The sequence below is a fragment of the Schistocerca serialis genome, chromosome 11 (assembly GCF_023864345.2).
Source record: "Schistocerca serialis cubense isolate TAMUIC-IGC-003099 chromosome 11, iqSchSeri2.2, whole genome shotgun sequence".
In the NCBI taxonomy this organism is placed as follows: Eukaryota; Metazoa; Arthropoda; class Insecta; order Orthoptera; family Acrididae; genus Schistocerca; species Schistocerca serialis.
In genome coordinates this window covers 128,256,000-129,409,432 of record NC_064648.1, presented here as the reverse complement: position 1 = coordinate 129,409,432, position 1,153,433 = coordinate 128,256,000, and the positions used below count along the sequence as shown (strand labels likewise).

Genomic DNA, 1,153,433 nt, shown 5'->3' with positions numbered 1-1,153,433 from the left:
AACTGTGCCAATACTTTTTGGTGCGATTGTATGACGGTGTGCAGACTTCTTCACCTACGTCAGTTACAACACACTTCAAAATTATTTAAATTCTTTTTCAATTGTCTCTGAATGGTTCTTGAACGAAACTGTAAAACATAATCATTTGAGTCGTATGCGCAGAATTACGTCACTCAGTCCTATTGGTTTGCGTAAACTTTTTCAATTTAGATGTCGTTTTGTTTCTTCTCAGAAATTATATTAATGCAAGTTATCTGCTTTAATAAATATTAGAACCACATTGAATAAACTTTCAAGACTCAAACTCGCGATGAACGTTGTCAAAATTAATAATCCTGTCAAATATATTATTAATTCATTAACATAATTCTTCATAAATAAATTCTCGGAACACGTATTTAAACTTTAGTAGCATCCACTAGTTTATTATCTTCCTACATACAGACGTGAACCAGAGCCTTGACAAGATAGGACTGAACATTTACAACATGATTAAACTTGCTATGACATCATTGTTGTAGAAACATTACAAATTCTTATTTTTTCAGTTTTTAGAAGCACGACGCAACAACTCGGTTTCAGCATCTTGTGTTGCTCTTCGGCTGTCGACCCGCGACGTATAGTGGGCAGCAGTTTTCCCTCTGGTCCCGGCAGTGAAGACGCTGTCTCCGTTCGTTGCGCCGCCCTCTCCGTACATGAAACATAAAAAATAAATACAAAACTTTAGACAATTCACAACCATTACAAATATTACAAAAATACATAAACACAACACTAAATTAAACTTATATTCACCTCCAAACTGGGCTGACACTGGTGGATGGGTGACGCTTCAATCTCGCGTCCCACTACAGAACACCGTCTCGGCTTGTTTCCGAAATGAAGTCATGTGTGTTCTCACTCACCACAGTATTATAGTGTTTTCGTCTTTCCATTTATTTTCGTGTACTTCTAAGTATTACACGACTGTGAAACTACACGAAAACAAATGTTCAGACATAAACACTGTAGTACATCGCTGAGTGAGAACACACATAACTTCAGTACGAATCCCAAAAGCGAGGTGAAGTGCGAATAACTATGTAGCGTAAGAAAAACCGCAGAAAGGCAAAACCTGCCAAGTGTGTATGTGAAATGCAATCTGTTGACACCACCGTCGCTAGAAAAGGAGGAAGAAGCAGTGGTGTGGAGAATATATTAAGAATGAACTCCGTTACTAAACTGCAACAAGATTTACAAAAAAATGCTGTTTTTAATCTACGAGTAAATCAACCAAAAGCTACAAACATATATATTCAATTTGCAGACTGGCGGCAGAAGATGCTTTATAAATAAAAGCGAGACGTGTCTGGTCTAAAAAGTCTCTATAATTATTAATTAACTATTATTATAAATTAATAATATAAGTGTAGACCAGATGTGGCTTAAATTCAAAGAAATAGTCTAGGCAGCAATTGAGAGATTTAAATCAAACAAATTAACAAACGACGGAGTTGATCCTCCTTGGCGCACAAAACGGGTTAGAACACTGTTGCAGAAACGACGAAACAAACATACCAAATTTAATCAGACGCAAAATCCCCAAGATTAGCGATATTTTACGGAAGCTTGAAATTTAGCGAGGACTTCAATGCGAGTTGCCTATAACAGTTTCTACAACGAAACTTTGTCTCGAAACCTGGCAGAAAATCCAAAGAGAATCTGGTCATATGTGAGGTATGTTTGCGGCAAGAAACAATCAATGCCTTCTCTGAGCGATAGCAATGGAGATGCTATCGAAGACAGTGCTGCCAAAGCAGAGTTACTAAACACAGCCTTCCGAAATGCCTTCATAAAAGAAGACGAAGTAAATATTCCAGAATCCCAATCGAGAACAGCTGCCAACATGAGTAACGTAGAAGGAAATATCCTCGGAGGATTGAAGTAACTTAAATCACTTAATAAAAACAAGTCTTCTGGGCCAGACTGTATAACAATTAGGTTCCTTTCAGAGTATGCTGATGCATTAGCTCCATACTTAACAATCATGTACAACCGTTCGCTCGACGAAAGATCCGTACCCAAAGACTGGAAAATTCCACAGATCACATCAGTATTCAAGAAAGGTAGTAGGACTAATCCACTAAATGACAGGCCCATATCGTTAACGTCGATTAGCAGCAGGATTTTGGAACATATATTGTGTTCGAACGTAATGCATTACCTTGAAGGAAACGGTCTATTGACACACAGTCAACACGGATTTTGAAAACACCGTTCTTGTGAAACACAACTAGCTCTTTATTCACATGAAGTGTTGAGTCCTATTGACAAAGGATCACAGATCGATTCCGTGTTTCTGGATTTGTGGAAGGCTTTTGACACTGTACCACACAAGCGGCTCGTAGTGAAATTGCGTCCTTACGGAATATCGTCTCAGTAATGTGACTGGATTTGTGATTTCCTGTCAGATAGGTCACAGCTGGTGGTAACTGAGGGAAAGTCATAGAGTAAAACAGAAGTGATTTCTGGCGTTCCCCAAGGTAGTGTTATAGGTCCTTTGCTGTTCTTTATCTATATAAACGATTTTGGAGACAATCTGAGCAACCGTCTTAAATTGTTTAGAGATGATGCTGTCGTTTATTGACTAATAAAGTCATCAGAAGATCAAAACAAACTGCAAAACGATTTAGATGAAATATTGGAATGGTGCGAAAAGTGGCAGTTGACCTTAAATAACGAAAAGTGTGAGGTTATCCACATGAGTGCTAAAAGGAGCGCGTTAAACTTCTGTTACACGATAAATCAGTCTAATCTAAAAGCCGTAAATTCAACTAAATACCTAGGTATTATAATTACGAACAACTTAAATTGGAAGAAACACATAGAAAATGTTGTGGAGAAGGCTAACCAAAGACTGCATTTTACTGGCAGGTGACCTAAGGAGGCTGCCTAGACTATGCTTGTCCGTCCTCTTTTAGAATACTGCTGTGCGGTGTGGGATCCTTACCAGATAGCACTGACGGAGTACATCGGAAAAGTTCAAAGAAGGGCAGCACGTTTTGTACTATCGCGAAATGTTGGAGAGAGTGTCACAGAAATGATACACGATTTGGGCTGGAAATCATTAAAAGAAAGGAGTTTTTCGTTGCGACGGAATCTTCTCACGAAATTCCGATCACCAACTTTCTCCTCCGAAAGCGAAAATATTTTGTTGACACCGACCTACGTAGGGAGGAATGATCACCACGATAAAATAAGGGAAAACAGAGCTCGTACGGAAAGAAATAGGTGTTCATTCTTTCAACGCGCTATTCGAGATTGGAATAATAGAGAATAGTGATTCGATGAACCCTCTGGCAGGCACTTGAATGTGATTTGGAGAGTATCCATGCAGAAGTAGATGTAGATGTAGAATTAGACTGCAGTAAAGCCGTCTGCACACGGGACACGTGATTTAACGTTGACGTGACGCTGTACGTGTTTTGTGACGTCACTTCCAGCTATTTCTCGTTGAGAAGCCATTTCGTCACGTGAAACACAAAATAAGTTTTGCGATATTGCGGCAATGTCCCACTTAAAGTAGAGCCAATAGGAAGGAAGAACGTTCCCTACGTCACAAGCAGAAAACAAGACGCCATACTGTATTTGCCTTGTTCATCAGACGCCCATATTAGATGGGTTTCACGTTTACGTTACACCCTATGCATGTGGGCTGCTTCTAAGCACCAGCACGTTGAATGTCTCGAGAATGAATCGTACGATTTGTTGTCGTAAAATGACGGGTAACATCGTATTGGTGGTTAAAGAATTTTCGATTTTAGTTATTTTCGTCTTATCAGTCGTTTGTTTCGTGAGTAAGTTGTTTTAAGGCAACGACCCATTTAGGATTCACGGAGGCGTGTCGTTCAAATGGTTCAAATGGCTCTGAGCACTATGGGACTTAGCTTCTGAGGTCATGAGTCCCCTAGAACTTAGAATTACTTAAGCCTAACTAACCTAAGGACATCACACACATCTATGCCCGAGGCAGGATTCGAAACTGCGATCGTAGCGGTCACGCGGTTCCAGACTGTAGCGCCTAGAACCGCTCGGCCACTCCGGCCGGCAGACGTGTGGTCCTTGTTACTATTTTTAATGGAAAAAAATGAAATGAAAAAAAAAGAAATTGGCGATGTAAGTGTATATAAGGAGGCGTAGCGGAGTTGATTTAGGCCCGCGAATAATCTGGATGAGAGTTCGCGTCCCGCCGTGTCCAAATTTTTTTTGCACCTTCGCGTTTTCCAAAAGTTCGTAAGAGTTGTAAGTAGGCTGTTTATGTTTTGTTATTGGCAACGTTACGTAGCGCTCTGTATGAAAATCACTGGCTGTGCTGTGTGCAGTCTGTGGCTAGTTTGCATTGTTGTCTGCCATTGTAGTGTTGGGCAGCGGCAGCTGGATGTTAACAGCGCGTAGCGTTGCGCATTTGGAGGTGAGCCTATGTAAGTAGGCTGTTTATGTTTTCTTATTGGCAACGTTACGTAGCGCTCTGTATGAAAATCACTGGCTGTGCTGTGTGATTCTGTGTTGGAGAAATATGGTACGGATGTGTAAAGTTGTATAAGCAAATACGATATTAGCTAGGGATCCTTGTGCTTGCCACAATGGCTGACAACAATGCAAACTAGCCACCGACTGCACACAGCACAGCCAGTGATTTTCATACAGAGCGCTACGTAACGTTGCCAATAAGAAAACATAAACACCCTACTTACATAGCCCCCATGCTCCCCACAAAAAATTTTACAAATTGTTTTGGGCAGTGGCCAATAATGATTTGATAAAATTTTTCATAATTACAATAACAAAGATATCAAATGCACACACTTATTGATACAATGTTGGTCAAAAGCTAAAATTTTCTCACAGTCCATAAAGACAGTCCTGATCGTTCATCACAGTAAAATTGCTGCGTTTTTCTCAAAGTCTGAGCAGTAAAAGAAAATGCACACGGAGGTAGTGGGTTCCCATGCAGTCTTGAAGAAGTAGTGTTATCCTTCCAACGGAAAGACAGTGCTGACTCTAGACATGCTGACAGGTAATGGGCCACAACAGAGCAAACCCACAGCGGAGTCAGTCGAAGTTTTGAAGACTGGATGTTAACAGCGCGTAGCGTTGCGCAGTTGGAGGTGAGCCGCCAGCAGTGATGGATGTGGGGAGAGAGATGGCGGAGTTTTGAAATTTGTAAGACTGTCATGAACTGCTATATATAATATGACTATTAAGGTAAATACAGTGTTTGTTCTCTATTAAAATCTTTCATTTGGTAACTATGCCTATCAGTAGTTAGTGCCTTCCTTAGTTTGAATCTTTTATTTAGCTGGCAGTAGTGGCGCTCGCTGTATTGCAGTAGTTCGAGTAACAAAGATTTTTGTGAGGTAAGTGATTTGTGAAACGTATAGGTTAATATTAGACAGGGCCATTCTTTTGTAGGGATTATTGAAAGTCAGATTGCGTTGCGCTAAAAAATATTGTGTGTCAGTTAAAGCACAGTCTTGTATAATTCTTCAAAAAGGGGCGTTTCAGAGTTTCGTACAAAATTAATAAAAATAATTTCTGTAATAATTGGTGTTCGTAACTCTGTGAGGAGTGAGTTTGATTTGGTGACTCTCACAAGCATATCCTGTCAACGTTAGCTGCCTCGTCACTGTGCCGAAGCTTAAGACGGAGAAACTACTAACTGGTTTTAACAGCTGCTGCGTAAGATGCCCATGCAAACAAAGATAATTTGATATCAATTTGAGATCCGCTGCCGATAGCATTAATTCCTGCATGTGAATAAGGAGCTAGTTGTGTTTCACAAGGACTATTTCCTCAGTCTGTGCTATTTGTCGGTACACTTTTTTTTGTTAGACCAAAATGGTAGAGGTGCCTGCTGGTGCGTCCACGGCTCGGGTTGAGGTAGGGCCGGTCGCTGACAGCTGTGCAGCTGCGCAGCTGCCGCGGCAGCTGGCGCCCTGCCGCTGAAGGGGTTCTGATCCCTGCCGGCTCCTCCCCCTCCCCCCCCCCCCCTGACCCGCCCTGACCTCGCGCAACCGCCGGCGCGGCAACCCAGAGGGTAGCGACGAGCCATCTCTCTGTCTGACTCAGTGGGCACAAAAAAAAAAAAGAAAATAAGAAAAAAATACAATGGTAAGGGAAGCGAAGGGCGCACAAAGAGAACGGGATCTGAGGGCCTGCCCCGTTATGGCGAGCAGGGCGCGCCGCGTCCCGGGCGAAAATGGCGACCGTGACAGGATGCGAGCAGGCGGAACGCTTTATGTCTGACACCGTGCAGTATGTGCAATTATTAAACCACTTCGTGAGAAAGGTCACATAACAGACTTAAACAGTTATCGTCCAATTTACTTACTGACATCTCTTTCTGAAATATTCGAAAAAGTAAGGTACTCGAGAGCAGTCGCACACTTTAGGAAATTATTTACTTGGCATATCACAATTTTGATTCGAAATGGGTTATTCGACCGAGTATGTTATTTACACATTCGCTAGTCAAATAGCACACTTCTTAAATAATAATCTATCGCCTGTTGGTATTTTTGATGATTTCTCCAAGTTCTTGTAGTGTCTAGATCATGATATTCTCTAAGGAAAACTCAAGTTTTATGGAACTGAAGGCTTTACACACAGCCAGTTTGAATCACACTTGAAAAACAAAATGCAAAAGGTTGTGCTGAATAATTCAGGCAAAGATAGAAAATTTTAGTGACTGGGGTAAAATCAAGGAAGTCCCCCAGACTTCAATTTTGGTTGTGTGTGTGTGTGTGTGTGTGTGTGTGTGTGTGTGTGTGTGTGTGTGTGCGAATGACCTTCCACTTCACATTCAGTAATCAGAATTGCTACTTTTGCAGATGATACTAGTGTTATAATAAGCCCCATTAGAAAGAAAGCAACAAAAGAGATGGTAAATGATGTTTCCCAAAGAATTATTAAGTGGTCCTCTGAAATTAAAGTTCGAAAAGTGCACAACATTCAGGTCTGTACAACAAATAGTCCCATACCAACAACTGACGTAGCACATGAGCAGCAGTCAGTAAATATGGTAGAATGCTCCAAATTTTTGGGTGTACATATCGACGAGAAGTTGAACTGAAAGAAACCTATTACTGAACCTCTCATACGATTAAGTTCAGATACATCTCCTCTTCGTATAATTGCTAATCTTGAAAACCTATGTATCAACCTCCTGACATATTTTTCATATTTCCACTCAATAATGTCTTATGCAATAATTTTCTGGGGGAACTCATCACTGAGAAAGAAAGTATTGTTTGCATAAACCATGGACCTTGCCGTTGGTGGGGAGGCTTGCGTGCCTCAGCGATACAGATAGCCGTACCGTAGGTGCAACCACAACGGAGGGGTATCTGTTGAGAGGCCAGACAAACGTGTGGTTCCTGAAGAGGGGCAGCAGCCTTTTCAGTAGTTGCAAGGGCAACAGTCTGGATGATTGACTGATCTGGCCTTGTAACAATAACCAAAACGGCCTTGCTGTGCTGGTACTGCGAACGGCTGAAAGCAAGGGGAAACTACAGCCGTAATTTTTCCCGAGGGCATGCAGCTTTACTGTATGATTACATGATGATCGCGTCCTCTTGGGTAAAATATTCCGGAGGTAAAATAGTCCCCCATTCGGATCTCCGGGCGGGGACTACTCAAGAGGATGTCGTTATCAGGAGAAAGAAAACTGGCGTTCTACGGATCGGAGCGTGGAATGTCAGATCCCTTAATCGGGCAGGTAGGTTAGAAAATTTAAAAAGGGAAATGGATAGGTTGAAGTTAGATATAGTGGGAATTAGTGAAGTTCGGTGGCAGGAGGAACAAGACTTCTGGTCAGGTGATTACAGGGTTATAAACACAAAATCAAATAGGGGTAATGCAGGAGTAGGTTTAATAATGAATAGGAAAATAGGAATGCGGGTAAGCTATTACAAACAGCATAGTGAACGCATTATTGTGGCCAAGATAGATACGAAGCCCACACCTACTACAGTAGTACAAGTTTATATGCCAACTAGCTCTGCAGATGACGAAGAAATTGAAGAAATGTATGATGAAATAAAAGAAATTATTCAGATTGTGAAGGGAGACGAAAATTTAATTGTCATGGGTGACTGGAATTCGAGTGTAGGAAAAGGGAGAGAAGGAAACATAGTAGGTGAATATGGATTGGGGGACAGAAATGAAAGAGGAAGCCGCCTGGTAGAATTTTGCACAGAGCACAACATAATCATAACTAACACTTGGTTTAAGAATCATGAAAGAAGGTTGTATATATGGAAGAACCCTGGAGATACTAAAAGGTATCAGATAGATTATATAATGGTAAGACAGAGATTTAGGAACCAGGTTTTAAATTGTAAGACATTTCCAGGGGCAGATGTGGACTCTGACCACAATCTATTGGTTATGACCTGTAGATTAAAACTGAAGAAACTGCAAAAAGGTGGGAATTTAAGGAGATGGGACCTGGATAAACTAAAAGAACCAGAGGTTGTACAGAGATTCAGGGAGAGCATAAGGGAGCAATTGACAGGAATGGGGGAAATAAATACAGTAGAAGAAGAATGGGTAGCTTTGAGGGATGAAGTAGTGAAGGCAGCAGTGGATCAAGTAGGTAAAAAAACGAGGGCTAGTAGAAATTCTTGGGTAACAGAAGAAATATGGAATTTAATTGATGAAAGGAGAAAATATAAAAATGCAGTAAGTGAAACAGGCAAAAAGGAATACAAACGTCTCAAAAATGAGATCGACAGGAAGTGCAAAATGGCTAAGCAGGGACGGCTAGAGGACAAATGTAAGGATGTAGAGGCCTATCTCACTAGGGGTAAGATAGATACCGCCTACAGGAAAATTAAAGAGACCTTTGGAGATAAGAGAACGACTTGTATGAATATCAAGAGCTCAGATGGAAATCCAGTTCTAAGCAAAGAAGGGAAAGCAGAAAGGTGGAAGGAGTATATAGAGGGTCTATACAAGGGCGATGTACTTGAGGACAATATTATGGAAATGGAAGAGGATGTACATGAAGATGAAATGGGAGATATGATACTGCGTGAAGAGTTTGACAGAGCACTGAAAGACCTGAGTCGAAACAAGGCCCCCGGAGTAGACAATATTCCATTGGAACTACTGACGGCCGTGGGAGAGTCAGTCCTGACAAAACTCTACCATCTGGTGAGCAAGATGTATGAAACAGGCGAAATACCCACAGACTTCAGGAAGAATATAATAATTCCAATCCCAAAGAAAGCAGGTGTTGACAGATGTGAAAATTACCGAACTATCAGCGTAATAAGTCACAGCTGCAAAATACTAACACGAGTTCTTTACAGACGAATGGAAAAACTAGTAGAAGCCAACCTCGGGGAAGATCAGTTTGGATTCCGTAGAAACACTGGAACACGTGAGGCAATACTGACCTTACGACTTATCTTAGAAGAAAGATTAAGGAAAGGCAAACCTACGTTTCTAGCATTTGTAGACTTAGAGAAAGCTTTTGACAATGTTGACTGGTATACTCTCTTTCAAATTCTAAAGGTGGCAGGGGTAAAATACAGGGAGCGAAAGGCTATTTACATTTTGTACAGAAACCAGATGGCAGTTATAAGAGTCGAGGGACATGAAAGGGAAGCAGTGGTGGGTAAGGGATGAAGACAGGGTTGTAGCCTCTCCCCGATGTTGTTCAATCTGTATATTGAGCAAGCAGTAAAGGAAACAAAAGAAAAGTTCGGAGTAGGTATTAAAATTCATGGAGTAGAAATAAAAACTTTGAGGTTCGCCGATGACATTGTAATTCTGTCAGAGACAGCAAAGGACTTGGAAGAGCAGTTGAATGGAATGGACAGTGTCTTGAAAGGAGGATATAAGATGGACATCAACAAAAGCAAAACAAGGATAATGGAATGTAGTCTAATTAAGTCGGGTGATGCTGAGGGAATTAGATTAGGAAATGAGGCACTTAAAGTAGTATAGGAGTTTTGCTATTTGGGGAGCAAAATAACTGATGATGGTCGAAGTAGAGAGGATATAAAATGTAGGCTGGCAATGGCAAGGAAAGCGTTTCTGAAGAAGAGAAATTTGTTAACATCCAGTATTGATTTAAGTGTCAGGAAGTCATTTCGGAAAGTATTCGTATGGAGTCTAGCCATGTATGGAAGTGAAACATGGACGATAAATAGTTTGGACAAGAAGAGAATAGAAGCTTTCGAAATGTGGTGCTACAGAAGAATGCTGAAGATTAGATGGGTAGATCACATAACTAATGAGGAAGTATTGAATAGGATTGGGGAGAAGAGAAGTTTGTGGCACAACTTGACCAGAAGAAGGGATCGGTTGGTAAGACATGTTCTGAGGCATCAAGGGATCACCAATTTAGTATTGGAGGGGAGCGTGGAGGGTAAAAATCGTAGTGGGAGACCAAGAGATGAATACACTAAGCAGATTCAGAAGGATGTAGGTTGCAGTAGGTACTGGGAGATGAAAAAGCTTGCACAGGATAGAGTAGCATGGAGAGCTGCATCAAACCAGTCTCAGGACTGAAGACCACAACAACAACAACAAAAGCGAGCAGTAAGAATAATATGTGGGGTTCCCACAGACGTCATGTAAAAACGTTCTAGACATCTGTCAAGAATGAAAGTACGTTCGGAAACTCAATATTCTCAACAAAGAAGAGAAAAATCCCCAAATTTGAGACCAGGAGATCCAACCATCTCTCACGGTAAAACTGGAGACAAAGCAGTCAGACAACTGGCAACTACTCAAAAGCAAATTTATAAAAACAGCACAAACACCAATTCTTGAGCAGAAAAGGACAAAGCACCCCTGGAGGAATGTGGAATGTGAGTATGCAATTCAGTCTCCTCTGCATACAAGCAACAACAGCAACACCGATGACACAGAAGATAACTACAGTAGTTTCTTGAAAGTGAGGAAACGGGCTCCGAAATTATTCAGGAAATGCGAAGAAGAATCACCTAGCTGAAATCGAACTCAATATCAGAAATACGTCCCTGCAGTGTTTTCCTTTCCGAAAGCCAAATGATAGTCTATGGGTGGTTAGTTAGTTACATGTTCTTCCACAGATAATTTTAACAGCTCTTCTATCGAAATGATGTGGAACAGATCAGTTTTCAGAATATGGATGCGCGATTTGTGTTAATATTAATGAACACAATATCATTTTATTCCTACTTCAATATTTATTTCATTTTTTCTTAAATGGGTTTCAGATTGTAAGCACAGATTCGTTAATGGAATAGAAGGACTTGTCCAGGAGAAATTATTTAAAATCATATTTAAATATTATTTCGCTACCCATCAGACATTTTATATTATCAAGCAAATGATCAAAATTTTTATTTCTGCGTACTGAACTCCTCTCTGAGCCACTGACAGCCTGTAAGAAGGATAATTAAGATAATTTTTCCCTCTAGTGCTGCACATATATACATCATTGTTCTTCTCGAATTGTGATGGTTTATTTATGACGAATTTCACTAGTGAAAATGTGTACTGTGACACCGCAGTAGCGGGCCTTGGTGGACGAGCGGTTCTAGGCGCTTCAGTCTGGATCCGCACGACCGCTACGGTCGCAGGTTCGAATCCTGCCTCGGGCATGGATGCGTGTCATGTCCTTAGGTTAGTCAGGTTTAAGTAGTTCTAAGTTCTAGGGGACTTATGACATCAGATGTTAAGTCCCATAGTGCTCAGAGCCATTTTTGAACACCGCAGTAAAAATGCCTCGATTCGGATCAAGAACAGGTAACTACATGAGTAACTTGGAAGAAGAGATCGTCGGGGTAGTGAAGAAATCTAAATCACTTAATAAATGCAAGTCTTTTGGTCCAGACTGCACAACCGCTCGCTCGCCCAAGGATGCGCACCCAAAGTCTGGAAAATTGTACAGGTCACGCAAATATTCAAGAAACGCAATAGGAGTAATATTGTGTTCGAACATTTTGAATAACTTGAACAGAACAATTGACACATAGTCAACACTGATTTAGAAAACACCATTCGTGTGAAACACAACTAGCTCTTTACTCACACGAAGTGTTCTGTGATGTCGACAAAGAATTTCAAATTGATTCCGTACTTCTAGATTTCTACCAGAAGGCTTTTGACAACGCACCTCACAAGAGGTTTGTAATGAAATTGCGTTCTTACAAAATATCGCCTCTGTTATGGGACTGGATCCGTGATTTCCTGTCAGAGAGATAACAGTTCGTAGTAACTGACGGAAAGTCATTGAGTAAAACAGAAGTGATTTCTGGCGTTCCCCAAGGTAGTGTCGTAGCGCCTCTGCTGTTCCTTATCTATATAAACGATTTAGGAGATAATCTGAATAGAAAAGATTTAGATATCTGCATGACGCGAATACTGGCAATTGACCATGTATAATAAAAAGTGTGAGATCATCCACTCGATAAACCGCACGAATATGAAGGTAATAAGTTCAACTAAATACCTAGGAAATTCAAAAATGGCTCTGAGCACTATTGGACTTAACTACTGTGGTCATCAGTCCCCTAGAACTTAGAACTACTTAAACCTAACTAACCTAAGGACATCACACACATCCATGCCCGAGGCAGGATTCGAACCTGCGACCGTAGAAGTCGCGCGGTTCCGGACTGCGCGCCGAGAACCGCTGGACCACCGCGGCCGGCACCTAGGAAATATAATTGCGAACAACTTAATTTGGAAAGAACGCATAGAAAATGTGCGGCAGGCGTTTTATTAGCAGAACACTTGGAAGATGCAACCGATCCACTAAGGAGACTGGCTGCATTATGCTTGTCTGTCCTTTTTTGGAATACTGCCACGCGCTGTGGGATCCTTACCAGATAGGATTAACGTAGTACATCGAGAACAGAATGAGATTTTCACTCTGCAGCGGAGTGTGTGCTGATATGAAACTTCTTGGCAGATTAAAACTATGTGCCGGACCGAGACTCAAACTCGGGACCTTTGCCTTTCGCGGGCAAGAGTTCTACCAACTGACAAGGGGAGGCCGCCAATTGTGAAATTCAGATTCGATTCATACTGCGCATGATAAAAGCTCATGGCCAGAGGTGTAATGTGGCAAAGCACCAAGATGCACTTCTCAGCCGTTGTCGAGAAAATCGACAGTTAAAATAAACCGTTGCCGTGAAATACTCTCTGCGATTAATATTTGTCGACAGCGGCGTAGCGCAGCGGTAAGCGCTCGGGTTCGTAATGCGAAGGTCGATGGATCGAATCTTACGCCATGCAATTTTTTTTTTTTTAGTATTTGTTTTTTGTTATTCAAATGTGTCTACACACACACACACACACACACACACACACACACATAATTCCCGGCAATCAGTTGCAACAATTATGCATATAATAAGTTGTTGAAGGTCGTTTGTCGTGGAAAAACTGGCGACTTCGAACATCATTATGTTTTCCGCAAACAAAGTTGTATTTCACAAATGTTATTAATTGTCTTCACAATGTTAACCACGTATAGTTAACGGAAGACGTAGAAACGATATTCCGAAACGAATACGTATAGCGTAAGTCAAACGTTCGAATTAGAATAGAGACCCCACGAACACAAATTTGCTGTGGCAGGTATGAAATATAAGCTCCGTTACTCGCTCGTTACACTTGAAGGACAGATGTTGAATGGGCCGAAACGAGCCGCCGCATAAAAGCGTAGTTGCCTGCTAACTTCGAAAGAAGGTAGATGCGGTCCCTAGCGCAACTTATAACATCGTCGAAAATCAGTGCGGACGTGAGAGCTTTGGTACACCCTGTTAAACAAACGGAAAAATGGAGGCGGTACAATTGGAGAGCGATCCGCCTTCACCAAAATGCATAAGCAATTCATATATATATATATATATATATATATATATATATATATATATATATATATATATATTTGAATTACGAATAATAAAATTACTAATAATAAAAAAAATGTCGCATGCCACGAGATTCGATCCGGCGACTTTCCGATTACAAACCCTAACGCTTACCGCTGCGCCACGACGCTGTATAAAACTAATAACCTTAGAGGGCATTTCACCGCAACGGTTTATTTTAACTGTCGATTTTCTCGACAACGGCTGAGAAGTGCATCTTGGTGCTTTGCCACATAACTCCTCTGGCCATGAGCTTTTATTATGCGCAGTATGAATCGAATCTGAATTTCACAATTGGCGGCCTCCCCTTGTGAGATACCCAAGCACGATTCACAACCTACCCTCACAGCCTCAATTCTGGCAGGACCTCGTCTCCTACCTTCCAAACTTCACAGAAGCTCTCCTGCGAACCTACAGAACTAGCACTGCTGGAAGAAAGGATATTGTCGAGACACGGCTTCTGGCTCAGATGATACAGCTCTTGCCCGCGAAAGGCAAAGGTGCCAAGTTCGAGTCTCGGTCCGGCACACAGTTTTAAATTGACAGGAAGTTTTGCATCGAGAAGGATCAAAGATGGGCAGCACGTTTTCGTTATCGGGAAATAGCGGAGAGAGTGTCACGGACATGATACATGATCTGGGGTGGGCATCGTTAAAAGAAAGGCGTTTCTCGTAGCGGCGGGATCTTCTCACGCTGTTTTGTTGACGCCGACCTACATAGGGAGAAACGATCTCCATAACAAAATAAGGATAAACAGAACTCGCACGAAATGATACAGGTGTTCTTTTTTTCTACACGCTGATCGAGAGTGGAATAATAGTGTAAAGGTGTTTCGATGAACCCTCTGCCAGACGCGTAAGTGAGGTTTGCAGAGTGTCCATGTAGACGTATGTTGAAAGGTGGCTACACTGAGCCACTGCGCCAGAGATAGCGCCAAAGAGTATTATTAAGCCGCCTACACAGTGCTTGGGGAGAACTCGTAGAAGTCAGTGCTTGGGGAGAGCTCGTAGTAGAGTGCCTGTTAAGAACTCGTAGCAGTCAGTACTTGTTAAGAACTCGTAGCAGAGAGTGTTTGTAGGCAGTGCTTGCTGAGATGTGATATTGGAGAGTTCTGGTTGAGATGTGGTAGTAGCGAGTCGGTGTGGAGGGATTGTAATGTCTAGAGTGCTTTTCATCAATATAAATTAAGGTAACAAAAAAAAAGTAGTTTGTTACCTTAATTTATATTGATGAAAAGCACTCTAGACATTACAATCCCTCCACACCGACTCGCTACTACCACATCTCAACCAGAACTCTCCAATATCACATCTCAGCAAGCACTGCCTACAAACACTCTCTGCTACGAGTTCTTAACAAGTACTGACTGCTACGAGTTCTTAACAGGCACTCTACTACGAGCTCTCCCCAAGCACTGACTTCTACGAGTTCTCCCCAAGCACTGTGTAGGCGGCTTAATAATACTCTTTGGCGCTATCTCTGGCGCAGTGGCTCAGTGTAGCCACCTTTCATTGTGTAGATGAACCTGGATCCCAATTTGGCTGACGCTTTCAGATTTTCGGTAGGAAACCAGAAGTCGGAATAGGAAGAGTTCAGAAAGCTTTTGAGGTCCAAGGCTAGAGCAGTATACACCGGCGAACCAAAACATTATGAGGCGCGCGGAGTGGCCGCGCGGTTTGAGGCGTGGCCCCTCCCGCCAGAAGTTCGAGACCTCCCTCGGGCATGAGTGTGTGTCTTGTTGTTAGCATAAGTGCAGTTTGATCCCTTAGGAGTTCACACAGAGCCGGCAAGTGTAGCCGAGCGGTTCTAGGCGCTTCAGTTTGGAACCGCGCGACCGCTACGGTCGCAGGTTCGAATTCTGCCTCGGGCATGGATGTGTGTGATGTCCTCAGGTTAGTTAGGTTTAAGTAGTTCTGAGTTCTAGGGGACTGATGACCTCAGATGTTAAGTCCCATAGTGCTCAGAGCCATTTGATTTTGAGCTAATTCACACAGATTTGAACAAAACATGATGACCAACTGCTTAATAACACAGGTCTGCGACATAAAAAGTGTTTCAAATTTATTAAGTGATTTTTGTAGTGTTTTCAGCGCTGATTTCGGGAAAAATAGTGAAAAAATTCCATCACGTACAGTTTTTTCACAAACTGCTTGTCTAGTTTTAGTTTTTTTCGATATTTCAGGACTCTAGTGAGTATGAATTTTGGGTTTTAGGATCGCCATAAACTGTTATTTAGCCGTTTTTATACTATATATACGTTAAATGAGAAACAAGCAGTATTTTCACGTCAGTGCCTGTCTGTCGCGCTGGCCCTTCCCCCGCCATCACCAAGCAGTGAGCTTCTGCTGCTGTCCTTCGGTTCACAGTACCTCTTCCCTCTGTGCCGTTCACGTGTTGTTGGTGCTGGTGCTTTAAAGTAGTGACTGTTTTCTTGTGTTGTGAAGTTGTTTTATGCACAGTGGACAATGGCTACCAGAGGGTGTATAAACTCGCCAGATTGCTTCTGCTACATTTGTAGTAACTATACCGTTAAAAAGCAACGAAGAAACACTTTCGATTTTGTTGAAAAAGTATATTTCACCTATTTTGCTATAAAGTTAGGCGATCAAGATAAGCCTTGGGCCCCACACAACGTTTGTTCAGTGTGTGTTGAAGAACTGAGGCAATGGTTTCAACGTCCTTACGTCTTCGAATAGCAATGGTTGGGAGGGAGCCCAAAAATCATAGTGATGAGTGCTATTTTTGTTCTTGCAACGTACGAGATTTCAATTTAAAAAACAAAAAGGATATTTTTTACCCTGACATTCAATCAGCCATTCGGCCTGTTCCTCACGGACGTGGAGCAGCAGTACCCTCTCCTCCAGATTCTTTGGATCCTATAGATGATCGCGACCCACTGGCTCAGCAAGGTGATGGTTGCTACGATACTGGCACAACCGATCGCATTCCGTTCTCACAATCTGAACTGAACGATTTAGTTAGAGAGTAGGCCTTTCGAAAGAATTGGCAGAGGTTTTAGGATCTAGATGCAAAGATAAATACAGGGTTATTACAAATGATTGAAGCGATTTCACAGCTCTACAATAACTTTATTATTTGAAATATTTTCACAATGCTTTGCACACACATATAAAAACTCAAAAAGTTTTTTTAGGCATTCACAAATGTTCGATATGTGCCCCTTTAGTGATTCGGCAGACATCAAGCCGATAATCAAGTTCCTCCCACACTCGGCGCAGCATGTCCCCATCAGTGAGTTCGAAACCATCGTTGATGGGAGCTCACAGTTCTGGCACGTTTCTTGGTAGAGGCGGTTTAAACACTGAATCTTTCACATAACCCCACAGAAAGAAATCGCATGGGGTTAAGTCGGCATAGCGTGGAGGCCATGACACGAATTGCTGATCGTGATCTCCACCACGACCGATCCATCGGTTTTCCGATCTCCTGTTTAAGAAATGCGGAACATCATGATGGAAGTGAGGTGGAGCACCATCCTGTTGAAAGATGAAGTCGGCGCTGTCGGTCTCCAGTTGTGGCACGAGCCAATTTTCCAGCATGTCCAGATACACGTGTCCTGTAACGCTTTTTTCGCAGAAGAAAAAGGGGCCGTAAACTTTAAACCGTGAGATTGCACAAAACGCGTTAACTTTTGGTGAATTGCGAATTTGCTGCACGAATGCGTGAGGATTCTCTACCGCCCAGATTCGCACATTGTGTCTGTTCACTTCACCATTAAGAAAAAATGTTGCTTCATCACTGAAAACAAATTTCGCACTGAACGCATCCTCTTCCATGAGCTGTTGCAACCGCGCCGAAAATTCAAAGCGTTTGGCTTTGTCATCGGGTGTCAGGGCTTGTAGCAATTGTAAACGGTAAGGCTTCTGCTTTAGCCTTTTCCGTAAGATTTTCCAAACCGTCGGCTGTGGTACGTTTAGCTCCCTGCTTGCTTTATTCGTCGACTTCCGCGGGCTACGCGTGAAACTTGCCGCACGCGTTGAACCGTTTCTTCGCTCACTGCAGGCCGACCCGTTGATTTCCCCTTACAGAGGCATCCAGAAGCTTTAAACTGCGCATACCATCGCCGAATGGAGTTAGCAGTTGGTGCATCTTTGTTGAACTTCGTCCTGAAGTGTCGTTGCACTGTTATGACTGACTGATGTGAGTGCATTTCAAGCACGACATACGCTTTCTCGGCTCCTGTCGCCATTTTGTCTCACTGCGCTCTCGAGCGCAGAAACCTGAAGTGCGGCTTCAGCCGAACAAAACTTTATGAGTTTTTCTACGTATCTGTAGTGTGTCGTGACCACATGTCAATGAATGGAGCTACAGTGAATTTATGAAATCGCTTCAATCATTTGTAATAGCCCTGTATATGTTGGCTCCGGGTACATCCTTTTCTTGGTGTCGATCGAGGGAAAAGTTTGTATTTCTTTTCTCAAGAAGGTGACCTGGTGTTTTGCACTGATGTTCCTGGGCTTATGGCACGTTTCAAAATAGAATATGTTCCTGATCAGTAGAGACTTTTTATTGATTCTTCAAAAAGAAGCCTTAAAGCAGTACGTCTGCACAATGGCAATAAGTATGCTTGTCTACCAGTTGGACACTCGGTTTACTTACAAGAATGTTACGAAAACCTTGAACTGGTTTTAAGCAAGCTCTGCTATTCAGACCACAAATGGACACTATGTGGGGATTTAAAAGTGATTTCAATGCTGCTTCGTCAAAAAAGTGGCTGTATAAAGTTCCCTTGCTTTCTCTGTGAATGAGACAGGAGAGACAGAAAGCAACACTACATAAAAAAAAGCTTGGCCTTTGAGAAAAACCTTACAGGTAGGGGTTAGAAATGTTGGGAGGAAAAGCCTTGTGTATCCCAAAAAGGTGTTACTTCCACCACTTCACATTAAGTTGGGGCTGATGAAAGAATTTGTTAAGGTATAGCCAAAAGAAGGGGAGTGTTTCAGATATCTTTGTGCACAGTTTCCTGGTTTGCGCGAGGCAAAGGTAAAGGAAGGAATCTAGAAAACTAACGACAGATCCCAACTTTGTGGACAAAATGGAAACAAAGGAAAAGGCAGCATGGACATCTTTTAAATTAGTTGTTACCGGTTTTCTAGGAAACAAAAGAGATCCGAACTACAAGACAATCGTTGCAGACATGCTCGACAACTTTAAGAAGCTGGGCTGTAGCATGAGCATTAAAGTCATTTTCTCCACTCACATCTTGACTACTTCCCTGCAAACGTTGGTGATGTAAGTGAAGAGCAGGGCGAAAGATTCCACCAAGACATCAAAGAAATGGAAAGAAGATAACAACGAAGATGGAACGTCAACATGATAGCGGACTATGGCTGGATGATAAAAAGAAATGCTCCTCAACGGGTCCACAGCCGGAAAAGCAAAAAAAAGAATGTTCAAATGTGTGTGAATGCCCAAGGGACCAAACTGCTGAGGTAATCGGTCCCTAGACATACACACTACTTAAACTAACTTATGCTAAGAACAACACACACACCCATGTCCGTGGGAGGACTCGAACTCCCGTGGTGGGGGGAGGGGGGGGGGGGGGGTCAGCGCAGTCAAAAATGACGCCTCAAACCACGCCGCCACTGCGCGCGGCTCCGGAAAAGCAATAAAAGAAGCTTCGACAGAAAGCGAAAGTGTTGATATAAGGACTTACGAGCTTCAAGAGAAATGGAAGTGTACTGGAAATGTAGTTTAGAACATGATTTATAAATAAAATAAAGTTTTATAAGGTAGGAAAAATGTGATAAATTGTTTAAATTTTGTTATTATACCCAAAACTACTCTCTTTTCTGCCATAAAACCTGACGTGATAGAAAAAAATGGATTGCATTTTTGAAATCAGCGCTGAAAAGTACATAAAAGTCAGATATCAAATTTCAAAGAACTTTCAAAAAATATTTTTTTGTAGATCTGTGTAATTGTTCGTCCGTCTTTGGAGCAAAATACATCACTGATTCAGCGTATGAGGGATCCAACAGTTTGTTGGTAGGTTTGTGGAGGTTTGTGGCATTATATGCCTACGCACAGGTCATGTGATACGCGTAAACAACGGGCAGCTGATTTGTGTACGCGGTGATGCCGCCAGATAGCGACCCAGATGAGTTTCATACGATTTACATCAGGTGAATCTGAAGGCAGAGGCATCAACGTCAGTTCACTATAATGCTCCTCAAACCAATGTAGCACGATTCTGGCTCCGAGACAAGGACAGTTGTACTGGTAACGGAAGACATCAAACATGAAGGGGTGCAGGTGGTTCAGAGTTGAAACTTCCTGGCAGTTTAAAACTGTGTGCCGGACCGAGACTTGAACTCGGGACCTTTGCCTTTCGCGGGCAAGTGCTCTACCGGCTCGAGTCGTGCTTCGGTAGCTCAGATGGTAGAGCACTTGCCCGCGAAAGGCAAAGGTCCCGAGTTCGAGTCTTGGTCCGGCACACAGTTTTAATCTGCCAGGAAGTTTCATATCAGCGCACACTCCGCTGCAGAGTGAAAATCTCATTCTGGTTCACAGCTGTCTGCTTGTCTTCGATTACTACCACGGGTCCAATGCAAGCACAGGAGAAGTCTCCCACAGCATAATACTGTTTCCCCCAGCCTGCATACGTGGCGCGTTGCACGTTCCGAGCCGCCGTTCCATTCGATGACGGCGTTTGTGGAGACGATCATCGACCTAGTGTAGCAAAAACGTGATACACCCGAAGAGCCGACACGTTTCCACTAATACACTCCTGGAAATGGAAAAAAGAACACATTGACACCGGTGTGTCAGACCCACCATACTTGCTCCGGACACTGCGAGAGGGCTGTACAAGCAATGATCACACGCACGGCACAGCGGACACACCAGGAACCGCGGTGTTGGCCGTCGAATGGCGCTAGCTGCGCAGCATTTGTTCACCGCCGCCGTCAGTGTCAGCCAGTTTGCCGTGGCATACGGAGCTCCATCGCAGTCTTTAACACTGGTAGCATGCCGCGACAGCGTGGACGTGAACCGTATGTGCAGTTGACGGACTTTGAGCGAGGGCGTATAGTGGGCATGCGGGAGGCCGGGTGGACGTACCGCCGAATTGCTCAACACGTGGGGCGTGAGGTCTCCACAGTACATCGATGTTGTCGCCAGTGGTCGGCGGAAGGTGCACGTGCCCGTCGACCTGGGACCGGACCGCAGCGACGCACGGATGCACGCCAAGACCGTAGGATCCTACGCAGTGCCGTAGGGGACCGCACCGCCACTTCCCATCAAATTAGGGACACTGTTGCTCCTGGGGTATCGGCGAGGACCATTCGCAACCGTCTCCATGAAGCTGGGCTACGGTCCCGCACACCGTTAGGACGTCTTCCGCTCACGCCCCAACATCGTGCAGCCCGCCTCCAGTGGTGTCGCGACAGGCGTGAATGGAGGGACGAATGGAGACGTGTCGTCTTCAGCGATGAGAGTCGCTTCTGCCTTGGTGCCAATGATGGTCGTATGCGTGTTTGGCGCCGTGCAGGTGAGCGCCACAATCAGGACTGCATACGACCGAGGCACACAGGGCCAACACCCGGCATCATGGTGTGGGGAGCGATCTCCTACACTGGCCGTACACCACTGGTGATCGTCGAGGGGACACTGAATAGTGCACGGTACATCCAAACCGTCATCGAACCCATCGTTCTACCATTCCTAGACCGGCAAGAGAACTTGCTGTTCCAACAGGACAATGCACGTCCGCATGTATCCCGTGCCACCCAACGTGCTCTAGAAGGTGTAAGTCAACTACCCTGGTCAGCAAGATCTCCGGATCTGTCCCCCATTGAGCATGTTTGGGACTGGATGAAGCGTCGTCTCACGCGGTCTGCTCGTCCAGCACGAACGCTGGTCCAACTGAGGCGCCAGGTGGAAATGGCATGGCAAGCCGTTCCACAGGACTACATCCAGCATCTCTACGATCGTCTCCATGGGAGAATAGCAGCCTGCATTGCTGCGAAAGGTGGATATACACTGTGCTAGTGCCGACATTGTGCATGCTCTGTTGCCTGTGTCTATGTGCCTGTGGTTGTGTCAGTGTGATCATGTGATGTATCTGACCCCAGGAATGTGTCAATAAAGTTTCCCCTTCCTGGGACAATGAATTCACGGTGTTCTTATTTCAATTTCCAGGAGTGTAGACTGTCGAATCCTGATAGTCCCGTGCCCACTGCAATCGTAATAAACGACGTCGTTGGGCCAACATGTGAACACGTAGGGGTGGTCTGATGCGGAGTTCCATGTTCGACAATGTACGATAAACGGGGTGCTCCGAATTACATGTGCGCGTACCAGCATTGTGTTCTTTCAGCAGAGATGCCACTTCACACAACAAACAAGTCTCTGAACCACACGTTGTGAAGAGTGGTGGACGTCCAACCATTCAGCCGCTCTCCTTCTACCTCTTGCCGTAGATGCTCACGGCAGTGCGGAACAAGCAGTGAATTGGTCAGTGTATCTGGACGTGTTAGAGCAGTTTGTGTACCCTCAGATACAAGACTTGCAACCCAACTTTATTTTTCATCAAGATGGAGCTCCGCCGCATTGGTCAACGGCTGTTCGCAAGTTCCTCGATAGGAAATTTCCCAATCGTTGGATCGGACGCGGAGGATCCACTGTCTGGCCTCCACGTTCACCCGACATTACACCGCTTGATCTCTTCATATGGGAATTCTTGAAGGACCGCGTGTATGCGATCAAAGTGGGCGACATCGTATCACTAAAGCGACCACAACAATAACAGAGGAAATGTTACAAAGAACTTGGCAAGAAATTGAATATACACACGATATTCTTCGTGCAGGGAGACCAAGAGATGAATACACTAAGCAGATTCAGAAGGATGTGGGTTGCAGTAGGTACTGGGAGATGAAAAGGCTTGCACAGGATAGAGTAGCATGGAGGGCTGCATCAAACCAGTCTCAGGACTGAAGACCACAACAACAACAACATTCTTCGTGCTACAAATGGTTCACATGTACAGGTGTATTGATGATAAATAAATAAATTCTTTGAAGTGCTCTACAATTGTGGTGCATTTTTCACTGTCATATCTACTCTGTTTTTTTTCCTGAGTCTTTGAAATCGGTGAGGTTTGAGTGGGACACCCTGTATTTTTGTATGGGATGTAGAGCATGGCCGGCCGCTGTGGTCGAGCAGTTGTAGGCGCTTCAGTCCGGAACCGCGCTGCTGCTACGGTCGCACATACGGATCCTGCCTCGGGCATGGATGTGTGTGATGTCCTTAGGTTTGTTACGTTTCAGTAGTTCTAGGGGAGTGATGACCTCAGATGTTAAGCCCCTTAGTGCTCAGAGCCATTTGAACCATTTTTGTACAGCATATATTATTACCACCAACTTTCAAATCGCACAATGATCATCATTCAAAGATAAGGGAAATTAGAGCTCGTACTGAGGCGTTAAGACAGTCGTTTTTCCCTCGCGCGATCCGCGAGTGGAACAGAAAAGGGTGGGGGGGGGGGGGCGGGGAAATATGACTTTGGTGTTAACTGTGCCGTCCGCCACACACCGCTTGGTGGCTAGTGGAGTATATATGTAGATGTAGATGGACGCGTCACGCATCCAACGTCGCATTGAGCAGTGGTCGTAATGTTTTCAGATTACTTAAAGCCGTATTCGCGACTTTCATTGCAGATCTTTTTCAGCTCTTTCGCGCTTCTCATGTGGTTACTTATTACTGTGAGTCTTGGGTTTACTATGTATTGCTCGATAACTTGACAAGTTCACGTTATATAGTCCGATTAAAGTTACTTGATAGTTGATACTTCACGCACTGGATGTGGTTTCGTCCACTCAGAGCGCTCAATGACCCGCCATAACTGTTCGCCGTTTCCAAACTGCCACAACAATTGGTCAATTTACTTTCAAGTCCTTATCTGGCACCGGCCGAAGTGTCCGAACGGTTCTAGGCGCTACAGTCTGGAACCGCGCGACCGCCACGGTCGCAGGTTCGAATCCTGCCTCGGGCATGGATGCGTGTGACGTCCTTAGGTTAGTTAGGTATAAGTAGTTCTAACTACTAGGGGACTGATGACCTCAGCAGTTAAGTCCCATAGTGCTCAGAGCCATTTGAACCATTTGAATCTTATCTGGCGTTCTTTCTGTATATATCTCGAATCACAGGTCTGGCAGTTTTAATCGAATTTCCTCATACATGATAATCACACCACATACAACACACACACACACACACACACACACACAAATAACTATTCTAATGAATTACACACCTTTCATACACAGCACTAAGCAAACACAACGGGATACTTTCGCCCAGGGCGCGATCCAGTGTCCTGTATGTGGTTCTTATACTCACAAGGACCGGCTAACATTAGATAAGCTTTTCACGACGTTCTGTGAAAACGAGTTTTGAAAGGCTACAGTTCATGGTTTTGACTGAGTCACCGCAGTAATACATATAATAAATCGGCTCACTGTTGTACTTCAGCACAATGTTTAGCGTTTAACATGTCATGTCGAATCCCTCTCAGGGGACACCGCCTTATAGCAGGCACCTTCAGTGCCGGGCGGGAGGGTTTGCGTGCTTCGTTGAAGTCGAGAGCTATTCCGGCGGTAGCATAGCTACTGGCAAGGCCACCCAAGCCGGATTGGTCTCGACAGAGGAGCCAGACAAAGTTTGCCCCACAACATAGTGCAGGGAGGGCTCTAGAGGCGTAGTGAAGCCAGCTTCCATAGAGGAGTAAGCCTCATACAAATCCTGGTCCGCCAGGTTGGGGATTGGGCATGGGTCCAATAACCCCATACTGTAAAAACAAAAGAATATTACGGAAATTCAACAGAAGCCTCGAAAACTGGATGGTAAGCATGTATCAAGACCCCGGCAAAGGAAACGGATAAAGGATCTAACAGTAGCATCGTGGAATGTGAGGACAATGCTTCAGCCTGGAAAAATGAAAGAAATAGCCAATGAAAAGGGAGACCTAGAAGAAGATGGATCGACGAGGTAATAATGGATATCACCAATATGGGAGTCCGGGGGTGGAAAAGAGCAGCAAATGACCGACAAGTGTGGAGGAAGATTGTTGAAGAAGCCAAGGCTCACCAAGGGCTGTAGCGCTATTGTCGAATCTTGTCAAATGTCATAAGATTTTTAATTTCTGAATGTAATAATTTTTATGCAGCTAGTTATTTGAAATGTAATTTCTTTATTTCTAATTCTCTGCCAAGTCATTTTCATTATCATATTGACTTTTTTATTTGCCGTTATTTTTTTACCTATTTTTTCCCCTTTTCGCCCACCCGCCAGGTTAGCTGAGAGTGCTTATGTGCTGCTTCTTGGACTCAGGTAGGCGCGCCGGCCCCGGATCCGTCCTGCGGATTAACGAGGGCCGGTGCGCCGGCCAGCCTGGATGTCGTTTTCAGGTGGTTTTCCACATCTCACTAGGTGAATACCGGGCTGGCCCCACGTCCCGCCTCAGTTACACGACTTGCAGACATCTGAAACACGTTCACACTATTTCATGATTTACACTAGATGGAGACAGCTTGGGTGCATTGATTCCATCCTGGGGGGTATGGGGTGGCGGCTGGAAGAGCATCTGTCCACCCCTTCTAATTAACCATGCCAAATCCGATTGTAACAATGCCGACCCTGCGAAAAATGCGGGGCACAAGCAAAAGAATTCTTTTTTCGTCTGTAATCTGTCTGTGTCGTCTATAATCTGCTACCATGTGCCAACGAGGACTGTACGTGGGTTAGTAATGCGGCAGCAGGTGTAGCCAGGGAGAGGATAGTTTTAGGTGAGCTATAATAGCGAGAAATTACAGTTTTCTTTTAGCGCTGAGACTGATTTTTTTCTTTCCTGAGTTTGCTCACAGAGCTTAGCCTTAACCGCCGGAGGTTGTGGTTAGTTTGGGACATGAGTTTAAATTAGGCGCTACAAAGTGCGTCCCCATCTGCAGTTCAGTCACAGATAGCTAAAGATCGGAAATCGACAGCGCATCTCGAATTTCCGTCACACCTGACTGCCACTTCCGACATTTTTCTGCGTTACGCATTAACGGCGCGTGTGAAGAGACCTGGCTGGTGAAAGCTCCACGAAGACCCGCGTTGACTTCCGAAGGACTCTTAAAACCGGTGTACTGTAACGACGTGTATGACTCAGCGATTTTTGTTTGAAATATGACCATGAGCAGACTTCGTCACCTACGTCGTTTACAAAACACTTCAAAAAAAATTATTTAAATTCTTTTAAAGTTCTCTACAAAAGATTCTTGGACGAAACTGTAATTAAAACACCTACAGTTGTTTATGCAAAATTACGTCACTCAGTCCAACTGGTTTGCGCAATACTTTTGAAATTTAGATGTCGTTTGTTACTTCGTGGAAATTATACACTCCTGGAAATGGAAAAAAGAACACATTGACACCGGTGTGTCAGACCCACCATACTTGCTCCGGACACTGCGAGAGGGCTGTACAAGCAATGATCACACGCACGGCACAGCGGACACACCAGGAACCGCGGTGTTGGCCGTCGAATGGCGCTAGCTGCGCAGCATTTGTGCACCGCCGCCGTCAGTGTCAGCCAGTTTGCCGTGGCATACGGAGCTCCATCGCAGTCTTTAACACTGGTAGCATGCCGCGACAGCGTGGACGTGAACCGTATGTGCAGTTGACGGACTTTGAGCGAGGGCGTATAGTGGGCATGCGGGAGGCCGGGTGGACGTACCGCCGAATTGCTCAACACGTGGGGCGTGAGGTCTCCACAGTACATCGATGTTGTCGCCAGTGGTCGGCGGAAGGTGCACGTGCCCGTCGACCTGGGACCGGACCGCAGCGACGCACGGATGCACGCCAAGACCGTAGGATCCTACGCAGTGCCGTAGGGGACCGCACCGCCACTTCCCAGCAAATTAGGGACACTGTTGCTCCTGGGGTATCGGCGAGGACCATTCGCAACCGTCTCCATGAAGCTGGGCTACGGTCCCGCACACCGTTAGGCCGTCTTCCGCTCACGCCCCAACATCGTGCAGCCCGCCCCCAGTGGAGTCGCGACAGGCGTGAATGGAGGGACTAATGGAGACGTGTCGTCTTCAGCGATGAGAGTCGCTTCTGCCTTGGTGCCAATGATGGTCGTATGCGTGTTTGGCGCCGTGCAGGTGAGCGCCACAATCAGGACTGCATACGACCGAGGCACACAGGGCCAACACCCGGCATCATGGTGTGGGGAGCGATCTCCTACACTGGCCGTACACCACTGGTGATCGTCGAGGGGACACTGAATAGTGCACGGTACATCCAAACCGTCATCGAACCCATCGTTCTACCATTCCTAGACCGGCAAGGGAGCTTGCTGTTCCAACAGGACAATGCACGTCCGCATGTATCCCGTGCCACCCAACGTGCTCTAGAAGGTGTAAGTCAACTACCCTGGCCAGCAAGATCTCCGGATCTGTCCCCCATTGAGCATGTTTGGGACTGGATGAAGCGTCGTCTCACGCGGTCTGCACGTCCAGCACGAACGCTGGTCCAACAGAGGCGCCAGGTGGAAATGGCATGGCAAGCCGTTCCACAGGACTACATCCAGCATCTCTACGATCGTCTCCATGGGAGAATAGCAGCCTGCATTGCTGCGAAAGGTGGATATACACTGTACTAGTGCCGACATTGTGCATGCTCTGTTGCCTGTGTCTATGTGCCTGTGGTTCTGTCAGTGTGATCATGTGATGTATCTGACCCCAGGAATGTGTCAATAAAGTTTCCCCTTCCTGGGACAATGAATTCACGGTGTTCTTATTTCAATTTCCAGGAGTGTATTCTTGCTAGTTATCTTATTTTTCCCGTATTAAAATCAGACTGTAAAACCTTTAAGATACAAAAATCGAAATCAAACTCTTCTGAAAATTAATATCTTGGAAAAATTCAGTAGTAATTCTTCCTCAATATAACTCTTCATAAATAATTCTCGAACACGTATTTAAGCTTTAGAGCATACACTGTGTTATTGTCTTGGTATATGCTACATACAGATGTGAACATCAGACCCGACGAAACAGAACTGAACAAAATACATCATGAACTAAACATTTTGTGACGTCATTACAATGGAAAATTACAAATTTTCATTTATTTGAATGTTGGAGGTTCGACGCAACAACCCGGTCACAGGGTCTTCTGCTGCCCTTTGGCCGTTGACTCGCGACGTCTGGTGGCCAGCAACTTTCTTTCTGGTTCCGGCAGTGAAGATGCTGTTTCCCCGAGTTGCGCTGCTCTCTCCAAACATGAAACATACAAAACATAAATACAAAACTTTAAATATTTTACAAACATAACAAAATATTAGAAATACATAAACAAAACACTAAATTAAACTTATATTTACCTGCAAACTGAGCTGATCCTTGTGGATGGGAGACGCTTTAATTTCGCGTCCCATTACATGCATACCCCACCCACAAGCTCAGTTAGGCAGGAATTAATCGAAAATAAAACTTCTCGTATATACAATATTAACTGTTAAGGTGATAAAAGTTTCAAACATTTTTGTTACATTTTACAAAGTCTAATGTCTTTGCTTTTAGATAGATTTATCCTTTTATGAATGTTTGTGACTACTTGTCATTTACTTTTTAGTCGTTGTTGTTGTTGTTGTGGTCTTCAGTCCTGAGACTGGTTTGATGCAGGTCTCCATGCTACTCTATCCTGTGCAAGCATCTTCATCTCCCAGTACCTACTGCAACCTACATCCTTCTGAATCTGCTTAGTGTATTCATCTCTTGGTCTCCCTCTACCATTTTTACCCTCCACGCTGCCCTCCAATGCTAAATTTGTGATCCATCGATTCCTTAAAACATGTCCTACCAACCGATCCCTTCTTCTAGTCAAGTTGTGCCACAAACTCCTCTTCTCCACAGTTCTTTTCAATACCTCCTCATTAGTCATGTGATCTACCCATCTAATCTTCAGTATTCTTCTGTAGCACCACATTTCGAAAGCTTCTATTCTCTTCTTGTCCAAACTATTTATCGTCCATGTTTCACTTCCATACATGGCTACACTCCATACAAATACTTTCAGAAATGACTTCCTGACACTTAAATCTACACTCGATGTTAACAAATTTCTCTTCTTCAGAAACGATTTTCTTGCCATTGGCAGTCTACATTTTATATCCTCTCTACTTCCACCGTCATCAGTTATTTTGCTCCCCAAATAGCAAAACTCCTTTATTACTTTAAGTGCCTCATTTCCTAATCTAATACCCTCAGCATCACCCGATTTAATTCGACTACATTCCATTATCCTCGTTTTGCTTTTGTTGATGTTCATCTTAAATCCTCCTTTCAAGACACTGTCCATTCCGTTCAGCTGCTCTTCCAAGTCCTTTGCTGTCTCCGACAGAATTACAATGTGATCGGCGAACCTCAAAGTTTTTATTTCTTCTCCACGGATTTTAATACCTACTCCGAACTTTTCTTTTGTTTACTTTACTGCTTGCTCAATATAGAGATTGAATAGCATCGGGGAGAGACTACAACCCTGTCTCACTCCCTTCCCAACCACTGCTTCCCTTTCATGCCCCTCGACTCTTATAACTGCCATCTGGTTTCTGTACAAATTGTAAATAGCCTTCCGCTCCCTGTATTTTACCCCTGCTACCTTCAGAGTATTCCAGTCAACATTGTCAAAAGCTTTCTCTAAGTCTACAAATGCTAGAAACGTAGGTTTGCCTTTCCTTAATCTTTCTTCTAAGATAAGTCGTAGGGTCAGTATTGCCTCACGTGTTCCAATATTTCTACGGAATCCAAACTGATCTTCCCCGAGGTCGGCTTCTATCAGTTTTTTTCATTCGTCTGTAAAGAATTCTCGTTAGTATTTTGCAGCTATGACTTATTAAACTGATAGTTCGGTAATTTTCACATGTCAACACCTGCTTCCTTTGGGATTGGAATTATTATATTCTTCTTGAAGTCTGAGGGTATTTCGCCTGTCTCGTACATCTTGCTCACCAGATGGTAGAGTTTTGTCAGGACTGGCTCTCCCAAGGGCGTCAGTAGTTCTAATGGAATGTTGTCTACTCCCGGGGCCTTGTTTCGACTCAGGTCTTTCAGTGCTCTGTCAGACTCTTCACGCAGTATTATATCTCCCATTTCATCTTCATCTACATCCTCTTCCATTTCCATAATATTGTCCTCAAGTACATCGCCCTTGTATAGACTCTCTATATACTCCTTCCACCTTTCTGCTTTCCCTTCTTTGCTTAGGACTGGGTTCCCATCTGAGCTCTTGATATTCATGCAAGTGGTTCTCTTTTCTCCAAAGGTCTCTTTAATTTTCCTGTAGGCAGTATCTATCTTACCCCTAGTGAGATAGGCCTGTACATCCTTACATTTGTCCTCTAGCCATCCCTGCTTAGCCATTTTGCACTTCCTGTCGATCTCACTTTTGAGACGTTTGTTATTGTTATTATTCGTAGCTGAATATACGGAGATTACTCCTTTCCACTTAATAGTTGCTAGTAAATAATGACTTAGCACGTTCCTTAACGTTATTACATTAGGATAGAGCGTTCAAATTGTTATTGGTGTGTGTGTGTGTGTGTGTGTGTGTCAGCTGTAATGGAGCGGTAACCGGCGCCGAAGTGGCAACACCGTAGCGGCAACTGACAGATTTCAGCAGTCAAGTAATTTTAATCGGACTATACTTGCTGTGCATGTCTGAATACCAACTCTTCTTGCATCATGATTAACGCAATTATTTCCTCCACATCTCTTAAAGTCGATTTTGTCTCTATCTCTGGAAGTAACACCTCAGTACGTTTCCCAGGACCTTGCAGGGGGACTATGTGTGTTTTACGTGTAACTGAGACAGCTTAATGCTTCGTGCGCATTTTCTTAGTTTTGGACGAAGACGCCCGCTATGTTCGACAGTAAGTAACCTCTGTCACTCTTTGATTATGGATTAATCAGGACCATCAGAAGTACCTATATACGAAGGAGGTGTTTGCTTGACAGTTCCGTTGTGCAGCCCAGCAAGATCCCCCATTAGTAGATTACGTCTGAAGGAATCTGTCCTCTCAGGTGAGTAGTCAGAACGACTCAGCGCCATGTGGAGGACCCAGGTTCGATTTTCAGTACTGCTGCCGATTTTCCTTTGGGGAGAGGGTCCCTTGTACCAAAATACACGGAACATATACCTGAAACACCTCACGATCTTTGTCGGTCGATTTGTTGTTCACCCTGTATATTCAATATAACCTGTCCCATGGGCCAGCTGATATGAAAGGCGATTTTTATTCACGTCTGAAAACCCTGGAGCGACGTAGATGACGCTGATAAGCAGGGCCATGACGTTGGGATCACAGATCAGATTTTGCACACATTTAGCAGGCCATTAAAACAGGTAATGTGCAAGTAGTAAGGTGCAGTACTCTGGCAGTTCCGATGAAATCAAGAGTAGTTTCACGCGTGTATTATGTACCTGACGTATGCATGCGTAGGTGCTGGACGTTGGAGTTCGTGGTGGTCAAGTGGTTAGCGTTCGAGTGTTGGCACAGACACTTGCTATTTCGCCATCCATGGCCCTCCGCGTGCTAGCGGCATTGGGTTCGTTTGTTTGCCACAGCTCGCTGTTCAAGATACGGTCAGAAACCCTGACTCTCCCGCGGTGCAGGGGCTGTTTAGGTCTGCGTCATGTGCCTGACAGATCGGTAGCCCTTATCATTGATTCCCACATGACGTTGTGGCGCCATAGTCTTACTGCTGGAGGCCTTTGCATTACTCTGTCTCAGCACCTCTCCAACTTTCGCAAGTCCCACCGCCCTTCTTTTACTTCCGACACTTTTTCCTCCAACTGGGCTACGTCCATACCGTTACGAGGTGTGGCTAGAAAAAAACCGGACTAGTACTGGTGAAACAATAAAACGAATGCAATAAGGCTGAAAGTCGCGTGGCCTGTCACGTGACTCTCGCTCTGCCTACTGCTCGAGTTTCATCTGCCTCCTGCACTCAGTCTGCCCGTGGCGTCTGTTTTAAGTAGTTCACGTTTTGTCTGTGCGTCGGAAAATGTTGAGTGTACAGAAAGAACAGCGTGTTAACATCAAATTTTGTTTCAAACTAGGAAAATCTGCAAGTGAAACGTTTGTAATGTTACAACAAGTGTACGGCGATGATTGTTTATCGCGAACACAAGTGTTTGAGTGGTTTAAACGATTTAAAGATGGCCGCGAAGACACCAGTGATGACACTCGCACTGGCAGACCATTGTCAGCAAAAAGTGATGCAAACATTGAAAAAATCGGTAAACTTGTTCGACAAGATCGCCGTTTAACAATCAGAGCAGTGTCTGAGTTAACAGGAGTTGACTCGTTATCTTGTCGAACAAGTTATATATATATATATATATATATATATATATATATATATATATATATATATATATATATAGTATTGATAGTGACCGGGCCAAATAGCTCACGAAATAAGCACCAAACGAAAAAACTACAAAGAACGAAACTCATCTAGCTTGAAGGTGGAAACCAGATGGCGCGTTTCTTTTAAATATGATCTCCCATTTTTTATTACATATTCGTGTAGTACGCAAAGAAATATGAATGTTTTAGTTGGACCATTTTTTTCGCTTTGTCACAGATGGCGCTGTAATAGTCACAAACGTATAAGTACGTGGTATCACGTAACATTCAGCCAGTGCGGACGGTATTTGCTTCGTGATAACATTACCCGTGTTAAAATGGACCAATTGCGGAAAAGGTCGATATCGTGTTGATGTATGGCTATTGTCATCAAAATGCCCAACGGGAGTGTGCTATGTATGCTGCTCGGTATCCTGGACGACATCATCCAAGTGTCCGGACCGTTCGCCGGATAGTTACGTTATTTAAGGGGCTCCGGAACGCCCTATACTTGCAATGTTAAAATAACGCTTATAAATTACATCTTTCCTCACAAAGTATTTGAGGTAGGAAGTTGAACTTTTTACAGATTATTTATTGGAATATGGGCTACAACTTAACACAGGGATTTTACAAAATTTTAGTTCAGTTATTAAAGATGATTTTTTTTCAATTGTAATGAAAATTCACAACATTTTTTTTGCAATTTTTTATTTATATATTCAAAAATATACAGTTTTTTGGAAAAAGGCTGTGTTAAATTATGCAGAAGGTACTGTGTAACATTTACCGAAAGTTTGAAACAAATATGTTTGGAAGATCCTTAGAAAACGTGTAATTAGTATGAGAAAATAAAAGTTTTGGGAATCGAGCGACAAAGATTGGATTAACTTTTTAGTGCATTCCAGGTCCATAGGATGGATTATCTTCATCCTCTGCAAACTCCCCCTCCAGCTTCCTCTTGTTCCTCCTCCTGTTTACTCTTGCTTGTATTTCTAGACTCTTTACAGCCCTGTCTGCAGCCCGAAGGCGTTCCTTGTCTAAAGCAAGCATCGCTCGTTGTTGTGTTCGTAGATTTTGCTACCATGTTCTTCAGTTGCAGTTACTGCAACACTGTTCCAAAAGGTGGTCATGTATGAACACTTATCACATTTCAGTTGTATTTCACTAGCAAGTCCTACGTGCTTTATTATGGAGAGTTCCAGACCAACTTCACTACAATGAATACATCTTACACAGTTTGAAAAAATTCCTTTGAGAACCGACATATCAAATATTTCATTCACATCCGATTCGCCCATAAAACATTCAAAGTTTTCACTCATTGAACCAAGCTTCTTCTGTGAAGTATTTTCTTTCCCACTTTGACTGCTATGGGCAGGTGTACTTGAGAGGTTAGGTTCACTCACTTGGTTATCGTCTTTATTGTTTACAGTAATAACACATACCTTTGGCTTTCCAACATTTCTCCTTTTCTTAAAAGCCTTCAGAGGATTTCTAATAACTTTACTTTTACTCATTATTATACTTCAACAAAACAGAGACTCAAGAAACAGAATTAATTACGAATATTTTCGAGATAACGACAGAGAAAAAAAACATGAAACAATCGACAATCACACCAGCGATATATATTGAACCATCACAGGTTAGCCACAATACATACTTTATCTCACATCACTAAAATGTACCTGATGAACACGGACGTTAATAATAACACCATTTGACAGCAGTTTAACAGCGCCACAGTGGATCACGCCCATGTAGAACACATTTCAAAAAAAAATTTAAAAATAGTTGTAGTCTTGGGAATTGAATAAATTATATATCTATTAAAAGGTAATAGTCTGTAGATTCAGAAAACGCAAAAAAGTAAAAATTGAACTTTTCATGATTTTGAGCCTTTCCGGAGCCCCTTAAGGAAACAGGAAGTGTTCAGCCACATGTGAAACGTCAACCACGAACTGCAACAAATGATGATGCCCAAGTAGGTGTTTTAGCTGCTGTCGCGGCTAATCCGCACATCAGTAGCAGACAAATTGCGCGAGAATCAGGAAACTGAAAAACGTCGGTGTCGAGAATGCTACATCAACATCGACTGCACCCGTACCGTATTTCTATACACCAGGAATTGCATGGCGACGACTTTGAACGTCGTGTACAGTTCTGCCACTGGGCACAAGAGGAATTACGGGACGATGACAGATTTTTTGCACGCGTTGTATTTAGCGACTAAGCGTCATTCACCAACAGCGGTAACGTAAACCGGCAAAATATGCACTATTGGGAAATGGAAAATCTATGCACGTTCACCGGATCTGACGTCCTCGGATTTCTTTCTGTGGGGAAAGTTAAAGGATATTTGCTATCGTCATCCACCGACAACGCCTGACAACATGCGTTAGCGCATTGTCAATGCATGTGCGAACATTACGGAAGGCGAACTACTCGCTGTTGAGAGGAATGTCGTTACACGTATTGCCAAATGCATTGAGGTTGACGGACATCATTTTGAGCATTTATTGCATTAATGTGGTATTTATGGGTAATCACGCTGTAACAGCTTGCGTTCTCAGAAATGATAATTTCACAAAGGTACATGTATCACACTGGAACAACCGAAATAAAATGTTCAAACGCACCTACGTTCTGTATTTTAATTTTAAAAACCTACCTGTTACCAACTGTTCGTCTGAAATTGTGACTATTACAGCGCCATCTATCAGAAGTATTTGCATGAAGTTTTAGCGAATTTCATGTTGACTACTCACTATTTTTAATTAAATTTAACTATTAGAACAAACATATTTATGGCTATCGTCAAGTAAACGAAGTAAAGCATCAAGATTTATACGATGACATCTTTACCGATGATACATGTCTTCCAACTGAAAGAGTTAGTCATACCCCAAAAATGTACGCCGATTCGCCAACCATGCGACTTGTATTTCTAGCGGCAAGTAAAAAACTTTATCAAGGGCCTTCAAAATTGTTCATTTCTGATTGTCAACGATCAAGAAATTGCTTCTCGTGAAGATGCTATTAAAATCCTTTCCATCGTGCATCACCGGTTTTCGGCACGTATAAATGCCAAAATGTTACGTTACGCATGGCTTCCATCCAAATTATCGGAAAAAAGAGAAATTTCTCAAAATGTCAACGAGTTGAGTTTTCCCTTAGAAACTCTGAAGATTGCCTGTAAAAGCGAGAAAACTGCATTCATTCGATGTAATAGATGCCGTTTCAGTTTATGTTTTCCATGTCTGTATGGCAAATACCATCCTGCAACGTGTGATGTCGAGAGCACATCCGACGAGTAACTGTGCATCACTCTTATGGTCTGGCTCACTGTGACTTACTTTGTTATTGAATACCGTCATTCGCATTGTTATTTACCGGGGTTTGATTTGGCCGCTCCTAACCTATCCCTCGTCCTTGACAATTTAATCAAAAATCTTAAATAGTCAAATAACATACGAAATTTACAGCTCCATGAAAATGCACGTGTTTTTTTTCTTTATATTACCTTTCAAATGTCATATGAATTAAATAATATGACCAGTGACGAAAAAATATAGATTAATAGATTATATGTAAGCGGGATTCGAGCCACCGCCTCGTCTACGATCCTTATTCACTCCGTTCCCTTCTAATGCAAGCATGTAATCGATTTGTCGTCCTTCTCACCTTTCTGACCTTTCTGACGTGCATCTCTTCGATACGTGACGTACCCATGTTAGCTACATTCTTCTGTCAGTTTCTCCGGACCTCTTCTAACGTAGCATATACAAGCTGTACATAAAATTTGGGAACACTTTCAATTATTTACTGCACAAGAAGTAATCATCATACAGATGTCATACATATTGCATTTTGAAGAGAAACTCTGAAAGTTTTTTTAGAAACATTCGATATGCGAACCATGAGTGACCCGGCAGACGTCAATACGGTAATCGAACTCCTGCCACACCCATCCCAGCACGGCATCGTCGACTGTGGCAGTCGCTTCCCGTATTCTCTCCGGGAGCTCTGCTACGTCACGTGGTAGAGTCGGTACATACACCAGATCTGTAACGTGTCCCCACAGAAAAAAAGTCACACGGAGTGAGATCTGGTGATCGGGGAGGCCATTTCGTGAAACAGCTGCCCCCTCCTGCAGCATGGCTGATCCATCGATGCGGCAGCTCCGTGTTCAGGTACCCACGAACTTCACAATGAGAATGGGGTGGAGCCCCATCCTGATGAAATATGAACGGAGAGTCCGATTGCATTTGAGGCATCAGCCATTGCTGTAACATCTCCGAGTAGGAATATCCAGCGACCGTGCTCTCGGCGAAAAACAAAGGCCCGTACAGCTTTCGACGTGACAAGGCCCAAAAAATATTTACCGTCGTAACGCATTAGTTGTGCCAGTGGTAAATGGCCTTCTTTGTTGGTGGCTTCCTACCGTACTTGGCTCTAAACATCCACTGAACAGTTGCAGCACACTTGTTTTTGTCATACATACCATAAAAAGCTTAACAACCAATGAAATTCAGTTTAAGAGAAGCCTAAAGGATTTATTGGTGGCCAACTCCTTCTACTCCATTGATGAATTTCTTAGTAAAACCAACTGATTTGTATATAAGTACAACATAACTTCTGCACAATTTCAGTGCAGTAATGTATTCATTGAAAATTTGTGTGTGTGTGTGTGTGTGTGTGTGTGTGTGTGTGTGTGTGTGTGTGTGTGTGTGTTAGTATAATCTAACTTCTGCACCATTTCAGTGCAGTAATGTGTTCATTGTAAATAAGTATTACAGTAGTTGAATTACCTTATAAATAAATAAAAAACTTTTTTATTTTAAATTCAGTGCATTAGTATTTGTAAAATGACTCTTAGTGTTCATTAAAAATTGACTATCATTCCACTTGGGACCTGTGGAATGGTACATTAGCTTATTTGTTTTAGTTGTAAATATTTGTCATGTATTGTTGTTTTTCTGACATGTTCCACATCCTGGAGTACCTCCTCACTACGGATCAATTGGAATGAAAGTAAATCTAATCTAATCTAATCTAATATTCCAACACACAGAAAGCTCGCTCCGAACCTGAACTCGCCATGTTTGCGACTAGCGCTCTCTATCGGCAAATCACCAAACTACGCTGTGGCGGTATACATGAAAAAAAGCTTTCAGGGTTTCTCTTCAAAATGACGTATGTGTGATATCTGTATAACGTTTGGTTCTTGGGCAATAAATAATTGAAAGTTTTCCCGCACTTAATGTTGTTGTTGTTGTTGTTGTTGTGGTCTTCAGTCCTGAGACTGGTTTGATGCAGCTCTCCATGCTACTCTGTCCTGTGCAAGCTTCTTCATCTCCCAGTACCTACTGCAACCTACATCCTTCTGAATCTGCTTAGTGCATTCATCTCTTGGTCTCCCTCTACGATTTTTACCCTCCACGCTGCCCTCCAATACTAAATTGGTGATCCCTTGATGCCTCAGAACATGTCCTACCAACCGATCCCTTCTTCTGGTCAAGTTGTGCCACAAACTTCTCTTCTCGCCAATCCTATTCAATACCTCCTCATTAGTTATGTGATCTACCCATCTAATCTTCAGCATTCTTATGTAGCACCACATTTCAAAAGCTTCTATTCTCTTCTTGTCCAAACTATTTACCGTCCATGTTTCACTTCCATACATGGCTACACTCCATACGAATACTTTCAGAAATAACTTCCTGACACTTAAATCTATACTCGATGTTAACAAATTTCTCTTCTTCAGAAACGCTTTCCTTGCCATTGCCAGTCTACATTTTATATCCTCTCTACTTCGTCCATCATCAGTTATTTTGCTCCCCAAATAGCAAAACTCCTTTACTACTTTAAGTGTCTCATTTCCTAATCTAATACCCTCAGCATCACCCGACTTAACTCGACTACATTCCATTATCCTCGTTTTGCTTTTGTTGATGTTCATCTTATATCCTCCCTTCAAGACACCATCCATTCCGTTCAACTGCTCTTCCAAGTCCTTTGCTGTCTCTGACAGAATTAGAATATCATCGGCGAACCTCAAAGTTTTTATTTCTTCTCCATGGATTTTAATACCTACTCCAAATTTTTCTTTTGTTTCCTTTACTGCTTGCTCAATATAGAGCCTGTGTTATTGCGAGTTGTTCTCGCACTGAAAAAATGAAATGTCGTGTGACGAGGGCCTCCCGTCGGGTAGACCGTTCGCCTGGTGCAAGTCTTTCGATTTGACGCCACTTCGGCGACCTGCGCGTCGATGGGGATGAAATGATGATGAGTAGGACAACACAGCACCCAGTCCCTGAGCGGAGAAAAATTTCCGACCCAGTCGGGAATAGAACCCGGGCCCTTTGGATTGACAAGCTGTCGCGCTGACCAAATTTTTTTTTTCTTAGCTACTGAAGGCGTAGCTTCCCGTGCATTTTCTCACGCTGACACAGCTGACGCTGGCTATTGGACCGAGCGAGCAGTGTACAGTACTTCACTAAAGCTGCACGCAGTACGTTACACACACACTCAATAAATATGAAGAACTGGCTATTAAATATTCTTCGTACTTAGTGTACCAAATTCTGTGGATAATACAACCATACTGTCCAAATTTCAAAACAGTAACTTCACTATTTTCGGAGACACAATAATGGTTGAAATGGCTCTGACAAGGGGAGGCCGCCAATTGTGAAATTCAGATTCGATTCATACCGCGCATAATGAAAGTTCGTGGCCAGAGGTGTAATGTGGCAAAGCACCAAGATGCACTTCTCAGCCTTTGTGGAGAAAACCGACCGTTAAAAGAAACCGTTGCGCTGAAATACTCTCTACGATTAATAGTTTTCAACAGCGTCGTGGCGCAGCGGTAAGCGCTCTGGTTCGTAATCCGAAGGTCGCGGGATCGAATCTCGCGCCACGCCATTTTTTTTATTGTTAGTTTTTTGTAATTCAAATATATATATATATATATATATATATATATATATATATATCTCAATTATAAAAAACAAATACTAAAAAAAAGTAGCACGACGCGGGAATCGATCCGGCGACCTTCGAATCACGAACCTGAGCGCTTACCGCTGCGCCACGAGACCGTAGAGAATTATTAATCGTAGAGAATATTTCACCGCAACGGTTTCTTTTAACTGTCGATTTTCTCGACAACGGCTGAGAAGTGCATCTTGGTGCTTTGCCACATTAGACCTCTGGCCATGAGCTTTTATTATGCGCAGTATGAATCGAATCTGAATTTCACAATTGGCGGCCTCCCCTTGTGAGCACTATGGGACTTGACATCTGAGGTCATCAGTCCCCTAGAACTACTTAAACCTAACTAACCTTAAGACATCACAAACATCCATGCCAGAGGCAGGATTCGAACCTGCGACCGTAGCGGTTGCGCGGTTCCAGACTGAAGTGCCTAGAACCGCTCGGCCACAGCGGCTCACTCTGAGATACAAAGTTTTATCTGAAACACATGATGACCACGCTGGCATGTGGAATTTGAGTTAGGAACTATAACATGTTCATCGATAGTATGAATTAAAACTACAACCAAGAGGATAGGTTCACATAATCTACTTTTCTGGAATTTTCTTTAGTTTCATTAATACAGATTTGTGACGTCATTAAAAGTACTTTGCAAAATTATTATTTGATCGTGTTTTGGTTCTGTGAGTGTTTTGGAGCGACAGAGAGTGAATGCAGGACATACGTAAACTGAGAATGTGATTTTTTAGAAAACTATGTAAATATACATATGAGAAAGTTCTTGTGCAGTAGAGGAATTTGTGACGTACATCCGAGAGAGTTTGATTTGTAAAATGCGGGCAGAAGGGGCGTGGAGTACAAAATTTATTAGCAATTTATTTTGTGGGAAGAAATCGTATTTTAATTTCATTAAATTATATTTAGTTTCGGAATTACGAGATTTCTAGTCTAAATTACTTGTGGTAATCCGATCTGCTGACATTAGAAGTACCTCGAGTATAGAAGTTCCCAAGATGATCTGATTGGCTTCTTAACATACTAGACATTAGGAACCAAGCATTTCCCGAGGGTCTGAGTACGGCTTTGTGCCTCAAATCTTTGAGTCGCGATAGTCGCTCGGGATGCGTATCCTGGAAAACACTTACTGTATGTTAAACCACGCACACCAAATTTGTACCTAAATAAAGAAATTCGCGCGTTTTATCAGTTCTCGTGTCGTTGACGAAAAGCGATTACTATTGTTGAGTATTTTGTGTAAGTTTGAGCGTTGTGACATGTTTATTTTAGGAGACATTATTTCCGTGTGAATATTTCATGCGAGGCGTGTTGCGTGCAGTTAACTTGACCTTTTTTTTTTTTTTTTCTCAGGCTGTCTACTGAACGGCTGAGTGTGTCAATCGTGGGTCAGTGACTGTTGAGGACGTCCAAAATATCGAGTCGGACTAAATACCTCCTGGCTGCTTTTGGGTGTGAGCTTGTAACAAAGACAGTCAGTAACACTGCTTAATTGGTGTTGGAATATTAAATACGGACTTGATAGCCATTTTCCGTGTTTTAAAGACAACATTTTTTCAACTAGTCATGCAAAAATCCCGAATCCTCGACAGTTTAACTAACTTTCTGCTACTACGGATGGATTTGAATTAGGTGAGCTCTGCGTGGTAGGTATGTAGTCGAATTTTCGTCAACGCTGCTTTTGTCGGGGAAGCAGTATCTACCATCACAGAGTGAAGGGGCAGACAGCCTGAAACCTGTCCAGGTACATGGACTGATTGATGGTTAGTGAGAGGCCACCTCATTCACCGTCGCTCACGAGAGTCGTGCTAACCAGAAGAAAAGCAGATAAGACAGCAGAGTAAGCTTTCTGGACCGCCAACTCCGAAGCGGCGGGTACGCGAACTTCTTTTGACGCTTCGCTGAAAGACCGACAGCCAGGGGAACTCGGGCCAACACAGGCGAATGGGAACCAAATTCGGCCGAATGCCGTTTGCTCACGCGTGCTCAGGTGTTTCCACCTCAGTGAATTCTCGTTCGCTTTTCCGTGTCCGCTCACGTTCGCTTCGTTCTCCCCGCACATTCGCAACTGGAACACGAAAAGGGGAGGAACTGCGAGTGTTGGACGAGGTACCCTCCGCCACACACCTTGAGGTGGTTTGCGGAGAACAGATGTGAACGTACGTGTCTCGCGGATGGGATTTTAACGTGGAACGTCAGGGGCGCGCTACCGCCACCCCTCGCGAAGCTGCGGCGTGCAGAATGTAGGGGTGGTCGCCCTCTCGGATGCGGCTTCCCCCACCTCTCTCTCTTTCTCTTTCCCCTGCCCCCCTCCCCCCCCCCCCCCCCCGCGGAACACAGTCACCCTCCGATCGCCACCAATGGGCTCCGCGGATCCGCACCGGGGTGCGAACCCCTGACTTCGCCCCAGCGTGACGACTTCCATTGGCCGAACACGTCGGGGTGACTACAGCTGCATACAATAAAATAGCATCAGCTTCAAGCACTGGTGTTGTTATGTCTGCTCCATCCTGAAGCACGCCATATACAGGGTGAGTCACTAACTATTGCCACCTAGGATAACTCCGAAAGTATGATGAAGTTTGTGGAACAAATGTTGCGTGGGACAACGCAAGTGTTGCATGGGACAACGGAGGCCATAATAGGACGTTGGTTTTTTGTTCCTAGGTGGGGTCGCCTCAAAGATGTGAAGGTCAACTCTTTTTTTTATTTTTTTTTTTTACTGGGATGCTGCAGTTTGGTACATATTTTCTTATAGTGGCTGTCGAGGCGAATCCAATGATGTGTAACAGTAAGGTCTTTGAAGTTCAACGAAGGTCACAAAGGTGGCATGAACGTCCATTTATAGAAGGTGTTTGAAGTGATGAACATTGCTGTCAATGCAGTGCTGCAAACATTTTGTCATGGATTGAGTGGTATTCCTTATCACATCAGCACTTATCGAAGCACATGCTCTGACAATTCTCTTGTGCAAATAGTAAATATTGGCCGATTACGGCGTATCCATTTAACGTGCCATTAACATGTAAACACCATTTGACGGTTTCGCAACACAACACTAATAGGAGCGGCAAAACTAGTATCGTCGAATTAAGTAAATGTGAATGATGTATTCCTTCGAAGGACAAGTCGATATGCTTCTCATTTACAGAGAATGCCAACAAAATTCAGTGAGAGCTAGACTTATACGCTGAAAGATATCCTCAACGTACTCACCTTACACGTCGTAGATTTAAATATGTGTATGATAAATTGAGAACAACTGGATCTTTAACGCATCAGAAACATATCCGGCAAAGGAAATTGGTGCTCTTGCGACTGTGGTTCGAGATCCGTGTGTTAGTTCGCGTCAAATCGCAAGGGAATCTGGCATGAGCCAGAGTAGTGTTGTTTGTGTTCTGCATCGCCATAAATATCATCCTCACCGTATCAGTCTCCACCAAGAATTAACTGGTACGGATTACATGCGTCGCATTGAATTCTGCCGAAGGGCTCAACTTCATATTCAGAGGGATGACACATTTATTAATTTGGTTTTATTAACAGACGAGGCTACATTGACAAATCACGGAAATCTTAATTTGCATAACGTGCAAAATTGGGCAACTGAAAATCTATGTTGGCTGTGGCAAGTTGCACACCAAAAACCATGGTCGGTGAATATATGGTGTGGGATTCTGGAGGACAGAATTGTAGGCCGCTATTTCATCGAAGGAAATCTTAATGCTAGCAAGTGCACCACATTCCTGCACGACACATTAGGTCTGTTATTGGAAGAAATACCTTTAGGAACAAGGAACAGAATGTGGTATCAACATGATGGGTGTCCGGCACATTTTTCGCTGATGGCTAGAAATGAGTTGCAGCGACAATTCCCAAATCGTTGGATTGGACGCGGAGAAGATATGTCGTGGTCGGCTCGTTCGTCAGACTTGACACCTCTGGATTTTTTCTTGTGGGGATTCGTAAAAGACATTGTTCATAAAGATGTTCCTACTACACTGGAAGATATAAAAAGCACTCCGTCTTCAGGCCACGAGTGGCCTACCGGGACCATCCGACCGCCGTGTCATCCTCAGTGGAGGATGCGGATAGGAGGAGCGTGTGGTCAGCACACCGCTCTCCCGGTCGTTATGATGGTATTCATGACCGGAGCCGCTACTATTCGGTCGAGTAGCTCCTCAATTGGCATCATGAGGCTGAGTGCACCCCGAAAAATGGCAACAGCGCATGGCAGTCTGGATGGTCACCCATCCAAGTGCCGACCACTCCCGACAGCGCTTAACTTCGATGATCTCCCGGGAACCGTTGTAGCCACTGTTGCCACACCGGAAGATATGCAAGAGAGAATTGTTAGAGCATGTGCTTCGATAAGTGGCGAAGTGATAAGGAATAACATTCAATCCATGATAAGAAGATTGCAGCACTGCACTGAAAACAATGCCACCTTTGTGACCTTCGTTGGCCTTCAAAGACCTTACTGTTACACATCATTGGATTCGTCTCGATAGCCGCTATCAGAAAATAAGTACCAAACTATAGCATCCCAATTGAAAAAACAAAGTTGACATTCATATCTCCGACGCGACTCCACCTAGCAACAAAAAAGCAACGTCATATTATGGCCCCCGTTGTCCCATGCAACTTTTGTCCCACATACTTTTCAGCTACTATCATACTTTCGGATATATTCCTGGTGACAATAGTTACTGACTCACCCTGTACAAAGACATTCCTCCCCCCACTTTCCTTCTTTACATTCAAGTCATCACTAAAATGAAATTGAATGACAATTCTTCATCATCAACGTTCTGTCCTAGGGCAGGTCTTCACATGCCGCTGTCCATGCAGTCTTCTCATTTGCTACCCTCTTCATTTCCTTACAATTGCTTTCTGTCGTTATACTCTCCACCATCTGGTATCTTCTGTTCGCCTTCTTCCTGTGACATTCACCGGTTCCCCAGTAGCATCCATCAGTAATCAATTTCTTCTCATTCATTGTCCAACCCAGTTGTCTTACCTCTTGCTGATAACCTTTAAAATTTTTCTATCTCCTCCACTCTTCTCAGCGCTTCCTCGTTTCTCACTTTGTCTACCCATTTTATCCCTTAGATCAAATCCACATCTCGGATGCCTCTATTCTTCATTCTTCCTTTTTCCTCAGCACACATGTCTCAGTTCCGCATAACGCCACGTTCCGTATGAAGTACCCTGCCGTCTCTCAAGTCCCTGACCATACAGCCACATAGAAGCCTCCTCTTCGTATTAAATGCCTTTGTAGCAATCGCTATAAGTGTTTTCGCCTCTCATCTCGTCCGTAATTATGCTTCCCAGATATCTTAAGCCACTAACTTGTTCTCTATCTTCCTTTTGGGGTTGTTTTGTGGGAGGAGATCAAACAGCGAGGTCATCAGTCTTATGACCGGTATTACACTATCAAATTTCCTTGTCCAATATCTTTGTCAAATACCTTTGTCAAAGAAATTTGATGGTGAAATAGGGAACTTTTTCAAATGTCGTCAAATATTTGATCAAATCTAGGGCTTCGCTGCAGCGTTCTGTCATCTGTAGTGTTTTTATAAACATTGCCGGTAAATACAGTTGGTGTGTACCGAGAACTACAAAATTAATAGAGATGTCTGAAGCTGATGAGGCGCTTTACAACGTGGGGCACCCTGAATACAAAAATAGATTAAGAAGATTGGAGGCCTAACCTGACTCTCTCCTGTAGCAAGGAATAGGAGTGTTACAGTGAGTCTGTCTTCTGCAGATATAGCAGTTCTTAAGTGGATATTGTGGTTAGTGATATGTGGATACACTTCACTGAGCACATACAGAAATGTATGCTCATCCATTCCTAAGTAATTGATGTAGGACTTGACGTCGTCCACTATAAGCTCACGTAACAAGTTTTGTTGAATGCTTTTATCGTCTCGTTGTAAAACCCACGGCTTCACCCAGGTACGTTTCCTTTTTTTTCCCCGCTTCTCTTTCGCATGTGCGCACTGTGCAATTGTGGTACATGCAACTGCTGCGGTTAATAACAAGTTGTGTTGTGCCATCTTGTGCCATCTTGAACTTAGTCCCACGTCAAACATCTTTGTCAAATATATTTGACGAATATTGGATCACATCTTTGATCAAATGTTTGGCAAAGAAATTTGATAGTGTAAGCCGGCGCATCGGATTAGGGAAGATCGGCCGTGCCCTTCCAAAGGAACCATCCCGGCATTTGCCAGGAGCGATTTAGGGACACCACGGAAAACCTAAATCAGGATTACCGGACGCGGGATTGAACCGTCGTCCTCCCGAATGCGAGTCCAGTGTGCTAACCACTTCGCCACCTCACTTGGTATATGCTCCTATCCTTACTATACAGTCGTTCTTACTCTATTTGCACCGAACACCATACACTGACCAGTCAGAACATTATGATCTTGTATCCACCCATGGCTCCGCGTTGTGGCATACAACTAATAATGTCATGGTAGATGGCTGGAGGGAGCTGGAATCACATTCACACTCACAAGTCACCTAATTTCCGTAAATTCCGGGGGCGGGGAAAGGGGGGGGGGTGATGAGCTCTGACGCCACATTCAAATCACAGATGAGTTCGATCGGGTTCAGATCTGGCAAGGTTGGGGGCTAGTACATAAACTGGAACTCACAAATGTGTTCCTCCAACCACTCCATCACACTCCTGGCTGTTTGATATGGTCATTATCTTGCTGGAAAATGCCACTGCTGTCACAAAACACTATCGTCATCAAGAGATGTACAGGTCTGCAACCAGTGGGCGGTTCTCCTTGCCCGCCGTGGTGCCTTTCGCGAGCTCCACTGGACCCAAGGATGTGCACGTAAGTGTTTCCCGAGCGTAACCGAGCCGCCGCCAGCTTGTCTCCGTCCCGCAGCACAGGTCCGAGGAGCTATTCCCCCGGAAGACGACGAATTCCTGCCCTCCATCGGCACGATAAACAAGGTGTCGGGATTCATCAGCTCGTACAATGCTCTGTCACTGCGTCCAGGTCCAGAGCCGAAGATCACGTACCGCTTTCAGTCGCAGATTGTAACGGGCGAATTGTGGCGCCCAGAAAATATTCTGGCATTAAAATTGCTCCACGAAGATGTGCTACAGGCGCGAAATTTAACCCACGGGAAGAAGATGCTGTGATATGCAAATGATTAGCTTTTCAGAGCATTCACACAAGGTTGGCGCCGGTGGCGACACCTACAACGTGCTCACATGAGGAAAGTTTCCAACCGATTTCTCATACACAAACAGCAGTTGACCGGCGTTGCCTGGTGAAACGTTGTTGTGATGCCTCGTGTAAGGAGGAGAAATACGTACCATCACGTTTCCGGCTTTGATAAAGGTCGGATTGTAGCCCATCGCGATTGGGTTTATCGTATCGCGACATTGCTGCTCGTGTTGGTCGAGATCCAATGACTGTTAGCAGAATATGGAATCGGTGGGTTCAGGAGGGTAATACGGAACGCCGTGCTGGATCCCAACGGCCTCGTATCACTAGCAGTCGAGATGACAGGCATCCGCACGGCTGTAACGGATCGTGCAGCCACGTCTCGACCCCTGAGTCAACAGATGGGGACGTTTGCAAGACGACAACCATCTGCACGAACAGTTCGACGACGTTTGCAGCAGCGCGGACTATCAGCTCGGAGCCCGTGGCTGCGGTTACCCTTGACGCTGCATCACAGACAGGAGCACCTCTGATGGTGTACTCGACGACGAACCTGGGTGCACGAATGGCAAAACGTCGTTTTTTCGGATGAATTCAGGTTTTGTTTACTGCATCACCATGGTCGCATCCGTGTTTGGCGACATCGCGGTGAACGCACATTGGAAGCGTGTATTCGTCATCGCCATACTGGCGCATCATCTGGCGTGATGGTATGGGGTGCCATTGGTTACACGTCTCCATCGCCACTTGATCGCATTGACGGCACTTTGAACAGTGGATGTTACATTTCAGATATGTTACGACCCGTGGCTCTACCCTTCATTCGATCCCTGCGAAACCCTACATTTCAGCAGGATAATGCACGACCGCATGTTGCAGGTCCTGTACGGGCCTTTCTGGATACAGAAAATGTTCGACTGCTGCCCTGACCAGCACATTCTCCAGATCTCTCACCAGCTGAAAACGTCTGGTCAATGGTGGCCGAGCAACTGGCTCGTCACAATACGCCAGTCACTACTCTCGATGAACTGTGGTAACGTGTTTAAGCTGCATGGGCAGCTGTACCTGTGCACGCCATCCGAGCTCTGTTTGACTCAATGCCCAGGCGTATCGAGGCCGTTATTACGGCCAGAGATGGTTATTCTGGGTACTGATTTCTCAGGATCCATGCACCCAAATTGCGTGAAAATGTAATCACATGTCAGTTCTAGTATAATATACACTCCTGGAAATGGAAAAAAGAACACTTTGACACCGGTGTGTCAGACCCACCATACTTGCTCCGGACACTGCGAGAGGGCTGTACAAGCAATGATCACACGCACGGCACAGCGGACACACCAGGAACCGCGGTGTTGGCCGTCGAATGGCGCTAGCTGCGCAGCATTTGTGCACCGCCGCCGTCAGTGTCAGCCAGTTTGCCGTGGCATACGGAGCTCCATCGCAGTCTTCAACACTGGTAGCATGCCGCGACAGCGTGGACGTGAACCGTATGTGCAGTTGACGGACTTTGAGCGAGGGCGTATAGTGGGCATGCGGGAGGCCGGGTGGACGTACCGCCGAATTGCTCAACACGTGGGGCGTGAGGTCTCCACAGTACAGCGATGTTGTCGCTAGTGGTCGGCGGAAGGTGCACGTGCCCGTCGACCTGGGACCGGACCGCAGCGACGCGCGGATGCACGCCAAGACCGTAGGATCCTACACAGTGCCGTAGGGGACCGCACCGCCACTTCCCAGCAAATTAGGGACACTGTTGCTCCTGGGGTATCGGCGAGGACCATTCGCAACCGTCTCCATGAAGCTGGGCTACGGTCCCGCACACCGTTAGGCCGTCTTCCGCTCACGCCCCAACATCGTACAGCCCGCCTCCAGTGGTGTCGCGACAGGCGTGAATGGAGGGACGAATGGAGACGTGTCGTCTTCAGCGATGAGAGTCGCTTCTGCCTTGGTGCCAATGATGGTCGTATGCGTGTTTGGCGCCGTGCAGGTGAGCGCCACAATCAGGACTGCATACGACCGAGGCACAAAGGGCCAACACCCGGCATCATGGTGTGGGGAGCGATCTCCTACACTGGCCGTACACCACTGGTGATCGTCGAGGGGACACTGAATAGTGCACGGTACATCCAAACCGTCATCGAACCCATCGTTCTACCATTCCTAGACCGGCACGGGAACTTGATGTTCCAACAGGACAATGCACGTCCGCATGTATCCCGTGCCACCCAACGTGCTCTAGAAGGTGTAAGTCAACTACCCTGGCCAGCAAGATCTCCGGATCTGTCCCCCATTGAGCATGTTTGGGACTGGATGAAGCGTCGTCTCACGCGGTCTGCACGTCCAGCACGAACGCTGGTCCAACTGAGGCGCCAGGTGGAAATGGCATGGCAAGCCGTTCCACAGGACTACATCCAGCATCTCTACGATCGTCTCCATGGGAGAATAGCAGCCTGCATTGCTGCGAAAGGTGGATATACACTGTACTAGTGCCGACATTGTGCATGCTCTGTTGCCTATGTCTATGTGCCTGTGGTTCTGTCAGTGTGATCATGTGATGTATCTGACCCCAGGAATGTGTCAATAAAGTTTCCCCTTCCTAGGACAATGAATTCACGGTGTTCTTATTTCAATTTCCATGAGTGTATTTGTCCAATGAATACCCGTTTATCATCTGCATTTCTTCTTGGTGTAGCAATTTTAATGGCCAGTAGTGTAGTTCAATAATTGTCACCTTTTACGTTGCCATTGCACGAGCCATGTCTGTGATTAACTCTACGTAGTAGACAGTGTGCTGGCAACGGTCGTACTGATCAGTGGAGCAGTTGATGTTACTTATAAACAAGCAATAACGTACGTTGCGTGACAACAGCGACGTCGGCGGTGCACATCGTAACTAGACGTCACCCAGAGTGCATGCTCCCCGTGATTCTTGTGTGTTCCCCGTGATTAATGAGTAGCAGAAAATGACTTGTAAAATGGAAACAAAGCGTTTCCAGACCAATGTTCACATACTGAAACGCCAAAAACTAGTATAGATATGTGTATTCAAATACAGAGATGCGTAAGGAGGCATAATACGGCACTGCCATTGGCAGTTATAGAAGACAACAAGTGTCGGGCGCAGTTGTTAGGGCGGTTACTGTTGCAACAATAGCAGGTTATCAAGACTTATGTGAGTTTGAACTTGGTGCACAGTCGGCGCACGAGCGATGGGTCACATCCGAGGTAGTGATGAAGTGGGGATTTTCCCGTACGACCATTTCACGAGTGTACCGCGAATATCAGGAATCCGGTAAGACATCAAAATTCCAACACCGCTGCGGCCGGAAAAAGGTAATGCAAGAACGGACCAACGACGACTGAAGAGAATCGTTAAAACCTGAGTGCAGCGCTTCCGCAGATGCTGCAGATTTCAATGCTGGGCCGTCAACAAGTGTCAGCGTGCGAACCATTCAACGAAACATCATCGATATGGGCTTTCGGAGCCGAAGACGCACTCGTGTACCCTTGACGACTGCACGACACAAAGCCTTACGCTTCGCCTGGGCCCGTCAACACCGACACTGCACTGTTGATGACTGCAAACATGTTGCCTGGTCAGACGAGTATCGAGCGGAGGGTCGTGTAAGGGTATCGAGACCACCCCATGAATCCATGGATCCTGCATGTCAGCAAAGGACTATTGAATATGGTTGAGGCTTTGTAATGCTGTGGGGCGTGTGCGGTTGGAGTGATATGGGACCCTTGATACGTCTAGATACGACTCTGACAGCTGACACGTACGTAAGCATCCTGTCTGATCACCTGCGTCCATTCATCTCCACTGTGCATTCCGACGGACTTGGACAATTCCAGCAGGAGATATGGTTCACATGGCTCTGAGCACTATGGGACTTAACTACTGTGGTCATCAGTCCCCTAGAACTTACAACTACTTAAACCTAACTAACCTAAGGACATTACACACATCCATGCCCGAGGCAGGATTCGAACCTGCGATCGTAGCAGTCGCGCGGTTCCGGACTGCGCGCCTGGAACCGCTAGACCACCGCGGCCGGCCCAGCAGGAGAATGCGACACCCCACACGTCCAGAATTGCAACAGAGTGTCTCCAGAAACACTTCCGCTGGCCACTAAACTCCCCAGACATGAACATTATGGAGCATATCTGGGATGCCTTGCAACGTACTCTTAACAGATTTATGGACAGCTCTGCAGAATTCATGGTGTCAATTCCCTCTAGGACTGCTTTAAGCATTAGTCATGTCACGTCGTTTTGCGGCACTTCTGCATGCTCGCAGGCGCCCTACACGATATTAAGCAGGTGCGCCAGTTTCTTTGGCTCTTGAATGTAACTGCCCTCTGCATTCTGTACAAGCTGTAAATAGCCTTTCCCAACCTGTATATTGCCCCAGTTACCTTCAGAATTTCAAAGATAATAGCCTAGCCAACATTGTCAAACGCTTCCTCTAAATCTACATGTGCTATAGACGCAGGTCTGCCTTTCCTGACCACACTTTTTAAGATAAATCGCAAGGTGAGTATTGCATCGCGCGCTCCTATATTTATGCGTAACCCAAACTGATGCTCCCCGATGTCGGCTTCTGCCAGTTTTTCCATTTTTCTGTAAAGAAATCGTGTTAGTATTTTGCAACCATGATTTATTAAACCCACAGTTTGGTGATATTCACACCTGTCCGTTCATGTGTTCTTTGGAATTGGAGTTATTATACTCTTCTTGAATTGTGAGGGTATTTCGTTTGTTTCATACATTTGCGTACCGGATGGAGGAATTTTGTCATGACTGACTCTTCCAAGGGCATCAGCAGTTCCAGCGCAATGTCGTGTGCTCCCGGGGCCTTGTTTCGATACAGGTCTATCAGTTATCTATCAAACTGTCGCAGTATTATATCTCCCATCATATCTTTATCTACGTTCCCCCCCTTTGTATCATTTTGCCTTCAAGTTCACCTTCACTGTGTGGACTGTCTAAATACTCATCCGTCTTTCAACCTTCCCTTCTTTGCGTAGGATTGGTTTTCCATCTGAGATTCTGATATTCACACAGCTGCTTCTCTTTTCTCCAAAAGTCACTTTAATTTTCCTGTAGGCGTTATCTTTCCCCTAGAGATATATGCTTCTTACATTTGTCCTCTAGCCATTCCTGCTAAGCCATTTTGCACTTCTTGTCAATGTAATTTTTTATCCTTTTGTAATCCATTTCGCCTACTTCAATTGCTGCATTTTTAATCTCCTTTCAACGATTAAATTCAATATTTCCTGTGTTATCCGAGGACTTCCATACTGGATCTGTAATTTATCCATTCCAATGCGACTGGAAGATGTTTTCAATGCCAACGGGTTTCCTACGGCGTATTAGGCACGGTAATGTTCTGTGTTTTTGGTGTTTGCGTATTTTTGTTCCCCCTGCATAACTCAAGCTGACAATGCAATGTTTATGGCCTGCCTTCGTACTGCAGTCGAGCTACTACTGGCTTGTTGCGCTTTAACTACTCAATATCTGAATAAATTTCTTCTTGAACGAAACAATCAAAAATATTTTGTGGCGAGTAGTGAAGGTTTATGGAGTGCGTAAGTTCAAATCTGAGATTATGTTATACCTGTCAGGTACAATAGTGGGCCATGTGGCATACCTACGATATCAGACACTTGAGTAACTTTACAACACTTCATTTAGTGAAAGATTTTTATTTAATGTTTTCGTGACACGTTGATAGGGTTTGTTTTGTTGTTGTTTGTTATGGTCTTCAGTCCTGAGACTGGTTTGATGCAGCTCTCCATGCTACTCTATCCTGTGCAAGCTTCTTCATCTCCCAGTACCTACTGCAACCTACATCCTTCTGAATCTGTTTAGTGTATTCATCTCTTGGTCTCCCTCTACGATTTTTACCCTCCACGCTGCCCTCCAATGCTAAATTTGTGATCCCTTGATGCCTCAAAACATGTCCTACCAACTGATCCCTTCTTCTAGTCAAGTTGTGCCACAAACTTCTCTTCTCCCCAATCCTATTCAATACCTCCTCATTAGTTACGTGATTTACCCACCTTATCTTCAGCATTCTTCTGTAGCACCACATTTCGAAAGCTTCTATTTTCTTCTTGTCCAAACTGGTTATCTTCCATGTTTCACTTCCATACATGGCTACACTCCATACAAATACTTTCAGAAACGACTTCCTGACACTTAAACCTATACTAGATGTTAACAAATTTCTCTTCTTCAGAAACGATTTCCTTGCCATTGGCAGTCTACATTTTATATCCTCTCTACTTCGACCATCATCAGTTATTTTGCTCCCCAAATAGCAAAACTCCTTTACTACAGTAAGTGTCTCATTTCCTAATCTAATCCCCTCAGCATCAGCCGATTTAATTTGACTACATTCCATTATCCTCGTTTTGCTTTTGTTGATGTTCATCTTATATCCTCCTTTCGAGCCACTGTCCATTCCGTTCAACTGCTCTTCCAAGTCCTTTGCTGTCTCTGACAGAATTACAATGTCATCGGCGAACCTCAAAGTTTTTACTTCTTCTCCACGAATTTTAATACCTACTCCGAATTTTTCTTTTGTTTCCTTTACTGCTTGCTCAATATACAGATTGAATAACATCGGGGAGAGGCTACAACCCTGTCTCACTCCTTTCCCAACCACTGCTTCCCTTTCATGCCCCTTGACTCTTATAACTGCCATCTGGTTTCTATACAAATTGTAAATAGCCTTTCACTCCCTGTATTTTACCCCTGCCACCTTTAGAATTTGTATGATAGAATTTGTATGATAGGGTTTATTTATTATGGTGATTATTTAAAATGTAAATCACCATGTTTTTTTTTTAATCCTGTAAACCCTGATAGGGTTATTTAAAATGTAAATCACCATGTTTTTTTTTAATCATGTAAACCGTGATAGGGTTTACATGATTAAAAATAAAAAAAACATGGTGATTTACATTTTAAATAATTATATATAATACGACATAGCATTATCCGTGAAATTCTCGGAAACAGTCTCTTGTTTGGACATACTTACTGCACGTGAATACTGTCCGGTATTTTACACCTTTGCCTTGGGACAGTGACCTACTGTACAGTATCAGTTGAGGCAGACTTAGGTGGAACTGGTTTCGTTTGACCCTGATGCTTCTTGCACAGTACTTCTGCCTCTATCCTGGCTGAAGGTTATCACTGTTTTTATTTGTCTGTCGCCTTTTCATTGCTAGCAGTGTGGTTCAGCTATTCTGGCACTGAGAGATAGGGCCATTTTCTTTATTACAGCGACTTTTGAAAGTGTCACAGACAGCTGAACGAAGTCTTCGCAACAGCACTGATATGTCAAACATTCCCGGTTTTCTTGCCGCGTCAGTTCGGGATAAAATGTTGAGGTTTCGACGATAGCCTCCATCGTCATCGTTATTTGCTCCTGACGACGACGATGGAGGGTATCGTCGAAACCTCAACATTTTATCCCGAACTGAAAGGCAAGAAAACGGAGAATGTTTTACACAGTGTCACAGACACTTTCCACAGGTGGTATACGAGCAGTGAAATCTCCATTTGCATTTCGTGGAACATGAAGCCTTGTATTTCCACTGCTAATAAAATGAAAGCTTCAGAGTATGAAAGGTGGCTACACTGAGCCACAGCGCCAGAGATTGCGCCAAAGAGTTTTATTCCGCCGCCTCCACTGGCAGTTCTTGCCGAGAAGTCGTGGTGGAGTGTGCTTATCGAGATGTGGTAGTAGAGAGTCGGTGTTGATATGTTGTAGTAGGGAGTGCTTGTTCCATGTTTTATGCAGTTGTTTGATGGGCTAGACAGCAGATGTTGTTCGAATGGAGATATTGTAATGATCAGAGTGCTTTTCGTCAATATATATGAAGGTAAAAAAATTCCCTATTCTTTTTATTATTTCAATGTCTTAAATAATGCGTCATTACAGGTTCAGTCAACAAAGAATCTGGCTTGTGTTCTTGTATTAGAGTGTAATTCTGGTTTCCTTACGCAATTATAGTATTTCTATTTTTTTAAATTACTTCAGTATAAATGGTATTTAAAATTTCTTGTCTTATTGAAGAAGAACCGTTCCAGATGTGTACGTTGAATCACACTTCCACACACAGAACAGTTACACTTGTGCTTTGGTTTCGTACGTTTTATAGTTGCTGGGGACTTAATTAATTAATTGTGTTAACGGAAATTTTCTTTCATTCTTTGTTGTTGTTCTATGCTGTCAGATTGCGTACAAATACTAATCAGGGCCAACCGTTTACGAGACGGCGTAACCGAACATACAGCTACGAAAAATAAAAATTATTTTCATTAATATAATTAAGCCCCCATGCAAGTATTCATTAGAATTTCCACATCACAACAAAAGTGATACATGTAATCAGTCATAACTGTGTAGAGGCTGGATGTTAACATGAATTATTGGAAATTTGTAATAAATTTCATGTACAGGGTGAACATTAACGAAACAGAGTGTTTGCAGGGAACATTAAGCCTTGTGTTTCCATTGCTAATAAAATGGAATGCTAATACCTGACTGAATGGATGAAAAAAGTTCCTACGGACATGTATCAGGAAATGGATGATGTGCGTGCAACGAGAACAAATCGTCCCGGCTGCACCGCATCCACATCACCGTCATACGGTGCGATGCACGCGTTCACACGTCGCGCCGTGATTGCCGGGCTATTTCGCACGTTCTGGCCTCTCTTCGAGTAGCGCCACATATGTCGCGAACACTGTTGAAAGGTCTACACATCAGGAATCGGTGAAGCATACATAGCGCCTTTCAGATGCCCCCAGAGGTACAAATCCAGGGATATGTCTGTTGATCTAGCAGGCCACGGTACCGGACCTCCCTGTACAACGTCCAGGGACGATGCTGTTGACTCTTGGTAAAATGCAATGTAGGATAGGGGTGGTGCTCCACCATGTATAAACCACATAACCTGTCATCTTTAGCCGGCCGCGGTGGTCTAGCGGTTCTAGGCGCTCAATCCGGAACCGCGCGACTGCTACGGTCGCAGGTTCGAATCCTGCCTGGGGCATGGATGTGTGTGATGTCCTTAGGTTAGTTAGGTTTAAGTAGTTCTAAGTTCTAGGCGACTGATGACCTCAGAAGTTAAGTCCCATAGTGCTCAGAGCCATTCTCTGGTGACTTTCTGTAGCCCACAGATGACGTTGTAACATTCTTTCTTTATAAATATTTGTGTCACTTATTGGATATAGAATGCGTAATGTTTGTCTTATGGAAATTTACTGCATAATGTGTTGTTAAGAAAATGGTGTGCTTAATCAGTTTTACTGTAGCCCAAAAACGTTTAAACAACTGGAAAGCCAGTATGTAATTCCTATAATGAAGCCAATGCCTCTGAAATTCACTTAGTCTCATGAGCACCGAGTTCTATGGCCTTGTGCAATAAACTGACAAAATTCCCACTGCAAATAAACAATTAAAAGCTTTTCCTTAGTTCTTGAGTCGCAACGGACGTAGTCTTGCTAGTTTTCTCTCTCCTCAGTAGCACTCACTATGTCATCAGGCCACAAGTGGCCCATCAGGACCATCCGACCGCCGTGTCATCCTCAGGTGACGGCGCGGATAGGATGGGCGTGTGGGCAGCACACCGCTCTCCCGGTCGTTTTGATGGTTGCCTTTGACCGGAGGGGCTGCTATTCGGTCGAGTAGCTCCTGAATTGGCATCACGAGGCTGAGTGCACCCTGAAAAATGGCTACAGCGCGTGGCGGTCTGGACGGTCACCCATCCAAGTTCCGGCCACGCCCGACAGCGCTGAACTTCGGTGATCTGACGGGAACCGGCGTATCCACTGCAGCATGGCCGTTGCCCTGTCCTCAATAGGCATACAAAATTTCAATCTTAGGTCAGCGAAGCGCAATGCCGCCCGTAAGACAGCTTCATACAAATAATGTCAGTAGATTCGCTGAAATGTTCAGTGAAAATACTGCTTATTGGTTCAGCGCTGTACAATGCTGCCCGAATTGAAACTGTTACAAACCTTAATAATTATCTGATTCTGGCACATTAATATTTTTCTGATTCTGATTGAAAAATCATTTCTTTTTAAAAAAATATTCATTGGATTTAAACAAACACCTTGTGGGAGAGGATGAGGTACTGATAAGGCTATTTGCTAAGACCGAATGGTTTAGTTTGAAAATTGTATTCAAAATGAAATTTGTCCTTCGCAAAACATGATACGAAACATTTTAAATTTGTAAGTTGGCTGTTTAGGTTTTTATGTTGGTAACACCACGTAGCGCTGTATATGAAAATCACTGACAGTGCTGTGTGCAGTCTGTGGCTGGTTTGCATTGTTGGAATAGTCGCTATGGTAGTGTTGGGCAGTTGGATGTGAACAGCGCGTAGCGTTGCGCAGTTGGAGGTGAGCCGCCAGCAGTGGTGGATGTGGGGAGAGAGATGGCGGAGTTTTGAGAGCAGACGATCTGGACGTGTGTCCATCCGAAAGAGTAAATTTGTAATACTGGATACCATGAACTGATATATATATATATATATATATATATATATATATATATATATATATGATAACTTTTGAATATTATTTCTTCTCTTTCAAAATGTTTCATTTGCTATCTACGCCTATCAGTAGTTAGTGCCTTCAGTAGTTAGTATCTTTTATTTAGCTGGCAATATTGGCGCTCGCTGTATTGCAGTAGTTCGAGTAACGAAGATTTTTGTGACATAAGTGATTCATGAAAGGTGTAGGTTATTGTTAGTCAGGGTCATTCTTTTGTAGGGATTATTGAAAGTCAGATTGCGTTGCGCTAAAAAAAAAAAAAAAAAAAAAAAAAAAATTATTGTGTGTCGGTTTAGGGATGATCAGAATAAGTAAAGAGAGAAGTGTTTGAGTACGTTTAGTTTTGCTCAGCTGTTTGAAAATCAAATAACTAAAAATCCTCTTGCTGGCGGCTCACCTGCAACTGCGCAATGCTACGCGCTGTTCACATCCAACTGCCCAACACTACAATAGCGAATATTTCAACAATGCAAACCAGCCATAGACATCACACAGCACTGTCAGTGATTTTCATATACAGCGCTACGTGATGTTACCAACATAAAAACCTAAACACCCTACTTACAAATTAACTTCAAAATCAGTTAACTCCTCAATTCACACTTACTGTCGTAATTAAAAACACTTGGATTGTTACATGACAAAAAGCCTGACATCGTTTGACAAAACAGAATCCAAAATTTAACTTGTCTGTATCAGGATCACACAACACACAAAATATTACAAATCGGGTATACCCAATCAACCGAAGCATTAAATCTGATAGAAAACACTTGCTTCCTACACTGGAGGGTCGGTACTGATAGAATTAGCAAAATCAACATTGTGTTGCTCCGTACATAGAACTAAATATACAAAATTTATTACCTTACAAAACTGTATTAAGCTCCTTCCATAGGCCAGCAGTTAAATTCTCACAAGTGGTGTCAAAGATACAATCTCTTCTACATGTGATAACCATTTCGTGTCGTTTTTCATGAAATATGATTCAAATGGCTCTGAACACTAACTTAACATCTGAGGTCATCAGTCCCCTAACTATATTACAAAAATGGCTCTGAGCACTATGGGACTTAACATCTGAGGTCATCAGTCCCCTAGAACTTAGAACTACTTAAACCTACCTATCCTAAGCACATCACACACATCCATGCCCGAGGCAGGATTCGAGCCTGCGACCGTAGCGGTCGCGCGGTTCCAGACTGAAGCGCCTAGAACCGCGCGGCCAAACCGGACGGCAATATAATACAAAATCGGGCTCCACGTACAAGTGGACCCCTCGCAACGGCTATGCAGATTGACGATGCCAGTTCTGGTAAAAGTTGCTTCATTGGTAAACAGGACTGCTGACAGAAATCCCACAATTTTGATGGTCTGGTGCAAAAATCTTCAACAAAATCCTTCACGTAGAGGGCAACCCGCTTCTGATCATCGTTGCAGGTGATAGTAGCGCTTGTCTCACAGGATACACATAACCGTACTTTGGCGGGCCACTTGCCTGGAGTTTGTACTGGGGTTCTTCTCAATATCCTGCAGAACCCGGCCCTCCAAATCTGGCGTATGCACTGTCCGCTCCCTCCCTGCACGTTCGTCTGTCTGAAACCACCAATGTCCACACAAACGGCCAGAAACGGCTCGAAATGTTGTGGTTAGTGTCTGTGATGGTACTTCTTTTGGTATAGCCGTGCTGCCTCTCGACCATTTCCATCTGCTTGGTCGTACACAAACACCATCTCGGCCTGTTCGCGGCACGAATATGGGACCATTCTGCCGCTTACAGTACGCTGCGTCAATCACACAGCCTGCGACATACGAGCTGCATTCGAGTTCTAAGGCCTCCGATTTTTTTTTCTGATTAACTACTCACCCGAAATCGATGAAACTGGCGTTACTTCTCGACGTAATCGCCCTGCAGACGTACACATTTTTCACAACGCTGACGCTATGATTCCATGGCAGCAGCGAAGGCTTCTTTAGGAGTCTGTTTTGACCACTGGAGAGTCGCTGAGGCAATAGCAGCACGGCTGGTGAATGTGCGGCCACAGAGAGTGTCTTTCGTTGTTGGAAAAAGCCAAAAGTCACTAGGAGCCAGGTCAGGTGAGTAGGGAGCACGAGGAATCACTTCAAAGTTGTTATCACGAAGAAACTGTTGCGTAACGTTAGCTCGATGTGCGGGTGAGTTGCCTCGGTGAAACAGCACACGCGCAGCCCTTCCCGGACGTTTTTGTTGCAGTGCAGGAAGGAATTTGTTCTTCAAAACATTTTCGTAGGATGCACCTGTTACCGTAGTGCCCTTTGGAACGCAATGGGTAAGGATTACGCCCTCGCTGTCCCAGAACATGGACACCATCATTTTTTCAGCACTGACGGTTACCCGAAATTTTTTTGGTGGTGGTGAATCTGTGTGCTTCCATTGAGCTGACTGGTGCTTTGTTTCTGGATTGAAAAATGGCATCCACGTCTCATCCATTGTCACAACCGAAGAAAAGAAAGTCCCATTCGTGCTGTAGTTGCGCGTCAACATTGCTCGGCAACATGCCACACGGGCAGCCGTGTGGTCGTCCGTCAGCATTCGTGGCACCCACCTGGATGACACTTTTCGCATTTTCAGGTCGTCGTGCAGGATTGTGTGCACAGAACCCACAGAAATGCCAACTCTGGAGGCGATCTGTTCGACAGTCATTCGGCGATCCCCCAAACCAATTGTCTCCACTTTCTCGATCGTGTCGTCAGACCGGCTCGTGCGAGCCCGAGGTTGTTTCGGTTTGTTGTCACACGATGTTCTGCCTTCATTAAACTGTCGCACCCATGAATGCACTTTCGACACATCCATAACTCTGTCACCACAAGTCTCCTTCAACTGTCGATGAATTTCAATTAGTTTCACACCACGCAAATTCAGAAAACGAATGATTGCACGCTGTTCAAGTAAGGAAAACGTCGCCATTTTAAGTATTTAAAACAGTTCTCATTCTCGCCGCTGGCGGTAAAATTCCATCTGCCGTACGGTACTGCCATCTCTGGGACGTATTGACAATCAACACGGCCTCATTTTGAAACAATGCGCATGTTTATATCTCTTTCCAGTCCGGAGAAAAAAAATCGGAGGTCTTAGAACTTTAATGCACCTTGTACAGGGAACACAAAGCACGCTGTCAGAGGAGCAGTCATTCGTCAGCGCCATCTACCCCGGCAACAACAAATATGCATACGACCTTTTTCCTTCCATTTCCGATTGGGTATCCGTCCCTACAGTTGGTCGCTTTTATTAATGTTGACCCTGTAAATAATTAACACATCTACATCTACATCTACATTGATACTCCGCAAGCCACCCAACGGTGTGTGGCGGAGGGCACTTTACGTGCCACTGTCATTACCTCCCTTTCCTGTTCCAGTCGCGTATGGTTCGCGGGAAGAACGACTGTCTGAAAGCCTCCGTGGGCGCTCTAATCTCTCTAATTTTACATTCGTGATCTCCTCGGGAAGTATAAGTAGGGGGAAGCAATATATTCGATACCTCATCCAGAAACGCACCCTCTCGAAACCTGGCGAGCAAGCTACACCGCGATGCAGAGCGCCTCTCTTGCAGAGTCTGCCACTTGAGTTTATTAAACATCTCCGTAACGCTATCACGGTTACCAAATAACCCTGTGACGAAACGCGCCGCTCTTCTTTGGATCTTCTCTATCTCCTCCGTCAACCCGACCTGGTACGGATCCCACACTGATGAGCAATACTCAAGTATAGGTCGAACGAGTGTTTTGTAAGCCACCTCCTTTGTTGATGGACTACATTTTCTAAGGACTCTCCCAATGAATCTCAACCTGGTACCCGCCTTACCAACAATTAGTTTTATATGATCATTCCACTTCAAATCGTTCCGTACGCATACTCCCAGATATTTTACAGAAGTAACTGCTACCAGTGTTTGTTCCGCTATCATATAATCATACAATAAAGGATCCTTCTTTCTATGTATTCGCAATACATTACATTTGCCTATGTTAAGGGTCAGTTGCCACTCCCTGCACCAAGTGCCTATCCGCTGCAGATCTTCCTGTATTTCGCTACAATTTTCTAATGCAGCAACTTCTCTGTATACTACAGCATCATCCGCGAAAAGCCGCATGGAACTTCCGACACTATCTACTAAGTCATTTATATATATTGTGAAAAGCAATGGTCCCATAACACTCCCCTGTGGCACGCCAGAGGTTACTTTAACGTCTGTAGACGTCTCTCCATTGATAACAACATGCTGTGTTCTGTTTGCTAAAAACTCTTCAATCCAGCCACACAGCTGGTCTGATATTCCGTAGGCTCTTACTTTGTTTATCAGGCGACAGTGCGGAACTGTATCGAACGCCTTCCGGAAGTCAAGAAAAATAGCATCTACCTGGGAGCCTGTATCTAATATTTTCTGGGTCTCATGAACAAATAAGGCGAGTTGGGTCTCACACGATCGCTGTTTCCGGAATCCATGTTGATTCCTACATAGTAGATTCTGGGTTTCCAGAAATGACATGATACGCGAGCAAAAAACATGTTCTAAAATTCTACAAGAGATCGACGTAAGAGATATAGGTCTATAGTTTTGCGCATCTGCTCGACGACCCTTCTTGAAGACTGGGACTATCTGTGCTCTTTTCCAATCATTTGGAACCCTCCGTTCCTCTAGAGACTTGCGGTACACGGCTGTTAGAAGGGGGGCAAGTTCTTTCGCGTACTCTGTGTAGAATCGAATTGGTATCCCGTCAGGTCCAGTGGACTTTCCTCTATTGAGTGATTCCAGTTGCTTTTCTATTCCTTGGACACTTATTTCGATGTCAGCCATTTTTTCGTTTGTGCGAGGATTTAGAGAAGGAACTGCAGTGTGGTCTTCCTCTGTGAAACAGCTTTGGAAAAAGGTGTTTAGTATTTCAGCTTTACGCGTGTCATCCTCTGTTTCAATGCCATCATCATCCCGTAGTGTCTGGATATGCTGTTTCGAGCCACTTACTGATTTAGCGTAAGACCAGAACTTCCTAGGATTTTCTGTCAAGTCGGTACATAGAATTTTACTTTCGAATTCAATGAACGCTTCACGCATAGCCCTCCTTACGCTAACTTTGACATCGTTTAGCTTCAGTTTGTCTGAGAGGTTTTGTCTGCGTTTAAACTTGGAGTGGAGCTCTCTTTGCTTTCGCAGTAGTTTCCTAACTTTGTTGTTGTACCACGGTGGGTTTTTCCCGTCCCTCACAGTTTTACTCGGCACGTACCTGTCTAAAACGCATTTTACGATTGCCTTGAACTTTTTCCATAAACACTCAACATTGTCAGTGTCGGAACAGAAATTTTCGTTTTGATCTGTTAGGTAGTCTGAAATCTGCCTTCTATTACTCTTGCTAAACAGATAAACCTTCCTCCCTTTTTTTATATTCCTATTAACTTCCATATTCAGGGATGCTGCAACGGCCTTATGATCACTGATTCCCTGTTCTGTACATACAGATTCGAAAAGTTCGGGTCTGTTTGTTATCAGTAGGTCCAAGATGTTATCTCCATGAGTCGGTTCTCTGTTTAATTGCTCGAGGTAATTTTTGGATAGTGCACTCAGTATAATGTCACTCGATGCTCTGTCCCTACCACCCGTCCTAAACATCTGAGTGTCCCAGTCTATATCTGGTAAATTGAAATCTCCACCTAAGACTATAACATGCTGAGAAAATTTATGTGAAATGTATTCCAAATTTTCTCTCAGTTGTTCTGCCACTAATGCTGCTGAGTCGGGAGGTCGGTAAAAGGAGCCAATTATTAACCTAGTTCGGTTGTTTAGTGTAACCTCCACCCATAATAATTCACAGGAACTATCCACTTCTACTTCACTACAGGATAAACTACTACTAACAGCGATGAACACTCCACCACCGGTTGCATGCAATCTATCCTTTCTAAACACCGTGTGTACCTTTGTAAAAATTTCGGCAGAATTTATCTCTGGCTTAAGCCAGCTTTCTGTACCTATAACGATTTCAGCTTCGGTGCTTTCTATCAGCGCTTGAAGTTCCGGTACTTTACCAACGCAGCTTCGACAGTTGACAATTACAATACCGATTGCTGCTTGGTCCCCGCATGTCCTGACTTTGCCCCGCACCCGTTGAGGCTGTTGCCCTTTCTGTACTTGCCCAAGGCCATCTAACCTAAAAAACCGCCCAGCCCACGCCACACAACCCCTGCTACCCGTGTAGCCGCTTGTTGCGTGTAGTGGACTCCTGACCTATCCAGCGGAACCCGAAACCCCACCACCCTATGGCGCAAGTCGAGGAATCTGCAGCCCACACGGTCGCAGAACCGTCTCAGCCTCTGATTCAGACCCTCCACTCGGCTCTGTACCAAAGGTCCGCAGTCAGTCCTGTCGACGATGCTGCAGATGGTGAGCTCTGCTTTCATCCCGCTAGCGAGACTGGCAGTCTTCACCAAATCAGATAGCCGCCGGAAGCCAGAGAGGATTTCCTCCGATCCATAGCGACACACATCATTGGTGCCGACATGAGCGACCACCTGCAGATGGGTGCACCCTGTACCCTTCATGGCATCCGGAATGACCCTTTCCACATCTGGAATGACTCCCCCCGGTATGCACACGGAGTGCACATTGGTTTTCTTCCCCTCTCTTGCTGCCATTTCCCTAAGGGGCCCCATTACGCGCCTGACGTTGGAGCTCCCAACTACCAGTAAGCCCACCCTCTGCGACTGCCCGGATCTTGCAGACTGAGGGGCAACCTCTGGAACAGGACAAGCAGCCATGTCAGGCCGAAGATCAGTATCAGCCTGAGACAGAGCCTGAAACCGGTTCGTCAGACAAACTGGAGAGGCTTTCCGTTCAGCCCTCCGGAATGTCTTTCGCCCCCTGCCACACCTTGAAACGACCTCCCACTCTACCACAGGTGAGGGATCAGCCTCAATGCGGGCAGTATCCCGGGCAACCACAGTCGTAGTCCGATCAGGGGATGCGTGGGACGAGCTGGCCGTCCCCGACAAACCCCCATCCCGACCCCCACAGTGATGCCCATTGGCAACAGCCTCAAGCTGTGTGACCGAAGCCAACACTGCCTGAAGCTGGGAGCGAAGGGATGCCAACTCAGCCTGCATCCGAACACAGCAGTTGCAGTCCCTATCCATGCTAAAAACTGTTTTGCTAAGAACGTCTGAACTAATCTACAGAGAGCGCAAACAAATCGACAAAATTTAAACGGTTATTAAAATACAAGATTGCCTAGTAAATGCAGTAATGCTGCTACTTGCGCACTGCTGACACTGCACACAGTGGGTCACTGAAGTATTTTCGGTACTACAAATCAACGGAAATGTTTGCTTGTCCTTCGCTTGGTTTCATCTCCTCCATGCAAGCACTGAAGTATACAAATGCCTAATGAGGCTTATCCTATCAAATAGTACGTTTCGAATGCAGTTGCACGTGCAGCTACTTTATTACACCAATAGGAGATTTACTTCACTGCACAGATATTATAGCTCAAACAATTTTCAGACTAATTCCGTATTTCTAGATTTCCAGGAGGCTTTTGACACCACACCTCACAAACAGCTTGTGATCAAATTGTGTACTTGTGGAAAATCGTCTCAGTTATGTTTAATAAGTCACGGCTGCAAAATACTAACGCGAATTCTTTCCAGACGAATGGAAAAACTGGTAGAAGCCGACCTCAGGGAAGATCAGTTTGGATTCCGTAGAAATATTGGAACATGTGAGGCAATACTGACCCTACGACTTATCTCTAGATTAAGAAAAGGCAAATCTACGTTTCTAGCATTTGTAGACTTAGGGAAAGCTTTCGACAATGTTGACTGGAACACTCTCTGAACGTGGCAGGGGTAAAATATAGGGAGCGAAAGGGTATTTAAAATTTGTACAGAAACCAGATGGCAGTTATAAGAGTCGAGTGGCATGAAAGGGAAGCAGTGTTTGGGAAGGGAGTGAGACAGGGTTGTAGCCTCTCCCCAAAAATGGTTCAAATGGCTCTGAGCACTACGGGACTTAACATCCATGGTCATCAGTCCCCTAGAACTAAGAACTACTTAAACCTAACTAACCTAAGGACAGCACATAACACCCAGCCATCACGAGGCATAGAGAATCCCTGACCCCACCGGGAATCGAACCCGGGAACCCGGGCGTGGGAAGCGAGAACGCTACCGCACGAGGCCTCTCCCCGATGTTATTCAATCTGTATATTGAGCAAGCAGTAAAGGAAACAAAAGAAAAATTCGTAAAAGGAATTAAAAACCATGAAGAAGAAATAAAAACTTTGAGGTTCGCCGATGACATTGTAACTCTGTCACAGACAGAAAAGGGCATGGAATGGAATGGACAGTGTCTTGAAGGGAGGATACAAGATGAACATCAACATAAGCAAAATGAGGATAATGGAACGTAGTCGAATTAAATCGGGTGATGCTCAGGGAATTAGATTAGGAAATGAGACACTGAAACTGGTAGATGAGTTTTGGTATTTGGGGACCAAAATAACATGATGATCGAAGTAGAGAGGATATAAACTGTAGACTGGCAATGGCAAGGAAAGCGTTTCTGAAGAAGAGAAATTTGTTAAGATCGAGTATAGATTTAAGTGTCAGGAAGTCGTTTCTGAAAGTATTTGTATGGAGTGTAGCCACTGTGGAAGTGAAACATGGACATGAAGAGGGTAGAAGCTTTAGAAATGTGGTGCTACAGAAGAATACTGAAGATTAGATGGGTAGATCACATAACTAATGAGGAGGTATTGAATAGAATTGGGGAGAAGAGGAGTTTGTGGCACAACTTGACTAGAAGAAGGGATCGGTTAATAGGACATGTTCTGAGGCATCAAGGGATCACCAATTTAGTATTGGAGGGCAGCGTGGAGGGTAAAAATCGTAGAAGGAGACCAAGAGATGAATACACTAAGCAGGTTCAGAAGGATGTAGGCTGCAGTAAGTACTGGGAGATGAAGAGGCTTGCACAGCATAGAGAAGCATGGAGAGCTGCATCAAACCAGTCTCAGGACTGAAGACCACAACAACAAAATGAGACTGGATTCATGATTTCGTGTCAGAGAGGTCACAGTTCGTGGTAATTCACGGAAAGTCGTCGAGCAAAACAGAAGTGATTTCTGCGTTCTCCGAGTTAGTGTTATAGGCCCTCTGTTGTTCCTTATCTATATAAACGATTTAGAAGACAATCTGAGCTGCCATCTTAGGTTGTTTACAGATGATGCTGTCGCTTATCGTCTAGTAAATTCTTCTGAAGGTCAAAACAAATTGCAAAACGATTTAGAAAAGATATCTGCAATGGCGCGAAAATTGAAAATTGATCCTAGATAATGGAAAGTATGAGTTCATCCACATGAGCGCTAAAAGTAATCCGTTAAATTTCGGTTACACGATACAACGGTCTAATCTAACAGCCCTAAATTCAACTAAATACCTAGGAGTTACAATTAGGAACAATTTCAATTGTGAAGAACACACGGAAAACGTTGTGGGGAAGGCAAACCAAAGACTGCATTTTATTGGCAGGACACTTAGAAAATGTAACAGAGCTAAAGAGACCGGCTACCCTACGCTTGTTCGTCCCCTTGTGGAGTACTGCTGCGCGGTGTGGGATCCTTACCAGACAGGCTTAACGGAGTACACTCGGAAAGTTCAAAGAAGGGCAGCTCGTTTTGTGTAATAGAGAAATAGGGCACAGAGATGATACAGGATTTGTGGTGGACATCATTGAAAGAAAGGCGTTTCGCGTTGCAGCGGAACCTTATCACAAAATTTCAATCACGAACTTTCTGCTCCAAGCGTGAAAATATTTTGTTGACGCCGACCTACATAGGGAGGAACGATAATCATAATACAAAAAAGTAAAATCAGAGCTCGCACGGAAAGATATAAGGGTTTTTTCCGTGCGCATTTCGAAAGTGGAATCACAGAGAAATATTGTTAAGGTGGTTCTATGAACCTTCAGCCAGGCACTTGAGTGTGATTTGCAGAGTAGCCATGCAGATGTACAGGGTGATCAAAAAGTCAGTATAAATTTTAAAACAATAAACTACGGAATAATGTAGATAGAGAGGCAAAAATTGACACACGTGGTTGGAATGACATGGGGTTTTATTAGAACCAAAATAAAAAAAACACACACACACACAAAATGTCCGACAGATGGACTGGACAGCAAAGCTGCTACCGTGACGGGTGAGAGGTATGCCGATATGTTACAGAATCACATCACCCCGGCCTCGCTGATAAACACCTGCTGGAACGTGCGATGTTTATGCAGGATGGCGCTCCACCCCATATTCCCAGACGCGTGAAAGACCTCTTGCGCGCGTCGTTTGGTGACGATCGTGTGCTCAGCCGCCACTTTCGTCATGCTTGGCCTCCCAGGTCCCCAGACCTCAGTCCGTGCGATTATTGGCTTCGGGGTTACCTGAAGTCGCAAGTGTATCGTGGTCGACCGACATCTCTAGGGATGCTGAAAGACAACATCCGATGCCAATGCCTCACCATAACTCCGGACATGCTTTACAGTGCTGTTCACAACATTATTCCTCGACTACAGCTATTGTTGAGGAATGATGGTGGACATATTGAGCATTTCCCGTAAAGAACATCACCTTTGCTTTGTCTTACTTTGTTGTGCTAATTATTGCTATTCTGATCAGTTGAAGCGCCATCTGTCGGACATTTTTTGAACGTTTGTATTTTTTTGGTTCTAATAAAACCCCATGTCATTCCAAGCATGTGTGTCAATTTGTACCTCTCTATCTGCATTATTCCGTGATTTATTCGGTTTTCAAATTTATACTGACTTTTTGATCATCCGGTAGATGTAGACTGCATCTAGCTGTAATTTTCCAGAGAAGTGTGTCGTGTACAGAGGAGCAAGTCTGTCGAGAAAGATCCAAAACAACCAGGTGACGGAGTCAGGTGTGAGAGGCGATGGTAGCGTCATGTAGATATCGCAAGTATTGTCGCTGGCGCTCATGTACTCGCGTTGCTTAGGTATGAGGCGAGTTCGCGGCGCACGGCTTTTGGGGGTTGAGCCCTGGGTCGGCGTGGGAGGGCGCTTTGCGTAGCCGTGAGCAGGGGCGGCCGCCCCCGCCGCTGCGCGCATGACCGGCCCGCGCCGCCAATGACGCGCGCCGGGCTGCGATCCCGCGACCCCCGGGCCAGGGGGAGCCGCCATTGGCCGCGGCAGCCGTCCGCGATTGGTCAGTTGCACGTCCGGCTGCCAGGGGTTGCCGTGCTGCCCCAGTCGCTCCTCGCCGGCTGCTGGCGCGGCGGTCTCCTGTTCGATTGCCGGCTTCGGTTTGACACGCGCGCGACGGTCGGTTTCAAGTCGTCCGCAGACACCAGCGCTCAGCTGCGGGGCCCCTGCCAAATTACACTCCGTCTCTCTCCGAAGAGTCGCCGTCACATTTTCCCTGGTGTTTCGGCAGAAAATCAAACGGTTCAAATGGCGCTAAGCACTATGGGACTTAACATCTGAGGTCATCAGTGCCCTAGACTTACAGGGGGAGGCTGCCAATTGTGAAATTCAGATTCGATTCATACCGCGCATAATAAAAGCTCATGGCCAGAGGTGTAATGTGGCAAAGCACCAAGATGCACTTCTCAGCCGTTGTCGAGAAAATCGACAGTTAAAAGAAACCGTTGCGGTGAAATACTCTCTACGCTTAATAATTTTCTAGAGCGTCGTGGCGCAGCGGTAAGCGCTCGGGTTCGTAATCCGAAGGTCACCGGATCGAATCTCGCGCTTTGCAACTTTTTTTTTTTAGTATTTGTTTTTTATAATTCAAATATATATATATAATTCCCGGCAATCAGTTGCAACAATTATGCATATAATAAGTTGTTGAAAGTCGTTTGTCGTGGAAAAACTGGCGACATCATTATGTTTTCCGCAAACAAAGTTGTATTTCACAAATGTTATTAATTGTTTTCATAATGTTAACCACGTATAGTTAACGGAAGACGTAGAAACGATATTCCGAAACGAATACGTATAGCGTAAGTCAAACGTTCGAATTAGAATAGAGACCCCACGAACACAAATTTGCTGTGGCAGATATGAAATATAAACTCCGTTGCTCGCTCGTTACACTTGAATGACAGATGTTGAATGGGCCGAAACGAGCCGCCGCATAACAGCGTAGTTGCCTCCTAACTTCGAAAGAAGGTAGATGCGGTCCCTAGCGCAAGTTATAACATTGTCGAAAATCAGTGCGGACGGGAGAGCTTTGGTACACCCTGTTAAAAAAAAAAACGGAAAAATGGAGGCGGTACAATTGGAGAGCGATCCGCCTTCACCAACATGCATAAGCAATTCATTTACAAAAAACTAATAATAAAAAAAATTTCATGGCGTGAGATTCGATCCGGCGACCTTCGGATTACGAACCCGAGCGCTTACCGCTGCGCCACGACGCTGTAGAAAATAATTAATCGTAGAGAGTATTTCACCGCAACGGTTTCTTTTAACTGTCGATTTTCTCGACAACGGCTGAGAAGTGCACCTTGGTGCTTTGCCACATTACACCTCTGGCCATGAGCTTTTATTATGCGCAGTATGAGTCGAATCTGAATTTCACAATTGGCGGCCTCCCCTTGTTAGTACTTAAAGCTAAGGACATCACACACATTCATGCCCGAGGCAGGATTCGAACCTGCGACCGTAGCAGCAGCGCCTAGAACTGCTCGGCCACAGCGGCCGGCGATTCGGCAGATATTTGCAGTTTCGTTTCTACAACGTGTAGCTGGAGTAACAAATACCGCTCATCATGTCTTTCACGAGATGCCCAGTGTCGACGAAAAGCGTCGGTTTGTTCCTTGTTAAGGGAAAAAAAAAAGGATTTTCAAAGCGGTATTTTAAGCGGACTTTCGATAGAGCGGTGTCAAATTAATCTAGTGAGGTATTTGGTATATCGAAATGTATTAACAGGGCCAGTAAAACAAGCAGAATAAACAGCAGGAGAAAGTAGGGAAAGATTATGCTCTTACTGTTCAACCGTTCATATCTTACAAGGGGAGGACACGACGCTTGGAACGCGGACTTACTACAAATTTCGTAGACTCGTAGTACTCGATTAGGACAACAGAATATGTCAGCAGTAGCGCGTCCGTACTTCTCAAGTGTTATTGACAAAATCCAAAGATAATTTCGGTCGTGAAATATATACCTGTTGTGCATGGCCATTCTCAGCATGAAGCAGCGGCAGCCGAGAGATGGCGTTTCTTACTCGCCAGACACCGGCTCAGATCGACGTCCACATGCTTTTGCACCCCGATAAGACTTTCTACCCCTCCGCCAAAACTCACTCTGTGAATTGGATCTGTGGCCACACGATCCGCTATCTTTTTACTTCTGGCGACAAGTCTACGTTAGGATATTGGACTTATCTCAACGAACGATACTGCGTCCTGATACGCAACCCACGCTATAAACAATATTTTTCCAATTTCTTACGGAGCACTTTCGATGACCCACATAGCAGCTGGAACGTCCAAGCCCTGAGAAGCTGAAACCTGTACAAACCGAACCGAACTGAATAGATCTACTACCCAGAACCCACGCCTACGCCATGAGAAGACACGTTTGGACGAGCTGGCATGCTGTAGGCGGATACACTTCAGGAGCTCCTGTCAGAACTGGACTTTAACTACAAGTCGCACGACGACTTTAATTAAAAAAAAAAAAATCACTTTTCCTTATTTATTCCTCATAATTTGTTCTTAAAGGAAAAAGAAATTTGATTTTGGCTTTGAGAAACTTTTTTTCTTTTTTTGTTCAAAAAACAAAAAAAAAGGTAGGGAAAAAGTTGTAATCGTCGTAAAAAAAATGTGGTTAACGTTCAAGCCCCGTCATCGCTGGATCGAATCCCGTTCGTCTGTTTCTTTTTTTTTCATTATTATTGTTTCTAACACACTCATTTTCTTTACTGTTCATATTACAGTTGATATAATGGGAAAAATACGTGTAATCGGATGAAGTTTTATTAAATTTTCAATGTTATTTGGCAGTCTACCAATTTGTCCGTGATCGCTTTCACATTACAAGTTGCAGGATAGTATTTTTCGTGAAAAACATGTAAAACATTAAACGGCATCACGTGCATTGAATAAATGCTATGTTTCCGCATACGCAAGGTCTTTTGAGGTTTTTGGTGCAAAAACAAACACCGTTAACATTTTCAAAAATCTCTCTTTCAGCCGGTAATTTGGAAGGAAATCATGCATAACGCAGCATTTTCTTAAATAGTATAATTGACCATGCAGTATCCAGTGTATTTTAATAGCGTCTTCACGAGAAGCAATTCATCGATCTCTTTTGATTAAATGCGAACAATTTTGAAGACACAGACAAGCATACATTTTCAGTATCACTTTATGCTTTTGGTCGTTTACTAGTCGATAGTTACGAATATTATATTATTTGTGATAATAAAAATTTGTAGACTGCCAAATAATATTGTAAATTTAATAAAAGTTGATCCGATTACACGTATTTTTATCATTACATCAATTTTACCGAGCGAGGTGGCGCAGTGGCTAGCACACTGGACTCGCATTCGGGAGGACGACGGTTCAATCCCGCGTCCGGCCATCCTGATTTAGGTTTTCCGTGATTTCTCCAAATCGCTGCTGGCAAATGCCGGGATGGTTCCTTTGAAAAGGCACGGCCGACTTCGTTCCCCGTCCTTCCTTAATCCGATGAGACCGATGACCTCGCTGTCTGGTCTCCTTCTCCAAAACAACCCAACCCCATTACATCAATTGTAATATACATAGTAAAGAAAATGACTGTCTTATAAATAAAAAAAAATAAAAAAAACTGACGCACGGGGCTCCATCCAGCAATCCAGCGATTACGGGGCTTGAAAGATAACCACATTTTTTTTAAAAATTCTTGTCGTTTTGTTCGTTGCATTTGTTCGGTGCGGATGTCCCATGACACCCGTTCAAGTTCAGTGTTGAGCCGTTGCCTCACTTTTTTATTACAGAGGCAGCTAACCATCTGACCGAACACACTGAGCTACCGTGCCAGCAGCCAGTGAGTTGCTGCCGCTTCATGGTAAAAATGCCCACGCACAGGTTTATATTTGACGGCCGAAATTATCTTTCGATTTTCTCAGTAACGCTTGAGAAGTACGCGCTACTGCTTACACATTTTGTTCTCCTCGTGGAGTACTACGAGTGTGCGAAGTTTGCAGTAAATCCGCGTTCCAAACGTCGTTGTCTCCCCTTGTTAGATGAGGAGGCTAAAACAAGCTTTTCTTACAGGAAATTATCGCAGGTTTATTTAGGAATAATTTATGTCAATATATTTCCCCATTTACAGCCCATATCTTCGCTAGCGTGATCCCCCATCCGTGTCTGCGCCGCTTACATGCTTTCGTCAAAGCGTCACGCGCTCGCAACGCCAACAGGGGGCATCCAACGTCGCGTTGGGCAGCGGTCAGAATCTCCAGAATGAGATTTTCACTCTGCAGCGCAGTGTGCGCTGATATGAAACTTGCTGGAAGATTAAAACTGTGTGCCAGACCGAGACTCGAACTCGGGACCTTTGCCTATCGCGGGCAAGTGCTCTACCAACTTTTTTTTTTTTCCTCTATGTAAGTGCTCTACTAAGTGTTTTTTTTAAGAAAACAAATAAAAACCTCTTGTTGGGTATGAAAATAAAAAACGACGTTCTTCATAAATAACACAATATCCTGTGAAAACGTAAAACATAAAAGGTAGCTATATTTCCGCAACGGCCTTCTTTTGTATTTGTATGTTTTTTGTTAACATAAATGAGTATACAGTCTTCTCACCATCAGCAGCATTTTTTTTTTTTTTTTTTGGGAGCACAAGAGAAAGAAAACAAATAGGGTGCAGATAGAGAGCTATGTGTGAAAAGGATAAACATGTGTAAGAAGAGAAAAAAAAACTTAGAAGAGGAGGAGAAAAGAGAACTGAAATAAAATAAGAATACTTTCCGCGCCATGCTCCACTTTGGCGCGCCAACAGAACAAAATGCATTCTATCATTGACCATTGAAGGGGAACGTGGGATTGTCCAGCCTTGGCTGGCACGGTTCGTTGAGATTCCAGCTTTGAGGCGGGTTGGTGAAAATGCTCTGTAAATAGTTCGCGAAAGTGGCCCGATAGTGTCGATGCCGGCGAAGGGTGTGGTGATGTACTTGGAGGCGTGTCCAAAAGTCCGCCGGATCGACGATGTCGTCCCGGAAGAGGTAGTGGACGGCCATGCCACTGATCCATGTGATGGCGTGCCACTTAGCCGATAGAAAGTAGGTCGTGTCGGGATATATCATCATAGTGGGAGAAACGTGATGTGGTGGTACTCGGAGGTAGAAAGCCACAACCTTCTGTACGAGGGTCCAGACAGCTGCTGCTGGCCCACACTCAAAACGATGTAACTCTGTATCTTCGACATTGGACTTGGGGCACAGGGGTGAGCCCACCAGTGCGATGCGATGCAGTTTCTGTCTTGTAGTATACTTGCCGTTGACGAGAAGGTACCACATAGAGGTGGTGTCAGTGGTGTGATATGGTTGGTGGATCGTTTTCCAAACTGTAGGCCATGAAACCTGGGGGTGACGTGTTTCGACGGGGTTGCGGGGTGGAGACTTTCGGAGAAGGCGGTAGATGTCGCGGGTGGTCGTCTTCCTGGTCCTGGGGAGCTCGGTGCATATGTAGCTGTACTCCAAAAAGAAACGGCCGATATGTGACATCGGAGGTGGGATGTGTGCCAAAGACGTCGGTGGGCGTCTCGAAACAGGCGCGAGCTCGGTGGTCAACATTCCAGTAAAACTAGCATTTTGGTTTTTCCATAACCGGAGCATAGTATTGGTGTAAAGTGCCGTTGTCCTGGCTCTCACATTAACGAGATCGAGGCCACCATCCCGCTTCGGTAAGGTGAGAGCTTCATACTGGACTTTGAAGATGTGTCCAGAACAAATGAAATATCAGAATGCACCAACTGAGCTACCGAAGCACGACCCACGCCCCGTCCTCACAGAGCACTTGCCCGCGAAAGACAAAGGTTCCGAGTTCGAGTCTCGGTCCGGCAAACAGTTTTATTCTGCCAGGAAGTTTCAGTGGTCGCAATGTTTTGGCTCATCAGTGTAAACTGCGTTAGTACAAGTAACCGTGGAATTGTGGACCTTAAGGGCGGCAGGACGTCAAATGGGCCGACTTGGAGCTGGAGAGGCACCACAGGGCATTTTAATTTCCTCTGTCTATACTTTTACAAATAAAGTCATAAAGCTTTGTCAGCATCACCAGGAAGGATTCAGAATTTACGCTCTTAGCAGTGGAAGTTGTAAAACATAACGAAATAATTTTTTTTACATGTTAAATTTCATCATTTTTTTCACTTACTAATGGCAGCATTTGTTGCTATAGGTACACTTTTCTTCATAAATAAGAGAGATTCTTCGATGAATTTTGCACAGCATGCAAACCATACTTAAAGGTGTGTGAAACTCTAGAATTTTCCAAATCTATTAAAAACCGTGGTAAAAATTGAGGTAATTAACTACAAAATTTGTGTTTTTTCTAAACATGAAGTTTAAAATACAACAGCTAATTCGTTTTTTTTATAAATTAAATAAATTCTAGAGTTCCATGCACCTGTAAGTGTGGTATGTATGCTGTGCAAAATTCATCGAAGAATCTCTCTAACAGCGATGGGTGGGTCTACTTGCTATTGAGGAAACTATGCTGACGCGCTGCCCGACGCCCAGTGAATCCAGCAGACAAAATGACTGTTTGACCGGGGTAATATGCGAGCGGATCAAGAAGCGGAAACAGAAATCTGCAAGTAAGCTGCAGCAAAGTAGATGAATACACAGGCAACAGATTCTGTACGGCTTATTGTAGTATAGTAGCTTGGTAACTGGTTAAGAGGTTTATTGTACTTTTATAGTAGTAGAAGTAGTTGTAGTATTTGAAAAGATAATTATAAGAAATAAATAGTTAATATACAGATATATTACTAACTAAGGAAGTTTGTATGGCCTCTTTTAGCTTTTCAGATGACAGGCTGTAGCGATGAGGAATAACGAAATTTTAAGCGGACATTCGATAGAGCGGTGTCAAACTAATCTAGTGAGATATTTGCTATACCGATATGCATTAACAGGAACAGCAAAACAAGCAGAATAAACAGCAGGGGAAAGTTGGGAAAGATTAATAAATAACGAGTACTCCAGCAGTGGCAGTACTCCAGCCACAGCCATGCAGCAGCGCTGCTCAATCGATGCTGGGGTACTCACTATTCTTCATGTTTTACTGACCCTCCTAATACATATCAACGCAACGAATATCGCCCGAGATTGATCTGGAGCCGGTGTATCGTAACATTCTGCTTTTAAAATCATTTTCTTCTCAGTGGGTAACAAACATATACCGTCCGTCAACACTGGACGTGCCATGAAAAACTTGACGGCCACTGGGCGGACTCCAGCCACACATCGCGAAAGCGAAAGTGCAAATATCTGCCGAAATACCAGACTGCGACTGACAACTCTTCAGAGAGACACCCAGTATACAGGGTGTTCGGAAATTTCCCATACAAACTTCCAGGTGTTGTAATGCGAGTGAGTAGGTAATAATTTTAATTGGAACGTACAATTTCCGTGCTACAACTGTGGTGTCACTGCCAGACACCACACTTGCTAGGTGGTAGTTTTAAATCGGCCGCGGTCCATTAGTACATGTCGGACCCGCGTGTCGCCACTATGTGATCGCAGACCGAGCGCCACCACAAGGCAGGTCTCGAGATACGGACGAGCACTCGCCCCAGTTGTACGGACGACGTAGCTAGCGACTACACTGCCGAAGCCTCGCTCATTTGCAGAGCAGATAGTTAGAATAGCCTTCAGCCAAGTCAATGGCTACTACCTAGCAAGGCGCCATTAGTAACATTGCATGTATCTAAAGAGTCTCACTTGTATCGCCACAATCTCCAGATGTACCAAAAGGATGGATTAAAGTTAAGTATTCCAGAAGCTACGTACTTTTCTTTATAGCATTCATTACGTATCCTGTTTCAGACCTCACGCCATCCTGCTTTAACTTAGCGCGTGCCTTTCGGCTTCCTCTCATTGTGTCTAGGCTGTCTTGTCTAGACACAACAACAACCATTTGAAAACATGTCGGTAAGGCGACCGCTTTTACAAGTAACTGATTAGTCCTGACCCAGAACATCACTTGTTTCACAGTTTGTAACGGGACATCCTCCTCTAGCGGTACTTTTCGTCTACAGTAGTTGTCAAATGGCGCAATTGGCTCTGAGCACTATGGGACTTAATTTCTAAGGTCATCAGTCCCCTATACTTAGAACTACTTAAACCTAACTAACCTAAGGACATCACACACATCCATGCCCGAGGCAGGATTCGAACCTGCGACCGTAGCGGTCGCGCGGTTCCAGACTGTAGCGCCTAGAACCGCACGGTCACACCGGCCGGCTACAGTAGTTGTCGATACGAGTATTATCTTTCGAATTTTGGACGCGTCAGTATTATCTCACTTGCTCTTCTGAAAACTTTCATATAATTTTATACACAGTATGTTATACTTCAAACTAAAATTTATGAAAAGAACTTACTTTAGAAAATATTTTAGTTTCTGAATGTACAGTTAAAATTTTTTTAGAAACATTTGAAATTACGAAATACTGGCACACTTAAAATTTCTATTATTAATTACGCAATCCTGTACTGTTTACTATGTTTACTTCAGAGGTTGTACAGAGTTTCAGTGAGAGCATAAGGGAACAATTGACAAGAATGGGAGAAAGAAATACAGTAGAAGAAGAATGGGTAGCTTTGAGGGATGAAGTAGTGAAGGCAGCAGAGGATCAAGTAGGTAAAAAGACGAGGGCCAGTAGAAATCCTTGGGTAGCAGAAGAAATATTGAATTTAATTGATGAAAGGAGAAAATATAAAAATGCAGTAAATGAAGCAGGCAAAAATGAATACAAACGTCTCAAAAATGAGATCGACAGGAAGTGCAAAATGGCTAAGCAGGGATGGCTAGAGCACAATTGTAAGGAAGTAGAGGCTTATCTCTCTAGGGGTAATATAGATACTGCCTACAGGAAAATTAAAGAGACCTTTGGAGAAAAGAGAGCCACTTGTATGAATATCAAGAGCTCAGATGGAAACCCAGTTCTAAGCAAAGAAGGGAAAGCAGAAAGGTGGAAGAAGTATATAGAGGGTCTATACAAGGGCGAAGTACTTGAGGACAATATTATGGAAATGGAAGAGGTTGTAGATGAAGATGAAATGGGAGATATGATACTGCGTGAAGAGTTTGACAGAGCACAGAAAGACCTGAGTCGAAACAAGGCCCCAGGAGCAGACAACATTCCATTAGAACTACTGACAGCCTTGGGAGAGCCAGTCCTGACAAAACTCTACCATCTGGTGAGCAAGATGTATGAGACAGGCGAAATACCCTCAGACTTCAAGAACAATATAACAATTCCAATCCCAAAGAAAGCAGGTGTTGACAGATGTGAAAATTACCGAACTATCAGTTTAATAAGTCACGGCTGCAAAATACTAACGCGAATTCTTTACAGACGGATGGAAAAACTACGAGTAGTAGAAGCCAACCTCGGGGAAGATCAGTTTGGATTCCGTAGAAATATCGGAACACGTGACGCAATACTGACCCCACGACTTATCTTAGAAGCTAGATTAAGGAAAGGCAAACCTACGTTTCTAGCATTTGTAGACTTAGAGAAAGGTTTTGACAATGTTGACTGGAACACTCTCTTTCAAATTCTGAAGGTGGCAGGGGTAAAATACAGGGAGCGAAGGGCTATTTACAATTTGTACAGAAATCAGATGGCAGTTATAAGAGTCGAGGGGCATGAAAGGGAAGCAGTGGTTGGGAAGGGAGTGAGACAGGGTTGTAGCCTCTTCCCAATGTTATTCAATCTGCATATTGAACAAGCAGTGAAGGAAGCAAAAGCAAAATTCGGAGTAGGTATTAAAATGAATGGGGAAGAAATAAAAACTTTGAGGTTCGCCGATGACATTGTAATTCTGTCAGAGACAGCAAAGGACTTAAAAGAGCAGTTGAACGGAATGGACAGTGTCTTGAAAGAAGGATGTAAGATAAACATCAACAAAAGCAATTCGAGGATATTCGAATGTAGTCGAATTAAATCGGGTAATGCTCAGGGTATTAGATTAGGAAATGAGACGCTTAAAGTAGTAAATGAGTTTTGCTATTTGGGGAGGAAAATAAGTCATGATGGTCGAAGTAGAGAGGATTTAAAATGTAGACTGGCAATGGCAAGGAAAGCGTTTCTGAAGAAGAGAAATTTGTTAACATCAAGTATTGATTTAAGTGTCAGGAAGTCGTTTCTGAAAGTATTTGTATGGAGTGTAGCCATGTATGGAAGTGAAACATGGACGATAAGTAGTTTGGACAAGAAGAGAATAGAAGCTTTCGAAATGTGGTGCTACAGAAGAATGCTGAAGATTAGATGGGTAGATCACGTAACTAATGAGGAGGTATTGATTAGGATTGTAGAGAAGAGAAGTTGTAAGTAGGCTGTTTAGGTTTTCTTATTGGTAACGCCACGTAGCGCTCTGTATGAAAATCACTGGCTGTGCTGTGTGCAGTCTGTGGCTGGTTTGCATTGTTGTCTGCCATTGTAGTGTTGGGCAGCTGGATGTTAACAGCGCATAGCGTTGTACAGTTGGAGGTGAGCCGCCAGCAGTGGTGGATGTGGGGAGAGAAATGGCGGAGTTTTGAAATTTGTATGGCTGGATGTCATGAACTGCTATGTATATTATGATTTTTCAACACTATTAAGGTAAATACATTGTTTGTTCTCTATTAAAATCTTTCATTTGCTAAGTATGCCTATCAGTAGCTAGTGCCTTCAGTAGTTAGAGTCTTTTATTTAGCTGGCAGTAGTGGCGCTCGCTGTTTTGCAGTAGTTCGAGTAACGAAGATTTTTTCTGAGGTAAGTGATTTGTGAAAGGTATAGGTTATTGTTAATCAGGGCCATTCTTTTGTAGGGATTTTTGAAAGTCAGATTGCGTTGCGCTAAAAATATTGTGTGTCAGTTTAAGCACAGTCATCTATAATTGTTCTAAGGGGACATTTCAAAGTTTGTGGTACAACTTGACTAGAAGAAGGGATCGGTTGGTGGGACATGTTCTGAGGCATCAAGGGATCACCATTTTAGTATTGGAGGGCAGCGTTGAGGGTAAAAGTCGTAGAGGGAGACGAAGAGATGAATACGCTAAACAGATACAGAAGGATGTAGGTTGCAGTAGGTACTGGGAGATGAAGAAGCTTGCACAGGATAGAGTAGCATGGAGAGCTACATCAAACCAGTCTCAAGACTGAAGACCACAACAACAAAAACAACAACAATGGAAATTAAAACTAGCAGAAATTCATTTGTTAAGAAAAATTGTAAAGCCTTTCGAATATTTGTTTTTCCGCAGAGTGTGAGAGTCGTAAGCAAGCCTCTGATGTGATCTGACGTATTTTTGTACGAACAACGTAATTTCGGGTTTGTTAATGTGAAAAATCAGAATATTGTATGATATACTAAAGTGTGAGAAAATATATTTACGCAAAAAGAAATGCTCCAACAACAACCTTCAGACTTATTTAGTTCAAACCAACCGTGAGGAATGACAGCCCTAGGCAAGAAGAAGTGGAGTCAACTCGACATTACAAGCTAACTAAACTTGAAAGTTTTTTTGTAATCTTCGCTCCTCTGAAATCTTCATAAAAAAGTTTACTTATTAATTATTTGGACTGGCCACTGTTTAATGTGGACAATAGATGGAAGTAGGAAGGACGGGGAGATTACAAGTTCCACTCATTAACAGGCAGAGAAACTACTCGTGTTCTCGGTGACGGGTTCTCTTCAGTGTGATGCAGTATGGCCTCTTACAGTTCGGGTGTGCGGCGTCTCCTTGGAGCAGCGTGGTGAAGGTGGCCTTTCTCTAGGCCGTTGGGTAATTGTGGCGAAAAGAGTGTGCGATGGAGTTGGACCCTGTGGAGGACGATATCGATAAAGGCGACGAGCCGCTCTTCCATTACCGTGAGCTTCCCCATTCAGAAGGATCATGTCGGTGTGTTCTGCAGACGTGCGCTCATCTGTGTTGCTCTAACACTCACAGGCTCGTGAATGAGGCTCGAACCAAGCCAGGGAGGTAGGAAAGATATCAAGTGACATCAGCGAATCCGACGTAACCACCCCCCACCATGACTACCGTTTTGCAAACCTACTTAGCAAACATACTTTCAATCAGGGTCTACTCTCTCCCCTCTACTAGAAGATTGTATCGCGAAATTCCGAACACACTGTACGCAGGGTGCGCTGGCGTAAGCTTGTAGCCAGCACACAGGTCGGAAAAGAGACTGCAAGTATCAAGCGCGGCTATGGTGTGTCTGTAAACTGAAGAGCGAGCGAGCGAGTCCCCACTCTGCCAACCATGGAGGTAAGAATAAGGGGAGATGGCGCTACGTATCCCAGCCGTACTACGTTTTGAAGCCATGGGGGCGTGGCTCGCTGCCATGACACACTGACCAAAACATTGCCAGTGTGTGCTATAGCGCTGCGTGTATTACAGTCGCTAATTGCACCATATGCGCATGTAACGTCATCAGATTGGTTGTTTCAAAGTTTTTGTTTAAAATAAAATCTCGTAAAGGCGAAATTCCGCATTTCTTCTGATTAAAAATAGTTTTTAATGTAATATTACGAATAGCTAGCCTTCAATGTAAACGATACAATTTTGTTAATTCAGTAATAGACGTGTATCACAAACTAAATAATAGAAACTGAAAACTAAGTTAGCTATACCCTCCCTCCAAAGCCCCATAAATACATCTTGTTTGTAATACGTACTGGGACATTTCAGTTACGTTACACTACTGGGAAACACTGTTCATTACCACCAATATTTACTGAAATACGGTACATAGAATGGCAAATCTACACAGTGTCCTGTTTAGGCCTATACTTTACGCCAGTTAATGTAGTGCTAGCTTTTAATTTGGTACATGATGAAGGCAAAGTGAGTTACTCAACACTTCGATTATCGGCGATACGTACGTATTATACTGAAACGTGTTGAAAACTAAGAATTTAATTCTTTGAATTAACATACCTTTTGCAAATGTTTTGGGTGTGTAGGGAAAACTGATGGTACAACATTTTCTCGGAGCCTTACTGTTGAAAGGGAAGTTCGGTCTGTCCTCTTCTCGGAAATGCTGAGAACATATAGTGCTCCATTTAGACGCACGCCAATTCTTCCTCCTCACGGCATTCTCCTACAGAGCTTTCCGACTTTCATTTTTAGGAAATCTAAAATCATACAGGAGAAAAACACGCTATAGTACAAGTACCGATGTAGCACACGTTCATTCACAATGAAATTGTATAATCACACTTAACGAGACAACTTACACATGCAATGTTATTCCCTTCGATTTCGCATCACAATCAGAACGATTCGTACATCCTAACACCACACAAGTCACCATAATAGCGCAAAATCCTTCCAAAAGCGAGCGACAAGCCTATGCACACAACCTTACAGCAGCAATGTTTTGGTCGGATTGAGATGGCTACCCTCGGCTTCACATAGCTTCACGACGTCTCCCTCTATTCTTACCTCCATGCTGCGAACCCAGCTACGTCACAAGTAGCTTCTACAGGCTGTTTCACAACGCAGTACCGGTCCTGCCGCGGCGCGCGCTTTAAATCTGTGGCGACGCCGTGTACAGAAACGTCTCGGCTGCGTTTATTTTTAGACAAATGCATTCAGACCATAAGGAATACAAAAGACGATAGCTTCTTCCGAAACACAACAATAGAGTAAATAATATTAACATAAGAACGGAAGTCAGGATTATACTACAAACATAGAACCGAATGCCTGTTCATGTGAATATGCTATATGTTCCTCTACTACTATTCGTAAAACGAACCGCACATAATTCAATCAATCTGTAGAATTTAAGGCTTGTTCTTACTTTGTGTTTCTACTGAAAGGTAGAAGTTTTTTGTGAAGGACTGTATTGAAACTTAACAATTCTTGCAACATGAAGAGTGTTTAGAAAGTAAGCAGAAATTTATAATTTTGTGTGTTAGCCCGATTTGCACTACTTTTTTGTCACTGTCTTCGTGAACATGTCTCTAAAGTATGTGTACAATGTTATGCATATTGGCTATTTACTCTGTTGTCATTTGTCAAAAAGATTACATATGTTTTGGTAGCATCAACGATTGTTTGTTTTGTATAAAATAGATTAGAGAATCTGTATCAAATTTTGTTGTAAGAATGGAATAAAATGTATGAAATTTTTATAAATGTTCAATATTCCAGAATGAGATTTTCACTCTGCAGCGGAGTGTGCGCTGATATGAAACTTCCTGGCAGATTAAAAGTGTGTGCCCGACCGAGACTCGAACTTGGGACCTCTGCCTTTTGCGGGCAAGTGCTCTACCATCTGAGCTACCGAAGCACGACTCACGGCTGGTACTCACATCTTTACTTCTGCCAGTATCTCGACTCCTACAGAGTGAAAATCACATTCTGGAAACATCCCCCAGGCTGTGGCTAAGCCATGTCTCTGCAATATCCTTTCTTTCAGGGGTGCTAGTTCTGCAAGGTTCGCAGGAGAGCTTCTGTAAAGTTTGGAAGGTAGGAGACGAGATACTGGCAGAAGTAAAGCTGTGAGTACCGGTCGTGAGTCGTGCTTCGGTAGCTCAGATGGTAGAGCACTTGCCCGCGAAAGGCAAAGGTCCCGAGTTCGAGTCTCGGTCGGGCACACAGTTTTAATCTGCCAGGAAGTTTCAATGTTCAATATTGCTTTTGGTGAACTTGTTATGAGTAAACCAAGGGCACACAAGTGGTATAAACATTTCAAAGTCGGTCTTAAAGGGCAGCAGTTTTACAAGAATGGATGAGATTAAAAATGTGCAGTTAGAAGACCTATAAACTATCCCGAAGAAACAGTTCCTAAAGTGTTTCGGGAATTAGAGAAAGCACTGGCATAAGTGTGTAGTATGTAATGGGGGATATTTTGAAGAGTATAACATTGCTATAGACTAACAAATAAAGTTCTTACCAAAAATTAAAGGTTAATATGTAAGCGCACCACGTATGTCAAGCTTTCTGCTTGGAAGACTAGAATCGGGGTATGTGTTTCGAAGGAAATTTCAGCATTGTTAACAATAGCTATTGCGCACATGTTTTAAGCAATATGTCTTAGAATCGGGTGAATAGTGACTGAGACAGAGATTTAGTGTTCCATCAGCATCAAAGATTTTACGTGATTTTGAAACTGTCTATAACGATGGGTTTCCTCACAAAATTATTAATTTCCTTCGTGGCGATTCCAATAAACCATGCGGCTTATTTCCGCGTTTCTTCTTTATGCATCCTATTGGACGCGGCTGAAGTTTGCCTGAATTGCAGCCGTTTGGTTGGGAGTAGTAATATTAGCCAACAGTTCTTTTTGCGTCGCCTCTTTAACATACGCTGTACTAACATTAGAGACGATCGAACGCTTGTTACTCTGCAAATACCTCCTCTTCTTCGTATTCTGCACATTTTTTTACGGTGCTAGGCAATTACCCATCACTTCCGGATATCGAAGTATATCAGTAAGTATACAAAGTTAACTGACACTGGCAACTAAAATCCCACGAACAGAAAGGACGTATATCACTGCACGCTGCTCTACACTACTACACAGGTAACGGGCAACAGATTTTGGGTGGCCCTGTAGTCCAGTGGCAGAGTTATTCCGGGAACTTCCCCCACCAAAAGCGCTGCTGGCTCTTCAGTTTACAGACAGACTATATCAGGCCAAAGACAGACTCGCTAGCAACGTGCCGCCAACGCTTTCTCCACCACATGGATTTAGACCGCCACCCCGGACTGGAGGGCCCAGTCAGTCATAGACAGTCAGCCCTGAGTCACACTCTGTCGCAGTCACAGAGTCAGTCACTCTGCTAGTTGGTGTCTGTCAGTTTACATCACCAGCTGCAAGAGTGTGGTTTTATAGTGGGACTTGTACTTCACCAGCAGTGAGGTTAGCATGGACGATTGCGGAAGTGTTTGTACCACAACAACTTGCTTAAAGATAAGTAGCTTCTCGTTCTTATAAAAAAAGAACCCTGTTAATACATGTGTGCAATTGTGTTGTAGAAAGAGGATATTGGCCACGAAACAACATCCTCACCTTGCTTCCCAGGGTACAAGACTCTAAAGTGTCAATGACGACACAAAACAGGGTATCCCAGAAGGAATGACCAGTATTCATGTGGTGTGCGTACTGTAAGACCTTCGGTACACACACCATTAGATTATTTGACTTGTCGCTCTAACGAAGTAGGCGAGTGTCAGCAATATGTCTCGTGGTCTTATCGTGGCGTGTTTATCTTCTGCCGTTAGGTCAGACGATATAAATGCCACTTTCACGCTTAGAGTAGCCGATTGCCGGTGACCAACTTTAAACAGAACTTGATTAATTTTCACACACATTTGTTAAAATAATAACCAGCATAAAAATTACTTAACTTGGTTCTCGATGCTATTTACAATTGATAATCTGAAGTTCCTTTGGTCTTGGTACGTTAATCTTATTCTCACATATCTCTGATGCTTGACAAAGTGTCTATACATTTATCTTCATGGCTATGTACAGGAATATGATAATCTTATTAGGCCCAGACTGAAACTTGACTACAGACTAATGCAGACTGGTGCAGACTGACTAATCGGAGGTCTGTACACTCGTTATAATACCTCGCGCATTCAGGTATCACTGCGTGATTGTGATCTGTGAGGAGAAGAGGTTCTACGTGAGCAGCAATCTCATTGGCTGCATTACATATTAATGTAATGGATCGGCGGAAGCAGAATTTGGTCCGTCTCTATGGCAGCGCCATCTCGTAGTGCGGAGACGGACGAGCACTGCGCCTGCGCTGTTGTGCTTAGCGGGGCGCGCTCTATTGGGAAAGTTGTGTACACACTGACTAAGCAGAACTATGTACACAACAATTCAATAATATGACGCTAGTACTCATCTGAAGCAAGAAATTTGATATGGACCTATTCCATATTCGGAATGGTTTACGAGATAGAGCTCATTTAATATACATTTGTTTCTGGGCTAGTGGTGCGCATGTATGATGCGTATTACCCACCGAACATCTTTGACGTTTTATTCTAGCCAGATCTCGTTGATTTCACCCTCTTAGCTCAGGATGTCTGTCTCCCATTAAACTAGCTTTTTGAACGCGCAATTGGCCATGTTTTCTTGTGAATGAAGTGCCCTGAGGAACTGAGTGTATCACCGGTTAAGTGACCAAAATGCTAGAATGTGACCCATGTACACACGGATTGGTGTGTGCTTACAGCTTCTGTGATGGCAGAGCTCCTGCTCAAGTCGAACAATACCATCGGCACTTTCCGTCGTGTCGAATTCCTTCCTAGTCCAGGGTGTTTACCGTTTCAGCACATTGCGTGAAAGAATCCAAGTTCGGATTTTTCATCCTAAGGTGCAGCTAAATGACCTTTGCAGGAACAGAAATGGTGCACTGCAGTCCCATTGCCAGCACAGGGTGTCTTCCTCCACGTAGCAGTGTTTTGCGCACACATGTGTGTCTATCTTTACACTTGGAGAACTGGTACCCATTTCACATTGTGAGGTAATGGGCGAGTTGTGGCGCCCTGGAAATATTTTCAGTTCGTTAGCAACCGCATGATGCCGCACAACGGCCGGACCACGTGGTCCAGCCGATCGCGTGGCTGGGAATTCCATGGTGACGCTGTGTCGACGAAGGAGACATGGTGGGAGTGCTGTAAGTAGGCTGTTTACGTTTTTATGTTGGTAACGTCACCTAGAGGATGTAGATGAAGATGAAATGGGAGATAAGATACTGCGTGAAGAGTTTGACAGAGCACTGAAAGACCTGAGTCGAAACAAGGCCCCGGGAGTAGACAACATTCCATTAGAACTACTGATAGAATTGGGAGAGCCAGTCATGACAAAACTCTACCATCTGGTGAGCAAGATGTATGAGACAGGCGAAATACTCACAGACTTCAAGAAGAATATAATAATTATAATCCCAAAGAAAGCAGGTGTTGACAGATGTGAAAATTACCGAACTACCAGTTTAATAAGTCACAGCTGCAAAATACTAACGCGAATTCTTTACAGACGAATGGAAAAACTGGTAGAAGCGGTCCTCGGGGAAGATCAGTTTGGATTCCGTAGAAATGTTGGAACACGTGAGGCAATACTAACCTTACGACTTATCTTAGAAGAAAGATTAAGAAAAGGCAAACCTACGTTTCTAGCATTTGTAGACTCAGAGAAAGCTTTTGACAACGTTAACTGGAATACTCTCTTTCAAATTCTGAAGGTGGCAGGGGTAAAATACAGGGAGCGAAAGGCTATTTACAATTTGTACAGAAACCAGATGGCAGTTATAAGAGTCGAGGGGCATGAAAGGGAAGCAGTGGTTGGGAAAGGAGTGAGACAGGGTTGTAGCCTCTCCCCGATGTTATTCAATCTGTATATTGAGCAAGCAGTAAAGGAAACAAAAGAAAAATTCGGAGTAGGTATTAAAATTCATGGACAAGAAGTAAAAACTTTGAGGTTCGCCGATGACATTGTAATTCTGTCAGAGACAGCAAAGGACTTGGAAGAGCAGTTGAACGGAATGGACAGTGTCTTGAAAGGAGGATATAAGATGAACATCAACAAAAGCAAAACGAGGATAATGGAATGTAGTCAAATTAAATCGGGTGATGCTGAGGGGATTAGATTAGGAAATGAGACACTTAAAGTAGTAAAGGAGTTTTGCTATTTAGGGAGTAAAATAACTGATGATGGTCGAAGTAGAGAGGATATAAAATGTAGACTGGCAATGGCAAGGAAATCGTTTCTGAGGAAGAGAAATTTGTTAACATCGAGTATAGATTTAAGTGTCAGGAAGTCGTTTCTGAAAGTATTTGTATGGAGTGTAGCCATGTATGGAAGTGAAACATGGACGATAACCAGTTTGGACAAGAAGAGAATAGAATCTTTCGAAATGTGGTGCTACAGAAGAATGCTGAAGATAAGGTGGGTGGATCACGTAACTAATGAGGAGGTATTGAATAGGATTGGGGAGAAGAGAAGTTTGTGGCACAACTTGACTAGAAGAAGGGATCGGTTGGTAGGACATGTTTTGAGGCATCAAGGGATCACAAATTTAGTATTGGAGGGCAGCGTGGAGGGTAAAAATCGCAGAGGCAGACCAAGAGATCAATACACTAAGCAGATTCAGAAGGATGTAGGTTGCAGTAGGTACTGGGAGATGAAAAAGCTTGCACAGGATAGAGTAGCATGGAGAGCTGCATCAAACCAGTCTCAGGACTGAAGACCACAACAACAACAACGTCACCTAGCGCTCTGAATGAAAATCACTGACTGTGCTGTGTGCAGTCTGTGGCTGGTTTGCATTGTTGGAATATTTGCTATTGTAGTGTTGGACAGTTGGATGTGAACAGCGCGTAGCGTTGCGCGGTTGGAGGTGAGCCGCCAGCAGTGGTGGATGTGGGGAGAGAGATGGCGGAGTTTTGAGAGCGGACGATCTGGACGTTTGTCCGCCAGAAAAAGGAAATTTGTAAGACTGGATGTCAATAACTGATATACATATGACTTTTGAACACTATTATGGTAAATACATTGTTTGTTCTCTATCAAAATCTTTCATTTGCTAAGTATGCCTATCAGTAGTTAGTGCCTTCAGTAGTTAGTGGCGCTCGCTGTATTGCAGTACTTGAGAGTAACGAAGATTTTTGTGAGGTAAGTGATTTGTGAAAGGTATAGGTTATTGTGAGTCAGGGCCATTCTTTTGTAAGGATTATTGAAAGTCAGATTGCGTTGCGCTAAAAATATTGTGTGTCAGTTTAAGCACAGTCGTTTATAATTTTTCTAAGGGGACGTTTCAGTGCCAAAGATGGCGGACTTTGTGGAACCTTAATGGCAGACATTTCATGTTGTGACTTAGCAAGACAGCCAAGTCACAACGAGAGGAAGCCGAAAGGCACGCGTTAAGCTCACGCAGATTGGCGTGAGGTCTGGAACAGTTAAAAGGAAATGAGAACTTAGAAAATGGACGCAGTTGCTGTAATACTTAACTTTAATCCACATTTGTAGAACATCGCTCTTGATGATACATGCTTCACAACATTAATTATCAAAGCTATGGCGCCTTGCTAGGTCGTAGCCAATGACTTAGCTGAAGGCTATGCTAACTATCGTCTCGGCAAATGAGAGCGTATTTGTCAGTGTGGCTTCGCTAGCAAAGTCTGCTGTACAACTGGGGAGAGTGCCAGTACGTCTCTCTAGACCTGCCGTGTGGCGGCGCTCGGTCTGCGATCACTGTCAGTGGCGACACGCGGGTCCGGCGTATACTAATGGCCGATTTAAAGGCTACCACCTAGCAAGTGTGGTGTCTGGCGGTGACACCAAATTTCACAGTTCGTATAGAAATTAATAACGACCAGATGAATCATGATACCTCAAAAAGAAACATGTACATTACCATTATTTGCACGACGATTCTGATGGTGTAGTCAGATTTTCAATATCTTTATTAGTTTAAAGTTTTGTATCTCATGGTAAATTATACAAGTAACACCCAGCAACGAATTTTCAAAATCTGAACGGTTCATCTGATTTTGTCGATCTTAGTGTCTTTAGAAAGCTATTAGCGTAAACCTAAATTGGTATAAATTACAGGCACGTAACTTGAATAGTACATGAGTCATTGGAGGTCAAAGTGGCCGATTACTATCGATTGCGTCAAGCCATAAGTACTCCACAGTTACACAAAAAAACGGTAGGAGCATGCTTATAAATATATTTATTGATCTATGTCTTTATTTGTATCTGATATATACTGTTCATCAAGAAATTGATCAATTATTTACTGTGTTTTACAAAGCACAGAGACATTAGGCTACTGGCTTACTTCTGTTCTATTCCTTTGATATATGTTTATTTAATTTGTTTATGTATTTAATTGTGTTAGAGCTTGTTTATGGTCCAGCCGTAGGAATATTTATTTAATTTCAAGTTATTTAAATGTAAATCCAATATTTCTAATGTGTTTCATTATATTTGTGAGTGTGTGTTGGCTTGGAGACAGAGCAGGAGCGCTCTAGCCAGTCACAGCGATCGTTCCAGAAAGGACACGTGGAGAGTGTATGGAGGTGGGGGAGGAGCATCGTTTCGAGAGAGGACAGGGGAGTTCTAGAGAGGACACGGGAGAGTCCTGGACGGTATGGCAGGACGGACGCAGAGTCGCGGGAAAGATTTGTACAGTTGAGCAGTTTGTCCGTGGTCGCGGGAGATAGAAATATTTCGTAATGCCTACTTGTGCACTTGTGAGATTTCCGTGGCTTCTACAGTGGAGACGTAGTATACGTTTAGAAGTGAGTATCTCGCGAGCTATGTTGTTGTTCATAACTAATTACGTTAAGTAGGAATCTATTGTTTCCCTGTTATTCAACTTATATTTTATTTAACTGCTGGACTATCGACACCAATAAGTGTTTTACAGTAATAAAGGGCATTCTGAAAGGTACTTCTGCTATCGTTAAAATAGTACCTGGACAATTTAAATAATAGCAATCTTTCATTTATAAGTGTCTACGTTGCGTTCGAAATTCGCAATTGCCGAGTGATAGGAACTTTCAACCATTCGATTCACGTGTGTATTATTCTATACTGTAGACTCAGCAGTATTTGGCTTGTGAAGCGGCAACTACGTATGCCAGCCCCTAGACAACGAAACCAGCCAAAACTTTTTATATTTCCACTCTGAGGGTACGTACTTGAGGCCCTCACATTTTTACTCACATTTTTATTTAAAGCCCGCAGCATACAGGGTGTCCACAATCTTGTCATTGGTGACAAATCCACATGACTTGAATTTTGTCACGTGTTAAATAAGAATCGTCATTCGCTTCCATTAATTTATTCACCGATGAAACCAGATTTTTACGAAATGTGATCAACCAAACACGTAGTAATCACCGATTGTCGCAGGAAAATCGTCACGTTACAATGGATACCAATTTCTAAGTTCGTTTTTCGATCGGTGTTTGGTGCGGCATGATCCGAAACATGTTGGTAGATCCAGTCATTGTAGAAGAGCGTTTGACAGGACAGAATAACTGGCATTTTGTTGTTGTTGTTGTTGGGAAATTCGTTTATTGAACACCGTGAGGACATTCCTTCGGCCATGCTGTAAGAGGTCCGAGCAGATGTAATTTCGATGTATTGCTCACGCGCTGCCTGCGATATGTAAGGTATAAGAGAATCTCTGACCAGAGAGCAGTGTTGACTGCAGTAGGAACTGTGTAGCTGTAGCAGTAAGTTGTTGCTAGTCTGGAGTCTGATCTAGTGTATCGTGTTGGCTGGACCGTTCGCGGTGCAGCGATGCCGGAGCCTGAGTATTATTGTATAAGGTAAAAAGCAGCCTCGAGCATATGTAGTATTGTTATCTCAAGTCCCATGTAAATGTTTTAAGAATGTCCTAATAATAATCTTTCTCATAAAAAAATAACTTTTAACAACCATTCATTTCAATTTAAAGAATTTACTAATTTCTCCAATCCATGATCATCCCGATTATTGCAAAAGAAAAATCAGTTGTTTACTTTCATAAATGACAAACCTATTGGCCAGCATTGCACAGGGCTGTGCCAGAAAAATTTATTGTAAGAGCAGATATATATGCGTTATCCGGCGACTTCATTGAGGTAAGAATTTTCCTTTTTTTATTGAGAATGATCTTTCAGGGCCATGACGCAGGACTGCTGACGTCCAAAATTCACCAGGTTAAATTCACAGTCAATTATTGAAAAGTTATAAGTGAGCGACAGTTCAATTGAGAAGTTAGTTACATTGTATTATCACCAGGTTACTGAATTTATTTTTTTGTTGGGACGTTACACTGAATGTGAACGACACAATTATATTTTTACTGTTGAGAGGTTTAGGAATTTTTCTGTTTTGAGGTTACACTAAATGAGAATGATTTTTGTGGGGAGGTTACACTTGTCGACAACCGCCAGGATCGTATTTTCTTTGTGAATTTCTGTGAAGTAGTCATATATCTGCTCTTATTTACTTAATATTAAATGTAGTCTGCATCTGGCGCAACGCATTTACTAATTTGTCACTCTTTCTTTCACAGATCACCGGCAAGTCATTGCTCTTTGTTGTAATTGTATTTTTTCCATTTTTGCTTTGACTTTGATTGATTTTGTGCTTAATTTTGATCTGTGAAAATGCCGCGAAAAACTGTTAACAGTGCATCGCGATGTGCAATGAGTGAAATAGCCGACTCGAATAATTTGACCGACAATACTAGCGACACTCAGTGTAACAGTGATAATCCTCTAATTACAGATAATCAGCGCGTGCCGATCAATAGTATTGATTTTGATTCTAATGATGAGCAAACAAATGCAATTATGTCCAGAGTAAATGTAACAGTTGATGACGCGGCGCGTTCCGTTACAATGAACGCTTTCCAGTTAGACACGCATGATTTGCAAAATATACGTAGCGAACAGATAATTGTTTCTAACGAAGGTGAACAATATACTCAAAATATGTCAGATTTATTTGATTCCGGTGTAGTGACTAACAGTGCACATCCAATTGGTGAACCTTTTCAAGAATCAGAGAATGACCAAATGGTTACGCAAAACGTGACAAATGTAGATATACCAACACACAGCATAGAAAATAGAGTCGCTACTTTTGGATGGATCAAGTTATGGCAGTATTGCTACAACTTAATGAAAATCTCAAACAGTCTAAGAAAGAACAAGACGACAATTTCAAACGACTTAATGAATCGAACAAACAACTTAATGAAAAACAAGACAACCTTAATGAAAATTTCAAACAACTTAATGAACAGAACAAACAACTTAGTGAACAAATTACAGCCGTCGCCGTGCAATGTCATGATACCAAAGAACAGTTACGTGAGGAAATTAAGGCTTGTGCTAGGAACAGTAGTGAAGAAATTAGATCTGTGGCACAAGAATTAAGTAATACACATGCAGCCACAACTAAATTACTTAGAGATGAAATTAGTGCAGTCGCTAAACAATGTTCTGAAAACGCAGCACAGTTACGCGACGAGTTTAAATTAGTGTCAGCAGAACTTTCACGCACACTGGATGCGAAAGTAGACACGAAATTTGACCAACAGAACAGACAAATTGACGAACGTTTTAATCACCACCTACAAAACAGTGAAACGCGTTACCGTAAATTTATACAGGAACAGAATAAAGTAAAGAAACAAGTCATGGAAACAATTACGGCACAGAGACAGGAAGACAAGAGTAAGTTATTTACGAAAGCAAAAACATACGTAGACAACAATATTGCTACAGTATCAGACAAAATCAAACATCTGAACACCGAATTGCATGATGAAATCTCCGATCTTAAAACAAAAACAGACACACACACACATTAGACTTTTAGACAATGACCAACAGACTTGAAAAGTTGGAACTAATACCGGATTCCGATGCCGTCAAAGCTGACGTTAAAAAATTGAACAAAACCACACGTAAAATACAAAAACAAATTAATGCTTGTGATAATAAAAACGATGATCAGGTAAAAGCACTGACTGAAAAATATGATGAAATGGCCAGTCGTATTGACGTTATCAAAAATAACAATGATACCAAATCAGGCGATACGTCACCAATTTCTTTCAATCAAACACCCGAATTCCAAAATTTACAGCAGACGATCAGTGAGATAGGTTCGTCCAATAATACATTACGTAGAAAATTGTCATCTTTACAGTACGAATTGACGGAAATGAAAAATGTTTCAGCCTCTAACACGGCACAGCATACGCCACATTCCGAACATTTCTCACACTCACACAGCCTGTACAATTTAGGTAATTTACAGAGAGAACGTGACTTAGATTCCGAACAGTCACAGACAAACAGATTATCATTCAATTCTGAACCTGTTCAGACATACAGAGACGATAATTTTGATTACAAGCACTTTCTATCCATTAGGAAATTTAAGGTATTTAAAAAAGACAGATCACAACTACACCCTTTGGACTGGATACGACAATTTGCTTTTGTATTTTCACCAGCTTGGCCTGTAATGCAGAAACTAGAATTGGACTGGATACAACAATTTGTTTTTGAATTTTCACCGGCATTGCCTGTAACGCAGAAACTACAATTTATTTGCAGCGCGTAAGAGACCTCAGGGGATTCATTGCACTTTGATGAATATGTGCCGCAGCGTGCACAGGGCCCCGAGCCGTAGTAGTGCTGTTTCATCTTTAGTTTTCTGCACTGCTGCCTTCTCTTCTACTATCCTTTATATCTATCAAAACAGCTCTTCAACTATCGATCTATCTAGAATTAAGAATGAGTAAAGAAAACCAGATATACAAGTTTTACAGAAAGTGGCAATTTTCACTAGACACTCCTGAAATGACAAGAAATACTAGCATAATTTTAATAACAGACAAAATTTTAATCATCAGTGTGTACAAAATTTTAGCAACAGTAAACATATTTTGGCAACAATAGAGGTTTTTCCCCCACAACAAGAACAAAACCAGCCGGTTAGCATACCTAACCAACAATGTGGTTTGCAAGGTCAACCAAGCTTTAATGTTTCGCCGCCTACACGTATAGCGTCGGCTCCACCAAATAGTCACGCACAGCAACAAGGAAATCACTACGTACAGAAAACACATCATTTCAATTCCTATCGCAACGCGCCGTACAGCAATGACTATCATGACAGACGTAAAAGTAAAGAGCACAGATTTCAGCGTACATTTAATAACAGTAGGTCTTCCCAGCAGCAGAATCATCCGCAACAACAAATTATCATGAACGAACCGGACAGTCGATATCATCCCGAACCTAATACGTCAGGAAGAAATAACAGAACAGTACAAATAGTCGAAATGCCACAGCATCCTCCCGCAAATAACAGCTCGTCATATAGAATTTGACTAGATACAGTACAGGTTGCATCTTCCAGCAGCGCAAGCAATACTTTTGACACAGAGAATCTTGTTCACGAAAATGTTATTACTTTTGACGACATCCGAGACACACTTTTGCATGAAAAACCAGGTATTCAAAAACCCATTTCGCACCCTGTCATTGAAGTAAAGATTGGATCATCCAAATTTTCAGCAGTAATCGATTCTGGATCACCTATGTCAGTTATAAGTGAAGAAACTTTCAACGAATGTAACAAAGAGAATACCTATCCTACGTTACCATTAGGCAAAACTAAAGTAAAAGGAGCAGTATCTGGTAAAGGAGTAGATGTAAAGTTACAGACACACTTATCATTTTGTATTGCAGGTCATACGTTTCACTCAAATTTTTGGATTGTGCCTTTATTGACAACAGACGTTATTTTAGGTACGAATTTTCTGGTACAACACGACGCAATTATTGACTTTCAGAATTCTTATTTAATGTTAAAGGATGAAAATGTACAACTGGCATTAGAATTTCAGCACTCTTTACCTGCAGAAGAACAAATAATTAATCGAACAGAGGTCATTTTTACATCGCGTTACATAGACTGTCATTTGACATTGTTAACAGATACGTACGTACACAACTATAATACTCCAGACGAAGTCGACTATTACGTTATGCAAATGATTTCTGATAAAGTAAAACAAAGCAGTGCAAATACAGACGTCGAACGTACTCAACTACGCAAAATTCTTTTACAGCAAGCTCCAGTTTTTGACAACGTCCCTGGTACTATGTCCGGTTTTATGTATGAATTTCAAGTTAAAATGCACGACACATTTAAAGCCAAACATTATCCCATTCCGTATATTCAGAACATCCACGGCCGAGGCAGGATTCGAACCTGCGACCGTAGCGGTCGCGCGGTTCCAGACTGAAGCGCCTAGAACCCCACGGCCACGTCGGCCGGCACGTTTTCTTCCTTCTCCGATAATATTCCGTTGCAATTTGACGTTATTCTAACCAGTGGTGTTATTTCTATAGCGGTTTAAAAGTTTAATTAATCACCCTGAGCCGGCCGCTGGTGGCCGAGCGGTTCTGGCGCTACAGTCTGGAACCGCGCGACCGCTACGGTCGCAGGTTCGAACCCTGCCTCGGGCATGGATGTGTGTGTTGTCCTTAGGTTAGTTAGGTTTAAGTAGTTCTAAGTTCTAGGGGACTTATGACCTCAGCAGTTGAGTCCCATAGTGCTCAGAGCCATTTGAACCAATCACCCTGTGTATTAAAGAATATAGGACGATCTGGTTTTTTTCTTAAGACAGAACGCCCTGTCTCTGAAAGTAAGCGACTTGACCAGCTCCGTAGCAAGGGCTCGTGCGACCGGTTTTGCGGCAGCAGGGGTGAATGCGTGGAGCCAATGGTGGCGCTCCCCAGGGCACGAAGCCCGGACTGTGGCGCGAACCGAGCCTCATTGGCGATTACCACCCCCTAAGGTCAGGGAGGGGCTCCGCTCTAGGCGCGCAGTTGGCTAGCAGGGGTGTCGTATGAAACAGCCGGCTCCAAACTGTTTTCTGCGCAGCCGTTGCTTTCCGTGCAGATCAAGAGAGTGTTCAGAGAGACTCAGGAGCGCTTTTTCGCACTGTTCACTCAACTTCAAAAATTTCTTAAAGACTGAACAACATCGGAAAATAAAGGGAATAGGATACCGCAAATCTATAATAGCATCATTTAATGAGATAGCATCATTTAATGAGTTCAAAAAGAAAAAAAAACTGATTTGGTAGAGAGAGAAACAATAGACAAAATCATTAGAGAATTTGGTGTTAAAGCAAAATTGTTGTTGTTGTTGTTGTTTTGGTCTTCAGTCTTGAGACTGGTTTGATGCAGCTCTCCATGCTACTCTATCCTGTGCAAGCTTCTTCATCTCCCAGTACCTACTACAACCTACATCCTTCTGAATCTCCTTAGTGTATTCATCTCTTGGTCTCCCTCTACGATTTTTACCCTCCACGCTGCCCTCCAATACTAAACTGGTTATCCCTTGATGCCTCAGAACATGTCCTACCAAACGATCCCTTCTTCTGATCAAGTTGTGCCACAAACTTCTCTTCTCCCCAATCCTATTCAGTACTTCCTCATTCGTTATGTGATCTACCCATCTAATCTTCAGCATTCTTCTGTAGCACCACATTTCGAAAGCTTCTATTCTCTTCTTGTCCAAACTATTTATCGTCCATGTTTCACTTCCATACGTGGCTACACTCTATACAAATATTTTCAGAAATGACTTCCTGACACTTGAATCTATACTCGATGTTAACAAATTTCTCTTCTTCAGAAACGCTTTCCTTGCCATTTTATATCCTCTCTACTTCGACCATCATCAGTTACTTTGCTCCCCAAACAGCAAAACTCCTTTATTGCTAAGTGCCTCATTTCCTAATCTAATTCCCTCAGCATCACCCGATTTAATTTGACTACATTCCATTATCCTCGTTTTGCTTTTGTTGATGTTCATCTTATATCCTGCTTTCAAGACGCTATCCATTCCATTCAACTGCTCTGCCAAGTCCTTTGCTGTCTCTGACAGAATTACAATGTCATGGGCGAACCTCAAAGTTTTTATTTCTTCTTCATGGATTTTAATACCTACTCCGAATTTTTCTTTTGTTTCCTTTACTGCTTGCTCAATATACAGATTGAATAACATCGGGGAGAGGCTACAACCCTGTCTTACTCCCTTCCCAACAACTGCTTCCCTTTCGTGTCCCTCGACTCTTATAACTGCCATCTGGTTTCTATACAAATTGTAAATAGCCTTTCACTCCCTGTATTTTACCCCTGCCACCTTTAGAATTTGAAAGAGAGTATTCCAGTCAACATTGTCAAAAGCTTTCTGTAAGTCTACAAATGCTAGAAACGTAGGTTTGCCTTTCCTTAATCTATCTTCTAAGATAAGTCGTAAGGTCAGTATTCCCTCACTTGTTCCAGTATTTCTACGGAATCCAAACTGATCTTTCCCGGGGTCGGCTTCTACTAGTTTTTCCATTCGTCTGTAAAGAATTCGTGTTAGTATTTTGCAGCTGTGGCTTATTAAACTGATTGTTCGGTAATTTTCACATCTGTCAACACCTGCTTTCTTTGGGATTGGAATTATTATATTCTTCTTGAAGTCTGTGGGTATTTCACCTGTCTCATACATCTTGCTCACCAGAAGGTAGAGTTTTGTCAGGACTGGCTCTCTCAAGGCCGTCAGTAGTTCCAATGAAATGTTGTCTACTCCGGGGGCCTTGTTTCGACTCAGGTCTTTCAGCGCTCTGTCAAACTCTTCACGCAGTATCGTATCTCCCATTTCATCTTCATCTACATCCTCTTCCATTTCCATAAAATTGTCCTCAAGTACATCGCCCTTGTATAGACCCTCTATATACTCCTTCCACCTTTCTGCTTTCCCTTCTTTGCTCAGAACTGGGTTTCCATCTGAGCTCTTGATGTTCATACAAGTGGCTCTCTTTTCTCCAAAGGACTCTTTAATTTTCCTGTAGGCAGTATCTATCTTGCCCCTAGTGAGATAAGCCTTTACATCCTTACATTTGTCCTCTAGCCATCCCTGCTTAGCCATTTTGCACTTCCTGTCGATCTCATTTTTGAGACGTTTGTATTCCTTTTTGCCTGCTTCATTTACTTCATTTTTATATTTTCTCCTTTCATCAATTAAACTCAATATTTCTTCTGTTACCCAAGGATTTCTACTAGCCCTCGTCTTTTTACCTACTTGATCCTCTGCTGCCTTCACTACTTCATCCCTCAGAGCTACCCATTCTTCTTCTACTGTATTTCTTTCCCCCATTCCTGTCAATTGTTCCCTTATGCTCTCCCTGAAACTCTGTACAACCTCTGGTTCTTTCAGTTTATTCAGGTCCCATCTCCTTAAATTCCCGCCTTTTTGAAGTTTCTTCAGTTTCAATCTGCAGTTCATAACCAATAGATCGTGGTCAGAATCGACATCTGCCCCTGGAAATGTCTTACAATTTAAAACCTGGTTCCTAAATCTCTGTCTTACCATTATGTAATCTATCTGATACCTTTTAGTATCTCCAGGATTCTTCCAGGTATACAACCTTCTTTCATGATTCTTGAACCAAGTGTTAGCTATGATTAAGTTATGCTCTGTGCAAAATTCTACCAGACGGCTTCCTCTTTCATTTCTTAGCCCCAATCCATATTCACCTACTATGTTTCCTTTTCTCCCTTTTCCTACTATCGAGTTCCAGTCACCCATGACTATTAAATTTTCGTCACCCTTCACTATCTGAATAATTTCTTTTATTTCATCATACATTTCTTCAATTTCTTCGTCATCTGAAGAGCTAGTTGGCATATAAACTTGTACTATTGTAGTAGGTGTGGGCTTCGTGTCTATCTTGGCCACAATAATACGTTCACTATGTTGTTTGTAGTAGCTTACCCGCATTCCTATTTTCCTATTCATTATTAAACCTACTCCTGCATTACCCCTATTCGATTTTGTGTTTATAACCCTGTAGTCACCTGACCAGAAGTCTTGTTCCTCCTGCCACCGAACTTCACTAATTCCCACTATATCTAACTTTAACCTATCCATTTCCCTTTTTAAATTTTCTAACCTACCTGCCCGATTAAGGGATCTGACATTCCACGCTCCGATCCGTAGAACGCCAGTTTCCTTCTCCTGATAACGACGTCCTCTTGAGTAGTCCCCACCCGGACATCCGAATGGGGGACTATTTTACCTCCGGAATATTTTACCCAAGAAGACGACATCATCATTAACCATACAGTAGAGCTGCATGCCCTCGGGAAAAATTACGGCCGTAGTTTCCCCTTGCTTTCAGCCGTTCGCAGTACCAGCACAGCAAGGCCGTTTTGGTTAGTGTTCCAAGGCCAGATCAGTCAATCAGTCAAAGCAAAATTAGCAAACGTATTTCGTGAAATTCTTCAAATATAATATCTAAAGTTAAAGTTATGGAAGAAGTATTTCAGCGATTTCAAATAAAATCTAGTGTTAAGGAATGGTTTATCACTTTTACTATTTAACTGCATTCTAGAAAGAATTGTAAGGATCAGGGAGTTGGAGCTTAAGAGTCACATAATTCAACCAATAATTCTAGGAAGGAAAACAAATGGAAAACTACCTGGATTTTGCAGACGAATTCGCAATACTTGAAACGCGTACGTTTCAACCAGCGATGGCGAGGCATGACAGAATTTCTGACCAGAGAGTTGTTTATCGTTGCTAGTCTGCGCTTGACTGCGCGAGAGAGGCAGTTGCGAGAAAGTAGTTGTACGTAGCGAGTCGCGAGAGCACGTAGTTGCAGCTGCGTGTTGGACTCCGTTGCGAGTCGGAGTTGTGTGTGAGGAGTCGGCGGGCGTCGACATGGGTCTCTGGTCAAGGTTCGGGACGAGGTATATTGTTAAATAAGGTAATGAAGCAGCATGGCGCACATCTGATAATGTAATGTATGTTAATTGTAATTAATTTGTTCAAGAAATGCTCCAATAATAATTTTGATATCAGAGCAATCCTTTTTAAGAAAAGAATCATTCCAATTGAAACAATATTTCCTATGCTTTTCCTCCCAGAATCAATTTATCAGTTTAATTACCGCACAGGGCCCATGGTCAGCGATGCTGCCCTATTATTGTGGGTTTAAGGATTAATCTTCATTTCTTAATTTTTGTGTCGAGTTTACATTTGGGCCATTATTTTTCAATATTGTTGTAGCGAAGGCACAGTTGCCATTATTTCAATTTAACGATGTTTTGTGGGAGCTCAACAACATTTGGCTCTATTCCCATTAACATTCAATTATAGTCATTTACATTATTTGCGGGGAGATAATTATAGTCATTTAAATTTTCACGGGGAGGTTACATACTTTCAGAAAATTTGACACGCGCCATTAGGTAAATAAATATTCTGGAAGAAACAGCAAACAGAACTGATCTCATAAATTCATCTGAAAAAGCAAAGCTCATGAGAAACAAAACATGCACCAAAATTCATAGAAACACAAATAGGTAAAACAGAACGAGTTCAGTAAATTCAGCCTGCATGGCTAGCCGCGCGGTCTAACGCGCTGATTCCCGAGCGGGAATGTGTTCGTTCCCCGGCACGAAGCCGCCAAGCGGATTAGTGTCGAGGTCCGTCGTGCCTGCCAGCCTGAGGATGGTTTGTAAGGTGGTTTTCCATCTGCCTCGGCGAATGCGGGCTGGTTCCCCTTATTCCGCCTCACAGTATGTCGGCATTTGCTGCGCAAACACTGTTTTCATGTACGCGTACACCATAATTACTCTACCACGCCAACGTTTGGGGTTACAGTCGTCTGGTATGAGGCGTTCCTGGGGGGGTGGGGGGGGGGTTGACTGGGGGCCGAACCGCACAATGAGCCTGGGTTCGGTGTGGGGTGGCGGTGGGGTGGGTGGACTGCTGTGGCCTTTGGTGGGGTTGTGAACCACTGAGGGCTACAGCGGGACGAAGCCTCTCCGTCGTTACTAGGTCCCCGGTTTAATACACAATACAATACACCAGTAAATTCAAATATTTTGGAGAAACTATCCAACTTACAAAATTCGCAGTGGATATAAAAGATAACAAAATCGAGAAAGCATATGGCTTGGAAAAGAATACTTTCAGCAAGAAAAGCATACCTAGAACAAGAAAACTAAAACACTGCAACACAGTGGTAGGGCCATAATGTTTATATGGATTTGAATGGCTAACAATGAACTATATGCTGGACAGAATAGAGGTACTTGAAGGCCAGATAAAAATCCATAATTGAAACGGACGCCTTGGGACGACAGCTAGTATAATATGTGTTAAACAATGACGAGTTCCCCCAGCGGTATTAAGGTGTTCGTTTTAGTGGCAACTAGTTTCGATGTTGTTACATCATCAAATGGCTCTGAGCACTATGGGACTTAACATCTGAGGTCATTAGTCCCCTAGAACTACTTAAACCTAACTAACCTAAGGACATCACACATCCAGACTGAAGCGCCTAGAACCGCTCGGCCACCCCGGCCGGCACAACATCATCTTCAGGCCCTAAATACAACATACCATACATAAACAACCAATGCAACAACAGTAATTTATGAGTTATTATGCAAAACAATTCTATTATAACCATATTACATAATGGATAATTTTAATGAAACTAATTATATTTTTGGTCATTTCCGTTCAAATGCCATCACTATGGACATTAGCCATTTAAGTGGTATCACTAAATACAAATGAAGCTGTATGTGCACAATCGTTTTATTATAGGTTAATATCAGGTATTAAAAATGAGAGTATATAAAAGCTTAAGCAACAAGCCGTTATTCTAATGGATAATACTATAGGCGTGGAACATTGTAATTTTTTAAAAAACAGTGAACTGTAAAAAGGAGGACATACGCATCGCCTATCAGACATATGTTAGGTAAACTTCATTGTCATGGGGACTCACTCATTTTACTTATGTTTATAATTCAGTTGTTGTATAGAATTGGTAGTTAAAGCATATCGGGTACCCACTGATTTACGAGAAACGAGCATGAAAGTTGGAAGCACAATTATTTTGTGTATAAGACCAATTTACTGATCAAGATAAACTGACTCTATAATATCCGCCTAAGGAGGGAAAGTTACTCATCGAAGTGACAACATATTGAACTCTGTAGTAGGTATAAGCGGATATAAACTCGTGAACTACTATCTGATAATGCACGCGGGGGAAACAGATAAAGTATCGTCAAGCAAGTTGACATTAAATCTACAAGGAAGCTAAGTCATTCTAAAAGTGATGTAACAGTAACACGCGGTAAGCGGACGGAAAAACGCTCGTGCTTCGTTATTATGACGTGTAGGACGTCTAAGTAGACAACATTTTACAAGTAACTCACCATACTTGTGGACAGCGATCATACGTGGCTAACACTGGTAGTCTGTGGTGAGATGGGCGTGTTCCATGCGGAAGGCACGTAGTGACTAGTGTGAAATCAAAACTAGTGGTTCACACATCGTAATCACGATTGTCCATATACAGCTTCATTTGTATTTGGTGATACCATGTAAATGGCTAATGTCCATAGTGAAAACATTTTAACGGAAATGGCCAAAAATATTTATTTATTTATTGATTTAACCTGATAAGATTAGGGCCATCAGGCCCTCTCTTACATCGGACCAGTGTTCCACACATGCAGCATTTCACACATCAGAGTTACATCATGACAATAATTGAAACGAGAAAATTAGATTACTCTAATCACAATACGAATAAAGAGTAATGACTAAGACCTAATAAAGTAAGTACTGGCGGTATTTTTACAACAGGTGCTATACATACAAATTACACTCCTGGAAATGGAAAAAAGAACACATTGACACCGGTGTGTCAGACCCACCATACTTGCTCCGGACACTGCGAGAGGGCTTTACAAGCAATGATCACATGCACGGCACAGCGGACACACCAGGAACCGCGGTGTTGGCCGTCGAATGGCGCTAGCTGCGCAGCATTTGTGCACCGCCGCCGTCAGTGTCAGCCAGTTTGCCGTGGCATACGGAGCTCCATCGCAGTCTTTAACACTGGTAGCATGCCGCGACAGCGTGGACGTGAACCGTATGTCCAGTTGACGGACTTTGAGCGAGGGCGTATAGTGGGCATGCGGGAGGCCGGGTGGACGTACCGCCGAATTGCTCAACACGTGGGGCGTGAGGTCTCCACAGTACATCGATGTTGTCGCCAGTGGTCGGCGGAAGGTGCACGTGCCCGTCGACCTGGGACCGGACCGCAGCGACGCACGGATGCACGCCAAGACCGTAGGATCCTACGCAGTGCCGTAGGGGACCGCACCGCCACTTCCCAGCAAATTAGGGACACTGTTGCTCCTGGGGTATCGGCGAGGACCATTCGCAACTGTCTCCATGAAGCTGGGCTACGGTCCCGCACACCGTTAGGCCGTCTTCCGCTCACGCCCCAACATCGTGCAGCCCGCCTCCAGTGGTGTCGCGACAGGCGTGAATGGAGGGACGAATGGAGACGTGTCGTCTTCGGCGATGAGAGTCGCTTCTGCCTTGGTGCCAATGATGGTCGTATGCGTGTTTGGCGCCGTGCAGGTGAGCGCCACAATCAGGACTGCATACGACCGAGGCACACAGGGCCAACACCCGGCATCATGGTGTGGGGAGTGATCTCCTACACTGGCCGTACACCACTAATGATCGTCGAGGGGACACTGAATAGTGCACGGTACATCCAAACCGTCATCGAACCCATCGTTCTACCATTCCTAGACCGGCAAGGGAACTTGCTGTTCCAACAGGACATTGCACGTCCGCATGTATCCCGTGCCACCCAACGTGCTCTAGAAGGTGTAAGTCAACTACCCTGGCCAGCAAGATCTCCGGATCTGTCCCCCATTGAGCATGTTTGGGACTGGATGAAGCGTCGTCTCACGCGGTCTGCACGTCCAGCACGAATACTGGTCCAACTGAGGCGCCAGGTGGAAATGACATGGCAAGCCGTTCCACAGGACTACATCCAGCATCTCTACGATCGTCTCCATGGGAGAATAGAAGCCTGCATTGCTGCGAAAGGTGGATATACACTGTACTAGTGCCGACATTGTGCATGCTCTGTTGCCTGTGTCTATGTGCCTGTGGTTCTGTCAGTGTGATCATGTGATGAATCTGACCCCAGGAATGTGTCAATAAAGTTTCCCCTTCCTGGGACAATGAATTCACGGTGTTCTTATTTCAATTTCCAGGAGTGTATGATAAAAGCAATAATAGTAACAGTAAAAAAAACAAATAATAATGATAAACATGAGAAAAATTGGCAATAGTAATGAAGATTTGTGCAGATGTGTACTAATATCTTGGTGTGTAAAGTAGATGTTTACTAGTATAGCGAGTTTTGGGGAAGAGAGATTTAACGTGGGGGGAAAGAGGGAAGTAATGAGGTGAAGTGAATTCGTGTACAGAGGAAGGCATTACTGTTGCTTAAGTAGACACGTCATTAACTGTTTTTGAAGCCGGACATAACGAGGGAGCTTATTCCAGAGTTTCATTAAAATTATCCATTACGTAATATGGTTCTAATAGTTTTGCATAATAACTCATAAATTACTGTTGTTGCATTGGTTGTTTATATATGGTATGTTGTAATTAGGGCCTGAAGATGATGTTGTAACATCATCTAAACTAGTTGCCAATAATACCAACATCTTAACACAGCTGGAGGAATCTCGTCATTTTTTAACATAGAAAAATAACGGGCGCCATAAAAACTACAGATGGCTGGAAAATGAGAAATAATGAGATCTACAAACGCATAAAAAGTAGTGGCTAGAAGATGATTAATATTTTTTGGACACCTGCATCGAATGAATGAGAACAGGCTCACGAAACAAATATTTCTGTATTTCTAGAAGAAGAAACCGACAATAGCGTGGATTGCAGAAATAAGGAAGGAGCTAGAAAGAAAGATCGTCAAAGGATCGGAAGTACTACACAGAAATCTTTTTTAGAATAAATTAATAAATGTAGAATGCTTTCAACGGAGAATAAATGAGAAATCATGGACGGAGGAAAGGAAAAGGCAACATGGAGAGAAGATGAACGAGTACCGGAAAAATAAAAAACAACAAGCAATGAAGAGGAACTGAAGTTGTTCCGTGATCGTAATCTGTCAATACGAAAATTAAGAAAATGTATATGTTGTTGTTGTTGTTGTTGTGATCTTCAGTCCTGAGACTGGTTTGATGCAGCTCTCCATGCTACTCTATCCTGTGCAAGCTTCTTCATCTCCCAGTAGCCGGCCGCGGTGGTCTAGCGGTTCTAGGCGTTCAGTCCGGAGCTGCGCGACCGCTACGGTCGCAAGTTCGAATCCTGCCTCGGGCATGGATGTGTGTGCAGTCCGTAGTTAGGATTAAGTAGTTCTAAGGTCTAGGGGACTGATGACCATAGATGTTAAGTCCCATAGTGCTCAGAGCCATTTCATCTCCCAGTACCTACTGCAACCTGCACCCTTCTGAATCTGCTTGGTGTATTCATCTCTTGGCCCCCCTCTACGATTTTTACCCTCCACGCTGCCCTCCAATACTAATTAGTGATCCCTTGATGCCTCAGAACATGTCCTACCAACCGATCCCTTCTTCTAGTCAAGTTGTGCCACAAACTTCTCTTCTCCCCAATCCTATTCAACACCTCCTCATTAGTTATGTGATCTACCCATCTAATCTTCAGCATTCTTCTGTAGCACCACATTTCGAAAGCTTCTATTCTCTCCTTGTCTAAACTATTTATCGTCCATGTTTCACTTCCATACATGGCTACACTCCATACAAATACTTTCAGAAACGACTTCCTGACACATCTATACTCGATGTTAACAAATTTCTCTTCTTCAGAAACGCTTTCCTTCCCATTGCCAGTCTACATTTTATATCCTCTCTACTTCGACCATGATCAGTTATTTTGCTCCCCAAATAGCAAAACTCCTTTACTACTTTAAGTGTCTCATTTCCTAATCTAATACCCTCAGCATCACAAGACTTAATTCGACTACATTCCATTATCCTCGTTTTGCCTTTGTTGAAGTTCATCTTATATTCTCCTTTCAAGGCACTGTCCATTCCGTTCAACTGCTCTTCCAAGTCCTTTGATGTCTCTGACAGAATTACAATGCCATCGGCGAACCTCAAAGTTTTTATTTCTTCTCCATGGATTTTAATACCTACTCCGAATTTTTCCTTTGTTTCCTTCACTGCTTGCTCAATATACAGATTGTATAACATCGGGGAGAGGCTACAACTCTCACTCGCTTCCCAACCACTGATTCCCTTTCATGCCCCTCAACTCTTTTAACTGCCACTTGGTTTCTATACAAATTGTAATGTATATGTATACAGGGGAATTCAAAATAAAATTGAGCGTCTATTAGGTGATGATCAATTTGATGTTTAAAAAAAGGTAAAGGCACCAGAGAAGCAGCTCTGATGTTGCGTTTCATAATGGATCATGGTTTAAGAAAAAACGATACACATTAGCAGGATATGTCGGCTTAGAAAAAGCGTTCGTTAATATAAAATGGTGCATAATATTCGATATTTTGACAAAAGCAGGGGGAAGTATAGGCGTTGGTATTTCAAGAGGCACCATGTCGAAGTTTCTATCACATACAGTAAAAGTAGAAGAAACATCATCCGCTAAGTCACAATGTGGACGGAAGTGTGGGATGAGTGGTCGCGAGAGACGGTCATTGAAAAGGACTGTGATGAAAATTAGGTAGAAGACCGCTGCAGAAGTCACTGCAGAATTGAATTTCGCACTTGCGTACCATGCCACCAACAAAACAACGCGAAGGAAGTTCGAGAAGTATGGAGTTACAGGGCTAACTGGAATTCCAAAACCATTCGTCAGCGATGCAAATACCCTTGGCCACCAAGATCATGAGATCTTTCGCAACTGGTAACGTACGGGACGTGATGAAGTTGGAACTTACTCGTTTCCAGGGTCTGAAAGAACCGATGTCGAATTTCAACAATAGGTGGAAGATGCTTGGGACAGTCTATTGCAGAAAGCCATTCGGCACCTTTATAACCGTTTCCTTGCGAGAATATAAGGCTGCGTTGCCACCAGAGGGGGATACTCTATGTACTGATGCGGCTGTTTGGAACCCTTTACTGCAACTTGCGTGTTTCATTTGGTATGAATTTAGTATCATACAATCCTTCAATGAAGAACTTGCTGTCACCTCAGTTGTCAGTAAAATGACCTTGACACTGTGAGTGTTGCATTTCAAGCAGCGTATGTGGTATGATGCTACATAACGTCTGCCACGCACCTGACGGACGTTTGGAAGCTTGTATACAGGGTGGTCCATTGATAGTGACCGGGCCAAATATCCCACGAAATAAGCACCAAACGAAAAAACTACAAAGAACGAAACTCGTCTATCTTGAAGGGGAAAACCAGATGGCGCTATGGTTGGTCCGCTAGATGACGCTGCCATAGGCCAAACGGATATCAACTGCGTTTTTTTAAGTAGGACCCCCCGTTTTTTATTACATATTCGTGTAGTGCGTAAAGAAATATGAATGTTTTAGTTGGACCACTTTTATCGCTTTGTGATAGATGGCGCAGTAATGGTCACAAAAGCATAAGTACGTGGTATCACGTAACATTCCGCCAGTACGGACGGTATTTGCCTCTTGATACATTACCCGTGTTAAAATGGACCGTTTACCAATTGCGGAAAAGGTCGATATTGTGTTGATGTATGACTATTGTGATCAAAATGCCCAACGGGAGTGTGTTATGTATGCTGCTCGGTATCCTGGACGACATCATCCAAGTGTCCGGACCGTTCACCGGATAATTACGTTATTTAAGGGAACAGTTAAGTGTTCAGCCACGTGTGAAACGTCAACCACGATTTGCAACAAATGATGATGCCCAAGTGGGTGTTTTAGCTGCTGTCGCGGCTAATCCGCACATCAGTAGCAGACAAATTGCGCGAGAATCGGGAAACTCAAAAGCGTCGGTGTTGAGAATGCTACATCAACATCGATGCACCAGGAATTTCATGGCGGCGACTTTGAACGTCGTGTACAGTTCTGCCACTGGGCACAAGAGAAATTACGGGACGATGACAGATCTTTTGCACGCGTTCTATTTAGCGACGAAGCGTCATTCACCAACAGCGGTAACGTAAACCGGCATAATATGCACTATTGGGCAACGGAAAATCCATGATGGCTGCGACAAGTGGAACATCGGTGACCTTGTCAGGTTAATGTATGGTGCGGCATTATGGGAGGAAGGATAATTGGACCCCATTTTATTGATGCCAATTTGAATGGTGCAATGTATGATGATTTCCTACGTAATGTTCTACCCATTTTACTACAAGATGTTTCACTGCGTGACAGAATGGTGATGTACTTCCAACATGATGAATGCCCAGCACATAGCTCGCGTGCGGTTGAAGTGGTATTGAATAGTATATCTGACGTCCCCGGATTTCTTTCTGTGGGGAAAGTTGAAGGATATTTGCTATCGTGATCCACCGACAACGCCTGACAACATGCGTCATCGCATTGTCAATGCGTGTGCGAACATTACGGAAGGCGAACTACTCGCTGTTGACAGGAATGTCGTTACACGTATCGTCAAATGCGTTGAGGTTGACGGACATCATTTTGGGGATTTATTGCATTAATGTGGTATTTACAGGGAATATTGTACATAGTGTTTGTACCTAGTATTTGTACCTACTAGATGTAAAAAACAACAGAGAAATTTAATTCCTTTTCTGTCAACTACAAGATTGAGATACATAAGTAATCGGTCAACGCTAGGTAACATTATTTTTCCAGCGCTCCATCTGTAAATGGAAAGGAAAGAAATCTTAATGTGTGCTACGAGTTGAAATACTCTCTGTTTCATATTTTATTAAGATCCACAGTGTATACAAATCGTTAACGTAGTCTTTCCAGTTAATTTAAAGTACGTCACAGGAAAGCATCACGTAATGTGATTTTTTAAAAATCTTGATAGTTGATCTCTGTAGTTTTCGTATCTTTGGATAAGAAATATGATGAGCAATGAAGGTGTGCGCATCTGTAACGCACAGTTTCTCCGTTAGATAAAATGAAAGCGTAGTAATTGAATCGTTGTCCAATAAGTAAAAATTGAATTCGCTGATCCGGTCGGAGGAAAAAACAGTACGCAATTATCATAAGCTCGTTGATTGGAAGTGCGCGCTAGATGTGATTCGACGCAGTATCTTTGAACAAAGATGGATGAAATCTCAGAAATTTGAACTAAGCAATGGTTTTATACTCGCAAATTAGGAAATTAATGCTTCCCGTAGTGGAGGAGAGATTTCAAAACTAACAGTTAGTAAGACCCGTAGGTCGTGGTTGGACTTGGGTGATATGCTTGTGGCTACAATACGATTCCGCTGTCAATAATGCGTCGTCTTCCTCTTAACAGTGAATCCCATTGTTGCGTAGGAGCGGATTCAGTTGTATCTCTGGATATGCGGCGTCGGTCTGCATCTCCTTTTAATCGCGAAAAATTCGGAAATTCCGCGAACGAATTAGTGCGTACCGGTTAGAATCGTGTCTTCCTTCGCTGCCTGGAAAAGCGGGACGCGGTTGCCACAGGTAAATTTCACACAACATCTTTCTTGCTTGCTTCCGCCATCATGCAGCTTATGAGGTCCTTCTTCCTCGCGTCTGTCGTAGAACTAACGTCTCATCTCCTTGCTGACAAACTGTGTAATAATTCATGTTGGCTACAAGCGTAATGTTTTTAACATCGCTCACTCCATGTTTCCAGCATTGACGGCTATTGTTGCTGATGTTGATGTTGTTGTTAACGGATACAAGGAAAAAATATGTGTTCTTTGTACGTAATTTTGATAACAGTTGGTATTTCCACGTAATTATTTACTCCGAGCAGCTATAGAGTTTCCAATAATCTTTTCGCTTTTACTTACGCATGGAATGCAATTTGTTTGTAGGATAACAATAGCGCGAATTTCCAGTGTTTTGTTATGGCGATTCGCATAGTTATGAATGGTTTCGCGAGTTGCATTAAAATCGTGGCATGCTGATGCATATCGTAAATCGGTATTTATCGGCTATCGGATTAATAGTAGGGATGTAGTTTTTAAAACTGTGCTCGAAGAACGCAAAAAAATATTGCGATACTATTTGCGGAAGACCTAACGTGTACTAATCCCCGATTTATAACGATTTTATCCAACGCTCATTATGAAAATAAAGATGTTGCTTGTTTTAGAAGCAGGTTACTTTACTCATGTTGTTGCTTAGTACAGATTGATTGTAGACAGGTGACGATCAAAAGACGATCTGAAAAAGTACGTGATTTTCGCGTTATAGAAATGCTCGTGACTGAATTCAAAATGGCCCTTGGCATTGGAGACTAATAATGCCCGTTACCTTACGAATGTTATAGCTTGTGCTGGAAACGTATCACAAAATTAAATTAATGTTTTTTTCTGAATAAATTTATAGTTTTCTTTGTGTTATCCGCATGAATCAACCTCAACAGCAATCTTCGCATAATGGCTACGATAATACTAGGTAGATTAATGACTTAATAGAAATGCTCTTACGCTCTGTGCTGCAAATCTGTGAAACGTGACTGCAGATTAAAATCTAGTTTCGTCGTCTTTCAGAATTACCATTTTAATAACAAGAATGCATTCTGCAAATATTTTCGTCAAATAAAGCCAAGAAATCAATGAAAATTTTTAGTCCTATTGTCGAACGAACATGTGTTTGCTAATTATCGGTTTCTAACACTTTCATCGCATGGTTATTTTAAAAAGGAAGTAGTTTTTTTTGCATGTCGCTACTACAGACTTATTGTAGGCAGATGATCAAAAGACGATTTCAAAACGAAGACGCCATTAGGACTTGAAGTGTATTTTTATTTGGCAGTTTATCACTGTTTTATCCTCGTGGAACAATTTCCGTACTATCATTCGCATAATAAATGCGCCTCATAGTAGTCAAATTAAACAAACTAATAAAGACGTTCTACGTTTTTCTGGTGCAGCATTGTGAAACATGACTACAGATCTGCTATTTTATAGCAATTACTGTGGTCGACGACGGTCAGAAAAAAATCTCACACTGCTATTTGTGAACTATCATTTGCTTGGTAATTACCGATTTTTGAGGTTTTTATCATTTATACTCGAAATGAAGTGCTTTTTTCCGCATGACGCAGCTGAATTATTGTAGACAGATGACGATCAAAACACAATTTCAAAACGAGGAAGTAATTTACTCGATACAGTAAATGATATTAGTAACAGAAATTAAAATAGTTCTTGACGTTAAAAATTGAAGACGCTAGTTGCCTCTTGTGTATTTTCATTTTAGCTGAAAACGTAACACGCACTATAATTTGTGATTTTATCTGAATAGTTCTGTTGTTATCACTATTTTACCGTGATGGAACAACTTCCACACCAGTGTTCGTATAATTATTGCTTCGCTTAGTGGGCAAATTAAACGAATGAATAAATATGTTCATGCTCTTTCGGGTGCAAAATCGTGGGATGCGATTCCAGATTGTTAGCCAGTATTTAGCCTACCGTCTATCAAAGTCACTCGGTTTAATAGCAAGGACATAGCAAATACAGTGAACTAAGAATGCCTAGAAATAAAAAAAGAAAAAGGTGGCAATGCTATTCCCAAACAAACGTTTGTATGCTAATTCTTGATTTTTGACGTTGTAATCACTCGCTTACTTCCTAAGTAAGACTTCTCATACTTTTTTCCGTGCTGTTGCTGAATAAGCCGACCGGGATGGCCGAGCGGTTCTAGGCGCTACAGTTTGGAACCGCGCGACCGCTACGGTCGCAGGTTCGAATCCTGCCTCGGGCATGGATGGGTGTGATGTCCTTAGACTGATGACCTCGAAAGTTAAGTCCCATAGTGCTGAGAGTTTTTTTTTTTTTTTTTAATATAGATTGATTGCAGAGAGGTGAAGAGCAAAAGATGATTTTAAAACGAAGGTGCCATTCACACGTTATAAGAAGTGGTATTCGTGGCTTAATTCAAAGTGACTCTTGACATTAAAAATTGAATACACGCTTTACTTTAAGTGTATTTTCATTTTCGCTGTACGTGTAGCACAGACTTAAAGAACCAAATTATCAGAATATTATGCATTTTTTTCTGTTTTATCCGTTTGCCTTCAACTGCAGAGTTCGCATAATAACTGAGTCACATAGCATGCAAATTCAACGAATACATAATCTTGTTCTTACGCTTTTCTGGGGTAAAATCATTAAAAAACCACAGCAGATTGGAAAAACAGTATTTATGGTGTCAGAATTAAACAGTTTAATAGCAAGAACTTGGCAAGGAGAGAAGAAAAAACTGCAATGCTATATGCGAATGTTTATTTGTAATTCTCGATTTCTGAAGTTTTACCACTTGCTTCACATCATAATAAAGTAAGACTATTTTTCGGAAACCATTTACTACGCCATATCGCTACTGAATCTAGATTTCTTGTAGACCAGTGAAGACACGATTGAGGCTGCATAAGGAATTATATTCGTGGCGGAAATCTAAATAGCTCTTGAAATTATAAAACTGAAGATACGAATTAAACCGAGTGTCTTTCCGTTGTAGCTGGAAATGCAACGCACACTTAAATTCGTCACTCCATTTTCAACCACTGCTTCCCTTTCATACCCCTCGAATCATAACTGCAGACTATTTTCTGCTCAAGTTGAAGGCAACCTTCTGCTGGAAAATTTTTATACCTGTTACTTTCAGAATTTCAGAGTTCATGCCAGCCAACATTGTCAAAAGCTCTCTCTAAATCTAATAATGTAGGTCTGCCTTTGTTTATCCTACCTTCTCTATCATTATTATTGCCTCTTGTGTTCTTACACCAGTTTTTCCATTCGTCCGTAAATAATTCGTATCAGTATTTGGTAACCATGACTTATGAAGTTAATGTTTCGATGATACATTTTTCAGCACCTGCCTACTTTCTAATTGGAGTTATTACGTAGTCTTGAAGTTTTCGGGTATTTTGTCTTTCTCAAGTTTCTTACATATGAAGTAGACTAGTTTTGTCGTGGTTGGCTGTCCCAGTGATCTCACAAGGGAACTTCCACATCGCACCCCCCTCAGATTTAGTTATAAGTTGACACAGTGGATAGGCCTTGAAAAACTGAACACAGGTCAATCGAGAAAACAGGAAGAAGTTGTGTGGAACTATGAAAAAAATAAGCAAAATATACAAACTGAGTAGTCCATGCGCAAGATAGGCAACATCAAGGATAATGTGAGCTCAGGAGCGCCGTGGTCCCGTGGTTAGCGTGAGCAGCTACGGAACGAAAGGCCTTTGGTTCTAGTCTTCAAAAAAATGGCTCTGAGCACTATGGGACTTAACTTCTAAGGTCGTCAGTCCCCTAGAACTTAGAACTACTTAAACCTAACTAACCTAAGGACATCACACACATCCATGCCCCAGGCAGGGTTCGAACCTGCGACCGCAGCGGTCACGCGGTTCCAGACTGTAGCGCCTAGAACCGCACGGCCACCCTGGCCGGCAGTTCAAGTCTTCCCTCGAGTGAAAAGTTTACTTTCTTTATTTTCGCAAAGTTATGATCAGTCCGTTCGTTCATTGGCGTCTCTATTCACTGTAATAAGTTTAGTGTCTGTGTTTTGCGACCGCACCGCAAAACCGTGCGATTAGTAGGCGAAAGGACGTGCCTCTCCAATGGGAACCGAAAACATTTGATCGCAAGGTCATAGGTCAACCGATTCCTCCACAGGAAAACACGTCTGATATATTCTATAAGACACTTGTGACGGCATGTGCGTCACGTGACAGGAATATGTTGTCGACCCACCTAACTTGTACACTTGGCGAATGGGTAAAAAGATTCTTCTACCTTGCCCGATTTAGGTTTTCTTGTGGATGTTTCATGCTTGTTTAGGCGTAGCGTCCCCATACTACGACGCAGTTTCCTCGCATCAGACGGACGGACGGACAGATAATAATTTTCTGAAAATAAAAAATTAAACTCTTCACTCGAGGGCAGACTTGAACCAAGGACCTCTCCGCAGCTGCTCACGCTAGCCACGGGACCACGACGCTCCTGAGCTCAGACTATCCTTGATGTTGCTTATCTTGCGCATGGACTACTCAGTTTGTATATTTTGCTTATTTTTTTCATAGTTCCACACAACTTCTTCCTGTTTTCTCGATTGATCTGTGTTCAGTTTTTCAAGGCCTATCAAAAAAACTGTTCAAATGGCTCTGAGCACTATGGGACTTAACATCTATGGTCATCAGTCCCCTAGAACTTAGAACTACTTAAACCTAACTAACCTAAGGACAGCACACAACACCCAGCCATCACGAGGCAGAGAAAATCCTTGACCCCGCCGGGAATCGAACCCGGGCGTGGGAAGCGAGAACGCTACGACCACGAGACGCGGGCGTCAAGGCCTATCCACTGTGCCAACTTATAACTAAATCTGAGGGGGGGGTGCGATGGGGAGATTCCCTTGTCAGTAAGGGAGTTTTATGGCTGCTATTGAATTAAGAGAGAGCCACAGATGTTTTAAAAGTCTTTTGTTTCTATTTCCCTACCAGTTTTGAGCAAGTAAGCTAATTTTCACATTTAATTTTAATACAAAAAAAGCAGACGCATTCCGTGACGCTTTGTCTGGCGTTGTGGGAAGTAGGATATAACTCCTGACATTAACGCTAGTATGTATGAAGCAGATATGCCATACGATGATTAAAAACGTAAGTGTAGCGTAACATTGCTTCATGGACTATGAACAGTGTAGACAAGAAGAATACAAGCATTTGAAATGCGTTGTTAAAAAAGAATGCTGAAGATTATGTGGGTGGATCACGTAACTAATGAGGAGGTACGGGATGGAATTGCGGAGACAAGACATCTGGGGCACATTTTGACTAAAAGAAGGAATTGATTGATAGGACACGTCCTGAAACATCAAGGGATCGCTAAATTAGTACTGGAGGAAAGTGTGTGGGGGGGGGGGGGGGGGATAAATTGTTGAGGGAGACCAAGAGATGAATACATTGTGCAGATTGAGAATGAGGTTCGCAGGAGAGCTTCTGTAAAGTTTGGAAGGTAGGAGACGAGGTACTGGCAGAAGTAAAGCTGTGAGTACCGGGCGTGAGTCGTGCTTCGGTAGCTCAGTTGGTAGAGCACTTGCCCGCGAAAGGCAAAGGTCCCGAGTTCGAGTCTCGGTCGGCACACAGTTTTAATCTGCCAGGAAGTTTCATATCAGCGCACACTCCGCTGCAGAGTGAAAATCTCATTCTGGAAACATCCCCTAGGCTGTGGCTAAGCCATGTCTCCCCATATCCTTTCTTTCAGGAGTGCTAGTTCTGCAAGGTTCGCAGGAGAGCTTCTGTAAAGTTTGGAAGGTAGGAGACGAGGTACTGGCGGAAGTATAGCTGTGAGTACCGGGCGTGAGTCGTGCTTCGGTAGCTCAGTTGGTAGAGCACTTGCCCGCGAAAGGCAAAGGTCCCGAGTTCGAGTCTCGGTCGGCGCACAGTTTTAATCTGCCAGGAAGTTTCATATCAGCGCACACTCCGCTGCAGAGTGAAAATCTCATTTTCGAGAATGAGGTAGGTTGCAATAGTTATTTGGAGATGAAGAGGCTTGCATAGGATAGAGTAGCATGGAGAGCTACCTCAAACCAGCATAAACTAAACAAAACATTTTTTTAAATGACATTCATGACACGCAGCTTCCTGTAGGTTCTTTATATCTACTACGCCCGGGGAAAGGGTGTTTGTGTTGTCATCATTTCATCATCATCATTCGTAACAGTGGCTAATAGATTGGAATGTGTAAAAAATTGGACTCTGAGAAAAATTCGGAGTATCGACGGGAGCTGATGACCGTGGAGTTGAGCGCCGCGCAAACCAAACGTCATTATCATCATCTTCTACTACCGGTTGCGGTCAATAACGACCATCACAGCATAGAAGTTTGACCCGAATGAAGTAACATCAACTGTAGTAATCGTTTAACATGTGCGTCATATACCAGGCGAACTGGACAGATTAATAAAGACTAGAACAGCATGTGGTCAAATTTCGACCAACCGTGTTTACAAATAACATGTCAAATTTTGTTTATAATATTGTCTTGAGTTTATTCGTATGCATGTTCTTAGTTCTTACCTGAATACTAAGCTCTAACTGTATGGCGACATCACCCATATTGTAATTTCATGTCTAACCTGTCTCGCGGTGGACGTTCTTGGTGCATTGTGAAACAAATTAACATGCCACCCAGTATCTCCATTAGGAAGTAATAACGGATATGTTAATGGATCCAGCAACGAATCTAAAACCGAGATGTTTTTGACAGTATCAGAGTTTCTAAAAATACATCATATTTCTTTCGAATAGTGTCTCACTTTCAGCTGTTGTAAAAATAGAGATCACATCAGTTTCAGTTACTAGACGTATAAATTTATATTAAACGAAAAACCGCACAAATTTCTCTATTTTCATTTTGGACTCTTGCACAGTAATCTTTCATCGCAGTGAAATAACACGCAAAACCATTAGCGCGTTCTTGTTCAATATCAGTTTCATACGGTACTTGCTATTATTATTGTACGACTGACCTGATTGTTCATTCAGTCTGTAGCGAACAACGGTGTCAAAAATGGCTCTGAGCACTATGGGACTTAACATCTGAGGTCATCATGCCCCTAGAACTTAGAAATACTTAAATCTAACTAACCTAAGGACATCACACATATCCATGCCCGAGGCAGGATTCGAACCTGCGACCGTAGCGGCCGCTCGGTTCCAGACTGAAGCGCCTAGAAACGCTCGCCCACAACGGCCGGCGAACAACAGTGTCGGTATCATAAAAATATAATACAGCAACGACCATATGTAGAAGTCATTTGATCTGACCAATGATAAAAAATGTTGTGTGTGTTACATTCCACATAAAATTATGTCTGAAATTTTGGCGTCAGAAATAACCACAGGAAATGTTGTTTGTAGCTACAAATATTATTGAATTAATTCTTTAATTTCTCTTGAATTCTTGGATAAAATTCTGTGTTAACAGTGGCAATTAACTCCCTTATGACATCCCAATGTGAATGCCATTGTATCATGTACAGCAAGTTCTGATGCGAAATGTTTGCGTTACAAAATCTGCAATGTCAATCGATCAAACCGCAGTTGTAACTGTCAACATTATGTACAGTTACCTTCAGTGCACTTCTAAATGCAATATTATATAAAAGAGTTGCATTTCCATGTGAATGTCCACATTCCTATCAATTACTTTCTCCTGGCAAAAATTTTGGTCTTGCTCTGCATCTTTCACTCCGACCCGTTTACGTTCTCCTTCTAGGCACAGCCTAAAACAAATTTATTTCCGTATAATAAGGGAAAATGACCACGGAGCTACTTTTAAACGTTGTTACTCGTGTGTCATTTCTACCATAGCATCTGATCGGTATGAAGGGCAGAAGTTGGCAGTACTTCAGCTTTCGACGTTCGCCTATTGGAGATATTAACGCGCGGTAGAGTAGGTGTTATTACAGTTATGAATATGAAAGCATCTACTTATATTTACCTATTGGAGATACTAATGTGTGATAGAGAAGCTATTATCACAGTTATGAATATGAAAGCATCTTTTTATTTTTACTACTGCTGCGCGCACAAATGATTTTTTCTCTGAGCACCTCTGTAGCAAAGTACCTTTCGAATTATATAAGTTTCATTGGCCTCCTTGTGTAATTAATATGAGAAGTCGGTACTTCAACTTTCGTTTTCACGCATTAATATTATTATGTTTTACAGCTTTTATTTTTTCTTAGCAGTCTTCTCTTTTTTTTTTTTTTTTTTTTTTCTCTCAACATGTAGCGCAACTAGCAGGTCTTGAAACTCCAGCATCTTAATGTGTGTTTACAAGGACCATATTTTACGGCAGCGTGTGGCCGCAATAGTGTTATCAACATTACTGCAGTGTGACTGCAATACACGAAAATATTGCGCCACGACCGGGCAATATTGCTGTGGAGCAAGTTCTTGCAGGCTCTGGCTCTATGGGACTTAACATCTGTGGTCATCAGTCCCCTAGAACTTAGAACTACTTAAACCTAACTAACCTAAGGACATCACACAACACCCAGTCATCACGAGGCAGAGAAAATCCCTGACCCCGCCGGGAGTCGAACCCGGGAACCCGGGCGCGGGAAGCGAGAACGCTACCGCACGACCACGAGCTGCGGATAATCTTTGTCTCTGTCCTTGTCTGTAAATGTTTCTCTCTTACTCTCAGCGTTGCTTTCTCTTCCTCAAGCCGATGGCGATGCAGCGCCAAGCCCAAAATTTGACCAGTGAAACATTAATTACTATTAACTTTATGTTAGGTAGATGCAGCATTTCTCGATTTCCGAAAAGCATTTGACTCACAAGAAGAGCACATGGTAATCTGACATTTGAATTTTTTTATATTTATGGCACGTAAAGTTAAGAGCTCGAGTATCAACATGCCGAAGTAGGGCGACGCAGACCTCAGAATTTCTTGAGAAAAGCGACTTTGAAGTTTTCTGGCCGTCTTTAATATGCTAACAAGGAGTGTAATACTGTGGAAGAGTACTCGCCTGCCTCGGTTAGTTTGCTTTTCCCACTACATTTAGTTGACTTTACAGCCTCCAGATTTCTGTGACTTATTGTGTAACCGAAATTTTGCGGATTCTTTTTAGTGTTCATGTGGATGACTTCACACTTTTCTTGATTTAGAGTCAACTGCCACTTTTTACACCATACCGATACCGTGTCTAAATCATTTTGCAATTCGTTTTGATCATCTGGTGACTTCACGTGACGGTAAATGTCAGCATCATCTGCAAACATTCTCAGAGGGCTGCTGATATTGATTCCTAAATCGTTTATTTAGATTAGAGACAGTAGAGAGCTTATAACACTTCCTTGGAGAACACCAGATATTACTTCTGTTTCACCCGATTACCTTCCTTCAGTTATTGCGAACTGTGACCTTTCTGACAGGAAATCACGAATCTGGCCACACAACAGAGGCGATCTGCACGAGATTCCTTTACAAGCAGCTTGCGAGGAACTGTTTCAAAAGCCTTCTGGAAATCTAAAAATATGGAATCAATTTGTTGTCCCCTGTCGAAAGTACTCATTACTTCGTGAGAATAAAGAGCAAGCTGTTTTTCACAAGAACGCAAATTTCTTAATCCATGTTGGCTAATTGCCAACAAATAGTTTCTTCGAGGTGATTCCTAATTTTCCAGCACAGTATATGTTCCAAAAGCCTACTGCAAAGCGACTTTAGTGATATGGATCTGTAATCCAGCGGATTGCTCCTGTTTCCATTCTTGGGTATTGGTGTGACTTTTGCAACTTTCCAGTCTTTGTGTATGGATCTCACTACGAGCGAGTTGTTATACAGGGTGGTCCATTGATCGTGACCGGGGCAAATAACTCACGAAATAAGCGTCAAACAAAAAGACTATAAAGAGCGAAACTTGTCTAACTTTAAGGGGGAAACCAGATGCCGCTATGTTTGGCCCACTAGATGACGCAGCCATAGGTCAAACGGATATCAACTGCGTTTTTTAAAATGGGAACCCCCATTTTTTATACATATTCGTGTAGTACGTTTTAGTTGGACCACTTTCTTTGCTTTGTGGTAGATGGCGCAGTAATAGTCACAAATATATGGCTCACAATTTTAGACGAACAGTTGGTAACAGGTAGTATTTTAAATTATAATACAGAACGTAGGTACGTTTGAACATTTTATTTCGGTTGTTCCAATGGGATACATGTACCTTTGTGAACTTATCATTTCTGAGAACGCATGCTGTTACAGCATGATTACTTGTAAATACCACATTAATGCAATAAATGCTCAAAATGCTGTCCGTCAACCTCAATGCATTTGACGATACGTGTAACGGCATTCCTCTCAACAGCGAGTAGTTCGCCTTCCGTAATGTTCGCACATGCATTGACAATGCGCTGACGCATGTTATCAGGCGTTGTCGGTGGATCACGTTAGCAAATATCCTTCAACTTTCCCCACAGAAAGAAATCCGGGGACGTCAGATCCGGTGAACGTGCGGGCCACGGTATGGTGCTTCGACGACCAATCCACCCGTCATGAAATAGGCTATTCAAGACCGCTTCAACCGCACGCGAGCTATGTGCCGGACATCCATCATGATGGAAGTACATCGCCATTCTGTCTTGCAGTGAAATATCTTGTAGTAATATCGGTAGAACATTACGTAGGAAATCAGCATACATTGCACCATTTAGATTGCCAACGATAAAATGGCGGGCAATTATCCTTCCTCCCATAATGCCGCACCATACATTAACCCGCCAAGGTCGTTGATGTTCCGCTTGTCGCAGCCATCGTGGATTTTCCGTCTCCCAATAGTGCATATTATGCCGTTTTACGTTACCGCTGTTGGTGAATGACGCTTCGTAGCTAAAATCTGTCATCGTCCTGTAATTTCTCATGTGCCCAGTGGCAGAACTGTACACGATGTTCAAAGTCGCCGGCATGCAGTTCCTGGTGCATAGATAGATGGTACAGGTGCAATCGATGTTGATGTAACATTCTCAGCACCGACGTTTTTGAGATTCCCGATTCTAGCGCAGTTTGTCTGCTACTGATGTGCGGATTAGCCGCGACAGCAGCTAAAACACCTGCTTGGGCATCATCATTTGTTGTAGGTCGTGGTTGACGTTTCACATATGGCTGAACACTTCCTGTTTCCTTAAATAACGTAACTATCCGGCGAACGGTCCGGACACTTGAATGATGTCCGGGATACCGAGCAGCATACATAGCACACGCCCGTTGGGCATTTTGATCACAATAGCCATACATCAACACGATGTGGACCTTTTCCGCAGTTGGTAAACGGTCCATTTTAACACGGGTAATGTATCACGAAGCAAATACCGTCCGCACTGGCGGAATGTTACGTGATACCACGTACTTAAACAGTTGTGACTATTACAGCGCCACCTATCACAAAACGAAAAATTGGTCGAACTGAAACATTCATATCTCTTTACGTACTACACGAATATGTAATAAAAAATGGGGGTTCTCATTTTAAAAAACGCAGTTGATATCCGTTTGACCTATGGCTGCGCCATTTAGCGGGCCAACCATAGCGCCATCTGGTTTCCCCCTTCAAGCTAGACGAGTTTCGTTCTTTGTAATTGTTTCGTTTGATGCTTATTTCGTGAGATATTTGGCCCGGTCACTATCAATGGGCCACCCTGTATATGACTGCTACGTACGGAGCTATTCTAGCAGCATACACTGAAAGGAACCTGATTAGTATATAATGTGAACCGGAAGCCTTATCTTTCCTAAGTGCTTTAAGCTGCTTCGCTACGCCAAGGATATCTACTTCTGAGTTACTGATGTTGGCAGTTGTTCTTCATTCGAATTCTGGAATATTTACTTCCTATTTTGTGGTGAATGAACTTCGGGTCAAAAAAATGGTTCAAATGGCTCTGAGCACTATGGGACTTAACTTCTGAGGCCATCAGTCCCCTAGAACTTAGAACTACTTAAACCTAACTAACCTAAGGACATCACACACATCCATGCCCGAGGCAGGATTCGAACCTGCGACCGTAGCGGTCGCGCGGTTCCAGACTGAAGCGCCTAGAATGAACTTCGGAAAATCGTGTTTATTAGCTGTGCTTTTGTGGCATTGTTATATTTTATGAGGACACGCCGAACCACATGAAAGTATACAAGGTGTTCGGAAATTCCCGTTACAAACTCCCCGGACTTGTAGAGGGAAGTGAGTACATAATATTTTGAAATGGAATCAGTGTCCGGAGATGTACCGCTTACGTGCTACAACAATTTGGAATTATCTTGGTAACGCTACTATATTTACAAGTAATTAGTAATTTACTGTGGGTGACAAAGTACATCTGTTGTTTTACAACACCACTGCCGGCCGCTGTGGCCGAGCGGTTCCAGGCGCTTCAGTCCGGAACCACGCTGCTGCTACGGTCGCAGGTTCGAATCCTGCCTCGGGCATGGATGTGTGTGATGTCCTTAGGTTAGTTAGCTTTAAGTAGTTCTAAGTCTAGGGGACTGATGACCTCAGATGTTAAGTCCCAAAGTGCTTAGAGCCAACTGAACCATACAACATCACTCTTTAAGAGTTAGAAATTGCTGGTGTATTCATTGAACAGATCTCTCCAACGTGATGCAGTACGCCTTCTTCTAATTCGTGAAATGCATGGAATGACGACACTGAAAATTTGTGTGGGATCGGGACTCGAACCCGGATTTCCCGCTTATAGCGAGCGGTCGCCTTACTACGAGGGTCACTCCAAAAGAAATGCACACTATTTTTTAAAAAAATACATCTTTTATTCTACATGTTTGAAAGTCTTACAGTATGCAGATACATCCTTCAGGAACAATATTTTCAATTCTCCACATAATTTCTATCCCTCTCAACTGCCTTACACCATTTTGAATCCAGCGCGTGTATACCCGCACGGTAAAATTCTGGACCAACCTGCTGGAGCCACTGTTTGGCAGCGTGCACAAGGGAGTCATCATCTTCAAACCTTGTTCCACGAAGAGAGTCTTTCAGTTTCCCAAAGAGATGGAGCCAGGTCAGGACTGTAAGGCGGCTGTTTCAGTGTTGTCCATCCGAGTTTTGTGATAGCTTCCACGGTTTTTTGACTGACACGTGGCTGTATATTGTCGTGTAACAGGAAAACATCCTGAATTTGCCGATGTGGTCGAACACGACTCAGTCGAGCTCGAAGTTTCTTCAGTGTCGTCAAATATGCATTAGAATTTATGGTGGTTCCACTTGGCACAATGTCCACAAGCAAGAGTCCTTCGGAATCGAAAAACACTGTAGCCATAACTTTTCAAGCAGAAGGTGTGGTTTTGAATTTTTTTTTCTTGGGTGAATTTGCGTGATGCCACTCCATCGATTACCTCTTCGTCTCTGGTGAAAAATGATGGAGCCATGTTTCATCACCTGTCACAATTCTCCCGAGAAATTCATCTCCACCATTCTCGTACTGTCCCAAAAGTTCGCTGCATACCGTTTTTCTCGTTTCTTTGTGAGTCACTGTCAACATCCTGGGAACCCACCTGGCACAAACCTCTTTTAACGCCAACACTTTCAGTATTCTGCAAACACTTCCCTCCCCTATCCCGACGTAGCGTGACAATTCGTTCACTGTGATGCGTCTGTCAGCAGTCACCAATTCGTTAACTCTCTGCACATTGTCTGGAGTGTGGGCAGTACGAGGCCGGCCGCTGCGAGGACAATCCTCAATATTGCCGTGCCCGCTTTCATCGCGTAACCTGCTTGTGCACCGACTAACTGTACTGTGATCGACAGCAGCATCTCCGTACACCTTTTTCAACCTCTCGTGGATGTTTCCCACTGTCTCGATTTCACAGCACGGGACTTCTATAACAGCACGTTGCTTCTGACGAACGTCAAGTGTAGCAGCCATCTTGAAGACATGCTGTGACGGCACCACTCACGGGAACAGGTTGAACTAAGTTTGAAAACAAGCCGGAAGGATGTATCTACACACTGGAAAACTTTCACACATGCAGAATGAAAACTGGATTTTTATAAAAATAGTGCGCATTTCTTTTGGAGTGATCCTCGTATTTGGCTTTTCGAGCATGACTCTCGGCCACACCAAAACTTCCATATCTCGTCAACCAAGTGTTTACATCCTGTATTCGTATGTTCATTACGCATATTCCCGTTAGGGGAGACATTTTACTCGAAAGTCGCTTCCATGGTGTCGGCGGACAAATTCTATATTGCGGTGCCTGTGTCATTCCAAATTACAATTCAGTGTTCCTTCGGACAGTCTGACGACGTATTTTTCAATCTTTGTTCGATTTCTACGTTTATTACAAGAAATAATAGGAATAAAAAACCGAAAATCAATTATTTCAGAAAGCGGTCATTTTGAGCGGCCACTCAGGTTAAATCGGCGTTGAAAAAACCGGGTGTTGCGATAATCACAATCCCTTGTGCGGAGTCAGCGGCTATTGCTTTGTACGCGTGTATTGGCAGTTCGTTGATATTGGTCGTAATCGGTGTCATACGAGACGTGTTTTTTAATTAAGTACCTTTCTGAAATTAAAAAAAAAAGACGTGCTGGCGTGTTTTTTAAGTAAATAACGTTTTGAAATTAAAAACAGACGTGCTAAGATATCTCAATAATTTTATGTTTACATGAAACCCTGTACCTTAATCTACTTTTCAACACAATTTCCGTCAATATTGAGGCGCTTGTCATAACGTTGTAGCAGTTTTTGGATACCGTCCTCATAGAAGTCTGCCGCCTGACTTGTTAACCACTGCATCACCACTGTTTTGACTTCGTCATCGTCTTGAAGACGCTGACCGCCCAGGTGTTTCTTCAAGTGCAGAAGCAGATGGTAGTCACTGGGCGCAAGATCGGGGCTGTACGGAGGATGATCTAGAGTTTCCCATCGAAAAGATGTGATAAGATCTTTGGTCCGATTCGCTACATGCGGACGGGCATTGTCTTGCAGAAAAACGATGCCCTTGCTCAACTTCCGTGGACTGTTGCTTTGATTCTGGCGTGACATAGGCCACCCATGTTTCATCGCCCGTAACAATTTGGCTTAAGAAATCACACCGTCGTTGTGGTACCGCTCAAGGAAAGTCAATGCACTGTATAAACGTTTGGTTTTGTGCACATCCGTCAAAACTTCTGGTACCCAACGTGCGCACAATTTTCGGTAATTCAAGTTCAAAAATGGGTCTGAGCACTATGGGACGTAACATCTGAGGTCATCAGTCCCCTAAAACTTAGAACTACTTAAACATAACTAACCTAAGGACATCACACATCCATGCCCGAGGCAGGATTCGAACCTGCGACCGTAGCGGTCTCGCGGTTCCAGACTGAAGCAACTAGAACCTGTCGGCCACATTGGCCGGCAGTAATTCAAGTGCTCGGTCACAATGCCATACCAAACACTACGAGGAACATTAGGAAAGTCATCCCGCAAGGAGGAAATCGTAAAGCGTATGTTTCCTCTCACCTTATTGTCCACTTCCTGCACCAAACTTTCATTAACGACCGAAGGACGCCCACTCCGTTGCACATTTGTGCGGCCATCTTTAAATGCTCTCACCCACTTTCTTACCATTCCATCACTCATAATGTTTTCTCCGTAAGCTGCTCAGATCTCACGATGAATATCGATCGCTTTTAGGACTAAAGCACTAAGAAATATAATAATAGCCCGTACTTCACAGTCGGCGGGACTCACGATTATCGGAGGCATCTTAAACACTCAGTACATAACGTAAACAAGTAAGAATCAGACAGTAATGGCGTCAGTGCGTAGATCAAAGTACAGGATTTCATGTAAAAATAAAATTATTGAGATATCTTAGCACCTCTTTTTTTAATTTCAAAACGGTAGGTACTTAAAAAACACGCCTCGTAGTATACGGTAACAGAATCGCTGAATCTAACAATCTCTTTCGGCAAAAGATACGAATTAATTACATTTGCTTTCACTACGGTGAGCGTTAGAATGAATATTATTAATTTGAAGGTTGCGTACTCATTTTTGTATTGCCTTGGTTACTGGAGAAACCATAATGTGCTGATAGACTGACCTGTAGCGAGAAGCATCAAGGTTAGGGTAGCATGCGACACTTAGGTTGTGACTTGGCGAAGCCAACGAATGCCAAAGCAAGAAACCTGATTGTTGTGATAGTGTGATCTGTAACTCAGCCTGAGGTCTAGATTTTGTTGGGATATGCTGATTAGCTTGGGAGCTGCTACTCAACGAATCTCACACGAAAATAAGATTGCCGTAATAGAATGATGACTATCGTAGCCCGAGATACACTATGTGATCGAAAGTATCCAGACACCTGGCTGAAAATGACTTTCAAGTTCATGGCGCCCTCCCTAGGTAATGCTGGAGTTCAATATGGTGCTGGCCCACCGTTAGCCTTGATGACAGCATTCACTCTCGCAGGCATACGTTCAGTCAGGTGCTGGAAGGTTTCTTACGGAATGGCAGCCCACTCTTCACGGAGTGCTGCACTGAGGAGAGGTATCGATGTCGGTCGGTGAGGCCTGGCACGAAGTCGGCCTACCAAAACATCCCAAAGGTGTTCTGTAGTATTCAGGCCAGGACTCTGTGCAGGCCAGTCCATTATAGGGATGTTATTGTCGTGTAACCACTCCGTCACAGACCGTGCATTATGATCAGGTGCTCGATCTTATTGCAAGATGCAATCGCCATCCCCGAATTGATCTTCAACTGTGGGAAGCAAGAAGGTGCTTAAAACAACAAGGGGTTCAAGCCCCCTCCATGAAAAACACGACCACACCATAACCCCACGACCACCAAATTTTACTGTTGGCACTACACACGCTGGCAGATGACATTCACCAAGCATTCGCCGAAACCACACCCTGCCATCGTATCGCCACATTGTGTACCGTGATTCGTACCTCCACACAACGTTTTTCCACTGTTCAATCGTCCAACATTTATGCTCCTTACACCAAGCGAGGCTACGTTTGGCATTTACCGGCGTGATGTGCGTGTCCGGATACTTTTGATCACATAGTGTACCAGTTTGAAATTCCCTGTCGTTAGCACTCATTACTTCGAGGGAACGAAGCGCTAGTTGTGTTTTACGAGAACGATAACTTCTGAATGTGTGCTGCGTGTGTCTCAATAGATCATTTTTTTTGAGGTAATTGAAATGCTGGAACACTTTATATGTTCGAAAATCTTACTGGAAGTCGACGTCAGTGATATGGCTCTGTGATTCAGCGAATTTCTCCTACCTCATTTCTTGAGTGCTGGTGTTATCTGTGCAACTTTCGTGTGTTTAGGTACGGATCTTTCGTCGAGCGAGCGGTTGTATCTGAGTTCAGGTATGAAGCTATTATATCAGCACACTCTGAAAGAAATGTAAGTAGTATACATTCTGGCTCCGCAGACTCGGTTTTGACAGGTCATTTGAATTGTTTCGCCATACCGAAGATATCTTATTATCATAGTAACAAAGGTAATAATAAAGAAGATTAAAATCCGTTTGGGAATAAACGAATAGCAATTGCTGAACATGGAAGCAATGTTTCTTTTCTTTTGTTTATTTACTCACAGACATTCATATTTTACAATTTAGCCATTAGATAGTGGTGTGTTAGCACGTAAGTGGGTAGGTCTACTTTTTTACACATACGAAGTTTGTTAAAAAATAACGGGGTTTTTAAAGCAATTTATTCTTCGTCTACGTCAGTGTTATCCGCTTCATAATAGTCCCCACTAGGTATTACACACTTATGCCGGTGCTTTTTCCAGTCTCCGAAACACTTCTATATATCGATCTTCGGAGCAGCTTTTAGCTCGCTAAGCCATGCGTTTTTAATCTCGTCTATGCTTGTAAAACGACGACCTTTACGGCTCTTTTTATTTTAGTGGAAAAAAGAAACATGGAGGCATATCCGGCGAATAAGGTGGCTGAGGCATGATTAGAGATTTATTTTTGGCCAAAAATTCAAGAACAAACAACTAAGCGTGGGGAAGTGTATTATCGTGGTGCAAAAGCATGAATTATTCCGCCATAAATCCGGGCGCTATTTTCGGACTGCTTCACGCAAAGGGCTTTGAACTTGTAAGCAGAACTCCTTATTGATCGTTCCACCTCGTGGCGAGAACCCCTGGTACACTATGACGTTAAAATGTGCAATTGTCGAGTTTTTTTTTTTTTCGATATAGGCGAGCCAGAATGCTTTCCACTGGGACGACGGAACCATGGTTTCGGCGTCTTATGCGTGAATCAAAGTTTCGTCACCTTCGAAAACACGGTTCAGTAGTTCTGCATTGTTGTTGACTTTGTGGTAGTCTGCTGAAATACAGATTAATTCACATCTACATCTACGTGATTATTCTCAATAAAGTGCCTGGCAGACGGTTCTATGAACCACCTTCAAGCTGTCTCTCTACCGTTCCACTCTCTTCCGGCACGCGGGAAAAACGAGCACTTAAATTTTTCTGTGCGAGCCCTGATTTCTCTTATTTTATAGTGATGATCATTTCTCGCTATGTAGGTGGGTGCCAACAGAATGTTTTCGCAATCGGAGGAGAAAACTGGTGATTGAAATTTCATGAGAAGGTCCCGTCGCAACGAAAATCGCCTTTGTTTTAATGATTGCCACTCCAGTTCATGTATCATGTCTGTGCTATCTCCCCTATTTTGCGATAACACAAAACGAGCTGCCTTCTTTATACTTTTTCGATATCATCCGTCAGTCCCAGCTGATGCGGATCCCACACCGCACAGCAATACTCCAGAATAGGACGGACAAGCGTAGTGTAAGCTGTCTCTTTGGTAGACCTGTTGCACCTTCTAAGTGTTCTGCCAATGAATCGCAGTTTTTGGTTTGCTCTACCCACAATATTATCTATGTGATCGTTCCAATTTAGGTTATTTGTAATTGTAATCCCTAACTATTTAGTTGAATTTACAGTCCTCAGATTTGTGAGATTTATCGCGTAATTAAAGTTTAACTGATTTCTTTTAGTACTCATGTGAAGAACTTCACACTTTTGTTTATTCACGGTCAATTGCCACTTTTCGCACCTTACAGATGTTGTTGTTGTTGTTGTGGTCTTCAGTCCTGAGACTGGTTTGATGCAGCTCTCCATGCTACTCTATCCTGTGCAAGCTTTTTCATCTCCCAGTACCTACTGCAACCTACATCCTTCTGAATCTGCTTAGTGTATTCATCTCTTGGTCTCCCTCTACGATTTTTACCCTCCACGCTGCCCTCCAATACTAAATTGGTGATCCCTTGATGCCTCAGAACATGTCCTACCAACCGATCCCTTCTTCTGGTCAAGTTGTGCCACAAACTTCTCTTCTCCCCAATCCTATTCAATACTTCCTCATTAGTTATGTGATCTACCCATCTAATCTTTAGCATTCTTCTGTAGCACCACATTTCGAAAGCTTCTATTCTCTTCTTGTCCAAACTATTTATCGTCCATGTTTCACTTCCATACATGGCTACACTCCATACGAATACTTTCAGAAATGACTTCCTGACACTTAAATCAATACTGGATGTTAACAAATTTCTCTTCTTCAGAAACGCTTTCCTTGCCATTGCCAGCCTAAATTTTGTATCCTCTCTACTTCGACCATCATCAGTTATTTTGCTCCCCAAATAGAAAAACTCCTTTACTACTTTAAGTGCCTCATTTCCTAATCTAATTCCCTCAGCATCACCTGACTTAATTAGACTACATTCCATTATCCTTGTTTTGCTTTTGTTGATGTTCATCTTATATCCTCCTTTCAAGACACTGTCCATTCCATTCAACTGCTCTTCCAAGTCCTTTGCTGTCTCTGACAGAATTACAATGTCATCAGCGAACCTCAAAGTTTTTATTTCTTCTCCATGAATTTTAATACCTACTCCGAATTTTTCTTTTGTTTCCTTTACTGCTTGCTCAATATACAGATTGAACAACGTCGGGGAGAGGCTACAACCCTGTCTTACTCCCTTCCCAACCACTGCTTCCCTTTCATGCCCCTCGACTCTTATAACTGCCATCTGGTTTCTGTACAAATTGTAAATAGCCTTTCGCTCCCTGTATTTTACCCCTGCCACCTTTAGAATTTGAAAGAGAGTATTCCAGTCAACATTGTCAAAAGCTTTCTGTAAGTCTACAAATGCTAGAAACGTAGGTTTGCCTTTCCTTAATCTTTCTTCTAAGATAAGTCGTAAGGTCAGTATTGCCTCACGTGTTCCAGTGTTTCTACGGAAACCAAACTGATCTTCCCCGAGGTTGGCTTCTACTAGTTTTTCCATTCGTCTGTAAAGAATTCGTGTTAGTATTTTGCAGCTTACAGATACCTTATCTAAATCCATTTGCAAGTCGTTCTGATCATCTGATGACTTTACAAGACATTAAATGACAGCATCGTCTGCAAACAATCTAACAGGGCTACTCAGATTGTCTCCTATGTCGTTAATATAGATCAGGAACAATAGAGGGCCTATAACACTTCCTCGGGGGACGCCGGATATTACTTCTGTTTTACTCGATGACTTTCCGTCTATTACTACGAACTGTGACCTTTCTGACAGGAAATCACGAATCCAATCGCACAACTGAGGCGATACTCCGTAGGAACGCAGTTTGGTTAGAAGACGCTTGCAAGGAACGGCGTCGAAAGCCTTCTGGAATCAATTTGACGTCTCCTGTTGATAGCACTTATTACTTCATGAGTATAAAGAGCTAGTTGTGTTTCACAAGAACGATATTTTCTGAATCTGTGCTGACTATATGTCAATAAATCGTTTTCTTCGAGGTACTTCATAACGTTCGAATACAGTATATGTTCTAAAACCCTACATATTAATACATATTCCACATGTATTAATTACAGGGTGCGTGCTATTCGTAGTGCTACTTACCTTCGTCAGTAAGAAGCAAAAGAGTAATCAGAGAAAAGAGCAACGTCAGATAAGACAAGCAGAAAAGTAGATACACAGAATATTTATGTGCTTAGACTGTGTGCGTGTGTTCACACGTGTAGCACGAGTCACAACTTCTTACTGGGACTCTTGAACAACTTGCATTTCAAATTTAAAACATTTCGCAACAAATTTTGCTGTCGCACGTTTCATACCCAGAACATCTGCAAAATGTTCCTGGCATGCGCCAACTGATATGTCAATATGACTTTATGCCAACATGACTTCTCTGATTGTGATTCGTCGATCGTTCAAAAGAAATTCTTAATTTTTTTTCCACGATTTTATTTCATTCTGGGGTCTCCAAAATGCCCATCTTCTTCACTGCCTACACTACCTTCTTCTTTCACTGCAGATAGCGATGTCTTCAGCTAATCTTATCACTGAAATTCTGCCTTGAATTTTACTTCCGCCCTTGAACCTTTCTTTTAATTTCATCATTTCTTCTTTGCTGTGAGGATTGAAAATTAGGGGCGAAAGGCTACATCCCTATCTTAACACCCTTTTTAGTCAGGTCACCTCGTTCTTTGTCGTCCACTCTTGTTGTTCCTTCTTGGCTCTTGTACGTATTGTATATTACCCGTCTTTCCCTATAACTTACTCCCGTTTTTCTCAGAATTTCGAAAATCTTGCACCAGTTGACATCGACGAACGCTTTTACCAGGTCGGCAGATTCTATGAACGTCTCTTTTCTTTAGTCTTGCTTTCATTATCAACCGCAACGTCTGAATTGCCTCTGTGGGTCTTTACCTTTCCTAAAGACAGCCGGCCGGTGTGGCCGAGCGGTTCTAGGCGCTGCAGTCTGGAACCGCGCGACCGCTACGGTCGCAGGTTCGAATCCTGCCTCGGGCATGGATGTGTGTGATGTCCTTAGGTTAGTTAGGTTTAAGTAGTTCTAAGTTCTAGGGGACTGATGACTTCAGAAGTTAAGTCCCATAGTGCTCAGAGCCATTTGCCAACCTAAAGACAAACTGATCGTCATCTAACACGTTCTCAATATTTTTCTCTATTCTTCTATATATTATTCTTGTGACCAACTTGGATGCATGAGCTATTAAGCTGATTGTGGGATAGTTCTCGCACTTGCCGGCTCTTGCAATCTTGGGAATTTTGTGCATTATGTTTTCCCGAAAGTCAGATGGTATACTGACAGACTTATACATTCTATCCAGTAACGTTAATAGATGTCTTGTTGCCACTTCCCCCAATAATTTTAAAAATTCTGGTTGAATATTGTCTATCCCTTCTGCTTTATTTTATTTTAAGTCTTCCAACGCTCTTTTAAATTCTGATTCTAATACTGGACCCCTTATGTCGTCTCTATCGGCCCTGTTTCAAAGCCGCCTTCAGTGTACTCTTTACACCCATCCGCCTTCTCCTCTGCATTTAACACTGGAATTCCTATTGCACTTACAATGTTGCCCCCTCGCTTTTAATATCGCCGAAGATTGTTTTGACTTTTCTATGAGCTGAATCTGTCCTTCCGACAATCATTTCTTTTTCGATTTCTTCACACTTTGGTGCAGCCATTTTGCCTCAGCTTTCCTGCCCTTCTTACTTATTTCATTCCTAAGTGATTGGTAATACTCTATCCCAGAATTTGCTAGAGTATTTTTGTATTTCCTTCTTTCATCGATCAACTGAAGTATTTCTTGAGTTAACCATGGTTTCTCCGCGGTTACTTCCCTTGTAGCTATGTTTTCTTTCCATTTTAGAGATGCCGATTCCTTTTCAATTGACTGCCTACTGCGCTATTCCTTATCGAAGTATCTATCGGACTACAGAAGACGTTAACACCACTCAGTGCAGTTGAAGAGGAATGGGCTTCTCTATAAAGTGCATCATAGAAGTTGGAAAGAAAAACATAGGCGCAAAAGAGGTAACACAAGAAATACACCGAGCGAGGTGGCGCAGTGGTTTGCACACTGGACTCGCATTCGGGAGGACGACGGTTCTATCCCGCGTCCGGCCATCCTGATTTAGGTTTTCCGCGATTTCCCTAAATCGCTTCAGGCAAATACCGGGATGGTTCCTTTGAAGGCCACGGCCAACTTCCTTCCCCGTCCTTCCCTAATCCGATGAGATCGATGACCTCGCTGTTTGGTCTCTTCCCCCAAACAACCTAACATGAAATGCTTCAGGTGATCGGTGAAAGAAGGAAGTACAAAAATATTCACGAAAATTTAGGAAACAGAAATACAAGTCCCTTAGAATCGAAATAAATAGAAAGTGCAGGGAAGCTAACGCTTCATGGTTGCATTAAATATGAAGAAGACGAAAACGAAATTACTGTCGGAAAGATTGACTCACCATATGCGAAAGCCAAAACAGACTTCTCTGAAAGTAAAAGCACGGGCGGTAATATTAACAAGTCAATGAGAATTCCACAGTTAAACGCAAAGGAGAGAGCGGATAGGTGGAAAGAATACATTGAAGGTCTCTATATAACGTGATAGAAGAAGTAACAGCAGTCGATGTAGAAGACTGGGGATCCGATATTAGAATCAGAATTTAAAAGAGCTTTGGAGGACCTAAGATGAAATAAAGCAGAAGGGATACTTAACATTCCATCAGAATTTCTAAAGTCATTGGGGCCAGTGGCCACAAAACGATTATCCATGTTGATGTGTAGAATGTATTCGTCTGGCGATACCCCATCTGACCTTGGGGAAAAACACCATCCACCCAATTCTGATGATTAGAAGAACCGACAAGTGCAAGAATTATCCTACTATCAGCTTAACAGCTCATGCACGCAAGTTTCTAACAAGAATGATATACAGAAGAGTGGAAAAGACAATTGAGACTGTGTTAGATGACGATCAGTTTGGCTTTATGAAAGGTAAAGGCATCAGAGAGGCAATTCTGACGTTGCGTTTGATAATGGAAGCAAGTCTAAAGAAAAATCAAGACAAGTTCATGGACTTTCTCGATCGGGAAAAAACAGTTCGACAATTTAAAATGATGCAAGCTGTTCGAAATTCTGCAAGCTATGTGGAGAGACAGGTAATATACAACATGTACAAGAACCAAGAGGGAACAGTAACAGAGGAAGACCAAGACAAAGTGCTCCGAATAAGAAAGGTGTGAGACAGGGAAGCAATCTCAACCTCGTACTGTTCAATCTATACGTCGAAGAAGCAATTACAGGAACAAAATAAAGGTTCAAGAGTGGAATTAAAATTCAAGCTGAAAGGATTTCGGTGATGAGATTGCTATCCTCAGTGGAAGGATATCAGGTGAAGGGATATCAGTGACGAAACACATCTACATCTATACTCCGCGAGCCATCTTACGGTGTGTGGCGGAGGGTACTTATTGTACCACTATCTGATCCCCCCTTCCCTGTTCCATTCACGAATTGTGCGTGGGAAGAACGACTGCTTGTAAGTCTCCGTATTTGCTCTAATTTCTCGGATCTTTTCGTTGTGATCATTACGCGAGATATATGTGGGCGGTAGTAATATGTTGCCCATCTCTTCCCGGAATGTGCTCTCTCGTAATTTCGATAATAAACCTCTCCGTATTGCGTAACGCCTTTCTTGAAGTGTCCGCCACTGGAGCTTGTTCAGCATCTTCGTAACGCTCTCGCGCTGACTAAATGTCCCCATGACGAATCGCGCTGCTTTTCGCTGGATCATGTCTATCTCTTCTATTAATCCAACCTGGTAAGGGCCCCATACTGATAAGCAATACTCAAGAATCGGACGAACAAGCGTTTTGTAAGCTACTTCTTTCGTCGATGAGTCACATTTTCTTAGAATTCTTCCTATGAATCTCAACCTGGCGCCTGCTTTTCCCACTATTTGTTTTATGTGATCATTCCACTTCAGATCGCTCCGGATAGTAACTCCTAAGTATTTTACGGTCGTTACCGCTTCCAATGATTTACCACCTATGGCATAATCGTACTGGAATGGATTTCTGCCCCTATGTATGCGCATTATATTACATTTATCTACGTTTAGGGAAAGCTGCCAGCTGTCGCACCATGCATTAATCCTCTGCAGGTCCTCCTGGAGTACGTACGAGTCTTCTGATGTTGCTACTTGCTTGTAGACAACCGTGTCATCTGCAAATAGCCTCACGGAGCTACCGATGTTGTCAACTAAGTCATTTATGTATATTGTAAACAATAAAGGTCCTATCACGCTTCCCTGCGGTACTCCCGAAATTACCTCTACATCTGCAGATTTTGAACCGTTAAGAATGACATGTTGTGTTCTTTCTTCTAGGAAATCCTGAATCCAATCACAAACCTGGTCCGATATTCCGTAAGCTCGTATTTTTTTCACTAAACGTAAGTGCGGAACCGTATCAAATGCCTTCCTGAAGTCCAGGAATACGGCATCAATCTGCTCGCCAGTGTCTACGGCACTGTGAATTTCTTGGGCAAATAGGGCGAGCTGAGTTTCACATGATCTCTGTTTGCGGAATCCATGTTGGTTATGATGAAGGAGATTTGTATTATCTAAGAACGTCATAATACGAGAACACAAAACATGTTCCATTATTCTACAACAGATTGACGTAAGCGAAATAGGCCTATAATTATTCGCATCTGATTTATGACCCTTCTTGAAAATGGGAACGACCTGCGCTTTCTTCCAGTCGCTAGGTACTTTACGTTCTTCCAGCGATCTACGATAAATTGCTGGTAGAAAGGGGGCAAGTTCTTTAGCATAATCACTGTAGAATCTTAAGGGTATCTCGTCTGGTCCGGATGCTTTTCCGCTACTAAGTGATAGCAGTTGTTTTTCAATTCCGATATCGTTTATTTCAATATTTTCCATTTTGGCGTCCGTGCGAGGGCTGAAGTCAGGGACCGTGTTACGATTTTCCGCAGTGAAACAGTTTCGGAACACTGAATTCAGTATTTCTGCCTTTCTTCGGTCGTCCTCTGTTTCGGTGCCATCGTGGTCAACGAGTGACTGAATAGGGGATTTAGATCCGCTTACCGATTTTACATATGACCAAAACTTTTTAGGGTTCTTGTTTAGATTGTTTGCCAATGTTTTATGTTCGAATTCGTTGAATGCTTCTCTCATTGCTCTCTTTACGCTCTTTTTCGCTTCGTTCAGCTTTTCCTTATCAGCTATGATTCGACTACTCTTAAACCTATGATGAAGCTTTCTTTGTTTCCGTAGTACCTTTCGTACATGATTGTTATACCACGGTGGATCTTTCCCCTCGCTTTGGACCTTAGTCGGTACGAACTTATCTAAGGCGTACTGGACGATGTTTCTGAATTTTTTCCATTTTTGTTCCACATCCTCTTCCTCAGAAATGAACGTTTGATGGTGGTCACTCAGATATTCTGCGATTTGTGCCCTATCACTCTTGTTAAGCAAATATATTTTCCTTCCTTTCTTGGCATTTCTTATTACACTTGTAGTCATTGATGCAACCACTGACTTATGATCACTGATACCCTCTTCTACATTCACGGAGTCGAAAAGTTCCGGTCTATTTGTTGCTATGAGGTCTAAAACGTTAGCTTCACGAGTTGGTTCTCTAACTATCTGCTCGAAGTAATTCTCGGACAAGGCAGTCAGGATAATGTCACAAGAGTCTCTGTCCCTGGCTCCAGTTCTGATTGTGTGACTATCCCATTCTATACCTGGTAGATTGAAGTCTCCCCCCATTACAATAGTATGATCACGAAACTTCTTCACGACGTTCTGCAGGTTCTCTCTGAGGCGCTCAACTACTACGGTTGCTGATGCAGGTGGTCTATAGAAGCATCCGACTATCATATCTGACCCACCTTTGATACTTAACTTAACCCAGATTATTTCACATTCGCATTCGCTAATAACTTCACTGGATATTATTGAATTCTTTACTGCTATAAATACTCCTCCACCATTGGCGTTTATCCTATCCTTGCGGTATATATTCCATTCTGTGTCTAGGATTTCGTTACTGTTCACTTCCGGTTTTAACCAACTTTCCGTTCCTAATACTATATGCGCACTATTTCCTTCAATAAGAGATACTAATTCAGGAACCTTGCCCTGGATACTCCTGCAGTTTACCAATATTACGTTGACTTTTCCTGTTTTTGGTCTCTGAGGACGGACGTTCTTTATCAACGATGATAATGTCCTCTCTGGTAAGCCGTCAGGTATTTTATCGTTTCGCCCAAGGGGGGGGTCCCTCTAACCTAAAAAACCCCCGTGTGCACGCCACACGTACTCTGCTACCCTAGTAGCTGCTTCCGGTGTGTAGTGCACGCCTGACCTGTCTAGGGGGGCCCTACAGTTCTCCACCCAATAACGGAGGTCGATGAATTTGCAACCATTATAGTCGCAGAGTCGTCTGAGCCTCTGGTTTAGACCCTCCACACGGCTCCAAACCAGAGGACCGCGATCGACTCTGGGCACTATGCTGCAGATATTAAGCTCAGCTTGCACTCCGCGTGCGATGCTGGTTGTCTTCACCAAATCAGCCAGCCGCCGGAAGGAACCAAGGATGGCCTCAGAACCCAAGCGGCAGGCGTCATTCGTTCCGACATGTGCTACTATCTGCAGCCGGTCACACCCAGTGCGTTCAATAGCTGCCGGAAGGGCCTCCTCCACATTACGGACGAGACCCCCCGGCAAGCACACCGAGTGCACACTGGCATTCTTCCCCGACCTACCCGCTATTTTCCTAAGGGGCTCCATAACCCGCCTAACGTTGGAGCTCCCTATAACTAATAGGCCCGCCCTCTGTGACTGTCGGGACCTTGCCGGAGAATCGGCCACTGGCCCAACAGGCGAGGCATCCTGCGGTGGCTCGGAAACGATGTCATCACCACTAGGAAGCACCCCGTACCTGTTGGAAAGGGGTAAGGCAGCTGCCACGCGGCCAGATCCCACCTTCGCCTTTCGGCCAGGCACGCGCGAGCCCACCACTGTCCGCCATTCACCCTGGAGTGATGGCTGACCGGTAAGATGCTCACTGCCGGAAGACGCAGCGACATCAGGGGTTCCAAGCGATTCCAAGGCCACCGAAGTAGGCATAGGTCTCACCACAGTTGCCCCAACGCCACTACGAGCCGACGCCTGCGCCTCGAGCTCGATGAGCCTAACAGACAAAGCCTCCACCTGCCCCCGAAGAGTGGCCAATTCTCCTTGCGTCCGCTCACAACAACCACAGTCCCTACACATGACTATGTTTACCCTACAAGCGAACGGTGTACTCGCCTTATTAGCAGCAGGAAATCGAAGTGCTCTCTGACTGACGGTCTAACCGACACTGAGCTGTTCTAACCAAACAAACAAAAGCCTGTACGATACGAGGGTCGATAGCAACGGCGATACTGTACACTACACTGTTATTAAAATAAACGGTTGTGTCTAGTAGGCACTCAAACACGCAAGAAATTACAAAAATAAAATAGTAACTACCCAGATAACTGAAAATAAGTTGTACCTGTTTGAAGCTCGTAAAAATGTGTAACAAGCGAACGGTGTACTCGCCTTATTAGCAGCAGGAAATCGAAGTGCTCTCTCACTGACGGTCTAACACGTTGATGACATTGCTATCCTCAATGAAAGTGAGGGAGAAATAACGCGTCTGCTGAATGGAATGAACAGACTTATGAGAACAAAATATGGAATTGAAAGTAAATCGAAGAAAAACGAAACTAATGAGAAATAGAACGACAACAGTGCGAAACTAACGATCAGGATTGGTGATCACGAAGCAGATGAAATTAAGGAACTCTGCTATCTAGGCAGAAAAATAACCCATGACAGACGGAGGAAGGAGGATAGACTAGACTAGCTCCGATAAAAAGGATATTTCTGGCCAAGAGAGGTCTACTAGCATCAGACATAGGCCTTAATCTGAGGAAGAAATTTCTGAGTATGTACGTTAGAGACACAGCGCTGTACGGTTGTGAAACATGGACTGTAGGAAAACCGGAAATGAAGAGGATCAAAGCATTTGAGATGTGGTCCTACAGAAGAATGTTGGAAATTTGATTGTAACTCGGGTCCTTTCGCACCGAATGCAACGACGCAAACGATATTTATTATTATTATTATTCGTTTGCAGAGGAGGTCTGACGTAATCTGTTTCATTGTAATGATGAGAACGTTCACAGGTGCTTTTCTACAACACATACAGCATCAAATATTTGCAAACTTGCATCGAGAGGGAAAGCATGAAGCATTATTTACTGAAGAGCCGACGAAACTGGCGCACCTGCCTTATATCGTGTAGGTTCCCCGTGAAAACTCAGGAGTGCTGCGACATGACGTGGCATGGACTGAACTAACGTCTGAAGTTGTGCTGGAGGGAACTGACACCATGAATCCTGCAGGGTTCTCCATAAATCCTTAAGAGTACCAGGGGGTGGGGATCTCTTCTGAATAGCGCGTTGCAAGGCATCCCACATATGCTCAATAATGTTCCTCTACAGAGAGTTTGGTGGCCAGAGGAAGTTTTTGAAGAGTATTCTTGGAGTTACTCTGTAGGAATTGTGCACGTGTGGGATAACGCATTGTCCTGCTGGAATTGTCCAAGTCTGTCGGAACGCACAATGGACATGATTGGATGCAGGTGATCAGACAGGACGTTTACGTACGTGTCACCTGCCAGAGTCGTATCTAGACGTGTCAGGGATCCCATATCACTCTAACTGCACACGCCTCACACCATTACAGAGTCTCCACCAGCTTGAACAGTTCTCTGCTGACATGCAGGGTCCACGGATTCATGAGGTTGTCTCCATACCCGTACACGTCCATCCGCTCTATACAGTTTGAAACGAGACTCGTCCGACCAAGCAACATGTTTCCAGTCATCAACAGTCCAATGTCGGTGTTGATGGGCCCAGGCGAGGCGTAAAACTTGGTGTCGTGCAGTCATCAGGGGTACACGAGTGGGCATTCGGTTCCGAAAATCCATATCGATGATGTTTCGTTGAACAGCTTTCACGCTGGCTCTTGTTGATGGCACAGCATTGAATTTTGCATCAATTTGCGGAAAGAGTGCACATCTGTCACATTGAAGGGTTCTCTTAAGTCTTCGTTGATCCCGTTCTTGCAGGATCTTTTACGGCCGCAGCGATGTCGGAGATTTGATGTTACCGACTTCCTGATATTCACGGTACACTCGTGAAATGGTCGTACGGCGGGAAAATCCTCAGTTCATCGCTATCTCGGAGATGCTGTGTCCCATTGCTCGTGCGCGACTATAACACCACGTTCAAACTCACTTAAATTTTGATAACCTGCCACTTTTGCAGCGGTGACCGATCAAAAAAGTGCGCCAGACAGCTGTTGTCTTAAGTTGCCGACCACAGCACCGTATTCTGCCTGTTTCCGTATCTCTGTATTTGAAAACGCATGCCTGTACCAGTTTCTTTGGCGCTTCACTGTATATTCTCGTTCACTATTTACAATGGACCGGCAACGCTGGGGTATCTTTATGATTTCACTTTTGTAGAAATCATGTGGTTTTGAGGCGAAGAACTCGTGGAACCATGTTCGCAGCGCATTTTCACCAGCAAAGAGAGTTCCTTGAAGGTTGTTCGATAGAGAGCGGAAACGCTGAAAATTTGAGGGCGCAAGATCAGGTGAATAAGGTGAGTGCGGAATGACTTCACAACCCAATTCCTATACGACTGTGCTGGTCAGCCTAGCAGAATGCGGCTGGAAGCTGTCGTGGAGAATCATCCGTTCGTGCAGTCTTACTCGTCGTTGTTCTTGGACTGTGTCTGCCAGATGTCCCACAAGGAGGGGTCTACATCTACATCTACATTTATACTCCGCAAGCCACCCAACGGTGTGTGGCGGAGGGCACTTTACGTGCCACTGTCATTACCTCCCTTTCCTGTTCCAGTCGCGTATGGTTCGCGGAAAGAACGACTGCCGGAAAGCCTCCGTGCGCGCTCCAATCTCTCTGATTTTTCACTCGTGATCTCCTCGGGAGATATAAGTAGGGGGAAGCAATATATTCGATACCTCATCCAGAAACGCACCCTCTCGAAACCTGGCGAGCAAGCTACACCGCGATGCAGAGCGCCTCTCTTGCAGAGTCTGCCACTCGAGTTTATTAAACATCTCCGTAACGCTATCACGCTTACCAAATAACCCTGTGACGAAACGCGCCGCTCTTCTTCGGATCTTCTCTATCTCCTCCGTCAACCCGACCTGGTACGGATCCCACACTGATGAGCAATACTCAAGTATAGGTCGAACGAGTGTTTTGTAAGCCACCTCCTTTGTTGATGGACTACATTTTCTATGGACTCTTCCAATGAATCTCAACCTGGCACCCGCCTTATCGACAATTAATTTTATATGATCATTCCACTTCACATCGTTCCGTACGCATACTCCCAGATATTTTACAGAAGTAACTGCTACCAGTGTTTGTTCCGCTATCATATAATCGTACAATGAAGGATCCTTCTTTCTATATATTCGCAATACATTACATTTGTCTATGTTAAGGGTCAGTTGCCACTCCCTGCACCAAGTGCCTATCCGCTGCAGATCTTCCTGCATTTCGCTGCAATTTTCTAATGCTGCAACTTCTCTGAATACAACAGCATCATCTGCGAAAAGCCGCACCGAATTTCCGACACTATCTACTACGTCATTTATATACCGGGTGATCAAAAACTCAGTATAAATTTGAAAACTGAATAAATCACGGAATAATGTAGATAGAGAGGTACAAATTGACGCACATTCTTGGAATGACATGGGTTTTTATTAGAACCAAAAAAACACAAAAGTTCAAAAAATGTCCGACAGATGACGCTTCATCTGATCAGAGTAGCAATAATTAGCATAACAAAGTAAGACAAAGCAAAGATGATGATCTTTACAGGAAATGCTCAATATGTCCACCATCATTCCTCAACAATAGCTGTAGTCGAGGAATAATGTTGTGAACAGCACTGTAAAGCACCTCCGGAGTTATGGTGAGTCATTGGCGTCGGATGTTCTCTTTCAGCATCCCTAGAGATGTCGGTCGATCACGATACACTTGCGACTTCGGGTAACCCCAAAGTCAATAATCGCACGGACTGAGGTCTGGGGACCTGGGAGGCCAAGCATGACGAAAGTGGCGGCTGAGCACACGATCATCACCAAACGACGCGTGCAAGAGATCTTTCAAGCGTCTAGTAATATGGTTTTTTTTTTTTGTTCTAATAAAACCCCATGTCATTCCAAGCATGTGTGTCAATTTTTACCTCTCTATCTACATTATTCCGTGGTTTATTAAGTTTTCAAATTTATACTGAGTTTTTGATCACCCGGTATATTGTGAAAAGCAATGGTCCCATAGCACTCCCCTGTGGCACGCCAGAGGTTACTTTAACGTCTGTAGACGTCTCTCCATTGAGAACAACATGCTGTGTTTTGTTTGCTAAAAACTCTTCAATCCAGCCACACAGCTGGTCTGATATTCCGTAGGCTCTTACTTTGTTTATCAGGCGACGGTGCAGAACTGTATCGAACGCCCTCCGGAAGACGAGGAAAATGGCATCTACCTGGGAGCCTGTATCTAATATGTTCTGGGTCTCGTGAACAAATAAAGTGAGTTGGGTCTCACACGATCGCTGTTTCCGGAATCCGTGTTGATTCCTACAGAGTATATTCTGGATTTCCAGAAACGACATGGTACGCGAACAAAAAAACATGTTCTAAAATTCTACAACAGATCGACGTCAGAGATATAGGTCTATAGTTTTGCGCATCTGCTCGACGACCCTTCTTGAAGACTGGGACTACCTGTGCTCTTTTCCAATCATTTGGAACCTTCCGTTCTTCCAGAGACTTGCGGTACACTTCCGTTAGGAGGGGGGCAAGTTCTTTCGCGTACCCTGTGTAGAATCGAATTGGAATCTCGTCAGGTCCAGTGGACTTTCCTCTGTTGAGTGATTTCAGTTGCTTTTCTATTCCTTGGACACTTATTTCGATGTCAGTCATTTTTTCGTTCGTGCGAGGATTTAGAGAAGGAACTGCAGTGCGGTCTTCCTCTGTGAAACAGCCGGCCGCGGTGGTCTCGCGGTTCTAGGCGCGCAGTCCGGAACCGTGCGACTGCTACGGTCGCAGGTTCGAATCCTGCCTCGGGCATGGATGTGTGTGATGTCCTTAGGTTAGTTAGGTTTAAGTAGTTCTAAGTTCTAGGGGACTGATGACCAGAACTGTTAAGTCCCATAGTGCTCAGAGCCATTTGAACCATTTTGAACCTCTGTGAAACAGCTTTGGAAAAAGGTGTTTTGTACTACAGCTTTATGCGGGTCATCCTCTGTTTCAATACCATTATCATCCCAGAGTGTCTGGATATGCTGTTTCGATCCACTTACTGATTTAACGTAAGACCAGAACTTCCTATTGGTGCGGTCGACTTTTAGAAGCTATCTATACGATGCTGTAGATTAAAATCCCAGGTATCACACACTGGAGTCACCCTGGTGTGCCCTCGTTTGCGATTAACTGACAAAAGTTCGTAATTTTGTGTGACACTCAATAGCGGTAAAAAAGTCTTAGGCTGTAGACCAGTTGCGTGGTATAACGGATAGGCTAACACCTTCAGATGTGGTTTCGAATCGTGTCATGTGCAAAAGTTTTTTTTTTTAAATCTTTATAGAAATGACTTTGATCATGTCTTACTTCGATTAACTGATGTAAATGTAGCCTTTAGATTCAATTCCTCTATCACATTACTTTAATCATAATACCAACTTCTTCATTCGGACTCATTTTTCTTCCTGTCATTCTTTCTCCACTTGAAATCTTTGTTCATGTGTTTTTTATTAATTTTACATGTATTAATTTCGATTTAATATCTTTTGTTTTATCAGCCCGTTTTTTCGTCCGCGTTATTGCGTTCATTATAGCTACTTGTCATTTTGCTTGAATATCGTTTTACTTATAAACCCGTCTTTCATTTTAATTTTCACCTGCATTAATTTCTCCATAGTGCTATAGGTACTTAGGTTATGTTTTAAATCGTATGACGAATACCGCGCAAAAATATAGCAGATCTGCTAACAAAAATACATTTTTCACACCACTGCACAGCCGGCCACTGTGGCGCTTCAGTCCGGAACCGCGCTGCTGCTACGGTCGCAGGTTCGAATCCTGCCTCGGGCATGGATGTGTGTGATGTCCTTAGGTTAGTTAGGTTTAAGTGCTTCTAAGTTCTAGGGGACTGATTACCTCATATGTTAAGTCCCATAGTGCTTAGAGCCATCTGAACCACTGCACAAATATAAACCAATTATTTCCTCTTTTCTTTCTAACTGACAGAGCGCAATTTTCAAATAATCAAAATTATGAGACATAAGTATAATTAAATTAATATTCACAAGAAATTCGTTTGAAAAAAAATTGTATGAGAAAAAATGAAAAAGATCATACGGTGATTAAAATGATGAGACAAAGTTATAGAAATGAGGATTACATTTGCGCCAGTTAATTCAATAAAAATAATGATCGAAGTAATTTCGACGAAGACTTTAAAAAAATTTAAGCAACAGAGGAGGAGATCCAAACCCACAACATCATGCGCGTAAAGATTGTATCCGATCCACAATACCCCATAACCACGCTACCTTATGCAACTTTCTTAGCACTTTTGTCACAAAAAATTCCAAATATTTCTTTCGCCAATATTATTGGCCAACTAGGGCCCACCAGGGTTAATGACTCCAGTGTGTGATACCTGTGATCTTAACCTATAACACCGTATAGGTACACTATGTGATCAAAAGTATCCGGACACCTGGCTGAAAATGACTTACAAGTTCGTGGTTCGTGGCGCCCTCCATCGGTAATGCTGGAATTCAGTATGGCGTTGCCCCACACTTAGCCTTGATGACAGCTTCCACTCTCGCAGGCATACGTTCAGTGAGGTGCTGGAAGGTTTCTTGGCGAATGGCAGCCCATTCTTCACGGAGTGCTGCACTGAGGAGAGGTATCGATGTCGGTCGGTGAGGCGTGGCACGAAGTCGGCACCGAGCGAGGTGGCGCAGTGGTTAGCACACTGGACTCGCATTCGGGAGGACGACGGTTCAATCCCGTCTCCGGCCATCCTGATTTAGGTTTTCCGTGATTTCCCTAAATCGTTTCAGGCAAATGCCGGGATGGTTCCTTTGAAAGGGCACGGCCGATTTCCTTCCCCACCCTTCCCTCATCCGAGCTTGCGCTCCGTCTCTAATGACCTCGTTGTCGACGGGACGTTAAACACTAACCACCACCACCACCACCACGAAGTCGGCGTTCCAAAACATCCCAAAGCTGTTCTATAGGATTCATGTCAGGACTCTGTGCAGGCCAGTCCATTACAGTGATGTTACTGTAACCACTCCGCCACACCCTGTGCGTTATGACTGGTGCATGATCGTGTTGAAAGATGCAATCACTATTCCCGAATTGCTCCTCGACAATGAGAAGCAAGAAGGTGCTTAAAAATCAATGTAGGCCTGTGCTGTGATAGTGCCACGCAAAACAACAAGGGGTGCAAGCCGCCCCCATGAAAACCACGACCACACCGTAACAACACCACCGCCTCCGAATTTTACTGTTGGCACTACACACGCTGGCAGATGACGTTCACCGGGCATTCGCCATCCCCACACACTGCCATCGGATCGCCAATTTGTGTACCATCGTGATTCGTCACTCCACACAACGTTTTTGCACTGTTCAGTCGTCCAATGTTTGCGCTCCTTACACCAAGTGAGGCGTCGTGTGGTATTTACTGGAGTGATGTGTGGCTTACGAGCAGCCACTCGGCTATGAAATCAAAGTTTTGTCACATCCCGCCTGTCATAGTACTTGCAATGGATCCTATTGCAATTTGGAATTCCTGTGTGACGGTCTGGATAGATGTCAGCCTATTACACATTACGACCCTATTCAACTGTCGGCCGTCTCTGTCAGTCAACAGACGAGGTCGGCCTGTGCGCTTTTGTGCTGTACGTGCCCCTTCACGTTTCCACTTCACTATCACATCAGAAACAGTAGACCTAGGGATGTTTAGGAGTGTGGAAATCTCACGTACAGACGTATGAGACAAGTGAGACTCAATCACCTGACCACGTTCGAAGTCCGTGAATTCCTCAGAACGCCCCATTCTGCTCTCTCACGATGTCTAATGACTACTGAAGTCGCTGATATGGAGTACCTGGCAGCAGAATGCACCTAATATGAAAGACGTACGTTTTTGGGGGTGTCCGGATACTTTTGGTCACATAGTGTATGTCTTCTGCAAAATCTAAGCAGTCTTTCCTAATACTGGTTATTCCTCATTTAATTGGTTCGTCATCTTTAAGCTCTGATTTTAGTTTTAGGCACTCTTTATTTACCCACACAGCTGAAAGGTAATGGAGACAGTCGATCATGTCACTACGGTTCTAACTTCAAAATGTTCCGAAATTTTCCCCCTGAACTTTGCCTTCCATTTGTACCATTTAGTGTTTCACTAATAATTGCAGTAGTTTTGACGTACAGATCTTGTTCTCTCAGAATCTGGAAATGAAACTTACGCTGCACTAAGTCATAAATTTTTAAAAATATTTACAGTTGTAAAAACTAATTTTTAATTATTTGGTTTGTGAGAATTAGTCTCAGAACTAAAATTTTGTCTGAAATCTGCTTGATATTATCCAGTTTTGCATAAACATGTTGTTCCCGGTGCAGAAGACGTTTAGATAGAATTTTCTACGCGACACGAAACCGGGCAATACTTCTATAGTTGTTATGAATTTGGAGCTGATTTGCTCCTCTTTTAAGTATAATCTCTCGTGTATACAAAAAAAAAAAAAAAAAAAAAAAACGTGCCCAGCAGCTGGAAGAAAGCTTGCGGATAATATTATCTTAGTCATAGCGGAATTTTTGCAGATGATGCAGTTATCTATGGTGAAGTACTGTCTGAAAGAAGCTGAATAAATATTCAGTCAGAACTTGATAAGAGTTCAAAGTGATGCACAGACAGGCAACTTGCTTTAAATGTTCAGAAATGAATACCTGTGCACTTCACGAACGAAAAATGTAGTATCCTATGACTGCAGGGTGGTCCATTGATAGTGACCGGGCCAAATATCTCACGAAATAAGCATCAAACGAATAAACTACTAAGAACGAAACTCGTCTAGCTTGGAGGGAGAAACCAGATGGCGCTATGGTTGGCCCGCTGGATGGCGCTGCCATAGGTCAAACGGATGTCACTGCGTTTTTTACAAATAGGAACCCCCATTTTTATTACATACTCGTGTAGTACGTAAAGAAATATTAATGTTTTAGTTGGGCCACTTTCTTCGCTTTGTGATACATGGCGCTGTAATAGTCACAAACGTATAAGTACGCCGGCCGAAGTGGCCGTGCGGTTAAAGGCGCTGCAGTCTGGAACCGCGCGACCGCTACGGTCGCAGGTTCGAATCCTGCCTCGGGCATGGATGTTTGTGATGTCCTTAGGTTAGTTAGGTTTAACTAGTTCTAAGTCCTAGGGGACTAATGACCTCAGCAGTTGAGTCCCATAGTGCTCAGAGCCATTTGAACCGTATAAGTATGTGGTATCACGTAACATTCCGCCAGTGGGGACGGTATTTGCTTCGTGATACATTACCCGTGTTAAAATGGACCGTTTACCAATTGCGGAAAAGGTCGATATCGTGTTGATGTATGGCTATTGTGATCAAAATGCCCAACGGGCGTGTGCTATGTATGCTGCTCGGTATCCTGGACGACATCATCCAAGTGTCCGGACCATTCGCCAGATAGTTACGTTATTTAAGGAAACAGGAAGTGTTCAGCCACGTGTGAAACGTCAACTCAGACCTGCAACAAATGATGATGCCCAAGTAGGTGTTTTACCTTCTGCCGCGGCTAATCCGCACATCAGTAGCAGACAAACTGCGCGAGAATCGGGAATCTCAAAAACGTCGGTGTTGAGAATGCTACATCAACATCGACTGCACCCGTACCATATTTCTATGCACCAGGAATTGCATGGCGACGACTTTGAACGTCGTGTACAGTTCTGCCACTGGGCACAAGAGAAATTACGGGACGATGACAGATTTTTTGCACGCGTTCTATTTGGCTTCGAAGCGTCATTCCCCAACAGCGGTAACGTAAACCGGCATAATATGCACTATTGGGCAACGGAAAATCCACGATGGCTGCGACAAGTGGAACATCAACGACCTTGGCGGGTTAATGTATGGTGCGGCATTATGGGAGGAAGGATAATTGCCCGCTATTTTATCGTTGGCAATCTAAATGGTGCAATGTATGCTGATTTCCTACGTAATGTTCTACCGATATTACTACAAGATATTTCACTGCAAGACAGAATGGCGATGTACTTCCATCATGATGGATGTCCGGCACATAGCTCGCGTCCGGTTGAAGCGGTCTTGAATAGCATATTTCATGACAGGTGGATTGGTCGTCGAAGCACCATACCGTGGCCCGCACGTTCACCGGATCTGACGTCCCCGGATTTCTTTCTGTGGGGAAAGTTGAAGGATATTTGCTAACGTGATCCACCGACAACGCCTGATAACATGCGTCAGCGCATTGTCAATGCATGTGCGAACATTACGGAAGGCGAACTACTCGCTGTTGAGAGGAATGCCGTTACACGTATCGTCAAATGGATTGAGGTTGACGGACAGCATTTTGAGCATTTATTGCATTAATGTGGCATTTACAAGTAATCATGCTGTAACAGCATGCGTTCTCAGAAATGATAAGTTCACAAAGGTACATGTTTCCCATTGGAACAACCGAAATAAAATGTTCAAACGTACCTACGTTCTGTATTATACTTTAAAATACTGCCTGTTACGAACTGTTCGTCTAAAATTGTGAGCCATGTGTTTGTGACAATTACAGCGCCATCTAACACAAAGCGAAGTAAGTGGCCCAACTAAAACATTCATATTTCCTTACGTACTACACGAAATGTAATAAAAAATGGGGGTTTCTATTTAAAAAAAAAACGCAGTTGATATCCGTTTGCCCTATGGCAGCGCCATCTTGCGGGCCAACCATAGCGCCATGTGGTTTCCCCCTTCAAGCTAGACGAGTTTCGTTCTTTGTAGTTTTTTCGATTGACGCTTATTTCTTGAGATATTTGGCCCGGTCATGATCAATGGACCACCCTGTATAGATGCAAACTCTGTCCTGCCTTCCTTTTTACATAATGGATTTGTCAATGTAGTTGTCCACACATCTGGAATTTTCGTATTTCGCTAAATATTTTGCGTGAGCAGTGTAATTACCTTTAAGTTTTTTAAGTCAGCGGATGTTAGTTTTGCAACAGTAATGCCTTGACCATACGGTTTGTTATTCTTTAGCCTTTTGTTTTGTCCAGCGTCGTTCTCTTCATTTGCTGCTTATGAGTCTGATAGAAACCCGCCTGTGGGCTCGGAGCAATTTAGAAGTTTCTTGAAATATTTGCAAAATTCTCTGTAATTTAATTTGTCATTAGGTGCCAATCGTATCTTTTTGTATAATTTTCAGTACTTGTAATAATTTTCAGTTCTGGTAACATTCTTCCCCCTCCTTTTTTGTTTTTTACTTAGCAATCTGTTTCGTGTTCGAAACAGCAAAACAGATATATAAACATGCAGTTAGTAATACACGCTGAGGAAGGCGTCTTGCGACAGTTGCCGAAGCGTCGGAATTTTATAGTTAACAATGGGGCCTGAAACCCAGAAGAATTTTATTGACAGCAAAACAGATAAGTCCTAAGTCTTATAACTTCTCCTAAACTAGTTATCGGATTTTGAAGAATCAAACGCCGTTGATTTCGTCTCTTTCAGAGCTTCGATATTAAGAGAATAATTCAGCATAGATCTATTTGAAACAGCAAAGTTGACAGGTTGATACCTCTGTAAGTAATGCAGCTGCGAAAAGACGGGATACGTCAGCTAGTGAGGATTTAATCTGGATGAGGACAGAATTACGATATCCGAATGGCGCAGGAAATACTTGAGGTGAACTGTTCCTCTGAATCACGATCATATGACGAAGTTAGCGCTAGATTTCAGACGTAAATGAGAACAGCTATATCTGTCACCTGCGGCAATCTGCCTTATCCAACGCGTCGCATTGACTTTAATGTCGGTTTCAACGTTGAAGAGCGCAGACATACGAGATATAGTATACGGGTGGAGCCTGTGACACGTCGTTCAGCGATCCCTACGGTTCCACACTGTACTACACTGGTGTCAAAAATTAAAGCAACAACCCGCCATTTCCCCCTCCTGTGTGTAAGTCACGATATAAGCATACAAACTGTCAAGAAAGATGTCCGTATTATCGTGTTCTGCACGGAAGGTGGCATTCCAGTCAACGGAAAACCACGCCAGCGATGACGTCATGGCAGCTGTCAAACGGGGTAGTGCTTGCTGGCTAGTCCCACATGCGCAATCGCTGTGTACACAGTCACAGACGGTTGCTGTATGGTACAGAGACGGTGCCTCCGAGACTCTCTGTGGTGGAGAGCCATAGGAAGAATGAAAGCAAGACAGTCGCAAACTGATATGGCCCAATGGCTTAAAGTGAATCGATCTGTTTTTTCTCGGATGTGGCGACAGTTTATTGCGACCGAAACCGTATTCCGAAGACGTTTGGCGTCAGGAAGGGAGGGCCGTTATTTGGCTGTAATAAGGTGACCATATTTTCTAGACTCAAATTCGGGACATTAACATATTTCCTTGGCCCCAATCTGGGACACATAAAAAATTTTGCAAAATAGGCTATATTTATTTATTTATTTACTTATTATATGAGGTTCAATTAAATGTAATAAATACAAAATATCAATTAAATTTGTTACAAAGAAAAGCACATTTATATTTTATTAATACCTTCTAAGATGAATGAGTGTGATCAGGGCAACCGTATTTATCAGTGCTGTGAATTTTCTTTACCAAGTCTGTATTTTTCAACAACATATGAAAAAACTCGACACAAGTTTCAGCATAATTTACTCTACTTACTGACATATTGTTCATGTGGGAAAATACCCTTTTAATAGCAGCATTAGTGCACAGTAGAAACAGTTTGATAACGGTTTCGACAATTTGTCGTACCCTCTTGTCAAACAATTTCCCACCATAACTAAAACTAATAATAAAATATACCGATACAGGTGAAATGAATGTCTAATTCGGGACAAATTGGGTCATGATTGTTAATTTCGGGACAAACAGGTGTCCCGAATTACCTTTGAAAAAATTCGGAACACACACACAAAAATCGGGACTATCCCGAAAAAAACGGGACGGATGGTCACCTTAGCTGTAAGTGCGCGACTGTACCGCCCTAGTACTGCACGGCAACTGGCGTCGGACCTCGTACCATCCACTGGACGAGATGTATCGAGGCAAATGGTGTACTGCAGGTTTCGGCAGAGTGGCCTTCACTGTCGGAAACAAGCTGTATGTGTACCTGCGACGCGTCTTCACAGAAGGGAGTAGAGTCATCAACATGGCATCTCGAAACAGTCGAACCGTAGGCCAATGTTATTTTGATAGATGAGTCCCGATTTTGTTTGGGGAGTCATTCTCGACGCTTTCGCATCTGTAGGGAACGTGGGACACAATTTCGGGACGCAAGCACCATGGAAAAAGACGGATATCGAGGACCATCCTTTATGGTATGGGCAGGGATTATGTTGGCCACTCGAACACCTCTTCGTGTAATTGAGCAGGTGACTCGGCAAGGTTCAACTGCTGTTGGGTGTCGTGACGGGAGCTTGATACCTCATGTGCGGTTGTTGCGAGGTGCCGTTGGCCCAGACTTCGCATTGATGGACTTTAATGCTCAATCTCATGTAGCACGGCTGATTGATGTTTTCTTGGAAATGGAAGACAATGCACGCGAGGTTGGCCTGTTCACTCTTCCGATTTGAATCCCAAAGAGCATTTCGGGGATGCGGTATGGAGAGGGGTTGCTTCACATAAGCATCCGCCAATCACTCTCCAAGACTTACGAGCACCTCTGCAGGAAGAATTGGTTTGCCTCAACAGACTTATGACCTCATTCACAGCATGCCCTGTCGTTGTCAGGCCTGTGTTGATGCCAGAGGTGGTCACACCCGCACTGAGAAAATTAACCAGTTATCGGAAAAAGTGAGTGCAAATCCGTTAAGTTGGAAGAAAATGAAGAACATTTTTGTCTACCTTCATGGATATTGCAATTGTTTACGTTCTGTACTCTTTACATCGTTTCTAGTTTACTGTCACCTGTTTGTACTGTTCTGTGGCAAGATAACGCAACCTTGCAAGATATACTTTACTAGAGCTCGCCCCGCTAAGCACAACAGCGCAGGCGCAGCGCTCGTCCGTCTCCGCACTACGAGATGGCGCTGCCATAGAGACGGACCAAATTCTTCTTCCGCCGATCCGCGTATTAATATGTAACACAGCCAATGAGATTGCTACTAACGTAGAACCTTTTCTCCTCGCGGATGACACTCGCGCAGTGATACATGAACGCGCGAGGTATTACAACGAGTGTACAGACCTCCGATTAGTCAGTCTGCATGTGTCTGTACCAGTCTGTACCAGTCTGCATTTGTCTGTACCACTCTATAGTCAAGTTTCACTCTGCGTCTAATAAGATTACCATATTCCTATACATAGCCATGAAGATAAATGTATAGACACTTTTGTCAAGTATCGGAGATATATGTGAGAATAAGATTAACGTACCTATACCAAAGGAACTTCAGATTTTCAATTGCAAATAGCATCCAGAACCAAGTTAAGTAATTTTTATGCTTGTTATTATTTTAATAAATGTGTGTGAAAATTAATCAAGTTTTGTTTAAAGTTGGTGATTGTCAAGCTGCTACTCTAAGCGCCCAAGTGTCATTTCTATCGTCTGACCTAATGGCAGAAGATAAACACGCCACGATAAGACCACGAGACACATTGCTGACACTCGCCTACTTCGTTAGAGCGACAAGTCAAATAATCTGATGGTGCGTGTACTGAAGGTCTTACAGTACGCACACCACAGTTGCTTTAATTTTTGGCGCCAGTGTGTTATCCACCATGCTTTTGGAAGTCACTGTATACGAGTGACTAGAATGAGGAAGTACTGGCGCTTGCAGTTGGCGTTCGGAAATCTGTCACATGGCGTGAATTGCTTGCTGTGTGGTGTGATGTTTGCCGTGACCGCCAAATGTAAGAAAGCGTTGTGAAGGATCCGATGGCAGTTAGACATTTGTGGCAAACAACACTATACAGACAATTGCTTCTCGTTTCATTCTCAGCAGGTCAACCTGCGCTCTTACGTTCCTACCTATTCACACTCTCGTAAATTTCAACATATTCTGAAATAAACAGCCAAGTGTTTGTGTCATGCAAGAATATAAATGTCACTGCTGTTCATTTCACTCGTAGAAATTAGATTCGTGCCCAACCACACCCTTTTGAAATCGCAAAATATTCTTTAAAAATGGTCAAATATTTGTCACAGAAGAGAATATAGATGTCATTCCTGGTAGTTTCATTCACAGCAGCGCCATCTTTTGATAGAGCACGCTCTTATACGCAGATAACGTCGAACGTTGCAGAATACAATTCTGTTACATGAATAATAGAGTCCCAGAGTGTTTACAAACGCGAAGGCGAAGAAGAAAGACATGGACTAGGGCGCGATTTCCCTATTGCACGTCTCTAAAAGTATTACCACAGCGATCGGTTATAGTTCCGAAAATTGTTACCGTTTGTTCTAGAATCTCCTAAAGACTTTAACAGTTGATGTGTACTTAACTGGCATGTACATTACTGGCCATTAAAATTGCTACACCACGAAGATGACGTGAGACAGACGCGAAATTTAACCCACGGGAAGAAGATGCTGTGATATGCAAATGATTAGCTTTTCAGAGCACTCACACAAGGTTGGCGCCGGTGGCGACACCTACAACGTGCTGACATGAGGAAAGTTTCCAACCGATTTCTCATACACAAACAGCAGTTTACAGGCGTTGCCTGGTGAAACGTTGTTGTGATGCCTCGTGTAAAGAGGAGAAATGCGTACCGTCACGTTTCCGACTTTGATGAAGGTCGGATTGTAGCCTGTCGTGATTGCGGTTTGTCGTATCGCGACATTGCTGCTCGCGTTGGTCAAGATCCAATGACTGTTAGCAGAATATGGAATCGGTGGGTTCAGGAGGGTAATACGGAACGCCGTGCTGGATCCCAATGGCCTCGTATCACTATCAGTCGAGATGACAGGCATCTTATCCGCATGGCTTTAACGGGTTGTGCAGCCACGTCTCGATCCCTGAGTCAACAGATGGGGACGTTTGCAGGACAACAACCATCTGCACGAACAGTTGGACGACGTTTGCAGCAGCACGGACTATCAACACGGAGACTACGGCTGCGGTTACCCTTGACGCTGCGTGACAGGAGCGACTGCGATGGTGTACTCGACGACGAACCTGGGTGCACGAATGGCAAAACGTCATTTTTTCGGATGAATGCAGGTTCTGTTTACAGCATCACGATGGTCGCATCCGTGTTTGGCGACATCGCGGTGAACGCACATTGGAAGCGTGTATTCGTCATCGCCATACTGGCGTATCACCCAGCGTGATGGTACGGGGTGCCATCGGTTACACGTCTCGGTCACCTCTTGTTCGCATTGATGGCACTTTGAACAGTGGACGTTACATTTCAGATGTGTTACGACCCGTGGCTCTACCCTTCATTCGATCCCTGCGAAACCCTACATTTCAGCAGGATAATGCACGACCGCATGTTGCAGGTGCTGTACCGGCCTTTCTGGATACAGAAAATGTTCGACTGCTGCCCTGTCCAGCACATTATCCAGATCTCTCACCAACTGAAAACGTCTGGTTAATGGTGGCCGAGCAACTGGCTCGTCACAATACGCCAGTCACTACTCTTGATGACCTTTGGTATCGTGTTGAAGCTGCATGGGCAGCTGTACCTGTACACGCAATCCGAGCTCTGTTTGACTCAATGCCCAGGCGTATCAAGGCCATTATTACGGCCAGAGTTGGTTGGTTGTTCTGGGTACTGTTTTCTCAGGATCTATGCACCCAAATTGCGTGAAAATGTAATCACATGTCAGTTCTAGTATATTTGTCCAATGAATACCCGTTTATCATCTGAATTTCTTCTTGGTGTAGCAATTTTAATGGTCAGTACTGAAATTATAACAAATGGTGCCTGCAATGAAGTATTTGTGACAGAACTTCAATGTGCCATGCCCGAAACAGCGTACTGTCATAAGACGCAAGTTACAATACGGAAAGAACAAAATAAGATAAATCCTCTCAAAATTAACGAGCGTGGGACGCCACATGACCAATTTCAGACGAACGACAGTCGAAAGCAGTTGTGGCTTCGCCATTTTAGTCACTAGTCATTCTGTGGTTGTTTTAAAAGCGAGATGGTACCTGTGCGAGCTTGTAAGATACGTAGTTGACGAATTTCTTTTCAATATCATGCCTAAAGTTTGTGCAGTGTGTAAATGCACGTCGAAAAGCAGTAGAACTACTAACATGTCTCATTTCTTGGGCGTACCGTTTGAAGATATTATCTGTTGGTGGTTTTCTTCATCTGTGCTATACCACAAAGAATTTTCATGTGCTTAGCTTTAGTTGAATTTATTATTTTAGGCTAGGTTTCGTCATTTCCTTTTGCACTATCATGTACCGTGGCCCTTTGTTTTGACTTCCAAAATCATGCTGAAGAGTTGTTCAATTTGCTCCACCCTGATCGCGGTGTTGCCTCTCTATGGTATTCAGTCTCTTTAGTCTGTACAAACGTTTTTTCTGTGGGTGTCTTATTTGTGTTCTTTGGAAACAACATAGCAACCGCTCTTGACAATTTGCGTTGCATTCGTTTGTTCGCAATTTGACAGCCACACGTTAAACCTGCTTTGCCGTACCATATTAAAGGTAACACGCGTTCTCACAGTACCGAAATTATCTCTTGTAGTCACTTCGTTTTCTGGCTGACATCATCAGCTACTATTATTTCTGGCCTTTGTGTATATTGTATTTGCTATAGCCTATCACAAATAATGGTAGTGTGTTTTGCCTTAAATAACCAGGCAACCGAAGTGATGAGATATGTGTGATTTTCTGTACCAAGTTGATTCTCAAAAATGCCGTGCAGTAACTTTTTCTGGCCTTCTATTTTTGCTTTGTTCAATACGAAATATGTTAGATCGCCAGGTGTCACGTTTTGACAAACAACAAAGATTTTTGGTGCGTTATGAAAGATACCAGGTTTGATCACTAGCACAAACAGTGTTTTACCACTGACACAAGCAATGTGACGTCACCGATGTGTCTCGACGCTCGTGTTCAAGGGCTGCGACGTTTCATAAACAATGCTTTTGATAGTAATATACCTCCCCATAATATGTTGCACGTACTGTTTATGTTTGGAACGAAGTAATTGTAAATCATGTCTTGTCAATAAGTACCGGTTACTATAGCCCGTAAATGAATCTGTATGTAAGTTTTTAGTAGAAGTAACCGTAGCAGCAGTATTTTATTGTCATTGGCTCTGTGAAAAAGTTATTCGCCTTTTGATTATAGTTATTTTATCTTGACAGTGTGACGACAGCAATTATGTTGTAAAGCGTAGATATGTTGACAAAGTAAGCTTGCAGTTTTCTTATGTACAGAGTGAAGAAAAATTCGCGCACTCGACTTCGCAGCGCGGTCCCGCATGTACGGGCAATAAAAAAGTGCCTTTCACAAAATTTCGTCCTGCACATATTTCGGGCAGCAAATGGACGTTAAGGATAGGAAATCTGGCAACACTGTGATCAGAACGAGATTTTTACTCAGCAGCGGAGCGCGCGCTGATATGAAACTTCCTGGCAGATTAAAACTGTGTGCCAGACCGAGACTCGAACTCGGGATCTTTGCCTTTCGCGACCAAGTGCTGTACCATTTGAACTACCCAAGCACGACTCACGCCCCGTCCTCACAGCTTTATTTCTGCCAGTACTTCATCTCCTACCTTTCAAACTTTACAGAAGCTCTCCAGCGAACCTTGCAGAACTAGCACTCCTGAAAGAAAGCAGGAGAGCTTCTGTAAAGTTTGGAAGGTAGGAGGCGAGGTACTGGCAGAAGTAAAGCTGTGAGGACGGGGCGTGAGTCGTGCTTGGGTAGCTCAGATGGTAGAGCACTTGCCCGCGAAAGGCAAAGGTCCTTAGTTCGAGTCTCGGTGTGGCACACAGTTTTAATCTGCCAGGAAGTTTCAATACTGTGATCACATTTAAAGTAACTATCTCTGTCATTAAACAGAGCTGTGGTGTGCCCTTGGTGCAGTGGATAGCGTTTTCGGTTAGCTTGCAGGGGGTAAGGCTGGCTCTGAGCACTATGCGACTTAACTTCTGAGGTCATCAGTCGCCTAGAACTTAGAACTAATTAAACCTAACTAACCTAAGGACACCACACACATCCATGCCCGAGGCAGGATTCGAACCTGCGACCGTTGCGGTCGCTCGGTTCCAGACTGTAGCGCCCAGAACCGCACGGCCACTCCGGCCGGCGCAGGGGGTAAGGGTTCGATTCTAGGTTGAGCCTTATTTGTTTTTATTTGCTAAAAGTAGTCTGGGTGGCACGGTATTTGGCGTCTTAATCGTCATGTGGTGATTACAATGGCTCTTCTACAAAGCGTTTTCAATTACGTACTTTGAACAGAGAAATGGAAATACGGTAGTTTTCATTGGTCAGCTTTTAAAGAAGCCTTTTGGACGCCGTGGACGCGAATTGTTGCGCGCCACTCCATCTACTAGATTGCAAGCCTGTTTTCTGGGCACCCTCCCCCAATGGCCCCATCGAAATTACTTGCAAAGCGCGTTGCTCGCCCTACTGTAGACTTGAGGCTCTAACAAAATGTAATGGACATGAACTTGGCAGTAATAATAGGTGGTATTAAACGATGGGGCCACAGAGGGAGGGTGCACACAAAACGTGTTTGAAATCTAGTAGATGCAGCGGTGTGAAACAAAAGGTTTCTTTAAACGCTGACCAATGAAAACGATTGTATTTCCGTTTTGGTGCTTCTAGTACGTAAGTGCAAATGCTTTGTAGAAGACCCACTGTAACCGCTGTATGAAGAGTGCTTTTAGCAAATAATAACAAGTAAGCCTCTACCGTGAACCGAACCTTCGACCTCTTGCGTGCTAACCCAAGACACTCTTCAAGCCATCAACTGCACAGCATTTCTGCTACATCCTGATAGAGTTAGTTAGCGTTCACGTGACTACAGTGTAGCCAGATTTACAATCTTTAGCGCCTTTTACTGCCCGAAATATGGGATAAATTCTACTGTCCGATTCCACTCGCCGGCTTTCAGCAATGACGTCATCCCAAAGCTAAAGACGCTACGTATAGGCTGTCTATGAAAGTAACGGATCATATTCGTAAAGAAACGAATGTAGCATACGATAAAATTACAACCACATTCACACTGTTATTTACTTAGCCATGAGTTATATCGAAACGAACTGAAGATAACGAAAATAATTAAGAACTAGAATTAAAAACAAATTTTCGTGTCTGGTAAGAAGTATTCTCGTAATTTAAGCGATTAGAAAAGCACAGACAACCTTTAAATTGAATTGCAGTAAAGCACATGGTGAAATCATATTCTTATAAAATGGCGTTAATTTTGTAATAATTATTGAAACTAACGGGATAAGCGCAGGAAAGTGGGGTTTTGGGGTGGGGAGAAACTAAATTGTATCAGAAAAACGTAAAAATTAAATGATTGACAACAAATACGAAACAGCAGCGTAAAAAGTGGAGAAACCAACACACTAAATTCTAAAAGAAAAGCCAGTACATGACAAACGAATATCTACAAAAAATAAAGAATTAACCTATGTAAATTCATAGATTCAAATGGTTCAGATGGCTCTGAGCACTATGGGACTCAACTGCTGAGGTCATTAGTCCCCTAGAACTTAGAACTAGTTAAACCTAACTAACCTAAGGACATCACAAACATCCATGCCCGAGGCAGGATTCGAACCTGCGACCGTAGCAGTCTTGCGGTTCCAGACTGCAGCGCCTTTAACCGCACGGCCACTTCGGCCGGCTTCATAGATTCCAACCGCTCCATGATGCATATGTAATTACTGTTGCAGTTGTATGCACTGAAACGTCATACCATTTCTATATTTGTAATGTCCGCCCCCGGTAGCTGAGTGGTCAGCGCGACAGAATGTCAATCCTAAGGGCCCGGCTTCGATCCCCGGCTGGGCCGGAGATCTCCGCTGAGGGACTGGGTGTTGTGTTGTCCTAATCATCATCATTTCCTCCCCATCGACGCGCAAGTCGCCGGTGGCGTCAAATCGAAAGACTTGCACCCGGCGAACGGTCTACCCGAAGGGAGTCCCTAGTCACACGACATTTATTACATTTGTAATTGCTCTTTAAAACTACTGCGGTTTATAACAAAACTTGGAATCTGTAACTAGAACTGACCTTCTATATAGGTCAATTCTGGTTACCGATTCCAATATAGTAGTAACATGTTTACAATAGTGCAGAGAGCGATTACAAATGCAGAAATCATGTTAGGCTACATTTTAGTGCACGCATGTACTAAAAAACGATCTAATTCATGAATCGCCGAGTGCTGATTTTGTGAGAGATAATTTTGTGTTGTTTGTATGTGAGTAATCGCGCGCAAAACTTACAAGGGGAGGCCGTCAATTGTGAAATTCAGATTCGATTCATACTGCGCATAATAAAAGCTCATGGCCAGAGGTGTAATGTGGCAAAGCATCAAGATGCACTTCTCAGCCGTTGTCGAGAAAATCGACAGTTAAAAGAAACCGTTGCGGTGAAATACTCTCTACGATTAATAATTTTCTACACCATCGTGGCGCAGCGGTAAGCGCTCGGGTTCGTAATCCGAAAGTCACCGGATCGAATCTCGCGACATGCAATTTTTTTTTAGTATTTGTTTTTTTAAATTCAAATGTATATATATATATATATATATATATATATATATAATTCCCGGCAATGAGTTTCAACAATGATGCATGTAATAAGTTGTTGAAAGTCGTTTGTCGTGGAAAAACTGGCGACTTCGAACATCATTATTATGTTTTCCGCAAACAAAGTTGTATGTCACAAATGTTATTAATTTTCTTCATAATGTTAACCACGTATAGTTAACGGAAGACGTAGAAACGATATTCCGAAACGAATACGTATAGCGTAAGTCAAACGTTCGAATTAGAATAGAGACCCCACGAACACAAATTTGCTGCGGCATGTATGAAATATAAACTCCGTTACTCGCTCGTTACACTTGAAGGACGGATGTTGAATGGGCCGAAACGGGCCGCCGCATAACAGCGTAGTTGCCTGCTAACTTCGAAAGAAGGTAGATGCGGTCACTAGCGCAACTTATAAAATCGTCGAAAATCAGTGCGGGCGGGAGAGCTTTGGTACACCCTGTTAAAAAAACGGAAAAATGGAGGCGGTACAATTGGAGAGCGATCCGCTTTCACCAACGTGCATAAGCAATTCATTAATAGTTTATTAAAAAAAATTGCATGGCGCGAGATTCGATCCGGTGACCTTCGGATTACAAACCCGAGCGCTTACCGCTGCGCCACGATGCTGTAGAAAACTATTAATCGTAGAGAGTATTTCACCGCAACGGTTTCTTTTAACTGTCGATTTTCTCGACAACGGCTGAGAAGTGCATCTTGGTGCTTTGCCACATTACACCTCTGGCCATGAACTTTTCTTATGCGCAGTATGAATCGAATCTGAATTTCACAATTGGCGGCCTCCCCTTGTTAGTTTTGGTGCGGGCAGTGGCGGGTTAGACCTAAGCTGTTTTAGCTTCCGTGTTAAAATCAAATCGCGCTGCGAAGTAGGAGTGCGCGAATTTTTCTTCACACTGTATAGGACGGCTCTCCGAAGAGCCGCCTGACACATTTTCTGTGATATTTCAGCAGATATCTGCAATTTCGTTTTCCAGTTTGTAGATCGAATAAGCCCAAACAATTACTACTGATCACGTTTACAAACAAAATTATTTTTAAAGCGGCACTTCATATATTCATTCGATGGATCGGTCCCAAATTAGTCTAGCGCGATATTTGTCTTACCGATGTGTATTAACATGGACAGTAAAACAGGAAGAGTAACGTACACTCGAGCAACCCTGGCCCGCTCTGACTGCTTCCCCTATGCAGCTATGGGTAATTTCCAAGAATGTTTGCCTATCGAAGCCACCGTCTGCAAACGGTATATATCGAACGTGCGATTCTAAATCGACCACGCGACTGTGGTGGCGTTATGATAAATTATTTGTCAGTTGCTAGGAAAACCCAAACGATTTACGTCGGTAGTGAGTGGGATGTCTGGTATTGTAGACGTTTCTTCACGTCGAACAATCTAATTCCGTGCTTATGCAATGTAGAAAATTGTTTGAATTTTTGTCGGAAATATGGACTAACTGATGACGAAAGGAGGGACTGTGTAGACTGCGGTGGGACGAAGTCAATAAAAGTTCGTAAGAAGAGTTCTGACAGTGAAATACCTTTATAATTTCATTGCGCAAACTGTGGTAAACGAACGACTATCAGGAAGAATACATGGTGTGACGATTCCAAATTATCGATCCAGAACAGCATAATTCTTGTATCTTGCTGGATTAGGGACTACACCCTGCAAGCGACAGAATCGGGAACTACCTACCAATAGCAATATCGCGGGTTTTGCTGAGAAGTGTGTTATGTAATAGCGACGAACGACAGTGTACCGATCGGTGGACGAAGTAAAGTTGCTGAAGTGGACAAATCGCACATAGCAACAAGAAAAAACCAGGGAAGACGACCTTTAAAGAATGAAATCAAACATATTTGGGTATTCGGTGCTTTAGAACGAGAACCCCGGAAGTGCTTTGTGGTAAGGGTTGTGGACTGACAAGACAGCCAGTCCACAATGACGGGTAACCGAAAGGCACGCGTTTAAACTCACGCAGGCTGGCGTGAGGTCTGAAACAGGATACGTAATGAATGCTATAAAGAAAAGTACGTAGCTTCTGGAATACTAATCCACATTTGTAGAACATCGCTCTTGATGATACATGTTGTAACAACAATATACACTCCTGGAAATGGAAAAAAGAACACATTGACACCGGTGTGTCAGACCCACCATACTTGCTCCGGACACTGCGAGAGGGCTGTACAAGCAATGATCACACGCACGGCACAGCGGACACACCAGGAACCGCGGTGTTGGCCGTCGAATGGCGCTAGCTGCGCAGCATTTGTGCACCGCCGCCGTCAGTGTCAGCCAGTTTGCCGTGGCATACGGAGCTCCATCGCAGTCTTTAACACTGGTAGCATGCCGCGACAGCGTGGACGTGAACCGTATGTGCAGTCGACGGACTTTGAGCGAGGGCGTATAGTGGGCATGCGGGAGGCCGGGTGGACGTACCGCCGAATTGCTCAACACGTGGGGCGTGAGGTCTCCACAGTACATCGATGTTGTCGCCAGTGGTCGGCGGAAGGTGCACGTGCCCGTCGACCTGGGACCGGACCGCAGCGACGCACGGATGCACGCCAAGACCGTAGGATCCTACGCAGTGCCGTAGGGGACCGCACCGCCACTTCCCAGCAAATTAGGGACACTGTTGCTCCTGGGGTATCGGCGAGGACCATTCGCAACCGTCTCCATGAAGCTGGGCTGCGGTCCCGCACACCGTTAGGCCTTTTCCGCTCACGCCCCAACATCGTGCAGCCCGCCTCCAGTGGTGTCGCGACAGGCGTGAATGGAGGGACGAATGGAGACGTGTCGTCTTCAGCGATGAGAGTCGCTTCTGCCTTGGTGCCAATGATGGTCGTATGCGTGTTTGGCGCCGTGCAGGTGAGCGCCACAATCAGGACTGCATACGACCGAGGCACACAGGGCCAACACCCGGCATCATGGTGTGGGGAGCGATCTCCTACACTGGCCGCACACCACTGGTGATCGTCGAGGGCACACTGAATAGTGCACGGTACATCCAAACCGTCATCGAACCCATCGTTCTACCATTCCTAGACCGGCAAGGGAACTTGCTGTTCCAACAGGACAATGCACGTCCGCATGTATCCTGTGCCACCCAACGTGCTGTAGAAGGTGTAAGTCAACTACCCTGGCCAGCAAGATCTCCGGATCTGTCCCCCATTGAGCATGTTTGGTACTGGATGAAGCGTCGTCTCACGCGGTCTGCACGTCCAGCACGAACGTTGGTCCAACTGAGGCGCCAGGTGGAAATGGCATGGCAAGCCGTTCCACAGGACTGCATCCAGCATCTCTACGATCGTCTTCATGGGAGAATAGCAGCTTGCATTGCTGCGAAAGGTGGATATACACTGTACTAGTGCCGACATTGTGCATGCTCTGTTGCCTGTGTCTATGTGCCTGTGGTTCTGTCAGTGTGATCATGTGATGTATCTGACCCCAGGAATGTGTCAATAAAGTTTCCCCTTCCTGGGACAATGAATTCACGGTGTTCTTATTTCAATTTCCAGGAGTGTATATAGCAAAGGATTATGGCGCCTTGCTAGGCTGTAGCAATTGTAGCTGAAGGCTATGCTAACTATCGTCTCGGCAAATGAGAGCGTAGTTGTCAGTGAACTGTAGCTATGAACGTCGGCTGTACAACTGGGGCGAGTGCTAGTACGTCTCTCTAGATCTGCCGTGTGGCGGCGCTCGGTCTGCTATCACTGATAGTGGCGACATGCGGGTCCGTCGTATACTAGCGGACCGCGGCCGATTTAAAAGGCTACCACCTAGCAAGTGTGGTGTCTGGTGGTGACACCACAGTAAGAGTGTTCTCCAGAGACAAGTCTGAGCGTGTGGGGTTTATCTGTTATTCTGTGCAACGGATTAATCTGAGATGTACCCTTTACCCTGTGACTCCTACAAGTTGCAATTTCCACCCCCACACTACTACAGAAATCAGACAGACGCTCCTAACGTTCTAAAGAGAAATGCCTGAAAAACTTTAAGCAATAAATATTTTCTGGAGTCGTCCGCTGTAAGGAAGTGACACAAAAATTCACAAAATTTCTTACGTTACTAGTGGGATACTTGGGTACTGGAGCAGTGCTAGTTAGTGTAAGAAAAACATGAAACTAACGGAAGTTATTATTTATTTTGCAAAAATTCTGAGAAATCACAATGACACTTTTAGTTATGAATTGAACAAGTTATATCCTGGTTCTTTTCGGAATGTGAAGTTACCTCTCAAGGATAGGATTTGCTAATGAAATTTCTACACAAAGTTTAAGATGCTTGTTGCCTTGACAGGATGACTGAGAGGCGCGCCTACTCAACTTGAATAATTATCCTTTAGAATGTTGTTAGGTATGGTCGAGGCTGTCATGTGTGAAATGCAGTGAAGTGTACTGTTGTGAAAGAAATATGGGGCTCGCAATAGCTGTAGCACACAATACCGTAAGCTGCGATGACTGCTGTCTGCGCCGCTCGCTGCTGACAAATAAGATACCTCTCGTTCTATCTGGATTGACCTTCGCCAATCAAACTCTCCCTACGCCTTGATGAAGTCAAGGGTTCCTATTCGCCCCTAGTCTAACTATTGGCGTGGTACACCGGTCAGATAACCAGTCCACCGCAATGCCACTCAAAATTCGCTCGCAGGCGTTTAACTATAACTCTGTCCATTCACACCGCACAATAAGTGTGTCGGCCAACACAGTGAACAACGCTTAACCGCAAGGACTCAATATAGAGTCGCCCTTTGATTCGCTCTCGACAGAGGTGCTCTCCCAGTGAAGTACTGAGGAGAGACTTGTTCCTCACTCTTTGAGTACACGTACGAGCGCGCACGCTCTCGTTACGTGTTCTCGCTCCGAGAGCGACAACAGAACCTCGCGTCTCCACACCAGACGTGAAGGGGTATATCTTTCGGTCTCTTCCATTACTCCTTCAGCTCAAGGCATCAGGAATATAGTCTGCCAATCAGCATTGCTCTTCTAAAACGGGAGAATGACGTTGGTTTAAGGCGACCAATCCGGAAGCTTGGCCGGCCGAAGTGGCCGTGCGGTTAAAGGCGCTGCAGTCTGGAACAGCAAGACCGCTACGGTCGCAGGTTCGAATCCTGCCTCGGGCATGGATGTTTGTGATGTCCTTAGGTTAGTTAGGTTTAACTAGTTCTAAGTTCTAGGGGACTAATGACCTCAGAAGTTGAGTCCCATAGTGCTCAGAGCCATTTTTCATTTTGAACCGGAAGCTTGTAGCTTTGGCGTTTGGCGTTTGCTGTCTCCCTGTGAAAATCTCTGAAACTGCGTGCTATGTGTAAAGGATGCGTAGGCTGGCCGCTCCCACACAATGTAGCGGAATTTGCTTTTAAGCCGAACACGGGGTCGTTCCCCCTTTTCACTCAGGCCCACGCTGTTCGCTACGGGCGGTCACCGGCCGACATGGGCTGGGTCATCCTCTGAAGGGCCTGGCGTCCCGGTGTGTGGCCCCTCTCCCGAACTGTGACCGTCATGTCTGGAATGTATGTGTGCACGTCAGCCTCGAGTATTTCAACCACGGTGCACTCACTTGTCAATTGCATATCGTTTACATGAATTCATACAACATTGACTTTGTCTTATCGAGTTTTGGTTCGACTGAAGCGTCTTGATGTACGAAATATGATTGTGAGGGCGGAACATGTATGCAATGAAGGTCAGGAGACTGCGACGTCTTACAGAAGGTGACTTTAGTCGGTTTGGTAAAGCACTTTTTACTGCCCGGTAGCAAAGTGATTACAGACAGCTTTGCCCGCATCTCGTGGTCGTGCGGTAGCGTTCTCGCTTCCCACGCCCGGGTTCCTGGGTTCGATTCCCGGCGGGGTCAGGGATTTTCTCTGCCTCGTGACGGCTGGGTGTTGTGTGCTGTCCTTAGGTTAGTTAGGTTTAAGTAGTTCTAAGTTCTAGGGGACTTATGACCACAGCAGTTGAGTCCCATAGTGCTCAGAGCCATTTGAACAGACAGCTTTCAGTCCTACAAGACACTGAAACAAGAAGGATTCAACCACGAGTTTGTCAACCATTCTGTAGAGTTCGTGTCTTCCGACGACCCCACTGTGTACATGCAGAACATGGAGCGGCCGTGGGCATGACTGAAATCTTCCAAGAAAGAGACCAACTCTACTTGTTTCAGTATCTGTATATCCATAACATAGGGTTGCAAGAAAAAGTTGACGCATGTGATACTCTAGCCATATTTTTGCGTGACATTGGCAGATTCTAGCCAGGTTACGGCTAAAAGGGAATGCTTCCCGTAGCATACACAGCAAATGGACTTTCTCTTGACGGCGACATCGACGACGAGTGAGGTAAGACGTTTCCTTTGTAATTAGAAATACTTCAGTAACTCTCTTCTTTTGTCGCTGCTGTGCTGACCACTATAAACATGCTCATAACGCCCGCCACCGCAGTCGCGTAATCGATTTACAATCGCACGTTCCATATCTGCCTTTTGGAGCCCGCGGTTTCGATAGGCAAACATTCTTGGAAATTACCCAACAGTGTTGCTCAGCTGCTGCTGGAGTACTCGTTAGTTTTCCTGTTGTATTGTCCCTACCAATAGATATCGATGAAACAACTATCGCAGGCCGGCCGGTGTGGCCGTGCGGTTCTAAGCGCGTCAGTTTGGAACCGCGTGACCGCTACGGTCGCAGGTTCGAATCCTGCCTCGGGCGTGGATGTGTGTGATGTCCTTAGGTTAGTTAGGTTTAAGTAGTTCTAAGTTCTAGGGGACTGATGACCTCAGTAGTTAAGTCCCATAGTGCTCAGAGCCAGCCAACTATCGCACTTGACTAATTTGGGGCAGGTCCATCGAATGTGCGCGTGAAATGCCGCTTTAAAAATCATTTTGTTTGTAACAGGAAACATAACGACGCTTTCCGTTGACAAAATGGCGTCGCAGAAAGACGTTATGAGCAGTATTTTTTTTGACTGATTCCAGCTGCACATTACAAAAAGGAATTGCTAATATCTACCGAAACATCAGAGGCAATACGCCTGACGAATCTTAACAGGTATATGTGTATTGGCGAGTTATTTACACCTCTTTAGGCTCATTCTCGCATATCTTCGCCCCGTCTCTCTCTTTTTTTTTTTTTTTTTTTTTTTTTTAAGTACGCAGGATCTTCTGCATTTTCTCTTGTATGGAAGTTGCCAACACGTGCTCCACGTGTTGGTCTCACCGCAGACATCTAGACTGAGCCACACACAACTGATTTCATCAAAGTGTACGGGCCTGAAGATGGCGTTGACGCAACGTCGAAACTGGTAGCGACGTAAATATAAGATCTTAAGTACAGCTGGAGGAATTTTATTTTTAATAAAAATTATACCAGCTGTGTCCCACCTTCATCCAGTTTAAATATGGCTGTACGAAGATTATTTATTTCTGCTCGAGAATTCATCTGTGGTATAGAAGGAGTCGTCAAGGAGATATGATTTCATCTGGCAATTTATCGAAAATTTTTACAGCAGTATATTTTACCCCTTTCTGTGCCAAAGATAGGTTAAGTACAGGATATTGTATGTCTTTCTTCCTTCTGGTATTATAATCACGAATGTCACTGTTGTTTCTAAGCTGGTCCATGTTGTTGAGAACAAATTTCATTACTGAGTAAATGTAATGTGAGGCTGTTGTAAGAAATCCTAATCCTAATCTTTTAAACCGATGCCTACAGACACGCGACTGTGAGCCCCACACAGTATTCTAACAACTTTCTTTTGAGCAGTGAATACTTTTTACCGAAGTGTCGAGTTACCCCAAAACACCATTCCGTACGACATCAGAGAGGGATTCGTACGACATCAGAGAGGGAAAGTATGCAAATTATGATACTAAAATGTAGACTTTCACGGCCGGAAATGTCATGTCCATTATAATTATCCGGGCTGTTATACAGTGGTCGGTTTATGAATTCTGTGTCAATTCCCAACGTTTCGTCCCCGTCTGCGGAGGGCATCTTCAAGGGGGTCCGTAGCTCAATGGAAGGTCTAACACACCCACTGGCTCGCTACTGACTGCCGCCAAATTCCGTGTCCGCGCGCTCTCAAATGGTTCAAATGGCTCTGAGCACTGTGGGACTTAACATCTATGGTCATCAGTTCCCTAGAACTTAGAACTACTTAAACCTAACTAACCTACGGACATCACACACACCCATGCCCGAGGCAGGATTCGAACCTGCTACCGTAGCGGTCGCGCGGTTCCAGACTGAAGCGCCTGAACCGCTCGGCCACTCCGGCCGGCCGCGCGCTCTCGCGCGGCGGCGTGACGTCACATGTTTTGAAAACGTCAGTGCAATTGGCCGCTGTCCGCTGCCATCACCCAGTGGTGGACGGGTGGTACACATCTTCTTCAACACCGGCATCCATATACCGTTTAATTTCACGCCCTCCTCCTTTCGATTGAAATTATTAGGGTGTTTGGCGATTTCGATTGCCACCCTGTAGAGCCTTTCGTAATATCCGCTTGTGGCCGTTAGTACTCGCGTCTCCTCTAAACGAATATGGTGGTTCACTGGCTGGAAAGCATGCTCCGCAACAGCTGATCGTTCCGTTTCTCCTCTTCTACAATTGCCCTTGTGCTCTTCCAAACGTTTTGAAACAGTTCTTTTAGTGGTACCCACATAAACATCTCCACAGCTGCATGGAATCCTGTACACTCCAGCTTTTTCCAATGGTTTGCGAGCGTCCTTGGCAGGCTTAAGGTATTCCTATATCTTCCTGGTGGGCTTGTAAATTACGGTAATATTCCGCTTCGTCAAAGTCCCCCCTATTCTTTCCGTTACATTTTTAACAAACGGCAGGAAAACCTTAGATTTTGCAGTAGCCTGTACGTCACTATGATTTCTGCGTGGCTGTCTCAACGCACGTTTTATTTTGGCGGACGAGTATCCGTTCTTCATTAGTGCATTGTGGAGATGTTCCATCTCAGCGTCGAGCAACTCAGGTTCACAAATATTTCTAGCTCTGAAAACGTCTTGATAACACACCGCTTCTGTTGTGGGTGGTGGTTCGAATCCCAGTGCAAATAACGGTACGTGTGCGTAGGTTTACGGTATACTGAGTGGCCCAAACTACGATTTTCGTTTCTAAAAACAAGCACATCGAGGAAATGTAATTTGCCGTCTTCTTCCTCCTCCTTTGTAAACTGAATTCTCGAGTTTATACTACTCAGATGCTCGTGGAAACGGCTTAGTTCCTCCATACCATGTCTCCACAGCACAAACGTGTCATCCACGTATCGGAACCATACATTTGGTTTTTTGCTGGCAGTACCTAAGGCCTGCTCTTCGAATTTCTCCATAAAGAAGCTTGCAATACGGGACTTAGGAAGCTTCCCATAGCCATGCCATCTGTTTGTTCATAAAACTGTTCATTCCGTTGAAGTATGTAGTCGTCAAACAACACTTCCTGCCCATATTTGAGAACTGTTTAAGTGTTGTCGTCAAACAAGATGCCTTCCGCAGACGGGGACGAAACGTTAGGAATTGACGCAGAATTCATCAACCGACCACGGCATAACAGCCCGGATAATTATAATGGACATATGCAAAGTATATTAGGTTGCTAATTTCCGTACCCTCAAAATTAGCATTTGTTCTTATTGCTAAAGTTTCTGAACCTAGTTTATAAACATCTGGAGCCTTGGATCCCCACAAATACAAAATCATTATAAAATAATCACTCACCAACGCATTTAAAACGCTGCAAAATCCTCACAATCATCATCCAAGGAAGCAGCTCCTAAGGTACATCCTCATTTTCGTTGTTGAGAAGCTCGTCATACGGGTCCCACTGCGTACCTTGTGAACGATTTCCGCTTCGTTATAAGTAGCCCATATCAATCGTCCTCAGTGCCGTCCATAGCTCTGGAAATCCCACCGTTCTTCAGGGATTTTATCACTGCTTCCACTTTCCGTTTTTCCAATGATTTAATCACGATCTCACACAAAACATCAAAACATCCACCTTTCGTATACGATTTTTACTCAATCATCAAAAAATGGTTCAAATGGCTCTGAGCACTGTGGGACTTAACATCTGAGCTCATCAGTCCCCTAGAACTTAGAACTACTTAAACCTAACTAACCTATGGACGTCACATCCACCCATGCCCGAGGCAGGACAAGAACCTGCGACCGTAGCGGTCGCGTGGTTCCAGACTGAAGTGCCTAGAACCGCTCAGCCACAGCGGCCGGCACTCAATCATCATCCAGTTGTTCCATTGTTCACGCATGTGGTCTTTGAATGGTTTATTCAGAGAGACTTCTAAATGTTGTAACATCGAAGCGAAACCACCAGGTATAACAGCAATCTTAAGTATTGCTTCGACCGTGATTTTCGGTGTTCTCAGTTAATGTGACTGCGAAACATAACCCACACCAACGAACTTGGTTGATTTCGTAGAGCATCTGGTCACCCCTGCCACACATTTTCCAACCACACGTTCACACCATTCTCGTCTATCCATCCCTTTTCGTGAAAATACACGAAAATTCCAGCTGTAAGTTTTATTTTAGGAATGGTTTTCCGCTTGAAAATGACCATAGGTTTAAACTTCGTTCCAACTGCCGTGCATATTACTGTAAAGGGGGTCTTTTCATGGCCTATACTTCTGACTTGAACGGTTTTTACGCCTTTTGTTTCCACAGTTCTATTGTTTATCATATCGAAGTTCATCGATGTTTCATCCATATTTGCAATATGCAATACGGAAAGTTGTATTTTTGCCTCATACGAATAACAAACTTGAGAAAGCTCGTAACTTTATAGTCAAGATCTTTCGGTAATTTCTGCGCAATTTTTTTCTGCCGCATTACCACATTTCTTTCTGTTCATGAAACGACTGAATCAACCTCCTGTTGCTTTAAATTCTTTGTTGTGCTCTGGATTGGCTCGCGGATTCACTACTCCACTGACAAAACAGGTCGCTTCGTCGGAAAAGGCAATTCGTCTGAAATAACCATCATCGTCCTCATTGAGTGATAGCATTTCGACCGCAAAGTCGTATCGACATGTACTGTCATTGGGCAAAAAGGCCTGAACGATTTGCACTTTGTATGCACGAGAGAATAAACCTTTGTGAAAAATGTCGCGGAGAGAGCTTTTTGGCATCTGTAATTCACGTGTGGCCCTGCGCACCGGTTTCTTCGGACTTCGCAGAAAAGACTGCCTTACAGCTTCCACCCTGTCTGATGAGGTTCTCGGTCGACCAGACCTCGGAAGGTCAGCAACCGATCCTGTGTTCTTGAACTTCTCAAACCAGGCTTTAATGCTCTTGACATCAGGTGGATTCCTTCCAAATGTTGCCTGGAAGTGTCTCTGCACAGTGGTTGGTGATCGTGTCTCATTGTACCACAGGACACACTGTACCTCCTGATTGGTTAACATGGCTTCTTGGGCACTGCACCTCATACACTACTTACGTACTGCGAACCTAAAACAGAAAAAAAACTTTGATAGTTGTAAACAATTCGACACAAGTTATTTGTATCGTACTTCTAGCCTGAGTTATCAATTTATGTAATCAGGAAAAGTCTTTTCGGACACCCTGTATTTCTTGTAACAACATAGCAGTTCTGCCTCTGTTCTTGCGCCCATTCTGCAATTCTACATTCTAAATTTGGTGAGCAAGCTATTCCTCTCCTCATAGAACACTTTTTCATTGGCATTTTTTAAATAGCGTCTTCATTCTTTCGCCGCTCTCTTACAATAATCTCTGTTACGCCGCAAGCACTGTTATTCGACTCTTTAGCTTATTTTATGACCTTTAACTTGAATCTTGTTTCGTATTTCCTTCTATTTGTTGTTCCGTAATTGCGCACACACATAACAAATCTAACGCCGATTACACTTTCGGCGCAAACTGTTCAAACACAGAACACAACCTACAACAATGCTTGTTAGCTGTGCTTATGAGTTCTGTATTCCACACGTGTTTCTACGGGTAAAACCGTAGCAGTTCTGATGATGTAGGCTTCGTGTGTTATTTAGTGGTACAGAGCGGGCATGTCCGCAAAACTGAATAACCAGTACGACGCTTTTTGAAATACTCAAGGTCGTTACCTGAATCAGTGTATTATTATCCAGATGGTCACTGTTCTCAACAAAATTTACCGACCATAATAGTTTGAGGATGGTCTTAAACACTCCTGGAAATTGAAATAAGAACACCGTGAATTCATTGTCCCAGGAAGGGGAAACTTTATTGACACATTCCTGGGGTCAGATACATCACATGATCACACTGACAGAACCACACATAGACACAGGCAACAGAGCATGCACAATGTCGGCACTAGTACAGTGTATATCCACCTTTCGCAGCAATGCAGGCTGCTATTCTCCCATGGAGACGATCGCAGAGATGCTGGATGTAGTCCTGTGGAACGGCTTGCCATGCCATTTCCACCTGGCGCCTCAGTTGGACCAGCGTTCGTGCTGGACGTGCAGACCGCGTGAGACGACGCTTCATCCAGTCCCAAACATGCTCAATGGGGGACAGATCCGGAGATCTTGCTGGCCAGGGTAGTTGACTTACACCTTCTAGAGCACGTTGGGTGGCACGGGATACATGCGGACGTGCATTGTCCTGTTGGAACAGCAAGTTCCCTTGCCGGTCTAGGAATGGTAGAACGATGGGTTCGATGACGGTTTGGATGTACCGTGCACTATTCAGTGTCCCCTCGACGATCACCAGTGGTGTACGGCCAGCGTAGGAGATCGCTCCCCACACCATGATGCCGGGTGTTGGCCCTGTGTGCCTCGGTCGTATGCAGTCGTGATTGTGGCGCTCACCTGCACGGCGCCAAACACGCATACGACCATCATTGGCACCAAGGCAGAAGCGACTCTCATCGCTGAAGACGACACGTCTCCATTCGTCCCTCCATTCACGCCTGTCGCGACACCACTGGAGGCGGGCTGCACGATGTTGGGGCGTGAGCGGAAGACGGCCTAACGGTGTGCGGGACCGTAGCCCAGCTTCATGGAGACGGTTGCGAATGGTCCTCGCCGATACCCCAGGAGCAACAGTGTCCCTAATTTGCTGGGAAGTGGCGGTGCGGTCCCCTACGGCACTGCGTAGGATCCTACGGTCTTGGCGTGCATCCGTGCGTCGCTGCGGTCCGGTCCCAGGTCGACGGGCACGTGCACCTTCCGCCGACCACTGGCGACAACATCGATGTACTGTGGATACCTCACGCCCCACGTGTTGAGCAATTCGGCGGTACGTCCACCCGGCCTCCCGCATGCCCACTATACGCCCTCGCTCAAAGTCCGTCAACTGCACATACGGTTCACGTCCACGCTGTCGCGGCATGCTACCAGTGTTAAAGACTGCGATGGAGCTCCGTATGCCACGGCAAACTGGCTGACACTGACGGCGGCGGTGCACAAATGCTGCGCAGCTAGCGCCATTCGACGGCCAACACCGCGGTTCCTGGTGTGTCCGCTGTGCCGTGCGTGTGATCATTGCTTGTACAGCCCTCTCGCAGTGTCCGGAGCAAGTATGGTGGGTCTGACACACCGGTGTCAATGTGTTCTTTTTTCCATTTCCAGGAGTGTAGTTTGAGGATGGTCTTATAGAACCGGCGTACGGCAAAACTACATACTCTGACGAAAACGTATACCTCGTCTTATCTGAAGGTCGTCTTATCCGCCAAAATGTACTGTACGCAGTGTTATTATTATTGTTGTTGTTGGTAGCAGTAATCAGACACAAAGCAGTGGCAGCTTGAAATAATCCAATATTCAATAGTTTAGAAGTAAGGAATCCAGAAATCGAGTGATTTACAAACAATAGGCCAAAGTACGAGGGTGGTTTGAAAAGTTCTCGAAACGCAATAGAAAAAAAGTACTTACATCACTGCAACTTTTTTATTTTTTAATGTAGTCTCCTTGTAGATTAATGCACTTGATCTAACGATGTTCCAGTGCCTTGATCCCATCTCGAAAATGAGTTTCCTTCACGTCTGCAAAATAGTTGTCAACTCCGGCTATCAATTCTTCATTTGAAGTGAATTTTCATCCACCATCAACAATTTTCAGTTTTGGGAAGAGATGGAAGTCTGACGGAGCCATATCAGGTGAATGAGGCGGGTGTGGCAACAATTCATGCCTTACCTCGTGTAGTTTTGCCATGGCGACGGCACATGTTTTTAATCCAGCGTCAAGAGTCGCGGCACCCAGCTTGCAGATAATATTTTCATTTCTAATTCTTCAGTTAAAATGTGATAAACCCTTTCAAATGGTTCAAATGGCTCTGAGCACTATGCGACTTAACTTCTGAGGTCATCAGTCGCCTAGAACTTAGAACTAATTAAACCTAACTAACCTAAGGACATCACACACATCCATGCCCGAGGCAGGATTCGAACCTGCGACCGCAGCGGTCACGCGGTTCCAGACTGAAGCACCTTTAACCGCACGGCCACACCGGCCGGCGATAAACCCTTTCAGATGACATCTCGCAAACGTGATCAATTTCATGCATTTTCAGTTGGCGATCCTCCATGACCATTTTGTACATTTTTGCAATGATTTCTGGAATAGTGACCCATCTCGGCCCAGCACTGCGCGGATCATCATCTAAGCTCTCCCGACCACATTTAAATTAATTTGTCCACTTGGCAACCAGATGAATATGAAGGAGCAGAGTCCCCCAGTGTATTCCGGAAATCGACATGCATGTCCTTTGCTTTCATACCTTCCTTTGCGAAGTACTTAATCACTGCTCGAATCTCGATTTCTTCCATCTTTGCAAATCATTACTCTGGAGCAACAACAGAGCCACGTCACCACCACAGCTCTCTTTCAAGAGCACAGACGTGCCACGTGTTTACAGGCAACTGTCCAATGAATATCACGTGAGCAACTCGTTGCGCTAGCGCTGACCTCTCATGGTCATTCCGAAAACTTTTCAACCCACCCTCGTAAATTGTAAAAATTTCAGTTGGTTTGATTTTAAATGGTGGTGCAGGGTATAGGTGAAGCTAGTGCCGCTAGGGGAGGGTGGGTGAGGAGGAAGCTTGTTCTGTAGCAGATGTCTAACCTCAAAATGGAGAGTTAGCTTTCATTTCTGAGGAGGAGTTGTAGGTAGCACTCGTGATGCACTTGAGAACTGCTTCATTTAGACAAATAAAAATCGAGGTGTATCAACAACACCTGTCGGCAGCTGAGGGTTTCAATCAATTATCATTTAAATAAAAATCAGTTGCCACACGTATGAAAGATCATCACCCGAGAACGGCTTGACCGATTTGCTTGATTTTTTGTTTTTGTGTACCGTATTGTTAGGACAAAGTTTGTATGATAGAAATTTTTTGGAAAATCCGTCAGAAAAGTCAGAAACGAACATCAGTTGCCGCAGGTATATCATCAGTTATGAACGGCTGGACAGATCTGGTTGATTTTTGTCTTTGTTGTGTTCACAGTTCTCAGGACAACCTTTGTACGAAAGAAATTTTTTGGAAAATCCACCGGAGAGGTCGGAAATTGAAACCAGTTGTGAAAGATCATAACTTGAGGATGGCTCGACCGATTTGGCGGATTTTGCCTGTGTGTTCGAAATTGTGGATGGTAATGGTATTTTTAGTATGAAAAGGAAAATAAAAAGCTGTGTTCAGTTTGACAGTTCAGCAGTCACATGTCTCCATAACAAAAAAATCACTTTGAGGATTAAATACAGGGTGATTAAAAAAGAATACCACAACTTTAGGAATTTAAAACTCTGCAACGACAAAAGGCAGAGCTAAGCACTATCTGTCGGCGAATTAAGGGAGCTATAAAGTTTCATTTAGTTGTACATTTGTTCGCTTGAGGCGCTGTTGACTAGGCGTCAGCGTCAGTTGATGCTAAGATGGCGACCGCTCAACAGAAAGCTTTTTGTGTTGTTGAGTACGGCAGATGTGAATCGACGACAGTTGTTCAGCGTGCATTTCGAACGAAGTATGGTGTTAAACCTCCTGATAGGTGGTGTATTAAACGTTGGTACAGAGAATGGGTGTTTGTGCAAAGGGAAAAGTTCTGGACGGCCGAGAACGAGTGACGAAAATGTAGCACGCATCCAGCAAGCATTTGTTCGCAGCCCAGGAAAATCGACTCGCAGAGCTAGCAGAGAGCTGCAAATTCCACAATCAACTGTATGGAGAGTCCTACGAAAAAGGTTAGTTATGAAACCTGAACGTCAACTACCCGAGGCGATGGATCGGCCGCCAGGCAGCCCGTGACAGAGCACTTCATCACTGGCCTCCAAGAAGCCCTGATCTTACCCCTGCGATTTTTTCTTATGGGGGTATGTTAAGGATATGGTGTTTCGGCCACCTCTCCCAGCCACCATTGATGATTTGAAACGAGAAATAACAGCAGCTATCCAAACTGTTACGCCTGATATGCTACAGAGAGTGTGGAACGAGTTGGAGTATCGGGTTGATATTGCTCGAGTGTCTGGAGGGGGCCATATTGAACATCTCTGAACTTGTTTTTGAGTGAAAAAAAACCTTTTTAAATACTCTTTGTAATGATGTATAACAGAAGGTTATATTATGTTTCTTTCACTAAATACATATTTTTAAAGTTTTGGTATTCTTTTTGAATCACCCTGTATACAAATATACATGTAATATATAAATGGGAAACGCTGTTACCGAAAATCTCGAAAAAATCTTGACCGATTTACTACAAATTTTCACACGACGCTCTAATGAACATTCTGACAGTTATAGGCTACATATGTATATAATATATACATATACAGCATGATTCACGAAGATATGCAAATATTTTAATATGTTATTCTACAGCCGGCCGAAGTGGCCGTGCGGTTAAAGGCGCTGCAGTCTGGAACCGCAAGACCGCTACGGTCGCAGGTTCGAATCCTGCCTCGGACATGGATGTTTGTGATGTCCTTAGGTTAGTTAGGTTTAACTAGTTCTAAGTTCTTGGGGACTAATGACCTCAGCAGTTGAGTCCCATAGTGCTCAGAGCCATTTGAACCATTTTGTTATCCTACAAGTTAAACGAAAGAAAAAAGTTCATGTAAACATAGGTCCACAAATGTTCAGTTGCGGAATTACGGCTAATAAAAGATTTTGTCTGAAATTTAGCAACCTCGCTAATACGAAGCCATCGCAAAGCTGTATGAGGTTAAGGTAAAGCACGATTTCCATTTATTTTGTTGTTATTGGCCTGGTGTATCTAATAAAACATGTCCCTGCCATGTATCTGCTGTAGTTTTCCAGAACATCCAGAGAACCAAATATTATTATACAAGCATTTTTATTTTACTTTCGATTAAGAATGTAGAAACGTTTATGTCATTGTTGGAAACCGTTAGTGAGTTGTTTCAGTCGTTTCCTAACCTTTGAAACGAGTTAGTTTTCTGTGTTGTTCAGTGAAAGACCATAATAACAACAGTGTATTTAAGGAAAACCACATAGTAACTGTTATAGTTTGTAAATTAGTGTAGATTATCTGACACATTCATACAGTTTTAGTTAACGTTATTACCATCGTTATTCCAAAATTACATTCTCTGCAACTTCAGTTGAAAACTTTGAGCAGCTGCCTGGAATTTGAAAAACAAATTGGGCCAAATAATTAATAAATTAAAAATTTTACGAAATCACTTCTTTGCCTCTCTGGATGTTCCGGGAGATGCATTATTAGATTCACCAGATGAATAACAACAATGGAAATCGTGCTTTACTCTAACCTCATACAGTTTTGCGATGGCTTCATGTTAGCGGAGTTGTTGAATTTCAGGCAAAAATCTTTTATTAGACGTTAACTCCGTAACGAAACATTTGTGGACCTCTGTTTATAAGAACTTTTTTCTGTAGTTTACTTGTAGAATAACATATTAAAATATTTGCGTATCTTCGTGAATCACCTTGTATATGTAATATATAAAGAGGAAGCGTAGTTACAACAAATCTCTAAAAGTTCTTGACCAATTTACTTCAAATTTATAAACGATACTCGAATGAATATCCGGACTGACAACTGCTATATATTTTTGTAATATTATTATGAAAAGGAAAGCTGCAACTCCTGTTGCAAATACCCACGTAAGCTCAACTCGTACAGACGACTACAGTCTCAGGCAACTGAAACCACACTGCAATCCCATACACCGGCAGTGTGGTTTCAGTTGCCTGAGGCTGCAGTCGTGTGTGAGAGTTGCGTTTTCATGAGTGTGTGTGTGTGTGTGTGTGTGTGTGTGTGTGTGTGTGTGTGTGTGTATGTATGTCTCTCCGTCGTCTATTTTTGAAGAGGGTCTTACTGGCCGAAAGCTTTATTTGTGACAGACTTTTTGTTGTGCCTGTCTGCGACTCAGCATCTCCGCTATATTGTGGGTAGCAACTTTCTTTTCATAATATTGTTACATTTCATCCTGGATTTTCCATTGTTTTATTTTTGTAATATATTGTATAGATAAATATATATGTAATAATGAATGGGAAAGTTGTTACCAAAAATCTCGAAAAGATCTTGACGGGCTTACTTCACATTTTTACGCGATGATCTACTGAACATTCAGACGGAAACAGATGTAGGGAGGGGTGAGGAGGAGATGGATACAGAAGGGGGAGGGGAAGAGTAGGAGGGAGAGATGGGGCGAGAGGAGTTGTACGGAGAGAGGGGAGGAATGAGAAGGGGGCCAGAGAGAGGGGGCAAGGACTTTAGGATGCGTATGCAAATCCCATACATATCTAGAGATGGCGAAGCATTGCTGCGTCCGCTAGTCATGGTATAAAAAAAGGCTGTTAGAAACAGGCAGTACCGATTCTCTGGTAGATTCATTAGTCATTTAATAAAACAGATAGAAAAGATCAAATATTTCATTAGTCATTTAATAAAACAGATAGAAAAGATCAAATATTATCTTTACAATGAAATTTTACAAAGAAACTTATCCTTCACTCTGATGTTTAGTTAGGCGTTCATGATGATGAGGGATGGGGGGTAACGGTTAATACACTATGTGATCAAAAATATCCGGACACCTGGCTCACAATGACGCCTTCCATCGGTAATGCTGGAGTTCAATGTGGTGCTGGCCCATCCTTATTCTTGATGACAGCTTCCACAGCTGCTACTCGCATGCATACGTTCAATCAAGTGTGGGAAGATTTCTTGGGGAATGCCAGGAGAGGTATCGATGTCGGTCGGTGAGGCCTGGCACGAAGTCGGCGTTCCAAAACATCCCAAAGGTGTTCTATAGCATTCAGGTCAGGACTCTGTGCAGGCCAGTTCATTACAGAGATGTTATTGTCGTGTAAGCAGTCCGCCACAGGTCGTGCATTATGAACAGGTGTTCAATCGTGTTGAAATATGCAATCGCCATAGCCGAATATCCTCTTCAACGGTGGGAAGCAATAAGGTGCTTAAATCATCAGTGTAGGCCTGTGCTGTGATAGTGCCACGCAAAACAACTAGGGGTGCAAGTTCCCTCCATGTTAAACTCGACCACACCATAACACCACCGCCTCCGACTTTTACTGTTGACTTTACGCACGCTGGCAGATGACGTTCAGGGCATTCGCCATACCCACACCCTGCCATCGGATCGCCACGTTGTGTACCATGATTCGTCACTTCACACAGCGTTTTTATATTGTTCAATCGTCCAATGTTTACGCTCCTTGCACCAAGCGAGGCGTCATTTGGCATTTACCGGCGTGATGTGTGGCTTATGAGCAGCCGCTCGACCACGAAATCCAAGTTTTCTCACCTCCCGCGTAACTTTCATAGTACTTCCAGTGGATCCTGGTGCAGTTTGAAATTCCTATGTGATGGTCTGGATAGATGTCTGCCTGTTACACATTATGGCCCTCTTCAACTGTCGGCGGTCTAAAAAATGGTTCAAATGGCTCTGAGCACTGCGGGACTTAACTTCTCAGGTCATCAGTCCCCTAGAACTTAGAACTACTTAAACCTAACTAACCTAAGGACATCACACAACACCCAGTCATCACGAGGCAGAGAAAATCCCTGACGCCGCCGGGAATCGAACCCGGGAACCCGGGCGCGGGAAGCGAGAACGCTACCGCACGACCACGAGCTGCGGACATCGGCGGTCTCTGTCAGTCAACAGACGAGGCCGGCCTGTACGCTTTTGTGCTGGACGTGTACCTTCACGTCTCCAATTCACAGTCACATCGGAAACAGTGGACCTAGGGATGTTCAGGAGTGTGGAAATCTCGCGTACAGACGTATGACAAAAGTGCCATCGAATCACTCGACCACGTTCGAAGTCCGTGAGTTCCGCGGAGCGCCCCATTCTGCTCTCTCACGATCTCTAATCATTACTGAGGTCGCTGATATTTGAATACCTGGCAGTAGGTGACAGCACAATGCACTTAATATGAAAAAACGTATGTTTTTTGGGGTGCCCGGATACTTTTGATCACACAGTGTATTTGACTAATGACTACTGAGGTCGGTGATATGGAGTACATGGTTCAAAAATGGTTCAAATGGCTCTGAGCACTATGGGACTTAACATCTGAGGTCATCAGTCCCCTAGAACAGAGCTACTTAAACTTAACTAACCTAAGGACACCACACACATCCATGCCCGAGGCAGGATTCTAACCTGCGACCGTAGCGGTCGCGCGGTTACAGACTGAAGCGCCTAGAACCGCTCGGCCACGCCGGCCGGCCCCTGTACAAGTCCTGGAAGTTTGTGACGGGAATTTCCGAACGCCCAGTATAACTATATGTTTTGATTCATGCTTGTATCTTATTTTTATGTATTCTTTTATGTTTTTAGCACTCATGACAGCCACATAGTGGTGGAATTCTAGATCTTCAATAAAGAGATTATTACACTGAAGAGCCAAAGAAACTGGTTCATCTGCCTATTATCGTGTAGGGCTCCCGCGAGGCCGCACAAGTGCCGCAACACGATGTGGCATGGACTCCATTAATTTCACAAGCTGCGACATCATCGCGAAAACATGACTTTTGCATGTGATGTGATTTGTATGTATTTGACGATGCTGGTGCTGATTCCGCATTTAATAGTTGACCATGCCACTATGACTGCAGTGCATTAGGACTTTGATTTTATGAGACAGATCTGATGATGGTCATTAAAGACCGAAACCGGTAATCTGTTAAACAGAAAAAAGTTGTGACCATAGACGGTAATTAAAGGAGACTCCATTAATGTCTGAAGTAGGGCTGGAGAGAATTCACACCATGAATTCCGCGAGGCTGTCCATAAATCGGCAAGAGAACGAGCGGGTGGAGATCTCTCCTGCACTGCACGTTGCAAGGCATCCCAGATATGCTCAATAATGTTTATGTCTGGCGAGTTTGCTGGGCAGCGGAAATTTTTACACTCAGAAGAGTGTTCCTGGAGCTACTCTGTACCAATTCCGGACGTTTGGGGTATCGCATTGTCGTGCTGAAATTGCACAATGTACACGAATGGATGCAGGTGATCATATAGGATGCTTACGTACGTGTCACGTGTCACTGTCGTATCTAGACGTATCAGAGGCCCCATATCACTCCGGCTGCATTACAGAGCCTTCACCATCTTGAACAGTCCCCTGCTGACATGCAGGATCCACGGATTCATGTCGTCTGCATACCCGTACACGTCCATCCGCTCGATACAATTTGAAACGAGACTTGTCCGACCAAGCAACATGTTTCCAGTCATCGACAGTCCAATGTCGGTGTTGATGGGCCAGCGAGGCGTCTTATATAAGCGTTGCCGACCGCAGCGCCGTATTCTGTCAGTTTACATAGCTCATTACATACATTCACAGACAAACATCTAGTCTTTGTATACATTCAATGGATTTTTGGATGCCGTGAGAAATTCTTCTGATCGCTCTGGCACTGCTTTCTTCTCTGATGTGTTGGGTGATCTGCTTAGTTGCGCCGCAATCACAGGCTGGCGAAGATAGCAGTCCCCATTTGAAGAGTGAGTCAGCAAGTCTTCCATGCCCAATTCTTAGTTGGTTCAGAGTTGACCAGATCTTGCGGGGCTGCTCAAATCAGGGTGAACCGTGGATTTACTTTCAAAATCTTTTCTTAAAGAATTTACTTTATTTACTAGCTATTCATCAAGAACATTAACGGGTCAATCCATTTAAAATCACCCAATATGAATAAAATTTGTTGCTCAACATTTTTGATTTTCTTGATTTTTTTTATCATGAGTTCCCTATAGGCAGGCATTCACTTTTAAATTTTTTTAGAAGTCATAGTTTTTTTCTGGCAGCAATTTTTACAGTGGCTGTTGGGCAAATTTTAGTGGAAGTCGACGTTTGCGGAAAGTTTAATTGCCATGTTATTTTAAAAGATATCAGAATAATTCAAAAACCAGTGTGCTCAGCATGAAATGAACTTCACGCTCAATTTTTTTTAATTTTTCTATCATGCAAGAGAGTCATTCAAACTCTTTCTGTAAAGACTCTGAAAAAATTTATCAATCTTCACTTTTTAAGGCCTTCAATTTTCATGAAGGAAGAGAGACTCACTAATAATATGTTATCTGTGTGTTTTGTACTTACATAACTACCTGCAGTAAAAGCTGAAGTCCTGAGAATGCACTCCTCTTTTTTCTAGAGCTTTTCAAAAATGGCCAAAACTCTTCTAACGTCAGTTTTCGCAGGTCAATATCTAAAAAAGGAACTTCATGAAAACAAGTGAACACTTTACAGAATGTTCTTTATTCTCATGGGAATATCTCACAAAAAAATTATGACTGAGACTCAACTACATTGAGAGCAATAGAGCAGCAAATTTCAGTAAAAACGCTACCCCTCTACATGCTCATGCAGTGCCAAGTTACAAACAAGGGCTTGAAATTATTACAGTTGACATTGGTCAGATGATGTTTAAATCATTGCATACAATAAATGATCAAATATTTCTACTTTTAAATAACAATGGGCAGAGATAACAATTGGTAAGAGTTTAATTCTTAAAATTAACGGTACATTTGTTGTACTACACTTGCGTACAGTATACACATAATAATGTTTCTCCATGTATACAGATTTAAAATTTCAGTTGTAACTACTTGCCAGCTGCAATTTTCATTAGGGAGTTAAACAAACTCGATATTTCATTGCATAGTTTATCAGTTATGTTGTGTGTTCTACCAGACACTGTTGTGAGTTCCAGTGGAGTCAGCTTTCGTACTATTTTATTTGCAGGCACCCAGGCAGTGTCATTTTTGGAAAGTTGAAAGGCAGTTCTTGGACCAGAAGGGTGAAAGAAATGCACTAAAACATCATTGTTATCTTCACTTTTCTCCTCAATTTTTCCAAGCCACCACTTCTCATCATACATACAAACAACAAAATCGTTATTTGTAAAAGATGATACATTTGTAAAAAGTATTGAAGTTTGATTATCATCAAAGTTGGAGCCTTTGGAAGTAACAAAACATCTTATTTCTTTGTCACTTATGGGAACATATCTGTGATAGCTTCTTGTTCCTTTCAATGGTAAACAACAATCAAATCTCTCAGACAGCTTTGTTTTGATTTGTTCAATTTCAGTTGAAGAAACAAATATACATCTAATTGCAGTAATATTCTGTTGACAGTATTTGAACAAATCGTGTGGAGTCAGGATCTGTTCTGTGTAAGGTATTTTAAGGGAAGCTCGTGTAACTTCTCCTTTTGTTGTTCTGCCTATCCCATCGCAAGAATTCTTTCCGTGTGATGAGGCAAAGAAATTCCACTCTGCTGGTAAACCATTTGTGTTGGCAGATATTAATGAAGTTTCTCTCTTTTTTTATTTTTGTACTGGCTACTTGCGCCATCACTAAAGTAGATTATCTTTTCGACATTACGTATGATATTCTTAATTTCTCTAATGAGGTGATGTTGAAATGCATACACAGTCGTGGTATTATGTTCTAGGTGGTCACTAATTACACAAATAGATTTGCAACACACGTTGTCTTCTTTTTTAAAGTAGATGACAAACGGATGCAGTGTCGCTTGTGCATTAGTCCAGTGATAACTTTGAATTTCATCCTGTGCCGTAAATGTATAGTTTTCTGCAAAATCACCAATCACTAAACAGTGAGTTTCTTTCAGGTTTTCTTTCGTTTCCTTAAAATATTGAGCTTGAGCTTTTGAGATAAAGTGATGGGATTTTAAAAGCATCAGCTTATCGACAAGATACTGTAAAAATTCCTCACTGGGCATTACCTATGTAATAAGCTCAACTCTATCAGTTTGTACTCATTGTTTGAAAACTACTTCATCAGGTAAGACGTCAAGTTTATTTTTTAAGATATCAAGTAGGGTATCTGGCCCAGGACATCCTGCACATATGACAAGCATACATTTTTCATTATCAATATCACATACCATGAAAGCTATCAGGTCTTTATAATTTGCATTAAGCTTTGCTCCTTCGATCATAAGCTTTGTGTTTTGATGATGCTTGCAAACGCATACAGTATGAGTTCCTGATGAACCCGGAAGAACACACTGCTTTGGTCGTAGAACACAAAACACAGAGCGGCCAATTTTGTTATCTGGGTATTTTTGTTTATAGAGGGTGTAGAGCTCATTCAGCGAGAGAAGAATTAACCTTTTCTGCTTCTGCACCTTAACATTGTCAATCACAGTTGAAACACATTCTTTTTTACCAGGACATGTGCGACTATTTTCATCATCCTCGTAAAATTCTTTAACACTATTAATAACAACTTCACTTATTTTGTTGGCACCTTGTCTTTTCGAAAGATGTGGTAAGATACCTTGATCCATAACTAGCTGCCTAGTTAACTTCACCATGTATTCAGATGCACCAAATTCCTCAATTATTTGTTTCTTTGATCATAATCTTGGCCAGAGGCTAATTATCTTAATTTTGTCATCTTTACTGGAAACTTAGAATTTTTCTTTCATTTTGGTAATACGTATATCATACTCACTTTGTAAATTTTCTGTACTATTTCCATTCTGAGCATCTAAGTCATTATGGAAAGATTCTTCCAATTTTCGCTTGACAGCACTTGTAGTTTTATCAGTTTTCCTTTGTAAAGCTGATAGTCGCTGGTCTTTGTTGAGCTTTGTTATTTTACGTAAAGGAGATAATTCCAAAGTTTCACAGATTGATTGTGCGTGATGCAAAGGATCATCCTCAACCAATTCAAAAGGCCCAGGAAGAAATTCAGGATCATTCTCAACACTAATTGCCACTATTTCAGCTAGTTTATTTACAAATATTCTTGATGCGCTAGTTGGGCATAGAGCTTGTCCAGGAATTAGGTTAATATCCACATTTTTTTGTTTAGGTGTTCAAATAGTATTTTACGCAAACCATTTTTAACTGGCTTTTTGTGAGTACCAAATAGGTCACAACACTTTTTACCAAAAATGTGGTTGTATTTGTCTAAATATTTATCTGTGTGGTAATAACAAATATTAGAAATTTCTTTCGAAATTCTTAATTTTAAAAAACATTGTTCTTCAGCTGGCAAGTCACTCACTCTTATTAATTCTTGATACACTTTCTTCTTGTAGTGTTGTTTATGGCACTGTTCACTTATTAGTTCACCCACAAAACAACTTATTTCAATACTTGAAAAATCTACTATTCTTGAAAACAGTTGAAGATGGGAGACTTCAGATCTACACTTACAAATCTCTTATTCACTTGTTTATTGTCTTGGGTCCTGCAAAGAAAGTAATATGAAAAGTAACTCCAATGGAATTCACAAAGTGTCTGGTAGAACACACAACATAACTGATAAACTATGCAATGAAATATCAGGTTTGTTTAACTCCCTAATGAAAATTGCAGCTGGCAAGTAGTACAACTGTAATTTTAAATCTGTATACATGGAGAAACATTATTATGTGTATACTGGACGCAAGTGTAGTACAACAAATGTACTGTTAATTTTAAGAATTAAACTCTTACCAATTGTTATCTCTGCTCATTGTTATTTAAAAGTAGAAACATTTGATCATTTATTGTATGCAATGATTTAAACATCATCTGACCAATGTCAACTGTAATAATTTCAAGCCCTTGTTTGCTGACTTTGCACTGCATGAGCATGTAGAGGGGTAGCGTTTTTACTGAAATTTGCTGCTCTATTACTCTCAATGTAGTTGAGTCTCAGTCATAATTTTTTTGTGAGATATTCCCATGAGAATGAAGAACATGCTGTAAAATTTTCACTTGTTTTCATGCAGTTCCTTTTTAGATATTGACCTGTGAAAACTGACGTTAGAAGAGTTTTGGCCATTTTTGAAAAGCTCTAGAAAAAAGAGGAGTGCATTCTCAGGACTGCAACTTTTACTGCAGGTAGTTATGTAAGTACAAAACACAGAAATAACATATTATTAGTGAGTCTCTCTTCCTTCATGAAAATTGAAGGCCTTAAAAAGTGAAGATTGATAAATTTTTTCAGAGTCTTTACAGAAAGAGTTTGAGTGACCCTCTTGCATGATAGAAAAATTTAAAAAAATTGAGCGTGAAGTTCATTTCATGCTGAGCACACTGGTTTTTGAATTATTCTGATATCTTTTAAAATAACAAAGCAATTAAACTTTCCGCAAACGTCGATTTCCACTAAAATTTGCCCCACCGCCATTGTAAAAACGGCTGCCAGAATAAACTATGACTTACAAAATTTTTTTAAACAGTGTTTTGTGAATGTCTGTCTATAGGGAAGCCATGATAGAAAATCAAGAAAATCAAAAATGTTGAGCAACATCGCCTGGGTGATTTGAAATGGATTGACCCTAACACATTTAATCACTCTATGTGAGTGTGGAAGTAGTTGCTAGGAAATTACTGATGAAAACAAATTTTTTTCAACAAATGGAAATTTTATTCCTAAAAACCCTTTCTTTTTTTTTAAAAAAAAAGCAGATTTAAAAATTATAGTCAGAAAGTACCCTCTAAATATCTAAAATTTATTCAGAGGCAGAAATAACAATTTTTTTATATTTATTTATTTTTTTAAATTTTTTTTTGACAGTATGAGCTTTCGGGCTGAGAACCTTGTAACTCCCTTTTAACACAGCCGTAGTCACGACCGCTCACAACAACCTCTGAAAGGCTGGGTGCAAATCTGCAACACACCAGATTACTTTAAACTAAAAATTTTAACAACTCACACAAACACATAAACTACGCACCCCGTAGGAGGGATGGAAATGGTACAAAACACTCACATTAAAAAATTACTTGCCACCGAAAGTGCAACTTGTTCTTAAAAAAAAACTCTTATGGTGGAAGGGTGGCAACTTTATATACTAAAATGACCATTTAAATAAAAACATACGAAAAGCAGTCTTACATAAAATGTACAAACATGCTCTACATTACACATATACTGCCTCTCAAGATGATAGGCAAGATAAAAACATATTTCAGGAATTCGGCCTTTACACCTTAAGCAATAAATTCGTTAACACCGAATCCGACAAACATGACAGAGGCAACTATTAACGTACGGCAGACCGACAGACAGAAAATAACTGCCTAACAAATGCGGACGAGAGAGAAACGAGCAAGCTGGGGACGAGAGACTGACCAAGAAAACTAGAATTTAGCGAGTAGATGAAACAACATATCTCCAATCACTTAACTTCTAAAAAACTTCGATTTCTGGTGAAGACCTGGCGCAGCACCCCCAAAACGCTCTCCCGAACCGTCCACTGCCAGCCGCTTCAACGGACGCAGGAAGACGCGCCGATCTCCCGTCTCACGGCGTCGCAGCTCGCGCCGGCCAGACCGATGTCGTGGGTTGACTCCTGTTGCTCTCGTGTTGAGTGCGAAGCCACTACCCCTCGCTATACGGCGCGGCCCACTGGACTCACGTGGCGACCTCACGTGCGCCGACGCTCGAGGCGGACAAGTCATCTCGTGTCTCAGTGCGCGACCGACCAACCGATCGATCCGACGGCGAATGGCCATTGCCTGAACAAACTCTAGCAGACTGGCGGCGTAACACATACTTGCACTCCGGACGACAGACAGACACCGACTGCCCCACACTGACCCGGCTGACCAACTGGCCAGACTCCCCCTTAGCGAGCTCATAGCGCCCCTTAAATGCACGTGAACAGCCTACCTTCCCCCTTCCCCACCAGAGAGAGACACCAAAGCTGCGACTGGCACAGCGGCGCCACCGCCAAAAACGGAGGGCGACTGCTTCACACTACGCGCTGCGGCGCGCCCTTCAAAACAGCAATGTTTTACCACGGCTCACAGGTACTGCCTCAGTAACACAAGAAATTAGGTGGCAAGTTGTTGGCGCATTTTCGAGCCATTCTCTTCTCCAAGAGTTGATGTCAGCCTCATTGAGGCTGTCGAGAGCAAGAGGAGGATCTCTTGAACGAAGCCTCTTGATACTCAGATCAGGTATATAGATGTGTCTGCTACGGTCGCAGGTTCGAATCCTGCCTCGGGCATGGATGTGTGTGATGTCCTTAGGTTAGTTAGGTTTAAGTAGTTCTAAGTTCTAGGGGACTGATGACCACAGATGTTAAGTCCCATAGTGCTCAGAGCCATACAGATGTGTACCGTAATTCTGGGTTTGCTTCGATCTTGTTGTATTCCCTGACCAAGGCTGCTTCTCGTCGCATTTTTGGGGGTGATATATGGCTCAGGACAGGCAGCCATATGTTAGGTGTAGACCTGACGGTTCCTGAAATAATGCGCACGGTGTCGTTAAGTTCAACATCGATGCTGTTCGCATGGCTACTGTTTTGCGATACTGGTCCACAGTATTCCGCCGCAGAGTTCAGGAGACACGAGGTGATTAACTTTGAAATGTGTGGAAAACGGGCGTTTACTTAGAAAGGACCGCAAATTACCAAGTTTATACTCATCGAGTGTTTGGTGTTCCTTAAGGAACACCAAATATTACTTCTGCTTTACTCGATGACTGTTCGTTAATTATCACGAACTGGGAGTGTTTAGCGACATCAAACAAACTTTAAACATAATTTCAGTCCTTTTCTAACTTTTTCCCGTTATATGCTTAACGTGAAATATTGTTCACATTAACTCATACGTAAAGTAATGAGACGTCTGAAGCTTTTTATACCTGGATGTTCGATTCTTTAAAGAATCAGGATTTTTTGTGGGGCGGGGGGTTAAATAAAATAAAAGAGTTCTAGCCAACAGATGTCTGTTGCTGACACTGATTATGTTACAACAATGTGATTGGTTCACACATCTGCCACCCACGCGGCACGCCCATGCTGAACAACGGATTTCTAGTGCCTACTTCACTACATTAGTGTAGTACGTCGGAGACAACTATTAGTGATTAAGGAGGAGAAAATAAACTCTCCTCTTCCTTCTAAATTGTACTAAAACTAGTGTAGTGTTGCTGCTATATCCAGTAACACACAGATTTGGTCAATATTTTTATGGAAGTCCTGTGGAACGGCTTGCCATGCTATTTCCACCTGGCGCCTCAGTTGGACCAGCGTTCGTGCTGGACGTGCAGACCGCGTGAGACGACGCTTCATCCAGTCCCAAACATGCTCAATGGGGGGCAGATCCGGAGATCTTGCTGGCCAGGGTAGTTGACTTACACCTTCTAGAGCACTTTGGGTGGCACGGGATACATGCGGACGTGCATTGTCCTGTTGGAACAGCAAGTTCCCTTGCCGGTCTAGGAATGGTAGAACGATGGGTTCGACGACGGTTTGGATGTACCGTGCACTATTCAGTGTCCCCTCGACGATCACCAGTGGTGTACGGCCAGTGTAGGAGATCGCTCCCCACACCATGATGCCGGGTGTTGGCCCTGTGTGCCTCGGTCGTATGCAGTCCTGATTGTGGCGCTCACCTGCACGGCGCCAAACACGCATACGACCATCATTGGCACCAAGGCAGAAGCGACTCTCATCGCTGAAGACGACACGTCTCCATTCGTCCCTCCATTCACGCCTGTCGCGACACCACTGGAGGCGGGCTGCACGATGTTGGAGCGTGAGCGGAAGACGGCCTAACGGTGTGCGGGACCGTAGCCCAGCTTCATGGAGACGGTTGCGAATGGTCCTCGCCGATACCCCAGGAGCAACAGTGTCCCTAATTTGCTGGGAAGTGGCGGTGCGGTCCCCTACGGCACTGCGTAGGATCCTACGGTCTTGGCGTGCATCCGTGCGTCGCTGCGGTCCGGTCCCAGGTCGACGGGCACGTGCACCTTCCGCCGACCACTGGCGACAACATCGATGTACTGTGGAGACCTCACGCCCCACGTGTTGAGCAATTCGGCGGTACGTCCACCCGGCCTCCCGCATGCCCACTATACGCCCTCGCTCAAAGTCCGTCAACTGCACATACGGTTCACGTCCACGCTGTCGCGGGATGCTACCAGTGTTAAAGACTGCGATGGAGCTCCGTATGCCACGGCAAACTGGCTGACACTGACGGCGGCGGTGCACAAATGCTGCGCAGCTAGCGCCATTCGACGGCCAACACCGCGGTTCCTCGTGTGTCCGCTGTGCCGTGCGTGTGATCATTGCTTGTACAGCCCTCTCGCAGTGTCCGGAGCAAGTATGGTGGGTCTGACACACCGGTGTCAATGTGTTCTTTTTTCCATTTCCAGGAGTGTAGTTCCGTTAAGAAATATTTTCCAATAATGTTTCATTTTTATCCAGACTAAATACAAAATAATATAATTGGTTGCTAAAAAATTGCTGAAAGATATTTTTAATTTCGCAGCGCCACCTCGGTATCGGCATATACATCTACATAATTAGTCTGTAGTTCACAATTAAGTGCCTGGCAGAGGTTTTATCGAACCACCTTTAAACTGTTTCTCTACCGTCCCGCTCTCGAAGAGCGAGCTGGGAAAACGAACATTTAAATTTTTCCGTGCGAGCTCAGATTTCTCTCATTTCGTTATGATGATCATTCGCCCTATGTAGGTGGATGCCAACAACAATTTCCACACTCTAAGGAGAAAGTTGGTGACTGAAATTTCATCAGGACGTTTTGCTGTAGCGAGAAACGCCTTCATGTTATTTACTGCCACTCGAATTCGTGTATCAGTTTTGAAACTTATGGTAAGTTTCTATGACACAAAACTCCTGAGGTCATCGGTCCCTAGGCTTACACACTAATGACTGTAACTTACACTAACTTACGCTAAGGACAACACACAAACCCATGCCCGAGGGCGGACTCGAACCTCCGACGGGGGAGAGCCGCGCGAACCGTGACAAGGCGCCCGAGACCGCGCGGCTACCCCGCGCGGCTTCGTGTATCAGATCCGTGGCACGATCTCCCTTATTTTGCGATACTGTAAAACGGCCTCCATTCGATGTCTTCTGTCAATTCTTTCTGGTGCGCATTCCACATCTGACAACAGTAATCGAGAAGAGGGCGGATAAGCGCAGTCTCTTTAGTAGACGTGTTGCATTTAGTAAGTGTTCTGCCGATAAATCGCTGTATTTCTTTGGTTTGGTTTCCCCTCAGCAATATCCATATGTTAGTTCCAATTTAAGTTTGGTTTGGCTCTGAGCACTACGGGACTTAACATCTATGGTCATCAGTCCCCTAGAACTTAGAACTACTTAAACCTAACTAACCTAAGGACATCACACAACACCCAGTCATCACGAGGCAGAGAAAAATCCATGACCCCGGCGGGAATTGAACCCGGGAACCCGGGCGCGGGAAGCGAGGACGCTACCGCACGACCACGAGCTGCGGACTCCAATTTAAGTAATTCGTAATAGTAATCCCTAAGTATTTAGTTGAGTTTACTGGATTTAGACTTGTGTGATTTATCGAGTAACTGGAATTTAGCGCACTCTTTTTAGTGCTCGTGTGGATGACATCATACTTTTCATGATTTAGAGTCCACTGCCACTTTTTGCACAAGACAGATATTGTCTAAATTATTCTGCAATTCGTCTTGATCATCTGATATCTTTACACGATAGTAAATGACAGCATTATTTGCAAACAGTCTAAGTGGGCTTCTCAGATTATCTGCTGAATCGTTTGTGTAGATCAGGAACAACAGAGGGCTTCCTTAAGGAACACCAAATATTACTTCTGCTTTACTCGATGACTGTTCGTTAATTATCACGAACTGGGATCTTTCTGACAATCACGAATCTAGGGAAACATATGGGACGATACTCTAGAGGCACGCAATTCAATCAGAAGTTGCGAGTCAGGAGCGGTGACGGAAGCCTTCTGGAAATCTGAAATCATCACCACCATCATCACAGGTCATTATGCTCACTGCTGGGCGTCGTGATCCCATGAACCGTACCAGGCTGCACAGTTACCAGCTTCTCTTAGAGGCTGCTGAAGAGATATACCAGAGATCTTCTTAATTTGGTCTATACATCTGTTCGCTGCTCTTCACCTCGGTCTCTTGTCCTCGATCTTCTCTTCCACGATCATTTTCTGTAAGATTTCTCCATCTCAAACAATTGGAGAATTTTCTGGTTGACACGAAAGATGCGTGGACATAATGAGTTGCTCAATAATGGTCACATTTGTTCTTCTATCAGTCCATTTTATGCGCAGCGTCCTGCGTCAGCACCAAAGCATCGTTGGTTTGGCTTTAAGGCTTTAAAGATCCATGTCCAAAGACTGGAAGGTTGCACGGGTCACACCAATACTCCAAAAAGGCGACAGGAGTAATCCAATAAATTATAGGCCCATATCATTAACGTCGATATGCAGCAGGGTTCTGAAGCATATATTGTGTTCTAACATTACGAATTACATCGAAGAGAGCGGTCTATTGACACACAGTCAACACGGATTTAGAAAGCATCTTTCTTGTGAATCACAACCAGCTGTTTACTCACACGAAGTGTTGTGTGCTATCGACAAGAGATCTCAAATTGATTCCTTATTTCTAGATTTCCAGAAGGCTTTTGACGCCGTACCTCACAAGCAGCTTGCTATGAAATGGCGAGCTTATGGAATATTGCCTCAGTTATGCGACTGGGTTCGTGATTTCCTCTCAGAAATATCACAGACAAATTGACGGAAAGTCGTCGAGTAAAACAGGATTGATTTCTAGCGTTCCCCAAAGTAGTGTTAAAGGGCCTCTGATGTTCCTTGTCTTTATAAACGATTTACGAGACAATCTGAACAGCCCTCGTGGGTTGTTTGCAGATGATGCTGTCTCTTATTGCCTAGTAAAGTCATTAGAAGATCAAATCCAATTGCAAAACGATTTAGATAAGATACCTATACGGTGCGAAAGTTGGCAAGTGACCCTAAATAATGAAAAATGTGAGGTCATCCGTATGAGTGCTAAAAGGAATCCGTTAAACTTTGGTTACATGATATGGTTCAAATGACTCTGAGCACTATGGGACTTAACAGCTGAGGTCATCAGTCCCCTAGAACTTAGAACTACTTAAACCTAACTAACCTAAGGACATCATACACATCCATGCCCGAGGCAGGATTCGAACCTGCGACCGTAGCGGTCAGGCGGTTCCAGACTGACGCGCCTGGAACCGCACGGCCACACCGGTCGGCTGGTTACATGATAAATCAGTCAAATCCAAATGCCGTAAATTCAACTAAATACTTAGGAATGACAATTAGGAACAATGTAAATAGGAAAGAACAAATAGAAAATGTTGTGGGGAACCAAAGATGGCGTTTTGTTGGCGGAACACTTAGATGCAACAGATCTACTAGAGAGACTGCATACACTATGCTTGTCCACCCTCTTTTGGGGTACTGCTGCGCGTTATAGAATCCTTACCAGATAGGATTAACAGAGTACATCGAGAAAGTTCAAAGAAGGGCAGGACGTTTTGTATTATCTAGAAACAGGGGTGAGAGATTCATGGGCATGGTACAGGAGTTGGAATCATTAAAACGAAGACGTTTTTTCTTGTGGCGAGATCTTCTCACGATATCTCAGTCATCGACTTTCTCCTCCGAATGATAAAATCTTCTTTTGGCACCGACATACAAAGGGAGAAACGATCATCACAATAAAACAAGGGAAATCAGAGCTCTCACGGATAGATACGAGGGGCGTTCAGAAAGTAAGCTCCGATCGGTCGCGAAATGGAAACGACTATGAAAATCCGATAAAGCTTTGCACAGATGTGTTGGGTAGTGTCTCTAGTATAACCCCAGTTAGCATCACGTCGCTCTTCTCATTTCTGAGCTCGCAGTGAGTGCGTAAAGAGGTCTAGAAAATAGTGTCTGCCGCCAAGTACGAGGGCCTGGTGAGAAATTTCGCCTGAAGCTATGCAGCTAACATTACATAACTGTCGTGCTGTTTCTTCTTAAAGACAATTCTCAGCCGCATTCCGCAGGGGCAATGAAGATGCTCCTGCATCGTATCCAAATGGAAATGTTAGATTACCCACAATACAGTCCGCAGTTGTCTCCCCCTGAGTTTCATCTCTGGTCACATGAACCGCTGTCTTTGAAGACAACATTTTGACACAGACAACGAGGTGTAGGCCAGCGTGGAGAATTGGCGGAAAGCACTGGCGGCTGCCTTCTATGACGAGGCTATTGAAAAGTTGGTACAACGCTATGACAAAAGTCTAAGTCAGAACGGCGACTACGTAGAGAAGTAGCTGAAAGGTGTAGCTAATTGTTAGAAGTAAAACATTTCTGATGTTCACTGTGGTTTCAATTTGGCAATCAATCGGAGCTTACTTTCTGAACAGGCCTCGTATAAGCGTTCTTTTTTCCGCGCGCTGTTCGAGAGTTGAATAATAGAGAATTAGCGTGAAGGCGATTCGACGAATCGTCTACCAGGCACTAAGTATGATGTGCAGAGTAGCCATGAATAAGTAGATGTCTCGGAACCATAAAGAAGACGGAAAACATGAGTGTTTCACAAGCTTGACTTTTGCAGCGATCGTAAGAGGTCTTTTCTGACAGATCTTGGTGAGCTTCTTCGTAGCCACTTGCCATAGCGTGATTAGTCTTCTTATCTTCACAGCTTCCAGTCTCACGGATGCTTGATCCAAAACAGACGAAAGAATGCACAACTTCTAGTTTCTTTAATCGACCTGTGAAATGAACCTGTACTCCTCGATCAGTTATCATGAGTTTGGACTAGCTGAGGTTGAGGTCCAATCCATGTCTTTTAACTTTATTAGTAGCTCAGAAAGTTCATCTTCGAAGCTGGCTAAAAGTACGGTGCCATCAGTAAATCGGAGGTTATTAATTGAGATGTCTTGAGTCCAACCATCAAGAGCATTCCTAATTATTTGTTCTGCATAGATGTTGTTCAATTGGAAGGATAGAACATCTTCTTGTGACAACTTTTGATACACTGAAAAAAATCACACGTACCAGCACTTGCCTTCACAGCTGCGAGGTAATTTTTGTATAGACTTCTCATGAGTGCTGTTAAGTGTGTGGGATACCGATTTCTACAAGCAACTGCCACAGCTTTCCTAGACAACACACTCAAAGGCGTTCCCATACTCAAGGAAGCAGATGAAGACAGGAACATAGAACTCCCGCAATTTCTCGATTATTTGTCGTATGTTGACAATCTGTTCACGAGTTTCTTTTCCTCCGACAAAACCTGCTTGTTATGTGGATAGCCGGCCGGAGTGGCCAAGCGGTTCTAGGCGCTTCAGTCTGGAACCGTGCGACCGCTACGGTCGCAGGTTCGAATCCTGCCTCGAGCATGGATGTGTGTAATGTCCTTAGGCTAGTTAGGTTTAAGTAGTTCTAAGTTCTAGGGGACTGATGACGTCAGCTGTTAAGTCCCATAGTGCTCAGAGCCATTTGAACCATTTTTGTTATGTGGATATAATGTCTAAGACCCTATTTCGCTGCTTAAGATTGTAGGTTCCAGTGCAAGTTACTCAACTGCTTGACTTCCCGTACTGTTGTTAATCTCAGAATACAACTTTTCACTGCACTGTTTGCACCTCGCAATAGCTTCTTCCTTGTCTTCGATAGAGTGTCATTTCATCCTCTACCACCCACACACGGAGATTTAATTCACCGGTGATGCTTTTGAGTTTCTTGAAGGGATCGGGTACTTAATTGTGATTATAATGTTATTCTATCCCATCACAGGTACCGTTAATGAAGTGTGACCTGTCCGTTATCCTGGGTAGTGTGGACATCAGTTTCTTCAGATTGCTTCTCGCCTCCATCAGTTGTAGTGTGAACTGTGATATCCAGTGATGATTTGCACTTTGTCGTCGTTCTCATGTCGGACGAGGAAATGACCTTCACTTGGTCCCATGTTTGTGATGCCGGTGCATCTTTATCAAGACTGATGTTGTGGAGCTTTGGTCTTACAAGCTCACCAAATATCCGAAAAGATTCCTTGTTTACGAGTTTTAATTGCCTTTGTCTTCTGATCTTGGTGGATTTGAGCTTAATGCGCATTTTCATGGACAACAGATTGTGATCTCTTCCATAGTCAGCTCCAGCAAAGGTTTCACAGTCCAAGACCGAAGTCTTCCAACATCTTCACAATAGGAGGATGTGAGTCTAGTTTCTAAATCTGTCACCAGGTGTTATCCAAGTGTACAGTCGTCTTGGGTGATGATGAAACGTAATATTACAGGCAGTGAAGCCGTTACTCACGCAGAAATCTAATAAGTACCTGCCGCGGTCATTTCCGTCATTTAGACCACCAGACCCAACCACAGATTTTAAGCGTGTGTCTTCGGTAGTGTCTCCAATTTGAGTATTGAAGACTCCTTGAATTATTGTCCGTTCTTTGTTAGGGATCTTGTTGAGTGGTCGTACCAGTTGCTCATAGACCTCCTCTATCTCTTCATCCGATGCTGCAGCGCTAGGGGCGTAGAGATTGACGACACGATTTTACAAGGAGAATCATTCAATTTGCTAGAGATGATACTGTCATTAATGGGTTCATAACCGAGAACAAAGTTGTTCAGATTTCTAGAAACCACTATTGCTCAACACCATTCTCGCTCTGGTCGCTACTCCCTAAAAAGTACAGTGTTCCTTCTTTGAATCATGAAATGGCCATTTCGTCTCCAGTCAATATCACTAACGCCGCCCCGGGGTGGCCAAGCGGTTATAGACGCTACAGTCTGGAACCGCGCGAACACTACGGTCGCAGGTTCGAATCCTGCCTCGGGCATGGATGTGTGTGATGTCCTTAGGTTAGTTAGGTTTAACTAGTTCTAAGTTCTAGGAGACTGATGACCTCAGAAGTTAAGTCCCATAGTGCTCAGAGCCATTTGAAACTTTTTTTTTCCAAATCATTTGTGCCACTCATCCGAAAATATTGCTCAAGTATGTGTAAAGAAGATAGCCATTGTGTACAGAGAAGGGCAGCACGAATGGTCACAGGTTTGTCTGACTGTGCGAGAATCTGACAGAGATGCTAAAGAAACTGAAGAGGCCGGCACTAGATCATAGACGCAATCCCGAGAAAACCTTCAGTAACCAGCTTTATTTGATTAACCTACGAAAATACTTCAACTCCCTACGTATCGCTCCTGCTGGGATTGAGAAGGACAAGATACGACTAACAACGGCGTGCACGGAGGTGCTTCAAAGTTTGTTTTTCCGGCGCTCCCTAACTGAACGGATTCAGAACAAGCGCTAATGGCTGGTATAGTGGGAACTACCCTTTACCATGCACTTCAGATTGGTATGTAGAGCATGGGTGTACATGAGTCATACAAGGGGAGGCCACGACGTTTGGATCACGGATTTAGTCCAAACTTTGTACATCTTTAGTAAGCCATTAAAAACAACATAATGTACAAGTAAGAGCTGCAAAATACTAACGCGAATTCTTTACAAACGAATGGAAAAACTGGTAGAAACTGACCTCGGGGAAGATCAGTTTGGATTCCGTAGAAATGTTGGAACACGTGAGGCAATACTGACCTTACGACTTATCGTAGAAGAAAGATTAAGGAAAGGCAAACCTACTTTTCTAGCATTTGTATAAGTCTACAACAGAAAGCTTTTGACAATGTTGACTGGAATACTCTCTTTCAAATTCTAAAGGTGTCAGGGTAAAATACAGGGAGCGAAAGGCTATTTACAATTTGCACAGAAACCAGATGGCAGTTATAAGAGTCGAGGTGCATGAAAGGGAAGCAGTGGTTGGGAAAAGAGTGAGACAGGGTTGTAGCCTCTCCCCGATGTTATTCAATCTGTATATTGAGCAAGCAGTAAAGGACACAAAAGAAAAATTCGAAATAGGTATTAAAATCCATGGAGAAGAAGTAAAAACTTTGAGGTTCGCCGATGACAGTGTAATTCTGTCAGAGACAGCAAAGGACTTGGAAGAGCAGTTGAACGGAATGGGCAGTGTCTTGGAAGGAGGGTATAAGATTAACATCAACAAAAGCAAAACGAGGATAATGGAATGTAGTCGAATTAAGTCGGATGATACTGAGGGAATTAGATTAGGAAATGAGACACTTAAAATAGTAAAGTAGTTTTGCTATTTGGGGAGCAAAATAACTGATGATGATCGAAGTAGAGAGGATATAAAATGTAGACTGGCAATGGCAAGGAAGGCGTTTGTGAAGAACAGAAATTTGTTAACATCGAGTATTGATTTAAGTGTCAGGAAGTCGTTCCTAGAAGTATTAGTATGGAGTGTAGCCATGTATGGAAGTGAAACATGGACGATAAATAGTTTGGACAAGAAGAGAATAGAAGCTTTCTAAATGTGGTGCTGCAGAATAATGCCGAAGATTAGGTAGGTACATTACATAACTAATGAGGAGGTATTGAATAGAATTTGGGAAATGAGGAGTTTGTGGCACAACCTGACAGGAAGAAGAGACCGGTTCGTAGGACATGTTCTGAGGCATCAAGGGATCACAAATTTAGTTGGAGGGCAACGTGGAGGGTGAAAATCGTAGAGGGAGACCAAGAGATGACTACACTAAACATATTCAGAACGACGTAGGTTGCAGTAGGTGCTGGGAGATGAAGAAGCTTGCACAGGATAGAGTAGCATGGAGAGCTGCATCAAACCAGTCTCAGAATTGAAGACCACAACAACAACAACAACAACAACAACAACAATGTGCAAGTCACATGGTGCACCAGTTTTACATGTTTATTACATAACTAACGTTCTATGCGTAGGTACGTTAGAATTCATGGTGATCAAGTAGGTAGCGTTCGAGCTTCATAAAACGCACTTATATCAGGCATCGGTTCGACTCCCGCTCAGACCTTTATTTTTGTAGTACAAGTGCAAATTCTGTGATATTCAAAAAATTTGCACCTGAGCTATTTGTTCTTGCTACATTAGCAACGTCTCACCGCTACGACTGTGAACTGGCAAATGAGGCTGTGGCTGGAGCTCGAAGCGTCGAGGTGCAAAGTAGTTCCGTGTACCATACCAGGTGGCATGTATAAGGGATTTCGCAAATCATGACAGGCATACATTTTTAGGAAAACGCTATGCATTTCTTCATTTACTGATCGATAGCTATAAACTGAGTAAGCAATAAAGGAAACAAAAGAAAAAAATGTAATTCTTGTAGAGAAATCAAAGAACCTGGAAGAGCAATTGAACGGAATGGACAGTGTCTTGAAAGAAGGATATAAGATGAACATCGACAAGAGCAAAACGAGGGTAACGGAATGTAGTCGAATTAAATCTGGTGATGCTGTGGGAATTGGATTAGGAAATGAGACACTTAAAGTAGTAGATGAGTTTTGCTATTTTGGGAGTAAGATAATTGATGATGGTCCAAGAGGAGAGGATATAAAATATAGACTGGCAATGGCGAGGAAAGCGTTTCTGAAAAGAAATTTGTTAACGTCGAGTATAGATTTGAGTGTCATGAGGTCTTTTCTGAAAGTATGTATGGAAGTGAAACATGGAAAATAACTAGTTTAGAGAAGAAGAGAACAGAAGCAGTCGAAATGTGGAGCTACAGAACAATGCTGAAGATTAGATGAGTAATCACGTAACTAATGAGGAAGTACTGAATAGAATTGGAGGGAAGAGAAATTTGTGGCACAACTTGACTACAAGAAAGGATCGATGATAGGACATGTTCTGAGGCAGCAAGTGATCACCAATTTAGCATTCGAGGGCAGCGTGGAGGGTAAAAATCGAATAGGGAGACCAAGAGATAAATACACTAAGCAAATTAAGACGGATGTAGGTTGCAGCAGGTACTGGGAGATGAAGCAGCTTGCACAGGATAGAGTAGCATGGAGAGCTGCATCAAACCAGTCTCAGGACTGAAGACCACAACAACAAACAACAGTTATAAATATTTTTATTCTAGCAATTAAATTTAATTAAATTAGTAAGTAGTCAAATAACATAAAATTCGCTAAAACGTCATGCAAATATACGTTGTTTTTTAATTATATTACTTCTCAAATGTCATATAAATTAAATAATATGACCAGTGATGAAAAAAATGTAGATTAAAAATTAAGTTTGAGCAGGAGTCGAACCGTCGCCTCATATATGTTCATCTTAAGAGCTTTGAACGCTATCCACTTTTTTTATCTCATTTTGTTCGTTAATGTTCATTGCGTATGTTCAGTGCGGAGGTCGGATGATACCCATTCAAGTTCACCATTGACTCGTTCACTCAGTTCTTTTTATTACAAAGGGCAACTAACCCTCTGACCGAACACGCTAAGCTACCTTGCCGGCATACATAGTGGTAAGGACAGCACAACACCCAGTCCACGAGTGAAGAAAATCTCCCGCAAGGCCGGGAATCGAACCTGGGTCCGTTGCATGGTAGGCAAGCACGTTGCCACTCAATTAAGCAGGCAGACTTTCACTTGGCTACCACGAGCTCTACCGTCCAATCCCTACGCACAGTACATCAGTTACATAATAGACTCGTAAAAGTTCTCTTGCGATTTTCTCGCAATTGCCAGAGTAGTGCCCCCTACTACTTGCACATTATTATGTTTTAATGGCCTACTAAAGGTGTATAAAGTTTGAAGTAAATCTGTGATTCAACGCCTCGGGCTCCCCCTGTTAAATTGTCAATACAGACTACACGACTATAGGATATAAGCATCCGCTTTGCGTTTGAGAGTAGGGTACATCTGTTCGTTGTGCCCAGCACGAATTTCATTTTGTTCGTTAATTCGTAAAGTAACCTCTGGCTGGCTATTAAAACGAGAAAAAATAGGTAAAAAAGTTATGTAGAATCAATACTTATTTCTCCAGAGAGTGGTCAGCCAACTTTGAACATTTTCCCTCAAACCAAACCCCTCGAAGATACAAGTCAGCGCTTTCCACCTTCGCTCAAAACAGCGAAACAGAAAGGTGAAAGTCACCTAGAATTTCAGCATCCTGGAGCATACGGAGTAACCAACATACCTGGGTGCTCTGCTGGACAGATCACTGACACACATATGATATGCGAGAAGAACCGCCAGAAGGTTGCTGCCAGTAAAAACTTCTTTAGACAACTAGCGAACAGCAAATTTGGAGGCAGACAAACTGTGTCAAGAACAAATGTCCAACACTTTGCTTTTCGGCGGCGAAATGGGCCAGATTTCCGGGCGAGAAGGAGCGCCGGTCGCCGGCACGAATCCGCCCGGCGGATTTGTGTCAAGGTCCGGTGAGCCGGCCAGTCTCTGGATGTTTTTTAGGCGGTTTTCCATCTGCCTCGGCGAATGCAGGCTGGTTCCCTTTATTCCGCCTCAGCTACACTATGTCGGGGATTGCTGCGCAAACAAGTTCTCCACGTACGCGTACACCACCGTAACACTACCACGCAAACATAGGGGTCTCACTCGTCTCGTCTGGTGTGAGACGTTCCCTGAGGGGTCCACCGGGGGCCGAACCACAGAGTAACCCTGGGTTCGGTGTGGGGCGGCGGAGGGGTGAAGTGGACTGCGGTAGTCGTCGTGGGGTTTGTGGACCACTGCGGCTGCGGCGGGGACGGACCCTCTCCGTCGTTTCTAGGCCCCCGGTTAACATAACATAACATGGGCTGGATCCTCGTATGCTGGAAAAGTCAACTCAAATCAAAATCACACATGCAGGTTAATAAGAAGATGCATAAAACCCACGCCACTTGGGAACGATGTAAAACGCCCAGACTCTCATATCTTGAATCCCGAAGAACTGCACATGAACTTACAGTAAAATTTAGACAGACTTTTGATGAGCACCATCCTCTACACAGTGCTCCTTGCGAACCTGGCAGACTTAGATCGCACAAGCGATTCCTTGGTACCAAGCTAAATGAACTCCCGGAGGACTATCTTACCTCGCAAGAAATGCCTATTGACAATGCACCAATACATCAAGTTGGAAGACTTGGAGAACACTGAATCGCATCAGAACGAGTGTAGCGCCAGCCGTAACAAATGTAATCAAACGGGACCTCAAAATCTATGCAGTGCACAGATTCAACTGTGTCAAGTCCAGGACATGAAACATCACCTACAATGTCCCAGCTGCTCCCGCAGGATGTATCCTTGACGACTTATGGCTTGACTAGAAAGGAACACTGCACGTAGCCCATCGGCGGACATGTCTGAAAGAACAGAAACCACATATATAATTACGGCGATTGCGCCCAAGGATCCCTACAGAGCAGTTGCACACCAAGCTCGAACTCTTATGGAAATCTCTAAGTCCATTTTAATACAGATGATTGCACGACCACAGCTGTTTAACATAAAATGTCGAATCAAAACCACTTCAGGCGTCTAAATTTTCAGTTGTTATTTTGTTTAAGCAACCAGTTTCAGCGCTATATTGCGCCATCTTCAGCCCCTGACCGACGTGTAAGCAGAATCCAATCTCTGGTCCAGTCAAAACAGAGGTCAGGATTCAGTGACTGGTGTCCGTAGATCCCGTCTTGACACAACGATCCCTTCGAACATTTTCTACAGGACTCAAGTTATTCGCTAGATGTATTCCAGCCTCTGTCTTCCTCTGCAGTTTTTACCCTCTACAGCTCCCTATAGTACCACGGCAGTTATTTCCTAACGTCTTAACAGATGTCCTATCAATCTTGTTCCTGTCAGTGTTTTGTATATATTCTGCGGAGAACCTCCCCACTTCTTCCTGATCGTTTCACCTAATTTTCAGCTTTCTCCGTAGCAGCAGACCTCAGATGTTTCGATTTTCTTTTGTTCCGGTTTTTCCATAGTCCATGTTTCACTACCATACTCCATGCTCCAAACGCACATTCTCAGAAATTTCTTCCTCAAATTAAGACCTAAGTTTTATACTAGTAGATTTCTCTTAGCCAGAAATGCCCTTTTTGCCAGTGCTCGTCTGCTTTTGATGCCCTCGTTGCTCCGTCCATCATGGGTTATTTTGCTGCCTACATAACAAAATTTCTTCACTTCATGTATTTCATGATGTCAAATCCTGATGTTACGTTTCTCGCTGTTCGCTTTTCTGCTACTTCTCATTGCTTTCGTCTTTCTTCGATTTACTCTCGATCCATATTTTGTACTCATTAGACTGTTAATTCCATTCAACAGATCCTCTCATTTTTCTTCACTTTCACTAATCATAGCGATGTCATCAGCGAATGGTATCGTTGATATCCTTTTATCCAGAATTTTAATCCCATTTTTGAACCTTTCTTTAATTTCCGTCGTTCATTCTTCAGTCCATAAATTGAACAGTAAGGGCGAAAGACTACACGCCTGTCTTACAACCTTTTTAATTAGAACACTTCATTATTGGTCTTCCACTCTTGTTGTTTTCTCTTGGTTCTTTTATATATTACCGGTATTTTCCTGTAGCTTACACCTATTTTTCCCATAATTTCAAACATTTTGCACTATTTTCATTGTCGTACGCTTTTTGTAGACCGACAAATCCTATGAACGCGTCTAGATTTTTCTTTTTTTTTAGTCTTGCTTCCGATATTAAGCTTAAGGTGGGGACTATCTCTCCAGTGCCTTTACCTTTCTTAAAGCCAAACTGATCGTCATCTAACAGATCGTCAATCTTCTTTTCCATTCTTTTGCGCGTATGTAGTGGATTCCACGTCATCATAATCCGTTGCATGTATTATATTACTGGTCGTCCATGGCGATTTCTTCCCTCAGCAGCTCTTTCTACTATTGTTCCAATGATATTTTTGGGACTTAAATGTGTCGTACGAGTTTGACTCTTCTTGTTTAGGTGGTTATCCATGGATACCTGGTTCCCTGTACTCTTCTCAGCATCGCTTGTCTCTTCAACTGATCTTCGTCATCTTTCTGAAGCTACAAGTCTTCAAGGGCTTGCACCCATTTCCTGTCTTGTTTTCCAAGCTTCACACTCGTATAGGGCCACACATCTGAGCAAACAAATTTCTTGATCCGTTTCCTTATTTCCAGACTGATGTTCTTTCTTCTGAGTGATTTCTTCCTCAAAGTGGATGCAGTTTTGGCCTGCTGTTTTCTACACACAGTTTCCGTCTTGCTTCTGCCGCCCCCTGTGATCCTGCTTCCGAAATAGGTAAATTCCGTTATCACTTGTAACTTCTCTATTACAATTCCTAGTTTTAGAGGTTCATATTCTTCTTCAGTACTGCATATTACAAATTTAGTATTTCGATTGTTTATTCTCGTACCACACTGATTACAGAGAATGCTTTCTATTGTGCTGACAAGGGAACCTCCCCATCGCACCCCCCTCAGATTTAGTTATAAGTTGGCACAGTGGTTAGGCACTGAAAAACTGAATACAGATCAGTCGAGAAAACAAGAAGAAGTTGTGTGGAACTATGTAAAAAATAAGCAAAATATACAAACTGAGTAGTCCATGCGGAAGATATACAACATCAAGGAGAGCGTGAGCTCAGGATCGCTGTGGTCCCGTGGTTAGCGTGAGCAGCTGCGGAATGAGAGGTCCTTGGTTCAAGACTTCCCTCGACTGAAAAGTGTAACTTTTTATTTTCAGACAATTATTATCTGTCCGTCCGTCCGTCCGATGCGAGGTAACTGCGCCGTAGTATGGGGACGCTACACCTAAACAAACATCGAAACACACGACGTCAGTCGACTACAGCGCACGGAAGAGAGAGCATTCCTGCTAACGAGGCTCCCTGGCTGGCAGTTGACTGTTCGCTACTTTGGACGGACAGATAATTATTGTCTGAAAATAAAAAATTAAACTTTTCACTCGAGGGAAGACTTGAACCAAGGACCTATCGTTCCGCAGCTGCCCACGCTAACCACGGGACCACAGCGGACCTGAGCTCACGCTTTCCTTGATGTTGTGTATCTTCCGCATGGACTACTCAGTTTGTATATTTTGCTTATTTTTTTCATAGTTCCACACAACTTCTTCCTGTTTTCTCGATTGATCTGTGTTCAGTTTTTCAAAGCCTATCCACTGTGCCAACTTATAACTAAATCTGAGGGGGGTGCGATGGGGAGGTTCCCTTGTGAGTACCTTCTGTAGATCTTCTTTCGTCTCCGTGACCACAGCTATATCATCTCTGTAACGCACCATGTCTATATTCTGCCCATTAATTTTGATCCCAGTAGCTTCGCCAACTTGGTCTATAGCCTCCTGGATGTAAGCACTGAAAATAAAAGAAAAAAGCGCACATCCTTACCTCACGCTTTTTCTAATTTTTGCCCTTTGTTCTTGATGAAAAGTCCTTACTACACCCACTTAGATCTTACAGGCGCTGAGTATCACCCTCATGTCTTTTTATTTTAGACCTGCTTTCTTCAGCATTCTGAACATCTCTTGCCAAATAACATTACAGTACAGATCTAGACAGACAACAGAAGTTGGTTTATTATACTTTATTTGCTTCTCGATAAGAAGCCTCAGTGTCAGAATCGCCTCTCTTGTTCCTAATTCTCTCCTCAATTCGAATCGATCTTCAGTCAATGTTGCTACTACACAAAAATCTTCCCCCGTGCAAACAACTCCATCCTTGGGTTCAAATGGCTCTGAGCACTATGGGACTTAACATATGAGGTCATCAGTCACCTAGACTTAGAACTACTTAAACCTAAGAACATCACACACATCCATGCCCGAGGCAGGATTCGAACTTGCGACCGTAGCAGGCGCGCGGTTCCAAACCGAAGCGCCTAGAACCGCTCGGCCACAACGGCCGGCCTCCATCCTTGGGCACATGAGCAAATGTTCAAATGTCTGTATTTCTCCACATTCACGTGGGTCATCTTCAAAGTGGCCCGTGCTTACTTTACATTTTGCAATTCCTGTTCTTTACATGTTCAGTGCTTTCCACGTACTATACTGTATATGAAGAGGGTTGCGAGATGCCGGGCCTAGCAGTGTATTTAACACTAAGTTCTAGAATCTACACATGTAAATGATGCTCTAAGCCCTCCCTATTCTAACTCCGACTTTTGCTGTTGCACAAGGATTAAAAAATATACGCGAACTGACTGTAATCAACCCTGCAAGTGGAGCAGAAAAGAGTTTGGCACCTGCAATAATTTAATTTGATAAATAAGTTAAATAAAGGAAGGTTTCATTAACGTAGTGAGAAATGATGGGTTGCTCTACCGATTAACAGAATGAAAGTTCTGTCCAAAATAACAATATGATTTATTAAGACTAAACACAAAATAATAAACAAAAACACATGAAACATTTATAATACATCAAATTGGCTCAAATTGGATACACAAACAAACGCTGTGAAGGTGAAGTTGTCCCTAAACTAGATTGTGAGGTTTATGACGAAGTGGTATGTGGAGCCAATTCCTTGCCACTCAAATCTTAAGAGAGACACACAGCTAACCCAACATTAATTGCTGCTACTCAAGACAGAACAAAGTTAGAAAAAGACGAACAGGCGCACTCTGCTGAGCTCTGATTATCACCTAGGAAAATCCCTATCTGCCGGTGCTGCGGACATACATTACCAAACTGTCTTCTTAACTGCCAGAACACGATCTGACGTACCGGAGGCGATGGCTGGTTGCTTCGACGTCCTCGACCGAAAGGCGAGAGCCGACTACCTAGAGCACCCGTACAGGCCGAACACACAACATTCCCGCCCCCACGACAGTGGCCGTGGTTAAACGTTCCAATCAGCAACTCGAAACCCGGCGGAAAATTCCACTCCATTGCCGGAGCACTACCATTCCACCAATGGAGATTCTTGGCGACAATTTCTGCGCTGATTTTGCTATGTCACGGAGCTATGCCCTGAGCCAGCCAATCACAGTTACTATTTTGCAGAAAGCGCGGGAATTTTCCCGCCACAACTGCCTGGGTACACAAGTCATTCCCACGCCTCGCTGGTAGCCTGCCAGAAAGTGTTTTCGCTAAGATTCTGCGAAGTAACGGAACCTCTAGCCCAGCCGCTACTTCAGACCCCTCCGGGCGTGTCTTTTGACAATGTCGGCGTCTGGAAAGCATTCACTCGACACCCTCACACCCGTCGGCTTAACCCTTTCCAGATCAGGAGTGCCCGCCTGTCACCGGACCACCCGGGTGACGAGAGACGCTGCGTGGGAAGTCCGCGTGTGAAGGAATAGCAACTTTCCACCGCATGCAATTAGAGACGAAAATCGTAAGATAGAAATATGAGAGGGGGCTCATGCCACCTCTCAGGGTATCTGTCCGAAAGAATAGATACCATTGGTGATCTTGCAGCTCTCGAAGAATGAAATTACAATATCCAGACCATTAGCTGCTTAGAGGCGTTGATAAATGTCAAGGGGGACAGTGGAAAGTGTTTGCCCCGACCAGGACTCGAAACCGGGATCTCCAGCTTGCATGGCAGACGCTCTATCCGACTGAGCCATCGAGGACAGAGGATAGTGCGACTGCAGGGACTTATCTCTGGCACGCTCTCCCTCAGACCCACATTACCAACTTACTGTCCACACACTACATTTGTAGTGCCCCTGCCAACTATACTCATTACTCGCGGTAGTCAATCTACCGAGTCCCGTAAGAGTTTGAGCAACGTGAGTGTATCCGCACTGAAGATCATTGGCCGGTAAGCCTTATCTATATGAAGATGGTATCTGTTCTTTTGGACATGTCCGAGGGAGCAGATCTGATATCTGTTCTTTCGGATGTGTCCGAGACAATTCTTTTCTTTTTGTTTGCTTGTTTTGCGCATATTTAAGATTGCATATTACAAGTAAAGAAAATTAGCTAAGCGTGTAACTTCTGCGCTTTTATGAACCAAAACAATTACTTTTGAGCCGCCCGGAATTAGCCGAGCGGTCTAGGGCGCTGCAGTCATGGACTGTGAGGCTGGTCCCGGCGGAGGTTCGAGTCCTCCCTCGGGCATGGGTGTGGCTGTTTGTCCTTAGGATAATTTAGGTTAAGTAGTGTGTAAGCTTAGGGACTGATGACCTTAGCAGTTAAGTCCCATAAGATTTCACACACATTTGAACATTTGAATTACTTTTGATGCAAGTACAGCTTACATGCATGAACACAGACAGGCTGTATAATTATTGTTGTTAGTTTGTACTCAACGTTCTTCAGCATGATGAGAGGCAAGAGTTTCCTGTTGTAACTGGTAACTAGGTTAGGTTAGGTTAGTGTTTTTTAACGTCCCGTCGACAACGAGGTCATTAGAGACGGAGCGCAAGCTCGGGTTAGGGATGGATGGGGAAGGAAATCGGCCGTGCCCTTTCAAAGGAACCATCCCAGCATTTGCCTGAAACGATTTAGGGAAATCACGGAAAACCTAAATCAGGATGGCTGGAGACGGGATTGAACCGTCGTCCTCCCGAATGCGAGAACTGGTAACTGTGAAAGCTGTTTTCTAATAACAGAAACATATTTTACATAACCATGATGAAGTATTGTAGCAGGATATGTTTTTGTTTTGCATATTTTCTGATTTTAATTGTTTTAGGGAATTGCGTTTTCTAGCACTGTATGATAAATCTTTTTTTTAATTTTTACTGCAACATCCCTCTATTTCACGTTACAAAAAAACAATTTTCAAATAAAATCTGAACTAAACAATGACAATTTCAATTTTGCTAAAAACACTGTTTGTTTTGAAGTAACAAACGAGAGGATAATTATGTGTCTCACAAGCGTTCTGTGGGTTATGTGGCTCTTTATATATGCACACTCAGTTTCTACACTGTTCATCGCTTCCGCTTTCTAGGGTAATCTAATAAGACGCTGATCGCGTGCAAAGCGATCGAAATGAGGTAACACGCGATAGGTATTGAACACATCTGACGTTGAGGTAGCGCGGTTACGATCTTACTGACCAAAGCTACTAGAGAAACCTACTTAGGATCTTTGTGTTTTGCCTTACGACAGGTCTTGTCATGGGGGAAACCTCGTCAGAGAGGTCCACCGCATGAGCATCTAGGGAAGTGATTGCAGTGGAAATTTCCCCTTGCCTTCCACTGATGATGATGATGATGAAATAATAATGAGGACAACACAACACCCAGTCCCTGAGCGGAGAAAATCTCCGACCCTGCCGGGAATCGAACCCGGGCCCATTGCGTGACAGACCGCCGCGCTGATCACTCAGCCATCGGGGCGTACCTACTTAGGAGAGTACACAGTAATTTTACATATCTACATGTAAAAAAAATTTAACGGATTCGATTTAGTATTCATGTGGATGACTTCACATTTTCCATTGTTTAGCGTCAACTGCCACTTTTCGCACCGTACGAATATTTTTGCAGTATTGGCATTGAGCTTGTGATGACTTTAAGAGACAATAAACCACAGCATCATCAGCAAACAATGTAAGAGGGCTGCTCAGATTGTCTCCTGAATCGTTTAGATACAGGGTGATCCCAAAAAAAAAAAAAAAAAAAAAAAAAAAAAAAAAAAAAAAAAAAAAAAAAAAGTTTACAAATCGGCTTGGCACATCAGGCATACGACAAGGATCGGTAATCACGTTGGAATCGGGGGTCGCGTGGGCCATCCGGGACTACTAAATGGCTTTGTAGTTATTTGGTCACATACGACAAATGGTCGCCCACTACAGGAGATGCTGAAAGTTCTGTCCAGATGCATCGAGACACACCTGGCATCAATGCTGCATTGAACAGTGCACCCTCACAAAGACAGCTGATGGATCTCAAAGCAGTGTTCGATTTGTGCTTTTACCAGTGGGGGGGGGGGGGGGGGATGTCTTTAGGGGGTTAGTATAATTATATATGTTACTAGCTTGGACTGTGGCGTTACCCATGGTTAAACAGTTATTTATAAATAGATGTTAATGACGATACTCACTATTCACGCGCAAGCACTATCAGAAAAGCCATCCCTTGTTATATCTTTAAAAGTACATTATAGGTAAAGCTTATTTACAAAATCATCTACATACAGATATACGAGGGGAATTCAAAAAGTAAAGGCACATTTGTGAAAAGCTGTACTTATTCTGATGATAGAAAACTGAAACATGCGTTATTTTTCTACATAACCTCCACGGACTTCAATGCAGTTTTCCCGACGTTTTATGAGTTTTTTTTACTTCATCAGAAAATACGTTTATCGGTTGCATCTGTGACTAATTTTGCACCGCAGCAATGACGTCTTCATCACTTTCAAATCTTCTTCCCTGTAATTCTTCCGTTAAGGGTCCAAACATGTGAAAATCGCTTGGAGCCAGGTCTGGACTGTATGGTGGGTGTTCCAGCACCTCGAATCTCAACTCCTTTATTGCGTCGGCTGTCCGTTTGGCAGGATGTGGGCGAGCGTTATCTTGCTGCAGGATGACACCTCTTCACAGTTTTCCACGACGTTTGGATCTGATTGCAGGTTTTAGTTTCGTACGCAACACATCACATCCACCATACAATACAGACTTGGCTCTAAAGCCTCGTTTACGCTGGGGCAACGTCTTGCTACATTGTGGCATGCTACGGAAATGTGGCGTGGGTCGTCTTGTCATTTAGTTCTAAATGTTTTGAATTGCTTACCTACTACATAACACTTTTTCAAAACTAATAAGCATACATATTAATAGTAAGACTGTATTAAAAACTTTCAGTGTTCGGCTCAACAAATTTAAATTATATGTAAAGTTTTACTCCAGTGCGTGGGAAATAAACATCCCAGGTTGGGATGCATAAGCTAAAACCAGAGGAGGTGATGATCTGATGCAGAGGGGGGAAATCCCCCCATCCCCCCCTGCAAATCGCACACTGTCCCAAAGACATCTTGCTACCGCAGCAATACTGCCGACCAGGTCCTCAGCCGATGTAACATGTATTTCATCCCTACAGATACCCCCACATGAAAAAAATCTATTGCACACATCAGGTGATCGTGATGGCCATGCAGCTGGCCCATCTCGACCGATCCAGCGACCGGGAAAGGTTACCTGCAGATGTGCCGAATACGTGATACGTGCGACATCCAAGTCGGCCCATTTAAACTGTCTCCGACGGTGCCAGCGCACACGCGACTATAGCGCTCTGTTGTGGCGCTTGCGACCCCCGGTTCGTGTGAGATCACTGATCATTGTTGTATGCCCGATTCGTCATGTCAGTTTTTCTGAATCACCCTGTAGATTAGGAACAACAGAGGTCTTATAACACTTCCTTGCGTACGGCCAGATACGACTGCCCACCACCAGACAATGTAAGGTAGCTTGCGCATTACAGATGCCGGTGTAGGCGACGCCGTGTTCCGACTCACTGCTTTGCCGTTGCGGACGGTCCGGTCTTCCGCTTCTTCCTCTCGCGCGTGTTTTTGTCGTACGCGTCCTCGCGCACCCGCATAAACGTATGCGTGCACTCCCGAATATTAATCGGCCGCTACCCAATGGGCCCGGTAGGCGGGAATCGCCGGCCGTCACGTGACCCGCAGGCCGACCAATGGCGAGGCGCGAGCCGCTGTTTCAACGCGGAGCGCTGCCTCGGGCCGCTGCCATAGTAGCGAGCGAGGCAAGGACAGCGGATGTACACGCCGCGCCCGGCAAACGTTTTCGCAGTGCCCGATGACATTGCGCAGTTGTTGCGCGTCCACTTGGCATTTTTTTTAGTCGTAGCTCCGCCGAGGTGTTCCCCTTCGGCGCTACTGCTACCACGGAACAAAATTTTTTTACGGACACTTTTCTTTTATACCTTAGTGTGAGAATGTCATTTTGTAGCGACCGCTGATGTGCAGTTACAGTGTGCGGTTTCGTCGTTTTTTTGTAGTACTTTTGTACGGAACGACTTTGTAGCGCAATATAGAGGATATCTTTCGGAACAGAAACAACGATTAGTGCTCCACTGCAGTGTGTTCTTGTGACAGTGCCTAGCTGAGCGGCGAAATTTTTTTTTTGTTTGTTTACTTGTGACGTAGCTGGTCTCTTTCACCTCCTCCGGTGTCTCCTGTTTGTTTCTGGTGCCGCTGCCACACCTGCCAGAAGAGAGTAAACGCAGAGGAAGAGTAGGCGAAGATGAGCAAGCTTTACGTGGGCAACTTGCCTGCCGATGCGTCCGAGGCGACCTTGAGGCAGCTGTTCCAGGACCATAACCTCACGTGCTCCACCATCCTGGTCAAACGGGGCGGCTACGCTTTCGTCGAGTGTCCGGACCAGTCAGTGGCGGACCGCGCCATAGACAAGCTCAACGGTGAGTATTCCTTGCCTCTGTCTGCGCCCCTTTTTGTGCTTACGCTTGACCATGAATATATATACCGCACACGTACAGAAAGGCGTGATTAACATACCTTTCAAGTTATCGACTTCTACTGCATCTCATAATGTTATTTTTCTGATGAACGAATAAGTAAACCACGTCTATTTATTTTATTGAATCCTTTAGAGCTACTGTCCCTGTGCATATAATATGACGTGTTTTTAACACTTTTTTACCGAGCGAGGTGGCGCAGTGGTTCGCACACTGTTTCCATTCGGGAAGACGACGGTTCAAACCCGCGTCCGGCCATCCTGAGTTAAGTTTTCCGTGATTTCCCTAAATCGCTTCAGGCAAATGCCGGGATAGTTTCTATGAAAGGGTACGGCCGACTTTCTTCCCTTCCTTCCCTAATCCCCCAAAGCAACCAACAAAAAATTGTTTCATGTTTTGATTGATTACAGAGCTATACCTCAGCATATTAATAGCAACAATAATACTGCTTACATTAATAATAATAATAATAATAATAATAATAATAATAATAATATATAGTGTGAACGTGTTATGTGTCACACAACTGTGAATAAAGGCGAATAAATCTGCCTGGTCAGTGTCCAGAACATATTATGTTTCTAACGACACAGTCGCAATAGCCGTGTTTTTGCGGTAGTTCTGAAACTTGATTTTATTGATTTCCAGAAATACACGTGCTAAAGGACGTGGCTAGCATAGGACCTAAATTATCCATTTCCACTGCATCTCACGACGTTGTTTTGCATGATAATGGAATGTACGACTAAAGCACATTTGCTTATTTTATTGCTTCCTTTAGACCTACTCTTTATAAAATAGGTCGTGTTTTTAACATTTTTAAAAAAATATTGTAACATGTCTTGATTGATTACGGAATTTTACCTGATCATAGCAATAATAATAATAACAAAAATAAGTAATAGTAAAAACAATATATGTGAACATGTTATGTATCACACAACTGAGAATAAAGTGATAATAATAATAATAATAATTGTTATTAATGGTAAAAGTTGTGAACATGTTATGTATTGCAAAGCAGAGAATAAAGGCGAATCAGTTTTCTAATCAGCTGGTCAATGTCCAAATCTCACTACTTTAAAACGATACAGCAGAAGTATTCCCTTTTTTATTCCCGTTTTCTGCACTAGTTTCGAAGAAGCTCGTTTTATGCTTTCTAATAGGATGATGTGGTTGCAAAATCGGGAAAGACCATGAATACATACAGAGTGTCCCAAGAAGGATAGTAAACATTCAGAGATATGACAGGAGCGATCATACGAACCAAAAAATATCTGGCAAACATGGGCTCTAAAACGCGTACTTTAAGAGCTGTGAGCTGTTGTTCAGCAGAAGAGATATTTTCCACACTAGCGGATGTGAATAAATGCTCGTAGCTTTTAAAATATAAATTTTAAACCCATGTTTACTTGCAATATTTGTCTTGTTTTGATCCATACTACCACGTTTCGAAATATCGAAAGCGAGGAACTTGCAGTAGAAGAGATTTGTTTCACAGTATTGAAGATGACGAAGCACTCGTAGCGTTTAAAGCAAGCATTTTAGGGCTCATCTTGACTAGATTTTAGAAAGTGTCTCGCTCCTATCTCTGCCATGTTAAACGCTTGAAACCAAAATAAAGTCACGTGACGGAGGGCAAACAGTCAACAGCCTGTCATTGCGCCGTATATGAAGGGGAGCCGACAGTCAACATTTTTTTTCATTTATATCTGAAATCAAGCACAGATTTTAATGGTTGAGCGACTTGAAGCTTAAATATTACACATGTAGTTCTAAAAATTAACCTAAATTCTTCAAAATTTCCTAATATTAATGCTATGCATATTCTCATATTGGACACCACCTCAAGAAATTTGTCAAAAGACTGGGGCATTTTGTACTTCAGATGCATTTATTTTATTCGTATACGACTAATGTCTGTCGTTTAGGGTATTTTCAAACGATTTTCTGCAGTTGAAAATGACTGCCTTTACATTTCCGCGTTGTATTTGTTTTGGTACACACATATGCTGTCCTGGTGGTTCTACAGATTGACATTTTAATAAGGCGCGAAATTTATTAATTTATTAAAATGTCGAACTGTGACACCAACAAGACAACATATGTGCGAACCGAAACAAATAGAACACATAAATTTAAATACAATATTATGTTAATGCATGTGGCACGTTTTCCTATTGCAGAAACTCGCTAGAAAATGGACTAAAAGGAGGAAAATAGTGTTGCGCAGAATAAAACAAATACAGAAGATTCGAAAAGTACGATAATCTTTTATTAATGCGGCAGTAATAACAATAATTTCGTGTGGCTCAGTAGCCTCGTGCAGGTCTTTCTATTGGACGCTACCTTTATGACTGTATATCCATAACCTACCGCAGTTATCCAACCAGAGAAAGGGGATGTTTTTCCATTTGTCCAGGAGGAAAGGTAACAAACAGTTTGAAATATTGTACTGACAGCCCTTTCTTTCGAATAATTTTGTTCACTGTTTCCACAGAAAAATAGAGAATATTAGTTTGCCAGGAAGCATTTCTCAGCAATACATGTGAAAAGTTTTATGGTAAAAGTTGCGTAGTAGACCTCCCTTGTATTTTCCGTAGTTTGTGTGCGATATATGTTCATAATATGCATCAAAATACTCGTTGGAAAATTATCCATTATCTAATATACGTTTTCTGAATTAACGTTGCAGTTTCAGTTTTTATTATGAGAAGGGCTTTGAATATGGACTGAATGTAAACATTAGGCTATGTTACAGGTTTGTTACGCAACGTTCGTTTCGAATTAACGATCGCTGGCTTCGTCAACTCGATACCAAATTATCACCTTTCAACATAACCTTTACATCGGGATGCATTACATATCAGCCTTGTCACCAAAACCAAGAATTCAGAAGAGAGATCCAGTATCACACTGTAGCACTCATTTCTCCTAAATTCTCAGTGTTAATGCAATGGTTACCGCTTATACATTTGGCCAGATGCAATAGTAACGAACAGTTCGAAACACTGTATTGATAGTTCTTCCTTTTTGCAAACTGCAGAATCACAGTTCTTCAGTGTATATAGTTCACTGATTCCACAAGAGTATACGACAAAATACCGGTGTAGCAGGAAGCATTTAGATTTCTCGGCCATGTGAAATGTTTTGTTATGTTTTTGTAAGAAATAGCATCCATTTCTGTCAATAATTGTTAATGTTTTACGACTTTTTTAAATCCAGTACAGATACCGAAACAGTATCAAGATAAAAAGCATAATATATTAGAAAACGATGGTTACAGAGAAATCTCGTATAGTCAATTAGATATTAACATGGTGTCGTCTCGAAAGTCGTAGTCATTTATTGAGTTTTAGAGATGAGGACCAACCTTTTTCTTTTACGAGCTACATATATAATGATCATTATCATCCAGTTATTAATATTTAGACACAAGTGAATACTCTCAAATAGAAAGCCGTACGCCTCTGTTTGGTAACCTTGGCTTCAACCTCTGAATTCGCTGATTTACTCTCGAAAAATATGTCCGCCAATTTTTTTGTGTTTTTAAAAAAACTTTAGCTGTGTAACGGAGTATACTTCCTTTCACATAACCTTTCGTTGCATCCAAACGCTGAACAAGACTTCATCGCTGTAATAAAGAAACCTTCACCAAAAATACTATAGTTAAGACAAAAGTAAATTGAGCAGTATCCCTGAAGTTGTCTGTAAAGGTATGTCACTACCAGTCAATTGACTGTCATGTTGGTTTCAATATAATGACATCATGTGAGGTCTGTGTCATCTGTGATCTAAGATTCCGTGCGTGCTCTTGAGGTGTTTACACTGCTCAGCGAAAGCGTTCCTCGCACATGATGTTGTGAAGAGACTGCGCATGCACAGTATTTATTGACAACACTAGTTTGTCGAAGCTTCAATATAGTGAAGCGCCCCCCCCCCCCCTCCTCATCCTCCTCCTCCTCTCCCCCCCCCCCCCCCCCCACACACACAATCAATAATATTGCCAATATTTGTGGAATTCCAAAACTTGCGTTATTAAAAGAATTCGCAGTTGTATTCAGTTCTATTATTTCCTTGTTTTTCTGTCCCACCACTCAGTTTCACTCACAATTTAGGTTACAGCCACCAGTTTCGAACAAAAAAAAATGGCTCTGCGCACTATGGGACTTAACATCTATGGTCATCAGTCTCCTAGAACTTAGAACTACTTAAACCTAACTAACCTAAGGACACCACAGACATCCATGCCCGAGGCAGGATTCGAACCTGCGACCGTCGCGGTCGCGCGGTTCCAGACTGTAGCGCCTAGAAGCGCTCGGCCACTCCGGCCGGCTGTGTTTCGAACAACTCCGTTAAATATCGAATTCCTATCTGAGTGGTTCCTACACGATTAATAATGACATTCGTACATTTTGAGATACTCATAACCAACATGAAACATTCTGTGCCTTGATGTAAGGGCCTACATCACACATGTAGGCGTCTACATCACAGTAAGTCAACCGTTAGCTTAATGTGGCAGAAGGCGCATCTCAAGTACTTCTGCCACAATCCTCTTAGTGTCAAGTAAGCACTTAAATTAAGATGCAGAATGTGTGACGTTGGTTATGAGTAGTTTAACGTGCACAAATGTTATTATTAATCATATCAGAACGAATCAGGTAACGGTTCGACAATGAACGGGAAGGGTTGAAGCTAGAACCTACTCACCCAAATTGTCAGTGTTAACTGAGACTGAAAAATAAAGAAATAATACAATTACCAGTGTTATCAGTTGGCAGCGCGATTTCACAGGTTTAAGTTTTTGAACACCCAGAAGAAGTCGTGTGCCTCAGTTATACTAGCGGTTCCTGGCAAAGAATAGAAAACTACAAGAAAGAGTAAATGGGCCCGAGAATGGCTGAAAAAAGAGACAGGCCCGTCGCATGTTAATTTTCTGATTGAAATCAGTACCACGGACTCTAAAGATTTCATAAACTGTTTTCGGGTGAGTCCTGCTTGGTACGACTTCTTATTAATAGTCATACGACGTAAAACAAATAAGCAAAATACGGTAATCAGAGACCCAGTCGCAATCTATGATCGCTTAGGAGTACCTTTGAGGTTTATGGCGACAGGTAGGTCATTTGTATGCAGGAATTTTAGTGGGGAAGTCAGCAAATGCAATTAGCATAATCGTTGCTGCAGCATGTGAAGCAATTATATTTGCCCTGCATGGATACATCTGTGTTATTAATATAAATTTTTTTACGCTTGGTGATCGTCTGGTGAAATTGACATCACTTTAGCAGACCTCTTACTAGTCGTTATATATATACTCGTATAATGCATAATTTTCTAAGTAGAAGCGTCTTTCCACAGTGCTGAGTAATTTAACAAGCTAATTCAGTTTTTGAAAATTAATTCAGAAAATAACGGCATACTGAATCTTCCAATGACCGTCCTAAAGTGGTAAATGCAATGACTACTCATGCATAGCCCTATTCAAACTATCTTGTGTTAAAAGACTTCTTGAAAAATTGAATCTAAGGTATGATAAGCACAAAGGCGAACATAAACAGAGACGCTAATGGCTGGCGCATGAAGCTCCGTCAAGACATCTATACGGAGGATGTTGTCATACTGTCAGCGCTGGATCTCACACGCTCAATACGCATCAACAATACTTACATTATTTTTGGGGTCACAGTACTGGTCGTTAATATTCTAGTACTGACAACAAGCGCCTTCAGATGACCAACATGTCGACGGTTTTACAATATGATTCAACATGTGTGAACCTATAACTTGACAGATATATTACAAAAGCTACGACCACACCCTTGCTTGTAAACTCGATATCATCAAAACTAAAACAAGAGTAACGTATAATCTAATTGGATTCAATCAGGTGATGCTGTGCGAATTAAATTACGGAATGAGTTGCCAGGAATTGTAGACGAGTTTTGCTATGTGGGCAACCAAATAACGGACGACGGGAGAAGTAAACAGGTGTTATCAGTACGAATAGGAAGTTTTCTCAGAAATGAAGTTTCCAACATCGAATATAAATTTAAGCGCTAGGAAGTCTTTTCTGGAATCGGACGTGTGGGGTGTAGGCTTTTATGCAAGTGAAACGTGGATGATAAACAAACAAAGAGAAGGAGAGAAGAGAAGCTTTTGAGATGTGGGGCTACAGAAAAATATTGAAGATTGGATCTGATAACTATTAAGAGATACTGACTCGAACTGGAGAAAAGAGATCTTTGCGGCACAATTTGACTAGAAAAAGGGATCGACTTATAAGGGCACTTTCTGCGACATAAAAGAATCATGAATTTAATATTGGAGAGAAGTGTGAACGGTATAAATTGTGGGGGGCAACCAAAAGATGAATACAGGAAGCAGGTTCAAATAAAGGTATCGTGCAGAAGTTTCCAGAGATGAAGGGGCTTGCACTGGACAGAGTATTGTGGAAAATTTGATCATACCACCGATCGGTTTTAGCGCCACAAGAATATCGAAGTATTCCACTGCACTTTTAAAGAAATTATACAATGTCCATCACGAAAGATCTCTAATAAAGTTCTTTTACAGTGTAATACATACCTGTAATAACCATGAATAGGTGTTGATAACGACTTTCAGTATTCATACCATTGATTACACCAGAAAAACTGCTCCTAGTAGATAACTAGCATGGATGTGACAGATCGAAAGCCCCACGTATTTTGCATGCGGTGTATTCCTCTAGTACAGAAGCAATATCGGATGTGGCCCAAGCAGGTGTGATGTTTACGGTTTCTGCTTATATGCTCTGACCGAGAAAATTGCAACACCAAAAAATAATTAATGTGTGGTAATGAAATTTAGGGAATACATTTGTGTAGTTGACACACGGACATGCTTAACATTGCAAGATCACAGGTTGTACAAGCGCGAGATAAGCCATTGCAAATGTATAATGCTGGTACATTAATAATCGGTGTATCCGCCAGAACGTGCATGCATTCTGTTGTGTACGATACCAGAATGAGATTTTCACTCTGCAGCGGAGTGTGCGCTGATATGAAACTTCCTACCAGATTAAAACTGTGTGCCCGACCGAGACTCGAACTCGGGACCTTTGCCTTTCGCGGGCAAGTGCTCTACCAACTGAGCTACCGAAGCACGACTCACGCCCGGTACTCACAGCTTTACTTCTGCCAGTACCTCGTCTCCTACCTACAAACTTTACAGAAGCTCTCCTGTGAACCTTGCAGAACTAGCACTCCTGAAAGAAAGGATATTGCGGAGACATGGCTTAGCCACAGCCTGGGGGATGTTTCCAGAATGAGATTTTCCTGCAGCGGAGTGTGCGCTGATATGAAACTTCCTGGCAGATTAAAACTGTGTGCCCGACCGAGACTCGAACTCGGGACCTTTGCCTTTCGCGGGCAAGTGCTCTACCAACTGAGCAGAGGAGACGAGGTACTGGCAGAAGTAAAGCTGTGAGTACCGGGCGTGAGTCGTGCTTCGGTAGCTCAGTTGGTAGAGCACTTGCCCGCGAAAGGCAAAGGTCCCGAGTTGGAGTCTCGGTCGGGCACACAGTTTTAATCTGCCAGGAAGTTTCGTATACGATACCAGTTTGTGGAATGAATATCCATGCCCGTTGCATTCGGGTTGGTCAAGGAATGGTTAATGCTGTTTGTGGATGAACCTGGAGTTGTCGTGCGATGATGTTCAAAATGGTTCAAATGGCTCTAAGCACAATGGGACTTAACATCTGAGGTTCAAAATGGTTCAAATGGCTCTAAGCACAATGGGACTGAACATCTGAGGTCATCAGTCCCCTAGACTTAGAACTACCTAAACCTAACTAACCTAAGGACAACACACACGTCCATGCCCGAGGCAGGATTCGAACCTGCGACCGTAGCAGCAGCGCGGTTCGGGACTGAAGCGCCTAGAACCGCTCGGCCATCCGATGACGTCTGATACGTGCTCGATTGGAGAATGACCTGGCTTTCGAGTAGGGGAAGGCTACATGTCGACATGCTGTAGAGCACATGAAATGTATTCGCTGTATGGACAACCATGATGGAATGGTGACAATGAAAATTTGTGCCGGACTTGAACTCGAAGCCGGATTTCCCGCTCATCGCGAGCGGTCGCCGTACCATTTGGCTATCCGAGCACCATTCAAGGCCAGACCTAAACTTCTATATGTTGTGAACCACGCGTCTGCAACTTGTACTCACCCATCCATTATGTATATTCCCCTACAGGGGAAAAATTTTACTTGACAGTCGCTTGTCCGGCGTCGGCGGATAAACACAATATTGCAATGCCTGTATTATTCCGAATTCCTTCGGACATGCATGCATGTCTCTCCTGTATCGGCATATACATAATGGATGTATGAGTACAGGTTGTAGACACATAGTTGACGACATATGGAAGTTTAGGTGTTTTAGTGAGTTGTGCTCGGATAGCCAAATGGTAGCCGGCACGGTAGCTCAGCGTGCTTGGTCAGAGAGTTGGGTGCTCTCTGTAATAATAATAATAATAATAATAATAAAAACTGAGTGAAGAGATAAACAACGAACTTCAACGGATGTCACGTGACGTCCGCTACGACCAAATAGAACGAACAAAACAAAGGGGTAAGGGGAAAACTCGCTATAAGCGGGAAATCCGGATTCATGTCCCGATCCAGCACACATTTTCATTGTTGTCATTCCATTATACAGCTGATGGCTGTCCATATTCGCAACTGCGACTATATTTCATGTATATACGAAGACAGTAACGTGTTCTCTAAAGAACAGTTACTGTTGATGACCGTGCAGCTTTTCCCTGGAATAAACGATGTCTAACTGAAAACATCAGCTGCTGACAGGTGTTGTTGAAATACCTCGATGTGGACAGCTGAGGTTTTCAGTTAGTCATCATTTATCCAGGCAAAAGCTGCACGGTCATCAACAGTAACTGTTCTTTCGAGAACAAGTTACCGTCTTCGTATATATAGTTAAAGGCTACCCAGCCACAGGTTGTCCAAACTCTTACGGGAATCGCCAAAGCGTGCGCGAGTAATGAGTGGGTGGGCAAATGTCTATAAGGTACAATACATATGTAGAATTGTGGACAGTTGGGAATGTGAGTCTCACGGGAAGCTTGCAAGGGATAAGTCCCTGCAGTCGCTCTATTCATCTGTGTTCCGGTGGCTCAGATGGATAGAGCGTCTGCCATGTAAGCAGGAGATCCCGGGTTCGAGTCCCGGTCGGGGCACACATGTTCAGCTGTCCACATCGTGGTATATCAACAACACCTGTCAGCAGCTGAGGTTTTCAGTTAGTCATCATTTATATTTCATGTGTCTTATAACGGGTGTAGTCGCCGCAGTGCCTGTTCCTTTGGACATGCATGCTTGTTCGAAGGAACATTACATCATAATTCGGAATAACACAGGCAATGCAATATCGTATACTCTGTGGAGTATGCTAGATTACAACAGTGGTATGTGGGAGAGAGCTACTGTGTTGGGAAAGACCCCCTGGAATGCTATTGATGAATTGCAGCACTAACAGGTCGAATCATCATATTGGCGTACAAATCTGTAGTCAAGATGCTTGGGATTACCACGAGAGGGCTCCTGCTGTCATACGAAATCGGACCCCAGACAATAACTCCAGGTGTGCGTCCAGTGTACCTAGCGCGCAGACAGTTTTGTTGCAGGCTCCCAACTGGCCCCTTCCTAACCAACACACGGCCATCACCGGCACCGAGGCAGAACCAGCTTTCATCAGAAAACACAGCAGACCTCCACCCTGTCCTCCAATGAGCTCTCGCTTGACACCACTAAAGTCTCAAATGGCGGTGCTTTTGGGCCAGCGGAAAGCGCGCTACAGGGCCTCTGGCTCGGAGATGTCCTTGCAGTAACCGTTTTGTAACAGTTCGTTGTGTTACTGTGGTGCCAACTGCTCAGATTGCTGTTGCAGATGCAGTACGATGTGCCGGTGCCATATGCCGAACACTATAGTCTTCCCTGTCGGTAGTGCTACGTGATCGTCAGGAGCCCTGTCTTCTTGCGACCGTACATTCTCGTCGCCTTTGCTGCCAGGAGTCTACATCTACAATTTTACTCCGCAAGCCAGCCAACGGTGTGTGGCGCAGGGCACTTTACGTGCCACTGTCGTTACCTCCCTTTTCTGTTCCAGTCGTGTATGGTTCGCGGGAAGAACGACTGTCTGAAAGCCTCCGTGTGCGCTCGAATCTCTCTAATTTTACATTCGTGATCTCCTCGGGAGGTATAAGTAGGGGGAAGCAATATATTCGATACCTCATCCAGAAACGCACCGTCTCGAAACCTGGCGAGCAAGCTACACCGCGATGCAGAGCGCCTCTCTTGCAGAGTCTGCCACTTGAGTAACGCTATCACGGTTACCAAATAACCCTGTGACGAAACGCGCCGCTCTTCTTTGGATCTTCTCTATCTCCTCCGTCAACCCGACCTGCTACGGATCCCACACTGATGAGCAATACTCGAGTATAGGTCGAGCGAGTGTTTTGTAAGCCACCTCCTTTGTCGATGGACTACATTTTCTAAGAACTCTCCCAATGAATCTCAACCTGGTACCCCCCTTTCCGACAATTAATTTTATATGATCATTCCACTTCAAATCGTTCCGCACGCATACTCCCAGATATTTTACAGAAGTAACTGCTACCAGTGTTTGTTCCGCTATCATATAATCATACAATAAAGGCTCCTTCTTTCTATGTATTCGCAATACATTACATTTGTCTATGTTAAGGGTCAGTTGCCACTCCCTGCACCAAATGCCTATCCGCTGCAGATCTTCCTGCATGTCGCTACAATTTTCAGATGCTACAACTTCTCTGTATACTACAGCATCATCCGCGAAAAGCCGCATGGAAATTCCGACACTATCTACTAGGTCATTTATATATATTGTGAAAAGCAATGGTCCCATAACACTCCCCTGTGGCACGCCAGAGGTTACTTTAACGTCTGTAGACGTCTCTCCATTGAGAACAACATGCTGTGTTCTGTTTGCTAAAAACTCTTCAATCCAGCCACACAGCTGGTCTGATATTCCGTAGTCAAGTACAGTGGCTACATCCCTGCCAAGTCTTTCTACAGTATCGCAGAACTAACATCCAGCTTTTTGTAGCCCTGTTACAAGACCTCGTTCAAACTCAGTAATGTGTTGATAATGGCATCTTTGTCGCCTTAAAGGCATTCTTGAGTAACATCAGCTCACCACGTCCAATCTCGGACGCTCTCGACCTTTACGACGTCTATTTAAAGAAACCAGATTTGTATCCTCTTAGTCGCGCTACTACCTCCACTCTTATGCTACTGGCTTGATTTTTGAGTTGACATCATCTTTCATAAGTAGAAACACGTCTCCCACCTTTCGATTCTGTCGTACAACTCCTTCAGAATATTATAGACGAAGGGATTTTATAGTCTGCAATCCTGGACATTTTGCAGACGACACAATTATTAGGGAGTGCCAGTTGGTAAAATAAATATTTATGCCTTAGCTCATCTTGAGAAAAATCTGACTAGGCAATGAGCTATTAATGTTTATCACTGTCCAAACGTGTACTTTACTAAACGTAAATATGTTGCAGCCTTTGACTGTAGTGTCAGGGAGCCAAAAGTTTTAAAAGTAGGTGGTAGAAATAATTTGTAGAAATATAAAGTGCGATGATCAACTAAGGTGAGCAGGAAGAGACTTCAGGAAATTGGTAGCATGTTAGTGGATTGTGATTTTAAAGAGATTCCTCACAAAACACAACACTACTCAAGTGTGTTGGACCCTTAACACGTTGGCCATAGCGAGTTTCGTTTGTAAACAAATATCAGCATAAACTGGACAGATCTGTTCGCTTTACAGGTTCATGTAAGCAATATCATCTGGTAGACACTTGGAAGACACATGCGATAAGCAGATCAGATAATTCCATGTACCTGTTTTCTTTTAATGATCGACGACTATGTTTTAGCGTGTGTCAGCGTAACTCCAGCACAACGTGTAAGTAACATTCTGTTAAGACACAGAGGAATTAAAGTGATTAACTGGCAGCGGGAATTTATTTATATCAATGAGGCAAGTTGAAAATTTGTACCAGGCTGGTGCTCGATCCTGGATCTCCTTGTTATTAGGTTGATGCACTGACCACTACGCCATCTGGACAGAGGGGTCAGCACAGCTGCATGAACAACCCTAGCACGCTTCCTGTCAGACCCAAGTTCTCAACTTATACCACAAACTACTGATGTAGTGCCCCTATTCATTAGCCTCATTACCCTGTCGTCATCGCCTAATAATGTATGTGGCGATTGTTCTTTCGGACATGTTAGCAAGGACAGACACAGTCGATGACGGCCAATGATCCCTTCAGTCCAGATGCATACCAAGCTCGAACTCTACGGGAGTCGGCAAGATGCCATGAACTATGAGGCTAATGAGCAGGGGCACTACATGTGTGGTATAAGTTGAGAATTTGGGTTTGATGGGAGGCGGTTCTAGGCGCTTCAGTCCGGAACCAAGCGGCTGCTACTGTCGCAGGTTCGAATCCTGCCTCGGGCATGGATGTGTGTGATGTCCTCAGGTTAGTTAGGTTTACGTAGTTTTAAGTCTAGGGGACTGATGACCTCAGATGTCAAGTCCCATAGTGCTCAGAGCCATTTGAACCATTTTTTTTTTTTACTTCGATCCATAATGTAGCCTGCATTTCATATTATGAAACATCTCTTCGTTGTCGCCACCTTTATAATGCCCTACGCAGCCCAAAGTATGATTCTTTACCGGAAATAGGACTTCAGATTAAGATAATTAGCTTAGTCGATACGTTAAGTTGTAACTCTCTAGTTTATTTTTGCTTTTACAGTGATCTGATGTTGACTGTACTACGCTATTACCTATACAGGGTGGTCAAGTTCAGTCTGAAAAGGTTGTAATAGTGTTGCAGCGTAGACTGTGTTGAGAAATAATTGTTAAGAAAAAAGTTCTATGCATTGCCACTTTACGAATTAATTAACCTTAAAGTTAGCCAGTCAGGTTGTTGCGCCATCGAATTCATGGGGCCCGCCAAAGACGGTGTCGCCAAACGTGTTCTTCGTTTGGTTTCCTAAAACCGAACAAGAAAGTAATACAAAAATTGTGCCGGCCGGGGTGGCCGAGCGGTTCTAGGCGCTTCAGTCTGGAACCGCGTGACGGCTACGGTCGCCGGTTCGAACCCTGCGTCGGGCATGGAGGTGTGTGATGTCCTTAGGTTGGTTAGGTTTAAGTAGTTGTAAGTCCCATAGTGCTCAGAGCCATTTGAACCATTTTGATGGGAGGCGTGCTAGGGGAGTCAGCAAATTCGTGCTGACCACTGTGTCCAGATGGGGTAGGTGCCAGCGCGTCTGCCTAACAAGTAGAAGGTCCGAGTTCGAATCCTGGTCTGGCAGAAATTTTCAGCTTGCCCCTTGATATAAACCAATGCCCAGTGGCAGCTAATGTCTGTATTTCCTTTGTGTCTTGATTCAAAGTGGCTGCAAAATCAAAACGGTGTCTATTCTTTTCAGACATGTTTCCAAAAGAAGAGACACCGCAGACATAAAATTCTATTAACAACCCACTCGTACAGAAGCAAACACGTCACTGTACCCACGCTTTGCACATAAATGGAACTGGAAGAAAGTTATTAGTGTGCGCAATGACGAAAAGTACCATCTGTCACCTATTTTATAATGGTTCTGCAGAAAGTGTATGCGGTGGAGGGAAACTGCTTTGCTTTGTGGCTGGGAAATTTATTACAAAATAGAATAGTTTTGAAACAGGTGCCTAAATAATGAACAAGTATGTGCAGTCTCGAAATAATGAAATAATGGCGTCTACTAAGGCTTACAGAAAGTGTTATTATTTCACTGATAAGTTGTTTTCTCCTTTTGACGACTATACTAGGAGATAAATCGAAGAACTGCACTGCATTCTACTAATGTTGTTAAAACTTTTGAAAATCGTCATTTCTTTTACTGATTGGCTACCTCGGAGATGTTTTAATTTAACTGCATGTGTGGGAGTTTTTAGGAGGCTGCAGAAAAAAATGAATGGGGTTCAGTATAAACTTGTTAACACCATGTACGTTTGTGAAGGTTTCGTACGGTGTTTGCGGAGATCAGTAGATGTACATTTATTATCTGTTCATGTGACAACTCCTACTTGGTTTGAAATATTTGGAAAACTAGTAATTTAGACGGACGTTGCCAACTTCGATATCATGTATGCAAAGATGCTTGACTTGTATCTACCGGTACTGTAGCTTATTAAAAGAAAATCTTTCGTTTTATCTAATTAATTTTGTTGAACTTGACATTCGTGTAAGAACAGACAGTATTTCTCTTCCGAAGTTCTTTTGAAATCACTTCCTCCCACACACTTTTGCATAATTGTAACGTTATTTTTTTATTAATTTAGCACTTTGACTATACCTCGTTGACACATCATTATTTTCGAATGAAATCCTCTCAAATGTGATATTACTATTTTTTCTGAAATTGACAGCATGCTTTTCAATTGCGCTTGGTATTCAGTGAACGAGGAATATATTCATTTCAATTAAATCTGTGAAATTTGCAGAACGTGTGCCAAAATTAAATAGCGGGAGTGGAACTATTAAGGATGTATAAAACAGAGTAAGCAGTTGCTTTCTGTACTTGGAAAGCCATTAGTCTTTTATCATGGTCACAATTAAGCTTCTACCAGTTCTATTCTTTGTGGAAGTATGTGATTAAACAGTTTTGGCACTTGCAGCAACAGAATATTAAAAAAAAGTGAGGGTAGGGGTTGCCGGAAGTGGCGTTTCAGGGTAAAAATTATTTTGGGTGGTGGTAGTACAGACTAATATTAATAGAATATTCAATATAACGTGATCAATCTTTATTTACTTCTTGTAACGCGAGTCCTCAACTTCTGTTCAAATGTTTTATCGTTCGATTGAGCTCTTTCACGTGTAAGTCACAGAGCTGCATCGTTTTTATTGGCTACAGACATACAGATGTTAGAATGTAACCTAAACAAGTATAGAAGCTGTCAGGGAAAGGCAAATGATTAAGTTCAAATTGCGTTTTCATAAGTCCTTCCTCCGACTTCGCTGCCGGTGCGAATTTTCTTGACGATACCAGGTGTAGCATTTACGAGGTCGCCTTGGCGTTCTTTCATGATAGCAACTCTATTCATAATCCGAACGCTCACTTCGCCTTTTGTGTCACCTTTTCCTTTGTAGACTAAGCCTTTCAGCCATACCCACAAGCAGAAATCTGAAAGGGTACGGTGCGGGGACCTTGGTGGACAAGAAACATGACCGTTTTTGCCTATCTATTTTCAATGGAATGTTAGGTTTAGATGATGTGTCATCCGACGACTAAAATATTCAGGGGCCTGCTCAAGCTGGAAGAACATACCCATTCTTGTAGCCAAAGTAACCTCTTCCTATAATGCTGGAAGCTCATTTTCATGAGAGAGTAAATTGTGACGAAGTAAGATGATGGGGTAGCACAACAGTCCCAATCAACTAATCGTCAGTCATAGGACACCAAGCATTTACAGCGAAGCATTCTTGAAAAAGTGTATTAACTCGGAGATGGAATTTATTAAAATCAAATTTGAACTTAATCATTTTGTTTTGCATAATACGTTCTATGAGCATTTATTTGGGTTACATTCTTGCAGCAGTATCAATGTAAACAATAAAAATTGGGCACTTGCTATACGCGAATTTTTTATTCGAATTAGCTGCACAATCGCCTCCCAAACTATTTACTATATTTGAGTAATTGATGTTGTTGTTGTGGCCTTCAGTTCGAAGACTGGTTTGATGCAGCTCTCCATGCTACTCTATCCTATGCAAATCTCTTCGTCTCAAATAACTTCTGCAACCTGCTTCCTTTTGGATCTTTCTGTTGGATCTGCTTACTGTATTCGTCTCTTGGTCTCCCTCCACAATTTTTACTCCGAGGCCTTGTTGCTACTTAGATCTTTCAGTGCTCTGTCCTCATTTACGTCCTCTTACCTTTATATAGTATAGCTTTCAAGTGCATCTTCCTTGTATAGACACTCTCTATACTCCTTCCACATTTTAGCTTTCCCTTGTTTGGTTAGGACCGGATTTACATCTGAGCTCTTCATGTTCACACAGCTTCTTCTCTTTTCTCCAAAGACCTCTTTATTTTTCCTGGAGTTGGTTTCTATCTTTACCCTAGTGAAATATGCTTCTAAGTCCTTACTTTTGTCCTGTATTTGGGTAATTATGACTTGACATTTCTCTCTCTTCCTCCCCATCACTGGCAAGGCGATTAGATTGTTTGTTTCTGTAAACTGCTGCAGCTTCATGTGGCTTTCCATAGTGGGGAATTAGCATCGCCAGAAAGTGGTAATTGCATATGAGGATTTGGACAGTGTAGCCTCATCAATAGTCGTACGCTGTAACTGACTCTGTTTTTCTCCTTACAGTAGGCGCGCGTTTTAGTGTCGCGGCGTTATTCACAACAGTGCTTGCATTACGATAGGGAGACGGGTGTGTAAAACAACTACTCTTGCTACTGTTCATCTAGCATGTGCAAGTAATAGCTTATTTTCAAATAAATAGCGATGCCTCCGTGTTCATCTACTACTGCCAGGGGAGAATTCCTACACGAATCTTTCTGTGCTGGGGCATTTTTGGAGCAAGCGTTCCGCTTGCCCCATTTGAGCCTGTCCCATTCGATCGCGCGCGACTGTAGCCGAAAGAACGCCGCATACAAGTATGGCGGCTGGTTTTGTGTATGTCAGTGTGTGTGTGTGTGTGTGTGTGTGTCACAATTTGCCGCTTGTGGCGAACTCAAGTTCGCACACCGCCTCCACTCTACACCATGTTCAATATTGGTCATCCAGTGACTAAGAAGTGAGCACATCAATTATCAGTTGTTGCCTTAGCTATCTGCATTCTGTGCTCATTTCCGTTATTACTTCGGCAGCACGAATCCTCTATGCTCTTGCGCGTTAGTCGCGTATTAGCACAGCAGTGTGCACTATACGCGTTAATTACTGTAATTCTTGTTTGAATTTCAGGTCTGTCCTTTTAGGCGAGAAACGAAGCTTTAGTTCCAGAGCACATACGGGAAAACTGTAATCTCAGGCTTTGACTGCAAGAGACGATATGAGCTGTACTCATTTTTTCATATGTTTCTTTCGAAGATCACATTTATGGTTGTTACCTAGTCTTTTTTTGCCGTCTTACGCTGCCAAAATACGATGATGAGTGTACCTTGCAATTTCTTGCGTTCTTATGCCTATTTGAGACAAGTTCTGTACATGGCTGCTGGGCTTCCAAGAGTTTCTGCGACTTCTTTATGTATAATTCATGTTGTTAATAGGTTATATAGCTTTTCTGTTTTTTTTTTCAGACGCTTATTCTTAACCTAGTTTGAGCCGATTATCTTAAACTGCTTTGTTAACCTATTGCTGTTCATATTGTTTGTTTGTTCGTATAATTACAAGCGTTCCTTGTGCATGATATCAATGAATGTGTTGGTCAAGCTTCAGAAATTTTGATACATTTTTGCTCCAAATATTGTTTTTGTGTAGGGACCGATTAATTTACTGACAATTAATACTTTTCTATTTCTGCAACTTAACTCCAATAGATATTATTTCGTGTGCATATATAACTTCGGAGAAAACAGTTTTTTTTTGTAATTTCGGGAGTTGGAGCGCATTTTTTGTCAGTAATTTTACATTAGCATTTTTTGATGTACTGTATACACCAACGATAATCGCATTCTTACTATAGACCTCCCCCCTTCTCTCCTCTTTTTACCTTTCATTCCCTATCTGTTTGTTTTCTTCCATTTTTTTCCATTGTGTTGATCTCTCATTTTTTATTAGTAAATTTTTTTTATTCTTAAGACTATTAGTTCCTATTACTGAATATCATTTATTTCACTTCCGAAACAATGCCTCACATTTATTTTTCTTTCACCCATATATGTTTCAGGAAATTAACGTGCAATATTCAGTGGTTTTGCAATTAGTTTTTCACACAAGACGCTAGTTACTGTGATTAGACGAATAAATTGCAAACCCACTGCAACATAGCACCTAATGTGTTAAAATGGCTGTGTGTGAAGCAAAAATAAAACAAATAGGTATAGTATAAGATTGAATTTCAAGAGGAATTTCTCCTATTTTTCGTTCCATGTGCGATAATCAATAGCTACACTATTGTAGATCTCTTTACGATTTGTAAGCATTTGCTTTTTTCCATTTCCCAAAAAATGTATTTTCATCTGTTTTTCTCACTTAGTTTGTAAGAATTTCAAATAAAATAATTACTTTCACCTTCCCTTTATGTCGATATTTTATAAATATTTCAGTAAATTTCCTCTTTGTTTCTCTCACCTTTTATCTGTATTTCTCGTCCTTTATATGTATTTCTTACAGTTTTCCTTCTAATTATTGATTGTATGTTGCAACTGGAAACAGTATGTTTTTGACTTCAGGAAACCTTTCTTTAAACCGATGTAACGCTAATACGTGACTTGAAGATGTTCGTTTCAACAGAATTAGTTGTGTGTGAATTAAAATACATCACAGCAGTCTTTGGTGATTCTGTGACGCCATCCTCTCTTTCTAGGAACTTTAGTCTATGCGGTTTACTTTCCCTTCTGAAGCAGTCACAAGTATACAGGCATTGTGAACTAACTACAGCAGTGTTGAGCTTTAGTTTTGTAGTTCTGAAGATGTATTACTTATTAAAAGCTGTTTTTTGCTAGGCCATGTGCTCTGTGCATTCTGCTGGTTGTTTGTTTTGTTGTATCTGTTTATGATCTGTACTCCTCTATGATTCCTCAGAGATATTTAAACCATCTTGCTTAATCTGTCTAACTTATTTCCATGCGAATTTATCGTCGTGGTTTATGACACATATTTTTTTCAGCTCAAGTTCTTACCGTAGATCTGTTTGCTATCCTTTCTAAAAGCTGTGTTTCAGTAATTAGTTCTGGAAGATTTTCAGAAAGAAATGTGAAATGACCTTTTTAACATAATCAGCTTGATTTGATTCCATTCGATTTTCGTCTCAGAATGGCTAGTTTAACTTTATATTTTCGGATACTGAATTCCATAACTTAAATTTACTTACAACTTATACAGTTAAAGAGAAAAAATATGAAGCCGTCATCTGTAGTACCTGATTATATATTTTTAATTTTGAATGGCTGTGGTATTCTTAGACATGTTTGCTCAGAGTTTCTTTGTCTTTTGTTTTGTATAAAATTAACCAATCAGAAACATGTAACAACCTTACTTGTTTTTATTTTCTTTCTTCTGTCCATCTTGCTCCAATTTTTTGCGTTTTGTTTCCTGCTTTGTTTCCTGCTTTGTGGTCTTCAGTCAGAGAACTGGTTTGATGCTGGTCTCCATGCTACTCTATCCTGTGAAAGCTTCTTCCTCTCCTAAAAACTATTGCAACCTACATCCTTCTGAATCTGCTTACTGAATTCATCTCTTTGTCTCCCTCTACAATTTTTACCCCCCACCCCCGCCCCACACACACAGCCTTCCGTTACCCCGAGATAACAATTCATTGAATGTTTTCTGATAGCCTGTTCTCTTTCATTGGTAGAGATTCCCAAAGAAGAAAACCTCGATTTTGCCACTATATTCAATACTTTATGCGCATTTTGTTTGATTTCTTCATTGTTTCTCGTCTTCTTCCAAACGTCATCAAGTTCTGTTGGATTCTGTATTTAATTTTAACGATGGATATTTCTAGTATCTCTGTTGCATCGAACCTGAAGTTCAGTGTTAACTGCTTGTACACATGTAAACATTCCAACCTCACCACTATAGTATAGTGATTGTCTCATTACAATTTTTTTTCACCATGTCTTTACTCTTTCTCAGACTTCTTCACATTTCTTTTGTCACTGTTTCTGCCTTGGAATCCTTCTAAACGTAACAGTTACCTTCTGGAAACATATCTTTCTGCTACTTTTTCTGTTTTATGTTGTGTATTTCTAATTTTTTTTTTTTTTTTTTTTTTTTTTTTTTTTTTTTTTTTTTTTTTTTTTTTGGAACCACCTGGTTTTCGCAAAGCTAACTTGGTCTAATTTGTCAGGCCATAGGAGTCCATCCATTATAAATGTCCCAAATATCTGTCGTCTTTTTGTTATAGTTCCTGTTATTTTTTATGTTTTGATTTATCTCATCGTTGCTTCTTCATTTCCAGGCTTCTTTTGTTGTTATTAGACCTAAAACTTTTCAAGTGAACTTTCTCTCTAACATTTCTAGTTTGTCGACTTTGAAATTCATACATTTGATTACGAAGAGTCATTCTTGTTTCAATACTGTGTTGTAAAGTGTTATTTTATGTATTTCTTCAGATGCATTTTTACTGTAAATATTTTCTGGTATTCCGTATGACCTTTCCATTTTGTGAATCCTCTCGTTTATAGTAGATTATTCTAGCCCATTTTCTTGAATTATCTCGCCTAGATGCTTGACATTTTGGCCGTTTCTGTTTGATGATACATACGACTATTATTTCTTTGTATAGTTTATTCTCTATTGAAGTGTACAGTGAACACCATTCTAAAGTTTTCATCCATCTTTTTTCCCCTCCTATATTTATTTGTCCTAGGTAGAAAGAAAGTAAGACAAGTGTTTTACACAAAGAACACTTTCTAAAGATCTCGAGTAGAGTTGGAGGTAATCCAATATTTGAACAACACTTACATTGTCAGCAACATTTAAAGGTTCTGAGTCTTGGATGATTAACATTTTAGTGTTCAGCTTCCAATTTTTGCAGACTTCTATTAGAAATAAATCTGTAACCTTATGTTCAATACTGCTCTTCGCAATTTCTTGCTGTTAGATGTTCATAAACTGTTTATGTCGGTTTTTCTTTTCGTTGTAATTTTAGGGCCTTCCTTTCATTAAAGTTAACGATTCTTCTCTAAATGTTGAAAATTTTTGGTTTTCATGCTTGACATCAACTTTATGCACACTCTAGGCCTCCACTGTATTTGTGCACCTCGTTATTGTTGTTGTCTTGAGCCTGCTGACTTGTTTGAGACAGCTCTCTATGCTAGTCTACCCTGTGCAGCCATCTCTTCATAACTGCTGGAATCTAGATCAACTCGGACCTGCTTACAGTACTCATGCTTTGGTCTCCCTTTACAATTTTTACCCCCGACCCCCACACACACACTTACCTGCATTACCATCCTGAGGACTCCTTGATGCCCATAGGAGTGTCTTACTAACTTATCCCTTCCTTTGGTCAAGTTGTCCCATAAATATTCAGTACCTTTGTTGGTTGTCTGATGTAACCATTTAACTGTCAACATTCCCCTGTAGCACCATATATGGAAAGCTTTATTATCTGTGATGATAATGATGCATGTTTCACTTCTGTACAACGCTACGTTCCAGACAAATACCTTCAGAAAGGACATCCTAACACTTAAAGTTATATTCGACGTTGACATGTGCCTCTTTTTAATTAACGATTTTCTTGATATTACCAGTCATTTGTATCTTTTATACTTCAGCCATTATTAATTATTTTCTGTCCAAATAGCAGAACTCATTTACTACCTTTATTAGTGTCTCATTTCATAATCTATTTCCCTCAGCATCGCCTGATTTCATTCGACTAGATCACAGTGCCCATCTTTTACTTTTGTTGATATTCATATTACAATTTCTTTTCAAGACATTTTCCATTCCATTCAAATCCTATTCCAAGTCTTTTGAAGTATCTCACAAAATTACAATATCATCGGCAAACAGCAAAGTTTTTATTTGGTTTCAAATGGTTCAAATGGCTCTGAGCTCTATGGGACTTAACTTCTGAGGTCATCAGTCCCCTAGAACTTAGGACTACTTAAACCTAAGGACATCACATACATCCATGCCCGAGGCAGGATTCGAACCTGCGACCGTAGCGGTCGCGCGGTTCCAGACTGTAGCGCCTGGAACCGCTCGGCCACCCAGGGGGGCTTTATTTGGTTTCCCTGAAATTTAATTCTAATAGCAAATTATTCCTTGGTTTCGTTTACTGCTTACTCGGTATAGAGATTGAATAACATCGGGCAGAGGCTACAATCCTGTCTCACTCTGGTCTCATCTACTATATTTTCGATTCCTATAACTGCAATTTCGTTTCCACACAAGTTGTGGATGTCTTTTCACTCCCCTATTGTATTTACTGTAACCTAAGAAGTCTGAAGAGACAATTCGAGTGAACATCGCCGAAATCTTCTCCTTTTATAAATGCTACCACTGTCGTTTTTGTCGCGTAGCACGCACGAGGATTGTACACTCTTGCTCCATACACTAAAAGTTATTTAGTGCTGTGGGAGTGATAGTGAGTAACGGAAAGAAGTCCTGTAAGGCACCTGAAATTATTAACCACCGAATTCAATTCGCAGGGGCGTAAATTCAGTAGTGTTGACTCTATGGCCTGGTGGAGCGACTTTAGATTCCTGTCACATCTTTCGTTCGCTGCATGCATTGTTTAACTTCTGCCAGAGACCCAGCTCCCAGGTAGATGTCGTGTTGCTTGACTTCCGGAGGGCATTCGATATAGATGGGACTAAAGAGTTTCTAACAAAGAGAACGCAGCATATGACTCTGAACGAAGTCTTCAGACGTAAAAATAACTTCGGACATGCCCCAAGAGCGTGTTGTAGGACCATTACTTCACAACATATGTTAATGTTCATCCTGTGTATACCCTATGTGATCAAAAGTATCCAGACACCCCCAAAAACATACGTTTTTCGTATTAGGTGCATTTTGCTACCACCTACTGCCAGGTATTCTATATCAGCGACCTTAGCTGGCATTAGACATCCTGAGAGAGCAGAATGGGGCGCTCCGCGCAACTCACGGATTTCGAACATGCTCAGGTGATTGGGTGTCACTTGTCTGTACACAAGATTTACACACTCCTAAACATCCCTAGCTCCACTGTTTCCGATGTGATAGTCAAGTGGGAACTTGAAGGGGCATGTACAGCACAAAAACGCTCAGGCCGATCTCGTCTGTTGACTGACAGAGATCGCCGACAGTTGAAGAGGATCGTAATGTGTGATAGGATCCAGATCATCACACAGGAATTCCAATCTGCATCGGGATCCACTGCAAGTACTATGACAGTTAGGCGGGAGGTGAGAAAACTTGGATTTCATGGTCGAGCGGCTGCTCATAAGCCGCACATCACGCCTCGCTTCGTGTAAGGAGCGTTAACATCGGACGTTTGAACAGTGGAAAAACATTGTGTGGAGTAACGAATCACGGTACACAATGTGGGTATTCGATGACAGGGTGTGGGTATGGCGAATGCTCGGTGAACATCATCTGCCAGCGGTGGTGTTATGGTGTGGTCATGTTTTTCATGGAGGGGGCTTGCACCGCTTGTTGTTTTGCGTGGCACTGTCAGAGCACAGACCTACATTGATGTTTTAGGCCCTTCTTGGTTCCCACTGTTGAGGAGCAATTCGGGGATGGCGATTGCATCTTTCAACACGATCGAGCACCTATTCACAATACACGTCCTGTGGCGGAGTGGTTACACGACAATAACACCCCTGTTACGGACTGGCCTGCACAGTGTCCTTACCTGAATCCTATAGAACACGTTTGGGATGTTTTGGAACGCCGACTTCGTGCCAGGCCTCACCGACCGACGTCGATACCTCTCTTCAGTGCAGCATTCCCCAAGAAACCTTCCAGTACCTGATTGAACGTATGTCTGCGAGAGTGGCATCTGTCACCAAGGCTAAGGATGGGCCAACACCATATTGAATTCCAGCATCTCTGATTCCTCGTCATCAGTTTGCTCGTGAACAACACTGATCATTCCTATCATGTACCGCTTGTAGTGAAGATAATTGGTGTCTTTATGCCAACGTAGGGAAAAGAAGGGAATAGTTGAGCGCAAAGAAAGCAGAAATCCGCTTTCATCCAAAAATGATAGGGCTATTCATCTGGTAGAACAGCGACGATATGGTTTACTAGGAATTGCTACTCCGAGTTGTAACCATCACTGCCAACATTGTGTCAGCAACTGACACGTCTTCTAGACACAGGCCGAGAACAACGACCAGGAAGACTGCGTGAAGTGATTCTGCTTGACTGACAAGAAACACTAGCAGGAGTTTGGGAAGTCGTTCAGCACCCATCTTATTTATCTGATCTTGCGTATCTTTCTTTCCGGATGAAAATGCACGCCGAACGTGACTCACCGAGTTCTTCCCCTAAAATCCAAATGTTTCTACAGTCGTGGAACCGAAACGTTACGCCGGCATTCGCAGGTTGTTTTAAAGAGCGAAGGAGAATGTATTATTGATGACTGAAGTCTATGTTATGTGTAACTGCTGCGATGGAAAAACCTACGCAGAGCCCAGTAGAATTTCTCTCTTGTTGTGTTGTGGTCTTCAGTCCTGAGGCTGGTTTGATACAGCTCTCCATGCTATTCTATCCTGTGCAAGCCTCTTCATCTCCGAGTAACTACTGCAACCTACATACTTCTGAATCTGCTTAGTGAATTCATCTCTTGGTCTCCCTCTACGATTTTTACCCTCCACGCTGCCCTCCGATACTAAACTGGTGATCCCTTGATGCCTCAGAACATGTCCTACCAACTGTTTCCTTCTTCTAGTCACGTTGTGCCACAAATTCCTCTCCTCCCCAACTCCATTCAGCATCTCCTCATTAGTTAAGTGATCTCCCCACCTAATCTTCAGCATTCTTCTGTAGCTCCACATTTCAAAATCTTGTACTCTCTTCTTGTCTAAGGTGTTTATCGTCCATGTTTCACTTCCATATATGGCTACACTCTATACAAATACTTTCAGAAAATACTTCCTAACTCTTAAATCTAAACTCTTCTTCAGAAACCCTTTCTTTGCCTTTGCTAGTCTACATTTTATATCCTCTCTACTTCGACCATCATTAGTTATTTTGCTCCCCAAATAGCAAAACTCCTTTACTACTTGAAGTGTCCCAATTCCTAATCTAATTCCCTCAGCATCACCTCATATAATTCGACTACATTCCATTATCGCTGTTTTAATTTTGTTGAAGTTTATCTTATATTCTCCTTTCAAGACCCTGTCCATTCCGTTCAACTGTTCTTCCAACCCCTGACAGAACTACAGTGTCATCGGCATGCCTTAAGGTTTTTATTTCTTCTCCCGTGATTTCTTTCTTATTGTGCTGTAATTTTTGCATTCTAGACATTGTGTGTAACAGACGAGGATGGTTTGAACTTAATATTCAAGCCGAATACGCGGACTAGATATCGCGAAGTACAAACGCGTTTAAAAGTGGGATTCTTTCGTCAGTCTTGCTGTCGGCTGAGTGGCGCAGCATCCGGACGTCTACGCCGCACGCAGCGGAAACGCGGGCCGCCGAGATAAGACTTACCGGATCTGTTGTGTGTTACCGAGAGCAGCGGAGTAACACTTACTGGAGGCCTACAGGAAATAATTTGCACGACGTTCACCACAAAATAACCACCTTGCTGAACCCACAAGCAGTACTCCAAAATTGCTGCTCAAACCTTTCACCTTCTGATCACAATACTTGGACACCGTACTTAATGTATATTTCACCAAGAGATGACACGATAGGCGGATCCGTCATTATAAAAAGAAGCTGGGATTATTGTGTTGTCGGCAGAGAAGTATAACAGCTGAGGGGGTCGGTCATGAAGGCTCTGTGACTTCGAACGTGGACTAGTCACTGGATGTCACGCACATTACAAATCCGTCGGGGGCATTTACACCCTTATAATGCTGCTCAGGTAAGCTGTTGGTGATGTTACTGAGAGGTGGAAGCGGGAAGAACCAACCATAGTTAAACCAAGACTCTTGTTATTGCTATAGTCCTTAGACCGAAGACTGGTTTGATGCAGCTCTCCATGCTACTCTATCCTGTGCAAGTCTCTTCATCTCTGAGTAAGTACTGCAACCTACATCCTTCCGGATCTACTTACTGTATTCATCTCTTGCTCTCCCTGTCCCATTTTTAAACCCCATGCTTCCCTCCAATACTAAATTGGTGATCCGTCGATGTCTCAGAATGTGACCTACCAACTGTTCTCTCCTCCTGGTCAGGTTGTGCCACAAATTTCTTTTCTCCCCAGTTCTGTTGTGTACCTACTCATTATTTACACGTCACCTACCCATTTAATCGCCAGCACTGTTCTGTAGCACCACATTTCAAAAGCTATTCTCTTCTTGTCTCAACTGTTTATCGTCCATGTTTCACTTCCATACAAATACTTTCAGAAAGCATTTCCTGACACTTGAACCTATACTCGATGTTAACAAATTTCTCTTCCTCAGAAACGATTCTCTTGCGATTGCCAGTCGGTATTTTGTGTCCTTTCTAATTCGACCATCGTCAGTTATAATGCTGCCCAAGCAAAGTGTCTCATTTCCTAATCTAACTCCCGCAGCATCACTTGAATTAATTCGACTCCCTCAGCATCACTTGATTTAATTCGACTACATTCCATTAGCCGGCCTGTGTGGCCGAGCGGTTCTTGGCGCTTCACTCTGGAACCGCGTAACCTCTACGGTCACAGGTTCGAATCCTGCCTCGGCCATGGATATGTGTGATGTCCTTAGGTTAATTAGGTTTAAGTAGTTCTAAGTTCTAGGGGACTGATGACCTCAGCAGTTAAGTCCCATAGTGCTCAGAGCCACTTGAACCATTTGAACATTCCATTATCCTCGTTTTACTTTTGTTGATGTTCATCTTACATCCTCCGTTCAACTGCTCTTCCAAGTCCTTTGCTGTCTCCGGCAGACTTAACAATATCATCTGCAAACCTCAAACTTTTTATTTTTTCTTCCTGGACTTAAATTGCTACCCCAAATTTTTCTTTTGTTTCCTTTACCGCTTGCTGAATGTACAGATTCAAGCACAGTATACAACCCCGACTCACTCCCTTCTCAACCACTGCTTCCCTTTCATGCCCCTCCACTCTTAAAACTGTCATCTGGTTTCTGTACAAATTGTAAATAGCCTTTCGCTCCCTGTATTTTTACCCCTGCCACCATTAGAATTTGAAAGAGAGTATTCCAGTCAACATTGTCAAAAGCATTTTTCTATGTCTACAAATGCTGCAATAGAAGGTTTGCCTTTCCTTAACCTATCTTCTATGACAAGTCGTAGGATCAGTAATGCCTGACATGTTCCTACATTTCTCCGTAAACCAAATTGATCTTCCCTGAGGTGGCTTTCACCAGTTTTTCCATTATTCTGTAAAGAATTCGTATTAGTACTTTGCAGTCATGACTTATTAAACTGATAGTTCAGTAATTTTATACGTGTCAGCACTTGCTTTCTTTGGGATAGGAATTATTATATTATTCTCGAAGTCTGATAGTATTACGTCTGTCTGATGCATCTTACTCAACAGACGGAAGAGGTCTGTCATAACTGACTCTCCCAAGGCTATCAGTAGTTCTAACGGAATGTCGTCTACTCTGGAAGCCTCGTTTCGACGTAGGTCTTTCAGTGCTGTGTCAAATTCTCCGCCGAGTATCGTATTTCCCATTTCTTCTCTTTCTACATCCTCTTGCATTTACATAATATTGTCCACAAGTAAATTTCCCTTGTACAGACCCTCTGTTGATTCTTTCCACCTTTCTGCTTTCCCTTTTTTGCTTAGAACTGGATTTCCATCTGAGCTCTTGATATTCATACAAGTGGTTCTCTTTTCTACAAAGGTCTCTTTAATTTTCCTGTAGGCAGTATCTATCTTACCCTAGTGATATACGCCTCTACATCCTTACATTTTGCACTTCCTGTCGTTCTCATTTTTGAGACGTTTGTATTCCATTCTGCCTGCTTCATTTACTGTAATTTTATATTTTTTCCTTTGATCAGTTAGCTTCAATATGTGTTGTGTTACACAAGGACTTCTACTAGCCCTCGTCTTTTTACCGACATGATCCTGTGCTGCCTTCTCCATTTCATCTCTCAAAGCTACCCATTCTTCTTCTACGGTATTCATTTCCCCTGTTGTCAATCGTTCCCTAACGCTTCTTCTAAAACTGTGTACAACCTCTGATTCTTTCAGTTTATCCAGGTCCCATCTCCTTAAAATCATGTCTTTTTGCAGTTTCTTCCGTTTTAATATATATTTCATAACCAATAAATTGTTGTCAGAGTCTACATTTGCCTCTGGAAATGTCTTACAGTTTAAAATCTGGTTCCGAAATCTGTGTCTTACCGTCATACAATCAATCTGAATCCTTCCGGCGTCTCCAGGTCTCTTCCACGTGTGCAACTTTCCTTCATGATTCTTAAACCAAGTTTTAGCTACGATTAAGTTATGCTCTGTGCAAAATTTACCACGCGGCTTCTTCTTTCATTCCTCAGCCGTAGTAAGTACTGACTCTTTCATTCCTTAACCCCATTCCATATTCACCTACTACTTTTCCTTCTCGTACTATCGAGTTCCAATCCCCCACGACTATTAAATTTTCGCCTCCCTTAAGTGGCTAATTTCTTTTATCTTATCATGTATTTCTTCAATCTCTTCATCATCTGCGGAGCTAGTTGGCATATAAACTTTTGGTACTGTGGTAGGCGTTGGCTTAGTGTTTACCTTCGCTACTGAAAAATGGTTCAAATGGCTCTGAGCACTATGGGACTTAACATCTTAGGTCATCAGTCCCCTAGACTTAGAACTACTTAACCCTAACTAACCTAAGGACATCACACACATCCATGCCCGAGGCAGGATTCGAACCTGCGACCGTAGCAGTCCCGCCCGCGGTTCCAGACTGCAGCGCCTAGAACCGCACGACCACCGCGGCCGGTACCTTCGCTACTACAACGCGTTCACTATGCTGTTCGTTGTAGCTTATCCGCGTTCCTATTTTTTTTTTATTCATAATTAAAACTACTCCTGCGTTACTGCTATTTGATTTTGTGTTTATAGCCCTGTATTCACCTAATCAGAAGTCCTGTTCCTCCTTCCACCGAACTTCACTAATTCCCACTATATCTAACTTTAACCTATCCATCCCCCTTTTTAAAGTTTCTAGCCTACCTGCCCGCTTAAGAGATCTGACATTACAAGTTCCGACCTCTAGAACACCAGTTTTGTTTCTACTGACGACGACATCCTGCTGAGTAGTCCCCGCCCAGGGGTCCGAATGGGTGACTATTTTACCTCCGGGATACTTTGCCCAAGAGGATGGCATGACCATTTAAACATACAGTAGGGCTGGATGCCCTCGGGAAAAATTAAGGCTGTACTTTCTCTTTGCTTTCAGCCATTCGCAGTACCAGCACAGCAAGGTCTGTTTGGTTGATGATACAAGGCCAGATCCAGGCTGTTGCCCCTGCAGCTACTGAAAAGGCTGCTGCCCCTGTCCAGGAACCACATGTTTGTCTGATCTCTCAACAGATACACCTCCGTTGTGGCTGCTCCTACGGTACAGCTGTATCGCTGAGGCTTGGAAGCGTCCCCACCAATGGCAAGGTCCATAATTCATGGCCACCCCATATTGTAGAGGGCAGGACCCGCGGCGGGTAGATGAAAATCGCATGAAATCGGCGGAATGGATCTCTCGTGAGGTCCAAAGTTATACATGCAGCCTAGCTAGCACAATTATTGTGCACAGAGAGTTAAAAAGAAAAGGGTACAACAGTCGAGTAATTCCTCATACGCTACACTTCCTGTAGTTTGTGGAAAACGACGCTTCAGGTGTTACAAAGAAGGATGGTAATGGACAGTGGATGACTGGAAACGGTAATTTGGAGTCATGAATCACGCAGTACCCTGCGGCAATCCGATGGGTTCAGCTAATACGTGGAGAAACTTACTTGCCGTTATGTATAATGCAAACAGTGAAGTACATAGGAAGTGGTGTTAAGGTTTGTGGTTAGAGACTGGTCTCCTTACTGAGTTTTAGAAAGTGCGAAGTGTGGAAAGATAGGAACACAGTTTTCAGCGCTCTGTACAGCGTACAGTAGAAGAGCATTTTGGAGACGATGGTTGTAACACCTTGTCATAAAGGAGCATCAGAGAGGCAACGATTTGTGGACAGTAACATTCCTGAAACGGACCGGGTTCACCAGAGTCCCAATATGAACCGAAAGGAACACCTTTGGCTTGAGTTACAACATCGAATTGGCTCCACACCACAGCGTCCGACATCATTAGCTTCTCTGGTTTCTTTTTAAGAAGAATGGGCTGCTCGACAGACATTCAGACGCCACATTCAAAGTGTCCCCATCAGTGCTAACTGATGCTGTGAACACGAAGGACGCTTCTTTTGTCTATCCTAAAGTGTTTTGCATTTTTGCAGCTTTTGCAAGAACTGCCGCATACTCTACATGATAACAGCCCTGCTGGACTCCCTACAGTCAGATGACATCCTTTACCCATAATAAAACAGGCTATCGATTCATTAGCTGTCCGGCCTACCCATGTAACCTTCAGCATTCTCTTGCAGCTTCACGTTTCTCTTCGTGTTGCTGATCATTCACATTTTTCACCTGTACTGCTACACACGAGACAAATACCTCCAACAAAAGTTGCTATGCTACACACGAGACAAATACCTCCAACAAAAGTTGCTAACATTTAAATTTATATTTGATATCAACAAATGTGTCTCTTTCTGGAACGCTTTTCTTGATTCGACCAGGTTTCTTTGTATGTATATCCTCTATACTTCAACCATCGTCGTTTATTTCGGTGCCGAAAAACCAAAACTCATCTACTACTTTTAGTGCCTCATTCCTTAGTCTTAATTCCCTCAGTATAGTCCAATTTAATTCGGCTGCATCCATTACCCTTATTTTACTTTTTTTTATATTAATCTTATAACGTTATCCATTCCGTTTAGCTGATCTTCCAAATCCTTTGCCGTCTCTGGCAGAATTAAAATGTCATCAACACAATTCACAGTTTTATTTAGTGTTTTTGAACACTACTTTCCTTTCCAAATTTCTCCTTAGTTTCTTTTCTCAAAGTGCTGATTCAAAAATTCTCTTAGCCACTGCTTCCGTTTTACGCCCTTTGGCAGATAACTGCAAAAAAAAAAAAAAAAAAAAAAAGTCATCATAGTCATCAGTCCCCTAGAACTTAGAACTACTTAAACTTAAGTAACCTAAGGACAGCACACAACACCCACTCATCACAAGGCAGAGAAAATCCCTGACCCCGCTGGGAATCGAACCCGGGCGCGGGAACGCTACCGCACGACCACGAGCTGCGGACAGAGCAGTCTGGTTCCTGTACGAGTTGTACATACACCTGTAATATCATTCCTTTTATATTATCCTTGTTGCATCCAGAATTTCAAAAAAGTGTGTTCCACGTAAACATTGCCACAAGCTTATTCTAAGTCTACAAATGTTATAAATGTAGGTTAGCCTGTCTTCTATGTTAATTCGTTGGGTCTGTACTGCCTAACGTGTTTCTACGTTTCACGGAACCTAAGATGGCCTCCCTCAAGATCGACTGCTACCAATTTTTCCTTTTTTCTGTAAATAATTCGAGTCAGTATTTTTCAACAATGACCTATTAAACTGATGGCTCGGTAGTATTCACGCCTGTCAGCAGATGCCGTGCGCGGAACACAAATTATTATATTCTTCTGAGGATATTTCTTCTCTCTTACAAAAGACGAATCACTTAAAACTTGCACCGCAAATATTGCGAAAACGAAATATGATGTTGGTGCGCAGTTTGCACAGAATGGATTGGTAGTCCAGCGCTGGCATTGTTAGCCAGTCAGCAGAGTTTAGTAATACTTGCAAAGTATTTTTTGTGTAAACATACACTTTTTTAAATATAACAATGTCTATTGACATCAACAGGCTGAAAGTAGGGTAAATTAGAATGTTAGTGGCGTTTGTTGCAGGATTCCAGTGCGAGTCGTTCACGAGATATCGTATTTTGAAAAGTTTCCACACCTGTGGGTTCCTACCAGTAACGAGACAGTTGAACATTATGGGTTGTGTTCTAAATGTGCTACCGGCAGCGCCAATACACGCTTCGAGTCTGGTACGGAACGACTGCTGCACGTGCTAAGATTTCAGCGGTGATGTTCGAGTAGGCTGCAGTAATACTTCGTTACTTATCATCGGGTGTAGCTGGTATGTTCTTGTAGACAGCGTCTTTCAGCTTTCGCCACAGAAAAATAGTATACGGGCGTCATGTCAGGGGAACGTGCCGGCCTAGGTACAGGTCCTCCAGAGTTCAAATGGCTCTGAGCACTACGGGACTTAACATCTGAGGTCATCAGTCCCCGAGAACTTAGAACTACTTAAACCTAACTAACCTAAGGATATCACACACACCCATACCCGAGGCAGGATTCGAACCTGCTACCGTAGCGGTCGCGCGGTTCCAGACTGAAGCGCCTAGAACCGCTCGGCCACAGCGGCCGGCCCTCTGTAGTACTTCGTGCACTATAGACTGGACAGCCATCATGTTGATACAAGGTGTACAACTTTGCATCCGCCGTTTTTTCCCCAACATTTGAGGCTTTAATGAAACAAACTGGTTATATATGTATCATTCAGAGTATTCTGCATCGCTGGCCACTACTTTCTCCCATCTTTCGGGCAATGTACGAATCCCGCATCGAAAAAATGGTTCATCTTTTGAAGCGATCCACGAATCGATCCAATTTGTGACTTCTTCGTGAGATCAGAAGTGTTGGTCAGCCAGGCCATGCACCATTGATCTAAACAGGTGATAGCAATGTCTGGTTTTGCAACGTGGGGTCGAGCATTGTCGTGATGAAAATCACTTTATCGTGCCTCTCGCCGTATTGCGGCCGTTTGTCTTTTAATGCTCTGCTCAAACACATTAATTGCATTCGATAATGAGCACCTGTGATTGTTTCACTTGGTTTTAACACCTCATAGCACACGAGGCTGAGCTGGTCCCACCAAATGCAGAGCGTGATCTTGGAGCTGTGTATATTCAGTTAGGCCGTCAATGTGGAAGCATGGCCGAGATATCCCCATGATTTTTTGTGTTTAGGGTTATCGTAGTGAACCCATTTTTTTGTCCCGGTCACAATGCAACGCAGAAATCCCTTCCGTTTTTACCTCTGAAACAACTGTTCACAAACGCCATTCAACGTCTCTTGGTTTCAGCTCACACGGGACCCAAGTTCCTTCTTTCTGAATCGTGCCCATAGCCTTCAAACGTTTTCAAATGGCTTGCTGTGTCACTTCCACTAGTCGTACCACTTCTTCTTGAGTTTAGTTCAAATGGCTCTGAGCACTATGGGACTTAACATCTGAGGTCATTAGTCCCCTAGAACTTAGAACTAGTTAAACCTAACCAACCTAAGGACGTCACAAGCATCCATGCCCGAGGCAGGATTCGAACCTGCGACCGTAGCGGTCGCGCAGTTTCAGACTGTAGCGCCTAGAACCGCTTGGCCACTACGGCCGGCCGCAGGCGCTCCTGTCTGTGATGCAGCGTCGAGGGTAACCGCAGCTACGGTCTCCGAGCTGATAGTCCATGCTGCTGCAAACGTCGCCGAACTGTTGGTGCAGATGGTTGCTGTCTTGCAAACGTCCCCGTCTGTTGACTTAGGGATCGAGACGTGGCTGCACGATCGGTTACAGCCATGCGGATAAGGTGCCTGTCATCTCGACTGCTAGTGATAAGAGGCCGTTGGGATGCAGCACGGCGTTCCGTATTACCCTCCTGAACCCACCGATTTCATATTCTGCTAACAGTCATTGGATCTCGACCAACGCGAGCAGCAGTGTCGCGATACGATAAACCGCAATCGCGATAGGCTACAATCCGACCTTTATCAAACTCGGAAACGTGATAGTACGCATTTCTCCTCCTTACACGAGGCACCACAACAACGTTTCACCAGGCAACGCCGGTCAACTGCTGTTTGTGTTTGAGAAATCGGTTGTAAACTTTCCTCATGTCAGCACGTTGTAGGTGTCGCCACCGGCGCCAACCTTGTGTGAACGCTCTGAGAAGCTAATCATTTGCAGATCAGAGCACCTTCTTCCTGTCGGTTAAATTTCGCGTCTGTAGCACATCATCTTCGTGGTGTAGCAATTTTAATGGCCAGTAGTGTATATATGGTGATGGTATCTGTCCCTTCGAACATGTCCGAAAGAGCAGTTACCATCTCCATAAAATGGTTCAAATGGCTCTGAGCACTATGGGACTCAACTGCTGTGGTCATAAGTCCCCTAGAACTTAGAACTACTTAAACCTAACTAACCTAAGGACATCACACACATCCATGCCCGAGGCAGGATTCGAACCTGCGACCGTAGCGGTCGTGCGGTTCCAGACTGTAGCGCCTTTAACCACTCGGCCACTCCGGCCGGCTACCATCTCCATATATCCATATAATGTTTGAATGAGATTATGTTGATCGAGGTCCAAGCTAACTGCCTGACGTCTGCTATCTGTTTCTCTTGAGCGCTACTTACCGTTGTCGCCACATGACGGCAAACTGCGGAAGCAAAGTTGTACAATTTGTACTACAGGAACGTCTTGTGGAAGATGCTCCACTTGGAGGCTCCGATACTTGTACGCGTTCACAGTTCCGTCTACGAAATGCGGGCCTATGAGCTGATAGTTGACTATCCCACACCACACGTTTACACTCCCTGGGCGCTGACGTTCCGCCTGACGAAGCCGACGGGGTTGTCAAAAGTGCATGATACGGCGGTTTACCAGGCACTCCGGTTTAATCTACTTACTTATCCCGCTCGATCGGGATCTGATAGCAGCCCAAATAGATATTAATTAATGTGACCGTGTACTTAATGGGGCTGGCAATCGGATTGGACTGCTACGGAGTTGTTACATTCCATTTTGTCCTTCTCAAATGCTGTAATAATGATATGTCTGGTGCCAAGAAGAACGACAACACAGCTTCATTAATCAATGACATATATTTATCACCAAAAACACAAAGTAAGGAGACAGCCACTGCCTTCGTCGTACAAAATTAATAACGGCTAATCTCAGCACAGGCCTCTTTGTTATTCATTATCGTCACACGCAAATTTTAATCACTGTATCCAACACTGCAATCCAACACTGCAATCCAAATAATGCCGGCGCGGTAGACGCGAAAATACAAATATCGGCACTGAATCACACTAGTAATTGTACTTGTTCACTTTCCCGTATATTTCTAACACAAAAGGGGTTAAACCGCGGCGATGGCCACCCCCTTTGTCGGTACGGCCTTGCATTACGGCCACCGGCCCGCAGCGCGTACCACACTACTGTCTCAACACTCGCCCTCGCTCTCGCCACCCGACGCACACTATCGATTGTCTGTCCTGTCGACCTGTGCTGTCGCAAAACTTATAGTAAGGGCCTACGGACCCCTTACACCATGATCGGCAAATGTGGCTTGATCACTAAAGAAGATACGTGGTATGTTCGGAATACCCTGTCTTAATGCCTGTGTACAGATTCTCATAATCGTATCTGTGCTGCTCTTGATGGAGAGAGATGTGATAGGAATGGAACCTTTGTCGACAGAGAATGCGCAGGACGCGTGCGTGAGTCATGCCATTCCCTCGTGCGATTACTCGGGAGCTAACGCGCAGATCAACATCAACATCAGCAAGAACATTAATTTCCCCCTCTTCTGTCGTCACTTCTTTCCCTTTGTTACGTTGTCTAGGTGTTACACTAACACTTTCACGTAACTGGCTGAAGAGGTTGGTAAATAATTGCCGAGATAGTTGACGTCTATTGAGATATCTTGCGCAGATACCGTTCTGCATTCTTGCTACGCTCTCCATAAACCACGAGCATGTCGGCTTTTTCTGCACTGGCAATTCTATCGCCCACTCGAGCTACTGCTTGGACTGCCACACACTAACAGACTAGCAAGTCGCAATGCACTCAAGGAACACATAAGCACACTGCAAGCCAACATAGAACCTAGCAACTACGCAGGTTTAATAGCACAAAACAGGTTCGGTGTGGAAACTTTTCTAAATACGATATCTCGTAAACGACTCGGACTAGAATCCTGAAACGAAACCACATTCTAATTTACACTACTTTTAGTTTGTTAATGTCAATAGGCATTGTGCCATTTTTTAAAAATATAATTGCAATACAGTACGAGCCGCTGACTACGAATCCATTCTGTGAAAACCGCACAGCAATAACACTTTGGGAGTTCCGCAATAGCCAGCCGCTATGGCCGAGAGGTTGTAGGCGCTTCAGTCCGGAACCGCACTGCTGTTACGGTCGCAGGTTCGAATCCTGCCTCGGGCATGGATGTGTGTGATGTCCTTAGGTTAGTTAGGTTTAAGGAGTTCTAAGTCTAGGGGACTAATGACCTCAGATGTTTAGTCCCATAATGCTTAGAGCCATTTGAACCATTTGAGGGCCGGCCGCTGTGGCCGAGCAATCTACGCGCTTCAGTCGGGAACCGCGCTGCTGCTACGGTCGCAGGTTCGAGGGGACTGATGACCTCAGATGTTAAGTCCCATAGTGCTTAGAGTCATTTGAACTATTTTAGTTCCGCAATATTTGCGGTGGAAACTTTTGTGGTTCAACCCTATATCTTGCACGGTAGGTGGAACAGTCGTGTCAGGGTTCGCTCTCTCAAAGATAACAATAATTCTAAGAGAGCATCGTCCACTACAGGGACTATGATTCGACTTAGATCTTTCTCTGCTCAGTCATTCCGTGTATAGGGTGTCCCACTCAAACCTTCCTAATTTCAAAGACCAGAAAAAAACACAGTAGATACGACAATGAAAAATGCACCACATTGTAGAGCATCTCAAAGAGTTCATTTATTTATCATCAATACACCTCTACATGTGAAACATTTGTAGCACGAAAAATATCGAGTGTATCTTCAGTTTCGTGCCAAGTTCTTTGTAACATTTCCTGTGTTATTGTTGCAGTCGCAATAGTGATACGATGTCGCAACGTAGGAATATCGTCCACTTCGGTCGCATACACGCGGTCCTTCACGAATCCGCACATGAAGAAATCAAGCGCCGTAATGTCGGGTGAACGTGGTGGCCAGACAGTGGGTCCTCCGCGTCCGATCTAACGATTGGAAAATTTCCTGTCCAGAAACTTGCGAACAGCCGCTGACCAATGCGGCGGAGCTCCAGCTTGTTGAAAAATGATGTTGGGTTGCAAGTCGTGTATCTGAGGGTACACAAACTGCTCCAACATGTCCGGATACAATGACCCATTCACTGTTTGTTCCGCAAAGGCTCTGAGCACTATGGGACTTAATATCTGTGGTCATCAGTCCCCTAGAACTTAGAGCTACTTAAACCTAACTAACCTATGGACATCACACACATCCATGCCCGAGGCAGGATTCGAACCTGCGACCGTAGCGGTCACGCGGTTCCAGACTGAAGCGCCTAGAACCGCACGGCCACACCGGCCGGCGTTCCGCAAAGAAGAACGGTTCAATACTCCTGTCGTGCATTAGCCGGCACCAGACGTTTAGTTTAGGGCTGTCACGAACACGTTCAATGACAACGTGCGGATTTTGCGAACGCCAAATCCGAACACTATGCCTATTACCCTTCCTGCCTCACCTGAGAATAAACATCTTTCCAGGAAGCTGACATCCATATCAATAAGCTGCAGCATATCCGCAGCAAACTGTTGTCGCGTGGTTTGTCGTTTGGCGTCAGATGTTGCAGTATCTGCACTTTGTAAGCACACGTACAAAGACGCTGGTATCCTACACGATGCAATGTTGATCGAGCTACGTCACGGACCTAGACACTTGACGAATTGACTTACGTGGTCTTCTGAGAAACGTTTGTCTCATGTCCTCCAATGTCTCTTCTGAAGCTACGTAACGTGGATCGCCAGAATGTTTCAGAGCACTTCCTGTTGCCAGAAACTTCCTATACAATTCCTTACTTGTTTTCACATCAGGTTGATCACATTCAGACACACGACGATAATTTCTTGGCACAGTAATCGGCGATTTTCTGCAAAGCATACTACTGCTTGCACGCGCTGCTGTGGAGTCGTCATTTTCACTTCATGCAACCATGCAACACTCTGGCGACGATAGTTGGCTCTTCTGACACGGGAATATAAATTCTTTGAGATGCTCTACAATGTGCTAAATTTTTCATTGTCGTATCTTCTGTGGTTTTTCTCTCCTGGGTCCTTGAAATCAGGGAGTGGGACACCATATATATATATATATATATATATATATATATATATATATATATATATATATATACTCCTGGAAATTGAAATAAGAACACCGTGAATTCATTGTCCCAGGAAGGGGAAACTTTATTGACACATTCCTGGGGTCAGATACATCACATGATCACACTGACAGAACCACAGGCACATAGACACAGGCAACAGAGCATGCACAATGTCGGCACTAGTACAGTGTATATCCACCTTTCGCAGCAATGCAGGCTGCTATTCTCCCATGGAGACGATCGTAGAGATGCTGGATGTAGTCCTGTGGAACGGCTTGCCATGCCATTTCCACCTGGCGCCTCAGTTGGACCAGCGTTCGTGCTGGACGTGCAGACCGCGTGAGACGACGCCTCATCCAGTCCCAAACATGCTCAATGGGGGACAGATCCGGAGATCTTGCTGGCCAGGGTAGTTGACTTACACCTTCTAGAGCACGTTGGGTGGCACGGGATACATGCGGACGTGCATTGTCCTGTTGGAACAGCAAGTTCCCTTGCCGGTCTAGGAATGGTAGAACGATGGGTTCGATGACGGTTTGGATGTACCGGGCACTATTCAGTGTCCCCTCGACGATCACCAGTGGTGTACGGCCAGTGTAGGAGATCGCTCCCCACACCATGATGCCGGGTGTTGGCCCTGTGTGCCTCGGTCGTATGCAGTCCTGATTGTGGCGCTCACCTGCACGGCGCCAAACACGCGTACGATCATCATTGGCACCAAGGCAGAAGCGACTCTCATCGCTGAAGACGACACGTCTCCATTCGTCCCTCCATTCACGCCTGTCGCGACACCACTGGAGGCGGGCTGCACGATGTTGGGGCGTGAGCGGAAGACGGCCTAACGGTGTGCGGGACCGTAGCCCAGCTTCATGGAGACGGTTGCGAATGGTCCTCGCCGATACCCCAGGAGCAACAGTGTCCCTAATTTGCTGGGAAGTGGCGGTGCGGTCCCCTACGGCACTGCGTAGGATCCTACGGTCTTGGCGTGCATCCGTGCGTCGCTGCGGTCCGGTCCCAGGTCGACGGGCACGTGCACCTTCCGCCGACCACTGGCGACAACATCGATGTACTGTGGAGACCTCACGCCCCACGTGTTGAGCAATTCGGCGGTACGTCCACCCGGCGTCCCGCATGCCCACTATAAGCCCTCGCTCAAAGTCCGTCAACTGCACATACGGTTCACGTCCACGCTGTCGCGACATGCTACCAGTGTTAAAGACTGCGATGGAGTTCCGTATGCCACGGCAAACTGGCTGACACTGACGGCGGCGGTGCACAAATGCTGCGCAGCTAGCGCCATTCGACGGCCAACACCGCGGTTCCTGGTGTGTCCGCTGTGCCGTGCGTGTGATCATTGCTTGTACAGCCCTCTCGCAGTGTCCGGAGCAAGTATGGTGGGTCTGACACACCGGTGTCAATGTGTTCTTTTTTCCATTTCCAGGAGTGTAGTTTCATGAGTTCCGATACTTCGCGGCACTACATGTAGCGTTTAAAATGACGTCTGCAACGGAGCTGCGTTCCAAGCAGAGAGTTGCAACTGAGTTTCTTTGGCGGAAAACCAGAGCATCGCAGAGATTTATTGGCGCTTGGAGAATGACTGCGTAGACCTAGCAGTGAACAAAAGCGCAGTGAATCGTTGGGCAAGGCGTCAGTCATCATCGCAACAAGGCCGCGCAATCCTGTCCGATCTCCCGCTCGCCGGTCGGTCGCACACGGCTTCTGACTCCTGCAATGTACGAACGTGCGGACACTCTCATTCGAGGTGATCGACGAATCACAATCAACCACCTCGTTGCACAACTGGATGTCTGCGTTGGTAGTGCTGACGCACTCGTCCACCAGTTGTGAGGCTCCAAGCTGGTTCCTCGCCACCTAACAGAGGATCATCAGGAGCAACGAAGGACCTCCGTGCAGAATTACTTGCGCGTTAAGAAGCTGATCGGGAAAACTTTTTGCCGAACACCGTCACAGGCAAGGAAACATGGGTTAATCACTTCGAACAGGAAACAAAACGGCAATCCATTAAGTCGCACCGTACCACCTCTCCTCCGCAGAAAAAGTTCAAAGCCACACCTTGAAGAGGTAAAGTCATGGCGACAGTCTTGCGGAGCTCCTGCCTCATGATGCAACGATCAGCTGTGAAGTGTATTCTGCTACCCTCAGGAAACTGAAGAAACGCCTTGAATGTGGTCTTCGCCTCAAAAACGCAAACGAACTTCTCCGTACAACGCAAGACCTCATATAAGTGTGCCCAGCCGAGAGGAGCTCACTGTTCTGCCTCATCCACCCTACAGCTCGGATCTCGCAACTTTCGACTGCCGTCTGTTTGGCTTAATGAAGGATGCACTCCGCGGGGAGCGGTAAACAGACAATGTAAATGTTATTGATGTAGCAAACCGTTGGCTCCGACATAATGCAAGCTGGACTGCTAGCAGCACTTTCGCACACACGAGTTATTCCTTCCGCTGATTTCGAGCTATTTATTTACAAGCTACCTCCTCAATAGCCGACGGTTCCTATCCGTCAGTGTATGAGGTCTACCTAGTCTTGGTTTAGTTGTGGTTGCTCCTTTATGTTTCCACTTCACAATTACATCACCAACAATGAACATGGGCAGATTTAGAGGGGTCGAAATTTTCCTGAGAGCTCCTAACCAATCCATTCTCCTGTTACTTCTCCTCTACTGACACTATAAAACTCCCTGCCTCCTTTTGTACTCGCAGATCTACCTCTTGTGACATGTAGTGGTCAGTTCCGCATTACAAAGATATGTCCAGATACTTTTGATCAAATGGTATACACTGATACGACGGTAAGCATCACATCCCCCCACCACCCACAATCACGCAGATTTTAGGACAATGTGATCAAAAGTATCCGGACCCCGGGTTGAAAATAACTTACAAGTTCGTGGCGCCCTACATCGGTAATGCTGGAATTCAATATGGTGTTGGCCCACCCTCAGCCTTGATGAGACCTTCCACCCTCGCAGGCATACGTTCAGTCAGGTGCTGAAAGGTTCCTTGGGGAATGGCAGCCCATTCTTCACGGAGTGCTGCACTGAGGAGAGGTATCGATGTCGGTCGGTGAGGCGTGGCAAGAAGTCGGCGTTCCAAAACATCCCAAAGCTGTTCTATAGGATTCATGTCAGGACTCTGTGCAGGCCAGTCCATTACAGTGATGTTACTGTAACCACTCCGCCACACCCTGTGCGGTATGACTGGTGCATGATCGTGTTGAAAGATGCAATCGCTATTCCCGAATTGCTCCTCGACAATGAGAAGCAAGAAGGTGCTTAAAAATCAATGTAGGCCTGTGCCTACACCACCGCCTCCGAATTTTACTGTTGGCACCACACACGCTGGCAGATGACGTTCACCGGGCATTCGCCATACCCTCACCCTGCCATCGGATCGCCACATTGTGTACTGTGATTCGTCACTCCACACAACGTTTTTCCACTGATCAACCGTCCAGTGTATACGCTCCTCACACGAAGCGAGGCGTCGTTTGGCATTTACCGGCGTGATGTGTGGCTTATGAGCAGCCGCTCGACCATGAAAGCCAAGTTTTCTCACTTCCCGCCTAATTGTCACAGTACTTGCAGCATAACTTATTGGGCGCCCCTCGTATTTTTGCTTCGCTTTCTGTTTCTACTACAGACATTAAACTTAAAAATGTTCGTCTCCTTTAATCATCTGAATAATTTATTCTGTCAGTCTCTTCGTTATATCCAGGGCTAGTAGGCATCTGGAATCGAACAACTGTGGTGATTTCGTGTCTATCTTGGGTGCGGTAATGCCCTCAGTTTGCTATTCGTAGTAGCTCACCCGCACCATTATGGAATGGATAGTGCATTCAAGAGAAATTATAAAATGAACATCAAGAAAAGTGTAACAAGGGTAATGAGGTGTAAATAATTAAATCAGGCGATGCAGATGGAATTAGATTAGGGTATGGGAGACTAAAAGTAGTAAACGAGTTTTACTCTTTGGGCAATAAAATAACCATTCATAGCTGTGGTAGAGAGAATATAAATTGCAGATGGCCAATAGCAAATAAAAAAACCATTTCCGAATAAGAGGAGATTGTTAACATGTAATATAAAGAGTGTATGGAAGTCGTTTCTGGATTTGTTTACGTGGAGTGTAGTCTTGCACGGAAGTGAAACGTGAAAGATAATTGTTCACACAACAAGAGCTTTTCAAATGTGGTGCTGCAGAAGAACCCTATAGTCAAGGGAAAGAGAAGCTTCGAGAGAAAGTCGCCTAAGAGATGTGAAAATCTCTACACAGCTTGGCCCGAAAGTCCTGTCACCCCCTCTTTTTTGGTCATTTATTTATTTCAGGCAAGTCACAGCAGATGTGTGACAAACGCTGATACTTTACTTTCTAACTCGTTCAGTGATCCAGAACATCAATAATGGCACCATCATTGTCGCGGCACTCGATGGATGCGGCGCCACGTACTGTGTGAAATTTTCGGAGGCACGGGCAGTGTGATTTCCGCGAATGCCTCCCTAACAGCTCGTTTCAATTCGGTAATTGTCTGGTATCGTTGTTACGCGACATGCTGCTTAATTATTCCCCACGGGGAGTAACCGCATGATGTCAGATCTGGGTTCTGGATTCACAGGCCTCAGCGCTGGAGATGTGCTGATCCTCTCCCTGTCCACCTCTGGATAACACTTCGTCCAAGATTTCTCGAAAACCGAACGCGTAGTGGGCAAGAGCTCCATCTTGTTGAAGTCAACTGTCACCAACAATGTTTAGTCTCTGGAGTCCTGGAAACCATTCACGCGACATTTGCATGTAAGACCATCAATTCACTGCACCATCTTACAAACACATAGGGTAATCTTGTGCGAACTTCATGTCTTCGCCGCACGTCTTCCTCTCTCAACTCGTTTACGAATGTTGGCCTAAAAGATTTTCACTGCAGATTTTTTTTCATGTGTGTCAGGACAGTCGTTTTTGGAATTCCAAAATGTTCAGATGTGTGTGAAATCTTATGGGACTTAACTGCTAAGGTCATCAGTCCCTAAGCTTACACACTACTTAACCTAAATTATCCTAGGGACAAACACACACACACACACCCATGCCCGAGAGAGGACTCGAACCTTCGCCGGGACCAGCCGTACAGTCCATGACTGCAGCGCCTTAGACCGCTCGGCTAATGGAATTCCAAGTTGAGCAGATATTTGCGCAGTGATTTTATGGTCACAGAGTCTGCCACGGCTGCACATGTTTGTTGTCGAGTTGATGGTAGACCTATTCTCTTTCCATCCAAAATGCATCCCATTTCTCTTGCCATCGCAGTATCGTTTGTTCTAGTGCAGCTTCTTTATGCAATCCTGCTGCAAAATCTCGTTGCGCCTCTGTTATTGTTTTCTTGGTGTGTGCACGTTCATTAGCCCGTACATTTGCCAGAACACGTTGTTAAACGCTCTAGGTGCTTGTGCCAGCCGTCTGAAAACAAAAGACACACATCATGACCAAAAAAGAGGTGAGTGACAGGACTTTTGGATCTTCCTCTATAATGTATCAGGATAGAGAGCCAAGTTAGTCAGTATCATGAGTTGGAGGAGTCATTACCGGGAAGTTCTCGGGAGCAGCTGCACTGCCAAGCCTCAGTGTCACACTTGGATGCTCCAGTGAAACTTTGAGACCTTGGCGTACACATTTAAGGGAGGACAACTGTGTTTACGATAAGTTGTCTCCAGAAACTGTAATTACCTTGAGTTTTCTGTCTGTCAGAAGAGAGCAAGCAATGTAGCGTGTATCTGGAGTAGCACAAGTACTGTTTGACATTTTCATTTGTCAGTATATAAAGAGGAGCACATGCTGTCCCGCCCTTTTCCTCTGTTGTAAGGCAATCGATTGCATATAACGCAGTAACAGTTGATGTTCTGTGTTTGTCAGAATAGAAAGAGGAGAAAGCGCTGTCTAGCACTTCTCTCCCATTGTGAATAAACTATCTGACTGCATGTAGCCACAACGCTTGATAGTTGATTTTTACTGTTTTTCAGAATACAAAAGGGAACGAGTGTTCTCTTGCACTTGCCTCCAATTGTGATTAAGATATTTGATTGTGTACTCTCGGAACGAGCTGCAAGCAGAGTGCTTGTCTCTGATAGTGAAAGGAAGAACTCAAACTGGAAGTTCGTGGTAAGGCCCAATATACACTGTGGTGAGGTGTGCTCATTGATTTGCAAAAATATACAGCCACTGTTGATCAACTCTCACAATACGGTCGAACTCCGTTAGTAGACCTCTGCACATATTGTCGTCATTGCGCTGATTGGGCTACGCAGACCATATCTTCACCCGAGCTGGCGATACGGCCTGTCCTGGGCCTTGACAGATGTGGCTGTATTTAATACACTCCAAATATATTGAATAACTTCTCCAGTCTCAAATATTTGTGTTTTATTATCCTACCCTATGTATCTTTAGATACACTACGTGAACAAAAGTATCCGGACAACCACAAAAGCCGGCCCTTGTAGCCGAGCGGTCCTAGGCGCTTCAGTCTGGAGCCGCGCGACCGCTACAGTCGCACGTTCGAATCCCGCCTCGGGCATGGATGTGTGTGATGTCCTTAGGTTAGTTAGGTTTAAGTAGTTCTAAGTTCTAGGGACTGATGACCACAGATCTTAAGTCCCATAGGGCTCAGAACCATTTGAACCATTGACAACCCCAAAAACATACTTTTTCATATTAGGTGCATAGTGCTGCCGCCTGTTGCCAGGTACTCCATATCAGCGACCTCAGTAGTCATCCGACATCGTGAGAGAGTAGAATGGGGTGCTCCTCGGAACTCACAGACTTCGAACGTGGTCAGGCGATTGGGTGTCACTTGTGTCATACGTCTGTACGCGAGATTTTCACACTCCTAAACACCCCTAGCTCCACTGTTTCCGATGTGATAGTGAAGTGGAAATGTGAAGGGACACGTACAGCACAAAAGCGTACAGGCCTACCTCGTCTTTTGACTGACAGACACCGCTGACAGTTGAACAGGGTCGTATTGTGTAATAGGCAGACGTCTATACAGACCATCACACAGGAATTCCTACTGCATCAGGACCCGCTGCAAGTACTGTGACAATTAGGCGAGAAGTGAGAAAACTTGGATTTCGTGGTCGAGCGGCTGCTCTTAAGCCACACATCACGCCGGTAAATGCCAAACGACGCCTCGCTTCGTGTGAGGAGCGTATACATTGGACGGTTGATCAGTGGAAAAACGTTGTGTGGAGTGACGAATCACGGTACACAATGTGGCGGTCAGATGGCAGGTTGAGGGTATGGCGGATGCCCGGTGAACGTCATCTGCCAGCGTGTGTAGCGCCTACAGTAAAATTCGCGGGTGGTAGTGTTTTGGTGTGGTCGTGTGTTTCATGGAGGGGCTTGCACCCCTTGTTGTTTTGCATGGTGCTATCACAGCACAGGCCTACATTGATGTTTTCAGCGTCTTTTTGCTTTCCACAGTTGAAGAGCAATTCGGGGATGGCGATTGCATCTTTCAACAGGACGGAGCACCTCTTCGTAATGCTCGGCCTGTGGCAGACAATAAGGTCCCTGTAATGGACTGTTCTGCACAGAGTCCTGACCTGAATCCTGTAGAACACCTTCGGGATGTTTTGGAAAGCCGACTTCGTGCCAGACCTCACCGAGCGACATCGATACCTCTCCTCAGTGCAGCACTCCGTGAAGAATGGGCTGCCATTCCCCAAGAAACCTTCCAGCACCTGACTGAACGTATGCCTGCGAGGGTGGAAGGTCTCATCAAGGCTGAGGGTGGGCCAACATCATATTGAATTCCAGCGTTACCGATGGAGGGCGCCCCGAACTTGTAAGTTATTTTCAACCAGGTGTCCGGATACTTTTGATCACATTGTCCTAAAATCTGCGTGATTGTGGGTGGTGGGGGGATGTGATGCTTACCGTCGTATCAGTGTATACCATTTGATCAAAAGTATCTGGACATATCTTTGTAATGCGGAACTGACAACTACATGTCACAAGCCGGCCGCGGTGGTCTAGCGGTTCTAGGCGCTCAGTCCGGAACCGCGGGACTGCTACGGTCGCAGGTTCGAATCCTGCCTCGGGCATGGATGTGTGTGATGTCCTTAGGTTAGTTAGGTTTAATTAGTTCTAAGTTCTAGGGGACTGATGACCACAGATGTTAAGTCCCATAGTGCTCAGAGCCATTTGAACCATTTTTACATGTCACAAGAGGTAGATCTGCGAGTACAAAAGGAGGCAGGGAGTTTTATAGTGTCAGTAGAGGAGAAGTAACAGGAGTATGGATTGGTTAGGAGCTCTCAGGGAAATTTCGACCCCTCTAAATCTGCCCATGTTCATTGTTGGTGATGTAATTGTGAAGTGGAAACATAAAGGAGCAACCACAACTAAACCAAGACTAGGTAGACCTCATACACTGACGGATAGGAACCGTCGGCTATTGAGGAGGTAGCTTGTAAATAAATAGCTCGAAATCAGCGGAAGGAATAACTCGTGTGTGCGAAAGTGCTACTAGCAGTCCAGCTTGCATTATGTTAAAAATACTGGAGTACTATAGTCGAGTAGCTCCGCATAAGCCACATATTTCTGTAGGCGGTGCCAAGTGATGCTTGATGTGGCATAAAGAGTGACGCCCCTGGTCAATGGATGACTGGAAACGAGTGATTTGGGCTGATGAATCCTGCTATACAGTGTGGCAATCTGATGGGAAGGTTCGAGTGTGGTGAAAGCCTGGAAAACATCATCTGCCATCATGTGTGGTGTGAACAGTGAAATACGGACGAGGTGATGTTACAGTATGGGTACGCGTTTCGCGGTTAAGTTGTGGTCCCCTCATTAGATTTAAGAAAACACCAACTGCTGGAAGATATGAACACATTTCACAGCATTACGTACTGCGTACATTAGAGGAATAGTTCAGAGACGTTGACTGATCGTAACAGTGTGACAGGGAAATTTTGGAAATGTGTGGTAAGATTCTATGGGACCGGGGAGCAAGGAAGATGCCTCCACGTGTGCATTTTACTTACATGCTACATAGAAGAAAGTAAAATGCCGGCGCTCCCCGGAAACGTTGCCCAATCGGGCAACGGCCAAACCTTCCACCACCGGAAATCAATGATTGTAGTTTCCGGACACGAAAAAGTAAAGTAAGTCTATGGGACCAAACTGCTGAGGTCATTGGTCCCTAAGTTTACACAAAACTTAATCTAACTAAAGGACAATACACATGCCCATGCCCGAGGGAAGAATCGAATCTCCGACGGGGCGGGGGGAACCATGACAAAGCGCCCGAGACCGCGCGGTTACCCCGCGCGGCGTTGTGTGATAGGGAAGCCTGTCATAAAGCAGCGCCTATAGCGCAATGAATTGTGGACAATAACGTTCCTAAACTGAACTTACCTGTCCAGAGCCCCTATTTGAATCCGATGCAACACCTTTGCGATGAGTTAGAACTTTGATTTATCTCCAGACACGAGCATCCAACGTCACTACTTTTTCTGATTTCGACTCTTGAGCAGAGGGGCTGTCATTCGGCTACAGATATTCAGACACCTAATTTGCAGTCTCCCAGTATAGTTCAAGGTGAAGGGTTGACACACACCATGTTAACGTCAACTAACAGTTGTTCGGGTACATTTGATAAAATAGTGCAGTCACTCCCTGGAGACTTACCGATAACCCGTGTAAAATCGGCTCTAGTCTTGATATTGGTATCAATTCAGGGAAGAAGAGGGTCCACAAGTTTCTTCAGATATACTATACCCAGTTTAAGCTAGTCATTAATGATTAGATCCCACAGAGCTATCAAACTTCGTGGATGTTGGTTGGTACGTTTCCCGCATTCGCGATGGCTCGCTTATTTCTTAAGTTACCTCTTTGTCTTTTCAGCTCGGAGTAGTCTGCGAACCGCCACCTTGTTTTATCAGTAGAATTACTTAATTTTTACTAAAAACCAGGACTTGGCAACTCCGGTCTTTTAAAGCTTTTATTGCGGCATTAAATACAAAACATATTTGAGGATAAATATCTGGTTACAGGAGATCTTCTGGGTAACGATAACAAACATTTTTTCAGTACATACATATATACATTATTAATATAAACTTCTTGTCACTGATATACCTTGACGGCCTACAAGACTCTTTGCCACTGTTGATTATTTTCCCCGTCAAGACTCTTAAGTACGTCTTCAACACTCTTGGACCGGACGGAGACCAGACAGAATACCTCATGCAAGTAATAAAATTTGCAAAACAGCACTTGTCCCCAAATGAATCTTCTTACATAATAATTAAAACTTTACATTCTGAACGATTATTCCGGATAACAAAAATGCATATAATTGTACTAATAAAGCTCGTTCATTTGTATTCAAAATTAGTACGAGATTTCACTTCCACTCAACGAAATTATTTTTTTCCAAACTTTTGCTACAAAATATCTGGAAAAACTCGTACCCTCACACATTCCAAATAACAAAAAAAAATGGCTCTGAGCACTATGGGAGTTAATATCTGAGGTCATCAGTCCCCTAGAACTTAGAACTACTTAAACCTAGCTAACCTAAGGACATCACACACATCCATGCCCGAGGCAGGATTCGAACCTGCGACCGTAGCGGTCGCGCGGTTCCAGACTGAGGCGCCTAGAACCGCTCGGCCACAACGGCCGGCTCCAAATAACACAGACGTTTTCTAGAGGATTGGGAGAGGTCTATTTAGCGGGTCAGGCGAGGTCAGATAGGGTGCGGAGTGTTTACAGAAGGAGGTACTCTGTGAACACCATTTCTGCCATATTGCAAAACGAGGATATCTGCAGCATACTCATCCCAAAAAAGTAGAAGAAATGGCAACAGAGGATGCTGAATTAGCGTAGTTCATGTTCCGGATAACCTGGAGTGGCTGGGCCCAAGCTATAGTCAGGAGAACACACCCAAAACATCACTGAACCACATCCTGCCGGAAGTACACATCATAATCAAAAGTATCCAGACACCTATTAGTGGATTTTAATATGGGGTGTGTTCACCCTTCACTTTTACAACGCCCTCGGCTCTGCAGGGGACTCCTTTGAGCGAGGTGTCTGAACTCCTGTGGCGGAATGGCAGCACATTCTTTTTTTCGGGAGCCAAACCTAGGGAAGTTAGTGACGTTGGTTACTGGTATGAGGAGCGAAGTCCATCTTCTAACTCAACCCATATATATTCGATTGGCTCCAGATCTGAACTCTGGGTTTGTTGTTGTTGTTGTGGTCTTCAGTCCTGAGACTGGTTTGATGCAGCTCTCCATGCTACTCTATCCTGTGCAAGCTTTTTCATCTCCCAGTACCTACTGCAACCTACATCCTTCTGAATCTGCTTAGTGTATTCATCTCTTGGTCTCCCTCTACGATTTTTACCCTCCACGCTGCCCTCCAATACTAAATTGGTGATCCCTTGATGCCTCAGAACATGTCCCACCAACCGATCCCTTCTTCTGGTCAAGTTGTGCCACAAACTTCTCTTCTCTCCAATCCTATTCAATACTTCCTCATTAGTTATGTGATCTACCCATCTAATCTTCAGCATTCTTCTGTAGCACCACATTTCGAAAGCTTCTATTCTCTTCTTGTCCAAACTATTTATCGTCCATGTTTCACTTCCATACATGGCTACACTCCATCAGTTATTTTGCTCCCCAAATAGCAAAACTCCTTTACTACTTTAAGTGCCTCATTTCCTAATCTAATTCCCTCAGCATCACCCGACTTAATTAGACTACATTCCATTATCCTTGTTTTGCTTTTGTTGATGTTCATCGTGTATCCTCCTTTCAAGACACTGTCCATTCCATTCAACTGCTCTTCCAAGTCGTTTGCTGTCTCTGACAGAATTACAATGTCATCGGCGAACCTCAAAGTTTTTATTTCTTCTCCATGAATTTTAATACCTACTCCGAATTTTTCTTTTGTTTCCTTTACTGCTTGCTCAATATACAGATTGAACAACATCGGGGAGAGGCTACAACCCTGTCTTACTCCCTTCCCAACCACTGCCTCCCTTTCATGTCCCTCGACTCTCACAACTGCCATCTGGCTTCTGTACAAATTGTAAATAGCCTTTCGCTCCATGTATTTTACCCCTGCCACCTTTAGAATTTGAAAGAGAGTATTCCAGTCAACATTGTCAAAAGCTTTCTCTAAGTCTACAAATGCTAGAAACGTAGGTTTGCCTTTCCTTAATCTTTCTTCTAAGATAAGTCGTAAGGTCAGTATTGCTTCACGTGTTCCAGTGTTTTTACGGAATCCAAACTGATCTTCCCCGAGGTTGGCTTCTACTAGTTTTTCCATTCGTCTGTAAAGAATTCGTGTTAGTATTTTGCAGCTGTGACTTATTAAGCTGATAGTTCGGTAATTCTCACATCTGTCAACACCTGCTTTCTTTGGGATTGGAATTATTATATTCTTCTTAAAGTCTGAGGGTATTTCGCGTGTTTCATACATCTTGCTCACCAGAACTCTGGGTAGTCCGGTCCATCTCAGGAATAGTACTGTCCACAAACTATAGCCCCACAAATTTTGGTTTACGACAGGATACATTGTTATGTTGATACAAACAATTTCCGTCTCTGAATTTTCCTCACCTCCACGCAGTACACAATGCTGTAAAATTCTGTCATATCTTCCGTATTTAAATCTTTCTTAAATGGTATAAGGGACTTCAGCCTAACGACTAAAAACACGCTCTTGTCGTAACACCACTTTTTGCCTACTTCACTGTTGGCATTACACATGATGGTAGGACAGTCTCCACGCATTCGCTAAACCCAAATCTTCCCTTCGGATTGTCAAAGGATATAGCGTGATTCCTACATCTACATCTACATCTACATACATACTCTGTAATCCACCACACGGTGCGTAGCGGAGGGTACCTCGTACCACAACTAGCATGTTCTCTCCCAAACAGAACGAGGGAAAAATGACTGCCTATATGCCTCTGTACGAGCTCTAATCTCTCTTATCTTATCTTTGTGGTCTTTCCGCGAAATGTAAGTTGGCGGCAGTATAATTGTACTGCAGTCAGCTTCAAATGCTGGTTCTCTAAATTTCCTCCGTAGCGATTCACGAAAAGAACGCCTCCTTTCCTCCAGAGACTCCCCCACCTGAGTTCCTGAAGCATTTCCGTAACACTCGCGTAATGATCAAACCTACCAGTAACAAATCTAGCTGCCCGACTCTGAATTGCTTCTATGTCCTCCCTCAATCCGACCTGATAGGGATCCCAAACGCTCCAGCAGTACTCAAGAATAGGTCGTATTAGTGTTTTATAGGCGATCTCCTTTACAGATGAACCACATCTTCCCAAAATTCTATCAATGAACCGAAGGCGATTATCCGCCTTCCCCAAAACTGCCATTACATGCTTGTCCCACTTCATATCGCTCTGCAATGTTACGCCCAAATATTTAATCGACGTGACTGTGTCAAGCGCTACACTACTAATGGAGTATTCAAACATTACGAGATTCTTTTTCCTATTCATCTGCATTAATTTACATTTATCTTTATGTAGATTTAGCTGCCATTCGTTACACCAATCACAAATCCTGTCCAAGTCATCTTGTATCCTCCTACAGTCACTCAACGACGACTCCTTCCAGTACACCACAGCATCATCAGCAAACAGCCGCACATTGCTATCCACCCTATGCAAAAGACCACTTATGTAGATAGAAAACAACAGCAGACCTACCACACTTCCCTGGGGCACTCCAGATGATATCCTCACCTCCGATGAACACTCACCATCGAGGACAACGTACTGGGTTCTATTACTTAAGAAGTCTTCGAGCCACTCACATATTTGGGAACCAATCCCATATGCTCGTACCTTAGGGGTCTGCAGTGGGGCACCGAGTCAAGGAATATGGCATTCGTCTGATACCCTTCATCCACGGTTCGCAAGATATCGTGTGAAAAGAGGGCGAGTTGCATTTCGCAGGAGCGATGCTTTCTAAAGCCGTGCTGATGCATGGACAGCAACTTCTCCGTCTCAAGGAAATTCCTTATATTCGAACTGAGAATATGTTCGAGAATCCTGCAACAAACCGATGTTAAGGATATTGGTCTGTAGTTTTGAGGATCCGTCCCTCTACCCTTCTTACATACAGGCGTCACCTGCGCTTTTTTCCAGTCGCTCGGGACTTTACGTTGGGCAAGAGATTCGCGATTCATTCCAAATCGCTTCCAGTTACGCACTGACCAGTGGTGCCTGTATTTACACCTCCTAAAGCATCACTTAACATTGGCTACAGAAATGAGTGGCTTATGAGGAGCTCTCGACCATTGTACCCCATTCCTTTTTACTTCCTACGTACAGGCATTGTGCTATGTGGTCTGCTGATAGCACTTTGGAACTTACGAGTGATTCCTTCCACGGATTTCATGCGATTTCTTATAGCCACCCTGCACAATTCTCGGCATTCCCTCTCCATTAGTAGGAGAGGTCTACCTGGTCCCTGTTTAGCTGTGGTTGTTCCTTGCCGGCCGGAGTGGCCGAGCGGTTCTAGGCGCTACAGTCTGGAACTGCGCGAGCGCTACGGTCGCAGGTTCGAATCCTGCCTCGGGCATGGATGTGTGTGATGTCCTTAGGTTAGTTGGGTTTAAGTAGTTCTAAGTTCTAGGGGACTGATGACTTCAGCAGTTAAGTCCCATAGTGCTCAGAGCCATTTGAACCATTTTTTGTTCCTTAGTGGTTCCACTGTCCGCCCCCGGTAGCTGAGTGGTCGGTGCGACAGACTGTCAATCCAAAGATTTACTCCGCTCAGGGATTGGGTGTTGTGTTGTCCTAATCATCATCATTTCATCCCGCTCAAGTCGCCGAAATGGCGTCAAATCGAAAGACTTGCACCAGGCGAACGATCTACCCGACGGGAGGCCCTCGTCACACGATATATATATATATATATATATATATATATATATATATATATATATATATATAGTGGTTCCACTTCACCACACCACCATACCACCAATAGCCAACTTACCAGCTTCAGAAGGGATGAACTGTCCTTAATAGAGCCACGGCTGGGACTCGAACCCGGGTCTCCTTGTTTACTAGGCAGAAATGCTAACCGGTACACTACCGCAGCACTATCGTCAACATTGCTGCACGAACTACCCAGGTCGAGTGCCTTCCCCGACACAAACTTCAGCATACTTCGGCATACTTTCCCCCTTACATTGTCACTATTGCTAGGGCTCTCCAGCAAAGGAATAACACCCCAGCGTTGGACGTAATGGGGAAGTCTTGTACGATAGTGACAATGTAAGGAGGAAAATAAGGGGAAGATACGAACTGAAATATGTGATGGGGAGGGCACTCGGCTTGGGTAGTTCGTGCAGCCATGTTCACTGTAGTGCTGCAGTGCTGTAACGGTTTACCATTTTTGCTTAGTAAACAAGAAGACCTAGGTTCGAGTGCCGAACGTGGCACAAATTGTAATTGGTTTCCTCTGTTCCCATCACTATCGTAGATAAAGATGAGGCTTAAATGTCACGGGGAAAATTTAATTATAAGATCACCTATCGTACGGGACTTCCACATTACATCCAACGCTGGGGTGCTATTCCAATGCCGGAGAGCCCTGGCAGTAGTGACAATGTAAGGGAGGAAGAATGCTGAAGATATGAAGTAAAGTTTGTGTTGGGGAGGACACTCGACTTGGGTTGTCCTTGACAGATTTGTTGCTCGTGTGATATCGAATGTCTACCCTTTGAGACACTGAGATCTCCTGACCGACCAATTTTCCATTTACTGCTTCCCTGGTGATAGCACAATCTTCCCAACATCCTTTTATCCTGGTGTATGCGTCTCTCACGTTATTAGAGGTTAGTTCTGCATTATATAGTGGTATCCGGATACTTTGGTCAGAGAGTGTGCTCTCTCCACACATTGTGGGTTAATACGAATCACTGGATCTTCGGCGCAGTCGACTCTTTGCATCATATGAAAACAAGCAAAATCGCGAGCTGTGTTAGCCACTGATGACAAGCATCTTTATTTGCTGCTGTGAACAATGCCCGATTTCCCCTATGCCATATTTCCATTTCATGCAGTCCTCTTCGTAGTGTTTCGCCCCTCAAATTGTTTAATATAGATCTCCATTCACTGACAGCATCAACTTCTGTCGGGACTGAAACCAACTGCTATTGACAATGCGTAATACACTCCTGGAAATGGAAAAAAGAACACATTGACACCGGTGTGTCAGACCCACCATATTTGCTCCGGACACTGCGAGAGGGCTGTACAAGCAATGATCACACGCACGGCACAGCGGACACACCAGGAACCGCGGTGTTGGCCGTCGAATGGCGCTAGCTGCGCAGCATTTGTGCACCGCCGCCGTCAGTGTCAGCCAGTTTGCCGTGGCATACGGAGCTCCATCGCAGTCTTTAACACTGGTAGCATGCCGCGACAGCGTGGACGTGAACCGTATGTGCAGTTGACGGACTTTGAGCGAGGGCGTATAGTGGGCATGCGGGAGGCCGGGTGGACGTACCGCCGAATTGCTCAACACGTGGGGCGTGAGGTCTCCACAGTACATCGATGTTGTCGCCAGTGGTCGGCGGAAGGTGCACGTGCCCGTCAACCTGGGACCGGACCGCAGCGACGCACGGATGCACGCCAAGACCGTAGGATCCTACGCAGTGCCGTAGGGGACCGCACCGCCACTTCCCAGCAAATTAGGGACACTGTTGCTCCTGGGGTATCGGCGAGGACCATTCGCAACCGTCTCCATGAAGCTGGGCTACGGTCCCGCACACCGTTAGGCCGTCTTCCGCTCACGCCCCAACATCGTGCAGCCCGCCTCCAGTGGTGTCGCGACAGGCGTGAATGGAGGGACGAATGGAGACGTGTCGTCTTCAGCGATGAGAGTCGCTTCTGCCTTGGTGCCAATGATGGTCGTATGCGTGTTTGGCGCCGTGCAGGTGAGCTCCACAATCAGGACTGCATACGACCGAGGCACACAGGGCCAACACCCGGCATCATGGTGTGGGGAGCGATCTCCTACACTGGCCGTACACCACTGGTGATCGTCGAGGGGACACTGAATAGTGCACGGTACATCCAAACCGTCATCGAACCCATCGTTCTACCATTCCTAGACCGGCAAGGGAACTTGCTGTTCCAACAGGACAATGCACGTCCGCATGTATCCCGTGCCACCCAACGTGCTCTAGAAGGTGTAAGTCAACTACCCTGGCCAGCAAGATCTCCGGATCTGTCCCCCATTGAGCATGTTTGGGACTGGATGAAGCGTCGTCTCACGCGGTCTGCACGTCCAGCACGAACGCTGGTCCAACTGAGGCGCCAGGTGGAAATGGCATGGCAAGCCGTTCCACAGGACTACATCCAGCATCTCTACGATCGTCTCCATGGGAGAATAGCAGCCTGCATTGCTGCGAAAGGTGGATATACACTGTACTAGTGCCGACATTGTGCATGCTCTGTTGCCTGTGTCTATGTGCCTGTGGTTCTGTCAGTGTGATCATGTGATGTATCTGACCCCAGGAATGTGTCAATAAAGTTTCCCCTTCCTGGGACGATGAATTCACGGTGTTCTTATTTCAATTTCCAGGAGTGTATTCTTCTCTGGTGCCTACAAGTTCGGATTTTTTTACGACTAGTTTTCTTACGCCTGAGTGGTGCCATCTTTCCACGTAGACACGTTTGATAGTCAACACAGGTACACCAAAAAACTTCATTCATAGTTGTTCACGCACACGTTCAAAGGCGATAGCTCCTTCCTGGAATCCTGTCATAGCTTCATGTCGACCCATCTTATTGCACTAGTTCTGTACAACCGACTGTTCCATACACACCACTTCACTGTCGTGATTTGCGTGATCATCTGGTACCGATCGTCTGCTCTCCAAAGAGACCAGTGAGTTAAGGAGATGGTAGTATTTTCCTTGGTTAGTTTGAAGTGTAATGATGTTCGAGAGAGCTATTAATACAATCATTAGTATCCTGAAGTCGTGGCTCCCGTTTTGGCCGAAAAAGAAATATTCTCCAATTGAAAAATGTCTTGTATTTATGGCAGGCCAATGTCTGTGTGTAGCCTGCAGTGCTGAACAATTCGCCCGTTAGACACTAGGACAAGGCATTTTTTTTTTAAATTCCGTGTCTCTTACACTGTGAGCCAGATCGTTATGAGTACCTGTTTAACAGCGTCTTGGCTCAACTATAGAATAAAATGCAGCAGTGATTCTGCGTGGCAGGGATGGGACAAGTCTTGTAAGTTTCTGGAGGTATTTGGCTCCAGATGTCTACGCTCACATTATGTAGTTCCCTGAAATTGCGAGCCATTGGTTTGTGGATCCATAGCTGGTGTCAGAAAGTGTTCCAGATGTCCTACATCGTGTTCAGACCAGTCAGATTTGGTGACCGAGACATCACCATACGTTTGCTTTCACTTTCCTCAAAGAAGTGATACAGACATCTATTCTGGTGGACGATGCATTGTACTCGGAGAAGACATTGAGCATGAAAGCATGCTGGCGGTTCATAGTAATGACGCTACGGTCGCAGGCTCGAATTCTGCCTCGAGCATGGATGTGTGTGATGCCCTTAGGTTAGTTAGGTTTAATTAGTTCTAAGTTCTAGGCGACTGATGACCTCAGAAGTTAAGTCGCATAGTGCTCAGAGCCATTTGAACCATTTCAGCCATAGTAATGATCACATACTCCACTGTTGTCGTGGTGCATTCGATTAGTGCCACAGGACTCATGGAAGCCCAGGTGAATGTCTCCCACAACATACTGCTTTCTCTGTCAGCTGAGTTCCTCTAGAACAGGTATTTGGGTGGATAACGACGTTTCCTACATGAGTACCGACCTGGTGTTACAATAAAAGTGAGCCAAAGATCAGGCAACATGTTTCCATTGATCGACGTTCCAATCTCAATTATTTCATGCCTACTGCAATCATAATTGACGAGGTCTTTGGGTCATCACTTAGATAGGGCTCGTCTGCTGCAGAGCATCATGTTCAATAACATGCATTAATCGGCGTGGTTCGAAACGCTTGTGCTTACATCAACATTGTACACTGCCATTAAATCTGCCCCAGATCGCCGCCTATCTTTCCTTACAGAGTGTGAAAGCCTCCGACTATCGCATTCTGTGATGAGGCATCGACGTCCGACACCTTGTCGCCTACTCGTGGTTCATTGCCCATCAAGTTTCCACAGATTCTGTAGTCAGTAGAATGCGAACAGCCTAGTAGGTTGTTCGTTTCCGAGATTCTCTTTCCCACAGTCCTTTGTCTTTCGTGTCTGTTATTTTCCCTATTTGTGGCCTGTGTCGTCGCTATAATCTTCTTTCTTTTCTGTTTCTTCTTCTATATCCTCCTCGCCGACGTCTTCCTCGCCGCCTTTACTGTTTCTATACGGAGTCAGCATTATTATATGGGTTTCGGCAATGTTAGTGACGGTTGGTCACTGGATGCCCTTCCGCTCCCAGTGGGACAGTGTCTGTGTATCTTGTCTCTCTACTCTCAAGTTCCAGTATGAGAGCGTCTTGTGTCTGCGGCGGGAAGTGGGTATCAGCCCGGTATTCACCTAGTTAAATGAGGGGAACTACCTGAAGACCTCATCCAGGCAGGACAGCTCACCAGCACTTGTGTTCAGTCCATGAGGTGGGTTCGATTCAGGGCAGGCCCTAATCCCCGAATCCTGGAACCGGCGCGTTAGCGTGTTCGTGTTATACGTGCGTGTCTCTATCATCGTTAGGTTGATGCCAGTTAAATGGGGCTCGTTGCTGAATGACGCCAGTCAAGTAGGTGACGTCACTAGAACGATGTCAGTCAAATGTGACACGTCGCTAGAACAACGAGAATCGAATGGGACACGTCGCTAGAACGATTTCAGTCAAATGCGACATATCGTTAGAATGACGCCAGTCGGATGGGACACCGCTAGTGTTGCCTGTCAAATGGGACAGATAGCTGTACACTTCGGCGCGGTCTGTGCGACACGGCTCCGAGAACGAAGGCGCGGTTTGTTTTGCTCGACAGCGGCGGCGTCGGGTGGCGTCGCGGCGACCGGTGAATCGATCGAAGCGGTGGCGGCACAGCGCAGCGCCGCGCACGTCCGCTTTAAGCTCTACTCGCCTCGCCTCCACGCCGCTTTTTCCTTTTTCTTTTTTCGCACCTCTGACGCGCTCACGCGGGAACGCCATTGTCTCGCGGTACAACTTTCCTTTACACACGTACACTCACTGCACTGCTCTCAAGTGCGCAGTTGCTGCATTTCTCCTCACACAGACAAACGCACACCACACACACACGCTCCGGCGTTTGCAGCTCACGCGGTGTGGTATGGGGCAGACAGCCGTTGGAATTGGCTTGCACTGCTTCAGTAGCTAGCGCTCCCTAATTGACAAGAGCAAGTAACAAAATGCGCGTCAAAATGATCCGTTTTGAGACTATCGGTGTTTCCTTCTTGGCAGCTACTTGTCCATTGGTACACGACCTCTCATTATCCATGAATGTGATCAGATACAACAAAGTTCAGCACCTTACTAAAAAAAAAGTTTTGATTATCACCTCGAAAAAATCAAGCTGCGAGTATGAGACTTGGTGACTGTGCCAGTACTTCGCTATATATTAACACTTAAGTGCGACACTATTTTCCCAAAGGTGGCTGACTCAGCTGAGACCTTGCTTGCAAAAATCTGCATTTTGACAAAATTTGTTTCTTTATCCTTCTTTTTCTACCCGGAAATATTTCGCTGAAATTTATAGCATCGTCAGTGGGCTTTTTTTTCTTTCTCTTAAACAACAGCAAAAATTACTTGTTTCTGTCTGTACAAATAGAACTTCAGTTTTTAAGTAAAGTGTTCATGAATTTGAAATGTTAACACATGCTGCAGTTTCTGTGGTGTATTTGGTCAGGCTAAAAAGCAATAAATAAATGAATATTTTCTTTTTGTTACAGCTATTTTTCTTTAACGGTTTATTTGCATTTGTTTGCAGATACAAGAAACTTTATACAGAGATATTTTTAATCGGAAATTTGTGTGGAAATGTTAGTGTGTTGCAGTTAAACTTATTTTACTTTACATGAAAGTGTGTGTGTGTGTGTGTGTGTGTGTGTGTGTGTATGTGTGCGTCCATACAATATGCTTAGACTTAGTTCTAAAGGTTTCCTCACTGTCTTATCTGTGAAACTACACTTTTAGCTTGCACTGTGTCCCTGTTTGCAAAGTATTAAAGCAAGATGGCGAACACATGAATGAGTTTTCCTGGCGGATGTTTTGAATCTTGGTTTGACATTAGGCTTTAAGAGGTGCATCTATGGGCGCTAGCGTGTGTGTGTGTGTGTGTGTGTGTGTGTGTGTGTGTGTGTGAGAGAGAGAGAGAGAGAGACACTTTTCAAAGTCTAAGGCGAAAACAAGATTCCAAATTGCCGTTCAGAACACATTTGACTGTTTGTCAGCTTGGTTTCACGCATAAACTTTCATGCAGAATAAAATACGTTTAATTGCAACACACTGACATTCTATTTTGTCTAAAACTGACATGGTGAGACCATGGCTGTGTACAATTTATATGTAGGCGGATTCTTACAAAGAAGAAGACAGCAGATAGCCACTATTAATAATGCTATTCATTTAAGATAATAGCGCCGTAACCGCTTTCGAACTGACATGTTCTTCATCAGACGTCTATTCACAAGATGCACTTCACATAATCGTCAGTTTTCGATTTTGAGCATTTATTGCATTAATGTGGTATTTATAGGTTATCACACAGTAACAGTATGCGTTAAAAGACCTACCTGTTACCAACTGTTCGTCACACACCGCCGAGCTTGAATTAGCGCGCGGCAGCGTCGCTACAGGTCCATTTTAACACGGGTACTGTATCACGAAGCAAATACCGTCCGCACTGGTGGAATGTTACGTGATATCTCGTACTTATACGTTTGTGACTATTACAGCGCCATCTATCACAAAGTGAAAAAAGTGGTCCAACTAAAACATTCATATTTCTTTACGTACTACACGAATATGTAATAAAAAATGGGAGTTCCTATTTAAAAAACGCCGTTGATATCCGTTTGACCTATGGCAGCGCCATCTAGCGAGCGAACCATAGCGCCATCTGGTTTCCCCTTCAAGCTAGACAAGTTTCGTTCTTTGTTGTTTTTCCGTTTGGCGCTTATTTCGTGAGATATTTGACCCGGTCACGATCAATGGACCACCCAGTATATACACTGAAGCGCCAAAGAAACGTATAGGCATGCGTATTCAAATACAGACAGGCAGAATATCGTGCCGCGGTCGACAACGACTATAGATGACAACAAGTGTCTGCCGAAGTTGTTAGATCGGTTACTGCTGCTACAACGACAGGTTATCGAGATTTAAGCGAGTTTGAACGTGGTGCTACAGTCAGCTCATGAGCCATGGGAAACAGCATCTACGAGGTAGCGATGAAGTGGGCATTTTCTCGTACGACCATTTCACGAATGTGCCGTGAATATTATGAATCTGTTAAAACATCAAATCTCCGACATCGCTGTGGCCGGAAAAAGATCCTGCAAGAACGGGACCAACGACGGCTGAAGAGAATCGTTCAACGTGACAAAGTGCAACCCTACCGCAAATCGCTGCAGTTTTCAGTGCTGGGCCATCAACAAGTGTCAGCATGTGAACCGTTCAACGAAACATCATCGATATGAGCTTCTGGAGCCAAAGGCTCACTCGTGTACCTTTGATGACTTCACGATACAAAGCTCTACGCCTCTTCTGGGCCCGTCAAGACCGACATTGGAATGTTGATGACCGGAAGCATATTGTCTGGTCGGACGAGTCTCGTTAAAATTGTATCGAGCGGATGGAGGTGTACGGGTATGGAAACAAACTCATGAATCCATGAGCCCTACATTTAAGCAGGGAGCTGTTCAAGCCAGTGGAGGCTTTGTAATGGGTTGGGGCACGTGCAGTTGGAGTGATATGGGACCCCTGATACGTCTAGATACGACTCTGACAGGTGACACGTGCGTAAGCACCCTCTCTGATCACCTGCATCTATTCATATCCATTGTGTATTCCGAAGGACTTGGGAAATTCCAGCAGGACAGTGCGACACCTCACACGTTCAGAATTGCTACAGAATGGCTCCAGGAACACTCTTCTGACTTTAAAAACTTCCGCTTCCAACCAAACTTCACAGACATGAACATTATTGATCGTATCTGGGATGTCTTGCATTGTGCTGTGTGGAAGACATCACGTTCCCTGCGTACTCGTACGGATTTATGGACAGCCGTGCAGAATTCATGCTGTCAGTTCTGTCCAGCACTACTTCAGACAGTCGAGTCCATGCCACGTCGTGTTGCGACACTTCTGCGTGTAAGTATTCATCAAAAAATCTCTCTAACTTGAAGAAAAGTGTACCTGTAGCAACAAGTGCAGCCAGTAGTAAGTCAAAAACGATGAAATTTCACATGTAAAAAATGTCATGCTGATAGCTTTATGAATTTCGTTGTAAAAGTATAGGCAGTGGAAATTAAATTGTTCTGTGGTGGCTCTCCTGCGCCAAGTCGGACCGTTTGACGACCTACCCCCGTTGAAGAGAACTCTAAATGCGGAAAGACATCAACACATTTTACAGTATTGTGTCGGCCGATGTGGCCGAGAGGTTCCAAGCGCTTCAGTCCAGAACCGCGCCGCTACTACGGTCGCAGGTTCGAATCATGCCTCGAGCTTGGATGTGTGTGACGTCCTTAGATTAGTTAGGTTTAAGTAGTTCTAAGTCTAAGGGACTGATGACGTCAGATGTTAAGTCCCATAGTGCTTAGAGCCATTTGAACCATTTGAACAGTATTGTGCACTGCGTGCAGTAGAGGAACTGTTTAGAGACAGTGGTTGTTTGTATCAGTATGACAATGCACCCTGTCATACAGCAACATTTGTGAGGCAATGGTTTGTTGTCAATAACATTTCTGAAATGGGCTGGCCTGCCTCGAGCCCCAACCTGAACCCAAAAGGACGCCTGTGGGATGAATCAGAACGTCGGCTTCGCTCCAAACCCAGGCGTCCAGCATCACAACTGTCTCTGGTTTCGGCTCTTCAGAATGCCATTCCTCCACAGACATTCAGATCCCTCATCGAAATTGCCCTCAACACAGCTTAGGCCGTCATAAAGGTGCATGGTAGGCGCACCCCATATATCCACTGATAGGTGCCCAGATCACCTTTCCCTACTCTTCACTTCTTTACGTTTTTATTACTTTGTTATTGAAAATGCTGAGATTAAGATCAGGGTGAAACGATATCGATGATAAGATTGGTTGATGACATTGCGAATCTAAGTGATAGTGAAAGAAGAATTACAGGACGTTTTGAATGGGATAACGAGAATACGGAATTAGGGTAAACCCAAGACAGACAGAAGTAATGAAGAGCAGCAGAAATGAGAGTAGAGATAGCTTAACATCAAAACTGGTGACAACGAAGTAAATGAAATGAAGGAATTCTGTTACTTTGGAAGCAAAATAAACACATGACAGAAGTAGTAAGGAGGACGTAAGAAGCAGACTACCACTGACAAAGAGGGAATTCCTGGCCTAAAGAAGTCTACTAGAATGAAGCATAGGCCTCAATTTGAGGGAGAAATTTATAAGATCGTACGTTTGGAGCAAAGCATTTTATGTGAGTGAGTCATGACTGTGGGAAAACTGGAAAAGAAGGGAACAGAATAATTTGAGATGTGGTACTTCAGAAGGATGAAACTTCCTGTCACACTAAAACTGTGTGCCGGACCGAGACTCGAACTCGGGACCTTTGACTTTCACGAAAGGCAAAGGTCCCGAGTTCGAGTCTCGGTCCAGCACACAGTTTTAATCTGCCAGGAAGTTTCATATCAGCGCACAATCCGATGCAGAGTGAAAATCTCATTCTGGAAACATCCACCAGGCTGTGACTAAGCCAAGTCTCCGCAATATCCTTTCTTCCAGGAGTGCTAGTTCTGCAAGGTTCGCAGAAGACCTTCTGTGAAGTTTGGTAGGCAGGAGACGAGGTACTGACAAAATTGAAGCTGTGAGAACGGCTCGTGGGTCGTGCTTGCGTAGCTCAGATGGTAGAACACTTGCCCGCGAAAGGCAAAGGTTCCGAGTTCGAGTCTCGGAGCGGCACACGGTTTTAATCTGCCAGGAAGTTTCATATCAGCGCACACTCCGCTGCAGAGTGAAAGTCTCATTCTACAGAGGGATGTTGAAAATCACGTAGACTGATAAGGAATGTGGGCAGGGAATAACTTTCGTGGCAGTAGAGGGATCTGTCGAGGGTAAAAACTGTACAGGAAGACAGCGATTGGGTTACATCCAGGAAATACTGAGGACTTAGGTTGCAAGTGCTATTCTGAGATGAAGAGGTTAGCGCAGGAGAGGCCGCATGGAACCAGTCAGAAGACTGACTCTGCCGTAGCGTCCCCCCTCCCTCCCTCTAAAGAAAGGGAAAAATGCACTTGTTGCCCTATGTGTGAGAGATGTGCTAATCTTCGTCAAGCAGTTATCAAACGATACCTAGATGTTAGATATTTCTAACAGTACTTGTTACTAATAGGTCGTATGGAACCGCATTGTCCTACTTTCAAATTGCAAGACCTTTGATATTGTATTGATTTTTTCCTGGTTCTTCGCACTGATTTACTTGTCTAACACCTTGTGGGATCCTGCCCACTCGTGTAATATAGGGTGCCTAGGAAGTTGTTTTCTCGGATAGCTAGACAACATACAAGCAAATTATATAAATGGTTCAAATGGCTCTGAGCACTATGGGACTTAACATATGTGGTCATCAGTCCCCTAGAACTTAGAACTACTTAAACCTAACTAACCTAAGGACATCACACACATCCATGTCCGAGGCAGGATTCGAACCTGCGACCGTAGCAGTCGCGCGGTTCCGGACTGAAACGTCTAGAACCGCTTAGCCACCGCGGGCGGCAAGCAAATTATATTAATGGAGTTTATTACAGTAACTGAATTGGCAATACTTAACTTGTGTATGTAGAAGGTGCTGTCGCAAGCAGTTGGCGACTTGCAAATAATCAGTGTCCTTCGAAATATACAATTTCCATGCAAGTAACTGAAATGGATCACAAGTCACGTCTCTTCTTGTGCGGCCGCGGCTTGGCGACGCGTCGCTTTTATTCTGTTCGTGTAAATGCCGCTCCTGTCGTGGTGACGTCGTAGTCAGCGTGCTATTGGCTGACGTCGTCTCGCAGCCCACTCTGCTGTATCGCCCTTGATCTTCGTGCCTGCGCTTGTTGCTCCGGAACATACCTACTGCTTCCTATTACATTACTAATCTTAAAGGCTAACCAAGTTCTAGGATTCAACCTCCTTTTTAAGACCAAATGCTGTACATCTCGTTAGAGTTCTTACTCGTAGAAGTTTTGTTTATAAATCTTAAAGACGCTAACGAATCGTTACACTGGGTGTTAAAATAAAAAGTTTACAAACTGACATGGTACATCGGCATTGCAATAAGGAATCGTGGTTCGCAACCGTCACGAGAGCGCGCTACGGTCACGTGTAGGGTGGCAGGGTCAGAGATAGTTTAATTGGGCCGAGTGACAGCGTCAGAGAGAGTTTAATTGGGCCGTGCATTCTCCCGTGCCGACTTGATGGTCACACCTGTCTCGTATTCTGGCGGACTTGCTGAATAATGTTCCCATGCCTATTCGTCGCCGCACTTGATTTCAGCACGACGGAGCCTCCGCGCATTTCAGCAGAAAAGTGAGCACACATGTGCAGGCAGCCTTTCCCGGGTGCTGGAGCAGTCTCGAAGGGCCAGTCGCACAGCCATTACGATCGCCAGACCTGTCCCCAATCGATTTTTTCCTGTGGGGGGGGGGGGGGGGGGTCTCTGAAGGGCCTCGTGTATGAAACACCTGTTACGTCGCCGGAGGACCTAGTAAGCAGAATTGTTGCGACAGCAAGATGTCTTAGCGATACACCAGTTATCTTTGAGAGGGTGCGCCGTTAACTGCAGGGTCGATGTCAGGCGTGTCTCGATGCATCTGGAAAAAACTGCGAGCCTTTCCTGCGGCGGGCATCCATTTGTAGCACGCGACTAAATAACTGCAGTGCCATTTAGTAGCCTCAGCTAGACGATTACTGGTCCTTGTTGCACGCCCGATGTGCCATGTCATTTTGTAAATGTTTTCTTGAACCTCCCTTATAAGTGCATAGACGGTGGCGTGCCTCGCAGACCGACGCGTTACGTTTAGTAACTAGCTCTGCCTTCAAAGGGTCACAAAACATGTTTCTGTATCCGGTCACCGTAGCGTGGTGGGCCCAACAGTTTGCAGATGTTCTCATCATTGTTGCACTTGCTCCTCATATCCAAACACCGGGTATCACTGAGCTTCACACTGTTAAAATTGTTTGTTTGTGTAGAAACATACAATGTGGATATAATTTTAAATCCTGCCTAGTCGTCGAATGTGGGGTGTCTAGGAAGCCTGGCCGGCCAGAGTGGCAGAGCGGTTCTAAGCGCTACAGTCTGGAACTGCGAGACCGCTACGGTCGCCGGTTCAAATCCTACCTCGGGCATGGATGTGTGTGATGTCCTTAGGTTAGATAGGTTTAGGTAGTTCTAAGTTCTAGGGGACTGATGACCTCAGAAGTTGAGTCCCACAGTGCTCAGAGCCATTTGAACCATTTAGGAAACCTGCTCTCTCGGATCGCTAGACAATATTCAAACAAATTTTATTAATGAGTTTTATTACAAAATGAGCAATTACAATACTTGGTGTTACACAGACGTATCGCAAGCAAAGGGCGACATGCAAAATAAGCAATGTTCTTCAGTATAAACAGTCCTACTACAAGCGAAGTAATACAGTTGACGCTTCTGTTCAGGTCGCTAGCCTCGAAGCTTCTATTCGGCTGGGCCGCGACCAATCGGACGCGGGGCTTATGTTCTCTTTACATAGAGACCGCTGCTGTCGCGTTGTCGTCCTGGAGAGGGTTCGGTCAGCGTGCAATTGGCTGACGTCTTCTCAGAGCCCTGTCTGCTCTCTCGTTCCAGACTGGCTTGCCGGCGCTTGACTTCACGCCGTAACGTATAATTAGCCTTCGCTACTTAAGAGGGCCCCCAAAGCTAATGGGAGATCGTAAACTTTGTGGAAACATTTGTAAGGACTCGAGGAAGAGAAATAACAGCATTTGTTAATTGCGTACCGTGTTTACGCTCCAGGCTACAAACGTAGCTCAATGTGAGGACCATCTGTATGTGAAGTTTGTACTGATACCATTTGACAATTGTCCGCAGCACGTTTCGAGGGGTGGACCATGGAATGTTCAGCTGTTGTGGCACAGATCGTGCGCTGTTTGAAGATCACAAGTTGCGTCCGGCACTCTCAGCCGTGGCAACAGTAACTACTTCAACAATTTATGTAGCACCCAGAACAATTCCCAAATCGCTACTTAATTCGAACTTCCGAATCGTCTTCTTCAACCCTGGTGCGGAAAGAGGACCTCTCCCTATTCCTATAATGCCTCGATACACGCGAAGAGCAGCAGTACTATTACTGTTGTTTTGGTAAAACACCTTTAGGAGTAAAGCCCTGCTCAGCTTGTGCAGACCCACGTTGTTTGTCTGCAACTGTAATGCATGCCGATGCTTGTGTTTGAATCCTACGTCGGCGTACCAGTACCGGCACCTAACGGCAAGTCATGACACTAACACTACTAACAACGCAAATACTGCAGTGTACTGTCTAAACATCATTCCTATTGTGCATTGTAGGATCCCTGCCAGATAGGATTAATGGAGTTCATCGAGAAAGTTCATAAAAGGGCAGCACGTTTTGCATTATTGAGAAATAGGGGAGAGAGTTTAACGAGCGTGAAAATCATCAAGACGAGGGCATTTCTCGTTGCGGCGGAATCTTCTCTCGAAATTTTAATCACTAACTTTCTCCTGCGAGTGTTCAAATTCAAATGGCTCTGAGCACTTTGGGACTTCTGAGGTCATCAGTCCCCTAGAACTTAGAACTACTTAAACCTAACTAACCTAAGGACATCACACACATCCATGCCCGAGGCAGGATTCGAACCTGCGACCGTAGCGGTTGCGCGGTTCCAGACTGTAGCGCCTAGAACCGCTCGGCCACCCCGGCTGGCTCCTGCGAGTGTGAAAATATTTTGTTGACGCCGTCATCCATGGGAAGAAACGATGATGATAATAAAATAAGGGAAGTCAGAGCTCGCACGGAAAGATATAGGTGTTCGTTTTCATCCGCTCGCTTTTCGAAAATCGAATAATGCAGAATTATTGTGAAGATGGTTCGATGAACCCTCTGCCAGGCACTTAAATGTGTATAACCATGAAGATGTAGATGTTGAGTTTTAATTAGGCGAGGTGATTGGAATTGTTTTATACGTAGTAGACCGATTCTTTAAAGTATCCGGAGAGGGGGCTGGTGGTTGGGGGGGGGGGAGGGAGGACACGATTCCCCCCGCCCCCCCGAACCGCCCGCCCCCCCCCCCCCGCCCCAGCCCGCTACCACCACCACGACCTTCGACCCGCGTCGGTTCCCCGTCCATACTAATGTTTGCATAGCATAAAGGAAGGCACTGAAAGGCGTCGCCACCCCTGCCCAAAATCTGCCCTCGGACCCTGTGTTACACGGGACATGCTGGGGTCTGCGAATTTGGGGGTGCAGCATCCGTTCCCCCTCACCCCGGGACAATGTATCTATTATGTTAAGTGAGGGGGGGGGGCAGATGTCACGCAGCGACCACGAAGCTCTGCCAACTGCAGATCCCGCACGCACGAGGAACACTCTTATTGTTCCAAGACGGCCGTTTCAGCAGTTTTATGCTGCCGTCATCTGATTTCCTGGAACTTGTTATAAATTTTCCATGTTACATTACATGCAGTCAAAGCATAAAAGTTACGCCCCACGTACACGTCTTGCAAAAAATCCGAGCGAAAAAATGTACGCACTTGATAAAATCCTCGTATCGCCTACGCATGTTGGTGACGAACACGATTCTCACAAGTTTTGCGCACAGCACTACGCTGCCAGCTAACGCCCGTTTTGCGGTGGTGTTCGACTGCCGGTTCGAATCCTGGTGGTGGCAAAAATTTTCACTGCCAGCGTTTGCCCGGCAAGGGGAGGAGAGGTGATGGCGTAAAGCTCCTGATCACCAGACTTGGCAACAACTTTCTGTTTTAAATACCAAACCTCTTCGCAATGTCTCTTCAAGTAAGAGCATCTCTGTTGATGTTGATTCGTCTGTCAAATGGGGCGGTCCCCATGCTGCCGTTTGCGAGGAGTAGGCTATATGCCAGCACCGGATTTCAGCCCTTCCCTTGTCTCATCATCATCATACGACACAGGCGTTAAACTATTCACGCAAACACACACAGACACACACACACACAAAATACATACAGTTAGTATTACAAATAGTGTGTAATGGAGAATGCTGTAAATAAGAAAGTAAACAAACTACGCTGCTGGCGGAGTGTCGTTAACACTCCGCCGGCAGCGTGATATTGTGAGGCAAGCTTGTGAGCATCATGTTCGGCAGCAACATGCATGAACGACACGATTTTACCAACTGTGTCCGTTTTGTCATCTGTGTCCATGTTATCATCTGTGCGCGTGTTACCAACTGGATTTTTATCAAGGCATGTACACGCAGGGAGTAAGTATCTTTTATGCTTTGATTTCATGTAATGTAACATGGTTATTTTATAACATGTTCCGTAAGATCAGATGATGGCAGCGTAAGACTATTGAAACCGGTCATCTTGGAACAATAAAAGTAGAATGAAAAACCAGTCCACAGTTGCAAATTTTACTTTTTTTATTCACTCGATGACTAGTTTCGGGCCGAGACGCATTTTCAAATCATCGTAACGTAGTCGAAAGTGGCATTTCCGGAGATGTGAAAACCATCTCAAATAAGTGCAAGGAACAGTTACAGCGTATACAGATAACTCGTACGGTTATGACCGAGATTGGAATGTTAAAATGTAAATGTCGTGTAACTAGGGCCTCCCGTCGGGTGTAAGTCTTTCAATTTGACGCCACTTCGTCGACTTGCGCGTTTTCTTCCGCCGTAAACACTTTTTTTATATTAGCAAATAAAAAAAAGTGCCCCTCAACCCAGGATCGAACCCTCGGCCTCCTGCATGTAAACCCAAAACTCCATCTACTGCATTTTTTTGTTCCCACACAGGAAACACACCGATATATATACTCAAATGGTAGCGTATTCCTTCAAAAAAAAAAAAAAAAATCTCCACTCACTTTTTTTCAAAGCACTTATTGAAGGTAATCAATTAAAACAAAACAAAAGAAGTCATTTCGACGAAAACAAAAGGGTTAAATCAGATAAACGTATGTGAAGGAATGGGGCTTTAATTTTAACGTGCCCACACCTTCTTTCCTCCGTCACTTCTACATCGTGGAGCATCTAAATCCAAACAAGAGTGTCCACAAGAAAAGGGGGGGATGTCAACTCATCCAGATCCTTGTCGATAAAAAACAAGATGCAGCATATTAGAAAAAAAGCTCTCGATAGCGTGGCATCCTGAGCCACGTCCAATCGGCTGTGGCCATATATTGGGAAAAAGCACATGGATCTTCATCATATCCACTCATCATCACGTAGTGGACACAATGTCCAACAAGCCACATGATGGCATTGTTGTTTGATCGGGGAAGGAAGGCTGAATTGGGATGCACGGGATATCCCCCGAGATAGCTGCCTCCGACGTCCTGAGGAGGAAAGCCAGTTGTCGGCGAAACTATCTCAATGGTCATGACCGCAGGAGATCAACTGATTATATAATGTATCAGTTTCATGGCAACGATGGCAATGATCCGTCCATTGAGACCAATACGAAAAAGTCGCACGTTGGTAGGTACAGTATCATGAACAACTTGTTACCACGAGGACGCTACTTCCATCGGCAAAATCGGGAGGCTGGTGTTAGACCAAACAATCTTCCAATTCGTTTCTGACGACAGGGCTTCCACGGAATACCATGAGGAATTGACCAGCGGCTTAACAGCATTTTTAGGGAGAGATTCTCTTGGGAAAAGATATTTACTCCTAAGTAACTGATCTCAAGAAAAAATTTCTTAATGTGCCGTAGTTTATACCAATCTGAAGTGACTGGGGGAGGGGGGGGGGGGGGGGCGTTGACATGTTAAAACGGTGCGACGGATGAATAAGGCAGAAGCCTTAACCCGAATGTCAGGGAGGTCCAAACCTCCCAGCAGACTGGGGCGCGCCATGCCCCCTTAACGTACGCGAAATATAGAGTTGCACCAGATAAACCTGCCAGTTAAACGTTGCAACGTGCGGTGCATCGTCGCAGGAAGTGGAAAGGTTTGTGCAATAAAACAAGCCTTACTTAACACATACGTTTCCATGGCCCGAGGAAGTGAGAGGGAGCGACGCTCGTGTTCAATGATTGCTCCCTGAATCTTATCCGTGACAGACTTCCAGTTTATCGTAGCCATCTTTAGCGGACAGCTGTCAATTATTACACCCAACGATCGATATCGGGTGACCTTCAAAGCCCATGGAATTTCAACAGCGTCAAATCCTCGCAAACTGAGTAAGCGACATTTCTGGTCATTAACCTGTGCTCCCGTAAGACGACAAAAGGCATCCAAAACTTGCTTCAGCAGTGGTATATCATCATGGGTACGGAGAAGAACCATAACGTCATCAGCATATGCACGGACGGTAAACCTTTCTCCCAACAACGACCAGCCTCCCAAACGAGCAGCTGTAATTCGCAGTAAGGGTTCCAGAAACAGCACGTAGAGCGACATTGATAGACTCCCTTGAAGGACGCCCTGACACACCTCAAAGCGGGAAGTAAGACTGCCATTTACGTCAATGGACGCCCGAATACCAGTGCTTTGAGAGCTAAACAGCCGTCGTACAAAAACCAACAGTCGTCAATATTCGCATAAGGAATCCATGATTAACGCCGTCGAACGCTTGGTGAAAATCAATAAAAAGCAAAGCGCTTGGCACGGGAATGGTGGAAGCAATCGAAATTATATCACGACATTCAGCAACGGGAGTCAGGAGAGTACGACCTGGAAGACAACTTTCATGGCTCGCGATAATGGTAGCCAACAATACAGTTAGTCGGCTGTTTACACCTCGCGCCACTATGTTATAATCATAGTTGAAGAGGGTTGGCGGGCGGACCTGATCCACACGCAAACGTCACGGCTTTTTGGGGCTCAGGACAATTTTAGCAACCTTAAAGCTGGGCGGGAGAAGGCCTCCGTGGAATACTTCATTCACCATGGAAGTTATCGTATCTCCTATCAGGGGCCAAAATCGAAAATAAAGTTCTTTGGGAAGGCCATCGGGGTCAGGCGATTTGTGGGAGGGAGAACGAGCCACAATATGAAATATATCATCGCGATGGAATTCAGAGAAAAACTCTTCCTGGAGAGCTGGCGCAACAACACTATCGAGGAGGGAGGTCCACCGCCCTTTGTGGACGAGCGGTTCTAGGCGCTTCAGTCCGGAACCGCGCTGCTTCTACGGTCGCAGGTTCGAATCCTGCCTCGGGCATGGATGTGTGTGATGTCCTTTGGTTAGTTAGGTTTAAGTAGTTCTAAGTTCTAGGGGACTGATGACCTCAGACGTTAAGTCCCATAGTGCTTAGAGCCATTTGAACCATTTTGAGGGAGGTGAAATTAACAGACGGTGGACCGTCTCAATCCACTTCAGTATAAAGTTCGGAGTAGTACTGGTAAAGTTCACGCATGATATCAGATTTGGAGGACCACTCACGCCCATCTAGAGAACGAATGGTAGAAAAACACGTCCTTCGAGATCGCTCGTGAAGCCTGAGAAAATGATAGAGAGTGGTCAACTCATCCTGTACGAGTGAACGAGGCTGGGAACGCAATCTGACATCATCCATTTGCCTACGTTTGTGTTGTAGAAGTTTCGCCTTCACACGGTGGACGTCGGCGACCCTCAAGGGGGCATCACGAGCATTATCGTAAGGATCGCGAAGGACAGCATAATAAAATTCTGTAGTGCGCCTTATTTCAGGCGCTTTTTCAGCGCTAAAATGCTTGAGTGTTCCACACGGCCGTCTGGCTGACCATGTACTGGCGGGCCAACTGCCTGATACCGACACGGCAGTCGCCTTTGACAGTATTAGTCACGTGCTTTGAGACGTGGTAATACTCACCGAAACAGGGAAAATAAGGCGAATAAACATGGGTCCGGAAATGCATACTTTCTGACATAAACACATGTTTATTGGAAGTGTTCGACGTGGCGTCCATTCATGACAATGCACCCCTCTGCCCTCCGGCGTAAGGAATGACGCGCCCTTTGAAGTGCACCCGGTTGTTGTTATACCTGCTGGAAAACATTGAAGACGTGACCCTGCAGTGCCCACACATCGTTGATTGGCGAGGTGTAGACCAATTCCTTCAAGTGTCCCCTTAACCAAAAGTCTAGGGGACTGAGATCTGGCGAACGAGCAGGCCGAGGTGTTATCTCAGTGTTGTCTCTCTCTCTCTCTCTCTCCCCCCCCCCCCCCCCTGCCAATCCAGCAGCCCTGCAATGTCTGCGTCAGATTTCGCGCACATTGTGACGAAAGTGTGCTGGTGGGCCATAATGCATGAACCACATTTTTATTCGTTGCTGCAGTGGCACGGACTCCAGCGAGGTAGGCAATACATTAATGAAAAATTCCTGATAATGCGCCCCAGTTAACCTTTGCGGTAGCACGTATGACCCTATTAATCTATCACCAAGTTCAAATGGGTCTGAGCACTATGGGACTTAACTTCTGAGGTCATCAGTCCCCTAGAACTTAGAACTACTTAAACCTAACTAACCTAAGGACATCACACACATGCATGCCCGAGGTAGGATTCAAACCTGCGACCGTAGCGGTCGCGCGGTTGCTGACTGTAGCGCCTAGAACCGCTCGGTCACCCCGGCCAGCTGACACCAAGTACGCGTGACCATACATTACGATCGATTAAGAATCGGTGCTGATGCCCTCTTTCCTAAATTACTTGGGGATTTACATCTGCCCATACATACTGGTTATGGAAATTCACAACACCATCTCTTGTGAACCCTGCCTCATCGTGGGTTGAGCAATGGATCCGCGGCACACTTCTGCAACAGCCATTGACAGAACCGCCGTCTGACATGATGATCATGTGGCCTTAGAGCCTGAACACGCTGTAGATGATATGGGTACAGCAATTTGTTCATGAAGTACCCCCGGATAAGAGAGTGAGACACGCCTTCTGCTGCTGCTAATCGTCGCACACTGGTCCAGTGGTTTCTTACCCTGAACGTAGCGCACGCTCCTCCATGTCAGTCGTGCGGGCTGTGCGGGGTCTTCCACTGTCAGTCTTCCGAGGTGCAAGAGTACCTGTCTTCCTCAGACGCCGGAAAAGTGTGCCGAACAGTTTATTAGAGGGCACTTTGCACTGTGGATATTTTTCAGCGTAGAGGGCTCGGGCTCGCAGACTACGTCCATTTGGCAGAATATCATATCAGCCATTTCACTTGTCGAGCAACAACAGTTGCTAACAACATGTGGAAGAGAAAAATTCCAAATGTTGTACACCATTTGTACGCACAATAGCGCAATAACAGTAAAGTGAATCCGCGTTTCGAAGAAGGTAAAACAACATGATACATACCCAAGGTTGGCAGTACTGTACAATAAGGCACACAAACACGACGAGAACTGACGTAGCCTACAACGCGACTCCAACCACACAACTGCCTGCAGACCGCCTAATGGTAGACAGAGTACAATAAGGCATCGTAATACCCAGCCGAGCCGGCCGGAGTGGCCGAGCGGTTTCAGGCGCTACAGTCTGGAGCCGCGCGACCGCTACGTTCGCAGGTTTGAATCCTGCCTCGGGCACGGATGTGTGTGGTGTCCTTAGGTTAGTTAGGTTTAAGTAGTTCTAAGTTCTAGGGGACTGACGACCTCAGATGATAAGTCCCATAGTGCTCGGAGCCATTTGAACCAATACCCAGCAGAAGCATTTGAAGCAGCGCCAGTGCAACGAATCCGCAATAAACGGTCGCACAATCCGTCCTATGAACACTTGTCTCGGAAAGTATGCGTTGCTGGACCCATGTTTGTTGGACTTAACTTTTCTTGTTTCGATTATTACTACCACCTCTCAAAATACCCTGTATAGAGAATAAGAGGGGTCGCACTCATGTCGGAATCCTTGTCTCTTATGAGCACCCTCCGTCGAGGACAATGTACTGGACTTCTATTATTCAAGAAGTTCAAAATGGTTCAAATGGCTCTGAGGACTATGGGACTTAACATCTGAAGTCATCTGTCCCCTAGAACTTAGAACTAGTTAAACCTAACTAACCTAAGCACATCACACACATCCATTCCCGAGGCAGGATTCGAACCTGCGACCGTAGCGGTTGCGCGGTTCCAGATTAAAGCGCCTAGAACCGCTCGGCCACCAGGGCTGGCTTCAAGAAGTCGCCAGGCCACTCACCCTGTTCCGTATGCTTGAATGGTCGTTAACAGTCTGCAGTGTTACACTCCGTCGAACGCTTTCCTAAAATCCAGGAATATGGAATCTGCCTAATAAAATTGGTACATTTGGAATAGTAAATGAAACGTAGCAATCAACATTGATGACTCTACGGGACCTAATAACCAATGAGGGGCTGGAGCTATGGCATACCTGCAGAAATATGTGGGCTCGCTTTCTCACAGAATTGAGAGAACTGTCAAGGCTGGAAGTACTGTTATACGGTATCAGCGAGAAGGTTGTTGTTCAAATGGCTCTGAGCACTATGGAACTTAACTTCTGAGGTCATCAGTCCCCTACAACTTAGAACTACTTGAACCAGACTAACCTAAGAACATCACACACATCCATGCCCGAGGCACGATTCGAACCTGCGACCGTAGCGGTCGCGCGGATCGAGACTGTAGCGCCTAGAACCGCTCGGCCACCCCGGCCGGCGAAGGTTCTTGTGAGGGTGACTCGTCAATTTTTGTGCTGTGCATTTTCACATTATTTCAAAAAGCAGTGTTCGCTGTCATCAACAGAGGTCTGGATACTGAGAAATAAACTGTATTACGACTCAGAGCTGCTTCGTTTGAGGCAGGCATAAGAATGAACGACCGGTTGGACAAGGGGGTAGTCGAGTCGGCACTCACATAGGGAGAGGCCGCTCATAGCGCAGACTCACTGCGGCAGGATACGTGGTGGTGCTGGTGGGGGGGGGGGGGGGAGGGGCGGGCAACTCCTCCCTTGTAGCAGCCAATCAGCTTGGATGCTGCTGCTTCGCGCTCTGCCATTGGCTCGTGACTGGGGTGCACAGGGCTACGAACCCTTGCTCCCGGACTGCTTGCGACCTCACTGTGGCTACGGCTCACGGCTCTACTACACTGTGGCGCCACGGCGGATCTGCCGGCAGCGCTCAGGTTTGGCAGTACGAGACGCCAGCACATATGCGAGAGAAACGCCTTACGTCTCCGCTCAGTAGAAGAGCTACAAGCTTTGCGTGCAAGTTAGAAATGGAAAGGGATCGCAGGAAACGAGTTCTGGGTACATCTTTTCGTCGCTGTTCGTGACATTAATGGGTTATTAGACACAATTTACAAAAGTTTAATAAATATCTACTAGATTTTCCAGTAACCTGAGGATGTCATTCTGTTCAATTGAAGAAGTAGCGGAGATCTCCCGAGATTGACTGAGGAAAAATCTCACTGTTTTAAGGAAAGTAAATCACCAGAGGAAAATATTTTCGTCACCTGTGGACTCGTAGCTAATTAATGGCTCTGAGCGCTATGGGACTTAACATCTGTGGTCATCAGTCCCCTAGAACTTAGAGCTACTTAAACCTAACTAACCTAAAGACATCACACACATCCATGCCTGAGGCAGGATTCGAACCTGCGACCGTAGCAGTCACGCGGTTCCGGACTGAGCGCCTAGAACCGCTAGGCCACTGCGTCCGGCGGTAGCTAATTATTTGTTGTCTGCAGTGATATTTACAGTTTTGGTTGTTACTGTAAAGTATACATAGCAGTGCCCATCAGTTTTTATTTGAAAAATACGTCATTACACTGAAGAGCCAAAGAAACTGGCAATATCGTGTTGGGCCCCCGCGAACACTCAGAAGTGCCGCAACACTACGTGGCATGGACTGGACTAATGTCTGCAGTGCTCGAGGGAACTGACACCATGAATCCTGCAGGGATGTAAATAACTATGTGAGAGTACGAGGGTGTGGGGATCTCTACTGAAAGCACGTTGCAAGGCATCCCAGATCTCTCCAAACTGTTCATGTCTGGGGAGTTTTGTGGCGAGCGGAAGTTTTTAAACTCAAAAGTGTGTTCCTGGAGCTACTCTGTAGTAATTCTGGACATGTGGGTGTCGCATTGTCCTGTTGAAACTGACCTGGTCCGTCAGAATGCACAATGGACGTGAATGGATGGAGGTGATCAGACAGAATGCTTACGTACGTGTCACCTGTCAGAGTCGTATCTAGGCGTGTCTGAGGTCCCATATCACTCCAACTGCAAAACGCTCCACACCATTAAAGGGCCTCCACCAGCTTGAACAGTCCCTGCTTACATGCAGGCTCCATGGATTGATGAGGTTGTCTCCATACCCGTACACGTCCATCCGCTCGATACAATTCGAAACGAGACTCGTCCAACCAGACAACATGTCTCCAGTGTTCAACAGTCCAATGTCCGTGTTGACGGGCCCAGACGAGGTGTAAGGGTTTGTGTCTCTCAGTCTTCGAGGAAACACGAGTAGTCCTTGGGCTCGGTGATGTTTCGTTGAATGGTTCGCACGCTGACACTTGTTGATGGCCCTGCATTGAAATGTGCAGCAATTTGCGGAAGGGTTGCACTTGTGTCACACTGAACGATTCTCGTACGAGAAAATCCCCACTTCATCGCTACCTCGGAGATGCTGTGTCCCACCGCTCGTGCGCCAAATACAACACCACGTTCAAACTCGCTTAAATCTTGATAACCTGCCATTGTAGCAGCAGTGATCTAACAACTGCGCCAGACACTTGTCTTATATAGGCGTTGCCGACCGCAGCGCCGTATTCTGCCTGTTTACATGTTTCTGTATTTGAATACGGATGCCTATACCAGTTTGTTTAGCGCTTCAGTGTATAAACTGAAATTAAATTTGCAAATGTTTATATGTCCTTTTTCTTAGAATAATTATAGCGTGTCTGATGTATCTGACCTATTAGCATCACTTGCTGTGCTATTTCAGACTGGAAGTGGGTTTCGAGAAGAACTTACATAGCCCCTATAGTAAACGTGCCTTTTCTGTGGTATAGAGCTCTTGTGGTTGTAGCGGAGCATCATGAACGGGCTGTGAGGAAATTGAGGATCGATAATTTCCACTATATCCAGCCAGCCAGATTCGAGAAAGTGCGCTATTGTAAGCAGTTTGAACGTGATTGTTATCTGGAGAGGCTTATTCTTCGAACCGAGCTTCGTTTATGAGCCTCGTAATTCCCAAGACTTTTTTTTCCAATTCTGCTTTTGAATAGTTGTGAGATGTAGTGTCTCAAGATGTTGATCTCATCTGAATCTCGCAGATATAAGATTCCGGGTCAAAAGGCGTTCTGGTGCGGGAGCGTCCATAAACCGTCGTGTGTTCCACTGGCAGTACCACGAGGCTGACATAAAGTTCTGCATAAAGGGAAGTATGGCCAATCCTTTTCCCCTGCGTTTGCCGCTGTCCGCAGTTCAGGATTGGCTGAAACCGCGTCACGTGACATTAGGAGCCGTTGTGGGCCCAAGCGTTTCATGTGAAGCATAGGAAGTGTTGTGTATCTCCGGAGTTTTAAGTAGAATAATGCCTTAGTGCTGTGGCGGAGCAGGAGATTAGTGTTTAACGTCCCGTCGACAACGAAGTCATTAGAGACGGAGTACAAGCTCGTTTTAGGGAAGGATGGGGAAGGAAATCGGCCGTGCCATTTCACAGGAACCATCCCGGAATGTGGCTGAAGCGGTTTAGGGAAATCACGAAGAACCTAAATCAGGATGGTCGGACGCGGGTTTGAACCGTCGTCCTCCCGAATGCGAGTCCAGTGTCTAACCACTGCGCCACCTCGCTCGGTCCTCAGTGCTGTGCTTATGGCTGTTCGTTTGGAGGGGAAAAGGAAGACTGTACATAATTCCTTCCGAAGGGAGAGTTTCTATGGGAAAGGTTGCAGAAACTTGACTTTACATTTCTGACTGCCACTTGCTCCTGTAAGAAAGGAGTTCTGCAAGGTTCACAGGAGAGCTTCTGTAAAGTTTGGAAGGTAGGAGACGAGGTACTCCAGAAGTAAAGCTGCGAGGACGGGGCGTGAGTCGTGCTTGGATAGCTCAGTTGGTAGAGCACTTGCCCGCGAAAGGCAAAGGTCCCGAGTTCGAGTCTCGGTCCGGCACACAGTTTTAATCTGTCAGGAAAGTTTCATATCAGCGCACACTCCGCTGTAGAGTGAAAATCTCATTCTAGATTCACTAATGTCAAAACTATCCTCCGTAAAATGAAAAAAAAAAAAAACATTTTCTTATCGCACTGTGTCCAATGACATTAGCCCTATAGACAGCGCAAATGTTTCTCAATTATTCGAAAACAGTCTTAATCGCATTTATTGTTATTATACCCCCAACCGGTGTCAACCCGACGTAGGGGTCATCTTCTGGGCGTTTACATCATTGGTCGACTGCTGGTGGTGTCACTCCTGTCTACATAACGGCGACCAATGGTGTAAACGCCCAGATGACCCCTACGTCGGGTTGACACCGGTTGGAGGTATAATAACAATAAATGCGATTAAGACTGTTTTTGAATAACTGATTAATCACAGTCATCAAATGCTCAAGTTCTTGGGTTAAGCTGTCTGCGTCTGGTACGGAGAGCAGATGCCATTTCCGACGCAGACAGCTTAACCCAAGAACTTGAGCATTTGATGACTGTTTTTAAGGAAAATGGATACACCGAGAAACAGATTCGTCGGGCTATGGAATTTGGACCGTCTCCGGAGGTGTTCGAAGAGGAACATGGATCTGTGGCCTTTCTTCCTTATGCTGGAGGCTTATCGTTTAAGATTGGACGAATTTTAAGGAGTTTTAACATTAAGAGTGTGTTCCGTCCACCCTCTAAGATGATTTGGGACTTAGGAAACCCGGGGTGTACAAAATCCCGTGTCAATGTGGGAAAGCTTACGTTGGCCGTTCTATTCGCACAGTGAATGACAGGTGTGTGGAACATCGCCGTCACACGAGGCTACAACAGCCGGAAAAATCGGCCGTAGCAGAACACTGCCTAAATGAGGGACACAAAATGGAATTTGAGGAAACTGTTGTAATTGCCAACATTTCCGGTTTTTGGAATAGTGTGTATAAAGAGGCGATTGAAATTAGGTTGGCTGATAATTTAATCAACAGGGACAATGGATTTCCTCTTAGCAAAACGTGGAATCCTGTATTATCTCGCATCAAAACTGAACGTTCTTCGATGCAGCCTTGATTGCGATATATCGTTGCCAGCAGTGTTTCACTAAGGGCGGCGCCACCTCCCTGTTTTGGAAGCCAGAAACCGTGATGGACAGCGCATGCTCCGTGTACTGAACGGTGGCCTATATAGGACGTCGAATTGCAATCTTGCGTCAGTTCTCAGCGGGACTCATCAGCAGAAGCAGCATTTCCTGAAGATGGCGAACAATCAAGTTGATTTTAGGATCCGGCAGCAAACCCGAAGAGACTTTCAAGACTTATTACGCCGGGAAAGCCTACGTAGTCACAGTTTTGGGATTGATGATGCACAATGTGGAAAATATACAATAAGATACCTACATGAACTAGCAGAACTGCATTTATATAAAACAATTACACTTTCTATTCATTACAATACACATATTTTGAGAAAATAACACAAATTCTGTTTCCATTTTCTCTGTTCATTATGAAACTTGATGAAGCAATTTCTCTCCTTATTCAAGCACAGTGTCGCACTGCACTTCATACACGCTGTATAGGATTTTCCCTTGCATTCTCGATACTTGCAACGACCACGATTTTCCAGCCAGATAGGCATGTGATGTATCCCATCCAGTCGCACCTGACGCTGTGGAAGATCTGCTGTAGGGCCTCTCTTCTTCTTGCAGTCAAGCTGTTTTTGTATTTCATTGCTTGGCCTACCACGTTTCTTGGATAAGGATTTCCCAGTTTTACAGAGGGCCTCTGCGACTGCGACCTTGAAATCAACAAGGGGCATGTAGTCCGTATTTCTTCTTCTCCATAACAGCCAGCTGTTCACACAAGCCAAGTCAACTAGATGAAAGAATATCTTCAAGTACCATTTCTTTGATCTGATTTGAATTCTGTAATATCCTAGCATAGAATCTAATAGATCGCACCCCCCATGTAGTCATTGTAGATCATCACAGAGCGTGGACAAGGTACCATTTTGTATTCTTTTTCCTTCCCGAAAAGCCTCTTGATCTCGCCTTCTGGTTTGCATCCAATGTAAGTTGACAAAGTGTTGACTACTTTATTATCAAACCAGGAGACTACTGACAGTTGCACACCGTTTACTGTTGCTATCTTTTCCTCCATGCTGCCTCGACCATTCTTCTTCATTGCTGCCTCCTTAGGTAAAATGCAACCACGTACTCGATTGGACCGGACTGTCCCTAGTGATTGTACACCTCCCTTGTGCAAATACACTTCCAAGGGTAACTTGTGATTCACATGTCGTGGGACTGTTTGTGTAAGACGCACAACAACATTGCTGCTAGCTTCTAGATCCATAGCACCAGGTATTATGATATAGCCTGAGCTCCATCAAAAATTTCATAATCATAGCTGAAGCCTGACACTCCACTGAGGACAAAAGCTTTGAAGCCCCATTTATGTGGTTTACTGGGGTTGTATTGCTTTAGTGAAGATCTGCATTTTGTTGGAATAATCTGTTCATCCACAGCTAAGAATTCCTCTTTTGGTACTCGCAACAGTCTTTCACGCAGTTGGTCTAGCAGTGGGCGAATTTTGAAAAGTTTGTCATGGTTGGGTTCACCAGCGGGAACTAGATTACTGTTAATCACAGAAGTGTATGAAACGCTTTATTTCTTCCCATCGATTACAACTAATTATGTCACCCACAGCAGGGTGGCCAAGATATTTGCACCAATAATGTCTTCTTGCTGGGAGTTGAATGACTGACATAAACAAGGCAGTACCAATAAGTTGTTCAATTTCTCCAACACTAACATTTACACATTTATTGGGTCGGCACTGTATCGAATACAGATCGGATTGTTCGACTATGTACTGCACTATGTCTTTAGTGAAGAAATACTGGAAATATTCCACTGGAGTATCAAGTTCCAATACTTCCTGAGGAAGAGCAGTATTTCCGGCGAATTTCGTCTCATCATCCCTTCTAATCAAATGTCCTAGTTTCCAATGTATGGTAGGTTTCCCCACCTTAGTTGAAGGTTTTGAATCTCGTTGCATTGCTGTCATCCTGTCTGCAAGAGGGCCGGCCGCGGTGGTCTAGCGGTTCTAGGCGCGCAGTCCGGAACCGCGCGACTGCTACGGCCGCAGGTTCGAATCCTGCCTCGGGCATGGATGTGTGTGATGTGATTAGGTTAGTTAGGTTTAAGTAGTTCTAAGTTCTAGGGGACTGATGACCACAGATGTTAAGTCCCATAGTGCTCAGAGCCATTTGAACCATTTTTGAACCAAACTTGGATGTAAACAGCTAGCAACACAAAGCAAAGATTCATAACACGTAATTCCTTGCTCTCCCAACAGATGGCATACACTGCTTGCACAGCTGCTCTTGACTGTATGCCATATCTGTCCCAACATGCAGTTTGAGAATATATTCTCAGATATGAAATTGACAAAGAGAAAAGTGGTATGTGGCATATCTGGGACAGTATGCGGTAAGGGGTTAAATTTTTCTGTGCGAGCCCTGATTTCTCTTATTATTTTATCGTGATCATCATTTCTCCCTACGTAGGAGGGTGCCAACAGAATGTTTTCGCAATAGGAGGAGAAAACTGGTGATTGAAATTTCATTAGATGATCCCGTCGCAACAAAAAACGCCTTTGTTTTAATGATTGTCACTCCAATTCACGTTTCATGTCTGTGGCACTATGCCCCATATTTCGCTGCCCTTCTTTGAAGTTTTCCAATATCATCCGTCAGTCTCACCTGATACGGATCCCACACCGCACAGCAATACTCCAGAATAGGGCGGACAAGCGAGGTGTAAGCAGTCTCTTTAGTAGACCTGTTGCATCTTCTACGTGTTCTGCCACGGAATCGCAGTCTTTCGTTGGCTCTACCCACAACATTATCTATGTGATCGTTCCAGTTTAGGTTATTTGTAATTGTAATCCCTAAGTATTTAGTTAAATTTACAGCCTTCAGATTTGTGTGACTTATCGCGTAATCGAAATTTAGCGGATTTCTTTTAGTTCTCATGTGAATAACTTCACACTTTTCTTTATTCAGGGTCAATTGTCACTTCTCGCACCACACAGATATCTTATCTAAATCATTTTGCAATTCGTTTTCGTCATCTGATGACTGTACAAGACGTTAAATGAAAGCATCAATTGCAAACTATCTAAGGGGGCTACTCAGATTGTCTCCTGTGTCGTTAATATAGATCAGGAACAATAGAAGGCCTATAACACTTCCTTGGGGAACTATAAACACAATAAGATTACTTTCCGAAATCAAGCGTCTCCATCAAATCACTAGGACTAGTAAAACGTAAATGGAACGATGAACTGATGTTCGACTGTTACCTACACTCGCTTAGCAGCGGGATGATCAACTTGGAAAGCAGTGATCAAAGAATGAAGGCAAGGAAAGTCTACTGTACTCGGATTGCTGAATGGATAACAGACAGACAAAGGGCGTGTCGTTGTTTAGAAAATGTTGTCTCTTCCGTATGAATATGCACCAGGCATAGGAAAACCGTACATATTGTCGTTCACGAATAACTGGAGTATAACGTAACACAAAAAAATTCGTTATTTCGAGTTATTTTTGCTGGTTCCCTTGAACTCCCAACATCGATATTTCTTAAAGTGCTTGTAGATGGACCATATTTTATGGCAATATTTGACCGCAATAACGTTGCCATCAACACTGCTGCAATGTGGTTGCAATAGGCGGTAATTATGCGGTGTGGCTGGGCAGTATCGGTGACGTTACAGGTCGATGCAGATAGCTGGCAACGTATTACTGAAAAGTTGCCGATGCTGTCTACCAAGAGTGGAGAATGTTTCGTATTGCGAGGCCACATTTATCTCTGTCCTTGTCTGTATATGCTTCCCTCTCTCTCTCACTTTTGTTTGCTACTTCTCCCACCGACAGTGCTGCAGTCAGCTGTCGGAGCAAAGCAATGTCGTCTCGCTTTTGTTCGAAAGTTTACACGCGAACATATAGCCATATGTTTTGCAGTTGTTTGCTGTCGTGAGTTTGTTGAATGCAGTGACGGAAAAGCAGGCAAAGGAAATAACTATTAATCTTTCAGAGCAATGCATACGAAAATTGCAGCCTGAAAAAACACAGTTGTCAAGCTGTAGCCGATGATCCCGGAATCACGCTTGATGAAGCTTGCAAAACATTCCGATATCTTCGAACATAAGCCAAAAGCGAGGCAACGAAATTGCATAGGAGGCATGGAAGCGCAGGTGGTACTTCATCCACATGATTTGCGTTTAATGCAACGAGTTTCGTACTACCTCGAGACGTACCTGAAGCAGAAATTGATACATAACCATTGATGTGTGCCGATGAGCAAAAATAAAATTTGTATTCTTATTTCACACTTCCCTTATTGAAATCTTTTCAGTCTTTTAAAAGCATTGCATAGTTCGCGTTCCCTGAGGGTTATTGATTCATAGTGAATTTTAAAGTTATACGAATCACCAGTAGCTAAAAACCGAAGGGCGTTCAATCATCGGGTTGTAACTACTATACACACTCGTATTTGTATAGGTTTTAACAATTCTTGGATCAACTGCTTGTACGAGATATTCGAAATCTTGTTTCGACATTTTGGCAAAATTGTGAATCAGCATCGATTCACTAGTTAAATATTCTGAAGCACTCCGTATACTAAAAAAAGAACACACCTCCAAAGCCCGATTTCTCTTCTTCTTTGTAACTTGATACCTTATGTGGTGTGCCGGCCGGTGTGGGCGAGCGGTTCTAGGCACTTCAGTCCGGAACCGCGCTGCTGCCACGGTCGCAGGTTCGAACCCTGCCTCGGGCATGGATGTGTGTGATGTCCTTAGGTTAGTTAGGTTTAACTAGTTCTAAGTCTAGGGGACTGATGACCTCAGATGTCAAGTCCCATAGTACTCAGAGCAATTTGAACCTTATGTGGTGTAAAAACAGAGAGCCGCACTAACTTCCACCAGCTGGCGTTCATCCAGTTTGTGCTAACAGTGTGATCCCGTGTAAACACTTCTGGCGTCCGCAGCTCGTGGCCTTGCGGTAGCGTTCTCCCTTCCCGCGCACGGGGTCCCGCTTTCGATTCCCAGCGGGGTCAGGGATTTTCTCTGCCTCGTGATGACTGGGTGTTGTGTGTTCTTCATCATCATTTCATCATCATTGACGCACGCAAGACGCCGAAGTGGCGTCAACTAAAAAAAAGAAATTGCAATACTGCGGGCGAACTTCCCCCGCATGGGGCCTCCCGGTCAACAATACCATACGATAATTTCATTTGAACATTTCTGGCCCGGAACGTACTGCCGCAAACATTGCCCGGCAATAGTGGCCAGTTATGGTGAACTACAAGTGGCTGCCATTCGTATGACCATAATTTTGCAGGACAACACTGTCTCGACTTGTTTCCGGCAGTATGCATTTTTTATGGCTCATATAAACGTACCTGGAAAGGTGCAGGCATAATCGAAGGTATGTGTTGTGCACGTTGCCTGGAGTGCAGGAGTTACGTAAGACGCGGCGCAGTCAGATGGGGCAAGCACGCAGTTGGCGCTGCAGTCAGATGGGGCCGCACGCAGTTGCTTGGCCACGTGTGCCGCGGCGTCGACGACCTACTTAGAGCCACGTGCGGTGACCCTGCGCGTGGTGGGGGCACAAGGAGACAGCACCGCACTGCGTGTACGCACTGCAGAGGAAAGCGCACGTGTCCCGAGCTGCCACCACTCAAGGGGTGTGAGGCGAGGGGCGGTCTTCCGCACTATGCCACCGCTACACTGCTTCGCGAATAATGTACCGACATCAGGCTGAATACGTTAGTGGGACATGAAAAATGGAACGAGGTCTCCACGCAAATGAAAGCGGACGGTGGCAACAGAGGTGTTTTATGAATGGGCATAACTGAGGTAGTAAATAACTGAGACGTTATTACTGATATCATGAGATGACAGGTGCTTTTCATTTATTTAGTGGCTTCAAGGTCTCTGGCCATTTACATACAATTTGTAATTTTTAGTACTTAATTTTTACAATTTCTTAACATCCTCTTAACTGGAGATATACAGGGTGTTACAAAAAGGTATGGCCAAATTTTCAGCAAACATTCCTCACACAAAAATAAAGAAAAGATGTTATGTGGACATGTGTCCGGAAACGCTTAATTTCCATGTTAGAGCTCATTTTAGTTTCGTCAGTATGTACTTCCACCTACGCTCAAAGGAGCACGTTATCATGATTTCATACGGGATACTCTACCTGTGCTGCTAGAACATGTGCCTTTACAAGTACGACACAACATGTGGTTCATGCACGATGGAGCTCCTGCACATTTCAGTCGATGTGTTCGTACACTTCTCAACAACAGATTCGGTGACCGATGGATTGGTAGACGCGGAACAATTCCACGGTCTCCACGCTCTCCTGACCTCAACCCTCTTGCCTTTCATTTAAGGGGGCATTTGAAAGCTCTTGTCTACGCAACCCCGGTACCAAATGTAGAGACTCTTCGTGCTCGTATTGTGGACGGCTGTGATACAATACGTCATTCTCCAGGGCTGCATCAGCGCATCAGGGATTACGTGCGACGGATGGTGGATGCACGTATCCTCGCTAACGGAGGACATTTTGAACATTTCCTGTAACAAAGTGTTTGAAGTCACGCTGGTACGTTCTGTTGCTGTGTGTTTCCATTCCATGATTCATGTGATTTGAAGAGAAGTAATAAAATGAGCTCTAACATGGAAAGTAAGCGTTTCCGGACATATGTCCACATAACGTATTTTCTGCCTTTGTGTGTGAGGAATGTTTCCTGAAAGTTTGGCCGTACCTTTTTGTAACACCCTGTATAAGTAGTTACAACAAATGTTCAGAATTAATATAGTTTCCGGTTTTGCGTTAAGTAATTTGAACCAAAATAGCAAGCTAAAACCATGAAGGAAAGTACACACTACAGGCGTCCGCAAGGGGAGCAGGGCATGAAAAGGGGGCACTTCTCCCAGCCTAGAATCTTGGTGCAACCATTTTATTCAGTAAAAAATTCGCTCGAATTTCCAGCAGTCATTGTATGCAGCACCACTAAGCTGCAAATTTAGCACTGCCGAACACGACGAGAAATACTACAGGCTTAGCGGTTACTGCAGCTTTGTTCACGGGAAATTATGCTGATTCATTGGTACGGCTGCGGCTTCGGCGTTGATATGCAGTCAAGATGGGTACGAACCTTTACAGAGCCCTACCGAAACAGTGTCTTCAGACTTTTCTGTCAATTTCTTGTTAAACTCTTGCCTAGCTGCTAAAAGAATACGGTCTAATACGGATTCCGTCATTGATTCCGAGTCCAATTGTACACTTGCCAGTCATTCATCTCAAATTCGCAGCCGCGCGGGATAGCGGCGCTATCTAGGGCGTCTTGACACGGTCTGCGCCGCTCCCCCCGTCAGAGGTTCGAATCCTCCGTCGGGTATGTGTGTGTGTGTGTGTGTGTGTTGTCCATAGCGTCAGTTAGTTTAAGTTAGATTAAGTAGTGTGTAAGCTTAGGGACCGATGACATAAGCAGTTTGCTCCCATAAGATCTTACCACAAATTTACATTTTTTTTTTTTTTTTTTTCAAATTCGCTTCCCTTGAAGCACAACGGAAACAAACAGCAGTTTACCATTTTTCGTTCGAAAAAGAAAACCGATGGTGGCTTCATGGCTTCCTGATTCTAAATTAAGTTTTACACGTCAGAGGCATTGTAGTATACTCGGGAAGAGCATAGCCACGCTTTACTGTAGGTGTATATATCTGAGCTTAATCCTAGCTATACTATTTATTTTCCATAATGCGTATGCTACGTGTTTTTTCTTTATGCCCGCCACAAAAAATACATAAAAGGGATTTCGTTACTTGTTGTTAACTTTTATTAACAACGTTTTTTTAGATAGGTACTGACATATAAGTATACTACAGAACCTGAAAATATCTTTCAGCGCAACCTTAGCAGTACTACCACACTTTCCGTAATGTGTACACTGAGAGGAGAAGTACTACACGAGCACTACAAAAATTTAAGAAAATATAAATTTCGTTAATTTTGTCCCGATTTTGCAGTACACTGTTATGTGCTTCTTTTAAGTACTGAAGTAAGAATAAAGTCACGATAACTGAAATAAGAAATATATTAATCGACGCTCAAAGATGTCTGAATGTAAGGAAGATTGCCAGCTTTAGTGGCGTGCAGACTAAGATGGATTTGAACAAATTAAACAATAATAACCCTGGCCAAGAAATAATTAATTTGATTTCGAAATTTGAGGAAGAAACAATGGCTTTCTGTATAATAGCTCTTGATTACTTACAGACATGGCAATGGCCTTGCCGCAGTGGATACACCGGTTCCCGTCAGATCACCGAAGTTAAGCGCTGTCGGGCGTGGCCGGCACTTGGATGGGTGACCATCCGGGCCGCCATGTGCTGTTGCCATTTTTCGGGTTGCACTCAGCCTCGTGATTCCAACTGAGGAGCTACTCGACCGAATAGTAGCGGCTCCGGTCAAAGAAAACCATCGTAACGACCGGGAGAGCGGTGTACTGACCACACGCCTCTCCTATCCGCATCCTCAACTGAGGATGACACGGCGGTCGGATGGTCCCGATGGGCCACTTTACTTACAGACATGGGCTACTTCTTTTCATAAATAACACGTATTTGACTGGATGGCGCTATCTGAAACGCCGAATTGGAAGATGACTGAAAACACTATTGTACACCTGATTAAAAATGGTGTGATGGGTTCAGGCAAGAGTTGTTTTCAGGAACATGTGTATCTGAAGAGCATTTTAGAAACTAAGCGTGACACAGAAGAATGGAAGTCTAAAAACTCTGTGGTAGAAAGATGGATTTACTTTCTTGAGGAAATGGAAAATTCTGAACGCAAATGCCAACTGCTAAAATTATGCAGTATTTGTTTTCTATTCCCGCACACACCACCGTGGAAAGACTATTTTCGCGGATGTCGGCGAAGTGGTCTGATGAATGAAATCGACTGATGCCAGGGACTGTGGAATCAATCTTAACTGCCTGTTTAACTACAAGATGTCTTACATGGAAGTTTATAAATACGAAAAAGAGGAAAAAGACTTGCTGAAAATGTGAAATCTTCCAAAAAATATTGTGTACCAAGCACTTCTGCCGCACCAGGTTCCATGTAATTGCGTTTTAAATAAAAAATAATTATATTAAATTTTTTACTTCATTTCTACACCTCTATCTCAGAGTGTCCCGAGGAGGTCCGAACTAGTTATGGCAATGAATCCATCTGTATAAATAATGGATGTTCGAATGGTTCAAATGGCTCTGAGCACTATGAAACTTAACATCGAAGGTCATTAGTCCCCTAGAACTTAGAACTACTTATACCTAACTAACCTAAGGACATCACACACGTCCATGCCCGAGGCAGGATTCGAACCTGCGACCGTAGCGGTCGAGCGGTTTCAGACTGAAGCACCTAGAACCGCTCGGCCAGACCGACTGGCTCGTCCATAATTGCGAAAGTGTTTCCGGTGCAGGATTTTGCACACGAATTGACCTCTCGAATATGCCCCATACATGTTCAGCGGGATTCACGTTGGGCGATATGTGTGGCAAAACTATTCGCTCGAATTGTCCAGAATCTCTGGGTGTTCTGGAAAACTGCTGCACATACCCGTCTCGGACATGTTTTATTAGATTCAGCAGACCAATAACAACAAAATGGAAATCGTGCTTTACTTTAACATCGGACGGTTGTGCGATGGTTTCATAGTAGCGAAGTTGCTAAATTTCAGGCAAAATATTTTATTAGCCGTAACTCCGTAACTAAACGTTTGCGGACCTATGTTTATTATGAACTTTTTACTTTTACTTGTGAAATAACATATTAAAATATTTACATATCTTCGTGAATCACTCTGCATATTGATTCACTGGTAGGATACTCGAAAATAGTCACTCTACAGATAACATTGCTAACAAAACGCTTGTGTCACTAGTCCCGCAATATCCCTTAAGTGCGTGCGACCCAACGAAATAGGATTAACAGGAATAATGAACGTATACAGAGATTAGGCTTTGACGCGTGGGAGTCTTCCAGGAAGATGCTGAAAAACTTGAGCTGACAGATAAATTATAGCGTAAAGCTTAATTGCAAAATTTCAAGAACCAGTATCATGTGGCAATCTAGAGATATTCCTCCGCCGACTACGTACTGCTACAGCAGGAACTGCGAAGATAACATCTGAATAATTATAGAGCACGCAGAGGCCTTTAAGCAGTATCTATCGCTCCATACGGGAAGAAGCCCTAAATAACTGGTACAGTGCGAAGTGCTCTCTACCACGCTCACACAGTGTTTTGCTGAGTGTGTACTCGGTTGGTGCTAAGTTAGTAGCGTTTTTTCATAAGAAACACGACAGATGCACATAATAAGAGACTTTAGTGGTCAATAATTCTATCCGGAAAGGAAGTTCCTCGGAGGTTGTTCGACAGAGCGCAGAGAAGGTTAAAATCTGATCGCGCAAGATCAGGTGAATAAGGCGGCTGTCGAATGACTTCCCAAGCTAACTCCAGTATAGCGTTCAAATGGTTCAAATGCCTCTGACAAGGGAACCTCCCCATCGCACCCCCCTCACATTTAGTTATAAGTTGGCACAGTGGATAGGCCTTGATAAACTGAACACAGATCAATTGAGAAAACAGGAAGAAGTTGTGTGGAACTGTGAAAAAATAAGCAAAATATACAAACTGAGTAGTCAATGGGCCACATAAGCACCATAATGGACTACGAGAGATTAGGAGCGCCGTGGTCCCGTGGTAGCGTGAGCAGCTGGAAAACGAGAGGTTCAAGTCTTCCCTCGACTGAAAATTTTACTTTCTTTATTTTTGCATAGTTATTATCTGTCCGTTCGTTCACTGACATCTCTGTTCACTGTAATAAGTTTAGTGTCTGTGTTTTGCGACCGCACCGCAAAACCGTGCGATTAGTAGACGAAAGGACGTGCCTCTCCAATGGGAACAGAAAACATTTGTCGCAAGGTCATAGGTCAACCGATTCCTCAACAGGAAAACACATCTGATATATTCTATACGACACTGGTGACAGCATGTGCGTCACATGACAGGAATATATTGTCGACCCACCTAACTTGTACACTTGGCGAATGGGTAAAAAGATTCTTCTACCTTGCCCGATTTAGGTTTTCTTGTGGATGTGATAATCACTCCCAAAAAAGTGATGAAAACATAAGAGTTTGTCACATAAACTGAAAATAAAAAATTAAACTTTTCACTCGATAAAAGATTTGAACCTAGGACCTTTCGTTCCGCAGCTGCTCACATTAAGACCACGGCGCTCCTGCGTTCCTATCGTCCTTAATGTTGCCTATCTTCCCTTGAACTACTCAGTTTGTATATTTTGCTTATTTTTTCACAGTTCCACACAACTTCTTCCTGTTTTCTCAATTGATCTGTGTTCAGTTTTTCAAGGCCTATCCACTGTGCCAACTTATAACTAAATCTGATGTGGGTGCGATGGGGAGGTTCCCTTGTGAGTACTATTGGACTTAACATCTGACGTCATCAGTCCCCTAGACTTAGAACTATTTAGACCTAACTAACCTAAGAACATCGCACACATCCATGCCCGAGGCAGGACTCGAACCTGCGGCCGTAGCAGCAGCGCGGTTCTGGACTGAAGTGCCTAGAACCGCTCGGCCACAGCGGCCGGCTAATAATGGATGTAGTATGATGTTAGCGCTAGAGCCAACGATACACCCGGTTTTAAGATGACAGGTACTTGGTCTCCACGTGAGGTAGAGGGCGCTCTAGTGAATGTAGCCCGCTCCTGCGCATTCGGTACGGTAGGGGAGGGCCCAGTGGTAGTGGTGGGGGCATCGTAGTGCTGGGCCGCGGCGCGGTAGGGGAAGTGTAGTTTGGGGCGGCGGTTATCACTGAAACAACCACTTTTCGGTTATATCGGTCTTTTTCGACGCCAGTTTTATCTGACTGTTAAAACAGCTCCAAAAAAACCGGTTTCTGAAATAACCGATTATCGGTTTTCTGTTTCTGTTATTTCCTGTAACGAACGTAGAAATCGAACAAAGAAAAATCGTTAAGTGGCTGAATACAGTACTACTCGTATTGATTCCAATTATTTAAAACTTTGCTCAAAACTCGCGTTGTAATAAGGGATAATAGCAGTATTTGCGCTTTATGAATAGTCGGTGCTAAAGGGTGAAAACTGATGTTGAAGAAATCCGCTTTTCATGTTAATTTGTCCGTTTTCAAGGGTATAAACAGATAAAGGCATGTTATGTGGACACTGGCAGCAGATCAGAGACTTCCCATGTTTAATTTTGCATTATAAATGAGTAACTGTTTAGTATTTAATTTATTACTTTTATTATAACCTCGTTCCACATTTATTATATCAAAGGAATGGCAGAAAAGTTGGAAACTTGAAATTTGTGGTAAGGTCTTATGGGAACAAACTGCCGAGGTCATCGGTCCCTAAGGCTACACACTGCTTAGTCTAACTTGAACTAACTTATGCTATGGACAACACACACCCATGCCCGAGGAAGGATTCGAACCTCCGACGCGGACCGTGACAGGGCGCCCCTGACCTAGCGGCTAACCGGCGCAGCGGCAGAAAAGTCTTTAATCTTTTAAGGTAAATGAAGCATTGTGCTTCAGTGCCATGTCACATCGTAAAAATATCTCCAGACCACAGTTGGCATCACTGTGCAACACAACGGATGTTCGGTGATGAGCCGACCGGGGTGGCCGAGCGGTTCTAGGCGCTACAGTCTGGAACTGAGCGACGGTCGCAGGTTCGAATCCTGGGGAGAAACTACCACATAAAGTAGGAGGTAGCACATACACGCACGGCTTAAGACATGACACACGGCTAATAGGGACATATTCTCTCAGCAGTCTTGCACCAAATGAAACGGGTGTGTGGCATTGTTGGCCGGGAGGCCCCATTCGGGGAAGTTCGTTCCGGCGCTTGTGGCTACGCCAGAACAGAGGCAGTGTTATGTATGGTATGTGGCTGTTTATCGGGCTAGCATGCGATCCTCTTATTGTGTCTACGCAAACGCTAAGTGCGGAGGATATCAGCACAGTTAATCGCATTGTGTGCAATGTTCAGAAGAGTAACCGTTGGGAGGCGATGATAGTTTCAGCATGACAATGCACTCCGTCGTAAAACATGAGGTAACTGTCTCGAGGACAGTAATGTTCCTGAAATGGACTGGCCTACCTAGAGTGCCGACCTGAAACCAACAGCACACCTGTGGGGTGAGCTAGAATGTCGTCTTGGCTCCAGACTCCAGCGTCCATCTCTACCTTCTCTGGCTCCAGCTCTTGAGGAAGAATGGGCTGCCATTCCTCCACAGACACTCGGACACATCTCAGTTAGTGTCCACAGCGGAATTCAAGCTGTCACAAATGCGAAGGGTGGACACGCCCAAATTAATGTCCACTAACAGGTGTTCAAATGGTTCAAATGGCTCTGAGCACTATGGGACTAAACATCTGTGGTCATCAGTCCCCTAGAACTTAGAACTACTTAAACCTAACTAACCTAAGGACATCACACACATCCATGCCCGAGGCTGGATTCGAACCTGCGACCGTAGCAGTCGCGCGGTTCCTGACTGAGCGCCTAGAACCGCTAGACCACCGCGGCCGGCACTAACAGATGTCCGGTTACTTTTGATCAGATAGTAGTGTCTCTGTTCAAGAATGAAGGGCTCGATACTGGCAATCAGGAACAGGAATGCAGCAAATTATCGATTCAAGACAACTGCATGACACTTACGAAGCAGCAGAGAGTAAGATTCTTTCATCACTCTCAAAGATTTTCACCTTTGAGTTCTCGTTTAATGCTTCTGACCGGACACATATACTGCGTCTGTCTTGGACACTTATTTTTCACTGTCTTTAACTAATTTTTACGTTGTTGTTGTTGTTGCTGTTGTTGTTCTAGTCTTCAGTCCGAAGACTGATTTGATGCAGCTCTGCACGCTACTCTCCGGTGCGAGCCTCTTCATATCCGAATAACTGCTGCAATCCAAACCTTTCTGTATCTGCTTAATGTATTCATCTTGGTCCCACTTTACGATTTTTACCACGTACATTTCCCTCCATACTAAATTGGTTATTCCTTGACGTCTCAGAATGTGTCGTGTCAACTGATTCCTTCTTTTGATCAAGTTGTGCCACAAATTACTTCTCCCCCCAATTCTGTTCAGTACCTCGTCATTAGTTACCTGATCGACTCATCCAGTCTTCAGCATTATTCTGTAGCGCCCCATTTCGAAAGCTTCTATTCTCTTCTTGTCCAAACCATTTATTTTCTCTGCCTCGTGATGACTGGGTGTCGTGTTATGTCCTTAGGTTAGTTAGGTTTAAGTAGTTCTAAGTTCTAGGGGACTCATGTTAAGTCCCATAGTGCTCAGAGCCATTTGAACCAAACTATTTATCGTTCATGTTTCATTTCCGTACGTGGCTACAACCCGCAGCTCGTGGTCCAGTGGCTAGTGTTGCTGCCTCTGGATCACGGAGTCCCGGGTTCGGTCCCGGCCGGATTGGGGATTTTCTGCCGGGGGAATGGTTGTTTGTGTCGTCCTCATGACTTCATCTTCTTCTTCTTAAGTTGCCAATCCTAAGATTGATTTGCAGCAGCTCTCCATTCAGTGCGACAGTCGGCCAGCCTCTTCAATTCCGTGAAACTTCCGCATCCTAGGTCCTGCATTATCTGGCTTATGTACTTTCTTCTAGGTCTGCCTCTTGCCCTTTTGCCCTCCACAAGGCCTTCCGTTATAGTGTGGAGAAGACTTTCATGTCTCAGAATGTGTCCCATCCATATAAAAGAACTGGAACTTCCTCCGCTCTCTGCAGGACTTCTTCATTTGTCATCCTGGCCGTCCATGGAATTTTTAACATCCTTCGCAGACACCACATTTCGAATCCTTCAATCCTTCTTCTTTCGTCCTCTCCAAGTGTCCAGGTTTCGCTGCCGTAGAGAAGCACACTCCCAACAAAGGTCTTTATTAACCGCTTCCTTAACGACAGACTTATCATATTTGATGTGAGGAGTCCTTTCCTTTTATAGAATGCAATCTTTGCCTGATTTATTCTACTTATTACATCTTTCCTACTACGACCATCTGATGTTATTCTGCTTCCCAAGTAGACAAAGTCTTGTATTTATTTCAGCTTCTCTCCATTCAGCCTTATATTCGTAATTGCTTGATTATTTTGTTTGCTTGCAACTAAGATTTTTGTTTTTGACTTATTAATTTTCATGTTGTACCGTGTAGCAAGAGTGTTTTCCATTTCCTCCAACACTACTTGTAATTCTTCCTCATTTTCCACTAGGACAGTAATGTCATCCGCAAAATCATCATCATTCGTGAAAGTGGCGAGAGTGGGCTGTGTAAAGAAAGATTAGGAATTTGTATGGGCGCTGACAACCGCGCAATTGAGCGCCCTACAAGCCAAACATGGTCACCATCATCGTACAATATGGCTGCACCCTAGATAGACAAACGCCTTCAGAAAAAACTTCCTAACACTTATATCTATATTCGGTGTTAACAAATTTCTCTTCTTCAGAAACGCTTTCCTTGCCATTGTCAGCCCATATTTTATTTCCTCTCTACTTCGGCCTTCATCGGTTATTTTTTGCTGCCCAAATAGCAACTTTTAAGTGTCTCCCTTCCTAATCTAATACTTTTAGGATCACCTGCTTTAATTCAGCTACATTCCATTATCCTCGTTTTTCTTTTGTTGATGTTCATTTTATACTCTCTTTTCAAGACACTGTGCAATCCGTTCAACTGCTCTTCCAAGTCCTTTGCTGTCTCTGACAGATTTACAATGTCATCGGCAAGCCTTACAGTTTTTATTTCTTCTTCCTGAACTCTAATCCCTACTCCATATTTTTCTTTTGTTATCCTTACTGCTTGTTCAATGTACATATCAAATAATATCGGGGGTGGGCTACAGTTCTGCCTCACTCCCTTTTTAACCACTGCTTCCCTTTCATACCCCTCGACTCATAACTACCGTATTCTTTCTGTAAAGTTGTAAATAGCATTTCGCTCTCTGTTTTTTTACCACCGCTACCTTCAGAATTTCAGGTAGAATATTCCAGCCAACACTGTCAAAAGCTTTTTCGAAGTCCACAAATGCTATAAATCTACGTTTGCATGTCCTTAATCTGCCTTCTGAGATAGGTCGCATGGTCAGTATCGCTTCGCGTGTTCCTACATTCCTCTGGAATCCAAACTGATCTTGCACAATAATTTACCTACCATCCTTTACACCATTTTATCGCAGTTTTCTTCAACTTTCTTGGGCTTCATGGAAATGAATATTGTGATCTCCAACATAACGTGAACTAGGCCTTTCAAACTGCACTCGTTTCGAACAACCTAAGCTTTATTTCTCGGCTTCCGTGGTTTCCTATCCCGAGTACCATGAAAAAGATGTGAGTATACCATCATACATACTAAAGAGATGATTTTCACGATATTGTTCGATTCTCAGGATACTGTTCCTTTTTTTATAATAAACTGTCCATCACGTTAGTCTAGCCACCTGTCAAAAGCCTGAATAACCACCTTTTGCAGCGCAAATCTTGAGAGAAGAGAATCAGTGAGGTTCTGGAAAGTATGGACAGGGATGAGGAGCCATGCGGATTCCAGTGCTGTGGCTGGCTGTTCTGGGTTTCTGATTTGGGAAACTCCTCGTCGATTTAATGGTGAAGTAGCCCACTGGATAGCCCGTCAGAAACTGGACACAGATCAAGACTGAAAACAGGAAGAAATTGCACTAAATTGTGAAAAAAGAAGCTCAATAGAAACAGTGAACTACAAGATCGAAAGACTGGCAGGCATGACTACGTCATGATCAGTGTTCAAATCTCCCTCATGTCCCTTCTTTTTTTACACAATTATGAACTTTCTGTTCGCTCACAGACCTGTATGTTCTCCTACTGTAGTCTTGGCAACTGTAATACTGTACATTGGTTATAGAAAATGAGTCATGTCCTAAGAATGTGTTACCTTCGCAAGTAAATGTGATGAACAGTGACAGAAAGCGAGAAGCCGCATAGACGTCTCATAGAAATGAAAACAAACGGATGTGAACTAGGTTACAACAAAAGAACTGAAGGCTATAAACTTGCACAACGGAATGCAAGAGTCATAACACACGGAACTTGAGTAGAACAAGGTACACTATGTGATCAAAAGTATCCGGACACCCCCTAAAACATTAATTTTTTATATTATGTGCATTTTGCTGCCACCTACTGCAAGGTACTCCATATCAACGCCCTCAGTAGTCATTAGACACCGGCCGGAGTGGCCGAGCGGTTCTAGGCGCTACAGTCGGGAACCGCGCGACCGCTACGGTCGCAGGTTCGAATCCTGCCTCGGGCATGGATGTGTGTCATGTCCTTAGGTTAGTTAGGTTTAATTAGTTCTAGGGGACTGATGACCTCAGCAGTCCCATAGTGCTCAGAGCCATTTGAACCATTTTTGAAGTCATCAGACATCGCGAGAGAGCAGAATGGGGCGCTCCGCGGAACTCACGGACTTAAAACGTGATCAGGTGATTGGGTGTCACTTGTGTTTACGTCTGTGCGCGAGATTTCGACTATCCTAAACATCCCCAGGCCCACTGTTTCCGATGTGGTAGTGAAGTGGAAACGTGAAGGGACACATACAGCACAAAAGCGTGCAGGCCGACCTCGACTGTTGACTGACAGACACCGTCGACAGTTAAAGAGGGTCGTAATGTGTAATGTGCAGACACACCATCACAGAGGAATTACAAACTGCAACAGGATCCACTGCAAGTATTATGACAGTTAGGCGACGCCTCGCTTGGTGTAAGGAGCGTAAACATTTGGCGATTGAACAGTGGAAAAACGCTGTGTGGAGTGACGAATCACGGTACACTATGTGGCGATCCGATGGCAGGGGGTGGGTATGGCGAATGCCCGGTGAGGGTCATCTGGAAGCGTGTGTAGTGCCAAAAGTAAAATATGGAGGCGGTGGTGTAACGGTGTGATCCCGTTTTTCATGGAGGGGCTTGCACCCCTTGTTGTTTTGTGTGGCACTATCACAGCACAGGCCTGCACTGATGTTTGAAGTACTTTCTTGCTTCCATCTGTTGAAGAGAAATTCGGGGGTGGCGATTGCATCTTTCAAGACGATCGAGCTCCTGTTCATACTGCACGGCCTGTGGTAGAGTGGTAATACGACAATAACATTCCTGTAATGCACTGGCCTGCACAGTCCTGACCTGAATCCTACAGAACACCTTTGGGATGTTTTGGAACGCTGACTTCGTGCCAGGCCTCACCGACCGACATCGATACCTCTCCTCAGTGCAACACTCCGTGAAGAATGAGCTGCCATTCCCCAAGAAACCTTCCAGCACCTGAATGAACGTATGCCTGCGAGAGTGGAAGCTGTCATCAAGGCTAAGGGTGAGCCAACACCATATTGAATTCCAGCATTACCGACTTGTAAGTCATTTTCAGCCAGGTGTCCAGATACTTTTCGTCACATAGTGTACGTACGTCTGGAGTTCCCTTGTCTACACTTCACTGTTGCAAACAGACGTTACACCACGACAGAGACGTAAATTTAAATACAGCGAACAGAAACGTCAATGATCAAACGGACAGTTCATAAATGTGAGGAAAAGAAAATGGGCACAATGGAGATTTGAACAGCGATCTCTCTCTTCGCAGTCCAACGCCGTAACCACATTACCACGACACCACCGCTATTTAAATGCTCTCGATGTTGCAATTTTTGCGCTTGGACCGTTCACTATTTTGATTTTGTTTCTTTTTTCACAGTTCAGTACTACTTCTTCCTGTTTTGAAGCCTGACCCGTGACGGCTATCGACTGTGTAATCTTATCACAAAATCTGGTGTGTGGTGGGGAGGGGGGGATACGATGGGGAGTTTCTCACGTGAATAGAGGATTCGTAGCGCGAACAGCCCGGTCGAGGTGATCTCACAGATTCTTGATTGGGTCGATTCTCGATTGGCTTTAAATACAACGAGTTCGGTGGCCAGGGAAGTATGGTGAATTCATCCTGGAGCTCTTCGAACCACGCTCTAATTTACCTTATTTTAACGTGGTAACCGTTTGTCCCTATGCAGGTCGGTGTCAACCAAATATTTTCGCATTCGGAGGAGAAATATGGTGATTTGGAATTTCGTGAGAAGATTCCGTCGCAGGTCTTCAGAAAGTGGACGTTTTGCTATAAATTTGTCCGCCGATTTTTAATTCAAGTTTCGAATGCCACTACAACCATCTTCACCTGGTGAAATATATTGGTGGTTCTTTTTTGTAACGGGAGCCTGCCATGAGTTGAGCACCAAGTTAAGAACTTGGTGTATGAACTTAGTTGTCAACGTTTTTAACTCTTAATGGTGTATTCGCTGTGCTCATACTTTCAGGGTTGCCGTGTTCATTTTGGCAGATATGATTTGGGACTACGCTCAAGAAACCTTAGCAAATATTTTTAACAAGAAGTGACCATTTGATTTAAGCGATATAGTTTGTCTTCTTCTGCAGAGCTCCGTCTTCACAAATTGTCTGTCCGTCTCTTCTTAGGTGTTCCAGTATCTCTTCTTCCCTAGTTTGGGAAGCCTCTACTGTCCATTCTTTGTAGAAGTTCACACCAGGTGTTAAGTTATTTGGTTATTCTGCTTTCAGTTGGTTCTGCTTTTAGTTCTTACAGCACTGTTTCGTTTATTGTGTAGTCTGTTCGTGAGTAGCCTTTTGTTCTTGGAAATTTAATTTCTGCAGTTCGTATTTTAGTAGGTACACAGCATTCACTCCCATGAAGTAGTCCTGAAAGAGCTACATTCTATAAAAGTTTACTCTCTTTTCTCTTGTGGTCTAGTTTTTAAATATATTAAGAGTAATGCCATAAATATATCCAAATCTAGTCAACTTTGCATCAACGTCTTTCCTACTGTCTACGCCAATTTGTCATCCCAAATAAGTGAAGAACGACACTTGTTTTAAAATCACACCATTCAGAATGATTATGGGTGCGACTGGGTCTTTGATCCAGAAAAACATGACTTTAGTCTTGATTTTAGAAATTTTAGTATCGTATTTTTACAAAGATAAGTCATGTGGTATAGTACATGTATCAAGAGATCAAGTAAAACATTTAAAATGTTGTCTTTTATATTTTAATACCTTTCTGCATATATTGACTCCAGTTTAGGATAATGTCATTTATGACATATTTAATGGAGCGGATGTTATTGGGCACCCTTGTGCTCCTTTATTTATTAAGATTCTTCTGTTCTTATTTCACGAGTATTTATTGTAATTTTTTTATTGTTTGTGTAGACTATTGTTTGTATTAGCCTTGCTAATTTACTGGAATATCCAATGCTTTCCTTCATAGTCCAGATTTTGTTTCTGTTGACATTGTCAAATATTTTAACCAATCTATAAATTTTATGTTAAGTTTATTGTGTATCGTCATGTTTCTATTACCTGTTGCAGAATAAATACATCGTTATTGATCTTCCTTTACTAAATCTCTTCTGTTCCGAAACTGCTTTAAGTGTGCTGTTTATTATTCTTGCATATACCTATTAGCAATGTAAACAGCAGTGATATAAGACGAGCTCAGAGTTTACTTTAAGGGGCTCCGGAACGCCCTATTCTTGCAATGTTAAAATAACGCTTATAAATTACATCTTTCCTCACAAAGTATTTGAGGTAGGAAGTTGAACTTTTTACAGATTATTTATTGGAATATGGGCTACAACTTAACACAGGGATTTTACAAAATTTTAGTTCAGTTATTAAAGATCATTTTTTTTCAATTGTAATGAAAATTCACAACATTTTTTTGCAATTTTTTATGTATATATTCAAAAATATACAGTTTTTTGGAAAAAGGCTGTGTTCAATTATGCAGAAGGTACTGTGTAACATTTACTGAAAGTTTGAAACAAATATGTTTGGAAGATCCTTAGAAAACATGTAATTAGTATGAGAAAATAAAAGTTTTGGGAATCGAGCGACAAAGATTGGATTAACTTTTTAGTGCATTCCAGGTCCATAGGATGGATTATCTTCATCCTCTGCAAACTCCTCCTCCAGCTTCCTCTTGTTCCTCCTCCTGTTTACTCTTGCTTGTATTTCTAGACTCTTTACAGCCCTGTCGGCAGCCCGAAGGCGTTCCTTGTCTAAAGCAAGCATCGCTCGTACCATGTTAGAACCTATTTTCATTCCCATATTTCTAAATACCTTGCACCTTACAATGTTGCCATCATTGAAAGTCGCAACAGCATCATACACACCAAAGTGAAGTGTTTCTATTCCAACAAATACAGTCTTGGGGATTCTCGACCATATAACACTATTTACACTTTCATTGGGGTTTTGAGTTTTTCCGTGAATACACTTTTTCAACAGTTCAGGTGCTGCTAAGTCTCTGAAAATAGGTTTTATCACCTCCATTATTGCATGAGGCAGACTATGCTTATGAGTGTACACTTCACCAGTTAGCAATCCTTTGTTATATTTACACCAACTGTCTTCTTCTTTGGGACACAAGCTATGTTGGGGATTTTCATCGGTTGGAGAAGTATGAAAAAAAAAGAGCCCAAACAGCCTTCTTCATTTCGTCGACACTTTGTGTATTTTGCCCAATAGCCATTCCATAATAGTTCTGTATTTTGTCAATTACACTGTCAGTTAACCTTCCCTTCCCATCTAACCCTTTACCATCACTGAGTTTTTGTTTTTTGTACGAAGCTTTCAGTCGCCGAAGTCTTGTTCCCATTCGCTTCTGTACGTGTCCAATACACTCAAATTTCTGCACTACAACATCATCACCATAGGGCTTCAGTCCTTGAACATGTTTGAAACTTTTAGAATCACCGTCACCAAGGTAATTAACATATCGCACTTAATCACACGCCTCAGAACGCTGGAATATACTGGCAACACCAGCCACTTCCATTCTTCCACTACTGCCACTATAGTTAGCTTTGCAGTTATTTTCATGTGTACCTTTATATTTTTGTGGACATCTACAATACTTTGATATTACTGCTACATCTAAAACTTTCCCTGTATACATACTGGTGGCAGATACTACACCAAGAAGAGATGTGTGTCCCCGTTTATGCCAGGTACCATCGAACGCTGCAGTCAAATCTCTGTTACCATTATTTTCCATTACTGCCTCTTCCACAGCGTTCTTCATAGATTCTATACAGACATCTTCTACTTTAGACCCTATTAATTTATTATAGATCGTAAACTTGGTTGGGGGATTTGGAAGATTCATGATGCCACAGAAAATTGCACCTGCAGTAGCACCCTTACCAACTGAACGCAAGGAATAAACAAATCTAATGTTGTGTTCGTAGATTTTGCTACCATTTTCTTCAGTTGCAGTTACTGCAACACTGTTCCAAAAGGTGGTCATGTATGAACACTTATCACATTTCAGTTGTATTTCACTAGCAAGTCCTATGTGCTTTATTATGGAGAGTTCCAGACCAACTTCACTACAATGAATACATCTTACACAGTTTGAAAAAATTCCTTTGAGAACCGACATATCAAATATTTCATTCACATCCGATTCGCCCATAAAACATTCATAGTTTTCACTCATTGAACCAAGCTTCTTCTGTGAAGTATTTTCTTTCCCACTTTGACTGCTATGGGCAGGTGTACTTGCGAGGTTAGGTTCACTCACTTGGTTATCGTCTTTATTGTTTACAGTAATAACACATATCTTTGGCTTTCCAACATTTCTCCTTTTCTTAAAAGCCTTCAGAGGATTTCTAATAACTTTACTTTTACTCATTATTATACTTCAACAAAACAGAGACTCAAGAAACAGAATTAATTACGAATATTTTCGAGATAACGACAGAGTAAATAAACATGAAACAATCGACAATCACACCAGTGATATATATTGAACCATCACAGGTTAGCCACAACACATACTTTATCTCACATCACTAAAATGTACCTGATGAACACGGACGTTAATAATAACACCATTTGACAGCAGTTTAACAGCGCCACAGTGGGTCACGCCCATGTAGAACACATTTCAAAAAAAAATTTATAAATAGTTGTAGTCTTCGGAATTGAATGAATTATATATCTATTAATTCAGAAAACGCAAAAAAGTAAAAATTGAACTTTTCATGATTTTGAGCCTTTCCGGAGCCCCTTAACCCAAGTGATGGTACTTTCGTTACACGTTTGGCTTCCATAGATCGATGGCGGAAGTAAGGCAACAAACGACGTCGTTCTTAAGTGATAGGCAGGGGAGGACTTGGTTAGGTGGGGCAGTGCCTCTGCAGGGAGTGGTATGGGGCACTGCAGAGGCTTCGATCGGCGCGGGTCGGCCACGTGCGGCGCCGTGACCTTGACGGGCGCCACGTGCGGGCCACGTGTCCCTACCGCAGCTTCCGGCGCGCGCTCAGAATGCGGAAGAGCCGCATAGCGCCCAGTTCCTTGCTCCCTTCACAAATACCTCCAGCCGTAAACAGGCGCTGTTGTCGCTTTCGTTACTCGTCACTCAGCACTCTTACGCTACTGTTTGTGGCTGGGCTACTTCTGATTGGCGATGTCCAGTCATCATCGACACTGACAAAACTTCGATGTCGATAGTTCAGACATCGATGTTTCAGTATCATAGCGAAGTCTTTGAATATGGTAACATCGATGTTAAAGACAACATATCTTCCTACGACGTTGGCAAGAGAACAGTCTACTTGTTACCGCTGCCAATAATTGTTTCGTCATTTTAACCAATCCATTTCTCCGTGGAATTGTAGCGTAAAAGTGGGCATCTTTCTGTCACTTCAGGCACATTTATAACCAAAGCCTTATGCAAATATGAACTGCGACATTTAATTTCAACATATATGGAACTTTATGACTGAAATCGTTTAATTTTGATGCCAATGATGTTTTTGTGCGCAATGAGGTATTCAGAATATCGATTGCTAATTGCCGCAAAGTTACCTCCGGCTCAGGTCAACATTGTGACATGATGTCTAAGTCAGGCAAAGTAGAGTGAGAATCCATCCTTTAAAAGCTGCGGTGACGTAATGTTTCTTTACGCCACATTGTTACAACTTTCGTTATAAATTTGCTCAGTTTTACGAGTTTTGTATTACCAATACACAGAAAAACTTTTATCATAAAGTTTGCCAACTTACTGAGAATTTTTTCTCTAGTTTTCTTAAAATGCAAATAATAAAGGCCTGTCCTCATTGAAACAAAATAAGAATGAAAAAAAACAACTAAACTGCATTAAGAAAAGGATGAATTAAAATTTGTACCACACCCAGGACAATATTTTATTTAAATTAAATTTTTTCTTAATTTTGAGTTCAATGCTAAGAAAAAATTTCCGTTTCATGGACAGGACTTGAATCTAGGTTTCCTGCTTATTATGCAGACGAAATAACCACTATATCACCATAGAATTTTGGCTACCATAGCTGTATGGACAACAACTCCAATGCCCTCCCTAACACAAAGTTCATTTCATATCTTCAGGCCATTTTCTCTATTGCCAAGGCTCTCTGACACTGGACAGCTTTGTACATAATGAGTAATCCTGCCTGTTTCTCAGGTGCAGGTGATGATCTGTAGCAAAAACATTTACCGTGGAGACATATGAGTCTCAGCTTTATCTTCTATTTAAGGAGAAAAAAAGTGGGCTGAACGTGTGAATTGAAGTGTTGTTAAGAAGGGCATTCGACTAGGGTAACCTGTGCACAGGTGGTTCCAGCAATACTCCAGTGACGTACATCAATTAAATATAATATCACCGAGCGGGGTGGCGCAGTGGTTAGACACTGGACTCGCATTTGGGAGGACGACGGTTCAATCCCGCGTCCGGCCATCCTGATTTAGGTTTTCCGTGATTTCCCTAAATCACTCCAGGCAAATGCCGGGATGTTTCCTCTGAAAGGGCACGGCCGACTTCCTTCCCCATCCATCCCTAATCCGATGAGACCGATGACCACGCTGTCTGGTCTCCTTCCCCAAACCAACCAACCAACCAAATATAATATCGGTAAAAATTTTTGGAGAGCTTGGGTTAGTTAATCGTAGATCAAGCGTGCCGGGACGGTAGCTCAGCGTGTTTGCTCACAGGGCTGCGTACTCTCTTTAATAAAAAAAGACTGAGTGAGACCCATGCTAACAAGTCCAGTATTATGAGAAAAAACAGTCATGAGACAGTTAAGACAACATTCTTAGCAACTGTATGTTATATTTAGAAATAGTTATAATGCGAAATAAAAGCTTGTCTTTTTTACTAAACCATTCACAAATGACCTTAGTTTGACTAATAAGATTTGTTTTCTACAACTTCAAATGTCGCACTTGTTGCTGCAGGTATGTGCTCTGTCACCAATTACCCCTATAAGCTACAGAAACAGCTGTTTTCGATTTTCAATGACTGAAGAAAATTTTTGTAATATTTATCTCTTATACAGAAAGGTCTGCACATACAACCTTTTTTATATCAAATTACATTCTACTGATTTATCGGCATTAACAGAAAGTTTTCAAAAATCTACAAACACGTTTTTCCATCTGTAAACAAAATGGCCTTGTGACCAGCATTGTGATGCGTGCACTTGTAGGCTCAGCCACTAATGGCATCACTATGCAACAACACATTGCAACACAACTATATGTTGAACGATGATCCGATTTAACAGTATTAAGAATAAAAATTCCAACGCGCTGTTGCCAAAAAGCAATACTGACGCACGAAGTTGCCCACTTTTATTGTAACTGTTGTTTAGTCGACGAGAGCATATCCCTGACAAATGCAGAGGACTCGACGCGGTTTCTTCGCAGATCTATCTCAACGTATCACATAAAGCAATTTTCTATGCATCTTTACCACGGCGTTTACAAAGGGCAAAACCAGATTTCGTTTTTTGCTTTCACGTAAACATATAATTGTTTTTAAAACGTCCTTGGATTGTCAGGTTACGTCTTGTTTTTAAAATTTTCCACCTAATCTGGGCCAAGTGACTTTTGGTGTAGTGAAGCAGAGGAATAAAGATTACACTGAGAGCGAAGCTGTCTTGCTGAAATATTTAAGTCCACAGCTCGTGGTCGTGCGGTAGCGTTCTCGCTTCCCGCGCCCGGGTTCCCGGGTTCGATTCCCGGCGGGGTCTGGGATTTTCTCTGCCTCGTGATGACTGGGTGTTCTGTGATGTCCTTAGGTTAGTTAGGTTTAAGTAGTTGTAAGTTCTAGGGGACTGATGACCATAGCTGTTAAGCCCCATAGTGCTCAGAGCCGTTTGAACCGTTTTGAAATATTTAACTGAAGAGAAGCAGATATTGGGCTGACTAAATAAGAAACTGGAACAGCTGATTTCCAGACGCCGCTTGTGTAGGCTAAAACAGCTGACGAGTAGAGAATCGATACGTGACTGGTATAGCAAAATCCCTTCAAACCTAAACATTTAAACAGCACTACACTCCAGAAAAAATGGTTCAAATGGCTCTGAGCACTATGGGACTTAACTTCTGAGGTCATCTGTCGCCTAGAACTTAGAACTACTTAAACCTAACTAACCTAAGGACATCACACACATCCATGCCCGAGGCAGGATTCGAACCTGCGACCGTAGCCGTCACGCGGTTCCAGACTGAAGCGCCTAGAACCGCTCGGCCACACCGGCCGGCACACTCCAGAAACTGAGCAGGCCGCTGTGGAATGGAAACTTTCTGGTACCCCAGTACGAAAAAAATAGAGTGACTCAAGCTGCTAGGAAGGTGCTTCAGACAGTATTCTGCGATATACATGGTGTGTTACTGATGGACTTTGCTGAACACGGGACCACTGTGAATGCTGCAACCTACGTTAAAACTTTGGTTAAGTTGCGTCGTGCACGTCGTGAGAAACGCCACAACATTCATGCTGACGGTGTCAAACTTCTTTGTGGCAATGGTAGACCCCATGTTACTGCTGCTTTTCATGAGAAAATCGTCAGATTTCGGTGGGAGATGCTCCAACATCCACCGTACAGTCCGGAACATGCACTGACGCCATGAAGAAATTCCTTGCGGGCCACCTTATTGCGACCGTCCGAAGATGGCTATACTCCAACCAAACCGATTTCTTCGAACTGGGCATATTGATACTCGGATGGTTCAAATGGTTCTGAGCACTATGGGACTCAACTTCTGAGGTCATTAGTCCCCTAGAACTTAGAACTAGTTAAACCCAACTAACCTAAGGACAGCACACACATCCAAACCCGAGGCAGGATTCGAACCTGCGACCACAGCGGTCTTGCGTTTCCAGGCTGCAGCGCCTAGAACCGCACGGCCACTACGGCCGGCACAGTCGGATGGGAGAAATGTGTTACGGACAGTGGTGACCATGTATAAAAGTAGATAAAAGGTGTAAGTTCATTTATTTTTTTCCCTATTAAACTTCATCATATTAAAATTATTGTGCGTTACTTTCTTAGTTTCCCTCGTAGATAATTATAAGGTTTCTGCAAGGGGCCGCTCGGCGCTCCAAGCTGAAATGCTACGTTTGTGTACAGTGTGTTTCTCAATCAGTAGCGAAAGCTGACACACGTGTAAGTCATTGAAGGAAAATGTAGAGAGAAGGGGGAGGGGAGAGGGATGCCAAATGATAATTCGCTTGTGTGGAATAATGTTCTCGAACCGCCCTGTCTATGTAGATAAATGATTTAACAGATAGGATGAGCGGTAATCTGAAGCTGTTTGCTGATCACGCTGTAATCCACGAGAAATTGTCGTTGAGCGACTGGCGGACGATAGGGGATGACTTGGATGGAATTTCTATTTCGTGTGATAAATGGCACCTAGCTTTAAATATGTAGAAATGTAAATTAACACAGATGTGTAGGGAAAACACCATGTATTCTTCGAATACAGGATCTGTGGTTTCCTACTTGATACAGTCACGTCGATTAAATATCAAGGCGTAAGTAGCAATGCGATATGACACGGAACGAATCCGTAAGGTCGAATGTACGGAAGATGTATGGTCGACTGCGGTTTATTGGGAGAATTCTAAGAAAGTTTTTTTCCAAAGCTGTTTCACAGAGGAAGACTGCACTGTAGTTCCTTCTCTAGATTGTCGCACAGATGACAAAATGGTAGATATCGAAATAGACGACAGAGGGATAGAGAAATAATTAAAATCGATCAAAAGAGGAAACGCCGCTGGACCTGATGGGATACCAGTTCGATTTTACACAGAGTACGCGAAGGAACTTGCCCCCCTTCTTGCAGTGGTGTACCGTAGGTCTCTAGAAGAGCGTAGCGTTCCAAAGGATTGGAAAAGGGCACAGGTCATCCCCGTTTTCAAGAAGGGACGTCGAACAGATGTGCAGAACTATAGACCTATATCTCTAGCGTCGATCAGTTGTAGAATTTTGGAACACGTATTATGTTCGAGTATAATGACTTTTCTGGAGACTAGATATCTACTCTGTAGGAATCAGCATGGGTTTCGAAAAAGACGGTCGTGTGAAACCCAGCTCGCGCTATTCGTCCACGAGACTCAGAGGGCCATAGACACGGGTTCCCAGGTAGATGCCGTGTTTCTTCACTTAGGCGTTCGATACAGTTCCCCATAGTCGTTTAATGAACAAAGTAAGAGCATATGGACTATCAGACCAATTGTGTGATTGGATTGAGGAGTTCCTAGATAACAGAACGCAGCATGTCATTCTCAATGAGAAGTCTTCCGAAGTGAGAGTGATTTCAGGTGTGCCACAGGGGAGTGTCATGGGACCGTTGCTGTTCACAATATACATAAATGACCTCGTGGATGACATCGGAAGTTCACTGAGGCTTTTTGCAGATGATGCTGTGGTGTATCGAGAGGTTGTAACAATGGAAAATTGTACTGAAATGCAGGACGATTTGCAGCGAATTGACGCATGGTGCAGGGAATTGCAATTGAATCTCAATCTAGACATGTGTAATGTGCTGCGAATACATAGAAAGATAGATCCCTTATCATTTAGCTACAATATAGCAGGTCAGCAACTGGAAGCAGTTAATTCCATAAATTATCTGGGAGTACGCATTAGGAGTGATTTAAAATGGAATGATCATATAAAGTTGATCATCGGTAAAGCAGATGCCAGACTGAGATTCATTGGAAGAATCCTAAGGAAATGCAATCCGAAAACAAAGGAAGTAGGTTACAGTACGCTTGTTCGCCCACTGCTTGAATACTGCTCAGCGGTGTGGGATCCGTACCAGATAGGGTTGATAGAAGAGATTAGAGCCCACACAGAAGCATACAGACAATCCTGCTTTCCACGAACAATACGAGACTGGAATAGAAGGGAGAACCGATAGAGGTACTCAGGGTACCCTCCGGCACACACCGTCAGGTGGCTTGCGGAGTATGGATGTAGATGTAGATGTAGGTGTAATCTACAGGGTGATTCATAATTCTTGTTACACACTTCTAGAGGTTGTAGAGGGGACTTGGTAGATCAAGCCTTTCATAGCAACATATGTCCGGAAACGTCATACGAGGGCTCTACAGGGCGTCAAAGTTATAGGCGCTAGCCCCTGTAAATGAATGTATATGTACAGGGGGATTCCGCGATGACGTTGACGTTGCGAACTTTCTAGGATGGCAGAGAAGGGTAAATGTAACGATCTGATATAAGGGTCGCTGTACCGGAAACGAACGAGTCGAATGTTATAACTGAAAACCTTTCTGATAACTCTGGCACTGTTATATCTAAGATTGTAGGGTAGGCAACTTTCAGAGGTGGTGGAATGGACCAAGAGAATAAAAAATGTCGAGTAAATATGGGCTCTACAATGCATAACTTAAGAGCTGTGAGCACTTGTTTAACACAGGAGATGTGTTTCACATTATCGAAGATAAACAAGTGCTCATAGCTCCTCCGGGATACATTTCGGAGCCCATGTTTACGAGACATTTTTTATTCTCTTGGACATACTGCCGCCTCTAAAAGTTTCCTACCGTACAATCTCGGCGACAACAGTACCGGTACATGTATTCCAATGTCAGAAGTATCAGAATGATTTATCTTGTAGCTTTCGACTCGTCCTATAACGTAGACGCTTTGCAGCATCATTGGCTGACGTTTGCGGACATGGCTTCCTATGTAAAACTTGATCTACTAAGTCCTCTCCACCAACTCTAGAAATATGCAACATGAATTGTGAAACATCCTGAGTAAAGGATTCCGCGGACAGAACGATTGCGCGGCCCATTCTTGAGTACTGCTCGAGTGTTTGGGATCCCCACAAGGAAGACATCGAAGTAATTGGAGTACTGCTAGATTTGTTACCGGTAGGTCCGATCAACAAGCGAATGTTAAGGTAAATGTTCCGTGAACTCAAATGGGAATTCTCGGAATGAAGAAGAGTTTTTTTCGCAAAACGCTACTGAGATAATTTAGGAACCGGCATTTGCATCACACTGGAGAACGATTGTACCGCTGCTAGTTGCGCATGAGACCGGGAAGACAGGGTAAGAGAAATGAGGCCTCTTACGCAAGCATATAGATAGTCTTTTTTCACTAGCTCCATTGGTGAGTGGAACAGACTGAGATTCATTGGAAGAATCCTAAGGAAATGCAGTCCGAAAACAAAGGAAGTAGGTTACAGGACACTTGTTCGCCCACTGCTTGAATACTGCTCACCATTGTGGGATCCGTACCAGATGGGGTTGATGGAAGGGATAGAGAAGAGCCAACGGAGAGCAGCGCGCTTCGTTACAGGATCATTTAGTAATCGCGAAAGCGTTACGGAGATGGAAGACTCTGCAGGAGAGACGCTCAGTAGCTCGGTACGGGCTTTTGTTGGAGTTTCGAGAATGTACCTTCACCGAGGAGTCAAACAGTATATCGCTCCCTCCTACGTGTATCTTGCGAAGAGACAATGAGGATAAAATCAGAGATTAGAGCCCACACAGAGGCATACCGACAATCTTTCCTTCCACGAACAATACGAGACTGCAGTAGAAGGGAGAACCGATAGAGGTACTCAAGGTACCCTCCGCCACACACCGTCAGGTGGCTTGCGGAATATGGATGTAGATATAGGTGAACAGGAACTAGCTGTGGTACAAGGTAACCTTCGCCACGCACGTGTTGCGGAGTATATATTTAGATTCAGGTGTAGCGAGTCAAATGCTCAAGATTTCCGTACGCCCCATCTAACGCTGCCTCCTTTACCCCTCACCTCACCCCCCTGACATCAAGACACTGCCTACAAAATGTCCTGCGCCTCTCGCTTTCACATAGCAATGAGGCGAACTGGGAACTCTCACATTCAATCCGGTAGGCAATGCAAAATTGATGGACGGATGGAGGGGCTGAAAGGGAAGGGCAGGGAGAGATTGTGGAGATGAGAAGTTGCAGCATGAATAGCAGCCGCATCGATTCCTCGGAATATTGCGTCGCTGGCGACTGTTGTTCTCTAGCCAGGTGTGCGCTCCGAGTATCGTATGAAAAAACTGCCGAACAGCAGCTGCAAGAAAGGGAGAGCTGCTATGTATCTGTCCGCCCCTCGTAAATTGACGAGAAACGCGCTCAACACTGTTTCCAGTGTGGCATTTAAAAATAATCATATAAGGTTCCATCTCGATACGTAAAGAAAGAAAGAAAGAAAGAATCACACAGAAACTTAAGCGGAGCGAAAAATTATTTATAACACATGAACATGTGTTCGCCAAATGCCACTTTTACGTGAGATCCACATGTGTTTCAGTAGCACTTTACTTACTTCACAAGCAGAACCAGTAAAAATATTGTTGCCTTTTTTAAGGTTTTATATAAGTTTTATTATTTTTTGTACCGTTTCAAGGTAGCTATTGTGCACGAAATCGGTTGTGATTGTGTCATAAAAAAGTGACTGGTCAAGAAATAAACAAAATTTTAGTAATAAATCAATCACCGACTTCTTAAACGATATGTTGTTTTTTTTTTCGAAAAAGGTTGCGCCAAACAAAATTATTTTTAATTCTGTACATGTCCAATTACGTGGGGTAGTCACAAAGATTTCATTATCACCTCGAAAAAATAAAGCTACGGCTATCAACTTGGCGAAGATGTCAGGCCTTCTCCTGATATTTGTCTTTCCAGTATGACACATTTTTCCTCAACAGTGTATCTACATACATATTCCGCAAGCCACCAGATGGTGCGTGGCAGGGGGTACCTTGTACCACTACGAATCATGTCCTTTCCTGATCGACTCGCAAATAAAGCAAGGGAACATGACTGTCTTATTTGCCTCCGTTCGAGCCCTACTTTCTTTTATCTTGTCTTCGCGGTCATCCAGTTTCAAATATTCCCTTCTGAAGAAAACATTTTTATAAATGTTGAAACCGTGATAAAGGGGTCTTAATAAATCTTCCATTTTGCAGCTGATTGGCAGTTTGCCATTTATACACGAAAATAAAATGATATTTATAATAGGATAATATGAAACTGGAGTTCCTTATTCGTAATTAATACACTTTGGTGCCAAAGTCATGGGATACATCCTAATATTGTTTCGGGCCTCCATTTGTCCGTGGTAGGGCACCAAATCGACGTGCCATGGACTCAAAAAGTCGTTGGAAGTCCCCTGCAGAAGTATTGAGCCATGCTGCGTCTATAGCCGATCATAATTGCCGGTGCAGGAATTTGTGCACCACCTGACCTCTCGATTACGCCTCAGATGTTCGATAGGATTCATGTCGGGTGATGTGGGTGGCCAAATAATTCGTTAGAATTATCCAGAATGTTCTTCAAATCAATTGTGAACAATTGTGGCTTGGTGGCGTGGCATATTGACATCCATAAACATTCCATCGTTGTTTAGGACAAGCCGGCTGGTGTGGCCGAGCGGTTCTAGGCGCTTCAGTTTGGAACCGCGCGACCGCTACGGTCGCAGGTTCGAATCCTGCCTCGGGCATGGATGTGTGTGATGTCCTTAGGTTAGTTAGGTTTAAGTAGTCCTAAGTTCTAGGGGACTGATGACCTCAGATATTGTCCCATAGTGCTCAGAGCCATTTGAACCATTTGTTTGGGACATGAAATCCATGAATGACTGCCAGTGACCTCCAAGTAGCTGAATATAACCATTTCCAGTCAATGACAAGTTCACTTGCACCAGAGGACCCAGTCCATTCCGTGTAAACGCAGCCCATAGCATTACGGAACCATCACCAGCTTGCAGTGCGTTGTTGAGAACTTAGGTCCATGGCTACCCTACCATTAGCACTTAAGGGTTGAAATCGGAATTCATCTGACCAGCGGACGGTTTTCCAGTGGTCGAGGGTCCAACCGGGTAACGAGCCCTCCAGCTGCTGCTGGCGATGTTGTGGTGTTAGCAAAGGCACTCGCGTCGCTCGTCTACTGCCACAGCCCATTAAACCCAAATGTTGCCGCACTATCCTAACGGATGCGGTCGACATACGTCCCGCATTAATTTCTGCGGTAATTTCGCCCAGTGTTGCTTGTCTCGTAGCACCGACAACTCAACGCAACCGCCGATGCTCTCGGTCGTTAAGTGAAGGCGGTCGGCCACTGCGTTCTCCGTGATGAGAGGCAATTCCTGAAATTTGATATTCTCGGCATACTCTTGACACTGTGGATCTCAGAACATTGAATTCCCGAACGATTTCCGAAATGGAATGTCTCCTGCGTCTAGCCCCAACTACCATTCGGCGTACAAAATCTGTTAATTCCCTTCGTACGGCCTTAACCACGTCGGAATCGTGCATCAATCGCCTGAGTGCAAATGACAGCACCACCAATGCACTGTCTTTTATGCACTATGTGATCAAAAGTATCCTCACACCACCAAAAACATACGTTTTTCATATTCGGTGCATCGTGCTCGCACCTATTTCCAGGTACTCCATATTAGCGATCTTACAAGGGAACCTCCCCATCGCACCCCCCTCAGATTTAGTTATAAGTTGGCACAGTGGATAGGCCTTGAAAAACTGAACACAGATCAATCGAGAAAACAGGAAGAAGTTGTGTGGAACTATGAAAAAAATAAGCAAAGTACACAAACTGAGTAGTTCATGCTGAAGATACGCAACATCAAGGATAGTCTGAGCTCAGGAGCGCAGTAGTCTCGTGGTTAGCGTGAGCAGCTGCGGAACGAGAGGTCCTTGGTTCAAGTCTTCATTCGAGTTGTAAGTTTAATTTTTTATTTTCAGACAATTATCAAAGTTCAGGTACTCACACATAATCAATTTCGCTCTCCAAAATCCCAGGACATGTTCAGATTTGCTTGGACGTATGCTGGATTTGACGGTCTACACACGGAAAAATTTGAAAACGTTAAAAACATATGTTTTGACAGAGCACAGGGAAAACTGTGCGACTGTGAAACTGTTGCGTTCATTTGTTGCAGTTTATGTGACAAATTCTTATGTTTTCATCGTTATTTTTTGGAGTGATTATCACTTCCACAAGGAAACCTAAATCGGGCAAGGTAGAAGAATCTTTTTACCCATTTGCTAAGTGTACAAGTTAGGTGGGTCGACAACAAATTCCTGTCATGTGACACACATGCCGTCACCAGTGTCGTATAGAATATATCAGACGTGTTTTCCTGTGGAGGAATCGGTTGACCTATGACCTTGCGATCAAATGTTTTCGGTTCCCATAGGACAGGCACGTCCTTTCGTCTACTAATCGCTCGGTTTTGCGGTGCGGTCGCAAAACACAGACACTAAACTTATTACAGTGAACAGTGACGTCAATGAACGAACGGACAGATCATAACTGCGAAAATAAAGAAATTAAAATTTTCACTCGAGGGAGCCTTGAACCGAGGACCTCCCGTTCCACAGCTGCTCCCGCTAACCACGGGACGAAGGCGCTCCTGATCTCATAGTGTCTTTGTGTTGCCTATGTTTCACATAGACTTCTCAATTTGTATATTTTGCTAATTTTTTTCATTGTTCCACACAACTTCTTCCTGTTTTCTTGATTGATCTGTGTTCAGTTTTTCAAGGCCTATCCACTGTGCCAACTTATAACTAAATCTGAGGGGGGTGCGATGGGGAGGTTCCCTTGTCAGTAGTGTGTATTGTCCTTAGCGTAAGTTAGATTAAGTAGTGTGTAAGCACAGGGACCGATGACCTCAGCAGTTTGGTCCTATAGGAACTTCCACCACCACCTATTCACGGAATGGTGATGGCAAGAGAAGAGGAGGGTGTTACTTCTGCCGAGCGTATTATGAAATCTTCTTCGAGTGCACGTTGTTATCACGAAAAGGGTACCTAAGATGTCAACGTAAAGCACATATTCTGACCACCCAGAAAATTGTGACCACCGATGTACTGTCGACATAACTCCTTCAACGCAACTTGTTATCAATCACTTCCAGTGTGTGGGGTTGGGTTGGGTTGTTTGGGGAAGGAGACCTGACAGCGAGGTCATCGGTCTCATTGGATTAGGGAAGGACGGGGAAGGAAGTCGGCCGTGCCCTTTCAAAGGAACCATCGCGGCATTTGCCTGGAGCGATTCAGGGAAATCACGGGAAACCTAAATCAGGATGGCCGGACGCTGGATTGAACCGTCGTCCTCCCGAATGCGAATCCAGTGTCCAGTGTGTGTCTGAACACACCTTGCGCCAAACACTCTTAACGATGGGCCTCCGCAGTCGATGACCCATGCGTGTGCCAATGTTACCACTACGGCATCCGCGACGACGACTGAAATGGGCACGTGACCATCGGGCCTGGACGCTCGGGGAGTGGCCGAGCGTTGCATGGAGATAACCGCGTTACCTGGCGAGGAATGACTGCTGGTCAAACGCGTGCATGGTGCATCTACTGTAATATCACTGAGTGTGCTGTCCCTGTGTAGAACGGGCAAGGCACACGCTCTGAGTCTGACAGAGAGCAAATTGTGATGGCCACGAGCATTTCCGGAACTTCTCGACTTTTCAGGTGTTCGAGGAACGCTTTGGTGGCTGTCTTCAACACATGGCAAAATCGAGTGAAACCACGTCCAGACCTCGTCGGGTGGGCTGGGCAGACTGGTAAAACAGGACAGGCGCCGAACTACGGAGGGACTAACATCAGATTTTAACGCCGGGCAGAGCACAAGTGTGTCTGAACATACACTCCTGGAAATTGAAATAAGAACACCGTGAATTCATTGTCCCAGGAAGGGGAAACTTTATTGACACATTCCTGGGGTCAGATACATCACATGATCACACTGACAGAACCACAGGCACATAGGCACAGGCAACACAGCATGCACAATGTCGGCACTAGTACAGTGTATATCCACCTTTCGCAGCAATGCAGGCTGCTATTCTCCCATGGAGACGATCGTAGAGATGCTGGATGTAGTCCTGTGGAACGGCTTGCCATGCCATTTCCACCTGGCGCCTCAGTTGGACCAGCGTTCGTGCTGGACGTGCAGACCGCGTGAGACGACGCTTCATCCAGTCCCAAACATGCTCAATGGGGGACAGATCCGGAGATCTTGCTGGCCAGGATAGTTGACTTACACCTTCTAGAGCACGTTGGGTGGCACGGGATACATGCGGACGTGCATTGTCCTGTTGGAACAGCAAGTTCCCTTGCCGGTCTAGGAATGGTAGAACGATGGGTTCGATGACGGTTTGGATGTACCGTGCACTATTCAGTGTCCCCTCGACGATCACCAGTGGTGTACGGCCAGTGTAGGAGATCGCTCCCCACACCATGATCCCGGGTGTTGGCGCTGTGTGCCTCGGTCGCTGAAGACGACACGTCTCCATTCGTCCCTCCATTCACGCCTGTCGCGGCACCACTGGAGGCGGGCTGCACGATGTTGGGGCGTGAGCGGAAGACGGCCTAACGGTGTGCGGGACCGTAGCCCAGCTTCATGGAGACGGTTGCGAATGGTCCTCGCCGATACCCCAGGAGCAACAGTGTCCCTAATTTGCTGGGAAGTGGCGGTGCGGTCCCCTACGGCACTGCGTAGGATCCTACGGTCTTGGCGTGCATCCGTGCGTCGCTGCGGTCCGGTCCCAGGTCGACGGGCACGTGCACCTTCCGCCGACCACTGGCGACAACATCGATGTACTGTGGAGACCTCACGCCCCACGTGTTGAGCAATTCGGCGGTAGGTCCACCCGGCCTCCCGCATGCCCACTATACGCCCTCGCTCAAAGTCCGTCAACTGCACATACGGTTCACGTCCACGCTGTCGCGGCATGCTACCAGTGTTAAAGACTGCGATGGAGCTCCGTATGCCACGGCAAACTGGCTGACACTGACGGCGGCGGTGCACAAATGCTGCGCAGCTAGCGCCATTCGACGGCCAACACCGCGGTTCCTGGTGTGTCCGCTGTGCGTGCGTGTGATCATTGCTTGTACAGCCCTCTCGCAGTGTCCGGAGCAAGTATGGTGGGTCTGACACACCGGTGTCAATGTGTTCTTTTTTCCATTTCCAGGAGTGTATATTGCACCAAACATTCCTAACAATGGGCCTCCGCAGCCGACCACTCGTTCATGTGCCAATGTTAACAACACGACATCGGCAACTACGACTGAAATTGGCACATAACCATCGGCCGTGGACTCTGGGGCAGTGGCGAAGCGTTGCACGATCTGATGAATCCCTATAACTTCTTCATCGTGCCGATAGGATGGCACGAATTCGTCGTCCGGGAGGGCACGAATCCGTTCTCTTCCAGGGCAACGGTTCCACGACAGCTATACTGCGCGACGGAAACAAGTTGGCGGCGACTCCACTATCTTCAGAGGTACGAGGGCAGTTCAATAAGTAATGCAACACTTTTTTTTCTGAAACAGAGGTTGTTTTATTCAGCATTGAAATACACCAGGTTATCCCCCAATCTTTTAGCTACACAACACTATTTTTCAACGTAATCTCCATTCAATGCTACGGCCTTACGCCACCTTGAAATGAGGGCCTGTATGCCTGCACGGTACCATTCCAATGGTCGATGTCGGAGCCAACGTCGTACTGCATCAATAACTTCTTCATCACCCGCGTAGTGCCTCCCACGCATTGCGTCCTTCATTGGGCCAAACATATGGAAATCCGACGGTGCGAGATCGGGGCTGTAGGGTGCATGAGGAAGAACAGTCCACTGAAGTTTTGTCAGCTCCTCTCGGGTGCGAAGACTTGTGTGAGGTCTTGCGTTGTCATGAAGAAGGAGAAGTTCGTTCAGATTTTTGTGCCTACGAACACGCTGAAGTCGTTTCTTCAATTTCTGAAGAGTAGCACAATACACTTCAGAGTTGATCGTTTGACCATGGGGAAGGACATCGAACAGAATAACCCCTTCAGCGTCCCCGAAGACTGTAACCATGACTTTACCGGCTGAGGGTATGGCTTTAAACTTTTTCTTGGTAGGGGAGTGGGTGTGGCGCCACCCCAGTGATTGCCGTTTTGTTTCAGGTTCGAAGTGATGAACCCATGTTTCATCGCCTGTAACAATCTTTGACAAGTAATTGTCACCCTCAGCCACATGACGAGCAAGCAATTCCGCACAGATGGTTCTCCTTTGCTCTTTATGGTGTTCGGTTAGACAACGAGGGACCCAGCGGGAACAAACCTTTGAATATCCCAACTGGTGAACAATTGTGACAGCACTACCAACAGAGATGTCAAGTTGAGCACTGAGTTGTTTGATGGTGATCCGTCGATCATCTCGAACGAGTGTGTTCGCACGCTCCGCCATTGCAGGAGTCACAGCTGTGCACGGCCGGCCCGCACGCGGGAGATCAGACAGTCTTGCTTGACCTTGCGGCGATGATGACACACGCTTTGCCCAACGACTCACCGTGCTTTTGTCCACTGCCAGATCACCGTAGACATTCTGCAAGCGCCTATGAATATCTGAGATGCCCTGGTTTTCCGCCAAAAGAAACTCGAACACTGCCCGTTGTTTGCAACGCACATCCGTTACAGACGCCATTTTAACAGCTCCGTACAGCGCTGCCACCTGTCGGAAGTCAATGAAACTATACGAGATGAAGCGCGAATGTTTGAAAATATTCCACAAGAAATTTCCGGTTTTTTCAACCAAAATTGGCCGAGAAAAAAAATGTGTTGCATTACTTATTGAATTGCCCTCGTACATTCACGTGGGCATCCATAGGTCCAGAGGAGCTGGTGCAAGACACCATGACGGCCGAAGGGTATCGTGCACTCGTTACAGACCACGTACACACCTTCATGACGATCGTGTTACCCCACGGCATTAATGTTTTTCAACAAGGTAATGCGCCATGTCACAAGGTCAGGAGTGTGATGGAGTGGCCACAGGTGCCGATGGTCACTTGCCCATTTCAGTCGTAGTTGCCGATGTTGTGGTGTTAACATTTTCACATGGTCGTCGGCTGCGGAGGCCCTTCGCTAGGAGCGTTCGGTGCACTGTATGCTCTGCCCAGCATTAAAGTCTGATGTTAGTCCCACCACAGTTCTCCGCCTGTCCAGTTTTATCGGTGTGCCAAGCCTACGACGTCCAACATCTGTAATGACGGGAGGCCGTCCACACCCACGACGTCTCGACTTAGTTTCACCTTGGTTTCGCCACTTCAACACTCCTGGAATGTCCGACAAGTTGTGCAGTTTCTGGTCGTGAAGATCCTCCGGGCCATCACAATCTGCCCGCGGCCAAACACAGATAGACGTCGCGCCTTCCCCATTCTACATACGGACAGCACGCTCACTGATAGTATATACACCGTGCGTGTGTCTGACCAGCAGTCATTCCATGGCAGGTGATGCTGGTATCGCTTGGAAGGGTTTATATCGATAGTGAGTCGGTGGTCATAATGTCCTGGATAACCAGTGTACAAAACCTGTACATTCAGAAGATCGTAGCTGCGTGTTTTCAGAATTATAGACTAAATTTTTGCACGAGGTCGATTGTTGGGCTCATGTCTTGGAAGTATGCTTTTTTCTTCTTAATGTGTGATGCTTCCTTGTAAGCGTGGCAGAATATCAGAATGTGAGTTTTCTAAGCTATCAAACACGCAAGGGTCTTGAGTCGCTTCGGAAACTAGAGGCTGTTTTCCATACACAAGGAGCGCGCGCGATCTGACAGAAACGAGTTGTTGCAATCTGCACCTCTTCATCTATATCTTACCTGACAGCGATGGCATCTTCCAGCAGGACAACAATCTGTGTGACAAGGTCAGAATCGAGCTACAGTGGTTTGAGGAGCATGATAAGTAAACTCAAGGCGATGTGTGGGCACCAAATTCGACCGTCATGTACGCAATGGAATACATCTGGAATTATGTGAACTGTGCATAGACATCTGATACCACATACCCCCGAAATCAACCAACGACTTGTGGAATGTATGCTATGCGGAATCGCTATTATACTGCGTCCCAGATAGGGGGCATCATGGTATTATCAGGTGGTGAGGAGGAAACTTCCTGGCAGATTAAAACTGTGTGCCGGACCGAGACTCGAACTCGGAACTTGAAGCTCAGAGGAGAACTTGAAGCTCAGAGGACGAGTCGCGAGTCGTATTTGGGTAACTCAGTAGAGCACATGCCTGCCATAGGCAAAGGTCCCGAGATCGGGTCTCGGTCCGGCGCACAGTTTTAATCTGCCAGGAAGTTTCATATCAGCGCACACTCCGCTGCAGAGTGAAAATCTCATTATGGAGGTGGTGAAGATGTTTCAGCTCGTCAGTGTAGCTCTCCGCTGTTGTTCCTCTGAGCTAGGGCGACCTCATTCGGCATCCTTGATGAATCTGATCTCTTATTTCGTCTGTTGGTTGGTTGGTTGGTTTGGGGAAGGAGACCAGACAGCGAGGTCATCGGTCTCATCGGATTAGGGAAGGACGGGGAAGGATGTCGGCCATGCCCTTTGAAAGGAACCATCCCGGCATTTGCCTGGAGCGATTTAGGGAAATCACGGAAAACCTAAATCAGGATGGCCGGACGCGGGATTGAACCGCCGTCCACCCGAATGCGAGTCCAGAGTCTAACCACTGCGCCACCTCGCTCGGTATTTCGTCTGTAATGCCCTGACCGCTGACGACGTGTTCGCCTCTGATCTACGTTGTTTCGTGGCGAGAACAGAGCGATTATTTGTTTCAGTGTGGCGCATGGACAGGGAAGCCAGATGCTGGTGTGAGGCTGGTACGCGGGTCGGAGTGTGCTTTAATTACCGGCTCTAATGAAGCGGAGTGGCAGTGCTTTTCTTAGAACGAGCGACTTTTTCTGCGCGGCGCCAGTGTTTACCACGTGGGCTGCCCCACTTAACCGCCACGTGCCGCGGCGCAAACAACGCCCCGCTCCCGACTTTTTACCCTTACACGTGGCCTTCGAGCAAGAATACAACTTGTTGAAACAAACACGCTAAGCACATACAGCTCCATTTTGAGCAAGGTGCAATGTAATTCTGTTGAATTCGCAGCTATTTTTACCAAAGTGAGATCGAATGCTATCTGCCGATCAAAGTATCGCAGTTTTGAAGCGACCTCATGCTTCATATTTATTGCGCAATAATAATGAGCGTCTGAGATCGGTATTGATAGTTTTCGCAACATATATAGGCTGTTTCACAATTCATTTTACAGACTTCTAGAGGGTGTAGAGGGAACTTAGTAGATCAAGTTTTACATAGGAAACCATGTCCGGAAATGTCATCCAACGACGCTAAGGGCGTTATAGGCTCCGGCGCCTGTAAATGTACGTATACACAGGTGGATTCAGTGATGATGGTTCAAATGGCTCTGAGCACTATGGGACTTTACATCTATGGTCATCAGTCCCCTAGAACTTAGAACTACTTAAACCTAACTAACCTAAGGACATCACACAACACCCAGCCATCACGAGGCAGAGAAAATCCCTGACCCCGCCGGGAATCGAACCCGGGAACCCGGGCGTGGGAAGCGAGAACGCTACCGCACGACCACGAGATGCGGGCTCCGTGATGATGATACAAACTTTCAACGATGATGGAGAATGATAAATGTATCAATTTGAGGTAATGGTTCGTCTACCGCAAATGAAAGAATCGAAAGTTATAAGCGAAAACCGTTCTTGTATCTGAGACAATAGCATACATGTTCCGGTACTGATGTTGCTGCCAATTTAGGGTGTGCAACTTTCAGAGGTGCTTGCATGGACCAAAAGAATAAAAAATTTGTCGTATAAATGGGATCTAAAATGCATACCAGAGGAGCTATGAGCATTTGTTTATGTTCGCTAGCGTGAAACACATTTCCTCTATTCAACAAGAGCTCATCGCACATAAGTTACGCATTGTAGAGCCCGTGTTTACTGGAGATTTTTTATTCTCTTGGTCCATACGACCACGTCTGAAAGTTGCCTACCCTACAATCTTAGCAACAGCAATACCAGTCCATGTTTTCCACGTCAGAAGTACCAGGATGGTCATTGCGTATAGCTATCGTCTCGTTGGTTTCCGATGCAGGAACACTTACCTCCAATTGATACGAATATCCTTCTCCATTATCCTCGAAAGTTTGTAACATCACGACGGACTTCCCCTGTGTATACACACATTTAGAGGCGTCGGAGCCTCTTACTTTGACGCTCTGTGGCATCGTTGGGTGACGTTTCCGTACATGGGTTCCCATGTAAAACTTGATCCACTATGTCCCTTCTACAACCTCTATAAGCATGTAATATGAATTGTGAACACACTGTATATTACTAAACGTCTAGCCCGGGGCACGGTTCAAGTTGAAAGTTGTCTATCTAATGGCTGTCAGCGATGACAAAAACTTGATTTTCGATATTTCATACAATTACAGACGGAATTTAAAAAATTAAAATGCTGTCACATATTGTACTCGTTTGTATAGTCTTTCTCAAAGGTTTATCTCAATAAGACAAGTGTTGACGTTAGAAACTGCATATACGTCTTCAGACTATGTAACTTACAGCGCATAAACTACCCAAGCTATGTTTTTATTGTGGTCTTCAGCCCGAAGACTGGTCTGATGCAGTTCTCCATGTTACTCTATCGTGTGCAAGCCTTTTCACCTTCGAATAACTACTGCAACCTACATTCTTCTGAATTTGCTTCCTGTATTCATCTCTTGGTCTACCTAAATAGTATTTACCCCCACACTTCGTTCCAAAACTGTTTTGATGATCTCTTGATGTCTCAGAATGTGTCCTACCAACCGATTTCTTCTGTTAGTCAAGCTGTGCCACAAACTTATTTTTTCCCCAACTCTCTTCATTACCACCTCCTCATTAACCACGTGATCTACCCATCTAATTTTCAGCATTTTTCTGCAGCACCACATTTCAAAAGCTTCTATTGCCTGAACTGTTTATCGTCCACGTTTCGTTTACATAAGTACACTCCTTACGAATACCTGCTGAAAACTTTTCCTAGGCGCTTCAGTCTGGAACCGCGCGACCGCTACGGTCGCTGGTTTGAATCTTGCCTCGGGCATGGACGTGTGTGATGTCCTTAGGTTTAAGTAGTTCTAAGGGACTGCTGACCTCAGATGTTAAATCCAATAGTGCCCATAGCCATTTGAACCATTTTTGTTCGAAACATACACTGCGCCACGGGTTTAAAGGTATAAATTCGGAAACTGGGAGAAAACATCGCACAGCGACTGAACCGAAACAAAGTTGCCAACAGTGAGAGCTCTCACTTCCGAAGAGCTAGACCAGTCAAAACCGTACATAAGCCAGAAACGTCAATACCGCACTTAATAACAAGAGAGCGAATCGAGAAAGAGGCATGCCTAAGCAAGCAGGCGCGTAACAAGGAAGCATCACCAACTCGACCTCATATTTTAAGGAGATAACAGCACACTTGCAAGATGTCATCCCCAGCAAAAATTTGAGCAGTATGCAGTTATGACATTATAAGTACACAAGTTTTAAATTTTGCGCGCACCAATGGTCATTCGCCCGCCCCTCTACAGCCGCTGAATGACGCACCCCGAAGTACTGTGTGTGTGTGTGTGTGTGTGTGTGTGTGTGTGTGTTTGTGTTTGGAGGTTACGGGCGCTCAACGTCGATGTTATCAGCACCCTTACACTGATTAAAAGAAACGAATGTGCCCAGAGCCATTTTTTTAACTTTACCTAGCACTTAAAATCTATGACGCACCCCGAAGTACTGTGTGTGTGTGTGTGTGTGTGTGTGTGTGTGTTTGTGTTTGGAGGTTACGGGCGCTCAACGTCGATGTTATCAGCACCCTTACACTGATTAAAAGAAACGAATGTGCCCAGAGCCATTTTTTTAACTTTACCTAGCACTTAAAATCTATGACGCACCCCGAAGTACTGTGTGTGTGTGTGTGTGTGTGTGTGTGTGTGTGTGTTTGTGTTTGGAGGTTACGGGCGCTCAACGTCGATGTTATCAGCACCCTTACACTGATTAAAAGAAACGAATGTGCCCAGAGCCATTTTTTTAACTTTACCTAGCACTTAAAATCTATGACGCACCCCGAAGTACTGTGTGTGTGTGTGTGTGTGTGTGTGTGTGTGTGTGTTTGTGTTTGGAGGTTACGGGCGCTCAACGTCGATGTTATCAGCACCCTTACACTGATTAAAAGAAACGAATGTGCCCAGAGCCATTTTTTTAACTTTACCTAGCACTTAAAATCTATGACGCACCCCGAAGTACTGTGTGTGTGTGTGTGTGTGTGTGTGTGTGTGTGTGTTTGTGTTTGGAGGTTACGGGCGCTCAACGTCGATGTTATCAGCACCCTTACACTGATTAAAAGAAACGAATGTGCCCAGAGCCATTTTTTTAACTTTACCTAGCACTTAAAATCTATGACGCACCCCGAAGTACTGTGTGTGTGTGTGTGTGTGTGTGTGTGTGTGTGTGTGTTTGTGTTTGGAGGTTACGGGCGCTCAACGTCGATGTTATCAGCACCCTTACACTGATTAAAAGAAACGAATGTGCCCAGAGCCATTTTTTTAACTTTACCTAGCACTTAAAATCTATGACGCACCCCGAAGTACTGTGTGTGTGTGTGTGTGTGTGTGTGTGTGTTTGTGTTTGGAGGTTACGGGCGCTCAACGTCGATGTTATCAGCACCCTTACACTGATTAAAAGAAACGAATGTGCTCAGAGCCATTTTTTTAACTTTACCTAGCACTTAAAATCTATATTCGAAGTCAACAAATTTCCGTTCCTCAGAAATGCTTTTCTTACTATTGCCAGCCAATATTGTATATCCTGTCTATTGCGACCCTCAACAGTTATTTTATTGCCCGAAAAGCAAAACTCGTTCGCTACTTTAAATGTCTCATTTCCGAATCTAATTCCCATAGCACTGCCTGATTTAATTCGACTACATTCCTTTATCCTCGGTTTACTTCTGTTGATGTTCATCTTATATCCTCAAGATACTGTCCATTCCGGTCAAGTGCTCTTCGAAGTCCTTTGCTGTTCAAATGGCTCCAAGCACTATGGGACTTAACATCTGCGGTCATCAGTCCCCTAGACTTAGAACTACTTAAACCTAACTAACCTAAGAACAGCACACATACCCATGCCCGAGGCAGGATTCGAACCTACGGCCGTAGCAGCAGCGCGGTTCCGGACTGAAGCGCCTAGAGCCGCTCGGTCACAAAGACCGGCTTTTTGCTGTCTCTGCCAGAATTACAATATCATCAGCAAAGCTCAAAGTTTTTATTTCTTCTTCCTCGACTTTGATTCTTACTCCAAATTTTACTTTTGTTTCAATTACTATTTGCTCAGTATACATATTGAATAACATCGAGGGTAGGCTACAACCGTGTCTCACTCTTCTCTCAATCAGTGCTCACGTTAACATTAGCCTTGTTTTGCTCTCTCTCTCTATCTATCTGCATCCCCCTTCAGAACACTGTCTATTCCATTCACTTGCTCTTCCAAGTCGTTTGCTGTTTTTCGCAAAATTACAATATCATCGGCAAACGTCAAAGTTTTTATTTCTTCTTCCAGAAATTTAATTCCGTATCAAACGTTTTCTTTGTTTTTCATTACTGCTTGGTCGATGTGCAGATTGAATAACATCAGGGATAGGCTACAATCCTGTTTCACTCAATTTCTCAACCACTGCTCCCCTTTCATGCCGTCGCTTCCTAATAACTGCCATCTGGTTTATACAGGGAGGTTAATTGATCGTGACAGGGCCAAATATCTCACGAAATAAGCATCAAACGAAAAAACTGCAAAGAACGAAGCTTGTGTAGCTTGACGGGGGAAACCAGATGGCGCTATGGTTGGCCCGCTAGATGGCGCTGCCACAGGTCAAACGGATATCAACTGCGTTTTTTAAAAATAGGAACTCCCATTTTTTATTACTCAGCATACAGGAAAGTCAAAACAACCTTTGGTGACATTAAAAGCAACGGTGGTAACATTAAGAGTGCAACGGGAATTCCACTGTTAAATGCAGAGGAGAGAGCAGATAGGTGGAAAGAATACATTGGAAGCCTCTATGAGGGTGAAGATTTGTCTGATGTGATAGAAGAAGAAACAGGAGTCGATTTAGAAGAGATAGGGGATCCAGTATTAGAATCGAAATTTAAAAGAGCTTTGGAGGACTTACGGTCAAATAAGGCAGAAGGGATAGATAACATTCCATCAGAATTTCTAAAATCATTGGGGGAAGTGGCAACAATACGACTATTCACGTTGGTGTGTAGAATATATGAGTCTGGAGACATACCATATGACTTTCGGAAAAGCATCATCCACACAATTCCGAAGACGGCAAGAGCTGACAAGTGCGAGAATTATCGCACAATCAGCTTAACAGCTCATGCATCGGAGCTGCTGACAAGAATAATATACAGAAGAATGGAAAAGAAAATTGAGAATGCGCTAGATGACGATCAGTTTGGCTTTAGGAAAAGTAAAGGGACGAGAGAGGCAATTCTGACGTTACGGCTAATAATGGAAGCAAGACTAAAGAAAAATCAGGACACTTTCATAGGATTAGTCGACCTGGAAAAAGCGTTCGACGATATAAAATGGTGCAAGCTGTTCGAGATTCTGAAAAAAGTAGGGGTAAGCTATAGGGAGAGACGGGTCATATACAATATGTACAACAACCAAGAGGGAATAATAAGAGTGGACGATCAAGAACGAAGTGCTCGTATTAAGAAGGGTGTAAGACAAGGCTGTAGCCTTTCGCCCCTACTCTTCAATCTGTTCATCGAGGAAGCAATGATGGAAATAAAAGAAAGGTTCAGGAGTGGAATTAAAATACAAGGTGAAAGGATATCAATGATACGATTCGCTGATGACATTGCTATCCTGAGGTAAAGTGAAGAAGAATTAAATGATCTGCTGAACGGAATGAACAGTCTAATGAGTACATATATGGTTTGAGAGTAAATCGGAGAAAGACGAAGGTAATGAGAAGTAGTAGAAATGAGAACAGCGAGAAACTTAACATCAGGATTGATGGTCACGAAGTCAATGAAGTTAAGGGTTCTGCTGCCTAGGCAGTAAAATAACCAATGACGGACGGAGCAAGGAGGACATCAAAAGCAGACTCGCTATGGCAAAAAAGGCATTTCTGGCCAAGAGAAGTCTACTAATATCAAACACTGGCCTTAATTTGAGGAAGAAATTTCTGAGGATGTACGTCTGGAGTACAGCATTGTAATGGTAGTGAAACATGGACTGTGGGAAAACCGGAACAGAAGAGAATCGAAGCATTTGAGATGTGGTGCTATAGACGAATGTTGGAAATTAGGTGGACTGATAAGGTAAGGAATGAGGAGGTTCTACGCAGAATCGGAGAGGAAAGGAATATATGGAAAACACTGATAAGGAGAAGGCACAGGATGATAGGACATCTGCTAAGACATGAGGGAATGACTTCTATGGTACTAGAGGGAGCTGTAGAGGGCAAAAACTGTAGAGGAAGACAGAGGTTGGAATACGTCAAGCAAATAATTGAGGACGTAGGTTGCAAGTACTACTTGAGATGAAGAGGTTAGCACAGGAAAGGAATTCGTGGCGGGCCGCATCGCGCTGTAATAGTTGCAAACGTATAAGTACGTGGTATCACGTAACATTGCTCTAGTGGGGACACTATTTGCTTCGTGATACATTACCCGTGTTAAAATGGACCGTTTACAGAAAATGCCAGAACCCGTGATTTCGTTGCCGTCACATGTCCGCGCGTTTGCATCTCCCACATGCTATGTCCCGAATGCTTAGCCGTGTCATTACCTTTGAATAAGTGTGAGAAGCACAGGTGTTTAATGAGAGGTGAATGTAATACAAAATAGTGCTCACGATAAAACAGTGCGCGTTCGTTGGCGAGTGTAATTTTTCTTCTTTTCCTTTTGCCATTGTCCCGCATCGGCGCAGGGCCTACACCTGCATCAGAACTTCGTAAGTCACCTGACGGCGTGTGGCGGAGAATACTTGTGATGCCATTAACCGATCAATCCTTCCCTGTTCCATTCGCGGATCGTGGCTGGGTAGAATGATTGTAGGTAAGCCTCCCTATTAGCTCTTTTCTCGAGACGTATATGGGAGGGAGTAATACGATGTCCGACTCTTCCCGGAAGTACTCTCTCGAAGTTTCTATACTAAACCTCTCCGTGATGCACAACACCTCTCTTTCAGCTTCTGCCACTGGGGCATGTTGAACATCTCTGTCACGCTCTCGCGTCCACTAAACGATCCTGTGTCGAAACGCCCCGCTCTTCGTTGGATCTTGTCTAACTCTTCTGTGTCCTACGTGGTAAAAGTCCCATATGGATGAGCATTACTGAAGAATCGATGGAATCGGCGCCTTGAAAGCGCCTGATCTTGATATAGCTATGCTTGTTTCTTCACGTTTCCAATTCACAATCACATCACCGACGGTCGAATTGGGCAGCTTTAGAAGGATTGGAATGTCCCTCGTGGGTGTGTTATTCAGCTGATATCCAGTACAATATCTACCAAATAATGCATTTTGGTTGGCGGTAAATTCAGCACGTATCTCACTCAAAGCAATAGGTGACTCACAGTACTCTGGTTTTTGACACACACGTTTAATATGTTTGCTTTAGATTTAGCGGTCATGTGCGAACCAAGGTGCTGCTTAAGATCGTCAATATGTATACTATTCACACGTAGAGAGTTTACAACATCACTGTATTCGGCCACTATGCTAGGCAGCCAACGATTCAGTCACCTAATTTCAAGCATAAGGAGCAGTCATCATAAACTGTAGTAATAGAAAGTGTCGCATCAGTAAGACGAATGTCTGGGGGAGAATGAGTTGGACAATATTCGGTTGTCATTTGCTGGATGATGTAGCTCTCTGCACCACACATCTCATCCCAGTCGAACTCAGAAATTGGCACTTTAACACATTTGTAAACATTTTCAATCTCCATTCTGGCTTGGATCCCCCAGACATGATGCAGCTCTATAGCAGTGTTCACTTGTTTGGATGAACTGGAGATTAAATTGTTTGTGGTGGTGAAAAGCGTGGCTGTACGCGACATATTCTTTTTCTCTACAGTATCTAAATTCTGTTGGTGCACTATCACAGGAATGTTCGACTGGGATGAGTCGTATGTTGGCACCCAGTACTGACCTCCATCTTGCTCTTGTTTAATACCGCCAGCAGTAGCATTCGATGTGTCGTGTGCAGGTCGCGTGTCCTCATCTCTCAAGTTTCTGAGCGGGACAGAGAGCAGCAACTCCTTTTCCTGCTCCAACAAGTGAGCTGTGTGGGCTACAGGATCCCATGTGGCCTCTACTGGGTCACACGACGCATATTCCACTGCTGTAGGTCTCGATGAGATGGCTGGCGAGGCTTTGAAAAATAGGTTAACCAGCGAGATAGAATAATGTATATTACTTACATCTGCATTTAATACTATTCTGCATGACTGCACTGCTGCTGCTGGCACTTCATAGCTCTTCTTCTTCTTCTCCTGATCGATAGATTCAGCTATTACTGTAGTTCTAGTGACAACATAATACTCCCCGATCCCTTTTATAGTCTCGTGACATACCGTCGTCAATTCCGCTTCATGTTGAGGTGTCCGGATACTTCTGAGCAGATAGTGTGTGAGTTGAGTACAGGCTTTCTGGACTCGAAACAGACTGTGAACTATTGTTGGTCTCCAGCCGCTTCTTACAGTGAGATGTCCTCCTAATATTGCCATTTTGTCCGGCGCAGTACAGCAATTCGAAGTGACGTGGACTCAAAAGGTGGTTTGAAGTCCCCTCTGGAAAAACTGAGCAATGCTGTCTCAACAGCCGTCCGTAACTGCGAAAGTGTCGGCGGTGCAGCATTTTGTGCACGAACTGACCTCTCGATTACGTCCTATAAATTATCTGAATACCCAAGTCATTCGCTCGAATCGTCCAGATTGTTCTTCACACCAATTGCGAACAACTGTGGCTCGGTGCCATGCCACATTGTCATCCATACAAATTTCACGGTTATTTAGGAATATCAAGACCATGAATGGCTGGAAATGGTCTCTAAGTAACCTAACATGACCATTTGCAGTCAATAATCGGGTCAGTTGGACCGAAGATCACAGCCCATTCCAAGTAAACATAGTCCACACCATTATGGAGACACCAGTGCCTTGTTGACAAGTTGGATCCATGGTTTGGTGGGGTCTGCCTCTTACCAACTGAAAATCGGGACTCACGTGATGAGGTTACAGTTTGCCAGTCGTTTAGAATCCAACCGATATGGTCACGAGCCTAGGAGAGGGGCTGCAGGCGATGTTGTGCTGTCAGCAATGGCCCTCCCGTCGGCAGTCTGCTTCCATAGCCCATGAAAGCCAGTCTCCTAACGGATACGTTTGTCGTACGTCCCGCATTGATTTCTATGGTGATTTCACACACCGTTGCTTGGCTGTTAACACTGACAATTCTACGTAAACGCCGCTGCTTTCGGTCGTCAAGTGAAGGCTGTCGGCCACAGCGTTGCCCGTAGTAAGAGGTAATACCTGAAATTTGTTATTCTCGGCAAGCTCTTGATACTGTGGATTTCGGAATAATGAATTCCCTAATGACTTTCGAGATAGAACATACCATGTGTCTAGCTCCACCAGAATTCCGCGTTCATAGTCTATTATTTCACCTCGTGCGGCGGTGATAACGTCGGAAACCGTTTCATATAAATTACCCGAGTACAAATGACAGCTCCGTCAAAGCACTGCCCTTTTATACCTCGTGTACGCGATACTACCGCCATCTGTATATATGCATATCGCTATATATATGCATATCGCTATTCCGTAACTTTTGTCGCCTCAGTGTAGAGCTGAGTTCGATGAAGAAGACGAGTAGGTCGCCGCGCGGGATTAGCCGTGTGGTCTCAGGCGCTTCAGTCATGGACTGTGCGGCTGGTCCCGGCGGAGGTTCGAGTCCTCCCTCGGGCATGGGTGTGTGTGTTTGTCCTTAGGATAATTTAGGTTAAGTAGTGTGTAAGCTTATGGACTGATGACCTTAGCAATTAAGTCCCATAAGATTTCACACACATTTGAACATTTTTTTTTTTAACTAGTAGGTCAATCGTCGAAACACTGTGCGCAGATGGAGCAGAACACCCGGAAGAACGCCATTATCAAACACACCAAGAAAAGCTGAGAGATCATGTGCTTGTAGATGCCCACTAATAAGCCAAAACAATGTGACCACTGCCCATCGATACGTTGGATTCGACTGGTGGCGTTGCGGATACACGGCGCGGTAACAAAAGCATGTAAGTGGAGCATGCACGGACCTGGAATCACCGTAGCGAAGATACGGGCTGCAAATGGGGAAACCCACTGAAATCAGCGACTTTTCCAAAGGGCGGATTATTGCTACGCAGAGTCTATGGAGGCGTATCCCAAAAACAGCGACGGTGGTTGAATGTTCACGTGCTACTGCCGTGAGCATCTGTGGAACGAGGTAGAAGAACAGACTATCACCAGGCGCTGAATGGTTGGACGTCCACGACTCTTCACAGAACGTGGGCTTCAGAGACTCGTCTGTGCTTTAATGTAGGATAGATGGTGATCTGTGGCATCTCTGCCGAAAGAGCACAATTCTGGTAGACGCACAAGTGTTTCGGAGCACACCGTTCATCGTACGTTGTTGGACTTGTAGCTCCGCAGTAGGCCACCCCTATGTGTTCACCTGTTGACTCAACGATATCGACAATTAAGATAGTCGTGGGCACGAGACCATTTAGATACGACCGTCAATCGATGGAAACGTGTCAGCTCTTCTGGTGAATCAAATTTATGCTACGCTAGTGTGCTGGTCGTCTCCACAAACGAGCGAGGTGGCGCAGTGGTTAGACACTGGACTCGCATTCGGGAGGACGACGGTTCAATCCCGCGTCCGACCATCCTGATTTAGGTTTTCCGTGATTTCCCTAAATCGCTTCAGCCAAATTCCGGGATGGTTCCTTTCAAAGGGCACGGCCGACTTCCTTCCCCGTCCTTCCCTAATCCGATGAGACCGATGACCTCGCTGTCTGGTCTCCTTCCCCAAAACAACCAACCGTCTCCACAAACGCCATTATCGAGGTGACTGGTGGATCGAAACGTACAGTGCGCCACGGATGCAGGCTGGTGGGAGCAGTATTATGGTATTGGTGTCATTCTGCTGCGCTTGCGTGGGACCCGTGGTAGTAATCGAAGACACGCTGACGGCTGCGAACCACCTGCATCCCTTCATGCTCGATGTCTTCCCCAATGGCGGTGTCATCTTTCAGCAGTACAATTGTCTGTGTCTCGGAGCCAGAACCGTGCTACATTGGTTTGAGGAGCATTATAGTCAACTCACGTTGATGTCTCTGCCGCCAGATTCACCGAACGCAAATCGTATGAAACTTATCTGGGTCGCTATCGGGCGCCATCACCGCGTACTCAGATCAGCTGCCCGTTATTTACGCGAATTACATAGCCGTGTGTAGACATCTAATGCCACATACTTCCACGAACCTAGTAAGAAACTTTCGGATCCCTGATACGTTGTTGTTGTTGTGGTCTTCAGTCCAGAGACTGGTTTGATGCAGCTCTCCATGCTACTCTATCCTGTGCAAGCTTCTTCATCTCCCAGTACCTACTGCGACCTACATCCTTCTGAATCTGCTTAGTGAATTCATCTCTTGGTCTCCCTCTACGATTTTTAACCTCCACGCTGCCCTCCAATGCTAAATTTGTGGTCCCTTGATGCCTCAAAACATGTCCTACCAACTGGTCCCTTCTTCTTGTCAAGTTATGCCACAAACTCCTCCCCAATTCTATTCAATACCTCCTCATTAGTTATGTGATCTACCCATGTAATCTTCAGCATTCTTCTGTAGCACCGCATTTCGAAAGCTTCTATTCTCTTCTTGTCCAAAATATTTATCGTCCTTGGTTCACTTCCATACATGGCTACACTCCATACAAATACTTTCATAAACGACTTAATGTCACTTAAATCTATACTCGATGTTAACAAATTTCTCTTCTTCAGAAATGACTTCCTTGCCATTGCCAGTCTACATTTTATATCCTCTCTACTTCGACCATCATTAGTTATTTTACTCCCTAAATAGCAAAACTCCTTTACTACTTTAAGTGTCTCATTTCCTAATCTAATTCCCTGAGCATCACCCGAATTACTTTGACTACATTCCATTATCCTCGTTTTGCTTTTGTTGATGTTCATCTTATATCCTTCTTTCAAGACACTGTCCATTCCGTTCAACTGCTCTTCCAAGTCCTTTGCCGTCTCTGACAGAATTACAATGTCATCGGCGAACCTCAAAGTTTTTATTTCTTCTCCATGAAGTTTAATACCTACTCCAAATTTTTCTTTTGTTTCCTTTACTGCTTGCTCAATATACAGATTGAATAACATCGGGGAGAGGCTACAACCCTGTCTCACTCCCTTCCCAACCACTGCTTCCCTTTCATGCCCCTCGACTCTTATAACTGCCATCTGGTTTCTGCACAAATTGTAAATAGCCTTACGCTCCCTGTATTTTACCCCTGCCACCTTCAGAATTTGAAAGAGAGTATTCCAGTTAACATTGTCAAAAGCTTCCTCTAAGTCTACAAATGCTAGAAAAGTAGGTTTGCCTTTTCTTAATTTTTCTTCTAAGATAAGTCGTAAGGTTAGTATTGCCTCACGTGTTCCAACATTTCTACGGAATCCAAACTGATCTTCCCCGAGGTCCGCTTCTACCAGTTGTTCCATTCGTCTGTAAAGAACTCGCGTTAGTATAATCAGTGATGTATTTCGTTCCAAAGACAGACGAACAAGCTACTAAGCAGGCGGTCATAATGTTTCGGCGCATCAGTGTTTACACACTCGTTGCAGCTGGGTCAGAACTGTGACGCCGCACTGGTGTGGCGGGCTTTTTAAGATTCGGGCCTCGTTTACGCCGCTTACGAGGCGGTAAATTCGTCGCCAGTTTCGTACGGTTGTCTGACAGAGCCGAACGAATAGGCGTTGCGCGTATAATGGCAGACAGTCAGATGGAAGCGTGGAATATCGTCTGTGCTGGCGGCGTGGCGAGGCAATGGGAACAAGTTTCCCTGCTTCGCCCGAATAACGTGGCTTTCGCAACACAGCAGCGCGCTTTGTTGCCGTCCGTGCAGCTTTCTGGAGGGAGCTTGGAGCACCAAACAAGTCGCAAATGTGAAAAATCGCGGGATGCCTACCGTGAAACTGTAACAGAATGCCCCCAGGCAGTTCGTGGACGATGTTGGTCTCTGCGGGAAAAGCTGCTACGCCAGGAAAGTGTAACGAAATACCTGCATTGTCTAGCAGTTAACCGTCAACGATGAAAAAAAGAGGCGGTAGACCACACAGATTTGGAATACACTGTACAGAGCGGCTATAATTAACTTTCGCTACTTGAGAGGGCCACCATGAAAAAGGAGTGATCGTAAGACGATGAAGCTTTCTGGAAACATGCGGAAGAGTAATAATGAACAAACATTCGAAAGAAACGCATTTTAATTTATAACTAAATAATAAAAGACATTGGACTGACCTAAAAAGAAGCAATGGGAGCACGAATAAACAAAATGAACTTAGCATATAAACTATCAACACCTACAGTAAGAAGAACACAGGGAGTTGGGTTACGCATTTAAACCATTAATGGCTGAAAACAAAAAAGCCTTACTATTATGTTTTTATTAGTTATTGGTTATTCGCACATATACTAATGAAAAAAATGAAAATTTTATATATTGTTTGAAAGTTTGTTGGGTGTAGGTATTGTTGTTGTTGTGGTCTTCAGTCCTGAGACTGGTTTGATGCAGCTCTCCATGCTACTCTATCCTGTGCAAGCTTTTTCATCTCCCAGTACCTACTGCAACCTACATCCTTCTGAATCTGCTTAGTGTATCCATCTCTTGGTCTCCCTCTACGATTTTTACCCTCCACGCTGCCCTCCAATACTAAATTGGTGATCCCTCGATGCCTCAGAACATGTCCTACCAACCGATCCCTTCTTCTGGTTAAGTTGTGCCACAAACTTCTCTTCTCCCCAATCCTATTCAATACTTCCTCATTAGTTATGTGATCTACCCATCTAGGTAGGTAAGTGCTCTTAATAATCAAGCACTGGATAAGGATAGTCTGTGTCACTAGCGCCCCGTTTCCAGCAAAAACTAGTTTTTCGTACATCTCAATGTTCATAACGTCATATCTCCTGAATTATGAGTCCCACAATGACACAATTTTAGAGGTGCGTTGAGTCGTATATGTGGATACTGTCTGCAAAATATACTGCTGGTAGAGGTAGCAGTAAAGAGGAGATAAAACTTTGTGTATTGGACTGAAATTTTACTGCACGAACACCGAAAGTGAAGTAAGCGATAAACTGTTTTCCCTTTAACCATTTTGTGGGCATGTCAGTGAGGAAAGGTTGCAAAAAGGATTGAAATTGTGTCTGAAGTTTGTTGGATGTTGCTAACTGCTCTCATTCTCAACTACTGGATGAATATAGTCTGGGTAATTTGCGCGCCATGAGTTCCGCTGCCCCCAAACATAGGCACGGTTTACAACTGTAATATGTGGCTTATTGCGTTGAGCCTCTAACATAAGATAATATCCGCTAATGAATAAATAATGAAAGCACTTAAAATTTTTAAATTCGGTGGAAAATTTGGTTGTTTTATTGTTTGTTTTATTCGCTATTTTCTTTTGGGTTGCAATCTATATAGAAGAACAGACCGGATGTTGTGGCCGAGCGGTTCTAGGCGCTTCGGTCTGAAACCGCGCGACCGCTACGGTCGGAGGTTCGAATCCTACCTCGGGCATGGATGTGTGTGATGTCTTTACGTTAGTTAGGTTTAAGTAGTTCTAAGTTCTAGGGGACTGATGACTCCACCAGTTAAGTCCCATAGTGCTCAGAGCCATTTGGACCGGATGTTGTACACGATTTCGGATAAGTATAGCACATAACGTTTTAAAATTATTTCAGATGTGTTAGAAGTAACTATTCATTATGCTGTTTAAGAGAAGAAAAAGTCTACATAGAATGTCTACGTAAAAGAAAAATAATAACAAAACAAGTCTGTATAGGCTACTAACATTTGGCAATTTGGCGCACAAATGTCTGTTCATCCGGGATCCAGAATACACACGCTGATGCTCTAATGCACTGTCCTCGACTACACTGCTATACAACACTACACTAAACGCCACTATACTACACTACATTACAATACTGTAACTAAGCGAGGTGGCGCAGTGTTTAGCACAGTAGACTCGCATTCGGGGGGAAGACGGTTCAAACCCACGTCCGGGTATCCTGATTATGTTTCCCGTCATTTCCCTAAATCATCGCTTCAGACAAATGTTGGCATGGTTCCTATGAAAGGGCGCGGCCGACTTCCTTCCCCATCTTTCCCAAATCCGACGGTACCGATGACCTCGCTGTTTGATCCCCTCTCCCAAATCAGTCAACCAACTAATGTTACCGTGCTTGATACCAGAACAAAGCTGAGTCTGTTATTTGTCTGGATAGTTAGCCCCCGACGTGCAGTGGTGCGACTCACAATGGAACCTCCCCATCGCACTCCCCTCAGATTTAGTTATTAGTTTGCACAGTTGATAGGCCTTGAAAAACTGAATGCAGATCAATCGAGAAAACAGGAAGAAGTTGTGTGGAATCATGAAAAAAATAAGCAAAATATACAATGTGAGTAGTCCATGTGCAAGATATGCAACATCAAGGACACATGTGAGCTCAGGAGCGCCGTGGTCCCGTGGTTAGCGTCAGGAGTTGCGGAGTGAGAGGTTCTTGGTTCAAGCCTTCCGTCGAGCAACAAGTTTGATTTTTTTTTATTTTCAGACAATTATCAAAGTTCAGGCACTCACACATAATCAACTTCGGTCTCCAAAATTCCAGGACATGTTCAGATTTGCTTGGACATATGCAGGATTTCACGGTCTACACAAGGAAAAATTAGAAAACGTTAGAAACCGTTAAAAACATATGCTTTGACAGAGCACAGGGAAAACTATGCGACTGTGAAACTGTTGCATTCATTTGTTGCAGTCTATGTGACACACACTTATGTTTTCATCCCTTTTTTGGGAGTGATTATCACATCCACAAGAAAACCTAAACCGGGCAAGGTAAAATCCATTCGCCAAGTGTACAAGTTAGGTGAGTCGACAACATATTCCTGTCATTTGACGCACATGCCGTCACCAGTGTCGTATAGAATATATCAGACGTGTTTTCCTGTGGAGGAATCGGTTGACCTATGACCTTGCGATCAAATGTTTTGGATTCCCATTGGAGAGGCACGTCCTTTCGTCTACTAATCGCACGGTTTTGCGGTGCGGTCGCAATTTCACGCTAACCACGTGACCACGGCGCTCCTGAGCTAATAGTATCCTTAATGTTGCATATCTTGCGCATGGACTACTCAGTTTGTATATTTTGCTTATTTTTTTGATAGTTCCACACAACTTCTTCCTGTTTTCTCGATTGATCTGTGTTCAGTTTTTCAAGGCCTATCCACTGTGCCAACTTATAACTAAATCTGAGGGGGGTGCGATGGGGAGGTTCCCTTGTCAGAACGCACAGGGGCTGCGTAAATCCTTCCCGGTGCTCCCCGAGCGTCATCTCCTCGCTGCTTCCAGGAGGTTGTTGCAGATGGATGTTGCGTCGTGGCGCGTCTCGTTATCATTATGTGCGGTCTCTCCGTCATGTTGTCTTGCAGTTCAGAGGTTGATACACTGAATAGCCAAAGAAACCTGTACACCTGCCTAATATCGTGTATGCGCCCGCGAACACGCAGAAGTGACGCAACACGATGACGCATGGACCGACGGGGTGGAGGTCTCTTCAGAACAGCACGTTGCAAGGCATCCCAGATGTGCTCAATAATGTTCATATCTGGTGAGTCTCGTGACCAGAAGAAGTGTTAAAACTGAGGAGAGTGTTCCTGGAGCCAATCTGTAGCAATTCTGGACGTGTGGGGTGTCGCATTGTCCTGCTGGAATTGCCCAAGTCCGTCGGAATGGTGATCAGACAGGAAGCTTACGTACATGTCGCCTGTCAGAGTCGTACCTAGACGTATCAGGGGTCCCATATCACTCCAACCGCACAGGCTCCACACCACTACAGGGCGTGAACAGGCCCCTGCTCACATGCAGGGTCCATGGATTCATGACGTTATCTCCATACCCATACTCATCAATCCGCTCGATACAATTTGGAACGAGACTCGTCCGACCAGGTAACATATTTCCGGTCATCAACAGTCCAATGTCGCTGTTGACGGACCCAGGCGAGGCGTAAAGCTTTGTGTCGTTCAGTCATCGACGGTACACGAGTGGGCCTTCGGCTCCGAAAGCGCATATCGGTGATGTTTCGTTGAATGGTTCGCACGCTGACACTTGTTGAAGGCCCAGCATTAAAATCTGCAGTAATTTGCGGAGTGGTTGCACTTCTGTCACGTTGAACGACTTTCTTCAGTCGTCGTTAGTCCCGTTCTTGCAGGATCTTTTTCCGACCGCAGCGATGTCGCAGATAGGATTCCTGATACTCACAAATGGTCGTACGGGAAAATCCCCACTTCATCGCTCCTTCGGAGCTACTGTGTCCCATTGCTCGTGCGCCGACTAACACCACGTTCCAACTCACTTAAATCTTGATAACCTGCCATTGTAGCAGCAGTAACCGATCTAACAACTGCGCCATACACTTGTCTTATATAGGCGTTGCCGACCGCAGCGCCGTATTCTGCCTGTTTATATACCTCTGTATTTGAATACGAATGGCTATACCAGTTTCTTTGGCGCTTCGGTGTACATTAGATGTCACCGAGTTTAGCTTATGCCACAGTCGTCATTCCTAATTATATTGCAGACTGTTGCATTTCCAAATGCGTTCCGGCCTTGCTCCGTAACATTTCGTCTACAGGCACATTCCAAGGCGATCTGATCTGGAGTGCCGATTGCTCAACATCCACACGTGTCTGTGGTGCGCTGACGTATTCTTAATAAGTAGCTGGGATAAGGCCGACTTCCCGACAGGTAGTGTATAGCTCCCTTGACAGGATGAAAGTATGTCATTCTTGTTCTTTCTTTGACGTTAGAACTGATAGATTCTCTCAACTGTTTCTGCCCTCTCCCAGATTTCTTGCTCTTCTCTATATCAATGCATTTCTTAACTCGATATGGCTCCTGTAACTTACCATATTCTCGCCTTTTGAGCCAGTACGGATGATTGAACATCAAATTTTACATTCCCTACACAAAGGATTCAATTCATTTTATCTCTAGAGCTGCCTATTTCAGTGTTGCGGGGATCGAAAAACCGCAGAATATTAATAATTGTGTCTTAATGGTATAAAATATTGAATGAAGTGTATTAACAAAAATTTTAAATGCGTATACCACGTGTAAGTGACGATGATGAATTCTTCTCGGGTTATCAGCCGAGTGGTGTCGTCGTCTTGTCGCAACGTTTCGATGAGTTTCGTACCCATCATCTTCTGGCGCAGATCATCATCTGGCCAGAAGATGATGGCTACGAAACTCATCGAAACGTTGCGACAAGACGACGACACCACTCGGCTGATAACCCGAGAAGAATTCATCATTGGAATACGCCGGGAAATACTGCAAACGTGTAAGTGACGTCTCGTATTGAGGCACAAACTGTGATCTGCGAGGGTGGATGGAGCAGGGGTGAACGGTAGAAACGCGAGGGATATTAGGACGCCGGATTGTGCCTCCTTCTTACAAGGGAACCTCCCCATCGCACCCCCCTCAGATTTAGTTATAAGTTGCCACAGTGGATACACCCTGAAAAACTGGACACAGATCAATCGAGAAAACAGAAAGAAGTTGTGTGCAACTATGAAAAAATAAGCAAAATTACAAACTGATTAGTCCATGTGTAAGATATGCTCCATCAAGGAGAGACAGAACTCAGGAGCGCCGTGTTCCCGTGGTTAGCGTGAGCAGCTATGGAACGGGAGGTCCTTGGTTCAACGCTTCCTTCGAGCGACACTTTTGTTCAGGCACTCACACATAAATCAACTTCGCTCTCCAAAATTCCAGGGCATGTTCAGATTTGCTTGGACATATGCAGGATTTGGCGGTCTACAAACGGAAAAATTTGAAAAAGTTAAAAAGATATGTTTTGACAGAGCACAGGGAAAAGTGTGCGACTGTGAGACTTTTGGATTCATTTGTTGCAGTTTATGTGACAAACTCTGATGTTTTCATCACTTTTTGGGAGTAATTATCACCTCCACAAGAAACCCTAAATCGGGCAACGTAGATGAATCTTTTTACCCATTCGCCAAGTGTACAAGTTAGGTGGGTCGACAACATATTCCTGTCACGTGACGCACATGCCGTCACAAGTGTCTTATAGAATATATCAGACGTGTTTTCCTGTGGAGGAATCGGTTGACCTATGACCTTGCGATCAAATGTTTTCGGTTCCCATTGGAGACGCGCATCCTTTCGTCTACTAATCGCACGGTTTTGCGATGCGGTCGCAAAACACATACACTAAACTTATTACAGTGAACAGAGACGTCAATGAACGAACGGACAGATCACAACTTTACAAAGAAAAATTTTTCGCTCGAGGGGAGACTTGAACCAAGGACCTCACGTTCCGTAGCTGCTCACGCTAACCACGGGACCACCGTCTTCCTCAATAGTGTCTCTCCTTGATGGAGTATATCTTGCACATGGACTAATCAGTTTGTATATTTTGCTTATTTTTTTTATAGTTCCACACAACTTCTTCCTGTTTTCTCGATTGATCTGTGTTCAGTTTTTCAAGGCCTATCCACTGTGCCAACTTATAACTAAATCTGAGGGGGGTGCGATGGGGAGGTTCCCTTGTTAGGTCTGCAACCTGAAGAGCGACAACGTTCGCATCGTCATAACTGCAGTTTGACTTTCTGTTGTTGAGATGGCTGTATGGGCACGTCGCGAAAGCCAATAAAAAAAAAAGACTAAAGAGCGATTAGGTGGTTCCCGATCTATCTACCCCACTACGTCATAAGGAGCACCTTCAAGGTGTTTTGTGAATTTATACCGATCCCCTGCTGCATGCCTTGCGAGCCACTGGCAGCCCTGGATCTACAATATTTCCGAACTGGGGCAATAACTTGGTAGTGCCCTCCCTCCTTGCCCTCGAACATTTCAGATAGAGCATCCAAAATTTTAAAAAACTATCAATTTGTAAAAAATATGTTCATTTTATAGCGCACCTCTTTCTGAAGATTTTGCTACATGAAATATATACACACATCAAAAAAAGTTTTGCATCACCTCGATCCGAGAGTTCCGGAACCTGTACAGAAAATTGGAATAGAGATGAACATAAACATCATTTCCGTCCTTTTTACTGCTCATGAAAACCACACATTGCATGTTGTACCACCATACAGCGAGACCTTCAGAGGTGGTGGTCCAGATTGCTGTACACATCGGTACCTCTAATACCCAGTAGCACGTCCTGTTGCATTGATGCATGCCTGTATTCGTCGTGGCATACTATCCGCTTCATCAAGGCACTGTTGGTCCAGATTGTCCCACTTCTCAACGGCGATTCGGCGTAGATCCCTCATAGTTGGTGGGTCACGTCCATAAACAGCCCTTTTCAATCTATCCCAGGCATGTTCGATGGCATTCATGCCTGGAGAACATGCTGGCCACTCTAGTCGAGCGATGTCGTTATCCTGAAGGATAAGATGTGCACGATGGGGACGCGAAATATTGTCCATGAAGACGAATGCCTCGCCGATATGCTGCCGATATGGTTGCACTATCGGTCAGAGGATGACATTCACGTATCGTACAGCCGTTAGGCGCTTTCCGTGACCACCAGCGGCGTACGTCGGCTCCACATACTGCCATCCCAAAACAGCTGGGAACCTCCGCCTTGCTGTACTCGCTGGACAGTGTCTAAGGCGTTGAGCCTGACCGGGTTGCCTCCAAACATGTCCCCAACGAATGTCTGGTTAAAGGCATATGCGACAAATTCTCTGTGAAGAGAACATGAGCGGTCCATTCGGCATGTCGTTGGGCCCATCTGTACCGCGCTGCATGTTGTCCTGGTTGCAAACATGGAGCTCGCCATGGACTTCGGGAGTGAAATTGTACGTCATGCAGCCTATAGCTCACAGTTTGAGTCGTAACACGACGTCCTGTGGCTGCACGAAAAACATTATTCAACATAACAAGATGGCGTTGCTGTCAGGGTTCCTCCGAGCCATAATCCGCAGGTAGCGGACCCCACTGCAGTAGTAGCCCTTGGCTGGCCTGAGCGACGCATGTCATCAACAGTCCCTGTCTCTCTGTATCTCCTCCACGTCCGAACGACATCGCTTTGGTATCCTCCGAGACGCCTGGACACTTCCCTTGTTGGAGCCCTTCCTGGCACAAAGTAACAATGCGGACGCAATCGAACCGCGGTATTGACCGTGTTAGCATGGTTGAACTACAGGCAACACGAGCCGTGTACCTCCTTCGTGGTGGAATGACTGAAACTGATCGGCTGTCGGCATGGTTGTTTACACGTTTGGGCGGATTTAGTGACATCTCTGAACAGTCAAAGAGACTGTCTCTGTCATACAGTATCCACTGTCAACGTCCATCTTCAGGAGTTCTGGCAACCGGGGTGAAACTTTTTTGATGTGTGTATGTTTAAGGAAATGTAAGACATGTTATCTGGTCTTAACGTGTGCCAAAGTGCAGTGCCACGCCTCTTTACACAGCATTATTTTGTCACACCTTACTGTATTTCGCTCTGTCGCATTCAAACGTGTATGTTTTGTAATGGAAGCCATCAAACCTATATTAAGGACAATGGAAATTAAAATGTCCTGTGGTGCCTCTCCTGCTCCCAGTCGGCCAGTTTTACATACCAATCCCCTTAAATAAAACTCACAATTAATTCTGAGTTGGGTTATTTGTGACCGGGAGCATAAGAGCACTTCAGAAAATTTGCTTTCTTTATTGCGTATTAGCTAATAACTTTTCATTTGTGTGACAAACTAAATATAGGAAACACGAAAGCAATAAAGAAAAGAGAGAAGCAAGACAGCACACATTTCTTCAATCCTTAGGTCCCAGCACTTCTTCTCCCTAATCTTACTACAGCTTTACATGGCGTGCTTTCCTTTCGGCGAAAGAGTCTATTACTTAATCAAAGTTCCACAAGCGTTTTGATACATGGAAAATCAAAATGTCGTTTTCTAAAACTGAAAAAGCCGTTGTTAATAAGTATAGTACCCAAGACTGGTTTCTCGATTAAATTACGTCTGTTTTGTCACTGTTTGCCAGATAAAACGAAATAAGCCTTTCTAATATTGTAGCAGTTGTAAGACACGCCATATAAGCATAACATAAATAACAAGACAGAATATAGTTCACGAAGTAGCAATGTGAAATCCCTATTAGGCCTACTACAAGCAAAAAGTTTTATGTTGCGAAATAGTTTCACATTTCATTCATATGGTCCAGTTTCTCAAGTATGAGATCGAAAGGCAGTAGGCGTAGGAAATTTTTATATAAATTTGGAATTCTTCTTTATAAATCGTGTTATGTCTCTGTTTCTTCTTCTTCCTTTTTCGAACGAACAAACGTGTCATTCTGTAACTATTCCTGCCATTGTCAAAACTTATTCTCCGGTTAACGTCTCTAACCCTTCCAGAATCACCGGTTTAGTTATCCCGCGTTTATTCTCAAAATGGTTCAAATGACTCTGAGCTCTATGGGACTTAACATCTGAGGTCATCAGTCCCCTAGAACTTAGAACTACTTAAACCGAACTAACCTAAGGACATCACACACATCCATGCCCGAGGCAGGATTCGAATCTGCGACCGTAGTGGTCGCGCGGTTCCAGACTGAAGCGTCTAGAACCGCTCGGCCACATCGGCCGGCGTTTATTGCCAGGTTAGGCGTAATTACATGTTCGTACAATGCATTTTCCGTTTTATTCCGAGAATAGAACTTAAGCGGCAGCTAACCGGGGTCTCTACAACTGGCCCTTGGTAGTGTAGCGATATGGCAAAAATTTTCTGTCAAAATTTCATATTCTTGTTCACATCGAGAAGATAATACGTGATCTTTCTTAGTTGTTGCTCCTATTAGTTGTTTATTCCCACTCTGGTAGTCTTAATCTATGGATTTCGCCAATAATTATAACGACACTTATCTTTCGCACACTCAATCTACCACATAAACAAATAGCGATTGCCATTTACCCGTTCGGGTTTATTCGGCTCAGCTTGCATAGCCCCGTCCCCGTCCCGTTTTGAATGCGGGAAAGTTTGTTACTTCTAGATGCGACGGGGATTCCCCTGGCAGACACATCACGTGCACTATGCATGCATTCAAAAATCAACTTATGATTCGTTCAGAAATCAACCTATAATGTGTTCAAAAATGTTTAAAAACCACCAGGGATGCGTTTCAAAATCATATGAACAGTCGATAGATTAACGTGCGCTGGATTGTAGGCTTTTTGTGAAAGTTTTTTTTTTCTTCAAGAATATGAATTTGGCGCCCAATGAAATTGCCGCCCGTGGAAGATACCCCGGTTTGCCCCTCCCTAGATCCGAGCCTTGTCACTAGTAATGTAGTTTGCTGACATGCCCGTGAGATGGTTATCTTCCACAAAATGCTTTAAAACTACATGTAATACAGATACAAGTTAGTTAGAATAAGAAGTACTTATACGAGGGCAGTTCAATAAGTGATGCAACACATTTTTTTTCTGAAACAGAGGTTGTTTTATTCAGCATTGAAATACACCAGGTTATTCCCCAATCTTTTAGCTACACAACACTATTTTTCAACGTAATCTCCATTCAATGCTACGGCCTTACGCCACCTTGAAATGAGGGCCTGTATGCCTGCACGGTACCATTCCACTGGTCGATGTCGGAGCCTACGTCGTACTGCATCAATAACTTCTTTATCATCCGCGTAGTGCCTCCCACGGATTGCGTCCTTCATTGGGCCAAACATATGGAAATCCGACGGTGCGAGATCGGGGCTGCAGGGTGCATGAGGAAGAACAGTTCACTGAAGTTTTGTGAGCTCCTCTCGGGTGCGAAGACTTGTGTGAGGTCTTGCATTGTCATGAAGAAGGAGAAGTTCGTTCAGATTTTTGTGCCTACAAACACGCTGAAGTCGTTTCTTCAATTTCTCAAGAGTAGCACAATACACTTCAGAGTTGATCGTTTGACCACATCGAACAGAATAACCCCTTCAGCGTCCCAGAAGACTGTAACCATGACTTTACCGGCTGAGGGTATGGCTTTAAACTTTTTCTTGGTAGGGGAGTGGGTGTGGCGCCACTCCATTGATTGCCGTTTTGTTTCAGGTTCGAAGTGATGAACCCATGTTTCATCGCCTGTAACAATCTTTGACAAGAAATTGTCACCCTCAGCCACATGACGAGCAAGCAATTCCGCACAGATGGTTCTTCTTTGCTCTTTATGGTGTTCGGTTAGACAACGAGGGACCCAGCGGGAACAAACCTTTGAATATCCCAACTGGTGAACAATTTTGACAGCACTACCAACAGAGATGTCAAGTTGAGCGCTGAGTTGTTTGATGGTGATCCGTCGATCATCTCGAACGAGTGTGTTCGCACGCTCCGCCATTGCAGGAGTCACAGCTGTGCACGGCCGGCCTGCACGCGGGAGATCAGACAGTCTTGCTTGACCTTGCGGCGATGATGACACACGCTTTGCCCAACGACTCACCGTGCTTTTGTCCACTGCCAGATCACCGTAGACATTCTGCAAGCGCCTATGAATATCTGAGATGCCCTGGTTTTCCGCCAAAAGAAACTCGATCACTGCCCGTTGTTTGCAACGCACATCCGTTACAGACGCCATTTTAACAGCTCCGTACAGCGCTGCCACCTGTCGGAAGTCAATGAAACTATACGAGACGAAGCGGGAATGTTTGAAAATATTCCACAAGAAATTTCCGTTTTCTTCAACCAAAATTGGCCGAGAAAAAAAATGTGTTGCATTACTTATTGAACTGCCCTCGTATTACAGACAAATCTAAAGAATCTACGTAAACTTCTTTACACTGTTAGAGAGGAAATTGAGTCTTACCCATCCTTACGACAGCTGTAGCATTTTGCCTGGAAAGGCATTTGCTTCTTGTGACGCAGTGAGGTAGGCAGAGTAGGGAATCACTTCCACGCTCTTCAGTTTGCAGACCTATGAAGAAGGGAAGTGCGTGATCACAATGCGGCGTTCTGCCTTCCCTCACGCTTCTGAAATCCACTCTCGCCTTTCCGGCATGTTATATCCCCAGAACACAATTTATCCCTTCATACGGCCCTGCTGAACTTACGTGTGGCACATACATTTAATATTTATGCTTAAACCTCTTCATTTAGCAATACGAGCGGTTCTAGGCGCTTCAGTCTGGAACCGCACGACCGCTACGGTCGCAGGTTCGAATCCTGCCTCGGGCATGGATGTGTGTGATGTCCTTAGGTTAGTTAGGGTTAAGTAGTTCTAAGTTCTAGGGGACTGATGACCTCAGATGTTTAGTCCCATAGTCGTCAGAGCCATTTTTGAACCATTTAACAATAAACATAACTTTTATACCATTAAAACACTATTTTTAATAATCTGCGGTTTTTCCATTCCTTGCCACGTGGAAACTATTAGCGCTGTAGAAAACAATGAATAAGACTTTTTGTATTATATTTTACGTATTTTAATGATGTAGTGGGAATTATTTTCGCTAGCAGCCACGACTTTCGAGTTTTTCAAGAAAAACACTTGGGCAATTCCAGAAGGACAATGCGTCACCCCACACGTCCAGAATTGCTACAGAGTGGCCCGAGGAACTCTCTTCTGAGTTTAAACACTTCCGCTGGCCACTAAACTTCCCAGACATGACCATTATTGAGCATATCTGGGATTCCCTGCAACGTGCTGTTCGAAAGAGATCTCCATCGTCTCGTACTCTTACGGATTTATGGACAGCCCTGCGGGATTCAACAGTACTTCAGATGTTAGTTGAGTCCACGCCACGTCGTGCTGCGGCATTTCTGCTTGCTCGCTGGGCCCGTACACGATATAGGGCAGGTGCACCAGTTTTTTTGATACTTCCATGTAGAATTTTGCAGGAAAATGGAATCAACAACTGCCCTCAAAAGCCGAATGCTCGCCGATAATTAGTTATGTAAAAGAAAAGCTTTAGGATCACAATTACAACGGTTGATACGTACAGCGAACTCGCGAATCCGCCACTAATGTTCAGTAGCTATGAAACCGGTCTTGACACGCTTCCTGCAAACGAGGGAGAACTTCGCTACCGAAGAAATCAGATTTGACTCGAGCGGGGCGGCGAGCCGAGGAGAATACGCCTTTGGAGGTCTGTCGAGGGTGTTGTTATTTATGTCGCTGGGAAACGGCAGAAAATTTCTCGTGGAGAATTAGCAATCTGTCTTCTAGTGGGCAAATTAGGCGACTGCAGGGAAAGGAACTGAGCGGGTGTGACCACCGAACAACGGACGTCAGTCCACATGCAAAATTCTAAAAGTTTGCGAGTCTAAGACAATAAGAGAATGAAGAATGTCTGTAAATAATTTAACCATTAGTAGAGAGCAGTGGAGTCAATGGACCTGTAAAGGGGAACTAAGAAATGCCTTCGGTGAAAGCAAACTGAAGAATCAGGTATCATGAAGCATACTAGTTTTGTGCCGGCCGCGGTGGCCGAGCGGTTCTGGGCGCTTCAGTCCGGAACCGCGCTACTGCTACGATCGCAGGTTCGAATCCTGTCTCCGGCATGGATGTGTGTGATGTCCTTAGGTTAAAGTAGTTCTAAGTCCTAGGGGACTGATGACCTCAGCAGTTAAGTCCCATAGTGCTCAGAGGCATTTCAACCATTTGATACTAGTTTCGTTCAAACAGGAACGAGATTTTCGTGTTGAATTACACTGATTCGCTCGATTTTTTCTTTGTTGTGTTGGCAAACACGCCTGAAAAGTATATGCACAGTATATCCATATCGAATATTTAATCTGTTTTCAGATATCAAAAAGGGTTCACGTGTTCTGGTAGTTTCGGCGATTATTTATGTTGTACAAAAAAGGTTGTACAGTTTAACAGAATGAATAGGGTCTTGAAAAGAGATTTGTAAGGTGAACATCAACAGTAGCAAAACGAAGATAATGAAATGTAGTCCAGTTAAATCAGGCGATGGCGAGGGAATTAGATTAGGAAACGAGAAACTAAAACTCTACAAAATAACTGACGATGGCCAATGTAGAAGGGATAAAAAAAGGCTGACTGGCAATTGCAACAAAAGCATTTCTGTAATAGAGAAATGTGTCGACATCTAACACAAATTTAATTGTTGAGAAGTCTGTTCTGAAGGCATTTGTCTAGAGTGTGGCATTGTGCGACGTGAAACGTGGACAGTACGGAGTTCCGACAAGAGGAAAATAGAAACTTTCGAAATGTGGCGCTGTCGAAAAATGCTAATGATTGGATGGCTAGATCGAATAATAAATGAGGAAGCTCTGAAACGGACTGAGAACAACATTTATGACACTATTCGAGCGCTTCATACAGAACTTGCATAATATTGTTAATAATTTTCTTGATCGTGCCGTTGTAATACGGGGCTACTTCGACTTGCCAGATATAGATTGGGAGTGTCGTGCTGACAAAACGAGTGACAAGAGACAGGGATTCGTGTGACATTGTTTTGGATGTCTTGTCCGAAAATTATTTTGAACAGATAGTTATAGAACTAGCTCGTGAGGGTCTTAGACCTCTTGGCAACAGACCTGAACTTATCGGGTCATTAACGTAGACGAAGGTATCAGGATCTATGACAACTGGTATGACAAAGAATTTTAAGAAAGTTAGGAAGATATTTTTGCTTAGCAAGAGTAATAGGATACAAATTTCAGAGTATCTGAGCACGCAGGATCAAATATTCGGACGATGGTGTCGAAAGCGAATGGAAAAAATTCAAAGGGACCGTGCAATATGCCCTAGACAGGGATGTTCGGAGTAACCTCTTAAGTGATGGGAAAGATTCACCATATTTAAATATCCATGTTAGAAAGCTGCTTCCTAAAGAAAAGAGAACTTCATCTCAGATTCAAGACAAGTAAAAACCTAGCTGACAGCTGGCTAAGTGGCCGTGCGGTTAAAGGCGCTGCAGTCGGGAACCGCAAGACCGCTACGGTCGCAGGTTCGAATCCTGCCTCGGGCATGGATGTTTGTCATGTCCTTAGGTTAGTTAGGTTTAACTAGTTCTAAGTTCTAGGGGACTAATGACCTCAGCAGTTGAGTCCCATAGTGCTCAGAGCCATTTGAACCATTTTTTGAACCTAGCTGACAAACAAGAGCTAAACGAAGCAAATATGAGCGTAAGGAGAGCAATGAGAGAAGCATTCAATGATTTTGAAAGTAAAACTTTGTCAACCGATCTGAGTAAAAACCCTAAGAGGCTTTGGTCATGTTTAAAATCAGTAGATGGGTCAAAATCATCTGTTCACTCACTCATCGGCCATACTGGCACCGAAATCCAAGATAACACAGGAGGCCGAAATACTGAATTCGGTCTTCGAAATTGTTTCACCTCACAAGACTGTAAGACGGTCCCTCCTTTCAGTCGTCGTACGAACGTAGAAATGGCGGACATTGAGATAACCGATCGCGGAATAAAAAAACAGCTACATCGCTTAGTAGTGGAAAGACGTCAGGACAAGATAAGATACCTATAGGATTCTACAAAGATTATGCGAAAGAACTTGCTTCCCTTTTACCAGTAATTTATCGTAGATCGATTGAGCAACGAAGGGTATCTAGCGACTAGAAGAAAGCGTAGCTCATTCCCGTTTTTAAGAAGAACCGTAGGACACATGCGCACGGTTATAGACCAATATCGTTGAATTCAGTCTGGCTTAGAATTATAGAACATGTTTTATGCGCAAGAATTAAAACGTTTTTGGAGAATGAAAATCTCCTTTGTAAAGTCAACATGGATTCCCCAAACAGAGATCGTGCGAAACTGAGCTGCTCGTACGGTATACTGATAATTTTTATTTTGGACCGCCTAACTACAACTGAATGAAACACGACGTGGCATACGCGTTCCGCTTCTATTCTCTGAAAGGCATCTTCAGTGGCAGGTTGCGTGGACGATTTTCCACATGTTATGATTTTGTTCCATTTTTGGTGCTGTTCCGCTTCTTATAATTGCCGCTTGGGGTTTTTGTTTTCCACATTTCACAGCACCAGGAGCTGAACACTTGTTTTTATGTAATGTTTTGGTTTGCACTGACAACACTATAACATGGTTATGACTCTGAGACATCTACAATTACACTCCTGGAAATTGAAATAAGAACACCGTGAATTCATTGTCCCAGGAAGGGGAGACTTTATTGACACATTCCTGGGGTCAGATACATCACATGATCACACTGACAGAACCACAGGCACAGAGACACAGGCAACAGAGCATGCACAATGTCGGCACTAGTACAGTGTATATCCACCTTTCGCAGCAATGCAGGCTGCTATTCTCCCATGGAGACGATCGTAGAGATGCTGGATGTAGTCCTGTGGAACGGCTTGCCATGCCATTTCCACCTGGCGCCTCAGTTGGACCAGCGTTCGTGCTGGACGTGCAGACCGCGTGAGACGACGCTTCATCCAGTCCCAAACATGCTCAATGGGGGACAGATCCGGAGATCTTGCTGGCCAGGGTAGTTGACTTACACCTTCTAGAGCACGTTGGGTGGCACGGGATACATGTGGACGTGCATTGTCCTGTTGGAACAGCAAGTTCCCTTGCCGGTCTAGGAATGGTAGAACGATGGGTTCGATGACGGTTTGGATGTACCGTGCACTATTCAGTGTCCCCTCGACGATCACCAGTGGTGTACGGCCAGTGTAGGAGATCGCTTCCCACACCATGATGCCGGGTGTTGGCCCTTTGTGCCTCGGTCGTATGCAGTCCTGATTGTGGCGCTCACCTGCACGGCGCCAAACACGCATACGACCATCATTGGCACCAAGGCAGAAGCGACTCTCATCGCTGAAGACGACACGTCTCCATTCGTCCCTCCATTCACGCCTGTCGCGACACCATTGGAGGCGGGCTGCACGATGTTGGGGAGTGAGCGGAAGACGGCCTAACGGTGTGCGGGACCGTAGCCCAGCTTCATGGAGACGGTTGCGAATGGTCCTCGCCGATACCCCAGGAGCAACAGTGTCCCTAATTTGCTGGGAAGTGGCGGTGCGGTCCCCTACGGCACTGCGTAGGATCCTACGGTCTTGGCGTGCATCCGTGCGTCGCTGCGGTCCGGTCCCAGGTCGACGGGCACGTGCACCTTCCGCCGACCACTGGCGACAACATCGATGTACTGTGGAGACCTCACGCCCCACGTGTTGAGCAATTCGGCGGTACGTCCACCCGGCCTCCCGCATGCCCACTATACGCCCTCACTCAAGTCCGTCAACTGCACATACGGTTCACGTCCACGCTGTCGCGGCATGCTACCAGTGTTAAAGACTGCGATGGAGCTCCGTATGCCACGGCAAACTGGCTGACACTGACGGCGGCGGTGCACAAATGCTGCGCAGCTAGCGCCATTCGACGGCCAACACCGCGGTTCCTGGTGTGTCCGCTGTGCCGTGCGTGTGATCATTGCTTGTACAGCCCTCTCGCAGTGTCCGGAGCAAGTATGGTGGGTCTGACACACCGGTGTCAATGTGTTCTTTTTTCCATTTCCAGGAGTGTATATTGCTTAAAGATGACATCACCGTCGGGGAAGACATCAACCATGAAACAGATTGTTCGCAGCTGTCAGCGTGTCTTCGATTACTACTACAGGTCCCATACAAGCGCAGCAACATGTCCCCCATAGCAATAATACTGCTCACATCAGTTTGCGTCCGTGGTGCATTGCACGTTTCGAGACACCATTCTGCTCAAAAAAATGTGTGTGGAATCTTATGGGACTTAAGTGCTAAGGTCATCAGTCCCTAAGCTTACACACTACTTAACCTAAATTATCGTAAGGACAAGCACACACACCCATGCCTGAGGGAGGACTCGAACCTCCGCCGGGACCAGCCGCACAGTCCATGACTGCAACGCCCAAGACCGCTCGGCTAATCCCGCGCGGCTGCATTCACCTTGATGACGGCGGTTGTGAAGACCACCAGCGACCTAGTGTAGCAAAAATGTGATTTACCCGAAGAGCAGACACGTTTCCATTATTGACGGTCGAATGCCGATGGTCCCGTTCCCACTGCAATCGTAAGTGACGATGTCATTGGATCAACAAGTGGACACATGGGGGTGGTCAGCTGCGGAACTCCGTGTTCAACAATGTACGATGGACGATTTACTCCGAAACATTTGTGGGTGCACCACCACTGTGCTCTTTCGGCACAGATGCCACAGTTCACCATTTATCCTACATCACAGAGCAGACAAACCTCCGAAACCCATGTTCTGTGGATGTCGAATCATAGTGCTTATTACTGCCCTTCTATCTCTTTCCGTAGATGTTTACGACAGTAGCACGTGAACATTCAACCAGCTTCGCTGTTTTTGAGATACTCGTTCACAGGCAGTGCGTAACAATAATCTGTCAAAGTCGCTTATCACAGTGGATTTTCCCTTTTGCAGCCCATTTCTTTGCTAGGGTGATCCCCCTCCGTATCTGCTCCGCTTACGTACTTTTATTACGACGTCACGTGCCCGTAACGCCACCACGCGGAACCCAACGTCGCGGTGGCAGTGATCATAATGTTTTCGCCCATCAGCGTAGTTATAAAGAATGCAAAGCTCCATATTTTGATATCAGAAACGAAGCACTTGTAAGAACAATTCTTTATTGTTCTTCAATCGCCGGCCGCGGTGACCGAGCGGTTCTAGGCGTTTCAATCCGGAATCGCGCGACTGCAACGGTCGCAGGTTCGAATCCTGCCTCGGGCATGGATGTGTGTGATGTCCTTCGGTTAGTTTGGTTGAAGAAGTTCTAAGTCCTAGGGGACTGATGACCTCAGATATTAAGTCCCATAGTGCTCAGAGCCATTTGAACCATCAGTCTGGGATTCTTACAAGGGAACCTCACCATCGCACCCCCCTCAGATTTAGTTATAAGTTGGCACAGTGGATAGGCCTTGAAAAACTGAACACAGATCAATCGAGAAAACAGGAAGAAGTTGTGTGGAACTATGAAAAAATAAGTAAAATATACAAACTGAATAGTCCATGCGCAAGGTAGGCAACATCAAGGATGGTGTGAACTCACGAGCGCCGTGGTCCCGTGGTTGGCGTGAGCAGCTGCGAAACGAGAGGTCCTTGGTTCAAGTCTTCCCTCGAGTGAAAAGTTTACTTTCTTTACTTTCGCAAAGTTATGATCTGTCCGTTCGTTCATTGGCGTCTCTGTTCACTGTAATAAGTTTAATGTCTGTGTTTGGCGACCGCACCGCAAGATCGTGCGATTAGTAGACGAAAGGACGTGCCTCTCCAATGGGAACCGAAAACATTTGATCGCAAGGTCATAGATCAGCCGATTCCTCCACAGGAAAACACGTCTGATATATTCTATACGACACTGGTGACGGCATGTGCTTCACATGACAGGAATATATTGTCGACCCACCTAACTTGTACACTTGGCGAATGGGTAAAAAGATTCTTCTACTTTGCCCGATTTAGGTTTCCTTGTGGATGTGATAATCACTCCCAAAAAAGTGATGAAAACATAAGGGTTTCTCACATAAACTGCAACAAATGAATCCAACAGTTTCACAGTCGCACAATTTTCTCTGTGCTCTGTCAAAACATATGTTTCGTTTCGATGTTTGTTTAGGTGTAGCGTCCCCATACTACGGCGCAGTTACCTCGCATCGCACGGACGGACGGACAGATAATAATGGTACGAAAATAAAAAAATGTACTTTTCACTCGAGGGAAGACTTGAACCAAGGACCTCTCGTTCCGCAGCTGCTCACGCTGACCACGGGACCACGGCGCTCCTGAGCTCACATTATCCTTGATGTTGCCTATCTAGCTTATGGACTACTCAGTTTGTATATTTTGCTTATTTCTTTCATGGTTCCACACAACTTCTTCCTGTTTTCTCGATTGATCTGTGTTCAGTTTTTCAAGGCCTATCCACTGAGCCAACTTATAACTAAATGTGAGGGGGGTGCGATGGGCAGGTTCCCTTGTTAGTAGGCCGCAAAAGGTGGAGCTCCACGTTGAGGCCCTGAGGGGCAATCGCGACCTCCCGACCGCCATGTCGCCCTCTGCCAGTAGCTTCACTGGATGCGGCTCGGAGGGGCGTGAAACCAGCACACCACTCTCTCAACCGTTGGCTTTTTCACCTTGGACTGAAGGAGCTGCTAAGTTGGCTTCAGAAATGCATCCCACTAAAGTCTTCCCATTAAGGAAAAATACGTGGCAGTGCCTGGTTCTCTGACTGCTGATCTGTGGTGGCGGACTAATGAAAACATGTAGACAGGATCCAACAAAGAACGCCAAGTTACGTCACGAGATCGTTTAGTAAGTGCGAAATAGTGGCGGAAACGTCCGACAAAATCGAGTGGCAGAAGCTGTCCTCTCGGGCGCTACTCGCGTAAGCCTCCTGAGATCCTTCGAATAAAAAGAATTTTCTTTGAATACAATACATTTTACTGTGACCTAGAAGCTTATGTTCACGAATCAGCAAGGTTTTAGAAACCATTGCTCATACGAAGTTTGCCCTTTTCTCACATACGTCGGTTACCACCCTTTCTGGTCGCTTGATTTAAAACGAAGCGGGTTTCAGAATTTTCTTTTAGCCTTCTCTGTGCCCTTGCTGGTTACATTCGCGCATAATGCGCTCTTTTCCTATTCTTCCGACCTACAAATTCCGATCTTCTAGTTTTCCTGGCTCTTGTGTTTCCTTTTTCCAGATCTTCTTTTACTGCTGCGACTTATTTTACTGCCTCATCCTAGCTTTACAGAGAATTTCGTAGAAAGCCACATACATGTACAGGGTATTCCAAGAGGAATGCTCAACATTCAGCGATATGACAATCATAAAGGTCTGTTAACATGGGAGCTAAAATACATACCTTTATAGTCATGGCCACTTATTCGGCTTCGATACTGTCAAACAAATGTCTTCTGCTGCAAGTTCTACGCTTTCCACATTTTGAGAGGAGGCAGACAAGACAAAAAGTCCAGTAATACTATGGTTTCTGAAGTGCGTGTATGTATGAGCCCATGTCTAGTACACAATTTTTTCTTGTTTTGGCCCATACTGCCTCTTTTCAAGATATGAAAAGCAAAATGCTTGCAGCGGGAGTGATTTGTTTCACAGTATTGAAGATAAATGCTCACGACTCTTAAGGCATGTATTTTAGTTCCTGAATCTTGATCATTCCTTATATAGGGTGTTTCCGTAAGAGCGCTTAAAAATGTACAGAACATACAGAATGCTCCACTGAACAATTTGAAGCAGGGAACCTGGGGCCTTTGAAGCCAGCTTAAGGAGCTATGGAAGTAAACTTGTCTACCGCTTTGTCTAATATTACTATTTCCCAGCTTATTTACAACTAACATGCGTACAAGTTTAGAAATATTTGGCTGTTTATTTACGTATACGTTCTTTATTTCTTGCGAGGAAACAAGGAGGACGCGCTGATTACTAGAAAATCATGATGCAGGTTTTGTTAACTTTATTTCTCCATAAGGTGGCTCTGTTCATCGTGTTAACATTGTCACATGACAGAGCGTGCAATGAATCAACGACAGACCCATTCATTACTCAGTGCTACTCACAAGGGAACCTCCCCATCGCACCTACCTCAGATTTAGTTATAAGTTGGCACAGTGGATAGGCCTTGAGAAACTGAACACAGATCAATCGAGAAAACAGGAAGAAGTTGTGTGGAAATATGAAAAAAATAAGCGAAATGTACAAACCGAGTAGTCCATGCGCAAGATAATCAACATCAAGGATAATGTGAACTCGGGAACGCCGTGGTCGCGTGGTTAGCGTGAGCAGCTGCGGAACGAGAGGTCCTTGGTTCAAGTCTTCCCTCGAGTGAGTCGTTTAATTTTTTATTTTCAGACAATCGTCACCACACGTACTGTTTACCAACAAATGTAGGAAATAATCATACAAATGTTCGACAATCGTTCGATCCCTTAAGGAACTTTCCGATGCCTTACAATTCGGAAAATATTCATTGACATTGTTATTGAACTCGCGAGCTATATTTGCTGGACTCATATTGCCCACGGAATACATCTCACGTATTTAATGCACTCTCGTCCAAAGTAGTGAGCAGTCAACTGCCTGCCAGGGAGCCTCGTTGGCAGGAATATTCTCTCTTCCGTTCGCTGTAGTCGACTAACGCCATGTGTTTCGATGTTTGTTTAGGTGTAGCGTCCCCATACGTCGGCGCAGTTACCTCGCACGGACGGATAATAACTGAAAATAAAAAAATTAAACTTTTCACTCGAGGGAAGACTTGAACCAAGGACCTCTCGTTCCGCAGCTGCTCACGCTAACCACGGGACCACGCTATCTTTGATGTTGCCTATCTTGCGCATGGACTACTTAGTTTCTATATTTTGCTTATTTTTTTCATAGTTCCACACAACTTCTTCCTGTTTTCTAGATTGATTTGTGTTCAGTTTTTCAAGGCCTAGCCACTGTGCCAACTTATAACTAAATCTGAGGGGGGTGCGATGGGGAGGTTCCCTTGTCAGAGACGTGCAGAACAGTACGATGGAGCAGTACCGGTGCTGTTTCGCAGAACTCACTGACGTGCACCTTGTGTATGGGGAAGTACGTTGCAGTGCTTTCACTGCTGAAAGGGAATGACTTCCTAACAGGCATCATCCTTCACGAGGAATGTTTATTTCTCTCGGTCGACGAATGCAGGAGACTGGTTTATTCAGTGCGAATGTGCGCAACCATCTCAATGCTGTATTTCCTGGTCCTATTCCGTGGGCTGCGAGGTCACGAAACCTGAATCCCCTGAATTATTTCCTATGGAGATGGCCAAAGTTACTTGTGTATGAGACCTCAGTCGACAGGGGGATGGAATTAGCTGCCAGAATTGTAGCTGCATGCGAAATGTTTCGAAACACACCAGGGATATTTGTCAGGTTGCGTCAGAATGTTTTTCGCCGATGTCATGTTGCATTGAGATTGATGGCAGTCAGTTTCAGCACTTTTTCTAATATACAGTACAAATGGCACGTTAAATGTGTCAGTGATGATATTTGCACTTAACTGTAACCAATGTAAGCAAAGTACACAGTAATGTGATTTTATTCCTATTATCTCCTAAAGCTGACTTCTTCGACGCCAGGTTCCCTACCTCAGATTGTTCAGTGGAGCATTTCGTGAGCGTTTTTAGATATCGATGCGAGGTTTTCGACAAAAGACAGCATGCTCCGGGGCACGTACTTTCGTATGTAATAAAGAATCTTAACTCTTGTATCGGTCGAGACGTTGGAGGAAGTATGATTTTTCTTTTCCTAATTGAATGATAGATTTTCTTTAACGTTACGCGAAAGCGGTTGAAAAGACGAGTACAGTGATATAGTGCTTTTTAATTTTGAGGTTGAAACTCTTCGCAAAAGAATTCGAGAAATATTCAAAGATTGTCGGCGGAAATAAGTTGCTGCGTTGCAAGCACTCTCGTGCCATGCTCCGTCGTTGTATCAAGCCTTTCGACTTTTTACTTGTTTGCACTGCATAACTAGCAGGAACTGCGTGTTTATCGGCAGGTGTTTTACGCTTCAACACTTCTTGCGGGTATACACGTACACCAATGAGGAGACGTTAGACATGTTACCTTTATACTGCGAAATGGTAGTAGGAAACTGCCTGACGAAACAGTACTTGTTCCACAATACCCTGCATTTGAAACAGTTTTCTTAAGCTAGCAAATTTCGTAGTTCTGTTTAAAAAATGATAGCTGATAGCTGACCTTGTATCTAGGTCTTGTAGGAAATGAGATTTTATGTTAGTAGTGTACACCTGTCTTGGGTATATATAACGACGGACCCTGATATGGATACTCTGCATAGCGGTGTTTACACCCATTGCTTTCCAATTTTAGTGCATTTCTCTGATTCTTTTGGGAAAAGTTTCAACGTCAAAACCAACAACTGCAGCAGTTGTTGTGGTCTTCAGTCCAGAGACTGGTTTGATGCTGCTCTATCCTGTGCAAACCTCTACATCTCCGAGTAACTGCTGCAACCTACAACCCTCTGAAGCTGCTAGCTATTTACATCTCTTGGTCTCCCTCTATGATTTTTACCCCCCACGTTTCCCTCCAGCGGTGATTCCTTGATGTCTCAGAATGTGTCCTATCAGCCGATCCCTTCTTCTAGTCACGTTGTGCCGCAAATTTTTCTTCTCCCCGATTCTATTCAGTACCTCCTCATTAGTTACGTGATCCACCCATCTAATCTTCAGCAGTACCACATTTCAAAAGCTTCTATTCTCTTCTTGTCTAAACTGTTTATCCATTTTCACTTCCATACATGGCTACAGTCCATACAAATACTTTCAGAAAATACTTCCTGACACTTAAATCTATACTCGATGTTAACAAATTTCTTCTGCACAAACGCTTTTCTTGCCATTGTGAGTCTACATTATATATTTTCTCTACTTCGATCATCATCAGTTATTTTGCTTCCCAAATAGCGAAACTCATCTACTACTTTAAGTGTCTCGCTTCCTAATATAATTCCCTCAGCACCACCCGATTTAATTCGACTACATTCCATAATCGTCGTTTTGCTTTTGTTGATCTTCATCTTATATCCTCTTTTCAAGATCTCTTATCCGTTCAACTGTTCAACTGCTCCTCCAAGTCCTTTGCTGTCCCTGGCATTATTGTCATCGGCATGAAGGGAATACGATTTCGTAAAAAAAAAAGCCATATTTGTTTCAAAATCTCGATTGGTACCAGAGTTTAAAACATGATCGGTTCAAAACATTACGTGTCCCTTAGTTTATTACCAGTTGCAGAAATCTCGTTTCGACATGTTGAACCGTCCATGAAATAAAACGGGTGTTACGTCTTATGTGACTCATACTTTTTTTTATGTAGTCTCCGTCTTCCGTTGCTCAACTTCCATAGTTCCCTACCTGTCCCTTCTTCTTCCTGAATTCGCCGCATATTCAACATCTTGCATCCATCTTGTAAGTGATTAATGATTTACAACCCCAACATCAATTAAATTCATCTATGCTGAAGACACCGCACTGGTAGAACAGAGCAGTAACTTCGAAGATGGTGAACGAATTCTTTTACGGAGGATCAACTTTCTTTAGGACCTGGAGTTTGGTCCCAAGCACATCAAAAACTGAAGTCTCTTGTTCCCATCTAGTCAATCGTGCTGCGGAGTACAAACCAAGAGTTCTGCTCCATGGACAAACGTTGAGGTACAATCCTTCCCCAAAATATCTCGTAATCACTCTAGATAGAACCCTGAGCTACAAAGAGCACATCACCAAGCCTTCTTACTAAGTTGCTGCAAGGAACAGCATACTACGAGGGCAGTTCAATAAGTAATGCAACACATTTTTTTCTGAAACAGGGGTTGTTTCATTCAGCATTGAAATACACCAGGTTATTCCCCAATCTTTTAGCTACACAACACTATTTTTCAACGTAATCTCCATTCAATGCTACGACCTTACGCCACCTTGAAATGAGGGCCTGTATGCCTGCACGGTACCATTCCACTGGTCGATGTCGGAGCCAACGTCGTACTGCATCAATAACTTCTCCATCATCCGCGTAGTGCCTCCCACGGATTGCGTCCTTCATTGGGCCAAACATATGGAAATCCGACGGTGCGAGATCGGGGCTGCAGGGTGCATGAGGAAGAACAGTCCACTGAAGTTTTGTGAGCTCCTCTCGGGTGCGAAGACTTGTGTGAGGTCTTGCGTTGTCATGAAGAAGGAAAAGTTCGTTCAGATTTTTGTGCCTACGAACACGCTGAAGTCGTTTCTTCAATTTATGAAGAGTAGCATAATACACTTCAGAGTTGATCGTTTGACCGTGGGGAAGGTCATCGAACAGAATAACCCCTTCAGCGTCCCAGAAGACTGTAACCATGACTTTACCGGCTGAGGGTATGGCTTTAAACTTTTTCTTGGTAGGGGAGTGGGTGTGGCGCCACTCCATTGATTGCCGTTTTGTTTCAGGTTCGAAGTGATGAACCCATGTTTCATCGCCTGTAACAATCTTTGACAAGAAATTGTCACCCTCAGCCACATGACGAGCAAGCAATTCTGCGCAGATGGTTCTCCTTTGCTCTTTATGGTGTTCGGTTAGACAACGAGGGACCCAGCGGGAACAAACCTTTGAATATCCCAACTGATGAACAATTGTGACAGCACTACCAACAGAGATGTCAAGTTGAGCACTGAGTTGTTTGATGGTGATCCGTCGTTCATCTCGAACGAGTGTGTTCGCACGCTCCGCCATTGCAGGAGTCACAGCTGTGCACGGCCGGCCCGCACGCGGGAGATCAGACAGTCTTGCTTGACCTTGCGGCGATGATGACACACGCTTTGCCCAACGACTCACCGTGCTTTTGTCCACTGCCAGATCACCGTAGACATTCTGCAAGCGCCTATGAATATCTGAGATGCCCTGGTTTTCCGCCAAAAGAAACTCGATCACTGCCCGTTGTTTGCAACGCACATCCGTTACAGACGCCATTTTAACAGCTCCGTACAGCGCTGCCACCTGTCGGAAGTCAATGAAACTATACGAGACGAAGCGGGAATGTTTGAAAATATTCCACAAGAAATTTCCGGTTTTTTCAACCAAAATTGGCCGAGAAAAAAAATGTGTTGCATTACTTATTGAACTGCCCTCGTACATAAGCTCAGTGGTACAACCTGGGGAACCTCTGCTGACTGAGTTTAACTGGCATCAGCCTTGTGTACTCTGCTGCCGAGTACTGTGAACCTGTCTGATTGGATAGTGTACATGTCAAGAAGGTAGACACAAAACTTAAGGACACAATGCGGCGCATTACTGGTTCCATCAAATCAACCTCATACCACTGGTTACATCCCTCCACCTCACTGAAGGCGGAAACAAGCTCTACTGAGGGAGCCCAAGAAAATCTTTCCATTACCCTCTCTGCCACTGCACCAAGAATTCTGTCATCCGCCACAGCAACGATCGCGATCAAGAACACCAGCAAGTGTTACTGCAGGACAACTCACCGCGGATGGTTTTGACCTAAATGAAAGCTGGAAGCATGAATGGTCAACAAAAACATTGGCAACAAGAGGCCATCACCTTGATCCCACAAACAATCGCAAAGGTTTTGACCTACCGAGGAACCTCTGGTGCCGCCTCAACAGGTTAAGGACTGGATATTGTTGTTGTAGCTGCTTCAGGTACAAATGGGGCTGGATCAGTTCACCAATGTGTGAATGTAATTAAGAAGAGCAGACAATTGAACATCTAGTCCAACACTGTCCACTTCATTCATACCCTGGAATTCCCGACGACTTGTTCACCCTCACACCCAGCTTAAGTAATTGGTTGAAAAACACGGAGTTTTAGGTTTAATCTTGTCTTATATCATATGTATATTCTATAAAATCACTTGTCTTATATCAACTGTCTTCTCCTTCTTCTGCAGTGGTCAATCCAAGGATTGGTTTGCAACAGCTACAATGGCAACTTGTCTCCATTCTGTGCGTCTTTCAGCTTTTCTATTCATTTCTTTATAGGTGTTACATCCCACATCTTTCACGATTTGATCCATGTACCTCAGTCGTGGTCTTCCTCTTGTCTTTTTCCCTCGACTTATCCCTCTATGATTGTGTTCAGGAGTCCTTTATGTCGTAATAGATGGCCTGTAAATTGCACTCTTCTTTTAACAATGAAACTCCAGAAGCTTCTCTTCTCGCCTGCTCTTTCCAGAACCACTTCGTTTGTGACCTTGTCGATACATTTTATTTTGAGCATGCGTCTATAGCACCACATTTCAAAAGAATTTAGCTTCTGGTCTTCCTCTGTCCCGAGAGTCCATGTTTCACACCCGTAGCATGCCACACTCCACACATATGATTTCAAAAATCTTTTCCTGATTTCAAGGCTGATGCTCTTAGATGTTAATATGTTTTTTTCTTGTTAAAAGCAGCTGTATATTGTATGAAATCACCATACGTTTTATCCGCTCTGGTCTCCAGTCATAGGTTCTTTTTTGCCAATGGCTCTTATCCATTCATTGAAGGTGGCCATCCCTGAGTAATATTTTGCTATCTATGGCATCGAGAATATTCTATTTCTCTCGTATAATTTCTCTTATTCTATCATTTCCGATGTGTTATAATCAGGTGATGCGCGACATTCTATGCGCTATTGGTAAATAAAGTCGTTCGTGCTTCCTGTAACAGAGTTCTCGGCAAAGAAAAATGGACCATACAACTTTTCCCGTGAAACTACAAAAAACACATTAAATTTTGGAGAGTCCCCTCTCATGTCGTACAACGTCATGTGGTTTTTCGCCAATAATCCGTCATAAGGGACATCAGTTTATTTGTTTCGTTTTTGGTTAGCTGCCATATTTCAGCGCCATATATGGTGATACTCTCAACGAGTGACTTGTACGTCAAGACCTGTGTGCTCTTTATAATTTTGCCACTCCATAGCAAGGAATGAACTTGGAACAATCAATTTTTTCTTGCACAATTTTATTTATTTATATTGTGACACAGGGTGTATCAAAAAGAATCATCCGACTTGGCACGTCTATATTTCTGAAACTATTAAAACATATACAATGAATTTTGTTTTTTGATGAACGGGAAACTCGAAAAAGTTTTTTTTCATACCTTTTCCTAGGTGTTCATTATGCCTCCTTGAGATGCGCTTCATATATCAACGCGGTGTTCAAATTGTGCCCACACTGCAGCCAGCATGTCTCGAGTTACAGCCGCGCGTGGTTCCCGCACGGTCTGGGGAGCCCTGCCGTGGCTCCCCCCGTCGGAGGCTCGAGTCCTCCCTTGGGCATGGGTCTGTCTGTTGTCCTTAGCGTAAGTTACACTAAGTAGTGTGTAAGCCTAGGGATCGATGACCTCAGCAGTTTGGTACCATCGAAACTGAACACAAATTTCTAAATTTTTCGTGAGTTCCAGCTTCCACAACTGTTGGTAATGGAGGCACACGAACACAGTCTTATATAAACCCCCACAAGAAATAATCACATACAGTTCGGTCCGGTGATCTTGGAGGCCAGTAATGTAAGGCTGAATCGTTTGGTCCAGTGCGACCTATACATCGTTCAGTAATCCTTTGATTTAAAAATTCCTGTTCTTCCAGGTGCCAGTGTGGCGGTGCCCCGTCCTGTTGGTAAATAAAGTCGTTCGTGCTTCCTGTAACAGAGTTCTCGGCAAAGAAAAATGTACCATACACCTTTTTCCGTGAAACAGCAAAAAAAAAAAAAAAAAAAAAAATGGTTCAAATGGCTCTGAGCACTATGGGACTTAACATCTGAGGTCATCAGTCCCCTAGAACTTAGAACTACTTAAACCTACCTAACCTAAGGACATCACACACATCCATGCCCGAGGCAGGATTCGAACCTGCGACCGTTGCAGTCGCGCGGTTCCGGACTGAAGCGCCTAGAACCGCTAGGAATCGTTAGCGCCAGGATTTCACCCGGAACAAGTCCCGCCCACTCACCCCCGGGTTTCCCGGTCTTCGTTCGGCGCCTGGGCATCGTTTCAGTTGACCCACGTGGCTTACCGCGTTCGGCTGCACTTGGAGTGAATGTTAAATTAACATCTTACTAGGTCTTAAATTTTGCCAGGTAGTTAGGAGACACATTACAAGAAACGTGCACAATTGGCCTCAGCTGTGCCAGGTACTCCCACAGCAAACATAACAGAAAACAATGGAGCACTGAATTCTTTAAATACGAGATCTCAGTTTCCAGATGAATAGCCTATGAAGAAACATACTTCTATGTGAGGAAAAGCACCCAAAGCTAAAACAGGATAAACCTACCCTCGAAGAATAATTTGTTTGGAGAAAGAGGAACCACAGTATACTTGACACTTAAGTTTCAGAACTCAGACAGTATATGTGAAACAAGCACCAATGTTCACTATACTTCCAGAGGGCATCAAAATTACTTTGTTGTTGCTAGATCGATCCAAGCTGATTTCGCGTGCTATTCACTGAATAGTTTTGCTGAAAAATTTTAGGGGTGAAAGAAGTACTAGCACAGCATGAAGGACGTTTTACAGCCATGAAACACCGCAGCATGTATTTCCTCCATAACTGCTCTGTGACAAACATAAACATCACATTATTATTTTTTTTAAATGGTTTGAATGACATTTACGAAATTAATAAATCTTTTGGTTAAAAACAGACAGGACAAAGAATAACGACACATTATTTTCCTGAGACGTTTGCAACAGCATATAGGTCACTAATCACACAGAAACAGCTACAATTCTTTGTAACCTCGTTTATAATGCGCATGTATGGTATTGGAAGAATTTACAAGTTAAAATTCACCCACTACCCATGCAAATACTAACGAAATTTGTCATACATGCAAATATCTTACTGCTTTCATTAGGCATTTCTACTTTGACATTCTTATATTCTTTAATTTTCGTGAGCTACTATGAGGGCCTACATAAACAAAACATCCAACGGTGATTTTAGACAACAGAGTTATTCGAGTGCATCCGTGGCTTTACTGCCGACATGACAGATTCAAGACCATTGTTTTCGCATTGTATGTTTGCTCTGCTGTTTCCCTCAAATAAACGTATTATAGTAAGTGCATTAGTTAATGAAAATTTCTCCTTATTGCCCTTAAATAACATCACGTTATTTTTTGTTTTCTATTGCTGGCGATGCTTTCAATTCTCTATAAATATTTTTATCTCTTTAATAATGCAGATTCATATTACATTACTATCCAGAAAAGCTTAAATTTCTTATCGTTACTGAATTTCATCACAGTATAACACGTGTTGGACTGCGACGATAACAACTTTGTTGTAGCTCCCAGTTTGCGGAACTGGCGGCCGTTTAGGGGAGGGCCTTACACTATGGATAGGCGTGGAGGGGGGTGAATGGGCGGGACTTGTTCCGGGTGAAATCCTAGCGCTAAGGGCACGTAGAACCGCTCGGCCACCGCGGCCGCCCCGTCACTAAAGACTAAGCGTGGAAGAAAACTGTCATCCTCCATCTTGCCAAGAACGAAATTGCAGAACTCCACAGGTTGTTGCTTGCCACCTTCACGAAGAGCTTGCAGTAGCTGAATTTTGTATGGTTCTATGTGTTAACGTCGACGCAACACACGCCAGACGGACATCGGGGGCATGTTGAGCTGTCGAGCTGCAGACGCGTTCGACGTATGTGTCAGACACTCGGGGACGGCCAGGCGATTTGCCTTTACACAAGTAACCTGTTTCTCGGAATTGCTCATGCCACCATGTAATGCTCTGTGCTGTAGGAGAATCCACATCACACCTAGTACCAAAGTCACGATAAACAGTTTTTAATGACCCGCCCTGCGCAAAATGCAGAACAGAAAACGCTTTCTGTGGGCGCACACTGCTGCTACCTACCGTGATCCATGTAAAACTTGAGAGTTTGCTCTTTCCAACAGTACGTTTTTCACGCACATATCTCAAATAACATAATAGTTATGATTTTTTTAAATCGAATGATTCTTTTGTTACACCCTCTACTTTGGAGTTTCCTCGTTTGCTCTTTCTCTGGATATTCCTTCCGCAGTTCATTGTGGGCCTGATTCACGGCTGTAAAGACATCCTGGTGTGATGAGCATACTGTATTGTCTCAGTTTCGAGTTTATTTTCTTACAAAGTTTCGTTATAAATGCCTTCTGTATATCTCTAGACTGTTACCATTTTTTGGCAACGAATTTTATAACAAATATTTTCCAAATAATTTTTACTTAATTATTATTTATAAATGGTATTTGTCGTCTAGATGATAACAAATACCATTCACCTCTTTACCAATAAAAAAATCGGTTGCAAAAAACGTTATTTGTTCTTATCAACATAATAAACGTAATTAGAATAGTAAGTGAGAACTAACAGCTGCAAATATTAAGTGTATATTATGTATGAACTTTAAATTTTTTCCGCTCAACACTATCTATTCAGATGTATCTGACGTACGAAATACGAGAGCAATCTCCCCCCCCCCCCCCCCCCCCCGCGTTGTCACTTGTCACACACACACACACACACACACGTTGTTGTTGTCTTCAGTGCGAAGACTGACTGGATGCAGCTCTCTGTACTACTCTATCCTGTGCAAATGTCTTCATCACCAAATAACTACTGCAGTCTACATCCACTTCCGGCATTTTGCTCTGTTCATCTCTTGGTCTCCCTCTACACTTTTTACGCCACACACTTCCGTCCAGTTCGCTTGATGTATCAGAATATGTCCTATCAGCCCATCCCGTCTTTTAGTGAAGTTGTCCCACAAATTTCTTTTCTTCCCAATTGCATTCACTACTTCTCAATAATTAGGAGATCTAGCCATTTAATCTTCATCATTTTTCTTTAGCACTGCTTATTGTCCATGTTTTACTTCTGTACAAGGCTACGCTCCACGCAAACACCATCGTAAGGGACTGCCTAGCACTTCAGTTGATATTCGATGTAAACACATTTCTCTTCTAGAGAAACGGTTTTCTTGCCATTGCAAGTCCAAGTATGTTAGCGAAAACGAGGAGAGAGAGAGAGAGAGAGAAAGAGAGAGAAATGAAGCTGTTAGGTAGGAGATTGGGATAGAAAGACTGAAAGACAAAATTGAGAAAAGTAGGTTGAAATTTTTTGAAAGTGTAAAGAGAATCGAAGATGTAAGAACGCCCAAACGAATGATGGAGGCGAAATTTGAGGGCAACATTGGTTGACTCGATTAACAGCAGTGTAAGAAGACTGAATGTGGAGTGGAACGAAATGGATACTAGAAGAAGAATGGCAGAAATCGAAAGTACCATAAATGTCCCAACCCGGGCTGATGCTAGATAGAAGGATAAACGCAAACGATAACTGGTGCTTACAATAATAATAAGCTCTCTTTTTGTCTGCGTTTGCTTCCTAATACATAATATGGAAATGTGCTTCTGTAACAGAAAAATATTTAACAGGAAAAATATATACGTTAGCATTACATGTTGACGTTGAAATACCTGTGTGGCGTTTGCAGTACAATTACTGTTTTTCTCGAGTTAGTCGTCTGCAACTAATCGGGGTTTATTCTGTTTTATTTTACATAATTTTCCCAACGTGTTGAAATGGAATGATCGTTCTTTCGTTTTTTCCTAATGTTATGTTATAGAAGAGAAAAGTGTTGCACGATGGACCACTTTACAGACCTTTGCTTCTGGAGGTTTAGTACATTTTATTAATGAGTTTTTAAACGATGGCGTTAACTTTTTGTTGTGTGCTAAGGTCATTTTCTGAAGTTACAAAAATTACTCCGGAAAATTAAATTTTTTCCAAATGAGAAAAAATATTGCAAGCAAGGTACATAGTCACGTATGTACCTGGAAGCAAATGCTCTGTTAACATTTATAAACGTTGCAATCTACAAAATCTTGTCCATACTATATTTAGTTGTCTATATGTTACATTATTGCTCTACTACGCACCAACAGTTAGTCAGTGAAATCAAATTCAGCAGAAGTTACCAAAATCAGTTGAAAGTTAAATACATCTTCAAACTGAAGCTTTTGGAAAGTAACACAAATTTCCATTTTCAAGACAGGTAAAATTGTTAAGCCATAAACAAAACTGTTTTAATTTGCAGATATCCCATGTCTCGCGGTAAAAGACTTTCTGTTTCGAGGTGCAAGATAGTACACTTCCGACAAAGAGTGGTTCAACTGCCAGCATATTATTACAACTAGTTTTAAAAATATGTAGAATTTTAATTGGCATAACATTCTGTAATTGAAGAATAAACAATATATTCCAAATGGTTCTATTATATCGGCGAGCATTTAAATATGTAGTATTCGAAATAAATACCTCAACCTCATGTGTAGCAGCAATAAAAGCTGTAGTAAAGGAAACTGCTTATGGCGATCTCTAGTGCGCATTCCTCTAGGTAATTATAAATTCAGACTGAAGTACCGACCAAAAAACATGTGTTCCTGTAGAACACACAAACGCGCTACTGTCACTATACTACGTTCTGCCTTCAATAAAGATTCGCTGTTTTATTCTTTCATATCGTTTTTTCGGGTTAAAGTGGTAGCTTTCGAAAATGTGCTGGAGTTATTACGATGAAGAATGGGTTTTGTAAATTGGTGAGTTGGGGCAGGCAGGGGGGGGGGGGGTGTATGTAAATACTCGAGTGTACATACTTTTCGTAAACTTCGATATCTGATACTAAGTTACAGATTTTTCTGTTAATACTATTCATCAGATACAACAATCTCAATAAAATATTATATATTATGATGCAAAAAGTACTGTATATGTTATTTAACAGAGAATAAAATGAACCCACTCAAGTGGGAGAAACTTCTGCGAAATGTATTTGTGTATAAGATAAGAAGAAATGTATTTGTTTAAAACAGAATCACATTTCCGTATTAATAATAGTAGAAAAATGAAGAAGAAGGTTACGCATCGTTATATAGTGCGTCATGAAGAGCAAAATGCGTGTAACGTAGTGCGATAGTGGGTGTTGTAGTCTGCTGGAAATATCGCGGGCGACCTTGTTTGTCGGCGGGGACCGTTGTTCACTTCTTTACAACTGGCAACGTCGCACGTAGCGTACGCTAGCGCCCCTCGTGGCAGGCGCCGACGGCGTTCCCCCCTCTCCCCCCTCGCTCTCATCAATGGTAGGCGCGGCCAGCCAATGGGGAGGCGGCGCCACCCCGCCACACGCCGCCATTGGCTGGCGCCCGCAGACATGCTCTACCGCAACTCCCGCCAAGCGTGCACTGCCCCGCGCGCTGTAAACAAACGAAAAAAAAAGAAAGCTCTCGCAGGCTTTGCGGCGCAAAAGAAGCCGACGCTAAATAAAACGAGAGAGAGAAAGGACTGGTCGGGTGCGAGCTGCGAGGGGAGATTAAAAATTCCCCGCACGGAAGGAGGCGGATGACGAATCGCCCGGGGAGATACACCCCTCCGTGACCAGCCCTCGGAAACCTTGGTTGTGGCGCAGGCGGGCGGCTGTGACGAGTACCGAGCCGCGTTCACTCTGTCCGCAGCTGCGCAAGTGACCACCCACTTCTGCAGACAGGGCCGCACCACGGAAATCTATGTAAATAAAAATCAACTGCCGCTTATATGAAAGATAATCACTTGAGAACGGATCGACCGACTTGCTTAACTTTTTTTGTGTTCGTAATTGTGAGGACATGGTTTGTATGAAAGAAAATTTTTGAAAAATCCACCTGAAAAGTCGGAAATGTGGATTGTATTTTCGTATGAAAATCTCAATAAAAGAAATGCAACGGTCGGTTTGCAGCTTTCCTATCAAATGTTTTCGTAACAACAACGAATTCTGCATTAAATGTTGATATTTTGCGAAAAAGGATACAATTGAAAGCAATATTTCAGTACATTATCAGTGGTGATCATATCTTTGGTGTGTTGCAAGTCTGATTACGATGCAAAGTCCCTTTGGACATACATGCACGCATGTCCAAAGAAACAGGCACTGTCGCGAATACAGCCGCTATGAAATATATTAAATGTATTCACAATTGCGAATAATGACAACCAGCAGTTGTTGAATGGAATGACGACAGTGAAAATTTGTGCCGGAGCAGGACTCGAATCCCGATTTCCCGCGTATCGTGAGCGGTCGCCTTACTTTTATCTTTGATCTCATTTTGTTCCACATTGTTCGGTGAATTTGTTCAGGGCGGACGTCCAGTGATAACCGTTCAGGTTCTTCGTTGATCCGTTTACTGAGTTTCTTTATTACAGAGGGCAGCTAACACACAGACCTAACACGCTGAGCCGGCAACTTCCATTTGGCTATCCGTCCACGCGTCACAACCATAAGGCCGGTATTACACTATCAAATTTCTTTGTCAAAGATTTGATCAAAGATGTGATCAAATATTCCGTCAAATTTATTTGACAAAGATCTTTGACGTAGCGCTTACACTGTCATATTTTTCGTCAAAGTTCAAGATGGCTGACAACACAACTTGTTATTAACCGCAGCAGTTGCATGTACCACAACTGCACTTTGTGCACATGCGTAAGAGAAGCGGGGGGAAAAAAAGGAAACGTACCTGGGTGAAGCCGTGGGTTTTACGACGACACGTTAAAAGCATTCAACAAAAACTTGTTACGTGAGCTTATAGTGGAGGACGTCACGTCGTACATAAATTACTTAAGAATGGATGAGCATACATTTCTGTATGTGTTCAGTGAAGTGTATGGCTCACTGTAACACTCCGATTCCTTGCTACAGGAGAGGGTTAGGTTAGGTTAGGTCTCCAATCATCTTAATCTATTTTTGTATTCAGGGTGCCTCACGTTGTAAAGCGCCTCATCAACTTTTATACATCTCTATTAATTTTGTAGTTGTCGGTACACTCCAATTGTATTTACTGGCAATTTTGATGAAAAACACTACAGATGGCAGAACGCTGCAGCGATGCTAGCGCTCCATGTGGTAACATGTCACATTGAAGTGAACAGAAGACTAGCGACTTCTTTGATCAAATCTACAGCGAGGCCCTAGATTGATCAAATATTTGACGAAGTTCCCTATTACACCATCAAATTTCTTTGAGAAAGATATTGGACAAAGAAATTCGATAGTGTAATACCGGCCTAATCAAACTTCCATATGTCGTCAGCCATGCGTCTGGTCGTGTGTCGTGCACGTATAGCCAAATGGTATGACGACCGTTCGCGATAAGCGGGAGATCCGGGTTCGAGTTTAGGTGCGGTAGGAATTTTCACTGTCATCATTGCATTCTACAACTGTGGTTGTTGTTATTCGCAATTGCGAATACATTTAATGAACTGATGTAAGTTCGCAGTAACTTACTGTGCTGCAAACGTTCAGCTGATTTCAGTTCGTGGTTTATTTCTTTGGAAAAAATGCGACTAGTCTGGCGGCGTATGCGTAACGCAGGCCATTTACATTATCGTCGACAGTGAGACTGACAAAGAGCGTAGACAGCGTTTCGAGACAAATAAATAAGAATTTCTTAAGCGCGAACCATTACGGCGGATGCAGTGGAGTTCGACTGGCTCTGTTGGCGCTTTCGCAGAAAATAATTTAGAAGGTCGGAAAAACAGACCGCAAAATCGGTGGTTGTCATATCTTTGGTGTGTTGCTAAGACTGAACTGATGTCAGTTCGTGGTAATTCTGTGTTACAAACTTTCAGATGATTTCAGTTCGTGGTTTATTAATTAAGAAATAATTCCACCAGTGAGGCGTCGAAATATCGGTCGGCGTACGCGCAACGGAACGCAACTACAGAAAACAGGGAAGATGCGTTTATGGCGAACTTTATAATCCTACTTTTTCGTAGTTTGAAATCATGCGAAATACTGTCATGAAAGCTACTGCCCTCACAGCCCCGCACCTGGAACGTTTTCTCTCATACGCCGTGTACTAATGATTCCGATCGATTTATCCTTTCATTTTGACTACTATTCCCAGTCAAGGTTTCGTTTGCAGAAACAATAAATGAGATCAGAGAGATGTCGGAGGAGGAGATGAATAGAGAAATGAGAAGGAAATGGATGTGTAGGAGGGGAAAGAGGATATGGGCAGAGAGATGGGGCAGGAGTGGTGAATGGAGAGTGTGGGATAAGAGATGTACACTATACTGACGTTTCATCTTCGCTAGTGTGAAACACATCTCTCTTGAATAAGCGCTCATATCTCTTAAGGTATGCAATTTAGAGCCATGTTTACTAGCATTTTTGCTTCATACCACCACCTCCGACAATTGCCTACGCGACAATCTTAGGAACGACAGTACCGGTACATGTATTCCACTGTCAGAGCATCACAACTGTTTACGCTTATAATATTCGACTCGTTCGTTTCCGGCACATGGACGCTTACCTCAAAATGATATATCTATAATTCTCCATCATCCTTGAAAGTTTGTGTCATCACCGCGGAACCAACCCGTACATACATGGTGGCGCACCTAAACGTTTCAGGCAGGGGTAAAATACAGGGAGCGAAAGGCACGAAAGGGAAGCAGTAGTTGGGAAGGGAGTGAGACAGGGTTGTAGCCTATCCCGATGTTATTCAATGTGTTTATTGAGGAAGCAGTAAAGGAAACAAAAGAAAATTTAGGAGTAGGAATTAAAATCCATGGAGAAGAAATAAAAGCTTTGAGGTTCGCCGATGACATTGTAATTCTGTCAGAGACAGCAAAGGACTCGGAAGAGCAGTTGAATGGAATGGACAGTGTCTTGAAAGGAGGATATAAGATGAACATCAACCAAAGCAAAACGAGGATAATGGAATGTAGTCGAATTAAGTCGGGTGATGCTGCGGGAATTAGATTAGGAAATGAGACACTTAAAGTAGTAAAGGAGTTTTGCTATTTGGGGAGCAAAATAACTGATGATGGTCGAAGTAGAGATGATATAAAATGTAGACTGGCAATGGCAAGGAAAGCGTTTCTCAAGAAGAGAAATTTGTTAACATCGAGTGTAGATTTAAGTGTCAGGAAGTCGTTTCTGAAAGTATTTGTATGGAGTGTAGTCATGTATAGTAGTGAAACGTGGACGATAAATAGTTTGGACAAGAAGAGAATAGAAGCTTTCGAAATGTGGTGCTACAGAAGAATGCTGAAAATTAGGTGGGTAGATCACATAACTAATGAGGAGGTACTGAACAGAACTGGGGAGAAGAGAAATTTGTGGCACAACTTGACTAGAAGAAGGGATCGGTTGGTAGGACATATTGTGCGGCATCAAGGGATCACAAATTTAGTATTGGAGGGCTGGGTGGAGGGTAAAAATCGTAGAGGGAGACCAAGAGATGAATACACTAAGCAGATTCAGAAGGATGTAGGTTGCAGTAAGTACTGGGAGATGCAAAAGCTTGCACAGGATAGAGTAGCACGGAGAGCTGCATCAAACCAGTCTCAGGACTGAAGACAACAACAACAACAATTGGAAAACGTCTTTCACTAGTATGAGTGTAAGCAAGGGGTTATAAAAGTAAATACTATGAGAGATTTTAAAATGTAAGCAAATATAGGTTTCAAAACAAACTTACGTTTTTTTAAAAAAAAATTGTTTAACGGACACCCCATATTATTTCTTACACAATCAATAACACGAAAAATCACAAAAAGGTTGGTTGCATCGCAATTCGTCAATTACATCGCGAGAAATTGAAAAGCGGAGTCGATGTTTGAAATATAAGAAAACCGTCGCTATTGCATATCCCGAGATGCAAGCGTGATCTCTACATAGCAGTGTTTGCAGCAGGAAACACTATCAATAGTTTCGGCCCTCGTGACAGCAGTGACATTAAGATTACGTACGTGAATCACATCGCGATTATGAGCAACGTGGGTTTCGTGCTTGCGTACGGAGACGTGCAATAGCGACGCGTTTCATTTGTTTCGAGCGTCAACTTTGCTTTGCAATTTCCCGGGACGTACTTGACGTATTGCGATGCAACCAACGCCAAGTGATTTTTCATGTTATTGACAGCATAAGAAATATGACATCATGTCCATTTAAAAAAAGGGATGATGTTTTGTTTCCAGGCTGTAGCTGAGCTATGTCTCCGCATTGTCCTTTCTTTCAAGAGTGCTAGTTCTGCAAGGTTTGCAGGAGAGCTTCTGTAAAGTTTGGAAGGTAGGAGACGAGGTACTGGCAGAAGTGAAGCTGTGAGGGCGGGGCGTGAGTCCTGCTTGGATAGCTCAGTTGGTAGAGCACTTGCCCGCGAAAGGCAAAGGTTTCGAGTTCGAGTCTCGGTCCGGCACACAGTTTTAATCTGCCAGGAAGTTTCAAGATGTTTTGTGTTGAAACTAATATTTGCGTACGTTCTAGAATGTTTCATAGTATTTATTTTCATGAGGCTCTGTTGTTGTTGTTGTTGTTGTGGTCTTCAGTCGTGAGACTGGTTTGATGCAGCTCTCCATGCTACTCTATCCTGTGCAAGCTTTTTCATCTCCCAGTACCTACTGCAACCTACATCCTTCTGAATCTGCTTAGTGTATTCATCTCTTGGTCTCCCTCTACGATTTTTACCCTCCACGCTGCCCTCCAATACTAAATTGGTGATCCCTTGATGCCTCAGAACATGTCCTACCAACCGATCCCTTCTTCTGGTCAAGTTGTGCCACAAACTTCTCTTCTCCCCAATCCTATTCAATACTTCCTCATTAGTTATGTGATCTACCCATCTAATCTTCAGCATTCTTCTGTAGCACCACATTTCGAAAGCTTCTATTCTCTTCTTGTCCAAACTATTTATCGTCCATGTTTCACTTCCATACATGGCTACACTCCATACGAATACTTTCAGAAATGACTTCCTGACACTTAAATCAATACTGGATGTTAACAAATTTCTCTTCTTCAGAAACGCTTTCCTTGCCATTGCCAGCCTACATTTTATATCCTCTCTACTTCGACCATCATCAGTTATTTTGCTCCCCAAATAGCAAAACTCCTTTATTACTTTAAGTGCCTCATTTCCTAATCTAATTCCCTCAGCATCACCCGACTTAATTAGACTACATTCCATTATCCTTGTTTTGCTTTTGTTGATGTTCATCTTATATCCTCCTTTCAAGACACTGTCCATTCCATTCAACTGCTCTTCCAAGTCCTTTGCTGTCTCTGACAGAATTACAATGTCATCGGCGAACCTCAAAGTTTTTATTTCTTCTCCATGAATTTTAATACCTACTCCGAATTTTTCTTTTGTTTCCTTTACTGCTTGCTCAATATACAGATTGAACAACATCGGGGAGAGGCTACAACCCTGTCTTACTCCCTTCCCAACCACTGCTTCCCTTTCATGTCCCTCGACTCTTATAACTGCCATCTGGTTTCTGTACAAATTGTAAATAGCCTTTCGCTCCCTGTATTTTACCCCTGCCACCTTTAGAATTTGAAAGAGAGTATTCCAGTCAACATTGTCAAAAGCTTTCTCTAAGTCTACAAATGCTAGAAACGTAGGTTTGCCTTTCCTTAATCTTTCTTCTAAGATAAGTCGTAAGGTCAGTATTGCCTCACGTGTTCCAGTGTTTCTACGGAATCCAAACTGATGTTCCCCGAGGTTGGCTTCCACTAGTTTTCCATTCGTCTGTAAAGAATTCGTGTTAGTATTTTGCAGCTGTGACTTATCAAGCTGATAGTTCGGTAATTTTCACATCTGTCAACACCTGCTTTCTTTGGGATTGGAATTATTACATTCTTCTTGAAGTCTTAGGGTATTTTGCCTGTTTCATACATCTTGCTCACCAGATGGTAGAGTTTTGTCAGGACTGGCTCTCCCACGGCCGTCAGTAGTTCCAATGGAATATTGTCTACTCCGGGGGCCTTGTTTCGACTCAGGTCTTTCAGTGCTCTGTCAAACTCTTCACGCAGTATCATATCTCCCATTTCATCTTCATCTACATCCTCTTCCATTTCCATAATATTGTCCTGAAGTACATCGCCCTTGTATAGACCCTCTATATACTCCTTCCACCTTTCTGCTTTCCCTTCTTTGCTTAGAACTGGGTTTCCATCTGCGCTCTTGATATTCATACAAGTCGTTCTCTTATCTCCAAAGGTCTCTTTAATTTTCCTGTAGGCGGTATCTATCTTACCCCTGGTGAGATAGGCCTCTACATCCTTACATTTGTCCTCTAGCCATCCCTGCTTAGCCATTTTGCACTTCCTGTCGATCTCATTTTTGAGACGTCTGTATTCCTTTTTGCCTGTTTCACTTACTGCATTTTTATATTTTCTCCTTTCATCAATTAAATTCAATATTTCTTCTGTTACCCAAGGATTTCTATTACTTTCATACCAGCGAAAGTCGTTTTTCAATATCTATTTTTATTCGAGAGATACTTGCGCTGAAACGTTTTTAAGTGGGCCACCCTGTACATGTCATTACAGGCGGCGGCAACTGTAACTTCGACGTTATGTCGCGTCGTTGGATGACGTTTTCGGATATGAATTCCTCTACAAAAGTTGATCTGCTAAGTCCTCTCTACAACATCTATAAGTGTGTAAGATGAATTGTGATAGATTGTGTATATGATACAACGAAAAGCCAAAGAAACTGGTACACCTGCCTTATATCGTGTAGTACCACGGGAGCACGCAGACGTGCCACAACACGACGTGGCATCGACTCGACTAATGTCTGAAGTAGTGCTGGAGGGAATGTTGCAGGGCTGTCCATAAATCCGTAAGAATACGAGGGGGTGTAGATTTCTTCTTGCATGGCATCCCAGATATGCTTAATAATGTTCAGTCTGGGGAGTTTGGTGGCTATCGACAGTGTTTAGACTCAGAAGAGTGTTCCTGGAGCTACCCTGTCTGGACATTTAGGGCGTCGCATTGTCCTGCTGGAATTGCCCAAGCTGTCGGAATGCACAACGAACGTGAATGGATGCTGGTGATCATACAGGTTGCTTACGTACGTGTCACCTGGCAGAAAACCCAAAGAGATTCTGGTCATACATACAGCACACCAGTGGGAAGACGCAATCAATATCTTCACTACGCGATAGCAACGCTGAAGTCACCCCTTGACAGTGCCACTACAGCAGAGTTATTAAACACGGTTTTCCGAAACTCCTTCACCAAAGAAGACGAAGTAATTGTCCCTGAATTCCAATGAAGAACAACTGCCAAGATGAGAAACATAGAAGTAAATGTCCTCGGTGTAGCAAAGCAGCTTAAATGACGTAATAAAAGCAAGGCCTCAGGTCTAGATTGTATACCAGTCAGGTTCCTCTCAGAGTATGCTGATAAAATTGGTCCATATTTAGCAATTATCTACAACCGCTCTCTCACAGAAATATCCGTGCCTAAAGACGGGAAAATTGCTCAAGTCACACCAATACCCAAAAAGGAAAGACGAGTAATCCGCTGAATTACAGACCCATTATCACTAACGTGCATTTGCAGTAGGTTTTTGGACCATATACTTTGTTCGAATATTATGAATTACCTCGAAGAAAACGCTTTATTGACACGTAGTCAGCACATATTCATAAAATATCGTTCTTGTGAAACACAACTAGCTCTTTATACTCATGACAGGGGATGTCAAATCGATTACACATTTTTAGATTTCCAGAAGGCTTTCGACACTGTTCCTCACAAGCGTCTCCTAACCAAACTACGTGCCTATGGAGTATCGCCTCATATGTGCGAGTGGATTCGTGATTTCCTGTCGGAAAGGTCGCAGTTCGTAGTTATAGACGGAAAATCATCGAGTAAAACAGAAGTAATATCCAGCGTTCCCCAGGGAAGTGTTACAGGCCCTCTATTGTTCCTGTTCTATTTTAACGACATGGGAGACAATTTGGATAGCCCTCTTAGATTGTTTGCAGATAATGCTGTCATTTACCGTCTTTGAAAGTCATAAGATGACCAAAACGAATTGCAAAATGACTTAGATATGATACCTAAATGGTGCGGAAAGTGGAAATTGACCCTGAATAATGAAAAGTGCGAAGTTATTCACAAGAGTACTAAAAGAAATCCGCTAAATTTTGATTACGCGGTAAGTCACACAAATTTGAAGGCTGTAAATTCAGCTAAATACTCAGGGATTACAATTACAAGTAACCTAAACTGGAACTGTCACATTGATAATGCTGTGGATAAAGCAAATGAAAGACTGCGATTCACTGGCAGAACACTTAGAAGGTGCAACAGGTCTACTAAGAGACTGCTTACACTACGCTTGTCCGCCCTATTCTGGAGTTTTGCTGTGCGGTGTGGGATCCGCATCAGGTGGGACTGACGGATGACATCGAAAAAGTACAAAGAAGGGCAGCTCGTTTTGTATTATCGAGAAACAGGAGAGATAGTGCCACAGACATGATACGTGAATTGGAATGGCAGTCATTAAAAGAAAGGCGTTTTTCGTTGCGGCAGGATCTTCTCCTTAAATTTCAGTCGCCAGTTATCTCCTCCGATTGCGAAAACATTGTGTTGGCACCCATCTACATAGGGAGAAATGATCATTACGATAAAGTACAGAGATCATGGCTCGTACAGAAAAATTTAAGTGTTTGTTTTTCCCGGGCGCCGTTCGAGAGTGGAACGGTAGAGAGACAGCTTGAAGATGGTTCATAGAGCTCTCTAACAGGCACTTTATTGTGAATAGCAGAGTAATCACGTAGATGTAGAGTCGTATCTAGACCTATCAGAGGTCCCACATCACTCGACGTGCACACGCACAACCCCAATATAGAGCCTCCACCAGCTTGAAGAGTCGCCTGCTGACATGCAGGGTCCACGGATTCATGAGGATGTCTCCATACACGTCCATCCGCTCGATACAATTTGAAACGAGACGGGCCCAGGCGTGGCGTAGAGCTTTTGTACCGTGGAGTCATCAGGGGTACACGAGTTGGCTTTCGGCTCCGAAAACTCATATCGATGATGTTTCGTTGAATGGTTCGCACGCTGACACCTGTTGATGGCCCAGCATTGAAATCTGCAGCAATTTGCGGAAGGGTTGCAGTTTTGTCGATCGATTCTCTTCAGTCGTCGTTGGGCCCGTTCTTGCAGGATCTTTTTCCGGCTGCAGCTATGTCGGAGATCTGATGTTTTATCGGATTCCTGATATTCATGGTACAGTCGTGAAATGGGCGTACGGGAAAATCCCCACTTCATCACTACCTCGGATGTGCTGTGCCCCATCGCTCGTGCGCCGACCACAACACCGTGCTTGAAACTCACTTAAATCTTGATTACCTACCATTGTAGCAGCAGTAACAGATCTAACAACTGCGCCAGACACTTATTATCTTATACATGGTGGCCCATTGATCGTGACCGGGCCAAATATTTCAGGAAATAAGCGTTAAACGAAAAAACTACAAAGTACGAAACTTGTCTAGCTTTAAGGGGTAAACCAGATGGCGCTATGGTTGGCCCGCTAGATGGCGCTGCCATAGGTCAAACGAATATCAACCGCGTTTTTTTAAAATAGGAACCTCCTTTTTTATTACATATTCGTGTAGTACGTAAAGAAATATGAATGTTTTAATTGGACCACTTTTTTCGCTTTGTGACAGATGGCGCTGTAATAGTCACAAACATGTGGCTCAAAATTTTAGACGAACAGTTGGTAACAGGGAGGTTTTCTAATTAAAATACAGAACATAGGTACGTCTGAACATTTTATTTCGGTTGTTCCAATGTGATACATGTACCGTGGTGAACTTATTTCTGAGAACGCATGCTGTTACAGCGTGATTACCTGTAAGTACCACATTAATGCAATAAACGCTCAAAATGATGTCCGTCAACCTCAGTGCAGTAGGTGTAACGATATTCCTCTCAACAGTGAGTAGTTCGCCTTCCGTAATGTTCGCACATGCATTGACAATGCGCTGACGCATGTTGTCAGGCGTTGTCGGTGGATCACGATAGCAAATATCCTTCAACTTACCCCACAGAAAGAAATCCGGGGACGTCAGATCCGGTGAACGTGTGGGCCACGGTATGGTGCTTCGACGACCAATCCACCTGTCATGAAATATGCTATTCAGTACAGCTTCAACCGCACGCGAGCTATGTGCCGGACATCCATCAAGTTTCAAGTACATCGCCATTCTGTCATGCAGTGAAACATCTTGTAGTAACATCGGTAGAACACTACGCAGGAAATCAGTATACATTGCATTATTTAGATTGCCATCGATAAAATGGGGGCCAATTATCCTTCCTCCCATAATGCCGCACCATACATTAACCCGCCAAGGTCACTGATGTTACACTTGTCGCAGCCATGGTGGGGTTTTCCGTTGCCCAATAGTGTATATTATGCCGGTTTACGTTACCGCTGCTGGTGAATGACGCTTCGTCGCTAAATAGAACGCGTGGAAAAAAGTCTGTCATCGTCCCGTCATTTCTCTTGTGCCCAGTGACAGAACTGTACACGACGTTCAAAGTCGTCGCCATGCAATTCCTGGTGCATAGAAATATGGTACGGGTGCAGTCGATGTTGATGTAGCATTCTCAACACCGACGTTTTTGAGATTCCCGATTCTCGCGCAGTTTGTCTGCTACTGATGTGCGGATTAGCCGCGACGGCAGCTATAACACCTACTCGGGCATCATCATTTGTTGCAGGTCGCGGTCGACGTTTCACATGTGGCTGAACACTTCCTGTTTCGTTAAATAACGTAACTATCCGGCGAACGGTCCGGACACTTGGATGATGTCGTCCAGGATACCGAGCAGCATACATAGCGCACGGCCGTTGGGCATTTTGATCACAATAGCCATACATCAACACGATATCGACCTTTTCCGCAATTGGTAAACGGTCTGTCGGGCTCAGCTAAACTGATGGCTGTCCGACCTTTGATTAACGTGATTCAGAAGAATAAAAACCTTCAGTTCGGCAACAATAACTTTATTGCGAGCGCGTATATGACGACGCCCGGCATGCATGGACTGATCGGTGTTACAAAGTTTGCTTCCGGTCACTACAGAAGGATCCTTAATCCTGGGAAAACTTCAGTAGTTATTGGAGGGAAAACAGTACTTGTCCACACAAGCCAGGAGGCACGGAACTACTAACTCAAAAAACAAGGAATAATAATAATAAACAGAACGTATATAAAAGCTAGAAAACACAGCGCCTCTAGAGGTTGGGCGCGGAACTACACAAACGTCGTGTACAGTAATTACCACCGCACAGCACTGCACTGACACACACACACACACACACACACACACACACACACACACACACACACACGTACACACACACACACACCGGCGAGCTTGAATTAGCGCGCGGCAGCGTCGCTACAGGTCCATTTTAACACGGGTGCTGTATCACGAAGCAAATACCGTCCGCACTGGCGGAATGTTACGTGATACCACGTACTTATACGTTTGTGACTATTAAAGCGCCATCTGTCACAAAGTGAAAAAAGTGGTCCAACTAAAACATTCATATTTCTTTACGTACTACACGCATATGTAATAAAAAATGGGGGTTCCTATTTAAAAAATGCAGTTGCTATCCGTTTGGCCTATAGCAGCGCCATCTAGCGGGCCAACCGTAGCGCCATCTGGTTTCCCCCTTCAAGCTAGACGAGTTTCGTTCTTTGTAGTTTTTTCGTTTGTCGCTTATTTCGTGAGATATTTGGCCCGGTCACGATCAATGGACCACCCTGTATAGGCATTGCCGACTGCAGTGCCGTATTGTACCAGTTTTCGTATCCCTGTATTTGAATACTCATGCCTGTAGCAATTTGTTTGGCGCTTCAGTGTGAATGTAGTGTTAGTGACGGACGTGTGTGGTGTGGTGTGTTGCAGGCTACAACTTCCAGGGGTCGTCGCTGGTGGTGGAGCCTTCGGTGGCCGGCGGCGCCAAGAAGAGGTGAGCGGCGGCGAACGCATCTCCTTCTGTTCTCGTTGTTCACTCCTTGCTGTTAATAAACTTCCTTCCTGCATGCCTTCTGGACAATAAAGACTGCTCGTTCTTTTGTCTTCATTGTTGTGCTTGTCTGCGGACGTTTTCTCTTTATTTTTTGTTATTTGTGTGTTTAAAGGAGGCTACACACGTAACTGCGTGCTTGACAAGCACACACGGTCAGGCGTTTTGCTCAACCGTGCTAGAGTGTGTGCAGTACGAGTAATGTACAAACTGCTCGATGCTCGATCGGATTTCAGTTATGTAAGCTTGCGCGAGCATACAGGGTACGCACGATTGAGCGTGTGTACTAATGCTGGGAAGTCATCTGTAGTGATCTGAAACATAACAGCCGCGAATCGCTGCAAGATTTCATTCCGATTTACGGAAGACAGCGTTTCCTGTGGAATATCAAATCAAAGCTGTATCACGATAAAAACAAATAGGGCTGATGCGTATGGTCTTCTTGCTAAATATAAACCAATTTACGACGGTCACTCCAAAAGAAATGTACACTATTTTTTTTTAAATCCATCTTTTATTCTACATGAAACTTCCTGGCAGATTTAAACTGTGTGCCGGACCGAGACTCGAACTCGGGACCTTTGCCTTTCGTGGGCAAGTGCTGTGCCAACTGAGCTACCCAAGCACGACGCACGCCCTGTCCTCACTACAAAGTTCGCAGGAGAGCTTCTGTAAAGTTTGGAAGGTAGGAGACGAGGTACTGGCAGAAGTAAAGCCGCGAGGACGGGGTGTGAGACGTGTGTGGGTATCTCAGTTGACAGAGTACTTTCCCGCGAAAGGCAAAGGTCCCGAGTTCGAGTCTCGGGCCGGCACACAGTTTTAATCCGCCAGGAAGTTTCATATCACCGCACACTCCGCTACAGAGTGAAAATCTCATTCTTTTATTCTACATGTTTGAAAGTTACAGTGTGTATATACATCCATTAGGAACAATATTTCTCCACATAATTTCCATCCCTCTCAACTGCCTTACGCCATCTTGGAACCAGCGCCTGTTTACCTGCAAGGTAAAATTCTGGACCAACCTGTTGGAGCCACTGTTTGCCAGCGTGCACAAGGGAGTCATCATCTTCAAACCTTGTTCCACGAAGACAGTCTCTCAGTTTCCCAAAGAAATGGTAGTCACATGGAGCCAGGTCAGGACTCTAAGGCGGGTGTTTCAGTGTTGTCCATCCGAGTTTTGTGATCGCTTCCACGGTTTTTTGACTGACATGTGGCCGTGCATTGTCGTCCAACAGTAAAACATCTTGCTTCTGCCGCTGTGGTCGAACACGACTCAATCGAGCTCGAAGTTTCTTCAGTGTCGTCACATATGCATCAGAATTTATGGTGGTTCCACTTGGCACGATGCCCACAATCAAGAGTCCTTCGGAATCGAAAAACACCGTAGCCATAACTTTTCCAGCAGAAGGTGTGGTTTTGAATATTTTTTTTTCTTGGGTGAATTTGGATGATGCCACTCCACTGATTGCCTCTTCGTCTCTGGTGAAAAATGATGGAGCCACGTTTCATCACCTGTCACAATTCTTCCCAGAAATTCATCTCCACTATTCTCGCACTGTTCCAAAAGTTCGCTGCATACCGTTTTTCTTGTTTCTTTGTGAGCCACTGTAAACATTCTGGGAACCCACCTGACACAAACCTTTTTTAACGCCTACACTTTCAGTATTCTGCAAACACTTCCTTCCCCTATCCCAACGTAGCGTGACAATTCGTTCACTGTGATGCGTCTGTCAGCAGTCACCAATTCGTTAACTCTCTGCACATTGTCTGGAGTGTGTGCAGTACGAGGCCGGCCGCTGCGAGGACAATCCTCAATATTGCCGTGCCCGCTTTCATCACGTAACCTCCTTGCCCACCGATTGACTGTACTGCGATCGAAAGCAGCATATCCGTACACCTTCTTCAACCTCTTGTGGATGTTTCCCACTGTCTCGTTTTCACAGCACAGGAATTCTATGACAGCACGTTGCTTCTGCGAATGTCAAGTGTAGCAGCAATCTTGAAGACGTGTTGTATCGGCGCCACTGACGGGAGCAGGTTGAACTAAGTTTGAAAACAAGTGGGAAGGATGTATCTACACACTGTAAAACTTTCACACATGCAGAATAAAAACTGTATTTTTTACAAAAATAGTGTGCATTTCTTTTGGAGTGACCCTCGTATCCTGCAGCAAAGGAAGATGTAGTAATAAAACAAGATCAGTTTACCGAGGTCAAAATACTATGTTCTTGCTGCTGTTGTGGTCTTCACCCCTGAGACTGATTTCATGCAGCTCTCCGTGCCACTCTATCCTGTGCAAGCCTCTTTATCTTCGAGTAACTACTGCACCCTACATCCTTCTGAATCTATTATCTATTGGTCTTCCTCTACGATTTTTACCCTCCACGCTTCCTTCCAGTACTAAATTAGTAATCGCTTTGTGCCCCAAACGTGTCCTACCAACTGATCCCTTCTTCTCGCCAAGTTGTGCCAAAAATTCCCCTTCTTCCCAATTATATTAAAATACCTCCTCATCAATTGCGTCATCTACCCAATCTTCAGCATTCTTCTGTAGCACCACATTTCAAAAGCTTCTGTTCTCTTCTTGTCAACTATTTACCCTTCATGTTTCACTTACATACATGGGTACACTCCGTACAAATACTTTCAGAAAAGACTTTCTGACCCTTAAACTTATACGTGATGTTAAAAAAAAAATTATCTTCTTCAGAAACGCTTTCCTTGTCATAGCCATACATTTGTATTCTCTCTACTTCGACCATCATCAGTTATTTTGCTTCCCAAATAGCAAAAGTCGTCTACTACTTTAAGTGTCTCATTTCCTAATCTAATTCCCTCCGCGTCACCCAATTTAATTCGACTACATTCCATTATCCTCGTTTTCGTTTATCTTATGTCCTCCTTTCAAGATACTATCCACTCCTTTCAACTGCTTTTCCAGGTCCGTCGCTGTCTCTGACAAAATAGCAATGTCATCGGCAAACCTGAAGGTGCCGGCCGCGGTGGCCGTGCGGTTCTGGCGCTGCAGTCCGGAACCGCGAGGCTGCTACGGTCGCAGGTTCGAATCCTGCCTCGGGCATGGGTGTGTGTGATGTCCTTAGGTTAGTTAGGTTTAAGTAGTTCTAAGTTCTAGGGGACTTATGACCTAAGATGTTGAGTCCCATAGTGCTCAGAGCCATTTGAACCCAAACCTGAAGGTTCTTATTTCTTCTCCATGGATTTCAATTCCTACTACAAATTTTTCTTTTGTTTCTTTTGCTGCTGGCTCAGTACACAGACCGAACAACATCGGGGATAGGCTACACCTTGTTTCACTCCCTTCCCAACCACTGCTTCCCTTTCATGCCCCTCGACTCTTGTAACTGTCATCTGGTTTCTGCACAAATTATAAATAGCCTTTCGTTCCCTGTATTTTGTCCCTGCCATCATCAGAATTTGAAAGTATTCCAGTCACCATTGTCAAAAGCTTTCCCTAAGTGTACAAATACCAGAAATTTAGGTTTGCCTTTCCTTAACCCATCTTCTAAGATAAGTCGTAGTATCAGTATTGCCCCGCGTGTTCCAACATTTCTACGGTATCCAAACTGATCTTCCCCGTGGTCGGCTTCTGCCAGTTTTTCCATTCGTCTGTAAAGAATTCGTGTTAGTATTTTGCAACTGTGCCTTATTAAACTGATAGTTCGGTGATATTCACACCTATTAGCACTCGCTTTGATTGGAATTGGAAGTACATATTATATTCTTCTAGAAGTCTGAGGGTATTTCGCTTGTCTCCTATACGAGTATCTTTGCTCACCGAAACAGTTTTGTCACGGCTGGCTCAAATTCTGTACGGAAAAGAAAAAAAGAATGATGTAAGGATATCAGTCCTGAAAGTAAAAGCATAAAAAAAATAGCCTTCGTTCCGAAGAACACTTCTGCGCGATATTCTGCCATTTGGCGTCTGCTGTGGCAAGTAGAACGTTACTGTATGTTTGCAGTTAGAATCAAATGAGTCAGTCGCAGCCAAAGGAACTTTCTTCCCATGTTTTCTATTAACGTAGTTAGCACAATGCGAAAAATCCGACCTCTCTGCAAAATCATTCGCTATCATGACCAATCATGCAAGGACATCGTCCTTCGACTTGACATATTTCGTGTAAGAAATGGTGCTTGTACATGCATCCTTAAACCGTATGGAGTCATGAGCGATTTGTGCATGCTTGTGCAAAACGCATGATCAGACATGCAGTTACGTGTGTAGACACCTTAGTGTTAAAATGTTGATGCTTGTTCGCAGTGAAATAGTGCCACCCATTACTACACTGTACTGCCGTAAGTCACGGGAAATGATTTTTTTTCCTTTATTGGCATTTGGCCATCGCCTCACGGCCATCCATAACGTTTAGGGAAAGGTTGTTATCGATGGTTCACCTACAGAAAATGTGTCATAAAATCCTAGGATATTGCGATAAATATTTTATGTTCAATGTACCTTGAACATCATCTTTTACATTTGACTATAGCGGAAACGGAAGTCATAAATATGCACTGTTAATGAAGTATTTGAAAAGTATTAACATGTGTCATCGGTCCAATCTGGTAGCCTGGTTTCCTTCATTGGAACAGGAAGTTCCCGTGAATGGGCTATAGTGTGATGGCTACACTCATCTAAATAACTATCAATGCATTTCATCCTTTTTTTTTTGTATCTAAAAGTGTTTTTGTCGGCATCTGAAACCGAATAATATGTGTTCATAACCAAGGAGGCTAAAAGTAGAAATGCCCCCTTCGAAGATAAAAACAGGAGTCACGTTTGACTATCAAAATGAAAAGCATTACTTAAATTTTGTTCATAGTGGCCTACTTAGCCTGAGATTACACAAAATTCGTGGTGGATCTTTCGAAGGAACTGCATCGCTGAATAATACTAGTCTGCGTCCAAAGGCACGTAACTTTATATTGCGAATACGACAAAATGACGTGAACTGCTTGTACTTTTCAGTGACGGCTCCAGAAATTTAATCGCCATTACCGTGTCACTATGACGTTTCAATCATGAGTACTAGTCAATTACAAGAACTTAATGCAAATCTTAACTTTTCATACTTGCTTTGTGTCGCATTGGAACAACTATCCACTATGATAGCGAATCTCTGGAAACATTGGGTACACGAAGTAGCTGCTAGTGTGCGTCTGTTTACGGTATTCTCTGAGAAATCGAGCCGGCCCAACGCTAGCAACCTTTACTTCGTTAATTGCTATTTACAATAAATTAGGATTTGAATATGTGTTTGATACATGGCACCATTGTGAACAACTCATGAAGTAATTATACTATAACAATACAAAAGAACATAGCATATTAAGAAATATCTCCGTATCATCTACACATCGTATCTACACTGAAGGGCCAAAGAAACTGGTACACCTGCCTAATATCGTATAGGGCCCCAGCGAGCACGCAGAAGTGCCGCAACCTGACGTGGCATGGACTCGAGTAATGAGTGAAGCAGTGCTGGAAGGGATTGACACCATGAATCTTGCACGGGTGCCTACAAATCCGTAAGAGTGCGAGGGGGTGGAGATCTCTTCTGAACAGAACGTTTCAAGGCGTCCTGGATATGCTCAATAATGTTCATGTTTGGGGAGTTAGGTGGCCAGCGTAAGTGTTTAAACTCAGAAGAGTGTTCCTGGAGGCAGTCTGTAGAAATTCTGGACGTGTGGGGTGTCGAATTGTCCTGCTGGAATTGCCCAAGTCCGCCGGAATGCACAACGGACACGAATGGATGGAGGTGATCTGGCAGGATGCTTACGTACATGTCACCTGTCAGAGTCGTATCTAGACGTATCAGGGGCCCCATATCACTCCAACTGCACAAGCCCCAGAACATTACAGAGCCTCCACCAGCTTGAACGTTCCCCTGCTGACATGCAGAGTCCATAGATTCATGAGGTTTCCTCTATACCGGTACACATCCATCCGGTCGATACAATTCGAACCGTGGCTCGTTCGACCAGGCAACGTGTTTCCAGTCATCAACAGTCCAATGTCAATGTTGACAGGCCCAGACGAGGCGTAAAGCTTTCTGTCGTGCAGTCATCAAGTGTACACGAGTGGGTCTTTGGCTCCGAAAGCCCATATCGATGATGTTTCATTGATTGATTCGCACGCTGACCCTTGTTGATGGCCCAGCACTGAAATCTGCAGCAATTTGCGGAAGGGTTGCACTTCCGTCATATTGAACGATTCTCTTCAGTCGTCATTGGTCCCGTTCTTGCAGGATGTTTTTTTCCGGCCGCATCGATGTCGGAGATGTGATGTTTTACCGGATTCCTTATATTCACAGTGCACTCGTGAAATGATCGTGCGGGAAAATCCCCAATTCGTCCCTACCTCGGAGATGCTGTGTCCCATCACTCGTGCGCCGATTATAACACCACGTTCAGACTCACTTAAATTTTGATAACCTGCCATTGTAGCAGCTGTAACCGATCTAACAACTGCGCCATACACTTGTCTTAATATATGCGTCGCCGACCGTAGCACCATATTTTGCCTGTTTACATGTCTCTGTATTTGAATACGCATGCCTATACCAGTTTCTTTGGCGCTTCAGTGTATAAAGAATTGCTACTAAAAATAGCCGTACGAAGAAAAGCTACAAAGAGAAATGCATGAAACTTCCACGGACAACATCAACCATGCACGAAATATCAGCTCGTGTCGTAAGTAATTCACTGTGATTCTCGTGCCATCTAATGAAACTCAAAGTCAACAATTAATTGGTTAGTTGAGAGTACTGCCGCCCGTGGGCGGTAAACAGAAAAATGTGTGGTTGGCCAGTGTGACCACCGCCCTTTCAAAGCATTTACATATGTTGTGGGTTACAATGATTCCCGCTCTTCAAAGAGTTAATGGCAGCTTCCAGTTTTTTTTTTTTCACTGCAAAAAGATGTCAGTAAAGACTCCATTTTGTTTTCCATATCGTGCACATTTCTTTCTAACGACTCACTCATTTCCCGCCAAGCGTCTAATCTTTTCAAATTGGTTTTTTAATTGGAGTTTGTAGGAGCCCACAAACATACCCATTTACGATAAAACTCTTATCAGCTTTAATACCCTTTCTACATTCCACTCCATACGTCGATATTTTCAAACAAAAAGTAGACACCCGTAGCGAGAGCAGGCATTACCTGCAGGAGCAACAGCGACTGTGCAAATTATTTCAGGACAGCCGTAAGTTCGAACTCACAAGGAGAGGTCCCTTGGGTAGGGCTCGAATTTTTGTAACGATCTGTGTAGTAGTGTTCACTTGAGCCATTAAACGAAACGACCAAACAAAATTTAGTCTGCTAATCTAGAGCATTATAATGAACACCACTCTTAAGATTGCTGTCGTAGCGTAATGGATAGCATACTACCCGCGTAAACAGAAGGTGGTAAAAAAATGGTTCAAATGGCTCTGAACACTATGGGACTTGACTTCTGAGGTCATCAGTCGCCTAGAACTTACAACTACTTACATCTAACTAACCTAAGGACATCACACACATCCATGCCCGAGGCAGGATATGAACCTGCGACCGTAGCGGTCGCTCGGCTCAAGACTGTAGCGCGTAGAACCGCACGGCCACTCCGGCCGGCAGAAGGTGGTAGGCCCAAATTATTGACATTACTGTAAGTCTTTTCCACCATTATTACTCTTTTGTTATTTGGTTCAAATTTAATGTTTTTGAACCTTCTGATTCTTTGCCACGTCATTTTAACAATCGTATTAACCTTCTTATTTGTTGTATTGTCTTCCTGTCATTCGTTTTTTCATTTGGAATCGTTGTCCATCTGGTTTTAAGTATTTTTTATTTATAAATTGTAATATTTAACAGTTTAAAAATAGGGATTAAGCGACTGGGCATCAAGAACGAAATCGTGGTATCCATATTCGTTGTGCGACAATCACAGAAATTTCTGTTTCATTCCGAGATGCACATTTTTTGGTGTAACCGTCATACAAACATCTACAATACAAAGTGTTTTCGCTCCATGGACAAAATATAAATGCCACCTTTCTACATTAACATTGTTTCTCCATCAAGTTCGAAAAATTATTGACGTTACGAAGTACTGTCTTTTAATCAGCCAACTTGGATCCATACCAGGCATACCTCAACATGTTTCGAAAGGCTGGTGCACAGAGGATCCAGTGAAAATTTACAAGTATTTTGACTACGTCTTCACCTTAAGCAATTTCGCCTTTATCTTGAAGTAATTCCGGTGCGCTCTGAAGCTTGTTTAAAGAAATATGTCACCTGACAATAAAAATATACGTCACGTGGCTACCACAGAGAGAATACTTTGGACCAATAATTTTCACAGTACATGCAGCTTTTAAAGCGCTGTTCACAAAGATGTCGCCGTATAATGTAACTACTCCATAAATCAACAAGTAAATAAATAAATAAATATATTTTTTTTTCTTTGACGCGTGGTTTCATTACAGATTGCACATATAGTCTGTACAGTTCTTTCGTTAATTTTCCTAATTTTGAGCAGGTGACGACCACATTCTGTATTCTAACTCCAAACGTTCAATTTCTTTAGAAACCCTAGGTTCGAATTTATTTCCGACTTCCTGCCTACATAGGAACACGCATGGTAGCGATTCACCAGTGAATGTCGAAGAATTTTGTGCTGCATGTGAATGTGTTGCTTTCGCCAAAGTTTTCTTTTGCACATATACCGTCTTTGATCCCTGAAACTCCAGTGATCGATGATATGTTAATTTGTAATTGCAACCCATTTGATCCGTATCAGTGACAAGGTCTGGACTGTAATTCTAATGTTTCTTCATGTGTTGTGACGTCATTTTCACTAGCGAATTCAGTCACTTTTCTCTAACTTATTCCCTGTTTTATTTCAAAATTGTTTGCCCTTTCCCACTTGAAAAGAATTAAAAGTTTTCCGATAGGTGCGGAACGGCGATAGCCATCGCCCATTGTTGAAGTGTACACATTGTCACTTGTTCGTGTCACATCCAAGTATCCTTAAATTTTTCAAATGTTTCCGTATCAATTAGACACAGCGTACGGAATTTAGTTCCTCTACGTTTGACATCATGTTTCCATTTCCTCAAGTAATCTTTTCTGCGCAAACTAGAGAAACTACTTTGTTGGATACTTTTCAGTGAGTAATTGGGATAGGCTTCGGCGAAGGCAACCTTTTTTGTTTTGTATTTTAATGGAATGGATGTCGGTGTTCATCGTCGAGCAAACATTGCAAAGAACAAATTTTTCATGTTAATAGCGGACGAAAAAAATCGAAAATTAACAGATAGTAGCATGGAAAGGGTTACCTCATCATAAAATCCTTCTTCATGAGCGTCTCTGTTTAAAATGAGGTCCTCGTCCTGAACAATAATCGCTTCCTCTGCGATTCGTTCGCCTATCGCTATGGCGTTTGCATTTATAAGATCAGGGTTTTCAGAAAGAAGAAATCGCTCCTCGTAAATAAATAATGCATAGAGTAAGGCATTCGTGAAATTTCTCCTCATTTCTTCGTCAAATACCACCTTTGCTTCATCGTGACATTTGCTGGCTGATGAAATTGCGTTGTCGCACATTTTAAATGCCGCACACACACACACACACACACACACACACACACACACACACACAGAACAAACGAAAGAGGAAAACGCAAAACAAGAAATAAAAAAGGAACCAATTTGTGATGGGCAACAACAAATCCACCAATGATTTTGAACCCAATTGAGCAATGAAAACAAATGAAAAAGTTAATACGGTGGTTAAAATGACGTAGCAAAGGATTAGAAATTTTAAGAACATCACATATGAACCAAATAACGGAAGAAAACCAATAATGGGTGTCATGTCGATAAAAATTTAAAAAGAACTTGAAGAAATGTAGCAGGACTCGAACCCACTACCAGTCGTTTACAAGTCTAATATGCTATCCATTACGCTACAACAAGAAGCGGAAAAATGGCGTTCATTATAATGCTCTAGAGTAGCAGGCTAAGTTTTATTTTTCGTCCTGTGCTCGTAAACGAGGACCCACCAGGCTGAATGGCTTCAGGACGTGTTACCTGGGATGCTGACTTACATCACCATCGGTGATTGCAAAAATTCGATCCTATCACTGGGGACCTCTCTTTGTCAGTATTTTTTATTAACCAGTTTTCGTCTGTAACAGCCAACTACTGTACTTTAAACTTTACATTCCAGAGGCTCTGACGATGCTCTTGTTAAATTAAAGAGCGAAACCGGTCAATAGGACATACTAAGTGTGCCTTGTGGCTGTGCTGAGAAACCTACAGACACACTCGTTCTAGAGATCCAGCAAATCACTACTGAAGCAACCAACATTCGTCCCGGCTTCGAGGGCCCCAAGGCCAACACCGCCAACGCTTTGATGTTACCACCAGCAGGCCGAACCACAACCCAGGCCAACAGCTTCTCTGGCTGCGATTTGCCGCACGTACACACTAAGCAAATATAGGCGCAAGACGTGGTTTGCTGTCGTTCGTTGTCTTAGTATGCACGCGGCTTAAGGAACTGGTTCGTGAACACGAGGGAAAATCTTAGACAAATTTGCGAGTTTTCTTAAAAGCGCAGCTCAAAGAGTTGTAAACCCATATCTTTTAGAGATCTTTTGGAAGCAATGTAGTGGACGAACCACAGTTTTCGGTCTCACATATTTTTTCGGAATTGTGTTTTGTGTTGCAAGTGAAAAAAAGCATGTTAATTATTTATCTGCAGCATAGGCACATATCTCTCGAAATAAAAATAAAGTAGTAGCGAGTTTTTTCTCGAAGTTCTTTACAATATTTCTTTAAATCAAGTTTTTTAAAAAAATATCGCTGCCATTAGTTATTGCACAAACTTTTTAAAAATAATGATTATCAAAAATTTCGGTAATCAACCCATAGTTTTTACTTTAAAAATCTTTAATTTTCAAAATTACGTCATAAGAATAGTCTGTTTTTTTTTAGTGAAATATGTTTTAGGACAGTACAGAAAATGTAAGGCCTCTTGTCTCTAACAGTTTTTCATCATAGTGTACCAGAACAGCAAAAATTGAACTTCTGGGAAGTTCCAGTTAAAGTTAAACCTTGTTTTTCAACGTACCCTGCATTCACTAATGCATTCCAGATTCATATTTATCTTGTTTATGGTGTTGTTCTCCCTCTCTTTTCTTTTTCAGAATACTTCTTCTTGTTCTTCCTTCTTTGGTGGCTTCCAAAACCGATTTCTCTCCTTGGAAGAATCTCCTGCGGTCAATGGCAATTAAAGTTCTTTGGATGTTTAGTCACAAGGCATTCCTATCAATTCCTGTAGACTTAAACCTTGACAGTGCACCAGCGATGAAACATAGCAGAAAATCCAGCACACCTATTTTCAAAGTGTTTAGTCCTACCGCATCAGGTTTTGGAACCCGTTCCCGTGTGCAGTTGTAAAAACTCTCATTTGCATTTTGACTCCTACCATGTTCTTCCATAATAAACTTGTGTTACTGAGACATTAGAGACTAAAAAGTCATAAAGACAAACAAGTGAGAGAACAAAATTCTAGCCGGCCGGTGTGGCTCAGCAGTTCTAGGCGCTTCAGTCTGGAACCGCGAGACCGCTACGGTCGCAGGTTGGAATCCTGCCTCGGGCATGGACGTGTGTGATGTCCTTAGGTTAGTTAGGTTTAAGTAGTTCTACGTTCTAGGGGACTGATGACCTCAGATGTTAAGCCCCATAGTGCTCAGCGCCATTCGAACCATTTTTGAACAAAATTCTGATTTTTAACAGAGCTATCTGCTTCATTTGGAGACGACGTCATATATGCAGCCACTTTTAAATTCCTCTAAAATTCCTCTAATTTAGGGCTCTCTTTCCTCGAAGTAAACTTTTGGTGTTCACAAAACTACGGAGAATTTCTTAAGATACACACATCAAAAGAAGTTTTGCATCACCTCGGTTCCGAGAGTTAAGGAATCTATACAGAAAATTGGAATACAGAGACCATATACATCATTTCCGCCCTTTTCATTGCTCACGAAAACCACACATTGCATGTTGTACCACCATACAGCGAGACCTTCAGAGGTGGTGGTCCAGATTGCTGTACACACCGGTACCTCTAATATTCAGTAGCACGTCCTCTTGCATTGATGCATGCCTGTATTTGTCGTGTCATACTATCCACAAGTTCACCAAGGCACTGTTGCTCCGGATTGTGCCACTCCACAACGGCGATTCGGCGTAAATCCCTCTGAGAGGTTGGTGGGCCACGTCGTCCATAAACAGCCCTTTTCAACCTATCCCAGGCATGTTCAATAAGGTTCACGTCTGGAGAACATGCTGGCCACTGTAGTCGAGCGATGTCGTTATCCTCAAGGAGGTCATTCACAAGATGCGAACGATGGGGGCGCGAATTGTCATCCATGAAGACGCATGCCTCGCCAATATGCTGCCGATATGGTTTCACTTTCGGTCGGAGGATGGCATTCACGTGTCGTACAGCCGTTACGGCGCCTTCCGTGACCACCAGCGGCGTTCGTCGGCCCCGCATAATGCCACCCCAAAACAGTAGGGAACTTCCACCTTGCTGCACTCGCTGGACCGTGTGTCTAAGGTGTTCAGCCTGACCAGGTTGCCTCCAAACACGTCTCCGACGATTGTCTGGTTGAAGGCATATGCGACACTCATCGGTGAAGAGAACGTGACGCAAATCCTGAGCGATCCATTCGGTATGTTGTTGGGCCCATCTGTACCGCGCTGCACGGTGTCGTGGTTGCAAAGATGGACTTCGCCATGAACGTCGGGAGTGAAGTTGTGCGCATCGTGCAGCCTATTGCGCACAGTTAGAGTCGTAACACGACGTCCTGTGGCTGCACGAAAAGCATTATTCAACATTGTGGCGTTGCTGCCAGGTTTCCTCCGAGCCATAATCCGTAGGTAGCGGTCATCCATTGCAGTAGTAGCCCTCGGGCGGCCTGAGCGAGGCATGTCATCGACAGTTCCTGTCTCTCTGTATCTCCTCCATGTCCGAACAATATCGCTTTGGTTCACTCCGAGACGCCTGGACACTTCCCTTATTGAGAGCCCTTCCTGGCACAAAGGAACAATGCGGATGCGATCGAACCGCAGTATTGACCGTCTAGGCATGGTCGAAGTACAGACAACACGATCCGTGTACCACCTCCGTGTTGGAACGACTGGGACTGATCGGCTCTCGGACCCCCTCCGTCTAATAGGTGCTGCTCATTGATTTACTCTATCTACAGGGTCAGTCAATAAACTATTCTCCCAACCAATTTCAATAACAAGCGACAGACAATCAGCTAAAGGTAATGATAAGGGAAAGGATTAATTCGCCCCAACGCTTCACTGTGGATTTTGCACACACCCTTCAGTGCAAGCCCGCATCTCGTGGTCGTGCGGTAGCGTTCTCGCTTCCCACGCCCGGGTTCCCGGGTTCGATTCCCGGCGGGGTCAGGGATTTTCTCTGTCTCGTGATGGCTGGGTGTTGTGTGCTGTCTTTAGGTTAGTTAGGTTTAAGTAGTTCTAAGTTCTAGGGGACTTATGACCACAACAGTTGAGTCCCATAGTGCTCAGAGCCATTTGAACCGTTTTGAACCTTCAGTGCAAACCACATAACACGCAAGTGTAACAATGAGAGAATATTTGCACTCGTAATATTTGGTATATAACTTAAGAATTACTTAATAAACAATAGGAATCTATGATTACTCCTTCAAACAAACATATATTTAAGACCATAAACGATAACGATCAACGGTTAATAAAGTCTCATAGAACTAGAGCAAGAATCACCCTTTCAGTCTCTGAATGAAGTCGGTAGGTAACATATGGGTCAATCAGACGTACTTTAAGTGTTACACCGTTAAGGACGATCAATCATTAAGAATTGTAACCACAGATTGAAGAAAATTCATCTAAAGCAATTAACATCAATAGCAAATAATTAAGTCGAGTCTCAGCAAATACATCAAAACCAATAACAAATAATTAAGTCACGTCTCAGCAAATACATCAAAACCAAGTCTTTCAGTTCTATAACAATGTTGGATCGTCGAATGCGCCGGACTACCGACACAGAAGGCTAAATTTTACCAAACAGTGGCCGTGCGGTTCTAGGCGCTTCAGTCTGGAACCGCGTGACCACTACGGTCGCAGGTTCGAATCCTGCCTCGGGCATTGATGTGTGTGATGTCCATAGGTTAGTTGGGTTTAAGTAGTTCTAAGTTCTAGGGTACTGATGACCACAGATGTTAAGTCCGATAGTGCTCAGAGCCATTTGAACCATTTTTCTTTTTTAACAAACAACAATTTCACCAAACGTAAAACTATCTTAATAGTGTACAGTCCTTAGGTTATCCAGAACTACTCTAATTCGCCTTTCTTGGGCATTACGGTGGAGTAGATAATTAACCTCTTATTTCATTCTCCTGGAACATTGAGCGGCAATAGGCGCTCGGGCAACTGTTACCCCAGCGTGGCTCGGAAAAGAGGATGGCTCCGCCAGGAGGAGGAAACATTTACCCGAACTGGAAAGGGAACACGTCTAACACGAGCCACAAAGTTGGACGAAGACCAGCTGGCGATTTTTTAATTATTACCCAAAGCTTGCTGCCCAGCTTCATTTGTGCTGACAAGAATTGATAACTTCTGCAAATGAGATTACAGCAGAAGTACCCCCGTAGTATCAATACGGGAATTCGAGACTGAAGAGAGCAAGTCAACAACGGTCTCTACCCAATAGGCCCAACATTTCAGACAGTCCGAGCAACCGACATCAGTCGTGGCTAGGAGGGTTACCAAATAGAAACCCTAACACTACCTTAAATATAACTAAATAGAGCACTTAAATGCCACGGGGACCAAACTCCTTAACACAAGAATATGTACACAATGACAGTGACTAAAGTTAAATGTGCCTACGTACTAAAACACAGCAGATATTAGCGAATATTAACATAATCTCGCGTTTCAGACATCCATAAAATTAACTGGCTACAGTTCACTCTTTCTCTCCGCCAGACAGTACAAGGTTATTTTAACGTTTTACAACGTGCTTATCCAAACAGTGACCTACGCCGTCCATGGGTAAACAACGGCTTGCATTGCAGAAGGTCCAAAAAAAAAAAAAAAAAATTGTTGTCTTTTCTTTACGACGCGCGCCTTAAGTAGGTCAGCACGGCGTTCAAATGCACGATCATGCAAGGGGGCAGAAATACACACGCAAGACAATTTCCGATCACAAACTCAAAACAGAGAAACGTTGCCACACAGTTATTAATAGCTCCCACAACACCGGGAGATTGACCCCGCCAGACGACTACCGTTGCACTAACTAGATGAAAAATCTTACTTTCAGTGACGACACCGCCTTCTGGAGGTTATTGGCAGCTGCAGACGGACTTCATTGCTTCCCCAGCCCATGAACTGAAACCAAACGTTGTCCACAGATTGACGGCCTCTTGTGTCTTCACGCCCCGGGTTTTGGGCCCATCCAGACTTAGCACAGAGGGACCGAGCGTCCCGCAGCAGAACGGTCGTCCAGGACCAAACACTCGTCTCAACTCCTCGTCCGCCCTGGGCACGGCACACAGCGCCTCCTTCCATCCGGCGCGATAGCAGCTCCGTAACGCCCTCTGGGAAAGCGCGGAAACTCCAAACAGGAGTAAACCGAGGGAAAAACAGGAACCGTGGCAAACGACGTGGTTCACTCATGCATGGTTGTTTACATCTTTGGGCGGGTTTAGTGACATCTCTGAACAGTCAAAGGGACTGTGTCTGTGATAAAATATGCACAGTCAATACCTGTCTTCAGGAGTTCTGGGAACCAGGGTGATACAGAACTTTTGTGATGCGTGTAAAAAAAAAAAAATGACAGTCATTCACATATTATAGTTGAAGTTGCGAACGATGGCGATCGAGTTTAGGCTTGTCATGCGTACCTACGTCACGCGTAACCGGCCGAAGTGGCCGTGCGGTTAAAGGCGCTGCAGTCTGAAACCGCAAGACCGCTACGGTCGCAGGTTCGAATCCTGCCTCGGGCATGGATGTTTGTGATGTCCTTAGGTTAGTTAGGTTTAACTAGTTCTAAGTTCTAGGGGACTAATGACCTCAGCAGTTGAGTCCCATAGTGCTCAGAGCCATTTGAACCCTTTGAACGTTACGCGTTCTCTGAAAGCCACTGAGATTTTTTTTTTTTTTTTTTTCTTTATTGAATTTCGATTCCCCCCGAAGAGGGCGGACTGGCAGCAGCTTATTACACTGCTCTGCAGCCTACAGACTCTTTAAAACGTAAGAAGAAGTTAAGAAACAATAAAAGCAGGCGATAAAACGGTGACTTAAATTATAAAACGGCGGAATATTTTGGAAAGTTAAAACATAAAGCAAAGGGTTGCCAAAGCGAATAAAATACACAGGAAACAGACAGGTAACATAGTAGACAGACAATTAAAAAACATGGCGACAGTCTGGTTTCTGTTCGCAAGAGATATGAAATCACACCCAGCGACAGTATGATGTCCGTTCGCAGCACTTCGGAAAAGACACACAACACTGAACACTCACTGTAAACACTGCACTAAAATATCGGCACTAAGAGGACACACCATAGCCTAGGGCAGATTGGTGGGGTGGGGGAGGGGGGGGACCTGGACAGATGAGGGGGAAAAACAAGGAGGGAGGAGAGGAAAAACGAAAGGGGGGGGGGGGAACCAAAGGAGGGAAAGGACTCATAAGGGGGGAAGGGGCAGGGCAGACACGAGAGGGAATGGGAAAAGGCAGAGGAGGGAAATACAAAAGGACTCAGGGGAGAGAAGGGGGGCAGAGAGAGGGTAGGTGAGGAAAAAAGAGGATGGAAGGGGAGGAGAGGGAGCCCAGGAAAAGGACGGATAAAAGCAGGGGGGTGAGGATCAGAGTTGATAGGAGGGATAAATGGAGGGAGAGAGGGCATCATCCGGGAGGGGGAGTTGATGGAAGCCACCTTGGGAAAGGAGATGAAGGGTGTAGAGATGGAGGGTGGGGGACACAACAGTGAAGGCGTGGCAGAAGGTGGGAAGCAACCAGGGGGTGAGGAGAATCAAGGTGGCGGGAGGTGTAGAGTATGTGGATATGTTCGAGGAATAGGAGCAGATGGGGGAAAGGAATCAGGTCATAGAGGATCCGCGTGGAGGACGGGAGGCGTATACGGAAAGCGAGGCGGAGTGCATGACGCTCGAGGATCTGGAGGGACTTATAGAATTTAGGGGGTGCAGATATCCAGGCGGGACTGGCATAACAGAGGATGGGATGGATTAAGGATTTGTAGGTGTGGAGGATGGTAGAGGGGTGCAACCCCCATGTCCGGCCAGAGAGGAGTTTGAGGAGTCGGAGGCGGTTGTGGGCTTTGGATTGGATGGAGCGGAGATGAGGGATCCAGGTGAGGTGAGGGTCAATGGTGAGGCCAAGTTAGGCGAGGGTGGGGGTGCCACTGAGCGTTCAGTAACGGTGTCAGCTATCTGCTGTTAATGCCATAGCTGATGCGAGCATTAAACGTGATCGTAGCGAGCTGTTTAGTGAATATCTATTCCATTTGTCGCGATTTGTCATCGCTGGTGGTGGCGGTAAAGCCGTCGGCACACGGACCGTGCTGTCGAACATCAACGTTGAGCGTGCTGAGTTCAACGTGCAGCTGAACGCTCAGGAACGATGCGACTTGTGCATACGGTACGTGGGCCCCGACGTGGTATACGCTATCACAACGCACTCCGGCGGCATTTGCGGGGTGTTTCTAATTCATAAATCACGCTGTTTATTAAACGGACGCGCGTAAAATTCCCACATTATCTCTATCAAAACGTATATTTCCACCATTGCCCAAACGCTAGTCGCGTTGTTCTATATGTAATATACACAAATAAACACATTAATATCCATGTACATGTTTTAAGACGAAAAGGATTGTACCATGTCCAATAAGTAAGGACACAGGCTTATAACAGTTCTATTACAAACAGTGCGATACAAATTTGCAATATTTCTCCACATAAGATAAGTATTATTTCACCATTCACACGTTTTATTAAAACTCTAAGGTCATTCTTACTTGATCACTGTTCCTACCCAGTAGCATAATTTTTGCAACATGTGAATTACGAAACTTTAAAGAAAAAGGAGCCAAATATCGTTGTACAAGTAGCTCATATTGTCCCTTACATTAAGCCAATCGAACAAACTCACTTCTCAAAGAAAGGTGAACTTATATTTACATAACATCAAATACGATAGTATATACTTATATTAAACTAATAACAAAGCATCGCCTATTACGCGAATGTTAGGGAAAAAAAATTAGACGTCGCGAGACGCGAACCATCGGCACGACATAAACTGACAACAAACATCGCTCAGCCAATCCCACTATTTTGCCACTTACTAAAAGCCTTAAACGTAGCTATGTTACTAATTGAAATTGAATTATAACAAATTGTACCAAGAGCAATGCGTTTAGTTGCCTTCAAATGGTATACTCTCATAACACGCAAGTTGTGATAATAATTTTGCCACGAATTTTATTGCAACGAATCACACAGTTAACAACGGGTTTTCGAGTGATTCTCAATTTGCTGTTGCCCAGAAACGGCATATATACGTATAGGCTTGAAATGAATGGCGCCTCACAACTCTGTACTGGAGGGAGATGGCGTGCATCGGAAAGACTCCCATAGCTATTCCACGCTATGACGTCAGAAACTCGGCACGCTCAACGTTCAACGTTCGGATGGACGGTTCGTGTGCCGACGGCTCAAGTGATAAATTCTGCAGAAGGAAGCGTGAGACGTAATTTGCAGGATATACGCTTTCTTCAAGCGGAAAACGCGCTCGCGCGCGTACCGCAACTGTCGTTTGGAATCGTCAACAACGCAATCCCCGTCTGTGCCTCGACATGCGCGAACCGCCATCGTTCGTGGATCGGACTATAGTCCCCAACCGCACTGGGTTGCGGTGGAGGCTCCGGCACCTGGAATGTATCATGTGGTAGCACTGCCACGAGGTTCTGCCTGCCAGCGTAAAGCCCGTCTCACACGGAGCAAGGTTCGCAGCAAGTTTGCGAGATGGCGTGCTTGCCTGCCGGCTTGCAGGGAAAGGAGCCGGCTATCTTCCATGCCGAAGCTCTCCCACGGTGCAAGATCGGCAGCTAGTTGTGTGTGTTGTGATCGGCTGCATGTTCTATCGAACGAAGATGGCTGCTTCAGGTACAGATGTTCAGAGCAAACTGGCGTTATTAGCTGTTTTGGTGCTAAACGATGCGGAACTGCATGCTAATCAGAGAAGAAGAAAGAAAGAATGGACGAAAAACTGGATTAAGAGGAGAAACGCTGGAAAAGGTGTGCTCTCCATGCTTCATAAAGAGTTGAGGTTAGCTCGCATAACACCTACTTTTGTTTGAAAAGTATCACCATTTCATTACTGTTTGACTTTATAAATATACCAATAATGAGTGTTATATACGACTTCATTTTATAGGATAGAAGATCGTACATCCTTTGTAAATTTTATACGAATGGATGTATTGGTATTTGAAGAACTGCTTTGTATGGTTGCGCCTCTGATTCAGAAGAAAGACACAGTGATGCGTCAGGCAATTACGGCGTACACCACTTTAAATGGAGTACTTAAATTGTGCATTTTGCTACAGCACTCCTTGTTCGTCGTATATGGTCGAACAAGACACACGGCACTTGCAACTCTTTCGAGTGCTTCTGCACGCAAATGTTTATTATAATAGTTTGTGCTTTTCACGACGTACAGACACTGTTCTTCCCTGTAACTACATATCAATGCTTCAATCGCTTCCTTGGACCACTGCGGTGCCATTATTTAATAATTATAAGAACTTGCCGGCCGGTGTGGCCGTGCGGTTCTAGGCACTTCAGTCTGAAACCGCGTGACCGCTACGGTCGCAGGTTCGTATCCTGCCTCGGGCATGGATGTGTGTGATGTCCTTAGGTTAGTTCGGTTTAAGTAGTTCTAAGTTCTAGGGGACTGATGACCTCAGGAGTTAAGTCCCATAGTGCTCAGAGCCATTTGGCATTGCTTCATTCCAGTGGTTCAAAATGGTTGAAATGGCTCTGAGCTCTATGGGAGTTAACATCTGAGGTCATCAATCTCCTAGAACTTAGAACTACTTAAACCTAACTAACCTAAGCACATCACACACATCCATGCCGGAGGCAGGATTCGAACCTGCAACCTGTAACAGCAGCGTGGTTCCGGACTGAAGCGCCTAGAACCGCTCGGTCACAGCGGCCGGCATGAAGAGTTTCCTACCAGCATATTTCGTTGAAACATTTCACTACATTTATTGATGGAGCGTGTCTTTATGCAACACTTCAGAATACGAGTTCGCTGTTCTAATGCAAACTGCCCCCTTTCTATACCAACTCAACAATACGAGCTGCTCACAACAACTGACTCACAAACGCACGACTGCACTCAACTTCTTCACAAGCAATTCCACCAACTATGGTTAACCTGTGAGTGACACGTACCACCTACCTGCCTGCCAACAATAATCGCAATCCGTCTTGCACGTCTGGGCTCAGCTGTTTTTATTACGACGAATATAATTTGTTATGACCCTGAAAGGCCGGCCGCGGTGGTCTAGCGGTTCTAGGCGCTCAGTCAGGAACCGCGCGACTGCTACGGTCGCAGGTTCGAATCCTGCCTCGGGCATGGATGTGTGTGATGTCCTTAGGTTAGTTCGGTTTAAGTAGTTCTAACAAGGGGAGGCCGCCAATTGTGAAATTCTGATCCGATTCATACTGCGCATAATAAAAGCTCATGGCCAGAGGTGTAATGTGGCAAAGCACCAAGATGCACTTCTCAGCCGTTGTCGAGAAAATCGACAGTTAAAAGAAACCGTTGCCGTGAAATACTCTCAACGCTTAACAATTTTTCTGCAGCGTTGTGGCGCAGCGGTAAGCGCTCGGATTCGTAATCCGAAGGTCACTGGATCAAATCCCGCGGCATGCAACCTTTTTTTTTATTATTTTATATATATATATATATATATATATATATATATATATATATATATATATATATATATATATTTGAATTATAAAAAACTAATAATAAAAAAAAGTTGCATGCCGCGAATTAATGAATTGCTTATGCAAGTTGGTGAAGGCGGATCGCTCTCCAATTGTACCGCCTCCATTTTTCCGTTTGTTTAAGAGGGTGTACCAAAGCTCTCACGCCCGCACTGATTTTCGACGATGTTATAAGTTGCGCTAGGGACCGCATCTACCTTCTTTCGAAGTTAGCAGGCAACTACGCTGTTATGCGGCGGCTCGTTTCGGCCCATTCAACATCTGTCTATCAAGTGTAACGAGCGAGTAACGGAGTTCATATTTCATACCTGCCACAGCAAATTTGTGTTCGTGGGGTCTCTATTCTAATTCGAACGTTTGACTTACGCTATACGTATTCGTTTCGGAATATCGTTTCTACGTCTTCCGTTAACTATGCGTGGTTAACATTATGAAGACAATTAATAACATTTGTGAAGTACAACTTTGTTTGCGGAAAACATAATGATGTTCGAAGTCGCCAGTTTTTCCACGACAAACGACTTTCAACAACATATTATATGCATAATTGTTGCAACTGATTGCCGGGAATTATATATATGTGCGTGTGTATATATTTAAATTACATTTACATTACATTACATTTAAATTACAAAAAACAAATACTAAAAAAAAATTTGCATGGCGCGAGATTCGATCCGGCGACTTTCGGATTACGAACCCGAGCGTTTACCGCTGCGCCACAACGCTGTGGAGAATTGTAAATCGTAGAGAGTATTTCACAGCAACGGTTTCTTTTTAACTGTCGGTTTTCTCGACAACGGCTGAGAAGTGCATGTTGGTGCTTTGCCACATTACACCTCTGGCCATGAGCTTTTATTATGCGCAGTATGAATCGAATCTGAATTTCACAATTGGCGGCCTCCCCTTGTAAGTTCTAGGGGACTTATGACCACAGATGTTGAGTCCCATAGTCCTCAGAGCCATTTGAATCATTTGACCCTGAAAGGGCGGGGCTTAGTCACTATGCAGCCTGTATAGACCGTTTGGGGAGCCCATAATGAACTCATCTGCGCCGTATGATAGGGGGTTGATCTAGCAAAATTGAAGTACCTGATTCACTTCTAAAATACCATTTTCCGCTTAGAGACACTCATTTTTTAAGACTTTGCTTGTTGGAAGTCACTATCGATTTATTGGAGTAGGTGACACACGTAGGGGAAACATTCCTAAGAGAGCGTATGTAAGGAATAACCGTAAAGATCTACGTTTTTATTATTAGGAAACCAACGGCTTTGCCACCGTGGTAACACCGCTTCTCATCCGATCACAGAAGTTAGCGCTGTCGGACTGGGCTAGCACTTGGATGGATGACCATCCGATCTGCCGAGCGCTGTTTGCAAGTGGGCTACACTCAGCCCTTGTGAGGCAAACTGAGGGAGCTTCTTGATTGAGAAGCAGCGGTCGGGAGAGCGGTGTGCTGACCACATGCCCCTCCATATGCGCATCCAGTGATGCTGGTCGGTTGAGGATGACACGGCGGCCGGTTGGAAGCGTTGGGCCTTCGTGGCCAGTTTAGGTTAGGTTAGTTTCTTTATTATCACCAGGAAAACAAAATCATTTTAGTTTAATATTAACACAAATTCTACACGTCCAGAAGACTACAGCAGCAGAGAGGTAATACCTTTATTGTACTTTGCAAAAATGCGCACTGTTTCGTTCACCTGCGCTTAAGAGTGCGCAAAACATGTCAAAAGGAGTATGCATTTAGTAAATGTCACAAATGAACGCAGCCCTCAAATGGGCCCGCATCTCGTGGTCGTGCGGTAGCGTTCTCGCTTCCCACGCCCGGGTTCCCGGGTTCGATTCCCGGCGGAGTCAGGGATTTTCTCTGCCTCGTGATGGCTGGGTGTTGTGTGATGTCCTTAGGTTAGTTCGGTTTAAGTAGTTCTAAGTTCTAGGGGACTGATGACCATAGACGTTAAGTCCCATAGTGCTCAGAGCCATTTGAACCCTCAAAGGAAGAGCACTCTTTCTGCCACCATCGCCCACACTTAATGCTCTGGATCCAGCCTCTGGAAATGCCAAAATCTACGTTCCGTACTCACAGCTTTCAGTCATTTCCTTAAAGCAAACTCCTTCGTACCAACAGCAGCGGCAACCTTTTTTCTTTTTTCTTTCCACATTTTAATTCGTCGTCTAGACTCATTGAGCTTCCTGTTCGACTTTCATATTTGAAATCATCCTGAAACAAAACCTGTCCTTCGGTCACCATAACGCACTCAAGACGTTCACATTCGCTGTTGTGTCCTATAGGGAAGCCGAACTGGGTGACGCATTCGGGAGGATGAACGTTCAAATCCGCGTCCAGCCATCCTGATTTATCGCCCCCTGATTTCCCTAAATCGCTTCAGGCAAATTCCGGGATGGTTCTGTGAAACGGCACGGGCGGCTTCCATCCTCATCCTTCGGCAATCCGATTGGACCGACGACCTCGCTGTTGTCCCCTCATCCAAATCAACCAACGCAAGAGACAACGCACGCTCTCTTTGGGGACACTATATGCGCGTTCTTTCGTACGAAGTCAACAGAAGGCAGCATACGTCACATTTACAAAACACGTGGATGCGGTATGGTGGATTGCAAGCCAGCTTTTCAAAATGACTATTGCTCGTTCAAACGGCTCTGAGCACTATGGGACTTAACTTCTGAGGTCATCAGTCCCCTAGAACTTACAAGGGAACCTCCCCATCGCACCCGCTCAGATTTAGTTATAGGTTGACACAGTAGATAAGCCTTGAAAAACTGATCACAGATCAATCGAGAAAACAGGAAGAAGTTGTGTGCAACTATGAAAAAAATAAGCAAAATATACAAACTGAGTAGTCCATGTGCAAGATAGGAAACATCAATGATGATCTAAACTCAGGAGCGCCGTGGTTCCGTGGTTAGCGTGAGCAGCTGCGGAACGGAAGGTCCTTGGTGCAAGTCTTCCCTGGTGTAAAAATTTTAATTTTTTATTTTCAGACAATTATTATCTGTCCGTCCGTCCGTCCGTCCGATGCCAGGTAACTGCGCCGTAGTATGGGGACGCTACACCTAAACAAACATCGAAACTAAACATATGTTTTGACACGTCACAGGGAAAACGGTGCGACTTTGAAACTGTTGCATTCATTTGTTGCAGTTTATGTGACAAACTCTTATGTTTTCATCACTTTTTTGGGAGTGATTATCACATCCACAAGAGAACCTAAATCGGGCAAGGTAGAAGAATCTTTTTACCCATTCGCCAAGTGTACAGGTTAGGTGGGTCGACAACATATTCCTGTCATGTGACGCACATGCCGTCACCAGTGTCGTATAGAATATATCAGACGTGTTTTCCTGTGGAGGAATAGGTTGACCTATGATCTTGCGTCATATGTTTTCGGTTCCCATTGGAGAGACACTTCCTTTCGTCTACTAATCGCACGGTTTTGCGGTGCGGTCGCAAAACACAGACACTAAACTTATAACAGTGAACAGAGACGTCAATGAACGAATCGACAGATCATAACTTTGCGAAAATAAAGGAAGTAAAATTTTCACTCGAGGGAAGACTTGAACCAAGGACCTCTCGTTCCGCAGCTGCTCACGCTAACCACGGGACCACGACTCTCCTGAACTTACATTCTCATTGATGTTGCCTATCTTGCGCATGGACTACTCAGTTTGTATATTTTGCTTATGTTTTTCATAGTTCCATACAACCTCTTGCTGTTTTCTCGATTGGTCTGTGTTCAGTTTTTCAAGGCCTATCCACTGTGCCAACATATAACTAAATCTGAGGGGGGTGCGACGGGGAGGTTCCCTTGTTAGAACTACTCAAACCTAACTAATCTAAGGACATCACACACTTCCATGCCCGAGGCAGGATTCGAACCTGCGGCCGTAGCAGTCTCGCGGTTCCAGACTGAGGCGCCTAGAACCGCTCGGCCACACCGGCCGGCTATTGCTCGTGTGTTCTCTGTATGGCTTACGCAACAGAGTTTGAAAACTACATCAAGAAGGATGAAAAGTGATTCTTACACTCGCACAACTTCTGTGAGGTGTTTCTGATACCACTCTGAACACAATTACGTCATTGGCGAGCTGATCAGATCAGTCAAATGTCAGGAACACAAGCTGCGCTCTCTTTGGGACTGCGCATTCTTTGGTACATTTACCCCAGTTAGTAGACCCTGCTATTTGGGTGCAACAATATCGTTGTTCCGGGAGCGTCGAATGCTAAAGGCCGCCTAGCGTACGCGGAAAGTGCCAGCCAACATTTTGTCTCTTAACTAAAGTCGTCCGCTTGGCGTGATCTATCGCTTCTGGCATTTTATGAAAACATTTTGAAGTACCCCTTATATAAATGACCTGGTGGATAACGACGGTGGCCGAGCGGTTCTAGGCACTACAGTCTGGAACCGCGCGACCGCTACGGTCGCAGGTTCGAATCCTGCCTCGGGAATGGATGTGTGTGATGTCCTTAGGTTAGTTAGGTTTAAGTAGTTTTACGTTCTAGGGGACTGATGACCTTAGGTTAAGTCCCATAGTGCTCAAAGCCATTTGAACCATTTTTAATAACGACGGAAGTTCTGTGATCCTTTTGCAGATTATGTGGTTGTCTACAGAGAAATCGCAACACTACAAAACTGTAGCGAAATGCAGGATGACTTGCACAGAATCGGTATAAACAAACGTAACCTATTGCGCAAAACAGGTAGAAAGACTCTTTATCTTCTGATACACGATTGCGGAAAAATGACAGGAAGTTGTCATATGTGTAAAATGTCTAAGACTACGCGTACGCCACGCGGGATTAGCCGAGCGGTCTCAGGCGCTACAGTCATGGACTGTGCGACTGGTCCCGGCGGAGGTTCAAGTCCTCCCTCGGGCATGGGTGTGTGTGTGTTTGTCCTTAGGATAATTTAGGTTAAGTAGTGTGTAAGCTTAGCGACTGATGACCTTAGCAGTTAAGTCCCATAAGATCTCACACACATTTGAACATTTTTGAACTACGCGTACGGAGTTATTTAAAATGGAACGATGATACCGGGTGTCCAGACAGTCAGGACGAATCTAAATTTTGCGCTATTTTATCATATGACACTTGGCAGCCGTGGCTTTTTCATGTTTTCGACCTATCCCATCAGAAGCCTGGTGGCTTTTGTGTGGTGAGCATTGTTGTTTGATGTTTATTTTCCTCACGGAGCAGATGACAACTGAGCAAACGTATCCAAGTGATAAAAAGTAATTACAAAAAGAGTGAAACTCCCATGGCAGCCGTTCGCAACGCGGCTCCCCCTGTCGGAGGTTCGAGTCCTCCCTCGGGCATGGGCGTGTGTGTCGTCCTTAGCGTAAGTTGGTTTAAGTTAGATTAAATAGTGACAAAGCTTAGGGACCGATAACCTCAGCAGTTTGGTCCGATAAGACCTTACCACAAATTTCCAAAATTTTTTGCGTTCGTTAATTTCCTGTGACATTCGGACGCAATGCTGCTCCAACCGAATCATCAGTTCGGAAGTTGATCCGGAAGTTTGAGACCACGGTTTGTGTTTCAAACGTTAAGAAAACAGGACGACCGCATTCTTTTCGAGCACAAGAAAACATTGCTGTCGTGCTTGACAATGTGGCCGTAAACTCCAAAAAATTTGTCACCAAGTTCGCTGCGTGAGATCGTTTTAAAAGATCTGAAAATGCACGCGTACAAGATTCAACTTACACAAGAGTTGCAGCCTGCAGATCATGGACGACACGTCGACTTACGCAGTGGGTATTGACTCGACAAGCGTAGAACCAGAACTTCTCAAAAAGAATAATTTTCTGATACGAGGCGCACTTCCACCTCAGTGGGTACTTCAATGAGCAGAGCTGCAGAAATTGGGGTAACGAAAATCCGCGAGTGATTGTGGAAGATGAGATGCGTCCACAATGGACGACTGTGTGGTGTGGGTACTGGAAAGAGGAGTGATTGTCCCTTACTTTTTTGAATATGTTGATGAACGCCGACCGTTACCGAAACATGCTTTCTAATTCGTTTTTTCCTCTTATTGATGAAAATGATGATTTTTGATTTCTAGAAGATGGTGCGACTTTCCACGCATCCCGTGAAACGACTGCTCTGCTAAATGAAAAGTTTCTTCAAAAAATTACCTTTCTGCGTGGCAACCAAGAATGGCCAGTCGGATCATGCGAACTTACGCCTTGTGAATTTTTTATCAAGTCAAAAGTGTACGTGAACAAACCATAGACAATATCACAACTGAAGGATTAAATCAATAGGGTTATTAACGGCATCCCACCAGGTGTTTGTGAATGCGTCATCGAGAACTTCAGTGAACGCAATGCTCGCGGCCTTCTGGGGTCATATGGAGGATAAAATTTTTCGTACATAAATGGGAGAAGCAACTTAATGTGTTTGTAAAAAACATTACATTTTCAATAAATTATGTATGCCCTACAACACGTTAACATTCGTCCCTACTTCCCAGACACCCTCAATGAAACCAATTGAGTACCAGACGACTGACTGTAATTAATATCTTCGGTGGCTTCAGTATTCAACAGTACGGTGGAATCCCTGCAGTATGCTTTTGAATTACACACAACTCGGTCAGAAAAATTACCCCATGTTTTAATTAAAAATTTTCATCACTCTTGTTTGTAATTGGAATACTTTGCCACGTGAGAGCGAGTACGTTTCATGCTTTCCATCTGGTTACCTAACAAGGGAACCTCCCCATCGCACCTCGCTCAGATTTAGTTATAAGTTGGCACAGCGGATAGGCCTTGAAAAACTGAACACAGATCAATCGAGAAAACAGGAAGTTGTGTGGAACTACGAAAAAAATAAGCAAAATATATAAACTGTATAGTCCATGCGCAAGATATGCAACATCAAGGAGAGTGTAAGCTCAGGAGCACCGTGGTCCCTTGGTTAGCGTGTGCAGCTGCGGAACGAGAGGTCCTTGGTTCAAGTTTTCCCTCGATTGAGAACTTTAATTTTTTATATAATCAACTTCGCTCTCCAAAATTCCAGGACATGTTCAGATTTGCTTGGACATATGCAGGATTTGACGGCTTCACACGGAAAAAATTTGAAAACGTTAAAAACATATTTTTGACAGAGCACAAGGAAAATTGTGCGACTGTGAAACTGTTGCATTTATTTGTTGCAGTTTATGTGACAAACTCTTATGTTTTCATCACTTTTTTGGGAGTGATTATCACATCCACAAGAAAACTTAAATCGGGCAAGGTAGAAGAATCTTTGTACACATTCGCCAAGTGTTCAAGTTAGGTGGGTCGACAACATATTCCTGTCATGTGACGCACATGCCGTCACCAGTGTCGTATAGAATATATCAGACGTGTTTTCCTGTGGAGGAATCGGTTGACCTATGACCTTGCGACCAAATGTTTTCGGTTTCCATTGGAGAGGCACGTCCTTTCGTCTACTAATCGCACGGTTTTGCGGTGCGGTCGCAAAACACAGAAACTAAACTTATTACAGTGAACAGAGACGTCAATGAACGAACGGACAGATCATAACTTTGCGAAAATAAAGGAGGTAAACTTTTCACTCGCGCGAAGACTTGAACCAAGGACCTCTCGCAGCTGCCTACGCGAACCACGGGACCACGGCGCTCCTGAGCTTTCACGCGCCTTGATGTTACCTATCTTGCGAATAGACTACTCAGTTTGCATATTTTGCTTATTTTTTTCATAGTTCCACACAACTTCTTCCTGTTTTCTCGATTGGTCTGTGTTCAGTTTTTCAAGGCCAATCCACTGTGCCAACTTATAACTAAATCTGAGTGGGGTGCGATGGGGAGGTTCCGTTGTAAGAAGCGCGCCGTAGTGCCGAAGTTTCTCCGAATATTATTTCATTCTCTTTAAAAATTAAATGACATTCAAAGCTATATTATTTCTTTGCCCGTCTCTTTTTACGTCTGAACTGCTACTGCTCGCAGCATTGCAGGTTGGTTGGACAGCTGGCCGGCCAGTGCTGTCCAAGTTTAATGCGTTGGTAGAGCTGTTGTCCCGCATTATCGCTCAGTCTATGTGCGTGTAACACAGCTGAAACCCATCCTTATGATTGTACTGGTTACAGCTTTGCTCACACTCCACGTGAAAAGAAATCCAATGAGATTCAAGCAAACGCGGAAGAATACATGGCGTATGTTTACATCAGGTTTATTCTTATAATGAACAAACTATGCGTTCGGGAGGACGACGGTTCAATCCCGCGTCCGGCCATCCTGATTTAGGTTTTCCGTGATTTCCCTAAATCGCTCCAGGCAAATGCCGGGATGGTTCCTCTCAAAGGTCACGGCCGACTTCCTTCCCCGTCCTTCCCTAATCCGATAAGACCGATGACATCGCTGTCTGGTCTCCTTCCCCCAAAAAAAGCCCAACCCAACCAAGTATAGGCAAACGAACTTTTTTCCATGGTATTTTTCACGTATCACAATTTTCTAAAGCACAGAACAACACAAGCACACGGTAGAAACCAACCACAATGCACGTTGTTTATGTACACTTAAAACAAAGCCGCAAAGCGGGAACTTTGAGGCCACGACGGGAAGCGATTACCGCTCTGGGATTGCTTCGTGCCGCACGCGTTGTGCTTCTCATTCTTGACGCGGCCCGTGGGCTGCAGTTTGACGATCACTGCTCAAGTAAAATTTGCTTGTGACATAACGTGATAGATAGTGTCGGAAGTTCCATGCGGCTTTTCGCGGATGATGCTGTCGTATACAGAGAAGTTGCAGCATTAGAAAATTGCAGCGAAATGCAGGAAGATCTGCAGCGGATAGGCACTTGGTGCAGGGAGTGGCAACTGATCCTTAACATAGACAGATGTAATGTTTTGAGAATACATAGCAAGAAGGATCCTTTATTGTATGATTAAATGATAGCGGAACAAACACTGGTAGCAGTCGTTGTTGTTGTTGTTGTTGTTGTGGTCTTCAGTCCAGAGACTGGTTTGATGCAGCTCTCCATGCTACTCTATCCTGTGCAAGCTTCTTCATCTCCCAGTACCAACTGCAGCTTACGTCCTTCTGAATCTGCTTAGCGTATTCATCTCTTGGTCTCCCTCTACGACTTTTTTCCCAGTATGCTGCCCTCCAATACTAAATTGGTGATCCCTCGATGCCTCAGAACATGTCCTACCAACCGATCCCTTCTTCTAGTCAAGTTATGACACAAACTCCTCTTCTCCCCAATTCTACTCAATAGCTCCTCATTAGTTATGTGATCTACCCATCTAATCTTCAGCATTCTTCTGTAGCCCCACATTTCGAAAGCTTCTATTCTCTTCTTGTCCAAACTATTTATCGTCCACGTTTCACTCCCATACATGGCTACACTCCATACAAATACTTTCAGAAACGACTTCCTGATACTTCAATCTATACTCGATATTAAAAAATTTCTCTTCTTCAGAAACGCTTTCCTTGCCATTGCCAATCTACATTTTATATCGTCTCTACTTCGACCGTCATCATTTATTTTGCTCCCCAAATAGCAAAACTCCTTTACTACTTTAAGTGTCTCATTTCCTAATCTAATTGCCTCAGCTTCACCCGACTTAATTCGTCTACATTCCATTATCCTCGTTGTGCTATTGTTGATGTTCATCTTATACCCTCCTTTCAAGACACTGTCCATTCCGTTCAACTGCTCTTCCAAGTCCTTTGCTGTCTCTAACAGAATTACAATGTCATAGGCGAACCTCAACGTTTTTATTTCTTCTCCATGGATTTTAATACCTACTCCGAATCGGGGACTGGCTACAACCCTGTCTCACTCCCTTCCCAACCGCTGCTTCCCTTTCATGCCCCTCGACTCTTATAACTGCCATCTGTTTTCTGTACAAATTGTAAATAGCCTTTCGCTCCCTGTGTTTTACCCCTGCCACCTTTAGAATTAGAAAGAATTCTAGTCAATATTGTCGGAAGCTTTCTCTAAGTCTACAAATGCTAGAAATGTAGGTTTGCCTTTCCTTAATCTATTTTCTAAGATAAGTCGTAAGGTCAGTATTGCCTCACGTGTTCCAACATTTCTACGGAATCCAAACTGATCTTCCCCGAGGTCGGCTTCTACCAGTTTTTCCATTCGTCTGTAAAGAATTCGCGTTAATATTTTGCAGCTGTGACTTATTAAACTGATAGTTCAGTAATTTTCACATGTGCCAACACCTGCTTTCTTTGGGTTTGGAATTATTATATTCTTCTTAAAGTCTGAGGGTGTTTCGCCTGTCTCATACATCTTGCTCACCAGATGGTACAGTTTTGTCAGGACTGGCTCTCCCAAGGCCGTCAGTAGTTCCAGTGGAATGTTGTCTACTCCCGGGCCTTGTTTCGACTCAGGTCTTTCAGTGCTCTGTCAAATTCTTCACGCAGTATCGTATCTCCCATTTCATGTTCATCTACATCCCCTTCCATTTCCGTAATATTGCCCTTGCGTAGACCCTTGGTAGCAGTTACTTCTGCAAAATATTTGGGAGTATGCGTGCGGAACGATTTGAAGCGGAATGATCATATAAAATTAATTGTTGGTAAAGCGGGTACCAGGTTGAGATTCATTGGAAGAGTCGTTAGAAAATGTAGTCCATCAACAAAGGAGGTGGCTTACAAAACACTCGTTCGACCTATACTCGGGTATTGCTCGCCAGTGTGGGATCCGTACCAGGTACGGTTGACGGAGGAGATAGAGAAGATCCGAAGAAGAGCGGCGCGTTTCGTCACAGGGTTATTTGGTAACCGTGATAGCGTTACGGAGATGTTTAGCAAACTCAAGTGGCAGACTCTGCATCGCGGTGTAGCTTGCTGTCCAGGTTTCGAGAGGGTGCGTTTCTGGATGAGGTATCGAATATATTGCTTTCGCCTACTTATACCTCCCGAGGAGATCACGAGTGAAAAATTAGATTCGAGCGCGCACGGAGGCTTTTCGGCAGTCGTTCTTCCCGCGAACCTTACGCGACTGGAACGGGAAAGGGAGGTAATGGCAGTGGCAGGTAAAGTGCCCTCCGCCACACACCATTGCGTGACTTGCGGAGTATAAATGTAGATGTAGATGAACGCAACAGCTGAACTACTGAGATTGTAAGAAAGACCTCTGTTTTGCTGCGGTCCCGAGAAGAACTAAGTGGCCAATACTCCTCATCGGCCCACACTAACCGCTAGGGGTGGGCAAGAAATCGCGTATGCGTTACAAATCACAGTAATCATCACTAGGAGCCGCAAGTAGCCCTTAACGTTCAAGAACGTGTGCCATCTGTTTGCCGAATTTTGTACTTCTTCCTGTGAAGGTACTGTCGAGCTGCGATTTCAGTGACAAGTCGCAAATAGCAACTAAAAACTGCAATTAACATTGAACGCCGCGTGCCATTGACGGCCTAAGTTCGTATTACTGTTTTCCTTTGTGACATCCTGTCGAGTCTAACTGTGATTTCCGTGACAAGTAGCAGCTAGAAGTAGCAAGCGGCAACAAGAACGCGCAGTTAACATTAGATGCCATATGCCATCTGTTGTTCTACGTCCGTATTTCGTTTTGAGAACCTTGTGTTTCACGATATGCATGTATTACATGCTTACGGTCGAAGAAATGATCCAAGAAGCTAAGGTGTTCTGAGAAAAAACTCTGTTCAGAATTGGTGCAGCCGAGGAATGTGAAGGCCAAATAACGGTTTGCCAGTAGACAGACCGTAACGTAACCTGGAATTTTTGTGACATATTTAAACACACTCTTCCTCATAAAAGCTAAAACTACAGGGTAATTTCAGAAACAGATAATGGATCTCCGATGAGTATTACACACATAGACTACCAAAAATGCTATGTGGTGTTTACTATGTAACATTTTAACAAATGTTTAACAGCTGTATTCACAAGACGGATATTTTTTTCCGACAGTACAATACCGAACCATCAGTTTAATAAGCCACAGCTGCAAAGTACTAACACGAATTCTTTACAGACGAATGGAAAAACTAGTAGAAGCCGACCTCGGGGAAGATCAGTTTGGATTCCGTAGAAATACTGGAACACGTGAGGCAATACTGACCTTACGACTTATCTTAGAAGAAAGATTAAGGAAAGGCAAACCTACGTTTCTAGCATTTGTAGACTTAGAGAAAGCTTTTGACAATGTTGACTGGAATACTCTCTTTCAAATTCTAAAGGTGGCAGGGGTAAAATTCAGGGAGCGAAAGGCTATTTACAACTTGTAGAGAAACCAGATGGCAGTTATAAGAGTTGAGGGACATGAAAGGGAAGCAGTGGTTGGGAAGGGAGTAAGACAGGGTTGTAGCCTCTCCCCGATGTTATTCAATCTCTATATTGAGCAAGCAGTAAAGGAAACAAAAGAAAAATACGGAGTAGGTATTAAAATCCATGGAGAAGAAATAAAAACTTTGAGGTTCGCCGATGACATTGTAATTCTGTCAGAGACAGCAAAGGACTTGGAAGAGCAGTTGAACGGAATGGATGGTGTCTTGAAGGGAGGATATAAGATGAACATCAACAAAAGCAAAACGAGGATAATGGAATGTAGTCGAGTTAAGTCGGGTGATGCTGAGGGTATTAGATTAGGAAATGAGACACTTAAAGTAGTAAAGGAGTTTTGCTATTTGGGGAGCAAAATAACTGATGATGGACGAAGTAGAGAGGATATAAAATGTAGACTGGCAATGGCAAGGAAAGCGTTTCTGAAGAAGAGAAATTTGTTAACATCGAGTATAGATTTAAGTGTCAGGAAGTTATTTCTGAAAGTATTTGTATGGAGTGTAGCCATGTATGGAAGTGAAACATGGACGGTAAATACTTTGGACAAGAAGAGAATAGAAGCTTTTGAAATGTGGTGCTACAGAAGAATGCTGAAGATTAGATGGGTAGATCACATAACTAATGAGGAAGTATTGAATAGGATTGGGGAGAAGAGAAATTTGTGGCACAACTTGACCAGAAGAAGGGATCGGTTGGTAGGACATGTTCTGAGGCATCAAGGGATCACCAATTTAGTATTGGAGGGCAGCGTGGAGGGTAAAAATCATAGGGGGAGACCAAGAGATGAATACACTAAGCAGATTCAGAAGGATGTAGGTTGCAGTAGGTACTGGGAGATGAAGAAGCTTGCACAGGATAGAGTAGCATGGAGAGCTGCATCAAACCAGTCTCAGGACTGAAGGCCACAACAACAACAACAATACGCTGTTATACTTTTGTCTGTATTTTTAAACATTGCATTAGTACTATTCGCAATGTCAACTTATAACTGTAAGATCAGAGCTTTCCACTGTTTTCATTTGCACATCATCAGCATTAAAACACGCAACATCCCAACCTAACCTAGACCTTAGGCTACGCTACAGGTCAGTCTGTCATCGCAACCAACATTCAAGGCGGGAGGAATAGTCCCATCAGTATCACACTCTAGGAAGTCTTTATCATTAAATACATGGCAGTGAATTTTCGGATATGGGATGAGAATTGAATTTTCATTATTCACTCACAATATGGTTCGTATTTACACTCCTGGAAATGATAACGTGCCTACCATTTCGCTAATGGTAATAGTTATTGTGATATTTGGCATACGAGGGATCTTCAAAAAGTAAGGTGACTTTATATATTTTTATGAAAATACACTCCTGGAAATGGAAAAAAGAACACATTGACACCGGTGTGTCAGACCCACCACACTTGCTCGGGACACTGCGAGAGGGCTGTACAAGCAATGATCACACGCACGGCACAGCGGACACACCAGGAACCGCGGTGTTGGCCGTCGAATGGCGCTAGCTGCGCAGCATTTGTGCACCGCCGCCGTCAGTGTCAGCCAGTTTGCCGTGGCATACGGAGCTCCATCGCAGTCTTTAACACTGGTAGCATGCCGCGACAGCGTGGACGTGAACCGTATGTGCAGTTGACGGACTTTGAGCGAGGGCGTATAGTGGGCATGCGGGAGGCCGGGTGGACGTACCGCCGAATTGCTCAACACGTGGGGCGTGAGGTCTCCACAGTACATCGATGTTGTCGCCAGTGGTCGGCGGAAGGTGCACGTGCCCGTCGACCTGGGACCGGACCGCAGCGACGCACGGATGCACGCCAAGACCGTAGGATCCTACGCAGTGCCGTAGGGGACCGCACCGCCACTTCCCAGCAAATTAGGGACACTGTTGTTCCTGGGGTATCGGCGAGGACCATTCGCAACCGTCTCCATGAAGCTGGGCTACGGTCCCGCACACTGTTAGGCCGTCTTCCGCCCACGCCCCAACATCGTGCAGCCCGCCTCCAGTGGTGTCGCGACAGGCGTGAATGGAGGGACGAATGGAGACGTGACGTCTTCAGCGATGAGAGTCGCTTCTGCCTTGGTGCCAATGATGGTCGTATGCGTGTTTGGCGCCGTGCAGGTGAGCGCCACAATCAGGACTGCATACGACCGAGGCACACAGGGCCAACACCCGGCATCATGGTGTGGGGAGCGATCTCCTACACTGGCCGTACACCACTGGTGATCGTCGAGGGGACACTGAATAGTGCACGGTACATCCAAACCGTCATCGAACCCATCGTTCTACCATTCCTACACCGGCAAGGGAACTTGCTGTTCCAACAGGACAATGCACCTCCGCATGTATCCCGTGCCACCCAACGTGCTCTAGAAGGTGTAAGTCAACTACCCTGGCCAGCAAGATCTCCGGATCTGTCCCCCATTGAGCATGTTTGGGACTGGATGAAGCGTCGTCTCACGCGGTCTGCACGTCCAGCACGAACGCTGGTCCAACTGAGGCGCCAGGTGGAAATGGCATGGCAAGCCGTTCCACAGGACTACATCCAGCATCTCTACGATCGTCTCCATGGGAGAATAGCAGCCTGCATTGCTGCGAAAGGTGGATATACACTGTACTAGTGCCGACATTGTGCATGCTCTGTTGCCTGTGTCTATGTGCCTTTGGCTCTGTCAGTGTGATCATGTGATGTATCTGACCCCAGGAATGTGTCAATAAAGTTTCCCCTTCCTGGGACAATGAATTCACGGTGTTCTTATTTCAATTTCCAGGAGTGTATTTATCATCCCTTTCACATAAAGATTACAATGACATACTTACCAGTACTCATTTTTCACACCAATGTTATCAATTATGGCTGTTTTGCGCTGAGAATTCTTCAAGAGTCGTTTTGAATCTTCACGATTATCTCTTCCAGATGCGGAGGAGTACATAGAGCGGCCAGTAATCGAAATCGGAACTGCGTCTGGAAAATCACGAGGATTATTAAACTTTTGTATTGCTACTAATTACTAGCAACATAATTCACGTTATATAACTGCTAATACATCTGGTAATGAAAGCACTTGAGTGGGGGGAGGTTTCACACTTTTCACAAACGATGCCCCTACTTCGATTCAAAAACTTAGAAACTAACCTTACCTCTGACGAAGACAGTGTAAAGACGCTCTGACAACTTTTCCAGTTCTGCTGTCACTGATATTCTGAATTATCGCTATATCGAGTGACTGCTAATGTGGCTCAGACAATTGTGAATGTAACAACGTGGTTAGAATCCGTATTCTAAACATGAACTTTTGTGGTACTGTGTGGTAATTTGTGTTACGATTCTCAAAGTGGACACTATCACTACTTTCACTTTTGTTCCATTAATTTAAGCTAAAGGCAAAGGAACAACAGAGGTAAAAACTACTTAATACTGATTTTGTTGTTGAGATGACATTTTCTCTGTGGGCAAGAGTTTCCTATGGGCAAGAGTTTCTTTCGTATACCATTTCAGGTAACTTTTCGTCAGTTTAATTTGTGAAACACTACATTAGGCCCTCACAAATAATTGCCTATACAGGCGAGAAAATACACTACTAGCCATTAAAATTGCTACACCACGAAGATGACGTGCTACAGACGCGAAATTTAACCGACAGGAAGAAGGTGCTGTAATATGGAAATGATTAGCTTTTCAGAGCATTCACACAAGTTTGGCGCCGGTGGCGACTCCTACAATGTGTTGACATCAGGAAAGTTTCCAACCGATTTCTCGTACACAAACAGCAGGTAACCGGTGTTGCCTGGTGAAACGTTGTTGTGATGCCTCGTGTAAGGACGAGAAATGCGTACCATCACATTGCCGACTTTGATAAACGTCGGATTGTAGCCTATCGCGACTGCAGTTTATCGTATAGCGATATTGCGTCTCGCGTTGGTCGAGATCCAATGACTGTTAGCAGAATATGGAATCGGTGGGTACAGGAGGGTAATACGGAACGCCGTGCTGGATCCCAAAGGCCTCGTATCACTAGCAGTCGAGATGACAGGCATTTTATCCGCACGGCTGTAACGGATCGTGCAGCCACGTCTCGATCCCTGAGTCAACAGATGGGGACGTTGGGACAACAACCATCTGCACGAACAGTTCGACGACGTTTGCGGCAGCATGGACTATCAGCTCGGAACCATGGCTGCGGTTACCATTGACGCTGCATCACAGACAGGAGCGCCTGCGATGGTGTACTCGACGACGAACCTGGGTGCACAAATGGCAAAACGTCATTTTTTCGAATGAATCTAGGTTCTGTTTACAGCATCACGATGGTCGCATCCGTGTTTGGCGACATCGCGGTGAACGCACATTGGAAGCGTGTATTCGTCATCGCCGTACTGGCGTATCACCCGGCGTGATGGTATGGGGTGCAATCGGTTACACGTCTTGGTCACCTCTTGTTCGCATTGACGGCACTTTGAACAGTGGACGCTACATTTCAGATGTGTTACGACCCGTGGCTCTACCCTTTATTCGATCCCTGCAAAACCCTACATTTCATCAGGACAATGCACGACCGCATGTTGCAGGTCCTGTACGGGCCTTTCTTGATACAGAAAATGTTCGACTACTGCCCTGACCAGCACATTCTCCAGATCTCTCACCAGTGGAAACGTCTGGCCAATGGTGGCCGAGCAACTGGCTCGTCGCAATATGCCAGTCACTACTCTTGATGAACTGTGGTATCGTGTTGAAGCATCATGGGCAGCTGTACCTCTACACGCCACCCGAGCTCTGTTTGACTCAATGCCCAGGCGTATCAAGGCCGTTATTACGGGCAGAGGTGGTTGTTCTGGGTACTTATTTCTCGGGATCTATGTATCCAAATTGCGTGAAAATGTAATCAGATGTGAGTTCTAGTATAATATATTTGTGCAATGAGTACCCGTTTATCATCTACATTTCTTCTTGGTGTAGCAATTTTAATGGCCAGTAGTGTATTTCTAGGTTGCACTGACACAGTTCACTTCTTATTTGCAATGAATGAAATGGCAGAAATCGCATAAGCCGCAGAAATCGCAAGAGTAGTAGAAGTCGGAGAAATAGCGGAGGGATGTTGTTGTTGTGGTCTTCAGTCCTCAGACTGGTTTGATGCAGCTCTCCATGCTACTCTATCCTGTGCAAGCTTCTTCATCTCCCAGTACCTACCGCAACCATCCTTCTGAATCTGCTTAGTGTATTCAGCTCTTGGTCTCCCTCTACGATTTTTACCCTCCACGCAGCCCTCAAATACTAAATTGGTGATCCCTCGATGTCTCAGAACATGTCCTACCAACCGATCCCTTCTTCTAGTCAAGTTGTGCCACATGTTCCTCTTCTCGCCAGTTCTATTCAATACCTCCTCATTAGTTATGTGATCTACCCATCTAATCTTCAGCATTCTTCTGTAGTACCACATTACGAAAGCTTCTAGTCTCTTCTTGTCTAAACTACACTTATGGAAATTGAAATAAGAACACCGTGAATTCATTGTCCCAGGAAGGGGAAACTTTATTGACACATTCCGGGGGTCAGATACATCACATGATCACACTGACCGAACCACAGGCACATAGACACAGGAAACAGAGCATGCACAATGTCGGCACTAGTACAGTGTATATCCACCTTTCGCAGCAATGCAGGCTGCTATTCTCCCATGGAGACGATCGTAGAGATGCTGGATGTAGTCCTGTGGAACGGCTTGCCATGCCATTTCCACCTGGCGCCTCAGTTGGACCAGCGTTCGTGCTGGACGTGCAGACCGCGTGAGACGACGCTTCATCCAGTCCCAAACATGCTCAATGGGGGACAGATCCGGAGATCTTGCTGGCCAGGGTAGTTGACTTACACCTTCTAGAGCACGTTGGGTGGCACGGGATACATGCGGACGTGCACTGTCCTGTTGGAACAGCAAGTTCCCTTGCCGGTCTAGGAATGGTAGAACGATGGGTTCGATGACGGTTTGGATGTACCGTGCACTATTCAGTGTCCCCTCGACGATCACCAGTGGTGTACGGCCAGTGTAGGAGATCGCTCCCCACACCATGATGCAGGGTGTTGGCCATGTGTGCCTCGGTCGTATTCAGTCCTGATTGTGGCGCTCACCTGCACGGCGCCAAACACGCATACGACCATCATTGGCACCAAGGCAGAAGCGACTCTCATCGCTGAAGACGACACGTCTCCATTCGTCCCTCCATTCACGCCTGTCGCGACACCACTGGAGGCGGGCTGCACGATGTTGGGGCGTGAGCGGAAGACGGCCTAACGGTGTGCGGGACCGTAGCCCAGCTTCATGGAGACGGTTGCGAATGGTCCTCGCCGATACCCCAGGAGCAACAGTGTCCCTAATTTGCTGGGAAGTGGCGGTGCGGTCCCCTACGGCACTGCGTAGGATCCTACGGTCTTGGCGTGCATCCGTGCGTCGCTGCGGTCCGGTCCCAGGTCGACGGGCACGTGCACCTTCCGCCGACCACTGGCGACAACATCGATGTACTGTGGAGACCTCACGCCCCACGTGTTGAGCAATTCGGCGGTACGTCCACCCGGCCTCCCGCGTGCCCATTATACGCCCTCGCTCAAAGTCCGTCAACTGCACATACGGTTCACGTCCACGCTGTCGCGGCATGCTACCAGTGTTAAAGACTGCGATGGAGCTCCGTATGCCACGGCAAACTGGCTGACACTGATGGCGGCGGTGCACAAACGCTGCGCAGCTAGCGCCATTCGACGGCCAACACCGCGGTTCCTGGTGTGTCCGCCGTGCCGTGCGTGTGATCATTGCTTGTACAGCCCTCTCGCAGTGTCCGGAGCAAGTATGGTGGGTCTGACACACCGGTGTCAATGTGTTCTTTTTTCCATTTCCAGGAGTGTATTTATCGTCCACGTTTCAGTTCCATACATGCCTACACTCCATACAAATACTTTCAGAAACGACTTCCTGACACTTAAATCTATACTCGATGTTAACAAATTTCTCTTCTTCAGAGACGATTTCCTTGCCATTGCCAGTCTACATTTTATATCCTCTCTACTTCGACCATCATCAGTTATTTTGCTCCCCAAATAGGAAAACTCCTTTACTACCTTAAGTGTCTCATTTCCTAATCTAATTCCCTCAGCAGCACCCGATTTAATTCGACTACGTTCCATTATCCTCGTTTTGCTTTTGTTGATGTTCATCCCATATCCTCATTTCAAGACACTGTCCATTCCATTCAATTGCTCTTCCAAGTCCTTTGCTGTCTCTGACAGAATTACAATGTCATCGGCGAACCTCAAAGTTTTTATTTCTTCTCCCTGGATTTTAATACCTACTCCAAATTTTTCTTTTGTTTCCTTAATGCTTGCTCAATATACAGATTGAATAACATCGGGGAGAGGCTACAACCCCGTGTGTCTCCCTTCCCAACCACTGCTTCCCTTTCATGCCCCTTGGCTCTTATAACTGCCATCTGGTTTCTGTGCAAATTGTAAATAGCCTTTCGCTCCCTGTATTTTACCCCTGCCACCTTTAGAATTTGAAAGAGAGTATACCAGTCAACATTATCGAAAGCGGAGGGATACAAGTTGTGTATTCGTTAACTGTGATCCTTAACTGCGATTTGTCGCAGCTAAGAATCGCAGTTACCGAAAAGTAGCATTCGCAGAAATCACTGATATCGGAAAATCGCAGTTTAGTCCGTCCCTTCTCACCGCCGTTCCGCTGCTGTTACTTCCAATCCAGCTTTCTAAAGTACTGTTAGTCGTCCCGTTTTGCGCGTTGGGCACCCCTTGGCACAGCATCCTCCGCGGGCTTCCCGGTCTGGGGAAGGTCAGCGTGGCTTTGAATGGGGCGCACACCCTCCGCAGCCGCCCTTTTTTTTTGTGCACGCCCCCGCTCGTCAATAAGAAACTGCCCCTCGAGTCCCCTTCTCCGCAGTGCTGGGTTCCAGCGCACAGCCCCACACTTGTACCAGCTTTGTGAATCGATCTCTATTCACATCAGCGACGGCGCCTGCGTAACAGAATACGAGTCTGTAGAGCCACAGATCGCAGTGATTTCAACCCGTGTTACGGATGCCCGTATGTCATGACGGCCTGCTGTGGGCATCGTCTCGGTTATGCGATTAGATTCGTGATTTCCTGTCAGAAAAGTCACAAACACAGTTCGTAGTGATTGACGAAAAGTAATCGAACAAAACAGAAGTGATATCTGGCATCTACATCTACATGGCTACTCTGCAAATCACATTTAAGCGCCTGGCAGTGGGTTCATCGAACCGCCTTCACAATTCCCTATTATTCCAATCTCGTATAGTGCACGGAAAGAACGAACAGCTATATCTTTCCGTACGAGCTCTGATTTCCCTTATTTTATCTTCGTGATCGTTTCTCCCTATGTAAGTCGGTGTCAACAAAATATTTTCTCATTCGGAGGAGAAAGTTGGTGATTGGAAATTCGTGAGAAGATTCCGTCGCAACGAAAAACCCCTTTCTTTTAATGATGTCCAGCCCAAATCCTGTATCATTTATGTGACATTCTCTCCCATATTTCGTGATAATACAAAACGTTCTGCCTCTCTTTGAATTTTTTCGATGTACTCCGTCAGTATTTCCTGGTAAGGACCCCACACCGCGCAGCAGTATTCTAAAAGAGGACGGACAAGCATAGTGTAGGCAGTCTCCTTAGTAGGTCTGTTACATTTTCTAAGTGTCCTGCCAATAAAACGCAGCCTTTGGTTAGCCTTCCCCACAACTTTTTCTATGTGTTCTTTCCAATTTAAGTCGTTCCTTGTTCTCCAATGAAATCTGATAAACCCTCTGCTTTTCCTAATGTTAATGTACGAGGGTCATTCAATAATTAAAGAGACAAATTGCCTGGAGAAAAAGGCGTGTATTTTTACAAAACAATACTTTTCCTACTTTTCAGCATAATCCCCTTGAAAATTTATACACATTTTCCAACGGGCTACAAGCAGTTTTATTCCAACTACAAAGAACTCTTTATCTTGATGTTTGAACCAATTTCCCACAAACATTTTCACGTCCACGTTGTCCTGGAAGCTCTTCCCACGTAATGCTCCTTCAGTGCCCAAACAAATGGAAATCATTAGGTGCTAAATCAGGACTGTAATGGGGATGAGGCAGTACTTCCCAGCCCATTTTGTCGATGGTTTCACGGGTTAGTTGAGCAGTATGAGAACGTGCGTTGTCTTGCGAGAATCACACCTCTCCTCTGGGATACATGACGTCTCTCTCTCGTGGCTGGCTTCACCTTGTTTAAAAGCAAATTCGAATAGTACTGGCAGTTAATTGTACGCTGCTCTTCGAGATAATCACAAAAACCCGGACCTTCAGCATCCCAAAACACCGTTAACATGACTTTTCCTGCTGACGCTTGGGTTTTGAGTTTTTTTCCTGACAGGTAAGTTGGTATGCTTCCACTCCATGATTTGTCTTTTTCATTCTGGCTCATAATAGTGAAGCCAAGTTTCATCACAAGTTAAAATTTTGCTGAGGAAGTGCTTACCTTCTCTTTCATAACGTTCGTTTAGCTCTGTACACACTCTCAACCTTGGTTTCCTTGTGTACTCCTTTGGGACCCATCTTGCACATGTTTTGCGGTACTTCAGCCTCCTACAGATAATGTTATCAGCTGCACCAGTACTAACTTGAACCTTATCAACTATCATTTCCACGGAGGTCGGCACGAATAATGTCATCAATTCGACTTTCAAGTGAGGGAGTTGAAACTGCAACTGGTCGGCCAGAACGGTGTTCGTCAGTCACTGAGTCGCGACCATTTTTGAACTGCTCTACCCACTTGCAAAAATTTGCACGATTCGTGCAACCTTCACTATAAACTTTAGACATTCTACATTGTATATTCACTGGTTTCTCGCCTTCAGCAAGTAAAAAACGAATAACAGAAAACGTTTCAAGCGGACTCGCCATTTTGAAATACATTTTTGAGGTTATAAGCAAAACAATGTTGACACATTAGCTGATCGGGGCTCATCCCAGTGATGCCAACTTAAAGCCATAAAAGTGCCAAAATTGTCCTACTAACAGTTTTTTGCCCAGATCAATTTGTCTCTTTAATTATTGAGTGACCCTCGTATATAAACGATTTACTAGATAATCTGAGTAGCCTTCGCAGATAGTTTTGCAGATGATGCTGTCATTTACCTCCTCGTAAAGTCATCCCAACATCAAAACTAATTGCAAAATGATTTAGACGAGATATCTGCATATGTGGAAAGCGGTGATTGACCTTGCGGCGTTCCACATGAACAGTTAGGAAATTTCGTTAAGTTTCTGTTACACAGTGAATTACATATATTCGAAGGTGGTCGATTCAAATGAAACCCTATGATTACGAGCGATGTCCAGTAAGTAGTGCCACATTCTTCTCTGGTTGGCCATATTATTCCCCACCTTTTTGTCTTAGACTTGTACTTTAACTTTAATTACACAATGGTTTTGCAATCTCGATGTTTCTTTTGAAAATTTTATCTGTAGCAGCACGCTGTCTTTAATAAATTTTTATATAAATGGCTTTTAAAGGGCCAAATGCGTGTAGTCGTTTCATAAGGTCAAAATTGCTATAGGGAGCCCAGAATATCCTGACTGTTATTACTAACTTCCCATGAATTCCTGTATCCACAGCACAAGCATTAAAATCCTAATCGCTCAAAACTCTGAGGGTGCAAGTGTTTTTACATTTCTATTCCCTCAGAATACGTCCCAACTGCTGCCTCAACGTCAGTTTTCACAATGGTTCACGCTACAGATTGTAACATAAAGTTCTTATTCAACATGAGCAAGGTGAAATGAAACAAAACTACAAAACCACGTTTAGTATCTAGACAAGCGAGCCACAGGCTGGTAGCCATACTGCCAGACGTTTCCAGCCGGGCAGCCATGCTGCATGCACGAATCTGTGATCCACCAGATTGCCTGGCATTTTCATGCAATCACCGATCAGCAACCCATCGCAGCGGTTTGAGGAAGGCAAGTCAGTATTCAAATCACGAATTCCACCCATTTCAACCAACTTCACATTCAGCTTTAAAAACATCCATTTTTCAGTAAGGTACGATGCATTGCGCCTATCAACAAAGCAAAGGGGCAAACTTTACGTCTACATCTACATCTACATCTACATTGATACTCCGCAAGCCACCCAACGGTGTGTGGCGGAGGGCACTTTACGTGCCACTGTCATTACCTCCCTTTCCTGTTCCAGTCGCGTATGGTTCGCGGGAAGAACGACTATCTGAAAGCCTCCGTGCGCTCTCTAATCTCTCTAATTTTACATTCGTGATCTCCTCGGGAGGTATAAGTAGGGGGAAGCAATATATTCGATACCTCATCCAGAAACGCACCCTCTCGAAACCTGGCGAGCAAGCTACACCGCGATGCAGAGCGCCTCTCTTGCAGAGTCTGCCACTTGAGTTTGTTAAACATCTCCGTAACGCTATCACGGTTACCAAATAACCCTGTGACGAAACGCGCCGCTCTTCTTTGGATCTTCTCTATCTCCTCCGTCAACCCGATCTGGTACGGATCCCACACTGATGAGCAATACTCAAGTATAGGCCGAACGAGTGCTTTGTAAGCCATCTCATTTGTTGATGGACTACATTTTCTAAGGACTCTCCCAATGAATCTCAATCTGGTACCCGCCTTACCAACAATTAATTTTATATGATCATTCCACTTCAAATCGTTCCGCACGCATACTCCCAGATATTTTACAGAAGTAACTGCTACCAGTGTTTGTTCCGCTATCATATAATCATACAATAAAGGATCCTTCTTTCTATGTATTCGCAATACATTACATTTGTCTATGTTAAGGGTCAGTTGCCACTCCCTGCACCAAGTGCCTATCCGCTGCAGATCTTCCTGCATTTCGCTACAATTTTCTAATGCTGCAACTTCTCTGTATACTACAGCATCAACCGTGAAAAGCCGCATGGAACTTCCGACACTATCTACTAAGTCATTTATATATATTGTGAAAAGCAATGGTCCCATAACACTCCCCTGTGGCACGCCAGAGGTTACTTTAACGTCTGTAGACGTCTCTCCATTGATAACAACATGCTGTGTTCTGTTTGCTAAAAACTCTTCAATCCAGCCACACAGCTGGTCTGATATTCCGTAGGCTCTTACTTTGTTTATCAGGCGACAGTGCGGAACTGTATCAAACGCCTTCCGGAAGTCAAGAAAGATAGCATCTACCTGGAAGCCTGTATCTAATATTTTCTGGGTCTCATGAACAAATAAGGCGAGCTGGGTCTCACACGATCGCTGTTTCCGGAATCCATGTTGATTCCTACATAGTAGATTCTGGGTTTCCAGAAATGACATGATACGCGAGCAAAAAACATGTTCTAAAATTCTACAAGAGATCGACGTAAGAGATACAGGGCGTTTCAAAAAGAAAGAGCAGATTTCAAACATTTATTTCTCAAAAACTACAAATGATAGAAACACAATTCAAACGTTTCTTGTCAGAGAAAGGTTCAAAGTTTTTCAATGGTCCGCGCAGAAGTTCCATGCAAATCCGCAGTGGCGCTGGCGTTTGTTTGTAGGAAAATGGCGACGACACCACAGGAACGATGATTTTGTGTGCTGCAATTTGCAAAGTTAGAGTCCATTGTTGGTGTGCAACGTGCATTCCGCCGTCAATTCAACAAACAGCCGCCTCGTCATAAGCAAATTTATGAGTGGCATCACAGATTCGTAGAAGATGGTTGCATCTGCAAGCGAAAAAGCACGGGTCGTCCACGCACATCGGATGAAAATGTCGAGCGTGTCCGTGCAGCTTACGAAAGGAGCCCTAGAAAATCCACGACACGGGCAAGTCACGAACTAAACATGTCTAAAACAACGGTATGGCGCGTTCTGAGTAAGCGTCTGCACATGAAGCCGTACAAACTGCAGTTATTGCAAGCATTGCGTCCTGACGACCACAACAAAAGGTTCGAATTTTCAACTGCAATTCTACAGGACATGGAAGAGGACAATTTTGCCGAACGATTAATTTTTTCAGATGAATCAACGTTTCACATTTCTGGTAAAGTTAATCGGCATAACGTACGAATTTGGGCGAGTGAAACTCCGAGGGACGTTATTCAACATGAAAGAGACTCACCAAAGGTTAACGTCTTTTGTGCAATTTCGGCAAACAAAGTTTATGGACCTTTCTTTTTCATGGAGAAAACTATCACAGGAACCATTTACCTGGACATGTTAGAAAACTGGCTATTTCCTCAACTTCAGGAAGATTCAAATCACTTCATCTTCATGCAAGATGGCGCCCCACCACACTTCTCTGAACCTGTACGACGGTGGATTGGAAGAGCAGGAGCACAAGATCAATGTCATCGTCTGTGGCCTCCCAGGTCACCAGACCTTACTCCCTGCGATTTTTATTTGTGGGGGTACATAAAGGACTGTGTTTATGTCCCACCTATGCCCGCTACTCTTCAAGAGGTACGACATCGAATTGTTGCGGCCGTGAATTCGGTAACTAAAGACCAGTTGCGTCGTGTGTGGCAAGAAATGAGATACCGGTTTGATATTTGTCGTGTAACAAATGGTGCTCATATTGAGGTACAGTTTTGATATTTGTTGTGTAACATTTGGTACTCATATTGAGTGAAGGACCGTTGGAATTGTGTTTCTATCATTTGTAGTTTTTGAGAAATAAATGTTTGAAATCTGCTCTTTCTTTTTGAAACGCCCTGTATAGGTCTATAGTTTTGCGCATCTGCTCGATGACCCTTCTTGAAGACTGGGACTACCTGTGCTCTTTTCCAATCATTTGGAACCCTCCGTTCCTCTAGAGACTTGCGGTACACGGCTGTTAGAAGGGGGACAAGTTCTTTCGCGTACTCTGTGTAGAATCGAATTGGTATCCCGTCAGGTCCAGTGGACTTTCCTCTATTGAGTGATTCCAGTTGCTTTTCTATTCCTTGGACACTTATTTCGATGTCAGCCATTTTTTCGTTTGTGCGAGGATTTAGAGAAGGAACTGCAGTGCGGTCTTCCTCTGTGAAACAGCTTTGGAAAAAGATGTTTAGTATTTCAGCTTTACGCGTGTCATCCTCTGTTTCAATGCCATCATCATCCCGTAGTGTCTGGATATGCTGTTTCGAGCCACTTACTGATTTAACGTAAGACCAGAACTTCCTAGGATTTTCTGTCAAGTCGGTACATAGAATTTCACTTTCGAATTCAATGAACGCTTCACGCATAGCCCTCCTTACGCTAACTTTGACATCGTTTAGCTTCTGTTTGTCTGAGAGGTTTTGGCTGCGTTTAAACTTGGAGTGGAGCTCTCTTTGCTTTCGCAGTAGTTTCCTAACTTTGTTGTTGTACCACGGTGGGTTTTTCCCGTCCCTCACAGTTTTACTCGGCACGTACCTGTCTAAAACGCATTTTACGATTGCCTTGAACTTTTTCTATAAACACTCAACATTGTCAGTGTCGGAACAGAAATTTTCGTTTTGATATGTTAGGTAGTCTGAAATCTGCCTTCTATTACTCTTGCTAAACAGATAAACCTTTCTCCCTTTTTTTTTTATATTCCTATTAACTTCCATATTCAGGGATGCTGCAACGGCCTTATGATCACTGATTCCCTGTTCTGCACATACAGAGTCGAAAAGTTCGGGTCTGTTTGTTATCAGTAGGTCCAAGATGTTATCTCCACGAGTCGGTTCTCTGTTAAATTGCTCGAGGTAATTTTCGGATAGTGCACTCAGTATAATGTCACTCGATGCTCTGTCCCTACCACCCGTCCTAAACATCTGAGTGTCCCAGTCTATATCTGGTAAATTGAAATCTCCACCTAAGACTATAACATGCTGAGAAAATTAATGTGAAATGTATTCCAAATTTTCTCTCAGTTGTTCTGCCACTAATGCTGCTGAGTCGGGAGGTCGATAAAAGGAGCCAATTATTAACCTAGTTCGGTTGTTTAGTGTAACCTCCACCCATAATAATTCACAGGAACTATCCACTTCTACTTCACTACAGGATAAACTACTACTAACAGCGACGAACACTCCACCACCGGTTGCATGCAATCTATCCTTTCTAAACACCGTCTGTACCTTTGTAAAAATTTCGGCAGAATTTATCTCTGGCTTAAGCCAGCTTTCTGTACCTATAACGATTTCAGCTTCGGTGCTTTCTATCAGCGCTTGAAGTTCCGGTACTTTACCAACGCAGCTTCGACAGTTGACAATTACAATACCGATTGCTGCTTGGTCCCCGCATGACCTGACTTTGCCCCGCACACAAGTGCGGAGTGCGTTAAAATGAACTGTTTTTCTCATACAGACTACTAAATGTAGCGTCTTAGTGTGTGTAACAGTCGAAAAAAGTATTCGTTTTTGCAGCCGATAGCAAAACACAAAATGTAACTACAAGAACGTACTTTGAAAAAGTTAGTTGTTATTGTGGTCTTTAGTCCGAAGACTGGTTTGATGCAGCTCTCCATGCTACTCTATCCTGCACGAGCCTCTGCGTCTCCGGATAACTATTGCACCTACATCGTTCTGAATCTACTTACTGTATTCCCCCTCTACGATTTTTATCCCCCATACCTCCCTCCAAAATTACACTGTTGATCCCTCGACGTCTGAGAATGTGTTCCATCAACCGATTCCTTCTTTTGGTCAAGTTGTGCCACAAATTTCTTATCTCCCCTGTTCGGTTCAGTACCTCCTCATTAGTTGCGTGATCTACCCGCCTAATCTCCAACGTTCATCTGTAGCACCACATTTAGAATGAGATTCTATTCTCTTTTTGCCTAAACTGTTTATCGTCTATGTTTCGCTTTCATACAGGGCTACACCCGAGACAAATATTTTCGCAAAGTGACTTCCTAACACTTAAATTGAGATTCTGTGTTGACAAACTTCTCTTCTTCAGAAATTATTTCCTTTCCATCGCCAGCCTGCGTTTCATATTCACTCTACTTCGGCTGTCATCAGTTATTTTGCTGCCCAAATAGCAAAACTCATCTACTGCTTTAAATGTCTAATTTTTTAATCTTAATTCCCTTATCATGGCCTGATTTAATTCGACTACATTCCATTATCCCTGTTTTGCTTCTGTGAATTTTCATCTTTCATCCTCCTTTCAAGACACTGTCCACTCCCTTCAACTCATCTTCCAAGTCCTTTGCGGTGTCTGACAGAATTACAATATCATTTGAAAACCTCGAAGTTTTAATTTCTTTTCGCTGCACATTAATTCCTACTCCAAATTTGCCTTTGGTTTCCTGTACTTCTTGTTCAATGTACAGATTGAATAACATCGGGTATAGGCTACTACCCTTAGTCACTCACTCCCTTCTCAACCACTGCTTCCCTTTCATGCCCCGCGACTCCTACATCTGCCGCCTGGTTTCTGTAAGTTAGTTACTGTACAAATCAAATGATTAATTGTACATTTATTTCCTCATGGTTTTCAGTTAATAATAATAACAATAATTTAATAATAATAATAATAACAAATATTAATTGCACCAGATAGGTATTATAAATGAAAGAAACAATCTGTGCTCATTTTGGTCAAGCAACGAATAAAATTTCGTTTCTTCCCTGACTTGTCTTCGTGCTTCAGCGACTCTGAATGTTACTCCGAGAGCTGAATTAATCTGAAATGGAGTCTTAGAGTAGGGAAAAAGTTATCGATAACTAAAGAGCCAAAGTTCGAAGGTTTAAACTTAAAAAAGACATGTTGGGTTCGGGTCAGCTTGAGCCTTCGATACCGCTCCTCGGTTTTGACTCGTGACGTATTACTGTTGTGGAGAGTGACGTCATTCCAATTAATCAGCACGGAAGTAAAAAAAGAAGGGACATGGCGCTATAGACTCACACTGTACGTTGTTTTGAAGCCAGACTGAGCGGGGCCTGCCGCCATCTTAAATAGACCAAAATATTAGCAGACGACTATTTACTATTGCTTCTTGTTCGTTATTTCTCTCATGCGCACGCAGCAATTTGTTTTAAATACTAAAAAGTTACAGTGCTTACATAAATAACAATGTGTCAGAAAGGCAATTTCGAACTTTTATTATGTTTTTGAATGTGTATTTTCTCTAGTCATACGACACATTTGGTCTCGCTAATGTAATTGGTTTTTTGCTGACATATTTCGGATAACCAAGAGAAAGAAGTGCTGTGAAAAGGATGCTTTCGCACTCCATTTAATTCCAGTTTCACTGTATTTGTGCAGACGGCAAATGAAGCTGGATCTCAGAAATCGGTGCTAATTTGCTTACTGGTGCTGCTGCTTTTTCACCTTTCAGGTCGTACTGACAACATTTTTAATGAGAATGAGATTTTCACTCTACAGCGGAGTGTGCGCTGATATGAAACTTTCTGGCAGATCAAAACTGTGTGCCGGACCGAGACATGAACTCGGGACTTTTGCCTTTCGCGGGCAAGTGCTCTACCACTGAGCTACCCAAGCACGACTCACGCTCCGTCCTCACAGCTTTACCTTTTTTACATAACCGCAGTCTTGTTGCAACCCTTGTCCACAGTACGAGCAGCCCTTAGCGGCTCGCCATCTCACAACTGTTCATGACGTCGCCTTTCCGGCTTAGATCCTTTTTAGTACGTGACTTGTAAATACCGCATCTTTTCCAGTCAGTACAAACTTTAATTTTATTAATGTATTATATACCTAATATGTCCCCCCCCCCCCCCATGAACCATGGACCTTGCCGTTGGTGGGGAGGCTTGCGTGCCTCAGCGATACAGATGGCCGTACCGTAGGTGCAACCACAACGGAGGGGTATCTGTTGAGAGGCCAGACAAACGTGTGGTTCCTGAAGAGGGGCAGCAGCCTTTTCAGTAGTTGCAGGGGAAACAGTCTGGATGATTGACTGATCTGGCCTTCTAACATTAACCAAAACGGCCTTGCTGTGCTGGTACTGCGAACGGCTGAAAGCAAGGGGAAACTGCAGCTGTAATTTTTCCCGAGGACATGCAGCTTTACTGTATGATTAAATGATGATGGCATCCTCTTGGGTAAAATATTCCGGAGGTAAAATAGTCCCCCATTCGGATCTCCGGGCGGGGACTACTCAAGAGGACGTCGTTATCAGGAGAAAGAAAACTGGCGTTCTACGGATCGGAGCGTGGAATGTCAGATCCCTTAATCGGGCAGGTAGGTTAGAAAATTTAAAAAGGGAAATGGATAGGTTAAAGTTAGATATAGTGGGAATTAGTGAAGTTCGGTGGCAGGAGGAACAAGACTTTTGGTCAGGTGAGTACAGGGTTATAAATACAAAATCAAATAGGGGTAATGCAGGAGTAGGTTTAATAATGAATAAAAAAATAGGAGTGCGGGTTAGCTACTACAAACAGCATATTGAACGCATTATTGTGGCCAAGATAGACACAAAGCCCATGCCTACTACAGTAGTACAAGTTTATATGCCAACTAGCTCTACAGATGATGAAGAAATAGATGAAATGTATGACGAGATAAAAGAAATTATTCAGGTAGTGAAGGGAGACGAGAATTTAATAGTCGTGGGTGACTGGAATTCGTCAGTAGGAAGAGGGAGAGAAGGAAACATAGTAGGTGAATATGGATTGAGGGGAAGAAATGAAAGAGGAAGCCGCCTTGTAGAATTTTGCACAGAGCATAACTTAATCATAGCTAACACTTGGTTCAAGAATCATAAAAGAAGGTTGTATACCTGGAAGAATCCTGGAGATACTAAAAGGTATCAGATAGACTATATAATGGTAAGACAGAGATTAAGGACCCAGGTTTTAAATTGTAAGACATTTCTAGGGGCAGATGTGGATTCTGACCACAATCTATTGGTTATGAACTGCAGATTGAAACTGAAGAAACTGCAAAAAGGTGGGAATCTGAGAAGATGGGACCTGGATAAACTGAAAGAATCAGAGGTTGTAGAGAGTTTTAGGGAGAGCATAAGGGAACAATTGACAGGAATGGGGGAAAGAAATACAGTAGAAGAAGAATGGGTAGCTCTGAGAGATGAAGTAGTGAAGGCAGCAGACGATCAAGTAGGTAAAAAGGCGAGGGCTGATAGAAATCTTTGGGTAACAGAAGAAATATTGAATTTAATTGATGAAAGGAGAAAATATAAAAATGCAGTAAATGAAGCAAGCAAAAAGGAATACAAACATCTCAAAAATGAGATCGACAGGAAGTGCAAAATGGCTAAGCAGGGATGGCTAGAGGACAAATGTAAGGATGTAGAGGCTTGTCTCACTAGGGGTAAGATAGATACTGCCTACAGGAAAATTAAAGAGACCTTTGGAGAGAAGAGAACCACTTGTATGAATATCAAGAGCTCAGATGGCAACCCAGTTCTAAGCAAAGAAGGGAAGGCAGAAAGGTGGAAGGAGTATATAGAGGGTTTATACAAGGGCGATGTACTTGAAGTCAATCTTATGGAAATGGAAGAGGATGTAGATGAAGACGAAATGGGAGATAAGATACTGCGTGAAGAGTTTGACAGAGCACTGAAAGACCTGAGTCGAAACAAGGCCCCGGGAGCAGACAACATTCCATTAGAACTACTGAAGGCCTTGGGAGAGCCAGTCATGACAAAACTCTACCATCTGGTGAGCAAGATGTATGAGACAGGCGAAATACCCACAGACTTCAAGAAGAATGTAATAATTCCAATCCCAAAGAAAACAGGTGTTGACAGATGTGAAAATTACCGAACTATCAGTTTAATAAGTCACAGCTGCAAAATACTAACGCGAATTCTTTACAGACGAATGGAAAAACTGGTAGAAGCCGACCTCGGGGAAGATCAGTTTGGATTCCGTAGAAATGTTGGAACACGTGAGGCAATACTAACCTTACGACTTATCGTAGGAGAAAGATTAAGGAAAGGCAAACCTACGTTTCTAGCATTTGTAGACTTAGAGAAAGCTTTTGACAATGTTAACTGGAATACTCTCTTTCAAATTCTGAAGGTGGCAGGTATAAAATACAGGGAGCGAAAGGCTATTTACAATTTGTACAGAAATCAGATGGCAGTTATAAGAGTCGAGGGGCATGAAAGGGAAGCAGTGGTTGGGAAAGGAGTGAGACAGGGTTGTAGCCTCTCCCCGATGTTATTCAATCTGTATATTGAGCAAGCAGTAAAGGAAACAAAAGAAAAATTCGGAGTAGGTATTAAAATTCATGGAGAAGAAGTAAAAACTTTGAGGTTCGCCGATGACATTGTAATTCTGTCAGAGACAGCAAAGGACTTGGAAGAGCAGTTGAACGGAATGGACAGTGTCTTGAAAGGAGGATATAAGATGAACATCAGCAAAAGCAAAACGAGGATAATGGAATGTAGTCAAATTAAATCGGGTGATGCTGAGGGAATTAGATTAGGAAATGAGACACTTAAAGTAGTAAAGGAGTTTTGCTATTTAGGTAGTAAAATAACTGATGATGGTCGAAGTAGAGAGGATATAAAATGTAGACTGGCAATGGCAAGGAAATCGTTTCTGAAGAAGAGAAATTTGTTAACATCGAGTATAGATTTAAGTATCAGGAAGTCGTTTCTGAAAGTATTTGTATGGAGTGTAGCCATGTATGGAAGTGAAACATGGACGATAAATAGTTTGGACAAGAAGAGAATAGAAGCTTTCGAAATGTGATGCTACAGAAGAATGTTGAAGATAAGGTGGGTAGATCACGTAACTAATGAGGAGGTATTGAACAGGATTGGGGAGAAGAGAAGTTTGTGGCACAACTTGACTAGAAGTAGGGATCGGTTGGTAGGACATGTTTTGAGGCATCAAGGGATCACAAATTCAGCATTGGAGGGCAGCATGGAGGGTAAAAATCGTAGAGGGAGACCAAGAGATGAATACACTAAGCAGATTCAGAAGGATGTAGGTTGCAGTAGGTACTGGGAGATGAAGAAGCTTGCACAGGATAGAGTAGCATGGAGAGCTGCATCAAACCAGTCTCAGGACTGAAGACCACAACAACAACAACAATATGTTTTAGAACAGTTAGTCTAATTCTGAAGACGACAGTCATAGTAGCGTCGAAACCTGGTCAATTTTGACTTAATATTTGTGACCGAGGGCTTATTTGTTCTAATATAATCCTGTATAATGTCAAATCATTTGTCTGAAGCCTGCACTCGTACATCGATTATATGTATTTCCGTATAGATGAGACATTTCAACTGAAAGTCGCTTACCTGGTGTCCGCGGATAAATACGATAGGCCCATTGTAGTACTTGTGGTGTTCAGAAGTACGATGCAATGGTCATGCACAGGCACTGCAATATCGTAGAAAATTCTTACCTGGAGTGCTACCTGCTTTGAGAGATCTTGGCTCATATCAGTGATGTTGACTTACTAATCCTTTGGTATATTTTGATACCGGATTTCGTTAATGGCAGCGGTTTTGTAGCTACGTGTATTAGTATCGATTTCTATACTGCTCTCGGTTTTGACTTTTTATATTGGTATCGGCGTTATAGTTCAAGTGATGACTCGATATCGCGTTTCATTACTGGCTGTTGGGTTTTGGCTATCTGTGTGGGTATGGCTTTTTAGGTTTCCTGTATCTTCTCGCGTCGGTCGGCCGTGGTAATTTAATATATTATTATTTTGATTGTTGCCGACTTATGTGGTGGGCCTTAATCAAAGTATTTCATTCAATTTTGATTTACAATCAAATGCTTTCGTGAAGTTCTCCTTTTTAACAATATTAATCTTAAATTATTTGTTACGTTAGTGAATGTTAAATTCGCTAAATCTTAAAACATGAGCATGTAAGTTGAACAATGGAATAAACTTTGCATATTAATTTCCTCGGCTAGTCAATTCACTTTAAAGCAAAAAATCTTTAGTTATTAATTACAATTACGGCCCACACACGCGCGAGAGTATTTTTCTTACCTCCGTTAACCATTGCATTGTAGTCGGAGTCCTGGCTCTGGCTCTCGGCTGTTGTACTGAAAAGAAGAATCTTAAAACTACGTATTTTCTGCAACGTCGGGCGGCTGTGGAGAAAAATATATATTATGTTAATAGCAGGCGAGTTTTTCGCTTCCGCTAATTTTATTATTATTATTTTGAGCTTTTCCTCATTACAGAGGCTTATCTCCAACATAATAATTTACCTGGAAATGACAATACAAACAATAAACGTTCTTAAACTATACTCTCAAAATATTTCTCCATGTGTTTCGATCTTGCGTGTCCTCTTCCTCTGCGCCCATTCTCCTCATTGTGTGCTGTACATTTTGGAGCCAGGTGGTCACAGGTCGTCCTCTTCTTCTTCTCCCCTCCGGTTCCCACTCCAGTATCAATTTTGGTATTCTGGCTTCCTCCATTCGTCGTACATGCCCGTACCACTGTAATTTCTTCCTATCCATTACGTCATATATTCTTTCTTTTATTTCCATTCTCCTTATTACTTCGGTGTTCCTTATCTTTTCTTTCCTGGAGATTCTTGCTGATCTTCTCCAAAAGTCCATCTCTAGAGCTTGTAATTTTTTAATGTGCTTCATGTTAATTGTCCAGGTCTCCGTTCCATACAGAACCACACTCTCTAATATGGATTTGTATATTAATTTTTTTGTTCTGCTCATTACATTCCTGCTCCATAAGACTGAGTTAAGCATCCCAATGACCCTCCGTCCGCTACTAATTCTTTTATTGATTTCTGACTCTGATTTTCCCTCGATTTCTAAAATGGATCCCAAATAACAGAAAGTGTTTATCTTTTTGATTTTCTTTCCTTCAATGTATAGCTCATCTGAATCATTAGTCAAGTATTCTGTTTTTTTGTAATTAATCTTCAAACCCCAAGTTTTGTATGCTACTGCTAGTTGATTGCACATATAGTTAGCATCCTCCCCATCTTGTGCTACGACTACTTGATCATCAGCAAATAATAAATGATGTAGGTAAACTCCATCTCTTATTTCTAATCCCATACTATTACATTTACGAGACCATGTTCTAAGGCTAATATCTATATAGATTTTAAATAATGATGGTGACATGGGACAGCCCTGTAAAAGGCCTTTGCTTGTTCTAAATTTCTGTGAAAGTTTATTACCAACTTTCACTTGGCAAATGTTATCTTTATACATCTGTTGTATTATTTTAATCAAGGAAGGGTTTATGTTTGCCATATGTAGCGCTCTCCAAAGTAATTTTCTTGGAACAGTATCATACGCTTTTTCTAGATCTATGAAAATTAATCCTATACTTTTTGATTTTTCCCTATGTTTCTCCAAAATCTGTCGTAATGTGAAAATATGGTCTACACATGATCTCCCAGCCGTGAATCCACATTGTTCTTCTTGGGTTCTAAAATTTTTTTCCAGTTTGTTTTTAATTACTTTCGCAAAAATTCTCATTAATGTGTTTGTAACACAAATTCCTCGATAGTTTGAACAAATTTTGCGATCCCCTTTCTTAAATATTGTATTAATGTAACCTAGCTTCATTTCGTTGGGTATTGAATCTCCATGTATCATTTTGTTGAAGAGCTGTGTTATCAGTTTCACAATTTTGTCACCACCATATTTCAGACACTCCAGATTGATATTGCCTGGTCCCGGTGATTTACCATTCTTTCCTGTTCTCAATGCCTGAAGTACTTCACTTTCTAAAATATGGATCTCATCATCTTCATGTCCTTTATCTTCCCCTGTTCCTTCTTCTAGATATTCTTCTCTGTCCTCATTTAATAATTTTTGGAAATACTCTTCCCATTCCTTTTGTGTTATCAGTTGGAGATTAGTTTTGCTTTTTGTATCCTGTCGAAGCCCTTTCAATACTGACCATGCTTCTTTTGCTCTCCCAAATCCTAATTTGCTATTCACCTTGGCACATGTTCTTTCCCATGCTTCATTTTTTGCCATCCTTATTTTTTTCGTCACTTCATTCTTCTTTTCCTTGTATATTGACCTTGTTTCTTCTGATTTATCATTCAACCACTGAAGGAACGCATTTCGTTTTTCTCTAATGAGGACCTCTAGTTCCTCTGACCACCACTCTGCTGCACGGTTGTGGTTGCTATCTTTTTTACCCAACACCTCTGTTGCTATGATTTTCACATTAGCTTTTATATAGTCGTATATTTCCTCTGTACTTCCTTCAAATGATTCAACCAGTTTCCTTTCCATCCTGGGCGCAAAGAGTGTTCTGATACTTTCGTCTTGTAGGCTGTCAATATTAAAAGGTAAATTTTCATCTTTCTCAGTCTGGTTCGTTTTATTTATGTTACTTGTATCACTCCTTGCATTCTTCCATGGCCAGAAAGACTTCATTTTAACTAGATAGTGGTCTGATCCACACTGGGCTCCTCTATAAGATCTGACGTCTACTGCCTTGAAACTACTTGTTTGCCTAATGATAATATAATCTATTATAGAACGAAGTTCTTTGGTGTTCTGTTGCCAAGTATGTTTATGAATGTCCTTATGTTTGAAAAATGTGTTGGTAATTTTTAGATCAAATTGTTCACAAATTTCAATCAATCGTTCTCCATTGTCATTATATTCGTCCTCTCCATGTTTTCCTACTATTCTACAAGATTCTCTTATTCCTACCCTTCCATTCAGATCTCCCATGATAATCAGTTCCTTTCTTCTTGGGATTTTTTCAATAGTCTCCCTGAGGGTGTCCCAAAATGTATCTTTCTCCTTATCTTTTGTGTCGTTCGTGGGTGCATATACGCCAATAATCACAACTTCCCTAGCAAATAATGTCATTTCAACAGTTATTATACGTTGATTGATGAATGTCCAATTTGTGATTCTTTCTTTCCATGATTTTTTTATCATAATGGAGACTCCTGCTTTGGCTCTTACTGCTTTTGATACCCCACTCCAGATATGTACATAATTATCCAATTCTTCTTCTCCTTGGCCTTTCTTCTTTGTTTCAGAGAGTACGACAACATCCATGTTGAACATGTCAAGTTCTGTGGGGAGTAAATTTATTTTAGTGGAAATACCTTGCACATTCCAGCATCCAAACATAATTTTCCGTTTCTCATTGCCAGTTCGTCGTCCAAAGTTCCAATTTTTCCGAGGCATATTATTAGGTTTTTTAGCATTTTTATGTTTTTATGTGAGTGAGGAGCTGGCCCACTGCACAACCCCCAACCTGGAGGACCAGGTAATTTTTACTCAAGGTTTTCTTCCTTTAGCCTTTGATAAGCCAATATCATACTACAAGGCAGCAGTTGCTAGTTTTGGTCCACCCCGGGTATTTTATTTCCCCGGTACCCACCATATCTGGTGAGCATTCCCCTATCCGCCACCTGGGGAGGCGCCCGATGGGAGACCAGCAAACTCCGCTAATTTTTTAAAAGTTAATATCGCCACGTAATGGCGTCGTTGGCTGCATCGGCGGCTGCGATTGTTGAACTGTAAATTACTCGAATTCAGGTTAACTCAAGGAAGGCGGACATGAAATCGGGATCACCTCTTACGAATTAAAAGTGAACAATGATATTAAATCAATATATTATCTGCTTAATTAGTACAAAGATGCTTACATTTGCCAGCACTCGCAAGATGTCCGTCTACACGCAACCAAGACAAGAGAAGAAGTGAAGACGACTAAAAAATTAACAAAAGAGAGTATCTTGTCGTCTCTTTAGATCATTTTCTTATATTTCTTTGCACTCGAAACTTACACAGAGAAATTATTATGTTACGGGTACATGATGTAAAATATATATTTTTCAATTTTTAAATGTCTCTTCTTTATAAATACTTTTTTAAAGTCTTTTCGTATTATTTCACTGGGGACGCTATAATCTCTGTCAGTTTTGTCTTTCGGTATTAAAACGAGCTATACAAGATTTCCCAGGAGGATTGATTCATATTCATGGATACGACAGGAACGATCATTCGAAGCAAAAGAGTCTAGTATACTTGGGCTCTAAAACGCATACTTCAAGAGCTATGAGCATTTCATCATGTTCGAATGCTGTGAAACAGATTTCTTCTACAGCAAGCTCTTTGATTTCCATATTTTTGGAGGAGGTAATATGGACCAAAACAAGACAAATTAATTTAGTAAACATGGGCTCTAAAATGGATACGTTAACAGCTTGTTCAGTAGAAGATATGTGTTTGACATTGGCGAAGATGAACAAATGCTCAAAGCTGTTATAGTATGCACTTTCGAGCGAATAATTGATACACTGTTTTGCTTCGAATAAACATTCCTGTCGCATCCTTTAATACTGACCATTTCTCCTGTTGTTGTTGTTGTGGTCTTCAGTCCTGAGACTGGTTTGATGCAGCTCTCCATGCTACTCTATCCTGTGCAAGCTGCTTCATCTCCCAGTACCTACTGCAACCTACATCCTTCTGAATCTCCTTAGTGTATTGATCTCTTGGTCTCCCTCTACGATTTTTACCCTCCACGCTGCCCTCCAATACTAAATTGGTGATCCCTTGATGCCTCAGAACATGTCCTACCAACCGATCCCGTCTTCTGGTCAAGTTGTGCCACAAACTTCTCTTCTCCCCAATCCTATTCAATACTTCCTCATTAGTTATGTGATCTACCCATCTAATCTTCAGCATTCTTCTGTGACACCACATTTCGAAAGCTTCTATTCTCTTCTTGTCCAAACTATTTATCGTCCATGTTTCACTTCCATAAATGGCTACACTCCATACAAATACTTTCAGAAATGACCTCCTGACACTTAAATCAATACTGGATGTTAACAAATTTCTCTTCTTCAGAAACGCTTTCCTTGCCATTGCCAGTATACATTTTATATCCTCTCTACTTCGACCATCATCAGTTATTTTGCTCCCCAAATAGCAAAACTCATTTACTACTTTAAGTGTCTCACTTCCTAATCTAATTCCCTCAGCATCACCCGACTTAATTCGACTACATTCCATTATCCTCGTTTTGCTTTGGTTGATGTTCATCTGATATCCTCCTTTCAAGACACTGTCCATTCCATTCAACTGCTCTTCCAAGTCCTTTGCTGTCTCTGACAGAATTACAATGTCATCGGCGAACCTCAAAGTTTTTATTTCTTCTCCATGGATTTTAATACCTACTCCGTATTTTTCTTCTGTTTCCTTTACTGCTTGCTCAGTATACAGATTGAACAACATCGGGGAGAGGCTACAACCCTGTCTTACTCCCTTCCCAACCACTGCTTCCCTTTGATGTCCCTCGACTCTTATAACTGCCATCTGGTTTCTGTACAAATTGTAAATAGCCTTTCGCTCCCTGTATTTTACCCCTGCCACCTTTAGAATTTGAAAGAGAGTATTCCAGCCAACATTGTCAAAAGCTTTCTCTAAGTCTACAAATGCTAGAAACGTAGGTTTGCCTTTCCTTAATCTTTCTTCTAAGATAAGTCGTAAAGTCAGTATTGCAGACACCCTATATGCGTCAAATCTTCTGGACACTGCGTTTCGTTAGCTGTCACGATTTTTGCCTGTGTGTATTCGTATAGCCTATTGGCCCTTTTGTGTTGCTGTCGATTTTTGGCTTTTTCTGTTGGTATCGGCGATTTACGTTGAAATGTATAGGTGAAGTGATGTTTTCAACACCAGTTGAAGTTGTCGTGCGCTTAATGTATATTTTTGGCCTCTGGAACCTTCCACTGTATCGTGTTACTCAGGCTGTTTCGTTTGCTCTTATCGTCGTTTTGCAGTTGTGTTTTAGATTTTACTTTCTCGCCACCCGAAACTCACAAATTTTTCGCGGTTGTCTCGTTAGTTACGGTATTTATTATAAAGAATTAGTACGGCTCTGTATTTGACGTTTATATGAGCACCGCGGGAACAGATAATATCACTGGTCGCCATTTTGAAACGAAGCCTTTGGTGCATTTTGGATCTTGTTATGACGAGGACGACGACATTGGTCAAAGTCAACAGATGGTATCCAAGGCTCTGGTTTGTCCGCGTCGTGTATAAGTCACTATTTAGAATGATTGGCTGCTGTTTTCTATCGCTGGGCGATTTTGGTTACTGCATCACGGAGCACACGTCTCTTTGCTCTTGAGTGCGTTAGTGTGTGTGTGTATGTGTGTGTGTGTGTGTGTGTGTGACCCCTGTGTGTCATCCGGTGATCGTAGGTCCGGACGCTGATAGCTACTTCCGGGTCACACCCGCACTTACATCTGAGTCTGCATATACAGGGTGAATGTCGGGACGTAAACAATGGTTGAATGATTCGTACATTAGATGCAAATGGAACATTTATATTTTTTATCTACGTTTATTTGCATGCAGGACGACGAATCTATTATGGATCTCATATCTTAATAAAACCGACAAACTGCGTGGACGGACTTCTGATTGGAAATGGAGGAAAAAAGGACCGATGAGCATGCGGCCGGAAATGCATCGTTGTCGCGGTAGATGGCGCTGACGAAGTTCTGACCATATGCCTTGTGTTCCTCGTGTGTTGCAAATGGTTCAAATGGCTCTGAGCACTATGGGACTTAACATCTATGGTCATCAGTCCCCTAGAACTTAGAACTACTTAAACCTAACTAACCTAAGGACATCACACAACACCCAGCCATCACGAGGGAGAGAAAATCCCTGACCCCGCCGGGAATCGAACCCGGGAACCCGGGCGTGGGAAACGAGAACGCTACCGCACGACCACGAGATGCGGGCACGTGTGTTGCAGGCTCTGTGATTAACGCAGCGTACTGTAATTAGCAGATGGTTCTGTATTCTTGGTGGGAACAAGCCGAGATTGTATTAGTGTACGACCAAGCTGATGGAAACGGTCGAGAGGCAGCACAGCTATACCAAACCAACCAACCGACCAAATCACATAATATTTCAACCCTTTCTTGGGCGTTTGTGTGATCATTGTTCCTTTCAGACAGACGAAAGTGCAGGGAGGCAACGGACTGTGCGTACACCAAATTTTGGAGGACTAAGTTCTATACGTTACTGAGACGAACGCTAGTACAAGCTCCGGGCAAGTGGGCCGCCATCATGGTGTAAGCCAAAGTTCGATTATGTGTAATCTCCATGACAAGCGCTATATCCCTATCACCTGCAACGAGTGCAAGGATTATCAGCAGCGGATTTGCCTATACGGGAAGGATTTTGTCGTTTTTTTGCATCAGACCATCACAATTAAGGGGTTTCTCTCATCAGTCCTCTTTACCGACGACGTATCTAACTGGTGTCATCAATCTGGATAAACGTCATCTGTGGACTACAGACAATCCTCAGGTAATTATTGAGGCATTTCATCAACATCGGTTCAGCATCAATGTGTGGGCAGAGACTGTTGGCGACTACATACTTGGAACGGTTATTATTCCATAACGCCTCGATGGAGGAACGTACCTAGGTTTCCTGCGGAGTACTTAACCTGGGCTGCTTGAGAATGTGCCTTTGGCGGTACGGCAGGTTACGTGGTCTCTACATAACGGAGCACCACTCCACTTCCATATTACAGTTCGCCGCCACTTCAACATCATTGTCACCGGACGTAGGATAGGACGTGGAGGCCCTGTAGAATGGTCTGCTACAGTCTGGAACCGAGCGACCGCTACGGTCGCAGGTTCGAATCCTGCCTCGGGCATGGATGTGTGTGATGTCCTTAGGTTACTTACAAGGGAACCTCCCCATCGCACCCCCCTCAGATTTAGTTATAAGTGGGCACAGTGGATAGGCCTTGAAAAACTGAACACAGATCAATCGAGGAAACAGGAAGAAGTTGTGTGGAACTGTGAAAAAAATAAGCAAAATATAGAAACTGAGTAGTCCATGCAGACGATAGGCAACAACAAGGATGTTGTGACTTGAGGAGCACCGTGGTCTCTTGGTTAGCGTGAGCACCTGTGGACCGAGAGGTCCTCGGTTCAACTCTACCCTCGAGTGAAAAGTTTAATTTTATGTTTTCAGACAATTATCAAAGTTCAGGCACTCACACATCAATTTGAAAACGTTAAAAACATATGTTTTGACAGAGCACAGGGAAAACTGTACGTCTGTGAAACTGTTGCATTCATTTGTTGCAGTTTGTGTGACAAACTCATGTTTTCATCACTTTTTTGGGAGTGATTATCACATCCACAAGAAAACCGAAATCGGGCAAGGTAGAGGAATCTTTTTACCCATTCGCCAAGTGTGTATGTTAGGTGGGTCGACAACATATTCCTGTCATGTGACGCACATGCCGTCACCAGTGTCGTATAGAATATATCAGACATGTTTTCCTGTGGAGGAATCGGTTGACCTATGACCTTGCGATCAAATGTTTTCGGTTCCTATTGGAGAGGCACGTCCTTTCGTCTACTAATCGCACGGTTTTGCGGTGCGGTCGCAAAACACAGACACTAAACTTATTACAGTGAACAGAAACGTCAATGAACGAACGGACAGATCATAACTTTGCGAAAATAAAGAAATTAAAATTTTCACTCGAGGGAAGATCTGAACCACGGACCTCTTGTTCCGCAGCTGCTCACACTGACCACTGGACCACAGCACTCCTGAGCTAAATCTGTCCTTGATGTTACCTATCATGCGCATGGACTACTCAGTTTGTATATTTTGCTTTTCTTTCATAGTTCCACACAAGTTCTTCCTGTTTTCTCGATTGATCTGTGTTCAGTTTTTCAAGGCCTATCTACTGTGCCAACTTATAACTAAATCTGAGGGGGGTGCGATGGGGAGGTTCCCTTGTTAGGTTTAAGTAGTTATAAGTTCTAGGCGACTGATGACCTCAGAAGTTAAGTCGCATAGTGCTCAGAGCCATTTGAACCATTTCAACCATGGTCTGCTAGGTCACTGGAGTTACACCTCCTGGATTTTTACGTCTACGGGCATCGGAAGAGCGTAATGTATGCTGAACCAGTTCCCGATGTGCAGACCCTTCAACAGCATGTTCACGACGTCTGTGACGCTCTTCGGAGAGAGGCCGCAATTGCGAAGGAGTGCGGCAATCCAGGATGTGTGCCCTGCATCCCACTGAGACCACTTTGAACATCTCTTGTGACGTGGATGTCATGCAGCTCTGTACTGTGTTCCGACTTCCGGGACGATTTGCTGACGTTTCACGCACACCGTCCGTTACCGGACACATGTTGATAGGACCTCTTTTCCTCTATTTCCAGTCAGCTATCCGTTCCTGTATTTTATAGGTTTTATTAATGTTTACCCACTAGAGGGTGTATTATAATTAATAGCAAAACTGACGCGGGCGATGCTCTGCGATAATAGAAGGAAAAACGTTGCAGTTGGGTCCGTTAACGAGCCATTGGCGAGATAATTGTGTACATGTGGTTACGTAGTTTATTATGAAATTAGGTGCCAGCTAGACCAAAAAAATACTGATTCCTCATTTGTTGTAAGCAGTGTCTTTATTGTGGCGGGAATAGAAATGCCGGTTATCGCTGAAAACAACCTGTTTTCTATTATATCGGTTTTTTCCACGCCAGTTAACCTGACTGTTCAAACCGTTCTAAACAACCGATTTATGAAATAACCGATGTTAGGATCTCAAGATGCATAGAGTCAAAATATTACATTAAATGGGAAAATAAAAGAAGTCTTAGGCCATCCAACTTTCGCTGCTTCTCTCGAAAAGTAATAAGTCGTTGAATACTTCAAAAAATTACGTGTTCTGCTATTGAGTCTAATTTTTTGAGACTCTGCCTAAAAATCTTGTTGTTTCGAGGATCATACCACTATGTGGGGGGTTATGAATAGTCAGAGATAAAGGATGAACACTGACGTTGAAGAACTCTATTTTTCCTGTTAATTTGTCCGTTTTTAAGGGCTAGAAACAAATGAATACGCAGGCAGCAGATCAGCTATTTCTATTTTTAGTGTGTACTGTGAATGAATTGTTAAGTTTTTTTTAACTATTACTGTTACCATAATTCCCTTCTTATTTTATTATTTCATGGAAATGTCAGATAAATCTTTAATGCCGGCCGGTGTGGCCGAGCGGTTCTAGGCGCTGCAGTGTGGAACCGCGCGACCGCTACGGTCGCAGGTTCGAATCCTGCCTCGGGCATGGATGTGTGTGATGTCCTTAGGTTAGTTAGGTTTAATTAGTTCTAAGTTCTAGGGGACTGATGACCTCAGAAGTTAAGTCCCATAGTGCTCAGAGCTATTTGAACCAATTTTTGAAATCTTTAATCTTTTAATGCAAACGGAGCATTGTACTTTATTGCGACGTCACTTCGTGTAAGCATTTGCAGACCACGGTTTGTGTCACTCTGTAATACAGTGCTCGGCGACGACAGAGAGATGCTACCATACAGACCAGGTGGGGGTAAGTGTTCCACATTGCGTGTACCCGCGCACCTTAAGCCACGACACACTGCCAACAGGCACATATTGCCTGTACCAACTCTTCTGCCACGTGTTTGTTGCTCATTCTGTCGGCATTGTTATTAACAGAGCACCGACCGCTTCTCCCATTTTCTATAATAACGCTGTACTTCGAACCAATGCAAATTATTCCGTTTTAAAAAAGTTACATTTAAACACGAAAAATTTTAGCACTGCTGGTAGGGCTGGTTCATACGAGGTCCGGCTAGAAAAAAACCGGACTGATGCTGGAAAAAACATTTATTTACAATTATTTACAATTTCATGTTATCTCCTTCAATGTACTCTCCTCCTCGGTCTCTACACCGCTCCATACGAATTTTCCACTGTTCATAGCAATGGTGCAGATCATTTTCGGTAAGTCCATACATTACTTCCGTCGCTTTTTCTTTTACTGCTTCAACAGTCTCAAATCTAGTTCCTTTCAAAGCTGACTTGACTTTAGGGAAAAGAAAAAAGTCACAGGGGGCCAAATCAGGTGAGTAGGGTGGATGATCTAAGATGGGAATGTTGTGTTTTGACAAAAACGTCTTCACTGACAACGCACTGTGAGCTGGGGCATTGTCTTGGTGAAGGATCCATGACTTTTTTCTCCACAAATCGTTCCGTTTTCTCCGTACTCGCTCACGTAGGGTAGCCAGGACGCTAATGTAGTAATGCTGATTCACTGTTTGTCCCTCTGGTACCCAATCAATGTGCACAATCCCTTTGATGTCAAAAAAAAACAATCATCATTGCCTTGAATTTCGATTTTGACATTCGTGCTTCTTTTTTGTCGTGGAGAACCAGGAGTTTTCCAATGCATCGATTGGCGTTTAGTTTCGGGATCGTAAGTAAAAAACCACGATTCATCGCAAGTAATAACATTTTGTAAGAAGGTGGGATCACTTTCAATGTTTTCCAGGATGTCAGAACAAATCATTCTTCGGCGTTCCTTCTGTTCAATTGTGAGACACTTTGGAACCATTTTTGAACACACTTTGTTCATGTTGAAACTTTCATGAAGAATCTGCCTAACACTTTCCTTGTCAACTCCTGTTAACTCAGACACTGCTCTGATTGTTAAACGGCGATCTTGTCGAACAAATTTACCGATTTTTTCAATGTTTGCATCAGTTTTTGCTGACAATGGTCTGCCAGTGCGAGTGTCATCACTGGTGTCTTCGCGGCCATCTTTAAATCGTTTAAACCACTCAAACACTTGTGTTCGCGATAAACAATCATCGCCGTACACTTGTTGTAACATTACAAACGTTTCACTTGCAGATTTTCCTAGTTTGAAACAAAATTTGATGTTAACACGCTGTTCTTTCTGTACACTCAACATTTTCCGACGCACAGACAAAACGTCAACTACTTAAAACAGACGCCACGGGCAGACTGAGTGCAGGAGGCAGATGAAACTCGAGCAGTAGGCGGAGCGAGAGTCACGTGACAGGCCACGCGACTTTCAGCCTTATTGCATTCGTTTTATTGTTTCACCAGTACTAGTCCGGTTTTTTTCTAGCCACACCTCGTATTTATACTTTTTACTTGGTTATTAGAAAAAAATTTAAAAAAACCACTTGTTATAGCCAAGGCCAAATATACACAGAAAATACCGGTTATTTTGAACTAAAATACCAGTATCAGTTTTAACCGGTCGGTTTTTCCGATCTCTAGGCTGGAAGTTGTCCTCGAAGCACAAACCACTATAGTAAACTGGTTGTCGCTTGGCTTCCGCAGAGGGCAGCCGAAGATGATGTGGTCGATGTCCTCATACGCTCCACAGTCACGTAGGGGTGAGTCAATGACTTGTAGCCGATAAAGGTGCGGTTGGAACCGTCAATGTTTAAAGCGGTGGTGGAACTATGTGACCATGAATTTCTTGTACTACATACAGAGGGGAGTACCAGTGTCGTGCAGAGATTCTTGGTACTATAGCTGCATAATGTCTTCTCCTGCGTTGGTACGACAGGAACCACTTATTGTTGAACAAGCTACAGATCTGCCGCCGAAGGTCTGGGTGAGGTATATGTCCGTATGTCTTTGTCCTATGGTGGATGGTACTCTTCGCGGCAACGTCTACGATTCCACTGCCTGTGATACCATGGGCCGCTTTCTCTATATCATTATGATTTTCTTGCTATGGCGGTATAGTTCTGCAGTACGTTCTACACTCCTGGAAATTGAAATAAGAACACCGTGAATTCATTGTCCCAGGAAGGGGAAACTTTATTGACACATTCCTGGGGTCAGATACATCACATGATCACACTGACAGAACCACAGGCACATAGACACAGGCAACAGAGCATGCACAATGTCGGCACTAGTACAGTGTATATCCACCTTTCGCAGCAATGCAGGCTGCTATTCTCCCATGGAGACGATCGTAGAGATGCTGGATGTAGTCCTGTGGAACGGCTTGCCATGCCATTTCCACCTGGCGCCTCAGTTGGACCAGCGTTCGTGCTGGACGTGCAGACCGCGTGAGACGACGCTTCATCCAGTCCCAAACATGCTCAATGGGGGACAGATCCGGAGATCTTGCTGGCCAGGGTAGTTGACTTACACCTTCTAGAGCACGTTGGGTGGCACGGGATACATGCGGACGTGCATTGTCCTGTTGCAACAGCAAGTTCGCTTGCCTGTCTAGGAAGGGTAGAACGATGGGTTCGATGACGGTTTGCATGTACCGTGCACTATTCAGTGTCCCCTCGACGATCACCAGTGGTGTACGGCCAGTGTAGGAGATCGCTCCCCACACCATGATGCCGGGTGTTGGCCCTGTGTGCCTCGGTCGTATGCAGTCCTGATTGTGGCGCTCACCTGCACGGCGCCAAACACGCATACGACCATCATTGGCACCAAGGCAGAAGCGACTCTCATCGCTGAAGACGACACGTCTCCATTCGTCCCTCCATTCACGCCTGTCGCGACACCACTGGAGGCGGGCTGCACGATGTTGGGGCGTGAGCGGAAGACGGCCTAACGGTGTGCGGGACCGTAGCCCAGCTTCATGGAGACGGTTGCGAATGGTCCTCGCCGATACCCCAGGAGCAACAGTGTCCCTAATTTGCTGGGAAGTGGCGGTGCGGTCCCCTACGGCACTGCGTAGGATCCTACGGTCTTGGCGTGCATCCGTGCGTCGCTGCGGTCCGGTCCCAGGTCGACGGGCACGTGCACCTTCCGCCGACCACTGGCGACAACATCGATGTACTGTGGAGACCTCACGCCCCACGTGTTGAGCAATTCGGCGGTACGTCCACCCGGCCTCCCGCATGCCCACTATACGCCCTCGCTCAATGTCCGTCAACTGCACATACGGTTCACGTCCACGCTGTCGCGGCATGCTACCAGTGTTAAAGACTGCGATGGAGCTCCGTATGTCACGGCAAACTGGCTGACACTGACGGCGGCGGTGCACAAATGCTGCGCAGCTAGCGCCATTCGACGGCCAACACCGCGGTTCCTGGTGTGTCCGCTGTGCCATGCGTGTGATCATTGCTTGTACAGCCCTCTCGCAGTGTCCGGAGCAAGTATGGTGGGTCTGACACACCGGTGTCAATGTGTTCTTTTTTCCATTTCCAGGAGTGTACATAGAGGTATGGCACTTAGGTTGAGCCGGTGGAGATGTTTGTTGAACTTCGAATGATAAATTTCACCCGTGCTCTAATTGACGTGAAGCTCGTTGATATTCGTCCCTTATTATACCACGATACTCTTGGAATCGTGGGATGAATTAGTGCGTAGTGACTGCCTTAAATTTTAGACGTCCGCGACTAGTGCTCTTGCCAACCCGATGACAACCGCTTTCTGAGCGTAGGTATTAAATCTGTGAGATTGAGTTTACTATATTTAAATGAAACAACAAGTTTACTGTTACCAGTCACCGTTTATCACCCAGAGTTTTCGTGCGATCTCCAGTGTTTTCTTCGGAGTTGTTGTGTTTGTTTTGATGTCAATCTTGACATAATTTGGGATGACGTTATTCTTGAGACAATTCCTATTGAAGTGTATGTGTTGTGTCGTCATTGCGACCTTTTCTGCACTGTTCTTGTACTCGAAAATAGGTGACTGGTAACAGTAAACTTGTTGTTTCATTTAAAGTCAGTAACAGTCACGGTAAAGCCTAACCTAAAAATGTTCGCATTTAAAGTTAATCTGCCCAGTCAGGCAATCAAGGCTATTTTCGAGTACAAGAACAGTGCAGAAAAGGTCGCAATGACGACACAACACATACACTTCAATAGGAATTGTCTCAAGAATAACGTCATCCCAAATTATGTCAAGATTGACATCAAAACAAACACAACAACTGCGAAGAAAACACTGGAGATCGCACGAAAACTCTGGGTGAAAACGGTGACTGGAGTAATCTTGTTGTTTCATTTAATGTCAGTAACAGTCACGGTAAAGCCTAACCTAAAAATGTTCGCATTTAAAGTTACCATATTTAATAGTCCCGTATAGAGGTGCTTCCTTTGCTAGGGCGTCTACGTGTTCTTTTCCAGGTATCGCAGAGTGGCCTTTCATCCATACCATCATGATGTTGCGACAGTTGCTCTGCAACCGAAACACAACGTCGACATTTGTTGCAACTATGGGGTTGGTACATCTGTTATCATGGTTTCTAATCAGTTGTAGGGCTGACATACTATCAGAGAGTTCACGAGGTGCGGTCGAAAAGTTTCTAGCCCGAGATAGTTGCCATAATTTCTCGCACAAACAACACCACCTACTTTCATGGTGGCTCTTTGTGGGTATGCAAGTCAAATTTCACGGCTCGAGCTTCGTTAGTTTTGCCGCTAGGGTGCGCTGTATACCGTAGTGTAAGCAAAATGGCGAATGTCGATAAACTCAAAAACCGTGCTGTCATGGAATATCTTCATTTGAAGGGAATGACGCTCAAGGAAATTGCGGAGGACGTGTGGAATACACTTAAGGACAGTGCTCTGTCTTATTCAACAGTGAAAAACTGGGTGTCCGATTTCAAACGTGTAAGAACGAAGGTGGAAGATGCGCCAAGGAGCGGAAGGCCTGTCACAGTTGCCGCAAATGAAACAGTGGCTGCAATTCACGATACGATTTTGCAGGACCGTCGAACAACGTTGCAGCACATTGAAACCACATTTGGAATCTCCCACGGGCGTGTTCATGACATTTTTGTGGATGTTTTGGGAATGCGGAAAGTTTCATCTCGGTGGGTCGCTAAAGACCTAAATGCAGGTCAGAGACGGGAGCATATGCGGTGTTGTGAAGAAATCGTCCGCCAATTTGAAGCGGATGAAGAAGGGTTTCTTGCAAGGTATGCTACAACGGACGAAACTTGGGTTCACCACTTTCATCCTGAGACAAAAGAACAGCCACAACAATAGAAACATCCTTCATCCCCTACCCCTAAAAAATTCTCGGTGCAAAAATAAGCCGGTAAGGTGATGGCATCAGTCTTCTAGGATGCAGCAGTGGTAATTATGGTGGAATACTTGCAAAAGGATTTAACAATCAGTGCATCATACTATTGCATCCTCCTGCGCCGTTTGAGAGAAGAGATAAAGCAAAGGCGCGGAAAATTGGCGTACAGTTCTTTAGCATCAGGACAACGCACCCTCGCAACACTGGAAGCTCTGCGTGACTGCGGGTTCGAATTGTTACGTCATCTGCCATGTTCTCCAGGTTTCGCTCCATCAGACATTTTTCTTTTCTCAAACCTAAAAAGTACCTCAAAGGACGACGATTTGACAATGATGATGCAGTGATTGATGGTGTGAACGCTTGGTTGGACTGGAAGTCGGTAATCTTTTATTTGAATGGTTTGCAGAAGTTATCTGAACGTGCCTGCAAGTGTATTAGTGTACAGGGGTATTATATTGAAAAATAAATTGGTATTATTAAAATTTCTGTCATTCTTTTCTGTCAGGCTAGAAACTTTTCGAGCCCCCCCCCCCCTCGTACTGTGGACGTCTGTACGAATAGTAGGGCTTGTAAAATGGCAATCATTTCCGCTGCCACAACAGTGGAGTGTGAATCCAGATTGTATAGGCCTTGTTTGTTTCGGGTACCCAATAAGCACTCCCAACGCCTTCCCTAGACTTACACCGAGCGAGGTGGCGCAGTGGTTAGCACACGGGACTCGTATTCGGGAGGACGACGGTTCAATCCCGTCTCCAGCCATCCTGATTTAGGTTTTCCGTGATTTCCCTAAATCGTTTCAGGCAAATGCCGGGATGGTTCCTTTGAAAGGGTACGGCCGATTTCCTTCCCCATCCTTCCCTAACCCGAGCTTGCGCTCCGTCTCTAATGACCTCGTCGTCGACGGGACGTTAAACACTAACCTCCTCCTCCTCCAACCGAGCGAGGTGGCGCAGTGGTTAGACACTGGACTTGCAATCGGGAGGACGACGGTTCAATCCCGCGTCCGGCCATCCTGATTTAGGTTTTCCGTGATTTCCCTAAATCGCTCCAGGCAAATGCCGGGATGGTTCCTTTCAAAGAGCACGGCCGACTTCCTTCCCCGTCCTTCCCTAATCCGATGAGACCGATGACCTCACTGTCTGGTCTCCTTCCCCGAAACAACCAACCAACCTCCTCCTCCTTCCCTAGACTTGGTTGCATCTGTATACAACACGTACGCATCGTGATAGTCAGACAGAAATTCAATTGCTGTTGCGTTAGTTGAATACCGGTTTTGACACCTTAAACTGGTCCTGGCTTCAAAGTAGAAGTTTCATATGGCCTGTTGGGGTGCGTAGAAAACAACTTTGCCATTTTTGGTGCCTTAATGTCTGCATCTTCATATATTCTACCGATGGAAGTTGCTTATTTATCCAGTATCTGCCGCACACACAGTGGGGTGTTGTCAAGGGCCTCATATCTGTCTAAATAGAGTCGCAGGAAGAATTGATTGCAGAGGAATATTCGTCGCAGCTTTAATGGTGGTTCATTCGCTCCACCCATTAATGGTGGTTCATTCGCTCCACCCAGTAAAGCGTTGGTTGAAGTTGACATGAGCGCCCCTGTAAGTATACGCAAGGCTTTGCTCTGCATAGTATCGAGTCTCGAGCGCACTGTCTCATCCCGGTCTGTAGCGTAAGTGCCCGTAATCAAAGTGTGTCCTTAGTAGGGTTCGGTGTAAAGACATCGCTATCCTGTGATCAGACTCCAGTCCTAGCTGTAATGTGATTGCAGGCCTTTTCACATCTGGTAATGATATGTCGGATGTGAGGAGCACATCTTAGCTTATCATCAATACATATCTCAAGATATTTAGCTTTAGGTATGTTGTCCCATCTGCATTGTTTGGCGAGGTGGAATCCTCTGGCGAGTAAAGATTATAAGAGTGGACTTGCTGTCAATGATTTCGAAGCCACTTTCTGTCCACCGCTCATGTAGACGTATGAGCGCGGTGTGCGTTTTCAGATGACAGGACTGAAGAATACTGGCTTAAAAATATATGCGTGCGTCGTTTGCGTATTGTAATGCTTGGATGTCACTGGAAAAGAAGTCATTAACGTCTGCAATACAGAGATCGAACAATAAGGGAGCCAAGACTGAACCCCTGTGTATTTCCGTGTAGTAAAATGATTGTCCTCCTGTTGCTCAGAAATCTTACAACGTTACGCACGAGGGGTTTTAAAATCTGGAGTTTCTTAAATTTTTTCCGTAAAACTAACAAGCATGCTTTAATCAGGTCTATGAAAGCAACTATCATATAATTATTCCGAGAGAAATTTAGATGTATGTCAGCAACGAACCGTAAAAAGATTTCAGTTATCCCTTTTCCTTTTACGATGGTTGCCGAGAAAGTAATGCACAGCATTTATTTCTCCAACAGTTCTTTATTGAACTTAATGAAAATTACACACACGAAAGAATGGTGTTTTATCTACGTAACGTATTCTTCTACGTATGCTCCATCCCGTTCTATGGCCTTTTCTCCAACGCGAAACGAGGGCGTGTATGTCCTGTCGGTACCAGGAGCCAGTGCTTCACTCTGTGAATCACTTCCTCATAATCCTCAAAATGTCTTCCACGAATGGCATCCTTTAAGGGGAGCCGGAGGTGCCTATGCTGCCCATGTTAAAATCACTAAGTTTGAGGAACATTTATGAACAAACTACCAAATAGAAAAATTTGAATTTTTTTTATATGTAGAGTGGTTTAGTATTGCAGTTATAACAGAGGGATTTTGGAGTATGTTTTCTAGTTTCCTTCCAATTATTTTTTTTATTAATGACCCAATTTTTTTTACAAATAATTGCTTTATAATTAAACTGAAATGAAACTACTGAACATATTGCCAAATGCCTGTGTTACAATGTAAGTTTGACCACTAGGAGTGCTGTATAAAAATTTCGTCTCTCTAGCTTGAGTGAATTTTGAGAAAATGTTCCTTATATTCGAAAAATTCTAATTTACGGTAAATGGCTATCAAAGTTTCTCAATACATTCCTGCACTATAGGATGGATTATCAGGGTCTTCTTCTTCATCCTTCAAAAGCTTCCTCTTCTGTCTTCTTTTCTGGCCTGTTGTTCCATCATACTTCATATGCCTTTCTCTTCTTTCTGCTCCTCTTATCCTTTCTCTGTCAATATTTCTTAGTGCTCGTACAGTGTTCACCCCAGCTGTAAATCCTAATGCCTTCAGAACTTCACACTGTTCCCTTGGTTTTAGGTTGCTATTGCATCATAAATGCCAAAGTGCAGTGTTTTTATGCTTACAAACACCCTTTTAGAAATCACTTTCCAAATCAAATTGTTTACGCTCTCATTAGGATTCTGCGTCTTTCCGTGTAGACATTTGTGTAACAATTCTGGCTGTGCTAAGTCATGAAAAATTGGTTTTATTGTTCCCTCCTGATTCTTGTACGTACTGCATATTACCCGCTTTACGCAAGAAGTATAATACTACCAACAACAGGCGCAACACTGAACTAATTCGAAACGGTAAACAGCAAAGAGACGATGTTCCGCGCTCTTATTCATTGTAGTATCGCAACTTGGTATTAGTGTTAATTTTCTTTTTCCTACGTTCTTCCTCTTCTTATATACACGGTTACTAAAACGTGGCATCGTAACCAGAACAAAAGTGTACGACAATATTAAATGGAGCAAGATGTTAGAAATTCTGAGGAAAATAGGAGTAAGCTGTAAGGAAACACGGGTAATATTTGTCACAGAAAAAAATGTAGCCAACCCTTGCACACTCGCTGTATGCGTAACATAAGGCGCTGTGTGCGTAACATAAGGCGCTGTATGCGTAACAGGGCGAGAAAATCCCAAGCAGTTCCCCAGGAAGTCACGAGAGGGTATTAGATGCATTCAGCGGCCGCCCATTTCCTCTGCAGGCGTGGGGGAAAATGGTAATAACTCCCCTTCTACGGCGAGTAGAACAATAATTCAAAGTTTACATTAAAGAGGAATGTTCCAATTAATTTTCGGTAGCAAAAAAAATCGTAATTTTTTGGATTTGACCACCTCCGGCTCCCCTTAAAGGTCGAGCCCGAGGGGGCTAGGTCAGGTGTGGATGGTCGCTCCGACCGCTGCAAATCGTGGAGCTCAGCCGAACCGCCTTCAGATGACTTCACCCTCCGTGCCCAGCGACTAACTGTACTTCTGTCGACAGCAGATGCTCCGTAGACTTTGCACAAGCGTTTGTGAATATTCTGCAATGAGAAATTCAATGAAAGAAAAGTAACAGCGGCCATCACCTTACCAGCTGACAAACTAGTCTTTGCCTTTTCGGTGCACTATCCATTGTTTTGACTGCCGTTTTGACTCTGGTGTGTAATGACGATCAGGTTTCATCAACAGTCACAAATTGGTGCAAATAGTCTTGCGGATTGTGATTAAACATCACCAGACATTGTGTCGAAATATTGTGCCGAATGCACTTTTGATCGGGTGTGAGCAATCGCAGCTCCTTATTAAGTAATGTTCCGTGCATGATATTATGCTGTCACTCATTTGAGATAACTACAGTCTCGGCGTTCTTGCATCTCGACATCACGGATTTTGTCAATGGTTTCCTTTGTGGTGATATAAGGCACAAGAAATCACTGACACAGACCAGGAAGAAATGAATAAACTTAAAATGGTCGCTGAATCTGTCGTTCATTATTCCCTGTGGAACGAGAGCACTGGTGTTCTATTGGATGATTAATAAATTTGGTACGGCGCCAAATACAATCTTATCCAAAAAGTGACGAATTTGTCCCAGTTTACGGTACTTGATTTGATTCAAAGATTCTGTCTGATGATTTCTGTTACTATGCCGACCAAGGATCACTCTTAACGCAAACATCAGCAAGTGCAATTATCTCTGCGTAGCGTGTTATTAATTCTCAAAGAAAAAAAAAGTGAATTATTTTCTCCGTAATTTTTGATCACTTTAGTCACTTCCTGAATAAGAAAATTAACATCTTTTCATTGATATATTCAGTCAGGTCGTATGTTTTAACAATATTTCGGTATTCGCAGTTTATATGCCTAGTCAGGGAATAAACAGAATTTTCCTTTGACTTCGTAATAGATCTTAAAATTTTCGTTCAGAAGAAAATCTTCAAACACATATCTCGGAAGTAAATTGGATTCAGCCTCTACTAACATAATTAATTCCATAAACACTGTTAACTTCTTTTCTGAAGACACAATCCATTTTATTTTAGGAGGCTATGTACTTATTACTGCCAAATAAATCAAGTGTCAGCAAAGGTGACTATCTCAGAACTGAACGTAATCATCGTAATACGCGTTTTGAAACAGTTTTACATTGTTTTTCTTCTTAAATAGAGCATACCATCTAATAGAAGGTTCCGGCGACGTCATTTCGTAGAGGGTTGAGGATCTCTTCGGCTGCCACTTAGCTGCTGTGATCCTCATGAGATTAACAAACAAACAAATACATACGTTTGTAGTTTTACAAAACCTATATGTACGGTAAACATTGCATTTGTTTCGTAATATTTTCAAATAATAAGCTTTTGTGGCTGCTGACAATATGTCGTTACTACGTAAACAGATGCAGGAAAATGCCTTTTATCGTCACACTTGTGTGGCATAGTGATAAATTTACGTAGATTTCTTAGTAATGCACAGAGGACAACTGAATATCATGACTTTCGTACACTGAGATGACAAAAGTCATGGGATAGCGACATGCACAACAAGAAGAAATGGAGATGATAAACGGGTATTCATTGGACAAATATATTATACTACAACTGACATGTGGTTACATTTTCACGCAATTTCGGTGCATAGATCCTGAGAAATCAGTACCCGGAACAACCACGTCTGGCCTTGATACGCCTGGGCATTGAGTCAAAAAGAGCTCGGATGGCGTGTACAGGTACAGCTGCCCATGCAGCTTCAACACGATACCACAGTTCATCAAGAGTAGTGACTGGCGTATTGTGACGAGCCAGTTGCTCGGCCACCATTGACCAGACGTTTTCATTTGGTGAGAGATCTGGAGAATGTGCTGGCCAGGGCAGCAGTCGAACATTTTCTGTATCCAGAAAGGCCCGTGCATGACCTGCAACATGTGGTCGAGCATTATCCTGCTGAAGTGTAGGGTTTCGCAGGGATCGAGTGAAGGGTAGAGCCACGGGTCGTAACACATCTGAAATGTAACGTCAATGCGAACAAGAGGTGACCGAGACGTTTAAACAATGGCACCCCATACCATCACGCCGGATGATACGCCAGTATGGGAAAAAATGACGTTATGTCATTCGTGCACCCAGGTTCGTCGTTGAGTACACGATCGCAGGCGCTCCTGTCTGTGATGCGGCGTTAAGGGTAACCGCAGCCACGGTCTCCGAGCTGATAGTCCGTGCTGCTGCAAACGTCGTCGAACTGTTCGTGCAGATGGTTGTCGTGTTGAAAACGTCCCCATCTGTTGACTCAGGGATCGAGACGTGGCTGCACGATCCGTTACAGCCATGCGCATAAGATGCTTGTTATCTCTAGTGCTAGTGATACGAGGCCGTTGGGATCCAGCACGGCGTTCCGTATTTCCCTCCTGAACCCACCGATTCCATATTCTGCTAACAGTCATTGGATCTCGACCAATGCGAGCAGCAATGTCGCGATATGATAAACCGCAATCGCGATAGGCTACAATCCTACCTTTATCAAAGTCAGAAACGTGATGGTACGCATTTCTCCTCCTTACACGAGGCATCACAACAACGTTTCACCAGGCAACGCCGGTCAACTGCTGTTTGTGTATGAGAAATCGGTTGGAAACTTTCCTGATGTGAGCTCGTTGTAGGTGTCGCCACCGGCGCCAACCTTGTGTGAATGCTCTGAAAAGCTAATCATTTGCATATCACAGCATCTTCTTCCTGTCGGTTAAATTTCGCGTCTGTAGCACGTGATCTTCGTAGTGTAGCAGTTTTAATATCCAGTAGTGTACATATGGCGGTAGAAACTCGTACACAAGGTAGAAAACGGCAGCGCATTGACAGAACTGTTATTTGTACTCGGGTGATTGATGTGAAATGGTTTTCGAGGTGATTATGGCCGCACGACGGGAACGAGGAATCGTATAGGAGCCCGACGCACGGAACGTTCCAGTTCGTAAATTGTTAACGAATGCAGTATTACGAGATACAAGGTGTGAAGAGTGGGCCAAGAGCACCAGATGTCAGTCATTACTTCCTACCACGGACAACCCAGTGGCCGACGGCCTTCACTTAACGACCGAGGGCAGCGACGTTTGTATACAGTTGTCGGTCCTAACAGATAAGCAACATTACGTCGAATAACCACAGAAATCAAAAGGGACGTAAGGCGAATGCATCCGTTAGGACAGGGTAACGAAATCTAGGGTTAATGGGCTATGGCAGCAGACGAGCGACGCGAGTACCTTTGCTAGCAGCACGATATCGCCTGCTGCGCCTCTGCTGGGCTCGTGACCATGTAGGTTGGACCACCAGACTACTGGAAAGTTGTGTCCTGCTTAGATGAGTCGCTATTTCAGTTGGTAAGAGCTCACGGTAAGATTCGAGTGTAGCGCAGGCGACGAAGCCATGGACGCAAGTTGTCATCAAGGCACTGTGCAAGGTGGCGTGGCGCCACAGTGGTGTGGGCTGTGTTTAGAATTGACTGAGTCCGCTGGTCCACTTGCGCCGACCATTGACTGGAAATGGTTATGATCGGCTACTTGGCGACCATTTACATTCGTGGACTTCATGTTCCCAACCAACGATGGAATTTTTATCGATGATAGTACGTCATGTCAGTAGGCCACAGTTGTTCGCGATTGATTTGAAGAACATTCTGGACATATGAAGACAGTAACTGTTCCGAAAGAACAGATACCAGTAATGACCATGCAGCTTCTCTAGAAAGAAATGATAATTAATCGAAACCCTCAGCTGCCGACAGGTGTTGTTGATATACCTCAATGGGGACAGTTGAAAATGTGTGCCCCGACCGGAACTCGAACCCGGGATCGCCTGCTTACATGGCAGACACTCTATCCATCTGAGCCACCGAGGGCACAGAAGATAGCGCGACTGCAGCGACTTATCCCTTGCACGCTTCCCCTGAAACCAACATTCCCAACTGTCCAAAACCTACATTCGTAATGTTCCTAAAGGATATTTGCCCATTCACTCATTACTCGCGCCACCTAATGTGACGACTCCCGTAATGTTCCTAAAGGATATTTGCCCATTCACTCATTACTCGCGCCACCTAATGTGACGACTCCCGTAATGTTCCTAAAGGATATTTGCCCATTCACTCATTACTCGCGCCACCTAATGTGACGACTCCCGTAATGTTCCTAAAGGATATTTGCCCATTCACTCATTACTCGCGCCACCTAATGTGACGACTCCCGTAATGTTCCTAAAGGATATTTGCCCATTCACTCATTACTCGCGCCACCTAATGTGACGACTCCCGTAATGTTCCTAAAGGATATTTGCCCATTCACTCATTACTCGCGCCACCTAATGTGACGACTCCCGTAATGTTCCTAAAGGATATTTGCCCATTCACTCATTACTCGCGGCACCTAATGTGACGACTCCCGTAATGTTCCTAAAGGATATTTGCCCATTCACTCATTACTCGCGGCACCTAATGTGACGACTCCCGTAATGTTCCTAAAGGATATTTGCCCATTCACTCATTACCCGCGCCACCTAATGTGACGACTCCCGTAATGTTCCTAAAGGATATTTGCCCATTCACTCATTACCCGCGCCACCTAATGTGACGACTCCCGTAATGTTCCTAAAGGATATTTGCCCATTCACTCATTACCCGCGCCACCTAATGTGACGACTCCCGTAATGTTCCTAAAGGATATTTGCCCATTCACTCATTACCCGCGCCACCTAATGTGACGACTCCCGTAATGTTCCTAAAGGATATTTGCCCATTCACTCATTACTCGCGCCACCTAATGTGACGACTCCCGTAATGTTCCTAAAGGATATTTGCCCATTCACTCATTACTCGCGCCACCTAATGTGACGACTCCCGTAATGTTCCTAAAGGATATTTGCCCATTCACTCATTACTCGCGCCACCTAATGTGACGACTCCCGTAATGTTCCTAAAGGATATTTGCCCATTCACTCATTACCCGCGCCACCTAATGTGACGACTCCCGTAATGTTCCTAAAGGATATTTGCCCATTCACTCATTACCCGCGCCACCTAATGTGACGACTCCCGTAATGTTCCTAAAGGATATTTGCCCATTCACTCATTACCCGCGCCACCTAATGTGACGACTCCCGTAATGTTCCTAAAGGATATTTGCCCATTCACTCATTACCCGCGCCACCTAATGTGACGACTCCCGTAATGTTCCTAAAGGATATTTGCCCATTCACTCATTACCCGCGCCACCTAATGTGACGACTCCCGTAATGTTCCTAAAGGATATTTGCCCATTCACTCATTACCCGCGCCACCTAATGTGACGACTCCCGTAATGTTCCTAAAGGATATTTGCCCATTCACTCATTACTCGCGCCACCTAATGTGACGACTCCCGTAATGTTCCTAAAGGATATTTGCCCATTCACTCATTACTCGCGCCACCTAATGTGACAACTCCCGTAATGTTCCTAAAGGATATTTGCCCATTCACTCATTACTCGCGCCACCTAATGTGACGACTCCCGTAATGTTCCTAAAGGATATTTGCCCATTCACTCATTACTCGCGCCACCTAATGTGACGACTCCCGTAATGTTCCTAAAGGATATTTGCCCATTCACTCATTACTCGCGCCACCTAATGTGACAACTCCCGTAATGTTCCTAAAGGATATTTGCCCATTCACTGATTACTCGCGCCACCTAATGTGACGACTCCCGTAATGTTCCTAAAGGATATTTGCCCATTCACTCATTACTCGCGCCACCTAATGTGACGATTCCCGTAAGAGTTCGGGGAATGTGTGCGTATTCGCACAGAAGGAGGTCAATGGCCTGGTAGCCTTTAACAATATGAAGATAATAAGATTTCCCGAACTCTTACGGGAATCGTCACCTTAGTTGGCGCTAGTAATGAGTGAATGGGCAAATATCCTTTAGGAACATTACGAATGTGGTTTGTGGACAGTTGGGAATGTGGGCCTCACGAGAAACGTGCAAGGGATAAGTACCTGCAATTGCGCTATCTTCTGTGCCCTCGGTGGCTTAGATGGATAGAACGTCTGCCATGTAAGCAGGCGATCCTGGGTTCGTGTCCCGGGCGGGGCACACATTTTCAGCTGTCCCCATTGAGGTATATCAACAATACCTGTTGGCAGCTGAGGGTTTCGATTAATTATCATTACATTCTGGACAATTCGAGGTAATTATTTGACCACCCGGATCGCCCCAGATGAATCCTATCGAACATTTGTGGAACATAATTGACAGATCAGTTCACGCACAAAATCCTACACCGGGAACTTTCGCTATTACGGGCGGCTGAGGAGGCAGCGTGGCTCAATATTTCTGCTGTGGGCTTCTAATGACTTGTCGAGTTCATGCCGTGTCGAGTTTCTGTACTTCACCGGGAAAAAAAGATGATTGAACACGATATTAAGATGTTTCCCATGACTTCTGTCACTTCAGTGTATATATAAACATTGCATTTATTGCGTAATACTAACAATTAACAAGCTAGATACTTACGATATGTCGTTGCTGCGATAAGTGATATAAGAAAAAAACCTTCATCACCACACTTGTGCGGCGTAGTGTAACGGGCCACTGCGTAGAGTTGTTATTAACGTTCAGGGGACAACGTTAGGAAACTGAAGAATATCACTTTCATATAGCTGACTTATGCAACGAGTAACAGGAGACAAGTATGTTGTGTATTCCATATTTAATTGGCCTTCAGAAAGACATCATGTGGCAATGATGGAAGCTGCGAGCTAGCACACCGCCCGATCCGTCGAGAAACAGCGTATCTTGTAGTGTAAAGCATACCAAAGTGCCTACCGTTATTCAGAAAAACGCGGCGGTATACTTTTATTTACGGGCTCTGTAGAAGAAGGTATGTATAGGTGTTTAGACTGTGGTAGTAATGGTTTTGTTTGGCTCGGTGCCCTCAGCAGCTTCAAAAAATTTTCCAACAATTTTGGGCGCGTGAAGACATACTCGCATTTTTATTCTAAGGGAGAAGAAGACAGTGGCAAAGAGATGGAAAAGTAATAAATACTGGAAGATGTACATAGTGGCTGAGGGACAGAAAGAGTGAAGGAGGCAAAGAGAGGGACACAGTGGCAGTGGATCTTACAAGATGTCCCAAAAAGAATGACCCGGTTTTAACTTGTCATAATATTGTGGCAAATGTCACTAGGTAACAGAAACAGCACTGGATGTGATCGGCAGGGTCTAGAGTTTCAGAAAAAAATCCGCTAGATGTCGCTACGGGCGCTGACCCGGAGCGTGTAGCCAGTCTCGCGCTATACGGCACCCGCGCAATTTAGTCGTACTCAAACAGTGATCGCAGTTCAGCGATCACCAAAGAACATTCGACGGTGGTATAAACAGTTTGAGGAAACAGGGTGTCTCTGTAAAGGCAAAAGTCCTGGCCGGCCACGTGTTCCTGAACAAACAGGGAACAAATCCGACGAGCATTTGAGCGGAGCTCCCGCAAGTCTACGAGTCGTGCTAGCCGAGAACTTGCGTTACCGCGCATGACAGTGTGGCGTGAGTTAGGCGTATTTAGCCCTCAAGCCATAGGGCGTACAGGACCGCGAGACCAGGCTTCACACTCTTAGCCTCCTAGGTCCCCTGACTTAACTCCATGTGATTTCTTCCTGTGGGGATATGGTAAACAATGTGTTTACCTTCCTCCCTTACCTCGTGACACTGATGAACTAAAAACCAGAATATCAGCTGCTGTAGCTTCAGTGACAGAAGGCACCTTTTTATGCAATTTATTGGTGTTAAGCCCTTCTTCCTAATAAACAATGCTATTTAAAATCGGGTCATTCTTTTTGGGACACCCTATAGTTGAAAGTGACAGAACGGTGTTAGGAATAGAGTGAAGGAGACAGTGCTAAGGGAGGAGGGTAGGAATGAAGAGAAAGTTGAAGTGGGTGAGAACTAATAACAGTGACAGACAGAATATGTGACAATGAGAATGACCACGACAATGGGGAAAAGAGATACAGCAACAATGTGAAGAGACAGCAGCAGTAGGAAGAAAGGAATGAGATACTGGCAGTGCGAGAGAGCAAGAGGGAGACAGTGGCAGTGAAAGAACCTAATAGTGTCCGGAAAAGACAGATTACAAATGGTTCAAATGGCTCTGAGCACTATTGGGCTTAACTTCTGAGGTCATCAGGCCCCTAGAACTTAGAACTACTTAAATATAACTAACCTAAGGACATCACATACATCCATGCCCGAGGCAGGATTCGAACCTGCGACCGTAGCGGTCGCGCGGTTCCAGACTGTAGCGCCTAGAACCGCTCGGCCACTTCGGCCGGCCGACAGATTACAGTCGGTGGTGCAGTGTTTATTGCTGTCAGAAGTAGTTTACCTTGAAATTGAAGTAGATAGTTCCTGAGAGTTAATACGGGTTAAAGCAATAATTGGTTCGTTTTACCGACCCCCTGATTCATATGTTGCAGTTGCTGAACAGTTCAAAGAAAACGTGAGTCTCATTTCAAGTAGGTACCCAACTCATACAATTTCAGTTGGTGGTGACTTCAATCTTCCCTCGACATGTTGGGGAAAACACATGTTTATAACCGGCGATAGGCATAAAAGGTCGTACGAAATTGTACTGAATCTTTTCTCAGAAAATTATTTCGAACAATTTGTGCAGGAGACCATTCGACGTGTAAATGGTTGCGAAAACATACTTGACCTATTAGCAGCATGACGGATACAGGGATTAGCGAACACAAGGCAGTTGTAGCGAGTGAATACCGTAACATCCGAACCCACCAAAAATAAACGCAAAGTCCATCTATTTAAAAAAGCAGATAAAAAGCCGCGCGGGGGTAGTCGCGAGGTCTAAGGGCGTCTTGCCACGGTTCACGCGGCTCCCCCCACCGGAGGTTCGAGTCCTCCCTCGGGCGTGGGTGTGTGTGTGTTGTCCTTAGCGTAAGTTAGATTAAGTAGTGTGTCAGCCTAAGGACCGATGACTTCAGCAGTTTGGTCCCATAGGATCTTACCACCTCCACCACCGCAGATAAAAATTCACTAGAAACCCATCTAAGAGACAGTCTCCACTCCTGATACGACTACGTAAGCGTAGACCAAATGTGGTTTGAGTTTAAATAAATTGTGTCTATGGCAATTGAGAGTAATATACCACATAAATTAATAAGTGATGGTACTGATCACTGAGCTCTCTCCCCTCCCCCCCCCCCCCCCCCCAAGTACACTAAACGGGTCAGAACACACTTGCAGAAGCAACTAATAAAGCGTGCCAAATTTAAAACGACGCAGAATCCACAAGATACGCGAAATTTTACAGAAACTCGTAATTTAGAGGGAACTTCAATTCGAAATGTATTTAATAGTTTCCACAACGAAATTCTGCCGCGAAATCTGGCAAAAAGACCAAAGTTTTCTGGTTGTATGTAAAGTACACCAGCGGGAAGACGGAATCAATACCTTCACTGCGCGATAACAACGGATATGACAATGATGTCAGTGTCACTAAAGCAGAGTTACTAAACACGGTTTTCCGAAACTCGTTTACCAAAGACTACGAAGTAAATATTCCTGAACTCGAATCTAGAACAACTGCCAACATGAGTAACTTAGAAGTAGATATCCTCGGTGTAGTGAAGCAGCTTAAATCACTTAATAAAGGCAAGGCTTCCGATCCAGATTGCATACCCGCCAGGTTCCTTTCAGAGCAAGCAGATACAATAGCCTCATATCTAACAACGATATACAATCGCTAGCTCATTGAATGATACGCAAACAGGAGTAATCCTCTGAATTATATACCCATATCACTAACGTCGATTTGCAGTAGGGTAATGGAACATATTCTGTGATTGAACATAATGAATTATCTCGAAGAAAACGGTTTATTGACTAATAGCGCGGATTCAGGAAAAATCGTTCTTGTGAAACACAAGTAGCTCTTTATTCTCACGACGTAATGAGTGCTATCGACAGGGGTTGTCAAATTGATTACGTATTTTTAAATTTCCAGAAGGCTTTCGACACCGTTACTCAAAAACCACTTCTAATCATGTTGCGTGCCTATGGATTATCGTCTGAGTTGTGCGATTGGATTCGTGGGTTTCAGTCAGCTAGGTCACAGTTCGTAGTAACTGACGGAAAGTGATCGAGTAAAATAAAAGTAATATCTGGCGTTCCCCAAGGAAGTGTTATAGGGCCTCTGCTGCTCCTGATATACATAAGGATATAGGAGACAATCTGAGCAGACCTCTTAGACTCTTTACAGCTGATGCTGTCATTTACCGTTTTGGCCGGCCGGTGTGGCCGTGCGGTTAAAGGCGCTTCAGTCTGGAACCGCGTGACCGCTACGGTCGCAGGTTCGAATCCTGCCTCGGGCATGGATGTGTGTGATGTCCTTAGGTTAGTTAGGTTTAATTAGTTCTAAGTTCTAGGCGACTGATGACCTCAGAAGTTAAGTCGCATAGTGCTCAGAGCCATTTGAACCATTTACCGTTTTGTAAAGTCATCAGGTAATCAAAACCAACTGCAAAATGATTTAGGCAAGATATCTGTATGTTGCAAGAAGTAGCAGTTGACTCCACGTAATGAAAAGTATGAAGTTACCCACATTTTTGGTAAAACACATAGAAAATACAACAGACTGCAGAGACTGCGTACACCAAGCTTGTCCGTCCTCTTCTGGAATTGCTGTGCCGTGTGAGATTTCGGGTGGAACTGACGGAGTACATCGAAAAAAGTTGAAAGAAAGGCAGCTCGTTTTGTATTATAGCGAAATAGGGGAGAGGACATAATGTTTGGATGAGGGTGGCAGTCATTAAAACAATGGCATTTTTCGTCGCAGCAGTCTTGTCGTGATATTTCAATCAGCAACTTTGTCCTCCTAATGGGAAAATATACTATTGGCTCCAACCTACATAACAAAAAATGATCATCATGATAAAAAAAAAATCAGAGCTCGTTTTTCCCGCGCGCTGTTAGAAAGTGGAACTGTAGAGAAATAGCTTGAAGATGTTCTACGAACCCTTTGTCACGCTCTTAGTTGTAAATTGCAGAGTGATAATGTAGACGTAGATGTAGATGCAGCATGACAGAACGAAGAAGATTGCCGCTGTGACACAGGAGGTAGTGACAGAGAGACACAAAGAGATAATGACAATGAGTTGGGCTGAAAGAGTGAGTTAGAAAGGGCAAAGGGGAGTGAATGGATATGAGCGACCCACAGCGATATACTAGCGAATGTCAGTGGGTTACAATCAGAGGAGCCTATGGGAGTCGTAAGTGAGTTGCATGTTAAAAAAAAAAAGCACGAATATGTTCACATGTCAAAACTGAAAAAGTGTTTAAAGGTGCTGAAGAATGTATAATGAGACAGCTGGTACCTCACTTTTCAATCAAATGGTTTTAACAAAGAGGAACATATTCCAATTTTTTGTTCTCCGATGGAGCATTTCTCTGCTGGTCCTGTATCAGAGGAAGTTTCAGTGTCAACTTGGCAGTTACTCAGGAAGCTGGTTATAGCGTTGCGGGTTGCACGCATGCCGGGCGAAGCTGGTGGCTACCCATATAAGCCTACGTCGTGCGTAGGTATAGCGCTTATCGCTGAGAGAACCGTTTTCGGTTATATCGTTTGCTTTCCATACCAGTTAACCTGACTGTTGACTCGTTAACCTGACTTGTCCGCCTCCGTAGCGTAGCGGTAGCGTTTCCGCCTACCTCGCGGGGGGCACGGGTTCGATTCCCGGCAGGGGATTGGGTGTTGTCTGTCCTTCTTCATCACTGACCCGCATGGACTTGCAATACGGCGGCCGAACTCTCCGGCATGGGGCCTCCCGGCCAACAATGCCAAACGATCATTTCCATTTCCAACCTGACTGTTACAACCGCTCTAAACAACAGGTTTCTGAAATAACTGATTTTCGTTTGTTTTTTATTTCTGTTATTTCATGTTAACTGAATCTTCCTTGCGTTCTTTGTAGAACAACATTATAATAAATGAAAAGCACTAGTTTGCTTTTGTTCTACAATACGAGGGTGAGTCAAATGAAAACCTTAAATATTTTTTAAAATATTATTTATTGTGCAGAAGTGGTACAAAGCTGTATCACTTTCCAACATAATCTCCCCCACGCTCAACGCAAGTCCTCCAGCGCTTACAAAGTGCATAAATTACTTTAGAAATAAGTTCGTTTGGTAGTCCGCGTAACCACTCATGCACCGCGTGGCGTACCTCTTCATCAGAACGGAACTTCTTTCCTCCCATTGCGCCTCTGTGTGGTCAAAATATATGGAAATCACTTGGGCCAAGGTCTACTGAGTATGGTGGATGAGGAAGACACTCAAAATGCACGTCTGTGATTGTTGCAACTGTTATACGGGCAGTGTGGGGCCTTGCATTGTCATCTTGCAAAAGGACACCTGCTGACAGCTATCCACGTCGCTTTGATTTGATTGCAGGCCGCCGATGATTTTTTAGGAGATCTGTGTATGATGTACTGGAGACAGTGGTCCATCTAGGCATGCAATGCTCCAGAATGACGTCTTTTTCGTCCCAACAGAGCATAACCTTCTGCTGATTTCTGTTCGAAACTTCTTTGGTTTTGGAGATGAGGAATGGCGCCATTCCCTGCTCGCTCTCTTCGGTTCCGGTTGGTGAAAGTGAACCCAGGTTTCGTCCCCAGTAACGATTCTTGCAAGGAAGCCATCGCCTTCTCGGTCAAAGCGCCGAAGAAGTTCTTCACGAGCATCGACACGTCGTTCTCTCATTTCAGGAGTCAGCTGCCGTGGCACCCATCTTGCAGACACTTTGTGAAACTGGAGCACATCATACACAATGTGGTGTGCTGACCCATGACTAATCTGTAAACATGCTGCAATGTCATTCAGTGTCACTCGGCGGTTTTCCTTCACTATGACTTCAACTGCTGCAATGTTCTGTGAAGTCACAACACGTTGTGCCTGACCCGGACGAGGAGCATCTTCCACCGAAGTCACACCATTTGCAAACTTCCTACTCCATTCGTAGACTTGCTGCTGTGACAAACATGCATCACCGTACTGACCCTTCATTCGTCGATGAATTTCAACAGGTTTCACACCTTCACTACGCAAAAACCGAATAACAGAACGCTGTTCTTCCCTGGTACAAGTCGCAAGTGGGGCGGCCATCTTTATACTGATACTGCGACGATATGTGTGCATCTGTACTATGCTGCCACCTACAGGCCATTCTGCACGCTGTTTGTAGAACGCTTACCAGCTTACAGGATAACGGCGCGAAATTTCGATTTGTTATTACAAATTTAAGGTTTTCATTTGACTCACCCTCGTATTACTTTTATTGTGTTAACGCTTACAAGGCCATCTTCAGACATTTACTGAGTGTTGTCACCAAAAATGTTACAATGTTTGTACACAACATTGGAAGAGAAGTTACACGTCTACATTGAAGCAGAAACATACAGTAAGTTCAAATGGTTCAAATGGCTCTGAGCACTATGGGACTTAACTTCTGAGGTCATCAGTCCCCTAGAACTTAGAACTACTTAAACCTAACTAACCTAAGGACATCACACACGTACATGCCCATGGCAGGATTCAAACCTGTGACCGTAGAGTTCGCGCGGTTCCAGACTGTAGCGCCTAGAAGCGCTCGGCCACCCTGGCCGGCCATACAGTAAGTAACATCTTTGACAGTGTGGTGGTAATGCAATGTAAAAATTAAAAAATCGTAACAGTAAATAAATTTTAAAAAATAGAAATAAAAACAGTGTAGTCAGGAAAAACTTTGACAAACGGGAGCCCACGTAAAAGTTTCTATTAATAATAATGATAAAAAAAACTTCGTGTTCTGCCGTACGTCAGGTCTTGTCATGGGGGAAACCTCGTCAGAGAGGTCCACCGCAAGAGCGTCTAGGGAAGTGATTCCAGTGGTGGCTTCCCGTTGCCTTCCATTGATGATGAAATGATAATAAGGAGAACACAACACCCAGTCCCTGAGCGGAAAAATTCTCCGACCCAGCCAGGAATCGAACCCGGGTCCCTTGGCGTGACAGACAGCTGCGCTGACCACTTTTTAAATGAAGAAAAATATATGCACCGCACAAGGTGTTTTTTTTTTTTTTTTTTTTTTTTTTTGCGGAGAACCTAAATCTGCGTGATTGGAAAGGAAATGATTTTCTGTTTAATGTAGAAAATACCTGCGTCGAAACTTAACGGGTGGTTATAAATAAAGTGCGGTCTTTCAATGTGACGCCACTTTTCTTTTTTTTAGAACCGCTTTTTTTTATACAAATACATAAATAAGATTTACATTCCAAGCGGATTTTTTTATCTTGTTTTTGGGAGCAGGAAGGCAGGGTAAACAAACAATCTTTATTCGTACAATTGTACTATCTTAGGGATAAGAAAAGGATCGAGACAGCAAAAACAAAGCAAAAACAATTTGGAAACCAGAAAATCAACGTAAAGGCCGCCCTTTTTTTTGTGTAACATGAATAAAGTAAATGACAATCCTAGTCACGGGCGGGAGTGAAAATGAAGTTATCATCTGCATCACAATCCCTGCAGCACACACGCCACTCAGCTATCGGGGCGGTCTCTATTAATAAACAAAACTAATAAAATAAAATAAAAATTAGCACCTGACAGGTCTACTTCAGGAAGTATAAAACATGGAGAGTGATGCGCAAACCAATTAAAAGAAGAAAGAATTATCAATATAACTCAAGAATATATAAGGAACTTAAGCAATATCGATAAGATTAACGGAAATGAATAAATGCAGGAAAATGGAGGCGGAACATACTGTAAAGGCAATGTTTGAGAGAGTGGTGGTACTGCGTTTTAAAAGGTAAAAAAGGATGAACAATACACAAATACAAAAGGAGCAAGCAGGAAAAACATTAACATTATACTCAAAACTGTGACTGTGTAACAGTTTGTATTAAATAAATGAGCCAAATAAAATAAAAACAATATTTGATGAGAAAACTACAAGAGGTATTAAACATGGAAAGTAATACAGGTATCAGTTAGGAGTAAGCCTCAACAATTGAAACTACAGTTTATACGGATGACATAGACAATTCTAATAAAATAAAAGAACTTAATGAACACAGGAAAATGAGAATGTGTAGGAACAGACTGTGTGGGAAGTAATGAAAAACTGATATGATTATATGAAGTTTAGTACAGGGGAAGTGTTGAGCTATGTCTGGTCATTTAGGAGTAGACCGGGAATGTGAACTAGATGTTTGTTAATTTCCAGGGCTTCCAGCAGGTTGAGTTTAAGGGCTTTGTTTGCTAAGTGAAGGACATGGGACACTGGCTGGTAGTTGTGACCCTCACTCACTATTTATTTCCTGTAATAAACGCAGAAATTAAAAAAGATTGAATAATTTTCACTCATTCACTTTCAAGATGCGAAGACTCAAAATGTTAAAGTAAATAGGCAAATAAATGAAAACTTAGCCCGTTCACCTATCGCTGCTCTTCTCGAAAAGTGATAAGCAGTTCAAAAAATGGCTCTCAGGACTATGGGACTCAACGTCTGAGGTCATCAGTCCCCTAGACTTAGAACTACTTAAACCTAACTAGCATAAGGACATCACACACATCCATGCCGGAGGCAGGATTCGAACCTACGACCGTAGCAGTAGCGCGGTTCCAGACTTAAGCGCCTAGAACCGCTCGGCCACAACAACCGGCTGATAAGTAGTTGAATGCTACAAAAAATCACCAGTGTTCTCCTGTTGATACTAATTCTTAGAAACTGTGTTATACTCAGGGATCATACGACTATCTGGCCGTTATGAATAGTGGTAAATGGTGAAAACCGAGGTTAAAACTCTCTATTTTTCATATTAATTTGTCCGTTTTCAAGGGTTACAAGCAGGCATATTACGTAAACACAGGCAGCAGATAAGCTGCTTTCTGTTTTCATTGTATACTGTGACTAAATTGATAAGTTTTTAATTTACTACTGTTACTATAACTTCCTCCTTCTTGTATTATTTCATGGAAATAGCAGTCAAATTTTTAATCTTTCAAAAGAAATGAAGCATTGTGATTCATTACAATGGTACTTCGTAAAAATATTTGGAAACCGCGGTTGGTGCCACGCTGCAATACAATGGATCCTGGCTAGGACAGTGAAAAATTAGCACAAAGATCGGCTGGAGCACGTGAAGGCACGACACGTGGCCAACAGGGACATATTGTCTCGGCAGTGCTGTATCACTTTTGATGCCGAGTGTTTGTTACTCGTTTCTGTCTACATTGTTATTAACAAAGCACCGATCGCTTTTCCCATTGTCTGTAACAACTCAACATTTCATTCCAGTGCAAATCTATACAGGGTGGTCCATTGATCGTGACCGGGCCAAATATCTCACGAAATAAGAGTCAAAACGAAAAAACTACAAAGAACGAAACTCGTCTAGCTTGAAGAGGGAAACCAGATGGCGCTATGGTTGGCCAGCTAGATGATGCTGCCATGGGTCAAACGGATATCAACTGCGTTTTTTTAAAATACGAACCCCCATTTTTTATTACATATTCGTGTAGTACGTAAAGAAATATGAATGTTTTAGTTGGACCACTTTCTTCCTTTATGATAGATGGCGCTGTAATAGTTACAAGCATATGGCTCACAATTTTAGACCAACAGTTGGTAACAAGTAGGTTTTTAAAATTAAAATACAGAACGTAGGTACGTTTGAACATTTTATTTCCGTTGTTCCAATGTGATACGTGTACCTTTGTGAACTTATCATTTCTCATTTCTGAGAAAGCATGTTGTTACAGCGTACCTGTAAATACCACATTAATGCACTAAATGCTCAAAATGATGTCAGTCAACTTCAATGCATTTGGCAATACGCGGAACGACATTCCTCTTAACAGCGAGTAGTTTGCCTTCCGTAATGTTCGCACATGCATTGACAATGCGCTGACGCATGTTGTCAGGCGTTGTCGGTGGATGACGATAGCAAATGTCCTTCAACTTTCCCCACAGAAAGAAATCCGGGGACGTCAGATCTGGTGAACATGTGGGCCATGGTATGATGACCAATCCACTAGTCATGAAATATGCTATTCAATACCGCTTCAACCGCACGCGAGCATCGATAGCTGACTCTGAGCACTGTGGGACTTAACATCTTATAGTCATCAGTCCCCTAGAACTTAGAACTACTTAAGCCTAACTAACCTAAGGACAGCACACAACACCCAGCCATCACGACGAGCATCGATAAAATGGGGGACAATTATCCTTCCTCCCATAATGACGTACCATACATTAACCCGCCAAGGTCGCTGATGTTCCACTTGTTGCAGCCATCGTGGATTTTCCGTTGCCCAATAGTGCGTATTATGTCGGTTTACGTTACCGCTGTTGGTCAATCTTCGTCGCTAAATGGAACGCGTGCAAAAAATCTGTCATCGTCCCGTAATTTCTCTTGTGCCCAGTGGCAGAACTGTATACGACGTTCAAAGTCGTCGCCATGCAATTCCTGGTGCATAGAAATATGGTACGGGTGCAATCGATGTTGATGTAACATTCTCAACACCGACGTTTTTGAGATTCCCGATTCACGCGCAGTTTGTCTGCTACTGATGTGCGGATTAGCCGCGACAGCAGCTAAAACACATACTTGGGCATCATCGTTTGTTGCAGGTCGTGGTTGACGTTTCACATGTGACTGAACAGTTCCTGTTTCCTTAAATAACGTAACTATCCGGTGAACGGTCCGGACACTTAGATTATGTCGTCCAGGATACCGAGCAGCATACATAGCACACGCCCGTTGGGCATTTTGATCACAATAGCCATACATCAACACGATAGCGACCTTTTCCGCAATTGGTAAACGGTCCATTTTAACACGGGTAATGTATCACGAAGCAAATACCGTTCGCACCGGCGGAATGTCTCGTGATACCACGTACTTATACTTTTGTGACTATTACAGCGCCATCTATCACAAAGCGAAAAAAGTGGTCCAACTAAAACATTCATATTACTTTACGTAGTGCACGAATATGTAATAAAAAATGGGGGTTTCTATTTTAAAAAACGCAGTCGATAAACGTTTGACCTATGGCAGCGCCATCTGGCGGGCCTACCATAGCGCCATATGGTTTCCCCCTTCAAGCTAGACGAGTTTCGTTCTTTGTAGTTTTTATCGTTTTTTGCTTATTTCGTGAGATATTTGGCCCGGTCTCTATCGATGAACCACCCTGTATAAATAAAAATCAACTGCAGCGTGTATGAAAGATCATCACTCGAACGTCTCTAGAGATTTAGGTGATTTGTTTTTTGCTGTGTTCGTAATTGTCAAGAACAAGCTTTATATGAAAGAAATTTTGTGGAAAATCCATCTAAAAGTGTGAAATTTTGATGGCAGTTTTCTAATGAAAAACTCAATTAAAAAATTGCGACGGTCGGTTTGACCCTTCTGCTGTCACGTGTTTTCATAAGAAAACAAATTCCACATGGAATATTGATATTTTTCGAAAAGAATACAATTGAAAATGACGTTTCAGTGTATTATCGGAGCTGATCATATCTTTGGTGTGCCGGCAACATTCATTTGCTGTCAGTGGTTAATTTTTTTGCCACCAGTGAGGAGTCGAAATATAGGTCGTACGCGCAACGCAGGCCAACTACATGACTGTCGCGTCAGTCAGACTGACGAAAAGTGTAGAGAGCGCTTGGAGGCAAATCGTTTAAGAATTTCTCAAGCGCAGTCCATTATGGCGGATACAGTCAAGATGTTTTGCTCAGTTGGAGGTTACGCACAAAATCATTCGGAACGTCGACAAAACGTACGGCAAAATGTGTCATAAATTTAGACAATATTTTTCACAGAGTACGGCGACCTGGTGCTATATTTAGTGTACAATCAACAGTCGACGTCGCAATAATATTTGTTTATTTACCGATTTCGGCTTATGTTAAAGCCATCTTCAGAATTTTTTCCCCCTATGGCTAGCGCCTGCGGCTTCTCGGTTTTCCCGTAATGCCACGATCGTACACAGGTAACCAGAAACCGGCAAATAAATATTATTACGATCTCGACTGTTGATTTCAACACAGGCAAAATGCGTGTTACCGGTGCTGATCATATCTTTGGTGTGTTGCAAAGACTTAACTAAGTCAGTTCGTTGTAATTTGGCATGTTGCAGACATTCGGTTGATTTCAGTTCGTGGTTTATTTCTTTGGAAATAAAATTCATCCTGTGAGGCATCGAACTAACGGCCGGGGTACGCACAACACACGATTTTCGAGTCAGTGAGAATGACAAAGAGTGTAGGCAGCGTTTGGAGACGAATGAAAGAGTATCTGAGGGTTGGGTTGTTTGGGGAAGGAGACCAGACAGCTAGGTCATCGGTCTCATCGGATTAGGGAAGGATTGGGAAGGAAGTCGGCCGTGCCCTTTCAGAGGAACCATCCCGGCATTTGCCTGGAGCGATTTAGGGAAATCACGGAAAACCTAAATCAGGATGGCCGGACGCGGGATTGAACCGTCGTCCTCCCGAATGCGAGTCCAGTGTCTAACCACTGCTCCACCTCGCTCGGTAAGAGTATCTGAAGCGCTGTCTATTATGACTACGAAACAACGAATACAGCCCGAGTTCGACTCGGTCAGTTGGAGCTTACGCACAAATTAATTTGGAAAATCGACAAAACAGACGGCCGAACTGAACGGTTGTCATTCAGACATGATCTAACAGTCGATTACGCCGTGGATGTATTCGTCGACTTCGGAACAATGGACAAGGCATGTCAACATTGCTGTGCTTCGAGGCTTCGAGGAACCGCCAAGATTATGTTGTGCAAGCGGAAAGGTCAAATTACCACAATTGACACCGTCACCTGACGCACTGGCGTCACTGCTTCCTGGCCGAGAACCTCTATCGACGCGTTTCTTGCGGGATATACAACGTACAACAGCCTAGCTGAAAATTTTTTGTTTCAGTTCACACAAATTCAAGAAAAGATTCGGTAGGACAAATCCCTTATCGACGAACTGAGTGACTAACAGAAAACGCACAGCCTAACCGACTGGAGATATACAATAAACACTTCCTGTTAAACCGGCTGCCAGAAAGAACATGCTAAGCTGTGTTGTGAAATTGTGTGGTTTTGTTTTCCTTTTCGCAGTAATTTTCAACAGAAGACAGGAATGTTGTCTTTATGGCTGACTTTATAATCCTACCTGTTTGTAGATTAAAACATGCGAAACGATGAAATTGAAGGTAAAATCCTCATAGATCCAGAAGTTGGAACGATCTCTCTTATACCCTATGTACTAATGATAATAACCGATTTACCCATATATTTCGACTTCTATTCCTAATCTAAGTTCTGTAGGTAATAACAATAAATAAATTCAGTGTGAGGGCGGAGCAGGAGACGGACTGGGAAGAGGTGAGGGGGGGGGGGGGGGGTGAATGGATATAAAGAAGGGGAAAGAGGATCTGGACAGAGATGAGGAAGGAGGAGATGAGAGAGTGAGATAAGAGATATACAGGGTGGGGAGGAATGTGGTGTGATAGGGAGGAGGAGGGGGATAGAGAGAGGGGGAAGAAGGCGATTAGTATATATATCCAGTTCTTACATATATTTATAATCGCGAAGAATTGCCGGGTTCGCTAGTTACGAATGAAAATTATTCCATTTTTGACAAAGGTTCACTTAAAAACGAAAAATTTTAGCATTGCTGCTAAGGCTAATTGATATTTCGGTTTTTTGCTCGCAGATAGCGTCCCAGATGTGCCCCCCTCGGGTTCCGATCAGGTGAATTTGATGCCGAGGCATTAACGTCAGTTGATTACCATACTCCTCAAGCTACAGTACCACTGTTTTGGCCTTTTGGCACGAACAGTTTTCTTGCTGCAAGGTGCCATAGACGTCGGAGAGGGCATCGAGCATGAAGGGATGCACGTCGGCCGCAGTAGTCTTCACGTCATCCACATAACTCGTGTTAATTGTTAAAACTGTATTTTGACACAGACGGCCGCTGTGGCCGAGCGGTCCTAGGCGCGTCAGTCCGGAACCGCGCTGCTGCTACGGTCGCAGGTTCGAATCCTGCCACGGGCATGTATGTGTGTGATGTCCTTAGGTTAGGTTTAAGTAGTTCTAAGTTCTAGGGCACGGATGACCTCAGATGTAAAGTCCCATAGTGCTCAGAGCCACTTTTGAACCGAATTTGGGAAAAGAATGACATCGAATTTGGCAAAATAACGACACCGTATTTCCCCAAAAAGTTACACCCTAATTTGGCAAACCCGCCCTTGCAAAAAAATAACGTCGAATGCGGCATAAAAAGAACCGAATGTATCGAAATGATAACATCAATTTTAGCTAATATTAACGAATTTGGCTGAAGTGACAACTAATTTGGCAGTAATAACAATGAATCTGGCAAAACGTAACACCGACTTTTGTAAAAGATAACACCGAACTGGACAAAAGCAACAGCGAATTTGGCAGTGAAATACCCATTGTTCGCTGTCCGTACCCACAGCATAATATTCTCCCACCGGCCTGCGTCCTTGGCGCGGTGCCCGTTCCGAGCAGCAGTGGGCCGGAAAACGACTGTCGACATGGCGTTACAAGAAACCTGACGGTTCCATTCACCCACGCTCCACTCTCAAACCTGAGTCCACTGCAATCGTCAATGACGATGTCTCTGTATCAACACGGCTCACGTAGGGGTCGCATGTTGCTGAGCCCCATTTTTCAGAATGGATTAGCCGAGCGGCCTAGGGCGCTGCAGTCATGGATTGTGCGGCTGTTCCCGGCGGAGGTTCGAGTCCTCCCTCGGGCATGGCTGTGTGTGTTTGTCCTTAGGATAATTTAGGTTAAGCATTCTGTAAGCTTAGGCACTGATGACCTTAGCAGTTAAGTCCCACAAGATTTCACACACATTTGAATATTTTGTACATGTACTTACATTGAATGTATTCTGGCGCCCGAACTGCCACAAATCGCTGTCTATCATGTCTTACATAGCGGGCAAGCCTCCGATCTCTGCATTCTGTCTGGTGGACTGACTACCAACAGTGCGCAGTGTTTAGCACACTGGACTCGCATTCGGAAGGACGACGGTTCAAACTCGTGTCCGGCCATCCTGATTGATGTTTTCCGTGATTTCCCTAAATCGCTTCGGACAAATACCGGGATGGTTCGTTTCAAAGGGCACGACCGAGTTCCCTCCCCTTCCTTCTGCGTTTTTTTAAAATAGGAACCCCCATTTTTTATTACATATTCGTGTGGTACGTAAAGAAATATGAATGTTTTAGTTGGACCACTTTTTTCGCTTTGTGATAGATGGCGCTGTAATAGTCATAAACGTATAAGTATGTGGAATCACGTAACATTCTGCCAGTGCGGACGGTATTTGCTTCGTGATACATCACCCGTGTTAAAATGGACCGTTTACCAATAGCGGAAAAGGTTAATATCTTGTTGATGTATGGCTATTGTGATCAAAATGCCCAACGGGCGTGTGCTATGTATGCTGCTCGGTATCCTGGACGACATCATCCAAGTGTCCGGACCGTTCGCTGGATAGGTACGTTATTTAAGGAAACTGGAAGTGTTCAGCCACATGTGAAACGTCAACCACGACCTGCAACAAATGATGATGCCCAAGCTGCTGTCGCTGTTAATCCGCACATCAGTAGCATACAAATTGAGCGAGAACCGGGAACCTCAGAAACGTCGGTGTCGAGAATGCTACAGCAACATCGATTGCACCCCTACCATATTTGTATGCACCAGGAATTGCATGGCGACGACTTTGAACGTCGTGTACAGTTCTGCCACTGGGCACAAGAGAAATTACGGGATGATGACAGATCTTTTTAACGCGTTCTATTTAGCGAGGAAGCGTTATTCAGCAACAGCGGTAACATAAACCGACATAATATGCACTATTGGGCAACGGAAAATCCACGATGGCTGCGACAAGTGGAACATCAACGACCTTGGCGGGTTAATGTATGGTGCGGCATTATGGGAGGAAGGATAATTAGTCCCCATTTTATCGATGGAAATCTAAATGGTGCAATGTATGCTGGTTTCCTACGTAATGTTCTACCGATGTTACTACAAGATGTTTCAGTGCATGACAGAATGGCGATGTACTTCCAACATCATGGATGTCCGGCACATAACTCGCGTGTGGTTGAAGCGATATTGAATAGCATATTTCATGACGGGTGGATTGGTCGTCGAAGCACCATACCGTGGCCCGCACGTTCACCGGATCTGACGTCCCCGGATTTCTTTCTGTGGGGAAAGTTGAAGGATGTTTGCAATCGTGATCCACCGACAACGCCTGACAACATGCGTCAGTGCATTGTCAGTGCATGTGCGAACATTACGGAAGGCGAACTACTCGCTTTTGAGAGGAATGTCGTTACACGTATTGCCAAATGCATTGAGGTTGACGGACATTATTTTGAGCATTTATTGCATTAATGTGGTATTTCCAGGTAATCACGCTGTAACAGCATGCGTTCTCAGAAATGATAAGTTGACAAAGGTACACGTATCACATTGGAACCACGGAAATAAAATGTTCAAACGTACCTACGTTCTTTATCTTAATTTTAAAAACCTACTTGTTACCAACTGTTGGTCTAAAATTGTGAGCCATATGCTTGTAACTATTACAGCGCCATCTATCATAAAGCGAAGAAAGTGGTCAAACTAAAACATTCATATTTCTTTGCGGACTACACGAATATGTAACATAAATGGGGGTTCCTATTTTAAAAAAAAACGCAGTTGATATCCGTTTGACCTATGGCAGCGCCATCTAGGAGACCAACCATAGCGGCAACTGGTTTTCCCCTTCGAGCTAGACAAGTTTAGTTCTTTGTAGTTTTTTCGTTTGACGCTTATTTCGTGAGATATTTGGCCCGGTCACGATCAATGGATCACCCTGTAGTACCTAGTGTTTCACATGAATGAGACTACTATGCTTACATACCGTTAGATATAGAGCCTAATTGTGCCAGATTACGTAGTAGACCCCCTTACATTTTTCGTAGTTTATTTATGATATATGTATATAATTACATCACGCCATTTGGATGATTGCCCATTGTCCAATATACGTTTTCTGAATTTACTTCAAATGGTTCAAATGGCTCTGAGCACTATAGGTCTTAACATCTGAGGTCATCAGTCCCCTAGAACTTAGAACTACTTAAACTTAACTAACCTAAGGACATCACACACATCCATGCCCGAGACAGGATTCCAACCTGCGACCGTAGCGGTCGCGCGGTTCCAGACTGAAGCGCTTAGAACCGCTCGGCCACACCGGCTGGCCTGAATTTACTCCGAGGTTTTAGCTTTTATGCGTTAAATATATTAAAATGCGATTAAATAAGGTGCAAGCCTAAACATTAGGCTTTGCTACAGTTGAATCTCACCACAACCAAGATATCAGATGTGGTGTGGTGGCGGGAGGGTGGAGGGGGAGGGATTTCCAATATCGCACTTTAGCGCCGTGACTGCCCTTCTATATTTGATTTCTAAGATTCAGTACCAGATTAATTTACACTTCGCACATTATCCTTATCTACGCGTTTATCGGATGCTATAATTTAAAATATTTAAGTACCTGTTGTAGATCCAGACTTTGGAAAATAACTGTCTACATATAAAATTATATGAAAATTGATGCACAGAGTAATTTGTACCTTATACTTTACATATATTGGGCTCCTCTCACAGTTTATAATTTAAAACAAATATCTATCTCTTCATAGGGAACAACAGACCTTTCCGCCTGTAGTTCTTACTTTGTTATGCGAGAACATACTTCATTTAGTTGCCAGAAAATAACAAGAACAGTTGTTAAAGTAATGCGTGTTTCAACTGATAACAGTCAGACCCCGGTAGCTGAGTGGTCAGCGCGACACCGGCAGGGTCGGAGATTTTCTCCGCTCAGGGTGTTGTGTTGTCCTCCTCATCATCATTTCAACCCCATCGACGCGCCAGTCGCCGAAGTGGCGTCAAATCGAAAGACTTGCAGCCGGCGAACGATCTACCCGACGGGAGGCGCTAGTCATATGACATTAATTAAATCCCCACGCTGGTACGAGCTACGTGGTACCAGATTGTGAACGGGAAAGTTGTAACACGACAAAGGCTGCATGCTATTGGGATGACGGATTCCCCCCTTTGCCCACGTTGCCACCTCGTGGGTACTGACGAACACCGTTTCACATGTGGATCGGCGTTAGAGGTGTGACTGCTAGTGCAGAAGATCCTCACCTGCTACCTACCTCGCACACTCGAGCCACGGCTCCTCCTGTGTCCGGATAATACATATTTCCCTTGTCGTAACTGAAAGACGCCTTTATCCTAATAATAATAACAGAAAAAAACGAAACAAAACAAAAAAAATAAAGGTAAAAGGTTCACTTCCAGTTGCTTTCAGTTTTTTTTCACTCGTTTTCTAGAAGATTATGGGCCTTTCTTATTCATCTAATAAAAGTATTATCTCAAAAAAAGAGGTTAACGTAAAAAAATGTGGTTAGCACACTGTACTCGCATTCAGGAGGCCGAGCGGTCTCAGGCGCTGCAGTCATGGACTGTACGGCTGGTCCCGGCGGAGGTTCGAGTCCTCCCTCGGGCATGGGTGTGTGTGTTTGTCCTTAGGATAATTTAGGATAAGTAGTTTGTAAGCTTAGGGACTGATGACCTTAGCAGGTAAGTCCCATAAAATTTCACACGCGTTTGAACATTTTTGTACATTCGGGAGGACGATGGTTCAAATCCCCTTCCGACCCTCCAGATTTAGTTGCTTGAGATTTTCCTAAATCGCGTAAGGCAAATGACGAGATCGTTCCTTTGAAAACGTCACGGCCGATTTCCTTCCCCATCTTTCAACAATTCGAGCACGTTTTCCATATCCTTTTTCCTTCATTCTCCAAGGTGGATGGAAGAAGGTATTTCTTATTGTAACATGAATCAGTCTTTTCCCGTGCCAGTCTTGTATGAAACTGTTTAAATGCCTCTGTGGGCGTTGTAAGTAATGTAATTTTGGTTTTCTTTTTTGTGGTACATACAGTAAAGAAAAAAAAATAATAAAAAAAGAAGTGGTCAGCGCGACAGAATGTCAATCCTAAGGACCCGGGTTCGATTCCCGGCTGGGTCGGAGATTTTCACCGCTCAGGGACTGAGTGTTGTGTTGTCCTCAAAATAACGATTTCATCCCGATCGATGCGCAAGTCACCGAAGTGGCGTCAAATCGAAAGACTTGCACCCGGCGAACGGTCTACCCGACGGGAGGTCATTTATTTTAACTGACAAAAACTATATCATACAAAAAAGACATAATCGACCGTTCCTTGCAACCAGCAACTAAATTTTCAGTCACTTGAGCCTCACTTCTTTCCCTAACCGTCCGCATCATTAACGTCTGTCTGTACGTCACAGTCTGCCCCGATAGCTGAGTGGTCAGCGTGACGGATTGCCGTCCTACGGGCCCGGGTTCGATTCTCGGCTGCTTCGGAGATTTTCACAGTTCAAGGACTGGGTGTTGTGTCGTCTTCATCATCATTTCATCCCCATCTGGCGCGTGTTAAAATGGACCGTTTACCAATTGCGGAAAAGGTCGATATCATGTTGATGTATCGCTATTGTGATCAAAAAATGCCCAACGGGCGTGTGCTATGTATGCTGCTCGGTATCCTGGACGACATCATTCAAGTGTGCGGACCTTTCGCCGGATAGTTACGTTATTTAAGGAAACAGGAACTGTTCAGTCACATGTGAAACTTAAACCACGACCTGCAACAAATGATGATGCCCAAGCAGGTGTTTTAGCTGCTGTCGCGGCTAATCTGCACATCAGCAACATACAAATTGAGCGAGAACCGGGAACCTCAAAAACGTCGGTGTTTAGAATGTTACATCAACATCGATTGCACCCGTACCATATTTCTATGCACCAGGAATTGCATGCCGACGACTTTTAACGTCGTGTACAGTTCTGCCACTGGGCACAAGAGAAATTACGGGACGATAACAGATCTTTTGCAGGCGTTCTATTTAGCGAGGAAGCGTCATTCACCAACAGCGGTAACGTAAACCGACATAATATGCACTACTGGGCAACGGAAAATCCACGATGGCTGCGACAAGTGGAACATCAGTGACCTTGGCGGGTTAATGTACGGTGCGGCATTATGGGAGGAAGGATAATTGGCCCCCATTTTATCGATGGCGTTTTAAATGGTTCAAATGGCTCTGAGCACTATGGGACTCAACTTCTGTGGTCATCAGTCCCCTAGAACTTAGAACTACCTAAACCTAACTAACCTAAGGACATCACACACATCCATGCCCGAGGCAGGATTCGAACCTGCGACCGCAGCAGTCGCGCGGTTCCGGACTGAGCGCCTTAACCGCGAGACCACCGCTGCCGGCTCTAAATGGTGCAATGTATGCTGATTTCCTACGTAACGTTCTACCGATGTTACTACAAGAAGTTTCACTTCATGACAGAATGGCGATGTACTTCAAACTTGATGGATGTCCGGCACATAGCTCGCGTGCGGTAGAAGCGGTATTGAATAGCATATTTCATGACAGGTGGATTGGTCGTCGAAGAACCATACTGTGGCCCGCACGTTCACCGCATCTGACGTCCCCGGATTTCTTTCTGTGGGAAAGTTGAAGGATATTTGCTATCGTGATCCACCAACAACGCCTGACAACCTGCGTCAGCGCGTTGTCAATGCATGTGCGAAGATTACAGAAGGCGAACTACTCGCTGTTAAGAGGAATGTCGTTACAAGTATTGCCAAATGCATTGAGGTCGACGGACATCATTTTGAGCATTTATTGCATTAATGTGGTATTTCCAGTTAATCACGCTGTAACAGCATGCGTTCTCAGAAATGATAAGTTCACAAAGGTACACGTATCACATTGGAACAAGGGAAATAAAATGTTCAAACGTACCTACGTTCTGTATTTTAATTATAAAAACCTACTTGTTACCAACTGTTCGTCTAAAATTGTGAGCCATATGTTTGTGACTATTACAGCGCCATCTATCACAAAGCGAAAAATGTCCAACGAAAAACTTCATATTTCTTTACGTACTACACGAATATGTAATGAAAAATGGGGGTTCCTACTTAAAAAAAAAACCCAGTTGATATCCGTTTGACCTATGGCAGCGCCACCTAGCGGGCCAACCATAGCGCCATCTGGTTTCCCCCTTCGAACTAGACAAGTTTCGTTCTTTGTCGTTTTTTCGTTTGACGCTTATTTCGAGAGTTATTTGGCCCGTTCCCGATCACTGGACCACCCTGTATATACAGGATGACGTGAACTACTTCGTGAGTGGTCTTATGGAATTTACGACACTCCTGTATAGACAAAGGCAAATCTGCTGGCACGAGTTCTGACAGCCGCAGTGGAAACTGAAGAGAAACTAGGTGGGACGGACAGTAAGTACCAGAACGTCCTTCGTAGGCACAGTGTCTGTAACAACGTTCGTGGCCGCCGCATCGAGCCACTGTTGTAATGCATCAGCACTGTACTGTAGGTACCGGTAGCTTTTTTTTTTTTTTTTTTTTTGAACAATGTAAACACACACATAATGTGTACGTGTTAATATAAATGTACTTAAGTGATGGATGTTTCGTTATGTTTCCTTTCGGCTTGTTACCTAATGATTGTACTGCGTCACGCCTAATTTAATTCCTCAAGCAGAAGTGGATGAGTTAAACATCTGGATAGAAACCGTCGTAGAACGGAGGCGGTTCATTTGCAGACATGGATCCCTATTCATATTATTATTTAATCACTCGCCTGTACCAGTCCTAGAAGTTTGTAACGGGAGCTTAATTCTTGGCAATTCAGCAGAATGTCGTGTTAGTATTTATTGTATACAATTTAATTTTTTCTTTTCGGCCTTTAAATTAATTTCGTCGCTTATCGAATACGTAACGATGAAGCATAGCGCCTAATACGACCAGCATCTTCAAAACTAATGCCCTTGTTGAAACTTCCTGGCAGATTAAAACTGTGTGTCGGACCGAGACTTGAACTCGGGATCTTTGCCTTCGCGAGCAAGTGATCTACCAGCGGTTTTTTTTTTTTTTTTTTTTTTTTTTTTTTTTTTTTTTTTTTTTTCTCCTTTGCGTTTGGTCGTTGCGGACGTCGCAAGACATCCTGATCCTGTTCAAGTTCGGTGGTTTATCCTTCCACTCAGTTTTTTTATTACAGAGGCCAACCGGCGAACACGCTGAGCTACCGTGCCGGCTGTAACCACGACTCACGCCCCGTCCTCACAGCTTTAATTCGGCCAGTACCTCGTCTCCTACCTTCCAAACTTAACAGAAGTTCTCCTGCGAAATGTGCAGGACTAGCACTACCGGAAGAAAGAATATTGCGGAGGAAAGGCTTAGCCACAGCCTTGGGGATGGTTCGAGAATGAAATTTTCACTCTGCACCGGAGTGTGCGCTGATTTTGAAACTTCCTGGCACATTAAAACTGTGTGCCGAACCGAGACTCGAACTCGGCACACAGTTTTAATCTGCCAGGAAGTTCCAAAATCAGCGCACACTTCGCTGCAGAGTGAAAATTCCATTCTAATACTCTTGTTACTTAAGTAAAGCTGGGACACGTTAAGTAATGCATGATGCCTTAAAACATAGGGTGGTGTCGATTCAACGAGTTTTCCGAGGTTTTAACAGCATTCACTTAATACACGTGGCAAAATTTAGAAATTTTAATATGTATAACACAAGTGCACGACGAATACGTCTCACAGCATCTTACACCACTACAGCTGTCGTCATATTTCTCGTTTTATTAACGTTCATTTCTTGTATATTTCGGCGAAGTAAAAAAAAAAAAAAAAGATATCTCGTCAGTTTACCAAGCTTCGAATAAAAACTTTTTTGTTTATCCTATTGCACAAAACTAATGAAGACTGTGAAACGAGGATCCCGCAGCAAAGCAAGTAAATCTGTAAGAGCCATCTGAAACTGCGTTTATGGGAAATCCGAAACCTTTAATGGTATGATTCAAATAAACTTTTTTAAACCGTACGTGTGGCTGTTTTAGATTACACTAGCCAACAATGAAAATGTATCAAAAATAATTAATTATTATGTGTCTCCATCAACTGAGTTGAAAAACACCGTAAAAATGACACATTAGCTCTTGCATTGGAGATAAAGTGACATATCATTTTTATAGTCAACATTTTCAGTTTGGGGAGAATTTTGTTTTCGGAGCTGGCACACCTGTCCAATAATAAAACACAGATGCTCTTAAGCTGTTGTTTCACATAGTTTCTGCAGTAATTAATGCAGAATTTCTGGTTTTAGAGTGCTTTTGTAGTGCAAAATACATAAAAATGCCACGAAAATGTGTAAATAAGGTAATTTTTGTTACATTTGTGGTGAAATAGAATTCTCCTCACAGAAACGCAGTCTGCCGCCTTTTTTGAAGAATGCCTATCAACATTATTTCAGTATGAAAGTAGGGGCCAGGGTAAGCCTTTGGCTTCACATGTATGTTGCAACGCATGTTTAGTTATATTTTGAGAATGGCTGAAAAATAAGAAACGATCTATGGCTTTTGCTGTGCCTGTGGTTTGGTGGTAACCTACAAACCATGCAAATGACTGTTATTTCTACTACCTATAAAGACAGGGTTGCCTATGAAGAAAAGAAGAACAGTTCAGTATCCGAATTTTCGATCTGCTAATCGACACACTCCGCATTCAGATAGTTTACCAGATCCTAGTCCACCCGAAAATTGTGTGTTTGAAGTAGAACATGAAGACAGTGCGGAACAAGAAGAAGAAAAAGAACCAAACAAGCCTTCCACATCCCGTGACCCTGATTTTGAGGGGAAAGATGATAAACTACACAGATTGAGTCAAGCGGAATTGAGTGATCTCATTAGAGACATTGACCTGAAAAGGAGAAGGCAGAAATTCTTGGGTCTCGACTTCAACAAAAGAATGTTCTCGAAAGTGATGTCACAGCCTCACAGTACAGAAAACGTCACATGGACCTGCTTTCCTTTGTGGAGAAGAAAAACAATCTTGTTGTTTGCCGCGACATTAATCTTTCAATCTGAATCATTATTCTTAGATGCTATTCAAAGACTCCTCCAAGCTTTATTATTTTCGGCCATAATGGGTATGTTTGTGAACTGTGACTGTGTGGGATAATTATTTATTTGTAATTTCTCCTACCAGTCACTTTTTTATTTTACAGAGAAATTCTCTGTATGTATAAACTTCTGATGATGAACAGAACATGTTCTGAACGCGTCGTATACGCTAGATTAAACATAAAACAAAAAATAAAAAAGTGACTAGTAGCAGAAATTACAAACAAATAATAATCCTCCAAGCTTAGTTTGAAAGCTGTGTTACTTCACAATGGCAACCATTTTTCTTCTGTTCGAAAATGGTTCAAATGGCTCTGAGCACTATGGGACTCAGCTGCTGTGGTCATCAGTCCCCTAGAACTTAGAACTACTTAAACCTAACTAACCTAAGGACATCACACACATCCATGCCCGAGGCAGGATTCGAACCTGCGACCGTAGAAGTCGCACGGTTCCGGACTGCGCGCCTAGAACCGCGAGACCACCGCGGCCGGATTTCTTCTGTTCCTGTTGGTCTTGCAGTTCACATGAAGGATACATATACACATATGACAGCCCTCTTGGACTCAATCAAATATCATGAACACAAAAGGAAAGTCTGTTATTATCCAAAAGCCATTACCATACTCTTAGGAATGGAACTGGGATAAACAAACCATTTCTGCCTCTTATGTTTGTGGGGCAGTAGGGATAGGAAATCGCAATATATTAAAGCAGTCTGGCCCTCAATAATTCTTAACCAGAGCGACAAAAATGTCGTTGCCCAGCCTCTCGTGGACCCAAAAGATGTTCTTCCTCCAGCCCTGCATATCAAGCTAGGTTTGATGAAAAATTTTTTCAAAGGTATGAACCAAGAAGGACGGACCTTTAAGTAAATAAGAGAGAAATTTCCGAAATTAAGTGATACAACAGTTAAGGAAGGTACTTTTATCGGGCCACATATTCGAGAATTTGTAAAGGATCATCATTTGACAAAATTTTGGAAGGGAAAGAAAAAGAAGCTCGGGAAGCCTTCAAGGGAGTTGTTCGTGCATTTTTAGGTAACAAGAGATATGATAACTACACTCAGTAGGTGACAGTGTTCCTACAAAAATACCATAACCTTGGATGCAACATGTTCTCTAAAGTCCATTTTCTCCATTCCCATTTAGACTTTTTCCCTCCTAGTTGTGGAGCAGTCAGTGATGAACACGGAGAAAGATTCCATCAGGACATTTCTGTTATGGAACAAAGATATTAGGGCCATTGGAATGAAGCAGTGCATGCGAATTACGGTTGGTCTATGTGTAGGAATGCTCCGGAACTCCGTTACGGGAAGCAAGCTAAAAGACGACGATCTCACGTAGCCACCATATGATTCTCTACAGACCCAAACACTTGCGAGGAATTTCGGAAATTTAGAACTCTTAAAGTGTAATTACCATCTAAAAAAATTCAAATGCGCATTCAGTGTTGTTAGCATATGTAATTAAAATGTATCTTTTTCTTTTAATCCGTTAATGTAAAATACTTCCACCTAGTGTGAATCACAGAAACTAGAGCTAAGGAAAATTTTTCATTCTCATATTCATTTTCCTCGACCCAACATTAGTAAGAATTGATTCATGAAGAGCAGGAAACATTCAAAAAAAATTTTTTTTTTGGTTGGTCAGTGTTATCAACCTTATAATAAAGATGCATGTGTCACTAAATAGTGTGAGTGACTGGGTGTTGTGTGTGTTACAGGGGATCTGCAGGTGCCGGAGAGTCTACAGTGGAGCAGATCGGAAATGGATGGAGGTGAGTCGTCAGCTTTCTTTTATACAAGAAAAAATGATATGGTACGAAGTGCCAATGCGGTAGTGTACAAGTAAATTTCTTTTATCCTGTGTTATATATTCATGTTGTGGAACTATTGCACTGGGATTTTGTATCATACCTTTGTTTTATAATCAATGTACACGGAAAAAATTTTTATCGTGTGGTACGTACACTGCGCAACAAAATGAAAGGATCACTTTTTAATAACGCCGTAACTGTCTCCCATAGCGACGCATATTTGGCTCAAAGGTGGCAGCAACCTTCCTCTGTAGTGCTGCTAAAGGCTACAGGCTGACGCGTTGCGATCATAACCTTCGCCTCAACGATGCTTCGAACAGAAAGGTGTCGGCGTACGCAAAAAAAAAAAAAAAAAAAAAAAAAAAAAAAAAAAAAAAAAAAAAAAAAAAAAAAAAAGAAGGAAGCTCAGAATTTCCTGTGAACTTTAAGGTGGGTTCATGTCACATTCACACCAAATTTCACAATCCTGCGTAAAGACACCGTGAGCGTGTCATACCATGAACAGACCGTCACATCCCTCCTACCCACAATTCACTCCTGCTTTTGTCACTTCTGTGAAATCACACGGTTTACTTGTGGGTAGCCGAGGGAAACATTTCAGACACACGGCCGCTCGGAATCGACATGAAAAGGCTTCGGTGGGTAGCGTTGAGGGCGTCAATGAAAGCACACCTTATCTTTCGGCGTGCATTTATACACATTTCGCGGTTTGCAGTGCGGTATGGTGTGGTGTGCGAGAGAATGACGTTCTTCGCAACGTCTGACACGGTTGCCACCCCGTGGCCGATTCAACCGTACACTCAAGGCAACGTGGGGCTACAAACACACTGAACGTGATATGACCACTTTGGAGGACATGTTTTTTGCTCGAGTATCATGTCGTTTTTGGAAACCCAGAATCTACTATGTAGGAATCAACATGGATTCGTGAAACAGCGATCGTGTGAGACCCAACTCGCTTTATTTGTTCATGAGACCCAGAAAATATTAGATACAGGCTCCCAGGTAGATGCTATTTTTCTTGACTTCCGGAAGGCGTTCGATACAGTTCCGCACTGTCGCCTGATAAACAAAGTAAGAGCCTACGGAATATCAGACTAGCTGTGTGGCTGGATTGAAGAGTTTTTAGCAAACAGAACACAGCATGTTGTTCTCAATGGAGAGACGTCTACAGACGTTAAAGTAACCTCTGGCGTGCCACAGGGGAGTGTTATGGGACCATTGCTTTTCACAATATATATAAATGACCTAGTAGATAGTGTCGGAAGTTCCATGCGGCTTTTCGCGGATGATGCTGTATATACAGAGAAGTTGCAGCATTAGAAAATTGTAGCGAAATGCAGGAAGATCTGCAGCGAATAGGCACTTGGTGCAGGGAGTGGCAACTGTCCCTTAACATAGACAAATGTAATGTATTGCGAATACATAGAAAGAAGTATCCTTTATTATATGATTATATGATAGCGGAACAAACAGTGGTAGCAGTTACTTCTGTAAAATATCTGGGAGTATGCGTGCGGAACGATTTGAAGTGGAATGATCATATAAAATTAATTGTTGGTAAGGCGGGTACCAGGTTGAGATTCATTGGGAGAGTGCTTAGAAAATGTAGTCCATCAAGAAAGGAGGTGGCTTACAAAACACTCGTTCGACCTATACTTGAGCATTGCTCATCAGTGTGGGATCCGTACCAGATCGGTTTGACGGAGGAGATAGAGAAGATCCAAAGAAGAGCGGCGCGTTTCGTCACAGGGTTATTTGGTAACCGTGATAGCGTTACGGAGGTGTTTAATAAACTCAAGTGGCAGACTCTGCAAGAGAGGCGCTCTGCATCGCGGTGTAGATTGCTCGCCAGGTTTCGAGAGGGTGCGTTTCTGGATGAGGTATCGAATATATTGCTTCCCCCTACTTATACCTCCCGAGGAGATCACGAATGTAAAATTAGAGAGATTAGAGCGCGCACGGAGGCTTTCAGACAGTCGTTCTTCCCGCGAACCATACACGACTGGAACAGGAAAGGGAGGTAATGACAGTAGCACGTAAAGTGCCCTCCGCCACACACCGTTGGGTGGCTTGCAGAGTATAAATGTAGATGTAGATGTAGAGAGTAGTGCGACATCAATTTCTGCTCTGGTAGACAGGGTGCAACCAGTAGGGACCGTTCAGAAGCATTCGACGAAATTTGTATCCGAAGTAGCAAGTAGATTTTATACTTTTCCATCGCTTCTGTTTCGCGCCCCTCTGTCGCATGTTCACCGGGGGCTGCAACGTTATCATGTGCGTGTATAAAGTGGCAGAAGGTCCATCTAAGTGTGCCAGTTCAGTAGCACCATCTGTGCCACCACACACGTTTGTTTAGCATTTAAAAAATTTACCTGTCGGTAGCGATGACACTTAACTCTATACGATCAAAAGTATCCGGACACCGCCGAAAACATACGTTTTTCATATTAGGTGCATTGTGCTGCCACCTACTGCCAGGTGCTCCATATCAGCGACCTCACGAGGGAACCTCCCCATCGCACCCCCCTCAGATTTAGTTATAAGTTGGCACAGTCGATAGGCCTTGAAAAACTGAACACAGACCAATCGAGAAAACAGGAAGAGGTTGTATGGAACTATGAAAAACATAAGCAAAATATACAAACTGAGTAGTGCATGCGCAACATATGCAACATCAAGGAGACTGTAGCATAAGGAGCGCCGTGGTCCCGTGGTTAGCGTGAGTAGCTGTGGAACGAGAGGTCCTTGGTTCAAGTCTTCCCTCGAGTAAAAAGTTGATTTTCGCAAAGTTATGATCTGTCCGTAACAAGTTTAGTGTCTGTGTTTTGCGACCGCACCGCAAAACGTGCGATTGTTATTGCAGTCGCGAGCTATATTTGCTGGACTCATATTGCCCACGGAATACATCTAACGTATTTAATGCACTCTCGTCCAAAGTAGCGAACAGTCAACTGCCAGCCAGGCAGCCTCGTTAGCAGGAATACTCTCTCTTCCATGCGCTGTAGTCGACTGACGTCGTCTGTTTCGATGTTTGTTTAGGTGTAGCGTCCCCATACTACGGCGCAGTTACCTCGCATCGGACGGACGGACGGACAGATAATAATTGTCCGAATATAAAAAATTAAACTTTCCACTCGAAGGAAGATTTGAACCGACGACCTCTCGTTCCGCAGCTGCTCACGCTAACCACGGGACCACGGCGCTCCTGAGCGCCAGCTCTCCTTGATGTTGCCTATCTTGCCCATGGACTACTCAGTTTGTATATTTTGCTTATTTTTTTCATAGTTCCACACAACTTCTTCCTGTTTTCTCGATTGATCCGTGTGCAGTTTTTCAAGTCCTATCCACTGTGCCAACTTACAACTAAATCTGAGGCGGGTGCGATGGGGAGGTTCCCTTGTCAGTAGTCATTAGACATCTTGAGAGAGCAGAATGGGGCGCTCAGCGGAACTCACGAACTTCCAAGGTGGTCAGGAGATTGGGTGTCACTTGTGTCATACGTCAGTACGCGAGGTTTCCACACTCCTAAACATCCCTAGGTCCACTGTTTCCAATGTGATGGTGAAGTGGAAACGTGAAGGGACACGTACAGCACAAAAGCGTACAGGCCGACCTCGTCTGTTGACTGACAGAGACCGCCGACAGTTTAAGAGGGTCGTAATGTGTAATAGGCAGACATATATCCAGACTATCGCACAGGAATTCCAAATTGCATCAGGGTTCACTGCAACTACTATGACAGTCAGGTGGGAGGTGAGGAAACTAGGATTTCACGGTCGAGCGGCTGCTCATAGGTCACACATCACGCCGGTAAATGCCAAACCACGCCTCGCTTGGTGTAAGGAGCGTAATCATTGAACGATTGAACAATGTAAAAGCGTTATATGGGGTGACGAATGACGGTACACAATGTGGCGATCCGATGGCAGGGTGTGGGTATGACAAATACACGTGAACGTCATCTGCCAGCGTGAGTAGTGCCAACAGTAAAATTCGGAGGCGGTGGTGTTACGGTTTTTTTCATGGAGTGGGCTAGCACCCCTTGTTGTTTTGCTTGGCACTATCGTAGCACAGGCCTAAATTGATGTTTTAAGTATCTTCTTGCTTCCCACTGTTGAAGAGTAATTCGGGGTTGGCGATTGCATCTTTCAGCACGCTCGAGCACCTGTTCATAATGCACGGCCTATGGCGGACAATAACATCCCTGTAATGGACTGTCCTGCACAGAGTCCTGTAGAACACCTTTGGGATGTTTTGGAACGCCGACTTCGTGCCAGGCCTTACCGACCGACATCGATACCTCTTCTCACTGCAGCACTCCGTTAAGAATGGGCTGCCATTCCCGAAGGAACCATCTAGCATCTGATTACACGTATGCCTGCGAGAGTGGAAGCCGTCATCAAGGCTAAAGGTGGGCCAACACCATACAGAATGCTAGTATTACCGATGGAGGGGGCCACGAACTTGTAAGTCATTTTCAGCCAGGTGTCCGGATACTTTTGAACACGTAGTGTAGTCTCCTGGCTGCTCTAAGACCTGTGTATTTAGGTAAGGCCTTCGAAATCCCCTAGGTGGGGTTTGCCTACCTTCATGTGCTAGAGAAGGTCGCGAAACTGTTGCTGAAGTTTCGGACAGCGACACTTTTAAAGTGCTCAACAAAGGTGCGAGGGTGGCACCCAGAGTATTGCCGAGTTGGGGATCTTAAGGGACCCTTTGCCATTTTATTCACGCACATATATATCTAGCATAACATAACACCACCACCCCCCCCCCCCCTCCTGTTATGTCGCCACAGGAGAGCTCTAAGCGCTCGTGTTGAAAAAACATAAAACCACTATGATGCTTCAGATCACGTTCAAATTTCGTCGAATAGTTTTGAACGGTCGCTAGTGGTTCCATCTTGTATACCACAGCAAAAACTGCTGTCGCACTGCGCTCCAAAGGAGACACATTATGTACATTGAGGTCGCAGGCCGACTGTGTCCTTAGAGTAAGGATGAATCGTCCAGTGGATGTCTGCAGTGTCGAGAGTTGTCAACAACGTCGTCCAGTTGCTTATGCACTGGAAATATCGTTTTCTACAGTAAACTTTGTGGGAATCAACGTCCCAAGGGAAAGGGCGGTTTCATTGATGCACTTCGTGCCACCCCCTGAGGCCTTTTCTTGCCGATTCTGAGCGGCTGCGTGTCTGATACAGGGTGTTTCAAAAATGACCGGTATATTTGAAACGGCAATAAAAACTAAACGAGCAGCGATAGAAATACACCGTTTGTTGCAATATGCTTGGGACAACAGTACATTTTCAGGCGGACAAACTTTCGAAATTACAGTAGTTACAATTTTCAACAACAGATGGCGCTGCAAGTGATGTGAAAGATATAGAAGACAATGCAGTCTGTGGGTGCGCCATTCTGTACGTCGTCTTTCTGCTGTAAGCGTGTGCTGTTCACAACGTGCAAGTGTGCTGTAGACAACATGGTTTGTTCCTTAGAACAGAGGATTTTTCTGGTGTTGGAATTCCACCGCCTAGAACACAGTGTTGTTGCAACAAGACGAAGTTTTCAACGGAGGTTTAATGTAACCAAAGGACCGAAAAGCGATACAATGAAGGATCTGTTTGAAAAATTTCAACGGACTGGGAACGTGACGGATGAACGTGCTGGAAAGGTAGGGCGACCGCGTACGGCAACCACAGAGGGCAACGCACAGCTAGTGCAGCAGGTGATCCGACAGCGGCCTCGGGTTTCCGTTTGCCGTGTTGCAGCTGCGGTCCAAATGACGCCAACGTCCACGTATCGTCTCGTGCGCCAGAGTTTACACCTCTATCCGTACAAAATTCAAACGCGGCAACCCCTCAGCGCTGCTACCATTGCTGCACGAGAGACATTTGCTAACGATATAGTGCACAGGACTGATGACGGCGATATGCATGTGGGCAGCATTTGGTTCACTGACGAAGCTTATTATTACCTGGACGGCTTCGTCAATAAACAGAACTGGCGCATATGGGGAACCGAAAAGCCCCATGTTGCAGTTCCATCGTCCCTGCATCCTCAAAAAGTACTGGTCTGGGCCGCCATTTCTTCCAAAGGAATCATTGGCCCATTTTTCAGATCCGAAACGATTACTGCATCACGCTATCTGGACATTCTTCGTGAATTTGTGGCGGTACAAACTACCTTAGACGACACTGCGAACACCTCGTGGTTTATGCAAGATGGTGGCCGGCCACATCGCACGGCCGACGTCTTTAATTTCCTGAATGAATATTTCGATGATCGTGTGATTGCTTTGGGCTATCCGAAACATACAGGAGGCGGCGTGGATTGGCCTCCCTATTCGCCAGACATGAACCCCTGTGACTTCTTTCTGTGGGGACACTTGAAAGACCAGGTGTACCGCCAGAATCCAGAAACAATTGAACAGCTGAAGCAGTACATCTCATCTGCATGTGAAGCCATTCCGCCAGACACGTTGTCAAAAGTTTCGGGTAATTTCATTCAGAGACTACGCCATATTATTGATACGCATGGTGGATATGTGGAAAATATCGTACTACAGAGTTTCCCAGACCGCAGCGTCATCTGTTGTTGAAAATTGCAACTACTGTAATTTCGAAAGTTTGTCTGCCTGAAAATGTACTGTTGTCCCAAGCATATTGCAACAAACGGAGTAGTTCTATCGCTGCTCGTTTAGTTTTTATTGCCGTTTCAAATATACCGGTCATTTTTGAAACACCCTGTATATTTCCCGCGTAATTTCAAAGCTGGGTGTCGTTTTTCTGACCTCCATCGTAGAGGCGGCAAAAGAGGGAATGAGTTGTGCGTAAGAGGACGATCGTGTGACACGTCCATTCGGTGCCAATGTGACATCATAACCCACCTTACATGAACTTTTCAGCTGTGACCTTTTTTCGCGTGGGTCGACAGGTTGCTACTTGAAGCGTCTCTGATCCCTAGGATGGCGTGGCAGGCGCCACGCTTAAACCTTTGAAGAGAAAGGTTGTAGGAACCTTTGTACCAAATTTCAAACTTATACGTCGCTATGGGGGACAATTAACGAGTTTCTAAAAAGTGATCCTTTAATTTCATTGCGCAGCGTATTTACGTTGAAGAACTAGTGTGTTGGGACTTTGTATCATACGATACACTAGAGAGCCAAAGAAACTGGTACACCTGCCTAATATCGTGTAGGGCCCCCGCGAGCACGTGGAAGTGCCACAACACGGCAGGACATGGACTCAACTTATGTTTGAAGTACTGCTGGAGGGAACTGACACCGTGAATCCTGCAGGGCTGTCCATAAATCCGTAACACTACGAGGGGTGGAGATCTCTTTTGAGCAGGTTGCAAGGCATCCCACATATGCTCAATTATGTTGACATCTGGGGAGTTTGATGGCCAGCGGAAGTGTTTCAAATCTGAAGAGTTTTCCTGGAGCGACTATGTAGCAATGCTGGGCGTGTGGAGTGTCGCATTGTCCTGCTGGAATTGCCCAAGTCCGTCGTAATGCACATCGGGCATGGATGGATGCAGGTGAACATACAGAATGCTTACGTACGTGTCACCTGTCAGAGTCGTATCTAGATGTATCAGGGGTGCCATATCACTGCAACTACACACACCCCTCACAGTTACAATGCCTCCACCAGCTTGAAAACTCCCCAGCTGACATACAGGGTCCATGGATTCCTGAGGTTGTCTCCATACCCGTACACCATCCGCTCGATACAATTTGAAACGAGGTAACATTTTTCCAGTCATTAATAGTCCGGTGTTGCTATTGACGGGCCCAGGCGAGGGAAAAGCTTTGTGTCGTGCAGTCATGAAGGGTACACGTGTGGGACTTCGCTCCGAAGTGCATATCTGTGATGTTTCGTTAAAGGTTCGCACGCTGACACTTGTTGATGGCCCAGCATTGAAATCTGCAGCAATTTCCGGAAGGACTAGACTTCTGTCACGTTGAACGATTCTCTACAGTGGTCGTTGGTACCGTTCATGCAAGATCCTTTTCCGGGCGCACCGATGTCGGACATTTTATGTTTTACCCGATTCCTGATATTCACGGTGCACTCCTGAAATGTTCGTACGGGAAAATGCCCACTTTATCGTTACCTCAGAGATACCGTTCCCCATCGCTCGTGCGTCAACTATAACACCGCGTTCAATTTCACTTAAATCTTGGTAATCTGCCACTGTAGCAGCAGTAACCGATGTAACAACTGCGCCACACACTTGTTGTCTTATATAGGAGTTGCCGACCGCAGAGCCGTATACTGTCTGTTTACACATCTCTGTTTTTGAATAAGCATGCCTATACCAGTTTTTTTGGCGCTTTAGTGTATTTCCTTACTTGAAATTTTCGTTGTAATTACAGGTCTGAAGATGGGTGACAACTTTAGCGGGAAGTATCGTAGCAATCAATAAAATTAATAAATTGCAATCGTGACCAGTGAAGGATATTTTCTGAATCCAATAAACGTGGAAAAAATCTGTAAATGCCATAAACTTACGTTCTACTTTTTTGTAATCTGTTCTCTTTTATTCCCACATTCTCTGAAATCCGAACTGATTTTCTCCTGAATGAGATTTTCACTCTGCAGCGGAGTGTGCGCTGATATGAAACTTCCTGGCAGATTAAAACTGTGTGCCCGACCGAGACTCGAACTCGGGACCTTTGCCTTTCGCGGGCAAGTGCTCTACCAACTGAGCTACCGAAGCACGACTCACGCCCGGTACTCACAGCTGTACTTCTGCCAGTACCTCGTCTCCTACCTTCCAAACTTTACAGAAGCTCTCCTCGCAGCTCAGTTGGTAGAGCACTTGCCCGCGAAAGGCAAAGGTCCCGAGTGATTTTCTCCTAGTTCGGTTTCTGCCCGCGTTTCCATTCTTCTGTATTTACTTAGTGTCAGCCCCAACCTTCTTTGGAAGCGCAATCATTACATTCTTCTAGGTATTCCACAGCAACGTATTATGTTCGGGAGTTGCCCTGTCGGACAATGAGCTGACAGGATGTGAAGCTGCTCCCTTAACGGCCCAACTAGTCGGTTTTGTTAGGAGGCCAGGTGGGCCACAATTTGGTAATTCGTTGAGCTGCGTGCGGCGCGGACCAGTTTTCGGGGGTCCTGTGCAGGCGGTCTGCGCTTTGTTTCCCGTGCGCTCTGCAACAGGACATTGCCCAATTCCGTTACGCTGCACCGCTTCACGGTTGCTGGGCCCCTGCAGACTACTCTCCACCCTGTCACCGCGTAAACTTTCCCGTCGTATTAACTGATGATCAGTCAACGCGAAGAGAACAAATCCTGCTCGTCAGGAAACCCACAAATTACACACATGAAAAAAAGTTTTGTATCACCCCGACTCCCAGAACTCCTGAAGATAGACGTTGACTGTGGATATTGTACCACAGACACAGTCCCTCTGTTCAGAAATGTCACTAAACCCGCCATAGCCGACCGGGATGGCCGAGCGGTTGTAGGCGCGTGAGCCTGGAACCGCGCAACCGCTACGGTCGCAGGTTCGAATCCTGCCACGGGCATGGATGTGTGTGATGTCCTTAGGTTAGTTAGGTTTAAGTAGTTCTAAGTTCTAGGGGGCTGATGACCTCAGAAGTTAAGTCCCATAGTGCTCAGAGCCATTTGAGCCAAACCCGCCATAAGATGTAAACAACCATGCATGAGCAGTGCCTATTAGACGGAGGTGGTCCGATAGCCGATCAGTTCTAGTCGTTCCACCACGAAGGAGGTACACGGCTCGTGTTCTCACCTGTTAGCAACTTCTTTCTTTGGAATTGGAATCCTACATTGTTATTTTGTTTCAGGAAGGGCTCTCAATAAGGGAAGCGTCCAGGCGTCTTGAGTGAACGAAGGCAACGTTGTTCGGATATGGAGGAGATACAGAGCGACGGGAACTGTCGATGATATGCCTCGCTCAGGCCGCCCGAGGGCTACTACTGCAGTGGATGACCGCTGTCTACGGATTATGGCTGGGAGGAACCCTGACCGCAACGCCACCATTTCGAATAAAGCTTTTCGTGGAGCCACAGGACGTCGTGTTACGACTCAAACTGTGCGCAATAGGCTGCATGATGTGCAACTTCAATCCCGGACGTCCACTGCGAGGTCCATCTTTGCAACTACGAAACCGTGCAGCGTGGTACAAATGGGCCCAAGAACACGGCGAATGGACCGCTCAGGATTGGTATCACGTTCTCTCTACCGATGAGTGTCGCATATGCCTTCAACCAGACGATCGTCGGAGTCGTGTTTGGAGGCAACCCGGCTAGGCTGAACGCCTTAGACACACTGTCCAGCGAGTGCTGCAAGGTGATGGTTCCCTGATGTTTTGGGGTGGCATTATGTGGGGCCGACGTACGCCGCTGGTGGTCACGGAAGGCGCCGTAACGACTGTAGGATACGCGAACGTCATCCTCTGACCGATAGTGCAACCATATCGGCAGCATATTGGCGAAGCATTCGTCTTCGTTTACGACAATTCGCGCCCCATCGTGCCCATCTTGTGAATGACTTCCCTCAGGATAACGACATCGCTCGACTAGAGTGGAACCCTATCGAACATGCCTGGGATAGATTGAAAAGTGCTGTATATGGATGACGTGATCCACCAACCACTCTGATGGATCTACGCCGAATCACCATTGAGGAGTGGGACAATCTGGACCAACAGCGCCTTGATGAACTTGTCGATAGTATGCCACGACGAATACAGGCATGGTATTAGAGGTTCCGGTGTGTACAGCAGTCTGGACCACTACCTTTGAAGGTCTCGCTGTATGGTGGGATAACATGCAATGTGTGGTTTCCGTGAGCAATAGAAAGGGCGGAAATGATGTCTATTTTCTGTACAGGTTTCGGAACTCTCGGAGCCGAGGTGATGCAAATCTTTGTTTGATGTGTGTACGTGGGCACGATCCAGCAGGCCCAAGGCTGAGGTCATAACAAGACCTCTCAATATTGCATGCAAGGAATAAGTTAAGGATTCCTCTGCGTGAGAAAAGCTGTGCCTCGTTTCTCTCTCTCTAGGAACCCTCACACCTGTCGTTAACGAAATTGGACGGTGTAGAGGTCATTCTAAAGGAGACTGAATCGGATTTTTGTAATATTTTCATATTTATGGTACGCGAACTTCAGGACTTAAATATCAGTTTCCAAAGCAGTTAGATGGGACTCTCAAAAATGCTCGAGAAAACCGACTTTGAAGCTTATCGATCGTGTTTACACTGAAGTGACGAAAGTCATGGAGCATCTCCTAATACCGTGTCGGCCCTTTTTTGCCTCGCGTAGTACGGTAACTCGATATGGCATGAACTCAACAAAGCGTTGGAAATCCACTGCAGAAATATTGAGCCATGCTGCCTATACAGCTCCTCGTAACTGCGAAAATGTTGACAGTGCAGGATTTTGTGCACAGACTAATCTCTCGATTATATCCCATAAATGTTCGAAGGGATACGTGTCCGGCGTTCTAGGTGGCCAAATCATTCGCTCGAATTGTCCAGAATGTTCTTGAAACAATCGCGAACAATCGTGGCCCGGTGACATGGGGCATTATCATCCATAAAAATTCCGTCGCTGTTTACGAACATGAAGTCCATGAATAGCTGTAAACGGTCTGCAAGTAGCCGCACATAACACTTCCAGTCAATGATGGGTTCACGTGGACTAGAGGACCCTGTCCATTACATGTTAACACAGCCCACCCCATTATGGAAGCCACTACCAGCTAGCATAGTGTTGACAACCTGGGTCTATGGCTTCGTGGGGTCTGCGCCACCCTCGAACCCATCCAGCTGAAATCGGGATTCATCTGACCAGGCCACCATTGTTCAGTTGTGTAGGGTGCAACCGATACGAGCCCAAGAGAGGCACTGCAGGCTATGTCGTGCTGTTAGCAAAGGCACTCGCGACGGTCGCCTGCTGCCCATTAGCACAAAATTACGTCCCACTGTGCTAAAGGATCCGTTCCTCGTAAGTTCCACATTCATTTCTACCGTCATTTCAAGCAGTGTTGCTTGTCTATTAGCACTGACACAAGCACCGCTGCTCTCGGTCGTTAAGTGAAGGCTGTCGGCCACTGCGTTATCCGTGATGATAGGTAATGCCTGAAATTTGGTGCTCTCAGCACATTCTTGACACCTTGAATCTCGGAATACTGAATTCCCTAACGATTTCCGTTATGGAATGTCCCCTTCGTCTGGCTGTAAGTACCGTTCCTCGTTCAAAGTGTACTGAGTTTCGCTGTGCGGCTATAATGACGTGGGCAACGTTCCCACTTGAATCACCTGAGTACAAATGACAGGTCCGCCAATGCACTCCCGTTTTATACCTTGCATAGGCGATGCTACCGCTATCTATACCATGGCAGTTAGTCACCTCCGTGTAAAACACTGAAGTAAAGTCGGTTGGCTTTGTGATAGAATTCTCGCAGGCCATGATGAGAGCGTAGGTTCGATTTCTGACTGATGTAGGTTTAAAACAGAAGCATTTATTTTATTAGCATTTCCATGATGCGTAAGATGCAAAATGATGCATGAAAAGCAGCAGCGTCCGAATCTTGTATCGCCAATCCGAGTCTGATTTTGTTCATAATTGCTTTTATTCATTTAGTTCGAATTCACACATCATGTAAATACAACATTCATGAAATGTGTGCTAAATAACACATACGTACGTGGCATATTTATGAAAACTGCACGTCTAATTACATGTTATACACAAAAATGCAGTTTCCATTGCAAATACAAATTCGTAATTATCGATCTTTTATAAAATATAGTTTAAATTAGAAAAAAAAATACATTTTTTTTATCTTTATGTACCTTATACTTCACAGAAAAGTTAGATAAGACACCTATGTTTAAAAATTTACCGCATTCAGAGAGTGAACCTGGACTGCCCATATGGCAGGGACACATTTTACCACACAGCCGTCTGGACCATCGAATAAATGACCTTGATTTTGGGTATTAAAGACGCTCGAAAAACTTCAGAATCTATTTTCCAGAGAATTTTCCAGAGTTGCATAGAACTACTTTGATAAATTGTCCGCCCCTGGTAGGTGAGGGTGAGGGGTCAGCGCGACGGAATGTCATACTTAACGGCCCGGGTTCGTTTACCGGCTGGGTCGGAGATTTTCTCCGCTCTGGGTGTTGTGTTGTCCTAATCATCATCATTTCATCCCCATCGACACGTAAGTCGCCGAAGTGGCTGCAACTCGAAAGACTTGCACCGACGGGAGGCCCTAGCCACACGGCCTTTTTGGTTTGATAAGTTGATTAGTTCTGAGGAGGAGGAGGAGGAGATTAGTGTTTTACGTCCCGTCAACAACGAGGTCATTAGAGACGGAGCGCAAGCTCGGGTGAGGGAAGGATGGGGAAGGAAATCGGCCGTGCCCTTTAAAAGGAACCATCCCGGCATTTGCCTGAAGCGATTTAGGGAAATCACGGAAAACCTAAATCAGGATGGCCGGAGACGGGATTGAACCGTCGTCCTCCCGAATGCGAGTCCAGTGTCTAACCACTGCGCCACCTCGCTCGGTGATTAGTTCTGAACTTCACGAATTGCTGTTGTGGTCTTCAGTCCGAAGGCTGTTTTGATGCAGCTCTCCATGCTACTCTACCCTGTGCAAGCCCCTTCATCTCCCAATAACAACTGCAACCTACGTCCTTCATCTTTTGGTCTCCCTCTACGATTTTTACCCCCCGCCCCTACACAAACACACAAACACACACACACACACACACACACGCCTCCCCCCAATAGTAAACTGGTGATCCCTTGATGTCTCACGATGTGTCCAACCGACCAAGCCCTTCTTGTGGTCAAGTTGTGCCACAAATTTCTTGCCCCCCCGCCAATTCTATTCAGTATCTCCTCATTCGTTATGTGATCTACCCATGTAATCTTAAGCATTCTTCTGTAGCACCACATTTCAAATGCTTCTTTTCTTCTCTTGTCTAAACTGTTTGGCATCCATGTTTCACTTCCGTACATGGCTACACTCCATACAAATACTTCCAGGAAAGACTTCGTAACACTCTTTTCTTCAAAAACGCACTTCTTGTCAATACCAGGTTATATTTTATGTACTCTCTACTTCGGCCGTCATCAGTTATTTTGCTGCCCAAATAGTAAAACTCATCGACTTCTTAAAATCTCTCGTTTCCTAAACTAATTCCGTCAGCATCAACTGATGTAATTCGACGATATTCCTGTATCCTTGTTTTGCTTTTGTTGATGTTTATTTTATACGCACCTTTCAAGACATCTACATCTACATCTACATCCATGCTCCGCAAGCCACCTGACAGTGTGTGGCGGAGGGTACCTTGAGTACCTCTATCGGTTCTCCCTTCTATTCCAGTCTCGTATTGTTCGTGGAAAGGATTGTCGGTATGCTTCTGTGTGGGCTATAATCTCTCTGATTTTACCGTCATGGTCTCTTGCGAGATTTACGTAGGAGGGAGCAATATACTGCTTGACTCCTCGGTGAACGTATGTTCTCGAAACTTCAACAAAAGCCCGTACCGAGCTACTGAGCGTCTCTCCTGCAGAGTCTTCCACTGAAGTTTATCTATCATCTCCGTAACGCTTTCGCGATTACTAAATGATCCTGTAACGGAGCGCGCTGCTCCCCTTTGGATCTTCTCTATCTCTTTATCAACCCTATCTGGTACGGTCCCACACTGCTGAGCAGTATTCAAGGAGTGGGCGAACAAGCGTACTGTAACCTACTTCCTTTTTTTTCGAATTGCATTTCCTTAGGATTCTTCCAATGAATCTCAGCCTGGCATCTGCTTTACCAACGATCAACTTTATATGATCATTCCATTTTAAATCACTCCTAATGCGTACTCCCAGATAATTTATGGAATTAACGGCTTCCAGTTGCTGACCTGCTATTTTGTAGCTAAATGATAAGGGATCTGTCTTTCTATGTATTCGCAGCACATTACACTTGTCTACATTGAGATTCAATTGCCATTCCCTGCACCATGCGTCAATTCGTTGCAGATCCTCCTGCATTTCCGTACAATTTTCCACTGTTACAACCTCTCGATATACCACAGCATCATCCGCAAAAAGCCGCAGTGAACTTCCGATGTCATCCACAAGGTCGTTTATGTATATTGTGAATAGTAACGGTCCTACGACACTCCCCTGCGGCACAACTGAAATCACTCTTACTTCGGAAGACTTCTCTCCATTGAGAATGACATGCTGCGTTCTGTTATCTAGGAACTCTTCAATCCAATCACACAATTGGTCTGACAGTCCATATGCTCTTACTTTGTTCATTAAACGACTGTGGGGAACTGTATCGAACGCCTTGCGGAAGTCAATTAACACGGAATCTACCTGTGAACCTGAGTCTCGTGGACGAATAGCGCGAGCTGGGTTTCACACGACCGTCTTTTTCGAAACCCATGCTGATTCCTACAGAGTAGATTTCTAGTCTCCAGAAAAGTCATTGTACTCGAACATAATACGTGTTCCAAAATTCTACAACTGATCGACGTTAGAGATATAGGTCTATAGTTCTGCACATCTGTTCGACGTCCCTTCTTGATAACGGGGATGACCTGTGCCCTTTTCCAATCCTTTGGAACGTTACGCTCTTCTAGAGACCTACGGTACACCGCTGCAAGAAGGGGGGCAAGTTAATTCGCGTACTCTGTGTAAAATCGAACTGGTATCCCACCAGGTCCAGCGGCCTTTCCTCTTTTGAGAGATTTTAATTGTTTCTCTATCCCTCTGTCGTCTATTTCGATATCTACCATTTTGCCATCTGTGCGACAATCTAGAGAAGGAACTACAGTGCAGTCTTCCTCTGTGAAACAGCTTTGGAAAAAGACATTTGGTATTTCGGACTTTAGTCTGTTATCCTCTGTTTCAGTACCATTTTGGTCACAGAGTGTCTGGACATTTTGTTTTGATCCACCTACCCCGTTGACATAAGACCAAAATCTCTTAGCATTTTCTGCCAAGTCATTACATAGAACTTTACTTTCGAATTCATTGAACGCCTCTCGCATAGCCCTCCTCACACTACATTTCGCTTCGCGTAATTTTTGTTTGTCTGCAAGGCTTTGGCTATGTTTATGTTTGCTGTGAAGTTCCCTTTGCTTCCGCAGCAGTTTTCTAACTCGGCTGTTATACCACGGTGGCTCTTTTCCATCTCTTACGATCTTGCTTGCCACATACCCATCTAACGCATATTGTACGATGGTTTTGAACCTTGTCCACTGATCCTCAACACTATTTGTACTTGAGAGAAAACTTTCGTGTTGAGCAGTGAAGTACTCTGAAATCTGTTTTTTGTCACTTTTGCTAAACAGAAAAATCTTCCTCCCTTTTTTAATATTCCTATTTACGGCTGAAATCATCGATGCAGTAACCGCTTTATCACACTGTCCATTCCACTCAACTGCTCATACGAAGTCCTTTGCTGCCTCTGACAGAATTACAATGTTATCAGCAAACCTCAAAGCTTTTATTACTTCTCTTTGAACTTTAATTTCTACTCCATATTGTTCTTTGTTTCCTGTACTGTTTGGTCCATATACAGACTAACACCGGGGATAGGCTACAACCCTCTCTCTCTCCCCTCTCAGGTGCTGTTTTCCTGCCATGCTCCTCGACTCTTATAACCGCAGTCTGGTTTCTGTACAAGTAGTAAATAGAGTTTCGCTCCCTTTATTTTATCCTTGCTACCTTTAGAATTTGAAAGAGAGCATTCCAGTTAAAATTGTTAAAATCTCTCTCAAAGTCAACAGATGCTACAAACGAAGCATCTTGTCTTCTAAGCCGTAGAGTCAGTATTGCCTCGGGTGTGCCGACATTTCTCCGGAATCCAAACTGATCTTCTCTGAAGTTGGCTTCAAGTAGTATTGCCACTCTCGTATAAAGAATTCATGTAAAACTGATAGTTCGCTAACATTCACACCGCCGGCCGCTGGGAACGAGCGGTTCTAGGCGTTTCAGTCGGGAACCGCGCTGCTGCTACGGTCGCAGGTTCGAATCCTGTCTCGGCATGGATGTGTGTGATGTCCTTAGGTTAGATAGGTTTAAGTAGTTCTAAGTCTAGAGGACTGATGACCTCAAATGTTCAGCCCCATAGTGCTTAGAGCCATGTGAACCATTTGAACATTCTCACCTGTCAGCAACTGCTTTCTTTGGAACTCGAATTCTGCATTCTTCTTGAAGTCTGAGAGTATTTTGGCTGTCTCATATACTTTCAAGCGCCAAAGAAACAGGTGTACGCATGAGTATTCAAATAGATATAGGTAAACAGGCAGACATTTGTTGATGACCCTGTAGCAATATGCGAAAGGGTTGCACTTCACGCTGAATGATTCTCTTCAGTCGTCGTTTGTCCCGTTCTTCCAGGATCTTTTTCCGGCAGCGATAGCGGAGATTTGATGTTTTACCGGACTCCTGACATTTACGGTAGACTCCTGTAATGGTCGTACAGGGAAAACCCACATCATCGCTACCTCTGAGATGCTGTGTCCCATCCCTCGTGCGGCGAATATAACACCACGTTGAAACTCACTTAAATCTGGATAACCTGCCATTGTAACAGCAGTAACCGATCTAAAGGTGCGTTTACACTGCCATTTGCATCGGCACATGTATGAGATACATGTATATGCGACTTTGCGACATGTTTCGCGACTTGTATGAGTTGACAAATATCAACCTCATACATGTATGAGCGTGCGTTTACACTGGTTGATATGTATCACTGTGCGATAGCTTTCGACGACGATTTGGAAGATTTCACATTTTTATATGCTGGTACACTTGCTCTTTTGGAAGATGATAGGAAGAAAAGGCGGAGGAAGCGTAGATGGTGGCAGAGAGAGTTTCTCGCGAATTAACGCTAAAGGATGGCGCATATTTTAGAAATTATGTTAGGATGAGTATGGAGAATTTCCGCGGTTTGTTATCACTTGTGGCTCCTCTTGCGTCCAAAACCAACACAAACTTTCAGGAAGCGATTCCACCAGAGGATCCGTTTTTTGGCCACTGGGGATTCCTCTTGGAACGAAGATTTCATTACAAAACATTTGCATTGTCGCGCGATTGCTAATGCCAACGTCTCACACACGATTGTCGGCATCCGTTGTCAACATTATCACGCGAGGTCGCCGGAATAATAGCAAAAAATTGATATACGTGGCAGATGCATGAAAAAATTATAGAATGTATTACATACTCTGATATATATAAAACTTTTACCTTCACTTCTTGGCATAAAACTTGCACAATAGCCTCGCAAACACGAAGAATAATGTTGCATATGGCAACATTTGATGTTCTATGCAGATACATTAACGTCGAAACGATAGTCGGCACCTCTAAAACTCAAACAGCCGCCAAAGAGCCTGGTACTACGCATGCGCTAATCGTAAAAGTAAGCGGCAGGCGACAAGACGACAGGAAATGATAGTACTGCGCATGCGCGAGTTCTTCAAATGTCGCTCATACATGTCGCGTATATGGCCAAAAAGCGATATACAAAATGTATACGCGACATGTATGAGCTCGAGGGTCCGCATACAAGTTCCGTGAATTTTTGTATGAGGTGATGTATCGCGACATGTCAAATTGACATGTCGCTCATACATGTCGCGATACATTTATCCCAGTGTAAATGTACCTTAACATCTGCGTCAGACACTTGTTGTCTTACATAGGCGTTGCCGACCGCAGCGCCGTGTTCTCCCTGTTTAAATGTCTCTGTATTTGATTACGCATGTTTACACCAGTTTCTTTGGCGCTTCAGTGTAGTTCTCACCGTTCACGACAGATGTGTTGACCGTCATTGCCACACACGACTACTACAACGTGCGAATTATGTGTTGGTGGAGCACTAACCGAGGGACACGGAATTATGTATGAGACACAGACAGTCGCTATTGGGTCTGTGTCAGAAATGATTCGATTGAAAATAGATTCGCATATAGTATCGTAAGGCCATCCTTCAGTGAACTTTGGCATCATGGACTCTGCGGCTGGTTCAAATGGCTCTGAGCACTATGGGACTTAACATCTATGGTCATCAGTCCCCTAGAACTTAGAACTACTTAAACCTAACTAACCTAGGGACAGCACACAACACCCAGCCATCACGAGGTAGAGAAAATCCCCGACCCCGCCGGGAATTGAACCCGGACGTGGGAAGCGAGAACACTACCGCACGACCACGAGATGCGGGCAAAGTCTGCGGCTGGTCCCGGCGGAGGTTCGAGTCCTCCCTCGGGCATGGGTGTGTGTGTTTGTCCTTAGGATAATTTAGGTTAAGTAGTGTGTAAGCTTAGGGACTGAGGACCTTAGCAGTTAAGTCCCATAAGATTTAACACACATTTGAACATTTTTGAACTTTGGTATCGCCTCTTACGTGGAATGAAGAAAAACAAAAATTGGTCAAGTGTAAGTAGGATTCGCGCTTTGAGGCTTCCGCACAAACATTTACTGTCCAGCGACCCCCGCCGATGTCCGACGACAACGTGCAGTAACCACTCACAGACGGCAGGTGGGAGCACTAGCAGTGGAGGGGTATATAAAGGATGTTCTACATCTACATCTACATTTATACTCCGCAAGCCACCCAACGGTGTGTGGCGGAGGGCACTTTACGTGCCACTGTCATTACCTCCCTTTCCTGTTCCAGTCGCGTATGGTTCGCGGGAAGAACGACTGTCCGAAAGCCTCCGTGCGCGCTCTAATCTCTCTAATTTTACATTCGTGATCTCCTCGGGAGGTATAAGTAGGGGGAAGCAATATATTCGATGCCTCATCCAGAAACGCACCCTCTCGAAACCTGGCGTGCAAGCTACACCGCGATGCAGAGTGCCTCTCTTGCAGAGTCTGCCACTTGAGTTTTTTAAACATCTCCGTAACGCTATCACGGTTTCCAAATAACCCTGTGACGAAACGCGCCGCTCTTCTTTGGATCTTCTCTATCTCCTCCGTCAAACCGATCTGGTACGGATCCCACACTGATGAGCAATACTCAAGTATAGGTCGAACGAGTGTTTTGTAAGCCACCTCCTTTGTTGATGGACTACATTTTCTAAGGACTCTCCCAATGAATCTCAACCTGGTACCCGCCTTACCAACAATCAATTTTATATGATCGTTCCACTCCAAATCGTTCCGCACGCATACTCCCAGATATTTTACAGAAGTAACTGCTACCAGTGTTTGTTCCGCTATCTTATAATCATACAATAAAGGATCCTTCTTTTATGTATACATTACATTTGTCTATGTTAAGGGTCAGTTGCCACTCCCTGCACCAAGTGCCTATCCGCTGCAGATCTTCCTGCATTTCGCTACAATTTTCTAATGCTGCAACTTCTCTGTATACTACAGCATCATCCGCGAAAAGCCGCATGGGACTTCCGACACTATCTACTAGGTCATTTATATATATTGTGAAAAGCAATGATCCCATAACACTCCCTGTGGCACGCCAGAGTTTACCTTAACGTCTGTAGACGTCTCTCCATTGAGAACAACATGCTGTGTTCTATTTGCTAAAAACTCTTCAATTCCAGCCACACAGCTGGTCTGATATTCCGTAGGCTCTTACTTTGTTTATCAGGCGACAGTGCGGAACTGTATCGAACGCCTTCCGGAAGTCAAGGAAAATAGCATCTACCTGGGAGCCTAGTAGAATCTGGGTTTCCAAAAACGACATGATACTCGAGCAAAAGACATGTTCTAAGATTCTACAACAATTCGACGTCAGAGTTATAGGTCTATAGTTTTGCGCATCTGCTCGACGACCCTTCTTGAAGACTGGGACTACCTGTGCTCTTTTCCAATCATTTGGAACCTTCCGTTCCTCTAGAGACTTGCGGTACACGGCTGTCAGAAGGGGGGCAAGTTCTTTCGCGTACTCGGTGTAGAATCGAATTGGTATCCCGTCAGGTCCAGTGGACTTTCCCCTGTTGAGTTAGGGGGACGCGGAAAACAGTGCTGTCATTGTCGCATTGTGGAAAGGGAACGATTTATCTGACGTCCAAAGGGAGAAATCATTGGCTGTTGGACCTAGGTGGAAGCATTTCCGGAACGACTAAGTCTGTAAACTGTTCGCGTGCTGGCGTTGTTGAAGTATACCGCACATGGAGATTGTGGTGCGCCAAGGCCATAGATGACAGGGGAGAGCGGCGTCTGCGAAGATGTGTACGGGTGAATAGATGTACAACCGTAGAGCAGCTGACGGCCCAGATGTACCAAGGGTCTGCCAGAAGTGTCTTCTCAACGACTGTCCAGAGAACGCTGCTCTTACTAATGCACCCAAGCTGATTGCTGTTCGTCGGCGTCGAAGGCTGGAGTTTGCATCCAATACCTCAAGTGCTTAGAGCCATTTGAACCATCTTTTTTGTCATGGATGGCAGCTAGCTCTAAATGTAAAGAAATGTCAGTTAATGCGGATGAATAGGAAAAACAAACCCGTAATGTTCGGATACAGCTGCAGTAGCGTCCTGCTTGACGCAGTAACGTCGTCGAAATATCTGGGCGTAATGCTGCAAAGCGATATGAAATAGAACGAGCATGTGGCCATCGTGGAAGGAAGGCGAATGTTTGACTTCGGTTAGTTGGGAGAGTTCTATGAAAGGTTGGTTCGTCTGCAAAGGAGACCGCATATAGGACGGTAGTGCGATGTATTCTTGAGTATTGTTCGGGTGTTTGGGATCCGTACCAGGTTGGATTAAAAGAAGACAACGATGGAATTCAGAGGCGGGCTGCTAGATTTGTTAACGGTAGCTTCGAACAACTGGCAAGTGTTATGTACGAGGGCAGTTCAATAAGTAATGCAACACATTTTTTTTCTGAAACAGGGGTTGTTTTATTCAGCATTGAAATACACCAGGTTATTCCCCAATCTTTTAGCTACACAACACAATTTTTCAACGTAATCTCCATTCAGTGCTACGGCCTTACGCCACCTTGAAATGAGGGCCTGTATGCCTGCACGGTACCATTCCACTGGTCGATGTAGGAGCCAACGTCATACTGCATCAATAACTTCTTCATCATCCGCGTAGTGCCTCCCACGGATTGCGTCCTTCATTGGGCCAAACATATGGAAATCCGACGGTGCGAGATCGGGGCTGCAGGGTGCATGAGGAAGAACAGTCCACTGAAGTTTTGTGAGCTCCTCTCGGGTGCGAAGACTTGTGTGAGGTCTTGCGTTGTCATGAAGAAGGAGAAGTTCGTTCAGATTTTTGTGCCTACGAACACGCTGAAGTCGTTTCTTCAATTTCTGAAGAGTAGCACAATACACTTCAGAGTTGATCGTTTGACCGTGGGGAAGGACATCGAACAGAATAACCCCTTCAGCGTCCCAGAAGACTGTAACCATGACTTTACCGGCTGAGGGTATAGCTTTAAACTTTTTCTAGGGGAGTGGGTGTGGCGCCACTCCATTGATTGCCGTTTTGTTTCAGGTTCGAAGTGATGAACCCATGTTTCATCGCCTGTAACAATCTTTGACAAGAAATTGTCACCCTCAGCCACATGACGAGCAAGCAATTCCACACAGATGGTTCTCCTTTGCTCTTTATGGTGTTCGGTTAGACAACGGGGGACCCAGCGGGAACAAACCTTTGAATATTCCAACTGGTGAACAATTGTGACAGCACTACCAACAGAGATGTTAAGTTGAGCACTGAGTTGTTTGATGGTGATCCGTCGATCATCTCGAGCGAGTGTGTTCGCACGCTCCGCCATTGCAGGAGTCACAGCTGTGCACGGCCGGCCCGCACGCGGGAGATCAGACAGTCTTGCTTGACCTTGCGGCGATGATGACACACGCTTTGCCCAACGACTCACCGTGCTTTTGTCCACTGCCAGATCACCGTAGACATTCTGCAAGCGCCTATGAATATCTGAGATGCCCTGGTTTTCCGCCAAAAGAAACTCGATCACTGCCCGTTGTTTGCAATGCACATGCGTTACAGACGCCATTTTAACAGCTCCGTACAGCGCTGCCACCTGTCGGAAGCCAATGAAACTATACGAGACGAAGCGGGAATGTTTGAAAATATTCCACAAGAAATTTCCGGTTTTCTTAACCAAAATTGGCCGAGAAAAAAAATGTGTTGCATTACTTATTGAACTGCCCTCGTAGATGTTTCGGGAACGCAAATGCGAATCGCTGTAGGGATTGAGAAAATTTAGAGAACTGGCATTTGCAACTGACTGCAGAACGGTTCTGTTACCTGGAACGTAAACTGCGCGTAAGGACCACGAAAATAAAGAAACGAGAAATTAGGACTCAAACGGTGGCTTATAGACAGTCGTCTTTCCCTCGTTCTATTTTACAGTAGAACAGGAAAGGAAATGACTAGGTGTGGTACGGGGTACCCTTCACCACATGCCGTAGGTTGGATTGCGGACTATCGATGTAGATGTAGATGCAGAAGTAGATCATTCATTTCTGTGTCCGGTCAGCATAAAAAAAAAGCAGCTGCGATAGCTTTCTCATTTCCTTAGTAAACATCTTGTATTGTGCTCGAGTTGTCTGGGATGGGGTATACAAGTAGGTGGCTTGGGTCTTCTTCAGCCTCGCAGTCGCAAGAGGTGTCTGCGCTCGCTGGAACGATTCCCCATTTCTTCAGGTCGGTCGCGCATCGGGGGACGCCCACTCTTAGGTTGAAGACCTCCATACAGGGCATTGTAGGTTTGCGCCAGGAGCTAGTTCTTTTGGTGAGACGCCTACGGGCAGTGAGCTCTTCCACCTTGCAAGACGAACTGTCTGTGGTGCTCCCTCCAGTGGCGCAGTCCTAGCAAGGAAACTCTTGCGGGATTTAAGGCGGGATCTTGCCGCCTAATGACCGTACAGAGGGTGTCGACGGTCATTCTCCTGCCTTTTTCTCATCCGGATATTTGGTGGGGCTACTCCAACAATCGGATACAATTCCTGTTCTGGTGTTGGCCTCAAGATGATCCTTGCGATATCGTTGATCGCATTATCGACTTTCTTAGCACGAGCTGAAGCGTTCCACACAGGAGTAGCTGATACACAAAGCGCAAGTGCAGAAGTCCTTAGGAGGTTCAGGTTGGCTCCCCAGCTGCTGCCAATCAGCTTCTTAAGTATCCCACTGCGAGCAATGACTTTCTGTTTTACTTTTAGTCATTGCTGCCTGTAGGTTAGAGCCCTGTCCAGAGTGACACCTAGGTAGACTGGTGTCCTCGTGAATGAAGACCGGTTGTGAAAGGATATGCCGTCAGCGCGCTTCGCGCGTCTTCTGACATTGCCAAGGGTACATCCGATTGCTACCCATTTCTTGTCCTTCTCCTATTGCAATCTTCGTGGAAGTACCTTTCATGTCCCCCAAAATGTAGACGTAGTGGGATAAATGTACGCACAGTCGTGACGATTACTTTTCAAATTATAATCAGTTTATTTATTTCTTTTTTTCATCTGTCTCGTTTTCATTTGATTGCCCCTTACATTACGTGCACGGTTAACTATCCAGTTTTGTCACAAACGGATGGAATGCTGCGCCGTGTTTACTGAAACGTTTCTGCTTCTATTGTCGTCCGCCTTCGGGTGCTAACTACGATCCGCCCTGCAGGGAGACGGCTGCAGACCAGCTTCCTGAGGAAGTTGCTATTCCGGGCAGACTCGCAGGCTCCCCTCTGAGCTATTCCTGGGACGGCGCCCAAGGCTATCAAACCCGCTGTCCTTCCGCTTTCGCCTTTTTATATTTGGCAATCACAGAGCGGTCTGCTGGATACGTCTGGTGTTCATCTACATCTACATCTACGTACATAATCCGCAAACCGCCATATGATTTATGGTACCTTGCACCAATACTAGGTACACTACTGGCCATTAAAATTGCTACACCACGAAGATGACGTGCTACAGACGCGAAATTTAACCGATAGGAAGAAGACGCTGTGATATGCAAATGATTAGCTTTTCAGAGCATTCACACAAGGTTGGCGCCGATGGCGACACCTACAACGCGCTGACATGACGAAAGTTATCAACCGATTTCTCATACACAAACAGCAGTTGACCGGCGTTGCCTGGTGAAACGTTGTTGTGATGCCTCGTGTAAGGAGGAGAAATGCGTACCATCACGTTTCCGACTTTGATAAAGGTCGGATTGTAGCCTATCGCGTTTGCGGTTTATCGTATCGCGACATTGCTGGTCACGTTCGTCGAGATCCAATGACTGTTACCAGAATATGGAATCGGCGGGTTCAGGAGGGTAATACGGATCGCCGTGCTGGCTCCCAACGGCCTCGTATCACTAGCAGTCGAGAAGACAGTCATCTTATCCACAAGGCTGTAACGGATCTTGCAGCCACGTCTCGATCCCCGAGTCAACAGATGGGGACCTGGGTGCACGAATGGCAAAACGTCATTGTTTCGGATGAATCCAGGTTCTGTTTACAGTATCATGATGGTCGCATCCGTGTTTGGCGACATCGCGGTGAACACACATTGGACGCGTGTATTCGTCATCGCCATACTGGCGTATCACGCGGCGTGACGGTATGGGATGCCATTGGTTACAGGTCTCGGTCACCTCTTGTTCACATTGACGGCACTTTGAACAGTGTACGTTACATTTCAGATGTGTTACGACCCGTGGCTCTACCCTTCATTCGATCGCTGCGAAACCTTACATTTCAGCAAGATAATGCACGACCGCATGTTGCAGGTCCTGTACGGGCCTTTCTGGATACAGAAAATGTTCGACTGCTGCCCTGGCCAGACATTCTCCAGATCTCTCCCCAATTGAAAACGTCTGGTCAATGGTGACCGAGCAACTGGCTCGTCTCAATACGCCAGTCACTACTCTTGATGAACTGTGGTATCGTGTTGAAGCTGCATGCGCAGCCGTACCTGTACACGCCATCAAAGCTCTGTTTGACTCAATGCCTAGGCGTATCGAGGCCGTTATTACAGCCATAGGTGGTTGTTCTGGGCACTGATTTCTCAGGATCTATGCACCCAAATTGCGTGAAAATGTAATCACATGTCAGTTCTAGTATAATATATTTGTCCAATGAATACCCGTTTATCATCTGCATTTCTTCTTGGTGTATCAATTTTAATAGGCAGTAGTGTATTTCCTTTTCTTTAATTTCTTCATATGCGGATCCATAGCCTCAATGTATCATCGAAATGATAAAACCATTTTAACCACCATAGGCTGTCAATTTTATTACCTTAATGCTCCATGCATATAAATCACATTTTAGACCTATTGATGATGTGAGTGTTACATTTAATGACGCTTGTTTCATACTATCCGGCGCAAGGCACTTGATCCCACATATTCATACAAGGTGACAATTACTCAACTATATGAAAAACATAAATTTGTTACAAACTACTGCGTGGATACATTTTATTCAACATGTAAAGGTCACTACAGATATTCGGATTTAGGTTATGACATGTTCGACAAGCCTGCCATCATTGGCGATGATGTGCCGCAGGCGAATAGCGAAATTCTTCATGACCTGCTGAAGTGTTGGAACATCTACTAAGGAGACTGCCTACACTACGCTTGTCCGTCCTCTTTGAGAATACTGCTGCGCAGTGTGGGATCCTTACAAGATTGGACTGACGGAGTACATCGAAAAAGTTCAAAGAAGGGCAGCACGCTTTGTATTATCGCGAAATATGGGAGAGAGTGTCACAGAAATGATACAGGATTTGGGCTGAACATCGTTAAAAGAAAGGCGTTTTTCGTTACGACGGAATCTTCTCACGAAATTCCAATCACCAACTTTCTCTTCCGAATGCGAAAATATTTTGTTGACACCAACCTACATAGGGACAAAAGATTGCCACGATAAAATAAGGGAAATTAGAGCTCGTATGGAAAGATATCTGCTCGTTCTTTCCACGCGATATACGAGATTGGAATAATAGAAAATTGTGAAGACGGTTCGACGAACCCTCTTCCAGGCACTTGAATGTGATTTGCAGAGTATCCATGTAGATGTAGATGCTGTCGATGACCTCCTGAATGGCTGTTTTCAGCTCAGCAATGGTTTGCGGTTATTGCTGTACACCTTGTCTTTAATATAGCCCCACACAATGGCATCGCATGTGTTCACATCTGGAGAATATGGCGGCCAATCGAGGTCCACGCAAATGGCCTCTGGGTACCACAGAGCCAGAATGCGGTCCCCATAGTGCTCCTCCTGCTTTCTTGTCAAAATCAAGTTTGATTTGGATAATAGGGATGAAATCATCTTCCAAAACCTTCGCGTACCGTTCGGTAGTCGCCCTGCCATCAAGGAATATCTCACCGATTATTCCGTGACTGTATATTGCACACCACACAGTCACCAGCTGAGGGTGAAGAAACTTTTCGATCGAGAAATGTGGATTCTCAGTCCCCCAAATGCGCCAGTTTTGCTTATTGACGAACCCATCCAGATGAAGGTGGGCTTCGCCGCTAAACAAAACCATAATGCACATACTAATTCCGATCGTGCTCCACGGCCAACAGTGCAGTTTGAACTTACTAACGCAAACGTTTCAGGAGTTATGACGTATTTATTTCATGTTGTTGTTGTTGTGGTCTTCAGTCCTGAGACTGGTTTGATGCAGCTCTCCATGCTACTGTATCCTGTGCAAGCTTCTTCATCTCCCAGTACCGACTGCAACCTACATCCTTCTGTATCTGTTTAGTGTATTCATCTCTTGGTCTCCCTCTACGATTTTTACCCTCCACGCTGCCCTCGAATACTAAATTGGTGATCCCTTGATGCCTCAGAACATGTCCTACCAACCGATCCTTTCTTCTGGTCAAGTTGTGCCACAACCTTCTCTTCTACCCAATCCTGTTCAATACTTCCTCATTAGTTATGTGATCTACCCACCTAATCTTCAGCATTCTTCTATAGCACCACATTTCGAAAGCTTCTATTCTCTTCTTGTCCAAACTATTTATCGTCCATGTTTCACTTCCATACAAATACTCTCAGAAACGACTTCCTGATACTTAAATCTATACTCGATGTTAACAAATTTCTCTTCTTCAGAAACGCTTTCCTTGCCATTGCCAGTCTACATTTTATATCCTTTCTACTTCGACCATCATCAGTTATTTTGCTCCCCAAGTAGCAAAAGTCCTTGATTACTTTAAGCGTCTCATTTCCTAATCTAATTCCCTCAGCATCACCCGACTTGATTAGACTACATTCCATTATCCTCGTTTTGCTTTTGTTGATGTTCATCTTATATCCTCCTTTCAAGTCACTATCCATTCCATTCAACTGCTCTTCCAAGTCCTTTGCTGTCTCTGACAGAATTACAATGTCATCGGCGAACCTCAAAGTTTTTACTTCTTCTCCGTGAATTTTAATACCTACTCCGAATTTTTCTTTAGTTTCCTTTACTGCTTGCTCAATATACAGATTGAACAACATCGGGGAGAGGCTACAACCCTGTCTCACTCCCTTCCCAACCACTGCTTCCCTTTGATATCCCTCGAGTCTTATAACTGCCATCTGGTTTCTGTACAAATTGTAAATAGCTTTTCGCTCCCTGTATTTTACCCCTGCCACCTTCAGAATTTGAAAGAGAGTATTCCAGTCAACATTGTCAAAAGCTTTCCCTAAGTCTACAAATGCTAGGAACGTACGTTTGTCTTTCCTTAATCTAGCTTCTAAGATAAGTCGTAGGGTCAGTATTGCCTCACGTGTTCCAATATTTCTACGGAATCCAAACTGATCTTCCCCAAGGTAGTTCAATAATTATCACCCGGTATGTCGAATATTACAAATTTAGTCTTGCACGTACCAATAAGCTTACAAGCACAGCTTTCGTAACACGTCATGTAGGCGAAAACCTTGCGGACAGCTTGCTTACTACACTCCTGGAAATGGAAAAAAGAACACATTGACACCGGTGTGTCAGACCCACCATACTTGCTCCGGACACTGCGAGAGGGCTGTACAAGCAATGATCACACGCACGGCACAGCGGACACACCAGGAACCGCGGTGTTGGCCGTCGAATGGCGCTAGCTGCGCAGCATTTGTGCACCGCCGCCGTCAGTGTCAGCCAGTTTGCCGTGGCATACGGAGCTCCATCGCAGTCTTTAACACTGGTAGCATGCCGCGACAGCGTGGACGTGAACCGTATGTGCAGTTGACGGACTTTGAGCGAGGGCGTACAGTGGGCATGCGGGAGGCCGGGTGGACGTACCGCCGAATTGCTCAACACGTGGGGCGTGAGGTCTCCACAGTACATCGATGTTGTCGCCAGTGGTCGGCGGAAGGTGCACGTGCCCGTCGACCTGGGACCGGACCGCAGCGACGCACCGATGCACGCCAAGACCGTAGGATCCTACGCAGTGCCGTAGGGGACCGCACCGCCACTTCCCAGCAAATTAGGGACACTGTTGCTCCTGGGGTATCGGCGAGGACCATTCGCAACCGTCTCCATGAAGCTGGGCTACGGTCCCGCACACCGTTAGGCCGTCTTCCGCTCACGCCCCAACATCGTGCAGCCCGCCTCCAGTGGTGTCGCGACAGGCGTGAATGGAGGGACGAATGGAGACGTGTCGTCTTCAGGGATGAGAGTCGCTTCTGCCTTGGTGCCAATGATGGTCATATGCGTGTTTGGCACCGTGCAGGTGAGCGCCACAATCAGGACTGCATACGACCGAGGCACACAGGGCCAACACCCGGCATCATGGTGTGGGGAGCGATCTCCTACACTGGCCGTACACCACTGGTGATCGTCGAGGGGACACTGAATAGTGCACGGTACATCCAAACCGTCATCGAACCCATCGTTCTACCATTCCTAGACCGGCAAGGGAACTTGCTGTTCCAACAGGACAATGCACGTCCGCACGTATCCCGTGCCACCCAACGTGCTCTAGAAGGTGTAAGTCAACTACCCTGGCCAGCAAGATCTCCGGATCTGTCCCCCATTGAGCATGTTTGGGACTGGATGAAGCGTCGTCTCACGCGGTCTGCACGTCCAGCACGAACGCTGGTCCAACTGAGGCGGCAGGTGGAAATGGCATGGCAAGCCGTTCCACAGGACTACATCCAGCATCTCTACGATCGTCTCCATGGGAGAATAGCAGCCTGCATTGCTGCGAAAGGTGGATATACACTGTACAAGTGCCGACATTGTGCATGCTCTGTTGCCTGTGTCTATGTGCCTGTGGTTCTGTCAGTGTGATCATGTGATGTATCTGACCCCAGGAATGTGTCAATAAAGTTTCCCCTTCCTGGGACAATGAATTCACGGTGTTCTTATTTCAATTTCCAGGAGTGTAGTTGTCGCATATTCGTTTAACTACATACCGTATAATCTTATGCAGTGATACAGAACGAAACTGTTGCAGAACGCGGGAAACATGGCAAAACTGACCAGTAATGTAATTTATTAGGATGGTGCAATAAAGAAATAAATCTGGCAGCCTACGGTTGTTAAAATGGTTCCATCATTCAGGAAGTGTCCTTTCCAGATCAACCAGGAAATGGAACGAGCGAAAAGCCACTGTCTAAATGCCTCCGAAGGAGCCCTAATTTCTCTTGTCTTGTCCTCGCGATCCTTACAGGGAATATAAATTGGCGGCAGTAGAATCGGTTTGTAGTCGGCTGCAAATGCCTGTTCCTCAAACTTTCTCAACAGTATTTCACGTAAAGAACGCCCAGGGACTCCCTTTTGAGTTCACGAAGCATGTCTGTATCATCTACGTGTTGATGGAAGCTACCGGTAACAAATTTAGCAGCATGCTTCTGATTGGCTTCGATATCTTTCTTTAATCCGACGTAGTGTAGAATCCCAGACACTCCATCAGTACTCAAGAACGGGTCGCGCTAGTGTCCTATACGCGGTCTCATTTACGGATGAACCACACTCCCCCGCCGGCCGCGGTCGTCTAGCGGTTCTAGGCGCTCAGTCCGGAACCGCGCGACTGCTACGGTCGCAGGTTCGAATCCTGCCTCGGGCATGGATGTGTGTGATGTCCTTGGGTTAGTTAGGTTTAAGTAGTTCTAAGTTCTAGGGGACTGATGACCACAGATGTTAAGTCCCATAGTGCTCAGAGCCATTTGAACCATTTGAACCACACTTCCCCAAAATTCTCCCAATACACCGATGTCGTCCATTCGCCTTCCCTACTACCATCCTTAGGTGCTCGTTCCATTTGACACCGCTTTGCGGGGTTACACGTAGATATTAAATCAGCCCGACTGTGTCTTGCAGCACACTGCTAATACTGTATTAGAACACTACAGGGTTGTTTTTCCCACTCGTGTGCTACAACGTAACGTTTTTCTACGAATAGAGCAAGTATCCATTCATCACACCAAGTAGAAATTCTGTCTAAGTCACCCTTCTACAGTCACCCAACGGCTATACTTTGCTTACACTACAGCTTCATCAGCAAACAGCCGGAGACTATTGCTCGACCTGTCCGTCAGATCATTTATGTATATGGAAAATAACAGCGGTCCTATCACGCTTCCCTGGGGCTCTCCTGACGATACCCTTGTCTCTGAACAACATTCGCTGTCGACGGCAACTTAATCAGTTGTATCACTTCAGAACTCTTTCAGTTACATTTCTGGAACCTATTCCGTATGCTGGTACCTCTGTAAACAATGTGCAGTGGGGCACCGTGTCAACTGCCCAGAAATCTGGGAATATGAAATCTGACTGTAGCCTATCGTCTGTGGTTCACAGAAAAGGGCAAGCTGACAAGAATACCACCCGGCAATACGATTTTTGTAGTTTTTTATATTTATGGATGTGAATTTCGGAAATTAAATAACAATCCCACCAACGCACTTGAATGCAACATTCAAAAATTCTCGAGAGAATCTATACTGAAATTTTGCGAGTAACGTTAATTCACTAAAACTGTGCCGTGTCGGTAGCACTGGAGAATAGTAAGTGAGTGATAAATGGACAGATGGCTCGAATCTCGCCATGGTCTTTTTTCGTTTTATTTTTTTAATCAGTTCAAATACCTACATAATTTAAATATAAAATTTATCAAATATATCGGAATTAACACTTATCTAATCATAATTTTTTATTAAAAACCACGTAGTGATATGTCTAACGTTGTATACTGTGTGCAAAATTCCAGTTTCCATTGGGAATATAAGTTCTTAATTATTGTTATTTTATTAAAGATTGTTAAGGGGGGGAATTATGCGAAGTTGCAATACTTTAAACCGGCTCTTATAAAGTCCGAAGTTTTCAAGGAAATGTAACTAAATTTGGCACAATTGTTAAGGAATGTTATATGGATACGTTTTCATGCTTATTGAAGTTGTACGTCTTTAACTATACACTATTCAAATTTTTTCAAGGTGAGAGAAATGTTATTTTTTGAAAAATCTGTCGGAACAAATTGAATGTATTTGTGCGCAAAGTGACATATCATTATTACAAATATTTGTGGAACAGAATATTAATATCTTTTTTTTGTTAGATTTGAACAATTGTCCAGAGTTCTATGAAAAAATGCCAAATGGTAGGGCTTTTCTCTTACATCAATACCTTACTATTGTGGTAAATGAAAATTCCTTCCACAGAATGTGTCACTATAGTATTGACTAGTTGCATGCCAGATTTAAGTACTATAATGTCAGTTGTACGTGAGGAAAATATACATAACATTTGCTAAAAATGAATTACTAGTGGGAACCATATGCATTCTCCTCTTCATCCTCAAACTGTCTTTTCCCTGCTTGTCCTCTTAGGTTAACCTGATTTTCAAATTAAGTAACAATAATGTCAGCTGCATTGTTGCCCTGTTATCGATTTCCTTCGATATCGACAGTGTGAAAGCTCCTGGATGAAATCCTAGCCTCTGTAGAGTTCGTAGTCTTTCAAGATTAGCACTATAAAACTCAACAAGCATCATACGCTGCAACTTTATCAGCAGTTGTGGAAACAAAAGCTGTCTCCGGGCGGGATTTTCGTATCAGAGAGTCGTAACTTTCATTAGAATTTTGAATTTTTCCATTCTCACACAACTGTAGACGTTCTCGATCTGCTAAACACCGAAATAGTCCCCATATTCTGATTGCATAAAACTGGAAGAAAACACAGCAGGAGTAAATAATATGAGGAAATACAGAAGAACATAGGGGCGTGGCCCCGTGCAAGTTTTTGTTAATTATTATTTTTGTCACACTTAGGAATGGAATTGGAACGAAATATTCAGGAACTGTAATTTCGATACCACGTAGTAAATGAAGATCTAATAAAAAATTTTCACAATTTTTGTTGCTTTCATGTACGTACCCCCTTAATAATTTTGTTATACGCTTTTTAATTTAAACAACCTTTGTAGCCAGGAAGAGACGTCCCGCTTTCTACAGACATATCACAAGGATGGACCAAACAAGACTGACCAGCCGACTTTTCACCTACTGGAAGAGCAGCAAGGCCGTGATACCGTGGCTGATAGAAGTCCAGAAAGACATCCAGGAACTGAACATAACTGAAAGTGACATTAGAAACCCAGCACTTCTCAGAAGGATACTAAAAGCAAAGAGGTTTCAGGACAGATCACCCCGTAAACAGACCGGCGCCCTTTGGACAACAGAGAGAAAGGAGAAACATAGCCAGAGAGCCGGCCGAAGTGGCCGTGCGGTTAAAGGCGCTGCAGTCTGGAACCGCAAGACCGCTACGGTCGCAGGTTCGAATCCTGCCTCGGGCATGGATGTTTGTGATGTCCTTAGGTTAGTTAGGTTTAACTAGTTCTAAGTTCTAGGGGACTAATGACCTCAGCAGTTGAGTCCCATAGTGCTCAGAGCCATTTGAACCATAGCCAGAGAATGCGTGATTACTGGGCAAACATCAAGTCCCTCTCCAGGGTGAAAAGTTGAATATCGTGGTCCTTAGCTGGCTCATTCGAAAGAAGAAGAAGAAACAATCTTAGTTCCGAATCTTTTATAAAATATCGATAATTAAGAATTTATATTTGCAATGTGTGCAGAATGTAATGATGATATATATATATATATATATATATATATATATATATATATATATATATATATATATATTACGGGCCATTAAAATTGCTACACCAAGAAGATGACGTGCTACAGACGCGAAATTTAACCGACAGGAAGAAGATGCTGTGATATGCAAATGGTTAGCTTTTCAGAGCATTCACACAAGATTGGCGCCGGTGGCGACACCTACAACGTGCTGACATGAGGAAAGTTTCCAACCGATTTCTCATACACAAACAGCAGTTGACCGGCGTTGCCTGGTGAAACGTTGTTGCGATGCCTCGTGTATGGAGGAGAAATGCGTAGCATCACGTTTCCGACTTTGATAAAGGTCGTAACGCGACACCGCTGCTTGCGTTGGTCGAGATCCAATGACTGCTAGCAAAATATGGAATCGGTGGGTTCAGGAGGGTAATACGGAACGCTATGCTGGATCCCAACGGCCTCGTATCACTAGCAGTCGAGATGACAGGCATCTTATCCGCACGGCTGTAACGGATTGTGCAGCCACGTCTCGATCCCTGAGTCAACAGATGGGGACGTTTGCAAGACAACAACCACCTGCACGAGCAGTTCGACGACGTTTGCAGCAGCACGGACTATCAGCTTGGAGACCGTGGCTGCGGTTACCCTTGACGCTGCATCACAGACAGGAGCGCCTACGATGGTGTACTCGACGACGAACCTGGGTGCACGAATGGCAAAACGTCATTTTTTCGGATGAATCCAGGTTCTGTTTACAGCATCATGGTGGTCGCATCCGTGTTTGGCGACATCGCGGTGAACGCACATTGGAAGCGTGTATTCATCATCGCCGTACTGGCGCATCACCCGGCGTGATGGTATGGGGTGCTATCGGTTACACGTCTCGGTCACCTCTTGTTCGCATTGACGGGACTTGGAACAGTGGACGTTACATTTCATATGTGTTACGACCCGTGGCTCTACCCCTCATTCGTTCCCTGCGAAACCCTACATTTCAGCACGACCGCATGTTGCAAGTCCTGTAGGGGCCTTTCTGGATACAGAAAATGTTCGACTGCTGCCTGTCCAGCACATTCTCCAGATCTCTCACCAATTGAAAACGTCTGGTCATTGGTGGCCGAGCAACTGGCTCGTCTCAATACGCCAATCACTACTCTTGATGAACTGTGCTACCGTGTTGAAGCTGAATGGGCAGCTGTACCTGTACACGCCATCCAATCTCTGTTTGTTTCAATGCCCATGCGTATCAAGGCCGTTTTTACGGCCCGAGGTGGTTGTTCTGGGTACTGATTTCTCACGATCTATGCACCCAAATTGCGCGAAAATGTAATCACATGTCAGTTCTAGTATAATATATTTGTCCAATGAATACCCGTTTATCATCTGCATTTCTTCTTGGTGCAGCAATTTTAATGGCCAGTAGTGTAGTTGAGGGAATTTTATTTCTGAATGATGTATGTATTCGAAGCGAACGAAATGAAAGAAAAAAAAGACGTAGGTAGATTCGAACGCGCGACGCATTGATTATTCAGTTATGACTCTCCAACACTACCGAGTAAGCGGCTGGTCCCGGCCTAGGTTCGAGTCCTCCCTCGGGCATGGGTGTGTGTGTTTGTCCTTAGGATTGATTGGTTGTTTGGGGAAGGAGACCAGACAGCGTGGTCATCGGTCTCATCGGATTAGGGGAGGAAGTCGGCCGTGCCCTTTCAGAGGAACCATCCCGGCATTTGCCTGGAGTGATTTAGGGAAATCACGGAAAATCTAAATCAGGATGGCCGGACGCGGGATTGAACCGTCGTCCTCCCGAATGCGAGTCCAGTGTCTAACCACTGCGCCACCTCGCTCGGTGTCCTTAGGATAATTTAGGTTAAGTAGTGTGTAAGCTTAGTGACTGATAACCTTAGCAGTTAAGTCCCATAAGATTTCACACACATTTGAACATTTGAGTAAGCTGCGCGGCAGTTGGTGAAGATCGTTTTATCTTTAGTGAATCTAAAGTTCCTCGGAAATCTTCAATGGCCATTTTCTCGAGAGTTTTTGAGAGTTGCATCGAATACTTTGCAGTATCGATATTTGAGTTCTGAACTTCACGTTACGTTAATATAAAAGATTACAAAAAGCCGACTGTCAGGTGGTGTCTCTGTGTGAGTCACCCACGAGTGATGCTTTCCAAATCCGCGCCGGTTCGCAAACTGTGATTTTAAGCGGTGACACATCCCAGCTAAAAATAGCAGTTACCGAAAAGTGGCATCCACGGAAACCACCGATGTCGCAAAGTCACAGTCTAGGCCGTCTTTGGGTAGTGATGGTGGTAAGTTCCTATGAGACCAAACTGCCGAGGTCATCAGTCCCTAGGCGTACACACTACTTAATCTAACCTACACTAAGGACAACACACACACACACACACACACACACACACACACACACACACACACACACACACACACACACACACACATGCCCGAGGGAGGACTCGAACCTCCGACGGGAGGGCTGCGCGAACCGTGGCAAGGCGCCTGAGACCGCGCGGCTACACCGCCGGTCTGTCTAGGTGGTAGAAGCGCAGCGTGATTCTTTGGGGAGCGGTTCGAGGAATGGAGTAGTTGGCGAGCAGGGTCGTAAGGATGCGCACAATGGCAGTGGTGGCAGAGGGGCGTGCGCTTTGTGCCGGCAATGAGGAAGAGCCGGCGAAACCGGCCGGGTCGGTGTCTGCACAACCTAGCGCAACCTCTAACGGAAAATTGGCGCGGCCTCCGCACAATACGGCGACCTGCGCGCTAACCAGCCCCAACCCGCCGAGCGTAGTCCACCAGACCGGCTCCGGCCACACCTGCTCTCTTCCTCGGTTCCCACTACTCTGCCCAGACCTGCTCCCACGTATTCTGTCTCATCACCTGCTGTACAATGCCGCCGGCACGCTGACCGCGCATCCCATCGTCAACGTTGAGCGTGCCGATTCCAACGTGCTCCTCAAATGGACCTTCAGAAACGCAGTGTTGCCAATTCCTAGGACCCATTCGAAATTTCCCTTCGAACCCAATAAAACTGCGAATAGGCATCTGTGTTTGATAGAAACATCGAACTATTCGAACTATCAGTTTAATAAGTCACAGCTGCAAAATACTAACGCGAATTCTTTACAGACGAATGGAAAAACTGGTAGAAGCGGACGTCGGGGAAGATCAGTTTGGATTCCGTAGAAATGTTGGAACACGTGAGGCAATACTAACCTTACGACTTATCTTAGAAGAAAGATTAAGAAAAGGCAAACCTACGTTTCTAGCATTTGTAGACTTAGAGAAAGCTTTTGACAATGTTAACTGGAATACTCTCTTTCAAATTCTGAAGGTGGCAGGTATAAAATACAGGGAGCGAAAGGCTATTTACAATTTGTACAGAAATCAGATGGCAGTTATAAGAGTCGAGGGGCATGAAAGGGAAGCAGTGGTTGGGAAAGGAGTGAGACAGGGTTGTAGCCTCTCCCCGATGTTATTCAATCTGTATATTGAGCAAGCAGTAAAGGAAACAAAAGAAAAATTCGGAGTAGGTATTAAAATTCATGGGGAAGAAGTAAAAACTTTGAGGTTCGCCGATGACATTGTAATTCTGTCAGAGACAGCAAAGGACTTGGAAGAGCAGTTGAACGGAATGGACATTGTCTTGAAAGGAGGATATAAGCAAAACCAGGATAATGGAATGTAGTCTAATTAAATCGGGTGATGCTGAGGGAATTAGATTAGGAAATAAGACACTTAAAGTAGTAAAGGAGTTTTGCTATATAGGGAGTAAAATAACTGATGATGGTCGAAGTAGAGAGGATATAAAATGTAGACTGGCAATGGCAAGCAAAGCGTTTCTGAAGAAGAGAAATTTGTTAACATCGAGTATAGATTTAAGTGTCAGGAAGTCGTTTCTGAAAGTATTTGTATGGAGTGTAGCCATGTATGGAAGTGAAACATGGACGATAACTAGTTTCGACAAGAAGAGAATAGAAGCTTTCGAAATGTGGTGCTACAGAAGAATGCTGAAGATAAGGTGGGTAGATCACGTAACTAATGAGGAGGGATTGAATAGGATTGGGGAGAAGAGAAGTTTGTGGCACAACTTGACTAGAAGAAGGGATCGGTTGGTAGGACATGTTCTGAGGCATCAAGGGATCACCAATTTAGTATTGTAGGGCAGTGTGGAGGGTAAAAATCGTAGAGGGAGACCGAGAGATGAATACACTAAACAGATGCAGAAGGATGTAGGTTGCAGTAGGTACTGGGAGATGAAGAAGCTTGCACAGGATAGAGTAGCATGGAGAGCTGCATCAAACCAGTCTCAGGACTGAAGACCACAACAACAACAACAACAACAACGTCGAACTATTAAAAAAACATTCGGGTAGGAAGAAATGATGATTTTATTTACATACTTGTATTTTATATAATGCAACTTATAATCTAAGTACCTTATTATGATAAACAGACAGTGGCGAATTTTTTCGACTAATTCTTAAGCGATGTGATTGTGGTGTCACCGCCAGACACCACACTTGCTAGGTGGTAGCCTTTAAATCGGCCGCGGTCCATTAGTATACGTCGGACCCGCGTGTCGCCACTATCAGTGATTGCAGTCCGAGCGCTGCCACACGGCAGGTCTAGAGAGACTTCCTAGCACTCGCCCCAGTTGTACAGCCGACTTAGCTAGGAAAGGTTCACTGACAAATGCGCTCTCATTTGCCGGGACGATAGTTAGCATAGCCTTCAGCTACGTCATTTGCTACGACCTAGCAAGGCGCCATATTCAGTTACTATGTCTTCTAAACAGATAATATTGTGACTCATGTACCGTCAAGAGCGACGTTCATCAATAATGGATTAAAGTTAAGTATCAAACGAATTACGTCCGCTTTCTGAATTCTAATTCCTTGTCATGTTCCAGACCTCACGTCGGTATAGTCCTTCCCTCCTCACGCCAGCCTGCGTGAGCTAAAACGCGTGCATTTCGGCCTCCTCTAGTAACACGGTGTTGGCTCTTCTGCCAACACAACAGTGATGATGTAAGGATTTTTAATTTATTTGAAAAACTTAATAATGTTGTTTGTTAACTAGGTTCAAGGTTAGTAATTCTGAAAGACAATAATGATAATGGAAAAAAATAACGCACAGTACGAATTCTGCTAATTCGACATGAAAGAAAAATATTTCGGGAATGATAACAATGTGCTCCGATTTCGACTTACAAAACGCCGAATATTTCGTCCAAGGCTTGAGTAACATGTTGTGTTTTACTACTGCCTGCGCATTTGTTATCATACATATTGACGTTGAATATTTCATTTTTAAACAGAGCGGTGACTGAATTGTGTTTGCCGGCCACTGTGGCCGAACTGTTCTAGGCGCTTCAGTCCAGAACCGCGCGACTGCTACGGACGCAGGTTCGAATCCTGCCTCGGGCATGGATGTGTGTGATGCCCTTAGGTTAGTTAGGTTTAAGTAGTTATAGGGGACCGATGACCTCAGATGTTAAGTCCATAGTGCTCAGAGCCAATTGAACCATTTGAATTGTGTTTTCTAACCATGACACTCGCACCATCGACGCCAATCCCGACCATATTTTCATCCTCATACCATTGAACTTTAATAGCACGATACGAAGCTCTTTCCCGTTGCCTTGGAGACTAGAGTAAACCACTCCCATCATAGTCCCGTCTACATATATACAGGCTGGTCCATTGATAGTGACCGGGCCAAATATCTCACGAAATAAGCATCAAACGAAAAAACCACAAACAACGAAACTCGGCTAGCTTGAAGGGGGAAACCACATGGCGCTATGGTTGGTCCGCTAGATGGCGCTGCCATAGGTCAAACAGATATCAATTGCGTTTTTTAAATAGGAACCCCCACTTTTTATTACATATTCGTGTAGTACGTAAAGAAATATGAATGTTTTAGTTGGACCACTTTTTTCGCTTTGTGATAGATGGCGCTGTAATGGTCACAAACGTATAAGTACGTGGTATCACGTAACATTCCGCCAGTGCGGACGGTATTTGCTTCGTGATACATTACCCGTGTTAAAATGGACCGTTTATCAACTGCGGAAAAGGTCGATATCGAGTTGATGTATGGCTATTGTGATCAAAATGCCTAACGGGCGTGTGCTATGTATGCTGCTCGGTATCCTGGACGACATAATCCAAGTGTCCGGACCGTTCACCGGATAGTTACGTTATTTAAGGAAACAGGAACTGTTCAGTCACATGTGAAACGTCAACCACGACCTGCAACAAACGATGATGCCCAAGTATGTGTTTTAGGTACTGTCGCGGCTAATCCGCACATCAGTAGCAGACAAATTGAATCTCAAAAACGTCGGTGTTGAGAATGCTACATCAACATCGATTGCACCCGTACCATATTTCTATGCACCAGGAATTGCATGGCGACGACTTTGAACGTCGTGTACAGTTCTGCCACTGGGCAAAAGAGAAATTACGGGACGATGACAGATTTTTTGCACACGTTCTATTTAGCGACGAAGCGTCATTCACCAAGAACGGTAATGTAAACCGGCATAATATGAACTGTTAGGCAACGGAAAGTCCACGATGGCTGCGACAAGTGGAACAACAGAGACCTTGGCGGGTTAATGTATGGTGCGGCATTATGGGAGGAAGGATAATTGGCCACCATTTTATCGATGGCAATCTAAATGGTGCAATGTATGCTGATTTCCTACTTAATGTTCTACCGATGTTACTACAAAATGTTTCACTGCATGACAGAATGGCGATGTTCTTCCAACATGGTGGATGTCCGGTTCATAGCTCGCGTGCGGTTGAAGCGATATTGAATAGCATATTTCATGACAGGTGGATTGGTCGTCGAAGCACCATACCATGGCCCGCACATTCACCGGATCTGACGTCCCCGGATTTCTTTCTGTGGGGAAAGTTGAAGGATATTTGCTGTCGTGATCCACCGACAACGCCTGATAACATGCGTCAGTGCATTGTCAATGCATGTGCGAAGATTACAGAAGGCGAACTACTCGCTGTTGAGAGGAATGGCGTTACACGTATTGCGAAATGCATTGAGGTTGACGGACATCATTTTGAGCATTTATTGCATTAATGTGGTATTTACAGATAATCACGCTGTAACAGCATGGGTTTTCAGAAATGATAAGTTCACGACGGTACATGTATGACATTGGAAGAACCAAAATAAAATGTCCAAACGTACCTACGTTCTGTATTTTAATTTAAAAACCTACCTGTTACCAACTGTTCGTCTAAAACTGAGAGCCATATATTTGTGGTTATTACAGCACCATCTATCACAAAGCGAAAAAAGTGGTCCAAATAAAACATTCATATTTCTTTACGTACTACACGAATATGTAATAAAAAATGGGGGTTCCTATTTTAAAAAACGTAATTGATATCCGTTTTACCTATGGCAGCGCCATCTAGCGGGCCAACCATAGCGCTATCTGGTTTGCCCCTTCAAGCTGACGAGTTTCGTTATTTGTAGTTTTGTCGTTCGACGCATATTTCGTGAGATATTTGGCGCAGTCACGATCAATGGACCACCCGGTATATACGTGTTAGATGTTGCCGGCCTTAGCGCCGCCACATGATTTCAAACACTGTCGTTTGCGCGCGCTTTTTGTTTTTCTCCCCGTAAAAACGAATCTCCTACATAAACCCCTTTCCATTTATCTTCCCCCTAAATTTGGGGGGGGGGGGCTAAGTTGGTGACACTGCAGAAGCTACGCGTCTTGTGTACAAGGTACGCGTGTCTCGCGATGACAGTGCGCTCCCGCGGCAGTTGTCTGTATCTGGGTCGCTGATCGTACGGCTCCTGTGCGAAATGGACGGGCGTAAATTTCCTACCTCAGTTCTGTTTAAAAGGCACATTTCCCTCCCCTGTTCTTACACTGAGGTGACGAAACTTGTAGGATAGCGATCAGTACATATACGGATGGCGCTCGTATCGCGTACACGTAGTACAAAAGGACAGTGCATTGGCGAAGCTATCGTTTACGATTGTGCTTCTGACCAAAAAGCGATTCTGGTAGCTGGAGCCTAAAGTTTTTGTTAAACATGCCTTTTGTGTTGTGGAGATATTCATATACCAACTTTATCCCCTAAAATTTCTTTATATCTAACCGAGAAGTGAAATACCAATTTTCATAAATTTGTCAAGTTTGTTTGCGTGGCTATCCTCCGCAGCAAGCATAGAAATACTTGTTTTGTAAATAAAACCGCGTTTTCTTGCTGCTGCCTTTCTTTGTTCTAAGACTTCATCAGTGGGATCTATAAAGATACAGTTTTTTTTTTATTTTTAGATTATCAAACAGTTCACGTCGCGATTTTTATGTAAAAAAAGTAATTAGTTACGATTTGCTGATCTGCGTTTCCTGGAGGTCATGCTGTCAAAAAAACGACGAAAAAAAGCACACAAAAAACCGGTGTATACTAATGCAGTTCATTTAGCGATGTAATTTTAAGTGATCGTCTAAACAAAACAAAGAAAATTGCACATATTGTAATTCTTAGGCCTACAACAGTTAAATTATTGTAAACTTGATATTGTACTTTACACAAAATAAAAATTTGACCCACAGAGGATGACGCATAGGTGTCGGAACATGTCTGGGCAAATACAAAACTGAACAAATTGTGTTTGCATAAGGCTGATTTTCAAAACCACCCAATCCTACAGTATAAGATCCACACCTTCTCCAAACTTCAAGTTTCTGTCCTTCATAGCTTGGGCTGGCCGATGATGAGTCAGTGAATCAGTCTAACCGTATTTCACCCCCGTACGGGCTGAATTTCCGATAGCAGTGAAACATCTAATTTTTTCATCTGTAGCCGAGAAACCATACACCAGCTTCCAAAGATTTAGCATTAAAAATGCTTTCGGAATGAAATATTTTCATAAAACGTTTCACCACTATTTGATCCCCTTAGAGGTTGACTTTTGAACAGTGATATGCGTATGTTTTCTTTCTAAAATAGAAGCTGAATACAAATTTTAATAGATTTAGATTCAAAAATGCTTGCGCAGTGAAATATTTCCATAAAATCTTTTATCCCTCGTTTCACCGCCACTGGCGTTGAATTTCCAAAAGAGTGAAACACGTCTTCTTTTTATTTCTAATCGAGCAGCCAAATTGAAATTTTTATAGATTTAACTATAAAAATGCTTTCATAATAAAATTTTTTCATTAAATCTCTTATCCTCCATTTCACCCCCATAGTGGTTCAGTTTACAAAACACGGAAATATATATATATATATATATATATATTTTTTTATTTCAACCGAGAAGTCAAATACCAGTGTTCAAAGATGTTGCTTCAGAAATACTTTACTAGTTGTTTAATAATGACATGTTTTTAAAAAAAGCTTTTACCAGGTATTTCACTCCCATAGGCTTAAATTTCCAAAAGTTCTGAAACATGTTTTTTTTTTTTTTAATTTCTGACCGAGAATGCAAATGCCAATATTCATAGGTCTAGCTTCAAAATTGCCTTAATAGCGATATTTTTTTAAAAAAAAACTTATATCCCGTATTTCACCCGCTTAGGGTTGGAATTTAAAAAAATCCCTTGTTAAATGACGGCTACACTATGAGATCTATGTGAAGACTGACTTGGTACATCCCCTCACGCTAAATCTGTGCGGTGTAAGCTCTTAATCACTGAGTAACTACTGGAGCCTACATCCTCTTGGACCTGCTTACTGTGTTCCCGTCTTGGTGCCCCTCGCTCCCTCTACAATCCACTCTCCAGTACCAAACTCACTATTTCTTGAAGCCTCAGGGTGTGTCCCTTTAAACCAGCCACTTATTTTAGCCAGTTTGTGTCATTCATTCTTTCCCTCAGATTTGATTCAGCTCCTCTTCATATGCTATATGGCCAACGGCCTTGCCTCAGTGGGAACAATGGTTCCCGTCATATCACCCAAGTTAAGCGCTGTCGAGCTGGGCTAGCAGTTGGATGGGTGACCATCCGGTCTGCCGAGCGCTGTTGCCAAGCGGGGTGCACTCAACTCTTGTGAGGCAAACTGAGGAGCTACTTGACTGAGAAGTAGCGGCTCCGGTCTCGTAAACTGACATACGGCCGGGAGAGAGGTGTGCTGAGCACGTGCCCCTCCATATCCGCATCCAGGGACGCCTGTGGGCTGACGATGACACGGCGGCCGGTCGGTACCATTAGGTCTTCCAAGGCCTGTTCGGACGGAGTTTAGTTTAGTTCATATGTTATCTCAGCTTCAGCATTCTCTGTTATTCCACATTTGTAAAGCTCCATGCGTAAATGTTTCACTTCCGTATCTGGCTACATTCCAAACAAGTACTGTGAGAAAACACTTCCTAACATTGCAGTTTCCGTTTACTGTTAAGAAATCTATAGCTTTCAGAAAAACTTTCCTTGCTATTGCCCGTGTGCATTTTACATCCTCTTAACTTTTGTCGTCGTCAGTTACGAGGGCATGGTGAAAAGTAATGCCTCCGAATTTTTTATGTGAAAACTCTTAAAGCTTTTTAAACAAGACGAACTTTATCAACATTCTGCATCTTTATACTTCGTGTCTACATATTTATTTCTCAGCATAGTCACCGTGGCCAATCAACACATTTCTGCCAACCAGAGATCAGTTTGTTGATACCGCCTCTGTAGAATGTTTGGCTTTGTTGACGGAGCCACACACTCACCTGTGCTTCCACCGCTTCATCGCTATCAAGCTGAAGTCCTCGAAGGAAGTTTTGGAAAATGATGAAAATCGAATGGGGCCAAGTCGGGACTGGTTGGAGGATGATCGGTGGCAGTGGATCCATGGCGCCGGAATGTTGCAGATGTCCTACCGCTTGTGTATGGTTCAAAAATGGTTGAAATGGTTCTGAGACAAAACTTCTGAGCTCATCAGTCCCCTAGAACTACTTAAACCTGACTAACCTAAGGACATCACACACATCCATGCCAGATCCAGGATTCGAACCTGCGACCGTAGCAGCAGCGTGGTTCCTGACTGAAGCGCCTAGAACTGCTCGGCCACTCCGGCTGGCCTCGTGTGTGGTCAGGCATTCTCATGCTGAAGGAGGGGTGCTCAACGTGTGAACCAACTCTTCGAATGCGTGCTTCCAGTTTCCTGAGAGTCTCACAGCACCAGCAGAGTCTATGTTGGTGCCCTTTGGCATGAGTTTCAAATGCACCACATGGAGAACACCACAGAACATTGTGAGCACGACTGATGGCATGGGCTTGAACTTTTTGGGCGTCGGTGATCCTTTGTAGCGGAACTCCATTGATGCTCTCTCATCTTGTGGGTCAAAATTGTGTCACAGTGATGTTAAGGGGCTCCGGAACGGCCTATTCTTGCAATGTTAAAATAACGCTTATAAATTACATCTTTCCTCACAAAGTATTTGAGGTAGGAAGTTGAACTTTTTACAGATTATTTATTGGAATATGGGCTACAACTTAACACAGGGATTTTACAAAATTTTAGTTTAGTTATTAAAGATGATTTTTTTCAATTGTAATGAAAATTCACAACATTTTTTTGCAATTTTTTATTCATATATTCAAAAATATACAGTTTTTTGGAAAAAGGCTGTGTTAAATTATGCAGAAGGTACTGTGTAACATTTACTGAAAGTTTGAAACAAATATGTTTGGAAGATCCTTAGAAAACGTGTAATTTGTATGAGAAAATAAAAGTTTTGGGAATCGAGCGACAAAGATTGGATTAACTTTTTAGTGCATTCCAGGTCCATCGGATGGAGTATCTTCATCCTCTGCAAACTCCTCCTCCAGCTTCCTCTTGTTCCTCCTCCTGTTTACTCTTGCTTGTATTTCTAGACTCTTTACAGCCGTGTCTGCAGCCCGAAGGCGTTCCTTGTCTAAAGCAAGCATCGCTCGTTGTTGTGTTCGTAGATTTTGCTACCATTTTCTTCAGTTGCAGTTACTGCAACACTGTTCCAAAAGGTGGTCGTGTATGAACACTTATCACATTTCAGTTGTATTTCACTAGCAAGTCCTACGTGCTTTATTATGGAGAGTTCCAGACCAATTTCACTACAATGAATACATCTTACACAGTTTGAAAAAATTCCTTTGAGAACCGACATATCAAATATTTCATTCACATCCAATTCGCCCATAAAACATTCATAGTTTTCACTCATTGAACCAAGCTTCTTCTGTGAAGTATTTTCTTTCCCACTTTGACTGCTATGGGCAGGTGTACTTGAGAGGTTAGGTTCACTCACTTGGTTATCGTCTTTATTGTTTACAGTAATAACACATACCTTTGGCTTTCCAACATTTCTCCTTTTCTTAAAAGCCTTCAGAGGATTTCTAATACCTTTACTTTTACTCATTATTATACTTCAACAAAACAGAGACTCAAGAAACAGAATTAATTACGAATATTTTCGAAATAACGACAGAGTAAATAAACATGAAACAATCGACAATCACACCAGCGATATATATTGAACCATCACAGGTTAGCCACAACACATACTTTATCTCACATCACTAAAATGTACCTGATGAACACGGACGTTAATAATAGCACCATTTGACAGCAGTTTAACAGCGCCACAGTGGGTCACGCCCATGTAGAACACATTTCAAAAAAATTTAAAAATAGTTGTAGTCTTCGGAATTGAATAAATTATATATCTATAAAAAGGTAATAGTCTGCAGATTCAGAAAACGTAAAAAAGTAAAAATTGAACTTTTCATGATTTTGAGCCTTTCCGGAGCCCCTTAAGGAACCTATCATCCCCACGCCAAAACCCAGAAGTCCCCTCTATCCGTGTCAGGAATGAGCATTCGAGGAGGCATCCAGTTTTCTGTTTTCAAAAAAAAAAAAAAAGGCTCTGAGCACTATGGGACTTAACATGAGTCCCCTAGAACTTAGAACTACTTAAACCTAACTAACCTAAGGACATCACACACGTCCATGCCCGAGGTAGGATTCGAAACTGCGACCGTAGCAGTCCCGCGGTTCCGAACTGCAGCGCCTAGAACCGCACGGCCACTGCGGCCGGCTATTCTGTTTTCTGTACCGCAGTTCTTCAGTGATGGCCTGTACACGTTCTCGTGATAATGCACACTTACCTGAGAACAGTTATCTGACAATTTTCTCTGATGAGTTCATCACCCGAATTCCGATGACTCACGTTAGTTGCAATGCTCGGCCGTCCACTCCGTCACACACGTTAACGTCAGCACCACCGTTCCTTTCATTACGAGCAGGAACAACCCACTGACGCCCAGTGATGATGTCGATGGAATCATTATAGTACACAACATTCTTCTACGGATTTCAATTGGGAGCAAGTTTTCTGCGGTTAGAAACTCGATTACAGCACGCTGTTTCCCACGCACCGACAGAGTTTACGTTAAACACCGCAGTGTTAAACGTTACAATCCGGAGCCCTCTAGCGGCAGACTGTTCCAGTTTGAGTTAGCGGAGCGGGAAAGTGGACCTAGTAATATGCATGACATGTAATACCTCAACCGATGTTGAGAACAGAATAAAACATTCAGAGGCGAAACCTTTCAACACGCCCTAGTCATTTACTCGTGAAATAGTAGGACTCGGCTACTAGTTTTAGTGTCTTGTTTCCTACCCTAACTCATCATTTATTTATTTATTTACACGTAAAGTTCAAAATGGCTCTGAGCACTATGGAACTTCTGAGGTCATCAGTCCCCTAGAACTTAGAACTACTTAAACCTAACCAACCTAAGGACATCACACATATCCATACCCGAGGCAGGATTCGAACCTGCGACCGTAGCGATCGCGCAGTTCCAGACTGTAGGGCCTAGAACCGCTCGGCCACTTCGGCCGGCCTACACGTCAAGTTCTGCATGACCAAATTGAGGAGCAAATCTCTAAGGTCATGGAACCTGTCAATACATGAAATTACAACATAAAAGTAATAACAGATAAAAATAAAATATTTATGAATCCATAAAAAAAGTCAAGCCGTAAGTTTCAGCAAACGCAGTCAACAATATAAGAGTCAGCTTAATTTTTCAAGGAACTCCTCAACGGAATAGAAGGAGTGACCCATGTGGAAACTCTTCAGTTTCGATTTGAAAGCGCGTGGATTGCTGCTTAGATTTCTGAATTCTTGCGGTAGCTTATTGAAAATGGGTGCAGCAGTATACTGCACGCCTTTTTGCACAAGAGTTCAGGAAGTCTGATCCAAGTGCAGGTTGGATTTCTGCCGAGTATTAACTGAGTGAAAGATGCTTATTCTTGGGAATAAGCTGATATTGTTAACGAGTGACGACAGAATTGTCAAAATACCAAGACTAGTGAAAAGGATCGACAAGTACTTACACCTGTTATTGCCCGAACTGCCCGTTTCTGAGCCGTAAATATCCTTTTAGAACTGGAAGAGTTACCCCAAAATATAATACCATACGACATAAGTGAATGAAAATAAGCAAAGTAGACCAATTTTCGTGTCGAACGATCACCTACTTCAGATACCGTTCGAATAGTAAAAATTAATTAAGTCTTTGAACATTTCCTGAACGTTGGCTTTCCACGATAGTTTTCTATCCATCTGAACACCTAGAAATTTGAACAGTTCAGTTTCACTAATCATACGCCCATTCTGTGAAATTAAAAAGTCGGATTTTGTTGAGTTATGTGTTAGAAACTGTAAAAACTGAGTCTTACTGTGATTTAGCACCTGCTTTAATTCGACTACGTGTCGTCACCCTGGTTTTACCGTTATTTTTAATCATCTTTAGAATCTATTTTCAACTGATCTTTCAAGTTATTTGGCGTCGCTGCCAGAATAACAATGCCTTTAGAAACCTTACAGTTTTTTTCTTCTCCCAAAATTGTAATCCTTCACAAAATCATTAACTGGCATTAAAATTACGTGGTTCTTGATCGTGTTCTAAGTCACGGTTTCCCTCTCGTACCTCTGGGAAAATTTAGAAACGGCTTTTGTTGACGTTAAATGGGAAACACTCTTTGAAATTGTGACGTTTTCAAGGAAGTGATACAGTTGTAGCCTATCCTCGATGTTATTCGATATGTGTGTTGAGCAAGCTGTAAAGGACACCAAGGACGTATTGGAAAGGAAAACAAAGCCCAGGCAGAAGAAACAACGATTTAACGTTTGCTGATGGCACTGTAATTCTGTCTGAGAACCAAAGATCTTGGAAGAGGATTGAACGGAATGGATAAAGTCCTGACAACAGTGTAGGAGATGAACATCAGGAAAAGTAAAGCAAGGATAATGGAATGTTGTCGATTGATTAGGAAGAAATTTTTGAAGTAAATTAGTTAGTTGCGTGTTCCATGGATCAAAATCATATCAAAATGATATGGAATGAGTCAGTTTACTGGATATGTATACGTGATTAGAGTTAACAAGAATGAATAGATCATTCTTTTCATTCCTCCTCGCGCAACTACACTTAGTTTTTTTACTTGCTAACAGCTTTTAGGCCTAAATTCGTCATTCCAACGGAAGGAGTTATCTGGGGGAACTGATTTTAAATTAGATTTAAAACTCGCTTCGCGACCTATCAGGCATTTTTTGTTACCGAGCGGTTCTAGGTGCTTCTGTCTGGAACCGCGCTGCTGCTGCAGTCACAGGTTCGAATCCTGCCTCGGGCATGGATGTGTGTGATGTCCTTAGGTTAGTTAGGTTTAAGAAGTTATAAGTCTAGGGGACTGATGACCTCAGATGTTAAGTTCCATAGTGCTTAGAACCATTAAATGATCAAAAACTTTGTTACTGTATATTGAACTCCTTTCTGAGCCATTGACAGTTTTAACAGTCAGTAATAAGTATCACAATTCCCACTAATGTTGTAGGTATGGAAGTCACTGTTCGTCTCAAAATGTGATGGATTATTTTAGACGAATTTCATGAGAGAATATGTATATTCTGACGGCACAGTTAAAATGCCTAAGTCTTTGAAGACGTACCTACATTACGTCCGTGTGTAAACACCACATATTATTCGTGTTGCTCGCTTTTGTGGAGTCAATACTTGCTTTCTAAGTGACGAGTTACCCCAGCAAATTATTCCATACAACATTATTGAGTGTAAATATGTGAGAAGGTTGGCACGTTTGTTTCCAAGATGAGCAGTTGTACGAAGAGCAAAAGTAGATAAACTTCATTGCTTGAGAAGCTCAGTAATATTCTTCTTCTATTCCAAGTTTTCGTCAGTATATACATCCATAAATTTGGAACATTCCTACCCTATTTACTGACTCCTGGTCATTTCGTACATCAGTGGTTGCTATGACTGTTTCTTGTACAAAAACTGAACCTAGTGTGTTTTCTCAAAATTTAGGATGAGTCCATTTCCAGAAAACCACTTAATAATTCTTTGGAAAATATCATTTACGAACTCCTCTGTTGCTTTCTCTGTAATGAGATTTGTTATAACACTAGCATCGTCAGCTCAAAGAATCAGTTTTACTTGTTGACTGTTAAGTGGAAGTTGATACACATATATGAGGATTAGGAGTGGACCTGCGAGAGTCGGTTTGTGATTTTTTTTTTCCTCAGGCACTAAAATTTTCTACCTCGAACGATTGCCGACACACATCTGGGCAACGAATAAGAAGTACTGAATGGAACAGAGGAGAAAACTAATTTATATGCACAATCTGAGTAAAAAAGGGAATTATTCATAAGAAAGATCCTGAACCATCAAGGAATAATCTATTTCAGTGCTTCCAAACCTGGGGGTAATCACCCACTCAGGGGTAAAATTAAATTTTCTGAGGGATAAAAGCAAAAGGATGTAGTTGTGTTTCAGTCACGATAATAAATTATTTTTAAAAGATCATTACTATTATCACTAATTCGTAAGACTGTAATATTGCTCGCATGAGTTGTCAGTAATTACATCTTTTTTCCAACATTAAAACCTGACACAGTTATGGTGTGGGTTACAGCTCATGAAACAAATGTGTGAACATCATCTTTCTCACATAGTCCACCCACTACTCACTTACTACGTACTTCATACCATGCATTTATGATACTATAATTGAGACGAATACATCCTTCAATACTTCATGAAAATGCTTCCCCGAGTTGTAGTTAGGTCCCGAAATGGGCTAGAAATTGCATCATTTTGCAACAATAAATGACCTAACTGATAGTTCAATACGACAATAACTATGTAATGGCTACTACACTGCTGTGCTTACGCATTATTATTATTATTGCTAGTTGCAGTGGTGAGACGTAAAGCATTGGCAACCTGAAGTCTTCCAATTTCTGCCAGTTCAGAAATAAGGCCTCCAGCAGTCAACTGATTTACCAATAGTAAACATAGTGAAAACATTTTAACTTGGTTGATTTTAAACGTGGGTGCAGCGAGTATGAAGAAAGTGTCGCTAGGGAGAGGAGCGGTGCAGGGGAATGGTGTTTTGTAGCAAGTGTCTATCATCTATGTGGATAGTTAGCTATCTTTTCTGAGAAGGACTTGTAGAAACCACTCGCGATGCACTGACAATTGCTTCACCATTAAAAAGAGTGTTAAATAAACTGTACCAGTGGTGTCATGGACTCATTCATTAGTTAAAAAAAAACCTACAAAAACTAAACCAAGTTTACTTCGATGCTAATGTTATTGATGAGAGCGAACAGGATGTTTATGTATCTATGGGCCGAGGGGGGAGGGTTCTAGCACATATGTGATTGCAGTCGGGGGTAATGGTCTCAGAAATGGTTGAGAACCACTGGTCTATTTGATAATGAAGGGAATTGTGCGAAGGGGATGGGGGGGGGGGGGGCGTGATGTAAAATTTGTAGAGGGAAAGTTAGCCATGAATGCACTAAGTAGGTTCAGATGGATATAGGCTGCAGAGACGAAGAAGCTTATACAAGCTAGAATAGCGTGGAGAAGTGCGTCATACCAGCCTTTGGACTGAAGCCGCAACGCATCGTCCTGAAATTGTGTGTGCGCGTAGGTGAGGGCGTTAGGAATGGCGGGGAAAGTTGGCTGTCCGTTAGCGGAGCTTTCTGCCGTTGCTGACGCAGACGCTTTCATATTTATAGCGAGCTCTGTACGCCTCTGCTCTAGTATTTCGCCCCAGCCGCGCCCAACCCACAAAGCAACGTGGAGGCGGGCTCTATAAATTACTACTTTTCCCATTTTTTTAGACCTGTCGCAGGCTGTTGTGAACACGTCTGACATCCATTACTGTAAGGGGGTGTTCCATTTATCGTGACAACAAACGAAAAAACAAGTTCATGAAACTGTGTGCCGCACCAGTACTCGAACCTGGAAGCTTTTGCCTTTTGGCGGGCGTATGCAATACCAACTGAGCAACCCGAGCATGACTCACGACACGTCCTAACCAGGTCCCGGGTTTGAGTCCCGGTCGGGCAAGCAGTTTTGATCTGCCGCTGGGCGAAAAATTCCTTCTAGAAACATGCTCATTGTTAGCAGTCATTTTTTACTTATTCCCACGAACGAGCTTCGCAGGTCGCATCTATCATCAGGTGACCTTATATTGACAGTGGGATACATGTGTTGTCTAACGTCTTTGGTCTAACCTGTGACATTGTCTAGCCCAAAAAAAAAAAAAAAAAAAAAAAAAAAAAAAAAAAAAAAAAAAAATATTTAAGCACATGGCGCATAGTTTTCTGGAGGTCTTTGACGGGAAATATGAAATATAAATGTGAAAGTACAAATAAAGTACCTCCAATGCTCACAGGCTCCATTTCTTGTTGTATTACATCATATTTTGTTGACAATGAAGGGAAAAATAACGGCGTCTAGAATCTAATTAGTCCAAGGGACACACAGCTCAGAAAAACTATTTTCAAGCAAGTGTCAAGGCATTGTGAGGAATTATGGTTTCATGGCTATAGAAACATGAATCGAAATATATTCAGTGGCCACACGTTCTTCTCCATCACTATCACATAACATAATATTTTGAGAACTTTTAGGCGGTTTGTAGTTTTATTATGTTGCGAAGAAGGCGTGGTTATCCGCGCCGAAACCTAGGTCAACATCCGGTTTCCTTTTGCAGTCGAGGCGGATTCATTATAATCATTACATAATATTTTGTACCCTTTTAAGTAATCAAGACGACACCCTAGAAACGTTAAGACTAATAATTACGCTGCAAAATTTAGCATGCATATAAATATTCAGGTTATCTCACGAGGAATTATCTGTATTCGGGGATATGGCAGGAACGATCGTTCGAAGCAAAAAAGTCCAGCAAACATGGGCTCTAAAATGCATACCTTAACAGGTACACTGAAGAACCAAAGAAACTGGTACACCATGAATCCTGCAAGGCTGTCCATAAATTCGTAAGAGGACTAGACGATGGAGATCTCTTCAGAACAGCACGTTGCAAGGCATTCCGGACATGCTGTCTGGGGAGTTATTTGTAAAGTATTCAGATGTCTGAAGCTGTTTGTATGCATGTGAGTACAATTGTTTAAATAATCGGGGTCTTACTGGTAAATAATGAATGTGACTGGTTACAAGAGTTTGTGATTTCAATGGACGGTTATAGCGGTCACTGTCAATCTAGCGACAATGTTCCTATTTAACGACGACTAGGGTGTGCTGCATCATACGACACGTCGTGTGTATATGTTCAGTATTACCTCGTCTAAAGCTCAGTTGTCTCTCAAAGCCGACAGCTTTTATCGTATTTATTTTTGGGGAATTAGTCCCACATGTGGCACGCATGACTTTATACGTTGCTTCCTTTTTTAGCTTTTCCTCTGCGGAAAAAAACTCCACGTTGACGATCTGCGGCAGGGGCAGTTAGCTGTTTGTTTTACCTGTCGCATTCGTTACAGGCTGAACAGTTTCCTGTCGAGTTTCCTCATTTTCGTCGTATTGTATTTGCGGCGACTATTTGCACAGTTAATGTTGTTGTTTCACAATTATGCGCGCAACAGCACACGGTTAGTTCTGTGCACACAGAGGCGTCCCTGCTTTTGTACTGTAACTTATCGTCGTTGTTTATCGCACACTGCCGACAAAAATTCCGGCGAAAACGGAATAAAATTGGCGCTTTTATCTGCTCAACTATTGGCCTAGCTGGAAGGAAGGACGCCGATACGGTCATTAGAAACAGAACACAATTTAGAATATACAAAGCAGGCTTTCATCATCAATATTTGAGTCCTTGCTGATTTTTGTGCTATGGGCATTAGGCCGCGGTCCAAGGCATAATTATTTGTCTAATGTTTCGTCTTCCAGTGTGGACGCATCATAGAAGACTACACTGGGGTGAATAAAGCTATGGAGTAGTAACAGGCAGACATACAGATGAGGAAAGGATTGCGTACACAACGAATAAGAGGGCAGTGCTCTGGTGGAGCTGTCATTTGTACTCAACTGATTCATGTGAGAAGTTTTCCTACGTGACTATGGCCGCATTACTGTGTAACAGACACTGACCACTGAATGATACAGGGTGTTTCAAAAATGACCGGTATATTTGAAACGGCAATAAAAACTAACCGAGCAGCGATAGAAATACACCGTTTGTTGCAATATGCTTGGGACAACAGTACATTTTCAGGCGGACAAACTTTCGAAATTACAGTAGTTACAATTTTCAGCAACAGATGGCGCTGCAAGTGATGTGAAAGATATAGAAGACAACGCAGTCTGTGGGTGCGCCATTCTGTACGTCGTCTTTCTGCTGTAAGCGTGTGCTGTTCACAACGTGCAAGTGTGCTGTATTCCTTAGAACAGAGGATTTTTCTGGTGTTGGAATTCCACCGCCTAGAACACAGCGTTCTTGCAACAAGACGAAGTTTTCAACGGAGGTTTAATGTAACCAAAGCACCGAAAAGCGATACAATAAAGGATCTGTTTGAAAAATTTCAACAGACTGGGAACGTGACGGATGAACATGCTGGAAAGGTAGGGCGACCGCGTACGGCAACCACAGAGGGCAACGCGCAGCTAGTGCAGCAGGTGATCCGACAGCGGCCTCGGGTTTCTGTTCGCCGTGTTGCAGCTGCGGTCCAAATGACGCCAACGTCCACGTATCGTCTCATGCGCCAGAGTTTACACCTCTATCCATACAAAATTCAAACGCGGCAACCCCTCAGCGCCGCTACCATTGCTGCACGAGAGACATTCGCTAACGATATAGTGCACAGGATTGATGACGGCGATATGCATGTGGGCAGCATTTGGTTTACTGACGAAGCTTATTTTTACCTGGACGGCTTCGTCAATAAACAGAACTGGCGCATATGGGGAACCGAAAAGCCCCATGTTGCAGTCCCATCGTCCCTGCATCCTCAAAAAGTACTGGTCTGGGCCGCCATTTCTTCCAAAGGAATCATTGGCCCAATTTTCAGATCCGAAACGATTACTGCATCACGCTATCTGGACATTCTTCGTGAATTTGTGGCGGTACAAACTGCCTTAGACGACACTGCGAACACCTCGTGGTTTATGCAAGATGGTGCCCGGCCACATCGCACGGCCGACGTTTTTAATTTCCTGAATGAATATTTCGATGATCGTGTGATTGCTTTGGGCTATCCGAAACATACAGGAGGCGGCGTGGATTGGCCTCCCTATTCGCCAGACATGAACCCCTGTGACTTCTTTCTGTGGGGCCACTTGAAAGACCAGGTGTACCGCCAGAATCCAGAAACAATTGAACAGCTGAGGCAGTACATCTCATCTGCATGTGAAGCCATTCCGCCAGACACGCTGTCAAAGGTTTCGGGTAATTTCATTCAGAGACTACGCCATATTAGTGCTATGCATGGTGGATATGTGGAAAATATCGTACTATAGAGTTTCCCAGACCGCAGCGCCATCTGTTGTTGCAAATTGTAACTACTGTAATTTCGAAAGTTTGTCTGCCTGAAAATGTACTGTTGTCCCAAGCATATTGCAACAAACGGTGTATTTCTATCGCTGCTCGTTTAGTTTTTATTGCCGTTTCAAATATACCGGTCATTTTTGAAACACCCTGTAGTTGGAGCTAGACGCATAGGACATTCCATTGAGGAAATCATTAGGGAAATCAATGTTTCGAGATCCGCAGTGTCAAGAGTGTGCCGAGAATACCAAACTTCAGGCATCACCTCTCACCATGGACAACGTAGTGGCTGACAGCCTTCACTTAACGACCGAGAGCAGCGGCGTTTGCATAGATTTGTCAGTGCTAACAGACAAGCAACAGTGCGTGAAATTACCACAGAAACCAATGTGGGACGTACGACGAACGTATCCGTTAGGGCACTGCGGTGGAATTTGGCGTTAGTGGACTATGACAGCAGACGATCGACGCGAGTGCCTTAGCTAACAGCACAACATCGCTTGTAGCGCCTTTCCTGGGCTCCTGATCATATCGTTTGATCCCAAGAAGACTGGAAAACCGTGGCCTGGTCACATGAGTCCCGATTTACTTTGGTAAGAATTGATGGTAGGATTCAAGCGTGGCACAGACTTCGCGAAGCCATTGTCCAAGTGGCAATTTCCGAGAATGATTGCCTATCGAGTCGCTGGGTCCAAATGATGCCTATCGAACGTGCGATCGTAAATCGATCATGCAACTCTGGTGGCGGGCGTCGTGAGTATGTTTACGTTGGTCACTACAGCAACGACAGAAGAAGGGTGTTACAAAAATACTTGTAATTGCAAAGCAGATGACTTACCTTACTCGTTGTCGGTGTTGTCGTCATGTGGAAGTCCATTACGGTGGTCTGGATGGATAATTTGGAAAAGGTGAACCATCTATTCTTCCTGATACTCGTTCGTTTTCCCCACTGTCCGCAATGAATTTATAACGGTATTTCAGCAACGAAACTGTTGTTACGAAGTTTCACATACGTCGCATCATCACATTCACAGTCCCTTCTTACCTCGTCCGGTTGTTGTTGTTGTTGTTGTGGTCTTCAGTCCTGAGACTGGTTTGATGCAGCTCTCCATGCTACTCTATCCTGCGCAAGCTTTTTCATCTCCCAGTACCTACTGCAACCTACATCCTTCTGAATCTGCTTAGTGTATTCATCTCTTGGTCTCCCTCTACGATTTTTACCCTCCACGCTGCCCTCCAATACTAAATTGGTGATCCCTTGATGCCTCAGAACATGTCCTACCAACCGATCCCTTCTTCTGGTCAAGTTGTGCCACAAACTTCTGTTCTCCCCAATCCTATTCAATACCTCCTCATTAGTTATGTGATCTACCAATCTAATCTTCAGCATTCTTCTGTAGCGCCACATTTCGAAAGCTTCTATTCTCTTCTTGTCCAAACTATTTATCGTCCATGTTTCACTTCCATACATGGCTACACTCCATACAAATACTTTCAGAAATGACTTCCTGACACTTAAATCTATACTCGATGTTAACAAATTTCTCTTCTTCAGAAACGCTTTCCTTGCCATTGCCAGTCTACATTTTATATCCTCTCTACTTCGACCATCATCAGTTATTTTGCTCCCCAAATAGCAAAACTCCTTTACTACTTTAAGTGCCTCATTTCCTAATGTAATTCCCTCAGCATCACCCGACTTAATTAGATTACATTCCATTATCCTTGTTTTGCTTTTGCTGATGTTCATCTTATATCCTCCTTTCAAGACACTGTCCGGTAGTACTCCATATTTGCGACAAAAAGTCGAACAATTTTCTACGCTGAATAAACATGGAATTAGATTCTTCCATGTGAGAGAATCCGTCGAAGAAACGTCAAGAACACCAGACATCCCACTCGCTAACGACATAAAGTGCCTGGGTTTCCCTAGCAACTCACAAATAATTCGCGGAGGTATGTAATTTAGAGCAAGTAAGAGAATGACGGAAAACAGATGAAAATGATCACAAGTAATTGATCACAACGCCCGCCACCAGAGTCGCATAATCGATTTACGATCGCACGTTCGATATGTATCGTTTGGACACTCAGGGACTTCGATAGGCAATCATTCTTGGAAATTACCGTCCAAGTTGTCAACAAGGTACTGTGCAAGCTGGTGGTGACTCCATAATGGTGTGAGCTGTGTTAACACGTAATTGACTGGGTCCTCCGGTCCAACTGAATCTGTTATTGGCTGGAAATGGTCATGCTCGGCTCCTTGGGGACCATTTGCAGCCATTCGACGATGGAATTTTTGTGACTGACAATGTTTCATGTGATCGGGCCATAACTGTTGACGATTGGTTTGACGAACACTCTGGATAGTTCGACCAAAAGATTTGGCTACTTAGATCGCGCGAGATGATTCCCATCGAACATTATTGGACATAATGGAGAGGTCAGTTCCTGCACAAAATCCTGTATCGGCAACACTTTTCCATTTTTGGACGGTTACAGAGGCAGCGTGGCCCAAAATTTCTACAGGGGATATCCAACGAATTGCCACGTCGAGTTGCTGTACTGTGCGGGGCAAAAGGGGGTCCGATACGATATTAGAAGGTATCCCTGACTTTTGTTACCTCAATGTATTACGACTCTGGAGACAATGCCAGAATTAAACAAGCAGGGTAAAAACATAATTATACAATGAACGTGATTTGATTGCGTAACAGATCTGTAGATAAAGACTGGAAAGTTGCACAGGTCACACCAACACTCAACAAAGGAGATAGGAGTGATTTGTTGAATTACGGGCCCGTGTCACTAACGTCGGTTTGAAGTAGGATATGGAATATATACTGCGTTGGAACATTTTGAATTAACTCGAAGATACAATTTATTGTTAGGTGTTTGTAATTCAAATATATACTTACTTACTTACTTATCGCGAATGGACCCAGAAGGATCACGCAAAGCTTTCTGACGTCGTTTCTTCCATACTTCTTTCATTCGTTCTCCACGTTTTCTTTTTCTTTCTTCTGTCCATTTTGTTCCTGGTCTCTTTAGTGCTTCCTTCTCCGACAATACAATCCACTTTTCCACCTTATTTCTAAAAGTTTTTCTATCTTTGACATCTTTAAGTTCAATATTTGCTTTTTGTAAATCTAATTTTACTTGGCTAATCCATGGTGTTGTTGATTTGACTTTTTCTATGTAAGTGAGAATTCTGTTGGTGAGTCGTGTGGGGGGAAGTCTAGTGACATGTCCATAAAATTTTAATCTTCGCCTTCTTATGTCTGCTGCCAGGTTTGATATAGTTTCTGTGGTTCTTCTTGATTGTATCCGGTATCCTTCTTCTGTTAATTTTGGACCTAAAATCTTTCTCATAATTTTGCGTTCTTCTTTTAGTATTTTTTCTAAATCACATTTTGTGTGGAGTGTGAGCGTTTCACTAGCATATAGTGCTGCTGGCTTAATTACTGCGCAGTAGTGTCTGATTTTTGTGTTCGAGGAGATGCATTTTTTATTGTATATTTCATGTGTCATACCATATGCTCTCTTCATTTTCTGTTGTCTGATCTTCTGTGCAACTTTCTCTCCTCCGGTTGGCTCCAAAATTTCACCTAGGTATTTAAAATGTTTTACTCTATTTATTTTTCCATATTTTGTGTTCAAACTGTGTATATGGAATTTCGTACAGAAAAATTCTGTCTTTTGAAACGAAATTTGTAAACCTACTTTATCCGCGCATTCCTTAAGGATCTCTATTTGTTTGGTGGCGATTTCTTCATCATCTGCAAGTATGGCCAAGTCGTCCGCGAATGCTAAACAAGATATCTCCACGTTGTCTTTGGTTCTACCAAGATGGATTGGTTTCCAGTAGGATTGATTTTTTAATTCTTTTTCCCATTCCTTAATGACTTTATGCAGGACTATATTAAACAGAAGTGGAGATAGCCCGTCACCTTGACGTACTCCAGTTTTTATGAGAAAAGGTTCAGAGATTTCTCCCCTGAATTTAACTTTAGATACAGTGTCTGTCAGTGATTCTTTGATAAGCCTTAGTGTTTTGGAGTCAAGTCCAAGTTCCTCTAAAATGTTAAACAAAGATTGCCGGTCAATTGAGTCATAGGCTTTCTTAAAATCTACAAATGTACAAATTATGGGGGCATTTCTAATTGCTTTGTGTTTTAATATTGTCTTTAAATTAAATATTTGTTCTATGCATGAGCGACCGGGGCGGAAGCCTGCTTGATAATCACCAATTTGGCGTTCCAGCTACTCTTGTGTTCTTTTCAGCAGGCATGTTGAGAGAATTTTGTAGGTGACTTGTAAAAGTGAGATTCCCCTGTAGTTATTGACATTTGTTCTGTCTCCTTTTTTATGTAGCGGGTGAATAAGGGCACATTTCCAATCCTCTGGTAATTTTTCTGTTTCCCATATTTTTGTTATTATTTTTGTGAGCTCTTGCAACGTCTTTGGTCCTAGGTTTTTTAATAGCTCTGCAACAATGCCATCTTCGCCAGATGTTCTATTATTTTTTAAGTTTTTAATGTGACATTTGATTTCTTCCTGTGTTGGTGGTAATGAATCCGGTTGAGCGTTGGCACTGATTTCTTTGGGAAATCTTAAACTAGGTTCTGGGCAATTTAGTAGGTTAGAAAAATATTGAGCCAATACTTGACAGTTTTCCTGGTTTGTTAGGGCTAATTTACCATCAGGTTTTCTGAAACATAAATTTTGAGGGATATATCCTCGTATTTTATCTGCGAAAGTTCTGTAGAAGTTTCTTGTATTATAGTTTTGGAAATTTTCTTCTATGGCATCCAGTTGTGCCTTTGTGTACTTCCTTTTTGCTTGCCTAATGGATTTTGAAACCTGTTTTCTAACCTCGTTAAATAAATGTAGACTTTCTTGTGATTTTTTACTGTTATATTCTTGAAATGCCTTTTTTCTCCTTTCCAATGCATTTTCACAGTCTGAATCCCACCAAGGGTGTTTGAATATCTTTTTCAAGGGAATAGTTTCCTTAGCTATTCGCGTGATTTTAGAATGAAATTCTTCCCATGTGTTTGCCTTTTCCTTCTCCCATTCTTCTTTTACTTTAGATTCTTTAATCTTCTTGGTGTCATATTTCTGTATTTCTGTTTTCTTCTGATGACTTCTTCGTGCTGTAAACTTGATTTTAATTCTAGTTAGGTAATGGTCTGAATCAATGTTTGCTCCTCTGCGTACTTGGACGTCGTAAATTTCTTTTTGTACTGGGTACGAAATCGCCACATGATCTATTTGAAACTCGCCAATTTGTTGTATAGGAGATCTCCATGTCTTTTGTTTTCTTGGACATTTTCTTAGAGATGTTGACATTATCTTCAGGTTATTCTGCTTACATAGTTCGACGAGCCTTGTACCATTTTTATTGGTAAATTTATGTGCAGGATATTTGCCTACGGTTTTTTGGTGGATTTTCTCTCTACCAATTTGGGCATTAAAATCGCCGAGTAGAACTTTTGTATCATCTTTTGGAATCTTGGCCATTATATTCTCCAAATTTTCCCAGAACTTTTCTGTTTCTATGGGGTTTTTCTTGTTGTCTCCGTTTGTGGGAGCATGAACATTAACCATTGTGTATGTTTTGTTGGCACATTGTTAGCGCATCGTCATTATCCTATTATTTACGGGAGTAACTTCCTTGATGGAGCTGAGCACGCTCTTGTGTATGATAAACGCCATCCCGAGATGGGGGGCTCCTCTTCCGATTCGTTTATCCGTCTTGCTCTTAAAGATGCGATAGTTGCCATAATCTGATGTTTCTTCATCTGTAAAACGTGTCTCCTGTAAAGCTAGTATTACTATCTTTTGCTTTTCAAGTTCTGTTGTAAGGTTTAGAAGTTTTCCTGGTTGGATTAATGTATTTATGTTAAAGGTTCCAATGTATGTAGGTGTTTTAAGTGGAAGTTTGCCAGAGAGCTCCGACTTTCTCTGGTGTAATCGTGTAAGTCCAGGTTCCCCAGAATCCGAATTCCTGGTTGCCATCTGTTGATGGGTGGATTGGTTACCACCTGGGGTAATGTTGCTATTACTTGCACGAGTCATACTTGCTTGTAATCAAGTTGGTCCAGTGTTTCCACTGGGTGTTTAGAACCAGGGATTGTTAGTTCCTGGCGCATTATGACCAGCCGCACATTGTGTGAACAGACGCTGACCAGGATGCCGATGGTTCCCACTTCAGACGCGTCCTGGATTTGGGTGTTGACAGTGCTTATTGTAATGGCGGCACTTACTCGCCACGACACAGCAACGTCTTCGGGTTCTGTGGTTTTTGAATGAGTGTGACCCTTGCCAAAAGTCACCCTCCCACACCCTCGTGATGCTGCCGCCTCGGTCCGGGACTGCTTATTTGGGTTTCCCCTTATTCGCAGCTGTCCACCATATCTGATGGATCGTTCGCTATCCGCCACCTGCGACCCGCCCTGTACCTGAGGCTCGGCTAGGGATTCAAATATATATATATATATATATATATATATATATATATATATATATATATATATATAAACTATTAATGAATTGCTTATGCATTTTGGTGAAGGCGGATCGCTCTCCAATTGTACCGCCTCCATTTTTCCGTTTGTTTAACAGAGTGTACCAAAGCTCTCACGTCCGCACTGATTTTCGACGATGTTATAAGTTGCGCTAGGGACCGCATCTACCTTCTTTCGAAGTTAGCAGGCAACTACGCTTTTATGCGGCGGCTCGTTTCGGCCCATTCAACATCTGTCCTTCAAGTGTAACGAGCGAGTAACGGAGCTTATATTTCATACCTGCCACAGCAAATTTGTGTTCGTGGGGTCTCTATTCTAATTCGAACGTTTGACTTACGCTATACGTATTCGTTTCGGAATATCGTATCTACGTCTTCCGTTAACTATACGTGGTTAACATTGTGAAGACAATCAATAACATTTGTGAAATACAACTTTGTTTTTGGAAAATATAATGATGTTCGAAGTCGCCAGTTTTTCCACGACAAACGACCTTCAACAACTTATTATATGCATAATTGTTGCAACTGATTGCCGGGAATTATATATATATATATATATATATATATATATATATATATATATATATATATATATATTTGTATATATATATATATATGTATGTATGTATATATATATATATATAATTCCCGGCAATTTTTTTAGTATTTGTTTTTTGTTATTCAAATGTGTCTATACACACACACACACACCTATATATATATATATATATATATATATATATATATATATATATATATAAAGCACCAAGATGCACTTCTCAGCCGTTGTCGAGAAAATCGACAGTTAAAATAAACCGTTGCGGTGAAATACAACATCTGCTGCTGATAAGAAGAAGAATACTATAAAATCTGTCGCTGCACATTCACTACTAGATGGACCCAATGTCTTCTGTGGATGTAGACTGAACTTCAGTATTGATCTGAATGATACATTTTCTCACGGCAACGGCTGGCTAACTGTTGCAATTATATATATATATATATATATATATATATATATATATATATATGGGTGTGTGTGTGTGTGTATAGACACATTTGAATAACAAAAAACAAATACTAAAATAAAAAAAAATATTGCATGGCGCGAGGTTCGATCCGGCGACCTTCGGATTACGAACCCAAGCGCTTACCGCTGCGCTACAACGCTGTCGATAAAGATAAATCGTTGAGAGTATTTCACCGCAACGGTTTATTTTAACTGTCGATTTACTCGACAACGGCTGAGAAGTGAATCTTGGTGCTTTGCCACATTACACCTCTGGCCATGAGCTTTTATCATGCGCAGTATGAATTCAATCTGAATTTCACAATTGGCGGCCTCCCCTTGTAAGTAATCTGTACTATGGGCGGGTGAAGTGAAATTGATTCAATTTTTTAGGTTTCGTGAAGGCTTTTCACACCATTCCTCACAAGCGACTTATGACCAAATCAAGTCAAATCGTTTCTGTCGTGCCACTAGATTCGTGATTTCCTGTCCGAAGGGCCACAGTTCGCAGTAATTGACAGAAAGTTGTCGACTGAAACAGAAGCCGTATCTGGGGTTCGCAAGGAAGTATTACAGGTTCTCATATGTTCCTAATCTGTATAAAAGATTTAGGAGACAATCTGTGAAGCCCTGTTAGATTGTTTGCAGGTGATACTGTGATTTACCGTGTCGTAAAGTCATCAGAAGATCAAAACCAATTGCGCAATCCTTTAGTCAAGATATCTACAGGGTGTTACAAAAAGGTACGGCCAAACTTTCAGGAAACATTCCTCACACACAAATAAAGAAAAGATGTTATGTGGACATGTGTCCGGAAACGCTTAATTTCCATTTTAGAGCTCATTTTAGTTTCGTCCACCTACGCTCAATGGAGCACGTTATCATGATTTAATACGGGATACTCTACCTGTGCTGCTAGAACATGTGCCTTTACAAGTACGACACAACATGTGGTTCATGCGCGATAGAGCTCCTGCACATTTCAGTCGAAGTGTTCGTACGCCTCTCAACAAGAGATTCGGTGACCGATGGATTGGTAGAGGCGGACCAATTCCATGGCCTCCACGCTCTCCTGACCTCAACCCTCTTGACTTTCATTTATGGGGGCATTTGAAAGCTCTTGTCTACGCAACCCCAGTACCAAATGTAGAGACTCTTCGTGCTCGTATTGTGGACGGCTGTGATACAATACGCCATTCTCCAGGGCTGCATCAGCGCATCAGGGATTCCATGCGACGGAGGGTGGATGCATGTATCCTCGCTAACGGAGGACATTTTGAACATTTCCTGTAACAAAGTGTTTCAAGTCACGCTGGTACGTTCTGTTGCTGTGTGTTTCCATTCCATGATTAATGTGATTGGAAGAGAAGTAATAAAATGAGCTTTAACACGGAAAGTAAGCGTTTCCGGACACATGTCCACATAACATATTTTCTTTCTTTGTGTGTGAGGAACGTTTCCTGAAAGTTTGGCCGTATCTTTTTGTAACACCCTGTATACGGTGCAAAAAAGTGAGAATTGACTCTAAATAATGAAAAGTGTGAAGTCATCCACATGAGGACTAAAAGGAATCCGCTAGATTTCGGTTACCCGATCATTCGCAAAAATCGGAAGACTGTGAATTTAACTAAATACTTAGGGATTACGATTACGAATAACTTATGTTGGAACAATCACATACATAAAATTGTCGGAAAATCGAATCAGAGATTATGTTTCCTGGTAGAACACCTAGAAGTTGCAACAGGTTTACTAAACAGACCGCTTACACTATGCGTATCCGTCCTCTGCTACAGTACTGCGGCGAAATCTCCGCATGAGACAGAGTTGACGGAAGACATCGAAAATGTTTAAGTAATATCAATTCGTTTTTTACTATCGGAAAATAGGGGAAAGTGTGTCACGGATATGATACACGAGTTGAGTTGGCAACAATTAAAACAAATTCGTTTTTCTTTGCGGCACGATCTCTTCACGAAATTTCACTCAACTACCTCCTCCGAATGCGAAAATATTTTGTTGACGCCCACTTACATTGGGAGAAATGAGCTTCGTAATAAGATAACTTAGAGCTCGCACGCAAATATTTAAATGTTTGTTTTTTCCCGCGCTGTTGGAGAGTGGAACAGTAGAGAAATACCTTGAATGTAGTGCGATGAAATTTCTGCCAGGCGCTTAATTGTGAATTGTAGAGTAGTTATGTAGATGGAGATGGAAAACCGAAATGGTTGTAAACGTATCCATGGAACGGCTGATTTGTGACGCCACTACATCTGCATGGATACTCTGCAAATCTCATTTAAGTGCCGAACCACCTTCGTAATTCTCTATTATTCTAGTCTCGTAAAGCGCGCGGAAAGGATGAACACCTATATCTTTCCGTACGAGCTCTGATTTCCCTTATTTTATCGTGGTGATAGTTCCTCCCTATGTAGGTCGGTGTTAACAAAATATTTTAGCACTGGGAGGAGAAGGTGATTGGAATTTCGTGAGAAGATTCCGTCGCAACGGAAAGCGCCTTTCTTTTGCTGATATCCAGCCCAAATCCTGTATTATTTGTGTGGCACTCTCTCCCGTATTTCGCGATGATAAAAAACGTGCTGCCTTTCTTTGAACTTTTTCGATGTACTCCGTCAGTCTTATCTGGTAAGGATCCCACACCGCACAGAAGTATTGTAAAAGAGGACGGACAAGCGTAGTGTAGGCGGTCTTCTTTGTAGGTCTGTTAAATTTTCTATATCTCCTGCCAATAAAACGCAGTCTTTGGTTAGCCTTCCCCACATCATTTTCTATGTGTTCCTTCCAATTTAAGTTGTTCGTAACTGTAATACCTAGGTATTTAGTTGAATTTACGGCTTTTAGATTAGACTGATTTATCGTGTAACCGAAGTTTAACGAGTTCCTTTTAGCACTCCTTATTTACGGTCAACTGCCACTTTTCGAACCATTCAGATATCTTTTCTAAATCGTTTTGCAGTTTGTTTTGGTCTTCTGATGACTTTATTAGTCTATAAACGACAGCGTCATCTGCAAATAACCAAAGACGGCTGCTGAGATTCTTTCCCAAATCGTTTACATGGATAAGGAACAGCAAAGGGCCTATAACACTACGTTGAGGAACGCCAGAAATCACTTCTGTTTTACTCGATGACTTTCCGTCAATTACAACGAACTGTGACCTCTCTGACAGGGAATCACAAATCCAGTCACATAACTGAGACGATATTCCATAAGCACGCAATTTCGCTATGAGCCACTTGTGTGGTACCGTATCAAAAGCCTTCCGGAAATCCAGAAATACGGAATCGATCTGAAATCCCTTTTCAGTAGCACTCAACACTTCACGTGAATAAAGAGCTAGTCGTGTTTCACAGGAACGATGTTTTCTAAACCCATGTTGACTGTGTGTCAATAGACTGTTCTCTTCGAGGTAATTCATAATGTTCGAACACAATATGTGTTCCAAAGTCCCGCTGCATATCGACGTTAATGATGTGGGCCTGTAATTTAGTGGGTTACTGCTACTACCTTTCTTGAATATTGGTGTGACCCGTGAAACTTTCCAATCCTTGGGTACGGATCTTTCGTCTAGCGAATGCATCAGCATACTCCGAAAGGAGTATTCTAGCGAATAACGTAGGAAGCTCCATGTGGTCTTCGAAAACCTTCACGCACCGTTCGGTAGTGACCGTGCCATCGAGGAATATCGCACCGATTATTCCGTCACTGGACACTGCACAGCACACAGTCAGCCGTTGAGGGTGAAGAGACTTCTCGATCGCGAAATGCGGATTCTCAGTCCCTCAAATGCGCTAATTCTTCTTATTGACGAACCCATCCAAATGAAAATGGGCTTCGTCGCTAAACCGAACCATGCATGTGCGTACTAATTCCTATCGTGCCCCGCGGCCAACCGTGCAGTTTGAACGTCCTAACGCAAACCGTTCAGAAGTTGTGACGATTTTATTTCATATAGTTCAGTAATTGTCTACCTTTACTTGCGCCCGAGTTATGACTTAGCAGATAATGTTTTTCCTCGTTCCCTGTATGCGGTATAAATTATCTTTAGGGTGGCTCTTGAAACACGGCTATCTTCGCTAGAGAAGCACCCACCTTAGAAGCACCAACGATTTGCCAACGTTCGAATTCACTTGTTGTTGTTGATGTGGTCTTCTGTCCGAAGACTGGTTTGATGCAGCTCTCCATGCCACTCTTTCCTGTGCGAGCCTCTTCATCCCCTTATTACTACCTACAGCCTTCTGTATCTGCTTACTGTATTCATCTTTTGGTCTCCCTCTACGATTTATCCCCTGCTCACATCTCCCTCCGGTACTAAACTGGTGATCCCTTGATGTCTCAGAATGTGTCCTATCAACAAAGCCATTCTTCTGATCAAGTTCTGCCACAAATTTCTTGTCTCCCCAATTCTGTTCAATACCTCATCATGTGTTGCATGATTGACCCATCTTATCTTCAACATTCTTCTATAGCCCTACATTTCGAAAGCTTCTATCCTGTTTTTGTGTAAACTGTTTATTGTCAATGTTTCACTTCCATACATGGCTGTACTGCAGACAAATTCTTTCAGAAAAGAATTCCTAATACTTACTCTTAATTCGATGTTAACTGACTTCTCTTCTTCAGCTTTTCTGGCCGTTGCGAATCTACGTTTTATATCCTCTCTAATTAAGACATCATCAGTTATTTTGCTGCCCAAATGGCAAAACTCATCCAGTACTTCGAGTGTCTCGTTTCCCAATCTCATTACCATAGCATCATCAGATTTAATTCGATTGCATTCCACTATCCTTGTTTTGCTTTTCTTTGTTTTCATCTTATACCAGCCTCTCAAAACACCGTTCTTTCCATTGAACTGCTCCTCAAAGTCCTTTGCTGTCTCTGACAGGATTACACGTTATCGGTAAACTTCGAAGTTTTTATTTCTTGTTCCTGAACTTTACTTCATACTCCAAATTTGTCTTTGGTTTCCTTTACTGCTCGCTCAATATACAAGACAAGATAGAACCCTGTCTCACTCCCCTCTTAACCACTGCTTGCCTTCCATGCCCTTGGGCTCTTATACCTGCCGTCTGGTTACCGTACAAGTTATAAAAAACCTTTCCCTCCTTGTATTTTTCGCCTGCTGGCTTCAGAATTTCAAAGAGAGTATTCCAGTCAACATTATCAAAAGCTTTGTCCAAGCCTACAAATGCTGTAATTGTAGATCAGCCTCTCCTTAACCTGTCTTCTAAGATAAGTCGTAGGGTCAATTTTCCCTCACGTGTTCCTAAATTTCTCTGGAATCCAAACTGATCTCCCCCAGTTTTTTCATTTTTCTTTAAGGCGAGAAGGACGTCAAACGGCCGACTTGGAGCAGGAGAGGCACCACAGGACTTTTTAATTTCCACTGTCTATACTTTTACAAATAAATTCATCGAACTTTGTCAGCATGACCAGGAAGGATTCAGAATTGACACTCATAGCAGTGGAAGTTTAAAAACGTAACAGAATAATTTTTTTTACATTTGAAATTTCATCATTTTTTTCACTTGTTATTGGCTGCATTTTTTGCTGTAGGTACACTTGTCTTCATAAGTAAGAGAGATTCTTCGATGAATTTCGCACGGCATACAAACCGTACTTACAGGTGTATGAAACTCTAGAATTTATTTAACTTACGTGAAAAGGAATGAGCTGCTACATTTCAAACTTCATTTTTATAAAAAACTCAAATTCTACAGTTAATTATCTCAATTTTTACCACAGTTCTTACATTTACATTTACATTTGGAAAATTTTTTAAAACAAAATGAAACCACAATTATGTACATACCCCTTTAATTACTATTTTTGTATCCAATGCTGCATTACATTCACATTTTAAGAAAATGAATATATAACTACCTAATATAATTACTGAGTTTTGCACATGTCAATATGCAAATGTAATGCGTAAAGGTGAGGACATACATGAGGAAACAGTATGCAGACTTTTTACAACTCTACCGTCCCCTGTAAGTGAAATTCACTGTCAGAAATTCATGTTTTTTAACCTCCAAAGTGGTTTTTCTAAATAAGCAATTTTTATTATTAGCAAAAGGCGCAAAATAACCTACAATGGCCTTGGTCTGCGACTGTGAAAAGATGTCTATACTCTTCACCAACTTCAGTAATGTAAATAAACAATTCTTCACCTGAAGTTGATGGTGTGAACCATCGAAACGCGTTGTGGCGAAATAAAACAAGTGACTGACGCAGAAACTGTTTTATTTGCAAAATATTTCTGTCTCCCTCAGTGATCACGAGGGGAAAATCGGTGCAATTAGAGCTAATACGATGGTTCATCGATACTCGTTCAATTCACGCACCATTCGTGAATCGAGCAGGGAATGTGCCGGAAGTATCATTCGCCTCACAACTTGAGGCGCATGTCACACTCGCCCGGCATCGTGTACACTGCCCTGGTGTGAACAGCCATATGGCGGCTATCATATCAGTGCGGCACAGTCCGGTCCCGTCCAAAGTCCAAACGGAAGACGACAGCCGTTCTAGGCCACGTATCTGTTACAATCCACAGCCGAAGTTTTCGCAATAACAACTTCACCAGTATCTGGCTGTGATTTCAATCTGACAAGGGGAAGGCCTCAGACATGGCTAACCGATTCGGCACAAATTTGGCAGGTCGCTTGTGTACAGCCTAAAACGAAGGAATCTAAGATATTTGGATAAACACCTCCGCAATTTTGAGAAAGTCGCCCCTAAAAGTTATGACGAGCAATCGACTCAAAATTGAAGGGATCGATAGATAATTGTAAATAGAGCATTTTTCATCATCAGGTATGGGGCCTGCAAACGCAAACCTTTCCAGAAATCGAGGACAGAAACTTTTACAACTGCCGCTTCTGTATCCACATGGTAAACGTTTTTGCCGACAGTGCCGATAGCGCGGCGGCCAAGGTAACTGGCCGGGAATCGGAAAACCCGGGTTGGAATCTCGAAGAAACCTAGCGGATGTTCTTCTTTTCGTTTGTATTTTTCCATATCTCAGTTGGTAGGGGTAGGAGGCTTAATAAGGTAAGTAAATCAGTAAGGAATGATAATAAGAAGGTAGGCAAATTAATTTACCAAACGCCGCGAGTTAGTAAAGTATTAAAGTTTTAAGCCTTGTCACATGGAAACAACTCCGAGTAAGAGTGCTGCGAATTCCTCACGAGGGATCACAGATAGCCAACCGCGCGACGCTTGTTTACACCAAGGCACGGGACAGAATGCACGCGGGGAGAGTTACGTTGTCCCGGTTGCCTCTTCGTCATATCATAGTTGTGCACCTGGAGGAGTGAAGTCGTCCAGCAGGAGCCTAATAGAGGTCAATCGGGAAGAATTGTTTTCCGTCATTAGGCTGCCGCGAACCTCGTGGATGCATGTAGTGATTTTTCCATCGTTAATGCGCCGAATGAAATACGTTTTGTGAATGAATACAGCGTTCTTCCGTAAGTAACATGACGAATACTGTATGTAGTTTGTAGTAATTAGCTCGTATGTTTATGCCGTAGTTATTGTTTGTTGTGTCATATCTTTCAGGTGCATAATCTGAATAATGGAGGATGTACACCCTTCGACTAGCGCTGTAATATATAGTTGGGAGCCTGTCACAGACGATGGCAAGCGGGAAGTTACCGACGCTGTGTTTTGGTTCAAATGGCTCTGAGCACTATGGGACTTAACATGTGTTTTGGTTTATAAAAGGGTTGCAAGACAGATGCATTATCAACATACTACCGGAAGCAGGCAGTTCTGTTTCTCGGCGTTTGAGAAATTTATTTGCCTACCTTAATATTATCATTCCTTATTGATTTACTTATCTTATTAACCCTCCTATCCCTATCAATTGAGATATGGAAAAATACGAATGAAAAGAAGAACATCCGCTAGGTTTCTTCGAGGCTCAAACCCGGGTTCTCCGAATCCCAGACAGTTACCTTGGCCGTTGCGTTATTTTTTTTTTTTTTCTTGTTTTGTTCGAATCACTTGATCGGTGCGGATGTCCCATGACACCCGTACCGTGCCGGCGACTATCGCAGCTGTCGGCGAAAAGCGTTTACCATGAGGGTACAGAAGCGGCAGTTGTAAAAGTTTCTTTCCTCGATTTCTGGAAAAGTTTGCGTTTGAGGACCCCATACCTGATGATGAAAATGCTCTATTTACAATTATCTATCGATCCCGCCAATTTTGAGTCAATTGCTCGTCATAACCTTTAGTGGAGATTTTCTCAAAAACGCGGGGGTATTGACCCAAAATATCTTAGTTTCCTTCGTTTTAGGTTGTACACAAGCGATCTGCCAAATCTGAGCCGAATCGGTTGGCCGTGTCTGAGGCCTTCCCCTTGTGAGTAGGACGCAAGACTCAAAACCGGTCCGCAGCTCGTGGTCGTGCGGTAGCGTTCTCGCTTTCCGCGCCCGGGTTCCCGGGTTCGATTCCCGGCGCGGTCAGAGATTTTCTCTGCTTCGTGATGACTGGGTGTTGTGTGATGTCCTTAGGTTAGTTAGGTTTAAGTAGTTCTAAGTTCTAGGGGACTGCTGTTATGTCCCATAGTGCTCACAAGGGAACCTCCCCATCGCACCCCCCTCAGATTTAGTTATAAGTTGGCACAGTGGATAGGCCTTGATAAACTGAACACAGATCAATTGAGAAAACAGGAAGAAGTTCTGTGGAACTGTGAAAAAATAAGCAAAATATACAAACTGAGTAGTCCATGTGCCATATAGGCAATAACAAGGAGAACGTGAGCTCAGGAGCGCCGTGGTCCCGTGGTAGCGTGAGCAGCTGCAGAAGGAGAGGTTCTTGGTTCAAGTCTTGCCACGAGTGAAAATTTTACTTTCTTTATTTTTGCATAGTTATTATCTGTCCGTTCGTTCATTGACGTCTCTGTTCACTGTAATAAGTTTAGTGTCTGTGATTTGCGACCGCATCGCAAAACCGTGCGATTAGTAGACGAAAGGACGTGCCTCTCCAATCGGAACCGAAAACATTTGATCGCAAGGTCATAGGTCAACCGATTCCTCCACAGGAAAACACATCTGATCTGTTCTATACGACACTGGTGACGGCATGTGTGTCACATGACAGGAATATGTTGTCGACCCACCTAACTTGTACACTTTGCGAATGGGTAAAAAGATTCTTCTACCTTGCCCGATTTAGGTTTTCTTGTGGATGTGACAATCACTCCCAAAAAAGTGATGAAAACATAAGAGTTTGTCACGTAAACTGATAATAAAAAATTAAAGTTCTCACTCGATGGAAGATTTGAACCAAGGACCTTTCGTTCCGCAGCTGCTCACGTTACCACGAGACCACAGCGCTCCTGCGATGTCAGTGTCCTTGATGTTGCCTATCTTCCCATGAACTACTCAGTTTGTATATTTTGCTTATTTTTTCACAGTTCCACACAACTTCTTCCTGTTTTCTCAATTGATCTGTGTTCAGTTTTTCAAGGCCTATCCACTGTGCCAACTTATAACTAAATCTGAGGGGGGTGCGATGGGGAGGTTCCCTTGTCAGAGCCATTTTTGAACTCAACACCATGTGCCATCTCTTCGCCTATTCTCGCACTTTGGTTTACGAACCTCTTGTCTCACGCTATGGATATGTAACGTACATGTGGTCGAAGAAATGAACGAAGTGGCTAATATGCTCTCAGAAAAATTTTACACATTTTTGTTTACCCGGCAGCGGCAGTAGCGTGTTCGTCTAGAGTGTGAGATTGGACCCCTACACCCGCCTCTTCTCCCCCTGAAATATTGGCTGCGAAAGTAGCCCGAGGTCTAAGTTAGACTGAAAGGTGATGATGTGGTTCAGAATTGGTAGAGCCAACAAATATAAATGACAGATAAAGACAGTGTTAACATATGAATCTATAGCGTAGCGTTGCCTCTATGTTTCCGCCGTGTTTAATCGCACTCATTCACTTTTCATTACAAACACTAAAACGGAAAGGTAAATTCAGAAAACGTAGATAGCTAATCGAGAAGGCTCCGATGAGTAATTCCATGTTGTTGTTGTTGTCGTCTTCAGTCCTGAGACTGGTTTGATGCAGCTCTCCATGCTACTCTATCCTGTGCAAGCTTCTTCATCTCCCAGTACCTACTGCAGCCTACATCCTTCCGAATCTGCTTGGTGTATTCATCTCTTGGTCTCCCTCTACGATTTTTACCCTCCACGCTGCCCTCCAATGCTAAATTTGTGATCCCTTGATGCGTCAAAACGTGTCCTACCAACCGATCCCCTCTTCTAGTCAAGTTGTGCCACAAACTTCTCTTCTCCTCAATCCTCCTCATTAGTTACGTGATCTACCCACCTTATCTTCAGCATTCTTCTGTAGCACCACATTTCGAAAACTTCTATTCTCTTCTTGTCCAAACTATTTATCGTCCATGTTTCACTTCCATACATGGCTACACTCCATACAAATACTTTCAGAAACGACTTCCTGACACTTAAATCTATACTCTATGTTAACAAATTTCTCTTCCTCAGAAACGATTTCCTTGCCATTGCCAGTCTACATTTTATATCCTCTCTACTTCGACCATCATCAGTTATTTTACTCCCTAAATAGCAAAACTCCTTTACTACTTTAAGTGTCTCATATCCTAATCTAATTCCCTCAGCATCACCCGATTTAATTTGACTACATTCCATTATCCTCGTTTTTTTTTGTTGATGTTCATCTTATATCCTCCTTTCAAGACACTGTCCATTCCGTTCAACTGCGCTTCCAAGTCCTTTGCTGCCTCTGTCAGAATTACAATGTCATCGGCGAACCTCAAAGTTTTTATTTCTTCGCCATGGATTTTAATACCTACTACGAATTTTTCTTTTGTTTCCTTTACTGCTTGCTCAATATACAGATTCAATAACATCGGGGAGAGGCTACAACCCTGTCTCACTCCTTTCCCAACCACTGCTTCCCTTTCATGCCCCTCGACTCTTATAACTGCCATCCATATTATACACATATACTAAAGCGCCGATAAAACTGGTGTAGGCATGACTATTCAAATACAGAGATACGTAAACAGGCAGATAACGGCGCTGGGGCCGGCAATGCCTATACGAGAAAAGGGTCTGGGGCAGTTGTTAGATCGCTTACTGCTGCGACAATGGCAGGTTATCAAGGTTTAAGTGAGTTTGAACGAGGTGCTGCAGACGGCGCACGAGCGATGGGACGCGGCATCTCCGATGTAGCGATGAAGTGCGGATTTTCCCGTACGACCATTTCTCGATTGCAGCGTGAATATCAGTAATCCGGTAAAACATCAAATCTCCGACATCGCTGCGGCCGGAAAAAGATCCTACAAGGACGAGATCAACGATGACTGAAGAGAATCGTTCAGCGTGACGGAAGTGCAACCCTTCCACAAACTGCTGCAGATTTCAATGCTGGGCCATCAACAAGTGTCTGCGTGCCAACCATTCAACGAAACATCATCGGTATGGGCTTTTGGAGCCGATGGCCCACTCGTGTACGCTTGATGAGTGCATGACACAAAGCTTTACGTCTCGCCTGCGCCGATCATTTGACTTTTGATGACAGGAATCATATTGCCTGGTCGGACGAATCTTGTTTCAAATTGTATCGAGCGGATGGACGTGTACGGGTATGGAGACAACTTCACGAATCCATGGACCCTGCATATCAGCAGTTGACTATTCAAGTTAGTGCAGGCTCTGTTGTGGTGTGGGGCGCGTGCAGTTGGAGTGATAAGGGACCCCTGATACGTCTAGATACGACTCAGGCAGGTTACACGTCTGTCTGATCGTCTGCATCCATTCATGTCCATTGAGCGCTCCGAAGGATTTGGGCAATTCCAGCACGACAATGCGACAGCCCACACATCCAGAATTGCTCCAGGAACACTGTTCTGACTTTAAACACTTCCGCTGGCCACCAAACTCCCCAGACATGAACATTATTGAGCATATCTGGGATGTCTTGCAACGTGCTGTTCAGAAGAGATCTCCATCCCCTCGTACTCTTACGGATTTACGGACAGCTTATTTTTTCACAGTTCCACACAACTTCTTCCTGTTTTCTCAATTGATCTGTGTTGAGTTTATCAAGGCCTATCCACTGTGCCAACTTATAACTAAATCTGAGGGGGGTGCGATGGGGAGGTTCCCTTGTTAGTTTACTAATGTTGGCTTTTTTTTTAATGACTATAAACTAAAGCCAATGTGAAACTGCCGTGGTGGCATGCCGTTTAGACGGCTGCCGTCAAATGTCAAATGGGCCTGAGCTGGCTTGTGGGGAAGCAGTGCGGCCTCTAGAGGTTTTATCCTGCAGCCTGTATCAAATGAACGACGACGGATGTAGCCACTGCCTCAGAATCGCGCAATAAAATGCGTGAAGTTGGGAGTCAAATGCAGACGAGGGTGGAGCATGCAGCTGCTACGCGCCGCACCTGCCGCGGCGCCGAGCTCTGGGAAACACGTACGTGAGGCTGGGTCGCGGGCAGGTAGGCGGGCCGCAGTCTGATGGGGCGAGCCGTTAGATGCGCTCCTCCCCGCCCAGCATAACCTACCCCAAGCGGCCGCCCCAAGGGCTAGGGGCGCACCTGGCCCGCGGCGTTGCCGGGCGACCGCGCTGCTGCGTTGCCACGTCTCCCCACCCCTGCCGCTACGGGAACCAACGCCGCGAATCGAAGGCTCCCCTTTCTGCTGTCTTCCATCTCTCTCGTCTCGTTTGATGTAGCGCGTGTCCACGTGCGCCACAGTTCCAGTCTTTGCCCTTTACAATTACTCCCTTCCATTCTCCTTGCGCTACTAAATTAATTTCTTCATTTGCGTGGCCGTATTGTCCGTCGTTGCTTTACAATTCCTAAGGGTATTTTTGTCCCGTCGTTATAATTAAAAGAAAATGCGTTTTTTTCTCACCAGACGCGTTTCGTTGAATTGAAGTAAAACATCGTCAGTGATCCGTAGTTAAAAATATTTACAATTTGATTTGTTTTTAACACCGAGCAACATTTTGTTAGTAAATTGTTGGTCTTTACTCGCTGTAATTTCTGTTTGGTTTCTCGCCTACATCAGGAAACGCCGTCTGCTGCCCCAGTTTCATTTCATTTCTTGCTACTCACCTTTTCTCCCAGCTCACTCTCTACCTCACTACTATGGACTTACGTCCACTCATCTCTGGTTGTCCCTCCCCCACCTATTCACCACAAAAAACTCCATCACTATTACTTCATTACTTTTACACAGTACATAAATACCACAGCAGCAAAATTAAATAGAGTAACACACATTTAATAAACTACATGAGGAAAAAAAAGTGTAGGTCAAAGACAAATTAGTGCAACGTTGGGAACACTACAAAAAATAAAACAATCTTAGAAGTGTAGAAATGAACAGTAAAGAGTCGTGTGCGAAAAGTGTGCTGCATAAAAGTGAAATATGCAAAGTTCTGCAAAGCCGTGAACAGTTAGACTACTATCATCAGTGTTTGATGAAAAAAGAAACCTAGGACATGCTAGCAGACGGAACTTCCTGATGTAGGCGAGATACCAAGCAGAAATTACAGCAAGTAAAAACCAACAAATTGTTAACGAACTGTCTCTCGATCTTAAAAACAAAATAGACTGTAAATATTTTTAATTACAGATCACTGATCATGCTTTACTTCAATAAAGCGAAACGCGTCTGACGAGGAAAATACATATTCTCTTGTAGCTGTAACGACGGAACTAAAATATCCTCATAAATTAATTAATTCGCAGTGCTTCGTGCTGTCGTTCTCTGTTACATTTCTGTTGAGCACACTCTCTGTTCGAACGCGTAGTCGATTCACTCGCAATAAGGAGTCTTCCATATATACACTTTTGAAAAACACTTTGGGCGAGCACTCTTTTTACGCTGACCGTAAACTGTTCACTAATTTCAGTCCGTCTTCATCTGTGCTAGTGGTAGAAACAAACGAATAAAATTAATCAGTCGGTTGTTGGAAAACAACTCCTTTGGTTGTTTCATGTGTTAGTTGAGTTATTCTTCACACACACCCTTTTGAGTGTACCAGCCTGTGGGAGCAACAGAATGAAACCAATAGATACAGTCCATTGTAATTTTGCCCTTTGAGTAGATTATTCATTCCTCCTTTTCAGGTGAAACCGTGGTGCAGTCTTTCTGTCGGTTTTACCGCCAGCCTTCAGTGCGGTTTTTAGGCTGTTCCCCACACTAGTGTAGCTGTATGCCAGGTTGGTTAATTGTTCAAAGAAAGTTCACAAACGATGACAAATATTTTTCAGAAAAAAATTGTCAGTATATACATACCAAAAGCAAGTGAAAACAAGGGGTTAAGTCGCCAAAGAATTTAAAAAATTGCATCTGTATTCTTTCTTCTTAAGTCATCTCAGAGTACTGAAATGGTATAATGGTGATGGATGCAAAACAGTGGGGAGAGACAGACAGACTTACAGTACATTTTTATAGAGAAAGAATCGTTCATTTATTTAAAGATAAATTTATAATGTAGAAACCCTGAAGTATAAAAATTCCTATATTTTAGGTATATACATACATAAATTTGGGAAAGTACTTCATTTATGTCTACTAATAATTAATCTGTAAAACATTAATGTCTATTTCAGAGCACTGCTCCAAAACTACTAGACGAATTTTCATTGCGTTTTCGCAGGCAACTTCACCATAGTTTGGGGCACCTTACAGGCTTCATTTCATCAAAGTCGGATCATGAAAATTAAAAAAGAAAGATATCTTGGTTTAAGGTTTTTTCTAAATCGTATCGCAGAAGAAAAATCGTAACTGAAAGTTTTACCTATACCAATATTATAAATACCGAAGTAACTCTGTCTGTTACGTTTTGACGACTAACCCGCTGAATCGATTTAAATGAAATTTGATATGGAGACTGCTTGAAAACTCGAGTAAGAACGTAGGATATTTTAGAAAGTGTGTAGTAAAAGTTAATTGCTGATTTGAAGAATATTATGCGAATCACTGAAAAATATTTACTCTTTGAATAAGCTATTTACTCTTTGACTTTTGATCTTTATTATAGCTATCAAAATGCTTATAGTAGTTGATATATGCTACATGATACGATTTGAAGTAATGAATACATTGCTTATACAGTCTTAAGTGTGTTTAATCCATACTGCTACACTATTTCTTACATAATATGCACAATGTATGGTGTATAGTTAGTTCAGTAGCACAATTCATAGATGCACGCTCAGACTCATGATCCTGTATATGCACTGCTCGGGGCGATGCTGCACGTGCCACGCACTGTGTGTTGGTACATCTTGGGAAGGAGGAAAGCAGGGTGCATGTCACGAACTTTGGTTACCCAAATAGCTAGACACATAGCTAATGTTATTGCATATACAGTATCTCACTTAATCACTCATAACAAAACTACGTATACGTGAGGGCAGTCGCAGGTAACAACCAGTTTGTGGAAATCACTTTTTATACACCTCCCCTTGAAATAAGGTACGTTTTTCGTCGCTAAGAAAGTTGAAAATCCTAGTTGTGGTTCATGTATAACGAAAAAGGCTGAGAAAGTATTTAAATGAAATAACTCATACCCAGAAGCGAGTAAAACATTCACGCAACTGCCCTGACTGTCAGATATTTGTCAGTCACGTGTCTCACGACTAAGATATGGAGAGTGAGTGGAACATCTATATAGCTGACATGGGTGCAGAGAATAGTTCATTTGATTGAAAAAAAATCGACTCAACAAAAAAATAAACGACTTGTCAACCAGTTGTTAAAACCAGCCAGATGGCCCATCACAACCAGCTGCTTCAGAAAAGAACGCCCCATATCGATGGTCACCCTTTCCGCTGTCTTCCATTTCTCTCTCTCTACTCATTCTCTGTTGCTGTCGCACCTCAACGTGCGTAATATTTCCAGTCTTAAGCTTCTAAAATACAGGGTGATTCAAAAAGAATACCACAACTTTAAAAATGTGTATTTAATGAAAGAAACATAATATAACCTTCTGTTATACATCATTACAAAGAGTATTTAAAAAGGTTTTTTTTTCACTCAAAAACAAGTTCAGAGATGTTCAATATGGCCCCCTCCAGACACTCGAGCAATATCAACCCGATACTCCAACTCGTTCCACACTCTCTGTAGCATATCAGGCATAACAGTTTGGATAGCTGCTGTTATTTCTCGTTTCAAATCATCAATGGTGGCTGGGAGAGGTGGCCGAAACACCATATCCTTAACATACCCCCATATGAAAAAATCGCAGGGTGTAAGATCAGGGCTTCTTGGAGGCCAGTGATGAAGTGCTCTGTCACGGGCTGCCTGGCGGCCGATCCATCGCCTCGGGTAGTTGACGTCCAGGTAGTTAAGGACAGATAAGTGCCAATGTGGTGGCGCTCCATCCTGCTGAAATATGAATTGTTGTGCTTCTTGTTCGAGCTGAGGGAACAGCCAATTCTCTAACATCTCCAGATACTGTAGTCCAGTTACAGTAGCACCTTCGAAGAAAAAGGGACCAAAAACTTTATTGGCTGAAATGGCGAACAAATGTACAACTAAATGAAACTTTATAGCTCCCTTAATTCGCCGACAGATAGTGCTTAGCTCTGCCTTTTGTCGTTGCAGAGTTTTAAATTCCTAAAGTTGTGGTATTCTTTTTGAATCACCCTGTATTTCTCCCTCCCATTCTCCTTGCGCTACTAAATTAATTAATTCGCACCGCCGTACCACTATTACATTTTCGTAGTAAACATAGTAACCACGACCTCACAAAAACCGTTATTAATCCACCACTTCCTGTAAGCGACACTTTTCATAGGAGCACTTTCGAAAAATAATGGGATGGACTGATTCATGTTACATCGGCATTAACTGCCTAAATTTACTTCTGTACTCCGTACTTAGGTAAAAGTGTTGTATCTAATCTACTTAAACCAGTCAAAAACATTCAAAATATTGAAAGAATTGAGTACCTATAATCCTAATATCTATGTAAACGGCCATACCAACAGACTCACAAAACAAGTAGTCGAATTTATTATCTAATAAATAATATTAATAAATAAAAATACTTATGTACGCTTCGGACCATTGTGAATTTTTTGTTTGTATTTATTTTGACATCTAGCTGGACAACCATTTAGCCAGTTTGCTTCGTCATTTATTATTATTTGCGAATTCACTTATCAGGAGTACGCATATTGCTTAGACGTGGGCATTTGTCTTCCTCTGGATCCATTTTTTAAAATTCTCTTCCTTCTTGTTTCCCTCCTCTTTTCGACCTCGTTGCTCCAGTTGTCTTGGGTTTTTCCTCCTGGTGTGCTTGCCACTTGTGAATTTTTTACCTTAATATTTCGCAGTTTGGACAGTACCTGGTGCAATTCCTGCCAGTCTCAGATCAGTTTTAATCTCAAAAATCCGTTTAATCATGTCCGTTTGGGCCTTACCCCCGCTGTCATTGAATTCGACTAGTTGTTTTGTGAGCCTGTCTGGACTCACACTTCTAGGGTGTCCATAAAATCTTAACTTACATTTTCTAATGCCACTATGTAATTTCCTGTTTACCTCTGAGTTGGTATTGTTTGTCTACAGGTTGTATGCATAGGATTTGTCTTGCGGATTTGTGTTTCTTTTTCTCGACTTTTCAAACTGTTTCCTGTTCAGAATTACTTTCTGATCCACAGAGGCATTCTGGTTTGATTGCTACATTGTAATGCCTTGGTTTTGTGTGCTTGGAGATAAATTTCTCGTAGATATTTTGGGTAATTTTCCATATTTTGGCGTCTAATTTCATTTGCTTCTGTTTCGATTCCAGGTTCCAGAATGGTTTCACTGGATTATTTAAATTGTGGAATTCGTTCAATTTTGCCATATTCCGTCCCAATTGCTATTTAATATATTTATAGATACATATTTATTCGTTAGCATTGATTTTCCGACACATCTCACTACTTCAGGTCTTCAGAAACAGCTGCAACTAGTTATCGTTTCTGATGGTTCAGTTTTTTATAACAGGCCGGTTTCAAGTCGCTTAGCAATCGTTACCAGATGATACACCCTTTTAATGGTTGATTGTAGCATTGTGAGGGTCGCTGTGTAGCAATTTTACTTTAAGCCAAAGATTGATACATCATTAAGAAGTTGAGATGACTGTCTTTGCCGTATCACCGTGTTTATTTATGCACTATCATCTTTGGAATCAGTAATGTGCTTGAAAATGAACTTATAACCCTAAACATAGGTTGTGCAATAGCCATAACAAAATTTGTGAAACAAGGCAGAAAATAATCTTCCTGTACTTAATTTACAATGTTTCACCAAGAACCCACAGTTAATTGAATTAAAAAGTATTAGGAAGTTCAACTTCAAGGCATTACTTACAGTTATTGGCATCCATGAGTGTAAGTAATGTCGACCTTCCGATATCAATGATTCCTCATACCTTGCCATATTCATTACGTATTTTTCATTGATTCTGTTTTGTCAATGTTACACAATGACCCCCACAGTACTAGAAATCACCATTAAAAGTGTGTCCATCTGCTAACGAGTCGCTAGATGACTTGAAACCGGTCGTGGAATAATAAAAATCGAGCCATGAACCACCACAAAGGGCGACTGGTAACAGTTGCTTATGAAAATCTATATTCCTCTCAGTCGCATTAATCCACATCCACCATCGATGAGAGTTTTATTTTTCGTTTCGCTGTTTCTTAGTTGCATATATTCACCACAAAAACATGAACATATAAACTTCTTATGTTGAGATTGTAAACAATTGGCAATCTTATTTCGCTCGAGTCAGTTTTATGGGACTTATTACTGGAAATCTGTATTGTTAAAACGCTATTCCGGAACGCGGTACTAGTTGCAGTTTTCAATATTTCACGTAATTATTCCCGAATTAAAAAATTTAAAATGCTATCATAATATACTCAGTAAAATGTATGATGTTATGTTAAGAGTTTAACAGTAAGATAATATTATAATTAGAAAGTGTGTATTTGTCTTCGGGCAGTGTAAATAATGGTGCGCTTATAGCCAGACTGTATTCATCTAGAATTTGAGAATGAGACCATTCTGCGACTTCCAGCAAACTTTATACATAATTTCAAGCCTTGCCTAAGCCTTTTCTCGTTTGCATGCTTAAAAGGAAATATTTAAGACATTAACTCATTTGCCAAATAGCAACATAGCCAGCTCCGGGAAAGCCACGATGACTTTTTTCGTTGACTTGAAGGGCTTGCTGTTCATTGACTTTCTGGAGGAGTGAGCCACAATCAACGCACAGCGGTACGTGGACACGTTGTGAAAGTTGAATGAATTCATCAAGTGCAAACGGCCAGGAATGTTGACGGACCGCTTGATTCTGACGCACGATAATGCCCACTCACATGTTGCCAAGGTTATTTCGCTGGGAAGCCCTTACACGTCCTCCACACAGTCCCGATCTCTCCTTATGCGATTTCCATGTTTTTGGAGCCCTGAAAAAAGACATTCGTGGTCTTCGATGTGCTTCGAACGAAGAGGTGCAAGCCGGGGGACATTCAAGGCTCTGTAGCCAACCGCAAAGAGATTTCCATGAAAGCATTGATTATTTTGCCTCACAGTGGGACGAATGTACTAACAGTTATAGCTATTACTTTGCAAACGATAACAGTTTACTTACTTTTTTCCCAACTGTCTCGTTTTAATTTGACAGCCCCTTTTATGTAGATACTGTACGCGAAATGTGTTGCGAATACAGTTAGTTGTAAAGAAGTAATAAATTAAAACATCATGCCTGCTGTTAAAGTTTTACTGCGCGCCATTTTAAGCAAAAGCTAGTTCTTCACACACCTAAATGTTTATGACGTCATATCTCCTGAAATGTATGTTCTACAATAACTTATATGTGCATACTGTCTGCGAACTGTATTGCGAATAAAGTGGGTAGTGAAGAAGTAATAAATAAAAACATCATGTCTGATACTGAAGTTTTATTGCTTGAACAGCGAAAAAGTAGTCCGCAATCAACTTTTTTCCTTTTATCATTTTGTGAGAGGTGTCGGCGAGAAAATGTTTTGTAAAGGTTTGAAATTCTGTGAAAAGTTTGTTGGAAGTCGGTAAGTGCCCTCATTCTGGTATTGTGGAGGAATGAATTGGGTGTACTGTATTTGTTAGCTATTGGTTACGCTGCCTCAAGATAAACACACGTGTAATACTTGTCTTGTTGTGTCAAACCTTTAAAGTAAGACTAGCGAACCTGGAAACGCTTACCAATTGCTAAATATGTAAGGGTACAGCATTCCACCTCCTCCTCCATCCCATATTTCTGCCCATCACCTACCCCCCACTCCATGTGCATCTCGTATCTGCCCATATCCTCCCTCATCTCTCTGTCCATATCTTCCTTCCCCTCCGTTACATGCATTTCCTTCCCCCCTTCTCTTCACATCTCCTCCTCTACTCTCTCTCTCTCTATTTATTCTTAAAGGGAGATAAAGACGTCAAAAAGGTAAAGAAATTGGATTTTTCAAAAATATGCCTATTTTGTAGCGCACATCTTCCTGAATAGTTTGATGTCATGTATTTGAGAGATTATAAGGAACGTTATTTGGTCTTAAGTGTGCCGAGATGCAGCGCCACACGCCTTTGCACAGAATTCTTCTGACGTACGTAAATGAAGAATATCATCATAGGAATTCTCTACCAACTGCTGTAATGCAAGCCATCAAACCTATATTCAGGGACCTTACAAATGATAACTTATTGAAGGAATTTCGTTATGGCAGTACCCAAAACCCAAATGAAAGTTGTAAGCAGTGTGTATGGGAAAGATTGACAAAAACAATTTTTTGGGGAAGAAATGCGCTTGCTATCGGTGTTCATTATGCAGTTTCATATTTTAATGATGCTGTGCAAAGCAGGAAATATTGGAATTAAGCCTGGTGTGAACTGCATCAAAGCTTTGTATGCGATAGACACAGAGCGTGTAGTGAAAGCAGATAAATCATTTTTGGAAGTGATAAAATCAAGAAGAGTGCATCATAGGACTATGAAAAGGAAGAAACCTGATGTAGAAAATGAAAAAGAACCTGCTTATGGTGCTGGACAGTTCTAAAAGAATGCCAAATACAAGCGGAAACTTTAACGGCCATTTTCTGCATAACATAAATTTCTGTTCTTGGGTACATGTAACATCCAAAATAAATATCCTATAACTTGCAAACTTGACACGCTTATTAAACACAAACTCCTTAATGCAAAACTCTAAAAGTTTCCAAATTTATAAAAAAACTGTGGTAAAAATTGAGATAATTCACTATAAATTTTAAGTTTTTTTCTAAACATGAAGTTTAAAATGTAACATCTCATTCATTTTTTCATAAATTAAATAAATTCTGGAGTTTAATACACCTGTACGTATGGTTTGTATGTTGTACAAAATTCATCGAAGAATCTCTCTTACTTATAAAGAAAAGTGTGCCTATTGCAACAAATGCAGGGAATAGTAAGTGAAAAAAATGATGAAATTTCAAATGTAAAAAAATGTTATTTTTTTTTGTACTTCCACTACTATAAGTGTAAAATTTGAATGCTTTCTGGTCATGCTAACAAAGTTTTATGAATTTATTTGTAAAAAAATTGACAGTGGAAATTAAAATGTCATGTAGTACCTCTGCTGCTCCAAGTCGCCCCGTTAATGCAAACCCCCTTAATGCAAACGTAACCTTGATTGGCAATAGAAGTCAAAATGAATGGGTAAATCTGTTGAAATCGTTAGTACACGGGATGCGAGAGAGACCTTTCCAGCTGCTGGATCTGCAGGGATAGTAGCTTTAATGACAGCATTTCGCATGGTTTTAATTTACGAATAGGTATGATTATGAAGCTAGCCATAAAAAGATCTTTCCTGTTTTCTGTTAAAAATGACTGCAAAAAGGAGAACAAAACCACACATTTTCTCAGCACAGCTTAGCGTTTCCCGCAGCCAGGTTAACAGAAAGGATTTACTGTATAATTCTTATTCGACTTGCCTCCTGTGTCCTTCGCCAGTCCCAGTGACTCGACGATCATATAGTTGGCTTGCGTTGCGCGTACTCCAACCGTTATTTCGACATCTGACTGGTGGAATTTATTCCAAAAAAAAAAAAAACCACGAACTGGAATCAGTTAAATTTTTGCAGCACATGAAATCAGCATGAACTGCCAGCAACTCAACCTTTGCAACATATGAAAGATATGAGTACGATCGTATCGCTTTCAGTTGTTAACTTTTTCGCGAAATATCGATATTCAGTACGGAATTTGTTGTTGTTATGAAAACATGCGGCAGTAGAACTGCCAAATTAAACGTCACATTCTTTATGGAAACATGTGGCAGCAGAACGGACCATCACATTTCCTTTATTGATATTTTTTGTACAAAAATACAACCCAAAATTTCCAGTCTTTCCGGTGGATTCTCCAAAAATTTGTTGTTGTCTTGAACAAAAAAATAGATTATTCTTCCTAGCGAATAGATTATGACAGAGTTCTTGTGATTAGGCGAAATATTGAAAATCGAATTTTGTTGCCCCTGCGCTGTATCTGATGCCGCGTTCAGGATAGTGTCGTAGTAATATTTAATGTAGATAGCTGTACCTTTGTAAAGTCTTGTCGGGGTCCCCCTCCCTCCCCCCCCCCCCCCCCCCACCCGCAAAAAAAGAAAAAACTGCTGCGAAGTTGATGTCAGACGGTACTTCCCGTTGTATCAGTTATTGGGACTTCTCCCATTCGATGGATACACGCTTGCTTAAACGCCTCTGAGCCGGCGGTAACGAGTCTAATGCCAATGGGAGTAATACGTAAGGAATTTTAGTATATTTCCAGATTCATAATTTAAAGCCGTTTCTTGACGCTTTGTAGGTAGGCTTTCTGGGGCTAGTTTCCGTATACCTTCAAGCGCCAGCCAGGTAAGGTTCTTCAGCATCTCTGCGACACTCTGCCGTGGGTTGAAGAAACCTGTGGCAATTTGTGCTGCCCTTTTCTGTATACATTCAATATCCGCTGTTAGTGCTGTTTGGTACAAGCTCCATATTACTGAGTAGTATTCTAGGATGGGGCGAAGGAGTAGTTTGTAAGCAGTCTCCTTTGCAGACATGGCATTTCCCCAGTATTCTGCCAATGAACTGAAATCTGCCACGTGCTGTACCCACGGCTGATCGTTCCGTTCCATATCCCTACAAGCTTCTACACCTACGTATTTGTGTCACTGGACCGACTTCAATTATGTCACATCGATATTGCAATTACTAAATACATTTGGTTTTCGTCTCGTGAAGTGTACTGTTTTACATTTCTGAACTTTTAAAGCAAGCTGCCAACCCATTTTGGACCAATTTGAAATATTATCCACTTATGGCTGAATATTAGTGCAGGCTTTTTCAGATATAGACAATTGCATAATCTGTGAAAACTTAAGTCTGCCAGGTCATTAATGTACAACATGCACACATGATCATCATTTTGGAAAGAACATGTCGATTGTGATGGAGTCATCTGTTAAAATAACCCTCGTCGTTTTTGTACGTTTTGATTCCTGGCGATTCGTCGCTTTCTCGTAACCGCTGCCGATCAGCACATCATTTTCTTTTGTTTTGTTGTCCATGTTGAGTCTTGTGAACTCCGCCGCCGTTAATCATAGTTGGTGGATGACGCAACCAGCCACAAATACTTTTTCAATGTTTTATTTTAGTACCATAAACGTCTTCATGCCCGTCTCCAGATGGCTAATATTTTTTCGTTACACGTATGTTTTGACAACAGCATGTCGTCTGCTTCCACACTGCACAAGAATATTTGAGTATGTAGCGGCACTTTATAAGTTGTTTCATTAATAGAAATACGCTGAAGTGCTTGCATTTATGTAAATGTGATGCAAGATAATTATGTTCACTTACATAAGTTCCAGTAGATGACTATTTGCTTTGTTGTGGTTCATGTGGTTTTCCAGTTCGATGTATATGTTGTTGACTTCCACACAGCACATTCATTGCAAATAAATTACTGTGGCAAACTTCATAGTATAGTATTCTTAATGTCAGTGTTGAGCATCACACGTGTACTATGGACTCGGTGTTTTTGTTTACAATGCAAAGATTATCACTGAGAAAGATACAAAGATATGATTCATTAAATGCTGACCGAGGATGTGGAAAGAGCAAAGATCATGTGTGAGATGTGTAAAATTTAATATGTTAATGACAGAAAAATGTTTGGACTTTAAGAATAAACCTATAGCTAAAAGACAGTAGAATATTTTTAGGGTTTTTTATTGTCACTGGAAATTATTGACGAGATACTTTAAAGCCAATTGTTATACAATAGATATATACACGATTTTTTTATTATTTTCGATATTCCCTTTTAAGAGAGCGATTGACCTTGAGTAGTCATGATTTCTTCTTCTTTCTTCGTTCTTCCCACCTGGAACCGCGCAACTTCTACGGTCGCACGTTCGAGTCATGCCTCGGGCATGGATGTGTGTGATGTCCTTAGGTTAGTTATGTTTAAGCAGTTCTAAGTTCTAGGTGATTGATGACCTCAGATATTAAGTCCCATAAGGCTCTGAGCCATTCGTTCTTCCCAAATTCTCTTCATACGTTCACTGTGTTCTCTCTTGCGTTTTACCGACCATCTATTCCCCGTTCTGTTCTCCGGATGTTCTTGTTTAAGAGTGTGTTTCTTTATGATGTTTCTAAACTGTTCTCTATTGTTTATGTTGTCTTGTGTGATCCCCAGTTCTTTAATGTCTTCTTCTGTTTCAGTGATACACTTTGTCTTGTTTTTGCTCTTGTTTACTATCTCAAAGATTTGCCTTGTCAGCCTGCTTTTATTCATCCTGCTGGTATCTCCATAAAATTTCATCCTTCTCTTTCTAATGGCGTCTGTCATTGTTTCTATGTCTTTGTAAATCTCTCTAGTTGGCCTCTTCATCCAAATTCCTTCCCGAAACACTGATTCATATATTTTCCTCAGAATTGTTCTTTCCTGCTTTTCAATCTCTCTGAGCTTCGCATGACCATGAATCACTGTAGTTACTGCAGCATAAAGTACTTCTGGTAGGAGTACTGTGTTGTGATGCCTTAGTTTCGCATTGACAGAAATAGATTTCTTATTATAGTGATTCCAAGTGAACTTTATGTTTTTTGTGATCTGGAGATTCCATCTTTATTGGGTATTGAGTTCAGTCCCAGATATCTGAAGTGGGCAACTTGTGCCACTTTCCCGTATTGAGTACTAATGGGGAGTTTACCTACAGGTTTGTTTTCCATATACTGTGTTTTGTCGTAAGAAATTTGTAGCCCAGTTTTCTGTGAGATTTCGTGTAGTTTTTCCTATGCAAGTTTGGCTTCCTCTCTATTGTTCATTAGAATTGCAAGATCGTCCGCGAAAGCCAGACACTTCACCCTGATTCTCTGCTCTCTTTTAATCGCAGGCTGAATTTCTTTTATTTCCTTTTCCCATGTCCTCACAATTTTTTACAGAACCATGTTAAATAGAAGGGGGGACATTCCATCTCCTTGGCCAACTCCAGTATGGATATGAAATGCTTAAGATGTTTCTCCTATGACTTTAACTTTGGGGGTTGTATCTGTTAATGCCTGTTGAATAACTGACCTTGTTTTCCTGTCACTTTTGAATAATTTTTGCCTATCTATTGAATTGTAAGCCTTTTTAAAATCGACAAACGTTGCCACAATATTTCTACATCTTCTCATTTGCAAAATTGTTTTGAAGTTCCATATCTGTTCGATGCAAGATCGACCTTCGCGAAACCCTGCTTGATACTCCCCTATTAACTGGTCCGCTTGTCCTTCTAGTCTGTTATCAGGGCCTGTGTCAGAATTTTGTATATTACAGGGAGCAGTGAAGTTGCCCTGTAATTATTTGGATCGGTTTTTGCATCTTTTTGTGGAGAGGGTGAATTAATGCACATTTCTACGCTGCAGGTATTTGTTCAGTTTCCCAAATATTTCATATAATTCTGTGGGTTGCTTGTGTGAGATTGTTGTCATTTAATTTCCATACTTCTGCTATGATTCCGTCTTACCCTGGAGACTTGTTGTTCTTCAAAGAATTGATTATTTCCATTTTCTCTTTAAGTGATGGTGGATTTGAATCGGGATTGGATGTGGGATTTTCAAAATCTAGTTGTTCTGTCGGAGGCTCGCAGTTGAGAAGTGAGTGAAAATACCTAGCTTAAGTTTGACAGTTCTTTTTAGGGTTGGTTTCCAGTGACTCATCGGGCCGGCGAAAGCACGCATTTATATACACAGAAATTTGATTATCATAATAGTTTATAAGTTAGCCATAGGAAATACAAAATTAAAAAGTTGGAGCGTGCGATGACAGCAACACATTCATTCGCCATGGTAGTTTATATTTGCGCAATTATATACTGATATCTTAAACTACAGTTGTGTGACTGTTATAAGTGCAGTTTGCTGATGATTTCTGTGGACAGCCGAAGTAAATTATTTAGAAAATCTTTATTGGCTAGCTCCAGCTGCTCATATAAAATATATTTTGAGCGGTAGGTGTGAATATATGTTTCTAGTTCCTCTAAGAGATCCATTTTCTTGCCTGTGTTAGTGGTACGTAATGTCTGTAAGTTGTCATGAATGTTAGAAATAGAGTGTCCGTTCTGATTCATGTGAGTGGCTATTGCAGATTTATTTAAAATTTTTAGTCTAAAGCCATATGTGTGTTCATGATATCTTATACTAAAATTTCTGTCGGTCTGTCGAAGATTAACGATGGGGCAATTATCACAAATAATCTTGTAAATTCCTGATTTTTCTAATCTTGAACTTTTGGTTTTGGTGCTGTGAATAATGTTACATTGCGCAGTGTTACTGGTGTGCAAACGTATTTGAACTCCTGTCCTTCAGAAAAGGTTGGCTATTTGGTATGAGGTTGTGCCTAAGAAGGGAATGTATCCAAATAGTTCCTTTTCTGCTGCTGGTTATGAATTATTGCAGGTGACTTACTATCTTTACTTTTATTGTAGTGGCAGTCAATTATTCGTGACGCACAGCCATTATTTTTAGCTACTGTTTTGATAATATTGATTTCTTTCTCTTCGGCAGTGTCTAAGTAAACAAAACTATTTTGCGTCCCATGTAAATAAATGCAAGCATTTAGTGTATTTTTATTATTGAAGCATATTAAAAAGTGACACCAAATACTTGAATATTCTTGCGCAGTGTGGAAGCAGACGACATACTGTTGGTCGAAACATCTGTGCAATGAAACAATATCAGACGCCTGAACTTGGATTTGATAGCCAGAAACCGCTGATGGCACTAAAATAAAACATTTAAAAAGTAATTGTGGCTGGTTACGCCATTCAACATCATGCTTTACCTAAAACCTCCTCCTTCCTTTCCATGTAGCCTCCTTCTTTCTTAATATATGTCCTATTGAGTTCCGTTTCCGTCTTTTTATTACACTCAATAATTGTGTATGCTCTCCCCATCCTAACTATTCCTACATTTCAAAAGCCTCCTGCCGTCTCTGTCTTTCACCGTGATTCTACACATTCCAGCGTGCGTAGGGGGACACTCGATATTAAACCCATTATCGACGTTTTACACAAATCTGTTTTTGACAACAAACTATACGTAAATATAAGTGTAAAAATAAAACAACTAAAATAGATTATTTTCATTGGTCGCAGGCTCTTCTCTGTCGTAGTACATCACATACATACTGTTACATTTTGCAAACGAAGGTAGTGTCTGGAAACTATTAGGAGAAAAGATCATGTAGCAAGAACAGAAATATTATTTCAAAGTGCAAAGAACATATAGGAAACAAGACTCTTATTTCAGAGTGAGTTTTAGAGCGTTGTCGAGATTGTATTAATGAATACATATATTGGAGTAAATATTTCAGGTGGTATCTAAGTCCTTTTCTGCAAGTTTATACAGCTTACCTTCTGTACTGATTTATGTAATAAAGTGTTGTGTTACAAATATTAAGTGGAATAATTATGTTGCCAACAGTGGTCAAATTATATATAAATAATCATTTCGGCTGGGATTGAGAGATTGAGGATGGAAGAATTGCGAGAAAGGGACGGTAGACCTAAGTATTTGACATAAATTTCAAGTTGATATCTCCTATCCGTAGCCGGCCGGTGTGGCCGTGCGGTTAAAGGCGCTTCAGTCTGTAACCGCGTGATCGCTACGGTCGCAGGTTCGAATCCTGCCTCGGGCATGGATGTGTGTGATGTCCTTAGGTTAGTTAGGTTTAATTAGTTCTAAGTTCTAGGCGACTGATGACCTCAGCAGTTGAGTCGCATAGTGCTCAGAGCCATTTTCCTATCCGTTCCTGAGAAAGAGGGGTCTTAATAGACGGACAAGGTGATACTATAAGGTTCCGTTTTTACCGACGGAGATAGAGGACCCTACAAAATAACTTGGGTAAAGTTTTCATCGATAGACTATGAGTTGTCATGTGATGTCCGCACGGAACCAGTCTCCCCGAAGAAGAAAGACGACGACGACGAAGAAGAAGGGGAAAAAAAAAAACGGTGGTAGAACACATTCCCGCGAAATGAGAAGATACCAGTTTTCTAAATTCTATGTGTACATGTAAATATATAGGCAATTAACGCTATCGCTGTTCACGACTGCGAAGACAAAATTTCCGTACAGTTCACCCTGTCAACCTGTGTGGGCAGTGTTCCATACATTGTGTGCCCGTATTTAGTGAATAATTTTCTTCCGCTGCGAATAAACTGCTGCAGATATTCATCTGTAAGAAAATGTACGCGCAAGAAAAGAAGTGTGGGCAGATACATTATCGTAATGCAGAAACCATGAATTTTTTTTTTTTTTGCCATAAATCTGCCCATTTTCTAGTTCAAGCAGACTGTGTTGAACTTGAAAGAAATACTTATTACTGATTGTTCGATCTCGTGGTCCATTGCGCCGTCAGAATCGAATACAGCAAACATAATCTTCTCATTTGACCGCACTTGTCCAACTTTTCTAGGTCTTGGCGATCAGAATGCTTGCAGTGGAACGATTGTGCCTCATTCTCGACGTCATATTTGTAAACTCACGTTCTTCACTTGTTATGACACGTTTCAGCCGTTCGTTGTTGACTTCATCTAGCGACTCCTGAACGACCAGCATTCATCACTATTTTTGTTCGAAATCCAAGAATTTCTGCAAGTTGTGCTGTAACACTTTCACGCCCAGAACACAGGAGAAACGAACTAAATTTATGTCAACACTATCAGTGATGTATCTGATTATGATTCGCCGGACGTTCATGATAACTTCTCTCTTTTTCCACAGTGTTATCGGTTGATGATGTGATGGGAAGTCGAGTCGCTTGTCACCGTCAATGCCTTCACGGCCTTCTCCGAAACGCTTATAGCAATCGTAAATATTTGTTGTTTTATTCATGACAGACTCACCAAAAGCAGCATGTAATATTTCTAAAGCTTTGCTGACCTTTATTCCGTTCTTGGTATACAAAATGTAATAGAATTCCCTGATCTATTTTTAACAAAATAAAGAACCTCCGATACTACCAGAATATATGTAACTTTTTTGATAGCTGGCAACAGACTAAATGTTCGATATGGGTAACATTAGGGAGTTATTGAAATGACGTGGCAGGAAGAACAGGACTTCTGGTCACGTCAGTACGGGTTTGTAAATACCAAAACAAATAGGATTAGTCGGTAGGAGGTATGATAATGAAAAAGAAAGCGATTGATAATGAAAAAGAAAGTGAGTGAGATTCTATGAACAGCAAAGGAAACATTCTATCGAAACCAGCGTAGACACAAGCCAAGTAGTATAAGTTTATATGCCATCTGGCTCCGCAGATGGTGAAAAGATTGAAAGAATTTTTGATGAGATAAAAGAAATTATTCAGACAGTTTACCTAACTTGCGATGGGGGACTGTAATTTGATAGTAGGTAAAGAAAGAGAAGGAAAAATATTAGGCGAACGAAGCCTGAGGGAAAAAATGAGAGAGGAAGGCGCTTGGTAGAATACTTTACAGATCATAATTTATACATGGCTAATAATTGGTTTAAAAATCACGAAAGATAGTTATGTAGGTGAAAGAGATCGGGAGATACCAAAAGATTTCAAAAAAATTACATAATGGTAAGACAAAGATTCTGAAAACAGATTTTGAAGTGAAAGCCATTTTATAAGGGAGCATATGATTATAATTAATTAGCTATGAACTGTAGATTAAAGCTGAAGTGCAGAAGGTTGCCAAATTAAGAAGAAGGGACGTAGATAAATTGGAAAAAAAGAAAGAGAAGTTGTTGAGAGTTTCAGAGGGAGCAATAATCTTGAGTTTGAAGCTGTTCTGTCAGTGTTTGCTTCCTAATAGATTTGTTTTAGCGGATGGTCTGCCTTAAGAAAAACACAATTTTTATTTTATTTTTTCAAATTCCCCGACATGTGTCGCTGAAGTTTCAGCATCGTCAGTTGGTCTTTTATTATCTTCTTGTTGCCACCTGTTGTGGCTTTCCTGGATTTTGCCGGCCGGTGTGGCCAAGCGGTTCTAGACCCTATAGTCAGGAACCGCGCGACCGCTACGGACGCAGGTTTGAATCCTGCCTCGGACATGGATTTGTGTGATGTCCTTAGGTTAGTTAGGTTTAAGTAGTTCTACGTTCTAGGGGACTGATGACCTTAGAAGTTAAGTCCCATAGTGCTCAGAGCCATTTGAACCATTTTTTTCCCTGGATTTTATGTTATGTAAAGTAGCTGTTTTGTTTCACAGTTCGTCATTTTTACTGCTTTCCCCATTGAAAGTTACTTACTGCAGGTCTTCACAGTGAAGATAATGGGGAAACCAGAAAAATGACAAACTGTGAAAATAGGAGAACTGCGTTAAATAATATAAAATTCAGCGTATCCACAGCATGTGACAACATGAAGATAATAAAAAAAACCATTGATGATGCTGAAACTTCAGAGAAACATATCTGTGGAATAAAAATAGCCGGGCGCGGTGGCCGAGCGGTTCTAGGCGCTTCAGTACGGAACCGCGCGGCTGCTACGGTCGCAGGTTCGAATCCTGCCTCGGGCGGGGATGTGTGTGATGTCCTTAGGCTAATTAGGTTTAAGTAGTTCTAAGTTCTAGGGGACTGATGACCGCAGATGTTAAGTCCCATAGTGCTCATAGCCATTTGAACCATTTGTATAAAAATAAAAATATAAACTGTGTTTTGGTCGAGGCGGGACCCTGTCCAAAAACAAATCTTCAGAGCGAGGATTAGACAACACTTGACTGAAACTGGGGAAAGGGCTACAATAAAACATGAATAGCTATGATATATGAAGTAGTGAAGACAGCCGAGGGTCACATATATAAAAAGCCGAGAGATAGTACAAATCTTTGAATAGCTCACGAAAAGAGAAAATATAAAACTGCAGCAACTTCGAAGCAGGCAAAGGAGTATACGGACGTTTAACAAATGAATTGACGGGAAGTACAGAATGGAAAACAGGAACAGCTAGACGAGAACTGTAAAGATGTAGTAAGAGGGGAAAGATTGCCGCCGGCAATGGGAAATAAAAGAGGCCTTTGGAGAAAAGTAACTGTGTGAAAATCAGGAACTCAGATGTAAGGCAGTACCAAGCTAAGAACGGAAAGCTGAAAGATGAAAGGAATATATAGAGGGCTATACAAGAGAAATGAACTTCAAGGTATATTACAGATAGGAAAGAGGAAGTACATGAAGATGAACCGGGAGATACGATACTGCGAGAAGAATTTGACAGACCGCTGGAAGAGCAAATTCGGTAACAAGGTCCCTGGAGCAGAAGACATTCCCTCGCAGTTTGTGAGATCTTCGTGAGAGCAAGCCGTGACAACACTATTCCATCTTCTGCGCAGAACATATGAGACAGGCGAAATGGGTTCAGAGTTCGTAAAAAGTGTAATAATTCCAATTTCAAAGAAGGGTGATGCTAGCAGGTGTGAATATTACTTCAATTTAATAAGTGATGGTTGCAAATACTGACTCTAATTATTTTCAGAAAAACTGAAAAACTGGTAGAAGCCGACCTCGGAAAGATCAGTTTGGATTCCAGAAAAATGTAGGAACACGCGAGGCAGTACTGACCCTGCGACTCTTCTTACGTGATAGGTTGAAGAAAGCCAAACCTACATTTATAGCAGTTGTAGATTTAAAGAAAGCTTTGGACAATGTTGACTGGAGTACTTCCCTTGATATTCTAAAAGTAATAGAGCTAAAACACAGGGAGCGAAATGTTACGTTACAACTTGTGCACAAACCAGACTGCACTTATTAGTTACATTGAACAATGAGAAGTAGTGGTTGAGGTGAAGTGATGGAGATATTGTTGTACTCTGAATAAATTCTTCATGGATCTCTTGCAGCGTTAGAGCTGCCATCGCGAGCTTTCGACGACTTCCTTCGTCATTAGATTTCAATTGGCTCTATTTGCTTTCTGTTTTTGAGACGGGGTGGTATGGACCAAAACAAGAACCAATGGATTCTAAAATGCAAATCTTGTTCAGTAGAAGAGATGAGGGTCAGAGTATCGAAGATGGGCAAGTGCTCATAGCTCTTAAGGTATGCGTTTGTAAAGCCCATGTTAATTAGGCTTTCATGGTTCGAATGAAGGTTCCTGTCATGTCCTGAATGTTGACCATTCCTCCTGGTACACCCCATACGTAGTCAGAAGTAAAATTTAGGTTGACCCTTCCACGAACGTATACTTTTGAAATTATTTGAACGGTAAACCACATCCTTATATGCATAACTCTATTTTGTCGCGTTTTCCACTGGAATGAGATGAGAATCTATACGAGGCTTTTACACTTTTCAAACGAAACCGAGACGAAACGCGCTGTTTTTTTTTTAATCTTCTTAACTTTCTATATCAGTCGAACCACACTAGGGCCCCATAGAAGTCAGCAATACTCAAGAATGAGTTGAACGAACTAAATATCAAAGCAGAGGTTCTTGGTTTATTCGTAGTGCATCAATATGTCGTGTGTATCAGGTACTAAAATCGAAGACTTATACCGTAAACACTTCTGAAACCGAAGGTGTTTTTGATATGCTGTTTTTACAGAAATGAATTGTTACCAAGGGCCCATAATCGTAGCCCACGCATAGATTTTAACTACAGCTAGAATGTATCTTTATCTTAGAACGTCACATTTTTTTATAAGCTGGAACAGTGCACAGTGACATTACCAAAATGAAACTAGTGTAAATTAGAATGTCTATAGTGGGTTTCTGCTTCTGGATTCTAGTACGAGTAGTCCTCGAGCAGTTGCAGTTAAAAACTGTAAATACTGGTAGTTACCTCCTGGCACTTAAGGAAAAAAAGTGAATAAATAAATACTTTGGATTTTAAGGAACCGATAAAGTTGGCCTTCAGAGAAGGTGTATAAAAAGGCGACTTCCAGTTTCAAAACCCAAGATAAGATGAAAGCTCTATCTTTTATCATCGGCATAGTTTGCCTCTTGTTACATTCCAGCTCTTTCTCTTCTGGCCAACATGTTGCCGATACCTGTTTCTGATTGTAAACTTATCCCTTTCGATTTATCTCCCCTCTCCCCCCCCCCCCCCTCTCACCCCCCTGCTTCACAATCTCACCTGCTAATCTCACACTGTTAGTTTTCGCTCTTCCTCCGACCCACACTGTTCTCGACATTAATTCCTTTTGTACTGCTGACACACATTTCTGTTAGATGCTTTTAGTCGCATCTGCATACATAAACATATATACATAAACTGAATTTTCCGTCGGTTGCCGCGCGGGTAGCCGTGGCTCCCCCTGTCGGAGGTTCAAAAATGGTTCAAATGGCTCTGAGCACTATGGGACTTAACTGCTGTGGTCATCAGTCCCCTAGAACTTAGAACTACTTAAACCTAACTAACCTAAGGACATCACACACATCCATGCCCGAGGCAGGATTCGAACCTGCGACCGTAGCGGTCACGCGGTTCCAGACTGAAGCGCCTTTAACCGCACGGTCGGAGGTTCGACTCTTTCCTCGGGCATGGGTGTGTGTGTTGTCCTTAGCGTAAGTTAGTTCGATTAAGTAATGTGTAAGCCTAGGGACCGATGACCTCAACAGTTTGTTCCCATAGGAACTAATCACAAGTTTCCAAATTTCCTTCGGTGCTTGGCAGAATATGATAATACTGAATAGGAAACTCTTCTTAATGTTCTGCAGAATTTTATTTATTTGGTCATAAATCGGCTTTCGGATTCTTAGACCACCGTCAGGTCATTATACAGGATGTTAAAAAAAGTTTCCATAGTTTGAGAGAAGATAGTATCGACGAAAAGAAGGGATAAAAATCTCCAGTAAATATGGCCACTTGATGATCTTCGCAGCTCTGAAACGCATATATTCTACTGCAATCTCCGTAACGGCAGTAGACAAATGGGAAAACATTATTCTGTTACTGTGAAACAGGAGAGACCTTCTTATGTAATATGATTGCTACCACTTAAGACCTGACCTACACTTGCGAACAATCACTAAAGGAAGTGCTCATTATGATGTCCATTCAGAGTAACGCATGCTTCTGTTCTGTCCTACGTCTTAAGGAATCATGCACTCCATGAAAAACTCCATGGCGGTCGCGGATGTACTGATGGGCATTGATGATGCAGTTCTGTAGTGTAGTACATCATTAATAGGGCTTCTGTAACCCAAAGATTTTTGAAGTATCCCCACGGCCAAAAATCCAAGTGATTAAGTTCGCGAGAACGAGCTCACCGACCCATCCATAGCCCTTTAAGTGCCTGTATGAGGTGTTCTTGCCCATTTCAGAGATACTGGGATGGAGCTCCCATCACGCACGACCATCAGCGTTGTTGGAATGATAGCTCTTTTAATGTGCTGTACCCGTGTACAATGTCAGATAAAAGCTGTGCTTATTTGTTTACTGCATTTTGTAGGTCGTTCGTAACAGCAGGGACGATTATTATTACGTAGATCCTGTAAACTAGTATCTCGAAATCGGAGAAGCTGGTAGAATGTTCACGTGCTACTGTCGTGAGCATCTATGGAAAGAGGTAGAAGCACAGTAAAACTAGGTTTACAGTCGTCTCCAAAAACGCCGTCATCGAGATGAATGGGTGATGCGAGCAATATTACGCTAAGGGAGACATTCTCCTGTGCTTGCATGGAACCTGTGGTAGTAATCGAAGACACGCTGACAGCTGTGAACCACCTGCATCCTTTCACACTCGATGAGTGGTTTATTTGGTTCCAAAGACGGACATATTAGCTATTAACCAGGTGGTCATAATGTTTGGCTCATCAATGTATATCTACTGAACATTTATTTGTTTTTTTTTTTGGTCCATACTACCACATCATAAAATACAGCATACTTTTAACACACAGTATCATGTGGCTGCAAATGTGTGAGCAGCAACGCGGTGGGCCCAAAATGGCGGCCTCCTCTAGCCTGTACAGAGCTTTGGCTGCTACCTGCGTGCAGCGCTCACCTGGCGCCGTGGTGGCCGCAGTGTGTATTTCGGGTGCAGCGCGCGATTTGGAAGCAAACCCAGACACAACAGAGCGGCTATTCCTGACGCGTCGCGACGCCGACGCCACGTGGGCAGCGCCGCTGCTGTCTGGCCGACTGGCGCCTCTGCGCTCCTCGCTTTCTCGCCGCTGTCCCTCTGTCGTCTGCTCCAGTTGAGCCATCGCGACGGGTACACAGGCAAAGCAAATTCCACGGTAAAGCTGCCCCATTCGACGCTTGCAAATGCACTCCACTGCCCCATTCTACACTTACGAATGTACTCCAGTGTCCCATTCGACGTTTGCGAATGCGCTCCACTGTCCCAGTTGCCTGTTTACAGCTGGGGAAGGCACCCTTGTCGGTATTCACTGATTTGTTTGTTGAACTATATCATCTTCTGTTGCCAATCCTGCTCATTCTTTCAAGAATTCTTTGACTGCATAGTTTCTGTCTGTAAGCAGATACACTTCTGCGATGAGTTGCTCCTCTGTCTTCACTACAGTTCACAACTAATTGGTTAATTTTGCCTGTGTGTGGTCTAATTCGATGCGTGTCGTTTCCAAGTTTTTCTCTAGAACATTCAAGAATATTCTGCAACATTCGAAAACAATTGTTTACGAAAATATTCGTAAATGCTAGTTCTTTGAGATGATTATTATAGATTTATAACTTTCATTGTCTGTATAGTTCTGTGTTTCTCTTTGCTATTGTAATTTTTGTACTTTTTTTCGTAATATGTGCATACCAAGGCAACATAGTAAATTTAGTCAGTTTTTCTGCACAAATTCAGTGACACAGTAATATCGAATTAATAATGGAGGTGAACTGCTTTGAAACTAATAATCTTTTTCTTATTTTTCAGGTAAGTTTCGACACATGTGATTTCGTTTGTGGTAAGTAGAGTATTTTTTGCATTTTATTTGAGTATGTGTTTTTTAGTGTCTTAGCTGCCTGAGCATCACCAACATGTTTATGTTAAATGTTGCAAGATTTTGATCTTCGCTGTGGTTCTTCTGGAAATCGTCTAATCCCAGCATTGGCTGCAAATAAATATGTTTTCACACTGGCTGAGATACACCAGCTTCTGTTCCCCTCTTCTCATTTGTTTTTCAGTCGGGAAAAGTGCAGTTAATCATTTCATTTGCATAGCATCTAACTTACTCAAAGTATATTCTTATAACTTTATTTGGTGTTTTGCTTTCAGATGCAAAGATGAATAAGTTTGTAAGTGTCCAGTACACAAACACGTTATATAGTTGTTTGTGCGAGGAGCACGGTTCTTTCAAATGCAGACAGTCATTGTGCTTTATGTTAGCCATACTATATGCCAATCTTACTGGAAACTTACAACCTCCTAACAGAAAAAATAATTATAATATTCACATTTAGTGTAACCTCCCAACAGAAAAATTTCGCTTAAGTTCCCAATAGAAAAACTTCTTTCCAATAATAAAATTTCAAGTATTAATGTGACCTTTCATTAACATATCGAGATTAATAAGTTTTGACGTCAGCAGCGCTGCGTCATGGCCCTGTGAAATTATCCTGAATAAACTGAAAGATTCTTACCTCACAATAATGTCGCCGAATAACGCTATATATCTGCCCCTATAAGAAATTTTTGGCATAGCGCAGTGCAATGCTGGCCGCTAAATTTTCATTTGCAGGAAAACAACTGATTTTCTTTTGCTTAATCAACATGAGTGTGCACAAGAAAAATTCGTAAAATCTTTAAACTCAGATAAATGACTGGCAAAAGTTTTCTTCAGAACAAAAGTTATTATCGAAACATTCAGAAATGTTTCAAATGGCTCTGAGCACTATGGGACTTAACTGCTAAGGTCATCAGTCCCCTAGAACTTAGAACTACTTAAACCTAACTAACCTAAGGACATCACACACATCCATGCCCGAGGCAGGATTCGAACCTGCGGCCGTAGAGGCCGCGCGGTTCCAGACTGTAGCGCCTTTAACCGCTTGGCCACCACGGCCGGCTTGAAACATTCCTGCAAGGAATTACATGGGACTTTAACATTACAATTGTGGTTAAATCAGTTGTTGTAATTAACATATGCGCGCGGCATCAAAGAACAATTTTTTTTCCCATATACTAAATCGCTCAGGCACCGCCATCGCTCTGCACGACCGGCCCAACACAAGTCAACTGCTGCACTGCCCTGCCCGAACTTCCATAACTCAAGTGTTCTGTGCAAGTTACAAAACACGACTGCTCTCTGCGAGCTGCTAAACTCGACTTACTGCCAACACTGCTCTGACCTGCGATTCTAGTGTAGCACTGATATTCCATATCGCCGGCAGCGCGTGAGCAATCCATCGAAATTACATCTGCTCAAGTGCGCTAGCGAATAGTAATTAACCCCTAATGAACCCCTTACAAACTGAAACCTTTCAAAGCTGAATGATAAGTTAGTTTGAACGAGTGTTATGACTTGTCTTTTTCATTTGCGGTTAATGCACCTGCTTGTATGTTGTTGTTATACACCTTTTTGAGAGGGCATACCGAATTCAGGAATTCTTGTGAGACTACACGCCTTCGTCTTGGTTCAGAATTTGATCAATAAATTTAAGAATTTTCTTGCCCTGGTAACATATTCTGTATTCGCTGACTTGTTTATTCAACTACGTCACTTTTTAATGCTCAAACTGTTCGCTCCCAAGACCATTCTTTGTATACGTAGTTTCCATAAGTGGATACACTTTTTCAGTAAGTTGTTGCTCTGTCTTTACTTCATTTCGCAAACCATCGGATTAGATGATTTTGTCTGAGTGTGGACCAATTATATACATACCGTTTCCAAGTTGCGTTCTAGTGCATTCGAAAATATTCTACAACATTTTTAATGAGAATGATCCTAGAAGCTCGAGAACATTATGGAACAACCAAGAATTTTTTCCTCGGTGAATACGTTGGTCTGAAAGGGACAGATGTTCTGTTGACCACCAAGATGTGGCGATGACCACTTCAAACACAGAAATCCACACAAAGTACAACTCCACTGCACAACCACTATAGCACGTAACGGTATAAGCAAGGCTAGCATACAAAACACAAGAATGGTTCAAAAATGGTTCAACGGCGAGTAGTGTCGTAAACTCCAACTAAAAGCAATATACAGAGTGTTTCACAATTCATGTTACACATTTCTGGAGGTTGTAGATGGTACTTGGTAGGTCAAGGTTTGCAAAGGAACCCATGTCCGGTAAACGTCACCCAACGACTTTACAGAGCGTCGAAGTTATAGGAGCCGGCGCCTGCAAGTGTATGTGTATACATATGATGATGTTTCGGACTTTCGAGGATTAAGGAGACGATTAAATGTATCAATTTGAAGTAGGGGTCCTTGGTCCGAAAACGAACGAGTCGAAAGTTATAAGCGAAAACCATTCTGATACCTCTGACCGTGGAATACATGTATTAGTACTGTTGTTGCTAAGAATGTAGAGTAAGCAACTATCAGAGGCGCTGGTATGGACCAAGACAAGAAGAAATGTCTAGTAATCATGGGCTCTAATATGCGTACCTGAGGAGCTTTGATGACTTGTTCACCTTCGCTAGTGTGAAACACGTTTCTTCCACTGAGCAAGTGCTCATAGTTTTTAAAGTATGCATTTTAGATCTCAGTCTTAGCAACAACAGTACCTATACTTTTATTCCACTGTCAGAGGTATCAAAACGGGTACGGTCGCAGGTTCGAATCCTGCCGCGGGCATGGATGTGTGTGATGTCCTCAGGTTAGTTAGGTTTAAGTAGTTCTAAGTTCTAGGGGACTGATGACCACAGATGTTAAGTCCCATAGCGCTCAGAGCCATTTGAACGATCAAAACGGTTTTCGCTTATAACTTTCCACTCGTTCGTTTCCGGTACACATATCCTTACCTCAAATTGATACAGTCATCCTTCTCCATCATCTTTGTAACATCCTCACAGATTCATCTAGTATATACGAGGACAGTTCAATAAGTAATGCAACTTTTTTTTTTCTCTGCCAATTCTGGTTGAAAAAGCCGGAAATTGCTTGTGGAATATTTTCAAACATTCCCGCTTCGTCTCGTATAGTTTCATTGACTTCCGACAGGTGGCAGTGCTGTACGGAGCTGTTAAAATGGCGTCTGTAACGGATGTGCGTTGCAAACAATGGGCAGTGATCGAGTTTCTTTTGGCGGAAAACCAGGGCATCTCAGATATTCATAGGCGCTTGCAGAATGTCTACGGTGATCTGGCAGTGGACAAAAGCACGGTGAGTCGTTGGGCAAAGCGTGTGTCATCATCGCCGCAAGGTCAAGCAAGACTGTCTGATCTCCCGCGTGCGGGCCGGCCGTGCACAGCTGTGACTCCTGCAATGGCGGAGCGTGCGAACACACTCGTTCGAGATGATCGACGGATCACCATCAAACAACTCAGTGCTCAACTTGACATCTCTGTTGGTAGTGCTGTCACAATTGTTCACCAGTTGGGATATTCAAAGGTTTGTTCCCGCTGGGTCCCTCGTTGTCTAACCGAACACCATAAAGAGCAAAGGAGAACCATCTGTGCGGAATTCCTTGCTCGTCATGTGGCTGAGCGTGACAATTTCTTGTCAAAGATTGTTACAGGCGATGAAACATGAGTTCATCATTTCGAACCTGAAACAAAACGGAAATCAATGGAGTGGCGCCACACCCACTCCCCTACCAAGAAAAAGTTTAAAGACATACCCTCAGCCAGTAAAGTCATGGTTACAGTCTTCTGGGACGCTGATGGGGTTATTCTGTTCGATGTCCTTCCCCATGGTCAAACGATCAACTCTGAAGTGTATTGTGCTACTCTTCAGAAATTGAAGAGTGTTCGTAGGCACAAAAACCTGAACGAACTTCTCCTTCTTCATGACAACGCAAGACCTCACACAAGTCTTCGCACCCGAGAGGAGCTCACAAAACTTCAGTGGACTGTTCTTCCTCATGCACCCTACAGCCCCGATCTCGCACCGTCGGATTTCCATGTGTTTGGCCCAATGAAGGACGCAATCCGTGGGAGGCACTACGCGGATGATGAAGAAGTTATTGATGCAGTACGACGTTGGCTCTGACATCGACCAGTGGAATGGTTCCGTGCAGGCATACAGGCCCTCATTTCAAGGTGGCGTAAGGCCGGAGCATTGAATGGAGATTACGTTGAAAAATAGTGTTGTGTAGCTAAAAGATTGGGGAATAACCTGGTGTATTTCAATGCTGCATAAAACAACCCCTGTTTCAGAAAAGAAATGTGTTGCATTACTTATTGAACTGCCCTCGTACGTACATTTGCAGGCGCCGGTGCCTGTAACTTTGAGCCGAGCGGCGTCGTTGGAAGACGTTTCCGGGCATGGGTTCCTATGTAAAACGTGGTCTACTAAGTCCTGTCCACAACCTCTCGAAGTGTCTCACGTGGGTTGTGAAACACCCTGTATACTTCGTTATGCATCACAGTGTGGTTTAGTGTTCAAATTCGAAATCCGTGATCGTCAGTCAGGTCTGGTAGGCTACTGGTAAAGCGGGTGCCGGGAACCCGTGAGGTCGTGGGCTCGATTCCCAGTTGCACCGCGGAATATTGCAGTCTCCCTTTAACCCAACCTTCACTTCAAATGCATTGAAGACTTGCCAGGAACTACATGCTGTCTGGGTTCCACGTTACTTTGCAAGTCCCCTTCCTACAATTACGTCTACTTACGTAATGTGTAAACGAACGTAAGGGGCATGGCGTAGGGTATTTTACACCATTGCCAGTCAGTGCCTTACCTGTTTTTTTTTAATATTTTTTAATTATTTTATTTTACACGTATAGTTTCGTAGGACCAAACTGAGGATGAAATCTCCTAGGTCATGGAACGTGTCAGTACGTGAAATTACAACATAAAAGTAATAACAGATAGAAATAAAATGCTTATAAACCCAAGAAAAGACAAGTCATAAGTTTAAGTAAACTCAATTAACACTATAGTATATGAAACAGCTTAATTTTTCAAGAAACTCCTCCACAGAATAGGAGTTACACATGAGGAAATTCTTCAGTTTAGATTTGAAAGTGCGTGGATTACTGCTAGAGTTTTTAATTCTTCTGGTGTCTTTTTGAAAATGGATGCAGCAGTATGCTGAACAAGAGTCAAGAAAGTGCGATCCAAATGCAGATTGAATTTCTGCCTAGTATTAACTGCTACTTCTTGGGAATAAGCTGCCATTGTTAACAAGAAACGACAGTATATATATATATATATATATATATATATATATATATATATAGAGAGAGAGAGAGAGAGAGAGAGAGAGAGAGAGAGAGGGGCCAATGTCAGAATACCCAGACTAGTGAACGGGTCCGACAAGAGGTTCGCGAACGTACACCACTTATTACTCGAACTGCCCGTTTCGGAGCCAAAGCTATCCTTTGAGAATGGGCAGAGTTACCCAAAATATAATACCTCGCAGACAAAGCGCTATGAGCTTATTTGGGAACCCTGATTTCACTTACCGTGCCTTGGCGGCTCTTACGGGCGATGCACGTTCATTGCAGTGGATTCGTTCTTACAGTACATCAGTAATGTTCTCAGTAGCATCTCATAAACTTCGTCTTTCCCACGGGAATTCTGATTTGAGTTCACGCCACAATTCCGTGTTGGTAAGACATACCAGTAACAAATCTAGTGGCGCACTTGTAAGTTGCTTCTCTTTTCCTTTAATGCTACATGGTGGGTATCCCAAAAACTCAAGCATTGCTCGAGAGTGGTACGCGCTACCATCGTGTACATTCTCCCCGTTATAGATGAGCTCCAGTTTTCTAAAATCCTCCCAACAAAGCCAAGAAAGGCAGCAGGAGTAATCTACTAACTCACAGGCGTATATCATCTATTATTTTGGAACATATATTGTGTTCGAATATTATGACTTGCCTTGAAGGGAATGGTCTATTACGTTTCACAAGAACGATGTTTTTTAAACCCATGTTTAGAATACGTCATTCTGGTGAAACACAACTAACTCTTCACCCACACGAAATGTTGAGTGCTGTCGACAAGGGATTTCAAGTTGATTCCGTATTTATAGATTTCCAGAAGACTGTTGATACCGTGCCTCACAAGTGGCTTGTAATCAAGTTGCGTGCTTATGGAATATCGTCTCAGATATGCGAGTGGATTCCTGATTTCCTGTCAGACGGGTCACACCTCGCAAACACTGAGTAAAACAGAAATAATTTGTGGCGTTCATCATGGTAGTGTTATAGGCCCTCTGCTGTCCCTGTCGATGGTGCTGTCGTGTATCGTCTAGTAAAGACATCAAAAGTTGAAAACGAATTGCAGAACGATTTAGATAACATGCTACTCTATCCTGTGCAAGCTTCTTCATTTCCAAGTAACTACTGCACCCTACATCCTTATGAATCTGCTTAGTGTATTCATCTCTTGGTCTCCCTCTTCGATTTTTACCCCCCACACTGCCCTCCAATACTAAATTGGTGATCCCATGATGCTTCGGAACATGTTCTTCTGGACAAGTTGTGCCACAAATTCCTCTTCTCCCCAATTCTCTTCTTGTCGAAACTATATATCGTCCACGTTTCACATCCATACATGGATGTACTCCATACAAATACTTTGAGAAAAGACTTCCTGACTCTTAAATCTATACTCGATGTTAACAAATTTCCCTTCTTCAGAAACGCTTTCCTTGCCATTGCCAGTCTACTGTACATTTTATATCCTCGCTACTTCGACCATCATCAGTTATTTTGCTCCCCAAATAGAAAAACTCATCTACTATTTTCTTATTTCCTAATCTAATAACCTCAGCATCACCTGATTTAATTAGACTACATTCCATTATCATCGTTTTGCTTTTATTGGTGTTCATTTTATGGCCTCCTTTCAAGACACTGTCCATTCCGTTCAACTGCAATTCCAGGTCCTTTGCTGTCTCTGACAGAATTACAATGTCATCGGCAGATCTCAAAGTTTTTATTTGTTCTCCATGGATTTTAATTCCTACTCCACATTTTTCTTTTGTTTCCTTTAGTGCTAGCTCAATGTATTAATTGAATAACATTGGGGAGAGGCTACAACCCTGTCTCACTCCGTTCCCAACCACTGCTTCCCTTTTACGCACCTCGACTTTTATAACTGCCATCTGGTTTCTGTACAAATTGTAAATAGCCTTTCGCTCCATGTATTTAGCCCCTGACACCTTCAGAATTTGAAAGAGAGCATTCCAGTCAACATTGTCAAATGCTTTCTCTAAGTCTACAAATGCTAGAAACATAGATTCGTATTTCCTTAATCTATCTTCTAACATAAGTCGTAGGGTTAGTATTGCCTCACATTTGTAGGGAACCCCAACTGATCTTCCCCAATGTCGGCATCTATCAGTTTTTCCATTCGTCTGTAAATAATTCGTGTCAGTATTTTGCAGCCGTCACTTATCAAACATAGTTCGGTAATTTTCACATCTGTCAACATCTGCTTCCTTTAGGATTGGAATTACTATATAGCTCTTGAAGCCTGACGGAATTTTGCCTGTCTCATACATGTTGGTCACCAGATGGTAGAGTTTTGTCAGGGCTGGCTCTCCCAAGGCTATCAGTAGTTCGAATGCTGTCTACTTCAGGGGCCTTATTTCGACAACATGGTGCTAATATTGGCAATTGACCCCAACTAATGTAAAGTGTGAGTTCACCCACAAGCGTGGTAAAAGTGTTGGTTAAACATCAGTTGCACGATAAATCAACCAAATTTAAAGGCAGTAAATTCAATTAAATACCTACGAATTACAATTGCGAACAGAAAAGAAAAAAAACCACATAGAGAATGTCATGGGAAAGCCGAATCAAAGACAAATACAAAGATCTACTAGAGAGACTGCCTGTATTACGCTTGCCCATTGTCTTTTAGAGTACTTTGGCCTTCGACTGTTTCCGTCTGGTGCCAAGACCTCTTTTTGTCAGGAACAGCTTTAAGTATGAAGTTGGCTAATGGTTGAAATGGCTCTGAGCACTATGGGACTTAACATCTGAGGTCATCAGCCCCCTAGAAGTTAGAGTTACTTAAACCTAATTAATCTAAGGACATCACACACATCCATGCCCCAGGCAGGATTCGAACCTGCGACCGTACCCATTTTGATACCTCTGACAGTGGAATAAAAGTATAGGTACTGTTGTTGCTGAAGCGCCTAGAACCGCTCGGCCAATGCGGCCGGCTAAGTATGAAGTTGACATCTATTCATACCCTTAGTTCTAGAGCCCCTTGGCGATGTAAAAAATGTAAGCTTCTAAGTCAATGCAGTCAAAAGACAAGGGCATTTGCGTCACATATTTTGATACTGACCCGTCAACTATCCATGAACATAATTAAGTTTGTACGGAATCCTCAGAGCGTGAGTCCTCCTTGCACTTCTTCAGATTTTTTCGCATTCTTCTTAAAATTGCCGACTTTTTTTCTATTCTGGAAAGAGGTATACCTGCGGGCGACCTTGGTGGTGACTCATAAGGACAAGGGCAAGAATGTCGAACACAAGCCGGCTGCTGAGTGCCGACACAAACAGAACGCAGTGGGGGAGGCAGGCGCATACCTGGCAGTTCCAAGAGAGCGAAAACACCCACACACGTGTCCCCTGCTCTCACAGCTGAGCGCGAACTCCACCTCCTAGCGACCCAGCTCGCTGTGTTCCACCACGAGAGGGACAGGTAACGGCAGCCAGCTTGATTCCATGTTCCTTCACTTGCAGATGGCGTTCCATACAGTTTTGATTGATTGATTTGGGGAGGGGGGTGGGGCGACCAATAAGCGAGGCCATCGGTCCCATCGGATTAGGAAAGGATGGGGAAGGAAGTCAGCCGAGCTCTTTCAAAGGAACCATCCCGGCATTTTCCGGGAGCGAGTTAGGAAAATCACGGAAAAGCTAAATCTGGATGGCCTGACGCTGTTTTGAACCGTTGTCCTCCCGAATGGGAGTCCAGAGTGAAACCACTGTCCCACCTCGCTCGGTGCATACAGTTCCACACTGCCGCCTACATCTACATCTACACCTTTACACTGCGAACCTCCATGAAGTGCATGGTAGAGGGTACGTCCCACTGTACCATTTATTAGGGGATCTTCCCGTTCCATTCTCTTATGGAGCGCTGGAAGAATGATTTTTTGAATGCCTCTGTGCGTGCAGAGGTTATTCTAATCTTATCCTCGCGATCTCTATGTGAGCGATACGTAGGTGATAGTAATACATTTCTAGGATCACTATTTAAAGCCGGTTCTCGAAACTTCGTTAGTAGACTTTCTCGGGATAGTTTACGAGGGGCGTTTGGAAAGTCCGTGCAAAAATAAAAACTGCTTACATGTTTGAGGTAAACCTTTTTTATTTTTCGACATAGTCCCCTTTTAGACTTATACATTTCGTCCAACGCTGTTCTAATTTGTTGATCACTACCGAATAATAGGAATTGTCCAAGTCTGCAAAATAGCTATTAGTTGCTGCAATCACCTCCTCGTTTGAATAAAATCTTTGTCCGGCCAGCCATTTCTTCAAATTGGGAAACAAATAGTAGTCCGACGATGCCAAGTCTGGATAATAGTGGGGATGTGAAACGAGTTGGAATCCTATTTCTATTAATTTTGTGACCACAACTGCTGCGATGTGTGCTGGTGCATTGTCGTGATGGAAAAGGAGTTTTTTGCAGTCCGATCGCCGGCGTTTTTCTTCCAGCTCGGTTTTCAAACGGTCCAATAACGATGAATAATATGCACCTGTAATAGTTTTACCCTTTTCCAGATGGTCGATGAGGATTATCCCTTGCGAATCCCAAAAGACAGTCGCCATAACCTTTCCGGTTGAAGGAATGGTCTTCGCCTCTTTTGGTGGAGATTCGCCCTTGGTAACACATTGTTTAGATTGTTGTTTGGTCTCAGGAGTATAGTAATGTATCCATGTTTCATCCACAGTGACGAAACGACGCTTAAAGTCCTGCGGATTCTTCCTGAACAGCTGCAAACCATCCTTGCAACACTTCACACGATTCTGTTTTTGGTCAAGTGTGAGCAATCGCGGCACCCATCTTGTGGACGGCTTTCTCATGTCCAAATGTTTATGCAAAACATTATGTACCCATTCATTCGAGATGCCCACAGCACTAGCAATCTCACGCACCTTAACTCTTCTGTCATCCATCACCATATCATGGATTTTATCAATGATTTCTGGAGTCGTAACCTCCACAGGGCGTCCAGAACGTTCAGCATCACTTGTGCCCATATGGCCACTTGGAAAATTTTGAAACCACTTATAAACTGTTCTAATCGAAGGTGCAGAGTCACCGTAATGTTTACCAAACTTCTCTTTAGTCTCCTGGGACGTTTTGCCTTTCATAAAGTAATGTTTAATCACCACACGAAACTTTTTTTCGTCCATTTTTTGACAATCACTCGACTTTCTTGATTCACACGAATGCCAAACACAAAGAAATAGACCAATATGGCTGAAACTTGGTGTGCGTTCTTTCCAAAGATGCTACTAACGAAACATGACCTCGATACGAGCCGGTGGTGCCACCTGTAGTACTTTGCACGGACTTTTCAAACGCCTCTCGTACGTCTATCTTCAAGAGTCTTCCAGTTCAGTTTCTTCAGCATCTCAGTTGTACTCCCCAACTGATCAGATAAAACTTTGACGATTCGTGCTGTTCCCCTCTGTGTCTACGTTCAATATCCCCTGTTAGTCCTGTTTGGTACTGGTCCCATACGCTTGAGCAGTATTCTAGGAATGGTCACACGAGTGATTTTAAAGCAATCTCTTTAGTAGATTGTTTGCAAATGCGTTTCGGAAATCAAGAAATACAGTATCTTCTTGAGTGATCCAAAGCTTTCAGTATGTCATGTGAGAAAAGTACGAGTCGGATTTTGCATGATCGATATCTTCAGGATATAATCTACCCGTTACACCCCTATACATGGAGAGTTGCAGCAAACCAGTCTCAGGACTCAAGACCACAACAACAACAACAATACCCCTATAATGGATGTAATGGAATGAATGCCGCCGCAGAATGGCAAAGCGGCGGTTCATGTGCCGCTGGTTCGGGCCACAGTACATAAAAATATTTTTATTGCTAGTCTTCAAGTTTTTTAATAGGTTCTGATACCTTTTTGTTAATTTAAAAAAAGTAAATTCTATAATGTTCGATGTTATGTAAATATAACCACGCTGTTTCTGAGGAGTTCGTTCGTTCATGGGTTTAATCTACAAGACAGGTTGCACCATTTGCACTAAGATATTTTGAATATATTCGTTTTAAGTTTCTTATTTCACGTTTTGTAAATATTCCGTTGCCGAATAGGAACAGTGATCAAGTAAGAATGTGTAACGCACTGTTTGTAATGGAACTGAACTTTTATACGTCAATGTTCTAGCAATTTCCTTTTTTGGCTTATACACTGAAACGCCAAAGAAACTGGTGTAGGCATGGGTATTCAAACACAGAACAGAATACGGCGCTGCGGTCGGCAACCCCTATAAGACAACAAGTGCCTGACGCAGTTGTTAGATCGGGTACTGCTGCTACAATGGCAGGTTATCAAGATCAGGTTATCAAGATTTAAGTGAGTTTGAACGTGGTGTTATAGTCCGCGCACGAGCGATGGGACACAGCAACTCCGAGGTAGCAATGAACTGCGGATTTTTCTGTACGACAATCTCACGAGTGTATCGTGAACATCAGGAATCCGATAAAATAACAAGTCTCCGACGTCGCTGCGGCAGGAGAAAGATCGTCCAAAACGGGACCAACGACGATTGAAGAGAATCGTTCAACGTGATAGAAGTGCAACCCTTCCGCAAATTGCTTGAGACTGCAGTGCTGGCCCATCAACAAGTGTCGGCGTGTGAATCATTCAACGAAACATCACAGATATGGGCTTTCGGAACCGAAGGCCAACTCGTGTACCCTTGATGACTGCACGACACAAAGCTTTACGCCGACATTGGACTGGTGACGACTGGAAACATGTTGCATGGTCAGACGAGTCTCGTTTCAAACTGAATCGATCGAATGGACGTGGACGGCTATGGAGACAACCTCAGTAATCCATGGACCCTGCATGTCAGCACGGGCTGTTCAACCTAGTGGAGGCTCTGCAATGGTGTGGGGTGTGTGCAGTTGGAGTGATGTGGGACCCTTGATACGTCTAGATACGACTCGGACAGATGACACGTACGTAAGCGTCCTGTCTGATTACTTGCATCCATTCGTGTCCATTGTGCATCCCGACAGACTTGGCCAATTTCAGCAGGACAATGCGACACCCTACACGTCCAGAATTGCTACATAGTGGCTCCAGGAACACTCTTCTCCCCACCAAACTCCCCAGTCATGAACATTATTGAGCATATCTGGGATTCCCTGCAACGTGCTGTTCAGAAGAGATCTCCACCCCCTCGTACTCTTACGGATTATTGGACAGCCGTGCAGGATTCATTGTGTCAATGCCCTCCAGCACTACTTCAGACATTAGTCGAGTCCATGTCACGTCGTGTTGCGGCAATTGTGCGTACTTGTGGGGGCCCCACACGATAAGAGGCAGGTGAACAAGTTTCTTTGGCTCTTCAGTTTAACATATCTGTGGATTTTGAAATTTTTATTTATTTATGCTAAGACACAGCAACATTAGTAGCATATGGACAAAGGATCAAATTCTCGTTGTAATAGAGCTAACGTATGAATATTACGCCCAGCCACTTCTTAAACAGTGTGTTGCGACTGCCAGATACAGCCGACAACTGCCGCTTGAGAGCGCTGCGATTGGTTGAGGCACAAGCCGCAATGTTTCTGAGCGTTTAGCAGCACGTTGAACTCGGCACGCTCAATATTGACGTTCGACAGTACGTTGTGTGTGCCGACGGCTTAAGAGGCTGGAAGCACTTCATGGCCATTCGCTTCATAATTGTTACAGTGATTCGTAGGGTAGTAGACCGCTCCTCTCGAGCTATCAACACGACTGCGCTGTTCAGCGAATCCAAAGCTTGCCATCTCGCTGGCGCACACTATTGGTGACTCCCTCGAAGGACGGTAAAATATTGAAACGTATATCTATTTTGTGTAACTTGTAAATAAGTAGTTGCCACTATTCCAACACTCGTAGACGTACACATGCCAAAAGCCGTCAGCAGACGGGCCATGCATCAGAACGTTGAGCGAGCCGAGTTTCTAACGTAATAGCGTGGAATAGCACGTTGGGGAGTCTTTCCGAACATGCAGATCAGTACCTGTCAGATATTCTGAACGTGCGTTTGAACGTTGACCAATGAGATGGCAGAATGCCGCTACGACACATGCACGCCATCTCCCTTCGCTGCAGAGTTATGAGGCTCTGGAGCTCTCGAAAGCCCATCGTTAAATGTATGATACGTTGTAATGAAATGACGGGAAACATCATATTCATCGTAAAAGGTATATTGTAACTTGTGTATTATGAGAGTATGCATATCAAGGCAACGGCATGTTGAGGATCGATTAGAAATGCATTGTTCTTGGTACAGTTTGTCATAGTTAAATTTCAATTAGTAATGCAGCTACGACTGAAGTGTTTATGATAGTAATATGCGAGGTACTGTCATCCAACAACCGTTGTCACTTTAGCCCCCTTCTCTTGCTCTCCTAGACTTCCATAAAGCATTTGATCGTGTTAATCACGACTTTTTGCTTCGGATTCTGGAGGCAGTTGGTTTTACTGCTGATACACGGCGAGTGCTCTCAAATCTGTTTACGGATATTCCAGCTTTGGTATTTGTTAAAGGCCAACTGAGGCCCCGATAAATATCCGTCGGGTAGTGCCTCAAGGAAGCTCGCTGTCAATGACTTTGTGTTGTCTCTGGAGCCCCTACTTCGGATGCTAGCATCCCAGCTGAAAGGTTGGACGCTTTCCGGAGGGACTATAGCTGTTCGTGCATTCGCGGAGACGTGATGGTTCTACTCCGCAATTCTGCGGAGATACCTCGACTGAAGGCTGTAACCGATAATTGTGGTCGGAGTTCAGGTGCACTACTCAATGAAGGTTTGCGGGGTTTTGATGGCGCCGTTGTTCCATGGGCTACTGCAGTGGATCGGAATACATCTTTCGGTATCATCATTGTTCGTTGTCCACTCAAAATGGCGACGCTCAACTGGAAGTCTGTTACGGAAAAAAATCAGGGAGCGCTACTGGAACATGAAATGCGTTCTCTTACTCTGCTCCAGAAAGTTCGAATACTGGATACATATGTCTTATGCAAAGCTTATTACGTGGCCCAAGTTTATCCTGTTCCCTCGATGACGGCGAAGAAACTGCAACTGCCTGGTCGTTTCCTATGGAAAAGACTTATCTTTCACTTACGATATGAGGTGGTCACAAAGCCTCGTTCCTTTGGGGGGATGGGCCTGGCTGATATACGAAGGAAGAGGCAGGTGTTATATGTGAGTCGTACTATTTTGACGATAACTCAATAAACTCACGCATTCACGTCTCCTTTATTTCTCTATTTCCGTCCTGCTAGTCTTGAGCACCCTATTGATGTTGGTCGCATAAATTATATGTACAAACACATTCGTGACTTCTATCTTGCGGTGAGCAATTTAGGGGCTGACATTTTATGCAGAGCCGTCCTCACCATGAAATTCCTACAGACTCGTTGGTGTAAGGCGCTGCAGTCATGGACTGTGCGGCTGGTCCCGGCGGAGGTTCGAGTCTTCCCTCGGCCATGGGTGTGTGTGTTTGTCCTTAGGATAATTTAGGTCAAGTAGTGTCTAAGCTTAGGGACTGATGACCTTAGCGGTTAAGTCCCATAAGATTTTACACACATTTTGAGACTCGTTGGAAAGCTGGCCCTTGCCCGAACCTCGCTGAAAAGGGATCGCCACGAACAAAGTGGACAGCGGTTTGGTGCAATATCAGTGTTCCGATATTGTCGATGCGCGTAGCGTCCTCTTGATATAAGGTAGTCAATAACTTGATCCGAACGAACGAGCGATTTTCCGTAGTGAGCTTAGCGACACGGATTATGCAGTCGTTGTACGTCTGCAGATACGATACGACATCGCTTTACTTGTGGAGGTCATGTTGCAAATTGGTCTAGGATTAGAACGCAACTGTTCCTTACTCGATTCTCTGAGACTTTATACATTACGGACGTCATATTGCGCCCAGATTCTTCCTTCTTTTCACGGTCGAAAACCCATATCGTTATGTGGTTACTGGGACACTTCGTTCATTATGTTGTAGAAGGCGAGGGGGAAAATCACATGAGCCTCGTACAGTATATGACCCTGGCCTATTGGACATGCTTGCAGATGCCTCGATATCGAGACCTCTTCGCCAACAGGTTGAATCTTGTGTTCCGTCGGCAAGGTGTTGGTTAATTTCATTTTTCTGATGATAGCTGTTTTTTTTTTATTAGGTATCCCATCTGATTTGCTTTGCCTTGTTCTCTCCTACTTTACGTGCTCGTTTTGGATTTTTGTTTTAACTCAATATGGCTCCAGTTCTATTGAAGTATATATACACATGAACGTGTACAATCCTTGAAATAAGATTGAAATTTTTCTAAAAATAAAAAAAGTTGGCGCAGTGGTTACCGTAATAAAAAAAGGCGCAATGAATAGCGTCACAGATTCGTGACGAAATGTTTGAGAGCTTGATGGCTCGTGTCCCGTTACATGCAATTTTTTTCTAACTTCACTTTTTTAATAGGTTCTGGACTTTCTTGTTAAATTAGTATAGGTATATGCTATAATGTTCAATGTTATGTAAATATAAGTGCGCTCTTTTTGAGAAGTGAGCTTGTTCGATTGGCTTAATCTGCAGGACACCCTACACAGCTTGCAGTAAGATATTTTGTCCCTGTTGTCTTTAAAGTTTTCTAATTCGCGTGTAGAGATTCTGCTACTAAGTAGGGACAGTGATCAAATAAGAATGATCTTAAGGTTTTACTAAAAAGTGAGAATGATGAAATAATTTTTACCTTATGCCGAGAATTATTCTAAGTCTGTATCGCAGTATTTGTAATGTCCTTAGTGACTGGACATGGTACTTTCCGTCTTGGCTTATAATATTTTCGCGGTTACTGAACTTTTTATTTGTGTATACTACAGACAGAACCACCTTACTAGCATACGGATAAGGGAGGAAAGTACGTTTTAACAGAGCTAATACAGGAATTTTATCCCCCTTCATTTGGTAAACGAACAGTGCGATGTACGAGCCAGATACAGGTGCAGCGCGTTGCGATCGTGTATACCACGTTGGGGCCCACGTACCGTATGCACAAGTCGCATCGTGGCGCGCTCGACGTCCACGGCCCGTGTGCCGGCGGCTTTAGTCACAGCCTGGGGGACTGTTTCGAGAATGAAACTGAAAGCTCAAGGCCTGCCGTGGCCGGGATGCGCAGGTAGCGCGACCTTGGCTGCACATTCCTCGGCTTCCGCCCCCACATTCCGCTACGCAGCGGAGGGCCAGCCTCATTCCCGCATCTTTCTCACGGACTCGCCGGTAAGACGCGGAGCTTCTCTACCCTTGTAACTGCCGCCACCACCACCATCATCAAAACAGCAATTTGACATTGAGTTCTGCAAGAAGACCTCCCTCTTTTTTATTTGTATCCGTCAGAAATGTTTGGCGAAAGCCTACGACTGTAAAAATAATTAGCTGCCCTACGACACATGGTACACAGGGTAAATAACATCTCACTTAGCAAAGAAAGCTATGAAAAAGAATCACAAACAGTACAACTCATATGAAACTTCCTGGCAGATTAAAACTGTGTGCGGGCCGAGACTCGAACTCAGGACCTTTGCCTTTCGCGGGCAAGTGCTCTACCAACTGAGCTACCCAAGTATGACTCACGCCCGGTCCTCACAGCTTTACTTCTGCCAGTACCTCGTCTCCTACCTTCCAAACTTCATAGAAACTCTCCTGCGAACCTTGCAGAACTAGCACTCATGAAAGAAAGGATATTGCCGAGACATGGCTTAGCCACAGCCTAGGGGATGTTTCCAGAATGAGATTTTCACTCTGCAGCGGAGTGTTAGTTCTGCAAGGTTCGCAGGAGAGCTTCTGTAAAGTTTGGAAGGTAGGAGACGAGGTACTGGCAGAAGTAAAGCTGTGAGGACCGGGCGTGAGTCGTGCTTGGGTAGCTCAGTTGGTAGAGCACTTGCCCGCGAAAGGCAAAGGTGCCGAGTTCGAGTCTCGGCCCGGCACACAGTTTTAATCTGCCAGGAAGTTTGATATCAGCGCACACTCCACTGTAGAGTGAAAATCTCATACTGGAATACAACTCATAGTCACAAACAATGGTTGCAACACATATATACACTGAAAATCCAATGAAACTGGTACATCTGCCTAATATCGTTAAGGGGCCTTGCGAGCACGCAGAAGTACCCAACACGACGTGGCATGAACTCAGCTAATGAGTGAAGTAGTGCTGGATGGACTTGATGCCATGAATCCTGCAAGATTGTACATAAATCCTAAGAGTACGGGGAAGCGGGGAGGGGGGGGGGGAGGGAGGGGGGGGGAGATCTCATCAGCACGGTGCAAGGCGTCCCAGATATGCTCAATAATGTTCATGTCTGGCGAGTCTGGTGGCCAGCGGAAGTATTTAAACTCAGAAGAGTCTTCCTGGAGCCACTCTGTAGTAATTCTGGACGTGTGGGGTGTCCCATTGTCATGCTGGAATTGCCCAAGTCCATCGGAATGCACAATGGACGTGAATGGATCCAGGCGATCAGACAGGATGCTTACGTACGTGTCACTAGTCAGAGTCGTATCTAGTCGTATCAGGGGTTCCATATCACTACAACTGCACACGCCCCACATATTACAGTTTTCATCAGCTTGAACAGTCCCCTGCCGACATGCCATCCGTTCGATACAATTTGAAACGAGACTCGTCCGACCGGCAACATATTTCCAGTCATCGGCAGTCCAATGTCGGTGTTGACGGACCCAGGCGAGGCATGAAGCTTTGTCCTAGAGTCATCAAGAATACACGAGTGGGCCTTCGACTCCGAAACCGCATACCAATTATGTTTCGTTGAATGGTTTGCACGCTGACACTTGCTGTTGGCCCTGCATTGAAATCTGGAGGTATTTACGGAAGGGCTGTACTTCGGTCACGTTGAACGATTATCTTCATTTGTCTTTGGTACCGTTCTTGCAGGATCTTTTTCCGGCCCCAACGATGTCGGAGATTTGATACTCACGGTAGACTTGTGGAATGGTCGTACGGGAAAATCCCCACTTCATCGCTACCTCGGCGATGCTGTGTCCCATCGCTCGTGGGCCGACTATAACACCGCGTTCAAACTCACTTGAATCTTGATAACCTGCTATTGTAGCAGCAGTAACCGATCTAACAACAGCGCCATACACTTGTATTAATAGCCATTGCCGACCGCAGCGCCGTGTTCTGCCTGTTTAGATCTCTTGGTATTTGAATAGGTAAGCCTGTACCAGTTTCTTTGGTGCTTCAGTGTAATGCGAGGGCTGTCCAGAAAGTAAGTTACGATCGGTCGCGAAATGGAAACGACTATGAAAATCCGATAAAGCTTTGCAAAGATGTGTTGGGCAGTGTCTCTAGTATGACTCTAGGTAGAATTATGTCGCTCTTTTCATTCCTGAGCTCTCAGTGAGCGCGTAAAGATTTTATAGAAAATAGTGTCTCCCGCCAAGTACGAACGCCTGGTGAGAATTTTCCCCTGAAGCTATGCAACCAACATTACATAACTGTCGTGCGGTTTCTTCTTCAAGACAATTCTCAGCCTCATTCTGCAGGGGCAGTGAAGATGTTCCTGCATCGTTTCAATTGGAAATGTTTGGTTACCCACAATACAGCCCGTAATTGTCTCCCACCGAGTTTCATCTCTGCTCAAACGAACCGCTGGCTATGAAGACAACGTTTTGGCACAGACAACGAGCTTTAGGCCAGCGTAGAGAATTGACGGAAAGCACTGGCGGCTGCCTTCTATGATGAGGGTATTGGAAAGTAGGTACAACGCTACGACGAATGTCTGAGTCAGAACGGCGACTACGTAGAGAAGTAGCTGAAAGGTGTAGCTAACTGTTACAAATGAAACATTTCTGATTTTCACTGTGATTTTCATTTCGCGATCAATCGTAACTTACTTCCTGGACAGCCCTCGTACAAAAGCTCAACCAAAAAATTAAAACACAACTACAGGAAACTGAGAACAAGCAGAGAGTTCACAAACACCAAAGGACACTACAGCACACATGGAAACATAAAATTGTAACACTGATCACAGACTAACATAAAAAATAAAACACTTTAACATAAAAACACAAAGCAACACACAAGATCGCAAATATATTAATGAAACAGGGACTACATTTTGCTCACAGTAGTAGAAACACACGCCAGTCACATTTACAAACAACAGACAAACCAGATAAATACCAAGGAGCAGGTGTGTACACGTTAGAGTACCAAGGATGTAAATCAGTTTATCTGGGGATGACAGGTAAGAACTTCAAAACTAAATACAAAAGAACATATAAGAAGTTGACAATATGAAAATAGCCATTCTGCCTTCGCCGAACATCTCATGAAACATGGACACGAAGTATCCAACATGGGACATGACTACAGTTATTATAGTGGATAAGCATAACAGAAAGCTCCTGGCCGTGCGGTTCTAGGCGCCCCAGTCCGGAACCGCGCGACCGCTACAGGCGCAGGTTCGAATCCTGCCTCGGGCATGGATGTGTGTGATGTCGTTAGGTTAGTTAGGTTTAACTAGTTCTTAGTTCTAGAGGACTGGTGACCTCAGATGTTAAGTCCCATAGTGCTCAGAACTATTTGAACCATTTTTTAACAAAAAGCTCCTGACATTGCAGGAAAACGTTCATATACAAAATGCCAATGCAATGTAAAAGAATGTACTGAAAGACAAAATCCATATAAACAACAACAAACAGAGATCCGAAACATAACCAAAATAAATAATTAACCTTCTCTCTCTCTCTCTCTCTCTCTCACACACACACACACACACACACACAGAGAGAGAGAGAGAGAGAGAGAGAGAGACAGACACACACGTACACACTCGCATACAACAAATGAAAATATCAAACAACACACATAACACAAAAGACGAATGATAAACACACGGGGATAGTTGACAACACTACACACCGAAAACACAACAAAAGATATAACGTGTAAGTGATGTACGTGTGGAATCAAATGTGGGTGAAGGAACGCCGGAAATCGGCCAACTGCAGCATGGAGACTAATGAACACGTCTCCAGGGTCACACATATGGGCTAAAAGCGCTAGAAATCGTGACACCGAACGATAATTTCACATCACGAAATTTGTGCTACGAAAGTTGGTTCTAACCTAAAAAGAAGAGAAAAACACGACAAAGTGTAACATAGTAACATACTGTAACTCCCACACAAAACGTTTATTATATGTATAAAAAGAAACATGTGTTACAGGCCGCTGAAGATGCATCACAAATAAAAGAAGCGAAACGCTTATGACAATAACCGAACTGCCTTCAATTAGTTCCATAGACAGAACACACCTCCTCGAGAAACATGTGTTTGTTTATAAAATAGGTCACGATTTTCTTTTTTTGATCTTTTCTCGATATGTTTCGGGAAATGAATCCCATTCTCAAGTGCGTTTTCTCGTGTATTATACCATTTATTCGTGCTGTCTTCGACGTGTGAGGTGCTACATTGTTTTATTGCCTTTGCTGTAATATACAAAGGCATACAATTTTATGACTAATGATCGGTGTTTATATAGAGTTAATGGCAAATTTGGAAAAAAACTGCTTACGATTTTGTTGTAGTCCACTAAAGCAGAAACTCACATATACACAAATGCCAAAGAAACTGGTATACATGCTTAATATTGTATACGGCCCCCGCGAGCACGCAAAAGTGCCTCAACACGACGTGGCATAGCTCGACTAATGTGTGAAGTAGTGTTGGATACAATATCCACAGTCAACGTCTGTCTTCAGGAATTCTGGGAACCGGGGTGATGCAAAACTTTTCTCGATGTGTGCAGTTCCACTGTTGTACGCGTCCTCTTGTCGTTGCGTATTGCAGACCATTGCTTCCTAGTGTTCCACTTCTTACAGACTGTAGTATAAATTGTATAGTAAAGCGCTCTAAATTAAATAATAACCCTTAAATGCTGCATTATAGCATTCTAATTAGAAACTTGATGTGAAAGGTGTGTTCTTGCGAGCTAGTTACACAAACTTATCCTGGCACGACACATACTGCACGTTTACTTTGCGTCTGTCAATCTCAGAAGCGGTCCCACCCAATTAAGCGATTAACATTTTCACTTTAAGCGTTATTGTGATATACTCGCAACATAATATACGTGATGTAACTTATAGGGCAGTCCGTAACAATAGCACTTGGCATTCATTAACAGATTAACGCTTAACTGCAACGAACGCATATCGTTTATGAGACGGAACTCCTGTAAAAAGGAAATTTCGGTGTCCCAAGGTGGCCGAAAATTCGTTGGATGAAACACTTTCTTAGAGGAATCACGTTCAAGATTTTGTGCCTTTTCTCTATTATAGGAATGATCTTCGCTGTCTCTGACACTGAAACACGAAGGACCATTGTTAACCTTGAAACTTCCTGGCAGATTAAAACTGTATGCCCGACCGAGACTCGAACTCGGGACCTTTGCCTTTAGCGGACAAGTGCTCTACGAACTGAGCTACCGAAGCACGACTCACGCCCGGTGCCCACAGCTTCACTTCTGCCAGTATCTCGTCTCCTACCTTCCAAACTTTACAGAAGCTCTCCTGCGAACCTTGCAGAACTAGCACTCTTGAAAGAAAGGATATAGCGGAGACATGGCTTAGCCACAGCCTGGGGGATGTTTCCAGAATGAGATTTTCACTCTGCAGCGGAGTGTGCGCTGATATGAAACTTCCTGGCAGATTAAAACTGTGTGCCCGACCGAGACTCGAACTCGGGACCTTTGCCTACATTCACTCTGCTACCCTGCATGACATACCTCGGGGCGACTCTGTGCATCCAACAAGAATATTCTTACCCTAGAAACGGGCGGTCATACCGTCTTTAGTGTCTGTTCGCTAGCTTCGTTCAGGTGTCTCAGAATTCTAACGCTACCATCCTTGTATACAGGGCGACAGTCACTGAACTATATGACATAAAACCGTCATAACTTCTGAACCGTTTGCGTTTGGACGTTCAAACTGCACCGTTGGCCGCCGGGCATGATGGTAATTCGTTGTTGTTGTTGTGGTCTTCAGTCCCGAGACTGGTTTGATACAGCTCTCCATGCTACTCTATCCTGTGCAAGCTTCTTCATCTCCCAGTACCTACTGCAACCTACATCCTTCTGAATCTGCTTAGTGTACTCATCTCTCGGTCTCCCTCTACGATTTTTAACCTCCACGCTGCCCTCCAATACTAAATTTGTGATCCCTTGATGTCTCAGAACATGTCCTACCAACCGATCCCTTCTTCTAGTCAAGTTGTACCACAAACTCCTCTTCTCCCCAATCCTATTCAATACCTCCCCATTAGTTATGTGATCTACCCATCTAATCTTCAGCATTCTTCTGTAGCACCACATTTCGAAAGCTTCTATCCTCTTCTTGTCCAAACTATTTATCGTCCATGTTTCACTTCCATACATGGCTACACTCCATACAAATACTTTCAGAAATGTCTTCCTGACACTTAAATCAATACTGGATGTTAACAAATTTCTCTTCTTCAGAAACGCTTTCCTTGCTATTGCCAGCCTACATTTTATATCCTCTCTACTTCGACCATCATCAGTTATTTTACTCCCCAAATAGCAAAACTCCTTTACTACTTTAAGTGCCTCATTTCCTAATCTAATTCCCTCAGCATCACCCGACTTAATTCGACTACATTCCATTATCCTCGTTTTGCTTTTGTTGATGTTCATCTTATATCCTTTCAAGACACTACTCATTTCGTTCAACTGCTCTTCCAAGTCCTTTGCTGTCTCTGACAGAATTACAATGTCATCGGCGAACCTCAAAGTTTTTATTTCTTCTCTATGAATTTTAATACCTACTCCGAATTTTTCTTTTGTTTCCTTTACTGCTTGCTCAATATACAGATCGAACAACATCGGGGAGAGGCTACAACCCTGTCTTACTCCCTTCCCAACCACTACTTCCCTATCATGTCCCTCGACTCTTATAACTGCCATCTGGTTTCTGTACAAATTGTAAATAGCCTTTCGCTCCCTGTATTTTACCCCTGCCACCTTTAGAATTTGAAAGAGAGTATTACAGTCAACATTGTCAAAAGCTTTCTCTAAGTCTACAAATGCTAGAAACGTAGGTTTGCCTTTCCTTAATCTTTCTTCTAAGATAAGTCGTAAGGTCAGTATTGCCTCACGTGTTCCAGTGTTTCTACGGAATGCAAACTGATCTTCCCCGAGGTCGGCTTCTACTAGTTTTTCCATTCGTCTGTAAAGAATTCGTGTTAGTATTTTGCAGCTGTGACTTATTAAACTGATATTTCGGTAATTTTCACATCTGTCAACACCTGCTTTCTTTTGGATTGGAATTATTAGCGTGTGTGTAAGCGCTATGTTGTTGTCGGCCATTTGCACCTGAAAATGTACGGTACAGCGCATTTGGGGGACTGAGAATCCGCATTTCGCGATCCAGCAGTCTCTTCACCCTCAACGGGTGACGTGTGGTGTGCAATATCCAGTCACGGAACAATCGGTCCGATGTTCCTTGTTGGCGCGGCGACAACCGAATGCTATGTGGAGGTTTTGGAAGATGATTTTATTCTCGTTTACCAAAGTAACCCTGATTTTGAAAGAAGTGGTTCATGCAAGACGGAGGTCGATCCCTTAGAATCAGGAGAGTGTTTGATGTCCTGGAGGAGCACTTTGGGGACCGCATTCTGGCTCTGGGGGCCATTCGCATGGGCCTCGATTGGCCGCCATATTGTCCCGATATGAACACATGCGACACCTTTTTGTGGGGCTATATTAAAGAGCAAGGCCAGACCCAAACTTTCATATGTCGTCAACGATGGCCGTTAGTGGTTCATGTATAGCCAAATAGTAAGGTGACCGCTCGCGATAAGCGGGAAATCCGGGTTCGAGTCCCGATCCGGCTAAATTTTCATTGTCGTCATTCATTCTCAAGTGATGGTAGTCATTATTCGCGATTGCGAATTCATCTGATATGTTTCGTAACAGCCGTGGTCTCTAAAGTGCATCGTCATCAGAATAACACTGGCACTACAGTATTGTACCGTGACCAAATAGGTCCGGCTCGCGTCGTCCCACGTGACTGGGACAGAAAAATGGGAACACCGAAAACACGACACAATAACTGAAAACAACTTGCAGTCGACTCGGATTGGATCCTGTGTCAAAGCAATTCTATACCATCCTTCCTGCAAAATGTTGGCAAGTTCAGTTAACGATGAAGCAGGTGGATAGTGATCACGCACCCTTCTCTCCAAAATGTACCAAATTGACACTGCCTGTCATCTCGACTGCTAGTGATACGAGGCCGTTGGGATCCAGCACGGCGTTCCGTATTACCCTCCTGAACCCACCGGTTCCATATTCTGCTAACAGTCATTGGATCTCGAGCACCAATGTCGCGATACGATAAACCGCAATCGCGATAGTCTACAATCCGAGCTTTATCAAAGTCGGAAACGTGATGGCACGCATTTCTCCTCCTTACACGTGGCATCACAACAACGTTTCACCAGGCAACGCCGGTCAACTGCTGTTTGTGTATGAGAAATCGGTTGGAAACTTTCCTCATGTCAGCACGTTGTAGGTGTCTCCACCGGCGCCAACCTTGTGTGAATGCTCTGAAAAGCTAATAATTAGCATATCACAGCATCTTCTTCCTGTCGGTTAAATTTCGCCTCTGTAGCACGTCATCTTCGTGGTGTAGCCATTTTAATGGCTAGTAGTGTATGTTCAAGCATGCATTTCTAGGGGTGTTACCATGTTTTTATCCAACCCCCGCAGATTAATTTGTAGTGCTGAGTTACGCCAGAATAGTGCGTCACGTTTCGGGAGGCTGTTCTGGAGGCGTTCCTCTTGTCAGCCACAGCTCTGTGGCGTGTGAGCTTATCTTATCGCAGTCGCGGTAGCCTGCGCGTTTGTTTGTCGCCAGGCGCCGCGCCATGTATACTGACTCTGAGTAACGGAAGTCCGCTGTGCACCAAGTACAGAGGCAACACACTTTGTGAAAGACGAAAATCCAGTTTCGACATCCGATTCCTTTCCTCGAGTATGTCAATTCCACTGAAGGCTCTCACCCATGGTTAATTCCGTACAGCTATCAAGTTACGGAAGGGTTGATTCCAACGCTTCGCCCGCTGTTGTCAACAGTCACAGACACTTTCTGTGGGATTAGCACTCCGTCGTCATTGCACAAGTGGCCCATCGGGTCCGTCCGGCCGCCGCGTCATCCTCAGCTGAGGATGCGGATAGGAGGGGTCAGCACACCGCTCTCCCAGGCGTTATGATGGTTTTCTTTGACGGGAGCCGCTACTATTCGGCCGAGTAGCTCCCTAATTGGCTTCACGAGGCCGAATGCACCTCGAAAAATGGCAACAGCGCATGGCGCTCATCGGTCCCTAGACTTACACACTACTTAACTAACTTATGCTAACAAGGGAACCTCCCCATCGCACCCCCCTCAGATTTAGTTATAAATTGACACAGTGGATAGGCCTTGAAAAACTGAACACAGATCAATCGAGAAAACAGGAAGAAGTTGTGTGGAACTATGAAAAAATAAGCAAAATATACAAACTGAGTAGTCCATGTGTAACATAGGCAACATAAAGGAGATCGATAGCAGGTGAGCGCCGTGGTCTCGTGGTTAGAGTGAGCAGTTGCGAAACGAAAGGTCCTTGGTTCGAGTCCTCCCTTGAGTGAAAATTTTACTTTCTTTATTTTCGCAAAGTTACGAGATCTGTCCGTTCATTCATTGACGTCTCTGTTCACTGTAATAAGTTTAGTGTCTGTGTTTTGCGACCGCACCGCAAAACCGTGCGATTAGTAGACGAAAGGACGTGCCTCTCCAATAGGAACCGAAAACATTTGATCGCAAGGTCATAGGTCAACCGATTCCTCCACAGGAAAACACGTCTGATATATTCTATACGACACTGGTGTCGGCATGTGCGTCACATGACAGGAATATGTTGTCGACCCACCTAACTTTTACACTTGGCGAATGGGTAAAAAGATTCTTCTACCTTGCCCGATTTAGGTTTTCTTGTGGATGTGATAATCACTCAAAAAAAAGTGAGGAAAACATAAGAGTTTGTCACATAAGCTGCATCAAATGAATGCAACAGTTTCAGAGTCGCACAGTTTTCCCTGTGCTCTGTCAAAACATATGTTTTATACGTTTTCAAATGTTTCTGTGCGTAGACCATCTAATTCTGTATATGTCCAAGCAAATCTGAACATGTCCTGGAATTTTGGAGAGCGAAGTTGATTATGTGTGAGTGGCTGAACTTTGATAATTATCTGAAAATAAAAAATTAAAATTTTCACCCGAGGGAAGATTTGAACCAAGGACCTATCGTTCCACAGCTGCTCACGCTAACCACGGGACCACGGCGCTCCTTAGCTCACACTATCCTTTATGTTGCCTGTCTTGCACATGGACTACTCAGTTTGCATATTTTGCTTATTTTTTCATAGTTCCACACAACTTCTTCCTGTTTTCTCGATTGATCTGTGTTCAGTTTTTCAAGGCCTATCCCTGTGCCTACTTATAACTAAATCTGAGGGGGGTGCGATGGGGAGGTTCCCTTGTAAGAACGACACACGCACCCATGCCCGAGGGAGGATCCGAACCTCCGGCGGAAGGGGCCACGCAATCCGTGACATGGCGCCTCAAACCACGTGGCAACTCCGTGCGCCCAGGTGAAATACGGTGCCCGAGTCTGCGTCAAACTAAGAACGTGTGCATGCAACCTTGTTACCAGCTTGTCATCTTGTGAATCGGAGATATCCTCAATGTTCTCACAATCGACACCTAGATATCGGCTTTGATATGTTGTTGTTGTTGTGGTCTTCAGTCCTGAGACTGGTTTGATGCAGCTCTCCATGCTACTCTATCCTGTGCAAGCTTCTTCATCTCCCAGTACCTACTGCAACCTACATCCTTCTGAATCTGCTTAGTGTATTCATCTCTTGGTCTCCCTCTACGATTTTTACCCTCCACGCTGCCCTCCAATACTAAATTGGTGATCCCTTGATGCCTCAGAACATGTCCTACCAACCGATCCCTTCTTCTAGTCAAGTTGTGCCACAAACTTCTCTTCTCCCCAATCCTATTCAATACCTCATTAGCTACGTGATCTACCCATCTCATCTTCAGCATTCTTCTGTAGCACATTTCGAAAGCTTCTATTCTCTTCTTGTCCAAACTATTTATCGTCCATGTTTCACTTCCATACATGGCTACACTCCATACAAATACTTTCAAAAATGACTTCCTGACACTTAAATCTATACTCGATGTTAACAAATTTCTCTTCTTCAGAAACGCTTTCCTTGCCATTGCCAGTCTACATTTTATATCCTCTCTACTTCGACCATCATCTGTTATTTTGTTCCCCAAATAGCAAAACTCCTTTACTACTTTAAGTGTCTCATTTCCTAATCTAATTCCCTCAGCATCACCCGACTTAATTCGACTACATTCCATTATCCTCGTTTTGCTTTTGTTGGTGTTCATCTTATATCCTCCTTTCAAGACACTGTCCATTCCATTCAACTGCTCTTCCAAGTCGTTTGCTGTCTCTGACAGAGTTACAATGTCATCGGCGAACCTCAAAGTTTTTATTTCTTCTCCATGGATTTTAATACCTACTCCGAATTTTTCTTTTGTTTCCTTTACTGCTTGCTCAATATACAGATTGAATAACATCGGGGAGAGACTACAACCCTGTCTTACTCCCTTCCCAACCACAGCTTCCCTTTGATGTCCCTCGACTCTTATAACTGCCATCTGGTTTCTGTACAAATTGTAAATAGCCTGCCGCTCCCTATATTTTGCCCCTGCCACCTTGTTCATAAAATTCTATTAGTCTGTTCTGCAGGCAAGTATGGTAGGCTGTATTAAGGTTACAATTACTTTCAAGTGCAGTTAAGTCCATCTGCAGGTGTAACATGGCCTCTTCAGACTTTCCCTCATAAGGATTTTGGAATACTTTCATACGGGGCTCCGGATTTTCAAAATCTTTAAATCTTTCCTCAAACTCAGTCTTTATTTTTGGTAACAGAGATACTATTGTCGAAAATCAGTATCTATCTGCCGGCCGAGGTGGCCAAGCGGTTCTAGGTGCTACAGTCTGGAACCGCGCGACCGCTACGGTCGCAGGTTCGAATCCTGCCTCGGGCATGGATGTATGTGATGTCCTTAGGTTACTTAGGTTTAAGTAGTTCTAAGTTCTAGGGGACTGATGACCTTAACAGTTAAGTTCCATAGTGCTCAGAGCCAGTATCTCTCGTCTTCGGGTAGACATGGTCTCCCAGTGACTTAACTGCCTTTCACCTATCAGATTCTCGAATAATAAAAGCTGTTTGATAAATTTTTTAGTTTAAAGTAGTGTTGGTTGCAATTTATTAATTTAATAAATGCTTCAACTTGTCCATAGATTTCTATATTTGCCTTTTACCGTGGAGTTTTAGATTTAGGTCGGCGATACATTTAGTTATGTCAGTTGAAAAAGCCAGATTATTCAACCATCGTCCATTCTGCAAATATCTGACATTGTGCCCCTTGTCAATCATAAAGGTTTTCACGTCTCCCAACAGAGAGTAAAATCGAGTGAGCGTTAATGATCGGCTGAACCGGCGTGCCCGGCTCTCGGCTATAGTATGCAGGGCGTTTCACAAGTCATGTTACACATCTCTAGAGATTCCAGAGGGGACTTCATGGATCAAGGTTTACGTCGGAACCCGTGTCAGGAAACTCGCTACAGAGCGTCAAAGTTACAGGTGCCGGCGCCTGTACATGTACGTATGTGTTTAGGGTGATTCATGATGTTGTTGCAAACTTTCAAGGACTATGGATAAGGATAACTGTATCAATTTGAGGTAATGGTCCGTGTAGTGGAAACGAAACGGTCGAAAGTTATAAGCGGAAATCGTACTTCTGACAGTGGAATACATGTACCGGCATTGTTGTTGCTAAGACGTAGGGTAGGCAACTTTCAGAGGTGGTAGTATAGACCAAGAGAATAAAAAATGTCTAGTAGACATGGCCTCTAAAATGTATACTTTATGAGCTATGAACCCTTCTTCAATAGAGGAGATGTGTTTCATACTAGCGAATATGAAGAAGTGCTCATAGCTCCTCACGTATGCATTTTAGAACCCATGTTGACTGGACGATTTTTTCTTGTCTTGGTCCTTACTGCCACCTCTGAAAATTGGCTGCCCTACATTCTTAGCAACAACAGTACCGTTACATGTATTCCGCTGACAGAGGTATCAGAATGATTTTCGCTTGTACCTTTCGACTCGTTCGTTTCCGAACCGGGGACCCTTACCCCAAATTGATACATTGTTCCGTCTCCATCATCTTTGAAAGTCTGTAACATCACCACGGCATAACGCACATACATTTACACGCGCCGGCACCTATAACTTTGACACTGTATAGTGTCTTAGGGTGTGATCCACTAAGCATCGGAAACGGCGTTTTAATTTATTACTTCTGTACTACTGACTGTATTAATAGCTCAGTTTGCTGACAGTATCTACATATACCACTGAATGTAGTTGCAAAATTATGTCATTGTACGAAACATAGTTACGTACTTAAGGCAATATAGATGTTGAGATGTGTTGAGACAGTAGCTTTAGCATATTTAAAATGGAGCGGAAATTGACATATTAACTAATTGTAAAGTAATCAGACCTTTGAAGCTCTTTTATATATGGCAGATCGATTATTTGAAGGATCGGTGTTTATAAAGATTCCACATCTGATAAAGGTATACATCAGATAACGTGTTAGTTTCGTTTGAGCATTCTTAGCCATCTTCATTTCTAGAGGTGCGTCGGTGAGGGGGTCGACAGAGATGCAGATAAACATCAGACACTATTGTAAATTCTTCTGGGCCTGCAGCGTTATATATGTCTTGTAAGGACATTACGTGTACATTAAGCCAAAATGCTGGTTTGTGTAGCAGTTGTTATTATTGTGAATTTACTTTCATTGGCTATAAACCTATTTCGGCTCAAATTTCGCCTGTGCTTTGCTTAAAAACGAACCAAGTATGATATCTGACAGCAAGAGCGTCAACGACGTAATATGGGAGGTGTTTGAAAATGGTCTTTGAGCCAAAATAGGCCTATTGCCAATGAAAATAAAGTCATAATAATAACAACTGCTACACAAAGCAGCGTTTTGGCTTAATGTACACACTTTTCCATTCTTCTGAAGCATCTTCTCCTTGCTGTGATCGGACTTTTCGCGTAAGCACACATACGCAACGTAAGGTGATTTAGATTTACTAAATTTACGGTGAGCGTAACCGCTGTAGCGAACAGGTCTGTCTTGGTCATTGCAACTACTTCTACAGGGTGGTCCATTGACAGTGACCGGGCCAAATATCTCACGAAATAAGCGTTAAATGAAAAAACTACAAAGAACGAAACTCGTCTAGCTTGAAGGGCGGAACCAGATGGCGCTATGATTGGCCCGCTAGATGCCGCTGCCATAGGTCAAACGGATATCAACTGCGTTTTTTTAAAAATAGGAACCCCCATTTTTTATTACATATTCGTGTACTACGTAAAGAAATATGAATATGCTGTTTTGAAGAGCGCGCCGCAGCGCGTAGTGTGAAGCAGTTTCTGGCGGTGGCGCCGCTGTGGCAATCGCAGGTTTGGTGTCTTCCTCTGGTGGAAAAGGAGTAAAGTTGCCTGCTCACGTGCATTTAAGGGGCGCTATGGGCTCGCCAGTCTGGTCAGTTGGTCAGCCGGGTCAGTGTGGGGCAGTCAGTGTCTGTTTGTTGTCCGGAGTGCTAGTATGTGTTAGGCCGCCAGTCTGCTCGAGTTGCTCGGGCAACGGTCATTGGCGGTTGGATCGATCGGTTGGTCGGTCGCGCACTGAGACACGAGATGACTTGTCCGCCTTGAGCGTCGGCGCGTGTGAGGTCGCCACGTGAGTCCAGTGGGCCGCGCCTTATAGCGAGGGGTAGTGGCTTCGCGGCAGACACGAGAGCAACAGGAGTCAACCCACGACGTCGGTCTGCCCGGCGCGAGCTGCGACGCCGTGATACGGGAGATCGGCGCGCCTTCCTGCGTCCGTTGAAGCGGCTGGCAGCGGACGGTTCGGGAGAGCGTTGGGGGTGCTGCGCCAGGTCTTCGCCAGAAATCGCAGTTTATTAGAAGTTAAGTGATTGGTGAGATGTTGTTTTGCTCTTGTTAAATTCTACTTGTTTTCTTGGTGAGGTCACCAGCCGCTTTGTTTTGGGGTCGTTCCACCATTCTTCTCCGTTTGTCCACCCGCGGGAAGGAGGTTATTTATGAATTGGGTGGTCCGTTTTTCCCTTGTGGGGTAGGGGCGGGTTAGATCAACCTGCGGTTCGGGTTGTTCAGTAATCCCCCTGTCAGTCTGCCATACATTAATAGCTGCCTCTGTCATGTTTGTCGGATTCGGTGTTAACGAATTTATTGCTTGAAGTGTAACGGCCGAATTCCTTAAACATGTTTATATGTTGTAATTCTTCATGCTTTCCCGGCGATCTGTTTACATCTTGGATATTCGGGAATCCAGCCGGATGTTCGTGTCGTTCTCGCACGATATTTCAACAGCGTGCCTCGCTGTCTTCTTCAGGTGCTACCTGATACTAGTCCTTGGTAGAGTAGAGCATTGTCTGATAGGACTAACGTCCTCATGTGTTTAAAGCCCCGGAACGCACTCGTTCCTTTACTCTTGTCGGACATTTGGGGTTTTGGATGGGGGAATTAACTCGTTTGAGGATATTTAGGGTGTGGGTTGATCAGGGAAAGGGGTGTCTGAGGTCGGCGTCGTCTTGGTTTCCAGTGCCCCAACGCGCCGATGACGTTAAAGCTCGGTGAACGAATAGGACCCTGGCCCCATCAAGAGGTCTTGAGGTATAAGTCGGACGGTTGTTGGCTGCTGTGGAGCAGCCTTCGTCTGAACCTTCATCGTCTGAGCTTCTTCTTCGGAGACTGGGGCTGACTCCTGGGCTGCCTTGGGCTTGGTGGCTGCCTCAACCTTGTGGGAGGCGGCCAGTTCGAGCAGCCCTTCTAAGTGCTTGGTGATCCGCACCGCCAATTTCTTCTTGGGTGGCGGCTAGGCGTGATCTGCCTCCAATTCTGTCGTATCCATTGCCTCTGTGGGCTCCCGCCCCGAGGGGCGGGGAGCAGGTGCGGGGGGCCGCAAGGCTTTCGTGGCATAAGCCACTTCAGCCCGCAGCCGCTGGATTTCTCTGTGCGCCGCAGCCAGCTCGTCCCGTAGGGCGGTCCTCTCTGCCGCAAATGCGGCTTTGAGGTCCGCTATTGCCTCGTCTGTGGCCGCACGGAGCTTGCTGTGCGGCACTGCGGCGTCATGGCTGCGTCTAGCGGGGGGCGGAGGCCCCACGGCCGGGACGTTTCCGTCGTCGCTTCTTCTTCCTCATGTTGGTCCCGCGACCCCAAGCTCGCGACGTGCTTTCCTCCGCAATTTGCGCACTTCGGCGCCACGTCGCGCGGCTTTGTGCAGTCGCGGGTGTCGTGCGCTTCCGCGCACTTCATGCGCACCACTTGGTTGCGCCGGCAGTATTTGGCCACGTGGCCAATCTGCTGGCAGCGGAAGCACTGCACGTCTCGGCGTGGTTTGCCGCTCCTCAGTGACGAGACGCTCCATTAAGGCGGCCACAATGCGGCGGCCCGGCCTCCCGTCTCTTCTGGGCGGCATCTGGGCAGCAACAGTGACGGCAACAACAGCAGCAGCAAGCGGAGGATGCTAAGTTCACCCAACCTGTATATGATGTGACGTCATTATGGCGTATATACGCTTTAGTCAATTAACACACCTATCGACTTTTACGAACGTTCGAGATTCTAAACTGTCGTCAGCTAGTGGTTTGTTTTGACACGTGCGATTCTGAAAACTGCTCAGTGTGGCTGCGTATGTGTATTTCGCCGAAATAAAAGTAAAAGAGCTGGATATTAATAGAAATATTCCTGACCGTGGCCTTGAAAACACCACGGACAACACGTTTCGTAAAAAAGTGAAGTCTTCTTATGTCCCGACCAGATTAGATTGTGTGATTGTAGTATTGAATGCTTACGCCGAAAATAATATTTATTTATTATCAACATTTTAGTATGGTTTCATACAATTGGTCTTGTCAGTGCATATTAGATTGTAACAGCATACTCTTGCTGACTTTTTTTCTTAATTTATATAGCTGAAAGAGAACTCGTACAAGTTTCTTAGCTAAGTAATTTACATGTCCATCCCAAGATAGTCTTTTATCAACCATAATTCCAAGTAATTTTACACTCGGACCGCAGAGACAGGTACCTTAGTGTCCAGTTATGACTGGTGTGTAGAATGATTGAATTTCGAACTTAAAAAGAAAAATATCAGGCATTGTTGAAGAAAAATCGTCGACCGTAGATGAAATACGAGGGGAAGTGGATTTCTCGATGTAATCTTAACCAAAGGTTAGTGTCTAGTACTGATTGACGTATGAAATGACTGAATGTAGTGTCAAAGCATTCCACGGTGGTATGATAAACCAGACGTACTGTTTATTATGTCATGTATACAACCACAATAGTTTTAGCATGTACCTGGCCAAGTCAATGTGGTTTATGTCAGCAGTATAATTTGCTAAGACAAGATTATGCAAAATTCGAATTGCATCACAACATGAGCGGATAGCCACAATAATTAGAGACGAGCAAACGGAAAAACAACGCACAGGACACAAACACAGTACAATACACGATTTAAACGCTAGGAACGCAAAACACGTTTACACGAATGGCGCAGAGCACAGCGGTACCCTCTCACAACCTCTCGAAAGTTCACTAAAGTCGAATAGTCGATACACGGTTTCTATCGTTTTCGATGTATCGTGTATACGTCATAATGACGTCACATCGTATCCAAATCCGGTGAACTTAGCATTCTCCGCAGCAAGCGCTCCGCTCTAGTCAGCGTCTCCCTACACAGGCTACTAGTCCTTGGGTCGATCGAGTCCAGTATTTATGCCTGGGAGCAGCTGGGCGTTCCCTAATCGGTCCGCTCCGAGTCGAGTGTTCCATCTGTGGTCCGCGCCCGCCAGACTCGGCTTCAACGGACCCCTCCAGTCGCGGATGTTCCGACTGCCGTCGGCGCCCGTTTTGGCCGTCCTCAACGGTTGAGGTTGTCATCTGAGGTGTGTCAGACCCGATCTGAGATGTTGGGTACTCTATCTCCTGACTGTTACTATGATTTCCACCTCTGTTCCGTGCCGGGCGCTCCCTAATCGGTCCGTGCCGCGTCTTGTGTTCCGTCTGAGGTCTGCGCCCGCCAGACGCGGCTACATTGTCCCTCTCTGGTCGCCGGTGTTCCCTCCGCCGTCCGCGCCCGGCCTGGCCGTCTTCTGAAGTCGAGTTCATGATCTGGGGTGTGTCAGATCTGGTCTCCAATGTCAGACGCCTTGTCTCACGGCTGTTCTCTCGGTCTTCACTTCTATTTCTTGCAGAATTCCGGAGTGTCCTGCGTTGAGTTTTCACAAGCTCAAGCACTGTATTCCAGGCAGTGCTGATTTGGTATCCCGAGTCACGGTTGATTAGATTGTGTGTGACCTTAATCTCAATGGCTTCTTTAATGACACTGTCCCAAAATCTTGAGGTCTGTGTCACAATCTTGGTGTCATTTAAATCCATTGAATGACCAAGTTCCAGACAATGCTCTGCTATGGCTGATTTAGTTGCCTGCGTGAGTCTAGCATGTCTCTGGTGTTCCTTACACCTGATGTCCACAGTTCTGGTGGACTGGCCAATGTCTGACATCCCACACCGGCATGGTATGTTGTAAATACCTGGCTTACGTAGCCCCAGGTCATCTTTTACATTCCCCAGCATAGCCCCAATTGTGGTGGGTGGGCAAAATATGCTCTTGATGTCATATTTCTGGAGAATCCTGCTGATCTTGGCATATTTCATGACAGGTGGATTCGTCGTCGAAGCACGTTCACCGGATCTGACTTCCCTGGATTTCTTTCTGTGAAGGACATTTGCTGTCGTGATTCACCAACAACGCCTGACAACATGCGTCAGCGGATTGTCAGTGCATGTGCGAACATTACGGAAGGCGAACTACTCGCTGTTGAGAGGAATGTCGTTACACGTATGGCCAAATGGGCTGACGTTGACGGACATCATTTTGAGCATTTATTGCATTAATGTGGTATTTACAGATAATCACGCTGTAACAGCATGCGTTCTCAGAAATGATAAGTTCACAAAGGTGCATGTATCACATTGGAACAACCGAAATAAAACGTCAAACGTACCTACGTTCTGTATTATAATTTGAAAAACCTACCTGTTACGAACTGTTCGTCTAAAATTGTGAGCCATATGTTTGTGACTATTACAGCGGCATCTGTCACAAAGTGAAAAAAGTGGTCAAACTGAAACATTCATATTTCTTTACGTACTACACGAATATGCAATATAAAATGTGAGTTCCTATCTTTTTAAAAAAAACGCAGTTGATATCCGTTTGACCTATGGCAGCGCCATCTAGCGGGCCAACCATAGCGCCATCTGGTTTCCCCCTTCAAGCTAGACAAGTTCTGTTCTTTGTAGTTTTTTTCGTTTGACGCTTATTTCGTGAGATATTTGGCCCGGTCACTATCAATGGACCACCCGGTATACCCAAAATCACCCTAGGAAGTCTGGAAGGAAAGTTTGGGCCTTGCCCACTTGCCGCTAATATGGTGCCTACGGGATGCAGCGTTCTCGGAATGCTATACAACAGTTTCAAACAATAACATCAGTAGTTTTGTTTCTAGAAAGCAGTGGACAATACTTAACTTTAGAGATACACCAACTGTTCCCAGTGAGAGGCGACATGAAAACAGTAAAGTTCTTGCTATACACAAAGATCCTGCCCCCCAGGGGATCCACAACTCTTTTGTGGCTACGTGCGTAGCGAGCACGGGACCCCGAGCTAATGTGGCCTTCCTTCCTTTCCGGGCTGCATACCTTCCCTTTCCGCATCCTTCCCCATCACCCATCTTCCCCCCCCCCCCCCCACTCACCTCTGGCTCTTTCCTTCCCTTTCGCCCCCTCTGGGAGTATGGTTTGTGCCTATGTCCGGAGAAGACGCTTGTAAATGTACCGCATTCTTCGCCTTCCTTGCTTGTATGTCTTCATCCTTCCTTTGTCCTTCTCTTTTCCTTACCTCTTCTCTTTACCCTTTTCTCCGCTGCGGCGTTTGAGACCTCTCTTCTTTCCTTTCCCTTTCTCTTTCGTCCTCCCTGTGCGTGTCTGAAGGCCGACCCACGCACATCCATGCGTAGCCGGTGACGGGGTAACGCGTAATTCCCCGCCCCGGGTAGACAGGTAGGACACGTACGTACCCCCTGGTAACGGCCAGGCCCAGGGAGGGGTGATTACCCAGCTGATACCTTCCGAAAGTGCCGATTGGTCCCTCCGTCCGTTTGTCGGGAGGTGTGACCTGAGGTGTGAACAATCACCTAAGGCGGGAGTGCCCTCAGAGAGGGCCCCCACAAGGGAGGAGCGCGCCATCGGAGACGCCGGTAATCATGGGGGATTCTTCCGCAATGGTTTCCTCACCTTCCACTATGTCTGCTCACAAACGTAAGTTCACTGAGTCTCAGCCACAGTCAGTTCTTCCATCGTTGCCACAGTTCCTTGTTGTTTCTCGGTCTGACGACGGTCACGACTTCCCCACGGTCAACCCTTTCATTATTCAGAAAGGTGTCGACGCAATTGCAGGTCCTGTAAAGTCTTGTTCCAGATTACGGAATGGCACCCTGTTGTTAGAAACGGTCAGTGCCCTCCAGGCACAAAAATTGCTGCGTACCTCACTACTACACACCTTCCCTGTCCGGGTGGAACCGCACCGTACTTTAAATTCCTCGCGTGGAGTCGTTTATACACGCTCCCTCGATGGATTGTCTGACGAAGAAATTCAGCACTGCCTGTCTGACCAGGGCGTAACGGCTGTTCATAGGGTTATGAAAAGGGTTGACACGAACATCATTCCAACCCGCACTGTCTTCTTGACATTTGACAAAGTTCAACTCCCATCGAAAATCAAACCAGGCTATGAGATAATTTCCGTTCGCCCTTACGTCCCAAACCCTACGCGTTGCTATTGGTGTCAGCGGTTCAATCACACCAGCCAGTCCTGTTCCAATCCGGCCAAATGTGTTACGTGTGGCAAGAATGCCCATAAGGGTGCTTGTCCACCTCCATCCCCTCGCTGCATCAACTGTATGGGTGACCACGCTGCTTCCTCTCGAGATTGTCCCGTTTTTAAGGACGAAAAGCTCATCCAGGAAATTAGAGTAAAGGAAAAGGTGTCGACCTTTGCTGCTCGAAAATTATTCGCCAATCGACAGCCCACCGTGCCTCAGAAAGGAAAATACAGCACTGTCCTTGCTTCTCCTCGGCCAACAAAGGAGGCGGCCACGCAGACTTGCGACCTCACCTTTAGTGGCTCGGTCGTCAGATCGGCCAGCGCAAAGATCGCCCGTTCAACCTCACCACTTTCGCCTGCCAACTCTCTGGCTCACCCTTCGTCGAGTTCTGCTAAATCTCGAGCCCACAAGTCAGACACCAAGACTTCGAAAAAAGAGCATACTCGTGAAGAGTTTTTATGTACGGCAACTTCCCAACCATCGGTTCCTCCTTCCTCTAAACATCATACTTCCAAGAAGGCTACAAAGAAACCCAGTTCCTCTCCTTCTCCGCCAAGGCGTGTCCCATCTACAGCACACCCTGGCGGAAATCGCCCTCGGCCGTCTTCTGTGTCGCCGAGGCGCACTACTGGCGGCCGATCGACCGGCCGATCGCTGGTGGCAGGAGCTGCTCCTGACCAACCTATGGATCAGGATCTTCTGCCTTCGGCTGAATGCCATTCCATGCTCTCGGTCGCAAGCTCAGAGCAGTCGTTGAGTTGACAGCGACCTTGGTCACATTCCTCCATTTTCTGTTCACCCTATGTCCATTATCCACTGGAATATCCGCGGTATTCGAGCCAATCGGGATGAATTGTCGATCCTCTTACGATCCTACTCGCCGGTCATCTTCTGTCTTCAGGAAACAAAGCTGCATCCCCATGACCGCTTTGTTCTCCCTCATTTTCAGTCCGTCCGATATGATCTCCCCTCTGTTAAAGGCACTCCAGCACATGGAGGACTCATCATTCTTCTCCATGAAACTCTCCATTATCACCCAATCCCTTTAAACACTTCCTTCCAAGCTGTCGCCGTCCGTCTTTCCCTTTCTGGATACATGTTCTCTCTTTGTACTGTATACATTCCATCGTCCACACCAATGGCACGAGCTGATCTCCTTCATCTTCTTGGTCAGCTTCCACCCCCATATTTGCTGGTTGGAGACTTCAATGCCCACCACCCGCTTTGGGGATCTCCACATCCTTGTCCACGTGGCTCACTATTGCTAGACGTCTTCCACCAAGCAGATCTAGTTTGCCTCAACACTGGGGTCCCTACATTTTTGTCTGCCTCCACGACAAATTTATCTCATTTGGACCTTGCGGTCGGTACTGTTACGCTAACTCGGCGCTTCGAATGGTTCGCCCTTGATGATACACACTCGAGTGACCACTTTCCATGTGTCCTTAGACTGCAGCCTCAACTGCCCTACATGCGCCTGCGACGCTGGAAGTTTGCCCAAGCCGATTGGACACTTTTTTCGTCTCTAGCGACATTCGATGACCGTCACTTTCCCAGCGTCGACGATGAGGTCACACATATTACCGACGTTATTCTTACAGCTGCGGAACGTTCAATACCACGCACCTCCGAATTGCTCCGGCGCCCCCCAGTTCCTTGGTGGAACGAGGCATGCCGTGATGCAATACGTGAGCGGCGACGTGCTCTCCGCGTTTTCCGCCACCATCCTACTTTGGCCAACTGTATCCGCTATAAGCAGTTCCGAGCGCGATGCCGTCGTGTCATCCGCGATAGCAAGAAGGCAAGCTGGAAATTCTTTATTAGCTCATTTAACACCTTCACTCCCTCCTCGGAAGTTTGGAGTCGGCTTCGACGGTTCTCAGGCGCGCCTAGTTTCTCCCCGGTCTCTGGGCTCGCTGTCGCGCATGACACATTAGTGGACCCCGTCGCAATTTCTAACTCGTTGGGTCAGCACTTTGCTGAGATTTCGAGCTCTTCAAATTACCCGCCAGCGTTTCTCCCGAAGAAACGTGCAGCGGAAGTGCGACTTCTTGCTTTCTCCTCTCAAAATCGCGAAAGCTACAATACTGTTTTCTCCTTGTGGGAACTCCAACATGCACTCTCTTCTTCCCGCTCCTCCGCCCCAGGACCGGATGGTATCCACGTCCAAATGTTGCTTCATTTATCAACCCATAGTCTGCATTACCTCCTTCGCCTTTATAATCGAATTTGGACCGACAGTACTTTTCCCAGACGATGGCGGGAAGCTATCGTCGTTCCTGTTCCGAAACCTGGAAAGGACTAACATCTCTCCTCTAGCTATCGCCCCATTTCTCTCACGAGTAGTGTCTGTAAGGTTTTGGAGCGTATGGTGAATTACCGTTTAGGGTGGTGGCTGGAATCCCACAGTCTTTTAACACCTGCCCAATGCGGATTCCGAAAGCATCGTTCTGCAGTTGCAGTGCTCTCTCCACTTATATCATGAACAATTTTCTCCAGAAACGCCAAACAGTAGCAATATTTTTTGATCTGGAGAGAGCATACGATACCTGTTGGAGGACAGGCATCCTCCGCACACTGTTCTCTTGGGGCTTTCGAGGTCGGCTGCCCCTTTTTCTTCGCGAATTTATAGCCGAGCGCACATTTAGGGTGCGGGTGAACACTACTCTCTCCCGTACTTTCTCCCAAGAAAACGGGGTACCCCAGGGCTCCGTGCTGAGTGTTGTACTGTTTGCCATTGCCATCAATCCAATTATGGATTGTCTCCTTCCTGATGTCTCGGGCTCCCTCTTTGTGGACGATTTTGCGATCTACTACAGCTCTCAACGGACCAGCCTTTTTGAACGACGTCTTCAAGGATGTCTCGATCTCCTCCACTCTTGGAGCATCGAAACCGGCTTCCGTTTTTCTCCCAGTAAGACCGTTTGTGTTAATTTTTGGCGACGTAAGGAGTTTCTTCCGCCCTCCTTACATCTAGGTCCTGTCAACCTTCCGTTTTCAGACTTCGCTAAATTCTTGGGTCTTAAGTTTGACAGGAAACTGTGCTGGTCCTCCCACGTTTCTTATCTTTCGGCTCGCTGTCTGCGATCCCTCAACACCCTCCGTGTCCTGAATGGTACCTCCTGGGGAGCGGACCGAGTGGTCCTTCTCCGCCTCTATCGCGCCTTAGTGCGCTCGAAATTGGACTATGGAAGCATAGTCTACTCCTCTGCTCGGCCGTCTATTCTTCGGCGTCTCGACTCTATCCACCATCGTGGATTATGTTTAGTGTCTGGCGCTTTTTACACCAGCCCTGTGGAAAGCCTTTATGCTGAGACTGCTGAACCTCCGCTGTCCAATCGGCGAGCAGTCCTTCTGAGTCGTTATGCTAGCCATCTGTCTTCCATGCCTGCTAATCCAGCCCATGACCTTTTTTTCGACGCCTCCTTTGATGTAGGGTATGCAGGCCGCCCCTCCTCCCTACTACCACCGGGAGTCCGCTTCCGTCAACTGCTCCATTCTCTTTCCTTCCGCTTTCCTAAAACCTTCTTGACAACTTGGGGTACAGCACCGCCTTGGCTCCGTCCCCGGATCTGCCTGCTCCGTGACCTTTGTCGATTTCCCAAGGATGGTACCCCTTCACTTGTTTATCGTCGGGCATTTGCTGCTCTATGTGCACAAAAGACGGACGCCACATTTATTTACACCGACGGCTCGAAAACATCGTTAGGTGTAGGGAGTGCCTATATTGTTGGCGACACCCCAAATCACTTTCGGCTTCCCGACCAGTGTTCGGTTTATACTGCGGAGCTTTACGCTGTTCTCCAGGCTGTCCACTACATCCGCCGCCATCAGCGGATACAGTACGTTATCTGCTCAGATTCTCTAAGCTCTCTCCTCAGTCTCTAAGCTCTCTACCCTGTGCACCCTCTGGTCCACCGGATTCAGGACTGTCTGCGCTTGCTCCACCTGGGGGGCGTCTCGGTGGCGTTCCTCTGGCTCCCGGGACACGTTGGTATCTGTGGAAATGAGGCGGCCGATATTGCAGCCAAGGCTGCAGTCTCTCTTCCTCGGCCAGCCATTCAATCGATTCCCATCGCCGATCTACGGAGCGTTCTATGTCGACGTGTTGTTCATTTATGGCACACGCATTGGTCGACACTTACCCATAATAAATTGCGGGACATGAAAGCTCTTCCTTGTGCTTGGACCTCTTTCTCCCGAACGCGTCGTCGGGAGGAGGTAATTTTAACTAGACTCCGGATAGGGCACTGTCTTTTTAGCCATCGACATCTTTTAAGCGGCGATCCTCCCCCACTCTGTCCCCACTGCTCTCAGCTGTGGACGGTAAGACACCTTTTAATTGAGTGCCCCTATTTTAATCCGTTACGCTCCTGTCTACAGCTTTCGCATGATATATCGTCGATTTTAGCAGATGACACGCGCTCAGCCGACCGCGTTCTCAAGTTTATTATTGCCAGTGAAATGACGTCAGTCATTTGAAGCTTTTTTTGGGGACAACCAACCCCTTTCTGTAGTGGATTTTTAAGCCTTCCTTCTGCTTTTAGTTTCTCCAATTTTATGACTTTCGTTCCCATTGCTGCTGGTTTTCAATTTCGGCTTTTTACTGTTTCCTAAGTCACGGACCGGGCGCTAATGACCATAGAAGTTTTGCGCCCTAAAACCAAAACAAACAAAAAAAAACAAATATCCTGGAAGTTGCCGCGTCACTGATAACTACCGTTCGCTATCCTGTGCCGATCTAAGCGGCCGAGGCGGTCCAATTCCGCGTACCATTGGCCGGCGTATCCTCGCCACCTCCTCTGCTCTTGCGTTCCACATTTTGTCCCGGTATTTGTGGTTACATCAGAACACAAAGTAATCATCGAGACTTGTCGTTCAACCTGCGCCACGCTCGCAGGGGAAGAGCCGAAGTGTCGAGAGGTCTCCAGTGTTTGAAGTCTCCGTGTCCGCATCTCTCCGTTTTTTTTTTTTTTTCCATCACTTTTCTGACTGGTTTGATGCGACCCGGTACGAATTCCTCTCCTGTGCCAATCGCTTCATCTCATAGTAGCGCTTGCAACCTACGTCCTCAATTATTTGCTGGGTGTATTCCAATCTCTGTCTTCCCTTATGGTTTTTGCCTTCTACAACTCTGTCTATTACCGTGGAAATCATTACCTGATATCTTAACAGATGTCCTATCATCCTGTCCCTTGTATCACTGTTTTCCATATATTCCTTTCCCCATCAATTACGCAGGGAACCTCATCATTCCAAACCTTATCAGTCCACCTAATTTTCAAAAAATGGTTCAAATGGCTCTGAACACTATGGGACTTAACATCTGTGGTCGTCAGTCCCCTAGAACTTAGAACTACTTAAACCTAACTAACCTAAGGACATCACACACATCCATGCCCGAGGCAGGATTCGAACCTGCGACCGTAGCGGTCACGCGATTCCAGACTGAAGCGCCTAATTTTCAACATTCGTCTGTAGCACCACGTCTCAAATGCTTCGATTCTCTTCTGTTCCGGTTTTCCCACAGTGCATGTTTCACTACCATACAATACATATATTCTCAGAAATTTCTTCCTCAGATTAAGGCCTATGTTAGATATTATCAGACTTCTCTTGACCGGGAATGTCCTTTTAGCCAGAGCTAGTCTGCTTTTGATGTCCTCCTTGCTGCGTCGGTCATTCGTTAGTTGCTGCCTAGGTAGTACAGTTGCTTAACTTCATCTACTTCGTAACTATCAATCCTGATGTTAAGTTTCTCAAATAATGGTTCAAATGGCTGTAAGCAGCACTGCGGTCATCAGTTCCCTACACTTAGAACACATCCATGCCCAAGACAGGATTCGAACCTGCGACCGTAGCAGCAGCGCGGTTCCCGACTGAAGCGCCTAGGAGCACTCGGCCACAGCGGCCGGCTTAAGTTTCTCGCTGTTCTCATTTCTGCTACTTCTCATTACTTCGTCTTTCTTCTATTTACTCTCAATTCATGTTCTGTATTCATTAGACTTCATTTCATTCAGCAGATCACGTAATTCTTCTTCACTTGCACTCAAGATAGCAATGTCATCATCGAATCTTATTACTGATATCCTTTCGCCTTGAATTTTAATTCCACTTCTGAACCTTTTTTTATTTCCATCATGCCTTCTTCACTGTGCGGATTGAACAGTGGAGGCAAAAGTCTACATCCCTGTCTTACACCCTTTTTAATCCGAGCACTTCGTTCGTAGTCGCCCACTCTAATTATTCATTCTTGTCTCTTGTACATATTATATATTTCCCGTCTCTCCCTACAGCTTATCCGTATTTTTATCGCCGGCCGCTGTGACCGAGCGGTTCTAGGCGCTTCAGTCCGGAACCGCACTGCTGCCACGGTCGCAGGTTCGAATCCTGTCTCGGACATGGATGTGTGTGATGACGTAGGTTGGTTAAGTAGTTCTAAGTTTAGGGGATCGATGACATCATATGTTAAGCCCCATAGTGCTTGGAGCCATTTTGAAACTACTTTTCTCAGGATTTCGAACATCTTGCACCATTTTACACCGTCGAACGCGTTTTCCAGATCGACTAATCCTGTGCACGTGTCTTGATTTTTCTATAGTCTTGCTTCCATAATCAACCGCAACATCAGAATTGCCTCTCTGGCGCTTTTACATTTCCTAAAGCCAGACTGATTGCCATCTAACTCATCCTCAATTTTTTTTCCCCATTCTTCCGTATAGTATTCTTGTCACCAGCTTGGTTGCATGAGCTGTTAAGCTGGTTGTGCGATGATTCTCGCACTTGTCAGTTCTTGCAGTCTTCGGAATTGTGTGGATGATATTTATCGGAAAGTCAGGTGGTATGTCGCCAGACTCATACATTCTATACGCCAACGTAAATAGCCGTTTTGTTTCAACTTCTGCCAGTGATTTTAGAAATTCTGATGGAATGTTATCTATCCTTTCTGCCCTATTTGATCACAAGTCTTCCAGAGGTCGAAAGCTCCCCGTACACAGTGTAAATCGTAACTCGGCAGCTAATCTTAGCCCACGGCTGTAGAATGGGGCCATCCTCGCGTGCTGAGACAGGTGCTGTGCGGTAATGACCCGCTCCCGTGTCGCCGGCGGAAGTGCAGCGCGCGTGCAACTGTTTGCGCAGGCGCAGAGGCAGCACGTGGGCCTGCGGGGTCGACGACCCGGCGTGCCTTGCGTGCCTGCCCCCACCCCTCCCTCCCCGCCTTTCCCCTCCGCCGGCCGCTGCACCTGTTTAGGCAGGTAACACAAGCGCTCGGCATACGGTAGCTGATCGGCACTATAGGGTGACAAGTATTGAGCTACATGAGGGAAAAAACGTAAAATAGTTAGAAACTACGGCGCGCACACACTTTTCAACATGTAAACATCACTACAGATATTCGGATTTAGGTTATGACATCTTCGATATGCCTGCCACCATTGGCGATGATATGACGGAGACAAATAGCGAAATTCTGCACGACTCGCTGAAGTGTCGGAACATCGATGGCGTCGACGTCCTCCTGAATGGCTGTTTTCAGCTCAGCAATGGTTGTGGGGTTATTGCTGTACACCTTGTCTGTAATATAGCCCCAAAAAAGGAGTCGCATGTGTTCAGATCCGGAGAATATGACTGTCAATCGAGGCCCTCGCCAGTGGCCTCTGGGTACCCCAGAGCCAGAATGCGGTCCCCAAAGTGCTTCTCCAGGACATCAAACACTCTCCTGCTTCGATAGGGTCTAGCACCGTCTTGCATGAGCCACATCTTGTCCAAACCAGGGTCACTTTGGATAACAGTGATAAAATCGTCTTCCAAAACCATCACGTGCCGTTCGTTAGTCACAGTGCCATCGAGGAATATCGCACCGCTTATTCCGTGACTGCGCACTGCACACCATACAGACACCCGTTCAGCGTGAAGAGACTTCTCGATCGAGAAGTGCGGATTCTGTCCACAAAATGCGCCAATTTTGCTTATTCACAAGCCCATCCAAATGAAACCATACTGTGCATATTATTTCGCATCCTGCCAGCGCCCATCCGTGCAGTTTGAACGTCCTGACGCAAACCGTTCAGAAGTTATGACGTATTTATTTCACGTTGTTGTTGTGGTCTTCAGTGCTGAGACTGGTTTGATGCAGCTCTCCATGCTACTCTATCCCGTGCAAGCTTCTTCATCTCCCAGTACCAACTCCAGCCTACATCCTTCTGAATCTGCTTAGTGTATTCATCTCTTGGTCGCCCTCTACGATTTTTACCCCCCAAGCTACCCTCGAGTACTAAATTGGTGATCACTTGATACCTCACAACATGCCCTACCAACCGATCCCTTCTCCTAGTCAAGTTGTGCCACAAAATCCAGTTCTCCCCAGTTCTATTCGATACCTCTTCATTAGTTATGTGATCTACCCATCTAATATTCAGCACTCTTCTGTAGCGCCACATTTCCAAAGGTTCTACACTCTTCTTGTCCAAACTATTTATCGTCCATGTTTCACTTCCATACATGGTTACACTCCATACAAATACTTTCAGAAACGACTTCCTGACACTTAAATCTATACTCGATGTTAACAAATTTCTCTTCTTCAGAAACGCTTTCCTTGCCATTGCCAGTCTACATTTTATATCTTCTCTACTTCCACCATCATCAGTTATTTTGCTCCCCAAATAGCAAAACCCCTTCACTACTTTGTGTGTCTCAATTCCTAATCTATTTCCCTCAGCATCGCCCGACTTAATTCGACTACGTTCCAATATCCTCGTTTTGCTTTTGTTGATGTTCATCCCATATCCTCCTTTCAAGACACTGTCCATTCCGTTCAACTGCTCTTCCAGGTCTTTTGCTGCCTCTGACAGAATTACAATGTCATCGGCAAACCTCAAAGTTTTTATTTCTTCTCCATGGATTTTAATACCTATTCCGAACTTTTCTTTTGTTTCCTTTATTGCTTGCTCAATATACAGATTGAATAACATCGGGGAGAGGCTACAACCCTGTCTCACTCCCTTCCCAACCACTGCTTCCCTTTCATCTCCCTCGACTCTTATAACTGCCATCTGGTTTCTGTACAAATTGTAAATAGCCTTTCGCTCCCTGTATTTTACCCCTGCCACCTTTAGAATTTGAAAGAGAGTATTGCAATCAACATTGTCAAAAGCTTTCTCTAAGTCTACAAATGCTAGAAACGTAGGTTTGCCTTTCCTTAATCTTTCTTCTAAGATACGTCGTAAGGTCAGTATTGCCTCACGTGTTCCAACATTTCTACGGAATCCAAACTGATCTTCCCCGAGGTCGGCTTCTACCAGTTTTTCCATTCGTCTGTAAATAATTCGTGTTAGTATTTTGCAGCTGTGGCTTATTAAACTGATAGTTCGGTAATTTTCACATCTGTCAACACCTGCTTTCTTTGGGATTGGAATTATTATATTCTTCTTGAAGTCTGAGGGTATTTCGCCTGTCTAGTACATCTTCCTCTCCAGATGGTAGAGTTTTGTCAGGACTGGCTCTCCCAAGGCCGTCAGTAGTTCTAATGGAATGTAGTCTACTCCAGGGGCCTTGTTTCGACTCAGGTCTTTCAGTGCTCTGTCAGACTCTTCACGCAGTATTATATCTCCCATTTCATCTTCATCTACATCCTCTTCCATTTCCATAATATTGTCCTCAAGCACATCGCCTTTGTATAGACCTTCTATATACTCCTTCCACCTTTCTGCTTTCCCTTCTTTACTCAGAACTGGGTTTCCATCTGGGCTCTTGATGTTCATACAAGTGGTTGTCTTATCTCCAAAGGACTCTTTAATTTTCCTGTAGGCAGTATCTATCTTACCCCTAGTGAGATAAGCCTTTACATCCTTACATTTGCCTCTAGCCATCCCTGCTTAGCCATTTTGCACTTCCTGTCGATCTCATTTTTGAGACGTTTGTATTCCTTTTTGCCTGCTTCATTTACTGCATTTTTATATTTTCTCCTTTCATCAATTAATTTCAATATTTCTTCTGTTTCCCAAGGATTTCTACTATCCCTCGTCTTTTACCTACTTGATTCTCTGCTGCCTTCACTACTTCATCTCTCAGAGCTGCCCATTCGTCTTCTACTGTGTTTCTTTCCCCCATTCCTGTCAATTTTTCCCTTATGCTGTCCCTGAAACTCTGTACAACCTTTGGTTTAGTCAGTTTATCCAGGTTCCATCTCCTTAAACTCCCATCTTTTTGCAATCTCTTCAGTTTTAATCTACAGTTCATAACCAATAGATTGTGGTCAGAGTCCACATCTGCCCCTGAATATGTCCTACAATTTAAAACCTGGTTCCTAAATCTCTGTCTTACCATTATATAATCTATCTGATACCTTCTAGTATCTCCAGGATTCTTCCATGTATAAAACCTTCTTTTATGATTCTTGAACCAAGTGTTAGCTATGATTAAGTTATGCTCTGTGCAAAATTCTTAGCCCCAATCCCTATTCACCTACTATGTTTCCTTCTCTCCCTTTTCCTACTGTCGAATTCCAGTCACCCATGACTATTAAATTTTCGTCTCCCTTCACTACCTGAATAATTTCTTTTATCTCATCACACATTTCATCAATTTGTTCATCATCTGCAGAGCTAGTTGGCATATAAAATTGTACTATTGTAGTAGGTGTGGGCTTCGTGTCTATCTTGGCCACAATAATGCGTTCACTATGCTGTTTGTAGTAGCTTACCCGCACTCCTATTTTTTTATTCATTATTAAACGTACTCCTGCATTATGCCTATTTGATTTTGTATTCAGAACCCTGTATTCACCTGACCATAAGTCTTCTTCCTCCTGGCACCGAACTTCACCTATTCCCACTATATCTAACTTTAACCTATCCATTTCCCTTTCTAAATTTTCTAACCTACCTGCTCGATTAAGGGATCTGACTTTCCACGCTCCGATCCATAGAATGCCAGTTTTCTTTCTCCTGATAACGACGTCCTCTTGAGTAGTCCCCGCCCGGAGATCCGAATGGGGGACTATTTTACCTCCGGAATATTTTACCCAAGAGGACGCCATCATCATTTAACCATACAGTAAAGCTGCATGCCCTCGGGAAAAATTACGGCTGTAGTTTCCCCTTGCTTTCAGCCGTTCACAGTATCACAACAGCAAGGCCGCTTTGGTTAGTGTTACAAGGCCAGATCAGTCAATCATCCAGACTGTTGCCCCTGCAACTACTGAAAAGGCTGCTGCCCCTCTTCAGGAACCACACGTTTGTCTGGCCTCTCAACAGATACCCCTCCGTTGTGGTTGCACCTACGGTACGGGCCATCTGTATCGTTGAGGCACGCAAGCCTCCCCACCAACGGCAAGGTCCATGGTTCGCTATTGACTGCTGTAAAACTCCCGGTACTGAAGAAGATGTCTTCCACCGTGGTGTGGTAGCAACAGCGGAAGACGGCAGTGGAGAATGGTCAATTGCGCTCGGGCATTCGAAGCATGTGACGTCACGCGACTGCACTGGAGCACGCGCAAACGGGATTCTGCCGCAGTCAGTAGCGAGTCAAGATGCGAATCGGGCACTCAGTGACGCTACGACCCCTCTTGAAAATGTCCCCCGCAGATGGGGATAGATTTGGTAAGGATTTCATATTATCTTACATGTTGTATGTCAAGAAAGAGGAAAAATAGAATCATTTGGAACATTAGGTCCAATTTGCGCCATATGTATCAATGATGTCGCTCGAAGCATTACGTGTCATCGCTGTAATCAGAATCGGTATACTGGTCTGCAACAGTAGCGCTTTCGATATACAGTGCGAGTCAGGAGGAAAGGTACATGTTTTGAATCGCGATAGTATTAGTGATTCTGAAACAAAAACTTCCTATGGAAATATGCCCTGTTGCGAATGTTTTCCGAGGTAGAACACATTTAATTTCACTTTTGTACGTTTTTCTTTAATAACTCGAAAGCCGCACACTCCAACGAAAACGTGTCTCAGTACACAATTAAAATAAATTATTTTTGCTACGAAAAAGCCCCTATTTATTTTTTGACTAGGACAAACAGTTTGCGCGGAGAGATAGCGAGAATATTGAAAATCTCGCGCGACGCGCGTGCGCTGTAGGTTAGGTACTTTTTGTAAGCCAGTTTGAGGTTGTTTTCCGACTTGATAGACCACAAGCGGCCTGTATTAAAATGTTCGTCTCAACTTCCTCTATATTACTGTGGTACATTGTAAACCATGATAATGACTAATTGCTTTCTTTCACTGCTGCCTTATCCCGCGTGGCGCAGGGTCGGCATTGATAGGAACAGATTTGGCAAGGTTAGTGATTAAGGGGTGTCGGATGCCCCTCCTGCCACCACCGCGTATCCCCCCCGAGACAGGATTAGTGTACCCCAACTGTCTGCGTCTAGTGTAATCCACGGAATAGTGCAAACGTGTTCAGATGTCTGCTAGCCGTGTAACTGAGGCGGCACGTGGGGATCAGCCTGGTATTCACCTAGTGGGAGATGGAAAACCGCCTAAAAACTACATCCAGGCTGGCCAGCACACCGGCCCTCGTCGTTAATCCGCCGGGCGGATTCGATCCGATGCCGGCGCATCTACCCGAGTCCAGGAAGTAGCGAATGACAATGAGTAATACAGAAAATAAATATAAATGTGCATTAAAAGTGTTCCATCTCGGAAACCATTCAGAATGGGTCATATGTCCACATCAAGTTTTTAGTTCAGAATCAGTAATGGTGTCACCCGTCAAAACACCTACCTTTCCTTCTGGCTCACCCTGTATATCACTTGCTAGCGTTCATGGAAACTACGAAATTGCTCACTTCTTCAGGTTGGTCTTACGCCTGCCGACTTCAGAACGTAGCCTTGTTGAGTGTTTTCCATGTCGGCCAGCTTTCTTCACGGCCAGAACGTAAGCTCTCACACGGCACCGTCCAGTCTGTGAAGCTGCGGTCTCGGTTACGCCGGGAATTTAATCTGAATGCTGAAGGTCGTTCAGTGAGGGTTTCTGTAGTATAGAGGAAACTTCGTCTTTATTTGGGTCGGGCAGTTGCTGCCCATTGAAAGAGTGGGTCTCCAGATTTTTTGCTTCACTTGTTTGTAGCCGGGCGGTAGAGTAACGGCGGATGTTCGCTGGTTTGATACCTGTTAGATTGTGGCGTTTTGAAGTGGAGCTGATCTCAGGCAGCCTGTGATGATCCCGTCCATAGCAACGCCAACGTAGGCCTATCTCGCATGACTGGAGCCACACAGACAGGGCAGGCAGAGCGCTAAGGCTGTTGCTCTCAGAAAACGAGGTCGTAACAGCTAGTTTTCGGAGTTCACTGGGTTCTGTAAGTTAATTTGTTCGATCAAGGATGACTCCTAAATGTTTTAGTGTAGTCCTATGTTCTGATTGCTTGTCTTCCCAGGGCGCCTGCAATTTTCTTCTCGCCTGTCTGTTTTGTTAGGTGGAAGGCGCGTGCTACTGTTTTTGATGGATCAGGTTTTAACTGCTTGTCTTCGTACACTGAAGCGCCAAAGAAACCAGAATAGGCATGTACGAGGGCAGTTCAATAAGTAATGCAACACATTTTCTTTCTGAAACAGGGGTTGTTTTATTCAGCATTCAAATACACCAGGTTATTCCCCAATCTTTTAGCTACACAACACTATTTTTCAACGTAATCTCCATTCAATGCTCCGGCCTTACGCCACCTTGAAATGAGGGCCTGTATGCCTGCACGGTACCATTCCACTGGTCGATGTCAGAGCCAACGTCGTACTGCATCAATAACTTCTTCATCATCCGCGTAGTGCCTCCCACGGATTGCGTCCTTCATTGGGCCAAACATGTGGAAATCCGACGGTGCGAGATCGGGGCTGTAGGGTGCATGAGGAAGAACAGTCCACTGAAGTTTTGTGAGCTGCTCTCGGGTGCGAAGACTTGTGTGAGGTCTTGCGTTGTCATGAAGAAGGAGAAGTTCGTTCAGATTTTTGTGCCTACGAACACTCTTCAATTTCTGAAGAGTAGCACAATACACCTCAGAGTTGATCGTTTGACCATGGGGAAGGACATCGAACAGAATAACCTCTTCAGCGTCCCAGAAGACTGTAACCATGACTTTAACGGCTGAGGGTATGGCTTTAAACTTTTTCTTGGTAGGGGAGTGGGTGTGGCGCCACTCCATTGATTGCCGTTTTGTTTCAGGTTCGAAGTGATGAACCCATGTTTCATCGCCTGTAACAATCTTTGACAAGAAATTGTCACCCTCAGCCACATGACGAGCAAGGAATTCCGCACAGATGGTTCTCCTTTGCTCTTTATGGTGTTCGGTTAGACAACGAGGGACCCAGCGGGAACAAACCTTTGAATATCCCAACTGGTGAACAATTGTGACAGCACTACCAACAGAGATGTCAAGTTGAGCACTGAGTTGTTTGATGGTGGTCCGTCGATCATCTCGAACGAGTGTGTTCGCACGCTCCGCCATTGCAGGAGTCACAGCTGTGCACGGCCGGCCCGCACGCGGGAGATCAGACAGTCTTGCTTGACCTTGCGGCGGTGATGACACACGCTTTGCCCAACTACTCACCGTGCTTTTGTCCACTGCCAGATCACCGTAGACATTCTGCAAGCGCCTATGAATATCTGAGATGCCCTGGTTTTCCGCCAAAAGAAACTCGATCACTGCCCGTTGTTTGCAACGCACATCCGTTACAGACGCCATTTTAACAGCTCCGTACAGCGCTGCCACCTGTCGGAAGTCAATGAAACTATACGAGACGAAGCGGGAATGTTTGAAAATATTCCACAAGAAATTTCCGGTTTTTTCAACCAAAATTGGCCGAGAAAAAAAAAATGTTGCATTACTTATTGAACTGCCCTCGTATATTCAAATTTAGAGATATAGCTGGCAGAATACGGCGCTGCGCTCGGTAACGTCTATATAAGACAGTAAGTTTCTGACGCAGCTGTTAGATCAGTCACTGCTGCTACAATGACACGTTATCGAGATTTAAGTGAGTTTGAACGTGGTGTTACAGTCGGCGCACGAGCGATGGGACACAGCATCCCCGAGGTAACGATGAAGTGGGGATTCTCCCGTACGGCAATTTCACGACTGTACCGAGATTATCTTCGACATCGCTGCGGCCGGGAAAAGAGCCTGCACGAACGGGACGAACGATACCTGAACACAGTCGTTCAACGTGACAGAAGTGCAACCCTTCCGGAAAATTGCTTGAGATTGCAGTGCTGGACCATCAATAAGTGGCAGTGTGCGAACCGTTCCCGCTGGGTCCCTTAAGGATCCGAAAGCCACTCGTGTACCTTTGATGACTGCACGACACGAAGCTTTACGCCTCGCTTTGGGATGTCAACAGCGACAGTAGACTGTTGATGGCTGGAAACATGTTGCCTGCTCGGACGACTCTCGATTAACATGGTATCGAGCGGATGGACTTGTACGGGTATGGAGAAAACCTCACGAATCCATGGACCTTGCTTGTCAGCGGGGGACTGTTCAAGGATGTGGAGGCTCTTTAATGGTATGGGGCGTGTGCAGTTGGAGTGATATCGGACCCCACAGACGTCTAGATACGGCTCTGACAGGTGACATGTAAGTAAGCATCCTGTCCGATCACCTTCGTCCATTCATGTCCATTGTGCATTCCGACGGACTTGGGCAATTCCAGCAGGACAATGCGACGCCCAACACATCCAGAATAACTACCGAGTGGCTCCAGGAACACATTATTGAGTTTAAACACTTCCGCTGGCTACCAAACTCCCCAGACATGAACATTCTTGAGCATATCTGGGGTGCAGTTGTACCAGTTTCTTTGGCTCTTCAGTGTAATTACTACCAACTACAGGAAGCAGTGGCGGGTTGCCTATGAACAAATTGGAAGAGCAACGAAAATTAGATCTTCAATATTTAATATAGTTATTCTATGCGCATCAAGGAGTATACTCTTACATTGTTTAACATATATGGAACCTATGTACTCGTATATGTCTTGAAGCAGAGTAACTCACGGCGCGCAAATTACCCAAACTACGAGGGTCACTCCAAACGAAATGCACACTATTTTTTTTTAAATACATATTCTATTCTACATGTTTGAAAGTTTTACAGTGTGTAGATACATCCTTTAGGAACAATATTTTATTTCTCCACATAATTCCCATCCCTCTCAACTGCCTTACGCCCTCTTGGAACCAGCGCCTGTTTGCCCGCACGGTAAAATTCTGGACCAACCTGTTGGAGCCACTGTTTGGCAGCGTGCACAAGGGAGTCATCATCTTCAAACCTTGTTCCACGGAGAGTCTTTCAGTTTCCTAAAGAGATGATAGTCACACGGAGCCAGGTCAGGACTGTAAGGCGGGTGTTTCAGCGTTGTCCATCCGAGTTTTGTGATCGCTTCCACGGTTTTTTGACTGACACGTGGCCGTGCATTCTCGTGCAACAGAAGAACATCCTGCTTTTGCCGATATGGTCGAACACGACTCAGTCGAGCTGAAAGTTTCTTCAGTGTCGTCACATTTGCGGCAGAATTTATGGCGGTTCCACTTGACAAGATGTCCACAAGCAAGAGTCCTTCGAAATCGAAAAACACCGTAGCCATAACTTTTCCAGCAGAAGGTGTGGTTTTGATTTTTTTTTTTTTTTTTTTTTTTTTTTTTTTTTGGGTGAATTTGCACGATGCCACTCCATCGATTGCCTCTTCGTCTCTGGTGAAAAGTGATGGAGCCACGTTTCGTCACCTGTCACAGTTCTCCCGAGAAATTCATCTCCACCATTCTCGTACTGTTCCAAAAGTTCACTGCATACCATTTTTCTTGTTTCTTTGTGAGCCACTGTCAACATCCTGGGAACCCACCTGGCACAAACATTTTTTAACGCCAACACTTTCAGTATTCTGCAAACACTTCCTTTCCCTATCCCAACGCAGCGTGACAATTCGTTCAGTGTGATGCGTCTGTCAGCAGTCACCAATTCGTTAGCTCTCTGCACATTGTCTGGAGTGTGTGCAGTACAAGGCCTGCCGCTGCGAGGACAATCCTCAATATTGCCGTGCCCGCTTTCGTCACGTAAGCTCCTTGCCCACTGACTAACTGCTCTGCAATCGACAGCAGTATCTCCGTACACCTTTTTCAACCTCTTGTGGATGTTTCCCACTGTCTCGTTTTCACAGCACAGGAGTTCTATGACAGCACGTTGCTTCTGACGAACGTGAAGTGTAGCAGCCATCTTAAAGACATGCTGTGACGGCGCCACTCACGGGAACAGGTTGAACTAAGTTAGAAAAGAAGCGGGAAGGATGTATCTACACACTGTAATACTTCCACACATGCAGAATGAAAACTCTATTTTTACAAACATAGTGTGCATTTCTTTTGGAGTAACCCTCGTATATTTATTCATTGTTTGAGAATGAGAGCACATAGTGACAAACTTTACTCATAATTTCAAACTTTTTAAAGTCTTTTTCTCGGTTACATTTCACAAAATAATGAACTGGAATTCGATTCTTTAAAGACACGTGGGTGGAGGGGGTTACTGATGGTGCAATATTTGGGCGACGTTCTCGTTGCTTTGTACTCCGTGTTGTAATGGTACTTGAATTACGTATTCATTACGGCATCTCACCTCAACCTCTCGATACCAGCAATATTCCGTAAAGTAGTTAACATATTTTTGAGACAACATTCAGATTTGATTTCATTAATCTAGAGGTGTTTTGATACATCGATATGTTTATAATGCAATGATATTATTCTTATGTGTGTTCTTTCTTTTGTCACTCTGATCTTTGTCGTATTTGTAACTCTGATTTTTGGGCGCGTAAGCGGTCCTTAGAGAGTCAAGTCTTGGACGTCATGTTGAAAAGACGCAAATTGTAGTCAGTTTATAAAATGTGAACTTTGAGGAAGATATTTTCAAGTATGTTTTATAATTTGATTTTTTGTATGTTACGTGATACTGCAACAAAAGTAATAAAAAAGAAGTGTAGCTTAAATTCGGAGTGCTGATTACTTTTTTACATCACCATTGTGCTAACTTTCAAAGGCTTAATCTTCAAGAGTGGTTTGTGAAACACATCTATAAAACTTTTGAATATCGCAGAATAGCCCGCATCTCGTGGTCGTGCGGTAGCGTTCTCGCTTCCCACGCCCGGGTTCCCGGGTTCGATTCCCGGCGGGGTCAGGGATTTTCTCTGCCTCGTGATGGCTGGGTGTTGTGTGCTGTCCTTAGGTTAGTTAGGTTTAATTAGTTCTAAGTTCTAGGCGACTGATGACCTCAGCAGTTGAGTCGCATAGTGCTCAGAGCCATTTGAACCAATATCGCAGAATAACACCTAGACCTCTTTGCATCCGAGCTTGGAATCATTACTACCTAGATTTTCGACGATTGAGCCACGATTTCACAACGAGACCAGCGTAGGAAACACGAAAAAAAAATGGCTCTGAGCACTATGGGACTCAACTGCTGCGGTCATTAGTCCCCTAGAACTTAGAACTAGCTAAACCTAACCTAACCTAAGGACATCACAAACATCCATGCCCGAGGCAGGATTCGAACCTGCGACCGTAGCGGTCTTGCGGTTCCAGACTGCAGCGCCTTTAACCGCACGGCCACTGCGGCCGGCGGAAACACGAAAAGATGAGCGCCTATTTCATGAAATGACTTTATTAACTGTGCTCTAATGACACCTGCCACATAATATAACTTTGTTGTTGCCCGAAAATGCAATATTTAGTAGCGTGAGCAACACTGCAAATCATAATTATTTTTTGACCTTTGTTGTGGTAGGGTTGTCTACTGGGCGATGCGTGAGTTCTGTTGTTTATGAAACGTTTCCACCGGGATGGGAGAGTAGCGTGTGAACAGGGCAGTCTCACCTGATGCCTCTTTGGCCAGTTCCGGTAATCGCCGGACCCCACAGTGTTAAGATGTTGCAGCAGCCGCCGCGCGCTCGGTGTCCTGTTTCGGTGGCTCCCGAAACCCTACCCGGCGTCTCGGAGCACTGGCTCTGCTTTCACACGCGTTTTTTCTCGCTCGCTGGCTGCGCCACTGGCCGGTGGCCCAACCCGGCGCCGCCTCGATCTGGCGCAGCGTTCGTATCTTAAGCCTAGTTCATACGACGACACTGCCGCCCACTGCGCATGAGCGCCGCGCGTTTGCGCAACTCGTTGGTGAAACCAAACGCTTTCGGAGTGTTCCAACTTTCGTGACACTAGTTGCATGAGTTTTGAGGCTGTGTGTGTTCGTAGAGTGTAGACAAACTGAAATACACTACTGGCCATTAAAATTGCTACACCACGGAGATGACTTGCTACAGACGAGAAATTTAACCGACAGGAAGAAAATGCTGTGATATGCAAATCATTAGCTCTTCAGAGCATGGGGTCGTTCGCAAGACAACAACCATCTGCTCGAACAGTTCGATGACGTTGGCAGCAGCACGGACTATCAGCTCGGAGACCGTGGCTGCGGTTACCCTTGACGCTGCATCACAGACAGGAGCGCCTGCGATGGTGTACTCAATGACGAACCTGGGTGCACGAATGGTAAAACGTCATTTTTTCGGATGAATCCAGGTTCTGTCTACAGCATCACGATGGTCGCATCCGTGTTCGGCGACATCACGGTGAACGCAATTAGAAGCGTGTATTCGTTATCGCCATACTGGCGTATCACCCGGCGTGGTGGTAGTGGGTGCCATTGGTTACACGTCTCGGTAACCTCTTGTTCGCATTGACGGCACTTTGAACAGTGGACGTTACATTTCAGAGGTGTTACAACCCGTGGTCCTACCCTTCATTCAATCCCTGCGAAATCCTACATTTCAGCAGGATAATGCACGACCGCATGTTGCAGGTCCCGTACGGGACTTTCTGGATACAAAAAATATTCGACTTCTGCCCTTGCCAGCAAATTCTCCAGATCTCTCACCAACTGAAAACGTCTGGTTAATGATGGCCGAGCAACTGGCTCGTCACAATACGCCAGTCACTACTGTCGATGAACTGTGGTATCGTGTTGAAGCTGCATGGGTAGCTGTACCTGTACACACCAGGCGTATCAAAGCCGTTATTACGGCCAGAGGTGGTAGTTCTGGGTACTGATTTCTCAGGATCTATGCACCCAAATTGCGTGACAGTGTAATCACATGTCAGTTCTAGTATAATATATTTGTCCAATGAACATCCCTTTATCATCTTCATTTCTTCTTGGTGTAGCAATTGTAATGGCCAGTAGTGTATGAAGTGGGGAACTGAGAATGATGTTCGCTTTTTCGATATCTATGCTTTGCGTAGGTGTTTGTGGGATTTCAGTGATGCTGATTACAAAAATAAGCAAATATTGCTGCCGCTGAGACCGTCATGTGCGATCATAACACAGATGGTTTGACAATACCTGAGCTGCAGGGCAGAATTTATTGTGTTAGGTGCACTTATGCAACTGAATTAAGAAAAATACAAGCAAGTGTAATTCTAGCTGTGACAATGATCCCGTCTACAAGACTAAAATCCCATCGTTCGAGTTGGCCGACTCTTTGTTAAGGAATATTGTTCACATGAGGGAAGGCTACACAAATTCAGGAAGCTGCATTCTTTTTTCAATATTCATCTATTTAAAACGTCGCTGCAGTGCTCCCCGTTCACATATGTTAGAATTTCGAAAGATTGCCGCTGTACAGATATCTTCAGGAGAGTAGTTAGTAAACCGTTCTCTTCTTAATGCGGCCTGCTTCTACATCTACATCTACATCTACATGACTACTCTGCAATTCACATTTAAGTGCTTGGCAGAGGGTTCGTCTAACCACAATCATACTATCTCTCTACCATTCCACTCCCGAACAGCGCGCGGGAAAAATGAACACCTAAACCTTTCTGTTCGGGCTCTGATTTCTCTTATTTTATTTTGATGATCATTCCTACCTATGTAGGTTGGACTCAACAAAATATTTTCGCATTCAGAAGAGAAAGTTGGAGACTGAAATTACGTAAATAGATCTCGCCGCGACGAAAAACGTCTTTGCTGTAATGACTTCCATCCCAATTCGCGTATCATATCTTCCACACTCTCTCCCCTACTACGTGATAATAAAAAACGATCTGCCCTTTTTTTGCACCCTTTCGATGTCCTCCGTCAATCCCACCTGGTAAGGATCCCACACCGCGCAGCAATATGCTAACAGAGGACGAACGAGTGTAGTGTAAGCTGTCTCTTTAGTGGACTTGTTGCATCTTCTAAGTGTCCTGCCAATGAAACGCAAGCTTTGGCTCGCCTTCCCCACAGTATTATCGATGTGGTCTTTCCAACTGAAGTTGTTCGTAATTTTAACGCCCAGGTACTTAGTTGAATTGACAGCCTTGAGAAATGTACTATTTATCGAGTAATCGAATTCCAACGGATTTCTTTTGGAACTCATGTGGATCACCTCACACTTTTCGTTATTTAGCGTCAACCGCCACCTGCCACACCATACAGTAATCTTTTCTAAATCGCTTTGCAACTGATACTGGTCTTCGGATGACCTTACTAGACTGTAAATTACAGAATCATCTGCGAACAACCTAAGAGAACTGCTCAGATAGTCACCAGGTCATTTATATAGATCAGGAACAGCAGAGGTCCCAGGACGCTTCCCTGGGGAATACCTGATATCACTTCAGTTTTGCCGTCTATTACTACGAACTGCGACCTTCCTGGCAGGAAATCACGAATCCAGTCGCACACTTCGAATAATTATTGTTAATAAATTATTACTGTTCATGTTAATAATTATTGGTGTTAATGAAATAGCGTGATCACCAAGTAAAATCTTATCTTATAGCATGCCGAGTGTTCTCGATTGCAATGCACGCAATATGATATGTAGTTTCAGTTCTGGCCACTGGACTCGCATTCGGGAGGACGACGGTTCAATCCCGCGTCCGGCCATTCTGGTTTAGGTTTCCCTTGATTTCCCTAAATCGCTCCAGGCAAATGCCGGGATGGTTCCTGTGAAAGGGCACGGCCGACTTCCTTCCCTAATCCGATGAGACCGATGACCTCGCTGTCTGGTCTCCTTCCCCAAACAACCAACCAACCAATCAGTTCTGGCGGCCGTACTTCATGCATTAATATACTTTTATTCCTTATCGCATAATTATTTAGAAGAAACGTTAACAGTTCTGGTCACATTCTAAGATAATTAAAAGAACTTCTTGGTTCTTCCATTACAAATTAATTCAGCAAGGATGCTGAGCATCCGATCTGACGCCTTTTCTTCATCCAGTCACGAAACAAAACACGTTTCTTATTTTTTTCTTATGCAACGATTCCACGCAACAAGTTTTAACTCCATCACAGCTCGTGCGACGTGAAACTGCCAAAACTTTCATTTCAGACACGACTCAGAGACCGACAAAACGACGAAACTGAAGTGTATACTGGTGTCGCCGTGCTACAATATGAAACCACTTGCGTGCAACTCATTCCACGCAACGAGTGCCGCAACCCAATTTCGTCGTGTAAACTAGGCTTTACGGACAAGGGAAGCAGTCACCTACTGCTGCAGAGGGCCACAAACTCCAGTTACCCCCTATCGCTTGTCCAAAAATGGTTCAAATGGCTCTGGGACTTAACTTCTGAGGCCATCAGCCCCCTAGAACTTAGAACTACTTAAACCCAACTAACCTAAGGACATCACACACATCCATGCCCGAGGCAGGATTCGAACCTGCGGCCGTAGCGGTCACGCAGTTCCAGACTGTAGCGCCTAGAACCGCTCGGCCACTCCGGCCGGCTCGCGTGTCCACATATTCATAATGTACAAATCTGTGTGAAATCTTGTGGGACTTAACTGCAGAGGTCATCAGTCCCTAAGCTTACACACTACTTAACCTAAATTATCCTAAGGACAAACACACACACACACACACACACACACACACCCATGCCCGAGGGTAGACTCGAACCTCCGCCGGGACCAGCCACACAGTCCATGACTGCAGCGCCTCAGACCGCTCGGCTAATCCCACTCGGCCACATATTCATAGATGACCACACTGTATTACAGTAGGACCTTGGCAGAGGAGGACTTGGAGGTAGTGTGACTGTTCTTTACAATTTATTCCAGAACATCTGTGTGTGTACTATCGCTTTCATAACCGAGTATGACTCTCCTTCACTTGCGATGTGATGTGAATTTCTCCTTAACGTCGTTGGTTCAAATGGTTCAAATGGCTCTGAGCACTATGGGACTCAACTTCTGAGGTCATCAGTCCCCTACACTTAGAACTACTTAAACCTAACTAACCTAAGGACATCACACACATCCATGCCCGAGGCAGGATTCGAACCTGCGACCGCAGCGGTCGTGCGGTTCCCGTCAAGTCCGTCAACTGCCTCATAATATCTGGTTCTGTTTAATGATCCCCCCCCCCCCCCCCCTAATGCATTGTCTCAATATGACAGTTCCGGGCTTTGGGGTGGCCACTCCGAAGGTGCAGACAAATGGAGAGAACCACGTCCAATCCATTTACCATAAAATACCTCATTGAGTCATTCTCGTATGGCAACAGCATAATGGGCTCGTGCTCCATCCTGCTGGAACCATTCCATATAGACGACGTAGTAATACGCATCCCGGCCGCAGAGAAACAACTGAAAGATTTGAACGCAAATAAGTCACCAGGTCCGCTTGGAATCCCAATTCGATTTTACAGAGAGCACTTTACGGCTTTGTCCGTTAACCTAGCTTGCATTTATCACGAATCTCTCGCTCAGCACAAAGTCCCAAGCGATTGGAGAAAAGCGCAGGTGACTCGTGTATATAAGAAGTGTAAAAGAGCGGACCTGCAAAATTACACACCAGTATGTCCTCGGAGTAGTGAAGCAACTTAAATCACTTAATAAAAGTAAGTCATCTGGTCCAGACTATATACCAATTAGGTTCCTTTCTGAGTATGCTGATGCATATCTCCATGCTTCACAATCATATGCAACCGTTCGCTCGACGAAAGATCCGTATCCAAAGACTGGAAAGTTGCACAGGTCACACCAATATTCAAGAAAGGTAGTAGGAGTAATCCACTAAATTACAGGCCCATATCGTTAACGTCGATATGCAGCAGGATTCTGGAACATATATTGTGTTCGAACATTATGAATTAACTCGACGAAAACGGTCTATTGACACACAGTCAACATGGGTTTAGAAAACATCGTTCCTGTGAAACACAACTAGCTCTTTATTCACATGAAGTGTTGAGTGCTATTGACAAGGGATTTCAGATCGATTCCGTATTTCTGGATTTCCGGAGGGCTTTTGACACTGTTCCACACAAGCGGCTTGTAGTGAAATTGCGTGCTTACGGAATATCGTCTCAGTTATGTGATTGGATTTGTGATTTCCTGTCAGGGAGGTTACAGTTCGTAGTAATTGACGGAAAGTCATCGAGTAAAACAGAAGTGATTTCAGGCGTTCCCCAAGGTAGTGTTGTAGACCCTTTGCTGTCCCTTATCTGTATTAACGATTTTCGAGACAATTGAGCAGCCGTCTTCGGTTGTTCGCAGATGACGCTGTCGTTTATCGACTAATAAAGTCATCAGAAGACCAAAACAAACTGCAAAACGATTTAGAAAAGACATCTGAATGGTGCGAAAAGTGGCAGTTGACCGTAAATAAGGAAAAGTGTGAGTTCATCTACATGAGTGCTAAAAGGAACTCGTTAAACTTCGGTTACACGATAAATCAGTCTAATCTAAAAGCCGTAAATTCAACTAAATAGCTAGGTATTACAATTACGAACAACTTAAATTGGAAGTAACACATAGAAAATGATGTGGGGAAGGCTAACCAAAGACTGCATTTTATTGGCAGGACACTTAGAAGATGTAACAGATCTACTAAGGAGACTGCCTACAGTACGCTTGTCCGTCCTCTTTTAGAATACTGCTGCGCGGTGTGGGATCCTTACCAGATGGGACTGACGGAGTACATCGAAAAAGTTCAAAGAAAGGCAGCACGTTTTGTATTATCACGAAATATGGGAGAGAGTGTCACAGAAACGATACAGGATTTGGGCTGGACATCATTAAATGAAAGGCGTTTTTCGTTGCGACGGAATCTTCTCACGAAATTCCAATCACCAACTTTCTCCTCCTAATGCGAAAATATTTTGTTGACACCGACCTACACAGGGAGGAACGATCACCACGATAAAATAAGGGAAATCAGAGCTCGTAAGGAAAGATATAGGTGTTCATTCTTTCCACGCACTATACGAGATTGGAATAACAGAGAATTGTGAAGGTGGTTCGATGAACCCACTGCCAGGCAGTTAAATGTGATTTGCAGAGTATTCATGTAGATGTAGATGTAGATCCCTAACTACGGTTTGCTGCAGAATCCTTGGAACATATTCCCAGTTCGAATAAAATAAATTTTATTGAGACCGAGAACCTTATGTCCATGAATCAGCGTGATATTAGAAAGCATCGCTTGTACGAGACTCAAGCTTGCCCTTTTCTCACGTGGCAGGTTATGCTGAGAACCGTGGATGAAGGTCAATAGGAAGATTATAGAATGAAGGCATTTACGACGGGCTGTCACAGCTGCTGGTAATTCTTTCTGGCCGGCCGGGTGGCCGAGCGGTTCTAGGCGCTACAGTTAGGAACCGCGCGACCGCTACGTCGCAGGTTCGAATCCTGCCTCGGGCATGGATGTGTTTGATGTCCTTAGGTTAGTTAGGTTTAGGTAGTTCTAAGTTCTAGGGGACTGATGACCTCAGAAGTTAAGTCCCATAGTGCTCAGAGCCATTTGAACCATTTAATTCTTTCAGGATGTGAGATCGTGGTCCAAGAAATTCTTCTGTTCTGACGTTTCTTTCAGAACTGCGCCGGACATCCTCAGAGGCGTTGTCTAAAGACCATTCTGATGTCATGTTTCTGCAAAATCTTACCGATCTGATCGGTTACTTTTTTAATTAAAAGGAGAGAAACTGTACTTTTCCGTCGTAGTGGTTAGACCTTGTCCTTCGGTCTTCTGTTCCTTGATCGCAAAATTCTCTTTACCTCTTTCCCTGAGTAGCCATCTTTCTCGAATGCCTCCTTCAGATGTTTTATTTCAGCATCCAGGTGTTCCGATGAGCATATCCGTTCGGCTCTATCGGATATGCACATCGGAACACCTGGATGCAAAATTCCGTGTACGTGTGGTGAAGTTCATATTGGATCTACCAAGAGGAGCGTAAATACACGGCTAAAATGGCATAAAAGTCTTTACCGACTACGAAAAATAGAGAAATCGGCTGTAGCACAGCTTGCTCTTCAGCCAGAAAACCACGAAGTAAAGGTTAGTGCAGTGCGATTTATCCACAACGTCAAATTATTATCCACGACAATGTACAGAAGCCATTGAAATTTATAAGCATCAGGATAATTTTGAAAGGAAAGAGCGGGCAAAGAAACTTAGCGACATATGGATAGTAGCTCTGCAGGATCGCTAGACAGTTTTATCTTTGACAAGACGACAATCGATAGTTACGTTTTGTCTATGACAAGCAATATCTCTGCTTATGACGTGTTACTTTGATCGCGCCACCTTTCCTACAGTATTTATGCCTCTTTCCGACGTCCGAGCGGTCAGTCGGAAAGACTCAGCGGTGGAGCGCCTCTGAGGACGTCCAGCGCAGTTCTGGACGAAACATCAGGAACAGAAGAGTTTCTTGGACCACGACCTGACATCCCTAAAGGTTTACCAGCAGCTAATAGGGAGATTCGATGTTTTTAGATTTCTGGAAAGCATTTGACACGGTGCCCCATTGTAGGGTTTCAGACATTGCAACCCAGATCATGACATTTAATGGCTCGTGTTCAAGTTCTTAATAAAAATGTGGCTTTTATTTACTCCAGAAATAAATGTTTCGTGCTAGTGCAGTGCGATATGTTACACACCTGTCCGAGAAACACACATTTCCCCTTGGGGGAAGAATTGTAAAGACATTTATATTTTTTTGTATTATAACCTGCAGTATCCCATTTCAAGGCAACAGCGCACTGAGGATTCATCACAATCTCGTCACCCTTAGTACGGTTACTTACAATGAAATATCAAGTTAAGACACATTGGCGGTTAAGCCTTAAAGAGATACTAAGATGTGTTGTGTTGTGGTCTTCAGTCCTGAGACTGGTTTGATGCAGCTCTCCATGCTACTCTATCCTGTGCAAGCTTTTTCATCTCCCAGTACCTACTGCAACCTACATCCTTCTGAATCTGCTTAGTGTATTCATCTCTTGGTCTCCCTCTACGATTTTTACCCTCCACGCTGCCCTCCAATACTAAATTGGTGATCCCTTGATGCCTCAGAACATGTCCTACCAACCGATCCCTTCTTCTGGTCAAGTTGTGCCACAAACTTCTCTTCTCCCCAATCCTATTCAATACTTCCTCATTAGTTATGTGATCTACCCATCCAATCTTCAGCATTCTTCTGTAGCACCACACTTCGAAAGCTTCTATTCTCTTCTTGTCCAAACTATTTATCGTCCATGTTTCACTTCCATACATGGCTACACTCCATACGAATACTTTCAGAAATGACTTCCTGACACTTAAATCAATACTGGATGTTAACAAATTTCTCTTCTTCAGAAATGCTTTCCTTGCCATTGCCAGTCTACATTTTATATCCTCTCTACTTCGACCATCATCAGTTATTTTGCTCCCCAAATAGCAAAACTCCTTTACTACTTTAAGTGCCTCATTTCCTAATCTAATTCCCTCAGCATCACCCGACTTGATTAGACTACATTGCATTATCCTCGTTTTGCTTTTGTTGATGTTCATCTTATATCCTCCTTTCAAGACACTGTCCATTCCACTCAACTGCTCTTCCAAGTCCTTTGCTGTTTCTGACAGAATTACAATGTCATCGGCGAACCTCAAAGTTTTTATTTCTTCTCCATGAATTTTAATACCTACTCCGAATTTTTCTTTTGTTTCCTTTACTGCTTGCTCAATATACAGATTGAACAACATCGGGGAGAGGCTACAACCCTGTCTTACTCCCTTCCCAACCACTGCTTCCCTTTCATGTCCCTCGACTCTTATAACTGCCATCTGGTTTCTGTACAAATTGTAAATAGCCTTTCGCTCCCTGTATTTTACCCCTGCCACCTTTAGAATTTGAAAGAGAGTATTCCAGTCAACATTGTCAAAAGCTTTCTCTAAGTCTACAAATGCTAGAAACGTAGGTTTGCCTTTCCTTAATCTTTCTTCTAAGATAAGTCGTAAGGTCAGTATTGCCTCACGTGTTCCAGTGTTTCTACGGAATCCAAACTGATCTTCCCGAGGTTGGCTTCTACTAGTTTTTCCATTCGTCTGTAAAGAATTCGTGTTAGTATTTTGCAGCTGTGACTTATTAAGCTGATAGTTCGGTAATTTTCACATCTGTCAACACCTGCTTTCTTTGGGATTGGAATTATTATATTCTTCTTGAAGTCTGAGGGTATTTCGCCTGTCTCATACATCATCCTCACCAGATGGTAGAGTTTTGTCAGGACTGGCTCTCCCACGGCCGTCAGTAGTTCTAATGGAATGTAGTCTACTCCAGGGGCCTTGTTTCGACTCAGGTCTTTCAGTGCTCTGTCAAACTCTTCACGCAGTATCATATCTCCCATTTCATCTTCATCTACATCCTCTTCCATTTCCATAATATTGTCCTCAAGTACATCGCCCTTGTATAGACCCTCTATATACTCCTTCCACCTTTCTGCTTTCCCTTCTTTGCTTAGAACTGGGTTTCCATCTGAGCTCTTGATATTCATACAATTCGTTCTCTTATCTCCAAAGGTCTCTTTAATTTTCCTGTAGGCGGTATCTATCTTACCCCTAGTGAGATAGGCCTCTACATCCTTACATTTGTCCTCTAGCCATCCCTGCTTAGCCACTTTGCACTTCCTGTCAATCTCATTTTTGAGACGTTTGTATTCCTTTTTGCCTGTTTCACTTACTGCATTTTTATATTTTCTCCTTTCATCAATTAAATTCAATATTTCTTCTGTTACCCAAGGATTTCTACTAGCCCTTGTCTTTTTACCTACTTGATTCTCTGCTGCCTTCACTACTTCATCCCTCAAAGCTACCCATTCTTCTTCTACTGTATTTATTTCCCCCATTCCTGTCAATTGCTCCCTTATGCTCTCCCTGAATCTCTGTACAACCTCTGGTTCTTTTAGTTTATCCAGGTCCCATCTCCTTAAATTCCCACCTTTTTGCAGTTTCTTCAGTTTTAATCTACAGGTCATAACCAATAGATTGTGGTCAGAGTCCACATCTGCCCCTGGAAATGTCTTACAATTTAAAACCTGGTTCCTAAATCTCTGTCTTACCATTATATAATCTATCTGATACCTTTTAGTATCTCCAGGGTTCTTCCATGTATACAACCTTCTTTCATGATTCTTAAACCAAGTGTTAGTTATGATTATGTTGTGCTCTGTGCAAAATTCTACCAGGCGGCTTCCTCTTTCATTTCTGTCCCCCAATCCATATTCACCTACTATGTTTCCTTCTCTCCCTTTTCCTACACTCGAATTCCAGTCACCCATGACTATTAAATTTTCGTCTCCCTTCACAATCTGAATAATTTCTTTTATTTCATCATACATTTCTTCAATTTCTTCGTCATCTGCAGAGCTAGTTGGCATATAAACTTGTACTACTGTAGTAGGTGTGGGCTTCGTATCTATCTTGGCCACAATAATGCGTTCACTGCTGTTTGTAGTAGCTTACCCGCATTCCTATTTTCCTATTCATTATTAAACCTACTCCTGCATTACCCCTATTTGATTTTGTGTTTATAACCCTGTAGTCACCTGACCAGAAGTCTTGTTCCTCCTGCCACCGAACTTCACTAATTCCCACTATATCTAACTTCAACCTATCCATTTCCCTTTTTAAATTTTCTAACCTACCTGCCCGATTAAGGGATCTGACATTCCACGCTCCGATCCGTAGAACGCCAGTTTTTTTTCTCCTGATAACGACATCCTCTTGAGTAGTCCCCGCCCGGAGATCCGAATGGGGGACTATTTTACCTCCGGAATATTTTACCCAAGAGGACGCCATCATCATGTAATCATACAGTAAAGCTGCATGCCCTCGGGAAAAATTACGGCTGTAGTTTCCCCTTGCTTTCAGCCGTTCGCAGTACCGGCACGGCAATGCCGTTTTGGTTATTGTTACAAGGCCAGATCAGTCAATCATCCAGACTGTTGCCCCTGCAACTACTGAAAAGGCTGCTGCCCCCATACTAAGATGAACAATAATAAAGTTGAAAGCTCTATGTCTTTCGTGTAGAGTAGTGCTTCTACATCTACATCTACAGCCATACTCCGCAAGCCACCTGACGGTGTGTGGCGGAGGGTACCTTGAGTACCTCTATCGGTTCTCCCTTCTATTCCAGTCTCGTATTGTTCGTGGAAAGAAGGATTGTCGGTATGCCTCTGTGTGGGCTCTAATCTCTCTCTGATTTTATCCTCACGGTCTCTTCGCGAGATATACGTAGGAGGGAGCAATATACTGCTCGACTCTTCGGTGAAGGTATGTTCTCGAAACTTTGAGAAAAGCCCGTACCGAGCTACTGAGCGTCTCTCCTGCAGAGTCTTCCACTAGAGTTTATCTATCATCTCCGTAACGCTTTCGCGATTACTAAATGATCCTGTAACGAAGCGCGCTGCTCTCCGTTGGATCTTCTCTATATCTTCTATCAACCCTATCTGGTACGGATCCCACACTGCTGAGCAGTATTCAAGGAGTGGGCGAACAAGCGTACTGTAACCTACTTCCTTTGTTTTCGGATTGCATTTCCTTAGGATTCTTCCAATGAATCTCAGTCTGGCATCTGCTTTACCGACGATCAACATTATATGATCATTCCATTTTAAATCACTCCTAATGCGTACTCCCAGATAATTTATGGTATTAACTGCTTCCAGTTGCTGACCTGCTATTTTGTAGCTAAATGATAAAGGATCTATCTTTCTGTGTATTCGCAGCACATTACACTTGTCTACATTGAGATTCAATTGCCATTCCCTGCACCATGCGTCAATTCGCTGCAGATCCTCCTGCATTTCAGTACAATTTTCCATTGTTACAACCTCTCGATACACCACAGCATCATCCGCAAAAAGCCTCAGTGAACTTCCGATGTCATCCACAAGGTCATTTATGTATATTGTGAATAGCAACGGTCCTACGACACTCCCCTGCGGCACACCTAAAATTACTCTTACTTCGGAAGACTTCTCTCCATTGAGAATGACATGCTGCGTCCTGTTATCTAGGAACTCCTCAATCCAATCACACAATTGGTCTGATAGTCCACATGCTCTTACTTTGTTCATTAAACGACTGTGGGGAACTGTATCGAACGCCTTGCGGAAGTCAAGAAACACGGCATCTACCTGTGAACCCGTGTCTATGGCCCTCTGAGTCTCGTGGACGAATAGCGCGAGCTGGGTTTCACATAACCGTCTTTTTCGAAACCGATGCTGATTCCTACAGAGTAGGTTTCTTGTCTCCAGAAAAGTCATTATACTCGAACACAATACGTGTTCCAAAATTCTACAACTGATGGACGTTAGAGATATAGGTCTATAGTTCTGCACATCTGTTCTACGTCCCTTCTTGAAAACGGGGATGACCTGTGCCGTTTTCCAATCCTTTGGAACGCTATGCTCTTCTAGAGACCTACGGTACACCGCTGCAAGAAGGGGGGCAAGTTCCTTCGCGTACTCTGTGTAAAATTGAACTGGTATCCCATCAGGTCCAGAGGCCTTTTCTCTTTTGAGCGATCGTAGATTATGCAGTTAAACGCTCTATACTAATAGACCCTTTTTCCATCCTACACATTCGGGGACTTTCTTATGAATGTAATAGCAGTATGTTGTGGAATATTTGATGTCTTTTACACATAAGAACGCTCACTCTCAGAAATGAGTCACTACGATTCTATGACTTCTGTCTTATTAGAAAATGAAGAATGCTGCGAGTGAAATGACCAGCAATGACATTTTTGTATTTGCTTGTTACAAATATTTGGCTGAATATGTTGCGAATTTACGAGGATGTGGTTAGACAGAAACCTAAGAGAACAGCTTCAATTGCTGCGAGTGAAATATTTAACTGTTGTTTATGCGATTCCCGAAAGGTCAGCCATCCGCGGAAGAAACCGGTGCTGCTGGACACATACTCAGCCACACACAGTTGATATCATCAAAGTGTACGGACCTGAAGATGGCGTTCACGCAATGTCGAAACTAGTAGCCAAATAAATACGAAATCTTAAGTAGAGCTGGAGGAGTTTCATTTTTAATAAAATTATATGAGGTGATGTCCCCGCCCATCATCCAATTAAAATATGGATGTACGAAGATACCAAATAAAAGTTTTGATTGACGGTCTGATCTGGGGAAGCAAATTCTGAATGATGATGATGTTTGGTGTGTGGGGGCGCTCAACTGCGCGTATCAGTGCCCGTACAAATCCCCAACCTTTGCTCAGTCCAATCTCGCCACTTTTATGAATGATGATGAAATGATGAGGACAACACAAACACCCAGTCATCTCGAGGCAGGTGAAAATCCCTGACCCTGCTGGGAATCGATCCCCGGACCCCGTGCTCGGGAAGCGAGAAAGTGACCACGAGCTGCGGACAAATTCTGAATGAGCTACACCCTTGGCATCAAAGAAGCAAATCAGCGTTGTTATGATGATTGATCCGACATGACACTTTCTTTGGACTGGTAGCGATGACGTCTTCCATTGGCTTGACAGTTGCTTGTTTCTGGGTCGTAGCCATAGCACCATGACGCATCACCAGTCATGACCTACGGCACAAAATCTGCATCAGCTGTTGTTTCAAAACACGACGTGTTTCATCTCGACGTTCCTATCGATTGACAGTCAGAACCATAGGAACAAACTTCGCAGCAACCCTTTTCATTCCCAAGTCTTCGGTTAAATCTCGCTGAACCGAGCTCCGAGTTACTAATTTCTGACAGTTGATCACTCTGTCGACAGTGTTGAGAACAAGCTCTCGAATTTTTTCAATACATTCGTCGATTCGGCCGGTTGATGGATGTCCGGAACGAGGTTTGTCATCAATCCACATGTCGCTTGAGTTTTTCCCATAGCGTCATCTTGGTAAGCTGTTTTCAACATTAAAACAGTTTCAGAAGCATTTTTACCGAGTAGAAAACAAAATTTCAGAGCCACACGTTGTTCACTTAAACTAAAAAACGAAAGAAGAACAAATCAGCGATAGCAAAAACAATCACTGCGGATGAATCAGAATTGGTTTCCAGAAAGGTTTTTCAACAGAAAATGCCATATATGCTTTCACCAGTCAAATTCTGAATGATGTGAATAACCGAACACCTCCCATTGGGATTTTTTGTGATCTCTCAAAGGCTTTTGATTGTGTAAATCATGAAATTCTGCTAGACAAGCTCAAGTATTGTGGCATGAGTGGGACAGTGCACAAATGGTTTAATTCGTACCTAACTGGAAGAGTGCAGAAAGTTGAAATAAGTAGTTCTCGTAACATGCAAAGATCAGCACATTCCTCAAACTGGGGAACTATCAAGAATGGGGTTCCACAAGGGTCAGTCTTGGGTCCTTTGTTGTTCTTATTATATATTAATGACTTGCCATTCTATATTCATGAAGAGGCAAAGTTAGTTCTCTTTGCTGATGATACAAGTATAGTAATCACACCTGAGAAACAAGAATTAACTGATGAAATTGTCAATACTGTCTTTCAGAAAATTACTAAGTGGTTCCTTGTAAACGGACTCTCACTGAATTTTGATAAGACACAGTACATACAGTTCCGTACAGTGAATGGTATGACTCCATTAATAAATATAGACCTTAATCAGAAGCATATAGCTAAGGTAGAATATTCCAAATTTTTAGGTATGTCCATTGATGAGAGATTAAATTGGAAGAAACACATTGATGATCTGCTGAAACGTTTGAGTTCAGCTACTTATGCAATAAGGGTCATTGCAAATTTTGGTGATAAACATCTTAGTAAATTAGCTTACTATGCCTATTTTCACTCATTGCTTTCATATGGCATCATATTTTGGGGTAATTCATCACTGAGGAATAAAGTATTTATTGCACAGAAGCGGGTAATCAGAATAATAGCTGGAGTCCACCCAAGATCATCCTGCAGACATTTATTTAAGGATCTAGGGATATTCACAGTAGCTTCTCAGTATATATACTCTCTTATGAAATTTGTTATTAACAACCAAACCCAATTCAAAAGTAATAGCAGTGTGCATAACTACAATACTAGGAGAAAGGACGATCTTCACTATTCAAGATTAAATCTAACTTTGGCACAGAAAGGGGTGAATTATACTGGCACTAAAGTCTTTGGTCACTTACCAAATAGTATCAAAAGTCTGACAGATAACCAACAAGTATTTAAGAAGAAATTAAAAGAATTTCTGAATGACAACTCCATTTACTCCATAGAGGAATTTTTAGATATAAATTAAGAAAAAAAATATTAAAAAAATAAAAAAATAAATAAATAAAAAAATAAAAATAAAAAAACACAAAAAAATAAAGTTGTTATATTAACTTAAGTATGTTGTTAAATTAACCTAATTATGTCATGTATTGGAAAATTTGACTCGTTCCACATCATTACGAAATATCGTATTCATGATCCATGGAACTAGTATTAATCTAATCTAATCTAATCTAATCTAATCGAAGCCTGAACTGGTAATGAGAGGCGCTATATACGCATAGCGGCAGAAATGCGTACTACACAAGCTCCGCCCACAGCAACGTTATTCCGTTATTTTGGGTAGCCCCTCGTAATTACGAATACCTGCAGCCCTCGCCGTGCGTAAGTGGAGAACACGACCTTCATATGGTTACCCGCAGTTCTTGAAACTGCCGATCCGGCTTCTCAGCAGGTACACACACACGGGCCGGCGGACTTCTGCGACAGGCCTCGTTCAGCTAAATCCGCCAGTTTTCGGCGAGCCAGTGAAAGAAACTATTCGGTATAAATGGCTTTTACGTCAGTTATAGCTTCATATGTCACCTTTATGATAACGTGCCTACCATTTCGCTAATGGTAATAGTTATTGTGATATTTGGCATACGAGGGATGTTCAAAAAATAAGGTGACTTTATATTTTTATGAAAATATATTTGTTTATTCATCAATATTCATGTTGTCCCCTTCAGAGTAATCCCCCTCAGATACAGTACACATGTGCCAACGCTTCTTCCAATGTCGAAGCACTTCTCATACGTACTTTTTTTGTACAGACTTAAGTACTTCCAGCGGTGCAGTTCTTATTTCCTCAGTCTTTGAAAATCTTTGTTCTCTCATAGGTCTCTTCAGTACTGGGTACAGGAAAAAGTCGCAGGGTGGCAAATCCGGTGAATATGGTCGCAGGGTGGCAAATCCGGTGAATATGGTGGCTGAGGCATGATCGTCGTGTTGTTTTTGGCCAAAAATCTCTCACAACCAACAATGCATAAGCTATGAATTGTTTTTCCACAATTCCGGACGTTTTTTGCGTATTTCTTCTTGCAAACTGAGCATAACGTCAAGGTAATACTACTTATTGACCGCACGACCTCGAGGCAAAAATTCATGAAGCACTACGCCACGATAATCGAAAAAAAAACAGTGAGCAAAACTTTGACATTTGATCGCACTTGAAGTGCTTTTTTCGGTCTTTGCTCTCCGGGATGCTTCCTGCGACGATAGGGCTTTGATTTTGAGTCATAACTGAAAACTCATGTTTCATCACCACATATGACCATTTACAGCAAATCACGATCATCATTGACGTCATTGAAGAGCTCCTGAGCGATGATCATGCGACGGTTTTTCTGATCAAAATTGGGAAGCTTTGGAACAAACTTCGCTGATACACGTCTCATGCCCAAACCGTCTGAAAAAAATTGCGTGACACGAGCCGACCGATATGCCAACACCCTCAGCAACTGCTCTTAAGGTAATTCGAAGATTTTCCAAAACAGTTTTCTTCACAGCTTCGACGTTATCTACATCTACGTGATTACTCTGCTATTCACAATTAAGTGCCTGGCACAGGGTTCAATGAACTACCTTCAAGCTGTCTGTCTACCGTTCCACTCTCAAACGGCGCGAGAGAAAAACGAGCACTTAAATTTTTCTGTGCGAGTACCTATTTCTCTTATTTTATCGTGATGATAATTTCTCCCTATGTAGGTGGGTGCCAACAGAATGTTTTCGCAATCGGGGAGAAAACTGATGATTGAAATTTCACGAGAAGATCCCATCGCAACGTAAACGCCTTTAAATGTGAATGTATGCTTTCCCGGCGTATACAGCTGGCGAAGAGTTCTCGGGCTTCCAGCCGGGTGGCGATGTCTTCAAACTGCGACGTTTCGACGAGTGACATACTCGTCATCTTCTGGCGAAGTGCCGAGACTTTGCGGATGCCGGTCCCTTTATACCTGCGGTGTGCCCCCCACCACCTGGCCGCGGGAGGCTGGGTCCAGAGGAGCCGGCGGGCGGGGTGGAGGGGCAAGCGGGTGCGCCGTTCGTGTCTCCGTCAGAGCATTCTGATCGCGTCTCGTGAGCTGGACGGTTCTTGTTGCGTCCCTGGGGTACTGCGGCTAATGCTGGATTCCAGGCCGCGCTCAGTTGATAGCCTTCGTCCCTGTTCACAAGATTCTCGTGGACCCGTATTTCTATTGATTCTTTAATGACGCTATCCCAATAGCTCCCGCCTCGGCACAGCACCCTGGTGTTTTCGAAATCAAAGGTGTGGTTTTCTTTGATGCTATGTTCAGCTATAGCAGATTTCTCTCTGTGTCCAAGTCGAACATGCCTGATGTGTTCCTCGCACCTTTTAGAGATGCAGCGCTGCGTTTGACCAATGTACTGCACACCACATTCGCAGGCAATGCTGTATATACCAGGTGTGTTTAGTTTGAGTGGGTCTTTAGCTGAGCCCAGCAGCTCTTTCGTCTTCGGCGGTGGTCGGAAGACGGTATTTATGTTAGATTTTCTTAATAGCCTCCCGATTTTGGCTGATGTGGGCCGCAAATATGGAAGAAAGGCGAGTCTCTTGTTAACTTCCTCTCACTCTTCCTGAAATTTGTCAGCCTGTCTCCTCTTGAAGGCCCTGCCAATCTGTGTTTCACTGTACCCGTTTTTCCGAAATACCTCTCTTAGGTGGTGTAATTCTTCTGAGAGGCTTTCTTTGTCACAAATGACGTGCGCCCTATGTTCCAAGGTGGTCAGTACTGACTGGCGTTGCGCCGGATGGTGGCAGCTGATTGCATGGAGGTACAGGTCTGTGTGCGTCTTTTTTCTATATACTGAATGGCCCAGCGTGCCATCCGCTTTCTTCCTGATCAGTATGTCCAGGAATGGAATACAGCCATTCTCTTCTACTTCCATCTTGAAGGTGATATTTTCATGTATGCCGTTTAGGTGGTCCATAAACTCCTCCAGTGCCTGCCTGCCATGCTGCCATATCACGAAAGTGTGGTCCACATAGCGGAAGAAGTGCCTGGGTTTACGGTGAGCAGTTTGTAGTGCCACCTCCTCAAAGTGTTCCATATAGAGATTCGCGATACCTGGAGCAAGGGGAGATCCCATGGCCACTCCATCCACTTGTTCATAATGCTCTCCATTGCACTTGAAGTAGGTGGTCGTAAGTGCATATTCAAAGAGCTTCACTGTTTCAGGCTCGAAGTACTGATTAAGGAGCGCCACGGCGTCTTGTAGCGGTACTTTCGTGAACAAGGAGGTGACGTCGAAGCTCACGAGTAGGTCATCACTCTGTATTCGGATGTCCATCAGTTTTCTAACGAAATCTGCGGAGTTTTTCACGTGATGACTGCAGTGTCCCACCAGTGGTTTCAATAGTGTCGCCAGGTATTTGGCCAGTCCATAACTGTGTCCAGAATCGGCCGTAGAGGCACCCCATCTTTGTGAATCTTGGGCAATCCATACAGGCGCGGTGTCGTTGGCGCTCTGGGATACAGCCGTTTCTGCACTGCCTCTGGTAGATCTGTGTCCTTCAGTAGCGCCACGGTTTTCCTGGTCATCGTCGATGTAGGGTCCTTGTTGAGTTTCCTGTAGGCTGGGTCTTGCAGCAGAGAGCAGATTTTCTGTTGGTAGTCGACTGTGCGAATCAGCACCGTCGCATTTCCCTTGTCTGCTGGGAGGACCATGATGTCAGCATCATCCCTCAGTGCGCGGATAGCCTCTCGCTCCGGCGCAGTAATGTTAGATTTAGGGAGTCGTGACTTGTCGATGATCCTGCAGGTCTCCCTTCGGATCTGCTCAGCTTCCTCCTTGAGTAGGCCCCGAATTGCTTCCTCTACGCTGATGATGATGTCCCGTTTCGGTATGGTCCTTGGTACAGGTGCAAAGTTCGACCCTTTCGAGAGGACGGAAGTTGTGGCTGCATCTAGCACCTTATCTGTCAAATTTACGTCGCAGTTTGAAGACATCGCCGCCCGGCTGGAAGCCCGAGAACTCTTCGGCAGTAAACGCCTTTGTTGTAATGATTGCCACTCCAATTCACGTATCATGTCTGTGGCACATCTCCCCTATTTAACGATAATAGAAAACGAGCCGCCCTTCTTTGAACTTCTTCATTATCATTCGTCAGTCCCACCTGATACGTATCCCATACCGCACAGCAATCCTTCGGACTAGGGCCATCTTGGAAGAGCCTCTACCATTTGTATTTTACTTATATAAGACTCACCGTATGCCACTGTCAACATTTCAAGTGTTTTAGAGCACTTGATTCCATTTTCACACAACATTTTTTTATGCAAATTCTTTGTTCCATTTTTTATAATAAACACTAAAACATGTCTAACCTTTTCTGTCAAAAACAAACGACGTATGCTGTACACTTGAAACTGTGAACATATGTTCGGCACATGTGTACCACCATAACGAAAAAGATCGATAATCGAATGTACGTTGCCTGCACAATTTGAAGTCACCTTACTTTTTGAACAGCCCTCGTATAAGTAGCACACTACGTAAAATTGGAAAAGTTTGCAATGAAAATAGGGGTCGCCATGAATTTGCGTCTGGTGCATATTAGACCATATATTACTGCATATGAAATTTTGGGAACTGAATTTTTCTGTAGACTTTGAAAGAGGTCTCTACATATCACCGATCTCGATAATATTGAAAGGTCTCTGTTGGATTCCTTTCATGTTTGATTTCTTAAATCTGTTGTCATTTATGGAATAAATTCCTCTTCTAAAATTACTGTGGCGTTTCTATCTGGGAGAAGACTGAGTAGTGGAACGTGTTACTTTTACACGTAAACAAGAACGATCTGTCACACTACTACACTTTAAAACACAGTTTATATGTAATTCATGTCACACAGTCTCATACGGAACCTACATCCGCTTTCTGTTATATACTGTATATGATAAGATACTGTCATCCCCCTTCCCTTCTGTGTGAGAGGATGAATGATCAAATGTGTTTGTAGTTGCATGCTTGAGGGTAGCAGACAAGCCTGTCTGTTAGAGAACAGTAGGACCAACGTCGGAACAGGTAGCTACGCTTCCTAAAAGCAAAGAGGTTTCTATCCTTAGTATGGTTCTGTCCGTCCGTTGTCATGTTGGTATAGGAAGCTGCCCCTCTGGCCACTTCCGTTTGTCTTTGTGAGCCACCCTCAGGAAGCACGCTCGGCAGTAGGCAGTTGCTGTGGGACCGTGGCGAGCGTCTGAAGTGGTAAGATCTCCGGCTAAGCGCGTGTCTGCTAAGTCCATAGGACAATGGATTTGTTAAGTTCAGCCTAACTGAAAATTTAATCATCTTTATTTCGGGTTTAACTTTAAAATATCTAAGGTTATCTTAAATTGAAGCGTAGTGTAATTCTCGTGTGAAGTTCATATTATTTTCCGGTTGTTGCTTTGTTACTACTTTGTGAGTAAAGTGGAACCACATGTTGATCAGTAACTCTAACTAAGATCAATCTTAAATGCGAATGCTTGTGTGATTATAACGTCTCGTCTTGACAATATTTTCAATATAGCAACTTTTCTTTATGTTCAACCCACGTGGGGTGTACTTTGCGAGACCAGTGCCACGTGCTTATATAACTGTTTGACCCATTAGGTTAATAGTAAGACGTTAGTAACCAGTTCAAGGTTTTTCTTTTGTCAATTGATTTTCGATCGAATTTATTTTAATTATCAAAATTATTGTGGAGTTATACGCTTTGTGTAAACCAAGTTGACCACGTGAAGCATGTGGTGTAATCATCAAAGTAGCGTTCAGCTATTCCTTTTGGGAAGATTTTACAAAGAGTTAATATGAATTTAGTATACCAGTGTGTGGTAATTACATGACGGACAGGATTGTGTTACGAACGTAATTTCTTTGGGTGAAAACTGAATCTGTTGGTTGTGGTTAATTTCTCCTTGCTTATGTTTCAACGTTCTTTGGGTGTTGTTTTGTGAATGCAGGGTTGTATGCAGTCTCCCAATCTTGGCTCCATATTTGATGTGTTCCGTAAGATTAAAATCTCACATTTTTACAATCCTTAAATAAGGCACCAGCTCAGTTATAACTCACGTATAATATGCTGAAATTTCAATGAACAATCTTAAAATAAATTTCCAAATATAAACTGATTTCTTTCTTTTTATTTAAATTCTCCTTTTTATATATAGATATATTACCGGTTGTTGTATGACTGTAAAAGATTATAATCAATGTTAGTCTGTTTGGGAATTTGGTAAACTTAGACTAGATACCTGATGAAACAGTTGCTTAGTAATACAAGATTAACTTCGCCAGACAGCTCACAGCTTTTAACCCGCTTTTATTCTACTATTAGCACCCGATTTCAGCATAGCAAATTCATGTAGCAATATTACAATATTTGTATTACACACCAGACTCATTTGCGATTGCGCGCGCCAGCAACAAACATAGAATGAAATGTTGCTAACACCACTCATATCTCAGAAACGGTTTGAGATATCGAAACAGGATTTTGGCAAATGACAGCACGCAAACAGAAGAGTATTTTGCCAGACAAACGTAACTTTTCCTATCTACCTCGATATACGAGTAACTGTAAACTTTTGAAATGGAATGATGTAATTTTTTAGGAGTCGCCCGTAGATGACGAAATGAAGGTTAGTGATGCTTTGCAAAAAATGGTAAGTGAAGAAATTGCACGTTTATTTTTATACTGAGAATGTGCTTTCTCGTAAGCGTTTGACCTGATCTGTCCTTAGCTCCTCGTTTAATAAACCACTGTTTCAAGATTCTGTCGCATTTGCAACTTGATCAGAACGATAGCGAGATGACACTCGGCTTTGTTCTGAGAAAAGAGGCAAATTTTAATTCGGCAAGAAGGGAAATGTAGGTGATACTCGAAATTCGCCGCTATTGAATGTGTAGTGTTCAGGTTACAAGTTTTAGTTGCTGCAAGTAACTGGTAAACTAGCCACATTGAAAATCTTGTACAACTGTGCTGTGAAATACCTTGATTGTGAAAACTGACACATCAGTGATACACAAACAAGAATGTAAAAAATATGGCTAATAAGGAGAAGTTAAAACATTTCTAGACAGTATTCCAACTGTGGACCAAAGTGTTATAAAAACTAACCCACAATACCAAACGAGGGAATACCTCTGATACACGCAAGCAGACACCGTTTCCTGATGTGAGAGAAAATCGGACATAATATACCGTAAGTAACGTCAATATATTTTGAAACGAACTCTTTTTGAATGCAGAAAGCGAGCCATAATGCAAAAATGTTTCACTATTTTAATGAAACGAAACGCATTCGGTGAAGAAGTACGCAATTTCTTGTAGTCGGTGAGACAGATTTCAAATACCTTTAATAGTTTCCGTGGTAATCTCAGAAAGGCGGTCTCTTGAAAGATGCGTAAAAAGGGGGCGGGGGGCGGATGAGTTGTTCTTGTATTACGGTCATTACGGGAGGGTTACCCATAACTACGAGCTTCTTGATGCAAAAATCTACCAACAGCCGTATCTATTGTAGAAATTTATTTTATTTTATGAACTTCGGCATTACATTGATGCCATCTTCAGGCTCCACTCGTCGTAGTCGTAAAGATGGCATCAATGTAATGCCGAAACTGGTAGCACATAGAAGTTCATAAAATAAAACAAATTTCTGCAATACATACGGCTGTTGGTAAATTATTGCATCAAGAAGTTCATGCCAGCCACCGTCCCACGATCCATATTGGATCAACGAAGACATAGCTACGAGGGTCGTTCAATGAGTAATGACCCACATTTTTTTAAAAAGCCATTAATACACATAGACAAACATTTTTGTTCGTGCTTCACATTTGATGTTTTTTCTGTGCGCCGGTGAAGTTTCGAACAGTTCTGGCAGATGGCAGAGCCGTAGTACAGCGCCAAAATGGCGTCATCATACGACTTACGTTACAAGCAGCAGGCTGTTATTGAATTCTTGTGTGCAGAAAAAAAACTGCAATGAACATCTGTAAACGTATGTGTGCAGTGTATGGCGATGCTGCAGTTGATAAGGAGTACAGTTGGATGATGGGTAAGAGAAAGTTACAGCCTCAGGAAATGCAGAAACAGAGCTCTATGATCAGTCACGCTCGGGACGTCCTATCACAGTCACTGCTCCAGACATGCTGAATCGTCGGAGCCACACCCTCGGACTTCAATCTCTTTGGCCGCTTAAAGATTCTCTACGGAGAACACTGAAGATAACGAGAGTGTCAGAGATGCAGTGAAAGCGGCTACGTGGGGTTTCCTATCGTGGGGTTTCCCACAAGGGTGCAGCAGGTAGCGAAGCTGTCCAGAGCAACCGGTTCCCTGACTAGGTGTTTGCGAACTGAGCCTCCCACACTGCTTGTCTAGCCCAGTCGCTCACCCTCAGTGCAGGCGTTCCCACCGTTTCTCAGACAGTGTAGTCGTCGATCAGCATCAATAATTTCGCAAAGTTATAAGAGTCGAGGGACATGAAAGGGAAGCAGTGGTTGGGAAGGGAGTAAGACAGGGTTGTAGCCTCTCCCCAATGTTATTCAATCTGTATATTGAGCGAGCAGTAAAGGAAACAAAAGAAAAATTCGGAGTAGGTATTAAAATCCATGGAGAAGAAACAAAAACTTTGAGGTTCGCCGATGACATTGTAATTCTGTCAGAGACAGCAAAGGACTTGGAAGAGCAGTTGAACGGAAAGGACAGTGTCTTGAAAGGAGGATGTAAGATGAACATCAACAAAAGCAAAACGAGGATAATGGAATGTAGTCGAATTAAGTCGGGTGATGCTGAGGGAATTAGATTAGGAAATGAGACACTTAAAGTAGTAAACGAGTTTTGCTATTTAGGGAGTAAAATATATAAAATAACTGATGATGGTCGAAGTAGAGAGGATATAAAATGTAGACTGGCAATGGCAAGGAAAGCGTTTCTGAAGAAGAGAAATTTGTTAACATCGAGTATAGATTTAAGTGTCAAGAAGTCGTTTCTGAAAGTATTTGTATGGAGTGTAGCCATGTGTGGAAGTGAAACATGGACGATAAATAGTTTGGACAAGAAGAGAATAGAAGCTTTCGAAATGTGGTGCTACAGAAGAATGCTGAAGGTTAGATGGGTAGATCACATAACTAATGAGGAAGTATTGAATACGATTGGGGAGAAGAGAAGTTTGTGGCACAACTTGACCAGAAGAAGGGATCGGTTGGTAGGACATGTTCTGAGGCATCAAGGGATCACCAATTTAGTATTGGAGGGCAGCGTGAAGGGTTAAAAATCGTAGAGGGAGACCAAGAGATGAATACACTAAGCAGATCAGAAGGATGTAGGTTGCAGTAGGTACTGGGAGATGAAGCAGCTTGCACAGGATAGAGTAGCATGGAGAGCTGCATCAAACCAGTCTCAAAACTGAAGACCACAACAACAACAACAACAATTTGCCGATTCTAGATTTTCGTCAAATATGTCATACAAAACTAATTATTTGTATTTGGCCGATCTCATTCACAAAAGTACACTTTTAACGCTATTTCTAAAGTTCTAATACACAATCTGCTATTTATTGAATTTGTATCTCAACAAAACTGAAATTTTACATGGTAAATTTCTTACATAACATGGTCACTCGTCCTGTGAAGCTTCCAGAATTTATGTGAGGAAGGCGGAATGAGGACTCAGACAGCTGGTTGCCCGCTTTCTGTTAGAGACTTTTAAATACGATCATATTTGCCTTTATTGTGCTCCAACAGGAGCATTTTTCAGCTGATTATTATGTAGTACATTTTAAAAAGATGAAATTCCAAATAGATGAACTTTGGTGGAGTCATCTATATTAAGCAACGAATTTTATCATCTGTGGACATCAAGAACAACACTCTAGTCATCAAACTTTATACGCCGCTCCTAACCATAGGGAAATATTTTGTAATTTCTTTCAGATGAACACGCCCATTGTCGCGTAAATCTATATCTAATTACTAACTGTAAACCCGGCGTTGCCCGGATATTTATTCAGCCCAGTTTTATGTCAGTTCATCCCCTCTTCCCTCATCTCTCTTGTCCATTTAGTCCTATCTCGTCTCTCTATCCACCTCCTCCTTCCGCCCATCCGTCTTTCTTTCCATCTCCTCCATCTGCCCTCCTACTATCCATCTTCCTCCGCTTTTTCTAATAGTACATCAAATTCACAAGAACACCCCTAATTTGTGTATTTATTACAGTGTTCCATTAGTCATTCATCACCTTGCCCCTTTCTCTGTTTACCTGCTGCTCCCTCTCTCTTTTAATCTGCTTCTTTCACTTCTCTGGATGCATCTCCTCCTCCCTCCCCACCCCCATCACGTTCTCCTCTCTCCGTATATCTCCTCCTCCGCCTCCGTCATGCCATCTCCTCTTTCCCCGTCTATGAAAAAATACGTATATCTGCCAACTTCGATGTTGATTGACGAGACGATGTCGAATTTATTTAAAGGTAGGCCAACCATCTGCCATCCAGCATACGTTGGCTTGTGTAAATGCCTTTATCACGAAAACATGCATACATGAGTCAACTTCCAAGCTGATCAGTCAAATGGTGTGTAATTCTATTGTAAGGCACCCTCCGCCATACACCGTATGAAATTTCACGTAGACGGTGAGGTTCCCCTTGTTTTGAAGATCAAATGTACAAAATTTCATCAAGATCGGAGCAACACTGTGGTTTTTGTTGAAATCCGTAAGTTAAATACCCTCCACCATGCAATGAACAAAGTTTTAAGTAGACAGCGACCTTCCTCTTGGTTGGGGAAATAGGAATTCATTTTTATACACCCCGCTCGCTCTATGCCGACTTACTTGCGAAACATAAATAGTAGATTCGAACAACAGAAATCATGTAATGATTTCTGTCGTATAAGGGGCAACATAGCTATTAAATAATACTAAGGAGATTACGAGAGCAGTCACTTTCAGTGTTACGTAAAATAACGTTATACCTTGTAAATTATCACGACACAAAATGAAGATGATAAGTAATGTGGGCTTTCCTTCCGTTTGCGTTTGAACCTCGGAGAAATCCTGTGTGGTGAGGAGGGTGGGAGGGGGCAGCAAGGGGAGCTTCGATTTGTTTTGCTGGCCCGGGCCTCTGACAGGTTTAGTGTGTCACTGCTCGTAGGAAACCACACGGTAGGAAACCCCACGGTAGGAAACGCCACGACACAGTGAAAACATGGCTACGCCTACAGGAGAAGAGCTTTTTACCAGCAGGGAGTACATGCTCTTCCACAACGTTGGGGTACGGCCATAGAACGTGATGGAGACTGTGTAGAAAAATAGGACCTAGACTGGTATCGATAGCAACGATGCCACGCCGGCACTACGACACAGACACCGACGACAGCGCCCTCTAGCTGGAGCTGTGCAGCTCTACGAGCTCCGCTACGGATTCAGCACATTTCATCAGGTGCAGACAGCCAGAACACTTCGCTTCAACTTCGCGCACCACCATTCAAGTTATGTAATATGTTTGCATATGTTTATCCACTAGTAATGGTGCTTAAACCGTATGTGCAGTACAGAGATTTGTACCTTTTCCTGTTCCTGTTCCTTACCCAGGCGCCGCCCAGGCGGGATACAAAATAGACAAGACATGTTGATGTCCGTATCCCCCCCACCCTTTGGTTTCCTCCTTCCTCTCCACCCCCCGCCCGGTGCCGCGCCTCTATCGCTGTATCCCTCCCTCCCTCTCTCCACCTCCACACCCTCCATCTCCTTCATCAGGGCAATTTCCAACGCCTCCCCCTCCCGGATGACGAACTTCGCCGTGACATATACCCTTCCTTCCAACTATAACCCGGCCTTGTTCCCCCCCCCCTCCCCAGGGCCCCCTTCTCCTCTTTCCTCCTTCTCCCAGAGCGGATTTTCCTCCATCCCCCCCTCCCCTGAGACCCTGCACCCCATACTCGCCTCTCTCCTTCCCACATACCTCCCTACCTGGCCCTCTTCCGCGCGCCCCCCATTCCCCTCCCCCATCTCTTCCCCTCCTTCCCTTCTTCAGGTCTCCCTCATCTCCTTGAACCTGGCAGATCCTCTGTATTGATCATCATCAGTGTGCCACATCAGTGTTGTGTTTAGTGCTGTTTCTCGTGTGCGTCAAGAGGTGTGATTTTAATTGTGTACTGCCTTGAGGTTCGCCGTCAGTGTTACGTTATGTGCTATGCCACCCGTCGACACCTTTATGCTCCAGTCATACTGTGCCTTGTGTTCTTTTAATCGTCGCAGTGTGTGGCTTTTTGTGTGTGCTACTTTTAAACAGTTTTTTATCTCCATTTTAGTTACCCAATTTTTTGTCTATTGCCTTCCATGTTGTTCCCCCTTTTTTATATCTATGTTCGCCTTATTCTCTCCTTTGCTGTTTTTAAATGTCTTCTATTGTTTTGTTCTATGTCTTTCGGCTGAAGAGCAGCGCATATGCTGCTGCCAGCCCGCCCCGATGGGGAATTGAAATACAATAAAGAAAAAAAAAAATTGATGTACGAGGGCTATTCGGAAAGTAAGGAAGATAGGTCGCGAAATGGAAACCACAGTGAAAATCAAAACTGTTTTATTTGCAGCGATTAGCTACACCTTCCAGCTACTTCTCTACAAAGTCGCCTCTCAGGCTTAGACATCTGTCGTAGCGTTGCACCAACTTTTCAATTCCCTCGTTATATAAGACAGCCGCCAGAGCCTTTCGACAATTTTCTACTCTGGACTGCAGCTCGTTGTCTGTGTCAAAATATTGTCTTCATACATAGCAGTTCATTTGAGCAGAGATGAACCTCAGGGGTAGCCAATTACGGGCTGTATTGTGAGTGATCAAACACTTCCCATCCAAAACGCTGCAGGAGCATCTTCATTGCCCCTGCAGAGTGCAGAATTGTCGTGTAGAACGAACCGCATGACAGTTTTGCTACGTGACTTGCATAGCTTCAGGTGAAATCTTTCGCCAGGCCCTCATACTTGACGGGGGACGCCAAGCCATCTTTACGTTCCCACTGTGAGGTCAGAACTGAAAAGAGCGCCATGATGCGATCGACAGGCGTACTAGGCACAGTGCCCAACGCATCTGAGCAAAGCTTCATCAGATTTTCACTGTATTTTTCATTTCGCGACCGATCGTTCCTCACTTTCCGAATAACCCTCGTATATTGCCACCAAATTCTGGCTCTTAACAATAAATTTTTTCTGAGCAAAAACATGTTGGGCATTACTTATTTAACGACCCTCGTATGTTATGTCCTTTATTTTACAGGTATTATGAATTACTATACTTCATAAATGCTCAAATACCAAGCCACTGTCTCAGTTTTCTTCCCGGCAACGTATAAACTTTCAAAGCGCGAGAATGTTCTACAATAAATAAAATACCAATAAAACTTGGCAGTGTACAACGTACTTGCGGTGAGACATTGTCGCAATATCTGAAATCTGCCGGCCGTGGTTTCTGGTCTGTCTTAAATGAACGGTAGTCCTGTGTCCACGGCCGGCCGAAGTGGCCGTGCGGTTAAAGGCGCTGCAGTCTGGAACCGCAAGACCGCTAAGGTCGCAGGTTCGAATCCTGCCTCGGGCATGGATGTGTGTGATGTCCTTAGGTTAGTTAGGTTTAAGTAGTTCTAAGTTCTAGGGGACTGATGACCTCAGCAGTTGAGTCACATAGTGCTCACAGCCATTTTTGAACCTGTGTCCACGGATAGATCACGAAATCCCGCCGATCTGCCCCCACACACAAACGGATCTGGCCTGCTGGCAGACCAGAGGGCTAGAGATCCGACTGCTCGTTAGTGGTAAGCGACGGACCTCACATCGGCGGGCCAGATCTGCCAGAGATATCTGCCAATTGGCTTATTATTATTATAGTTCTGGTTGTTGCTGTTTGTCAGTCATCTGACTAGCTTGATGCAGCCTTTATCTTACAATAGCACTTACAAAAAATGGTTCAAATGGTTCTGAGCACCATGGGACTTAATATCTGAGGTCATCAGTCCCCTAGAACTTAGAACTACTTAAACCTAACTAACCTAAGGACAACACACACATCCATGCCCGAGGCAGGAATCGAACCTGCGACCGTAGCAGTCGCGCGGTTCCGGGCTGAAGCGCCTAGAACCGCTCGGTCACCACGGCCGGCAGCACTTACAACCTACGTCCTCAGTTATTTGCAATATGTGTTCCAATCTCTGTCTTCCTCTACAGGTTTGTCAATGTTTTCCATATATTCTTTTCCTCGCCGATTCTCTGGAGAATCTCCTTATTCCAACTAATTTTCAACATTCTTCTGTAGCACCACATTTCAAATACTTCGATTCTCTTCTGTTCCGGTTCCCCCACAGCCCATGTCGCGCTACCGTACAATACTGTGCTCCAAACGTATATTCTCAGAAATTTTCTTCTTCAAATTAAGGCCTATGTACGAGGTGTGGCTAGGAATAAACCGGACTAGTACTGGTGAAACAATAAAACGAATGCAATGAGGCTGAAAGTCGTGTGGCCTGTCACGTGACTCTCGCTCCGCCTACTGCTCGAGTTTCATCTGCCTCCTGCACTCAGTCTGCCCGTGGCGTCTGTTTTAAGTAGTTGACGTTTTGTCTGTGCGTCGGAAAATGTTGAGTGTACAGAAAGAACAGCGTGTTAACATCAAATTTTGTTTCAAACAAGGAAAATCTGCAAGTGAAACGTTTGTAATGTTACAACAAGTGTACGGCTATGATTGTTTATCGCGAACACAAGTGTTTGAGTGGTTTAAACGATTTAAAGATGGCCGCGAAGACACCAGTGATGACACTCGCACTGGCAGACCATTGTCAGCAAAAACTGATGCAAACATTGAAAAAATCGGTAAACTTGTTCGACAAGATCGCCGTTTAACAATCAGAGCAGTGTCTGAGTTAACAGGAGTTGACAAGGAAAGTGTTCGGCAGATTCTTCATGAAAGTTTCAACATGAACAAAGTGTGTTCAAAAATGGTTCCAAAGTGTCTCACAATTGAACAGAAGGAACGCCGAAGAATGATTTGTTCTGACATCCTGGAAAACATTGAAAGTGATCCCACCTTCTTACAAAATGTTATTACTTGCGATGAATCGTGGTTTTTTACTTACGATCCCGAAACTAAACGCGAATCGATGCGTTGGAAAACTCCTGGTTCTCCACAACAAAAAAAAAGCACGAATGTCAAAATCGAAATTCAAGGCAATGATGATTGTTTTTTTTTTTTGACATCAAAGGGATTGTGCACATTGATTGGGTACCAGAGGGACAAACAGAGAATCAGCATTACTACATTAGCGTCCTGGCTACCCTACGTGAGCGAGTACGGAGAAAACGGAACGATTTATGGAGAAAAAAGTCACGGATCCTTCACCAAGACAATGCCCCAGCTCACAGTGCGTTGTCAGTGAAGACGCTTTTGGCAAAACACAACATTCCCATCTTAGATCATCCACCCTACTCACCTGATTTGGCCCCCTGTGACTTTTTTTCTTTTCCCTAAAGTCAAGTCAGCTTTGAAAGGAACTAGATTTGAGATTGTTGAAGCAGTAAAAGAAAAAGCGAACAGTGGAAAATTCGTATGGAGCGGTGTAGAGACCGAGGAGGAGAGTACATTGAAGGAGATAACATGAAATTGTAAATAATTGTAAATAAATGTTTTTTCCAGCATCAGTCCGGTTTTTTTTCTAGCCGCATCTCGTATATCCCGCCCGGCTAGCTGCACGGTCTAACGCGCTGCTTCCCGATCTCGAAGCCGGCACGAATCCGCCCGGCGGAGTAGTTCAAATGGCTCTGAGCACTATGGGACTTAACATCTATGGTCATCAGTCTCCTAGAACTTAGAACTACTTAAACCTAACTAACCTAAGGACATCACACACATCCATGCCCGAGGCAGGATTCGAACCTGCGACCGCAGCAGTCGCGCCGGCGGATTAGTGTCGAGGTCCGGTGCGCCAGCCAGCCTGTGGATGGTTTTTAAGGCGGTTTTCCATCTGCCTCGGTGAATGCAGGCTGGTTCCCCTTATTCCGCCTCAGTTACACTATTTCGGCGATTGTCGTGCAAACACTGTCTCCATGTACGCGTACACCATCATTACTCTACCACCCAAACATCTGGGGTAAACTCGCGTGGTATGAGATTTTCCCGTGGAGGATCACTGGGAGCCGAACCGCACAAAAACCCTGAGTTCGGCGTAGGGCCTCGGTGAAGTGAGTGGACTGCTATGGTCTGTTGGGGGGTTGTGAACCACTGAGGGCTACAGCGGGTCGAAGCCTCACCGTCGTTTCTAGGTCCCCGGCTTAATACACAATACAATACACAAGGCCTATGTATGAGTACACTTCTTTTAGCCAGGAATGCCCCTTTTGCCAGTCCTAGTCGGCTTGCGATGTCCTCCTTGCGCCATCCATCGTTGGTTATTTTACTTCCTAGGTAGTAGAATTGGCTCAAATGGCTCTGAGCACTATGGGACTTGACATCTGAGGTCATCAGTCCCCTAGAACTACTTAAACATAACTAACCTAAGGACATCACACACATCCATGCCCGAGGCAGGATTCGAACCTGCGACAGTAGCAGTCGCGCAGTTCCAGACTGAAGCGCCTAGAACCGCTCGGCCACAACGGCCGGCTGTAGTAGAATTTCTTCAAATAGTTCGTCATCACCAATCCTGATATTAAGTTTCTCATTCTTCTCATTTCTGCTGCTTCTTATTACTTCTGTCGTTCTTCGATTTACTCTCAATCTATATTCTGTGCTCATTACATTGTTCATGCCATACAGCAGGTCACGTAATTCTTCTTCAGTTTCACTTATTTTAAGGATAGCAATATCATCAGCAAATCTTTATCATTGATATCCTTTCACCTTGAATTGTAAATCGACTCCTGAACCTTCCTTTCGTTTCCAATATTGCTTCTTCGATGTATAGAATGAACAGTAGGGGCGAAAGTCTCCATCCCTGACTTACACCCTTTGTAATCCGAGCGCTTCGTTCTTGGTCGTCCACTCTTATTATTCCCTCTTGGCTCTTGTACATATTGTATATTACCCGTGGTTTGTGGGATTAAAGGGACCAGACTGCAACGGTCATCGGTATATATTACCCGTCTCTCCCCACAGTTTACCCCTATTTTTCTCAGAATTTCAAACATTTTGCACCATTTTACATTGTCGAGCGCCTTTTCCAGGTCGACATATCCTATGAACGCGTCGTGAGTTTTCTTTAGTCTCCCTTCTGCTATCAACCGGAACGTCAGAATTGCCTCTCTTCCTAAAGCCAAAATGACCGTCACCTAATGCATCCTCAACTTTCTTTTCCATTCTTTTGTGTATTGTTCATGGATGCATGAACTGTTAAACTGATCGTGCGATAAGTCTAACACTTGTCGGCTCTTGCAGTCTTCGGAATTGTGTGGCTTATATTTTTGCGAAAGTCAGATGGTTTGTCGCCAAACTCATAAAACGTACACACCATAGTGTTGCTACTTCCCCCAATGATTTTAGAAACTCCGATATAGTGTTATCTGCCTTTTTCAATTTGAAGTCTTCCAAAGCTCTTCTAATTTCTGATTGTAATATTGGATCCCCTATCTCTTCTACGTCGACTTCTGTTTCTTCTTCCATCACGTCGTCGGACAAGTGTTCCCCCGATAGAGCCCTTCATTGTACCCTTTCCACCAATCTGGTCTCTTCTCTTCGTTTAACAATATATGGCCAGCTATTCTACCCTCCGCGCAGGCCATAAGCTCTGTGCCTTTCTCAGTTTTGGAGACCCAGAGCCGCTTCTATTCGCGCTCGCCTTCACGAGGTTAAGCGCACCCCGTCCCAGCCCTCCCACCTAGCAAACATGCCTGCGAGTACCGGGAATCGAACCTGAGTCACTCAGCTACAGAGGCGGACACCCTCTCGGGGTGCTCCGTGACATTACCGCGAATTTTGTTCCGTTCAGAATTCGATTTCTACATGCAAGGACGTCCTGAATCCAGCCACGGACATGGTAGGTTCGTATTTTGTTCACTAAACAACAGTGGGGAACTGTACCAAACTGTTTCAGGAATCGAGGAAAACCGCATGGAGCATAGCGCCTTTATCTACGGCGACCTGGAGCTCACAGACGAATAGAGCCAGCCGACTTGAAATTTTGGTTTGCGGAATACGTTGTGATTTCTATAGAGGAGATTTCCGTTCACCAAAAATTTGTCGCGATTGTGTAACAGATGGACGTTAATGATATAGGCGTACAGTCACTGTAAATGTATATAAGTAAAAACCAATTGCCGCATGTATGATAGATCATCACCTGAGAACAGTTTGACAGATTTGTGTGTGTGTGTGTGTGTGTGTGTGTGTGTGTGTGTGTGTGTGTGTGTGTGTGTTCGTTATTGTCAGGAAAACTTTTGTGTGAAAGAAAATTTTTGGAAGATCCAACAAAAAATGTCGGATATTAACTTCAGTAGCCGCGTATATGAAGTATCATCAGTTAAGAACGGCTTTGCAGATGTGGTTGATTTTTGTTTTTGTTGTGTTCGTAATTGTTAGGACAAGGTTTCTGTGGAAGAAAGGTTTTGTAAAATCCGCCGAAAAAGTCGAAAATTAAAATCAGTTGAGGAAGATCATCACTTGAGATCGGTTGACCCATTTGGTTGACATTTTTTTTCTGTATGTTCGTACTAGTGGATGGTAATGGTACACTCCTGGAAATGGAAAAAAGAACACATTGACACCGGTGTGTCAGACCCACCATACTTGCTCCGGACACTGCGAGAGGGCTGTACAAGCAATGATCACACGCACGGCACAGCGGACACACCAGGAACCGCGGTGTTGGCCGTCGAATGGCGCTAGCTGCGCAGCATTTGTGCACCGCCGCCGTCAGTGTCAGCCAGTTTGCCGTGGCATACGGAGCTCCATCGCAGTCTTTAACACTGGTAGCATGCCGCGACAGCGTGGACGTGAACCGTATGTGCAGTTGACGGACTTTGAGCGAGGGCGTATAGTGGGCATGCGGGAGGCCGGGTGGACGTACCGCCGAATTGCTCAACACGTGGGGCGTGAGGTCTCCACAGTACATCGATGTTGTCGCCAGTGGTCGGCGGAAGGTGCACGTGCCCGTCGACCTGGGACCGGACCGCAGCGACGCACGGATGCACGCCAAGACCGTAGGATCCTACGCAGTGCCGTAGGGGACCGCACCGCCACTTCCCAGCAAATTAGGGACACTGTTGCTCCTTGGGTATCGGCGAGGACCATTCGCAACCGTCTCCATGAAGCTGGGCTACGGTCCCGCACACCGTTAGGCCGTCTTCCGCTCACGCCCCAACATCGTGCAGCCCGCCTCCAGTGGTGTCGCGACAGGCGTGAATGGAGGGACGAATGGAGACGTGTCGTCTTCAGCGATGAGAGTCGCTTCTGCCTTGGTCCCAATGATGGTCGTATGCGTGTTTGGCGCCGTGCAGGTGAGCGCCACAATCAGGACTGCATACGACCGAGGCACACAGGGCCAACACCCGGCATCATGGTGTGGGGAGCGATCTCCTACACTGGCCGTACACCACTGGTGATCGTCGACGGGACACTGAATAGTGCACGGTACATCCAAACCGTCATCGAACCCATCATTCTACCATTCCTAGACCGGCAAGGGAACTTGCTGTTCCAACAGGACAATGCACGTCCGCATGTATCCCGTGCCACCCAACGTGCTCTAGAAGGTGTAAGTCAACTACCCTGGCCAGCAAGATCTCCGGATCTGTCCCCCATTGAGCATGTTTGGGACTGGATGAAGCGTCGTCTCACGCGGTCTGCACGTCCAGCACGAACGCTGGTCCAACTGAGGCGCCAGGTGGAAATGGCATGGTAAGCCGTTCCACAGGACTACATCCAGCATCTCTACGATCGTCTCCATGGGAGAATAGCAGCCTGCATTGCTGCGAAAGGTGGATATACACTGTACTAGTGCCGATATTGTGCATGCTCTGTTGCCTGTGTCTATGTGCCTGTGGTTCTGTCAGTGTGATCATGTGATGTATCTGACCCCAGGAATGTGTCAATAAAGTTTCCCCTTCCAGGGACAATGAATTCACGGTGTTCTTATTTCAATTTCCAGGAGTGTATATTCGGTATGAAAAAGAAAATAAAATTTTTTTGCGTTCAGTTTGCGGGTTCTGCTGTCAGGTGTTTTTATAAAAATGGTTCAAATGGCTCTGAGCACTATGGGACTCAACTGCTGAGGTCATTAGTCCCCTAGAACTTAGAACTAGTGAAACCTAACTAACCTAAGGACATCACAAACATCCATGCCGGAGGCAGGATTCGAACCTGCGACCGTAGCGGTCTTGCGGTTCCAGACTGCAGCGCCTTTAACCGCACGGCCACTTCGGCCGGCGGTGTTTTTATAAAAAAAAGTCAGTTTGACAGTACATATGTAAAGCGGAATCGTTCTTACCGAAATTCTCGAAAAGTTCGCGATGATTTACTTCAGCTTTTTAGATGATACACTTAACATGCGATTCCCATACATACCTAGCAATTGCGAAGCATTGCCGGATTTATAAAGAATTTGTAAGAATTTATAAAGAAACAGAGGCTACTACGGAATAGGAATAGAAGAAAGCGTAGGGTCACAGATGGAGAGATGCTGAGTGAAATGCATTTGGGAACAATGTGTGCAGCTCTCAGTGAGTATCGTTGCGGAATATTGTCAAAAGGTCTTTCACAAAAGTCAAAGAAATTCAGGTCGTATATAAAAGCTGTCAGTGGCACCAAAATTAGTGTCCACTCGTGGACAAGACACGAACTGAAATTGAAAGTAGCAAAGTGAAAGCAGAAATCCTTAACTCCGTTTTCAAATGTGGGGAACGCAAGAATATTGCCCCAATTTAATCCTCATACCACTGAAAAGATGACTGAAATAGATAGTAGTTGTATGGGTGTAAGTAGGCTGTTTAAGTTTTTTATTGGTAACGCCACCTGTGTGCAGTCTGTGTCTAGTTTGCATTGTTGTCTGCCATTGTAGTGTTGGGCAGCGGCAGCTGGATGTGAACAGCGCGTAGCGTTGCGCAGTTGGGGGTGAGCCGCCAGCAGTGGTGGATGTGGGGAGAGAGATGGCGGAGTTTTGTAATTTGTCATGAACTGCTATATATATTATGACTATTAAGGTAAATACATTGTTTGTTCTCTATTAAAATCTTTCATTTGCTAACTATGCCTATCAGTAGTTAGTGCCTTCTGTAGTTTGAATCTTTTATTTAGCTGGCAGTAGTGGCGCTCGCTGTATTGCAGTAGTTCCAGTAACGAAGATTTTTGTGAGGTAAGTGATTTGTGAAAGGTATAGGTTAATGTTAGTCAGGGCCAATCTTTCGTAGGGATTTCTGAAAGTCAGACTGCGTTGCGCTAAAAATATTGTATGTCAGTTTAAGCACAGTCAAGTATAATTGTTCAAAAGGGGACGTTTCATGGGTTAAATACTGTCTTTTGTAGCTGCAATGAAACACAAAGAAGACATCGTATAGATTAGTGTCAGTTGTTGAGAAACAGCTGAAATTGTTAAAACTGACCAAAGGTCTAGGGCCCGCTGGAATACCTGTCATATTCTGTACCCCGTTTTGCGGCTGTGTTAGCGAGTCTGTTAACGATATATCATAGAACCCTGGAACAAAAAACCGTGGCCAGTATCTGGAAGAAATTACAGGTCACACCCATCTACAAGAAGGGTAGCAGGAGTGATCCACAAAACCACCGTCCGATATCCTTGATGTCCATTTCTTGTAGAATACTATAACATATTTTGAGCTCAAACAGAATGAGGTATCTTGAACAGAACTATATCCTCTGTGCCAACCAGCACGACTTTCGAAAACATTGTTAATGTGAAAGTCAACTAGCGCTTTTCTCATGTGACACCCTGAAAGCCGTGAATCTGACGTACTACCACACTTACGATTATTGTTGAAAGTACGATCGTGTGGGGCATCAGGCGAATTCTCTGAAGGGATTAAGGATTTCTTGGCTGGGAGAAGGCAGCATGTTATCTTGGATGGGAAGGCATCGACAAATGTGGAAGTAGCTTTGGTTGTACTCCATGTATGTTTGGTTCCTTGCTGTTCACGTTGTGCAACACTCCAAGTGTGGTGTCACCGCCAGACACCACACTTGCTAGGTGGTAGCTTTAAATCGGCCGCGGTCCATTAGTACATGTCGGACCCGCGTGTCGCCACTGTGTGATCGCAGACCGAGCGCCACCACATGGCAGGTCTCGAGATACGGACTAGCACTCGCCCAGTTGTACGGACGACTTTGCTAGCGACTACATGGACGAAGCATTGCTCATTAGCCGAGCCAATAGTTAGAATAGCCTTCAGCTAAGTCAATGGCTACGACCTAGCAAGGCGCCATTAGTAACCTTGCATGTATCTAAAGAGTCTCACTTGTATCGCCACAATCTCCAGATGTACCAAAAGGATGGATAAAAGTTAAGTATTCCAGAAGCTACGTACTTTTCTTTATAGCATTCATTACGTATCCTGTTTCAGACCTCACGTCAATTAGCGCGTGCCTTCCGGCTTCCTCTCATTGTGTCTAGGCTGTCTTGTCTAGACACAACACCAAGTAATATATCAATACAAACAAACACAATAAACATACTTAAACACAAACCATTTCAGATGAGAATAGATCGAGGTTCTACCGAGATCTTCTCACCTGAAACAGGTAGAAATAGGCTGTTATCAACCAAAAAGCTACTTAGACTATACAGGGTGATTCAAAAAGAATACCACAACTTTAAAAATGTGTATTTAATGAAAGAAACATAATATAACCTTCTGTTATACATCATTACAAAGAGTATTTAAAAAGGTTTTTTTTTTCACTCAAAAACAAGTTCAGAGATGTTCAATATGGCCCCCTCCAGACACTCGAGCAATATCAACCCGATACTCCAACTCGTTCCACACTCTCTGTAGCATATCAGGCGTAACAGTTTGGATAGCTGCTGTTATTTCTCGTTTCAAATCATCAATGGTGGCTGGGAGAGGTGGCCGAAACACCATATCCTTAACATACCCCCATAAGAAAAAATCGCAGGGGGTAAGATCAGGGCTTCTTGGAGGCCAGTGATGAAGTGCTCTGTCACGGGCTGCCTGGCGGCCGATCCATCGCCTCGGGTAGTTGACGTTCAGGTAGTTACGGAAAGATAAGTGCCAATGTGGTGGCGCTCCATCCTGCTGAAATATGAATTGTTGTGCTTCTTGTTCGAGCTGAGGGAACAGCCAATTCTCTAACATCTCCAGATACTGTAGTCCAGTTACAGTAGCACCTTCGAAGAAAAAGGGACCAAAAACTTTATTGGCTGAAATGGCACAGAAAACGTTCACCTTAGGCGAGTCACGTTCATACTGAGTTGTTTCCCGCTTCGTTCGAAATGCACGCTGAACAACTGTCGTCGATTCACTTCTGCCGTACTCAATAACACAAAAAGCTTTCTGTTGAGCGGTCGCCATCTTAGCATCAACTGACGCTGACGCCTAGTCAACAGCGCCTCAAGCGAACAAATGTACAACTAAATGAAACTTTATAGCTCCCTTAATTCGCCGACAAATAGTGCTTAGCTCTGCCTTTTGTCGTTGCAGAGTTTTAAATTCCTAAAGTTGTGGTATTCTTTCTGAATCACCCTGTATTACACACCCAAAAATAGTACATCACTTTTCTCTACAAATTCCAACTAATTTTCACCACACTTACTTTATTTTTATTCCCGTTGTGTATTAACGACCTTGCGGACTAATTCTCGCTCAGGATGCAGCTACGCTACGCAATCAAAAGTGTCTGGACACCCCCAAAAACATACGTTTTCCATATTAGGTGCATTGTGCTGCCAGCTACTGTAACCACTCCGTCACAGGCCGTGCATTATGAACAGATGCTCGATTGTGTTGAAAGATGCATTTGCCATCCCCGAATTGCTCTTCAACAGTGGGAAGCAAGAAGGAGTTTAGAACATCATTGTAGGCCTGGGCTGTGGTAGTGCCACGCAAAACAACAAGGGGTGCAAGGCCCCTCCATGAAAAACACGACCACACCATAACACCACCGCCTCCGAATTTTACTGTTGGCACTACACACACTGGCAGATGACGTTCACCGGGCATTCGCCATACAAACACCCTGCCACCGTATCGCCACATTGTGTACCGTGATTCGTCACTCCACACAACGTTTCTCCACTGTTCAAACGTCCAATGTCTACGCTCCTTACACCAAGCGAGGCGTCGTTTGGCATTTACCGGCGTGATGTGTGGCTTATGAGCAAACACTCGACCATGAAATCCAAGTTTTCTCAAAAATGGTTCAAATGGCTCTGAGTACTATGGGACAACATCTATGGTCATCAGCCCCCTAGAACTTAGAACTACTTAAACCTAACCAACCTAAGCACAGCACACAACACCCAGTCATCACGAGGCGGAGGAAATCCCTGACCCCGCCGGGAATCGAACCCGGGAACCCGGGCGTGGGAAGCGAGAACGCTACCGCACGACCACGAGCTGCGGACAAAAAGTTTTCTCACCTCCCGCCTAACTGTCATAGTACTTGCAGTAGATCCTGATGCAGTATGGAATTCCTGTGTGATAATCTGGATAGATATCTGGCTATTACACATTACGAACGTCTTCAACTGTACGTGGTCTCTCGTCAGTCAACAGACGATGTCGACCTGTACGCGTCCCTTCACGTTTCCACTTCACTAACACGTCGGAAACAGTAAACCTAGGGATGTTTAGGGGTGTGGAAATTTTCGCGTACAGACGTATGACACCCAATCACCCGACCACGTTCGAAGTCAGTCTGTTCCTCGGAGCGCCCCACTTTGCTCTCTCACGATGTCTAATGGCTACTGAGGTCGCTGCGATAGTGGAAGCTATCATCACGGCTAAGGGTGGGACAACACTGTATTGAATTCCAGCGTTACCGATGGAGGACGCCACGAACTTGTAACTCATTTTCAGCCAGGTGTCCGAATACTTTTGATCACATAGTGTATCTACAATGAGGTACAGTCTGAGCGGAGCTGAACAATTATTCAGTTAGCTCTTGATAAGATCTTAAAGTTGTGCAGTGATAGGCAACTTGCTTTAAATGTTCAAAAATATACAGTTGTGTACTTCAAGTCACACAAATGCCTACGTGCAAAATTTTTGCAGGGACATGGAATGGAACGATCGCGTAGCGTCAGTGGTAGGTTTTTTGTTCCAAAACTTTCTTATTTGCACTTTACCTTAAAACTGAGATTCATTCCACATTCTATTACTTCATGTTCGGAAAAGAAACTTACGCATACTATAGTTGCGGAGCGCAAGCGCGACAAAGCGCCATGTACACACGCCAGTCAAGAAAACTATCAATAGTCAAAGGAGAAATGGTATATAATTTGTTGGAGACATCTTTTCTTTGCTATTATTTTCCGTATTTTAAACTGACTATTGCATATTGCTGCGAAGCAAATTTCAATTCCAAATGGTGAGAACCTACCACCACAGAAGAAGCAACTTCCTTCGTTTTCTTTACGCTTGTTTGTTGTGAATAGCATTCATGCGCCACCTTCCTTTGGATACCAAAAGAAGAAAGCCACTACATGAATGTGATACCCTTCTCATATTATGATGCACGTAAACTGGGAGAAAGGATTTTCAGAGCATGACGATGAGAGTTCAGAGAAGATAAACAGAGAAACCCAAACTTGGGAAACCGGAGTGTGGATACATTCCTGACACGAAACGGAAAACCAAGAAACTACCCTTCGAGAAGACTAACTTGAAGCGGTCACTGAGCTGGGATTTCTCACGCAGCGAAGGCGAGCGTAGACGGCTACGGCTGCACTCCACGCGCATACAATACCTACCTGATCGACGGCTGTCCTTCGTAAGAAAAAGCCCGCAGCGATATGACCATAGAACGAAATAATGGAATGAAGGATAAATGTCATGTACGTCTTTATAAAAGTGTAATTAGTCTGCTGTTGGCCACTCTCGAACGACTTTCACCACTTTGATTGTATGAGTTGTGACATTGAACGTGGTCAAGCTCTGTAATATCGTTGCTGTGAATAAATGAACTTAAAAAAAAAAAATTCCATAGTAGTCAGAGATCCGGGTTCGAACCCCCTCTGGCACAAACTTTCATATTCCCCATTGATTTAAATCAGTACCCTCTCGCAGCCAATGTCTGTGATTCCTTTGCTTCCTAGTTCATAACGGCTGTGGGTCAAAATGGTATGTGTTCTTTCAGACATGTCCGAATACGAATGGTAAGCACACACCGTTTTCTGCGGCCCTTACACTGTACCACAGAGGCGCCGCGGCTGAATGAAATCGTGGCGGCGGAGGGAGAGAACCCTTTTTTTGCCGTGCCGGCCAGTAATGACGCGGTTGATTTATTATGCGTCCTTTCGTTAACGACCAATATTTCTCCTCCCGGTCTCGTTTCTTCCCGCTGCCGCCCTCGGCTCCGGGTAATGGAAGCAACCCGACTTCCTCCGTGAAGCCGCCTGCCACTGGCCGAGTAGACGGCGGGCACCATACTATGAAATGTTTCTTCCGTACAAGAGCGTAAACTGCCTAACAAAAAAGGGAAGCACACACAGGACTTCGTCGCATGTCAGTGTAACTCTGTAAACGTCCGCGTCATCGGCCAGTATGTACAAGGGGGTGTTGGGAAGTCATGGCTTCATAAAAAAAAAGATGTTACGGGCCTGAAAATTTATTTACTCAGCATATTCCCGCTTGAGCTCAAAACGTTTATGGCATCTCTGTTCCAGGTTCTTTAACCAGCCGTAAAAAACAAGTTGTGTTGCAAACTAGGGAGACACAACTTTTTTAAAAGTATCGATGTGTGTTGTGGAGATATGCTTCGATATATCGGTCCTTATTTCCGAAGTAACCAGTACTTTTTAAAAAAATCGATTGTAGTCACAGAAATAATTAACAAACATTTAAAATATCTGATTTCAAAATAAAAACTGTCTTTTCTTGCTGCACTGTATTCTGTTTCTGCCAGACGCGTTTCGCCCTTTTTACTTTAAGGCATCTTCCATGGCATGCAAAATGATACAGTTTTGTTTCGATATGTGCTGTTTGTAAATTATAAAACAGTTCACGTCTCGTTTTTTATGTAGACAAGTGATTACTTACAGCTCTTTGCGATTTTGTTTAGCATCCGCGTTTCCTCTCACCTACTCACATGTTGGAGGTCGCACTAAAACTTCATTTGCGAAAAATAAGTACGTTTTCATATTTCGAATTTTTTTCTTCACAGTAGCCGGCCAGGGTGGCCAAGCGGTTAAAGGCGCTACAGTCTGGAACCGCGCGACCGCTACGGTCGCAGGTTCGAATCCTACCTCGGGTATGGATGTGTGTGACGTCCTTAGGTTAGTTACGTTTAAGTAGTTCTAAGTTCTAGGGGACTGATGACCTTAGAAGTTAAGTCCCATAGTGCTCAGAGCCATCTTCACAGTATTTGTTCTAATTCAAAACATGAAAACGTGCTTATGCTGGCACATTGAGGGGTGTGTGCTCTACGAACGCGCAGCAAGCAAATTTGGTAGAAAATCCGAAGAAATTCTGGTCGTATGTAAAGTACACAAGCGGCAAGACGCAGTCAATACCTTCGCTGCGCAGTGCCGATGGTACTGTTACCGACGACTGTGCCGCTAAAGCGGAGTTATTGAACGCAGTTTTCCGAAATTCCTTCACCAGGGAAGACGAATGGAATATTCCAGTATTTGAAACACGAACAGCTGCTAGCATGACTTTCTTAGAAACAGATACCTTAGGGGTTGCGAAGCAACACAAATCGCTTGATACGGGCAAGTCTTCAGGTTCAGATTGTATACCGATTAGGTTCCTTTCAGATTACGCTGATACAATAGCTCCCTACTTAGCAATCATATACAACCGCTCGCTCACCGATAGATCTGTACCTACAGATTGGAAAATTGCGCAGGTCGCACCAGTGTTTAAGTTAGTAGGAGTAATCCATCGAACTACAGACCTATATCATTGACGTCGGTTTGCAGTAGGGTTTTGGAGCATATACTGTATTCAAACATTATGAATCACCTCGAAGGGAACGATCTATTGATACGTAATCAGCATGGTTTCAGAAAACATCGTTCTTGTGCAACGCAGCTAGCTCTTTATTCACACGAAGTAATGGCCGCTATCGACAGGGGATCTGAAGTTGATTCCGTATTTCTCGATTTCCGGAAAGCTTTTGACACCGTTCCTCACAAGCGACTTCTAATCCAGCTGCGGGCCTATGGGGTATCGTCTCAGTTGTGCGACTGGATTCGTGATTTCCTGTCAGGAAGGTCGCAGTTCGTAGTAATAGACGGCAAATCGTCGAGTAAAACTGAAGTGATATCAGGTGTTCCCCAGGGAAGCGTCCTGGGACCTCTGCTGTTCCTGATCTATATAAATGACCTGGGTGACAATCTGAGCAGTTCTCTTAGGTTGTTTGCAGATGATGCTGCAGTTTACCATCTAGTAAGGTCATCCGAAGACCAGTATCAGTTGCAAAGCGATTTAGAAAAGATTGCTGTATGGTGTGGCAAGTGGCAGTTGACGCTAAATAACGAAAAGTGTGAGGTGATCCACGTGAGTTCCAAAAGAAATCCGTTGGAATTCGATTACTCGATAAATAGTACAATTCTCAAGGCTGTCAATTCAACTAAGTACCTGGGTGTTAAAATTACGAACAACTTCAGTTGGAAAGACCACATAGATAATATTGTGGGGGAAGGCGAGCCAAAGGTTGCGTTTCATTGGTAGGACACTTAGAAGATGCAACAAGTCCACTAAAGAGACAGCTTACACTACACTCGTTCGTCCTCTGTTAGCATATTGCTGCGCGGTGTGGATTCCTTACCAGGACATCGAGAGGGTACAAAAATGGCAGCTCGTTTTGTATTATCACGTAACAGGGGAGAGAGTGTGGCAGATATGATACGCGAGTTGGGATGGAAGTCATTAAAGCAAAGACGTTTTTCGTCGCGGCGAGATCTATTTACGAAATTTCAGTCACCAACTTTCTCTTTCGAATGCGGAAATATTTTGTTGAGCCCAACCTACATAGGTAGGAATGATCATCAAAATAATATAAGAGAAATCAGTGCTCGAACAGAAAGGTTTAGGTGTTCGTTTTTCCCGCGCGCTGTTCGGGAGTGGAATGGTAGAGAGATAGTATGATTGTGATTCGATGAACCCTCTGCCAAGCACTTAAATGTGAATTGCAGAGTAGTCATGTAGATGTAGATGTAGATACGTTACATGCTAAAGCAGATCTCTGGAAGTAGAACCTGCCGCATCTTATACGATACAGCATGCGCAGTATCCAGGGGGGTTCACGAGGGGTTCAAAAGTTTCTAGAGCTGGAGAAAAAGAACCGCGGTTGGCGATTACTGGTTGAGACGGTTTAAAGCCTTTCCATTGCCTTGGTGTGATTACAGAAATCTAAGACGTCACAGTGACTCGTGGAACCGATTGTTTCGGTGGAAACTCTGCTGTCTTGCTGCTGTTTCCCCAAGCAATCGAGCAGACGATGGCTGTTACCGGGGTGGTTTGACGGCGGACCAGTACCAGAAACAACTATCTACAGTTTACATGACCCTAACAAATGAGCATAAACAGAAGTAAATGGATTTTGCTAACAGAGTTTGTAGTACCAGTCGTACTATAGGTAATCGGGTAATTTGTTAGGGGGTACCTTTTTAGTTGTAGAAAGTAGTTTTGTTTCTTTTTTTGTTGTAGTATTAGGTTATATTTTTTTGGTGTTGCTGTGGTATTAGCATTTTCTGGTTACATACACTATGCGATCAAAAGTAAACGGAAACCTAGCTGAAAATGACTTACAAGTTTGTGGCGCCCTCCTTCGGCAATGCTGGAATACAATATGGTGTTGGCCCACCCTTAGCCTTGTTGACAGGTTTCACTCTCGCAGACATATGTTCAGTCAGGTGCTGGAAGATTTCTTGGGCAATGGCAGCCCATTCTTCATGGAGTGCTTCACTGAGGAGAGGTATCGATGTCGGTCGGTGAGGCCTGGCACGAAGTCAGCGTTCCAAAACGTCCCAAAGGTGTTTTATAGCAATCAAGTCAGGGCTCTGTGCATGTTAGTCTATTACAGGGATGTTATTTTTATGTAACCACTCCGCCACAGGCCGTGCATTATGAACAGGTGCTCGATCGTGATGAAAGATGCAATCGCCGTCCCCGAATTGCTCTTCAACAGTGAGAAGCAAGAAGGTGCTGAAAACATGAATGTAGGCCTGTGCTGTGATAGTGTTACAGCAGACAACAAGGGATGCAAGCCCCTTCCATGAAAAACACGACCACACGATAACACCGTCGCCACCGAATTTTACTGTTGGCACTACACACGCTGGCAGATGACGTTCACCGGGCATTCGCCATACCCACACCCTGCCATCGGATCGCCACATTGTGAACCGTGATTCGTCACTCCACACAACGTTTTTCCACTGTTCAATCGTCCAATTTTTACGCTCCTTACACAAAGCGAGCTGTCGTTTGACATTTACTGGCTTGATGGGTGTCTTATGAGCAGCCGCTCGACAATGAAATCCAAGTTTTGTCACCTCCCGCCTAACTGTCGTAGTACTTGTAGTGGATCCTGACGCAGTTTGTAATTCCTGTGTGTTGGTCAGGATAGATGTCTGCCTATTACATATGACGACGCTCTTCAACTGTCGGCGGTCTCTGTCAGTCAACAGACAAGGCACGGTACGCTTGTACGCTTTCGTGCTGTACGTGTCCCTTAACGTTTCCACTTCACTATCACATCGGAAACAGTGGACCTAAGGATGTTTAGGAGTGTCGAACTTTCGCGCACAGACGTATGACACAAGTGACACCCAATCACCTGACCACGTTCGTCCGTGAGTTCCGCGGAGCGCCCCATTCTGATCTCTCATGATGTCTCATGACTACTGAGGTCATTGATATGGAGTACCTGGCAGTAGCGGGCAGCACAATACATCTGATATGAAAATCGTATGTTTTGGGGGTGTCCGTATACTTTCTATTACATAGTGTATGTAAGCACAAGGTAATAGTAATTACTATACTCTGAGTTGACGAATCTCAAGGGATAGCGATGTGCTTATAAACAGATGGCGGTACTATCGCGTATACAAGGTATAAAAGGGTAGTGCATTAACAGAGCTGTCATTTCTACTCAGGTGATTCATATGTAACGGTATCCGAAGTGATTATCACCCGCACGACGGGAATGACATATTTAGAATGCGGGATGGTAGGTGGAGCTACACGCATGGGACATCCCCTTTCCGAAATGGTCGCGAATTCAACATTCCGCGATCCGCAGTGTCAAAAATGTCGAGCATTATCTCTCGCCACGGACAACACAGTGGCTGACGGCTTTCACTTAACGACCGAGAGCAGCGGCGTAGTTGTCAGTGCTCACAGACAAGCAAGACTGTCTGAAATAACCGCAGAAATCAAAGCGGAACATACGACGAACGTATCCGTTACAACATTGTGGCGAATTTTGGTGTTAGTGGGGTACGGAGCTGACAACCGATGGGAGTTCCTTCGCTATCGGCACCAGATCGCTCGCAGCTCCTTTTCTGGGCTCGTAACCATATCAGTTGGACCCTAGACGACCGTGGCCTGCTCAGATGAGTTGGTATAATGTGATGGTAGGGTACGAACGTGGCACAGACCCCACGAAGTCATGGACCCAACTTGTCATCAAGGAACTGTGTAAACTGGTGGATGCTCCATAATGGTGTGGGCTATGTTTACGTGGAATGGCTTCGAATGGCTCTGAGCACTATGCGACTTAACTCCTGAGGTCATCAGTCGCCTAGAACTTAGAACTAATTAAACCTAACTAACCTAAGGACATCACACACATCCATGCCCGAGGCAGGATTCGAACCTGCGACCGTAGCGGTCGCTCGGCGCCAGACTGTAGCGCCTAGAACCGCACGTCCTTACATGAAATGGACTGGGTCATTTGGATCTCCGGCTACGTGGAGACCATTTGCAGCCATTCATGGATTTCATGCTCCCAAACGACTATTTTTATAGATGACAATGCGCATTGATTTGAATAACTTTCTGGACAATTCTAACAATTGACTTAGCCTCCCAGATCGCCCAACATGAATATCGGCGAACATTTCTGTGACATAATCGAGATGCCAGTTCGTGCACAAAATCCAGCACCGGGAACGCTTTTGCAGTTATGGACGGTCACATAGGCAGCATGGCTCAACACTTCCAGCGACTCGTCGAGTTTATGCCACGTCAAGATACTACACTACACCTTGAAAAAGAAGGTCCGATAGGATGTTAGGAGGTTTGTATTACTTAGATGTGTGTGTGAAAGAACAGAGATTGTTCACGCTTCACAGCTATACGAGATACTTCAAAATTAATTCGCTTATTGCGAATTCTTTGTTTCTACTGGATTAAGTATAGATCTATCACCCAATAGTGGTGAACGAAAATCTGTGCCGGACCGGGACCCTAACCCGGATTTTCCGATTATCGCGAGTGGTCGCCTTAACAAACTTCCATACATCACTTTGTCTACATCGTTATATCGTAGTCCACTAAATTCCGGGTTCGGGGTCTGGTCCGGTATAAATTTTCATTGGTCACTACTTGGTAGCAGATCAACACCTAATACAGCTGATTGTAAGGAACTCGCAGTTAGCGAATTAATTTCGACAAACTACGAGGGGATGTAGATGTTTTGGGGAACAAAATGAGGATAGGTACCCTTGCACGGAAACGTCATCCAACTACGCTACTGAGAGTCGAATTTATAGGCACCGGCGCCTGTATATGTGTGTATTTACGGGGCGATTCCGTGAAGATGTTACAAATTGTCAGGGATGATGTTGAAAATAAAGAAGTGGATTTTAAGTAAGGGATCCTGGCCCAGAAACGAACGAGTAGAAAATTACAACCGAAAATTGTTCTGATACCTCTCGGACTGTGGAATACAAGTACCGTTACTGTAATAGCTAAGATAGTAGGGTAGGTAATTTTCAGAGATGGTAATAAGGAACAAAACAAGAAAAAATGTCTAGCAAATAAAGGTTCTGAAATGCGTACCTGAGGAGCTACTAGCAATTGTTTATATTCGCGTCTTCTAACCAAACTGCGTGCCTGCAGAATATCGCCTCAGTTGTGCGACTGGATTCGTGATTTCCTGTCAGACAGGTCACAGTTCGTAGTAATAGATGAAAAGTCATCGAGTAAAACAGAAGTAATATCCGGCGTCACCAAAGAAGTGTTATAAGTCCTCCGTTGTTCCTGATCTACATTAACGACATCTGAGTAGCCCTCTTAGATCGTTCGCAGATGATACTGTCATTTACTGTCTTGTAAAGTCATTAGATAACCAAAACGAAATGCAAAATGACTCAGACAAGACATCTGTATGGTGCGAATGGTAGCATTTGGCGCTAAATAAAGAAAAGCGCGAAGTTTTCACATGAGTACTTAAAGAACTCCGCAAATTTCGATTACGCGGTAAGTCACACAACTCTGAAGGCTGTAAATTCAACTAAATGCTTAGGAATTGCAAGAACAAATAACCTAAATTGGAACCATCACATAGATAGTGTTGTGGGTAGAGCAAACCAAAGACTGCGATTCATTGGCAGAACACTTAAAAGGTGCAACAGGTCTACCAAAGATACTGCTTACACCACACTTGTCCGCCCTATTCTGGAGTGCGGTGTGGGATGCGCCTCAGGTGGGACTGACGGATGACATCGAAAAAGTACAAAGAAGGGCAGCTCGTTTTGTATTACCGCGAAATAGGGCAGAGAGTGCCACAGAGATGATAAGCGAATTGGAGCGACAATCATTAAAACAAAGGCGTTTCTCGTTGCGACAGGATCTTCTCATGAAATTTCAATCACCAGTTTTCTCCTCCGATTGCGAAAACATTCTGTTGGCACCCACCTACATAGGGAGAAATGACCATCACGATAAAATAAGAGAAATCAGGGCTCGCACAAAAAAATTTAAGTGCTCGTTTCTCCCGCGCGGCGTTCGAGAGTGGAACGGTAGAGAGACAGCTTGAAGGTGGTTCATTAAGCCCTCTGCCATGCACTTTATTGTGATTAGCAGAGTAGCCGGCCGAAGTGGCCGCGCGGTTCTGGCGCTGCAGTCTGGAACCGTGAGACCGCTACGGTCGCAGGTTCGAATCCTGCCTCGGGCATGGATGTGTGTGATGTCCTTAGGTTAGTTAGGTTTAACTAGTTCTAAGTTCTAGGGTACTAATGACCTCAGCAGATGAGTCCCATAGTGCTCAGAGCCATTTGATTAGCAGAGTAATCACGTAGACGTAGATATAGATGTTCGCTACTGTGAAACACATCTCTTCTGTAGAATAAGTGCTCTCAGCTCCTAAGGTATGCACTTTAGATGCCGTGTTTACTGGACATATTTTCTTGTTTTGGTCCGTACTACCACCTCTGGAAGTTGCGGGTTTATCAACAACAATATCCTAATCGCCGTATCCCGCATCATGCGACCTTTGCTGCTGTGTACCAATGTCTGCGTTAAGACCGGATCATTTAGCAGACACTCCTGATGTTTTTGCCCGTGTCAGACAGAACATGATCCGACAGTGTAACCTTTGTTTACGTGTCAATGGCGACATTTTTGAAAATCTACTGTAACTGAAATTGGGTTGTATTAATGTGTTGTCTCTTGATCATAAAAAATGGAAAATTGTTTGTTGGTTTAATTAATTTGCCGCCAGAGAAATCTTCCTCTACCTGTTTAAATACTCCTCATAGGAAAAAATGACATTAAGGAAAAATATTTGTTATGATGTCCCCTACAACCTCCCAGAGTTTGTCGGTTTAAATACTTTTCACCCTGTATATTCGTTTTGGGGGTACGATAAATCAAATTTGGTTGGGCTTCTTTCTGTTCAGTTTTACTTGCTCCTAATCTTCCTTCATCCATCGAGAAATCGTGTCTTTTCTTTCTGGACCCACTGCCTTTCTTTTGAGGATGTACTTTACTGAAATCCTGTCTTTTGTGTATCGTCGCTAAAAAGTATTATACTATCTATTATGTCCATTCTAATTCCTAAGTTTTTCATGTATTTATTCAGTTTCGGTGAACCATGTTGATTTGGACCTGTTGCTTCGTCAGAAAACAATCTCAGAATGTCAGGCTCCATGCGCAGTAGTTCCAAGATAATTTGTGCAGCGCTCACACGTGCTTGCTAGTCCGCGCTTATGAGCTGCAGCATAATCTGCGCGGTGCAGAATTCTAACCACTGACCTTTGAGAAATGTTAGTCTCTAAGAAAAGTCTGCGCGAGGACTTGGTTAGGCTGGCTACTATCGCTTTCTGGACGAGAATGATATTCGCTTCAGTTCGGACAAATCTCTTCCTACCGCTGTTTCCTTTGCAGTCATCTTGAACGGACCCCGTCGTTACAAACCTGTTGTAGGTTCTACCAATTGTCAGGCACTTTGGTGCATCCCATCCGGTCCATGCCTCTAATTTTTCTTTTACGATGTTTGAAAGACGCCCATCCACTTCCTTTGTTCGTCACTGGAATATCGGGACGCCGTTGTTTGATTTGCGAAAACAAAGAACACCTATTTCATGTTAACATGTTGTTGCCTCACTCTGTTGGGTCTAGCGTTAAAGCGAAACAGAGATGTCGCGGGATCGTATCTTTCTCGGACAATAGAATTTCCACTTCTACACACATCAAAAAAAGTTTTGCTTCACGCCGGTTCCCAGATTTCCTGAAGATACGAGGGCCGTTCAGAAAGTAACCTCCGGTTGATTTAAAAAAATACACCAAGTTAAATAAAAATATTTTAATATATACAGCTTACAACTACATCTTTGCACTATTTTTCTACATAGTCTCCATAGCGATTGAGGCACTTACCGTATCTCTTCACAAGCTTTGAAATTCCTTCTGCATAAAAATCACCCGCTTGTGCCTGGAGCCAGCCTGTGACCGCATCTTTGAGCTCTTCGTCGTCATCAAACCGCTGTGACCCGAGCCATTTCTTCAACTGCATGAAGAGGTGATAATCACTTGGCGCCAGGTCTGGGCTGTAAGGTGGATGGTTGATAACGTCCCACTTGAAGGACTCAAGAAGGGCCGTTGTTCTGCGAGCAGAGTGAGGACGGGCGTTATCGTGCAAAAAAACGATACCGGAAGTCAGCATACCACGGCGTTTGTTCTGTATGGCCCGTCGTAACTTTTTTATTGTTTCACAGTACACGTCTTGATTAATGGTCGTACCACGTTCCATGAATTCAACCAACAACACCCCTTTGGCATCCCAAAACACCGTTGCCATCAGTTTTCTGGCAGAAAAATCTTGCGAGGCTTTTCTTGGTTTGGTAGGCGAATTTGAATGTGCCCACATCTTTGATTGTTCTTTTGTCTCAGGGTTCACGTACTTAATCCAGGTTTCGTCACCGGTCACGATTCTGTTTAACAATGGTTCTCCTTCGTCCTCATAACGTGACAGAAAGTCTAATGCAGAGGCCATTCTTTGAGTTTTGTGGTGGTCGGTAAGAATTTTGGGCACCCATCGTGCACAGAACTTACGGTAACCCAATCTTGCTGTCACTATCTCGTACAAGAGAGTCTTAGAAATCTGTGGAAAACCAGTAGACAACTCCGACATTGAGAAACGTCGATTTTCACGAACTTTTGCATCAACTGTCTGAACGAGTTCGTCAGTCACCAATGATGGTCTACCAGTCCTCTCTTCATCACGAACGTTTTCTCGTCCATTTTTAAATAAACGTACCCATTCACGGACAACTCCTTCACTCATAACTCTTGGTCCGTACATGGCAGAAAGCTCACGATGAATAGCTGCTGCAGAATATCCTTTGGCTGTACAAAACCTTATGACAGCACGCACTTCACATTTGGCGGGGTTTTCTATTGCAGCACACATTTCAAACTGCCACAAAAACTAAACTAGCGCAGGTACGACGTTCACTCGACCACGGCTTGATGCCGACTGACCTGTTGAGTGCGTGAACGCACAGATGGCGTCGCTACTCCCCCCACAACCCGCACTGTGACCAATCGGAGGTTACTTTCTGAACCGCCCTCGTAGATGTTGACTGTGGATATTGTATCACAGACAGTCCCTTTGACTGAGATGTCAGTAAACCCGCCCAAAGCTGTAAACAACCACGCATGAGCAGCGCCTATTAGACGGAGGGGGTCCGACAGGCGATCAGTTCCAGTCATTCCACCAGGAAGGAGGTTCACGGCTCGCGTTGTCTGTAGTTCAACCATGCCTAGACGGTCGATACCGCGGTTAGGTCGCATCCGTATTGTTCCTTTGTGCCAGGAAGGGCTCTCGGCAACAAAAGTGTCCAGGTGTCTCGGACAGAACCAAAGCAATGTTGTTCGGACATGGAGGAGATACAGAGAGACAGGAACTGTCGATGACTTGCCTCGCTCAGGCCGCCCAAGGGCTACTACTCCAGTGGATGACGGCTATCTACGGATTATGGCTCGGAGCCATCATGTTGAATAATGCTTTTCGTGCTGCCACAGGACGTCGTGTTACGACTCAAACTGTGCGCAGTAGGCTGCATGATGCGCAATATCACTCCCGACATCCATGGCGAGGTCAATCTTTGCAACCACGACACCGTTCAGCACAGTACAGATGGGCCCAACAACATGCCGAATGGACCGCTCAAGATTGGCATCACGTTCTCTTCACCGATGATTGTGGCATATGGCTTCAACCAGACAATCGTCGGAGATGTGTTTGGAGGCAACCTGGACAGGTTGAACACCTTAGACACACTGTCCTGCGAGTGCAGCAAGGTGGAGATTCTCTAATGTTTCGGGGAGGCATTATGTGGCGCCGACGTACGCCGGTGGTGGTCATGGAAAGCGCCGTAACGGCTGTACGATACGTGAATGTCATCCTCCGACCGATAGTGCAACCGTGTCGGCAGCATATTGGCGAGGCATTCGTCTTCATGGACGACAATTCGCGGCCCCATCGTGCACATCTTGTGAATGACTTCCTTCACGATAACGACATCGCTCGACTAGAATGGCTAGCATTTAGTCGAAACATGAACCCTATCGAACGTGCCTGAGATAGACTGAAAAGGCCTGTTTATGGACGACATGGCCCACCAACCACTCTGAGGGATCTAAGACGAATCGCCGTTGAGGAGTGGGTCAATCTGGACCACGACATCGCTCGACTAGAATGGCTAGCATTTAGACGAGACATGAACCCTATCGAACGTGCCTGAGATAGACTGAAAAGGCCTGTTTATGGACTACATGGCCCACCAACCACCCTGAGGGATCTAAGACGAATCGCCGTTGAGGAGTGGGTCAATCTGGACCACGACATCGCTCGACTAGAATGGCTAGCATTTAGACGAGACATGAACCCTATCGAACGTGCCTGAGATAGACTGAAAAGGCCTGTTTATGGACGACATGGCCCACCAACCACTCTGAGGGATCTAAGACGAATCGCCGTTGAGGAGTGGGTCAATCTGGACCACGACATCGCTCGACTAGAATGGCTAGCATTTAGACGAGACATGAACCCTATCGAACGTGCCTGAGATAGACTGAAAAGGCCTGTTTATGGACTACATGGGCCACCAACCACCCTGAGGGATCTAAGACGAATCGCCGTTGAGGAGTGGGACAATCTGGAGCAACAGTGCCTTGATGAACTTGTGGTTAGTATGCCACGACGAATACAGGCATGCAGCAATGCAAGAGGACGTGCTATTGGGTATTAGAGGTAGCGGAGTGTACAGCAATCTGGACCACCACCTCTGAAGGTCTCGCTGTATAGTGGTACAACATGCAATGTGTGGTTTTCATAAGCAATAAAAAAGGACGGAAATGATGTTTATGTTGATGTCTATTCCAGTTTTCTGTATCGGTTCCGGAACTCTCTAAGCTGGTCGTAGGTTGTGTTCCAAAAGTGACAGAAGTGATGACACTTTCTGCAGGACCTGACCATCATTTTGCAGGACAATGCTCAAGCACGTACAGAGCAAGCTGTTACTGATTTGTCTGACTGATGGGGCTGCTAAGTGCTGTACCGCCTACTGCACTCCCTTGACTTAAGCCCTCGTGAGTTCAACTCGATTTCTAAACTGAAGGAAACACTTCAAAACTGATACAAATTCGTTGGGCAACAAACTGTACCGCTCGAACTGTCAACACAACTGGCACTGCTAAGACTATCCTACGACTTCCACATCGCTAGCAGCGGGTCATACACAATGCTGGTGACTTCTTTGAAGGCCAGTAAAACTTTGAAACACGTATCTATTTTGTACGAGCTGTAAATAAGTAGTTGCCACTATTAATGTTCCAACTCTCGTAGTAAAATAAGGGAAATCAGAGCTCGCGCGGAAAGATATAGGTGTTCGTATTTTCTGCGCGCTGTTCGAGATTTAAATAATAGAAAATTTTGAAGGAGGTTCGATGAACCCTGTGCCAGGCACATAACTGTGATTTGTAAAGTATCCCTGTAGATATGGATGTAGATATAGACTCAGCGAACCATGTGACAGGCAGTGTGGTTTAAAGCTCAGTCATGTAGATGAAGAGAAATCAGAGATCGTACGATGTGGTGTGGGGCGGAGCGTACCTTTTACCATTACTAGTCACTTCATGTTCCATTCGCAAACAGAGTGAGGGAAAATAGACCAGTCTGTACGCCTGTTGGTTTCTCTTATCTTTGTCTCCGTGGTTCTCACGCGAAATATACCTTGTCGGCAGTAAAATTGTTCTGCCGTCACCCGCAAATGTCACTTGTCTAAAATTTCTCTGTGGTGTTCCTGGAAAACAACGTCGCCTTGTCTCCAGGGATTCTCATTTGAGTTGCCGAAGCATCTCTTGCGTGTTGATCTAACCTACCGGTAACAAATCTAGCAGCCCGCCTTGAGTTCCTCCGATGTCTTCCTTTAACCATACCCGGTGGCGCTCCGAAAAGCGGTATTCAAGAAGGAGTCATACTAGCGTTTTAAACGCCTTCTCTTGATGAAACACACTTTCCTAAAATTCTCGCAACAAACCGAAGTCTTCCCTCTTAGAACCAGTACGTGCTCGTTACATTTCACATCACTTGCCAGTGTTACGCTTAGATACTTAATCGGCGAGACTGTATCAAGAAGCACCACTATCAATGCTGTATATGAACATTACGGGATTGCTGTTTCTACTGATCTGCATTAACTTACATTTTCTCGGCATTTAGAGCAAGGTGTCTTTCCTTACAGCAATAATGTTTGTTTTGAGTGGAAAGGGGATGACTGCCTTCGTTTGGGGTGGAATGGGAATGACTGGGTAGAAAGTCTCCTCCGCCGTGCGGCGTATGATGACTTGCGGAGTATGTATGCAGACGTAGGTAATTACTAATTGTTTCAATGTGTATATTACACGTACCTTATGACTTGCTTATCATAATGAATGTACGACAAGACACGTAGAAATGCTGGTTAGATGTTAGGACCTGATGGTCCTAATCTTCCCAGATAAAAAAATAGAAAAATATGATATAGAGAGTCCCCATCTCCCCCTGAGTACCGTGCCGGCTACGTGTGTGATATCGATTCGGTCCTATAGATCTTCACCACAAGTACTCGATCTATTCCAACTGCGATTAGTGCGCTAACCGAGATGAAAGGAGCGGCCGGCGGTGTGTATTTTCGGCCGCTTCCCTCGCCGGCGCCGCGGAGAGGTGCATTGGAAATAGCCGGCGCCATGTTGCGGCGCCTGCTCGGCCACGCCCCTCGGCCGCAGTTCCCCCGGCGGCCGCGGGCGGCGCGCGCGGCGCCTGGCGCCATCTTGCGCGCCTTCCAGGCATTTCCGGGGCGGAAAGGCCGCGCTGGAATGCTGCGCGGAGCCTGTTTTTCTTTCTTTTTTGCTCCCTCCCCGAAGCGTAGTTCACCTTCTCGGCTTTGAAGTAGCGAGAATAAACGGATCTGACGGAGCGTCAGAGGAAATGGTATGGCAACCTTCGCCGCACTTCCGTTCCCGATTGTTGTGACTCGTGTCTTTTCTGTCACTACCTTTGGTGCTAGCTTTGCCGCAGTACTTCTAAATCCGTAGTGTGGTAGCCTCTGTGAACTGCATGCCGGAGGGAACTTCCCGCACGTATTAGGCTTAAAGTACCTTCACATGAGCTATATTTTACGATAATTTCTGGCCGTCAACATTGCACCATTATGCCTGCAACAAACAGCAATTTTGAAGTGTGGCCTGGAAATATAGCTAGTGGAGCCGGCTATTGCAAGTAGTTGCTGAGATACGGCTGAGATGTTGTCGGCGTCGTGCAACAACCGTGGAGAATATTTCGTGTGGCCGGGCCACATCTTTCTCTGCTCCTGTCTGGAAATACTTTTCTTTCACTCGTATTGCTTCTTCTTTCTCATTCTGCGCTCCACGTCACGTAAACCGAGAGGTGAAACAATATTACTTCGCTTCAGTTCGAAAGTTTGTGCGCGAACATAGAGGCACGCCATCTGTTTGTAGCCGGACCGAGTGGCCGAGCGGTTCTAGGCGCTACAGTCTGGAACCGCGCGACCACAACGGTCGCAGGTTCGAATCCTGCCTCGGCCATGGATGTGTGTGACGGCCTTAGGTTAGTTAGGTTTAAGTAGTTCTAAGTTCTAGGGGACTGATGACCTCGGAAGTTAAGTCCCATAGTGCTCAACGCCATTTTTTGAACTACTTATCACTTTTCGAGAACAGCAGCGATGGGCGAACGGGCTTAGTTTTCTTTTATTTTCCTGTTTACTTTTTTTTTTTATTCATAACTCACCCATTGCGCTGCGGAACCACAATGAAATATTAACATAAACGTTTCACTGTTATTTCAAACTTCAGAATTCTTCGTTTCCTTCCACGAAAGCGTCGCGAACGTCTATAACCAGGAGGCATATCGACAAGAATTAGTCCTACACTTTGAAGAGGTTCATCAAACTTCTTTGTGAATCGCCAGCATCCAAAACGTATTTCTAATCGCCATTCTGGTTGTTAGCTGTTATAGTCTTTCCTATTGCTATTGGTCTTGCCAGTTCTCAGATCAATCGATTTTACGATAAATTCAAAATTATGCTTCATCATTCTGGATGACATGTGTATTCAGCATCAGTTCATGTTTTCTAAGCAGATCACATACTTAAAAATAATGTGACGTCACTTCCCAATTTCCATTTTTATTACTATTTTTTCCCCTTGTGATGTGCATAAGCAGAAGCGCTACATTCACTTTTTATTTCGCGACAGTATTGTGGCCCGTGTCACTTTTGGACCGGAAATGTTGGCGGGAAATAGACGCCGGCAATGCTGCCGGTATGTCGCTGTAATTCCAGTAGTCAGCCAGGACGCCGGGCAGTATTGCCGGCTTATAATGCCGGCAATGTGCAGTTTCTATTGACCGTGTAAACGCACGTTTACACTGTACACATCATAGGCCACGCATGACGTCATAATGTTAAAACAACCGTCTGGATCAGTTGACTTGGAGCGGCAACCATTTGTAGGTGACTTCTGGGGCACTGTTCAGTTTATCTCTATCTTAATAACAGATGATTCAAATGGCTCTGAGCACTATGGGACTTAACATCTGAGGTCATCAGTCCCCTAGAACTACTTAAACCTAACTAACCTAAGGACATCACACACATCCATGCCCGAGGCAGGATCCGAACCTGCGACCGCAGCGGTCGCGCGGTTCCAGACTGAAGCGCCTAGAACCGTTCGGCCACACTTAATTACAGAATTTTTAGTAAAGATTTATTTATTACACTGGTGAAACGTTCTGCAGCATTGGGCCGTACCGAAGGACGTTGGGAAGGAAGTCACATTCCGTTCGACAGGAAAGGTCGTTTTAAAAATACAAATATTTTGCGATCACATCTTTCAAGATTACGTCAGTGAATTTCGAGACTGAATCAAGATAGTGTTATAAGTACCAAGCAGATGCGAATAGTCCTCTATATGAGAGCATTTATTTGACATTTTTTGATAATATTTATTTGTGTCTAAATGATACGAATTGAATGACATGTGTCATTCAAATGGTTCAAATGGCTCTGAGCACTATGGGACTCAACTGCTGAGGTCATTAGTCCCCTAGAACTTAGAACTAGTTAAACCTAACTAACCTAAGGACGTCACAAACATACATGCCCGAGGCAGGATTCGAACCTGCGACCGTAGCGGTCTTGCGGTTCCAGACTGCAGCGCCTTTAACCGCACGGCCACTTCGGCCGGCACATGTGTCATTACGCAGGGTTTTGACGAAAATACGAAAACACTGCTAGAAATTTATGTTTAAACATAAATGCACATGCTATCTAAGCCTGCAGATTGCGCTGGTGCGACAGTGAAAAGGGCGATTTGACGACGCTGGAAATAGCACGTTATGTTAGGAATCAGAAAACGGGAGATGCGCCATCTGGACTACAAACCTTTGCCATTGGCTCTGATTTCGATGTTCAGTCGATATGGCGTCGTGGACTGCTCTTGCAAAGAAGGTGTTTTGCAAAAACGACAGCTACACGGTCGATCAACGTGTACATGCAGTCAAAGTGTGGATGCAGAACTTCGAGGAAACAGCTAATACGGTGCGAGAGAAGGGTGCAAGTGCGAAACGAGTGTTCACACCAGAAAGTGTTGCAAGAGTGGAAGAAATCTTCCAGTTCCAGGTATTCTGTACGCAAGCATGCGCTACAACTTGACATATCGGATTGCAGCGTACGCCGAATATTGCACAAGGTCTGCAGTACCACCCAGACAACATTCAGATAGTACAAAAACTGAATACGGACGATCTCCCAAAGAGAGAACGCTTTTGCCGGGGACTCGTGAACTGCAGGGCTGTGGGACAGTCTGATCGTGAGCCACGAGACCAATTTTTGTGTGTCACGCATTGTTAACAAGCAAAAACTTCAGATACTGGTCACGTGAAAATCCTGAAATGCTTCAGGAGGCACCACTTCACGGTCAGAAAGTGGTTGTGTGGTGCGGCTTAACATCATTTTGAATCATAGGGCCCCATTTATTTGAAGACAATCGCGGAAATGCTGTTATAAAACTTTATGTTCACACGTTGAAGCATTTCCTAGGACGACTACGTGCTGATCTCACAATAATTGCAAACACATTCTTCCAACAACAACGAGCCACATGCCATTCGTCGCGGCATTCCAGTAACGCGCAAGAGAACATTTTTCCTGGTCATCTCACCTAACGGGGACATTTCCTGGCCTCCAAGATGCCCTAACCTTTCAGTTTTTTATTTCTCCCTTTCGGGTCATTCGAAATCTCAGATCTTACGGTATGACCCTCCACATACCACCCACGATCTGAAGGATCGAATTCTGGAGGAAGATAATCGAATCCTAGCGCCAGTCCTGCAATATGTGATGTCTGACATGCGGTCAACACTGAAAATGTGTGTGAAGGAAAATGGCGGCCACCTACGTGATGTCATTTTCATGTGATGGACATTTTAAATTGTGAGCATTGTAAATTCATGTTGTATTTCTTTTATATCGCTGTGAATAAACTTGTTTCGCCGGTGCAGGTTTCAAAATCGCCGATTCCACTGCCGCACATGTTATTTGATCACGAAGGGCACTTCTGCAATGTTCTCAGTACGTTGCAAGTGTCACTCTGGATCAGAAAAGTGTTCTGTGTAGTTGGGAGTCATTGTGTCGGAGCTAAGTGAAGCGAACGTGGGCAAATTGTTGGTGCTCTTATGGAGAGTGCTTCCGTAACAAGAATACCGAATAGTTCGGTATTTCGAAAAGGCACCATATCTAATGTCGTATCCTGCCCACTTGTCTAATATAGGGTGCATGGGAAGCTGTTTTCTCGGATAGCTCGACAACAATTCATGCAAATCTTATTAATGGAGTTTATTACAGTAAATTAAATTGAGGGGAGATTGTACCTTCGTAGGGGGCACTGTCCTCACACACATAGCTTTCTATTACGGCGGGAGGATCCCCCTTTTTGTGATGCTTGTGGTGTGCGTATACGCCATATTTTAACAGACCGCATTTTATACCGTGATGCAAGGGCAGAAGCACAAGTTGATGGGGATCTGCCCTGTGTTTTAGCTAATGATGAGACGCGTGTATCTAGGGTTTTAAAGCTTTGTGATGTGTCTGGACTCTTGCCTAAACTTTTAGGCTGGAGGTTTTAGTGTATTGCAGAGTGGTTGGCTCCTCCCTTTCTTCCTTGCGGTCAGCCAGACCGCCAGCCACTTCCCTCTGCTATATTGTTTTAGCTCCCTCTACCACTTTCTTCCTGTGTTATCCGTGTTTTACTGCTGACGGAATGCTTCGTCCCACGCTTCGGTGTGGGTAAGCACATATTTTTACAACCTTGTTACCTTTGTTTTACGATCTATTTTATCTTCCTGTTATGAGTATTTTTTTGGCACCCATCTCAATCTGTTATTGAGCGGGCGCTGAAGACCTTGCCCTCGTGCGCCCATACAACCCTCTCCATCCATCCATCCATCTTTTGCTTTCTGTCAACTTTTTGAAGTTCTAATTTTTCTGATTTGTGAAAATATTTCGTGCTCATAGTTGGCTACGCTGTTCGCGCGCTGCATTCATTTGCTCCTTGTCCTTCCAGAACCCAAATGAATCATTTAACAGTGTCGTATGGTCTAGAATTCCTAAAAGAGTATTTGTAGGTAAAGATACATTTGAGTGTTTATGATGCAGTTTTTTCACTTAATCATGGCAACGTGGGGAGAGTTAGGCTGCTTCAAAAGTTGGGCATACAACCTGGGGAAAATATGGTGATGGCGTGTTCCGAACTGGATGCTGTCCGTGTGAAGAACGCAGATTATGAAGCGACTGTGATAGCTAGGAAGGCAAGAATGCACTCAAGGAACGCTAAGAGAGCCAGGGAGGATCAAGAAAATGCGGATGACCCAGTATATTGCGCTGGGATGTTCTAAAGTCGCTAACGAACTATGTTCATCTTGAAAGCCGCATTCCTGAGATTTTATTTTTTTAATGATAAGGTACATGCCGGCCGGTGTGGCCGTGCGGTTACAGGCGCTTCAGTCTGGAACCGCGTGACCGCTACGGTCGCAGGTTCGAATCCTGCCTCGGGCATGGATGTGTGTGATGTCCTTAGGTTAGTTAGGTTTAAGTAGTTCTAAGTTCTAGGGAACTGATGACCACAGCAGAGGTCCCATAGTGCTCAGAGCCATCTGAACCATTTTTTTGATAAGGTACATTTTTTTCAGGAACTTACCATCACAGAACAACGAAACTTACACGCCCGCATCTCGTGGTCGTGCGGTAGCGTTCTCGCTTCCCACGCCCGGGTTCCCGGGTTCGATTCCCGGCGGGGTCAGGGATTTTCTCTGCATCGTGATGCCTGGGTGTTGTGTGCTGTCCTTAGGTTAGTTAGGTTTAATTAGTTCTAAGTTCTAGGGGAATGATGACCATAGATGTTAAGTCCCATAGTGCTCAGAGCCATTTGAAACTTACACAGCTTACAGAAACTGGGCTGAACGTTAATGATGCATTTTTAAAAGAAGTTGAGTTAAATATTGTAGAAATTATGAATTAATAAAGCTTAAATATGTGGAAAAATTTTCACAACTTACAATAAATTCTCTAAAAAATTAATTATGCAAGCGACTTCTGTGCAAAACTAGGTCAATGGAGAGAGACTCGTCCTCCACCAGCCATTAAAATTTTATTACATTAACATGAACCGTTCACGAGATAAATGTACCTAAAATTCACAAATTTAACATTGTAAGTATATAAGGTACAATCTAGACTTAACTTTGCATTTTCACGAAGATGTGTCGCATGCAATTGGCGACATGCATATAATCAATGGTATATACACTTTCAATGCAAGCAAAACAGAACAGTTCATAAGTCACGGCTGAAGCGTTTGGATGACGGCTCGTCTTCTAATGCGGCCGTGGCTAGGCGGGACGACGCTTATATTGTCTTCGTATAGGTGCCGCTCCTGTCGTGGTGGCGTCTAGTCAGCGTGCTATTGGCTGCCGTCGCCTCACAGCCCTCTCTGCTGTAACGTTCCAGGCCAACATGCCGGCGCTTGATGTTGCGCCGGAACATCGAAAATTTATAGCGGATACTTGGAAAGCTGAAAAACATCATCAGCCAACTCACAACTTAACGGAAAGTATGTGTTGAGTGATCGTTGCGGAGACCATTGAAGAAGACTGTGACGAAAACCAAAGGGGGCTACAGCTGCAAAAATCATCTCGGAACTAAGAACCTTCAACATCGCAGCGCGTCAGCAATCGTTGGTTGACCGAGCGAGGTGGCGCAGTGGTTAGCACACTGGACTCGCATTCGGGAGGACGACGGTTCAATCCCGTCTCCGGCCATCCTGATTTAGGTTTTCCGTGATTTCCCTAAATCGTTTCAGGCGAATGCCGAGATGGTTCCTTTGAAAGGGCACGGCCGATTTCCTTCCCAATCCTTCCCTAACCCGAGCTTGCGCTCCGTCTCTAATGACCTCGTTGTCGACGGGACGTTAATCACTAACCACCACCACCAATCGTTGGTTGATATACACTCCTGGAAATTGAAATAAGAACACCGTGAATTTATTGTCCCAGGAAGGGGAAACTTTATTGACACATTTCTGGGGTCAGATACATCACATGATCACACTGACAGAACCACAGGCACATAGACACAGGCAACAGAGCATGCACAATGTCGGCACTAGTACAGTGTATATCCACCTTTCGCAGCAATGCAGGCTGCTATTCTCCCATGGAGACGATCGTAGAGATGCTGGATGTAGTCCTGTGGAACGGCTTGCCATGCCATTTCCACCTGGCGCCTCAGTTGGACCAGCGTTCGTGCTGGACGTGCAGACCGCGTGAGACGACGCTTCATCCAGTCCCAAACATGCTCAATGGGGGACAGATCCGGAGATCTTGCTGGCCAGGGTAGTTGACTTACACCTTCTAGAGCACGTTGGGTGGCACGGGATACATGCGGACGTGCATTGTCCTGTTGGAACAGCAAGTTCCCTTGCCGGTCTAGGAATGGTAGAACGATGGGTTCGATGACGGTTTGGATGTACCGTGCACTATTCAGTGTCCCCTCGACGATCACCAGTGGTGTACGGCCATTGTAGGAGATCGCTCCCCACACCATGATGCCGGGTGTTGGCCCTGTGTGCCTCGGTCGTATGCAGTCCTGATTGTGGCGCTCACCATCATTGGCACCAAGGCAGAAGCGACTCTCATCGCTGAAGACGACACGTCTCCATTCGTCCCTCCATTCACGCCTGTCGCGACACCACTGGAGGCGGGCTGCACGATGTTGGGGCGTGAGCGGAAGACGGCCTAACGGTGTGCGGGACCGTAGCCCAGCTTCATGGAGACGGTTGCGAATGGTCCTCGCCGATACCCCAGGAGCAACAGTGTCCCTAATTTGCTGGGAAGTGGCGGTGCGGTCCCCTACGGCACTGCGTAGGATACTACGGTCTTGGCGTGCATCCGTGCGTCGCTGCGGTCCGGTCCCAGGTCGACGGGCACGTGCACCTTCCGCCGACCACTGGCGACATCATCGATGTACTGTGGAGACCTCACGCCCCACGTGTTGAGCAATTCGGCGGTACGTCCACCCGGCCTCCCGCATGCCCACTATACGCCCTCGCTCAAAGTCCGTCAACTGCACATACGGTTCACGTCCACGCTGTCGCGGCATGCTACCAGTGTTAAAGACTGCGATGGAGCTCCGTATGCCACGGCAAACTGGCTGACACTGACGGCGGCGGTGCACAAATGCTGCGCAGCTAGCGCCATTCGACGGCCAACACCGCGGTTCCTGGTGTGTCCGCTGTGCCGTGCGTGTGATCATTGCTTATACAGCCCTCTCGCAGTGTCCGGAGCAAGTATGGTGGGTCTGACACACCGGTGTCAATGTGTTCTTTTTTCCATTTCCAGGAGTGTATTAAAAAACTAGAAACTCGCCTCGCTTGCAAAAAAACACCTAGTGTTAACCTAGGTTTCGCCGTAGATAACTACACCTTCTTCAGAACAATAAAACCCTCAAGTGCCTAAGAAGACCTTTGTCAATGATTAAAACAACACTATAGCTATACATTTATAAACGGAAAAAGGGAAAACAAACAGTACATGTGTACAAAGTCTAAACCGTTACTTAACTTAATGGTGTAACCTCCACCTCACACCGGCCTATATTAGATGGGCCATGAGCCGCAGTTCGTAGAAATCGCCATTCTACGTGAAACTGCCGTTTCTAGATGTGCTGGTCACAAGGGACGGCGAAAACCTGGGACACAGCGTGTATCGGAAACCGACACACACGGACCGATACCTGCACAAACTGTCAAACCACCACCCGAGCCAGAAAAGACGCATGATTAGTACGCTCGTAACGAGAGCAGGACGAATATGTGAGCCGCAACACCTCAAACGAGAAATTAACACCTGGAAACTGTCCTGAGGAGCAATGGGTACTCCACAAATTATATTAGAAGTGTAACAGAGCCAAACACTCGGCGAAGTAAGGAACCAGAAAAAGAAATGTCGGGTACGGCCTTTCTGCCATACATTCCCAGAGTGACGGCCAGAATCGGCCGTATATTGCGCAAACATGGCGTAAAGACGATTTTCAAACCGACAAGGAAGATCAAAGAGTGTCTTAGATCGGCGAAGGAGAAAAGAGACCCACTTGCAATGTCGGGAATATACCGTATACCATGCACATGCGGAAAAGTTTATGTCGGAATGACTGGACGATCAATGAACACCAGGATCAAAGAGCATAAGCGACATTGCAGGTTGGGGCAGGTGGAGAAATCGACCGTGGCAGAGCACGCACTGAATGAGACCGACCACGTAATAAAATTCGCCGACACGGAAGTTCTGGCTGTAGAGAAGCACTATCACACGCGCTTGTTTAGAGAAGCTGTAGAAATACAAAAACACGCGAACAGTTTCAACAAGAAAGAGGAAAGCCTTAAGGTAAACGGATCCTGGCTTCCCGTACTGCAGCGAACGTCCGTCGCAGGTAGCGAGAGGAGAACCGCACCGGAAATGACCGCGGAGAAGCCCTCGGACGTTGGCGCGGCAGGTACATATAGTCTGCGGCTGCGAGCTCGGCTCCAGTTCACCACCGGCAATGGAGGGTGAAGCTTTGACAATGCCAGCCACTCGTGCTGGCGAAACGTCAGAAAAATCATTAGATGAACGTCGGCCGAAGAACCCAAGACAGAAGCCAATAGGCAGTTTGTCAACGTTGTAATCGTTTTGTCTGGTCAAGTCGATCTCAATGGTAGTCGTATGTACCAAGACGATAGGGTCCCGTTTACACAGCCCGCATCTTACAGGACTGGTTTTGTGAAGATGACGATGAACTGTCCCGTCTCCCACCGTCACGAGATCTAGGTGGCCTATTTCATCTACATCATAGTCTGCACGCCACATAATGGTGTATGGCGGAGGTTACTTTCGGTACTACTATCTGATCCCTCCAGTCCTGTTCCACTCGCGAATAGTGCTTTGGAAGAATGATTGTCGGTAAACCTCTCTATTGGCTTTAATTTCTCAAATTTTCTCCCTGTGGTCAATACGCGGGATGTATGTGGGGGGAAGTAATAAGCTGTCTGACTCCTCCTGAGCCGGCCGCTGTGGCCGAATGGTTCTAAGCGATTCAGTCTGGAACCGCGCTACTGCTACGGTCGCAGGTTCGAACCCTGCCTCGGACATGGATGTGTGTGATGTCCTTAGGTTAGTTAGGTTTAAGTAGTTCTAGGTCTAGGGGGCTGATGACCTCAGATGTTAAGTCCCATAGTGCTTACAAGGGAACCTCCCGATTGCACCCCCGTCATATTTAGTTATAATTTGGCACAGTGGATAGGCCTTGAAAAACTGAACACAGATCAATCAAGGAAACAGGAAGAAGTTGTGTGGAACTATGAAAAAAATAAACAAAATATACAAACTGAGTAGTCCACGCGCAAGATAGGTAACATCAAGGATAATAAGAGCTCAAGAGCGCCGTGGGCCCATGGTTAGCGTGAGCAGCTGCAGAAAGAGAGGTCCGTGGTTCAAGTCCTCCCTCGAGTGAAAATTTTAATTTTTTATTTTCAGACAATTATCAAATTTCAGGCACTCACACATAATCAACGTCGCTCTCCAAAATTGCAGGACATGTTCAGATTTGCTTGGACATATGCAGGATTTGACGGTCTACACACGGAAAAATTTGAAAACGTTAAAAACAAATGTTTTGATAGAGCACGGGGAAAACTGTGCGACTGTGAAACTGTTGCATTCATTTGTTGCAGTTTATGTGAGAAACTCTTATGTTTTCGTCACTTTTTTGGGAGTGATTATCACATCCACAAGAAAACCTAAATCGGACAAGGTACAAGAATCTTTTTACCCATTCGCCAATTGTACAAGTTAAGAGGGTCGACAACATATTCCTGTCATGCGACGCACGTGCCGTCACCAGTGTCGTATAGAATATATCAGACGTGTTTTACTGTGGAGGAATCGGTTGACCTATGACCTTGCGATCAAATGTTTTCGGTTCCCATTGGAGAGGCACGTCCTTTCGTCTAGTAATCGCACGGTTTTGCGGTGCGGTCGCAAAACACAGACACAAAACTTATTACAGTGAACAGAGACGTCAATGAATGAACCCACGGATCGTAACTTTACCAAAATATAGAAAGCAAAATTTTCACTCGAGGGACGACTTGAACCAAGGACCTCTCGTTTCGCAGCTGCTCACGCTAACCACGGGACCATGGCGCTCCAGGGTTCAGGCTATCCTTGATGTTGCCTATTTTGCGCGCGGACTACTCAGTTTGTATATTTTGCTTATTTTTTCATAGTTCCACACAACTTCTTCCTGTTTTCTCGATTGATCTGTGTCCAGCCTTTCAAGGCCTATCCACTGTGCCAACTTATAACTAAATCTGAGGGGGGTGCGATGTGGAAGTTCCCTTGTTAGAACCATTTGACTCCTCCTGAAAGGTGCTGTACCGAAATTTCAACAGTAAATCTCTCCGTGATGCACAACGCCTCTTTTGTAACGTCTGCCAGTGGAGTTTGTTTAGAATCTCCGTAACACTCTCTCGCCAGCTACACGATCCCGTGACGAAGCGCGCCGCTCTTCGTTGGATCTTCTCTCTCTCCTCTTTCAGTCTTTCCTGATAGGGATCCCAGATAGATGAACAATACTCAAGAATCGGGAGAACAAGCGCCTTAGGAGCCACTTGTTTGTTGGATGAGTTACATTTCCTTAACATTCTTCCGATGAATCTGATTCTGGTGTCTGCTATGTTTTATATAGTCATTCCACTTACGGTCGCTCTCAATAGTTACGCCTACATACTTTACGGCAGACGCTGTCTCGAGCTGTTTGTCATCAGTAGTGTAGCTGTACAGTAGTGCATTTCTTTTCCTATGTTTGCGCAATATGTTACATTTATTTACAGGTCAACTGACAGAGGCTGCACCATTCATCAGTTCTCTGCAGATCGTTCTGGAAATTCTTACCACCTTCTGGTGTGGCTACTTTGGTATAAACAACTGCATCATCTGCGAATAGCCTTAAAGAGCGTCCGACGCTGTCTACTAGATCATTTTTATATATACTGTAAACAGGAACGGTCCTATCACACTTCCCTGTGTACTCCGGATATTACCTTCACATCTGTCGATTTAGTTCCGTTAACAGCGACGTTTTGAATTCTGTCTGCAAGAAAGTCTCGAATTAGATCGGAGGTCTGCTCCGATACTCCGTAAGAGATCAAAACGAAAATTTCTGTTCCGACACTGACAATGTTGAGTGTTTATGGAAAAAGTTCAAGGCAATCGTAAAATGCGTTTTAGACAGGTACGTGCCGAGTAAAACTGTGAGGGACGGGAAAAACCCACCGTGGTACAACAACAAACTACTGCGAAAGCAAAGAGAGCTTCACTCCAAGTTTAAACGCAGCCAAAACCTCTCAGACAAACAGAAGCTAAACGATGTCAAAGTTAGCGTAAGGAGGGCTATGCGTCAAGCGTTCAGTGAATTCGAAAGTAAAATTCTATGTACCGACTTGACAGAAAATCCTAGGAAGTTCTGGTCTTACGTTAAATCAGTAACTGGCTCGAAACAGCATATCCAGACACTCCGGGATGATGATGGCATTGAAACAGAGGATGACACGCGTAAAGCTGAAATACTAAACACCTTTTTCCAAAGCTGTTTCACAGAAAAAGACCGCACTGCAGTTCCTTCTCTAAATCCTCGCACAAACGAAAAAATGGCTGACATCGAAATAAGTGTCCAAGGAATAGAAAAGCAACTGGAATCACTCAACAGAGGAAAGTCCACTGGACCTGACGGGATACCAATTCGATTCTACACAGAGTACGCGAAAAGACTTGCCCCCCTTCTAACAGCCGTGTACCGCAAGTCTCTAGAGGAACGGAAGGTTCCAAATTATTGGAAAAGAGCACAGGTAGTCCCAGTCTTCAAGAAGGGTCGTCGAGCAGATGCGCAAAACTATAGACCTATATCTCTGACGTCGATCTCTTGTAGAATTTTAGAACATGTTTTTTGCTCGAGTATCATGTCGTTTTTGGAAACCCAGAATCTACTATGTAGGAATCAACATGGATTCCGGAAACACCGATCGTGTGAGACCCAACTCGCTTTATTTGTTCATGAGACCCAGAAAATATTAGATACAGGCTCCCAGGTAGATGCTATTTTTCTTGACTTCCGGAAGGCGATCGATACAGTTCCGCACTGTCGCCTGATAAAGAAAGTAAGAGCCTACGGAATATCAGACCAGCTGTGTGGCTGGATTGAAGAGTTTTTAGCAAACAGAATACAGCATGTTGTTATCAATGGAGAGACGTCTACAGACGTTAAAGTAACCTCTGGCGTGCCACAGGGGAGTGTTATGGGACCATTGCTTTTCACAACATATATAAATGACCTAGTAGATAGTGTCGGAAGTCCCATGTGGCTTTTCGCGGACGATGCTGTAGTATACAGAGAAGTTGCAGCATTAGAAAGTTGTATCGAAATGCAGGAAGATCTGGAGCGGATAGGCACTTGGTGCAGGGAGTGGCAACTGACCCTTAACATAGACAAATGTAATGTATTGCGAATACATAGAAAGAAGGATCCTTTATTGTATGATTATATGATAGCGGAACAAACACTGGTAGCAGTTACTTCTGTAAAATATCTGGGAGTATGCGTGCGGAACGATTTGAAGTGGAATGATCATATAAAATTAATTGTTGGTAAGGCGGGTACCAGGTTGAGATTCATTCGGAGAGTCCTTAGAAAATGTAGTCCATCAACAAAGGAGGTGGCTTACAAAACACTCGTTCGACCTATACTTGAGTATTGCTCATCAGTGTGGGATCCGTACCAAATCGGGTTGACGGAGGAGATAGAGAAGATCCAAAGAAGAGCGGCGCGTTTCGTCACAGGGTTATTTGGTAACCGTGATAGCGTTACGGAGATGTTTAGCAAACTCAAGTGGCAGACTCTGCAAGAGAGGCGCTCTGCATCGCAGTGTAGCTTGCTGTCCAGGTTTCGAGAGGGTGCGTTTCTGGATGAGGTATCGAATATATTGCTTCCCCCTACTTATACCTCCCGAGGAGATCACGAATGTAAAATTAGAAAGATTAGAGCGCGCACGGAGGCTTTCAGACAGTCGTTCTTCCCACGAACCATACGCGACTGGAACAGGAAAGGGAGGTAACGACAGTGGCACGTAAAGTGCCCTCCGCCACACACCGTTGGGTGGCTTGCGGAGTATAAATGTAGATGTAGAAGCTCGTATTTTCTTCATTAAACGGCAATGCGGGACGGTGTCAAATGTCTTACTGAAATCAACGAACACGGGATCAACCTGACCGCCGTTGTCCACTGCGCTGTGGATCATACGGAGAAACAGAGCGAGCTGAGTTTCGCAGGAACTCTGTTTGCGGAATCCATGTTGATTTTTATAGAGGAGATGTTCATTTTGGAAGAAAGTCATAATTCTTGAGCATAAAACATGTTCCGTAATTCTACAACAGATTGACGTCAACGATATAGGTCTATAATTGTGTGGATCTGTCTTATGGCCATCGTTAAAAAGGGAATGACTTGCCTTTTTTTCGAGCCGATAGGTACCTTTCGTTGCTCAAACGATCTACGATAGATTACTGCTAGAAGGGGAGCAAGTTCTTTCGCATAATCTTCATAGAATCTTATGGGTATCTCATCTGGTCCTGACGCCTTTACACTACTAAGCGATTGTCCCAGCTTTGCAATTCCGATATCTGTTATCTCAACATCTATCATTTCGACGTTCGCACGACGATTGAAATTAGGGAAAGTGTTACGATCTTCTGCGATGAAACAACTTCGGAAGATCGAATTCATTATTTCGGCCTTCCATTTCTGTGCCGGTGTCGTCGCTGAGAGAATGAATAGATGCTTTTGGCCCACTTACTGATTTTACATACCACCAAAACGTGTTCGGGTTTTTACTGAGGTTGGTTGACTACGTCTTACTTTCAAAATCATAGAACGCTTCTCTCACTGCTCTCCATACGCTCAGTTTCGCTTCGTTCAGCATTTGTTTGTCTGCTAGGTTTTTACTTCCCTTGAATCTGAGATGAAGTGCTCTTTGTTTACGTAGATCTTTTCTAACACGGCTACTTTGCAGAAAAGTGTCCGTGATCAGTACAAGCTTCCATATCATTAGTCCAACGTACCACTAATTTGCATGAACAATGGTATAAGATTTCCTCGAAAAGGATTCAAGGCCTGTGTTGATCCATTCCGGGACGACTAGAAACTGTTTCGAATACCAACGAGTTACGTACCCCGCATTAGGCCTGGTAATATGTAACGTTTTTTAAGTTTCCGTGTCTTTGTCCAACCTCGGATGTCTACATAATCTGACAAAAAAGTGAAGCAGCCGGAGAGGGGCAATTCTGTAGTGGGTACGTGATGTTATTTCAATGTCTGCAAAATCTAGTAAAATTTACATGAACCTAGCAAAAAAAATGGTTCAAATGGCTCTGAGCACTATGGGACTTAACATCTATGGTCATCAGTCCCCTAGAACTTAGAACTACTTAAACCTAACTAACCTAAGGACATCACACAACACCCAGTCATCACGAGGCAGAGAAAATCCCTGACCCCGCCGGGAATCGAACCCGGGAACGGGAAGCGAGAACGCTACCGCACGACCACGAGCTGCGGACTGATCCTAGCAGTGTGAGCCTACTTACGAGGACAGCGTACACCCCCCTGTGAACTGGACGCATGCACAGATTCGGTCGGAAGGGTGTCCTAAAGCCGTTGCATATTCTGAGGCAAGCACAACTGTTGTGAGTGCTCATTCATACCCGGGATGCTTGCACTGTGACGGAGTTGCCTTTCAAGCTGGTACCATGCATGTTCTACCAGGGAGGAGATTGGGAATCTTTTCGGCTATGGGACTATGCAGTGCGGCACGCGAGTGTACATTCTGCATGTTCACATATTTTTAGAGTCAGAAAAGCTTGAGAGTGTGAAATTAATAGCTATCAACAAATTTATACAACTACAACCACTGCCAGGAATAATAACAACAGTAATAATGATAATAAGATGCGTAACTTATTTAACAAAAGAAAGAATTGTTATTGTGGAAATTTGTCGTTTTGTATGTAATTGAGTACAGTTTAGGGCAATAACGAAATAATGTGTAAGCTCTAACAACTGTTTATTTAGCATTTTTGTGTAAGTTTTCCTGCTTATCCATATTTTTGGACAAATGCACTAGATCCCTAACAGACGTACTAGTTCACGGATTTACTTCTTTGCTGAAAATCAGATAATGTTACGCTGCACCCACACTGCAAATTGTGTTAACTGTGCACTTCCTTTTTAAATGTTCGCTTTTAGTCACGCTTATTTGATTTCGTCAGTTGCGCAGTCAAAGGATCTGTTCTGGAGGCCCTAGTTCATTCGCGGCTAACTTTTCGTGGTAATTTACTTTCCTGTTCCCACAATGAGATTTTCACTCCTCAGCGGACTGTGCGCTGATATGAAACTTCCAGGTAGATTAAAGCTTTGTGCCGGACCGAGACTCGAACTCGGGACCTTTGCTTTTCGCAGGTCACTGCTCTATCGACTGATCCACCCAAGCACGACTCACGACCCGTCCTCACAGCTTTACTTTTCTGTTAACATTTAAAACAGGTTCAACATAGTTCGTGTTTACACTGCTGAGCCTTGCGCGGCTCGGTTCATGCCGTTTCCTGCCTTTTTCTTGGCTCTGAGTACTATGGGACTTAACTTCTGAGGTCATCAGTCCCCTAGAACTTAGACCTACTTAAACCTACCTAACAAAATGACATCACACACATTCATGCCCGAGGCAGGATTCGAACCTGCGACCGTAGCGGTGGCGCGGTACCAGACTGTAGCGCCTAGAACCGCTCGGCCACTCCGGCCGGCCCGTTTCTTGCTTAACAGCTTCTCTTTACGGGACAGCTTCTCTTTACGGAACTGTCGCCTCGTTTCTTATTCGATTTATTGGCGTCACAAAGTTGCTGTCTTGCCTGCCCGTGAGTGGCAGCAGCAGCGCGCATCGATGGAGCACTGTCGTTTTATCTTTGAAGCGACCGCTAATATTTCCGACTCGTCGTGTGTCGTTGGTTCTGTCGTACGCAGCGCCAGTGAGGTCCGGACAGCCAGTACTCGCCGACCGTTTGCGACACGCATTCACTGTCCGACGGAAGAACATCGGAGGGGGAACGACCGTTGGTTGGTCCTTCGGTCGGTCGTCTCACCGGCGACGTGTATCTGGTCTTTTGACCGTTTCCGGGCCTCGTCAATTGGTCATCTTGCCAGACGTGGGTCGGTTCCTTCCTTGTGCAGAGATATCGGGTGGCCAATGGGCAAGTGTTCCCTCTGCATGGTTGGATCCGAGTCAGTGTGCCCGGGTCGCCGTGTCTCCGGGTTCCGAACGGGCAAGGAGCTGAATCGGGATGGAGCTGCAGTGAGGTCCGGACAGCCAAGACTCGCCCGACTGTTCCTCACACACATGACTTGAGACGACCTTGGTTGGTCGCCTCATCGGACGACGTTTATTTGCTCTCCGATCGCTTCGGGTTCTCTGTGTGTGTCGACTTGTCATTCGTCCTGATTGTTCCACAGAGATTGCTTTTACGATTGTTCTCCGAGTTCTTGTGGAAGTATTTCCGTGGAGCTGTGTCTAGCTTGTTTCGACTCAGCAGTTATGTAAATGCTGTCTGTGTACTGGAGTAGGCAGTCAGTCGGTTGGGACAGTGCAGCGAGGAAGCCCCCCGGCGCGTGTAGTTTGACAGCCTTTGGTGTGTTCATACACTCCTGGAAATGGAAAAAAGAACACATTGACACCGGTGTGTCAGACCCACCATACTTGCTCCGGACACTGCGAGAGGGCTGTACAAGCAATGATCACACGCACGGCACAGCGGACACACCAGGAACCGCGGTGTTGGCCGTCGAATGGCGCTAGCTGCGCAGCATTTGTGCACCGCCGCCGTCAGTGTCAGCCAGTTTGCCGTGGCATACGGAGCTCCATCGCAGTCTTTAACACTGGTAGCATGCCGCGACAGCGTGGACGTGAACCGTATGTGCAGTTGACGGACTTTGAGCGAGGGCGTATAGTGGGCATGCGGGAGGCCGGGTGGACGTACCGCCGAATTGCTCAACACGTGGGGCGTGAGGTCTCCACAGTACATCGATGTTGTCGCCAGTGGTCGGCGGAAGGTGCACGTGCCCGTCGACCTGGGACCGGACCGCAGCGACGCACGGATGCACGCCAAGACCGTAGGATCCTACGCAGTGCCGTAGGGGACCGCACCGCCACTTCCCAGCAAATTAGGGACACTGTTGCTCCTGGGGTATCGGCGAGGACCATTCGCAACCGTCTCCGTGAAGCTGGGCTACGGTCCCGCACACCGTTAGGCCGTCTTCCGCTCACGCCCCAACATCGTGCAGCCCGCCTCCAGTGGTGTCGCGACAGGCGTGAATGGAGGGACGAATGGAGACGTGTCGTCTTCAGCGATGAGAGTCGCTTCTGCCTTGGTGCCAATGATGGTCGTATGCGTGTTTGGCGCCGTGCAGGTGAGCGCCACAATCAGGACTGCATACGACCGAGGCACACAGGGCCAACACCCGGCATCATGGTGTGGGGAGCGATCTCCTACACTGGCCGTACACCACTGGTGATCGTCGAGGGGACACTGAATAGTGCACGGTACATCCAAACCGTCATCGAACCCATCGTTCTACCATTCCTAGACCGGCAAGGGAACTTGCTGTTCCAACAGGACAATGCACGTCCGCATGTATCCCGTGCCACCCAACGTGCTCTAGAAGGTGTAAGTCAACTACCCTGGCCGGCAAGATCTCCGGATCTGTCCCCCATTGAGCATGTTTGGGACTGGATGAAGCGTCGTCTCACGCGGTCTGCACGTCCAGCACGAACGCTGGTCCAACTGAGGCGCCAGGTGGAAATGGCATGGCAAGCCGTTCCACAGGACTACATCCAGCATCTCTACGATCGTCTCCATGGGAGAATAGCAGCCTGCATTGCTGCGAAAGGTGGATATACCCTGTACTAGTGCCGACATTGTGCATGCTCTGTTGCCTGTGTCTATGTGCCTGTGGTTCTGTCAGTGTGATCATGTGATGTATCTGACCCCAGGAATGTGTCAATAAAGTTTCCCCTTCCTGGGACAATGAATTCACGGTGTTCTTATTTCAATTTCCAGGAGTGTATTTTTGACTGGTTATTGTGCCTTGGCTGTTTTTAGACGCCAATTTTGAAGACGTAGTGCTGCTGGTATCTTCGTCCTCAGCTGATATTTTCCGTTGTCGTGCCGTTGGTGGGCGCAGCGGAATTGATTAGGTTGTTGTTCGGTCCTTCAGCCGTCCCTGGGTCGGGTTGCCATCCGATTACTTAATCTTATTCGTGGTTCCCTATCTCACCTAACCTCACGTTAGAGTTACCTCCTCTGGGCGACCCTTGGAACAGTTCTGAGTACCATTGTTCTGTTGTTTTTAGATCGTGATTTTTGTCTCAAGTGCGCTGCGAGGCCTTCAGCCGTCTATTAATTTAGTTTGTTTTAATTTTAAAATAAGGCTTTTAGCCGTCTTAAGTTAAAACTTTGAAGATTCTTGTTTGAACTAAATTTTTTTAAAAGAAAAAAAGTGGAATTTTTCTCTATTGCAAATTCTTGTTATCCAGGCCATAAGCCGTGAGTTGTTCTATGTTCAGCATGTGGCCTTCAGCCGAGCTTTTATGTCAAATATTTTTAAGATAAGGCCTTCAGCGGTCTTAAATTAAATTAAATTAAATTAAAACTTCAAAATTCACTTCTTTAAAACATATTTAAATTTTCTTCTCTATTGAAAATTCTTGTTATCCAGGCCTTAAGCCTCAGTTCTTCTGTGTTCAGTGTGTGGTCTTCAGCAGGGTATTTACGTAAGATTTTCTTTTTTAAGTGAGGCCTTCAGCCGCGTGTATTCCTTAAAGCAATTGTAATAACTTATTTTCGGGCTTTCAGCCGTATTGTTTTGAATCCTTTTAAGGACATGTGAAATGGCTCTGAGCACTATGGGACTTAACATCTATGGTCATCAGTCCCCTAGAACTTAGAACTACTTAAACCTAACTAACCTAAGGACAGCACACAACACCCAGTCATCACGAGGCAGAGAAAATCCCTGACCCCGCCGGGAATCGAACCCGGGAACCCGGGCGTGGGAAGCGAGACTAAGGACATGTGAGATTAAGTGGTTCTAGGAAAATAAAGTTTTTTTTGTACAACTGACAGTAACTGATTTTGGCACCTTTCCACAACCATAACCTGATCCGCTCTGTCCCGCGAAACCAGATTTCAACTGCACACGAATGCCGATTTCCGTACAGTAAACAACCAATTCCAAACACAAAATGCCGTTGGTGGAAAAGATTAAACTCAAATAATAATAATATCTACCAACATGGTTACTTGGCTAGAATACAAATGAGACGCTGAGATCAATAAGGGCCTAAAGCACACAGCCGTCGATCCGGCATTTAAGTGAATATCGGAGAAAGCAGTGATAAAGCTTTTCGTGAAGATTCATACATACAACGTGGGGCTACAGCAGAGATAAACTTGACTCACCATAAGACCAACAAATTTCATAACCATGAATAAATGGTAGAATCACACAATCGACGGTGATGTACTTTAGGCCCTTATGATTCTCAAGCGCCTCAAATTGGTTGCTGTATGATAAAAATCATAACTTAATATACTATAACTCATTCAGAAACCCAAAAAATAAGATTACTGTCAATGCAACTTGAACATATACTGACGTCCGATCTAATTTTACTCGAATATATAGTGAGTGAATTAGCATACCTGAAGAATGTTCTGTAAGCTAGCGGGATTTATGCCGAGCGAATGGGGATAAAAGTCTGCGGCAGTTTGCTGCCTCCTAGTGGTACTGACGTAAAGCTCTAGTTGAGCGGCAAAGGCTAACTGTGCACGCTATGGACCGTGCACGTTGTTTATCAAATCCGTATGCATTTGGCTCATAAGGCAGTTACATCAAGCGAGTTGCGCGTGCGCGAAAGCTCCTTAAGACGTGGACAACTGGTTCTTCGCTGTTGTATATGTTTAACAGCATTCAAAGTAAAATAACCAATAAATCTGCAAGTTACGGTGTTCACCTGTTCTTGTGCTCTTACGTAGCAGCCGCCACTGGGAGTATGTCAGCATTAAGCAGACGGTTCACAGACACGTGTCGTTTGTGGCCCAGAATTGTCGTGTTGAGAAATTGTATGAAACGTCCCCTTTTGAACAATTATACATGACTGTGCTTAAACTGACACACAATATTTTGTTAGCGCAACGCAATCTGACTTTTAAAATTCCCTACAAAAGAATGGCCCTGACTAACATTAAACTATACCTTTCACAAATCACTTACCTCACAAAAATCTTCGCTGCTCAATCTACTGCAATACAGCAAGCGCCACTACTGCCAGCTAAATAAAAGATTCAAACTATGGAAGGCACTAACTACTGATAGGGATAGTTAGCAAATCAAAGATATTAATAGAGAACAAACAATGTATTTACCTTGATATCATCATATATAAATATAGCAGTTCATGAGAAATTTCAAAAACTCCGCCATCTCTCTCCCCATATCCACCATTGCTGGCGGCTCACCTCCAACTGCGCAACGCTACGCGCTGTTCACATCCAGCTGCCGCTGCCCAACACTACAATGGCGAGTATTACAACAATGCAAAGCAGCCGCAGACTGCAAATAGCACAGCCAGTGATTTTCGTACAGAGGTGGCGTTACCAATAAAAAAAACCTAAACAGCCTACTTACAATGGCACCACAATACTGTCGCGTGAGAGGTTAACACATGAGGATGCCGAATGTCTGTGAAGTGTCGTTGTCCCTTTTAGAGTTCCTTCAATCATTACCGTCCTTGCCTTGATGTTATGCACGTGACCCCCAAGCAATGACGCCACCGGTACCTCACCTAGGTCGCCGTCATAGTCGTCATAACGGACGTCTTTTTTGAACACTATGCGCCACTATATGAGGGTCATTCTCAAAGCAAAGAACGCTTTTTTCTACAGTAATTTTATTTGATTTAAACGAAAGAGTGTTTTACACGCAGTTTGATACCAAAGCTACGTTTCTACGTAGTCGTCACTCAAATTTAGGCACTTGTCCCGTTTTACCAGCTTTTCTGTGCCTCCTGCATACCCAGCTGCAACCTAGTTGGACCACTGATTAACAGCTCATCACCACTTGCTTAGCGTTGTCTACTCCAAAAATATTTCTTCAATTTCGGGAATAAGTGACAGTCACTTGGGGCTAAGTCCGGACTTAATGGCGGATATTGAAACATTTCCCACTGAAAACGCCTAAGCAAGTCTCGTGTCACTCCCGCTGCTTGGACGTACATTATCGTCAAGGAGAATGACTCCACTGTTTAGCATTCCGAGCCCCTTGTTTTTAGTTGCGCAACGAAACCGTTGACGTGTCGACCGTAGGCTGCTGCATGTAGTCGATGAGCAGGACACCCTTACAATCTATAAACACTGTAGACATAATCTTTCAGACATTAAAAAAAATTTTTTTCGGTTTTGTTGAGTATTACGAATGATGCCAGTCCGTTGGTTGGCGCTCTGATTCTTGTGTGGAATGAGATATCCAAGTGTAATCACCAGTGATAATGTGATACAAAACTTTATCACCAACCTTTTCATAGCGACTGAGAAAAGTCAGTGCTGGTGTTCGTTTGATCTTGTGTTGGTCTGACAAAATTCGAACAACCTCCCTGGTATACACGTTTTTATAACCCAGATCTGCACTAAGAATCCCCTACATCACAGTTCTTGAATTGTCAGGAAAGAATGAGTGCAGTTCGTAATCTTCTTGTTGGATTTTGTTTCAGTCCTTCCTTTGAGTCCATCAGTCACCACTGAGCGCCGGCTCGTCGTGAATATTCTTCTCTCCGCCATTAAACGTGATACGCCACTTCCGAACTCGGGCTTTGTTCGCCACGTTTCCGGAAACAGCAGGGTCGGAGTTGTTGCGTGTTTAAGAAGCTGATAACACTGCGCACCTCACACGTGGCGGGATCGTCAATTTGTTGCACATTTTAAAGTCGCACATCCTAACACTAAGCAACCGTATTGTGTCGAAGCTGCCGCCAAACTGAAGCAACGAGCACAGCGGTCAGTCGTCGGCTGATAGGGTGGCAGGACGGAGGAGGTGGGTCACGTGTCAAAACAAAATGTTGTTTACTATCTGAATGACCCTCGAATATCGGCAATCCTTGCTTGACCACTGAAAACGCAGAAGTTGTGGTGTTATCGCCATTCTACGCATGGGGCGGTGGTTCCTTAGTCCGCCTGCTTCTTGGCCCTTATGTTGTACCTTGAGATTGTATTACTCGTAATAAATAGTCAGGACCACGGCTAGTGCCCGTAAGCTGTCCTGCTGCTACTTTGCGCTGCGACCTGCAGCGGTTGTGAACCGCATCGTACGCTCCTATTTCGGGACGTGTGGATTTAGCCGATTGCCTTCCGCAGCGCCGTTCGCAACCCGCATGCTCCAGCGGTCGTGCTGGTAGCATACACAGCCCCTGTCAACAGCCACGAACCCACATGGCGTGAGGACCAGTCAGAATTACACCGAGGTGGCTAAAGTCGTGCGATAGCGATATGCACACATGCAGATGGCGGTAATATCGCGCACACAGGTATAAAATGGAAGTGCATTGGCGGAGTTTTATCATTTGTACCGTGGTGACTCATGTGAAAAGGTTTCCGACATGATTATGGCCGCACGAAGCAGATTAACAGGAAACCGTAAGGAATTCATTATTCCGCGACCCACAGCGTTGAGAGTGCGCCTCGAATACTAAATGTCGGACATTATATCTCACCACAGACAACGCAGTGCCGGCCGGAGTGGCCGAGCGGTTGTATGCGCTACAGTCTGGAACCGCGAGACCGCTACGGTCGCAGGTTCGAATCCTGCCTCGGGCATGGATGTGTGTGATGTCTTTAGGTTAGTTAGGTTTAAGTAGTTCTAAGTTCTAGGCGACATGACCTCAGAAGTTAAGTTCCCTAGTGCTCAGAGCCATTTGAACCATTTTGACAATGCAGTGGCCGGGGCCTTCACTTAACGACCGAGAGCAGCGGCCTTTGCCTAGAGCTGTCAGCGCTAACAGACAAGCAACACCGCGTGAAATAACCGAAGAAATCATTGTGGAATGTACGGTGAACGTATGCATTAAGACAGAGCGGCGAAATTTGCCGTTAATGAGCTATGACAGCAGACGACCGACACGGGTGCCTTCGTAACAACACGACATCGCCTGCAGCGCCTCTCCTGGGCTCGTCACCATATCCGTTGGACCGTAGACGACTGTAAAACTGTGGCCTGGTCGCATGAGTCCTGATATCAGTAAGAGCTGATGGTAGGGTTCGAGTGTGGCGCAAACGACGCGAAGCCATGGACCCAAGTTGTCAACATGGCACCGTGCGAGCTAGCGGTGGCTCCATCGTGGTGTGGGCTATGTTTACAGGGAATGGACTCGGTCACTTGGGTGTTCGGCTACTTCATTTGCAGCCATTCATGGACGCCATATTTCCTAACAACGACGAAATTTTCATGGATGACACTGCGACATGTCAACAGGCCACAATCATTCCCGAATGGTTTGAAGGACAGTGTGGACAATTCGAGCGAATGGTTTGGCCACCCAGATCACCCGACATGATTCTCATCGGAAATTTATGGGACGTATGAACAGGTCAGTTTGTTCACAAGATTCGGCACCTTCAACACTTTGGCAGTTATGAACGGCTATAGAGGCAGCGTAGTCCAGTGTTTCTGCAAGGGACTTCGCCGGCCGGAGTGGCCGAGAGGTTCTAGGCGCTACAGTCTGGAACCGCGCGACCGCTACGGTCGCGGGTTCGAATCCTGCCTCGGGCATGGATGTGTGTGATGTCCTTAGGTTAGTTAGGTTTACGTAGTTCTAAGTTCTAGGGGACTGATGACCTCAGAAGTTAAGTCCCATAGTGCTCAGAGCCATTTGAACCATTTGCAAGGGACTTCCAACGACTTGTTGAGTCCATGCCGCGTCGAGTTGCTGCACTACTTCGGGAAACCGAGGTCCGACACGATATTAGGATGTATCCCATGACTTTTGTCGCGCCAGTGTATAATGCCGGATTTTTAAAAATTTGTGTCATAGGCGTTGACGTTGCCTTCCGTTTTGCGTTTGCACTGCTAGGAGTCATCCACCTCCCTCGCCCCATAGAAAAGTATTTTTTAAATGCTACCTACTTGACTTTTAGATAAATCAGACTTTGGTATAATCAACCATGCGACTTTTCTAGCGGGATTCGACGTGGACCAAAACTTGGCTGGAATTTTCACAAGTGTGGCGGTCATACAGAGCAGAAATTATGCTGGACATCGGCAATCAGACAGCCGATGAAGCAACTTATCGAGAACAGCAATGCACAGTGTTTCGTTGGATAACAATTCAGTTTATTTGTAGTTCTGCGTCATCGAAGTCCGTAGAGGAAATGACGAATACATGACAAACGAAGTGACAAGTCAACAAAGGGGTAGTCCGTTCTTCTACATTAGGAACTGAAGGAATATCCTGATATATTGTTCTGATATTATGAATTGTTCGTTAATTCACTCGAAAATCTTACCTATGGTCAAATTTAACATTCCCAAAGGAGATACAGTGATCAGGGATAGTTATAGTAGCTATGACATTTACCAACTACGGTTTGAAATATACTGATTTGCCGGTGAAGAAGATTCAGATTTCTTCTAAGAGACTGATCAAAAAAAAATACTCATAGACATTAAATTTGCCTCAGTCGAAACCTCTCGCAAACTACCCTACCTCTGCATCTCTTCTATTTACATTTGTGGCTTAAGATCTTTTTTATAAGAAACCTTGACGCATGAAAAAATTTTTTTTTTAATGTAGTTTTGTTGAATGTGGGACTCAATTACAAACGAGGCTCATCACTGAAGAGAATTCTACTCCAGTCAATGAGATTCCAGGTCGAATACTTGTGTGGAGACGCCTCGACATTATTCTGCGCCCCGTTCTGTTGCCCTTCATGACAAGCCATCCTGAACTTACATTTCAGCAAGATAATTCCCGCCCATCCCAGACACCACGGGAGTTTCTGCTGCTTGTCTTCGCGCTCGCCAAACCCTACCTTGCCAATATGGTCGCCTGATCTCTTCCCAGTTGAGAACCTTTGGATCATTAAGAGCAGCACCCTCCAATAAGATCGAGATTTTGACGATCTAACGCACCATCTGGTCAGAATTTGGCACGATATCCCTCAGGAGGACATCCAATAATTTTGTCAATCAGTGCCAAGCCGAATAACTGCTTGCAAAAGAGTTAGAGCTGGGCCAACGCGTTACTGACTTGCTCAATTTGTGAAGCTCCTTCTCTTGAATAAATCACCCAATTTTTCTGAAATTATAATAATTTGTTTCTCTGTCCATGCACATCGCATCTACAGATTTGCGTCCCATTCGGATAATTCCTTCGCGGTCCGGCCTTCTTTTGTGATAGAGTGTACCTTGGCCCGTTGCTTCGTAAACGGCGCGCTAGGGGAGGGGTCAGTAACTGGCCACACACGAGTGTTCCCTGATGGGCCAGAAAAGCTGGCCAGTTCCGCGAATATTTTTGACAGATCCGACCAATCAATATCAGGCTCGTCGTTTTCCACTAACGTGGAGGCAACTCCCGTCGGATTAGTCTCTGAGATGTGTCGTTGAGTCGGGCCTATTCGTGTGTACCGCCGACTCAGCATTGCGCTGCTTGCTCGAAAGGCCAGAGGCCACAGATGACGTTTCTCAGTAGCTGCGACGGTGCCTCGCCGGAAGTACTTTGTACAGTGGGATGTTTTTAGGGTGTGTTGTAGTACATTTTTTGATTTTGAATCTCATTTATATTGTCGGTAGGAAGTTAGTGCGGACGTTAGTAGCGAGAATATATTCTGACAGTCGCCGGTGATTTGTTCGAAAGATAAATCGCACAAAATTGCTCAAATAATGGACTGTCAGATATGGATACCATTGAGAATCGTGGGCATTCTTATGAGAATCGTGAATGTTCCACACGCTAGCAAGAGGACGTTCCTAATCCTTCGTTAAGTACAGTAATAACTGTAAAATAATGGACGTGACACAGTTATATGTAATACAATAATGAACACAGTACAAGCAACTTCATCATCATCATTGGTACTCTTTATAGTACGGGTTTACTCAGTTCAACACTTCCCCCTATGCCTCTCCCGCCCCCCCCCCCCCCTCCGCTTTTCCATCTTTTTCATGAAGCCTGCGCCTTTCTGAAATGACTGAAGGTATTTTATATTCGTCTTTGCATCTATAAGAAAATGTTTATTTTTCTCACCAGACGCATCTTCAGTAGCCTGTAATGAAACATATTTACAATTTGGTTTGCTTCCTACATCTAAAAATAGTTCGTTACGAAATATGTTGGTTTTACGTACACTATTTTATGTCCGATTTTCTTTAACATCAGGAAATGCCGTTTCCTTACACGTTTTTCAGGTATTTCCTCGTTTGGCGCTACTGCTTCCACATCAGTAAATGTACAGTTCAGCAAAACAGTGTGAGGTTAGGCGGAAAATAACGGAGCGAATTGAGAGAATACCTAAAAAACGTGTAAGTGCATGCCGTTTCCTGATGTGTGCACGTGGACATAAAATACTGCAAGTAAAATGACGATATTTTAGATCTAGCAAGTAAGCCAAATAAATGCGTTTCATTACAGACCATTGATGTTTCATTTCAATAAATTATGCGCGTTTGGGGACAAAAATACGCATCTTCTTGTAATCGGAAAGACAGGTTTAAAATACCACTTCAATAATCATAAAGGAACTACGGACAATATGACAACACAAACGAAGAATTTATTTCTTGGAACTTTATTTCAAAACTTCTAGCTTAGATTTTATTAAACAGGGGGTCTACATCGAAATTCCCTATTTTAAATGTGTTCCATATACAAAACTAAATGAAGTAACTTTATTTTTTTCACAAAAATATGTTGTATGTAAAGATTAGTTTTGAAAAAAAAAATCACAACAGATCAAATACTTACACGTGACCCACTGCGGTGACGCGAAGAATGTCGAGTCTGTTTTCAATTTCCATCCGGGTCCACTGCAACGTGTCCGAAGGAAAGGTTTCAATGACTTCTACAATACGAGTACGGAGGTTTTGAACGTCCCGCACTGCAATGGCGAATACGCAGACCTTGACGTAGCCCCATAGAAAAAAAATCCAACGGTGTGACGCCAGGAGAACGTGAAGGCCACTTCATGGGTGCAGATCGGCCAGTCCAGCGTCCTGAAAATGTTGCATTTAGGGCTTTCCGAACATGCAGTGACAAGTGAGGTTGAGCACCATCTTGCTGAAACCAAAGGTTTGGTTGCAAGTCTTCAACCTGGGGAAAGACAAAGATCTCCAGCATGACTCTAGGTACATCGTTTCTGTAACAGTTGTTTCAGCAGAGAAGACTGGTCCAGTTATCTTGTGACACATGAGGCCACTCCAAACGTTCACTTTCGGGCTATCTCGTACCTTTTCCGTGTGTAATCTACCCCCTCATTCTTTGATGTTGCTACTGTCCACTATGGTTAAGTCTTTTCAGAAGATTCGAAAGGAGTAAGATTTACAGTAAACTTTCTACTTATCTTCTCAAGCAGAGTTGGATCCAATTCTTCACGTCTGGGCACCTGATTCTTGAAACTGAAATTCTCACATTTTAGGTTCTCATGGTTCCATTTATCTGAGTAATTTTGAAGAGTGTCGTTGCATAATTTTTCTTTTTACATTAATTTATTGTGTCACATTTTACTATATCACACTGTTTTTTGAATTTTCACGTTAACAAAGCCGAAATTACATTTTTCGCCTAGAGTACAAAAATTCGTCCGACCACATCAGAGGCATGCTTACAACTACTTCACTCTGCGATAATAACAATATTCCAAAGCGTTTACAATTTTTCTTGACAAATGAATTTCTATTAGTTTAGATTATTATTTTATAAATGAATCCAGAAATAAACATAATAAACAGTACTAGATTGCGTAACTAATAATAGAAATTTTAAGTGTACCAAATATTTCGTAATTTCATGTGTAGATTCAGAGCTAGCACATATCGATTGTAACAACAAAAATAAAATAATTCCTTTTCAGAAATTTTAGCTTGAAATATAACATGTTGTGTATAAAATTATATGAATTTTTTTCAGAAAATGAGGTAAGATAATATTGACCTGTCCAAGTAATGCTACTGGAGGATGTTCCTTTACACGTGACACTGTGTGGATTCTGCGACCCCCAAATTCGGACGTTTGCTTGTTCACAGCTCCAGAGACATGGAATGGTGCCTCGTCAGAAAACATTACACTTGTCAGGAACGCAGGATTCCAGTCTATTTGGTTAATCATTTCACATGCAAATTCGTATCGCCGCTGCTTGTCATCAGGCTTTGTGGCCAGCAGTATCTGCAAACTGTACGAATACAGACGCAACCACTTTCTGAGGACTTTATGAATAGTTGCACATGGCACCTGAAGTTCTCGTGAAGCTTGACGAACTGATTTTCGTGGACTTCGTTGGGATGTTTGACGTATACTCTCAACTTGTTCTTCAGAGACCCGCCGACCTCCTCCATGCCACTTTGCAGTTTCCAGAAACCGACTGTGCCGCGCTTTTATGCTCTTGGTGTCTGGTGCTGCATTCCTGTAAACACCACGAAACTGCCTTTGCACCATAACAATGGATTTAAACTCTGTGTACCAAAGCACAGTTTCTGTCTTCTCCTGAACTGACGCCATTTCCGCTTCTACGGACAACAATTCAACAATGAAAGTGCGCAAGATGTTAAAACAATTTAGGCAGCAACTTTTAAGTCCTTCCGCACCCGACGGGCAAGTCAGACCTGAAACAAAGAAAGATTTACTACACTACTGGCCATTAAAATTGCTACACCACGAAAATGACGTGCTACAGACGCAACATTTAACCGACAGGAAGAAGATGCTGTGATATGCAAATGATTAGCTTTTCAGAGCATTCACACAAGGTTCGCGCCGGTGGCGACACCTACAACGTGCTGACATGAGGAAAGTTTCCAACTGATTTCTCATACACAAACAGCGACATTGCTGCTCGCGTTGGTCGAGATCCAATGACTGTTAGCAGAATATGGAATCGGTGGGTTCAGGAGGGTAATACGGAACGCCGTACTGGAGCCCGACGGCCTCGTATCACTAGCAGTCGAGATGACAGGCATCTTATCCGCATAGCTGTAACGGATCGTGCAGCCAAGTCTCGATCCCTGAGTCAACAGATGGGGACGTTTGCAAGACAACAACCATCTGCACGAACAGTTCGACGATGTTTGCAGCAGCACGGACTATCAGCTCGGAGACCGTGGCTGCGGTTACCCTTGACGCTGCATCACAGGCAGGAGCGCCCGCGATGGTGTACTCGACGACGAACCTGGGTGCACGAATGGCAAAACGTCATTTTTTCGGATGAATCCAGGTTCTGTTTACAGCATCACGATGGTCGCATCCGTGTTTGGCGACATTGCGGTGAACGTACATTGGAAGCGTGTATTCGTCATCGCCATACAGGCGTATCACCCGGCGTGATGGTATGGGGTGCCATTGGTTACACGTCTCAGTCACCTCTTGTTCGAATTGACGGCACTTTGAACAGTGGACGTTACATTTCAGATGTGTTACGACCCGTGGCTGTAACCTCCATTCGATGCCTGCGAAACCCTACATTTCAGCAGAATAATGCACGACCGCATGTTGCAGGTCCTGTACAGGCTTTTCTGGATACAGAAAATGTTCGACTGCTGCCCTGGCCAGCACATTCTCTAGATTTCTCACCAACTGAAAACATCTGTTCGCTGGTGGCCGAGCAACTGGCTCGTCACAGTGCGCCAGTCACTACTCTTGATGAACTGTGGTATCGTGTTGAAGCTGCATGGGCAGCTGTACCTGTACACGCCATCCGAGCTCTGTTTGACTTAATGCCCAGACTTATCAAGGCCGTTATTACGGCCAGAGGTGGTTGTTCTGGGTACTGATTCCTCAGGATCTATGCACCCAAAATGCGTGAAAATGTAATCACATGTCAGTTCTAGTATAATATATTTGTCCAATTAATACCCGTTTATCATCTGCATTTCTTCTTGGTGTAGCAGTTTTAATGGCCAGTAGTCTATTTTTAAATTGCCTCACAAAATAGGGAATTTCAGTGTAGACACCCTGTACTTCGGTCCACGGTTGCAACTCCGTCTAGAAACGTTGCAGTCATCTCTATGTACGCCCTATTTTTCACTTTGTTGTTCGTGTAATATTCATGTATCATCTCGCACAAACAAGGTTTTTCGCGGTAGAATAATGTAAGTCTTTCGATGTGGTGGTCGATCCACTCCTTTACTATACAGGCGATTCAAAAAAATATTTACAAACTGAGATGGCGCATGGGGCATACAACAAGAATCAGCAATCACAAAGGAACCGGGGGTTGCAAAGCCCATCGGAGGCTACTAAATGGCGTTGCAGTTATTGAGTCACATGAGCTACAAATGGATGCCCACTACAGGAGATGTTTAGAGTGTTATCCAGACGCATCGATTCAAGTCTGCAGTCGACGCTGCAACGACGAGACAAATGGTTGAAATGGCTCCAAGCACAGTATCCGTTCTTTCGGACATGTGCGAAAGAATAGATACCATCGGTGACCATGCAGCTCGCTAGAATGAAATTGCAATGAAATGAACACCCTTAGCTGCTCACATGTGTTGACACACGTCAACGGGGACAGATGAAAATGTGTGCCCCGACCGGGACTCGAACCCGGGATCTCCTGCTTACATGGAAGACGCTCTATCCATCTGAGCCACGGAGGACACAGAAGATAGCGCGACTGCAGGGATTTATCTCTGGCACACCTCCTGCGAAATATGAATCTAAGACAAATATGTTCTGCAATATTCAATGTTATTGACATTCCATCTGATTTGAGAACAAAGGACGAAACAAATATTTAGCGATTTACAAGTGTGCGGTTAGGCAAGAACCTAAGACGACAAAACTGCTACTACTGAAACAAGCAACAATAAAATTCATATTCTTTCTTGTCTACATATTTCGCTGTTTATTTACGAATATGTGGCGATTTCCAAGGGTGTGGTTAGACGGAAACCTAAGAGAACAGCTTTAAATGCTGCGACTAAAACGAGCTGCAATAAAGTACATATTCTGCCTTTTCACAAATATTTGACTTTGTATTTCGCAATATGTGGCGATTTCCGAGTATGTTGTTCGACAGGAACCTGCAGACAGGTTAAATTGTTGCGAGTGAATCGAGGAGCGATAACATTCCTATTTTTCCTTGGTACAAAGTTGTGAGCCAATCATGCGGTTGTCGACTTTGCATGTGACGTCAAAATAATCTTTATACATTGTCGAGATAAATGGTTTAAGGTCAAGCTAAATGTGGCACGTAAAATACGTTTTTACGTTGAACGAATGGGCGGAAACGGAGTGAAGTGCATCAAAAAATAAAAAAAATGCATTCTTACGATAAAACTGGAAACTCTCTTTCGAAAATCTAGATTCATTCGGATTTTACGTGCAAAAATACACGTTTTTTGTGAGCTTAAGCACGTCATTTCATTCAAACTCCCGCGGATCGTTTCAAATTTTGTACGAAGGTAGACAAATACAGGCAATAAATGGTCGTTTCCTTGTTTCGTGAAAGCTGCACTCGTTGTCACGACATAGTGGTCTGAAGTTGCTATTTCATAGAAAATTTATTTTGGGGCGAAGAAGCTCAAGTTCGTCAATTTACATAGAGAATTGAAAAGTTGATAGTACTATGTAATACATATATTGTTTGGCAGTTCTTCTGCTGATTTCAGCCAATCGTAATCATACTTAATTCGGCTTGGTTGTCGCAACATTTCGCGGGAGAGTAAAAGTTGGGAACCAGAATGAAAAATGGCCCCATTGTAGCACAAAAAAGGCAAATATGTCGATGGCAGAGTAAGGAATGTAAAAGAAAGGAACTACCTTTCCCACTTACCTGGCGGCTTCAAAGACATTTACATCAAAACACCTTGACATATTCGGCGATTATTCACGCGTTAGCACTATTTCCCCAACACAGTATGCTTTCTTAGCTGTAAGGTGTTGGCACACCTGCGTCTTCCAATTTATGAGCTGTGCTCAAAATCCAGAAGGTACGCCAGCCATAGTAAGCAATATGACTGAAGAGCATACATATAAAATTTGAAAAAAAAAAAAAAAAAATTCTGGAAAGGGAGGGGGGGGCATAAAATTTCTGGGGGTGGATTTGTTCCTGGGGGGGGGGGGGGGTTACTTGACAAGCTGCATTATATATTACACGACATGGGTACTAATACTACCAAATAAAAATGCGCGAATGTGTCTAGATGTTTTGAGTTAAATGTCTTTGAAGCTGCCAGACAAGTCGAAGAACTAATTCCCTCCTTTTACGTCCCCGTCTCTGCCCACGACATAGTCGCCATTTTTTGTGCTGTGATAGAAGCATTTTTGTTTCTGGTCCTTTTAATGTTTAAGTAATATATGCGACTCTCAAATGCAACTGATCTACTGAAGAGACTGCCAACACTACGCTTGTCTGTCCTCTGCGAGAGTACTGCGACGCGTTTTGGGATCCGTACCAGATAGAACTGACGGAGGACACCGTAAAGTTCAAAGAAAGGTAGCCTTGTTTTGTAATATCGCGAAATAGAGTGTCAGGCATATATTACGAGAGTTGGGACGATGATGATGATGTTTGGATAGTGGGGAGCTCAACTGCGCGGTCATCAGCGCCCGTACGCAATTTTTACACAATCCAATCTAGCCACTGTCACGAATGATGATGATGATGAAATGCTGAGAACAATTCAAACACCCAATCCCAGGGCAGAGAAAATCCCCAGCCCCGCAGGGAGCCGAACACGGGACTCCGTCAACTTCGCTAGTTGGGGTGGGAATCATTAATGCAATGGCGTTTTATGTTGCGGCGAGTTGTTTTTACGAAATTTCAATCACCGATTTTCTCTTCCGAATGCAAAATTATTTTGTTGACGCCCATCTACATTTGCAAAAATGATCATCGTAATAAAATAAGAGAAATCAGAGTTCGCCGGGAATGATTTAAGCGTTCGTTTCTCGCGCGGGCTGTTAGACAGTGGAACGGTAGAGAACTAGTCTGAGGGTGGTTCGACGAAGGGTTGGGAGTACCATGGCTAGCTACACGTATCGCGAAATGGCTGAGATGCATTTGATTTACGGCGCGGCCGACTGCAATGGACGAGAAGCCGTGAGATTGTACCGTGCGAAATATCCCGATAGAAACGGGCCGTGCCACAGATTATTCGCCGCCCTGCATCGCCGATTGCCTGAAAATGGCTCATTCCATGTACACAAGCCGGATGCCGGTCACTAAGGAACAACACGGAGAGTTGCGGCGGAAAAAGGGTTCCCGAACGGGGTGCAGTAAACGCCGTCAACAAGTACGCGAGGTATATCCCACGCCACTGATACCCCCCAACCCTCCGTCTGGAGGATTGTACACGACGAAGGACTGTATCCGTTTCATTTCCAACGCGTCCGGGTATTGAAATCAATGACTACAACAAGCGCATGAGATTTGCGCGGTGGTTTCTGCTGGATGCCGCTGCACACCGAAGCTTCGCAGCGAGCGCCGTCTTTGCCGATGAGGCCGCGTTCTCTGCTCGAGGGTGTGATGGGCGTTCACAACCTGCATACGTGTGCGGATGTGAAATCGCATGCTGCACGTAAGCATGCCTCACAACGCAAATTTATTCTTAAAGTGTGGGTTGGCATCGTAGGAGACTGTTTAAGGGGCTCCGGAACGCACTGTACTTGCAAGGTAGGAAGTTGAACTTTTTACAGATTATTTATTGGAATATGGGCTACAACTTAACACAGGGATTTTACAAAATTTTAGTTCAGTTATTAAAGATGATTTTTTTTCATTTGTAATGAAAATTCACAACATTTTTTTTGCAATTTTTTATTTATATATTCAAAAATATACAGTTTTTTGGAAAAAGGCTGTGTTAAATTATGCAGAAGGTACTGTGTAACATTTACTGAAAGTTTGAAACAAATATGTTTGGAAGATCCTTAGAAAACATGTAATTAGTATGAGAAAATAAAAGTTTTGGGAATCGAGCGACAAAGATTGGATTAACTTTTTAGTGCATTCTAGGTCCATAGGATGGATTATCTTAATCCTCTGCAAACTCCTCCTCCAGCTTCCTCTTGTTCCTCCTCCTGTTTACTCTTGCTTGTATTTCTAGACTCTTTACAGCCCTGTCTGCAGCCCGAAGGCGTTCCTTGTTGAAAGCAAGCATCTCTCGTTGTTGTATTCGTAGATTTTGCTACCATTTTCTTCAGTTGCAATTACTGCAACACTGTTCCAAAAGGTGGTCATGTTTGAACACTTATCACATTTAAGTTGTATTTCACTAGCAAGTCCTACGTGCTTTATTATGGAGAGTTCCAGACCAACTTCACTACAATGAATACATCTTACACAGTTTGAAAAAATTCCTTTGAGAACCGACATATCAAATATTTCATTCACATCCGATTCGCCCATAAAACATTCATAGTTTTCACTCATTGAACCAAACTTCTTCTGTGAAGTATTTTCTTTCCCACTTTGACTGCTATGGGCAGGTGTACTTGAGAGGTTAGGTTCACTCACTTGGTTATCGTCTTTATTGTTTACAGTAATAACACATACCTTTGGCTTTCCAACATTTCTCCTTTTCTTAAAAGCCTTCAGAGGATTTCTAATAACTTTACTTTTACTCATTATTATACTTCAACAAAACAGAGACTCAAGAAACAGAATTAATTACGAATATTTTCGAGATAACGACAGAGTAAATAAACATGAAACAATCGACAATCACACCAGCGATATATATTGAACCATCACAGGTTAGCCACAACACATACTTTATCTCACATCACTAAAATGTACCTGATGAACACGGACGTTAATAATAACACCATTTGACAGCAGTTTAACAGCACCACAGTGGGTCACGCCCATATAGAACACATTTCAAAAAAAATTTAAAAATAGTTGTAGTCTTCGGAATTGAATAAATTATATATCTATTAAAAGGTAATAGTCTGCGACAACCAAGCCGAATTAAGTATGAGTACGAAATATAATTTGTTAACAACGCTCAACATGAAAAAATATTAGCATGTGGAGGGACACGAACTTACGCTGACACTTAGTCATGTGATATTTGTCTCCCATTTCGGTTACCATATTCTGCCTTGAAGGCTTATATCGTCGATTCGTTATTAAGTGACATTAAATGGTAATGGTGACGTGTATGTGATAACTTTTCAATGTTCCGTTAGCTGAAACGGCATACTGCAAGTTATAAAACAAGTGTGTTTCATACTTAATTTGTAAATTATTGACGATAATAACTCACTCAGTTGAAAGGACTCGTATTTGAAGGTGTCAACCGTCGATAAATCATTGTGTAACATTTGATTATGGCAATATTTGATAAATCATTCCAAGAATAACGTTTTCTTCTTGTACATCTCCGGTACGCGTGCATGAAGCCATGTGAGAGGTCTGTATCGAACGCTAACGTCGATAGCCGATCAGCCCATCGTCGATATTGCGTGTGACGTCGAAATGTCACGTTTTGCGGGAACTCTTAAGAAACGAGCATTACCCAAGTTCAACAGTCAAAGAGTAAATAGATATTTCAAAGAGTAATTATTGACCTATATTTCAATTTATATTCTTCAAATGAATAAACGTCTTGTACTACACACCTTCTAAAGCAGCGTGTGTTCTTCCTCAGCGTTTAAGTTATCTGCACACCAAGTTTCATCAAAATCTGTTGAGCAGGTTAGTTGTGAAAGAGTAAGAGACACAGTCACTTTCGCATTTATAATATTAGTAGAGCTTTTTCCGTATTTTGTGATTACCACGGTCAGATAATAAATTTAGTCAGCATTTATAAACCAATTCGGCCATAGATTAATACGAAATTAATTATAGCAATGCATTGGTTTATGCATAAGAAGGCATACTGGTGCATTTTTTATGTTCCATCTTAAAATTATAGCTGCAGTGCCTTCTGCGACAGACAGCGTAATTGAAAGTCTAGTTAGTTCACCAGGTTTTAATTCACCAGGTGTGGGTACATCTTAACAGATAGCAGCCGCGGGAAGTGGCCGCGCGGTTTGAGGCGCCTTGTCACGGATTCCGCGGCCCCTCCCGCCGGAGGTTCGAGTCCTCCCTCGGGCATGGGTGTGTGTGTTGTTCTTAGCTTAAGTTAGTTTAAGTGGTGTGTAAATGTAGCGACCGATGACTTCAGCAGTTTGGTCCTTTAGGAATTCACACAAATTTGAACAGATACCGGATAACAAGCACATTGTAACGTTGTTGCTTTAATTTGCTATGAAAGCGGTACTGATAGACAATAAAAGCGGGTTAAAAGCTGTGAGCTATCTGAGGAAGTTAACCTTACATTACTGCGCAACTGTTTCACCAGGATCCAGTCTAGCTTACCAAATTCCCAACCAGACTAACATTAATTATAATCTTTTAATAGTCATACGACAACCGGTGATATATATATATATATAAGAGAATTTAAAGAAATAAATCAGTTTATATTTGGAAATTTATTTTAACATTGATCATTGAAATTTCAGCATATTAAACTTGATTCATAACTAAATTGGTGCCTTATTTAGGATTGTGAAAATGTGAGATTGCAATCTTACGGAACACATCAAATATGGAGCCAAGATTGGGAGACTGCATACAACACTGCATTCATAAAATAACACACGAAGAACGTTGAAACATGTGCAAGAGGAAATTAACCACAACCAACCGATTCAATTTTCACCCAAAGAAGTTACGTTCGTAGCGCAATCCTGTCCGACATGTAATTACCACACACTGGTATACTAAATTCGTACTAACTCTCTGTGAAATCTTCCCGAAAAGAATAGCTGAGGACTACTTTGATGCTTACACCACATGCTTCACGTGGTCAACTTGATTTACACAAAGAGTGTAACTCCACAATAATTCTGATAATTAAAATAAATTACATCGAAAAGCAATTTACAAAATAAAAACCTCGAACTGGTTACTATCGTCTTACTATTAACGTCATGGGTCAAACAATTGTATAAGCACGTGGTACTGGTCTCACAAAGTACACCCCACGTGGGTTGAACATAAAGAAAAGTTGCTATAGCGAAAAATATTGTCAAGAGGAGACGTTATAATCTCACGCACATTCGCATCTAAGATTGATGATCTTAGTTAGAGTTACTGATCAACACGAGGTTCCACTTTACTCACAAAGTAGTGACAAAGCAACTACCGGAATGTATTATGAACTTCACACTCGAATTACACTGCGTAGCAATTTAAGATAACATTAGATATTTTAGAGCTTAACCTGAAATAAAGGTGATTAGATTTTCAGTTAGGCTGATCTTAAGAAATCCATTGTCCTCCGGACTTAGCAGACACGCGCTTAGCCGGAGATCTCACCACTTCAGATGCTCGCCGTGGACAGACTGGCCTGGGCCCCTACCGAGCGTGCTTCACAAATTCAAACGGAAGTGACCAGAGAGGCAGCTTCCTATACCAACATGACAAGGGACGGACAGGACCATACTAAGAATAGAAACCTCTCTGCTTTTAGAAAGCGTAGCTACCTGTTACGGCGTTGGTCCTACTGTTCTCTAGCAGACAGGCTTGTCTGCTACCAACCAGCATGCAACTAGAAATACATTTGCTCATTCATCCTCTCACACAGAAGGGAAGGGGGATGACAGTATCTTATCATATACAGTATATAAAAGGAAGCGGATGTAGGTTCCGTATGAGACTGTGTGACACGAATTATATATAAACTGTGTTTTAAAGTGTAGTAGTGTGTCAGATCGTTCTTGTTTATGTGTAAAAGTAACACGTTTCACTGGTCAGTCTCCTCCCAGATAGTCAGAAACACCACAGTAAATTTAGAGGAGGAATTTATGCCATAAATGACAACAGATTTAAGAAATTAACATGAAAGGAATCCAACAGAGACCTTTCAACATATGGGGCTTTGGCACTGACAGTACGTGTGACTGTGACTGTGGCAACGTCCAGACAATGACCCACATTGTAGATGAGTGTCGTAACAGGCGTTTTCCTCATGGCAACAAGAGTTTAGCCGTAACATCAACGAGCCGCTTCAATGGATTGAGTCTTCCGACATCCGTCTGTAATGTGGGCCGTTTGATTATATAGCGTAAATAGTTGCATTTCCTGTTTATGTGTGTATTGGATTAGTTGTTGTTGATGCATACGATAATAATAACATTTCGTTCTGATGCTAATTATCCTTTCTTCCTTTTTTCTAGGTAAGGTTCAACTTTCGAGATTTCATGTGTGGTGAGTAGAGCGTATCGCTTACATTTTATTTGAGTACGTGCTTTTTAGTGTCCTCCATGCCTGACATTCGGAAACGTGTTTGTATATTCCAAGAGTTTGATGTTCGCAGTGGTTAGTCTGGAGGTGGCCTAATCCCATCGTTGACGGCGAATAAATGTATTTTCACGCTATGCGAAAAAGGTCGCTTCACTTCTTTTTTTAATTTGCTGTATCAATCAGAAAAAGTGGAATTTATAGGTTTTTTTTAGTGAGCGTTAATATGATCACTACAGTTCTCCTTTGTGACGGCTTGAACTCCGCCATGGACACTTCCATTGAGATGTACGGGGTGACAGTCATTGAAATAAAAGTCACAACTTCTCAACGTTTGGCGTTAGGATGTTCAAACTGCACGGTTGGCCGCGGGGCGTAATGGGAATTAGTATGCGCATGTGTACGCGCCATGTTCTCGGCCATTTGCACGTGAAAATGTCACGGTACAGCGTGCCTGAGCGTATAGCTCTTGTGAAGGCCTCCTATGCGAGCAGTAACAGCCCAACTGCGGCTCAAAGGAAGTTTACGATCGAGTTCAAGCTGAAGACAACCGATTCAAGTGTGCTAACAATCAAGAATTTGATGCGCAAGTTTGAGAGAACGGGCAGTGTTCGTGATGACAGCGTTGGCAATGTGAGTCGTACGAAAAGGGTGAAAACGACTGGAAACTTCGAGAAGACACGCGCTGTGTTGCAAACCAGCCCCAGGAAATCGACGAGATGAGCTGCACAACAGGCGGGAATCAGCCGGGAGACACTGCTACAAATTGTTGTTGAAGACCTGCATCCCTTCCCATCAGCCATTAAGCCCCAGGATCGTGGAACAGCAGTGGTGTTTTGCCAGCATTATTGCCCACAGAACCGACGAACAGTGTGACTATGGTTTGGTTTAGCGACGAAGCCCACTTTCATTTGAATGGGTTCGTCAGTAAGCAAAATTGGCGCATTTGGGGGACAGAATCCGCATTTCGCGATGGAGAAGTCTCTTCACCCTCAACGGGTGACTGTGTGGTGTACAATGTCCAGTCATGGAATAATCGCTGCGTTATTCCTGGATGGCACGCCGACTACTGAACAGTACTTGAAAATTTCTTCCCCATTATCTAAAGTTACCCTGAATTCTACAAGATGTGATTCATGCAAGACGGAACTTGACCTCATCGAAGCAGGAGAGACATATTCTGGAGGAGCAGTCAGAGGACCGCATTCTGGCTCTGGGGTACCCAGAGGCCACTGGCATGGGCCTCGACTGGCCGCAGTATTCTCCGGATCCTTTTTGTGGGGCTGTATTAAAGACAAGGTGTACAGCAACAACCTCAAAATCATTGCTGAGCTGAACACAGCCATTCAGGGGGTCATCGACAGCATCGATGTTCGGACACTTGCGCGGGTCATGCAGAATTTCGCCATTCGTCTGCGCCACATCATCACCAATGATGGCAGGCATATCCAGCATGTCATAACCTAAATCCAAATATGTATAGTGACGTTTACGTGTTGAATGAAGTGTGTGCGTACCGTAGTTTGTAAGTAATTTACGTTTTTTTTTCATATAGTTCAATAATTGCCTGTAGAAGAATGGCAGCTCATTTTTCCTTAAGAGTGTAGACCAGAGGAGGCTTTTATGTCGGACGCTGGGGTCTGGAGAGAAGTCGACGTCCTAACTCGCCCCAAAGGTGTTCCATTGGATTCAGACCACGACTGTGAGCAAGACAGTGCATTTCAGGAATGTTGTTATCCTCAAACATTGCGTCGCTGAGGCTGCGTTGTGTCAGGCTGCACTCTTATACTCATGCAACAATGATCGCCTCCGAACTGCTCCTGTGCTGTACGCGTTACACATTGCTGTAAATGTGTTCATAACCCTCATCGTTTAGCGTTTCCTCAAGCGCAGTGAAGCGACCACGCCCAAATCACGAAAAACACTCCCATACTGTAACACCACCTACCAAGTACTTCACTGTGGGCACTACACATGGTGGGAGATACGTTCTCCACGCATTCGCCAAGCTCAAGCCCTTCCATCAGACCACATCGTACAGCATTATTTAGCTGTCCAAATCATTCGTTTCCAGTCCGACACTGTCCGTTGCCGTCGCTCTTTAGAACACCTCCAGCGTCGCTGGGCACTGACTATAGAAGAAATGGATTGATACGTGTCGTCTTTTACTACTGCAGCGTGCTGGTAGGACCATCTCGTTTGTGATTTCCTAAATCCCAACAATGGCTACGCACGTACAGCCTACGATCGCTTGCCTGGAACAAGTACCAAAAACAGAATTTCTGATTAGTGTGTCAAATTTGTTTACGTATTAATTAATTAGACTGATAAAAGGGCCCCACCTCACAAATCATTTGATGATATAATAAAATACCAATCTACATTATATGATCAAAAGTTTCCGGACGCATGGCTGAAAATGACTTACAAGTTCATGGCGCCCTCCATCGGTAATGCTGAAATTCAATATGGTGTTGGCCCATTCTTAGCATTGACGACAGCTTCCATACTTGCAGGCATAGGCTGAATCAGGTACTGGAAGGTTTATTGGGAAATGGCAGCCCAGTTATGTCGGTCGGTGAGGTCTGGCACGAAGTCGGTGTTCCAAAACATCCCATTCTATAGGATTCAGGTCAGGACTCTGTGCAGGTCAGTCCATTACAGGGATGTTGTATTACCACTCCCCCACAGGCCGTACAATATAAACAGGTGCTCGATAGTGTTGAAAGATGCAATGGCCATCCTCGAATTCTCTTCAACAGTGGAAAGCAAGAAGGTGCTTAAAACACCAGTGTAGCCCTATGCTGTGATAGTGCCACGCAAAACAAAAACACTACCACACCATAACACCACCGCCTCCGAATTTTACTGTTGGCACCACAAACGCTGGCAGATAACGTTCAGCGGGCATTCGCCATACCTACATCCTGTCATCGGATCGCCACATTGTGTATTGTGATTAGTCTCTCCACACAACGTTTTTCTTCTGTTCAATCGTCCAATGTTTACGCTCCTTACACCAAGAGAGGCGTCTTTGGCATTACTGGCGTGATGTGTGGCTTATGAGCAGCCGCTCGACAATGAAATCCAAGTTTTCTCACTTCCCGCGTAACTATCATAGTACTTGCAGTGGATCCTGATGCAGTTTGAAATTCCTGTGTGATGGTCTGGGTAGATGTCTGCCTATTACACATTACGACCCTCTTCAACTGTCGGCGGTCTCTGTCAGTCAACAGACGAGGTCGGCCTGTACGCTTTTGTGCTGTACGTGTCCCTTCACGTTTCCACTTCACTATCACATCGGAAACAGTGGACCTAGGGATGTTTGGGAGTGTGGAAATCTCGCGTGTAGACATATTAGACGAGTGACGTCCAATCACCTGACCACGTTCGAAGTCCGTGAGTTCCGTGGAGCGTCTCATTCTGCTCTCTCACGGTATCTAATGACTACTGAGGTCGCTGATATGGAGTACCTGGAAGTAGGTGGCAGCACAGTGCGCCTAATATGAAAACATATGTTTTCGGGGTTGTCTAGATACTTTTGATCACATACTGTATATATTGGATATAACGCTAACGTAATTTCCTTCGTAAGCTGCGTACTTAGAACGTGTCCCATTTGCGATTTCCGTCCATGCCTCATAGTGAAATGTGCGACGCCAAACAAGGCAATGTATCACTGTTGTATATTCGATATACAATAATCATGATAAATTCCATTGATACTTTGTTACGGGGAGGTGCAAACCTGATTGATCTTGACTAGGAAGGGAAATGGGGCTGTGAGATGTAGTAGCAAATAAATGAGCAATAGTTAATATTTATTTCCTCATCAAAAGTAACACACATACGAATATTCAGTCGAAACACAGGTATTTGGAATGCTGGTGCTTGAATCTCGACACGTGTGGGGGCAAATCTGCTAATGGTTACAGTTTATCAGGATGACACACGCCACGTTCACACTGATCACGCACACAACGAAAGATAGAATTTGGAAGAAGGTTTCCCTACTCCACACGAATCTTACCGGGTCAGAGCGCGACTGGCTTCATCGGTCAATTTCAGAGAACAAAGCCCACTTCCGAAATTCCGTACAACTCAATAATTTTGTAAATAAATTTACCAAACGCGAGCATACCTACTCAGCGAAGAAACTGACGATTCAATTCGAACACGAGAGGCGTTTGCATCGAATTGGAGCCTCTACAAAGAAACTCACGTGGTGCAGCAGAGTATGGGCTACTAAATCCGTGGGAAGGAAGCACAAATTGAACGGTAAATTTAAAAAAATTTACCCATGCATTCTACAAAGCACACGACGCATTCATACATGATACACGAAACTAACTAAAACTGTACATCACGCAGCATCACCGCTCATCCACGCCAAATTGCAGTTGCACCAAAGATCTCGTCGATTAAACTGAATACTAATTGAATTAATACCGTTCCCTAACTGAATTTGTTGGTGCTGCATGATTATCAATGCCACGCACCGGAGTGACTACTGGAAACTCAAGGAAAGCTTACTCTTACGCTTTCAACTTAGCAACTAGAGATACTTTTCAGAGCATCTTCACTCATCGACGTCCTAGGGAAGTGTAAAACTAACCTGCCTCGTCGCCCGGGTCTACAGAGAAAACCGAAAGGCTCAGTGAGCGTAAGCGGTTTCTACCCGTACCAACCTCACAATGGATGCTGACCACTGACCACTAATGCCTCTCTGACGCAACGTAGCCGTATTCAAAACTACGCAAAGGTTGGCTAAACTGGCCTTAACATTCAAGGATGCCTCCTGGCAGTTAAGAAAGCCCGAAGTGCGAGCTACAGACAAACCACATATTCTTACTATCAGATGACAGTAGGGACATGAATGATACGAGGCGTGTTTTTTAAGTACCGTTTTGAAATTTAAAAAAAGATGCGCTAAGATATCTCAATAATTTTATTTTTACATGAAAACCTGTACCTTAATCTAGTTTTCTACATAATTTCCGTCAATATCGAAGCACTTGTCATAACGTTGTAGCAGTTTTTGAATATCCTCCTGACAGAAGTCTGCGGCCTGACTTGTTAACCACTGGATCACCACTGTTTTGACTTCATCATCGTCATCGTCTTGAAGACGCTGACCGCCCAGGTGTTTCTTCAAGTGCAGGAGCAGATAGTAGTCACTGGGCGCAAGATCGGGGCTGTACGGAGGATGATCTAGAGTTTCCCATCGAAAAGATGTGATGAGATCTTTGGTCCGATTCGCTACATGCGGACGGTAAATGTCTTGCAGGAAAACGATGCCCTTGCTCAACTTCCGTGGACTGTTGCTTTGATTCTGGTGTGACGTAGACCACCCATGTTTCATCGCCCCTAACAATTAGGCTTAAGAAATCATCACCGTCGTTGTGGTACCGCTCAAGGAAAGTCAATGTACTGTCTAAACGTTTGGTTTTGTGCACATCTGTCAACTTCTTCGGTACCCAACGTGCGCACAGCTTTCGGTAATTCGAGTGCTCGGTCACAATGCCATACAAAACACTACGAGAAACATTAGGAAAGTCATCCCGCAAAGAGGAAATCGTAAAGCGTCTATTTTCTCTCACCTTATTGTCCACTTCCTGCACCAAACTTTCATTAACGACCGAAGGACGCCCACTCCGGCGGCCGGGGTGGCCGAGCGGTTTAGGCTCTACAATCTGGAACCGCGCGACCGCTACGGTCGCAGGTTCGAATCCTGCCTCGGGCATGGGTGTGTGTGATGTACTTAGGTTAGTTAGGTTTAAGTAGTTCTAAGTTCTAGGGGACTGATGACCTCAGATGTTAAGTACCATAGTGCTCAGAGCCATTTGAACCATTTGAATGCCCATTCCGTTGTTCGTCGTGCACATTTGTGCGGCCATCTTTAAAAATGTTCAAATGGCTCTGAGCACTATGGGACTTAACATCTATGGTCATCAGTCCCCTAGAACTTAGAACTACTTAAACCTAACTAACCTAAGGACATCACACACATCCACGCCCGAGGCAGGATTCTAACCTGCGACCGTAGCAGTCGCGCGGTTCCGGACTGATATCACTTTACACCTGAGACGCAGCAACAATCATGCCAGTGGCGGCATCCTTCTTCGCCAAAAAGCCGCGGAAATTCAAACACACACAGTCTGCCGGTAAAGTCATGACAACCTTTTTTGGGATCGGAAAGGGGTATTGTTGGTCGACTTCGTGTCCACTGGGACCACAATTAACGCTGACAGGTACTGCGAGACTTTGAAAAAACTCAAACGGGCAATTCAGAACCGGAGAAGAGGAATATTGAGCAAGGGCGTACACATTCTCCGTGTCAACGCTCGCCCACACATCGCTCGGCAAACCGTTGCTCTCCTGCAACAGTTTCAGTGGAGCATAATCACCCACTCACCCTATAGTCCTGTCTTGGCGCCCAGTCACTATCACCTGTTCCCTAAGTTAAAAGAACATTTGGCCGGAAAGCGATTCAGCTCCGACGAGGAGGTGAAAGAAGGGGTTCATAACTTTCTGAACAGCATGTCGGCGAGCTAGTATGACGTGGGCATACAAAAACTGCCACAGCGTCTACAAAAACGCATCGACAAAAATGGTGATTATGTCGAAAAATACCTACATGTTCTACATGTTCAAGCTGTAAACTGATGTAAAACGTTGTAGAAATAAACAGGTCTATGTACTTATAAAAAAATAGGAGACCTTACTTTTGGGATTACCTTCGTAGAATGCACTGACCTCCCCTGAGCAACATATTCTGCTGTCACAAGGGAAACTCCCCATCGCAAACCCCTCAGATTTATAGTAGTAAGCCCGTGGACAGCCCGTCAAAAACTGAACACATATCAAGCATGAAAACAGGATGAAGATGTACTGGACTGTCAAGAAAAGAAAAGAAACAGTGAACTGCCCGCGAAAGGCAATGGTCCCGAGTTCGAGTCTCGGTCTGGCACACAGTTTTAATCTGCCAGGAAGTTTCAATACAAAACGTGCTGCTCTTCTTTGACCTTTCTTTATGTACTCCATTAATCGTATCTGGTAAGGATCCCAGATCGCGCAGCAGTACTCCAAAAGAAGACGGACACGCGTAGTGTAGGCAGTCTCTTTAGTAGGTCTGTCACATTTTTTAAGTGTTCTGCCAATAAAACGCAGTCTTTGGTTTACCTTCTGCACAACATTTCCTACGTGTTCTTTCAAATTTAAATGGTTTGTAATTGTAATTCCTACGTATTTAGCTGAATTTACGGCCTTTACATTAGAATGATTTATCATGCAACCGGAATTTAACGGATTCCTTTTAGCACTCATGAGGATGACCGCACACTTTTCATTATTTAGGATCAACTGCCAATTTTCACACCGTACACATACCTCTTCTAAATCATTTTGCAATTTTATTTGATGAGTTTACTAGACGATAAAAGACAGCATCATTTGCAAACAACCTAAGACAGATTGTCTGCTACGTCGTTTATCTGGATAACGAACAGCAGATCCCCTGTAACACTACTTTGAGGAATGGGAGAAGTACCTCGGTGCCTTTGTTCATGAGCAGATAATGACAAAAAAATCCATTTATGTGCATAGCTTTACTGCGATGTTTGTTTGATCATAGTTATGGTAACTGCTGTCACAATGACTTCTATAAATCCACATAAGATATTCTATCAGCATTGTCAATAAGGGTAATTTTTAAAGTTTATGTGTAGAATCGATAGACTAAGAAGCTTTGCTAGGTTCTGTTCAAATGTTCAAATGTGCGTGAAATCTTATGGGACTTAACTGCTAAGGTCATCAGTCCCTAAGCTTACACACTACTTAACCTAAATTATCCTAAGGACAAACACACACACCCATGCCAGAGGGAGGACTCGAACCTCCGCCGGGACCAGCCGCACAGTCCATGACTGGAGCGCCTCAGACCGCTCGGCTAATCCCGCGCGGCTTGGGATCAGTTATGTATTAGAAAATGGACTTACAACGCGAAACATAGGTCGTCCAATAATAATAAATTTTGTGTAGTTAATTGAACCAACTTTTAAGTTATATCTAGAAATGTGCTAAAACCCGCTACTTATCGGAGGAGGCGGAGGAGATTAGTGTTTAACGTCCCGTCGACAACGAGGTCATTAGAGACGGAGCACAAGCTCGGATTAGGGAAGGATGGGGAAGGAAATCGGCCGTGCCCTTTCAAAGGAACCATCCCGGCATTTGCCTGAAACGATTTAGGGAAATCACGGAAAACCTAAATCAGGACGGCCGGACGCGGGATTGAACCGTCGTCCTCCCGAATGCGAGACCAGTGTGCTAACCACTGCGCCACCTCGCTCAGTGCTACTTATCTCTCCCACAGGAATCGTGAGGACGAAATTAAATTAACCCTCGCAATACCAACGTATTTTCAACAAAATGTACTATTCGGTGGGGGGGGGGGGGGGGGAGGGGAAACACTTCATGCTCGCCCTAAAAATATTTAAAAAAACTACAGGGTGGTGCACGAAATGTGTTACCAATTGTTTCTTTCAGAATTTGCGACGCACATTAGATATCCCGCTGGGATCTCTACAGCAGTACCAGCAGAGGTTGGAAAAACAAATGAGTTACGAAATGACGTGTAATTCACGATAGTGCCGCTGGGAGACTAGTAAGCAGCAATGGCTGACAATCGAAGACTGACGACACAATAACGATCGGCAATTGTGTTACTTTTTCATGAAACGAAAAGCCTTGTTGTGACTCAGTGGCGTTTTCGACAACAGTTTAAAACACGAAGGGTCCCTTGCAAGAAGACCATCCACAGGTTGTACGATAAATCTGCACAGGAAGGAACAGTATTGGAAGCGAAGCGACCTCAGCTTAAGCCTGTTTGTTGACCGGAGAATATTGAAGCGGTACGAGTTGCTGTACAGAGAAGTCCCGGGTAATCGTGTAGAAAGGCAGCAGTGCAACTGAGAATATCCATACGCTCCGTTCAACGCATTCTTAAAAGTAATCTCCATAAGTACCCATACAAGATGACCTGTGCACAGAAGGTCACTGAAGAACACAAGCAGCGGAGACTACTGTTTGCTCAGTGGGCAGAGGATAGGGGAGAAACTCTCAACAACGTTTGATTTTCAGACGAGGCGCATTTTCATTTAGACGGTGTGGTTAACGTACGCTTTTCGCCCACTGAAAACCCACAAGTGCTTTATGAACGACAACATTATGCTCCGAGGATTACAGCGTGGGCAGCAATTTCCAGTCACGGACTTATTGGACACTTTTTCTTTGAAGAAACTGTGAATAGCGAGCGTCATTTGAGCATGCTTCGCAATAGCTTCATTCCAGAGCTTCTTGCTACTGCCTTGCCCTTCGACACGCAGTGGTTCATGCAAGATGGAGCAAGGCCACATACTGGAAACACTGTGTTGGAGTTTTTACACGAGCATTTCGACATGCGGACCATTTCACTCAGGTTTCCAGGTCGCTTCAATGACGGACAAAATTGCCCCACCCCCCCACCCCAATAGTCCAGACCTCTCAATCCATGTGGCTTTTTTTTGGGGGGGGGTACCTAAAGGAATAATTTTTCCCGAAACGTCCACGCGATTTAATGGAGCTCAGAAGACTTATTCTTCAAGCTTCCAGTGAAATTACGGAAGACATGTGCCGTAGCGTAATCACTAACTTCAGTGTTCGTTTGAAGGAAGTCAGGAAACGAAATGGTGGACATGTTGAGCATGTGCTGAGTTAGAACAAATCTCCATCGACGGCTCTTCATTGTAGTATATGTTCCTTTCAGATTTAATTGACAATAAAGTTTATATACAAAAACAAAATGGTAACACATTTTGTGCGCCACCCTGTAAATTTTTTAACAATTGCTGGGTTACAAGAACAAGAGACATTTTAAAGAGATACAGAGATACTATGTGTAAGTAGTGTCCCAAACTTTTAACACACACTTACAAATACCAAAATTATCGTTGATTTTTACTCACAGCATACTTTTTAAAGTATGATGTGTCGATAGGGTCCAGAACTTAAAAATACTGAATATGACATTCATTGTGAAAGGTCACATCTGCTACTGAGACATAAATTTATGGACTAAGTTTAAATGCAAAACTTAAAACATTTATGGAACCTGGTAGAAGACTCAAAACAGTGAACTATTTTCAAAATTTGAAAATAAAAAATACCTGACTAGATTACAAAGTATTGCAAGGGATAATTACAGCAGGCAGAGGCAAAACAATCACCCTTCCCGCGAATCATACGTGAATGGAACGGGAAGAAGCCCTAATTACTTGTATAATGGGAAGTACTCTCTGCTGTGCACTTCACAGTGGTTTACAGAGAATGGATGTAGAACCACGTGTTGTGTTCCGTCTGCTGGGAATCCTAAATGTAGCCAGTAGCAGTGAAAATATTCAGCAGCGTGAAGAAAGAACGTCTGTAGCGTACGCGCGCTGCAGTAGGAAAGGGCAGGGCCACGTGGCTGCCCGCTTCCCTGTCCTACCATAACCTCTCCGAGCTGCTGCGAACCCAGGCCACGCCCCATCCGCGCGGTCCCCCACCCCCGCATCGTTGGCGCGCCAATGACGCCTGCGACGCCGGTGACGTCACGGGCACCGTGGTGGGGGTGCAGCGGCGTTGCCGGAGCGTCGACGCGCTCCTCTTTCCCACGCGAGACTGCCCGCTCAGTGCTGCGTAGGAAGCGAGGTGCGTAAGTTGGTGTGCGTAAAGCGCGAGTGCTCCACGCTCTCCGCCTTCTGGATTATTGTTCTAGTTGTAATTTGTTTTGTTCGCTGCCACCTGGGAACGCGTGTGCGCACGTGTGGCCGCTGCCGGCGGCCTCATTTCACTTCGGAAGTTGTCTTCCGGCGGGCGCGGCGCATTAGACCGTGAGTCAGTGGTGACCTCTGGTTGCCGCGAAGTGCGTAGCGTTGCGCTGCGCACGTGGATTGCTGCTGTTTCTCCGTTCAATTTTTCTCTCGCTGTTTACCTATAGGTTTCTTTTCTTACACTTGTGTTCTGTGCTGAACCATCGGGCTGCCTGGTTTGCAAAGTAGCTGTTATTAAGTGCATACTTTCTGCACCTGTCTTCACTCAAGTAAGAACCACTCTTGATCGCAGTGCTTCGTGGTGTTGGGTTTCCCGGACTTTCCCTTTGAAGTAAGTTCCATTTGGTCTGTGTGCAGCTGTACTCTGCAAACTGTCGTTTGGAGGTGGGCACAAAAGCGTGCTAGAGTAATTGAAGACCAATTCTATCCCATTCGGGAATGGTGCTAGCCAAAGCAACTATGTGCATCCTCTAAAATGCTAATTTTTGTCTGAAACTTAAGTGAAATTGCAGTGCTTGTAGTATGTTCGAGAATAATTTGAAACGGACAAGTTCCTTAACCACTGTGCGACCGGATCTATACCTCGTCAGATGTGACGTGGAGAGAGGCAGAGGGTCGTTTTTACATCTTGAGTTATTTTAAAACCTTAACGACCGCTTAAATTATCAACAGTTCGAAGTGTTGGACTTCCTTGACTTGAGCCTCTAAGTGAATCTCAGTTTCATATGCGTTTGTGTGCAACTGTACTCTTCGAAATAATTTGTGAGGTGTGGCACTGGTACGTAGACTTATCAGAATAATTTAATTTCATCTGTATCGCATTCGGAAATGGTGCTAGCCAATTTGTCATTGACAATGCTCAGGCACCCAAGTCCAATTTTTCGGAACTTTAGGTAAATTACAGTGCTCTCAATAAGCTTCGTTGAGAAGTACTTGTAATGGTAGACAAATTTATTGGATCAGTACGTCCGAGTCTATACTCCATCAATCATTGTAAAGATAGCGGCAGAAGGTGCTTATTATAGCATACAAGAACGTTTTTTCCTTTCGCGTTCATGGGTAGAATGCGATAAGAAAGAAATGCTTATATGCATCTGTGTTCTTTTTTTTTTAAGGTCTCTGCAGTAGTAATCGGAAGAATATTAGTAAGTTTTACCTTGTGACTATCTTGGAATTGATTCTGGAGAATCATGTGGACTTTGTTTTCTCTTACGCAACTTGCCAGATGTGATTTTTCTGAGACGCTCTTAAGAGAGACAAAGCTGATTCCTGATCTTCAGTATGTAGATGGCACACACGTAAGTTACGGAATAGACGGTATTAATCTTTTGTTGTCTTTCGCGGACAGGCAGCTATTGCTCTGGATCTGAACCAGATCTGGAATCGTAGCACCTGTTTTGCTAACACCAGACTTCTGATCTTGGGTCAGGGCTGTTCTCAGAAACTTGTGTAGCTTGGAAGATAACAAGCACCTCTCTTTAAAATCGAAATCGGCCAAAAAACGGGGATTATGAAGTTAAATGATTTGAGACGCTTTTCGAAGGGAAAGGCTTGTTCTTGATACATATTGGAACTGCGATCTCAGCATTTCAAGAGTAAATAGAAGAAAATTTTAGAACATACTGCTTTTATACCACTGTTTGTTCTCGGTTCGTCTTGGGAATTACGACCTCCGAATTTCAAGGAATTTAAATAGATTACTTTTACACCAAAGTTTGTTTCCGTGTGATTTTTGTATTTTGAATAATTCACGTAGCAGCAGGTTACCTGAAAAAAATTTTGGGGTAAATCTTTACGAAATTCGCAATGTCTTTTCCATTTCTCCTCCCAATAGCGGTTATATTACATTTTCTTGAGCTTTCACGCAGGGTTAGGGAAACAGGTAGACCTGCATTGAATTTTCTCTCTCTTTTTTGTTAACGTAACTCCTTAAATGTATTAGTGTGACGAATAATCTCAGGAATCCATTGGACGAGAAAAGTTGGTAAGAGAGCTAGTTCGTGGATGAAGTAGGCTCACCGTTGATGGAATAAATCTAAGTGTGTATCTGTCCTATTGGTGTTTCAGAACTTTTCCCAGATTTAATCGTCACTTAGGCAAAGTGTTCAAAGTCATGTCTAATGCACTTCAGTTTGATCATACATCCCTTCTAGTTTGTATATCCGTCTTCCTTGCAACACATTTTCTTGTAGTAGGTTTTATGTCGTGCCTCTAAAATGTGGTACAGTCTTTTCTTTTTGTAGCTGTCGCATATTTTTTGAATTTGTAATTTCTTTGCCGAGAAACAAGCAAAAATAGTACTTGTTTATTAATCTTGGTGATAACTCGTAACGAATCCTTTCAGTTTCCCCTTTCGCTGTGTTTGAATTGCATTCCTTTCTGTGTTCCATGTGCGTGCTGCAACAGTGATATTTTTTTTTATCATCCTGCCAATTTCCAATAAATGGACACCTTTTTGCGATGTTTCAGATTTTTTTTCCTTATGTTCGACCAAGATTTTTCTCCTTTTGCTTGACCATGTCTCCTTTTACTCCGTAGTTGTGACGAATATTTTTGTTATTTCACGTTTTCCTGGCTCGTGTTTCTCTTCAAACGCTATTTTCCGTTTTGTGTGTTCGTTTGCTGTGTTAATTATTCTTTCGTTCAAGTTCAGCATTAGCACTTGCTGTTTTGACACATCGATGTGCCCCTCTTTGAAGGCGAGGATTGCTTCACTTGTACAACCGTAGGCGGCATGACAATCTCATTTCAGAGAAGTTGTGATACTGCAAGGCACATAAGTGCTACGCAAGTTATTCTGTCGTGATGAGACTCTGCGGCTGTTGCTGTCTTCAGTCCGAAGACTGGTTTGCTGCAGCTCTCCACGCTCCTCTATGCTGCGCAACCCACTTATCTGCAACCTACACCAACTTGAAGCGGCTTAATGTAGTGAAGCCTTGTTCATCCCCCACACACTCCCTTCCGCTACCAGATGGATGATTTCTTGATACCACAGAACGAGCCCTATCAACCAATCCCTTCTTTTAGTCAAATTGTGCCATAAATATCTTTCCTGCTCAATCCGTTTCAGTACCTCTCCACTCTGCAGCATCCTTCTGTGACATTGCATTTCAAAAGTTTCAGAAATGCTGTTCTTGCTGTAACCAGAGTAAATATATTACCTCTCTACTTTGGCAATCATCAGTTATTTTGCTGCCCTAATAGCAAAACTCGTTTCCTACTCTAATTGCCCTAGCATCGTCTGATTTAACTCAGCAGCATTGCGCCGTCCTTGTTACCCCTTCTTTAATATTCGTGTTACAAATTCTTTCAAGACTTTGACCATTCCGTTCAACTTCTCTTCCACGTCCTTTGACATTACGGATAAGATTAGAGTGCCACGGCAAATTTCAAAGGTTTTGCTTCTGCAGTTTGAATTCTAAATCCTTCCAAATACTTCCGTGGTTTCCTTACCTGCTTGCTTATTATAGAGATTATCCGTGTCTCACTCTCTCCTCAGTCACTGCTTCCCTTTCATGCCCCTCGACTCTTATAAGTGCAGACTGCTTTCTTCACAGGTTGTAAATAGCCTTTCACTTGCTAAATTTTACCCCTCCTACCTTCAGAATTTCAAAGAGTTTAGGCCATCTAACATTGCCCGAAGCTTTCTCTAAATCTACACGTGCTATAAACGAAAGTCTGCTCTTGTTTAATCTATCTTCTGTAGGATTCTTCCACAAGTTTTTCCATTCATCTGGAAATAATGGCCGGCCATGGTGGCCGAGCGGTTCTAGGCACTTCAGTCCGGAACCGCGCGACTGCTGCGGTCGCAGGTTCGAATCCTGCCTCGGGCATGGATGTGTGTCATGTCCTTAGGTTAGTTAAGTTTAAGTGGTTCTAAGTTCTAGAGGACTGAGGACCTCAGATGTTAAGTCCAATAGAGCTCAGAGCCATTTGGAAATAATTCGTGTCAGTATATGGCAATCATGATTTATGAAGGTGATGGCTCGATGATATTCACATCTTTCAGCACCTCCTTACTTCCTAATTCTTTCGTAGTTTTTGAAATTTGCGGGTATTTTATTTTTGTCATGTATCTTGTATACAAATTGTAAGCCGAATTTTTTGGTCATGGAAGACTGTCCCGAAGATCGCAATAAGGGAGTGTTGTGGCTCTTATTGAATTAAGTATCGTTGAGAGAACCACAGATGCTTTGCAAGTATTTTGTTCCTATTCCCCTTACCGGTTTTCAGCGACTGTGCTGTCAGAGGGCAACACAAGTTTAATACAAAAAAGATGACGCTTTCGCTGACACTTCGCCTAGTTAACAATTTTCGGCATTAACATTCTTATGTGTGAAGCAGATATAGCATACAATAATTAAAAAACGTACACGTGTTCCATAAATGTTACGAAAATTTTAACTCATTCAACCGTGGGTTTTTGATGAAACGTTGTATATTGCGAAGAGGCTATACTAATAGCATTACCGTATAGAGGTGACAGGACATGAGACGTAAGTAAAGAACATATAGACAGCTGCGTGTCATGAAAAACTTAGAATACTTAACAGCTGTTTGCAACCGCCTTCTCATACGGCCTAGGTTTCGTGTTGTAAGCCCATTTTTCAGTATACATCTGCAACCAAGTAAAGATAAACCTATGTCAACCCCTTAAGCTATCGCTTCTCGATTTAAGCTATGGAAGTTATATATGTTGACAATTTTAAGCATGAAGTAATTACATCTGCATAGAACAAAAGCGTGGGATTCAAGAGGATAATATTCAATCTGTTACTGAACATACGGGCTATTGGAATAAAGCTACGTGCACAACAATAGGTATTCGTGTACTCACTTGTTTATGAAGACACTATCGTTACAAACCTGCTATCAGTTTTAATCTATGTAGAAGTTACAGTAAATGTGGCATTGGACACACTTCGTTTTCCATTTTTAATATTTCTAGTATAGTCAGCTCTGCAGCTGTTCGCTTTGCGCGTAGTACTTTGTACTTCTTGTCTAAGCAACACAGAAAATAATGAGGCTGGCTTCTTTTACTCTATAGTTTCTGTGGTGTTCTCTGTGGCTGTTTGATTGACCACTTGGTCTGTCATATACAAGATGTCCCATGTATCTAGAACACACAAAAAACCATTTTGCCCAGAAGGAAATTAAAAATTGTATCAATCAAATTTTGTTTAGCAACCAGGGGGGCATTAACCAGCATGACTACCTTCCTTGTCTCATTCTTCGTTACAAACACATGAACAGTATTCTTCCAATGCGTTTCAATCTGGCACTGTCTTCCCGGTTATTGGTTTTAGTGGTCGTCTCACTTTCAATCGCTATGTACGCAGAATTCTACATATTTTATGGATATGATTGGTTTTGGTGATTGTTCTGCAATTGTGTGATCGAACAAGGCTTTTTTGTGTGCTTATGCGCAGTAAACAATCGTCAGTCCTCCGGTGGCCTTCCCGGATTTTCGCTATAGTTTTGTAGCGGTGTCGTCCACGAAAAGATTTCTGAAACTCCCGACAGTACCCACTACGTCATTTATATATAATGTGAAAAGTAACGGCCCTCTAACATTACCTTGGGCTACGCTCAAAGTTATCTTTTGCAACTCAAGATTCCTCTCCGTTGAGAATGACAAGCTAAGTATCATTGCAGTTACACAGCTGGTATGATATTGAATACGCTCGTAATTTGTTCATTAGGCAGGTGTGCGGAACTTTACATAGGACACCCCCATGTCGAGGGACACAGCATCAACCTGAGCGCCGGTATGTACTGCCTTGTAGGTGTACGAACGGAGCTGCCTTTTTATAGGTGTACGAACGGAGCTAACTGGATTTCACGTCTGTATTTCTACCCTGCAAGCTATTATGAGCAGTGCTGCAAGCAGTCCACAGTGCACCGGTTCTATTTCTAGACTTCGTATCCTAATTTCGGGTGACACGTGGGAAGAAAGTCTTGTCAGTAGTACTCCGTATCAAACTGCACATCCATTTGTTTGAGCCTTTCGGTCATTACGCCAGATGCAGGAGGGGTAGTCATAAAGTTTTAATTATTACCTCGCGAAAATGAAATTACGCATTTCACTGTTTGTTCGTGTACAGGTGGATATCGGCAGTCAAGGTACACATGAAGGTTGATCCCGTGATGATGTTGCAAACTTTCAGGGTTGGTGGAGTGGGGTAAATGCATCGATTTGCTGTGAGAGGTCCTGGTACGGAATAATTGAAAATTGTTCTGACACTTCTGGCTATGGAAGACAAATTACCGGTACTGTTGTTGCTAAGATTGTGGCGTAAAAGGTGGCAGTATGGACGAAAACAACAGAAATGTCTAGTAAATATGAGCTCTAAAATTTATGGCTTAAGAGCTATGAGCATTATGGTTCAGCTTCGCTATTGTGAAACACATCTCTTCTACTGAACAGGCGTCCATAACTGTAAAGGTATGCATTTTAGAGGCCGTATTTACTGGACTTAGTTTCTTCTTTTGGTCCGTACTACCACCTCTGGAACTTTCCTGCCCTACAGTCTTGATAATAACAGTACGTGTATACCAATGTCAGAGGTATCAAGACAATTTTCGCTTATAACTTTCGACTCGTTCGTTTCCGGACTAGGATCCATTACCTGAAACTGATACATTTATCTTTCTCCATCAGGTCTGAAAGTTTGCAACATCATAGAAACAACCTGAAGGTAATTACCCCACAAGGGGTAAAATGAAATTTTCTGAGGGGTAAAAGCTAAACGATCTGATTCTGCTTCAGTCACGAAACGAAATTATTTTCGAAAGATAATTATTATTATCGCAATTTTGTAAGGCTCTGTTGATTAAATAAGTTATCAATAATTACGTTTTCTCAATTAGTAGCATTAGTGCGGTGGAGGTTGCAGGTTCCTCCCACTACATACATATGTCCCGTGCGTCGCTGATGATAAAAGTGAAGCGTATACGTAATAAATGCTAAAATCTCAAGAAAATGTCTTCTCCGAGTTGCAGATAATACCCGCAGTAGTCCAAAAATTGTTTCATCACTCGCTTCGAAACAGATAAATGAATTAATTGACGGCACGACACAGCAATAAATACATAAGGGCTGTACACAGTTTTAGTACGCGGGGTAGCCGCGCGACCTTGGGCGTCTTGTCACGGTCCGCGCCGCTCCCCCCCGTCGGAGGTTCGAGTCCTCCCTCGGGCATGGGGGTGTGTGTTGTCCTTAGCGTCAGTTAGTTTAAGTTAGATTAAGTAGTGCGTAAGCTAAGGGACCGATGATCACAGCAGTTTCGTCCCATAAGACCCTACCACCATTTTTATTATAGTGGTTAGATACAAAGCGTTAACTGCATGAAGTCGTCCAATTTGTGCCAGTTCAGAATTAAGGTGTGCAGCAATGAAGTGATTTATGAACAGTAAGTATAGTGGACACATCTGAACTTGTTTGATTTTAAATGGGATTGCAGTTTGCAAGTCAAGCAAGTGCCGCAGTGGAGAGGAATAATGCAGGGGAAAATGTTTTGTAACAACTGTCTACCCTCACTGTGGATAGTTAGCTTTCTTTTCCGAGAAGGAGTTGGGTGTAGTACTTGCGATACACTACGAATTCCTTCGTCATCGATTCTGTCACACACACACACACACACACACACACACACACACACACAAACTATCATTCATCTTTCATCATTTTGAAAATAAAGTTGTCCCAAGAAAAGTCTTTCATTCGACAGTTAGGTGCTCAAGCTGGCCGTAATTTGGAGGAGAGGGGGGGCAGAAGGTGGCAGGGAGGGGGGGGGGGGGGGAGTACTAGGTAATGTCTGATTGCACTCAGGGGTAATAGTCCAAGAAAAGTTGGAAGCCACTGCACTAAACAGATAACCCGGTGTATGAGGCACTGATCAGTTGCAGGTTGCCTATACGAAGGTTTTTAGGCGTCACAAAAATTTGGTTTTCAGTACTTCACATAATTATTTAAAAATTTCAAAAGCTGTCTCAATCTCATCATTAAAAGGTAAAGTCTTGTGTTGAAGGTTTAACACTTAGAAAGTGTATATATGTTTTGAGGCAGCGTAAGTCACTGCGCGGAAATTACCGAAACTATATACATCCATTATTTGAGAATCAAAGCACATAGCGGCTTGCAGGAAACCCTAAACATAATTTCAGACTCTTTCTAAACTTTTTCATCAGTGTATGGGTGAACAATCCGAAATTAATAAAACCAATACAGTATATGTGAGTGCGCCATCAATAAAGGTTGTACATCTTTAACGTCAAATATTTCAACACTTTAACTCATTTGTAAGATAATCACATGTCTGGATCTGTTTTATTCTTATCAGTTCGACTCCTTCAGGATAGGGAGGGGGGGGGGGGGGGGTTGGTACCCAAGACTTCGTTGTTCGTTTGGTTCAAATGACTCTAAGCACTATGGGACTTAACATCTGAGGCGATCAGTCCCCTCGACTTAGAACTACTTAAACGTGACTAACTTAAGGACATCACACACAGCCATGCCCGAGGCAGGATTCGAATCTGCGACCGCAGCAGCAGCGCGGTTCCGGACTGAAGCGCCTAGAACCGCTCGGCCACAACGACCGGCAAATGATGTTCGTATTACCGACTTACGTCGCGTGTGAAAACACTCCTTACGATTCTTTCAATAAATCTTGAGTCTGGCATCTGCTTGTTCCTTGCTTGCCTTGGGCGACCTTAAATTGATAGTGACAGAAATTGTCAGACACTTGACAGTTGTGAATGATCCCGTGATTGCTTGTCGTTTAGACAAGTGACATATGTCCATTTAATCCTTTTACGCGTATTACATTACATTTATTTATTCGAATAAACTTGTTAGAGTGTGCGGTGTCCATCCCTTTCCATTTGTTGGACTCTCTCTTTCATGAAATCTTGCCTTATGTGTTGCTTCTCCAAAAAGTATTCCGATACCTATTACGTCCAATCTAATTTCGTTTCTTTTATCTTCGTAAAGACCATCTCGTAACACGTAAAAGCTTGAATTCCTTCTTGTTTTTCCAGTATGACTTCGTCTTCTCCCCATACCATCTTACCCTGTCTTCTGTGTATGTTGTTTCCTATTTCTGATTTCTTCTGTCTTGAAATCCTTATAAATTTAGTATTTTGTTCTTAAAATGCTTACTTTCTGTTATTTCCTATTTTTTATGTTAGTTTTTTCTAGTTTTTTTTATTATTTCAGCAATTCATGCCATTGTTGACATCTCTTTTCAGAAATACAGCAACGGTTTTTTCTTCGTCAGCCTACTCTTATTCATTCGGTTGAGGTATCAATTACTACCGATATTTTATCTACATTTTCGTAAATCTCCTTGTTACATAATCATTTATATCATTATTATTTTCGCGTCCTGGACGATACAAAACAGTTATTTACAAATTCGTAATGTATCTACGTTAAGTTTACAGGATACGCAGGAAGATAAGTACACATCATGTGGATTCCTCAGTTATTTGCTGGAACTAGGTCATATGGCATGCAGGTCACTGCTAACATTTTGAGAGGTTGACGAAATCCCCTCGTGTTATCTGCCGACATCTTCACACGACTTCTCCTAAACATGACAAGGAGGAAGCGTTGCGACAACACGTCGCCCCGTTTCGGCTGATAACACGAGAAAATTTCGTAAATGAAATTCACCTAGAAAGCTGGCATTCCCATCTTTAAGAGTTATTCAGCGTCTTGAATTAGTCAACATTCGCAGGTTTCATCTCCAGCAATGTCTCCCTGCCGCTTCAGATTCTATTTGTACCGCGTCACTCCAGTTTGCAGTCTGTTTTGCATCTATATCCGTATTCTGCAAACTACAGTGATGTGCATGGCAGAGGGCACATCCCACCGTACCAACCATTAGGGACACGACAAGATGACTGCCCAAATACTTCTGTCCGTGCTGTATTTAATCTAATCTTGTCTTCGCAGTCCATACGAGAGCCATATGTAGGGAACAGTAGTGTCTTCCTTGAGTGACCGTGGCACTTGAATCTTTGTAAGTATGCTTTGTCGGGATAGTTTATCGGCAAGAGCGTGCCAGTTCAATTTCTTCGCCGTCTGCGTGACACCTCCCCACTGGTCAAAGAAACCTGTGACCATTCGTGCTGCCCTTCTCTGTATACGTTTGTTGCAGAATCCTTGAACATATTCTCAGTTCGAAGATAATGAACTTTCTTGACACAGAAGCTTCAGAAAGGCTTTAGAAAGCATCGCTCGTGCGAAACTCAGCTTGCCCTTTTCTCACATGATATACTGCGAACTTGGGATGAAAGGCAACAGGCCAATTCCATATTTCTAGATTTCCCGGAAGCATTTGACATGGTGCCACATTGCAGGCTGTTAGTGAAGGTACGAGGATATGGAATAAGTCTACAGATATGTGAGAGACTCGAAGACTTCTTCTTAAATAATAGAACGCAGTTGCTGTTCTCGACGGCGAGTGTTCATCAGCGACAAGGGTATCGTCAGACGTTGCCTAGGAAAGTGCGATAGGACTGCTGTTCTCTATACAGGGTGTTACGAAAAGGTACGGCCAAGCTTTCAGGAAACATTCCTCACACACAAAGAAAGAAAAGATGTTAAGTGGACATGTGTCCGGAAACGCTTACTTTCCATGTTAGAGCTCATTTTAGTTTCGTCCACCTGCGCTCAATGGAGCACGTTATCATGATTTCATACGGGATACTCTACCTGTGCTGCTAGAACATGTGCCTTTACAAGTACGACACAACATGTGGTTCATGCACGATGGAGCTCCTGCACATTTCAGTCCAAGTGTTCGTACGCTTCTCAACAACGGATTCGGTGATTGATGGATTGGTAGAGGTGGACCAATTCCATGGCCTCCACGCTCTCCTGACCTCAACCCTCTTGACTTTCATTTATGGGGGCATTTGAAAGCTCTTGTCTACTCAACCCCGGTACCAAATGCAGAGACTCTTCGTGCTCGTATTGTGGACGGCTGTGATACAATACGCCATTCTCCGGGGCTGCATCAGCGCATCAGGGATTCCGTGCGACGGAGGGTGGATGCATGTATCCTCGCTACCGGAGGACATTTTGAACATTTCCTGTAACAAAGTGTTTGAAGTCACGCTGGTACTGGTACTTTCTGTTGCTGTTTTTTTTTTTTTTTTTTTTTTTGTCATCAGTCTACTGACTAGTTTGATGCGGCCCGTCACGAATTCCTTTCCTGTGCTAACCTCTTCATCTCAGAGTAGCTCTTGCAACCTACGTCTTCAATTATTTGCTTGACGTATTCCAATCTCTGTCTTCCTCTACAGTTTTTGCCCTCTACAGCTCCCTCTAGTACCAAGGAAGTCATTCCCTCATGTCTTTGCAGATGTCCTATCATCCTGTCCCTTCTTCTTATCAGTTTTTTTCCACATATTCCTTTCCTCTCCGATTCTGCGTAGAACCTCCTCATTCCTTACCTTATCAGTCCACCTAATTTTCAACATTCGTCTATAGCACCACATCTCAAATGCTTCGATTTTCTTCTGTTCCGGTTTTCCCACAGTCCATGTTTCACTACCATACAATGCTGTACTCCACACGTACATCCTCAGAAATTTCTTCCTCAAATTAAGGCCGGTATTTGATATTAGTAGACTTTGGCCAGAAATGCCTTTTTTGCCATAGCGAGTCTGCTTTTGATGTCCTCCTTGCTCCGTCCGTCATTGGTTATTTTACTGCCTGGGTAGCAGAATTCCTTAACTTCATTGACTTCGTGACCATCAATCCTGATGTTAAGTTTCTCGCCGTTCTCATTTCTACTACTTCTCATTACCTTCGTCTGTCTCCGATTTACTCTCAAACCATACTGTGTACTCATTAGACTGTTCATTCCGTTCAGCAGATCATTTAATTCTTCTTCACTTTCACTCAGGATAGCAATGTCATCAGCGAATCGTATCATTGATATCCTTTCACCTTGTATTTTATTTCCATCATTGCTTCCTCGATGTACAGATTGAAGAGTAGGGGCGAACGGCTACAGCCTTGTCTTACACCCTTCTTAATACGAGCACTTCGTTCTTGATCGTCCACTCTTATTATTCCCTCTTGGTTGTTGTACATATTGTATATGACCAGTCTCTCCCTATAGCTTACCCCTACTTTTTTCAGAATCTCGAACAGCTTGCACCATTTTATATTGTAGAACGCTTTTTCCAGGTCGACAAATCCTATGAAAGTGTCCTGATTTTTCTTTAGTCTTGCTTCCATTGTTAGCCGTAACGTCAGAATTGCCTCTCTCGTCCCATTACTTTTCCTAAAGCTAAACTGATCGTCACCTAGCGCATTCTCAATTTTCTTTTCCATTCTTCTGTATATTATTCTTGTAAGCAGCTCCGATGCATGAGCTGTTAAGCTGATTGTGCGATAATTCTCGCACTTCCCGTCAGCTCTTGCCGTCTTGGGAATTGTGTGGAAGATGCTTTTCCGAAAGTCAGATGGTATATCGCCAGACTCATATATTCTACACACCAACGTGAATAGTCGTTTTGTTGCCACTTCCCCCAATGATTTTAGAAATTCTGATGGAATGTTATCTATCCCTTCTGCCTTATTTGACCGTAAGTCCTCCAAAGCTCTTTTAAATTCCGATTCTAATATTGGATCCCCTATCTCTTCTAAATCGACTCCTGTTTCTTCTTCTATCACGTCAGACAAATCTTCACCCTCATAGAGGCTTTCAATGTATTCTTTCCACCTATCTGCTCTCTCCTCTGCATTTAACAGTGGAATTCCCGTTGCACTCCTAATGTTACCACCGTTGCTTTTAATGTCACCAAAGGTTGTTTTGACTTTCCTGTATGCTGAGTCTGTCCTTCCGACAATCATATCTTTTTCGATGTCTTCACATTTTTCCTGCAGCCATTCCGTCTTAGCTTCCCAGCACTTCCTATTTATTTCATTCCTCAGCGACTTGTATTTCTGTATTCCTGATTTTCCCGTAACATGTTTGTACTTCCTCCTTTCATCAATCAACTGAAGTATTTCTTCTGTTACCCATGGTTCCTTCGCAGCTACCTTCTTTGTACCTATGTTTTCCTTCCCAACTTCTGTGATGGCCCTTTTTAGAGATGTCCATTCCTCTTCAACTGTACTGCCTACTGCGCTATTCCTTATTGCTGTATGTATAGCGTTAGAGAACTTCAAACGTATCTCGTCATTCCTTAGTACTTCCGTATCCCACTTCTTTGCGTATTGATTCTTCCTGACTAATGTCTTGAACTTCAGCCTACTCTTCATCACTACTATATTGTGATCCGAGTCTATATCTGCTCCTGGGTACGCCTTACAATCCAGTATCTGATTTCGGAATCTCTGTCAGACCATGATGTAATCTAATTGAAATCTTCCCGTATATTCCGGCCTTTTCCAAGTATACCTCCTCCTCTTGTGATTCTTGAACAGGGTATTCGCTATTACTAGCTGAAACTTGTTACAGAACTCAATTAGTCTTTCTCCTCTTTCATTCCTTGTCCCTAGCCCATATTCTCCTGTAACCTTTTCTTCTACTCCTTCCCCTACAACTGCATTCCAGTCGCCCATGACTATTAGATTTTCGTCCCCCTTTACATACTGCATTACCCTTTCAATATCCTCATACACTTTCTCTATCTGTTCATCTTCAGCTTGCGACGTCGGCATGTATACCTGAACTATCGTTGTCGGTGTTGGTCTGCTGTCGATTCTGATTAGAACAACCCGGTCGCTGAACTGTTCACAGTAACACACCCTCTGCCCTACCTTCTTATTCATAACGAATTCTACACCTGTTATACCATTTTCTGCTGCTGTTGATATTACCCGATACTCATCTGACCAGAAATCTTTGTCTTCCTTCCACTTCACTTCACTTCACTTTCTATCCCATGATTAATGTGATTTGAAGAGAAGTAATAAAATGAGCTCTAACATGGAAAGTAAGCGTTTCCGGACACATATCATCATAACATATTTTCTTTCTTTGTGTGTGAGGAATGTTTCCTGGAAGTTTGGCCGTACCTTTTTGTAACACCCTGTATACATAAATGACTTGGCGAGCAGGATGGGGCCGCGCGGGTTTAGCCGAGCGGTCTCAGGCGCTGCAGTCGGGGACTGTACGGCTGGTCCCGGCGGAGGTTCGAGTCCTCCCTGGGCATGGGTGTGTGTGTTTGTCCTTGGGTTAGTTTGGGTTAAGTAGTGTGTAAGCTTAGGGACTGATGATCTTAGCAGGTAAGTCCCATAAGATTTCACACACATTTTTAGCAGGATGCTCAGCAATTTGCGGTTGTTTGCTAATGATGCCGTGGTGTACGGTAAGGTGTCAGAGTTGAGTGACTGTAGGAAGAGACAAGACGACTAATACAGAATTTACAGTTCAGGTGATGAATGTCAGCTAGCTCTAAATGTGGAAAATGTGTTAATGCGGGCGAGTAGGAGAAACAGACCCGTAATGTTCGGATGGGGCATTAGTAGTGTCCCGCTTGACTCAGTCACGTCGTTTAAGTATCTGGACATAACGTTGCAAAGCGGTATGGCATAGAACGAGCATGTGGTAGGGATGGCGAATGGTCGACTTCAAATCATTGGAAGAATTTTAGGAAAGAGTGGTTCAACTGTAAAGGAGACCGCATATAGGTCGCTGATGCGATCTGTTCTTGAATACTGTTCGAGCGTTTGGGATGCGCACTAGGTCTGATTAAAGGAAGTTATCGAAACAACTCAGAGGCGGACTGCTAGATTTGTTACCGTTAGGTTCGAACAACACGTAAGTGTTACGGAGATGGTTCGGGAACTCAAATGGGAATCCCTGGAGAGAAGGCGACGTTCTTTTCGAGAAACATGATTGAGAAAATTGCGAAAACCGACGTTTGATGCCGATTAGCGAACGATTCTACTGCCGCCAACATACATTGTGTGCAAGGATCATAAAGATAAGAATAGGTCTCATACGGAGGCATATAGATAGTCGTTTCTCCTCGCTCTATTTGCCAGTGGTACAGTAAAGGAAATAACTAGTAGTGGTACAGGGTACCCTCTGCCACGCACCATACGGGTGGCTTGCGGAGTATCTGTGTTCATTATCATTCTTTAGTCCTGTTTGCTAAGGAAGCCATACACTCATCATTCTGGGATGGGTCACAAGAGCGGCTTGTATGCAGTCTCCTATGCAGACTTATTGCATTTCCCTAGTAGGCCTATTCTACTAATGCCGTCAGCTTTACCCACAACTGAGTCTATGTGATCGTTCCATATCCACACAAATTGCTACACCAACGTATTTGTTCGGGTTTGCCGACTCCAATTGTTACTGATATTATAGGGTTCGTTTTGTGAAGTACACAACTTTACATTTATGGACTTTTACAGCAAGTTGCCAATCTATGCACCACTTTGAAATTCTTCGGACTGTACTTCATTGCTGAAAACTCCAGCATCCGCGCAAAGCTTCAGGTGACTATTAATATTGTCCGCAAGGTACAATATACAACACGAGCGGCAAGGGGCCCAACACGCTTCCCTGGAGCACATTCGGAGTGACTTCTACACATGCTGTGTCCTCCCAACCAAGGAATGCTCAATCCGGTAACACATTTCGCTGAATGGCCCACAGGATCGCACTTTTTAAAATAAGCTTAAATGGTTCAAATGACTCTGAGCACTATGGGACTTAACATCTGAGGTCATCAGTCCCCTAGAACTTAGAACTACTTCAACCCAACTAACCTAAGGACATCAGACACATCCATGCCCGAGGCAGGATTCGAACCTGCGACCGTAGCGGTCGCGCGGTTTCAGACTGAAGCGCCTAGAACCGCTCGGCCACAGCGGCCGGCAAAATAAGCATAGTCAACTGCTTTTCGGAAATGGAGAAGTACTGCATCTACTTGACTGCCTTGATCCATGGCTTTCAACGTGTCCCGTAAGAAAAAATGCGAGTATTCGAAGTGTTCCATGCATGACAGGGTAGTTGTAAATAACCCGGAGCCTCTTCCCTTAGGTTTTCGGTATGTCCTCTTAGTGTCTTGTTTGGCCACAACCTGTGCCGCTGATCTTCGTGTAACATCCAGCCGTGCTGTGCCTAACAGGTTGTAGATTTTGTCAATGGGCATTGGTCACAAGAATGTGTCTCATTGAGAGCAATTCCAAGGTGCCCGGTGTGTGCGGAGTTATGCCGAACTGGTACTTTGTATTACTCGTGCGGAAACCCACAGCTAGGTCAGACGCACGTAGATCATTTTGTTGGGTTGGATGGTAAACTTTCCTCAAAGCTTACTGTGTGATACTCGTCTGCACCTATTCTCACACTTCGTAATTTGTGGGTTAAGTGCATCTACATGTACATACATAATCTGTAAGCCACCATACGGTGCATGGTGGAGGGTATCTAGCAGCACTGTTAGTAATTCCCTTTCCTGTTCCACTCGCAAACGGAACGAAAGAAAAACGATTGTCTATGTGACTGATTTCTTTTACCATGTCTTCGTAGTCCTGACGCGAGATGTTTGTTGGCGGCAGCAGGATCGTTCTGCAGTCAGCCGCAAATCCCGCTTCTGTAAACTTTCTCAGTGCTGTCACCTTCCCTCCAGGGATTCCCAACTGAGTTCGCAGAGCGTTTACGTAATATTCACACTGTTGATCGAACTGAACTGTAACAGATCTAGCAGAACTGCTCTGAATTGCTTTCATGTCTTCCTTTAATTCGACCTGCCGGGGATTCCAAACACTCGAGCAGTACTCCAGAATTGGTCGCACAAATGTTACGTATGCTGTCTCCTTTATAGATGAACTACACTCTGCAAGAATTCTCCCAATAAACCGAGCTTGACCTTTCACCTTCCCTACAGCTGACCTTACGTGCTCGTTTCATCTCATGCCGCCTTGGAACGATATGCCTAGAGATTCAATCGACGTGACTGTGATGAGCAGCACACCATTCTGACGCTGCATGTTTCTTTTTTCAACTCATCTTCATTAATTTACATTTTCCCATATTTAGAACATGCTGCCATTCATTACTGTTTGGATTTAATACAATATGTTCTACTATTAACTAATTTTCGAGTCGAGACATTGCAGGTTCATCCTCAGACTCAGGTATTACAGGAGTACTGTTCTCTGGACCGTGTGCACCTAGAGTCTAGACGCTATTGATATGGTGCTGACAAAACTGAAATCTTAGCGTAAGATAACGAAAAGTGTGTATGTTTTAGTGTACTTTCATTACGGTGCATCTTACTATTCATGACATATTCATAATGGTTATACAATAATCAAGCACTGAAGGTAAACCAACTCTCGTGCGCAACTAAGCTTGCGCTATTCTCACATGGCAGCCTGCCAATCATGGATGAAGGGCAGCACACAGATTCCATATTCCTAGCTTCCGGAAAGAGTTCGAAACGGCGCCCGCTGCAGACTATAAGCTGACGTCCGAGCATACAGAATAGGTTCCCATAAATGTGACTGGCATAAAACTTCTTGTAATAGGACGAGTACGTTATCTGGGGCGACGAGTGTTGATAAGATATAAGGGTGTCGTCATAAGTGTCCAGGGAAGTGTGATAGAACCGCTATTCTTCTCTCTCTCTTCTGGATGAGTGGCTGTAGGAATATACAAGATGACAGACAAAATTTTGTAGTCAGTGCTGTGGATGGGAGCTAGCTGTAAACGTAGAAACATGTAAGTTAACATAGATGAGTGGAAAAACAATCCATACAATATTAGTAATCCATTGCTTGATACAGTCTCTGCGGTTAAATATGTGTAACGTTGCAAAGCGATATGAAATGGAACGATCACGTAATCACGCTAGTAAGGAAGGCGGATGGTCGTCTTCGGTTTACTGGGAGAACTGTTTAGCTTTTAAAGGTGGCCGCACGTTGAACTCTAGTGCTTCTTGAGTACTTCTCGAGTGTCTGGCATTCGCTCCAGATCGGTTTAAAGGAAGACATCGAAGCAAATTCAGAGGCGTTCTGCTAGATCTGTTACCGGTAGGTTCGATCAAGACGCGAGTATTACGGAAACGCTCCGTGAAGTCGTATGGTTTTCCCAGATGGGAAGACGTTTTTCTTTTCGCGAAACAGCGTGCAAAAAATTTAGAGAACCCGGCGTTTGCGTCTGCCTGGCAAACGATTCTACTATCGCCAAACTTCATTTCGCCTAAGAATCGTGAAGACTAATGAAATTACGGCTCTTAGGGTATATATGTGAGTGCAACTGGAAGGGAAATGCTTAGTTGTGGTACAAGGCACCCTCTGCTATGCAGCGTAAGGTTGGTGCGGAGTGCGTATGTAGATAGAGATACAAAGAGTTTAGGATACTAGATGTTACCCTGTGGCACATACAATCTTTGACATGAGCTGCATTAAGTTCCGCAATAAAATACAGGGTGGCCCATTGATAGTGACCGGGCCAAATATCTCAAGAAATAAGCATCAAACGAAAAAACTACAAAGAACGAAACTCGTCTAGCTTGAAGGGGGAAACCAGATGGCGCTTTGGTTGGCCCGCTAGATGGCGCTGACAGGTCAAACGGATATCGACTGCGGTTTTTAAAATAGGAACCCCCCCTTTTTTATTACATATTCGTGTAGTACGCAAAGAAATATACATGTTTTAGTTTTTCGCTTTGTGATCTATAGCGCTGTAATAGTCACAAACGTATAAGTACGTGGTATCACGTAACATTCCGCCAGTGTTGCTCCGTGATTCATTACCCGTGTTAAAATGGACCTTTTACCAATTGCGGAAAAAGTCGATATCGTGTTGATGCATGGCTATTGTGATCAAATTGCCCAACGGGCGTGTGCTAAGTATGCTGCTCGGTATCCTGGACGACATCATCCAAGTGTCCGGACCGTTCGCCGGATAGTTACGTTATTTAAGGAAACAGGAAGTGTTCAGCCACGTGTGAAACGTCAACTAAGACCTGCAACAAATGATGATGTCCAAGTAGGTGTTTTAGCTGCTGTCGCGGCTAATCCGCACATCAGTAGCAGAAAAACTGCGCGGGAATCGGGAATCTCAAAAACGTCGATGTTGAAAATGCTACATCAACATCGATTGCACCCGTACCATATTTCTATGCACCAGTAATTGCATAGCGACGACTTTGAACGTCGTGTACAGTTCTGCCACTGGGCACAAGAGAAATTACGGGACGATGACAGATTTTTTGCACTCGTTCTATTTAGCGACGAAGTGTCATTCACCAACAGCGGTAACGTAAACCGGCATAATATGCACTATTGGGCAACGGAAAATCCACGATGGCTGCGACAAGTGGAACAGCAGCTACCTTGGCGGGTTAATGTATGGTGCGGCATTATGGGAGGAAGGATAATTGGCCCCCATTTTATCGATGGCAATCTAAATGATGCAATGTATGCTGATTTTCTACGTAATGTTCTACCGATGTTCAGGTACGTTTACACTGGGATACATGTATCGCGACATGTCAATTTGACATGTCGCGATACATCACCTCATACAAAAATTCACGGAACTTGTATGCGGACCCTCGATCTCATACATGTCGCGTATACATTTTGTATATCGCTTTTTGGCCATATACGCGACATGTATGAGCGACATTTGAAGAACTCGCGCATGCGCAGTACTATCATTTCCTGTCGTCTTGTCGACTGCCGCTTATTTCGACGATTAGCGCATGCGTAGTACCAGGCTCTTTGGCGGCTGTTTGAGTTTTGAAGGTGCCGACTGTCGTTTCGACGTTAATGTATCTGCATAGAATATCAAAAAGTGCCATATGCAACATTATTCTTCGTGTTTGCGAGGCCATTGTGCAAGTTTTATCCCAAGAAGTGAAGGTAAAAGTTTTATATATATCAGAGTATGTAATACATTATATAATTATTTCATGCATCTGGCACGTATATCAATGTTTTGCTGTTATTCCGGCGGCCTCGCGTGAGAATGTTGACAACGGATGCCGACAATCGTGTGTGAGACGTTGGCATTAGCAATCGCGCGACAATGCAAATGTTTTGTCATGAAATCTTCGTTTTACGAGGAATCCCCAGTGGCTAAAAAACGGAGTGTTACTGCCAACTGATCCTCTGGTGGAATCGCTTCCCGAAAGTTTGTGTTGGTTTTGGACACAAGAAGAGCAACAAGAGATAACAAACCGCGGAAATCCTCCATACTCATCCTAACATAATTTCTAAAATATGCGCCATCCTTAAGCGTTAATTCGCGAGAAACTCTCTGTGCCACCATCTACGCTTCCTCCGCCTTTTCTTCCTATCATCTTCCAAAAGAGCAAGTGTACCAGCACATAAAAATGTGAAAACTTCCAAATCGTCGTCGGAAGCTATCGCACAGTGATACATATCAACCAGTGTAAACGCACGCTCATACATGTATGAGGTTGATACTTGTCAACTCATACAAGTCGCGATACATGTCGCAAAGTCGCATATACATGTATCTCATACATGTGCCGATACAAATCGCAGTGTAAACGCACCTTTACTGCAAGATGTTTCACTGCGTGTACTTCGAACATGATGGATGTCCGGCACATAGCTCGCGTGCGGTTGAAGCGGTATTGAATAGCATATTTCACGACAGGTGGATTGGTCGTCGATGCACCAGACCATGGCCCGCACGTTCACCGGATCTGACGTCCCCGGATTTCTTTCTGTGGGGAAAGTTGAAGGATATTTGCAATCGTGATCCCCCGACAACGACTGACAACATGCGTAAGCGCATTGCCAGTGCACGTGCGAACATTACGGAAGGCGAACTACTCGCTGTTGAGAGGAATGTCGTTACACATATTGCCAAATGCATTGAGGTTGAGAGACATCATTTTGAGCATTTATTGCATTAATGTGGAATTTACAGGTAATCACGCTGTAACAGCATGCGTTCTCAGAAATGATAGGTTCACAAAGGTACATGTATCACATTGGAACAACCGAAATAAAATGTTCAAACGTACCTACGTTCTTATTTTAATTTAAAAAACCTACCTGTTACCCACTGTTCGTCTAAAATTATGAGTCACATGTTTGTGACTATACAGCGCCATCTATCAGAAAGCGAAAAAAGTGGTCCAACTGAAACATTCATATTTCTTTACGTAATACACGAATATGTAATAAAAAATGGGGGTTCGTATTTTAAAAAACGCAGTTGATATCCGTTTGACCTATGGCAGCGCCATATAGCGGGACAACCATAGCACCATCTGGTTTCCCCCTTCAAGCTAGACAAGTTTCGTTCTTTGTAGTTTTTTCGTTTGACGCTTATTTCGTGAGATATTTGGCCCGGTCACGATCAATGGACCACCCTGTATATATATAGTCGTGACTAGTGGATGCGAGTGAACTTAACAAACTGTAGGAGTGTCCATACGTAGTCAATATACATGCAGTAAAGATCAAAATGTTACAGATAAACAAATGGAGGGAAATATTCTGTTACATGAACGATAGGGTGACAGTGGCGTATGTGGCACACATGGATGAACGTGGAAAGCTGTAGGTTAGCAAGTATGTGAAAGAAAAGCAGTAGGTTAATAGGTATGTGAATGAATTGTGTATTTGTATGTGTAGGAACGTGACAAAATAATATAATACAGTACAAAACATGTTTTGTAATTGGTACGTGTTTTCTCTGTGCATCCTTTAACCTCAAGTACCCTACCAATAATGGCACGAACTTGATCTGCCACGCCTATACGATGTTTGCGACACAACAGTTGCACATTCCTGAGGCATGATCGTTGATACTTTCGGTAATGATTCAGATTTTCGGAACTGACAACGAGAGAGTTTCATTTTAAAGCGGTTAAGAGTTAAGTACTTTATCTCCAGTGCAGGTACACGTCCACACGCTGAGTTTAGCAAGCAGCTCTGTTTTATCTTTTGTGTGTAGTAGATAGGCCACAGCCCTCCAGAGATTATCCGATCGCCCTATCGCACCTGGGTGGGACTCTACATCCGTGCGAGATTCAACTGAGATTGGTGCAGTAATTAATTCTAAGCGCTCGGTCATAATATCTAGGTTGAATCGAAGCTGGAGCTGATAGAGGGATCGAAATACATCATCTTTGGACTAGGAACTTACTAATGCTGAGAAAGTGAAAACTTTGGATATCGGGAACAATGCACACGTACCTAAAGTTCAGCAGACTTATGTATTGTTTCTGTGTACGGTTGGATGCAGCTAGGCGGAACTGCTGCACACTTTTCTTATATACACGACGAGACACATAACAGTGTGTGGCGGGGAGTACTTTGTGCACCACTGTCACTGACTCCCCCCCCCCCCCTTCCCCCGTTCGTTGTGGGAAGAACGATTGTTTGGTAAGCCTCCGCCTCGTGTTTCAGCGAGATATCTGTAGCTGGAAGCAATGCACTGGCTGACTCTTCAAAGATCGTATGCCCTCGGAACTATAACAATGAACAACAGCTCAATGGAGCGTCTGCCAATGGAGTTGGCTGAATATCACCACGACGGTTTCGCGTTTTCTAAATGAGTCGTCTTCTTTGAACCTTCTCTATAGCCTCGTACCAACCGCGTCTAGTACGGATTAATATTCAAGTACAGGTCGTTTCAGGCATTGATAAGCTACGTGCTTTGGGGTGGACTACGCTTCCTGAGGACTCATCAAATGAATCTCAGTGTGGCATCTGCCTTAGTAGCGGTGAGTTTCATGTGGTCGTTCCACTTCAGATCGCTCCGCAAGTGTACTCCTCACAGAGTGTCTGCAGAGACGGCTTATAGATTCTCTGACAAGTTGGTAGATAGAGTTACACTTTCGAATTTGTTGCACACTTCACGCAAGGCTAGCCTAATACTAATTTTGGGTTTGTTCAGTTTCCTTTTGTCTGTGAGGCTTTGGCCACGCTTCAATTTGCAGTTGAAGATTTCTTTGTTTTCGTTGTAGTTTTGTAATATGGCTGTCAGTCTAATATGGCTATCGTCACCAGCTGTTCTTTCCCATCTCTTACTGCTTTGCTCGGGACGTACCTGTTTAAGGCATACTACACAATACTCTTAAACTTTGTCCATTCTGTGCCAGTACGTGACGTCCTACCTGACGTACACTGAAGAACCACAGAAACTGGTACAACTGCCTAATATTATGTAGGGCCTCAGTGAGCCCGCAGGAGTGCCCCACCATGACGTGACATGGTCTCGACTAATGCCTGAAGTAGTGCTAGAGGGAATTGTCACCGAATCCTGCAGGGTTATCCATAAATCCGAAAGAGTACGCGGGGGTGCACATCTCTTCTGAACAGCACGGTGCGAGGCGTCCCAGATACGCTCAATAATGTGCATATGTGGAGAGTTTGGTAGCCAGCGGAAGTGTTTAATCTCAGAAGAGTGCTCCTGGAGCCACTATGTAACAATTCTGGACATGTAGGATGTCGCATTGTCCTGCTGGAATTGCCCAAGTCTGTCGGAATGCACAATGGACATGAATGGATGCAGGTGATCAGACAGGATGCTTATGTACGCGTCAGCTGTCAGAGTCGTATCTAGTGGTATCAGTGGTCCCATATCACTCCAACTGCACGCGCCGTTACAGAGTCTCAAAAAAATGGTTCAAATGGCTCTGAGCACTATGGGACTCAACTGCTGAGGTCATTAGTCCCCTAGAACTTAGAACTAGTTAAACCTAACTAACCTAAGGACATCACAAACATCCATGCCCGAGGCAGGATTCGAACCTGCGACCGTAGCGGTCTTGCGGTTCCAGACTGCAGCGCCTTTAACCGCACGGCCACTTCGGCCGGCTCTACAGAGTCTCCACCAGCTGAACAGGCCCTGCGGATTCATGAGGTTGTCTCCATAGCCGTACACGTTCATCCGCTCGATACAATTTGAAACGAGACTCGTCCGCCCAGGCAACATGTTTCCAATCATCAACAGTCCAATATCTGTGTTGACGGGCCAAGGAGAAGCGTAAAGCTTTGTGTCGTGCAGTCATCAAGGATACAGAAGTGGGCCCTTGGTTCTGAAAGCCCATTTCGATGGTTCTTTGAATGGTTCGCACGCTGACATTTGTTGACGGCTCAGCATTGAAATCTGCAGCAATTCGCGTAGGGGCTGCACTTCTGTAAAGTAGAACGATTCTCTTCAGTCGTCGTTGGTCCGTTCTTGCATTACCTTTTTCCGGCCGCAGCGATGTCGGAGATTTGATCTTTTACCGGATTCCTGATGTTTACGATACACTCGTGAAATGGTCGTACGGCAAAAACCCCACTTCATCGCTAGCTCAGAGATGCTGCGTCCCATCGCTCGTGCGCCGGCTATAACGCCACGTTCAAACTCACTTAAATCTTGAAAACCTGGCATTGTAGCAGCAGTAACCGATCTAACAACTGTGCCAGACACTTGTTACCTTATATAGGCGTTGCCGACCGCAGCGCCGTGTTCTCCCTGTTTACATGTCTTTGCATTTGAATACCCATGCCTCTACCAGTTTCTTTGGCGCTTCATTGTACATGCCAGGCGTTGGATCAGAAGGGGGAAGGGGACAAGCAACTGCATGGCCACATCGTATCCCTGATATCATATATATATCTCCAGAATGAGATTTTCACTCTGCAGCGGAGTGTGCGCTGATATGAAACTTCCTGGCAGATTAAAACTGTGTGCCCGACCGAGACTCGAACTCGGGACCTTTGCCTGTTCTGCAAGGTTCTGCAAGGTTCGCAGGAGAGCTTCTTCTTTTCTCAATCGATGATCCAGTTTCGTACAATAATGTGCTTTCAAACGTAATTTCTGAAAATAATTCTCCCTCGGATTAAGGCCGATGTTTGATAGACTTCTCATGGCCAGGAATGACGCCCTTTCCTAGAGCTAATTTGTGTGGAGGAATATCAAAAATGGTTCAAATGGCTCTGAGCACTACGGGACTTAACATCTATGGTCATCAGTCCCCTAGAACTTAGAACTACTTAAACCTAACTAACCTAAGGACAGCACACAACACCCAGCCATCACGAGGCAGAGAAAATAGCTGACCCCGCCGGGAATCGAACCCGGGCGCGGGAAGCGAGAACGCTCTGTCTACAGCTACGTGATTTCTCTGCTATTCACAATAAAGTGCGTGGCAGAGGGTTCAGTGAACCACTTTCGAGCTGTCTCTCTACCGTTCTCGAACGGCGCGCGAGAAAAACGAGCACTTCAATTTTCTTGTGGGAGCCCTGATTCCTGTTGTTGTATCGTAATGATCATTTTCTTCTTCCCTTGTTATTTTGCTTGCAAGATAGCTAAATTCCTTGACTAGGTTTCTTTCGTGGTCCCCAATTTTGCTGTAGCTGAAGTCGAATTTGGTGGTCTAGTGGTAAAGTCAGTGTCTGCAGACTGTAAGGTCATTGGATCGAATCCGAATCAGACACCGGAAATTTTTCAAACATGGTTCAAAGGGCTCTGAGCACTAAGGGACGACATCTGTGGTCATCAGTCCCCTAGAGTTTAGAACTACTTAAACCTAACTAACCTAAGGACATCACACACATCCATGCCCGAGGCAGGATTCGAACATGCGACCGTAGCAGCGGCGCGGTTCCGGACTGAAGCGCCTAGGAGCGCTCGGCTACAGCGGCTGGCGGAATTTCTCAGTCTGTCTTTATGTTAGCCTTCGTCTCTCAGGGATGTGAATTTATGCCAGGAACGACACGTATTTCATATTGCACGTTAAACTGCAGGCCCTCTTGCCCCGGTTGGATTTCTGGCATGGGCGTCCGAGTCTGCGAAGTAGTGCCTGTTGAGAAGAACTTTCGAACAGGTAGATTGAAACCCTCTCGAGTGACTCCCAGCCATACGTGCTATACAGATTAATGTGATATAGTATAGGCTGAATTAGCGCACTTGGGTGACACAAGTGCGTGGAGAATGAGGACTCGCGGGTGCGTGGGCGGAGCTGGGCGCCCGCCGGCCGCTGCGAGCCGGCGCCGCGGCGGAACAAAGCTAGAGCGAGGCGTCCGCGGCCAAACCGGTTCTCACAGCTTCCCAGAACCGCCCGACCGATATTTTTTTCTGCGGCCCACGTTTCGGGCTTCGCGGAAAAAACCTCGCGGCTGCATTCCGGCGCCCTGGTATTCGCCGGCCGATGGGGGCTGCCGTCCGCTGCCAGACGCCAGATAGCCGAGCGAAAGTGCCGCATCACGGCGCCGCTGCCTACAACCTGGCGATACTTGCAGAACAGCTGTTGTTGTTGTGGTCTTCAGTCCAGACACTGCCTCCGTGCAGCTCTCTACCCTGTGCAACGCTCGTCATCTTTGCTTGTTCTTTTCTCTTTTCTCTTTGAGTCACGGCTCAAGGGCAGCAGGCGCATTCCATATTCCCAGATTTCCGGAAGCCTTTGATACGGTGCCCACTGCAGATTTTTGACGAAGATCTGATCGTAAAGACTACATGCCCACATGTGCGTGGCTGGAACCCAGCACGTTGCCCTAGAAAGCGAGTGTTCATGGAAACGAGGCCATCGTCAGGAGTGCCCCAGGAAGGCGTGAAAGGATCGCTCTTGCTCCCCTGTACGTAACAGGTCTGACAGAAAGGAAAAGCCGCAGTCTGCGGCTGTTTATTCATTACGTTGCAGTGTAAGGGAAGATGTCGTTCAGTGACCGTATGAGGACAGAAGATAACTTAGACAAAATTTGTGTTTGGTGTGATGAATGGTAGTTTGCTCTAAGTGTAGAGGAATCCTAATGCGGATGAGTAGGAAAAAGATTCCCGTAATGATCCAACATTACCAAAAAAATGGTTCAAATGGCTCTGAGCACTATGGGACTTACCTTCTGAGGTCACCAGTCCCCTAGAACTTAGAACTACTTAAACCTAACTAACCTAAGGACATCACACATACCCATGACCGAGGTAGGATTCGAACCTACGACCGTAGCAGTCGCGCGGTTCCAGACTGTAGCGCCTAGAACCGCTCGGCCATCCCGGCCGGCTATTCTCTCTCCTTCGGCCATCGTCAGTTATTTTGCTGTCCACCTGCCACAAGTCATCCAGTACTTTTACTGTCCCATTTCCTAATTTCAAGTCAGCATCGCCTGTTTAACTTTGCTATATTCCACTGCCTTCATTTTACTTTGCGCTAATATTCGTAACTTCTTTTTAAGATACTATCCATTCTGCTTCATTTCTTCCAGGTCCATTGCCGTCTCTGGCAGCCTTACAACGTCATCGGCAAAACTGAAAATTTTGTTTCTTCCCCCTGAACTTTAACTCTTCTTTAGAAATTCAACATTGCATTCTTTTACTGCCTGCTCAATGTACAGATTGATTAACTTCGGAGACAGACTAAAAAACCTGTCTCACTCTGTTCGCAGTTACCCCTTTAAGACTTATTACAGCGAAGATGGCTCCAGACTCGTACGGAGTTACGATTACATTTCACATTGCAGAACTAGCTACCTTTTTAGACTGACGTTCATCGAGTAAACACTAACGGGAAAAAATCTCAACACCAAGAAATAATAGCGTATAGTAATGAAATTTCGGGAATATATTTGTCTAGGTAACACATTTCATTCACTAACGTTGTAAGATCAAAAATTAACGTAAGCGCGAGAAAGGCCACTGCAAATTTGAAGTGCTGGTGCTTTAATAAACGATGTAACGCCAGGATTTCGTTTTACAGGCGCCAGACATCAATTTATGGGATAGAGTTCCAAGCCTGCTGCACATGGTCAGTCAGTACAGAGGGACGGTTAACGCTGGTTGTGGATGACGCTGGACATATCGTCCGGTAATGTCTCATATGTTCTCGATTGGCGCAGATCTGGTGATCGAGCAGGCCAAGGAAACATGTTGACACTCTTTAGAGCGTGTTAAGTTAGAACAGCGGTATGTGGGCGAGCGTTATCCTGTTGGAAAACATCCGCTGGAATGCTGTTCATGCATGTCAGCACGACAGGTCGAATCACCAAACTGACGTACCAATTTGCAGTTACGGGAGAGCTCATTCTGTCATACGAAATCGAAACCGTCCATAACTTCAGCTGTATGTCCAGTGTGTCTAGGCTTCTGACGAGTTGGTTGCAGGCTCTCACCTGGTCCCCTTCTAACCAAAACACGCGCATCACCGGCACCGAGGCAGAACCAGCTTTCATCGGAAAACGCAACAGACCTCCACTCTGCCCTCCAGTCAGCTCTCGCTCGACACCGCTGAAGTCGCAAACGGCGGTGGTTTAGGAATGCACGCTGCAGGGTGTCTGGCTCGGAGCTGTCCTCGAAGTATGCGATTTGAAACGGTTCGCTGCGTAACTGTGGTGATAACCGCTACTCGAATTACAGCTGCAGACGCAGTACAATGCACCATAAACGTACGCCGAACACGACTGTCTTTCCTGTCGGGAGTCTTCTTGCGGCCGTACATTCCCGTGATCACCACTGCCAGTAGTCATGTACAGTGGTTACATTCCTGCCAAGTCTTTGTATCGCCGAAAGAATATATCTAACTTCTCGTAGCTCCATTACACGACCTCGTTCAAACTCTTAAAGGCATTACTGACTAACATCAACTTAGTACGTCTGATCTCAAACATAACTAATGCTCACAACCGTTACAGCGCGTATTTTAAGAAAGCCAATTTTGAAATATTTCTTTTTAAAATTCAGTCGTGATCACACCACGTATGTTACAAGAACATAGGTGACAGGTTTCGGTCATGTCACATGCCCATCATCAGACCCATGGCACCCTTGGAAGATGGTAGGTGGAGCACTCTTCTCAGCTGCTGCGATGTCAACTGTTGACATATTCTCCGAATGTGAACATGTGCGACTCCTTTTGTGGGACTATATTAAAGACAAGGTGTACAGCAAACGCCGTCTCAGAACTTTCCATGCAGTTGGTTGGGATATTCCAATTTCTCGACTGGCTCTATTGGTAGACTTTTGCTTAAATCAACGGCTAATGTTTTCGAGAGCTGGTAGTTGAATACCGAATATGGTACGAAATGCCCGCTGCTCTGCAATTTGCGACTCATTTTGCGCGAACTCAAGAACTCAGAAAACCTTGTGCTCCACAGTCACCATCTCACTCACAATTGAAGTGAAACATCCGCAGCTCGTGGGTCTAGTGGCTAGCGTTGCTGCCTCTGGATCATGGCGTCCCGTGTACGATTCCCGGCCGTGACTGTGTTGTACTCATCATTTCATCATCATCACTATCATCATTCCTGACAGTCGCTAGATTGGATTGTGAAAAACATTTGTCTGTGTAAAACTTGGAACTTACGGGCGCTAATCACCGCACAGTTGAACGCCCCACATAACAAACATCACCATCTGACAGTGAAACGGAATGCCGCGTGAACTCTACTGGCCGCTTCTGAAACCACACCGCCCGCCCACCACCGCACGCTAAAAACTTTGAAACTTCCTCTTTCTATTGGTATAAGGGTTGCTTATACCAATGCTGAGCTGAAAACAGTCATTCAGGAGGTGATCGACAGCATCAATGTTCAGACACTTCAGCGGGTTCAAGCAGGATTTCGCTATTCATCTGCGCCACATCTTCGCCTATGATGCCAGGCATATCGAACATGTCATAACCTAAATCCCAAAATCTGTAGTGATGTTTACATGTTGAATAAAGTATGTGCACGCCGTAGTTTGGACCTAATTTACGTTTGTTTTTCATATAGCTCAATAATTGTCACCCTGTACATACTACAGCGAGTAGTCGTAGGTTACTGCTCATCCTATTCGTCAGGTCGTTTATGTGACAGGGTGGTCGGAAATTGTCGTTCCAAGGACAAACGTGCTGTATCCGTGCTCCACTTGAAAACATGTTGGTAATGCGACGACTTGTACAAGTAATTGTTTAGGCGTGGCCCACTACATTACTTGTTTTACAGTTCTACTCATTAATAGCCAAAGAAACTGCTCATGTACTCGTTGAGGGGTTCTCTTCAACGTGATGCGGTACGGCTTCCTGTTAGGCTGTGCCTACTGAAGGCGAAGATACCCTTTCTGGGAGCAGTTGCTTAATGGTGGCGAAAAGAGTATACGTTGGAGTCGGACGTTGTGGAGATCGATCATGATAAAGGCGACGAGCAGCTCTTCCATTACTGTGAGCTTCGCCTTGCGGAAGAATCGTGTCCGTATCTTCTGTGAACGTATACTCAACTATTGTTGCTCTAGCACTCGCAGACACGCGAATGAGCCTCGAACCAGGTCAATGTGGTAGCCGCTCCGACGTAACCATCCCCACAGTGCCTACCCTGATACATACCTACCCACCAAACGTGTTTTCAAACGTCTGTAGCCCGGAAATGGCTCGTCTCCGGACGGCGATTCCTATTTAAAATACAGGGTGATTCAAAAAGAATACCACAACTTTAAAAATGTGTATTTAATGAAAGAAACGTAATATAACCTTCTGTTATACATCATTACAAAGAGTATTTAAAAAGGTTTTTTTTCACTCAAAAACAAGTTCAGAGATGTTCAATATGGCCCCCTCCAGACACACGAGCAATATCAACCCGATACTCCAACTCGTTCCACACTCTCTGTAGCATATCAGGCGTAACAGTTTGGATAGCTGCTGTTATTTCTCGTTTAAAATCATCAATGGTGGCTGGGAGAGGTGGCCGAAACACCATATCCTTAACATATCCCCATAAGAAAAAATCGCAGGGGGTAAGATCAGGGCTTCTTGGAGGCCAGTGATGAAGTGCTCTGTCACGGGCTGCCTGGCGGCCGATCCATCGCCTCGGGTAGTTGACGTTCAGGTAGTTACGGACAGATAAGTGCCAATGTGGTGGCGCTCCATCCTGCTGAAATATGAATTGTTGTGCTTCTTGTTCGAGCTGAGGGAACAGCCAATTGTCTAACATCTCCAGATACTGTAGTCCAGTTACAGTAGCACCTTCGAAGAAAAAGGGACTAAAAACTTTATTGGCTGAAATGGCACAGAAAACGTTCTCCTTAGGCGAGTCACGTTCATACTGAGTTGTTTCCCGCGGATTCTCAGTGCCCCATATACAGACATTGTGACGGTTGACTTTCCCGTTAGTGTGGAAAGTTGCTTCATCACTAAACACAATCTTTGAAACGAAAGATTCATCTGTTTCCATTTGAGCAAGGATAAAATCACAGAATGTACAACTAAATGAAACTTTATAGCTCCCTTAATTCGCCGACAGATAGTGCTTAGCTCTGCCTTTTGTCGTAGCAGAGTTAAATTCCTAAAGTTGTGGTATTCTTTTTGAATCACCCTGTATTATGCGCTCACCCCCCTCTACAAGTTGTAGAAGTTTGTAACGGGAATTTCCGAACACCCTGTATAGACAATAAGAGCGCTCATATCTAAAAATGTTCAAATGTGTGTGAATTCCTAAGGAAGCAAACTGCTGAAGTCATCGGTCCCTAGACTTACACTAACACACATGCGCGATGGAGGACTCGAGCCTCCGGCGGGAGGGGCCGCACAATCCGTGACATGGCGCCTCGAACCGCGCGGCAGGTCATACCTAGGGTGACCAGATGCAGATGTATAAAAAAAGAGGACAAATAGCTTCAAAAAGAAGGACAAGGTTACAAAAAAGAGGACACACGGAAACATACACCCAAATTTAATAAATGAATTAATTAACAGACAAAAGCCCGCATCTCGTGGTAGTGCGGTAGCGTTCTCGCTTCCCACGCCCGGGTTCCCGGGTTCGATTCCCGGCGGGGTCGGGGATTTTCTCTGCCTCGTGATGGCTGGGTGTTGTGTGATGTCCTTAGGTTAGTTAGGTTTAAGTAGTTCTAAGTTCTAGGGGACTGATGACCATAGATGTTAAGTCCCATAGTGCTCAGAGCCTTTTGAACCATTTTTTTGAACAGACAAAACGTACATTCCCTAACTTTTATTGGTACTTCTCTGAAGATCCAATTTATTGTAGAAGTGTACGCTTTCGTAGCAGATTCTTGTAAAAAGATACACAGGAAATTTCTTTTAAGGTATACTGGATTATGAACATGCCTTTAACAGATTCAAAGTTCAGATTGTTGCTGTCTTCAGTCCACTGTGTCGTGACGAGCGAAAATACTCTTTGCATTTGCATTCTGCCCTGATATACTGAAAAGTATTCGGCAAGTTTTGACAATTCTGAATGAAAATCAACAGACTAGGTAAATGGAAATGTCGTGTGGCTAGGGCCTCCCTTCGGGTAGACCGTTCGCCTGGTGCAGGTCTTTCGATTTGACGCCACTTCGGCGACCTGCGCGTCGATGGGGATGAAATGATGATGATTAGGACAACACAACACCCAGTCCCTGAGCGGAGGAAATTTCCGACCCAGCCGGGAATCGAACCCGGGCCCTTAGGATTGACAGTCTGTCACACTGACCACTCAGCTACCGGGGCGGACAACAGACTAGGTTTAACAATAATACTCGGCCCTTTTTTTACTGCAAAATAACCCACTACATTCAGGATAGTTACTATTGTTTCAGAAAGTGCCTAAAAACACAGAATTTGTCAAAACATTTTAAGTCTTAATTTTCAAAAGCTTTACATTTATCTTGGAAATGCAAAAGGTTTTGAACACCTGTGTAGTTATTATCCATTTTAAGAGACACCCATTTGGAACACGAAAAGTAGTAAACATACAGAACCATCGTTTTAAATATTCGTGGCACGATTGATACAGCAAGAGCAAAAAGTTTAACTTCTTTATCAAACCACACTCTAAGTCAACGGAAAGATTATCAGTAAACAGCAAATCACACTCATACGTTAGTACTAAATACATGACATGAGACCTACAGTGCAAAGCCAAGACAATGTGAATCCGAAACTGAAAATACGAAACGAAAATTTTAAATAATCGATATTCGCACTCGGTTGTGGATCGGTGTATTATCAGTAGTAAAAAATCGATAAAATCGACGATGCTGCTGGCATCTGTAGGTAATAAATTTAAGAAAAGAGCAATAGAGCGGGAATATTTGCAAATATGGGGTTATTTTAAATGATGCACCCATTTTCAAAAATTCTTATGTATTCAACTACAAATCCAAAATGAATAACCTTTATATCAATAAAAACAGAAGTTCAAAGTTCTTGGCGGGCGGCCGGTGTTGGTTTTAGAAGAGGTCAGTAGAGTTCGCGCGGCAATAGGACCGTCATTCCGTTTCACTGTCAGCTGTGAGTGAGGTGGCGACTGTGCAGCACAAGATTTCCTGCGTTCTTGAGTTCTCGAAAAGTGAGTAGCAAATTGCAGAGCAGCGGGCATTTCGTACCAAAGTCGGTATTCAACCACCAACTCCCAAAAGCATTAGCCATTCCTTTAAGCAATTTAAACAGACTGGGAGTGTGTGCAAAGGAAAAAGCACAGGCCGACCGCGTATGTCAAAAGGATGATGTCCGACGGATTCGAGGAAGTTTCGTGCGCTGCCCCAGTAAGTGTACCAATGGAGTCAGTCGAGATCTTGGAATATCCCAACCAACTGTACGGAAAGTTCTGAGACGGCATATTCTGTACGAGCCCTACCGATTACAACTTGTGCAGGCTCTCAGCTCCAATGACAAAGAGAAGCGTCTCGCATTTTGTGGTTATGTGCTGGCAAAGATGGAGGATGACGCATTTTACAGCGTGTAATTTTTTGCGATGAACCGACGTTCCACCTGAGTGGAAATGTCAACAGACACAATGTTCGCATATGGGGTTTAAAAAGTCCACATTCACCACTGCAACACGAAAGAGACTCACCGAAGATCAACGTGTTCCGCGCCGCATCCCGTACAAAGGTTTACGGACAATTTTTCGTAGCGGGAAGAACTGTATCGGGAACCACATACCCGAATATGTTGGAACAATGGCTGTTCCCTCAAGTTATGGAAGATTCTCAGGACTTCATTTTCCAACAGAATGAAGCTCCGCTCAATTGGCACCGTGCGCAAGAGGCTTTTTGAATGACTCCCTTCCGAAGTGGTGGATCGGTCGCCGGGGACTCGAGGACCTTGCTCAAATGTGTGTGAAATCTTATGGGACTTAACTGCTAAGGTTATCAGTCCCTAAGCTTACACACTACTTAACCTAAATTATCCTAAGGACAAACACACACACCCATGCCCGAGGGAGGACTCGAACGTCCGCTGGGATCAGCGCCAGAGACCGCTTGGCTAATCCCGCGTGGCTCTGCCGAGATCTCCTGATGTCACTGTTGTGGCTAGACAAGACAGCCTAGACGCAATGAGAGGAAGCCGAAAGGCACGCGCTTAAACTCACGCAGGCTGGCGTGAGGTCCGAAACAGGATACGTAATGAATGCTATAAAGAAAAGTACGTAGCTTCTGGAATACTTAACTTTAATCCATAATTGTAGAACATCGCTCTTGATGATACATTCTTCATACAATAAATATCAATTGAATACGGCGCCTTGCTAGGTCGTAGCAATTGACTTAGCTGAAGGCTATGCTAACTATCTTCTCGGCAAATGAGAGCGTATCGGTCAGTCAACCATTGCTATGAACGTCGGCTGTACAACTGGGGCGAGTGCTAGTACGTCTCTCTAGACCTGCCGTGTGGCGGCGCTCGGTCTGCGATCACTGACAGTGGCGACACGCGGGTCCGACGTATACTAACGGACCGCGGCCGATTTAAAAGCTACCACCTAGCAAGTGTGGTGTCTGGCTGTGACACCACACTCACACCCGGCAACTATTTCTTCCGGTGTTATGTGAAGGAAGCTGTTTACGTCCCGCCTCTATTAACCACTCTGAACGATCTGCATAACCGGATCACTGCTGCCGTGCGCTCAGCAACAGCAGATACGCTTTCGCGTGTGTGGGACGAGTCAATGTTTGCCGCGAAGGCAACGATGGCCATATTGAACGTTTATAACATTTATCACATTTATAAGTATTAAATAATTATTAAAAACTAATTGTTTACAAATTATTAAATTTATTACACTGACAGCAAACATTATGAAAAAAATCTTTGAAACTTCCTCTTTTCATTGGTATAAAGCTTGTTTATTTTCGATTTGTACTTGAACAAATAAGAAGCTTTGAAAATGGGTCCATCATTTAGAATAACCCTGTGTAATTTTATTACGGTCGACTTTGCGAAGAAGGAGAACAGCGTAAAAATCTGTCCGCACCCTAGACAAACATATAAAAAGGAGGACATGTCCGGATTGCCGGCCGGAGTGGCCTAGCGGTTCTAGGCGCTACAGTCTGGAACCGCGCGATCGCTACGATCGCAGGTTCGAATCCTGCCTCGGGCATGGATGTGTCTGATGTCCTTAGGTTAGTTAGGTTTAAGTAGTTCTAAGTTCTAGGGGACTGATGACCTCAGAAGATGAGTCCCATAGTGCTCAGAGCCATTTGAACCATTTTTGAACATGTCCGGATTTATCCGGGCATCTTGGCACCCTAGTCATATCACACTTCCCGGGGCAGTCCTGGCGATACGTTTGCCTGCGATGATATCAATTTCCGCTTCCTAAGCGTCAGTGCAGGGGAATACGAGATGAAGCGAGCGGCACTCGGCTCAGCCGGTCTCGCCTCCCCACAGCGCTTCCAGCTGCGCCTGCCGCGATGACCTGCCTCAAGACGTGGTAGCGTCTACTCTGCGGCCGGAAGAGGATCGCCAGCGTCTTCACGCCACATCCACACCTGCACGATTGCTCCGCGATTCACACTCGGTAGAGGGGCGCAGTACGGTACATTTAAATGTCGTGCAGCTCGCACGTTTTTCTTCAGTCGCAGTTTTACAAGTAATGTAGCACTATACTGTTTCTCGCGACTTTAATAAAGGTTTTATTTAGACACGACGAGCTTCGCTTTACTTGAAAGCGTCTTCAATGATCACTATAACTATTTGTTTTAGGCGAGATCCTAAATAGTTATCATGTTTCGAATTACTATTGGTGCTCACAAATGCTCCATTTTTGAACACTCCTTTTCACTAACATAGACTATATACTGTGTTATCAAAAGTATCCGGAAACCTTGTTAAAAATGCGTTACAAGTTCGTGGCGCCCTCCATCCGTAATGCTGGAATTTAATGTTGTGTTGGTCTATCTTTAGCCTTGATGACAGCTTCCGCTCTCGCAGTCATACGTTCAGTCAGGTGCTGGAAGGTTTCTTGGCGAATGGCAGCCCATTCTTCATGGAGTGCAGCACTGATGTCGGTCGGTGAGGCCTGGCACGAAGTCGGCGTTCCTAAACATCCCAAAGGTGTTCTGTAGGATTCAGGTCAGGACTCTATCCAGGCCAGTCCATTACAGGGATGCTATTGGGGTGAAACCACTCCGCCACAGGCCGTGCATTATGAACATGTGCTCGATCGTGTTGAAAGATGCACTCGCCATCCCTGAATTGTTCTTCAACAGTGGGAAGCAAGAAGCTGCTTAAAACATCAATGTAGGCCTGTGCTGCGATAGTGCCGCGCAAAACAACAAGGGGTGCAAGCCCCCTCCGTGAAAAACACGACCACACCGTAACACCACCGCCTCCGAATTTTACTGTTGGCACTACACACGCTGGAAGATGACGTTCACCGTGCATTCTCCATACCCACACCCTGCCACCGGATCGCCACATCGTGTACCGTGATTCGTCACCCCACTGAACGTTTTTGCACTATTCAGTGGTCCAGTGTTTACGCTCCTTACACCAAGCGAGGCGTAGTTTGGCATTTACCGGTGTGATGTGTGGCTTGTGAGCAGCCGCTCGACCATGAAATCCAAGTTTTGTCACCTCCCGCCTAACTGTCGTTGTACTTGCAGTGGATCCTGACGCAGTTTGTGCGGTGGTTTGGATAGATGTCTGCCTATTGCACATTACGACCCTCTTCAACTGTCGGCGGTCTCTGTCAGTCAACAGACGAGGTCGGTGGTAGACGTTTGTGCTGTACGTGTCCCTTCATGTTCCCACTTCACTATCACATCGGATGCAGTGGACCTAGGGATGTTTAGGAGTATGGAAATCTCGCGTACAGACGTATGACACAAGTGACATGCAATCACCTAACCACGTTTGAAGTCCGTGAGTTCTGCGGAGCGGCCCATTCTGCTCTCTCACGATTTCTAATAATTTCTGAGGTCGCTGATATTTGAGTATCTGGCAGTAATGGCAGCACAATGCACCTAACATGAAAAACGTATGTTCTTGGGGGTGTCCGGATACTTTTGATCACATAGAGTATTTTCGTTTTCATGGTATGTAGGCTGGCTTTACACCTAGTGTACGTCGTTTTGGTGCGACCGTGCTTTATTTTGTTTTTATGACTGTATCAATATCTGCTATTCCTCTGGTTTTTTATCTTCGCCTGGTACGTGTGTAGGATTTTTTCTTTTAATTTTTATAAGGAAGACAGAAAATTACACGTTCTCTCACTCGCACACTGCCCCGTCCGCTCTCCCTTACTAAAATTGAGAAGAAAAAATGCAAAAGCATAAGTATATGGGATGGTCACGTAAGATATAACACTCCTTTTATTTCGGTAGCCGTTTCAGATATCGAAATGAAGTTTCCGACAAATGATGTTACGCTACGGGGCACGTGCTTTTTATTATGCGATTCTGAGTATTAACTCTTGTATCGATCGTGATAGTAAGTATGATTTTTAAATAGAATTGTATACTTTTTAACGGCATTCGAAAGCGCTTGATAAGATAAGTATCCGAAAGCGTTTGATAAGACGAGTACAGAGATACAACGCTTAATAATTTTGAATGTGAACTCTTCGCGATAGAATCCGAGAAATTTTCGAAAATTGTCAAGCAAGTCGGGACGAATTAGCTACGTCGTTGTATTAAGCCTTTCAACTGTTCGGTTTCTTGCTTGGTCGAGTGTTTGAGGAGACCAAGCAGTGAACACGTAGTCAGTCTCGTATTCACACATCCAACCTCCAAGAACGGGAGCAGGGTCTGTCTGCGAATAGAGTAAACCCTGTACGCAAGTGTGAGAAAGTGTTCTAAATGTTTGCGTAGCGTCTGTCTGAGATGGAACATTGGAACCAGCCCGGTATACACCTAGTGGGATGTAGGAAGCCGCCTAAAAGCTACACGGCTGTTCGGTACACCGACTCCTCCTCGTTAATCCGCCGCCATCTCTCCCTGTCCCGCAAGCCGTTGAGTTAACGTGCGCGCCGTGTCTTTCGGCCGTTTACTTGTTTGCACCGCAATACTGGCCCGAATTGTGTCGCCTGTCGATAGGTCACTTCTGCTGAACATCTACATCTACATGATTACTCTGTAATTCACATTTAAGCGCTTGGCAGAGGGTTCATCGAACCACAATCATACTATCTCTCTACCATTCCACTCTCTAGCAGCGCGCGGGAAAACCGACACCTAAACCTTTCTGTTCGAGCTCTGATTTCTCTTATTTTATTTTGATGATCATTCCTACCTATGTAGGTTGGGCTCAACAAAATATTTTCGCATTCGGAAGAGAAAGTTGCTGACTGAAATTTCGTAAATAGATCTCGCCGCGACGAAAAACGTCTTTGCTTTAATGACTTCCATCCCAACTCGCGTATCATATCTGCCACACTCTCTCCCCTGTTACGTGATAATACAAAACGAGCTGCCCTTTTCTGCACCCTTCCGATGTCCTCCGTCAATCCCACCTGGTAAGGATCCCACACCGCGCAGCAATATTCTAACAGAGGACGAACGAGTGTAGTGTAAGCTGTCTCTTTAGTGGACTTGTTGCATCTTCTAAGAGTCCTGCCAATGAAACGCAACCTTTGGCTCGCCTTCCCCACAATATTATCTATGTGGTCTTTCCAACTGAAGTTGTTCGTAATTTTAACACCCAGGTACTTAGGTGAATTGACGGCCTTGAGAATTGTACTATTTATCGAGTAATCGAATTCCAACGGATTTCTTTTGGAACTCATGTGGATCACCTCACACTTTTCGTTATTTAGCGTCAACCGCCACCTGCCACACCATACAGTAATCTTTTCTAAATCGCTTTGCAACTGATACTGGTCTTCGGATGACCTTACTAGACTGTAAATTACAGAATCATCTGCGAACAACCTAAGAGAACTGCTCAGATTGTCACCCAGGTCATTTATATAGATCAGGAACAGCAGAGGTCCCAGGACGCTTCCCTGGGGAACGCCTAATATCATTTCAGTTTTACTCGACGATTTGCCGTCTATTACTACGAACTGCGACCTTCCTGACAGGAAATCACGAATCCAGTCCACAACTGAGACGATACCCCATAGGCCCGCAGCTGGATTAGAAGTCGCTTGTGAGGAACGGTGTCAAAAGCTTTCCGAAAATCTAGAAATACGGAATCAACTTGAGATCCCCTGTCGATAACTGCCATTACTTCGTGCGTTGCACAAGAACGATGTTTTCTGAAACCATGCTGATTACGTATCAATAGATCGTTCCCTTCGAGGTGATTCATAATGTTTGAATACAGTATATGCTCCAAAGCCCTACTGCAAACCGACGTCAATGATACATTCTTGGCATGTAGACATGTATACCGATGGGGAGAAATTAAACTGCTACTTTATACGGCGCATGTGTAGGAAATGCTGTCGAAAGCGTACGTCGGTATATGGATGTCTATCCCGATCGCCGCCAGGCACTTGCACAAATTATGAGGTCACTAGTGCGAACAGGCAGTTTCAATGTCACACAGAGGACGAGGACTGCAACTGACAAAGCACTGGAAGAACCTGTTCTGCCCACGACGCTTATCAGTTGGCATGGTGGCGCGAGACGTACCGCCAGGGAATGTGGGATCAGCCAGACGAGCGTCATTCGCATCTTGCATCGACGTGAATTCCATCTCATCAACTGTCACTACATCAGGCACACGGGAGACGTGACTTCGGACGTCGTATACACGGTGAGGCAGGAGGAAAGGTACGTGCTTTGAGGGGTGATAGTATTAGTCATTCTGAACAGAAAACTCCATATCGACGCATGCCCTATGCTGAATGGTTTCCGAGATATAACTCATTTAACATCACTTTTGTACGTTTCTCTTGAATAACTCGAAAACCACATCCTCTAGGATAGCAAAGGTCGCATTAATTTTTTTTCTCTATAGCTAATGGTTTGTGCGAAAAGAGCGCGAGAATGTTGAAAAACTCGCTCAATGCGCATGCGCTGCAGCTAACGTAGTTTTTGTAGGCTAATGTGAGGTAGCATATTGAGGTAGAAAGTTGAGACGAACAGTTGCCGGCCGTTGTGGCAGAGCGGTTTTAGGCGGTTCAACCTGGAACCGCGCGACCGGTACGGTCGCAGGTTCGAATCCTGCCTCGGGCATGGATGTGTGTGATGTCCTTAGGTTAGTTAGGTTTAAGTAGTTCTAAGTTCTAGGGGACTGATGGCCTCAGAAGTTAAGTCCCATAGTGCTCAGAGCCATTTCTACAATGGGGAGACAATCGGCGAATCCCGCGTGAATATTTCTGAAAGTTTCGCGAGACTAGCCGAAGTGCATTTGTCTCTCTTCGTGTGCGATCAGGAGCAGAGATTCGTTGCCTTGTTTGGTCTAAATAATAATTACTTATTTCATCCAGAAAACAAAGACAGTAATGGTAGTTGATCCACTAATGTGATGGAACTACATTTTCCTTAAGACATATGAGTACCAACTTCGTCTTCAATAATGATAGAAGCTGAAGAATTAAATTAAATTTTGTGCCACTGCCAGGACTTGAACGCAGGTCTCCTTATTAGGCGATGTGAAAACTATTACATCACCACACCAGTACGGCAAAACCACCTGCATGGACTACCCTTTTCCAAGACACTTCATACTGTGAAATTCAATTCACGCCTTCAGCCCATTTTCCCCTTCTAAAATCATCAGTATTGTTGAGGCTCTACTGCGATTTAAAAAGGGAAAATTCATACCAAATTCATCCCAAATAAATTAATAAAATACGGAACTGATCCCCCATGGTACACAAAACACGACAGAAAGCTGCGACAGGAGCACCGAAAAAGGCACGTATAATTTAGACGAGGCTCGAAATTTGGTGCGGATTTCAATGCGAGATGCATTTAATAGTTTCGACAACGAAACTCTCTATAGAAATGTGGCGGAATATCCGAAGAGATTCCTGTCCTATGTTAAGTAGACCAGCGCAAAGGTTCAGTAAGTACCTTTACTGCGCTAGAGCGACGGTAATCTTACTGATGACAGTGCCACTAAAGTGGAGTTACTAAAAGCAGTTCCCGGTGTCGGGCGGCGTGTGAGGAGGAGGAGGGGGAGGCAAGGGACCCAACCCTTCGGAGCCGGTAAAATCTTGCCAGATGTCCGCACACCCTCCGTAACGCTCTCGCGCCAAGTAAACGATTCCGCGACGAAACGCGCCGATCTTCGTCGGATCTTCTCCGTGTCTCGTACCGCTCAGTAGCTCGGCACAGTCCCACGAGACTTTCCTCCGTTCCTGCGGTGGACTCGGCAGGCTTGTAGAGCAGCAGTTTCCCCCTGCTGCAGTAACGGAACCCGGCCCGCGGCAAACAAGGGTGAACCCGTTATCTGCGCCGCGTCCTCCCCCGCCGAGCGTTCTGTGGACCTTGTGCCTCACTGCACTGACAAATATGTACTCTACGAACCGCTGGCTAGTGCATGGCAGGGGGGGCCTAGAACCGTACCACACGGTGTCTCCACATTCCAGTCGCGGTAAGAACGCGAGACTAAATGCCACTGCGCGGCGTAATTACTCTCACGTCGACTTCCCGGTCCCAGGAATGATACGTGGGGAATTCTAGTGCACTCCTAGACTTCTCATTTAATTTTTTCTCTTGTTGCCATTGCCATGTGTAGTCCAAAGACTAGTTAGTTTCGGCGCTCCACGCTGCTCTATCCGGTGCTTCTACATTTACATACATTACTGGCCATTAAAGTTACTAGACCAAGAAGAAATGCAGATGATAAACGGATGTTCATTGGACAAATATATTATACTAGAACTGACATGTGATTACATTTTCACGCAATTTATGTGCATAGATCCTGAGAAATCAGTACCCAGAACAACCACCTCTGGCCGTAATAACGGCCTCGATACGCCTGGGCATTGAGTCAAACAGAGCTTAGATGGCGTGTACAGGTACAGCAGCCGATGCAGCTTCAACGCGATAACACAGTTCATCGAGAGTAGTGACTGGCGTATTGTAACGAGCCAGTTGCTCCCCAACATTGACCAGACGTTTTCAATTGGTGAGAGATCTGGAGAATGTGCTGGCCAGGGCAGCAGTCCAACATTTTCTGTATCTGCAAAGGCCTGTACAGGACCTGCAACATGCGGTCGTCAATTATCCTGCTGAAATGTAGGGTTTCGCAGGGATCGAATGGAGGGTACAGCCACGGATCGTAACACATCTGAAATGTAACGTCCACTGTTCAAGGTGCCGTCAATGGGAACAAGAGGTGACCGAGACGTGTAACCGATGGCACCCCGTACCATCACGCTGGGTGATACGCCAGTATGGCGATGACGAATACACGCTTCCAATGTGCGTTCACCGCGATGTTGCCAAACACGGATGCGACCATCATGATGCTGTAAACAGAACCTGGATTCATCCGAAAAAATGAAGTTTTGCCATTCGTGCACCAAGGTTCGTCGTCGAGTACACCATCGCAGGCGCTCCTGTCTGTGATGCAGCGTCAAGGGTAACCGCAGCCACGGTCTCTGAGCTGATAGTCTATGCTGCTGCAAACGTTGTCGAACTGTTCCTGCAGATGGTTGATGTCGTGCAAACGTCCCCATCTGTTGACTCAGGGATCGAGACGTGGCTGCACGATCCGTTACAGCCGTGCGGATAAGATTCCTGTCATCTCGACTGCTAGTGATACGAGGCCGTTGGGATCCAGCGCGGCGTTCCTATTACCCTCCTGAACCCACCGATTCCATATTCTGCTAACAGTCATTGGATCTCGACCGACGTGAGCAGCAATGTCGCGATACGATAAACCGCAATCGCGATAGGCTACAATCCGACCTTTATCAAAGTCGGAAACGTGATGATACGCATTTCTCCTCCTTACACGAGGCATCAGAACTAGGCAAAGCCGGTCAACTGCTGTTTGTGTATGAGAAATCGGTTGGAAACTTTCCTCATGTCAGCACGTTGTAGGTGTCGCCACCGGCGCCAACCTTGTGTGAATGCTCTGAAAAGCTAATCATTTGCAAATCACAGCACCTTCTTCCTGTCGGTTAAATTTCGCGTCTCTAACACGTTATCTTCGTGGTGTAGCAATTTTAATGGCCAGTAGTGTATATACTCCGCAAGCCACCGTGCAGTACTTGGCGTACGGTACCCTATACCACTATTCCTCTCCCGTTCCGGTCCCAAACAGAGCGAGAAAAATCAACTATGTAAATGCCTCCGCATGAGCACCTATTGCTCGTATCTTATCTTCCTACTCCTTACGTGAAGATCTCTGTTGGCAGCAGTATAATCGTTCTTCAGTCAGCTTCAAATGCTAGTTATCTAAATTTTCTCAGTAGTGTTCCTCGGAGAAAAAGAACGTCGACTTCCCGCCAGTAATTCCCATTTGAGTCATCAAATCTTCTCTGCAATATTTTCGATTTGTTCGTACCTGTCGGTAAGGAATGTAGCAGCCCGTCTCTGATTTGCTTCGAAGTCTTCCATTTGTCCGACCTGGTGCAAATCCCAAACACTCGAGCAGCACTCAAGAATGGGTTGCACTAGTGTACTATACGCAGTCTCCTTTATATATGATGCACTCTTTCCCAAAATGCTCCCAATAAACTGAAGTGTACCATTTGTCTTCCCTACCACAATCCTCGTTCCATTTCATGTCACTTCGCAACGGTACGCCCAGATATACTATGTGTATCAAAAGTATCCGGACACCTGGCTGAAAATGACTTACAAGTCGTGGCGCCCTCCATCTGTAATGCTGGAATTCAATATTGTGTTGCCCCACCCCTTAGCCTTGATGACAGCTTCCACCCTTGCAGGCATAATACGTTCAATCAGGTGCTGGAAGGTTTCCTGGGGAATGGCAGCCCATTCTCCACGGAGTGATGCACTGAGGAGAGGTATCGATATCGGTCGGTGAGGCCTGGCACGAAGTCGGCGTTCCAAAACATCCCAAAGATGTACTATAGGATTTAGGTCAGGACTCTATGTAGCCTAATCCATTACTGGGATGTTTCTGCGTATCCACTCCACCACAGGCCGTGCATTATGAACAGGTGCTCGATCGTGTTGAAAGATCCAGTCGCCATCCCCGAATTTGCTCTTCAATAGTGGGAAGCAAGAAGGTGCTTAAAACCTGTGCTGTGATAGTGCCACGCAAAACAACAAGGACCCTCCATGGAAAACACGACCACACCATGACACCACCGCCTCCGAATTTTACTGTTGGCACTACACACGCTGGCAGATGACGTTCACCGGGGATTCGCCATACCCACACCCTGCCATCTGAACGCCACATCGTGTACCGTGATTCGTCACTCCACACAACATTTTTCCACTGTTCAATCGTCCAATGTTTACGCTCCTTACACCAAGCGAGGCGTCGTTTGGCATTTACCAGCCTCATGTGTGGCTTATGAGCAGCCGCTCGACCATGAAATCCAAGTTTTCTCGCCTCCCTCCTGTTATAGTACTTGCAGTGGATGCTGATGCAGTTTGGAATTGCTGTGTGATGGTCTGGATAGATGTCTGCCTATTACAAATTTCAACCCTCTTCAACTGTCGGCAGTAGGTGGCTGTACAAGTCACCTAATATGAAAAACGTATGTTTTTGGGGGTGTCCGGATACTTTTGATCACATAGTGTATTTACACGACGTGACTGTGTCAAGCTGGACACTACTAATGCTGTATCCGAACATCACGGGTTTGTTTTTCCTACTAATCCGGATTAACTTACATTTTTGTTTTCATTTAGAGCTAGCTTCACACCAACTAGAAATTTTTTCTGTCATCTTGCATCCTCACACAGTCACATCATCAACAAGCTGCAGATTGCTGCCCACCTGTGCTCCACATGATATATATATATTGTAAATAATAGGGGTCCTATCACACTTCCCTGGGGTACTTCTGACGATACTCTTCTCTCTGATGAACACTCGCCGTCGAGGACAGCGCACTAGATTCTATCACTTAAGAAGTCTTCGAGCCTCTCACATATCTGGGAATGCATACCATATGCTCGCGGCTTCGTTAAAAGTCTTCAGTGGGGCACCTCTTCATCTCTGCAACCAACAATTTGAACCTGCGTATGATATTCATGCCCACATCTTCCTCTATAGTTTCCCCACCCGCACCCCACCATCCGTTGTCCCCATAGCTTCCTCCATTACCTAACTTGCGATCCTTTGATGCATCAGAATGGGTCCTATCAACCTATCCTTTCTTTCTGACAAATTGTGCCCCGATTTTTTTCGCATTGTTCCATTCGACTCTTCACTGGTTCTTTGATCTTCCCATCTAATCTTCAGCGTTCTTCTGTAGCACAACAGTACAATAGCTTCTATTCACTTTCTTTTCCAGCCTCTTACCACCCACTCTCCAGTTCCACGCAGGATTGCGTTCCAGATAAGTACTTTCAGGAAAGACTTTCTAACACTTCGATTTATGCAGGATGTTTTAGAAAACGGTGTCACATACTCCTACAAGAAGTAGTATTGCTCAAAACTAAACGAAGAGTTCCTATAATAATATGTCTGGAAACAAAAATCCTTCGGTATGGGTAAATCTCTCCTATCTGTTACATAGAAGTAGACACTATAGACAGTGCTGCGTGTGGATACCGAGCACACAGATGCCTCCTTCAGCCCTTATTCGCAATGAATCACGCACTGTTTCAAACACACCTGGCCGTTCGAATTGCGTCACATGCATTGGTCATACGTTCCTGTTACGCCTATACATTGTCAACGGTTCGTGCATTCTCCAGTACCTTAAAACCACAGCCAGAAATCCAACGGTGAACAGGGTGGCCATTCTGCGGGAACTTCTCGACGAACCAATTGAACATGAAACGTTGCGATGAGGTTCAAATGGCTCTGAGCACTATGGGACTTAACTTCTGAGGTCATTAGTCCCCTAGAACTTAGAACTAATTAAACCTAACTAACTTAAGGACATCACACACATCCATGCCCGAGGCAGGATTCGAACCTGCGACCGTAGCGGTCGCGCGGTTCCAGACTAAAGCGCCTAGAACCGCTCGGCCACTCTAGCCGGCTTGCGATGAGGTTCTGCCGTCGTGCAGAAACCACGGTCGTTGTTTTTCTCGAAGTGTAACGTCCTCCAACAGCGCCGGTAACTCATCGCGCTGAAATCGTTGATACACAGCACCTGTTAATCTGTCCGGCAAAGTGTACGGTCCATTGAGTGTGTCACTAGCAGCTGCTGCACATACATTGGCACGCAAGCGATCGTGATGTCTCGCCTCCCTGACTGCTCGGAGATTTGCAGCTGCGCACACGTGTGTACTCCGGTAATTTACTACGACATCTCTAGTGAATCCTGCCTCATCTGTAAACAAAATGCAGCTCATGAACTGCAGATCTTCATTATTTCGTGATCACCTTCCTGGTAAACATGTTCCGCTACGGCCGATCTATCCGTGTGACCCAGGCGGCAATTCCTCTCATGTTCGACAAGACGGGTGTTCACACTTCTCTTTGTGGTACCGATGTAAACCTGTCCACAACTCAAGGAATTTTATATACCGCCGGTGTAGCCAAAGGGTGTCGTGCATCTTTTGCCGACCTTAAAAATTCTTTTATTTTCCTAGTGGGTCTGAAAATAGTTTCCACCCCATACTTGCCTAAAACTTTCCCAATGCGATCTGTGACCTTACTAATGAACGGAAGAAAAACTTTGCCCTTGGGCGACTGTTGTTCGTCGCTACTCCTGATTCTCTGCCTAGAGTGAAGTGCTCGGTCTATATTCTTGCTAGAATAGCCATTCTTCACGAAAGTTGACCGTAGATGTTCAATCTCGTCTTTTAAATAAACAGGTTCACAAAGTTTGTACACCCTGTCTAGCAAAGTTTTCATTACACCTCTTTTTTGTCTAAGGTGGTTGTTTGAATCTTTATGCAGATAACGATCAGTATGTGTGGCCTTTCTATACACCTTATGGCCCAACGTTCCGTCCCGTCGTTTAATCACAGACACATCCAGGAAATTCAATTCCCCATTCCTTTCCGTCTCCATAGTGAATTGGATTTTCGGATTAATGCTGTTTAAATGTGTCAGGAAGGCATCCAGCTCCTCTGCTCCGTGTGTCCATACTACGAACGTGTCATCGACATAGCGATACCATCTGGCTAGTCTCTTACTGGCAGTCTGCAACGCCCGTTGTTCAAAAGTCTCCATAAAGAGAAGTGTGAACACCCGTCTTGTTGAACATAAGAGGAATTGCCGCCTGGGTCACACGGATAGATCGGCCGTAGCGGAACATGTTTACCAGGAAGGTGATCATGAAATAAAATTCAGCGAGACGAGCGTCATATCAAAAACCTCGCATTATTATGCACGCTTGTATAGAGAGGCTATCGAGATTGATAAACACCGTAATAATTTTAACAGGAAAGACGAAGTTACCAGAGACAATCTCACAGCCGACGCCACGTGATCGACAGTGGCGCCCTCTGTTCTGCCTGTATAATCAGCGCTTCCTCGAGTTCTCTTCGCAGTTCGCCGCTTTCCCTCCGAGGATGTCTCCCGCAGTCGGAGACGAAACGTCAGGAGAGAGTTTTATACTTCCACCACGGCCTATCAGCCCGGAAGTTTTAAGTGAAGACAATATCGGCCGTGAAAGCTTACATTGTATGGTTATTCTGTTAGTTATGACCAATATTGCTTCCTATGGCACTGCATTCCTGTCCTTCATGACTATTAGATTTTCATCTTCCTTTACATGCTGTATTACCCTTTCAATATCCTCATATACTATCTCTTATCTTCATCTTCAGCTTGCGGCTTCCGCATGTATAAGTGAATTGTCGTTGTCGGTGTTGGTTTGCTGTCGATTGTAATAATGAAACCCTATCACTGAACTGTTCACAGTAACACACTCTCTGTCCTACCTTCCTATTCATAACGAATCCTACTCCCGTTTACCACTTACTGCTGTTGCTGATATTACCCTATACTCATCTGGCCATAAATCCTTTTCATCTTTCTATTTCACTTTAGTGATCCCTACTATGTCTAGATTGAGCCTTTGCATTTTCCTTTCCAGAAATTCTTTTCTTGTTTTTGATAGTCTGAATTTAATGTCCTCTCTACTTCGACTACTATCAGTTACTTTGCTGTCCAAGTAGCAAAACTCATCTACTACCCTTAGTGTCTAATTTCCGCAGCATCGTGTGACATAATTTGACTACATTCCATCACCCTCGTTTAAATATCTAATAAATAAAGGCTCTCTCGGAGAAGTAATGATACTATGTGAACTGTCCAAAAAGTATTTTTCTACATGAGTCGTTAACGAATCATCCATCTTTTTACAATGATAACCATTATACTTTTCTCAAAACAATCAAAGGAAACAGCAGTTTTATGCCAATCGTTTTATTATGTCTCAAGATGCTCACCTTCAAAACGTATGCATAGTCGCATGCGTTCGAATACAATACGTGATACTTTTTCTCCACTATGCTGTTGCTAGAATATCTGGAAAACAAACGTTTTTGAAATTATTCGACTGCATTTTTAGGTGATAAAAACAGTAGGTCACGCATTTTTTTGTCGGATTAAAGGAAACAGAAAGAAGTTACGAGGGTAAGTCAATTATAATGCCAGCCGGAGTGGCAGTGCGGTTCTAGGCGCTGCAGTCTGGAACCGAGCGACCGCTGCGGTCGCAGGTTCGAATCCTTCCTCGGACATGGATGTGTGTGATGTCCTTAGGTTAGTTACGTTTAATTAGTTCTAAGTTATAGGCGACTGATGACCTCAGAAGTTAAGTCGCATAGTGCTCAGAGCCATTTAAACCATTTTTTCAATTATTATCCGCAAAGTAGTTATAAATTTTATTGTAATCAAATAGGAAACTTACAAGAACATCATTTGTCGATATAGTCCCCTTGCGTTTCAACGCACTTGGTTCATCGTTGTACAAACTTCCTGATGCCCTCATAAAATAAGGTTCTCGGTTGAGCTGCGAGCGAGGAATGCACCGCTTCTTTCTCTGCTTCGTGTGAGGCAAATCGACGGCCCCTTAATGTCTGTTTGAGTGGACAAAACACGTGATAGTCAGAAGGGGGAAGATCGGGACTATATGGAGGATGATCCAATGCTTCAAATTTGAGTTTCTGGAGCGTTTCAGCAGTGTGGGCAGCAGTATGTGACGATGTGCCACTTCGTCAATAGTTAATCGTCTGTCTAAGAGAATCATTTCGCGTGAACACTCAATGGTTTCTCATTTGATGGCGGTAAACGATTGTCTGGCTCCTCCGTCGTGCGTAACACTTGTGCGACCATTTCGGAATTTTTCAATCCATTCGTAGACACTCCGTTGTGGCAAAACACTGTTCCCGTACTGTACCGAAAGTCTTAGATGAATTTCGGCCCCTGATACGCCTTCCGACCACAAATAATTGATCACTGAACGTTGCTCTTCTTTGGTGCAAAAAGCGGAGCAGCCATCATTAACAGCACGGCAGCGAAAACGAAAATAACCCAGCAGCTTGAAAATAGCAAAGATATAACAACAAATAAACAAAGCATGCGTCATCAACGTTAAACGACAGTGCTACCAAAATAAACAAAAATATAACTAAATAATGATTGACTGACCCTCGTACATCAGGTGAATTCGGATATTTCAGCATTAATTCTATTTTTTTCTTTTTCTTGTCCTTTGTGGATTACGTGATTCCTCCTTTTCCGGTCAACAAGATCCAGAAATCGCTCCCGTGCTCTGCCCACCTGTCTTGTCCCTCTAGCTTTGTATGCAAGAATTTGTTCTGGAAGTCTATTTTCATGCATTCCATCTGCATGTTCCCAACATCTGATTCTGTTTAAATGTATTTTGTTGTAAACTGAATCAACTTGTAATTCATTTCTAATGTCTAATGCACTCGTAACCACCGCCGGGAAATCTCATTTCGTTAGCCTAGATCCCGCTCATGCTCTTTTGTGTGAGATTCTAGGTTTCAGACTCACAGAGCCTAGCAGACATCGCCATGACTTTCTAAAACTACATCTGTTTCTCTCTCTCTCTCTCTCTCTCTCTCTCTCTCTCTCGCTAAAATTTTTAAGCGTATTTCTAGTTGTTTGGCAGAATGAGTTAAATTACGATCTCGTTGTCTATTTCATTGTCAAAATTTCGTCGTCGAGAGACTGCATACCCCATCTTTCTGCAAATCGTAGGTACCAGTCCACTATTCACGTCGTCGGATGTGGAAAACCACCTAAAAACCACATGGGCACAGGTCCTCTCTGTTGATCCGTTGGGCGGTTTCGCTCTGGAGCCGGAGCTTCTCTCTGAATCCCGGAAGGGCGGCGTTAATGCGCTCGGCTATCCGGGCGGGTCGATTCTAGTATTACATATTTATTATAGTTTTAGATCTTAAACACGATTTTCCCATGAATTCCATAGCCTTAGTTTTGTTAGAGGAGATGTTCATGTTGTATAAAGAAGACAACAAATTATTGATAATGGCTCTTTGAAAGTTGTTTTCATTTTCTTGAATTATTATTTAATCATCTGCGTTTAGCAGAGTATTAAATTATTTTTCCCTGTTGATTTTAATGCCGTTGAGGATAATTTGTTTCCAAGCCCCGACTAGGTGACCTCCTTAGGTATCGAACAGAATTGGTGACAGGCCACATATTGTGTACACGAATTACATCAGTCATCGATCATCGTTTTGGTCTATTTGAAAAGAGCTTTCAAAGAATTTAATTAGATGTGTTGGGAAGCCTTTTTTCATAATTTGCCACAATAAGTGTCCATTGTGTTGGTCAAAAACTGTTTCTCAACTTACAAACGGTGTGTGCGTCTCTAAGATAAAATCTTTCCTTGTTTATCCGTCAAATAATCAATCGTGTAACTGGTGCTTGGCCGCGGGTTAGAATGACGCTTGTTTTCCTGATTTCATCGCTGACTTGTAACAAAAGAATTCACCGTTAACTGTTTTTCGATCCGCGAAAGTAGTGTCAGAAGTCCATCGTAATCAAAGGAGGAAGACATGGCTTTCTCGGAAGTGCTTCGCCAAGGAGTTTAGTTGCTTTTGATTCTTGGAACATACAAACAGTTTATTGCTGCACGGTTTCCGGCTCGTATTAATATATCTCGGTTTTGTCTCCTGTTACGACATTATTTGCGAAGGTTACTTTTTCCCAATCGAATCTTCTGTCATCAGCGAAATGTTCATTCAGAGACGGAAGTACTGTAATATTTGATACGATAAACGAATGATCTCACGATAAGTCATATAGATTCGTGAATTCCTGTCCCTAAGGTCATGGTTCGTAGTGATTGACAGGTGGTCTTCGAATGACACAAAAGTAGTGTCTGGAGTTCATAGAAACGATTCTCCCTATAAACGATGTAGGAACTTTTTTGCAGATGATGGTGTCGTTTACCGTCTAGTAAAGCCTTCACAAGATCAAAACGTATTACAAAATTAATTAGATAACGTATGTGCATGGTGTGAAAGATGGCAGTTGACCCGGAACAGTAACAACAGTGAGTTTCTCCGCATCAGTTCTAAAAAGATTCCTTCAATTATTATTTACACTATGAATCACATAATTTTAAAGGTTGTCGATTGAACTAACTACTGTTACGAACACCTTAAATTGGAACCACCATAATGAAAACTTACAGGTAACGTGAAAGTAAGACTTTTTATTGCGAGAATACTGCTTACGCTACGGTATGGGGAATCTTGCCTGGTCAGAATGAGAAAGAGCCCACACGAAGATTTATGTTTTAATTTGCCCGCGTGTCATTCGAGAGTCAAACGGTCGAGAAATAGTCTGAAAGTAGTTTTGTGAATCCTGTACCAGATAGTTGAGAGTATAGATCTTCCTCCGCCGTTTACTTTTCTTCTGCGAGGTAACGCAGTCGTATAAATTTTTTCGAAAGTACAAGATTTCACCCACGGCCGTAGAAGATGTTTGCATTTAATAACTGCCAATTTCGGCTCTTATGCCATTGTCAAGCAGCAGTTGCTATGTTTGCGTCCACGCCACCTAACAACTGCTTCTTAACAGTGGCATAAAACCTAAAATTGGCAATTAGCAAATGAAGGTGGCATTTAGCAGTCGTGTGTGAAATGATGTTGTTTTTTCGAAAACTATTCAATCATACTGCGCATATCATTTGAAAGAACAATCGATTTTAATCGACCTTGATGAAATCCAGCGCCGAAGAAAGTGCGACTACCGCAAAATTCTGTAAACCAGTGAGAAACAGTATTTGCTGAATGTGACTGATAACCAGTGGCTGAAGTAAACAATTCGAGGAAGAGTTATTGAGCTAATATTTAAGAAATTAGAAAATAACTAACGACGGAAAAGCTTCAAGTGAAATATCCACCGTTTTCAACATTGCTTCTTTTAACGTTCGCTGTAAATATATTTTTGGCAAATTTCTGAGTAGCAGTTGTTTTAACGATAGCAAATAACGAATTGGAAAATGGTAATTTTTCACATCTCAGTGGCGAGATGTAGTGGTGTTTAGTGAAAAAAGCAGTAACCCCCGATCCTCTAAAGAATCGTAGTCCCATGTACGAGTATAAAAGAGCTTCAAACGTCTGATTATTTTACAAATGAGTTATTATGTTAGATATTAACATGTAAGCGAGAAATAGTTTCGAAACAGTTTCAAATTGTGCTTAAAGTTTGTTGGAAGCCCATAGTGCTGTTATTACGAAACGCTAGATGCATATAGTGTGCCTAATTTGCGCTCTGTTTTAAGCAAACGTAAGTTTTTCACTGATCTCAGTGTTTATGAGGACATATCTCCCCAACTATTTGTCGTACAATGATGTACTAGCGCAGGCAGATTCAGAGAGGTATTGTAGATACTGTCTCCAAACTGTTCTGCCAATAGAGTTGCTAGTAAGGAAGTCATAAAGTAAAACCGTCTCTGATGCTGAATTTTAGTGTACGAGCAGCGAAAACGTAGTAAGCGATAAACTTGTTTCCTTTTATCTTTTGGTGGGGAACGTTAGCGAAGAAAAATGTCTTGTCATTGTTGGTGTCTTCGGTCTAAAGACTGGTTCTACATCTACCCGGATACTCTGCAAATCAGATTAAGTGCCTCGAATCACCTCCACAATTCTCTATTATTTCAGTCTCGTATTGCGCTTGGAAAGAACGAAGACCTATATCTTCCCGTACGAACTTTGATTTCCCTTATTTTATCATAGTGATCATTTAGCCCTATGTAGGTCGGCCTCAATAAAACATTTTCGCATTTGGAGGAGAAAGTCGGTGATTGGAATTTCGTGAGAAGATTCCGCCGCAACGAAAAACGGCTTTGTTTTAATGACGTCCATCCCAAATCCTGTATCATTTCAGTGACACTCTCTCCCCTATTTCGCGATAATACGAAACGGGCTGTCCTTCTTTGAACTGTTTCGATGTACTCCGTCAATCCTATCTGGTAAGAGCCCCACACACCGCGAAGCAGTTTTCTAAAAGAGGAAGGACAAGTGTAGCATAGGCAGTCTCCGTGGGAGATCTGTTACATTTTCTAAGTGTCCTGCCAATAAAACGCAGCCTTTGGTTAGCCTTCCCCACAACATTTTCTATGTGTTCCTTCCAATTTCAGCTGTTCGTAATTCTAATTCCTAGGTATTTAGTTGAATTTACGGCCTTTAGATTTGACTGCTTTATAGTGTAACCGAAGTTTAACGGGTTCCTTTTAGCACACATGTGGATGAGCTCACAATTTTCGTTCGACTATGGGACTTAACATCTGAGGTCATCAGTCCCCTAGACTTAGAACTACTGAAACCTGACTAACCTAAGGACATCACACATCCATGCCTGAGGCAGGATTCGAACCTGCGCCCGTAGCAGCAGCGCGGTTCCGGACTGAAGCGCCTAGAACCGCTCGGCCACAGCGGCCGGCACACTTTTCGCTATTTAGGATCAATTGCCAATTTTCGCACCATACAGCAGCTCTCCATGCAACTCTTTCCTGTGAAAGCCTTTTCATCTCCGAGCAACTACCGCAAACTACGTCCTCCTGAATCTGCTTGCTTCATTCATCTCTTGGTCTCCTTCTACAATCCCCCCCCTCCCCCCCCCCTTCCCATCATTCCCTCGAGTACTAAATCGATGATCCCTTGATGCCTCAGATTGTGTCGTACCAATTATCCCTTCTTCCAGTCAGGTTGTGTCACAAATTTCTCTTCTTCCCAAGTCTATTCAGTACCTCATTATCACCACACAGTAGAGCTGCATGTCCTCGGGAAAAATTACGGCTGTAGTTTCCTCTTGCTTTCAGTTGTTCGCAGTACCAGCATAACAAAGCTGTTTTGGTTGATGTTACAAGACCAGACCAGCCAATCATCCAGACTGTTACCCCTGCTCTTACTGAAAGGCTTCAGGAACCACACGTTTGTCTGGCCTCTCAACAGATACCCCTCCGTTATGATTGTACCTACGGTACGGCTATCTGTATCGCTGAGGCACGCAAGCCTCCCCACCAACGGCAAGACCCATGACTCATTTTTTCACTCACCTCAGTGTTTATGAGGTCATATCTCCCGAACTATTTGTCGTATAGTGATATAATTTTGCAGGCAGTTTCAGTGATACCGTGGATACTATCTGCAAACCGTGGTACCAATAAAGTTGCTAATAAAGAAGTAATAAATTAAAACGTCATGTCAGGCGCTGAACTTTCCAGTACGAGCAGTGAAACCGTAGTAAGCTATTAACTTTTTTCCTTTAATCCTTTTGTGGGGAACGTCAAAGAGTAAAAGTTTCTTAAAGGTTTGATAGTTCAAATGGCTCTGAGCACTAGAACTACTTAAACCTAACTAACCTAAGGACATCACACACATCCATGCCCGAGGTAGGATTCGAACCTGCGACCGTAGCGGTCGCGCGGCTCCAGACTGTAGCGCCTAGAACCGCTCGGCCACTACGGCCGGCTAAAGGTTTGAAATTATTCAAAAAGTTTGTGGGAAGTCTGTAGGTTCCATCATTCTCAAATTCCGGAAGAATAAAGTCCGAATATTTGCGTGCCGTCCATGTACCTCTTAATGAATAGTTGATGACAGCATTTCGAAATCTTAAAATTCGGTGAATAATCACGTGAAATATTCTATACCAGGGCACCCGTGCGAAACCTTCGCACTTTTATAGTTTTAAATAATGACAGTATTTTGAACAAGTGTATTTGTCGGGATAAGGGTAGTTGTGCTAATGAATAGAAAACGCCTTTAAAAATGAACAGAACTATGTCAAATAATAATCATGAATTATGGTACGTCGTTGTGTATACATTTCCATGGATTATTGCTTGTAATATCTCGCTTTCTACCGTAATATTTACACTTATGTGATGTTGAAGAAAAGTTTAATGACAAATACGAATATAAAATACAAAGAAGAAAATAAATGCGAAATGCATACCCTGTAATGCAGCTACTTGATATCACTTAAACCACGATAGCCTCTGATTGTATTTTGCTATGTTAACTGCACTTCGTACTTTATGTAAGCACGTTTTGCCGTTGTACCAGCGGATAAATCACAATTCAGGAGGACACTGACAAATATGTTTGTCGTTTCGGAAAGTATATTCCGTTTAGAAAAGTCAGCTTGTAAGATGGCCAGAGATAATGGACTACTGCAGAGGTTGTGAATACTATCTATGACAATGCTGTGTACAAATTATCCAGCTAATAATTACTTTAAAAGAAATGAAATGGCATTTGTAATAAAATGATATGAAAAGGGAGTCTCTTATTCGTGATTACAAGTTAACTTCATGATCATAAGTTAACTTAATGAAATATAGGTATGAAACTGGCATCCATGATATCTTTTTGCGTATGACAGTTAAAAGTTGCTATTATGTTAAAATTTTCCACTAATTGTGAGTTTTTGCGCAAAATTAGTATGCAATATCAGACTCCGGTTAGAAAACCTTTCTAACGATACGTAATTCATCCCTGCAGATTAGCATGTGTTAAGAAAAAGGGCTGTTGACACCAGAAATAATAAAATGAATTTTTCTTTTTCTGCCTGCAACTGGTATCGAATTCCGGGGTAGTCGCTTAATAATATAGACTACGTATCCCTGAAGAAAAAAAAAAAAAAAAAAAAAAAAAAAAAAAAAAAAAAAAAAAAGGAGAAAAGTATCCTTAAATCTCCAACGTGACATTTACGCCTTGGTTGCAAATAACTAGATTAGCAGCAACATCTTATTCGTTTAATAGCTCCCAGACAGGACGCACTGTATAGCTGCTCTTTTTTTTTAGAGGGTGCTGCAAAGCTTTCGCATACGGACGCGATGCGGCGCTGTGCTGACCGAGATTTGTACGTTCTCCGCTAGGGCGCAGCGTCTGCCGGGTGGACGAGAAAATGGCGCATCGTGCGACCTTCGCGTTATACGGTTGGCAAACCGCAGCACATAATGTACGGCGTCCAATTTTCCATTCATGTTTACGCCGGTAGTGTAGTACCTCGAAATGTAAAGGTCGATGTTCCGTGAGGTTACGTCACCGATTATCCAGCATCACGTTGTGTAAATATGTTAGGTTGCGGATCGTATATAGCAGAAATCGATACAGTTAAAACAGACTCGTACCAGGGAAAACTAATGCAGTGGACGAGGATGTTGAAACCGGCGCGTTCTTGGCTGCAATCGTAACTCCCGTGCACAACAGTCCGCGGGGATGGGTACGGGTGGTCACGGGAAATGGTGCCTTTTCGCCGGTGTTGTGATGGTTTCAGCGTTGTCCTACATTCAAGACGGACGTGACAATTTACAGACCGGTACAGTTAAAAAAAAAAAGTCTTTTTCATTTCCTCACCTGTACCAACTCTTCATGTCAGAATAGCACTTGAATCCTACGTCCCCAATTATTTGACGGCTGGTTGTATTTTACCCTCTGTCTCCCTCTACGGTTTTTATCCTCTACAGCGCCCTCAAATGTCTCTGAGCACTATGGGACTTAACAGCTGAGGTCATCAGTCCCCTAGAACTTAGAACTACTTAAACCTAACTAACCTAATGACATCACACACATCCATGCCCGAGGCAGGATTCGAACGTGCGACCGTAGCGGTCGCGCGGTTCCAGACTGAAGCGCCTAGAACCGCTCGGCCACCCTGCCCTCAAGTATCGTGGAAGTTATTCCCTAATATCTTACCACGCGTCGTTATCTTCCCGTCCCTTCCCCTTAACAGTTTTCCATATGTTGCTTTCTTGGGCAACTCTGCGGAGAACCGCCTCATTCCTACCTTCCCAGTCAACCTAATTTTCAAAAGCCTCCTCTAGCACCACAGTTCAAACACTTCGATTCTCTTCTTAACCGGTTTCCCCAACGTCCGTAATTCATAATACTGTGCTCCATACATACATTCCCTGAAATTTCTTCCTCGGAATAAGACCGGTGTGTGGTAGTAGTAGATTTCTCTCGGCCAGGAATGCTATATTTGTCTCTGCTAGTGTGCTGTTTATGTCCTCCGTGCATCGTCCATCATGTGTTATTTTGCTTCCTAGTTAGCAGAAATCCTTCATTTCATCAACCTCGTGGTCTCCAAATTTGGTGTCCAGTTAACCGCTAACTTCATTTCCGCCACTCCTGACACTTTCGACTTTCTTCTGCTTACTCTCAATCCATGTTCTGTACTCGTCACTGTTCGTTCCATTCAATATGTTATCTAATTCTTCCCCTTCACTGAGGATAACATCATCAGCCAAACTTGTCTCTGATTCGCTTCACCCTGAACTTTAATCAGTTTCTCAAATTTGCGTCATTGCTTATTCGATGTATAGACAGAATACTAGAGGCTGTCTTACACGCTTTGTTCTTGATCTTCCGTTCTTACTGTACGCTCCTGGTTCTTATACACATTGTACGTTTCCCATCTTTTCCTATAGCTTACTGCTTTTTTCTCAGAATTTCGAACATCGCGCATCATTTTTAGGATCCCGTACCTCAGTCGACAAAAATGGGACCATTATAGGATGACTTTGCTGTCCGTATGTCTGCCACTATAGGATAACATCGTTATGCGTATGCCTATCTGTTGAGACCCGTTTTCCTCAGTTACGGTGAAGGTATCGCCTTGAAATTAATGCCAAGTAGTACGGTAGGCGGTATCTAGCTTTCATCTAGAGAAAATTGCTTCTAAATCCTTGCATCTGTTGTCTAGCCATTTGCTGATCTGATGCTGCTGATTTATCCGTATTTTCCAAACAATTGCTCTTATCCTCCTAAAGACGCGTGTTAATGCGTCATTGTAGTTTACATGTACACCAGGCTGCAAATGGTTCAAATGGCTCTGAGCACTATGGGACTCAACTGCTGTGGTCATAAGTCCCCTAGAACTTAGAACTACTTAAACCTAACTAACCTAAGGACATCACACACATCCATGCCCGAGGCAGGATTCGAACCTGCGACCGTAGCGGTCGTGCGGTTCCAGACTGTAGCGCCTTTAACCGCTCGGCCACTCCGGCCGGCTACCAGGCTGCAAATGCAAGGGATTTTATATACGGTGATTCCGTAATTATCTTACAAGCTTTCATGGATGATGGAAAATGTATGTGTTTCAGGTAAGGAACCCTGGTTCGGAAACGACCGAGTCGAAACTTTAACCGGAAATCGTTCTAATATACATCTGAGAGTGCTTCTCTTGTAGACCAACCAGTTTACTTTCCACGTTTTTGGAGAAGGTAGTATAAACCGAAACAAGATAGGAGGATCACGTTGCAAGTATTGAGCAACGATTTATATATCTAAATATTTATTTTTTAGAGAAACCAAGTACATCATCGTAAACTACAGACTTTTTTTTCTCAGTTTTCAACGTAGTCTCCATTTGTGTGGACTGATTTTTCACATCGTTCTGCAAGTTTGAAAATACCGTGAGGATAGAACTGTGTTCCAACTGCACGAAGACACCGACGCATTGCTTTCTGAATATCCTCCACTATCTCGTAGTGTGGGTCTCGCGGGTGTTCGTTTACAGAACACACAAATGGTACTTGGAGGGAGCCAAGGGAGGATGTGGAAGAGCTTCCCACGCAAATGTTCTGATCCTCTCCAGGCAGTGTGAGGACACGCATTATCCTGCTGCTGGATGATCTTCCTTCCACACCGCTTATCGCACCGTGCAGAATGGAGCTTCCGAAGTGTCAGCATGTAGTGGGCAGCATTGACAGTTCGACCACGTTCAAGCAAGTCAGCCAGACTGCAACCCCGTTTCGTGGAGGCAGTTCGCGGACGAGACTCATGTTGGACACTCGTTTTCCCATCTCTGAAATGCTTCACTCATCTACTAACACTGTTAGCACCCAAGTAGACATCGCCGTAGCCACGTTGAAGGCTGTCATGAATTTCTGCAGCAGACTTTCCCGGTTTAACAAGGAATACAATGACAGCACGCAGTCGAAACGAAACATCGATGTCCGTCGTTTTGGAAGTACTGCCTGTGGCCTCACGATAGACGCAATTGATGACACAATATCGCAACATGTCTGTACATTACGACTCTGCAGACGTTCTTGTTACATGGTTGGAATCTGAATTTTAACAATGGGTTGAATGGCCGTAGTAGAAATGTCCAGTAAACATAGGCTGTTGTGCGTAACTTAAGAGCTATGAGCACTTGTTCTCAGATGTGTTTAACAATAAAACAGATGAATAACTGCTCAGAGCTTGTAAGCTGTAAACAACTGCCCAGTTTTGTCTTGTTCTATACAACCGACCCTCAAAAATTTGAAAACAAAAGAGCTTGCAGCAGAGGAGGTTCACTGTCGGAGGCATCAGATCAATTTTAGTTTATACCTTTCGCCTCTGCCGTTTTCGGACCAAGATCTCTTACCGCAGATTGATACGTTTACCCTTCTCCATTATCCCTGAAAGTCTGTATCATCGAATACTTAATTATACCCCTGCTGTGGCAAGCGGTGGGGGTGGGTTTTCTATAGTGTACAAATATTCACGCACCTTTCTTGTTGGTTTAAATTGTAACAAAACTGTACTGTCTTAGTACTCTACTGATAACAGGTTTTACGAATGGAAGGAAAATTTTTTACTCTAGCTGGCTCTTTTTCATCAGCAGCTCCAGATCTTTGAGATTGTGCTGCCCTGTTCACTTGTTTGTCAAGAGTAGTCGTTTCTTCTCAAATGATCGAGCTCTTCGTTTGTGTATTGTGATTCACAGATTTGGTCCGTGGTCGACGGGTCCTCCCAGAAGCGGCGTGTTAAAGCGCGCGGCTATCGGTGCAGGTGTTATCTTGCCTAAATCATTTTAAAATTGTTTTTAATCTTCTGATGGCTTTACTAGAAAGTAAAGGACGGAATCATCTGCTAATATTCTAATAGGGCTGCTCAGATTGTCTCCTAAATCGTTTATATACTCTGAAGCGCCAAAGAAACTGGTATAGGCATTCGTATTCAAATACAGAGATATTTAAACAGGCAGAATACGGCGCTGCCGTCTGTAACGCCTATATAAGACAAGTGTGCGACGCAGTTGTTAGATAGGTTACCGCTGCTACAGGCAGGTTATCAAGATTTAAGTGACTTTGAACGTGGTGTTATAGTCGGCGCACGAGCGATGGGACACAGCATCTCCGAGGTAGCGTTGAAGTAGGGATTTTCCCGTACGACCATTTCACGAGTGTACCGTAAATATCAAGAATCCGGCAAAACATCAAATCTCCGGCATCGCTGCGGCCGGAAAAAGATCCTGCAAGAACGGGACCAACGACGACTGAAGAGAATCGTTCAACGTGATAGAAGTGCAACCCTCCCGCAAATTGGTGCAGATTTCAATGCTGGGCTAACAACAAGTGTCAGTGTGCGAACCATTGAACGGAACATCATCGATATGGGCTTTTGGAGCCGAAGGACCACTCGTGTATCCTTGATGACTGCACGACACATAGCTTTACGCCTTGCCTGGGCTCCTCAGCCCCATCATTGGACTGTTGATGACTGAAAACATGTTGCCTGGTCGGACGAATCTCGTTTCAAGTTGTATCGAGCGGATGGACATGTACGGCCATGGACCCTGCATGTCAGCTGGGGACTGTTCAAGCTGCTGGAGGCTCTGTAATGGTGTGAGGCGTGTGCAGTTGGAGTGATATGGGACCCCTGACACGTCTAGATGCGACTCTGACAGGTGAAACGTACGTTAGCATCCTGTCTGATCACCTGCATCCAGTCATGTCCATTGTGCATTCCAACGGACTTTGGCAATTCCAGCAGGACAATGCTACTTTCCCTACGTCCAGAATTGCTAGAGTGGCCACCAAACTCCCCAGACACGACCATTATTGAGCATATCTGGGATGCTTTGCAATGTGCTGTTCAGAAGAGATCTCTACCCCTTCATTCTCTTACGCAGTTATGGACAGTCCTGCAGGATTCATGGTGTCAATTCCCTCCAGCACTACTTCAGACATTAGTGGAGTCCATGCCACGTCGTGTCGCGGCACTTCTGCGTGCTACGCGATTTTAGGCTGGTGTACCAGTTTCTTTGGCTTCTCAGTCTAGATTAGGAACGGCAGAGGGCCTACAAACTTACTCGGGGAACCTCAGATACGTCGTCTGTTTCACTCGATGACTTCCCTTCAGTTACTGCGATATTTCTAACAGGAAGTTGCAGGTGCATTCGCGCTACTGAGACGATACTGCATAGGCACGCTATTTGCGCAGGCTAACGGGAAACCTAGGAACACTGTATCAGTCCGGCCAGTGCTGTCTGCTGCCACGTGGTTTCGCCACACTCAGTCGTAGGAGCTAGACTCGGGAAAGCGGACGCAGATTATTAGTTTGTGTCCGAGCTCTGGAGATTTCCCGAGAAGAGCGTTGATCGCCGGCGAGTGCTATCGAAACGTTTGTGCCGGGATAAGGAGAGCAAACAGGGCAGACTCCGCGATAGCTGCCAGATAAGCTCGCCCCCCGCTACCTGATACTGAGGCTTTCTCACTCTTTCGGCAAATAACATCTACAGACTCGGCAAGCGACCTCTGCTATATGGCGGAGGATACTCCATCATTTTCAGAGGCCTGAGCGAATAAGAACTGTGAGATAACCTGCCCACAAAATAAGTTCCTTTTCCACATCCGCAAATACGAGGTGTGTACAAAAAAAAAAGACCGGAAATATTGTTTTCTGAAAAGAATTATATTTATTCGTCTACATTAGTGTTATCCTCCTTCAGTCCTCATTCGATATTTGCAGTAAAACTCTCCACCGTTGTTTGTTTAAAGAACCGAATCCCCATGTATGAAACGTCTTATCTCCCGAACTATTGGTCGTGCAATGATATAATTTTGCTGGTACATTCTATCGTATATGAGAATACTGTCTGCATAATTTGTTGCGAATAGAGTTAGTAGTAAAGAAACAACATGTTCCCACAGTGAAATTTTCACTCTGCAGCGGCATGTGTGCTGAAATGGAACTTCTTGGCAGATTAAAAGTGTGTGCTGGACCGACACTCGATCTCGCGCCTTTGCCTTTCGCGGGTAAGTGCTCTACCGACTGAACTACCTAAGCATAACTCACGACCCCACGTCACAGCTCTACTTTAAATAATATGTTAAAACGTCGTGATTGATGTTGCACTTTTAGCACATAAACGACGAACATTCAGTAAGGAATAAACTGTTCGCTTTTCATTATTTTGTGCGACGTGAAAAGATTTGAAATTACACTCCTGGCCATTAAAATTGCTACACCAAGAAGAAATGCGGATGATAACGGGTTTTCATTGGACAAAAATATTATACTAGGACTCACATGTGATTGCATTTTCACGCAGTTTGGGTGCATAGATCCTGAGAAATCAGTACCCAGAACAACCACCTCTGGCCGTAATAACGGCCTTGATACGCCTGGGCATTGAGTCAAATAGAGCTCAGATAGCATGTACAGGTACAGCTGCCCGTGCAGCTTCAACACGATACCACAGTTCATCAAGCGTAGTAGTGACTGGCGTATTGTGACGAGCCAGTTGCTCGGCCACCATTGACCAGACGTTTTCAGTTGGTGTGAGATCTGGAGAATGTGCTGGCCAGGGCAGCAGTCGAACATTTTCTGTATCCAGAAAGGCCCGTACAGGACCTGCAACATGCGGTCGTGCATTATCCTGCTGAAATGTAGGGTTTCGCAGGGATCGAATGAAGGGTAGAGCCACGGGTCGTAACACATCTGAAATGTAACGTCCTCTGTTCAAAGTGCCGTCAATGGGAACAAGAGGTGATCGAGACGTGTAACCGATGGCACCCCATACCATAACGTTGGGTGATACGCCAATATGGCGATGACGAATACACGCTTCCAATGAGTGATCACCGTGATGTCGCCAAACACGGATGCGACCATCGTGATGCTGTAAACAGAACCTGGATTCATCCGAAAAATGTCGTTTTGCCATTCGTGCACCCAGGTTCGTCGTCGAGTACACCATCACAGGCGCTTCTGTCTATGATGCAGCGTCAAGGGTAACCGCAGCCACGGTCTCCGAGCTGATAGTCTGTGCTGCTGCAAACGTCGTCGAACTATTCGTGCAGATGGTGGTTGTCTTGCAAATGTCCCCATCTGTCGACTCAGGGATCGAGACGTGGCTGCACGATCCGTTACAGCCGTGCGGATAAGATGCCTGTCATCTCGACTGCTAGTGATACGGGGCCGTTGGGATCCAGCGCGCCGTTCCTATTACCCTCCTCAAGCCACCGATTCCATATTCTGCTAACAGTCATTGGATCTCGACCAACGCGAGCAGCAATGTCGCGATTCGATAAACAGCAATCGCGACAGGCTACAATCCGACCTTTATCAAAGTCGGAAACGTGATGGTGCGCATTTCTCCTCCTTACACGAGGCATCACAACAACGTTTCACCAGGCAACGCCGGTCAATTGCTGTTTGTGTATGAGAAATCGGTGGGAAACTTCCCTCAAGTCAGCGCGTTGTAGGTGTCGCCACCGGCGCCAACCTTGTGTGAATGCTCTGAAAAGCTAATCATTTGCATATCACAGCAGCTTCTTCCTGTCGGTTAAATTTCGCGTCTGTAGCACGTCATCTTCGTGGTGTAGAAATTTTAATGGCCAGTAGTGCATCTATAAAGTTTGTCGGAAGTCGTGAAGTCCTCTCATTCTCAAACGGTGGGTGAATGCAGTGTGAGTAAAATCTCTATAAAAAACGAGATGGATTCTCCAGACAGAGAACTTGTGAAATACAACTCGCTCTGTTCCTGCGTGAGGTCCACGGCGCTGTAGACATTGGCGCATAGGTTGATGCCGTTTTCCTCGGGTAGTAATTTGAGACTGTCCCGCGCTGTCATTTATCGAAAAAACGTACGAGATAACCGAGTATCGGACCTGATTTGCGACTGGATTCAAGACTTCGTTGCAGAGAGAACTCAACGTGTCCCTCTTAATGGAACAAAATCGACAGATGTAAAGGTAATTTCGGGAGTACCCCAATGATGTGTGACAGGACCGCTACTGTCTACAATGTATATAAATGATCTAGTAAAATAGCTCGGGGCTCTTTAAGACTGTTTGCAGATGATGCGGTTGTCGGTAAGTATGTAACGCCAGACGACAGTAACGATTTACAGAAGGACCTGCAGAGGATAAGTAAGTGGTGCAGGGACTGATAGTTAACGCTGAACGTGTATAAATGTAACATTTGCGTATACACAGAAAAAAAATCCGCAACTTTACAACAGTTAAGTTGGTGCGTAAGTTCGTAGCGTTTTTGTTTTGCATGTATTCCCGTTGCTAAAGGTTTGTGTATCGATCGCCATTTTTTGTTCGTACTTCATTGTTGCTGTTCAAGTTTACATGTTGTCTTTTGGATATACTCAGTGGAGTCGACGTTGTTAGAAAATACTTATAAGGATATGGTGTCTGTTCTTTCGGACATGTCCGAAAGAACAGACACCATATCCATATAAGTATATAGTTGTGGCAATACCGGCCATGACCTTCCCCTTCTGTGCGAACTCTTACTGGACTTGGTAGGAATGTCTTCCACGAGTAATGAGTGTGTTGTGTAGGGACACTACGAATGTGGACAAAAGGTGAGAATGTGGGTCGCGCGGGAGGCGTGCGCGAGATAGTACATGCAGGCGCGCAATCTTCTCTGCCCTCGGTGGCTCAGATGGCTAGAGCGTCTGCTATGTAAGCAGGAGATCCCGGGTTCGAGTCCCAGTCGGGGCACACATTTTTACCTGTCCCGTTGATATGTATCAACGTCAGTCAGCAGCTGAAGGTATTAATATACAATTCTAATTTGTTATAAAATGGTGTGCCAAGTGGAGAATTCGGAGTTCAGTAGAGTGTTGACAGCGTTGGCGGCAACCAGAAACATCTACGCCGTATATGAGGATAATGCCGTTGGACAGAGCGCAGCAAGAGGATGGTTTTCTCTTTTTAAGGAGGATCGTGCTGGCATTTACGTCCTCAATTATTTGTTGGATGTATTCCAATATCCACATTATGTTCGACAGTTTTCTGTAGCACCACATCTCAAACGCTTCAGTTCGCTTCTTTTCCAACGTTCCCAGAGTCCATGTTACACTACCATGCGCCGCTAGGCTCCAGTCACACACGGTCTCAGGTCTGTCTTCCTCAAATTAAGGACAATGTTTGATATTAGTAGACTTCTTCTGGCCAAGAATACCCTCTTCCCCAGTACGAGTATGCTTTTTGTGTCGTCCTTGTTTCGTGGAATTTTGCTTCCGAGGCAGCAGAATCGCTTCCTTCGTTTACTTCGTGGTGTCCAATTTTGAATTTCGGTTTCTCACTAATCGCAATTCTGCTACTCCTCATTACTTTCGTCCTGTTTTTGGATTACTCCCATTCCATAGTGTATGCTCATTAGATTGTTCATTCCATTCCTCACTTTGACCGAGAAAAGCAATTGTATCAGTGAATTCTATCATTGAAATATGTATAAGATATAACAAAAACTACATGTACAAAATTTTAGAATGCTTAGAGGAGATAAAAAGATATAATTCATTATCTGACAAAAGTATAACAAGTGCGCACCTTGGTCACTTTGGGAGCGTGAAGGTTTGACTCGAGTGGTGTTTGGAGACGGTGTTCAAACTGCCAGGTCATAAATATTGTTTAAGAGCTGTCGGTGAAAATGTACGTTTCCATTAATGCACAGCCGGCATCTCCAAGCAGTAAGCAGCTCTTGTGGAGTGTCTATCGGTGCCTCGTACACCAAATACTCCTTCCTCCCACAAAGAGAGACATATTCCACAACAGTATTCATCACACGCCAGTCTAAACACCATCTCTTAACGTCACCAGCGTCAAAGCCTTCATGTAACGCTAGCGCACATGTAAAATTTTTGTCGCATAAATAACGTGTATCTTTTTGTTTTCTCTAAACACTCAAATATTGTGTACAAAAAGTGTATATTCAAAATAAAGCCGGTCTGTTCGAAAGAACATACCTATGAAATCGAATTCTTCTGCTAGGTAACGTAAATAACCGTGTACTCCACCCTGAGCATTATAAGACGCTCAGATCCTCCTTGTTATACAGTCGACAGGGTAGTCAAGACTTTGCTGCACAAGCGTGTCCTATTATTGGCTGGCTGGGCTGCCCTCCTGTAGTCATTCACTGTGTAGGAGGCTCCCTACGACGATATATTGCAGTGGTTTCGTAATGGACAGCCAGAGGCCAAGCTGATTGTATGGTGACAGTTGTGTACTGTGTCGACACAGTTCTCCCACTCGCCTCCAAATAGGCTGCACATAGCTGTGTTGTTTCTATATGTTTTGTAATGTCATCTTCTGCTAGGCCATTTCTTCTATTTCTTCTTGCTCCTATACCATTCGTCCATCCGGTAATACACTCTACCTACTTCCATTTCATTTTCATTACAGCAATGGATACACCTTCTACAGCAGGTTATTCCTGATCAGTCTGTTACTTTACCTGTCATCCTAGTAGTTCCCAGAATGCTCCTTACCACTGTTCGCAGTGCAATCCACACTTTTTGAGAGCAGATATTTGTAAAGTGAGCTACTGAAAGGAGTTTAATTTCCTCGAGCGCTACAGTTTTTCCTACATCTGCGCACACGTGGACCCATCGCGGTTAGCTATACGTGTAGGAGAGAAACTTATTGGATTTTCTTTTTGTTGGCAGTGTTGGGCGCGACTGGACATATTTTTATTTCAAACCTTCTGAGTTGTCCCCTGCCCGTTTTACGTTTCGTTGCGTGCGTCTGTGAGTGTGTGTGCGGGCGAGCGTGCGTGCAGTGGGATCACCATGATGGAGCAACATCAGAACCATCAGCAACAACATCAGCAGCAGCAACATCTGCAGCAGCAGCAGCATCGCGACTCGTCGCGGGAGTCGAACGGATACGACGGCGGACGAGGGCCAAGGTAGGAGACGCCGCTGCGCGAGCCAAGCGAATGGGGCAGCTGAGTTCCTTAGCGGTCCAGTTAAATGGGGTGGCTAAGTGAGCCGGTCAAATGGGGTATTCGCTGCAACTCGGATTATCGTTCGTCCTCAAATATTTCACTGTGAGCAATTATGAACATATGCATTATGAATGAAACACACACAACACTGGTGTAATACTACAATATTTATTATTTGTGAATATCTTTGTTTCCAGCTATGAAAAATATTAATGTTAGAATTAGGAATAAAACAAGCGGGATTATTTCAGTATAAATGCGATGTAAGATTATTTAACTAAGATGAAATATGTGACACATTAACTAATGAACTATAGACAAATTCCAACAGTTGTGCATAGAAGAAAATAATTTGACAATAAACCCTGATGATAAATTCCAAAGATGTGGTTGGACAGCATAATCTTGTCTTTAATAAGTCCTAAATTATAAACAGACAAGATATAACAGTGATATTAGGCAGGTTAGTGAAGTAGCTATGTCTGAACAAAGTGCTTTTTTAACACAATAAAAGAAAGTACAGTAACTAAAATAAAGGAAAATGAGGCGTGTAAGTAATATGGGTAATTTACAACATGGCGTGGATGGGATTATGAGTAGTATTTGCAGTCTGAAGTGGCGAGTAAGGGTACTAAGCTTGGATTGATGGGCATGTATTTATGAATTTCCATTATTTCGAGATAGTTCATTTTCCTTCCTTTATGGATGTGATGTAATACTTCATGTTTCACCTTGTTACTCCAGCACATACTTATCTTTGTACCTGCTGAAAGCGTAACAGACAGAAACCGGTTTGTGCAACAAATAATAAATATTCGGGAATATTACACCAGTGTTGCGTTTGTTTCATTCATAATGTTTAAAATATTCTACCAAGAGCCGATGGCACAGTCAATCAACACATATAACCAGGCACATGCCTGAAGATGGAGGATTGGTTCAAATGGCTCTGAGCACTATGGGACTTAACTTCTGAGGTCATCAGTCCCCTATAACTTAGAACTACTTAAACCTAACTAACCTAAGGACATCACACACATCCATGCCCGAGGCAGGACTGTAGCGGTCGCGCGGTTTCAGACTAAAGCACCTAGAACCGCTCGGCCACTCCGGCCGGCGATGGAGGATTAATTCCATGGAACCAGGAGCCTTTAATAAAGTACATTGTGGCAGAGGCGAATGTTATAAACCGTCAATAATAACTGCCAATGACAAGCCACAAATGGATAAGCTGCAACAACTATCGATTGGACTCTTAAACATTTGCCAGACAGAAGTTGTCTTGGCTTTGGAATAGGTGGAATCAGGGATACCAGATCTCATGAACAGACTGGACATTCCAACATATCTTCCTGTATATTGTTGTGCTGAAACTCTTTTCAGTGACTTTCCGAAATATGACTAATTTCTTCTCCAGTTCTGGCTTCTTCTCCACAGTTGCTCTAGTAGATGCCAGATATTTGTTTACACATTGCAGTTGTTGTTATTCCAGCCTTCAGGCTAATTCCTCGTTTGCAGCAGCTTTTCTTGCTAGTCTGTCCTTAGCAAGTCCCTTCATCTATCCATGTTTCTGCAATACCTATGCTTATTGTAGCCAGACCTTGGGCTTACCTCTCATTCTTCTTGCCATTACCATGTTAGTAACTCCTTGATGTTCCAGGATATCCCATCACGTTTCTCCCACATTCTATTCAGCTGCTCTTCGTTAATAACCTAATCCATGCATCCAATCTCACCATTCTTCTGTGCCACCACTTTTCAAAAGCTTTTTCCTCTTGTCTGCGGCATTCGTTTTCCATATGAGGTTACACTTCAGACAACGACTTTCAGAAAAGACTTCCAAACACTTAACACATCTATTTTCGATGCAAACATATTTATGGCATCAGAGGCTACAGGAACAAAACGATCACTAGGGAGGGTGTGAAAAGGGGGGGGGGGGGCTGTACATGTGCTAAATTTGAGTCCCATTTATAAAAATGCTGAAAATGGACAGTTTAAGAGCACCATATTTATAAAACCTCAATGATAATATAAATTCTCTCTTTCACCAATACAATTTATAAATATACTGAAAGTGTCTGGTTAAAATGTAAAATATTAATAAAGCGTGAGTGGTAATACAAATTCCCTATAAATATCTCCCCCCACTGCATTGCGGTCAGTACAGCCTTGCCTGCTGCCAATCACTCTCCTTCCTGCTGCAGTAAGACTCTTCCTGTTTACTGGGTGCAGACCGTGAAATAGTTTCGGTGCGTTACCAGTTTACAACTTGGGTTTGGCCAGTTTAGTTTTCATCCAGATTTTACTTTTATAGTTTCTGCTATCTCCTCCGTTTTAAATATTGGCTACCGCTTTCAGCTCGCTATTTGTTTACGACTTGACGTGAACGATGGGGAGTGGGTATAAGGCAAGTTATCCTCCGGCGGTAACTTGCTAAAAAGAATCTTTATGAGAACTGTTTAAACACAACTACTGCCATTCAGTATCCCTTTATTTTCTACACCATTGATAATGATTCTTTGTTAAAGTATTTCTCCGTATTATTTGTAAAAATCAGTCGAAATCTTCTGGCGGCGCGAAACCGGTCGTGACTTTTAATAAAAAGTATTCTATACCCAGTGCGGATTATTTCTAGCAGAAATAAAGAGGCAAGTGTTTCGGAGGTCGTTGTTGAGCGCGGGGTCTGCTGCAGACAGACGCTACACGTTCTCATGCTGGCCTAACGAAGTGGTCTGTTACGACTGCGGTGGACGCGGGAGCATCGAGATTGTACCGTGGATCAGTGGAAACGTGTAGCCTGGTTGGATACGCCGTCACCCAGTGAACGGTTGCTTAAACGTCCGTTACGGGCCGGCGAAAGTTGTGTTATGAAATGGGCTCCCATGGGACCTTTGGTAGCAGGAAGAGTCGTGCAGGAGCGGCCGGAAATCTGTAACTGTGGTAGTTGATCGGAATATTAATATACTAGTCTCTCGCCTCAGGGATGTTCTGTGGTGGTGGTGGTCAGTGTTTAACGTCCCGTCGACAACGAGGTCATTAGAGACGGAGCGCAAGCTCGTGTTAGGGAAGGATTGGGAAGGAAATCGGCCGTGCCCTTTCAAAGGAACCATCCCGGCATTTGCCTGAAACGATTTAGGGAAATCACGGAAAACCTAAATCAGGAAGGCTGTAGACGGGATTGAACCGTCGTCCTCCCGAATGCGAGTCCAGTGTGCTAACCACTGCGCCACCTCGCTCGGTTGATGTTCTGTAAATAGCACAGTGTAGTGATTCTTACTTTTTATTTATAGTACGTAATTATATCGAAAGTATAAGAGCTACAATTACAAATCTTGTAGAAGGTGTCTTGCAGTGTCGGATTTTGTCATTTCTGTGATAATATCTATTGTTAATGATAACTGCACTGACACTCATTGAATAATAATAGAACACGTAATCATGGGAACTTATTTTTAGTGTTTCAGCTCAATTCATCATCTTTTAGTTCACTATTTTACAGCTGTCTTAAGTAATATATAAAGTGAAACCTCGTGGCAGATTAAAATAGTGTGCCGGTTCGAGACTCGAACTCGGAACCTTGGCCTTTTGCGGGCTAGTGCTTTACCAGCCTTTTTTGTTTTCTTTTTTTCATTTTGTTCGTTGTTGTTCTTTGTATTACGTTGTGGTGTATGTCACATGACTTCCATTGAAATTCGTTGTCGATCCTTCCACTCATTTTTTTTGTCACAAAGACTAGCCAGGTCTCTGACCGAACATGCTGACGTACAGTGCCGGCGGCTGAACTAACCAAGCACGGGTCGTGAGTCGTGCTTGGGTAGCTCGTGGGGTAGAGCATTTGCCCGCGAAAGATAAAGAAAGGTCACAAGTTTGAGTCGAGTCTCGGCCCGGCCCACAGTTTTAACCGGCCAGGAAGTTTCATATCAGCGCACACTCCGCTGCATACTGAAAATTTCATTCTGAAAATACAGGGTGATTCAAAAAGAATACCACAACTTCAGGAATTTAAAACTCTGCAACGACAAAAGGCAGAGCTAAGCGCTATCTGTCGGCGAATTAAGGGAGCTATAAAGTTTCATTTAGTTGTACATTTGTTCGCCATTTCAGCCAATAAAGTTTTTGGTCCCTTTTTCTTCGAAGGTGCTACTGTAACTGGACTACAGTATCTGGAGATGTTAGAGAATTGGCTGTTCCCTCAGCTCGAACAAGAAGCACAACAATTCATATTTCAGCAGGATGGAGCGCCACCACATTGGCACTTATCTGTCCGTAACTACCTGAACGTCAACTACCCGAGGCGATGGATCGGCCGCCAGGCAGCCCGTGACAGAGCACTTCATCACTGGCCTCCAAGAAGCCCTGATCTTACCCCCTGCGATTTTTTCTTATGGGGGTATGTTAAGGATATGGTGTTTCGGCCACCTCTCCCAGCCACCATTGATGATTTGAAACGAGAAATAACAGCAGCTATCCAAACTGTTACGCCTGATATGCTACAGAGAGTGTGGAACGAGTTGGAGTATCGGGTTGATATTGCTCGAGTGTCTGGAGGGGGCCATATTGAACATCTCTGAACTTGTTTTTGAGTGAAAAAAAACCGTTTTAAATACTCTTTGTAATGATGTATAACAAAAGGTTATATTATGTTTCTTTCATTAAATACACATTTTTAAAGTTGTGGTATTCTTTTTGAATCACCCTGTATATAGATTATTCTCCTGATCCCTACGTCCAAAATGTGCCCAGCCTCAGCACTTGGCACACAGCAGCCAGTTTTCTTCAAATGACTCCGGACACATAATGCATTTTTTCAGTCTATCCTGTTGACTCATTATTCCAGTAAATTCTGGTTTTCTTCGCCACTTTGTAATTCGCTTTCCATGGTGACCCTATTTACCAACTGTTCAGCTTTCTTCGACTCTTTTTCAGATTTTATTTTCTCAGCTTTTAATCTCTCCTCTTCAATGGCGATGTCTTTCTTTTCTAGTTGTTGAAGACGCTTCAGCTGAGACCCTCGTGGTCATTTTGTTGGACATAATCTGCTCAGAGCCATTTTCATGCACTGTTCATTGAATTTTCCTCTTACGTTTTTCTCATTTTCCGCCATTTCAATCTGAAAATAAGTAAGAAGAAGAAAACTAACTTCAAAAGGGAAACTACTGCTGGCCGATACTGAAAGATAAACGGTTGGCCAGTGCTGCAGGACAAACATGTTGTAAGATCTAGTCATGCTGTCCGATCTTTTATAGAAATTACCATAACGTTTGTTACGTCATTCCTTACATACACTACGTGATCAAAAGTATACGGACACCCCCAAGAACATACGTTTTTCATTTTGCTGCAACGTACTGTCAGGTGCTACATGTCAGCGACGCCAGTAGTCATTAGACATTGATGTAGCAAATTGGGGCACTCCGTGGAACTCATGGACTTCGAACGTGATCAGGTGACTGGGTGGCACGTGTCATATGTCTCTACGCGAGTTTGCCACACACCTAAACATCCCTAGGTCCACTGTCCCCGATGTGATAGTGAAGTGGAAACGTGAAGGGACACTTAAACAGCACAAAAGCGTACAGGCCGACTTCGTCTGTTGACCGACAGATACCGCCGACAGTTGAAGACAATCGTAATGTGCAATAGGCGAACATCAATATAGACCATCACAAAAGAATTACAAACTGCATCAAGATCCATTGCAAGTACTATGACAGTTAGGCGGGAGGTGAGAAAACTTGGATGCTCATAAGCCACACATCACATCGGTAAATGCCAAACGACACCTCGCTTGGTGTAAGTAGCGTAAACATTGGACGACTGAACAGTGGAATAACGTTGTGTGGACTGACGAATCACGGTACATAATGTGGCGATCGGATGGCAGGGTGTGGGTATGGCCAATCCCCAGTGAACGTCATGTGCCAGCATGTGCAGTGCCAACAGTAAAATTCGGAGGCTGTGGTGTTACGGTGTGGTTGTGTTTTTCATGTAGGAGGCTTGCACCCTTTGTTGTTTTGCGTGGCACTGTCACAGCACAGGCAAACACTGATTTTTTAAGCACCTTCTTGTTTCCCACTGTTGAAGAGCAATTCGGGGATGGCGACTGCATCTTTCAACACGATCGAGCACCTGTTCATAATGCATGGCCTGTGGCGGAGTGGTTGCACGACAGTAACAGTGCTGTAATGGACTGGCCTGCACAGAGTCCTGACCTGAATCCTACGGAATAGTTTTGGGATGTTTTGGAACGCCGACTTCGTGCCAGGCCTCACCGACCGACATCGATACCTCTCCTCAGTGCCACACTCCGTGAAGAATGGGCTGCCATTCCCCAGAAAACCTTCCAGCACCTGACTGAACGTATGCCTGCAAGAGTGGAATCTGTCATCAAGGCAAAGGATGAGCGAACACCATATTAGATTCCAGCACTACCGATGAAGGGCGCCACGAACTTGTAAGTCATTTTCAGCCAGGTGTCCGGATACTTTTGATCACATAGTGTAACAAAGATATCCGAAATATAGCAAGGAAATCAATCACGTACCTTAGAAAGGGGTAGCACAGGACTCAAAACTTTTACCATGGAGTAGCGCTACAGCAACAGCATCCAGCACTCAGAGCAGACAAAGCACTGAAGACAGGAAGAAGATTCCGACTCCAGTGGACATGGATACACAAGTTGGCTTCTTGTTTCTGTATACTCATCTGGAGGTGGCAAGGAAATCACAGTAGTGGCCAGTGCTGTAAGCTGACGTACGCTCCACGATTCTCCCCGAATCGAAGGTACCAGACATCTGTGGTCGTCCGCAGCTCGTGGTCTAGAGGCTAGCGTTGTTGCCTGTGGATCACGGGGTCCCGGGTTCGATTCCCGGCCGGGTAGGGGATTTTGCTCTGCCCGGGGACTGGGCGTCTGTGTTGTCCTCCTCATCATCATCATTTGTGACAGCGGCTATATTGGACTATGTAAAAAATTGGGGCTTTGTACGGACGCTGATGAACACGCGGTTGAGCGCCCAACAAACCGAACGTCATCGTCATCATCACATCTGTGGACTACTAAACTAAAAACTAAACTCCGTCCGGACAGGTTTCGGAAGACCCTAACGGTACAGACCGACCGCCGTGTCATCCTGAGCGGATATGCGTCACTGGATGCGGGTATGACATCTGCGCACTACAGAAATATTATTACGGATCACCTGCATCCCATCATGCTCGACGCCATCTCTGATGACGATAGCATATTCCAGTAAGTTAACTGTACGTGCTACAAGGTCTGAATCGTGCTACAAGGATTTAAGAAAAATGGTAGTGAACTCACGTTGACGCCTTCACCACCAAATCGCCAGATCTGAACCCGATGGAACATAGTGGGGCGCTATGGGGGCCACTCCGCTGCCGCAAATCGTAGGCAGGAAATATGTGACCTGTGCGTAGATATCTGGCGGTATAAACCGTACCAAGAAACTGTCCAGTCCACGCCACTTAGAATCGCTACTTAGCTTCGTTCCAAATATGAACCATCACGCTATTAACGTATTGGAGACCGGCCACTTAGAAGAATCCTGGGCGTAGGTAAGCGGCCATTTATGCCGTTATTTAAGGCGTTGCTGGCACGTATGGGCAAGGGGCAGTACATAAGTCGTGTGTGGCTAAGCTGACAATTTGGATCTGACGGGAGACGTGCCGGACCGAGCCTCGAACTCGGAAGGTAGGAGACGAGGTACTGGCAGAAGTAAAGCTGTGAGGACGGGGCGTGAGTCGTGCTTGGGTAGCTCAGTTGCCCGCGAAAGGCAAAGGTCCCGAGTTCGAGTTGAGGTCCGGCACACAGTTTTAATCTGCCAGGAAGTTTCACGTGCTAGAGTAATCCGTGCAATTGCAATAATCACTGTGTCCGGATGGCATCTGCCTGGTAATCAGGAGAACCTGGTTCGATTCTGGTCCGGCACAAATTTTCAACTTTCCCCATTGATTTAGATCAATGCCCACTGTCAGCTATTGTCATTAATTCCATTGTGGTTTGACATATGTAACTGATCAGTCTTGAAGAATAATACTAAAAGAGGGCCAAGTTTACGGATTCATTTTTCATATTTACTCTAGTTCTTTGATAGATTACAAATTTTAAAATAACGAAGACACGAAGTATATCGATCCTCCCAAGACAAATGTGCGAGGTGTTTTGGTGCACGATTTATTCCTCTCGAGCTCCCAAATTTTCTTGCTCATTCAACAAACATGACGGATTTGCAGCAGAATCACAACAAACTGCGACACCTAATGAGTACATGCACGAAATTACGTCAATGCGACGATATTGGCACAGCCATTGACGACCGTAGCTGCTACGCTCGCAAATGCTTTTTTGAAAATAATTCTAGAAATTGACAATAGAAGTCAGCTCCAGTCAACGCGTGGGACGTGAGACGTTCGTACGTTGTTCTTATTCGAAACGAGTCCAGTTCTCGAGAGACATGTGGTTCGCGCGCCGAAAAAAATGGGCCCATGTTGTACTCGGGCGCGGTCTTTTTAACACAAAGTTTTAATTTGAGTTATGCTCGGGCTTGGTCTCCAGAATGTTAAGCAAGTGACCATAATGTTTTCGCTCCTCTCATTATTTTGTGAACAGTAATGGCTCTGCAATACAGGGTGTATCAAAAAGAATCATCCGATTTTTAAAAAATCATATCTATTATGTTAGTTGATATACGTTCGTGAACAATGTACTGTTGGAAAGAGTTTTACACGGTTCCCGCTAGGCAGCAGCAGTGTGCGCCCACTTCAGTTCTAATAAAAATGGTGTCGGGACTACAGAAAGCGTTTTGTGTTCTATGTTTTGCGCAGTGCGAGTCAGTAATAACTGTCCAGCGTGATTTTCGTACTAGACATGGTGTGGATCGTCCTACAGCACAGGGCATTAGACGGTGGCAGGAATAATTCCGAGAATCGCCGGGCCTAGTTTCACGACAAATCCGTTCGCCGTGCAGCTCGACAGCTCATGACCCCAATGTCCGTCTGGCGCGTGTTGCCTCGACGTTTGCACATGAAACCGTACAAAATTCACCTATTCCAAGCTCTTCGTGAAGGTAACAAACAATAATTTCGTTCTTGGCAAGATGGAGGTTGACAGTTTTCTTCCACGCTTAGTGTTTAGTGATGAGACAACATTCCATTTAAATGGAAAGGTGAACTGTCGTAATATGAGAGTATGGGGTGCGGAACAACCACTTGAAGTTGTACACCGTGGGAGAGACTCTCCAAAGTTTAAGTTGTTTTGTGCAATTTCATGTGAAAAGGTGGCATGGTCCATTTTTCTTTGCCGAGAACACTTGTTACAGGAAGCACATATCTCGATATGCTTTCCCACAGTTGGAGACTGATTCGAACGACTTCAATTACCAACAGGATGGGGCACCGCCACACTGTCATCTGGAAGTACGGGAACTTTAAAATCAAAGGACTACTGAAAGATGGATCGGTCGCACTGGACCAAATGATTGAATCTTAAATTACTGGCCTCCAAGGTCACCGAACCTGACTGTATGTGATTATTTCTTGTGGGGGTTTATAAAAGACTGTTTATGTGCCTCCGTTAACAACAACAGTGAACGAACTGAGACATCGCATAAGAGCAGCTGTGGAAGCTGTAACTCTTAAGACATGTTCTCTGCAATGTGGAAACAATTTGAATACCGCTTTGACATATGACTTGTATCTGAAAGGGGGCATATTGAACACCTACTAAAACGTATGAAAAAAACTTTTTAGTTTCCCGTTTATCAAAAAACAAAATTCATTGTATATGTGTATTAGTTTCAGAAATATAGACGTGCCAAATCGGATGACTCTTTTTGATACACCCTGTACTTTGTTTGGATAACTTTCATCGGGCACCCCCCCCCCCCACCCACCCCCACACATGCTCTCCCAACGAAACTTCAACCACCTCCCCCTCCCAGATCATGACCTCTGCCTAGACATTTACCCATTCTACCATCAATAGGTCACCGCACCCGATCCCCCTTACCAGAGCTTCCACTCCCCCCCTACATTTCTGTACCCCCCCCCCCATCCCACCCCAATCTGCCTTTCTTTCCTCACCCCCTTTTACCCACTTACTCCCAACAGCTATTAGTATCACCAATTTCCCCCTCTACTTCACCCCCTCTTCTGTCTCAACGGTACTCCTACCCAGATCTGCAATGTATCAGTCCTCCATCCTTACATCGACACATACCCACCTCTTCGCCGGGCGGCCTTTACCTTTTCAACAACTGACTCCTTATTACCTTTTAAAAGTTTTAAATTCACTGTATGCAGGGTGGTCCATTGATCGTGACCGGGCCAAATATCTCACGAAATAAACGTCAAACGAAAAAACTACAAAGAACGAAACTTGTCAGGTTGAAGGGGGAAACCAGATGGCGCTATGGCTGACCCGCTAGATGGCGCTGCCATAGGTCAAACGGATATCAACTGCGTTTTTTAAAAATAGGAACCCCCATTTTTTATTACATATTCGTGTAGTACGTAAAGAAATATGAATGTTTTAGTTGGTCTACTTTTTTCGCTTTGTGATAGATGGCGCTGTAGTAGTCACAAACATATGGCTCACAATTTTAGAGGAACAGTTGGTAACAAGTAGGTTTTTTAAATTAAAAGAAGAACGTAGGTACATTTGAATATGACTGCTTCGTATGTATTTTTATTAGCATCATCATCCCTTTGTTCTATGTTTTAAGTTCCACGATTTTTTCGCCATGTTACCCCTTAAGTCATCGACTTTTTCGCCTGTTTTTATTATTATATATTATCTTCACCTTTTTAAACAAAGTCTGTAGGCTGAAGAGCGGCATACTAAGCTGCTGCCAGACCGCCCCCTTCGAGGCGAATCGAAATTCAATAAAGAAAAAAAAATTTGAATGTGATACATGTACTTTTGTGAACTTATCATGTCTGAGAACGCATGCTGTTACAGCGTGATTACCTGTAAATACCACATTAATGCAGTAAATGCTCAAAATGATGTCGGTCAACCTCAACGCATTTGGTAATACGTGTAACGACATTCCTCTCAACAGCGAGTAGTTCGCCTTTCGTAATGTTCGCACATGCATTGACAATGCGCTGACGCATGTTGTCAGGCATTGTCGGTGGATCACGATGGCAAATATCCTTCAACTTTCCCCAGAGAAAGAAATCCGGGGACGTCAGATCCGGTGAACGTGTGGGCCACAGTATGGTGCGTCGACGACCAATCCACCTGTCATGAAATATGCTATTCAATACCGCTTCAACCGCACGCGAGTTATGTGCCGGACATGCAATCGATGTTGATGTAGCATTCTCAACACGGACGTTTTTGAGATTCCAGATTCTCGCGCAATTTGTCTGCTACTGATGTGCGGATTAGCCGCGACAGCAACTAAAACACCTACTTGGGCATCATCATTTGTTGCAGGTCGTGGTTGACGTTTCACGTGTGGCTGAACACTTCCTGTTTCGTTAAATAATGTAACTATCTGGCGAACGATCCGGAGACTTGGATGATGTCGTCCAGGATACCGAGCAGCATACATAGCACACGCCCGTTGGGCAGTTTGATCACAATAGCAATACATCAACACGATATCGACTTTTTCCGCAATTGGTAAACGGTCTATTTTATCAGGAAACAAATACCGTCCGCACTGGCAGAATGTTACGCGATACCACGTACTTATACGTTTGTGACTGTTAGAGCGCCATCTATCCCAAAGCGAAAAAAGTGGTCCAACTAAAACATTCATATTTCTTGACGTACTACACGAATATGTAATAAAAAAAGGAGGCTCCTATTTGAAAAAATGCAGTTGATATCCATTTGGCTTATGGCAGCGCCATATAGCGGGCCAACCATAGCCCCATTTGGTTTCCCCCTTCAAGCTATACGAGTTTCATTCTTTGTAGTTTTTTTCGTTTGATGCTTATTTCGTGAGATATCTGGCCCGATCACTATCAATGGACCACGCTTTATACTCGTATCTCCGCTGTCTGTTTCTTGTTCTTCCGTCAAATGTTCTTTGTCCGTTGGCTGATGACCGGGTTGAGTTGCTTGTACCGCTGACAGCCCACCCGCTCCGGCCACATGGGGCGCGGTCGCAGAAGAAGAAGAAGAAACACACCAACTTCCTTCATTCTTCCGCCTTGTGCCTTCAGGGTCACTGCAGAGCTACTTGCAGGCGCAGACGTCTCTTCCGCACACAGTTTGGTTGTTTATCCGAAGTTGTTGACTTGCACCGATTGACGATTTGAGACCCCATGCGCCGCAGAGAGTGTGGCTGCATGTGTGCCGTGTATTCAACTTGCAGCTGGCGTCGTGATTCGCGGGTGTCCGCCTATCGCGAGATAAGGGGACGCCGGTTTGAATCACGCAGATGGCCGCGTCATCTCGCTATCAACGCGTAATTATGAAATCTCAGTTTTGCCTTGCTGTGTCTCGAGTTTTCCACGGGAAGAAATGTGTCTCCATCAGCTTCCCGGAAAAAAGAGCGCCATAGAGCAGACGGTGTAGAACTGGCCAGCAAACTCCTCGCTCTCGATTCTTTAGCGAATGGGTTTTCCGTGTATAAAACGTCCTACATCCACAACTGTGTGTCGTAAAATGATATAATTTTGCAGATACATTCAGTGGTATATTTGGATACTGTCTGCAAAATGTGTGCCCGCGGAGTGGACGCGTGGTTTGAGGTGCCATGTCACAGATGGCGTGGCCCCTCCCGCCGGAGGTTCGAGTTCTCCCTTGGGTATGGGTGTGTGTGTGTGTGTGTTCTTAGCATAAGTTAAAGTAGTGTGTAAGTCTAGGGACCGATGACCTCAGCAGTTTGGTCCCTTAGGAATTCACACAAGTTTGAACATTTGCAAAATGTGTGGCGAGCAGATGCAGCATTCAACAAATAAGAAACTAAAACTGTGATGCAGCAAAAATTTAGTCGAAACAAGGCCCCGGGAGTAGACAACATTCCACTAGAACTACTGACGGCCTTGGGAGAGCCAGTCCTGACAAAACTCTACCATCTGGTGAGCAAGATGTACGAGACAAGCGAAATACCCTCAGACTTCAAGAAGAATATAATAATTCCAATCCCAGAGAAAGCAGGTGTTGACAGATGTGAAAATTACCGAACAATCAGTTTAATAAGTCACGGATGCAAAATACTAACGTGAATTATTTACAGACGAAAGGAAAAACTGGTAGAAGCCGACCTTGGGGAAGATCAGTTTGGATTTCGTAGAAATGTTGGAACACGTGAGGCAATACTGACCTGACGACTTATCTTAGAAGGAAGATTAAGGAAAGGCAAACCTACGTTTCTAGCATTTGTAGACTTAGAGAAAGCTTTTGACAATGTTGACTGGAATACTCTCTTTCAAAGGTGGCAGGGGTAAAATACAGGGAGCGAAAGGCTATTTACAATTTGTATAGAAACCAGATGGCAGTTATAAGAGTCGAGGGGCATGAAAGGGAAGCAGTGGTTGGGAAGGGAGTGAGACAAGGTTGTAGCCTCTCCCCGATGTTGTTCAATATGTATATTGAGCAAGCAGTAAAGGAAACGAAAGAAAAATTTGGAGTAGGTATTAAAATCCATGGAGAAGAAATAAAAACTTTCAGGTTCGCCGATGACATTGTAATTCTGTCAGAGACAGGAAAAGACTTGGAAGAGTAGTTGAACGGAATGGACAGTGTCTTGAAAGGAGGATATAAGATGAACATCAGCAAAAGCAAAACGAGGATAATGGAATGTAGTCGAATTAAGTCGGGTGATGCTGAGGGAATTAGATTAGGAAATGAGAAAGAGTAGTAAAAGAGTTTTGCTGTTTGGGGAGCAAAATAACTGATGATGGTCGAAGTAGAGAGGATATAAAATGTAGACTGGCAATGACAAGGAAAGCATTTCTGAAGAAGAGAAATTTGTTAACATCGAGTATAGAATTGTCAGGAAGTCGTTTCTGAAAGTATTTGTATGGAGTGTAGGCATGTATGGAAGTAAAACATGGACAATAAACAGTTTGGACAAGAAGAGAATAGAAGCTTTTGAAATGTGGTGCTACAGAAGAATGTTGAAGATTGGGTGTGTAGATCACGTAAGTAATGAGGAGGTATTGAATAGGATTGGGGAGAAGAGAAGTTTTTGGCACAACTTGACTAGAAGAAGGGATCGGTTGGTAGGATATGTTCTGAGGCATCAAGGGATCACAAATTTAGCATTGGAGGGCAGTGTGGAGTGTAAAAATCGCAGAGGGAGACCAAGAGATGAATACAGTAAGGAGATTCAGAAGGATGTAGGTTGCAGTAGGTACTGGGAGATGAAGGAGCTTGCACAGGATAGATTAGCATTGAGAGCTGCATCAAACCAGTCTCAGGACTGAAGACCACAACAACAACAAACTTTTTTTTCCTTTCATTATTTTATGGGGGTGTCAGTGAGAAAAATTTAAAAATTTTCGTAAAAGTTTAAAATTATGTACAAAGTTCCTTGGACGTTGCTACATGCTCTCATTTTCCGGTACCGGTTGAATATAATCTGGGTATTCGCGCGGATTCAGTTATGCTGCCCCAAAAATGTGCATATGTTTCTAATTGTAATGAAAAAGGAAAAAAAGACGATGCACCACTAAGGACCTATCCGAATGAAACGGAAATTTTTTGGAAATTTGTGGTCAGTTCCTATGGGACCAAACTGCTGAGGTCAGCGGCCCTTAGGCTTACACACTATTTAATCCAACTTACGCCACACTTGTGCTCGAGGGAGGACTCGAATCTCCGACTGGAGCGGCCTCGCGATCCGTTCAAAATGGCTCTGAGCACTATGGGAGTTAACAGCTATGGTCATCAGTCCCCTAGAACTTAGAACTACTTAAACCTAACTAACCCAAGGACAACAGACAACACCCAGCCATCACGAGGCAGAGAAAATCCCTGGCCCCGCCGGGAATCGAACCCGGGACGCCGTGCTCGGGAAGCGAGAACGCTACCGCGAGACCACGAGCTGCGGACCCGCGATCCGTGGCAAGGCGCTTCAGACCGCTCGGCGAATCGGGAATTGGTAGATGTGATCACATGTAGAGGTAAATAATTGAGTACGATTACAGATAAGTAGGGTGATTTGTTCGAGAGAAAGAACTTCACAGGTTCAGCAAGGCAATAAAGCGCTGGACCACCGGCGCTTAAACAGCAGTTATTCGGCTTGATACTGATCGACAGAGTTTTTGGATGTCGTCCTCGGGGATGTCGTGCCGAATTCTGTCCAACGGGTACGTTACTTCGTCAAAATCCCGAGCCGGTTTTAGGGCTCTTCCCCGTAATGCTCCGAACGTTCTCAGTTGGGGAGAGATCAGGCGACATTGCCGGCCAAGGTAGTGTTTCGCAAGCACGAAGACAAGCGATTGAATCTCTCGCCGTGTGCGGGCGGGCATTATCTTGCTGAAATGTAAGCCCAGGATGGTTTCCTATAAAGGGTAACAAAACAGAGCGCAGAATATCGCCGTCTTACCGTTGTGCTATAAGGGTGCCGCGGAATGCAACCAAAGAGACGCTGCTATGAAAAGAAACGACACTCCAGTCCAGTCTTGGTTGACGGCCAACAGTCAGGTTGGTATCTCCGGCCACATCGGGGCTGAGTTCGAAGCGGGTGTCATTAATGGAGACAAATCTACTCCAGTGAATGAGATCCTGGAGACCATCGGGACAGGGTTGGGCTACCAACAAGACTGTCGTCCGCCATACTGCCCGACAACCAGGAGTGATGCCCTGGAATGCCATTTCTTTTCATGAGAAGTCCCCTTTGGTTGTCACCGTTTTGTTGCTTTTCATGGCAAGCCGTCCTGGGCTTACATTTCAGCAAGATAATGCCCACCTACACACGGCGAGACTTTCTACTACATGTCTTCGTGCTGGCGAGCAACGGTCGCCGGATCTTTCTCCGGCTGAGACGCTGAGAGCATTATGACCGGTGTACTCCAACGAGCTAGGGATTTTGACGATTTAATGCACTAGTTGGACAAAATTTGGCACGATACCCCTCGACACGCAGTATTTGGTACCGATCTGAGTGTCTGACATTCGGAGGTTTGGGTGTCAGATTGAGATAAATAGGCAAAACCTGGCGTGGGAAAGTTACCATTCACATTATGTTCGTCATACGAACATTGAAATATACTGAAAAACGCTCTGAATCGAATTAATTACTTACCTGTTTCTTATCAGGTAATGTTTCTCTTCAAAATATTGCTCCAAGAAGGGCCCCATCGGAGAAAATTTCAGGAAAAACTATAAAAAGCCTAGACGGAAAGAGAAAGGCGTCCGCTAATGACGGTTTTCTACAACTGCCAGAAATGGCGAATGCTAGTACTTCCGAGCGTAGTCAGCACTTAACTCACCCCTATACATTTTCTAACTTTAATTCTTGACTTATTGTGTTAAACTGTGAACGTAAGATTCTACCTCATCCCTGCTTTCATGTTGCACGACCGCTTCGAAGAACGCAGGTGGAGGAGCAATATGCCGGCCGAAGTGGCCGTGCGGTTAAAGGCGCTGCAGTCTGGAACCGCAAGACCGCTACGGCCGCAGGTTCGAATCCTGCCTCGGGCATGGATGTTTGTGATGTCCTTAGGTTAGTTAGGTTTAACTAATTCTAAGTTCTAGGGGACTAATGACCTCAGCAGTTGAGTCCCATAGTGCTCAGAGCCATTTGAACCATTTTTTGTGGAGGAGCAATAGGAACGAGAGGATATTACACGAATGGACTGGCCTGCCCCTTCCCTCGACCTAAATCCCATCGAGCAAATGTGACACATGTTGCGGAGACGTCCTCATGCTCAGCGACCATCAAGCTGTTGTCTACATCTACGTAATGTGTTACCAATTTGTTTTTGAATATAAACTTTATTGTCAATACAATCTGAAAGGAACATATATTACAATGAAGAGGTGTCCATGGAGATTTGTTCTAACTCAGGACATACTCAATATGTCCACCATTTCGTTTCCTAACTTCCTTCAAACGAACACTGAAGTTAGTGATTACCATACGGCACATGTCTTCCGTAATTTCACTGCAAATTTGAAGAATACGTCTTCTGAGCTCCATTAAATCACGTGGACGTTTCGGAAAATTTTCTTTCGTCTAGATAGCCCCAAAGAAAAAAGTCACATGGATTGAGGTCTAGACTATTGGGGGGGGGGGGGCAATTTTGTCCGTCATTGAAACGACCTGGAAACCTGAGTGAAACGATCCGCATGTCGAAATGCTCGTGTAAAAACTCTAACACAGTGTTTGCAGTATGTGGCCTTGCTCCATCTTGAATGAACCACTGCGTGTTGAAGGGCAAGGCAGAAGCAAGAAGCTGTGGAATGAAGCTATTGCGAAGCATGCTCAAATAACGCTCGCTGTTCACAGTTTCTTCAAAGAAAAAGTGTCCAATAAGTCCGTGACTGGAAATTGCTGCCCACGCTGTAATCCTCGGAGCATAATGTTGACGTTCCTGAAGCACTTGTGGGTTTTCAGTGGCCCAAAAGCGTACATTTTGTTTGTTAACGACACCGTCTAAATGAAAATGCGCCTCGTCTGACAACCAAACGTTGTTGAGAGTTTCTCCCGTATCCTCCGCCCACTGAGCAAACAGTAGTCTCTGCTGCTTGTGTTCTTCAGTGAGCTTCTGTGCACAGGTCATCTTGTATGGGTACATATGGAGGTCACTTTTAAGAATGCGTTGAACGGAGCGTCTGTATATTCCCAGTTGCACTGCTGGCTTTCTGCACGATTTCCCGGGACTTCTCTGTACAGCAACTCGTACCGCTTCAGTATTCTCCGGCGAACAAACAGGCTTAGGCCGAGGTCGCTTCGCTTCCAATACTGTCCCTTCCTGTGCAGATTTATCGTACAACCTGTGGATGGTCTTCTTGGAAGGGACCCATCGTGTGTTAAACAGTTCATGAAAAAGTAACACAATTGCCGATCGTCGTCAGTCTTCGATTGTCAGCCATTGCTGCTTACTAGTCTCCCAGCGGCACTATCGTGAATTACACGCCATTTCGTAACTCGTTTGTTTTTCCAAGCTTTGCTGGTACTGCTGTAGAGATCCCAGCGGGATATCTAGTGTGCGTCGTAAATTGTGAAAGAAACAATTGGTAACACATTTCGTGCGCCACCCTGTATAAAACAGATTTGACAACGCTTGAACTTTGGAGTTACACCAGTGTCGCAGGTAACATGAAAACAGTAATGTTCGTCGCTATAGACAAAAGTTCCTGCAAGCTGACACATGTCGCTGACAACTGATCTGCGATACTGAGTCCGGTCTACAACTGTTCCTATAGGGAGCCGATCTGAGCAGCCGAGGCTGCCTCCTTTCAGGGGGCGTTCCTTTCAGCGGGCTATTGGCTGGAGTTTCCTCACCGCCTTCCCTGGTCTTGTGCTCCTCCGCTTCGTTCCGGCGCTTATGGTTACGCCACAACATCCTTTCCTGTCCCACTCGCAAATAGAGCAAGGGAAAAACGTCTGTTCATATATATCCGTAGGAAACCTTGTATCCCTTACCCTGTCTTCATGGCCCTTACGTGAAATGTATGTTGACGGCAGTAGCTTCAAATGTCGGGTCTCTAAATTTTCTGTTGCTGGAAAAGAAGTCACCTACAAATGGTTCAAATGACTCTGAGCACTATGGGACTTAACTGCTGAGATCGTCAGTCCCCTAGAACTTAGAACTACTTAAACCTAACTAGCCTAAAGACATCACACACATCCATGCCCGGGGAAGGATTCGAACCTGCGACCGTAGCGGTCACACGGTTCCAGACTGTAGCGCCTAGAACCGCTCGGCCACTCCGGACGGCGAAGTCGCCATCGCTGCGCGGATTCCTATTTGAATCCCCGAAGCATCTCCATAATGCTTGCGTGTTGTTCGAACCTAGCGGTAATAAATCTAGTAGCCCACTTCTAAATTGCTCCGATGTCTTCCTTTAGTCCGACCTGTTGCTCATGCCAAACACTCGAGCAGTACTCAAGAATAGGTCGCACTAGTGTCCTAGATGCGGTCTCCTTTATATATGAACCACACTTTCCTGAAATTCTCAGAAGCCTACCATTCGCCTCCCTTCTACACGTACATACTCGTTCCATTTCATATCGCTTTGCACTGGTACGCCTAGATATTTATAAGATGTGACTGGGTCAAGCAGAACGTTATTCGAACATTACGGGTTTGTTTCTCCTACTCATCTGCATTAACTTACATTTTTTCTACATTGAGAGCCCTCTGACATTCATCACATCCTTCTGAATTTGCTTAGTGTATTCATCTCTTGGTCTCCAGCTACGATTTTTACCCTCCACGCTGCCCTCCAATACTAAATTGGTGATTCCTTGATGCTTCAGAATATGCCCTACCAACCGATCCCTTCTTCTAGTCAAGTTGTGCCACAAACTCCTCTTCTCCCCAATTCTATTCAATACCTCCTCATTAGTTATGTGATCTACCCATCTAATCTTCATCATTCTTCTGTAGCACCACATTTCGAAAGCTTCTATTATCTTCTTGTCTAAACTATTTATCGTCCATGTTTCACTTCCACACATGGCTACACTCCATACAAATACTTTCAGAAACGACTTCCTGACAAATCTATACTCGATGTTAACAAATTTCTCTTCTTCAGAAACGCTTTGCTTGCCATTGCCAGTCTACATTTTATATCCTCTCTACTTCGACCATCATCAGTTATTTTTCTCCCACATAGCGAAACTCATTTACTACTTTAAGCGTCTCATTTCCTAATCTAATTCCCACAGAATCACCCAGTTTAATTCTACTACATTCCATTATCCTTGTTTTGCTTTTGTTGATGTTCATCTTATATCCTCCTTTCAAGACACTGTCCATTCCGTTCAACTGCTCCTCCAGGTCTTTTTCTGTCTCTAACAGAATTACAATGTCATCGGCGAACCTCAAAGTTTTTATTTCTTCTCCGTGGATTTTAATCCCTACTCCGAATTTTTCTTTTGTTTCGTTTACTGCTCGCTCAATATACAGATTGAATAACATCGGGGATAGGCTACAACCCTGTCTCACTCCCTTCCCAACCACTGTTTCCCTTTCATGTCCCTCGACTATTATAACTGCCATCTGGTTTCTGCACAAATTGTAAATAGCCGTTCGCTCCCCGTATTTGACCCTGACACCTTCCGAATTTGAAAGAGAGTATTCCAGTCAACATTGTGAAAAGCTTTCTCTAAGTCTACAAATGCTAGAAACGTAGGTTTGCCTTTCCTTAATCTTCCTTCTAAGATAAGTCGTAGGGTCAGTATTGCCTCACGTGTTCCATCACCAATTAGAAATTTTATATAAATTATCTTGTATCCTCCTACAATCATTCCACGAACGCACCACAGCGTCAGCAGCAAATAACCGCAGATTGATGCCCATCTTATCCGCCAAACCATTTACGAGTATAGAGAACAGCAGCGGTACCATCACACTCCCCTGGGCACCTCTGATGGTATCCTTGTCTCTGATGAACACTCACCGTTGTGGAAAACGTACTGGCTTCTATTACTCAAAACGTTTACGAACCGCTCACATATATGGGAACCGCTCTGTTGGGGGAATAGAACACCATAGCACAAGAACACTTTACCAATCTTTTGGCCAGCATGGGAGTACGTTGCAGAACATGCGTTCGCATCTGTGGTGATCACACACACTATTCGCAACCTTGTGCCACCTTTGGTAATATCCAGGGGCTCACCGTAAATCGCTATAACTTTATTAAAATGACAGTCTTTAGATAAAAGTGTCATTTTTTCATTCCAAATAAAATGTTCAAATGCGTGTGAAATCTTATGGGACTTAACTGCTAAGGTCATCAGTCCCTAAGCTCACACACTACTTAACCTAAATTATCCTAATAATAAACACACACACACCCGTGCCCGAGGGAGGACTCGAATCTCCTCCGGGACCAGCTGCACAGTCCATGACTGCAGCACCCTGCCGGCCGGGGTGGCCGAGCGGTTCTAGGCGCTACAGTCTGGAACCGCGCGACCGCTACGGTCGCAGGTTCGAATCCTGCCTCGGGCATGGATGTGTGTGATGTCCTTATGTTAGTTAGGTTTAAGTAGTTCTAAGTTCTAGGGGACTGATGACCTCAGAAGTTAAGTCCCATAGTGCTCAGAGCCATTTTTTGCAGCGCCCTAGACCGCTCAGCTAATCCCGCGCGGCTTCTCATTCCATTGCGTACTTCTTTCCGTTACCTTCTATACTACACTGTTCCAGTTCTTTCTACGTCAGGTGCGAGTTCCATCGAGCTATGTTACACATCATGCGAAAGTTACATTTGCCGGATCCTGCCCACTTGTCTACTATAGGGTGTCTAGGAAGCTGTTTTCTCGGATAGCCAGACAACATTCAAGCAAATCTTATTATTGGAGTTTATTACAATAAATTAAATGGATAATACTTTGCGTTTCTACAAATATGGGTCGCAAGCAAATTGCGACATTCAAATAATCAGTGTCCTTCTAGATATATGATTTCCATGCAAGCAATTAATGTAGATCACAAGTCACGGCTAAATCGTGTGGATGATGATGGCGTTTGGTTTGTGGGGCGCACAACTGCGCGTTCGTCACCGCCCGTACAAATTCCCAATGTTTACACAGACAAATTGTTACACAATCCCATCTAGCCATTGATGATGATGACGACATGGTGAGGACAACATAAACACCCAGTCCCAGGGCAGAGAAGAATCCCCAACCCGGTCGGGAATCGAACCCGGGACCCCGTGATCTATAAGCAGCAACGAAATCATTTGGATCATGGCTCGTCTTCTAATGCGGCTCTTCTAGTGCGGGTGAGGCTAGCTGCAGCGGCGCTTATATTCTCTTCGTATAGGTGCCGCTCCTGTCTTCGTGTCGTCCTAGTCAGCGTGCTATTGGCTGGCGTCGTCTCACAGTCATCACTGCTGTGGGGTTCCAGGACGACGTGCCGGCGCTGATGTTACGCAGGAACAAAAATGGTTCAAATGGCTCTGAGCACTATGGGACTTAACTTCTGAGGTCATCAGTCCCCTAGAACTTAGAACTACTTAAACCTAACTAACCTAAGCACATCACACATCCATGCCCGAGGCAGGATTCGAACCTACGACCGTAGCGGTCGCGCGGTTCGAGACTGTAGCGCCTAGAACCGCTTGGCCACCCCGGCCGGCTTACGCAGGAACAGCTTTCGTCCTTAAGTTTCGCACGTCAGTGTAATACCAGTTCGGATCGTCCTCAGGTATGCAGACACAGTCTCGGTAGTGGCGAGCCACGTCCACATACCGTACGGTCGTCGGACGGGAAAAACTCTGTCCGGGCCACTTTCCGTAACCCTGTTAAAACTCCTGTTTGACACTGTGAGCTATCGAAAAGTTGGCTATTTGCGCGGACTTAAGGCGCGTTGCCACGGTTCGCACGGTTACCCCTATCGGAGATTCGAGTCCTCCCTCGGGCATAGGTGTGTGTTTTGCCCTTAGCGTAAATTAAAGTTAGATTAAGTAGTTTGTAAGGCTAGGGACAGATCACCTCAGCAGTTTGGTTCCATAGGAACTGGCGGGTCTTAGAGGGATCCTTTCCCGATTTATTCACACATCAAAGTCGCCCCCTGCACGATCACGCCTTAGGAGGGCGTGAACAGGAGAGCTGAAAAAGCAAAAGCACTAGAATGACATTTTCACTCTGCAGCGGAGTGTGCGCTGATATGAAACTTCCTGGCAGATTAACACTGTGTTGCCGGACCGAGACTCGAACTCGGGACCTTTGCCTTACGCGGGCAAGTGCTCTACCAACTGAGATACCCAAGCACGACTCACGCCCCGTCCTCACAACTTTACTTCTGCCAGTACCTTGTCTCCTACCTTCCAAACTTTACAGAAGCTCTCCTGCGAACCCTGCAGTTTCATATTAGCGCACACTCCGCTGTAGAGTGAAAATCTCATTCTGGAATCATCCCCCAGGCTGTGGCTAAGCCATGTCTCCGCAATATCCTTTCTTTGAGGAGTGCTAGTTCGCAGGAGAGCTTCTGTAAAGTTTGGAAGGTAGGAGACGAGGTACTGGCAGAAGTAAAGCTGTGAGGACGGGGCTTGAGTCGTTCTTGGGTAGCTCAGTTGGTAGAGCACTTGCCCGCGGAAGGCAAAGGTCCCGAGTTCGAGTCTCGGTCCGGCACACAGTTTTAATCTGCCGGGAAGTTTCAGCAAAAGCACTGTTTACTGCTTCGGCTCGCGTTGAGTCGCACTGCGCTCCAAATGGGTGGGATAAAATTCGTGGGATTACTGGTCGAGGATGCGCTCAGAGAAGAGTTGAAGCGTCCGTGGAGTGTGAGCAGTGTCAAGACCGTCAGGAGTATCTTTCTGGGAATTGTCCTTTGCGACCGCAAAATGTGTGCGAATCGAGGCCTCAGGAGAAGGGATGACTTCATTGACGCCCTCTATGCCATCTCCTGAAGCCTTTTAGTGTCGATTCTGAGCGGTGGCGTGTCTGAAATGTTTTCGTTACCCACAGATTTCAGCGCTGGGTGTTGCGGTTCTGACCTCCTCGCAGAGACGTCAAAAGAAATGGTGAAATGTGGGTAAGAGGGGGTGCGACGACCTACCCATCATGCAACACGTCCACGGTGAATTGTGGTAAAATTTGATGACAATGTGACCTCTTTAACCCACCTTACACTTGACATGAGCTTCTGAGCTAGGGCCTGTGTCGACACATTTATATCTGGAGCGTCGCCGAACCCGAGTCTCACATCGTTTTTGCATCACTACAGAGGCGGGCTATACGCACCTTTCAGTCAAATTTCAAACTTGCACGTCGCAGTGGGGAACAATTACGGTGTTTCGTAAAGTGATGTTTTAATAGTTTTGCGCAGTGTAGGTATCAAATTGCGAAGAAATAGAAATAAATTTGTTAGTAAACTGTACAAGGGTTCAAAGGTCCAACTGGAGGCGTGAGAAAGACGATAAATTCAGTAGATGCTTCCGTCATGCGAGAATGGATTGAGTACGCACAAGCTTTGTATTTATTTTTTATTGAACAGCAACAGCACTATTAATTTCTTGAAAAGTAAGCAAGTACGAATATCTACCTATTATTTGAATTGATTCAATCACACCAGTTAAAATAAAAAAATTACACTAAACATCCTTATTTGTCGTTGCTTGCGTTCGTAGTAGCTGTAAGTACATGGCTTATCTATCATGTTAGAGGTTTTTTATGTAATGAAATGAAATGATGGTAGGGCATTATTGCCCGGGTTTGTTTGGCCCCCTGGTGCGAGTCACTCCATTTGACACCGTGTCGCGTCGATGAAGGCGAGATGGAATGGTCAGGACAACGCAGACACCCAGTCAACGAACGAAGAAAATCGCCTACGCGGCCGGGAATGGATCCCGGGACCCCGAGAAGTCGAAGCTTCGACGCTAACCACTAGACCACGAAATAACCTGGGAAGGGAAAATAATTTTCGCTCACTCAAACTACACAGTGTGTCCCACAAGGAAAGGTCAGTATCCAAGGATATGACAAGAACGAACATTCGAAGCAAAAAAAGTGTAGTAAACATGGGCTTTAAGGCCCATACCGTACTATACTACCTGTGAGCACTTCATCGTGAAAGAAATATTTTCTGCTGTCAGTTCTTTGTTTTCTATATTTTGGGAAGAAGTAGTAGCACCAAAAAGGTGTCTAGTAAATATGGACTCTAGAATCCGTTCCTTAAGAACTATGACTACTTGTTCAGTTGAATAGACGTGCTTCATGGTAGTGGAGTGGACAAATGCTCATAGCTCTTCACGTATGCACGGTTTACTGGACATTTTTTCCTTGTTTTGGTCCGTATTACCACTTCTCGAAGTATGGAACGCAAAGAGCTAGCAGTGTCGAAGGTGAAAAACAACTCACAGACGTTAAGGTACGCATTTGAGAGCCCATGTTTACTAGACTTTTCTGCTTCGAATGATCGTTCTTGTCATACCCCCGAATACTGACCATTACCCCTGGGACACCTCAGATAGCAGATTTTATCAAGTAGCCTATTTGACAGGTGAATCTACAAGGTGAGTCAAAAAGGACTTTACAACTTTGGAGTAGTATAGAAATTTATTGAGATGACATACAGAATCGATAGATGTGTCATTTTGTAGCAAACAACATCAATTTTCACTTAACAGTGTCTTGCGCCATTTCGGTTCCGTGTGACTGCCATTAAAGATGCGGCAAACGTCCCACCTGTAATCAATTCCTTCCCACACTCGTTGCAGCAAATCGGGCGTAACTTGTGCAGCGGCAGCGTAGCTTCTCTTTTTCAGGACGCCAAATTGTTTGGTAGGGGAGGAAGAAACACACTGTTAATGGAACCCTAGAAAAAGAAATCCGGTGGTGTTTAGGGAGCGAGGTGACCTTCGCAGCCTGAAAGCGATTATGGAGGAAACCTCGAACTTCCGTGAGGTGGTGCTGGTAGTAAACCATCCCATCTCGTCATCTTCGTAGATCTGTGGAATTAAGAAGTTTTCAAGCATAGCCAGATACACAATACCAGTGACAGTTTTCTACGTGAACAAGAAAGATGATTTACGTTTTCGCTGTGACCAACGTCTCAGCAAAGTTCTTGTGTCAAGAGTAAATTGTAGGCTTCCTTTAGGTTCTTTACCATGTTCAGTGCGAAATTTACGCCGAACAGACGTTGCAGAGTTCGTTCCACGACACCAAAACACACAGCAAGCACGCTCCGAACCAGTGAAAGTAGCCATTTTAACTGTGCACTACGATGACGCTCCCGGCGTCGGAATGGGGTACTAATGCACTACGTGAATCAAACTTGAGGTTGTTTGCTGCAAAATGACACATCTACCGAGTCTGTACGTTATCTAAATGCATTTTATATGATTCCAAAGATGTAAAGTCCTCTTTGAATTACTCTGTATATTTTGCATTTCATTAACTACATTTCCTTATGCGCACTTTAATAAAATGGTTAGCCCTGAGCACTATGGGACGTCATATCTGAGGTTATCAGTCCCCTATAACTTAGAACTACTTAAACCTAACTAACCTAAGGACATCACGCACATCCATGCCCGAGGGAGGACTCGAACCTGCGACCGTAGTGGTCGTGCGGTTCCAGACTGAAGCGCCTAGAACTGCTCGGCCACACTGGCCGGCCTTTAATAAAATCTTTGAAATGTTATGCATGTGTCATTGCAGCATGAGGTGTTGAGGTATAGCAGCTACTGGAATTCAGTCACTAACATATGTGTGTGTGGTGTCACCGCCAGACACCGCACTTGCTAGGTGGTAGCTTAAATCGGCCGCGGTCCATTTAGTACATGTCGGATCCGCGTGTCGCCACTGTGTGATCGCAGACCGAGCGCCACCACAAGGCAGGTCTCGAAATACGGACTAGCACTCACCCCAGTTGTACGACGACTTTGCTAGCGACTATACTGACGAAGCCTTTCTCTCATTTGCCGAGAGACAGTTAGAATAGCCTTCAGCTAAGTCCATGGCTACGACCTAGCAAGGCGCCATTAGCCTTACATAGTTTGATAGTTATCGTATGAAATGTCTCATCCAGAACGATGTATACAACAAGGAAAAATTAAAAGTTAAGTATTCCAGCAGCTACATACTTTTCTTTATAACATTAATAAGTATCCTGTTTCAGACCTCTATCTAGCCTACTTGAGATTACGCGTGCCTTTCGGCTACTTCAGTGTGGCGTAGCTGTCTTGTTACGCCACAACAGTGTGCCCATTTCCTTATAAACAGAGAGTCTTCAGGCCGTATCGGTCGTGGCTAATTAATGTTCTCGATTTTAACTTGCTTCTCGATTGGAATGAGAGGCCATCGAAAAGCCGCAACCGACATACGTACAATGCTTTGTGAGAATGGTACGCCAGGCTGGAGCGGTAATTCAGTGATGATGAAGTTGCGCACAATCTCACTGACGAGTCCGGCCTGATGAACATTACTCATCGCGTAGTTTGCCATATACCGTTATGACGTCGTTTGCTTAGCGCGGGTTTCCAAATAGCGTCATCTGCTAACGGTCAGCGAGCTGCTGCTGTTTCTGTCTACACAGTGTCCCAAAAGTAGTGTATCCATTTATACACCGGCGGATTTGTTTAATAATGGTGTTACAACTGAAATGCTCGTAGCAGTTTACAGCCCGACGGAGTGGCCGAGCGATTCCAGGCGCTCCAGTCTGGAGCCGCGTGACCGCTACGGTCGCAGGTTCGAATCCTGCCTCGGGCATGGATGTGTGTGATGACCTTAGGTTAGTTAGGTTTAAGTAGTTCTATGTTCTAGGGGACTGATGATCTCAGAAGTTAAGTCCCATATTGCTCAGAATCATTTGAACCATTTGAGCAATTTACAACCTATAGTCAGGAGTCCATTAGGCCTATACCCACCAGACACGTTTGATAGTAACGAATCCGCAGCACATGTTGAATAACATTATGCCAGATTCGCAGATCATCAGGCTAATGTTGTGTTTAAGGGCAGCAAAAGTCCTGTGGACACTAAAAACTAAACTTCGTGGGAACAGGCCACGAAGGCCCAACGGCACCGACCGGCCGCCGTATCATCCTGAGCCCACAGGCATAATGGATGCGGATATGGAATGACATGTGGTCAGCACACCATTCTCCCAGCCGTATGTCAGTTTACGAGATCAGAGCCGCTACTTCTCAATGAAGGAGCTCCTCAGTTTGCCTCATAAGGGCTGAGTGCACCACGCTTGCCAACAGCGCTAAGCAGAGCGGATGGTCACCCATCCAAGTAATAGCCCAGCCCGACAGCGCTTAATTTAGGTGATCTGACAGGAATCAGTGTTACCACTGCGGCAAGGCCGTTGGCCCTTTGGACACTGCAAAGGAGAAGATAAAAGGCAGAGGGTCCGCTGACTGCGGCAACGAGTTTATGCGTCCATTGCGAGACACGAGTCGACCGGCAGAGTCTCATGTGACATGGTCTGTTCCGCGATGTGGCAGTTTCCCTCGTCTTGCTGAGGCCACAGTTTACTATTTTCCACAGCCAAGAAGTCCGCAGATCATGATCTAGTGGCTAGCGTCCCTGCCTGTAGATCGCGGGATCCTGGATTCGATTCCAAGCCGATCGGAGATTTTCTCGGGGAATAGATTTTATGTTTTTCTCCTCATTTCGTCTGATCTTTATCAACGCTCAAGTCGTCGATGTGGAATTACGTACTAAGGAACCGCGTGTAGCATTCGAGGATTAGCTTCAGTGGATTGGGAGTAACAGCCAACCAGTTGTAAAATACAGGTTTATTGAACCTTGACCATGGTTTATACGGTTTTAAAACTGTATTCTTCAAAAGGTATTGTACTTATTAACAAATATTATGACATCGTGAGAGAACAGATAGAACAGATATAATATGGTTAAAATAAACAAAATTACAGGAATTGCTTATTAATAACTTTAGCGAAACATACTCATGTGGAATCGCATTTTCTGTGTCCAATGTGGGAGTTGTTCACTCTATCTAGTACATGTGCGTGTTATCCACACTCACCATCTAAAACACATGATTTAAAAGTAGTAGCTCTCTACTGTAGCGCCTCGTCTTGTAGGTTAGTTAGGTTAGGTTAGTGTTGTTTTAACGTCCCGTCGACAACGAGGTCATTAGAGACGGAGCGCAAGCTCGGGTTAGGGAAGGATGGGGAAGGAAATCGGCCGTGCCCTTTCAAAGGAACCATCCCGGCATTTGCCTGAAACGATTTAGGGAAATCACGGAAAACCTAAATCAGGATGGCTGGAGACGGGATTGAACCGTCGTCCTCCCGAATGCGAGTCCAGTGTGCTAACCACTGCGCCACCTCGCTCGGTGCCTCGTCTTGTAACTTTTTAAAATCTCACATTCCACATTGGATCCAGCCACTTGAGATATCTGTATACCAGGTGGTCCATTGATCGTGACCGGGCCAAATATCTCACGAAATAAGTGTTGTGACTTGGCAAGACAGCCAAGCCACTAGACGGTGAAGCCGAAAGGCACGCGTTTAAGCTCACGCAGGCTGGCGTGAGGTCTGGAACAGGTAAAGTAATCATATCAAGAAAAGTACGTAGCTGCTGGAATACTTAACTTTAATCCATAATTGGTGAACATCGGTCTGACGGTACAGGCATCACAAGATTAACAGCAAATGATAATGGCGCCTTGCTACGTCGTAGCAAATGACGTAGCTGAAGGCTATGCTAACTATCGTCTCGGCTAATGAGAGCGTAATTTGTCAGTGAACCATTGCTAGCAAAATCGGCTGTACAACTGGGCGAGTGCTAGGACGTCTCTCTAGACCTGCCGTGTGGCGGCGCTCCGTCTGCAATCACTGACAGTGGCGACACGCGGGTCCGACGTATACTAATGGACCGCGGCCGATTTAAAGGCTACCACCTAGCAAGTGTGGTGTCTGGCGGTGACACCACAATAAGCGTCAAACGAAAACACTACAAAGAACGAAACTTGTCTAGCTTGGAGGGGGAACCAGCAGTGGCACACTACATGGCGCTGCCATAGGTCAAACGGATATCAACTGCGTTTTTTTAAATAGGAACCCTCATTTTTTATTTCATACTCGTGTAGTACGTAAAGAAATATGAATGTTTCAGTTGGACCATTTTCTTTGGCTTTGTGATAGATGGCGCTGTATCAGTCACAAACATATGGCTCACAATTTTAGAAGAACAGTTGGTAACAGGTAGGTTTTTTAAATTAAAATACAGAACGTAGGTACGTTTGAACATTTTATTTCGGTTGTTCCAATGTGATACATGTACCTTTGTGAACGTATCATTTCTGAGAACGCATGCTGTTACGGTGTGATTACCTGTAAATACCACATAAATGCAATAAATGCCAAAATGACGTCCGTCAACCTCAATGCATTTGGCAATACGTGTAACGACATTCCTCTCAACAGCGAGTAGTTGGCCTTCCGTAATGTTCGTGCATCCATTGACAATTGCCAGGCGTTCTCGGTGGATCACGATAGCAAATATCCTTCAATTTTCCCCACAGAAAGAAATCCGGGGACGTCGGATCCGGTGAACGTGCGGGCCATGGTATGGTGATTCGACGACCAATCCACCTGTCATTAAATACGCTATTCAATCGTGAAATATGCTATTCAATACCGCTTCGTAGCCCAATAGTGCATATTATGCCGGTTTACGTTACCGCTGCTGGTGAATGACGCTTCGTCGCTAAATAGAATGCGTGCAAAAAAATCTGTCATCGTCCCGTAATTTCTCTTGTGCCCGTTGGCATAACTGTACACGACGTTCAAAGTCGTCGCCATGCAATTCCTGGTGCATACAAATATGGTTCGGGTGCAATCGATGTTGATGAAGCATTCTCAACACCGGCATTTTTGAGATTCCCGATTCTCGCTCAATTTGTCTGCTAATGATGTGCAGATGAGTCGCGACAGCAGCTAAAACACGTACTTGGGCATCATCATTTGTTGCAGGTCGTGGTTGACGTTTCACATGTGGCTGAACACATCCTGTTTCCTTGAGTAACATAACTATCCGACGAACGGTCCGCACACTTGGGTGATGTCGTCCGGGATACCGAGCAGCATACATAGCACACGCCCGTTGGGCATTTTGATCACAATAGCCATACATCAACACGATATCGACCTTTCCCGCAATTGGTAAACGGTCCATTTCAACACGGGTAATGTATCACGAAGCAAATACCGTCCGCACTGGCAGAATGTTACGTGATACCACGTACTTATACGTTTGTGACTATTACAGCGCCATCTATCACAACGCGAAAAAAGTGGTCCAACCAAAACATTCATATTTCTTTACGTACTACACGAATATGTAATAAAAAATGGGGGTTCCTATTTAAAAAAAACGCAGTTGATATCCGTTTGACCTATGGCAGCGTCATCTAGCGGGCCAACCATAGCGCCATCTGGTTTCGCCCTTCAAGCTAGACGAGTTTGGTTTTTTTGTAGTGTTTTCGTTTGATGCTTATTTCGTGAGGTATTTGGCCCGGTCTCTATCAATGGACTACCCTGTATATACGTAATGTCGCATCGTATCCTGTATGCCACGTACAGAACTAGTAACTTGCGCCGACTGGCTGAAGTTTAGAGTCACTAGTTTTCGGTAGCCTCTGGCAGATAGCGCTCAAGGCCGTCCTGTATGCACGTAATTGGAATGAGCAGCGTGTGTGATATTAAAAGTATATATTCATTACTATAGTTAAATAATAGCTACTAAGTTTAAGAAGGAGAAAAGGAAGGGGCTAAAAAAAAAAAAAGGGTGCCATTGAAGTCATATGCCTAACAAAGAGCCCTCAGGCTCAGGTAAACACAGCACACTATTTACAATATCATAAAAAAGGCACGAGAAGCATTCGTGCGTGAATACGCAATTGTAACAAGCTTCCGAGTCAAATAAACAACGCTTCAAGGAAATATTCGTTTTGTAAATAAAAACCGCTTTTTCTTGCTACAGTGTATTTTATGTATTCCAGACGCGTTTCGCCTTTTACTTTAAGACATCGTCAGTGGAATAGATCTTCGCGTTTTTGGTCGGCATATGCGTTTCCTCTCTTCTGGTCACATGCTGGAGATCGCACTATAACTTCATTGTCGAAACAAAAGCACACACTTTTTACTTTTCACGTTAGGGCCTTACGACTAGGAGAAACGGTTTATTTGTATGCTGAATTTGTTGTTATATCTCTTTTGGTATCTCCTCAGTTTATACGTCTCCTTCGTGCATCGAACGTCTAAGGAAGCTCCCCTCGTATCATAGTACGCAAGTGATGTCTATATTAGAGAAAAAGTGTTCCCCAGCACGCGGAAGGAATCGCTCTTTCGCGCCGCGGTTGTGGTCGCACTAAGAGCGTCAGCCAGCTCAGCGCGTCGGCCGCATAGGCGTGGCAGATCGAACCCGTTGCTGGGATAGGCCGCATCTCGCCTATGGGTGTGGTCTATGCAGCCCCCCTGCTGCGTGTAGTCAAATGGGGCAGTCAAATGAGATGGTTGGCTCGCTTCTTGATGCGTCTAGTCAAATAGGGAAGTGTTGGGAGTCTATTGCAACATGTTATGAGTACGAACTTCGTAAACGTGGCCGCTGGCCACTGCATAATACGCCCGTAGGTGGCGTTTTGTCGTGAGACATAAAGGCCACGGGAAAAAAGGAAGAAGTGCGAGCGCGAGCACTTCAGTATACCACCAAGCAATATAATAAACGCAGCGTGATTACATTTAAAACTTCGAATTTACCGGGTGCGATCATCAGAGCAAAGTTCTTGTTTGTATCAATTTCTTTATCAGGTTTATTCTGTTTCAGAATAACACTATAATGGTTCAAATAGCTCTGAGCACTATGGGACTTAACTTCTCAGGTCATCAGTCCCCTAGAACTTAGAACTACTTAAACCTAACTAACCTAAGGACATCACACACGTCAATGCCTGAGGCAGCATTCCAGCCTGCGACCGTAGCGGTCGCGCGGTTCCAGATAACACTCTAATATTATGAGTTTATATGCAGTAGTTCTGCAGAGATGAAGAGGCATGCACAGGATAGTAGGCTAGCGAAGAGATCTGCATCAAACCATACTTCGGACTGAACAGAACTGCAACAACCAAAAAGTAAGGTAATGCTGTATGATGGCCAAATGTTAAACTTAGGCCAGAGACTCTTGAAGAGATGGGTGGGCATTTCTATCCAACAAGGAGAGGTTCCCAGCCGTGGAACCGGCTTTTTAAAACAGTCTATATGGTGAGGTAGGGTAAGGCCCAAGGAACCACACTCAGCAACCATCCACACTGGTAAGCCCTCGTTTACGAGTAATCGACAAAAAAAATGGAATTTTGCGTGGTGCTGTATAGACTTAAAAATGGTAACAAAGTGATGACTTCCTCCATAGCAGCGTGACAGTTAAGGTACTGAATTTACATCCAAAAGGTTGTCGGTTAGAATCTCTGCTAGTAGATTGAATTTTTGTTATTTTTAAATCTTTATCAAAATTTGATCATTATTTGTAATCAATTAATTGGTTTATCAGTGGTTTATTTTTTTATTCCTCTGTCACACCATTTCAATAAACATTTTAACTTCTTAAATTGCTCTTATTTTTTCTAACTAAAAAATGGCTCTGAGCACTATGGGACTCAACTGCTGAGGTCATTAGTCCCCTAGAACTTAGAACTAGTTAAACCTAACTAACCTAAGGACATCACAAACATCCATGCCCGAGGCAGGATTCGAACCTGCGACCGTAGCGGTCTTGTGGTTCCAGACTGCAGCGCCTTTAACCGCACGGCCACTTCGGCCGGCCTTTTTTCTAACTATCATTCTTTTTCCATATGGAATGTTTGTGCATACGAATCTATTTATTTTATTTATCTCGCATAATGTTTAAACATTTCAGAATGCCAATCTATCCGTTAAAAAAACAAAAGACGAAATAATCTACTTATATTGACTGTGAAATTGTGTGAAGAATGTAGTTTTCGTTACACGATGTACATTTTTTGGACATCAACCGCCATACAGACATTTAAAACATAAATTCTTATTGCACTATGGGCAAAATAACATAGATGATGATTTAAACGAAAGCAGGAATTTTATGTAAAACGAAATTCAAGAAAAACGAGATACAGAAATAAAGAATGCAATAACATGGACGAAAATAATAGATGACAAAATGGGAGAAATTGAATCGAAGTTAATACATAACAATAACCAAACTCAAAATGGTTCAAATGGCTCTAAGCACTATGGGACTTAACAGCTGAGGGCATCAGTCCCCTAGACTTAAAACTACTTAAACCTAACTAACCTAAGGACATCACACACATCCATTCCCAAGGCAGGATTCGAACCTGCGATCGTGGCAGCCGCGTGGTTCCGGACTGAAGCGCTTAGAACCGCTCGATCACAGCGGCCGGCTAACCAAACTCACATGAATAAGGATTGCAAGTGGAAAAAAACTGATATGAAGAAAAATAAGGCAAATGATATATTTCATATGTCGACTAATATGACTTGACAAACGAATAGAAACAAAAGTTACATTTCAACCAATTATAAAGATGTAAAAATAAAAAAAATATTCAAAGTGCCTGATAAGATTCAAACCGACAACATTTTGCATGTGAATTCAGTGCCTTATTCATTACGCTATGCAACAAGTCTATCAGTTGTCAGCATTTATAAATGTATATAGCACCACTCGAAATTCCGAAATTTTCGTTCGTTGATTATGCGCAAACGACAGCTTGCCAGGGTGAATGGCTGGACCTTAACCTACGTCACTGATTAGATTGTTTCAGAAAGTTGATCCCAGTGCGTGGGGGGGGGGGGGGGAGGGGGGGACCTATCCTTGTAAGAAGGAGAATGGATAAACATGGAATACGGGTGAAAGACTGAATGACAGAAGTATCAGTTGTCGCACAGGGCGAAATGGCTTTTGGAAAGAGTTCTCCAAAAAGACGGGATGAGCATAGTCAGGGCATTCTGCGCGTATTTTTTTAAAAAAGCTGGTTTTTTCACCCATCTCAGTATTTATGAAGCCGTATCTCGTCAACTACACATCGTACAATGATATAATTTTGCAGATACATTCAGTGGTAAGCGCGAGTATAGTCTGCAAAATCTGTTGCGATTGTAGTTGGTAGTAAGTAAATAATGAATTTAAACGGCATGTGTGATTTGACGTGTAACTGCATGAACAACAAAAATGTAATAAGCGACATAACTCTTTCCTTTCATTATTTCCTGGGGTTTGTCGCAGAGAAAAATTCCGTAAATATTTGAAATTACGTGCACAGTTTGTTGGAAATCGCTGAGTGATCTCACTCTCAAATACCCTATGAACATAGTCTGGGTAATTTGTGCACCGTGAGTTCTGCTGCCTCACTTTAATACTTGGCTCTGAGCACTATGGGACTTAACAGCTGAGGTCATCAGTCCCCTAGAACATAGAACTACTTAAACCTACCTAACCTAAGGACATCACACACATCCATGCCCGAGGCTGGATTCGAACCTCCGACCGTAACTGTCACGCGGTTCCAGACTGAAGCGCCTAGATCCGCTCGGCCACACCGGCCGGCTTTAATACTTGATTTATTGTGTTAAACCCTTAACATTTGGTTGTAGCTCATAGTGAGTACATTTTGAGAACATTTTAAATTTTTAATTCGGTCAGTAATTACGACCAGTACTGAAAATTAAATTACACAAAGGTGACAAAAGTCACGGGATGGTGATATGCACATATACAGAGGGCAGTAGCATCTTGTGCGCAAGTTATAAGAGGGCAGTGTACGAGGTGCATTCAAGTTCTAAGGCCTCCGATTTTTTTTTCTAATTAACTACTCACCCGAAATCGATGAAACTGGCGTTACTTCTCGACGTAATCGCCCTGCAGACGTACACATTTTTCACAACGCTGACGCCATGATTCCATGGCAGCGGCGAAGGCTTCTTTAGGAGTCTGTTTTGACCACTGGAAAATCGCTGAGGCAATAGCAGCACGGCTGGTGAATGTGCGGCCACGGAGAGTGTCTTTCATTGTTGGAATAAGCCAAAAGTTACTAGGAGCCCGGTCAGGTGAGTAGGGAGCACGAGGAATCACTTCAAAGTTGTTATCACGAAGAAACTGTTGCGTAACGTTAGCTCGATGCGCGGGTGCGTTGTCTCCGTGAAACAGCACACGTGCAGCCCTTCCCGGACGTTTTTGTTGCAGTGCAGGAAGGAATTTGTTCTTCAAAACATTTTCGTAGGATGCACCTGTTACCGTAGTGCTTTTTGGAACGCAATGGGTAAGGATTACGCCCTCGCTGTCCCAGAACATGGAAACCATCATTTTTTCAGCACTGGCGGTTACCCGAAATTTTTTTGGTGGCGGTGAATCTGTGTGCTTCCATTGAGCTGACTGGCTCTTTGTTTCTGGATTGAAAAATGGCATCCACGTCTCATCCATTGTCACAACCAACGAAAAGAAAGTCCCATTCCTGCTGTCGTTGCGTGTCAACATTGCTCGGCAACATGCCACACGGGCAGCCGTGTGGTCGTCCGTCAGCATTCGTGGCACCCACCTGGATGACACTTTTCGCATTTTCAGGTCGTCATGCAGGATTTTGTGCACAGAACCCACAGAAATGCCAACTCTGGAGGCGATCTGTTCAACAGTCATTCGGCGATCCCCCAAAACAATTCTCTCCACTTTCTCGATCGTGTCGTCAGAAGGCTTGTGCGAGCCCGAGGTTGTTTCGGTTTGTTGTCACACGATGTTCAGCCTTCATTAAACTGTCGCACCCATGAACGCACTTTCGACACATCCGTAACTCCATCACCACATGTCTCCTTCAACTGTCGATGAATTTCAATTGGTTTCACAGCACGCAAATTCAGAAAACGAATGATTGCACGCTGTTCGAGTAAGGAAAACGTCACCATTTTAAGTATTTAAAACAGTTCTCATTCTCGCCGCTGGCGGTAAAATTCCATCTGCCGTACGGTGCTGCCATCCCTGGGACGTATTGACAATGAACGCGGCCTCATTTTAAAACAATGCGCATGTTTCTATCTCTTTCCAGTCCGGAGAAAAAAAATCGGAGGCCTTAAAACTTGAATGCACCTCGTATTGGCGGATCTGTCATTCATACTCAGGTGATCCATTTGAAAAGTTCCTGACGTAATTGTGGCCGCACGAAAGGAATTAACTAACTGTTAGCTGGAGCTAGATGCATGGGACATTCCACTTCGGGAATGATTTGGGAACTGGATATTACGAGATCCACATTGTCAAGAGTGTGCCGAGATAACAACATTATCACATTACAGGAAATACATCTCACCACGGACAACGCGGTGGCCGACGGCCTCCACTGAACGACCGAGAGCAGCGGTGTTTGCATGAAGTTGTCAGTGCTAACAGACTAGCAATACTGCGTGAAAATAAACGCAGAATTCAACGTGGGCTGTGCGGCGAACGTATCCGCTAGGACAGTGCAGCCAAATTTGGCGTTAATGGGTTGTGGCAGGTGACGACCGATGCGAGTGCCTTTGCTAACAGCGCGACATCGCCTGCAGCGCCTCTCCTGGGCTCGTGACAACATCGGTTGGGCCCTAAACGACCGGAAACTGTGGGCTGGTCAGTTCAATCTCCGTTTCAGTTGGTAAGAGGTGATTGCAGGGTGCCACAATTTGAGAAAAAGAGTGATGTCCAGACCTATAACACCTGACTATTACGCACACTGATCATTACTAAGGCTGTCAGTAACTGAGAAAAGAGTTCCTTCATCATTTGGCCAATAACATAAAGTGAAGCAAGTTTTTAATCTAAAATCATTTCTTCTGATAAATGTAAATGTTATATGACTAGGGTCTCCCGTCGGGTAGACCGTTCGCCGGTTCAAATGGCTCTGAGCACTATGGGACTTAACTTCTGAGGTCAGCAGTCGCCTAGAACTTAGAACTACAAACCTAACTAACCTAAGGACATCACACACATCCATGCCCGAGGCAGGATTCGAACCTGCGACCGTAGCGGTCCCGCGGTTCCAGACTGAAGCGCCTAGAACCGCTCGGCCACTTGCATATTGTAGTCGTCAGGTGACGATTATGCGAACCTAAAATTTCCCAGAAGGTGGAGTGGCAGAAATGAATACGTTTCTTGGCCACTAACATTTAAATGTCGTGTGAATAGGGCCTCCTGTCGGGTAGACCGTTCCTCGAATGCAAGTCCTTCAATTTGACGCCACTTCGGGGACTTGAGCGCCGATGGGGATAAAATGTTGATGATTAGGACAACACAACACCCAGTCCCACAGCGGAGAAAATCTCCGACCCAGTCGGGAATCGAACCTGGGCCCTTAGGATTGACACTCTGTCGCGCTGACCACTTTTTTTTCTTTTCTTTTCATTTAGTTCGATATAGTTCGTTGCGTTTGGTCTGGGCGGACGTCACAAGGCATCCGTTCAAGTTGATCGTTGATTCCTTGATTCACGTTTTTTTTATTAAGAGAGCACGCAGCCCTCTGACCGAACACGCTGAGCTACCGTGCCGGCGACCACTCAGCTACCGGGGGCGGACATTTCTTTCGATGAATGTCTTCCGTTCTATGGGAGAATTTTTGTTTAAAGAAGGTAATCTGTCCAAAAACAATGGAACTAGTTTCTAAGTGTGGTTGCACGAGTAAGAGTGATAAGTAAATTAACAACTAATAATGTATACAAATCTTGTCAACTGACTCATTCCACGTCGTTTGGATAAAAAAAATCATTCAAATTGTAGATTGATCATATAACTAACTAACTAACTAGCAACCTTATATCACCATCTTTGCTGAACATAGAGCTGGGCGAGATGATGCAACAGTGGAGAGAAACAAACGAAAAAATTGGAACACCAGAGACTTACACGGGGTACAAAAACGACAATAGTGCCCAATTGTATTGCCTGGCGTTTGCGGACGACGTGTCGATAGTAAGGGAGACGCATAGATACAAATTCACAACCTGCGCAAGGTATCCAGAAAGACGGGGCTTCAGGATCGCCTACAATACGAAAAAGACACTACCACTGGAGCTTGGGGAACACCAGAAGACATCGTGCAAAAGGTGGACAAATTTCTTTATTTGGGAGTTTATAGCGTCTCTCGTAAGAGTCGTCAGGTGCATTGTATCTGCTTTTTCGGCAGATATTTGCAATTCCGTTTTTGCAACTAGTAGCTGGAATCAGCCTAGAGAAATGCTGCTCATCGCGCTTTTCACGCGACGCCCAGCGTCGATGAAAATCTTCGGTTTGTTTCCCGTTACGAATAAAACGATTTTTAAAGTGGAATTTTACGTGCCCGTTTGATAGAGTGGACCCGAGTTACTCTAGTACGACAATCGTTTCACCGATGTGCATTAACAGGGACAGTAAAAGACCGGGAATAACGAGTACTTCAGCGGCGATAGCACCCCGAGCTGACTGCTGCTGCCACACTCGGTACTGGAGTACTAATTGTTCTTCGTGTTTCACTGTTCCTGGTTTTGATTTTGATTTGTCTGTATGTTTGTAGCCAAGAAATCCAATATTTCTTCTGGCTGCCGATTCGTTCTAGCTCATTTAGCGTTACCCAGGTGCACGTGCAGTATTCCACTACGGACGCGAGCTAATTTACCCTTTCATATAAAACACATCTTGAAAATATCGATGCCAAGATAATAACTTGTAACAGTATTATTCAAAAATTGCGTGGAATGTCATAGGGAGGCCGGCCGCGGTGGTCTAGCGGTTCTAGGCGCTCAGTCCGGAACCGCGGGACAGCTACGGTCGCAGGTTCGAATCCTGCCTCGGGCATGGATGTGTGTGATGTCCTTAGGTTAGTTAGGTTTAATTAGTTCTAAGTTCTAGGCGACTGATGACCTCAGAAGTTAAGTCGCATAGTGCTCAGAGCCATTTGAACGATTTTTTTGTCATAGGGAGCTTGAGCAGATACCTTGCGCACATCGTCCATTGCGCTGGTCGTCTCAGCAGCCGAGTATTGTGCCCAGGTGTGGCTAAACAGCCACCACAGCAACTTGATCGATGTCCAATTGAACCACAATATGCTGTTAATAATAACTTGGACAATCCGACCAACACCCATTTATTGGCGTCTTCTGATGAGCAACATCTATCCTCTCGCAACTCGACGCCTTGTTTAGGGAATACCGCAAGCTACAGGAGAACCTGAAATTACCCATACGGGAAGATATACCAAGTCTACGACGAAATACTCCGTTCGAGAAGTCCACCGTTACGGCAGTGAGAACAGCCAGATGTCTCTTGCGTCCCCATCAGAGGAGTTGGAGCGACCAAATAAAAGCTGATAATACAGTTCTTATATGGATTAGGAACTTAGATATTGACATTTAGTTAGTTTTATATGAAGTTTTGTCTTTCTACATTCTCGTTATATACGTATAGTAATAGTATATACATGTATTTTTAGACTGCATGGAACCATAAGAATAAATAAATAAAATAAAACACTTCCTGGTAATACATATCGGTGAATCGAATATCGCACTATTTCATCCCCATCGACGCGCAAGTCGCTGAAGTGGCGTCAAATCAAAAGACTTGCATCCGGCGAACGGCCTACCCGACGGGAGGCCCTATTCACACGACATTTAAATTTTATTGGCCAAGAAACGTATTCATTTCTGCCACTCCACCTTCCGGGGAATTTTAGGTTCAGATAATCGTCACCTGACGACTAGAATATGCAAGTGGCGGGAGGGGGGGAGGGGAATCATGCTGGAAGTACTTACGATCCTTGTAGACCAAGAAACCTCTTCAAGTAATGCTGAGAGCTGGTTTTCAAATAAGTCTACATACCGCAATACTGTAAGACGACACTAAAAATGTTACAGTAGAATTTATCAACAAATTACAATCACAACCACATACTACAATTCAGTTACGTAAAGTCAATAATAAAGTCGCAACTCGAACTTCATAATAAAAATGACAATCGATAAATAAACATATATCAGCTAGGGTAGCATGTGAAATGACAACTTATCTCTGTAATTAGCATTATCACCGTTGTTGGACTAATGTTATGTGCGACGATTTATTTGAGTTAGTCTGTGCTGCCACCGGCCACCTTCTAAAATATTTACTATCTTTCTTGAAACACCCTATATCTACAGATGCAAGTGTCAGATATGACAAGGCGGTGGAGCGTAATGCGGTACCATGTGCGGCCCAGACGGTAACAGTTGAAAGACATGGTGATGAAGAACTAGAGAAGGAAGAGGGAGACCTGTACCGGAGCATGAGAAGAGTATGAGGAGAAAAGGATGAAATTTGCGGGACGTACGTACTGGACAAGCCACATTACGGTGCATGCACTATCAGAGGAGGACCGGAAACAGGAAACTTGCATTTTTCGGAGAATTATTAGGTGGTTGTCTGAAAATGGACAGGTCAAATTTTAGTTGAAAAGCGGTAACCTGTACAAAAAATGATTGTAGTTAATTTTAGTTGCATGCCGTGGGTTTAGAGTCGTATCTATAAAATGGTTGTTTTGAGATGAAGGTAAAAGAAATTTTGCAGCAGCGGAAACACTATCAGTCCTATCACCAAACTCATATTGCTGATAATTGTGCACCTCATGGTTCTAAATCCTAGATTTAACATAAAATCCTAGCTTTAACATAAAAGACAGTAGTGAAGCAGACGTGTTAAAATGACCAATTTTGTAGATACGTCACTGTGACTTTAAACCCCCGATGAGTAGATATAGGAAGTAATGTGTGTTAAAGTTAAAACTAATCATGTGCACAGAACCTGTAAACTGGCTCATTGCTCATCATTTAGATAAAAGAATGCCACCACAGGCCATTCCGTTTCCCATTTGAAACGCAAAACAACTGTGAATATGCTTCCGTACGAGCCCGCATTTCTTGCCTGCCATTTGCGAGATATACATCGTTAGCAGTAAGATGATTCTGAAATTATCGCAAATGCCGGTACTCTAAACTTTATCAATAGTGATTCGCTAAAATCCAAACAGAGATTCTCATTTCAGGTCACGGCACATCTCCGTAATGCTCGCTTGTTGATCCAACTTACCGGTAACAAATTTAGCAGCATGTATCCGAATTACTTCGTTATCTTCATTTAATCCGATCCGGTGCGGATCCCAAACACTGAAGCAGTACTCAAGAATGCATCGCACAAGTTTTCTACACTCCTGGAAATTGAAATAAGAACACCGTGAATTCATTGTCCCAGGAAGGGGAAACTTTATTGACACATTCCTGGGGTCAGATACATCACATGATCACACTGACAGAACCACAGGCACATAGACACAGGCAACAGAGCATGCACAATGTCGGCACTAGTACAGTGTATATCCACCTTTCGCAGCAATGCAGGCTGCTATTCTCCCATGGAGACGATCGTAGAGATGCTGGATGTAGTGCTGTGGAACGGCTTGCCATGCCATTTCCACCTGGCGCCTCAGTTGGACCAGCGTTCGTGCTGGACGTGCAGACCGCGTGAGACGACGCTTCATCCAGTCCCAAACATGCTCAATGGGGGACAGATCCTGAGATCTCGCTGGCCAGGGTAGTTGACTTCTAGAGCACGTTGGGTGGCACGGGATACATGCGGACGTGCATTGTCCTGTTGGAACAGCAAGTTCCCTTGCCGGTCTAGGAATGGTAGAACGATGGGTTCGATGACGGTTTGGATGTACCGTGCACTATTCAGTGTCCCCTCGACGATCACCAGTGGTGTACGGCCAGTGTAGGAGATCGCTCCCCACACCATGATGCCGGGTGTTGGCCCTGTGTGCCTCGGTCGTATGCAGTCCTGATTGTGGCGCTCACCTGCACGGCGCCAAACACGCATACGACCATCATTGGCACCAAGGCAGAAGCGACTCTCATCGCTGAAGACGACACGTCTCCATTCGTCCCTCCATTCACGCCTGTCGCGACACCACTGGAGGCGGGCTGCACGATGTTGGGGCGTGAGCGGAAGACGGCCTAACGGTGTGCGGGACCGTAGCCCAGCTTCATGGAGACGGTTGCGAATGGTCCTCGCCGATACCCCAGGAGCAACAGTGTCCCTAATTTGCTGGGAAGTGGCGGTGCGGTCCCCTACGGCACTGCGTAGGATCCTACGGTCTTGGCGTGCATCCGTGCGTCGCTGCGGTCCGGTCCCAGGTCGACGGGCACGTGCACCTTCCGCCGACCACTGGCGACAACATCGATGTACTGTGGAGACCTCACGCCCCACGTGTTGAGCAATTCGGCGGTACGTCCACCCGGCCTCCCACATGCCCACTATACGCCCTCGCTCAAAGTCCGTCAGCTGCACATACGGTTCACGTCCACGCTGTCGCGGCATGCTACCAGTGTTAAAGACTGCGATGGAGCTCCGTATGCCACGGCAAACTGGCTGACACTGACGGCGGCGGTGCACAAATGCTGCGCAGCTAGCGCCATTCGACGGCCAACACCGCGGTTCCTGGTGTGTCCGCTGTGCCGTGCGTGTGATCATTGCTTGTACAGCCCTCTCGCAGTGTCCGGAGCAAGTATGGTGGGTCTGACACACCGGTGTCAATGTGTTCTTTTTTCCATTTCCAGGAGTGTATATGCGGTCTCCGTTGCAGATGAACTGTGTTTTCCTAGTATTGTCCCAATAAACCGAAGTCGACCCATCACCTTCCGTTCTACCGATGTTAGATGCTCGTTCCATTTCATATCGCTTTCCAGAGTACTCCTAGATATTTAATCGGCGTGACTGTGTCAAGCAGCAAGCCACCAATACTGTATTCTAACATTCCATGATTGTTTTTCCTGCCGGCCGAAGTGGCCGTACGGTTCTAGGCGCTGCAGTCTGGAACCGCGAGACCACTACGGTCGCAGGTTCGAATCCTGCCTCGGGCATGGATGTGTGTGATGTCCTTAAGTTAGTTAGGTTTAACTAGTTCTAAGTTCTAGGGGACTAATGACCTCAGAAGTTGAGTCCCATAGTGCTCAGAGCCATTTTTTTGTTTTTCCTACTCATGCGCAATATCTTACATTTTTCTACATTTAGAGCAAGAAACAATGAATGGCAGTTCTACACGGCAAATAATAATTCTCTTCCTGTATCTACCTACAGTCACTCAGCGACTACACATGTTGCGTACACTAAAGTTTCAGCAGCAGTCTCAGATTGTTGCTCACCCAATCCGGATATAAAGGACAGTGCGGGCCCTGTCACACTTCCCTGGTGCACTCTCTGATGAACACTTGCCCTCCAGGACAACGTGCTGGGTTCTTTTACTTAAGAAATCTTCGAGCTACTTACCTACCTGTGAACCTATCTCGCATGCTCCGACCGTCGTTAGTTGTCTGCAGTCGAGAACTGTGTCGATCGCTTTCCGGGAATTAGGCATCAGGAAGATTATGGACAGAATGACGAAGAAAATGGAAATGAGCGTACGGCATTGGGGACCGGAAGTACCCCATTCGGGGAAGTTCGGCCGCCGAAGACAAGTAATTGCATTCGACACCACATTGGGCGACATGCGCGTCGAAGATGGGGATGAAATGATGATGAGGACAACATAACACCCAAGTCCCTGAGTGGAGAAAATCTCCTGCCCCAGCCGGGAATCGAACCCGGGCCCCTTGCCGTGGCATGCCACCCCGCTGACCGCTCACCTAACGGGGGCGGACAGAATGACGAAAAAGTTTCGGGAAACGACAGGACTGGACGAATGACAGGAGCGAAGTGGGTTGTTGAATTCTGGTCGGAATTCGGGAGCAAGGTGGAAGAGAAGGAAAATAGAGAAGCAAGTACATGACAGAGAGCGACGACAGAGAAGGATACAGGAAAAAAATATAGTCAGCAGTGAAGCAGGAAAGAGTTCTTCAGATCTCGGGAGAAGAGAAGTAATTAAGGGGATACGGAATCACCTATCCCCGCAATGTTAATATATGCCTACTATAGGGAACATTTTCTCACAAACTACTGGAGACAGAGAGGTAAAAATTTTACTGTATGTGCATTCATATGTTACAACAATACTGAAACAACAGTTTATTGTCAAAGTATTTTCTTACAGAGATATTGTACATTTATTTTTAAGTAAATTTTTTCCATCGCTTTTTACTAGACTATCACCCCTAAGTCTTTTGTAAATCAAGTAATTAAAAAATCGTTGTTTCAGTATGTAATAGGGACCTATGTCACTACGTCATAAAAATTTCAGACTTCTAGGTTGACCAGTACCTGAGATAATGTTCCTAGATGAAGTAAAAAGTAAACTTACGGGAAACGGAGAAAGAAGATTAAAACATTCCTGATCCGTAGCTAATACCCCCTTCACAGTCTTCATAATCATCTTCAAGTCTTCTTTTGGCACCCCTCTGCACCTGTCTTGCTTTTTTCACTAATGTCTTGATTATATTATCAGCATGCCTTAGTCTGTGCTGATCTAAAAAGAACATAGCACGTACCGTACGGGAACCAACACACATACCCAACTTTTGAAGGACCTGGCATTTAGTTATATTTCCAAGATTGAAGGTTGCCACAGCATCATACACACCAAAATGTAGTGTATTAATTCCGACAAACACTGTTTTTGGGAGACGATGCCATATCACACTATTCAAGCACTCGTTGGGGTTCTGCGTTTTTCCGTGAAGACATTTCATCAGAAGACTTCTGTCAGCCAGATCTCTGAAAATGGGCTTTATTTCTGCCATGATGGCTGATGGTAGACTGTGGTGGTGAATGTATTTCTCTCCTGTTGTTAGTCCCCTATTGTATTTACACCAGCTGTTTTCACCTTTGGGGCACAAACCATGTTGTGGATGCTCATCCGTGGATGCGGTGTGGAAATATAAAGCCCATATAGCTCTCCTCATTTCTTCAAGATTGCCTGTATTTTGCCTGATTGCAAGGCCATAGCAGTTCTGAATGTGGTCTATTATGGAATCAGTCAATCTTCCTCTGCCATCCAAGGTTTTCCCATCATCTAGTTTTTTCCCTTTCATAACTGATTTTAACCTTCTCAGCCTGGCACCCATTCTCTTCTGCACATGTCCTATACATTCAAGTTTGCTTATATTTACACTGTTCCCATATGGTTTGCTTTCCAAAACTTCTTTGAATGCTTTAGAGTCACCATCTCCCAGATATTTGACATAGCGAACATTATACCACTGTGAAGAGCGATGAAAAATTTTCTTCACCCCAGCAACCTCCATGCCACCACTACTACCATAATAATTAGCAATACAGTCATCACTGTGTTCATTTTTCAGCCTGCCTGTGCACCTACAGTATTTAGACATTATTGCAACATCAATAACCTTGCCAGTATCAACACTAGTTGCTGTTACAACACCATTGTTGGAGGTGTGGCCCCTTTTCTGCCACGTGCCATCAAACGCCACTGTGAGGTCACGACTGCCGTCATTTTCTTCCACTGCTTCTTCCACAGCAACCTGCATTGACTTCTGTGCTACATCTTCAACTGCAGATCCTAGTACATAATTGTAAGCTTCAAACTTTGAAGGTGCACTTGGAAGATTTAGAACACCACATAGCATATCACCAGCTGCTTTGCCCTTACCAATTGCTCGCAATCCATAAACTAACCTAATATTTACACTATAAAGTTCAGTTTTCTTGTATCCATTATTTACAGTTACTGAAACCGAACTTGGAAACTTACAGCTGTATTTACAAACACTGCATATTAAATTAAACTGGGCAGCCAGGCCAACATGGGATTCTACTTTCAGAGAAACGTTTCCATGACATTTTTTGCAGCACAAACTGTTTTCAAGAGCTTCACACAATATATTCGTATCAATGAGTTCAAAAACTTCATTCCCTCTATCAAGTAAATTATATTTCTCTTCCAAATCTCTTAGTTTTTTATGAGAAGCACTGTTTTCATTTGGTGTAAGTTCGTTCGGCAAATCAGTAATAAGTGGATTCACATTTTCCAACAGTGATGATGATGAACTGCTTTGCTTTGCTAATGAATCATTATTTCTTTTCTTTTGCCAGTTCACACGCTTTTTAAATACTTTTGCTTTAGCTGTAGGCATTTTCACTGCGAAAAATGAAGCACTAAATACGAAATAACTCAACAACAACTACTTTCTTATATCACACTGTTTACAAAACAGTCCCGCCACAAAGTCAAAGAGTAACTTGAGGAAACCAGAGAGAAACATTTTCGGGCAACTAGTGTATAAATAGTCGCTGGAAACCGGGATATTTGAATTCATGTCACTTTAAAGGTACTGCCAAAAAGTTCATGGTCAGCCACGAGAGACGTGTATAACTAAAGCGCAATACCCGATCTCACAAATATATAAAAATAAAATAGTTATAATTGTAGTAGAGCTATGTATGATACGTCATTTTAAAGAGGAAACATGGCAGAATATAATACGCCAATAAAAAAAAATTCGATTTTTTAACCCAAAATCCGATTCCGTATTCCCTTAAGATGTTAGGGGAGTAAAAGAAGAAAGCGCAGTCTTTGAATCTACGTCTACATACATGCTCCGCAAGAAATCGGGCGGTGCTTGCGGGAGGGTTCCCTTACTAGCCATTTCCTTTCCTGTTCCACACGCAAATAGAGCGAAGGAAAACGACTCGTTCGCATCTCGTGGTCGTGCGGTAGCGTTCTCGCTTCCCGCGCCCGGGTTCCCGGGTTCAATTCCCGGCGGGTCAGGGATTTTCTCTGCCTCGTGATGACTGGGTGTTGTGTGGTGTCCTTAGGTTAGTTAGGTTTAAGTAGTTCTAAGTTCTAAGGGACTGATGACCATAGCTGTTAAGTCCCACAGTGCTCAGAGCCATTTGAATCATTTTGAAAACGACTGTTTGTATGCCTCCGTATGAGCTTTGATTTCTCGTATCTTATCTTCGTGGTCCTTACGCGATCTGTAAGTTGGCGGCAGTAGAATCGTTCTGTAGTCACCTTCAAATATCGTTTCTCTAAATTTTCACAGTATTGTTCGTGGAAAAGAACGTTGCCTCCGTCCAGAGATACCCATTTGAGCTCCCGAAGCATTTCCGTAGTACTATCGTGATCGTTCGAACCTACCGGTAAGAAATATAGCAACCCGCCTTTGAAATTGCTTCGATATCTTTCTTTAATCCGACCTGGCGCGGATGCAAAACGCTCGAGCAGTACTCAAGATTAGGTAGCACCAGCGTCCTATATGCTGTCTCCTTTAGAGATGAAACACTGTTTCCCAGAATTCATCCAATAAACCGAAGCCGAACATTCGCCTTCGCCTTCCCGACCACAATGGGCTACCCCGGGTTCCAGAGGACGCAACGAAAAACAAAACTTTTTTATAGCACAATAATGACATCGCAACTAGCATGGATTCCGAAAAACATCAATCACATGAAACTCAACTCGCGCTTTCATCAAATGATATTCGAAAACCGAGGATCAAGGCAGTCAAATGGTACAAATGGCTCTAAGCACTATAGGACTTAACATCTGACGTCATCAGCCCCCTAGACTTAGAACTACTTAAACCTAGGTAACCTAAGGACATCACACATACGTCCACGCCCGAGGCAGGATTCGAATCTGCGACCGTAGCAGCAGCGCCTAGAACCGCTCGGTCACAATGGTCGGCTCAAGGCAGTCAGATACTTGTAATATTTAACATTATCAACTTTTGTAGTCCTTTCGTCCTCAGTTGGCGTGCAATATTACGGTATGTTGATAATTTTTACTTTTGAAACGTCTAATTACATTGTCCTACTGTGAAAACTAAATAACAACTTTTGTAATCCTGTCTTCCTCAGTTACGTGTAATATTACGCTATATATTGGTAATTTTTACTTTTTGGACCGTCTATCAGTTGTAGTCAAACTGTCCAGAAAGTAAAAATTATCATTATGCCGCAATGAACACTAAATAGTATAAACAAGAGAATGTACATATTCCAGGCCACTGAGGAGGCCTAACCAAGAATAAAGACGAAACGCTTATGGCACGAATATTGTGTTTAATTCACTTGTAAATATACGGTCCAAAAGTAAAAATTTTCTGTATACCGTAAGATGTAATGTTTATCGATTTTCGAAAACGTAAGCTGATTACAGAATGTACGATCGTATAGGGTACCAGCCAAAATTTGTGACACGGCTGGAAATTTCTTGGCAGGGAGGATGCAGCTTGTTATCTTGGATGAGGAGTGCCCCAGGGAAGTATGTCGGAACTCTCACTGTTCACGTTGTGTGTCAATGACCTGGCAGACCATATTAACAGTAACCGACTTTTCGCAGATGATACCGTTATCTAAAATGAAATACTTCGAAAAAAGCTGCACTGCGAGTGAATGTAAAACTGTGTGCTTCTTGAAACAAAACAGCGTATCCTGCGACTTCAGTATCAATAAGTTGTAACCGGTCAGCTGATACGAATGGCTCTGAGTACTATGGGACTTAACTACTCAGGTCATCATTCCCCTAGAACTTAGAACTACTTAAACTTAACTAACCTAAGGACATTACACACATCCATGCCCGAGGCAGGATTCGAACCTGCGACCGTAGCGGTCACGCGGTTCCAAACTGAAGCGCTTAGAACCGCACGGCCACACTGGCCGGCCGATACAAATACGTGGATGTTCAAATGGCTCTGAGCACTATGGGACTTAACATCTCCGGTCATCAGTCCCCTAGAACTTATAGCTACTTAAACTTAACTAACGTAAGGACATCACACACATCCATGCCCGAGGCAGGATTCGAACCTGCGACCGTAGGGTCGCGCGGTTCCAGACTGAAGCGCCTAGAACCGCTCGGCCACCAACGGCCGGCGTACGTGGATGTAACGATTTTTACGCCTCAGACAAATCACGTAGGCTGAATCGTAAGGACATTGGATGGCAGTCGTCAGTTGCAGGGAAGTACGCTCAGTCTAGAAAGAAGACTGCTTACAAGCCCCACGTGGGATCTGTACCATCTGTATCACAAAACGGCTAAAACGGTCACCTAAATACACACGGCACGTAGCCTATCTAACGGATTCCAGAGGAAAAAATTCGATTCTCATTATTTCATATAATTACTGATCGAATTTAAAAATTTTAAAGGCTGTCATAATCTACTCACTGAGATGTGTAACCTTATTTTGTTAATGGTTTAACACAGTGAGACGGGTATTAAAGATAGAAACGCTTGAGGCGCGTAACGCACGGCGCGCAAATTACCCAGAGTATATTCATTCAGCGTTTGAGAGTGACGGCACTGTGCAACTTCCGACAAAGTTTCTACATAATTTCCAACTTTTTTCGAATTTTTTTCCCTTGCCCTCTCCGCAAAATAATGAAAGGAGAAAAAGGTTACCACTTACTAAATATTCCTATTCACTCTATGAATCTTCACCATCGGGCATGACCTTTTAATTTATTACTTCCTAAATCTGTTCGCAGCACATTTTGCAGCTGGTGTCCACATATAATAATGAATAGACCTGCAAAATTATGTCACTGGGCGACACGTACGTCAGGAGATACCAAGTGATAAACACTGAGATGCGTGAAAAATGCATTTTTTTCTTAAAACGGAGTGCAAACAACCCAGAATTTTCTAATCCAGTGTTTGATTACGCCGGAGCAAGATGGTGGTGGTGGGGGGGGGGGGGGGGGGGGGAGGTACCGATACAAGGCTAAGAGGCGATATTTAACGTGATACAAAGAAAGGTAAAACAGGTGTTCGCACGTTTGTTTGGTCCTGGAAGAGAGTGTCGCCCTTGAAAATAGTCGCCAAAAATGCCGTTGAGTGTTATTTAACAGAGTTTCAAGAACCGGTATTAAGTGAAGAATCTGGGGACATACAAGTACCACTTACGTATCTGTCCCATAGGGATCGCGAAGAAAAGATTAGTCAACTTACAGCGCCCATTGAGGTGTTTACGATCGTTTTTTCCGTGCTCCATACGTGAACGAGAAGAATGCCTAATAACTGATACAGTGTGTTTCACAATTCATATTACAGACTTATAGAGGTTGTAGATGGGTCTTAAGGAATGGTTCAAATGGCTCTGAGCACTATGGGACTTAACATCTGAGGTCATCAGTCCCCTAGACTTCGAACTACTTAAACCTAACTAACCTAAGGACATCGCACACATCCATGCCCGAGGCAGGATTCGAACCTGCGAATGTAGCGGTCGCGCGGTTCCAGACTGAAGCGCCTAGAACCGCTCGGGCACACCGGCCGGCTGGGTCTTAAGAGATGAAGTCTCAGGTAGGAACACCTGTCCGGAAATGAAATCCAACGAGGCTCTAAAATGCGAACCTTAAGAACTGTGAGCACTTTTTCACTAGAAGAGATGTGTTTCACAGAAACGAAGATGGCTCAATACTACCAGTACATGTATTCCACCGTCAGCGGTATCAGAACTTGCGTAATACTTTAGACTTGTTCGTTTCCGGTACAGGAACTCTTACCTCCAATTCACGTATTTGTGCTTCTCCATCATCGTTAAAAGTTTAGAGCATCATTAGCGCCTATAACTTTGACGCTCTGTTGCATCGTTGGATGAGATTTATGAAGATGGGTCCTATGCAAAAATTGATCTACTAAGTTCCCTCTACAACCTATGGAAGAGTGTTACATGAATTTTGGAGCACCGTGTATAATGAGAAGTTCACTTTGCCACGGTAGGTGTAGGTCCTAATGTGCACTTCATGATGTACACACACTGACTCAGATAAGTACTCGTCCGACAATAGCGTGTAGAATGTAACAAGCACAATCGTAAAATATAGCTAATAAAAGAACAATTACTAATTCCTTAAATGGGTTTATACCTACTTTTAGAAATAAAACGCTGCTTGGGTTCATATGTTGCTTAATTTGTAAACAAATCCACGTCGTTTAAAATCATCCCCCAATACTCGCATGGTAAACAACATACCAGGTCTGTAAACCACGTGGTTCATAATCCCATACGTAACACACATATCCTCCAGACCGTTTGCACACATGCAGCCCCAGACAGATACTGATACTCCTCCATGTTTAAGTGAGGCTGCTATATTTCTCTCTTCAAGTTCACAAGCCTTTTTTCTCCGCACTATTACTCACCCATTTGGCTCAAGCAGCTCAAATCGACTCTCGATAAATACAACCTTTTTCCAGAAATCAAACCCTCTTTCTCTCGTTGTGCGTTTGTGTTACGTCCACTGTAGTCGATAGTGCCCTCTCTGTTTCCAAAGCCATTGACTGATGTTTCATACTTATGTTTCGTTTATGGATCGAAAACGTCTCGAAACTGGAAAAGAGGAGAGAGAGGAATCAGCACCAGGTTGTTTAGAAATTGAAAATCTTTTCAAAAAATCGGAAAAACTATTTGTAGACCTACCAGGACGGTGAAGACTATAATACACAGGTTTAATCAGAACAGAACGTACGAAGACCAATTGCGAAGCAGTCTACCCCCCGTTCCGAGTAGGAAAAACACCAGCTACTCAGCGAAATGAAGAAAAACCCAAAACTAAGCTCTCGAAAGCTTGCTACAGTAGTTAAGATGCACACAGGGGGAGACTGTTTAGCACATACTGCAAGAAACGAGCTTTATGACGATGGTTCTTAAGTCAAACAGCCCGTACCGAAGCATCCATTAGTAAAATCAACAGGAGGAGGAGGGTTGGATTTGGAGGAGAACATGAATCCGATGGGTTTGATTTCTGGAAGAACGTTGTATTTCCTGACGAGAATCGATTTGAGCTGTTTGAGTAAAGTGGGCGAGTAATAGTATGGAGAAAAAAATACTTGCGAATTCGCAGAGAGAAATATAACAGCCTCAGTTAAACATGGAAGAATATTAGAATCTTTCTGGGGCTGCATATGTGCAAACGGTCTGGAGGATATGTGTTTTATTCATGGAATTATGAACCACGTCGTTTATATAAACATCCTAAAACACATACATGCGGAAGTGTGAACAAGTTGGGTCTTTCTGGGGATAACATTTTCCCACAAGGTAATGACCCAAAACATTCAGCTCCAGATGCATGGCTGCGGCAGTGGCATCACACTTCCCGCTGTATGTCGACACCAACATTAATCCAATAGAAATCTTGTGGTATAGGCAGAAAGATGATGAATCACCAGATATCCAATAGAAATCTAATGAACGCTCTACTAGAGAGATGGCATAAAATTCTACACCTACATGGATACTCAGCAAATCACATTTAAGTGCAAATAATTTAATTCTAGTGAAATCCATGCCAAGGAGAATGCAAGAGATCATGAAGAGAAAAGAAAGGGCTAATAAGTACTAATCATAACATTCTATGTTCAGAGTTTCATTTCAGTATGGAGGACGAATACTTATTTTTTATCCTAAATTGCCTATCTTTAATTTAGAATGTTTAGCTATGCTTGTACATTCTTTATTAATCAGTAAAAAGAAGATTACAATAAACAATCCGTCCGCGTCCCAGCTGTACTTCATTCTGACAACTGTCCACTATCTATTCATCCACAAACTAAACTCACGTGTTACACAAACACTTTATGGAATTATTGTTGTGGCAGGGGTAGAATCGCGTTCGACACGTGAATACTCGCAAACACGTGCTAGCGATGAGCAACGCCACATCTAGCAGTGAAGAGACAGAAGATAAAGTATCTGCGACTTTTCTTTTTTGTATCGGCTGTCCAGAATGTTTTGCTTTACTTATCTCTCTGTATTGTTCAGGTAACACAGAAGCTCGGCCGTCACTAATGAGGAAGTGTTGACACTGCCTTATCGACACCGGAAACGCGCCGAGTATAGCGTTTCGGTGGGGATGCGCTCTCGGAGTCAATATCCACGCGCCGTGACAACATGCGTAGTCCAGAGGAAGTGTCCCCTGTGCGAACATGACGGCGCATTCGATTCGTCAGATTGTGTGTTTGGAGCGGATGTCGCGATATGTTTGATGCCGTGTAGGTGTAGACAGCTTTTTTCGTTTATCACCGGATGAATCCATAAGGCTGGGAGAGGCGATGTAATAAAAAATCGTAATAATAATAAAAAAAAGAAAGTGGCAATCAATACTGTCGCAGACGAGTTCGTACAAATGCACAAACACGCTGAAGGGGCGGCCATGCTGGTGGCAGGCAACAATGCTGCCATCTGGCGGCAGGCATTCCGAAACGGCACTACCGCTGGTGGGCGTGCCTGCGGGCAGATGGCGCGCGCGTCGCCGCCGGCGTCCTACTTCGTGCCAGCACGTGCGACGTGCGTGGCGGAAGTGGCTTGTTTGTGGGATGGGGGGAGGGGTGCATACCGGGAATCGCGGAGACTGCCCTGCGCCTTGGAAGCGCGCCGACTCGTTTCTCGTTCTGCGAAGGAGCGGCTTCGAGTCCCGGTCGCGGCGCTCCGGCCGCCACCGTGTTATTGACCGCGGCGACTCGTTTTATTCGCCACAGTGGCGGAACCGTGGCTGTCGCGCTTCCTCGTGACGTCAGCTCCAGGCGCCCTTTGTGAGTCACTTTTAATTATTTTTTTGTAATTTTGCAAAAAGGAATAGTGTCTTGTCATCCTCAGCTGTGCCATATCTTTAAAGTTACTGAACATTGCTTCGCATACTAAGACGTGATTAACGTCACAATGTATTTGCTTCGATATATATCTACATCCGTACTACGCAGGCCTCAGTTTAGTGCACGACAGAAGGTACTTCCTACAGTTCCCGTAATTACAACTTTTTCTCGTTCAGTTCCCGCGTGCAGCGCAGGAAGAACGATTACTTAAAATTACCTACAACTAGCCAACGTGCGGGTTCCGTTTAATATCCCTGCAAATAGTTGCACTAAGAACAGGTGTATGAATGAGTTGACCCACATCTAAAGTGAGGCAATTATATAGTTGTCAAAGGGTGCAATGTTTGTTTTTTTTTCGTTTTGTGTGCGAAATTAACTTCTCTGAACATTTTAGTCAAGTTGCCAATCTCTGCCACACTTGGAAAACTAATCAGGATCCCTCTGAATATATGTGTACACTGTACTTCATTATTAATAAGTGCCTCATGTGAGAAAATAGTGAAATTACTGTTAATATCGTGTACAAAGTCATTAACATACAATACGAACAGCCAACAGTCCAACAAACTTCCCTGGGGCACACGCGAAATTACTTCTCCATCTGTCGACGACGGTTCATCGGAGGTAATATTCTTCGTGCTGCATGCCAATAAATACTCAAACCAATCCCAAACTATTTTACCTTAGACAGTAAGCGTAAATTAATTAGCACCTGGCGTTTCAAGGTTGCGACTTGTTGCGAGAAGTATTGTCTTCCAGGCATCTTCCACAACACTATGCTCTCTCGGCGATAGAAAAATACTTTTAAACTTTTAAAGATCCTGTAAAAATTGAAATTCACGTATGTAACAGACCAATATAGAGTCTTTAAGCATAAAAAATCAGTTCTTAATATTTATTAGCGCTGGGATACTGTTACTGTTTTTGAAACGGGTGGAAATTTCTAATCGCGGAAACAGCTTCAAACGTACCACGTCACACTTATATTTTTTCCGCCGATTATCAAAATACTTCGCTTTGCAACACAACTTTCCAAAGTTGTGTGTCTCATTGCGTGTACTATCTAAAAATGCGAAAAAAGGCGTCTCCTTTTTCAAATGAATCAGTATTCAAGCATGAAGTTAAATGTCTATATCTGCTTTTAAAAAATCAAGTAAAAATTCTGAATTTATCATAGATACGGTATCTGTGACTCGAAAGACAAGATAAATTTCTTTTTAACAACTATTATGGCCAGAGTTACATTTTGTTCTTGATGTAGAAGACCTTTGTGGATACTCTACGCAAAATTTGTGGCAAATTGAGTTAGAAGTAAAGAAGATACGCTACGCCATCATGTCTGATGTTGTCGCTGTTCTGCGTGGACATCGAACTTTTTGTTCCATTTTATGTGTACTTGGGGTGGGGGGGGGGGGGAGGCGTCAGCAAGAAAAAGTTTGTCAAAGGTCTGAAATTATGTCTAAAGTTTGTCGCAAGTTGCTAAGTACTGTGAGTCTGAATGTTTGATGAATATAGTCGGGGTATTTTTGCGCGGCGTAAGTTACACTGCCCGAAGATGAATACACGCTTTCTAAACGTAGTACTTGCTTTATTGTGTCAAGCTTTTGACATAAGATTATAAATATTAATGAGTAGACTACGATAGCATTTTAAAAGGGACTGATGACCTTAGCTGTTTAGTCCCCCTTAAACATCCCAACAACCACCACCACCATTTTAAAACTTAAATTCAGTCAATAATTATTTGAAATGCTGAAAGTAAAATTTTTGTCCCTGCAAACTGCAGCTGGAGTCGTGTACCGTTTAGCAATACAGCTTACTTGAGGTGATACCTCTGTAACTGAATTAGTTTCAGTCATCACTCGCTGCTGCAACAGGTTGAGATATGCTACTACTCTGCGTCTCCATCCACGGTCAAACGGGGCAGTGACAGCCTACTGTGCGTGTACATGGTCAAACGGGGCAGTGCGCGCAGCCTGCATCTGTTGTTTGCAAGATGTCGTGTGCCGCTACAGCAAGCTATGTTGCACACGAGCGGTTTTTTCCACAACTCGTGGTCAAGAACTGAGAGAAGATTGTTTTCTTTCGGGTACGTCATAAAGTTGGAGCTTAGAATATGTTGGAATTCTGTGCGTCTGATACTTTTATGTTTTGTAAACGGGGGTGACATGCGCTCTTTTCTATCACGCAAGTTTGAAAAGACACGCATTCGTTCCTTTTAAGATGGGAAAACGTTTTTCTGGACGAAGCTGAATATTCTCACACCGGTACGCACTGTGAAAATTTTGTTTTCGTACTGAACTTCCTGCCGATTGCAATAATTTGCACGGCGTACTTAATGACGAGTTTTGTGTCGTGCAGCTCAGTGATCTAAGATTTTCTACTTAACGAAACGCGTATACGTAGAATCTTGTCGCTACAACGTCTATGTCGGGATTGGTGGTCTAGTTATAAAATGCGAGCCTGGAGACCGTAATGTTGCGGAATCCTAAAAGGAAGGCCATTTATCACTGGCACAACAAATTCGTTACGACGGGTTGCTTGTGCTCGGCAAAGAGAAGCGGACGTCCCATTGTGAGTGAAGTGAATGTGGAGTGCGTACGAGAGACATACATAAGGAGTCCAAACGAATCTGTGCGTCGTGCATCCCGTGAACTCGAAACGGCTCCAAAGACAGTGTGGAAAGTCGTGCGACAGAAGTTGTCTGTGAAATCATTCAAATTGGAGCTAGTGCAGAAGCGTGGATCGGCTGTGCTACAGAAGAGGACAGTTGCTTCATGAAATGGCCTCCCCGATCACCAGAACTGCCTCCGTGTGACTTTTTCCTGTGGGGACACATTAAAGATCTGGTGTTTGTATCGCCTCTATCACGTGATGTGGCAGAGCTCCGGCAGAGAATACGGAAGCGACTGCCACAGTCGATGATGCCATGCTGGGACGGGTATGGCAAAAATTCGGTTACCGTATTGACGTCTGCTGGGTCACTCGTGGTTCGCATATCGAATCTTTTTTTAAAAAAAGCTTTCAGAGTATCTCTTCAAAATGCAATATGTATGACATCTGTACATTGTTTAGTTCTTGTGCAATAAATAATTGAAAGTGTTCCCGGACTTTATGTACACCCAGTATTTCGCCTTGCGTATGTTACAGTAAGCATATCGCCTCTGTAGCTCAATTGCCAACGTCATGCCTTCGGTGCGGAAGGACCAGGGTTCTATTCTACGTACCTCCACGGATTTTTCTGAGGAAAGGATGTCTGGAAAGGTGTCCAACTAGGCTCGTGACGCCAAATGAGAGGCTGAGCTATGTACAGACAGTAACGGCTGGATGAATTGGCCACATGCTGATCACGTGTCCCTCGGTCATACATCGTATTTCGTACTGCCTTGTAGGTCTAAGGATGGCCGTGATGTGCCGTTGTTTCATCACAATGCCCGTTCTTTTTTCATCACAATGCCCGGGCTGGATGAATTGGCCACATGCTGATCACGTGTCCCTCGGTCATACATCGTATTTCGTACTGCCTTGTAGGTCTAAGGATGGCCGTGATGTGCCGTTGTTTCATCACAATGCCCGTTCTTTTACTTACGAAGTCTTCGAGTCACTGACATATCTGTGAACCTGTTCCTTATGGAGCACTTTATCAAACGCGTTCCGGAAATCTAGAAGTATGGAATCTGCTTGTTGCCCATCATCCATAGTTCGCAGTACAGGGCGTTTCAAAATGTTTTAAGGCTCTGTAGCATTTATTACATTCAACTTACAATTATAAACAATACATCAAATGAAAGAGCAACCCAAACAGTTTTGTTTGTATACCTCTGCGCGAAGGGAAGACTATGGAACGACCAAGAGTGACTGAAGAACATATTGAGTGAGTGAGTCTTTCGCGCGTGGCCTCAAGAAATCAGTTCGGAAGGCTTGTCGTGAATTAGCAGTTCCAGTTCTTCTTTGTGGAGACTTTCAAGGAGACGCTTACAACTACATCCTTATTGTTTACAGCTGCTACAAGTTCTAAAACCTACAGACTCCGGTTTACACGCCAATTTTGCAAACGAAATGTTGCTGTATGACGACGAAGATTTTCTGGGTAACGGCGTCTTCAGTGATGAATCGACATTTCACCTAATTGGAAATGTGAACACACATAATGTGCACATCTGGGGGTCATTAAATCCCAACTAGATGGTACATTCGCAAGAGAGACCCGTAAAATGTACATTTTTTTGTGTCATATACCGGCGGAAAGTTTACCGACGTTTCTTTTTCGGTGAAGCAACTGTAAGTGGTGTTTCTTATCTTGCTGCACTAAAACTATGGGTCTTTCTCAGCTGGAAGAAACTGAACCACAGAACTCCATTTGTCAGCAAGATGGTGCACCGCCTCCCTGACGTAACTCAGTAAGCGATTGGTTAAACGACGTTGTACCCGACCGCTGGATGGCGCAAGGGGCCGGATGTCAAGAGCTTCATGACCTCCACGTTCACACACTCTCTGTCGCCATGCGACTTTTACCTTTGGGTGTTTATAAAGAATCACGTGTATGTGTCTCCACTACCAACTGAACTACCCCACTTTAGAAACAGCGTTGCCGCAAAAATTACTCCAGACACGCTGATCGAAGTTTGGGAAGAACTCGTCTATCGATTCGACGTGTGGCGATTGTTGCTCACATTGAACACTTGTAGGAAAACTGTTTGAGTTGCTCTTTAATTTGATGTATTATTTGTAATTGTAGCCGGCCGTAGTGGCCGAGCGGTTCTAGGCGCTTCAGTTTGGAACAGCTCGACCGCTACGGTCGCAGGTTCGAATCCTGCCTAGGACACGGATGTGTGTGATGTCCTTAGGTTAGTTAGGTTTAAGTAGTTCTAAGTTCTAGTGGACTGATGACCTCAGATGTAAAGTCCCATAGTGCTCAGAGCCATTTGAACCATTTTTTTGTAATTGTAAGTTGAATGTAACAAATGCAACAAAGTCTTAAAACTCGTATGTTCATTTTGAAACACCCTGTATATCATGTGAGAAAGGGGCAAGCTGTGTTTCGCACGAGCGATGCTTTCTAAAATCATGCTGATTCGTGGACATAAGCTTCTCAATCTGCTCAGTCTCAAGTAAATTTATTGTATTCGAAGTGAGAATATGTTCTAGAATTCTGGAGCAAACCGAAGTTAGGAATATTAGTCTGTAATTTTGCGAGTCCGTTCCTTTATCCTTCGAATCACCTGCGCTTTTTTTCCAGTCCGTTGGTACTTCGCGCTCGGCGAGAGATTCGTGATGAATGCAAGCTAGGTAAGGGACAGTACCGTAGAGTACTCTTTGTAAAACGAATTGAGATTCTATAAGGGCGTGGAGACTATTTGTTTTCAAATCTTTCAGTCGTTTCTCTATGCTAGGGTTGCTTATTACTATGTCGTCCGTACAGGTGTCGATGAAATGGTGAAATGACGCCATGTTTGTACGATTCTTATGCGTGAACAATTTCTTGAACGCGAAATTTAAAACCTGAGTTTTCGTTTTGCTGTCTTCAACTGCCGCACCAGACTGGTCAGCAAGGGACTGGATGGAAGCCTTAGACCCGCTTAGCAATTTTCATAAGATTAGGTTTTTCTCGGGTTCTTTGCCAGATTTTTTTGCTAACGTATTACGATGCTAGTTGTTACATGCTTTGCACATGTCTCTTTTCAGAGACGCACGAATCTTTACTAACCTTCGCTTGTCGCCATGTGTACATTGCGTGTTCTCCGGTGGCAGTGCAAATGTGGTGGGGCTGTTATGTGCTTGGCGCACAATATGGCGATCCTGCCTTTTGGCGGTCAACCGTGGTCAACTGCACCACAGATCCGGATACCGCTCGATTCGACCACATGGCCAAATGGATACACACAAACGTGGCTCTTTTCAATGACGCTGATAAAGCTGTCTCATGCGAGTACGCGGCGTTTCCGAGTCTTTCTCAGTTATCACTCAACATCTGACGTTGTTCAAGCCGCTACCAGTCCCGCTAACACGCTCTCTGGTGGCCGTTCAACCTAATCACTTCCACACCCGCCGATGGCGCGTACATGTACGAACTTACATTGACAGCCACCTGTTTCGTCTGGATGCCCTGCATTTTTTGTCAGACAGTGTATAAGTTGTTAACGCCAACGTCCTCTCTTGTGCTATCTGTACGACACTTACGGTTAGCAACTAGAAAAAGCAGTAAGAGAATGGCCTTTGTTCTCCATAACTAGGAGGGAGGAGCTTGGCGTGCGGCAGAGCTTGCAGGGATGCGAGCCGCCTGTTCTCAGAAGCCTTGGCAGCCGGCGCGCCTTTGTGGCGCGTCCCAGCTCAGTCTGTTAAAACAAGTGAAAGAGGAGAGAGCCTTCCAAAACATGCCAACACTACGGCGCGTAACATTCGCCATATTTTGCTTCATCAATTGCGCGACATCTCTAATGCCCCAGTTTCCGACTCCTAATCGAACTGCAACTTCCCTAACTGTTCCAGAATGAATCTTCCTCTTTACAGCTGAGGGTGCACTGCTTTTTGGAAGGTTTGCGACACCCGGTGTCCACACATCGGTCACGCAATCCCGCCGAATTGCCAGAGGTTTGTCGTGGTACGACTGGTGCTCGATCGTGTCGAAGATGTGTTTCATCTGGTGCAGATCAGGCGAGATGTCAACGCGAGTTGACTGTCATACCACTGTAGCACGATTCTGGCCTTGTGAGATGGAGAGTTGTCCTGCTGGAAAATGCCATCACATAATGCGTAAGGCAGGAAGGGATGCAGGTGGTCCGCTATAATTTAACAGCTGCCATTGGGTCTTCGATTACCGCCAGAGGTCTCATAGATGTCCACTAATATTTTATTCGAAACTTAAAGGACAATTTTTCCTCCTATCTGCGTTAACTTTCAGTTTCCACATTTAGAGCAATCCGCCATTCATCACACCAAACAGAAATTCCGTTACTCAACGGCGACTCTTCCCGTACACTAAAGCCTCAGCAGCAAGCAGTTGCAGACTGCGACCCACCCCATCCATCAAATCGTTTATATCTACGGAGAACAAGAGCAGACTATCACACTCTCGTCTCCGGTGAACCCTCGCCGTCGAGGACAATGTACTGACACGGCGGTCGGTCGGTATTCATGACCCGCCATGACCTGTGGACGGAGTTTGGCACGTATGATAAAACAAGAACCACAATTCGGCCAATAGCAATAGACACAACACGTAAAGTAAAATTTTTATGAGAAGTATGTCAAGTTTTCGATGTTAAGAGGTGTTAAGACAACGAGATTGACCTATTCTCCATTTTGTTCAGTTGTGTTGCCGCAAAATGTAATCCGAGAATGGAAAGAAGAATTCCGAGAATCGAGTGAATGAACGTGTGCGTCTGGGCTATGAAAACAATAATCTTAGAATTCAGTGGGTGCATTATTGCCCTGAGACGTAGTAATGGTAACGAGAAAAATCAGCGTATTGAAAAGAAATATGAAAATCATGGGCCATCAGGTATCTCACGCAGATAGAGAACGCATGACAAATATAAAATATGCTCACAATTTCATGAATGCTGTTTATGAAAAAAAAGTCAATAGTCTCTATTTCGGTGAGGTAGTACAGAAGGGGCAGACAAATAATCTTAGAGGAAGGAAGATAGAAATGGCCTTCTAATTGACTTAAGATGTGTACAGTAAGACATATATCTCTTCTCGAATATAAAAGTTACGGCACTGTGTTACAGTAATGAAACTAGACTGTATGCAGTCGAATGCCCGGATTTGACCAATACGTGACAAATACAAGGGCGTGCTGTAAAGTAATACCTACGAATTTTTTATTCTGTTCTCAATATCGTTTGACGTATTACATGTCGTGCATGTTACTCCGTCAACTTTCCTGCATCGCTGACGCACGTTGGAATCCTCTGCCGCTCTAGAGGGCTCCGAATTGTAGCGTGTAACTATGTCGGTGAGTCAGAAACAGTGTCTTGTAATCGAGTTTATAACCGCAGACGAGTTCGTCCTTCAGCACGACAATGCCAGAATGCACACGAGTGCTGCAGCATGTAAACAATTCGGTAGCTTGCGTTGACTATCATCGATCGTCTTCCTTACAGACCGGACTTGGCCCCATCCGATTTTTGTCTGTTTCCAAAACGTGGAGAGTACCTTCGAGCTTCGACGACATCGCTTTGGTAATGATTAAGCAGTGCAAGCAGCGGCGAGATCGTGGTTCCGTCCACAAAGTGAAACATTCTACAGTGACGGTATCTGAAACTGGTCTCTCGTTGGGTGAAATGTGTTCGTCGCCAGGGTGTCTTTTGTTGAGAAATCAATACAGAATGTAGACATGAAGAACAAAGATGCAGAATGTTAATAAAGTTTGTTGTATTTAAAAAGCATTAAGAGTTTTCGCATAAGAAATTCGGAGGCGTTACTTTTCAGTAAGCCCTCGTATAGTAATCATTACAATTATTAAATAATAATTTGGTTTGTTAATTTCGTTCATCATATTAGATGATGCAGGAAAGACTGCAAATGTGTCATTCAAATGTTTCTCCTGCATGTGATAACTAACAACTTTCATAATCATGTACATTTCGTCATTAGAAAAAAGAAGTAGTCCATAATTTAGTAGTCAATAGTGGTAAAAATATATTTTATAATTTACAACCTTACTTAATGTAATCCAGTAACGTTGTAACAACTCTGAAAGTGTACAAATTCTTTGTGACGCCACAGTGTCACAATGTCTTTATAGCATGTTTTGTGAACGAAGAGTGTATGTGACGATTTGCGTGTGTGTGATATTCTGTGTAATGGAAGAGGCACACTATTTGTAAGTAATCAAACAAAAATACCATTTCTAACATAACCGTTTGAAAACACTCAATGAGTCATTTTGTCCGATTTTCCGATTGCAGTCTAACTTCAAAAAGACGCAAACGAGCAGAAAATCATACATGCAGACATGAAGCATATTCATGTAAACAAATGCACTTGAACATAAGCTTTAAATTCTCGAAATGCTTTGTGCTAAGCAGCAGAAAATAAGTATCTGATGCAGTTTTCATTATTTAAATCATGAATTTTGAATGGGTCAACGGCCTGGTTGAAGACTCTCAATTGAACTCCGCTATGGTGACCCGCCTGCGTCTAACCTTATCCAGAAATCCTACCGCGAATAGGAGACGTCTTTTCAGAGGTGTATTCGCGGATATTACATAATCTGCAACAATATAAGGGAAACGCATTGCATGTTTGCTATGTCGTATTATGTCCGTCTTTCAGAGCCGTGACGGAACTTCGTGCCCACCCTGTGTTTGTCGGACTTGACCTAGTGCGCGCATACAGCCTCAGGAACGCCGAGCAAAGAGATGAACTCGCACGCATTCACCTTGTGGGTGTCTGTGTCCGTCCCAGGTTCACAGAAGGGCATCGCGATTTGCTGAAGCGTTGGTCAGTGTACGCCGATAGACGTAAAATACACCACGCCGCATTCCTCGCCCGGGAATTTTGCCAGCTGTTGGTGTGTGAGAATACGAGCGCGCCGTGACGTCTGGGAGCAGTGGTGGGGGTAGCGCCGAGGCGGCGAGGTGGGGGCACGCTTTTCGCGCGCGTCCAGGTCGAGTGCGGAAAGGGAGGGGGGAGACTGTCTCGCGAAAAAATCAATACGGTGGGACGCGACGTGTCGTACGCTGGGCCGTTCCAACTACCAACACGCGTCCGCCACGCGGAGCAGCACTCTGCGAAGCGGACTGATATTGTTTTTTGTCTGGGCTCGCTCGCGTACCGGGCGTTTGAAGAATGGCCGCTATAGTATATGCCTCTGTACGCGTCTTAACATCTCCCCTCTTAATTCTTATAGTGTCTACACAATGCAGGACGTGTGCTCAAAAGTAAAGGATATTTTTCCTTTGGAGGAAAAATTAATATTCTTGTGGCGTCCACACAGTATAGGAAGTATGTCAAAAAATAACACATTTGTTTGCAAGATTTTTATTTGTCTACCTCAGTGCCATCACCTCCAAAATTGTCCCTCAGTAATACGCTACTTGATCAAAGGTATCCGGACACCATTACGTACGTGGTGTAAAGTGGGACGCCATTGCACAGTGGCCGGCCAGAGTGGCCGAGCGGTTCTAGGCGCTACAGTCTGGAACCGCGACCGCTACGGTCGCAGGTTCGAATCCTGCCTCGGGCATGGATGTGTGTGATGTTCTTAGGTTACTTTTGAATGCATTACGGGAACAGCAGTGATCAATGTCTTGTAAATAATTACTATTAAAAACAGTCTTGATCACGATTTATTTAACAAGGTGACCGGTTTCGACCACTACTGTGGTCATCTTCAGACCATTGAGTAGGAACCCCTTTCTGTTGGAGAATCACAACCTATGGTCTGAAGATGACCACAGTAGTGGTCGAAACCGGTCACCTTGTTAAATAAATCGTGATCAAGACTGTTTTTAATAGTAATTATGTTCTTAGGTTAGTTAGGTTTAAGTAGTTGTAAGTTCTAGGGGACTGATGACCTCAGAAGTTAAGCCCCATAGTGATCAGAGCCATCTGAACCATTGCTCAGTGGATGACTGGAAACGAGTAATTTTGAGTGATGAATCACTCCTTACCCTGTGGCAATCCTACGGAAGGATTTGGGTGCGGGACTGGCGAATGCCTTGAGAATGTTACCTGCCATCACGGGTAGTACGAACGAGGTGGTCTTTTTTACGGTATGTTGGTGGTTTTCGTGCTTAGAATGTCACCCTCTTATTGCCCTTAAGGAAAAGCTAAATGTGGAAGGATATGAAAAATTGCGACAGCATTGTGTATTGCACACAGTAGGCGAACAGTTCGGAGATGACTGTGTGAGCGTGACAGGGCATCCTGTCAAAAATATCATCTGTGGGCCAATGGTCTGTGGACAGTAATATTCCCGGAACGGACTGGAATGCCCACAGTTCCGAACTAAACCCAATGGAACATCACTGGGATGTGTTAGAACGTCAACATCGCTCCAGACCGCAGCATCCAACACTTCTAGTTTCGGCTGTTGAGGAAGAATTGCCTGTCAGTCCTCCACATCTTATTGAAACTATCCTAGATTCAGACCGTCATGATGGCGAAAGAAGAGCGATGCATTTCATCGCGGGATCGATTAATCGGCACGAGAGCGTTACGGAGATGCTCAAATAACTTCAGCGGCAGACGCTAATAGAGACGAGTTGTTCGTCGCGGAGAGGTTTACTGTTGAAATCCCGAGAGAGTACTTTCCGGCAAGAGTCGGACATGATGTCACTTCCTCCCACATACAATGTCCAACGCGGGTGGCACGGCCGACAGTCTGTTGAAGAAATCTTGTCCGTGGGTGTAGGGGGTGGGGGCTTTTGAGTATTGGGGATCAGCTGCCGCTGCTCCCCCGCCCCTGCCCGTTCTCACCCATAGCAATACATGCAAGGATGCTACGTAAAGCTTCAATGATACCAAAATAATCAAATAATGGAAGTATAGTTCTACACATCTTATAAGGGGGATAGGACATCAAATGGGCCGACTTGGAGCAGGAGAGGCACCACAGGACATTTTAATTTTCACTGTCTATACTTTTACAAATAAATTATTAAAAATTTGTCAACATGACCAGGAAGAATTCAGGATTCACACTCGTAGCAGTGCAAGTTTAAAAACATAAGAAAATAAAGTTTTTAACATGCGAAATTTCATCATTTTTTCACTTTCTATTGGCTGCATTTGTTTCTATAGGTACACTTTTCTTCATGAGTAAGAGAGATTCTTCGATGAATTTTGCACTGTTTATTAAACACAAACTCTTTAAGGCAAAACTCTAGAATTTTCCAAATCTATTAAAAACTGTTGTAAAAAATGAGATAATTAACTATAAAATTTGAGTTTTTTCTAAACATGAAGTTTAAAATGGGACATCTCATTCATTTTTTCATAAATTAAATAAATTGTAGAGTTTCATACACCTGTAAGTATGGTTTGCATGCTGTGCAAAACTCGAGAATCTCTCTTACTTATGAAGAGAAGTGTACCTTTAGCAACGAATGCAGTCAATGGTAAGTGAAAAAATGATGAAATTTCACATGTTAAAAGCGCTATTTTGTTTTGTTTTTGAAGTTCCACTGCTATGAGTGTGAATCCTGAATCCTTCCTTGTCATGCTGACAAAGTTTTATGAATTTATTTGTAAAGGTATATACAGTGGAAATTAAAATGCCCTGTGGTGCCTCTCCTACTCCAAGTCGGCCCCCTTGACGTCTTATTCCCCTTAAGGAAGATCGTTCGTTATTAAAAGTATATATTGGTACTTTATACGAGGATCCTGCCTATAACGTGTGTAGGGAAACGTCCTTTCGGATATTCTATACCTTTTCGGCTGCGCATCTGGGATATTTTTAAATCTTCTTACAATATATCGGCTGCCAAACATTCAGCCACTCTCAAGACCGCACGGGATAGCCACGCGGTCAGGACACCTTGCAACGGTTCGCGCGGCAAGTGCTCAGAGCCATTTGAACCATTTGAACTTCATTCATCTCTTGGTCTCCCTCTACGATTTTGACTCCCCACACTTTGATGTCTTTTATCAATAGATTCCTTCTTTTAGTGAAGTTGCGCCATAAATTTCTTGTTTCCAAGTTCTGTTCAGTACCTCCTCATTAGTTACTTATCTACTCATCTAGTCTTCAACATCATTATGTAGTGCCACGTTACAAAAGCTTCTTTTCTCTTCTTGTATAATCTGTTTATTGTCCATGTTTCAATTCCATACATGTCTACACTCCAGAGAAATACCTTCAGAAAAGACTTCCTAACACGTAAGTCTGTAGTCGATGTCAATAAATTCCGCTTCTTCAGAAACGCTTTTCTTGCCATTACCGGTCTGTATTTTATATCCGCTCTGCTTCGCTCATCTTCAGTTGTCTTACTGCCCAAATAGCAAAACTCATTTATTACTTTAAGAGTCTCTTCCTAATGTGATTCCCTCAGCATCACCTGATTTGATTCGACTACATTCCATTATCCTTGTTTTTCTTTTGTTGATGTTCATCTTCTATCTTCAAGACACTATCAGTTCCGTTCAACTGCTCTTCCAAGTCCTTTGCTGTCTCTGATAGAATTACAATATCATTGGCAAACCTCAAAGCTTTTATTTCTTCTCCGCGAAATTTGCTTCTCCAAATTTTTCTTTGGTTTCATTTACTGCTTGCTCTGCGTACAGATTGAGTAACATCGGGGACAAGCTACAACTCAATTTCACTCCCTTCCCAAGCACTGCTTCCCTTTCGTACCGCTAGACTCTTATAACTACCGTCTTGTTTCTGTACAAACTGTAAGTAGCCTTTCGCTCTCTGTATTTTACCCCAGTCTCATCCAGAGTTTCAAAGAAAGTGTTTCACTCCACATTGTCAAAAGCTTTCTGGAAGCCTGCAGACACTATAAACTTAGATTAGCCGTTCCTTAACAGATCTTCTAAGAGAAGTCGTACAGTCAGCACTGCCTCGTATGTTCCTACATTTTTCTGGAATCCAAACTGATCTTACCCGAGGCCAGCTTCGACCAGTTTTTCCATTTTCCTGTAATTAATTCGTGTAGTATTTTGCAACAATGAATTATTAAACCAATAGGTCGGTAATATTCACATCTGTCAGCATCTGCTTTCTTTGGAATTGGAATTATATTCTTCGTGAAGTCTGAGGGTATTAAACTGGTCTCATACATCTTGCACACCAGATGGAAGAGTTTTGTCATGGCTGGGTCTCCCAAAGCTCAGTAGTTCTGACGGAATGTCGTCTCCCCACAGGGCTCTGTTTAGGTCTGCCAGTGCTCCGTCAAATTCTTCTCGCACTATCGTATCTCCCATCTTGTCTTCATATAGGTCATCTTCCATTTCTGTAATACTTGCCCTCAAATACATCTCCCTTTTACAGGCGTTCTATATACTCCTTCCATCCTTCTGCTTTCCCTTCTTTGCTTAAGGATTGGTTTTCCCATTTGAGCCCTCGATATTCATAGAGTAGTTTTTTCCCGTCTGAGCCCTCGATATTCATAGAGTAGCTCTTATTTTCTCCATAGGCCTCATTAACTCTCATGTAGGCAGTATCTGTCTTTCCCGTAGTAAAATATGCTTCTCAATCCCTATAGTTGGACTCTACGCACTTCTGCGTAGCCATTTTGCACTTCCTGTCAGTTTTATTTTTTAGACGTTTGTATTCCCTTTCGCCGCTTCATTTGCTGCATTTTTCTATTTTCTTCTTTCATCAGTTAAATCCAGTGCCTCCTATGTTATCCAAGGATTTCTATAAGGCCTCGTTTTTTTTACCTATTTTATCCTGTGCTGCCTTCACTATTTCAGCTCTTAAAGCTACGCATTCGTCTTCTACTGTTTTTCTTCCCCCTCTTGTAGCCAACCGTTGCCTAATGCTCTCTCTGAAATTTCCAATCACCTCTAGTGCTCTCAGCTTATCCAGGTCCCATTGTCTTAGTTTCACACCTTTTTGCAACTTCTTTGATTTTAATCTGCAGTTGATAACCAATAAATTGTAGTCCCCCCCCCATGAACCATGGACCTTGCCGTTGGTGGGGAGGCTTGCGTGCCTCAGCGATACAGATGGCCGTACCGTAGGTGCAACCACAACGGAGGGGTATCGGTTGAGAGGCCAGACAAACGTGTGGTTCCTGAAGAGGGGCAGCAGCCTTTTCAGTAGTTGCAGGGGCAACAGTCTGGATGATTGACTGATCTGGCCCTGTAACACTAACCAAAACGGCCTTGCTGTTTTGGTACTGCGAACGGCTGAATGCAAGGGGAAACTACAGCCGTAATTTTTCCCGAGGGCATGCAGCTTTACTGTATGATTAAATGATGATGGCGTCCTCTTGGGTAAAATATTCCGGAGGTAAAATAGTCCCCCATTCGGATCTCCGGGCGGGGACTACTCAAGAGGACGTCATTATCAGGAGAAAGAAAACTGGCGTTCTACGGATCGGAGCGTGGAATGTCAGATCCCTTTATCGGGCAGGTAGGTTAGAAAATTTAAAAAGGGAAATGGATAGGTTAAAGTTAGATATAGTGGGACTTAGTGAAGTTCGGTGGCAGGAGGAACAAGACTTTTGGTCAGGTGAATACAGGGTTATAAATACAAAATCAAAGAGGGGTAATGCAGGAGTAGCTTTAACAATGAATAGGAAAATAGGAGTGCGGGTAAGCTACTAGAAACAGCATAGTGAACGCATTATTGTGGCCAAGATAGACACGAAGCCCACACCTACTACAATAGTACAAGTTTATATGTCAACTAGCTCTGCAGATGATGAACAAATTGATGAAATGTATGATGAGATAAAAGAAATTATTCAGGTAGTGAAGGGAGACGAAAATTTAATAGTCATGGGTGACTGGAATGCGAGAGTAGGAAAAGGGAGAGAAGGAAACATAGTAGGTGAATATGGATTGGGGGAAAGAAATGAAAGAGGAAGCCGTCTGGTAAAATTTTGCACAGAGCACAACTTAATCATAGCTAACACTTCGTTCAAGAATCATACAAGAAGGTTGTACACATGGAAGAATCGTGGAAATGCTAGAAGGTATCAGATAGATTATATAATGGTAAGACAGAGATTTAGGAACCAGGTTTTAAATTGTAAGACATTTCGAGGGGCAGATGTGGACTCTGACCACAATCTATTGGTTATGAGCTGTAAATTAAAACTGAAGAAACTGCAAAAAGGTGGGAGTTTAAGGAGATGGGACCTGGATAAACTGAAAGAACCAGAGGTTGTAGAGAGTTTCAGGGAGAGCATAAGGGAACAATTGTCACAAATGGGGGAAAGAAATACAGTAGAAGAAGAATGGGTAGCTCTAAGGGATGAAGTAGTGAAGGCAGCAGAGGATCAAGTAGGTAAAAAGACGAGGGCTAGTAGAAATCCTTGGGTAACAGAAGAAATATTGAATTTGATTGATGAAAGGAGAAAATATAAAAATGCAGTAAATGAAGCAGGCAAAAAGGAATACAAACGTCTCAAAAATGAGATCGACAGGAAGTGCAAAATGGCTAAGCAAGGATGGCTAGAGGACAAATGTAAGGATGTAGAGGCTTATCTCATTAGGGGTAAGATAGATACTGCCTACAGGAAAATTAAAGAGACCTTTGGAGAAAAGATAACCACTTGTATGAATATCAAGAGCTCAGATAGAAACCCAGTTCTAAGCAAAGAAGGGAAAGCAGAAAGGTGGAAGGAGTTTCCTAGAGGGTCTATACAAGGGCGACGTACTTGAGGACAATATTCTGGAAATGGAGGAGACTGTAGATGAAGACAAAATGGGAGATACAATACTGCGTGAAGAGTTTGACAGAGCACTGAAAGACCTGAATCGAAACAAGGCCCTGGGAGTAGACAACATTCCATTAGAACTACTGACGGGAGAGCTAGTCATGACAAAACTCTACCATCTGGTGAGCAAGATGTACGAGACAGGTGAAATACCCCCAGACTTCAAGAAGAATATAATAATTGCAATCCCAAAGAAAGCAGGTGTTGACAGATGTGACAGTTACCGAACAATCAGTTTAATAAGTCACAGCTGGAAAATACTAACACGAATTCTTTACAGATGAATGGAAAAACTAGTAGAAGCCACCTTGGGAAAGATCAGTTTGGATTCCGTAGAAATATTGGAACACGTGAGGCAATACTGACCTTACGACTTATCTTAGAAGAAAGAATAAGGAAAGACAAACCTACGTTTCTAGCATTTGTAGACTTAGAGAAAGCTTTTGACAATGTTGACTGGAATACTCTCTTTCAAATTCTAAAGGTGGCAGGGGTAAAATACAGAGAGCGAAAGGCTATTTACAATTTGTACAGAAACCAGATGGCAGTTATAAGAGTCGAGGGACATGAAAGGGAAGGAGCGGTTGGGAAGGAAGTAAGACAGGATTGTAGCCTATCCCCGATGTTATTCAATCTGTATATTGAGCAAGTAGGAAAAATTCGGAGTAGGTATTAAAATCCATGGAGAAGAAATAAAAACTTTGAGGTTCGCCGATGACATTGTAATTCTGTCAGAGACAGCAAAGGACTTGGAAGAGCAGTTGAACGGAAAGGACAGTGTCTTGAAAGGAGGATGTAAGATGAACACCAACAAAAGCAAAACGAGGATAATGGAATGTAGTCGAATTAAGTCTGGTGATGGTGAGGGAATTAGATTAGGAAATGAGACACCTAAAGTAGTAAAGGAGTTTTGCTATTTGGGGAGCAAAATAAGTGATGATGGTCGAAGTAGAGAGGATATAAAATGTAGACTGGCAATGGCAAGGAAAGCGTTTCTGAAGAAGAAAAATTTGTTAACATCGAGTATAGATTTAAGTGTCAGGAAGTCGTTTCTGAAAGTATTTTTATGGAGTGTAGCCATGTATGGAAGTGAAACATGGACGATAAATAGTTTAGACAAGAAGAGAATAGAAGCTTTCGAAATGTGGTGCTACAGAAGAATGCTGAAGATTAGATGGGTAGATCACATAACTAATGAGGAGGTATTGAATAGAATTGGGGAGAAAAGGAGTTTGTGGCACAACTTGACAAGAAGAAGGGGCCGGTTGGTAGGACATGTTCTGAGGCATCAAGGGATCACAAATTTAGCATTGGAGGGCAGTGTGGAGGGTAAAAATCATAGAGGGCGACCAAGTGATGAATACACTAAGCAAATTCAGAAGGACGTAGGTTGCAGCAAGTACTGGGAGGAGATGAAGAAGCTTGCACAGGATAGAGTAGCATGGAGAGCTGCATGAAACCAGTCTCAGGACTGAAGACCACAACAACAACAACAAATTGTAGTCAGAGTCCACATTTGCTCCTGGAAATGTCTTGCAGTTAAAATCTGATTCCGAATCCTCTGTTTTACCATTATATAATCAATCTGAAATCTTCTAGTGTCTCCAAGCCTCTTCTACGTACACAACCTTCTTTCATGATTCTGAAACCAAGTGTTTGCGATGATTAAATTATGCTCTGTGCAAAATTCTACCAGGCGGCTTTCTGTGTCATTAATGTTCCCCAGCACAATATTCACCTACTATTTTTTCTCCTCTTCGTTTTCCTACTATCGAATTCCAGTACCCCATCACAATTAATTTTTTTTCTCTCTTAACTCTCCGAATAATTTATTTTATTTTATCATACATTCTTCAGTCTCTTCATCATTTGCAGAAATAGTTGGCATATAAACTTGTACTCCTGTGGCGGATGTCTATATTGGCTGCGAAAATGCTATGCTATTCACAGTATATTACCCGCATCCCTATTTTCTTACTGATTAGTAAGCCCACTTCTTCATTGCCCCTATTTAATTTTGTACTTTTAACCCTGTATTCGCCTGACCAACAGTTCTGTCCCTCTTGCCACCGAACTTCACTAATTCCCATTAAATGTACCTTCAACCTATCCATTCCCCTTTTTAAATATTGTAATCTACCTGCCCGATTACGGGATCTAATATTCCACGCTCCGATCCATTTTGGTTCTCCTGATAATTATTGATTGCTATGGAAGGCATATGTTGGAGTGACAGGTAGTGAAGAAATAGAACGCTGGAAACCCTCGTCTCGGTTGAGAAGGTTGTCTGCTAATTGTGTTTCCAGTACTTCCTTGACCACTGAATCCCAGTAGCATGAGGCAGTGGCCAGTAACCATTGAATGGCTCTCGTAGCATGATATAAGGCTGGAGTTGCCATTTTTCTAATTCCGTGTGACCACTGTAGGGTAGAGACTGCTTGCGATGCCCACCAATCGACCCCGTTGGCTTAGAGAGTACTCTACCTGCAGATAAACGTATATTGAACAATATTTTTGTATCGCGCTGAATTAATTAGGAATTAGCAATAAATATATGCGAGTTGTTATAACATTTCGTATTCTGACGTGCTCCAGCTTAACTAACTTTCTGCTTTTATTTGTTGCAGGTGAGTCCAAATGCTGGTCTTATACGCTGTTTGGCGCCACGGTGAGTTGATAAATGTAGCTCGTACAAAGTCCATTGCAGCTTGCTTCTCTTTAAATCTTATCTCAAAATACACTATCTGCCCTAGACCTCCGTACATTAACTCATGTAACATATGTTGGGCCATATTAATTTACCGGTAGGACACAGAACAAGAAATTAGTCATCCATAGCGGACGATGTAACATACGTAGTACATAAGACAAAAATGTGGCCTATGTCCGTCGGTATGTTATAGTATAAAAATTGAAATAAATCGATCAAAAACTTTTCGAGATTTTTCGGTAACAACGTTTCCCCTTTATAAAAGGGTTCAAATGGCTTGGAGCATTATGGGACTTCTGAGTTCATCTGTCCCCTGGAACTTAGAACTACTTAAACCTAACTAAGGACATCACACACATCCATGCCCGAGGCAGGATTCGAACCTGCGACCGTAGCGGTCGCACGGTTCCAGACTGTAGCGCTTAGAACCGCTCGGCCACCTCGGCCGGCTTCCCCTTTATATATTACGTATTTATTTACACTGAAGCGTCGAAGAAATTAGAATAGGCTTGCATATTCAAATACAGAGATGGTAAACAGAAAAAACGCCTATATAAGACAACAAGTGTTTGGCGAAGTTGTTAGATTGGAGGATATTGCTGCTACAATTCCAGTTTATCAAGATTTAAGTGAGTCTGAACGTAGTGTTGTAGTCAGCTCACAAGCGATGTGACATGGCATCTCCGAGGTAGCGATGAAGTGGAGATTTTTTCTTACGTCCATCTCACGAATGTACCGGGAATATCAGGAATCCGGTAAAACATCAAATCTCCGACATCGCCGCGGGCGGAAAAAGATCCTGCAAAAACGGGACCAAAGACGACTGAAGAGAATGGTTCAGCGTGACAGGACAGCAATCCTTCCGCAAATTGCTGCATATTTCAATGGGCCATCAACAAGTGTCAGTGTGCGAACCATTCAACGAAATATCGTTGATACGGGCTTTCGGAGCCGAAAGCCCACTCGTTTACCTTTGACGACTGCACGACACAAAGCCATACGCCTCGCCTGGACCCGTCAACACCGACATTGGACTGGAAACATGTTACCTGGTCGGACGAGTCTCGTTTGAGATTGTATCGAGTGGATGGACGTGTACGGGTATGGAGACAACCTCATGAATCCATGGATGCTGCGCGCCAGCAGGGGACTGTTCCAAGCTGGTGGAGGCCTGTAAAGGTGTGGCGCGTGTGCGGGTGGAGTGATATTGGACCCCTCCGCCTATATACGACTCTGATAGGTAACACGTACGTACGCATCCTGTCTGATCATCTGCATACATTGTGCATTCCGACGGACTTGGGCAATTCCAGCACAACAACGCGACACCCCACTTGTGCAGAATTGCTACAGAATGGCTCCAGGACCACTCTTCTGAGTTTAAACACTTTCGCTGGCCCCAAGCTCCGCAGATATGAACATTTTTGAGCATATCTAGGTGGCTTGGAACGCGCTGTTGAGAAGAGATCTCCACCCCCTCGTACTCTTACGGATTTATGGACAGCCCTGCAGTATTCATAGTATCAACTCCCTCCAGCAGTACTTCAGACATTAGTCGAGATCATCCCACGTCGTGTTGCGGCACTTCTACTTGCTCGCGGGAGCCTACACGATATTAGGTAGATTTACCAGTTTCTTTCGCTCTTCAGTGTATATTTAGTATAAATTGTCAGATTGAACGCAATTATTTTCTTTTTCATACCTAATATACCATTCCCATAGATAATTACGGACACAACCAAAAAAATCAACCAAAAGGTCGAGCTATTCTAGAGTGATGATCTTTCATAACATGTTTTAATTTCCGACTTTTCCGGTGGATTTTCCGAAACTTTTCATTCATGGGAACCTTGTCCTGACAATTACGAAAACAACCAAGACAAAAATCAATCTGTCGAATCGTTCTTGACTGAAGATATTTCATAGATGCGGCAAATAATGTTAGTATCCGACTTTTATGTTGAATTTTCCAAACATCTCGGATCATGCCAAAACGTCCTTAACATCCAGGAAAACGCAACAGAAGCAACTCCGGCACCGACCTACACCCCAAACACTGCGGGTTAAATCCCTCACTGCACAGAAGAGTGGCAGTTCGACGTTATGGTCATAGAGGGACCAGACCACCGATCATCTTGACATCGTCGCATGCTGTAGGGAGGGTCGTGCGGTCAGCGCACCGCTCTCCTGGGCGTTGACTGGTTTCTCGACGTGAAACCGCTACCAATCGGTCGAGTCCGTGGTCTTACGAGTCTCAGTGCGCCCCGTACTAGTCCTCTCACCAAGGAAAACTCGGTGGCAGTATTGGGAATCGAACCAGTGTACGGGTTCGACGTGGCAGTAATCCATGTTGACAAACGCCTCACTGGACCTCACGTGGTTTGAAGAGGGTCAAAATGGCGACTCGCCAGCCGACGCTATAGCCTGCAGGTAGCTACTGTCCAGTTGCTGTCTTGTTTGGGGCACAGAAGACGCGCAGCTATGCGCCGCTGTGAGCAGAGGCCTTTCGCGAGGTTTCCGTGCAGTTAACTCTGCAGTGTTACGGTCGAGATGGGCCTGCATTCACTAACAGCTGCAATTGGTACCTGTTTAGGAACTGCTGGTCATTGACAAGGCGCGACACTCCGATCGCTGTAAGTATCTTTTTACGATCACTGTACTTATGCCGCCATTTTAAGGCTTCCATCCAGTCACTTATTGGCCAGTCTGGTATGGTAGTTGAAGATAGCAGAAATAAAGACGAAGTTTTAAATTTCACACTCTAGAAATCGTTTACGCAAGAGACTGTTATAGACATACCGTCATTTGACTATCGGACAGACTACCGTATGGACAATATAGTAATAAGCGTCCCTGGCGTAGAGAAACAACTGAAAGATTTGAAAGCAAATAAGTCACCAGGTCCGGATGGAAGCTCAGTTCGGTTTTACAATGAGTACCCTACGGCATGCCGGCCGTGGTGGCCGAGCGGTTATAGGCGCTGCAGTACGGAACCGCGCGACCGCTACGGTCGCAGGTTCGAATCCTGCCTCGGGCATGGATGTGTGTGATGCCCTTTGGTTAGTTAGGTTTGAGTACTTCTAAGTGTAGGGGACTGATGACCTCAGATGTTAAGTCCCATACTGCTCAGAGCCATTGGAACCCTACGGCATCGGCCCCTTACCTAGCGTTCATTTATCACTTGTCTCCCGTCCAGCGCAAAGTTCCAAGCGATTGGAAAAAATTGCAGGTCACTTGTGAATAAGAAGGGCAAAAGAACGGAACCAAAAAATTATAAGCTAATACCCCCAAATCGGTATGGTACAGAACCTTTGAACATATTCTCAGTTCCAATATTATAAATTTGCATTAGAGCGAGAAGCTTGTGTCCACGAATCGGCATGGTTTAAAAAGCATCGCTCGTGCGAAACTCAGCTTGCCCTTTTCTCACATGATATATTGCGAACTGTGGATGAACGGCAACAGCCAAATTCCGTATTTCTAGATCTCCGGAAAGCGACTGACACGGTGTCCCATTTCAGGCTGTCCTTGTAGGTAGGAGCATAGGGAATAGGTTCACAGACATGTGAGTCGCTCGAAGACTTCTTAAGTAATAGAGCCGAGTATGTTCTCATCGCCGGCGAGTGTTCGTCAGAGACAAGGTTATAGCCAGGAGTACCCTAGGGACGTGTTATAGGACCGTAGTTGTTCTCTATATACGTAAATGATTTGGCGGACAGGCTGAGCACCAGTGTGCAGTTGTTTGCTGATGATGTCTCGGTGTACGGTAAGGTGTCGAAGTTGAGTGACTGTAGGAGGATACAAAATGACTTAGACAAAATTTCTATTTGTTGTGATGGATGGCAGCTAGTCCTAAATGTAGAAAAATGTAAATTAATGCAAATGAGTAGGAAAAACAAACCCGTAATATTCGGATACAGCATTAGTAATGTCGTCACGTCGTTTAAAAGTCTGGGCGTAACGTTGCAAAGCGATAGGGAATGGAACGTGCTAGTGAGAATTGTGTTAAGAATGGAGGATGATCGACTTTGTATCGGGAGAATTCGGAAGTGTGGTTCACTTGCGAAGTACTAGTGTGACCTATTCTTGACTACTGCTCGAGTGCTTGGGATCCATGCCGGGACGGATAAAAGGTAGGTTCTGGGAACATGAAAGTGTTATGGAGATGCTTCGGGATCTCAAATGGGAATCCCTGGGGAAAAGACGACATTCTTTTCGAGGAAGACTGTTGAGAAAATTTAGAGAACTGGCGTTTGAAGCTGACTGCAGAACGATTCTGTTGATTCGATAAATTAGGGCTCATACGTAGTCATCATTTTTCCCTCGTTTAAGGTGGATTGTGGGGTATCGATGTAGATGTAGATCTTTTCACGACTATTGTTCTTACGCCGTGTTACATGGCTGCGGGTGTTAGGTTAAGGTAAGATAATTTGTCAGTATTTTCACATAAACGTTTTATTAGAGCAAAATAACAAAAAATGTTGCGATTAATTTTATGAAGTAACTATATATGTGAACCATATTTTACAAACATATTACACTCGGCTGTAAATTCAACTAAATACTTAGGGATTACAAATATAAATAAACTAAATTGGAACGACCACATAGATAATGTTGTGAGCAGAGCAAACTAAAGACTGCGATTTATTGGCAGAACACTTAAAAGGAGCAACAGATTTACTAAAGAGACTGCCTACACCACGTTTGTCCGCCCTATTCTGGAGTATTGCTGTGCTGTGTGGGATCCATATCAGGTGGACTAACGGATGACATCGAAAAAGTTCAAAGAAGGGCACCTCGTTTTGTATTATCGCGAAACAGGGGAGATAATGCCACAGACATAATACACGAATTGAAGTGGCAACCATTAAAACAAAGGCGTTTTCAGTTGTGGCGGGATCTTCTCACGAAATTTCAGTCACCAGTTTTCTCCTCAGATTGCGAAAACATTCTGTTGGCACCCACCTACGTAGGGAGAAGTGAGCATCACGATAAAGTAAGAGAAATCAGGGCTCGCACAGAAAAATTTAAGTACTCGTTTTTCACGCGCTCCATTGGAAAGTGGAACGGCAGAAAGACAGCTTGAAGGTGGTTCATTGAACACTTTGCCAGGCACTTTATTGCGAATAGCAGAGTATCATGTAGATGTAGATGTTACCCTACTCCTTTCTTTGTAGATACATTGGGTATGATGCGCTGATACACCGTGAACCATGATACTTCATTCACGGTATGGTCATGGGTACTTCGAAACACGCTGGCTCTTTTCTACCATTCTGTCACGTCGACCCATCCTCCTCGTTGATTACAACGGACAGTCTATTACACTCCAGTTCTCAGCCATGACCGCCTGCAGTCGAGAGTTTGCCTTACCTACAGTGATCACCTGCTCTTTTTAGAGAAGTCTGGTGCGCTTGCCAAACAGACAGCAGCATCTCGTTGGTAGGTAATGAAAACCTCGTAACTTCATTTTGTTGTATTTTACAGGAGAAGCAGAAACGGTTTCGTATACAATATACCAGTTGTAGAAGTATGAAACCGGAATTTCCCCATAGATGGTGCTAGCCGTCAGTGTAGGGCCCGTGAGACAGCGTCTGAAGCGCCATCTACTTCCTATAACAACTGGCGACGAATGTCAACACACAGTGACTCAAGTTCCTAACATCGGTATCTGTTTCAAGCTCGTAAACTTGTTGAGTTGTGTGCCTATGAGCTGCGATTTGCGGACAGCGTTGGTTTTCTGTTATCATTTGAAGAAAACTGCTGCAAAATCGCATCGAATGCTTGTCGAAGCTTTCGGCAAACATGCTCTTGGGAAAACACAGTGTTTCGAGGGCTCAAAAATTGCAAAAGTGGTGATTTTGACGTGAGAAACGACAAGATGGAAATCACCGAAAAAGTCCCAAGACAACGGATTGCAGGTCTTGTTGGATGAAGATGATACTCAAACTCAACAGGCACTCGCGGAACAATTTGAATGTGACGTAGAAAGCCGTTTCTCTTCTGTTGAAAGCTATGGGAAAGGTGCAGAAAGTGGGAAAATGGGTTCCGCATGAACTGAATGAAAGACAGCAAGGAAATCGAAAGGCCATTTATGGAATGCTGCTCGCCAGATACAAAAGAAATTTCTCCATCGAATAGTGGCAGCTGACGAAAAATGGACATATTTTGAGAATCCTAAGCGTCGTAAATCGTGGGTGAATCCAGGCCAACCACCAATATACACTGTAAGATCAAATCGCTTTGGAAAGAAGACAATGCTCTATGTTTGGTGCGATCAGAAGAGTGTCGAGCTGCTAAAACCTGGTGAAACCGTTAACACCGATCGCTACCAACAGCAGATGATCGAGTGAAATCGAGCATTACGTGAAAAACGACCGGAATATGGAAAAAACGCAACACGATGTTGCTCCATGATAGCGCCCCATTACATACAGCAAAACGGGTCAGGGAAACAATCGAGGCGTTCAGATGGGAAATACTGGGGCATGCGGCTTATTCTCTAGACTTGGCTCCGTCCGATTATCGTCTGTTTGCATCACTGGAACACAATCTCGCTGAACAACAATTCAGTTCGTATGAAAATTTACTAAAATGGCTCGCTGACTGGTTCGCTTCTAAAGAAGAATTTTTTTTGCGTTGCATTCATAACCTGCCGCAGAGATGGGAGAAATGTAAAAGTAGCAATGGAGATTATTTTGAATAAAATATTGTTTATCAGTTTCAAACAACGGACGTGTAAGTATTGCAAACAAATTCCGGTTTCATACTTCTACACATGGTATAAAATGATACAGGTAATTTTGCTACATGTGTTACTATTATGTGGTAGGAACCTAATTCCATCCGGGCTGTGGCTAAGCCATGTCTCCGCTATATCGTTTCTTTCAGGAGTGATAGTTCTGCAAGGTTCGCAGGAGAGTTTCTGTAAAGTTTGGAAGGTAGGAGACGAGATACTGGCAGAAGTAAAGCTGTGAGTACCGGGCGTGAGTCGTGCTTCGGTAGCTCAGATGGTAGAGCACTTGCCCGCGAAAGGCAAAGGTCCCGAGTTCGAGTCTCGGTCGGGCACACAGTTTTAATCTGCCAGGAAGTTTCAGGAATCTAATTATTGACGTATTAAAGAAATCAATGCACTTTCAAATTTCTCTTTTATAATGGAGGTACTGGTTACTGGAGTCACCAGATTTTTGCAGACAGAAAGAGTTCAAGATTTCCATTACCTACCATTTTATGACTATTAGTAATCTTCCGTCCGCTGAGGTTAGCATAGAACAGCAACATGTGGCTGCTAGCAGTACAGCCGATTATTTCAACAAAATTGTGTTGGTGGAGAAATATCATATGGCAGCTTATAACTGTCTGCGGAGGTTAAAATGTTTAATAAAAGGTCTGTGAGGGTATTGTAGGATAATCTACCGGTTCCTAAAATATTAAGTATTCCCCCTGAAACACCCTCTCATATAATATTTATTGATTCTCGCATGACAGAGTAACAAGAGTGAGCGGTACCGGAATAGCGTCTATTGATTGATTATGAAGTCCCATGCTTCTTGACATAGCGTAGGGGACCGATGCGGGAGACCCGCACCGCCGTACTAGGCAAGGTCCTTATGGCGGTGGTTTGCCGTTGCCTTCTGCCGATCGTAATGGGGATGAATGATGATGATGAAAACGACACAACACACCCAGTCATCTCGAGGCAGGTGAAAATCCGTGACCCCGCCGGGAACCGAACCCGGGACTCCGTGCTCGGGAAGCGAGAACGCTACCGCGAGATCACGAGTCTATTGATTACTCGTAATGATCGGCTAGCAAAACAGTATGCAAAGTTGGCAACGCGCATTTGGAACGTCGTATTTCCAAATCTGTAAATATAAAAATTTCTTAATCATAAGCTGATCACTTTGTAGCATTCCCTTGTCGTCAATGAGAGGCCCTACTCTTTTCCCACGAAGCACACACAATGTAAAGGGTTAATCGCAGTTGGCGTTGCTACCATGGACTACGATCTAGAGCACTTTGGGCCCACGGTGTGGTTTCGCCACAATGTCTACATGAACTCCCGCACTGGTTATCCTCGTTCAGTTGGGCCTTAGCAAACTGGAGGCGTCATCCGTGTTGACTCATAGACTTGTTGCTCCCCTCGCGTCCAAAAGTCACTCCTTATCTCTTTTCACTACCGCCCTCAAGACTTTGAAAATTCTCGCATATCATCAAAAAGGCATTTTATGAACGACTTTTCGGACTAGTTTTCACGAAACCCTCGATGACATTATGCTTCTGTCGCAACGGTGTTGAAATTTTGACGAAATGGAGTCGCTTTCACATATACGATGTTGGCAACTATTTATTTACAGCTCGTACAAAATAGATACGTGTTTCAAAGTTTTACTGACATTCAAGGTAGTCACCAGCATTGTGTATAACCCGCTGCTAGCGATATCGAAGTCGTAAGATATTGTTAGCAGTGCCAGTTGTATTGACACTTCGAGCGGCGCGGTCTGTTACGCGACGAATTTTTAGCAGTTCTGAAACGAATGCCGTGAATTGTTTCCTTCAGTTTAGAAATCGAGTTGAACTCACGAGGGCTTAAGTGAGGGGAGTGCAGTAGGTGGTACAGCACTTAGCAGCCCCATCAGTCAAACAAATCAGTAACAGCTTGCACTGTACGTGCTTGAGCATTGCCCTGCAAAACGATGGTCAGGTCCTGTAGAAAGTGTCATCACTTCTGTCTCAATGCTGTTCATTTTTGGAACACAACCTACGACTAACCAACATGAATTATTTAGAAATAGATATCGTCGGTGTAGCGAAGCAGCTTAAATCACTTAAAGGCAAGTTTTCCGGTCCAGATAATATACCAATTAGGTTGCTTTCAAAGTATGCTGATACAATAGCCCCATACTTAACAATTATATACAGCTGCTCGCTCGACGAAAGATCCATACCAAAAGACTGGAAGTTGCACAGATCAAACCAATACTCCTGAGGGAAAGTAGCGCCAATCCGATGAGTTACAGACCCTTATCACTGACGTGGATCTGCAGTGGATCTATGGAACCACTGTATAGGAACATCATGAATTATCTGTTGACGCACGGTCAGCACGGTTCCGGAAAATGTCGTTCTTGTGAAATACGACTCGCTTATTCGCACGAAGTAATATTTGTTAACGAAAGGGGATCTCAAATTGATTCCATATTTATAGATTTCCTCAGAAGACACTTCTAATCAAATTGCGTATCTATGGTGTATCGCTTCATGTGTGCGGCTGGATACTGTTCCTGTCAGAAAGGTATGTAGTAATCTACAAAAAATCATCGAATGAAACGGAAGCGATATCTCACATTCCCAAAGGAAGTGTTATAGGCCCTCTGCTGCTCCTGATCTACGTAAACGATTTAGGAGATAATATGAGCAACCCTCAGTCATCAGAAGATCAAAACGAATTGCAAAATCACTTAGACAAGACACTTATGTGGTGCGAAAAGAGGCGCTGACTCTTAAATAATGAAAAGTTTAAAGTAATCCACGTGCGTACTAAAAGGAATCCTCAATTTCAGTTACACGATGACTCATGCAAGTGTAAAGGTTAAATACCTAGGTACTCCAATTACGAGCAACTTAAATTGGAACCAACGCAAATAAAATGTTGTGGGGAAAGCGAAACGAAGACTGCGTTTTATTGGCAAAACACTTACAAGAGGCAACAGGTCTCCTAAAGATAGTGCCTACACTACGCATGTCTGTCCTCTCCTCGTGTGTTACGTAGCATGAAGGATTGACGGAAGACATCGAAAAAGTTCAAAGAATGGCAGCTCGTTTTGTATTATCGCGAAATAGCGGAGAGAATGTCGCGGATATGATACGCGACTCGAAGTGGCAGTCATTAAAACAAAGGCAGCTTTCGTTGCGGCGAAATCTTTTCACGAAATTTCAGTCACCAGCTCTCTCCTCTGAATGTGAAAATATTTTATTGTCGCCAATCTACAAAGGGTGAAGTGAAGTGATCATTATAATAAAATAAGAGAAATCAGAGCTTGTACAGAAAGATGTAAGTTTTCTTTTCTCCAACGCACTGTTAGAGAGTGTAACGGTAGAGAAATGACATGAAGAAGGTGCGAAGAATCCTGTGGCAGGCATTTAGTGCGAATTGCAAAGTAATCATGAAGATGTAGATGTTGACAACAAGCTATAGATCTGCTTAAAATTTTGCAGTTTTGTGAAACGCAAGGGGCAAAGGCATTGAATCCTGTCATTTTACAAGCTCTTGTATTTGAACAGCTGTTCTCATGTATAGATACTATCTGCAAACATTTTTGCTGCTTTTTAATTAAAGGTACTACCAACTACAATTCCCCACCTATCCCACTTCATATCAGGGCTCCCCCGTCCATCTCCCTTCTCCATCTCCCACAGTCCCTTCCCGTCTCGACTCTACGGCCCTGCCCACCACTAAACTCTTTTTCTCTTTCTGTGTTCACATTATCCATCAGAACACATACCGTGATTTCCATCTTTACACCCATCCCCTTCTCCCTACAAAAAACCCACAGGTTTTCCTCTCCTCAAGATGACTTTCCGCAGTGCAGGTCCTTCAGGTTTTTAGCGAATGTGCAGTGCTCCTTTTTAATATGCTCCGCTGTCCTTTCAACATGTATTATTTACGTATTTAATTTTTCTTTTATCTCTGGCTTTTAGCCTTTTCATTTAAATTTTTTTTTATTTAAGGGCAGGACAGACCTCAACCGCAATTGCGCATTAAATTATATTCTTTGTCGGCCAGTGAAAATTTGTGTTGGACCGGCATTAGAATTCGGGTTTCCCGCTTTACGCGAACGGTCGCCGTTGGGGCCTCGGCTATCCACGCGCGCTTCGCGTCCAACCAAATTCTCAAATTGTCGCACACTACACTTGTAGCATCCAGTGTCCATCACACTGATTGCTCGCAGCTTTACCTGAGTCCCGCAAGTGTTCGGGCGTAGTGTGCATCCTCACTGAAGTTGTAATTCCCGCCAAGGTGCACGGCTAATTAGTGTAGCTGCGTGCTGTCCGGATGTTATTCGCGCACCTTTCTCGGGTAGCAGTCAAATGGGGCTTGTCGAGTCGTAACGTATTCGTTTCTCGGGTAGCAGTCAAATGGAGCTTGTCGAGTCGTAACGTATTCGTTTCTCGGGTAGCAGTCAAATGGGGCTTGTCGAGGCGCTCGACTGCACAAACAGAGCCACCTTTCTCTCACAGAAGCCGTGACGCGTTCAAGGCTCCAATTGTGTTTGATTTTTTTGTGAGTACTCCTGTACTCTTGTAATACCCAGATGTAATGTCCTGTAGAAAAGTGTTATGAACGTGGAACACGTCCACTGTGATAAATAAGGGATTTTCAGATATGACTGCAACCAGTCGCCTTTCGTAATGGTAGAATTTTGATTTTCCCATTACCGATTTCAAGTCGCCTAGCACTAGTTATGAAATGGTGCATTTTTAATAGTATTTCATAGCAGTATGGAGCTCGTTGTGCAACTGTGGTGAGACAGAAAGAAGACAGAAACAAATAAGCACTGAATTTGGGGAGGTAAGTGATCGACTTGATTACCTAATTTAACAGTTATGTTATTCCACAGATAAAGACATCAATGCTAATTTGTTTTTTGTATCAGTCATTATTAAGCTTAAGATTAAGACGGAAAGAAATAAAACTGATATACAAGGGGACTTCAAAAAGTAAGTTACACTTTTATTTGTTAGGACAAGTAACCATTATTTCAAGTCTTGTAAATGATACAAATACAAGACACAACACAGTCTCAAGTCTCTGTTAACGACAGTCAGAATATTGTGCCATTCGAGAACTACTATGTGATCCTCATCCTTGGAAAATCCCTTTTCGGCCAGATGTTCTTACTCGAGTGCCTGAAATTTGTCGTTTGTGGCCGAAATCGATGGGTTCCATTCCAATGGGCACCATCCACATCTGTGTGGCCTTGGTAAAATTATTGGCACAATTTCACTACGGATGGACGCGACGTTGTATCTGGTTAGTACACCGCCAGAAGGTCACGGTGACTTTTTGTACAGTTTAGATGTTTTACCCACAATAATCGTACTGCCCCACGTACTTCCACTACGTTTCCAGTTGTTACTACTGCAGAACTCTGTCTACAGGAAAAACATGAACATGTATCCTCTTCTGACATTGCGCCACTCTTGTCGGGCAGTGGTCTTAGCAGGGACAACATATATAACTTATTTTCTGAAATCCCCTCGTATAGCCATGCAAAGAAACAAAGTATGAATGATCTCGCAAATTTCGATTATGGTTACGCAACAGGTGTAGAGTATTTTAGAACAAATGAAAACTTGTGCTGGACTGGCACTCGAACCTGAATATTCCTTAACCACTTCGGCTACCCGAGAACGCTTGCAAGAGAGGCCTAAATCTACATTTGTCCTGGTGTCTACTCTCCCTTGTGCTCGCACTATATTTCCGTGATGCCCACACAGGGTGTGACACTGTTTTATCTCGACATTGCTTTGCTATGGCACGAAATGGCGGAAACATAATTTCACGATATCACCACATTCAGTACTTAAATGCCGGCCGCCGTGGTCTAGCGGTTCTAGGCGCTCAGTCCGGAGCTGCGCGACTGCTACGGTCGCAGGTTCAAATCCTGCCTCGGGCATGGATGTGTGTGATGTCCTTAGGTTAGTTAGGTTTAAGCAGTTCTAAGTTCCAGGGGACTGATGACCATAGATGTTAAGTCCCATAGTGCTCAGAGCCATTTGAACCATTTTTTTTAGTACTTAAATTGTTTCCGTCTATTTTCTGGCTTGCCGCAGCTAAACAACTATCAGTACCATGCTATGAATTACCATCTCACCATGAGTCGCTGGGCGACTTTAAACCGGTAATGGGAAAATAATAATTCTACCATTACGAAAGGTTACTGGTTTGCAGCAATTCCTGAAAACTTTTAGAAAATTACGAGGGTCGTTCAATAAGTAATGCTCCACATTTTTTTAAAAACTATTACTATACATAGACAAACGTCCTTGTTGGCGCTTCACATTTCATGTTTGTTCTGTGCGCCGGTGAAGTTGCGAACAGTTCTGGCAGATGGCAGGGTCGTAGTACAGCGTCAAAATGAGGCCTACATACGACTCACGTTGCAAGCGGACTGTTATAGAATTCTTGTGTGCAGAAAAAGAATCCGTGGTGAACATCCATAAACGTTTGTGTGCGGTGTATGGTGATGCTGCAGTTGATAGGGGTACAGCTGGACGATGGGTAAAGAAAGTTACAGCCTCAGGAAATGCAGAAACAGATCTCCATGATCAGCCACGCTCGGGACCTCCTGTAACAGCCACTGCTCCAGACATACTGAATTGTGCGGATATCATTAACGTAACGACCGGCGCATCACAACTCAACATTTGGCGCTACAGCTTGAAGATAACGAGAGTGTCAGTCATGCAGTGAAAACATGGCTACGCACACAGGACAAGAGCTTTTACCAGCAGGGAATACATGCTCTTCCACAATGTTGACGTACGGGCATAGAACGTGATGGAGACTACGTAGGAAAACAGGACATGGACAGGACATGTTGATGTATATTGTCACCAAATTCTGACTCTTAACAATAAATACGTTCTGAGAAAAACATATGGGGCATTACTTGTCGAATGACCCTCGTAGTTAGTTGTCAGGGTATTTTTCAATAATCGACCAAAGCAGCAAGATGCACAGTGTTATCTTTCTGAGCAAACAGCATACTACAGAATCGACTGTGAGGAACTTGCTGTGAAAGTGCCGCTTCGGGCTCATGAGATTCATCATATTCAGACGTCTATGTAGCCTATCTGGAGTTAAGGACGCGCTACAACTATGCAGCTGTCTTACACATCTTGTGTTCTGTTTTTGTGTTTCACTGTTTTTAGGGCAGTTTACGGCCTACGTAGAATCTATAAAACAATTAGCAGGCTTCGGGAACCCATTGCTGTTGTGGTCTTCAGTCCGAAAACTGGTTCGATGCATGCTAGTCGATCCTGTGCAAATTTCTTGATAACTATTGTAATACACATCCACTTGAACCATCTACACTATTAATCCGTTGGTCTCCCTCTACAATTTTTACGCTTCTTGCTTCCCTCTATTACCAAACTGACAATTCCATGGTGCCTCAGAATGGGTCCTATCAACTGACTCCTCCGTTGAGCAGAGTCCTCCCACATTATACTCCCTGTTTTGTATTAACTGACCTAACAGAGTACCACATTACTGTAATTTAGAACCTTCGTTTCCAGTTAGTTATATCTCGTCTTATAGTGTTCTATCTGACATATGCAAACCAGCTAAAACATGCTAAGAAGTACTAAAAATTAAAAATTGTAGGTAGGTAGATAGCTGTATGGGATCACCCTAAAAGTCAATAAATAAAAAATTCACATAAATATCTTTTTTCCCCTATTCGATTCAGTACCTCCTCGTTAGTTCTGCGTTTTGTGCATCTAGTTTATAACATTCTTCTGCAACATCACATTTCGACAGTTTTTATTGTGTTCGCGTCTGAATGTCTTAATGTCCACATTTCACTTGTGTGCGAGACTGCATTCCACGCAAATACCTTCAGAAAAGACATCATAACATTCAAATTTATATTCTACGTTAACGAATTTCTCTTTTTCAGTAATTCTTTTCTTAATTTGTCAATCTGCATTTTATATTCTCTCTGCCTCAGTTATCGTCAGCTGGTTTTCTGTCCAAATTGCAAAACACATCGACTACTTTTAGCGTCATTTCCTCATCTAATTCCCTTAGCATCGCCCGACTCAAGTCGACTACATTCATTACACTAATTTTACTTTTATTGATGTTCATCTAGTAATCTCTATCCAATCCGTTCAACCGATGCCGTGTCCTTTGTCGTCTCTGACAGAATTACCACGTCATCCGCAAACCTCAAACGTTTTACTTCTCCTCCTCGATCTCTCTCCTGCAAACACCTCCTTGACTTCGTACGCTGTTTCTTCCATGTCCATATTGTTGACAATCGGGGATAGGCTGAAGTCTGCCTCACTCCTTTCCCAACTAGTGCTTCCCTCTGACGTCCTTCGGCTCTTGCAATTGCAGTCTGGTTTCCCTGCGAGATGTACGAGGTGCATTCAAGTTCTAAGGCCTCCAATTCTTTTTCTAATTAACTACTCACCCGAAATCGATGAAACTGGCGTTACTTCTCGACGTAATCGCCCTGTAGACGTACACATTTTTCACAACGCTGACGCCACGATTCACAACGCTGACGCCACGATTCCATGGCAGCGGCGAAGGCTTCTTTAGGAGTCTGTTTTGACCACTGGAAAATCGCTGAGGCAATAGCAGCACGGCTGGTGAATGTGCGACCATGGAGAGTTGTCTTTCATTGTTGGAAAAAGCCAAGTCATTAGGAGCCATGTCAGGTGAGTAGGGAGCACGAGGAATCACTTCAAAGTTGTTATCACGAAGAAACTGTTGCGTAACGTTAGCTCGATGTGCGGGTGCGTTGTCTTGGTGAAACAGCACACCCGCAGCCCTTCCCGGACGTTTTTGTTGCAGTGCAGGAAGGAATTTTCGTAGGATGCACCTGTTACCGTAGTGCCCTTTGGAACGCAATGGGTAAGGATTACGCCCTCGCTGTCCTGCACTGGCGGTTACCTGAGATTTTTTTGGTGGCGGTGAATCTGTGTGCTTCCATTGAGCTGACTGGCGCTTTGTTTCGGGATTGAAAAATGGCATCCACGTCTCATCCATTGTCACAACCGACGAAAAGAAAGTCCCATTCGTGCTGTCGTTGTGCGTCAACATTGCTCGGCAACGTGCCACACGGGCAGCCGTGTGGTCGTCCGTCAGCATTCGTGGCACCCACCTGGATGACACTTTTCGCATTTTCAGGTCTTCATGCAGGATTGTGTGCACAGAACCCACAGAAATGCCAACTCCGGAGGCGATCTGTTCAACAGTCATTCGGCGATCCCCCAAAACAATTCTCTCCACTTTCTCGATCGTGTCATCAGACCGGCTTGTGCGAGCCTGAGGTTGTTTCGGTTTATTGTCACATGATGTTCTGCCTTCATTAAACTGTCGCACCCACGAACGCACTTTCGACACATCCGTAACTCCGTCACCACATGTCTCCTTCAACTGTCGATGAATTTCAATTGGTTTCACACCACGCAAATTCAGAAAACGAATGATTTCATGCTGTTTGAGTAAGGAAAACGTCGCCATTTTAAGTATTTAAAACATTTCTCATTCTCGCCGCTGGCGGTAATATTCCATCTGCCGTACGGTGCTGCCATCTCTGTGACGTATTGACAATGAACGCGGCCTCATTTTAAAACAATGCGCATGTTTCTATCTCTTTCCAGTCTGGAGAAAAAAATCGGAGGCCTTAGAACTTGAATGCACCTCGTAGATAACCGTTTGCACCCTGCTATGTTCATAATTTCAAAGAGTGTAGCCCAGTAAACATCAAATCAAAGAGTGTAGCTCAGTCAACAGCATCAAAAGCTTTCTCTAAATCTACGAATGGTATAAACGTAGGTTTGTCTTTCTTTAATCTATTATCTAATGAAAGTCGTTGGGTGCATTCCCGTTCCCACATTTCTCCGGAACCCCCCTACCGATCTTCCTCGAGGTTGACTTCCACCTATTTTTCCAGTATTCTGTAAGTACATCGTTTCGCTATTTCACATACACGATACATTAAACTGATCGTTTGGTAATATTCATACCTTTCAGCACCTTCTTTCCTTGGAACAGGAATTATTCTTTTCCTCCTGAAGTCTGGGCGCATTGCGCCCGTCTGATATAGCTTGCACACAGGAGTATTTTTGTTTTGACGGGCTCAAACAAGAATGTCAATAATTCTGAGGGGATGGCGTCTACCCCAGAGACCTTGTTAACTTTATGTTCAGACGTCTACGTATGAAATGCTAAGTAGACGCTTTCGGGTAAAATAAGTTTACATTCGCACACATTCCGCGATCTGCTTTCATGTTTCACAGCTTACAGCACACTTAAATAGTACCTTTTAAACAGGTACCCGTAATTAATAATTTAGCTTGTCCCTACGAAGAATATATTTGGTTAATTCGGCAAGATTAGGGGTATCAGTTCCGTTCTTAAATCTAACCAGTCGTTCTATGTATTTTACATTACGTATATTACGACACGTATGCTATAATTCACAGGTAAGGTAGACTATTACACTTAGAAAAATACGATAGTTCTGACAGAAACATACAGTCACTTAACGTGAAACATTTTAAATAGTTAATAGGTTTCAGGCGCCTGTTACTCGTAATTAACAATGTAGCGTTTCAATACTAGGAATTTATTTATTTCACCTGGCAATCGTAGGTTCATTATGCCTTTGGGATTCTACATATACTGGTGTACAAAACATACGGACGAAATAACTGCCAAGTAAAATACGAGTACCCCGATGGAACTTGTACCGTACACAGAAGGAACTCCTACAGTGTAATATACGTACCGTACACAGAAAGAATTCCTACAGTATAGTATACAGTATATAGTGCTGGAGGGCACTGAGACCATGAATCCTGCAGGGCTGTCCATAAATCCGTAAGATTACTAGGGGGTCTCTTCTGAACAGGAACTTGCAAGGCATCCCAGATATGCTCAATAATGTCTGGGGAGTCTGGTGGCCAGCGGAAGTGTCTAGCCTCAGAAGAGTGTTCCTGGACCCATTCTGTAGCAATTTTAGACTTGCGGAGTGTCACATTGTCATGCTGGAATTGCCCAAGTTGGTCGGAATGCACAATGGACACGAATGGATGCACATGATCAAACACAATGCTTACGTACGTGTCACCTGTCAGAGTCGTATATAGACGTATCAGGGGACACATACCACTCCAAGTGCAAAAGCCCCATATCATTACAGAGCCTCGACCAGCTTGAACAGTCCCCTGCTGACATGTAAAGTCCATGGATTCATGAGGTTTTCTCCATACCCGTACACGCCCATCCGCTCGATACAATTTTAAACGAGACTCGTCTGACCAGGCAACATGTTTCCAGTCATCAACAGTCCAATGTCGGTGTTGACCGGCTCAGGCGAGGCGTAAAGCTTTGTGCCGTGCAATCATCAAGGGTACACGAGTGGGCCTTCGACTCAGACAGCCCATATCGATGTTGTTGAGTTAAATGATTCGGACGCTGACACTTGTTGATGGCCCAGCATTCAAATCAGGAGCAATTTGCGAACGGTTGCACTTCTGTCCTGTCACGTTGAACGATTCTCTTCTATCGTCGTTGGTCCCGTTCTTGCAGGATCGTATTCCGGCCGCAGCGATGTCGGAGATTTGATGTCTTGCCATATTCCTGATATTCACGGTACACTCCTAAAAAGGTCGTACGCCAAAATTCGGACTTCATCGTTATCTCAGAGATGCTGTGTCCCATCTCTCGTGCGCCGACTGTCTAGCAGAATGCCAGGCAGGCTTTATCGTTGAATACATCACTACACGCAGTCTCCCTGATCGTTATTCTCCGATTGCGTCTGGAAGGCGTCTCATTTGTTGACAATAAATGTCAGCATTGAGGGTTACACCTAGGGGAAGCAATTATTAGTACACCACACCGTCGCTGCTACACCAGATTGATATCATTGTCTTTTCAGGATGCGCGCATGTCTTTATACGGGGAATCGCTCCTTTCTTTTTGCAACGTAGATCTCCAGTCATTCTAAAACGTCGAGTCGTCTGCCTTTTTCTTTTCTGTGCTTCTTTCTTATTCGCTCTTCACTGTCAACTATGCCAAGTTTTTTCTTAACAGGATGCTAACCTAATGCAGTGTTGTTGATACTATAAGCATTTTCCTTAAATCATTGGTTCAAGGTTCTTCCTGTTTGACCAGTTTAGCTCATGTCACAATCACGACAGGATATTTTGTAATCCCCAGAACCTGATATTTATCTTCTTTTGTTGTAAATTGCGACAGATTCGCTATTTAAAATAAAACGTCCCCTTAGTGACTGTGCTGATAAACCTCTTACATTATTTGATTTTGAAACAGCTGAGCAAAACTGAACGTACTCAGACATTTCGCTCTTTACTTATTCTGATCAACACTAAGCTGACACACAATATTTTTAGCGCAACGCAATCTGACTTTCAAGAATCCTTACAAAAGAATGTCCCTGACTAACAATAACCTATAACTTTCATGAATCACTTACCTCACAAAAATCTTCGTTACTCGAACTACTGCAATACAGCGAGCGCCAATACTGCCAGCTAAATAAAAGATGCAAACTACGGAAGGCACTAAATACTGATAGGCATAGTTAGCAAACGAAAGATTTTAATAGAGAACAAACAATGTATTTACCTTAATAGTGTTCAAAAGTCATTATATATATATCAGTTCATGACATCCAGTCTTACAAATTTATTGTCTCTGATGGACACACGTCCAGATCGTCCGCTCTCAAAACTGCGCCACCTCACTCTCCACATCCACCACTGCTGGCGGCTCACCTCCAACTGCGTAACGCTACGCGGTGTTCACATCCAACTGCCCAACACTACAATAGCAAATTCCAACAATGCAAGCCAGCCACAGACTGCACACAGCACAGTCAGTGATTTTCATATAGATCGCTACGTGGCGTTACCAATATAAAAACCTAAACAGCCTACTTACAAAAATTACGAAAATCAGCCAGAAAATTCTGACCGCCTACCAAATAGCCGGTAGTCCACCTTTGGCGCGAATAACAATGGTGATGCCTTGATAGGTCGTTGAAGGGAGTTGGCACCACTTCTGCACACCCAAGTCACCCAGTGCCCATAAATTCCTGGAAGGGGGTGATGAGCTCTGACACCCATATGTGTCCGATCGGGTTCACGACTGGCAAGTTGGAAGGCCAGCGCATCAATTGGGACTCGCCACTGGATTCCGTGACACTGCTGGCCTAGTGGCATGGCGTATTACCTAGTTGAAAAATGCCACCGCCGTCGGGAAACATGTTCACCGTGAAGGACTGTGCGTGGTCTGCAACCAATGTACGATACTCCTTGGGGTCGTCGTGCTTCGCACGAGCTCCACTGGACCCTCAGACACCCACGTGAATGTTTCCCAGAGCACGATGGAGCCGCCTGAAACTTTTCTCCGTCCCGTAGTACAAGTACAGGTGTCAATGAGCTGTCTTGTCCTTCCATCGGTATAATTAATAAGGCATCGGTATTCATCAGATGGTATAGGGGTCTGCCACTGCGGCAACATCCAGTACGATGGTCACGTGCCTATTTCAGTCCCAGTTGCCGACGTCGTGGTTTTAACGTTCGCACATGTACGGGTCGTCGACTGCGGAGGCCCATCGTTAGGAATGTTCGGTGCACTGTGTGTTCAGACACACTTGTACTCTGCCCAGGAATAAAGTCTGATGTTAGTTCCGCCACGCTTCGCCGCCTGTCCTCTTTTACCAGTCTGCCCAGCCTACGACGTCCGACATGAGTGGTGGCAGCCCAACCCCAAAACGTCTGGACTTGTTGAAGACACTCGCCACAGTACTCCTCGAACACCTCCGGCCCATCACAACTGCCCCCGCTCAAACTGAGATAGAGCGCGCGCCTTCCCTATTCTACACACGGCCAGCGCGCCCACTGATAATACACTCCTGGAAATTGAAATAAGAACACCGTGAATTCATTGTCCCAGGAAGGGGAAACTTTATTGACACATTCCTGGGGTCAGATACATCACATGATCACACTGACAGAACCACAGGCACATAGACACAGGCAACAGAGCATGCACAATGTCGGCACTAGTACAGTGTATATCCACCTTTCGCAGCAATGCAGGCTGCTATTCTCCCATGGAGACGATCGTAGAGATGCTGGATGTAGTCTTGTGGAACGACTTGCCATGCCATTTCCACCTGGCGCCTCAGTTGGACCAGCGTTCGTGCTGGACGTGCAGACCGCGTGAGACGACGCTTCATCCAGTCCCAAACATGCTCAATGGGGGACAGATCCGGAGATCTTGCTGGCCAGGGTAGTTGACTTACACCTTCTAGAGCACGTTGGGTGGCACATACATGCGGACGTGCATTGTCCTGTTGGAACAGCAAGTTCCCTTGCCGGTCTAGGAAGGGTAGAACGATGGGTTCGATGACGGTTTGGATGTACCGTGCACTACTCAGTGTCCCCTCGACGATCACCAGTGGTGTACGGCCAGTGTAGGAGATCGCTCCCCACACCATGATGCCGGGTGTTGGCCCTGTGTACCTCGGTCGTATGCAGTCCTGATTGTGGCGTTCACCTGCACGGCGCCAAACACGCATACGACCATCATTGGCAACAAGGCAGAAGCGACTCTCATCGCTGAAGACGACACGTCTCCATTCGTCCCTCCATTCAAGCATGTCGCGACACCACTGGAGGCGGGCTGCACGATGTTGGGGCGTGAGCGGAAAAGGCCTAACGGTGTGCGGGACCGCAGCCCAGCTTCATGGAGACGGTTGCGAATGGTCCTCGCCGATACCCCAGGAGCAACAGTGTCCCTAATTTGCTGGGAAGTGGCGGTGCGGTCCCCTACGGCACTGCGTAGGATCCTACGGTCTTGGCGTGCATCCGTGCGTCGCTGCGGTCCGGTCCCAGGTCGACGGGCACGTGCACCTTCCGCCGACCACTGGCGACAACATCGATGTACTGTGGAGACCTCACGCCCCACGTGTTGAGCAATTCGGCGGTACGTCCACCCGGCCTCCCGCATGCCCACTATACGCCCTCGCTCAAAGTCCGTCGACTGCACATACGGTTCACGTCCACGCTGTCGCGGCATGCTACCAGTGTTAAAGACTGCGATGGAGCTCCGTATGCCACGGCAAACTGGCTGACACTGACGGCGGCGGTGCACAAATGCTGCGCAGCTAGCGCCATTCGACGGCCAACACCGCGGTTCCTGGTGTGTCCGCTGTGCCGTGCGTGTGATCATTGCTTGTACAGCCCTCTCGCAGTGTCCGGAGCAAGTATGGTGGGTCTGACACACCGGTGTCAATGTGTTCTTTTTTCCATTTCCAGGAGTGTACATGCACTTGCGTGTGTCTGACTAGCAGTCATTCCACGGCGGATGACGCTGCTATAACCTGGACGGGTTTATATCGATAGTAGATGGTCACAATCTTCTGGCTGAGGAGTGTATGTGTTGTTCTAGAACCAATTTTAACTCCATTCTTTCGAATATACGCCCGAGCTTTTCTGACGGCTTCGCTATTGGAAGACAATACATACAGTAGCACCATAAGAAGAAACTTAAAGGTAGATATTTCTGAAGAGCTAATAGAAGTGATGAACAAAACAGAAAAAGGCAGCACGAGAAGTCTGGGAATGCAGGTAGGCCGTGACTTAGTGATCGTGTAATTTCCAGCAAACTTGACAGCGTGCATTTCTCATGTGTCATTGCTGATGAAGTAGATACAGCGTAACTCGTGTGGCTGCAATCACCCTAACTGTACATCTAATATTTTCCATCTTAAGGACCGGAGGTTATAAATATTTTAGCATTCAACTACTAATATTAGGAACGTAATCCTCGGCTATGCTTTTCGAGAGTCAGACTCCTGTCATCTGGCTGTCTAAGTTATAGATAGAGATGCACTTCAATTGCACACAGGATCAAAATATTAAAAGAAATAAAATTATCTGGGCACAAAATACTCGTCTTACTTTAAAAATGTCAACACCAGATTCTCTGCTCCGTGTTGCCACATATTCACCAAAGCGTTCCTTCCGAAAAGCGGTAAACAGCCCTCTCCACGATTCCATGAAAAAATATGATAGTCGTGTTTCGTTCTAGGACCTTGAGGTAATGAGGAGTGCTGTCAAGATTTTCAGAAAGCGAGCCCACTCTTCCACCCGCAAATTTATAAAGACGCGATGTGTAAAAGCTTGGTTCAAATGGCTTTGAGCACTGTGGGACTCGAGCCTCTGCCAGGACTAGCCGCACAGTCCACGACTGCGGCGCCTTAGATAGCTTTTTTTTATTTTGTTCGTTGTTGATCGTTGTGTTTTGTCGTTGCGGACGTCACATGACATCCGTTAAAGTTAGTTTTGTTGATCCTTACACTCAGTTTTTTTTTATTACATAGGCTAAACAGCTCTCTGGTCGAACACGCCGAGCTACCGTGCCGGCAACTGAGGTCATCAGTCCCTAAGCTTACACACTACTTAACCTAAATTATCCTAAGGACAAACACACACACCCATGCCCGAGGGAGGACTCGAACCTCCTCCGGGACTAGCCGCACAGTCCGTGACTGCAGCGCCTAAGACCGCTCGGCTAATCCCGCGCGGCCGTATTCAATAATTTGCATCTTTACGTAACTGTGCCGTAGATAGAAACAGGGTCACCATAGCATCTCCAGTCACTGGAATAATTACGAGAAACGCGAATATAAAATTATATTATAATATGAAAAGACAAGCTAGGTAAAATTAGGTTTCCGAGTTGCCTCCTCGAAACAGTCCTGTGTGCGGGCCTGTGTAGGGTTAACCCCGAAACGCGTTGCTGAAGATGGTGTTCCTAATAGTAGTGGTTGTATGCTTAAGGGGAAAGCAGAAAGGTGGAAGGAGTACATAGAGGGTCTATACAAGGGCGATGTTCTTGAGGACAATATTATGGAAATGGAAGAGGACGTAGATGAAGATGAAATGGGAGATATGATACTGCGTGAAGAGTTTGACAAAGCACTGAAAGACCTAAGTCGAAACAAGGCCCCGGGAGTAGACAACATTCCGTTAGAACTATTGATAGCCTTGGGAGAGTCAGCCATGACAAAACTGTACCATCTGGTGAGCAAGATCTATGAGACAAGCGAAATACCCTCAGACTTCAAGAAGAATATAATAATTCTAATCCCAAAGAAAGCAGGTGTTGACAGGTGTGAATATTACCGAACTATCAGTTTAATAAGCCACGGCTGTAAAATACTAACACAAATTCTTTACAAACGAATGGAAAAATTGGTAGAAGCCGACCTCGGGAAAGATCAGTTTGGATTCTGTAGTAATGTTGGAACACGTGAGGCAATACTGACCCTATGAGTTATCTTAAATAGATGAAGGAAAGGCAAACCTACGTTTCTAGCATTTGTAGACTTAGAGAAAGCTTTTGACAATGTTGACTGGAATACTCTCTTTCAAATTCTGAAGGTGGCAGGGGTAAAACACAGGGAGCGAAAGGCTGTTTACAATTTGAACAGAAACCAGATGGCAGGTATAAGAGTCGAGGGACATGAAAGGGAAGCAGTGGTTGGGAAGGGAGTGAGACAGGGTTGTAGCCTGTCCCCGATGTTATTCAATCTGTATATTGAGCGAGCAGTAAAGGAAGCAAAAGAAAAATTCGTAGTAGGTATTAAAATCCATGGAGAAGAAATAAAAACTTTGAGGTTCGCCGATGACATTGTAATTCTGTCAGAGGCAGCAAAGGACTTGGAAGCGCAGTTGAACGGAATGGACAGTGTCTTGAAATGAAGATATAAGATGAACATCAACAAAAGCAAAAAGAGGATAATGGAATGTAGTCGAATTAAATCGCGTAATGCTGCGGGAATTAGATTAGGAAATGAGACACTTAAAGTAGTAAAGGAGTTTTGCTATTTGGGGAGCAAAATAATTGATGATGGTCGAAGTAGAGAGGATATAAAATGTAGACTGGCAATGGCAAGGAAATTTGTTAACATCGAGTACAGATTTAAGTGTCAGGAAGTCTTTTCTGAAAGTATTTTTATAGAGTGTAGCCATGTATGGAAGTGAAACGTGGACGATAAATAGTTTAGACAAAAAGAGAATACAAGCTTTCGAAATGTGGTGCTACAGAAGAATGCTAAAGATTAGATGGGTAGAGCACATAACTAATGAGAAGGTATTGAATAGAATTGAGGAGAAGAGAAAATTGTGGCACAACTTGACTACAAGAAGAGATCAGTTGGTAGGACGTGTCCTGAGGCAATTTAAGTATTAGAGGGCAGTGCGGTGGGTAAAAATCGAGGAGGGAGTCCAAGAGATGAATACACTAAACAAATTTAAAAGGATGTCGTTTGCAGTAGTTACTGGGAGATGAAGAAGCTTGCACAGGATTGAGTCGCATGGAGAGCTGCATCAAACCACTCTTAGGACTGAAGACCACAACAACAACAACGTGCTTAAATATTTATAATAAGCACTTTAACGTGTGGAAGCATTGACACAGTCATAACGACGAATGTTGGACTTGTAACGCAAACGAGCATTTGTGATAAGTTGTAACCGTCTAGAGTTTCCATTGCTCCGGTCGTGTTGAAATACATCGCGCTGGGTTCGGCGAGCTGATGCGGATGTAGCGAAGCCGGCCCATATGCGCGGAGCAGACAATTGTCGGGCTTCGGGAGCTGCAGATGCCAGAATTCCGTTAGGCGAGGGGGGTCTGCCGAAATGGCTCACAAAGGGCGCTTTGTGGGGCCGGCTCAGACCCCGCGCCCCGCACCCTGCCACGGTGCACACACACTAACTTGTTTTCCTTTTAAATGGCGTAGGCCACCCTTCAAAACTCACTCTTTACTAAGTTTGGAACAAAAATATGGGCGCGCTCGTGACTTCATGATGTTTGTTGTCGTATCGCAGTTGCTACTACACAAGAACCTCGTTTATCCGGAATAGGTGGTACCAGACGTAGCCGAATTACCGAAAATATGCATAGTGGGGAAATATTCTAATATGCGCAAAATGTGTATATGTGCCACAATATACACTACTGGCCATTAAAATTGCTACACTACGAAGATGACGAGCTACAGATCCGAAACTTAACCGACAGGAAGAAGATGCTGTGATATGCAAATGATTAGCTTTTCAGAGCATTCACACAAGGTTGGCGCCTGTAGCGACACCTACAACGTTCTCACACGAGGAAAGTTTCCAACCGATTTCTTATACACAAACAGCAGTTGATCGGCGTTGCCTGGCGAAAGTTGTTGTGATGCCTCGTGTAAGGAGGAGAAATGCGTACCATCACGTTTACGACTTTGATAAAGGTCGGATTGTAGCCTAACGCGATTGTGGTTTTTCGTATCGCGACATTGCTGCTCGCGTTCGTCGAGATCCAATGACTGTTAGCAGAATATGGAATCGGTGGGTTCAGGAGGGTAATACGGAACGCCGTGCTGCATCCCAACGGCCTCGTATCACTAGCAGTCGAGATGACAGGCATCTTATCCGCATGGCTGTAACCGATGGTGCAGCCACGTTTCCATCCCTGAGTCAACCAGATGGGGACGTTTGCAAGACAACAGCCATCTGCACGAACAGTTCGACGACGTTTGCAGCAGCATGGACTATCAGCTCGGACACCGTGGCTGCGGTTACCCTTGACGCTGCATCACAGAGCGCCTGCGATGGTGTACTCGACGGCGAACCTGGGTGCACGAATTTTTTCGGATGAATGCAGGTCCTGTTTACAGCATCAAGATGGTCGCATCCGTGTTTGGCAACATCGTGGTGAACGCACATTGGAAGCGTGTATTCGTCGTCGCCATACTGGCGTATCACCCGGCGTGATGCTATGGGGTGCCACTGGTTACACGTCTCGGTCACCCCTTGTTCGTACTGACGGCACTTTGAACAGTGGACGTTACATTTAAGATGTGTTACGACCCGTGGCTCTACCCTTCATTCGATCCATGCGCAACCCTACATTTCAGCAGAATAATGCACGACCGCATGTTGCAGGTCCTGTACGGGCCTTTCTGGATACAGAAAATGTCGACTGCTGCCCTGGCCGGCACATTGTCCAGATCTCTCACCAGCTGAAAACGTCTGGTCAATTTGGCCGAGCAACTGGCTCGTCACAATACGCCAGTCACTACTCTTGATGAACTGTGGTATCTTGTTGAAGCTGCAAGGGCAGCTGCACCTGTACACACCATCTAAGCTCTGTTTGACTCAATGCCCAGGCATATCGAGGCCGTTATTACGGCCAGAGGTGGTTGTTTTGGGTACTGATTTGTCAGGATCTATGCACCCAAATTGCGTGAAAATGTAATCACATGTGAGTTCTAGTATAATATATTTGTCCAATGTACACCCGTTTATCATCTGCATTTCTTCTTGATGTAGCAGTTTTAATGGCCAATAGTGTATTAGCGGAACCAGAAAGCAACATCTTTTTTCTACATTACATTACATTCAAACAGGTGAGTATTAACAAATATTTATTTTTAATCAGTGATTTAATCACCCTCGTTATCAACAACCTTTCGCCGTCTAGTTTGCAAATATTCAGTGCCGGATCGATGGAAATCAAATGATTTTTGAGAAAAATCTCTAGAGATGGCATTTTGGACATTTTCCACATTGTCAGTTTTTTCCCACTTAGAGCAATCGGAATAAACGGAAATGCGGCGGCGCAATATCGGATGAGTATGCTATGTGAGGCAATACCTTTCATTCCAATTCATTAATTTTTTTTCTAGGGTTCGTCTTACGCAGTGCGGTCTTGCGTAATCCTGTTGCAGATTAACGCCTTTTCTGTCGACAGTCGCTGGGCGACTTTCAATTGAAGATCTATGTACTTGATCCAGTCGTTCAGTGGAGGCCCGCATTCGCATTATGTCCAGGTTTCTGGACTTCGGAATGAACGTCCCCGCAAATACTCCACCAAACACTCAAACGCCTTTTTGGGTTCTAAACATGACTTAACTGTACCTCGTGACGATTCGTTCGGAAAGAGCCACAGCCTTTTGCATTTTTGGCTGTATTTTTTCACCTGTCAACAAGCGATCAAAATACGTTTCTGTATCGTACCGCTGAACCAATGAGTTGCATATGGTGGGACAGTTAGCTTGTTTCTCCTTACCAGTCCGCTACAAATCTTCTTGGATCGCTGACCAAAATTGGTTAAGAGTATTTGACAGTTCCTCGGTTGTCTAATATGGATTTGCTTCCGTTTCTGCCCTTAAAATGTCATTGCCTAAAGTTGTTCGCCTTTGGCACTTACCAACGTTAGTGCATTTGGATAAACATGACAAATGTCCTTGGTAACAGCTGTTGCGTTAGTACCCTTGAGAAATTCGGAAAGCATTCGATGCCATATATGTATATTTTCTAGGTATTGGGTGGCCCTGATACGTCTAGATACGACTGTGACAGGTGACAAGTACGTAAGTATCCTGTCTGATCACCTGCATCCATTCATGTCCATTGTGTATTCCGACGGACTTGTGCAATTCCAGCAGGACAACGCGACACCCCACAGTCCAGAATTGTTGCGTAGTGGTTCCAGGAACACTCTTCTAAGTTTAAACACTGCTGCTGGCCATCAAACTCTCCAGGCAGGAACATCATTGAGCAAATCTGTGATGCCTTGCGACGTGCTGTTTAGATCTCTTCTCCTTCCTACTGCTACGGGTTTATGGGCCGTCCAGCATGATTCATGGTGTCAGTTCCCTCCAGCACTGTTTGGGACGTTAGTCGAGTCCATGTCACGTCGTTTTGCGGCACTTCAGCATGCTCGCGGGGGCCCTACACGATATTAGGCAGGTGTGGCAGTTTGTTTAGCTCTTTAGTGTATATGGGCGTTTAAGCGGCGTACTCCCTTCATGAATGGACTGGAAGGAAGTCGTAGTAACTGGTAGAATGGGAAATACCCTCTGTCGTGGGCTTCTCAGTGGTCTGCAGAGAATGGCCGTAGATGTAGAACGCAGTGTTATTTAGCCACTAATTCGCTACCCTGCATATTCGCTGGCCTGACTCAACACGAACCTGCCCCTCGTGGGGGAATTTTGATTTGGCTGAAGTGTGCAGCCCGGCCGTAACGTCTTCCATTGTGCTCGCCTTGCGGAGGGGTGTCTGAAATTCGGGAACCGGCTCTTGCCAAAATCGTAACGGGCGCTCCCAGCTACAATAATACGCCGCTACCTGATAGCCCCACCGAGTTGCACCGTGTACCGCTGGGCCTGTGAAGCTTCTCAGACTTCCAAACGGGAATTCTGCTGAATGGCATCCACCACAGCGGCGTGCGCAGATGACTGCGACCGCCTGCTTAACAGCGTCTCGGCCCACCTTTGGAATATACGTGGAGTGGACAATAATATGGAAACACCAGACTCAGCACATTATCATGGTCTGTACGGTGTAGGAAACAGCTCCCATTCGTATGGGAATGGATAAATACAGGTCCTGCATGGTATTCGAGGAAATCTTATACCATTGTTCCTGCGAAATAGTGGCAAGTTCAGGGAACGATGATGGAGGTGGACAGAAATCGCACGCCCTTCTCTCCGAAGTAGACCACAAAGGCTCAATAATATTGAGATCGGTGACCGAAGGGGCCAGGGGAGATGCGAAAATTGATTCGCGTGCTCACAAAACCAGTCCTGGACGGTGCGAACTATGTAAATTGGGGCTCTGTGTGAACACAGCATCATCAATGGGAAACAAACATTGTACCATCTTACCCTCCCACACATCACTATTAAATTCACTATCTTAGTATCCTCACTAGTTTCAAAAGCTTCGAGAGGAGTAAGATTACAAAATAATAACTTTTTTACTTATCTTGATTATCTCGTTGTTGTTGTCGATGTCTTAAAGTCTTGTCCAGGGATACATTCTTACTACTGAAAATTTTGATTTAACTTGACGGGTTCTTGTTGCACTAAAGAACTGTTGAAGATTTGCCTGTTGTTGAAAGTATCTTTTTATTTTATCCCATTCTTCTAAATCACATCAACTTTATAATTTTTACATTCAAAAAACTAATAATTACATTGTCATTGACAAGTTTAGCAAAATACGTGCGTTTCCATATGAGGCATGCCCAACACTTCTTACATTCCGCGGCACTAACCGTATTCCAAAGAGTTTACAAACTTTCTTTACAGCAGGAGAATCATCACCAAGATATAACATTATTTTATAACTGAGTCCGGAAATAAATTTAATGATTAGTGTTAGATTGTGCAATTAATAATGTGAATTTTAAGTATGCCACAAATTTTGTAATTTCAATTAGTCTTAATAGAAGAATAATTTTAACTGTTAGTACATATCGATTGTAATACATTAATCTCTTTTTTATTCGTTTTAGCCTGAAATATAATACGTCGTATACAAAATCATATGAATTCTTTTAATGAAACACTTGAGATAATTTTAACCTATGCAAGAATCGATGGTTTACATGGTATCGGTTAACTTTATAGAAAAAAGGGAGCATGATTCATTAGAACGTGGCTAGTGATGGTAGTGGTAACCAGACCAGTCAAAATGATCGCGGTCGGTGTCGTTCCCGCAACGGCACGCCGGCCGGTCTCGCTCCAGCCTCGGTCCCGTTCGCGTCTGTCTCGGTCTCGCTCGGCCGGACGCGTCCTTCGCGTGGCCACTCGTCGCATTTCCACTGCCGACTGCTCCTAGTTCAGTATAGAATTGCTCGTTTCATTCGCTGCACACACCCATTCTAGATCTGTTTCATAACTTTTTTGAACTCTTTACTTCTGGTTCTTTTCGTATTCTATTCAGCGTCCATGACCGGTAATTACGTAAATTACATAAAATTACGTGATATGTAATACATACATCTTATCAGGTAACAAAACCGCGTGTCAGCTTACTTCACTATTTCTATAAGCAGCAGGAGAAATACTTGTAAAAAGGCAAGATTTTTTGTTATTATACATGCAAAGGAAGTCGGCACGGCACACACGAGTGGCCACTTTCCGTCTTTTTTTGATCCAAGGTAAAAGAGCATGTTCATTGAAACTTCCTGGCAGATTAAAACTGTGTGCCCGACGGAGACTCGAACTCGGGACCTTTGCCTTTCGCAGGCAAGTGCTCTACCATCTGAGCTACCGAAGCACGACTCACGCCCGGTCCTCACAGCTTCACTTCTGCCAGTATCTCGTCTCCTACCTTCCAAACTTTACAGAAGCTCTCCTGCGAAACTTGCAGAACTAGCACTCCTGAAAGAAAGGATATTGCGGAGACATGGCTTAGCCACAGCCTGGGGGATGTTTCCAGAATGAGATTTTCACTCTGCAGCGGAGTGTGCGCTGATATGAAACTTCCTGGCAGATTAAAACTGTGTGCCCGACCGAGACTCGAACTCGGGACCTTTGCCTTTGGAAGGCAGACTGACTTACAACCGAATGAAGTCCGCGTTCCATAATCGAGTCTCTGGTGTCACATTTTGTAAAAAAAAAATATGGTAACTTCTATAATACTATTTCAGTGGTACAGGGTGCGCACGAAAAATCGGCCCCGAGTACTAGACTGCTCATTGTCGCCCACCAATCGTCATCTATGGTTTCGAAGTTCTTGTTTGCATTAGCTTATTTGTTATTTCTTCATTGCCTAATTATTACATGTTTATCTACTCTGCTCGTAGCAGTCAACAAATTCTGCGTGATTGGCGGGCATTCTATACTCGGGGCCGGTTTTTCGTGCGCCACCTTATATTATTTCACTGCAATCAGCCACATAACGCTACTGTTGGCTACACGAGAGGTTTTGAAGAATCACGAAAATTAGAAGTCTGTGAGAATTCTGTTATGAATAAAAACTCTGTACTCCAGGTCGGAGGCAAGTGGCTCCTCTTGGCGCCTTCCAGCTTTAGTCACCTATGATAGTAATTTTCGGTTTTTCATAAGAACCGCATACCAAGCACAAGTTAACGGCGAACGAGTAAAATGAACGGTTCCCAAAAAAGAGCGATCACCAGTGAACTAGTTCCCAAGGGTGAACGAGTGTGCCCATCTCTAATGGAAACGGTCCAAAGGCACCTCGGCTATACCAAATCGAGTATCCTCACAGACTCCATCCACATTACACAGCCTTCAAGCCCTTTTTGGGCTTTTGTATGATCTTGGGTCCATTTAGACAGACAACGCGTGCATTGAATCCCTTGGAGGCCACTTTGAACAACTGTTGTGACGTGGATGCAATTCTGTACTGTGTTCCAGGACGATTTTCTGTCGTTACACGCACACCGTCCACTTACGGGCACGTCTTCATAGGATATTTTTTCCTCAATTTCCAGTCTGGAATCCGCCCCTGCAGATTGTCCGTTTTATTAATGTTCATCCTGCAGGCAGGGTGATTTCGTGATGTTACAAACTTTCAAAGATGACGGACAAGAACAAATGTATCAATTTGAGGTAAGGGTCCCTGGTTCGGAGGGCGAACGAATCGAAAGTTACAAGCGAAAATCATTCTGATAACTCTGGCAGTGGACTACATGTACCGGTACTGTTTTTGCTAAGATTGTAGGGTAGGGAACAAAACAAGGAAAACGTGTGTAGTAAACATGGGCTCTAAGGTGCATACCTGAGGAGCTATAAGCACTTTTTCCATCATCCTTGAAAGTTTATAACATCATCACGGAATAACCCAGTATACACAATTTTACAGGCCTATAACTGTGACGCTCTGTAACACCGTTGCATGACAGGTTCCTATTCGTAATATCATGTACTCACTCACTTGTAACACGAATTTCCGAACACCCTGTATGCTTTCTTTACGCAACGAGGTAGCAATTAATCTCTAGGTGAAAGTGATCGCCGGCCGCTGTGGCCGAGCGGTTCTAAGCTCTTCAGTCCGGAACTGCGCTGCTGCTGCGGTCCACGTTCGAATCCTGCCTCGGGCATTGATGAATTTGAAGTCCTTAGGTTAGTTAGGTTTAAGTAATTTTAAGTCTAGGGAACTGATGACCTCGGATGTTAAGTCCCATTGTGCTTAGAGCCATTTGAACCATTTGAGCAGTGATCATAATAAGAAATTTTGTATTGGTTACAAATATTGTTTAAAAACAGTCTTGGTTGCAATTTTAGTTTTTTGGTTTTCAACTACGCGTTTCGCCTTATTTAGGCATCTTCAGGTTATCTTAATTTGGTATGTCTCAGAAGAATCCTTTAGTCAGTGTAGCCAAAGGGCATCGTCGAATATATCAGGCCAACATCGCCTTCGTTAAACTCAGTAAAAACTTTTCTAGATGGACGCGAGCGACACCAAGATCTGCACAACGCGTTCCCGTTCACAGGAGCGAGTAACAGAATAAGATTTTTGTCGCAATTGCGAATATTTTTTACATCAGCTGTATTACGCATGGAAATCATAGCTGTTCGTGAAACATGAAAATTTGTGCCGGGCCGCGACTCAAACCCGGATTTCCCGCTTATCGCGGGCGGTTGCGTTAACAATCTGGGCTACCCGTGCACGCTTCCAGGGTCGATCCACACTTCCATATGCTACAGTGTATTGAGGCCCATCGCTCGCAGCTTACCTGGATTGCTGCGCGGGATAGCTGCGTGGTTTGAAGGCGCCTTGCCATGGTTCGCGCGACTCCCCACGTCGGAGGTTCGAGTCCTCCCTCGGGCATGTGTGTGTGTGTGTTGTCCTTAGCATAAGTTAGATTAAGTAGTGTGTAAGCCAAGGGACCGATGACTTTAGCAGTCCCATAGGAACTTACCACAGATTTCCAAAATTTTTCTTTACCTGTATTCTCGCAACAGCGTTAATGAGACAAAGGTGTTTCAACGGTAGTATTATCGTCGTTACTCCGGCCAGGCTGTAATACTTATTATTACAATATCTGTTCCTCAGACACGCACGCATGTGTGAAGGAACAGACATGGTAACAGTATGCTGTCATAATGTTTTTTTTTTTTCGCCAGTGTCTACGTTTCTGTACTCCGCATATCACCGTATGGAGTGTGGCGGAGGATATTTCTGGTACCAAACCCCCCCCCCCCCCCCCCCCCGTCTCCCCCTTCCTCGACCGCGTCCCTTGAAAATCCAAAAAATGGTTCAAATGGCTCTTTTCTGAGGTCATCAGTCCCCTAGAACTTAGAACTACTTAAACCTAAGGACATCACACACACCCATGCCCGAGGCAGGATTCGAACCTGCGACCGTAGCGGTCGCGCGGTTCTAGACTGTAGCTCCTAGAACCGCCCGGCCACCCCGCCCGGCTTGCAAATCCAAATCCCTTTTTCAGTCCAGTGTACACTGAGGCAAGGGGATGCCTATTTTATTTAATCTTGTCCTAAAGAATATCGACAGAGAATTTTCTAAAACCAGTCCACAAGGGATCGAGCTACAGAATGTGAACATTACAGGACTTGCTTATGCAGATGATGTAGCACTAATAAGTAGTTCCAAAACAGTATGATAGTAGCTGAAAAGTTTGTGGGACAAATTTTACATGGGACTACGGGGGCCACAATATGACGTTGGCTTTTTGTTGCTAGGTGGGGCCGCGTCAGAGATATGGAAGTCTACTACTATATATATATATATATATATATACACTCCTGGAAATTGAAATAAGAACACCGTGAATTCATTGTCCCAGGAAGGGGAAACTTTATTGACACATTCCTGGGGTCAGATACATCACATGATCACACTGACAGAACCACAGGCACATAGACACAGGCAACAGAGCATGCACAATGTCGGCACTAGTACAGTGTATATCCACCTTTCGCAGCAATGCAGGCTGCTATTCTCCCATGGAGACGATCGTAGAGATGCTGGATGTAGTCCTGTGGAACGGCTTGCCATGCCATTTCCACCTGGCGCCTCAGTTGGACCAGCGTTCGTGCTGGACGTGCAGACCGCGTGAAACGACGCTTCATCCAGTCCCAAAGATGCTCAATGGGGGACAGATCCGGAGATCTTGCTGGCCAGGGTAGTTGACTTACACCTTCTAGAGCACGTTGGGTGGCACGGGATACATGCGGACGTGCATTGTCCTGTTGGAACAGCAAGTTCCCTTGCCGGTCTAGGAATGGTACAACGATGGGTTCGATGACGGTTTGAATGTACCGTGCACTATTCAGTGTCCCCTCGACGATCACCAGTGGTGTACGGCCAGTGTAGGAGATCGCTCCCCACACCATGATGCTGGGTGTTTGCCCTGTGTGCCTCGGTCGTATGCAGTCCTGATTGTGGCGCTGACCTGCACGGCGCCAAACACGCATACGACCATAATTGGCACCAAGGCAGAAGCGACTCTCATCGCTGAAGACGACAAGTCTCCATTCGTCCCTCCATTCACGCCTGTCGCGACACCACTGGAGGCGGGCTGCACGATGTTGGGGCGTGAGCGGAAGACGGCCTAACGGTGTGCGGGACCGTAGCCCAGCTTCATGGAGACGGTTGCGAATGGTCCTCGCCGATACCCCAGGAGCAACAGTGTCCCTAATTTGCTGGGAAGTGGCGGTGCGGTCCCCTACGGCACTGCGTAGGATCCTACGGTCTTGGCGTGCATCCGTGCGTCGCTGCGGTCCGGTCCCAGGTCGACGGGCACGTGCACCTTCCGCCGACCACTGGCGACAACATCGATGTACTGTGGAGACCTCACGCCCCACGTGTTGAGCAATTCGGCGATACGTCCACCCGGCCTCCCGGCCACCCGGGTCTGACACACCGGTGTCAATGTGTTCTTTTTTCCATTTCCAGGAGTGTATATATATGGGATGCTATAGTTTGGTACTTATTTTCTGATAGCGGCTATCGAGACGTATCCATTGATGTGTACCAGTAAGGTCTTCGAAGGTCAACGAAGGTCACAAAGGTGGTTCATGCGAGGGGGAGAGATTTTAAAAAGATGAGGACATTCACATAAGCTGTTCTCAAAACCGTTGGCAGGGGTTCCGACAGAGACTTGGTGGCCATGTTGAAAAGTAGTGTGATGTATCTGTTTCTCTTTGAAGTGGAGTCCAGTATTCAACAAAAGTTACTTGGCCTGCCATAATAACGTGTAACGTATTTTTTGAAGATTCCACGTAGACGTAGAGTGCGTAGAAAGGTGGGTCCATATTTGCTCGCCGGAACACTCGGATATGCGAGCAGGTCTTGCGAACTCCGCTTTGCCATCGAAGTACGCACGGGAATGTCAGACAGTGGACATCGGCGGCCATTGCGAGCGCCGCGTGCTGCGTGCTGCGACCGGGGCTCGATCGCGGACCCCTAGGGGCGTGGCCATGCGCGTCCAGCCCCCGGCAACAGGTGAAGGGCGGGCACCCCGCCAGAAGCCGCCGAGGGTTGCGGCCAGCGTGCTAACGCTGTTACGAAAAGAGAAATTGTTATCTTCAAAAATACGACACTGGCGATTGGATATGTCCAGTTTTTCGTAATGGACCCATCGCGATCAGTTATGCATTTTTTTACCAGCCATCCCGGCAATGTTTCGCAGTTGTTCAATCTGTTGTGGGTTGGCAGGAGAGCCAACACCGGGTTACAAGAGGAAGCCGAAAGGCACGCGTTTTAGCTCACGCGGGCTGGCGTGAGGTCTGGAACAGGACAAGGAAATTAGAATTTAGAAAAAAACGGACGTAGCTGGTGGAATACTTAACTTTAATCCATAAATGGTGAACGCCGGTCTTGACGGTACATTATTACAGTATCAATAGTAACTGGTACTGGCGCCTTGCCAGGTCGTAGCAAATGACGTAGCTGAAGGCTATGCTAACTATCATCTCGGCAAATGAGAGCGTATTTTGTCAGTGAACCATCGTTAGCAAAGTCGGTTGTACAACTGGGGCGAGTGCTAGGAAGTCTCTCTAGACCCGCCGTGTGGCGGCGCTCGGTCTGCTATCACTGATAGTGGCGACACGCGGGTCCGACGTTACTAACGGACCGCGGCCGATTTAAAGGCTACCACCTAGCAGGTGTTGTGTCTGGCGGTGACACCACACAATATGTATGAGAAATTGATATATTTTCTAATCTCCTTCTCCCCCCCCCCTTCTCTATCCTCCTCCCTCCTTCTTTTGTCCGTATCCTACTCTCCCACCGTATCTCTGTCCGTCACATTCCCCCCGCTCCCTGTAAATTTCTTATCCCACGCACTCGCTATCCAGCTCCTCCTCCCTCATCTCTCTGTTCATATACTCCTTCCTTTTATTTACATCCATTTCTCTATACGTCTCCGCGTCTCTCCTCTCTTTGACATTACTGTCATCCATGCGGAACCTTGATTGGGAAATGAAAGGGTAAATCGGTTGGAATAATTATCACATGCGTTATAAGAGTGACCTTTCCAGCCGCTAGATCTGTGAGGATAGTTGCTTGTAATGACAGTATTTCGCATGGTTTTAATCTTCAAATAGGTGACATTATAAAATTAGACATAAACACTGCTATCCAGTTAAAATTACTGAGAAAGGTAAATAAAACCGCACATTTATGCAGCACAGCTTAGCATGTTCTTTCTCCCGATCGATTTAACACAAAGTAATTTTTAGTGTATAACATGTCTGTGATATTTAATATCGGAATTCATTGTTACGGACTCATAATGGATCGGACTTGAGAAATTCTTAATCGATCTGTCTATAAACTCAGCGTACGCTCTCCGTCAGTCTCATTGACTCAGCGGTGAAGTAGTTGTCCTGCTCCGCGCGCACGCCGATCCATGTTGGACGCCTCACTAGTGGCATCTCTTTCCAAAGAAATAAGCCACGAACTAAAATCGAATTAATGTTTGCAATACACCAAATTACCACGGAAATACCAGAAGGCAAAGTATCAGTATTCAGTGCGGAATTTGTTGTTATGAAAACATGCAACAGCAGAACTGTCAAACTGATCGTCACATTTGTTTCATTGAGAATTTCATACAAAATACCATTCAAGTTTCCGACTTTTCCGGTAGTTTTTCAAAAATTTTCTTTCATATAACCTTGTCCTGACAGTTACGAACAACGGGCCATAAAAAGCAGCCATATCGGTCCAACCTTTCTCAAGTAATGATCTTTCATACATGTGGCAATTGATTTTTATTTACACTATGTGATCAAAAGTAGCCGCACACCCCCAAAGACATGCGTTTTTAAAATTAAATGCATTGTGCTGCCACCTACTGCCAGGTACTCCAAATCAGCGACCTCAATAGCAGAATGGGGCGCTTCGAACGTGGTCAGGTGATTGGTTGTCACTCGCGTCATACGTCTGTACGCGAGATTTCCACACTACTAACCATCCCTAGATCTACTGTTTCCAATGTGATACTGAAGTGGAAACGTGAAGGGACACGTACAGCGCAAAAGCGTACAGGCCCACCTCGTCTGTTGATTGACAGAGTCCGCCGACAGTTGAAGAGGGTCGTCATGTGTAATACGCAGACACCATCACACGGGAATTACAAACTACATCAGGATCCACTGCAAGTACTATGACAGTTAGGCGGAAGGTGAGAAAAACTGGGGTTTCATGGTCGAGTGGCTTCTCACAATCCACACATCACGCCGGTAACGCCTCGCTTGGCGTAAAGAGCGTAAACATTGGACGACTGAACAGTGCAAAAACGTTGTGTGGAGTGGCGAATCACGGTACACAATGTGGCGATCCGATGGCAGGGTGTGGGTATGGCGAATGCCCGGTGAACGTCATCTGCCAGCGTGTGTAGTGCCAACAGTAAAATTCGGAGGGGGTGGTGTTATGGTGTGGTCGTGTTTTTCATGGAGGGATCTTGCACACCTTGTTTTGCGTTGCACTATCACATCACAGGCCTACACTGAAGTTTAAGCACCTTCTGGCTTCCCACTGTTGAAGAGCAATTAGGGGATGGCGATTGCATCTTTCAACGCGATCGAACACCTGTTCATAATGCACGGCCAGTGGCGGAGTAGTTACACGACAGTAACATCCCTGTAATGGACTGGTCTGCACAGAGCCCTGACCTGAATCCTATAGAACACCTTCGGGATGTTTTGGAACGCCGACTTCGCGCCAGGCCTCACCGAGCGACATCGATACCTCTCCTCAGCACAGCACTCCGTGAAGAATGGGCTGGCATTCCCCAAGAAATCTTCCAGCACTTGACTGAACGTATGCCTGCAAGAGTGGAAGTTGTCATCAAGGCTAAGGGTGGGCCAACAACATATTGAATTCCAGCATTGCCGATGGAAGGCGCCATGAACTTGTAAGTCATTATCAGCCAGGTGTCCGGATACTTTTGATCATATATTGTATACGGATTGGTACCTTCGGTATGATCTATTCTGTCAGTTTTCGATACAGGATATGTTACAGATTACAGTGCGTAACATTTCGAGACTGGATCAATAAAAAATAGAGAAACATCTAGATGGTAGTTTTAACGGCTCAGGTGTTTTACACAGTCTCCCTACACTGGACAGCAGCTAAAACGCCTACTTGGGCATCATCATTTGTTGCAAGTCGTGGTTGACATTTCACATGTGGCTGAACACTTCCTGTTTCCTTAAATAACGTTACTATCGGGCGAACGGTCCGGACACTTGGATGATGTCGTCCAGGATACGGAGCAGCATACATAGCACACGCCCGTTGGGCATTTTGATCACAATAGCCATACATCAACACGATATCGACCTTTTCCACAATTGGTAAACGGTCCATTTTAACACGGGTAATGTATCACGAAGCAAATACCGTCCGGACTGGCGGAATGTTACGTGATACCACGTACTTATATGTTTGTGACTATTACAGCGCCATCTATGACAAAGCGAAAAAAGTGGTCCAACTAAACATTCATATTTCTTTACGTACTACACGAATATGTAATAAAAATGGGGGTTCGTATTTAAAAAAAACGCAGTTGATACCCGTTTGACCTATGGCAGCGCCATCTAGCGGGCCAACCATAGCGGCCAACTGGTTTCCCCCTTCAAGCTAGACGAGTTTCGTTCTTTGTACTTTTTTCGTTTGACGCTTATTTCGTAAGATATTTGGCCCGGTCACGATCTATGGACCACCCTGTTTACAAGTGTACTCCATAGGTTTGCTACGTTCAACTGACGAAGCGAAAATAGACTGCCAAAAGAGCATTTCTACGAAATCCGAAAATTCTTTTTACATGTCAGGAAAACACTCTCCAATATAACAATTTCACGTGCAAACAGTTAAAAACAACTATCGTTAGTGGGAGTTGAACCCAGTATCCTAGACACGACGATCACAGGCTCTATGAACTCACGCACGGAATCCATTACTGTTAATGATTTCTAGTTACGCTTTCATGGTGCGTAGTTCTGATGTTACTTGTAATTAACTTTTACTACCGTTCTGGTGGACGACAGCACATGGTACGAACGAAGTCGGAGTTTTGGGTTGATGTGCTGTCGGCATACCACGTCTGGTGCAGATGTGAGCGTCTGACTCAACGGAGGTTTGTGTTTGAGCGGCGCCGAGCCTATAGTAGTCAGCGAGGGCAGTCGCTGCTGGGACATCGCACACGACTAATGTGGGACACCGCTCTATCGAATTCCGCTTTAAAGATTATCCAACTACACCATGCAAAAACAAAACTGGAAGTATTTGCGAAGCACCACAGAAAATGCGCCTGACAGCTCACAGAAGAGATACATCACTTGACCGACATATTTTCAGAGGTGGTAGTATGGACCAAAACAAGACAAAATGTCTAGTAATAATGAACTTTGAAATGTTTACATTAAAAGATATGAGCACTTGTTCAGTTGCAGAGCTGTTTCACAGTAATTGAAGCTCTTTAAGGTGTGCACTTTAGAGCCCATATTCACTACGCACATCAGTCTTCTGACTGGTGTGATGAGGCCCACCACGAATTCCTGTCTTGTGCCAACCTCTTCATCTAAGAGTAGCAGCCTAGGTTCTCAGTTATTTGCTGGATGAATTCAAATCTTTGTTTTCCTCTGCAGTTTTAGTCCTCTGCAGCTCACTATAGTACCATGGCAGTTATTCCGTGATGTCTTAACAGATCTCGTACAACCCTGTCCTAATGCAAACCGTTCAGAAGTTATGACGATTTTATTTCATATAGTTCACGCTGTATATCTTGAGAGAAATCCACGAAGTACAGTTACAGAGGTAAGTTGACCAAAAATCGTTCTCCCCGGGGACCATTCGCAAGTGGAACGGGAGAAGGGGGAAGTGACAACGCCACGGAAAGATGTTGATGATGATGATGATGTTTGGTTTGTGGGGCGCCCAACTGCGTGGTCATGAGCGCCCGTACAAAGTACCAATTTTTAGACGGTCCAGTTTTTCACACTGTCCAATCTAATCACTATCACGAATTATGATGATGATGAAATGATAAGGACAATACAAACACCCAGTCCCCGGGCAGAGAAAATTCCCAACCCGGACGAGAATCGAACCTGGGATCCCGTGATCCAGAAAGTTCCAGGTGGCTTGTGTGCATATAGATGTAGATGATTGCTTGGATTATTTCAAGTCAATTCTTGCAAATACTAAAAAGTAGTGCGTATCTATTTAACCATACGCGTTTCGTTTTATTCACTTGTATTGAAAACATAATTAGTGGTCGCTTTTTCGACTGATTTCCGCTAACACGTGTAGTTGTCGTTAGCGTGCACTTTTCCCAGATATTGCTGTGTTTGGCATTCATATACGTCATCCACATCTGCACGGGTACTCTGCGAATCACACTTAAGTGCCTCCAGAATTTTTCATCGAACCACCTACAAAATAATTCTCTATTATTCCAATCTCGAACAGCGCTCGGAGGTCGGCGTCAACAAAATATTTTCGCGTTCGGAGGATAGTTGCTGATTGAAATTTCGTGAGAAGATTCCGCGGCAACGGAAGACGCCTTCGTGTTAGTGGTGTTCACCCCAAATACTGTATAACGTCAGCGACAGTCTCTCCCGTATTTCGCGATAATACAAAACGTGCTGCTCTTCTTTGAACTTTCTCGATGTACCCGTTAATCCTACTTGGTAAGGATCCCACACCGCCCAGCAGTACTCCCGAAGAGGACGTAGAAGCGTAGTGTAGACAATCTCCTTAGTAGATCTGTTACATTTTCTAAGTGTTCTGCCAATGAAACGCAGTCTTTGGTCTGAATTTCCCGAATTTTCTCTGTGTCCTTTTCCAATTTAAGTTGTTCGTAATTATAATTCTTATATATTTAGTTGATATTTTTTAGCCTAATTTAGCGTTACCTTCGGCACTACACGACGAAATACTTCACCACTCTTGTTTATTTTACTCAGCCTTCACACAATGAAATCGTCGCGTCATCATATGCCCAGAGTGTGCCACTCGCCAGCCACTACGATTGATTAACTGAAGCAGCAGTTCGACTACACGCCGTACAGGTTGGAACCATTGTTCGTTGCCAGGTGGTGTACTATTCGCGACAACCAGAATAACACTCGGCGCCGTGGCTTTGGGAGCTATCGTCGTTCCCATCAGCCACAGCGCCGAGTTTCAGCTCGGATTGCGAGAATAAAATTTCACACCGTATGTACCCCCCGAGTCACCTACATATTTGCGGAAATAAACAGTGGTATTGCAATGAAAAAAGTGTTTCGCGGCGACGCTATAAAACATTCTCGGACTTCTGCCACGTCAATTCAGGGTAAAAGTCTTGCTTTCGACGATTACCTGTATCCTCTTTGTCAGGAGCAACTGACGGTCAAAACTGCACTGTGGTGCCCTAAGATGGACGGCTTCTGATTGGTAGCTAATTACGTAAGCCGATCGCAGACATCGTCTGCGCTGGTGGCGCAGTAGCGAAAAATTGCGACAAACATCTCTGGCTCTTCTCGAGATCACGCTTCCACGCACCACTAAGATTATATCCACCTTCACGGTTGAACATCTCCTCACACATTCTTATCTCTACAGCCTCTTTAATTGCAGAATCCAATTCGTCAACAGTGGCAGCGGATATAATCTTAGCGGTGCATGAAAGCGTGCTCTCGATGTAGGGAAGAGACAGGGTTCTTCGTCGCAATGTTTACGCTACGGCGGGAGCGGTAGCACCACCAGCGCAGACGTTGACACCATCTGGGACGGTATTACGTAATTATCTGCCAGTCAGAAGCCGTGTATGGGCTATAAAAGACCACCACAGCAGCAGTTTGGACAGGCAGCTGCCCCTGACGGACGCAATAGAGGTAACCGTCGAAAGCTCAAGCTTTTATTCTGAATTGAAGCTGCAGGAAGACCGAGAATGTATTATACAGTGTTTTGTTGTTTTACGTCAGGAAATTTGCAATGCTGCAAGCCAAAGTGAAATCACGTCAAAAACCGCAGTGCCAAATGCACGATTACCTGGAAAATCGCAAAATTAGGCGAAAATGTGACAACTGGCGTTAGGATTTCGGTAAACCGTCACCGGTTTCGAGGTGCCTGGCAGCTCATCTTCAGATGGTACATACACTGGAGCGCGAAAGAAATTGGTATAGCCATGCGTATTCAAATACAGAGATATGTAAACAAGCAGAATACGGCTCTGCGGTCGGCAACTCCTATATAAGACAACAAGTGTCTGGCGCAGTTGTTAGATCGGTTACTGCTGCTACAGTGGCAGGTTATCAAGATTTAAGTGAGTCTGAACGTGGTGTTTTAGTCGGCGCACGAGCGATGGGACACAGGATCTCCGAGCTAGCAATGAAGTGGGCAGTTTCTAGTGCGACCATTTCACGAGTGTACCGTGAATATGGGGAATCCGGTAAAACATCAAATCTCCGACATGGCTACTACGTCCGCAAAAAGGTCCTGCAAGAACTGGACCAACGACGACTAAATAGAATCATTCAACGTGATGGAAGTGCAACCCTTCCGTAAATTGCTGTAGACTTCAATGCTAGGCCATCAACAAGTGTCACCGTGCCGGCCTGAGTGCCCGAGCGGTTCTAGGCGCTACAGTCTGGAACCGCGCGGCCCGCTACGGTCACAGGTTCGAATCCTGCCTCGGGCATGGATGTGTGTGATGTCTTTAAGTTAGTTAGGTTTAAGTAGTTCTAAGTTCTGGGAGACTGATGACCTCGGAAGTTCAGTCCCATAGAGCTCAGAGCCATTTGTACCGTGCGAACCATTCAACGAAACATCAACGATGTGGGCTTTCGGAGCCGAATGCCAACTCGTATACCTTGATGACTGCACGACACAAAGCTTTACGCGTCGTCTGGGCCCGTTAACACTGACATTGGACTGATGATGACCGGAAATACGTTGCCTCGTCGGAAGAGTCTCGTGTCAATTTGTATCGAGCAGATGGACGTGTACGGGGATGGAGACAATCCCACGAATCCATGGACCCTCCATGTCAGCAGGGAACTTTTCGAGCTGGTGTAATGGTGTGGGGCGTGTGCAGTTTGAGACATGTGATTCTTTCACAAGAGTTAATGTGATTTTTTACGACCATTCTCTTGAGTGCTCAGTGGTCCCTATGTGTCTGTCAATTCATCCTCGTGTTGGCTGAGCAATGGTCGTCGCTTCGTGTTTTCATTTCGCAGTGACATGATCAACAGTAAATTTGGGCACATTTAGAAGGGTTGAAATGTCCATAATGAATCTGCTACTCTGGTGATATCCAATGACTAGTCCACATTCGGAGTCACTGAGCTCTACTCACCAACCCATTCTGCGGTTACTGCTTCTTTACGGACAACACAATGCTCCACGCTCCCTTTTCCGGCTCTCTTGACAATTCCGCATTATATAGGGGTGTTCGAGCAGTTTTGATCGGACGGTGTATGTAACTGGGTGACTATAGCTGAAGTTGGGCGGTGCAGTAAATATTGCACCGGCGCGGACCGCGTACTCGCCAGTCGGCAGCCCGCCACGTGCAAGACGGGCGCGCCGTTATCAATGCGCCTTCCCCTCCCTTCCCCTACCCCGCGTCCTTTACCCTTCCCCGCCACCCCCTCTTCGTGGCGCCGCGGTGTCGACGCGGCGAGAATCGATAGCGGGCGAGGCTGCGCTGGACCGCCGCGAGTGTTGCGGGGTGGGGGGGTTCCCCGCGCCGACGTCACAGCTCTCCGCAACCCGCAAGGTCGACGACCTCGGAGGTTGCCAAAGGGCGCATAAAAAAATCCTCATCTCGCGCTCTGCCCTGAGGCGCGTCATTCTGCAGGAAGATGCACGGCCACTGCAGTGGGTTTCAAGAGCAGGCGCAGAAAGCGAGAAATGTGTATTAAAGGTGAAAGGAAGAGCGTAACCTCAGATACTGAGCGAGGTTGGGGAGGGTATAACTACATTATTAAAGGGAAAACCCGGTGTTCCGTCGCAATTTGCAGTTTCCTTGTCTAACGGCTTCCAAAGGCAACAAAAATTTGACTTTCAGTATTTCATACAATTATTGGCCAAATTAGTCCACGTCCATAGCTGTGTGGTCAGCGCGGCAGAATGCCATGTGAGGGACCCTGGTGCGATTCCCGACTGGGCGGGAGATTTCCTCCGCTCGGGGACGGGATGTTGTGTTGTCTTCATCATCGTATCATCCTCACGGACACACAAGTCGCCAAAGTGACGCATCTAAAAAGATTTCACTAGGCGACCGGTCTACCCGACAAGAGGCCCTAGCCACGTGACATTTCATTTCATTGGCCAAATTTAAAAATTTAAATTTCTGTCATAACATACTCATTAAGAGGTATAATCTTGCGTAAAAGGCTTCAGACAAAAATTCAAGTATTAAAGTTAGTAGCAGTGTGTATGTATTTGGCACCGTTAACTCTCAGCGCGCCAATTTCCCAGACTATATTCATCCAGTAATTGCGAATCAGGGCATTTAGCGACTTCCAACAAACTTAACGCATAGTTTCAAAGATTTACAAATCTTTTTCTCGCAGGCAACCCCTCACAAATTGATGTATGGAGAAAAGTTTGCCGCTTACTACACACATCAAAAAAAGTTTTGGATCACCCCGGTTCCCAGAACTCCTGCAGTTAGACGTTGACTGTGGGTATTGTACCACAGACACAGTCCCTGTGACTGTTCAGCGATATCACTAAACCCGCCCAAAGATGTAAACAATGCATGAGCAGCGCCTATTAGACGCAGGGGATCCGTCAGCCGATCAGTTCCAGTCATTCCACCAGGAAGGAGATACACGGCTCGTGTTGTCTGTAGTTCAACCGTGCCTAGACGGTCGATACCGCGGTTCGAAAGCATCCGCATTGTTACTTTGTGCCAGGAAGGGCTCTCAACAAGGGAAGCGTCCAGGCGTCTCGGAGTGAGCCAAAGCGATGTTGTTCGGACATGGAAGAGATACAGAGAGACAGGAACTCCCGATGATATGGCTCGCTGAGGTCGTCCAAGAGCTACTACTGCAGTGGATGACGGCTACTTACGGAGGAACCCTGCCAGCAACGCCACCATGATGTGAATAATGCTTTTAGTGCAGTCGCAGGACGTCGTGTTACGACTCAAACTGTGCACAATAGGTTGCATGATGCGCAACTTCACTCCCGACGTCCTTGGCGAGGTCCATCTTCGCAACCACGACACCATGCAGCGCGGTACAGATGGGTCCATCAACATGCTGAATGGACCGCTCAGGATTGGCATCACGTTCTCTTCACCGATGAGTGTTGCATATGCCTTCAACCAGACAATCGTCGGAGACTGAACGCCTTAGACACACTGTCCAGCGAGTGCAGCAAGGTGGATGTTCCCTAATGTTTTGAGGTGGCATTATGTGGGGCCGACGTACGCCGCTGGTGGTCACGGAAGGAGCCGTAACGGCTGTACGATACGTGAATGCCGTCCTCTGACCGATACTGCAGCCATATCGGGAGCATATTGGCGAGGCATTCGTCTTCATGGACGACAATTCGCGCCCCCATCGTGCACATCTTGTGAATTACTCCCTTCAGGATAACATCGCTCGGCTAGAATGCCCAGCATGTTCTCCCGACATGAAGCCCATCGAACACGCCCCGTCCGCAGCTCGTGGTCGTGCGGTAGCGTTCTCGCTTCCCGCGCCCGGGTTCCCGGGTTCGATTCCCGGCGGGGTCAGGGATTTTCTCTGCCTCGTGATGACTGGGTGTTGTGTGATGTCCTTAGGTTAGTTACGTTTAATTAGTTCTAAGTTCTCGGGGACTGATGACCGTAGATGTTAAGTCCCATAGTGCTCAGAGCCATTTGTACCATTTTTTTGAACACGCCTGGGATAGATTGAAAAGGGCTGTTTATGCACGACGTGACCCACCAACCACTCTTGAGGGACCTACTCGGAATTGCTGTTGAGGAGTGGGACAATCTGTACCAACAGTGCCCTGATGAACTTGTGGATAGTAAGCCACGACGAATACAGGCATGTATCGATGCAAGAGGACGTGCTACTGGGTATTAGAGGTACCGGTGTGCACAGCAGTCTGGACCACCACCTCTGGAGGTCTCGCTGTATGGTGGTACAACATGCAATATGTAGTTTTCATGAGAAATAAAAAGGAAATGATGTTTATGTTAATCTCCACTCCAACTTTCTGTACAGATTCCGGAACTCTCGGTACCGAGCTGATGCAAACCCTTTTTTGATGTGTGTATATGTTCTCTGTTGAAGCAGTAAAACTCCAGCATCAAGCATTACGTTTTAATTTGTTACTTCTTTACTGTTAGGTCTATTCGAAACACGTTTTGCACGCAGTATAATGTGTATCTGCAAAATTATATCATTGTACGATACAGAGTGGAAGAGATATGGCGTTTTATGTGACGTACATGGGAGTGGTGTTCTGTAAAGCTCTGGGGTTCGTTTTAATGATGTTGACATTCGACTTATAACCTGTTTTCAGGAGAGCATTCATTCCGTTCATCTGCACTTACAAGCCCTTTGCCGTAACAGAATTATGCTTTCATCAACCAACATCAAAGCAATTATTTTTCTCTGTGAACTTTCCTTTCCTTTCCAAACTTATACTTGGAGAGTAACTAACGCCCTGTCTCATTCCCTTCGTTACTACTGCTTCCCTTTCATCATCATCTTCTCTCATAATGGGAGTCTGTTTAACGTGTAAGTTTAAGATAGCCTTTCCCTCTCTGTATTTTGTCTCCGACATGTGATACAATGCAACAACATCATGGTCTGATACAGCTCTCCACGCTACTCTATCCTGTGAAAGCTTCTTCATCTCCCAGTACTTGCTGCAACCTACATCCTTCTGAATCTGTTTAGCGTATTCATCTCTTGGTCTCCCTCTACGATTTTTACCCTCCACGCTGCCCTCCAGTACTAAATTGGTGATCCCTCGATGTCTCAGAACATGTCCTACCAACCGATCCCTTCTTCTAGTCAAGTTGTGCCACAAACTCCTCTTCTCCCCAATTCTATTCTATACCTCCTCATTAGTTATGTGATCTACCCATCTAATCTTCAGCATTCTTCCGTAGCACCACATTTCGAAAGCTTCTATTCTACTCTTGTCTAAACTATTTATCGTCCATGTTTCACTTCCATGCGTGGCTACACTCCATACAAATACTTTCAGAAACGACTTCCTGACTCTTAAATCAATACTTGATGTTAACAAATTTCTCTTCTTCAGAAACGCTTTCCTTGCCATTGCCAGTCTACATTTTATATCCTCTCTACTTCGACCATCATCAGTTACTTTGCTCCCCAAATAACAAACCTCATTTAGTACTTTAAATGCCTCATTTCCTAATCTAATTCCCTCAGCTTCACCCGATTTAATTTGACTACATTCCATTATCCTCGTTTTGCTTTTGTTGATGTTCATCTTATATCCTCCTTTCATAACATCATAACAGATCAAAAAATACTTTAAAAAATGGTTTGTAATGGGAAACACTTTGTTCATTTAATAGCTGTTGCTGAAATTTTTTTTTTAAATCAGTAAATATTTTCATGGGTATCCAAAAGCATCCTTTAACAATATAATGTCAGTGCAACATGTTGACCAATGCAACCTATTTAAGGGAGTATGTTTAGAAAATGTAAAGTAAGAAAACCATTTACCATCGCTCTATTTGCTAATGGAGTTGCACAGGAAGTGGTTAGTGTTGGTACACTTCGTATTGTAGTCTCATGCGGGATATGCATGTATTTGGATGTATGTCGTATTTGGATGTATGTCGTAATTACGCATGGCGATACTTCTCTTTTTTTTGTATATAGATAGATCAACTTTTCTGTATGAATCAAAGTGCACTTCCTGTTTTGCAGAAAACAGGAATACATATATACATATTTTCAAAGAAAAAATGTATGCTAAAGTACCTTCCACAGATCACAAATGAAATAGTTTCCACGGGTGTGCAAATTGAGAAAAATGTTAAATATTTTTCATTTAAATCGCAACAAACATGTCAGAAAACGGAGAGGTGCAATGTTAATTCTCAAGTTATTGTAGCCATGCATCATCAGAGAGAAAAGAATCGGTTTACAACACTTATTTGCATAGATCACACTACTGCTCAGTGGATGTACAAAAGGCAGGTTTTATGTAATACATTATATGATATTATTGATGCTATACTGATATTATTGATGAGTGCTTTGTGCTTACAGCGCCATATTTTCTCCTGGTTGCAGAAAGTGGAACTATTATTTTTTGTAGCATACTCCGCGAGCGCACCAATTAATAGACATAACCAAGGGGACATACCTACGATGTTTCAGCGTCCTGTGATGTATACAGACAGCAGCACTCTGTTTAATTGTATCCACTCAGTAGTAATCATATATTCTCTCTACTACACTCTAGAGTGTGGACTGTAATACTGTCTTTGAAATTCTGAAGGTAGTACTGTTAAAATACAGGGAGCGAAAAGTTATTTACGACTCGTACAGAAACCTAGACTGCAGTTGTACGAGTCGAAGGACAGGAAAGGACAGTTTAGAAAGGGGATGAGACCGGGGTGCAGCCTCTATCCGATATTACTAAATCTGTACTTTGTGCAAGCGGTAAAGGAGTCCGAGGAGAAATTTAGAAAGGATATTAAAATTGAGAGAGAAGAGAGAAAACTTTTGTGGTTTGTGGATGACATTGTAATTCTGTCAGAGACAACAAAGGACTTGCAAAGCGCCATTTGCACGCCTTTGAAGAGCTTGACATTTTTACTAATTAAAAAACTACATTTGTTAAACGAACAAAGCCTTTTTCGCAGTATTTTCTGATGTACTATAATGATTCTACTTAGTGACGTCCAGTCAAAGGACTAAAACTTTGAGGTTTGCCAACGACATTTCAATTCTGTCAGGAACGGCAAAGGACTTGGAAGAGCATGGGAAAGTACAATAATCCGTAGTTAATAATATTTTTCATTTTCACCAACTTCATCAAGAACGTTATTCTTCTTGAAAGGTATTTTGTGCAACTCTTGAAAGGGTGATTCTAAATATCACAATAACATCGTTTTTGAGATAGCGTGATTTGCAACTTATTCCGTTCCTTTGTCCATTGGCGTTATGAATGAGCACACCCTTGCGATGTTGGCATCATGGGTAGGAACTGCAAAGTAACATTCTGCCAACGTTAGTAATCTCGAATAAAATCGTATATTATTACGTGACCTGAAATAAAACGTCCAGTTTTCATTAGCCAAAAGCATTTAAAGACAGTGTCGTCTTTCTTTTCCTCCTCCTTTTTTTTTTTTATTCCTTAAAGTTCGTGACATTTTGCTACTTAAGTTTTTCCTAGAATAACAATGGTTGCTATGTCTATAAACCATTATGATATATGTTCTCTTTCCTGCTTAAACTTATTCTATGCACTTACGTCGTTAGCTTGGAGCAGGTTTTAAGACCCTCGCAAACTATCAGAGTTGTTTGTCGAATTTGCTCTTATTTTGCCATGGATTTGTCAAACAATCCCTTGCACGTACCAACAAATCTTGTCAATTTAGCCTCACTTTTGAAACAGACGCTGTTCGTGTTTGCTGAGACACTAGTGGGAATGGTTACAAATGAAGATAAAAGCATTTCTAACATTGACTCCGGCGCTATGCTTTAAGAAGAAGAAGAAAACAAGACAGTCGTCCTGGGAATTGTTTAAAATGAGAAATATGCACACGAAAACTTGTTAAAGAAAGAATTGCACTCGGAACCTGACGATTACATCTACTTTCTGCGGATGGACAGTACCCTGTTTAGAGTTACTTCGCCATCACATTGGAAAACAAGACACATGTATACAAAAATTTATTTTCTTCTACTTGGTCTTCTAATGACGTTTCATTAAAGTAAGATAATGTGGTAATATATAACCTACATCGTCCGCGAAGAAGTGGAGAACGTAGATTTTTTTTTTATTTTACTGCGCTCACGATTGTACTTTGTGTGCAGAATATTGATTTTCTTCTTCGCCTCTTCCTGCGTAATATATGGGTAGGATTGCTGTGACGTCTTTACCGTTTTGTAACTGACGGTGCTGTTTTGTTTTTATCATCGATCGCAATTTTCATAGTTGGGCAAACTCCCGATATATTGAGGTAAATTGCGAGAAAACCACTTTTCACTCCACATGTGCGACGATACATCAACAGTAACAACTGGCAAACACGCGCTATGTTTGACAAACACTTCAAACAGCACCGTACACGGCCAAATATTTAGCTTACATAGGAAAATTTGACAAATTGTTTGATCGTTTACAGGGCCTGCAGTTGTGCGATATCTACCTAATCGCTGCAAAGGTTAACAGAAGAGGGACATGTCGAACTTGTATATATCTGGCCTGACGCGGCCGTAAAATGCCAGACACCTGGCACAGATACTTGCGGGTGCCTCGATGTCCTGTGGCTTCTGAGGTTTTAATACTGCCTCGCAAATTTTTGTTCACATATAGACACACTCTCGCTGGGTGCGAATATTTCACCGCAGCCCGTACACAGAATCGCCCACGCCTTTCCTGCAAAACGGAGCCAGTCGTCCTTGGCAGGACGCGCCGATGTCGGCTACAGGCGGCGCGTGAGTCAGCTCCGAGACGACCGGAAGTTACGCAACACGCCGCGCCACGAGCGCAGGGGTCGCGGGCCGGCCTCGTGGGAAGCAAGTGTTTCAGCCAGTCAAATGGGCCGCGTCGGCACACTCGACGCACGCCGGCGCCGTCGTCCCCAAACACAGGCACGCATACACGGCATCAAATTCTCGGGTTTACAGCTCGATAATTCGCGAGGAGCGTGACACTAAACTGCTAGAGAGCTTATACAAATCTTTTTAGCTACTTGACAGAAAATCCTAAATATACGTTTACATGGGCCAAATAAATCGCGTATTACCGAGACATATACCGATAATATTGTCCAGCAACATGCGGCCACTAAATGTTGCAGCCACATGGTCTACATCACCGGCCACTATTGCCCGGCAACGTTGGCGGCAATACATTCCGGGCCAGAAGTGGTTGCCGGCCGGTGTGACCGAGCGGTTCTAGGCGCTTCATTCCGGAACCACGTGGCTGCTACGGTCGCAGGTTCGAATCCTGCCTCGGGGATGTATGTGTGTGATGTCCTTAGGTTAGTTAGATTTAAGTAGTTCTAAGTCTAGGGGACTGATGACTTCAGATGTTAAGTCCCATAGTGCTCAGAGCCTTTTGAACCAGAAGTGTTTACTATTGCCACAGAGTGGAGAACGCGAGCTACTGGAAGTGAGTGCGACTGCTTTTATATCACACAAGAAAAAGTTAGAAGAGAAATCAGACCTTGTGGATGCATTCTTTTTGAAATAATGCCTGATGAAGTCTAACTAGTGGACTGATGCTGGATACATACCAGTAAAATGTTCCTGTTTGGACGTCACTATGCTGTTTGTCGCTTGGCAACACATGTTGATTTCTTTTGTGAAGTGGCTGTTGGTGTACATGGTTAAGAAGGTTGAAATGTTCCGTACGAAACGCAGTGGCGATTGAGAAGAAAGACCGTGTTCGGAGAAGGCAGCACTAGCTGCTCTGCATTGCGGGAATATCGCCGAAGAAACAGCTGGGAAGAGGCCCCATGTCAGTAAATACGATCGAGCAATTCGAAGAAACAGGTGAATTAGGTGGTGCAGCAGGGAGAGGAAGGAGTCCCATTTCCATGGCAGTTGATGATGAAGTAGTTGTAGCTATAGCCGATAGCGCTGCACATGTCTCAAGTTATACAGCCAGTGCTCGAGCTTCGTCACGGGAATTGCACCAAATGAAGCGACAAGACAAGCTACAGCGCCGTGACTTCGGGCCCTTCGTTCTTGGCACTCGTGGAAATGGATGACATGTGGCTGCGGAATAATCTTTGGACGGACGAGGCACATTTTATTCTGTACGGTACCGTAAATGCATAGAACTGTCGCATATGGGGTTCTACCCTAGCACATTTTGTGCAGGAACACCCACTTATGTGACCGTGTAGTGTGGTTTCACAAGCTCCTTCATTCTCGAGCCGTTTTTCTTCGAGGTAGTGACACCATGTGGTGTGCAGTTCAAAATGGTTCAAATGGCTCTGAGCACTATAAGACTTAACATCTGTGGTCATCAGTCCCCTAGAACTTAGAACTACTCAAACCTAACTAACCTAAGGACATCACACACATCCATGCCCGAGGCAGGATTCGAACCTGTGACCGTAGCAGTCTCGCGGTTCCGGACAGCGCCTAGAACCGCTAGACAGGTGTGCAGTGACACCTCCTAGTGTACCACGTGATTCCAGCTTTGCAATAACGCAGCTGTGTCCACACCACTATTTTCATGCAAGATGGGCGAGTCTACATGTCGCTTGCCAGGTGAGAGATGTGCTTCGAACAACCTTCGGTAATGACCGCATCATCTCTGGGCAATTTCGAGGTGTGGCCTTCAAGATCCCCGGCCTAAATCCAACTAACTTTTGGTTGTGGAGATATCTGAAAGATCGCGTCTATCAGCGATGTATCCAGATGCAGCACTTTGCTGAGACGGGAAACTATACTGAACACATGTTGTAACTATATCCAGTGTACCGGAGCCATCGATGTGTTCCATCGTTCCTCCCATTTTCCTGCACCCGCACCACATTCTGACTGCTTACAGCGAGGTATGTTCACCTGGCGGCAGAAAATAGAAGTATTAATTGTTTCAGCGTACTCCGCCAGTGCACCTACGATGTTTCAGCGTCCAACTATGTATACAACACGTACTGCAACAATCGGAACATCGACAGTATAGTCACAGTCAAAAACGTTAACTGTCGCGATACTCTGCCTCGTTTTCGTTACCCACAGTGGTAGCAGCGCCCCAAGCGGCCAGCAAGCAACTCTACTGAATACGATATCGGATGATTGCGAATATTAACCTTCATATTGGTCTTCAACATAGCTTTTTACAATAGGGAGTGTAAGTAATGCCACAAAAATCGACAATAACTAAAAAATGACACCACGTTTGTCATTATTTAGTCCCCTAAGGACGCTGAGAGATGCGGAACAGTAAATGACAAAGCAGATTGTTTATGATTCTCTTGTAACATACAGAAAATTACTGGATATTGTTGTTCTCCTTTAAAACAAAAAATTGCTGGTAAACACTAGAAGATACGACCTTTTGCAGAATGACGTCGTATATCTAACCAAGAAAGCAGAGTATTGTTCGCTGCGCTTTAAGCCAAGTCAGAATGGAACGTAAGATATACGTGTACATATAATGTAATACCTACGTTGTTTAACGCACGGAATAACCCACCACAAATTCATCGTAAGGGAAAACCACATAAACGTGATAATAAATCGTCAAACGCCCTAAAACTATTTTCGAACACAGAAGAAACCAGTTCCACAATTTTTATTAAATATGAGCCATAAACGGCAAACATAATTAACACATTCGCGTGTATTACAGAATCGAATGAAGTGCACGAATGGGCCAATCATTAGATTCCACAAACAATTTTTAGTGTCAAAGAAAGTGTCTATGATAGTAACAACAGAAATATGTGCGCATCATGCATGACGTATGTGTTTATATTCCCTTGCTTTTAGCGGAATAAGCCACAAATATACACATATTCGAAAATATTTCTTCATGAATAGATTGTGGCGTATCTCATTAAATTAGGTTGTGGCTTATCTCATTAAATCAGTGTGAAACGGTGGTTTTTGCGTTTCACGTCTCTTGGTAGTTTACTAACGCATGGAACGCAGAAATATAACAACCAATTTGTTAATGAAGCAGAATACATTTAAAAACAAATATTCTCCTTATGACGCATGGGACTGACGACTGCCTTTTGACCGCTTGGAGCTCCCTCGTGTGTGGCGAGTGGTGGCATATGACAGTCCCTTGGCAACCCATGACCAGGCATTTCCAGTGGCTGATAGACCTGGAGAACACGTCGGCAAGGGTAGTAGTCCAACTCTCTCTCTATCGATGTCGGTTAGGACAACACGGGCTACATGAGGTCTTGCGTTATCCTGTCGAAAAATAACACCACGAATACTTCGAAGATGTGGCACAGGTAGGTAAAGCTGCGTCCACAGTGGCACCGACACGGTCGTCGGACACCGTCGCCATAGGTCGCCCGATAACATCGGCCGACAGCGTGGTCTTAGCGCGTCCAATCTCCTTCGCCAGTCTTTGGTAAGTAGAGTCAAGGAGGTTGGGTTAGGGTAGGTTAAATCAGTTCTATTTATCAAGTGGGTCAGATTTTAACATCTTAGGGTAGGGTGGATACCACGACGCCTCTGTGCTTGGATACGAGTGTTGCATAGAGGCTTCTGCTATTAAAGGGATGCCGAATGCATATGAGTGAGCTGGCCTTTCTCGTAAAGAACGTGACTGGTACTACACTCTGACCTCAGTTATCGGAATAACGAGACAAGTTTTACGAATGAATAAGAAGGCTGGAGAAATGTTGTGTTACATACTCCAGATAATACGTGGTGACTTCGAAAAAAGTTACAAACGCTTTGTCTCGCCGTGTTTATTTAAAGTTGTGCCGACGCACGCCAGTTAACCTTCAGTGGCTGTCATTTAGCACACGAGTAAAAGACAAGCATAAAGTGTAGAATGAGGTACTCAAAAAAACCTAAAGCTCTAAAAAGTGGGAACACATACCGTACACCACAATGGAATCAAACCGTACTGGCATAAAACGCGAGTAAGCAGTAATATTAATTTGTCGTCAACTAATGACAGCCTACCGCAAAAAAAGATCCAGTACAGTAGCTATAATCATATAAGATATGCCATCCTTTACACTTGCACAAATTATTTTTTGAGGTTATAATCTATTCATAGAATGAAGGCTTTCACGACCAGATGACAAAGTTGCTGGTAAACCTTTCGAGATGTGAGGTAGTGTTTAGGAACAGAAGAGTTTCTTGGACCACGGTTTCACATCCCAAAAGGTTTACCACCATCTATAATCTGTGCCTAAAATTTGCAATAAAGATTTTGCCTATTTTAGGTTTCCAACAAACCTGCGATTTCTGTCCATAGTTCCGAAGCATAACCCGATTATGATATTTTCATCCTCAAGATGCTGCAAACTCATTGTCACTTGGACTGATCTTACCAATTTCTCACGCTCCGTATTTCGTGTGCGAGGACGTCGGTCGATTTGACCGAAGAAAGCAAACTGATCTGAATTTCACCGATCGTCGCCCAAAGACTGTACGTTCGGGTGATAACATTGTGTGACACCGCACGGTAGGGCCTACTAATTTGAAAAGATCGGCTGTCTCCATCCGATGTCGGTCGTCGGCGGGATCGACCGATATCGGAACTACTGTGACCGTAGCCTAAAGCCGTCGGCACATGGACCGTGCAGCCGAACGTTGAGCGTTCAGCGTGGCGAGTTTCCGACGTCATAGCGTGGAATAGCACGTTCGGGGGAGTCTTTCCGAACGTGCAGAGCAATATCTAGCATGCCAGATATTCTGAGCGTGCGTCTGAGCCTTGACCAATGAGACGGCACAACGCCACCTGCGTCACACGCACGCCGTCTCCCTTCAGTACAGAATTGTGAGGCGCCATATTGTCATTCATTTCAAGCCTATGCGTATATATGCCGTTTCTGGGCACCAGCAAATTGAGAATCACAGGAAAACCACTTGTTAACTGTGGGATTCGTTCCAATAAAATAATGAGAAACATCTTATTCGTGGCAAAAGAATTATTGTAACTTGCGTATTATGAGAGTAGGCTATTTTAAGGCAGCGACACACTGAAGATCCACCCAAAACTCATTGTTCTTGGTACAGTTTGTTATAATTAAATTTAAATTAGTATCCTATCTACGATTAAGGTTTTCAGCAAGTGGTAACAAGTTATGATTGAGTGTCAATAGCGCGTTGTTGGTTTAGCGAAGTATAGTAAAAAAAAAAAAAAAAAAGTGAGTAGCGTCATGGAATCGTATAATGTAGCATGTTCAGGCAGTGGTTCGCGACTCGATACAACCAAATTTTTTTCCTAACTTTTGCATTTTTATTAGGTTCTGATACATTATTATTAGTTTAATGTAAGTATATACTATAATATTTGATGTAATGTAAATATAAGTTCACCTTTTTTTGAGGGGTGACTTTGTTCGATTGGCTTAATCTATAGGACAGCTTGCGGTACTTGTTTAAAGATATTTTGTTCCTTTTTCTTTTACGCTTCGTAATTCACACGTTGCAAAGCTTCTGTTATTGGGTAGGAACAGTGATCAAGTAAGGCTGACCTTGGGGTTTTACTAAAATGTGAGAATGATGAAATTATGTTTATCTTATGTGTAGAAGTATTGCAAATTTTTATCGCACTGTTTGTAATGGAACTTTTATAAGCCTGTGTCCTTATTGACTGGACGTGGTACTTTTTCGTGGACGATGGAGGAAATGTGCGTTTTAATGGAGCTAAAGTGGGAATTTTACGCGCGCCCGTGTGATTTGCGAACTAGGAACATGCCGTAACTGCCGCTGGAGTGCGCTGTGATGGCGTATACCACGTGGGGCCCACGTACCGTATGCACAAGTCGCATCATTTCTGAGCTTTCAGCAGCACGCTGAACTTAGCACGCTCAACGTGGACTTGGACAGCACGGCCCGTGTGCCGACGGCTTTAGATATGTGACGCCTGCAGTTCGTACCACGGGCTGTGCGAGCCACAGGTGATTGTATTGTGTACTCAAGTGGTTTCCGTTCCCGTCACGCCAAGTGCTGTGCCCCTACGGCGATGATGAATACATTCTGGTAATTCCTGTCCTCATTTCAGTCGCCACACACGGTTACTTCTATTGCGATGCTGTACGCAGACACAGGACACGTCTGGCGACGTGGTGCTACAAGTCGTCGCTGGCAAGCCGCAACTGAGGTCGCCATGCTGTCCCAAACGTGGTCGCGCTGTCCGTGGAGAAGGATGGAATGAAGATTGGATGTAACGTTCCATCGACACTGATATCAGTACAGTCGGAGCCCACCTCGGATTGTGTCAAGGAAGTTGAAAGAATCGGCCGTGCCGTTGGTAGGGAACCATCCCGGCAAAGTGATTTAGGGATAGCACAGAAAACCTACACTGAAGAGCCAAAGAAACTGGTACTCCTTCCTAGTATACTCCTGCCCGCGAGCACATATAAGTGCCGCAACACGACGTGGCATGGACTCGACTAATGTCTGAAGTAGTGCTGGAGGGAATTGACTCCATGAATCCTGCAGGCGTGCCCATAAATCCATAAGGGTACGAGGGGGCGAAGATCCCATCTGAACAGCCCGTTTCAAGGCATCTCAGATAAATAATGTTCATGTCTGCGGAGTTCGGTGGCCAGAGGAAGTGTTTAAACTCAGAAAAGTGTTCCTGGAGCCTCTCTGTAGCAATTCTGGACATGTGATGTGCCGCTTTGTCCTGCTGGAATTGTCGAAATGCACAATGGTCATGAATGGATGCAGGATTCTTACGTACGTGTCACCTGTCAGAGTCGTATCTAGACGTATCAGGGGTCCATACGTCTCCAACTGCACACGCCCCACACCATTACATAGCCTCCAGCAGCTCGAACAGTCCCCTGCTGACATGCAGGGTGCATGCATTCGTGAGGTTGTCTCCATAACCGTACACGCCCATCCGCCCGATACAGTTTGAAACGAGATCCGTCCGACCAGGCAACGAGTTTGCAGTCGTTAACACTCCAGTGTCGGTGCTGACGGGCCCAGACGAGGCGTAAGGCTTTGTGTCGTGCAGTCATCAAAGGCACATGAGTGGGCCTTCGGCTCCGAAAGCCCACGTCGATGACGTTTCGTTGAACGGTTCGCGCCCCGACATTTAGTGATGGCCCAGCATTGAAATCTGGAGCAATTTCCGGGAGGGTTGCACTTCTGACACGTTGAACGATTCTCTTCAGTCGTCCTTGTGTAACATTACGAGTCAAGACAGCTGTAACGGAACTTGAATAGCGTAAAGTTATCGTTAAAAACGCACGCCGCGCGATTTGTTATGATTTGGTCGGTCATAATAGTAGTAACATGCTTTTGAACACAATTAAAATATAACGGCGATACCTGTTTAGCGTTATTGGAAATAATATGTAATAAATTAATGAGTAAGGTAGCCGATCCTATAAGAAGAGGTAAAATTAGGCATATTAAGGTGTTTTGCTTTATATCGACTAAGCCGATGATACGGCGTCTTTTTTTCCGTTTACTCTTAGAAGAAGAAGAAAAAAAAAGAAAACAAGTAACGAAGTGCTAATTGTGCGTTGTGAAAAGTATAGGGGCGAATTTTAAATAGCTACAGTGTATAATCAGATTAACAAATGGACATTCAGTTACGCGAAATAGCCGACAGTGAAGTGTGGTCATTAAATTGAGTACACCTACAGGGCGGTCAATTCCGGGATAAGTCTATTCGCATCTCACGAGGGACGCGATATTGAGACCGTTTTTTATTTTAAATTATATCGCGGAGAGCGGGCTTCAATTTATAAAAAGGAGAAAAGCTGTATCATTATCACTGACTGTTGGTGTTAAGCAACCAAAACTGTTCATCAAAGGGTTTCGGTGAATGAGTGGTGAATGCGAAATGAAACTGTAAACGAAGTTATGTTAAATAAAGCAGAAGAGACAAGACAGTTTGGTCGTATCTGTTATTATTCCATAAACCGTAACATTTATTCTCGTTGTACGAAGCCTTTATAGACGATCATTATGACAATTTGCTTTGAAGGGATCTCGTTACGAGTTAAGTTTTGGGGACCTGGTCAACAGGGGATAGTTCGTAGATCTTAACTACTGCAGCTATTCAGGAATCAGGTGCTACCGTGACCGTTGTGTGTTGTCAATGGCTTAAGGTCATCATATCTCATGCTCTAAGATCGACGCGCCTTTCCTCTTGGTATAACGGTGTCTCACGGTAACCACGACAACGCCGACGGCGAAGGGAGATACGGTAGACTTGGTCCCGTTCTTACAGGGTATTTTTCCTGGCAGCAGCGATGTCGCAGATTTGATGTTTTACCGGATTCCTGATATTCACTGTACGCGAGGGAAAATCACCACTTCATCCCTTACTCGGAGATGCTGTGCCCCATAGCCCGTACGCCGACTATAACACCACGTTCAAACTCACTTAAATCTTGATAATCTGCCATTGCTGGAGCAGTAACCGATCTGACAACTGTGCCAGACACTCGTAGTCTTATAGAGGCGTTGCCGACCACAGCGCCGTGTTTTGCTCGGTTACATATCTCTGTATTTGAATACGCATGCCTATACCAGTTTCTTTAGCCCTTCAGTGTAAATCTGGATGGCCGGACACGGGTCTGAACCGTCGTTCTCCCGAACACGAGTCCAGTGGCCTGAAGATACTTGTCTCGCATTTCCTGATTCACAGTCCGGGACGTGGCTGAACCATCCTGCACGGCCGACCAAAGAATTTTCAGTCCTCACAAGCGCTGCTCGAATGGAACCTTCGAGATTCTGTGTGGCGTCGAATGTGCCGTTGAAAGTCCGTCGGTTCTCGCAGAGAACGAGGGATAACACGTACTTCCCACAAACAACCAACAGTCAAATATGATTTCTGAGTGAGAAAGCCACTCAATATTCGTACCTTATATAGGGCGATGTTACAAACTTTCAGCAATGATAAGCGTATCAATGTGAGGTAAGAGACCCTGGTCCGACAGAGTCGGAAATTATAAGTGACAATCGTTTCGATACCTCTGGCAGTGGAATGCTCGTACCGGTCTGTTGTTGCTAAGACTGCTGTGTAGGCAACTTTCAGTGGTGGTAGTACGGACCAGAACAAGAAAGAAAAGGCTACTAAACTAGGGCTGTAAAATGTTTACCTTAAGAGCTACGAGCACTTCAGTCTCTGAAACACATCTCTTATACTTCAACCTCTTTGCTTTCCATATTTTCGGAGGAGGTCGTTTGGTACACAACAAGAAAAAAATGGCTAGTAAACAGGGTCTCTAAAATGCTTACTTTAAGAGCTGTGAGCACTTCTACCTTCGGTACTGTGAAACGACATCTCTTCCACGGAACAAGTGACTTTAGTTCTTAAGATATGCATTTTGGAGCCCACATTCCCCGGACTCTTTTCTTGTTTTAAACCATACTGCCTCCTCCGAAAATATGGAAACCAACGAGTTAGCAGTGACCAAGACTCTAAAATTGCGATGTTTGAAAGAAATTGTTGGTCAGTTTCGAGACGTATCAAGCCAGAAAAAATAAATTCTGTAGGTGACACAGAAAGATGATACCCCAGAGAAGCTATGGTTATGCACTAAGTATTTGTTATAAGTAGATACTTTGATAATTAAAACGTAAACATTATGCGATGAACAAAAATTCTGTACTCCAGATCAAGCTTGGTGTTGGTGGGGGGGGGGGGGGGGGGGGGCCGCTAGTGACCCGTCGCTACGGCACCCCTCCCCCTCCCCATCACCAGCTGCAGCACCGCTCTTTCGAACTTCCTGAAGTATCAGGAACATCCCCAACCTCGATTTCCTGATAAACAGTGGAAGTCTAATGTATAAAATACTGCGTCTCATTACTTTAATGTGTTAAATATTTGACGTTACCTCTCCCGACGGAGGTTCGAGTCCTCCCTCGGGCATGGGTGGGTGTGTTTACGTTACACTACTGGCCATTAAAATTGCTACACCAAGAAGAAATGCAGATGATAAACGGGTATTCATTGGACAAATATATTATACTAGAACTGACATGTGATTACATTTTCACGCAATTTAGTTGCATAGATCCTGAGAAATCAGTACCCAGAACAACCACCTCTGGTCGTAATAACGGCATTGATACGCCTGGGCATTGAGTCAAACAGAGCTCGGATGGCGTGTACAGGTACAGCTGCCCATGCAGCTTCAACACGATACCACTGTTCATCAAGAGTAGTGACTGGCGTATTGTGACTAGCCAGTTGCTCGCCCACCATGGACCAGACGTTTTCAATTGGTGAGAGATCTGGAGAATGTGCTGGCCAGAGCGACAGTCGAACTTCTTCTGTATCCAGAAAGGCCCGTACAGGACCTGCAACATGCGGTCGTGCATTATCCTGCTGAAATGTAGGATTTCGCAGGGATCGAATGAAGGGTAGAGCCACGGGTCGTAACACACCTGAAATGTAACATTCACTCTTCAAAGTGCCGTCAATGGGAAAGGAGGTGACCGAGATGTGTAACCGATGGCACCCCATACCATCACGCTGGGTGAAACACCAGTACGGCGATGACGAATACACGTTTCCAATGTGCGTTCACCGCGATATCGCCAAACACGGATGGGACCATCATGATGCTGTGAACGGAACTTGGATTCATCCGAAAAAAATACGTTTTGCCATTCGCGCACCCAGGTTCGTCGTCGAGTACACCATCGCAGGCGCTCCTGTCTGCAATGCAGCTTCAAGGGTAACCGCAGCCACGGTCTCCGAGCTGATAGTCCGTGCTGCTGCAAACGACATCGAACTGTTCGTGCAGATGGTTGTCGTCTTGGAAACGTCCATATCTGCTGACTCGGGGATTGAGACTTGGCTGCACGATCCGTTACAGCTATGCGGATAAGATGCCTGTCATCTCGACTGCTAGTGATACGAGGCCGTTAGGATCCAGTACGGCGTTCCGTATTACCCTCCTGAACCCACCGATTCCATATTCTGCTAACAGTCATTGGATCTCGACCGACGCGAGCAGCAGTGTCGCGATACGATAAACCACAATTGCGATAGGCTACAATCCTACCTTTATCAAAGTCGGAAACGTGATGGTACGCATTTCTCCTCCTTACACGAGGCATCACAACAACGTTTCACCAGGCAACGCCGGTCAACTGCTGTTTGTGTATGAGAAATCGGTTGGAAACTTTCCCTGTGTCAGAACGTTGTAGGTGTCGCCATCGGCGCCAACCGTGCGTGAATGCTCTGAAAAGCTAATCATTTGCATATCACAGCATCTTCTTCCTGTCTGTTAAATTTCGCGTCTGTAGCACGTCATCTTCGTGGTGCAGCAATGTTAATGGCCAGTAGTGTAGCTTAAGTAGTGTGTAAGTCCAGGGACCGATGTCCTCAGCAGTTTGGTCCCTTAGGAATTCACACACATTTGAACAACATTTGACGTTAAGCATGTAAAAGGTTTTCCACACATCTCAGTGTTCATGACGTCATAGCTTCTGAACTACGTGTCGTACAATAATATATATTTGCGGGTATATTTAGTGGTATATGTGGATACTGTGTTGTGAATAAAATTAGTAGTAAAGAAGCAATAAAAGACCGCCATGGATGGTGCTGCAGTTTTACTGTGTGAACAGTGATAAACATTTTCCTCTCATTATTTTGTGAGGGTTGTCAGCGAGACTAAAGTTTCAAAAAGATTTGAGATGGTGTGTAAGGTTCGTTAGGAGTCGCTAAGTGCTCTCATTCTTAAACACTGAATGATTCTAGTCTGGGTAATTTGCGCGCTGTGAGTTCACTACCTCAAGACATACTGGTGTACATCGCTTCTAACTTTAATATTTGACCTGTCGTATTACAGACCATTAAAGTAAGATTTTACCTCTTAATGAACAGGTTTTGAGAGAATTTTAAATTTTTAAATGCAGTTGTTAATTAGATGAAATAATGAAAAGGAATTTTTGTTGTTACTTGATATGCAACCTGCGTTGTCACAGTTTTAGGCAGCGGTCAGAGTGCGGCCGACGTCGGGGGATTCCGCCGACGACCGACATCGTCCGAAGGGGGTAGATCTTTTCAAATCAGTACGCCAGTACAATCGGCGAAATTCAAATCAGTTTGTTTCCTTCGAATCGGCCGACATCGTCCGAAGGGGGTAGATCTTTTCAAATCAGTACGCCAGTACAATCGGCGAAATCCAAATCAGTTTGTTTCCTTCGAATCGGCCGATGTCTCACATACGGACTGTGAGAAACTGGCGAGTTTAACCCAAGAAAGGAATCTGTGGCATCCCGAGGACGAAAAACAATTTATAAGCTCGGAATCTACGAACTGAAGTCGCAGTTTTGTTGAACACTACAAGTGGGCCAATTCTCTATCGGAAATATTAGTCATGAAGAGAAAATAATTTGTCCCTAAGAGGAAGGTGGCGAATCTTATGCTTGAAGATTATCGGAACTTTTAGTCGTGAAGAGGAAATTATTTGTTCCAGTGAGAAAGGTGGCATATCTTATGCTTGAAGATCATTTTTGGGGGTGGTAGGTACGCATCAGTTATTATTACTGATTATTGGCGTTGTTATGCAGTTTTGTTGTTTGAGGTGATTTGGAAATGTAGTGTATGTCTTGTTCAGAGCATGTTGCTCGAAAATATATGTTTGTCTTTCTCACATATGCCGAATTGCAGTCATTGAAGGTTAACTGACCCATGTCTGCTGAATTTATTTGAAGTTGCGCAGAGTGTTTCTAATATAGCTTTTCAGTGTCCCCGCGAATATTTCCGTGTATGTAATAAAACGTTTCTCTCTTTGAACATGGCTGTTATTGGGCAGCCTTATACTAGTTTCACCATAGGATTAGACAACCGGCCGGCCGAAGTGGCCGTGCGGTTAAAGGCGCTGCAGTCTGGAACCGCAAGACCGCTACGGTCGCAGGTTCGAATCCTGCCTCGGGCATGGATGTTTGTGATGTCCTTAGGTTAGTTAGGTTTAACTAGTTCTAAGTTCTAGGGGACTAATGACCTCAGCAGTTGAGTCCCATAGTGCTCAGAGCCATTTGAACCATTAGACAACCAACCGGTTGCATATTTTCGACGTCTACTAAGGGTGTCTTCAACAGAATGAGATACGTGAAGGATTGTAGTGTATTCCTAAAGTCATCATTAAAGCTGGTCCTTTAAACTGTATTAGCAGACTTTCTCCGGAAGTTTACGTGTATGTCTTCAGGAGTCTGCCACTTCAGTTCCTTCAGTATCTCTGTGACACTTTCCCAAACATCAAACAGACCTGTTACCGTTCGTGCTGCCCTTCCCTGTACATGTTCAATATCCCCCGTTAGTCCTATTTGGTACTGGTCCAACGCACTTAGGCAATATTCTAGAATGACTCGCACGAGTGATTTGTAAGCATTCCTCATTCTAGACTGATTGTACTTCCCCAGTATTCCTCTAATGAACGGAAATCTACCACGGGCTTTACCACAACTGAGCCTATGTGATCACTCCATTTTAAACCCTGCAAAGTACTAGATCCAAGTATTTGTGTGAGCTGGCCCAATTTCAGCAGTGACTCTTTGATATTATAGTCCTAAGATTCTACGTCTTATCGTTTTGTGAAGTGTACAATTTTTCATTTTTGTATAGTATAGATTGGTTTCGTTTATAGATTACCGCGCTTAATCAGAATCCTCCAATAGTATTTTACGGTAAGTCTTCCACCGCCGCTTATCAACCGCTTGTTTCTCCAGTTGGCTCAAATGGCTCTGAGCACTATGCGATTTAACTTCTGAGGTCATCAGTCGCCTAGAACTTAGGACTAATTAAACCTAACTAACCTAAAGACATCACACACATCCATGGCCGAGGCAGGATTCGAACCTGCGACCGTAACGGTCGCCCGGCTCCAGACTGTAGCGCCCAGAACCGCACGGCCACTTCGGCCGGCCCTGTTGGCTCCATCTATTTCGTATTCCGTCGTAAGTTATTACTCCAGGGGAATTTAAACGATATCTCAGGCAGTAGATCCTGATGCTTGGATGCTATCGGGGTCTTTGTCTTTCTTACCGTCATTATTTCGTTTTCATGTACAGTCAAGAACAGTTTGTATTCGGTACACCGAGTGGAAATACTCTCGTAAGTCGTTCTGCATTTCCTTACAATCGTGCAGTTACAAGAGCCATTGCGCGTGTCCCTAAAGCACGTTGTAATTGAACAAGGCCATTCGATACACTCCAGTATCTAGAAATGCTTAGTTCGCCACGTGGTGCGAAACTGATATCGGCAGGTGTGATAACGACGCATTGTCCCAGATGCGCTTCGTAGCGGGTCGAGCAATAATATGTTTATGAACGCAGTAAAGCGTCCCTGCTGCACTGTGTTGGCGCGCGTTGCGTTCTGTCTGCTGTAGCCCTGCTAAGCTAAGCGGACAACCACGTGCAATTAACCCCTCTCTTCATTTTAGTTCCTCGAATCTAGTCGCCAGTTATTTTACTGAATACGCTCAAATCCCGAAATTTCTCTGATTATTACGTTGCAGCGTTTTTGAGTCAAAAGACAAGTCCATCATAAAAAAAGAACATACTTTATCGATAAAATCATGGTTTACTACTTACAAATAAAACTTCTATTTTGTTGAGCACATCATTGTAGTATACGGATAAATAGTTCTTTCTCAGTGTAGATTCATCTGGAACTGGATGTGTTGTGTACTTCTCCAAGAACCGTCTGAGGCGTGGATTCTTCAGCTTTTCCAATGGGATGTTGCAGGCACCATCATAGCGTTTGCCTGCTGTTATTTTCATCACCTCGTTTCACACAGCTGCTGTGTTTAGCGGTATTACAGTGTTGTTGCACATTAAAGCGCTTTTCTGCGCTATAACTTCACACAGTTTACAAAATAATATTTTCCCAACAGTACTACAGAACTTCTCTCCAAATTCTCGAACATATCCTCGCAACTTCACGCTGTCGGAGCACTTTGCTCTAGGCATGTTGAACAAGGCAAAGGCTGCATCCAAACTGGTTACTGGGAACACCTATGCGACTGCGATGATTATTACGGCAGAAGCCGCCTTTGTTGGCTCTGAGAGCGTATTGTCGACTCTGCGCAACAATGTTTTATGTTCGCTAAACGACTGTTGTGGTACACCGATTTTGTGCTACAGCCCTGAGAAATAAAGCTGTGTACTAATTTATCTTTTTATCTTTCGTAATAGCACGTTAAATATTGTCTCGTGAGCAACATATTCATTTTCTTATTCGTGTGTCCCGTAATATGAGAAAAAAAAATGGTCTTTCATAATAGCACGTTAAATATTGTCTCGTGAGCATAATATACTTTTTCTTATTCGTGTGTCCCGTAAGATGCGAGAAAAACAGTATATGCATTTTTGGCAAACGTTGACGGAAATATGACCTATTATATTAAAAGTTAGGCGCAATATGACCTATTACTAAAATTTGTTGAAATATGACTTTACATGCACAATCAAAATACATTTTTCGACACTAAAATGCCTAGATTTCTGTATAGAATGTTCTAAAATTCACCCTATACTTCAGAAAAAAAATGACTTGTCATTAAAATCCGGGCCCTAGTCATCATTACACTCAGTTCTACATCTACATCATACCCCGCAAGCCACCTAATGGTGTGGGGCGGAGAGTACTTTCGGTACGACTATTTAATGCATGTGTATTAGGTGGCGATAATTCGCGCATGCGTAGAAGGGGGTACCGCAGAGCTTTCTTCTATTTATTTGGTTATTGTTAAGTGGCTGGTAGCTTATTTCAGATTATCGGGTTGGAGATTTTCGCATTTTTTCAGTAAGTAGTTTTACATAACTGAGTATTTTTTGTGTCCGGAAGACTTTCTTTTATACTAGTTGTTTGCGAAAAAATTTTTGGTATTGATTGCTTCGTAAAGGAAATGGAGCAAAGAGGCTTCGAGCGTCTTAATTCAGGCATACAGAGAGGAAAGGTGTATGTATGAGCCACACGAACGCTGTATCATAATAAGGTCCGTCGGCAATCGTTCACGTCTGAATAATATGCATATAACGTTACAGGGTGATTTTCTATTTCTATCGTAATGCCTTAGCTTACGAAAGTTCGTGTTTGATTTGTTTGCATCTCTTGCTGTATTTCGTCATGCAAGGTACGAGAAACTGGCAGTGGAGGCAAGAGAGTTCGTGCAGTTTCGCCCAGTCCGACACACGAGGACTGCAAAACTCTGACTGCCACATATATATTCCAAACACTGAAAAATAACCCAGGCGCACCTTCAAGTGCTGGTCCTTTAAAGAGAGGTGTAAATTGCAGTGCGTACATCCACACCAACTTTTGAAATGGGGGGCTGTGCGATTCTGGCTAAAAGCCAGACTTAAAAGATTCCACAGTCGCCAGAAAACCAACAACCCTGCAATATAACAGGGCATCTACCCGTATTTTATGTGACTTGGCTGGTATGATCACAAAACGTATAAATATATGATTTAATTCCTACATTAGAGAAGGTGAGACAGCTTCCCTCACAGCTGTGTCACACTTGCTAATTCCATCTTCTATCACAGGCAGCAGCTTCTCGAAGCAGGCCATGTCCATACTCACGAAGTTCCGTGTCACTGGCAGAGCAGTTGCTCCAAAAACAACTGTGTACTCCATGTGCAAAATGCTGTATAAATGTAAATTTAGATATACATATTCTTGTGTAACCAAGTGTCGTAGTATAAAACTGTTGAGTCTGTAATTCAGAACAGTAATAACCAACATGTGAGAATAACAATTACTTAATAAATAATGATAAAAAACAATTTCTTATGAAATAGGAACCTATAAATCACAGGATTAATGTGAGCGAATGACGTCCAAATATATCACACCTTCGCCCTTGTGTTTCGCGCGTTCGAAAGAACGACTTTTTTCAAGAGATCAGACAGTTCTGTTTGCGTTTCGCGCTTTGTTACGTCTAATGCGCTTGTGCGCCATGTGTATCCCGCGTGGATGGTATAATAGGCCGACGTGAACCAGGCTGTAGTTACAGATATGCACGCTTGGAGCGCTGGTGCATAGATGTATGGTTTAGGCGTAACGCGTAATAGGGGCTTTACAGTAACACTCTGCGAGTGTAGACCTATCGTAAAGACGGTAGCCTCCTTCGCTCGAAACCGGCATTGTCGGGAGAGCTGGGAGTAGTCTGTCAGTACTGAGCGATCATATTTCTCCAGAATTTATGCCGTGGTTCACAATTTTTACGCTACCACAGCTTGATAACATATTTTGCTGTAGTCATGCATACATAAAATGAAATCACTCACGAAACTGCTTATTTTGAGGGTTAATTCGTGGCCGTGACATGTTTCTGAGAGAAGAAATCGCCCCATTGACCTCCTACACGAACAAGGCGAACAGTTAGCCTGTTTCGAAAGTTCTAGACTAAAACAATGCAACTCAGCAAAGAACGTATTAATACCAGATCATCATGGACATACGAAGACGAATCAAAAAGTTTCACTATAATTCATTCAGCATGAGAATAAACCTGATGTAAAGAAACACAAACGCAATGATTGGTCAGAAGCCGTAACACACGTACACTGGTGTTGTTGCGCTCTTGGAAGTAGGTCCTAGATATATTTTGGATATCTTATTACTAAGCTCCCCCCATGAACCATGGACCTTGCCGTTGGTGGGGAGGCTTGCGTGCCTCAGCGATACAGATGGCCGTACCGTAGGTGCAACCACAACGGAGGGGTATCTGTTGAGAGGCCAGACAAACATGTGGTTCCTGAAGAGGGGCAGCAGCCTTTTCAGTACTTGCAGGGGCAACAGTCTGGATGATTGACTGATCTGGCCTTGTAACATTAACCAAAACGGCCTTGCTGTGCTGGTACTGCGAACGGCTGAAAGCAAAGGGAAACTACAGCCGTAATTTTTCCCGAGGACATGCAGCTTTACTGTATGATTAAATGATGATGGCGTCCTCTTGGGTAAAATATTCCGGAGGTAAAATAGTCCCCCATTCGGATCTCCGGGCGGGGACTACTCAAGAGGACGTCGTTATCAGGAGAAAGAAAACTGGCATTCTACGGATCGGAGCGGGGAATGTCAGATCCCTTAATCGGGCAGGTAGGTTAGAAAATTTAAAAAGGGAAATGGATAGGTTAAAGTTAGATATAGTGGGAATTAGTGAAGTTCGGTGGCAGGAGGAACAAGACTTTTGGTCAGGTGCTTACAGGGTTATAAATACAAAATCAAATAAGGGTAATGCAGGAGTAGGTTTAAAAATGAATAAAAAAATAGGAGTGCGGGTTAGCGACTACAAACAGCATAGTGAACGCATTATTGTGGCCAAGATAGACACAAAGCCCATGCCTACTACAGTAGTACAAGTTTATATGCCAACTAGCTCTGCAGATGATGAAGAAATTGATGAAATGTATGACGAGATAAAAGAAATTATTCAGGTAGTGAAGGGAGACGAAAATTTAGTAGTCATGGGTGACTGGAATTCGTCAGTAGGAAAAGGGAGAGAAGGAAACATAGTAGGTGAATATGGATTGGGGGGAAGAAATGAAAGAGGAAGCCGCCTTGTAGAATTTTGCACAGAGCATAACTTAATCATAGCTAACACTTGGTTCGAGAATCATGAAAGAAGTTTGTATACTTGGAAGAATCCTGGAGATACTAAAAGGTATCAGATAGATTACATAATGGTAAGACAGAGATTTAGGAACCAGGTTTTAAATTGTAAGACATTTCCAGGGGCAGATGTGGATTCTGACCACAATCTATTGGTTATGAACTGCAGATTGAAACTGAAGAAACTGCAAAAAGGCGGGAATTTAAGGAGATGGGACTTGGATAAACTGAAAGAACCAGAGGTTGTAGAGAGTTTCAGGGAGAGCACAAGGGAAAAATTGACAGGAATGGGGGAAAGAAATACAGTAGAAGAAGAATGGGTAGCTCTGAGGGATGAAGTAGTGAAGGCAGCAGAGGATCAAGTAGGTAAAAAGACGAGGGCTAATAGAAATCCTTGGGTAACAGAAGAAATATTGAATTTAATTGATGAAAGGAGAAAATATAAAAATGCAGTAAACGAAGCAGGCCAAAAGGAATACAAACGTCTCAAAAATGAGATCGACAGGAAGTGCAAAATGGCTAAGCAGGGATGGCTAGAGGACAAATGTAAGGATGTAGAGGCTTATCTCACTAGGGGTAAGATAGATACCATTTGAACCTAAACCATGAGGAGGTGAAAGCAGCTGTATCCAGGTGGTTTCATAACGCAGGAGGTGATTTCCACGCATCCGAAGAAAATGGTTCAAATGGCTCTGAGCACTATGGGACTCAACTTCTGAGGTCATCAGTCCCTAGAACTTAGAACTACTGAAACCTAACTAAGATAAAGAAATCACACATATCCATGCCCGAGGCAGGATTCGAACCTGGGACCGTAGCGGTCCCGCGGTTCCAGACTATAGCGCCTAGAACCGCTCGGACACCCCGACCGGCATCCGGAAGAGAAATGTCCCTTGGGGACTATGAGAAAAAGTGACCTTACATTGTATGTTGTCATAGCCGTGTTGCCTTCGTGTGTGGTTTAATAAATGGCCATAACTTGGAAGTTTAACTTACTTTTTGATTCGCTCACGTGTTATATAGAAGTAACAAAAGAGAAAAAAAATGTATTAAATAGGACACTGTAACTACGTTAATTGGGATGCAGACAAGCGCGTTATTCATTGCGCAAAATAGACGCCGCGACTAAATGCTCGATAAACGTCTACTGGCGTTGTGAGGGTTGTGAGTATATATTTCCGAAAACGAGGGTAAGGCTTACCGACGTTTTCTTCGGCGAGAATGCACATATAGCGTTCGGACTGCTGCGGGAATGAGGACGTGCTAATACAAATTTGCAACTTTCGTGCGGCTAGCTGTCATGATTTTCCCCACACCCTTTCCTTCTCCTGCACTTCATATTTGCACGTTGTGATTACTTTCGCGATGAATGCCCACGATACAGTAAATATCAGCGAAGTGTAGGGGAAAAAAAAAGGAAAGTGATGACAATTTCGATTGCGAAATAACGTCAGCAACATTGATAGCGTACAAAATTACCAAGAATTACTTTTCTTCTTTTTTTAATAATATTGCTTCCAAACAAATTTATTAATATAATGCACTGTATTATTAATTTTGCTACGAAATAGTGTGATCAGTTACAACGCTGGAAAAAAACAAAAATCGATATGGCTCCTTTTCAGAAAATCTTAACGTATCTTCAGACGAATTAAAGGTGATCATTTTACACAAGCAATCTCGTCTCAGCGATATAATTTTGTTTGGTTTTAGGTCCTACTGAACTGAAAGAGGCGGCCGCGGTGGCCGTGCGGTTCTGGGCGCTTCAGTCCGGAACCGCGAGACTGCACGGTCGCAGGTTCGAATCCTGCCTCGGGCATGGGTGTGTGTGATGTCCTTAGGTTAGTTAGGTTTAAGTAGTTCTAAGTTCTAGGGGACTGATGACCTCAGATGTTAAATCCCATAGTGCTCAGAGCCATTTGAACCATTTTTGAACTGAAAGAGTGCGACAAAAGAAAATCGCTGCATGTTCCTATACGGAAAAGAAAGTGAATTCGGCAGCATTTTCAATAGGCACCGAAAATGTGTTTGCATCAGTAAATATGCTTAAGTTTCTATATGAATAGTCCATCAATTTTGATAGCGTAAATGTAGTTGTGTAAGTGTTCACATATACCAAAATGCAGGGTGTATACCAGTTCCGTTGTACGGTGTGTGTGTGTGTGTGTGTGTGTGCGAGCGAGCGCGCATAGACCTGCGAGACACCTGTGAACCAGCTGGAACACCTGCACGTGCGAACGCAACTCACCTGCAGTGCGCTGCCGGCGGCTCAGAATGTGAAAAGCATTGGACCTTGGTTGAAATCACAACTATGACTGAAGATGGCATACTATTTAAATACAGCTAACTTCGAGCACAGTACGGACTTTTTTCGTATCTAGCCACCGCCGATGAAGATTTTAAAAATGGAGAACTTAAGTTTTTCAAACTTTTCTGTTTCCAGCAACGCAAATGTTGGTTACAGCTAAACATAAAAAAAACGTCCGATGTACAAGTCTTAGCCAGAGTTATGTCGAGCTACAGCAACGTATTTAATGTCGTCTTAATGTATCATAGCCTCTGCAGAGAGATTCTTGCATGTTTGAAAATGATCCCGCTACCAAATCCACTCACTTATCCAAAAAGTGCTTCGACGTCATCTCTCGCAGTTCTCTGAGACAGCTGCAGAAAGTACTCGCGAGTAACTGTCAGACGATAACTATCGTCCGAGTACTACCTGAGGGAAGCAAACTGTCTATAGCGCTTTCGTTTAGTTAAGTTGTGTCAAAAAAAAATTTACCGAGTAACTTACCTTCTGCTTTTAGTGTCTCATTTCATAATCTAATTCCCTCAGAACGCCCTGATTCAGTTCGACTACATTCCATTAATCTTGTTTTACTTTCGTTGGTGTTCGTGTTATAATCTTTCCATTACACTCTGTTGCACTTCCAAGTCTTTTATCGTTGACAGCTCTACGCAAACTCTGCTGCTCTCGGTCGTTAAGTGAAGGATGTCAGCCTCTGTGCCAGAATGCCATTACCTCTCACCACGGACAACGCAGAGTTGACACTGCGTATATCGGAATACTGAGTTCCCTAACGATTTCCGATTTGGTGTAGCTCCAAGTAACATTCCGCGATCAAAGTCTGTTAATTAACGTAGTGTGGCCACAATCACGTCGGAAACCTTTTCACAGGAGTAATCTGATTACAAATGACAGCACCGCCATTGCACGGTTATTTTATACCCTGTGTACGCGATACCAGTGTCATTTCAGTTTGACCATCACGTGACTTTTGTCACCCCGGTGTATGTTCTATGATTGCGCAACAGTAATGAGAAGAAAAGCGCTTTGCAAGCAGCTGGGTGAGTGGCGCAGTATCGGAGCATCAGAAGGCACACAGACAGGAGCACCTGGCCGCCCGGCGCTTATCTTATCGAGAAACGCCTCGCGCGGCTGTAAACACTGCTCAAGCCACCGTGCCCACCACGGCCGTACCAACTCGGCACCATTTTCTCATTTCCTGTTCATTTTTTTACTGCTGGTCATTCACATTCCACAAACGTCAAATTGGCACGAAGCGTGCACTGCATGTGCAGGTACGCGCATCATTTACATTCCAGCGTTATAGTGCAAAGTAAACAGGGGGATCTCCATCCAGATCCTGTATACAGGGTGATACATTGATCGTGACTGGGCCAAATATCTCACGAAATAAGCGTCAAACGAAAAAACTACAAAGAACGAAACTTGTCTAGCTTGAAGGGGGAAACCAGATGGCGCTATGGTTGGCCCGCTTCCGTACCAGATCGGGTTGACGGAGGAGATAGAGAAGATCCAAAGAAGAGCGGCGCGTTTCGTCACAGGGTTATTTGGTAACCGTGATAGCGTTACGGGGATGTTCAGCAAACTCAAGTGGCAGACTCTGCAAGAGAGGCGCTCTGCATGGCGGTGTAGCTTGCTCGCCAGATTTCGAGAGGGTGCGTTTCTGGATGAGGTATCGAATATATTGCTTCCCCCGTCTTATACCTCCCGAGGAGATCACGAATGTAAAATTAGAGAGATTAGAGCGCGCACGGAGGCTTTCAGACAGTCGTTCTTCCCGCGAACCATACGCGACTGGAACAGGAAAGGGAGGTAATGACAGTGGCACGTAAAGTGCCCTGCGCCACACACCGTTGGGTGGCTTGCGGAGTATAAATGTAGATGTAGATGTAGACATGAGAAATTAGGTCTGGTACGGAGACTTATAGATAGTTGTTTTTCTCTCGCTCCATTTGCGATTGGAACAGGAAGGAAACGACTAGTAGTGGTACAAGGTACCCGCCTCCACGCACCTTGTGGTGGTTAATGAAGACTGGCTGTAAATGTACACTGAAGAGCTAAAGAAACTGGTACACCTGGCTAATATCATGTAAGGCCTCAGCGACATGCAGAAATGCCGCAACACGACGTGGCATGGACTCGTTAGTCGAGGTGGGGGCAATTGACATCATAAATCCTGCAGGGCTGTCCATAAATACGTAAGATTGTGAGGGAGTGGAGATCTCTTCTGAACAGTACGTTGCAAGGCATCCCAGATATGCTCAATAATGTTCATGTCTCCGAAGTTTGGTGGCCATCGGAAACGTTTAAACTCAGAAGAGTGTTCCTGGAGCCATTCTGTAGCAACTGTGGACGTGTGCGGTGTCATATTGCCCTTCTGGAATTGCTCAACTCCGTCGGAATGCACAATGCACACGAATGGATGCAGGTGATCAGACAGGATCCTTACGTACGTGTCACCTGTCAGAGTCGTATCTACACATATCAGGGGTCTCATATCACTCCGACTGCACACGCCCCACACCATTACAGAGCCTCCACCAGCTTGAACTGTCCACTGTTGACATGCAGGGTCCATGGAGTCATGAGGTTGTCTCCTTACCCGTACACGTTCATCCGCTCGATACAATTTGAAACGAGTCCAGTATGGGTGTTGGCCGCGCGGGATAAGCCGAGCGGTCTAGGGCGCTGCAGTCGTGGACTGTGCGGCTGGTCCCGGCGGAGGTTCGAGTCCTCCTTCGGGCATGGGTGTGTGTGTTTGTCCTCAGGATAATTTAGGTTAAGTAGTGTGTAAGCTTACGGACTAATGACCTTAGCAGTTAAGTCCCATAAGATTTCACACACGTTTGAACATTTTGAGTATGGGTGTTGACGGGCCCAGGCGAGATGTAAAGCTTTGTGTCGTGCAGTCATCAAGGGTACACGAGTGAATCTTCGACTCCGAAAGCCCGTGTCCGTGATGTTTCGTTGAATGGTTCGCACGCTGACTTTTGTTGATGGCCCAGCATTGGCTCAAATGGTTCAAATGGCTCTGAGCACTATGCGACTTAACTTCTGAGGTCATCAGTCGCCTAGAACTTAGAACTAATTAAACCTAACTAACGTAAAGACATCACACACATCCATGCCCGAGGCAGGATTCGAACCTGCGACCGTAGCGGTCGCTCGGTTCCAGACTGTAGCGCCTAGAACCGCACGGCCACTCTGGCCATGGCCCAGCATTGAAATCTGCAGCAATTTGCGGAAAGGTTGCACTTCTGTCACGTTGAACGTTTGTCTTTAGTCGTCGTCGATCCCGTTCTTGCAGGATCTTTTTCCAGCCTCAGCGATGTCGAAGATTTGATGTTTTACCGGATTCCTGATATTCACGGTACACTCGTGAAACGAGCGTACTTCATCGCTACCTCGGAGATGCTGTGTCCCACCGCTCGTGCGCCGGCTGTAACACCACGTTCAAACTCACCTAAGTCTTGATAACTTGCCGTTGTAGCAGCAGTAACCGATCTAACAACTACGCCAAACACTTGTCTTGCGTAGGCGTTGCCGAGCGCAGCGTCGTATTCTCCCCGTTGCATATCTCTGTATTTGAATACGCTTGCCTGTATCAGTTTCTTTGACGCTTCAGTATAGATTGGTCTACTACATACCAATACGTTCAGAAAAGACATACTAAATCCTATATTTTTTTGGACCTTACAAATGTCTCTTTTGCTTTTGTTGTTGGCAACGGAAATTTCATGCCTTCTTTACATCTCCCACTGCCATTTATTTTGCTCCTAAAATGGCAAAACTCTATTTCTAGTGCTGCATTTCCCAATCTAATTGCCTCGGCTTCACCTGATTTACTTCGACGACGCACCGTTACATTTATTTTACCTATTGATGACCGTTTCGTAACCTGTTTTCAAAACACTGTTTGTTCCGTTCAACTGATCTTGCAAGTCTATTGCCGAATTACGCCATCATTATACCGAATTTTTTCTGTTTCTACCCCCTGAACTTTTATTTCCTTTCCATATTTGTTCTTAGTTCTCATTACTATTTGCTCACTGTAAAACTAGAATGATGTGAGGTGGAGGGGTGGCGATACGCAAGAACCCTGTCATTTTATTCGATTCCTATTACTTTTGCCTGGTGTCTGCGCAAGCTATAGGATAAGAAGCGCTCTTTACAAGTGCTCACGTTTAATCGTAAAGGTGAGTGTCCGTTAGCTAGTAAGCTGCTACGAGCCACTTGTAGAAGCTACTTCTGCAAGTCTGTAAGTCCTTTGACATGGAAACGCCCCTAGCAATTTGACTTCCCCTAGTTTTGGCAACTTCCAGAAGTATCTTCCACAAGTTAATGAAAACAGTTTGTTACAACTTGCTGTGTTTACTTTCCGAACTCGGCAGTTACTGAAGTTTCTCTCGAACTTGCAGAAGTTTTGTGCGTTCAATACCGAACCAGTGAAATAATGCAATTCTTAATTCAGAAAGTAGAGTGCTTTCCAGTGTTGTGGGATACGAAGCGAGTCGATTTTAAGAATGGGGCTGTCAAGCAAGACACGCTGGAAAATGCTGCACCAGATTCTGAGGCAACAAATCCCGAAATACGCAAAAAAGGAAAAAAAAAATCCCGAACTGAGCTCTCTTTTCTTGAAACTTTCAAGATATATGCCTCTATACCCACTTCTTCATCCAAACACTTATTTCAATTAAATATTATTAAATTTATTAGTTTTTTAAAATGTCTATCAAATTTGGTTTTGCGTAATAGTGTTTCATTGATAATAATAATAATAATAATAATAATAATAATAATGCGACAACAGTGACAGATAATCTGGTTTCTAGGCGCGATATTGGAAACTTCCACCTGTCTATCTCACGATGGAGCTCTATAGTGAGAACGCTTCTGTAAGCACTTCCTTTATGAAATGTAATGAGGTCAGCAGATAAGTTACTTCATTGGTGAATTCGCAGGGTTACGTTACGTGGCAATGAAAGCGATACATTATCAACTCATTAATGCTGCAAAATTCGTGAATGACAATTATTAAAAACGACAACGTGCTGCAGGAAATGCATTTTTCGAACGTGAAAAAAGACACAGGCTTCCCAAGCGACTTGCAGAAGTCAATTTGCATAGGAATTTGTTCTAATATAAACACCTTAACAAGTACTCGTAAAAGTTAACTGCTACTGGATACTACATGCTTCGTGCGATAGGTGAGTTACGAAAATCACAGTTAAGAAAAGAAGAAATGTTTGGGTGCAATGTGGTTAGAGGCGTACACATTTAAGTTATCAAAAGACACTATTGAACGAAGTAAAATCAGAGAACTTTGCTCGGATTAAAAACTTTCCGACAGCGGCATATGTAAGTTTCGAACATCTCTTTTCTGTTGTACAGCCAAATATTCGAAAATAGGATACAAAAATGCGGCAAACTGTATCACCGATCTTTTAATTACTCTTCGATTTTTGCAAACAGCATTTGTTAGTTTTATTATAAATGTAATGTATTTATGTTTCTGCAAATATGAAAATATGGGTAGAATTTAAAGACATCTGTACTGTCATTCAACTTTCCTTTCTGTTAGTACAAAGTAATCGGTAAATATGTTTCACACTATCTTGTCGGCGGTGGACAGTTATATTTCCTTAGCGGTCTACTTAACTGGGAGTGCTTCACATGAAAGAACGTACAGAAGTAGCTTAGGCATGCGATTAGCAGAAGTTTACTTGCTAGTGGATACACGCTCTTAATTTAGCAAGTACTAATGAAACTTTTAATGCGGTATACGGAATACCATTAATGCGAAAAAAAAGCTACTTGTATTCCCGCGCGCGTTTTGGATTGGTCGGATGGTGCACCAATGACAGACGGCTGACGCTGCTTTTGTGACGTGTGCTGCGCGGCGGGGTTGTACTCTGGCACCTTGCCCCCACCCCCCACCACCGACACCCCTTCCCCTCGTCTGGCTGTCCCGCCTGCAGCGCTGCTATACAGACTTTGCGGCGGGAGTTGTGCAAGGACCCTGGGCGTGCAAGTGTGTGTGCGTGTGTGATTGTGTGTGAGTGCATGCGTGCAACGTGCTCAGAAGAGAGAACGGAACGCAGGGCCGACGCTCCAAGGAATAGTCATCGCCACCGAAACGGTCCAGGTGCGTTTTGGGCTACCTTTCCTACTAGAGCACTGCGTTGGCCCAGTGCCGCGGCACTCCAAAGCACACAAGCCAGCGCAGCGCGAGTTTCTCGGTTGTGCGGTCGGCCTGCGCCTTCTATGCTCTTTGTTTCCGGCGTTGCCGGCGCCACGCCATTCGCTAAGTGCCTTCCGTCCTGTGTTGCTGCCGGCTATAGGTTATATTTTTCGCCGTTTCTACACGTCGACAGCACCAATTAGTTTTTGTACGAGCATTCCTAGGGGATGTACATTTCCAGTAAAGTGTTCACTCGTTGGGTGCTGTGTTAGTTTTTGTACGTCACTGTGCGTATGGGTGCCAGGCTCTTTCTTTATCTCGCCGTGGTGCCTGCTGCTTTTTTATGTTTTTCTCTTCGGACCTCTTTGGACGGCGATGACGAAACGGGATGTGGAATTCGTTCTCACGGTAACTAAGAGGACTAAGTTGTTTATATATGTTATCGTGTGGTAACTGCCAAGATTTTTTACAGGCATTTGTGTAGTTGCATGTTGGTGTAAGATTGTCACGTGGCCACCCTAGCTTTCAGCAGACCACTGGCGTGTTTCAGGAAATGTTGAAAGCTTTGCCTCGTTTTGCAAATGATGCCGTATTATATCTCTTGGACATTGCCTCCGCCAACTGAATGGAAACACTTCACTTTACACAAACTTCAGTGCCTGAAGATCTGGAATCTGTAAAGAATTCCGTTACGTAAAGGGCGTGACCTTGATGCTGTTGCTTTAGAACATAAAACGCTGATTCAGAAGGACCTGTGTCTTTTGTCACGTTCGAAAAATGCATTTCCTGCAACACGTTGTCGTTTTTAATAATTGTCATTGACGAATTTTGCAGCATTAATGAGTTGATAATGCATCGCTTTCATTGCCACGTAACGTAACCCTGCGAATTCATCAATGAAGTAACTTATCTGCAGACCTCATTACATTTCATGATTTTTCTCTTGCAGCCTGCGATAGAGTTACACGATGTAAAAGTACAGCCGACACGGTTTATGAACCGTCGTTTATATATATTTATATGCACCATGGTAGTCGAAGCAAGATGCAATGCCTCGGGTGGTGCAAGGTATACAATGTGCCAGTAGTCAGGGTATGGGCGGGGCTTTGAATGGATTCGGCATCTTGTGGAATTCAACTAGAGGTCAAGGAACTCGTCGCCGTTACGCAACAGGAAGTTGGTATGCCGGTTCATCAGTCCTCACTTTGCCCTAGTGTCCCTTAATTGCTTTTCATACTGGCATCGTGCATGGGTTGTACCGGGGGGGGGGGGGGGGGGGCGGCATCCAGTTCATTCAATTCATCTACATAAATTTAAGTGATGTTACACTATCAGTTAAATACATCAATGAAACATAAGTTATGGACCGTGCATGCTTATACTTATGTCTAGAGAATTCCAAAACTGTCAGCTCTCCATTAAACTTTGCTGGCTCTCATTAGTCTGAAAGAATGACATCAGCGTACCTCCCTGTGTGGTGACACTCAGTAATGTCTGAAATGTTCTCGTTTTCCATCTCAGGCGTACAGTTTTCCTATAGAAACCATTTAGCAAGAGAAGACATCGACTGCAGGGAAGCGATTGTCAGCCCTAAGTTTTTGAAAACAGCGGCGAGTCTCACTTATTATAACAGGATGACATATATTTTTAGTTAGCGGCACTTTTTTTTACCAGCCCTTTATTTCGCTTTTTAAATAGCCCTTTCCTGGTAGTATACATTTAAGAGATATACGTTGACTGCCTTTTCAGTTCTATGGATTTTGATAATTCTTTTATTGCCTGTGGGTAATTGTGACTCCATTATCACGAATTAATCTGTTACTTAATAATCACTGGCGTTCTTGATATGGGTACTTTAAAATGTTCCCAGAACCTCGCTGTGGTTAAGAAGTTTTACTTCCTTATGCTTTGATGAATGACAATGACACTTCATGTCCACCTCCATAGTTTTATTTCTTATGATCTGTGAGTGGTACGAATTATTCTAAATTAATACTATCTGCAAAACTTCAAACTAGCCTCTAGCATTGGTAGAAATTAAAATCTTATTTTTCTGATGAAAGAGATGGGCAGAAAATGACTTTCTTGAATGCTGCTAAATTTGTACCACAGTACACTCCTAATAGCATTCAACCAGGGTGTGTGTGTGTGTGTGTGTGTGTGTGTGTGTGTGTGTGTGTGTGTTTTTGAAATGGGGTAGGTTGATTTATGGAAGTGTTCTCTTGCTTTGTATGTGCTATTATGGTGGTGAGATGAGACACACTTCTAGTATTTTTTGGGGAAAAAAGGCAAATTTTACACTGTGTTGTGGGAGACAATCAGTCTCCGTTTACATGAGGCATGACAATAAAAAGATGTAGGTGCCATAAAAATACTTGCTTCTGTGTACTGCTGTAGTTAGTATGTAGTGTTTCAATAAAATTCTGTTGGGCAATATTTGTTGCTGTGTACAATGCTAGACAACCAGTTTCAGTAAGTTATCCATTTCATATTGAGCTGTTGCCAAAATCTTGCAGTGCTGCAGTATCAAAAAATTACTGCAAAGTCTTTTGAACATGGAGTCTTTGATTTCTTATGTCTGTGAATGCTTAACTGTGCACTACCTTGTTAAGTCATTTTGATTGGATTCTAAGGTGGTGTGATTTATTGGAGATTACAAAATCTAGTGTTTGTAGTGATAAAGAATGATCAATAAAATATGCTTGTATGGTCTGTTGGTCGCAGTTTTGCTTATCACTTGACTTACATCATAATTATTTTGAGTTCTGTACAGTAACTTCAGAGCTGACTTTGAGGCCATCAACCACAAACTGCCAAATATGTGCGACTTGTACGTTGAGTAGCTCTGCACAGCAGGTGGGCTACAGTGTAATAGTGGACTCCCCAGCCCACCATGTACTGATCTGACTTATACCATAGGTGGAAGTCTCAGATAGATTTGCAAGGCGATTGCTTGGTTGTGAGTTGAAGCAACCAATAAATGTGAACATGGGGTAAAGATCGTGGTAACAGATTGATTTGTAGCGTAGCGTTCTCACCATATTAAATGCATTTTTTGTTATAAAAGTTAAAATTCCAGGGTAAACATAAACCTAAATTTTGTAACAAACAAGTCTTTGGTGAATGTTTTCTCTGATCTCTACCTCTCACACAGCCTAGATAGCCTCACGCCTGCGGTATTGAGGTATAGCTGATGTATGCCATTTACAAACTGATACATCATTCATATGCTATAACATGCAGAGGTTTACACAAAGGTGATAATTATATTAATATATAAAACTGAATGGAAAAGACCAGTTGTCTGCAATAGCTGTATTTATTGGATTAAAAACTCTCACAACCAGTTCCACAGCTTTTAACTTGCATCTTCTGGTGGGTATACAGAAATTTTTATAAATTAATATTTTGAAAGTAGTTGTACACATTGCTCGACGAAAGTCATATTTATTTTTAAGTGTGTGTTAATTTCTGTGCAGTAACTTAAGAATTAGGCTGGTGTAACAAATGTAAGCATGTCAGCTTCTGGCAAGTTCAACCGACAGCATAATCTTCTTCCTTTCAATAAGTGGTGGGTGCAAAACATTAACAATAATTTTATTCAGTGTGTTTTTACACATTAATTTTATTAGTTTTCATCATTAACTGAGTTTATTTTTATTCTCCAGTCACTCCTGGACCCAATATTTTCCCGGATAACACTTACCAGGGACATTGTCTGTTAATTGACATGGGCCCATTGGAACATATTTTAATCAGTCAAGTGATGACAGTTCATCAACGTATTAACACACACCAGTCCTGTTTGTGTCATTTGTTTCATGTTAAATGGGACAGCCCCAATCTCTCTTCTATTTTAGTCACTTTCAGATTCCTAATTCCATTCTTTTGTGTTTATAGACTGGATATAATTGATGATGGTTTTTACCAGTTGAAGGCTGAGAACTTTGCAGCCATGCTAGTTGTTACTCTGTGGCATTCTGTGATTGCTCCCTATACCTTATGACAGCATTATAAGTAACCATCTTTCGGTATGAAATTATGAACCTTATTTATTATAAATGAATAGGTCTGTTCTTGGTTGTGCATATGTGATCCACAGATGCATAATAATTTCTTCCTTATTTACATCTATTCAATCAGCACTTTGAAAATATTGTGGATAACTTTCTTTCCCCATTATTAAGGTATTAATTTATAAAATTTCTGTACAGACATATACACCAGAAGATGTAAGTTAAAAGTTGCGAAACCAGGTGTGAGTGTCTCTAATTGACTTAAATAAATACACCTATTGTGGAATATTGGACTTCTCATTCAGTTTTATATTTAAGTTTTATCACCTGCATGTAAACACCTGCATTACTCTGCATGAATGGTTGATCGATCATGTATAATTACTTCAGCTGTGGTTGCCTTAGCTTTAAAATTGTCTGTATGCCTTTACTCATGTTTACCCACTCTGCCCAAAAGATCAACCCAGAACATTGTGTGCACTAAAGTGTTGTGAGGTTGGCACTTTCCAGCAACGTGTGGTTCTGTTTCTTGTGTAAGCTAATAACTAGATACAAGCCAGTCTCTTTGTGAAGCCTCTGTACATTGTCTTCGTAGTTATTTTAGTTTCTACATAGATTATAACATTATTGACCACTGTATTACAATTGGCTCCTGCCCTTAATTCTTTTGTAATATACTTTTACCCACATGTTTCCTGTAATGCTCCCAAAAATGGTGGTGCTTGCACCCATGTTAAGGTTGCTACATAGCCTCAGTTATTCCTTGGCACAATTTTTGCTCTGTCTTGTAGTTTTTTCAAGGTGCTTTATAAATTTTTTAAACATTGTTCTTTCAATTCTGTTCTTGCGAATATTTTGCCAAGTTTTGCATTTGCCTCTCACACTGTGTGGAATCTGCCCTTGAAGGTATAACAGAACTATGAAAGTTCACAAGTGCAGGAAGATAGTAGCTTTTATAATTTGTATAGGTTAAGATATACCAACTCGGAAGTCCATACTCTGTTTATCCCTAGGGCAAAGATTTATTAGGTTTACAGTACTGACATTGTTTACATCTTGGAACAGTAGATTTATGTGTGATAACTTTCATTTTATGTGTCATTTGTTGTGGATTTCTAAGGAAATAAGCACTTGAGGACCTTTAACAATTAAAGTCAATTATGATATGTTTGGTTAGCTAAGGTGGTACCGAAATCAAATTTTAACGTAATCAATAATTTTCCTAGGTCACTGTGAAATTCACTTTAAGAAACACACTCATTTTTAAAAGTTCGGACTTCATGTAGCTGTTATGAAGGGACACAACTATAGAAACAAGTATTATGAATTGTAAGTCTTTAATGCTAAAAAGAATTAATTTTAAAACTGAGAATTAGTATTTGTGTTGCTAGTGAAAATTTCGATTAAAAAAAAAAAGAGCCTTCTCAATTCGTCACCCTTTGTCTTGAAGAAGCTGTAGTATAGAGGAGAACCAGTGTGCGCAAATATGCACATCGAAATGGTTATTGTAATTTAGGCCTAATGGAAATTGTGAGAATGCTTTGTAGCCCTTCGGGTTAGTCCGATGACACTTCCATCGAATCCATTAGTGTCACAAAAAGACTAAAGTATGTATAATATTGTCCAGCCACACATATTTTAATCATCTAGTATCGAGGCTCACGGAGGAATAAAGTTTTTTTTTGTGAGGATGTTCGTGTTATTTACAGCTTCTAATGTATTGAAATTACTTTAAAATGAAATACCAATACTATAGAAACAGGTGTGTCAACAGTCAAAGTGCACTTAATTGGTGTCTCGTGACCATTGGATCACGTGCCAATGTTGTGAACAACCCTTACGATAAAATGACAGGAACTGATTACGACAAACTGCGAGTCAGGTGTTGGTAGTCACCCAGAATGCAGTTTTGTAAATAAAGTTCTGTTGGTTCAAAATTTTACCATGTTGTTTTAATTTTCAGCAAAATTGGTAAGACATAGCAAAAATGAGTTTGTTGGCTGGGTGACCCTGCCTGGGATTGTTCATGTGCCTAGTGCAAGTCTTCCTATTTGATGCCATTTGGGAGACGTGCTTTGATGAAGATGAGATGAAATGTTTAGATCAACACAGACGCCTAATCACAAGTGATGAAATCCCCAAGCCAGCTGTGAATTTAACCCAGGACCCCATGAACAAGGCAGTGAGCCTAATCACTGAATTGTGAGCCACGGGCATGATACATATGAGTATGTTATTGCTATGATGAACATGTATCTTGGGCTAAGCTGGACACAAATGTATCACGGCAATTGAATTTTCGTGTTAAGATTAGTTGGCTTCACCAAGTCTCGGCAAAATTATCACATTCCGCCCTAAGCTAGTCCTCGGGTATGCTACAGATCAGTGTGTCGGCACACTTAGTTTCTTTTCCCACTTGTGTCGAAAAGAAGTGAAATTAATTTGTATCTTAGATTTGTGGTTCTCATTAGCTGATGTATACTACCATCTAATTGGCAACAATTGACATCAATGGATTTCCAATATTGGCAAATGAGACAAAAGCAGCGCACTTTGGTCTTGTATCACAAAATGCACAAAATTAAAAAAAAAATATTGACACATTTATTGGCTTCTCTGGCTCTAAACCAAACTCTTTATCTTCAAGCCTTATTGAGATGACATGCTACATTAGTCACCACAACCTCCGTTTCAAAAATTCGTGCCAACAGTGGTGTCATTGGTCAAAACATAACTGAGATATAGCAAAGCCCAGATCAGTCGAGAGTGTCGAATTCTTTGGGACATTTGTGCAGCTTTGTAAAGAATGAGCCCAATTCTGGGATAGGGTAGTTGTTGTATTTTATATACTTAATTTGTTCAGAGAGTCAGTTGAAGGTAGACGGTTTGGTATGCAATTTGTTTTCAGCAATGTATTACAGTTTAGCCCCATCTATATTCTTGAGTTTTCTGCCCCAAAATCTATGTACTCCCCTTTCTTGTCAGTTTGGCCCGCGAGCATATTCTCATATTTCTCTTAATCGTTTAAAGCCAAATATATGCAATTCCAAATGTGCAAAAGTAATTTACAGATTAATGGGCAGTCACTAGATTGTTTTCATTGTGTTTGCCTGCAGTACATCTGAATATTCTTTAGTGTGCATTATGAATATTGTAAAAAATTGAGTGAACATCTTGGAGAACCCTCTTAAGGTAGATAGGTATTCTTACAATCTTGTGCCATTAAGTATGCGCCATCTTGGTCAGTGAGCAGGGTTAACTCAGATGAACTCTAAAATTAACAACCACAGTATTAGTTGTAAACATATCAGGCAATGGAAACTCCAGGATAGAGTAATAGCAGATGCATTAAGTGATATATGTGGGCACTGGTAAACTGCGTTGCAAATAGGATTGGTACTAACTGATGTAATGCTTGATGCTGAAGTTTTACTGCACCAATAGCAAGATGTAGTAGTTGGTAAACTTTTCTCTTTCCATGATTTGTGGGGGTGTTAGTCAGAAATTGTTTCAGAAAGGTTTGAAATTTATATGTAAATGTTCGTTTGATGCCACTCAGTATCCTTATTGTCAGTTATTGGATGAATGTATTATGGGTAAGTAGTGTGTGTGCGCGCGCGCGCGCTTAATTAGTAAATTGACAGTACTTTACGAAATTTCATCAGCTATTATATGATGTATTGAAAAATTTTTATTTGTTCTTGATAACTGTTTGAGAGAAAGCTTGAAACTGGGAATTTGCATCATTTTAGCCATTTTGTAATATAGATTGTTGTTCACCAAATAGAGGGGCATTGAATGACAGACTGGCACATCTGTAAGTTGACTTTTGCGTATTATTAAGTTATCAAACTCCTTTATCAGTGTAGGAAAAACAGACAGTGAGAGGGGGGAGGGATGGAGTATCCATTAATCAACAAAACAATTGTTATGAAAATGATTTCTCCATCCCACAAGAACTTGCGGAGTTACCTCTTTGTCGTATCTGACTACTAACATAGCTTGTACCAAGAAATATTATGTAGATGGAATGTTTTTAATGTCTACTGTTTCTGTTCTAAGAAAAATAATACTATAATTGTTGAAAGAATATTGATCGAGAAAGACACTCTAATTCTGGTTCTGGCTACACAAGGATTCCTGTTAGTGTGGAAGATATTATTTTGTATCAAAAATGGTGCAAACACCAACTGCATTCCTGTTGAGAGGATGCAGAAAATTTTTAAACCTCATGGCTGTAGACGAATCATGAGGAATTGATGAATAGTTAACGGACAGAATTTACAACAGCATAATTGGAGATAAATGAAATTTGTGGTTGTATTCACAAGTAAAAACCTTTATACGCAGGATTGCGGAAAACTGTGCATACAAAATTCTTTTAATAAAATTGGGAACAAAATTCTGAACAGTTTGTGTTAGGATGTTGAAACTGCGCTGCTGGCTGTGGGGCATGATGGAAATGAGTATTTTTTGGTTTAATGCTGAAGCCCACTTTCACCTGGACAGGTTTGTCAGTAAGCAAAATTGGTGCATTAGGGGGACTGAGAATCTGTATTTCGTGATTATGAAGTCTCTTCACCCTAAACGGGTGACTGTGGTGTGCAATGTCCAGTCGCGGAATAATCGGTGTGATATAGTCCTTGATAACACGGACACTACCAAACGGCACATGAAGGTTTTGGAAGATGATTATCCAAATTGACCCTAATTTCTACAAGATGCGGTTCATGACAGACAGAGCTCAAACCCATCAAAGCAGGAGAGTGTGTGATTTCCTGGAGGAGAACTTTGGAAACTGCATTCTGACTCTGGGGTACCCAGAGGCCACTGGCAAGGGCCTCGATTGGCAACCATATTCTCCGGCTATGTAAACAAGACTCCTTTTTGTGGGGCTACGTTAAAGACAAGGTGTACAGCAATAACCATTGGCAAGTTGAAAACAGCCACTCTTGAGGTCGTAGAGTGCACCAATATTGAGACACTTCAGCAGGTCATGCAGAATGTCACTATTCGTCTGTGCCACATCATTGCCAATGGTGACTGGCGTATCGAGTGTGTCGTAACATAAGTATGAATATCTGTAGTGACATCTAAATGTTTGTAACCAATTTACATGTTTTTCATATAGTTAGTCACCCTGTGTGAGGCTCCATTAGTATCAGTTGAGTTCAGTGGAAGTGAGAAAGGCAGTATTTGTTTAATAAAAGCTGTATAAAGGGAGCTACAGCCATTTTGCAGCACACATCAAATTTCTCATAGGACCTTTCGGGATATTGCTAATTGGTCACTTGCGTGTGTTGCAGTGTTGGTAAGGTAGTGGTGAGCAACCTGCCCGGCCACCTGTGCCTCGAGGACGTGGAGCCTCTGCTCGTGCCTTTTGGAAACGTCCAGCAGCTGGAGAAGGTGGGCACTTCGAGGGATGGTACGACATTCTCCGTGCACGTCACCTACGACACCCACGAGCAAGCCCAGGGGTGAGGATGAGTACCACTTGCAACATTTCTTTGCAAAATATGTGTATATTTCTACTTTTTTGTTGTTCGCAGGTCCACAATTTACCGATTTCTGTTCGGTGATTCCTTTGGAAGGGAGTCTTTTCCCAAGTGTTATCACATTATCGTACAATGCGGGCTTTCGCAAGGTGGTTGTTGTTTTTGTTTTGCATTAGGATGTAGCATGTTTTTCTGCTGGAGACATTCAATAAAGGGGACGGAGGCCACAGTGTACCTCTTTCTGACAAGTTAGAGGTGATGCTGTGTAATGCGACTTCAAATGTCACAACCCCCCCTGACCCGTGGTTTCCTTCTCAGTCATGAAGAACTGCATGTTCGTGATGCATGTGGTGTGCTGATTATGGCTCACTACATTTTAGCTGACTGCATTTTATATAATAAGAGGGTTCAGTGTGGTTAAAAAACATATCTGGCCTCAATTTTGGGTGATAATGAGCTGAATGTGACGTGTTTCACAATTTTGTGTTTTGTCTTCTGTACCGTTCAGAGGAATTGGGTGTGTTCATGTAAAAAGGAATACAAGGGGCATATGTAGTCTTATGTTGTTTCAAACTATCCTCATTTCTTGTGCTGCAGCTCAATTCGCTTCACAGTTTCAGTGTACGGGTGCTGATCATCACATGTTGAGTGCCCTCCAGATGCAGCAACAGCAGCTGGAGATATGATCAGGGGCCATAAAGACTTTGGTAACAGCTTTGACTTTATACCAGCAAGCTGATCTGTTTAAAAGTCAATTCACAAAGTCATCAGACTACTTAGGACCAAAATGCACTGACGTTTGCTACCAAGCTTGTTGTAGTGGTGAAGATTTGGTGCTCTTTGCTTGACTTACCACTGACTTTTCTAATTTTGATCCTTCATTGCTGTTAAATTGTTCTGGTGCTTTTGAATTTCCATGTGTTTTCTGCACTCACAGTAATTATAGAAACACAGTAAAAAACGTAGTATTGGGGAAACGAATTTTCCCTCCCTGTGTATAATCTGTTACTGCCGATTTGTTTTTCCCTGGTACCTGCTCTTGTGTAGAGTAAGTAGGATGTTACTGCTTCTTTTTATAGTTCTTATGTGCGAGATTTGACCTTTTTCATTTTCCATAGTAAACTTTGGAATAAATGTCACTCGTAAAATTTAGAATTTGACACAATTTTTCTCCATGAGGTGGTATAGCAAAAGTACCATCACCATAGCAAACCAGTGTGGAAGTTTTTTCTTTGTTGTCAAAAGGAATGTCTCTTCACATATTGACGTGTTTGTGTTAGGTCGCTTTCTTGTCTATAAGCTCTTTTTACCATGTCTCTATTGTAATCTCATCAAAATGCTTGAAACTGACTGAAAAATTTCACATGTAGAAGACCGTGTGACCTAGAGTTAGAACTGCGCCTGGTCATGAGAAGCTGTCATTGAGAAAGATCTCAAACAGTTCATATCATGTGCGATGCAGAAAAATTTTTAGTGACTTAGGTGAACTATGTGTGCGTCAAATGTGTCGCATGAACTCCATATTTTTATTTTAAATTTTGCAGGTATTGTCATACCTATGAAAAATTCATAAGCACAAAATGCAGGACTATCTATGTGGCTAGGAGAAATTACTGTATACTTTTTAGTTAACTTTGAAAGTATTTTGTATGAAGCAGTCTTTATTTCAATAATTATTTCCATAAAAAAATTCGTTGAGGGAAGAAGCAACATGTGACCTCCCTGATAAGAGCCTTGCATAAGTGTACTATGTACAGGCATGACTATCTGAAGAGGAGACATGCACAGCATGCTCAGTGTCAAAAAATCCAGTAGGACACACATGGAAACAATGAAGTGATACTGCACTCTTGCCAGAACGACTAAAAACTGCCTTTATGTAAGTTTTTTCAATGCAGATTAAGGAATCCAATAACTTTGTATGTAGGTTTAATAAAAATGAAGCATTGTTTTTCCCGTAAGGCGCAGGAGGCTTATTCTTGAATTCTTAATTATTTGAACAGCATGTTGTGCCAATGGAAACAGCAAAAGTACTGTCTGTGGGATAAATAAATCACATACCTCTCCATAGGGCGCATCCCTCTTCTCTGTTACCTCCTGGAGTCTGCTTTCAGCACTTGTTCTGGTGGCTCAATTTCACACTACCTGCAACTTTCACAGTTGGTGTGAACCCTTCACAAACTTGGCTTCGTGCAGTGACCCGTGTTCTCCTTGGCCTCCATTCACATCCTAAAGACATCACTCTAGCCTCGCTCTATCGCCTTCAATTTCACGACCTTCGTATGGAACTTTGCGATAGTACCTTTTTGTACACTGACGGCTTTCAAATTGTCTGTGGTGTCGGGTGTGCCTTCGTCATTTGTGCCGATGTTTTTAGATATCTGCTTCTGGCACATTGCTCAGTATTTACAGCCGAGCTCTTCGCCCTGTATCAGGCCACGGAGTGCATCCGGGGCACAGGCTTTTCAGGCGTGTCCTCTGCTCCGACACTCTCAGCATCCTTCAAAGTCCCTGTGCGCTGTCCACCGCATATCCCTTAGTGCAATGGGTCCAGGAAAACTGTCACTTCCTCACTCTTTATGGAGCCACTGTGATGTTTATGTGGGTTCCTGGTGAGGTCGGTCTGCCAGGAAACGAGGCTGCTGCCGAGGCTGCAGTCCTTGTACCTCAGCCCACTAAATCATATATTCCCTCCGATGATCTCTGTTCTGCCGTCTGTCGGCAGGTGGTGTCACTTTGGTATCGCCATTGGTCCTCCTTTCGTGGGAATAAGCTCCAGATTATTAAACCTCTCATAGCAACTTGGGCGACCTCTTCTACGCCCTCGTACTGGGAGGAGGTAATTTTAATTAGGTTGCTTATTGGGAACTGCCTTTTTAACCATCATCATTTAAGTGGCACTCCCGCTCCCAAGTTTTAACTGCCTGCCATTTCCAGACAGAGTGCCCATTTCTTAATAATTTACGTTCCTGCTTGGGTTTGCTGTCTGAGTTATTGGCAGTTTTAACATACAACCCATGGGATGTAGGCCGCATTTTACTTTTTATCTACCGTAGCAATATGGCGAATGTCACTTAATTTTTAGTTCTCAACCTCTGTTTCTGTATGTAGTCTTTCAGCCGTTTCTCGAAATCCCTGTTTTTAGCTGTCTTATCTTAAATCACTTGGGATTGATGTATCGTCATTTTTTAACTCCTTGCTGTCCTCATGTTCTATAGTTTTGACTTGGGCACTTGTGACCCCAGTTGTTTTTGTCCCCTAAAACCAAACAAAACAAAACAAAACAAAACATCCCTCTCCACCATCTTTGCTCTCTTTCTCCACTGTAACGTCTCTCCAGGGTTCAGTGGACAGAAATTGCTAGAAATCGGAACCCCTCAGTCATACGACAGCCTCTTGATGACTTTAGAGATCATACAGTAGCGTAGCAAACTATCCAAACTATTGGTGAGAACACACTTGTTGTATGTGAGTGATATGTGTAAGTCCCAGCTGTGTGACCCGAGTGCACTCTTACCACATAAAACATGTCGGCAATAGACATCTGTTCGATAGCAGTTGCTCTGTGATGTAGAGATGGGCAAAACTGTTCTTTTCAGAGATTGGATCAAGACTGTTCACTCCCTGAAATGAAATAGCTCTTTTTCATGACTCACCACTCATTCACAATAGAAAATAAATGGAAGGCACATTGCCCTTTAAACTTGGTTTATTCCAGTACTATACCTGTATTTTGATCTTATTTGATCCTATTTTGAAGTAACACAGATAATGAGTAAGAATTTTGTATTGTTTATTGAAATTTCCACGATATTACAAAGTTTTTGATTATTGATTTATTTTGCACTATCGTGGCTTTTTGGGTGATTGGAAAATGTTGTAACTTGAGATTTACATTAACAATATATTTGGCTATAATGTATTCATTAACCTCGTACAAATACATCGCAAGCCATATATTTTTAAAGTGAACGTTTCCTTCCGAAGATGCCTAAAATCGCAAAATCCGTACCAGAATAGGAAAAAAAATATAAATTTGACTGTAAGACTAAAGTGCTGCATATAGCCTTACGCAGAATAAAACAAGGAAAATATTGGCGTATCTCATTTTGCGATACATTTATCGGTTCGCTCGTAATTAAAACGTAAACTTGAGTGTCCATAATAAAAATCCTATAGTAAGAGGAGTCATCAAGAACCTAATCTGATCAGTTTAAACAAATAAAAATAAAATAAAAACAATATTGTAATATACACAGCGGTATTACTACGAAGAACAATATTCAGTAGAGACGAACTCAGATGCAGAGGCGCTGAGTCAAGCAGGTCGAGCCGCGAGCTGTATTACTGCGTGAGCTAAGACCGCAGAGACCAGAGTGACACCTGAGTTGCTTTGCTCAACACTCTGGCTATAGTCGAGAACCCGAGGGGTGAGCGTTGAGCAGGCGAGTTCCGAGGGTGGGGGGAGCGGTGAACGGCCACCAGTCACCCGCTCCGAGACAAATCGTCCGTTCTCTTGCGAGCAGGTTGTTGCAAGTAGTTCTTATGTTCTCCGCTAGGAGGCTCTCTGTACTGTTGCTCGCATCAACTGCCCAGAGGGCACGACGTGCGACTGAAACGATCACCGACGGAGTGCGATGCTAAGTTAAGCTGCGCCAGACACTGCACGCGGCAGAGGAAGCACAGAGATGGCACGGCATATGTGAAACACAAAATCCAATGGGGCACTGCTCAATGCAGACAGCCAAGGTAGAAGCAGGGCAGAGGCCGGCGCTGGCTGTGTTGTGTGGCGTGCAGTGTGCTCTGACCAGCAGAGGCCCCGCTGATATGCTCTCTCTCTCTCTCTCTCTCTCTCTCTCTCTCTCTCTCTCTCTCTCTCTCTCTCTCTCTCTCTCCCACCCCCTGCGGGTCCGGGGTAAGAATAGGCCTGAGGTATTCCTGCCTTTTGTAAGAGGCGACTAAAAGGAGTTTCAACCGTTTCGGCCTTTCATGTGATGGTCCCCCTTGGGGTTTGACCTCAATTTTTTGAAATTCTACAGAAGTACGAGCCTTTTGAGGAAGGACGCCTTAGGTGGTGTCTCACAGGTCCTCAGTGCACTAAGACCTTGGCACTCAGCATTGTAACGGCGTTGTAACCACTTCCACTATTCCTCAAATTGGACCTAAACGCCTGATGGGTTGCACAAGTTACGCCCATAGTGCGTCCCTATCTGCACCTACGATCATGATGGACTTTCCATGCCACCCGAAATCCAGCATGGTAGCCAGCCCGTTGTGGTGGGGTCGTCATGTACCCTCTAGGTTGTAGCCCCCTGACAATACAGGGATCGTACTGCCGATACCTGAGCTGCACCCTCCCCACGTTGGCCAAGGAGTAGGTCTCCCGGCAACGGTCATCCTGCCAGGTGGCCCTTGCTGAGGCTGGGTGGTGCCCGTGGGGAGAGCCCCTGGTCGGAGTGGGTGATATCGGGGCAGACGTTTCGCAGATGAAACGTCAACATGTATCGGGTCGCTCTGCGGCCGAGTCCTTTAAAAAGAAAGGTACTGTCTCTGGTTCTGGTTCTCCTGCCCTTTCCCCCTTGGCCATTCCCTGGGAGGAAGGACAGGCCCACCAGCTAGGGGCGAAGTACTTCCCCCGTTATTTAGTCTGTTCTCGGACCGATGGGGTGACGTTCGCCACCTCCAAGCCCATGTTATTTGTCCAGCACATCGAGGACATCTTCGGGGAAATCAAGGCTCTCAGTAAAATGCGTTTGGGGGCCGTTCTTATAAAGACCACCTCCGCCACTCAGTCGGCAGCGCTCCAGGCGTGCGACCGACTAGGGGACATCCCAGTGTCCATTGTCCCACATCTGGCACTGAATAGGACGCAGGGGGTTATTTTTCATCGGGACCTCCTGCTGCAATCTGATGAGGAGCTCAGGGCCAACCTGGAGCGCCGAGGCGTGCATTTCGTCCGGCGATTCCAGCGCGGCCCCAAAGGTCATCGCATCGACGCCGGGGCCTTTATCCTTGCCTTTGAGGGGGACGTTCTCCCGGAGAAGGTAAAGGTGATGTGCTACCGGTGCGACGTGCGACCTTACGTCCCGCCTCCTATGTGCTGTTTTCGGTGTTTGCGCTTTGGGCACATGTCGTCACGGTGTGAGGCTGAGCCCCTTTGTGGCGATTGTGGACGTCCTCTTCGTGAGGAACATACATGCACCCCACCACCTCGGTGCGTCAATTATCCTGTCATCCACTCACCTAGATCTTTGGACTGCCCCGCGTTTCAGATAGAGAAGAAGATACAAGAAATCAATCCTCCATCCCGTGACGTTGACAACTTTGTTTGCCTCAGTCGTGTCCACTCCTTCCACAGTATACTCCCCCCTATCCTGTCCCTCCTCCACCTCCTCACCCCATCCGGGGTCTATGCCTCCGCCTCCCTCCCTTCCAAATCCTCCTCCCTCGCGGTCCCTGCCCCCTCTGCCCCAGGGGGCACCCTTTCTCCTCCTCCCCCTCCGCCGCCTGCGAAGCGATCCTCTTCTCAGGTGTCCATCGGGGAAACGTTCCGGGCCCCGGCTTCCGAGGTCCGGCGTTCCAAAATGAACCCCGCACGTGAGGACCTTCTTTGGGTCCAGCCCACCATCCCCGTGCCTCATCGGACTTCCCAGAAGGCCTCCAAGAAGAAGTCTTTATCCCCCTCTCCACCCCGGCGCGTTTCGTCTGACGCTCCATCTGTGAGTCGCTGCTCCCGGCCATCCTCAGTTTCGCCGGGACGCTCTGCTGCCAGGCGCTCAGCTGGCCTCTCGTCGGCGAATGGTGCTGCCCCTCCTACACAACCAGGGAAAGCGGCCGCAGCTGGCGACGACTTGATGGAACAGGATCCGCCTCCCGCCGGTTGTAGCGTTGTTCCCTCGAAACCTGGCCCTCCGCGGCCGTCAAGGTGACCAGCTCTTCACCCGTTTCGTTCCCCCTTTTTTCTGACTAGCGATGGCTTTGTTACATTGGAACATCAGAGGTATTCAATCTAATCGGGAGGAATTACAACTGCTCCTCCGCCTGCACTGTCCGCTCGTCCTTGGTCTCCAGGAAACCAAGTTGCGCCCAACTGACCGTATTGCTTTTACCCACTATACCTCAGAGCGATCTGATCTCACCCCTGTGGACGGTATTCCAGCTCATGGTGGGGTCATGTTGCTCGTTCGGGACGATGTCTATTACCATCCCATCCCATTGACCACCCCACTCCAAGCAATAGCTATCCGCATTACTCTTTCTGCTTTTACTTTTTCAGTTTGTACCGTCTACACTCCACCGTCATCTGCTGTTAGTCGGGCTGACATGATGCACCTGATCGATCAGCTTCCCCCGCCGTTCTTATTGTTTGGCGACTTCAATGCCCATCATCCCCTTTGGGGCTCTCCTGCATCCTGTCAAAGAGGCTCACTCTTGGCGGATGTCTTCAACCATCTCAATCTTGTCTGCCTCAATACCGGCGCCCCGACTTTCCTCTTGGACTCTACTCATACCTACTCCCACTTGGACCTCTCGATCTGTACTACCACTCTTGCCCGTCGGTTCGAGTGGTATGTCCTTTCAGACACCTATTCGAGTGACCGCTTCCCCTATGTCGTTCGTCTCCTGCACCACACCCCATCCCCATGTCCTTCGAACTGGAACATACCGAAAGCTCCTCCCTGGTGACGTTTCCGGACCACGATTTTCTCGGTTGTGACAGTCAGGTCGAATACCTCACGGCTGTTATCATCAATGCTGCCGAACGTTCCATTCCTCTTACTACCTCTTCTTCACGTCGCGTTTCCGTCCCCTGGTGGAATGAGGCTTGTAGAGACGCTATCCGTGCTCGACGACGTGATTTACGCACCTTTCGCCGCCATCCTAAGTTGGCGAATTGTATTGGATACAAACGACTCCGAGTGCAATGCCGTAGAGTCATCAAAGACAGCAAAAAAGCTTGTTGGGCCTCTTTCACCAGCTCCTTTAACAGTTTTACTCCCTCTTCTGTCGGCTGGGGTGGCCTGCGCCGGCTGTCGGGCATTAAGGCCCACTCCTCGGTACCTGGCCTGACTTTAGGTAATGAGGTCCTTGTTGATCCTGTGGATGTCTCCAATGCCTTCGGCCACTTTTTCGCGGAGGTTTCAAGCTCTGCCTATTACCACCCTGCCTTCCTTCCCAGGAAAGAGGCAGACGAGGTTCGGCGACCTTCCTTCCACTCGCAGAATCTGGAAAATTATAATGCCCCCTTTACTATGCGGGAACTCGAACGTGCACTTGCACTGTCCCGGTCCTCTGCTCCGGGGCCAGATGCCATTCACCTTCAGATGCTGGCCCACCTTTCTCCAGCAGGCAAAAGCTTCCTTCTTTGTACCTACAATCGCGTCTGGACCGAAGGTCACGTCCCCATGCGTTGGCGTGACGCCGTCGTTGTTCCTATACCCAAATCCGGGAAGGATAGACGCCTTCCTTCTAGTTACCGCCCCATTTCTCTTACAAGCTGTGTCTGTAAGGTGATGGAGCGCACGGTTAACGCTCGGTTAGTTTGGATTCTTGAATCTCGACGGCTACTTACCAATGTTCAATGCGGCTTTCGTCGCCGCCGCTCCGCTGTTGACCACCTTGTGACCTTGTCGACATTCATCATGAACAACTTTTTGCGAAATTGCCAAACGGTCACCGTGTTCTTCGATTTGGAGGAGGCTTATGATACCTGTTGTAGAGGAGGTATCCTCCGCACTATGCACAGGTGGGGTCTACGCGGTCGCCTGCCCCTTTTTATTGATTCCTTTTTAACAGATCGCAAGTTTAGGGTACGTGTGGGTTCCGTATTGTCCGACGTCTTCCTCCAGGAGAACGGAGTGCCTCAGGGCTCCGTCTTGAGCGTAGCCCTTTTTGCCATAGCGATCCATCCAATCATGGATTGCATTCCACCTAATGTCTCAGGCTCTCTTTTTGTCGATGACTTCGCGATCTACTGCAGTGCCCAGAGAACATGCCTCCTGGAGCGCTGCCTTCAGCGTTGTCTAGACAGACTCTACTCACGGAGCGTGGCAAATGGCTTCCGGTCCTCTGAAGAGAAGACGGTTTGCATCAACTTTTGGCGAAATAAAGCGTTCCTTCCGCCATCCTTATATCTTGGTCCCGTTGTTCTCCCATTCGTGGAAACAACTAAGTTTCTAGGACTCACACTGGACAGGAAACTTTGTTGGTCTCTGCACGTCTCTTATTTCGCTGCCCGTTGTACATGTTCCCTTAATGTCCTCAGAGTTCTTAGTGGTTCATCTTGGGGAGCGGATCGCACTGTCCTGCTTCGCTTGTATCGGTTCATAGTCCGATGAAAGCTGGATTATGGGAGCCTCGTCTACTCGGCCATCCCTCTTACGCCGTTTCAACTCCATCCACCATTGGGGGTTACGTCTTGCGACCAGAGCATTCTACACCAGTCCCGTCGAGAGTCTTTATGCTGAAGCTGCCGAATTACCATCGACCTACCGGCGCGACGTACTGCTTTGTCGGTATGCCTGCCGGCTGTTGTCAATGCCCGACCGCCCCTCTTATCAGTCCTTCTTCGCCGATTCTCTCGACCGTCAGTATGGGTTGTATGTGTCTGCCCTGCTGCCCCCTGGAGTCCGCATTCGTCGCCTGCTTCGACAATTGGATTTTGCCCTCCCTACCACCTTCAGAGAGGGTGAGAGCTCGACACCACCGTGGCTCCAGGCTCCGGTTCATATCTATCTCGACCTCAGCTCGCTCCCGAAGGAGGGTACTCCGGCTGCAGTGTATTGCTCACAGTTTGTCGAACTTCGTGCGCGACTTGCCAGTCGCACCTTTATTTACACCGATGGCTCCAAAACTGACGATGGTGTAGGGTGTGCCTTTGTCGTCGGGGCCGGCACCTTTAAATACCGGCCCCTCGACCAGTGTTCCAGCTTTACAGCCGAGCTTTTTGCTCTCCATCAGGCCGTTCAGTATCCGCGCCGCCACTGCCATTCATCGTATGTACTCTGCTCTGATTCGCTCAGTGCTCTTCAGAGCCTTGGAGCTCCATATCCGGTCCATCCCTTGGTGCAACGGATCCAGCAGTCCCTCCATTCTTCTGCTGCTAATGGCTCTCCTGTCAGCTTTCTGTGGGTTCCCGGCCATGCAGGAGTGTCTGGGAATGAGGCTGCTGATGCTGCAGCCAAGGCTCCAGTCCTCCTGCCTCGGCCAGCCTCCCATTGTGTCCCGTCATCTGACATTAGTGGGGTTGTTTGTAAGAGGCTTGTGTCTTTGTGGTAGGATACTTGGTCATCACTTCAAGGAAACAAGCTCCGGGCAGTGAAACCGTTCCCAACTGCTTGGACAACCTTCTCCCGACCATCTCGGCGAGAAGAGGTCCTTCTAACCAGGTTGCGGATTGGACATTGCCGGTTTAGCCACCGCTACCTGCTCTCCGGTGACCGAGCCCCGCAGTGCCCTTGTGGTCCTGCATTAGCAGTGCGCTGTGTTTTATTGTCGTGTCCCCGTTTTAGTCAATCTCGTGTTGTCCTGTCTCTGCCATCTACTTTACAGTATATTTTAGCTGATGACGCTCGAGCAACTGCTCGTGTTCTTCGTTTCATTACTTTGACTGGCTTGTCCAAAGACATCTAACTCCTTATCTAACTCCTTCACTTATTTTATCTGCATCTTTGTAAGAACTTTCTGGTGTCCCCCCCTCCCCCCCCCCCCTCTTTGAGTTTTACTAGATTCTATGTGCTCTAACAATTGTGATTGGGCGCTAATGACCTCAGTAGTTGAGCGCCCTTAACCCCCCCCCCCCCCCCCCCAAAAAAAAAAAAAAAAAAAGTCTCTCTCTCTCTCTCTCTCTCTCTCTCTCTCTCTCTCTCTCTCTCTCTCTCGCTGCTGTGGGAAACGTTTGGAGCTACCGTTCTTTTTTTCTGAATCACTGATTGTTAACTCCTTTGAAAGATTCAACTCTATGAATCAGTTCAGGAGCGGATTCCACATCTCTACTGTGATGCTAGTTAGACGAAATGACACTGTGATGACTGTACAGATTCATAGTTGCGAGCTGAGGGAAAGCGGTCCTCTTACGTGCATAAGATGGAAAATGAATGGTAGGATAACAGGAGCACCTCTCCCAGTTAATTTTCGAACCACATTTCTTAGTCTCTTCTTTCCAGTTAGTTTGCTCCAGTAGCTAAGTGGTAAGTGTCTGATTGCTAGGGTCTGGAAAACGTAACATCTGTTTTTGGCAAAATTCGCATATATTTTTATCAATATATGCGTTTTCCCCCATGCCCGAAATGATTAGATTCACAAAATTGAACATTTGCCATGCTACATGACTGTTTAAAAAGTGCTGAATGGGAAACTTTGGCTGGAATGTTTGCTTTTGCAAGATTTTTTACTGAGATGGCCTTTTTCTTCTTTTGGCTGTATTTGAACTACCAAAAAATTATTTTTCTGTGGACAGAAAGCAGAACTTTCCCACTGGTGAAGTGAATGCATCTGTGATTTAGTGTGTTTCCTGGCTTTATTTTTCTTTTACCGCCCAATCTGAGGATTACAAAATCTGCAGAATATTAATTTCGACATTTTGTGGTTTTTTAAACTGTATAACCCGTAATTGACAGTACGGATAGAACTGATGAGGCACTTGGGGGAAAAATTTTGGTGTGGTCAGAATACTTGACAGGATTTGTTTCCCATTCGCTTTAGTGCACACTGCAGATACTATATACTGGCAAATGGCTGTCATTGCAAACAAACTAGAACTGTGACAGCCAGAGGAGAGACGAATGGTGCGGAAAAACTAGCCCCGCCTTCCTCCCCTGTACAGCAGCCTGCACTTGGGTTTTGTGAATTAGGACTGATGCATTGTCAAAGGAGTTGGTTGGTGCCTTCTGGTGTTGTAAGGGTCAGAATCAAAATGACACAGCACTTGGTACTGGCTACAGCACAGTTGCTTGATGAGGTTAGTAGAGTATTGTACATGGGGTAGTGCAGGCCTGACCTCGGGTGATATTTGACATGAACACAGTTCAAAACACCCATCGCCTAAGATTGCCACATTAGAAGTGTCCCAAGCTTACCAGTTTTTGAACTTAGCTAACAAACAAATGTGTGTGAAACTCCCACAGAACTGCAACATTAAGTGACTCAAGCAGTAGATAAGGTACACTATCATTTATACTGATCAGCATGATTTATTATGCGCTTGATGGCTAATTTGTACCTCCTTTCACAATCACTCATACATTAGCCTGTAGTATCATCTTATGCAGACCATTCAACCATTCGTAGTTAGTACGGCACCACAGCATCAAGTGCACCGATATGTCACAGTGTTCGTGCACGTTTGTGCACATTCTTTCCAAATTGGACTTCACCAAATGGTGGATGATACCAATAATGGAAAATTGTCTAAATTTCTGATATTTATTTGCATAAATTAAAGCAGTTTCAAACTATTTTGTTGGATATAGTCAATCTTGAAACAATTCACTATGAAATAAGGTGTATTGAGGAATCTTGCAGTTTGAGGCAAAATTTGCCTCTATATTTTCATTATGTGCAAAGTGAGAATTTTTATGGTCCCTACTGATTGTTGCAGATAGGACCTGGGTTAGATTGCTACCGATAGATTGCCAGTATTGTCACGGATTTTGCCTCAGTGAGAGGACTGGAATGGTGTCCACTTGCAATTGAGGAGGTAATCGAATGAGAACTAGCCGGGGATTTCGAAGCTGATAACTGCCGAGAGTGTAGCACAGTAACCCTGTCCTAGCTGCATCTGAGTGGTGCATTTGGTGGACGACTATACAGCCATCGGTCGTTACCAAATAGCCCACGAAGGCGGTGGTGTAGAGCTGGAGTTTTCTGCTACCTCTATACTTGCACTGACGGTGTGGGCTTATCTCGCCACCCCATCAGTAGGACTTGTGCTGGCTGCCTGGATAAAAGATTGTGTTGGTATGTGTGGCCTGTAATTAATGATCAACTTCCTGCCATGGTCTGTTGTTTGACTGAAACTTGCAATTTTAATAAAGGAGGGTCAGTCTATAATAAACTAATTTTCCACGTATTTGAGGGAGTGGATTGTGGTGCAAATCCGAAACTATTGAAGCCACAGAAGTGATTCTGATGTCATATTGTAGCTCTACCAGTTGTGCTTTAATTTTGTGTCCAGTTGAAAAAAATTACTATAAGATAAATCCGGGGAAAAATCCAAATATTTTGTTTTGATATAAACACCTTTTATTTAGTCTCAAAAGAAATTCGTTTGTCTTTGGTAAAATTTGAAAAAAAGGAAAATTGATTTGAAATCTCATATTACTTGCACCATTCTGAGTTTTTGTAGCAGCTCAGCTGCAGGGAATGATCAGCAATTAACAAGTATGGAATTTTTGTTGTTTTTATTCTACCTCGAAATTATTTTTGCTGAATACGAATTCCTAGACGTCAGTGGTACTAGGTGTAGATCTGCTATCCAATATCGCACATGAAAATTTCTTCCGAACCGGGACCCGAACCCGGATATCCCACATATCGTGAGCAGTTACCTTAACTGCTTTGCTATCTGTGCACATTCTCCAGACTGACACAGAATTCCTTGTCACTCAATCTACGTCCTTATATCAGAGACTACTAATTGGGGTTAGAGTTCAACGAAACCCTGAAATCTTAGATATGGTAGCTTATACTGTTGTAAAGTAGGTTAAGCTTTAAGCTTGGGATATTTACTGGTGGCATTTATGCATTGACTTTAGGATGGGAGCCTATTAATCTGTTTTTCCCTTTTTTTACTAGGAATAATTAAATGAAAGATACTGGGTGGTTATAATTAAATTGCAACTACTCGCGGAAGTCCAGTATGGGCTGTAATTATCATACGGCAGCAAAACTTGGTAGAAATGCTGGCGCGTTAATGCGGAATTGATTTAGGCTAGTTCAGATTTTGCCCGCCAGGTGAAAATATGGTGGCGCTCTACAGATTTTCACTTGGTCCCAAGACTTGAACTTACTTTCTCCAGTGTAAATCAGTTTTGCACTAATGTGGTTGAATATTTTGTAAGTTTGCTGCTGTACAATAATTACAGCCCACACTGGACCTCTGTAAGTAGCTGCATTGAAATTTTAACCACCCGGTGTAATGGTGAAACTCCACAAACCATTGTTAAAGTGGCTGGAATGTCCTGCTTTTATTTTACTTACTTTTATCATCTTTGTCAGAAGAAAGAGTGCTTGACACAGTTCTATGCAGTCATCTATTTCAGGTAACTGATATTACTTAAATACCTTATTCGGCTGTAAGTGATGTGCACTTAAGTGGTGTTGATGAAATGAGTGGAGCCCTGAGCTATATCCAGATGGCTAAAAGAACCAGATGCGGGCGGAAATCTATCTGACATTAAAATCAAAGTAAAAAATCCCTGAGCTATATCCAGATGGCTAAAAGAACCAGATGCAGATGGAAATCTATCTGACATTAAAATCAAAGTAAAAAATTGGGTTTCCACCAACTATAGCCACACTACAAACAAGAAGTTCGACTGAGTTGGAAAATTAATTAATTTAGCCATAAGAAAGAAACTCCTAAAAGAACATTCGTTGTAATGTTGCTCACAAAAAATGGGATGCAGTTATCAGTATGATCCAGGGATTGTTCACATGACTCAAATATTAAAATAAAGTTAAAAGTGTATGAAAACTGTGAATAAGAGCAGCTTGCAGCAACATTCCTGAAAAAAAAAAAAAAAAATCTAGCCTAAAGAACTTGTTTTACATAAAAAGAGAACACTTGATTATTGGACCTGTGTGCATGAAACACTATGGATGGGCTAACTAGGAAACTAAAAGGTGAATGGCATATGTAAAGGAGACACAACATCGGTACACTGGATAAGACTTGAAACAAAATTATTTATTTCTTAACACCATATATAATTGCTGTTACCTGGTAACTACGTACGATTGCTTGTGAAACGCTATACGATTCACAACAGAATCTCTTAATTTAGAATCGCTATTGTCATTAGAGGGCGACGGGAAAGGTTTAATACTCACATTCAGTCCCACATTCACTCAAAGAACGGCAAGGACGGTCCCAACACCAACATGCAACAAAGGTAGGAGATGTGTTCCGCTGTGTCGAGAAATGGTTAAATAAAAGGGTAAATCTGAATATCATGGTTGCATGTAAAGTTGAACCTCGGTTTGGAGAAACGGTATCAACGAGGACACACACACACACACACACACACACACACACACACACGCGCGCGCGCTTACACACGTAACATGAAATCACAAACCACAAATACAATTGAATAATCCGGACAGGATATATTTAATATTCCAAACTCAGAGCAATAAGTAAACTCTAGGACAGAGACGGGGGGCCACAGGAACGTTAGGCTCACAGTTAACTCGTATGGCCACGTGCTTTGTGGGAACACAGTTTCTAATTACCGTGGCCAAATTTTAGCAACATTAAACCACGCAGCTGCGAACAATTAACATTTTACAGAGGACACATTTGAATAGACAAAGGGTAATGGCAGAGGGCCAACAAATTCTAATATTAACCCACATTGATGGTTTCTAACGGACGTATAGTAATGAAACAAAGAAAATTCACAAAGAGGCAAAAACTGTCAAATTTCAGAAAAGATCAGAAGGTATACACACGCATTAGCAGGCACACAAACATTGACACTGAACCGAGGGCACACTTCCTGTGTGAGATCACTTCAATATGTGCATCACCGTTGTGCTACATTCTTCTTATGGACCAAAGACTGCATTAGGAATCAAACTGAAAGTCTGCAAAAGCCTTTCATTCCTTGCCGTGACCCAGCAAAACAATCTTTATAAGAGAAAATGCGAGGCCAAAAGCTAAAAGCTCCCCTCTCGCAGAGACACTGTGCCGTGCAGTTAAATCGACTCGCCTTTCTTCGAAGAGACCTTGGCTGCAGACCATTGGAGAGCTGGAAGCAGACTGCCCATCTCACACTAAAACTTCTCCCGCACAACCCCGCAGCCAGGAAAACCCAGAGATGAGGCTTCCACCACCAAGATAATACCGGTAACTTTCACACAAGGAGAGGGTTGGCCATTCTGTAAGGTTACTGCTGATTCTCTGCAACAGACTAAACCACTGTACAGCAAAATGAAACACACGAACATTCCTTCACTCACGTATGCCATAGAGTTTTGGAATAGGAGAACAAGGGATAAACATATTATGGAATCATAGTCATGAGTTGGGTTACATATAAAAACATGGAAGACTTATTATGGGGTTATAGACACATTTGTAAGTCTGAAAAGAACCAACATAACAGCCATATGATGCTTGTAAATTGTAGAAAGAAATAGGCTATGGCTGGATTGAATCATAGCTCAGTCTGTAGGATGCAATGTGCTCTGGGAAGCAAATAAAATGATGATGACAGGGGACTATAGGACCCTTCCAAGGTTTATGCCATAAGATTAATAATATGTAACTCAAGTCTTAGTTAAATACCTAGGCTCTGGTCATGAAAGTAAGTACTGATTTGACAGTTCTTCATTAAAAGCTTTGTTCTTTTATGTAATATAATGTTCTTTATTTTGTATCTCGAGAATCCATTATATCTCCATATTGTAATTTAAACCACTGTTTGTAAACACACGAACAAAAAACACAATTGTGCCAGAAAAAGTGAGAAGTGTGTGTGCATGTTTAAAAATGTGTTACAGCATTGTTGTATATCCGGTTAAAGCCGTTACAGTGATGTCAGCTTAACTTTCTAGCATCAAAGTTTGTTACGGACAGCTCAGTTTCATAATACTGCTAGCTTGAAATCTGAAAAACAAATGACCCCTGCATTGAAAGAGTGTGATAGTGTTTGTACTTCATTTAATGTGTGGGTACATACAAGCAATGAGACATAATAAACATCTGACACTAAGAGGTCTAAATTTCAAATCAGATATGTGCTGTCCCAGAAGTGAAGTGGAGCTATTGATTTATAAAGATCATTAAAACTGTAAGAAAAGATAGATTGGAGCTTACTGTTTGCAAACAGGCATAATTAAGACACTTAAACACAAGCTTTCGGGCACAGTCTTCATCAGGAAGAGAAAAACACACCACTCATTCACACAAGCAAGCCCATCTTATGCGCGCACAACCACTAACCTTGGCAGCTTGGAGTTTGTTAGAGGTGTACTTGCTTGTGTGAATGAGCTGTGTGTGTGTGTCTTCGTTTTTTCTGGCAGTCTGTGCCCCAAAACTTATGTGTAAGGGTCTTTTAATTAAGCCTGTTTGCAAATTAACATTTGATCTTTATGGTAAGTAGCAATCTGTCATTTCCTACACCATTGATATTCAAATCTGGAGTTTCCACAGTTTAAAAAATTTTCAAAAATTGTAAACAATCTCCTCCTCAACATGTGTAGATTACAGTAACGTGGTCATTTTTATTGTAGTGTCAGAATTGCAGTCTCGACACTTTTCGACTGGGATACTGACTGTACCGTTGTTGTTACGTTCCAGAGCTGTGCAGCAACTGAATGGTTACGAGATCCAGGGCTGTACCCTGAGGGCAGACCTGGCGATGGAGCGGGGAGGGGGCCGTGGCGGCGGTCGCGGGGGCAGGGGGGGTGGCGGCGGCGGCAGGGGCGGCCCCGGTGGGCCCGGGGGCGGCGGTCGCCAGGCGGACTTCCCGTTGCGTATGCTGGTGCAGAGCGACATGGTGGGTGCCATCATCGGCCGCCAGGGATCGACCATCCGCCAGATCACGCAGCAGACACGTGCGCGGTGAGTGTGGAAATGAGATACTGTAATTTTGTTATCCATTAAATTACAAGCTTCACTGAGTAGATGCCTGAACACTCCAATCATTTTTGTTGTGCACTGAAGGTGAGTGGTAGATAGTGTAAGTCATTTCTCCTTGTAGTATTATGTTACTCTAATTTCAAAATTGTGACTGTTTACAACAAATTTCAGAAGAGTGAAAATGAACTGTGAAGCTTTTGTCAGTATGTAAAACTATTTAAATAGCAATCTGAGAGCTGTGCTGCAGTGGACACCACATATTCCCCTAATTATATGCTTTCTACTACAATGATGAGTTGGCCCAAAATATCTGTTACTAAACAGCTAACCCGTGTTCGGTGTGCTCTGTTGTGGTGCAGCATCAACTCTGAAGTGTATTGTGCTATGCTCAGGAAACTGAAGAAACTAACTTCAGCGTGTTCATTGTCACAAAAATGCAAACTAACTTCTACATCTCCGTGACAGTGTACGGTCTCGAAGTCTGTGCACTCGAGAGGAGCTCGTGAAACTTCATTGTATTGTTCTTCCTGATCCACTCTACAGCCCGGATCTCACTCCTTCAGAATTGGCCCAATGAAGGATCCACTGCTTCATTGTGTGTGTCAATGAAAATGTAGGTTTTTCCTTACTGACATACTTAAGTTACTGTCTGCACTTGTTACATTTTTACAGTTTTGGATTACCTGTTATAAGTCTGCTGATGAATGACTGCCTTCAGAAATTCTGTTGCATGAGCTACTCCATCCCACTGTGCCTTCAGAAATTCTGTTGCATGAGCTACTCCATCCCACTGCCTTGTATGAACTTGCTTTTCGTCTGGATTTCGATCCTTTTTGGGTTATATTGAAATGTCAGATCATGACTGCTACTTCGAGCCGCTGAATAAACTTCACTATTATTTGCATTTCTCTGTATTTAAAGTCTTCAAGTCTCACAATGACAGATCGCAATAATTAAAACACAAAGTAGTTTAACCAAACATCAAACATTAACACCTACTGATACACTGTCTTATCCTTAGGCCATACATCAAAGTTCTGTTTAACTTAAAAGTGATTAATTTATTTTTGGGTCCCCATTGAAATTGTCGGCGCCCCTCTTACTCGGAGCCATCGATGACACTGCCAACTAGGAATGCCAAAGCATATGTATGGTCTCGGACAACAAGTGAACACTGGCTGCTGCCCTTGCTCCAGTTCACACTCTGCACGGACGCAGGCAGGGGTGCACTGTATCTGCTCCTTTCTTATACACTATTGAACAATTTTTTTTTTATCACAGTCGTCTAGCGGTTATGAATAACGGTAGTGGATTGGGGTATTTATAAAATGCCCTGTAAACTACAGTACAGTGTTGGAATTTCTTAATGCACCAGTCTTAATTCTGTATAAATTACCTGAATATGCAGCTGGCTGATTTTATAATCTCCTTTACTTGCTGTTACTGAAACTTTTTTGTTTGAACCATTGTTGAGCATGCCTATAGGGAACTCCACCTTCAAAAATCTTCCTGTCCTGTAAGCAACTGTATAATAAGCTTTCCATGCACACGCATCACCCGTTAGTTATGTACACTACTTCAAACTACTATTATCGCGTAATAAAAATATGCACAGCTATTTCATTGTATGATTTTCATTTACAATTATGGTTTGCTTCTAGATTGAAATAAAGTTAGCTGCATAAGGTATTGAAGTGTGATTTCACTTCATTACCTTGAGGAATGAAGTTTTTGCAGATTGAAGCAAACGAAGATTGGAAACGAGTGTGCATCCAAGACCACTAGACGATTAAATTAATATAATGTATGATAGCGTAAATATTCGTGTGATAGGAGTTTCAAATTCAGATTTGCAGTACTTAATTGTGTGGTAATATGGGCTTCCAAATGTAGAATCGCACAGCAAGGATTACCCCCCTACCCCCCCTCCCTTGCCCCTTCAGAGGGTGCCTACTATACCATTCAGAGGCGTATTGTTTTCAGGGGCAGGCAGCTCCGTGAACTGGCCTGACATGGACATCTTCTTGTCTTTATCCACTTTTTCCTGTCCCACATTGTTTTGAATAGCAGTTGGTGAAGTTCTGTCTGACTACTTTGAATAACAGAATGTTGTCCCTTGTGGTAGTGTTTTGACCATCTTCACTGTTGCTGTTACTGCTATTAGTATTTCTTCTGAGAGAACAGTAGCATCATTTGGCAGGATATCTGTCCATGTTGTGGGGCACGAAACACAGTACACATGTGTCGTGCTGTCTGGTGCCATTTCCACATGGTGCATAGACAGCTGGTACCACAAACCTCTGGGAACCTAGTGAGAATTTGGCAAATCCGTGCCATGCACAGTCTCCACTGCACTCCAAAGCAGTAGCGACAGGGTATTAAACAAGCGCTGACGACAGTTTGCTTGTAAGTGTGCTTATAAACCGTGGGTGTGATGTGCTGTGGAGCTGGTGACAGGTGCCTTTGTATCCATTCATGTACTGAGGCTGGTATGCCATTGCTTAACATCAGGGAATGATGATGTACAGTACAGTCCATTCGGCAGTAGTAAAAACACTTTTTGCCCTTTGGTGCAGCTGGAATCAAATGAGGATTCAGGGTAAAGCTGTGTGCGCAGGTCGTGGAAAGTGCCAGGAGGGCTCACTCGGTAGAGCAATTGTCTGCTCTATGAAGGGTTGTGGGTTTGAGTCCCAGATTAGCAAAGAGTTTTAATCTGTGAAGAATTTTTGTGTATGATGATATTTCGTAAAAGGAAGCTGACAAAACCTGTGTGAATGGCTTCTGTCACATGCCATCTGTTAGCAAAATACAAAACTAATGACATACATTATCAACTGTGTGTAGACAGTGGATGACAGAGCAACACTACTGATTGAAATCTTTTGGGTGTCAGTGCCTGTACAATGGGTACCAATTAAATAATAATGTTGCACAGTCTGTACAGTGGCTACTGGAAACCAATGTTATCCTGTGGCAACGTTAAAATTTCATGGATTGAGTGACAGGTTGTGGTGCTGTCTCTCGTAGTATCTATTACTTCTTGAAAGCAGTTCCACTGCTTTGCATATGCAGTTGGATATGTTAGTGTTATCAGAAATAGAAATAATGATTTGTTTACTGCGTGGGAAGATTAGTCTCCCTCTCTCCCTCCAATTACAGTTCTTTTTTATTTTTGTAATTGTTGGTGCATAATATGTTGCTATAACTGTTTTTTATTGTTTGTTGTGTAGCGTGGATGTTCACCGTAAGGACAATGTTGGTTCTCTGGAAAAGGCGATAACTATCTACGGCAACCCGGAGAACTGCACAAACGCCTGCAGGAGGATCTTGGAAGTAATGCAGCAGGAAGCCAACAACACCAACAAAGGGTCTGTTTTTAACACATGCCTCTATTCTCCTCACTGGTGTTTGTGTGTGTGTGTGTGTGTGTGTGTGTGTGTGTGTGTGTGTGTGTTAGCCATTTATGCTTCACAAATTCTTAGCTGGCAGCTCATGTAATCAGCTTTTAGCCTCCATTTCACTGTAGTCGTAACAGACATCTTGACATGCACTGTGCTCTGCATTTCAAATGTGATTATTTGCCAGATTGATATTTGGGCATACAGCTCATGTTTGGCCTATGCTGTGCACTTTGATATGAACTGATGTGTGTCTCAAGTAACTCTATATGCTGAGTAATAAGAATAGCTACATATTACTTGGCCTTGGCAATTGAATTTTTATTTTGCCTTTGAGAAATATGTTTCACTATATTACTGCTGAAAATAGCTAAATAATTAAGTGAAATATGTTAGGTCAAAAAAATATAAAGATTCGTAAGACTGTTCCTAGTTCTTCTTATATACAAGAGAAACAGAAAATGTGGAAAAGGTGCAGCAGATCTCAACAATGTACAGTTTATTTCAAAGGAATTGTAAATATTTTAGGACATGGTAACATAGAATAATTAGAATGAAACATTTCATATGTTCAGTTTCCATTGGTTAAATTAATACACGGAATTGCAGAGATAAGTTTAGTTTGTATGTTGCTCCTCTAGTTCTAGAGATTTATTTATTTGTCATTTTTGTTTTGAAGTTGTGAAAATGTGCTTAAGTTGACATAATTGAAATTTTCAATTGTGAGTGTGGTTCGTTTTCCAATTGTTCTGCATCATTTAAATGTGCCTCGAGAATGATGTATTTGTGTACAAACTTTGTTATGGCTACATTGCTGCTGTTTGTAAAGAATACAATAGACTATTTGTAATTGGAGTACCAGATTCAGAGCTGTTTACTTTCATTTTTGTTAAACTGTGTAACTGGTGCAGTCCCCACTAGTTGTATGTCATCCGAATGTGCAGATGAACAGGATGAGGTGAAGTAGAAGACATTCAGGAGGTAGAATGCAGTTCTTCAATAAGGACACACAGGAAGTAGACACCTATCTGTGTTCGACACACACAAGTATCGCGAGCCTTTTGTATTCGTGGGCTCTACCCTGAGCGTTTACAGAAGTCGGAGACCTTCGAGAAGGAGATGAGGGCAGACAGTTGAAATTTTGTCATTGGCTACTTGCAAATGGCTGAATAATGGATGTTAATACTGTTGATTGTTGAAGCCATTTTCACTCTTGACGGTATCAATAGTGCTGTTAACTCTCATTGGCGGTACAGACCCATGTGGCTTATGGGGACGCATTTTGAAGACTGCTTTTTGCTCATAGCTGGTGTTGACAGTTTTTGGGTGTATTGTCTAGACTCTCTTCCAGTGTAAATACAAGAGATTTCTTTGGCTGCAAGTACGGGAATGTACTAGCGTGATAGGCCTTCACACATTCTAGTCATAGTGACACGTCATGTAAACCCTAACATTCCTCAGTGGGTGGATTCGCAGAAATGTTGAAGTTTCTCAGCCACCGAACTATCCGGGCGTTTTCATCGGAGTTGGTGATTGAAACGTGAAGTCTACAAAGAAAAAGTAAATGTTGGAGACCAATTTATTGTCTGGACTATAAATAGTGTTGCTCTTATAAAAGAACACTGAGATGAGAAAAGCCAACACGGTATTATGGAGAGAATACAAAAGTTCGTCAGTGTCAGAAGTAGAAAGAAAGAAAGAAAATCTGTTTTGGACTTACCTTTGCTTAACACTTCAAGAGAGTGTGAGATACATCCAAAAAGTAAGTATCCCTGTATTTAAAGACAACATTGTTACTTGGAAGACTTTATTAGCAACAGGTACAGCAATGTTTGAGCTATTTTTTTATCATAGTCAGCAGAGGAAGTGAGACCCTTGTCATATTGTGGAATCAACTTTTGTATTCCTGTGAATGGAACTAGTGTGTGACAGTTGTCTTCTGCTCTTTGTCATTGTCGAAACTCTGTCTGGACAATAGGAATTTCTTGTGGTGCAAGAAAAGATGGAAATCGCTGGGTACTCGCCGTCGGCACAGTACCGCTGCAGAAATGTCAGTGATGCACTGAAGCATTTCATTTCGTGCTAGAGTGTGGCACCCACCTGGCACACAATTTCTTGAACAGCAGGTGCTTAGGGACGATTTCATGTAACAAGCATTGCGATATCTCCAGAAAATGGCTACTGAGCTTGCGTAATCGTGAAGAGGATGCACTGCCGCACCAGCGCAACCGGGTGATGATTGGTGAGGGATGGTTGCCCACTGTGCTCTTAACTGTGGACAATTTGATGACCTTTAGAAAAATATCTACACTGCCAACACACTTTGCTCGTGATGTTCGGCCTCTAGACCTGACAGAGCCGATGATGAATTTTCGTGGATGGTATGTTTTGCGCATTAGGGAACCTTCTCACTGACCGAACCTAACAGGTGTTGGGAGAACGAATAAGACACACCGTTTGATTATCAGTCACAGATCTGTTACGATGCGCAGTTTTCCTGGCAAAATAAGTCTAGTTTAAAGGAAACGGTCGGAAGACTTACTTTCTGGATGCCCCTTGTATTTGTTTCGGTTGCATTGTATCGGCTGTATCTGTGTGACATTTTGTTTGAATTGCTCTATACTGCATTTTACTTCAGAGTAATGATTAAATACTTCAGTACCGCATTGAAGTGTTGGTTGCGAAGTTGTAGTTTTCTATAGATAGAAATGTTTCTTTTAATACATTGGTTTTATTAAACAATAGAATTGTAATTTGAATTGTAGCAGTCTTTTGTTGTAGTTAGGGACAAGAAATTTTCACAAAAAATTGCACAAACCGAGTTATATATCTGATGGTGACAGTGTACCAATATTTGTATCTGATGGTATTGATTCTCGTGACTTCTTGTTTCCTCAAAGTTGAGGTTCGTGTATATGCCTGCTCTTAAATTTTATTTCATTTTCTGTGTAACTGAATGTGATGACTTCAAAAGTAGCACTGAAATTTGAAAAAAATAGCACCGAAATTGTAAACAAGCACCAAACTTGTCTAAGAAAAACAGAATCTGGCAAGAAATAACACTGATCTGACCTAAAAACACTGATTTTTCCCTTATAATGAAAAGATTTTTTCCTGCCTCCAACCACAGTACATTCTCACCAGCTACATTTTCTGTAAAGATACATCAGACATGGGTGAGAGCCTAGAGGTGTACATTTCTTCCTACATCATTCAAAGGTTTAGCCTGCAGCATGTTGTGTTTTGACTTTTCCTTCATCTTTGTGGATCTCCACACCGTTTTCTTTATCTAGCGATATATCTACACTCTGCTGTTGGGAACTCCCTACTTCCACCCTCTTGACACATTTTCCCCTGTTTGCATCTTTCTCACATTCTTGCATCAGATGCTTGCACTTCCATTGCTGGAAGCTGTCCCCATTTATGCATTCTTGAGTAAGCTCATTCCACAGATCTGCACTCTTGTCATTGTCTCCTTTGTTTTTGTTAAAATTAATCTTGTTTCCAGTTACACTTTATTTTTCAAGTGTGGTGTACAATATCTCACATTGTTTGACAGTTCACACGTTTCTTTCTCAGTGTCCCTGTCTCTCCCATTTTTAACTTCACACCCAAAATAATTTTTATGTTTGTCGATTTCCTTGAATCGCTTAAGGTAACTACTGTTACAGTATCTTCAAAAAGCACATTGCCGATTCTTTTCCCTGTCCTTCATCAATCTGAACTTGTAATGACCCATTTTCGACAGGTCATTAACCTCTATTCTCTCTTCCTTCTTTTCCCCAGTATGCCACAGTCTCTTTTCACAGAACGGAGTGAGGTCACATGTGAAACACTGCAGTTCATGCTAACTTTCATTAATGATTACAATATTTTAGGCATATAATAAAATACCTACAATCACTTCTAAATAAATTTCTGGGCTATATTTTGCAAAATTTGTGTGTGCCATGCAGTGTGGTACAGTAAAACTATGATAGTACAGCACTGGATAATCTGGCAGGCACAATAGTCCAACATGCGTCAGAAATTTTCCCATCTTTTTTGTTCAGTGTGGTTGATGGTACAGTCTGGTGCCTTTGAGAAACATCAGAATTTTTTGGCATGGCATGCCGTCAGTAACAATATTATCTGCCTTTGTGATTATATTCTTGCCAAGATAAGCCAGTTGCATTGTTAACTTTGTGATAGTATTAATGATTCTTTGTTCACTAGGCCTAAATTTACAGTAATTACATTTGCATTAGTGCTGCGTGGTTTTATTTAGTAGTTATTTAATAAATTCATTTTATTGTATCATTATTCAGCTACTTGTAAGATTGTCAAATTGACACACATTAAAAAGTTCGTGTGTGTAGGGAGTATGTTTCCCAAACGGAGCAAAAATACGCCTAAGAAGGCATAACACAAATACGACATTGACAGTGTGTCAAAAACTGGACATCATAAGATTTGAAGCAGATGAGAACTGAATCAATATTATGAGGAATTTAATATTCCATCTTCAGCTACATACAATATTAAAAAACAAAAACCACAGGAAGTTTATATCACAATCTGCTTCAGTTAAAAATCTGGATGTTTGACAAATGCTAAAACACTCAAGTTAGAAACTGTAGACGAAATTTTGTGTAAGTGGATCAGTGCTAAGAGAGCAGAGGGAGAGCTATTAACAGGTTATATGGTACTTTCACAAGGCGTTAGATCTTTTCAAATCAGGTTTGCTTACTTCATTTTGTAACTGGCATACAAAAACTTATTTATGCATATTGAACTTTTCTGAAACTTTGGGTGTTATACTGATTTAATAGAGCAGTACAGTATTAGGTTTTAGATTTTAGATGCAGTTTTGTCTTTACAGAGCAGTAATACATACTTTCAATTTTTTATACTGTACTCTTTCCTGTAGTTTTAAATGAATAAGTTATTTTTTTACGTTAAAACTGTAGGTTCTGCTTATATCCCTGTTTTTAAAACTGACCTTGATATCCAGCATGGACAGATCTCGGAGCATGTCAGATTGAGATCTTACTGTACTCTGTTGGGTCTTAATAAGTCTAGTTGTGTTTTAATTTTTGTGTGTTTGAATTGGATTTGCAGGGAAATTTCTTTGAAAATCCTTGCTCACAACAACCTTATCGGCAGAATCATTGGGAAGGGTGGCAACACAATTAAGAGAATAATGCAAGACACCGACACGAAGATTACCGTCTCCAGGTGAGTTGTGGAGCTTTATACCTTCTGATGTTTGTCAGTAATTCAATTTCTTGACAATTACTGCTACTAATAGTAATTATTTTCATTGGATTGAAAATATATATAATCTCAGTTCACTTTGACGCTTCAGAACATTAGTCATGATACTTGCCTTTCCCCCACGGAGGTAGTAGAGTATTCAGTTCCAAATTTTGTTGTTCTACGTTATTAAAGTTGTTAGAAAAGTACTAAGAATATAGTTTTTTTACAGTTTGTCTGTGCCAATATTATTCTCTGTCAAATACTTCGCATTAGATACTACACATATGTCAGCAATTTTTCCAGTCATTAAAACACTTTAGGAACTTGGTTTTGTGGATAGCTCTTACAGCTATGTGTTTTTTTAAACTCGTATGTGCTTGTAAAATGACAGCCATTTAGGATTTTCCTTACGTTTGGGAACAGAAACATGTGCCGTACGTGCAAATTGGAAGTGAGAGCATCTTTACAGTATTGTTTCTGGCCAAAAAATTCAATAACAAGTAACAAAGTGTGAGTAGGTATTGTATCTGTCGTGTTCAGCAGAAGCTCATATTCAATGGGTTTTATGTTATATGTTACACTCTAAGAATACGTGCTGTTTCTAAGCACCAGCATGCCGAAAGTATTGAGAACAAATCATTATTGGTATAATTTGTAATAAAATGACAGGAACGTCAATTGCTGATTAAAGAATTTTCAGATTCAGTTATTTTCGCATTATGGCTCGCGTGTAATGAGAGTAAGGCATTTTAAAAACGATCAATTTAAGATTCGTGGACACGTGTTGTTCTTATTATGATTTATAATATAATAGTCAGTATCACTTTGGAGATGAAAGTGAAGGAAAAGAAACAAATTATACGTGACTCACAGCATAGCCAAGTGGCTTATTTCTAACTGTAGTGTTCTTGAGTGCGGGTGGCAGTCATGAAAATGGCCACTAGAGGTCGAAATTAATACTCTGATGATTTTATGTGATCATCAAATTCGGTGGGAAAAGATGCAGACCTCAATTCAGAGATGTGTTCAGTTCATAGACTGCTTTTCAACAGACTGGCCATTTATTGAAAACTTAAATACAGCCAGATGAAGAAAATAAAGGTCAATTTGGAAAAAAATCAGCAAATATATTCACTGTCAGTGTAATTTGCTGTGTTATATATTCTGTTATTGGTAGTTAGGAAAAGGCAGTTGCAGTTTTTGTTTTGTTTCAAAGCAAAAAATATTCAGTTCATTATCTGCTATATAAGCAAATTCAAAATATGGTCATAAATGGGGCTGGTAATATAAAGTAATGTATATTAAGAAATTGAATTTTCAGAGGATTCTTTATTTAAATTCGCCACTGTAGTGTGTAATTTATATGGGCTACTGGTTTCTAACATACCTGTTCATTTTCAAACAAGACATGCCCTAAAAGTGCTTGTCAAAGGGAAAGTCCAGTCTGAACACTTGTTTAACATCTACACAGATATGGAAGAATCTTATTACATGCTTGATACATTTTATGGTTTCCTCTGTTGAATGTATCAAACATGTAATAAGATCACTGTGTATCTGGAATATTTGTAATTTTGCTCCAATGGTGTGTTGGAGCAAAATGCAATTGTCATCCTTGCACACACCTGTGTTCGGTGTTTAACTGCCAGAAGTTTCATTGTTGTATGTCTGTTATTGTTCAGTGCTGTATTGAGTACAATGTAGTGGTGCACAGTTTATGAATTGTGAGAGTTAGAAGAGCAAAGTGTCTGCATTAAATTTTGCAATAAAATCAAGAAAACTTTTACAGGGACAAACTGAATGATGGAGGAAGTCTATGGTGATGAGTGATCAATCTGTACTCGATGCTACGAATGGTTCACACGGATGGCCGGACGGAAGTTACAGATGACCCTCGTTCGGGACACACGTTGGCCTTCACCGATGTCGATTGTGTCAGGAGAATTGGTGAAATTGTGCATGCCAATCGAAGACTGCCTGTCTGAGAAGAATGTAAAATTGCAGAAGAATGTAAAATTGCAGAAGAATGTAAAATTGCAGAAGAATGTAAAATTGCAGAAGAATGTAAAATTGCAGAAGAATGTAAAATTGCAGAAGAATGTAAAATTGCAGAAGAATGTAAAATTGCAGAAGAATGTAAAATTGCAGAAGAATGTAAAATTGCAGAAGAATGTAAAATTGCAGAAGAATGTAAAATTGCAGAAGAATGTAAAATTGCAGAAGAATGTAAAATTGCAGAAGAATGTAAAATTGCAGAAGAATGTAAAATTGCAGAAGAATGTAAAATTTCAGTTGGATCACCTCATGAAATCCTGACAGCATGTTGTAATGCACAGTGTTGCTGTCTAGTTCGTCCCACGGCTCATGAGTTGAGACCAGAAATACCTTTGCCTTGCAATTTGTGAAGAGGTTTTCGATATGCACAAATGAGAGCATCATGTTCCTTAAGAGAATCATAATTGATGATGAGGCTTGGGTCTATAGTTGTGATGTTGAGGCTTGGGTCTATAGTTGTGATGTTGAGACAAAGGTTCAAAGTTGACAGTGGGCCAGGAAGACAAAAACTCAGGTCAGGATAAATGTTGAATCCATGCTGATAGTTTCCTTTGACTTTTAAGTATTAGTTCATCATGAATTTGTGCCACAGGGACAGACTGTTAATCAATGCTACTGTCGGGAGGTGTTGCTATGCCTGTGAGAAAAGAGGCCTGAAATGTGGTGAGACTATTCGTGGCTCTTGCATCACAATAATTCACCGGCACATTCATATCTGTTGGTGCGTGACTATTACACACAGAATGAAATCCGTTTGCTGCCTCATCCGCCGTCCTCTCCATACCTGGCCCTTGCAGACTACTACTTGTTTCCAAAGTTGAAAACCCCGTTGAAAGGATGATGATTTCAACGATAGAAGAGACCAAAGAAAATTTGCAGACGGTGCTTCATGCTGTCCAGAAAGAGGTGTACCAAGACTCCTTTCAGAAGTGGGAATGGTGTTAGGGGCAATGTATCAATTGTGAAGGAGAGTATTTTGAGGAAGACCATGCACAATAACTAAAAGGTAAGCGTGGAAGAATTTTGTGGACAAACTTCCGGAATTTTTTGAACAGACCTAGTAAGACTGTTTTGTGTGAGCATTGTGGACACTGCGCAGTTGCGTCGCAGGAATTTTGCTTCGATAAGCACTTTTAGCACAGGTCTGGTATGAAAATGAATGGCTCAGCATAAATTACACAGAACTGTAGCAAATTTAAATAAAGAATTATCAAATCTTAAGTTTCTGGCCCTTCCCCAAAGTTTAATAACAAAAGTTTCATGATTGGTGGTTGTGAGAAGAGTTACTTGCTAGGTTTGGTTGATCATTGATGATGATATATGGGGAGTTGTTGTTCTGGATGTAAATTCAAAGTTCATCAAACCAAATTCATTTTTTCCTTTGTTGACAATGTGTACGATCTGAAGGTTGTCTTTAATGTGTAATTGAATGGGCATGCCCTTTCAGATGTGTCTCAAAGATGGATTTCCCAAAATTTTTTAATCTGAAAATGTTTATGCCTTTTGACTAAAAACACCGAAAAGCTTTTGACTCAGTACCACACCTGTCCTTATCGTCAAGAACAGGATCATATGGGGTATCAAGTGTAATTTGTAACTGGATTGAGGACTTTTTGGTAGGGAGGATACAGCATGTTATCTTTTATGGAGAACCGTCGTCAGATGTATAAGTAACTTCGGGTGTGCCCTGAGAAATTGTGTTGGGACCATTGCTGTTCATGTTGAATATTAATGATGTTTTTGTTGTTGTGGTCTTCAGTCCTGAGACTGGTTTGATGCAGCTCTCCATGCTACTCTATCCTGAGAAAGCTTCATCATCTCCCAGTACCTAGTGCAACCTACATCCTTCTGAATCTGCTTAGTGTATTCATCTCTTGGTCTCCCTCTACGATTTTTACCCTCCACGCTGCCCTCCAATACTAAATTGGTGATTCCTCGATGTCTCAGAACATGTCCTACCAACCGATCCCTTCTTCTAGTCAAGTTGTGCCACAAGCTCCTCCTCTCCTCAATTCTATTCAGTACCTCCTCATTAGTTATGTGATCAACCCATCTAATCTTCAGCATTCTTCTGTAGCACCACATTTCGAAAGCTTCTATTCTCTTCTTGTCTAAGCTGTTTATCGTCCACGTTTCACTTCCATACATGGCTACACTCCATACAAATACTTTGAGAAACGACTTCCTGACGCTTAAATCTATACTCGATGTTAACAAATTTTTCTTCTTAAGAAACGCTTTCCTTGCCATTGCCAGTCTACATTTTATATCCTCTCTACTTCGACCATCATCAGTTATTTTGCTCCCAAAATAGCAACTCCCCTTTACTACTTTAAGTGTCTCATTTCCTAATCTAATTCCCTCAGCATCACCTGACTTAATCCGACTACATTCCATTATCCTCGTTTTGCTTTTGTTGATGTTCATCTTATACCCTCCTTTCAAGACACTGTCCATTCCATTCAATTGCTCTTCCAAGTCCTTTCCTGTCTCTGACAGAATTACAATGTCATCGGCGAACCTCAAAGTTTTTATTTCTTCTCCATGGATTTTAATACCTACTCCGAACTTTTCTTTTGTTTCCTTTATTGCTTGCTCAATATGAAGATTGAAAAACATCGGGGACGGGCTACAACCCTGTCTCACTCCCTTCCCAACCACTGCTTCCCTTTCATACCCCTCTACTCTTATAACTGCCATCTGGTTTCTGTACAAATTGTAAATAGCCTTTCGCTCCCTGTATTTTACCCCTGCCACCTTTAGAATTTGAAAGAAAGTATTCCAGTCAACATTGTCAAAAGCTTTCTCTAAGTCTACAAATGCTAGAAGCGTAGGTTTGCCTTTCCTTAATCTTTCTTCTAAGATAAGTCGTAGGGTCAGTATTGCCTCACGTGATCCAACATTTCTACAGAATCCAAACTGATCTTCCACCAGGTCGGCTTCTATCAGTTTTTCCATTCGTCTGTAAAGAATTCGCGTTAGTATTTTGCAGCTGTGACTTATTAAACTGATAGTTCGGTAATTTTCACATCTGCCAACACCTGCTTTCTTTGGGATTGGGATTATTATATTCTTCTTGAAGTCTGAGGGTATTTCACTTGTCTAATACATCTTGCTCACCAGATGGTAGAGTTTTGTCAGGACTGGCTCTCCCAAGGTTGTCAGTAGTTCTAATGGAATGTTGTCTACTCCGGGGGCCTTGTTTCGACTTAGGTCTTTCAGTGCTCTGTCAAACTCTTCACGCAATATCATATCTCCCATTTCATCTTCATCTACATCCTCTTCCATTTCCATAATATTGCCCTGAAGTACATCACCCTTGTATAGACATTCTATATTAATGATCTTAATAGTAAAATCAGGCTTTTTGCAGATTCAGTTATCTATAATGAAGTACTATCTGAGAAAAGCTACATAGATATTCAGTAAGATCTTGGTAAGATTTCAACATGGTGTAGAGATTGGCAACTTGCTGTAAATGTTCAAAATGTAAAATTTTGCACGTCACTGAATGAAAAAACGTATCCTGTGACTTTTATCAGTGAGTCACTGTTGGATTGGCCAGCTTGTACAAATAGTTGTGTATAGCACTTTGTAGGGATATGAAATGGAATGATCACATAGGTTCAGTCGTGGATAAGCAGATAGTAGACTTTAATTTATTGGTAAAATACTGGGAAGTACAATCAGTCTACAAAGGAGATTGTGAGGATAAGATTAGAATAAGTACTACAGGCGCAAAGGCATTCAGTGGAACAGGAAGACAACCTAAAAAATTGGAACACTGGGATATACCCTTTACCATGCACCTCATGGTGACTTGTGGAGTTTAGATGTAGATGTAGAAGTAAAATTGTAAGGGTATTAAGCGAAATTTGTGACTGGGTTGAGAATTTCTTGGTACAATGGACACACATTATTGTAGTGTTGCTGACAGGTATGAAAGTTAATGTCAGGCATTCCAGAGGAAAGTGTGCTGAGACCCTTGCTATTCATGGGCGTAACCCTGAGCTTGCTGCAGATGACGCGGTTACTTACAGTGCATTACTCTGAAAAAAAGCTGTGCAAATGTAGTCACATCATAAGATTTCAGAGTGGTAGGAAGACTGGCAACTTGCTTTGTATGTTCAGAAATATAAGGTTCTGCACTTCACAAAACAAAAAAGAATGTAGTATCCTATGACTACAATTTCAGTCAGTCACAGCTGGAATCGGTCAGCTCATACAAATACTTGTGTATAACAGTTTGTGGGGATATTAAATGGAATTATCACATGGGCTCAGTTGTAGGTAAAGCAGGTTGCAGACTTTGGTTCATTGATAGAATACTAGAGAAATGCAACCAGTCTAGAAAATGGATTGTGCATAAAACACTCATGTGACTCATTCTAGAATACTGCTTAACTGTGTAGGATCCACATGAAATAGGAATATGGAACATAGGCAGAGAAGAGCAGCACAAGTGGTCACAGGTTTGTATGACCAGTGGCAGTGTGTCACAGAGATGCTGATGGAACTGGACTGGCAGACACTTGAATATCAAGCAAAACATACTTACAAGTTTCAAGGAATATCTTTAAAATGGCGAATGGAGGAATGTACTGTGACCTCCTACGTAATAGTCCTGTAGGGCTTATGAAGACAAGATTAGACTAACTGCAGCATGCACAGAGGAGTTTAAGCAGTTCTGTTCACACTCTGCATGTGAACAGAACAAGAAACAGTCCATCTGTCGTGCATGTCAGTGTTTTGCAGGGCATTTGTGTAGGTTTATTGGATTGTTGTACAAAAATAAATTGCGAGAAGGAAAAATATATGTTCACTTTGATGCTAACTTTTCCGGAAGGAAGAGCCTATTTTGCTAAATTGTAACTGTTAGTGTCACAGCATTTCCACATTGTACTGTTAGTATTCCCACTAGGCCAGTTTCATGAAAATGTTCAGTATAGCTCCATATGTGATCTGTTTTAGATTTCTCCAATTTGTATTTACTGATGTATTATGTTTCTCCTGTTTTCCAGCATAAATGACATAAACAGCTTCAACTTGGAGAGGATAATAACTGTGAAGGGTACGATCGAGAACATGTCGAAGGCGGAGGCGATGATCAGCGCCAAACTGCGGCAGAGCTACGAGAATGACCTGCAGGCGATGGCTGTAAGTCCCTGATTTAATTGAACCTAATGTAGATACCTAAGAGTCTTTTGTTCACTCACACAAGTGTTGCTTGAATGCCGTAGTGGAGGAAATCTTCGGGCATGTGGAAAGAGTTGTGAAATGAGTCAGTGTATGTTAACAGGCAAAAGTGGCCACTGCTTGGTGTTTCTGTAAAGTAGACTTACAAATAAATGATTTAATCTAAGCACAATAAATTGTATGGATAATTGAAGCTTGTGAAATGTGGTGGAACAGAAGAGATTAAAAGTTAGACATGGAAATTTAGGGGGGTAAACGGATAGCTAATAGAGATTTACTGAATTGGGTCAGGGATAGCGGAATATTATTGCATGTTGCAGGACTTGACTAAAAGAAGGTATCAGTTGGTAGGACACATCCTGAAACATTCAGTTAATTTGAGACATCAAAGAGGGACTGACAAAAGCTATGATTTGAACATGGTAGGCCTGTTTGAGTTGATACAGAGAGCAATAGTTAAGCAGAGATGAAGAGACTTGCAGAGGATATGCTAGTGTGGAGAGATGCATTAAATGAGCCTTTGGACTGAAAACCAGGTCATTAATAGTCTCCTAAAACTGATAAATATTAGTAGTGTACTTCAGCTGTAAACTCACATCAAGGATTTTCAGCCGTGTCTAGTGGGAGAGCATCTAACGTCTTAACACCAAGTAGACACAGCTGTAATCCAATCCACAAATGATGGTGGTTTGTGCAGGTCAAGAAACATTGAGGGCTTGCATTGTTGCAAAAATTGTGGTGCATGCGTATATGTGCTTTGTGCTTGGCGTAATCATGCATAGTGCGAATTGTCTCACTTGCTTGTGTAGAATTTTTCGTTTACCACCACCATCACCCGAGACAACTCAAAACAAATGGAATAAAAATCCACTATATAACTAGCTACGGTTGCATTTAGTGTTTGCATTGGGTATGACATTCACAGCGGAGCTCTCAGAACACTACTGAATGCTCATTGGCGTTGGAGAATGCATGATGTAGGTGCCCGAAAGAGTCCAGACTCGACTGTCATTGTGTGTGTCTCCAACTGCAGTTAGGTATGACATCAACCACCTAGAAATTGACAATGACAATATTCACAACACAGATCAATGTAGAATGCATATCAGATTCTCTCCAGTTATTAAAAACATTAAACTTAGGGGCATGAAGCAAAATAACGTTTATTTTTATTGAAAGTGACAGTGACACCTACTATTATTGAAATTGCCCTCTTTTTATTCAAATTGAGTAAAAAGTTATGATTGGGAATATAACAAGAAGAGATAAGTAGATTTTACTCTATCTAATATGAATTTTGGACTGGAATGTTTGCTTCTGTGAGATCTTCATCTTTTGTGGAAATTCATAGCTGTTCAACACATACTTATCAGCGTTGCCAACCTACACTCATGTTCTGAGCACCTGAAAAAGCAGTACGGTCACAGGGACTGCAATCAATTGTGCTGTTACAAAGTTTGTAATGAGACTACTACGGACCAGCAGTAGTCTCTTCTCTAACTTCGAAAGAAGAGAGTGAAAAGCAATGCAGAGTATACAAAGTATTCGGTAACAACTACTGTGTATTAGCGTGCCGACATTGGCAGTGTTGTAAAAGAGATAGTTCAGGCCCAATTCCTGCAGCAGTTAAGATTGCCACATTAATGTGTTCACATTATACCAAATTTTGATGTGTAACTGCTAGACAAAAGTACACATTTCTCTATTCTAAATCCTATGTTCCGTGGTAGTGTCTTACCTTGCTGTGTGTGATCTATATATTATAGACACGGTCCAGTCGCCCACAGCTGATGTGGCACTGGAGCTTAGAGTGCACTGTGTCTGCGCGTTGATGCTTTGGTGTGTTCTTTATTTTTGCCAACCACTTCTGATGCACATTTTTCCAAACTGCACTTGATCAGATGTCGTGCAATACTGGTACCTGAAAATTGCTTACGTTTTGATAAAATAGTTTATCTGCATAAAATTTTGCTAAAAATAGCATTTATTAGATAATTTCATGTTTTTGAATTTTGTGGTGAGTTCACATCTATATTTGCATTCAATGCAAATGCGAAATTTTCATGTTCTCAAGTATAAGTAGCTGAGAACTGATGTGGGAATTGGAAGTCACCAGTAGTAGTCACCATATAGCGGAGATGCTGCGTCGCATATAGGCAAAACAAAAAGACTGTTAGAAATTGAACTTCTGCTCAACAGGGCCTTCATAACGCGCACGCGCACAAACACACACACACACACACACACGCACACACACACACACACACACACACTCACTCTGCAGTCTCAGGCAACTGAAATGACACTGCCCATGACATGGCAAGAATAATAATTTTGTGTGGCTCAGTGGCCCTGTGCGAGTGACCCCACTTCGGCGACTTGCGTTTCCCTGAGCCACCCCAGTTTCCAACTGTTAAACCTACAGTTTAATGAGGAATCCAAATCACATATTGTTTCTGGTGATTCCTCATTGTTGAGAGGTGAAGACTAAGTTAGAACAAAGACTGAAAAATCTGTGGCCCGGCTGAGATTAGTTCCCACAATCTCTGTGCGATTTGCCAGTAAACCACCAGGCTTGTCATGTATGAAACTACTTGGATAGGTTTCGAGTTAGCATGAGAGTGTAAAAAAAGTAGTTACATATATGGCCATATATTTGGATTGCATTGACTGACGGATGACGTTCTGCGGGCATTCGCCATACCTACACCCTGACATCGCATCGCCACATTCTGTACCGTGATTCGTCACGCCACACAACATTTTTCCACTGTTCACGCTCCTTACACCAAGCGAACCGTCGTTTGGCTTTTACCAGCATGATGTGTGGCTTATGAGCAGCCGCTCGACCATGAAATCCGTTTTCTCACCTCCCGCCTAACTGTCATAGTACTTGCAGTGTATCCTGATGCAATTTGGATCTCCTGTGTGATAGTCTGGATAGATGTCTGCCTATTGCGCATTACGGCCGTCTTCAAATGTCGGCGGTCTCCGTCTGTCAACAGACGAGGTCAGCCTGCACGCTTTTGTGGTGTACGTGTCCCTTCACTATTCCACTTCACTATCACATAGGAAACAGTGGACATAAGGATGTTAATGGAGTGTAGAAATCTTGCGAACAGTCATAGGACACAAGTGACACCCAATCACATGACCGCATTTGAAGTCTGTGAGTTCTGCAGAGCACCCCATTGTGCTCTCTCATGATGTCTAATGATTACTGAGGTCGCTGATATGGAGTACCTGGCAGTAGGTGGCAGCACAATACACATAATATGAAACTTTTTTTTGGGGGGGGGGGGGGTCCAGATACTTTTGATCACATAGTGTATGTAAGGGGACTCCAAGAAGATGGCATGATAACCTGCTTGTTTGTGTTATTTATGAAGTAATTACATGCATTATTAAAGCTTTTAACTTGTAAATGAAATGACATATGTACCTACTGTAATGTTAAGAACATTTTAATTTAAATGTTTAGTGTACATCTATTATACAGTTGTAATCAGTTCCTGTGTCATTTTGTGTAACCCAGTTCTCCTTCATACAATTTATAACGAGAGATGTAGTTATCACTAGTGCTGCTGTTGACATTATCTCTAGAGAAACATAGAGTAAATTGTATATGTCTATAGATTACAATTAAACAATAAGACTGACAAAAAAAAAAAAGGAATTGAGGACTAGTTACAGCTGAAACGTTCTGTGGAGAATGTAATATATACTGTAAAGTAACGTATAGATCCAAGATTTATAGTCTGTTTTAAATTTGTTTTGCAAGTGTTCGTAGGGGTACAGAAATCAACTGCAACTGCTGGAAACGTAGTTCATTTTCCATACTAGAATTTCTCAACTCAGTGATGCTAATGATATCGATTGCAATTGCTTGGCAGATTGCTCATTTGTGGGATGTTGTGGCGAGCGATATTGCGTGCGACAGTTCACTGTGATCCATTGCTCGTGTGCAGGGCTGTTAACAGGTTGCGGGAAAATATTGTGAAAGGTGGTTTTGGAAGCATTACTTTAAAAATAAATTCCATTATACAAGATGAATTATATTAAGTGTTAGAATGTGTGATGAATTTCTTATGGAGCTTTAGACTCTCATTAAAAAATTTTGTCATTACTTAATCTTAGTAGTATCTTTGTCTGTGATATAAAGAGTAATACAAGCTAAAAAAGGGGTTAGTTCTTCATGCTTGTTTTAATTCTTTCATATTAGTTCTTCATGGTTGTTTTAATTCTTTCATAGTTTACAAATTGTGCAATAATTATAGCAATATGCATAATTATCCTCCAAAAAAAGGTGTGAAGTGAGTTCATCATCAGTTTCACATATAATGGGCTTTTCTATGGAAAAGTAAGTGCTTGATGGAACATGTATTGAAGTCAGGTAATCCACGAAATTTTCAGTGTACAGCAGTGAAATCTGAATTTGTGCTTGTCAGAAATATATTATATGTGAAACCTTAACTTTTCTTGGAGCTATACTGTATGCATATTGATTTAAACCATTAAGTTTTCTTATTTGTGTGTAAACACTTCTTAACAGTGATGTTGCTGCTGGCTGAATACATCACATATCCTGTGCCCTGAATATCTGCCGTCGTTGGTTGGCGAGATGACCTGACATCAGCTGTAATTTACTGACGAAAGCGTGTCATAATATTGATTTCGATGCTTCAGAAGCTGCTGTGCAGTATTTGGTGGAATTTGTGTTTATAGTTTCATAATACACAAATATGCAGTGCAAATGTTGTCACACATCAAATATCTTTACATAATGTATATTTTTGCTGGGTCTCATTTGCTAAAGTGCTGGGAAGTGCTGTCTGTTGGATGAAACCTTCAGTGTTCAACTATGAGGGAAAGTATGTTATCATTTAACACAGTAAAAATGTACTTTCAGGTGGGAAAAAATGAACTTTTAATTGGGAAATCTGGTTTGCCGTTCTCCTCCCACGCATAGCCACTCTGGCGGATAACCATACAAGTTGCAGAAAGCTGTTTTAGGATCTTGGAAGTCTTACTCACTTTCCATTACATTTGTTGCCAGCATTAAAAATCTGTTGGAATTCATCAGAAAGTTACATAGACATGGTATGAAACATGAGAAAATTTTTGAATTTAGTTTGCCTCCTTGTATAGGTTTTGTAGTAAAATTATGCATTCTGGCAGGAAGTTTTGCAAGTGGCTTCTAATATGAAGTAATTGGGTAGCCATAGCAATTTGAGAGAAAATTAAAACCATTACCCATTAACTGGCCTTTGTACGAATTACCTCAGTACAGAGATTTAGGGCTAGAACAGTTTTACCTATTTGGAAACTGGTAGTGTTATAAAGCTGAATGAGAAGTAGTAATGTCCTGCAAACATTCCATGAAAACTGCCAGTATAATCAAGTAAATCTTAAATCAACTATGAAGTAAAACAGGAGACACCAGCCTTTATCACAGTGTAGCACTTTCTTTAAAATTAGTCTGTTACTAAGTGACTGCAGAACCCGGTGCAGTTGCTGGTTGGCTGTCTAATGCCTCTTAGGGTAATAAAAATTTGATTTTCTCTATTTTGTATTATTGTTAACGGTATTTGAAAATTTCAAGTGTGTGTGTGTGTGTGTGTGTGTGTGTGTGTGTGTGTGTGTGTGTGTCGAGGCAGCATAACTCGTGGTGGGCAAAATATTCACTCTATATGCATCCAGTATTAGAGAATGAGAACTCTACATTAACATTTGAAGCTCTTTTGTATAAGAAAGTTCAATACTTTAGAAGTGTGTGAAGGCATAAAAGATTGTCAGTTGGAAGTGGTAAAGGTGTGAAAACACCTGACACAATAAGATGATGATGTCCAGGTGCAGACTGACATGACAAAAAGCTGTATTACATAACAGGGTATTCTGCACGTTGACTCAGTATGGGTCCGTAGTGTTGTGTCCCAGCAGCAAGTTTCTCACTCAGTAGCGATTAGACATTCAGTGGTCACTCACTGTGCGAGAGCTTGTGACTCGCACGCTTCTGTATTTACATTATGACATCAACTCCTAACAGATACTCCTTTGATATTAGTTAATTTTTGACTCTACTAAGGGAGCAGTCCAACAAGTTGAAAATGAATTGAATGCACAATTTAGTCTTCTCTTAACATACGACAATTCTGATTTTGACAGTCTGACATTTAACTAATAAAACAAATGCAATTAAAAGTAATATCTATTTAGTTAAATTTATTGTCTGTCGTACATTTGGGTCGTCAATATTCCCTAGTTTACGGCCCGGCGGTCTTTCTGCTGTGCTCGTGATGTCGGGCGTGGCTCTTCTGCTCTCGTTGCCACACGAAGGCCTAAATGAATATCTGACAGAAAAATGGAATGTGATTTCAAGTAACATTGATAGAAAATAACGATAACCTTAATTCTTGAGAAGATGATCTTACCTAACTTCTGACAGACTTCCCCCCGTATGTGAAATTCGTCACACTCGTTCATTTATCGACAGCTAGAGTATGGGAGTTTCCGATAGAGGCACTAATTTTGACTAGAATTAGTAAGAAGACATACCTTCTCACATGTTAATTTACTTGGTTTTGTTTGAGGTACGTATACACGAACAGAAAGTACTCGCATGTTAATTTTAAATGTCTTGACAATATCGGCAGAGAATTTTCAAAGAGTGGTGTCGGAACCACTAGGTGGTGGTGCTTCCAGCAGTATTTTCTTTTAGGCATTTGGCAACACTGGTTTACTCGACTAAATTTAGGTAGTATAATTGTGACTAACATAAAGTGGTACAGTGACGGTTTATTGTGTACACATTAAGTTTCTACAATTTCCTCGTCTCGCGTCAATGTATATCTAGAGTCGTGCAGCATTTCCGAAGGTTTTCGTCGGAGGGATCTACGGAATGAGTCAAACGAATGACTTTGTGGTCAGTATTAATAGAAAGCTTGAAGGTTTACAGATGGTACAGTTGTGTGTCTGAAGTATTATCTCAAAAGTGTCCTAAACATATCCAGTCAGAGCCAGCATTTAACTCGCACTCCTACTTGCAGCCTCAGAGCGTGATGTTCCCCGGACTGCACCCGATGGCGATGATGGCGACGAGTGGCATCGGGTACGGCGCCCGGGGTGCCGGCTTCCCAGGGGGACTGTACGGCTCGGGCCCGGCGCCGTACCCCTCCATGTACCCGGGAGGTGTGCCTGCCCAGCCAGGGGGCCAGCCCGGAGCGGCCGGTGACGGCACGGTGAGTAAGCCTCGGGTATGAGAGATCCGTCCCTCCTCCTTAACCTTAAGCGACCTAGCTGCTGCTAGTTGCTGTGATCTTCAGTCCAGAGACTGGTTTGATGCAGCTCTCTGTGCTACTCCATTCTGTGCAAGCCTCTTCATCTCCCAGTACCTACTGCAACCTACATCCTTCTGAATCTGCTTAGTGTATTAATCTCACGGTCTCCATCTACGATTTTTACCCTCCACGCTGCCCTCCAATGCTAAACTGGTGATCCCTTGATGCCTCAGAACATGTCCTACCAACTGGTCCCTTCTCCTATTCAAGTTGTGCCACAAACTCCTCTTATCCCCAATTCTACTCAATACCTCCTCATTATTTATGTGATCTATCCATCTAATCTTTAGCATTCTTCTGTAGCACATTTCAAAAGCTTCTATTCTCTTCTTGTCTAAACTATTTACTGTCCATGTTTCACTTCCGTACATGGCTACACTCCGTACACATACTTTTCAAGAAAGACTTCCTGACACTTAAATCTACACTCGTTGTTAACACATTTTTCTTCTTCAGAAATGCTGTCCTCACCATCACCAGTCTACATTTTACATCCTCCCTACTTTGACCATCATCAGATATTTTGCTCCCCGAACAGCAAAACTCGTATACTACTTTGTCTCATTTCCTAATCTAATTCCCTCAGCATTACCTGATGTAATTAGACTACATCCCATTATCGTCGTCCTGCTTTTGTAGGTGTTCATCTTATATCCTCCTTCAAGACACCGTCCATTCCGTTCAACTGCTCTTCCAGATCCTTTGTCTCTGATACAATCACCATGTTTGATGGCAAACCTTAGTTTCTATTTTGTCTCAATGGATTTTAATTCCTACTCCAAATTTTTGTTTGGTTTCCTTTAGTGCTTGCTCAATATACAGATTGAATAACATCGGAGTAGGCTGCAACCCTTTCTCTCACTCCACAATCACTGCTTCTTGTTTGTGCTCCTCGACTTTTACAACTGCCAGTAGGTTTCTGTACAAATTGTGAATAGCCTTTTACTCCCAGTATTTTACACCTACCTTCTTCAAAATTTGAAAGGGAGTATTCCAGTCAACATTGTCTAAAGCTTTCTCTAAGTCTACAAATGCTAGAAACATAGGTTTTCCTTTGCTTCAATGTATCTTCTAAGATAAGTTGTAGGGTCGGTATTGCCTCGCATGTTCCACCATTCGTGCAGAATCCAAACTGATCTTCCCCGAGGTTGGCTTCTATCAGTTTTTCCATTTATTATATTCTTCTTGAAGTCAGTGTCTGATTTTCCTGTAGGCAGTAGCTATCTTACCTCAAGTGATACATGATTCTACAGCCTTACATTTGTCCTCTAGCCATCTCTGCTTAGCAATTTTGCAGATTGTTGATATTATTTTTGAGGTGTTTGTATTCCTTTTTGCCTACTTCATTACCATATTTATATATTTTCTCCTTTCATCAGTTAAACTCAATCTCACTTCCATTACCCAAGGATTCCTACTAGCCCTTGTCTTTTCACCTACTTGATCCTCTGCTGCCTTAACTATTTCATGTCCCAAAGCTACCCATTCTTCTTCTGTTGTATTTCTTTCCCCTGTTCTTGTCAATTGTACCCAAATGCTCTCTCCGAAACACTCTACAACCTATGTTTCTTTCGGTTTATCCAGATCCCACCTTCTTAAATCCCCACTGTTCTGCAGTTTCTTCAGTTTGTCTACAGTTTATAACCAATAGATTGTGGTCAGCATCCACATCTGTCCCTGGAAATGTCTTAAAATTTAAAACCTGGTTCCCAAATCTATGTCTTACCATTACATAATCTATCTAAAACCTTCCAGTATCTCCAGGCCTCTTCCATGTATACAACCTTCTTCCATGATTCTTGAACCAGGTGTTAGCTATGACTAAGTTGTGCTCTGTGCAAAATTCTACCAGGCGGCTTCCTCTTTCGTTCGTTAACCTCAGTCCATATTCACTTGCTACCTTTTCTTCTCTTCCTTTTCGTACTATCAATTTCCAGTCCCCCATGACTATTAAATTTTCAGCTCCCTAAACTGTCTGAATAATTTCTTTTATCACATCATACATTTCCTCAGTCTCTTCATCTGTGGAACTAGTGGGCATATAAACTTGTACTACTGTGGTAGGCTTGGGTTTTTTTGTCTGTCTTGGCTACAATAATGCATCCACTATGCTGTATCTAGTAGCTTATCCACATTCCTATTTTTTTTATTCATTATCAAACCTATTCCTGTATTATATGGATATAATAGAGGGAAACATTCCACATGGGAAAAATATATCTAAAAACAAAGATGATGTGACTTACCAAACGAAAGCACTGGCAGGTCGATAGACACACAAACATACACACAAAATTCAAGCATTCGCAACCAACGGTTGCTTCATCAGGAAAGAGGGAAGGAGAGGGAAAGATGAAAGGATGAGGGTTTCAAGGGAGAGGGTAAGGAGTCATTCCAATCCTGGGAGCGGAAAGACTTACCTTAGGGGGAAAAAAGGACACACCCATATCCAACCGCACATACACGGACACAAGCAGACATTTGTACCCACATCCTTTCGTGTTTCCCTCTTCTTCCCTCTTTCCTGATGAAGCAACCGTTGGTTGCGAAAGCTTGAATTTTGTGTGTATGTTTGTGTTTGTTTGTGTGTGTATCGACCTGCCAGCGCTTTTGTTTGGTAAGTCACGTCATCTTTGTTATTAGATATACTATTCCTGTATTCCCTTTACACCACCTAGTTGCCACTTGCATCAGTTTATCCATCTTACAAGTTGTCAAGCTTTGTGGCTATGTATGATATTACTTTAACAATTTTGTTTCGGAAGTATGAAAAACTGTACCAAAGGATTTAATATTTGGGAGTAATGCTGCCAAGGCAACTAAAATGTAGTGCATTGTAATAAGTGTGTTTATTTTTAATTTGTGTACAAAACACGAATGGAACTTCTGAGTCCAGTTGTGAGATATTCATGATATCTGATCAGGTTATTTACATATTACATTAGGAATGTCAATTTATTAGTAGTAGTCAAATGAGAGAGACAAATGTAAGACAGTAAGTTACTGTTTATTATATCAAAAGCAATCTGTAAAACATTTATTGCACTGTGGAACAGAACTGTCAGTGCTTTTACAGAAAAATATTTCCGGTTGCCTACAGACTGATGACATTACCCAAGTATGCACCTCTTCGTCCGAAACAAATCGGTGTCCATGAATGGCTTTCTTCAGGGCTCCAAGAATCAGGAGTGCTCGCTGACAAAGCTTTTGCAGTGTAGTTGAAAAAACTTCGGCGACGTGTGAGCCCGCTAATGGTTCCGAGACAACCGCAAACATTTTTCTGCTTGTGTGTGGACTGTCTTGTCTCTCACCAGGATAAATTTATTAACAGTTATGGCAGTTACTTTTGAAACAATAAACAGTTTACTTACTTTAATTCTATTTCTCTCTCTCATTTGACAGCTTCCTCCAGATTGCAGGATGTCGGATTTGATTTCTGGGTGGGTGTTTGTGTTGCCCTAATCATTTTATTTCCTCTCGGTTTCATCAGTGTACAAATTGCCGATTTGGCATCAAACAGAAAATCTTGCAATAAGTGGCGGAGCACCCCATACGGAGTCTTCTGACCGGTAATGCCCTATGATAATTTCATTTAAGTTAGTGTAATATTGTATTTACGAAGTATAAAATGGCCCTGAGTATAAGACAAACCCCCTTTTTCTAAAGAAGCTGCTTCAGAAATATTTATTTCCTGACATATTCTGACAAATGAAAATTATATGCTTTTACTGACTAAAGGATCTGCTTAAATGTTACCATAAAACCAATTCTAAACTTACACCATGTATTGGTTGACTGTTTTGATAATACAACGGGAAATAAAATAAACAAAAAGGAATTGTTTACATTAATTTTTATCTTCACTGCCAGCTTTGTTTAGCCTGTCATCTGTAGTACATTTTTTAATCATTACCCTAATCCCAACAGGGGAGCTGTGAAACTTAACTTTGTTAAAAAATTTGGTTGTTTCTTCAGAGTATGTTGATATTTTTTAGTTTTAATTGTTTTTTAAATTTTTGGTTGTGGTGGGGACTGTGGATTTCACTTCTGCACTGATATGAGAATGTTAAAAATGTCTTCTCTTACAACATATCATCGTCTGCTTGCCTCTCTCATTGGCTGTGTAGAACCAGCAGCTGGCACACACTAAACCTTTGCAACATACTTCACAGTGAGTGTCGACAACATTACTGCACGAAACATGAAAAAATGCCACTGGCCATGGTCTAGACTTTGAACATCTTGAGTAGAAACGTATGCTATTGTTGAGTATCCGGCCAGTTTTAAAGTTGATACAATTCTGAATACAAATGGATTCCGGCAAACAGCAGTTGAAACGTGGTGTATTTTCATAGATTCCCACGGGTGACAGCCAGACAAAATTTGCTGCCCACTCACCATTCGCATCCCCACACTCGTAGTTCTCAGCTAAGTTCGTGTCACTGCCCGCCTTCTGTAGTGTCGTGCTTGAGCAACAGTCAAACATGGATGTCCATATCTTGTAGGGTGCAGGACATATGTAACAACAATAACAAATATATAAATAAAGGACCGCAATCACAAATGAGTCCAATTCTCGATCTTTCGCTCACTCTGATTTAGTGCTGTCTGTTGGTATTATCTTCACATCGTGTCTTTCCGCTATTATTTATTCTTGCAATAACAATTGGAGTCACTTTGATGAATTTGTTTCATTTGTTAGACAGTTAATTCTAGATTAATTTTCTTTCTCATTTCGCTTGACTGTTACTACCTGGTTCTAAAGCTCATTAAATGCTGGTAATGTTTACCCCCAATATGTGAACAGCTACCAAATTTTCACCTGTGATGCAGATACTAACTTGGGTTCCGAGTGGTGTAATGGGTTTTGAAGGACAAGATTTTCAACTTTGAGTGTTACCTTTACTTGCAAAGCAACATAAATGTATATGGTACCCATACCTGTATGAGAACTTTAAATAGCAAACCTATTCAGACATCAAATGTTTGAGAGTTGGTTTTCTTCTGTTTCACCAGATTGCTAATGTTTTAAGAAGAGCATTAGACTGTTGTAGTGCCTAGTTCATAGTTTCTCACATACCCACCCATTGCACTAATGCTGTTATTCAATTGTCACATGACTGATAGAAGATAGATACTATGATTGATTCTGTGTATTGGGAAATTTCAAGCCTGTTCAAATGAAAGGATCGTTTGCTGATCTCTACCTTTCGGAACTCTTCAAAATAAATTTGTGTGAAACGTCTGTAGCCAGTTTTATCTGAAAATGTAAGATGACCCCTGTATTGATCTATTAAACACTGTGAAAACATTTATCTCGGCAGTAATAGTTAAATCTATGAATATAAGACGACCCCGTATTTTTCAAATGACTAGTTTGGGAAAAACCATGGTCTTATAGTCGCGTAAATACAGTATGTATTTATATCTTCGCTAGCTTATCATTAACATGCCTACTGCATTTTTGATGCTGCTGCTGCCCTGTCAAAAATGAGTTTGTTGAGCTATCCCACTTTGCAAGTTGGTCATCTAAAATTTATTGCTAGGTATAATGACCATGACAGTATGACCCAGATGATTCACCACCGATTAAGACAACCATTGTGAAAGCCTTCATTTACAATTTTATTTGAAAACCAATCCTTCTGTGGAATGGATATAATGAACCTGTATGTCAATGTATTATACACTTTCAAATTAATTAATTAATGATATGAATATAATAGAGGGAAACATTCCACGTGGGAAAAATATATCTAAAAAGAAAGATGATGAAACTTACCAAACAAAAGCGCTGGCAGGTCGATAGACACACAAACAAACACAAACATACACACAAAATTCTAGCTTTCGCAACCAATGGTTGCCTCTTTCCTGACGAGGCAACCATTGGTTGCGAAAGCTAGAATTTTGTGTGTATGTTTGTGTTTGTTTGTGTGTCTATCGACCTGCCAGCGCTTTTGTTTGGTAAGTTTCATCATCTTTCTTTTTAGATATATTATACACTTTTGTTGGTTTTGTGTGTGTGTGTGTGTGTGTGTGTGTGTGTGTGTGTGTGTGTGTGTCAAAGGATGGTGCTTATTATTTAGTGCAGAAGTTAGTTGACATGTTTTTTACTGCTCTGCAGGAAACAACTTACCTTTACATCCCAAATAATGCTGTTGGTGCCATCATTGGAACAAAAGGTACACACATCCGCAACATCATCCGCTTTTCTGGTGCCTCTGTGAAGATTGCCCCACTCGAACATGACAAACCGGTTGACCAGCTGACGGAACGCAGGGTAACGATCATCGGTTCGCCGGAGTCTCAGTGGAAGGTTAGTAAGCTTGCAAAGCATTTTGTTATAGCAGTGGAAGTTTATAGATTATCATTGTGCTTTATTGCTTGTGGGGGAAAAGTTATTCTGGATGCATTTCCCATCTATCAGTTTTTTGTGTGTAAGAGCTTTTGCTAAAGCTTGTTGTTAAGTTGTTGTTAAAAGCTACGGAAGTTCTTTGCCACCAATTTGACAATATTTTGACAAACTAGCTTGATATTGCATGTTGTCTCCAAGAAGAAATTTTGGAAGGTTATAGGTCCATTCCCACACGATCTAGAGATCTCTTTTTTGGAAAAACCTGGTAATCTTTTGGGGACAAAGTGGAGTGGTGCACACTGTTCTTGCATTCAGGAGGATGATGGTCGATATCCCCGTCTGGTCTTCAAGTTTCAGATTTTACATGATTTCTCTAAATTGCTCCATGAAAATGCCTGGATGTTTCCTGTTCAAGGGGTGTGGCCAGTTTCCTTCTCCATTCCCAAAACAATCTGAGCTCGTGCTCTGTTTGTATCTGTTGCACTGATGATGGGAATGTAACTGTAATCTTGTTTCCTTCTTCTGTTCTACTGCTGTCTTCACACAACTGTGTTCTAATTATCTCATTATGTAACCAAATCACTTAATTGTTGCAGCTTCCATCTTAGACACATCTGAATCTACGAATAAGTTACATAGTTATTTTCCTGTTACATATCCTGAGGGTTTCCTAGGCATGCTGTGAGTCAAGGTTTCACATGTGTATTTTAGAAATGATTGTGACTTTCATAGATACATATTTTGGTTTTCTTAGATCATTTTCTTGTCTTTAAAATATTTGACGGTGCAAAATGTATCTTTTTTACATTCTGAATTCTAATTTTACTTCTGTGGTATTTGCTCTGTTGGATAAGGTTAAAAGATATTTCTCATGTTGTACAGAGAATTGGGAAAATTTTAAATAATCAGGAAAAAATGAAGGTTGAAAGTCATAAGTTAAATGTTGTCAATTTTGCCACATGTTTTGAGCAACTCGTCACTGAGTTTTGCATAGTGTGGCACCGTATCATGTGGGATGCTGACTATTTCCCAGTGTATCGAACTGAGCTAGGGTTCTAGCCCCCGTGTGATAAATGATCTCTCTTCATATGATCCCATACAAAGGAGACACATGTTGAAAGGTCTATAGATTAAGACTGCCGACAGATATTAGCCTTCCCCAAAATTGTGCAGTCTGCAGACAAATGCTTTAGAGGAATATTTTTCCTGCAAGTTTTGATGTTTAGTAGACAAGATACTGGCCTAAGTAAAGCTGTAAGGACATGTCTTTAGTTGTGCTCAGATAGCTGTCAGAGCACTTGTGGGTGAAAAGCAGAGGTTTCGAATTTGAATCTCAGCCCAGTGCACAGTTTTAATATACCAGAAAGTTTCATATTGGTGTGCACTTTGCTGGAAACCAAAAACTTAATTCTGGGAACAGTTTACTTTTCTGTAGGCTGTCTGGCCATGTGTGAGGTGGCTCCATCCTGTTGAGAAGTACATCAAGCCACAGAGTTAGAAATGTCTGACCAGTCAACGTAACGATCAGATTTCGGCACGGGAAGTCTCGTTAAATCTTAAGATTGAGGGCCCTTTACCCTACGACACAGTGGTTGCAATGTTAAAATAACTTCGGTTCTGTGTAATAGACGCTGTTGCAGTTGACTGGATGTACTCGAGCCCATTTATGGTCATTTCTGTAATGGCCTAAATGAAAATGGACTTTGTCTGACATCAGAAAATTGCACTTGCAAGACAGATTCCAGGCCGTACAGAGCTGGGCTACCGTCAAGAACTTACTGTAAATGGGTGCTGTTGTCTGTGACATTTGTACAGTGTCCTTTTGTCCGAGTAGCACTATAGGGAAACAACTGCTACTTGAGACACCAATCAATACCAGTGCATTTACGGTGCCCTATTTTATGGCAATCTGTGGCGTGCACAGTGTCGCTGTACACCCAGCTGCCATTTGGCTGTGAGACGGAGTCAGCCAACAGAGCGGGCCATCGCAGACAGCTGCCGAGGCATTGCCAGCGTCGTCCACTGTGGGTTGAGACTTTCTCGTACTGCTTCGCCACACACGCTTCCGGCCCTATCTGTAAATGCTTCCCTCACACTTCCTGAAAAGTAGAAATTGACAGCAGCATCAGATGGGGCATCCAGAAGCAGCACTTCCTGAGTGCTGCTTCTGTTAAGTTGACAGTCTTCCTATCGAAACTGATATCGGCACTGCATTTAGCGTTTATTAATTCATCGGCGTCAGACTTCCTGGCTATTTAAAATGTCGAGATTCAGATCTATCCGGCAGTATACGGGGCAATGAAAATGTTTCTGTTTGAGCTTGTTGCTGCAGCGTATATGCAATGTAGTGAGACTGTGTGCAGGCATGTAAGTAGTGACATGTAGAGTGGCAATTGGCATAGCATTCGTGTGCGGTAAATGTGAACTGTGTTGACGTTATTACCAAAAGCTTTCAAATGGGTCTGGTGTGCTGGTATTCTTTTCTCGGCTGCCAAATGACAAACACCGGTAGACATCCGTTGGAGAATGTAGTGTGTTCGGGGCAGTACCTCTATTGAAAACCGATGTAGTAATTTGGTGCGTCAAGTTCCGTGACGGTCGCGATTCGACAAGAGACGACGGTCGATCTGGGAGGCCGGCCTCGTCTTTGGCTGTTCACGTAAAGCACCTGATCCTCCTTAAACACACTGTTGCAGGCAACAGAAGCTGGTGTGACAAAGGGTGCTGCTCTCTTCGTAATAACGCAAGTCCCTATATCGCAAATGTTGTACTGCAGAAATTACACCGACAGAAGTGGAAGGGCCGTGAGTTCTTGGCGTCAGTTTTAATTTAGCATTTACGAATATTTCGATAATCGGTAACAACAATTATTTGCTGATATAATCAGTTGCACAAACTGAAAATATGCGTAGCAAATTGTGAATGAACATGACTTGCAAACACAATTTTCACACACGTTTATCTATTATTCGATATGTAAATGTGGTGTAAATAATATTATATAATAATATAGCTTACTGTACTAAGTTTTATTGGATCGATTTACTTATCGGTGTAGTGGATCGTGTTCTGCAGTAGATACGAGAGTGTAGCATTCATCGTTAGCACATTTGTAACACTGTAAATTGTCGGACTTAACTCTGTCGATTTACCTCTCGGGGTTACCGGACAGAATTTTAGTCCCGAGTCTGTCCGGACGTCTGACCACTTTTCCCACTCCCGTCCCTCAGGCGCAGTACCTCATCTTCGAGAAGATGCGCGAGGAGGGCTTCGTGGCGGGCACGGATGACGTGCGGCTGACGGTGGAGCTGCTGGTGCCGGCGGGTCACGTGGGGCGCATCATCGGCAAGGGCGGGCAGAACGTGCGCGAGCTGCAGCGCGTCACCGGCTCGGTGGTGAAGCTGCCCGAGCAGCAGGGCGGCGGCGGCGGCGCGCCACCCGGCCCGGACGACGAGATCTCCGTCCACATCATCGGGCCCTTCTTCTCGGTCCAGGTACTGGTCGCTCTGAATTTGGCCGCGGTACATTTTGAGGGATAAAATGTCATTATGGGCTGTAACATATTTATCGTGTGTGCTATTAGCTAATTTTCACTGTCATTTTCGAGAAATAGTCACGTGCCTCAACTTTCGTGTCACATTTGACTAAATAGCCAGTATGTGCAGTGTAAATACGATCCGTTAATGAACCAGATTACGTCTGTTATCGGTACAAGTACAGAAAGCTGTACCCATTTCTTCACTCACTGCAAGCTTACCTGTCGACTTCCCCTCATAGGCATTACGAAGTTTTAAACTGTGCGTACAATCGCCAGATGTTCTTTCTGAAATGTCATCGCTCTGTAATGGCAGAATTATGTGAATACATTTTGAGCACAGTATAAGATTCGTCGTTGCCTGTTGCTGTCTCGCCATCTCCTCACTGCTGTGCTCTTGTGGCAGAAATACGTAGTGTGGCTGCAACAGAACAAAATTTTGTGTTTTTTGCTATACGAGTGTTTTGTGACATGTCAGTGTAGCTACTGTGAATTTATGAAATCACTTCAGTCATTTGTAATATTCTCTCAGCTCTCGTCCTTCTTTCTTCATTGGAAATCGCCCTTTCTCATAAGAATGGGCGATTGCCAATGCTCCGACTCATTGACGCCTTCTAGGTGGCTACCCACCGAATCCGATGTATCCTCCTCCTGCGTTCTTGGACAGGACGGTGGAAATTTTTTCCTAAAAGACCTTTCTGTTATTGACCTTTGAAGGTAGTTAAGCCAAGAGAATGAAGCAGTACTGGACTGGCAAAAATACTTTATACAAAGTTGGCTAGAGCGGTCCAATGAAGGCCATACAATGTTAATAATAATAATAATAATAATAATAATAATAATAATAATCATCTCATATTGTCATGTGGTGATGTAGTGTCCACTACACCTCACCGATGAACTGTACACACTTTCCTTATTGTATGCTGCAGATATTTGGAATACAGAAAATGTGAAAACAGATAGGTGTGAACAAGAGAAATGAAGTTCTTGGAAGTGAGATGGATGAGAAATTAGTCTTTAGGAGGTAATATATGAGGAATGTGTAGAGGAGGAGGTTGAGGAAAACATTGTGATTTTATTTATCCTTAGAAGATTGGATCAGTCTGGCACTCACTTAAATCTATGTTTTATATTACATTCATTACATCACGTGTTAAAATTTTGTATAAAAATCCAGCATTTTGGAAATTACTGTAACATAAATAATGCAGATAGTCATTTGTGACAGATACAACAATAAATACAAATTTCAGGCAAGTGAATACGAATTGTGAGTGCTAGCAGCAGTGGACAGGTGAGGAGCAATGGTATTTGGTGGGGGGGAGATAAGATAATCACATTTAATGAAGATTAGGGTAAAGAAAGTGGCATGAAGTGTAATTGGGAGATCATGTTGTGAGGTGAGGGAAGGGGGGGTGAGGGAAGGGGGGGTGAGGGAAGGGGGGGGGGGAATTGGAGTAAAAACTGAGAAAACATTGCGAGAGTAAGAGGAAAATGCTTCAGCCTCTTGAAAGTTCGAAGGCATTGAACTGTGAGCAGAGTGCAGGGCAGCAACAGTAAAGAAATTTCTGAGGTGTGTGTTTTTTTAATGAATGGGCATAGCTAGGATACTAGTGAAGTGAGACCTGTTTAGATTACGACGATACGACTAGTACTTATCCCTAGCAATACCAAAGCATTTTTACTTTCTGCCTACTCCAAAAAAATGTAAAATGAGTAGTCGTTGATTGTTATTAACTGATATTAACCCTTTTGCTGCTATGGACATCGTCACTGCAGTCTGTACTGGTGGTGGTCTGTGTTATGGCTGTACTTGTTACCAGATGCTGATGCCTTTGTTGAGAGGCAGCTTTCTGTCTGATATGAAATACTTATCTGATTTTTTGAAAAGATCAGGGGAAAAATTTTGATCTTACAGTCACATACTTTCACTCAATAAAGGACTGAATTTCTTTCCATTACATGCTGTAGTTACTGCGCTGCACCAAATTAAATAAAAGGTTGCCCAAAATTTTAAATGTATTTCAGAGGTAAAAAGCATTGCGTGAACTTAGCGGGTGGCCGATTTTAGCTTGCACATTGTAGTGAATGAAATGTAGGTAAGATGTCGAAATTTTATTTAGAATTGAGAGCAGAAGGATATCTTATTCCATTTATAGTTGTAGAGTTTTATATCCGAAGGACGGTTGTATACGATGCACCTGTTCACGTCCTTGCACATCGCGTATTGTGTGGTTGTAACAATTGTAGCTCGTAAATGAGGTTCTTTTGCAAATGGTAGCACACAGTGAGTACACCTATTGTATTATAAACACTCAAAACTTTTCGTTCACCACGAGTCGGCAGCTCAGGATGTGTACAGACATCCGTAACACATAGGAAAATACAAGCAGTGCATGTATGTGTGTCCACAGCACCTGAAGGGTTGTTTATGTACACCCACAGCAGTGAAAGGGTTAACAACATACTGTTGACGTCTGGTGTACAAATAGAATACAGAATGTGAAAATAATTTTTAGCACTCTCTTAGCAGTACTAACGCACTTTCAGTAACATGTAGTGCCGAGGGTGCCTTTGAGACCACTGCAGAAAAAAATTTAAAAAACAGTAATTACATTAGCCATTGTTAATTTTTTTTTTACTCACAGCATACATTTCAAAGAGAGCCGGACCTGAAGTAGGGTCCTAAACCAGAACCTGTTGAACACGATTTCATTGTAAAAAGTCACATCTACTAATAAGACAAAAAAAATTAGGTTAAGTTTAACTGAAAAATTTCAAACATGTAAGGAATTTGGTAGAAGACTTCATTAAAAATAAATATTTTTCAAAATTTTATGATATAAAGTGCATGACTCGATTGCAATATTTTCAAAACGTGGGCATAAAATAACCCTCTCCCCCAGTATTGCGGGGTTTCTCTTACGTGAGGTATTGGGAGCTTGCACACTGAGGAGCCGATTAAGTAAACATATGTGTGGTGGCTACCTTGTCTGGCTGCAACCACCTAACTAGGCGTATAGGGCACTGATCTTGCCAGACAGACAGGCAGGTGTTGCAAATGTAACACACAAAGGTACACACCATTTGTTCTAATTGTGTAGTTCCGTGTTGGTACATCGCAGTAGTTGGGGTTTGGTAGTAGCAAGTACATCTAGAACTCTCAGCACCAGGTTAGTGATCAAGGACAACAAACGAACTTGGCGGCAGCAGCTAGAGGACTCATTGTCGCAGGGTAACAAATTTCTCAGTAAAGTGGGAGGAAAAAATGTTTGTGTATGCTGCTGTGCTTTTGCGGCAAGCTGTAACACTGACAAATGAATCCACTTACCCTGTGGTTTGTCGTCGTTACAGAGCCTGTATAGAGAGAGGGTGGGCAGTCATCGAGTGGCCACCGAGATTTTTCCAGGCTGCGTGTGGGGTGTACAAATTTGAAATAGTGACCTAGTGGCTATAACGAGACACTGATAAGCGGCACCAAAGTAGTACTTAGTGTTATTTGGTATGTAGCTAAAGCGAACACCATTCTTGTGTGGCTATACATTTAATGCGAAGTATAGTGAACAGTGACATGTGAAGTAGTGTACATGTCAGACGTACACCAATTCTTACAGCTTTCTCGACATTCTGGTTGTTCCATATATACTTCATCTTCAACTATTCCATTCAAAAAAGCTGTCTTTACATCGAATTGTTCTAGCAGCATTTTCTTTGAAGCAGCTACAGCCAACAGAGTTCGTATGGTGTCATAACGTGCCACAGGGCTAAAGGCGTCGTCATAATCAATTCCTGCTTTCTGAATACAGCCTTTTGCAACCAAACTGGCTTTAAAGCGAGTACCTCCATTGACTGCAACCTTTCGCCGTAGAACCCAGCGGTTTTGCAATACTTTGGCATTCTTCGGACGGTCAACCAGCACCCAGGTATTGTTTTCCTTAAGTGATTGAAGTTCTTCACTAATAGCTTGCATCCATTCTTCCTTCTCGTTTGACTGCAATATTTCTAAAAAACAGTTTGGATCTTTGTATCGAAGTGCATCAACTTTTGTTGCCATACAAAATTCACCACTTTCCATCCAGGTTGGTTTTCTTCGTTGTCTTTTATTCTTCTGTTTCTCTTCATTAGAAGATTCAGCAGCTTCTGCTTTTAGAAATTCTGTTAATTCTTTATTTTCTTCAGATTCACTCGACTCTTGACTTTCTCTAGAATCGAGAGTGCCAATTTTTTCTTGAGTTTGGCTTCCTCCAGAAGTGTACAGCCTAGGAGATTTACATTGGTCATCTTTAGATGAATTCGGATCATTAAATTCTTCCCGAGGGACTTCAAATTCAACATGATCACTATGTAAATCACAATCAATTTCTGGCTTAAATTTTACATCGTGACTCAACACCACTTTTCTTTTAGATGGAATCCAAACTCTGAACCAATCTTTGTCATTAACATATCCAACAAGTCGTCCAAAAACTGCCTTCTCATCAAACTTGGAACGGAATTGTTTGTTAATGTGAACATAGCAGCCTGTACCAAAAATTCTGAGATGATCAAGTCGTCCTACTGGTCGATTAAACCATAGTTCATAAGGGGGTTTTATTTTCAACTGAAGATTTTCCAGTACGATTTATTAGGTAGACTGCTGTGTTACATGCCTCTGCCCGCAACCCTTTAGGTAATTTACTCGGATTTAGCATTGACCGGGCAGCTTCAACAATGGTCCTATTTTCCCGTTCAGCCGCACAGTTTTGTTCAGGAGTGTAAGGAGGAGGAATCAGTAGCTCTATTCCCCTATCTGCAAGCAGTTCACTGACATTCTTATTGTTAAATTCTTTGCCACCATCACATCTAAATTGTTTGACAACATGTCCATTAGTTCGTGCTTCATTTAAAAACTGCTTAAGCACAGTACACACTTCACTTTTGTGTCTCAAAAAGAAAATTCGACGAAATTTACTAAAATCGTCTTTGAAACATACATAATAATGCTTGCCTCCAAAAGATTTCGTGCTCATTGGTCCATTTACATCCACGTGGATTAATTCACCAGTACTGGTAGCGCGTATTGTTCGTGTTTTGAATGGCAGCCTATGCATCTTTCCAACCGCACAGCTGTCACAAAATTCACTCTTGGCATCTTCCACATTAATGTTCATTCCTTTTAAAATATTCTTCACATGTTGTTTATTCTGATGACCAAACCTTTCATGGTACACTTGCAATGTTTCGGATGAAGTCATCAAGCTCATACGATTCATTTTTGCATTTCTAACAACACGCATGTTCAACACATAGTCCATTTTTCACATAACCTGTCATAACAATATTGCCACTGACTTGTTTTCGAACAAAGACATTATTATAACTAAAATTAGTACTGTAGCCTCTGCAGGTAATGGCTCTCACAGAGAACAGATTTGCATCAGGGACGTATAAAACATTGTCCATTCTAGCATTGTACCATTTATTGTTTCGTCGGATTTGGATGTAAACTGTTCCTTGACCGTACGCACACATTTTCACATCTTGTTTTCCCAATGAAATTACTTGAGGAACATCAAATTCACTATACGAAACAAAATACTGTTTGTTAGGACTGATATGATTTGTAGCGCCACTGTCGCAATACCATTTATTTGGGTCACTGTGATTACTGGTACACACACCCATAGCGTATGAAGTAAATGCAGCTTGTTCACTGTCTCGCTTCTTCTCTTTTCTCTTACTGCTGTCACGAGTGTTCTGTGGACACTCTGCTGCCCCGTGACCTAATTGTTTGCATTTATTACACGGAAACTTCTGTTTTAATTGTGACTTCGTCATCTTTACTTGCTGATTACTTGTTTGCCGTTTTCTTGTTTTAGAAACGACAAAAGCTGCACTTCCATTAACGTCTTGTTCACGCAGTTCAATAGTACAGAGTTTTTCAATCAATAAATTCAAGCTTTGCTTTTCTGTCGGTATCGTATCCCAGAGATCCTTAAAATTGTCGTAGTCTTTTCCCAGTGTAGACAAAATTCGACCATTTAAGATTCTTTCAGATAGCGTATTTTCTTCATGTTTTGATAATTCATCGTTCAGGTCCACAAATAACTTTTGCAGTTTGGCCACATGTGCACTAATATCTTCAGATTCATCACGTTTAACACGGAGAAATGTTTCAATCAACATATTCAAACGCCGAGTACTGCTACGTTCAAATCGGGCGCGTAATTTTTCCCAGATTTCTTTAGCATTCTTGCACGTTAAGACGAGTTCTGCAACAGGTTTACTTAGCGCACTTGCTATAAGACTTGCTGCCTTTGCGTCATCCTTGAGCCACTCCACATACGCTTCTCTTTGTTCACTTGTCACATCTTGCGGCAACTCTACACGTTCACGTGTACCGTTAATAATATCTCCTAGTCCATATGCACGTAGCACCATAGAAATATGCCATTTGCATTTGGCCCAGTTGTCAGGTCCTTCAAGCTTATCAATGCTGACCTTATAATCGCCGCTAGCAGTCATGTTTCTTTACAGACATACGCTCATTTCAAATATTGTTTTAATTAAACTGTGTTGTTTGCCTTTACACGTGTACTGGGCCCATAACCTGATGAAAAATATTGTTTAAAGGCAAAAAAACATTTTATTAGCTTTGTAATTACACCCTGGATACGAAAAAAAAAACACATTTACTGTAAGAAAATACAGAGAAGTTACACACAAGCCAAGAATAAAGATATTGACAGCAGAGTCATGGAGCAGCACATAAATATAGACGTCAAGGAATTTTTTCTTTTCTTTTAACAGTTTGATTTGTTTTATTTAAGCAATTCATCTTAGAAGTTAGTTTAATCAAATCTCTGAATATAGTTTTTGTCTCCACATACTGTAGATTAAAACTGAAGAAACTGCATAAAGGTGGGAATTTAAGGAGATGAGACCTGGATAAACTGACTAAACCAGAGGTTGTACAGAGTTTCAGGGAGAGCATAAGGGAACAATTGACAGGAATGGGGGCAAAGAAATACAGTAGAAGAAGAATGGGTAGCTTTGAGGGATGAAGTAGTGAAGGCAGCAGAGGATCAAGTAGGTAAAAAGATGAGGGCTAGTAGAAATCCTTGGGCAGCAGAAGAAATATTGAATTTAATTGATGGAAGGAGAAAATATAAAAATGCAGTAAATGAAGCAGGCAAAAAGGAATACAAATGTCTCAAAAATGAGATCGACAGGAAGTGCAAAATGGCTATGCAGGGATGGCTAGAGGACAAATGTAAGGATGTAGAGGCTTATCTCACGACGGGTAAGATAGATACTGACTACAGGAAAATTAAAGAGACCTTTGGAGAAAAGAAAACCACTTGTATGAATATCAAGGGCTCAGATGGAAACCCAGTTCTAAGCAAAGAAGGGAAAGCAGAAAGGTGGAAGGAGTATATAGAGGGTCTATACAAGGGGATGTACTTGAGGACAATATTGTGGAAATGGAAGACGATGTAGATGAAGATGAAATGGGAGATACAATACTGCGTGAAGAGTTTAATAGAGCACTGAAAGACCTGAGTCGAAACAAGGCCCCTGGAGTAGACAACATTCCATTAGAACTACTGACGGCTTTGGGAGAGCCAGTCCTGACAAAACTCTACCATCTGGAGAGCAAGATGTATGAAACAGGCAAAATACCCTAAGACTTCAAGAAGAATATAATAATTGCAATCCCAAAGAAAGCAGATGTTTACAGACGTGAAAATTACCGAACAATCAGTTTAATAAGCCACAGCTGCAAAATACTGACACGAATTCTTTACAGACGAATGGAAAAACTTGTAGAAGTGGACCTCGGGGGCGATCAGTTTGGATTCCATAGAAATATTGGAACACGTGAGGCATTACTGACCCCAAGACTTATCTTAGAAGTTAGATTAAGGAAAGGCAAACCTACATTGCTAGCATTTGTAGACTTAGAGAAAGCTTTTGACAATGTTGACTGGAATACTTTCTTTCAAATTCTAAAGGTGGCAGGGGTAAAATACAGGGAGCGAAAGGCTATTTACAATTTGTACAGAAACCAGATGGCAGTTACAAGAGTCGAGGGACATGAAAGGGAAGCAGTGGTTGGGAAGAGAGTAAGACAGGGTTGTAGCCTGTCCCCGATGTTATTCAATCTGTGTATTGGAGCAAGCAGTAAAGGAAACAAAAGAATAATTCGGAGTAGGTATTAAAATCCATGAAGAAGAAATAAAAACTTTGAGGTTTGCCAATGACATTGTAATTCTGTCAGACACAGCAAAGGACTTGGAAGAGCAGTTGAATGGAATGGACAGTGTCTTGAAAGGAGGATATAAGATGAACGTCAACAAAAGCAAAACGAGGATAATGGAATGTAGTCGGATTAAGTTGGGTGATGCTGAGGGAATTAGATTAGGAAATGAGACACTTAAAGTAGTAAAGGAGTTTCGTTATTTGGGGAGCAAAATAAGTGATGATGATGGTCGAAGTAGAGAGGATATAAAATGTAGACTGGCAATGGCAAGGGAAGTGTTTCTGAAGAAGAGAAATTTGTTAACATCGAGTATAGATTTAAGTGTCAAGAAGTCATTTCTGAAAGTATTTGTATGGAGTGTAGCCATGTATGGGAGTGAAACATGGACGATAAATAGTTTGAACAAGAAGAGAATAGAAGCTTTCAAAATGTGGTGCTACAGAAGAATGCTGAAGATTAGATGGGTAGATCACATAACTAATGAGGAGGTATTGAATAGGATTGGGGAGAAGAGAAGTTTGTGGCACAACTTGACCAGAAGAAGGGATCGGTTGGTAGGACATGTTCTGAGGCATCAAGGGATCACCAATTTGGTATTGGAGGGCAGTGTGGAGGGTAAAAATTGTTGAGGGAGACCAAGAGTGAATACACTAAGCAGATTCAGAAGGATGTGGGTTACAGTAGGTACTGGGAGATGAAGAAGCTTGCACAGGATAGAGTAGCATGGAGAGCTGCATCAAACCAGTCTCAGGACTGAAGACCACAACAACAACAACAACATAATGTTTACTGGTTTCCAAAATTATAGCAGCAAACTTCTATTTCCATCCTGTGTCTAATTCATGATATAATCATACAAACTGTCAGATTTTGTTAAGATTGTGTTCTGCACAGATGATGTCATTCCGATCAATGGACAACCGTGTCAGCAGTGATGTCAGGTTACCTATCGAGGGGTTAGTGAGCAGTACGACATCAACAATCGTGGTGTATACAGTCTCAGACAATGCAGTATGGCACAGAGAAGACGTCTACCGGGCTCTCTGCTATGGAGGGCCATAGGAAGAATTGAAGCAGGAGTCACAAACTGATGTGACCCGATGGCTTAATGTGAATCCTTCTGTTTCTCGGGTGAGGTGACAGTTTATAGAGACTGAAACTGTATCCAGGAAACCAGGACAGGACCCACCATATGTGACACCCGAAAGAGTGGATCATTATTTGGCTGTAAGGGTATGGAAGGTACTGCCTTACTGCAACCTGCATCTGACCTCGAAGCATCCCCTGGACATGTTGTCTCAAGGCAAATGTTGTACCTTCAGCAGAGTGGCCTTTATTGTTGAGGATCTGCTGTCTGTCTACCTCTGGCATCTTCACAGATGGGAATGTCTAGAGCGGAGCTGTCAATATGCCACGCGGATGATCAAACATTGGGCCAGTGTTCTTTTCACAGAAGAGTCCCAGTTTGATCTGGAGAATGATTCTCGATTTATTTGCATCTGGAGAGCACGTGGAACACGATTTTGGGACCCGAACATCGTGGAAAGACTGATATTGAGGAAGTTTCCCAATGGTGTGGACAGGGATTATGCTGATCACTCACACCTCTTCGTGAAATTGTACAGGTGAATCGGCAAGCTTGCACTGCTGTCGTGTTCCGCGAAGAAATCTTGGGACCTCGTGCACGGTTGTAACAGGTGCTGTGGGCCCAGACTTTGTGTTGATGGAATATAATGCTGGAAGAAAGCGCGCTATTGCCTCAATACGAGATTGATGACATCATTCACAGCAAGTCCTCTTGTTAGGCCTGTATTAGTACCAAAGGCAGTCACATCCTATATTGAGCACATTAACCAGTTGTCAGAATGCTTGTGCAAATTCGTTTGTTGGGGAAAAAGCTATCATCATCATTCATGTTGCAGTTGATTGTATTATGTATTCTTTACATTATTTGTACTTTACTATCACGTGTTTACACTGTTTTGTGGCAAAATGAATGCAGCCTTACAAAATTTCCATTTGTTGCTTTAATTTTGAACATCAATGTATTTTGTATAACGCATTGTGCTAAAAAAAAACAAAAAACAAAAAAAAAAAAGAAAAAGAAAAAGAAAAAAAAAAAGGAAACATATTTCTGCACTGATAGTTAGGAAAGCTAAAACATAATCAGAAAAACAATTTCACTGTTGCTGATGTTTGAAAACGAAACATCTATATTTTCTAGTGACAAGGTAGTAGTAACGTGTAACAGTGAAGTACGAAAAGTGAACTGATGGAAGACTGAACCAGAGTTTTGTTGACAGTTAGACACTATACCAATTAGCCACCAAAGCACATACTAAAAATTCATCATTAGAAACTTAGAGACCCAGTGTGTTGGCTCTGAATGAATAAGTTTAGTAATGTTTGTAGACCAGCTGCTACAATCACTATATGACAGCTGTTCAGTGGGAAAAAGTGGCTTTCCTATTCATTCTCATGCTAGTGATGAGTTGTGTACTGTAGCACCCATTGACTCAGAACAATAGTAGATAAAACACTATGTAATTCATTAAACATTACTGATGGCATTTCACAGCACAAAATGCTTACATCACACAGAAGGGAATAATTTCAGTTTCTACAAACTGTCTTTACAATTTGAATATTCTTTGTAAACTTTGGCTCCCCACAGTTAGTGACTTCATTGCAAATAGTTGTGAAGCCTCTGTAATTACAGTTTTTCATTCTATAGTGTAGCAGTGTGGAATTACTGTATATTGTCCCTAAAAATTACATAATCCATATTAGTTGCATTCATTAAATCCCCTGTTAGTCAAAATTTAGTATACAAAAATTGTTGTGAAAATCTAATGTGACACTCCACACATTAAACATTTAAAATAATTCTTTTATTGACGTTACGTTACATAAAATGAACCAACAAGACTTCCAGAAGTGAACAGAGACTGCTGTATTTCTATCAGGAAATAGTGCCATAGAATAGGTAGTGGGAGCATTAAAATTGGCCTAAAACAACACTGCAAGACATCACGGGCTGTCAGCCGGTTGGCATCAATAAAACTGTTGACCATTCTCTGCTGCCAAGCATGAAAACTGTCCACCGTCCACACAGTGATGTAACGACCACCCACACATGACCCTGCCCTCAGTTATGTAACATTCTGTTACTTAGCTATTTGAATCACTCAGGTTAGGAATGCCCGTCGAAACTTACCAGTGGCAGTTTCTAATGTTCTGGCCAAATATTTCAGTTACTGTTGGAATTTCATTGTGTCAGTAAATTTCATTGTTCGTGATAATGGTGTGGTTCAGAAAAATCATTTATTCAGTAACAAATGCATAGTTTGTTTGTCCTAACCGTAACATGCTGAAAACAATAACATTGAGGTATCACGAGATTGTTACGCAGAACTCTTAACAGAAAGCTTTGACCTAATCTTAACAAATTGTGGAAAGTGCCAAGTACCGAACGTTACTTGCTGCTACTAACAATAAAAACTCACCTCACTGTGTTTTAGAGTTTTATAAAGTGTCTCAAATTGGAGCCTGTTCATATTGGAATCAGTATCTCATAGTGTATAACACGATGGTGTGATTGAGATGTGTTGTTCTACGTCATGACAATTCGTATGCCTTGTTAAATATTATTTAGGACCTATTCTTTCGGAGTGGAATGTATCAGTCGTCATTATTGCATTATACAGGGTGTTAAAAAATCATCCAGTATTTCTGGGGATGATAATACTCATCAAAACAAGATAGAAATGTCTTAGGATCCTACAAAGCATGCGCTATGACATATGCCGTATGAACACATGTCCATAGGAAGTGCTCGTGTGATGTCATCCATGTCAATGCATTGCTTGTCCTACTGCAGATGTCTCCCTGATAATTAATGTTAATTACAACCCCTGGCATGGAATATTGTGAGGTAGGAAGGCATCACGAACATGTGGTTGCAGATACCGAATGCTTTTGGTGCATTGGAGCTCCTTGTCATACCGAGGTTTAGCGTGTTGGGATCCTGCTGCGCAGTTTTGATATAAACATTAGTTTGCTCTGTGGCCTTCAGTGAGTTGTTCCGTTTATGTTGTGCCATTGTACTAAAGTATAGTTACATATGTTTGTTCTCGTAGATTTCTACTAACTCCGGCTGTGTACCGTGATGTTCAGCCTACTTACAGGTCACATTTAAAGTGCATGTTGTTGCGATTTTTGTGGAACGTTACAACATGTTTTCTCTCTTGCAGATACTCTTGAGACGACCTAGTAATGGAGGCTTTGTATTCCACTAGGGAAATGGCATACACGGTTTAGTGGTGCGGTTTAGCAGATGGAGTTTGAGAGCCCATAACCTGTACACTGAACGATATCCAGCATGCAAAATACAGTCTGTTAAGCTAATTAGCTGAGTGTTCCAGCATCTTGGGGAAACAGGTTCCATAGCACCCAACAAAGTAGCGGGAGGCCCTGTTCAGTTCGCATGCCCGAAATGGAGGAGCGTGTTCTAGGTGCAGTGGGCAACAATCTTGGAACCAGTGTGCGACGAATAGCAGCAGCTGAAGGTTTTAGTCATCTTCTAGGTTGAAGGTTTTCGTCATCTTCTAGGTTGGGGAAGTATTTCGTGAGTAGTTATTATATCTGTACTGTGTTCAGCATGTCCAGGCCTTTAGGACACAAGACCGCCCTGCCAGAGTGCAGTTTTGCCAATGGTTCTTGTCACTGTGGTGCAGATCCACAATTTGCCTCCAAGATTTTATTTACTGATGAGGCACAATTAACACAAGGTGGCATTATAAATTTCTGTAATAACATGTGTGGGCCAATGACAATCCCCAAACAGTTCACGAAACAAGGCATCAGAATCAGTTCTCAATCAGTGTACGGATCGGCATTCTCGGTGATAGATTACTAGGGTCATCTCTGCTACCACAGAGATCAACAAGGGCTCATTATCAGCACATCTGAAGACTGCACTGCCAATCTTGCTGGAGGATGTGCCATGTCAGGACAGACTACAGATGTGGTTCATGCGTGACGGCACACCAGCACATTTTCTCTGCGTTGTACTTTGGCACCTGACGGGGAAATTTGAAAACTGGTCGATTGGCTATGGAGGTCCCATACCTCGGCCTGCTTTTTCCCCGGACCTTAATCCACTAGACTTCTCATTAGGACACATGAAGCACTTGGTCAGTGCCACTCTAATAAATGGTATCCAGACACTACACAATTGTGTCTTCTGTGCATCTCGGCACACTAAGAACTGACCGGGGCAATTTCAAAGAGCGTGAGAGACCTTATGCCAAAGGGAAGAGGCGTACATTGAGAGAAATAGACATCGTGTTGAGCAGTTCGTGTGAACAAGTGGTCATATTTCAGACTGTGTGCTTTGTTGGACCCATGGTTATAAGACTCTTTTTTTCTTGTTTTGATGCACACAGTGATACCCTGAAATATTGAATAATTTTTTCTTTAACAGCCTGTAAATGGAGTTATAATTTAAAATTAAAATAACTTCCAAATTATTGCATATTAAGAAAAAACTGATATAGACATCTTTAACTTGATACAGGGAAATGTTCCAACAAAAGTTTCTTAGTGGGGTTGTTTTTAGTGAGTGTAGTACTCTGAAGAAGAAGGAAAAAAGTTCTGTAAAATAAAAATTTCATAACGAAACAAACTACATCATAGGAATCGGCAGAACCTCTGAATCACTATCTGAATGATAAAAGTTGGGAAAACCTTCTGTGAAGTAATTCTAACAATGGAAAGTCCATGTTCAAATGTCGATAGTATTATGAAAAGACAGATTGCTTTCATTGTGATGACAGGCACAACGAAAAGACTGTTAGATATTGAGCTTCCAGATGAAGCCTTCTTCAGTAAACACGTATTCACACAAGCGAGCACACCTCGTGCACACGACTGCTAGCTCCGACTGGTGAGCGTGTACGTCTTAGGTGTGCTCGTTCGTGTAATGCACGCTCGTTCTTTCTTTCTTTCCCAAAGAAGCCGTTTGCCGAATGCTCAATGTGCGACACGTCTTTTAGTTGTGCGTGTCTGAAACTTACTGTGTCGTCTTCACGGTGAGTATCAGTCTGTCCTTTGCCTAATACTGTTGTGAAGTAATTGTGGTATTTACTGTGCAGCTGTAGTCCAAAAGTAGATACAGAAATGGAAAGAATGGCATTAATATAATCCGTGAAAAATAAGACAGCAAACTGATTCAGTCTTGTTTCAAGGTCCGTGCTTTCGCTCACAAATTAATCTGTCATGTTGTCTTTTAGTTTTAATGGTAGTTAACTCACAGACGATAGGCTTTATTATTGTCGAGTCTGCGGTAATTCTGCTGCACGTGAAAGTTGACACTGGAACTGTACGTTAGAATTCTTAATGATTTAGATGTGTGGTGTTAATTTGAGTAAAAGTTACTGGACAGATTGAAAATAATAGTATTTAGTTTACAAATTGCACACAGGTCACTTATTTTTATGAAACTCATAAGAAGTACAGTAGTGTGTTGCCTAATGTACTTCCTAACCTTTGCTAAAGCTCTGGAACACACTCTAAGCTGCACATAGTGGAATGGAAGAAGAGCTAATGTTTGTTACCTCCACCAGAGCACTGACAGTTGTGTAAACCCCCACTAGAGGGCTCACCTCGACATACAGCCAGTTTGTGACAGTAAGGGAGCTACCGTGCACTAAAAGTTTTGCCGCATTCCATTCTAGAGTTCAGAAGTAGTGAGACGCCAACTTTAATCCGGAGGCCATTCTTTTTATAATTCTGTTTCTCACATCTACGTCTACGTGATTACTCTGCCATTCACAATAAAGTGCCTGACAGAGTGTTCAGTGAACCATTTTCGAGCTGTCTCTCTACTGTTCAACTCTCGAATGGCACACGGGAAAAATGAGCACTTAAGTTTTTCTGTGCGAGCCCTGATGTCTCTTATTTTATCGTGATACGCATTTCTCCCTATGTAGGTGGGTGCCAAAAGAATGTTTTTGCAATCGGAGGAGAAAACTGGTGATTGTAATTTAGTGAAGATCCAGTCGCAATGAAAAACGCTTTTGTTTCAATGGTTGCCACTCCAATTTGTGTATCATGTCTGTGACACTCTTTCTCCTGCTTCGCGATAAAATGAAACGAGCTGCCTTTCTTTGTACTTCGCCGATGTCATCTGTCGGTCCCATACGATGTGGATCTCACACCGCACAGCGATACTCCAAAATAGGACAGACAAGCGTGGTGTAAGCAGCCTCTTTAGTAGATCTGTTGCACCTTCTAAGTGTTCTGCCAATAAATTGCAGTCTTTGCTTGGCTCTACCTACAACATTATCTATGTGTTTTTTCTACATTTTAATCTCTAAGTATTTAGTTGAATTTACACCCTTCAGATTTGTGTGACGTGTTGCGTAATGGAATTTTAGCGAATTTCTTTTAGTAGTGATGTGAATAACTTCACACGTTCCTTTATTCAGGGTCAGTTGTCCCTTTTTGCACCATATAGATACCTAAATCATTTTGGAGTTTGTTTTGGTTATCTGATGACTTTACAAGACGGTAAGTGACAGCATCATCTCCAAACAATCTAAGACGGTTACTGAGATTGTATCCTATGTCATTAATATAGATCAGGAACAACAGAGCGCCTGTAACACTTCCTTGGGGAACACCGGATAGTATTTCTGTTTTACTTGATGACTTTCCATTTATTACTACAAACTGTGATTTTTCTGACGGGATATCACGAATCTAGTCGCACAACTGAGGTGATATTCCATAGGCACGCAGTTTGGTTAGAAGACAAATGTGAGGAACGGTGTAGAAATCCTTCTGGAAATCTAAAAATATGGAATCAGTTTGGCATCCTGTGTCGATAGCACTCGTTATTTAGTGAGTATAAAGAGCTAGTTCTGTTTCACAGAAACGATATTTTCTGAATCCATGCTGACTGTGTCAATAAATTGTTCTCTTAGAGGTACATGTTCCAAAACCCTACTGCAAACAAATCGACGTTAGTGATACGGGCCTGTAATTCAACAGATTACTCCTACTTCCCTTTTTGAGTATTGGTGTGACTTGAGCAATTTTCCGGGCTTCAGATAGGGATCTTTGTGTGAGCGAGCAGTTGTATATAATTGTTGAATATGGAGCTATTGTATCAGCATACTCGGGGAGAGGTACGTGACTGGTATACAGTATGGACCGGAGGCCTTGCTTTTATTAAGTGATTTAAGCCGCTTTGCAACATTGATGATATCTATTTCTATATTTCTCATCTTGGCAGTTGTTCCTGATTGGAATTCAGGAATATTTACTTCATCGTCTTTGCTGAACGAGTTCCGGGAAATCGTGTTTAATAACTCTACTTTAGTGGCACTGTCACCAGTGACTTCACCATTATCGCGCAGTGAAGGTATTGATTGCGTCTTGCCACTGGTGTGCTATGTATGACCAGAGTCTCTTTGGGTTTTCTGCCAAATTTTGAGACAGAATTTTGTTGTGGAAATTATTATAAGCATCTCGCATTGAAGTACGCGCTATATTCCGAACTTCTGCATAACTTTGCCAATCTTGAGGATTTTGCGTTCTTTTAAATTTGGCATGCTTTTCTTTGCTGCTTCTGCAACAGCGATCTGCCCCTTTTGTGTACAATGAGGGATCAGTACCATCGCTCATTAATTCGTAGTATACATCTCTCAAGTGCTGTCGATACTATCTCTTTGAAATCATTACACAACTTTTTTACGCTTACATGATGATATCAGGAGGAGTGCAGACTGTCTCTTAAAATGGTGTTAAGAGCATTTTATCAGCTTTTTTAAATAGATATACTTTGCGTTCCTTTTTGATGGTTGTTGAAGTTATGGTATTTAGTCTAGCAGCTACTGCCTTGTGGTCCCTAATCCCTGTATTCGTCAAGATACTTACTATTTTCCCAGGATTATTTGTTGCTAAGAGGTAAAGTATGCGTTCGCAACCATTTATGCTTAGAGTGAGCTCATAAACTGATTGTTCAAAATAATTTTCTGAGAAAGCATTCAGTACAAGTTCAGACGACATTTTATGTCTGCTGCCAGCTTCAAACATATAATTTTTCCAGCATATCAAGGGTAGATAGTCACCACCGACTATAATTGTTAGTGGGGTACCTATTTGAAATGAGGCTCGCGTTTTCTTTGAACTATTCAGCAACTATATCTTCAGAGTCGGGGGTCGGTAGAGCAATCAAATTAATAGTTTACTCCCACCTGTACTATTTTGCAGGAACTACCTACTCCAATTTCACTACAAGGCAAGCTACTTCTGACAGCAATAAATACTCCACCACCAATTGCATTTAGTCTATCCTTCCTGAACACAGTTAGATTGTTTGAAAAAATTTCTGCTGAACTTATTTCTGGCTCCAGCCAGCTTTCTGTACCTATAACTATTTGAGCCCCTGTGCTTTCTATTAGGGCTTGGAGCTCTGGTTCTTTTCCAACACAGCTATGACAACTTACAACTACAATACTGATAGTTTCTACTACCAACTTACTGTGTTTCACCTGCCCGCTTTTAGACAGACGCTCTTTCTGTGGTTCCCTGATGCCCTAACCTAAGTGACCGTTGGTTCGAGCAATTTGAGTGAACGAGATGTCTGCAAAGGACAAAGCGTGGGGGGCCAATAGTGTGTCAGAAGAGCGTGTGAGATGAACTGAAGAAAGCACCTATTTGCTCAACGTACCAAAGACTCTGAATATTTCATCTTTTGACAACACAGAGCTTTGCCCAATCAGCACCTCAACAACTGTGCATTTTTGAAGAGAAGCTAGGCCCTTCCATCCCAGCTGCCGAGATATTACAATATCGCACAATCTGACTTTTTCTCGTGAAGTTGGCCCGCTTCCACAGACACCGCTGGCCGACCTGCAGAACTGCACAACTGGTGGTATCGATTATACGGGACAAGTTTGACTACCTTATATTTATTTGTTGTTCAGGGATCACGTTCAGCATTTATAACCAGTGTTCATAAACTATAAAACTGTTACCACCATACGCTGGTTTTTCACGTACAAGCTGTATTTCGTGGAATAATTATTTATTAAAGTGGTTCCATCTTTCTAAGCAGCCGTGTGTGTTGCAGACTCGTCAATTCCTGCACTGTTAGGCATGAAGGTTCTTGTGTGAGACTACAAGGCTTCGGGATCAATAGAAATTCAACTTAAAAATAGTATGTGCAGCTTAGTGGGTAAATACATAAAAAGGAATAAGTCATTTATTTTGCTCTGTGAACTTTGCGGCAGTGGACATTGCCACTGTCTTTAGCCAGTACGGAAAAGTGTATAATTATTTATTACGTTGAGGTTGTTTAATTGCTGTGGTATTCACATTACTGTTTCTCGCAGTTTCCCATCTTCGGTTGTCATGATTAATACACAAATAGATGCATCATGATACGTGAAATTGAGTTATACGCACATCGAACATTGAGAAACGGTTTCTCACACTGCTTAATGACTTGAGGTATATTTCGTATTTTATATCATATTGTGATGTTATAGCTCGAATTTACGTATCCCGATTGAATTGTTTAAGGATTATTCGTCACACCTGAAGGTGTGAGTACTGTAGTAATGCGGTGATATTGGTGTAAATTTTTATATAAACATTTATAAGGTCACAGTTTTCATTTGACAAGATGACAATTCATTAAAAATTAAAGAACAAAAGGTGTGTAGCAGTGCTACCCTCCTCCACACCTCTAACGTGCACCTTTCTTTCAGTCGGCTCAGCGCCGCATCCGGGCGATGGTGATGCAGGCCCAACCACTGGTACCCGGCGGCAAGCCCCGAGGCGGCGGCATGCCCCCGAGGGGCGGGGGTCCGGGCGGGCAGCGCCGCGACGGGCCGCCTCCCCCGCCACAGCAACAGCAGCAGCAGCCTCCCCCGCAGCAGCAGCAACAACAGCAGCAGCAGTAGTGGCGGCCCCGGCCTCGGGGGCCACGTGGGCGGGGGGTCGGGCTGTCGCCAGGGGGGGTCGGCCGGCGGCGGGGATACAACGTATATACCTCAGCGACGGGATGTACGCGGACGCGCCGACAGGCAGCGTGTGACTGTGTACGTGTGTTGTGATATACCAAAGAAAGACGAGACGACGACTGTGGAGAGGGAGAGGACGTGCGAGGGGTACGGACTTTGAGTCGCCACGGGGGCGTGGCGGCGACCCGAGTTCCTGAAACTGAATTAGTGATTTAAGGAGTGTGACGTCAGCACCTGTTAACATTACAGTGGGAGTGCGGGTGGTGCCGTCCGCAGGAGAGTGCGTTCTGTCTGTCCGTTTCCCATCCGGTCCGACCCGGGTGTCCACTCCGCCGTCTGCCAGTTTACCTCGCATCGAGTGGGCGGTGTGGCCGTCTGATGCAGTTTTCTTTTACTCCTTTTTGTGGCGGGGTTCTCCCTGCCAGACCGAATCGTGATGTTTCGGCTCGGTTGCACTCCGGGCCCGGTTGCCCTTCCGTGCCGGCGGACGCGTGCTACGTTCACTGTTAAATATTTGTATTTCGTGGCGCCACTGGTCTCGGATGGCTACCTGCCCCGGAGTGCAGACTTAGTTAGGTAATGTTGCTTACCTGTTACCTGTTGTTCTTCGAGGTAAATGGAGAGTGGAAACGGGAAGGATGGGACTTGGGGCTCAAAGGTAATATACAGTGGCGTGCCACCTCTCGAACCATCCTCTACGGCTTTACCAATTTATCCCAATCACACAATCGTGCTTTGCCAACCGCTCCTGTTGTGTTCGGGATGTGTGTTTCTGTGTCCCGTGACAGTCTGGAATTGATGTACAGACCTATTTCTTCATCTGGAGGTGAAGCTTCGCCAGGGTTTAGTTGCCTTTGGTCCGTCGATCTTCCTTTTGAATATTTGGAAAATAAATTAGGAAGATTTAAAATTCCACTGTCTGCCTTACTTTGTATATGGTACCGTGTTATATTTCCATTGTGGCATTAGAGGGAAACGAGAGTTTTTCTCACTACGTTGGAGCCTTGGACATTTTTGCTCTGTGGCATTTTGTACCTCTGGGACCGAGGACTGTCAGACGCGGAGGAAAAGTATACCTCAGAGTCATTCCGGTCGCGGCAAATGTAATCCGTCGGTCCCGACGAGACTTTAAATCTTTTAGTTTCCTTAGATTCTTTTTTACATGTTCAACTTTTTATACGAACAGGACTTTAAAAAAAAAAAGGGGTGGCTCTGTGCGCACACACTTTTGACCCACTATTGGCGACACGCACGTTTCTCCTTCCGAATGTGAGGCGTGTTGTTGGGGAGGAGAAATGCTTTCGACGGACGGAGACGTGGATAATGACAGGTGTAGAGAGAATTAAACGAGGAAGGTCAGACTTCAAAGTGGAGGTGGGAATGTGACCTGTGTCACCTTTCATTAGTACAAAAATGAAAAAGTAATGACATTTTAGACAGAATAATGGTCACAATTTGTGATAATATATTGTGATCTTAATTTCTTTTTCATTTATAAAAAAACTGAAAGTTATTTAAAACAAAGTCTTTATTTTTGATACATTGTTGGATAAAAATTTTGTTAGATTTTTTAATATAATAATTATTAAATAAAAAAATTGCCGGCATTGTCCGAATTTTTTGGACTGTGTGCGGAAGGGAAAATGGAGAGTGAATGGAAAAGCAAAAGCTGTTTATTAGCAAATGACTCGTCTTTACTAAATCATTTGTGCAGCGTAGCAGTGTCAAATTAGTGCTCTGTCGTTAATACTTCATTTGTCTCGTATTCACTACTGCCTCAACAGTTCACGAAAGACAAAACTGGCTTCTGGCATCCGACTAATACTTTCCTGGGAAAATTCGATCCCTCCCCTGATTAGATATGGCAGTGGACTTTCACGCAGTGAAATACAAACCTTCTCCAGTTGCAGAAAAGTGACGGTATTACAAAATTCGCGAAGGAAAATGTCTGCGACGAACGCGAGTTGACAGTTCCACTTTTCACTATTGTCGCGATGGCAGAGATAAATGGACTTCGGTTTCCTTTGTGGAGCAGCACTCAAAATTTGTAACTGGTAGCAAAAAAGTTGCACCTCTCCAGCTACCCATATAGCATTTCAAATTACGCCAGTCTCCAGTTTGTACAAAAGTTAAGAGCCTCCACAGTTGGAAGTGACAGCCAATTAGAACAAAGAAAAAGCAGTTATTGACCGATGATGCTTCATGAACAGTGTAAGAAGCTGGGGAGTTTGTTTTCTTTTTCACTGAGCATCAGCATGTCTGTAAGTTGACCCAGATTAGGACTACTGAAAATATTTTGCAATAGCATTTTGCATGGGCATATGTTTTAATGCAGGTGGGCACTATTTACAATGTTTGAAATGAAACTACATCAACAAAACAGTACCCTTGCACTCTTTGCAAAATAGTAACACAAGATGGAACAAGTATATGTATACACATTTGTGCATAAATACATTCACACACACAAACACAAGCAGAAATATATTTGAGGAAAAAAGAAAAAATAAACAAAAAAAGATGAAATGATAGCCAGCCCCCCCCGAAGAAAAATGTAAAAGTTAAAGGGAATGCTAACTTCATAGGCGACAATGCGATATGAAACAGTAAAAGACTGGGAATTAAGTTTTTCATATTTGCCCTGCCACAGTTAAGAGAATAAAAACCATTAACTCAAATAATTATAGTGTTGTTCTTTGTTTTTCTTGATCCGTTGCAAGTTTTTTTGAGATGAGAACTTTATAATCGATTGCCGATGTGTAAACTGCAGTGGTTAAGTAAAATAGTAGTAATTATTAATATAGATAAATAGTTAAAAGTGAATTTCACAGGAGGGGAGAAAAGGGAGATAGAAGCTTTTTCTTTGTTTGCAGGATATTAATACAGTGGGGAAGAATGTACCTTAGTTTAAAAGAAAAACCATTTATACCTTATCCATTTATATACCCATGGCTCATTACAGAACCAAACAATATTGTTAGGGTATGAAAGAGAACCATTTTCTGCCTACATTTCAGATAGATTTTCGGTTACTTCCACCAACTGTTTTTCTTTTATTTGTTAACACGAGACAGGTTTTTCCCGACATCTGACATTTCAGTTCCTGTCCTCTTTGTTTTGCCCCTGGTGGAAAATGTTTAACAAAGACCATGTGCCACCTGTTAGAGTGGCGACGGGTTCAGTGGTTTATACCTCAATTTATATTCCGTAGCTGTTAAAGGAAAAGCAAAAGAACTTTTAAGCAGTTATCACTTTAATGGTTATAAAATAATACAATAGTTAAATGCTCCGAAACAAGCATCCCGTTTGTCTGCCGTGGACGCAGATGTAAAGTGGTTTTGGGGGCAGCACCTCGTACGTAGAATCGGACGGTCAGATTTGTGTACAATAATCGACAGATTATTTTTTCTGTATACTTATATAATGAGGATGAATATAATATATATCTATATACACACACATACACATAATATATATATTAAGATTATATATTTAGCTTATAACTGTTGTTGAATATATGTAGCAGAACAATATTTTGTTTGTTGACGGTTTTCTTGTGTAACGACCACTCAGGTGAGCTTTTCCGTTGGAAAATGCCTCTCAGTACCTCATGCGAGATGTTCTCGGTGCCTGCCAGTAGCTACGCTTCTCTGACCGTCCGCAGCTCGGTGCGAGCAGAAGCGAAACCACTTTGTGTGCGAGCCTTTTCATTTGTAGGACTTACTTCGAGCGGCGTTTTCAGTTTCGCTAAAGTATTACTTGTTTTACATTGACAATGACGGAGACGTCTCAGAAAGCTTCCACGCTTTTGATGGTGACAAACGGGGCGCTTTAAAAATATATATATATATATATATATACTTTTTGTTGTTTTGTCAGTGGGGTATTTGCATAGGTAATAAGTACAGATTTAAATAAGAATATTTTTGCCTCCACAGCAGGCAGATTCTGCTGGAATAATTTTGTAATCAATAGCTGGAGTAAAGAATACCATAGATGAAAAATGTTCCCGAACAGAATTTGCTGTGGCACACTTTGTATTTTTGTGTAGTTTTCAGTGAACTTATTTCAGTTATCCACTTTTTTCTGAAAATATTTCGAGACAGTGTACCTTACTAGTTAGTGTGTAGGGTGCGACTATTGACACTACCTCGAGCTGTACATTCGGTACAAATTGATTTGATGACTTGATAGTAAAAGTGAAATAAAGCAGTATCCAGTTTTTCAAACAGAAATGTAAGTGATTATGTAACTAAAAGCAATTCTGGTTCAGTTGCTGCTTTGTCGAATTTGACCATGCTTTGGTTGACAAGAGCCTTTCTCGAGGTACAGTTAGTGTTTTTGTTTCCAAATATTCTGTAACTGGTACGTTACATATGTGTTAATTGTAATTGTAAAGCAAAGTCCACATAAGAAGCATGCAGTTTTGACTTTGTTGAAATGAATTCTTTACCTTTTGAAAATGTAATGTCAAAACTGTTTGCTTGCACTCAACTAAACAATGTACCCCGCACGTTTTTTTATGATTGATTTTATTCCTTAAGATATAAAAGAGTTAATAGAGAAATGCGTTTTGTTGTTTGCTGTAAAGGAAAATTTTCATATGCTCCTCTTTCTGATGTAACTTAGGGTCGAAAATTTGGCAGTGGCATAACGAACTGGCTTTTGACTCGGGCATTGTTGGAAGGAAAATAATATATTTATAGCTCCAGATGCAAATGTAATACTCTAGTAGTTGCTATGCTTGTTAGTGATTGTGCTGGTCTGTCATTCCACTGCCAGGGCAATTATGGCAACAATTAATTTTCGGAAACAAAAATTCATCTGCTTTAGTTTTTGTTATTTAGAATTTTTCGCACCCACCAGTGTATTTTTCATTCTTTTTCAAGCAATTTTGGAGGTGCCATACTGAAATATGTTAAGAATTGGAAAGGATGTACGAAAAGAAATATTGTAAGGTGCTGTTCGTACAAACTAACTCAGGAATGTAAATCAGGTTCTTTTTAGAACTAAGCTCTCCTCTATTACCTCATTTAGAATTTTTTTTTAAACTTTGGAATTTATTTGGTACGAATAAAGGATGTTGATCCTCTGTACTAAATTTTTCTTATGTTGTTGGCATTTTTAAATGTATCGATGTAATTTTGTTTCTGAAATCTTGTCTGTTTAATGTTGCTTCCAGAACTACAAATCAAAATGAGCAAGTTTTATGAGCGCAATAGAAAATTTTCCAAAATTATACGATATTAGTGTGTTTGGGAGTGTAGTGTTTGGTGAATCAAATTTGTAATTGTAGACTCGGAGAAAAACAAAAATGCTTTCACATTGGTAACGCAAACAACAAAAGTTTAAAAGCTGTATTCATAATGTACCATACTCAGAATACTGTTTGTATGCTTGTATTTACTGCTATTATCCATAGAATGAGCCATTTCTTTTTCTCAATTCTGTTAGTATTCTATGTAGATCAGGGATTTGATATGCAGGTAATTACAGTTCAGAATTAAGGCATTTCAGTTTACCGATAACCTTAAAATGTATTTCTTCAGTAAATTTTTCCCTGTGTCGAGTTTCCCAAATTAACGTGAAGCCTCCGTAGAGTATTGTGTGCAGCGATTGCACACATGCAGTTACGCGCTGTTAATGTGTTACATAATCCTATCATTACGATCGTATTTGTGAGGTGGGGATGTGTGCGGTTACACATTTAAAGTGCTCGGGGCTCCCGTTCGCCCTCTCACACCCCGCAGCTGGCTCGATTGTAAAATTCGGTGTTGCCAGTTGTGTGTGTCGAGCACTCCCTTCAGAGTACTCACAATTCTTGTACCCTAACAGTAACGATTATCGATTCCTGTGATAAAAATTCTCACAATTGTAAGCTCCGTATTAACAGTGCAACTGTGTGCTTCATTTCCCCCCCCTTTTTTTCCCCTATATTCAGGATCATAAAAAGTAAAGTCTTGGAGGGTGCAAATACTAGTTTGAACCCATTTCATCAATACTGTACAAGATGAAATGCACGTGTCACTGAGCTCACCATTTTGGCTGAGCAAAAAAAAAAAATTTCACTCTTATCCCGTGAATTCTGAACGTGGGTTTACTGTCTGTCATCGAAACCGAGGAGCTGCCCGAAAGTGTGCCAGTATTTTTCTCGAAGCTCGGCTTCCTGTTGCAGTTTCCCCTCCCGCCCCCTCTGCCTCACCCGAGTGGCGCATTTACTGTAAATATTTTTTGAGGTGTTGACGCTGCCACTAGGGCGAGTTCAGAATTCGCCATGTCTCTTACCACCGTTGCGGTCTCTTGTTTCTCGTTGATTATTCCGCACCGGCCATTTGGGAAGGGGGGGAATCTGACATTGCTCTTCGGGTCGAGCGGACCCGCGCCGGAAAGCGAGTTGTGCCTTTTTGGAAGCCCCATTCAATGTGATACTTGCGAGCTGACTCCGGACACATTCCCGGTTGACCGGGACGTGGGAGCTCGCTGACTGTGATAGTCGTCGGTCTGTGAGATGCTTTCTGGCTGTGGGGTCTGAGAGCTGAAACGTGTATCTTCTGGCGCTTTATGGGCAGCTGATATTCTAATGCGTTTGTGTACAGTTTCTCTCCGACGTGAGGTCCGCTTTGTGCCTGACGTCCGGCACGACAGTTCCGTCGAGGACACGTGCTCGGATTGTACGGCAGATGACAAAAGGTTTTGGGCACAGTTCATTTAAGGTGTGGAACTGTATGCTCCACGGAAATTTGGGCACAGTTTGCGTGCCACATTTTCCAGATTTTGCACTCCATATGCACTCTGATTTTCTTTAGTTTGCACGAGCCGCAGTTTGTGGAAGGTTGCCTGTCTACCTCATTACACTTCAGGGAGTCTGCAAGCTGCTGCCGTGCCCCAGTTTGCTGGCTTACCTGCTCATAAATTGCTCGAATGTTTGTCTGGTCTACCAGACAGCCAGTTTGTAAAGAAACAGTTATCTCAGGGTTTGGGTCCGATATTAGAAAATGTGTGCGGAAATGCTTAGAATCCTTTCTGTGTTCAATTTGTTTATGCGTACTTGGAACCTTGTTCCTCAATTCTGTATACCGAGAAACCATTGCTGCACAATTTTGATTTGGCGTACTGGTTGGGTGCTCTCTCGACCTGTCGTAGGTAAAAAGGTGTGTCATGATCTGAGTGTGTGAGAGGAATGACAGTGGGATTTAAGTACGAATTTTGTAAAATTTTGTGTAATGGCTGTAAGACCCTGCAAGTATGTTGTAAGAGGCTGTAAGAACTTGGCTGTGATGTCATTTTTATCAACTTTTCCTTAAAGTGGTTGTTAGCTGAACGAGTAAAGAACAAAGTTTGAAACCTGACTGCGCACGTGTAGGGCAGGACTCGCATGTGCCTCAGTTATTTTTAATTAGATTCGTGTAGCAAGTACACTGGCAGCAAGAGTGTAGCGACCTGGAAAATTGTATTCGAAATTTGTGTGAAAATTAATTGGAGATCTGTCGAGGCCCATATCTTGAGATATATCTACATTGTTTCTGTACTGCTGCTCAAATGCAAATCTGGAAATGTTTTATCTGTATCTAAATATCATGTTGTTCCCTCCAAGCTTTCTTACCTGGATGTCACCGTACACATACGTTTTATGTTTGACAGTAAATTGTGTAGACGTGCTCCTGGGTTTCTTTACCGATCTTATAATACTTCAGTGTAAAGTGTCGTAACATCCAATTAAACAATCAGGTTCAACAAGAAATGTACCATAGCCTTCGTAGACTATCCATATTCGTCTGGAAGCTCTCTCGTACAGGCAACTCGCGGCTGTCGCCCCGTGTGAATTTTCACAGTGTTGGAAGTCTCTTGCCTGCCTGCTACATTTTTATAACAAAAGGTGCTGTACACTTTTGTCTGGAATGATTGTTTGATTGAGAGTTTGTAAAAGGAATTTTAAAAAAGTAAAATATCTTAAAATCAGTTTGAATAGATATTGTATTAAAATTGTAAACAAGTGGTCCATTGAACACGCCTGCATTTTTTCCTTTTTCTACCATAAAGAGAAATATTAAATTATTCTAGTTAACTTGCAAATGTTTTGATTGTTAACAACTGGCCACTTTCTTCCCAGTACCTCCTCCCGTTTCCCATCTGCCAGTTTTCCTGACACTGAAGAAATTGTGCTGCTGCCTGTCTGTCAACATTTGTAGGTGGTAACACATGCATTCTATTCATTTTTACAGAGGCTGGAAGGCAATATTAAATGGAATTATATGTACGGACAAACCAAATATCGAGCTCGCTGTTAGCTTTAAAAAATCGTGTCAAATTGTGTTTCACTAAATGGTCTGTAGCTGTTTCTTACTCTCCAGCAAGCAGAACATCTTATTTGGCAAATGGATGGTAAGAAAAGTTATAATCTGTTCAAAATTAATTTGGGGTCAACAGTTATGATGGGCGTGGTGTGGTGAGGCACGTGTGAAGCATTCGATGCATTTGGCTGATCCCACAAGATGTGGCTGTGGCAACAGCAGGGTTGCCAGACTTGTCACTGGCACAGTGCCTTAGGCAGCTTGTCGTCTAAGAAGTCGTTCATTGCATGCTAAGATTTTGTTTGGTTGTTTCTGTTAGTTAATAATTCATCTGTTATTACGGTTGTTTGTTGTCTGATACTGAATAATGTTAAAAGCAACTTTGTTGAATGTAATTTTTGCTTGAAAAGTTCCACAGACCTCTCTCTGCTAAGGGATTGCTGTATGAGGTCAGTAAAGAGAAACGAGTTTCCTTGTTACATGCCTACACTATTCACAGTTGTTCCATTCCCAATCATTCTGTTGTTACTGACAGATGCCAACTGTGACAGTGTGCTGTAATGTAGAAGAAAGTGGTGATCCTAAAATGTTTGAGCTTATGGAATTAATGTCTCACCATAAACCACCGTTTCCCAGTTATGAAATAGCTGGCAAAACGCACTGGCTCATTGCCACTGCCATTTCAACCTGGTTGAATTGATATGGGGCTAAATAGAGGATTACTTTTTCAATAGTAATTGTAATAAATTACTTGCCTCACAGTTAAAGCACTTATCCAACAAAGCTGTTACGACGGTCATGTCAGAAGAGTGGAAAAATGCTGTCAATCGTACACAGTGAAAAAAGCAGTGGCTAATTGAACCAGTCTTAGAAATTTCAGATCAGGAAATGATCATCATTAATTATGGTGTTGTTATAAGCTTCTGTGATGGTGAGAGTAAGCTCGTAACTTTTTTCATTGTCACCATAAACAAGCTGCACAGCTTGATTCAGCCCAATGTTTGGGCAGTTCATTTTTAGTATTATTAAGGAGGGGTCTCAACAACTCACTCCAAATGATTCATCTGAGGAACTCGGTCGTAATCACAGAAATTGTCAGGCCTCATGAAATAGTGCCACAGTTGTCATCATTAACATCTCTTTCAAATTAGTGAAGGGGCTATTGCAGAAGACTTCATGGATAAAGTCACCTAAATCACTTAACTTATTGTATTATGTATTTGGCTACTGTCACCATAAGACCTATTTCAGGAATTAAAAGAATCTAAAGGTGAGAGGTATTTGTTACACATTCTCAGACTAGAAGAGGTGAGAAATTAAAAGACAAAAAATGTTTTAGTAAGTTCATTCAGCAGAGCAAGTGGGCCATTCATGATCGAATTACCTAAAATTTTTTTCAAAAATATGTAAGTGCTAGTTGAGATGGACCTGTTTACATGTTGAGGCAAAATATTTAATACCAGAGTTTAGGTGGCTGTTGTGTGTGTGTATATATATATATATATATATATATATATATATATATATATATATATATATATATATATATATATATATATATATATAAAAACTGTGAAACAAATTTAATTGGTATCTTTCAATTATTATTTTATTTATTTTTTTTTTATTTATTTATTTTTTTTTTTTTATTTACGTGCATCTTTATTCATTTGATTTGTAGTTTATGGTTAGTTAGCTTTGAATGTTTATAGTTTTAAAAACAGTCATTTTTGAATTGTGATGTGCAAAGGGGCTAAAGGTAAAGGCATTGCTCTCACACTAGTGCCATCTCTAGGCAAGTGCTTAATCTTCAAAACTTTTATTTGAGCTGAGTTGACAATTCATACCCAACTTGAGCATACGCTTCATTGATACTGTAACCAACATTGTTTTAAAATTTCCAAAATATGATTGAACATTTAAAAAAAAAAAAAAATTGCATTTACATTTTGTAGCCTGATAACTTACGATAAACACCTCATTCTTATGTTTGATTTCTATTGTAGAGCTTATGATGACAGTAGCCAAACTGACATAAATATTAAGTGCTGCAGGCTGCATTATTCACAAAATATCTACAATGATGCCAGACACATTCAGGATATTTATTTCCTTTATCATCAGTACAGGGTACACCACGGAACTGTGTGCTGCTTGCTGCAGATACATTAACTGTAGCTCGTTGCAGTTAATCGTGATCACAACAAATTTCAGAGGTTTTATCTACTGATTGGTCGACTGAAAGCAGATTTTACACAAGACCTATAGTGACAAATACATTGTGTACATAAAGCTCGGGAACACTTTCAATTATTTATTGTACAAGAACTAAATATTGTACAGATGTCATAGATACTGCATTTTTAAGAGAAACTGAAAGTTTTTTTTACAAACATTCGATATGAGAGCCGTGAGTGACGCGGCAGACGTCAATACGGTAATCGAATTCTTCCCATACCTGTCTCAGCATGGCATCGTCGACTGTGGCAGTCGCTTCCTGTGTTCTCTCCCGGAGCTCTGCTACATCACAGGGTAGAGGCAGTACATACACCAGATGTTTAATGTGTCCCCACAGAAAAAAGTCGCACGGAATGAGATCTGGTGATCAGGGAGGCCATTTCGTGCAACAGTTGTCCACTTCTGTAGCATGGCTGATCCATCGATGCAGCAGCTCCGTATTCAGGTTAAACTTCACGATGTAAATGGGGTGGCCTGCTGAAAGATCAATGGAGAGTCCGATTACATTTGAGGCATCAGCCATTGCTGCAACATGTCTAGGTAGGAATATCCAGTGACAGTGCTCTCTGCGAAGAAGAATGGTCCATACAGTTTTCGACATGACATGGCACAAAAAACATTTGCCTCTGGGGAATCACTCTCATATTCAATGTATTCTTGTGGATGCTTTTTACCCCAGATTCGACAATTATGCCTGTTCACTTTCCCATTAGTGTGAAAAGTGGCTTCGTCACTAATAATTAAGCGATCAATAATGCCATCACCATCCTCATTCAGTCGTTGCAACTGTGAACAAAACTCGAAATGCTTGTCTTTGCCGTCGTCATTGAGCTTCCCCCACTAGCTCCAATTTGAATGGTTTCATAGACAGCTTCTATCACAGGACTTTCCACACTGTCATTGGTGCCATTTAGAGTTCACGAGCAGCACGAGACACCGATTTCTTTGGACTCCATACTAATGTCTCTCGTACACGCTCCGCCTTCACTTCACTCACACTGGAATGCCCGCTTCTCTTTGCTGGGCACAAGCAACCCGTAGTAATGAATTTGTTGTATCAGAAGTAAATGTCCTTTGTTGGTGGCTTCTTACCGTACTTAGTTCCAAACATCCATTGAACAGCTGTAGCACACTTGTTTTTGTCGAACTCAAACACACACACAATGCTCACTCCGCACCTGAAGTCGCCATGTTTGCACCTAGCGCTGACTATTGGCAAATTACCAAACTAACCAAACTACACTGTGACAGTATACATGAAAAAAATACTTTCAGGGTCTCTCTTCAAAATGACATGTATGATATCTGTACAGAGTTTGGTTCTTGTACAATAAATCATTGAGTGTTCCTCGACTTTATGTACAGAAGTGAAGTTTTCTATAAAAAACTTTCTTTGAACTGTCGTCTTCCTAATTAATAATCTATGAATCTCAAAGGAGCAATCCAAAGAATTTCTCTCAGACCGGACATTAGTTACGCACTACTTGTTGCACCGAAAGGCAGTTCACTGTGTTGCCACAAATTGGTATTGTGTTGTCCAAGTGGATGGAAGTGTTATAACATGTGGCAATAAACAAACAGTTCAACTGTTACAGTATTTGCTGGCCATCAGACATAAATATAAAGGGCAATCAAAAAGCTTCTGCTTGAAGACCGTGCAGTCCAGAGTTGGCATACTCACTGGACTAAACTGCCACAAGCACTGGGGCAATCGTCCCACCAACGCTCTAGGGTGAAGGTACCCATTCGGCAAAACAGTGTCCTGCTGTGTGAAGAAGTGCGTAACTGCCTGCTGCACACCCTCGTCCGACAGGAATCTACACGTTGAGGCCTTTTTTGAGGGACCGAATGCGTGGTAAATGCGCGGGAAGAGATCGGGACAGTAGGACATGTGATCGAGTGTTTCCGACTTGAGATAATGCAAAGTACAACATTTGCGATATGGGTATATGCATTGTTATGAAACACCAACATCCCTTTGAGCACTATTCCACAACAGTGGTTTTCGACAGATGTGCTGCCCCATGCACATTCACATTCATCTGATGATGGATGTCTACAGGTGTTTGTCCTTTGGTAGCCAAGAAAAGAATAACTGAGTTTACCCTGTTTGGATGAATTTAGTAATAACTTTATCGTGGTTCAAGTTTCCGTATTTACTGTACACAGTCAGAAATATACGAGTGCAGCACTAATCCCTCGTGTATGTGCCGGTGCATCTGGATCCGCTTCGGAGTTGAGCTATGTCACTCGTAAAAACCATAGAAAATTATCTCGTGAAGATTGCAGTTCCCATGAGAAGAAACTTGAGGAGAGCCACGGGAGTTGAGATCAGTTGACTTGAATTGACTTGGATGTGCTGTGACACGACAGACTGTGTGAATACACCTCGACATGACAGTTCTGTGACGTGATGGCCAGTGTGAGCTGGCCTTTAGTCTGCAATGTCACATTAATTCCAGGGATTATGTGACCATTTTGGTTGTAGGGTCCAGCTCATGGTACATTTGTTTCCCAGTCATGATGCTGTGTTCCAGGATGACCGGGCCCTAGGTGCCACAGGTCACATCGTCCAGGATTGCAGCGCCTGGAACTGGGGGCACCAGATCGCAATATTATTGATTCTTTGTAGTCTACTTTGGAGAGAAGGGTGTGTGACTGCTATCCATGTCCATCACTGTTACCTAAATTTGTCACTATTTTATGGGAAGAAAGGTATAAGATTCCTTTGAAAACGATATAGCACATGTATTTATCCACTCCAAGGTGACTGGAAGCAAACACTTTTATTAGCACATTCTAAACTCATTCTAGTGCAATATTACTAAAAGAAGTAGTTATCTTTATTTCAAGAAGCTTTGCTTCATCTGTGTAGAAGACTTAGTCTTGTGAAATTTGGTAACTCTCTCTCTCTCTCTCTCTCTCTCTCTCTCTCTCTCTCTTTTTTTTTTTTTTTAAAAAAAAGCACACTGTACATTAGACAAGTGGCCTGCAGTGGCTTTTTCATCTGTGAAGCAAATCGGCTTGTTCCCCTTCACTACAGGATTTACAAAACATGATGTGTGAATGAAGTAAGCACAAACAACAAAAGAGCTTTCTTCAATCACGTGCAGAAAAATCCTGTGAACATGTGGAAAGAGTAACAAGTGATAAGTACATGCTACCATCAGGTGCCACACGTTTAGTTAATTGCCTGGGCTAGAAGGGGAAAAAAAAGGAAGAGTGGAAGTTGGATGCAGCACATTTGCTACCCAAGGACACATGAAGTTGACAAGCTTCCTCTACTACGCATCTGTGGTATGGGGCTCACAGGTATGTGGTTTTTACTGCTGTTTTCAGCATTTGTGAAAGTCTCTCTGAGCCTACTCTTCCAACCACCTCAGACGAACAGCAACACTGCGTAGCAGCAGAAATGAATGTAGTAACTCCACATGCGCTCACAAAAGTACAGGACGAGTTTGTCTGTCACAGTGTTTGTCATGCTTCCGGTGGAGGGTAAATGAGAACTTTGATCCACAACATAACTCCAAAAACTATCAAAGTATGTGCATTCATAGATATATGCCTGTGAAATAAGACAACTCTTTCAAAATGAAATCTTTGTTGTCTCTTGTGCACGTGCCATAAATTCATCTTAAGTTTCTAGCTTCATCTGTGTAGAAGACTTAGTCCTGTGAAATTTGGTAACTCTTTTTGAAGCAGACTGTACATTAGACAAGTAGCCTGTAGTGGCTTTTCCATCTGTGAAGCAAATTGGCTTGTTCCCCTTCACTACAGGATTTACAAAACGTGATGTGTGAATGAAAGTAAGCACAAACAACTGCAATAATTGGTTTATATAACATTTCTGACAGAATTCACAATACAGTTTCTTGTAGCCTATGTATTAGCACGTACACCAGCTCACGTGATGTTTGCAATATTTCCCAAGCTTATACATCCGCAAGGTTTCACACTCTAAATTTTTGCAGGTGATGTTTTTATACAAATAATAGATAGCTACCACACCATATTCCTGCAACACATACTAGTACCTCACTGTTGATGGAAATATTTTTTACAGGGTCAAGCCATTACGCTGAAGCAAAATGTCATGGAAAAATGACAACACAATTATTAGTTAAGATTCCAAATAAAATTTGTATCCATACTTCTGAATACAGTGTCTGTTGAGTTTTCAATGATAATTTTTACTAAAAAACTGAAAAATAGTTCATACCTCTGACTAGAAATGGGGAGTTCTTTTACATCTGTGTCTGCATTCATGGTATGCCTTAACAAGTTAGTTACAGAATCTGGACACACCCAAAATTCAATGAAAAATCCTCAATTTGGTGCCTGTATTAAGACACTGCCATGCTACCCCAGCACATGATATTAGGGTCAAGGATCTACTGTAGATGCCAGTTTTGTTGTGGCTGGCGTTGACCACACAGCAGTCAACTTACATGGTGATTCATGTGTGGCTTTCTTCCTCCTCTCTTGCAAAGAATTCTGGTTATCCCTAGTCTCGTGAGGCCACCAATGTTGCTGAGGAATGAAAACACATTGATGGCAGAGACCATGAACTTTGTACATTTGGTGGTTCCACCACAATCAGCAATAACTACATGACGATTTAACAGTATGGTGGGATTATCCTACTAATGAAATCCTTTCAGAATTCATGTTACAATTTTGCAGATGCGATTTTTCTGTTTCCGAAAATGTATAACTGTCCTAGAACAATGCATTAGTTAAATGTTCACTACTGCTGACACTTATAAGCATCGACAAAAGTCACTAGCTTAGTGCCTGTAAGTGTCAGTCGCAGTGAACGTGTAAACAAAATATTGAAATTACGCAATTTACCTTTCCACATTATTCTTGGTGAGCTTTCTTAGAACTAGGTGTGTGCCACAACTTCCACCCCATGAAACAGAACTATTATTTGTGTCAATCTAAGGATATCCATAAAACAGCAAAATTAAACATAGTCTTGTTTCTGTATTATTTTACATTTTCTGTCTTTGTTTTATATATATATATATATGTGGATGCTGGAGCCCACATTTGTACAGAAATGTAATTTACTTGACTCAAATGGTTTGAATCTTGCAGGGATAGCTTGTCTGTTAGAGAAAAAACAGAACTACAAAACAACACAAAAGTGTGGATCCAAAAAATGTCATGAAGCATACAGAAGGGAAATTTGCTTACTATACAGGGAGCTAAAGGACAACCAGAATTACTAAATGGAACACGGTGTGACGAGCTGGCATCACATCCTGTAAAAAATTGTTTTGTTTGCGATTAAGTTTAGTTGCCAGTCCAGTGCAAATTTTTGTGCAATAGTCATATCTCCCTCAATATCTATTTCTTCAAGATTTATAGGTTTTCTTTGCAGCTAGTATTTCGCTTTTAATAGTTCAAGTGCCTTATTTGTACTGGTTTAGCTAGTGAAATCACATAAATATTGACTACTAATGCCTGTTCACACATTATTTCACACAGATACAGAGAGCTGTTTGACAATAAATAAACCTGCCAAAACACGCATTTAAACAAACCACTTTTAGTGTCTTAAGATTTCAGTTCATTTCTTTGTGAAACACTCACCTCAAAAGTATGGCAATATACAAATAAAGTCCACCTACTAATCACTCTCGTTCTACACACAGTACTTTTCTCACATCAAGTTGCAGCCATACTGCAATGCATTTCACTGTAAAATATTAAATACAGTACTTATATGTATGAAAATCCGCTTTGTAAGTGCAATAGAGGGCAAGCAATTTAGTAAGCTCCTGTCGTGCAAATCAGACTGCTACCTCATTGCTTCCATTAATCTTTCATAATTTATTATGAATTTCAACAAAAGAAATAACAAAACGAAACAATTTATTACAAACAACAAACAAAAAACAACTGATACTAACCACAAAAACCACGATGAAAAGAAATATGGAGATCTGTGCACGACTGAGTGTTGTGGCATAAAGTCGCGCGCTGGCGTGCCAGTCGGAAATGATAGAGAAGAGATGGCTGTGAGAAGAAGTAAGCCAATTGCATCCTGACCGGAGCGCCCTCCAGGATGACAGCAGTGGTTCCTATGTGAAGAGGACAAGTGCCACGACCAACTGGTGACACCGGTTGAATAACAGCTCGAAGATTAGGCACTTGTAGAGCAGCAACAACTCTATTCACTTTGCTTGCTCTCCCTATGTAGCACAGACTTGGAATTGTCTGAACTGAAAAAGATTCATTATTTCATTGGTTGCCCTTTGCTTGCAATACATCTGTGTAATTGCAAAAGTTAAGTATTGTAAATTTCTTTTTGTAGTAAAGCTCATTAATATAATTTGTTTGAGTGTTTGTCTAGTGAACCGAGTAAGCAGGTTTCCTAGACACCACATATTTGGTGACGAGAAAGTGGACAAATACCACAGTGACAACCCAGAACCTAGTTGCCACAGTTTTCTTTTGTCTCCGGCCTTTGTATTTTGCTGGTGCCTTAATTCCATCTTGTGTTTTCTTTGCAGGGTGTGTTTACATGTTTTTAATAGTGTCTCTTATAGTGTTTTTGCTATGTCTGTTTATTGCATTTGCCTATTCCACAATGAGCAACCTATCTCTCCCACCCCTTGCTCGGGAGCCACAGATGCAAGCGATAGATGCAACACAGCGAACACAGATGTTTCAGTTTGAGACGCAGCAGATAGCTACTGTAATCTTTCCCTTCCACACATCACCATTGTATTTCTCTGTCTATAAAACTTTCAAAAGCTTCAAGAGGCGTAAGATATACAAAAGAAAAACTTTTTACTTATCTTCATTATCTCATTGTTGTTGGCTCCAAATCTTGTGTCTAGGGGTGCATTCTTGTGGCTGAGATTTTGATTTAACAGTTTCCTGATAACTGAATAAGTGACGAAGATTTGCCTGTTGCTATCCCATTCTTCCAAATCACACCAACTTTACAATTTTCACTTCTCTCACACCATAAATTACATTATTAGTGACACACTCAAAAACATGCCTGATTCCATCAGAGGCACGACCACTACTCCTTACATTCTGTGCCACTCACAGTATTCCAAAGATTTTACAAAACAAAAGAGTTTACAAACTTTCTTGACTAATGAAAAATCTTTGCTAAAATACATCATTGTTTTGTAGATGAATCCAGAAATAAATTTAATAATTTGCGTTAAATTGTGCAATCAATAATATGAATTTTAAGTATACCAGAAATTCTGTAATTTCAAATATTTTTAAAAGAAGAGTAATATTAATTGTATGTAGAGGATACTAATAAATTGATTTCTTTTTACATATTTTAGCTTGAAACATAACACATCGTATACAAAATCATATGAAGTTCATTCAGTTAGACAGCTGATGTAATGTTCACCTATACAAGTATCGTAGTATACATGGTATTGGTTATATATCAAAAGATAATGTTAGGGAGGGTGGCCCATTACAACATCCCCCTCACAAAATTTGGAAACAGAATGTTTACAATATTTTGTGACAGACTATAAGGTTTGCCAAACGGTGTACAAAATGATGCCCAGGATAGCAGATAGATGTATAGAAGTATCCAATACATAACATTTTACAGTAAACATAAGAAAAACATCTTCTATATAAATCATAATCTGTACATATATAAGGATATAGCATTCAGATCTGTGGAAAATAATGTCACAAGACAAATAATACAAGGTCAAAACTACAACAATACAGTACTAAACTATAGAAATACTTACAGAGACAATGTAAATTACCAGAATTTAAAAACTTTAAGTTAAGATCTATACAATCAAACCTTCAAAATCTTCAAAAAAGAAAATTTCAGAGCCTAAGTGTACGACGAGTGAGCCGATACGAAAAACTCACAACGAAGGGTACAATCATGAGTAGGAATCTATTAGCCATATAAACCATAGTATTTACGGATACGTTGACTCGTGAAAGATAAAACTAACGGAAAATTATTAGGGCCCGAGTTTACGATGTGTAGCTGACCCACGAACCCAAGCCACGCTGGGTACAAACCAGCAAAAAATGTTTTGACACAACAAAATGAATAACGCTCATAATCATATCAATAAGTCCGATTATATGCAAAGAGTAACTGTAAGAAGCATCTAGCCTCAGTCAATGGATGTAGGCTCTTCTCACCGCAGCGATGACTAGGGGTACCCAAAACAGAGCTAAGCATGAGTATTTCTACATCTCAAGATCCAATCAGATACAATATTGCAATATTCAGGATAAGTACAGGTCAACATTGTCATAAATAGCTTTGAATGATGACACAATCCAGTAGCTTGAGAACCAAAATCAGTGTGTGAAAGCAGGCATGTATACATCTTGTTGTATTGCTCATACTAGTAAATGTCTTCCACACTATTTGCTAATAGTCCATACAATCTAACCTATGTACATAAAGATCTAGAGGATTCATTTACAATTGATAAATTAAAGAAAAATACATACTGATTTAAAGTTAAATAATGTATTGGAAAGTCAAGCCCCCGACATGCACTTATGCTGAATAACACTGTCTTTAGCAGTCTTGGCTAATAATTCACAAATTCAGTCACAACACAGATCTAGTTGACATACGCTTGAGTACATTACGCAGCACCCACGATCTCTTACAAGCTGACTGGTCCAGCAGGGCACAGCCATACAGCAGTGTGGGGAGTGGATGTGCCCACATCTTTCAACTTCCTCCTTAAGAGTTCTCATCACATGCTCCAACCGATACGTAACTTCCTGTCTAGCATTCACATCAAATTCTGAAACATTGTTTTGTGTACTAAATATGCTGTTCAACACCTTCTTCACATCACACGAGATATGTTCTCCTTAGTCATTTATCACAGTCCAATTATATGGGATTTATGTCAGGTGCAATTAAAAAATGTTCACATATGAAACATTAATAAACAGAGTTAAATGCAACGAAAGGAATGGATTAATAAGGTAATACACACAGATATGCTCAGATAATATTCCTTCCAGACAAACAAAACACAGATGTCTAGTCTTATGCACATACAGATAGATTTAAACTCAGCCATAAGATAGATCTCTAGAAATTACATGATCTTACATACTACATTCATGGCAAACAAAACACAATTACATAGTATTATAAATCTACAGACATAGTGAATATTTTGTTCTAGACTAGGTATCATTATGCACGCATGTTCATATATCTTGTCCTCTATACTAAATGTTAACAGTACTTGGCGTTTTACATACTTGCTTTGGTTACCAGTAGCTCCTCTTATCTTTACAGGTACAATGGGCATTTCCACAAAATTCTTACTATACTGGATCTTGACTCTAAATTGTTCAGATATACCACAAATCGGGCTACCTATATCAATCAAACAGTTTCCTTCCCACCGATCAATCTTAATCTTAATGTGAGGTCATCGAAAATGTGAATCATCATCTCTGCTATTAGGCACTTCATGTTAGAGATCACTTTCAGTTCCATGAAATGCTACATCCACATTGTTCTGGCAGGGGTTTATCATCCTTACTGGTATCATAGCGTTACTTTTGTTACACATGTTGTCAGGTAAAGAGTGAATACACTGAATAGGTTCCATAGCATAACCAACATCACGTACTACAGAAGGAACCTAAATTATATTACTGTCAAAATTACATTTCCTATTTAGATCTTTCACTTCATTCCATCAATTCAGATACAAATTTTGACTAACCACAGCCAACTTACTCCAGAATGCACATTTATCTATGTTATCATCAATTTGGTCCCAAACAAATTTCAAAAAAATTTCACCTTTATTCTCTAGGCATACAGGTAATCCACCTTTACTGTTGGGATCATTACTCTGAATGACATTAATGAAAAACTGCTTTGACTGGACTGGTTTTCCATGACTCTCACTTACATCATCACAAACATCACTTACCTTATCTGTATTCACAAATAATTCTGAAACTTCATTATTCTTAAACTCCACAAAAACCTGATACTCATCATCATCATCATCATCATTAACATCATATTCTTCCAAAAATACTTCATCAATAACATCATTATCAATACAAGTTTCATCCCTGTCAAAGTCACGCTCCTCACCTGCATTCATTTGTGATAAGCTACCAGTCTCAGACTTGCCAACCTCAGTCATTTCACAGCTCTCATTAACATCTACATCAAAAACAACACCTAAGTCAGATCCAATACAGTCATCACCTGTTTTACGTACATCAATAATACTGTTTTCTGACCAAGAGAAGAAATCGTTAGTACATACTACATTAAAATTCTCATTACTCTCACATTCTGGTTTGTGATTAGTGCCAACATCAATGCAATTAAACATAGTATTCCAAAACTTTTGATCAAAATATAAATGAGAATTCCGATGTTCCTTCTGCCCATCTTCAGATACCTGTGCTACATTATTAATGCTGTTATTATTGTCTAAACGTAAGTGTAAATTGGGGGTCCTGTACGTGTTATGTGTCCTTGCCCAAAAACTGTGGACCTCCATTGAGGCAGACTGCCGTTTTCTGAATAGGTATCTCTATGATTGTTTCTCCTGTTAAACTGCCCATAGTTATTGTTCCTATTCTGCTGATGTTCAACATTTCTGTCTCTGTTACCATTTTGACCCTGATAGGAATTACCACAATCTCTGTTTCTGTAGTTGTTACCATTGTGATCTCTATCATTTTGATTGTTATGGTACATGGTTATTTCTACTGACCTATCCATCCTATCAAAATATCGTAAAAATGGTTCAAGTCACTTGTTAGGTCTGTGTACTAAATTCCACTGCAACCTCTCTCATAATCTCCTTTTTAGTGCAGCGATCAATGTTGTTTCATCAAATGGCCTGTCAAGGTGTGCTAATCTCTTAAGTTGATTCTTACAAAATTCTTTCAGTGTACCATCCCAATTCCCATAATTTGTACAATTCAGAAATTCACTTTTAATTCTCCCTTGTCCAACTCCCAACCAAACTTTATTTTAAAAACTTTTTTTGAAACTTAAGTATGTTTCCCACTAACGTAAATTTAGATTTACCCGAGACAGAGCTTCACCTTCAAGACATCTTTTAAAAAATTTGATCTTTTGGTTGTCACTCTACCTGACACAAAACTATCTCTACAGTGGTGCAGAAAAGCTGCTGGATGTAAATTGTCTGATGGAAAACTTTTGATTGGAATGTTGGACAATGCAATACTATTATTTGCATACAGATTGTTGTGAATGCAATTTTCCTGAAAACTGAATTTTTTGATGTAAAACATTTACATTAGTTAGCATACTGTTTTCAACATTTAAACGCTTTTTATTTAAACTACCGAAGTTCTGTTACATTTCTTTCCTCTATGGCCTCCTGTTAAACTCTGACCTCATTAACAGTCTTCTCCTGATTTGCAGACTGTGCATCTAACTCATTTTCGAAAACAATAAATTTATTTTCTAATACATCAACTTTTTCATACACACTTTTTAATCCATCTGACAACCCATGTTTTAGCTCCAAAACCTGATTACTTAGTTGGTCTATTTGGTATTGTACCCTGTCCATTTGATCATTGTTTTCACTTTTTAGGTCATTTAATTGTCCTTGTAGTAGTAGTAGTAGTAGTAGTAGTAGTAATAGGCTTCTAAGGGACTCAAAGCTCCTGTGCTGATCTCACACGATTCCTCCAGATGTTTCTGTCTTGTGCTGCCTCTTGCCAGTTATTTATTCCCAATCTTTCGCATATGCAATCAATTTCATTTCACCAAGTACTCCTGGGTCTCCCCCTCAGTCTTTTACCATATGGCTCCTCCCTGAATATTCTTAACACAATTTGATCTTCTTTCATTCTCATAAGATGTCCAGCCCATTGCAGTCTTCTGCCATTTATTATGTTTACTATTGTTGGTTGTTGTGATAGCTCTTGGATTTCCATGTTGTGTCTTCTCTTCTAGCATTGTGGTTCATTGTCATAGTATGGACCAAAGGTTTTTCTATAAACTTTATTCTCAAACACTTGTAAATAGTGATGTTCTGTTTTCGTTAGGCTCCATGTTTCTACTCCATAGATTAGAACTGGTCTGATGATTGTATTATAGAACTTTATTTTAGTTTTCCTAGTCAGCAGTTTCGGCCTTAAGAGATTTTGTATTGCATAATAGACTCGGTTAGCATTTTACAGTCTCGCTTTTATTTCTACCTGTCTCTGATTTTGTTCATTTATCACTGCTCCCAGAAATTTGAATTGTTCAACACGCTCAAATTTGTGTTCACCAATTATTAGATGTGATTGGTTATACCATTGATCTCCACATCTTTGAACTATCATGTCTTTCATTTTCTCATCATTTACATTCAGGTCAAGTCTTGATGCTTCTGTTGCAAGCTCCACGAATAATTGCCTAATCTCTATTTCACTGTTTCCAATGAGCACTATGTCATCTACATATGCCAGCACGTTAATTTTGCTTTCTTGGAGAACCCCAGCAGGTACCAGTTGGAGTATTCTCACATCTCTTTTTAAAGCTATATTGAAGAACAATTGTCCTTGTAGTGAAGTAAAGTTTTTGGTTAACTGCTCATTAACTGCACTAACTTTTCTATTTTGACCATCTTCATTTCCTCTAATTTTACTAAAATCAACTGCAAAATCTCATTTTTCACTGTTTCTTTGCTGACTACACTTTCACTTGGTTCAAACATGTCTAGGCTACGTCCTCCAGCTTTCACTTCATCAGCACTATGCTCGTCTCTATTCATTTTCCTAGCAGTCAAACGAGTCCACTAAAAAAGAAAATAATTTTACAAATGGTTTGTACTTATCTTTTCTGATGTCCTTTGTTGTAGCTGTAAAGTCCTCTTTCAGTTGATCCAGTCTGTCATTGTTGATATTATCTCGTCACTGTTGATATGACTATGTTGGGCAGTTCTAGGGCCTTCTTTCATTGAGTGATTGAAGTTTATTTACATTTTTATGTAAAAATACATAAATAATTGTCCTTTCTTCTTCTGCAACAGACAAAACTTCGTTATCAAGATCATGGCTAACGCCCACATTTGTAATCTTACCCTCTCACACATTACCATTATATTTCTCTGTCTATAAAACTTTCAGAAGCTTCAAGAGGCGTAAGATATACAAAAGAAAAACTTTTTACTTATCTTCAGTATCTTGTTGTTGTTGGCTCCAAGTGCTTGTTGTGTCTAGGGATAAATTCTTGTGGCTGAGATTTTGATTTAACAGCTTGCTGATAACTGATAAAGCTTCGCCTGTTGCTATGAATGAAGAATCTTCACTAAAATATATCATTATTTTGTAGGTGAATCCAGAAATAAATTTAATAATTTGTGTTGGATTGTGTAATTAATAATATGAATTGTATGTATACCAGAAATTTTGCAATTTCAAATATTTTTAAAAGAAGAGTAATTTTAGCTGTATGTACAGAGTACTGATAAATTGATTTCTTTTTACATATTTTAGCTTGAAACATGACACATCGTATACAAAATCATATGAAGTTCATTCAGTTAGACAGCTGATATAATGTTCACATGTACAAGAATAGATAGTATGTATGGTATTGGTTATTTCTATATAAAAAAAAAGATAATGTTAGAGGAGGGTGAACCATTACGCTAATCTACTAAACACAGTTCAGCAGCTACTCGCCACTCAAGCCATAAATGCATTGCCACAGACAACTGTAGCTCCGAGTGCCATACCACCTTTTCACCAGTTTAATGAAAAAGAAGAGGAATGGCTTGAGTGGTTGCAACAGTATGAAGCCCATGTCATTGCTCACAATGTACCAGGTACTGTGTAACTACATTACCTTTGGTCGACGGTAGGAAGTGCCGTCTTTCGCCTCTTTCAGAAATTGTTCCCTAACGCCACTCCAAGTGAACTTTCTTATGGTCAGGTTGTAGATTCTCTAACTAACTATTACGACCAACAAGTGAATCTGGTGGCAGCTGGGTACCAGTTCTTTCATTGGAAGAAAAGGTCAGGACAAACTTATCGTGAGTGGGTAACAGATTTGCAGGGTATGATGAGGAAATGCAAATTCAGATGTGCTTGTGGTGCTTTATATTCAGATGTGATGTTGCATGATGCAATCGTGTACTGTGTAACTGATGTCAAACTTGGAGAACATATTTTGAAACAGTTTGATCCATCATTCCAGCATGTAGTGCAAATTCTAGATCATTATGATTCAGGTGCCGTAGTGGCTGATAAATTTGAGCAGTCTCCAGTTTGTCAGATAGAGTTGTCCCTTGCTTACAACTGGCCCAGCAGGCAGAAACAGCATGCACGCATCGAGCCATGCAAACAGTTCTCCAAACAGCTGAACAAAATTCAGTCATACCCTTGGTGCTATTCATGACACAAATGCTGAGATTGCCCGTCCAGACAAGCACAGTGTTATGCTTGTTGAAAGACAGGTCACCTACAATCCATGTTAGCAATGGAACAAACATACAAATTCTGCCCACTCACAAAAATCTAGTCACAAGGCCCATGTAATCAATGCAGTGTATTCAAAGCCTGTTGCAAGCATTAACAAAACTCGCAAGTGAACAGTTTATTCAGTGCTACACCAGTCCAACAAACTTTTCGTTCATTTGCATCTTACTGGAAAATGTGTGAAATTTCAGTTGGACATGGGTGCCTCTATTGCATTGCTGAATCGTAAAACATATGAACTGTTAGTGCGAATGCACTTTCATGTCTTCCGATTGGATCTGGTACAGACTTCGATGCTTCTTGTTGCATCTTGTTGTCACATCGATGCTCAGGATTCAGAATTGCTTCAGTCCTTTCCTCTGAACTATAGGAAAATTGCACGGGTCACAGAAGCTGATTCAGATTTGAAAGTTTTGCTAAAATACATTCACACGTATTGCTCTCGCTCACTGCATAGCATAAAGAAACCTGCAGTTTGCTGATATTTTGCACGCCAGAGTAACCTTGCCATACAGCAATGTGTGATTCTTGTTCAAAATGATAGTGGACAGGCATGCATGTTGATCCCCAAAGCTTTGCAAAAAGAAGCATTGCCATTTCTTCACCAAGGACACTGGGGAGGGTTGTTTGTACAAAACAAGTAGCGCAATGACACTGTACTTGGAAGAGTACGAATACCCAAATTGAACAGATGACATCACAGTGTCATGTGCAGAAAATCAGTCCGTCGTGCCACAAAAATTCTCTGCTTGGCCTAAGTTGCAGTCACCACGGCAGTGTGTGCACATAGACTATGCGGAACCTTTTCGGAACACCTATCTGTCGATTGTGGTCGACTCTTGTAGCAAGTTTCTTTTTGCTGTGCCAATAAACTCAGAAATGTCATGTAGAACAATTTGAGTATTGTCCTCTATTTCTTGCCTCAAAGGTTTGCACGAACCCATAGGGTCAGACGACGGCCCTCAGTTCACATCAAACAAATTTGGAACATTCTGTGAATGCAATGGCATAATGCGTTTAACTAGTGCACCGTTCCATCCACAGTCAAATGGTGAAGTGGAACGTTTTGTCCAAACCTTCAAGTAGCAGATGGCCAAACTTTGCACCACACACACACCAGGGATCAAGCACTGCAAATGTTTCTCACCTCCTATCGTTCGCATCCACGAGATGGACCGTCACCGTCAGAACTGCTTCACGGCTGCCACCGTCGGACACTGCTCCACCTGCTCCACCCTCCTTAGCATATGGCACCAAAGGAAGGTTGCAAGTATCACTCCGTGCTGCACGATATTGTGTTTTTCAGGGTTTTTAGCGGCAGCAGACGGTGAGCGCAAGGTGAGATCCTTCATCGACGTGGTGCGTGCATATATCCCGTTTCAGGCCCAAATGGATTGCAGCGCTGACATCACAAACAAAGTCGCCACTGTGATGTGCACGGTGATCCTTTTGCACCTCTTCCCCCAGAGTCACAGATCCCGAGGACAGCGCGACCGCAGCAGCCGCCAGAGGGTGTCATCACGACACTGCACGACGACACCACGGAGACGGAGCCTTCGCCTCCTCTGGTCCTGCCGATGGAGCTGGACCCGCCCACATTGCAGCAGGTGCCATCTTCTACATCTTCGTATGGGTCTCTGGAGATGGGCATGTGCCCTTCTGGGCATTTTCTGGGGGACATTTCCACCAGTGTGAAGGCCGTAAGTCTGACGTCCTCTGCAGCCGCAGCTTCCGGTCTGTCTGAGCGCTGATGCTCCTGCCTCCCCTCCCATTGTCATGCTCCCTATCTGAAGACGGTCCGTCACTTTGGTGGGGAGGAATGTTATAGCGTAAAGTCAAGTGCTGGCATACCAGTCAGTAACGACAGAGGAGAGACGGCTGTGAGAAGCCAGCCAATCGCACGCTGACTGAACCTCCCTCCAGGACAACAATGTGACAGCAGTGGCCCCTGTGTGAAGAGGACATTAGCGATGCGACTGACTGGCGATGCTAGTCGAATAACAGCTTGAACATTAGGCACTTTTTTTGTTTAGCAGTGTCAAGAAAATTCATTATTTCATATGTCGGCCGTTGCTTGTGACATATCTGTGTAATTGCAAAAGTTAAGCATTGTACGTTTCTTTTCATAATAAAACTTGTTGTAAATTTCTGTTCATAATAAAAGTCATTATTACGGTTTGTTTGAATGTTTGTCTGGCGAACCCAGTAGGCAGTTTCCGTAGACACCACATTGAGCATGAGGCACAAATGAGCTCGGGGTTCACGTGACCGACAACGGACAGATGTCATCAGCCGTCGCAACTTTCTTCCTGAGAGACTTTAATTGTGCCATGATGTGACAGTATGGGGCGGGATGAGGTGGCCAGTGTGGATTCCACCATTTGACATCCATTGCAGAATGTTTTGATGGGGCAGGACATGATGTGGCACGACAGCTAGTGTGACGTCCTTAGCTGTGTGGCCCACGGAATACTGTGTTACAGGTGCCCAAATAATGACTGAACCTCTGCAGTATTTCACTGTCGGGATGTAAACTCGGCCAGAAGTTGGAAACAATGTGCGACAGGACTCATTGGACAAAGTGACATTCTTCCATTGCTCCGCAGTCCAGGTCTCGTGCTTCAGCAAAATTTTTTCTAGTTATGGGCATTTGTATCCCTGATAAGCGTTTTTAGGAATTCCTGCTCACTGTGTAATTCCCTGCTCCTGAATGACCCTCCATGTTGTTTTGGTGCTGACAGAGTTTGTGAGTATGACATTCAGTTCTGCAGTGATTTTTCCAGCTGTCGTCGTCTTATACACACGTCAAAAAAAGTTTTGTATCGGCCTGATTCCCAGAACTCCCAAACACAGACGTTTACTGTGGGTATTGTGTCACAAGCACAGTCCCTTTGACTGTTCAGGTATGTCACTAAATCCACCCAAACATATAAACAACCATGTACGAGTAGCACCTATTAGATGGAGGGGGTCCGACAGCTGATCAGCTCCAGTCGTTCCACCAGGAAGGAGGTACACGGCTCGTGTTGTCTGTAGTTCAACCCTGCCTAGACGGTCAACACCACAGTTCGATCATGTCCGCGTTGATACTTTGCACCAGGAAGGGCTCTCAACAAGGGAAGAGTCCAGGCATCTCGAAGTGAACCAAAGTGATATTGTTCGGATGTGAAGGAGATACAGAGAGACAGAAACTATCAATGACATGACATGCAACACTCAGGTCGCCCAAGGGCTACTACTGCAGTGAGTGACCACTACCTATGGATTATGGCTTGGAAGAACAAGACAGAAATGCCACCATGTTGAATAATGCTTTTCGTGCAGCCACAGGACGTCGTGTTACGACTCAAACTGTGCGTAATAGGCTGCGTGATGCGCAACTTCACTGTCGACGACCGTGGCGAGGTCCATCTTCACAACCGTGACACAGTGCAGCGTGGTACAGGTGGGCCCAACAAAATGCCGAATGGACCGCTCAGGATTGGCACTGCATTCTCTTCACCGACGAGTGTCTCATATGCCTTCAATCAGACAATCGTCGGAGACGCATTTGGGGCAACCTCGTCAGGCTGAACGCCTTAGACACACTATCCAGCGAGTGTAGCCAGGTGGAGGTTCCCTGCTGTTTTGGAGTGGCATTATGTGGGGCTGACGTACACCACCGGTGGTGACAGAAGGCGCCGTAATGGTACACGAATGCCATCCTGCAACCGATAGTGCAACTGTATCGGCAGCATATTGGCGATGCATTCGTCTTCGTGGACGATAATTCGCACCCCCACCGTGCACATCTTGTAAATGACTTCCTTCAGGATAACTACATCGCTCGACTAGAGTGGCCAGCACGCTCTCCAGACACGAACCCTATCGAAAATGCATGGAATAGATTGAAAAGGGCTGTTTACGGACGACGTGACCCACCGACCACTGTGAGGGATCTATGCCGAATCGCTGTCGAGGAGTGGGCCAGAATAGACCAACAGTGCCTCGATGAACTTGTGAACAGTATGCCACGACGAATACTGACATGCATCGAAGCGAGAAGATGTGCTACTGGGTATTAAAGGTAGCGGTGTGTACAGAAATCTGGACCACGTCTGAAGGTCTCGTTGTGCAGTGCTACAACGTGCAATGTGTAGTTTTCGTGAGCAATAAAAAGGGCAGAAATGATGTTTATGTTGAGCTCTCTTCCAATTTTCTGTACAGGTTCTGGAACTCTCGGGACTGAGGTGATGCAAAACTTTTTTTGATGCATTTATTTCGTCACAATCATCTTCAATGGCTGTCTTTCACAATCAACGAAAATAAATTTTTGTCAGTGTTGTGGCTTAGTGGATAATGCTTTTCTTCTTTCCATGTATGTGGCATGAATCAATAATATGGGAGCACCGGAAACACCAAATGCTTTGGTACTCTCGGTTACAGTAGCAGCAACTATACGACCGTCAACAGTGTGTCCATATTCGAATTCACTTAACTCCAAGGTAATGCACTCGTGACTACACAGAACACTGTTTTGCCCACAACTGACACTTTAAACGTGTTGAGGACATTGCAAAGGTGTCTTTTTTTGTCGGTTACAGCACTGCAAGCTGCTAGCATCTGCATTTATGTTCAGGCATGCATTCTCATAGTGTTTCCGTATTTTTGTCCAACTCTTGTACATCTCCGTTTCAGAGACAAAGGACCTGTTTTCTGCAGTTCCATATAAAGTAGCAAAATTATAAACAAATTATGATTGTATTTTCAGATGTAATAACATAAATTTTGTGGTGCTTACATAAATATATTTATGTATTTTGGTTGTCACATTATAAATAAAATCCATCAAAGGAGCTCCTGAAGATATGCTATTACAAGGATAAAAAAACATATTTGAGTCCTGATGTAGTGTGAATGTACGTACCCTAGCATTCTGGTGAATTACGAAAGGTTTTTAAGTTTAATATTTTAGCCTTTATCTTGTACCAAAACAACTCATTGACCACCAATATAAATTTTTCATTCACATAATTTAAGCTCAAGCCTGAGGAGGTTAAGAAATGGTCTTACATGCAGGTAGTGCTCTGTAAAAGGAAGTGTCACCATGTTTTCGCTATAGTGGAAAATACCAGATTTCTGACATGTCCAGGTACACTATTCCTGTGATCGTCTATTGCAAAAAGGCCTTAAATTTTTTTACTGGTAGACTGTGTGAAACATAGGAAGCTTTGGAAAGTGTGGGGCTGCAAGTTGTTCATCATACTAATAATCATTAGTCATAGGAGGAAATTGGAATTCTTGTAAATATTGTTGGCCGTCTTTTACAAGAGACTAGTAACTATTTCTGTGGTCAGCCAGAAAGCAATGAAGAACCTACTGACTACAGTTCCCAGTCTGCAAGTCCACATTCTTGTCCAGACCACTCAAAGAAATATTTATATTCTCTATTTGCTCAGCGGAATCAGGACTATGATCATAAATGAAGATTTTGAGTTTTAATTGATACATATATTTGGTAAAGTTTCCCATGCACAACATGGTAATATTCATTATGTCCATACTGACAGTAAATCTCTCTATCCTAAACAGCACTATGAGCAGTTCAGAGGCAACCTCTATGGTAAGTTCCTACTAAATTGTCTTTCGCCCTGACTACTGACAATCAAAATACATGGTCGCCAAAAAAGTGAAAAATAATTGTCACCACTTGGCATGTGGATTTGTTAACATTATGGGCATCACACTAACAGTTACTTTTCTGAAATCTAAGTGATCCAGGATGGTGTGCAGTCCTCACAAGATCACTATATATTATTACTGAAAATAAGTGTTTTGTAGCAGCCTGTCTTGGACACCATCTGAGGCAGCGTGCACTCTGGCATTTGACTGATGCAGATCTTATGGTGGCTGGGTGTAAAGGGAAGCCTCATATTGCCTCTTGGGCTGTATGTATATATGTGGTGCAGCGGATGGCCAAGGGAACACCTGCTGTCATCCACCCTCTGCCCACGGTACCAGTCATTAAATGGGTGCTTTCTCAGACACACAATATTTAATAACAATGTTATGAATCAATTTAGAATCTTCATAATTTTTGAATGCATGTAGATAAGATGGTTAAAATCACAGAAAAAGTTGTAGCTTGTCTTCTGGAATTTTTAGAATGGAACTGACAGTAGAATGTGACCTCTGAACTACAACTTTAAGAGACCTTTTATTGGTTGTTATTAACATCAAAGCCCTAAAACTTGTTATAGCTATATGATTTAATAGGTCTCATCATGTGCTATAACCAAATCTTTCTAGCATTAATGTAACAGATACTTAATCTACTACAAATAAGGACGTTTTTTTCCAAATTTAGTTTTCAGTAAATTACTCAAAAACTATTAGAGGTAGCTTAATGGAGTCACGTAGTTATTATTTTTAGGATGAACTGAAGTGTCATACAAATTTTCACATTTCTAACTGTAATATTTAGCGCCTTCAATTTTTCTTAAAACTGTGGATTCTGACCAAAATATTGCTTTAAACACATTGAGACTTGTACCAGTTAATTTTGACATACATCTGCACATTATGACCAATTTCTGGCTTCCTGGCTTAATTATTTAGTTCCACTTATTTTGTATCTTAAAACGATGTATTTAGGTAAAAATATTGACCTAATCAGTCTGAGACTTGACAGTTTAAACATTATTACACTGAAGCATATGTTGACAAAGTCTGAAAAAGCAACTTTAACTTTTAATTTCACTCTTAATTATGGTGCAATGCTTGCGTGCTATGCACAGATGCGTTATGTTGACGTGGTGCTACTAGCAGTGAACTGGGGTAAATCCCAGCGCACTCGCTCGCCTCTGTATCTCTCAAATGATACAGTGCTTGGTTCACCACAAGAGCCTGTCTCTTGCTTGCCTATGGTACACAGCTACTGTGTTACCCATATTCTTTGTGCAGGTTTAATTTTCAACTTAAGTCTAATGTAGGCTGATCACTGAACACTGTAAGTGAAAAGAATTTATCTTCCTTCTCCACAGTCACAATCTCTTCTTTTTCCTGGCTGCACAGGGTTAGCTCGTTAATCTGGATTTTGCAATGTTAGTGGTAGAGCCTGGCCAGACGCCCATCCTGTCACCACATGTCCCTCTCCCCCCACTTCCTACCCCCCCCCCCCCCCCCCTCCCCTTCCAAAATCACTTGTACGCACCGGGATGGAATTTGTGTGCCCACCTGTCTGTAGCTAGTGTAATCCCGTGTGGAAAGTGTCTGAACTTTTTCGAAAAGTGTTTACAAATTGTGTAACCGAGGCTGGACGTGGGTACCAGCCAAGTATTCACTCACTATTAGTCAGATGTGGGAAACCTCCCAAAGACTACATCCGAGCTGGCCCACACACCGGTCCCCTTAGTTAATCCACCAGGCTCTCCAAATCCCAGAGGACGCACGTTAATGCGTTCCGAGTGAATACACAGAGCCCAACGTGCTGTCATTTATTACTATCGTGAATGGATTGTAGCAAATGAATTATCCAAAGTTTGAAACAAACAGAGTTCAAGATTACAGCTGAATAGGCCTACAAGCAGTTCACAGTATATGGTTTAAGTCTTAACCCCACAAAGACTCATATTATGCAGTTGCTAACAAGCAGTAATGACTTTTCAGCACCAGAAGTAAACATTAATGGTCATACATTAAATGAAACACAGTACATGAAATTCTTGCATAATGAGCTAAAATGGAATAAATGCACAGGTAAACTAATTGAGAAACTCAGTTCAGTGTTTTATCCCCTTAAAAGCATCTGTCATTGTGTTGATTTAAAGACAAGGGTGTTGGTTTGTTCTGCTTATTTTTATTTGCTGTTGTAATACAGTATTATTGAGTCAGTGCACCTAAAGTAAACAAAGAGTTCATTCAGCTGAAGTGACAATAAGAATGTCGTGTAAAGTAGATAATTGTACACCTTGTTAAAGTCTTTTTAAGGATCTTGAAATTCTTATACTCACTTCCCAGCACATTTTTTCCTTAATGATTTCTGTTGCTGATAATTAAAATTAATTGGAAATGAAATGTGATGTATGCAGTCACAGTACAAGACATTAAAATAATTTTCATGTAGACTTTGCCTCCTCAATCAGGATTCAGAATGAGTTATATACTGTAGCGGTAACATAGTCGACAAGCTCCTGCCTAACATAAAGCAAGAAGTTTGGAATCCCTATCAGTTCAAAAGAAAATTGAAAAACATGTCTCATTAGCCATTCTTTCTACAAATTGTTTATCTAGAACCAGGGGTGGAAAAGTTATGTAAGCTATGTGGCAAGTAGCAGTGCTTGTTATAAATCTATATAACAAATAATAATGTTTTTTTTTTTTTTTGGGGGGGGGGGGGGGGGGGGGGGAAGAATGATACACCTGGAGAGTAATGAACCTAGGAACACAAAGTGTTTTTGGTTGATACTTCAGTCTAGTGGTTGATATCGGAATCACACGAACAAATGCGCTCTAGAGATTCCCGAGAGCAGTTTATGCAATTTTCTACACTTTTTGTTGTTTCTGGACACAGAATTGTGTTTTGTGCAGTGTTTGTAAATACTTCTAGTGCTACACATTTAAGTTCTGTGTAACATATTAAAGCTACTTGAAATACATTGCTGATTTTTCAGATACAGAATTTAATGAAGAGGACTCAATATTTATAGATGAAAGAAAAATATTTTCTTTGAAAAAGGCAGTTGTAATTAAATAAATATTAAGCTTCTGTAAATTGGGACTACTTTGCCCCGGCAGTGGGGGGGGGGGGGGGGGGGTAACTTTGCTCCAGCTTTGAAATAAGATTCAGTCCTGCCTAGGACCTATTCTAATAAACATTTCGGAATAGTTTTGCTTCTGCCCAATAATTGACATCTTACACTAGCTCATATGTTTGAGTTATTCTGTTACTTGCTACCTTGGATATTTTCTGCTAAATAGATATGTACTGCTAAATTTTTGAGGTCGTTTTTCTCAAGCAAAAGTGTGTTTTTGCTACGAGAAAGTTGCTTTAACAGAAGGCAAATGCCATTTGTTTATGTGTACAAATGAGTTATTCTCTAAAATGTTTTCACAAAATTGCAATTGACACATTGTTTTTCACTGTATGATCAAAAGCAGTTCTGATGGTTATTTTCTGAGAAAACTGGGGCAACTTTGCACCTCTGACAAAGTGGCTCAAAATATTTCTGTTACTTTGTTTTGGATCTAATTAAGTTTGGTATGCATCTTATTGTGCTGAAAATGAGTGCTACTAAGAGAGTAATGTTGTTATAGTATGGTATGAGTGTGAATGGATGTTAGGAACTCACCAGTATGCAGATTACAATACTGAAAATCAGAAAGAATGCCAGCAATCCATAAGAAATGGAACATGTGTTTGAAATATCACAAAATGCTTCTAAACCAGTGCCAGGTACTAGTAAAGAATGTGAGAAGGGACCAATCCAGACAGAGCTTGATTGTTCTAGTGAACATGGCTTATTAGAAGAACAAATTCTTGATGAAGGTTCAGATGAAGATTGTAAATTATACAGAAGAAATCAAAGGGAGTTGTTAGCAACATCCTCAGAGAATGAAGAGTGTCTCTCTCTCTCTCTCTCTCTCTCTCTCTCTCTCTCTCTATTCCACATGGGAAAAATATATCTAAAAACAAAGATGATGTGACTTACCAAACGAAAGCGCTGGCAGGTCGATAGACACACAAACAAACACAAACATACACACAAAATTCAAGCTTTCACAACAAACTGTTGCCTCATCAGGAAAGAGGGAAGGAGAGGGAAAGACGAAAGGATGTGGGTTTTAAGGGAGAGGGTAAGGAGTCATTCCAATCCCGGGAGCGGAAAGACTTACCTTAGGGGGAAAAAAGGATGGGTATACACTCGCATACACACACATGTCCATCCACACATATACAGACACAAGCAGACATATTTAAAGACAAAGAGTTTGGGCAGAGATGTCAGTTGAGGTGGAAGTGCAGAAGCAAAGATGTTGTTAAATGACAGGTGAGGTATGAGTGGCGGCAACTTGAAATTAGCGGAGATTGAGGCCTGGTGGGTAACGGGAAGAGAGGATATATTGAAGAGCAAGTTGCCATCTCCGGAGTTCGGATAGGTTGGTGTTGGTGGGAAGTATCCAGATAACCCGGATGGCGTAACACTGTGCCAAGATGTGCTGGCTGTGCACCGAGGCATGTTTAGCCACAGGGTGATCCTCATTACCAACAAACACTGTCTGCCTGTGTCCATTCATGCGAATGGACAGTTTGTTGCTGGTCATTCCCACATAGAATACGTCACAGTGTAGGCAGGTCAGTTGGTAAATCACATGGGTGCTTTCACATGTGGCTCTGCCTTTGATCGTGTACACCTTCCGGGTTACAGGACTGGAGTAGCTGGTGGTGGTAGGGTGCATGGGACAGGTTTTACACCGCGGACGGTTACAAGGATAGGAGCCAGAGGGTAGGGAAGGTGGTTTGGGGATTTCATAGGGATGAACTAACAGGTTACGAAGGTCAGGTGGACGGCGGAAAGACACTCTTGGTGGAGTGGGGAGGATTTCATGAAGGATGGATCTCATTTCTCATTTGAACGTAACTAGTACAGCCATTGCTACTATTTCCACTTTCCTGAGATGATTGCACTAGGATACGAAATGCCATTCTGAACTGTAGAGAAGTCGTATGAAAACTATTGCAGCTGTAAACAACTTAGTTCATCCTAAATTCACTTTTGTTACAAATTACAAATTACAAAAACCGTTAGGGAGTACTCGTATATGTGATGTGACCAAAAAGCAATCAAAAACTTTTTTATCTTGTTGGTACACATATTCCTGATGTATGTTTGCATTTTCAGCTGTTGCGATTATCAAGTTTTTTAGTTATTTTATTTGGTCTTCAGCAATATAACACTATTTAGCCACAGACAGGTGCAATAACTATGATACAAATCTGTCTTCTAGACAACATTTTAGTCAACATAGACACTTTAGAAAATACACTTCATTTGTAATTGACCATATAGGAAAAATGGTCATTACTCACTTTTGTACATGTTTGGTCAATTTTTCATATCACTCCTTAAAACAAATCTTGTGAAACCTTGAAACACCACACAATCTTTGCTTATTAGTTGGCTAATAATATGTAAGGGGACTGGAATCCCATGATGTCCTAGTTCAGAGAGGGATTTATCTCTATGTCGATCATACTTTCGGCAAGCAAAGATTAGATGATTAACATCCCCCTTATCTCGGTCATTGCAATCACAGGTGTCCTAAGTCCTGAGAGGAAGGTGAAAAAGATGAGCAGAAAAGCTTCTCTGATTGAAACTCATTCTTGTAATTGTGGAGATAACTCTTCTGTGTATAGACATATTTCAAAACCAAGGTAATCTTATTGGGTTGTATCCATTTACACTATTTGCCATATCATTCCTCTTTGCACTGGGATCTGGTTTCCATTTCTATGTCTGAAGAATGTATCTGAATATTTGAGAAGGTTCCAGAGATCGCTTCCTTTTCCAGCTGGTTCACAAATTTATTGCATGAAATACCACTATGACTTCTAATCCAAAGCGGCAAAGTATACTTTTTAAGTTGACAGCATACTGATATTTTGTGGCTTATGTCTATGATCAGTTTACTACTCTGCTTGTCCCAATTTCCTTTCTCTATGACACTAAGAACTCTTTTGAGTCCAAGATAATTAGGATCATTTTGTAATTTTAAGCTACTCAGAACTTGATGGCCTTCATGATTGCTAATGTTTCTTCCATATAGGTAGTAGCTGATGAGGGAAGCTTGTAATGTTCACAGTGACCCATTTGTGGACATAAGATAGCACACCCAACCTTACCTTCTACTGCAATTTGTGATCCGTAACTGTAAATCTGGAGAGCACTGCTCCATGTTTCGTGGAGGGACACTCTTGCTATCACATTTTAGTTTCTGCCATAGCAGTTACCAAATTGCAAATAAAGCAATGGAGCAGGGCATGAGCACACTCTAAAAGACCACTGATACTTAGGAAGTCTTCTTGATTTCGTAATTCTTGTGGAGTGGTTTTTCAACTTCTAAAACAGTCTGATAGAATCAGTTATTCAAAATAGTATGTAGCCTATCACATTTATTGATTGATGAGTGAGATGTGAGTGGCAACCTTTCCATTATACCGGGTGGTCCATTGATAGTGACCAGGCCAAATATCTCACAAAATAAGTGCCAAACGAAAAAACTACAAAGAACAAAATTTGTCTAGCTAGAAGGGGGAAACCAGATGGCGCTATGGTTAGCCCACTACATGGCACTGCTATAGGTCAAATGGATATCAACTGCGTTTTTTTTAAATAGGAACCCCCATTTTTTATTACATATTCGTGTAGTACGTAAAGAATTATGAATGTTTTAGTTGGACCACTTTTTTCACTTTGTGATAGATGGTGCTGTAATAGTCACAAACGTATTGCTCACAATTTTAGATGAACAGTTGGTAACAGGTAGGATTTTAAATTAAAATACAGAACATAGGGATGTTTGAACGTTCGGTTGTTCCAATATGATACATGTACCTTTGTGAACTTATCACTTCTGAGAATGCATGCTGTTACATCATGATTACCTGTAAATACCACATTAATGCAATAAATGCTCAAAATGATGTCTGTCAACCTCAATGCATTTGGCAATACGTGTAACAACATTCCTCTCAACGACGAGTAGCTCGCTTTCCGTAATGTTCGCACATGCATTGACAATGCACTGACGCATGTTGTCAGGCATTGTCGGTGGATCACAGTAGCAAATATCCTTCAACTTTCTCCACAGAAAGAAATCTGGGGACGTCAGATTCGGTGAACGTGCAGGCCACGGTATGGTGCTTCGATGACCAATCCACCTGTCATGAAATATGCTATTCAATACCGCTTCAACAGCACACATGCTGTATGTCAGACATCAATCATGTTGGAAGTACATCGCCATTCTGTCATGCAGTGAAACATCTTGAGTAACATCGGTAGAACATTACGTAGAAAATCAGCATGCATTCCACCATTTGGATTGCCATCGATAAAATATGGGCCAATTATCCTTCCTCCCATAATGCCGCACCATACATTAACCGGCCAAGGTTGCTGATGTTCCACTTGTCGCAGCCATGGTGGGGTTTTCCGTTGCCCAATAGTGTATATTATGCCGGTGTGTGTTACCGCTGTTGGTGAATGACGTTTCGCCGCCAAATAGAACGAGTGCAAAAAATCTGTCATTGTCCCGTAATTTCTCTCATGCCCAGTGGCAGAACTGTACACGACATTCAAAGTCATTGCCATGCAATTCCTGGTGCATAGAAACATGGTACGGGTGCAATCAATGTTGATGTAACATTCTCAACACCGACGTTTTTGAGATTCCCGATTCTCATGCAATTTGTCTGCTACTGATGTGCGGATTAGCCGCGACAGCAGCTAAAACACCTACTCGGGCATCATCATTTGTTGCAGGTCGTGGTTGATGTTTCACATGTGGCTGAACACATCCTCTTTCCTTAAATAACATAACTATCCAGTGAACGGTCCAGAAAATTGGATGGTGTCATCAAGGATACTGAGCAGCATACATAGGACACACCCGTTGGGCATTTTGATCACAATAGCCATACATCAACACAATATCGACCTTTTCTGCAATTGGTAAGTGGTCCATTTTAACACAGGTAATGTATCACGAAGCAAATACCGTCTGCACTGGCGGAATGTTATGTGATACCATATACTTATACGTTTGTGACTATCACAATGCCATCTATCACAAAGTGAAAAAAGTGATCCAACTAAAACATTCATATTTCTTTACGTACTACACGAATATGTAATAAAAAATGGAGGTTCCTATTTAAAAAAACGCAGTTGATATCCGTTTGACCTATGGTAGTGCCATCTAGCGGGCCAACGATAGTGCCATCAGGTTCCCCCCTTCAAGCTAGATGAGTTTCGTTCTTTGTAGTTTTTTCGTTTGATGCTTATTTTGTGAGATATTTGACCCGGTCACTATCAATGGACCACCCTGTATACTTGTTAGCAGACCATTGGCACCTAAGGTGTAAATGCATTTCCAGTGCTTCTACTAAGCATGTGTTGGTAGCAGTTGATCTCATTGCTCCTAAACAAGTCCAGATGCAGCCATACTGAAATGTCTCTAACATACGGAGATACTTGATACTGGCATTCCCATATACTGGGCAACCATACTAAATCCTAAACCTAATTGAAGCTTGAGACAATGTTAACAAAACATTGGGGCTTGCATCCCACCATACTCTTGTTAGAGACCTAATGATGTTCATGACTGGAAGGCAAGTATCAATAATGGACTTAATGTGAGAAATCCAACAGAGTCTGGAATCAAATCACATTCCCAAAAGATCTGGCTTAGGGTTTAACAGGAAATGTATAGCTCTTTGTATACATTTTACTATAGTACACTTGGCGTCTTGAAAATATAATAACTGAGGACTTTTAAGAAGAGATTTCAAGGTCATTAGGGTGTAACCAATCATCCAGTTCTAAAACTGCCTCATTCAGATTGCTGACTGCAGAATCCTCCATGGATCCAGATGCGAATAGACATATATCAACTGCATACTGCAGAATATAAATGTTAAGAGGAATAATGTTTTCTAGGTTCCCAGAGTAAATAATGTGAGGGAATATGGTATAGTTGTAGGTAAACAACTAGAATTCTCTCAAATACAGATTTATTCACACTTAGCGTCTACACAGATACAAATCCGGAGGCTAACTGCCGTTAGCGTCCAACATGCTCTCCAAAGCTCTCTCCTCAAAGATAGCACACTTATGCACAGAACAAATATCGATTTTTATGGTGCTCTACGCCACATAGCCCCCCCCCCCCCCCCCCCCCCCCCCGTGCAGTATGGAGTACATCCCTGTGAATGGGGGGGGCGGGGTGAGAAGTCAGGAAGGTAACGCACAGTTCTTCTGCGTCAGGCGGAAGCGGTCGACTGGTAGGAGACCGGGGGGTGAAGCCCGGTACGTCGACGGTGAAGTCAGCAAGCGACGCCGGCAGCTGAAGACGACATCCCATCCTGGAGTGGAGGTGTAGCACTTCTTCGTCAGCCGGCAGACGGAGAATCACCTTGCCAGAAGGCCTAACAAAGGCACGCAAATTGCCACACGCAGCACTTCTGCTCAATTTAAAGCGGCGCACCACACGAGATTCTGCACTTCCTCCCTCAATATTGTCACACGCGAGTACCACACACACTGTATCGCCATCTACGACGACAGATAATTTATGTATGTCATCAGGGTGCACATGTGTTGTGAATTCTTGGATGGCACCTGTACGAGCAATGGTAGGGAGGCAGGGAGGTGTGGGAAAGCCATGGCAGGGGGAAGCATCTGCTAAGAGGGGGGTGGCAGGTGCACTGGACTGCGCAGGAGACAACCTCGGGCGATCAGCTGACAGACGAGGGAGCGTGACCGAAGGCAACGAGGAACCAGCGTGGGTTGAACAGCGTGACAAAGAGCTGTCACACGAAGATGGTAACACAATGGTAGAATCCGAGTGGTTGGCAGTGCGACTGCGAGGGCTGTGAGGAGTGAAGCCCCGAAAAGATTGGCCACTCGAATTAGATGAACGCGGAGAAGGAGCAGTGCTCGCCAGAGAAACACGCTGTGGAAAATCAATACCCAAATGCATGGTGTGGGAAGATGGATGGCCGCTCGAAGCAGGAGTGGGAGAAATAGGGGCAGAATCAGGGAGGTTCACCTGAGGCTCAATGAAAGCTGGTTTCACTCGGTTGAGTGAGACCGTGGTTACAGAGTCTTTTATGAGGAGATCCATGTTATTCTCAGAGCGTTTGACGACCTTGTAAGAACCTGTGTAGGGCGACTGAAGCGGGGCTTTGACTGAGTCGTCTCTGAGAAACACACAGTCACAAGAGTCTAGCGTGCGCGGTACGTACACATGCGGAGGTGTATGAGCAGCCAGAGGTGGCGGCTGAATTTTGCTGCAGTGCAAGCGCACCCGCTCGAGAAGTGAAGGGAGTTCAGAGGGCCGTGGAAGTGGGGTCGGAGTGACTAATTCTCCAGGAAAAACCAGAGGTTGGCCATATACAAACTCGGCTACCTTTGAGGTCTTCCTTGAAAGTCGCACGAAGGCCAAGAAGCACGAAGGGCAGTGCCTCTGTCCATAGTGAGTCATGGCAACACAGGGCAGACTTTGCTTTGGGGATGGTATGCAGAAGTATGAATTTTGACAATACCACACATTTTACGTAAGTCAAAGACAACTGAAGACTCGAATTGTCGCCCCTGGTCAGTGGTGAGGTAAACAGGTGAGCCAAATCTAGAGATCCACGAATCTAAGAATGCTCGACTTACTGTCTCGGAGGTAATGTTCGGAATAGGCACAGCCTCAGCCCACCGAGTCATCCTGTCAATAGCTGTAAACAAGTAACGGAAACCCTCGGAGGGGGGCAAAGGGCCTACGAGGTCGACATGAACGTGGTGAAACCGGCCTGGCGGTTGGGCAAAACAGCCAAGGGGTGGAGAAGTGCGCCTGGAAACTTTGTTCTGTTGACACACCATGCATGCCCTTGCCCAAGACTGACAGTCACGGCGCATGTCTCTCCAGACAAACCGTTCAGCTACCAGGCAGGTGGAAGCTTTGACACCGGGATGTGCTAGTGTGTGTAGTTTGTCAAAGACCTGGCGTTGAAGGGGCTTAGGAATGAATGGCCCCAACGTACCAGTCGATTCATCACACCACACTAAGTCAGATATGCCAGGGAAAGTAGAGCGTACCGGTTGGAGAGAGGAGCTGTGGTCTGAAATTAACTGCATGGTATCGGGGTCTGCCGATTGCAACCGAGGTAGGTCCGTTAAGTCAATTAAGGTTGTGACAGCACCAACACGCGAGAGAAAATCAGCGACCACATTGTCCACTCCTCGGATGTAGCGAATGTCATTTGTAAATTGCAAGATGTAATCGATGTGACGAAAGCGTCGTGGGGGCGGATCAGCCGCAGGATTTTTTATGGCAGGAACCAACGGCTTGTGATCAGTGAGCACATAGAAATCTCGTCCCTCAACATCAGTTCTGAAGTGTCTCATGGCCTCGTAAACTGCAAGTAGTTCTCTGTCGAATGCTGAGTATTTCTTCTGCGCGTTGTTTAGCTTTTTTGAGAAAAACTGCAGGGGGGTCGTAACATGACTCAGTACTGCGCCGATAGCATTGTCACTAGCGTCAGTAGTGATAAACATTGTGGCGTCTGCCCGTGGGTGAGCAATAGTGACAGCGGAGGCCAACAGCTGTTTGAGTTCATTAAATGCCTTGTCCATGTCTGGTGTCCATGGTACCTGGCGGGTGCCAGAAGTTTGTTGGCCAGCGAGAGCCTGCACCGCAGAAGCGGCTGGCAAATGTTTCCGGTAATAATTAACTGTTCCGATGAACCTGCATAATTCCCTGTAGGTCTGAGGGCGTAGCATCTCGAGAACAGGCTTGATCTTGTCCTGTGGTGGTGTCAGACCGTCCGATGACACAACATAAACTTAGGAATGTGACGGATGACTGGTGCAATTGAGTCTTTTTATTGTTCAGTTCAATACCAGTGGCTGCTAAAATATCTGTCACGACTTGAACATGCTCCTCACTCTGTTCTAAAGTAGAAGCAAAAACCAATATGTCGTCCGTGTATACGAAACAAAAGTCTAGATGGGATAAAGTTTGATTGATGAAACGCTGCCACGTTTGGGGTGCATTTTTCAACCCAAAACGGCATAAATTTGCATTGGAACAGCCCGAAGGGAGTGGTTATGGCAGTCTTTCCAATTTCCTCCGGAGCCATAGGAATCTGATGAAATGCGTGCTTACAGTCCAAAACAGAGAAGTACTTTGCACCTGCGAGCGCATGATTGAAGTCTGCGATGTGTGGGACCGGATATTTATCAATGATGGTGCGGGCATTTAAACGCCTGTAGTCTCCGACCATACGCCAAGTACCGTCTTTCTTTTGGTCAAACAGGATAAGACTAGCCCAGCAACCGGAAGAAGGTTCAATTATTCCCTTTTGTAACAGATCGTCCAATTGTTCTTTTGCAATTTTCATAAATTCCGGCTTGAGGCAGCGTGGACGTTGCGATATGGGTGGCCCATCGGTTAGACGTAACCAATGAACTGTGCCGTTAGTGACTACTGCAATACGTGGCGCGGCACGATAGTCAGATCTCCGTGAAGCGGAGCAGGCAGTGGCGGACGGGCCAAGCTGTGGCGCTGAGGGCACGGAAGTACAGGTGTGCCACCCGCTCGTAGGCTGTGTAAAGGCCGCACACGTGTTAACATGGGCGAGGTTGGTACACTGGTTCTTGGTAGCGGGCCGTGCCTCTACGAGCGCTGTAGGCACGAGTGGGCGTGGCCGGACAGCAGATGGCCGTAGTTCATTGCCACGAGCTTGGCAAGTTAATTGTCCCTTCGGAATGCAAGGAGCATGAGCACTCGGGCATACGCTATCATTACAAAAGGGGGTGCTGACACAGTTTACAGAGTTCACAACATTGTCGTTAACGTGCGCGGGCACGGGAACACCAGATTGGCACGGACTGACCTCGTCTGTAGCCGACAAGTCATCTTCTTGTAGTGCCGTGAGGCGTTGTCGTGTGGGGCCAACTCGTGGTGTATGTCGCGGAGATGCAGCAGCATTTCCGTATGTTCCATCCACAACTTAGAAGCCTTGGCGCACTCCACTAGCCACTTGTTTGTCCAAGATTGCAGCTCCAAGGATAGGTTTACACGCTTCTTAGCACAGCACACACGTTTGGTGTTAGCCGAACTGTCACTCAACGAAGCGAAAGGAATATGTTTGTTAAGGGAGGGGTAAAACATGGTATTTTGCACAAAATCTAGTGACAACTGATAGTGCTTGAGGAAATCAATTCCGAGAATAGGTTCTTCAATTGTTGACACTAGAAACGTCCACTCCAGCTTGCACTCGGGCGAAAGTTTCACTGCATACAAAGTGGAACCCGAACACTGTAGGGTAGACAAGTTCACTGCAGGAAGTACTGTTTTGTGTGGTTGCACTTTATTGGTTGCTAGGCGAACCGGCAGCAAAGAGACGTCTGCGCCAGTGTCTACCAGAAAACATACACCTGATCGTAAATCGCGAACATAGACTCGACCACACTTACTGTTGTTGTCCGAAACGGAGTGCAACGTGGGATGGTGCTCGTTGTTTACATCGCAGGAGGTGGCACCGTAGCCTACATGTGGTTGGAGTTTGGGTAAGAACACGGTGAGTGGCATTTGCGAGCTTGCCCCCCGAATCTCGCGTGGAAGAAACAGTAAGGTTGGGCGGGCCTGTGCCCTTGTGGGTAGTTGCTAGGTGACGGAGTATGTGCCCCAGAGTCTTCCACAGAGGACGATGCACTGTCGTTGCGAGGAGTTGAAGGTGCAGGCAGGGCGGCTAGTTTAAAAAACTTATTATCAGCAGCACCGGACAAGGGCGTGGCATCAGAAAGCGTCTTAGTGCGGTCACGTCCAGAATGCAGTGCACGGAGCTCACGTTGCCTGGCAGAGTATGCTCTGTCGGCGGCGCGTAAACATTCATTTACTGGCCTATCTTCATACGCAGAGATTGCAGTCTGGACAGGCAAAGGCAGCTTTTCAGTCCAGATTTCTGTGAGGTGTCATCAGACATAACTTGCTCATCGATGAGGAGACGGATGCACTGCCACAGCTGGGACGGAGACCTGTCGCCGAGACGCTCTTCGTAGATGAGCTGTCGCACATTTTCTCTCCTGGTTTTAGAGACGTGCTCCAGTATCGTTTGTTTCGCCACAGCATACTTCCCTGCTAGGGGGGGTGCTTTGACCAGATCATAAATTAAATCGACGCGGTCGTGAAGATGGTTCATCAGGCAGGTGAAGCGTGCGTCGTTGTCCAAAGCACAGACATTGAATGTTTGCTCAACCAGGTTAAACCAGAACTCCGGGTGAGCGGGTTTGAAGTCTGGTAATTTCGGCAGATTCGGCACTGCAATCACTGCGGAGGTGCGCCTATTACTTCGGACGGAAGTAGAGCGTGAAGAAGATTGTGAGTCCAGATTATTGGCGTCCCGTAATGCGGGAATCGCGAAATTCACTTGATGCTGGGGGGGGCGGCTGAGAAGCGACGGACGCTCGAATGGTGTGGGGATTGTAGCCAAAATGTGCATTCTCATTGACGTGGTAGTTCGGAGAGAAGCCACAAGTGCTCAAGTACGCCGGTGAATGTCCATTATGAACACAGTATTCACTCGACTGTGAGTGGTGGGGCTGGTTGTAGATGTCGGAGTAATTACTATCCATCACAGAATTGTTGACCTGATTAGAAGCAACACAAGGATCCCACACACGTCCACTAGGAAGCACACTCGGTTTGATATTTGCTGTTTGGCGAGCATTGAACACCTGTTGACTAGCCGGCACGGAAGGATACACACGTGGTGGGAACTGATTTGAGTTTGAATTTACTACTGGATTTTCCAAAGTAGCAAAACCTCGCTCGACGCCACGAGCTGTATTGAATTGTGTGTTCGACACAGGAGTAGAAATGTTCCGACCAACACTCTGTGGAGAACACATGGGAAGGTCCAGGCTAACAAAGCCAGAGTCCACGACCGTTGGTGGTTGGAAGAAACTGCCGGCACTCGATGAATTCCACTGCATGTTCTGGCTGAAGGATTCCGAAGATTCTTGCAGCATGTCCACTACGATGGCAGGAGTGCTGGAGAGATGTTGCTGGAATCCGGGCGGCGGTGAATGCTGAAAGGCCATTGTCTGGAGCTGAACAAAGGCCCTCGCGATCGCGGAGAAACCCGACGCGGTAGGTGCGTAAATAACCTTCAGGCGGTAACTCGGACACGTATTACACAAAAACGGGGTCACCAGTGAGGGAATATGGTATAGTTGTAGGTAAACAACTAGAATTCTCTCATATACAGATTTATTAACACTTAGCGTCTACACAGTACACAGATACAAGTCCGGAGGCTAACTGCCGTTAGCGTCCAACATGCTCTCCAAAGCCCTCTCCTCAAAGATAGCACACTTATGCACAGAACAAATATCGATTTTTATGGCACTCTACGTCACAAATGTATAATAAGTGGCTAAGGATAGCACACTGGGGTAAGCCTCTGGAAAGAATCATAGGTCTCAAAAAGTGGTTTGATATTTCACATAGACTGATCTCTTCTCAAGGAAAGTATTAATGCCAGATATTGAACTGATAGGAAGACCAATTAGCATCAACTTTTCCAACAGAATGGAGACCTGAACACTGCCATTAGCTGATGTCACATCTAAGAATAATTATATTAAAAAACTTTTTTTATGAAACACAGATAGAATGTCTGTGCTGTACATTGTTAAGTTGTCCAGTGTTCCTCTGCCCTTGATTAAGCCATTTGGATTGAGGTAATAATTCATTAGTTTCCAGTCAAGCCTCAAGATGGTTCTTTCAAGAGTTTTCCCCACATAAGAAGACAAGGCAATTGATCTGTATGAGGTGTGATTTTTGGGATCTTTCCCATGTTTCAGATATAGGCATAATCATCTGTGTAGTCCATTCTTCCATAAGCTCCCGTCTTCCCCATAATTGATTGAATTTCCAAAGAACAAGATTGAAAGCCTCCATTAGAAGATTTTTATATCATCCCATAATGAATGTAGTCAATTCCTGGAGTAGTATTTCTAGAATTTTTCAATGCCAGTTCCAGCTTATGTCTGGAGAATGGACCTAATAGAGGATGACTGAGATCTGTTTCCTATGGAATAGCTATGGAGGTTTCAGACTGACAAGACGGAGGCGCTAATTTTGACACAAAGCCTTCCAACCATACAGTGTCCAAAACTGGAGATCCAACTGCATGAAGATGTTTTAGGGAGCAAGTTGTCCTCCAGACTTGTGATATGTTAAGAGTCTTTATTCAGTCCATTACTGTAGCTGATACAAGCCACCTTTCTCTTTTTCTTCAAGTATCTTCTGATGTTTGTGTCTATTCTTTTGAACTCCAGGAATCTATGCAGTGTCTGTTACCTACAATATATAGTTGGTGCTAATCTTCTTTTAGCCACAGCTTTTGAACATTCAGTATCCCACCAAGAAACACATGGTTTACCAGAGAATGATTCTGTTTACAGCTGGGGAACTGTATTGCAACCCGCTAGGTCAATGGCTGCTGTAAGAGCTGTGTCGGCTTCCTGTGATGTCCATGCTGGATGCATTTTCCCAATTATTTCCTGTGTAGTTTGTTGATATATTTTCCAGCAAACATCCTTTATTTTCCATGTGCTGTTTGAGTAACATCTCCTTCTCACATTTATATCAATGCCCAGTACTATTTTAATGGGGTAATGGTCTGATCCCACAGAATACTTTAAGGTCTCCAACTTAAAAATTTTGTGAAAAATTAGTGACACAAGACCCCAATCCACTGCAGATGGTCATCTATAAAGAGAAGGTAATATTGACAGGGATCCATGATTCAAAATGACCAAATCTAGATTGCCAACTGTACTAAAGAGGCGACAGGCTTCTTGATCATTGACAGCATTGCCCGACACACTGTGACGAGAGTTAGAATCCCCACAGTTAAGGAAGGTTCTATGAAGCTGAATAACCAATTGTTGCTGGACATTGCTACTGGTTACAGTCCTGGGAGCTTTATATATGGACACAATACAGAAGTTACCATCCAGTGCTTCTGTTTATGCAGTTGATACTTGAAATGTTAACTTGATAAAGCTGAAATGTATCACATTGTAACTAATGGTGCTCTTAATTAATAATGTTGCTCCTCCTTTACCATCTGGTCTATCTGATCTTACTAAATTGTATGCCTTGAAATGAACTGGCATTTGTGGTTTGAAACGCATTTCATGTCGAGCCACAGTGGAGATATTTTGTTTATTTAGTTCTTTCTCCTGTATAGCCTGTTCAAAACTACTGACCTAATATTCCACTGTAATATGTCAAGGGCTGTCCTGAAATGAGAAGATACTTCTTCCTGGTTCTGAACCATATTTTATTTCTTGGATAAGATTGAGAAAACTGTGTTATAACTTTCTGCTTGCTCTAAGTTGTCTGTATTGGAGTAGGTTAACTGCATTATTAAATTTAATATTCCTGATACTAGCTTCTCAATCAATGCAGAGTTCTTGTTCTCCCCTCCTAGAAGTTGTCCTCATGTGTCTGGCAGCTGGGGAGCACCAACACGATGACACGGAGTGTAAGGATTCTCTATAATGAAGGATGCAGGTAAATTTATATTTGCAAAGAGGAGGGCAGGAGCTGGCATAGGTTTTGTAAGCCTAGGTCTGCTACATTGGATTATTGTCATGAATCTGTGCTGAGTATTTTGTGGGAGAGGAAATTCCTTCTCCAAATCCAGGGTACTTTTACCTCAGTTTCCTGCCACTGGGGCATGCGGTCTGTGGTTAATATATTCTTCAGCTTCCTTGAAATAAATGTTGAGGACAGCTGAAGCTTTGTCAATATCTTGCTGTTTTAGATACAGGGTAACAATTATTGAACTAATCATAACATGTAAGCTTTCACGGCCAGCGTCTTCATTAATTAAAAGTTCCGGGCTGAATTGCCGTGGTCCATATATAAAACTGCTTCTTCTCTCTGACGTTTCGCTGCCTGCTGTGGGCAACATCTTCTGAGTCGGCGGCTGGCTGCTAGGCGCTGGAGGTTCCACTTATATAGAGCGCTTAGATGGTGCCACCACTCATCACGTGCGTTCGACTGCCATATCTTGTCTAGTTTTAATCCTTCTTCTTTTTTATTAAAATTATTTTCGTGCTTGTAGATTTCTATAGCTTCTCTATGCATGCGGGTATAATAATGTGATGTCCTAGCTATCATGTTTGTCTCACTAAATTTTGTTTTGTGATCACCGTCTTTGAAAACGTGTTCCGCTACAGCTGATTTGTCAATTTGTCCAAACTTGAAACTTGTCCAAAAATACACGACAACAACAACCGTCGACTGGAAAAGTTTTTCTTCCTTTTATTCATAACATCACAGACCGAATTGGGAAAGTTTTGGCCAAGTTTCAAGTGGAGACAATCTTTCAATTTACCAAGAAAATTAGTGAAAGTTTATCAGTGAAAGACACGACACCCTTTAGCTACCCCAGGTGTGTATAAAATTCCGTGTAGCTGTGGCACGGTTTATATTGGAACAACTAAAAGGAGAGTTAATACCCACCTAACAGAACACAAAAGGAACTGTAGATTGGGACAAATTGACAAATCAGTTGTAGTGGAACACGTTTTCAAAGACGGTGATCAAAAATAAAATTTAGTGAGACAAACGTGATAGCTAGGGCCTCACATTATTATGCCCGCATATATAGAGAAGCTATAGAGATGCACAAGCACGAAAATAATTTTAACAAAAAAGAAGAAGGATTAAAACTAGACAAGATATGGCGGTCGACTCTGTACCAACGAAGTGACTATCGATTACCTATAATCGAGAGAGATGGCACTAGCCAGAGATAGTTGTAAAGTCGAAAGCACGTGATGAGCGGTGGCACCATCTAAGCGCTCTATATAAGTGGAACCTCCAGCGCCTAGCAGCCAGTCGCCGACTCAGAAGATGTTGCCCACAGCAGGCAGCGAAATGTCAGAGAGGAGAAGCAGTTTTATATATGGACCATGGCAATTCAGCTGGGAAGTTTTAATTAATGAATTATTGAACTATTTGAAAAAACATAAATTAGTTATAAACTACAGTGTGCACACACTTTGTTCAAATGTAAACATCACTACAGATATTCAGATTTAGGTTATGACATATTTGATGCACCTAACGTCATTGGTGATGACGTGGTACGGATGAATTGCAAAATTCTGCATGACCCGCCGGAGTGTTGGAACATCGATTCTGTTGATGACCTCCTGTTTTCAGCTCAGCAATGATATTGGGGTTATTGCTGTACACATTGTCTTTAATATAGTCCTACAAGAAGGAGTTGCATGTGTTCAGATCCATAGAATATGGCGGCCAATCCAGGCCCGTGCCAGTAGCCTCTTGGTGCCCCTGAGCCAGAATGCGGTCCCCAAAGTGCTCCTTCATGACATCAAACATCCTTCTGTTTCTATGGGGTCGAGCTGGCATCTGGCAAGAACCACTGCTTGTCGAAGTCAGGGCCACGTTGGATAATGGAGATGAAATCATCTTCCAAAACCTTCACATACCATTCTGTAGTCATTGTGCCATCAAGGAATATTGCACCAATTATTCCATGATGGGACATTGTACACCACACAGTCAGCCATTGAGGGTGAAGAGACGTCTCGATTGTGAAATGCAGATTCTCAGTCCCCCAAATGCACCAGTTTTGCTCATTGCTGAACCCATCCAAATGAAAGTGGGTTTCATCACTAAACCAAACCATACTGCACATCATGCCCATCGGCCAACCGTGCAGTTTGAATGTCCTAACAAAAACCGTTCACAAGTTATGATGATTTTATTTCATATATTTGTCTCTTAACATGTGATTGCATTTGCAATGTACACAGCATGCAGTTTGGCTTTAGTATGTTGACTCCTCATGGTTACCTGCACATCTATTACACGGTATCTCTGACTGGCACTGATTACTTAAATGGCCATATCTTGGACAATGGAAGCACTGTCTAATTAGAGGAATGTAAAGCCTAACTGAACATTGCATACCACAGATTGTAATATATTCTGGTAACTGTGAAGAGAACATGATAACACACGTTTGTCGAGGGATGTTACTTACTGTATCTGAGTGATTTATTCTTTTGAACATTCTGGATACGTGAGTCATAGGGACTGAAGACTGAATAGCTTCCTTCAGGTCCAGCTCTGACAAATCAGGGTCTACATTTATTACAACTCTGTGGTAGTGAGTTCTGTGATTTGGTATACAAATAAGAATAATGCAATAACACCTCCAAGCTTATTAGGGATTGATCGTAGAATTGCACATGCAATTTTTATTATGTCATAGAGGGTTGTCTTCTACAAATTTATTGGCAGCTTCTCATGCAGCAAAATCAGCACAGACTATATTCTTCCCAACAGCCTAGAGATTCACAACGGTATTTTTAAATATGGCTTCTGAAGTGAATGAAAATTTTCCCAAAGCCATGGAATGATACTTCCCAATTCACTCATAAAAACAACCCACAGCATCAGCCTGATATCTGTTGGTTTTATTTTGATCGTAGATAGTAGACACATTTTGAGGAATTGGACTATGTCTCTGAGTGCTTTGCACTACTCTCAATACTTTTACTCTGACTGAATCAGTCTCCAATAGTGGAACTGTCATCTATGATCGGAAAATGGAGCTTGTCTGCTTGTTCAAGGAATAAGTATCAGTCATACCAGGTTTGAGTAATGTCTGGTTCAATCCCTTGTTTGTTTGTTGATGAAGATAAGTTGGGGTCACCACTCTCGTCTCCTTCAGGTCTTCATTTCGGTCCAGCATATGCTTTGATGCTAGCCTTGATGTTTGGTCTACCTCCACACTCAAACTTACAGAAGCCTTTGCCCCCTGCAACTCATGAACATGTATTTCAACATCAGAGGAGGGATGTGCTCCCTCCCAAAAGGACCACTGTCCATGTTTTGTGCACCACCAGCCATCAAAAATTATGCAAAACTTGTGATCTTGATGAACAAGATAACTCATACACTAAAAAGGAAGAGCGTAATTCAAGTTCCTTCTGTATTTATCACAAATTAACTTCAGAAAATTAGTGAGAATGAGCTTATTTATTTGGTTGCTAACCATTGATCTTCTGTGAATGTTTAGTTTATTATTGACAGTTGAAGAGGTCACATGCGTTTTTAAGTTTCAATTTTAAGTTTCAAAGAAAATGAATTAAAGAATTTGCATTAAATTTTGCTTGAAAAGTGGAATAAAGTGCTGCACCACATTAAAAAAGTTGACTGCAGCTTTTAGTGAATTTACTATGAGTAAGACAAGGGTTTATGAGAGCTATAAACATTTCAAAGAGGGTCAAGAAGGTGTTGAATATGACAACTGCCCTGCATGCCCTAGCACATCAATTACTTATAACAGTGTGGAAGTAGTAAGGAAAATTGTTGTGGAAAATCACTGAATCAACATCAGAGAGGTTGCTGACAATGTTGTCGTATCCTTTGTCTCATGTCAAGCAATTTTTTGGGCATGAAATGTGTAGCAGCAAATGCATGAAATACATATAAAGGCATTAAAGTTTGGAGACATTTGGAGCCAGTGGGTACTTCTTCCAGCAGAAGGGTTGAAGGGGAAGGAACAGGGTGAAGAAAAAGGGCTGTTGAGGTTTAGGAAGGAGTAGAATTTGGAAAAGTCACCCAGAACTGAGAGACGAGGAGATTTGCGGGACAGATTGAGAAGGAAAGACTGATTGTTGAGGGCTGCACTGTAAAGAATTTGAAAATCTGAGAGTTTAAAGGTGGAATATTGGATAATACATGAACAGAGATTACTGCCAAAACATTGTGCAGGAGTTAATGAGAATGGAAAGCTAAGTGCATTGTATGTGATAGAGGTGGGGGAGGGCGATGGAAAATAGACAGCCCAGAAAATGAAAAATATAGAAAACTAAAAGGGAGTGAAGAAAGGGATATTTACTGTGAAGAAATGCTGAGACTGAAGAAAGTAACATAAATTAAGTCCTGGTGGGTGATGATGGCCAAGGACATGTAGCATTAGTTCCCACCTGGAGAGTTCTGAGAAACTGCTCTGCAGCAGTATATTGTGTGTTGCCAGTATACTCCCTCCGCTTATGCTCATTCATTCAAATTGAAAACTTCACAGTAGTCACACCAAAGTAAAAGGCTGAACAGTGCTTACGTAACAGCTGGTATATGACAAATGTCATTTCACAGGCAACTCTCCCTTTGGTAATATGTGTTTTGCCAGTTACAGGCTGGTATATGTGGTGGTAGGAGAGAGCTTAGGGCAAGTCTTACATCAATGACTGCCACAGGTGTAGGCGCCACTGGGGTAAGAAGATGGGTGCAGGAGTGTGGGGTCTGATAAGGATATTGTGAAGATTGGGAGGGTGACGAAAAGCTGTACCAAGTGTGGTGGGAAAAATCTGAGACAGAATGGACCTTATTTCAGGGAATGATTTTTGGAAGGCATAGCCTTATCAAAGTAGCTGATCAATACACTCAAGGTCAGGATAATGCAAGTTGTTTTTGGGGGGATGAGCAGTACCAGGACTGAATGTGATGACATGGGAAACCTGCTTTTGAACTAGGCTGGTGGGGTAATTATGTTCAGTGAGAATTGTGGTGTGTTGCTGTAAGAAGCTACAAAACACTTTTTGCATGAACTGCAAGTGGCAAATAAGGTGGGAATACTTGCAGCTTCTTGGGTTTTGACTCTCAACTACTATTTTACTCTCAGTTTACTTGCCATGCTATCTAGCCTGGTGTCCTTTGATCTCTGACATCGGATGCATAACAAGGAACAGCCGTGTAATTATATACTCTTTCCTGCAGTATTAACAAAATTCTCACTTCTGATATTGGTGTTAGTTCCACCTAGTCTCATAAAAACAAAGGAAACTTAGAGGCAAAAAGGTCTTTAGAGATCAAGGCACAAGACATGGGTCATTCGTACCAGCGATCTCTATATTCCAGCGTACCGATTTGAAAAGATCAGCCTCTTTGGCCGATGTTGCTCGTTAGCAGAGTCCACTGACTGACATTGGTGCCATTGTGACCACATCCAAAGTCTGTGTTAGACTGTGATTACAATGTAGATTACGATGCTTTGGCCAACAGGAAAGTGAAATGTCATGACATTTGTGTAAGAATCGTGAATGCCTTCCTGACGCCAATCGGCACACTTTCAATCACAGATATTGACACAGAGTCTTTTGGGATTGAATGCCGTGCCCCTCTGGCTGAGTTCAACAGTGAGAATCTTTGCTCGGAAAGATTTTGTTGCTTGGGAAATAAGTGTACGTACCTAAGGCTGTCTGGAGCTGTCTGATGCAGTTTGTGGCAAAATTTTTATGAATACACTACGTACATAGCTTTTAGTACCTTCTAAAACAGAATGTATTCCATTTAGTACTATTCTGATTTTCATTTGAATTCCCTTTTCAGATTTAACTTGCATAATGTTTTCTTGAAATAATTATTTACGTGAAGATTTATTTTTCTAAAGTTGAAACTTCCCGGCAGATTAAAACTGTGTACTGGACCGAGACTCGAACTCGGGACCTTTGACTTTCGCAGGCAAGTGCTCTACCAACTGAGCTACCCAAGCACGACTGACGCCCCGTCCTCACAGCTGCACTTCTGCCAGTACCTCGTCTCCTACCTTCCAAACTTTACAGAAGCTCTCCTGCGAACCTTGCAGAACTAGCACCCCTGAAAGAAAGGATATTGCGGAGACATGGCTTAGCCACAGCCTGGGGAATGTTTCATTCTGGAAACGTCTAAAGTTAATAACAAAGTTTGCAAATTTTGATAATATGAAAACTAACAGCTTCCCACCTTTTTAAAATATCACTCTCATTGTCAACACTAAAATTAGAAAAATTATGAATTAAAACAAAATTTTTGTTTGTATGAAAACTGAAGCATAATAATATTATATTTACCGTAAAATATTTTCTGGATCATTTGATTTGGCAATTGTGATTACTAATTTTCATGGTTCAAAATCTATGTTGTGAAATGTATGAAAAATAATAATTATCAGAAAAATAGTGTTTTAGTGATCAAATATATACAAAAATATTTTCAGAGGTGGAATTTATAATTTACAAAATGAGTCAGGCCAAAATTTATGCCACGGTACAGAGCGCTGATGAATGGAAGTTTCTTTGACCCCATGTCATATACTCCTTGCATGTTACAGGCTGTGTGATTGACACATCATACGGTAAGCAGCAGAATGGTCCAGTATTCATTTCAGGAAAAAGCTGAGATGATGTTTGTGTACGGCCATGCAATTGGAAACAGTTGAGAGGCAGCATGGCTAAACCAAAATAAGTGCCCTCACAGATGCCGACCACATCACTCATATCAAGCCATTCTGGGAATTTGTGAGATCATGGATCCTTTCAGGTAGAAAAATGTGCAAGGAGGTGATGGATTGTGAGTACACCAGATTTGAAGGACCGACTTCTACAGGATATTAAGATGAACAATTACTAGTATCCCTATCATTTGCAATCCCACAGACACCGCTTTGAACATCTGGTATGAAGTGGATGCAATGAATCTTTGCACTGTGTTCTGGATCACACACCTTCCCTTTCCAAACAAACAAATATTCATAGGACATTTTTCCTCCATTTCCAGTCAGGAACCCACCCCAGTAATTTGTCGGTTTTATTAACATTTATCACGCATATGTACCGATAAGGCTGCACACCACTCGGTGGTCTTGTGGGCACGTGATGTGGTAAGGAAACTACACAGGGCATACTGAAACTATTCATGCAAATTAATACGACAAGCAAATAACATCAGAACAAATATATTTAACAATTTATGATGCGACAATTTAAACACAAGGTAGTTTAGCATAATAACTATGGCAGTGGGATTCACAGAAACTGCTGGAATGCAGGACCATAGGCACGTAAGCACATAGTACATCATCAGACCATTGTCTGTATGCTCATTTGAAGATTCCTGGCACATATGCAGTGGTACCAGAAACTATGGCAATTCTAGCGACTAGGTCTATTACTGAATGAGATTTTCACTCTGCAGTGGAGTGTGCACTGATATGAAACTTCGTGGCAGATTAAAACTGCGTGCCGGACTGAGACTCGAACTCGGGACCTTTGACTTTCGCGGGCAAGTGCTCTACCAACTGAGCTACCCAAGCACGACTCACGCCCCGTCCTCACAGCTTCACTTCTGCCAGTACCTCGTCTCCTACCTTCCAAACTTTACAGAAGCTCTCCTGCAAACCTTGCAGAACTAGCACTCCTGAAGGAAAGGATACTGCAGAGACATGGCTTAGCCACAGCCTGGGGGATGTTTCCAGAATGAGATTTTCGCTCTGCAGCGGCTTGCCTGCGAAAGGCAAAGGTCCCGAGTTCGAGTCTCGGTATGGCACACAGTTTTAATCTGCCAGGAAGTTTCATATCAGCGCACACTCCGCTGCAGAGTGAAAATCTCATTCTGGTAACGACCCCCTGGATGTGTCTAAGCCGTGTCTCCGCAATATCCTTTCTTTCAGGAATGCTACTTCTGCAAGGTTCACAGGAGGGCTTCTGTAAAGTTTGAAAGGTAGGAGACAAGATACTGGCAGAAGTAAGGCTGTGAGGGCAGGGCGTGAGTTGTGCTTCGGTGGCTCAGATGGTAGAGCACTTGCCCGCAAAAGGCAAAGGTCCCGAGTACGTGTCTCAGTCCGGCACACAGTTTTAATCTGCCAGGAAGTTTCGAGGTCTATTACTGTTTCCACAGGTGCTACCTACACCTGTGGCTTCGTATGTCACCAGAGAAAACAGTCCAGACACATGAGGTCAGGTGACCTGGATGGCCAGGCCACGGGGCCACATCGGCCGATCCCTCGACTCTGAAAGTAGTTCTGAAAAGGGCTGGTGACCCATCCTGTACCTGACATTCAAAAGTAAATCCTCCAGCAGCTCTGGGGATACATATTCCAGGAAGCTGTGGTAATTCTGTCTGTTTATGCCGAGTGGAAGACTGTACAGTCCAGTCACCTATAGTCGTTGTTGTCACGAAGGAGTGCTGCTACCAAATGAATCGACGTGAATCTGAGCAGGCCTCAGAGTCCACCATCTGTATACAGAGCAGTTTTGAATGTCAGTAGAGATTCCCGGTAAGCAACAACAACACAACGGCTTACATCGTCACCAGTAGCAAAATGCTCCATAATACACTGAAGAACCGAAGAAACTGGTACACCTGCTTAATATCATGTAGGGCTTCTGACAGCATTCAGAATTGCTACAACGTGATGTGGCACACACTCGACTAATGTCTGAAGTAGTGCTGGAGGGAACTGAAACCTCGAATCCTGCACGGCTGTCCATACAAATACAAATACAAATCTTTTATTCCACCGTTGAGGATATTTACATGCAATTGGTATTGTCAGTGTTAACACAATAATAATAATATAAACTTCAACATGACAAATGTTATTAGCTACAATATAATAATCCAAGATGGATACAATACATATTTGTGCAAATGTCAGTAACAACAAGAAGTTTCCTAACAGATCAATTACAAGAAAAATGAACTACATAGTTCAGTGAATGGCAGACAAATAATCAAAAAGATAACTAACGATAAGTACATGAAACAGTAATAAAAGGGTAGCACAATGTGGCATATGTATAGTCTGCAGTTAATTTATAATTCATTCTCATAAGGAAATTGGGTCATTTGTCACATACTCAAGGAACTCTTGAGCAGAGTAAATTACTTTACTTTTTATCCACCTTGAAAGACTAGTTTTAAATTTATTTACTGGCACTGTGTAGGCATTTTCAGGTAATTTGTTAAAGTAGACAGGACCAAGAAATTTGTAGCTGTTTTGTGTCTTTGCAAGCCTAGGATATGGCATATTAATTGTATGTCCACTTCTTATGTTATGGTCATGAACTGTTCTCCTTAAGTCAAATTTACTCAAATTCTCGTTAATGAATACAAGGTAGTTGTAAATATACAGACCAGGCACTGTCATTATATTTAGTTCCTTAAAATAACATCGACATGATTCATATGGGCTAAGTTCTGCTAAGCATCTTAGGCTTTCTTTTGCCACTTAAACGCTACTTTTGAGCGTAATCCATAAGAGTACGAAGAAGTGGAAATCTCTTCCGAACAGCGCGTTGCAATGCATCCCAGATATGCCTGGGGAGTATGGTTGCCAGCGGAGGTGTTTAAATTCGGAAGAGTGTTCCTGGAGCCACTCTGAAGCAATTCTGAACGTATCAGGTGTCACATTGTCCTACTGGAATTGCACAAGTCTGTCGGAATGCACAATAGACATGAATGGATGCAGATGATCAAACAGGATGCTTATGTATGTGTCACCTCTCCGACTTGTATCTAGCCATATCAGGCATCCCATATCCAACTGCACACGCCCCACACCATTACAGAGTCTCCAACAGTTTGAACAGCCCCTGCTGACATGCAGGGTCCATGGATTCATGAGGTTTTCTCCATACCCATTCACATGCATCTGCTTGATACAATTTGAAATGAGACTTGTCGGACCAGTCTACATGTTCCCAGTCATCAACAGTTGAGTGTCAGTGTTGAAGAGCCAAGGCAAGGCACAAAGCTTTGTGTTGTGCAGGTATCAAGGATACATGGTAGGGCCTTCGGCTCCGAAAGCCCATATCGATGATGTTTCATTGAATCGTCCGCATTGAAATCTGCAGCAATCTGTAGAACAGTTGGACTTCTGTCACATTCAACGATTCTCTTCAGTTGTAATTGGTCCCATTCTTGCAGGAGCTTTTCCCGGCTGCAGCAGTGTCTGGGATTTGATGTTTTACATATTCCTGATATTCACAGTAGACTTGTGAAACGGTCATACGGGAAAATCCCCACTTCATTACTACCTCGGAGATGCTGTGTCCCATCGCTCGAGTGTCGACTGTAATATCACGTTCAAACTCAATAAATCTTGATAACCTGCCGTTTTAGCAGCAGTAACCAATCTCACAACTACGCCAGACACTTGTTCTATATAGGCTTTTCCAACTGCAGCGCCCTATTCTGCACGTTTACATATCTCTGTATTTGAATACGCATGCCTATACCAGATTCTTTGATGCTTCAGTGCACTCATATTACAAGTTGACTTCAGAGACTGTTGTTTTCCTTATCAAAATATATTTCTTTTGGTGTTCTTTACCTCCTGTACCAATCTCAATGAACAGCTTCGAAACACACTGTATAAACGGAGCAGAGATGTGTGGGGAATCATTCTAGTGACAAACGGGCTGCAAATGGTCTGACCGAAGTGACTTTAACAGAAGGCGGGTTGTTGTGACCCAGAGCCTGGGAGCGAGTATCTCAGAAATGGCAAACCTGGTCGGCTGTTTTCGTGAGCATTCGAGGAAAGTGGTTAGGTGACATGAGTAGGCGACAAGATGTCGGGCGTCCGTGCCTCATCACAGAATGTGGAGGCCAGAGGCTTGTCCGCTCTGTAATAGTAATAATAATAATAATAATAATAATAGCTTTATTCAACATCGAATGGTACACTGCACATGTACAAAGAAACAGTAATGATTAAAGATATTTTAACAATACACATTCTTCTGAAGATGTCATTAATTTACAACAAAATTAAAATAAGATGTTTACTGATTTCTATTGACATAATTTCACAGAGCATTTATTGTTCTTCATATAAGTATGGTAGTCTTCTAATGTCTAGAAAGGGTGTTTTACTAAAAATTTCTTAAGCTCATGTTTTAGTTTAATTGTAGGAAGAGCCATGACTGCACTAGGCAGTGCATTAGCTAATTTTATACCCACATACTGAGGCCCCTTTTCGTAAAGTGCTGTTCTGTGGCTGCCAATGTAAAATCTTTCTTTATTTCTAGTATTGTACTGGTGGAAATCTGAATAAGTGTTTGGGTGCAGTCTTTTCACAAGCAATACGGCTTTTAGAATGTATGTGTTTACAACAGTTAACACCCCTGTTTTTGGAAACAAGTTGTGACAAGATTCCCTATATTTTGCTCCACAGATTATTCTCACACCCCTTTTTTTAAAGAGTGAGTAGCTTATCTAGATAACCTTTGGTTGTTGCCCCCCCCCCCCCAAATGTCAATACTGTAGTTCAAGTGAGAGGAGAAAAGAGCACGGTATGCGGTCTTTAGAACTACAGTGTCTTTACAGAACTTGCTAATAGTACTGATTGCAAATATATTTTTTGGCAACTTAGTTGCTAGGGAGTCAATATGTGTGTCCCATTTCAGGTTGCTTTGGATTGTTATGCCAAGGAATTTTACATTAGACTCTTTCTTTACCAATTCGTTGCAAATGTATAATTTAATTTCATTATTCAAACTACTTTTGTTAAACCCCATCAAACATGTTTTACTGGTGCTTACATTTAAGTGGCTTTCATTACAAAACTGAACAATTTCTTTTGTCACATTATTACACTCGGCCTCTAGTTCATTACATGGTTCCTTTTTACACACAATGGACGTGTCATCGGCATACAGAACACTTTGTAGGAATTTGTAGTACAGTATTTAATATCATTTACATAGATCAAGAACAGAAGAGGGCCCAACACCGAGCCCTAGGGCACGCCATATTTTATGTAAGCGATCTCTGATTTGTAGACACCACTTTCCGTTTTAAGCAATACAAACTGTTTTCTATTGCTCATATCACACTTTATTAGGTCATAAGCAGCGCCTCTAATGCTCATGTTACATAGCTTGTCTAATAGGATGTCAACATTCACACAAACAAAGGCTTTTTCCAGGTCTAGGTATACACCCGCCACATGTTCCTTGCTTTCGATGTACAGAAGGATAGGCGGCGATATGTGGCGTATCTGATGAGAGAGCACAACGCCAGTGGTTTCGGAGCACATTATTCAGAGCATAGTGTCGATTGTGCGGATCTGGAGCAGATGACCCTTACATGTCGAAAGGGTCGTCAAGCAGATGCGCAAAACTATAGACCTATATCTCTGACGTCGATCTGTTGTAGAATTTTAGAACATGTTTTTTGCTCGAGTATCATGTCGTTTTTGGAAACCCAGAATCTACTATGTAGGAATCAACATGGATTCCGGAAACAGCGATCGTGTGAGACCCAACTCGCTTTATTTGTTCATGAGACCCAGAAAATATTAGATATAGGCTCCCAGGTAGATGCTATTTTTCTTGACTTCTGGAAGGCGTTCGATACAGTTCCGCACTGTCGCCTGATAAACAAAGTAAGAGCCTACGGAATATCAGACCAGCTGTGTGGCTGGATTGAAGAGTTTTTAGCAAACAGAACACAGCATGTTGTTCTCAATGGAGAGACATCTACAGACGTTAAAGTAACCTCTGGCGTACCACAGGGGAGTGTTATGGGACCATTGCTTTTCACAACGTATATAAATGACCTAGTAGATAGTGTTGGAAGTTCGACGAGGCTTTTAGCAGATGATGCTGTAGTATACAGAGAAGTTGCAGCATTAGAAAATTGTAGCGAAATGCAGGAAGATCTGACCCTTGACATAGACAAATGTAATGTATTGCGAATACATAGAAAGAAGGATCCTTTATTGTATGATTATATGATAGTGGAACAAACACTGGTAGCAGTTACTTCTGTAAACTATCTGGGAGTATGCGTGCGGAACGATTTGAAGTGGAATGATCATATAAAATTAATTGTTGGTAAGGCGGGTACCAGGTTGAGATTCATTGGGAGAATCCTTAGAAAATGTAGTCCATCAACAAAGGAGGTGGCTTACAAAACACTCGTTCGACCTATACTTGAGTATTGCTCATCAGTGTGGGATCCGTACCAGATCGGTCTGACGGAGGAGATAGAGAAGATCCAAAGAAGACCAGCGCGTTTCGTCACAGGGTTATTTGGTAACCGTGATAGCGTTACGGAGATGTTTAGCAAACTCAAGTGGCAGACTCTGCAAGAGAGGCGCTCTGCATCGCAGTGTAGCTTGCTCGCCAGGTTTCGAGAGGGTGCGTTTCTGGATGAGGTATCGAATATATTGCTTCCCCCTACTTATACCTCCCGAGGAGATCACGAATGTAAAATTAGAGAGATTAGAGCGCGCACGGAGGCTTTCAGACAGTCGTTCTTCCCGCGAACCATACGCGACTGGAACAGGAAGGGGAGGTAATGACAGTGGCACGTAGAGTGCCCTCCGCCACACACCGTTGGGTGGCTTGCGGAGTGTAAATGTAGATGTAGATGTTCCTATGCTGATCTGACAACATTGTCAGTTACAATTTCAGTGCCCATTGGATTGTCGAGATTGGACCGTGAATCGAAGGAAACGTTTTGCCTGGTCAGATGAACCACATTTCTTGTTAGATCATGTCGATAGTCACGACAGGACACTCCGTCTCCTAAATGAGCTGTTGCTCTATGAGGGTGGTTTAATAAATCTAATAAAAAAAACGAGGAAAAAGTGTGTGTTTCGCAAATAACTCACCTTATTTCTCGACAGTGTCTCCTCTGAGGGATATACAAATTGTCGAGCAATCCTTTAGCGTTCACAAATCATCTGAAAAATAGAGCATGTCGAACTCTGCAAGATACTCATTGACTGTAGCTATCTCTTCCTGAATTGATGAAAGTTTCTTCTCTGCAACATAACGTTTTGAGTTAGGAAACAAGAATAAATCACTTGGGCCTGTCCGGTAGGATGGATGAGGAACCAATTCAAAGCCCAATTCCTGCACTTTCGCCATTGTTATCGCTGATATGTGTTATCCTGACGACTGAGCACATTTTGGATGCCGACCTTTGTCTTCTTTCAGCCAATGCAAGTTTCAGATGATTCAACAATGAAGCATAATACAATCCAGTTACGTTTCTGCATTTTTCTAAGTAATATATGAAGATTATTCCTTGGGAATCCCAAGAAACAATAGCCATCTGGCTGACGAAATGGCCTTTGGCTTCTTCGGTGCAACTTTTAGAGGCTGTTGTCCACTGATTGGACTGTCATTTCGATTCTGGTGTGTAATGGTGGAGCCAGGTTTAATCAACAGTCAGAAATCGGCGCAAAAAATCTTGCGGATAACAATCAAACATCGGCACACATTGTGTCGAAATATTGTGTGGGATACTCTTTTGTTCCACGATGAATAATTGTAGCACCCGCCTCGTACAAACCTTCTTCGTAGGCAATTCTCCATGCAGGATATTATGCACTTGCGCAGTTGGGATGCCTGCAATCTCACGAATTTTTATTTGGCAGTCGTATATCATCGATTTTGTCATTGGTTTCCTTTGTGGTGATAGTTGGATGGCTGCAGCATGCTTCGTCTTCAATACATGTTCAGCCATGTTTAAATTCATTAATTCAAAAGCAAATGGTCTTAATTGCAGGTGCAGAATCACACGAGAATTTCATCCAGTTCTGTTTTGATTCATGCGGCAGTCCAACCCTTCAAACAAAAACGTTTAATAACAGCGCGAAAGTCGGTTTTTCTCCACGTTCAATTATAGTGACGCACAGATGTCAACAACCAAGTGTCTGCTGTACATTGTCGAAATTGTTCATAAGATCTTTGGAATAAACAAGCTTACCAACCAGGAATGTGCAAGAAAAATGTTCCATTCTTTCACGAAAATTTACCGGACTTACCAAACCATCCTCGTAAAAATGCACTGTTTCATAGACGCAGGCCAGTGGGGACAGCATTGTGCAGTGGCGGAAATTCCCGTTAGCTCCTATGGTATCTGTGGTGGGTATCAAAGGCACCAGTACAGTGATGGAGCACTTAACATTATTTTCGACCACCTGCATCAGTCATTGATGTATGTCTTCCCCGATGGTGAAGCCATCTTACAGCTGTAAAATTGTGTCACAAGCCAGAATCAGAATCATATGGCGGTCTGGGGAGAGTTACAGTCAACACAGATGTCAAGGCCACAAGATCTGGCTGATGGAACACATCTGATAATTGCACATAAGTTCATCATTTCCTGAAATGTCGGAATCTCTCTACCAAGGAAACTATAACCCAGTGACAAATTTCACACTTTCCTTTCTTGTAACTTGCTACAATCATTTACAGGAGACTGGAAAAACTGGTAGAAGCTGACCTCGAGGAAGATCGGTTTGGGTTCCAGAGAAATGTAGGGACATGGGAGGCAATACTGACCGTATGACTTATCCTACAAAAACCTAATTTTACACCTTTTGTAGACTTATAGAAAACTTTTTACTTTGTTGACTGGAACACAGTCTTTGAAATAATGAAGGTAGCAAGGGTAATATACAGAGAGGGAAAGCTTCTATAAAACTTGTGCAGAAACCAGACGGCATTTATAACAGGGGAAGTGCGGCAGGGTTGTAGCGTATTCCTGGTGTTATTCAATCAGAACATCGACCAAGCAGTAAAGGAAACATAAAGTAGTAGATAAGGTTTGCTATTTGGGCAGTAAAATAATTGATGATGTCTGAAGCAGAAAGAATATGAAAAGTACACTGGCAATGGCAAGAAAACATTTCTGAACAAGAGAAATTTATTAAAATCGGATATAAATTTTAGGAAGTATTTTCTGGAGGTATTCGTCTGGAGTGTAGCCTAGTATGGAACTGAAACATGGACAATGTGGTGCTATAGGAGAATGCTGAAATTTGGACGGGTAGATCACGTAAATAATGAGCAGGAACTGAACAGAAATGGGGAGAAAAGAAATTTGTGACACAGCTTGAGTAAAAGAAGGAATCGGTTGGTAGCGACACATTCTGAAACATCACAGGATCAACAATGTAGTGTAGTTGGGAAGTGTGGGGGTACAAATCGTAGAGGGGGAATGTGAGATTATATTGGTGCAGTCAAACTTTCAAGTTAACATTACGATACCAGTTCAATCTCATATACTATCTGTATAGTTAAGTGGGTATCGGATAGTTCTATATATCCTAAAGTCTACATAAGTAAATGGTAAACATTCCAGTTTTGTCACCAAGTACATTCCTAATTGTTAATGACTGACACCATTAATCAGAACCTGTGCCTATGCCAAATTAGTCGTCATTTCGCAAAATTGTAGTTATCATTCTTCAACAGTATATAATTAGAGACTGCAGAAACATTAGCATGAAAAATCAATACTTCTTATTAACAAAATGGTAATAGAATAACCCAATACCGGTAACAGACATCATGACTTTTGTGAAACAGCTTAAAAAGCTATTACCGAGCGATGTATTTTCATTCGTTATTTATTTTTACGTGCTGTTTCGTAATTAATATTCTTTGTAATTACATTTCTAATTAACACCCCATTGCATACACCACCCAACTTTCCTATTTCTATAGTTTGAAGCTATATTTGTGAGTTTTACGTATGTAGTCAGATAAAGCATGAGTTCTGCACTGTCAATAAATGTTAGCAACAAAATCGAGACTGTAACTAATTACTAAATTAAAATAATATGAAAGGCATTACTGCAATTGAAGTTAAGAGTGATTTTCATATTTAAAATCACAGATGACACTATAAAAATTATGTCATTCGATTTAGTATTTTATACCATATTCGACTGTGTTATCAGCTTCTTTACGTTTTGTAAATTTTAATTATAGCATCGAAATCGTACCAAATTAATAATGGGTTATTTTGAAATTCATTTTTAAAATTCTATGTAAAGAAACGCAGCAACACTGCCTTGTCCCAGTTTTTTTGTCGCAGTCTCAGCGCTGTATCTCAGTGTTTTGACTGGATGTGCTTTGGACAGTTGGTCTTTTGTTAATGCTGCCTATATCATCTGGAAAACAAATAAATGACGATAAAATTGAATATACACCTAATCTTTTATTTGCATAGTTTCCGCATGCAAATACAGAATCAGGGAAATTACAGAAGAAGAATTCGACAAAGTGGAGGCAGCAACAAAAACAAAAGGTTATGGGTCGTTTTAGCGTGAGTTCCACTCATCTCGATACCACTCATTTAGAGTGTTAAAATCTGTGTTTGTTACAGTAGAAATACTCCGTAGACCTTATCAGTTTGACTTTTGGATATTTTCTATTAAAGAGAGGGTGGTAGAGTTACAAGATGAATACAGTAATCAGGTTCAGAAGAATATAAGTTGCAGTAGTTTATTATTAGATGATGAAGAAAGAGGCTTCCCACAGCAAGAGCGGCTTAGAGAACTTTTTCGATTCGAATATCACAACAAGAGTACCAGTATTTTTAAGTGCTATTTACTCGGAATGAAAGGACTGACTTACTCGTATGAAATTTCCGTTGTTATTACGCAAATTGGGATCGGCACCAAGAAAATGAACGTTAGCCTTGAAAAGGGTTCCATGCGTTTCTGCAGGTTTCTGCCTTGAAACGCACGGCTGACGGTTGTGAATAACAGGGGAAAAAGCGTATCCGAAAAAAAGAGGCGAGGAAAAAGAAGCACCATTGCATCTTTTTTGTGCACTACTACTCCGGGCTCTGTGTTACGTCGGGTTTTGTTGTGAAGGACCAGGTAGTCAGAAAGCTGCAGAGGGTGGCGACGATTTCCCATTCTTCCGGCTCCACGCAGTACACAGGATTGACGCGAGAGAACAGGAGCAGCCGGTGGTGGCTAGCAGTACGCACTGCTACCAGCAGATGGCAGACGAGAGGTTTTGGAAACCTCCTGCAAGTTCCTGACAGCCTGGTTCTCCACAACGAAACGTTACGTCACACCAGCTGTTGGCGTGACGATGCTACCACAGCTAGTTGAGTCGGCTGCCACTTCGTGGCGCTGTAGGCTGTGCGCTGTTCGAGAACGTGTATACATACAGGCGCTCTATGCGCTGTTGGTTGCAGAAGCAGAATAAATTGTCATTTCGATATTTGTGACGGCCGAAGAAAACATACGAAATAATTTTCATTTGTAATCATAAATTTAGTTGAGAAAATTATCTAATAAAATGTATGTACTTCTTAAGTTGCGAACATAATTGTTTTCAAACTTACTTGCTCTAATGACCGTATAAACTACATATAGGATGGAACGTGCTATTTTCGTGAATCAATAACAAATTAGAAGTTAATTTTTAGATACCTAGATCATACATGATAGATCTAGGTTATTGACAGAATATATAGGTTATATGAATGTGAGAATGCATGGCTTTCAGAATATTAGGTGGTGTGATGAGTGTTACTCTTGCCTTCTAGTAAACGATTGTGCTCGTCGTTATTGCCTCGAGAACAGCTTACCGTGCATACTTACCTATTACCAGAATTTCACATTTTTCAGAAGTATGGAACTCAAGGCTGTTTACTGCAATTGTTCTCGTAAGTAAAAACAGAAATGTCCAGTACTTACCTGGTATGTCATATTATAACATTTCGTTCCACTTCATTTTGACTTCTTATTTCAGTTGCCACTTTAAGTTACATTTTCACGCAATTAGTGTACAGTAACTGTTCATTAATATGTCGACTACAGATCTTAATGTTGTTTACACACTGTAGGCTTACTACACTACACATCAGTTAAGGACAATCTGTTACTACGAAAGGCCGGAATTTACAAGATACCGTGCCAATGTGGTATGGCTTACATAGGTCAAACCACACGCACTGTGAAAGAACGCTGCACTGAACATCAACGTTACACCCGCCTTTTACAGCCAAGCAAGTCCGCTATTGCTGAACATTGTATTTCTACTGGACATTCAATGGAGTATGAGAAAACAATGATTTTGTCCACAGCAACGTCTTTCTGGGACTCCATTATTAAAGAATTCGTAGAAATACGACTGGCGGAAAATCTGTTAAACCGTGACAGCTGCTAACAGCTGGACAGTGCATGGAATCCCATCTCCACGATGTGCTCAAATCAAAGACGACAGTGTGCGTCGATGGACGCGGCAAACAGCAACACAGAGGGCGACTGAGTTCCGCTATTCCACCAGCAAGGGCGCTGCCAGCGGACAATGTGGTTCAACTATGAAGTTTCCGACGCATGCGCAGAATAGTTACAGTACGCTATATATTGCGGAACGGAGGACATTTTCGCGTAACCGGTTCCCGTGAGATCACCGAAGTTAAGCGCTGTCGGGCGTAGTCGGCACTTGGATGGGTGACCATCCAGGCCGCCATGCGCTGTTGCCTTGAAATAAAAGGTGCGTGCACAGTAGCTCAGCGTGTTCGGTCAAAGGATTGCCTGCTCTCAGTAATAAAGCCACTGAGTGAACAGGTCAACGATGAAAGTGAGCAGTGTCTTTATTCCAGTACTTGGGCCACACCCCACCATCTGCACTTAACACTCCCATCACTACACAGGACATCAGCCTCACACTCCGCACTAAACGCAACACTGCTCCCGGCCACGACTGCGTTACCTACCGCCACCTCAAACACTGCCCTCCCTCCTTCCTTTCCCTCCTTGCCGCCCTCTACAATGTCATCCTTGCCACTGGCTTCTATCCCGACCTGTGGAAAACCTCCCGTATCCTGATGTTCTCCAAACCCAATAAGCCTCCATCTGATGCCTCTTCCTATCGTCCTATCTGTCTCACGTCGGTGTTCAGCAAGCTCTTGGAATCCATCCTTTCCCGGCGCATCCATCTCCACGTCCACCAAAACCACCTCCTCCCAGACACCCAATGTGGCTTTCGACCTTCCTTCTCTGCTGATGACCAACTCCTCCGCCTCACTCATCTCCTCTCCCTCCAGCTTAACTCCCGTCGCTCCGCCATTTTTGTCTCACTTGACCTTGACAAGGCCTACGACCGTGTCTGGCATCCCGGTCTCCTGTTTAAACTCCAAACCTACGCCCTTCCTATCAACTACATCCGTCTGGTGGCCTCCTTCCTCTCCCGCCGCCCCTCCTACGTTACCATCCATCGTGCCAATTCCCGCACCTTCTACCCCTCTGCCGGTGTGCCCCAGGGCTCTGTCCTCTCCCCTCTCCTCTACCTCCTGTACACGGCCGATATGCCCCAACCCCCCCCTCCAGTGCACCTCTTGCAATATGCTGATGACACCGCATTCCTCGCCCTCGCTCCTACCCTCCAACGGTCCCAACGCCTTCTCCAGAATCACCTTGACCTTTTTTCTACATGGTGTAACCAATGGCTCCTGAAACTAAATCCTTCCAAGACCCAGGCAATCATCGTAGGTCGTACCACTCGCTCCTTCCGGCTCCTGGATTTCTCCCTTACTGTCTGCGCACGTCCTGTCCGTCTCACCCCCACCCTCACCTACCTTGGCCTCACCGTTGACCGTCACCTCACCTGGATCCCTCATCTCCAATCCATCCAATCCAAAGCCCACAACCGCCTCCGCCTCCTCAAACTCCTCTCTGGCCGGACATGGGGGTTGCACCCCTCCACCATCCTCCACACCTACAAATCCTTAATCCGTCCCATCCTCTGTTATGCCAGTCCTGCCTGGATATCTGCCCCCCCCCCCCAAATTCTATCAGTCCCTCCAGATCCTTGAGCGTCATGCACTCCGCCTCGCCTTCCGTATCCGCCTCCCGTCCCCCACGCGGATCCTCTATGATCTCATTCCTTTCCCCCATCTGCTCCTCTTCCTCGAACATATCCGCATCCTCTACACCTCCCGCCGTCTTGAACCCCCTCACCCCCTGGTTGCTCCTCTCCTCTCCCATCCTTGCCCCCTGCCACGTCTTCACCGTTGTGTCCCCCCTACCCTCCATCTCTACACCCTCCATCTCCTTTCCCAAGGTGGCTTCCGTCAGCTCCCCCTCCCGGATGATGCCCTCTCTCCCTCCATTTATCCTTCCTATCAACTCTGATCCTCCCTCCCCCTCCTTTCCTCTGTCCTTTCCCTGGGCTCCCTCTTCCCCCCCCCCCCCCCCTTCCGTCCTGTTTCCTCCCCACTACGGCTCTCCCTACCTCCCTTCTCCCCCCCAGTCCTTTTGTATTCCCCTCCTCTACCTACCCCCCTCCCTGTCGCGTCTGCCCCCTACCCCTCTTATGGGTCCTCATCCTCCATCAGCTCCTTTCCCGGTTCCCCCCCCCCCCCCCTTTCGCTTTTACTCTCCTTTCCCCCCTTTTGTTTTCCCATCTCCTGTCCAGTTTCCCCCCACCTGCTCTCGACTGTGGTGTCACCTTTGCCGACTTTTTCGTGCTGTGTTCTAGTGCGTATTCAGTGTTGTGTTGCGAACAGAAACCATGCTGTCGCTGGGTGTGAATTTTATATACTTTGCGAACAGAATCCAGACTGTCGCCGTGTTTTTTTAACTGTCTATTGTTTTCCCTGTCTGCTCCGTATGTATTTTTATTCGCTTCATCATCCCTCTGTTGCTTGTTTTAATTTCCCCATTTTCTTTTCACCTTGTTACTCACTAAGTCCCCGATTTTATCGCCTGTTTTTTATTATTATTTATTCTCCTGATCTTTGTCAGAAAATCTGTAGGCTGCAGAGCGGCGTCCTAAGCTGCTGCCAGCCCGCCCCCTTTGGAAAAAAAAAAAAAAAAAAAAAAAAAAAAAAAAAAAAAAAAAAACACATTTTCGCCAGTCCGCGACGGGTCACCTGAAGATGACTGTCAGGTCTCCAGTTGAAATATCGTGCGAAGTATTGAACGACGACCGGCTGCAAGCCCGAAATTTGTTTGAACAGTGAATTCGCTGGGAAAATTTTAAAATTCACACAATCATACTATCTCCCTAACATTCCACTCCCGAACAGCGCGCGGGAAAAACAAACACCTAAACCTTCCTGTTCGAGCTCCGATTTCTCTGATTTTATTTTGATGATCATTCCTACCTATGTAGGTTGGGCTCAACAAAATATTTTCGCATTTGGAAGAGAAAGTTGGTGACTGAAATTTCGTAAATAGATCTCGCCGTGACGAAAAATGTCTTTGCTTTAATGACTTCCATCCCAACTCGCGTATCATATCTGCCACACTCTCTCCCCTATTACGTGATAATACAAAACGATCTGCCCTTTTTTGCACCCTTTCGATGTCCTCCGTCAATCCCACCTGGTAAGGATCTCACACCGTGCAGCAATATTCTAACAGAGGACGAACGAGTGTAGTGTAAGCTGTCTCTTTACTGGACTTGTTGCGTCTTCTAAGTGTCCTGCCAATGAAGCACAACCTTTGGCTTGCCTGCCCCACAATATTATCTATGTGGTCTTTCCAACTGAAGTTGTTCATAATTTTTACACCCAGGTACTTAGTTGAATTGACAGCCTTGAGAAATGTACTATTTATCGAGTAATCGAATTCCAACGGATTTCTTTTGGAACTCGTGTGGGTTACCTCACACATTTCGTTATGTAGCGTCAACTGCCACCTGCCACACCATACAGCAATCTTTTGTAAATCGCTTTGCAACTGATACTGGTCTTCAGATGACCTTACTAGATGGTAAATTACAGCATCATCTGCGAAGAACCTAAGAGAACTGCTCAGATTGTCACCCAGATCATTTATATAGATCGGGAACAGCAGAGGTCCCAGGACGCTTCCCTGGGGAACACCTGATATCACTTTAGTTTTGCTCAATGATTTGTCGTCTATTACTATGAACTGCGACCTTCCTGACAGGAAATCACCAATCCAGTCGCACAACTGAGACGATACCCCATCGGCCCGCAGCTCGATTAGAAGTCGCTTGTGAGGAACGGTGTCAAAAGCTTTCCGGAAATCTAGAAATACGGAATCGAGATCCCCTGTCGATAGCGGCCATTACTTCGTGCGAATAAAGAGCTAGCTGCGTTGCACAAGAACGATGTTTTCTGAAACCGTGCTGATTACGTATCAATAGATCTTTCCCTTTGAGGTGATTCATAATGTTTGAATACAGTATATGCTCCAAAACCCTACTGCAATCCGACGTCAATGATATAGGTCTGTAGTTCGATGGATTACTCCTACTACCCTTCTTAAACACTGGTGCAGGGAGCATTTGAGCCAGATTAGGCAGGGTGACATAAAGGGCATTGGCAGGGTAAAAGCTTATGTAAATTCCATTCTGTGGCCATCTTCTTCATCACCCACACTACCACACTCTGCTTTAAGGCAGGGAGGTTGGTACGGTCATAAGATTTTTTAGTTCATACTTCAGAGGTGCATACATCGAACCATATCAATTTCTGCTCTCAGCCCGTCTTTATGCAAGAATAAACTGTTCTGTGGTCAGAGGTACCAGGTGTGGATAGCAGTTTTAAGTGTGCGCCGGGTGACCTGTGGAGACTGTGGTCTGGATGATAGAGGGCAGAGTAAGCCATGTTGTGAGAGCTGGTCACATGCTATTGTGCACAGGAAGTGCAGGAATTGCTAAGGCATCGTACGAGTGATGGGGCAGTAGCCCAGAGGTTGCTGTTTAGCCGGCAGGAACCACAGCACATCAGAACTAGTGCCTCACACTCCTACTGATTTTTGATAGGCATCAGCATTCAGTTTGGAATTTGAACTGGGTCATTTGCTTGGCTGGAACAGTAGTTCATCTATCTGTGTTCCACTCCAGCTACATGCAGGTTCATCCTGTAAATTAAACTGTTTTCAGGTGGCAAGCCTCGGGAAAATTTTTCCTATTTCCTCTGGGACACGTCAAATTGGATGTTGTGCTGAGTGCATTGGCCTTATCATTGACTGTAGTGTTCTGAAAATTTACATGTTTGTGTGGCTAATCAGATGCTTTCTGATGCAGACTTTCTGGGGTGTGTAAATCATGTAGAACTGTGTGCATGCTATTCTAGAGAAGTGATGTCAGCTTCAGGGCACTTCGTGATTGTGGGCACATGATCTCAGCTTCCAGAGGCCAAAATTTGCATATAAGGGAGTTTATTAATTTCTGTCAATCAATTCCATCAATGTTTAACTATATTGTTTCAAATTGCCTCATATTCAAGAGGCAGACTGGATGTAAAGTTTGTTAAGACTGACAGTGATAATTTGTTGTTTACACAGTTTGTCCTTCAGCTGGGACTGTAGTAAAGAGAGCCATGTACTGACGTATCTGATACTACATCTGCATCTACATGATTACTCAGCTATTCACAATAAAGAGCGTGGCAGAGGGTTCAATGAACCACCTTCAAGCTGTCTATCTTCCGTACCACTGTCAAACGTCGCGTAGGAAAAACGAGCACTTCAATTTTTCTGTGGAGCCCAGATTTCTCTTGTTTTATCATGACAATCTTTTCTCCCTATGTAGGTGGGTGCCAACAGAATGTTTTTGCAATCAGAGGAGAAAACTGGTGAATCAAATTCCATGAGAAGATCCCGTCGCAATGAAAAAGTCTTTGTTTTGGTGATTTCCACTCCAATTCATGTATCATGTCTGTGGAACTATCTCCGCTACTTCGGACTTTGTATTTTTTTGATGTCATCCATCAGTCCCATCTGATGTGGATACCATATCACACAGCAATACTCCAGAATAAGGTGTAAGCAATCTCTTTAGTAGACCTGTTGCATCTATTAGTGTTCTGCCAATGAACCTCAGTCTTTGGTTTGCTCTACCCACTACATTATTTATATGATAATTCCAATTTAGGGTATTTGTAATTTTAATCCCTATTATTTAGTTGAATTTACAGCCTTCATTTTTGTGTGACTTATTGCATAATCGAAATTTAGCAGATTTCTTTTACTACTCATGTGAATAACTTCACACTTTTTTTTATTCAGGATCAATTGCCACTTTTTGCACCATACAGATATCTTATCTAAATCATTTTGCAATTCATTATGGTCATCTGATGACTTTACAAGATGGTAAATGACAGCATCATCTGCAAACAATCTAAGACAGCTACTGAGATCTTCTCCTATGTCATTAATATGGATCAGGTACAATAGAGGGCCTATAACACTTCCTTCAGGAATGCTGGATATTACTTCTGTTTTACTTGGTGACTTTCCATCTATTACTATGAACTGTAACCTTTCTGACAGGAAATCATGAATCCAGTCACACAGCTGAGGCAATATTCCATAGGCACGCAGTTTGGTTAGGAAACACTTTTGAGGAACATTGTCGAAAGCCTTCTGGAAGTCAAAACTATGGAATCAATTTGACATCCCCTGTCGATAGCCGTCATTACTTCATGAGTATAAAGAGCTACTCATGTTTCACAATAACGATATTTTCTGAATCCATGCTGACTATGTGTCAATAAATCATTTTCTTCAAGGTACTTCATAATGTTCAAATACAGTATATGTTCCAAAACCCTACTGCAAATCAACATTAGTGATATGGGCCTGTAATTAAATGGATTACTCCTACTTCCCTTTTTGGGCATTGGTGTGACTTGAGCAATTTTCCAGTCTTTAGGTACGGATCTTTCTGTGGGTGAGTGGTTGTATATAATTGCTAAATATGGAGCTATTGTATCAGTTTCTATAGTAATATGTCACATCACCATCAACTTTAATCTTGGCACAATTCAGTGCACCTTTAATCCATATGGACACAGACTCTGATTCATTTACTTTACGACGATTCCTTGTCCTAAGATCGAACGGCATTGTAGACATATAGTAAGATGAACCACAATCTCTGTTATACACTTCACATATCTGAAATGTACGATAAGCAATAACATCTCGGCTGTTACAGCGTATAAAGCTATTGTATCAGCATACTCTGGTATACAATCTGGACTGGAAGCCTTGCCTTTATTAAATGATTTAAGCTGCTTTGCGACACCGGGGATATTTATTTCTATGTTTCTCACCTTGGCAGTTGTTCTTGATTGGAATTCAGGAATACTTACTTCGTCTTCTTTGCTGAAGGAGTTTCAAAAAACCGTGTTTAATAACGCTGCTTTAGTGGCACTGTCATCAGTTACTTCACCATATTTATCATGCAATGAAGGTATTGATTGTGTCTTCCCATTGGTGTGCTTTATGTATGACCGGAATCTCTTTGGGTCTTCTGCCAGATTTTGAGACAGAATTTTGTTGTGGAAATTATTGAAAGCATCTTGCACTGAAGTACGTGCTATATTTTGAACGTCTGCAAACCTTTTCCAGTCTTGGGCATTTTTCATTCTGATGGAAAGTTGATTTGTGTGTGGCCTCCTCAGTGTATGTTATGCTTCAGTGAATTGTAATTAAATTTTGTTATTGGTTCTTCTGTAACTACCGTAATGTTCATTTTCTCACTACTGGATTGGTTGAACTAGTGTTAAGTCATTCACATGTCAGTGTCCCTATGGCCATTATGGTGCACTAACATGAAAAAGTTTCTAAACTTAAGCTTATTTGTTTAGAAAGAATACCTTGGATAATTTTAAATTTTTAAACTTGTTGCTTTTAATGTTTTAAGAAAAAGTATGAATTTTGTGTATACCTTTGTATGCCTTTGTACAAACTAGGTAAACCAATAAATGTTCAGCTACTGTACTCAGCTGCTTACTACACCAGAACCATCGTGTTCTAGCTTGTCCAGCTCCAATGGTTATCTTTCTCTTTTGAATCCATAAAAGAAGGTATCACATCTACATCTACATTTATACTCCACAAGCCACCCAACGGTGTGTGGCAGAGGGCAGTTTACGTGTCACTGTCATTACCTCCCTTTCCTGTTCCATTCGCGTATGGTTCGCGGGGAGAACGACTGTCTGAAAGCCTCCGTGCGCACTCGAATCTCTCTAATTTTACATTCGTGATCTCCTCGGGAGGTATAAGTAGGGGGAAACAATATATTCGATACCTCATCCAGAGACGTACCCTCTAGAAACCTGGACAGCAAGCTACACCACGATGCAGAGCGTCTCTCTTGCAGAGTCTGCCACTCGAGTTTGCTAAACATCTCCGTAATGCTATCACGGTTACCAAATAACCCTGTGATGAAACACGCCACTCTTCTTTGGATCTTCTCTATCTCCTCAGTCAACCTGACCTGGTATGGATCCCACACTGATGAGCAATACTCAAGTATAGGTCAAACGAGTGTTTTGTAAGCCACCTTCTTTGTTGAAGGACTACATTTTCTAAGGATTCTCCCAATGAATCTCAACCTGGTACCCGCCTTACCAACAATTAATTTTATATGATCATTCCACTTCAAATTGTTCCACCCGCATACTCCCAGATAGTTTACAGAAGTAACTGCTACCAGTGTTTGTTCCACTATCATATAATCATACAATAAAGGATCCTTCTTTCTATGTATTTGCAATACATTACATTTGTCTATGTCAAGGGTCAGATCTTCCTGCATTTCGCTACAATTTTCTAATGCTGCAACTTCTCTGTATACTACAGCATCATCTGCTAAAAGCCGCATCGAACTTCCAACACTATCTACTAGGTCATTTATATATATTGTGAAAAGCAATGGTTCCATAACACTCCCCTGTGGCACGCCAGAGGTTACTTTAACGTCTGTAGACGTCTCTCCATTGAGAACAACATGCTGTGTTCTGTTTGCAAAGAACTCTTCAATCCAGCCACACAGCTGGTCTGATATTCCGTAGGCTCTTACTTTGTTTATCAGGCAACAGTGCGGAACTGTATTGAACGCCTTCCGGAAGTCAAGGAAAATAGCATCTACCTGGGAGCCTATATCTAATATTTTCTGGGTCTGATGAACAAATAAAGCGAGTTGGGTCTCACACGATCACTGTTTCCGGAATCCATGTTGATTCCTACAGATCAGATTCTGGGTTTCCAGAAACGACATGATACGTGAGCAGAAAACATGTTCTAAAATTCTACAACAGGTCGACGTCAGATATATAGGTCTATAGTTTTGTGCATCTGCTCAACGACCCTTCTTGAAGACTGGGACTACCTGTGTTCTTTTCCAATCATTTGGAACCTTCCGTTCCTCTAGAGACTTGCGGTACATGGCTGTTAGAAGGGGGGCAAGTTCTTTCGCATACTCTGAGTAGAATCGAATTGGTATCCCATCAGGTCCAGTGGACTTTCCTTTGTTGAGTGATTCCAGTTGCTTTTCTATTCCTTGGACACTTATTTCAATGTCAGCCATTTTTTCGTTTGTGTGAGGATTTAGAGAAGGAACTGCAGTGCGGTCTTCCTCTGTGAAACAGCTTTGGTAAAAGGTGTTTACTATTTCAGCTTTACGCGTGTCATCCTCTGTTTCAATGCCATCATCATCCCGGAGTGTCTGGATATGCTGTTTCAATCCACTTACTGATTTAACGTAAGACCAGAACTTCCTAGGATTTTCTGTCAAGTCAGTACATAGAATTTTACTTTTGAATTCACTGAACGCTTCACGCATAGCCCTCCTTACGCTAACTTTGACATTGTTTAGCTTCTGTTTGTCTGAGAGGTTTTGGCTGCATTTAAACTTGCAGTGAAGCTCTCTTTGCTTTTGCAGTAGTTTCCTAACTTTGTTGTTGAACCACGGTGGGTTTTACCCATCCCTCACAGTTTTACTCGGCACGTACCTGTCTAAAATGCATTTTATGATTGCCTTTAACTTTTCCCATAAACACTCAAGAAAGCTTTTGACAGTGTTGACTTGGATATGCTCTTCAGAATTCTGAAGGCAGCAGGGGTAACATATAGGAAGCAAAGAGCTATTTAGAGCTTCTGCAAAAAAACCAGACAGCAATTATAAGAGACAAAGGGCATGAAAGGGAGGCAGTGCTTGAAATGGGAGTGAGACAGGGCTGTCGCCTATCCCTGATATTGTTCAATATTTACATTGAACAAGCAGTGAAGGAAACTGAGGAAAAATTTTGAATAGAAATTGAAGTTCAGGGAGAAGAAATGAAACTTTGAGGTTTGCTGATGACACTGTAATTCTGTCAGAGACAGCAAAGAACTTGATAGAGCAGTTGAATGGAATAGACAATGTCTTCAAAGGAGGATATAAAATGTACATCAACAAAACCAGTAAAAGGATAATTCAATGTAGTCAAATTAAATCATGTGATGCTAAGGGAAACAGATTAGAAAATAAGACACTTAAAGTAGCTGTATGAGCAGCAAAATAACTGATTATTTCTGCAATAGAGAGGAGATAAAATGTAGACTGACAATGGCAAGACAAGCATTTCTGAACAGAAATGTGTTAACGCTGGATATAATATAATATAATATAATGTATATTAAAGTGTCAGGAAATCTCTTCTGAAGGCATTTGTCTGTAGTGTAGCCACATATGGATGTGAAATGTGGATGATAAACAGTTTTGATAAAAAAGAGTATAGAAGCTTTTGAAATGTTGTGTTACAGAAGAATTCTTAAGATTATATGGGTCAATCACACAACTATCTGCAGCAGAAGAAATGAAAAAATGGGAGGAATGAAACCATTTTTTTATTGTGAGATGTGCATGTGGAAGCCAGGACTCCATCCTGGAGAACACTCCAAAAAAGTATCATACAGAAAGTAATTATAAACAAAAACACATATGTAATACCAAGTAAAATATGGTAGAAAATAAAATCATCAAGAGAGCTCATATTCAGGTTGAATTGAATTGAATTGAATTTTATTTGATCCTGTAAGATTACATCGTGTACAGTAAATGTACGTGTAATATAGGACATGTCAAAGTATTAAAATTCTTTATCAATTATTTTTCTACACCTTTAGCTTACATTTTTACATCACTGATAATGAGTAACAATATATACAAATTTAATGGCATAAGTATTCTGCAACACTGTAAAACTCTTTTTCAATGAGATAGTCTTTAAGTTTCTTTGTAAATTCATTGTGAAGTACACTATCTTGCAGGGTTTGGGGCAGACTTCTTAGTAGTCTGATACCAGAGTACTGGGGTCCTTTTTCTAGCATTGCCAGTCGGTGGGGTATGCTCCGTACTTCATTCTTCTTTCTTGTATTGTGGGTGTGTACACTAGCATTTGTAATCCAGTCCTCACTACCTTTTGTGATGTACATTATTGTTTTGTGTATATATAATGATCAAAAAGTTAAGATACCTAAATTCTTGAAACAGTTTCTGCATGTTTCAGAGGTCTTTCTTCTTAAAATGGTCCTAATTGCTTTTTTTTGTAATGTGAACACTCGTTTTGTCTCTTGTTTGTTTGAGTTTCCCCACACCGTCACTCCATACTGTAAGTATGGTTCGAAAAGTCCATGATACACTGTACACAGAAGGTTCTTGTCTGAATACTGTGATAGCTGCATCATTAAGAATATGACAGAGCTCAGTTTCTTACAGACATTATTAATATGTTTTTTCCATTTCAGTTCATTATCCACAAGAATACCTAAGAATCTAGCAGATTCTACTTCTTCCAGCCTTGTTCCGTCAACCTCTAAATCCATGTCTACAGCCTTTTCCTTGTTTTTAAACACTGCATACATAGTCTTTTTTAGATTTATACCCAGTTCATTTTCCAACAGCCATTGAGCTGTGACACTTGCAGATATGTATGCTCTTCTCTCAAGCTGTTCCATATTTTGGTCACTATTTAGTATTGTCATGTCATCAGCATACAATATTTTCTTTTCTTCCTCCTCAACACCTATATCATTAACAAATACATTAAATAACAATGGCCCCATTACCGAACCCTGCGGCACTCCATATTTGATGGATTTGGTTTCTGATTGGTACGAGTTTCCTAATGATACATACTGCTTGCGGTTGCACAAGTATGATTTTATCCATTCACCTGGTTGCCCCCGAATGCCATAGTTGCTTAATTTTTGTATCAGCATTTCATGGTCAATGGTGTCAAATGCCTTTGAAAGATCCAGAAACATTGCAGAGACAACCTTTTTCTCATCTAAGGACTGTAAAATGTATTCTGTTAGACTGACAATTGCTGATTCTGTAGATTTACCCTTTCTGAAACCATGTTGTGAGGTCATGAGAATGTTATGTTTGTCCAAATAGTTAACTAATCTGGTATACATAAGCATTTCTAGGATTTTTGAGAAACCTGATATCAGTGAAACTGGTCTGTAGTTGTTGGGATCATCCTTACACCCTTTCTTGTACACTGGCACTACCTTCGTTATCTTCAGTTTTTCTGGAAAAATTGCATCTCTGAAAGAACAGTTTGCTATGTTCAGCAGTGGTGTTATTATCTCCTCACATACCAGCTTTATTACATGATTTGATATTTCATCATCACCAGCTGATTTCTTGGACTTCAGTTTCTGTATAGTTTTCCGCAATTCATCTTCCGTGACTGGTCTTAAGAACATAGTACTGCATGATCTTTTTGGTACCTTAATACCCTTCTGTTTTTGACTATTTCTTTCCAATTTTAGGTTTTCTACTACACTGATATAGTTATTATTCAGAATGTTTGCTATTTCCATACCATATGTATGACCTTAATTGACCTAATACCTTCTTCTTTGTTTGACCCATCTTTTTCCTTTCTTTCAGCATTGATTGCATTCCAAGCTGCCTTTGCCTTGTTTTTTGAGTTCGCTACAGTGGTGTCAATTGCTCTTGCTTTTGCTTCTCTTATTGTTTTTCTATACTTCTTTTTTAACATTTTATAGTTTTCAGCTTCGCCTATCCGTCTCACATCCTGAAGCTTCCTTCGCTGTTCTAGTATTTCACTCGTAATCCACTGTGTTTGATCTTGATGCCTTTCTTGTCTCTTTACTTTGGGAAATGCTACATTAAAATGGTACTTAATTGTTGAAATAAATGCATCTTTTTCGTTTTAAAATACCATCTTATTTCCAGTAATACATTAATCTATTTTCCAGCTAAAATATCAAACATAGGGAGACTACGACTGGCAAAACAATTGGAGTGGAAAGGATTAAAAAATAATTTGCAGAGTAGCTTTCCTGCTAACACATATTCCCACAATCCCACCCTGTGCTACATTATGCTACGCTCTTTGCACAGAATCAGACTTTTTTTTTTTCTCCTACAAGACACGTGTCATGGGATTCACCAACCTTCACCTTATGTGCTGGCCTCACAATTTGTTCCCAGTTACAGTGTTGTTGTACATTGTAATGAGACGTCCTCTAGCATTACTTTTATATAGTCTGCCCCATTAGCTGAATGGTCAGCGCATTGGAATGCCATGCAGGAGGCCTGGGTTCAATTCCCGGCTGGAGAGAGAGATTTTCTCCCATCAAGGACTGAGTGTTGTGCAGTCGTCATCATCATTTTATCCCCATCGTCAACGTGCAAGTCGCCCAACGTGGCGTCGCCTTCAACAAGACTTGCACTTGGTGGCCAAACGTCCCGACTGGGAACTCCTGGCTACTGACACACTCATTTCCATTTCCACTTTTCTTCAACAGTATTATTTTTCGAATTTTGAACAGGTCAGTATTATCTCCTCCAATTGCGAAAACATTCTGTTGCCACCCACCTACATAGGGAGAAATGATCATCACGATAAAATAAGAGAAATCAGGGCTTCGCACAGAAAAATTTAGGTGCTCATTTTTCCCGTGTGCTGTTCAAGAGTGGAACGGTAGAGAGACAGCAAGAAGGTGGTTCATCGAACCCTCTGCCAGGCACTTTATTGTGAATAGCAGAGTAATCACATAGATGTAGATGAAGATGCTTTTCGGAAAACTTTAATATATAATTTTATACACAGTACGTTACATTTAAAGCTAAAATTTATGAAAAGGGATTACATTATAAAATATTTTAGTTTCAATGTTATAAGTAGTAGTAAGTACTTGTTCTGAAGGTACAGTTACAATAATTTTTTTTAGAAAGATTTGCAATTACAAACTATTTTCACACTAAAAATTTTGTTATTAATTACACACTCCTGTACTGTTTACTATTTTTATTTCTGGAGTAATTTATGAAATAATAATCAAAATTAATAATGGTAACAAAAACTACCAGGAATTCAGTTGTCAAGAAAAATTGTAAACCCTTTGGAATATTGTTATTTCCATAGTGTGTGGGAGTCAGAAGTCATAAGCTTGCTTCTGATGTGATCGGATGTATTTTTGTATAATAGTTGTGAACTATGTAATTTTGACGCTATTTTGTCGAAAGTCGACATGTTGAGAAATGTGGCTGTTGTACTTAAGGTTTATAATTTCTATAAAAAAACAGCTACCAGCCACATGTATGGTTTAAAAAGGGTATTTATCTTCAGAAGATAATAAGCCTTTTTAAACCAAACATGTGGCTGGTAGCTGTTTTTTTTATATAAATTATAAACCCTATGTAATTTTGGCTTTGTTAATGTGAAAAATCAAAATACTGTATGATATACTAAAATGTGAGAAAATCAGTGGAAAATATATTTATGTACAAAATTCTGCAACAGTCTTCAGATTTATTCAGTTCAAACCAACCCTGAGGACTTGATGTTAGATTTTCAGCTTCAAGAATCAAATCCATAGACAAGAAGAACTGGAGCCACCTCAGCATGGCAAGCTAAGTAAACTTGAAAGTTTATTGTAATCTTTGCTCCTCTCAAATCTTCATAAAAGACTTTGCTTATTGATTACTTGGACTGGAGGTTGTTTACTGTGGACAATGGATGGAAGAAGAAAGGAGGTGAGAGATTACAACCTCTTCCTTCCACTCACACTGCAACTTGTCATCAGGCCTCACCTGTCTATCACTGTCTGGATTTATTAAGTTGTGATGTCCTCACATTCACAGTTTTGACTCAGATGTGTTCAGGCCTGTGAGACTCTTTTCTGAACAACATTATGTTGTTGCACACAGCATTTCAGTTTGAAGCAGCCCTAATAACAGATGAAAATGTTTTATGCAGTGTCTGTACTGACAATGCAGCTTGTGGTTATGACAGTAGTGTTTAAGAGGCTGATGTAAGGAATGACAGACTTGGCATACATAGCCGGTTATATTCTCCAAAACATGGGTGGAACACCTGAAACCAACTGTGATGATTGAAAAAAACTCTGATTTCACCTACATGCATAGAAGATCATATATTTACAAGTTTTAGGGAATTTGATATATTAAACACAATTACTGTATTCAGGTAACAGCCTAATGACCTTTTAACAAATGTTGACAGTCAGTTGTAAGTATTTTTAGATAAATATGGGAAACTGGAAAAATTGGAAGATAAATTATATTCACTCTTTACATTCTCAGAAGGGGCAACATTTTGTAAAGCCCACTTACCTGAATAGTATATACAGGGCGTTTCAAAAAGAAAGAGCAGATTTCAAACATTTATTTCTCAAAAACTACAAATGATAGAAACACAATTCAAACGTTTCTTGTCAGAGAAAGGTTCAAAGTTTTTCAATGGTCCGCGCAGAAGTTCCATGCAAATCCGCAGTGGCGCTGGCGTTTGTTTGTAGGAAAATGGCGACGACACCACAGGAACGATCATTTTGTGTGCTGCAATTTGCAAAGTTAGAGTCCATTGTTGGTGTGCAACGTGCATTCCGCCTCGTCATAAGCAAATTTATGAGTGGCATCACAGATTCGTAGAAGATGGTTGCATCTGCAAGCGAAAAAGCACGGGTCGTCCACGCACATCGGATGAAAATGTCGAGCGTGTCCGTGCAGCTTACGAAAGGAGCCCTAGAAAATCCACGGCACGGGCAAGTCACGAACTAAACATGTCTAAAACAACGGTATGGCGCGTTCTGAGTAACCGTCTGCACATGAAGCCGTACAAACTGCAGTTATTGCAAGCATTGCGTCCTGACGACCACAACAAAAGGTTCGAATTTTCAACTGCAATTCTACAGGACATGGAAGAGGACAATTTTGCCGAACGATTAATTTTTTCAGATGAATCAACGTTTCACATTTCTGGTAAAGTTAATCGGCATAACGTACGAATTTGGGCGAGTGAAACTCCGAGGGACGTTATTCAACATGAAAGAGACTCACCAAAGGTTAACGTCTTTTGTGCAATTTCGGTAAACAAAGTTTATGGACCTTTCTTTTTCATGGAGAAAACTATCACAGGAACCATTTACCTGGACATGTTAGAAAACTGGCTATTTCCTCAACTTCAGGAAGATTCAAATCACTTCATCTTCATGCAAGATGGCGCCCCACCACACTTCTCTGAACCTGTACGACGGTACCTAAATAACACCATTCCAGGACGGTGGATTGGAAGAGCAGGAGCACAAGATCAATGTCATCGTCTGTGGCCTCCCAGGTCACCAGACCTTACTCCCTGCGATTTTTATTTGTGGGGGTACATAAAGGACTGTGTTTATGTCCCACCTATGCCCGCTACTCTTCAAGAGGTACGACATCGAATTGTTGCGGCCGTGAATTCGGTAACTAAAGACCAGTTGCGTCGTGTGTGGCAAGAAATGAGATACCGGTTTGATATTTGTCGTGTAACAAATGGTGCTCATATTGAGGTACAGTTTTGATATTTGTTGTGTAACATTTGGTACTCATATTGAGTGAAGGACCGTTGGAATTGTGTTTCTATCATTTGTAGTTTTTGAGAAATAAATGTTTGAAATCTGCTCTTTCTTTTTGAAACGCCCTGTATTAAGAAAATGTTGGATTACAAGTATGCCAGAGATTGGTAAAACACCATTTGTTATAAAATAAATGTGGTTAAGGAGAAATTGAATAAAAAGCTTAAAGCTGTTTGACAGTTCAGGGATAAATCTTACTGCATGCTTCAAAAATAAAAATGTCATATTTAATTTTTGTTTTCGGTTAATTGCCTTTATCTCCATTTCCTATCTGTGACACTTTTCTGTCAACCTTGATATTGTGCCTGCTTTCATGTTGAAACATTTACACACCATTTAAGATGTAGAAACATTTTACAGTAAGTCTGTTGTTAATGATACAAGTTTCCTGAAAGAGACCTACAGTCGTGACAAATATTAGATAACAAGTAAGCCCGCATGCTTTAGCCACTTCTACTGAAGACATAGTAGCTAAGCAGTACCTTTTCGTGCAGTAATGTAGTATTTCTAATCATCGAAATGAAAATTATTTTGAAGGGTAATACTGCTGTAAGTATATTATGATTTTTTTCTTTATTACTACTGTGATGAGCACATGGAAAAATCGTGCAGCACCAGTTTGTCACATGTAAAAATCAGCTCTTTATACCAGTTACTGTTGTAAAGCTAGGGCAGAGGGCATTTTTTACACGTGGTGACAAATGTCCAACAGGATAGTTTCTCAAACTGTTAAAAATAAGCATGTGGGAGAGACAATGTGTCGAGTACAGAAACTTAATTGTTTATAAATTCACCTACATGTCTCAAGGAAAATGCAACACTGTATTATCTGTACAATGTACGGAGATTGGTGTTTTACTTCCAGTCAACTGAAGTTGCATTAAGGCAAGCAAAATATTAAAATAAAGTAAACAAATCAAGATTTCCTTTTTGTACTCTAATGAATTATTCGAATTAGCCTGCTACTACTGATGATGAAATATACTTCCACTCACTTTAGTACTGTGGTAAAGTTGAGTTAAAATCACTGCTGTCTTGCAGAGTACATTAGCTACGTTTAAATGGTTTTATTCTTATGTTAGCCAAAAACATAGCTTCGAAAGTTTGGAAGATCTGCATTAGTAAAATTAAAAGCACAAAAAAATACTATATAATCTACACCAGGCACAACCCAGAAGTTTACTGTTTCTTTAGTTCGTCTCCACATCACCTGGGGCACTACTATCACTCCGTGTCTCCATATTTTTGACACGGGAAATGCGCTTCTCATTTATTGTTGGTCTGAAAGTTCACTGAGTTGCATCCCTGTAGAAAGAAAGAAATAAAATTCATTAATAAATGTTGCTATACCATGTAATGGTATCCAAATACTTGTGGTAGATATACCACACAGACATTAACTCAGAGCCTGAAATATCATTAGAATGTCCTGTTGTCTTCCGCAGAACTAAATTATCCAGTTAATTCCGGCAAGCTATCGGCATGGATTGGTAGACACTAAAATGGCAATTTCATGAAAGGTATGTATCAAGGGGTCACAGATTTTTTGCAATTGCAGAGGGGGCGGTTTCTCGATATGAGTATTGCAGCAGTGGATATTACTGAAAAATTTAGTAGATATTTGGCTAAAGTGGAGGACGTTCACTGGCAAGATAATGTTTTATTATAAAATAATTAAGTAACCTATGTCTTACTCAAATATTGTGAAGTAACAATTCAAAATAAAAGCCGACGGGTGGGATCAGACGCCTCCATTGACTCAAAATTTTTTATTTTGAATTGTGAGTGGAAGTATATTTCATCATCAGTAGTAGCAGGCTAATTCGAATAATTCATTAAAGTACAAAAAGGAAATCTTGATTTGTTTACTTTATTTTAATATTTTGCTTGCCTTAATGCAACTTCAGTTGACTGGAAGTAAAACACCAATCTCCGTACATTGTACAGATAATACAGTGTTGCATTTTCCTTGAGACATGTAGGTGAATTTATAAACAATTAAGTTTCTGTACTCGACACATTGTCTCTCCCACATGCTTATTTTTAACAGTTTGTGAAACTATCCTGTTGGACATTTGTCACCACGTGTAAAAAATGCCCTCTGCCCTAGCTTTACAACAGTAACTGGTGTAAAGAGCTGATTTTTACATGTGACAAACTGGTGCTGCACGTTTTTACCATGTGCTCATCACAGTAGTAATAAAGAAAAAAAAGGGTGTTGTGGTGTGTGACGTCATGAGGGCATGGAGTTTAGTTTCTGAGTGTGTTGTGTTTCTAGATGTCTTGTTGCAGTTGGTGTGTGTGTATGGTCCGTGTGTTATTTGGTGTACTGGGTTCATTTGGGTGTCCGCTCTTTTAAGTGTGCATTTATCGGTCATGACTGTTATAGAAGAACGGAAATTAGTTTCAGTGAGTTAAGAATTAATTTTCCGTTGAGTTCATGTTTTTGGAGTGTCGCTTGATGTTATTGGTTTGCTGTTTGTCATGCGGTAAGTCTTTTAATTCAGTTTGTGGCTTCTTTTGTTAGGTATGGATATGACTTCTAAGTTTAATAGTGCGCGTCTGCGGCCTGAAATGGGGGACGACATGTTGTCCATCATTAAGATTCTGCAACTTTTTGGGTTTGTGGTGGAGATAGTGAAATGCGGCATATGCAAGCAGAATATGCTAGTTGGGGGTTTGTTTTGGGTTTTTGTGTGTGTGTGTGTGTGTGTGTGTGTGTGTGTGTGTGTGATTGGGGTGGCTGATCTAGTTCTAGTGTGTGGCGCCGGAACTTTTTGTGTTAAGTAGTCTTTTTTAGGGTCTATTATTCGTGTGTTATGATGTTCGGTGGGGTTTTTATGTGTTGGGTCGGTGCTATTTACTGCATGTGTTGGTGGTTGATGTTTTGGTATCGGCATTTGTGGTTAATTTATTTATGTTAGGGGAAGTACTCGATTTCAATTTTTTTGGCATCTTCAGCTGTATTTGAGCTATATAGGTCATGGGAAGTGAGCGATTCCAATGTGTTGTAGCTGTTTTGGCATCGCGAGCTGCTGTCAAGGGAAGTGTCTGATTCCAATGTGTCGTCATAGCTGTGTGTTTTGGTATCGTGAGCTGCAGTTGACCTGAGTAGGTCAAGGGAAGTGTCCGAGCAGGCCGCTGTGGCTGAGCAGTTCTAGGCGTTTCAGTCCGGAACCATGCGTCTGTTACAGTTGCAGGTTCAAATTCTGCATCAGGCATGGATGTGTATGATGTCCTTAGGTTAGTTAGGGTTAAGTAGTTCTAAATCTAGGGGACTGATGACCTCAGATGTTAAGTCCCACGGCACTTAGAGCCATTTGAAGTGTCTGATTCCAATTTTTGTTGTTTTCCGTGTTGGTTTTGTGGAATCGATAGTTGTAGCTTGATTATAATTTTTGTAGTAGTTGGTTTTTGTTTTGTGGTATCGACAATTCCGGTTGAGTGATGTCGGTGAAGGGAAGTGACCGATTCCTGTTGATATTGTGAGTGTAGCGGAAGTTGGGAGTTTTTATACTGTCGTTTTGTGTGGCTTGGGATCGTGGTGTGTGTGTGTGTTTGTGTGTGTAGCTGTTTATATTTAGTTTGCTCCCACCCAAAAACCCCCAACGTCCCGTGCTGGTCCCGTTATTTTGATTATATTTTTGTGGGAAGATTTTATGTTGGTTTTATATGTATTTTCGAGTGTGTTGTGTTTATGTAATAGGTGCCGTATTGGAGACGTTGAGAATGGTCGTTTCCGCCATATTGGTGACGTCATGTTCAAAGCAGACGGGTGGAATCGGACGCTTCTGTAATCCCAAAATTTTAAAGCACCTTTTTTTACGTGTTAATGCCCCTTGGAAGATCCAGCATTTTGATACACACACATACGTTGAGTCAGTTGCGAAACACTTACTATCTTACTGTTTCGCACTCATTCCCGAAGTTCGTTCTCAACGAAGCGATTTTTTTTCTTCATGTCGTCCAGCTTCGCATCGGCGTAGCATGTTTCCTATATTTTTAGCAGCTCTTCATAAGCGGCGTGCGTTTTGCTTCCGTTCATATCTTCCTTTGCTAACTGATTTCATAGTGATTCATTTCTCT

At 43.6% G+C, this 1,153,433-nt stretch overlaps 1 protein-coding gene, 4 non-coding genes and 2 pseudogenes across 7 annotated transcripts; 6 read left to right on the top strand and 1 right to left on the bottom strand.

Annotated features, from left to right (window-relative positions):
• Positions 1–56,318: 56,318 nt before the first annotated feature.
• LOC126427527 (5S ribosomal RNA) lies at positions 56,319–56,436 on the bottom strand (annotated as a pseudogene).
• A 58,614-nt stretch (positions 56,437–115,050) lies between these two features.
• On the top strand, positions 115,051–115,126 carry Trnas-cga (transfer RNA serine (anticodon CGA)). Its single transcript has one exon. It is a non-coding gene; the product is annotated as a tRNA-Ser (tRNA).
• Positions 115,127–115,351: 225 nt separating this feature from the next.
• Positions 115,352–115,425, top strand: Trnas-cga (transfer RNA serine (anticodon CGA)). Its single transcript has one exon. It is a non-coding gene; the product is annotated as a tRNA-Ser (tRNA).
• Positions 115,426–211,301: 95,876 nt separating this feature from the next.
• LOC126427249 (insulin-like growth factor 2 mRNA-binding protein 1) lies at positions 211,302–1,073,343 on the top strand. 3 transcript variants are annotated; one of them, XM_050089491.1, is made up of 12 exons: positions 211,302–211,971; positions 393,965–394,028; positions 502,429–502,482; positions 994,883–995,053; positions 1,012,599–1,012,862; positions 1,016,111–1,016,248; positions 1,021,379–1,021,495; positions 1,028,593–1,028,728; positions 1,035,814–1,036,005; positions 1,042,232–1,042,423; positions 1,045,693–1,045,956; positions 1,065,024–1,073,343. In XM_050089491.1, the coding sequence occupies exons 1-12, from the start codon at positions 211,797–211,799 to the stop codon at positions 1,065,216–1,065,218; spliced, it is 1,962 nt and encodes a 653-aa protein (XP_049945448.1). In that variant the 5' UTR covers positions 211,302–211,796; the 3' UTR covers positions 1,065,219–1,073,343. The 3 variants fall into 3 exon arrangements, with proteins under 3 accessions (XP_049945448.1, XP_049945449.1, XP_049945450.1); XM_050089492.1 differs by lacking the exons at positions 211,302–211,971; positions 393,965–394,028; positions 502,429–502,482 and adding an exon at positions 833,085–833,320; XM_050089493.1 differs by lacking the exons at positions 211,302–211,971; positions 393,965–394,028; positions 502,429–502,482 and adding an exon at positions 985,674–985,968.
• Trnat-ugu (transfer RNA threonine (anticodon UGU)) lies at positions 221,207–221,280 on the top strand. Its single transcript has one exon. It is a non-coding gene; the product is annotated as a tRNA-Thr (tRNA).
• Trnas-cga (transfer RNA serine (anticodon CGA)) lies at positions 290,759–290,833 on the top strand. Its single transcript has one exon. It is a non-coding gene; the product is annotated as a tRNA-Ser (tRNA).
• On the top strand, positions 300,214–300,331 carry LOC126427440 (5S ribosomal RNA; annotated as a pseudogene).
• Positions 1,073,344–1,153,433: the final 80,090 nt, after the last annotated feature.

Bases quoted from the DNA above. Each gene is read 5' to 3' on its own strand.
- LOC126427249 (XM_050089491.1), top strand. From the start codon at position 211,797: ATGAGCAAGCTTTACGTGGGCAACTTGCCTGCCGATGCGTCCGAGGCG. The intron at 502,483-994,882 runs GTGAGTCGTCAG...CGTGTGTTGCAG, and splicing joins CAGATCGGAAATGGATGGAG to TGTTGGTAAGGTAGTGGTGA. The intron at 1,016,249-1,021,378 runs GTCTGTTTTTAA...TTGGATTTGCAG, and splicing joins GCCAACAACACCAACAAAGG to GGAAATTTCTTTGAAAATCC.